Source organism: Culex quinquefasciatus, chromosome 2 (genome assembly GCF_015732765.1).
Source record: "Culex quinquefasciatus strain JHB chromosome 2, VPISU_Cqui_1.0_pri_paternal, whole genome shotgun sequence".
NCBI classification, from domain to species: Eukaryota; Metazoa; Arthropoda; class Insecta; order Diptera; family Culicidae; genus Culex; species Culex quinquefasciatus.
In genome coordinates this window covers 206819611-207792849 of record NC_051862.1, presented here as the reverse complement: position 1 = coordinate 207792849, position 973239 = coordinate 206819611, and the positions used below count along the sequence as shown (strand labels likewise).

Genomic DNA, 973239 nt, shown 5'->3' with positions numbered 1-973239 from the left:
TTTGCTTTATTCTAATTAGACTCATTACTTTATTATTTTTAATGAGCGAAAAAATTAACTCAATAAAACTATTTTCGATATCAATAAATTAATCATCTTCATATTTTTTATTCGTTTTTCGTATAATTTTTTGCCGTTGCAAATAAAAACGTGAAATTAACTGAACACAATTTTAAATTGATTTTCCTGCGTTTATAGTAATTTTTGATATGATTGAATCAGTTGAAACATATTTTAAATCTTTGATATTTGTAAAAAGTTTGTTTTTTTTCTTGCGAATGAAAGCCGTCGAAACTTAGTATTGAACTTAACAACACATTTTTCATTGAAATATTGAAACCTCAACTTCGGACTGAGTCTACACTTTATATAAATAATTGGATTAAATTTTTTAGTTATTTTGAGCATTTTTTTTAATCCTTTATCATGTGTTGCAACTTAAAATGTTTGAAAATGAATTCATTTATTTTGTTTAATTTTTTGGCATACGCTAATCGTTTATGACAAATTTATTGTTATTTGAATAAATGATGTTTTTTTTTCAAGGCAAGTTATGTTTATTTTCAAGTTTAAGTAAAGTTTTATTTTGATGATTTTGATCTAGCCTAACTTATCATTTATAAATCTACTGATGAACTGTAATGTACTATTGAAATGTATTTTTTTAAACTTTACTTTCAATACGATGGTGAAATGTCGATTTTGATCAAAGTTCGAGTAATGTGACAAATTGTACAACAAATCTGGTGTTTTTTTTAAAAGGTCCAATAAACCAAATTTTCAGTTTTTGGGTGTTTTTGTGAAATCGCCTTGCAAAAAAAGCAAAAAAATAAATTTGGGTTTATTGGACCTTTTTTTTAAAAAAAAACATCTCCTGAAATAATCATCAGAAGGAACATAATTTGAACCTTGTTAGACAAAATAAATACATATTTTTGGCTTATTATTGCATCTCTTGTTCAGGTTTTCAAATTGATAAATTGAAGAAAACCAAATATCTGCCAAAACCATCGGCAGGCTGAAAACGACTTCATTGAGGTGTATGCTGGCCTCTTTTATGTTTTGTTTACATTGTCGAGTGGTATCATGAATGAACCGGCATACGCACACATTGAAACCTCTCTCTCTGTATCTCTCACGAGCATTTTCGCGAGAGTCATGGAAGAACTCTCTTGATTGAAAATGTGTTTGGTTTAGCTTGTGCTTTTATCCTATTTGGATGGATTGATACATTTTTTGTGTTGTTTTTCTAAGAAGATTAACTTTTTTGAAAATTAATAATTTTAGTTTTTATTGATTTTATTTTGACAATTTTCTAACATTTAACCTAAATTTAGAAGACCTGTCAACCTAAAATTTCACATTTAAACTATTTTTGCAAATTATTTGCGTAAAATACTAAGTTCTACTACACGAAATTTTTTCCAGAACAACACTCGGATTGTAAATGAAAGCGGCTTTGAGCTTTCCTTAGGCTTTGACTTTAGAATGGCTGAGGTTCTCTTCCACCTTCTCTTTAGTCTTTTTTTTAGTTTAGTTGTAAGAGAAGCTCTGGCTGGCTGGTGGTGCTGATCACCATCACCACCCACCGACGACCACCGATCGGCGATCGCTCTCCCACTCTCTCGGAGTGGATGAGACAGTGTTGGCAGAATTTGAGAAAATTTGAAAAAAATCTTGTTTTTGATTTACAATTTTTAGTTTGGTCAGTTAAAAAGAGAACTTAAAAAAACTTTCTTGGCAAATCATAATTTTCATATGACTCTATTTTATATTTTTTTTCCAAAGTGCCGGCAAGACAGCCCAGTCAAATCAATCCGAATTCTGAAACGGAATCTAATTAGAATCGTATACAAATTCCGTTTCAAACGCAACAACCGGTTCCGTGTTCGAACCGGTTGTTGCGTTTGAAACGGAATTTGTATACGATTCTAATTAGATTCCGTTTCAGAATTCGGATTGATTTGACTGGGAGTGTGCAACGGAGCAAAAGTTTTTTTTGAAAAGGTCCAATCAACCATATTTTCAGTTTTTGGTTTTTGGGTGTTTTTTAATACCCCTGGCGGTTTCAAAAACACCCAAAACGCAAAAACTGAAAATTTGGTTTATTGGACTTTTTCAAAAAAAAAAAACTCCAGAACTCTTCTCTTCAATGTTTAACATTTTCTCTCGGCGAAAACTATAGAAATCGGGAGCAATTAAGCGTCAAGAGAGTTGCTACCTTGCTTAATGTCTTACCCTTGATTATTCTTATTTCTTATTTCAAACCAAATTAGAATATTCTGGTCTCGAACATAATTATAATTAAAATAAATATTCCACGAACTTGAATCATGAGTGATATTATAAAGTAGAATAATTTCGGTTCAGAAATATTCCACATTTTCAAATAAAAAGGCTGGCATCCCTTGCCCGAACCTTCCTTTTCGCGAGAGCCGACCCTCTCCGACGAGCACCGGCTACGACTCTCCGCCGAGACTACCCGGGGTGGTGCTTCAGTTCTCGGTAGTACGTCGTCGTTGGTGGATCGTTTTCCGTCCGTGCGTGCGGGTTCGTTTCGTCCGTGCGCGCAGGTATTCTGCCCAGGCTCCTCGCGATCTTCGGGGATTCAACAAGTCCAGTTTTCTCACCTCTTTCGCTTTGTGCTTCTCTCCCCGTTTCGTTCGGTTCTCTGGTGAAACCGGTGTGTGTACACGTTTGTGTAGATGTTGTTTTTTCCTCCGTCCGAGAACTTCGGCGAGCTGTTCTTCTTCCTAAGCTGATTCTGTTGCTGCTCCCCGCGCGCGCGATCTTCAAGCGATCGAGCCCAACAGTTACCTGTGTATGTATGAGCGCGCGGGATCACCGGGAATGCCGTAGAAGGAGAAGAAGACACCAGGCTGAGCAGGCCTGAAGCGAACAGGCAACAGGCGGTGGTGAAGTTGTGTGTTCAGAAAGTTCTACGTTTGAGAAACGCTGAAACATTCTCCAAGTTGTGTAGTGGTGAAGGTTCCGAAGAATCCGAAGAAATTCGCGATCCTCGCGGGAATCGCGCGAGTGTAGGTGGAGTCGTGCACACGAGTTATGCTGCTAAACCTAGAACCTAGAGCAGAAGTTCGACGCGCGAAGATCGCGGTGAGGACGAGGACTTGATCGCTACCAAAAGCGTCGAAACCTGTTGGTTTCTGGTTGTGTTGATCCCTCGGGGCACCTCGAGGTTCTAAGTGAAGCAACAATGTGAACATCGCGCGGGCAAGACTTGGAATTCCTGCCGTCCTGTGTGTGAGAAGTCAGGGCACGAAGTGGACGAATTTTGCAATATCGTGTCGTGCTGACCAAGAGAGCTGAATCGGGCTGTTGTTGTTTTTTGCAGTGTCGTCGTCCAAGTCCAAGTTGTCGACGTTCTGTTTTTGCTGCCGTGTAACATACTCAAGTGGAGCTGTGTGTGTTGGGCATCAGGTGAACACGGCACGGCGAGGAAGGAAAACAAAGCAGCAAAGAAGCAAAAGGAATAGCCAAATGTGCATTCAGCAGCGGCAGCAGAAGTGGTTTCAGCTTCAATTAGTGTGCGCGATCGATCAATGAAAGCTTGAAGAATTAGTGCGTTGTAAACACATCGATAACTGGATGTTTTTTGTTGCTGTTTTGAGCTGAGAAGTGCAATACAACACATTATACAGCAGTGCAGTTGAATAGAGGTGTGAAAAGTGTTCAAACATTTTGTACTGGCATGTGTTTTAGGTGAATGTTTACACCTAATTATGACTCCGCCAGAAAACTCTGTTGGCGATACGGTTTAAGTGGATTATCAGCTGAAGCTGTTCGCGTCATCCGTTCAGCGCGTTGAAGAGCCTACAGTAAGTATTCTTGAACTTGCGCACGTAATGATGCAAGGTCAAATACTTTTTTTTCCTATTCTCGCTATGTCTATGTTCTTCACTAGTTGTTGTTTCTCTTTTTGTTATCTTACATAATATTCTATCTAAATAGTGGTTGAAATTTGTACTACTTTGATATTCTTATTTGCTTTCTAAGAATCTGATGTTTTTCATTCCGTATTTTGAAAGATTCTGGTTGTTTCTGGTAGGTTGTAGAAAATAAATTTGAAAAAAAAATCTAAAAACGAACGATTTTTAGAAAATAGTGAAATTTCAAAGGACAAAGCGGAGCATTGTATTCTATCCCGAGCAGACGGTAATAACTTGGGAATAACATTTTCTGATATTTGAAAATACTTGGCCAATAACATTTAATGTTATTTATAACAAGATTTGGTATTCGTCGCTACACCAACAGAATATTGTTCAAGTTACATGGTATTACTAAGAGGAAAATCAATTGTAGAGTTTTTCCTTTATTACGCCGTTGTAGTTGTAGCCGAAGATTCGTTCATGGTTTTGTTAATTAATTTATTTCTGGCAGCTTTAACCTTCATGGTCATTCGCTGCCCTTTCGTTCATGTAAGGTTGCTGTACAAAAGCTTTACTACAAAATCTTTGGAATTGTTTTCAAAAATGTTTGTAAGTCGTTTTTTTTAGAAAACAATAAAAAAAAATCAAAAAATTATAAAAAAAGATGATTTCCTGTTTTAACACAAAAAATATATTTGCGCATAAACATTATTTTTATTTTTTCAATGTGTTTTAGAGGAGACAACTTCTGAGAAATCAATCTGCTAGAGCATAATATATTTGGAAGCGCTGCCATTTATTTTTATTTATCTTTTATTTAAAATACGTTGAAAAAAAATGGTGCGCATAGAAAAATAAAACAGAAACAGGAAAAAGGTTGAAGACTAACCTTTGATAATGGTAGGGGGTAAAAAGAATTACATTCTAATTTCGATTTAAACTTTCAAGATTTCAAGAAACAAAAAGTATATTTAGTGCTTTATACATTATTGAAGTTATACTTGTATAACAAATTTGCAAAAGATCATTCAATTCATGGGAATATTTTTATTCTTTCATTTTATGACTTTGGGAGCGTAACGCAGTTGGGGGGGAGGAAGGGTCGGAGGCCGTGTTACGCTTCATACAAAATTTTTAAAATTTGTATGGAAATGCGTTACGTAATAAAAAAAACACTCCCTTTTTCGATCTGTGGTTTCATAATTAAAATATTTGTAAAAGCCTTGAAGTACTCTATTCTATTCAAAATAGGGGAAATCTACCCTTTCCAATCAAACACCTATCTTCGTCATATGGAGAGTTTGATGCTCGATTAAAGCTCCAAAAATACTATTTGGGCTATAAACTTACCAGCAACAGCACCGCCTCGAGTAAGCACGCAAATGTATGCCACTTACTGGCCAAAAAGATCACATTTAATGCACTTTTGATCATAATTTGTATTTTGCGAGACCACTTCTCATCATTTTGTTGGCACACACAGTGACACACACGAGAATCCCTCAAACGCTTAATGAATATCGCCAAAATTAACTTTTCACTTTCGCTTACTTTTTCACGGCGCTTAAGATATGAAATTGCTTCCAACTACCGGCAACATGTTCTTTTGACCGTTACTTAGTCACTCACTTGAAGAATAATCCCGAAAAATGTAATAAATTAGCAAGCGCCATCAAAAAAACAAACGCGCTAAGTCTTTTGACGTTTCAATTCTGACGACCCATTCCAACCGAAGGCTGAAGAAAACCGAGCGAGAGACGAAGGCAAAAAAGAACAAAGGCTGGCCGTTAACACCACCAGCAGCACAGCCAGCGATGCCAGGAAACTTTCCCTATAAATGCCACTTTTCGTGAGTGTTCGTTTGAACTGTCAGCGCAAATGGCAACACTCGACAGAGTGTTGGAAGAAAAAAGAACTAAGCTGATATTAGAAAAATGGGCGTGGCCAAATGCATTCGCCTCGATTAGAATACCCTTGGGATTTTTTTTTGTTAAATGCTTGGTAAAGAAATAGAATAACTTTTAGTGAAAGTGAAAATAAACAGAAATGTTCACAAAAACTTGCTCTACTCGTTGGTGTACTTGGTTTTAGTAAAATTCAAGGGAGACTCTAGATTATCCAGCATCATTCAAACACGACCGCTTATTAGGATTAAAATGGGTAGATTTCCCCTACAAAGATGAAATTTAAAACAAAGTTTTTGAGCAAAATTTTTTGCCCCCTGATTCCTTTTTAGCGATTTGCATATAATTTGCATTGGTTTGAAATATAGTTAGGAAAATACCTAGTTAGTGATAAAACATATATTAAAGCCAAAAGTTTGTAGTACACAGCAAAAAAAGTAGTAATCCAGCTGCGTGTAAGAGGCCCGGGTGTAATATAAATTTTGCAATATTTTATGAAATTCTGTGTATTATTACACCCTGAAATATGTAGCTCATCAGTATGGGAAACCTACTTGACCGAAATGTCAAGCTCATATATACTTTTAGACCTTTCCATTTTTCATCGGTCTGATGGCCGAGCGGGTTAAGGCGCCAGTCCTTACTGATGGTGCTGGGTTTGAATTCAGTCGGTTGCAACTTTTTTTTGTGTTTATAAAAATTGTATATGCAGCGTGTAATATTCAGTGTCTTTTTTGACGAAGGTGATGTGCATGCTTTTGCATGCGATTTTACCATCGGATTTTTTGCTGTGTATGTCTTAGAAAGTCTACTCCGGTGGAATCGCTGGCGGCGGTTGGACTCGCAATCCAAAGGTCCAGCTGCGTGTAAGAGGCCCGGGTGTAATATAAATTTTGCAATATTTTATGAAATTCTGTGTATTATTACACCCTGAAATATGTAGCTCATCAGTATGGGAAACCTACTTGACCGAAATGTCAAGCTCATATATACTTTTAGACCTTTCCATTTTTCATCGGTCTGATGGCCGAGCGGGTTAAGGCGCCAGTCCTTACTGATGGTGCTGGGTTTGAATTCAGTCGGTTGCAACTTTTTTTTTGTGTTTACAAAAATTGTATATGCAGCGTGTAATATTCAGTGTCTTTTTTTACGAAGGTGATGTGCATGCTTTTGCATGCGATTTTACCATCGGATTTTTTGCTGTGTATGTCTTAGAAAGTCTACTTGGATCGAAGCAAGCCGCGCGCGCGTCGTGACGTTTTGAAATTTTGCTCCGCGGATTTTTCCTTTCTCATTTTAATATTTTTAGTATTTTTTGTGAAATTTTAGTTAAAAATGTGAATAATCCGGGAAGCTGAGAGTCGGGTTTTGAATACTGGATTGAAGAGCTAAGGAATATCAAATTGGTGGTGGAGAAAAGTGTAGTTTCCGACTGATGAGCGTCGTCTTTGGCGTTGGAATTACGATGGCAGCTTTGGGCACATCTTCGGTTTTCGGCTCGTAGTGTTTCTGGGGCTCAGGGTTTTTGTGCTGGAACACATCTAGGTTCCATAAAAGCGGAAATTGTGATTTTGTGAATTAGAGTTATTTGATGAAGCTTTGCCTCAACGCAAGGAAAACAGACGAAAATAACCTCTACTAAGAAGCAGAGATTTTAGAAGCTGTTGGTGGAAATTCTGGAGCGGTAGAGCGGCTGATTTGGGTCGTGTTGTCCTATCCCGGTGAGATCTTTCCATTTTGGGTCCTTATTTAGTGTTCATGTATTAATTACAAAACAGAAAAAAAATATTTGAAGTTGCTGCTGTCAATGTCATGGCAACGTACTTTTTCCCGAAACACATGGCTACCTTGTTATTCATTGAAATAATTATTTCACTTTTCAGTGATTTTTTACGTTCCTAAATCTAATTTGTGCAAGAAATAGCTTAAGTTCTCTCTAAAATGATAGAGCATTTTAAGCCCACACTTAATTCAGCGCTGCTACACCCTTTCAAAGAAAAATATGCCTTTTTTTTAATTTCATAACGAAAAAACGAAACTATTGGCACTACGCCCCCCGGGGCATGGCCTTCCTCTAACGTGGGATTTCTGCTCCAGCGCCTCTGACGAGACAGGAGAAACCGGGACCGACGTTTTACTTCACCATCCGATAGAAGCTCAGTGGATAAGGCGGGAATCGAACCCGCGTCTCATAGCATCATCGGGATCGGCAGCCGAAGCCGCTACCCCTGCGCCACGAGACCCACTAGATTTTCTAAATTGAAAAATGACATTTCGCAATCAATATAGATTTAAGAATATTAGTGACAGTAGAAAAAAACATGATTACTTCAATTTGGTTTTTTTATATTAAAATAAATACTAAAAATGCACCGAGTAATTTATTCAGAAACTGTATGCTGCTTGATGAATTCATCAAATATTTAAGAATTAATTGAGGTAAATGTGTTTTATGTTTGATGATTTTAATGGTTTTAATAAAAAATCTGTTCAAATTTCTGATTATAAAACTTTGAAAACTTCTGCGATTCCTTTTTGTAAATAATTTCTTTTCCTATCCATCTTTGTACTAATGAACGACTAAAAAATCTTCATTTTGCTTAAATTATTATATCCTTTTTGTATTTTATTATTTTATTAATATTGATGATGATACTTGAGTATTTCAATTTATTCTACTTAGGAATTAAGTATGCTGTCATATTTTTATATTTTTTTTGTACCAAATGTTGATTTCCTCAAAATGTTCATTCTCTATTATGTGCAAAACTATGCCTTCCTGCTTCATTTTATTTTATTTTTTGTTGTTTTTGATGCTGTTTTCTATCCATTTTAGCAACTCAAGAAAACAAGTTTGCAGATGTTTTTTCGGTGCACTAAGTTTTAGCAAGATTCGATGTTCAACAAAACATGAAGACTATTTCACTTGGTGAGAGCTTTCCATTTTAATACAGGCAACTCTTCATATATTCTAACATATTTACAACTCATTAAAGACCAACCACGCCAATCTTACTATATACGCGGTAGGGTGTTCCCTTGGTCGTTCGCTGTGAGTTGTGGATTGCCTGCTTCTCTAATGAAGGTTCGACTAGGGGGGGCATGCTTATTAATTTCTCGTCGCTCCATACCCTCAGTGACGTGATGGGAGCAAGGGCGTCTATGCAAAGTGTCCCTACACCCGCTACAAATTTTCGGCGCTTGGGGAGGGAAAAGGGAAACCATTTTGATCTATGCGCCGGTATTTGTAGCATTAAAATTCGTGCAAAAAAACTTATGCACGTGGGTGTACAGATTACGGAGTAAAAGATGATCGAATTGTTCACCTAGCGCTCACATGTGTTCCAGGACCAAGTTGCCTGCGGGTATGGGGATCATACATACATACATACATACATGTATGTCTTAGAAAGTCTACTCCGGTGGAATCGCTGGCGGCGGTTGGACTCGCAATCCAAAGGCAAACACTGGGGTGGAAGGTTCCTTGGAGTAAAAAGAGGTTTGCGTGCTCTCCCCATTCAAGCCTTCGGACTCCTAGGTTCGAGCAGAAACTTGCAATAGAGACCACAAAAGACCCGGGGGTCGTTAATGTGGATGGTTTGATTTTTTTTTGATTTTTGTCTTAGAAAGTGAAAAAATATGGGTAACCAAGATTCATGGAGATTAAAAAAATCATTGCTAAATTCGATTAAAAATGTATGAACACACTTTGGAATGTGTAATTTGATTAGTTTAAAGTTTGATTAACAATTTAATGTTGAAGCAAAATTAAAAAGGCGGGGTTTTAAGCAAACCTGAAAAACATGAAAATGTAAATACACAGCTAAAAAAGTAGTAATCCAGCTGCGTGTAAAAGGCCTGGGTGTAGAATTAATATTGCATTATTTTATGCAATTTTATGTGATTTTAAACCCTGAAATATGTAGCCCATCAGTATGGGAAACCTACTTGACCGAAATGTCAAGCTCATATATGCGTTTATCCTTACCGCTTTTCATCGGTCTGATGGCCGAGTGGACTAAGGCGCCAGTCCTTACTGTTGGTGCTGGGTGTAAATCCAGTCGGTTGCAACTTTTTTTTTGTGTTTGCAAAAATTGTACATGCAGCGTGTAATATTAAGTGTTTATTTGACGAAGGTGATGTGCATGCTTTTGGATGCGATTTTACCATCGGAATTTTAGCTGTGTATAAATTTTAAATTATTTTGAAATTTAGACGATATGATGTATTAGAACTTAAAAAATAAAATATAAAGTTCATATATTGTCAGAATTTTTACAAAATCTGTTTTTAATCCGTATACATTTATTCACAATTTTTGTGGTTTGGTTATAGTCTGATAGTCCAATTAAGTTGTTTTCATCTTTATCAAATTTTTCTTAATTATTTCTGAAGCAACAAGAAAAAAGGGCTGATAATAATTTTGACAGTTTGAACTATTTTGCTAACTCTTAAGTGCCCTTTTCAAATGTTGCTCTAGTTTTGTTATTTTTATCATTATATCAACCATTTTTCTAAAGTTTTCTCAAGCACAAACACTTTTCTAGTTTTAATTTTGTCAATAATAAATAAATGCATAGCAACAAAGCCTCTTGTTTTGGCTAAACGTGACATAAGATAGTAGTTTATGCAACAAGTTGCAAAAAGAACTTTTTTTTCACCAGGAGTCGTTGTTTACGGTAAACCTGGTTGGATAAATACGACTAGTGCTGAAAAAAATCAGGTTTTGCAACGATTTTCATGCAACATTTTTTGCAATCCCGTAAAATACCCTTTGAATGGAATTTTAAGACAATTGTCTATGTGTTTAGTCGATTCACCGATAAAAATAAAACAATATTGAAAAGTATAACTTTTCGATTCTTTTATTTTTAGTAGAGAAAAGAAGGCCTTTTCGTCATGCGAGAATGACAGGAAAAGTAATAAGTTTCACAACGGAATTGCAAAAAGTGTATTAGAAAATGTGATTTATTTTCGTACTGGAGATCGTGACAAATTTGCTTCTTAAAAAAAGTTTCTGTTTTAAACATATTTGCAAATTTATGAAAAAATATACTTTTCCATAATAAATTTTTAAATAAAAATATGAAATACCTATTTCAAGTTTTTGAGAAAAAAAAATTCTGTTATACATCTCTATTGCCATGCTAATATTTTCTGATAATATTTATATTTTGATTGGTTTCTCGTACTTCATCCCGCACTTCAAATCCTTCACCACCTGGATTCTAACTTCTGTCTTTGTTGCATACCTGCGCTGTTCACCAGAAAGAAGGAAGTTTCAAAGCCATTATACTCGATACTCTTATCGCTTCGGATGTGTTGTTTTGATCTTTAGAGGCACCTTGCGGCACAAAGCACTTTTATGTATAATATGCAAAACGCCCGGCCCGGTGCTGCTGAGGTGTCCAACCCGGCCCAACCTGCCTGCCTGCCACACAAACCCAACTTAGGCAAATTTATTCCCAATCCCTTTAAAATCCGATAATACTTTTTATAAACATACATTCAAGGTTTTTATTCTCTCTCTCTCGTGATTTTTCTTCGGTGCTAGTGCTTTTCGGTCATCTTTCTCCGAAGGTTCACTGTGGTGTACCTAACCTACACTTTGTGAGCGTGTGGAAATACCTTTATGGCCGCGAACGATCGCGTGGTCCGGCGGCGTGGTCATTCCGAGACTACTCCTCTGTAGAGTGTTACAAAAACAATAACAACTGGCGCAGTAAAGTTGAGCTGTGTGTGTTTGTGAGGCCCGAGGGCTTACTTTGGTACACATTTGCGAGGTTAGGTCGCGATCAAGTTTGCGCGGAGTCATACCTGCGCGATCACTTGGGAGCTGCTGGTTAACGTGAAGTTCTTCATGTTACAACTTTAGTTCTAGATAACAAAATGTCCCAATTTGAAAGTTTGGAAGTTACTAAGTCTGCTCGAGTCACGATCGCTCGATCCTCTCAAGAACTCTTCACCACTCGCACACCTGTGATTTCTCTCTCTCTCTCTCTGATCGTAACCTGTATTGGTGCCGTATTCTTTGCGCGGATTCCACGATCGTTTGTGGTGGTTTGCGTGAGAGTTCGTCCAGCTAATACCCGCTGCAGTGCAACTCCGCCGACCGGCGTTTGTTCTGACGTGTTTCTCCGACCTGAACGTGGGGAAGTTGAGCGAAGTTGGAGTTTTGCGGTAGGAGGTCGGGGAGGGTCCCAGAAGGTGATGATTATTGAGTGGCGAGCAAAAGAAAAGGAGAAAGGAGATCAGAAGCGCATGACTTCTTTGCCGTTTGCGTCTGTTGTGTGTAGGTATTCTCCGAGATGTTGTTGTTGTTGTACTTGCGGGGTCTCCAAGAAGGGAGGTTTGGGCTGCGTGATCGCGCGTGGAGAATGGCCAGACGATCGCGATCTTGTTTCTTGTTGCTCTTTCTTTGCCGGACTTGTCCAGCTGCTTAATGGAGCGCTCCTCTTTGTGAGTGTTTGTGATTGTGGAGTTGGAGTCGTCGTCGCAAGCAAGATCAACGGCAACAACAACAACATCGGCAACAGTTCTGCTCATGTCGCTTAAGTGGTGCTGTCGTGGCTGTGTATCACTGAAAACTACACACTATCGAGGACTGGTTTTGGCGACGTTGGTCGTTGCCATTGCTGTTGATGTCAAGTTCAGAATGCTGCTGCTGCTGGAATGAAAGTCGCCGTCGTCGTCGCCTCAGCAGAGAATGTGGATTTGGCGTGAAGCATCCTCGGGCAGCTAATCTCGCCGCAACGTGGAAGTCGAAAATTGAAAAATTGCTCTCAACACCTGCCAGCGTCTTGAATTGTGCGGCCAAATTATCGCATCCGTCCGCAGCTCCACGACATTATGCCACAATGTAACTCGATCATTCAAAGCTGCTCAAATCAATTGGAGGCAATTTAATTCCCCAAATGACTGCTGCTCCAATTGGCGATCGATTGAGTCGCACCATCTGCAGGGAAGTGTTGGACTTGACACGTCTGACACGCCGCAGCATTGGAGAGATCTCAGCGGAAGAACCTTCAGGCCTGGTGGTGACCATCAAACCCGATCTCGTTGAACACCCACCAGCTCTTGATCATCGCGCCAGCGGTGAACTGTCGAAAGTCGAATCAATTAAATCAGAACCAATCACGGAGTTTTCGGAAAAAAAGAAACGGCAGATGAGCTTGAACGTGTGCGGTGGGCACTAAGAAAAAATAACCTCAAAAACAAGTAACAACAATATGTGCGATATCATTGCTGAAAAGAAGAATGGGCAAGTCACTTGTTTTAAAGTTAAAAGTTGCATAACGTCACGTTTCATCACATGACACACGGCGTCGATTGAGGCGTGAGGAATTTGAGGTGTATGCAAAAAACTTAAAGGCAAATCAGCTGTTGTTGTGATTTTGAATGACACAGTCGAGAACACGAAAAAAAAAACGTTTTAATCTGGTTAGCAAGATTAAAAAAACAATCAAATTTAAACGGCAAATATTCGCTCAAGTTTGTTTTACTGTGTACACGTACATCACATATGGCTAACAAGAGACCTCAAGCACCAGAAGCTCGGAAGCACGGAAACCCCATCGTGAACGTGGTTCTACCCGTGATTGTTTGGGAGCAAAAGTCATGAGCGTTGGGAGGAATAGAAGATTTGAGTTAAAAAAGGTAAAAATCAGGGAAAATATTGGTGAACTATGACCCTTAATTGATTTTGTTTAACTTTTTAGTTTTTTGTTTATATTATTTATATTCTGTTTTGAGCAATTTTTGTTCTACAAAACTTGTAACTTCTCATGTTTTTGATGATTTCTGCTTTCATTTTTATTCTAAATAATTTTGTTTCTATCTTTCAGCAAAATTTTTGAATGTTTTTGTTTAACTTACCATTTATTTACCATTATTTTTACTTCATTACTTCTCCCTCTTCTTGTTTTGCACGATTTCTGCTGCATTATTTTACATTTTTTAAAATAATGTTCAATGTTTATATTTCACTGGATTTTTTAAAGGGTTTTTTTAAAGTACTTATTTTTAACTTTTGCTTATTTTTATTGTTTCATATTTTTATATGAAATAAGTCAAATCAAAGTCTCATTAAAAATTGCCAATTTTAATAACTATTCAACTTTAAGCAATAACTTGTTTAAATGAATGAAAAATGTCATATTTTCACTGTATCTAGACAAAGAGTTTTGTTTTATATATATATATACGTTTTTGTTGTAATGTCTTTTTTAACTTTTGGTTTGTGTGTTTGTTTTCATCACATTGCTTGAATAATTATTTTTACGGATTTTACAAATATTGGTGTATTTGATTTTTGGTATAATTTGTAATTTTTTACAAATAATCCATTTAAAAATATTAAACTATTTTGGAATTATAATTTGTGCTGATAAATCAAATTAATGTTCTTATTTATTTTTGTTTTGCTAGCTTTTTCTATTTATTTATTTTTATATTTTCTTCCTTAAATGTGCCAAGTTTTTTTTCACAAAGTTTAGTAAAAAAATAACCGGTATATATGTTTTGGTATTTATTGAATTTTATCCAAAAAAAGAATATTTTGCAGTTTTTGGTTCGATATTTTTATTTAATGAATTATTTTCCAAAGCATTCTTATTTTTTTGTTATGAAATTTGTTTTATCATTTAAATTTGCATTGTTGCTTCTTTTTAAATGTTTTAAATGAACAAAAAGCAAATAAAATGTAATTATGCAATTTGACATTTCATTGAATCAGCTTGTTGATGATGAATGTCTGAAAATTGTTAAGAATTGATTTTTGAATGTTAATTTTTTCTTTCTACATCATAACGCAATTTTGTTTACTGGCTCTAGAACGGATATAGACTGTATCTTGGATATTTATTGGTACATAATAATTTGATATTGGCATTTTAAGGATACTCATTTCGTTTTTTTTTAAATCATGTTTTTTTTTTATCCAACATTTCTATGATTATGTTTCTTCTAATTTGTATTTTTTACAAGTCTTTGAATAATGAAGTTAAGTTTAGGAATGCATTTTTTTTTATTAAAAATAGTTGCTACAAAACAGTTTTTTTAAATTATTTGTTCCTTTAATTCTCAAAAATGTCAAATAAGGGATTTAAAAAAAAAAAAAAATTATATATAGACTTTTTAAAAGCTGTAGTGCTGATTTCTTAAATTTAGGTGCATGATGAAATACTTTACTTTGCAAAAATAAGTACAATCGAATAGTTTTTCAAAATATTTCGAGAATTTCGACCGAAATTTCAGGATTTTTATACATTTGCGTTTTTGAATAGTAAAAACTACTATATAAATGTATTCTCTCTAACATTAATTTTGTTAAAACATTCATTAGATACTGGTAAATTAAAAAAAAATCAAATAAATTCACCAAAGCTGGCAGCTTGCAAAACAAATTCATTTACAGTTTTGGTTTACTCTAATTAAATTCTCCGTGAAATTCTCAAATAGCAGAGAGGAGCAGATTTTCGTTTTAAAATTCATGAAATGACAATTTTCATGGAAATAGGACAACATTTCATTCAAACTTGCATTAACTTTTTCGCTTTAATTTTCGGTTAACGACTAAGAATTTGAAATAACGACAGAAAATCCTATTTTTTTAAATTATGTTTTTCACAATTTTTATCAACAAATTGATTTACAATTAATAAATGAAATACTGCAAAGGATTCTTCAAACAGTCTTTCAGCCAAATATTTAATTTAAAATCAGACAAAAAAAGAAGGCAATTTTGAAGGGAAGAAAAAAGCTTTTTTTTTTTTATTAAATTTGAATTCTACAGGTTAGCAAAAGCGTTGCATTTTTACTTATTCAAAATGGCGGAAAATGGAATCACTGACACAGTAAAAATATTAAAAGTCAATCTTTTCAAACCTTTTCAGGTCATCTATCGGTTCCGCCCCTGACTTTTCCAACCCAAGTTCGCCTGAAGTGCAAGAACAATTTTTTAATCGCGTTTTAAAAACAAACAACTCGCTACAAGCAGACGAAGATTCTTGGCTCATTGCAAACAGAGTAGCAGAGACCAAAACAAGAAACGGCATTCAGAGCTCGGAGCCGGAGTTGGCATTGCGCTGAGCTAAGCCAAAGTAACGAGAGGTACTCTGCCTCTGCCTGGTGAATGTTGGGGGAGTCGTCGTCGTCGTCGTTTCGGTATACGTGTTTATTCGAAAGATTTCTTGCCGGTCCTTGAACTCTCTTCCATCTCTTCTCGCGAGGCCCAGAGCTCATCCGAAAGCCTTGCGCGGAGTTCAGTGTTGAAGTTCGGAGTCGTCGTCGAAGAGCTTTGAATCGCTCGCGATTCACGTTTAATTATATAAGCCACCAGCGCGCGCGCGGCTTCCATGTGTGAGGGGCTTCATCATTTTTTTTCTGTTTCTTTGTTTTTTTTTTTATTTCAACTTTTTTGACCAATTTTGAATCACGTTCAATTTTCGGAAAGAAGACGCGAAGAAATACAGTCGGATCGTGATGCAATCCGGACCTCTTTGAATATACCTGGGCTGAGCTTGAAGAGCTGCGGTGATGACCCGCGAGTTCATAGCTGGTGTTTGAACACGTCGTAAAAGCTGTCAAAATATTGGATTTTATTGTTGACAATCGGTCCCCGAGTCCCCGAGTCCTAAGCCAATATTTGGCATCGGGGTTGACAACTGTCCCATTCTTTGGTCTTTATTAATTTATGATAATGGAGGAGGTTGCACACGCGCGCTCGATCCAAGCCGAAAGTGTCACGTTTCTTGAAGTTTTTTAGTCTCGAAATTTCCTATTGGAATAATCTTCATCCCGAAATTCTACCTGCGGTCAGAATCTACCTCTCCAAAGCCGTCAACCTGTGTCCAATTCCTGGTCCCTTTTCTCTGTTGACACTAGACCCTCGAAATCACGTTGTGTATACACAAGGATAATTGTTGAGCTTCTCCTTAGTCCTTTTCGTCGAACCTCTCCAGAGATCCCTTGCTGTGTGAGGTCTTCCAGAATCCTTCTGCCCCGAAAGCAATGAGGTGATAACAGCTCTCGTAATTCCCCGTCGTATATCTTGAGGAAAAGCTCAAAGTTTCGTCTCTTCGGTTCCGGTGGATTAATCGACTCACTGGTTTTACATAATATGGCTCAGGTTCGATCGGACCCAGGGGGTTTTCCAGAAGGATACGCACCACTGTGAGTTCGAACTTTTATTGCCGAGCGAGGTGTTTTTAGCAGAGTGGAAAATTTGGCAGAAATTGAAATGAGGTTGAGGAGGGCTTTATGGTCCTGCACAATTGTTTTATGGGTAATCTAGGGGCAGGTAAAAGGACATGCGTTGATGTCCTTCGGTTCACAGATCACTGGCGCCGGAGATTTCGGATGCTTTGAGTTTGGTGATTTGAAACGGTTTCACTTTCTCGGGAAGGTCTGCCGAAGAGAAGGAAAAAGGTAAAGGTTCTGATCTAGTATGCTCTTGATCAAATTGTTATCATAATTTTTAAAATCTATTGCCGAATCGAACAACAACAAAGCAGATACAAATAAAAAATTACTTGTTTTTTTTGTTTACTACACATTTTCATTGAATTTGCGGTGTTCACCTGAAGAATCTTGAAATCAGTTAGCTAAATGATAGAAAGAGGGTTTGGGATTTTTTTGATTACGGTATTTGTGAAATAGGAAAAAAACAGATTTGTTACAGCAGCATTAATTAGTAAATAGAGTGGCAAAGCGTTGAGAAATAAGAGAATCAAGAAAGTAAAATCGAAAACAAATGGGCGATAATAAACAGAAGGCGTTTTAGAGAATCAGTGAAACAAAATAAACAGAATATAGATGGTAGATAAAAATGAAAGAAGGGAAACCCCGCTCTGCGATGTTTCAGGTACATCCACAGCAGTTGACTCAACATACTGCGAATCAAAACAATACCGTCTACAATCACAAATTACTTCCCTGTCCCACATTAGAGCCGTCTCGACTCTAACCATCGCTGGTCAAAACTGTAGGAGCCGTTTCCACAGGCCACCAGCAAGGTCATACTTTGTCATCATGAGGACGAAACCAAGCCAACGTGGAGGTAAGAAAATAGGACACGTGCAAGGAACCAGAGCTATACTGTCTTGATCAAGAATGATCTAACAGGATATCTTTATATTATTCAAAATAAAATGTCATATAAATGTGAGGAAGGTAAGAACAACGAACAGGTGGATTCTACAAGGTTTATTTTTGGTATTTAGAACAAAACATACATTTTCGGATTCACAACAATGTTTTGATGGTCATTTCTGCTCTCGACAGTAAACGCAACGATCCAAACAAACATGGTTTTTCCATTCACCAAACAACAACCACATCTCGCGCTAACGGACAGCCAAACTGCACTTTCTGACGGCCATATTTTATGCAGTTATTTCGACTCTGTTTTCTTCGGGTGGGTCTCCCCATCGAACTTTGAAAAATTGCCACACTTTCGAGCCCCATGTTCAAGCGTTTCTTTCGACCACCTCCACGCTCAGCAAACTGGATCGCTGGCAACACTGTCTGGCTCAATTTCGGCGCTCCCACAGACACAGGAAAAAAAGAAGTCGCGGCGACAACCCGCTACCCAATGCTTAATTTGTAAGCTTAATCGTGGGGTTCGATTACCCCCTGGAAGTGGGCGCAGAGTTGCAAATATTGCATTCCGGCCACAATGGGGGAAAAACCACACAAACCAAATTTCGACGCAACTCAACCCTGAACCATTTTGAGGGCCCAGCTGTGGAATTGATTTTGGGGGTTGGAGTTGTTTTTTTTTACCAAAAACCGCAGTAAAACCAAAACTGCTACGAGAGACGCTGCAAAAGCCACACGGCAATAAATGCAAGAGGAGAGGTCCAAGAGTTGCGCGAAAACTCGTTCGCCCCCGTGTCAAAGTGTCGATCCTGCCCAGAGAGAAGCGAAAATTTTGCAATAAAAATTAAAAACAGTTGGAGGCATGGAAATGAGGTCACCGCTAAAAAGGCATGATTTTTGAGAATTCGAGGAATTTCCTTAAAACCATAAAAAATCAAATTCAAAACATTTTATTTTTGTAGCTTAAATATGCTGTGAAAAAAAACCATCATCAACACTCAAATTTAAGTGTTAATGTGTCAAATGCAATTGGAGTCAGTCAGTCAAAAGCAATGTGGAGAAAAAAAAGATCCCAAAATTGGCGTGACGCGTTTCCTGCCAGGTGAGGAGGCGTTTTGGGTTACGAAGGTCTCTGTGCGTGTGTTTCGGTCCGCCAATGTCTCTGCCGTGCACCGATTAGGGCGTTGGCACACAAATGGCGGGTTTATACAGTATGTAAAAAAAGTATTTACACCCCTTGGGCACTATGTACATATTGTGATGAAACATCTAAACAATTTAATGTTGACAGAAACCTAGTACTACGTTTTGTTCAGAAACTCATGCCAGACATTTTGCCACAAAAGCTCATGAAAAGATGATTTCTATAAAAGTTATATAACAAATACTATTACGAAAATAAAAAAGGTGCAAAAAAAGTTTGTACACCTTTCGAAAAATTTACATAAATAATGTTATTTGTTGACAAATCACCATAAATCCAGTCTCCCAACTCCAAATAGGCATCCTTGACTGATTAAAAAAATAATTTGGATTGAATATAAAGTTTACTAACTACTTAGTATAAAAGTTTATATAACTCTGGAAATTCTGTAGAAAACTTATCTTAACTTAATTTTGAAATCTTCTAATTCAACTAAATGTCAATATATTACCATAGAATTGCAAAATAAACATTTGGGAGTGGGTATAACACCGTTTTGGGGTCTTTGTATCGCTAGAATAGATTTTTCGTTGGAATTTCGTAACAACCCGGAATTACGTCGTCGGAAAATCCGCCGGCATCGAACCGGTCCACAATTCACAAGTCAACCTATGTGGAATCGGAAAGGGCATAAAATTTCCGATCTTTGATACCCAAACATCTAGGTTTTCTTTAAAACCTACGTTTTTAAATACCTGGGCAAAAAGTAAGTTTGATCCACGAGAACAAAAATTACGAAATTCCATACATTTTTGACAGGTTGCTCAAACGAAACCATAACAACGTTTTTGCTTAGGTATTTAAAAACGTGGGTTTTATAGAAAACCTGGATGTATGGGTATCAAAAGATCGGAAATTTTATGCCCTTTCTGATGCCACATAGGTTGACTTGTGAATTGTGGACCGGTTCAGATGCCGGCGGATTTTCCGACGACGTAATTCCGGATTGGTACGAAATTCCAACGAAAAATCTATTCTATCGATACAAATACCCCCAAAACGGTGTTATACTCACTCCAAAATGTTTATTTAGCAATTCTATGGTAATATATTGACATTTAGTTGAATTAGAAGATTTCAAAATTAAGTTAAGATAAGTTTTATATAGAATTTCCAGAGTTATATAAACTTTTATACTAAGTAGTTAGTAAACTTTATATTCAATCCAAATTATTTTTTAATCAGTCAAAGATGCCTATTTGGAGTTGGGAGACTGGATTTATGGTGATTTGTCAACAAATAACATTATTTATGTAAATTTTTCGAAAGGTGTAGAAACTTTTTTTGCACCTTTTTTATTTTCGTAATAGTATTTGTTATATAACTTTTTATAGAAATCATCTTTTCATGAGCTTTTTGTAGCAAAATGTCTGGCATGAGTTTCTGAACAAAACGTAGTACTAGGTTTCTGTCAACATTAAATTGTTTAGATGTTTCATCACAATATGTACATAGTGCCCAAGGGGTGTAAATACTTTTTTTACATACTGTAAGTCATTTTTGCAAGTATCATTTATTTATTAATGGAACTTTTAATGATATCAGTATTAAAATTAATTTTCAATAAAAATATTGCGATTTTATATAATTATGGAATAAATTATGATGTTATTGTTTTGCCTTAACTCATTGTTTTACTTGTTTAAAAATTGGTACAGACTAGCGTTTGATATTTAACACTGATCTCCTGTGTTCCCGAGCAGACGGAAATAACTTGGGATGGTCAGTTTTTGATATTGTGAGAAGATCGGAATATGTTATTGGGATGAACGGATTAGTTGTTAAAATAACAAAAATCAATAACAAAGATTTGTTCGAAGAATAACATAAACTGTTATTTTGTTGTTATTGCAATAACAAACCAATAACACAGAAGGAATCATGAAGGCATAACAAGATTTGAAATTTTGTGCGGAGAGGTGGAGCAGCATAATAACAAAAAATGTTATTGAACTGGTATGTCTCCATAAAAAAAAAGTTGTTGTTTTGGTTTATTTGTAATTTGCAAATAAACCTGCAGTTGCCATAACTCCTCTTTACTAGTCAGGGCTGCAGAGTCGGGTACCTCAAAGCGACTTTGAATCCATACTTTGAAGACAACTCCGACTCTGGATGCAGTATGTGACGTCAACGCCGACTTCAGCTCTCCAAAAATATCCGACTTCAAGTAAAAGTTGCTCAAAACTAGCTGAATCCGATGCCATCTCCGAGGTCTCACTCCAGCTCCGACTTCCAGACTCTCTGAAAATAATAACAGTTGTTGTTATTCACATTTCAAAAATTCTCAACAAATAAATCAATTCCCTTAGAGGGTTTAACAAAATTTAAAAAAATCTACTTTCAAAAGTTAATTTTATCGGATTAATTTTAGCTTAAGGACCCCATTTCATGGTCAAATAAATTACCACGATTAAATTGGTCAAAATTATTCCATAGTTTTAGCCAATTTTAGTAAAGTCCTTTAGGAAGTGTATCAAATAATAAAAAGAAAAACAACTTTCAAAATTTCAATTTTTTTGAATATTTTCAGCTTAAGGACCCCATTTCATGGCCAAAATAATGACCCCGACAAAATTGGTCAAAATTATCCCAAAGATCTAAACATATTTAACAAAAGAAAAAATAATAACAGATTGTGTTACGGACTCTTACAAACTTTTCCATTTGTGCGATTTATGGAAACTTTATATTTTTAAGTCAGAATACCAAACTAATAACAAATCTTGTTATTAGGAGAGTTTTTGAAACGTATATGATTTCCTCTTAATAGTGTGTCATTAAACATTTTCAATATAATATCACTTCAATAACAAATCTTATTATTTTATCATAAATTGTTATTATTTTTTCTCCTTGAAGTTGAAGTTCAGGATAAAATAATTTAACAGGATTTGTTATTGAAATATTATTAATTTTGTTATTACCGTCTGCCCGGGTTTCTCAATTCTAGCTTCTTAAATCGCACCAGCTGTTACTTGAGTAGATTGTTCTTGAACCTCGTATCACTCTTGAAATTCTTCAGATATTCGATGACCGCTTCCAGCTTCCCCAAACCTCTTCTTCCTAAGTCTTGACGTCTCTTCATTTCCACCATACCTTTTTTTTCTTCGATCGCAAATGACGCGTTTGCAAATTTCTGATTCTACACGTTGACCACAATCATCTCTCCCCCTGACGTCGACGACGGCTTCTGGGGGCCTGCTCTTGCCTTCTGTTCTGCTCTTCGCCTGTCAGTTTTACATGCGCTAACTAAAAGCTAGAAGTGGCTCCCCCCTGAGATCCAGCCCGAGCCCGTCATCCTTCGATGAATTCATTCGCTGGAAATTTCTTTCCGGTCAGCTTAGCGCTCTTCGGAACAGACTTGGTCAACCACATAGCCACTGGAGACCCCGCTCGTGGTGGTTGAGGTGAGGCCGAAGCGATTTCATAGAATAGATGAAAATGAAATGTTTTTAATTTTTATTGGCTCGTCTTGAGCGCTCGTCTCTTGACAAGGGAGAGGACAGGTTAGCGGAGAGAGGGACTACCTGTCCCACCAGGTTTAATTAAACGAGGTTTTGCGGGAATGCGGTGATGAATTCGCGATGATGTGACGCAACGGTCTAAGATTAGAGTGGTGTGAAACATTCGCGGTGTACACGCGGTTATTGGAGCACACCACGGTGAATGGAGCGGCTTTTATCTAGCGAACTTTGTTTACTTTTTTGGTGCAAGGGGAAAGAACTCTGGCTGGATAGCTGCGTCGAGAGCGCATTGGAGATTTGTTTTACGACAGCTCTCAACGGTGATAAGGAGGTTATTCGAGCAGGCAGATAACTGAATTCGAGGGTTTCGAGTGGGTGATGTAAACAGCGCATAACTTCAAGAATTAATTTCCTTATGGAGTTAACAGATGGAAACAATGTTGTACGAGCAATCAATGTTATTTGCCTTCAAAATTATAATAATAATAATAAACTATAATGAAAATTTCAGCACTGTTATATCTGATCGCGATAAATAAGCCATTTAGTCACTACAAATGGAAAGAAAGTAATTTTCAAAACAAAATAGCAAAATACAGTTTCTGTTCTCTCATTACCATTTCTTTTCGAAAGTTAGAAAAAAAAAATATTCAACAACAAACTGATATGAATTTTATGGTTCTAATCTAATAACTTTAAATAATCCAGCAATCGTGCTGGCATTATTTTCAACATTGACATTAAATTAGATTTCACAATACTCAATTTACATTCAGAAAATTCTGAAATCAAATGAAAAAAAAGTAATTTGATCGACACTTCAAAAAAAAAAATCTAAAAAAAATGTCCGCTAATAAAATGTGCTATTTTATGGGGAATTTTTTAAGCTTTTCATCATATTTTCCGTATTTGAGATGAGCTGCATATTAGAAAATGTATTATCAAACCTTTTTAATTTTTTTAATTTTATTGCTTTAAACATTAAATTGAAGTTCTGTGACCCCATTTTTAGTCAAATTTTAGTTGTTGATTGCCTTTTAGCATACCTAATAGAATTTTCTCAATATTTCATTTCTTATTAATTGTACGACATTTTCAGATATGTACAGTAATATGTTCTTAACCTTCCGAAATTTGTTTTATTATTGAAACATATTTATAGTTTTAAAAATTTTAAGCAAGTTGTATCATAAAATGATAAAGGCAGTTATGAAATTTTTTAAATCAAGACTAGCATTTTAAATAGGCGTAATATTCACTGTTAGGCCCTTTTAAAATGTTAGTCTTGATTTAAAAAAACAAAATATTTTTTTCAAAAAGATTGGAAAATTTCACGGATGTTTCATGTTTTAACATTGAAAATCGGACCATTAATTGCTGAGATATCGACATAAGAAAATGGTGGGCTGTTTAGGTGAGAGTTCGAAAACTTCAATTTTCCTGTTTCTATTTCTTTAAGCCGCTGTATCTCAGCAACCAGAGGTCCAATCTTCAATGTCTCTTAGATAATTTTATAGCAAATTTTCTGAACCTTTTAATTTTTTTTTTTAGAAATGGTCACTTTTTTTTTAAATCAAAAAACTGCAAATATTTCGCTAAAATCAAACTTTCGGTGGCTATATCTTGAAAACAGAGCCTTTTATCAAAAAAACTGTAAAGCACTTTTCGATTGGAAATAATTTTTTTTTACATGAAATTTTGATTTTTCCAGAAATCAGTATTTTTCAAAATAATCAGATTTTTTTTCAAAATAGGCAGATTTTTTGACCATGTTTCTCTATAGTCCAAAAGTTGCGGATTTTTGTCCCCTAAAACATATTAAAAAATCTCAAAAATAAAAAAAATACGTATTTTAGGAAATTGAGTTTTTGTGAGCAATTTTTTTCCGTGTAACTATATTACTCAAGAATACCTACAACTTTGCTGAAGACACCAAATTGATCAGAAAATTCACTCAAAAGTTTCAGCTGTTTGAATATTTACGTACCATTTTTGTATGGACAGCAGCCAACATTGTATGGAGACTTGTATGGGTGAACCAATGACACAAAATAGCATCTGGCAATAGCCCCACAAAGTTTGAGCCAAATCAAAAAATACAAATAAAATCCATTTCCGGTTTTGGTAGAGAATTGCTCATTTGGTAATTCAATTGGCATTTGAAAGGTAAGAAAATAAAAAAATACGATTTTTTTTGTTCATGATTCGATTTGGCATCCGAGATCCCATAAAACCATCGGATAATCAAACTTCGGATAATCGAGTTTGGACTGTATTTTGGTAATTGCTTTCAAACATTGTACATTGCTGAAATGAAATTAATACAGTAGATTCTGAATAGTCCATCGAGAAAGCGAATAACCATTTTAAGAACGATACAAAATTGAAACTAGATTGAAAACATCTTTTTCCTGATACTTAGCTTTATGAGAAAATCATGGCAACATCCAGCAAACAAAATCAAATGAATGTTAAATTACCACAAATTTGCAAAGTAAAATGTCCAATGCCATAAGAAGGGAAAACATTGACCAACGGAGAGAATTTTGTGAAGAATTACAATCCAAGAGACCGCCGACGGTAGGAATCTTTGAGCTAGAGAGGGCATCGAGGAAAGAAGAGCATTGATTTTAGGGACTGAAGATAACTGAGACAGGTGGAGAAATATTGTGGTAGAGAAGATCGACAAATAGAGAGCTGATTGTAATCAACATATGCTTCCTGATAAGTTCAACAGTTATTTGTAGTACACCCAAAATTCAGAATCGAGATAATCGTTCTCTCAAAATTTATTGAGGGCTCAGTGCCAAAATCGATAGAATAATGGAACCAACTCACACCATCATAACAAATGAGTTCATTCGTTAGTTGAATCAATAAATCTCCAACAAGTGTCATACATCGACTTCTGACTTCTACATGGTCACCAAGCTGTGGTGTCCGAGGCAGCTAAGTCATTGGATTGGTTTGTCAAATGTATCTGGTTCGATTCCCGTTGTCGACACTTTTGGTTTTTTGTTTGACGGATGAACTTTTTTTGCAAATGAACCTCGAGAGAATAGTTCTATCGTCCATCTCGAGCTGTGTTCTCTGCGTCCGTGAATGGTACCACTATTCTCTCGACTCGAGACCATCATTCTCTCGGACTAGCGCTGCCAGTTTTGGGTGTAGATATTAAAGTATTGATCCATCCACTGATTCACAGCGCTATTTCCTGGTTCCGCTAGGCTGTAGCTTTCCCCGGGTAACCTCCAACTACAACGCCCATCCAATTGCCATTATCTGCACTGACTCTGTGGGTAGATCCTCTTCCTCAATCCTCAACACCCTACCATTTAATCCTTCCTTCCTTATCTTTCCCACGGGGAAAGCCAAAACTATGCGCACCACCACAACTCGGTTTATTTGCGTATTTTCCTCCTGCCTTCCTCACCCCAACTCCGCGCGCCTCATGTTTTTCCATTATCACCTCCTCCCAGTTACTCTCCGTGCACAGGTTGAAAACTGCTGACTGATCGATATTGTTGATTTTCGTCGTGTTACTGATTTGTTTGTGTGTCTCTTCTTGTTTCGTTTCAGGCGCGTGATAACCAGCCGTAAGTGCGCTTGTACGCCTCTGAGATCTGCGTATCGTTTTAATCAGCGCGCAGCGCGCAAGTCGTCGCGTAATGAGGCTCTGAGCTCTGAGCAGCAGTTTAGCGCAACACAATCGCAATAAGTGCATTTTGGACTTCCGGGGTTCCATTACTGACTTGCGGAGGAGATTCGGCCAGCGCGTCAGGAGGATATCAATTACCATAAAAGTTTTGTGTGTATACAGCTCTGAATAATTGCGGCCCCGAATCAATCATTTTTTGGGAGCACGAAGCTTAAAAGCATTCCGGGCGTCAAAAAAGCTTATCGGGGGCAATTTTCCTCTGCGCGCATTGGACGTCGAATACGTCCGACCGACGACGCACCACGGGGCAGAAAAAGTGTTTGGAGAAAGTGAAAATTTGAGCCGCAGAGCTTCCCCCCCGGGGGGGAAAAGTGGTCCGCCACAGTAATTAAACATTATTAACTAATAAAGAAGAATAAAATTATTATCATCAAACAAGAGAGTGAAAAACAATTGCCCCCACGAGAGCGCGAGTTCGCGCATTACGAAAGGAGGAGAAAAAAAACACAACTCTTGAGGAAAAGTGTGTGTTCGGGGTTGGAACCTCCCCGGCGTCGCGACCTCCGTAACGAGAGTCTCTACAACAATAACATGGAAATTGATCTGTTATTGTTAACTAATGTCCATACGAGCAAATCCGTTGAAAGCTTGCCCGGTTACGGCATTCCTAGCATCAACACCTGAACCCTCGTGGTTGCACAAGCGCGAAGACCTCTGAACACCAGTCAGGCTCGCGTCAATCGGGTGGGGCGACTCAACAAGATCACAAAGCACTCTCTTTCACCTCACCCCTAATGCATAATCAGTACCGCCTTGGCTGCCTCGGCAGCATTTGATTTAATTAAGTCCCCCCTCCCCCCGACCTCCTCTGTGTTGAGGATCTTGGGAAACAATTGGCACCACCCCCGCAGCAGCAGCATCAGCAGGTTGGGCGGAACAATTATCGCGCGCGTCGCGTGTCTTCCCAAAGTCTGCCGCTACAACTCTCACCCTCGAAGATCTTGAAAGTGCCGCCGTCGAAGGGGGAAAAAAAGGTCAAACCCTAGATGTTGTGAGAAGTTTCGTGTGTGTGTGTGTGCGCAGGGGGAAAATGTTCCCCTTGGTGCAATCAACTCGAGAGTCTACCAACAAGTGCGCGTTCGCGGTGATCTGATTCCAAATATCCAAGAGTCTCGCTCTCTCTGGCGAAGAAGCAAAAATAAAATTGTGTGTAAATTGTGTGCAAGTGATTCTGTATGTGTGTGTGTGTAGGTGAAGAGTAACAATGGATCGGTGCAACGGCGGAACGCCGAGTTCAACTCCGGCAAACCCTAACAGCAGTAGCAGCAGCAGCAACAACCCCGCAACAACTCCCAGCAGTACCAACAACAATAACGGCAACACTGCCGCAGCAGCCGTCGCCGCCACAACTAGCAACAATGGTGTGAAGTTGCGCCCTGTATCGAGCGTTGACTCGGGCCCATCGACGACCGTGTCGGCGACCATTGGTGGCGGAGTTGGGGGTGCCGGCGCCTACCGGAGGTCGTTTCATCGATCCGGACCGGGCAGCGCTAGTGCGACGTCCGACTACAGTATGTCAACGCTGGCGGAATCAGTGCAGGTTAGTTCCCTTTTGCGTTGTTGTAGTTTAAGTCAAAGTTCGATTTGAGAAGTTTGCATAGTAGACAGAGTCAGAATATCCTGGGAAAGTTTCACCGAGTACTCTAAGAGATATTCTGACTCTGTGCTACAACACAATTTTGGCTTATACGTCTTCCCTAAGGAATCTGAAATGGTCCAGCTTGTGAAGATACACTACCTTCCCTTTATTAAGCAATCGAATCAAGAAGAGAAACGATCACCAGTGATGTTGGTCCGTATGGAGATATTTTTCATATATGAACAAGGATACATTCTTATATTCCGATATTATGATCAATTCAGATTTTTTCTGAATATTATAACTGCAGGAATTATGAAAATTACGTACTACTTTTAAAACTAAAATCACTCAAAAAGGCATATCATTTGAATACTTAAAAAACATTCAATAGTTTTAATAACTTTTATACTTTAAATTCTTTTAAGTCATTTTAATATTGTTTTATTGATACTTTTAATATTTTTAAAGATTTTATTTCTTTGAATAAACATTAAATAATTTGAATACTTTTAATTCTTTAAAAAAGTCAAAACTCTTAATCATTCAAATTAGATTGTTCAATTTTCCGAAGATTTTGAGGATTTCCCGGGAAATGTAATCTCTACGCTAGTCATTGTTTCTTTCGTCAAACCTGTATGAGTTTATATTTTTGAGTTTTTCTTGGTTTATGCAATTCTTATCGTGTCAGTGTTTTTTTGCTAATAAAACAGTTTTAAAACTATTTAACTTTTGTTCCACGAATGATTTAAGAAATTTAGGGTTTTTTTCTCGGGAAACTTTCATTACTAGTCCTTTAAATACTTTAATGATTTTCATACATAAAATACAATAAAAATGAATCATTGAAATGCTTTTAATGCTTGGAATAATTTTATTAGTGCAAATATTTTTTATACTTTCATCATTTTTCTAACTCATAATATTTATAATAAAAACAATACTTATAATAATTTAAAATTCTTCAAAAATCTTACTTAAAATACTTAATTGCTTTAAAATTATTTAAATATTTGAAAAGCTTCAAAAAAATAAAATACCTACATTTATGAAAAAAATCCTTCATACTTTGCAATAGACTTTAAATACTGTGTTAAATTGCTGTTATTGTTGTATTACTTTTCATACTTTTAAAACATTAAAAACTATTAATAATTTTTAAACTTATTTATTTGGTATAGCTCTAATATTAGAAGCATTTTTAATACTTAAAAAACGTAAACTACAGAAAATAATTAAAGTTCTTAAAATTCATAAAATTATTTAAATACTTCAAAAGCTTTAAGGACTTTAAACACTTCTTAATATTCTTAAATATTCTTAAAATTCTCAAGTTCTCATCTTCTTCTTTTCAATGTTCAATATACTTTGAATTTTGTACATCGTGCATCGGCATACGAGAGAATAAAGAGCACGGTTCGGTAGTAAAATGGTACTGTGTGCAGACTGAGATGATAAATCCCGAAATTACCGAGAGTACTTTACTCATGAGTCATGGGTTCATTTTCAAAAAAGTTCATTTATCAAAAAAAGTACCGGAGACTTGAACCCAAGACCTTCGGCTTAATGAACCGTGCCTTTGCCGCATGGGTCAACATGGTTCGATGACTAAGTGTCGGTCATTTGTCCATATAAGCCACTCAATTGGATGAACTGTTTCAATGAACGAATGAACACGTGAGAGATCTTTACTCTCGCAAAATAGTACTTTCCTCACGTTTCTTTTCAGGAGGACTATCCCCTCGGTCTTTAACTTTGGGTGTAATACTGTTCTTACTTTGAACAATTTTAATGTTTTACTGCCGACATAGTATCTTTTTAAATAAACTTAAAATACTTTATATATTTGAAAATGCTTAGAAAACTATCAATAATTGGAATACCTCTAATATTAAAAGCTTATTTAATACCTAGGAACGTTAACTACAGAAAATATTTAGGATTCGGAAAATTCATAAAATTTGGTTAATACTTTAAATACATAAATTTCAGAATATATTGAATAGACCTAAAAAACCTTAAAATCTTAAAATACTTAACATATTTGAAAAACATCACATACAATACTTAATATAACCTAAAATACCTAAAATACATTGAATACTTTCAGTGCTTCAAATCTATTAACCTTCAACATTTACTTTTAAAGCTGAAATACTTGAAGTACATTGAATATTTTCAGTGCTTTAATTTTTTAAACCTTCAATATTTAAAAAGAACTTCTAAAGATAAAAAAATCCTAAACTTCAAATAACTTTGAATGAAGTATTTGAGATGATTTAAATTTTATGATACACTTGAAACTTTATTACTTAAAAATACTTAAAATACTTAATACGTATGTTAAATACTTAAAATTGATATTTTTTTCAAATACCAAAAATTTTAAAGAACTCTTGAAATACATAATCTATTTTGAATTCTTAAAGTATTTAACATAAAGTATCTAACACACCCATAATACTTAAGTGTCTAAAATACTAAATATATTTAAAGTATGTACTCGATATACTTTGCAAGCATATTATATGCTAAAATACTTCAAATTCTTGAGTAGTTCACCTATCATTTGTTTATACTCTAAAATACTACACAAACTGAATTAGCATCTGCAAATTATTTTTGAAATAATATATATTTTTCAAACATCTAACTTCATTTTCTAACCTCCTGATGTTTCTTCCTTGAATTGATAGAAATTGTTATGATAACAAGTTAACGTGCCCAATAAAACAACAAATTACAAATAAGAAAATTATAACGCATAACATACTTGGAAAACTTCAAATATGAGTACAGAACAAGGTACAGCATGTCATTTCTTCGGGCACCTAATCTTGGCACATCAATATTTTGACGATCGACTACAGCTTATAAAAAGCAATTTCAACTAAAATATAGTAATAAATCGCTTAATAGGAAGTTAGCCACCTAACAACGAAGCTCTGCGGGTTGCACACATTAAGGCGTTTGCTAATCATGTTGTCAAAATCGTTAACAAGTGTGAACAGAATTGTGGCAAATGCGAACGCCTGACGTGAACTGGTGAACGTTTTTTAGAACAACTTTTTCTTTTCTTTTCACCAATGAAAGCTTTGTTTATTCTTTTCAAAAGTACGTTTACTTGGGGATCCCATACCAAAACAGTGATTTACATCCCAATTAAGAGGGAAATTTCTCAATGATAATAATATTACTACAGGTAGCCGAATTTGATATTCAAAACGTTTGAATTACTACTTGGTTTACTACCTATTAAAAAAAACTATTTTAGCAACCATAGGGTCATTCTAACTCTTTTAGCATGTCCTGAAGTGCACCGATGCTCAGCTATTATGCGAACAAACATAACCAGCCTTCCAGTAGAAGATTAACTGCACATTTCCCAGCGCTAATTCCTCGTCTCTCGCTTCCTGACATGTGACGAGATAGCTGGAGATTTATGTGTCTTTGGCATGCCAGGGCGCGAGAGATTCCGCAGAAACGGAACTTCCCGTGTCGCAAAGTACCAACGTGTGGGATACAGGGCGCAGAAGCTGTGCTGGCAAAAAACAGAAGTTGATGCGTGCGAGAGCTTTTACCTCTAGCGCGCACGCAATCCCGGGGTGACTTCAATTACCGACGATCTACATGATTTATAAGTTTGAGCGCGCGTGGGATTCGCGACTGCAGCTTAAGCTAATCGCTCTAATGGTGATGTAAGGGTTGACGGGTCGTCCACCTTCGGGTCTCAAGGTTTTCAAGGTTCGGCTTTTTTGCACTTTAAGGATGACGGACGCGCCAGAACCAGGAAGTCCCTAATGGATCCAAACCCCCTGCAACTGTGGTCTTCCCGTTTCGGGGAACACTCAGACGAGCACAACTTGAGGTAAAGACCAGTAGTCCTCTAACCCAATCCCGCGCGGGTAATTTATTCTAATTGCCACTTTAATATGCTCGCGCGGAGTGGCCTCGCCGGGAAACCCGTTCCGCGCACACACAGTGATTTGGCACTCTCCGCAAGTCGTCCCCGTAGTCGGATCGATTAGAGCTCCTCCCCGCGTACGAATCTCGTTCACCTTCGCGCATGTTTGATTTATCGACGGTTTTAATTCTCTTAAAAGAGTATTGACATGGGGCTGGCACCACATTCCTAGTCGTAGTCCAGAGTCCATCCCGCCCCTCGCCGCCCAGAAAGAGAGGTGAAACAAGCAAGATAAATCGATATAAAAAGTATTAACAATCTAATCTACTTTTACCTGGGCAGTGTTCTCTCTTTCTTCATGGCGCGAAAACCAGTTCTTCGTCGTCGTCGAAGAATTCGACGAGTCGAGAAGAAAAACGCGTCCGCGCACGATCGGGAATAAATCAAATCCGCAACCAAAATAAATCATATTTTATTCCCGGTTTCGGAGGAGTCCCGTCCGAAGCACACGCATTGCCCCAACTCCCGCGGGAACCCAAGCGCTCTGCGATATTGATGGGATCTTACGGGGCCATGTCGTGCAGGTCCCGTTTTTTTGGACGGGACCAGTTTTTTTTGTGTGTTCATCGTGGTTCGTTATTAAGAACCTATGATAATATGATTAAGCTTTCCGCGCTGTGGTGAGTCGCGAACCTCGTTTTTTTTTCTCTCCACAACTTCACATTACGTAACGAGACAGATCGTGCTGGAGTGTTATCGTCAACGGAGGGAAATTCGCGTTCTTTTGATCATCGCGATCGCTAATGGATCCTCTCGGCATCGCAGAAGGATATAAATTAATGGATTTTGCTCGCACCCTCCAACCTTTCCCGAAATTCTGCTGATTCCTTCGTTTAGTGTCATCGCGTTGCGGATTTTTATAAATTGTACATTGTCAATGAGTAAGTGCGACTGTCGTTGGCTTCATTGACTTTTCTCCACTCCACAGTGTTGATTTATGTAATAATTTAAAGAATTATATCCGCAATTATAAGGTACATCTGTCAACGCGCGGAAAGATTTATTTGGGGTGCCCGAAGGAAGTGTGGGAACTGTGTCACCAGAAGCTAGTAATTTGTAATCGTTTGTACAGACTAAAAATTAAAAATATTGATAAAATTGGTTGTAATCGTTGTACATTAGACATTAGATCAAGCAGATCACAAGAATTTGGAGATTGGAATTGTTGATGCTTCACTTTTTTAAAGGGATAAGGGAAATTCTCCACGGTATCCCCAAGTCAGTTTCGCTTGGAGTTGGAGGGTTTTTGGGAAGCGATGTATCTCTTAGTTCGCCATAATAAGTCGGTAAACTCTACGCCGCAGATCCCCATCGCTCACCCGGTAGTCCCGATATATCCCACACCTGATCGCCGCCACAGCAGACCTTAATCCGCAGTAGGTCATCCGTAGCGAATTTCGCTGCAAACCGCCGCAGCTGCATCGAATCTGCACAGGTGCCGAGCACTCCAGAAAACTGTAAATCCCGCACCCCAAATCAGGACGCGTACTAGTGGTGCAATCAAAGCCGCGTAGAGGGGCCCCCAATCAATCATTTCGCCAAGACGGCCGGCAGCATTCCAAATCGGTAAACGACGACCAACTACTACTACATGCGGTGGTGTGGCCCGACCTCCAGAAATAACAAAAAACTACCATCGGCCACAACTGACGGAGTCGCGTCGGGCCTCTCTTCGCCGGTAGTCACCGATGCGTGTTACAACCTTGGACTGTCCGGCGGCGGTGGCGGTGAGGAACCGCATTTATTGAATCTCTTCGAGATATCGGAGGGATCCGGCATGTGTGAGGGCGCCGCCGTCGTCGCAGACGTGGGACAGAGGAAAAAAGGCCCCTCGATTACTACTGTTACCACTCATCAATTATGGATGCGAACATTGTTTACAGTTATGTTTACCTGCTGGTGAGGCGGTGTGGTGTGGTCGTACGGATCTTGGACTTGGGAGATATAGGTGTCGATAGGTGCATTTATGCAGTTTTGTCCGTCGGCGACGTGTGTCTTACGACCTGCTGCGCGCGGGCACGTTCGATAGATACGGGGAAGGTTACGTCGACGACAGTTTGGCAACCTCGTAGAAATTCCTGCCGATTACGGTCAGCTGGTCTCCGGGTGAGTGTGTCACGTTGGAATCTCCAGGATGTGGAAAAATACCGACCCTACTCTATTCTACTGAAGCGTATTCCAAGATTCTTCATATCTCTCCCAGAACATCGCGTCCCCTGTCAGATTACGCATTATTCCATGTAATTATCCCACGTTCTAGCTAACACTCGGAATCCTTATCCTAGCACAGATCTAGCTCCAAGAAGGCTACCACTTCCCACACTTAGAATCCTTTATTCGCTCTCCTCAGAAGCGTCCAGAACGCTCGGCAGAGACATTCCCGGAGTCCAAAAGAGGCCTGCGCGTAAATTACAGGAAAGAGTTATTTTCAAACCCTACGAGAGATGACTTGCGGAAAGCCGAGCAATGACTCGCCTAAAACTGCATAGCTCCGGACACTCCGGGAGGTTCTGAATAGATTCGTTGTCCCAGGAGGACCGCGTAGCTAGATGTGCAGCATCTCAAGAACCACGCACATTATCTGGTGGTGGATGTGTTTATTAGAGATGTTTAGCAGCAATTTGGAACCCTCTTCCAACGGACACATCATTCTCGCGTTTCCTCCTCACACTCTGTTCTTGGCGGTTGGAAGTTGTTGTGGCCTAGTCCGTGTTCGTAATTTGATTTCCCGTGAACCAGAAGTTCTCCCGTTCTCTGCAGTGCTGAGATAAATGAAATTAAGTGATTAGGGCAGTGCCTCTTGACGTCAATCTCCACAACTCCAGCATCGGAGCTTAAGACCTGGGTTGAGGATCAGGTGCACACTATTTGCACCTGTGTGTGCTGCACACGTTTCGTTGGATTACGACCAAGGGGTAGAACCTCTGTCGTGTTTCTCTGTGTTGACCTTTATCTCGATCTCATTTACATATCACTCGGATTTCATCTCGACCCCTTCGTCTAGTGCGTTTCTCTGTTTTTGTTCCTTTCTAAGCTCCCCTTGAACTGTGTGTTTTCTGTGGGAATGCAGCACTTGGACGCGTTCAGGGCATTCCACACATTACCTAATGTCTCTCGGCTTAAGGCATTTCGCTTTATCAGATCAACTTCGCTGAGATATGGACGTGGTGCAGATTTGAGTTGTTTTTTTTTGCAAGATCCAGCCCGCCTTGATTTGACAGCTACAGCAATCTACTCGACGTTGCGTACCTCTAATGAAGCCCCCAAGATCGAGAGTTACACGCGGGGTAGAACCACTTCACGGCTTCCGGCAACCGGATTTTAATAACCACCCCGAAAAAGTGCAAGACATGACCCAGAAACGAACCAGCCCGAAAATCTACAGTTATCCCGCTCTCCCCGGAGTACCCCACACTAAGTGGCTGCGTTTTGGCTACCGGGGGTCTAGTGGCACGCGACCAGGGAAGGATGCCCCGGTCGTAAATCCAGACCTTGAGGCCACCACCGTCCGGAACGGGACGGGACTTGGCTAATGACATGCATGGTGGTTGTAGCCCATTAGCACGATGCCGAATCTCCGCGCGCGCGCGGATTACGGCACAGATTCGGGTTTCTCGGGGGGACCTCACACACTCCCGGGGATTTGATGTAGGGCAGTGTGTGAGGTTGGGATGATTTATGGCAGTTGGTTGTAATGACGCGCCGAGATGGGGACACACAAACATAAAACAATCAAGCGATTCCGGACTTTGTTTAGTGCAATGGGAGGGTAGGTCCGCGGAGACGGAACCAGTGGAACTGGTTGAGCCACATTAGAATATTTGATTAGCAAATTTGACTCCAAAGTGCAAGGCTCAGCGATCGGCGTAGACGAAGACGACGACGGCGACTTGGTCCAATTAGATGGATGCCTGTTTGATGACTGAATCCTTCATCAAATGTCCGGATCGTGGCGTTTGGAGACAGGTGACACGGAGAAAAATGTTTTTTTTTCTTTTGTGAAATAATAATATTTTTTCTTTTTTAATAACATAAATAAATCATAAAATGTAGTGTCAAAACTATTTGAACAAATCAACTCATTTAAATCAAATCAACAAATTTCAAGTGATAACTTGTCATATTTTTTGAGGAATTGTTTTTTTTTACTATCTTGTAAATTTTTTCATTCAAATTAAATTATTCATTCAACTTTTAAATTTCTCAAATCACGTTAATCTTAGATGAGATATATAAATATTACTTTAATCAAACTAAATGAAATAACATTTTTCTCCATTCGGCATTTTGTCTTTTGACCTATTGTCCTAATGTCATAAATTCAAAAAGTCGAAATGGGAAAAAGTGTAAAATAAGATAAAGATTTTTATATTCTTTCAAAATAATGTAGTCTAGTTTCTGTTATATTGCTGTAACAAATCTTTTTCTTCAAACAAAAGCCGGTATTTTTTTCATATAGGTTATAATTAAAAAAACTTAACATAGGTATTTTATTTGGTTATTTGATTTTAAACTTCAGTATTTGAATCAAATAAAATCTCGAAAAATGTATTTTAAGAGAACTTGCATTGCTATGTTTAAAATTTAAAAATCTTCAAAGCTAAATTAAATCAAAACCTTATTTTACGATGTAATGATTTTGATTATGATTATGATATAATTACACAAATAACCTAAAAATACTGTTTATTTTTTATCTCCTCCTTTAGTTTTTGGTTCCAGTTTTTTGTTTCTTGAATTTCTCTAATTTCTTGAATTTGTTGATTTTATTTGAACTTCGTGATTTTTTGAACTTCTAGAATTTTCAGACTATGCTGTTTTTCCAACTTCTTAAAATTCTTGATTTTCTTGAATTTCTTATTTTTTTTTTACTTTCTGGAATTCCTTGAGTTTCTTGAATTTCTTAAATTTCTTGAATTTCTTGAACTTCTTGAATTTCGGGAATTTCTTGAAATTCTTGAATTTCTTGTATTTCTTGAATATCTTGAATTTCTTGAATTTCTGGAATTTCTGGAATTTCTGGAATTTCTGGAATTTCTTGAATTTCTCAAATTTCTTGAATTTCTTGAATTTCTTAAATTTCTTAAATTTCTTAAATTTCTTGAATTTCTTAAATTTCTTGAATTTCTTGAATTTCTTAATTTTTTTGAATTTCTTGAATTTCTTGAATTTCTTGAATTTCTTGAATTTCTTGAATTTCTAAAATTTCTAAAATTTCTCGAATTTATTAGATTTCCAAAATTTCTTGAATTCTGAATTTCTTTAATTTCTTGATTTTTTTGAATTTCTTGAATCTCTTGAATTTCTTGTATTTCTTGAATTTCTTGTATTTCTTGAATTTTTTGTATTTCTTGAATTTCTTGATTTTTTTGAATTTCTTGAATTTCTTGAATTTCTTGAATTTCTTGAATTTCTTGAATTTCTTAAATTTCTTGAATTTCTTGAATTTCTTAAATTTCTTGAATTTCTTGAATTTATTAAATTTCTTGAATTTCTTGAATTTTTTTTTTTTTTTTTTTTTTATTAAAGACCGAATTGCGCACTTCTCAGCATTTTGCTGGAACATTCACCTACTCCAAGATTGACCTGGGGTTAGGCTCGGCTGTCTTTTTAAGTTTGGGGATGGGCTCCCTTCTTTTCAATTGATCTTTAACCTTCCACAATAATCTGTTGCACTAGCCAGTGAGCCTAAGCTCTTTTAAGGCAGTGCATTTCTTATATTCTAACTACATTCTATGATTTGGTATTGATGGCGAGCGGTGGTGGCAGTTGTTGACTAAGATGAGCGGCGTTTGACGATGGGCGGTTGCTGGTGGGTGGTGGGCGTTGGGCGGTGGGCGGTGGGCGGTGGGGGCGGGCGGTGGGCGGTGGGCGGTGGGGGCGGGCGGTGGTCGGCGGGCGGTGGGCGGTGGGCGGTGGTGGCATGAAACGAGATGTAACAGAACATTAGTTTTGACTTCTACACAAAAAGGTGGATTCTCTGCTTCATGTTGATGGTGAGTAACCGTTTGAAGGCGGCGATGGTTGTCGTTTTTTTGCAGTCGGTTGTCAGTGCATTGTACAACTTCCCCGAGGTAGGAGAATTTTTCCTTCCAAACTCCGTGTACGGCCGTGGTAAGATGAAATCTCCTAGTTGTCGGGATGCGCGAGATGACTCCCTTCTCCTCAGTGCAAAGTTGTGATGTTGCTTGGCGTCCGTTGAGATCTTGCGGTGCAGCATCATGGTTTGTAGTTCATACAATGCTTTCACCGGAAGGATCGAATCAGTACAATCCGAGTAAAGTTGGGTTGTAGGAAACAGCAATGGCTTGCGTGAAATAATTTTCAGGCAGCGATTTTGAAGAACTTGTAAGTCGTGTAGATCCGTTTTACAGGCTGCTCCCCAGTTTGCAACTAGGTACTGGATTCTGGAGTGTACCAAAGCAAAGTACAGCATTTTCATTTGTGGGTAAGGAATGAACGACGAGATTCTCCAAAATATTCCACACAGAGAGCTGAGTTTGCTTTTGAGGGCCCTTATATGAGCAGTCCAGGACATGGTACTATCAAGAACAAGACCAAGAAAGGGATAACTGGAAACTTCTTCAACAGTCTGTCCGTTTACAATAAGTTGAGGGTGATCTGGAACTCTCCTCCTTGACGAGTGGATGATCATGTATTTGGTTTTCGCAAGGTTAAGGGATAGCACGTTCGTTTTGAAGAAGTCGTTCAGGAGGACGATGTCTGCTGCCATTTGTCGTTGTAATTCTTCGCAGGTTCCTCCTCTGTATGACACTGACGTGTCATCCGCAAACAGTCGAGTTTTCCCGTTGAGCTGCAGTTTGCCGATGTCATTGATGAAGAGCAAGAACAGTAACGGACCCAAGTTACTCCCTTGGGGCACTCCAACAGTTATGGGACACCACCCACTTCTGTGTTTTCCAATAGACACGTACTGCTGTCGTCCTTGTAGATAACTTTTCAGTAACTCAAGTGGTGTTCCTCTGATCCCATAGCGTTCCAGCTTTTGTAGGAGAAGATCGTGGTTTATGGTGTCAAATGCCTTCTTGAGGTCAATGAAGAGGGTGGCTGCAAGTAGTTTGGAGTCCAACGTGCTGTATATGTCTTCGACTAGATCACACGTTGCCGTAAGCGTGCTCGACCCCGGTCTGAACCCATATTGGTGTGAGTAAAGAATTGCAGGGCGATCGTCGGTCTTTCTTGTTACATATGCGTTAACGCGGCAAACGATCAATTTCTCTATCAGTTTGTCTAAGACTGAGAGGGTTGAGATCGGTCGATAATTGTTGACGTCCTTCTTATCTCCTGCCTTGTAAACTGGTACGACTCGAGCCACTTTCAAGCAATCCGGGAACTGTCCAGTCATGATAATTTCATTGAAGACATCTGTTATCAGCTGCGCAAACACCTCGTAATGCACCTTAATGAAAGTTGCAGATATGTTGTCCGGTCCTGCACATTTCTTGGTGTCCAGCTGGTTAATCAACGAGACTACTTCATTGTACGTAGTGGGACTGAGGAACATAGAATCGGGACGGCGCGGCAGAGTGTTGAAGCGACATATATTTCGATCACTTGGAATAGTGGCCGCAAGTTTGTGCCCAACACTGCAGAAGAACTCGTTGAACTGCTGGCAGATTTTGTTCATGTCCGTAGTCGTTACGCCTCCGTTGTAGTAAACAGACCGAGGTGCATCATTTACACCGTTCCTTCCAAGTACGTCTCCTACAATCCTCCACGCGTTCTTCTGGCTGGTGTTTGAAAGCAATCTTTGATAGTAATCTTTCTTGCACCTGTCCTTTTTGGTTTGCAGCATCCGTGACACGTGACTCAGCAGGCCTGCTACTTCTTCGTCCAGCGGATTTCGTCTGCTTCTCTTAAGAAGATTTTCTTTCCAGCGCATGATAGTCCACAGGTCAAACGTAATCCAAGGACAGTGACCCTTTATCTTAGCCTGAACCGTTACTGTTTTAGTGCATTGCTTGACGAAATTGTTGTAGTTGGTAATTACTGCTGTAAGTTTCTCATTGGCTGACATTTCCATCGGCAACCCTATCATAAACTCGTGGAATTGTTGGTTTAGTCGCCTATGATCGATGATGTCCTTCTCCAGAGTCGTTCTCGCTGTGCTGCAACCAAGATTGAATGAAGACAGCACCAAACAATGATCGCTCAGGTCATGAAAGACTGTTTCATTCACAACCTTATCAAGCAGCGCTTCAGAGCAGATGACATGATCCAGCACATTTGAGCTCATAGGTCGAGTAACCACATTGTTTGTCACGTAAGTGTTATAGGACTCCAGAACACGCGTGTACTCCTGAACGGTGTTGACGGATGGCTGGTTTACTGCTATGTTCATGTCTCCAACAATTATGCAATCGTGCCCTGGTTTGCTGCTGGACACAAACTGCTCCATTTCGGAAATAAACCTCCTTGCTTCGAAATTTGGTGGACGATAAATCGCACGGAAATCAATCGGCTTACCCCGCTTCAGCACCAGTTGGATATGGTGCATACCGTCCTTAATTGTGTTGCAGCATTCATCCACATCGAGTTCATCTCGGTAAAAAACTGCCAGGCCCCCATTTGATTCATTCCGACAGGAAAACATAGACTTGTACCCCGCAATGCTGAACAAACAAACGCGATCTTGTTGAATCCACGTTTCACCTAGTACAATTATGTCTACCCTTCTGTCGAATCTGTGTAGAACCTCTTTTATGCTGTCGAACTTTGTTACATTGTTCATGCTGCGAATGTTGAGCTGCATAATTCTCAAAGACGACTCATGGGGTAGATTGGTATTGGAAATAAGCCACTCATCAATACAGTTAAAACTTTTATTGGTATTCAACATTTATAAACACAATACAAAAATGATCTTCAGCAGCAGTCTTTACTGGTGCTGATTTTTGACACGTTTGTTGCGATCAATCACCGGGGATGAATCCTCAGATGAACAAACCGATGAATTGAGTGGTCGCTTCGACGTTTGCTGTTTAAGCTTCTGAAGATCCACACTGCTGCGAATCACATGGACGGATGAATTCTCCGATTTCTTCACCAACACAGCTCCGTTTCGGCCAGGCCAAATGAACTTGAAGTCCACAAGATACTCAGCTTCTCGGGCCTCCTTCAACAGGTTCATTCCAAACGAAGTCATCTCGTCCCGCAGCACGACTCTGTTTTTGAACGCAGCAAATTTCGCGTCGACGGCTGAAGGAAGAAGTTGTCCATGGTTTTTCTTCTGGGCAAAAAGATCCTCCTTGAACTGCTCCTCGGTGAAAGTGACCTTGATCGGGGCCGTAGACGTGCTGGCGCTGTTTTTGCCCTTGGAGTTCAAGCGCCTGGCATCTTGGATGGCGTCTTCACTCAGCTCACATCCCACAGAGGCAGCTACTTTTCTCACCAGGTCAGTTGTGTTCTCACCCTTCATCGTAGGCAGCCCGAGAATAACCATATTATTGGTTATCCCAGCTCTTGTGAGGCGGTCCACCTCGAGCTCAAGCTGGTTCACTTTAGTGCTCACAGTGTGATGTTTACCGTGCAGATCACCTACGGCATTTGCCAGCTCCTTGTGGTCCTTGCCCAAAGTGACCAGGTCCTTCCTGAGCTTTTCGAATTCGGCTGAGATGAAGTTTTGAGACCTTTCAATCTCCGTAACAGTGGTTTTAATAGCAGTCACTTCAGACAGGACTGCATTCATGCGACTGAGAAGAACCGCATCTGCTGCTGAACTGCGTGATGAGCTTTGTTGGGCCGCCAGGCAGTCCTCGGTGCAGTAGTATGGCTTCGACCGCAATTTCGGAATATTTTTGTCCAATACATTTTTGCACCTAAAATGCGCCCAGGAACCGCAGTGAGCACATTCGATGACTTTTTTCTGGTCGAGTTCTTTCTTCTTACAAACTGCACAAAACATATCAGCATCTCCAGACATCGTTGACAAACAACAACAATTTCAATTGCAATTGTCAAATCAGCCAACAAAACACTGACGACACTGACGGCACGGGTTACGATCTCTCCGGGTGACAAATTAGCACAACAGTAACGGTTAGATGCAATTAGAATGCAACAGGCTTTTTATGGCACCAACTTTTTGCAAACCATGCCTCGGAATAACAAAATTTTTTAATCGGACGTTTTTTACCAAATTCCTATTAGGGTTGCCGGAATACCATCACCGCTTGAAGACCAGGTTCTGTCCTCTTCCTTGATCGGCGATTCCGGAGCAAAATCGGACGCAATCCAGTTGAATTCTCCAAATTCCGAGCAGCGCGCAGTAGTTGTGTTGATACCACCAAGACGAATTTCTTGAATTTCTTGAATTCCTTGAATTTCCTGAATTTCTTGAATTTCTTGAATTTCTTGAATTTCTTGAATTTCTTGAATTTCTTGAATTTCTTGAATTTCTTGAATTTCTTGAATTTCTGGAATTTCTGGAATTTCTGGAATTTCTGGAATTTCTGGAATTTCTGGAATTTCTGGAATTTCTTGAATTTCTTGAATTTCTTGATTTTTTGAATTTCTTGAATTTCTTGAATTTCTTGAATTTCTTGAATTTCTTGAATTTCTTGAATTTCTTGAATTTCTTGAATTTCTTGAATTTCTTGAATTTCTTGAATTTCTTGAATTTCTTGAATTTCTTGAATTTCTTGAATTTCTTGAATTTCTTGAATTTCTTGAATTTCTTGAATTTCTTGAATTTCTTGAATTTCTTGAATTTCTTGAATTTCTTGAATTTCTTGAATTTCTTGAATTTCTTGAATTTCTTAAATTTCTTGATTTTTTTTTATTTTTTGAATGTCTTAAATTTCTTTATTTTTTTAATTTTTTGAATTTCTGTATTTTTTTTATTTTTTTATTTCTCAAATCCTTCGAATGTTTTAAATTTCTTAAATTTCTGAAATCTGTTGAATTTTTCAATTTTTGAATTTCTTGAATTTCTGATCGGGAATTCAACTTTTGTGATAAAAAATAAAATGAATAATTGGGTTGAAAATTACTTTGAAAAACCAATGAACAAAAATCTAATTTTATTATTATGATTTATAGAAAAAGGTGGCAGTGCGTGGCCGAATGGTTACGCTGTCCGCTTTGTAAGCGGATGATTCTGGGTTCGATTCCCATCTGCTGCAACCTTCCATCGGATGAGGAAGTATAATGTCGGTCCCGGCCTTGGTTGTTAGGCCGTTAAGTCATTCCAGGTGTAGGAGTCGTTTCCATGCCATAAGTACAAACAACACACCAAACCAAGCCTACTCCGGTGGAATCGCTGGCGGCGGTTGGACTCACAATCCAAAGGTCGTCAGTTCAAACACTGTGGTGGAAGGTTCCTTGGAGTAAAAAGAGGTTTGGGTGCTCTCCCCATTCAAGCCTTCGGACTCCTAGGTTCTAGCAGAAACTTGCAATAGAGACCACAAAAGACCCGGGGGTCGTTAATGTGGATGGTTTGATTTGATTTTTGATTTTGATTTATAGAAAATATTTTGATTTAGTTGATAAAACTTTAAAAAACTTATACTTCACTGAATAAACACACCAGAAAATATTTTTAAATTGATTTTTTTTGTTTATCAATGAACAAAAATATAATTTTATTACTATGATTTATAGAAAATATTTAACTAACTTCACTAAATAAAAAACACATCAGAAAATATTTTTAAGGTCAATTAATTTTTTTCTGAAATTGAAATTTACACAAAATCGACTAATGAAGTTATTATACACAAGGTTTGAAATCATTTGAGAATTTAACAGACATTGACTATTACAGTTATTAAAAGTTTTTATCCTCCTCCAGACATTTTTTGTCAAAATGGACTAAATTTGTAGCAAAAGGAGAAAATTTTGCAAGAAATTTATGAAAGAATTTTATTTTATTGTGATTGCATGATATTATTAAATAAAATATTTCAAGCTTCAGTGTTTCTGAAAAATAAATATATTCTTAGTTTTCTTAATAGAAAATTCACAAACAAACTTTTTCTTTCCGTGTCCCCCATTCGATCAACCCGTCATCCCAACTTTAGGCCCCACACAAGCCCCCCTCTCGTCGCCGAAATAATTTATTCACATTCACAAATATTAGCGACATCCCACGGCAGCGCCGTTCCGTCCTGCCCATCTCACTTCACTCTCCGGGGTGACGTTCCGAGATGACGAGAGAGCCTGCGAGAGCGAGGCTCAACTAATTAGAAACTCGTTTTTTGGGTCGTCCCGTGGCCCACCAAGAGTTCGGAACTCAGAATGCCCCAAACTAGTTCTGGTACGACCTGCGGAGGGTCGTAAAAAGATCGCGCAATCCAAGTATCGAATCGAACTTTTTTCGTTCTCTCTCTTTCTTTATAACTGTGCAAACCATTTTATGGGGCCGGGCCTCTTTTTATGGGGCCAGAAATTCACGCACTATCTCAAAGGGGTCTTGGTCGGTATCAGCGTCGTCCAATTATCAAAAAGTTTTTTTTTGCTTCGGAGTTGATGGAGTGAAACGAAACCTCCGCGCAGCGTAGCTGCTGAGAACCGTTTCCGGGCGCAGGTCCGGATCTGGGGCTGGGCTTCCTCTCAGATTATTATCTGCACTCTCGCTGAAATGTGCTCCCCCCAACCGTGGGGGCCGAGGCAAGAGAAAGGGTAAAATCGTTAATTTAATTAACCTCAAAGTACAATTACACTCTCGGTACTTTTTGAAAAGCGCGCGATCTGCGGATCTCTTCCATGGGAAGTTCGTGAGGCTGGTTGGATCAAGATGGAATCTCCAACGCACCCGTGAAAATCGCTAGGCGATGCTTTGCACGTCGGCGGTAGCCGCGAAGGGTTCTAAATTCTAGGGTTGATTGGACGACCCGCAAGATCGGTGTGTGCGTGGGAACAACAACGGCTTGGAGTTCGATCAACTCCAGCAAATTAGTCAGCTCGGCTAATGTTGCAATTATTTTTGGAACTTCACAGGTTTCGGGATGTTCTATGCTCACAACGCGGAGAAGGTGTCCGGAAATGGGTGTTTTATAGCTCTGATCGAATCGTTTGCAAACACTGATGGAATTCTGATTGGCCATTAGCGATCTTGATCGGGAGACCTTTAGAAACATCCGGTAGGTTTTACGCCATATTTGGGTGTAAGAGTAGAATTGTGTTGAAACTACCGTCACAAATTGGGTTTTTTGGTGGCTTCTTTAATATGCATTACCCGTAGTTCTTTAACCGACAATACTCCGCTTAAGGACAACGTAGAGTTGAGTCTAGTAACATCGTTGACTCAAAAGTTTGATGAATCCACTGCATCTCTTCAATAAACTGTGCACTCATTTCCAGCAATTTCGCAGAGTTCACTCAACCCAGAACCCGTACAAATTGTGTCACACAGCAGAAATAATCACCGTTTTAGCCCCGTTAATCGATTCATGGAACCGCTACACTTGCAGCGCGAACTTTCGGCCCCGTTGATATTGATGAGCCCAACTAGACGATACATTCACGACAACCCCCTGCCCAAGAGTTTAAACAAGCTTCAGCAAGTCCATTCTTCCCCGGGCCCCGAGGCAACGCTTGTTCACAGTCGATCTTCCGGATCATTGAATCCATGTACAACCTCTAGGACTAGAGTCGATGTCGCAGTCGTCCAAGTCCATTGTACGATCTACCCCGAAACCCAGGGGGAAATCGTACAACCAGATAGTGTGTGTTTTTCCTCCGGGGTCTATAAAGAACTTTGTCCCCCTTCCCGCGTCCGCCGACATCCAAGTAGTTGTCGTTCGGCCGGTGCAGAATCAGGTTTGCAATCTTGAACTTCGTCGTCGAAGACGGCGACTACGAGACATTCTCGAGCCCTCTTCGCCGGAGCGCTATTTTTACTCTTTGTCCTATCATTTCGCCAAGAAGCAGCTCATCAAAGCTTTTCCTGTGGCAGTCCAGGAAATTTATGACGTTAGCGAGCGTTAGCCCGCCCTTTTCCGCGAACACTTTAGAGTTTAGCACTTTAACACCGCTATCTCTCCCGAAGGGAGTTCGTTCTGGATTTGCGCGGGTTACGTAATCCCCACAGAAAACTACTTTCTCTCTGCGCGCAACCACTTTGGCGAGTTCAAAATTTTCGGAGGTAGCGATCCCCTAAACAAGAATCGAGGAGAACGAACAGCTCGAAGAGCTGCAGAGCAACGAAGAAAGAAAAAAACAGGTTTTCGTATAAATCAATGATCACCAAATGATCTTTCCCTCGAGGGGTTCAGACCTCGTGGAGTTCAATTTTTATCATTTCTGTTTTGTTTCCCCGCGTTCCCCGGGCGGCGGCCCGACCCTGGACTTGAAGTTTCGTCGTATAGAACGCTCGCAAAACTAAGGCGAAACAAGTGCAGAGCGAATCGTGGTGGAACTCCGCTACGAGGCAGTGCATTCTTTAGAAACACTCTCTCGCTGGCGCGTTTAAGGTTGCGGAGAGTCGTCGTCCCGGGGGTGCCCTGGAGCTGTTCTGGTAAGGTACCTCCGTGCAAACACACACAAACAGTCGCTGTGCTATTTGTCTTCCCAGCGTGATATTTGAACGGGGAAGGTGTTTGAACTCTGTGACTTTTACCCGATCGGGTTGAATAGGTAAATATAGAGGTAAATTGTGTGTGTTTGGAAGGTATGCGAAGAACTTGGCTAGTTTGTTTTGAAATTGGAGATTTTGTGGTAATTGATGTGGGGACCTGCTGGTGGAATCACATTGTACGGGGGTGATCAACGCGCTCCACAGGAGTCTGACCAGTCCGGAATGATCATTGAACCTCCGCGAAAGATCACCAAAGATCATTGAACGTCTGCAGCACGGCCCAAGCTGAATCTACGATCCTTCGTGATCCTCGGCGCATTCCTGGCTCGGGAACTGGTAGAACGAGTTGGTCTTAATTTACGCCAGATTAGAACGAGATCACGAGCGACTTTGTTCAGCCGATGAGTCATGGACGCCTTATCGCGCTAAGGAGCTTTGAGGACACCGGAATCGGAGTCAACGCCCACAACTTAGATATTTTCTTTAATTCTTGAAGTTCATATTGGCTGAGAATACCCAGATATTCGATATTGCAAAAGTCCGGGAAAACAACTCAAAGTTCGCTAGATATTAAACACCACCAAGCCGCAGATGATTGAAAGGTTCATCAGCTTCTTCCCCTCCTAACAACGCCAAGTCGACAACATCCAAAGTGGCGATAAATGGCAAACAGATGTCTCTCGACTTCTTCAAGCCGTCGGATCGTGCTTTGCAGCTAATCGCGCGCAAAAAAGCTGGTGGTCTTCTATTAGCTATTCACGGCTTATTTGTGGGTCTCAGACGACGACTGTGATCAGCTGCTGCGAGTGATTCGCAGAGGAAGTCGATTGTTTGGGATTAAGCAATAGTGAGACGAGTTTTCGCGTGCTCGCGCGCTCAGTTCGTTGACATCACTTCTTCGGCGTTGCGTTGCTCGTTTGAAGTAATAAAAGTGTCCAAAAAGGTGGTTTGCAATTTGTTGACATCAGCTGGAGGAAAGATAGCTGCGATTCCAGCGGGGGTACCGTTAGCTCTAGGTGACCCGTGCGGGCACGTTTCGCCGCCGTAGCAGTTGTGTCGCATGTTCTTGCGAACATTCCCCAAGTCCGCGCGCGATGTGTGCCGATCCCGTTCCAAGGGTATCGTCACGCTCGCTCATTCAATTGGATTATCAGCGTCTGTTACGTTCGAAGCCCGCAACAACTTTGGCTTCGCCAAGCCCCAATTTGTAGGAAAAGTGGCATTTAAAGGAAAACGCTCGCAACTCCATCACATGCAAAACGCGCGCGCCAGACCAACCCTAGGCAACATCAAGATTTGCGCGACCGCTGCGCGAGCTCCCGAAACCCAAATACGGATAAGTGGACTACTCGGTCAGCTTGTTCTTCTGTGGTATTCCGCGGGCCGCACGCTAATCCACTAATAAATTGCTACAAATTAAATTATGCAGAAATTCTATTCAGCGGCACCGCACAAACTGCGAAAAAATAGCAACAGCAGCAGTCATTCATTCCGCGGCGGTGGTGACTGGAACGCGGCTTTTCCTTTCAAAAGCTCTAAACCGCAAACCCCTCTGTAGTGTGTAGTGTTTGCTGTTTTGTTTCTTCTATCAAGCGTTGTGTTTTACAGACGGCAGAACCTTAGACGTTCCGCGACTTGGTTGCGGATTAATCGCTTCGCTTAGCGTTTAACGCGGGTTGTGGAGTTCAGCGTTCCAGATGTGGGGAAGTGCACCAGTTGTAGAACGTGAATTCATGGTTTAAATTTTACCTTATGAGTTGTTCAGAATATTTCATTTTTTTTGTCATAATAGAACAAAAACAAAAACAAAATTGTGAGGAGTATACTCACTCACTCACTCAGTCGGTCAGTCTGTCAGTCTGTCACTGTCAGTCAGTCATTGACAGTCAGTCAGACGGTCTGACAGTCACTGATAGTCAGTCACTGACAGTCAGACTGTAACTGAAAAACAGTCAGTCTGGCACTGACAGTCAGTCACTGAAAGTCAGTCACTGACAGTCAGTCAGACGGCCTGACAGTCACGGATAGTCAGTCACTGACAGTCAGTCAGACGGTCTGACAGTCACTGATAGTCAGTCACTGACAGTCAGACTGTAACTGAAAAACAGTCAGTCTGGCACTGACAGTCAGTCACTGAAAGTCAGTCACTGACAGTCAGTCAGACGGCCTGACAGTCACGGATAGTCAGTCACTGACAGTCAGTCAGACGGTCTGACAGTCACTGATAGTCAGTCACTGACAGTCAGACTGTAACTGAAAAACAGTCAGTCTGGCACTGACAGTCAGTCACTGAAAGTCAGTCACTGACAGTCAGTCAGACGGCCTGACAGTCACGGATAGTCAGTCACTGACAGTCAGTCAGACGGTCTGACAGTCACTGATAGTCAGTCACTGACAGTCAGACTGTAACTGAAAAACAGTCAGTCTGGCACTGACAGTCAGTCACTGAAAGTCAGTCACTGACAGTCAGTCAGACGGCCTGACAGTCACGGATAGTCAGTCACTGACAGTCAGTCAGACGGTCTGACAGTCACTGATAGTCAGTCACTGACAGTCAGACTGTAACTGAAAAACAGTCAGTCTGGCACTGACAGTCAGTCACTGAAAGTCAGTCACTGACAGTCAGTCAGACGGCCTGACAGTCACGGATAGTCAGTCACTGACAGTCAATCCCTGACAGTCTGTCAGTCACTGACAGTCAGTCTGGAACTGAAAGTCAGTCAGACACTGGTGGTCAGTCTGGCACTGAAGCTAAGAACAAGATTGTCCGTTCGACGCAGTGGTGAACGCAGAATGCTGTGCCAGTTAGATTTTTCTATCAACTGTCAGACGAACAATCTAAAGGGGTTGCTTTGTTCTATGGTCGATGACTGGCAGGCTATGATGACAGGCGCAAGTTTTGCGTTTGCGTCCAGGTCTGACGGACAATCTTGTTTTTACCTTGACAGTCAGTCACTGACAGTCAGTCACCGACAGTTAGTCAGACAGTCTGTCAGTCAGTCAGATGGTCTGTCAGTCACTGACAGTCAGTCACTGACAGTCAGTTACCGACAGTCAGTCAGTCACTGAAGTCAGTCTGATACTGACAGTCAGTCCCGCCAGATTTCGCCAGATTTCGCCAGATTCATTAAAACATGCGTGCAGACATTTCCCAAGGCCACGTTGCCGGTCATCCAAAGTCGACAATTTTCACTCATTCCAGTCTCCAATTTCCTCCCCATTCAGAGACTGATAAATGAGCCACTTTTTACGGCGCAACACCGGCAGCGGCAGCTTTCAATATCCAATCTCGTCCCGCCGCGTGAAATTGGATCGCTGCTGCCCAAAATGAACCCAGCTGAAACAAAAAGAGCAAACAATTAGTACCATTAATTTACTGCCCCGCCAATTAAATGATAATTAATGGCATTTCCTGCAAGGCGACACCGGTGTCGCCAGGGTCCTGTTTCAGGGATAGAATTTCTGCGCCGTCACAGCATTCCAAACGGAAAGATACCCCGAAAAACTTCAGGTCTGGTTTTGCCGAAGGCAAGGCAACTCACACCGCAATCCCGCGTGTAGCCTCCAGGTGAACCAAATATTAAAACTGCCAATCGGCATTTGGTGGAACGACGCGTCGCCTTACCTCATGGTTTGCGAATTTGTTCAGGTCATTCCCGGCCAGCGAAAAGCTGGACTCAGTGGCGTTCTTCGCGAATTCCTTTGGACCACTTTGGCTGAGATATTGGCGGGGTTATTTTTCAAGCTGGAATGATTAAATTGACGTGGTCCGGACCAGTTCGAGAGGAGTTGAGAAATTTGACGGACTCAAATCTGTAGAGTTATAAATACAATGTATTCTGGATCAGTTCTTAAAAAGTGGTAAGATGGAATTGAGGTTGAGTTTGTTATGATTATTTGAATAGTTTCAAGCGATTTCTAAAGTTCAGTAGACCCAAAAAGGTCAAGTTCAGTCTCCCACAACCTCCTCCAAGAGTTCTCTCAAACTTTCATACAACCTTGCGAAATGCTGATCAGCCGTTCGAACCTGCACCACCACGGGCAAGGTAGTTGTTCTGCTACACGAGGGACTCCGCCAACTCTTCCCCAACATCCACCTTCATCCAGCCATGAAATCATGCAACTCTCAGAGATGAGATAACTACTCCCCTGCGCAGAGCAAGTCATTGAACTTGAACACACCATCACCACACCATCATCAGAAGAATCAATGCTCGAGCGCGAGCGCGCGAAACTTGCTGTACTCTGGGGGTGCACGGAAAAAAATATTTTTGTGATTTTAAATTTTGTTTCGACCAGATGTCTTTAAAAAACATTTCTCCTGAAACTATGAATTGAACTGATGGAATGGATACTACCTACAAGGAGAAATATCCGTTCCCTATTTGGTGAATAAGTTCATGAACCACGGACAAAGTGTTTTTCAAAAATGTGCCATGCAATTTGAACGCTTTGTTCGTGGTTCTGAATTTCATGAACGCTTCTTCACGATTTTGGAAACTGATTTTTTTTCCATGTAAGCAAGAGTTATGACTAACAAATTTGACAGTTCATTTCCAAAATGGTCATCCTGATTTATGATTTTTGTCTTGTCAAGGTTACCTAAAAAACTACAATAATATGTAACATTATATTGTACGATCAGTTCCTTACTGGACTCGGTCGTTGGAAACAACCGTCGAAATAGCGGGATTACAAATGTCAAAACCTCTCCCCCTTCACTTCGTCGCACCATCCAACTGCAGCTTTGTTGACAAATAGAACAAATATAACAAATAGAACAAATAGAACAAATAGAACAAATAGAACAAATAGAACAAATAGAACAAATAGAACAAATAGAACAAATAGAACAAATAGAACAAATAGAACAAATAGAACAAATAGAACAAATAGAACAAATAGAACAAATAGAACAAATAGAACAAATAGAACAAATATAACAAATAGAACAAATAGAACAAATAGAACAAATAGAACAAATAGAACAAATAGAACAAATAGAACAAAAAGAACAAATAGAATAAATAGAACAAATAGAACAAATAGAACAAATAGAACAAATAGAACAAATAAAACAAATAGAACAAAAAGAACAAATATAATAAATATAATAAATAAAACAAATTGAACAAATTGAACAAATTGAACAAATTGAACAAATAGAACAAATAGAACAAGTAGAACAAATAGAACAAATAGAACTAATAGAACTAATAGAACAAATAGAACAGGATTCGCTCTAAGCAAGTGATGGTACCAAAAACCGGGATAGAGCTAGTTTTAGAAACAAATTTCACTAAGCTCTAGCAAATTTGTTAATGATCTGTAGGGTTAGTGAAATTTCACGATTTCGCGGACACCGTGAAATTCGTGAAATTTTGCTTTTTATGCGAAATCCCGTGAAATTGTATGTTTGTGTGAAAGTGTAACGATATTTCTTAAAAAAATTTATCAAACTCAAATAGGAATAAAAATAAGTTTAGTTATTACTGCAAAGTTAAGCGATTTCATTACTTAGTGGGTTAGTGATATTTGACGATTTCGTGTACGGCTCAAATTTCGTGAAATTTATCAATTTTCTCAAATATGTTTTTAAATAACAATATAATAAATATTTGATCCATAAAGACTATTTAAGTAAATTTTATTATTTCTCAATTGAAAAGCATGATATGAACCATTTGAAGAATTGTTCAGTTTTTTTTCAGTTTTTTAGAAACTTAATAAAATTTAGTAATATTTTCATTCGTTGTAATGCACATTTTGCTGCTATTTTATTTGAAGTGTATTGTTTCAATAGAAATTCAAATAATCCAGCTTTGTTTTATTAAAAATAAAATGAAGATTTTTTTTTTATTTTTCAAATAACCTTTTAAAAACATTTCAGATTTTTTTCTGAGTCCTGTTTAATTTTAACAATATTTGATTGTTTGGGTGGATGATTCCCGTGAAAGAAAAAAATACACTTTTTTGTTTTCTGTTCTCATTTTGAATTAAAAATTTCGATTTCGTCACAATTCATATTATTTTTGCCCATTGATTTTAAATTAAGTTTTTTTATAAGTGAGATGAAAACTTTAAAAAATATTTTTAATGGGCTAACTGTCGCAGAAAATTCAAATAATTTTACTCATTTTGGTTGAACAAGATTGTTTAATCTTGCTTTGATATGAAATTTAATAAAATGCAAATTAACGAAAACTTTTTATCTTTACTAGTCGAATATTAAAAAAAGCAGTTCAGTAAATGAGAGAAAGAATACAAAAGGTAGGGTAGGGTAGGGTAGGGTTTCAAAAAATATAAAGAGCTCATCCATAAATCAGGTGGAAACTTTTTTGAAAATTAGGAGAATTTTGTTTTTGTGTCACGTTCAAATTAAAAGATTTTTTTTTAGTTTATTGAAGCATAATATATAATGAAGCATAACAATTAATCAATTTAGTAGTTTCTGTGATTTAAACATAAAATTTTCAGAGTCATTTTAACATTTTTCACGTTCCGTGAAATTTGCGTGAAATTTGGTGTTTTGAAATTGAGGTCCCCGTAAAGTTTGCAATTTTCAAGCGTGAAAAATCACTAAGCCTAATGATCTGATCGCCCTAAGCTAGATATGTCTCTTTAGCTCAAGATTATTCATGCGAGTTTGTAGAAAAACTACGATAGTCCAAGATCACTTTTAAAAGATGTGACCAGATTATTCTGGTCACATCTTTTGGGTTTAATAAATGTCTCAATTTTTGAAGAATAAAATATCATATTTAATATTTTTTTCCGTGTCCATGATGCTGCACGGGCTCCAGCCCCAGCCGATTGCAGTTCTCTCACTCTTTTGCTCACCCACCCCCTGGCCATCTCATCCGGCCAGCGAGCGAGTGAGACAGAGGGGTCGCCCGGGTGGCGGCAGGTCTTTAATTTAGAGGTAGCAAAACTCAGCAGGATTCGTCAGGGGCGCTTGTTTGATGAGGAGATTTTTTTGCCCGTTTTTGGACGACGCGGCTCGGAATATGATTTTGTTTCGTTTTTTTTTTTCGGGCGACCGGTTGTGACAGAATTGGAGCTATCTTGGGGCGGGAGTGGCCGATTTTGGGAAACCGGCCGCGATGATATTGATCTTGATTTTTGCTCTGCTGCTGAAAACTGGATTCGGAAGACGGCGGGTGGTGTTGCTTTATGGACCTGCGATTTTGTACTTTTTTGTAGCAGGTAGGTGGTGATTAATCACACGTTCTCAAATAAGGAAATGACATCGTTAGTGGGCATAGTTCACACGATTTAAAAATCATTCGGATAATTAGTTTTATGACACGGGTTGGAATACGTGGGACTGAGTCGATGGGCTTAGCGTTGAACAAGATCAATATCGAAGATGATTGTGCCAAATCGAGCAACTAAATTTGCAAAGCATCTGTAGAGTTTCTAGCCAAGGTTGGAGGTTGTGGGGACATTCAACCGTTCAATATGTTTATTCCTAATTAAGTTTGGAGGTTTATTGTAATTTTCAACGATATTTGAACTGAATTTGGAGCATCTCTTCGTCATATCATCTATGGTGGTAATAAAGGTATGGTTAAGTCTGAGCATATGTTGGGCGTTTTCAACGATATCTTAGATATGTTTAGAAAGTTTCCCCCCGAAAACATCTTACATGTCGTCGTCAAATTACATCCAAAACACACTCTAATTTATTACTTTGACCTATTTCAAAACCGACTCAGGTGTGCGCTCGGTGGAAAGCTCGAGCGCTCAACTCTTCCGGCTCATTTCCACCGAAGCGAAGCTCATCTCATTACACGCGTACGCGGCGCTCTCCGACTAATGTCGGCTCGAATGTCTGTAATAATAATAAAACATTGAAATTAACCAGCCAAATGAAGGTGGTAGGCCGGCGTCGTCGTAGTCGTAGATTCCAAGGCCCAGATTAGTCGCTACGACCATCGCCCGCCCGCCAAGAAGGTGGTTCTGAGAGACCATAGAGCTCAACACCTGCCGACGCACGGTGAAAGAGTTATTTACGGCAACCGCAATTTGGCGCACAGATAATTAGGTTAATCGACCTTCGCGCACACTCTTGGTCGATCCAGCGGCGTGGAACGGCAATGACCGCGCTCGAAAATAGTCGTAAATAACCTGCGCCCATCGGACGAGCTGAGGTGACCTCCCTCGGAAAAGCTTGACAAGTGCTGTGACAAACTGTGCCTCATCAAGATGACCGCGGTCTGGTGGGAAGGAACAACCTTGGATCGAAAGCGGGGTTGCGAGAAATTTTGCGAAATCTGTTCGGATTTTTTTTCTCTTTTTGGAGAAAGGTGATCCGAGAAATTTTTGCACGGCGGGATCTCCATTGAGCAACCCGGATTCCCGGGCTGGAACCCAATTTCTCTCTCGCGCGCTCCTCTTCTCAGTGAGTGCGAATTGGATCCATTATCTCCTTTTATGCTTTGTCCCGGAGAATGGACAGAGTGGAGCAGGGTTGAACCTGGCAGTCTACCGGGTGATCGTCGATCTTTAATTAATCTGATTTCTTTTAAAGTTATCTTTTATTATGGCTACCCCTAAGCAAATAATGTTACTAAAGTATGAGTCAAATCTGACAAAAAATGTGATTTTTTTTATCTTAAAATATCTACAAGTTCAGCGTGAATTTTATCATTTTCTAATTTTTAACACAATTGTTCATTCAGAAATCGCCCAAAGCAGACTCTTGTTGAAAAAAAAATCTTGCTGAAAAATAACTAATTTAATCATTTCTGGGCACCAAGTTTGTTAATTGATAAAATCATCGTCGAAAATATAATCGTCTAACGATGGTTAGTAATGTATAATAATCTATCGTTATTGTCATTTCGACAATTCTATCGGCAATAATCCTATCGCCGATATTGGAAGATATCTTATTTTTCTACTTAGTAAAGAATATATTTTTTTGAAAATGTTATCAGTATAAATACTCATTATTGTTCATAAAAATCCGTATTTTTTCGAAAATACTCTTATTTTCAAAGTTTGCAATATGGGTAGCATACGAAGTGAAATTTGTTAGTCATTTTTAAATTTTTATAGTATTTTTTTTGGAAAATTATAAAATTTTCACAAATGCCATATTTTTTCGAAAATATTGAAAATTTCATTATTTTCAATATGGGTATCAAATGAAGCGAAATTTTGTATGCTGTTTCACCTTGTTAAAGTTTTTTTTTTTGGAAAATACCAAAAATTTTCACAAAATGCCTTTTTTTCGAAAATACCAAAGGCACTCTCCAGGATCCCTTCAAAAGATTGGCTGCGCTAGGGTCTGATTAGATTAGATTAGAGAAAATACCAAAATTTGCAAAATTTGCAATATGGGTACCAAACTATGCGAAATTGTGTATGCGTGTTCACTTTATTAGAATTATTTTTTACTAAAAACTAAAATTTTCACGAAATACCGTATTTCTTTGAAAATACTCAAATTTTCAAAATTTGCAACATGGGTATCAAACGAAGCAAAATTATGTATGCTTTTTTGGGAAATACTAAAATTTTCACAAAATGTTGTATTATTTTTTGAGATACTAAAATTTTAAAAAAATGCAATATGGGAATCGAACGAACCGAAATTGAGCGTACATCATATATACATTCAAATTTTGTATGCTTCATAAACATACATTTTGCTGCGTTTGATACCCATTCATATTGCAATTAAGAGAAATTAAAGTTTTTTTCAAAAAAATACGACATTTTGTGAAAATTTTAGTGATTTACAACAAAGATAATGAAGTGAAATTGCATTCCAAATTTAGCTTCACTTTTGAATATTAAAAAAATTGAGTATTTTGAAAAACTCTAATAAACTGAAAATGCATAAAGAATTTGCTTCTTTTGATACCCATATTGCAAATCATGTAAATTTGAGTACTTTAGAGGAAATACGGTATTTTGTGAAAATTTGAGTATTAAAAAAATCTAATAAAGCGAAAATGCATATCAAAATTTGCTATGGCAAATCATGTAGATTTGAGTACTTAAGAAAAAATACGGTATTTTGATTAAATTTGTGTATTTAAAAAAATCCAACCCATATTGTAAATTTAGAAAAATGAGTATTTTCGAAAAAAATAAGATATTTTGTGGTAAATTTTTTAGTATTTTCAATAAAAACTCTAATGAAGTGAAAAAACATACCAAATTTTGCTTCGTTTGATACCCATATTGCAAATTTCATAAATTTGAGTACTTTTGAAAAAATACGGTATTTTGAGAACAATTTTGATTATTTATACTTTGAAACTTACCTCATTTCCAAAAAATATATTCTTAGTGAAAGGATTTGGTTGAATTCAGTCGATTTAAGAAAGATTTTAAAAATGAGTTATCCTCCATTATACAAAAAAAAAAATGTTAATGGACCATTTCTCAAAAAACAAAATCCAGTTTTGAAATATAACCATTTGCTTTTATTATTTAAATTAACAAGGATTCGGCCTACGCATTTTGAGTGTAGATCCTAAGATAATGCCTTCATACTAAAAGAGATTTTTTGCAGCGAAATTTCCAGGATACGCCCTAAGCATTAGTTATGACCACACGCTTGATTTAAAATTTCACAGCAGAAAATATCATAATTATTAAGCGAATACCGTCGATTAGGGTCAACCCTGTCCATCGAGTCCCTTCTCCGCTCATCCACATCCCGTAAGTAAACCAATACCGCGGTAATACGTCAAAAAGTAAATACTTTTAAAACGAGCAACACAGAAGCTGCTGGTGCTGCCTGAAAAAAAAAAAACAGCTAACTGCACTTTGAGGTGCGTGTATTGGCAAAGAAAGAAGCCAGGAGGGGGCATTTAAAATATTTTCGTACCCTCCGACCTCCTTCGAACACATGCCGGCCGAGTCTCGAATCCCCAAACGAGGAAGCCACTTGGCGCGTTTAACCCTTTTTTCTGACGTCAGACGAGTTGCGTGCGAGTTGCCGTCGCTGATGGACGGGAGCTCTCGGTGTGTGCGGTTTTCCCTACTGGGTCATTGACGGAAAAGTATCGGATTACCTCGCGGGAACCCGTTCAACCGGGGATTAATTCGTCGGTTCGTCAAAGTCCCTGCTAATTGAGACATGTGACGGCGGCGACGAAGTCGCAAAGGTCATCCGAGCAAGAAACTCTCGAGAATTTGGAGTAGGAATTTCCTGTAAAAGCTCTTTTAAGGGGGCTCCACTATTTGGACAAAAATTTAAGAGGGGCTGCTCGGAAGAGACGTCCCATTGTTTGGTGAGGCAAACACACACGAATTTGGCGAAAAATTCCCATAAGTGTTCCACGAAGAAGCAGGGAGCAGGGAAAAACAGAAGAGCCGATCGTAAACAAACCTTGCGTTCAAGCTCAACAAAAACGCGTGTGACGCGGCTTAAGATGGTGTGTTGACGGGGGGAAATATTTGCATTATGATTATTCAATCTGAGTACTTTTACGCGAAAGTGTGTGCACAAGTAACAACAAGTGCTTTTTTCGGCCAGGGAAGAACTCTTCAGTATTTGCGTACCCACAGGTTCGTTCAACCATTAGTCATCGCATCGGTGGCTGCCGGGTGGCACAGGAAAAAAAGTTTGAACGTGAAAAGGGCAAGATGGCGGTGGGATTTGAACTGGGATGCGCTGGTTGGGAACGGTGACCTTGCCAACTGATCCACGAACGCTTGCGTTCGATCAAGGTCAGACAAGCTTCGCTTAGTTTTTACCGTGTCAATTTCAAACTTCGAAGTTGGTTGAGCTTTCATTAGTCATATTTTCTGCCCATTGAGTCCCTTTTGTGTTCGCGGGGTGGCTTCGCTCCGCCAAGATTCGGATCAAATTCCCCCCCTCAAACCGTCGATCTTGATGTGTGCGATTTTTCATGTCTCTCTCTCTTTCTATGTTTTATTTCTCAAAGTTTAGTTCTTTTCGGTTGGCCAACTTTCGGGCGGAGTCCACGCTGAATTAAAACTACACACAATGCAATCAGACATCTTTCATCGCGATCAAGGGGCCGAGATTAGTGGGGAGTGGGGGATTTCGAAGAAAAGTGTGAAAATTAAACGTCGGACTCGGACTTCTTTGGAGAAACGGGGTGCCGGGAAGATTGATGGTTTTGGGCTGGGAATTTTCGTTGTAGAACATCGCGGTTCTGCGTCTATTTGGTCTAGGTCAGGTAACTGTTTTTTGGGTTTGAGATTGTGCGGAATTTTGGCACGGCTGTCGATGGCAAATGAAATTCTGATCCAATTCGTTCAGCAATCATAGGTTCAACTCAAGATATTGACAAACAAATCGTTTTGAAATCTCATCTAATTATGATAAATGCTTTTCGACCAAGGTCAACAGAGTCTTTTGATGTGTCCAAGAGATCAATCAATCAGACCTGCCCTGTAGCAACTTCAACGAACCTTAGCAAATAGTGTCATCACTCCAGCGGACAAAAAGACCTCTCAAAAGAAGCTAATTACCATCGAGGGTCAAACCGAGTTTCATAACGCTGGCGCTCATTACCTAACCCAGTACTTGAAGGGGTTGAACTCCGAACTTCGTTTCGTTCAATCCGTGTCGAAGGTCACTCCCATCTGAAATCGGTCAGCTCATCCAACCAATTATCGACACCTTCCTCTTCATGATGGCTTTTTTGTGCCAACCTGAAAAAAAAATGATTCAATTTGTTTGCTGTGAGCACACATCTCCAACGAGTACGAGATGAGCCACTTCACAACTCTACTTTGCCCAACATCAGCGACGTCATCCCCTGGAGGTAATTACCTCCGCAAACCCACAGGAGATTGACATCCCTTTTGTCCACAGCGCGCGTGGCATTGTGTTACTCAACAACAACAAAACACCACATCCGAAGGTGCCGCGCAGACCTGCTGACGCGAACCTTAGGAGTTACGTTGACCAGGTTTTTTTTCCAGACCTCGAGCGCTCGCGCGCTTATTCTTCTCGGATGAAAGTGAAATAAATAATCCACATGACGAGACCTGCCGACAAAACCATTACGTTAATGTGTAACAAAAGAAACCATAAACAATTTACTCTTGTAGTTGGTGTAGACTTTGTTGGCGTTTGGTTGTGGGCCCCGAGATATACAGGTTTCTCCCGGTAATAGTCCGGGGGTTGACCTGCGGAGTTGGGTTTAGGCACTCAAATTTGAGTCGGCCTAAATGCAAAATCTTGAGTTTATCGGAATTTGAACTCATACAATAGTAATAGCTTGGGTACTTAGTCTGAGGCATTCAGACTAGGAGAGATTCAGACTAAGCCACTTAGGCTGAGACACTCACACAAAGATACTCAAAATTGACCTGAGACACTCTGGCTGAGATACTTAGACTAAGCTACTCAGGCTGAGATACTCAGTCTGAAAAACTCAGACTCAAAATCTCAGATTGAACCATTCATACTGGGAAACTCAGACTGAGAAACTCAGACTGAGAAACTTAGACTGAGAAACCCAGACTGAGAAATTCAGACTGAGAAACTCAGACTGAGAAACTCAGACTGAGAAACTCAGTCTGAGAAACTCAGACTGAGAAACTTGGACTGAGAAGCTCAAACTGAGCGACTCAGACTGAGAAACTCAGACTGAGAGACTCAGAATGAGCGACTCAGACTGAGAAACTCAGACTGAGAAACTCAGACTGAGAAACTCAGAATGAGAAACTCAGACTGAGAGACTCAGACTGAGAGACTCAGACTGAGAAACTCAGACTGAGAAACTCAGAATGAGAAACTCAGACTGAGAGACTCAGACTGAGAGACTCAGACTGAGAGACTCATATTGAACAATTCATACTGAGAAACTTATACTAAGAAACTAAGACTGAGAATCACAGACTAAGGATCTCAGATCTGTGTGTACCATTGTCACCTATTATACGTCACTCAAGGTTCGGATGTAGACCCCGTTCGAGGTTCCTCGCTGACATACTCCACAACGAATCAATTGTTTGGAGACACTTTCGCTGGAGACACCTGAGCAAAACCAAACAAAACCTTCAGACCACACACGCGTCTACGACGCGTGGGTTTGCCCAGAACTGCGTGGATCTTTTGTAGCGAAATTAGAACAACAACACCTATGACGGGTGTTGTTTACGACTCTCTCCCTAAAAAATCCGTATTGTATGCAAGTTCCAGCAGCATTCCCACGTAGAGTCCGGTCATAAAAACCTGCAGCAGCTGCGAAAAGATTTATTCGCGTTGAGCGAGTTGAAATTTGAAGCGCGTCAGCGCTACATAGCATCCACACCCTGGGGCGCGTATGCGCTTATGATTTTGCGGCTTCTGGAGAAAAAGTATGAAATTTATGCACATCATAATTTATGAGCTGCGCGCCAGCACCGAGAGGTGCCGGTGGCCTGGGAAAAAAATGTGTTTGTTATTCTATTCTTGGCCATACGTGAGTGTATCGATGAGCCGCGAGGGATAAGCCGGGGTGTTTTTTTGCGAGAGGTGCCGGCCCATTAAAAGGAGAACTTTGAGGAAAAATGCCAGCCGAAGATCTGCGCGCGGGAAATCTGATCGCGCTGTGCATAATGGACGCAAAAAACGGTACTGCTGCAAAAAAAAAACTTTGTTGCGCGGTTTTTATGACGCAGAACTTGAATTACCGGGAGCAAAAAGTGTGACCGTGAAGGTATGTGGCAGATGTCAGAATAAATCAACATATGGTATTCAGAGATCAGGTGAGGTTGCGATGAAGCCTCGAAGATATTGAGAGTTTGTTGTTTATATTTATTTTGATAGTAGTTCACAGTATTCGGTTGAGGAACTTATAATTCAGTTGAGGTTTCAACTCAGTGGAGTTTGTTGCTGGTTATTGTAAGTAGCTCACAGAATTCAGCTGAAGTTGCTATAAGTAATCCATAACAACTACACAGAAATAAAATCAGCTGGGAAGGGGTACACCTTTTATGTCAGAAAAATATGTAATTTTACAGCAGAAAATGTGTAATTTTACCACTTTTCTGGTGTAATGTAACTTTTTCATTCTTAATTGAGATAAAATAACATCATTAAAGAGGTAATATTCAACCTTCCAAATTTACACAATTTTTTCAGCTTGTGTTCATTTTAGAACCTCTCTGAGATCAGTTGAGGTAGTTAAAAAGAAGCGCACACAATTCTGTTGCAGTTACTTAAAGTAACTCATAACAACTCAGTGAAGGTTGTTTATGGCACCTCTCAGAGATCAGTTGCGGTCGTTGAATGTACAGAATTTGGTCGTTGAAAGCACAGAATTCAGCTAAGGTTGTTGAAAGGAACTTCGAATCTTAGCTAAGGGATTGCTAAAGGTAACTCATGATAACTTAGTTGCTATTGTTTATGGCATTTCTCAGAGATCAGTTGAGGTTGATAAAAAGGAGCTCGCCGAATTCTGTTGAGGTTGCTAGAAGTAACTCAAAACAACCTAGTGGGGATTGTTTTTGACACCTCTCAGAGATCAGTTGAGGTTGTTGAAAAGGAGCTCTCAAAATTCTTTTTAGGTTGCTAAAAGTAGCTCATGATAAATTAGTAGAGATTGTTGATGGCACCTCTCAGAGATCAGTTGAGGTTGTTGAAGTAGCTCACAGAATTCGGCTTAAGTTGTTGAAAGTAACGAACAATAACTCAGCTTGAGTTGATCATAGATATGGTTAGTGAATTTTCACGATTTCGCGGACAGCGTGAAATTCGTGAAATTTGAAGATTTCCTTGAAATTTCGTTAAATAATCAATTTTCTCAAATCATTGCTTAAAAATAACAACATAATAAATTTTTCATCAATTAAAACTTTTAAAGTTAATTTTATTAGTTTTCAATTGAAAACCCATTTGAATACAATGCTAAAACGCTCAACCTTACCACAATTGTTACTTTTACTGGGAGTGAATGCTAAGAATACTTAAATAATGTTTACATAAAGCAGTCAATGTTAAAAAAAATTATTCTCGAAATCATTGAATCATTTGATTGTAATAGCCTAATTTTTTAAAAAAATATTTTGGCTTTTATACCAGAACTTATTAAAAATTACTTTACAACACTTACAGTAGAAAGCCGAGAGAATAGCTCTACCAAAATAAAATGGAAGAATAAACCTCTCGCGGCTGAACCACCACGAAATTGTGTTCATTTGTTCGTTGGAACAGTACAACCAATTGAGTGGCTTATATTGTCAAATGACCATCTCTTTGTTATCAAACTTTGGTGGCCGATACGGTAAAGGCGCGGTTCGATATGTCAATGGTCTTGGGTTCGAGTCTCGATTTCGGCCTTTTTTTTGGTTGATGAACTGTTTTGAAGATGAACCCATGAGAATAACGCTCTTGTCCATCTCGGGATTTATCCTCTGTGTCCGTTCACAGTACCTTTATACTACCAGATCGTGTTCTTTATTCTCTCGGATGGCTTTGACCAACTGTGGGTGAAGTATTTTGTGATAAGTTTTTGAAGGATGTATTTTAAGAACTCAATTAAAAACAAACATTCATATAAATGTAACATTCAATAGAAACAGTCATATTTCCTTAAGTCCATGTACCATTGACCGGGAAAAATGAATTGCATTAGAGTTGTGAAAAATATTGAGAAAATAGATTGTGAATAAGAATAGGGTAATTCTCTACCAACTCACACGAAATCGGAAAAAGTTGAACTGACCCCTCTTCGATTTGCGTGAAACTTTGTCCTAAGGGGTAACCTTTTTCCCTGATCACGAATCCGAGGTCCGTTTTTTGATATTTCGTGACGGAGGGGCGGTACGACCCCTTCCATTTTTCAACATGCGAAAAAAGAGGTGTTTTTTTTAATAATTTGCAGCCTGAAACGGTGATGAGATAGAAATTTGGTGTCAAAGGGACTTTTATGTAAAATTAAACACCCGATTTGATGGCGTACTCAGATTTCCGGAAAAACGTATTTTTCATCGAAAAAACACTAAAAAAGTTTTAAAAATTCTCCCATTTTCCCTTACTTGACTTTAAAATTTTTTGGAACATGTCATTTTAAGGGAAATTTAATGTAATTTACGAATCTACATTGATCCAGAAGGGTCATTTTTTTCATTAAGAACAAAATTTTTCATTTTAAAATTTCATGTTTTTTCTAACTTTGCAGGGTTATTGAGTGTAGAGAGTGTAACAATGTTCTACAAAGTTGTAGAGAAGGAAATTACAAAAATTTTAAAATATAAACATAAGAGGTTTGCTTATAAACATCACGAGTTATCGTGATTTTACGAAAAAAAGTTTTGAAAAAGTTACTTTATGCGTTTCTCTTTGTTTCGTCGTCCGTGTCTGTCGCGGGTGACCATGAACGGCCATGATCAACGACGACCAATTTATCCAAAACATTTTTTCTTAAATCGCGATAACTCGTGATGTTTATAAGCAAACCCTTTATGTCTGTATATCAAAATTTTTGTAATTGTCTGCTCTACAACTTTGTAGAACATTGTTACACTCTAAAAAAAACCCTGCAAAGTTAGGAAAAACACGAAATTTTAAAATGAAAAATTTTGTTCTTAATGAAAAAAAAATGACCCTTCTGGATCAATGTAGATTCGAAGAGGGGTCGGGGCAACTGCTGTGTGAGTTGGTGGAGAATTACTCAATATCAATAATAGTTTATCAGTTTTTCTAACTAAATTTTGTAATATTTTCATTCGCTATAATAACAATTTGAAATTTTTGAAGGTTCAAGCTTGGTTCATTCAAGCCTAAATGATTAGAATTTTCGATCTATAAAATCATCTTTTAAGAACATCTGAGATTTTTGCTAAGATCTGTTTAATTTTAACGATACATATTTGATTATTTGGGTGCTTGGTCCCCGTGGAAGTTAAAAAATACCACTTTTTTGTTTTCTGTTCTTAGTTTAAATATTGAAGATTTCGTTACGGATTATAACATTTTTGCATCTTGATTTTTATTTTATGTTTTTGAAAAGTGAGAATATGTTAGCCCTACATTTCAAAATAAATATAGAGCCCATCCAGGTAGAGGTTGTCGATGTCCGTAAAAGCTGTAGAAGTAAATCATAAAAAAAATCAACTCAGTAGAGATTACTGATGGCATTCTTAGAGCATTCTCAGAACATAGATCAGTTGAGATTGTTGAAAACACTCACATAGTTCGGTTGAGGTTGTTTAAAGTAAAACAAATTTCAGAGATCAGTTGAGGTGGGTCAACATATCCGTAAGAGATCGACAGTGGTTCTAGATACCAATTCTCAGAGATCAGTAGTGATTGTTGACTGTTATTTAAGATTGATGAAACAAACTTGTAGAACTCAGAACAAGGTTGTTGAAAGATTGTAGACATGACATTGTGTCAGAGATTGGATGTGGTTGTTGATAAAATTACTCAGGTTTTGAATGAGGTTGTTGATTTATTTGTAAAATCTATGAGTTTTTAAAGGTGATTTTGAGAAATTAGAACTCTAGTAGGGTTATTGAAGAACAATTTCGAGGTCATCTGTGAAGAAAATGCAGAAAATGTCACCATTACAATTCAGATTGAGCCACGGCCCAACTCTCATCAACTCTGCGAAGCTCACGTAACCCACTAGGCAACAATACACCCAATTACCAGTGACAATCCGGGCGCGCCGCACGGGGTGTAATGGACCCCGCGGGCCCAACCCTAATGATCGATTTTCCTGCAAAGCCCCTCACCGCGTTCGCCAAAAACCCATCAATCGGCCGAGACAAATTGATTTCGCCCCTGCCCGGAATTGGGTGCCCCGGCTACCTGTCCAGAGGTCTTGATTACAAATCGATTTCGAGATGGGGGAAGCTCAAGTAGCAGTTCGGCGCGGATTTTCCCTCCACAATTTTCGTACTTTTAATTTCCTCTCCCAGCGCCGTCAAAGTGCAGCTGCAGCGCGCGCGTCCAGTTGAGTTCCGAAAATAGGGGCGTAATTTCGGACCTCGCAAACATCAACACAAACGAATCTCTTCGATGGCGAACCCGCGCAAGAAATTAGAAGGAAATGTGCGAAAAAATGAAAGCAGGTCGGGTCTCGGACGGGGGGGTTTCGCGAGTCGAACTCCGACATTCGGTGATCGCGCGAGAAGGCGCTGCGTCGGTGAGAAGTTAATTTCAGGGTGCCAAGAGGCGGTCTTCTAATAGGGGAATTATGCAAATTGGGTGTAAAGTTTTTTGGTGATGACCCCCCGAACCCCTGCCAGACTCAAGTGGAAAATTTGAACTCATGTGGTCCCCACATGACAAGCCCCTATGAAAACTGAAAAAGTGTAAAAGTTGCATTTATTTTTTAATGAAATCTTAATTCTGGGATGTTTTATAGTCACTTTTTGCCCAAATTAGATCTGCCGTCTTAATTGGTTCAATAATTGCATAACACTTCAAATGGAATCGACTTTAATGCACAAAAAAGTGCCTTCTACTTGCCAAGGAATCCGTTTAAAAGCACCACACTCTGATCCTCATCGATATTACCACTCATTAGCATTTGGGGCATCAAGCCAGGCCTCGTGTTCAGTGCAGGGGGTAAACACACATGTGCATTACTTCACACACCTCAATTACACAATCTCGCCTAATTAGTTTGTTTGTACAAACATTGCAGCTCGATTGAAGTCACTCCGAGTCCGCCTGGTGGGATATCAACGGTTTTGAAAAAAAAAAGCTTCCAAGAGTTCAGGGAAGTGTTCGCAGCGCCGCGTCGTTTCAGCTGAGCCAAATAATAACAATAAAAAAATGGAATCGATGTGAGGCAGCATCCAAATTCCGTGATGCAATCTGGAGATGCAAAACGGCCAAACGACGACGACGACGTCGTCGCAGGCCATGTAGAGCACTTAGCTTGGTCTCGATATCAAAGTTTTTTTTTGCTGCTGCTGCTGCTGATGATGTCTTTCGAGATTGTCGAGCTCTGATGAGGCGAAACTTGGCATCATATGCTGGGACGTAACCGAAGACGACGACGACGCTGAGTAATTAAAAAAGTGCAATTATTCACTTGGATCTGAAGTGGATATTTCAGGCGCCGAAAAATTAATATCAAACGTAACATTTGCCAGTGACGATGGCGATGGCGACGACGCTAGTGCTCTTAATGCTTGATGTTTCGAGTTTGAGGTGGTTATGTAATGCTGGTAGTCGTGCCAATAGAGAGAAAGACAACGCGCACTGCGAAAGAAAGGTTAATGAATTTTCACCTCCCCCTCACCGAAGAGATCCCGGGCATCGTAGTCCTTAAGGTTTATCAGCTAAGAAAAGTAGATTTCGTAATCAATCTACTTGAAGTTTGATTGGATGGTATGGATTATCTTGCCATGCTCGCTGAATCTACAGGCATATAACACGGAGTCAAAATCCGACGACCCCTTACTTGTTACGGTGGTAGACCAACAGTTCTTAACTCCAGGGAGACCTTGGATGGGCCAGAACATTCCAACATACCAACAAAGTAGTCTACCATACTAGCTGAAGCTATACGGACCTGGTCCGGGGTCAAAATCCAACGACCTCTTGTTTGTTACGGTGGTAGATCTACAGATCTGAACTCCAGCGAACCCATGGATGGCCCTGCATATTTTAAAATATCAAAAAAAGTAAAAAAAAAAACCTGGAAAAATGTAGAGTATTATTTTTTTAAATCAAAACAATACCGTCTATAAATTCTCAATAGCTTCACCGGAGCATTGTACTCCCAGGTTCCAGTACCTCCCCGTGGCAAAAAGGCTCGTGGAATTCCCTCAACCCCCGTCGCAGCGTTATTTTTTCATTAGAATTGCCTCCACAATTCGAAAGAATCATAATTGTCGCGCCACATCCAGCGGCAATTAGCGACGAGTTTCTGCACCTCTGCAATTACCGCGCGGTGTGGTGGAAAATCTAACCTCAACCCTTTAAGTAAGTGAAGAGGGGGAAGCCCTCAAACCAATTATGTCCTCCTCCTCCTGGTCGTCCGGCAACATATGGCAACTCTGCTCGGGAGATGTCACCGCGCGAAGCAGTCCGATTAAGTACAGTTTTGTGTTGGGGCAAGTCGCGACGTGGAATGTCTGCGCGGACAGGTTTCTGGTTCTAGCCGGGCTCGGACTTGTTTACCGGGCAGAAATCCATCCGGAGCGATTTATTTTATTTGCTAGAGTTGTGCACGGAGGGAAGATTTGCTCAGAAAATCGTGAATACTTTTTTGTTTATGATTTTGAAAATAGTGTATTCGTCTTCGAAAGCAAACATCAGAATCATAATCGTCAACAAAAAAGTCAGAATATCCCTCCGTGCAGTGCCTACTCCAGCGGTGATCGCTGCCAATTCCGACAACGGCCAACAGCGCGATCACTCACAAAGAAGAAAGGTGAATCAATAATCTTTAATTTCGGTAACGGTAGCTGGGCAGGGAAAATTGTAATTATTCGCTATTATTATTACTCGCTCGCGCTATCGTATACACTCAAGAGGCAGTGCTCCTCCTCCTCCCCCCACGAGACATAGCTGTTTGCCAGACTCCGGCATCGCAGACAGTCTGGCGGAGTTGGCCAGAAGGTAGTCGGAGGCCACCTCATACGTGTACGTACGCGAGATGTTGAAATTCTAGATCTTGGCTATTTACCCACCGCACGCAGCATCCACGGTAGCGCTGCTTCTTGGAGGTACACACGAAGATCGGATCGATCTAGTCGCGTTCAACGAAGGCCACAACCGGTGAGCGCTATGGATTTCGCAACTTACTGGCGGCCACGCAATTGAACGTTGATAATGTTGGCTCATTTTAGGGTAATTTGAAGGTGTTTTCGGGGGGGTTGTGCGTAATTGGTTCGTGCGAGAGTTTTCGTCTCCCAACCTTTGCCACAATTCACCTGAACAAAGGAGAAGCTGCAGCGGCAGCATCGAGAAGATGCCCTTTTGAAATGTTATAATTTGTGGCCGTCGAAATTGGGCGGTAAATTGGGAAAATCGATGGATGTTTTTCTTTCTGGGGGGAGATTTACTGTTGCAGCGACCCGAAATTGCACTGTTGGCCCAACTGTTGGGTGAAAATCATTGAAGAGTTTTTCTTTTGAGTGTGATAGTTGCATTGAAAAGAAAAACTCATTAGTTTTTAGAAAATCTTGGGTTTGATAATTTTGCTTCTTTCGTGTGCCTTTGTCAATGTTTTGGAAATAGATTTTTTTGTTTTTTTTTTTTGCCTTTGACACTTAGAAGCTAATCATTCCGCTTCTTGGTAAAAAAAGATAAATTTCAAGTCCGTTTTTGATCACGATCAATGATTTATCGATAAACTCCATAACACAATTGCACCCAGTTTGATGATTCTTTGTTCAGCTCTTGAACTTCCATTTTAGTTTTTAATTGCCACTACGAGGGACTCGAAACCGCTACTCCGCAATCCGCAAATTTGCCCACTTAGAATTCCTCACATTTATTTAGCGTTAACGATCATTCATAAAACCATCATGCTGCTGCTTCCCAAAATGCCACGGCAATGGCACAAACTGCACAGAATTCAAATGTCGACCGGCAAGTAGTACCCGCCAGGACTCCCCCAATCCTCCTCCACCAAGATTTTCCCTATGCAAATTCGTAGCCAGACACCATAAACCGCTCCGCACTTCTCCGCGCGGCCACATCAAATTCAAATTATACCATAAAATTGCCAAGCAGAAGCGCGCGCGGCTGCACAAAAGTGCTCATTAATCCGCATTTCCCTGTGCACTGTCGTGAGAACCCGCTTCTTGCGGCCACCTGTTGATCTATTCTTCCGCGTACAATGTCGAGGACCAGCCGCGAGGTAGTGAGAGTTGGCCGTAAAACTATCGTCACCACCTGCCTGGCCGCCTGAAGCCGTTTATAATTCTGATGACACGGCCCTGAACAGCCTCGCGGAGTCGCGTTGGTTGCGCGACGGAGTCTGGGGATATTGTGTAACGTCTTTATATTTCTGCTTTGTTTTCCTGAGAGTGGTTCCGAGGAAAGAGCGAGAGATGAATGAAGTTATCTCGGTCCGCGGTAACAATTATAGTCGGGCGGAAAAATATGTATCACAAGTGCAAATCATAAAAACAAACCACTTTCCGGGCTGGACCATAGAGACCACCTGGCCGGAGATTACCAGCCATTATTAGCCATTCATCAGTGCGACTACAGCGAGATCGGACACACCTCAAACGGCGACGGAAGTATAACCCGCAAATTTGCATAAGACCGATGTCCCCGACAATGACGACTTGGTAAATTGGCCCAGGTTTACGAGCTTCGCTCGAAACTGCCCAAAAAGCTGTACACAAGAGTGCATTCTTTACCCTTTTAAATGACGACTTCTGGGCCAGCGTTAATGAACTTGATTCGGACGGTCGTACTGGATGGGGAAGGTAGTTCGGGGGTCACTTTTCAGGGCAGGGTAATGAAGTCATTGTTTTGGGTTGAATTGCAGGATAATTAGGGTACATTTTTTTTTTGGTTGGTTGACGATTTTTTATGTTCAATTCTTTGCCGAGCGAGACGTGCAACTTTGTGTTGAGTTATGTTTGATATTTCCGGTGCGTTTGCAAGAAAAATGAAGAATTGAATTCTCAAGATGAATCTTGGTCCTGTTTTGTTTTAATTGGATTTTTAATCATTAGTAAGATATATACACATATTTTAAAAGTTTTTGTCTCTTTTCGGTCTGAAATTATTGTGGAAAAGCAAAAGCAGAAAAAGTGGTTTAATAACATGATTACTTCATTCAAACATCTTAAACAATCATGTGTAGGCTGATCGAGCATGAATCAAATGTTATTTAAACAAGAAAATACATGTTTTTGAAGTTTATGTCCCTCGCCTCTGACCAAAGTCGAGGAAGGACAAAAAAAATAAAAAAAAAGTTAAAAAACTGAAATTACAGGACACGGTTTCAACAATTGAATGAAAATTGTGTTTTAAAATGCATTACACATCTATCCAGTTGTTTTGCAATCATAAGTTTACAAAATTTCTAAGTATTGACGAAAATTTTATTTTTGCGAGAAAAAAATAGTTTTTCCGGAGATGTACATTGGAATTCCATAAAAGTTCAAAATATTTTTAAGCGATCCCAAATATGCTAGATATGATTATCAATGCAGAATAGGGAATTTTAGATTGTCTTCAGTTGATTAAACTTTTATTTCCATAGAAGTTTTCAAGATTTTTGAGATAAATATTTTTTTGTTCCCTGATTTTTAAAAACATTTTTCAAGGGAGGGGGCGACATAAACTTTGAAAAATATTTGTAACGGCCTTAATACATATTAGTTGTGAAAAAAGTTAGCTAAATTTTACAGAAAAAAAGAACCATTTTAAATTACTTTTTATCACGAAATTGATTTTGACAATTTTTATTCTCTTCCAGAGCTGAAAATGTCAAGGGTCCTGACGCGAAAATCGGCGACGCATACACGATTTTTTCAGATCCATTCACTGAGCCGCAAAACCGTGACATAAACAAACCCGACTCAGTCGTGAGTGCCCTAGCTCACTGAGCAGCTGCAATGCGAGGCAGTAGTCGACCAACGCTCATTTGACGTTCTACACACACACATAAAGAAACAAGTTTTTACACAAAAAGTTGGTATTTATGCGTGAAAATGTAATTTTGAATATAAGTTATGGTTGTTTAAAGTGTTTTGCACAGTCTAGAACCATTCAATTGTTTAAAAATAGTCAAAATAGTGTTTAGAGAGGATTTTACGAGTCAGTCATACGACACGGATTGAGTGAGTGTAGCTCATTTTTTCACGTCTCTCATTCTCCAGCAGCCGACCGGCAGCGGTCAGGCGGCAGTGGTTGAACGGACACAGTAGGCTAACAGTCACATGCTAGCAGTGAACTGACATTTTGGTTAGCTTCATGTGTACGCTGGGTTGCAAACATTTTGCAGGCCTGTTCCCTTCGATTTTTTTTACAATTGAAATGCATTTTCCAACTTCTGGGTAAAACGGACATTTGTTTGCGTTCAGAATCAATTTTTGCAGGTAGAATTGATTTGGAATCAAAAAGTACTTTTCCTAATTTTCAATCAATTACGCCGTTTACCAAGGACATTGATTTGGTCATGAAATGTGGTCTTCAATTAAAACCTTTTTTAAAAGGATAAATTTTGAAAGTTGATTTTTCATCGCTAGAACTTTCAAACATTTTGGTTATTTGCTCACCTGGATATTTTGCCTGATCTCTGTTAAATTTTTCACTTTTTTAAATGTTGAACAAAATTTGTAAGCCCTCAGCTTATGTTAAGTCAGGGGTGACCAAAGTATGGCCCGCGGGCCAAAAGTGGCCCGCGAGGTGATTTTTTGTGGCCCGCGGACCCATTTTGAACGATCATGTAAAATGGCCCGTTGACCACTTGTAAAGTGATTTTATACTTTTAATCTGTGAAACTAGTAAATTTCGTCCAAACTTTCCTTAAACATGTTTGGAAATGTTTAAAATACGTTTTAATTTGATGTAGGTAGAAATCTGTGATAATTGCAAAAATATATGTTTTCCATATTAATTTGAAAGTACAAATGACCCTTTTAATGAACTGACCCTCAAACTAACTTTGTACTAAGAAACCTTCCCTCGGGATTTGAACTCTTGACAGTTGGATAACGAATCTGATAAATACCATCTGGTTCAGGCAGACAAAATGATAAATTGGGGAAATAAGACTGTTGCAAATATTTTACAATGCTTTTGTCGACTATCCTTTCCTCCACTATGAAAATTGGCTAAAAAAATAAAGGCAAAAATTATTTTTTCAAAATATTTTAAAATATTACTGAAATAGCTGAATTCAATTGAAATGCATTCCTCTGCGCTTAGAATCATTTTGAACTTTCAAAACTAAATTGAATTTTAGTAAATTTTCGGTGTACATGTTACATGTTTTGTTTCGTCGAATCTTAAAATTTTTGAAAATAATGATTGCAAATCAACTTGACGGATGTTTACAACATAGTCTAACATTTTTCTCAGCGAAATGTTGAAATTCTTGCTCTCAACGATTTTTATTTAGATACACCTAATTAAAAGATAAAATTAAGCCGTTCTATAAATTGTTCAGATTACATGCCACCATTTAGGAAATATAAAAAAAACTTTAAAATATGAGCAATTCTCGCTGAAACCGTCCCACTAGATGCACATGTTCTCAAATCGTTGCGGCAATGTTCTCATTCGATTCAGCGCACCAAAAAACCATTAAAACAACCTTAGAACCAATGAAAATGTCAGCCGTTAGCCACCTGTAAATAAAAACTTGTTTTGAACAATGGATTTTTTCGTAAAAATGCCCTAATTTGAAGAAATGATATCTCCCAAAATACATTACCAAACATCAAAAACTTATATATCGTTGGAAAGGTAATCGCGAGGGCTTTCTATCCCATTTTTATAAACATTAAAAAAAATATTTTTTCAAGGGTAATTTTCAGGATTTTTGGGAAACTTACTCTTAATTTTGAATTTTGACCGTGTTCGCAACCACTTATCGTTGCGAAACCATTTTCATTCGAAAGATTGGACGATTTTGCATAAAATTAACTTGAGCAAAGTAGTGTAATGAAATAGTTTTCGTATAGTTATTAACGGATGAAAGAAATTGGTCAAATTTCAGTTAAAAATAATCAAAGCTCAGACTTCAGAAATAAGCCATATTTACAGGCAAAACAAAGCAGGATTGTATTTGAGCCGAATGTACAGTCATCTGAGGCAAATCTGGACATATAGGATGAATAGGGACAGTTATTTCAACCATGCTTTCACTCATTAGATCATATTTTTAATTTGTTTATGTAAAAGCATACATAAACAAATATTTTCTAAATTTGAAGCTTTTAAGTACTCTGAAAACTAATGTCCTTACTTAGACTGTAGTCTCGATTCGCCACATTTCACTGAAGTAATATTTTATGTACAGAATTTGTTATAGGAAGGTCTGCTTTATTTGTAATCGTGCACATAAAAGTGCATAGTTGAAATCAACATTTTTTGATCAAGTTTAAATTTGGTGGGGATGTTGATACCATCAAAACAAACAAGAAACTCGATTTTCGTCCAAATTGGACTACGTTGGGATTTATTCAAAAGTTTTTGTCCCTCGGCCCTGGCCGAAGTCAAGGGGGGGGCAAAAAAATAAAAAAATATAAAAATTTAAATAACGAGCCATAGTCTTCACATTTAAATGAAAAAAGTGTTTTAAAATGCATTTTACACTAGTTCAGTTGTTTTGCAATCATTAGGTTTCAAAAAATCTAAGATCTGACAAAAACAAAAATTGTATCGAAAAAAAAGATTTTGCATCGAAAATTTTCAAAAAATATTAAGATTTTTTAATAAACCCAAACATGCTAAAAATGATTTTAAACGCAGAAGAATGTATTTTAATTTGATTTCAGTTGGTTGCACTTGAATGTTCATTGAAATTTTAAAGTTTATTGTAAAAATATTTTTTTTGCCCCCTGATTTTTCGGGCCAATTTTGAAGGGGGGGTGACAAAAACTTTTAAAAATATTTGTACCAGCCTTATCGAATTTTGTAATAATTATTTTTGATAACAGAATGAGTTATTTTTCGAACAAATCTCTGTTATCATATAGTGTTATTCTAACAACTTATCTGGGTGTTTTAATAACAATTTCTGACCTCATGACAATAACAGAACCTGTACTTTTCCAGTTATTTCCAGGTGGAAATCAGGTGATGATAGTTTTAATATGACAAAAAAAAAATGATAAAAATCGAGTTGAGTGCTATAAATAACCACAAATTGATGTTTCATCAGTATGTTGTAATCCCTACAATAAAAAGATATCGAGGCCAGTTCCGGATTTTTCAGAAGGATGTGTCCCACATCGTGCCCCATTTTGAACTCGAATCATTTACAGCTGCGCTGTAAAACAAGCCCATAAAATCGACACACGCTGTCCGTGGCACGTCCTTAAATGTGCCAAAAATCGATCATCGTAAACATGGATCATCATTCCGTGCCAGTTGTCTAATGAAGTCGCGGCGGACAGCTGCTTCTGCTTACATTCTCCAGCTTTTTGCGACTACGGCGATCATCTGCGTCATGATGATGATGAGAGCATAAATTGTAATAATATTATAAAACTGTTGTAAAAATATTCCTCAGACTTGGACTTGTGAACTCGACTTGGCCATATCTGGAGAGGATCAGCGCGTCTTCTTTCTGACGAATCCAAAAATAAAGAAAAAAAAAAAAAACCCTCAACCGGGGCCGGCCGGTTTCCATCAACATAATTTCGTGTTTTTCGAGCATACATGCGATCTTGAGCCGGCGACCAAAGTATAGATATTATGAATGAGCAGCTGTGCTGCTCCCCAACTTTTTTCGTTGTTTCGACGTCTGGCAGTTACTTTATGTATCGTTTTCCTCGCAAATTTAGCTAAAGATCGCGCGCGAACGCGCGCTCGGGCCGTAAAGATCATCCATCTCTGATATGCCCCAGAGACTTGGATGATGCTGGGCCAGCAGACTAACTGCTAGTTACTCTGTTTTTCCTCTGCTACGGTGGCTGCGCTGCGCGCAGAGGAAGATCAAGGTCAGCGCAGTACGCGACGGCGAGTTCAACCGGTGCTCTCGAAACCTTCAACTGTCTCCGCGTTTTTTTGTTCTCTGCCTGGCGTTCAAGAGTGGTTCCCGGTTGTTCCGAATCGGCCGAACCGGCATTCCACTCACGTGCGTTGACTTGCCATATCGGTAGCAGTGGCCGGCACACAATGCGAATGATTTATAAAAATTCGAAAACAGCAAAACACATTGTTTACTGTCGAGTGTGTCCTGTGTACGAGCGGTTCTCTGGACAGGTAGCGCGACTCGAGAGATGGTTACAGGGGTGGTTCGATTTTAGCGATCTTGGTGGTGCAATTTTACTGCTGTTCAATGGTTCAGCAGGTTAGCTGATACCGTTGAAAAACGGTTCAGCTATACACGATTGAACACAGTTCAGCTGTACCGCTGAACAGCTGTTCAGTTGTACCAATGAACAACTGATCAGCTGTTTTATTGTTCCACTGAACAACAGTTCAGCTGACCTCTGAACAAATGTTCAGCTGTACCACTGAACAACTGTTTAGCTGTTCCACTAGTTCACTGTTCAACTCTATAACTGAACAACTGTACAAAAGCTGTTCTTCTCACCAACTCAACGTTCACAAAATCCCCCCCTCGCTGTACAATTATTAATCAGAGAAGAATCGATTTTTGTTTTACGGTTCCACTCTTCGAGGAAGCACAACAACGCAGACACCGGAATGCGGGCCCGCTCTCGGGGTCATCACGCCGAAGAGACAGCCGGCCAAACAAGTCGCCAAAAGTGTCGCTTCCTTTCGGACTTCCTGTTGTTGCCGGTGGTGCGTTAACCGGTATTTCCTTCGAGAAATATAATTTGTTCCAGCTTGAGTGATATATGTGAACGCATCAACCACGGGACGGTGCAGCAGATAGCCCAAAAGCGATGGCCGTCGACGAAGTCGACGAGAGAGTTTGGGGTCAGGTTTCGCTTCCTTCCTCCCCAGTCCGACGGCCTTCGCCGGGCCAATTTGTACTACCGGGGGGGCCACCCCGCACCCAACCACACCGTAATGGGGCTGTTTATTATGTGTATGTGGTTTAGGGTGGCCTTCAAAAGCCGCAGCTCCGTACACCTCAAACTTTCTCAGGTCCACCCGAAGCGCGTCTTCGCAACCGGCGAGGGACGAACTTAATTTTGGGGCCCGGATAATGAGACATAGTGACTCATTTTTTACCCCGCGCTCGCGCGCGCGAAATTCGTTCGCAATTTTGGGGTCCGGACTTTTTTTTATGGATCTCGGACTACACGACAGGTGCGCGGTCAGGTTGTGCAATGAGAGTTGTGGTTGTGCGCGAACATTACATCACTGCTGGCTGGATTCGAGGTCAGGTTCTAGGCGCGGGAAGGAAGAAAAAAAAACGCTGGAGCTTCAGGGCTTCGGAGAGTTGGTCATTGCTTTTTTTGTGGTACCGTTGGCTTTTGCCTGTTGGGTGCAATTAGGGAAGGTTTTTGGGGAATTTGCGACACAGTTTTACGCGGGGAGGAAGGAACGAAAATCTTGAACGGTAATTTTATGACACTTTTTTTGCGGCTTGGATACGTGCGTAAGGAGCTTAAGGCTGAATGGTTATTGCCAACTTCATGCGATTGCCCTAATTGGGAGTTGGGGTTTGCTGACCTCTTTTATGCGGTAATGAAAATATTCCATATTGATTGCTTTAATTTTTGCTGATACCAGACAAATTGCAAAATACAAAATACACAAAACACACAAAACGCACAAACACTCAAAACACAAAAAACGCACAAAACGCACAAAACACAAAAAGACACACAAAACACACACAACACATAAAACACACAAAATACACAAAACACACAAAATACACAAAACACACAAAACGCACAAAACACACAAAACACACAAAATACACAAAACACACAAAACGCACAAAACACACAAAACGCACAAAATACACAAAACACATAAAACATAAGTGTTTTTAAGCTAAAAGCATTTTAAAACTTTTTGTGTTTTTTTGTCAAAATTTTGTTAGTTATTCTTGTAATTTGATATTTTAAAGTTTCTGTTAAAAATGTATTAGAAAGTAAAGTACAATGAATTTGTTTAGCATGTAGAAAATTCCTAAGAAGCTAGCAAACAGCTTAGACAGTGTTACAATGAATCCAAAAATAAAATTAATTGTCAAGCAAATTGTTTTCATGGTGTGTTTTCTAGGCAACCTTAAGGAGAAAAAATAGTCATCGCTACTTTCAAATGTGCCTTAAAGGAAATTTTCTCAGCTTTCCAATGCTTCTTAGAGAGAAATGTTTAATCGAGAAATTTCTAAGATATCTTTATTTCAAGTTTTTTTGTTTTGAATTCCTTCATCATTTATTGGAAACTTTTTAATAACAGTTTAGGAAACTTGTCAAATGATGTGTTTTATGTGTGAATTACTCATCAAAATGTGCATAATTAGACAAGAAACAACTGAGTAACAGGTTGCAAATCGTTAAACATTTTAATAATTAAGTTTTAACTGAGTTTTTGAATATGTGGGATTTATTTAGAAATTAAAATCAGAAAACCGTATTAAAATATACGTTTCAAAACTCAGTTAAAATATAATTTTGAAAATTTTTAGTGACTTGCAACCTTCTACAAATTTGTTTCTTGTCTTATTTTGCACATTTTGATGAGAAAATGACACATAAAACACATCATTTGATAAGCTTCCCTATCAGTTTTTAAAATGTTTTCAATAAATGATGGAGGATTTTAAATCAAAAAACATAAAATGAAGATATCTCAGAAATTGATCTCGATGAAACATTTCGCTCTTGGAACCATTGGAATGATGAGAAAATTTCCTATACCCTTAGGGTGGATTTTCATGGATTTTTCGATGACCGACATCGAAAGCGGCTTTCGATGCTCGTGGTCATATTTTGCCGAAAACTCATTTTTATCAATCAGGTTAAATCGCAAAATGGTTTGGATTGATATTTTATGGTAGTATAAGCACAAACAAACACATACCCATCGCCGGAAAGTTGCGAAAATGCGATTTTCCGACTTTTCATTTTCGATGCACGAGCATCTTTAGACGACCGACATCGAAAGCATACTCACGACCATGCTTTGCTAAAATGTCCGTGCATTGAAACTCGATGCTCGTTCAGTGCCTTTTTGCTACCTCAGCGGCACCCTAGACACAAACCTAAATAACGCTTTGAAACGCTTGGTACGGGATGGGAATGAAACTTGACGAAACAAATTCTATCTGTCAAACCAGACCTTGTCAACAATCAAAACAGCTGATTTTGCATGGTGAAATGGTGGACATTGTTTTGCAGGAGGAATCCGTCCACCGGTGGTTGGATTTCGGTGCATTGTTTTGCAGGCGGAATCCGTTCACCGGTGGACGGATTTCAGGGTTTTGTTTTGCAGGAAGACGGATTTCTGGGCGTTGTTTTGCAGGAAGATTCTGTGCACCGATGGACGGATTGCCTGGCCAAGTTGACAAAAGGAACTGGTCCACCGGTGGTTGGATTTCGGGGATTTGTTTTGCAGGAGGAATCCGTCCACCGGTGGCCGGATTTCTGGGCATTGTTTTGCAGGAGGATGCCGTGCACCGTTGGACGGATTGCTTGCATAAATTTTGCTTAAATTTCTTAAATTCCAAAATTTCTAAACTTTCTAAAATTTCAAAAAAAAAAAAATAAAATTTTCTTTAACTTATAAATTTACTAAGTTTTTTAAAATTTCAAAGTATTCTAAAATTTCAAAGCATTCTTAAATTTCAAAGTTTTCTAAAATTTCAAAGTTTTCTAAAATTTCAAAGTTTTCTAAAATTTTTATAATTTCTAAAATATTAAAAATATATAAAATGTCTTTACTTACTTTAATTTCTTCAATTCCTCTAATTTCTTAATATTTATAATTACCTGAATATCTTAAATTTCTTAAATTTCATAAATTTCTTAAATTTCTTAAATTTCTTAAATTTTTAAAATTTGTTTAAAAAAATTTCAATTTCTTTAATTTTTTAAATTTCTTAAATTTCTTAAATTTCTTAAATTTCTTAAATTTCTTAAATTTCTTAAATTTCTTAAATTTCTTAAATTTCTTAAATTTCTTAAATTTCTTAAATTTCTTAAATTTCTTAAATTTCTTAAATTTCTTAAATTTCTTAAATTTCTTAAATTTCTTAAATTTCTTAAATTTCTTAAATTTCTTAAATTTCTTAAATTTCTTAAATTTCTTAAATTTCTTAAATTTCTTAAATTTCTTAAATTTCTTAAATTTCTTAAATTTCTTAAATTTCTTAAATTTCTTAAATTTCTTAAATTTCTTAAATTTCTTAAATTTCCTAATTTTTTTTAAATTTCTTAAACTTCTTAAATTTCTTAAATTTCTAAAATTTCTAAAATTTCTAAAATTTTTAAAATTACTAAAATTTCTAAAATTTCTTAAATTTCTTAAATTTCTTAAATTTCTAAAATTTCAGAAATTTCTAAAATTTCTAAAGTTTTTAAAAAATTTAAGATTTTTGAAGTTTTTATAATTTCTATAATTTCTAAAATTTCTATAATTTCTAAATTTTCAAAAATTTCTAAAATTTCTAAAATTTTGATTTTTTTTTAAATTTCTCAAATTTCTTTCTTTTAATTCCTTAAACTTCTAAATTCTTTTATTTTCTTTAATTTCTTAAATTTCCTCAATTTTCTAAATCACTTAATTATTTCTTAAATTTCTCATATTTCTTAAATTATTTATTTCTTAAAATTTCTAAAAAAAATTAAATTACTTAATTTTTTTGAAATTCTTGAATTTTTTTCAATTTTTAGTCCACTCTATAGAGAATTTGCAGCTAAGCTAAAAGACACGTGTCGCCACCTATGAACAAATAGCGTAAACCTATGATTTATTTTTTGAAAAATATGTGTTTTTTCCTTCATAATCAACATTTTTATTAAACTTATGCCGGATTCGGATGAGAAAAAATATTTCCAACAATTTGGTGTACAACTTTCCAATATTTGTTTGATTTTTCTATGAGAAAACTGTAAATTTAGAAAAGATAGTAATTTGGACTATTTGGTAAGAAAGTCTGTCAAAAATCAATAAAAATTGTTGAATATACGTAAACACATCTGTTATCAATTATAAAACTGTTTATTTCTTTGATATAAACGGGGAAACTCATTTTTAGTGTTCCAAAACATGTTATTTTTTTAGAAAAAGTCACATATTTCTGCGCTCCCAAAAAAAGATGTTCATTATTTTAAAGCAAAAAAATTTTCTCGTCTTTTGCAACCAGTTTCATCAAGATTGATGCAGGGAACCATGAGAAATAAGCAATTTTGTTCTTCAATCCAGCAGAAAGAAATACGATTTTTGGCAAGTAACCTCATTTTGGCGCCACCTACATTTGAAACACAGTCGCGCTGCAAAACCTCAATTATCTCTCATCTATTTTGCATGATTTTTCGCAACGAACATGAGGCAAGAAGTTTTATTTAATTAAATTATGCGCTAGTCTAATCATACGCCTTTTTGAAAAAGATTTATTGAACAACATCAGCTTATTTCAAAAGTTGTTCTGGAATTCCAATCGCCACGCAATGCTGCTTTGTTTACGTTTGAATCTGTCATTTTCCATCCTTCGTTAACTTGCATGCAAGTGTTCCTTATTCCGGAAAGTCGATTTTGGGGTTGTGTCTAAGCTAAATGAAGTAACGCAAGCCACGAGCATCGAGTTGGTTCGATGCTCGTGCTCTCGATGTCGTTGCACAATCCATGAAAATCCAGCCTAAGACACATTTGAAAGTAGCGATGAATATTTTTTCCTGATAAGGTTGTTCTAGAAAACACGCCGTGGTTTTGCTCATTTTTCAAAGAAATGTTGTAATCCATAGAAAATTGCAATTTATTTTTTATCTCTGCACTTAAACATTAATTTAACGTTTTCTACATGCCATTTCAGTGCGATTACACATTCAAAGCAATTTCTCCCTCAACATTCCAGCAACATCCCTTGTACCATTATTTCGTCATTCCCACAAAATTAGATTCAATTTCCCTTTTTTGCACTTAAACTACGACGATGCATCAAAGAGCGGTCGTAAATTACGACACCAATATCAGAACATTACGGCGCGCAAGCAACACAGCTCTAAAAGCGCCCATCGTCATCGTCGTCTTGTTTGACCGTTTAGCATTAATTCGCAATTGGTGGCGCGGCGTTGGACCGCAAAACCACTCGTGGGCCGTTTATAAAACGGTTAGATAAATTCTACCACCGTGAGGAGTTGGCTGGCCTGATGTTTTGGTGGCCTAATGGTCAATTTGTATTCCACGGTGTGGCGTGTTTTTCCAGATTTCTCTTTCCGCCGAAAAATCTGTTCTATTTTCGAGAATTGCTTTTCCTCCTGGTGGTGGTGGCTGCACTCTTTGTTAATTTTTATTTTCGCTTTGAAAGCTCAGACTGCCTCCAGACCCATCAGCCTGCGGTCATTTTGGATTTTTAATTTGTACCTCCATTGTGGGCTCTTCTTGGTGGCTCCCTGACCCAATTCCTGAGTCGGGCGGTCCGCGGCCACCCCGCCAAGAAGTTTTGTTATTACGCTTTGAGTGGAGTATTTTTTTTATATTTTCATCCATAAAAAGTCAACACGCCGCGGTGCGGCGCAGATCATCCCCCTAAAGTCCCAGACGACGTTCGGCCAGCCAAGCGAATCGGCTTTCTCCCCACTGACCACCGCCGCCACCCTCCAGGGAGTAATCCCACGTCAACCGGGCGGTCAGTAGTGGAACAACGCGAAAAACACCTCACTCTGTGACAGCTACAGCCTGACGTCGGCGGCGGTTAAATGACCGTTTAAGCCTGCGGACTGCCGATTTGGAACCGCAGAGTGCAGGCCGCCAACACGTGATTAGATGGGTTTTTGGAATGAACTTCAAGCCCAGTACATGCAAGGTTTATGATTTTTTTTTAGTGGCGGGTAGTTGCAGCTGACGAACAGAGTGCCGCCGAGATTTATGTACCACTTTGAGGTCACCCCGCAGGAGGACGGTAGCACGTGTGGCCAAGGTCTTTGCGTGGACTTGAAGTGAGCATTTTTAGTGGTGTACAAAGTTACGTTGATGTCACATCAGAAGCATTGGATTCCACGAACCATATGATAGCTGAGTTGACGCACTTCAAGTCTATAACATTAACAAAAGATTCACATTTCCTCATTATTCTAACGGTACCTGCTGAGATATCCACCTACGAAGACACCGCAAAGCATTCCGCGTACATCACTCAGAACATCTTCATTCTTGTCTCACTAGTTTGCATATCAAATGTTTATTAGATTGCCAATCCAAATCAGGCATCGGCATCTCCTGTCGGTTGATGGTGGTGGTGGTGACTAATAAAGTAGCAAATTTATGAATCTGCTAGAGTGCGTTTCATTGCCGAGATGCCACTATGAGTTATGGATTATGTGAAGACACGCAGGACAATAAACTGATGAGTGGATGAACTTTGCATTTTCTCATGAGTTTTAGCAAAGTTATCGTTTTGTTTGCATATGTTAGTTTTATCCTCACATATTGAAACAAAAAATATATAGAATTTTCTAGAATCCATTCAGGTTATTTTAATTTGTTGATACATCATTGACAATTCTATTTTTTCTTTTATTTTCAGGTAAATAAATACGTCCATAAGTCATCCCAAAGATTAATGCATCTGTGAGTATTGAATAAGAGCAATGCTTCAAAAACCAATGACTTTAATTTGCTAAACATCAAATCAGGGTTGCACGAGAATTACGAATTAACCTTACCGAAACATTTAAAATTTTAGTGCAGCCCAGACTCGATTATCCGAAGGCCTCAGGAGCAAATTTAGAGCCATTGCACAGTGGTCCAGATTGCAAAATTAAGTGGAAAATGGATTTTCCGTAAAATGGTGAAGTTTTGGAGCTTTGGTGTCTTCAGAAGAGTTGTTTCATATGGAAAGGGGCAACTTTTGGTTTGGTTGGAAATTAGGGTAGTTCACTATCATGGTGATTTTGAAGTCTAACTTTACTGGAATATTTTTGGGATTTTTTTCTTCTTCTAAAAAGTTGTTGGGCTTGCCAATCCAAGCAACTTTGTCGAAGACACTAAAATTTTATCTCGTAATCTACGCCTTCTACGACCAAATTTATAGAAAACATCTTTCAAAAATCAGTTTTTTGAACGTGGCAATTCAGGGTTAAGTTTTAGAGAAAAGTGGTATTCGGGGCACTTTTAGAGCTCTCAAAACAAACATTTTCATTTTTTGACAAGTCAATTTAGACATAAGGATCAAAAGTTACAGCGATTTTTAAGGTAAAAAAGATGCAAATTTAAAACTTAAATATCTCGAAAAGGCACAAGCCAAATTTTAAGCGCCAGGTTGCATTTGAAAGAAAAAATCTCTCTTTCTAGAAGAAAAAAAATCCCAAAAATATTCCTGGAAAGTTAGACTTCAAAATCACCCAAATAGTGAACCACCCTAATTTCCGACCAAACCAAAAGTTACTCCTTTTCATATGAAACAACTCTTCTGAAGACACCAAAGCTCCAAAACTTCACCATTTTACGGAAAATCCATTGTCCACTTAATTTTGCAATCTGGACCACTGTGCATTGGTAACTTTTCCATAATTCTGACCTTCGAAAGAAATTAAATGTTTTCCAACTTAAAATTTTTAACAGAATTTTCTTCCATGTCCATGTAATTCAATTTGATGTTTCATCTTTTAAAATTTAGAGTTTTCAAATTCTTTAAGATTTTTGAATTGTTTTTTTTTAGTTTACAAATATATTTGGATTAAACTTTATTCAGCTTGATTTTTTTTGCTATGCCTTGCAATAATTTTTATTAAGTTTGAATGAAACAAACATTTTCAGAACATGATCTTTTTAATTTTTTTTTTCTAAATCATTATTACCTGAAAGGAAAAATTCAAATGATGAAGATCCCAGCTTAATCTTAACTATACAAGCAGTGAAGGGAAAAAAACACGATCTTAACATTACCAAATTTCAAAACTTTTAATTGCGTTCGAAAAATTATTAGAAATGTTTATTTTTTGCTTATAATATTTCAGTATAAGGAAAAGCATTGATTAAGTTTTTGTTTTTTAAAACTTTTTTTTTATCAATGATTTAAATGCTGGAAGAACAATACCGTTTCAGTGAAACATAATTTCATCATCATATTTTTATTAGTTAATGAAATGTTTGTTCAATATCCATAATGCATTCTTCTCAAATTCAATTTGCTCTATGAAATTTAATGTTAAACGATAGCAAAAGCATCAATTCCAAACATGTGGTTCAATTTTTCGGACCACTTGAGATCTTCCTGCAAAATTTTAAAACTTTGCTTGTTTCAATTTATTTTAACTGCCGGTTTATAAATTTTGAGTAATTTGGGAATTAATAATATTGAAAAAAAAATAATTCAACGGACCTCGATATATGTGGTGTTTTATTAAAAACTATTTAATTTCATTCAATTGTGCGTTTTTCTTCGATTGAAAAAAAGTTAATAATGAAACAAAATAATAATTTTCGAAGGGAAATTTGGCGGAAATTCAAATTAGTACAAAAAATCAAATTCGCCCGTTTCCTAGATACAATCAAATGTGGTTTTAAAATGTATGCTTATAAAAAAATAAATTATTATCTCCGGCTTAATGTATAGTATTGATTCTTGATAGATATTTTTATTCAAGCTATCTTTCACAAAATAAAGATTTGACAAAAATCTATCACTCTTCAGATTTTTTTCTTTAAGTTTTTATGTAGCTACCTTCGAAAAAAATCTATTTTTTTCATTATGAGAATATTTTCTTAAAAACTAAGTACTCTCGTGATTTCAAATAAATAACCCATATTCAGATCGTGTAACTTTGAGCACCGTTTTATCAAACTTTTTCTTGACCTATGACCAGGGTTGCCAGAAAAAAACCGGGGATGACAGATTTTTTAAGTGTCGGCCAGAATAAAGATTTATCATTAACTGTACTCGATTTTGACAGATTTTAAAATTTCTGCCAATGTCGCATGAAAAATGTACACCCATAATAGAAAATAAAAAAAATGACAATTAATCAAATCATCTGAATTGGCAACTCTGTCTATGATGCTCAAATTTGGTCTAGTTTTGATTTTAATTTTGAAAATTTGCAAGTACCGTAAAACGGGGTGACTTTGATAGCCGGGGTGACTTTGATAGGTTTGCGATTTTTCCGCAAAATGAAGAGTACAATTAAAATACGTAAGGAATGGTTTAGAAACATACTGATCGTGGTAGAGAAGTGTTCAAAGTACCTCAAGAAGAACTTTTCATAAAATTTTGACAAGTTTAAAAAGTTAGTTAACTATAGTTAAGAAAATATTCATGAAAGTCATTATTTTAAACTTCTCAAATTGTCATGATTTTATCAACGAACATGATTTTTAATCGGAAAACGGAATGCATTTTCGGATTCTTTGGACAATTTTCCACTAGGAGAAGGTTAAAAAAGTTTGTAAATAATAAATAATATGTGTTTTTGAAACACAATTAAAAAAAATCTCCAAATTTATAGGCAATTTTAGTTGAACAAATTTCATGTTAAAATGTGAAAACTTGTGATTCGTGCTTTGAATTCAGTATAAAATGCAATATAAATCAATAATTTTATAAACAAAACTAGTTTTAACAAATTTTAGGCAAAATTCCGACTTTTTAACAATTTTACCTAAAATTTATATGTATTTTGCTAAAAAGCATATACGTTTAGTTAACTAAATATAAACATTGATTTTTTTTTCTTAAAAACTATATCAGCTACTTTAGTGATGGTACAATTAGCGTACAAATAAAGTTTGTACATCTTAAATATGATTTTAACATTAAAAACTATGACTATCAAAGTCACCCCGGAATTAGAACTAAGAATTTTGAACGTAACTATTTTTCTAAACATTATTGAAAAAACTTTTTTTCCGAAATAGTGCATGGACTTTGTGTAGTCTACCCCAGTACATGTTTTAAAAATAATAATCTTGAGAAAAACCTCAGCTGTTGGAAAACATTCTTAAAACAAATTGAAATCCTATCAAAGTCACCCCGGTTTACGGTAGATCCAAAGCTGTGCACATAATCCAACCTGATTTTTTTTCGTATATTATAGGCATTTTTGTATCAAAATTTTAACAAAGGAATGAAGTGTTTCATAATTTTTCATTCTTTCAATATTTATAATAGATAATATTTTTACAACTCTTTTTTGAAAACTTGATATTGCTCATTTAATACTTTATTATAATTTTAAGTATTAAAATTTAATGAAAATTTCCTTAATTTTTTTTTAATTTTTCATTATAAAAAAAAATATGTTCTTAATTTTTGTAGAGATCTTAACATGAGAACTTCTAAGTAAACCGGATTCCACAATAATTTCAAAACTGCGGAGGTCGCACAGAAGACCCTGATGGGCATTAACAGTCATCCGAGGAGTAATGAGAAAAAATTAAAGATGAATTTCAAAAGCAATGCTAACGGTTGTTAAAACCCGCCTAGAGTGTTATTTTAGACTGTCTATCTTGTTAAAATCCGTCCGACTCGAAGCGAAACTTACCTGGGGAATTTTCCTTGTCTTTGAAAATATCCCTAATGTGTGGCAATTGATGGCTATCATGGTTTTGAGAATCTGGTTCAGGTGGAATTGGTTCTATTCCCAATTATCAATTTCTATGTAAGTAGGGCTTAGATAATATTCACATAATAAAAAAAAAACACAATGAAATCAATTTTTGTGGATCTTTCATATCAATTATAAAAATGTCCAAAAATTTTTCATCTTATCGTTTTTCACGTCATAAATGGCTAAAGAGCTAGAGATGCAATGCAATAACTAAAGAAAACACAAAATAATCACATTGCGTTTGACGTTACATTTTTGTGAAAAGTTTTACCGTGAGCTAATGATTTTTTGGTGTCAACGATTGCTTTAAAATTTGAGTTTTTTTTTTGATTAAAGTTATAAACAAAAAAAGCCTGAAAACACGGGTATGAATCTTCAAGCAATTTCAATATGGCGACATGTATCAGAAGAAAGTGAAGCATTTTCGCTAGTTCTCACTGTTCTGTGTTCTGCGTGCACGTCCGCAAACATAGACCACACACATACTAACACAAAGCGCCACCAAGAGACAAAAGGTGATTATGAATATTTTTGACACTTTCGTTAAAAATATGCGGTTTTGCAAAAACAAATAACAAAACCAACTTTTAAGTGTTGTTCGACTGTCAAACCTGTAATTCGTTGCTGATTTGTTCGAAAATTTGTTAAAAATAATAAGTTTTTTTGCAGCACCCATTTTGGACGGAAATTTCTGTTGTCACCTTCTGGTTCCTTGGATTGGCCATGGATAATTTTACAGTGTAATAAACAGGGCAGCTACCACCACGTGGCGCCACTGTTCTGAATGAGAAAATGATACAGATTTTTCAGACGAGTTTCAATTCCGTGCTGAAAATGACAAACAACCGGTACTGTCAACCCTAACCACTCACTACAAGGCTTCACCTAGCTCAAATAACCACCCCCATCACTAGACCTAGTTGCTGTCCGTGCTCGTAACACCCATGGCATGTGACATAACCTAACCCGTCCGCAAGTGAACTACTTCGCGGACAGTCCTCCCCAGTTGAGCTGAACTTCCATTCCCTCCTAGGAAACAGTCACAGTCAGCGCCAAAACTAGGTCACTGGGCTTTTTTAACGTTTCCCCCAAAAGCCCCATCTCACGTGCTTTTAAGGTCACTCAAAGACCCATCACTTGTGAGATAAGCCGTCAGTGTGGGCCAGAAGAAGGGACCATGACCAACCCCAGACACAGAGAAATCCAATTTGTCTCCAGTGTTAATTCCCTCGGTTATTTATGGGTGTCCCCCTCGCCCCTTTGGGGCGATGTCTCCAAACCGTTTAACAAATCTCTTTAGCGACCCATTATGCTCACACGCCGGACTATGCGCGATTCAACCAACGCCTATCAAGTCACAACAACCTATCCCAATTTGTCCCGCACTGGAAGATCTTTTTCGAGATGGAGGCCTTGAAACGCACGCAGCCAATTAGAGACAGAGACAGAGAGAGAGGTTCCCCGAAATGTGTCGGAAAATCGAAAATTTGTCGATCGTTAAAATCGCCCATAAAACTAATACCGTTTTTCTCCTCCCGGATGACCACGCGGGTTGGGCCACATGATGCCGGACTCTGTCAAAACAGCCCCCCCCCCCCCTCAAATGGGTGGCCGGCTGCCGTTTTCGAGAAATGTGCATCGCGATCTCCAAAAAAAAAGCTCAGGAAATGACACCTCAGCAAACCCACCGCCGCGCAGCGGCTCAAAGAAGTGTCTCACTAATCCAATTTAATGGTGACGATTGAATAATTTTCAAGCCTTGTCTGCGCTGCAGCCTCTCAGGGAGGTTAACTTAAGAGTAGAGCTCTGCTTAACCTACAAAAAAACACGACGAGAAAACAGCTGCTTAACTGGTGGCACTAAAAAAATGCTGTTGAAGAAAAGGGTCCATTGTGGGGGAGTGGGTAAATTTGGTCGCGCGAGCTTAGACTAAATTATAAGTATTGTTGTAGTTTATGATACGATAAATGGATCGCGGCGGCGTTGGCACGTAACGTCTTGATGGAATTCCGGAACGTTATGGTTATGAGGAGCTGAACGTAACAAATTCGTAGAAGCGGAGAGGTCAACATATTTCAAGAAATTGTAAAAATAGTTTTAAAATTACTTTGGCAAACTACAGCATTTTACCTAACCCCGGAAGTCTAGCCCTGCACCAAGATGAGTGTCGCCACTGTGGCACAAAACCTCCCATTCGAAAGAGCCCCCAAGATCACGACACGATGTTATGGAAAATAGCGGTAGCCAGCCTGCCAACCTCCTTGTCCAATAGAACATTTGTTTATTTACATTCGGGTGTGCAGTAGCGAAGTACGTACTTCAATTTTACGACCACTTCTTCGAAACACACAACAGCGACAGAGACCCTAAGCCCGATGGTAACGACCGACGACGACGATGTGGTCTAGGTCACTGTTTATTTATGCCGGTTGTTCCCCCAAACCACCCTCTCTCGCGCCATTAGAGGGAGGGCAGGCCAAGATTTGCACCGGGAGATTGCGCGTCGTGATCGTGGCCTGAGAACTTTCTTTCCTGGCGGCCGCTAGGCGGCGGCGGCGCACGCCCATATCTAAGGATGCAACATTGTTGGGAGGAGCGTTAGGGTGGTATTAGTGAGTGTAGTGCTAGTTGAGTTGAATTTTCGGTGTTATAATTTGTTTGTTTCGCTCAAATAAGAAATAAAATTAATTTATCTGTAATGTTGATTATTCTTCGCCAACTCACACGAAATCGGAAAAAGTTACCCCGTTTCTGTGAAACTTTAGTCTATCGTGTATTTTTGGTCCCAGATTACGAATCCGAGGACTATTTATCGATATTAAGATTAAATGTACTGTTTATAAATAAAGTTTTGTCCTTTTTGACTGTGATTATTGAAAATATTTATTTTTTTTGATCTATACATCTTAAAATCTTAAAAAATGTCTTCATGAAAATAAAGGTATAAATTATGAAAGAATAATGTATATTAAATTTCACTTAAATAGTCATTGTTATTTCTTCAACAAGTCCATTAATTTTGATTCATAAACTTACCGAAATGATAAATTGCTTTTAAGAATGATTTTTTTAAATTACTCAAAAAGTTTTGAAAGCACTTCGTGAAAAAAGCTAAATGTAGAAAAAATTGTTAAATTTATTTTGTTTTTTTTTTCAAAATTCATAAATTCAATAAAAAATCCTTTCATATAAAATAATGGTATTTGGGTAATTCTCCGCCAACTCACACAGCAGTTGCCCCGACCCCTCTTCGATTTGCGTGAAACTTTGTCCTAAGGGGTAACTTTTGTCCCTGATTACGAATCCGAGGTCCGTTTTTTGATATCTCGTGACGGTGGGGCGGTACGACCCCTTCCATTTTGGAACATGCGATAAGAGGTGTTTTTCAATAATTTGCTGCCTGAAACGGTGATGAGATAGAAATTTGGTGTCAAAGGGACATTTATGTAAAATTAGACGCCCGATTTGATGGCGTACTCCGAATTCCGAAAAAACGTATTTTTCATCGAAAAAAACACTAAAAAAGTTTCAAAAATTCTCCCATTTTCCGTTACTTGACTGTAAAAATTTTTGGAACATGTCATTTTATGGGAAATTTAATGTACTTTTCGAATCTACATTGACTCAGAAGGGTCATTTTTTCATTTAGAACAAAATTTTTCATTTTAAAATTTCGTGTTTTTTCTAACTTTGCAGGGTTATTTTTTAGAGTGTAACAATGTTCTACAAAGTTGTAGAACAGACAATTACAAAAATTTTGATATATAGACATAAGAGGTTTGCTTATAAACATCACGAGTTATCGCGATTTTACGAAAAAAAGTTTTGAAAAAGTTGGTCGTCATCGATCATGGCCGTTCATGGTCACCCGCGACAGACACGGACGACGAAACAAAGAGAAACGCAAAAGTAACTTTTTCAAAACTTTTTCGTAAAATCGCGATAACTCGTGATGTTTATAAGCAAACCCTTATGTCTATATATCAAAATTTTTGTAATTGTCTGCTCTACAACTTTGTAGAACATTATTACACTCTAAAAAATAACCCTGCAAAGTTAGAAAAACACGAAATTTTAAAATGAAAAATTTTGTTCTAAATGAAAAATGACCCTTCTGGGTCAATGTAGATTCGAAAAAATTAAATTTCCCATAAAATGACATGTTCCAAAATTTTTACAGTTGAGTAACGGAAAATGGGAGAATTTTGAAACTTTTCTGGTGTTTTTCGATGAAAATACGTTTTTCGAATTCTGAGTACGCCATCAAATCGGGCGTCTAACATAAAAGTCCCTTTGACACCAAATTTCTATCTCATCACCGTTCCAGGCTGCAAATTACACCTCTTTCGCATGTTCAAAAATGGAAGGGGTCGTACTGCCCTCCGTCACGAGATATCAAAAACGGACCTCGGATTCGTGATCAGGGACAAAAGTTACCCCTTAGGACAAAGTTTCACGCAAATCGAAGAGGGGTCGGGGCAACTTTTCCCGATTTCGTGTGAGTTGGTAGAGAATTACCCATTTATAAATTAAAAAAAGTATATTTATTTGGAATCCAACTCAAAAATATATTATTTTTCAATTAAATTTTCAAATGTTAAATTATTTTAAAAAATTATTTCAAAGATATAGAATAAATTTCAACATTTCAGAAAGTCCATCAATTTTGGTTCAAATTTTGGAAACACTTCGCGAAAAAAAGCTAACAATTGAAAAAAAAACTGCTGGATATTTTTTAAATTTCGTTCATTAAAAACTTTGACAAATATAATAAATTCGAAATACTACTTTATTAGCCATAAAAAATCAACTTAACTTGAAGTAAAAGAAACAGAAATCATGAAGTTTTAAAAAAGTTGAATAATTTTTATGAAAACTTTTGAAAGCTCTTTTGAAAAATCGTGTAAGGAAAGTAAAATAAACGAATGGTAAGAGGATTAAATTTGGTCAAAAATATACAGCAAGGTTATTATAAATGCTTTTAAGGGATGTTAGTTCAATGTTTCAAAAATTTATCCTAACATATGAAAGGGTCGTATGAAAACTTAAAATGCTGTTCTGAAAGTCTCGGCACCAAAGAGGCTATGTCTGACAATATTTTATCTGATTCCTCGGAAAGTTTTACATGATAATTAAAAAATGATGAATTTTTTCTACAGTATTCCGAAAAACGATTTTTTGAAAATAAAAACAGTGTTTTTCGACGCACTACCCGCGGATCCCAAAAAAATTACGAAAACGGTATAAAATTAACTTTGTTTTCACTTAAAACTGATTTTCAAATTTCAAAGATGACCTATACTTTTTAAGTGCTTAAAGTTGCGTTTTTCAATTACGGAAATCTTGGTACCCAAAAAAGTATAGGCTCAAATTTTAAAGTCATTGCAGTTTTGGCGAAAAAGAAGATTTTTCCCGTATTCGCCTTTTTCTCGTTTTGGCAGCGCGTCGAAATAATGTAATAAAAACTTCACTATTTTTTTATTTATCATGTACAATTATCCGAGGAATCCTATAACAATATTTACAGCCATAGGCTATTTGGCCACAAGATCTTCAAAGCAGCATTTTAAGTTTTCATACGACCTTTTCAAATGTTAGTCTTGATTTTTGAAACATTAAACTATTTTTTTAAAGCCTTAAAATGACGCGGAGTTAAAAAAAAACGAAGTTGACTTTATAGCTGTCGGCCACCATTGCAAGTACCAACCACTAGTGTCTTCCTTTTAACTACAAGGACTTCGCCGCCCTGGGCTCCTAAGTGTTTGAGTACGGCACGGAGCGACGGCGCCGGATACCCATATTTACACAAAGAATTTTTTAGAGCGCCCGCCGTGGGATTCGAACCAGCAACCTCTGGATTGTTAGTCCAGTGCGCGGTCCGATTGATCCACACGGGCGGGACACGCGGACGCGGAGTTATGACTTTTGAAAAATATGGTTTTGCGAAAATTGACGAAAATGGTCATTTTTCGGACCACCCTTACATGGCGTAGGGTTAGTGAAATTTCACGATTTCGCGGACAGCGTGAAATCCGCAAAATTTGGCTTTTTCCGCGAAATCCCGTGAAATTTTATGTTTGAGTGAAACTGTAATGATTATTCTCAAAATATTTAATTAAAATAATCTTAAGAACTACTGTAGAATTAAGCGAGCGAACCCTATATTACTAATATAGGGTTAGTGAGTTTTGACGATTTCGTGAAATTCTTGAAATTTACAAATTTTCTATTAACCTCTCATCCATTGATATGAACCATTTGAAGAATTGTTCAGATTTTTTAGTTTTTTGGAAAGTAACTAAAATTAATAATATTATCATTCGCTGTTATAAAACATTTATTACTTTTTTATTTGAAAGGCATAATTTCAAAAGAAATTAAAAGAATCAAGCATTGTTTTATTCAAAATAAGATGAAGAATATTTTTTTCTTTCAAATCACCTTTGAAAAACATTTCAGATTTTTTTCTGAGGCCTGTTTGATTTTACGACTTTTAATTATTTGGGTTGATGATTCTCGTAAATGTTAAAAAATACCACATTTTTTGTTTTCTGTTCTAATTTTGAATAAAAATTTAGATTTCGTTACAAATTTTATTATTTTTGTCTATTGATTTTAAATTTATTTTTTGAAAAGAGAGGTGAAAAACATGTTTTTTTTTAAAATGGGCTAAATATTGCAGAAAATTCAAACTATTTTACTCATTTTTGCTGGACAATATTGTTAAATTTTGCTTTGATATGAAATTCAATAAAATGTAAACTGATAAAACAGATGCAAGTTAGGGAAAACTTTTAAGCTTTATTAGTCGAATATCAAAAAAAGCAGTTCAATAAATGAGAATACGCAGGCCCTACATTTTGTTTCAAAATATTAATAGAGCCCATCCATCAACCAGGTGGAAACTTTTTTGAAAATTATTTTTGAATGTGACACAAAAAAATCTCCTAATTTTCAAAAAAGTTTCCACCTGGTGAAGATTTTTTTTTGTTTATTTTTATGCTTCATTATGTATGAAGCATAAAAAGTGTTTTCTGTGATTAAAATGCAGATTTCCATAATTATTTTAACATTTTCACGTTCCGCGAAATTTGCGTGAAATTTTGTGTTTTGACCTCAACCGTTAAATTTGCTATTTTCGAGCGTGAAAAATCACTAAGCCTACAAATAACATTCTGTTTGTTGTATTTGAAAGCTTAAGACTTCTTTAATTTTCTTAAATGTTGTAAAAATCACCCTAACACCTCGTTTCCATTTCTCGCACAAAACTCAACAATCCGACCTAATGGATGAGTTCGTGTCCGCGTGTAGCCCCGCGTGGATGAGATTGCATAAATTTTTGACGTTTTTGCATATGCAGATTAGAAGCAAGCGAAGATCTTCTCCAGGGAGTGAGTGAGGACCTGGCCTAGCCCCCTGAAGATGTAGAACACACGACTGCGACTGCGGAAGTTTTTCTTTTCTTCTCTCCTGGGTGCAGAAAGTTTATTGATCTTGGCTGCACGAATGACATAAGCAATTTTTTCCCATTGGAGAAAATAATGTTTAGATAATGCGCCTCTCATCAACGTCAAGACGTGACACGGTGCTGAAATCATCAAGTCTTGCAACGGGACTTGATTTAAATTCGATAATTAGCTGCAACGGCAGAACACGATATCTCCATTTCGATTGGCTCTTGATTACTTTGAAGTATTTTAAGCTAAACCAATATTGCACTCCAAGTTCGATCGATCGCGTCGTAATTACCGCAACGATCGTCGTCAAGGGTCTTCGCGGCCTAATGGACCGCGCGGCGGGCCTAATTACCACCAAGAAGTGTCCTGCCGAGGGGTGCCAAACCGCAATGACGACGGCGTCGTTCGGAGACAATGGTAATTAGCGTCAACACTTAATTTGTGCGCCAACTCTTGAGACTCAATTAGAGACCGGTCGCACTCCAGCTTGATTGGAAATCGATCTCGATAAGCTGAGAGTGCAAAGTGGGTCCAACGCTGGTCGGCGATTTGAATTTGGCGCGCCGATTGGTTCCACACGCGGGGCGGGGGCTTAATTTGGGGCGGTTTCGGCGGGTTTAAAATCAAGAGTGCAAATCTTTTAGGGTGGATTAGGGCTCGGATGGGTTTTGGTTAATTTCGTCGAGTAATTACAGCTTAATAGTGCGCGGAGATAGGTGGTGAAACCAGTTGAGCGGTGTCGATCAGTTGAACATTAAGCATTTTCCCAGAATGTAAACACATCCAATAACCGCGTGTGCGAGTGTTGAATGGACTTTCCCTTATCGCCAATCAGCCGTCTTCGGAGGTGAATATCCGGCCCTTGGTCGGTTGAAAGTGGACCCGACGACGTAACCTCATGTATCCGTCTTCCATAGGGCTCAGCAGTGGCGTCGAATCTGCCCGTTGGTAATCGCTTTATTTTGACAAATTCGCTTAATTATTTTTTTGATTTTTTTTAGATTTTTGCACTCCTATTTTGAAAATTTCTCATAAAATGTGAAAGTAAATAATATAAGAATAAAAAATATATTTAAAATAGTAAATTTCACAGCAATTCACATTATTTTTTTTCAAAAGTTATAATCAATTTTCAAGCATGAGTCTTCAATGTTTAAAATTTTGGGTTAAATATTTAAAATGAGTTTTTTTACCCACCAATTTATTCTGGCTAAACTTTTGAACCTCCTAAGCGAGAAACAAGATTTCTCGAATATTATTCTTTTTTTTATGAATTTTCTCTCCACTAAAATGTGTGATACGCGTTAGGACGAATTTTAAAAAAAGCGTTTTAAAAGGTCTCTGACGCAATACAAGCAGTATTAGGCACCTTCTTTTGTTTTATATTTGAGCATCACACTATTGATAAATTTTTTTGTTGATAATATATGGCGGAATTACCTTTTTATAAAACTATTTTTTGTTCAGATTATATATGTTGTAAAATATTTCACTCATCAATTTCGAAAAAATGGTGATAACCTGACCATCTTAAAAAAATATTTTGTCTTTCTAAATTTATGAGGTACAGGAGATAATTATAAAAAATCAAAATGCTATAATATATTTTTCCAATACTATTCTTAAAACCCCTTTGGAATTAATTTATGTATTTTTTTGTTTTTTTAAGGCCGTTTCTAATATTTTTTGAAGTTTATGTCCCTCGACTCTGATCAAAGTCGAGGGGGGCAAAAAAACAAAAAAAATAAATTACAGGCCACGGCCAGTTGTTTTGCAATCATTAATTTCCAAATTTCTAAGAATTGATGATTTTTTTGCGGAGCTGTACATTGTTATTCATATTTTAAAATATTTACATAAACTTTGAAAAATATTTGCAATGGCTTGAATACAGCAGTTTTTATTGCTTTAAACTGAATGTCTCAGAATTTTATATAAGAATGTCTTTCTTATTATTATTGGTTGTATTGAAGACACTTTACGAGAGGCATTCGTGTCAAAATTTTCTTACCACTTCCAAATTTTAGATTTTTTTTTATTTGTTTTCAAATTTAGAATAAGTTTTTAATGAGCTTTTTGTTCAAAATGAAAATCCTATTCCGGTTTTTTTTTTCAAAATCGTGAAAATTAATGGATTTTGCAAGGTCAATTCTAGAGGATGACGAGCGGGAATTCCCGGGAAAAATTTCCAGGGAAATCGACCATTTTTGGACCTCTCGATTCCCGGGAAATGCGGTCGAGTCTCCCGGGAAATTTTATACTTATAAATATCGAAGCAAAATTATACATTTCTAAAATTGTATAGAACATTGGAAGCTCAATGTTCGATATAAACCAATGCTTCTCTGATCTTCTTATTTAAAAATTTTAAAATTTGACTTGTCAAAAATTCCAATAACTATAATAGAGAGAAGCCAAAAAAAATGGACCCCAAAATTTATCTTGAAGCATACTTAGCAGTTACACCCCAGAAAAATAAACTAAAGTTTTTTTAAATTATTTTAATTAATTTATTCTAAGAGGGAAAAGCTATTCTTAAATTAGGGTTTTCATATTCTTAAATTATACTAATTAATAATGAAAAATGTATTTTTTCTTTAATTGAAATATATTTCCGAGTTATCTTGAAAATTCTGCAACGAGCATATTTTATCTGTTTTAATAACAGTTAGTGTCAGTAAAACATGATAAAAATATTTTTAGGTAAAGATGGAGCAGGAAAATTTGTGTTTCATGATTCCAATTCTGTAGTTGATTTTCCTAAAATTCTTATGAAATTAAATGCAATTTTTTATTTATTTTTTAGATTAGAAATTCAAATCGGCCTTTTTTTTGTTAAACAGACTGTTGGAAAATGTATTGTAGTACAGTCTGAAATCCGAGGATTTTACTTCGGATAGTTGAATCGCAAAAAAGTGTTCTTGTTTTGGATAGTTTAGCTACGACCCCAAAATATTAAAAAGTGATTTAAAATGTTTCAATACAAGATGGCGGGCATAATGGCGGTGACAAATTATTGAATTATTTCATCTGGTAATGTAACAGGCTTCGAAAATTTATATTATCAAATCAAGAGCAAAAAACATCGTTATTTTTACATTTTATCACGTATATTTCAAGTTTGCGACTTAATTTCGGTAAAATTTGGGTCACAGAACTCAAAATGGATGTGAAAATGGGTAAAAATACGTTTATGTTCTTGATTTCATTATACAAAATGACCTGAGAATAATCAAATTATGCTTTAATTAATTTTCACCTTTTTTTATGGAATGTTTTTTTAGGAATTTTATAAAAAATCGTTGAAATTTTAATTTTAACATTTCTTGGCAATGCTTTAACAAAATAAAATATTTTTAAGGACCAAGCGAAAATTATTTACTCGTTTAGAAAAGTTTGATTTTTGTTTCAATATCAATAAAACATATCAATCAGTCCTGAAAGGTAAAAAGCCAAGACTGTGGATCCGAAGTGAGTGGAGTCAAATACTTTCGAAGAAGAAGTTGGAGTCGGAATTCGGGTCGCAAAATTTTCTTAAGTTGGAGTCGGAGTCTGCAGCCTAATCAAAACTTTCTTTAACGTTTGTAGCCAGTTATTTCTGGTTTTTTCATGCCGATAGAGTTTTGATAACAATTTTCTGATCCCTCTTGTGAGTGATAACGACGCCACTGGCATCATATCCAGGATCCGCGTGCGAAAAAGCTATTTTGCATTCAGCCCCCCGTCCGTCATTAGCCACGCAGCGCCAAACTTGGCGGACAATTAGCCATTTTCCGCGTGTGTGGGACCCCTCGGTGAGCGGCGGAGTAGCTCCACGGGAGTCAACTTTCGTTATGGGGGCCCATATCGGCCCATAACTCCCAGTTCAGAGCTCGGTGTTATCAACCGGCTTAGCACTATGGCTACCCCCGGGTTGGATGCAATTTGTCACGCATCAACACCTTATCGGAGTTGGGACATGGAAATGGAAAGTCAGGCCGCACTCGCGGAACACAGGTTCGAGGATCATTAACCGGATGGTTTCACCACCGGAGGTGGTGGCGGCGGCGACGAACTCCCGTTACCAATTCTAATTCTGACCACGAAAATGTCCATCAAGTCCCAATTTGGGCAGTCGCGGCGCGGTGCCGTAATGAGTGCAAATCTTAAGATTACCTTGTAAGGACTCCTCCGCGCTGCAGCAGTGCAGTGGGCCCACCTGAGTCCACCTCTGTTTTGGTCTGCGCGACCGACGAAGACTAGGGGGTTCAGCCGGTGAAAAGCTTGCCCGATTTGGAGACAAGCTGTCTTCTGATAGCCATCGCACACGCGACTGACAGAAACGCTGCGCGTTGCACTAAGTGAGAAGATTAGAGTAAAATTCTGCGGGGAGATTAAGGTCGGTAACACCTTTGGAGAACTTGGTGCAGCGGTTGCTGGTACACCCAAATGATGAACTGATGGCAACGATTTTTGAATTTACAGCGAGACAAATCTTCCTTCCTCTCTGCGCACCTGAGATTTGTGAGTGCAAAAACCGAGCAAAAATCGCGCACTACCCAGATATTCCGACGGTTCGAACCACGGGACTCTCCTCCGGTAAACCAGCAGGAGAGGGCGGCTAGTTATTTATTTAATTACGCAATAAAGCACGGACTGATCGTTAGTTGTGGTTTGTTTTTATTTCTGCCCCCTTCCGAGTGGTGCAAATTAGGTCATACATTTATTTTAGTTTGCGCATTCTTCACGGTGGTATGCGATTTATGGTTTTAGACGAGACGAAGATCTTCACAAACATAAGATAACGTTTTTTTAAACTTCTTCAATCAACTGACTTAATTTGAATTTCTCACCCTAAATCGACACCTGACTTAGATCTTCTCATTTACTCTATTCTACAATTATGTTTTATGGAACTTGCTACGATCAGCACATCACACCGGCATCAACACTAATGGTGGTATTACAATCTTCATTATCATTTTAAAAAGAGAACTCCGACTTACTGCCCCAGTCTTGACTCGACTTACTGCCCCAGTCTTGACTCCAAAACCCGGCTAGGAAGGTGTGGCAAAGTGCCACCATTTAGAGCCGAGTTAAACATCTTTTTCGGGAACCCGCTGACCGTAGCGGATCTTTTTGCTGCGGGTGTGATCTAGCTCACCCGATTCCACCTGTGAAACATGATCCAACTGGCAGACTGTCGGAAGAAAAAAAAAAAAAAAAACTCCGAGCTGTGCAATTATTGCCACCATCATTTACACTTTTATTGCTGCTAAATAGTCTGGCGTCGAAGTTCTGTTAAGGCTGGGTTGTGTTTCTTAAGGTTGTAAAAAAATGAACTAAAATGTGAGTCAAGTCTCCAATTTCGTCAGGTGAATTTATCGTTTTGGGCTGGGCTTCTTCCTGCCAACTTCACTGAAACTGCCAGGTTGTCTAATGGGTGCAAAATTTGACCCACAGAGAGAGCAAAAAAAAAAACAACAAAATATCACTGTCGAAGAGGTCGCTAACAAAAACAGTGAATTATTTCAAATGTTTCTGTTTGCCACGGTTTCGATGCGTTCCGCGTGGTTTCACTTTAAAAGATGGAAACCAAAACAGAGAGAAACAGTGTGTTCAGGCTTAAGTCTTTTTACGTGATTTGTTGAAAGCAAAGAAGAAATTATTGGATTTATTCATGTAATGTTTACAAATAATAGAAACTCGTGTTTTCTTTCAACACCCTTTTTTATTGTTGCTATGTTTTAAAGTTTATATGTCGTTTTTCTTATTTCTAATATTTTTCCTTATCTTTAATTTTTGCACACCTTCATCATTTATCATAGACAATCATTGATTTTGAAAATCAATAAGAGCATTATTTGTTCTACAAATGTAAAAAAATGTTCTCTAGATTCTCGTAAATTATTTAATGACTTTTATTTAAATTTGTATTTTTTGCTATTTGATGAATTTATGTCAAAAGAAGCAATTTTGCATCATTAGTTTTTCTATACATTTTTTTTCGGGCTGGTCATACAAAATGGGTACGAAAACATATTGATTGATAATTAGAACTATTCTGAAAAAAGCTACACTTTGTAAAAAAATGTATTTCTTTAGGTTACTTTTTTTTACAAAGAGTTGAATTTAATAATTTTCTTATTTTTTTTTTTTTCAGTTGTTTGTATTGAAAATATCAGAATATTTCACAAAAGTTTTATTTTTTAACATTGAAAATGGAATCAACAGTTTTTGAGATATTATAAGTTGAAAATAAAGAGATAATTAGAAGACACTATAACAACTCTTTCTCGTACTTTTCCTGTCATTTTTGAACTATAAAAAAGCCAACAATTTAAAAAAAATGCTGAAAGTGCTTCTTTGCACTTGTTTCGAAAAGATATAATTTTCAACATTTTATTTGAAATTAAACGGTTAATTGACAAAATACATGAACATTTAACTTATAATTCCACTCAAAGATTATTTTTCGGAATTGCAAAAAAAAATGTTTGGAATTCGTTGCAAAGCTTTATTTTTTCAACACTCGTTGTATTTCATCTTCTTTTTGCAACTTGTCACATAAACTACTATTTTGAAATTTAGATATTTAAAAAAAACATTAAAAAAAAAGCATGTCACTGGAACCAGATTTTGAACCATCATTTACTATAGCTCAAAAAATGTCTTTTTAATTTCCATAAAACATATCGAAAAAAATGAAAAATTAAATAATACGTACTTTGTATAAAGCTTATTATTTTTAAAAAATGTACTGGTGTAGGCCACACTAGGTTATGCACTATTTAAAAAAAGTTTTTTTCAATAGTGTTTTAAAAGTTGTGGTTTTGAAAATTCTTATTTCGGGGTGACTTTGATAGTCATAGTTTTTCTTGCTAAAATTAGATTTAAGGTGTTGAATTTGTATGTCAAATATACCATCTTTAAGGCTGCTGATATAGTTTTTGAGAAAAAAAAAACAATGATTACATTTATTTAACTATGTTTAAAAGTTTTAAAATAAAATTCATATAATTGTTAGGTAAATTGTGAAAAAGTCAGAATTTTTCCAAAAAATTCGTTGAAACTAGTTTTGTTTCTAAAATTTTCTATGCATGTTGCATTTTAAATTGAATTCGAAGCACGAATCAAAAGTTTTCACATTTTATATGAAATTTGTTCAACTGAAAATGCCCTTAAATTTGGAGATTTTTTTGAAATATGTTTCATAAACACATAATATCTACTATCTACAAGTTCATTTAAACCTTCTCTTACTGGACAATTGTTCTAAAAATCCAAAAATGCATTCCATTTTTCGATTCAAAATCATGTTCATTGAGAAAATTAAGACTTTTTGAGAATATTAAAAAAAAGCTATTCTTAAAAATTTTCTTAACTAACTCTTAAAGCTATTCAAAATTTTATGAGAAATTTTTCTCGAACCTATCAAAGTCGGTATTTTGGGATTCCCACTTTTAGTGAATTTTTTTTTTCTTTGATGTATCTATTTTTTGCTGTTTGTTCAGATTTTCATACTCATCATTAAGGCTACCAACTGTACGGATTTTTTCCTTACCGTACGGATTTTCTCCGCGGATTTTAAACAGGCCGGAATTTTTGTACGGAATTTTTCGCATAGTACGGATTTGTACGGAATTTTAACAAATTATTAATAGTTTTTTTTGATTGGTGAAAATGGTGACAGATTTATGTGAAAAAAGTGTAATATTACATCAGAAAGTGATGATTTTTTATCAGTAGGTCCTGAAGAAGGTCCCAACCATGGATCGAAACGTTGGCGACGAACTCACTTCCAATATTTATTGTTTGATTTTGACATAAAATGATGATTATTGAGTACAAATTTGGTGATTTATTTCAAAAGAATTTTTGGTTCTTTGCACTTTGAGAACTAAAAAAAATTAATCGTTCTTTGTTTAAAAAAAAATTGGTTTGAGTAACCCTATGTCCCCATAATTTTCCCTGACTTTCGCTCGTCATAACTACCACGACCTTTTTCCACCACCATCACCCCCTTTTCTTCCTCATTCAACCTCCAGTCAAGAGAGTGAAACCAGGGCTACCTCTCGCCAAGTGTCGATACGGTGTTTAAAAGGTGTAAACAATTGAGAGTGACATGCTCACGAAGTTGCGTGGGTTGCAACCGTGTTGTCGCCGTCCCCTTCAGCAGCCCCACAATCGCCTGAGAAAATGAAAAACTGCCGCGGCTTATTCTTCCCGCCCGAGTTCGAAAGCTACCTTACCTTGGCTTGAAAGTCAGAGGTCGTCGTCTCTCTGGGGCATTGGGACGACCTACTTTCGGCTTGGGAGAACTCGACTATCGAATACGGGCCACGCCGTGGTGGCCTCGGGCGAGCTGGTGGCCTAAACGCTTGGGACTCACTTTCTGGGATAGCGAGCGTTCGTGCTGTGGGACCCCTGGGAGGATCGTCCGTAAACGCCGAAACTACAATTTAAGTTAAAAGGTCTTCAAACAACATCGTAACTTATGGACGGACCCTTCTGGATGACAGTGTAGCGTGCCATAAATCATTTCTATTGGGGTTCCCTGCCTCTGATAGTAGAAAACAGTTCCAGGGGGTTGACGTAACGCTAGCGGTTTAACCTTCCTGGTGTTGTGAAAAATTTGCATCTTTTACTTCAAGTTGTCGCAAATTCTTGGCGGGAGGACCTTAGATAACTGTCATCAAGAATTACAACATGGCGCCCGGGAGGGATTTCACGATCACCCCATTTCTTACTCTATAGCGTCGCACAAATTGCACGACCAACTATCGCGTCCAAGGGCTAGGAGTTCAAGCCTATCGATTGTCGCGATCTGCGCGCCGTGGAGTTGCGCCTGGACAAATTCTTGTAATTTTCGCGCATTATTTGCCCGGGCTTGTTGGGTTAGTCGTCTGCGACTTTGGTCGTTGGTTGTGGTCGACTAGACTAACTAATGGGTATGATGGCGCTATTAATATATCTTCACCTACACACGATTTGGATATTGGGTGAGGGAATTGGACGCCATAAATAAGGTGGCACATGGTGGCTAGTGGTTACGTTACGTGATTGGAATTGGAGTGTGTTTGAGCATTGAGTTGATTCGTTGGTCAAGAATAGTAATTGAGTGCTTACATAAGGATTTTAAATAAATATTATATTATGATTGGCGTAAATCTCAGGTTTCAACAGTCTTGTTCTCTTTTTTTTAGGTTTCAAAGCTGTTTCTTACTTATAATTTTATTTATAGTGATTTCATGTTTTAGCCTCTATGGTAAATTATTGTTTTATTAATGATAGTTTTTTTTTCTTTTTATAATTTCAGGTAAAATCTACCTTCAAACGGATCATGCATAAGGTTTGCCTAAATACTTCAAAAGAGTCAACAAGTTAAGATTCGTTTTTGACTTGTTTTGCTCAACGACAAATTGAAAATTAATGTGTATTTGAGTGCTATTTTTATTACAGGGAAAGACCCTCAACGATGCATTCGCGATTGGTCAAAAAGTTCAAACACATAAAACTTAAAGATCAAGGTTCAAGTCATGCTTCTGTGAATGCTACTGGATAGAATACTTATTTAATGTATTCCTTAGGGTGACCATTGCTATCAACGTTCAAAGTTTTTTATATTTGACCGATTCTTTCGTGACGGGACAACGTTTGTACGCATATGTTTTCAGTTTTTTGCTGATAACTTCAAAATCTGTTAGAAAAGGTACCAATATTTATACAAATTTGGAAAGTACATTAAATTTCCAATAAGATTCACTCCAGCAAACATTTAAAAACACAAAGTTTGAGTCAAGAGAGTTACAAATGTAGCGTGACGGGACAACATCGTACAATTGGATCATTTTGATTTTCATACACAAAAGTGAAGAACTCTGCTCTCCTAGTAAGTTTTGGAAAAAAACCCTTTTTACAGTTGTTTCTAAAATGAAAACGAAGATTTTGCTTACTGGATCACCCAATTTCGTCAAATTTTGTTGATTTGACAGGTACTTCTTTTCGTGACGGGACAACGCAGATATTTTGCAAAGAGGGTTTTGCTCGCGTTGTCCCGTCACGAAATGAAGCAATTGTGAAAATCTCTACTGACTAGTCAACTTTAACTAATTTGGGGTCGCTGAGCTCGAATATGACTCCTAGGATACTCCAAAGTATTCAGGGAATGTGCAATCCAAAATGGCGGTGCTAGAATATTCGATATTTTATAAAGAAATGTAACCGGCAATGAACAGGTCTAATTTAACAAAGGGTTGCTGAACTCGAATATGAGCTCTAGAATATTCCAAAATACTCAGGGATGTGCAATCCAAGATGGCGGCCAATATGGCGAAGCTAGAAAATTTGATTTTTTTTTCAGATGTGTAACAGGCAATCAATGGGTCAAATTCAACTAATTTGGGGTCGCTGAACTTGAATATGTGCCATAGAATACTCTAAAGTACTCAGGGAATGTGCAATCCATGATGGCGGCCAATATGATGAAGCTAGAAAATTTGATTTTTTTTGTTCAGGGTTGTAACAGGAAATCAACGAGTCAAATTGAACTAACTTGGAGTCGCTGAACTCGAATATGAGCCATATAATACTCCAAAGTACTCAGGGAATGTGCAATCCAAGATGGCGAAGCTAGAAAATTGAATTGCATTCCCTGAGTACTTATTTATTTAGTTGTCACCGTATTTGGCATTATGCCGCACAGACTGTTCTAAGGACTTTAGAATATTCTAAGGATTATATTCGAGTTCAGCATCCCCAAATTAATTAAATTTGACCTGTTGACTGCCTGATACATTTCTGTATAAAAATTTCCAATATTCTAGGTTCGCCATCTTGGCCGCCATCTTGGATTGCACATTCTCTGAGTACTTTGGAGTATTATATGGCTCATAATCGAGTTCAGCGACCCCAGATTAGTTCAATTTGACTAGTTGATTGAACTTAAAAATCCTTTTATGGTGTTTTTTCCATTCTGCCGCCATATTAGACGCCATCTTGAATATCTCGCTTCCCTTTGAGACTCAGGAAAATCAACAGGCAAATTTGGATTCTGGAGGGTCGATTTAGTCTAGATCGATCAAAAACTGGCCTGTTACACGATTTGCTTCTAGACACGAGAAATGAGCATCTTTTTTGAATTCGTGCCTTGACCAAAAATTGGCGTGACGGGACAACGCAAACTTGCGTCAGCCGTAACTCTGGATCCTTTTGGCCAATTTTCGATTTCTAATAAGCATTTTAAAGGGTTTTTTGAGTACGAAGAGAATCCAAAATATGATGCAAAACCGATTTCACGAACTATTGCAAATTAAACTATTGTAATTTTTCGTGACGGTACAACGCTTCCATATACCCCTTTTCAAATGTCCTGTATAATTTTATACCTACAGAATCTGCTTCTGTCAATAAGAGGGCTTATAAAAGAGTCATTTTACTATAAAATACCATTTAGATTGATTAAATATCTGCATTCCTTCCATTAATTTGAGCTATTATTTAAAACAGTTGGGAAAATTAAAAATTCCCAGCGTTTATACATTTTACAACATCTGCTCACATATATGTTCAGAATAGGAACTTTGGTGTGGAAATATGTTTTTTGTGTGGTTCAAATAGTGGGAAAACATGGAAAATTATGAGAACCATCCCAAGTTCAACTTGAAAAAAATACTGCTTGGTAAACAAGTGTTAAGAATCGGTCATTTGAAAAACATGATAAATTTGAAATAAATGAGAATTCCTGTGAATTCTCGAAACTACACAGTAATTTTTTTTGTAAGTTTGACAGGTGTAAAACTGGAAGGTTTTAATTACCTCTTTTGTGATGTTATATTACTTCAATTGAGACTGAAAAAGGGACATTACCACGAAGAATTGGCAAATTTACACCATTCCAGATGAAAAATTACACATTTTTTTCTGACATAAAAGATGTGAGTGCTTCCTATCGACCGGATCACAAATTATAGGTTAGGTATCCAACGTTTCAACCCTCTATGGGGTCTTCTTCAGGGAATCTAAAATTTATTTTTGTTAGCCCATGACTAAATAATAGCTGTTAAAATACGTACTAAGAAGGATTGTTTCTCGTCCAGTGTAGTTTTAGTCAAAGTGTAAACTGTCGTTAGTGTCGTTTGTCTGTGAATAATTTAGATTAAGTTACTTGTTTATGTACTCAATCATGTGTTACTCACTGTTTCTGATTGGTATTCATCCGGGTAATCTGGATAAAACCAACGGTCAATTTGGACAGTGGAACCCGAGCTTGTTTACGCGGTACTTTTCTTGTTTTACTTTCCCTTTTCGTATAAAGCTCGTATTGGTAACCACCACTTTCTTGGTAGCGACAATTATTGACAGTACCCCCCTACCTATGTGTGAGTGTGTTACAGAGATGTTGTAGTATTGGTGTGTTATCCGTGTTTGTTTTGGCTATTGGTTCTGACTAGGAGTGTACAATATTTTGATATTGTGGAGTAAACCGGCATAAACTATGTTCAAATTTTCTGTGTCCTGTTTTTTGTTAACGGTGTGTGGTGTGTTTCTTATGTGGCACATTTCCAAAAATTTAAGCTTTTTCAGAGAGTTTGTTCTGTCTAATATTGTAGTGTTTTCAATGTCAAATTCGTGTTTTTTAGTGATACAATGGCTCACAAGTGCAGATTTTCCCTGTATCTCTCTCATTTGGCCGTCTTCTTCAATGTATCCCTGTTCCCTCAGTTTTCTCACTTTGTTTTGATATGTTTTGTGATTTGCAGTACGTAAACTTAAGTGTGTTGTTGTCAAACCTACGTATACACCTTCACATTCTTTGCACGATATTTTGTAAATAACATATGACTGTTGTTCTTTCGGTGTGATGGCTTTAGCCATGGGGTACAACTTTTGATTGTTTTTGTGTGTTTTACAGCTAAAGAAATGTGTGTGTAGTCTTTTTGTAGTATTTCCTGAATGTTTTGAGTGAGATTGTTTACATTCGTCAGCGAGAATGTTTTCACCTGCGTTTGGTTCTGGGATTCACTTGTGTCGTTTTGCCTGCTAAGCTGCTTTTCATCGTATCTGTTGATCATTCTTCCGATCAGCTGCTTTGGATAATCGTTCCTCGCCAGCTCTTTGTGAATGATGGTCATAGCTTGTCTTCTGGAGATGTTTGTGGAGAAATCCAGAACGCGTTTGACGAAGTTTGCAGCGACGTTCCTCAAAACGAACCCAGAAGTGCTGGTACTGAAGGCCGACAAAGGAAACCAAACAGTCCTGATGAAGAAAGCTGACTACGAAAGTAGAATGAAAGCTCTGATCGATGATGCGTCAACGTACGAGAAAATTGGAAAAGACCCGACAATGGAATTCCAGAAAAGAACAATCTGTTCGCGAAGAGACTGTTCGACCTAAAGCTCATCGATGAAAGGACAATGGGGAAGCTGAAGAGGAGTAACTCTGTCTGTCCAAAAATCTATGGACAGCCCAAAACACACAAACAAGGACTCCCACTACGCCCCGTGGTGCCATGCATGACGGCTCCGACGTACGAGCTTTCAAAGCTTCTGTGTCGCACACTACAGCAATCCCTGACGAGTAAGTACAACATAAAAAGCTCCTTCGAATTCTGTGCTCACATAAACTCCGTCATATTGCCGAACGATTACATACTAGTATCTCTAGATGTAGTCTCTCTCTTTACGAGCATCCCCAAAAGCCTGATGAAGGAAGCAATCTACAAACGCTGGGACACCATCAACACTGACATTAATCTGTCACTGTTTGACGAAATCGTTACGTTTGTCATTAACTGTAGCTATTTCCAATTCCAAGGAAATTTCTACTCCCAGATCGAAGGAACAGCTATGGGCAATCCGTTTTCACCGGTGATAGCGGATTATGTCACCGAGATCATCCTAGATCAAGTCACCAGCGAGATTGATTTCCAGTCCCTGTCCTCAAAAGTACGTAGATGATCTTGTACTTGCTGTGCCGAAGGATAAGGTAGACGAGGTCGTGGCGATCTTCAACAAACAGAACCCACACATCCAGTTCACGGTGGAAGTCGAGGTAGGAGGACGGTTGCCATTCCTAGACATGGTTCTGGTCAGAGATGAGCATCAACACATCAGAACTGAATGGTACAGGAAACCGATTTCATCGGGTAGGTTCCTGAATTACCATTCTCATCACCCACTACACCACAAAGTGAACGTCGCTGCAAACTTCGTCAAACGCGTTCTGGATTTCTCCACAAACATCTCCAGAAGACAAGCTATGACCATCATTCACAAAGAGCTGGCGAGGAACGATTATCCAAAGCAGCTGATCGGAAGAATGATCAACAGATACGATGAAAAGCAGCTTAGCAGGCAAAACGACACAAGTGAATCCCAGAACCAAACGCAGGTGAAAACATACTTCTCGCTGACGAATGTAAACAATCTCACTCAAAACATTCAGGAAATACTACAAAAAGACTACACACACATTTCTTTAGCTGTAAAACACACAAAAACAATCAAAAAGTTGTACCCCATGGTTAAAGCCATCACACCGAAAGAACAACAGTCATATGTTATTTACAAAATATCGTGCAAAGAATGTGAAGGTGTATACGTAGGTTTGACAACAACACACTTAAGTTTACGTACTGCAAATCACAAAACATATCAAAACAAAGTGAGAAAACTGAGGGAACAGGGATACATTGAAGAAGACGGCCAAATGAGAGAGATACAGGGAAAATCTGCACTTGTGAGCCATTGTATCACTAAAAAAACACGAATTTGACATTGAAAACACTACAATATTAGACAGAACAAACTCTCTGAAAAAGCTTAAATTTTTGGAAATGTGCCACATAAGAAACACACCACACACCGTTAACAAAAAACAGGACACAGAAAATTTGAACATAGTTTATGCCGGTTTACTCCACAATATCAAAATATTGTACACTCCTAGTCAGAACCAATAGCCAAAACAAACACGGATAACACACCAATACTACAACATCTCTGTAACACACTCACACATAGGTAGGGGGGTACTGTCAATAATTGTCGCTACCAAGAAAGTGGTGGTTACCAATACGAGCTTTATACGAAAAGGGAAAGTAAAACAAGAAAAGTACCGCGTAAACAAGCTCGGGTTCCACTGTCCAAATTGACCGTTGGTTTTATCCAGATTACCCGGATGAATACCAATCAGAAACAGTGAGTAACACATGATTGAGTACATAAACAAGTAACTTAATCTAAATTATTCACAGACAAACGACACTAACGACAGTTTACACTTTGACTAAAACTACACTGGACGAGAAACAATCCTTCTTAGTACGTATTTTAACAGCTATTATTTAGTCATGGGCTAACAAAAATAAATTTTAGATTCCCTGAAGAAGACCCCATAGAGGGTTGAAACGTTGGATACGAGAAAATAAGCGTTGTTTCGAATTTTCCCGCCAAGACCGAAAAGCCGAAAACCTAACCTATAAAAGATGTGCTCATTCCCAGATGTAATATTACCTTGTTTTGTACTGTGTGGAGACATTTATATCATTAAGCAAGTTTTCTTCAACAAGGATTTGCTTTGACATATTTAGTTTGGCGTTTGTAATTAATGGTTTTAATAATTTTTATTGATATTATTTCATTTAATATAAAATCATTAAAAATTCAATCACATGACTTATTATGAGACAAAAGAGATAAAAAATAATTTTGAAATGCAAAATTCAACGATGATAAATAACACGTGTTGAAAATCTTAATGAGTTAAAAACCTTAAAAATGAAATTTTCCAGAAAACTCTCCGTGTAAAAAAATCCTGGCAATTTTATCAGTTCTACTTATTGTTCGTTTTCGTAATCATGAATTACACTTTTTCTGAGATCGGATTCACGATTTATTGTAATTTGGGATTAAGTAATTCTTCATAACATCTGCCTATAAGATGTGTTATTGAATTTTTGTAATTAAGAATTACATAAATTCGAACCTTGTAGATTTGTAATTTGTGATTACTTGACCAGAAATTTTTACATTACTATTTTTCTGCCGAATAATTTGTCACACTCGATTTGTGGAATGATTTTGAAAGCTATAATTTTGAAAAAGATTCTATTTTTCAACAAATACACTCACACTACAATTTCAAAAACAATTTTATAATTGTGAATTTGACTTATTCAGCTTTTATTACACCGTTATTTACAAAAAAATATCGAAATGATTTTAAATTTTCCAACTCACGCTTTGAATGGAATTTTTAATTTTGAATTTTAATATTTGATGTTCAGGCCGATGCAAATATTTTTTTTAGTTTTTATCTCTGGGATTTGGCCCGGGTCGAAGGGTACCTTCTTCAAATTAAAAAAAAAAATATATCAATATTGAACAACAAGTCACAGTCTCAACATTTAAATGCAAAAAGTGTTTTAAATGCATTTTACTCTAGTTCAGTTGTTTTGCAACCATGTAAAAAAAATGTAAGATTTGACCTAAACATCGAAAATTTCTAAAGATTCAAACGATTTTTAAATCGACCCAAACATGCTTAAAATAATTCAAAACGCAAGGGAATGCATTTTCAATTGATTGCACTTGAATTTCCATTGACATTTAGAAGTTCTTTGAAAACATATTTTTCTTGCCCCCTTATTTTTCGGGGTGATTTCGAAGGTCCCCAGAAACCAAAATTTTTGAATCTTTTTGATCCAAGGAAAGTACTCTTTTAGTGGTTAACATTGAATAAATTATATATCTTTATGATCTTTTAGCTTTTTCCAAATTTTATGGCTGATTAAAGTGGTAATTAAAATTAAATTATCCTCAAATCAGGATTTACTATTTAAAAGTGTTTAACAAATCTCAAGTGGTTTTATAATGGGAGGAATTTTAATCATATTTAAAATGTTGTGTGTTTTGTTTATTCTTTATTTCAGAGCTTTTCAGCAGTTTTTTTATTCTCCCGATATTTTTTTCACTTTATCAGCATTTGAAATTTAAACTAAATTACAAAATTTGAATGTTGAGCTACCGAAGAAATTTTCACAAAGTTCATGAGTTTAATTATTCAGTAAGGGTTGAATGGAGATCCATGACATCTGATTTTTAATAGTTAAATTGATCAAGTAATCAACTTCGAAGGCCTTCGTCCCCCGAGAGGTCTCACCGACACCCTTAAAAAAGCACCCAACAAATTAATTTGATTATCCATTGGACCATTTGACAACGCCGACGTGCGTGCTCGCTGAAAGCGCCCTGTCACTACAAATTCTTCATCTCAACAATACCAACATGACGGTGGCGGGACACAGTCCACATGTCTCAAGGCCGCTCGCGGGTCCCTAGCCTGGGCGCGGCGAACCTTAATAGCGGTGGTCACTTATCAATCACCTGTATCTAAACAACTGTCGGACCCCCCGAACTTGTCGAGGTCGCCGTATCGCAGCCCTAAATCGCACGCACAGGTTCCCCAAATTTTAAACTCTTTTCATGTTAGTTGCATAATTCGATTTGTTTTGGACCTATAACGCGTCAAGGTGACGGCGACGGAACGGTAGCGTACGAGAAATTCCAATTTGACGATTTTCCCCGCTGCGTTATGGATTTGGAGACCGGGGACTTGATCTAGCCGCCGGATCTAAATCGGCGAGCAAATCGATTGGATCTGATCTCGCGGGGACCGCGTGAATGTGTCCAAGAGTTGCATACAGAGCCCAGCCAGCGTTGCAACGCGAGGGCGCGAGCAAATTCCTATCGATTGAGTAACGTTTGTTTATGAATATATTCACGGCTGCTGTCATGATTCGCCTCACGCGAAGCAATTCGTTGCGGGAACGAAGGGGGTTCGTGTAACTCTTGTGGGTCCGGCTATGCCGTAATGAGATGACCACATCCTCTATTGACCAACGAGCAACTTCTGCGTTCAGTAAAAGGGCCTACCCATGCAGATTAGTCCCTTTGGAGTTCACGAAAAAATAAGTCTGACCCACTTTCAAGCGACGAACCCGCAGCATCGCCCAAAATATTCGCCTTCCCGCCAATTTCGGCTAACTGTACTCTTGTGAAATTCCCCCCACATCGTCGTCGCGTTCCACATTTCCTAGACGACGACTTCAGCAAACCTTAGAACACACATCGACCCTGCTCTGTCTTACTGACTGACTGACTGATGCTGCCCCTAGTTGCTGCTGCAATCCAATTCTACCTCGTCAGACAGACAGACCTACACACACGCGATGTCTGCGAACATACCCCACATCGCCTTATTTGCCTAGTCACCTTGTTTAGTTTGTTTTAAGATGGACTCGGCGGCGGGAACCTCCTTCAGCAGCAGCGCAGACCTAGAATCGCGCACACCGTTACGTGGAGTTTGGGGAAGAGGTACCCTGGGATGGGACACACGTGGATGGATGCATGTACGCGAGTTGGAGGTTTCGAAATCGATCCTCAACTGACGAGCAGACGAACGAACGGTACAATCAATTTCCCAAATGGATGAGATGTTGGGGAGGTGGAGATGATTCTTCGCAGTTGGTTATTGGCAATTCTGCTGGCTAATAAAGTTGTGAGCTTTCGCGATGGTACTTGGGCTGGCAGAATTGGAGCAGCGGAGTTGCCAAATGTAGTCTCAGTTTTAGTGTCAATTTCCGGCTTGAAATAATCTTTTAAAAAGTAAAAATTGTGAATTATCGAAACTGACTTTTCATCAAATTCTAAAATAGCGAATAAATTATTGTATTCCAGAAATCATGAATATAGATTCATAAACCTGTGAATTATTGTGAATTACATGTGATTGATATATATTCATCAAATTAATCTTGAATTAAAATTCACGAATGTATGAATCGATCAATTTAATTCATGTCGCTAAAATTTAAAAAAACTTAATTCATGGAAACATGCAAAATTTTTTTTTATAACTTCATGATGGTTTTTCATAAATTTGTGATTTTTTAAATATATGCAAGATTTTATGATTTTTGCGGTGCGGCCGTGGCTGACTGGTTACGGTGTTCGCTTTGTAAGCGATGGTTTGATTGAAACAACTGATATGTAACTGAACTTTTTCTTTTAAATTGTATTATTTTACCCAAGAGAAATTTTCTACATCCACATAAAACATATTTTCTTCCTATTTTTTTATTTAAAAAAATTTTGTCAATGCATTCCTTGGTAAGGGATTTCAGAAGAAGACATTTTTTATCATAGGTTTTTTTCCGTTCAAGTCTCCATACAATTTTGTGGACTGACAATACAAAATGGGCATGCACATATTCGAAAATCTGTATCTTAAGAAAGAATTTTTTTTATAGATTTGGTGCCTGGGATAAAGTTTTATATGTTCAAATAGAAGTGAAACATGTGGAAAAAAACGTGCATTTAATTTACTTTTGAACAAAAAATATATTTTATAAATATTAGGCTTTTTTATGTGATTTTAAGGACGAAAACCCATATTTTCAGATAAGGTGAATCGTAAAGTGAACACTTATTCAGGCATTTTAAGGCTAATTTTTCCAAATCATGTTTTCTGCAAAGAGCAAGTATTTCAGTTTAAAGCCGTCCCGTATCACCTTATAGCATAAAAATATTTGTTCTCAGTGTCACCTTATTAGCTCTCAATTATCAATTGACGATATCACAGAAACAAATTCTACGTTTTAGAAACTAGCCTGATATTTGGCAAATGGCCAATATAAGTGTTTTTTTTTTTTATATTTTCTCAAATGTCTGGCTTGATTGAAATAAGAAAAAAAATCAAGTTGGAAAATCGAACCAATAGTTTTTTAGATAAAGTTAGTTAAAAAATAAGGGCTAACACTAAACTAATTTTTCACTAATGAGCAATTCTCAACCAAACCCTGAAATGGATTTTACTTACAATTTTTGGTTTGGCTCAAACATTCAATATTAAGCTTTTTTGAAATGTTAGTCATGATTAAAAAAAATCAACATATTGTTTTCGAAATGATCGGAAAATTTCAAGAATGTTTCATATTTTGCTGAGATGTCGACATTAGAAATGTTTGGGTTGAAACCTAAAAAAAAAACAATTTTCCTTTTTTTTATCCCCTGAATCTCAGCAATCAGTTGCCAAATAATCAATGTTTCTTAGACGTAATTGTAGGAAACTTTCTGAACTCTTCGAAGAAAATTTTTTTCAGGAAAGGACAATCATGGACACTTCTTAAGAAAAAAAAAACTGGAATTTTTCAGACAAAATTTAACTTTGAATGGCTATATTTAGAAAACGGCACACGTAATCAAAAGAATTGTTAAATATTTTTAAATTGCGATTTTGATTTTCCATAAAAAATGAAATAAAAAATTAAAAAAACAGGATTCAATTTTTTTTACAAAAATCTTTATTTAAAAAAATATAACTCGTCGACAAATGGTACATACAGTCATCCCACATATTCGGAACACCCACAAATTCGGAACACTTTTATGATAATTTGTCAATAGCATGCCAAAAGTAGCTTTTCTGTCGACCCTACTATTTTTAGAACCTTCAATTGGACATTATCTTGCTATTTCACTAGTAAAAGTAATACTTTTTGAACAAAAAACTTAATTCCAAGACTAAAAATAGTCAAAAATAGACAAAAGTCCAGAGCAGCAAAACACTGCCTCCAAATGGCCTGTTTCATAATTGTGGGATGTTATTGTGCCTCCCACAATTGTGGAACACCTGAATTTAACTGATATTTTCACACAAAAAGTTATCAAACCATGTATAAAACATCACTAACCTTGAGTTTCATTGGTTTCAGTGTGTGAAGTAATTATTTGGTAATACATTTGTACTCCTGGAAAGATTCAAAGTTTGTTTACATTCGTAGGAAAAAATTGTTCCGAATTTGTGGATTTCAAGGGTCAAAGTAATTTTTCAAAAACTTCATATAAAAGTGAAAATTTGCAGATGTTCGATACAGCATTCGAAAGATCGCAAGAAAAGCTTTCAAATGAAGGTAAAAGCGAATCATTAAGTTCAATTATCGATTGGCTATGATTTTTTGAACATTGGCCAATCTGGAAACCGTTCCGAATATGTGGGATGACTGTACTTCTGAATGGCTTAAAATATGTTAATATGTTAAAACTAGAGGTGGGCAAAAAAAGAGCGAGCCGCTCAAAGAGCCGATTCACTGAAAAGAGCGAACGAACCGACGCTCACAAAAAAAGGAACGCGGTTCTTTTTTTAAACTCCAGTCTTTTGAAAGAACCGTTTCAAGATGGCATGATTTTTGTTATCAATATAATTTATTGAATTTCAAAAAAAAAAAAAATGCAGTGTTAAATTGTTTTTGAGAATTGAAAATGCAATTTCAAATATTTCAATGCTTTAAATCCCAAAATTAAATGATTTTCTAAACAAAATGAAAAAAAAACTTTTAATTATACAACTAATTGTGCATTAAATTATCACTAGATTACAAATTTGAGCATTTCAAATTGTATAATTTGAATATTACCAAAAATCTACTGAATAGTTTAGAGATTTTGGAATAAAAATAAATCCTTTTGTCCGACTAAACTTTAATCGTTTTTAGACTTTATCGATTAAATCAGAATGTAGAAAGAGTTCACAGAATATTTTCTCCAAATAAAATATCAGCATTAGTTCAATTCTTACAGAAATATATGCAATTTTAAAAATTAATAGCAATTTTTCCAGCATCCTAGGTTAAAGTTTGGATGCCATTCTCTTACTCGAATGTTTAGGTTGGAGTAGAAATCTTGACATAGAGTCCACCAAGACCTATGGTTTTCAAAGGCATCTTCTGTTTTATTTATTTTTATCAAATAATTTATTAAAGTCCAATATAAAATAACTTTAAAATCGCACGATTCTTTAAAAAAAACTTCGTCATTCAAATTTTGAAAAAGAGCAAAAGAGCCGTTCAAAAGAGCGGCTCTTTTTAATGAGCGAACGAAAATGAGCGGCTCCTAAAAAAAGCGGTTTTGCCCACCTCTAGTTAAAATATATTAAAAAAATCAGAAATAAAAAAAAAATGTGGAATAGAATTTTCGTGAAAAATAATAATTAAAAAAAATCATCAGTTTCTTCCGTGTATTTTTTTCATAACAATCCTCATAAATACTTACAACTTTGCCGAAAACACAAAATCAATCAAAAAAATCCTTGAAAAGTTACAGATTTTTTAATATTTACGTACCATTTTTGTATGAACAGCTGCCAAAATTGTATGGAGATTTGTATGGGTGAACCAATGACACAAAATGGCTTCTTTGGTGATAGGGAAGGCCCCCACAAAGTTAAAGCCAAAAAAAAAAAATTAAAATTTACAAAATCGGCTGATTTCGTAAAGAATTGCTCTAACATAAAACTTTGGGAGAATGCAGGAGTGATTTTCCATCATGTATTTATTTTCAATTGTACCAAATTGCATCTAAAAATATTCAACCTAAGAATGCCAATAGTTTGAAAATAGTTCTTAATTATAACGCAAAATATGCACTTTAAGTCCCTCATCTTCGAAGAAAATTGATCGTCACTCTAAAATGCTCCATATTGAATTCAATTTAACGAATTTCTGCACCAAAATTAATCAGCATGTGCAGGTTGTTGCCTTCTTGAAGCCACTGAAAGAATTTTCGGTCTAAATCAAATGTGTTTCAAATTTTTTATAATTTTGTGGTACAATAATTGATGTCCTAGTTTGCAATCATTGATTTATGACGATTTGCCTAACTTTGCCAGGAATGGGATAATCGTTACTAAAAGGAATTAGCATGTGCAGGGCACTATTCTAAACAACTTGTAGAAGGAATTTTGTCAAAATATTGATAGCGACGCAAAATTTATATCTTTGAAAGAAAAATCATGTCAAAGTCTTCCCGGGCAGACGGTAATAACAAAATTCATGCCATTTCAATAACAAATACTGTTAAAATAACAGAAAGTGTTATGGAATCTTCTTCAAAAATCCATTTTTGCATAAGGGTTCGATAACAGTTTATGTTATCATAACAAAATTTGTTATTGGTCTGATATTGGTTGAAAGCCAACACAACTTTGGAATAACACTTTTTGTTATGAAGCATAAGCATAAGCATAAGCATAAGCATAGGTGCCCACCCGCAGTTGCTACTCCGTTATTGACCAGGACCTCCAGAAGTTACATCCACGAGCCGTGGAAGATAAGTGGGAGCTATCTTTCCTCGCTTCGCAACTTCTCAAAGGCCCCTATCATGCTGATCAATACCGGCGCCGGCCACGACCAGTGGTAGGGTCACGGGGAAGTGGATGGGAATGTTAGTCCGATACTTGAGTGATAGAGACCGCCCAATCGACTGCATCTCCGACAAAGTATCACATGAGTTTTGAGGGGGTAGATGGGTATGAGGTCAGGATTCACGAGTGGCAGTGATGTGACCATGAGCATTTTGTTTATCGGTTGAAAATTTTAAATCTTAGGCAGCCGGCTGCGGAAAGATAGGTAATTGATCATTTAAAAAGTTTTTTTTTTATCGAACGCGTGCCAGCCGAGCAGTAGTGCTATGGGCTGGACTTATCAGTATATTTTTTACAATTTAGATAACGCGAGCAAATTTCAAAAATAGTAAATAAATGACGCTTTACTCTTCATAAAATCGATCGATGCCAGTTGGAATAAATTTTTACGATCATTTACGATGAAAATTATCGCGAAAAAACAGGACTGCGCGTCCCCTGAAGCACTGCACTTATGATGCCATTATTTAATTATAATAACCACTCGCCCAAGCACACAAACAGCGACATAAAAGAAATGAAAATGAGCATGCAAAAACAAGACAGCGCGTCCGCGTGGTCAGCGCACTAATCACTTTGGAATAACACTTTTTGTTATGGAAGAATAACTCTAACTGTTATTGGGATGATCGGATTAGTTGTTAAAATAACAAAAAATAATAACTAAGATTTGTTCGAAGAATAACTAAAAATGTTATTAGTCTGATATTACAATAACAATCCAATAACAAAAAAATCATAACGGCGAATAACAAATCTTGTTATAAATAACAAAAAAAGTTATTGGCCTAGTATTTTCAAATATCAGAAAATGTTATTCCCAAGTTATTTCCGTCTGCTCGGGTTCAAATGTTAGAAAATGTTTACAGCAAAAAAAAAAAAAAAATGATATAATTCATAACTATAGCTTTGACAAACATTTTACTGATTTCAATCGCATTTATCAATTTAAAACTCCTGGTTTGGGTGAGTTAAACAAACTCTCAAATTTCAATCAAAAATATATCAAACAAACCCCCCATTCGAAATCGAAAGTAAATCGCCCTCAGCCCAATCGAACCGGCTGCTGAAAGTGAAACAGTTTTATTTCCATCAGAAGCGACGGCCGCTTTGCACTCCAGTTTTGTTTGATTTGCAAACAAAAACAAAACAATCGAATAAAAATACGAAAATCGTGCATCGTTTTTTTTTGTGTTCAGTCTGTCCTATTCGTGTACAAGTGCAAAAACGACAATGTAAAACGTTGAAAACAAAAGCAGAAAAAAAAACGTTTGTGAATTGAGGGAAAAATTAGAGGAAGGCAAAACAATGTAAAACAATGCGCCCCAGCGCTAATCGATTATAATTTAATTAATTCAATGAAAGTGCTCTTTTTCGCTCGGCGCTTGTGTGCGTGCAGTCATCAGGCGATTTTCCTCAATGAAAGGGTTCGCACGTTTTTTTTCCTGCACATTCGCCAAAGCGATTTTTATTGATTTCATTAGCCACAAACACTCTAAAGAGGGGGCCCATGGGAGGGAATTGAAGGTCGCGAGATCGAGAGTGATTTGTTTGTCTTTGGCGCTTAATTTTGGGCAACACGACCGAGGAATGTTTAGGCTATAGCTTTTTGCGCACCTTTCAACGGTTTAGGTCGCCCAAACAGTTCACCTCGGAGAAGGTCGGTGGACCAATTAGCGCGCTTCTTAGGACGTGTTGATTCGATAATTTTTCTAGAAGTAATTGAGTTAGTCCTTCTGGTTGTGAGATTCGCATGCAGTTTTTTTGGAATGTGAACGAGAAGCAATTTAATGGTTTTGCTCGGCCCTGATCTTTATGTTTTATGAGTTTGAACTTTTAAAAGATTCGTTGTATTCGTTGACATAAGCTTTTCAAACGGATGTCAAAAGATGACGCACCAACGTCCATAGTAGTTGAGATTGGTAATTCAATTTAATATCTTATTACTGTTAAGAGTCTAAACTTCAAATATTTTTCAAAGCCATACCTAGTTCGATCAACCTGCTATTCCAGCGTTAATATCCATCCCATTACAATCGCGATAAAACCTCTTGAAATTTGTTAATCCACTTGCCTTGATGGCAATATTGATGGTGATGACCACTCTCTTGAGAAAATTATAAAAAATAACCGCGCCGCTTTCTCGCGAGCGGCTCCCGACTTTGATTACTTCACGGTTCTTGACACACGGCAATCCCAGCCGATCGGGAGCCCCGGGAACGAGCTTTGAAGTCAACCGCCGGTTATCATCCAGCAAAGCCTTAAAAAAGATGGAAGAGGTTGGAATTTCGATTCCATTCACATTTTTGTACCACCTTTATGTGAAATTGACCAAATTCCGCTGGATTCTTTGGCAAATTGGCAAACTTTCAGAATATTTAGGTCTCTTGAGTTGGCCTCGATTGAGGGAAGGGAAATTGGCACTAAACCTCTTTCAGTGTGAAATCGAAATGCTATCGAAAGTACCCATCCTAACGATTGGAATTCAACTGCACTATTGCTGCTCAATAAAGCAATATAATGCTGTTCTAATACCATTTTTGAAAATTTGGTGCTTTTATCGTTTGTTTTTTTTTTTAATTAGACATTTGATACTGAAGCATTTTCATGAACTAGAATATGTAACTAAATCAGCACTAGTATTGCATTATATCAATATATAGAGCAGATATAGTGCAAGTTAACTCTCTGTAGCAAACGCCAAAGCAAAGTGTTTCATCTAACCATGATTGATTCTCGATTCGAGCTCAATTAATTTGCCTCGCGGTCATGGATGGGACGGATTAGAGGCCTCAATGCTAGTCATCTTCAGCCAGAAGAAGAACCAGCTTTCCGAGAGCGGCTACAGTCAATATTATTATGCATTTTTCTCCCTGCCATTACGGATTAGTGATGTAAAGCTGCCAGTTTCGCCGGATGCTGGGGCCTCTTCTCGGCGTGAACACATGTTGCGAGGCTGGTGTTTCTGCTACTGGTTTTTTGAATAATTTACATTCAGCTTGTTGGCAGTCGTTCCCTCCGTTTATGATGGTTGATTTTTGCATAAACAAATAAACATCGGCTGAGTAATGGTGGCTTTAATCTATCGCGAGAGTGCGGTTCACGTTCACCAGGAGGGACTTTAATGAAATTCAATCGATATGATTTCTATTGACGACCCTTGGAAATGGCAAATTTATGATCAGCAGCAGCAGAAACGGCAGGGAGTCGCGTTCTTTATTCGAGCAGAATTATGCGCAGATTTTGCAAGTGCGTACACGTAATTTGAATTCACTGCGTGTGAGCAGTCGTTACCATTCTTGTCGCGACAGGTACCGGCCAGATATTAATCAAACAGGACTAATGGAGTTCTGCATGCAACAGATAACGGTGTCATGAACTCCTGTTATGGTCGGTTTGGAGAACAAGTCTTGTCTTATGACTGCATCTCTCGAAAGAAGCTGTTCAACAACTGTCCCAAATTTTCTAGGTTACCTAAGAACACCTTTAATACTTGTACGGAGGAGATCAACTGGGGTTGGCAGTCTGCTCACCGCACACTCCAATCAATCCATCATAAAAACGTTTCCCCGCATTCACTCTTTCCGTCGACGATCTGATGGATTGGGAACCCGTTAATCCGTCCGATGACCGTGAATACGTGTGGTGGTGGCGCACGGAATGACATTTGTGGTGATGTTCGATGAAATATTGCGCGCGCTGGCTATCCCCTCGGTCCACTGGGCACCCCTCGCGGCGTTCAATTAATCAATAATGGTAAGAATTTATTACATTTACAATTCAATAAAATAAACCAAACCAGCTAACGAGAGCTGTTGCTGGACCAAGTCCAAGATCTCGGGCCAATTTCTAGCGCTCAACTCGTACGCGAATAAATCATTTCTCGTGGCTTCGCAGATCCCGGGCAGACGGTAATAACAATATTAATAATATTTCAATAACAAATCCTGTTAAAATAACAAAAAGTGTTATTATTTTATCCTGAAGTTCAACTTCAAGAAGAAAAAATAATAACAGTTTCTGATAAAATAACAAAATTTGTTATTCGTTCGGTATACTGACTTAGATATAAAATTACCATAAATCGCACCAATGGAAAAGTTTCTAAGTGTCCATAACACAATCTGTTATTATTTTTTCTTTTGTTAAATATGTTTAGATCTTTGGGATAATTTTGTCTAATTTCATCGGGGCCATTATTTTGGCCATGAAATGGGGTCCTTAAGCTAAAATTATTCATAAAAGTTGAAATTTTCAAAGTTGATTCTTTTAATTATTTGATATACCCCCTAAGGGATTTTACTAAAATTGGCTAAAATTATGAAATAATTTTGACCAATTTCATCGGGCTCATTTATTTCACCATGAAATTGGGTTTCAAGCTGAAATTAATTCGATAAAATTAACTTTTGAGAGTTCATTTTTTTTTTAATTTTGTGATATTCCCTAAAGGATTTGATTTATTTATTGAGAATTTTTGAAGTGTGAATAACAAAAACTGTAATTATTTTCACAGAGCCAGGAAGTCGGAGCTGACGTTGAAGTTCGAGCTGGAGTGAGACCTCGGAGACTGCATCGGATTCAGCAAATTTTCAGCAACTTTTACTTGGAGTCGGAATCTGTGAAGTCGGGTATTTTTGGAGAGCTGAACGTCATATCCTGCATCCAGAGTCGGAGTTGTCTTCAAAGTATGGATTCAAAGTCGCTTGGAGGTACCCGACTCTGCAGCCCTGACTAGTACAGATGAGTTATGGCAACTGCAGGTTTATTTGCAAATTACAAAGAAACCAAAACAATAACTTTTTTTGTTATGGAGACATACCAGTTTAATAACATTTTTTGTTATTATGCTGCTCCACCTCTCCGCACAAAATAACAAATCTTGTTATTCCTTCATGATTCCTTCTGTGTTATTGGTTTGTTATTGCAATAACAACATAATAACAGTTTAAGTTATTTTTCGAACAAATCTTTGTTATTGATTTTTGTTATTTTAACAACTAATCCGATCATTCCAATAACTTATTTTGATCTTCTCACAATAACAAAAACTGACCTTCCCAAGTTATTTCCGTCTGCTCGGGATGATGCAGGTTGTCTCGTTACATTTCCAGGGCACTTGTGAACGCGCGCAGAACTCGAATGGTTATGCTAGAGATAGCAGTCTCTCTGGACGGCCACTTTCTACGTACACGAAACATTGTCTGCGAGGGGAACCTATGTGATCCACCCATGCTGTTGCGCGGCTATCAGCGGGAAGGTATCATTATCAAAACATAACTGTGTGGCGAAACGGGTTACCCTTGGCTCGAGGGGTTCCGAGGGAGCGTTGAATAAGAGTTGGCTAGATCTTAAGATATCTAATGTGTTAAACTATTTCAAATGCTCAGAATACGGTTGCTAGTAGCTGAGATCGATTAGAAGATCTGCAGTCTTTGGGCTACTCAATCCGGATGTATTTGTACAATTTTTTGGAATCTTCAACAACCCAATACGTTTTCCAAAGTCCAAATCCATCCGGTATCATCTTTGTAGAATCTGTATTGTCCTATACCTATTCAAGAGATTTTATCGGAGCTCAGGATATCATAAAACTTGCACAAAAAGAAATGTTTTCATGAAATTTATCAGCATTTTTGTAAATGTAAACCATTAAAAAATGACTATTTTGAAAAAAAATATCAACCGAACACTTTTCTTCTATTACTTGATGGCTGCTATCTAAAAATTACAATTTTGTGAGCAAATACGTAAAAATTTTTATTAGTTTTCAATTGAAAAGCTTAGAATGAACCATTTGATTGTTCAAACTATTTCGATTTGCTGTTATAAAAATTGTACTGCTATTTTATTTCAAAGGAATACTTTCAAAAGAAATTAAAAGATTCAAGATTTGAAAAATAAAAGCTTCGGAATCAACTTTAAAAAACATTACAGATTTTTTTATGAGTCCTGTTTATTTTTAACGATACTTGATTATTTGGGTGAACGATTCCCGTGAATGTTAAAAAATACTTCTTATTTTTGTTTTTGTTTTTTTTTTTAAATATAAACTTCGATATCGTTAAATATTATATTATTTTTGCTTTTTGATTTAAAATTTGAATTTTGAAAATGGAGATGAATGAAAATGTACTAAATGTCGCAAAAAATTCAATTTCATTCATTTTTGCTGGACAAGAGTGTTAAATCTTGCTTTGATATGAAATTAAAAAAACGAAGCAAATCAGCAAAAAAACATATATGTCGAATATTTAAAAAAGCAGTTTAATAGAAGAATACGCATACCCTACATTTTATTTCAATATATATATATATATAGAGCCCATCCATAAACTGGGTGGACACTTTTTTTGAAAATGAGGAGAATTTTTTTTAGGTCTTGAACGTGACACAAAAATTATCACAGATTTTTTTTAGTTTATTTAAGAATAGTATATAATGAAGCATAAAAACGAGTTATTGTGATTTTAACATAAGATTTTCAGTGTTATATTAATTTGGTTATTTTGGTGTTTTAAAATTGAGGTCCCCGTGAAATTTGCAATTTTCGAGCGTGAAAAATCACTAAGGATAGCTATAATCTTACGAAAAATCATCTAAACTTCAAATAATTATCGTGTTTTGAATTGGAATGATGTCAGTCATCCATTGCAATTATAATTACATGAAAATTTTCACAAAATACGTATTTTGTCTATATTTTGAAAAAGCGTTTTTTAACAACAAATAACTCAAAATTATGTTTATTGCAATACGGTATCAAATGATCTAGATTTTTTCATACATTTCGATAGTTCTTATACAGTTTTTTGAAAATACTCAAAATTTCCACAAAAGTCAACGCCCTACGTGCCCTACGCCCTACGTGTTTTCGAAAAATTAATAATAATTTCAGTTTTTTACAGTTTAAGTGTCAAATGATCCGGATTTTTCAAAAATTTCGAATGTTGTAACACAATTTTTTGAAAATACTCAAATTTTTCACAAAACTACGAATTTTTGAAAAGTACAGCAAATTTCAGTTTCTTACAATATTGCTATCAAATGATTGGGATTTTTACATACATTTCGAAAGTTACGATATTTTTTTGTGAAATGCTCATAATTTTCTCAAAACTACGTATTAGGATGTAACAGAAATGACTTTTTGGCGGGCATTCAGGGGCTGGTTCCGGTGGGCGTACTGAGCCCATATCTCAAATATGAGCTTGATTGGACGTAACAGGAGCTGGCGCTCCGCCCTTCAATTTTAAATGGGATTTGACAAGTAAAAATATTTTTTTTCTTCAAATATTTCAATTTTTGAGGCACTTTGGCCACCAATGCGTTTATCAAAAACATCACTGGCTTTTAGGCCAGATCCTTGCGCATGTTTTGGTAGTGCTCGGTACAGGCCTTCAAAGTGCGACACATATCTTTTTTGCTGGAGCAATTTTTTCGAAAAATGCCAAACTTTGAAGGCCTGTACCGAGCTCTAGGATGCTCCTTCAATTTTATATATATATCAAAACATGCGCAAGAATCTGTCTTACACGCCAGTGATGTTTTTGATAAACGCATTGGTGGCCAAAGTGCCTCAAAAATTGACATTCTTGAAAAAAAAATATGTTTATACGGGTTAAATCTTATTTAAAATTGAAGGGCGCAGCGCCAGCTCCTGTTACGTCCGATCAAGCTCATATTTGGGATATGGGCTCAGTACGCCCACCGGAACCAACCCCTGAATGCCCGCCAAAAAGTCATTTTTGTTACATGCTACTACGGATTTTCGAAAAAAAAAACTATGTATATTTTTTTATAATATGGATATTAAATGATCGAGGCTTTTCATAAATTCCGATAGTTATAATATTTTATGTGGAATGATCAAAATTATTTTCGAAAATACGTAGTTTTGTGACAATTTTGAGTATTCCACAAAATATTATTACTATCGGAATGTATGATAAAATCCCGATCAATTGATACCCATGTTGTTGAAAAAAAACTGAGATTTTAAGTTCATTTTCAAAAATACGTAGTTTTGTGAAAAAAAGTATTTTCTTAAATTTGTGTTATTACTTTTAAAATGTTTGAAAAATTTCCGATCATTTAATATCGATATTGTAAGAAACTTAAATTTTGATTTTTTTACGAAATGACGTAGTTTTGTGAAAGTTTGGAGTATTTCATTTATAATATTATAACTTTCGAAATGTATGAAGAAGCTGAACGAATCATAACCGGGGCATGACTGTAGCAGGAATTGCTTCGCTAAGAATCGGTCATATAAGATTCCTTACATCAGTTTCGTAACATAGCAAAATTAGATTTGATCCATCAAGGGTTAGCCATCAACGCCAACTCTAGCCCGGTTCTATTGGCGGCGGGTGCATTCCCCCCAGACCTATGAAGGGCTTCACCGCAGCAGCTCGTCGTACGTGTAACACGCGATGCAATTAAGAGATAATAAAGTGATTCTTTTCTCTCCCTTACCATTTTTGGGCTTTCCCACCGTGAATTGTGTCTCGAGCGCTGTAAAAGGTAGCTCTCGATAGTGTTTCAAGGTCGATCGCCCTTCCGATTGCACCACGATCCCGTTAGTTGGTCAACCACAATCAACTTGTTGGCTCCGTCAATTCTAATCAAACCCCGGGTGATGGCGGACCTTGCATAACTCCACGATCCAGCGCTCGACTCAAATTAGTACCCAAATTGGATCATCAATCACGACGTCGAATGCACCCGCGAGCGAGATCGTTCTGTAGAACAAAACTGTCGATCTTCGGGTCGTCGCGATCCGATCGATCATTCCTAAATCTGAAACTCGGTAGCGGCTTCGCCGCGTCCAGCGAAAACGAAACTTGATGTTGAGCATCACCCAAGCGGTAGACCACGGACTGGTCGTCGCATCGAGTGGGGTGCCTCTTTGACATATTAGATACGCTAATGAAACTTCTTCGCCGGAGGAGGAGGAACCGGTTTTAATCGATACTCTACGGCGGCTAATTCATCGATCATCTCTCCGTGGCCGAGAGCGCAGAAATTTGTTTATTTGTTTGTAACGAATCCATCAATATATTTGATGAACGTGGCTGCGTGGAACCGGTCCCCGGGAAAGCTGCTGTTGCTGCTGCTCCGAGCGGGAACCGGACCCAGCGATGATACCGAACGAGCGCAAATCTGTCCATTATTTATGGGGCTTCGGAAATCATGTCGGGGTCCGACATGTTGAGGTTAGTGTGCGCGCCGTGTTACACTGGCACGGTTATGGACTGGACTCAGGCCAAGATCGCCACCGGATCAGGTACGGTACTTGACTCGGACTCTCTGCGCGCGGTGGGCATTTAATTACCGTGCACTCCGAGGGTGGCACCGCTAATCGAAGCCGATGGACACCTCTTAGAGATATCGGCGGCTGGGAGTTGGATTTCTCCGTCGTGAAACACGTGGTGGTCGCCGTCATGATCGTCGCCCGTGCAGTGACTTTTAATCACTGTGATTATTCAATTATGAAAGCAACCGGCTGCCTGCTTTGGGATTAACGGACTAGGGGGCTTGATCTAAAGTGGCGTGACGAGCAGTTATCGTATGGAATGCTGAAGGTCTCCATGACGGGGGGACAAATTGGCGGCGGCACGTCAACGAAAGCGAGAGTGTCAAGGTTCGGGGAAATCACGCTAAGGGAGTCGTTGATTCTTGAACTCGATTTGGATGATTGTAGATCTGCAAATGTGTTATGGACTGATATTTGAGCAGTTTCAGAACTCGCTAGATGTCCGGTAATAGTGTGTATTCCTGAAGACAGGATTTGTACCTTTGAAAGATTATCGTAAATGATCGTTGAACAAGAGACATTACATTTAATGAATTACCAATTTCCCAAAGATTTAAGATAACAAGAAGCGTTAGCTATCAACTTTCATGCGTCCGTCGATCAACCGCCGACAATCCGTGCACCCATTATTCATCTCGAAACAAATCTCCATTCGCATGGTAATATCTTCATATCTTATGGTCGCCACCAGTTTGCCACATCAACCACATCAGATTAAAGTACGTACGCGCAAACTGCCCATTGACAATCCCGTACAGGTGAACGTCACTTTCGCGGGCTTCCGCCAGCGTCGGGGTACATCCGCCTAATGGATTTGCAGCTAGCCAGGAAGCATCGAACCTGACAGATGGGACCTCATTAGGGGGGAACAACAACGTTATTCCTGGCTGACTTAAAAAACACTAAAAACTTCCTGCAATGTCTCCGCAAGATGGTCGGATAATGGTGGCGGATTGTTTGCTACCAACAAGTCGTTGGGTATTAGTTTTAACGATTTGCGCGAAGTCCGATGACCACTCTCGGGAGGTGGATTTGTAAGCAAATAATGAAGTTATACCGGCAGCAATCGTCGTGGAGAGAGGCGTTTAATGGATTAAGTCACCGCTTGCGCGTGCCTGACTGTGACTAATCGCTTGAGAGAAATGAAGAGATGGGCTGACAATCCGAAAGATTGCCAATACATGGTGAAGAAGTTGCAGATCGGGAAATATATCTGTGGATTGCTGTAATATGATATCAATCCTGACCTGTTGCTTAATACCTCCGATAAATCGCAGAGCAAACCTTTAACTGAACCCGATTGAACCATCACTCAAAATCTGCACTTTATTAGACCTTCACGATTCTCATTAGCGCGGACCGCGCAGCTCATTACTTGTGCAGGTAGTGAGAAGTGACACCCCTCACGGCAGGACTCTTGCGCAAAGATCACCACGACCTTTTCACCAACCACTTGGTTCGGAACCCCGCAGGGCAGGACACGTTCGATCCTGGATCGTGTAAAGTCACTTTGGCGTATAGAACAAGTCACAGTCCGAACTCTACGTGGTCCCGCGCGTGGGTGTAAAACTGGTCAATAAAACGTCTAGTTCTGCGCAGCAGAACTCCACGCAAATCGTGCGAAATCTATACAGATGTGCCATTTCCCTGTTTGAAACACGCAACGCAAAGGTTGTATATCTCCGTGGACGTCTACAACTGTGTACTAACTCCGTCTGATTGCTCTGTCAGATTGGCAAAGGTTAAGCCCTCGGTTAATCGTTTTCATTCTCGCAAGAATAAAGCTGCAATCAAAATCAGTACATCAATCCAGAACCGCGCGCTGCAGGGGCTACCGTCGCGGGTCATCGCCAAGGTTCGAACCCCCTGCGCAAGATCTTCGGTGAATGGGAAGGGTAATCGCGCGCGCGCGCTCTTACTAAAAGCCTATTTGCAGTTATCTTGGAATGCTGTCGGGACGGCCTGTCAGCCCGGGGTGTCAGCTGCTGAAAGTGAAACCGGGGCAGGATAATCGCTCGGCCCGGGATAATCTCGTTGCAACCAGACACAGGCCTGGATCAGCGGCGACGACGGGCATGTGCAAATAATGAGTTCATTATGTTGACTTGTTTGGAATGTGTCCGGCGTTCTTTTTTTTCGTGGGCAGCTCTCAGTGAGTGAATGTGTATCCCGAAAGGTGTTCGAAGAAGTCGGGCAGCAGCGTTCGGGGAGTCGTGACGAGGAAACCGTACAAATGTGGAGTTAATTTGGTGCAGGTGACATGATATGCATGCAACACACTAATAATGGACGGAAGTTACGTTGTAAAGGTTTCCCTAATCAAGTGGGATCGAGATGTTTTTCAAACAAACTACTGAGTTACGTAACGTTTTTTCTATATCTGGAAGACCAAAGCTGTTGAACTGAACCAATGTTGATATTTGAAATGATCTACAGAAGTTCTGGATTTCGCAACTTGGGTAAGCCATGCGCCGGCTATCGATCGAGTTCACGAAGATCAGCCCATAACAAATTCGGCGAGCTTCTGCACATGTTGAACAAAGCCCCAACAACGTTGATTAAATTCCACAAAAAGACCACGCGACAGCCTGACGCCAGTTCTCGTCCTCCCCCCACAAAGCAGAATTACAAATGAAGCCTACACGATCATCTCACCCGGCTCATCCTAGAACCCTTGAGCCGTTTTCGCGCCAAAGATCGGCGACCGCGGCGACAATGATCAGCAACTTTTGCGCGGTGAGGACGCGCTCGCAAAAATTAAAATTGCTAATCGGAACCACGACGACCCTCAACCTGGCCGTGTGGTGCCACTCGGTCGTCCGGGTTGGAAATTAATTAAACATCCCCCTCGCGCTTCGCGATAATGGAATACAGCGCGCCCGAGCACGCGAACATAACTCAGGAGGGCCGGCCAGGACCTGGCGGCGGCCGCCAGGACCTTTCGTGATCTCCGATCACCCCAAAACGGCAGCCAACTAAACTACATCGCGCGGGACAAGATCCGCCTCCGCATCAACGCAAAACATGGACGGTACAAATTTTCGCCTGTCCTTCACGAGCTCTGCCCGAGAGAGAGAGAGAGAGAGCCAGAAAAATTTATGAAACGGTTAACACGGGCGAATAATTTATGGGTATTATTCCCGAATACCTTGCTTGCTGCTGGAACCTTGCAGTGGGATCAACCCAGCACAATACCGGGCCCAGTACCGGTAGGACCAGGAAGAGCGAGGTAACTCATGTTCGCCAAACCACTTTCTACCCTGACGACGCCTGAATTTGGTTGCACTGCACTGCACTGCAGCCAGTGCTGTCAGTTTGGACGAGTTATTGATGCATTCTTCAGCGGAACCTGGCGTGGACACGCGCGTGTCGCAAGTACATTCCGGTTTTGAGTGGCCCGGATGGGGTGCCAAAGTTATGTAGTGCACAGGCGGGAACAAGATGATAAATTAACTTTCGGGACAAGCTTGATGGAATTTCAGCAAAAAAAATATTTTCAAATGTCTATTCTGTGAGTTTTCCATAATTTTTCTGTTAAGTTTTAATTCGATATTTTAGATTGATGTGAATCTTAGTGAATTCTAAATACACAAAAAAACTAACTTCTTTTTAATTTAGATTTCTATTCATTTTTTTGTGAATTGTTAGTCTTTTGCTACTGAAAACTAGCATATGATGTGTGCTTTAATTTATTTTAAATGTATTGTTAGTGCATACTGCTACTATTTTCGTTCCTTGTATTTTGAATTAATGTTTTTTTCTATCATCTTCAAAAATCTGCATCAATCCTCATTTGCAGCTTGGTTCCTCAAGTTTTTAAAATATATTTCCTACCTATATTTTTAGAAAACCACCTCTTTTTAAATTTAGAAGCTTGATTTCTCCTTTAAAAATATCCCGAGCTGGATGGGCCTAGACTACCATCCGACTTGCAGTTTTATTCCCTTCCTATTTATTAAAAAAAATAATGTAATTGAAAATTGGCCTCTTTATTGATCTGCAAATTAATTTCTTCAATTTAAAAATATTTAAAATCTAGCGTCACGGGAAACTAGTATCCGATTAGATTTATGCTGCTGAAAACTATTTTCGTTTATTTATAGATTTTGATTGCTAAAAATTAATCAATCTCTTTTTATGATAATCGCTATCGTCTTCATTTATTTTATTTTTGGTTAGTCTTTGACTAGAAAACACATCTCTCTGTTTCGATTTTCATCTTGATATTCTCTTTATATTAAATTCTTAGCCTCACACTGCTGAAAGCTATTCGCTTTTTGAAACTTTGAAAGTTTATCTAGTAAAAAATGACACGCTAAATTGTCTAAGAAATCATTCAGCTAGAAAGTTAATTTGCTTCCATTTTATTTCTGAGACTTCGAAATTTGGACAATGAGTTTCTGAGATACAGCTTTACGAGGAATACCCAAGTAACATTTTTTTCCAGGAGTTCTACAAGAGCTCTTCAAGATAGCTACAGCATAGCAGTTTGGACCGCGGTAGGATAAAACTCTCTTCAAGTACTCTTCCAAACTCCTGAAGAAGTTTTGAAGAGAATTATATCCTACCGCGGTCCAAACTGCTATGCTGTAGCTATCTTGAAGAGCTCTTGTAGAACTCTTGGAAAAAAAATGTTACTTGGGATACGAATCGATGAAAATGAGTTTTTTGAAGTGGTGCCTAATTAGCGTGTTATTTTCAACTGACGATATTTTGAAAACTATTGGTTCGATTTTCAATGTTAAAAAATGATACTTTAATGAAATTTTCAGAAATTTTTAATAAACCTTATTTTAAAATTTTAAAATTTGGTCTGAAATGAGGAAATCTACCTTTTTATGCCTCTCCAAAAGAAAAAAAAATAAAATAAATAAATATATTTATTGAAAAGATCAGAAAATGTTACCAAAGTATCATTATTTTAACATAGAAAACTGAACCAATAGTTTCCGAGGTATCGTCAGTTGTAAATTACAGAATAATTTAGTGACACTTAAAATTACTTATTTTCATCAATTCGATTTTTTTGTGAGGCTTCACCTCAGAAACTGATTGTACAGTTTTGAAAGTTTGAGCTAATAATGATTCTTTTTTCAGCTTTTCAAAAGTTTTTTTTTTTGGTGCTTTTCTTTCAAGAACTTTTTTTATTAATCCAAAAATACGAAAAGAAATTTAAAATGTTACCCAATACTGATGGTATCTAGATTTTATCAAAAATTGTTAAGTACTTTTCGGTTGCAAAATGATTCCAGTTTTAAAACTGTTTTTTTTATTTTCAATCTATGTTTTCGACATTAAAAAACAAGAATAAAAAAATCGTATCTCCTTAACAGGATTTCGCACCATCATGCACTATGGCTCAACATATTTTGGAGGTTAAACTTTTAGTGATAACAACCCAAGTAACAAGACAAATGCTATAGATTCTTATGTAGTTTTAAATTAGTTTTATTAAATGCAAAAAATATTTATTACATTTTTCACCAAACCCAACCGGTTTTATCGTCACTAAATCTGAAAGATATTATCAAGAATTCCTCAAGATATGATAAAGAAATGTGTTTAGAAGTTTTAATTCAGTTTTCAACTTTTTTCTTTAAGTATCCCTGAAGAATTCTTGGTAAAGCCTAAATCACTTAACAAAGTCTGCTTTAAATCTTTTTAGACTTCAGTGAGCATTTTATTAATCTTGTTTGATTTGTGCTGTCACTTCGACACATTTAGTTGTCCGTGACGAACGCCGCAGTGAAATACTTTCAAGAGGCGAGCTGTTTTATTAAATTACGTTTTTAGGTTTAAATACTAGTAAATTCTTAGTGATTTTTTTACAAATAACTGTCTCATCAACTGTGTGCTGATAATAATAAATATGACTGAGTTGGTGTGTGTGTGAATTATGAGATAGAATTGTGAGAAAACGGAATATTTTCCAAAACCAAAATTGATTAGTTTTGCAGTTGATGTCTGTACTGTTATTGCGCATAATCATTTTTGTGGCAAAGTGGATATAAATTATGTTGTCTTACAATGTATCGTCAATAAACGAGACGTTTGATTGATTTTTTTTTCGTTGTTGTGTTTTTTGGCTTACATTTTGGTACAAGCCATTCAGCCTTGGTTAGAACTGCTTTAAAAATGTATGGTTTTCGTCTTTTCGAAAAGAATTTGAAAAAACTTTTCATTCTTGAAGTTATCTTGTCTAAAACTAAAAGATTTAATTATGTGTATTGCTACGCGCTGTCATTTACAGTTTGACGTCGTCGGTTTGACATTTTGTATTAGTACGCCTTAGCGTTTCAGTTCAGTAATCGGTATCCGAAAATGAGTTAATAATTTCTTCAAAATTAAACGCCGATTCAAAAACGGTCTATACATTGTGTTTTAAGTGTTATGTGATTAAGTGTAACTTTAGGAAGACAAATGCTGTGAATTGTGCGTGATACAGAGGAAAACGCCGACTTTTTGATATTATAAGTTGTTTTTCTGTTGACAGCAGAAACAGTAGAAGTGAAAACTGTTATTTAAAATTAATTATGCAATGTTGGTGTTCTAAGTGTACGATTCGATTGAATAAATAAAATCAATTGAAAAAATCGCCCAATGTGTTTTATTTCGAAATTTTCCCCCTACCAGATCTATACCAATCAATCAAAATCAGCATGCGCTACGGCTTTGGCAATACGCGATTTTATCTTGATAAAAGCCAAGTTAAAACCTTCTTAAATTCTATAGTTCTTGAGTATTCTCAAAAAAGAGCTTCTCCCGCCCTGACACTCTTGAGAAGTTTTTAACAAGAGCATTACAAGGTTCAAAACATTTAAAGCAGTTTTATTTGAGTAAATAGAGTTTTGATTTCTTTCGCCATGTTTGCAGAGCTGAAAATCGGCTGAAAAAGCAGCCATGTTGAATTTATGAAGAGGAAGCCAAATAAAATATTTTTCTGTTTCAAAAATCGATGTAATTTTGGGAAAAATATCAAGGGGGATAATTTTTTTACGAAGTATTACGAAAAATTAATCAGTGAAATTTCCGTGGCATAGGACTTACGGGGTATATCATTGATGAAATCTTAATAATTTTCTCTAGAATATAATGATATCATATTTATAATTTGTGTATCCGTAACTCTGAAAATCATACAATTACTAAGATTAATTGACAAAACCGAATGGCTTTCAAAATAATATATTTAGTGCTTTTGGTTCTAAATTTGGTTAATTTGACATGATGCAAGACTGAAAGGTGTCAAATCATGTTTTATTTTGCTTTTAAAGAATTCTGAAAGTTAGACTGAATGCTTCTTGGTTTTGAATAAGTTTTAATGAGATTTGAGAGAGTTTTTGCGAACCAACATAAAACCTTGAGATAGGACCAAAACGTTTTAAACTGGTATTGAATAATAATCTTGATAACCTCCTTAACGGGTCCACTTTGCACTTAACGCAGGTTTAACTCTTATTTAATGCGGCTTTCAGGAGTTAAATGTTTTATTTCCAATTTTGTTTGAATGCTCTTGAATACCTCTTCAATAGTGTTAGAAAACTTAATTTGTTACTTGGGAATTATATAAAAAATCGGATTTTTTCCTGTTTGCCTAATATTTTTGAAAAGTCCTTATCATAACCTACGACCAACCCCTAACGCTGTATGGAAAAATAACGGTGCCAAATAACTTCTTTTGACAATGTTTCTAAGAGAACTAATCGAAAACTTTTTTACCACGTTTCCTTTTTGAGTTAAAAATTAGATGTCTTAATTGAGGATCAACGTTGAGATATTGAGTTATGATTATTGTGTTGTTTTTTTTTCTTTGAAAAATTCCAAATTTGATATTCTCGAATTTCTCTTGGGTTTTTTTAGAGGCAGCTTAAAAAATATAAGTAACTATGGTTTACACTATAATTCATTTGAATGTAATTGGATATTCTAACAATGGATTTGACAAGAGAAGGAAAAATAAAAAAAAACCTTCAAAATTTGCTAAGGAAAAGGATAGAAAAAAAGCTTAAAACTAAAAAGTAATGGTTTAATATACCTTAAAGGCAAAAATATAATTAAATTAAGAGCTTTTGCATTTTATTTCAAATAGACATTGAAGTTATTGTCAAACATTTAAATCAAGTATTTTCTATTTTTTTCTTCTGTCAATAAATAAATTAATAGGGAATTGGCAAAATATTTGCAATTCCTTTAAAAAATGCATTTAAAAAAATGCTTCAGCAAAATAACACTATTGTCACTCCAGTTTCAACTTACACTCAAAACTAAATATAAAAATTTTTAAGCAATTTTACAGAATGAACAATAATTTTTAGTTGGATATATTTGTTCAAATTTAGCTCTTTTTTGATGTGAAATTATCAAATGTTCCCTCCCTCTACTCTACTCTAAACCTTTATTTTGGTAAACTTAGTAAAAAAAGGCAAAATCTCTGATTTTTTTAAAGATATCATACAGACCTATTATAAAATTAATAAACAGAACGTGAAACGGAACCAAACAGCTCACTGAGCATAATCGATTTAAAAGTTGTACTAAATAATAAATATTAATCGAGAACTAGGAAATATTTTTTCTAGAAGTTCCCGACCTAAATTCAATAATAGAAAAGTGTCCCATTGTGAGCAAATAAAGCTCGAAAAAAATGTGTTCTTTCTTACCTACACAGCTACTCCTTTGACACCGAATTTCAAAAATACAAAATGATGAAACATCCCGAAAATATCGCTTCTCCGTCACAATGAATCGTTTTTTTAATGAATTATAAGTGCAAATCAAAATATATGCTAGACTTAAGCAAATAAGGGGATTCATGGCAAAAATTTAAATATTGCCTCGTTACTTTAGCAGAAAACAATTTGTAAATATTTGTGTAATATTCCATAGCAATATCTTTAAATTTTTGTCATGGATATGGTATGACTAAGGCTACCAACTCTTGCTGAGCAAAAATCCGTACACTTTGCCGATATGAAACCATAGAATAACAAAAACTGTCAATGAATTATTTAGATAAATTAAATTTAATAAATCTGGGAATTTAAAATATAAAACGGTGTCGTTTTTACAGCTAACAAATTTCACAAAATCCTATCAGAGTGCTTATGACTTGCACGTTTAAAAGTATTCATAAAATAAACCGTGATTTGCATCAAATCATTATGTTCTTCAATTTTTTTGTTAAACGTTTAAAAGTTTACGAAATGTCAAGTTTGCTTTTACGAATAATATCGTTCGTAGTGTTTTCACGAACACCTTTCCAGACTTTTTTTTTATTGAAAAGGTCCTATAGCATGTGAAACAAAACAGTTTATAAGACCTTTAAAAAAACTCTAGATTTGTTAAATGTTCAAATGTCTTCACAAGTTTTAGAAAGCCTTTAGAAATGAAATATATTTAGTAAGGAATTTCTAAAAGAACATCTCTAGAGTTTTTTTAAAAAAAGGTTCTATCAACATATGAAAGACAATATGTAGTTTAAAAACTCTAGAATTATTGATAATCAAGTCTGAATTTAGGAAACTCCGGAAAACTTTCCCTTTTTGAATCAAACTCACAGAAAAATAAAAATGTCTAGTTAACAAAAGCTTCGACCAAATCAAAAAAGCAATTCAATGATTAAAAAGTTGTTAAAATACTGTACAAATCCGTATTATGCGTAAAATTCCCTACAAAAATTCCGGCCTGTTGAAAATCCGCGAAGAGGTTCGAAAATCCGTATGGTAAGGAAAAAATCCGTACAGTTGGTAGCCTTAGGTATGACTGACTGCTAATTTTAGACCTTTTGGAGACTCTAACCAGTACTTCCTAATCTTTACGACTACCGTTGCAGCGATGCGACCGTGAGAAAACTCGTCAAACTCCCCAGCCCTTAGAGCACTTATGTTAACGCACATTTCTGTAATTATGATTGTCACGCAAGACGCGCAGCTCAACTTTCCATACTGTTCTTCTTCTCCACCCCAAAGAGGGTAGCATGTTTTTCCGTTGCAGGCCATTGCCATCTACCCCGGCGGTTGCTGATTACATCAGCGGAAATTACAGCCAAGCGACAGCCAGGGCGTCATAAAAATCATAAAGTTGTCGATTTCTCGATGTCTCAAGCGACGCGATCGCGATCGCGTCGAGTTGAATTTAGAATCGTTGGTTGATTGCCAACTCCCAAGTAGACGAGAGAATAATTTTCAATTACTGCTCTTACGAGCAAATCAGACCCGCTTATTGCCCCACAAGTACGACTGTTTGCCGTAATTAATAGCACTCCTCTTCCCTTTAATTTTCCAGGACGATCAGATGAGCACCACGTCGAGCACGACGCCGCATCCACCGCACCACCACCATCTGCTGCACACGAACGGGCCGGGACACCACCACGGCGGCCATCACCACCACCACGGGCATCACCTGCTGGCGGGCAGCGGTCACAACACTCCAGGGCTCCCCGGCAGCAACCTGACCCAGGCCGGCCTGGAGGAGTACAGCAGGTCGTACTACGAGCAAACCATGTACCACCACCAGAAGCAGTCCTCGTACGCGCAGTCCGAGGGGTACCACAGCTACGTGTCCAGCTCGGACTCGAGCTCGACGCCGTTTCTCGATCGGTGAGTTGAAGTCAATCTTATCGGTTCAAACGCATTTTGTTTATCACATCACATCTGCGCCGAGATCTGATCTACCGCGGCTTTTCCTTAAGCCGCAATTCCAATCATTAAACGCGACTTAACATTCTTGCAAATTGGACGCGTGATTCCCAGAGATAGTAGTGTTGTCGTGGTCAGCCAGTCGCCCTCATGAACATGATCATAAATCCGGGGGGCGTTAATATGAGGCTGGGTTGGCTATTTACATAGATTCGAGCTTGGAGTTGGGACACAGGTTTCCGGACGAATGTGTATCAGAGAAGGGAGATAAGCTGGACATAGTTGCGACCAAGGTGAATGGATTGTGAATGGTTCTGAGTGGGAGATCGATGTTCGAGATAAGTTTAAACGGGGTAGGGAATTTCGTACTGGAACATGCCCGGTTTCGATACAATGTTAGAAATTGCTTCGAGAGGTGGGTAATGAACTTGGAGATAACGTTAAAAGTGTATTTAATTTTTATTGAAATTGTTTTTGCTTATTGATCTTCGAAAGAACGTAGCAGATTCAATGATTAAAATTGCAGTAAAACAAACAACCTATTCCTTGCTTAGTCCAGCTAAGAACTTTCTCCACAGCAAACATTCCCACATCGTATCACGACTTTGTGGTTTCCCCGTTGTAACGCATCATCTAGGTTTCTGTTTCACTGATGACCCGCGTTGAGGGAGCCCCATATCGTATCCTCTCACGACCTGCCCCCTTCAATAGTGCTGAAGGTTTCAAACACTCTTGTACGGTTCAACTGTAATCTTGACGGGGGGAATCTCGCGAAACCAGAAAAAAAAACTCAACTTTCGTTCTCATCCCTGAAGCCCAGTGTCAGCACTCTAACAAACCATGATTCACGCCGGCGGCTGCTCCTTTGCCGGCTGATAATGATGGTTTTCACACCGTGGTAAACAAAATGGGTAAACACACGAGTTGGATGAGGGTGGTCACCTGTGAGGGTGAGGAGCTGGCGGGGCTTATTACCCATGGTCTATTTGGGGTAACCTTAATTTTTGAACTGCTTCACACCTTCCTCGAAGACGCAGCACGGTCGACGTACGACCTCGCAAAGAGTGCGAACTTCAGAGGGGTAGTTCGATAATGACGTAGATGCTACATTGGTTATTGATCATTTTTTTGTCATTTTGGTCATTTTGATCATTTTGGTCATTTTGATCATTTTGGTCATTTTGATCATTTTGGCCATTTTGATCATTTTGGTCATTTTGGTCATTTTAGTCATTTTGGTCATTTTGGTCATTTTGATCATTTTGATCATTTTGGTCATTTTGGTCATTTTGGTCATTTTGGTCATTTTGGTCATTTTGGTCATTTTAGTCATTTTGGTCATTTTGGTCATTTTGGTCATTTTGGTCATTTTGGTCATTTTGGGCGTTTTGGTCATTTTGGTCATTTTGGTCATTTTGGTCATTTTGGTCAATTTGGTCATTTTAGTCATTTTGGTCATTTTGGTCATTTTGGTCATTTTGGTCATTTTAGTCATTTTGGTCATTTTGGCCATTTTGGTCATTTCGGTCATTTTGGTCATTTTGGTCATTTTGGTCATTTTGGTCATTTTAGTCATTTTGGTCATTTTGGTCATTTTGGTCATTTTGGTCATTTTGTTCATTTTGGTCATTTTGATCATTTCGGTTATTTTGGTAATTTTGGTCATTTTGGTCATTTTGGTAGTTTTGGTCATTTGGTCATTTTGGTTATTTTGGTCGTTTTGGTCGTTTTGATCATTTTGATCATTTCGGTTATTTTGGTCATTTTGGTCATTTTGGTCATTTTGGTCATTTCGGTCATTTTGGTCATTTTGCCATTTTGGCCATTTTTGTCATTTCAATCATTTTGGTCATTTTGATCATTTTTGTCATTTTGATCATTTTTGTGATTTTGGTGATTTTGGTAATTTTGGTAATTTTGGTAATTTTGGTCGTTTTGGTCATTTTGGTCATTTTGGTCATTTTGGTCATTTGGTCATTTTGGTCATTTTGATCATTTTGGTCATTTTGGTCATTTTGGTCATTTTGGTCATTTTGGTAATTTTGGTAATTTTGGTAATTTTTGTAATTTTGGTAATTTTGGTAATTTTGGTAATTTTGGTAATTTTGGTAATTTTGGTAATTTTGGTAATTTTGGTAATTTTGGTAATTTTGGTAATTTTGGTAATTTTGGTAATTTTGGTAATTTTGGTAATTTTGGTAATTTTGGTAATTTTGGTAATTTTGGTAATTTTGGTAATTTTGGTAATTTTGGTAATTTTGGTAATTTTGGTAATTTTGGTAATTTTGGTAATTTTGCAATTTTGGCAATTTTGGTAATTTGGTAATTTTGGTAATTTGGTAATTTTGGTAATTTTGGTCATTCGGTCATTCGGTCATTTGGTCATTTTGGTCATTTCGGTCATTTTGGTTATTCGGTCATTTGGTCATTTTGGTCATTTTGGTCATTTTGGTCATTTTGGTCATTTTGGTCATTTTGGTCATTTTGGTCATTTTGGTCATTTTGGTAATTTTGGTAATTTTGGTCATTTTGGTAATTTTGGTAATTTTGGTAATTTTGGTAATTTTGGTAATTTTGGTAATTTTGGTAATTTTGGTAATTTTGGTAATTTTGGTAATTTTGGTAATTTGGCAATTTGGCAATTTTGGTAATTTTGGCAATTTTGGCAATTTTGGTAATTTGGCAATTTGGTAATTTTGGTAATTTGGCAATTTGGCAATTTGGCAATTTGGCAATTTTGGTAATTTTGGTAATTTTGGTAATTTTGGTAATTTTGGTAATTTTGGTAATTTTGGTAATTTTGGTCATTCGGTCATTCGGTCATTTGGTCATTTTGGTCATTTCGGTCATTTTGGTTATTCGGTCATTTGGTCATTTTGGTCATTTTGGTCATTTTGGTCATTTTGGTCATTTTTGTCATTTTTGTCATTTTGGTCATTTTGGTCATTTTGGTCATTTTGGTCATTTTGGTCATTTTGGTAATTTTGGTAATTTTGGTAATTTTGGTAATTTTGGTAATTTTGGTAATTTTGGTAATTTTGGTAATTTTGGTAATTTTGGTAATTTTGGTAATTTTGGTAATTTTGGTAATTTTGGTAATTTTGGTAATTTTGGTAATTTTGGTAATTTTGGTAATTTTGGTAATTTTGGTAATTTTGGCAATTTTGGTAATTTTGGTAATTTGGTAATTTTGGTAATTTTGGTAATTTTGGTAATTTTGGTAATTTTGGTAATTTTGGTAATTTTGGTAATTTTGGCAATTTTGGTAATTTTGGTAATTTTGGTAATTTTGGTAATTTTGGTAATTTTGGTAATTTTGGTCATTCGGTCATTCGGTCATTTGGTCATTTTGGTCATTTCGGTCATTTTGGTTATTCGGTCATTTGGTCATTTTGGTCATTTTGGTCATTTTGGTCATTTTGGTAATTTTGGTAATTTTGGTCATTTTGGTCATTTTGGTCATTTTGGTCATTTTGGTAATTTTGGTCATTTTGGTAATTTTGGTAATTTTGGTAATTTTGGTAATTTTGGTAATTTTGGTAATTTTGGTAATTTTGGTAATTTTGGTAATTTTGGTAATTTTGGTAATTTTGGTAATTTTGGTAATTTTGGTAATTTTGGTAATTTTGGTAATTTTGGTAATTTTGGTAATTTTGGTAATTTTGGTAATTTTGGTAATTTTGGTCATTCGGTCATTCGGTCATTTGGTCATTTTGGTCATTTCGGTCATTTTGGTTATTCGGTCATTTGGTCATTTTGGTCATTTTGGTCATTTTGGTCATTTTGGTCATTTTGGTCATTTTGGTCATTTTTGTCATTTTTGTCATTTTGGTCATTTTGGTCATTTTGGTCATTTTGGTCATTTCGGTCATTCGGTCATTCGGTCATTTGGTCATTTTGGTAATTTTGGTAATTTTGGTCATTTTGGTCTTTTTGGTCATTTTGGTAATTTTTGTCATTTTGGTCATTTTGGTCATTTTGGTCATGGTCGTTGAATAACACTTTGGACAATATTTTGAAATTTTGGGCTAAATTAGCTCAAAAAACGTCCACGTCTTCTATGAACATCCCCCTTCCCACTGCTCTTCACGTTAGTCATGTCTCGCACAGTTCCGCGATGCCGATATGATTTATGATCGCGATTTCCTCTCAAAAGCCGGCTTTTTTCGCGCGAGCGCGATTTTTATTGTATTACATATAAAGATACGCGAGCTTTTTTTGGCTATAGCTAGTTCAAAGTCATGGGCGCTTCGGCGTTCATCATTATCAGTGCCGCGGCACATTTGGGCGCGACTTGCCTTCGGGGGCTTTTCGTTGTTTTTCACGCGCGCTTTTTGGCGACCTTGATGAAAAATAAGTTTCGCTTGTTATTTCCGGTGGGCTATGTGTGCCAATATAACTGTTCGACACGGTTCAATTTCCGGGGCAGATGATGATGATGGGTGAACTTTTCGATGGATGACTTACGGAAATGACGTTGTTTGAAGGGAGGCAAAAGAGCTCTTCGAAAATGACGTTAACAATAATCGTAAAACATAACGATGATGAACTTTAGTTTTGAATAGCTTTAGATTACTTTTTATGAGAACAATAACAGAGACCAGAGACGATTACTATTTAAATGTTTCGAGGGATTGAAAAAAATCTTGAAATAACTAAAAATAACACTTCAAATGGAATGGAAAGCATCCGCGAGCGTCGTAAGTTGGCGTTAAAAATCGAAAGTTGAATTAAATTTTGCATCGGAATCAATTTTCGTCGGTTATTTTAACCTGCATACCTAGTTTTGGCATCGATCACCACTTTTTTGGGTGTTTTTGGCCACACAATAATAGTATTTTGGTGCTTTGAATTATACCCACACACTATTTTTGTGCCGGTTTTCAGTTTTTTTTGTGTGCCGTCGGTTCATTATTTTGCCTCACCGAATCGTAAAATATTCAATTTAACAAATTTCCATTTCACTAGTACCGAACAGAGAGGAGACCATCTGGCGCTCAAATCCATCCATAAAGTCCACTCAAGCTTCTTCTTTCGCGTCTTCTTCCCCCCATCTCGCCACGCCATATCCACTCGGATTCAATCAATCATTTCGCCAATTTCACTCCGTGGCCACCTTGGCCTCCGCCCCCACTGAATTTCAGCGAGCACAAAAATAGCCCCCAAAGCTAGAAATAAACAATCATATATTAGCACCCCTCCCTCCTCACCACTCTCATCTTTCTCACTCCCAAGTGGGGTCATCCATCTGCCGAAAATCACAACCCCCCACAAGTTGTTGCTATTATTTTCATAACTATCATTGAGGGGGGCCCCGCCAGCCTGTATCGGAGTTGTTGAAGCGGACACCGTGGAAAATATCAGCAGCTGAAGGGGTGATTTGCCGAAACCTGAGTCGTGAGATGGTTCAGAATGAGAATTTTGTGAAATGAGTAATGAGTTTCTTAAAATTATGTTTTGACTGATGATCATTACGCAATGAGGAAGACAAAAAAAAATTTGACATGAACAATGAGCAACATGTGATGAGGAGCGAGCAGTGAGCCATGAGTAATGAGAAATAATCAATGAGCAAAAAATGCGTGAGCTGAAGTGAGGAGCAGTGAGCCAAGCAAGTAATAAGCAATGATAACAAGCAATAAGTGATGAGCAAATAGCAGTGTGTAATGAGTTGTCAGCAATGAAAAATGAGTATTAAGTGGTGAGCCATGAGAGTTGGCCCATGAATAAGAAATAATAAGTGATGAAACATGCGAAATTCGTCTCGAGAAAAGAGAGAGAGGAAGATAAATTAAAATTGGTTATGAACAATGACAACAAGAACAAGTGATGAAAGGGAGCAGTGAGCCATAAGTAATGAGAAATAATCCATGAGCAAAAAATGCGTGAGCTGAAGCGAGGAGCCTTGATCCAAGCAAGTGATAAGGAATGATAACAGGCAAAAAGAGCTGAACAAATAGCAGTAGGTAATGAGTAATGAGTAGTAAATAGTGAGCCATGAGCAGTATGTAATGAGTCATGAGAGTTGGCCCACGAAAAGGGAGCAATAAGTGATGAAAAATACGCAGTTTGTCTTGAGGAGAGAGAAATGAAAAATTGGTCATGAATAATGAGCAGCAAGCGATGAGAAGCGAGATGTGAGCTTTGTATAATGGGATATAATCCATGAGCAAAAAATGCATGAGCTGAAGTGAGGAGCACTGAGCCTGAAGTATCAAGTGGTAAGCAATATGAGATGAGTAAATAGCAGTAGGTAATGAGTTGTGAGCAATAAGTAATGAGTAGTAAGTGGTGAGCCATGAGCAGAATGCAATGAGTCATGAGATTTGGTCCCTGATTTATAAACATAAATGATCAAAAAATGAGCAGTTCGTCTCGATGTAGTGTAGCAAAAAGTGACAACAAGTGATGAGCAATGAGCAGTATGCAATTTGAAATGAGCAGTCAGGTGTCTTTGATGAGTTGTGAGCAATGAGTTATGAGTAATAATGGATTAGTAATGAAGAGAAAACAATGAGTGTTGTGCATGGAGCGATGAGCAGTGAGTTATCAGCCGCAAGGAATAAGTGATGAACAACAAACCCTGAGCAGTGAGCAACGAGCAAACAATGGAAGAGCTGCATGACATTTTGTCACTTCCTTGCACTCGGACCACCTCAAAACACGGGAATCAATTTCCAGCACCTTTCGTGAGACCACTCATCACTCGCAATCGACCCCGGATGAGCACGGTTTTCGGACCCAGGGTGGTCATTTGCGAACCCTTCCTCTCACACGGCTAAGAGCCCTCTGGTTTTAAGGGCGAAATTTATTGCCAGTTCGATTGATCACACGCACGCGTGAAAGCGTGACCTATCGTCGCGGTGCTACCTGATCTCGGGTGAAGGTGGCTCGAGAGACCTTAACCACCTCGTTAAGAGCGAGCGCTGATGAGTGCTGATGAGTGATCCCCTCGCAGAGTGAGAGTGAGATTTAATATGTAAATTTGCGCCGTGGGGTCCATTAGCGGGTTGTGACTGTGTGCGTCGGGGGAGGTTGTTTGATATAATTATGCAACGGATTAGGTCATGATTTAGCGCTGAATCAAGTCATGATTCGTGGTTACAAGCTCTCACTCTCGGTGTGGTGTGGTGTAGCAGGAAGCAATTTGATGTAACACGGTTGTTTGCATGTGCTCTGGGAAGAAGCGATCTTGGTGGGCTTCTGCACACGTGTAACATGTGCTTTTGTTTAGTTATGAGGTTGAATTCTTCAAGAAGTTGTTCAAACCTATCATTATGTTCTTTGGAGAATCAAACCTAAAAGCTTCCTGCTTAACTCTGGCAAAACAAGCTCCACGTCAATTATAACTGATCCCAATCTTTCACCTGAACAAAGAATCCTAATCTTTTCAGGAATACCTCAAAAGGATTTACCTTGCAATCTTCCAGACAGAGGTCACAAAATCGCCATCAATATCTGTTTGCTCATGCCCACTTGCGTCACTTTGCCAAACATGCTGACATCCAGCGAATGCATCCGAACTCCTGAAACAGAGCTTCTTGCCAAGAACTGTGACAGCTGGCGTCGGCTGCGATTTTGATAAATGGCTTCATTTTTTGTCTGCTGATTTTAGTGAAACGTCCCAAATGTGAGACCCCTAAAAGAGGGATTCCAGCGTCATTAATTAGCCACCGCCGCTGATGTTCTCACCGGTTGGAGTTTTTTTTTTGCTTCAAGAAGATGGATGGAATCGATCGCTGCCTGGATTGGAATTAGAAACATGCTGAGCGAATCTGCGTTTTTTGCTGCCTGCTTGTTGAAACCGTACAAATTCGACGGACCTTGCGAGAGCTGTTTTGTTGGGGGGATAATTTGTAACATATGCAGTCGTAATTGGGTTAGATCAGATGTTATCGCGGTGGTTCAGCAGATTGGCCATTCGCCGCCACTCGGAAATGCGCTACAAAATGGGGAACTTGTAGTGGGAGATTATTAAAGACACATGATACCGACTTGATGGGGAACTGCTTTCAGGTGCAGAAAACGATTTTCAGATTAATTCTTTAATAGAATCTTACTTGTTGAATTGAATATGTCAGTCATCAGAGAAAAAATAAACGCATGAAGCAATTTACATTTTTTAATACATGTTGAAATCCATCCACCATCTGATAAACAAAATCGTTTCAGAGAATGACTTCCTGATTGTGTTTAATTCTCCTACTCCATAAATTCACAAAACCAATTCAATCAATTGTTGACTCGTTTGACTATGCTGCAAATCAGGATCTAGATTATCTGCTCAACTTTGTGACAAAATTGCGTGCTCAAATCAATTTACCACCACCACAAAGTTCAATTGATCCAGTTGCATTCCCAGCCCCCAGCCTCCACCACAATCTGATCCCGTCGCGGCAATCCCAAAACAATTTATTCGAACGCTAACTCCCCTTAATTATCGCAATTAAAAGCAGTTTAACACATTGTAACGCTGGGGTGGACTAAGCTTTATAGACAATCGGGAGACCGCTCAAACAAGCGCCGTAACACGCCACACTATGTCCGCGTAGGACGACCCGGTTGACAATCTCACGCAATGAACGGAGTTGTGGTGTTCAGGACGTTCGGAGGGGGTACGTGCGCGCCGATATTTATTGATGCACGCATTCAAACTAATTAAGGTTCCGGGGACCGATCAAGCGATCAAGAACAACGCCGAGCACCCATTAAATGATGCTTTTTAATAAGAGTGTGCTAAAACTTGGACGGCGGGCATTAACGTCACATCGAATCACCTCTCACAGCCATGACAGAGGTCCAGATAACGACCCCCGGTGAGGACTACAATGTTGCTGAAGTAGATCTTCGCCGACTGTCGTCGGTGTCGTGTCGTGCCAACAGATGTCGATCGACTCAAGGAGCACTACACCTCTTGTAGGACAAACGAGAGTGTGTGGGGTTGATTTGTGATCTGTCTCGCGAGAATCTGGCTTCTGCTGGACCTCTACAATGTTGCAGTGGGTACTTGGTGGTGTGGTTGGGCCTGCACGCAGATAAATAATAATTTACGCTTTTAATGACCTCGATTGAATTTTCGAGGCGGAATTATTGCGGGGTGTTATTTACGGCCCTGCCCGTTTGGAACAACTGCTAATCACGAACGCGTCAACAGACCTTAGCGAGCAATTTACAGGGAAGATGCGGCCACAAAAAGGCCAGAGTGATTGCACTTCTGACACCTAGGTGGCGGCGCCGAGCTGCAACTCTTCAAGTCAAAGTCAAAGAGACACGAGCAAAAAAGTATGTAGATATGTACGGGGGAAAAGAGCATAAAAAGAGCTGAAATAGAAATAATGAGCCACGGCTGCGACTATTAGAGACGAAAATTGCAGAACTTTCGTTGTTTTTCTTCCCGCGCGATGGCCACTGCGAAAATCCGAGAGGGCCCTTGAGGGAAAAAGAAAGTTTTCCGCGTCAACGCGACGGACGGCGTGATCCTTTCCCAAAAGCATGAGAACTGAAAAGTCATCGGACTAGTGGCTGAAGGGAGGTGAGGGTACAGCTCTAATTAGATTTTCCTTTCCGTGGTCACGACCGGGTCGAAGAAGAGCGTTCTGCGCCGACGACGCTCCAAAGAGTGGCCATTGAGCAATGACCTTTTTTCTAAGCTCTAGTGGCGGGGGAATTTTTGACGGAATGGTTTGACGTCTGGATGAAGATGCACTCTGAATGCATTTTCGAGAGGGATAATGGACACGATTCGGGATGATTGGATGAGCCGAGACAGCTGTATGGAGTTGAGATTTGTGTTTTGTGTGTGTGTGTGTGTGCAACCAACCAAACGGGACCACGCGGTCGCTTCTTACAAATTGAGTTGTTTCCATGTATTTTTAGCTCTCATTCTATACATGCAAATAACTCGCATAGGCATTTGGAAGGTGTTAGCTCTGCCGAGCTTCGGTGACCCATTTCTACGCTGGCTAGCCGAGCGCGAGGTACTTCAGCTTTGTCGACAAGCCCCGCCCTGAAGAACGTTTGGACCAATCGGATTCAAACGTTATTTAGAACTTCCGAACCCTTGTCAAATGGACAAGGACCCAGCGCGTATATAGTTGATGGTGGTAACAGTATTCCTAATTCCAGTCATAGCTCACCAAGTCGCGATGGCCTAGTGGTTAGCATTTTTGCTTACCAATCCAAAGGACGGGGGATCGAACCCCGACTCGAGCGACTTTGATTTTTCGTTCATGTTCAGAGTTTCAAGATTTATATTTCCTATACTTTCTCGTTGGGAGCAGATGGGAATCGAACCCAGGATCATTCGCTTATAAAGCGAACACCGTAACCAGTCAGCCACGGCCGCTCCTTTGGAGTTGAGATTTGTGTTTTGTCATGAAATTGTCGAGACAGATTGTAATTGTGATCGTCGCTTCAGCTAAGTTTTATAATTTATTAATTATTTATAAGCAAATTAAATTGAACAAATTACTTTGAACTCTAGAAAAAAAAGGTGCAGGTGGTTATGTTCTACATGACCAATATGACAAAGAACTTTGTACAAAACTGACAAATAATTCTATTTTTATTGGCCAATATATTTAATCCTGAATAATTAATTCTAATTTAATGTTTTCAATTATTGGCACCTCTGTGGAAATAAATTACCAACACACGAAAATATTGCCAAAACAAGTATGGTTCGGAAACGATCTTCATTAGAACAGAATTCCTCCCAAGTTGGTGCACAATCTGTGTCTATCAATGTGTGGATATGTGTGTCTGAGCAATGAAATTACCATCGTGGATCCGTCTTTGACAAAACCTCGATAGGAACTGAAACTTTCTGAGGCTATTTGTTAGCTTATATCATGAATGAATTTTATGAATTTTGAATGCCTAAGTCGTATGTTTTGATAAATGTCCCCCAGGGAGAACCTTCCCCAGGGTACTGGCCACTCTGGGTGTGGCAATTCCTTTCAAAATTGCTATTTTCATTACCAGTATCAAAAACCATGAATTTTGATACCCATATTGCCCCAATTTATATGGTTCCGTAAATATCCTCCCGGGAGAACCTTCCCCAGGGCACTGACCACTCCGGGTGTGGCCAATTCGGTAAAAATGGCCATTTTAATTACCAGTATCAAATATCATGAATTTTGATACTCATATTGCCCCAAGTCGTACGGTTCGATAAATGTCCCCGGTAGAACCTTCCCCAGGGCCATGGCCACTCCGGGTGTGGCCAATATCCTACCAGTTTGGTCCCAACCCCATTGCCTCAAATCATTCTGGTTTTCCGGTGACCGTCCTTACAATCTTCATTAGAACAAAAAAAAAAAAATACCACCGTGGATCCGTCTTTGACAAAACCTCAGTAGTTACTGAAATTTTCTGAGGCTATCTGTTACCTTAAATAGTTCGCATGAAATGTGGCAACCATGGTGCAACATTTTCGCGTGACAATTCCACTAAAGCAGGAGACAAGGTAAAATTTACTAAGTGCTCTCAGCCAATCAGCAGCCGGGATTTTCCAACATTAATTTTTTTTTATTTTCATCTTAACTTTTGAATACTTTAACAAAGTTTTATCAACTCTTTGAGGTAGTCTACTTGCAATTTAAGACTTCCCCTTTCGTTTGGTGGATAAAGCATACAGATTGCTTGAATAGGGTGGAAGATATAAGCGTATAAACAATTACAAAAATCGTTACACTTTCGCTTCGCGAAATTTTGGATTGACACCCGTAGACAGTGCCCTTAGGACAAAGTTCTTTGTCAAAATAAAGATAATTGTAGGACCACATATCAGAATAGACGAAGAAACATAACTGCAGTTATTATTAGTCTTAGTGAATTTTCACGCTAGAAAACCATTTCACGGAAATTTCACGGAACGTGAAATATTCTTAATTACCCTATCAAATTTTATGTTAAACAACCGGAAAGAATTTTGCCCACTTAATTGTATATTAAGCTTCTAAGCTAAATCTCGGATTAGATTTCAAAAAGCCGTAAGAGCCATTGGTAAACAAAACCCTTTTTGCATCGGTATTCGACCTACTTACGAAAAACCAATATAAAAAATGCTCTAAATTGTTCATCTACACGTCCTTCAAGTGCCCCATACTTAAAATAAATTAAATTTTGTTTCATTTTCGAGTAAAACGAAAATTAGTGTCAGAGGTCACGGTGGCTCTTACGGCTTTTTGAAAACTCACCCGAGAAATGATGTTTCGTTGGAATTTCACGGGTCTAAGAAAAAAACTAAAATGTTACAGAAAATGTCTGATTTTTAAGACATAAAATAATATTATAGTAATTTAATCGCGAATAAACCAAGATTGAATCCTCAGTCAAATTTTTATTGTAGGGAATTAACCCCAAATTAGCAACTATCACTAAACATTTCAAAGTATTTGAAAAAATATTGTTTTTTTTTACTGAGAATAAAAAAAAATACTGAAAATCTCATTTCAAGCGATTTTATTTTAAATTTTGAAGCAAAATGTTTCCATTAAAATGCTACTATAAAAAATACAAAATCCTGGAATGCTACAAGTAATCCTAATCTATGGTTAAAAAACTATTAATTTTTATTTTAAAAGTGCCAAATTTTATTTAAATAGTTTTATAAGAAATACAATGTTAAGAATTGATTGTTTTAATTATGTCAATGAAAATTTCCATTTATGGACTATTCTGCAAGGTTACTTTGCCGATGTTAAACTATGTTTTATTTGATTTTTACTTCAATTAGGTATTCATACCATTCATTTTTTTCTAAATATTGTAAAATTTTTATTTTAAGGTTTGTGTTCCTTTCACATTTTAGAGCTCAACTCAAGAGTTCGAAAAGTAAATACAATTGAATAAATTGAATACAATACAATGTAATTCAAAACTTTGTGAAAGCAATATTTGTTATTTTATATCATTTTTATGCATTGATTTGTAAATATCCTTTAATTTCACGGGATTTCGCGGAAAATGTATAATTTCACAAATTTCACGCTGTCCGTGAAATTATGAAAGTTCACTAACCTTAGTTATTAACTATTTTTTAAAGAAAAGAGCAAAAAAAATGTTTTTTTTTTTACATCTAAACCCGAACCAACCATTTCCGAGCTATCAAGAGTAGAAAAATTAGGGTTTTATTAGAAAACATTGAAAAAAAAAAATCATTTATCACAACATTTAAACTTGTCTGAGCAAGATTTATGTACTGGAAACTCATTTCGATGGAAAAGCATAGAATGATTGATATACCGAAATCCAAAATATTTTAGTTTCAAAAACTTATATCTCAGAACCCTGTTAATGGATATAAACCATTTTTAGATATGTTTTAGAAAATATTTGCAGCTATGAGCTCTTTGGTCCCGAAACCTTCAAATCGTTGTTTGCCGATTTTCATTTGGTTTGTAAGTGTATTTAGCAATGTTTTAAAAATGCCTTAGTAATTTTCATTGAAAACCCCACTAATCACCTTTCTTTTTGCACGTGGCACGCTAAAATTGTTTCAGGCATTTCAGAGATATTTGAAAAAAGGTATTTTTTTTTTTTGCTAAAATCGTTAAAAAACGTAATATTTTGAACCACCCTGTTTCAAAGAAGGTATAGCTTTCTATAGCTTTCGCCCAATTCAGCTGATATTAATAAAACGTCGAAAATAAGGGTTTAGTTATGTATTTCGACATTTGTGACAAAATTCTTTTGAAATTGTCAAATTCAGGACTATTAAATTACCACTATTTTGATCTTTTTGAAACCATAAATTGCCACAACTGGTCAACGGAATGCAGTTCACCACAAACCGAGTCATCCGGTCGCGCAGGGCCCTTGAACGAATTACACAACTGCTCAGTTTAGTGCCGTACTTTGTATATGTCACCATATCCAACATCCACAGAAACGCGAAAATCGAAAGCCAAAATATGATTCCCTGCTCCGCACAAATCGATGTGGCCCGAGTTCAAAGATCATCGGTCCATAAATTTTCTGCTTGGTGACTCCTCGACTCGAATGGTTATTATTGTTGCACTTTCGGGATATCGTGGATATCTGATAATCCCAGCGAGTCTCTCCGGTCCCAGGGCCTGCTGTCACGGATCACCTTTTAATTAAATTTATGGGACTCCCAGTGACACTGATTTCGACTCAATTTCACGCCATCTCGCTGCCATCGTATATTTGCGCGCGGGGAGGTTTTTCTCGAATTTGCACTCGCCAAAGTTCATGAACTCTCACTTCTCACTTTCCGAGACGCTTGCTGCAGACGCTCCGCGAGGAGGCAGGGAGCTTTATTGTTATTATTACTTGGAGGGTGGTTGGTAAGGTTTGCTGGCATATCTCAAGATTCACCCACGTGCAGACCAGCGAACCAACGTAAAGCCAAGGTGGGACCCCCCTCGTTGTCACCCGGGTTGTTGATGGCGTCAGGGCGAATATTTTTCATTTATTATGATTGAAAACATTAAAGTTGCTGTTGCTGCTGTTGTGGCAGTGTTCATAAATAACGTTGGGCTTCCACGTTAAAGTAATTGCACCCCCTCGTGTGGTGACAACGTTGCGATGATTTGGAGGTTGCTACAAAGTGGTTAAAAGTGGTTCAAAAAGTAAGTGTCTTCAAGAAGGTTCGTTACAGATTTTATCTGGTCATGATTTGAGATGATGATGGCGAAGGAGCAGGATTTTCGTGCCTTCCGGATTACGATGGCAGACGAAATCGAAAGTAAGTTTTGAGGAAGTGAGTTCTTTTCATGCTGGGGGTTCAACTCGGTTGGATAATCATCTTCACCTGATTTAATTAGATAACATGATTAAAGGAAGGGCTTTTGAGTAAGAGTCCATAGCGTTGGAGTCAGGACCTACAAATTCTCAGAAGCCGTAGTCGAAGTGGAATAATTTTCAAGAACTTTGTGTGGCGAAGTCGAATGTTTACTTAAGAGATTGGAGCCGGAGTTTTCAAATCTTCAAGATCATTGTCGGAGACTCTGCAAAAGATACTCCACAAGCCTGATTACAAATTGGTATGAAATAATCTATTCACAAAATTTCCAACTTTATCACACAATTTGCCTAACATTTCGTTCACAACATCATTTCGCAAAATGGGACTCGTTCTCCAAAAGGGGTTGTTTGTTTGGGTGCGCATTATGTATGTATGCCTCAACAGCCCCAAACCAAATAGAACTGGCGCTTTTGCGCAAAATCCATGACAAATTCTCAACCCCGCTCTTTGATCATAAAAAAAGTAGTGACTTCACCGCGCGGCGGCACACTTTGGCACTCGGTCCCAAAAGGAAGCATAAATAGACCGTCCCTTTCGAAAGTAGGCAAAGCTGTGATGGAGGCCGGACTTGGACTTGGTCAATCGCGCGACAAACGACTGCTCTGTTTGTTGTTCTAGAGACCGAGTCATGCGCCCCCCCAGAGGAGATGCGATGAACCAATCCGCGGTGGGATGACATCAGTCAACGGTGGAGGCTGCCGTGTCGGTGGTCGTGCGCATGTCTTCTTCCAGCGCAGTTGCTGCCGCTGCGAGATGGATTTGTGACAACAATCAACCGACGAAGCGACAAGAAGCGCTCCGGGGGCGAATTTTGCGACATCTTCTTGATGACTTGATGGCTCGGTGGTCTACGGCCAGGGGGAACTAATTGTTGCTCAGCAGTGCTGATGGTGGTGGTGGTGATGGGACAGCAGGCAATTGAGAACGATGGAGTCTCTGCTGTTTGATGGCCGGAGAATTAAAATTGATTTTGCGACATGGAATGAGCGTGCGCTCGGGGCTTTGCGACATGATTGGGTTTGATTTTTATTGATATCGGTGGGATTGATGGTCTGTTAAGAAACTAGCTCTTTGAAGATCCGTGGAAAATTGATGTGAAAATTCATCCCCGGATTGACGTTTACGAGTTCTACAAACACAGATAGGTTGTCGTAATTTCTATTTGAAAGTTATCATTGGAGTACACTTAAAGTGTTAGAATGCAAACTATTAATATTATGGTTGCATTTACGACCCTTGAATAACTCATTAAAATTTTTAGAGCGATTGATGTTTTTAAGCATATAAATACGATTTAGACCAGAAATTTCTTTTGACAGAAGCAAGATAGCACCATACTTCAGAGAATTTTGAGGAATAAACGACCGAGTTAAATCAAACAAAAATTATATTTTTCATAACACTGGATAAGTCTACAGATACAAATGCAGGGTGGTTACCGTTTCGCGTAAAACCGACCTGGTTTAATACAAAACTTTTTTTTAAAATATTTATATGAGCTATGTTTTATTAATTTCTTTTGTAAACGAGAATAAGTTCTAAATATTATTGCTAAAAATCATACATTCCTAGAAATCTTTCTTTTTTCTTGTTTTGAAAAAAAAAAAAAACAAGCATTATTGTATTATAATTACAAGATAAGTTTTTTTAACCTTTACTACTGTCCACGCACTGGACACAAGTTTTGGCCGTCCCGGATCACCGACGGCCTGTGTCCCCAACTTCACTTCCCAGAACCTCTTTCTTCTCCTGCATGAATCTTCCTCAATCCTGCTGCATGCTCCTTCCACTCCTTTTCCTTGCCCGAATCCACTATCCTTGCATGCTAAAATCTCCCACTAATCACTCTCGCGCGACATTAGGTAAATATTCGGACTAGTTAGTTAAAATTCGCGTTTTGTGTTTGTTGAGCGAACCGAACTCCACGATGGTTGCTTGTAGACTTAAGTTTTTATTGCTCGTTATGCTTTTGTTTACATCGATTTTGCTGCGCTGAGATGACAGATCTCGCGTAGCAGTGGTGCTGGTTTTGGGGTTTGTGTATGTCTGTACAATTTGTGTCGTTTGGTCTGTAAGTATTTACATGTTTGTGTGTGGAGTGATACACCCTGTTGCGGTGTAAGTGAGCGCACTCCATTGGATCGAGTCGAATAGGCCCCTCGTACGATGGACTTGACGCAGCCATGCACTGACAGTGCATGGACGCAGCCATCGAACGGTTCGGTGACAGCTGACAAAGCAAGTCTAGCTCGCGTCCTCTTTCCTCGTGCGACGCTCGGCCGGATCGGATGCAGGACTGCACCGGTTTCCTCGGCAGACGATTCCCGGTACGGATCTGGGATCACACATTGGCGACCGTGACGGAGTTGTAATTTATTACAACTTTTGAGAACCTACGGGGAATCGTCTGCCGGGGAAGATTTTTTTTAGTTTCTACAGGCGGAGTGTGTTTTGTTGGGTAGGCGAAGTGCTGCTGCTGGTTGACGGTGTGAAAGGTTTAGTTTGAGTGAGTTAGGGAGTTGCTGCTTGAAAGTGTTTTATTTTGCGGAGCGTGGTCTAAAGGAGTGTGCAGAAGTGTTTTCAGGCCTTGACGAGAGTCTGGGAAAAGAGCTTTCTTTTAAGGAATTTTCCAAAATATTGTTTGTTTCCTTAAAAGGTCTTCTGAAGAGTTGGCGTTCGAGCGAGAAAGGTGCTGCGGACGCCTGGGCAAAATAGGACAAAGTTGGCGCACCGCGGTGAAGGTAATAAGTGGAAATCGTGTTTGACAGAAATGCGAGTAAATTGGTACATGTAATCGCGTAGGGCACGGTGGGTCAAATGGGCCCGCCGTGGGAAATAGCCTGGAAGGCCGCGATTAGTGGAACATTTTGTCGCGTTGGGCACGGTGGGTCAGATGAGCCGTGGTAAATAGCCTGGAAGGCCGCGATAGTTCCTAGAAAAAATGAATCGCGTTGGGCACGGAGGTCAGATGGGCCTGCCGTGGTAAGTAGCCTGGAAGGCCGCGATAGTTCCTAGAAAAAATGAATCGCGTTGGGCACGGAGGTCAGATGGGCCTGCCGTGGTAAGTAGCCTGGAAGGCCGCGATTAGTGGAACATTTTGTCGCGTTGGGCACGGTGGGTCAGATTGGCCCGCTGTGGTAAATAGCCTGAAAGGCCGCGATAGTTCCTAAAAAAAATGAATCGCGTTGGGCACGGAGGTCAGATGGGCCTGCCGTGGTAAGTAGCCTGGAAGGCCGCGATTAGTGGAACATTTTGTCGCGTTGGGCACGGTGGGTCAGATTGGCCCGCCGTGGTAAATAGCCTGGAAGGCCGCGATAGTTCCTAGAAAAAATGAATCGCGTTGGGCACGGAGGTCAGATGGGCCTGCCGTGGTAAGTAGCCTGGAAGGCCGCGATTAGTGGAACATTTTGTCGCGTTGGGCACGGTGGGTCAGATTGGCCCGCCGTGGTAAATAGCCTGGAAGGCCGCGATAGTTCCTAGAAAAAATGAATCGCGTTGGGCACGGAGGTCAGATGGGCCTGCCGTGGTAAGTAGCCTGGAAGGCCGCGATTAGTGGAACATTTTGTCGCGTTGGGCACGGTGGATCAGATTGGCCCGCCGTGGTAAATAGCCTGGAAGGCCGCGATAGTTCCTAGAAAAAATGAATCGCGTTGGGCACGGTGGGTCAAATGGGCCCGCCGTGGGAAATAGCCTGGAAGGCCGCGATTAGTGGAACATTTTGTCGCGTTGGGCACGGAGGTCAGATGGGCCTGCCGTGGTAAATAGCCTGGAAGGCCGCGATTAGTGGAACATTTTGTCGCGTTGGGCACGGTGGATCAGATTGGCCCGCCGTGGTAAATAGCCTGGAAGGCCGCGATAGTTCCTAGAAAAAATGAATCGCGTTGGGCACGGTGGGTCAAATGGGCCCGCCGTGGGAAATAGCCTGGAAGGCCGCGATTAGTGGAACATTTTGTCGCGTTGGGCACGTTGGGTCAGATGAGCCCACCGTGGTAAATAGCCTGGAAGGCCGCGATAGTTCCTAGAAAAAATGAATCGCGTTGGGCACGGAGGTCAGATGGGCCTGCCGTGGTAAGTAGCCTGGAAGGCCGCGATTAGTGGAACATTTTGTCGCGTTGGGCACGGTGGATCAGATTGGCCCGCCGTGGTAAATAGCCTGGAAGGCCGCGATAGTTCCTAGAAAAAATGAATCGCGTTGGGCACGGTGGGTCAAATGGGCCCGCCGTGGGAAATAGCCTGGAAGGCCGCGATTAGTGGAACATTTTGTCGCGTTGGGCACGGAGGTCAGATGGGCCTGCCGTGGTAAATAGCCTGGAAGGCCGCGATTAGTGGAACATTTTGTCGCGTTGGGCACGGTGGATCAGATTGGCCCGCCGTGGTAAATAGCCTGGAAGGCCGCGATAGTTCCTAGAAAAATGAATCGCGTTGGGCACGGTGGGTCAAATGGGCCCGCCGTGGGAAATAGCCTGGAAGGCCGCGATTAGTGGAACATTTTGTCGCGTTGGGCACGTTGGGTCAGATGAGCCCACCGTGGTAAATAGCCTGGAAGGCCGCGATAGTTCCTAGAAAAAATGAATCGCGTTGGGCACGGAGGTCAGATGGGCCTGCCGTGATAAGTAGCCTGGAAGGCCGCGATTAGTGTAACATTTTGTCGCGTTGGGCACGGAGGTCAGATGGGCCTGCCATGGTAAATAGCCTGGAAGGCCGCGATTAGTGGAACATTTTGTCGCGTTGGGCACGGTGGGTCAGATTGGCCCACCGTGGTAAATAGCCTGGAAGGCCGCGATTGTTCCAAGAAAAGATTGAGTCGTGTGGGCACGGTAGGCCGGTTTGACGTGGTAAAAGCCTGAAAAGCAGCTATTGTTGTTAGTATATTAGAAAAAGGTGATCCAGACTGACTCACTGTGGCTGAAAAGCCTGAAACAATCAAAATGCTGAATTGTTGGTAATTGAGGTTGTTTGTGAAGAAGGCTATATTGTTTGGAATGCTGTCGTGAACAATGGATGGCAAAGCTGTTATAGGATGTTGATGGTACGCTCAACAGTGACTTTTTAAGCGTAAACTTGGGCAAGAAAATATCGAGGAATGGCGTTTCGAAAACAAGTGGAGGAAATGTGTTAGAATTATGAGAACAAGAAAAATAAAAGAAAAAGATTTCTGGGCTAAGAAGTATAATGAAGTAATTGTTTAAAAAGATCGAGAGTTAAATAGAGAGAGAGAAAGATAGATAGATAAAGATAGAGAGAGATAGATAGAGAGAGATCAAGATATATATATAGAGAGAGAAATATATAGAGAGAGAAAGATAGAGAGAGAAAGATAGAGAGAGAGGCAAGGATAGAGAGAGGGAGAGATACAAAGATAGAGAGAGAGGCAAAGACAGAGAGAGAGAAAGATAGATGGAGAGAGAGAGAGAAAGATAGAGAGATAGAAAGAGAATGATAGAGAAAGATAGAGAGAGAAAGATAGATAGAGAGAAAGATAATTTCTTAATCTTTTTATAGATTGATGGTGTTTATCTAATCATAATTGAATCTTGTATAACTGACACTAAGAAGAAATATTGTGGAAGCAGACTAAAATCAAAATACGAGAGCAAAGCTGTTGCGCCATAGGCTGATGTACACGCTAACGACTTCGGTTTGGTGCAGCGCGCATAATATCGGATAGGTTTGAATATCGCGACTACGAAATTATTCACGAGCTACCACTACTTAATTGGGCTAGATCTAAAATTGGCCGAAAAGCTTTAATGCAGATATGTACAAACAGTTGACCGAGTCATGGACTAGCAGCTAAAGAGCGAGCCGATGGTGGATCAAAAGAAATATGTGGCACAAAACATGGAAGATTTTTTTTTATGGAGAAGAGGAGAGATGTGTGGAGTGATACACCCTGTTGCGGTGTAAGTGAGCGCACTCCATTGGATCGAGTCGAATAGGCCCCTCGTACGATGGACTTGACGCAGCCATGCACTGACAGTGCATGGACGCAGCCATCGAACGGTTCGGTGACAGCTGACAAAGCAAGTCTAGCTCGCGTCCTCTTTCCTCGTGCGACGCTCGGCCGGATCGGATGCAGGACTGCACCGGTTTCCTCGGCAGACGATTCCCGGTACGGATCTGGGATCACACAGTTTGGTGTAGGGTTTACAAAAAGGAATGTTGTGTGTTTGTGTGTTTGCATGTAATTTGTGTGTGTTTTACAGGTGTGTTAGGTAACTAGGGTAAGTACACTTATTCTTGTCTAGGGTTAGTTGTCAGGGTTGCAAAACATCAAATTTCATTACAAAACAGTCACTTGGTATTTAACAACTACAATTTTAATAATTTACTGTTGTCCTGTTGGACGTTCATTTTTATATTTTCATTTTCTTTTTTCAATGTGATTACCATATTTGATATAGAAAATTAAAATTTTACCTTGTATCTTCAATAGCTAAATGAATAAAAAAAATTATTTAATATTTTTTCGAGAGCGTTTTTTTAACGTAACGTGATATTAGGGTTTCCCTAGGATTTTTTTTATAGTGAATTTGAATAGAATTGGTTTTCTGGACAGCCCGTAATATTTGTATTGGAAAAAGCTAAAGAATTGCTTTCACAAAGTTTCACATTTTATGAGAATTTTAGTTTTAGAAGAAATCACATTAAAACTAATTTACAGCTCTTTCCAAAGACTTGTTAGTGCTTAAGTACCGTGCTATAACTAACTGCAAATCGGCTAGCAACTTCCCTATATCACTCTCCTCCGGAATGTCAATCTTGTTTATTTCAGCAATTTGCCCCTAATATGCCAATAACCATTGCATTCCTCATTTGGCTTGCTCGTTTCTTCAACCAGTCAGCTCCAAGCCCGGCCCGGCTCGGAAGTCATCTCTAATTTGCAAATTACACTTCTCAAACCTTGCAATCGAAAAAAAGAGCTTTTCCTCTACGCGCGCAACCTTCAAAGCCCACAGTGAAATGCCACACCATTGAATCGCCTAGGTAACTCTCTCGATTTATATTTCATTCGGATGTTTTGAGGAAGAGCGAAGCCAAACGCCCCAGCACGTGGTGGAGACGCCGAACAAGATAAATATGCTCTAATTAAATGAATGAGCAAATTAATGCTCATTCAGCAGCAGCCTCTCTTTGACTCTGGTTTGGCGTTTTTCAAGCCTTTCTGGAGAGATAGAAAAGGAATAAAAAAGGAGTCTCAATCATTGCAACTTAAAGGCACACATTTTCGAGAGGGGTAAAAGGGTAGCCAATGCCCAATGCAAAAAGAGAGATCTTTACGCCTGCAATTTAATGCTCCAAAGATTGGCCAGAAGAAAATAACTGACATAACGAGGTTAAACATAGTTATGGTTTTCGAGTTCAAATCCAAAGCTCGCGCGCAGGTCTCTCGGAGGGGGCTTTTTTTGGCGGGTTGATCGTAGGGTACGTGTCCGCGATGTAAATGATATTTGGCCAGGCCGCCAGCCCGCGTCAGCTGCTGTTCGAGAGTTTTAATGTGGCGGGGTTCGCATTGTGGCCGCCGGCGGAATCTGGAGCATGGATGATAGTGGATTTCACGCGGGCAGATGCGCGCAACATGTGTGATCCAAATTAGGCAAAAATTGGTTTGTGGATGCTGCTGCGATTGCGCGATTGCGATGCGGTTTGAACTTTCTCCCCGCCGAGATGGGTGAGTCGAAAGCATTGTGCTGGGGATTGGGTTTGTGAGTTTATTTGGTGTAAAGATTTGTTCGAGATCGATTTAGGTACTTATATTGGAAATTGTTAAACTTCATTGACTTAAAATTATACCATGAATTGTTAAAAGTATTTCGAAGTGCGACTTTATTTTCTTATCTTCTTTTTCTGATGTCATAAATGGAAAAAAACGTTGAAATCTCGATGTGCTCTGGCTGGGATAGGGTTAAGTTGAAGTTTGTAAAATATTTTTATTTTATATTTTATTCAGCATGTTTTTTTCATTTTTGTTTTAAATTGAAATTTCAAATTCTACGACTTTTTTGCCTCCAATTCCTCTAGATTCTAGTTTCTTAAACCACATGAAATTTATATGTGATATCAAATTCGGATTTTTTAGACTCTGGACAATAGTTGTAGTTGTGCCTTATTATAGTAGGTGATTTGGCCTAAACTTTCTATCGAACTGTGAAATGCCCAAAGAAAAAAAAATCTATTCAAAACTCTATACAATTTGGAGGATTGCTTTTACAAAAATTTAAATGTGATTTTTGTAAAATTTGCATTATGAGAAGGAGAAAACTTCAAAGAACATCTTCTTTGTTATCGAATATTTTTGGACTCCGAAAATATATAGAAATATTTTTTGAAAAATGGTGATGTGACAAAAATATTTTGCATCTCGATACCTTCATTTTAATTGATGAAGTATTTTTTTAGAATTGTATTGATTGAACAAAACAACAATTTTCCTTATGTTATTGTTGAAAGTTAAAATCCTCATCCAAAATAAACTGTTTGCTGAATTCACGTTCTCCTTATAGTAAAATAATTTTGATGATAATCCGGCTCAACACCAAACATGGAATATTTCTAGACACAGTAAAGGTTGGTACAAATTTTTTTAAAGTTTTTTTCAATGTTGGCCCGAAAAATCAAAGGGGCAATTTTTTTTTCAAAAAATTTCAAAGTTTCAATAAAAGTTTAAATACAATTAGCTGAACTCAATTTATAATGCATTCCCTTGCGTTCAGAATCATTTTGAGCATGTTTGAGTTGATTTAAAAATCTATTGAATTTTTGAAAATGTTCGATGTTTATCATCACAACAAGTTTTGTTTTCGTCAAATCATACATTTTTTGAAAACTAATGATGGCAAAACAACTGATCTAGAGTAAAATGCATTTTAAAACACTTTTTCCTTGCAAATGTTGAAACTTTGGCTTGTTATTTCAATTTTTTGGCCCCTCTCCCCTCACCGTCACAGCATATCTCAAAATACTGATTAATTCAAAATCTGACTGAGTTATGGCGTTTAAAATGAAGACATACGAACTAAAAATTGTAGATTCGGCTTAGTTTTATAAATCTGTATCATCTAAGCAATCTTGATTTGTTTTGATTACATTGACTGCCCCTGATTGCATAAATGTCCCATATGCATTTTCATCGTTTTTGAGTTATTGATGCCGTTTTATTCAGAATCGCGTGATCTTTCAAAAAAGCCTATAACATCCAGTACTTTGTTCTAGAAATCAGGAGGAAATCCAGTTTTTCTGCGAAATCTTAACACGTAGCCTTATGTGTGGGACAAACTTTTAATGCGTTTTTCTCAGCTTGCTGTTTTTGCATATGGGACAATTATGTGACCATGGGCAGTTGAGGTATTTCAAAAATAGCCACAAATACATGCCTAATGCATCTCCACTTCCGCTTCATTAGCAATCACCCTCAAATCGAACAATTTTCACCCACATGATGGTTACGACACGGTTACAGCGGATTACATAAATCAGCAGACGATTACCGGCCGTTACCGTATCTCCTAAGGCCTCCCCCCTTATTGATAAAAATCACCCCCTTAAAAACCATTTATTTCCCTCTGCCCCGGCGCCCGTGTGATTAGAGCCACGATGCTTTGTTTCGGACCAGAGCCAACAGCGCAAGTAAGTTTTAAACCAATTTCCATCATACACTTGCTCTCTCAGCCCAATCATCATTTGGTAAAATCGTGTGAAAACTATAAAACCTAGCGCCGGGGTGAGCTCGCCGCTACTAAATGGGTAGTGGTTTGTAGCATTTAAGGCTACTAATAAAAAGCGCGCGCACCCAATCCATTTCAAGGCACATTTAAAACCAATCATATAAAAGTTTTAAGGGAAGGAAAAACTTTTAAACTCTCTTTCTTGAGCGGCGAAATCTCTCTGGGCCGGCTGGGAAACGCGCCGTTACACGCTCATGACCTGCGAGAGTGATGATATAATAGCATGCCCCGGTGAAACAGTTTAAGGGTCTTTCTCTCTCTCTTCCCCCGAAAAACCAACAATAATTACACAGAGCTCCAATTCTAAGCACACGGGCTCCACACGCAAATTGGCGGAAGATGCTCTTTTTGCCCTTTTTAAGAAAAACCTCGGGATACAATGATGCCCGATCAATGGGAAAGGAGGCAAGTCATGTTTAATCGTTTAAGAAAGGAGGGAGGTTCTTTTTGTTTTCAATAAAATATACTTAAAACCCACGAATTAATTTTCGGCCAAATTATAAACACGTAAGCGCAGATGTTACAAAAGAGTTCTCCATGCGTTCACCGTCAAGCTTTAAAATTCACACGAAAACTGCAACTTTTTTTTTTGAAAGGCCAATCAAGTTACTTTCAATCCACACAAAAATCGATCGGTTCGCCACACTGACTGTTTTAATAAACTCATAAATATTCCACACTTGGCGCCTTCGCGTTGGGGGTGGGTGGTGGCGTTTTGACGGCTGAATTTATTTTCTGTTCAATCCACAGCAAAAAAGTTCAATAACTGGACACCCCGATTTTTCGCGTGTGCACTTAAAGTGCATTCGATCGATCGGTGATCTGTGTGTGTGTGTGTGTTTGTGTGTGCAACTGTAATTGGTATTAATTTATGTCATGCATGGAAGCGTGATTTTGATACTCGAACTAATGGGTTGCATAATTTGGATTTAGGGCTGGTGAGTTTGTTGCATGCATAGGGATCACTGCACCTGCGTTGTTAAATGAGAATACATATATCGATTAAAAATAGATCAAAACCATTTAATGATATAAAGACACTTCAGTTGTTTTTTCTAACACCAGATTTCTTACAAAATCGATTTGTAAAAATATCTCAGTTAAAATATTTAAACAAACTTTTATCAGGTTAAAAAATTACAGTAAACTTTATTCAATGAACTTTATTTATTTCAAATCAATTTTAAATCAACACAGAAAAAAATATCCAAATTCAAAGAGATTATGAGCATAAAGTTCTTTTTTTAACGTTTGTAATTTATTTATACAGAAGATATTACAACGGTTGTTAAGCGTCTCTAAGTGCCAAAATTGTGTTCCCCGGTTGCAGAGAAACCTAGGCCTTAAAAAAAGGGTCCTGATATCTATTGGTTGACAAATCCAACCAACCAAATGGTCCTATTCAAAATGTGTTTCTTGACGCATCTCTTTAGGGATCCCTTAATCCAGGCCTGCCCAACGTCCGGCCCGCGGGCCGGATCCGGCCCGTGAAGTCATTTCATCCGGCCCGCGACGGCTTTTCAAAAATGTTCTATGACCGGCCCTGTTCATGGACTGTTCATGAAATATTCAATAAATAAACTGAGTGTTTCAATTAAAAAATAAGCATGAGATTAAATATTCACGCAAGCAAAAATTTAACGAGAAAAATTTTGGTTTTTTATCTGTTTTTTTTTTTTTTTTGCTATAAAATGTTACTAATTTAACGTATTATTTGGGTTTTGCCTTTGTATTTTCAAAGATTTTTGTTTCAAAATCTAACATTCTTCATGTTTGAATTTATTTCTTATCATTTCTATATTGATTACTTCACATTGATTGACATTGATTTTTAAACTCAAATATCGTTTTTTTCAGAACATCTTTTCAGTGATAAACTCGTGTTTGAAAAAAAAAACCTTTTAAAAGCAAATTATTAAGACCGAAGAAAAAATAGCTGCAAATATTTTTAAAATATTGAAATGTTAAAATGAGTCAATAAATCTGGGAGCATTAAATATATGACACGTTCTTCAGTATATTTTTCATAAACTTCGATAGTTTAAAGAAGTTCAATGAACTAAACATGAAAACTACTCAATATATATTTTTCTACACGTTTTAAAATTTGTTTGTTTAAAATCTTTTAAAATGTTTTATAAAATATATTTCAATAAAGGTGAACAACAACGCAAAAACTTTTTTTTTGTTTCATTATGCTTGGATCCAATTTATTTGGATCCAAATTTCGTTTAGATAGTTTTTGTCAAGCCTCATTGATTTCTTTTATACATGGTTGTGTTGGTAATCAAGCTTTCAAAAAAACTTGCAACGACCAGTTAAATTTGAATGTTTTTGCCTTCTTTTTTACTAATTTTTTAATTATTTATATGAAGGTATTGAATAGCAATCTAAAAAACCAATAACAATAAATGAAAAAAAAACTAAATGAAAATAAAAGAAATAAACACATTTTTCAATGTTTTGATTCTTATTTTCAACACTAGTTTATTCATTTGATTACATGAAAAGAACCTATAAGAATAAATTTATAAAAAAATGTTTACTTTTTCAATTTTTTATCAAACATTGGTTCCGGCCCGTCACTGCTTCAGAAAAATCAGATCTGGCCCGCAGGGCCAAAAGGTTGGGCACCCCTGCCTTAATCAAATCCTTAAATTTGGCATGGCAAAAAATCATTCCCCACATTGTAGCACGCTGCGTTAAAAAAGAAAAATTATTAAATATTAAGAATTGAAAAAAAATCTAGAGAAAATTTTCAAAAAGGTATTGCAAAGGAAAACTTTATTTGTTCAAAACTGTGGTTTTCGCAAAAATCGCCGAAAAATATCGTATTCATAAAAAAATATTTTTTTTTTGTTTTTCATAGGTTTTGATCAGGATGACATCTGGAGTTTTTTTTTGTAAAAAGGTCCTTTAAGACCGATGCAATTTTTTTTCATTTTTTTGTCCCTCGATTCTGGCCGTGGTCGAAATAACATTGAAATGACAAGCCATAGTCTCAACATTTCAATGCAAAAAGACAGAAACTATATATTAGATTTGTACCAGCCTAAACAAAGTTTTCATTTTTTGCTTTTTGGATGTTTTTTTCAAAACACTCAAAAAGCAAAATATGGTAATTTTGATTATAGGACATTGAAAAAACATTTGAAAAAAATACATCTTTAGAAATATTTCTGAAAAATTTTCATCAAACATTTTACTGCAAATTTAGAAAAAAATATTTTTTTAAGGTGAATTTTCCAACGAACTATAAATTGAGAAAAAAATGATCCTTGATTATTTCAATAAATTCAAATAAATTCAAACAAATAGAGATAATTTTTGATCTACAAAAACCATTCACTAAAACGTTAATCTATTAGAAAACAAAAAAGTTCAGTAATTTCGCTGATTTATCAATACATTATTAAATCATAGTTTTGCCTTCCTTACTGAGGTAAGGCTATAATCCTGCTCTAAAAATGAACTTCGTATATAAACGTCGTAGACCCACCTTCATGTGTACATATCGACTCAGAATCGAAAACTGAACAAATGTCTGTGTGTACGTGTGTGTGTATGTGTGTGTGTGTATGTGTGTGTGTATGTGTGTGTGTATGTATGTATGTGACCAACAAACTAGCTCATGTGTTTCTCGGCACTGGCTGAACCGATTTGACCCGAACTTGTTGCATTAGACTTGGTTTAGGGTCCCATAGATCGAGTTTTATACATATTGAAGTTTCGATAAGTAGTTCAAAAGTTATGTATAAAAATGTGTTTTCACATATATTTGGGTCTCACTTAACTGTATGTAAACTTTGTCCGGATCCATCATCCGACCCATCGTTGGTTAGGTTATCAAAAAAACCTTTCCAACGAGCCCAAAACATTGAAGATCTGGCAACCCTGTCTCGAGATATGGCCACTTAAGTGATATCGATGGAAGCCGGATCTAAAAAATAGATGAAACTTGTGTACAGCCATTGTTGTGAGGAAGGCACCAACCACATAGGTGGATTAAGTTATTTTTTATTAAATTTTTAATGAAATCTCTCTTCAGACTTTCAACTAATCTCTTTATAATTTCAGAAAACTGTAAATGAATTTTTTATTGGCTAAAATATTTGAGTTTTGCATAAACTGATTTATTATGCTAAAGACTATTTTTTGGATTCACAAAATATGTTTAAAATCAATCATGATTTTTTATTTCCCAAATGAAGCATGTTAAAAAAATGATCCTGATTCACAAAAGTTGAATTTACATAACTTTTTTATTTTACGTTATTTTGGGAATTCGCAAAAAAAAAATCAACGATTTTTCAACAAACGTTAAACGAAAGTTATTGCAGTCGAGAATCCTTTCACTTTCATTTAAAAAAAATCAGACTCCCATCTGAACACATTGCAGAATGATGAATGAACCCGTCCTGGGGCTGATCGAAATCGTTAATTTGGCTGTCACTCAAAAAGGGCTTCCCCCTCACAGATGAACTTGCACTTTTATCACTCGCTCAAGTCACTTTTTTTCCAGTCTCGGTAGCCACCCCTTAAAGGGTTATCCGATTCGTCGCCACTCACTTACCGACTGACTCCAACTGGGTCGAACGAAATCTGGCCCAGTTTTCGGAATCCGTCACCGTGAATGTGTAATTTCGAAAAAGTCTCAAAACCCTTCATTTTGTCCAGATCTGTGTCTCATTGCGGGTCTCAACTTACGCACAATTGGAAAAAAAGAGTGGCGGGAGTTTTGCAAGCGCCCCGGTTGGTGACCAGCACTTGGAGTGTAGATTGGACATCGTGACTTTGGGTGATTAACTGGTGGGGGCGCGTGCAGTTCAGTTGGTTGGCATAATCACGACCAGTAAGTGTCAAAACCAGTCAGTTTTGATTAAATTTTTAAATCGTAACCGCGTGATTGTGCTCACTGGGCACGTGCCTGCGCCCAGATTTGGGGCCGGTTGAGTTCAAAGGTCTTGAGGGGGAGGGGGCGTGGAGGTTATGTTATGACTTGGAGCAAAAGGGTAGTTACCGAAAATGAAGACATTGTTTGTGGGATTGGGTTGTGTGATACGATTGTCGGTAATGGTGGTTTTCTTGTACTGTGGGGCAGTTTGTTGTATAATGATGTTTTGCTGTTGTTTTTCTTGCTGGAGGAGGAGCTCGTTACACACTCGCTGGGGATTAACGAGATTAGGGTCAAAAGCCCTCTATTGTGGCAGGGTCGAGCGAGTTTTGTGAGGCGTTGATGGGCTTGATGAGATTATCTCACCAACACTTTTTTTTAGATAATTCATTCATCACTGCTGGTAACCCTAAAACTGTTCAATTTTTACTACACTGCGTTTGTGTCACAACAAAATTCGATCTTTTTAGCACTCGTAGTATTCGTTCCGCTCAGCAGGCTTCGTTGAACACGTGCTGAAAAAGTCGTGTTTTTGCAACATTTGCATTAACTCCGCTTCACTACGGTAATTTTAGCAGGTTGCAGACTGGATTTCGCCATGTGTTGTAATGATTGTCCAAACCCAAGTTGCCTAGGAATTGTTAATTGGGAATAGAATCAATTCCGTCTGAATCAAATTCTCACCACCATGATAGCAATCAATTTTTAACCGCTTTGTTGTTTTGTAACTCTTGTATTAGCTGTAGAAATTCAATAACATTTTCACGACTAATCGCACAATCCACAGAAGTGCATCCCATCGTAAAATCTACTTATTCTGCTAGAAAGAGTTCGATAATAAGCCGCGACTATGAAACGGCTTAAAACTTCACCTCATACTCGATTTGAGCGATGATTCTCAACATGATTGCGGCCTATGAAGGCTTCCCCATAATGACGATGATTAAACGTGATGATAATGATTATGATCGCGAGTCGCGCAAACCCTGCCAGGTGGTGGTAGCTTCTGTTGCACCCACTCTCCCATGCAGTGCAACGAAGCCATCGTTAAAGTGGTCTAATAAAATTCAATTAAAATAATTAAATCTCTTTAATTTCACGTGTGCAGCTTTCCGCGTGGTACGCACGGTAGTTGGGGCTTTTTCAACCTGAAACTCACAGTCACATGGCTGGTTTTGTAGGTTAAAGTCGCTGCGGACAAAAGTTGGCGCGCGTGAAATCCCTGGTCCTCGTCGGTCACCGTTAATGAGCTTGAGGAGGCGCAAAGACGCATCACGGCCGTGAGTCATAAACGCAAAAAAGCAGAACATCGTGGCGGCGAGGCTAATTTATGTACAAAAATTATGCCGGTTTGTGCCTGGAGATGTAACAGATCTCCGACGTCCGCACTCTTAGCTAGGTTTAATTTGAAATTACTTTGTTTTAATGAAGCGTTTTTCTAACACACACTTGGCCGACGCGATACCTTCCAGATTAAGATCTGTGTCCCAGGAAAGGGATGTCACAATGAGTTAGTATGCAAAGTACTGGCGAGGTTTAGTCATCATTATCTTGAGAACTGTTTAATTGTACTGGACGACTTGATGTGTAGAAGTGCATTTCTTTATTTTTTTGCTAATGCTTATGCTCATTTGTGACAGGAAAAGTTAGACGTTTTGTACGAAGCCGACTTTCCTTGGTTTTATTGCACTAATTACATGGAAACTACAAATCAACTCTCTGTCGACATGACCGGATAATTTAGACGCATGTTGATATGACTTTATTCAACTGGAAAAATTACAGATTACCATTACAAACCAACTTTCCAAAAAACGAAAAAAACAAATCTCCATGTCCAATTCTAACCAGATCGCGTGCCTCCAGCCAACCCCATCCTCATTTACAGCAGCCTAATTCTACGCTAAACACCGCTCCCTCCACCCATTTACAACTTCCTGTACCGCCGCCAGCGGCAAAGACCACCAATTTCTGAACCGGCGGCGGCGAATCTTGAGCAACCCCGAAGATCAATTCCTCCGCTGAAATTCAAAACAAAAGAGCAACCTCTTTGAGCACGCTCGCGCCAGCTATTCTCCGTGATTAAGCCACTAATCCCCGCGCTCCAATCTTCTTGACTCGGGCTAGCACAATACCCCTTTCGAAGCAGCCTGGATCTGACCTTTTGGCTCCTCACCGCTCGGCTCCAACGATGATCTTTATTGTTCAGCCCCGGTTCAAAGAGCTGTCGAATTTGGAGCAAGGAGAGGTACCTCCGAAGAATCGAGCCCTGACAGGCTTCAACCTCCTCCTCCTCCCGGCCATGCCTTTTTCGGGCGAAAAGTTCAATGATACAATTAGAAGCTTAGCCACGGCTTAGTCGTCGGCACTTCCCCTTCAACCGAAACGACCTCCGCAGAACGGAAAGGGAAAACTGCTGCGCCGATTTTTGTTTTGTTTTGAGTTCACGAATTGAGGTTAGATTTTATCCCAAAAAAAGAAGTATCTTTTCGCTCTCGTTCGCCGCACGCGGCGTCGAGGAGGAGGGTTCAAAGTTGACGGTTTGACAACAATAAGGTTCCTCGCCTCGGCTGGCTGGCGAAAGTTGGCCGATTTCGTGAGGATCATTCATAAATCAGGGCCACGAGATGAAAGTGAAATGGGGTCAGATTGGGTGCAGTGCACAATAAAAGGGAGAGTAACTCGTTTGGAGGAATCAATTTTTGCTTTTATTGCAATTTGGGTGATTGGTGCGATATCGAATATTATGCTTTAATTCATTTAGAGCAGAGCAATTCTCTACGAAATCGGTCTTTTTTCTTCAATTTTATTTTTTGTATTTTTTAATCCAACTGAAACTTTTTTGGTGCCTTTGGTATGCCCAAAAAAGCCATTTTGCATCATTAGTTTGTCCATATAATTTTCCATACAAATTTGGCAGCAGGCCATACAAAAATGATGTATGAAAATTCAAGAATCTGTATCTTTTGAAGGAATTTTTTCATCAATTTGGTGTCTTCGGCAAAGTTGTAGGTATGATATGGACTACACTGAAAAAAAGATGCAAGGAAAAAAAAATTTTGGTGATTTTTTATTGGACTTTTTGTCACTAAAACTTATTTTGCAAAAAAAACACTATTTTTTTTTATATATTTTTTAGAGGACATCCAATGCCAAATTTTTAGAAATTTCCAGATTGTGCAAAAAATCTTTGAGCGAGTTATGCATTTTTGAATCAACAGTGATTTTTTCAAAAAATCTAAAAATTGGTCGCAAAAAAATTTTTCAACTTCATTTTTCGATGTAAAATCAAATTTGCAATCGAAAAATACTTTAGTGAAATTTTGGTAAAGTGCACCGTTTTCAAGTTAAATCCATTTTTAGGTGACTTTCTTGAAAATAGTCGCAATTTTCCATTTATTTAAATTAGTGCACATGTTTGCCCACTTTTGAAAAAAATATTTTTGAAGAGCTGAGAAAATTCTTTATATTTTGTTTTTTTGCACATTGTTGATACGACCCTTAGTTGCTGAGATATTATCATGCAAGTGTTTAAAAACAGGAAAATTTATGTTTTCTAAGTCTCACCCTAACAGCCCACTATTTTCTAATGTCGATATCTCAGCAACTAATGGTCCGATTTACAATGTTAAAATATGAAACATTCGCGAAATCGATCTCTTCGAAAAAAATATGTAAAATTTTTTTAAACCAAGACAAACAATTCAAAAGGGCGTAATATTGAATTTTGGCCCTTTTTAAATGTAAGTCTTGATTTAAAATTTTATAACATTCTGAATTAAGGGTGCAAAGCAACTGGGAAAGATGTTGTCTTCTTCTTCCGAAATTGTTGCTATTCGGATAAAAATAGCAAAAATGTTATCGAAAGTTGATGTTGTTTTAAAAATAAAAAAATGTTGCATTAAAAATTTAGGTACACAAAACTGTGGTTGAGCTCACTGAAACATAAAAATTATTGCAAAAACAAAATGCGAAAATAAATAAAAAAACAAAATCTGAGCCTTACGTAAAATAATTTAAACGTTTTTCCATGACCTTTCAAAATGTTAAATTAATATTCTAAAACATATTTCTTTTCGTCAGTTATCTTTTCCCTTGCCAGATTTGATTTGTTTGTATTGCGCCTAAAAATTTTTTAGAACTAAAATCGTGTTCAAATCTTCTCTGATTATTTTTAAGTAATAAGCAACAATAATAATGTTTTTGTGAGCAAGCGTGACATTGCATGTAAAAAGTAAATATATTCAAAACGTGACAGATCAACTGGGTCACCGATTTGGACAAAACTTGGAGGGAACGTCCATCTATCGATAGTTAACAGAAATCCCAAGTTTGGTGCTGATTGGACCATCCCTCTATTTTTGGCACCTTCCTCCTTTTTGACGATTTAAAAAAAAACTTTTTTTTTTCTTTTAATCATAACTTTTTCTTTTTAATTCCAGCTGTACTTTTTTGTGCAATTGATGTTTTAAAATTGAAATAACAGCAAAGGAACATTTGAACACATTTAGAGTAAATTCCACGTTTTTTTATACCAAATCCAAACAAATTTTCAGGCGTAATACTATTTAAATTTTATTTCAAAATCAGTTTTGATGATAATAAAATTAATTTGTTACTAATTTAAGTATAATTAAAGAGTTTGCAAACCAAACAATGCTTGCATATTTGGACAATGTAAAAAGTGGACCTAAAATGCTACTTGCATTGATAAGTATTTCTTACCTCTTAAAATTTAATTGAAACAAATGGCTCGATATCAGCTACATGGCAAGCACATTCTCTCTCCCGTCAATAAAAAGGGCGTTCCCGCAGTCTATCCCCCATTACTTCCAGATGTTTGGCGCCAGTCAGTAAGTAAGGATATATGCTTCTCAACTTCTGCAGCGTGCAAAAAAAGTCCAGTAGCCGTCAGCCGCCCCGGTTGATCTTTGACCGCGGCAACCCGATCCAAACCGCCGGCGCGCGAAAACACCAAATAACACCTTTGACACCCTCTCCACCCTACAGCAATCGCGGTCTATGTGTGTGGAACGCCCTCCGATGTCTGAACTCGACAACAACACAATGGCCAGAGCAGCTCGCTCTATCTCTTGGAGTCGCAGAGGCCACCCCCGAAACGTCCAAGCCTCTCCTCCCTGCGGGGCGAATTCTGCAACCAGTAGTCGATTCCGCGGGCTGTTAGCAGCTCGCGGTAGTCGCGCGTCTATGAGCAAAAAGATCAATCGATTTGACACGGTGACCCCGTTTTGGGTTTCCACTCTGCCTTGGGAGGGAAGCGCCGTGGGGTGGGGTGACTTTGGACAACCAGTTGAAAATCCATTTCTAAATTGAAACAAACTCAAAGTGACCAAAGTCACCCCACCGTAGCACACACCCCATTAACGATTTGCAGCCGCAATCGGCTATCGGTAAACGGGAATCATTTCTCTCCTATGATCGCCGTGGTGCACCCGCTCGTGTGGGGGGTGCTGCTGGTCAACCCCATCGACAGCAGTCAACGGCTCGGGCCTCGACTACTCGGTAGGTAATCAGTGCCATTCAATCTGCTGCCTCTGCGGAGGCTGCTGCAGTTTTCCACCCTCGCGCCGCCGTTGGAGGTTGCCGGGGAAAATCCGCTTTTAATGAAAATTGATTTGTCTCATTATTTTGAGGTAAATGTGAGCGCGGTTGGGAAGTGATATTTGCCTTTGCGATATTGAGACTGACTGATCAGAAGCAATTTTTTTAAAAAAGGCCTTTCTTTAGTTCAAAAAGCAAAAAGTTACACCTAACTTTGCTTGCTATTTTAACCTATATTTTCTGTACATGACACCAAGAAAATCAGCTGAATAGCTGCCCAATTTTGGTGACATGATCGGTAGCAGACACATTGCATAAACATTTGTTCAAGACATGTTACGACGGCGCTCTCTCCACCCTAAAAAAAGTGGAGTAGGTCCGTCAAACACTTAGCTGGTCCACCCACGCTCAACTCTCGTCAACTTTTGGCAATGTGGCGCCCTGTTGACGCCACAGCCTCAAGTTCTTCACCCCAAAACGGATGCAAATTCCCACCACACGGAAAAAAGTGTTCCGGAAAAAAGGGCGTAATATTGAATGTTTGGCCTTTTTGAAATGTAAGGCTTGATTTGAAAATTTTGAAAATATTGTTTTCGAAAAGATCGGAAAATTTCACAAATATTTCATATTTTAACAGTGAAAATCGGCAATTAGTTGCTGAGATGTCGACATTGAAAAATGTTGGGCTGTTTGGGTGAGACTTAGAAAACATTAATTTTCCTGTTTTTAAACCTTTGCATTGCAATTTCTCAGCAATTAAAGGTCGTATCAAGAAAAAACCGAAGAAGCAAAATATAGAGAATTTTCTCAGCCTTTAAAAAATATTTTTTTTAAAAGTGGGCAAACATGTGCACTAATTTAAAAAAAAAATGAAAAACTGCGACTATTTTGAAAAAAGTTACATAAAAATGGCTATAACTTGAAAACGGTGCACTTTATCAAAATTTCACTAAAGTACTTTTTGATTGCAAATTCACTTATACATCAAAAAATAAAGTTGAAAAATGTTTGCGGCCAAAATTTCGATTGTTTGAAAAAAAAAACAGTATTGATTAAAAAATTCATAACTCGGTCAATATTTTGTTGCACAACCTCGAAATTTCTGAAAATTTGGCATTTTATGTCTTCTAAAACACATCAAAAAATAAAAAAAAATGTTTTTTTGCAAATCAAATTTAAATGATAAAAAGATAAATAAAAAAAATCACCAATTTTTTTTTACCGTGTATCATTTTTTTCCAGTGTAGTCCGTATCCATACTTACAACTTTGCCGAAGACACCAAATCGATCAAAAAAATCCTTCAAAAGATACAGATTTTTGAATTTTCATGCATCATTTTTGTATGGACAGCTGCCAAATTTGTATGGAAAATTATATAAACAAACTAATGATGCAAAATGGCTTCTTTGGGCATACCGAAGGCACCAAAAAAGTTTCAGTCGGATAAAAAAATACAAAAATTAAAATTTAAGAAAAAAACAGATTTCGTAGAGAATTGCTCTCAAATAAACAAATAAAATTTTATGAAGTAAATTTTGAGAGTTCATGAATTCATGAATTCATGAAAATCAGTCATAAAATCATGAATATTGATGATTTCATGAACGAAATTTATTGAATATTCGTATACTATTAACCATGAATAAAAATAATAAATTCATGAATTTTTATTCACGATTTCATGAATAAATTTCATGAAATCATAAATAGTATCATGAAATCAGGAAAAAAAAAATCCACGAATTCATGAATCATGTTGGGTCGCGGACCCTATTATGACATAGTTTTGTATTACCCCCCGGTCACGCAGTGTTTCCCTCATTGACCGCTGGGAGCGCTAGTAGGTTGACAGTACAGACTGTCACGTTTGTTATTGTTTATCTTCGTGATGTTATTTCTGAGATTCAGATTTAAGATTTCGTATTTTGTATAATTGTGAAATAAAGTTCTTCTGTGTTGAACCTCCGAGGAGACAGGTGGCCTCTCGGAGCCTTAAAAACCACCGTGTTTTATTTGTTTGGTGAGAAAAGTCTTCGTCCGCCATCGTCCTTGAAGCTTCACCGTCGTCCGTGAGTTGTTGGTTCCGGCAGTCCCGCAAAGAGTAAGAACACAACGTAGGGACTGGCCGATTGGGCCGAACAAATCAAAATTCAAGATTTCTCGAATATATTTTTTCCGTGCACACTGTGCTGTTACGACCCTCGTTACGCCGCGGGAAAAAATGAAGCTATTCCTTCTGTGCAAACAAAGATTATTAGGAATTTCCTCACGTTGAAAAACGAAAAGCGCGCGCAGCGTTTCCCATCGATCGCAAATCACGACCCACCGTCGATCGAGTTCGAGCTCTGACAGACGGACAGACAACAACAGAGCTCGAAACAATCGATCGTTAGTGGCACATTACCGGGGTAAAACAGCATGTTTGTTTGGGGGGAAAAGTCGCGAAACTCGAGCAGCTTCGCGCGGGAAATTCAAATCAAAGCCCCTGGACGGAACTCCACACCAGGCATTTACTACAATAGATCACGAGTTGCAACTCCGGGCGCGCGATCTTTGTTTTCTCCAGGAAATTGATATCACTCACTTTCGATTTCCTTTAGCGGGACTGTCAACGCGAATCACGATCAACGGCTTCGGGGGAGGAAGTTTCGATTTCATCCGCGTGGAATGTGGCGATCACGCGAAAAACGCGATCTACCCCTCAGGTCATGAAGCCTCTGTGACGGAATTGGTGTAATTGCACAATCGTAGCAGAACCAGCTGTCACGGGTGGAACTTGGCAAAACCTTGGGGGTCGTAATTTTTGTGGACTTCTGGTGAAGGTCCGCGGATCTACGCCGATCTTGCAGAACTGGAATTTATTCAAACCAAACGATCTGATCTCCGTAGCGAAATGTCTTTCCCATTTGGGCTTGGATCCGGACTCCGGTTTCAATCACAGTTTACCGATAACCTTTCAGCAGAAACCCCTTGAGGACCACCCCTAAAGGGGTCTCGGAGATATGAGGCCAGCAGATTAACCCCAGGATTGATTCATTGGTGGCCATCCATCTGCAGGCCCTTTGACTGAACGGTCAATGGGAGGCAAATGAAGTGCGCCATAGTTCAGCGCGGAGATATGATACTTTATGCTACTTGAAGTTTGTAGCACTCATCAGCTGTGGATACCTTCGAGTAAGTGGGCTAGAAGAAGCCACCCACCAGACTCAACGGTCAGTGTCGAAGACGTTGAGATTCAATATCTTGAGAAGAGTGCTACTTTTTAGCAGTTTCCTAGCATTCCTTAATCTACCTCACCTCAAAAAGCTTAATTACGCAAATCCATCAATCTTTTCGTTTCCAAAACTCCCAGATTTCGAGATAATCAAACGACACGATCGTCGACTTTACGTTCACGAGAGCGCGCGAGTTTCGCGCGATAATTGCCAAGGGCCCCAGATTGGTGGAAAGTTGCGTCAACGCGGCGGTGTCACACGGTGCAAAGTAGGTTCCCAAGGTCACGTTGGTCCATCCCCCAAACGATCTACCAGCAAACTCACAGTTGAAGACCCCGTCGCGGGGAGAAATTGCCGCATCGATAATTGTCTCAAATTTGAGTCATTAGAAGCGGAGAGAGATGGTTCCGTCCCGAGAGAAAAACCCATCGCTTACAACGCGGCAGAGTTTCGGACGCTGCCGTTTTTTTCCCACAGAACTGTAACTGACCTATCCATAAAAGATAATTACCGTCATCGATGGCCCCGCAACGCCGAACGCCGATCCACCTCCGTGGGTCGTAAAATCGTTTAGGAGTACGGTCTCGGAATCGCTTTTTCGCGCGGTCACTTTCATGTTCCGGCGTGATTCCCGGGGCATTTTGGGTACAGTCATCTCTCGAAATTTGGTTAGCTAAACAAGTTTCAAGACTTGGCACACAGCTAAAAGATTCTGAGGTGTCCCAAAATCGAGTGACTCCCGTACCCCGTTTGGTTTGGTTGCGATCTTCAGCGTTTTTTTTTTCGAACAGTCATTACAACAAACTCTTCACCAGACCGCAAAGCAAACCTCACCCGGATGATCGTGTGATGATCATAATCGTTTCGCGTTCGCGGTGGTGACTACTATTTAGTCACCAGACCCACAAAAACGGAACGTCAACAAATCGGGAGGCAGGGAATCTGTGTCGCCCGGGCGGAATCGTGGCCACACGAAAGCCCATAAGCATAACCATTAAGATGTATATATAGTAGGGTTCCAGGGATAAAGAGATCTTCCAATGCTGTCGTGTGGTCATAAAAGTTGGAAAAGTGTCGCGCAAGCCCGCGAGGGAGGTTGTGATTGCGAACTGAAAGAGTCCGTGTGGTCTGACCTGATTTTCGGGGTCGTTAGACGAGTACTGGACGAGGGTTTCGCGGTGATGCACACGTGCTCTACTTTTAGAAAGGGATATGACATGAAATGTCAAAAGTTGATGATGCTTAAAGCAGCTTATTCGGTTTATTTATTGAATTTTTTGTACAATATTTACAATTATTGGAAATGATTATTCAAATATTTCAGGCATAAAAACACATGAAACATTTGTCCGACTCCAAATGCAACTAATTGAAAAATTGCGAAGATGCAAAGTTCTATCAAATAAAAATATGATTTTGATACCAAATCCATCATTTACTCGAAGTTGCTAGCCGTATGGGACTTAAATGCAAACAATCGGTCTATTTTTTATTTCTTTTTTTTTTTTGTTGTTGTAAAGACTCGTTTCCTCATTATTAAAAAATATCAAACAATATCTTCTGGTTTGAATTTTATTTTTTAAATTTTATATTTGAAATTTGCATTTGCAGTTGACAAAACTTGATATCATGTGAATTTTTAAAGTTTGTTTTAAATTCTCAAGCCTGTCCATTGAAATTTTTGCACTGTGCAAATTTTTATGTTTGAGTATTAAAATTTTGTGTGAATTACAGATTTATTTATTATCATTCCTTTGCCCCTTGCCTAGTTTTAAGACAAATCATTTTTATGACTTCTTTTTCTTTTCAAAATCAAACATAACCTTAAAAAAATATCATGTATTTGTTACATAACATTTTCATTTTAAAATTTTTTCAATCAAATACCCCAAACTTAGAACTCATTTTTGTTATTTTTATAGTAAACTTTTATTTTATGATAGTTATTATTTAGCAAGTTATTCAGTAATTCCTGAATAACTCACTAATACCAAAGCAATTGGATTAATTTCTGGTTGTTCTACTGCAGGTTATCTTTGGTAATTCTACGATTTTTCTTAGAAACTTTACTTCGATGAAACAATAAAAAGATTATAAAAAAAGTTATCAAAGTTAAACTTTTTTAAAATCTATGTTAGGAATTTCCAGCACAGCTTCAAAAACTGTTTATTTTTTATTGCACTTTAAAAAATAACACAGCAATTCAATATTAGTGCGACCATCCCGGGAATTCCCGGGACAAAATTCCCAGGAATTTCCGGGATTTTTCCAAAACCGGGAATTCCAGAATCGCGGTATTTTTTTATAATTTGTCCCGGGAATTCCCGACATTAAAAAAAAAAAACAATTTTGGTCTGGAAATTCAGATTTTTTGTGCAAACAGATGAACAGTTGAATACCCCATAATTGATAATAATTTTAAAGCATTATAATTTGTATTCGGCATACATCAGCATCAATTTTGTGTATTTGGAAAAAAAAACTGTTGAAATTTTAGTTTACCGATCTGCAAAATTCCTAGCGCTTTAAAAAAAAGATTGAGATATCTAGTTCATGATCTGAAATAAAAAAAAATCAAGTCAAATTATTTTTCATCAAACACTGCCATGTGAGTCAAATCAGCACCTATTTAGCCATTTTTGCATGCTGTTTTGAATATCTTTGGTAAAAACATGAACAGAACAAAACAATTTCATAGAAAACCGATTTTTAAATATATTGCTTTAAAATCTCCTTACCTATTCAAACTGTATTAATGTTTTCCCTAGTTTACGGTATTAATTAAAATATAATTTTCTAAAATATATTTTTTGCAATTCCGTCGTGAAACTACTTATTTTTCCTGTCATTCTCGAACGACGAAATAGCCTACTTTTCTGTACCAAAAATAACAGAATCGAATAGCAACACTTTTCAAAATAAATGCTGAAAAGTTCTACTTTTCAGCACTGAGATGGGTGCTGAAAAGTTGAACTTTTCAGCACTTCTTTCGAAAAGTAACACTTTTCAACATTTTTTTGATTTAAACGATTTATTGACAAAATACATAAAAATTTGACTTAAAATTTCACTCAATGGGTGTTTTTCGGAATTGCAAAAAATGTTGTATAGAACTCGTTGCAAACCTTGATTTTTTCAACACTCTTCGTATTTATCCAACTCGGTGAACCTCGTTGGATAAATGTACGACTCGTGCTGAAAAAATTCTCTTTTTGCAACTTGTTGCATAAACTACTATTTTGCAATAGTTTTTCTTGTGAAAGTTGAACTTTTCAGCACTAGTATCAATAAATGTTGTAAGCAACTCGTTGTAAAACTTTTTTTTCCAGCACTTGTCGTATTTCTAGATTACTTTTTCAAAACAACCAATGCGCCAAGAGTTTCGTTTGTATATAGGACATTTTGAAAAAGAAATCGAGATTTATCCGATAAATGTACGACTCGTGCTGAAAAAATCTTCTTTTTGCCACTTGTTCGAAGTGTAAATCTATAAACAATTAACCCTCTACAACCTAACCCCGCCTTTAGACGGGCTTCGATCTAAAAAATCGCCAAAAATCAATTTTCCAACCGATTTTTGATCTTTAAAAAGCATTGGAAAGAAAAACTCTTCAAATTTTAGAAAATTTCAGGGTTGGAAGTTAAACTTGTTTTATGTGACTTTGCCAATGTTTTTAAAAATGTAATTTTTTTAGGGGTCAACTTTGGCAGTGTTTTTTACTAACATTTCCAAAATTTTCAATAAAAAGAAGTATGCAGTATTTTTTGTAGTGTCCCAGACTATGCCTCTACGCATTTTTTTTGCAATTTAAATGATGATGGTGCGATTCTATAGCAGAAAATGTGAAAAACATGCAAAAAATTGAAAAAGTGACTGTAAAAACATGAAAAAAATAGATAGGCGAAATGTAATTATATTAGGTGGTAGAGTAGGCCAAATACTACCAAATACAAACATAAACTAAATAAGATAAACGCAAATTAAAATACTATAAATGAAACAAGAAAAACATAAAACAAGAAAGGTAAAGTTTTTCGTAGAACAAAAGTTGCTCAAAATGACCTCCTGAACACGGGAAAAATAAATATTTTCGAAAAAAAAATTTGGGCAGTAGAGGGTTAATATGATTGAATTGGTATACTAATTCTATGATTTTAAGCTTGGAAAACATAGCAAATATAATTTAAAAATAGATTTCGTGACTGTTTCAAAAATTTCCCGGGATCCCTGGAAATCCCGGGATTCCAAAAATGTTTTTCCCGTTTCCTGGGGAATTCAAAACCCGAGAAATTTGGACGCCCTATTCAATATAATTCCCAAATTCTACAGCAAAAAAGTTGATTTTCACAAAATGTAACAAAACAGAAAAAAAGCATATTGAAAACCAATGCAAACTTTGTTTCAAGTTTTTGTTTTCCAATTTATTTCTTCAAATTTTTCTATCAAATCAAAGGGTTAAACGAAATTGTTGCTAAAAATAAATATTTCCGAAGAAATACTTTTTACAAGCAAATATAAACTACAACTTTTTTTTTTTTGATAAACTACAACTATAAACTACACATAATTATATGATAAAGTTTATTTTCGAATTTCCTTAAATTGTAGCTTGAATAAATTGTAAAAAAAAATATTAAAAGTTTATAAACATTAATATTTTAAGTGTCATAAATTTTCCAATGCAATCGAGTTCGAATTGGAACACATTCTGCACACGCACAATTTTCTACTAAGAACACATAAAATTTGAATTTAGATAACAAGTTTTAGGTATTATTGATACAGATTTCTAAGATTTGTTCAGCTGCCCGTGGGTGTCGCTCAACCTGCATTCCTGTCACACATGAGGTCTGCACAGCTGATTCCACGAAGATTTTTCCCGCCAGTAATGACAGGAAACGCTGACAAACGGAATATGTGCCAAAATCATAAGTGGATTTAACATATGAAGGGAAATCACCGTGAACTGGAACTGCCGGTCGTTAGCCCGGGTAAAGTGGAAACGTTGAGATAATTGTTGTCCTCTGCTCTCATCTCGCAAAAAGCCATACAGAGAACCACGTCCCAATCAACCGGCTCAGTGGCTTAATGGTTACGGCTTCTATCTCCCAAGCAGAAGGTTCAGGGATCAAATCCCGGTCGGTACCTTTGAAATTTGGAATCAGGAATTTGAATATGAATAAAAACGAAAATGAATCAGGTGGGATTCGAACTCACACCTTTGGATTGGTGGTCTGGGACGCTAAGCAGTCGGCTATCAGAAGGTTTACACTCTAGCAGTGAATTGATCCGTAGTGTTGAAACATGTTATCTCTCTTCTTCACATATTATTAAATACGCGCTGATCCTTGATTTGCCTGAGGGGATTGGAAGTCTAAATATAGATCGAGTTTCCTTCAGATGCTTGCTTCTATGTTTAGGCGGGGCCGAACAATGCCCAGCGACCTCGGAATTGGACCGCAAGGAGCTCTGTCATTCTGAAATGGGTCGTTGGAAGCAGCGCGAGGGCTATCACCAACTTAAATAAATTTCTGATTTTTTATATGTATCGCAATAAAAGATTATTTACGATTTATGATGATGTTTAAAGAATGTTTCAGAAAATCAAAAAATTTAATTAATTTTTTTTTGTGAAAGGTTACTAAGGTTAATTCAACATTCAATACATCAAAAAGAACGATAATAATGGTTCATTCGTCGAACTCAATTAAATTTTTATCCGAAGGTTTCCAAATATTCGAATAAAAAAAATGTTTTTCTCACTTTAAACCTTACATTCTGCGACCCCATTTTGTCAAATTTGAGTGGTTAGCCATTACAATGCATATTTCATCTCGGCCATTTTGGCCACCATATTGTATTCAAAATTTCCAAATCAAGCATTGATGCGGTCATATTTGACGGTTTAACAATATTTCAAAATTAAATTGGAATTCTATCAATGTCACCCCAGTTTACGGTATATAATATGAAAATCTAAATTAACCCTAACATATTGATACATGTTTTTTGTGTTCTTTGTGCTGATTGTTTTGATTATTGTATCTTTCTAAAAACTCTTCTGTTGGAAATGAATGGTTAATATTTTTTTCTCGTTTTATTTGTGTTTATAAATTCTACTTAAAAATCCTTTTAAGTCATTGTTTCAAACAAGATGACTCACAACCGCAATCCACCATCTATATCAGCTATCTCTCCCGGAAGATCTGTTCGCTTCGCTCCGGTCAATTTGGTGGTTGTCGAAAATTGAAAACATAAATTTACAAACCCTCACCACCCGTGACAGTTCACACAAAAGCTCGTTCGACTGCGGCGGCGGCGGGCAAATATTTGCTTACAACCATTGAATTTAAGCAAAATCGACAATATCTGGTCGCGACGATCGAGACGACCAACAAGCGAAAAATCATCCGATAAATAAGGAAGGTAAATTATGAATGAATGGCCCTCGTGTCTGTTGTTATCGCACGGATCGAGTACCCCCCTCTCGATGGTACCAATCAAAGTGTTAAGTGTGGCACAAACAATAAATATTGGTGTTAATAATAATGGATCCAATTCCGTGGTATGCGCGCCGTATTGGTCATATATGGCGGGCCATTATTGAGGGGGGTGCGAAGTGAATGGTCCCAGCTGTGGCCATTATAAATTATATTTTATTGATAAAATAGTTTGAATAATGGTTGTCCAAGGAGATCACAAACAGCAATAAAACTTGCTATTAGCCCCTTGTTAATTCTATTCTTATTGTTGAACAAACTAAAGCAAAACTTCTATTTGTGTCTCTCTTCCAGATTGCGTCAGGACAGTGAACTGCTGCTGTCCCGGTCGTCGCACAACTGGTCCCAGCAGGACCTGCAGCTGCAGCTGTCCGCGTCGAGCAACAGCATCGCGGACAACAACAGCTCCGAGAGTACGTCCTCGACGGAGACGCTCAAGTGGCTCGGTTCGATGAGTGACGTGTCGGAGGCGAGCCACGCGACCAGCATGTCTGCGCTGTCGAGTGCAGGTGAGTTTCAGTTTGATTACAATAATGGTTATATTCGGGAAAGTTTGCAGAAGCTATGAGTCATTTCCAAAATTTTCAAATTTTGCTTCTCTGGTCAAAATTTAAATCGAAAATTGTAGCGTGAGAACAGCACAATTTTTAGGCATGATCGATAAAACCAAATCATGTTATATCGCAAGCACAATCAAAAACTCCTTAAAATTTTGAATTATGCCCTGCGTTGTAATAAGTGCTAATTGACACAAGCCATTCGATCTCCACCAACCCACGCACCCGCTCTCCCAAGTGTGGTCCACTTCCACTTTTGCACACCCGTCAACAACCCCACCAGTCGTCGCATTTGAAAAAAGGGGGAGGTGGGACAGTTCAAGGCAACAAGACCGCGCGGAAAAACGGGACCACACACGCGGTCATTGGCGCCGAAGACGCCGCGTCCGATTCGATTCGAGCGCTCCAATCAGCTGAAGGTTTTCTTCGCCGGCCCGCAAAACGCAGCAGGCCACCACCGAAGACGCGGTTGAAGTCTCTGCGCGTTGCGTTGCGGGCATGGCTAGCTGAGATAAATTTGCATTAACAGCTCAATTCATTTTGCTCTGGGCTCTCCGTGGATTGGATTGTTCAACACTCTTCACTCATTTAGCACACTTCTCAGTGAGTCTTGACTAGACTTTCACTGTTGAAAAAAGTGTAAATTTGTGTAAAATACGATTGTCTGAACAAAGAGCACAGCTTTTTCACTGTGCCGATCTCAAGCAACTTGAACATTTCAAAGGTTTCCTGCTTGTTTTCTCCACTTTTGGGGGCGACGCGTTCAAGTCGTTCGCCTGGAAATGGGCTTTGTTCATTACAACTTTTATGTTTAATACTTCCCGAGCGTTATTGTGCCTCGGTTCGTCGGTTATTGTTCGAGCAAGTGGAAATAGTCTTGTTTCGTTTTGATGGTCGCGTTCTTATTGCGATCTCTCAGGGAGAATGGGCGGGGAACCTTTGACCTGTGGATACTATGGGAAACGAGGTTACTTTGAAACTGGTGATTGGCACTAGTTGCTAAAAGTTGATTTTTCCTTTTTCAGATGAGCAGTTCTCTAGGATTTCGGTCATTCGATTTTTTTTGTATTTTTTAATCCGACTGAAACTTTTTTGGTGCCTTCGGTATGCCCAAAGAAGCCATTTTGCATCATTAGTTTGTCCATATAATTTTCCATACAAATTTGGCAGCTGTCCATACAAAAATGATGTATGAAAATTCAAAAATCTGTATCTTTTGAAGGAATTTTGATCGATTTGATGTCTTCGGCAAAGTTGTAGGTATGGATACGGACTACACTAGAAAAAATAATACACGGTAAAAAAATTTGGTGATTTTTTATTTAACTTTTGTCACTAAAACTTGATTTAAAAAAACACTATTTTTAATTTTTTATTTTTGATATGTTTTAGAGGACATAAAATGCCAACTTTTCAGAAATTTCCAGGTTGTGCAAAAATCATTGACCGAGTTATAAATTTTTAATCAATACTGATTTTTCAAAAATCGAAATTTTGGTCGTAAAATTTTTCAACTTCATTTTCGATGTAAAATTAAATTTGCAATCAAAAAGTACTTTACTGAAATTTTGATAAAGTGCACCGTTTTCAAGTTATAGCCATATTTAAGTGACTTTTTGAAAATAGTCGCAGTTTTCATTTTAAAATTAGTGCACATGTTTGCCCAGTTTTGAAAAAAAATATTTTTGAAAAGCTGAGAAAATTCTCTATATTTTGCTTATTCGGACTTTGTTGATACGACCTTTAGTTGCTGAGATATTGCAATGCAAAGGTTTAAAAACAGAAAAATTGATGATTTCTAAGTCTCACCCAAACAACCCACCATTTTCTATCGTCAATATCTTAGCAACTAATGGTCCGATTTTCAATGTTAATATATGAAACATTTGTGAAATTTTCCGATCTTTTCGAAAAAAATATTTTCAAAATTTTCAAATCAAGACTAACATTTCAAAAAGGCCAAACATTCAATATTACGCCCTTTTAAAATGTTAGTCTTGATTTGAAAATTTTGAAAATATTTTTTTCGAAAAGATCGGAAAATTTCACAATTGTTTCATATATTAACATTGAAAATCGGACCATTAGTTGCTGAGATATTGACGATAGAAAATGGTGGGTTGTTTGGGTGAAACTTAGAAAACATCAATTTTCCTGTTTTTAAACCTTTGCATTGCAATATCTCAGCAACTAAAGGTCGTATCAACAAAGTCCGAATAAGCAAAATATAGAGAATTTTCTCAGCTTTTCAAAATATTTTTTCAAAACTGGGCAAACATGTGCACTAATTTTAAAAATAAAAACTGCGACTATTTTCAAAAAGTCACTTAAATATGGCTATAACTTGAAAACGGTGCACTTTATCAAAATTTCACTAAAGTACTTTTGATTGCAAATTTGATTTTACATCGAAAAATGAAGTTGAAAAATTTTACGACCAAAATTTCGATTTTTGAAAAATCAGTATTGATTAAAAATTCATAACTCGGTCAATGATTTTTGCACAACCTTTTCTGAAAAGTTGGCATTTTATGTCCTCTAAAACATATAAAAAAATAAAAAAATTAAAAATAGTGTTTTTTTGTAAATCAAATTTTAGTGATAAAAAGTTAAATAAAAAAATCACCAAATTTTTTTTACCGTGTATTATTTTTTTCCAGTGTAGTCCGTATCCATACCTACAACTTTGCCGAAGACACCAAATCGATCAAAAAATTCCTTCAAAAGATACAGATTTTGAATTTTCATACATCATTTTTGTATGGACAGCTGCCAAATTTGTATGGAAAATTATATGGACAAACTAATGATGCAAAATGGCTTCTTTGGGCATACCGAAGGCACCAAAAAAGTTTCAGTCGGATTAAAAAATACAAAAATTAAAATTGAAGAAAAAAGACCGATTTCGTAGAGAATTGCTCAGATGGCATAAGACAATATTCGCAAAGTAATGGGATATGTTTATTTGTACAGTAAAAAATAATGTAAACTTGCAAGCTGTTATTTAAGAAGTTTGAATATTACCTCTTTTATGATGTAATTTTACCTCAATTTGGACTGAATAAGTGGCATTTAACCAGAAAAGTGGTAAAATTATACATTTCCAGAGGTGTTTTTGTTTCTGTCATAAAAGATGTAACCCTTCCCAGATGTAATATTACTACGATTTTTTTCTGTGTGTTTAGTGAAAATATGTTATCAATTTTATGAAATAGAAAAACTTATTTTTTGTTTACTTTAATTGTTTGAGGTTTCAGAAAGTCTTATTAAATTTCCAAGATTTCAAAAATGAATTAATATGGAACAATCGTCTGAATTTAAAAGTACTCTATGTTTAGTTAAAATTATTTCATTGAATTGAAATATTTTACTAACATATTCAATTCAATAAAATTCAATTCCCAAATTACGTACGGCCGTGAACATAAAAAATATTCTGTTTTCAGTTATGAGCAATGTAATTAAGCTTATATCTGTAAGGGAGAGTGGGGAGACTTGATTCCCGGGGACACTTGATCCCAAGCCTGTATCTCGTCAGCATGTGGGTAAAACAATTAGCTTTGTTCTAGAAAGTTGTGCGAAATTAACTAAAACTCATTGTAGAAAACAAAGAAAAAAATTAAAAAATGTTTCGATTGAGTTACACACATTTTTCTTAAACGAGCTGCAAAAAACTTCCAAGAGATTTTTTTTTCTTTGTTTTGATATGTATAAAAAACACAAAAAAATATTCAAAAAAATATTTTTTATACATAAATTTTTTGATAAACTTATCAACTCCAAAACCCTTACGCATTTGATGTTAAATTTATCGTCATACTATTTTTACAATCAATTGTTTAAAAAGTGCGTTTAGGGAGACCCTGCATTTTTACATTCACTGGAATCAGCCTCAAGATTAATTAATTGGGCTGGGTTTTCATACATAGTTTCCTTTAGTATAGTTGTACATAACTTATTGCAGTTTTAACGTTTTTTCAAAAGTTTTGTAAACAAAAATGTCCAGCTTTTGTAAACATGCTTAATTTTGGTCTTAAAATTAATATTTTAAGTTTTTAAATATTTTACATACTAAACTTGTTATATTTTGAACACAAACGTACAGGTTTTATGTGAAATTGCTGTAACTTATAGAAAAATAAAAGTTTGGATGAATAAGAAACATTTTGCTTAAGATTTTTTCAAAATGTTGAAAGGGGGATCAAGTTATCCCCAACATTTTTAAAATGCCTGTTTAAAATATTTTTTTAAAGCGCTTGGCATGATTAGAAGAGTTCATCTGATGAAATATCCTTATAAGCCAAACATAGATGAATGTTTAAGCTTTAAATTCATGCAAAAAGTTAATAGTTTTGTGAGAAATTGACAGAGCTATGTGCGATACAAAAAAGGGGATCAAGTTTCCCCACTCTCCCCTAAGCCCATGCATCCGATTGAAAAGCTGTCAAAGGCAAACTTGTGGGAAATTGGAATGGTCAGCCAAACAAAACGTGTTTGTTATTGTTTACATTGCGTGCTTTTATTTTTGTTTATTCAAGGTCAAATATTAAAACGCGTTTTTCTTGGAACGTTGGAACGGCGGATGCGACCAGCTAGCACGACGACGTCTAAATGTTGTTTAAATAACTACAAACTACTAAAGTGACGAGAATAGGTAAAAATAATCTTAGTGTGATGAAAATGGGTATATTTACCCAAGTATAGACAATCCGCGACCGTGGTGTAGGGGTAAGCGTGGTTGCCTCTCAACCAGTCGGCTTGGGTTCGATCCCAGACGGTCCCGATGGCATTTTTCGAGACAAGATTTGTCTGACCACGCCTTCCATCGGATGGGGAAGTAAATGTTGGCCCCGGTCTAACCTAAAGGGTTAGGTCGATAGCTCAGTCCAGGTGTAGGAGTTGTCTCCTTGGGTCCAGCCTCTGTGGAGTTGCTGGTAGGCAGTTGGACTCACAATCCAAAGGTCGTCAGTTCGAATCCCAGGGTGGATGGAGGCTAAGGTGTAAAAAGAGGTTTGCAATTGCCTCAACAATCAAGCCTTCGGACACCTAGTTTCGGGTAGGAATCTCGCAATCGAAAACGCCGAGGCAATGCTGTAGAGCGAACAATTTGATTTTTTTATAGACAATTTGTTTTGAGGAATAAATAACTTTCTTGTTTTTGAAATTGAAGTTTTATTAAACTTTCTATTTTTCAACAAGCCCAAATATGCTGAAGTGCATTTCTATTTGATTCCAGTTGATTTATTTTTTCATTAAATTTTAAGTTGTAAAAAGAAATATTCCCTCCCCCCTCACACGAAATCGAAAAAAATGCCCCAACCCCTCTTCGATCTGCGTGAAACTTTGTCTTAAAGGCTAATTTTGTCCATGCTTACAAATCCGGGGTCCATTTTTCCATTTTTCCAAATTTTGAATACGCTATAAAAAAGTGCGTCCAATTTTAAATAAAAGATCATTGGACACCAAATTTTCAAATCATCACCAAATTATTTAAAGATGGAAGGGGTCGAACCGCCCCTCCGTCACGAGATATCGAAAAATTGTCGTCGGATTTGTGATCAGGGTCCAAAATTACCCTACAGGACAAATTTTCACGCAAATCGAATGCTGTGCGAGTTGGCACAGAGTTACTCATTTGATTTTATTGTTGAATTCAGACGAATTATAGTGAACCGTTTTTTCAACCACCAATCGCTACTGAATACTCTCTCTCTTTGCTCTACCTCTCAATCCAATCAGGTAGTACAGCGAATGGCTAAGAGAGGCCAATTGCGCTCGGTCGCTCAAAACTGATTTGAAATAGTCTACGATCGGCTTTGTTTGATCATTTATTAAACTGCTTAAAATCAATATTCTCAAAAATTATTTGCAATTTTATTGATAACACAACATCAAAGACACATTTGACAGCAATTTCCGCCATGCCAAATACTAATTGACGGCAAGGTGTGGTAGTGTTGGCCAAAAGAGCGACGCGCTGGTATTTTGCTAGATTCTCTGCTCTCTGAACAAATCCGATTGTGACTCGGGTTGGCGGACGGAGTAGGCTATGAAATTGACGAAGTATTCGTATCGCTGTGTGAAGCGATTGACCAAGACGCTGGCGGCTAGCGAGTTGTGTTCGTTCGCGAATGGTTGCGCGCTCCGGTCGACAAAGATTCGTTCGGTGATGAGTGGGTGATATTTGATCTTTGAGCCGAAAATAAGGACCCTTGTTTATGACCATTTTTTTTATTTTGTTGCTTTAAAAGAGTAAAAGAAAATCATTTTACTCGGTTTTAATATAAATTTCTGTGAATTTTGTTAGCAAACGTAATCCGGTTATCAATTGTATTAAAAAAACAACAGTTGAGTTCATGTTTACTGAAACTTTTTTATCTTTCAAAAAAAGTTGAACAAGGAAGTTTGACAATTAATCATCTGATAATTTTGCTAAATATTACAAAACTGCGTTTCCATTTAAAAGAATTAACATTCTTTCTAAAGGTACATCAGAGTAGGAATAACTCAATATGCTCGTAAACCCGTCGCAAGGATCAAGTCGAACAACGATTCAAATCCTCATATTCCAGCGAGCTCGTGAGCTTCCCTCGATAATTGCGAATCTAATCAGCCGGAATTCATCCCGCACTGCGCGCGTGTATCCATAACTTTTAACGGCCCCGCAGAACACATCTTCGCTGTCCGTCTCTGTTTTACTGCCCTTTGTTGGGTGGTGATGTCTTCTCCCGAGGAACATCCTAGAACGGACCATTTTCCAATTCTAGAGATAATCTCATCTTTCCTGCCACGAGATGACAGCAAGGGGCCTGTCCACCAACAAATCACCATTTTGCAAAAATGCGATCGAAAGTATCGATACCGCGTGTCCAGAACGCCTCCCTTTCTTCGTGGCAGATGTTGGCGTGTTCTTGGCGAATAGATTCCTCGCCGTCGATACGCCCGGGCCAGACGTAAAACATTATTGATGAGGTGCAATAAAATCTGTAATTATGGTGTCTCGTGCATCAACGGCAGCGTAGCGTTGAAGAAGTGAGGTGTTGCTGGTCAGTGACATCCCCCTCCGAGAGGAGTAGAACTTGAGCGGGCTCATTCAGGTAAAAGAGACGAAACCGAACGAGACACATGCATGACATCCGGAGTTAAATCATCGCACTTAAATCATAAAAAACAGCATCGATCGCACTCGGCTATGCAAACTTCCTCCTGATCAGATGGGACGTTGGGGAGAGGAGGAAAATAAATATTTTTATACATTTATTAGTGATTTGCATGAAAATAGTTCTCGTCTGCAGCGGCGAAGAACATCACTTAGGGTGTAGAGATTGGTCGGTGAATTGGATTGCTCCCACATCGGCTGCCAGTCCAGACTAGGAGAGTTCAAGGCATTTCGCGGAAGGTGGCTATGAGAAATGGCCAAGTTGGTGTGAATGAACTACTGTCTGGCTTTCGAGCCAATCCGACAGGGAACATGAGTTGTGGACGTGTAAATTGTGATTGTTTAACAAGGTGGAAGGCAGACGTAACGAGATTTGACTGTTTGAAAGTCCTTCGTTGCCTTACTGTTATGGTTTCTGATCAATGCCATAACCGAAAGGAAAAATTCAAAACAGACTTCCAAAAAAGCGACGAACCTCAAGCGTTGAAATCTCTTCCGAAACATCGCGCGCATTTTTCGCGCCAATTCTCCAAGATGACAACATCGGTCCCTTCGGGCTTCACATCAGACGCGCGTCACATTCCAGCCATGAAATCGAAAACTCTCGCTTTCAACTCCAAACCAGAATCCGCGGGGTCCATAAATAAAGGGAGGCGGAAGGGGAACCCTCTTGTCGCCGTCGCCATAGATTTTCCACACGCGAAAAAACTTGCAAGAGATTCGATCCAGTTTTTTTCCCCGCCTCACTTCACTCTCTGTCGATTGCCCCGGAGAACAATGAATCAATCACGCGGCGGCCAACGACAACCGCGAGATGGTCCCGGCCACGCGAATTTAATGGCAGGGGCCAACAAGAGGTCCCAATTTGCATATCTATACTCGGGTCCGGCCCCAGAACGACAAGGGAGCTTGATCAAAATTCAGGCCCTTGAGGGGATGACAACTCGTGTGCCAAGAATATCGGACAGTGTGGAAATTTCAGTCAGGCCCCCACAAATCAACCACAGTAAAAAGGGTTAGATAACTCTTAAAAAGTTGAGGAGGGGGGAGGGGAGCCAGCAATAAATCTACGTGGTCAGTTTACAATGTGATCGCTGCAAAAGTGGTCAGCCTTTTTGTTTCATCGATTGGACTTTGTTTTGATACAGTTTCTATTAGCGCGAGCCGAGTCCATTTCCTAAAGGCCTTTGCAGCAGCAGCTCAAGTATGACTAATCTGCTGGAAATTGGACGCTGGTCACGTACAATGGGAATTTGCCCTGTCAGTGTGGTGTAATCGCTGGTAGATTATGCTAGCCAGGCAGAGGGTCAGACTGGCGGGTCAAGGTTGGACAACGACTTGGCGGGGCTCGTGAACTCTACGCGGAGAACTTTTTTGAAACATTCAAAAACAAATATCTTAGTCCTGGAAAAATCTATCGTTTAGGATTATAATTTCCAGAAATTTCAGTCCTGATTTAATTTAAACCCAAAAGTTATGAATGAAATGTAATGTAAGCCTAAAATACATAGCCCAAACAAAATGTTGTCTCAATATTCTAAAATCTGCTTCTGAAATTTCTCCCAATGGTTAACATTTTTGCCTTTTCGAGGTGTAAATATCTGGCTGGGGCATTTGGTTATGTTACATTAAAAATAAAAATTGTTTTTCATAGTTTGTTTTTCTTATAGGCCGTTGCAAATGTTTTTCGATGTTTCTTTACCCCCCCCCCACACTCTTCAAAATCTGTCCAAAATTTCAAGGGGAATATTTCGCATATTTTAGATCGATCAACAATTTGTTTTGTGAAATTCCGTTGTACATTACAGCAAAAAAAAAAAATCGAAAAAAAATTCGCCATTACTACGATATTTTGAAAATGACATCTGGGCAGCTGTAAAATGCATTTTAAACACTTTTAACACATTTTTGGATGAAAATTAAAGCAAATAGGGTTGCACTGAGACATTTTTTTCCTAGTTTTCATTTTTTCGAAAGGTTGGATCAACAATGTCAAATAGGGGGTTCTTTGAAAAAAAATTACATTTAGGGTGCACAGCATCCAAAAAAGTTGTTGTCTTCTCATTCAAAAATTGTAAAATTTACGGACTAAATCCTGCAACAATCTGATTGTAAAAATAATCATACTTTATAGAAATTTATTTAGTAAACAGAGACACTGGCTATAATCGTGTGAAAGTGATAGTGTTTTGAAATCGAGATGATGTCAGCTATTGGTTACTTTTATAATTACATGAAATTTTTAACAAAAATATGTATTTTTCCTGTATTTTTAAAATGCATTGACTCTCGAAAAAATATTCAAAGTAATTGCATTTGCAATATGGCTATCAAATGATAGGGATTTTTCATACATTTTGAATGTTTTATTTTATTTTTTTGAAAATGCTCAAAATTTTCACAAAGCTAAGTATTTTTGAAAAAAATATCCATTTTTTAGAATATAGAATTCAAACGATCGGGATTTTTCCATACATTTCGAAAGTTAATTGACAATTTTTTGAAAATGCTCACATTTTTCACAAAACTACGTATTATTGAAAAAAAACTCAGTTTCTTTTTTAATTTTTTTCAAAATATGGGTGTAAAATGATCGGTTTTTTTTTAAATTTTCACAAAATGCATATTTAAAAAAAACACTAAAAATTTCAGTTTTTTACAATATGGATTTCGAAAGCTGTAATTTTTTTTTTGAAAACGCTAAAATTTTTCACAAAACTTTGTATTTTCGAAAAAATTGTCAAAATTTCAGTTTTTTACAATATGGATATTAAATGATCAGAATATTTTTTTAATACATTTTGAAAGCTTCAACATTATTTTAAATACTGAAAATTTTCACAAATGCAAGTATTTTCTAAAAATGCAAAAAATTTCAAAGTTTCAAAATTAACTACATTCGAAATATTTGAAAAAAAATTCGATCATTTGCTGAATCATCAACTGAAATTTTGAGTGTTCTTTCGAAAATTTGTTTTGTTTTGTGATTTTTTTCAGATTTTCTAAAAAGGTTGTTACATTTGAAATGTATGAAAACAATTCCGATCATTTGATATCCATATTGTGAAATAATAATTTTGTTTTAAGTATATTTTGGAATATGCGTAGTTTTGTGAAAATTCTGAGTATTTTCAAAAAATGTTCTTATTAAATTCCAAATGAATGAAAATGCAAAAAAAAACTGAAATTTTGAGTTTTTTTTCGAAAATACGTAGTTTTGTGAAAATGTTGGGTATGTTCAAAAAATGTTATTATTACATACGAAATGTATGAAAAATCCCAATCATTTGATACCAATATTCATTCGCAATGTAACAAAAACACGATCATTTGATACCCATATTGCAATAACAAATATTTTGAGGTTTTCTTAGAGTAAAAAATGCATTTTTTAAATACAGGAAAAATACGTATTTTTGTGAAAAATTTTATGTAACTATAATTTAAATCGATAGCTGCCAGCATCTCGATTCCGAAACACCGCAATTTGTTTTATGTTTGCATGATTTTTCATTCGATTATAGTCAATGTCTATAATCATATAGCCAAAATCCCATAAGCTCTTTGCTTCAGTTCAGTTCAGTTGCTAAACCGAGGCATGACTGTAGTTTTTGATTCGTGCTGCAAACTTGCTCTTGGTGACTAATTTTACCCCGGTCACTACCTGATTACAAAGTCAAGTGTTGTTTCAAACCTTTTCAAAAACAAAAAAATTCGTAGAGCTGAAGGGGAAAAAATATTTTGATAGAAAAAAAGTGAGACATGATTTTAACATTTGGATGAAAAAGTATTTAAAAGTGCATTTGTCCATTTGTTTTGCAATATTTTTTTTTTCTCAATATATTTAAATATTGATTTAGAGTTTTTTAATTTTGTTTTGCTTTACTGAGCAATGGAATTTTACCAAAAAAAAATCATGATATTTTTATACGAGCCCAAACATTTTACTTCAAATTATTTTCTGCTGATTGGACTGATGAAAAATTTGAAGCTTTTCAAACAAAAAAATATGTTTGCTCCCTGACTTTTCGAGCCGATTTTGAAGTAGAAAAAAAATATTTGCAGCGGCCTGATTGTAACTGTACTAGAGAGTCAAGGGACATAAACTTCAAAAGATAACTGCATTGGTCTAAATAGATCGAAATTAAAACTTCCATCATGCACAATAGATCAAATCTTAGCACTTTAAGTCCTATAAATAAAACTCCAAACAAAACAAAATTAAGTTTTTCAAAATCGAATTTTGTGATAAAAAGTTGAATTAAATTGATTTTTCCGTGTACTAACTGTTTCTGAAAAGGCCAAATCATAACATACAACTCTGCTGAAGATACCATATCGGTCAGAAAATTCCTTTTCAAAATGAACTGCCTCGAAGTATCTATAGAGACTTGTATGGAGAAACAACTTAGGGAAAATGGCTTAATTGAACATAAGGAATCGATGGAAAATAAAAATATGGGAAAAAATGTGACAAGCTAGAATTTTTTTTCATTTTTTTCTGTTTTTGTGTAGAGCGTCCGTCCTATAGATTTTGAGAAATTCCCGAAAATTCCCGGGAAATATATCCTCGATGCTAGTCATTGTTTCATTCGTCAACAATGTATGAGATAACATTTAATGCAATTCTTATCGTGTAAGAAATTTGTCTTAAAAAAATGAAAAAGTTTTATTAGTATTTAATATTAGTGTCACGAATGGTTTTAGAAATTACGTACTTTTCTCGAAAAAAGAGAAATTGACGTTTTAGTTTTGTGTCTAAAATCTACCTCTTTTAGGAGTTCGTTTAAATCATTGTTGGAATTCGAGCGAGAGGAAGGAAAGCATTTCTCGCTCGCGAACGAGGGAGAGAACTTGTAGTACTTTTCTTTTCTCGCTCGCGCTCGCATTTGCGTTCGCGTTCTCGCTCTCGCCGCGAGCGCTCGCGAGCGCCTCGTGCTAGCCGTTCGCCCTAAGCTAGCAATTTGTTTATCAGGCTTATGAATACGAACCAGGCGATGGTATAGAGGTGTAACTTCAATCGCTGTGTTGTTTTTTGTTCGTTTCTAACACGTTCAACTTCTCGCGAACGGGCAATTCTGGCTCGCGAGAAAGCCCGTTCGCGAGCGGAGGAGAGCACGGGCAACCGGTGAATTTCTCTCGGCAGCTCGAGACTCGCGGCGAGAACTCGTGAGAGAGAAAATTTTCTCGCGAGAGCGCGATAATACCAACACTGGTTTAAATAAAGCCTTTGCAAAAACTATATAAAGTTTATTAAATATACTTTATTTTTAAATACTTTGAATTGGTACTCAAGTTAAATTAATGTAATATTTTACATGTATTGAATTCTTGTTTAAAAATATAATTCAGAAATTTTTACGAAACTAAAAAAAAAATTGGTGAAATTTTATATCAAAGTGTTTAAAAACTTCATTAAATGGAGTCATTTTTGCAAATATGAATCATCATTTTTAGTTCGTTTAAAATATTGTTTTACAATTTTAGTAAACTTAATAAGTCACACTACGCCTTGATTTTCACGGATAGAAATCCTGTAAGCTAATCAGGTAAATCTATGGTTTTGAATTTGTTTACATTGAAATGTTTCAAAAAAAGACATTTAAACATTTTTTTCAATGCAAATGTTTTCAAAATAAATAAAATTTTGAAGCAAAGAATTGAAAAGTAAAAAAACACCATTTTTCTTTTTCAACAGCAATATTTTTACACCTTATTGTGTTCTAGTCAGCCGCTACAGATAGGGTGCGAAAAACATCGATCTGCATGTCACCTCAATAAATAATCCAACAAATTACATACGTCTCCCTCTCGGCTGCGTGGCGCAGCCAGGGCGTTGCAGTCGCACATTCCTGGGTGTACAAAACAAGGAGAAAGCCCCGAGGATACTCATAAGGAATATCGCGGTTCCGCCCCAACCTGGAATGCGTCTGAAAATCGAACCCGCAGTGGTTGATGGTGCGCTGTTGGACTTGTTTTATCAGATTTTTTTCAATATAATTTATGAAATTTCACAAATACCACCAGTTACCCTAAAATACAAAACATTACTCGCACTCGCGCGGAAACCTTGAAATCAATGCAGCAACTAAAAAATTACTCACTTTAGTTGAACTGAACAGTTCCAGTTCTGATTTTCCTCCACCACCGTCGTCGTCGTCACAGTTGAGTGCATTTCAGTGACTACTCTCCAGTACTGTCCCTTTTAGAAAATCCGCAACGAGACAACGCAGACCGCGTCGCGGCGGTCCAACTGAGGGTTGCACACGGAGAGAAATCTTGTTTAAGGATCTTTGAACATGCATTGATGTTTTTTTATGAAACATTTGTTCTGAAAGTTTTTTTCAAATTTCGTTAACAAATCTTCACGACTTTAACCCAAGATTTCTTTCCGTGCCCCCTCGAAGCTAAACCCCCGTTCGAGAGCTTTTGCAAGTCGATCCTGCGCAAGTGTCGAACCCCTTTGAGATAATAAAACTGACCACAACTTGGCGGGGTTCTAGAATATCTCGGTCGGCTCTAGTTGGGCGTTCAAAAGAGCCAAGGTGTCCTGCCTGGATAAGTGAATAGAATATCTTGACAGGGCGCCGTTCAATGCCTGGTTGAATTCACGAACTTGAACTGGACCAAGGCGGCTGGGCTGTGGGGGCAGATAAAGGATCTGAACCCTTTTTTCAGCTGAATGTAGTACCGACCGGACTAGCGGGCATCTGGTTTGGGGTGTGGCCGGGCAGTACTCCTTCTAGGAGTTGGGGTTTTTTTTCTGTTCGGGTTGGTCAGTTACGGGGGGTTTAAATGTGGCGTGCGCACGGAACCAACTGCCTGGGTGAACTATTTATTGAGCTATGATTGGGATTATTGTTGAAAGTGAACCTTCGGCAGGGGGTGGCTTGGAGAGATATGCGCCTGATAAGACATAAATAAAGTTGTTTTAATTATTGGCTTTATTGGCTTTTCGTTGCATTGGCCTCGTAAAAATAGACAACATTATTGTTGCAGAAGAAGCAAAGCTATTATCAACGCCGTTCAAAAGTTAACAAGTTAATTTAAGGAAGATGTTTTGATTTGTAAAACTCGAGATCAATTGAATTGAATTGAAACTTGACATTTATTTTCAGTCAATTCTAGAGAATCTGATTTCGCTGAAGTTCACCAACTTCTGTTTCTCCGAACACCCGCCGTTTCGTTTTCGAAATTCGCACCAAAGTGCAAAGTGACACGCATTTTTCACGTAGGAGAAGTTCCCTTTATGCGGAACCTTCACCGGCGGCGAAAGGTCGCGAGTTCAAGGTAACCTGTTAGGAGTGGCCGTCGTAAAACGGTTAATTTTGCGCCACTAAGTGCGATATTTCATCGGGGGAGGGCTGCAGTTGGTTTAGTCACCCCCCCAACCTGCGAATGCTCGCATGGTAATAAATTTGTCTCGGGCGAAGGCGAAATAATTGGTTTTGCAAGCTGCCGCCACCGCCGTTGGAGAGTCGGTTACAGCTGTATACTAAGTTCAAAGTAAGAGGTGACTTTAGCGACTATTTTGCGTCGAGCGATTTGTCGAGTGTGTGTAATAAGGAACAGAACACGTTTTATAGTATTTTACACTGGAAGTTCAGAGAGCAAATTAAAAGCTAATTAAACATAATTTGTTACTAATGAGTATGCAAATGAACGTGCCCTCAATTTTTCAATTTCTCAACACAAATCCCACAAATCATCAATTAACCTAGAACTAGAAACTTCCAGTGCAACAACTCAGAGAACCAATAGGCGACAGGGTTGCCAGCAGGCAACAATCGCGCGCGTCGCAGCACGGTAATAATCGTAAAAGTCGAATTAGTACCCGTAATAATGACGGATCTCTCTTTCCGCGTGTGTGTGACTTAAGTTGGCCGCTTAGCGCTGTCCAAGGGGGTGGATACGCCGCAGCCGTTTCAACAGCCGTACCAACTCAGAAGATGGCGCTGTAAACACCACACCGCTAAATTGGGGATAATTGAATGTGGGGGCGCGTGCCAAAAATGGGGATGAAACGGTGTTTCGGAAATTACCGTAGCGAAAATTAATTTTACGCAGGTGACCTTGAACCGGGAGTTGCGCAGAGTCTAGCGCCAGATGATCATTTGGAGGAAACTCCTTTTTTGCTTTTAGTAAATCATGCCAAGTGAAAGAATCAAATTTTGATTTTTTTTTCCGGTAGAGAAACACAGAATACAATTTCTTTTTATAGCCTTCACAGCTTCAAACAATACTCTTTAAATATTTTTTTGGAGTTTGAAAACGAAAAAAAACTTAATTACAAAATGGGATGTTGTCTTGAAAACTGGTTGCGTTTCAAAGGGGTTTTTCTTCCTGCCTTGCCTAGGGACCATCCATAAACCACGTGGACACTTTTTTGAAATCTCGGACCCCCCCCCCCCCCTCCCTCCCGCCTCGTGGACAATTTCCATACAAAACAAATATTTTTTGTATGGAGCGTGGATACCCCTTCCCCCCTCTTAAGGTGTCCACGTGGTTTATGGATGGTCCCCTAGCCATCGTGTTTCTTTTTCTTAAAGCGGCTCTATCTCAGCAACCCGAGGTCCAATCTTCAATGTCTTTTAGACAATTTTATAGCTAATTTTTTGAACTTTTTAAAAAAAATATTTTTAGAAATGGTCACTCATGGTCACCATTTTTTAACAATTGAAAAACTGCAAATAGTTCGCTAAAATCAAACTTTCGGTGGCTATATCTTGAAAACGGAGCCCTTTATCAAAAAATCTGTGGAGTACTTTCGATTGCAAATTCAATTTTGCATTAAAAAGTAATTTCAAACTTGTTTTTGCATGAAACTTCAATTTTTTCTAAAAATAACTATTTTTTCAAAAATTCATAACTCGGCGGCAGATTTTTTGACCAAGTCAGTTTAGATCAAGTTGCGGATTTTTGTCCTCTAAAACATATCAAAAAATCTCGAGAATCAAAAAATACGTATTTTGGGAAATTGAGTTTTAGTAAAAAAAATGTTGATAAAAAAATCTGCAATTTTTTTTTCCGGGTACCTATTTTTTTCTCAAAAGTCCTTAACAATACCTACAACTTTGCTCAAGACACCAAATTGATCAGAAAATTCATTCAAAAGTTACAGCTGTTTGAATATTTACATACCAATTTTGTATGGACAGCTGCCAAAATTGTATGGAGACTTGTATGGGTGAACCAATGACGCAAAATAGCTTATTTGGTCATAGGGAAGGCCCCCACAAAGTTTGAGTCAAATAAAAAAATACAAAAAATAAAAATGGTTGAAATCGGCCGATTTCGTAGAGAGTTGCTCATATATTAGAATAATGAAACTATAATTTTAAAATATAAAAAAGGGTTTTGTTATTGAGCATAATGTAACGAGTTGTATATTTATTAAAAGATTTTTCAAAATAATTTTTCAAAAGAGTTCAGCAGAATTTTCGAAATATATGAAGAAGAGATCTCGGGTGAATTTTCAAAAAGCCGTAAGAGCCACCGTGACCTCTGACACTAATTTTCGCTTTTCTCCTAAATTAAACAAAATTTCATTTATTTTTAGTTTGGGGCACTTTTAGGACGTGTAGATGAACAATCTCAAGCATTTTTGTTATTGGTTTTTCGTAAGTAGATCGAATACCGATGCAAAAAGGACTTTGTTTACAAATGGCTCTTACGGCTTTTTGAAAACTAATCCGAGAGATGTTTAATTGAAAAGAATTTTTAAATGTAAGAAATTAATGAGCAATTGTCTCCGAATTCCGGAAATGGAAATTTTATTTATCGATTTGGTTCAAACTTTGCGGGGGCCTTCCTTATGACAAAAGAAGCCAATTTGTGTCACTGGTTAAAAAATGCAAGTATTCATAATATGTTGGCTGCTGTTCATACAAAAATGGTAAATAAATATTCGAAGGTATTGATGAGAACTACTCAGAAAATAACAGTGAGTATGTGTTTCCATTTTTAAATAAATTTTCTTCATGTAAAGTTATAATTTTTTGAACTTTTTTTTTCTTGAAAAAAAAATCTAATTTTTTTCGGAATTTTAGGTAAAGTGTGCCATTTTTGGGATATTTATTTATTTAAAGTTTGATTTTAACTTAAAAATTAAACATCTGTGAAATAAAACATTTTTATAATGATTTAGTTTCAATTATTTGGAATCAAGACTTACATTTTCATAGGGCAAAACATTTGATACTATGCCCTTTTTGATTGTTAGTCTTAATACCAAAATAAAAAATAATCAAAGGGATCAGAAAATTCCGCAAATGTTTTATTTGTTAACATTGTAAACTGGACTGTAAGTAGCTGAGAAAATGGCAATAAAAAATGGGTGGCAGTTTCGGGAAACATAAATTTCCTGTTTTTTTTTACTTTGATTCAGTAGGATGAAATTTTAAGAACATATCTGTTATAGCAAAAAAAATGTTAAAAAAATTATTATGCAATCAAAAACTTCTCATTTTTTAAATTAAAATCATACTTTAAATAGCCTTGTCTCAAATACGGTTCACCTTATAACAAATTCTACAGATTCGATTTTACGTTTAAAACTGGAAAAAATTAGATTTGTATGATTTCAGTTTTTTTCTTTTTATAAAAGCAGTTTTTTAGTGATACTTGGTAGATTATTTTTACCAAATTTCAAATTGAATTTCAAGCCTATTTTTAATTTTTGTAAACAGAAATGATCGCAAAATGTTTAGTTTATTATTACAGCAAAATATCAATGAATTTTTGGATTTTCATAACCCCTCTACTGGCATTTTTTCGATTTTTTTTAAATTTTTCATACAATTGAAAACTTCTCATGTTTAGTTTAAATTAAACTTTAAATGGCTGTGGGTCTCGTGGCGCAGGGGTAGCGGCTTCGGCTGCCGATCCCGATGATGCTATGAGACGCGGGTTCGATTCCCGCCTTATCCACTGAGCTTCTATCGGATGGTGAATTAAAACGTCGGTCCCGGTTTCTCCTGTCTCGTCAGAGGCGCTGGAGCAGAAATCCCACGTTAGAGGAAGGCCATGCCCCGGGGGGCGTAGTGCCAATAGTTTCGTTTAAATGGCTTTATCGAAAAAACGATTCACATGATTAAAAAAAGTACAAACTCGATTTTACATTAAAAACCGTATTAAAAAAATTAAAATTGGATAATTTCCAAAAAGAGTTTTCTTTTTTTTTTTTTTCAAAAAATGATAACTCGATGGCAAATTTTTTGGCTAAATTTTAGAAGTCATTTCAAGCTTAATGTTTAAACTTTTTAAACAGAATGATTGCAAAATGTTTTATTTGTAACTACAGCCATGCTTTTGTTAACAAATTGCATAATATCAAGCAGCAAGAAAGCACAGAAGTATCGAAAAATTGTTCAGAAAAAAACATTGGCAGCAGTTTTGCATTCATTACTGAGGAAATTCTATAAAATCACTCGACCTCCTAAACCCAGCTTCACATATACGAGGCGAAGGCGTTTTTTAGGATAGTTAATGATTAGTCTAAAAATATGTCGATAGCGGTGTGCTCTCTTATACTAACTGACATTTTGGTAGTTGCGAGAAAATCGATTTTTAAACTTTGAATTACTGTTTCTGGAAAACTATTCGACAAACAATTGTTCTAACAATTTTAAAGTATGCACCTGACATTACTTAAAGACATTGTGAAATATAAAAACTTTTGAAATGCTAGAAAAATTTTGGCAGAGAAAATACGAAAAAAAAACATGCTTGCAATTGGCACAAGTGTGTTTTGGAAGGTAATTTGTATGAGTGGGGCAAACGTGCACAGGGCTTTGGTACAAAAGCGTGCAAAGTAAATTTATTGTTAAAATAGTTCAAATTAGTTGTTTCAATGTAATTTTTTCACGAGTTGGTTAATTTAAGCGTAAGAAAAACATTTTATATCAAAACTTTTTTCAAACACTTATTTTAGTTTGAATTTGTTAGGAAAATTAACCTTTTGAAAAAATTAGCATTTAAATCAAAATTTTTGTATGAAAAAATTAGTGAAATTATATTTTTTATGAATATAATTGTAAAACCATCCATAATACATCAACTATGACGAATACTAGGATGATGTATTCCTAAAAACATAAGAAAATGATGTTGTAAAAACTTTTAGCTAGTTTATTTTATTTCAATTATATCATACGACCTTTCAAAAACGAATGGTATCCAAGGCACAAACCGTTATTTAGATTTATGGTGAATTGCAGTTGGAACAAGTGTGTGTCATGCAATGGAATCGATGAATGTATCACAGACAACAGACGTTTGAGCTCGATTCTTCCCTTGTGTAAATCATTGCTACAGATTTTTTAGTTTTGGCAATCCTTTTGTGGCGCTGCAGTCGCTTTTCCCTGACACATTGCCCGCTGTCAAAATATCGCTTTCCGCCTACTGTCATTTTTCATTTTGTTGGTTTTCAACGTTTGTAATCGTTTGTTATGGATAAAAAGTTGATTTCAGCCGATTTCAGTAAAATCACTCGCTAGAAATCCGGTGGGGGAATCTGACGCGCCGGGGAGAGGCCTTTGGTATGGCGACGAGGGTTCGCTGGAAGTGGCGGCACTTGAAGGTAGGGTGGGTTTCGAGGGCGTTGAAGAGGTTGATGTCTTGGAGGTGAGCGTTGAAATGATCGTGGTAGCTGGTTTGTCGGTTCCAGAGATAATCTTCGGAATGCGATCGTTTGGGGCCAAAGCGTTTACGGGGTTGGCCGTGATAGTAGCTCTTGTTCCGGATTGTTTCGTTACTGGTTCCGGATCTTTTATCCTCCAAGAAACGCTTGCTCATCCTCCCGATTTCCACCGGGTCTCCTACTCACCTCTATTGGTTTTGTTTATCAACACAACCAGCAAGAATTTGACAGCCTCAAGCGCGGCCTTGGTTGCTGTGTTTAAAAAAGCATCAGACTAGACTATTTTTTTAATATCGATAATTAAATGAAAAAAAAAACATCCACGTGCTTGTAAGTCGTGTTAATTAATAATTAAAGTAGATTTAATATCAAGTTTAATATAGCATTTAAACATAATCTTCAACTTTTTATTAATTTTTTTGGAAAAATTGAAATAATATATTTTTTTATATTTCTGGGTGATGCATTTTCAAACACACCTTCTCAGAAAACCATCATGGCTGCTTTAGAGAGTGGCAATAGGCTAACAGATGGCGCTAGTAGATTAGCAGGATGCGGCAGCCATGTTTTTACACACGATTTTCAAATTATTTTGTTCTAGCCGCTACGTCTGTTGTCTGTGAATGTATTGAATAGAACAAATGTGCCTCAAACAAATTAAATACGTAATATTTTTAAGTATGGACGACCCATACAGTTGTGCCAAGTGTGCATATCAACTATGGAAGATGTTGTTACGTAGTTTTTTGCATGGACGACCCCTTCAGTTGAGCTAGGAGTGCACAACGACTTGAAGAATATTAAATTGGACTTTTGGGTTAGGCTAAGTGGGTAATGGGTTGGGGAAAAATGTTGTTACGTCGTTTTTTTTTTGCATGGACGACCCCTGTACGTGAGCTAGGAGTGCACAACGACTTGAAGAATATTAAATTGGACTTTTAGGTTAGGCTAAGTGGGTAATGGGTTGGGCAAAAATGTTGTTACGTCGTTTTTTTTGCATGGACGACCCCTTCAGTTGAGCTAGGAGTGCACAAAGACTTGAAGAATATTAAATTGGACTTTTGGGTTGGGCTAAGTGGGTAATGGGTTGGGCAAAAATGTTGTTACGTCGTTTTTTTTTGCATGGACGACCCCTTCAGTTGAGCTAGGAGTGCACAACGACTTGAAGAATATTAAATTGGACTTTTAGGTTAGGCTAAGTGGGTAATATGTTGGGCAAAAATGTTGTTACGTCGTTTTTTTTGCATGGACGACCCCTTCAGTTGAGCTAGGAGTGCACAAAGACTTGAAGAATATTAAATTGGACTTTTTGGTTGGGCTAAGTGGGTAATGGGTTGGGCAAAAATGTTGTTACGTCGTTTTTTTTTTGCATGGACGACCCCTTCAGTTGAGCTAGGAGTGCACAACGACTTGAAGAATATTAAATTGGACTTTTTGGTTGGGCTAAGTGGGTAATGGGTTGGGCAAAAATGTTGTTACGTCGTTTTTTTTTTGCATGGACGACCCCTTCAGTTGAGCTAGGAGTGCACAACGACTTGAAGAATATTAAATTGGACTTTTAGGTTAGGCTAAGTGGGTAATATGTTGGGCAAAAATGTTGTTACGTCGTTTTTTTTGCATGGACGACCCCTTCAGTTGAGCTAGGAGTGCACAAAGACTTGAAGAATATTAAATTGGACTTTTTGGTTGGGCTAAGTGGGTAATGGGTTGGGCAAAAATGTTGTTACGTCGTTTTTTTTTGCATGGACGACCCCTTCAGTTGAGCTAGGAGTGCACAACGACTTGAAGAATATTAAATTGGACTTTTAGGTTAGGCTAAGTGGGTAATATGTTGGGCAAAAATGTTGTTACGTCGTTTTTTTTGCATGGACGACCCCTTCAGTTGAGCTAGGAGTGCACAAAGACTTGAAGAATATTAAATTGGACTTTTGGGTTGGGCTAAGTGGGTAATGGGTTGGGGAAAAATGTTGTTACGTCGTTTTTTTTTGCATGGACGACCCCTTCAGTTGAGCTAGGAGTGCACAACGACTTGAAGAATATTAAATTGGACTTTTGGGTTGGGCTAAGTGGGTAATGGGATGGGGAAAAATGTTGTTACGTCGTTTTTTTTTTGCATGGACGACCGCTTCAGTTGAGCTAGGAGTGCACAACGACTTGAAGAATATTAAATTGGACTTTTTGGTTGGGCTAAGTGGGTAATGGGTTGGGCAAAAATGTTGTTACGTCGTTTTTTTTTTGCATGGACGACCCCTTCAGTTGAGCTAGGAGTGCACAACGACTTGAAGAATATTAAATTGGACTTTTAGGTTAGGCTAAGTGGGTAATATGTTGGGCAAAAATGTTGTTACGTCGTTTTTTTTGCATGGACGACCCCTTCAGTTGAGCTAGGAGTGCACAAAGACTTGAAGAATATTAAATTGGACTTTTTGGTTGGGCTAAGTGGGTAATGGGTTGGGCAAAAATGTTGTTACGTCGTTTTTTTTTTGCATGGACGACCCCTTCAGTTGAGCTAGGAGTGCACAACGACTTGAAGAATATTAAATTGGACTTTTAGGTTAGGCTAAGTGGGTAATATGTTGGGCAAAAATGTTGTTACGTCGTTTTTTTTGCATGGACGACCCCTTCAGTTGAGCTAGGAGTGCACAAAGACTTGAAGAATATTAAATTGGACTTTTGGGTTGGGCTAAGTGGGTAATGGGTTGGGGAAAAATGTTGTTACGTCGTTTTTTTTGCATGGACGACCCCTTCAGTTGAGCTAGGAGTGCACAACGACTTGAAGAATATTAAATTGGACTTTTGGGTTGGGCTAAGTGGGTAATGGGTTGGGCAAAAATGTTGTTACGTCGTTTTTTTTGCATGGACGACCCCTGCAGTTGAGCTAGGAGTGCACAACGACTTGAAGAATGTTAAAATTTGCCTTTTAGGTTGAGCTAAGTTGGTAATGGGTTGGGGAAAAATGTTGTTACGTCGTTTTTTTTTTTTTGCATGGACGACCCCTACAGTTGAGCTAAGAGTGCACAACGACTTGAAGAATATTAAATTTGACTTTTGGGTTGGGCTAAGTGGGTAATGGGTTGGGGAAAATTGTTGTTACGTCTTTTTTTTTTTTGCATGGACGACCCCTGTACGTGAGCTAGGAGTGCACAACGACTTGAAGAATGTTAAAATTTGAATTTTAGGTTGGGCTAAGTGGGCAATGGGTTGGGGAAAATTGTTGTTACGTTGTTTTTTTTTTTTGCATGGACGACCCCTTCTGTTGAGATAAGAGTGCACAATGACTTGAAGAATATTATGTTGGATTTTGGGTTGGGCTAAGTGGGTCGTGAGTTTTTTTTAATCTTTTTAAGTACTTTGTATGGGATTTTGCATGAGCTTTATTGTGCAGGAAACATGTAAGCAAAGTTTCAGCTACGTAACAACATTTTACAAGTGGGTTCCAACCCAAAAGACCAAATTGAAAACATTCTTCAAGTCGTTGTCCACTCTCAGCTTAACTGCAGGGTTCGTTTATGCAAAAAATACTACGTACCGTTAGTGGGGGTGACACTGGGTCTGGGGGGTGAGATTGAGTCAAAGTATTTTTTTTACGGATTTTACCATTTCTCAGGTGACTCTAAATTCTGTTAAAATGGTATAATATTGTATAGTAGCCCAACTCAAAAGTCCAATTTGAAACATTATTCATGTCGTTGTGCACGCTTAGCTCAACTGTTGGGGTCGTCCATGCAAAAAAAACGACGTAACAACAATTTTCCCCAACTCATTGCCTGCTTAGCCCAACCCAAAAGTCCAATTTAATATTCTTCAAGTCGTTGTGCACTCCTAGCACAACTGCAGGGGTCGTCCATGAAAAAAAAACGACGTAACAACATTTTTCCCCAACCCATTACCCACTTAGCCCAACCTAAAAGTCCAGTTTGAAACATTTTTCAAGTCGTTGTGCACTCCTAGCTCACGTACAGGGGTCGTCCATGCAAAAAAAAAACGACGTAACAACATTTTTCCCCAACCCATTGCCCACTTAGCCCAACCCAAAAGTCCAATTTGAAACATTCTTCAAGTCGTTGTGCACTCCTAGCACAACTGAAGGGGTCGTCCATGCAAAAAAACGACGTAACAATAATTTTCCCCAACCCAATGTCCACTTAGCCCAACCCAAAAGTCCAGTTTTAAACATTCTTCAAGTCGTTGTGCACTCCTAGCACAACTGAAGGGGTCGTCCATGCAAAAAAACGACGTAACAATAATTTTCCCCAACCCAATGCCCACTTAGCCCAACCCAAAAATCCAATTTGAAACATTCTTCAAGTCGTTGTGCACTCCTAGCACAACTGAAGGGGTCGTCCATGCAAAAAAAAACGACGTAACAACATTTTTCCCCAACCCATTGCCCACTTAGCCCAACCCAAAAGTCCAATTTGAAACATTCTTCAAGTCGTTGTGCACTCCTAGCACAACTGAAGGGGTCGTCCATGCAAAAAAACGACGTAACAATAATTTTCCCCAACCCAATGTCCACTTAGCCCAACCCAAAAGTCCAGTTTTAAACATTCTTCAAGTCGTTGTGCACTCCTAGCACAACTGAAGGGGTCGTCCATGCAAAAAAAAAACGACGTAACAATAATTTTCCCCAACCCAATGCCCACTTAGCCCAACCCAAAAATCCAATTTGAAACATTCTTCAAGTCGTTGTGCACTCCTAGCACAACTGAAGGGGTCGTCCATGCAAAAAAAAACGACGTAACAACATTTTTCCCCAACCCATTACCCACTTAGCCCAACCTAAAAGTCCAGTTTGAAACATTTTTAAAATCGTTGTGCACTCCTAGCTCACGTACAGGGGTCGTCCATGCAAAAAAAACTACGTAACAACATTTTTCCCCAACCCATTACCCACTTAGCCCAACTCAAAAGTCCAATTTGAAACATTATTCATGTCGTTGTGCACGCTTAGCTCAATTGTAGGGGTCGTCCATGCAAAAAAAAACGACGTAACAACAATTTTCCCCAACCCATTGCCCACTTAGCCCAACCCAAAAGTCCAGTTTGAAACATTCTTCAAGTCGTTGTGCACTCTTAGTACAACTGCAGGGGTCGTCCATGCAAAGAAAACTACGTAACAACATTTTAAACTAACCTACAGAACCTAAATACACTAATCCTAATCAATAAGTCGTCCAAACAAAAAAAAACTACTCCACTAAACCATTTTAACACACTATACCTAACTGATAATTCCTTCTCGCTTCCAAATGTGCACACTTGTGCTATTTGCCTTCCAAAATAGTGCTCCATAATATTGCTCAAACTAGTAAGGACACCTGGCAATTTACCATAATATTATAGTGTAATCGTATTTTTATGGATTTGCGTGTTTTCAAAAGGTCAAGCCATGATGGAAAATAAGAGAGCACATCCATGATGCGTTCGAAAATGTCAGTTAGTACAAATGGTTGCAAGGCGATATCTCCGCGTAGGAAACGAATTTTTCAGATCTGTTAGAAGCGTTTTGTAGGGAATTTAATTAGCTAAAAGATGGCATCATTAACTCATTTTGGCCCAATTTTCAGTTAGAACATTAGAGCACACCGCTATCGATGTGTCAACTTCGGGGAACACCGTGATGCTACCCTTTTAAAAATATGCAAATTTCCTCCAAAGCTTCTGCAGACAAACCACATGTTTGTTCATCAATCACGGATTGATTGACGCTTCCCGCAGTCAAGTCACGCACACCCCCTCTAAGAAACAGTATTTCATCAACAGCAGCAAGATGACTAACTCACAAACCACCCTCTCTCTCTCTCTCTTTTTCTCATTACTCATCACGCAGGTTCCACATCTCAGCTGATCGCGCACAGTGCGCGAGTTCGAACGCCTCAGCGCCACAACTCGGAGAGCATCCTGTTCATGACGGCCGAAGAACAGCAGCAGCAGCAGCAACTTCAGCAACAGCAACAGCTGTCTCAACTTGGTGGTTCCAGTCATCACTCCGCGTCCGGTGCGCCAAGTTCCGTGTCCCAGTCGATGGGATCGCTGCATCACGTGCACGGTCATCACCAGCAGCAGCCGAATCCGGTTTCGCCGGGCTCGGCCGTCCATCTGCACCAGAGCTCGTCCTCGTCCGGATCATCCGGTGGGTCACCGGTCGGGGAAGATTTGCGCTTTCAGCACCGGACCACGTCCAACACGTCGCTGGCCTCGTCCGCGTCGGCACCGGCCGGGAGTGGCAATAGTAACGGCGGTGGCAGCCTCAACGGCTCGGTCCGATCTAGTCGTAGCAATAATCGGCTGTTTCCTATCAGCACCTACACCGAGATTCCTAGTAACGTTAGCGGTAACAGTAGCAGTAGTAGCAATATTAGCAACGGTGGGCCGGCAACGCCCAGCGGCCAGCAGCCCCCGTCCATGGTTGATGGCTCCAAGTGAGTAGAACTCTTGAATTTGCTCCACTACTAACTAATATTTTGCTCTTTTTCGCTAACAAGTTGGGATTTGGTTTGGTATGAAGTTACAACCTTCAAGCAATAGTGATTCTAATTCAACCCCTCCCTCCCTCAGGCAACTCAGCCCCCACAACTGGCAATCGGTGGCCGACCGAATCAACGAGCTCGAGAAGCACACCGGCACCAGCTCTTCGAACAACAACCCCAACCCCACCGCGGGTGTCAAAAATCTAAGTCATTCCTCCGGCGTATCCACCCCCGTGTCCGCCAAACCCTCCCCCCAAAAGTACACCTTTTTCGATCCGTCCAAAACGCACCGGGTGTCGAACCCCTCCCTCAAGGCGTTCCAGAAGAACGCCGTCATCTCGTACTTTGAGCGCCAACAGGCGCACGCCCGCGAAAGCAGCCACAATCTGTCCCGGCCAACGACGCTGAATCTCGGCCAGCAGCAGCAGCAGCAAAACTCCGGATCGCCACCCTCGCTCAAATCGGTCTCGCAACGTTCCTCGATCTCCAGTGCGTACTCGTCGTCGGGCAGTACGATGGATCTGACGCCGTCCTCGCACCCCGGTGGAATCTACCACCACCATCCAAGTTTGCAGGCCAGTATCGCCGTCCAACAGCAGCTGGACAAGATCGCCGCCAACAACCTGCGAAATCAGCTAGCATCCGTCCACACGATGAACCTGCTGAACAAAGTGCAATCCCCGCAGCAGCAACAGCTGGAATCTCAAATGATCAGCAACGCCACGTTGATCCTGGCGAACACAACGATGGACACCGACTGCAACGGGAACCCCGTGGAAGATCAGCTGGACGTGAATGGGTCACCGCCGCCGCCACCACCGCGGTCAACGCGATCGATTGGGATGGCCGGGATCAATAGTGCCGCGGCGGCGGCTGCAGCCGCCACGCACGCCGCACATTTGGCGACCGTGAGGAGGTGAGTCGGCACGAGCCGTTGAGTCTTATGCAAATCCATGTCACGATTAGTTTGTACGGTGAATGTTGAGCGGGGTTGAGTAGCAGCAATGTGGTTGCTCAAAAAAAGTTGTAGTAAATGTGATGGCAGCGGTTTTCAACCCAATAATGTTCTTTTTCAAAACATTAAAACTTCAAATTTTTAATTTGATTTCTTCTGAATGCATCCAAAAAATGCTTTGCAAATGCAAGTTCCAAATATTTCCGCAAGAGGTCGATATTCAATGTTTTGATTTACGATATCTGAGCCAAAATATTTGAGGTTATCGGAAAATGCCAAACTTTTACGGCTTTTAATCAAACTCAACAATTTTCAATGCGGACTTATGGGACCCCAAATCGGACCGAACGGAATAAATTCGGTCAAATTCGGTCAAAGTCAGTTCCGAGATATTTATTAGAGTGAATTTTTTTTGGAACATAAAAGCTTTGGAAACCACTGATTCTGTGACTTGTGTGTTGTTTTGATTCTTCAGCTTTACATAAACATTGTTGTTTTTCGTCGATACTAATTCGATTAATCCCCTTTTCAGAACCTCCTCCGCGTCGGAATACTCCTCCATCCGTGATAAAATGATCCAGCAGCGCCAGACGCTATCCAAGGATCTGTTCGGCCCGATGATCATGGGCCCAACCATCGCCCTAGACGACTGGGTCCCAGAACGCCCCCCCAAGAACCCGATGCTACGAATACCCAGCCCCGAACTGCCCCCTCCACCGATGATGAGTCCTACCGAGGACGTCCTCCTTATCAATCAGGACGAACCGCTGCCACCACCTCCACCGGAGATCCTACGTCACATCCGGCAGCTCAGCGACTCGGGCGAACCCAAATCGAGCGCCGCCAGCCGACGGAACAGCTTCGCCGGCCAAACCAACAAGAAATCTCTCTACCGAGCGTCGACCTTCGAGAATCTCTCTCCACCACCCTCGCAAGGTGGCCCCCCGCCCCAGCAACTGACCCAAATCAGTCAACTCATCATTCCACCCGCCGTTCCTAAAAAGCCCCAACAATCGGCGATCGTCGTCGTTGAACCCCAGGTCATGTACCGACGACCCTCCTCGAGCATGTCGTCCAAACCCCAATCGCAACCCCTCACCGCAAGTTCCTTACACCAAGCGCACCGCGTTCTGGTCAACGGCAAATCGGCCGACCAACAGCCGCAGCAACGGCACTCCCTGCCAATGCCCCTGCAGCAATCCATCCCGCAACAACCCCAACAGCAGCAGCAGTTCGTCCCGCGCCAATCGGACTCGCGCGTTTCGATGCGCAAGCGGTCCCACAACTCGCAGCAGCTGCCGACGACCGCAATGGAGTATCACCTTCTGAAGCAGCTGCAGGCGACCCACAACGGTCAAATGGTTCCTGTCTCGACGCCGGCGGCGGCCAACGTGACGCCACCGCCGCCGTTGAAGCCGCGCATGCCGATGCAGCCGCTGGACGTGGCGCTCAACGGAGCCGGACAGCTGATCTCGATGGGAAGCAAAAGGTGAGTGCGAGCGATTGGGAGATTGTGTTGTGCTGATTGTCTAACTGGGGGCGATTTTTAGAAAGAGGATGAGAGCGCATGCGCGCTCTTTGTGAGTAGTGAGTTCGTCGCTTAAGATTGGAACTGAGCGTTGAAGTCACTCGCTGAGAAATAGTTCTTTTAAAGCAAGCATGAGCTATTAATTTAATTTAAAGATCTCAATTATGTTTTTTTTGTTCCAAAGAATCTTTTATTTCTTATGAGAAAAACAAATTGAGTAGAAATAAATATTGTGTTTAGATTTCTATCAGCCAAAAATAAACAACATATTATTTAATTTTTGTTGAATGTTTCGTTGTGATCTCTTCAAAAATATCAAAATAGCTTATCGTAAATATTGTTTTTATTCGTTTTTTTATACATAAGTTAAGAGGGCTTTTGTTAATTTGATTTGGTTAACCTCGGTGGATTTTCTTGAAATAATTCGAACTGTCAAAAATCCACCAAAGCATCTACCGGTGGATACTTTTCTACCACAGATTTTTGTGCGATCAATGTGGTAGATGCTTTGGTGGATTTTGACAGTTCGAATTATTTCAAGAAAATCCACCGCGGTTAACCAAATCAAATTAACAAAAGCCCTAAGATCATTCGCAGATACATAACGAATGTTTTGTTGAGCTTGTTACAATGTATTTTCTAAATCAGAAAAAAAAACAATGTAGACATCTATAATCTCGACAAATGATCCTTTTTCTACTACTGAAAGGTCACGACTTCGATTTCCTTTTTCTACCTTCGCCCGACATTGGTAAACAAATAAAAACTAAGTATCGCATCTTAACCTTAAGATCTCACCCTGTTTTGCTTAAACGGTAATCCATTTATCACCGTTAATTACCAATTGACAAATGTTCTCATTTGTTGAACACACACAGAACGCCCCATTCTTGGTTAAGCTTTTTGCCTCCCCGCTCAAAACATGGATCTATTCCAAATGTCCGCCGTAAAGAAAAATGGCCCCAATCACGACCCAGGCTGCCAACTTGTGGCTGGCGTTCCAATTACACATTTAGCAGCTCCCGCTTAAATGGCACCTCAATCAAAGCGTGCTCCGACTTGGACTCAGAGCCTACTGAAGTTGCACCGCGCGTTTGACCCGGGACCGTTTTCTGGGCAACAACAAAGTTGGTGGCCGTAATCAACTCCTAGGAGGGATTGACACTAATTGATCCTGCCGCGGTTGGTCAAAGTTGGCCGGATGACGCGTCAAGGTCCCTTGCCTACTTTGTGGGGGTAATTATGGCATGCTGCGGCGGGGTAGAATTTTATAATTAGGTTGCCATAAAAAAACGACCGTTTTGAGAAAATACAACCCCGTCGAAACAAAGATCAACGAACAACTTTGCATAAACCGGGCCCAACCTTAGGCAACGTGCCCATTGATGGAATAAATCACCGCACACTTAGATGTTATCTCTCACCTTTGGCCGGCGAGAGCGCGCGCCGTAGTTCCTTTCAACTTTTGAAAGGGTGGGGGTGGCTCAATTAAAGGGAAACCCGCAGACCAAAATAAATTTCTTTGATTGAACCTTTCTAGGGGCCGCTTGGACGTCGGATCTAGATCGGAACAGTTCGGACCGGTTTCCAAGCTTCCCGGGTCGTCGCCAATGCTCCATCAGGAAAACGTGACTTAAATTGTGTACCAAAATGAATATCAACGCCGCAGCACACGTATTTAAATCGTCCTATTAACATTTAGACCCTAAAATACGGCTGACGCCGTGACATTCCAGGGTCGTCCCACCCCCCAGGGGGAAAATTGACAGCCGGTCGTCAACTGTCAAACGATATAATAAACATTGCATGTTCTTGTGTGCTGGCAAACAAGCGTCAGTTTTCTTTCCTTATTGATAGGGGAACCCCTATGAAGCAAGAGTGACTAAAGTGTGCCCGTTGCTGTGATTGAGCCTGGTTAAGGATTAGGTAGCAGCGCATGGCACACTTTTCAGGTCACGTGCCTCGTCATCGCGGTTGGCGCCCGACGCGAAGCAGGGATGTCAAACTTAATACATAAATTTAAATATTAAAATCTCAGCGGGAAGATATCTCTCTAGTTTTAATTACATTTTTTAAGCAATCAACCAGAAATTTAGCCAAAACACTGAAACTAGAAAGTATAAGGAGCAATGAAAAAAGTTTCATGAGGAACATTAACAAAAACTGAGCTATTAATTATGTTGTGAGATCATTATAATAGAAATATTTGAGAGATTAAAAAAAAAGTTCTTGAAATTATATTCAATAAATCAATACTAAGCAAGATGTTAAACATTTTTAAATAAACATGGATATGATTTTCTTGTTGATTTTAATACTTATGTGAATTATTTTTAGGATAATTCCAAATAAAGCAACTCATTTTTTTTGTGCGTTTTTGAAATTAAGATGTGTTTGAAAGTGTTTTTTGTTTTGTCCTTTACTTTGGGCGATTCAAATATTTTTTGATGTTTATGTCCCTCGACTAAAAAAAAAATACCGATCCAAAGTTTCTACATTTAAATGAAAAAAGGGTTTTTGCTGTACTTTGAAATTATGTCAAAACTGAACCCACTAAACATTAACCAAATGGGCTCATATTATCAGGCTAGCTTCTGGGGCCATAAAACTAGAAAATTCCGGTTGATGCGCTCGAAATTAAACATTTTGTCATTTTTTTTTATATTCATGAACCACGCCAAGTCCTGCCAAGACGAAGGTTCAAATGCATACATACAATACATACATTCACAAATACATACATACATAAATTCAATTTTGGGACAATCACTTGCTTCCGTTTAGAAATTGAAACAAAGAATATTCAAATTTCAAGGTCTACTATGCTCTGACGCAATCTACTGTTGAAAATTGATGGTTAAGTAAAACATTTGCTGTGCAATACAGAGCTTTCCAACTTAAAAATGTGATATCTCAAGAAATATTCATTTTACCCTGAGGTTTTCATTGAATTTAATGTAAAAAGCAATCGAATGCAATTGTCAGTTTTCCCGTAAGTGCTCGTCCAAAGGTTTTAAAATGCATTTTAAAACTTAAAGCGCAAAATTTTCATATCTGGCAACACTGTACGTAAATTTTGAGTACGCCATTCGATTCTACATAAAAAAATCTTCAAATATGCATACCTAAAAGTTCACTTTTTGTAAACATTTCTCTTAGCAAAAAGCATTTTAAAAATGAGGTTTTGCAAAAATCTCAGAAAAAGAGGGGGGTGCCACGGGCGCGGGGGTGGACCAAATGTCACCAAACTTGGGATTCTTACTTTTTGGGGCAAAAACAACCCCCATGCAAAATATGAGCAGATTTGGTGAAGGTCGATGTTGGACGCGTGGTCACTTGGGAAGGAATCCCAGGTATATTTTGAAAATATTTTTTTTTCTGTTTAAAAAAACTTGTTTGAATCTTGCCTTCATTTATCCACCCGCGATATCTCGGAGATATTAATTCGTTTTTCAATGTTAAGAAATGAAGCTTTAGTGAAATTTTCGGTTTTTTCAAAAACTGCGGTTTTAAAATTTCATAATGATTTTGAAAAAAAAAAATGTTACCAGATTTTGCACCATCCTAAACTCCAAAGCAAAAAAAAGCATTTCGATTTTGTATGAAGTTTTATATTTTGAGCTTTATTTTTCCTGTATGCCATTTTTTCTGAAAGGTCAGTCTACTTCGCCGAAAAACTATAGCCATTTGGTATGACCAGCTCGAAAAATTTATGCTCTTGCTAATAAAAAATACTACACTAATGAGAAAATTGCTATTTTCTGGAAAAGTCAAGAATTGGTACAAAAAATCCTATTCTTGATCTTAAATTTCAAACAATTCTTGAGATTACAAACTTTGGTTGAAATCATTTATTAAATGTCTGAATATTTATATTTAATCTATTGCGGTGATAAATACACGGAGAGACCGGCCGGGGCAAATCTAAGAAAATCTTGGTTAATTTAACTAAAAGTATGGGTTAATTTTTTACACAGCTTTTTTTCAACAATCGATTGTTGATTTTGTTAACCCGAAATTGCTAACCACCGGTAATTAAAATTAACTAAAAAAATACTTGGAATTGCCATTTTTGTTGGTTAAATGGCCGAAAAAAATTCTAGCAGTCGACTGCTAGAGTATTTTTTTCAGAAAATTAGCTAAAAATTTCTTGTTTTCAGCTGAAATATTGTGGAATATTCTGTTAAAAACTGGCTGGGAAATGTATTTCAACTATTTTTCAACTATTTTTTTTCGTTGTATCAACCGAAATATTTTTGCATGCAGCAAATTATTAGTGTTTTATAACAAAACATTTCTTAATTAGACATAATTTATGTAATTGTTGATATATATTTTCTTCAATTATCTAACGATATAGGCTGGGCCTAATTTCTAGCTATATTTTAACTATTGTCTTACTTGAATACAGAAAAATATTCGTACATGCAGTCAATAATTAGCTGTTGTTAGCAATATTTTTATTGAATTTGCATTAAATTTTGTAATAATGCCTCACAAATGAGTGCTAGGTGTTTTTATTTTCGCATTTATTCTGCCTAAAAATTTAACGTTTTGTACTAATTTGTTTTTTTTTTTTTGCATGAAGTTGTTAAGTTACTGTTAAAGAGCATCAAAACAAAACTTTTTTTTAACTGTTGTTATAAAACATGTAAAGTTTGATTAATGTTTTAAAAAATTACGTTGCATTGAACTAAAAATAATGAAAAAGCATATTACAAATTTTGTTAAACATATTTAAAAAAGATGTTTAATTTAACATGAATTCCTGAAAAATAGAAATCGAGCAAAATTTTCACCAAGTTTTAAGCTTATATTTTTATTATGTTGTATAAAATTAAGTGTTGTATCCACTTACCATCACTGTGAAATCATCCGATAAGTCATCATCATCAACAATGGTCTCAGGTTTAGTTATTTTTCATGTGGTTGGACACAGAATTTTCATTAAAGTGAACCTTTTGCTGCAAATAGACATGTGAAATGTATTAGTAATTTAATACAAAATTCTTAATTTCGGCTATAAACTGAAAAAAGGAACGTAAATAAATGAAATTATATTGAAGAAAGAAGAATTATCAATAATGCCAATTACCAGGTTGCATTAATTTAACAATTACTTTTAGCAACAAACTTTCATTGCATTTGATTCAATTTATTCAACGTACTCCGGTTCCTGAAAAAAATATTTTGAGTTTTACTTACCAGTTTATTGAGCAGTCATATTGCAACAAAACTTTCAAGATAATAATTATCTTCTTTTATATATTTTTATTTTTTTTTATATTTTACTTCATCTCTATTTTGCGTTGCGTACATATGGCATTTCTATGTATTTAATAATTGATGATTCTGAAAAAAATAATGGTTTTATCCGTCGTAAGCACGAAGCTTTTTAATTATTCAGTTTTCTAATAAGAATCACATTAGATAAATTATTGTGCAATGATAAACCCATACTTACTTGGATTAACCAACATTTTGTTAAATTTGCCCGGGCTGCTCTATCCGTTAAGAGTTGGCCCGCATCTCCCTTCTACTACCCTCTCTTTCCATCAAACATTCTTATAACGTGTTCAACTCACTCGCATTGGAGGTCCTCATGGCGAAGGTCGTCCTCTTGCTCTTCATAGTTTATCACCTGCAAAGAAATCATCAACAAACCTACTCACCAATTCCAGCTCCCCAGTTGCAACACTTTGATTTACCACTTCAACATTAGCTAAATAGTGTAATTTTCACCTTTCACATCCTCTCACTTCATAATTAACAACACAAACTCAACAAATCGACCGCTCTCGTTCGAATCCTGACTTCAAATGACAGACGTAAACAAACCCAAGTTCATCTTTTAAATATTCAACCAATTGTTAATTATATTCAACCAACAAAATTTTTGATTTTCCTAAAACCAATGCTAACAGTCGAGCACGTTCATTCGAGTTCGGGAAATCTGTTAGCTTTTTGCCTTTAGCATTTTCAACAAACAGGTTATTAAATTAATACTAAATTTTGGTAAATTTAACTGAAAATTGGCAGTGACAAGTACGTTTTTGTTAAAATTTACGAAAGTAAAATCAACAATTTTAATTGTTAAAATTTCTGGGCACGGTCTCTCCGTGTAGATTAAACTTTTTGTTCAATGTCTTATCTAATTTAATCTAATCTAACGCAGTCAGTTCAATGGAAGCATGCTGGATAAATGTTTATAATATTATTATTTACATATATTTGTTCATCTTATTTCTTATGAAAATTAAAAAAAAAACATTCTAAAATAACTTTCGTTTTATCTTGTATTGTTTTATTTGATAAAATTTCGTTATTTGTATTTTCAATTCCTTGCATTACATACTGCAGAAAAGTATAAGGTTTTTCTATGTTTTTATTTATTTTTTTTAATTGATATTCGTTGAAGATTTTTTTGAAGAATGAAAGATACGAATTCAATACGAATGGAATGATATGGAATCATGCTGAACTTGGTAGAGGAGTACCTCAAGAAGTAGTTTTCAACAAATTTTGAAGTGTTTTAATAGTTAATTAAACAATATTTTTGAAACATTGATAAATGGGATTATTTCAGATTTATAGGAATTTTCAGCGAAACAAGTTTCTTAGCAAATCTCAAAAATATATGAATCATGCTAAAAAGTTGGTTTGATTATTTTTATGAAAAAATCAATTTATAATGAATTTTGGTCAAGCTTGAAACTTTTTCTTTACCTAATATGAAACATCAAAAGAAACTTTTCTAAGGGTCAATTTAAGTGATTAGTTCAATTGGCACATTTTTAATGTTATACATGCACGTAACACAGTGACTATCAAAGTTTTTTAAAAAATAATTTTAACGAATGTTTAAAGCGTTTAAAAACCGTTTTTGAAAAATGCCTTTGCCATTTCTGTTATATTTTCTTTTTTGAGTGTTGGAGAGCAAACTTTTCAATTCAACATTTTTCAAGCATCCCTACCCCCCCACCGAAAGGAAATCGATCGCCACGCGCCCTCTTTTTGCAGCATGACACTTTTACCACCTTAACATTTAGTCGAAACAAGCCACGCGCCACTTACATTTTCCATAATGTTGCAACCGACCCGGCCAATCTCCAGTAACAACAACAACGCTGACGATTTATGACCAATCGTGGCCAAATCGGAGCATGTGTGTAACGAGACCGGCCTTTTGTTGATTGGAAAAATCGACGACGACGGCTGTGTCCAGTTCCCGTGAGGGACCCACAAAAGGTCAGTCTGGGCTGCAAAATTTGTTCCTTTCACGGACTACAAGCGTTATGGTCCATTGTGAAACCTCCTTAAAGGGGGGTGATGTCATGCAGATTTGATTCCGGGCTAGATTTGAATCATTCGTTCGTTCCTCGAGGTTACAATTAAGTTACAGTTCTTGCGAAAGGCAAGAACTGCGGCCAATTTTCCCAAGAACAATTCACACGTCATTCAGTGATCCGGCTCGACCCGCGAGCCATCCGTCTCGGGAAAAGTGTCCCCGCAAGCACTATAATGGCACTATAATTGGTCGCAATGTACGCAATCAATCATCGACACCACCAAAGAACCAGAAATCGCTCCCAACGCCCTGCGCCACAAGAACATTCAATTACGGCTAATAAATCATAACTGCCGGATCGATGGTTGTTCTAAGTTCCCTTCTACACGGAGAAAAAAGAGTTCCCAAAATCGTGAACAAGCGTTCATGAAAATGAGAACCTCGAACAAAGTGTTCAAATCCCATGGTACGATTTCGAAAAACGTACCATGAAATTTGAACACTTTGTTCGTGGTTCTCATTTTCATGAACGCTTGTTCACGATTTTGGGAACTCTTTTTTCTCCGTGTAGGGCCACTTTTAAGACGTGTGCGCCTGCGATGTGGTGATTGATAGCGATCAACACTTCAGAGCTGGCATTTGACGCAGGTCGTGTTGAACTACGAAAACGTGCTCTTGTTTGGCGCTTGTTGAACAGTACCTGGCTGGTTATACGGATTGAACGCGGACTTCCTTGAGGGGTGCAGTTTGCAAATTTGCAGTTCTTTATCTCGCGTTTGCACCTAGGGATTGGATTGGACAGCAATCTCTGCTCGAAATCAGCTTTATTACAGTCGTTGGAGCTGGAGCGAAATCGCCTGCATCTAGGCAACATGCTGTGTAGCTGAAGAGAAACTTTCGGAGAGAGCTCACATTGCTCACCAAATGATGAGAAAGAGTCTTCTCACGTCTCATGAATCATTGGTTGAGGTTGATTAAAAATTTCCAACCGTAAATGTTTGCGTAATTTTTGTTGGTTCTTTTCTGAATTCAAAGTTAAATTCATAAATTCATAAATTCATAAATTCATAAATTCATAAATTCATAAATTCATAAATTCATAAATTTATAAATTCATAAATTCATAAATTCATAAATTCATAAATTCATAAATTCATAAATTCATAAATTCATAAATTCATAAATTCATAAATTCATAAATTCATAAATTCATAAATTCATAAATTCATAAATTCATAAATTCATAAATTCATAAATTCATAAATTCATAAATTCATAAATTCATAAATTCATAAATTCATAAATTCATAAATTCATAAATTCATAAATTCATAAATTCATAAATTCATAAATTCATAAATTCATAAATTCATAAATTCATAAATTCATAAATTCATAAATTCATAAATTCATAAATTCATAAATTCATAAATTCATAAATCCATAAATTCATAAATTCATAAATTCATAAATTCATAAATTCATAAATTCATAAATTCATAAATTCATAAATTCATAAATTCATAAATTCATAAATTCATAAATTCATAAATTCATAAATTCATAAATTCATAAATTCATAAATTCATAAATTCATAAATTCATAAATTCATAAACACGTTTTTCGAATCTATCGAAAATGGCAAAATATCAGTTTGAAAAATAAAACCAAATCTAAGTAAATTAAAAAAAAAAGATCATTACTCTACTCAAACTACAAACTTTCCCTTCTAACCAGCAGTGTGCTACCTTGTAGCAAAAGTAGCCCACTGCCTTACATCTCTCCCATCACGGTTTCGCAGCCAGTTGATCCCATCGCGTGTCGACCCAAATGACCCGCGCGTAATGCTCACGGGCTTCTCTATGCGGCTACCATAAGGTTGAAATCAGGTTGAAAGTAATCACCACCGCGCAAGTACCAACGCAGATCCTTCAAAACCTCCTCCAATCGAGCAGATCCGTACTTACGCAGAAACAAATGCTTCTTGGCGACCTCCACCTCACATTTCAGCCAGCCAGATCATCGTCGACAAAAGGGCTTAGAAGCATTAGGAGAGGAGATCGTCGGCGCGTAGCACTAAGGTTAAGTGCTTGTTCATTTTTTCTTCGAGTGCCTTGTAATTGCAGTTTAAATGGATATTTATCGGCGCCTCTTTTCGGGGGGGTTTTCTTCGGCGATCTTTCGCTCGCTCGTTTGGTTGGCGGCTTTCCTTGACGATGATGAGGCATCCGTTGCCATTTGGCCAGCAGTTGTTGGGGGAGATTTAATTGAAATTAGCTTGGAAAGATGATCAATTTTCGTAGAATTACGCGCGAGACGAGATCCGATGGATTGATGGGCGCTCTTAATTGATTTTTTTTTCTTTCGCTAACTAGGATTGTCTATGAGAAAGAATCATTTCCTTACATTGTAGCTACATTTGGTATGGACCAATAGGATACTAATCATTCTCATTGTGGTTTCTTCTGTTTCTCTCATTTCAGGTACGTTTACTATTTATGGATGCTAACGAGCTTTCGAAATGAGCCATGTCGGTAAGCTACAAATAAAGATCACGTTTTTTCGGCCATTGCAACCATGAATTATGTGTTGCCCCAGCTCGGCAGTGAATCGATTCTTTGGGCAATGATTTCGATATATTTTTGGAGCTACTCTCGCATTGACCAACGAATGTGCCTTGGAGCTGGAAATCAGGCTCAGGCCATTCATGGAAGTCGTTCAATCCAGGAACAGTTGGTTGAATTTGGTTTGAAAAGATGCAAGAAGATGTGAAACATACGGCTGGATTTGCGGATTTTTTTTTACATAAATTATCTCCACATATTTGAGATGATATCCTGAAAACCTCCTAATCAAGGCAAAAACCGTATAAAACATTACAAGGTGGCTTATCTAATTTGAATCAATGATATTTTGGGTATTGCAAAATAAAACTTGTCAAATAAATTGTAGAATCGTTTAAAAAATTTATATTTTGAGATTTTGATATTATAGAAAAAAAAATCAATCAAGATTAATTAAGAATTTACTCAGACATTTCTCAAGCATTTCACGTAAAGTTTTTTGTTAAATCAACTGTAAACTTTCAATTTAAATTTCATGATTTTGTAAATTATTATGTACTGAATGTTTATTGTGTTATTCAAACTTTATATTTTAAACTATTTATTTTAATTATTCTGAAAATGTCATGTTATTAATTTTTAAAAAGATTATTTATTAAAAAAAACATTTAATGTGATTTATTTTCATCCGCTGAAGAACAAAAAATAGCTCAAGCAGACACCCTACCATTAGAAACGAACTCCAACAAAAACACAACCGATCGTCAGCTGTTACGGGAGTCCATCACTTGTATCGAGACCCTCAAGTCTGAACCTCTCATCGCACCAGAATCCACGCGCCAGCGGGAGTGATTTACGACCGCGTCCCAGCACTCTATCTGCCAATTTTATGCTCCCCAAACCTATTCAACACCTTTTCCTCAAACGAAAAAAAAAAACGATCCCCTTGAGTTAGTCGTCAAAATTTGCATAACAACAGAAACAGCCCCCGAACGAACGAAAGTATCGATGTTTTATCGCGCTTCTGGTTTCTTACCAGTTGGAAAAAAGGGTGGCCATAACTGGCGGATTGATCCCCAGCCCGACAGCCGGAAGGTAGTCAAATCTCAAAAATTGTACGTTTTGAGGCAGTCGACAAACAAAAAACTCGTTTGTTTGTGTTCGATCTAAATTGGCAGTTTCGGACCTAGCGCGGGCTAAGGGTCCACAGATTATCTAAACCAACAAACCCCCCGGTGGGACCGTAACTAAGAGAGAGGGGGGTATTGCACGACTTCAAACATCTTAATGATCCAGAAGCAATCCAATGTGGTGGTGGTCAGAAGATGATCGCCCGAAGAAAGTTTGCTGCAGCTGATTTGGGGTGCTTTATGGAATTATGGGTATAACTAGGTGGAATAACGAGCAGATGCTGGTCGAGTATACGGGGATGGTTGAGTTGAGATAGTCTTCTGGGTACTACTACCACTGTTGGTACAGCGAAGTAGTTTGTAAATGGGCTTGTTTAGAGCGTTTTTTGTGTACACTCTCACTTTTCAGAAGCTCGTTAAACGAGGTAGTTGGGGGATGATGAATGGTTAAAGATATCAGAACTAGAGCACGTTATTTTTGGTTTGTCTTGAATAAGTAAACAGCTGGTTTTATAATGTAATTTAATGTGTTTTTTTTTGTTTTTGCCTGCCTCAATGAGCAAAGACTATAACATCACTCGAAAAATTAACATAAAAAAAACGACTCAGAATCAAATCTGAACAGTGTTCGTGTCGAGCGAAGAAAAAAAAATCACTCAAATATCTCGGGACAAGGTCGGATACAATCACTAATGAGTGTCATAGCCTCAAATTACCCTAATACGTACAGAATTTCACAAGCCCCATAATCGATCCAACTTATGAACCAACATATCACACGACATTCCGATCACTATCGGGCTCCGATTGGGTGTGGGTAGCAAATTAAAAACATTCAATGTCACCAGATCGAATCTCGTCTAATCCTCAACCAGTGCTGCGCCGGCGGCGCTGCGCTCAACCCAGTGTCATGATCCAATCAATTTTCCAGTCAACTTTGTCGCCGCTCAAAGCCCGCACGACCTTTTGCGTATCAAAACCGGTGCGACGTGCAGCGTGCCATGTCCAATAAACACCAATTAGAGACCCTATTTACACTATCATTTTGTGCCCCCACGCAACCTTCAGAGGTCTGAGCACCCAACGAGACGAGGATACGCGCTGGGGTCGTCCCCAGAAGGTGCAACTGACGGTCGTCAAGACCATCATTAGCCCCTTTTGAACTCCACCCCCGTTCGCGCGATATGTTTCAACCAGTTCAGCAACGGTGGAAAAAAGTGCAACTCTTCTCCGATTGACGCCCACGTGGGTTTGGCAAGTTTGGTCGGGTTTTTTGCTAGGTTTGTTGTTCCTAGAAGTAACCGATATGAATGCCACCGGCGCAATCTGTGGGCTTCAAACCAAGCAAACGGCAGTTGAACGGTTGAAGAGTGCGCAGCTGACACGATGACCTACTGGCTCTGAGCTGTGTGGCAGTGGGAGGATCGCGGTTGGGGTACTACAAACCCATCCACTGAACAGCCCCCAGCTGACAGCTGGAGAAGTTTTTGTGCAATGAACCGCACTTGGCGGGATTCGAACTCACGGGAAGTGCTGAGGTGTTGAACTCTACGCTTAGGATCGTTGAGCGGCGACTCTTGAGGTTTGCGGTAACTTTCTCACATTGGAGAACGGGGTTTTTTTGCGTGGTTTTTTCCTTTCCGATATGTTGGTGATGATACCTGTCTTGTGGTACTTGGTGTCAATATTGAATAGGGGGTTTCGATGCATATTTATGCGCTGTTGCACTCCGTGATATGGAGTGGAGGTGTCAGTGCATCGATATGGTTAAGGGGTTTTTAAAAAATGCTAACCTGAATTAAAATTTATGTCGCATCGATTTATCGAAATTTTTAGTAAAAATACAATTGATTCGTGTTTTAAATTTCTGAGATTTTTTTCTGTATCGACTTTTCAATCATTTTTTGATCTTCATAAAGCATTGAAAAGAAGCGCTCTTAAATTTTTTGAAAATAAAAGGTTTGGAAGACTTACTTGTTCTATATGACATTGCCATGTTTTTAAAACATGTATTTTTCAGGAACCAACATTGGTTGTTTTTTTACTAAAATTTTCTCTATTTCAAGCAATTTGTATGTAGCATTTTCTGTATTGTCTCAGACTATGCCTCTACGAAATTTTTAAACAATGTAAATGATGATGGCATCATTTTACAGTACAAAAAGTGAAAATGGTGGAACAATAAGTCAAATACAATTAAACAAACAAGATAAATTCAATTTACAATACTGAAAAAACTACAAAAAACATCAAACACGAGAAGAACCGTCATCTGGGGCAAAATGGGACACGTGGGGCGAATTGGGACAGCTATTTTAGCCGTGTTACAGCACAAAATTTTTATATCTGAGCAATTCTCTACGAAATCGGTCTTTTTTTGAGTTTTGATTTTTGTATTTTTAATCCGATTTACCCTAATTTGGCAGCTGTCCATACAAAAATGATGCATGAAAATTCAAAAATCTGTATCTTTTGAAGGAATTTTTATCGATTTGGTGTCTTCGGCAAAGTTTTAGGTATGGATATGGACTACTAGGGTGGAATCGAAAACTGTTTTTTCAGCAACACATTTTTTGGGTCCTTTTTAGAGTCGCAAACAACCTAACACCGTAGAAGTATAGCCCTGAATGTCCTGAACAATTCTCCCGAAGACAGTATGGTGCTAAATTGCTTCTAACAAAAGTTACAGAGCGTTCAAGATAGACATTTCGAAAAACTCGGTAAAAATCATACTTTTTGCCAACACTGCCAAGTCAAGCGGAATCTCTCAAAAACTATAATATATTTGAGGATTTGGGGTGCAACCGAGGGTGCAACTGAACTAAATAATGTCTTCTGAACACTTCTTCACGTCGTTTTAAAAAAAGGTTCATCAAAATATAAGAACAGTCATGTCTATTTTGTATTTCATGGTTCCTTAGGCAATGTTGGCAGAATATTTGAGTTTCATTGATTATTTCAATACACTACTTTTGAAAACTCTATATCTTTTTTATGACGCACTTTTTAGCACCATACTTTCCAGGGCTACACTGCTAAGGTGTTGGTTTCATAAAATAATAAAACATGAATTTTGTAAATTCAAAAATGTGAAAATGTTAGTTTCCCCATAGTAATTTCCATACAAATTTCAATCGCTTTGCGCCAATCGTGGGCTTAACCAATCGATACCAAATTTTGGGGGGTTGTTTGGGACCCTCAAATGGACCCAAAAGATGTGTTGCTGATTGGATTTTAATCATTTTCAATTTTCCCATATAACTAGATTCCACCCTAATGGACTACACTGAAAAAAATGATACACGATAAAAAAAAATTGTGATTTTTTATTTAACTTTTTGTCAGTTAAACTTGATTTGCAAAAAAACTGTATTTTTATTTTTTTTTATTTTTTGATATGTTTTAGAGGACATCAAATGCCAACTTTTCAGAAATTTCCAGGTTGTGCAAAAAATCTTTGACCGAGTTATGAATTTTTGAATCAATACTGATTTTTGCAAAAAATCGAAATATTGGTCACAAAAATTTTTCAACTTCATTTTTCGATGTAGAATCGTATTTGCAATCAAAAAAAGTACTTTAATGAAATTTTGATAAACTGCACCGTTTTCAAGTTAAAGCCATTTTAAGGTAACTTTTTTGAAAATAGTCGCTAATTTCTAATGTCGATATGTACAATGTTAATATATGAAATATTCGTAAAATTTTCCGAACTTTTCGAAAAAAATTAAAACCAGGACTAACATTTAAAAAGGTTTTTACATTTGGCCCTTTTGAAATGTTAGTCTTGATTTAATTTTTTTAATATTGTTTTCGAAAAGATCGGTAAATTTCACGAATGTTTTATATTTTAACATTGTAAATCGAACCATTAGTTGCTGAGATATTGTAGTTAGAAAATGGTGAGTTGTTTGAGTGAGACTTGGAAAACATCAATTTTCATGTTTTTAAACAATTTCTTGGCAATATCTTTGCAACTAAGGGTCGTTTCAACATTGAACATTGCAGCAAAATATAAAGAATTTTCTCTGCTTTTGAAAAATATTTTTTTCAAAAGTGGGCAAACATGTCTCGTGTGAGTTTTCAAAAAGCCGTAAGAGCCACCGTGACCTCTGATGCCAATTTTCGTTTTTCTCCGAAATTTAACAAAATTTCGTTTATTTTTAGTTTGGGGCACTTGAGGGACGTGTAGATGAACAATCTCAAGCATTTTTGATATTGGTTTTTCGTAAGAAGGTCGACTACTGATGAAAAAAGGACTTTGTTTATCAATGGATCTTACGGCTTTTTGAAAACTAATCCGAGATGTGCACTAATTAAAAAAAACTGCGACTATTTTCTAAAAAGTTACATAAAATTAGCTTTAACTTGAAAATGGTGTACTTTATCAAAAATTCGCTAGAGTACTTTTTGATTGCAAATTTGATTTTACGTCGAAAGCATATTCTGTGTTTTGCTACTAAAAATACCTTAACATATTTTCGTGTTTTCAAGTTAAAGGCATCTAAAAAGAAACTTCTATGAAGGAAAAGCACATTTGCTTAATTTTTTTTCCTTTTTGGTTTTGTTGAATTTTGTGATTTTTTCAGATTTTATCTAACCAGTCTTCATTTTTCAATTCACGATATCTTGGAAAATATCGTTTTGACTTTAATGCTGAAAAATAATTTTCGATTTAATTTTTTATAAATAATTTCGTAATTTTAGAATTATGATGAACCTTCAGAAAGGACTGAAATCAATTGTTTTGATTATTTTAAAATGTTGGACTAGTTTGCTAAATTTTGACATTTGTTCTTATTTTTATGAAAAGAGCAGCAAATTTAGTTAAAGTTAAATTTTAACATTCAAATTCGAACCAATAATTTCCAAGATATCGCTGAACTATCAACAATGAGCATCCTCCAGCACTGCCAACCAACATTATTCTCCCAGATCACTCTCTCACGCTCTTTCTCTCTTCACACCGCTTCTCGCTACACCGTCACCACCGTCAACATCATTGTTTTCCTCCGTTTCTGTTTTGACCATCTTCGTCCCTGGGCCTACTGACTCACGCTGACTTTATTGACACCGCCTAGCCGCTCGCGCTCGCGCTAATCCACCAAGAGTCATAATAATCGAGCCGGCTCCCCAGTCCGTATGCCTTTCTTCTGAGACTCTGCGGTGTAAAGAGAGCGTGTGCGCGAGAGCGAGCGTTAGCGTTAGCGAGAGAGCGGCGTTGGAGACCCTTTCGGAAGGGGGAGCCGCGACTTGGCGACTTGGTCGCAGCTCCAGTCTTTCGCGTTGCGGTCTTTCGAGAGGTTGTTACTGTGACGTTCCGACGGTTTTGGTACGCGGTGATCATTTGCGGCAGGTTCCCCCTCATGTATTGTGTTGTTCCCTTGTTGGGTAGCGTTGTTACCGCGAAGAGAAGGGTTGTTCTCCTCAAGAAGCAGGTTTCGCTTGCCGTCTGCTGTTGGCTGGTGCCCCCGGATGTTTTGTTGTGAAAAGTTTTGCTGCGGGTTTGGAGCAGCTTGAGGTGTTGAACGCCATATGCCGTGAAGAGCGAAGTGACCACAGGGAAGAAAAAGGGGAGAAGTTGATGGAACGAAGGAAGCGTTAGAGGACGCAGTGTGGTTGGCCAAATGACCTTGCAACGCGGTGTCTGCGGGTTTCGGTGAAACCCCTGCAGTGACCAATCTGGGCCATCATTACGCTCGACGTACGTCTGAGGAATTCAGCTAATAGCGGTTGTTGTTTTTGCTTTATTTCGGGGGAATGTGACACTGCCGTGAAGAGAAGGAGGAAGAAGTTTCCGAGGTGGGAAGAAAGACCATCGTCAATGGGCAATTACTGGTCGTCTGGTGCGAGATAGAATCAGTGAATGGGAATTTAGTTAATTGTACAAACGAAGCGAGTCCCGGGGGAACCGAGTGATGTGAACCAGTACGATCTGCGCGAACCCCTGAGGGAAGAAGAGACTACTAACTCGAAGTTGGTAGGAGGTGAGGCAGGTCATCAGTGCTTTACGATCGGAAACTCTCCAATTGTGTCGGAGTGTGTTTGTTCCGGAGATCACCGCCCATCAACGTTTTTGTTTAGCAGGTTGAAGCGCCGTTGAAGACCCGCTGAGGTTGCGTCAAGTTCCGCCCCGGGAACGTCAAGTGAATTAACTGTTCCCGACTACTCCAGACGGCGATAGATTGGAAGAGATTTGGGACGCGTGTGCGCGTAATTAGACCTAGCTGTATTGTCTTGTTCAAACGTTCCAGCAGCCTTCAAAATGGTTTTCGGCAACCGGTTTCGAATTGGAAGGTAAGGATCCACTACAAGCTATGATTTTAGGATTTCTCTCCATGCTACAAGACCCCCAAAACCGACTTAAGCCAGTGAAATTTAATCACTTGTTGATCACAGCAACTTTGCAAGCCCAGAAGTGCGTGCGAACCAGTTGTCGTAAACGGTTTGGGCACGCAGATTTTCGGCGGTTGTTTTGCTTTTAGAAAGTAGAACTTCGGGTATCCTCCGCGCGCGACTTGAGTCGCGGACAACCTTGGAACCCTGCCGCACCGCCGCGCCAAGTCTGTCTGGCTCGGCTGGGGTTATGGAAAGGAATGTTGGCAATTATGCAATACGCGTCGTCGTCGAGACGAGACTCGAAAGACTGGTCGTCGGAGAAGCAAAGGGATTGCGCGCAGAAAACAGGGAATTGCGAGGAACGTTCACTGCGAAACGATCGGGCAGGTTAGGTTTGGTTTGCTAAAAATAACAGGCCCCCACGGATAGGTCCTGGCTGGTGGAGGTTTGGTTCAGCTGCAGCAGCAGCACCAGCAAAATGGGAAATGGTGAAGGACGTGAGGCACTTGTTGCACGGCGGCCTGGCTTGTTGGAAACGGGTTGGTTGCGAATGATGGTTTCCTATTTGGATTTGTTGTAGCGTTTTTGGCGTTGTGTGAAGTGCTGAGGTGAAGTTGAGATGAAGGTTTTCCACATTTTTGGTTTGGATGATTTTTTGTAAAAATATTGAAGAAATGTAATGCACATTTACTTTGAAGCTACCCATAGCATTTTATTTTAAATTCAAAATCAGTTTACAAAAAATTTCAATAATCCAAACCTCGATGAACTTGAATTGATTTTCAATTTATGTTGTGCTTTAAACACTTTGAACTTTTTATTCAAACATATTTTTTCACGATGTACGCATTTTACTTCTATTTCTATCACTTAAATATTAAATCTGTTAGTTCTGTTATACTAACGAATTTGTCAAACTGCATCTACATAATTATCTAACCACACCTTTTTTTGTTAAAAAAATATAATTTTTATTTAACTTTTTTTTAAAATTGCAGCTTAAATAATAATTTGAATCACATGATCATTTTACTGAAAATCGTAACCGGGGTGAAATTGATAGGATTTGCAAATTTGCTTAGACCATAATTTTTCATAATTAATATAAATTTGTGTTGCCTTTTACACAAATTTTGCAACATGAATAAAAGCACATTTACAGAAACAAATTTACTGAGAAACTTTTTCTGAGGAAAATTACTTTAAATTTAAAGATATTTTTGTAACTCGATCTTTGTGTTGAAATGTCAAAAGAACCCAATAATGCAGTTTGTTTTTCAATACGAAATCATTTTCATTTGAAACATTATGGAAAATTTAGAGTTTTTTTTTTATTTCGAAGGTTATTTTGTAACTTTTTCCCTTCAGTAGATTTACTCGATTCATTAAGTACACGCAAACTCTGCTCCCAACTTTGAATTAATCAGCTGTTGAAAGGTAGTCCACAACTCAGCTTGGGATAGTAACTCCACACAAGTAATGCTTAAACAATGAAATAAATGAAATGAAATGAAAAATTAGTTTTTTTAATAATACTTTTAAACAGTGTTCTCGATAATGGCCAACTAACTATTGAAACTTTTCAAAGTTGGTAAAAAACTACTTCTTTAGGATATTTTATTGATTCTTTTAAAAAATCAGAATAATTTAAAAACATTCCATTCGTATTTTTCATTTAGCAAAAAAAAAAAAAAATATCTGTAGCCTATTAATGTCTGCTTTTTCTCATTTTTTTTATTCAAAAACTGTTGAACAAAAAAAATATGTTAAAAATGAGGAAAAAAAGAGGAATAAATAGATAAAAATTTAAAATTGATGCTATAAACATCGTTTTGTGTTTAATTCCAATATCTGCATTGAATAATCATAGAAGAGATGGTAATGAAATAACACTCTTTAAAAAAATAATAAAGCCTGAAAAATTCAGCAGAAATTTGAATAAATTTGCTTTAAATTTCAAATACAATTTAATGTTATCAAACGACAAATATTGCAACACAACCCCAACTCTAGATTGGCTCCAATGTAGAATGTCGGCCAAAATCAATGCTACAAAAAATTTCTGAAAAGAGAAGAAGGAAGATTTTTTCTTAGGCAATGTTTTTAAAAAGTAATCTTTGGCCACATTTTTGATTAATATTCGCAATATTTTTGTAGAAATAAGTTTGCAGTAATTTCTGTAGTAACTTTATAACAGACAATGTTTAAAACAAGCCAGAAATTTAAAAGGAACCTCAAAATATGAAAAACACCTCAAAGATTATGACTTAATAGTTATGTACGCCTAAGACCGATGCAAATATTTATTAAAGTTATTGTCCCTCGGCCCTGGCCGAGGTCAAGGGGGGGGCAAAAAATAAAAAAAAATATAAAAATTTAAATAACAAGCCATAGTCTTCACATTTAAATGAAAAAAGTGTTTCAAAATGCATTTTACACTAGTTCAGTTGTTTTGCAATCATTAGTTTTCAAAAAATCTAAGATCTGACAAAAACAAAAATTGTATCGAAAAAAAAAGATTTTGCATCGAAAATTTTCAAAAATCTTAAGATTTTTAATAAACCCAAACATGCTAAAAATGATTTTAAACGCAGGAGAATGTATTTTAATTTGATTTCAGCTGGTTGCACTTGAATTTTCATTGAAATTTTGAAGTTTATTGTAAAAATATTTTTGCCCCCTGATTTTTCAGGCCAATTTTGAAGGGGGTTGACAAAAACTTTTAAAAATATTTGTACCAGCCTAAACTGTCACAAAAAAAACTGATCAAGATAAATGCAAATAAAAAAAACTAAAAATCAAAAATGAAAAATTAAAAAAAAAACAGGAAATGAAATTTTTTGTATAGGGGAAATTCTCGTATGTTTGGCAGGTTAAGCATTTGCTCCTAACTCCATCCGATTTGCTGATTTTCACTATTTCAACAACTAATTTTGCAAAACTTTTGATAGAAACTTGCTTGCTCACTTCTTATTGAGCTATTTATCACTCGATTTCAGTTGAAAACGCTTTTAATTAGCTTTGATTTAATGTCAAAGTTCTGACCTGCCAACATTAGAGGCACGCTGGAATTAGATGCTGTTCCCCTATGTACAATATGTTACATAAATCTACTACCAAAACACGGTAGAAAATTAAACAATTTTTATTTATTGGCTGGGTTCAAATCCAAAACCTTTTGGCATTCGACCTTTTGTCGCACATCCATTTGTTTTTCAGTTTGCAATATAATAAATTATAACAAAATTTTATGTATACTCCTAATTCTAATTTTAATAAACATTCATGAGTGGTTTTCGAAGGTTTTTTTTCTGAAATCAATTTTACAAAGATTATGCATGATTTCCTATCATTTTTTGGATTCATTCATTAAATATGTATTTTTTTGGTTGATGAACTTTAAAAAAAAATACGTATAAATATTATGATAATTAAGGCTTCGAATATTTGTGTTATAATTGTATAGTAATCCCTAACTTTTATTTTCATTTTTTTATTTATTTGTGTTTAACTCAAGAGTCATTCTGGTTCGAATTACATACCTAAATTTTTCATCATGTGACATTGATAACTTTTTAATCATTTCAAGCGTCGGAAATGTCATCCACAAAACGTGCTTGCCATTTTATTAGGGCACATAACTTTTGTAAACAAGAGTGTGTCCCTCTCACACCTTATGTAAACTGTCATTTGAGGGAAAGGGATACACTACTGTTTACAAAAGTTATGTGCCCTATTGAAATGTTTGGCTCCAAATATGACGTCTTGAGACTACAATGAATTGTGATATTTTATACACTGGCGCCGGAAATGCTATGATGGTAAAATTTAATTATATTTTCAGTATCAGCATTCAGTTTGAAGAGAAAATGCTTGTCAATTGCCCACCCAATTCTAACTAAAACTATTAAAGAGAACGTAAACAAAACACCTAAAACTGACACGTTTTCCCAAATCACACAAAGACCACCTTCACGCCACGCATGACTCAAACTCCAAACACGTCACGTCACGTTACACAGCAGAGCGAATCTAACGGTTTTTGTTTTCACCGCGCACCGATGTCTTTGCCATCGTTGAAATGCAAATAAACAAAGCGAACCACACTTCATACCAGAGGAGTACCGGTACCAGAACACACGGAGTTCTAGTGCACTGTCTTTGCGAGCTCATGTGACGGCCGTCACTGCTGGTGTGACTCAGTTCGAGTGCACACCCTGACCGCCGCCACTTCTTGGACGACGTATTGACCGTATCCATAACTCAATGTCAGTTCTGGTGGCGGAATTGGGACGTGCAAAAAACCCCAAAACCACCATATCAGCCGGATCTAGATAACGCGAGACGAATGGCTCAAAACTCGCGGATCTGGTGTCACAACAACACTGGTACAAATCGTCACGTTGAATTGTAGCGGATGCAGCAAACGAAACAAAGAACCAACTAAAAGCATTGTCCATGATCTGATTCCGTGGAGACTTTGGGTTGGTCTTCAGAATATCTTGGTCGTGCCATCGAACGTGACACCTCCGGGGGACACTTTCTACCGTTTGATGAGCTTTAGGTCTGTTCGTGGTGGCATTGTTTGCAGTGGAAGTGAAGTTTGTCCAGAGGAGGTAGCGGAACTGACAAAGGGTCCTCCCTTTGCTGTAACGCGTGCGCACGTGGATTAATAAAACTTTCATTTAAGTGCATATAAAAAGCAAGCTGGATCGTGACTCAGCTGTTCTAGTTTCAACAAACAAAGACTTGAATGTTTTTTTGGACGCAGAAATGTGTTGGTGAAAGACCTGGAAGTGCGCATTTACGACCTTCTCTATGTCAAGGTCGCATTGCAAACATCTGCTCCGAATCAGCGCCGTTGCATGACTCTGCAGCTATTTCTACACACCCAGTTCAGCGAAAATCACCGAGTACGCGCCAGATGTCTGACTGCGCTCCACCGATTTGCCAAAACCTCCGCAACCCAAACAAACCCGTCCGTTCCAAAACCGTCTGTCCGCGGCGACTCAATCTGGCCAAATGTGCGAAGATTACGCGATATCTGTTTTGTTTTGCAAGCATTAGCGCGGGTATTTAATTGAATAACAAACCCGCTAATCCCTGTCCAACGGCAGCGCTGCAGCTGTGCGGACCTTGGGAGACAGAACTCCCGCGCTATTACGTGGTCATCCCTCGGAAACGACCGTCGTAGATCAGCGTCGAGCTGTGGTGCACGCGGACTTCCTTGTCTGTGATGATCATCGCGGTGCGCGTTCGTCGCGCAAGCTTGTCGAGAAATTCAACTTTCTTTCGTGCCAACTTCCTTTGTTTGGTGCGCGGGTCGCCTTTCGATTTGCGAAAGCCAGCTGCTTACCTAGTAGTACCGGCTGTCAAGGGGGTTTATACGAGGTTTGGTTGGCGAAAAACTGACGTCATACCTTCGTAGACCTTTGAGTTCTTGAAGAATTAAGAAAAGCTATGAACGGGACTTCTTTTCCACAAGATCAAGTTAGTATTAATCAAGTTTCAGCACTCAGCCAGACCTTTCATCTACGTCCTTGCCGATGAGTAATGCCAATGTGCATCCAAACCAATATCGCTGCCGTGATCACTGTGGCAGAGGATGTTGACGTCGTCCGACTTGTCCGGTCGTTCCTTCCATCTGCCTGTGTTTTTTTTTCGGGGACAAAAAGGAAAACTGCTTTGTGTCCAGTTCCCGCGGGTCACCGGAGGTTACGCAAATTCCCGGAAAGCGGAACACGATGAACTCTGGTTGGTTGACTCTGGAGCGCAACATTTTTATTAGGTCATTCCCGGTCTGGCGGTGGCGGCTTTCTACCTTTTGTGTGTGGTTGTTTTCGGGAATATAATCCACGTGTTTGACACGAAGAATAGGTCGTAAAAAAAGTGTTTGAAGCCGGCACTGAGGTCATTCCCGGACGACTTGTACAACATGGTTTGATTGTGGCGGCGGCGGTGTTAAATTTAGAACATTCGGTTTCGATTTTCAAACGATGTACGGCTTGAGAGGGAAATGAGGAATGGTTTTTGCTCGTGAAACGCGATTTTGTTCGGCGTTTTTGGCACGCGCAGATGATTGACGCAAATTGTTCCAGATGAGAAGCGAATTGGCATATTTTTAAAATCTGTGAGTTGAAAATTTGCAGACTTCTAAGATAAGCTGTTCATTCTGGGTTTCCAACATGAACTAACAGAATGTTCTAGCAACTTCCGGGTATGGTAGACTGTTCTGTTGGTCTGTTGAGATATCCCGGATCATCCTAATATAAAATGAAGATTTTCAAATCTTGGCAATCCTATAAATTTCCACACCTTAATTTTCCCAACAACCTCTACCTTCACCAACACCACAATCAAGCTCAAATCCCAACACTGAAGCCACGTCAAATCGATCGACTTCGCACGTCGCACTGCGTATCAGCCCCGTCACTAACTTACGCTTAAGCGCGTACTCACGCGCTTGCACAAAATCCGTGTAGATCCGGCTCTCAACCGTCCTCAGCGGCGGACCGGTTGCGTTGATGGTCAATTGGTATTCCACTCCTGGGGTTGGTGATCGATTCGATCGCCACCACCACCACCACCTCAAACGCCAAGTTCAAATGGTCTGAACGCAACGCTCAAAGTCGCGTTCGCGGCCTGGTTTCTGGTCGCGATCGGTCGACCTGCGTGTAGATCACCGTGCGACAAATTAAGATCTTCTGTTCGTACTCAAGTTGGAGACAAGCGGAGTTTGAGGGTCGGTTCGAAAACATTATGATTTATGTGTGAGAGATCGACAACGAGATCGATCGACAGCTCGCGAACCACGACGACTCCGAACTTTGTTCGGGGAAAAAAAGAGAAGCCAGTAATGAGATCATTGTCTGCGAAACTGGTTCCCTCGTGATGCTGAACGATGCACAGTGAAAACATTTAAGATTTGGTAAACCAAGGATTCGTCCCTTGTTAAATCACGAGGAAGGTAGTTTAATGATTTTGCCAACGGTGCACCTCCCAAGAGCTGACGTTTTCAGGAGGAGATTCGACACGCTCTGGTTTGTTGGCCTCCGGGACGACGTTGGCGTCACGTCGTCGGTCGGGCCTGCATGTGAATGCATCATAAAGCTTACCCTAACTTTATATAAATGTGAATATAATAAAAAGCGCCAACTTACGCCAACAAGACGCTCATGATGATGATGGCGGTGGCCACCGAGTTCGAACTTGAGGCCCCCCGACTTCAGATAACAACAAAAATACCCTCCGGGGGGGAACCCCTGCTTTGAAGAGAGTAGTCGCGAGTACAACAATGGGCAGGAACTGGAAAATTTAAATTTAACACAATTTGGAACTATATGTAGATCAGGGCGCGCGAGTTCGTGGGGTTCCGGGAAAGTTACGGCAAGGGGAGGGAGGTGGGGCCATTATCGTAATGGGTTCCAACTGGGGTCCAGGTGTGGAGAGTCCGTGGTGCAATGCGGGTTCGACACGGAAATGGAACGGGTTTCTGTGGATAATAGGTGACAGTTTTCGCACCGGAATTGAGGGGAGATACTGAGAAAGGTTGTACACATTAAAGTGATAACTAAATTTTTAAAATGGTGTCAAAAAGATTGGTAAGAACATGTTCATGTTATTGTTTCTTTGTTTGATATAATTGTCCATTATCGGTGCTGAAAAGTTGAACTTTTTAGCATTTGTTTTGAAATGGGTTACTATTCAAATCTGCTATTTTTGGTACAGAGAAGAAGTTAGTAGTTTCACGACGGAGTTGCAAAAATAAACTTAATGGATAAATAATGAAATACATACTTTAATGTAGCATTAAAATCATACGTTGTTTGGTCGATGTACTTTTTAACTTATTATTCCCATCCTTGATTTTTTTTTTGAATAAAATAATAAAAGAAAAAACTTTTTGATACATTTCAAGAACAATTGTTTTCACATGAAAAGTCACTGCCATTAGATTTCTGTCGTTTAAATGTTTAACATTAAACTTTCGTTAAACAATTACACTTCACTTCAATTACACTTTACACTTCAACATATTTAATATTTTGAGTTATTTTACGGAACTTTTTGTCTTTTTCAAGTATTTTATTTTTCGTCAAATGTTGAAAAATATTTTTAGAAGCATAATAGAAAAACTTGAAATTAAATTTCAGATCTTATTTTCATAATTTTGATGAAAAATATGCTCAAATTCCTTGAAGAATAGTACCAGTTTTGCTGATGAATTATTTCTGCAAATTATATTGAATTTATTTTGATTTTATGACACATCGAAATTACATTTAATAAATACATTGTTGTCAACATTTTTTAACTCTTAATCAAAATGTCATGACTAAAATTTTTAAAGCACTTAAAGGTGTAAAACTATGCCCTTTTAAAATGTTAGTCTTGTTTTTTTTTTTAATTTTTGGTAATATTTTTATCGGAATAATCATGAATTTTAAATTTTATTTTAATGAACAATTAGGAAATTTAAAGTGAATTGTGTTTTTTGACATCAAAAATCGAATCAATAACGTCATGATTCGAATTCCCGGACGCTTTGAAACGCGGACACCTCATCTTATTTTATCAATTATTTGGATTAAGTTCGCATTATGAGTGTCAAAACTGTGTTATATGATGAATTCTATCATCAACTTTCATTTAATTTTTTTTTAAACGCTGTAGTTAATGCCAACACTAAAAAAAAAATATAATAATAACTTATTTAATAATAAATAATTTGAAACATTTCACTGAAATATTTCATATGCGTCCGAAGAAATTTATGGTTTTGATTTCCTTGAATTCTAGCAAATTTTTATATAAAATATCGAGTGTTTTGATGTTAACAGCTTATCTGAGACCTGAAGAATGCCATTCACTAACATTTCAGTACAAATTTGTGCGATTTATAAGCAAAATCGAGTGTCCGAAATTCGAGGCAAAACTGTCCGGGTTCGAAGCAGGTTTCATCAGTGTCCGGGATTCAAAGCACAGCAAGTCATTTTAATTTTTAAATTATGATGAATAATTATTTAAAGAGACATATTTTGCATGTATCCTCTAGAAACTGACTGTTTATAATACATCCTGATGATATTTCTACATTTCCAATTTATTACATGATATTTTGCCAGCTATAACAAACATAAAATGCTACTAAGTGACCGGATTTCGAATCATGACGTTAGTTGCTGTGGTATCGACATGGGAATAACGAAATCCGGACTCTTAGTAGCATATCATTTTTGTTATAGCTGGCAAAAAATCATGTGATAAGTTGGAAACGTAGAAACATCATCAGGATGTAGTTTAAACAGTTAGTTTCAAGAAAATGCATGCAAAATATGTTTTTTCTAACAATTTTTCATCAGAATTTTAAAATTAAAATGACTTGTTGTGCTTCGAATCCCGGACACTGATAAAAGCTGATTTACTTATGAATCGCACAAATTTGGACTAAAATGTTAGTGAATGGCATTATTTAGGTCTCAAATAAGCTGTCAACATCAAAACAATCGATAGTTTATATAAAAATTTGCTAGAATTGAAGGAAATCTAACCATAAATTTCTGCTTTGCCTTCCCGGTGCATCGGACGTCTAAGAAATATTTCATTTGAAATGTTTCGCATTTTTGGTAAACTTATAATTTTATTGTATTTAATTGTTTTGGCATTAACTACAGCGTTCAAACAAACTTTAAATGAAAGTTGATGTTGGAATTCATCAAATAAACAGTTTTGACACTCATAATGCGAACTTATATCCAAATAATTGATAAAACAAGATGAAGTGTCCGGGTTTCGAAGCGTCCGGGAATTCGAATCATGACGTTATTGAGTTCTATTTGGGTGATGACCAAATAACCTCATTTCCTGTTTGTTTTATTTTTATTTTTTGTGACTGTTTTTCTGTAATCAGTTCCATTTTTTTAAATATCGTGGACAAATTTGTTAGAATTTTTTTTCTTTATCCTTTGAATAAAACATTTTCAGACTTGGATAACTATAGGTATCAGTAAAAAAAGTCCAAAATTCTAAATCTTAAGGCTCTGAAGGGCAAACTTCTTGATCGACCATTTGGCGGCCATGTTTGTTTTTGTAAAACTTTAAAATCTTTATGCAGAATTATCAATAGAAAAATGGTTTTATTTGTGTTGTTTGTAGAAGCATTTTATATATCGTGATTAGGCTTAGTGATTTTTCACGCGAATAAATGGCAAATTTCAAGGGGACCCTAGTTAAAAAACACCAAATTTCACGGAAATTTCGCGGAACGTGCAAACTGCTTAAATAATTCAGAAATTAATAAAGTTATAGAAACTACTTTTATGCTTCATTATATATTATTTTTAATAAACTAAAAGTCTTCACTAAATTTGAAAGTGACGCAAAAAAAAAACTATTTGTAATTTTCAAAAAAAGTTTCAACGTGGTTTATGAATGGGCCCAGTTAAAATATTATGCAGTGGTTTTCACCTGACTATTCAAAAAACAAAAAATAAAAATCAACAGGCAAAAATAATTTAAACTATAACGTAGTATACAAAATATTATTCAATATCAGAACAAAAAAGTGTTTTTTTACTTCCACGGGATTTATCCACCCAAACAATCAAATTTCGTGACAATTAAACAGGACTCAGAAAAAAATTAAATGTTCATTAAATGTGACCTTTGCACCTAAACTAACAAGCTCGAGAAAATTCACCCTTTTTCTCGAGCTTGGGAGTTTTAGGTGTTAAAGGTTAAAAAAGCTCTTGAATAAATCAAGCTTGATTTTTTCGAGTTATTCCTTTTAAATAAAAAAAGGTATGAAATTGTTATGCGAATGTAAATCTTTAAATTTAGTTATTTCCATGAAAAACTAATAAACTATCTTCGTGATAACTTGATGGTTCTAGAAATATGTGTTTTAATTTAACTGATTTTTGATAACATCTTAAGTATTCACAGCATTCACTTCTCAATAATTGATGTAACAATTTAATGTTAATGCATGTTCTACTAACAATTTTTCATTTGGTTCATATCACGCTTTTCAATTGAAATCTAATAAAATTTTCATAAAAGTCTTAGTGAATTTTCTATTTGAAACAAATTTAAAATGTTGTTATTTCAAAGAATTGATTTGAAAAAAAATGATAAAACTTCATTGTCTCAAAAGTTAAGGACACCTTCTACCACCTTAAGGTGGATTTATCTCGAAAATAGAAGATTCTAAATCCGAGAAGTTATAAGTGTCAGACAACTATTAATTTTCACCTTCTACTTCATACATTCTGACGATTTTTCCATAAAAAACTTGAATTTCAACTTTGTATTAACGATACAACGACAAAAAAAATGCTTCTTTGGTCATAGGGAAGGCCCCCACAAAGTTTAAAATTTATCAATTAATTTTGAAGAAATAAATTTTTCAAAAGAAATGGTTTCTCGGAGAATTGCTGTACTATTTCATTATTCTGTCTAAGATTAATTGAATTCATTCGTTTTTTAAATTCTATATCACTAAACTTTGGATAACATTTTTATTCGCTGTTTTCATGTCATTGAATCATAAACTATAAAACAAAATTCTCACGTGGTGAAAACACCTCGCCAATCGATATATCTCCACTTGAAAACTGTTCACCTCCAACCAAACGTGGCCTGTGAACGTACAACTACTTCCAACCGCTCCACCAGTTCGGAGCGGAATTGGCAAATCTTGTGGCAGCAGCAGTGTCGCGATCATCTGGTGTCTCACCGGGCAAAAACAATAACGATCGACTAACGATTTCACAAAAAACCTCAGGAAAATCACATTTGACGACAACCAGCAGGCAGGCTGGCGAACGATCGCGAGCGAGTTTTGATTTAGCAATAATAGAGTCAGACCGAGCGGGGGGCCTAGTTAGGGATGCGAAACAAGTTCGTCCACGTCCGTTCCCCCGACCCAACCCGTTCGACGATCCGCTTGTCCGTCCGATTTTCCACCTGTCGTCCACCAACGGATTTACACTCAGTTGAATAAAAATTTGAAAACAAAAAAAAAATCAGTGAAATTTGTAATTTAAGTAGCCAAATTATTCCATTTAAATTTCAAGTTAAACCTTTTTTACGAAACTGAGTCCACCAAAGATAGTTAAAGAGAGTTTGACGCGATCGGATTGTTGTGACATGTCTCTCGCGCGTTATGTGTTATTATGCTGGTTGCATTTTTTTACAGCCAGCCAGACAACGACGTCGTGGAATGAAATGGAAAGTGGTGGTGTGGTTGACTCTATTTGGGCTCTGGTGGGATCATGAGAAAATCGCAATCGCGACGACGAGGTGCGATAATGATGGCTGAAGGACGTGCGCGATCGATTGATCGCAAATGAGGGTGTTTTCGAAGAAACGTGATCTTTGTTTCAATTTCCAGGAATTGCGAGTTTGAATCTAATGTTGACGCTTTTTTCTCTCCGTCTATTTCCAGGTATGTTGTCCGTTTTTGGAATCAGCCCCCCTCGGATTTGGTTAAGTAATTCAAGGAAGCAACTGTTTTTGGGCAGCTCTCTTTCAACGCGATTGCGATGCGATCTTGACATCTTTGTTTGATGGAATTGATGGATGTTTTGCAGAGGAAGAAACGTAAACAAGTTTATTTTAAAATTTATGATCTTGAAAGCATCGTCGAGCCAAAATGGATCATCACAGTTGTCGAAACCTTCAAAATGTTGGGTGAGATCTTCAATTGACAGCTATTTGGAGCTGCTTGGCGATCTAGAAGCTATCAATCACAATTCTTCGTCTATTGATGGGGGCGACGTTAATGGCCCCGGCTACTGTCGATTAATCATCAATGAATTTGCATACGCAGAACGCGTTCTTGAAGAGCGCGCGAAAAGAATGATTCTAAATTTAGTTTGTTGAAACTTCAGGGTGGTAACTCAAGCTCCCAAAGTTTGAGATGTAATTAACAGAAATATGGGAAAGCAATTAGGAAAATCAGATGTTTTTAATAAGATTTTTCTTTAACATCGCAAAGCTTCAGATTTCTTTGTTACCTACAGTTTTTTGAAATTATTTCGAGAATGACTGCCTAAATTAATGAATTGAAATAATTTTGGTTCAAATTGTACTCTTTTAAAACAATTTAAAATTTGCAACAGCCTAAAATAATTAAAAATAAATTAGCTGCACTTAGTTTTTTAAAGGTTTTACCACACATTTTTAAACAATTGCTAAAAATTTAAACTTTTTTTTTGATTCCACATTAGAGCAGTTTTTTTTTATTTTTGCCAAAAATATACAAAAAAATCAGTATTGAAAAACTTTATCTCATCCGTTTTTATATGTTTGAGTGGTTGAATTTTTGACGATTTTATTTGCCAAATTTTGAAAATTGAAAAAAATAGCGATTCTTCTGCATTTACAATCGAAGTAAAATTTTGTGATTTTTTAAATTATAGTCAGTTTAATGCATATTTTTTTAAATAGAATGCCTTTTCTATTTTTTTAAATACTGTCTATAAGAATGGACAAGTTTTTGAAAAATATTTATTTGAATAGCTGAGAAAATTCTCTCCAATTTCTTTTTAATATTTCGTAAATCCTTGAAACTAAATTTTGTATATTTTTTTTATTTTACCATTTTTATTTTATTTCCTTTTAATTGTAACATTTAATGTTAATTTTTCATTTATATGCATTTTTAAAATTTGTATGCGTTGCTGTTTAATTATATGCACTTTAAATATTGCTTTTTAACTTAGTTTTAGCACATCATTAGTGTTTTTATACTAAGAAATATTTTAAAATTGATGGTGATTAAAAACAAATTTTAAACTTGCAACGAAAACGTTTATTTTTAATCAGTGATATATATCTGCCAATTTCAAAAAATTTCAAATTTTTTTATCATTTTTGAAAAAAGCTTCTGAAAAATTTTCCAAACATGGGCACTAATTTTCAAAAATGAAAAACTGCGACTATTTTCAAAAAAATAAACTAAAAATGCCTATAACTTGGAAACGGTGCACTTTATCAAAAAATTACTAAAGTACTTTTTGATTGCATATTCGATTTTACATCGAAAAATGATGTTGAAAAATGTTGCGACGAATATTTCGATTTAAAAAAAAATCTGTATTGATTCAAAATATCATAACTCGATCAAAGATTTTTTGCCCATTCTGGAAATTTCTGAAAAGTTGGCATTTGATGTCCTCTCAAACATATCAAAAAATAAAAAAAATTAAAAATAGTGTTTTTTTTTGCAAATTAATTTTTAGTGACAAAAAGACCAAATTTTTTTTCACCGTGTATCATTTTTTCAGTGTAGTCCATATCCATATCTACAACTTTTCCAAAGACACCAAATCGATCAAAAAATTCCTTCAAAAGATACAGATTTTTGAATTTTCACATATCTTTTTGGTATGGCCAGCTGCCAAATTTGTATGGAAAATTATATGAACGAACTAATAATGAAAAATGGCTTCTTTGGGCATACCGAAGGCACCAAAAAATTTTCAGCCGGATTAAAAAATACAAAAATTAAAATTAAAGAAAAAAGACCGATTCCGTAGAGAACTGCTCATGAGTTAAAGTACAAAACAAAAAAAGTTGAAAAAAGTTAAAGTACAAAACAGTGGAATGTTGAAAATTTAGTTGGTTAAAAATTTCCTCTTTTTTTGACTAATATTACTCAAAAAATGTGCATAAATGTGAACCTGAAGAAAACTCATAAGAAACTGATGAAAATTCACCAATTCCTGATGTAATATAACATTTTGTTTTTTGATACAAAATCTGTCAACACCTGTCATATCTTGATGAATACCATTATTTTTTCCTGTGTAGTAAGTAAATGTTTAGTATATTTTTTTTATTTTTAAATTTTATTTGTTTATTTGTTTTGACGATGTTTAAAAGTAAATTGTTACAAATAGAAAATTGAAGACATGAGCTGCATGGTTAATTTGATTTTGTTTAACCGCGGTGGATTTTCTTGAAATAATTCGTTGGCGTCGAACTTTCAAATGTTGATCGCATTAGATCGCGGTGGATACTTTTCTACCACAGTTTTTTTTTGTGATCAATGTGGTAGTTGCTTTGGTGGTGTTTTGTCTGAAAAATATATTTTTTCTCTTTAAAATATTTTTCTGATCTGCAGTCCGAGAATTCAAAACAAAAATTAAACGCCTTAAGATGTTCCCTTCTTTGAAAAGTGTTTATTTTAATGATATTAATTAAAATAGTTTACACTCGAATTTTGTTTCTTCTTTCAATATTTTTATTTTTAGTACAAATACCCAAATGATATTTTGTAGAAACTTTAAAGGAACAAAGGAAGACAAAAACTTGATATAAAATTTGCATTGGCATAACTCGGTTTTCTTAACATATTTTATCTCCGATTTTTTTTATTTTGATTTTTTATGTAATATGTAGATAGATTTTCATAGATTTTTGAAACTGTTTATCTAAAATTCATATATTTTATAAATTCAAATTGATGATCAGACAAAACAACTCAAAAATTACTGACCACCCTGCACATCTGCCAAAAATCACACAAATTAAGTCAGTTAGCACGCGTTCAACGCAACCAATAACTGACCGATCGGTCATCATTGACAGTGCTGGCCAACAACGATTGAGATTAATGGCTTCTGGAACCCTCGCTGAAGTGAGCTTTATCTTTATCTAGATCTCACCCAACCGCGAGTCCTCACGATGGCAACATCTGAAGGTTACGTGTTGTTGCTGCTCTAATCGTGAATCCTCGCCGAACTGCTCGAGTTTCTGGTCGAGCCGGATGATTGGCATCTCTTGAGAGCAGCGCAAGACGATTAGGTTAAGTGAGGTCTTTTACCTTGAGATTGATTGATGCGATCGGAGCGTTTCTTGCCGGTTGCACCGAAAAAACCTCTTACCTCTCTGTAGAGGAGCTTGACGTACGGTTTGGTGAGGCAAATAAAATTAAGCAACAGGGCTCTTAATTTAAACTGGGAACATCGAGCGCGGGCGGGCGGGCGCCATTTGTTCGAAGATCCGCGAAGGCTCATCTTACACGGCAAAAGCAAACAACAATGAGTTCATTTGTTTTCACCGTCCTCTCACTTTGGCTTAGTACACGAAGTTGGTCAGAGTAGCTATTTTCTTCCTAGTTCAAGATAACATCCGTCACGCACTCAGTTGATCCAACAACTAGCCAACTACCCTAAACGAAAGCACCTTGCCTGTCTATGCTGCTCGCATCACCAGGTCTTACTAGTTGGAGCTTTTATTTTCCTATTCATTATGTTGCTACCAAGCTGCCGGAAGAAAACTATGCTCAGCTCTGTGTCGGCGGCGGCGGCATTGAAACCGTCCAAATCCGGCCAAAGCACGACTTTTTTCGAGACCATGAGGGAAGCTAGACCATGGGCTGGTCATTCATCTCTAGTAGGAGTTGGACGCGTGAAAGGAACTTTCCCAAAAAGTGTTTTGAAAAACAAAAACCAAAAACTGGAGGAAATCGGGCAGATTGGGTCGATTTTGGGATCGTGAGACGATCTGGATCAAGCTTGATAGAAGAGAGAGGAAAGTGTTTCATGGGAAATTTTCTGAGCCGGGGGGACTTTCTCGCGGTTAAGCGGCTTTAGCTGACATTGACATTATGGTGGACAAAGTGATCGCTATGTATTCTTTTAGATTGTTTTACAAAACAAATCTCTTAAGATATTTATAGTTTATTTACTTGCTAAGAGTATAAATTGCAACAACTGAAAGTCACTAATTTCTAAACTTTCCTCCAAACCTGTTCAAACAAAATACCTCTTCCCAACTTCAAGTATAATTAGCGACGCGTTGCATTTTTCACCACAAATGTTTAATTTTAACCACCGCGTGGCGTCGTCCATTAACCGGCCTAATTACCGCGGTAACAACTCATCGGTGACCAGCGAGCAGCAGCAGCAGTTGTCGACAGGCACGCACCGTCCAATTTCTAGGTCAAAATTAAGCTACCCGCGTGGAGAGGTGCAAATATTGTCAACATTAGCGCAGCGTTTGCAGCGGGATTCGGTGTTTGATCAGCTTGAGTGACTTGGCGCGACTCAGATGAAAGCGAATTGCACGAGTTGAAATGGTGAAAAAAGAGTGGAGATGTAGGGGAATTTTCCAATTGTTAAACAATTTCGTGAACTTTTTTTTGGCTTTTTTAAAAATAAAATTATCTTTTTAATCCAAAAGCTTTTCAAAAGAACAAATTACAAAATTCAGCTGAAAAAAACATTTTTTTTTTCATTTTATTTATGGGTATTTCTCCGCCAACTCACACAGCAGATGTCCCGATACAATGTAGTGAACGATAATATTATCGAGGCTTGATAACGACAACGAAAGTTCTAATCGTTAATCTTATCGTCGATAATGGACGATAACTAATTTTTTAAATCTTTCTAAAATCGACTTAATTCAACCATATCATATTATATTTTCAATGCTTTCAATAATAATATTTTGTTTTGAAAATGCAGCATGTTTCAAGGTTAAAATACTCAAAATTATAAAGTATAAATACTCAAGATTGTTTTGGTTTGGTTGAGCGCTCAAAATTGTCTACAAGTATCGTTTTGTTTCGAAAGTACTCAAATTTTATAATTTACAATATGGGTATCAGACGAACGAAATTTAGTACGTTTTTCATTTTAATAGGGGTTTGTTTTTGTTGAAAACTAAAATTTTCACAATTTACCATATTTTCTTGAAGAGAAGCGAAATTTTGTTTGATTTTCATTTCATTTGAGTTTTTTGTAGATACTTTTTTTTGTTGCTGACTAAAATTTTCACAATATTTTTTTTCAAAAATACTGAATTTTTTAAAATGTGAAAATGGGTACTAAACGAAGCGAAATTTAGTTGGTTTTTCAGTCTATTTCAGTTTTTTGTAGATACGAAAATTATGTATTAGAAAATACTCAAATTTTCAAAATATGCAATCAAACGAAGCAAAATTTTGTATGCGTTTGCATTTTTTATAATTAAAAAAAACTTAAATTTTCACAAAAAAAAACTTATTTTTTTATAATTTGCAATATGGGTTTCAAACGAAGCGAAATTTTGTATGCTTTTCACATAATTAGATTTTTTGTTTAAAACTAAAATTTTCAAAAAATATCGTATCTTTGAAAACATACTCAAACTTTCAAAATTTGCAAAATGGGTATCAAACAAGGCGAAATTTTGTTGATTTTCATTTTATTAGAGTTTTTTTTGAAGATACTAAAATTTTCTCAAAATTACTTATTTTTCGAAAATACACAGATTTTGAATAGTTGCAATATGACTCTTCGTTTGATAAAATTTTGTTTGCGTTTTCACTTTATTAGAGCGTTTTGCTTGATTTTTTTAAATACCGTATTTTTTAGAAAATACTTTTATTTGCAAAATTGGTTTGAAACGAAGAGAAATTTGTTGAGCATTTTCAAATTATTAGAATTTTTTGGGGGGCGAATGACCCATAGGGTTAAAATTCCCCTAATAAAATAAACATTAACAACAGTGTCTTTTTTGGAAATTACTAAATTTTGTATGAAATTACTAAATTTTGCATGAAATTTAACTTGTTTATAGTGTTTTTTAGGAAAATACTCAAATATAAAAAAAGTATCTTTCGAAAATACCCAAACTTTTATGATTTAATTTTCGAAAGCATTTTCACTCAACTTTTTTGTAAATCACCTAAATTTTAACAAATAATTGTATGCTTTTCGTTTTTTTCGATATTTTTGATAATGATCATTTCCTTTTTTTCATCAAAAGCAGTTTTCTTTAGTTTTATGAGAAATTGACAGCATTTGAAGATGTTACAAAGCATTTTATTTCCTTTCTCAATAATGTATTTTCATATATAATAATAATATATTTGTGGTATTCCATTCCATTTTTTTATTAATTTAGTAAGTAAGTAATAAAATTTTCAAATTTACACTTATTTACGTTTTTTTTAATATTTTTGCCTTTCATACTAAAGAAAGGTATAGAGTTTGCTTTTGACTCCGACTCAAAATCAATCTTCTTCATCAAATCAATTCTTAATACTATTACAAACCTAATGTATTAATTTCACATGTTCATGAAAGTATGTTTTATGTAAACATGTGTTTAGTATTATTAAAATTTTAAATCAATTGATGCATATTTTTCATCTTATAAATGATTTTTTCCTGCAGATTGATCAATTTCTTGCAATTACAAGCAGAACTTTGAAACAAACATATCTTACCTTGAATATGTTTAAAAGAATTTAATATTCTTCTAAAATGTTTATTCTTTTAAACAAAAGCAGTTCTTAATAACGAAAAATCCATCTAAAAATCTGAATTCAAACATATTTTTATGAATTTTATATTCATACAAAAACATGTTTCAAGCAATGAGTGCTTTCCCGAAGTAGTTTTGATTCTTTGGTTGGTTCGCAAAATATTCGAAAATGTCGTCTATAAATTGGTCTACGATAGGTCCAGTTAACCCGTGAAAAGTTTTCCAAAAACGACGCCCATGGTCAAAAGCTCTGCAGCCACACCTGCACGCGGGTTTTCCCCCTGAAGTGCGTACGTATGTGAGAACCTCTACTCGATACGTCTTGCTCTATCAGGTGGGGAGATTTCTTAATCGCTTTTCACGGGAAAAATTGGTCCAATTAGAGAGAGAGGGGGCCCAATCCATGCGCCGCCAGCCACAGCAGGCCTGCACGTGATTGTTTACGTTTTCTAGCCTCTCTGTACAAACCTGAGGAACCAGTTTACTAGATCGGACGCACAGCCTACGACTCTCGACGATATCGGATATTCAGCAAACGAAAGCGAAATCTCTCAGGTCCAGGTCTGGTCTAGTCGAAGGTAAAAGTGGTGGTGACCATCATCAATCTCGTCGCCGAGGGATGTGGCAAAAACTAGTGCCCACCGTAGATGGACATGGAACGACCTTGGATTGTGCCACTTTTGCCCCCGGCGCTGGTGAGAGTACGCTCTTAGACCGGTATTGCACGCGGAAAGTTGCAGAGCGTTAAAGGAATTCCCTTGAATGCATTTTCAGTGTTTTCCCTTTTCGCCAAATTCCGACGCGTTCGAGACTCTCGAAACGCTTAAAAATGGCGCACGCATCGAAGAAATTGCGAAAACCGACGCCACCGCCGTCATTTTTGCGTTTGTGCAAACCTTCACCGCAAACGGCAACTTTCAAGTTTAAATGCGGAGTGCAAAAACGTACTAAAACGCGACGACCCGTGTACCCTCAACCTGATTACCGCGATCAAAACAAAACCCCCCAAAAAAAATCATAATAAAAAAACTCGTTTGTATTGACGGGCGGCGCGCAATTGCGGGCGGATGGGCCTAACCTCAACCAATCCAAGAGCGCCATGCGTTACGTCGTTGCGTAACGCGACGGTGTGTCCGTCCGAAATCAGCGTTCGGTTGCACCAGATCTGCGGCCCCTCGAATTCAACGGAGTAACCAGAGCGAGAAAGAGTGCGGACCGGCGCGGCGGAGTCCACCCCGAAAATATCGAGCAATCGCAGTGTGTGGAACTGCGCTGGCCTAAAGTCGGTCCGACTAGTCCGGCGGGACGGTGTTGCATCATCGTCAACTGTTTTGGGTGGTTTTGACTGGGTACACTCAGTGGGGTTGAAATTTCAATATTTAAATTTTTAAATCTGTCAATCTTTCAATCATTCAATCTTTCAATCTTTCAATCTTTCAATCTTTCATTTTCAATACTAATTTTATTTAATTTTTGATTCTTCAATCTTTTCATTCGTCAACCAATTAAATTGAAATTTCAACTTCATTTGAAAATATATTAATTTTTGAATTTTTGATTTTTGTTGTTGCTACTGAGTGTACCACGTTTGGCAGTCGCTTCTCCGATTGGTAATTGAGCGAAATTGAATAAAATTAATACTGATTTGAGCACACAAACACACACACACCCGTCTCATTTTTGTAGGTCGCGCTGGTTGCGATTATCTGGCCGATTTGCCGTGAGCAAACCGTACAAATCTGGGGGTTAAACGGTTTGCGTTTTTTTTTTTATTTTCAAAGTCACGCCAACAACCACCCTCTCACCGGAGGAGGTTGAGCGACCTCTTTGGCGGAAAACCACGCAAGAAACACCTCCAACTGAAGAGTAAAAAAAGTTGTGCTGACGAAAAAGCTGCGGGGGTGGATGAGCTTTAGTAATTTATCACGTGTGGTGTGGAACATGACGGATTTGTGGATCAAAATAAATGTAAACAGTTGCGGATTCGTGTGGGATTGTGATGGGTTGATGAATTGAGTGTGATTTTGTGTCAAATCGTTGATGTTTATTGATTGGTAATGAATATTTCACTATTTTACTGTCAATCAAGGTCAACCATGACTACAGTGACTCCAGTTCCTCAAGTAGTTTTAGATAGTTGTACTATCAAGATAGAGTTTGACCTACCCGCCAACATTAATTGATCAACACCTCCGAATGGTTCTCTACAGCTTCGGTGATCGCTACCGAAACCGATTGGACAAGATTAATAGCTGCGTCATAGCAGCATCCAGCTGGGCTCACACCTCACGGTCATCCGATCTCCCCCCCACGATAAGCAAACTGGTTCGCACCGGCATTCCGGCTACCTGGTACAATACCGCCGCCCAGTTTTGTTTTGCCTTTCTAAAAAAAAAAGAACATGCACAACACTCTTAAACCGAATTCCAACCGCCAACGGCACCATGAATAGCAAATCGGCCTCTCGGCGAGATTAGATTCTGTGGCCCAGCCCGGTCAGTCCCGCGCTATGCAAGTCAGTGTCGTTCAGTGTTCATCATTGTCGCAGAAGAGAACAGCTGACATTCTCTTCGACTCGGCGGAGAAGGGTCCGGCCCGGCGTAACAAATCTGCCATTACACATTTTTTCCAATGTCACACGCCCCGCCTGTCTCGGGAACTTGAACCCGCTCGCTGAAGTCGTCATCACAGCAGTGGGTATCAATTGACAGGGTGGCTGCTCGTTAAATCTTTGAAATATTTAGAGATAATTTGAATGCGATATCTTGAAAAACGTGTAATTATCTTTAGTAACTTTTGTAATTTATTGTTAACTACTTTAGATTAAATTTGTGAATCTTTCAAAAAATCTTAAGTAAAAGTTACAATTTAAAATCTGCATTGACTTATTTTATAAATATGACGAAGGTTATTCGATTTGTTGTTCGTGAATGTTACGTTTTTTATGAAAAAATAAATCATTATCTGAAACAGTCAGCAAATGCTTGTCGTTGTCAAAAGATGCCGTGGCATAATTATTTTTAAAATTCTAGATTTGCATTAAAAGTAATGTAATCGAATAATCTTCAATTTTTATAAGCGACTTCGTTTTTAAATAAAGAATATTTGCTGAGACTCAACTAAAACTCAGCACCCCAAATTTATAAAATGGAAAAAAGTTGTAAATTTTCTTGAATCGATTATCCGAAGTAAATTTTATTTAGGATTAATCTGACAAAAAAAAACAATATTAGAAAATTATCGAAATATTCCAAACGCATTTTTCACTGATAAAAGGTTAAAAAAATAGCTATTTTAAATTTATTTTTTTTCCTCAAAATTATTTTTTGTTATTGGTGAAATTTTAGAGAATTGCTACTCGTTTTGCATAATAAAAATGATAATTTGTCAATAATTCTTTGTGATTTAGATTTAGAGACTTTTTTCACAGTTAACCCTCTAATTCCCAATTTTTTTTTTAGAAAATATTTATTTTTTCTTTGTTTAGGAGCAGTGTTGCAAATGAGTGATAGAAAAGTTATCAATTGATTATCTATGCACCAAAAACATCCAAGAGTAAAGCGACCGTCACTATAGCTTGAGAGATCTCTTCTTGTGTCTCGTGATTCCCAGCGATGGCATTCTCTCTCTCTATCACTCCTCCACTTTTTCTCCACCATGCGCTCTCACCGCTGAGTCTCTCAATCTCTCCGTAAACTGCAATGAGAGAACGCGAGATGGCGATTAGGAGCCGACCACGCATGACGTCCCGTTAAACTGCGTTTGCGAAATTGGTTTTGTGGCGGCTTTTGTGGTTAAACGTTGTTGCGGTAGGATGATCGTGGATGCGGGAATGAGAGAGAAAACGAAAATGTCAATCGTGAGTGTGCAAACACGAAAACGTGTTCGGCTTTGTTCGGCGCTGAGAGTTTCAATGAAGAGAGAAGAGCAGTTGTTTTTGAGGCATGATTATTCAGGCGGGATAATTGTAGATGCTGAGAGCTGATATTTTGATATTTTAACAACCCTGTTTAGGAGGTATTTTTTAACTTTTGTTCTACAAAAAACTTTTTTTCCTCTTGTTGTATGTTCTTGTTGTGTAATGATTAGTATTTTTTGATTCGCATATTTCTTGGTTAGTTTATTTTTTTTTGTAATTGGCCTATTCTACCACCTCATATCATAACATTTTGCCTTTCTAGTTTTTTCATGTTTTTATAGTCACTTTTTCAACTTTTTGCTTGTTTTTCACATTTTTTACTATAAAATGGAAACATTATCATTTAAATTGTTAAAAAAGAGGTTGTTCAAAATAGGACTGGGACACTACAAGAATTACTGCATATTTCTTTTTACTTAAAATATAGGAAATGACACAGCCTACGTTGACCCCTAAAAATATCATTTTTACAAACATTGGTAAAGTCACGTAAAACAAGTCAAACTTCCAAACGTTAAATTTTCTAAAATTTGAAGTGTTCTTCTTTCCAATACCTTTATAAGATCAAAAATTGGTTGAAAAATGAATTTTTGTGACTTTTTGTTTAACTCGAAGCCCGTCTAGAGGCGGGGTTGGGGTTTTTTCAATTTAAGTTTTTTTTTGGCTTTAAAATATACAATTAACTTAAATTAATAATCATATGATATTTTAACAAAAAATATTATTTTAAATAATTTTAAAAAAACTTGGTAATATTTTAAGTAACATTCAAATTCAACTCCGATTTTATTTCTAATGTATGCATCATTTTGAATGATTCATTATGCAAAAAAATTGGAATTTATAATCAACTTATGTTTTTGAATTTCGGTATTCTCGGTTTACGTGAATGCTCAGTTTTGGGAAATTCCAGGGAATTTAAATATCAGAAAATCAGTTTGGAATGGAAAGATTACGATTCTTGTTTTGAATAATAAGAACATTGTTTTTTATTCAACAAAAAAAATAAAACATCAAGAAGTACAAAAAAAAATTATATTACTTTATTTTATTAAAAAATGCTTGGCAAATGTTAATTTAAATTGTAATATCAAGCATTTTTTCTAATTACATGCAATCTTTATAAGTTGCCACCCTTCAAAACCTGACAAAAGCATTTAAAACGAAAGGAATTCTGTACAACACTAGAAACCGCATATCCCACGCCTTGGCCACGCAAGCCGGCTATGACGCCGGCGGATCTGCTCCGGTGGTGCGCGGCCCCATCACGCGGCATCGCGGCATCAAAAGGTGCCAGGAATGTGCCGTTAGAGTGCACCAGAAATAGTTGCTCCAATTGCTCAACTGCAGCGGCGCGGGAGCAAAATTAATTGCCATCAGCACCTCTTTGACGACCCGCAACACCCGCAAGTTCATGAACGGCGGCTGCGGTTTGTGACAATCGCGTTGCCCTCCGCGAAGTCTCGGTAATTAGTTGCGATTTGTGGAACAGCGATTAATTCTTTATTGTCTGTTCAACTTCGGGCCGGATCAACGTGGAGAGGTTCAGTTCAACGACACACTCTCTTGAGTCGACACTTGAAAAACTTCATGGGTCGATACTTTGTAGGCCACGGCGCACTCAACTTAACCCTGCGTTTATTTCTTTGTTTACTAATTTTATTTTAATTCCGTTTTGAAACATTTATTTCAGTTTGTATTTTTCTTGTTTTATTTATTTTTCTTGTTCTATTTTTCGACTTTTACCACATTTCTAATACCGTTAAGGGTTAAGTCATCTCAACCGATCGCAAAACCGGAGCAGCTGTCTTGGCCCCTTCCAAACGGTGAATGGATGGCAGTCGGTTGCGCTCCGATCAATCGCCGTTTGACCTTGGCTTAACTGCCGAGGAGGTTCAGCTTGAATGACAGAAGGTGCGCCGCCGCACATCGCGCTGGTTGATGAAGTGGCTCCCCCGTCGGGGAGGTCATCCGAAGGATCAAAGTGTGGCCACCGTAGGGGATGTTCTTGAAAGATCGGCTTAATTGATACACTTTGGAGCACCTTTTCGAGTGGTGTAGTTTTGAGTTGAAGTGTGGTTTTTGCAACGTATTATTTGAAACAGTTAACATCGATTTGATTTTGCTCAATTTTTTTTATTTAAATACTTAAAAAAATGCAAAACTCATCATGGTTTAAATCGAACATTTTTTTTAATGTTATTTGCTTAGCAAATGATAAAAATGACAAAAAAATACTTTCCTTTTTTTCGATTTTTAAAAATATGTGATACAATTCTCCCTCTCGCTTAAATTGGCACAAACCTTATCAAAATAGAAAGTTCTGCCGAAACCAGCGTTAGCGCAAGTGCCATTCACGTCAATTTCCGTCACCTTTCTCTTCGACATTTCCCCATGAAGCGACCCCCTCCCTCTGGCTATTAAACACAAATGAATGCCGCCGCGTCGGTAAAAGTGAGCCAGATAAAAGCTGAACAGGCAAAAGAAAAACTATCACACATTTTCCGCTCCGATAGTCAACTATGTGTGTGAAATTGAACCACCCTCACTTGTTTCGTTGTTTATTGTTGATCGAGTGGGTTGGTGGGTGGTGGTGGCAATCAACAACAAAAGCCCATTCCCAGGCGACGACGACGACGACGATTCACCTTAATTTCGTGTCCCACCCGTTAGGCTAACAAAACGCGCAACATGGTGGGTGAATGTTGTTTGTTCTTCTTTTTTTATTTCGCAGCTTGTCGCTACTTAATGGGTGGGTATTTGTTTTCGCGCCAACCAACCAGCCAGTGTGTCTGCCCTTAATCATATCATTATTCAATTATTTACATGGACCCACAGACCCAAAACTAATGGTGGTGTGCAGCCACGATGGACGTAATTTTTTATAAGGTTTCGCAAAATGAAGTTGAGTGAAATTGGCAGAAATTTATTGAGCCTTGGGTACACGCCCTCCAACCGGCGTAAATTTTAATTAAGATCGAAACCGTGTTGTTGAAATGCTGAGGGCTGTGAGCATTTTGGATAAACCTGAGGGCGAAGTTTTGTTTCTGTGAGTGCTTTTTCAACGAATTGAACTGTACCTTTACCCTATGCTGAAATTAGACAAAACAGTTTTTTTCAATTAGAAATGGAATTTTTATAAAGATTCTTCAAAAAAAACCTACTCAGCTATTAAACAAGTTCTACAAAATTAGAAATTCTTAATAAAGTTAAAAAAAAATTCAAGAAATAATAAAAACATAAATCACACAGTTTGAGGGTAAGTGAAACACTTAACAACAAAGCTAAATGTGTTAAACACGATCGAAAACAAAGCGCCAACCTTACTCAAAAGGGAAGCAGGTGATGATGAAACTAAGAGTGAGAAATCGAGTCAAAGTGAGCCCTCGCGACTCGAAAAACCCAAACAAACGTAAAGTCAGAGGAAGGAAATGTCAGCCAACCAGCATCTTGGTTTGAGTTGTGCTTTTTGAAAAGGTTTTTCCATTTCAAATGGCTGGGCAAAACTTTATTGCCCCGCGTGATGATCTTTTTCTGCACGGCTTTTTTTCGCGCAAACTGCATGCACCTTGGTGACAAAATGGCAATTCAAAACGCCGCGACGGTCGTCTTATGAAATCTGTTTCGTCACCGCGACTGCATTCAAATATGATGAAGAATGGAGTCGGCTGCGGAGACTTGAATGCCTTTGTCGCCGTGTTTCCAGCTGTGGTCGTTTCTGTGATAATGATTTCTTTTTGCGCGCTGCGGTTATTCACCAAGAAGAGTCTCTTCCTCCGCTATCTGTCAACTGTCAGGCAAGTGGTGGGGGAATAAACCAGAATGCAGGTCGTTGCATTTCTCCCGGCGCAATCCCAGCTACCACCCACGCGCGCCAAAGTCAATCCTCGTGTCACCGGTTAATATTCTGCTTGGCCTAATTCACAATTTTCCAGACAACCCAGGCAATGAGAGGAAGTGTGCCATAAAAAAGCCACAATCTCGATGCCATTTCCCCTGGCTGGGGGCAATTTTCCTGGGTGCGACACCCACTTGGAGAGCAATCATATTCTCCCAGTCTAATGCAGCACCAGTACCGAGTGGTCATAAATTCCGTCGCGGCACTTACTTTGGAATCATGTCGCACAAACACATACTTCCTACTTCTGCAACTAGTTTAGAGGAAGTGTGATGGCATAGATTTGGCGACACAAAATTTTAAATAAAATAGGGTTAAAAACACACAAAAAATATCGTTACTTCTTTTTACATTTTATTTAACATTTAATTCAATTCTCAATGATTTGATCAGAATTGGGTCTAAAAAGGATGTGATGAGTTAAATACAATAAATTGATTTCTTGAAAGCCGGTTTTGAGGGGATACGTCAATAAAACTCACAAAAAAAGATCAAATAAAATTTATGTAAATTTCTTCGCTGTTTTCAATAAACATTACTTCATCATTTTAGCCAATCATTTAAAAAAGTGCTAAAATTGGAAATATTGTTATTGAAATAATTAGAAAATTTCTTTAAAAAAATTTGACATTAAAAATCGAACCATCAGTTTCCAAGATACCATCAGTTGACAAATGAGAGCTAATTATAGGTGACACTGAGAAAAGTCCAGCTCACACTTAAAAATTTTTTAACTTCACGAGGCTTTTTCTCAGCATTCAGTTGTCCAATTAGGTGAAAAATGGTAGGAAGTATTCTCAGTTTCTCATTTTTTGTTTTTGTTTTTTGCTGGAGTTCTTTTTTATGACTATATTTCCGAGCACATTTTTTTCGAAAATTCATCCCCGGTAAAAGATTTTGCACCATCCTATTTTTTGTCTCAAAAGTTGCCTTTTCAAGTCACCTAAAACAAATAAGCTTAAAAATATAAAAGTTTACAATTTTTCACAACAAAAAAATCTTTATCGTTTTATTAAAAATTCTTATATTTAAAATTTCTGGTAAACGGTACCAGGTTAGTTAAAGAGTTGTTTTTTATGAACTTGAGTTAATCTTGCTAATTTCCCCTGGAGGTTATTGAGGGAACTGTTCCATGTTTGTAAAACCGAAAAAAAACTATCTCAAGTCAGTAAACCCGATTCAAAAAATTTTCAATTGGTAAAAAAATGTTTTTTTCGCATTTTGTTTTTCAAAATTCTAAAAAAGCTTTTAAAATCTCTGTTAAACTGAGCAACCATTTAATTTTTTATCAAAAAGTAAATTTTGAAGTTTGCTGATTTTTTTTCCACAATCTCACATGATGAATTGATGCATGACTTGATCACCAGAATCGTCAAGAGCTGCATTATATTTAGTGGAAAATTTGGAAGGTTGTAAAATTGTAGTAAAATTTTCTAAAAATACCTGTAATTTTCTCTGAAAAACATAGTGTCAAGTCTGCCTGCAAAAACTAATACAGAAGCATTGTTGCCAACTATTTGAAAAGCAAATTTGCTGAAAAGATTATCAAAATTTATCATTTGGAGCCTAACATTTCAAAAGGGCGCATAACTGTTGTAAACAAGGAAGTTATCTCGAGTCATGATCGAGTCAAAATCCATTGATTTTAAATCTGCCCTTGACTTTGATCATTTGAAAATCAGCAAAATTAGATTCCACAATCTACTGTCGAATTTGCTTATTTTGTATTAAAATTAACTAAAAATACTACGTAGGGCCCCCTAGTAACATTTTTAAACATACAGGTTTTATCATGGTTCTGAAAACCCTCATACGGCCTAAATAGGCTTTTATGGCCTACTTAAAACCTAAAATGTTACTAGGGGGAAATATACCCATTTTAAATCACTATAAGCCGTTCGACATTTTAGATACATCGACAATGGTGAGTTGCTTGGTCACTTTTATTTGAGCTATTTGTTACTTTGGAACAGTTAAAAACACTTTATGAAAGCTGTAATTCATGATCAATGTGCTGATAGGCCGATAATAGAAATAGGCTGAGAAAGGGTATATTTACCCTAATTATAACATAACTCTGCTCTGCATAACCGCAATGATCTCCGATTTTTTGAAAATCCTTGGAAAATGTTTGGAATTTTCATTAGTTGGCATTGATAACATTGGGTCTCTCCTTTGAAATATATTTTTTAAGTATTGATATTGATCTGCGATATTGAATTATATTTGGAAGCCTATCATTTAACATCAAAATGTTTTTTAAACTACAGATTTCTGTTCAAAATCGTTAAACTTTTCGCAAAAAGGTTTTTTTGAGTATAAATGATAAGAAAATCTTTAATATAATAAAATATTTTGTTCATGCTTATCTATTGCATCAAAAAAAAAAAAAAAAATATCACGGTGAAGAAAAAAAAATCTTGAAAATGTTCTGCTAAAAAGATAACAAACATTACTTAATATAACACTGTTTTTGTTATTTTTTTTTTTTGTAAAGTTTGATGAAAGTTTATATTTTATTTGTATCACCTCGTTTTTTCAAAAGAAAAAAAAAGTAAAAGAATAATTTTGTGAAATAATAAAATTTCGTTTGTTAATAAAGGTAATCTTATGCGGTGTTATTAAAACAATATACGAACACGTTTTTTGTATAATTTTCAAATTTCAGTGTATTTGGAATCATTTTCAATATTTTATTTATTTCTGAAAATGTGTTTTGTATAAAAACATTTCTGTCGCATAAATAAGAATTTTTGGATCGATGCAAATAAATTTCGATGGCAAAACAAAGTAAAACACAAAGAAGACCTTTCTCAACATCAAAACCATCATCTACTTATCTCTGGCCAACGAAGTGCGTCCAAAACAGTACCCTACGGCCTTCACACAACCTCATATCCTCTCACATACTTTACGTTCAAAGGTCCATTGGCACGTTGAAAATCCCATTTTTCGCGGGCACACACAATAATTGAAACTTCATTTATCTCCCTCCACACACACACACAAGCTGCCATGGCTCTCACGTGGCCACCGGCGATTTTCACTCCGTCGTCGGAATGTACCCCCGTAGATGGCTTTCTACAATCTGGCCTCGCCTCGTTCACACCTTCGCCCGAGCCATTTCCAGCAAAATTATCAATTCCATCCCCCAACGGGGTCGATTGGCGACAAAGTCGTGCAATTCGATTGCCTTTTCTGGTGGGGGGAGTGCCTCAACTTGAAGCGTACCGAGACCGACCGGTGATCTAGGTCATCGCCGTACTGTGATACGGCGTGGCTTTTCTCTCACGCATCTCACGCGAATTCCATATCGCCTTCTAATTAATGACTAAGAGCGATTTAATTAACTGTATGGAACGCCGATCGAGAAAGGAAGCACTAAATCGTGGCAAATTAATTAGACTAGCTGCAATTGCCCAACGCTGATACAATGAATTTCATTCAAGCCACGCTCAAGAGCTTTCACCATTGAGCTCTTTTGGGTGTTGAACTTGGCCACGATCTTCGGTCAATGTCAGCCGACGCAGACAATTGGACGTCACTAACTGAAACGCTGACAAGGGCACTTTGAAAGTAGATCAATCGATCCGACTCTGCGATCCCAAGATCACTTAACAAGGGGTAACATTGTTGTTTGAAGCAGCTGGCATCGATTTGAAGAACCGCTCATTGCTTCAGGGGGGTTGACCTTAGCGCGCGGTGATGGTCGGCGAGGGTCATCGGTTAGGGCTCCGTAAGTGGCTCCTCTCAACGCGGCGCGGATAGTCTAATTATTTGCAGCTGGTTTGAGTGCGGAGGATGTCATTTGGCCCCAGCAAACAGGGTGGTCTCGACGAAATGGTCTGTTGGGCATGTCGAGAAGAACACGGTTGCGAAATATTGATGACTATTTTTGGGAGTGATGAGAGCGGCAGTCTAATTATGGTTTCATATTTGTTCCTAATTGGGTTTGTTTCAAACTGCGTATGAGTGCGTTTGACATTGACACACTTTTGCATGCAATTATGTTCAGGATTTGTTATGTTATGTTTAAGATGGCACCAAAGCTTCGAAAAACTCTGTTGAGTGTCAAGATTATTTTTTTTTTGTTCAATAAAGTAAGGATCAAACTATTTCAATAAACTCAGCTGTACAAGCAAACCCCTTACATTGACATTTTTTTTTGCTTTTGCTGCTTCTTATTATTCTTCTTTGTATTACGCTCCGACACAAGATCTGTCATCATTTCCTGATTTAATATAATTATTATTATTTTTTACTGTGGTGCCTATAATAAATGCTAGAAAAACAATATAATATAACCTCTAAAGTTGTGTCAATTTACATGTTTTCATTGTTATTTCACATTTATTCCACCTAAATTGATGTAAAATAACATATGAAAAGATTTAATATTAAACCATAAAGTTTTTAACCTTCCAAAATAAAACTTTTTTTTTGTTGAGTTTAGAAATTAAATAAATTCAATGTACAAAAGTTTAGCAATATCTACGTTTTTGATTTATTGCTGGTAAATTTTCATTTGTGTTTGAATTACCTCAATCCTGATGTTTTTTTTTACCCGTAAACAGGTGATTTTTTTGTTTGAATTTGTTTAAAAAAACTGATTTGGTGATTGCCTCGGAATAATTTTTTTCACTGTCAATAATTTTAGAAGGTTGAATATAACCTCTTTCTTTCAATTTTGACTGAAAAAGTGACATTACATCAGAAAAGTGGTAAAATTACACATTTTCAGAGGTAAAATAACATATTTTTTCTGACATCACCTTCCCAGATTTAATATTAAAATGATTTTTTTAATTGTAATTTAATATAATTTAATATAATAAATTTGCTAGTTTATTTTATGAACTTTTAAAAAGTTAGACATATGCAAATTTTATTTAAAAATTTTGCTTTCAACTATGTTTTGCTTTTATTTTTAAAAAAAAATAGGTTGCAAACAAACTTATTTTTTACCAGAGATCTAAAAAAATGTTCAATCGATTTTAAACAATTAAGAATAAACTGTGTTTACATTTGTTTTATTTATAATACAATTTTCGAATCTTGAGACCACAGATAATACAAAGTTGCGAAAGATTAACCATTTTTGTTTTGTTTATTTATTTAAATTTTACCTTTGTTTAGCAAAAAAAGTCCATTGCAATGTTTCAGTTATTCTAGATAACTTTTTTTTTATATGAAAAATTATGCTTGAAATTTAAAATTTTCGATGGATAAATACACTTGAAACAGTTGTTATAGCGTTTTTGAAATATTTGGATTCACAATACAATAGTATTGCTTTTTGTAAAATTGTGCAGTGGTCTGGAGTTTTGTTTCAAATTCATTCATGAAATTTATTAGCAATATCATTATATCATTAAAAATACAAAAGAATTGGATGGACATTTGCTAATGTTCTATACTTTTTTTTAAAAGTGTTTCGAATATTTGAAAAAAAAAAAACATTTATTTAAATAATGGTGTGAAAAAGTTATAATAAATTCAAAAGCATATTTTGCCCAAGTTAGTGATTAAAGCCTTTTCAATTCAACTTTATTATTAGTTGTTCCTAGTCAATATTGAAGTTCCTTTATATTCAGATAATTTAAATGTAATGTCAAAATGGAAAATAAAAACCGGTTTTTATGACCAAATTTATAGAATACTGACCCAATTTATTAGGCTTTAAAAGAGTCGATGCCTCCATATTTTTATGGACTTAAAATTTATGATAATAATCTTCTAGAATGAAGTGTTATAAAATAATCTCGTTCATATTAATTTGATGAACTCACATTCCAAAACTAATTTCATAATATCCCATCAACTTCTGATTCCATAATTTTATATCCCCATCATCGAACCTCATCTTTTGACCTATTTCCACCTTTATTGCGTCATAATCCGAACGGAACCGTTCGTCGGAGGCCCCGCCGAAAATCCGTTCCTTGTTTTAGCTTCGACCACATTTCTTTTTGTCTGAACCGCCGCGGCCACATCAAATTTATGTAAATCTTATTACAAATATTTGACGATTTCGATCATCATCGCAAACGCGCGCGCTGCTAAATCGCTGTCAGCGATAGTTTTTTTTTTTCGTCACGGTCGCGCGACAGTCTCACACACTAATCATAACTGTCACATTGGCACGCCGCCGCAAGCCGGTTCGGGGGGATGTCGAAATGACCCCCCTCTTCTCAACATTGCTAGTGATAAAAGGTGGAAGTGCGCCTCTCTTTCACTGATGACATTTGTCGGGTGACAGAGCTTTTTTTTCGTGTTGGGCACTATAAAAAAAAGATTTTTGTTTGTTTGACGTTTCGGTTTCAGGGTTAATTTAAAACTGCAATGCCAACTAGTTTTGGTTTTCCGACGTTTCGGTACACATTTTAGCCTTCTTCAGGGTACCTAATCTAACTGTCACTTATTTAACAACGAGATTTTAAATCAAACCTTAATTTGAGGTTAGAATTGTACATTTCATTCAGTGTCCACCCTTAGAGGACCCATCCCAAAAAGGGGTCTCCGCGGCTTGTGATGTGATAACACCGCGCTCGCGTGTGTAGGTATATTGTAATATAATGAGATTCAAGCAGAAAAAAAAACCAGACGCGCGACTTTCGTTCAAAATAACGCCGCGACTCCAAGGCTTGGAAGTCCGCAACGAAAGGCTTTCACGGTCTTTCCTTCAGAAAGAAAGATGAAAAAAAAGCAGAGTGGATGTCTCGTGTGAGAAGCGAGGAAAATGTGTGTGCATGATAATAAATCCGAACTAATAAAAACACAATAATAAGATGTAAATCTTGCGTGAGTGTTTGTAGGGGGACCGATATTTTGTATGTGTGTCCTCCCAGCTGAGGACCAGTTTGGTGACTGGAAGTTATGCAATCCTTATTCGAATATATATTTGGCTGGTAGATGGCCCCAGCATGTGCTCGAAACGTTGTCCCTTTTTTTTGGTGACAAACTTTGCCGGACAGCTTTTTTTCAAACTTCCTTCCGTTGACGAGTTGGTTATATCAAAACAATTATGAAAGTGTCTGCTTTAGATAGTCAAACTCTTAGTCTTAGTCAATTTCAGTTTAGCCAGAGTGATAATTTTTAACTAATAAATATCTTTTTTCTATTTTCAGGTACGTAACGTAACCCAGCAAGGCAGCTCTAAAATGTTCACGCAAGTAGCACAACTTCATTACCCACAAATGGAGATACAGCAATTAAATTCACCCCCTTAAACTGTCCAACTTTTAAGCAAAAGGGGAACGAATCAAACCTGACCCCTGTCTGACATTTCCGCGCCGAAGCAGATTAGGGTTGTTCATCATCGCTCGCGCGCGCGCAAATCTAATCAAAAACCAATCCCCCCGAATCGCTCATGTGATGGGGAACAGGTTTTTTCGAACAGGCGTTGAATCGCTGGAAGATGTAGTGGGAAATATATAGGCCTCTTATGCAATTTTTCATGGAAATGCGTTGCCGGCTGGGCTCCTCACGTTTTCTGACGTGGGCTATTTATCAGACATGGCAGGGAAGGAAATGAAGGATGGGTTATGGTCCGCGAAGCATCGCGTGGGGAACGAAATGGATGGCTCTTCTAGGGGATGACAAATGCTATCTGGGAAATGGATCTTCGCAGATTTATGGTTATTGATTTGGAAAAAGTTGAAACTTGCCTTCGTGAATGATCGAGCAGAATTTCACTTTCAATCAAATAAAATTTATTAATAAATTTAAAACAATAGTTCAATTTATTCTTATTTCCGTCAAACAGATTTTTGTGTTCAGGAGATCAAAAATAATGCCTCTATGACATATAAAATATCTCTTTACTTATAGAATTTTGTTTTTTAATTCTTAATATGTTCTTTTATGTTTTGTCATTGCTTGAATTCTTCTTATTTCGACTTCAAGAAAAATATATTCAGCCAGAAGCTATAAATAAAGTGGCAGTTCTTTTATTTATTTTTTTGCAATTTAACGGGAAATAAACCAAAAAAATCTAACTAAACTTTCTTAAATTTCTCCTCAAGGCCAAAAACACAGATGAACAATGTGTTTTCTGCGATAATTTATTTAATTTTGTTTTTAATTAAATGTTTCTCCGTTCCTTGAACATTGCATATTTTTTTTCTTTTGAAAAAAAAAAATATTACGTTAGACAGATTTGACTTTTTTCAGAAATTGCTCAAAAAGATTTTTTGGTTTTTTTCTTAACTTTTTTTTATTAGGTCCTTTTAGGTGCTGTGACCAGGTTGGGACCGAGGATCAGTAAAACAATATATAATAACAAAAAAAAAACTTTTTAAATTCCATACTTGGAGAACATAAAGATTTTTTGTTGATTTATGTTATTTGGTTTACATTACCTTAATTTTTCTGCAGATAATGAGCAGTGTGAAGTTTAAAAAATGCGAGTTCCTTGAAAATCAAATAAGTGGCATATAATTACAAACAATTCTTTATATTTTTTCCCAAAAAACTTATTTTCTGTTATTTTGAGTACGATGACGTTTGCATTGATTCTTATATTTAATTTTTACCTTTTTTTATAATTGGTTAACAAAACCTATTGTGATAATAAAAGTAAGTGATTTTTTTTAGAAGATTTTCGTGAAATCCCGTGAAATTTATCAATTTTCTCAAAGCATTTCTTAAAAATCACTACGTTATAAATATTTTATAAATAAGGAATTTTTAAGTAAATTTTATTTGTTTTCAATTGAAAAGGCATTTGAAGAATTGTTAGCAAAACATACTTTGACATAAAATTGTTACAACTTTCAATGAATGCTATGAATACATAAATGATGTAAACAAAAATCAGTCAAGGTGCAACATATATTCTCGGAATCATCAAATTATCACAAGGATGATATCACCAATCATTTGATTGCAGTTATTTACGGACCAAAAGTCACATATCTGGAACTTTAGGTTCAAAAACGGGGACAGTACAGGTGCTGCCTCTCGCGGTGGAGAGCTGCAACTTTTCTACCAGTTTTTATGGCAGTTTTGCACCAATGGGTCGTCCATAGTGCGTGTAGTAAGAATATTTTGAATTTTATAAAATTATTAAAAGTAGCAAATTATGTATTATTAGTTTTGGATAACAGCATGTATTTCCATCCAGCACATAATGTTGACTCAACGGCACTACGGCGTGCAATTTAACTTCATCAATTTTTACTGAACTCTTGTAATAAAACTCGGAAACTTGTGAAGGGCTAAAGATGACTGCCAAAATCACGCTAAAATCGGCCAAAAATAACCCCACTCCCTACTAGATCACATTTTGTCACGCTGGTTCCAACGTACGTCACATTTTGTTGATTTTTTGAACAATTTTTGCATGATTTATAAAAAGGATTATTTTCAAATTCGGAGTTCATTCGCTAGTTTGAAATTGTTACAGGTTGTATATAGATTTTTATTTTTGTTTTGTTGAATGTTGTAGTGATAGGAATCAGAATATTTTTCTTAAAGAAAATCTGATCATCTATCATCAAAAACTCTGTTTCTTAAAGCCTTGTGTCGTGTTTGATTAAACTTTTTCTAGATATATTCTTAGATTGAATTTCCAGTATTCAAGAAATAGTCTAGCGTGCCGTCACGGTCTTACAGACCCCCTCCCCCCTTGTCATACTTTGTCACGCTTGTGACAACCCCCTCCCTACTATAGCGTGATGTATTTTATGGATGACGCCTTGCCGTGATTACAAACAAGGTTTCCAGGCAGCAAAATAATTTTAGAGCGACGTTATGCCAAACCTGGTTATATTTTTCTTGTACTGATAGCCGATTACAATGGTTGATTTTAATGTGCCTTGGACAATCTGTTACAAGGTATCATTGTCAAGTAGATTCTAATAATTGCTCACAGATGTAACTAATAAGTAAACCTTATTTTATATGACCTGTTGATGTTATAAAATCTCATAATAACACTCATATAGTGCAAAACATATTTTTTTCTAACTTGAGATGTTTTTGATAATGATCTTGATAATGATACTGTAACAATATGTAACCTATGTGTTTTTCTTTTACTACTTACTTATTTAAAACCAAATTTTAATTTTCTAGTAAGTTTCCCTATAATAACATTTTCAAAAGTTACTAAAATGACAACATCCCATTTTTCGTTCAATTTTTAAATTAATTTTTTTTACAATTTTTTTTTTTATTTTTACAATGTCATATAATCGTAAACAGGTACCGGCTACATGAAATATGCATTGACCCCTCGTCCGATTAAAACTGGTATACTGAGAAGATGCCTCAAGTAAACAAAATCGCAGCATGCCATGATTTGAATTTTCATTTTTCTTCTCGCACGCCTCTCGTGTCAGCCGTTTGTTTTTGCAATTTATATACTTTTCATACTCCAAAATGCCGGAAAAATCTGTGCAGTTAAAAATTGCATGTTCAATAATCATTCTATTCCTTTGGGAACAGATATTTAGCTAGTGCTGGTATCGCAATATCAAAATCTGCTCCTTTCCTTTTTATAACCACGATTTTATCAACCCATCAGTGAAATAACGAGGGTGAGCAAGCTTTAACTGTTGAAGAAGAGCATACAAAATGAAGTGTTGACAAAGAAATCGCGCCACTAAAGCAACATAATCTCCACAAGTCGATCATGTTTGGAAACATTGCTTGAATTACGCAGCATTGGTAGATAAAACAAAAACAAGGTCTATCTTTCAATCTGCGAGTGGTATAAGAGATTCAAATTTGACAGTTGTTTATGCTGAGTAGGCTGTGACTGGCTTGGACAAATTTACACTATACCAACGACAGAGCTCAACAATCGTCCCACTTTTTGGGCTGACAAGATGTATGGAGTTCCAACCATGTGAAAAAGTTGTTCTTTTTCAATTTTTTGCTTTTTTAAACAAAACTTGTTAATATCGACTAAACAAGTATTTTGTGATAAGTTTTTGAACGATCGCATAGATTTTTTCTGTCCAATCGAATCATTTTTAGATATCAATTAAAATACTAAATGAATACTATTTTTAATCTTTAAATTCATTTTTCAAGAACATTTATCATTTTTGCTAAGTCCTATTTAATTTGCATGGTATTTGATTATTTGGGTGGATGGTTCCCGTGGATGTTAAAAATACCTTTTTTTGTTTGTTTTGTTTTGATTCGATACAAAATTGAAGATTCCGTTACAAATTAAATTATTTTTGGCTTCTTGATTTTTTATTTAGTTTTTGAAAAGTGAGATAAAATCCAAACAACAAAAAAATACTGGCAAAATGTCACAGAAATTTCAAGTTATTTAAATCATTTTGGCTGGACAAGTTTGTAAAATTTTGCTTTTTTTTTTGGAAATTAGGAAATTATTTTTTGTGTCACGTTCAAATTTAGAGATGAATTTTTATTAGCTAAGTGAAAAGTAATATGTAATGAAGCATTAAAAGTAATTTTTGTAACTTAAACAAAATTTTATTAAGGTTATTATAACATGAAAATTCACTAAGCCAGTGATGGTGTTTCTTTCTGATTTGTCTCATTAACTTGTTTGTTGTCCTGATTTCCTTGTTTTTTGTTATTTTTCTGAATTTCAGCTTTTATTTTTATTTTTCAAATATTACACCAACTAGACTTTTTACTTTTAATCGGAAATTTGTATTTAAAAATTGGAAAATCTTGAAATGCTTGAATATTTCATTTTTTTAAATAATTTTGTTGTAAACTTCTTATAATTGAGGTGAAGCTATTTGATGGTGACATCATCTTTTTTTGCTTAATATTTTAAGGCATTGCAAATTTCATTTTAAAGTTTTTGTCTCTCCCTTTTAAAATATTCAAATTAGGAATCCCTGATTCAGGATGTTAAAAAAATATAGCTTCAAATAGAAGTTTTGAAAAAAAAACTAGTTCATTGAAATCTGGCCTTTTAGCATTTAGTGACACTACTTGTTTCAAAATTTTGAAAGTATTTCTTGAAATTTGAAAAAAAATAAATCAATAAAAAAAATCTCAAGTGATTTAAAAAATTTCGAAACAAAAGGTTTTCAATTTTTTTTTTAATTAAGCTTGATATTTTTTTTGAATGCGTTATACATCATGACAGGTATGCTCCTCCTAACGAAAATTTGAACATATCATTGAACCGGAAAGTTTTCTTTTATTATTCTTTGCGTTAGCTTGCTTCAACTAACAGTTTAATTAAACTGACTTGTTTATTTCTATTTCAAAAACATTACTTTCAAATTATTAAAATTTAAGGGAAAAAAAATTATGATTGCGTCTATTTTAAGTCAATTGTGGTCAACAATATTTCTTCAAACTGGTTCGGTCATTGATCGTTTAAATTATGACTTTGGTCGATTAGAAATAGAACCGTTTTCCGCATACTTTTTCCATCTTATCGTAAACTATTTAAATCCCCTCTAACGTGATACCTCCCCCTCCTCAAACCCCCAATCCAAATCGCTACCATAATCATTACATAATTATGTAAAACCGCAAAAGAGAGCTCGCCGCGTGCCTCCGTTTGTCACACTCCAAACTCCCCCGGGGAGGGGGAGCCAGGTGTTCACCACCAAACCTCCAACGGCTGATAGTAATTATCGTCAAAGCGCACATCGGCTGTCACGGGCCGTTTTAGTCGAGTGGCCACTCTGGCGGCGGCGGTGCCGGTGCGTCGTCCCAGGGAGAGGACACCAAAAGCAGGAACTCCGGCGCGACTTGAAGCGTTAGTATAATTTATTAATTACTCACAGCCTCTGGGCAGCTCGTGCGCCGCCACCTCGCAGCCGAGCCGAGTCTACCTGTTTGATTTCGGGTTAACCCTTGGCCTATCAACTTTTTTTGGGTGTTTGGATGTTATATTTTGGTCAAAACAAATTTCAAGCTTTAAGGTTTTTGTGTAAATTTTTTAATTGTTGATTTTTTGAAGGTTGTTTGAGTCGTCAAAGGTTACCGAGGCAGACTTGGTGGCAAGGGACGGGTTCCAATAACCAAAGAGACGGATTTATTTACAGACCGCTTCTAGCCACCTTCATTCGGCGCGCGCGATTATCTCATTGATTCGCGCGTGGCGCGAGCAAGTCCCTCCCGGAGGGGTAGAGTGTGCAAAATTTTATGCTTTCACGGTTTGCTCAAAAGGTGGTTCCCGGTTTCCCCGGCAGAGAGGGACGCCACAGAATATTGCCCTCTTCCGAAACTTATGACGCAAGGAGGATCATAATTATGAAGCAAATTACACACTCCAAACCTGCCTCGTCCTCCACCTTCTGACATTTTCGCCACGAACGATCACGCGCGCGCAGTTTTGACACTTGCGCGGCACGATTTGGTAACAGGTTCCCCTAACGAACCCTTTTGAATGGACCTGGCGCGTGAAAGAGACGTCACCTGGGCTTGTTTACAAGCTTGTGGGACGCGGAAATGAGACCTTTCGCAAATGAGATTTAGTTTCTATTTAGCTCAACATTGTGGAATTGAAATAATGTTGCCATGCGGAAACAGTCAAATCCTCTGACAGATTTGACAGAAGTTGTGGCAACGGTAGTCAGGGAATGATTTCGGACTTCGGAACTCTCAAATTTTCAGTAGCTTACTTTTTAGCTAATAAAATTTCTTCTAAGTTCAGAATCCCAGATTCTCAGAATCGTGAACAAGTATTCATGACATTTGAACACTGTGTTCGTGGTTTCATATTTCACGAACGTTTGTTCACGATTTTGAGTCAATACAAAGAAGTTTATTTGGGAATCAATGATTTTGTAGATTTGCGATTGAAGATCCATTTCTATCTACAAGAGTTCAGGTTTAACAGCCAATCGTGTAAACCTGACATCCGTCGACTTGGTTGACGCCGTCACCTCACAAAGACCTGAGCATTGCTCACGGCTCATTTTATATGCGTCAAAAAAGCGTCTCAGAGTTTTGTCATCGGTTCGTTTCACTTTCATCGTGGAATGTGGCGACCCTCGATGAAGTAACAGCAGCCGCCAATTAACGCCATCGTAACAGGGGAGTGGCGGAACCAGTTCCTCCAGCAGCAGTGGGAGATGCCTGACAAGAACCGCAAGAACTTCTTCTCACTGCGAGATTCCATCGCCAAGTGCCAAGCAGGCAATTAACTTTTGATGAAAGTCATTCACGAGTTAGCACTCGCTTCTTCTCGTCAAGCTCGTGTGCTGACAAGTATTGCTAATCAAACTCAATTAATCTAATCTTGCTTCTTGGTAGCAATTTCCACGGTTGAAGCTGTTTTTTTAGAGATGAAAGATGATGTGATACATTCTCGTTTGCGAAAACAAAAACGCTGACAGCAAACAGTTATCTTCTCGGTAAGGCACCACCAGGGATTCTCGAACTCCGATTCTCATCAATTTACATAATAAAGAACCCCTTCCGACGTGGAGATCTTCCCAGCTTTCGATATCAATAGGAGGAACTTCAACTCCGCATGATGACGGCTCCGATGATGGACGTCATTCTACGAAACTAACGGAACAGTGTCTTCGCAGAGAGTCCTGAGTGTGGCGAAAACATTCGCAAAAACAACAGCAACAACAGATCAACTCGGAAGACAAAGACTCCGTTAGTCCACCACCTGATTGGTGGAAGTCCAAAGTGAATAATTGGGTTGGTTTAATTAGCCACTCTTGCTCGAGGGGGTCATCCAAACCACTTGGAGTCAACGCTAGGGAAGGTTCTTGAGGCGCGTTGAGAGGGCACTTCTTCCTACACAGAGATGGAACTAGGTTGATCGCCTTTGTCTGTTATCTGTGTTTTGTGATGATTCTCCGAATAATTGCTTGTTTGATGGGAAATCAATCAAATGTTGTGGGAAGAGCCGCTAGCGGATAGTTGGGTCATAAATACTTCAACGTCACCGTTGGTCCATTAGCGGTGAAGAACGACTGTTCCATTACGGTAAATGAGGTTCTAGTTAGGGGTGAGCTAGAACGTGATCGATATGGGAAACGGTTGAATAACGGGGTAACAGGATCAACAAAAAACCTGAAGATCTTCAAGAAAGATACGTCTAATTACGACGACCTGTGGTCTCCTAACCCAATCAGTTTGGTAGCAACAACTTAAACAATCAAACAACTACAAACAACACCGCATTATACAAGCACGTACAAATACGACAACAGCTGCTGCAGAGTCTTCGCACCAACCTCGTCGGACATGTAAATAAATATTATCTAACCTGTGGCGCTTCGGTCTTAGTAGTGCGATGCGCTATTTTCACTTTTCTCCCAACTCTTTCACGCGATGCAGCCAACAAACCTATTATTCGCCGGCCTTTCCTACACACACTCACGCACGCATAATTACATATTCACACATACTATAATGCAGGCGCGGATCGACGAGATGATCGAACCTAATCTGCCTATAGCTTGCGTGAGTGAAGATGGTGTGTGTGTTTAGTATAAATAGTAGGTATGTTTGGATGGTGTTTTTTTTTTCTTCTCCTCTTCAGAGTAATATTTAGTTTGAAATATATACCATACACAACTGGCAGTCAAAGGCTTCCGATCGGCCGAGTAAACGATCCGTGTTTAGCGCGAAACAAAAAAACGTGAATAGACAGGAGATGAGATCATTTCCTTGCGGATTGATGCATAGAAAAAAGATGGCATTAATGGAACAGTATGTAATTTTACATACGTTTGAAACAGTATGTAATTTTACATACGTGTGACAGAAAATCGATTGAAGGAATCAATTTAACTGAATTTATTTAAGAATTTTCTGATAAAGGCTGTTACAACTTTTCCAATTATTATCAAAAATTACATAAATTGTTCTGAGGGTTTATTCAATAAAATAGTTTTACATGGAAAAGCATGTAAGTTTTCGAATGTCTAGGATATGATCATAGATTGAAGGAACCATTTAACTTAATTTTTTTAAGAATTTTCAGATACAGGCTGTTACAACTTTTCTAATTATTATCAAAAATTACATAAATTGTTCTGAGGGTTTATTCAATAAAATAGTTTTACATGGAAAAGCATGTAAGTTTTCGAATGTCTAGGATATGATCATAGATTGAAGGAACCATTTAACTTAATTTTTTTAAGAATTTTCAGATACAGGCTGTTACAACTTTTCTAATTATTATCAAAAATTACATAAATTGTTCTGAGGGTTTATTCAATAAAATAGTTTTACATGGAAAAGCATGTAAGTTTTCGAACGTTACTGGAATCGTCTAGGATATGAAACCAAGTTTTAAAAAATAGATTGAAGGAATCAATTTAACTGAATTTATTTAGAAATTTTCAGATAAAGGCTGTTACAACTTTTCTAATTATTATCAAAAATTACATAAATTGTTCTGAGGGTTTATTTAATAAAATAGTTTTACATGGAAAAGCATGTAAATTTTCGAAAGTTACTAGAATCATCTGAATATGAAACCAACACTTAAAAAATAGATAAAGTGCAGTTATAGGATTCCCCAAAGAACTTTCATTGCATCAGAAACACCAGAAAGAAATGCCCCTAAATTAATTCCGTTAGGTTGTATTTTTCATTGCAATAAAAAAACAGCAACGAATTTAGAACAACTGTCAATCAGTGTTATGAGAAGGTAACCTCTTTTAATGTCAATTTCTTTGGTTTGGGTGTACACATGAAATGCAGATTCATTTTCTGTTGTTCAAAATTGATAAGGACTCCAGTTTTTATCACTTTTTAGGAAAAAAAGCTACTGAGGTCACTCCACTGCTGTGAATTGTATAATACAAATGATTCGGTAGTCGATCAATCCTTTGACTTGCGGAACAAAAATTCGTAAATTCGCAATCCGGGGCGGTCTTCATCAATCAAACTCAACCAGCTCCAGGTTGTCCGAAATTCCTTCCAACATAAGTCGAAAACCCCTCTTTTACCCGACTGCATTCAGAGTGCAATTATTTATGCTGACGATTCGCTTTATGATCCGTGACCGTCATCGTCACACCCCCCGCGCGAATTACAGTTATTCGAACTTTTTTGTCTGGATTGAATTTCGGTCAGCGCGGACGTCGCGGTTGGTCACAGTTCGAATAGTTGGAATTTCGGACATTCTCTCCGAAGAAAGCCCACCTCAAAAAGTAATATTTTCATTAACATTTATGAGCATGTTTCAATTTGCTAAACCGAAATCACGCTGCTAATTGCTTGATTTTGGGAACGCAAGTCCCGACCTGTCGAAGAATGTACAGTTAGGTTGAGGATTGAATTCTTCGACGGAGGTCTGCCATACCTGGGATGGCTGAGATTTACAGGTTGAGATAAGCAAAACATGACGAAATCCCGAAAAAACAAGCATTGGTTTTATTGTTTTTGACTTGATTTGGCAACTCCTCTGAACAGGCTGTTACGAGAGCCGTTTTGGCGGCAATTAATCAATCAATTAGTGACCTTTGGGTATCAACTTGGTTCAGATCATGAGGGGGTTTTACAGTTGTTTTAAAAGATTTTCGTTCCAAAGGTTAAGAATGTTCTGTTTTATTGGAAACCATAAAACAACGATAGAATTTGTATTTGAAATTGTGCCACAATTAGCCGAAACAAGACGATTAGCAATAATTAAACATGATTTACTTCTAATGTTGCACACGACTTGGAAATCAATACCATTTCGAAAGCAGCAAGCCAAAACAAAACACGTATGAGATAATCGATGTTTATACGAGCCGGTAATTACAAATCGATGTGAAAGGAAAAAAATCTAAAAACAAAACAGCACCACCCAGACTAACATAATGAGCCGCAATCGGTACCACCTGAGTACAAGTGTTTATGTTTTTTTCTTCTTTCGATTATTGGGTCATCACACAAATCGATCAATTTGCATTGAGACGCCCCTTTTTGCTGTTTTTCTTTTTTTTTTAATCGCCGGAAATCGGTCTCTTCTTCGGATATCCCCGCGCTGGTTTCATAACCTCGTTAAATATTTGTTTCACCCGTAAATCAAGCCGAAAACTGGACGACCCTACCCAACATTATCATATTTTGGGTGGCAGATGAATTTTAAACGGTGTCTCGAAAATTTGTGACGAGTGAAAAGTAGACTAAAGTGTGGGCCTTATGGAAAATGTCCCCCTCCCAGTGAAAGCGGCGTCTTTTCACCACAAAAAATGTAACATCTTGTTTTCTTCAAAGAGATCCGTCCGTAGGCGAACGGAACTTGACCGGTGTCTCGGTTATGTTTGAAAACTGTTTTGCATCAAAATAGCTCGGGGTGATGAAATCATTGTGCACCGGTGTGTCGGCGAAAAAAAAATGTCACCCGGTGATAAAATAAATAAGAGGCCTACACAAAGTCGGCGGTAAATTTTAACCTATTTAAAAGCTGGCAGCACTGCTTGCGATTAAATTAAAATTAGGCAAATGAGCGCGCAAAAGTGTGAAAGTTAGTGGTTTTTTGAATTATTAAATTTAACATTAGTGACACAACATTTCATTGAAGCATTGCATGCAATAAACGTACGATAACCCTGCAACCCTTCAAGCGTGAGAAACCTTGAAGGAATGTGTTCTGCGCCAACTTTCTTTTGAACCCGGGCTTTCTTAATCCACCAGACGCTTGTTTGACCTCCAGCGTTCCCGGCTTTCCGAAAGCCGCAAAAATTGCACGCACGAGTGATTTTTAGCTGCCCTTGTTTGTTTTACTTTTCTTGTCGAAAGGCAGGGTTGCCAGTTTTTCTTTTTGTTTTTATCAAAAAAATTTAAACAGGTTCATAATTTTGTACTACATTTTGTCTAGTAATTTTGTATTTTTTTATTTGGATAAGAAAATTCCATCCTTCAAAAATTTTCTAATTGGCTCAAACTTTTTGAGGGCCTTCTCTATGACCAAAGAAGCAATTTGTGTCATTAATTCACACATACTAGTCTCCATTCAATTTTGGCAACAGTCCAATCCGAAAATGTACGTAAATATTCGAAAATGTGTATCTTTTGAAGGAATTTTCTGGTCGGTTTGGTGTCTTGGGCAAAGTTGTAGGTATTGATGAGGACTATTTATAAATAAATAGTTTACGAATTTTTTTTTCGATTATTTATTCAATTCAATTATGTTTTTTTTTAGAATTTAGCAGTTCTGTTCCAGGATTTTGCATTTGCAATTCAGAGATTTGGAGAACCTTTCAACACAGAAAAAAATCGATTCTCGTAATCGTGAATTAAGTTCACGAATGTGAGAACCACGGAGGAATTTATTCATGAGTATGGTGCATTTGCACTATAAACGTGAATATATTCCTTCGTTGGTCTCGCATTCGTGAATTTAATTCACGATTTCGAGAATTGATTTTTTTTCAGTGAACTGGATCAATTCATAAGGGAGGGTACATATTTCTACTTTTAGTTTTTTTTTTAGAATGCTGACGATTATTTGAATAACACTTTTCTTACAAAAATATACACATTAATATTTTTGTTAATTGTTTTAGGGGACAAACATGTATGTTGCCGAAGAGTTATGTTTTGAAAAAAAGTGTTTTTATCTTTTGAAAATAAAAATTCTACTCGAATCAATTTTTTGACTTAAGGTTTTATTAACAATAACATTTGCAATGGAAAAGAATTTTACATTTTTTTTTTTTTTGATAAAGTGCACCATTTTCAAATGATTGCCACAAAAATTTGATTATTGACTGAAATAATTATTTTTTTTTTTTTACAAAGTACCCATGATTGTTCATTTCTGTAAAAAAAATCTAGATTTTGAGAATATTTGCAACATAATTGCATTGAAAATTAAATTGACCTCAGAAATAAAATGAAAAAAAGAAAAAACAAACAAGAAAATTGAAGATTTTTAAGTCTCATCTGCCTTTTATTTTGTAGTACCATTGTCTCAGAAACTGATGGTCCTTTTTTGATTTTTTTTTTTTGAAATTTTTTGATCTTTGAGATTTTTATTATTATTTTGGAATAAGTTCTAACATTTTTCTTGTTTCTTTTTTTTTATTTGCTGTATTTCAGCAACCAGAGGTCCAATCATTTTCTCTACTAAAGCATTTTTTCAATTTTTTCAACTTTTGGAAAAAAATATGTTTAGGTATGGATATCTTGAAAACTATTTTATATTAAATTTATACTTAAGATCGCTATATCTTGAAAATTGTGCACTATATAAAAAAACAGCAAATGAATTTTCGATTGCAAATTTGATTTTACAGTAAAATTTGAAACATTTTTTTTTCGAAAAAAAAACACATTATTTCTAAAAAAAAAAGCTCGGCGGCAAAATGGAAAAAATGGAAAATGGTGTCAAAAAATATTTAAATATGAATACAAACAGACGAGTTGATCCTTTTAATTCCACTTTATAATATAAATTTAAGATACAAAACCAAACTTGCTATCAAATATGACTTACCAATTTTTTTTGATAAGTATATTGTTATGTTGAAATTTTTCAAATCTGTTTAAATTTTATGAAATTTAAAAATATTTTTTGAAGGAAATGCAACACTGCAAAAAAATATTTTAATTGTCATTTTATAAAAAAAAAAAAAATAGCGAAGCACAATCAACATTCGCAATCGACCCAATAGTTTTGGAGGTATCACGAGATAAAATATGAGAGCTTATTAGATGACACTGAGAAACACTTATTTTCACAAAAAAATATGCTTTATAATGCTATATCTCAGCAATCATCAGTCTGTCCAACAAAGTATTAAAAAAATGTAGCACTTTGAAAATATTTTTTGCAGGGGTACTTGTGTCCCTTTATTAAATATTTTCAAATTGCAAAAAAGCGTATTTTTTCAAAAGATTTCAAAGTCTAATGCCTGTAACTTGAAAATGGTTCTTTAAATTAAAACAAGATTTTGAAATTTTTTGTGGCTATATTTTTTTTTCAAACGCTTTTTCTTCTATTTTTCTTAAAAAATACAATATTTTAGCAAGCGTCAAAAAGCGTTTTGTAGATCTGAACAAAACCTACAAATTGCTTTCAAAAGATTGCAAGAAATAGAAAAACGTAACGCATTGCGTAAAAAGAGGTTTCACTGTATCAGCTTTTGCACCGTTGTACACTCTAGAGCAAAAAATGTCTTTTTAGAACCATAAAACACTTAAAAAAATTAAAATCAAACAAATATCATTTCGAGACTCTGTACACTCAAACCCCGATGGTTTGACACCAACTGTTGTCAAACGAACGGGGTCACTTTTTAGTTTGACACCCCATTTACACGGAGTTCACGCACACTATCAAACATTTGTTTTGATAGTGTACGTAAGCGCCGTGTAAAAAATGACAGTTCATCACTTTTTGGTTTGACTTTGACCAACCAACGGGGTACAAACTAAAAAAGTGTCAAACGAAAAAGTGACCAACCACCGGGGTTGAGTGTACTACAGATTCTTTTCTGAAGGTTCTGGCATTGGAGCTCTTTCAATCCCAAAAACCGGCAACTCTGCCCCAAGACCAAAACAAGCCGAGGTCACGCTTGGACGACCTTGGTCCTCCCCGCAAGAAGAAAGCCAAAGAGTTTTTTTTTTTCCTTCAAAGAGAACGCAGAAAAAAAGTTGTGGGGAGCCAATTAAAACCATAAAAATGAGCAACTTGATGCCGCAACACCATCAAGCCATGTTGAAAGAACGCTCATGAACAGTGTCTTGTAATGAAGAAATGATGAACCTCTCGCACGCCAGTCGGCTATCGCGTGGACCGCGCCAAGGAGAAGACGGCCAGCGGAGCGTTGCAAGAACTTCTCAAGTGGAAAGTACGCGGTGAGAATCCTGTCTGGGTTGAGGGCTTTTTTTTCTTTCTTTTTTTTTCTTGCTTGCAAATGTAATTTGGTGGTGAGCGTGACGTGGCGTTGCGCAACTGGAGCAAGTGAAATGCAAAATTGTAGGGTAATTAATGTGTTGTTTGTTGTGGAAAGAGGTAATTTCTGATGTGCGATATTGAATTTGGAAAAAAATCTAAAGTTGACTTTGTTTTTAAACTTTAAGGAATGTGAATGTCCTAAACAGAGGCGTTACGCTTTGTTTGTCTGGGTCGGTTCAAGAAGTTCACGAAGCGTAACATACCTTAGAAAAGTGAAAATTCGCGCTACCTTGACATATCCCACATGGTATCCGTAACTGAGAGCCCCAGTGTGGCCAGCGACAGCATAACAGGTACCCTGAACGTACCCCCTTTACCTTCCAAGCCTTCCGTCAAGAAGTGGAGTGATTGATGATGGGGCATTATGTGCGTTGGCCGGCTGTGGATCAGCTGATGCGTGCAATCCCCCACTAGTTACACCTTTTTCTCTCCCCTTCAGGAAAGTTGGAGTCGGCCATGCAACATGGTCTTGTGGAAAGCTGGCAGCCCTGGTTTCGAGGGATTTTGCGCGAACGGAAAAAAATAATGATGTTATTGTGGTTTCATGACTTAAATTTCACACTTGCGGGACCAGGTTGGGTCCACGTGAGGCACGGTATTCGGCGGTCGACCTGCCCGGAGGTTATAATCAATTTATCAATTACCAATCTAGGGAGAGAGGTGTTCAACGGTGGCGCGCGCGGAGTCTCCAGCGGCGTTTTTGGCAGCCGCCATATCCGGTGCACGGAAAGAAAACACGCTTTAAAAGTCGTGAATAGTGCTGGATCTCGAACATTTCTCAGGCGTTACGCTTTGTATCTCTTCGATTTCTCTTACTTATTTTGCCTTACAATAGTTAAAAACTGGAATTTTGCAACATAAATTTGGTTGCTAAAGTATAAATAGTCAAATTAACTGACAAAATCATTCTTGTTGATGATACTTCAATAAATATCGTGAACATTGTTCATGATACAGAGAAACCTCTTTCAACGCGGTGGCGTTACGCTTTTTATTTCGTCGATTTCTCTTAAACCATACAATATTTTTGAAAGCTCCAAAAAGCGTTTTGTAGATCTGAACAAAACCTTCAAATTGCTTTCAAAAAATTGCAAAAAAATTGCGTTGTTACAGAGAAATCGACAAATTAGAAAAAAAACGTAACACATCACGTAAAAAGAAGTTTCTCTGTATCATGAAAAAATATTCTTGTGATTATTCAGATTTTATGAATAATGATCATGACAGCTAGAATAAGTGTATTTAAGTAAAGTTATAGAAGAATGTTCTTTTTAGAAACTAGATAAGTTATTCATGAACATCAACATTCACGATGTCATGAACACCAATTCATGACTGTCGATTTCTTTCCGTGTAACGCCACCGGCTGGTGTCAAAAGTGCCGTGATCACGTGTGGTAGCTGTCTCGTTCAATTTGTGCCACAATCAGGGTCCGCGCCGCGCCGTGCTACGACCCGAGGTGCGCTTCGGGTCATCGGGATCACCGGAGAAGTCTCCAGACTGCAACCGACTCGCGATTGACAAAGTGATTAGTCATCATCGCGCGGGCCTCGTCGCCAATCAATGAAGTTGCGCAATTAATGTGCTCGCGGGGTCAATCGTTATTAAATTTTCGGTTGAATAATATGACATAATCGGTTCTGGTTTGGCTGGAAGCAAAACGAGCTGCCTCAAAGGAGCTTGTACGCTTGCGCGTGCCCGGCCCAATTAACCGTGACCACCAAATTGTGGAGGGTTTGAAAAGAATTCTTCAACTTGAACTAAATTTTTCGCCAACTCACTGCAAACCAATTCCTCAAGATATGTTAGACCCTCAAGTGGCCCGGCACCAAACTTGGCCGAAAATTCTGCCGCAAAACCATCGTTCAGACGTAATAAGCATCCCTACCGAAAAGAAGATCGCGGAAATGGCACTTGTTTCGCTCGTCGCCATGTACTGCTGCTGCTTCTGCTGAATGACCGCTATTGACCGCCGCCCCTCTGCGCGATCATGAAACCGCGGTAGCATCTTCAAGCCATTTTTACAACCTCCTCGTAGGTTGCTGCTTGAAGATGATCAGCCCTCTTGAGACGAGACGAGAGACGCCACAGGTTTTGGGGTGATTTGGGAATTGTTGAACAAATATTGCCTCTTCTCCCTTCATAGAAATTAGTTTTTAGCAGAACTATTGTTGGACTTCACCAATCATTATCATTTTCAGTAGACACTAAAATCCTAAATTGGACCGAATTAAACAAACCCGAACTAATTTCGTTCGGCTAGTGCCGAGAAAATCGAGTTAAAAATTTTTTTGTACACACAAAGTGGAAAATTTAAAAGAAATTAGAGCTTTCCGCTGTGAGGAGTTCCTAAGAGTGACCATAAAAAAATCTCCTTAGTTATCCTCAGTTTATGAAACCTATCCAATTGCTTCAAATGCAGGAATGAGAAGCCCATAACAGCAGCCATAAAATCGTAAAATTAATGGAAGAAAACAGCAATTTACTTTGCCACTTCTTTCACACTATCAAGAACTTCAATTTGCCGTTTTATTTGGAGCACTTCGTACACTTACCACCTAACCTCAAAACCAGGTTCAACCACCGTCAAATCACCCCTCCTCCAGCGAGAGACTTTACAATAATGACTGCCCAGCACGTGAGCTTTTCGGAAAATTTTCAAGTGCGGGACGATGTTAAGTTCGCCTTGGCCAAAAATTATTATTATTGGCCGGGCTCGCAAAATTACAGTTATTGGCGTCACCGTGATGTCCTCGAATTGGCCAGTTCCCCCGCGAAGATGCACTCTTGCCATTTTACCTCAATATTTATGGCCACTTTAATAAAAAAAAAACCTGCGAGCGCAGGCGCGCAGGGTAGTTTTGTTTACAATCAGTGATAAAAGTTGTGCGACTACCGTTGAAGTGAAAATTAATTGCATGCAAGAAGGAGCACCATCAACAGGTTGGCGAAGCCAAGGTCGTCGAACCTTGACAGCTAATCGTGGGAATCGGTGCGAAAGTTTGTTTTTGGCGAGAGGAAACGTGCGCCAGATTTTTCGGAGTAGTTATTGTCTGGGCGCGATCATAACAGAGCGTTGAGAACCCTGAAAGTCGTGATTCATTCACGAAAAAAGAGCGCTGCCTTCGGTGTAGAATACTAAATGAAGCACTTGATCATGCTGAAAGAGAGTGCACGGAGAGAATTGGCACGCGATTTGCTTTGATTCTCGCTTTTTTGCGATATCTCCTTTGTGTCGCTGTTCGCCTCTCGCGATGCAAACGCATGAAAGCGTTCAGAGAGAGAATTCTCTCTCTTTTGTGCTTTCGTTTGCTTCTAAAGCCTTCTTGTGTTTACAGCTTAAAAGGCGAACAGCGACACAAAAGAGAATGCCAAAAATAACTGAGCGTTCGTCAAAGTGGGTGTAAAACGGAAAATCGAAAATTTCTTTTTTTGGGAATATGTTCTCTCCGTGTACGCTCCGAAAAAAGACACCGGAAAACGAAATCCATTTCTCGGCTTAAATTTAATTTCACAGAAGCTTCTGAGAAGTGACTGTCCAGCGTTGGCCAGTGTGGTTTCGAAATAATAGTATGCAAAGAACGTGACCTTCATTGTTTAACAGTCCACAAACTGCTTCGGCCGCGGCAGCGGCTCCAAACCTGAAACCCGTTAATCGAAATATTTACTGGCCACTGCGCCCTGGTCAGTTCTTCGCCACCTCAAACCCCCCATTGACCACTTCCAGTTGGTTCGTGATTTAGAATTACTTCTCGTTAGCCCCGTTGTCGTCGGTCGACTTGTGGTCAGTTTTGCATGACTGGTCAGAATTAAATAGCGAGCTTTGATCTGAACGTGGCCAACAACTTTTTCGGGGTGTGCCCGTCCCAGCTTCGGTGACTGGCTTTTGGACTGATTAACGATTGTGTTCGATCCCTTTCGGTTTTATGCTGTTTTTTGTTGCGCTCTCTTTAGCATCGAAATCAGCAATCAACCGCCCACCACCTCAACGTAGTAGATTGGTGTAGGTCGTTTGGGGTTTTGGGTGGAGATACAGAGAGAGCAAAAAAACAGAGGAAGGAAATTTAAAACGGGGTTTGGCGGGACAGCGCGATCTATGTCGCAACATTAGTCTAATGATAAGCCTTTTGTAGTCATTAGGTTGGCACGATTTGTTAAGTGGGGATTTCGACACCGGTTATTGCGGAATTTTTGCCACTTGTTAGATGAAAAGACACCTTCTTTTCTATCGAATTGAATAAAATCCTTAAAATTTTGTCTACTATTTTCATCAAATAAAAGTTTTTTTAAGTATTGGTGTTATTTTAAATTAAGAGCGAGTATTTCACCAATGTGTAACAGGTCGTATCGAGGTGCTCCGATTTGGATGAAACTTTCAGCGTTTGTTTGTCTGTACATGAGAAGAACTCATGCCAAATATGAGCCCTCTACTACAAAGGGAAGTGGGGTAAAACGGGCTTTGAAGTTTGAGGTCCAAAAAACCTAAAAAATCTTAAAATTGCTCGCATTTGCGTAAAACTTCATTAATTCCAACTCTCTTAGATGCATTCGAAAGGTCTTTTGAAGCACTTCAAAATGTGCTATAAACATCCAGGATTGGTTCGACTTTTTCTCTTAGCTTTTGCAAATTACTGTCAAAAATGGATTTTTTTAAAACCTTAATATCTTTTTGCAACAGCCTCCAACACCCATACTCCCATAGGTCAAAAGATAGGTAATTACATGGACTATAAGCCTACGGTGTTGACTTTTTGGCCAATCGCAGTTTTTCTCATAGTTTTTCAATTTTTCTAGAACAAACATTTTACAACGTTAGTTTTTGCCATGTAGGCCGCCATAGCGGCACTTTTTGGTCTCAATTTTGTCATATTCGGAATCCTCGGACAATTTCACGTAAGTTAGAATTATTGGAATTGTAAATTTGATTGGAAAAAATGCCATTTAGAATGAATTAAAATATTTTTTAACAATTTGTTGGATTAGGGGTAAAACAGGTTTTCGCCTACTTGATACAGAATTTGACGTATTGATCACAGGGTAAATAAGATCTATTTCTTTTTTCAAAAATGTTTTATTTAATTATTTTTTAAATCAAATTTACAATTCCAATATTACTAACTTACGTGAAATTGTCCGAGGATTCCGAATATGACAAAATTGAGACCAAAAAGTGCCGCTATGGCGGCCTACAGGGCAAAAACTAACGTTGTAAAATGTTTGTTCTTGAAAAATCTAAAAACTATGAGAAAAACAGCAATTGGCCAAAAAGTTAACACCGTAGGCTTATAGTCCATGTAATTACCTATCTTTTGACCTGTACGAGTATGGGTGTTGGAGGCTGTTGCAAAAAGATAATAAGGTTTTAATCGTCAGTGTCTTGCGAACCTTCGTGGTGAACGGACACTAGAGCTGCGGTATTTTTTACTACCTAAGCTCAGAGTTATTTCAAAACAAAATTCACAGTCTTTTTAAAGACTACCTGAGTTATTTTCCAAAATTCTAAACAGTCTTTTCAAGACTAACCTCGCCTGAAATTTTGTTGTATTTTACAAACGAAGCCATCTTTTTAAGAGAACTTTGCTTGCAAAATGCGTCAAAACAAAGGTAAACGCAAATCTTCTGAAGATTTGGTCGTTACGTCGGTGAAGCGTTTGAACGCTAAACCGGCTATCGGCAACAGAAAACGAAAACAGCCTCTTCTGAGGTCTGATTCTGATTCTGAATGTGAGGTCAATCCTCCAATTCCATTGACAAACAGTTTCGGTGTTTTATCCGAAACTGAAGACATGGAACCTTCTCCTCGTACTGAGCCTTCTGCCGTCGAGAAACGAGTAAAGGCTCCGCCAATTGTAGTGACTTCCGTCTCCGATTTGGCCAGCTTTCGAACGCAACTGAAGAATTGCAAGGAAACTTGCAATTTGAAGGTTTCGTTCCAGCTTGGTCGAAGAGGAGAATGTCGCTTGTTGACGGAATCTTTACAAGATCACCAAACTTTTGTTGGTTATTTGAAAACCCACAAACACAATTTCTACACGTATGAGACCAAGAATGCTCGGCCATTCAAGGCGGTCTTGAAAGGTCTCTCCAACGACTTGTCGGTGGATGAGATCAAAAACGAACTTAAGGTGTTGCTTGGCTTTGCCCCATCCCAAGTAATACCAATGAAGAAAAAATCAAACGGGAATATTTCTCGCTTTGGTTTGACTTCACAATTTTATCTGATTCATTTCAACAGAAATGAAATCAACAATTTGAAACTTTTGGACAAAGTTCAGTTTTTGTTCCATGTACGGGTAAAGTGGGAGCATTTTAAGAAACATGGCGGTAATGGCCAGAATCTGACCCAGTGCCGGCGTTGCCAGGCATTCGGTCACGGTACTGATCATTGCGCCATGGTTCCAAAATGCATGGTTTGCGGGGATTCTTCTCACGACAAGGACAATTGTCCCGTGAAAGAAGTCACCCAATTTAAATGTGCAAATTGTGGTGGAAATCACAAATCAAATTTCTGGGATTGCCCCATCAGAAAAAAGGTTTTGGATTCTCGTGCTAAGCATCAGCCGAAATCCAAACCGAAATTTTCTCAAAGTCAGGTTGTACCTGCATCTTTAAATCAAACGTTCGTGCTGTCTCACTCGAACAATTCTACAAATACCCCTACCGTGGAAAAGTTAGGTAACAACAATGGCATTTCTTATGCTAACGTCGTTTCGGGTTCATCCACGAATTTTAAATCCTCTACCAATCTTTCTGAAATTGGGCAGGTACCTCAAATCTCATTTGAAAATGTTTCTGCTGGCAACGCTTTGGGATCTTCTGATCTCGGCGATGTTACGTTTGAAAAATGACTTTTTGCAAAACTCACTGTTTGGTTTGATTCAAACAATGAGTAATGCTACATCCATGATGGAAGCAATCCAGATTGGATTAAAATTTGCGAATGATGTTGTTCTTACCCTGAAGTTTAATCATGGATCTAAGTAATTCCATCAATATTATGAATTTTAATGCTCGCTCTTTAAAAGCGAAAGAAAATGAATTTTTCAACTTTTTACGAGTTCATAACGTACATGTTGCTGTTATAACCGAAACATTTTTAAAATCTGGCACTTATTTGAAAAGTGATCCAGATTATAAAGTTATAACTAATAACCGAATGAATCGAAATGGCGGTGGAGTTGCAATAGTTATCCACCGTAGTATGACTTATAGCACGTTACGTGACTTTAAGTTAAAAGTTATTGAAAGTTTGGGCATTGAACTTGAAACTTCTTTTGGGAAAATTATGATTGCAGCTGCATATTTGCCATTCCAATGCACTGGGGAAAATAAAAATTATTTCAAAGGGGATTTGAATAAACTTACTCGGCATAGATCTCGATTTTTGATTATCGGTGATTTTAATGCCAAACACCAATCTTGGAATAATTCAAAAGTAAATTCCAATGGTAAAATTCTGTTCAGAGATTGCACTTCTGGTCTTTATTCGGTTTTATACCCGAATGGGCCAACTTGCTTTTCTTCTGTTAGAAATCCATCAACAATTGATTTGGTTTTGACAAATCAAAGTCAGTATTGTGGTCCTTTAGTGACTCATGCTGATTTTGATTCTGATCATCTTCCAGTAACTTTTTCACTTTCTCATGAAGCAGTTACCAGACCCAATAGTTCTGTGTTTAATTACCACAAAGCTAATTGGGACAGGTATCAGCATCATATTGAGAATAATTTAAATCATGATTTTGTTTTAGAAACCAAAGCTGATATTGATTCAGTCTTGGAATCTTTAACTAATGCAATTTTGGATGCTAGGAATATTGCTATTCCTAAAGTCCAAGTCAAATTTGATTCTCCCATTATTGATGACGATCTTCAGCTTCTGATTCGTCTGAAAAATGTTCGCCGAAGACAGTATCAACGTTCTCGTGATCCTGCACTGAAGCGAATTCAAAAGATTTGCAAAAGGTTATTGACCACAGATTCACTCTCCTGCGAAATGAAAAGTTCGCAAGAGATGTCGAACAAATTAAACCTTATTCCAAACCTTTTGGAAACTTTCAAAGGTTCTTAAGAAACCTCAAAACCCATCCCTTCTTTAAAAGATGGTGATAATATTCTATTAACTAATGGGGAAAAGCTCAAAACTTGCTCAGCAGTTTGAGAGTGCTCATAATTTCAACTTGAATGTTTTGAGTCCTATTGAAAATCAAATTTCAATAGAATTTCAGAATATTGTTGAACAAGAATTTTCATCAGATGAAGTTTTTAATACGGATCTGAATGAAATAAAATCTATTATCAAAAATTTAAAAATATGAAAGCCCCTGGTGAGGATGGCATTTTTACATTTTAATTAAAAATTACCAGAAGCAACTTTAAGTTGCTTGGTCAAAATTTTCAACAAATGTTTTGATTTGGCATATTTTCCCAGTAGTTGGAAAAATGCCAAAGTAATTCCGATTTTGAAACCGGATAAAAATCCTGCTGAAGCCTCAAGCTATCGGCCCATTAGTTTGCTTTCATCTATTAGTAAATTATTCGAAAGAATAATTCTTAATAGAATGATGACGCACATTAATGAAAATTCAATTTTCGCTGATGAGCAGTTTGGATTTCGCCTTGGGCATTCAACTACTCATCAGTTGTTGAGAGTTTCAAATTTAATTCGAAGCAACAAATCTGAGGGCTATTCTACTGGCGCTGCTCTTCTAGACATAGAAAAAGCATTTGACAGTGTTTGGCATAAAGGTTTGATTGCGAAATTGAAAAGGTTTAATTTTCCGATTTATATCGTGAAAATTATTCAAAATTATTTGACGGATCGTACTCTGCAGGTATGTTATCAGAATAGCAAATCTGATCAACTACCTGTACGTGCTGGCGTCCCTCAAGGAAGCATTTTGGGTCCAATTTTATACAATATTTTTACTTCTGACTTGCCTGATTTGCCCCCAGGATGTCAGAAATCACTTTTTGCTGATGACACAAGCATCTCCGCCAAAGGCAGAAGCCTTCGTGTCATCACAAGAAGATTACAAAAAGCTTGGATATTTTCAATTCTTATTTGAAAGAATGGAAAATTACTCCAAATGCTGCAAAACTCAACTTATTATTTTCCCTCACAAACCAAGGGCTGATTTTCTTAAACCAAAAAGTCATCACATTATAAAGATGAATGAGGTAAATTTAAAGTGGGAGGATCAAGTGAAATATCTTGGACTTGGTTTTGACAAAAACCTTACTTACAAGGATCACATTGAAAGTATCCAGGTTAAATGTAACAAATATATTAAATGTTTGTATCCACTTATAAACAGGAATTCTAGACTTTGTCTCAAGAATAAACTGTTAATTTATAAACAAATTTTCAGACCTGCCATGCTTTATGCTGTGCCGATCTGGACAAGCTGTTGCTTAACCAGGAAGAAAAAACTTCAGAGGATTCAGAACAAAATTCTGAAAATGATTCTGAAACTTCCTCCCTGGTTCAGCACCAGTGAACTTCATCAATTAGCCGAAGTTGACACTTTGGATGTTATGTCCAATAAGATAATTGATGCATTTCGACAAAAATCATTGCAGTCTTCAGCTGCATTGATCCGCTCTTTATATAGTTTATAAGTTAGTTTTAAGGTATCCCTTTTCCCTTTTGTACATGTAGGACCTCCTACATTTGAAATCACTGAACAGCGAAAGCTACAATATTTCATGAATAAATGAAAGTTGCTAGTATTTAAAATTGAGGTGAAAAGTCATCGTTTGTGATTGGACACTCAATAATATTTTAACTGAATGAATGTACATGGAAAAGAAATTTGAATAAATATAAATTAAAAAAAAAAAAAAAAAAAAAAAGGTTTTAAAAAAATCCATTTTTGACAGTAATTTGCAAAAGCTAAGAGAAAAAGTCGAACTAATCCTGGATGTCTATGGCACATTTTGAAGTGCTTCAAAAGACCTTTCGAATGCATCTAAGAGAGTTGGAATTGATGAAGTTTAACGCAAATGCGAGCAATTTTAATATTTTTAGGTTTTTTGGACCTCAAACTTCAAAGCCCGTTTTACCCCACTTCCCTTTGTCGTAGAGGGCTCATATTTGACATGAGTTCATCTCATGTATAGACAAACAAACGCTGAAAGTTTCATCCAAATCGGAGCACCTCGATACGACCTCTAGAACAAACCGAGCAAAATTTACAAATACTGCCTCTTAAAGGTATTTTTTACGATTTTAAATAACTTTATACAATATGAAGTGAAATATATTTAAAGTAAATATAAATCAGCAAAATGTTTAAGGTTAGTATGAAAACACACTTAAACTTTATGTGAATATGTTCTCAGGGCATCAAAATATACGTTTTCAACAATAAACAAATAAAATTGAATGCGATTTGGTTGAATCATTGATGAAGTGTAGTTTTTTGAAGTTAACTGTTAAAAAACGATATGTTAACACTACTTTGACCAAATCAGCTAAAAATTAAGGTTAAAACTCGTTAAGCCGCACCCAAAATTCAGAATCGAGATAATCGTTCTCTCAAAATTTATTGAGGGCTCAGTGCCAAAATCGATAGAATAATGGTACCAACTCACACCATCATAACAAATGAGTTCATTCGTTAGTTGAATCAATAAATCTCCAACAAGTGTCATACATCGACTTCTGACTTCTCCATGGTCACCAAGATGTGGTGGCCGATGCAGCTAAGTCATTGGATTGGTTTGTCAAAGGTCTCTGGTTCGATTCCCGTTGTCGACACTTTTGGTTTTTTGTTTGACGGTTGAACTTTTTTTGCAAATGAACCTCGAGAGAATAGTTCTATCGCCCATCTCGAGCTGTGTTCTCTGCGTCCGTGAATGGTACCACTATTCTCTCGACTCGAGACCATCATTCTCTCGGACTAGCGCTGCCAGTTTTGGGTGCGGTATCTTGTGCATGACGGAGGCTGAAAATGAATGAAAATATTTTTGAAATTTCAAGTTTCAGCCAAATTGGTCCATTCAATCTCGAAGTATTTGGCAGCTTAAATCGTTTGTAGCTCACTTTAATCATGAAATTTCTTAAAAAATAATACATTTTCCTGTGTTGATTTTTGGAAATAAAAATCTGTACATACAAATTAAGATTTTTTTTCAGCAGTAGGGTCATTCCTTCCCAAGTGACCAAGCGTCCATCATCGACCTTCACCAAATCTGCTCATATTTGGCATGGGGGTTGTTTTTGCCCCAAAAACAAAGAATCTCAAGTTTGGTGACATTTGGTCCACCCCCGCGCCCGTGGCTCCCCCCTCTTTTTCTAAGATTTTTGAAAAACCTCATTTTTAAAATGCATTTTGCTAAGAGAAAAGTTTACAATAAGTGAACTTTTGGTTATTCATATTTGAAGATTTTTTGACGTAGAATCGAATGGCGTACTCAAAATTTACGTACAGTGTTGCCAGAAATGAAATTTTTGCGCTTTAAGTTTTAAAATGCATTTTTAACCCTTTGGACGAGCACTTACGGGAAAACTGACAATTGCATTCGATTGCTGAGAGTTTTTTTTACATAAAATTCAATCAAAACCTCAGGGTTAATTGAATATTTCTTTAGATATCACATTTTTAAGTTGGAAAGCTCTGTATTGCATAGCAAATGTTTTACTTAAGAGCGAGTCCACGAACAGGGCATACCCCTTTGTATAGGACGTCGTTTGGACCTCACCAATCTGCCTGAAATTTTCAGGGGTTGTTTGTGCATATGAAACTAGCATCTGGTTTAAATATGAGCACTCTAGATCAACGGGAAGTGGGGCAAAAACGTAAAAAATCTTAAAAAGGCTATAACTTAAGCAAAATTCAATTTAATTTCAAAATTCAAAATGCATCTGAAAGGGCTTAAAAAAGGCAACAAATTGCAGGATAGAGCACCCCAATTGGTTAAATCTAAAGGGAGTTATAGGCATTTTAGTGAAAAAATAGCATAATTTTCAAACTCAAATAAAAAAGTGTTCCATCCAGATATCAACTCGGTTTGACCTGCAGCTTGTAGGGGACATCTGGGTCTACCACCTGAGACAGAGAACGCTTTGGGTAAGGCAGTTTAACATATTAAATAGACACTTTTACTTTTAGTGAATTTTTTGGTTGTAAATTTATACTCGGGGGACCCCTTAGATCCCATTTTCTGGTGATTATTTTATCATATTCGTGTTTCTGAGACAATTTCACAATAGAAACATGCATAAAAATGTTTATTTTGATCCATTTTAACCCTTTAAAAAATAAAAATTTAAAAAATTAACCTATATATTTTCGGGATCAATTCCGAGCGCTTTGCTATGTTCTACAAAGTTGTTCCCCGGATCAAAATCTTTGAGAATTTTGACAATAAGAAAATTTGATAGCGTTTTGGGAAACTTTAAATTTAAAGGAAATTCATAATTTAATCTACATTTTGAATCAGTCTCGTTAATTGTTGCATAAGTTTTTTTTATCATACACAAAAACAACCTGCCCAAATCCTTAAAATCACACGGTATGATAAAAAAATATGACATAAAACATCATAATTCGGCAAACGACAGTCACTGAACCTGTCAACGTACCCCACGGTTTGCAATCCATCAAAGCAACATGTCTCATTTTTACGACAACATCCGCTGCTCTCGCTCCAAGGGTTCCGGCCATGACGATTTGAGACACAACACTCATGCGATCTTATCACGAAAACGGCCATTACATAATTTCATCTGTGTTTTGCTCCGTCCGAATTTATTGATCAAATTTTACGACCGACCAGCTTTTTTTTTGTGCGTGATTTTTTTCGACAGAGGAAGTCGTCCTGCACTTCTTGCTCAACCCCGACAGTGTAAAAAATGACCGCCTTTGCGTGCAATCCCAACGTGTGGCTGCCAAAACGTCCACCCCGCTTTACTTTACACCAGCTCTAGTCCCTTATCGTGGCCACATTATCTCATCGATGACAGCGCCGCGATCGCGACTTGTTCCGAAGATCTTGCGCAGCGCGGTGCCGCGATCTATGCGGTGTTCAAATTTTCGAAGGAAGGTCAGACCTTCGGAGGTTTCACTTTCAATCAGCGCGGACGCGACTCGGATCGAACTCTCAATCAAGGCGATATTACTTCATCGATCCTCCCCAAAGCTCGCGGTGATCCTAGTTCCGAGGTTCCGTAATTAAGAGAGATGGGAAAGATTGAGCCGTTAATCGAAAGTTTATTGAATTGTTGGATCGTCGTCGTCGCGGCTTGGTGGCGGGAAAAAGGGCCTTCCAAGTCACGCTGCGCGCGTTGATCGACATGGGAAGACGGACCTGGGCCGCGATCGCGTTTCAAATTTGGCCGCGATGGGCGCTAGATCCGCTTGGAAGTGCAACGGTCGGCAACACGGTGTGTCTGGAGAAGGTGTTACCAATAACGTTACGTGACGGTTGCGTTTCGTTTTGGTATAAAACGTAATTATTTAATAAATGATGGTTCACCCCCTCGGGCAGGCATTGGAGAAGCTGAGGAGGTTAAACGGTGGGAATCGGTTTGGCGATCGGTGGCGGCGATCATGCGATGGAATTGATATTGGGTTCTATCGATTTTCATTCCAATTTGGAGAGTTGATAGATTACATAACAGCAGCAATGTAATTTTTATAGTATTTTCCAATCAATGTGCTGATTTATCCCTTGATGAACCTCCCCAGAAACGCTTCCCCTTCAAAGAACAATGACCCATCATAACTGCTAGAAATAAGAACAGTGCGAATCGAACAAGCTTACTTCCGATCCCTAATTAAACCCACGACTGAAGCTGCAGCTTGCAGCCTGCAATTGCACACCACAAACCGCGAACACACAATTCTGAACTAATTTTCTTTCTGTCTCTCTTCCTCTCTTCCAGGTGAGTTCCGGACGGAAAAGTGGAAAATTGCACGAGCAATCTAACCAGGTTTGGTTCTAGCCCAGTGTGATTCTCCACGGAGGAAGGGGTTCAATCACACTCTTGGCGCGATGTGTTCTTGATGAAGTTCGCACCTGTTGCCGGTTGGTTGGCCACTTTAGAAGTTGCCGCCATGACTAGTCGATTATGAATTGGACACGTTGTTAATGCAATTTTCTGCTACTGGTCGCGGACCGCCATTGTCACCGCTTGAAGTTGAAGGGTTCAAATAAAGGCGACGACTTGGGCTTGATGGCGGTTAATGCTTGGGGTTTTTTTAACTCTTCTCAAGAAGGCTAATTTAAAGTGGACGACGACGGCGCGGGTGCCCACCTTAATGACACTAATGGAGCGATTTGTTTTTCGCGCAGCAACGACTGCCGGAAGTTCTATGTAAATTGTTGAACAGATAGTGGTGTGAGCTGCGGACGGACGGAAAGTGCTTGCCTTTAGAATGGGACCTTAATTCGTCATCTAGGAAATGGTTAATGCAGTGGGCGCACCTTGAAATTTGAATGATGCGTATAATTTGCCCAAATGATGTATTATATTTGGGGGGTTTTATGCTGAGAAGAGTGAAGTTATGTGCGATAAAAAGATGACCATTAGATAGGCTGTACTAGATAAAGAGCAGTCATGAATGAAATTGAAGGTCAAACCGCAAGCTCATAACTATTTTTTAAGCTCATAACTATACCAACAATTCCTTTATGGATTTGAGCACTGTTTTTCATGTTGATGTTTACATGTACATGTTATAAAATACAAATTTTATCAAATTATAGATAGTTTAAAGATGTTATTAAGTGTGTACTTTTTCTATATTCAAAGAAGTCATTTTGTATCGTTAGTTCGTTCTTACAAGTCTTCATACGATGTTGGCTACATGCCTTGAAAAAGGCTATACAAATTATTCGAAAATATGTGTCTCAAGAAAAAAAATTATGATAGATTTGGTGTTCGGCAAAGTTTTCATCAAGTCAAGTCAATCATATAGTCAAGAAGTTTTTGGACTTTTTGCAACGTTTTTCCAAAATTATTATTCTTATCCAAAAATTGACAACACTGCTTCATGATTTTTTACTTACTGTTTCCATAACTGAAAATATTACATTTTATGTCAGTCATCTCTTAATCTATTTTTCTTGTGTGAAAAATCGATAAAAAATGGGTAGTTTTTTAAGTGTTACTATTTTTTTAAGTTCTAAGAAGTATCTATAACTTTGTCGAAGACATCAAATCGATTCTTTCTTGTGATACGGATTTTTGAATAATTTTAAAGCCTTTTTGCATGGTCGGTTGCCAAAACTGTATGGAGACTTCTATTGATGAATTAATTATGCAAAATGACTTCCATTGTCATAGAAACAGTACGCACAAATTTTCATCCAAATAAAAATATACAAAAAAATATTTTTCAGAAAATTTGCTCATTGTTGAGAGAAATGACCTTTTTTGGGTTTTCAATATAAATCAATTTCTACAACTGAACATAAATTTAGTTTATTTCCTAATCTTTGATTTTTGTTTTTGTTTCAATCAAGTTGAGCCCCCCTTTGTAATTTTAAATAAAATTGAAGCTTAACCACTAGCGTGTCCCAAAAAAACACGAAGTCGAGGAATTCAATGTGCTCAGTTCTCAAATGATAGAAAATCATGTTAGAAACAACTCTCTCATACATGAAAACTTTCAGAAAAATCGTTTACCACGTTCCCTGGGCATTTTTTTGAAAAAAGTCAGTTTTTTCGACAATTTCACAAAATCTGCTTAGAAAAAATGGAAAATTTTAAAATTTCAAATAACCTATACCATTAAATGATAGTCTGTGGTTCAATAAACAAGTTAATGTATCGATTTGGCCTTTTAAAACCTTGTTTTCACTTTCCCGGTAGCTTTTACAGTCGACTCTCTGGTTGTCAATATCCAAGGGACCGTCGAGGAAGAGAATCATCAATTTACAGAACGATGTAAAATGAAGACTCGATTGAAAATATGTTTTTCTTGGTACCCAGCTATGGGAGAGAATCATAGCAACGTCCAGCAAACAAAAACAAACTAATGTCAAACACCCTTCAAAGTTTCGTTTCGCAAAGAAAAATGCCATGAGATAGTGACAATATTGACAACCGGAAGAGATTTCTAAAGCAAACAGAATTCAAGGGACCGTCGAGGAAGAGATCCTTCAAGCAAGAGAAAATATCGAGGAATAAAGCCAATCGAAGTATGCAGTTTGAAGGGACTGGAGAATTCATCGATAGATGGAGCAATATTGATATCGAGAAGATCGACAGCCAGAGAGTCGACTGTATGTCGAAAAATACGAGTTTTTGCTTTACTTTTTTTCAATCTTTTCCCTCGGTATTGAACACAAAAATTTCCTCACATGTGAAAATACATGCATCTTGTAGGAAATTTTTCGCCGAAGATTTTCGTCTAAGCAACTTTGAAGTTTCATCAACTCTGAGCTGAGATATTCCAGTTTTTGTGAAGAAAGAATATTGAATATTTGAAAATGTTGATATTAATCATCATTGGCATACACTATTAAGGATAATTTAAGCCTAATTTGAAGTGCGGCTGTATCGCATCTGTTTTTAAACATGATTGGTTCATCCTTCAATACTAAGGGCCACCTGGTGTTGTTTTCTCATGGCACACTACGTGCTAAGTCAATGAATTACTTTTAGCAAATAACTCATATTTAGAGCATTTTGCATTTAAACCAATTGATGCACGTTTGCTGTGTTTCCATGGATACAAATAAACAAATAACAAATCGATGCATCTGTGCTCTCTTTTGCTATCTAGATAGGAAAACCAGTAAGCTTAGTACAAGAGCACAGAGGCATCGAAATATATGGTTCGATTGTACGGGGTTGGCAATTGTCCACGCTCCATCCAAAAAGGTTTTTTGCCTTCCTCACCTTACTGAGGAAAGGCTATAAAATCACTCGAAAAATGAACTTTCTAATTAGACCTCCTAGACCTACCTTCATTTGTACATATCGACTCAGAATCACCAGCTGAGCAAATGTCTGTGTGTTTGGCTGTATGTAGACATGTGTACCAAATCAATGTCACTGGAATATCTAGTCACAGGTTCAACCGATTTTGGCCGGAATGGGTTTCATCGATCCGTCTTAACGTCCCCTACGTTGCTATTTAAAACCAATAAGTTTGATTAAGTATTTTTAAAGTTATGTTAAAAAACTGTTTCATATAAACATAAAATTTTGGTAAAAGGGTGGTTTTTTCAAGAAACCTTCACATACTATATATTTTTAGAAAGCACATGAGAAGACCTTTCAGGTGGATTGAAAAAAGTGATTAGACTTACCTATCCAAAGTTATGAGCACTTAAATATCAGTTGAGAAGAATAACATAACCTCACTCGTTTTTTACTACTTTTGTTTTGGTTTTCAAATTCGGATGTACAGGGTGATCCAACTAAAAAATGTGAAATGGAAGTCGATGATCGATGAATAGAGCTGTGCCTTGTATTCAATAAAGTACCCCAAAGAAGATTACTTTTAATCAAACCCAAATACGTAATAAAACAAACTACACAGCAAATTCTGATGTTCGTTTTCAGTTAATATTTACTGAAAACTGCACTACTGAAATTTTCAGTTAGTTTTTCGCTGAACTTCAGTTAGATTTTGTATGGAGCTGTCAAAGTTTGCTGAAATTTCAGCAAGTTTTCATTTACTGAAAATTTCATTAGTGCAGATTTCAGTAAATTTAACTGAATTCAGTAATGCGAAATTGGTGTGTAGGGAGCATTTTTTTTTATTACGCAACGCAGATTTTTTTGTCAAAATCGTCTCCTTGCGATCAAGCAAACTGTAATTACAAAAACCGACTCGGTCCTCGACAGGTCCCAGTAACTGCCCACCATTGAAAAAACGGCTAATATCCACTTTTGGCAAAAACGAGATATTAGCACTAGGTGGTAGAGGATGTTCCAACGCATCTATTGGAACTTGAATTTCACTGAAATAGTGTTTAGACTTGGCTGCCGATGCGAAAAAACCAAACGGCTAATATGCCACTCTTATGGGAAATTGCCTTGATGGAGATTTAATGACAAACACTAAAACGCGTTTTTCTCGGAATACTTGATTTGGCATAATAGCCGAATTTTCAATTATGGGCAGAGTACCGAAAAGGACCTAATGAAAAAATATATGAATAAAAAATCATTCCATTTTTTTTCCACAATGATTGGAATGATGAGAATGGTTTGCTGTATACTTTTTTCAGATTATCGTGTAAACTTCAAAACATCAAAACAAAATGTTTTCTTCCCATGTTTGTAAACGATCGTGTGTTCGTTCCGTCATCGTTTGCGGCAAGCGAAAGAACCTGTTGAAGTGCCTCATAACGCGTACCAGGAACCCGGAATTGGACCTCGCGAAACAACCCGGTGGAAGAAGACGTTTTAAAAAACTAGCGAGAGATAAGCTGGGTCGAGGAAGTATAACCAGGCCACCTCCATCACGACTAACGTCTCGACCAACTCGACGGAAGATCGTCTGGTGGTGAACTAATCCGTCGAGGACTCCTCACCCTCCTCGAAACGTGGTGTCCGTACTACATGACCTTAAAGCGATGATCCGGGAGATTATCCGCTGGCTCCCGTGGGGTAGCCCCACTGTCCAATGGTGGAGATTACCCTTGTAAGGATGGCAGTGTCACTGGCAAGGATCAGACCGCTGGTTGTACTGATCGGACAGTCCCGGACGCACAACCCGAATGAGCCGCATGATGTCTTGAACACGATTCCGGCCCAGCTGTGTCGAGCGTGTCGAAGGTGGGTTCGATCCGGGAGGTAAACGCGGAGAGCATCGGCAGGTTGGTCACGGTTCGAGAAATCATTTCCCGTTGCACCGAGGTGAAGCCCATGATGACGGTGACCACGTGTCGAGGGGAGTCCTCACCGAATTGGTTAACCCCGAGACAGTCTTCTGGTGGAAACGATTGTCGTGATGGAGGTGGCCGTGATAGTGGCTGGTTATACCTCCTCCACCCAATTTGCCTCTGGCTTGTTTTTTAAACGTCCTCTTCCACCAGGAAGGCCTTGGTTCTGGGACTGCTGAGTGAGACGTTCCTGGAAGCCCGCCAGATCTTCTGTTCAGTGTTTGAACAGGTCCGAGGATGGCGAGACGAGCAACGACTACAGATTGTCAAGGGAAACAGATTGGCCAATGTTTGACAGATCCCAAAGCGCTGGACACCAACCGCCCTTTACGCCCAGCAAAACTGGCAGTGTTGCAAGCGCAAAACATACGTTGCCAGTGCCTATTTATTTTGCATCGACCAATCTGTTTCCCTTGACAATCTGTAGCAACGACCTGTTCATCGACGTTCGGCGATTGTTTATGCTACATACGAAAAATATTTGATTTGGATGGAAATTGTCTTAAGTGGTCAGCGTGGTAGCGTCTCACCCCAGTAAGGCCTGGGTTCAATCCCAGACGGACCCGGTGGCATTTGCCTGATCACGTCAGTCCATTTGCGTAAAAAAGGTTTTGGGTGGCTCACCCAAAAGCAGAAACTTGCAACAGAGACCACAAAAGACTCGGGGGTCTTTAAGGTGGATTGCTTTGCTAAGGTGTCGCTCCCACCGAAGAAGCCGAACTGCGAGAGAAGGTGGAGCGCTTACGACTGGTGCAACGGAACAGGAAGTGTACATTGAGGCAACTGAGGATTCCAACCCGCGGTTCGTGTCCACCTGAGAGATGCGGGAAATTAAGCACATTCTGCTACAGAGCAATAAATTGAATAAATTCGCTGTGAGAAACAAATTCAAATTTTATTTTTGAGCCTTCTTCAGTTTGCGCTTTTCAACAACCTTGCTTTTCACTACCTTCTTCAGCACCAACTCGTCCGGCTTTTCCGCCTCGACAAAACTTACGCCTTTTGCTCCAGGAAAACTTTCACCACTATCCCGAACCGTTCGCCGTGTTCTTTCAGCATTTTGTCTCCTTCCGCAGCCAATCTTTCCGCTCGACCTTTCGCTGCTCCTGTTCGAACTTCCACTTAGCTTCCACCTCGTCCGGATTAAGGCCCTGCTCGAGCAATTTTTTAAGCTGGTAGTTGTGCCTCCGCTTGTCAAAGTACTTGTTGTGCGCCGGGCCACGCCAACCGGCATGGTGATACGCTGGTCCACCGGAAGTTCCGTTAGCTTCGTGTTGATTAGGGCTTCAATTACCCCCAGAAATTCCAGAACGCACGGAATCGGAAAATTGAAATCGAAAGGCCTGCCGCTTCTCAGGCAGAAACCGCCTAATCGCATCCAAATCCTCGTCGAAGCTACTGCTCAAACCTGGTCCGCCTAACTACGAGCAGATTGCCAAGGCTTGCGGACGACCAAGGCCAAGACGGTGAAGAAACTGTTCTACCAGAAGCTATCGATCAGCATCAATGAGCTGGAAAACAAAAAGCAGAAGAAGGAGCTCATTCTGTACCCGAACAAGAACGGTGGCGAGCCTGCTGGCGGAAGCGGCCAAGGTGATCGAGTTCCACGAGACCAAGTTGCTGAGAATATCCGAGCTGTCCAAGAACCGACTCGCGCCCGGACCCGCCAAGGACACTCCTCTGGAAATACTCGTCCGACAGGAACTGGAACGTCTTGAATAAGCCATGCCCGAAGTAATTCAGGCGCATCTCAGCCGGATCGTACGATTTGAAGAAGATCAGCAGGACGTTCTGCTCGATCGGCTTCAGGTCCTGGTAGTCGTATCAGCTGGACCTAGTGTATCAACACGTGTTGGTCGCCTCGTTGCGCTCAGTACGACGGCACTGCTCGTCCAGCCGCTCCTGCAGTTCGTCCAAAATGTCGGTGCTTTTGACATCTTCCAACACCTCGTGAATCGTGGACTCGCGCACGTACACCAACATGTACGCGCTGCTGCTGTGCCGGATGTTCAGGTCGTTGTCGTGGCCGCCGTAGTTCTGCTCGATCGCCTCGTTGCGAGTGCACCGCGACACCTCGTCGTCGTCAAACTTGCACCACTTGCCGCCGTTCTTCGGGTTGATGTACACCACGTAGTGGCCGCCGTGGTTGTCCCCGGAGTGCACGAGCACGGCGTGCAGGATGTACGTGGCCGACGTGTCCTCGGGCTTCTCCAGGAACGGGTCCAGGTTGATCTTCTCGTCGAACTCGAACCGGTCGTTAAACTTTACGGAACTGTCCGTAATGGGGTCGTACTGAAAGCGCATCAGGTGCAGATGCAGCACGGGCGGGAACTTGCTGAACAGGATGCCCTTCTCGGCCTTCTGCAGACCGTGCTCGCCCGCGTCGTACTTGTTGTCGTCGTCGAGGATTTCCGTCGCGATGTAATCCTTGAAGGACTCGTTGATGTTCTTTTTGCCCTTGATGTTCAGCTGGATGTCGTAGAACTTTTCCGTGCGACGGGATGGTTCACTCCAGGCTGGTGCCCTCGGTGCCCTTCATTTTGTTTTCCGGCTTGGCGAGCAGCACGCGGAGAAATTCTGCATGAACGAGTCCAGCGCGTCCCAGCGGAAGCTCTTGGAACACACGCTGCAATGCCAACGCGACCGACTTGCACACGACGTCCGCTTGGGTTGGCATTTTGTACACCGCTTTACGCAGCTGATTCGTAAAGTATAGCGTCTGCAGCAGGGAGTTCATGTAGCAGGTCGCTCCCTGGTTCTTGAGGCCCACGTAGCCGGTGTGCTTCTTCGAGTCCCAGAAAATGCCCCGCAGAGGCTCGGCCGTGACGTGCACTTCCAGCGTGATGGCATCGTTCTGAATGTAACCGTTCTCCGGGTTGGTGGATGTCGTTCCAGTTCATTAAGAACGAAAAGCCCCAATCGTTATCGACGCGACTGAACACGTGACGGATTTAGCGCACGAACGGATCCCGGTTCGGGATGACCGAAAGCAGCCGCAGCTCGGCCGACGCCGAACAGCTCTAGTTTGCGGTGTCACTTTCGCCGTTACACTGCAGGAAGAAGCTTTGCTGGGCGGCGACGTTGTGTTGTTGGTTCGCCGCATGGCCATTATCTTCCAGGGCAGATTGCGCACGTAATACACCTGCGACAGGACCGAATCCGTCAGCTTGCTCAGATTCTCCACCTTAAAGCTAAAGGTCGCCTCCGACCGGACCTCGTCGTCCAGATTGTTCTGATCGTTCATGTTCATCTGTTTGGGGACCGGCGGACACTGCTTCGCCACCACCTCCGTTCGCTGGGTTTACCACTGTTATAGAGCTTGCGTATCCATTGCTTCTACGGTCTTGTCGTAGTCCATAGCGGCGTTCAAGGCCCCGCCAGCGGTCGGAAGAAATCTCAGCTCGGTGCCGATGTTGGTCCTATGCGGTTCCGGAATCGTACTCCTGCGACACGACTCAGACGTTCCGCAAACATAACTGTCAACGTTCAACGCGAAAAAGGGGCAAAATAGCAAAATTGAAACCTCTGCCCCGATGACGGTCGATTTGCGTGTGGCTGGCAGAAGTGCTTTTTCCGTCGTCAAAATCCGCTCCTTCCGCCCGTTCCGGAAGTTCTCCGGCTGCACCAGCAGCGGCCCAACACGGTTCAGGTCCAGCGGGTGGTCACGGCATCGGAAGAAACGCACAAATTAGTCTAAATTGCGAAAAATTCTTGCAACCTGTTCGAAAAAAAAAGTTTTTGTTTTGATTTTGTTTATTGACGGTTGCAGCTAGCAGGCGATGCACGCTAAACAGATTTAGAGAAAATTGCTACTTTTAACCAAGGGAATGATTGAACGAGAGGAATCACAAATCCGCATAAATAGTTTCAAGATTGTTCAGGTGTAAACCGAAAACGCGATCAAAAATTAAAGTGAAAGAATAAAGCGTCTAACTGCTTATTTAATTGTCGGTGTACAGAACCCCGCACTGTTTTAACATTTTCTGGCGTACATTAAATTTTGCAGCCCAAAACCAGTAATTGAATTGGAAAATTAAAATTCTTTTTCAAATTTTCTTTTCATGATTTGTGTGCACCTACGTCGAAGACCAAGATTGTTTACTTTGTGCTCTTTGGTCTGACAGTCTTGATCTGACAGATTTGGTCTGACAGCTTTATCATGGATTTTGGTCTGGTCTAGGCGAGGGATTGGACACAGCACCTTCCTGCTTTTAACGAAGAAAAATAAGGCATATTTGAATCAACAAAACGTTTTGCCTTCCTCACCTTACTGATGTTCGTTCGTTTGATGGCTAGTTCCACACTGAGTGCCACACTCAGAGCTGTCAAAGTGTTTCTTTGAAGAAACTCGCGCTAGTTCCGCACGAGTTTCACCGCCATCTTGGAACTGAAACTCTAGTGCCGAACTCGATATTTTCTCAGTTTCATGCGAGTTCCACGCACACTGACAAATGACGTTCGATTGAACCAAAACTGGCACCGACGAGTGCGGCACTCAGTGCCGCACTGGATCTTCAAACGAACGTACCATGAGGAAAGGCTATAAAATCACTCGAACTCAATGTCATTCCAGTGACTCTTCACTGACTGAGCCGATTTTGACCGTACTGGTCTCATTCGATTCGTTTTGGGGTCCCATAAAGGCCTATTGAAATTCATAAAGTTTGATCAAGTATTTTAAAAGTTATGCTAAAAAAACTGTTTCATACAAATTCTAAATGTTCCTAAAAAGAGGGTTTTTCACAGAAACCATACATATTATATATTTTAGAACGGTCATAAGACGACCATTAAGATGGCTTAAGAAAAAATTGGATTGAACCGAGGTGGAGTAAATTTTGGCTGATTTTAATGTGACGTACTTTATTACGTGACGCAAAAAATCGGATTTTTAGACCCCCTCCCCAAAATTTCCATACAAATTTAAAAAAAAATTGTATGGAGCTTAACACGGCCTCCGACCCCCCCCCCAACTGCATTACGTGATAAAAGAACGCTCCCTAATACCCTCCCCCCCTTAAAGTATCCACGTGGACAATTGGGTACTAAAGCCCTATGTCAATTTTTATGTACAACGGTAAAAAACACGATTACAAACCATTTCTGATCACTTTTTTTCATTTTAATGCAAAAAAAAATATTGACAAGACAACATTTTTTTGATAGATCAACTATGGTCCCCTTGGAACGAGCTGTCAAGTAGGAGCTTTTCTGTCAAGATGGACCGCGAGGATAATTTTTCAAAATTGATTTAAAAATCAATTTTAAACTCTTTGTGGTCGTACAAAGGGTCATTGTACTCAGAAAAATAAGCTATATCGCTGCAAACAATAATATCAGCAATCCAAGCTTCATTTTAGGACCCAATTCATTAAGGGATCCGCTCAGCTGTCAAAATAGCTGGCACAAAAAATATAGCCTGCTTTGATCGAGCAATGTATACATACATCATTGGGAAGGAAAAGTAGTGATTTTTTATTGCTATTTTTTCGGCCAAATGATGTTTGTGGTTTAAAATCGTAGAAAATAGGAAAAAACTAGAAATTTTGTAGGAGCCACATTTGTATTGTACTTTTTAACAGTTTCTACAGAACAGACCTTAAATAAGTCATTTTAAATTGAAAAAATGAACAAAAACAGAAAAATCGTGTCTACAACAAAATCACCTCAATGGCATATACATCATATCGTCGTAAAACGGCAGTTGAATGTAGATGGTGCAAGTGATAGTTTGCTTCAGAAATTTGAAGAACATTTGTTCCTCGTGTCATGTCTGTTCGTCCGTATTATCGCATCATAAAAAAGGAATCGAGAAATTAAAAGTGCGTCATGGAGTTAAACTTTCTGTCCAGATGCTGTGAAGTTTACCATGACAGTTTGCAAAGTTTTACTCCATGTTTCTGGCTCACATCTCTCTTATTAATTCCTCGATAGGCGTGCTGTTTTTTGACAGCACTTTCAAAATCATTCAGTTTTCGTCAAAACCGAACCCACTCAGAAATGAGTAAAGGGGCATCTGTAAAATTTGAGTGAATTTCACTCAGATCTGGGTGAATATCACTGTTTTCGTGGAATTCTGAGTGAAATTCACTCAAATCAGATATATCTGATATTTCTGAGTAGGTTCGGTTTTGACGAAAACTAAGTTATTTTGAACGTGCGTGCGCCTTGCCTTATCTAATCAAGTGCTTTGGTATAGAATGGCACAGCCCTATTCCTCGATCATCGACTGTCATTTACTGTTTTTGAACTGTGTCATCCAGGAAGGTGCTGTGTCCAATCCCTCGCCTAGACCAGACCAAAATCCATGATAAAGCTGTCAGACCAAATCTGTCAGATCAAGACTGTCAGACCAAAGAGCACAAAGTAAACAATCTTGGTCTTCGACGTAGGTGCACACAAATCATGAAAAGAAAATTTGAAAAAGAATTTTAATTTTCCAATTCAATTACTGGTTTTGGGCTGCAAAATTTAATGTACGCCAGAAAATGTTAAAACAGTGCGGCGTTCTGTACACCGACAATTAAATAAGCAGTTAGACGCTTTATTCTTTCACTTTAATTTTTGATCGCGTTTTCGGTTTACACCTGAACAATCTTGAAACTATTTATGCGGATTTGTGATTCCTCTCGTTCAATCATTCCCTTGGTGTCATCCTGCAGCATTAAATTGGAAGTAAACATAAACAAAACACAGAATTTGAACGAAAATGACGAAAGAATAATAATTGGTTGCCTGGTTTTCCAATCTGGATGCTCAGATTACCACTTTTTGCGGGAAAATTTAGTAAAGGCCGATCTGGTTGAGTAAGCACCCAGATCGTCAAGGCCACCGCCATCCTGGACCGAGGCAAGAACGTTTCAGTTTTTCTCGAACGTGAGTAATTGCTGAGTGGCACTCCGGAAATGGCCTTTGCCATGGACGCCCACACAACCAACGCTCAAGTAAGTTTTTTATTGTGATAATTCTGAATCCAATTATTAAATTTGAGCATTCTGTGAGGGGAAATATAAGGATGCACGTAGGTCAGGGGCGACAATTTTGTGGGGTCACGGATCCTTTGATCCTTTGGCAAGATAGGCTGCCCTCTCAAGTGCCCCCCCATATTCAGTCAAAAATCGGCGCTGCTGACGTAGATATTGTAGTGTCCGGGGTGGACACGTAATGAAAGACCAGTTACAAAAAGAAACTAGCGTTTATTGCGTCTGGTTTGCTCGGTTGCTAACAACGGAATGACAATCTAAAGAGCGAGGCCTGACCGGCCTACTTGGATGTAACATCTCCCCCCTTAAGCCATCCTGTACGGAGTGGATTGAAGCGAAAGAGTCGCAGGAGATATCCGGTCGCCGACTGCGATGGAACAACTTCTTCAGCTTCGTCGCTTGAGTGATCGGCAGATTCGGTCATCTCGTCGTCCAGTTTGGGTGTGGTAGCGGTAGGTACTGTAGGAGCAGACAGTCCGAAATCCTCCAACAAGATGGTAAGAGGAGACAGCTGGGCTGGTGGAAGGTTCTTCGGGCTTTGAGTCTTCAACTTCGCAACGGAACGCCGGACCACGCGACGGCAGTCCTCGAGAAAAACGTTGTAAGTTTCGTCTCCGACTCGTTCGACGACCTTTGCTGACCTCCACCGCCGGGAGTTTCCTCGATGAACCCGAGTGAAGACAATGTCCCCGGGCTTGAGACTCTGCTTGGCCGTGGACGGAGATGGTTCGTGATTAAGCTGGAGCTCTTGATGTTGCATTGAACTTGGTCTGGAAGCGATGTGGTTCACCACGAAGACACCTCTGGAGTTGACCTTGGGCTGCTTCTTGGGCGCTTTCTTCAACTTGACTGGATGCTCGTCCTGCTCGGACGAGGAGCTGCTGGTGGATGTGGACGCGCTCGAAGTTCTGGACACACACCTGCAATACCCCTCTTTGTGGCCAAAGCGATTGCAGGTATGGCACACGTGTTCCGAAAAAGGGCAGTTGCGGACGAAGTGCATCTGACCGCATTTCCAGCAGGGATAAGGAGGCGTTTTGGAGTCCTTTCTTGATGAGCGCTGAGCACGATGGTCTGCTTTTAGGCCCTCCTGGACCGCGTGAACCGCTTGTGCTGAACTTGATGGTCGTCCAATCAGCGTGGTGTCCGCCTTGAGGTTGGCGTAGCGTTGAAATTCGTCGATGAGTGTCTGGAGGCTTACCGGGTTGCCCGCGGTTTCGGCTTCGATGCGTGAGAGAAGTCTGGCACGAATGTCTGCATAGTGCGGAGCTTGAAGTCCGCAGACAAAAATCAAACACTTGAACTGCTCAATTTTCAGCTTTTGAAGTCGAAGTCCTCACACGCACGGTTGACCTTCCTCCGTAAGCGATGATGTCGTCGGCATCGGATTTGGTCAATTGTAGACATCGGTAGCGCTTGTTGAAAGTTGAAGTTTGGGCACCGAAAATTTTCTTCAGCGTTGCTATGGTATCAGCAAACGACACATCCTTCGGCAGCGTTGGAAGGATGTAGTTTACGTAACGACTGTGAGACGGCGTGTCCAGCTTCCTCAGCAGGAGTCGCACCTTGGCAGCATCGTCCAGCTTACCCGCATCCTCCTCGAAAAGGCTCTCGTAGCGCTGGAACCAGCTTCCGAAGGTCACGTCGTTGTCAGGATCGAAAGAAAACTCTGCGATGTTTGCTGACAGGTTTTCCAGGATTTGCTCCGTGTTGACTGGTGCCGGTGCTGCGGAAGTGAGCTTTGCAGGATCTGAGTGATCTGCAGGATCGCTTGCTGCACATCCGCCATGCTTCCGGGTCCGGCTTGGAATCCTCGTCGCCAATGTAGTGTCCGGGGTGGACACGTAATGAAAGACCAGTTACAAAAAGAAACTAGCGTTTATTGCGTCTGGTTTGCTCGGTTGCTAACAACGGAATGACAATCTAAAGAGCGAGGCCTGACCGGCCTACTTGGATGTAACAGATATATTCTTTTCAACTTTTTTATTAGGCCGGATCTCATATATTTTATTGAAAACGATGTCTGAACGGGTAATAAAAAGACGTTTTGCCACAAATTTTGAAAAAGTGGCGTCTTAATCGAATGTAATAAGTACTTAAGCTAAATTAATAGACCTACTGAAGGTAGGTACTTTATTGGATAAATTTACAATATAAATATGAGGAAGGCATCAGCCACCTAGAGGTGGATTAAGCAACGTTTTTTTTTTTGACAATTGACCATGAGAAGGGGAGGGAGCTGAGATTTAAAAAAAAAGGTCTACGTGATTAATGGATGGATTCCTATAGAATAAATTCCAAATATTAGTGATATTTTTAATTTACCTGAACATCGGATTTATCAACAGGAGTTATAAGAAGGGAGTGTAAACGTTACGTTGTGGTTCAGATCACGGAAATGCGTACAATTGAACCTTACCTTACCTTATTTTTTTTTTTTTTTTTTTTTGAAAAAGTTGGTCGTCATCGATTATGGTCGTTCATAGTCACCCGCGACAGACACGGACGACGAAACGAAGAAAAACGCAAAAAGTAACTTTTTCAAAACTTTTTTTCGTAAAATCGCGATAACTCGTGATGTTTAAGCAAACCCCCTATGTCTATATATTAATTTTTTTTAATTGTCTGCTCTACAACTTTTTAGAACATTGTTACACTCTAAAAAATAACCCTGCAAAGTTAGAAAAAACACGAAATTTTAGAATGAAAATGTTTGTTCTAAATGAAAAAAATTACCCTTCTGGGTCAATGTAGATTCGAAAAGTACATTAAATTTCCCTTAATATGACATGTTCCAAAAGTTTTTACAGTCGAGTAACGGAAAATGGGAGAATTTTTAAAACTTTTTTAGTGTTTTTTTTTTCGATGAAAAATACGTTTTTTCGGAATTCTGAGTACGCCACCAAATCGGGCGTCTAATTTTACATAAAAGTCCCTTTGACACCAAATTTCTATCTCATCACTGTTTCAGGCTGCAAATTATTGAAAAACACCTCTTTTTTCGCATGTTCAAAAATGGAAGGGGTCGTACCGCCCCTCCGTCACGAGATATCAAAAAACGGACCTCGGATTCGTGATCAGGGACAAAAGTTACCCCTTAGGACAAAGTTTCACGCAAATCGAAGAGGGGTCGGGGCAACTTTTCCCGATTTCGTGTGAGTTGGTAGAGAATTACCCATATGTTTTGTTAGAAAAGCAAAAAAAAAACTAAAATAATAAAAAAATGAGCAAAAACAGAAAAAAAAATAAATTAAAAATTTAAAAAAAGTTGGTCCATTTTGCCAAATTAACCGGAAAATGGATTTTCTGGAAAAAATGTGAAGTTTTGTAGCTTTGATGATTTCAGAAGAGTTGTTAAAAATGAAAAGTGGCAACTTTTGGTTTGGTTTAAAATAAGTTTGGTTCTCGATTAGGGAGACTATTCAGGAATATTTTTGGAATTTTTAAAACTTCTAGAAAGTTGTTGGGCTTGCCAACTCAAGCAACTTTGTCGAAGACACAAAAATTATGAGATATTTGACCTTTTTTGAGATATATGAGTTTTAAAATTGCTGTCACTTTTGAGGGTCAAAATTCAGTTGTTAAATAATGAAAATGTTTGTTTTTCAGAGCTCTAAAAGTGCCCGCAATATCACTTTTCTCTAAAACGTAGATTACTAGATAAAAGGCGTAGATTACTAGATAAAATTTTGGTGTTTTCGACAAAGTTGCTTGGATTAGCAAGACCAACAACCTTCTAGAAGACAAAAAAATCCCAGAAATATTCCTGCAAACTTAGATTTTCCAAATCACCCCAATCGTGAACCACACAATTTTTCAACCAAACCAAAAATTGACCATTTTCATTTACAACAACTCTTTTGAAGACACCAAAGCTCTACGACTTCACATTTTTTTTCGGAAAATCAATTTTCCCTTTAATTTTGCGATCTGAACCATTGTGCAATGTTTACATTTCTAGAGTTTTTTTTTGCATAGGTCCTATAAACATATAAAAGACAATTTTTTACAGGACCCTTGAAAAAACTTTAGAATTTGTTTATAGGACAAATGAAAATAATCTAGTAATCAATAAATAAAAAAAAATGATGAAAAAAATTTTAAAATAAAAGAGAAAAAACCAAGATTCAAATGGAGTCAACATTAAAAATAAATAATCAACAAAATAAAACCGATAAAAATATATTGATTTGAATTAAACATCATTTTAAGACTTGAGATTTTTTTAGTTTTTATTTGTTTTTTCCTGAAATTTTATTTTTTTTTAAAAACATGCATTCAAAACTTTGCTTCCGGCTTGCCGGTACATGTCCACACAACATATTTCTTTTACAGATAAACTAGATATCAAATTTGGTAATTGCTTTGCAAAGCGCGGGGGAACACGGGGGCAAACTCGGGAGCAAATTTGGTAGGAATCAAAACGGGTAGCAAATGGTTGAACTTTCGACATTTGTCAATAGGATTAAAAAGTTTAATAATCTTCTACCAGTTCTGAGCACGAATCAACGCATAAATATTGATTTTGAAGGAACACGAGAGCAAAAAACAAAAATAATCCATATTTATTTCTACCTTAAATAATCTGTAATTTAACAACATATTGCATCATAAAAAAAGTAATATTTTACCATCCGAATTTACACCTACTACCAAATTTTCCAGATTTAAACTGCTATCCTTTTTAAGTCTTATTTTGTATTTGTAACTCAATTATTGTGAAAATTCATACGCAATTTGTTTTTGTGACACAAAATATGTCTATATTTGCAAACACGTAAAAAAGGTAAATCTATGAAGACGTTTTAGCATTTTATAATTAGCGTTGCTAAATTAGATTTTAGTAATCATAGACCTTTTTTAATATTACGAATGAGCCCCACTAGCCTTGTGGTAACGCTCCCGCCTAGTAAGCGGCAGATCGAGGTTCAAATCCTGGCTCAGACCAACACAACTGGTGATCGTTTCTCTTCTGGATTCAATTGCTTAGTAAAGGGAAGGTAGTGTATCGTCACAAACTGGACCTTATCAGGACACCTTATGGAGACGACCTATGGAATTTTAACATTAACCTTAACAGGTTAACATTAAGTTGAGAATGAAATTGCTACTGAATCCACTTTGTAAATGCCGGCCCCGATACTCTTCAAGGGTGTTCCCCTCAGGAACTGGGAAAGATTTACTTTTTTTTCTAAATATTCAATGTTTGTACGATTTTTTGAGGCTAATTTAAGTAAGGAAACATGTTTCCACCTACAGAAACATCAAAAGAAAGTTACAAATCTCACTCTTTCCTTTGCGAAACCGGCCAGCTTCCATATCTCCGTATCATCACGTAACGCCCATTATGTATAATTATTTCATTCCACGTTACAAATCCGCACAAACAAACGACCGAAAGAACCGATTGACCCCCGGCGGCGACGACCGGGTCCCTTTCACAAGTGCGCACTTGTCGATCAGAGCGGTAGCAGCAGCAGCGGCGTCTGAATACCAAATGAACGCGAGTCCACACGGAATACAATCGGTTCATCTGTACCGCTTGAGCGGTACTGCAACAGGCGTTTTCCCTACAATGTTTCAACCGCGAAGATCCGCGCAAGTTCAGTGATACCCTAAGCTGGGAGGAGGAAGCCTCGAAGAAATGTGTAACTTTTACTTCGCCAAGGAAGAGTCGGTTCGGGTCGGTCCTCGACATCAACTGAAAGGGGGAAGCTGTCTATTTTGGACCTATTCTGATGGGTTGAAAGTAGATCCTCAATGGGTCGAAAATAGGTTCAACCACCCCTTTATGCTGCCGTTGATAGGCCAAGATTAACATCTCAATCATAGTGCTTGGCGAAAGATGGGGCTGCTGCCTCGGCGGCAGCTGATTGTTAGTGTCCGTGTGCCACGGCGATGAATTACGTTGATTATTTTGAAGAAATGCTAATTTTCTCATTCATTGCTTCATGCTACCATGCGCGCGTGGTTTTCCATGTGTGTGTGTGCGGAGGATCTGGAGCCCAAAGGGGTGGAGACCCTATTGGGTATCAATTAGATGCAAACCTTTCATTTGGGCTGGGACCGGACTGATGGGTTGTTTAGTGCGGTGTATCAGGGGGAGGGATAGTACGCTGGACAGGTAGTGATCATCGGGATTGAGGAGAATATGGTCATCAGGAAAGTTGATCGTGTGTGATAAGGAAAAAGGGGGGGATTAAATCCAGTTTGAACTAAGCTTCAATCGTGAGTGATTTCCTACTGCATCGCAGAAGATTTTCGAATTTCTTAGACTTTGATTTTGAGTTATTTCTCAAGTCTGTTCTGCGTTCTCCAGCAGACACAGGTGAGTCATAATTCCAACAATCAGTTTTGTTCTCTCGTTTTGTGCCCATCAATTATTCCCATTATGTTTGACCTTGCATTCAATGCAAATCACACAGCTTGATTCCCGATGCGTGATATTATCTTCACTCCCTTTTGATCCCTCAGAATCGTGATCATCAAGTTAAACCCGCTTCCCATTCTTAGACTTGTCTCGTATAAATACCATTCTGAAAGAGACCATCAATTCTGCGCGCGCTCGCACATTTCTAAGAAAGGAATAATTTCGTAGAGCTCTCCTCCAAGGTGGCAATTCCCTTTTTCCATTTAAGAGGAAAGTAAATAATAGCGCCCGCGCGATACCATCTTAAAATAATTCAAACTTTGCACGACAAATTTGCATTCGCTGAATGGCGTGCGCGAGCGGAAATTAAAGTTTAATGGTTTCTTCCCCCCGTAACAAACTTGGTTCGCGATCAATATGCACGAGACACCCGCGCCAAGTTCATTGAGCCGGATTCCAGTGTCCCGTGTGTTGCTTCCTCCACCTCAACTTCAATCAATGATCGGGGACTGCTCTCACCTATCACACACAATGCGCCCCCCGTCAATGGTTGGTGCCAATCCGGGGTTCCGAGTTGGAATATTGATTTCTTTGGTGGTTTTTGCTACACCCAAAGCGCAACGCTTGCTTAGAGCCTATCCTAGACCTGATACCTTCCCAAAAACCATTCAACTCCAAGCGAAACTTGTTTGGGGATTCCGTGGATATTTTCCCTTATCCCCTTAAAAAATGGGTATCAACACTTTTCGTCTTCAAAAAGTTCGATTTATTTTCAAATAACAACTCCAAAGCAGCCTGAGCTTGAAATCATAAAATCTACATGGCGAAATCCAGTCTACAATCCGCTAAAATCACCAACAGAAGCGTTGCAACACTTGTAAAAAGCGTGAGTATTTTACTCTCAGTACATAAAGCTTGATCAATCCAAAACGGAAACCGCTTTGTGCCTGACGGAATCTAATTACTCGCAAATTCCCCCCTGCTGAGCAAGCACCCCAATCGAAGAAGTGCGATCCATCATCCCTCAAGTTCTGCGCGCTCAAGTGAAGAAGCTGCTGCTGCTCTAAAGTTCTTTGAAATATGAAGATCGACTTCTGGGCACGTGTTGGGTCTTGATTGATCTTGATGCGATCGTAGGTTCCATGCAGTCGTAAATCAACGCCCAGCTGAGCTGTGCGCTGAACATCATTGTTGGGAGGCACCAGTAGCGATAGAACTTCTCGGAATGCTAATGAACTCGTTAAATTGGTACGTACAATGGGTGAGTTTATGATCCAGACACTTGGAATGTCGGAGAGAAACACACGCGCGCTGTTACGTCGACGATCAGGACTTGAGCAATACCGAAGATTGTCAAATCAACAACAAAATTGAAGATTCTGGAAGTTTCAGGTTCAACAACTTCAATCTCCTTCACGATTGATCGAGTTTAAGCATCCCATCAAAAAGCTTGTAATTTTCCATTCACACTAATTAAATAAAACTTTTTATTGCACCTCTTGGAGCAATACCCGTAATTTCAGTGTGGTGGATCCAACGACCTTCAGAGGCGTGATCGCACTTCTAACAAAACACGGATCAACGAGCCATGATTTAGCAAGATTGTCGAACAGCTGAGAGTCAGGAACGATACGATCGACGGCGGGGTCATAAAGTTTAGCTTTTTATACGACACGTTAATCATCGCGCAGCAAATCGCGGGATGTTTACGGCCAACACGAATCTCCGTCTCCTCCGGGATACGGTGACGCCTTAGACCCCAACTTCTGGGCGTTTCAGCCGAGGTTGGCTTTATGGTTAGGTAATTCACACCGTCTAGCGTTTTACGGCCCGATATGATGCAATCGCGTTTCTAAGTCCACTTTTTCTAGACCGAACACGAAAAGGTGACCTTCCGGATTCTTCCGATATACGGCGACCACCGCGCGACCATTGATCAACTGCAGTTTTATGGACTGTTGATGAGCGCTTCTTCATCTCAGACGCTGCAGCGCCAGTAATTGCAGTTTAATTATTCCAATAAATATCGCTGCATGCGTCGTGCGCGAGAAAGGCCCGGAGGAGGAAGTCGCCGTGGTCACGGCTTTTACGACTCTTTCATTCCGCCAATAAATGCAGCCGTTATCGTTAAACCTTAATTCATTTGTGAAGACGCGAGCTGGGAGATGCGACGCCACGCGGGAGATATACGCTTCTTGCGGTCCAGGATGGATGCGCGGCGGGAATGTTCCGGTCGAACGGTTTTTTTGTGTGCAAAATATGTGCGAGGAATAACCAAATGGATGAACGAGTCATAAGTTACATACTTTCGGGAGACTTCCGCTTCCCTGTCGCTCTATCTGTCCGTATGTTGGTGTTTTTATAGAAATTTTTGATAGAAAAAGTTATCTCGCAATGTTCTAAAAAGTTATCTTGCAAGCCTAAAAAAAGCTGCACGATAACTTTTCAGTACATGAGTTATCATGCAGCAATTTTTCCCCTAAAATCATTAAATTTGGCAGACAATGAAATGACAGACGATGACAAATACGGTTTTTGGGAATTCGGGACGATAACGGGACGATAACGATAATCTATCGTTATCGTTATCGTTATTCCGATAATTCTATCGGCGATAATTTTATCGTTGATAACGGACGATAAATTATGTTTAATATATTTCTAAAATTGGCTAAAACCAACCAAATTATGTTGAATTTTCAAGTCTCCTCTTAGTAAATATTTTTTTGATGACAAAGAATTAATACAAAAAAAATCACAAAAAACCGTATTTTTTTAAACTACTCAAATTTTTTGAATTCGCAATATGGGTATCAAACGATTTGAAATTGTGCATGCACTGTGTTGTGTTCACTATTTTAAAGTTTTTTGAATAAAATGCTGACATTTTAATAAATTCTGTATTTTCTCGAAAATACTCAAATTTTTATGATTCGCAATATGGGTATCAAACGATTCAAAATTTTGCGTGTATTTGAACTATTTTAGAATTTTTTGAATGAAATACTTAAATTTTAACAAAATTCCGTATTTTCTCGAAAATGCTCAAATTTTTATAATTCACATATGGGTATCAAACGATTCGAAACTTTGCATGTATTTGAACTGTTATAGAGTTTTTAGAATGAAATACTCAAATTTTAACAAAATACCGTATTTTTTTTTTTTTTGATCAAATGTTCATGATTTGCAAGATGGGTATCAAACAAAGTGTTTTTCATTCAAATCTCTAAAACAGTTAATATACATGCAAAATTTCGAATCGTTTGATAACCATATTGTGAATCATATGAATTCGAGTATTTTCGGAAAAATGTGGTATTTTGTGAAAATTTTAGTTACCATTTAAAACACTCCATAGCAGTTAAAATAAATGCAAAATTTTGAATCATTTAATACCAATATTGCGAATTAAAAACACTTGTAGCACCAACGGGGTCAAAACTTACGCGAAGCACCAAGGGGGTCAAAAAAGTTGGAAATGAAAGTTCAACCGGCTGTATCTCGGCGAAAACTCAACCGATTTAGATCATTCTTGTTGCATTCGATCTGGAAGAATGTCAAGAATCACTTCCAACAAGGTAGATCCAAAACAGATGCGTCTACCTTAAGTTATAATAAAAAAAGCATTTCCAACTTTTTTTCCAAGGGTTGTATGAGCCGGTGGAGTTGCATTTCCAACTTTTTTGACCCCGTTGGGGCTACAAATGTAAAGATCCGAGTATTTTCGAGAAATTCGTATTTCATTCAAAAAACTCTAAAACCGTGAAAATGCATGACAAATTTTGAATCGTTTGATACCCATATGAGCAACTCTCTACAAAATCGGCCGATTTCGACCATTTTTATTTTTTGTATTTTTTGATTTGGCTCAATTTTTTTTTCAAAAATTTTTTTTTTTAAATTGTTCGAATCAAGATAAACATTTTAAAAGGGTCGAAAATTGAATATTAAGCCAATTTAAAGTGCTAGGCTGATTTAACTTTTTTCAAACTATTTTTTTGAAAAGATCGGAAAATTTCACGAATGTTTCATGTTTTAACATTAAAAATCGGATCATTAGTTGCTGAGATATCGACATTAGAAAATGGTGGGGTGTTTGGGTGAGACATACAAAACTTCAATTTTCTTGTTTCTTTTTCTTAAAGTGGCTCTATCTCTGCAACCCGAGGTCCAATCTTCAATGTTTCTTAGACAATTTCATAGCAAATTTTCTGAACTTTTCAAAAAAAATATTTTTAGAAATGGTCACTATTTTTAAAAATCGAAAAACTGGAAATATTTCACTGAAATCCAACTTTCGGTGGCTATATCTTGAAACCAGAGCCATTTATCAAAAATCTGTAGAGTACTTTTCGATTGCAAATTCAATTTTACATTGAAAAGTTTCGTCAAATAAGTTTTTGCAAACAATTTCGATTTTTTTTAAAATCACTATTTTTTCGAAAATTCATAGCTTGGCGACAGATTTTTTGACCATGTTTCTCTATGGCCCAAAAATTGCGGGCTTTTGTCTCCTAAAACATGTAAAAAAATCTCAAAAATAAAAAAATATGTATTTTGAGAAATTGAGTTTTTGTAAAAAAAAATGAACAAAACATGTGATTTTTTTCCATGTTCCTATTATGTTCTCAACAATACGATCAACGATCAGAAAAATCATTCAAAAGTTACAGCTGTTTGAATATTCGGGTACTATTTTTGTATGGACAGCAGCCAAAATTGTATGGAGACTTGTATGGATGAACCAATCACACAAAATAGTTTATTTGGTCATAGGGAAGGCCCCCACAAAGTATGAACCATATCATAAAATACAAATGAAATCCATTTCCGGTTTTGGTTGCTCATACTGCAATTTTTTTTAAATGAGTGATTTTAAAAATATGGTATTTTGTGATTGCCATATCATCAAAAAAATATTTACTTTGAGGAAGCTTGAATATTCAACATAATTTGGTTGGTTTTAGTCAATTTCAGAAATATCTTAAATATAAGTATAACGATAACGATAAATTATCGTTATCGTTAACAACCTAGAAAACACATCTTTTTTCGCATGCTCGAAAATGGAAGGGGTCGTACCGCCCCTCCGTCACGAGATATCAAAAAAATGAACCTCGGATTCGTGATCAGGCACAAAAGATACCTCTTAGGCCAAAGTTTCAGGTAAATCGAAGAGTGGTTGGGGCATATTTTTCCGATTTCGTGTGGGAGAGAATTACTCATGAAGGTATTTCTAGATGGCTTATTTGAGAAGTTCATAATTCGAATTATTTTAAAGTCTTTCTCGGTTTTGTCCTGATCAAAAATATTAACTAGCATATTTCACAATCCTAGAAACGCCCAACCATTACGACCCCTGCCAATCACATTTAACCTTCCGAACTCCGAAAAACACCTCTTTTTTCTCAAAGACAAAAACCTCATCCAACACACGAAATCCCTTCGGGGCACCACCCCGCCCTTCAACAGCTGCTGCAACGCCGATTAACAGTTATTGATCGATCGCGGTACATGCTGCAGCAGTCGGTACCAGCTCCGAGGACATAACCTCCGAACACTTTGTTGTCGAGACACACCGCTCGAGGGGTCCACCAAGAGGAAGGTTGGCCGTTGCAACACTTCAGACTCTCTTGCAGGTATCGTATCGCGCTATCAATTTAAATAAGTGCATATCGCATTTCGCTCAATTGTAGAAGAGCGGTAATAACTTCGCGGCCACGGTGGATATTCGCGTCCACAGAGTGACCGCAAAGTAGCTGTCAAATTACGCGCCGCTAAATAAAGGGTCATTAGCGACGGTGGCCTCCACTAGAATGTGGTCCGGCGGGGTAGTGATACTGCAGAAATGCAGCGAATCGGCCACTTCTGATTAATGGCTTTTGACTTCGGGTACAATTTGGGTGCTTGCGGTGCTATTTAGTCCTGCCGCCGACCGCAGGTCGGTAATGAAAGGAACAACAAAGTATCTTTAATGTGATCCACATATGATTAGGGTAGTGGAATGCGATTGAGCAACCCCTCCCCGCCCGGGAAACAGCTGATTCATGTAACCCGTGGCGTGAGATATTCCTCGAACCTTTTGACCGAGATGGCGTGTCCGCGGTTCTTCCCATGACATTCGCACAAGCGCTTATCTCTAACGAGCACTAAGAGATCTTCATCGTCGCCAGGTCGGACCATCGCAGCAAAAAGAACATCTTTGTTTTCCGGCCAGAAATGTCGCGCCACACCACTCTGAGCTGTAACGGAGCTGACGACTTCACAGCTGAATAAATCACTTTGTGTTCTCAGACCGCGGTGAGACATTCCGTTTCAGAACAGAATTTAGCTCAATGTAGACCTTGTGCGCGGCGGGATTCGCCGACAATGATCTGGTACAACTCGGCAGATGAGACAGAACCCGTCTGCGACGGAATGCTCGGCATTCGGTACTAGCATGACTCATTCCACTTGCTTCAGCGCCACCTAATTGGCAAGTTTCGTGTAATTGCGCTTGATTTCGCAAAACAATTTGGCGCTCGTAACTCCACTAGGAAGTCTACAGCTCTTTTGAGTCACGTGTACCGTCGGCGGCGGTGAACCCTGGAGGACGCTCGTTGACTCGGCGCCGCCGCCGAGAGTTCAAATCCCTAAAAAAATGACACCTCTACAGCGAACCCACGCTGCTGGCCACTCTTCTGACAGATGTCGACAGGATGCCCATTAATATGATTATCGGCAATACCTGAAGATCGCCGCGTCGTCGTCGGAATCGAAGATGACATCCCAACGGGGGGTGACAGTTGGCCTTCAATTACGGGGAATTCTCTCTCGCAATGTGCAAGCTAAATTAAGCACGTCAGAGGGCGATCAATTTGAGCCGGTCATGTTTACTGTCAGCTGGGTAATCTTTATCTATAAATTTATTCGATCGGAGTGACGCAGGTTGAACCCGCGGCGGAGGTCAACAAGAAGAGTTGTACAACTGATGGTTCAGAAAAGTTGTCCTGCTGTTACGGTGCAGTTTTGAGCAGTTATTGATCGAGTTGTTCCGTTGCGTGTGGATTCAAGTGAATTTTAAGGTTGATAACTCAAATACATTACACTGTAGATTGTTAAAAAAAATGTACACAAATACTTAAAATACTAAGAATACTTAATAAACTTAAAATACTGAAAATACTGAAAATACTGAAAATACTGAAAATACTTAAAATACTTAAAATACTTAAAATACTTAAAATACTTAAAATACTTAAAATACTTAAAATACTTAAAATACTAAAAATACTAAAAATACTAAAAATACTTAAAATACTTAAAATACTTAAAATACTTAAAATACTTAAAATACTTAAAATACTTAAAATACTTAAAATACTTAAAATACTTAAAATACTTAAAATACTTAAAATACTTAAAATACTTAAAATACTTAAATACTTAAAATACTTAAAATACTTAAAAAACATAAAATACGTAAAATACTTAAAATACTTAAAATACTTAAAATACTTAAAATACTTAAAATACTTAAAATACTTAAAATACTTAAGACACTTAAAATACTGAAAATACTCAAAATACTTAAAATACTTTAAAAACTTAAAAAACTTAAAAAAAAACTTAAACACCATAAAAACTTAAAATACTTAAAATATTTAATTACTTAAAATACTTAAAATACTTAAATTAAAAAATAAAAATTGTGAATGCTTAGTATACATTTTTGCGCCGTTTGCAAATTTAAAAAAAATAGTATCTTCGAAAATATACGGCATTTTGTGAAAATTTTAGTAATTTACAAAAAATACTCTTATAAAGTGAAAAAGCAAACAAAATTTCGCTTCGTTTGAACACCATATTGCATATTTTGAAAAATGTTGTACTATCGAAAAATACGGTATTTTGTGATTTTTTTTTGTATTTAAAAAAACTCAACGCAAAAAAAATCACTTGGTTCGATACCCATAGTGCATATTTTGAAAATTTGAGTATTTTTGAAAATTACGGTATTTTGTGAGTATTTTTATATTTTACCGAAAAAGGCTTAAAAAAGCGAAAACCCAACAAAATGTTGCTTCGTTTAAAACCCATATTGTATATTAAGAAAATTTGAGTATTTTCGAAAAATACGGTAATTTGTGAAAATTTTATTATTTTCCAAAAATAAACTTTAAAAATCGAAAAACGCATGAAAATTTTTACTTTGTTCGATATCCATATTACATATTTTGAAATTATCAGTATTTTTAATAAGTACTGTTTTTTGTATTTTTTTTTCTTTTTTCAAGAAACTCAATGTGAAAAGCAAACCAAATTTCGCTTCGTTTGATAACCATAGTGCATATTTTGAAAATTTGAGTATTTTCGAAAAATACGGTATTTTGTGAGAATTTTTATATTTTACTAAAAAAGGCTGAAATAAAGTGAAAACCATACAAAATTTCACCTCGTTTGATACCCATATTGTATGTTTAGAAAATTAAAGTATTTTCGAAAAATACGGAAATTTATGATTTTTTTATTTTCCAAAAATAAACTCGAATAACCAAAAAAAGCATGCAAATTTTTTTTTGTTTGTTACCCATATTGTATATTTTGAAATTTTTAATATTTTCAAAAAAATACGGTAATTTGTGAAAATTTGATTATTTGAAAAAAAAAAACTCTAATAAAATGAAAATGTTGCAAACATTTCGCTTTGTTTAATACCCATATTGCAAATTATGAAAATTGGAGTATTTTTGAAAAAAAAATACGGTAATTTGTGAAAATGTTTGTAATTTCCAAAAAAAAACTAATAAAGTCAAAAGCATGCTAAACTTCGCTTTTTTTGAAACCCATATTGCAAATTATGAAAATTTGAGTACTTTCGAAAAAATACGATTATTTGTGATTTTTTTTGTATTTTCAAAAAAAAATCTAATAAAAAAATAAACTCGAATAACCGAAAAAAGCATGCAAATTTTTTTTGGTACCCATATTGTATATTTTTAAATTTTTAATATTTTCAAAAAAATACGGTAATTTGTGAAAATTTTTTGAAAAAAAACTCTAATAAAATGAAAATGTTGCAAACATTTCGCTTTGTTTAATACCCATATTGCAACTAAAAAACGCTCAACCAAACCACAACCATATTGCAAATTATGAAAATTTGAGTATTTTTGGAAAAAATACGGTAATTTGTGAAAATGTTTGTATTTTCCAAAAAAAACTTATAAAGTCAAAAGTATGCAAATTTAGCTTCGTTTGATACCCATATTGCAAATTATGAAAGTTTGAGTTCCTAAAAAAAGGTATTTTGTATACAATTTTGTGTACATATTTTACTTTGAAACCTACCTGACTTTATCGTTAACAACCTTGATTTTCTTCCTTTAGAACATTTTTTTTCTTTTTCAAAATTAATTTTAAAAGTTTGACAATGCTGTGTAAAATTGTAGAGCAGGCAAAAACAAAAATGTTGCTGCTTAAACTTAAGGGGTTTGCATGTATTATTTACGAGTTATCTGAATTTTAAGAAAAAGGTTTTTTGAAAGATTGTTTTTTTGACCATTTTTTAGCTGTTTTTCGAAGTTTGAACCTTTTAGACTGCAGCTTATCACAATATCCTTATTCTAATAATGTACTATCCACATGAAACGACCCAAGGGTCATTCTTATGCAAAATTTTCTGAACTTTCCGGAAAAAGATCAAAAACTCGATTGGGTTTAAAACTTCTAAAAACAGGTAAAAAATGGTCAAGGTGATCTTTTTCTCAAAAAAAATCTTGAATTTGCTGAACTTTGAAATGTTGCTTAAAGCAAACCTTCACAGCCACACTGCACTGTCCCTGTTTCAATCAGCGAATCAACAACAGTTACTTCCAGCAGAACGGTTCCGTATGCAAATGTTCTAATTTTCTGCACGCCCCGCCGATATCTCAACCCATCCATAGCCAATTAATTAGGTGTGAAAGCGCTCCTGCCACACTATTTCCATGCTTATCTCAGCATAAATAAGCACTCTATGCCGTGTCTACGACTGCCAGAACTCCTCCTCCACACAAGAATATACGCTCGTTCAAGCCCAAAGGCAGTTCGATCGTCACGCCAGTGAAGCAGATCGTCCAAGAATGCAATATTTATTTATTTGCTGCACCAGCAGCAGCAGCAACAACAACTGCAAGAAGGTTCCGAGCTAGAGATAGAATTTAAATCAGCAACGTCGAGGGATTCCCGAGGTTAAGGAACTGCCCGGAATGGGGGCTCACACTTCCCGTGTATATTTCATTTTATTATGTTTATTCTCGGCTCGGCAATAGCAACAACAACCAACGGTGTCGGCGATACAATGTAGTTCCTGTTCCAGCTGCGCGTTTCAGGAATTTATTTATGGAACATCTCGTAAATTTCCTCCCCGATTAGCCGATCCAATTCGCTAATGGGGAGGTTGGCAGAATTTCGACTCCGGTCAAACACAATCCAGATACGGTTAATAAAGTCGTTTCAAGTAAATGTTCCCAGCGTGATTCCCAACTTGACGGTCATAACTCATGACCGCGAGCGAGCGTACCTCTTGGAGCAGGTTCAACTTGACGCAACGACGAAAGCAGAAGCTTAGTCAGAAGTCAGTCACGTCGCGGCTCAAATGGTTGCCGACACCCTGGTCGTAACTCAATTTTAATGGCACCTTTGGTACAGTTTAATGATCTCTGTGGCGATGGTCTACAATCTACGGGGATCGTGGAAGAATGTTAACTTCTTGAAGGGATCTGATTTGATCAAGTTGTTGGGAGTCCGACTTGCTCAATGACTGCTCAAATTCATTCAGATTTTGAGTTCACTCATTTTCTGAGAATACCTTAAGTTATTCAAAGTCATGAAGATCGCTCTAGTTTATGTTCTCAATTTCGGTTGAAGCTCATCGCCCAACCTTGCTCGATATTGATCCAGTTCACGGAGATACCACCAGCGAGACCTTTCCGAACCATTAGGGAGTGTTCTGCACCCTTTTTGCGCGAAGATTCCGTCCAAACTAACCACCAAAGAACCTTCACCTGGCCCGTGTTCCAACAGTCCGGGCACCATTTTCAGCGCACGATTCATTACGACCCGCCAAAACCCTAAGCTGGGCGGGGACCAATATTGTGCCAACAGTTGCCATTATTAGGGCCGTAATTGCGATGAAGTATTTTTTTTTATCAAAAGAACAGCACTCCGGGGAAGGCCACGTGCGGTCACCAGCAAACCGTTTCGACACGCGGTTCTCTGAAATAATGCAATTCAGAATAGAGAGAAGCAAAAAAATCATTGAAATCTACTCAGAATGGTGGTAGCAAGTGCAGCGGCGTGATCTCGTTACTGATTTGATTGGATATGCAGCGAGGTATTTTTGCTCATTTCAGGTAGCTTCGTTATGGCGATTGTGCTGGCGGTCGCATTCAAATCGAGCAGGGATTGATCCCTGCCGGCTCGGCTGGATTCGATTCGAGTGGCCATTATCACGTACCTTTTTCCATAGTGAAAGATTGGTGTAGTTATACCTATTTCATTTTTTTTTATTTCTACTGTATTGTTGAACTCGGTAGCCGGTGCAGTACTTAGCAGTACGCCGCAATCGGGATAATGTTGCAGAGTCAATGAGGGGACGGTTATGCAATTTTCGCTGGAAATAAGTGTAAATTCAATTACGGGTTTTGCACAATCGTACAGGTTGTTGTTTTGCTAGTCCCAATTGACGAGAGGAATGTTTGCCAAGTTGATCGTGGTGTTGGAAACAGTTGTTAGTGTACAATTTGGAATATCCAGATATTTTTTGTGTCCAATTACTTATTTGAGCAATTCTCTGACACTATGGACAACGATAATTTTTGTATTTTTTATTTGGGTGTAAAAGACACTTTGCTATGACCAAAGATAGCTATTGCAGAGTTTACATACATTTGGCAGCTGTCCATACAAAAAGGCTTTTAAAATACAAGCCTTACCCGACAAACTTCGTTCTGTCTCTTTTTTCGTTTGTTGACGTTTTTCGATTTTTTGCCTATTCAGCCTCCTGTGATCAAAATATGATTTTACGTAACTTTCTCCATACAATTTGCCGATGCTCCGGAATCGGTTCCAGAGTGGCCAAAGTGTCAATTAGTTAGCATAAGAACCTTCCTTGGGCTTCTACGAACCCAACGCAACAAAAAGCACCTCGATCCGACGCTCCGTATTGAACTGATTCGCGTTCGAACAAAACCGTTGACATTTTTTATATATATATAAGATAAGATAAGAAAATCTGTATCTTGAGAACATCAATGGATAGAGCTGTGGATATTGCTAAAGATTCGCAGGAAAAATATGCAAATTTACCCAGTTTTTAATACAGTCCAGACTCGATTATCCGAAGCCTCGATTAACCGAAGTTTCGATTCTCGAAGTTAGATTATCCGAAGGTTTGTATGGTATATTTGGATTGAAAAAACATCTTCTGAGCTGTGGCACAAGTTGTTGAAACATAAACTTCATTCGACACTGTTGCCAATTTTTCGAAACTATCATAATTTATGAAAAAACGTGGAAGAAAAGTTTTTTGACTAAATATGGGTCAGATTTTTAATACAAAACAAATAAACAAAATAAACAAATGAAATCATCGTAATGATTTGCTCTTCAGAAAAAAATACTTTCAGCAATTTTTAAATCAAATCATCGAAATGTTTCGTTCTTTATAAAAAAAAAATTTCGAACAATTTTTAAAATCAATTTAAATATTAAATAAAGAGAAATTCTGTATAATTTTGTTATTTTTTTTCGAGATTTTCAATTTTGTAATTTTTTGATTTGGATGAAACCTTGAAGCCATTTTACATTATCAGTTTTCCAATGCAAGGCGTCATTTAATTGTGCAGATTGATCATACTAATTGGGCATGTGAATAATCGAAAATGAAAAGGATATTCGATCGATTTGGTATAGGGGAAAAAATCGTTTTTTCAGTTGATTTTTTTCCTCTAACAGTTGTTTTCTTGAAATAAGTGTTTTTAAATTTCGCATATTTTTTATGGTTTGGGGAATAAAAAAAGGAATCTTTAGCAAAAGAGTTTCAAATGGTACAAATCCTGGTACCGGAGAGATGAATTAAAAAAAAAAGATTTTTGATGAAAAAAAAATGTCAAACAGTTAAAATTTTGTGAAAAATGAGTTTCTATCAGTGACATGTAACTAATAAGCCCTCATTTTAAAACTCGCAATATCTTGGAATCTATTTTTCCAATAATATATGCTAAAAATCAATGATTTGGAAATTTAAGCGTTTTTAGGCTTAAAGTGATTGTTTCTCAGCAACCCGCAAAACCGAAAAATCAAAATTGTCTGTACAAGCCTAGAATTTTCGTATGGTCTTAAAATGATTTTCCTATCATTTTTTTTTTAATTGAGGCGTGATAGGATCGAAGGCAAAACTTTAGGACATTTTCTCAACCTTTCGAAATAGTAGTTTATGCAACAAGTTGCAAAAAGAGGATTTTTTCAGCACGAGTCGTACATTTATCCAACGAGGTTCACCGAGTTGGATAAATACGAAGAGTGCTGAAAAAATCAAGTTTTGCAACGAGTTCCATACAACATTTTTTGCGATTCCAAAAAACACACACTAAGTGAAATTTTATGTCAAATTTTCATGTATTTTGTCAATAAATCATTTAAATAAAAAAAATGTTGAAAAGTGTTACTTTTCGGAACAAGTGCTGAAAAGTTCAACTTTTCAGAATTCATTTGAGTGCTGAAAAGTAGAACTTTTCAGCATTTATTTTGAAAAGTGTTGCTATTCTTTTCTGTTATTTTTGGTACAGAAAAGTAGGCTATTTCGTCGTTCAAGAATGACAGGAAAAGTAAGTAGTTTCACGACGGAATTGCAAAAATATTTTTTGCTCTTCACAAAAAAATTTTAAATACATTTCCGATTAGAAATTAATCTTGTATCTAAAAATGTTTTTTTTTAATTTTGTTGGACACCAGATTTTTATCCAAAAATCATTATTTTTCAGTATTTTTCAACTCTTTTTACCTACCGAATTTTGCACCATGTCATAATCTCAGCTACCAAGAGTCCAATTTACCTAAAAAAAAATAAACATTTGTAAAATTTACTGATCCCCTTGATTTTTTATCTTGGAATCAAGACAAACATTTCAAAAGGGCCAAATATTCAATATTACACAATTTAAAATGAATAAAATTAACCTTGGCAAAATTTTGGTTCGTTTATTCATAAGTTTCAAAATTACTGTGATTTTGTCCATTGCAACATATCAGAATAATTAAAAAAAACGTTTCTTAATCCACCATTAGGTGGTTGGTGCCTTCCTCACATTAACAATTTAATTCAATTCCGAAGTTTGCATTGTTTCCAAATCAAGTTCCAGCACCGAAAAAGTCTTGATGAAAATAAGTTTATGAGTAAAAAAAAATAATCTTATACAGACTTTTCCAGAAAACATGCAGACTCTCATTTGAAGCAATGTGGCAACCGGGCGTTTCACATCTGGCGCGACTCTCGCACGTAAACAAAAAGACCCGGCCTTTTGAGGTTATGCAAAAATCACCCTTTTTGTATCTACAAAAAAACTTTTTCATGGCATAACTTTAAAAGTACTTCACTAAACAGAATAAAATTTAATAGGGTCTTAGGGGACCCCAAAACGAACAGAATAAGGCGGATCCGGCCAAAATCGGTTCAGCCAGTTCTGAGAAAATCGAGTGGAAAAAAAAATCATGTCTACACACATCCCCACAGACATTTGTTCAGAATTTGATTCTGAGTCGATAGGTATACGTGAAGGTATATCTAGGAGGTGTATTTAAGAAGTTCATTTTTCGAGTGATTTTATAGCCTTTCCTCAGTGAGGAAGGCAAAAAACAAAATACACATTTTGGGCAACGGATTTTTTATTTTAAAAATAGTAGTAAATGCAACAAGTTTCAAAAATACGATTTTTTCAGCACAAGTTGTACATTCATCCAACGAGGATCACTGACGAGTGCTTTAGAAATCAAGTTTTGCCGCGAGTTCCACTAGACATTTTTAGCAATCCCAAAAAAAACCCGTTTGAATGGAATTATAAGTCAAATGTTCATGTATTTTGTCAATTATTCGTTGAAATAAAAACAAATAAAAGTATTATTTTTTTAAAAGCATTTATTTTGAAAAGGAAACTATTCGATTCTGTTATTTTTGGTACAGAAAATTAGGCTTTTTCGTCGTTCGAGAATGACAGGTGGAGAAACAGAACAGTAAGATAGAGAAGTAAGTAGTTTCACGTAGGAATTGCAAAAAGTTTATTTTAAAACCTTTAGAAGTTTTTGCTTTGGTGGTCCTATTTTTCTGTACAATTTTCATCAATACCTACAACTTTACCGAAGACATCAAATCGATCAGAAAATTTCTCCAAAAGTTATGAATTTTCTAATATTTTTGTACCATTTTTGTATGGATAGAAGCCAAAGCACAAAATGGCCTTTTTGGCCCCGCAAAGCAAATTAAAACAAATGCAAAAAAAATAAAACGTGAAATCGGCATTCTAGAGAATAGGGGAATTACACCCTTTCTAATCAAACACCTTCGTCATATGGAGAGTTTGATGCTCGATTAATGCTCCAAAAATACTATTTAGGCTATAAACTTACCAGCTACATCACCGCCTCGATTATTTTGCGAGGCCATTTCTCATCATTTTGGTGGCACACACATTAACACGCAAGACGAGAGCTTAACTGCTTAACGAAAGTCGCCATCAATATCTTTTCACTTGCACTAACGTTTTCAAAGCGCTTAATATATGAAGTTGCTTCCAACTACCGGCAACATGTTCTGTTGAACATTAGTTAGTCACTCACTGGAAAAATAGTCCCGAAACATGTAAATAATTAGCAAGCGCCATAAAAAAACAAACGCGCCAAGTCTTTTGACGCTTGAATTTTGACGACCCATTCCAATCGAAGGCTGAAGAAAACCGAGCGAGAAGCGAAGGCAAATAAAGAACAAAGGGTGGCCACCAACACCACCTCCAGCGCCTGTTGGAGTGAACCAGTGATGCCAGAAAAATTTCTCTACAAATGCTGCTTTTCGTGAGTGTTCGCTTGAAATTTCATCAATATTGGCAGCACTAAGCAGACCCAAAAGAGCGCTGGAAGAAAAAAGAACTAAGCTGAAAATAGGAAAATGGGCGTGGCCCAATGCATTCTCGATTGATTGGAATACATTTCAGAAATATTTTTTTAGATGCTTGTAAAAAGAATAGAATAGCTAATAGTAAAAGTGAAAATAAACAGAAATGTTCATGAAAAGTTTCTCTACTCGTTGGTGTACTTAGTTTAAGTAAATTTCAAGGAACACTTCAGATTATCCAGCATCATTCAAACACGACCGCTTATTAGGCTCAAAATTTGTATATCTACCCTAACTTTTTTAATAAAATACTGCTCGAATCTCGGTAGAAACATTTTTGTGAGTTCGGAATCATCAATACTGAATCCTATTTGCATCTACTAAAATAGAACAACTATAAATTGGTACTGAGATCGCATTGAATCTCCGAGTTTCTGTCAAAGTAGTCAGACGCTTTGATTGCTTCATATGGGTGTGTGCTCACAAAAGTGCGACTCCAACTCCATGCACTCCTTCACCCGCTGCATAACTTCCCAACACACGGATCACGAATTATCTAACTCGCGCAACCTTGAAATATAATCGATTACTCTGGCCACGAACAACGCCACCAACAACCTTCTCCAACGATCAACGAGCAAAACAAATGCACATAAAAAAACCCCTCCGCCATCACCTGGTCCAGGTCGTTAGCGTTAGCGTGTGTGCGCAAATCTTCATCAGTATCCGCGGATTTGAGCCGCTCGACTACAGAGAGAGAGAGAGTTTGGATCAGAGCATTAAAGTACCCACCTAAAAGCTAGCTCGTCACTGGTGTGGTTTCTTGTTGCAATTTTTAGACTGAAATAAGCTCAATTTGTTAATTTTAAGATCCAATGAATTCGAATTCAATATTTATATGATGGTCAAAAGTCACACAAATTGGGCTTACAAACAAAATTAAAATTGACACACGTTACAGGGTAGATGTCCCTATTTTGGTTTTACTAAACAAAGTTTTCACTCAACTCGGATTTTTCATAATATCAGTTTAGTTTAGGTGCTGTTAGCTTGAAATTGTTCTAAAGTAGCAAAATCAACGTAATATACATAATTTAACCGATTAGGTCAAAATTTGATTCTAGACCCAATATAGAGACACGTTCTAAACTTCACCAAAGTTGGTTACAATGTTTTCATGTTTGGATGAATAGAATGCAAAACGAAAGAATGTCACTTGCGACAAGATTCCACCACCCCAACCCATTGAAGAAGGTAGACCTGCTGCTGCACAACATTAGTTTCCTGTTTTGCCAACTTTTTAATGGGCCCAGGCTTCATTAAGGGTACCACCAACCAACCAACCAACTCGCGAACATTGATGGCGATACTGGAATGACATTGCATAACGAGTCGATTCGCGACTTAGTGCGGCGACCAAAACATCAAGTTGACGATCTTCAACCGAGAAGCCTCGTGTGTCCTACATTCCTCACCTCCCAAAGCGTTCGATGTGGCTAGTTTCGCGAGTCAGCTTATCACCACACACAGAAATTGCACATAAAAGTTAAGTGTTTGCTTATCGTTCAATGAGTAGTACCTCTCCTCACTCTGGTCAAGTCTCTGGCTCGCGACTTGAAGAAAGTCCTCACACCTGCTGGGGCGCGAAATGTAAACATGCCATCACAGATTTGCACACGGTTTTGTCGAGGGGCTGCACTTGTGTGCACCGACCATTAGCACATGTAATAACTCGATGAGCACATAGTGCACATTCATCGCCTGAGGTCCGCAGGAACTGCACAGTTCGAGTGTTGACTAACGGTCATTTGCGGTGGAGATGACGATGGCTTCGAGTGATAGTTCAAGGGATGTTGAGGGCCCCTATCGACCAAGGAAGGGTGGTGCTTTCCGGGTTTTGCTAGGTTCTAGCGTGTCGGCGAATCTCGGGTGACCCAATCTCACGCAACAGTTGTGTAAACAGAGCTTTGAAGACTGTTTAAGTACTTCCTACAACACCTTGCACAATATCGATTGAACCTTTTTAATTTTATTGGAAAATCTTTCAAATTACCGATCGAATGATGTTAACAAATAATTTAGAAGAAATTTTTTTTCCCGGACTGAAACTTTTTTAAGGTTCCATAGCATTTGCAGGGCTGCCAGATCGTAAATTTTCAACATTTGCTGCAAACTTCTTCAATTACCGATCTACTGATTATCCATTATGGTCTAAAGTTAATTTTATTTTAGTCAAATTAAATGAATTGAATTGTTAAGGTGCCATGTCATAAAACAGGGTTGCCAGATCTGCAACGTCTAAGACTCCCTGGAAAAATAATAATAATCAAATGAAGTTCAGATATGTTAAGCTTTTGCGTTCATAATTTTTTTTATTTTACTTAAGGGTCCATAACAATGACAAGGTTGCCAGATCTTCATCTTTAAAATTCACTGGAAAAGTCCTTAATTTTCTAATCTAATAATGTTTATATATGTTTTCGAAGTAAGTTATTCTGATCCCTAAAAAAATTAATAAGTTTTTCTTCAGGGATCATAGCAAAAGCAGGGTTACCAGATCTTCAATCCTAAAGACACGCTAGAAAATTCCTTCAGGTACTGGTCTAATGATTTATAGTAATTATTTTGAAGTGAGTTCTTGTAACTTTCAAAATTATATATATTCTCATCCACAACATCAAACAGGGTTGCCAGATCTTCATGTCTGGGGATTCACTGAAATACTTGATTTTAAAAACATCAATTAAGGGTTCACAAATCATTACTAAGTTTCCAAATCTTCAATAACTTTGTACTACAGACGCTATTTCAAGTGGCGTTCGCCATCAAGTCCGAATCAGAGCAAAAAAATATCGAAAATCACTTTTCCAAGGGTCACAGGATGTCCATCATCGGTCACTACATCTGAACAGCAACCCGCGGGGGCAATGTTTTGACGCGCTGCCGCCACCATTCACGACCATGCGTGAACTCCCGGCACTTCTTCGCGGTGAAATCATAACCTCAACCACATGACATAATATGAATAATGACTTTCTGAACTTATTTCGCCATCCCGCCGCCGCGCGCGCTGGAGATGCATCCGTCAGGTCGAACTACCGCACTTTAGACGCGCGAAATAAAATGTGCTTCATTATGACAATGTCAATCCCAGAAGGCCGGCGTCGTCCGCAGGCCAATCATAAATTCGTAACAACAACAACAACAACAGCTACAATTTTGGGCGAGGGGGCAGCGGAGTGGGACAGAAATATGAATTCATGTCATAAATTTCTTCTCGAATCCGACGACGACGAAACCTGTGCTGTCAACCCGCGGACGCATAATTTCTGGCCTGCGGCGGGAGCTCTCCAGCTGTCAGACGCGCGGTAAACCGCGCTGGAGTTCAATCGGTTGTAATTGTTTAAGCGACCGCTAGCCTACATAATGGCTACGGTTTGAGCCTGCTGGTTTGACGTAATGCAAACTGGCAGCCCTGGAAGTCTTCTTGATTTTCAAATTTGTCAAACTAGCCAGGTTGCACTGTAAAAGGCGCTGCAGGGCACCCCAAAATTGAGTTCAATTTAGTAGGTGCTCCCTTTTGACACTTCTTCAGGGCCTGCTGTGACCTCGACGTTGAGGGGTGGAAAATGTCAACAATGATGTTGTGGTCGTTGTTTTGCGCAATCCGGGTCAGTCACTTGCGGTGCGAGGGGGCAGTGACATTCGCAAAAACTGGGTCAATTTCAATATACTTAAATACTATAATTTTCCCTCTTGCTATATTGATCACACGCGTGCACTTAATGTCGGAAATTTAATGGCTTGTACGGCGCAATTACCATGTACTAGCGTAAATTGTTTACCCTTCGATGACCGAGGGGGTCATCACTCAAAACAGGGTGGGTTGTACTGGTGATCGTTCGATAAGTGTATCGATGATCTCTCAAGCCATTGGTGATAAGAGCCGCCGAAAGGGCACTTGGTCCTGCGTAAGTGGTTCGGCGGTGACCTTATTTTGACGTTTCGAAAGTTTTGATTGCTGTATTGAAAGCACTTGTCAGGTGCTTATCCGACTAGTTATCAGTAGAGAGTTGTTATCAACCAAAATTGAGCAATTATTTTAATGACTTTTCAAAATAACATCACTACGCTTATAAAACAACATGATATTTCAGGGAAAAACTTTGCTGAAGACACCGAAGCGATTCAACTCATTTTGACTATTTAAATTTTGACTATTTAAACTCGACGTTCTTTTTGACGTTCCGAGAAAACCCTGTTTAATTGTTTGAGCTTGAATAAACCAAAAATAGAACACGCAATGATTGACCATTCTATGCATTGTTTTGAAGTTTGGTTGAATTTGTTTGCCGGAGTCTTGAGTTATAATTACAAATGTTTAGGGTAGTTGAGCTCGATCCGGTGTCAAACGCGAAATCCTTTTGCCCTTTGTCGCACTTACATCAATTTGCAGGCTGTGTCAACATAGCTCGACAAGATCGAAACTTCTTCCATATGAAGATTGACAACAATGCATGGAGTTTTTTTTCGGTTTCCATTGAATATCTCAGGAATTTCAGGGGGTTGTGAAGGTCAAAAGGTAAGGCACTGTAAGCTGCACATAATGGCGCTTTTAACTCAATTTGGTTCAAAATTCACGTGCAGGTTAGCACGAAAGCGACAATTATTGTTGTTATTGTACATATTTCATTTGAAAACTGTTTGTGGTAATATTACTCTTTGACATTAAAAGTCTTACTGAAGTGTGTAAACAATTATTTAAAAAAAAAAGTTTAATGAACTCCACGCTTACTCATTTCGATATCGCGCCCTGTGATGTGTCACAAATGTTACACACGTAACACAACGCGCTCGCCGCGCCGCCCCTGATAAGAGGTCACTTTTCCCCGTGGTCCTATCACTTGACGTAATTCACCAGTGCGGTGAAAAGAGGAAGCCAACCCAGCCACACACTGCAATTACTCCAATCAACCAGTCAGTGTCTCTACACACAAAACTGTTATTATATTTGCAGGCCGAACCCGGTGATTACTTCAGTCTCACCCCGCAAATGTCCACACAAAACTTGCGCGCCCGGCGCGTCTACTACAAAGTCGTAAAGCGTAGTTACTCTCGAGTTGTTTTATTTTGTTTAACTGCCACTTGAAGACCATGGGCAATAAATCGAGCCTTCAATTCAGCAGCCTGCGTACGCCATTACTAAACGACCCGTCGAACGGTTGTATAATCCAGGTCCAGAAGAGTGTTCAGGCGCTTCTTCGGGCATATTTCTTGAATGACATCAACGCTCGGGTTGTTTGTTTTCGCCGGGGCCTGTCGATCAAATCTCGGTCGTAAAAGCTGCGCCACAATAGCCGAAGAAGACATGATCTGGGTATCGATTATGTTGCAGTCAGCAGTCGGCACTCATCATCGTATTTATAGATTTCATTAGAGTCAGTGGTCATCGGACGGCTTCTGGACGGCTTATAGACCTGCGCTGCTCATGTTTAGATAGTGACTTAAGCTACTGCGCGTAGCAATTAAGCCGAACCGAAGTTATGATCATATCGTGATCGCTCTTGGTTTTGGCGTTGATGGCGTGAGAAAAAGTCTTCCTCGTTTCTGAGGTTTGATGGCGGGAGGAGGAGGCGCTTTGTAGGTCAATTAGATCAGTCGGTCTTCTGGTCTGGTCATCAAGCGCGAGTGCGTGCCTTTTGATGTTGTGATGTTTGGCTTAGTTGAAGGCCTTTTCGGTTCAGATGAATAGATCTGAAGAACCTTCAACTTGTTTGGAATGCAGGAAGGTATCAGATGGATGGATTGCTCAGAAAAATTTTTAATCTAGAAATTTAATGATATTGTTTTTCAAAAGCTTACATCTCATGGCTAAGCAAACAATTTTGCTGAAGACTGCAAAGTGATTCGTCGACTCTGAACAAAATTACAAAAATTATCGCAACGTTCTCCGTAACTTAAACATTTTTTTCTTCATCTGGTATCACTTCTAGCTTACACGAAAGCAACGGTGCTGTCGTTTGAACGCATGGTGGAAATTAAAGAGGCAGATTGAACAAGTTTTGTTCTGTTCATCAAAGAAGCCGAATCGCTTCACAATCTTGGGCATAGATTTTCCCTGAATTATTTCTTTAAAATAATTTCTATTCATTTTTTATTTTTAACTTTTTGATCGCAAACAAAAAGCTGAAAATAAAAAGATATTTTTCTATCAGAAAGCTAGTTAGTAAATTAATTGTAAAAGAGGGCAGCGAATGACCAAGAAGGTTAAAGCTGCTACACGGAGAAAAAAGAGTTCCCAAAATCGTGAACAATCGTTTATGAAATTCGGATCCACGAACAAAGTGTTATATGGTACGTTTTTCAAAATCGTACCATAGAAATTGAACACTTTGTTTGTAATTTGGAATTTCATGAACGCTTGTTCACGGTTTTGGGCACTCTTTTTTCTCTGTGTAGGAACAACAACAACAAAATTGTAAAAGGATTAAAATAAGATTTCGATTTGCTAAAGATTCCCTATGCAAATCGAGAACTTTTAGCAAGAAATGCACAGATATTTTAATTTTCTCAGTTTGTACTTTTCAACTATAAAAATCCTTTTTTTCCGAGTTCGCCTCAGTTGACAAATCAGCATCACTAAATAAAATTGAAGCATTTCTTTGAGTGTTATGCCTAATATATTCTACAGTGGAAATATTTAGTAAATTTATCTTAAGGGTCATCCAAAAACCACGTGGAATCTTTAGAAAAGGAGGAGGGAGTTTATACTCCAATCAAAAATGAATCTGTCCCAAAAAAGCGTCCACGTAATTTCTGGATGGCCCCTTAAAACAATTCATAAATTTACAATTTAGTTTTTAAACACACTTATTTTGAAAAAAAAATAATAAAAAAAACCTTGAGAAGAGTAAATATTGTGAATTCATTAATTTGACACATGTTCATTGTGAGTATTAAATTCTTCACATTTGAAAAAAAATGTTCAGAGGTTTAGAAAATGTTATGCAATTAAATTTTCTGATATTTACAATTCTGTTTATAATATTTGACTTGCGATATTGATAAATAGATTGCTGATTTTTGTCTAAATAAGTTAAGCTTTATATTCTCATAGATGATGCCCTATATCAAAAATTCTTACAAGAACATTTTGATTTCTGAAATTATATTAAATTGCTGTAAAAAATATAATGTCTAAAGTCAACAAAAATGTGAGACACTTTGTTCTGATATTATAGAAAATAGGAATTGACTGAAAATCATGATATTTGTCACGGATTAAAGTAAGATAAAAAAATTAATTGACAAATTTTATATTTTTTTTATTTATAAGTTTTGATTTTTTTAAACCTGATTTTATTAGATTCCGCCACCGTTTTGGGGGTTAGAAGAAAAAAAAAACATGTCAATTTTAATCCAAACCATTTTTTTTTAACAAATAAACTACAAATTTACTAAATCATACCAATAGTTTTTCAACCTCTCAACTTACGAAAACAAATCACTGAAAATCCATTTTAAGCCAAATTTTGATATTCAAAAGCATTGGAAAGAAAAACTTTCCAATTTGGAAACATTTTGGGTTTTGTGATTAAACTTGTTTTATAAGACTTGGCAAATGTTTTGAAGTATGTTTTTTTTTCAGGGGCAATGTTTTTGACTAATATTCCCTTTATTTCATATTTTTTTTAGGTCAAACAATTATGCAGTAATTTTGGTTTTGTGCCAGACTTTATTTTTAAGCACTCTGTCGCGACTTTAAAGCTAAAAGTTTAATTTAAATATTGAAAAAACGCTCAACAAATCAAAAAAGGACTGGATAATTTGAAAAACACCATTCATACTAGAAAATGATTAAATATTTCAGAATTTAAAAAAATAACAAAAAAAGTGTTTTTTTTTAGTTTTTCGCTCAAAATAAAATTATTTTTTTTTAGAAAAACCTAATGGCCAGCAGTGGGTTAAGACTCGGCATTTCATTTGAACGTCCAATTTTCCGTTAGCTAATTCTCTACATCTTCAATTAGAATTGTAGGTATTTAAGCATTTCACATAATATTGCTGAAGGAAACAATGATTTGTGTATGGGAGGAATAATTTACAGATAATTTGGATAAATCCAAGGCAATTATTACCCGTTTATTCGAATCATACAAATATATACAGAAGGCAACTTAAATTATATTATTATTTTTTTTTAAATTTTATGTTGAGAGAATCTTTTACTGAATACAACTCTTAGGTTTAGAAAATCTACAATTTTTGAATACATAAGACAGAAGTTCATCAGTTCTAATGTTTGGTGTGTAATTTAAGAACATAGGAATTGTTATTTGCTCTGCACAAATTCTTTAGAACAATCATTTTTAACCTTCTTTGTGAAGCGGAAGGTCAAGCATCAACCCATCAGAGTGCACACTCTCAGAACCACTCAAAGAACTGGAACAGAGCTTACCGCAAATATGCAGTGCAATGTCGAGGTCCAATTCCGTTCCGAAGAGCGTTCCCGGATTATTTGAACGTCGGCTCGACTCGGGGTGTGACTTGTTTGCACAAGATAAGTGCGCTTCGATGTCACATCCACCTTGCACTTTGCAGCAAGCTGTTGAGTTGACTTTGACATACTGAAGCAGGTCTGAAGAAACGGTTTATTTTTTTGCCAACCGCGCGCCAGGTGGAATGAACTTGCGGCTTTCTTCCAGAACTTGGTTGAGTAACTCCTTACCTTGTAGTAGCACCTTGTAGAAGGCGTGTTCTTCGGCTAGTGGTACTTTTTACACGGTTGATTTCCGCACAATTTGCCAACCCGAGCAAAACTCGTGACTCGGGTGAAAAGGGGCGGCTTTGGAAGATGACGGTTATTACGCGAAGGGCCTGCTGGTGATGGACAAATGAGGTGACGAGTTCTGAACCCGCTGAGCTGAGGAATGCGAGGTGGAACTATCTAACGTCCATTAAGTCGTGTGGCAGGAGGCAGTCAGGTTCTGGCCGTCGTCCCGTTGAGAATCCGATAATTTGATCTTAATTGCGTCATCTTGCCGGCTTTCGCCCCATTGGTGGAGATTGCTAAATAGACAGGTGTTTTCATGCCGTGGCGAAGATGATGATGATGATAATTTGATTGGGCTGCCGTTGCGATTACGTGATGCAAATAGAATGGAGTTCTCTCCTCAGGTTTTTTTTTTTGCAAGTTCATTGCGCAAGAGGATGGAAGATTGCTAAATTGATCGCGTTGTTTTCTTCTTTCTATTTTCAGGTAAGCAACAATGACACAAATAACTCTTCGGTGGGGGTGGAACAGTTGGAATCTGATTTTAAGTGAGGTTTTGGTAAGTCGTATAAAAGATGCTTCAATCAGAAAAATAATATATTTATAAATTTTAGAATTACTTTAAATTTTGTAAAAATACTCAAACAACCAATATATGATGTAAGGAAAATTTCCTAAAAGTTACGCCTGATTTAAAAGTTTTGGAATAATTTTTATAGAAGACATCTGAAAATTTTAAAAAAGTTTCATTTTTCAAAACAGGAAATCGAACCAATAGTTTCAATAGTTTTGGTCATTTTGGTCATTTTGGTCTTTTGGCCATTTTGGCCATTTTGGTCATTTTGGCCATTTTTGTCACAAAGGTAATTTTGGTCATTTTGATCATTTTGGTATTTTTGGTTATTTTGGTCATTTTGGTCATTTTGATAATTTTTGGCATTTATGTCATTTTAATCATTTTGGTCATTTTGGTCATTTTAGTCATATTGGTCATATTGGTCATTTTCGTAATTTTTGTCATTTTAGTCATTTAAGTCATTTTGGTAATTTTGGTCATTTTGGTCATTTTGGTCATTTTGGTCATTTTGGTCATTTTGGTCATTTTGGTCATTTTGGTCATTTTGGTCATTTTGGTCATTTTGGTCATTTTGATCATTTTGATCATTTTGGTCATTTTTGTCATTTTGATCATTTTGATCATTTTGATCATTTTGGTCATTTTGGTCATTTTGGTCATTTTGGTAATTTTGATCATTTTGGTCATTTTGGTCGTAATGGTCATTTTGGTCATTTATGTCATTTTAGTCATTTTAGTCATTTTAGTCATTATAGTCATTTTGGTCATTTTGGTCTAAAATGTCCAAAATATTTTAGTCATTTTGGTCATTGTGGTCATTTTTGGTCATTTTGGTAATTTTTGTCATTTATGTTATTTATGTCATTTTTGTCATTTTGGTCATTTTAGTCATTTTGGTCATTTTGGTCATTTTGGTCATTTTGGTCATTTTGGTAATTTTTTTCATTTTCGTCATTTTTGTCATTTTTGTCATTTATGTTATTTTTGTCATTTTTGTCATTTGTGTCATTTTTGTCATTTTTGTCATTTTGATCATTTTGATCATTTTGATCATTTTGATCATTTTGATCATTTTGATCATTTTGATCATTTTGATCATTTTGATCATTTTGATCATTTTGATCATTTCGGTCGTTTTGGTAATTTTGGTCATTTTGGCCATTTTGGTCATTTTGGTAATTTTGGTCATTTTGGTCATTTTGGTCATTTTGGTCATTTTGGTCATTTTGGTCATTTTGGTCATTTTGATCATTTTGATCATTTTGGTCATTTTTGTCATTTTGATCATTTTGATCATTTTGATCATTTTGGTCATTTTGGTCATTTTGGTCATTTTGGTAATTTTGATCATTTTGGTCATTTTGGTCGTAATGGTCATTTTGGTCATTTATGTCATTTTAGTCATTTTAGTCATTTTAGTCATTATAGTCATTTTGGTCATTTTGGTCTAAAATGTCCAAAATATTTTAGTCATTTTGGTCATTGTGGTCATTTTTGGTCATTTTGGTAATTTTTGTCATTTATGTTATTTATGTCATTTTTGTCATTTTGGTCATTTTAGTCATTTTGGTCATTTTGGTCATTTTGGTCATTTTGGTAATTTTTTTCATTTTCGTCATTTTTGTCATTTTTGTCATTTATGTTATTTTTGTCATTTTTGTCATTTGTGTCATTTTTGTCATTTTTGTCATTTTGATCATTTTGATCATTTTGATCATTTTGATCATTTTGATCATTTTGATCATTTTGATCATTTTGATCATTTTGATCATTTTGATCATTTTGATCATTTTGATCATTTTGATCATTTTGATCATTTTGATTACCTTGATCATTTTAGTCATTTTGATCATTTTGATTACCTTGATCATTTTAGTCATTTTGGTCATTTTGATCATTTTGATCATTTTGATTATTTTGGTCATTTTGGTCATTTTGGCCATTCTTGTTTATTTTGGTCATTTTGGTCATTTTGGTCATTTTGGTCATTTGGTCATTTTGGTAATTTTGGCCATTTTGGTCATTTTGATCATTCTGGTCATTTTGGTCATTTTGGTCATTTTCGTCATTTTCGTCATTTTGATCATTTTGATCATTTAGATCATTTTGATCATTTTGATCATTTTGATCATTTTGATCATTTTGATCATTTTGATCATTTTGATCATTTTGATCATTTTGATCATTTTGATCATTTTGATCATTTTTATCATTTTGATCATTTTGATCATTTTGATTATTTTGATCATTTTGATCATTTTGATCATTTTGATCATTTTGATCATTTTGATCATTTTGATCATTTTGATCATTTTGATCATTTTGATCATTTTGGTCATTTTGATCATTTTGATCATTTTGATCATTTTAGTCATTTTAGTCATTTTGGTCATTTTGGTCATTTTGGTCATTTTGGTCATTTTGGTCATTTTGGTCATTCTGGTCATTCTGGTCATTTTGATCATTTTGATCATATTGATCATTTTGATCATTTTGATCATTTTGGTCATTTTGATCATTTTGATCATTATGATCATTTTGATCATTTTGGTCATTATGATCATTTTGATCATTTTGGTCATTTTGATCATTTTGATCATTTTGATCATTTTGATTATTTTGATCATTTTGATCATTTTGATCATTTTGATCATTTTGATCATTTTGATCATTTTGATCATTTTGATCATTTTGATCATTTTGATCATTTTGGTCATTTTGATCATTTTGATCATTTTGATCATTTTAGTCATTTTAGTCATTTTGGTCATTTTGGTCATTTTGGTCATTTTGGTCATTTTGGTCATTTTGGTCATTTTGGTCATTTTGGTCATTTTGGTCATTCTGGTCATTCTGGTCATTTTGATCATTTTGATCATATTGATCATTTTGATCATTTTGATCATTTTTATCACTTTCATCATTTTGGTTATTTTTGCATTTTTGGTCATTTTGGGTTTTAATAAAATTGAATTAAATAATTATTGAACAAATAAAAGAAATAAAGTTCAAAACAAACTGAGCCATTACTGCCTCGTGAACCAATTACGAAACGTAACTCAAGTCTCACTTTATCTTAAATTGTTCATCGCACATTTTACGATGTAGCAAAATGGCAAACCAAACCTAAAGTGAGTTGCAAATCAAGAGAAAATTATACCAATTCCGCCCCTCAATTCAGCATGAATAAACTTATTCTTAACAAACCGCTTAATCTCTTTTGCGGTGTAGTCCGCACCTTCCAAATTGATTGCTTTTCTGCGCAGAACAATAATATAAACAAGGACTGACTGACTGTAAGACTTGCAACGCAAAAAGAGTTGTTGACCCCGTTTAGACCAAGCTACTCCACTGTGGTTAAGCAGCGCACACAGTGCGCGTCACGTTACGTCTAAACCAAAACACGGGAGGTCACAGTCCGCCGAAGAGGTCGCCAAAAGCTCGTGCGGACACACTGTTTTTATGTAATTCGACCTCACGAGCTTTCTGTTCTCGAGTTGAACCTTAAGTCCCAGCGTCAATAGCTCAAAGCGCGCGCGCGTGGCGTCTAAATCTTGGAGGAAGAATTATTGCTTTCATGTGACATTTAAACTCGCGGCGCGAAAGGCTTCGACCACCCCGTCCCATAGTGGTTCAGGAGAGGTTCTACGCCGCGTTAAGGTTCAGCTCTCAGTATCAGCGTGCAACCTCCGCGCTCGAACCCTGGCCAACAAAATGTGTGCGCTCCAATTGCTTTATTGACTCGATTAGTCGATGGATGGATCGTCGTGCTGGAGTCCGTAAAGTTCAACCTCGGTGGTGTTTGGAAGCTTTTAAAAGAATTGTACACAGCTGTGGCTGCTGCTGCAGCAGCAGCGAAAGACTGCACAAAAAACATGGGTTCACGTGCCCAGCCCTGAATTTGACATTTTGGGGGCATGTTCGGGGAATCTTGGTTGAAGGAATTTGATCGGGTGGTACTTGCTGTGAAGCGGCTTTTTATTCAAATCTCTTCAAAGTAATCAAGAAACTTCCTATGTTTGCAAGTCCGCCAAAGCACCAGTTAAGTCATTTCAGCACCCTCCAATCGATCGCCCTCGAGACAGCAATCGATAAGCAACCAATCACCACATCACTTCGACCACCTCAACCACTTCATAAAGAGAGAAAACAAATTGATCCGCTTATCACGAGCGATCCTTGATCATGCAATCACGACCAACCTCGATAACCTGCTTTGCCAGACTCGTAGCCTATAGCTGCAGGCCTGCCGTAGTCGTAGTAGTAGTTCAACGCTTGATAGACTAGAATCTCGATTACACGAGCAAATCAGGTTGCTGAAGGTGCCCTGCAGAACATCCGCCTCGAGCGCTCGAATCACGTGGGAAATCGGCGGGAAACCATCACAAAAAGGTCTCCCTCGCGCGATCGCAATCTTACTGGGTTGAGTCCCGGGGTGGGCACCCGTTTCACGGAATGAAGTCTTTGTGGAAGCTTACTACCTTGAATTCCCAGGCCCGTAATCTTGACAAATTTATTTCCCGAGCCTACCGGGTCCCGAGGTGACCGACTGAAGCTGTGACTACAATAAAAACCCATAGGGAAGCTCACAGCTCAGCTATGCAGATCTTGCGTCGCGGGAGCCACCTTAACGATGATTGCTTCAATCTTCCTCGTCGACCGTAAGTCACATGTGTGAGGTCTCTTGAACCGGCTCTAAGCTATACTGCAGGAAGCGACTTACATAGATCGTTGACGCGCGATTAGTACAAAGCCAGCCCGTGATCAGCTACAGACTACGCGAGACTTTGCGGAGTTCCTTCCACAGCCCGCTCGCAAAGACCGGTTTGGATTTGAATTTTAAATCGTTTCTTCATGACAGAACAAAGGAGGTCACTTACGAGCTCAAATACTAAAGGTGCCCGTTTTATCTGCTGACTCTCAACCTAGAATGGCGAAATCAAGCGAACCCCCACTTTCAAAAACCCCGTGAACCAATTCTCATGGGACAGTCCAGCTTCACGATCACGAAAAGTGAATCTCATTTGGGTAATCGTCGAGAGCGAAAGTGGTCCCGCGCGCGATCCCCTTGGGGATCGTCGATGACAACCTGAAGATCGGCACGACGACAGCGTCGTCGTCAAATCAGTTCACGACTTTTGCTGCGATTTCGCGACAACTTCATGACCGGGGGATGAAATATTAACCTAATAATTATTAATGTTTTTTGATACCCATGGGACCGAAGCATGACTGGAAGTAGCTCCTGGACGACCGGTCGGTAATTATTAGTCCATTTTTCTTTCGGCTGTGGCCTTCTCACTTTTGCGCAAGCGCGAGGGTTGTGTATGTGTGTTTGTACTAAAGAAGACATTATTGATGGCGAGCAGCCAGCGTTGCCGTACATGGGAAAAATGGATCTGTTTCTAATTTCCATTTGCGGGACGTTTTGCAGGTAATATACGGGTGCACGTTGAGTGATCGTCGTATTAGGACCATACTAAGTAAGGAGGTAATTTGTTTGGGATGGTGTCATTATCGAGGATGGCAGAGGTAGAGCCATCATGGGTTGACCTTAATATTTCCGCTAATTGCAACAGATATTGTGCAAAATATTTGTTTCTTTTCAAATGAATCTGAAAGAATGACATAATAAAATAGAGCAATTCTACGAAATCGGTATTTTTTTGAATTTTAATTTTTGTATTTTTTAATCCAACTGAAACTTTTTTGGTGCCTTCGGTATGCCCAAAGAAGCCATTTTGCATCATTAGTTTGTCCATATAATTTTCCATACAATTCTAAAATCTGTATCTTTTGAAGGAATTTTTTAATCGATTTGGTGTCTTCGGCAAAGTTGTAGGTATGAATATGGACTACTCTGAAAAAAATGATACACGGTAAAATAAAATTGGTGATTTTTTATTTAACTTTTTGTCACTAAAACTTGATTTGCAAAAAAAAAAACTAGTTTTGATTTTTTTTATTTTTTGATATGTTTCAGAGGGTATCAAATGCCAACTTTTCAGAAATTTCCAGGCTGTGCAAAAAATCTTTGACCGAGTTTTGAATTTTTTAATCAATACTATTTTGCCTTCCTCACTGAGGTAAGGCTATAATCCTGCTCAAAAAATGAACTTTTGAAAAACAGCTCGTAGACCTATATTCATGTATACCTATCGACTCAGAATCGAAAACTGAACAAATGTCTGTGTGTGTGTGTGTATGTGTGTGCGTATTCCCTTGGTGCTCAAAATTCTTGCCAAGTTTTCTCGGCACTGGCTGATCCGATTTGAGCCAATCTAGTTGCATTCGATCCGGTTTGGTGCCCCATACTGCACTATTGAATTGTTTGAAGATCCGATAAGTAGTTCAAAAGTTACGTATAAAAAAGTGCCAGAATTGCGAATCGGATCTCACATAAATGTATGTAAACTATGTCCAGACCCATCACCCGACCCATCGTTGTTTAGATTATCAAAAGACCTTTCCAACGAGTCCAAAACATTGAAGATCTGGCAACCCTGTCTCAAGTTATGACCACTTAAGTGATATTTATGTACTTTTTTGATGCCGGATCTCACTTAAATGTTTGTAAACTATGTCCGGATCCATTATCCAACTCATCGTTGGATAGGTCATCAAAAGACCTTTCCAATGAGTCCAAAAAATTGAAGATCTGGCAACCCTGTCTCAAGTTATGACCACATAAGTGATATTTATGTATTTTTTTGATGCCGGATCTCACTTAAATGTATGTAAACTATGTCCGGATCCATCATCCAGCCCATCGTTGGATAGATCATCAAAAGACCTTTCCAATGAGTCCAATTCATTGAAGATCTGGCGACCCTGTCTCATGTTATGACCACTTAAGTGATATTTATGTACTTTTTTGAAGCCGGATCTCACTTAAATGCATGTAAACAATGTCCGGATCCATCATCCGACCCATCGTTGGTTAGGTAATCAAATGAACTTTCTAATGAGTCCAAAACATTGAAGATCTGACAACGCTCAGTCTTAAGTTATGACCGCTTAAGTGACATTTGTGTATTTCTTTATTGAGAAACAAGCCTTACCCGACAAACTTCGTTCTGCCTTTTTTTCGTTTGTTGACGTTTTTAACGTTTTTGCTTCTTCAGCCTCCTGTGATCTAAATTTAATTTTACGTAACTTTCTCCATATAATCTGCAGATTTTCCGGAATCGGTTCCAGAGTGGCAAAAGTTATAACTTTTTGGCGTAAGAACCTTCCTTGGACTTATACGAACCCAACGCAACAAATATCACCTCGATTCGACGTTCCGTGTTGAATTGATTCGCGTTCGAACAAAACCGTCGAAATTTTATATATATATAATATATAGATAGAAGATAGATAGAAATTGTGTCCAAACCCATCATATCACCAAATGTTGGTGAAAAGTGAGGAAGGCAACAACCACATAGGTGGATTAAGTTAGTTTTTTTTTTAAAATCGAAATATTGGTCGCAAAAATTTTTCAACTTTATTTTTCGATGCAAAAACAAATTTGCAATCAAAAAGTACTTTAGTGAAATTTTGATAAAGTTAACCCTTTTTTTAGTTGAATCCATTTATAGGTGACTTTTTTGAAAATTGTCAAAGTTTTTCTTTTTTTTAATTAGTGCACATGTTTGCCCACTTTTGAAAAAAATATATTTGAAAAGCTGAGAAAATTCTCTATATTTTGCTTTTTTGAACTTTGTTGATACGACCCTTAGTTGCTCAGATATTGCCATGCAAGTGTTTAAAATCAGGAAAATTGATGTTTACTAAGTCTCACCCAAACAACCCACCATTTTCTAATGTCGATATCTCAGCAACTAATGATCCGATTTACAATGTTAAAATATGAAACATTCGTGAAATTTTCCGATCTTTTCTTAAAAAATATTTTCATTTTTTTTAAACCAAGGCGTAATATTGAATGTTTGGTCCTTTTGAAATGTTAGTCTTGGTTTAAAAAAATTAAAATATTGTTTTCGAAAAGATCGGAAAATTTCACGAATATTGAAACAATAATTCTGTGAAATCACCCAAATTTCAGCAAAGTTTGTTCGCAACTAGCAATATATCACTCTTGCATAACACATGTCCATAAAAATTGAACAATGCGATTATTTTGGTACCAATCCCACAAAACGAGTGCTCTGTTTACACTAAACAAAGAACAACTGCTTCCCCCTCCGACACGATCAATAACACAACAACAGCCCTCCTCTATTTTTCCAAGAAACCTAAAAAGTGAAAGATGCCAGCGATGCATCACGATTCACTTTTCTGCGCTGCTCTCAAAATGAGATCATTATCTGGCGAGCGCTAATGCCACACAAGGCAAAAAAAACCGTTTCCAATAGCCAATTTCTGGTAGGTTATGGCGCGTTGACGACAACTCCGCGAGATTCCCCTTAAGTCAGGAAGAAATTCACTTTCAACGCGATCACGATCCCTCCGAGAAGACTTTAGACCCTGGAAAAGTGTTGCTTGTTGCTGTAATCCCTTTGACACGCGAAAGCTGATCTGCGCGCTCTGCTCTCGCGGTGTCATCTTCGTGCACTTCTACAGAAGATCTCTGGAGCAGGGTTTGCGAGGGGGGGCTTAATTACTTATTTATTGCAAACAAGTCACTTCGCCAAGTCGGAGTCAATTCTTGCCAACTTGAAACGAAAAAATGGGGGATGTCACCTAGTCTGACTGCAAGACTCGCGACTCCTCTCGCGTAATTTGAGATGAAAAGTGAAAGATGTCGCAAAATGCGCGAGAGCGGGGATCAAAGGTTTTACACTGTGGATGCAATCGCCTGGAGATGTCGCCGAGAAGACGACGACGACGAGCTGTGAAAAGAATCTGCCTGCATCGCGAACGCGGAGAGGTCTGGCGGTTAATTAGTCGTGGCAAAGAATTGATGACCTGCGATTACGACAGAGAGTCTGTGAGAGATGCCGGGAAATTGGCGGGAATTGAAGAATTTAAGGGGTGAAATAATCGGTTCCGCGATTATTAAGAATTAGAAAGTAAGCTGATTTATCTATTGAGATTGAGTTTAAATTTCAGTTCTACTGACATAAATATAGATTGGGTTTTGGACTTAAATAATTTGCAAGAAGATTTAATAAAAAAAAATATACCTAAACATGTTTGTCCCCTGATTTTCGGACCAATTTTCAAAAATATTTGCAACGGCCTAATTTTAAATAACTCGTTTTGTGGGATTGGTACCAAAATAATCGCATTGTTCGATTTGTATGGACAATATAAACATGTGTAAGGCAAGAGTGATATATTGCTAGTTGCAAACAAATTTGGGTGACTTGCTTAAATTTGGGTGATTTCACAGAATTTTCGTTTACTTTTTAATCAAATACAGAACAATAGTTTTAAGCAATCATCATATGTAATAAATTGGGATAAAAACGAAATAACAACTACCTGCTGAACGAAATTTTCCGTCTGGTATAAAATTTAATCATCTTGTTTTCTTTATAAACACTCAAAAAAATGAGTTCGCGTAAACGTGAACAGAGTTCATGCCAACGCGAACCAGGAAAAAAACTGTTCACTTTCATGGTGCAATGCACTATAAAATTTGAACAGTTTTCTTCCTGGTTCCCATTGGCATGAACTCTGTTCACGTTTACGCGAACTCATTTTTTTGAGTGTACAAAAAGATGATATTACTTAGTAATTTTCTTAAATAACTAAGCTGATACTAGTAAATGTTTTAAAAGTAAATCTGGCAAAAATCGATCAAAATTATTACAAACCATTTTTTATTTTGAATGACTTTGGAATTAATTTGATGTATCATTATTTTTAAAGGTCATTAATACAAAATTAAGCTTATTTTTCAAATTTAATTTTTGTATCAAGCAGTCTCTACAATTTCGCAAAATAAAACCCAGAGTTTTTTTTGTATTTTTTATTTGTAAGAAAGTTAGTGTAGCTTTGATTCCTTTTTTCTAAAAAAAAAGCCATTTTGCATCATTAGTTTCTTTATACAAGTCTTCATACAAATTTGGGGACTGTCAATAGGAAAGTTATTTGAAAACATTCAAAAATCAATTCTGAAAAAAAGTTCAACTCTTAAAATAGTGACTCATATTTTTTTAGAGACTTTACCCCCTGCATTTTTTTTAATATGTTTTAGGACACAAAAAGTGGCATCGTTTTTTGCCAAGTAATGATTTTTTTAAATGTGTATTTTGTAAAGTATTGAAAATTCACACAAAAAAAATCATTCAATAAAAACAATCAAATCAAAAAATATACTTAGACAATGTTGATAAAGTGCACTAAGTCTCAAAAGATAGCCATTTTCAGGTTGAATTATAAATACAACTTTCTTTTTTAAATTTTCAAAAATAGTGTTGAAGAAAATATATTCGAAAAGCTAATAAAAATTTCTACAATTTTCTATCCGATTCCGACTTTTGGTAGCCTTGAAAAGAATGAAAATTACAAAAAAATAGTTTTTCCAAATTCTATCCAATTGACTCACAATTTTCAATCTGTGATATGTTGGAAGCTATTGGTCAGATTTTCAATGTTGAAAAGTGAAAAAGTGAGATAAATACCTTAAAAAATATTTTCTGGTTTTTTAAATCACGACTTAAATTTCAGAAGGGATATCATGTTATTTGGGCGTGTCGAAATGTGAGTCGTGATTTTAATGATCTTTTATAAAATAATTTAAAAAATTAAATCTATTCAGAAAATTTCAGAAGGGGCTAATTTTTTTAATTTTTTAAATAATTAAATTTGCAATCATTAACTTCTTAAATTATTTTATATTTTCAACTTGATTTAACGTATTATCAAACTGGAATGATTAAGTCAGTCGCTGTAATGCTCGAATCGCTTTTTATATAATATTTTCTTGTCATTTTTGACCACTTGATCACATTTATTTGGAAAATAAAAGGATACTTCATCTGAGTTATAGGGCACTAAAAGCACGAAATTGGCACTAAATGTTGACTTTTTTTTTAATTGTGACCTGTGTAATCTGAGCTGAAAAGACCTTTTTGAATTGTATATTAGTGTGGCTCAACATGATCGACTGTTCAGAATAAGGTTATTTCGATTGCATTTAGGCTGATTAAAACTTCCCCAAAAGAAAAGAAAATAATCGATTTGATGAGTTAACACATTGCGCTTTGCATTTAAATTTTATATTGGAATCTGTATGGGAATTCTACCTTTTTCACAGTTTGATTTTCTACTAATTTTTAAACAGATACAAAAGCGTTAAAATTAATTAAATGATCTATAAAATCACGTTTCATACCAGTTTTGAACATGTCGCTGATGTATCTTTTGTCGTTGGTTCGTTGGTTTAAAAATTGAAGTCCAAATTTTAATTACGAAAATCAAAATACAAAAAAAAAACAAATTTCTCATGCTAAATGCAATCAATCGATCCCAACTTTTCGTGGGTTGTTTAAAGGCATAAAAATCATATAAATGAATTTGTTAAGACTTGATTTGATCTATTTAAAATTTTCTCATACAGCAACGAGCTGCAAATAAATAATAGAAGTATATCTAGAATATTTTTTTAAAAGCAACCTGGTGTGCTATGGATTTCTCAAGCAGATAGAACATATTGAAAATCTAATCTAGCTATCTCTGGTTCATTTGCCAAAAGTCGTAACACGTTGCAGCCATTACAACCGCCGGCACTTTCTTAATTTATTTTTTTCTCTGAAACAAAGCGAATTTTCATTGTTTTTCAGTAAATAGTATTTTTGAAGTTGATAATTCAAAATTAAACGCAAATCGATCGAATAGCGTTTTACGTTACAAATGGCACTTAGGACTTATTAAAAACTAACCCAAGATAAGTTCATTAGGGTAAAATGAGATTATAAAGTTTTTCAAATTTAGTAGGCAATTTTTAGTTCTTTTGGATAATCGAAACTTTGAGTAATCGAGGCTTATACTTCTAAATGATCTTGGCGAAAATTCGTTATGTTGTTAAATGTAGTCAGCACTTCAGCGTAGAACATTTTCAAGACTGAAAGCTGCTGATTTGGATAAAAATAAATAAATAAATACGTGTATGGCACAAACTACGTTAAGGTGAGTTACGATTAAAAACGTAGTCCTACGTCAAAAAGGCAGACTAATATGAATCGGAATATCCCACTTCTTGATCCAGCTAGACGTTAATCAATCCCTCAGTTCAGAGAAACCATGAATTTGCCAAGATAAAAAGTTTAGGCATTTATCTACATTTCGAAGAAACCATGAATCGATCACGATAACGAAACTTATCTTTGCTTATTTTTGCCCATATATAAAGCAAAGGAATATTTTTCGGAGTTAGTTGTGTCCAGCATTATCTAGTATGAAGAATTTACTTATTCTGTTTGCCGTTTTGGCCGTGGCTTGCGCCAAATCAGTTGACATCGATTCGTCTCAGGTTGAGTCGGTCGGTATCGATTGGTCCCAGGTTCGACCGATTGAGGACTCCGACCAGTACTGGGTTCGTCTACCGCAAGAGCTGCAGTACCTGCGGAAGCACCAACCGGACCACAGGATAGTTAACGGCGAGGAAGCTGTTCCTGGTCAATTTCCCTATCAAGTATTTCTGCTATCCCGAGGTGCTGAAGGTAACGGCAGCTGTGGTGGTTCAATTCTGAATAGTAACAGCATTTTAACTGCGGCTCACTGTGTGTTTCGTGCTAAAGGAGGGATTGCCATCCTAGGAGCACACAACTTAGAGGTCAACGAGCCAACCCAGCAAATAATTGCGTATGCAAAAGTGTTTTTTCATGCAAATTACAATCCCGATACACTGGAAAACGACATTGCTGTAGTGCGTCTGAACAGCCACATGACGTTCAATGATCGTGTTCAACCTGTGCGTCTTCCTGCTCGAGGTGATAACCGACAGTTTACGGGCATGACTGGAACCGTTTCCGGATTTGGGGCAATTTGTTCGGGTTGCGAATCGTCCGATGTGCTCCTGTACACGTTCAATACGATCATCACGAATGCGGATTGTGCGTTGAAGAATCCGATCCCTGAAATGATTCAACCTAGCAACCTGTGTGTGTCTGTTGACGGGGGACGTGACGCGTGCCAGGGCGATTCCGGAGGTCCCTTGACAGTCGTCGATGGTGGCAGCTCCCTGCAAGTCGGTATTGTCTCGTTTGGGTTTGGTTGTGGTGAAAATCCTGGGGTTTACGCACGTGTTACTTTCTATCTTGACTGGATCCTTTTAATAATCCCTTTCATAACCAACGAGGCTGACTTTGACAAATTTGGGCATGTTATTTTTGTCACCGCAATGAAATTTCTATTTTTGATTAAATTTGTAATGCTGAAAAGATAATTGAATTCAGTATAAAAGTCTGATAACTAAATTTGTAACCATTTTAATTAACTATTATTTTATTATTTTCTTTCAGGTAATGATCGTCAATCTACTTTGCTAAATAGTCTTTCGTGACTCGAGGTAACACATATATTTCACTTTACTATTATTAAGCCGTGCTCTGCAATGTATCATTTCCATGCACCAGAAATCTCCATCCCAAAAACGGCTACCGTGCTCACCGACCATGTGGTCAGCTCAAGTCTTAATCTCGCAGTTTTTCTCACCGCTTATAAAGACGAGATCGATCTCATTAGGTGGTCACGATCGGTCCATTTACTAAGTCCCACACTCGCGCGGGGGTTCTGGTACTCCACACATCGTCGCCGTCGTCATTTCACAGCTCATTGATACATCAATCTCAAGGGAGTTTGGAGAGAAGGGTTGCGATGGGGGTCCTAACGATAACCCATCAGCACATAACCCTGTAGTTACTAATTGCTCCCCCTCGAGCGTACACCCGGGGGTCTATCGAAATTGTTTTTTAAACTTCTACAACATTAAGCGAGCACGATTAATTAATTTCAGTCTGCTTGAAAAACCCTTGCTGGTGGTGCCACAAATTAATTTCCATGTCCCAACCCCCGTGTTGAAAACGACGTCCTTCTGAACCCTCCAGTAGTGTGGCCTCTACCGAGACAATGTTTAGCTGACGTCGATCTTTATTATCCCAGACCAAGCCGCGAGTGATCTGGGCGAAGGTCTGTAAAAAGTCAACCCCCTTTGTCTCTCGCAAGGGTCCCTCCAAAAGGTCTCAATCTACTACGACTTCGACGACGTGATAAAAAGAGCTGGTAGAACATAAATTGTTTTGCCTCCCCTTAAGAAACCTCGACCTGGATCAGCGAGCGCAGTGAGGTCTCAGTTCTTGTAGGTTGTCGTCGAGATATTCAGTTTCCAATAGTTCGCCCAATTACCTTTAGGTTTGGCAGTGTTGCCAGATATCCTTGTTCCCCGCGTGCGATTGCCCCATTAAATCATACAGAAACACACTAAAAACGTCGATTTAACTCCGCTGGAGATCCCTTTTTGCCGTCGAAATCTATTCACCCAAGGAATTTATGTCACTGATTAACTTTGACCCAACACACGGCGCACACGGGACCATAACTTTGAGTGCCTGTCGATAATCACCCCCAATTTAGTGGTCTTCGGCAGCAGTGGTCAACCAATCGGATCACCTTGGAACCGTTTCTTGTGCGAGCTCGGTTTACTTTGCACTTCCCTTCACGTTGGTTTCGGGGGAATCGAGTTGAACTTTGGAGACCCTGCTGAGTACTAGTAGATTTACACGGAAAGTATTGTAAAATTATGTAAATTTCATTTGATACTGAATTGTAATACTAATAAGAGAGTTTGATTAGTTCGAGCATAATGTTGTATGAATTTCATGCAAAATTCAATTTACAGTGAATTTTATGTAAAATTACGTTGTTTCCATGCAAATCAATATTTCATTAAATTGTATGTAAAGTTACATGGTAGTCTTGGAAGATGTATTTTAACATTATTTAGATTAGATTTGATTTTCAAATGATTCTTTATAAAAAATAAAAAGATAGAAAATTTTACACAAATTTTCATATAATTTTTCTAACAGTGCCCCCCTTCCGGACTTCAATCGGACAGTGGCGAGCCACCACCACCAGACTTTTGCAAGAAAACTTTTAACGTTGGAAGGTTCAATGAGTTACTAATTTTTACGGTTATTAGCCGCAGCTGCCGGCTGGCTGCAGCTTTTTGTTCGCTGATGGTGTCAGAACATGCATGGCCGGATCGGGACACCCGATTAGCGCGAGCAGGAGTGTAATAATTTATCAAAACAAATTGGAGCCTTTCGTTCCGTGGAGGCTTTTTTGTTGTTGTTGTTTTGTTGAAATGGTATTGAAGTAGGTAGGCTAGCAGTGAGTAGTTTCTTATTAGATATGGTCAAAATTGATTTTTTGTACTTTGTTTGAAGTGTGCAAACATTGGAAACAACATGGAACAGAATGGAATTTGAGGAAAAATGTTTGGTTCTTATTAGGTTGTGCAATTCAGTGGCAATTGGCTTGAAATTGAAAAATTGTTAGACATACTAAGGCATTGAGACTGAATTACCAGCTTCTGAAACGAATTAAAAAAAATTGAAGCACATGGAAACTGAATCAAATTCATTTAGAATTTCGTTATGCTTGATTTCCATGAAACATATTATAAATTATCTAATTTATGAATTTTAGAGTGGTCACTACAAAATACAAATTATTAAAGAACAGTTTATACCCGAAATTTCAAATTTTAAAAAGTCCTCATCAATATCGCGTTTTTTTTTTTTTGTTTAATCAAATTTTTGTTAACAATCTTTTATTTCTGGTTTTTTTCAATTAAAACTTTTCCCCATCAATGAATCATTTCTTCAAAAAGACAAATCAACACACCAAATATTGACGGGAATTCCCAGTAGAAAGATTGGGTCACCCCGATTGGACGCTTCTTCACGCGAATCATCCCCAAATTAGGCTATCGCAGCGTGGGGGGAGGACACGATAGTTTTCACTTGAATCAGATACCGCAGAAGAAGTCTCGCGAAGAAAGTTTTGTCGATTTATTCGAGGAAGTCATCACCGCACACGTGTGGCCACTGGGATGAGCTCAAATTAAACTAGGTTCAGGTTCAGATAAGCTGGTCTATTTTTAAGTCACGGGTTTTAAGTTTGAGTAAACCCCAACCCATAAACCCTAATTGAGATTTTATGGTCTGTAAAATCATTCCAAACCTTCCCTCTCCAAGCCAGTGACCTTGTTCGTCGTCCGAAACCCAAATTGAACGCGACTTTCTTTACACACCTCCACGAATCGATTTGTTTACTCAAGTTTTCACTCGCCGAGGTCGGAACCTAAATGAAATCTCCCGCGGGAACAAGGTGGCAACAAACGACCGACCGTTACAGATATCAGTCAGTAAGACAAAAGCGTTTTCCCTGGTTTGCCCTGTGGGTCCGGAGCAATAGCAGCTGTGTTTCTTTTACTCGCGATTTCATTACACCCGCGGGAGGTAGATATTTATAATAAAGTGAGAGTTGGGAGGAAGTTGATAAGCAATCGCGGGAGGCAGCAAAAAATGGCACCTCCATTGATCACGATGACTTACCACAGAGAGAGAGAGAGAGAGAGAGGGGGTATCACTAGTGTAGTGAAAAAGTAAGTGAAAAGTTGTTCGATACCGGCGGCGATGACAAGGGCAGGAAATGGGCGAGATTGCTTTATTATGCGTATCACTCAATTAAATGAACTTGTTGATCGGGGTACTTAATTTTTGTTACACTTCACTCTTTTTTCCACCGCAAAGCAAAAAAAGGATTTTATTCGTTTTCTACAGTCACATCGAATGGGATCAACTGAACTTTTTTAAATTCATAGCATTTAAAGTTTTTTGACGCGTCTATTTTCAAATGACGGTTCAATACTTGACAAAAAAATATGAATTTAACAATGAAAGTTTGAATTTATTTTTTTTGGAAATCTCAACCAATTATACTTTTTCATAATTTCACTGCCTGCCTGCGTGTATTAGATTGAACCACATATAAAATTTGTCAATACTTTGATATTTTGAAAACTTATAACTGCAAAACATTTGGACTAATGTGGAATGTATTTTAAAACACTTTTTAATGCATCAACTGTTGAAAGCATTGCATGTATTTTATTTTTAATTTTTAATGACTTCTGAAAAATTATAGAAATTTGTTAATCCATTTGAACCCTCTAAAGCTGAATTATCACCATTATCATCATCAAATTGCAAAAAATGCGTAGAGGCATAATCTGGAACATAACAAAAATTACTGCATACTTGAAATGCAGGGTGGCCACTCAAGTTGGGAAATCGGGAAAGTCGAGAAAAAGTCGGGATTTGTCGAATTCGACGAAAAATCGGGAAGAAGTCGAGACTATCAGACATACTTTTCTATAAAGAAAATGTTTTCTAGTTTTAGAATTATGCAATATTTTGCTCAATTTTGTAATTAATTTTGATAAATTTTCCTTCATATTTTAGATTCCTTCAACTAAAGCTAAAATTCAACAATTTCACCAACGTAATGTTATTCATCTGTTTCATTCTGTCAGATTGTATAGCTTCACTTTGGCTAAAGTGTTTCTTTTTTGTATTTTGTAAATAAAATAATGAAATTTAGCCTTTTTCATTTTTCATTCTATTAAAAAAAATTAAGTTGAATTCAGTGAAATTTATTTTTTGAAAATTTAGTTTGATATTTTTTGATTGTATTTCTAAATGTTATTTGTTGGTTGATATTGACTTTTATGAATGGTTTCTAATCATCTTTCGATAAGAATTGCCACCCCTTAAATTTTCTTAATTTTCAAAAGTTTTGTTCCCATGCTATTGTGAAAATAGGATTTTTTTGTGATCTGGGATCGTTTCGATATAAATCCACAGATTTTCTAAATAAATCTATCTCGGTGCTCATGGCTACAACGTCTAAAAATATGGTTTTCCTTAATTTTCTTCAAAATAGTCTAAGAAGCAAGGTTGCTAACGATAAAATTTTCGAGAATCGATAATGATAATCTATCGTTATCGTTATTTCGATAATTCTATCGGCGATTTTACTGCAGTTTTTTTAAAATTACTGAAATTTTCACAAAATACCGTATTTTTTCGAAAATACTCAAATTTTCAAAATTTTCAATATGGGTATAAATTATGAAAGCGAAATTTGTTATAGATTTTAATTTAATCATGTTTCTTTTTTTTTGTAAAATACTAAAAATTTCACAAAATAACGTAATTCGTATTTTTTCCCGAAAGTACTCAATATATAAAAATTTGCAATATGTGTTATGCAATAACGCTTCACCAAATGAAGCGAAATTTTATATGCATTTTCAGTTAATTAGAGTTTATTTTTGTTGAAACACTCAAATTTCAAAATTTGCAAAGGAATTGAAATTTTGAATGTATTTTTATTTTATTATGTCGCTTTTAAATCACAAACTATCGTATTTTCAGAAAATACTAAAATTTCTATGATTTGCAATATGTATGGGATTCAAACGAAGCAAAATTTTATATGAAGCATACAAAATTTGAATGTATTTTAAGCATGCAAAATTTCGCTTCGACTGATACCCATATTGAATATTTTGAAATTTTTAGTATTTTCGAAAAAAATTTGGTATTTTGTGAAATTTTAGAATTTTTCAAAAATACTTTAATAAAGCGAAGAAACCTACAAAATTTTGCTCCATTTAATACGCATATTGCAAATTTTAAAAAATTGAGTGCTTTCGAAAAAACATGGTATTTTGCAAAAAAATTGTATTTTTCAACAAAAAAATCTTATGACGTTAAAAAGCATACAAAATTTCGTTTCGTTTGATACCCATAATCATGAAAAATTGAGTACCTTCGAAAAATACGGTATTTGTAAACAATTTTGAGCATTTATACTTTGAAACTTACTACTTTTTCAAAAAAAAAATATATATTTGTGCATTGAGAATTGTACACGATTTGGTTGAATTAAGTCGATTTTGGAAAGATTTTAAAACAGGCACAGGAAAAAAGTATTATCAGAAAATTTCTCCTAAGTTGCATTTTAATTTTAATTAATTGCAAAAAATCGTGATCTAGGAAAATATCAATTAATGGTTTAATTTCACCCGGTTAAAAAATCCATCTTCGTCAATATATTGTCTACAAAGCTCAAAAAGAAGCCTAAAATTCAATTTTGTTGTTAAGTTTTTAGTTATATGAAAAAATCGAAAGACAAAATGTAATGATAGGAGGTGGTAGAGTAAGCCAAATACTACCAAAAATAAACGTAAACTAAACAAGAAATATGCAAATTTTAATACTAAAAATAAATCAAGAAAAACATAAAACAAGTGAAGTAAAGTTTTTCGTAGAACAAAAGTTGCTCAAAATGACCTCCTGAACACGGGAAAAATTGAAAAATTTAATAAAAGATTTGGGCAGTAGAGGGTTAGATATTTTCTAGATTGTACAACATTTAAATAAGATTCATAGCTCAAATGTGACCTCGTTACACATACGAGTACGTCCCCCTTAAAGTCATCCTACCTCCTAGGCCGCACTGGCGACAGACCTAAAGTCGACTGACCTCCTTCCCGTCTCGCTCGCGATCCTATAAAGAGATCAACTTTCCGCACTCTAAAAACGAATAAAAACATTCACTTTTCTGACGATCGCGACGACCACACTCCAACTCCATTTACGGAGTCGGGAGAGCTCATCCCACGACGACGATTTTAAGGCTTGACCGGTGTGTCCCCACCTTATCTTTACGGCCAATCTCTCTCGTTGATGGGTTCTTCAGAGGCGCGGGAGTCGTCCAAAAGTGTTACATCGGGATGTAATTGAGTACTTTTGGCTGGAAGCGGCACTTCTCAACTGTTGATTAAGAGATTACCCATAAATTGACGAATTTGCGATAAACGGTTTAATTTTCGCTTACTTCCAATTATGGACTTCTTCGTCGAGTTCTGCCGTGAAACTTGATGACCTGCTGTCCTCGAAGCATATCTGCAAGCTTAATTACCACTTTTTGCCATATACGTGATACACTTTTTACGAGTCCCAATTTCATCCACATTCTCTTATGATGACACCGCATCAAGGTCTCAATTCTACTCAACATTTCTAACCTAAAACCTAAATCTCGCTCGCGTCTCTCCCGCTGACATCTCGCGATGCACATCTCCAGTCCCAAATTTGGAGCTAAATACCCTCGCGCAAAAAAAACCATGTCTTCAGCCACGATTTACGAGCCGCGACCTTGCCTGCTCAAACGAAAAACCGCAATCTAACCTATAAAATTCATTTTTATCTTTTCGGCGCGCGCGCGCCATTTTCTGCCCTCAACCAAAAAAAAAGTTGCACCGGTCGTCGCCAAGTTCAGGACTATCGTGTTACGGATTACAACAACAACAACAACAACAACGACAGCAGCTACGTCAGCAGCGATGAAGACACCGACGATGAGGACGGGGACGATCGGAGCTTTGTGGACTGCCGGAGGTGGGGACTGGCGAGTCCTGTCAGTACCAGTGGGTCAACGGCATCGATGGCGTCCTCGTCGTCCTCCTCCGCCTTTGGTAGCACCCCCCGCGATTGGTTGACCTACTTCGGGTCCAAGTTGCACCTCCCGCCCATGAAGAAGAGTTTGTTTCTGATGTAAGTCCACTCTGAGGATTCTTCGTTTGTTTTGTGTGTGATTTGTCTGCCTTGTGTGCTGTCCTTCTTCAGCTTTGTTTGGTTTGAGTTTTCAGGGTTTGAAAGTCTTCCTGGTGGATGGATCATTTCGATGTTTGAGTTTTTGCCTAGTTCATTTTCAAAGTGTGTTGTTGCATTTCTGCTCGAGTTTGTCTTGAAACTGCTTCGCAATATTTAAACGTGTGGTTGCTTTGCTTTCTGAATTGCATCTCCCCTGTGCGTGTGATTGCGCTTCCATTTGAATTTTTCAGAGATTTTAGTTATTCCGGATCTTTTAGGTTGTATCACAAGATTATCAAAATTATTATTATTATTATCAAAACATTAAGAATCTTTCGCAAGTTATTTTTTTTTTGGAAAATTTGCGTTTCAATTTCAGTTTATTTTTTCCTGGTTGTAATTTCATTCTTAATTATCGTTTTAATACATAATAATCTGAGGTAGAATATAAACTTTTTTTGGTATTAATATAAAAAAATAACGCAATATTATTTCATAGATAACTGACGACTGCAATACTATTTCTAAATTACGTGAATAAAATACTTTCAAGATTGAAAGGTAAATGGAATAAACAGTTTCCTAGCTACCCACATTTTTTTTTTGTAAAATATTGATTTTCCGAAAAATGTTGCAGTATTGGAGATTTATTGTCATTGGAAGAGTTGTTCAAATTAAAAGGGGCAAATTTTGCATACTTGAAAATTAAGGTAAGATTTTTTTCTCTTCAAAAAGTTGTTGGGCATATCAATTCAAAAAACTTTGTTGAAGAGTTGAAAATTTAATCACGCAATCTAAAAACAGCTCTGAAAATCCATTATTTTGAATTTTCGACTTTTTGGTTAAAAATAACAACCATTTTAACTAAGAAGGGATGCAAATAAAAATCTGAATCTGCCTCTCAAAATTTGCTCAATGTTTCAAAATATCGATGTTTGATCATATTTTGAGTTTATATGAGTTAATATGATTTTTATTTCAAAATTCAAGCAATTATTCGTGAATGATAATTTGTGTTCAAAATCGAGAGGAAATCTAACTTTTCAAATCATCTATTTACAAATTTTAAACACGTTCATCATTCATTTTTTTACAAAGTTTGGTTTAGAGGGCATATATTTTTTTATCGCAACATTTGCTAAAATTCATGAACTCAAAAAAAAATCTTCTGTTTCACATCTTTTTCGTAACCCGTTCAACTATAAATTTGAAAATAAACCTTGTCAAATGTATTCAAAATAGTTTACAAACGATTGTACATTTTTGATCTTCTTGAAAATTTGTAATTCATGTAATAGAGAGTTAGTTTCTTCCCCGAATTTTGGGAAACATTTTGAATGGTGGGAGACAGAAATTTAAAGTTTATCATAATTAGACTCTAACTATTCATAACAAGATGCGTCAGGAACTACAAAACATTAAAAAATAAAGAATTGTAAAACAAATTGTTATGTAAATTTTAAATTTTGGTATAAACAAGGAACTGTTAGAAAAATTTACAAATGCGAACAAAAATATTTAATAAAAACATTGTTCATACTTTAATTTACAATTTATTCAAATAATTCTTACTATTTCAGAACTATTATTCAACTATTTTGTCATTTATTTGTAATTTAATTTATCAACACATGAGTTTTTGTTCAATTTTGACAGATTTTTTAAGGTAAGCATTTATTTTAATAAAAGTTAGAATTAACCATTTTGTGAGTTTTTATTCATCAGTTACGGTCAAGGTCGATGGAGAAGGGTAAATAAACAAAAAAATCTAATGCAGTTCTGAAAAATTTAATTCTAATTTTTTAAAATAGGCAAAATGTTTCTCAAAATCTTTTATACCTTATTTCAGTTATGCTACGGTCACAAATTGATTGAAATATTATTTTTCCTTAAAAGGTACAAAAGTTTTTTGAACTATATAGGAATAAATAAAAGTTATGTTTAAATTCAAAAAAACAATGGAATTTGAAAAAAAAATATTCTAGCAATATGACACAAAAAAACTAATAATTAAAAAAAAATTAACCAAATAGTTGATGTCAAAAATGCCAAAATTTAACACTGTCTTTGATTTTTGCCTTCCTCACCTCACTGATGCAGGCTATAAAATCACTCGAAAAATGAACTTCTTAAATACGCCTCCTAGATATACCTTCACGTATACCTATCAACTCAGAATCAAATTCTGAACAAATGTCTGTGGGGATGTGTGTAGACATGATTTTTTTTTCACACGATTATCTCAGAACTGGCTGTACCGATTTTGGCCGGATCCACCTTATTCTGTTCGTTTTGGGGTCCCCTAAGACCCTATTAAATTTTATTTTGTTTAGTTAAGTATTTAAAAAGTTATGCCAAGAAAAAGATTTTTGTAGATACAAAAAAGGGTGATTTTTTGCCTAACCTCAAAAGGCCGGGTCTTTTTGTTTACGTGCGAGAGTCGCGCCAGATGCGAAACGCCCGGTTGCCACATTGCTTCAAATGAGAGTCTGCATGTTTTCTGGAAAAGTCTGTATCAGGAATATATTTTTTTCATAAACTTATTTTCATTATTACATTGTAAATGTGAGGAAGGCACCACCCACCTAATGGTGGATTAAGAAACGCCTTTTTATAGTAATGATTTTATTTATTTAATTTCTAGAATATATCTCTCAGTTTCAGACAACTTTTTAAAGTTTGTCCTACTAAAGATTTAAAATAAGTTATTTGTGGTAGACAAATAATTGTTATTTTAGACAAGGTCTGCAAATTTCCGTTAAAAAAAATTATTCTATGAAATGTTTTTATTTTAAATTGAATTGATTCAAACTCATTCCATAAAATTTATTAAAAAACAATGTAATATTTTTTCATTTTTGCTTTTAAAATATTTATAATGACTAAATTTCATCTTAACCCTTTATAGCAAAAAAAAGTTTTTTTTAAATATGTGATTGATTCCAAAAAATTTAAACGTTATATTGTTTCAATTTGAAAAACAGTGGTAATTCAATTCAATTACAAAATTAATAAATAATCAAGTGACAATAAGTTTTCTTGAAGTACATAACAGAGTGTTGGAGGTCCTTTCAGCTTTGTGTTACATCATAATCCATTTTGGAGCAATTATTGTTGTAAACAAGAAGATTACCAAGAATAAGAAAATGTGAAAAACTAACTAAAAGCTTCATAAAATATATATTTTTTAACATTCCAACGCCCAAGGCTCCAAAAAAGTTGGAACGGTAACTTCAACTCAATGGTTCTCGGGCATAACTCAACCAATCAAGATGATTCTTCTTTCCAGTGATTTGTTAGGATGTCTAGATGATTCTAGAACTTTGCAGAACTTATTTTGATCAAATCTGTCATTTTTGCGATCAAAACCATCGTTCCAACTTTTTTTTTCGTGTGTAAAAAAAAATTAGCCAAAAATTCCGCGGAGGCAGTTGTTTTAAAAAAGGTGGAACGATGTTTTTGATCGCAAAAATTACAGACTTGATCAAATTAAGTTCTGCAAAGTTCTAGAATCATCTAGACATCCTAACAAATCACTGGAAAGAAGAATCATCTTGATTGGTTGAGTTATGCCCGAGAACCATTGAGTTGAAGTTACCGTTCCAACTTTTTTGGGAGGCTTGGGCGTCCGTGTAAGTTGGACATGCGTTGGGCGTTCCAGTGTTAAATGATACAATGTTGACATTGTTATTAACATTGTATTACTCATTTTAAAATTGTTTTAACGTCACACTGATTTCATTTTCTTTTTATTCTGTCATCATTCAAATCGTCACCATTTTGGGCACCCATCTTCCCACGAATTCCTTCTGCCTCTGCGGGGAGGGAGCGCTCGAACTAAAACCGCGATTACACAATTGACCTGGTGCGCGCTCGCGGAAGCCAATTAAAACTCGTTCCCTCCAAAGTCATAACCACTTGTGTGACTTGAGTGCATTCGGCACGTCACTCACTGCAGTCCCAGTCCCAGTGGCCGGTGACTTTTAATGAAATGTGTCTCGCGTCCGAAACAAGCCAAATGACAGCTTTTAATGGAGATCACATTTCGCTCCAAAAACATCTTGGAGCACGCATTTCAGGAGGCCGACGGCCGTGCAATTTAGCAACCGTTTAATTCAAGATCAAGCTCGATAAGTGTGTCCTACTCGTCAGTACGGGGTGGCTTCTTAAGTTTAGCAGTAATTAAGGAGGGTTCCCCCCATCTTTCTCTGATGAACCTAAAAGCCCTCCATCAATAATCTGGAGCTTGGCATCAGCTCTGAACTTTGCGTTGACGACGGCAGCCGGCAGCAGCTTCCAACTTGAAAACCCCGAGTTGAAACACGCGACGCGATTATCGCCTCCGAATTAACACAAAAGCTCTGAACAATTAGTTGAATAATCCACGGCGGTGACGGCGGCTTTGGAGGAGGTGTACTCCCACAATAACTATCAACAGTCCCACTTCGAATTTAGTTTATATAAGTAACAGTACCAATCGACACTTTAATTGAATTTTTGGAATGTTTATTTGGAATTTTACTCACATTTTTGTCTAATTTTACTCGATTTGCTGATTACTTGAAAAATTATCTAACTAAATAAACTTTTTATTTAAAAAAAATACAGGTCAATTTTCTACTGTGCTGTTGTTGACGACTCCGAAAAGGTCTGTGTGCTGCTAAACCTGGTGAAGCTTTCGTTCTTATCGGGCGGGTGTCATCGAGGCTTCGTGTGCCGAGGCGGGCGTTGACAGTCACAGCAGTGGTGGGTGGTTATCCAACCAGCCAACAGTAGCGAGAAGCGCATCAAAATTGTAATTTTCACCTTTTCGAAGCGTAATCAAAACTAAACTTGGGGCGGGGGAGACACAATTCTCACGAACTGACCTATTGGGGAGGGTTTTTATGGTTTTTTGATGGAAATTTGGGAGACTGAGTCGTTCTTTTTTGTTAGAATTGCTCGAAAACTACTCAAATGTTTGAAAATCTCCACTTCAAACACTGCAGCGTGTAAATACGATTCCCTCGAACAAGAAACACTGTTGGATGACTTGTTTTTACCATATCATTGTATTTGAGCATCATTTTAGTTTCATTTGACCCAATGTCACCCCCTCTAAGGGGTGAGATTGGGTCAATTTTCAAACAATAGGCATTTAAGGTAGTGTTCATCAAAATCCACCATATTTTGGGAAAATGTTAGTAAGCTATCTAAGAACAAATCTACGTTGAAAGATTTTCGATGTTATTTAAATTGTTTTTGTTATTAAGAAAATACGAGAGGTGTATCGTTTTTTGACCCATAGTCACCCCCACTGACGGTATCTAAAATAATTAGTCTGTTACAAATTCCAATCAATTTGTTTGCCTCTCCCTGGTTGATACTGGGGGCATATGTTTCCATATTTTAAAACAAAACGTATCACAAAATGCTTTATACATTTTTACAGTTATGCTCCTGAAAAACAATTACGAAATGTTTGTGAATTTATTTAAAGCCTATTTCCGATTTATTGCTCCCTTCCCAAAACCAAATTAACATTATTTTAGAAATTTTGCAAATTGACAGAAAAGGGAGTGGAGCATGAACATTACTAACTCCTGAAGATCATAAAAAATGTTAATTGGTTTAAATGTTTCAATAATAAATAAAAAAAAACTCTTCAACAACATAGCAATATATTCTACAATGAAAAAAAGTTCAATTTTGAAAGGTTAGAATTTGGTTGCTTGAATATTTCCTATTTTTTGAGTAATTTTATCCAAAAAAATGTGTACAAATGTGAAGCTGATGAAAACTCATCAAAAACCGATAAACTTTTCAGCATTTGTTATAAAAAAGGGTACTATTAGAATTTACTACTGTTTGTAAGAAAAATGTAGGCTATTGTAGGAATTGCTAAATAGTAGTTTATGCAACAAGTTGCAAAAAGAGGATTTTTTCAGCACGAGTCGTACATTTATCCAACGAGGTTCACCGAGTTGGATAAATACAAAGAGAGCTGAAAAAATCAAGTTTTGCAACGAGTTCCATACAACATTTTTTGCAATTCCAAAAAACACACACTGAGTGAAATTTTATGTAATTTCATGTATTTTGTCAATAAATCGTTTAAATCAAAAAAATGTTGAAAAGTGTTACTTTTCGAAACAAGTGCTGAAAAGTTCAACTTTTCAGCACTAATTTGAGTGCTGAAAAGTAGAACTTTTCAGCATTTATTTTGAAAAGTGTTGCTATTCGATTCTGTTATTTTTGGTACAGAAAAGTAGGCTATTTCGTCGTTCAAGAATGACAGGAAAAGTAAGTAGTTTCACGACGGAATTGCTAAAAAGTATTTTTGCAGTTCCGTCATGAAATTGCTTACTTTCCTGTCATTATCGAACGAAGAAACAGCCTACTTTTCTCTTCCAAAAATAATGGAATCGAATAGAATCACTTTTCAAAACAAATGCTGAATATTTCTACTTTTCAGCACTGAAATGGATGCTGAAAATTGAACTTTTCAGCACTTGTTATTAAAAGTAATACTTTTCAACATTGTTTTGAATTAAACGATGGATTGACTTAAGACATGAACATCTGACTTACAATTCCATTCAGAGGGTATTTTTCGAAATTGCAAAAAATGTTGTTTGGAACGCGTTGCAAAACTTGATTTTTTTCAGCACTCGGCTTATTTATTCAACTCGGTGAACCTCGTTGGATAAATGTACGACTCGTGCTGAAAAAATCTCCTTTTTGCAACTTGCTGTATAAACTACTATTTAGCAATCCCGTTTCGAAAAATCATACATTTGTTGTATTTTTTTAAATGTAAAATTAATTCTTTTCGACAGAGTTTTGGTTTGCGAGCTGACCAAATACACGGACGCCAAATTTAAGCGGTAAAACAAATGTTCACTGATAAATTGTATTCAAAACGTGTTTTTTCATAATTACTATCAATGAAGTATGCAAAACTCGTTTTTTCAGCACTCATTTACGGAAATCGATCCCGATTCTACTAACCTATCAGTGTTCTTACATTATCGGACATAGGCATTATTCAGCTCACAAATATACTGTGTATTTTCTATAAATTAATTTTATATGTTTAATTAAATATTTTCATAATTGTAATTCCATCATTTTTTACTAGAATTATGTCAGTATATGTTCTCGTCATCTTAAGCGGCAGCTTACCGCAAAAATAACTGTCTCATAACTTCAAAATTGACACATTTATGAACCATCAGATAACCATCAACGCCGCCACCAGCCGACCACAGCGCTCCGATTTGGCTCATTTCCATAATCTCGGACAAATTTACACTTCACGGTTTACATTAAAATTGGATTAACATGTGTGTGATTACCGGGGCTCCCACGATTCGCTCCACCCCTTCGCGCCGGACTATTTGGCCAGTGACAATTTAATTCAAACTGTCATTCGCCGGCCAAACTGTTTTGCGTGCCTAATAGTCCTGCGGCGGCGCTGCGCAAATAAATCTGTCAATTTCGCTAATTAAGGGAAAATAAAACAACGACCGAGCTGCCGCTGAACACTCTCCGGGAGTGGCCATTTTCCGCAACTGTGCCGCCCCTGGAGAATTAATCCTTGAGACTTGAAAAAGGCAAACAATATTTTTAGAAACAATTTTCTAGAAAAAGCTAAAAAAATGTCAAAATGCAATCAAAAAGTACAAAAAGTTAAACCAAATTCAATCAAAAATATCTTGAAGAAAAAAAATTATTTTTTTTTCAAAAATGTCAGCCGAGGGTTAACTCAAACCCTCTCAAACCGAGTTAAGGTGCATAATAAATCGGGTTGGGGTGGCCAACGACGCGTGTGCCGTGGCCTGGCCATAAATCGGCCACGGGTCGAACACACACACGCAAACGTCTAATACAAATCGTGCAAATCGTGTTAGAAACGCAACTCCAAATTGCCCACAGCACTACTGACACTTCCAGCACCGTTTGAGCAGGGGGATTGGCCACTTTTGGCGATTCCAGCAAAACCCTTTTGCGCAGGAGTGACTCCAGGGGAACTGCACTGTGAAAAATCTGATTGCTAAATTTGCAAACATTGAAATTTGTAGATTTTTTCAAATTTGTAGTATCGAAACATTCTGAAAATTTAAAACCTTAATGTCAAATTATGAGTTTTAAAAAACTCAGAAATTCCATTGAAACTTGAAAGTTGTAAACTGTGTAAGGTGTGTTATCAAACGCGCTGGCGGCTAATTTGAATTTTTATTTATGGCAACTTTGGGGGCACTTGTTCAGCAACCAGGTTTAGTGCGAACAGAGGGCAACAGGTTGTGGCAGCAGCAGCACCCAAGTAACTGTCCTAGTCAACTGTCAGAGGCTAAGCCACGCGGTTTAGGAGCCGCAACTTGGCGGTAGGTGATTTGTGTTTTTAATTGCAACCGGAGGCACTTACAAAGTGTTGAACTACGTCGGAGAGGTCTGCCAACATTGCTCGGTCTAGCACGTGGTCAAACGAGGGGTTAGAAACTGTTTGTAGGGTTGAGTCAGGGGCTTTTTTTTCTCGCACACAACAAGTCTGATATCAACCGTATCTCGCGCTAATTGTCGACATATGACGCGCTTGGGGTAATTGTCTGCCGACATGTAATACCGAGACCGTTGGACTCAATTAGCATTTCAATCCGCATGATGAGATAGGCTTTGATTATGTCAGCTGTGACTTCTGGGTTTTGATATGAGTTATTAGATGAGACTTAAGTATTCACCGCTCAAATTTTCAAATATTTAGAAATATTTGTCTGAAGAAATTAATGTTAATTCAATAGGATTATGGATTTTATTCACTTTATCTGGTAGCAAAATATTTGAAACCAATATAATTCGGTTTTATTAGTGAATAATCAAGTTATGATAAGATCTGCAGAAAAACGTAACAGAGTTTTGGAGTTTCTTTAAGCGGAGTGTTACTTTATAATCGACTAGGGGTTTACCAAGAGACATTGTGAAAAAAAATACTAGATAACAAGATTCTTCAAAGCAAAAATTCAACGGTTTTTGATTTTAAAAAAATGTCAAAAAGCATTCAACTTTTTAGTGAAAGAAAATGTTTTTTTAAGAAAAAATAGAAAAGAAATTCCATCCAGGAATGATATTTCAAAAAAAAATTAACAAAAAAAACAAAAAAAAATATTAAAAAATTAAGTACACAGAAAAAAAGTTAAATTTTGGAATGATGAAAATTTGGTAGGTTGAACATTACCTCTTTTTTGAGTAATATTACATAAAAATGTGTAAAAATGGGAACCTGATGAATATTCATCAAAAACTGATGAAAATTCATCATTTTCTGGGGTAAAATTAATCTTTTTTTTTTACACAAAATCTGTCACCATTTCCTGATGAATATTACCATAATTTTTTTTCCGTGTAAAATGATATCTTCAAAAACATAACAAAGAAAATAATTTTAAAAAAATCATTTCCCAACCCAGATTTTCAACATTTTTAGGCAAAGTGTAATACAAAATGCTGTATACATTACTTAGTAGTACTACTATCGAAAACTTGCAAATTATCAATGAATTTTTGAAATTTTTTTGTTAAAAATAGATAAATAAGCATAATGTAATGCATTTTTGCAAGTTTTGTCATTAAACATGTGATTTTTAGCTTTTAATTATTTTTATTTGCTCTTTGGTTTTTATGAGAAATTCTAAAAGAGGGGGGGGCTAAAAACTTGAAATAAAATTTGCAGTGGCCTTGTATCACATAAATCGTGTATGAAAAAAACCATGTCTTAACAATGATTTTTTTAAGCTAGAGTTATTTATTTCAGCGAAGTTTAAAAACACCTGCAATTTAATCAAAAAAACATTGTGAGTTGTAAAATTAAATTTGTAATCGAATATAATCTTGTGATTTTAAAAGTGCACCGTAATTTAAATGTCACAATTTAATGTTTAATTTTCAACAAAAAAAAAATAAAACTTAAAGGTATCAGTTTCTATAAAACATGTTTAAATATCTGAAAAAAATTGTATTTCTTAGCGTTACCGAACTTCCCCTCATTTTTCAATAGGCGTTATCTTGGTAACTATATCGATTCGATTTTCAATGTAAAAAATCAGAAATTTTCTCATCTTCTAAAAAAAATATTTTAGAATTTGAATATCAAACATTAAAAAAACGAAGGGGGTCAACGGTGCACATCAACCAGAGCTTTTGTACCCAGATTTTTGTTTAGTATCTTCAAAACTACGGAAACTGTCGACATAATTTTTAATTCACCCCCAAGGCTACAATTTCTGTGACGATTTGCAACAAAAAATTTCAATTTTTAAAATCAAATTATTTTCGGAAGAGGTCTGTAAGTTCAACAATTTTAGAATAAGAAGACAACAACTTTCTTGGTTTCTGTGTACCATAAAGATTGTTCAAATCTCGAGATATGCTAATTTTTAAATATTTTCCCAACACTTTTGTATGGGAAGCCCAAAGTTTGTAAAGAGGCCTGTATGGGAAAACCAATTATGCAAAATGGTTTATTTAGACATAAGGACCCGATGAACAATTATTCATGCAAATAAAAAAAATGAAAAAAATGCGTATGAATAGAGAACTTTTTAGTAGAATAAAGAAGAAATATAAGGCATTTTGTGGATCATAAAGATAACCGAATTATTCAAAAGTGAGAAAAACGAACATTTTTTTTTTTTTTGAAAATTATTCTAGTGTAATCTATAATCACTCAAATTCAAGTTGGAAATAAATGGTTAAACAAATCAAATTCACGCGTGGAATTTAAATCATTCTTCTAATTTCTCTCTCTCTCTAAATCACTTCTGTCCCGTTTGACCAAACACAATTATGATTTCGAATCTTGTGCAACATAAATTAACAAACTATTCCATATTCATGCGCGGCACAGATATTCCGCCTAACAAGCTTAGAAAATTGGTTTTCCCTCCAGCCCACTAAGCTCGCAGCATAGAACCATTCATCATCTCCAACTCTGCGAGAAGCAACATCACCACGATTTCCACAGCCTCCAAACTCTCCGCTGTTGTAAGGCACCAGCCAGCCCCAGAACTGGGTCAGCTGGGTCTTCTAGTGGGCACCCTCCTGCTGCCACGGCGTCGTCCTCGTTAATCTCCGTGGGTGCCCCCCGAAGGCACACTCACAGAGACCAATCATCTTCAAAATCCGCTGCTGGCTCGGGGTAGGGGGCGTTCCGTACGCCTAATAACTACCATTTCTCACCTATGAACTGGGCGCCGCGCCGTAAATTTCGCGCGCGCCGACGAGGATTCTCCAAGTTTCACGCTTCTTAACTAGATCTGGTCGAGCACCGCGTGAAGTGAGGAGTCCAATAAATAATTCAATTATTCATGCCTCGGGCTGCAGCGGAGCGGTTGCTGCTTGGAGTTGAAGCGTTCGTGAAGCGCCAATTGATTTATGCTGGACACGATTCCTGAGGCGATATTTTAATTTAGAAGAGGTTTGAGCTGTGAGCAGCGATAGTGACGTTTGAAAAGGATACAAGGGCGAATCGTTTTCATATTACGATTTTACCTACTATAAATCCATTTATTTGATCGAGATCAACAAAGAAGATTGTTCGTTGATAAGGAGGCGCCGGTAATGATCAGGATGGTAAAGTAGTAACAAATTTGTGTTTTTCGTTTTTTATCCTTTCTGAACTCGAAACTGCAAAGTAAAAATTACGATTCGCTTTGTCCTTTAAGAGATCGTTTCGTAAATGGATGTCGTACCGGTCTATTACCGAAACATAACCAATAATTGTAGGTTCAACTGTTTACAACCACTCAACTGCTTGGCTAAGCATCAAGATCATCGTCATTGGGGGAGGCAACTCAACTCATAGCTCAACATCACAAAGACCGCCAACGACGACGTCCACAAAATGGTTCGAAATGTGTTTATAATACAATAATTACATATTCTGACCGTTGGTAGCCCCCAAATGTGGCCTCCCCGTGCAAAAGAATCTACCAACTTTCCTGGTGCTCGTACAGCAAAAAAAAATGCGAACCAAAACGATCATTCAGCGCGCGATCAAACGCCACTCTCTGGTTGTGTGGCAGTATAATTTAGGAGGAGATCTTAAGATGGCATTTTCGAAACCACCGCGCTCAAACGGGCTTTGAACTTTGGCCACCACAACCTCCCCCGAACCCATTGCGGGAGTCACCCCCAGAAGTCGCGAAGGTTGCACTCCCCCATCGAAGAGGGGGAGATTTATTTGAAAGTATAATTGAATGATTACGTTACAGTTAACGCCCTCTTCTGCGAACGATCGTGTTTTTTTTCTGAGCTGCTTGGTGTGTGGAATACCGGTAGCATAAAGCTACACCAAGCCGACAAGGGGATTCGAGAGCATAAATGTCAAACCGTTTTAGGGGTTTTTGGGCGGGGGAGGGAGGGATCGATGGGGTGAAGCAATGCGATTGGCTTTTCTAAGCATGTTTTCATTGGGGATTGAGCTTTGAGGTTGCTACTGAATTGGCCGATTAGTTTAACCAGATTATTAATACAATTGGACTTGGGATAATTATGGTTTTGCCAATCTCTTGCGTTTTGGTCAAGTTAAGTGGACGTTTGAGTGCGCTTTTGAATTTACATTCAATGGCGTTTGACATTTAACATTTGATCTTAAATATTTCAGCACCTTTGCTGATTATCTCTCAAGCCTTTCAGAATCAAAGGGTTTTTAATATTTTAAAAGTAATTGAATCAAATTAAAATTAGATTTTCTTTATGGTGTGATAATTTGGATGATATAAAAACTTATCTAGCATTCACAACAAAAATAAACTACATTTTGATATGTTGACGATTATTTTAGAATTTCCTTTGATTTCCTTTGATTTTCCTCTCAGATGTATAACTTAAATTAAACACTTAATTGTAATTTATTGAAAACCTACATAAACTTACATAAGTATACTTTTTTTATTTATTTAATATGCTTACATTTTTTGTGTGAATACTAATAAGTTTTCGATGAATTTCTCAATTTATTTGTTTTACTTTCGTTTTTAAAATGTGCTTCAAATATGAAAATGTTTTTTTTTTGTTCAATTATCCATGTTTCGAAATATTTTGAAACTGTTGACTATTATTTGCCCTAGAATTCATCAATTTACTTTCTCTTTAATTTCCCAATAAATTTGGGGAAATAATTATTGAAAAAAATCATTGAATTGAAAGGCCCGAAAATAATTAATACCTTTATTTTGGTATTTTCTTTCGAAAAATTAGGGAGTTGAACTCATTCATACCACAATTTACAATATGTTTTTTTATAACCCTAGTAACATTTTAGGTTTTAAGTAGGCCATAAAAGCCTATTTAGGCCGTATGAGGGTTTCCAGAACCATGATAAAACCTGTAAGTTTAAAAATGTTACTAGGGAATGGCTTGATTTTTCATTTTCCCCTCTCTATTTAAATTAGGTGGAAATAAAGTTTCCATATTGGCATAGTTGTCTAGCGTGAGTTTTGGTCGTTTTATTCTGTTATTCTGACCTAATTGTTCAATTTATCATATAGGATTGAAAAAAAAAAAAGATAAAAACTGTTTTTCTTCCTTGAGATTCCATTAAAAAAAAACAATTTTGGGCCTAATCTTCCCAAAATTGTCCCGCTAAAATTACCTTCTGAGCAGATCAGAATGTCTTCTTTTCAATCAATTTATGTTGAAATAGTTTTACGGAAAGCTAAAAAAGGTTATTTTGAAATGAAATTTGAAAAAAAATATTCTGTTTATAACCATAAGTTACAGCAAAAATATAGGAATATATATTTAATTTTTTTATGGGACAATAATGCATTTATTTTTATAATAATTCAACATTTTAAGTTATCAAGTGAAGGATTAAAAATATTTTGAATTTTTATGAAATTTCAATGTACAGCACCGCAAAAACTTTTTTTGCGAAAAAATAAACTTTCGTCAATATTTAGGTACTTTCAAATTAAAACCGTGGCTCGTAAATTCAATTTTTAAACTTCTTTTTGAACCTCTCGTCTTTGGTCAGGGACGAGGGACATAAACTTCGAAAAATATTTGCAACGGCCTTATTTAAAATAAGCAAACACAAAAGAGCGAGCCGCTTAAAGAGCCGATTCACAGAAAAGAGCCTTGGCTCACAAAAAAAGAACCGCGGTTTTTTTTTAAACTTCGGTCTTTTGAAAGAACCGGCCCAAGATGGCATGATTTTTGTTATAAATATGATTTATTGAATTTCCAAAAAAATGTAGTATTAAATTTGTTTTTGAGAATTGAAAATATTAAAACAAAAAACAAAAAAAGTTTTTTAGCAACATGAAAATATTTTTCACTTTACAACTGAATCAAAATTAAAGTATTACCGGAATACAAATTTGAGCATTTCAAATAGCATAATATTATTAAAAATCTCCTGAATAGTTTAGAGATTTTCTAAAAAAAAATAAATCCTTCTGTCCGAGTTACCAGATAAAATATCAGCTTCTCCAAATAAAATATCAGCTTTAGTTGAATTCTTGCAGAAATAAACGCAATTTTAAAATTAATATCAATTTTTCCTAAATTGGAGTTTGGATGCCATTCAATTACTCGAATATTTAGGTTCGAGTAGAAATCTTGACATAGAGACCGCCAAGATCTATGTTTTTCAGGACATCTTCTCTTTTAGTTTAAATTTTTTTATCGAATAATTTGTAAAAGTCAAGTGTGAAATAACTTATAAAATCACACGATTCTTAAAAAAACATTTTCATCAAAATTTTGAAAAAGAGCGAAAGAGCCGTTCAAAAGAGCGGTTTATCTTCCAATATTTACCGTTCTTGAACACAAGTCTTTGGCATCGATGAATTTCATCCAAGAGAGTTGATGTTTAGTATAACAAAAGTTCAGAACATTTAAAAAAAAACAAGAATACTAAAATTCAAAATAATTAAAAAATAACTCTGTAATAATTTTAATTAACTTCGAATCTTCAAAAAGCATTGCAAAGAAGAACTCTTTTTTTAGGACACTTTGAGTTTGATTATTTGTTCTATTTCGCGTGACGCTGCCAACCTTTAAAAATACCAAAACTTTAATTTTCAATCCAAATTTTCGAATATATTAATCAAAAGAATCACAAAATGCTTCAAACATTATTGCAGATATGCTACTGTCAAGAAATTCAAAATATCAATGAATCTATAGAAATTTTCTTTTTCGTAAAGTTTTACGTCTTTTTTGATCTATTTTCTCAACATCAAAAATGGGTTAACAGAATAAACAGGCATTATTTGATTAAAAATGCCTAAATAAACGTTATACAATATTTTCTGAATGGTTAACCATCGATTTTAAAAAGGTTTTTTTTCAATGAAAATGTTTTTTTTTGCATCCCTGTTTTATTTCATGGGAAATTTTGAAGGGGAGGTTACGAAGTTTTAAATCTAATTCGGATTGGACAAAATGCAAATAAAAAAGTAAGAAAATTGAAAAGAACAACATGGAACAAAGAAGTTATGTTATTGTAAACCAAAAGATCCTCAAAATGATTTGATGAAAAAATAGTTTCACAACATAAATAAAAAAGAAATAAGCAGTATAGGTATAACTTTTCATTACATTTAATGTATTTAATAAATTTTAGGGACTTGCGTACATTATAAAACTTTGATGTTATCGTACTCTTAATATAATTGGTTTAACAACGATCATATTATCAACCAATAAACATTACTCAATTACACATTGTTGAAAATAAAAGTCATTTGATCGTTAAAAAACTAATACCATCCTTTAACCTTTACTGTGACAATCACTACCCTCGGCCCTGATCGCCCACTCAAATCAACTGCAGCACATTTTGCCCATATAAAACAAGAAGGCTCACCACCGCTTACCGACGTCCCACAAAGCCTCCGCAACACACAGAAAAGAGAAGCTAATTTGTATGACGGAGGGGCGTTCGTAATTGAATTAGTTCCACACGCGAGACACATCTCAAAGTCGCAACGTTTGACTTCTATTGCAACAACATCAACCGTCTCAACCGTCTGAACCCGACTCGACTTAGAACTGTTCAACTCCACGAGTCACGACGAGTAGCCGCTTTATTTGAAAGTTGGGCTAGGTTAGGTTTTTCGTGTCCCCCCCACGCGTGAACCTCCACACGAACGGACAACGATTTTTTTTATATGGAAATAATAGGGCCCAACCTGGACGGGATTGAGCAACACGGGTTGTGTACTTGTTTTGAACACACACACTTCGAACTGACCCCGCAAGTGGCCACACCTCAAGTGAAACCATCGTCAAACGGCTTGTAAACAATCTCAAAAGGTTTTCACTTCTTTCGAGAGGCTTGAAACTCGTTCAAGAAGCGCGCACGCTGAATAGAGGTGTAAACGACAATGACCTTGGTAATGATCTTTGCGCGGGGCTCATTAAATCGTCCAAAAACTTGATCCCTCCGAAAAATTTGTATGGCTAATGAGGGGTCTTTGTGGTGTCGTGCCCAAAGAAGCTCCAAATTAAACCGTCATTATGCGCCTGGACACAACTTCATCCAAAAACTGGCGCAATACTAAATTAGCTTAAATTTGCGTCCGGAATTTCAAAGCCGTCATGAGTTTCACTTTTTAAACATAAAAGAGCAGCAGTTCACACGTCACGAGGCCCGATCCTCTTCTGTTGAATGATTCAACACGACGACGTCACGAAGAGGAGATGCTGTGTGAGGTCGCTCTGACAGATGGGTGCTGTTAGCTGTCTGTCCAGCCTGGAGAAGAGGTGCGTTTTTGATTGACGTGGAGACTTGAACAGAATAAAAAATGCGTTTTTTTAAACGGTTGGGTGCGTTCACTTAAGCGAACAAAAAGGAAAGTTTATTTTTTGTGCAATGATTGCACCGAGATGGACGTGATAGTGACCTTGGGTGACAGATGGTGAGATTAATAAAGTTGAGAAAGAAATTGCTTATCGTTTGGGAAAATAGCTTTAAAAAAAACTTGGGAGCAACTCAAAAATAAGTGGGTTCAATTTAAAAAAAAATGGAGGGCATTAGAAATGTTTCCGAAACAAGGCTTTTGTCCTTTATCAAACAAGGAAAATAAGTTTTTTTTATTGTTTTTCATTTTGGTCTTATTGGGCAAAATGTTGAAAAGCAACATGAAATTTGGTAAAAACCTACATAATTATTTGATAGAAGTTTAATTTTAATGTATAGTCCAGACTTGATTATACAATGCACTCGGAAAAAAATCACATCTGATTGAGAATGAAAAGAGAATCTTTGTTTCTGTCTTGTTTTTTGGTCGTTGAGCACAAGTAGGACCCCAACAATGCTCTAAAGTGATTTTGAATTTTAAATCCATGAATCCGAATCCATGAAACACATTCAGATAATCGAGCATGGGATAATCTAAATCTTTGAAAATTGAGTCTGGACTGTACAACTGATTTTAGAAATCTTGAACCTGAGCATGTTCTGACACTTTTTTCTTCAATATTTTTAATGGAAACTTTGAAATTTGAAATTTATTTTATATATTTTTCTGTCCACCCTCTATTTTTTGGAAACTAAAATTCATTTATTAAGAAAATTTTTGATTTCGACATGAAACCCAATTTGTCAAAATTAATTTCAAAGAACATTCACTAAATACATAAAATTATCATCATATTTTGTCCTGCAAAAAACTGCAAAACATGTTAAATTGAAAGAACAAAAAAAATGGTTACATTTTATAACACAAATGGTTTTAGTCAAAACTGTCCAATTTCAAAAATTAATGAAATGTCTTGATGAAATTGAATGAAATGAATTTGCACGATACACATTTTTTACATATTTTTTAAGGTAAAATTTCAAATTTCTATCTGAAATAAAAAAAATGTGGAAATTTACCAATCTTAATACTCTTAAAATATCACGATTTTCTCATTTAAAACTTTGGATAACAGACTGCACTGCCTCTGATCGCATAAATGTCCCATATGCATTGTCATCGCTTTTGAGTTATTGATGCAGTTTTGTTCAAAATTGTGTGATCTTTTAGAAATGCCTTTAACATCCAGTACTTTGTTCTAGAAATCAGGAGGAATACAGTTTTTTTGAGAAAACTTAACACGTAGCCTTATATGTGGGACAAACTTCAAATGCGTTTTTCTCAGCTTGCTCTTTTTGCATATGGGACATTTATGCGGACATGGGCAGTGCATTTTTTGGACAATTTTACAATAAAAAAAAATATTTTTCAGTTTTAAAGTTTCAGAATAACATAGTATCTTCAAATTCAAAGGCATTTTCAGTAGAATTAATTTCTTAGTAAATAATGCAACAAATTTGGTTTTCAAGAGCAACAACAATTTTATATTTTCATGAAAAAAATTGTGACTTTTGTTTTAGTAAATCTGGAAACTGTATGTACTCAAATCTATAAAAATAACAAAAAGTTTTAAAAAATGGTTTCAAACACATTCAATTTGAATTATAAAATAGTAATTTATGCATCAAGTTGCAAAAAGAAGATTTTTTCAGCACGAGTTGAAGATTTATCCGACGAGTTTTACCGAGTTGGATAAATACGACGAGTGCTTAAAAAATCAAGTTTTGCAACGAGTTGCTTACAACATTATTTGCAATTCCGAAAAATGCTTCTAGAATGAAAGTTTATGTTAAACATTCATGGGTTTAGTAAATTCATCGATCAAAACAAAAAATATCAAAAAATGTTACTTTTCGATACTAGGTTTGAAAAGTTCAACTTTTCAGCACCCATTACAGGTATTGAAAGGTATTGATTTTCTATTCTGTTATTTTTGGTAGGGAAAAGTAGGCCGTTTCGGTTCTCCAGAAGGACAGGAAAAGTTGACAGTTTCACAGCGGAATTGCAAAAAACTACATTTTGTACATCATAATTTTACAAATAATCAAAATATATTTTAACTGGTTCAAACATACCAAAAACGATTGCAGTCACTCCACATACTCCTAACTAAGAGTTTTACAAAATAGCAATTCCATTGAAAAAATAGCAGAAGAGCAGAAAAATGGAAAAGCTTCAAAATCATGTTTATATTCTAATGAAAATGCTTTTTTATTTTAAAATACCATCATATTTAAAGAAAAAAATTCTAATGAAAAAATATATGTCATACTTTCACTTGTCACGATTTAATTTTTTGCCTATGGAGCAATTCTCTACGAAATCGGTCTTTTTTCTTCAATTTTAATTTTTGTATTTTTTAATCCGGCTGAAACTTTTTTGGTGCCTTTGGTATGCCCAAAGAAGCCATTTTGCATCATTAGTTTGTCCATATAATTTTCCATACAAATTCGGCAGCTGTCCATACAAAAATGATGTATGAAAATTCAAAAATCTGTATCTTTTGAAGGAATTTTTGATCGATTTGGTGTCTTCGGCAAAGTTGTAGGTATGGATACGGACTACACTGGAAAAAATAATACACGGTAAAAAAATTTGGTGATTTTTATTTAACTTTATCACTAAAACTTGATTTACAAAAAACACTATTTTTAATTTTTATTTTTTGATATGTTTTAGAAGACATAAAATGCCAACTTTTCAGAAATTTCCAGGTTGTGCAAAAAATCATTGACCGAGTTATGAATTTTTTAATCAATACTGATTTTTTCAAAAAATCGAAATTTTGGTCGTAAAAATTTTTCAACTTCATATTTCGATGTAAAATCAAATTTGCAATCAAAAAGTACTTTAGTAAAATTTTGATAAAGTGCACCGTTTTCAAGTTATAGCCATATTTAAGTGACTTTTTTGAAAATAGTCGCAGTTTTTCATTTTTTTAAATTAGTGCACATGTTTGCCCAGTTTTGAAAAAAATATTTTTGAAAAGCTGAGAAAATTCTCTATATTTTGCTTATTCGGACTATGTTGATACGACCTTTAGTTGCTGAGATATTGCAATGCAAAGGTTTAAAAACAGGAAAATTGATGTTTTCTAAGTTTCACCCAAACAACCCACCATTTTCTATCGTCAATATCTCAGCAACTAATGGTCCGATTTTCAATGTTAATATATGAAACAATTGTGAAATTTTCCGATCTTTTCGAAAAAATATTTTGGAATTTTCAAATCAAGACAAACATTTTAAAAGGGCGTAATATTGAATGTTTGGCCTTTGTGAAATGTTAGTCTTGATTTGAAAATTCCAAAAATATTTTTCGAAGAGATCGGAAAATTTCACAAATGTTTCATATATTAACATTGAAAATCGGACCATTAGTTGCTGAGATATTGACGATAGAAAATGGTGGGTTGTTTGGGTGAAACTTAGAAAACATCAATTTTCCTGTTTTTAAACCTTGCATTGCAATATCTCAGCAACTAAAGGTCGTATCAACAAAGTCCAAATAAGCAAAATATAGAGAATTTTCAAAAATATTTTTTCAAAACTGGGCAAACATGTGCACTAATTTAAAAATGAAAACTGCGACTATTTTCAAAAAGTCACTTAAATATGGCTATAACTTGAAAACGGTGCACTTTATCAAAATTTCAGTAAAGTACTTTTGATTGCAAATTTGATTTTACATCGAAAATGAAGTTGAAAATTTTACGACCAAAATTTCGATTTTTGAAAAATCAGTATTGATTAAAAATTCATAACTCGGTCAGTGATTTTTGCACAACCTGAAATTTCTGAAAAGTTGGCATTTTATGCCTTCTAAAACATATCAAAAAAAAAAAATTAAAAATAGTGTTTTTTGTAAATCAAGTTTTAGTGATAAAAAAATAAAAAATCACCAAATTTTTTTACGGTGTATTATTTTTTCCAGTGTAGTCCGTATCCATACCTACAACTTTGCCGAAGACACCAAATCGATCAAAAATTCCTTCAAAAGATACAGATTTTTGAATTTTCATACATCATTTTGTATGGACAGCTGCCGAATTTGTATGGAAAATTATATGGACAAACTAATGATGCAAAATGGCTTCTTTGGGCATACCGAAGGCACCAAAAAAGTTTCAGTCGGATTAAAAAATACAAAAAAAATCGAATGACCGAAATCCTAGAGAACTGCTCTATGAATAATAATATTCAATTTAATTAATTAATTCCAATCTAATACAGTCCTGACTCCTGAGCATGCCAAAAGTAGCTTTTCTGTCGACCTTACTATTTTTAGAACCTTCATTTGGACATTATCTTGCTATTTCACTAGTAAAAGTAGTACTTTTTTAACAAAAAACTTCATTCCAAGACTATTTTGTCCAGAGCAGCAAAACACTGCCTCCAAACGGCCTGTTTCATAATTGTGGGATGTTATTGTGCCTCCCACAATTGTGGAACACCTAAATTTAACTAGTTATCAAACCATGTATCACTAAGCTTGAGTTTTATTGGTTTCAGTGTGTGAAGTCATTATTTGGTAATAAATATGTACTCCTGGAGAAATCCAAAGTTTGTTTACATTCGTAAGAAAAAAGTGTTCCGAATTTGTGGATTTCAAGGGTCAAAGTAATTATTCAAAAACTTCATATGAAAGTTAAAATATTCAGATGTTGGATACAGCATTCGAAAGATCGCAAGAAAACCTTTCAATTGAAGGTAAAAGCGAATCATTAAGTTCAATTATCGATTTGCTATGATTTTTTGAACATTGGCCGATCTGGAAACCGTTCCGAATATGTGGGATGACTGTAATTAAGAATTTTTAAATCCAAAATGGCTGTGATGAAACATTGAAAGAATGTATTTGTTTGTTTAAAAGGAAATCAATCATTCAATTTGACTTAAAAAGGGGTAGCAAAACTCGAGTTTAATGTTAAAAACAAGAAAAAAACTAACTTAATCCACCTATGTGGTTGGTGCCTTCCTCACTTTTTACCAACATTTGGTGATATGATGGGTTTGGACACAAATTCTATCTATTTCTCAATAATAAAAAAATTACACAAATGTCACTTAAGCGGTCAAAACTTGAAACTGAGCGTTGCCAGATCTTCAATGTTTTGGACTCATTGGAAAGGTCTTTCGATTACCTAAACAACGATGGGTCGGATGATGGATCCGGACATAGTTTACATACATTTAAGTGAGATCCGGCTTCAAAAAAGATCAAAATTATCACTTAAGTGGTCATAACTTGAGACATGGTTGCCAGATCTTCAATGTTTTGGACTCGTTGGAAAGGTTTTTTGATTACATAACCAACGATGGGTCGGATAATGGATCCGGACATAGTTAACATACATTTAAGTGAGATCCGGCTTCAAAAATGTATATAAATATCACTTAAGTGGTCATATCTCGAGACAGGGTTGCCAGATCTTCAATGTTTTGTACTCATTTGAAAGGTCTTTTGATAACCTAACCAACGATGGGTCGGATAATGGATCCGGACATAGTTTACATACATTTAAGTGAGATCCGGCTTCAAAAATGTACATAAATATCACTTAAGTGGTCATATCTCGAGACAGGGTTGCCAGATCTTCAATGTTTTGGACTCATTGGAAAGGTCTTTTGATTATCTAACTAATGATGGGTCGGATGATGGATCCGGACATAGTTTACATACATTTAAGTGAGATCCGGCTTCAAAAAAGATCATAATTATCACTTAAGTGGTCATAACTTGAGACAGGGTTGCCAGATCTTCAATGTTTTGTACTCATTTGAAAGGTCTTTTGATAACCTCACCAACGATGGGTCGGATAATGGATCCGGACATAGTTTACATACATTTAAGTGAGATCCGGCTTCAAAAATGTACATAAATATCACTTAAGTGGTCATATCTCGAGACAGGGTTGCCAGATCTTCAATGTTTTCGACTCATTTGAAAGGTCTTTCGATTACCTAACCAACGATGGGTCGGATGATGGATCCGGACATAGTTTACATACATTTAAGTGAGATCCGGCTTCAAAAAAGATCATAATTATCATAAAAGTGGTCATAATTTGAGACAGGGTTGCCAGATCTTCAATGTTTTGTACTCATTTGAAAGGTCTTTTGATAACCTAACCAACGATGGGTCGGATAATGGATCCGGACATAGTTTACATACATTTAAGTGAGATCCGGCTTCAAAAATGTACATAAATATCACTTAAGTGGTCATATCTCGAGACAGGGTTGCCAGATCTTCAATGTTTTGGACTCATTGGAAAGGTCTTTTGATTATCTAACCAATGATGGGTCGGATGATGGATCCGGACATAGTTTACATACATTTAAGTGAGATCCGGCTTCAAAAATGTACATAAATATCACTTAAGTGGTCATATCTCGAGACAGGGTTGCCAGATCTTCAATGTTTTCGACTCATTGGAAAGGTCTTTTGATTATCTAACCAACGATGGGTCGGATGATGGATCCGGACATAGTTTACATACATTTAAGTGAGATCCGGCTTCAAAAAAGATCATAATTATCACTTAAGTGGTCATAACTTGAGACAGGGTTGCCAGATCTTCAATGTTTTGTACTCATTTGAAAGGTCTTTTGATAACCTCACCAACGATGGGTCGGATAATGGATCCGGACATAGTTTACATACATTTAAGTGAGATCCGGCTTTAAAAATGTACATAAATTTCACTTAAGTGGTCATATCTCGAGACAGGGTTGCCAGATCTTCAATTCGTTGGACTCATTGGAAAGGTCTTTCGATTACCTAACCAACGATGGGTTGGGTGTTGAATCCGGACATAGTTTTCATATAGATAAGTGAGATCCGGCATCAAAATTCCAGCACTCGATTCGCAACTCTGACACTTTTTTATACGTAACTTTTGAACTACTTATCGGATCTTCAAACAATTCAATAGTGCAGTATGGGGCACCAAACCGAATCGAATGCAACTTGTTTGACTCAAATCGGATCAGCCAGTGCCGAGAAAACTTGGCAAGAATTTTGAGTACCAAGGGGAATACGCACACACATACACACACACACACAGACATTTGTTCAGTTTTCGATTCTGAGTCGATAGGTATACATGAATATAGGTCTTTGACCTGTTTTTCAAAAGTTCATTTTTAGAGCAGGATTATAGCCTTACCTCAGTGAGGAAGGCAAAAATACAAAAATTAAAATTTTGGTTTTTTGTTAGATTATCCAAAGTCTCAGGCAAAACTTCGGATAATCAATTCTTCTGGTAATCCAGGCTTCGGATAGTCGAGTCTGGACTGCATAACACTAAAGATAAATTTCCTACTTTTAAAACTTAAATTGCCCCTAATCCCTCATTAGTCGCGTCAATTCCACCAATTCAACATCCACGTTTCGCACTTCCAAATTTGTCCAATTTCCACATTCCTCAGACGTACGCTGCATCGTGCTAAAAAAGCCCCGCGTCGCGACACACGTCACCCCAAAAACAAAAACCGGTAGCTCAAACGAACCCACCATAATCGATCACAATTCGGTAATTAAAAAAACATGCCGCCACTCGAACCCACACACACAAACACTGAGCCAAACAATCAATTCGATTCAACACCCCCTCCTTCTCGTGACCAGCAAAAAAAGCATCTGTTTTCGCACAAATTCAGCGAAATAAGAAAGTGATATTTATCCGTTCGCCACCCCGACCGCAGCAGTCTCAAAACGTAAACAAACACCACCCAGTCAGTCATTATTTAATTTTGGTTAGCCGCCTCAAAGCTGTACTATTACGGCGGCGCGAGTTGGTTTCGACTCTTTCGCGAAACTCTCTTTCATGACATATTCGCGAAACGATTGGCGAGAAAGAGAAGGGAGGAAAAAACTAGATAATAAAACAAACAACTGATTTGAATTGTTAATTAGGTTTGGGCACCCCGTAACCGTTTATCAAACTTATGACGAGGTGGTCTTTAGGGCAAATGACTCATTGGGCCAAACGGAGGAAGCGCCGTAAAGTAGGCAGTGAACGCGTGAAACCTATGAAACGCCTTGCGGTAGGCAACCATCTTAGCGATGGGCAGTGCTTCCAGTTGTTCAGTTCACATCTCGAACATTTGAGTTGGAAATTTATTCCTCGCTGAGTTGTGTAACATCGATTTCGAATTCCAAACTAAACGAACCCCAAAACATACAGTTTAAAACCACAACTCAATCGGGAATTAATTTCTCATTCCAGGTGGGTAAACTCTTTCTTCCCCTGTTTCTTTCTGTCCATTTCACCTGCCCAAGTTGAAACGATTAATTCACGGCAGGTTCGCTCCACCACAAAAAAAAATCTACTCTGGTCCGTTAAGCTATGCGTCATACCGTGTTTTGGTCGAACTTCTTTTTTTCTCATTCAGTTCAGTTGATCAGCGTTTCCCTTCTGCGCTTCCTCGTAATCACCTTAGGGAGATTGTTAGGGATCGAGGGGTTACTCAATGGAAACCATTTTTGGCCTACGAAATTTCAATGTTGACTTCACTATTAATTTCTGAAGTAAGTAATACATTTCTACAAATTTACTTAAGACAATTAAATTTCATTAAACTCTCATTGAGGTACCCCCCCGGCACGGGAAGCCGATAAATCATTCATTAACGCACGTTTTAAGTTGCAGAAAATGAAGCCCAAAATGGAGCAGAAGCTTCAGATGGACAGCAATATAATGTGGACGGACAACAAACCATAACAACAAGTGGAAAGTCGGAACAGTTTTGGGGAAGGAAGCAAAGGCACAATTTGGGAGCGTTTCTTCTTCTTCTTGTCGCAATCAAAGCGCCCAAATCAGAATGTAATAAAATTTCACGAGGGATGAAGTAGGGGTGCTTAAAAAATAACTAGTAAAAGATTATAAATAAACCTGGAACATGTATCATTTTTTGGTAATTGTCTACTTAACAACTTTGTAGAAAAAAAAACCCTGCAAAGTTACAATCTCGGTTACAATAGAAATTTCAAAATCTGCGTTTTTTTTTTATTTCTATGAATGTTTAGGTCAAAATTGGTGGCGTTGGGATACTTTAATGTTTTATTTTGTAATTGAACAGGTTGAATTAAAATAATTTGTAACATTTTGTCATGGATCAACTATCCTAACCTCTGAAGTAACATCGGGTAATTCGATTTCGAATAATAAAATTTGGAATAATAAATTTTTGAATCGATCCTTTGGATAATCGACAACGGGACTGTATTTGTTTTCCATCTAGTTTCATATCTTTAAATTTTATTATAACTTAATAAAACTACATTAAGAAATTTGATAACATTACATTACAATCAACGGTAGATGTTTTTTTCAGTTGAATAATAAAGTTTTATCGCAAAAAAATTATCCTCCCATTACTATAAAAAATCATATGAAAACAATCAAATATGAAATTCTATTTTTGGTAATGAAAACATATCATTTACATGAGTGATAGAAAAAAAAACTATCATTTGATGATTCCTGCACCAAAATATTCGACCGTCACTATAATTTGTATCTTTTATCTCGTGATTGACAGCATGAGCATTCTCTCCCTAGCACTCCTTCTCTTTTCCTCGTCCACGAACACTCGTCGAAGATTGTTTTGTTATCTCCGAAAACAGCAATGAAAGAGCGCGAGAAAGGGACTGGGAACCGACCACGCAATACGTCCCGTTAAACTGCGCTAGAAAATTTTGTTTTGAAACGGCTTGTGTGGCTACGCTCTATTGAGGAGAAATGACTGTGAGCGCATGAATAAAGGAAATAAAGAGAATGTCACACAGGATTGTGTAAACATGAGATGGAGACGGGCAATTATTTTTTGAGAATCTCGCGACGGAAAGAAGGACAGAGAAAAAAAAGAGAGATTGTGGCCATGATAATTGTAGTCGCTGAGAGTTGAAAGTTTGATATTTTCTAACCCTGATCTTTAAAATTTTTGAGAACAATATTTAAACCATTTTGTATTTTTTTTTTTTTTTTGCAATATCGTTTTTATTATTTTTCTTTGTTAATTTTCGAAATGATTGTTAAAAGTCTAACTAAAACTCGTTTTACACCACATTTTTATTAATATAATTATACAGTAATAAAATTGTCAACAATATTTGTTTAACAGTTAAAATGATATTTAAGGTGATATCCTTATTTTCATAAAATCAATTTTATTTTTTTGATTTGCATGATTCAGTTCAAAATTAATTTAACGGAATGGTCAAAGAGAAAAAGAAAAATGATTATTATTTAAAATTAAAGATATAAAATTATTGTTCCATACATTTTTGTAATTAATTACAGTATGTAAAAAAAGTATTTACACCCCTTGGGCACTATGCACATTTTGTGATGAAACATGTAAAAAAATTAAAGTTTGTCAGGAACCTAGTACTACGTTTTGTTCAGAAACTCATGCCAAACATTTTGCTACAAAAACTCATGAAAAGATGATTTCTATAAAAGTTATATAACAAATACTATTACGAAAATAAAGGTGCAAAAAGTTTGTACACCTTTCGAAAAATTAACATAAATAATGTTATTTGTTGACAAATCACCATAAATCCAGTCTCCCAACTCCAAATAGGCATCCTTGACTGATTAAAAGAATTTGGATTGAATATAAAGTTTACTAACTACTTAGTATAAAAGTTTATATAACTCTGAAATTCTATATAAAACTTATCTAAACTTAATTTTGCAAACTTTTAATTCAACTAAATGTCAATATATTACCATATAATTGCTAAACAAACATTTTGGAGTGGGTATAACACCGTTTTGGGGGTATTTGTATCGATAGAATAGATTTTTCGTTGGAATTTCGAACCAACCCGGAATTACGTCGTAGGAAAATCCGCCGGCATTCGAACCGGTCCACGATTCACAAGTTAACCTATGTGGAATCGGAAAGGGCATAAAATTTCCGATCTTTTGATACCCAAACATCTAGGTTTTCTTTAAAACCTACGTTTTTAAATACCTAAGCAAAAACGTTGTTATGGTTTCGTTTGAGCAACCTGCCAAAATGTATGGAATTTCGTAATTTTTGTTCTCGTGGATCAAACTTACTTTTTGCCCAGGTATTTAAAAACGTAGGTTTTAAAGAAAACGTAGATGTTTGGGTATCAAAAGATCGGAAATTTTATGCCCTTTCCGATTCCACACAGGTTGACTTGTGAATCGTGGACCGGTTCGGATGCCGGCGGATTTTCCTACGACGTAATTCCGGGTTGGTACGAAATTCCAACGAAAAATCTATTCTATCGATACAAATACCCCCAAAACGGTGTTATACCCACTCCAAAATGTTTATTTAGCAATTATATGGTAATATATTGACATTTAGTTGAATTAAAAGTTTGCAAAATTATATTTAGATAAGTTTTATATAGAATTTCCAGAGTTATATAAACTTTTATACTAAGTAGTTAGTAAACTTTATATTCAATCCAAATTATTTTTTTAATCAGTCAAGGATGCCTATTTGGAGTTGGGAGACTGGATTTATGGTGATTTGTCAACAAATAACATTATTTATGTTAATTTTTTGATAGGTGTACATACTTTTTTTGCGCCTTTTTTATTTTCGTAATAGTATTTGTTATATAACTTTTTATAGAAATCATCTTTCCATGAGCTTTTTGTAGCAAAATGTTTGGCATGAGTTTTTGAACAAAACGTAGTACTAGGTTCCTGTCAAACTTTAAATTTTTTACATGTTTCATCACAAAATGTGCATAGTGCCCAAGGGGTGTAAATACTTTTTTTACATACTGTATTTTTCTAGTTTAAAATGTCTTTGACATTATAAATAAATAGTTTAGAATTGATATCGAATCAAAAGATCAATCAATTAGACAACGATCTTCAAACTTGACCTACTGGAAACGTGTTTAACGCACAAACTCGTGTACCTAAACCTTCCAAGTCCAATCCAAGGGCACATTCCGTATCGTAGCGTATCTCCTGCTCCCAAAACAAAAATGCAAATGACATGATTCAGCAGAGCGACCAAACCAGACAAAACTAACCAACTTCTCGCAAGAGAGCGAGACACCTCTAGATCCAACTGAGTCATCGCACCGCTGGGTCCGCGTCGCGTCGTCGTCGACGAGCCCCCCCATTTATTAATCACCAACCAGTCTTCCAGGCCGGACCAATGTTCGGTTCTCAGGTCAGGCGCCCTCCGAGACTTGCTACGCTTGGCTTAACTCTTTTTTTTTTTGCCCAAATCTGATTAAATTGTTTGTTATTAATGTAATTTTTTCTTGTTTTCTTCGTTTTTTTTGCAGGAGTAACTCCAAGGCGTCGTACCTGCCGCGCCAGCAACCGCGGGACAAGCTCCACTCGGATCCGGACCACGGCAGCTACAAGCTCACGCTGACGTCCAACGAGGACAGCATCAACCACCACAGCGACGTCTTCCCGGAGGAGATTATCGCGACGCCGACCAAGTGCAACCTGCCGGACGTGCTGCCGCCCGGGGTCAAGTACTCGCTGTACTCGAACAACAACAATAACAACAACAATAATAGCAGTAGCAATGGCAAGATGGGGAAGCAGTTGCCACCGCCGAAAACGGTTCCCCACAGCGCGCCAATAATCTCCGCCAATAGCTTGAAGTCGATGTTTAATTTTACGCCGCAGCAGCCCCAGCAAAACCAGGTCACACCTCCGAGTGCCTCCTCGCCGGTGACCCCACCGCCGGCCTATTCTACAGTGGCCGGTGGCGCGTCCAGTCAGCCCGGAAGCCCCACGAACCACCAGCAGCAGCAGCAGCAGCAGGCAATCAGCCCCAAATACACCTCCCAGTCTACGTTCGATCTGAAGAAGACGCAAATTCTCGACTCCAAGTATCTGAGCCAGAGCCCGGCCCAGATTGGGCTGCCGCCGATTCCACCACTACCAACAGCGCCGAACGAGTCGATCAATAATACCAATTATCTCAATCAGCACCACAGCGCCAGCAATAGCTGCAGCACCAACTCCAACCAACAAACTGTAAATAATTGTAATGAATTTTCTGAAAAAGCCGATAACTTGGAGCTGAGCACGGCGTCCAACACCAGCACAAGCACCGTTGAGCCTGCCGAATCAAACTACCACAACACAACACAACCGCAGCAGCAACAGTCTTCACCACCACCATACTCCGAATTGGGCGACTCCACGTTGGTGGTGGCTCCCAAAGAGGAAGAAGATCGGCCGACGAGCAGTAGCAGCAGCACCTCGACCAGTGCGGAAGCAAACCAGCACCAACACCAACAGTCGGAGACCACGTGCAGTATCGGCGTCGATTCTACCGTCACCACCCCCGTACTAGAGTGCGTCACCAAGGAGATTACCCTGGACGAGCGGCCCTCCTCGCCGCCCAAACTCCAACGAACGGAGATCGTCCTCCGCGTAGCAGCTCCCACCACGGAAGCATCCTCGCAAACCGACGACGACCTGGAAGCAGCAGCGTCCACCTCCCCAAGTCCCCGCTCCCCACGCTCCCCACCCGCAACCCTCTCGCTCGGCATCTCCGAGCTCGTCCTCGACCAGGGTAACGTCACCCGTCACTCGGTGGCGACCTCAACGCCCGGTTCGCCCACCGGATCACCGCGCTCACCGCCCAGCACACCGACCGCCAACTGCGGCGCCAAGAACTTCTTCAGCAAGGCATGTACGGCCGCCCCGCGCAAGGTGCACCCCGAAGAAATTGACTGTGATAAGCTGTCGCACGATCTGATCCTGCAGCTGTCGCCGTCCGACAAGCTGCACACCATACTGGGTGAGTAGTAGTGATTGTGAGTGAGTGTGTGGTAGAACGTTTGGAGGTTGTTTGTTTTTTTTTTTGCTAGAAAAATTAGTGTGATAAAGCTCGATCAATTTATCCACAGTTATGCTACCATTCGAAAAATTACGTGACCTATTTGAAAGCAATACAAAAAGTAATTATACGGAGGCTAGCTGTGAGGGGTGTACCCCTGATCGGGCCAGATGAGAGCCCTAGTGAAACCCACTTTATTGAACGCATGATATCTTAGCTATGGTTTAGTCACGGAGTTCCATGGAAGAGACTGAAGCTAGTTTTCGTGATGCACACAAGTTTTGTGATTTAAAGCTTTTCTTACTAGTTTTGTTTTCTAGAGAACCATAAAATGAAAAGTTTACAACAATGGGCGGTACAACTGCATGAAATATAATTTGAAATTTTCTAGGAGTCGTTCATGAAAACAAATAAACCAGAAAAACCTCTTTTGTCTCATAGAACAGCTAAAACTGAACAGTTCAAGGAGCTATTACACCACGGCAAAAAAAAAAACAAACAACTTGCACATTTTGTTTGCAGAAATGTCAGACTGCACACATTTTTCCTTGTTTGCGAGTTTGGCAAACAGTCAAAAAGTGCGAGTTTGTTTTTTTGTCGTAGTACAATAGCTCTTTCATTACCCTGAATAAGGGAGACAGAACACCTGATTCATAGGAGGTTAATAATCGTACAAAAAAATAATTAAATTTACTATTTTCAATTTAGAAATGTAAACGATTCAGAAACACATAAATTTCAATAAAAAAAGTTAGAATGTTTAACGACCACCCTGCTTGTTTCAGGATAAATTTTAACGTACTGATGCCAGTCTAATCATTTTTATTTCTCACTTAAATTATTTTTGTTCTATTTTGAAATTTTAAGTTTAAATATTTTCTTCGAAACAGTTAACATTTGAAGTAAAAGTTTTCACTCCGTTTTGACTGTAATCCCTCCACCACTTTTTAAAACCAAATATTAGGCATCTGAAAATAAAGTCGAGACTTTTTTTTAAAAAAAAAGGTCATATAATCCTTTCAAAAGAGAAAAAGAAGTGTATATGTAATATTTTAAATCTAGTACACTGAAAAGGTGAAAATGCTTATCTGTATTGACAATTCAAATAACTACAGTTCAGACTCGATTCTCCAAAGGCCTCGGACAATTTTCACATCGGATAATATAATCTTCGGAAAACCATTCACGAAAAAACTTTTTTTTTCGTTGTCTTATTTTTTATGATCGACCTTAAGTTATCACCCATAAACTATTCTAATGCATTTTTCAATTTAAAAGGCAATCAAATATTCAAATTTGACTAAATTGGGGTCACAAAACTCAAATTTGATGTTTGACAATATATTTTTTGTCATGTTTCTATTATTCTAAGTCCCATGACCCATACAAAACTTCGGATAATCGAGGCTTTGGAAAATCAAGTCTGGACTGTATGACATTTTATTTTTTCTGATTTGTTTATTTTGGTTATGAAAAATTAAAATATTTCTGAATTATTTGTTTAAACTGTGGTTGAAATTATAGTTTTTTTACAGAAAATGCTTCAACTTCAAAAAAAAAGTCTGTTACACACATCCTGAAAAAGTTGTACTTGAAACATAAATGCAAAAACCAGATATTTTCAGAAAGGCGTTTTTATCGTACTTTTTACTAGAGCTATTCTCCTCTAAAAAAATATATTTTCACACGAATTTGACTACACTGAAATAAAAAAAAAGTACAATATTCATATATTCAAGGATTTTTGCCTCCTTTCCAAATTACTAGAATAATGGAATTTTATACTTTTTTTTTATTTCAGTGGAAAGTTTAAAAGTAATATTATGTAAAGTACATTTTTATCAAAACCATCTGCTTGTCTAAATTCAAAAGTTCTCATTTTAATTTCAATTTTGATCACTGAATTGAAAGTTTGAAAATACAAAAATTTAAATAACATGCCATAATCTAAAAATTTTAATGAAAAAAGTTTTTTTAAATGTATTTTACACTAGTTCAGTTCTTTTGCAATCATTAGTTAACAAAAAATGAAAGATTTGAGGAAAACAATTTTTTAACAAAAAAAAACTTTTTGCGGTACTGTACATCGAAAATTTTCAAAAATTCTAAAGATTTTTAAATAAACCAAAACATGTTAAAATTTTCGTTTTTTTCTTTCTTGGTTTTCAGGACTGATTTAAAAAACTTTCAAAAATATTTGAACCAGCTTAAAATATTTTTATGTGAATTAAACTTATATTTTTTTTCTCTCTATAAAAGTAATCACTCTACAAATTTTTCAACATTTTTAGTAAAAATTCAAAACCAAACATTGATATAAAAATGGCGTTATTATGGACTTATGGCAACTGAGATGTCATCAAAAATTGCAGAACGTCGAAAAAATAATTTGCTAAGAAAATTTTTAAACCCCTGCAAAATAAATAAATTTCTCATCGATTAGAATGCTCCAAAATGTTTACCTCTTATTTTGAATAGAGCGAGATCAAAAACTAGACACCAGACTAGATTATTTTACTTTCCTTTAATTTCACTACCGTCCAGTAGGTATTATGAAATACAAAAACTAGACGAATTTGAGATGTACAGTGTGAACATGTTAAAACAAAATGTTTTTGCTTTTCTTAACATTTTTTAAACTCGATTCCTCACTGAGTAATAACGAAATGGTGTCATAAATCTGAAGCAATCAAACCTTACCAAAATGGACATAATTGGTCAACCGAACCTTAATTGCGCCGAAAATTTCTCCATCCTCTGACGTGTGCGCCCTCGACGTCCAGTCGTCGTTAAATTCAGGTTATCTTTCAATCAGCCACATTTAAATCCAACCCAATCGACACCCCAAAATCGGAAACCCAAAACTCCATCCAATTTCCATGTCCAACCAACAAAAAAAAACGCAAGCAGTTCCGATTTATTTTTCGCACCATTCACTTTAAACTGCTGCGTACTTCCCTCATCTTCTTTTCCTCCAACTACCTACCCATTAATTGAATTTGCTCCACTTTTAATAAAACGAATTAATTTTCACTCAATTTTAATTATCCACTTCCCATCGCAGAGATGTGTGCGATGCTCACGCTCCATGCTCGAAAAAAAAACGGCTCCGTGACGACCTTCCTGATCCAAAACAATTTTGCATCAAACTCTTCGGCAAATCTCCTCTGCACGTGAAAGTTATTGCACCATTGACTGACTGACTGAAAAAAAAACCTTCATAATCCATCAACCAAAAACAAGATAATTACTAGTCTCTATTAAAATAGCTAAAGTAGCTCTGCCAGAAAATGCATTCGAGTACGTTCCACACACACAAATCGTGTAATTATTATTAGGTCAAATTTACGTAGTTTTTTATTGTTGTGTCTAGCAGCGTGCCATGACGTGCACGTGTTCCAGCCAAAAATAGCAAAAAAACAAACACACCTCAACCTCCTACCAGCACCTACCTTGCCCCCAAAAAACTACTTTGTTTTGCTCAGTTTTGCTAACCTTTATTGTGTGTGTACTCTCGCCCCGCCTACTACATCGCTCGCTCGCGACACAGCTCCCAAAACGTTCAAATCGTCCTCCGACTATGTTTCTGACCTGTTCAACATCCAAATAGCGCCCCGACCGATGAAGAAGGATGCCTCGACGGCGACGCCGGAAGCCAGCCCGCAAAAGAGGTAATTTTAGTCGCTGCTGCTAAAGCGTTGTCATTTGCTAAGTTCTGTTCTTTTTTTTTATCGTACTGAACAGCCCACTGGACATTCTGACCACCAGTTCCACCTACTTCCAAGTGTCGGAACCGAAGGCCAAACTGATGACGCGCTACAGCCGCGAGATGACGCTGATTAACGGCGACTGCTGTGATCTGACCAAAAAGAAGGTAAGTGGGGGAGTTTGGGATTGGGCGTTGTTCTGAAGATGGGTTGACCGCTGTTGGGGATCATCGAATCAGCAAATAAGAAAAGAAGATTTTTTTTAATAAGAGTCTTTTCAGAGTATAAAATTCAAGCCGAACTTTTTAATATGGGATAAATACACATTTAAGACAATTCTAAATGTAAGACTAGATTGAAAAGTTCTTATGTGTTTAATGCAAAAAACAGTAGAAATCTAACTAATTGATTCCGAGATATCGTCAGTTAAGTATGAAGACTAAGGCTGATGCAAATATTTTTCAAAGTTTTTGTCCCTCGGCTCTGGCCGGAGTCGAGGGAAGGCAAAAGAAATAAAAAAAATATCCAAATTTAAATAACAAGCCAACATAACAGTACGATTCGAATCATTGAAGCAATTATAAAGTAAATACCGTAACTTACGAAGTCCTGTTTTTTGCTGACGCTAAAAAGGGCGATAGTAAGCAATCTGTCGAGTTCAGAAATTGTTTAAAGTTGATCAGAAGTTGTCCAAGCCTGGTTAACCTTAAAACCATCCGAAATGTTAACCCAATGTTAAACCATTTTTGATATAATTACAAAATGGTATTTCATAAAAAAATTACAATTTTGACAAAAATTTAAGATTTTTTTTTGTAAAATCTGTACTCAAAAAACGAAATTTTCAATGGAAAAACTAGTTTAATTAATAATAAACTATTCAAAACACATTATCATTTGTTCCTATCCTCACTCGTTATGAAATAAGACATTTTAAGCTCTGTTAAATGTTTAAAAAAACTTCTTGTAAAATTTGTTGCTATTTTCAATCTAAAACGGAATTCTAGAATTGAGAGTAATCTTTCGAGAAGGTAGAAACTACTAAATGATTATGCATTTAAATTGATTTTTGGAAAACACCATTTTTGATTTTCTTTATTTTTGTTTGTTTTTCAAGTTATATCAAAGGCTCCAGATTCTGCACCATCCTAAACATTGGTACAAGAGATGCCTAAAACATATTAAAAAATTGTTAAATAAAAAATAAATCTTATTTTGGGAATTCCACTCTAAGAAGTCAAATAAAAAAACAGAAAATTTCTGAACATAGCAAATCGCTCAGAAAAACCTTTCCCGATGTACAGGATTTGTGACATTTACATTCTGAACTCGCGGAAAAAACGTATTTTTTTTTTTAATTTTCGAAATATTTTGATTTGTTTAAGGGACCCTTTGCGCTACATTTTAGGATGGTTCAATTCAACGCTAAAAATAAATAACATTTTTTTCCATTTGAATATAAAATCCAGGTTAAAATATGTATCATTTGATTTGTTGGTGCAAAGTGTTTCACCGGAGATAAAAATTGTTGAAGAAAAAAAAAATTGAGTAAAACTAAATTCTTACAAAATTTTAATAATATTTTTTGATGAAAAAAAATGCAATCGAATATCACATTTTTTAATAAACTGCGCCGTTTTCAAGTTTTACTCTTTTCAGGCAAATTCATCAATTATTAAGTTTTCTGCAATTTAAAGAATCCTGAGCATCCCTGCAAAAAATATTATTTAAAAGCTAGCAAAAACTTTAGTTGCCGAGATACAGGCTTTAAAAGCTTGAATTTTGTAAAAAAAAATGGGTAATGAATTATTCTAAGTGTCATCTTATGGAACATTAAGCTCGACATTTGAAATCGTTCAAAATAAGTGATTTTAGCCATTTTAAAAGGTTACTTTTCGAAATTCTTCGCATAGAAAAGAACAGATAATTAAACAAAAGTTACACTTTTTAACAGTCAAAATCGAATCAATATGAGGGGGGCAATACATTAAAAAAAATTCATCCCAAAATTTTAGCTATAACATCTCAGCAAGCCACGATCAACAAAGACAAAAAATAAAAAATATAGTAAAATTTCTCAGTTTTTCGAAATCATTTTGCAAGGGTACTTTTGCTTCATAATAGTAGTTTATGCAACAAGTTGCAAAAAGAGGATTTTTTCAGCACGAGTCGTACATTTATCCAACGAGGTTCACCGAGTTGGATAAATACGACGAGTGCTGAAAAAAAAAAACAAGTTTTGCAACGAGTTCCATACAACATTTTTTGCAATTCCGAAAAACAACCATTGAGTGAAATTTTAAGTCAAATTTTCATGTATTTGTCAATAAATCGTTTAAATCAAAACAATGTTGAAAAGTGTTACTTTTCGAAACAAGTGCTGAAAAGTTCAACTTTTCAGCACCCATTTCAGTGCTGAAAAGTTCTACTTTTCAGCATTCAAATGGGTGCTGAAAAGTTGAACTTTTCAGCACTTGTTTTGAAAAGTAATACTTTTCAATGTTTTTTTATTTAAACGATTTATTGACATAAAATTTCACTCAGTGTGTGTTTTTTGGAATTGCAAAAAATGTTGTATGGAACTCGTTTCAAAACTTGATTTTTTCAGCACTCTCCGTATTTATCCAAATCGGTGAACCTCGTTGGATAAAAGTACGACTTGTGCTGAAAAAATCCTCTTTTTGCAACTTGTTGCATAAACTACTATTTAAATTGCGAAAATTGAACAGTTTTTGAAAAATTTCACCTAAAATTGCCTTAAACTTAAAAACGTTATACTTTATCAAAAAAAAGTGAAGAGTAATTTTTGATTGCAATTTTTTTACATCAAAGAATGATTTTTGAAATTTTGTTTGACAATACTTTTGATTTTTTCAAAAGTCACAATTATTTCATATTCAAATTTCCGGTACCAGACTTTGCACAATCCTTAACTCTAGGGCAAAAGATGGATTGTTTAGTCCTCTAAAATATATTTAAAAAATACCTGAATTTAATAGTACTAATAGTAATAGTAACCCTCCCCACCTTTTAAAAATTAACCAAAAAATCAGAGGGTAAAAATGTGGTTTAAGGAAAATAACAACTAAATTGAAATTGTTGAGGCGATTCATTGATAACTATTTGCAATACATTGTATAACAATGTATTTTTAATCAGTAAATTAAATGTAAATATCCGATTTGATTGACTATTCAAAAATATTTGTTGCATATTTTGAATCCTGGGATTACAGATCGAATAAACACAAAAAATATTGTAAAAAAACTTAAATTTATTGATATGCAACTTTTTGGTAGTGGCATAACTTGCTTCAAAATTTTGAATTTAGCTTAAATTTGTTTTCTTTATTTTCGGAATGATTTGTTTTGCCCCTTGATTTTTTTGGATTTTTTTGTTGAAAAAGATAAAACATTAAAAACAATTTGCTCAGACTTATTTGAAAAAGTACTAAAATGTTATCTTGGTACGGTTAAGTGTAAGTGTGTAATGTAAGTGAGCTCAAACTTATCGTTAAAAACCTCACGCAATCAGATAAAACATCACGACACGCATTCGGTTGATAAAGATCACACACAAAAGCCCTTGTCGACTTGAACCACTCAGTTTGTTGATCTTGGATCTTAGTGTCTCGTGGTCAACAATGACCTCTCGGGCTGCTGCTGCTTTTGTTGAGATGTTATGTTTGACAAGAAGTTTTGCGTACATGGACAAATATTTTGCAATCGTCTTCTCTCCATCAGCGACGATGGCTTCAAGTTTTTTGAGAATTTTGAGAAAGGCAAACATCAACAACGTTCACACCACTGTTGCTGGACAGGTGAGGTTTGCTAGGGTGGTTCAATTAAAAATTTTCATTTAAAATCTTTGATCTTTTTTTTTTGGTTTTGATTGATTTGGTTTATGCCAAGATTTATGTTTCTTCGACAGATTTTTGTAAACGACCACCCTAACTTCACGGTACCCTTCGAAAAAAAACGACGACATTACAAGCGCATTAGAGAGGCAAATTAAAATCGCGCTCGGTGATGTGCTCTTGATTTCCCACTCTATACTGTTGACGATCGACAGGTTGGCCGATCTCTTCACGTGGGACTGCCGCCGGGGCGAACGTGGTTTATTTGCGATATAGGGGAACAGCATCTTATTCCAGCGTGCCTCTAATGTTGGCAGGTCAGAACTTTGACATTCAATTAAAGCTAATTAGAAGCGTTTTCAACTGAAATCGAGTGATAAATAGCTGAATAAGAAGTGAGCAAGCAAGTTTCTATCAAAAGTTTTGCAAAATTAGTTGTTTGAATAGTGGAAATCAGCAAATTGGATGGAGTTAGGAGCGAGAGCTTAACCTGCCAAAGATACGAGAATTTCCCCTACTTGAGGCGTCGTGATTAAAAATAATTATCACTGCTCTCCGGTTGGTGGCGGCTTTGGTGCTTGAGCACGGTCGGTTTTCACTTGGGCGATTTGAAGAATGTGCGATTCTTCACTGACTGGATGAATGGATGTGCAAAAGTCGTCTCTTTTTCGTCGATGATGGTTTTGTGGGTTTTGGAAGTGCGGTTGACTGCCTTCTTCTTCGTGGTCGGAATGTCGATTGCCAGTCGAGGGCCTTTTCCGCGTTTTGTGGCGATGGGTTTGCTGGAGGATGGCATTGGTTTATGAGACGAATAATTATAACGTGGTGGTTGGATTCGGCTCACTCTGCAAACTTATTTTTTTTGTATTATCATTTGTTAGGTTAATTTTAAATTTGATCAATTATAAAAAAATTAAACAGCTCAAAAATTTAGGGAAGATTTGTTTCTTAAAGATTAAGAATAAGTCAGATAGTAGCCAACTATTCGTATCGATACAGGGCTCAATCTTACCAACGAATGGTCAGAATTCCAAAATCCGGAAAAGAATATTTCTGGAGTTTTTTTTTTGAAAAGGTCCAATAAACCAAATTTTCAGTTTTTGCTTTTTGGGTGTTTTTTAATACCCCTGACTCAAGGCGATTTCAAAAACACCCAAAAAGCAAAAACTGAAAATTTGGTTCATTGGACCTTTTCAAAAAAAAACTCCAGATTTAAACTAAAGTTCTTCTTTAATAATACGTTCAGAACTTGAAACAGAAAATGGTTTATGTATGCGTACTTAGCTTCCTGACTAAAAAAATATGTTTTTATCTTAAACTTATCTTAATATTGCAGTAACGCAAAACTGTTTATTTTATAAAAAAAAGGTAATTGCATGTTGAATTCTTCTTTTAACCCTCTGATGCATATTTTTTCGATATTTTGATTTTTCTCGTATTTAGGAAATTATTTTGTTCGTTGGAGAACTTTACTTCTCTTGTTTTATGTTTTTCTTGTTCATTTTTTATTTGAATTTAACTTGTTTAGTTAATGGTTATTTCTGATGATAGCTGACTTATTCTACCACCTTTTATGATTACCCTAAAGGCAATTTTAGTTTTTTTCATGTTCTTAAGGCTGGTACAAATATTTTTAAAAGTTTTTGTCACCCCCCCCCCCTTCAAAATTGGCCCGAAACATCAGGGGGCAAAAAAAATATTTTTACAATAAACTTCAAAATTTCAATGAAAATTCATGTGCAACCAGCTGAAATCAAATTAAAATACATTCTTCTGCGTTTAAAATCATTTTGAGCATGTTTGGGTTTATTAAAAAATCTTAAGATTTTTTGAAAATTTTCGATGCAAAAACTTTTTTTTCGATACAATTTTTGTTTTTGTCAGATCTTAGATTTTTTGAAAACTAATGATTGCAAAACAACTGAACTAGTGTAAAATGCATTTTAAAACACTTTTTTCATTTAAATGTGAAGACTATGGCTTGTTATTTAAATTTTTATATTTTTTCCCCCCCTTGACCTCGGCCAGGGCCGAGGGACAAAAACTTTTTTAAATATTTGCATCGGCCTAAGTAACTTTATGAAATTTTGCTGCATAATATTTTTCACATACCAATGTTGACACCAAAAAAACATTACATTTTGAAAACATTGTGAAAGTCACATAAAACAAGTTACAAGTTAATGCTCCATGTACCGATGAATTCTTCAGTCCCTTCATACTTCGATTGTCTTTATTCCTCGATATTTTCTCTTGATTGAAAGATCTCTTCCTCGACGGTCCCTTGCATTCTATTTGCTTTAAAAATCTATTCCGGTTGTCAATAATTTTACTTTCTCATGGCTTGCATAGACATTTTTCTTTGCGAAACGAAGCTTTGAAGGGTGTTTGACATTTATTTGTTTTTTTGTTTGCTGGACGTTGCCATGATTCTCTCCTATAGCTGGTCAGCAAGAAAAAACAAATTTCAATCGAGTCTTCATTTTGCATCGTTCTGTAAACTGATGCTTCTTTTCCTCTACGGTCCCTTGGATATTGACAACCAGAGAGTCGACTGTATGGCTATTTCAAATATTTTTAAATTAATTGTCACTTATTGAAATGCTCTTGAAAAAAATACAATTTAAAACTTCAATTTTTTATGAAAATAAAATAAACCAACGCAAAGTAATTTACAAGTTTTTTTGAATACAGTCCTGACTCAATTTACTGATGGTATTGAAAAATATTTCACTTTGATGATCGAATCACAGATTGTTTTTCGTTGTTTGATTTAGAACTTTTAAATTCAGCATGGCAGCCAAAATGGCGGTGATGAAATATTGCAAAAAATCATTTTGTTTTTGAATTGGCAATCAAATTTGAAAAGTTAAATTTGATTCAAACAGGGTCACAGAACTTGAATTTTATGTTTAAAGAAAGAAAATAAAAAACGAATAAATTTTTATTTGTCCATCAACCTACAGATGATTGAAAATTTAGAGTCTGGATTGTATTCAACTTATTATAAAAATACGCTTAAGAACTAGCTTACAAATTTAACTGAAAAAAAAACTTAACAGAACATAGTCAATTTCAACCTACGCTATGAGTGCCAATGCAGATCAGATCTTTTCTTGGAGCAACACGAGAAAAGGGCGCATAAGCATTTTGACGAATTCTCAAGCTTCATTAAACTTTTTCACAAAACTAAAAGTGTTAAACAATAGCTGGCATCCCAAGCTACATATCAACACTTCGGGGTTAGTTGCATAGTTACTCGTTGTCATGGAATTTACAAAATAGTTGCAGCTGTCAAAATGGTTATGCGTCCTTTTCAATTGTTGCTCTAGTATTAAAATATAAAATCAAGTTTGAGTAAGATGAGCTGATTGTTAGTGTCCAAGGTAACGTGCCAGAAGTAATAATCTATAAGATTGATCAAAGTATGCTGATTATAATGTACAACAGTCATGATATAAAAAAAAATATTTTCAATAGATTTTAAACCTCCTTGCCCTGATATAAAGTGCAAACTAACAGGATATCGTTTCAATAAAATTACAATTACTACAAAAAGTATCACAAATTCAATAAAAGATTTAGTTACGCTGATATTAAAAATTGTAAAATATCAATGAATTTATTTAAAAAAAGGATCTTGAGGTTTAAATTCTAATAAAAAGGTCTATAATTTCTATATTACTAACAAAATCAAATGGTTTCTGCTCACACCATCGTTCAAGTCTCCACCAACATCAAATTCTTCCCAACACACTCCCCAAAAGCAACCTAAACACACGTGAGTAGGGGTCTGTCTCTCTCGTTTCTCTGCATCTGCACCACACCACCATCATGGCATGGCATGGCCCTCTTTGACGAGACAGCGTCGCGACGACGTCTCTCAGTTTTGCTCCAACCGTCGACACGTGATGAAGGTGGTCGCGTTTTTTCGCGTCACTCTCAGTGAGGAAGTGGTTACTTTGTTTTTTCCCCATTCTTTTTCTCCACTATTTAATATTCATTAGTGTGTGAGCGCGTGTGTGTGTTAGCAAATTTTTCTCGCGATGGCAAAGATCAGTCGGGATCTGCCGGCGACAATAATAGTGCCAAATCAGCAGCAGAAGAGAGAAAGAGAAAATAAGTGGCATAAACAGCATCCACAACAACAAAAGACGACGACGACGTTGTCGGCGAAGGGAATTTGCACGACGAGAAGAGATCAGCTGGTAAAACATTTCATTCAGTTTTTGTTTTGAACACTTTTAGTTTGGGGCGTTTGGGGTGGTCAAATTAGAAGCATACGAAGAAGAAGAAGGAGTGGGTGTGTGCGATTTGGCATGCAAAATTTTTAACAATTGGTGCTGAAGAGTGTTTCAGTATTTGAGGTTGGTTTTACCTTCAGCGCGTAAAATACTTTCGGTTTTTAAGACTTGTGCCGTCCGCTGCTGCTGCCTGCTACAAGAAAGTGACTCATTTATGATGAGATGGAAGATTGCTGTTGTGTAATTGTTAATTCGATCCGGTTCTGTAATAGTGCAATCATAATCATCTAAGTTGGGAAAAAGTGTTGGTGGTGTTTTCTTGGAATAATGTTGGATTTTCTGTAGTAAGTGCGAAGGAAGGCCAACTTTAGCGAGCACTTTTCTGGTATTTTTAAATGAAATATTCTGTTTATCTTTCATGATGCGTTAATTTTGTATTTCTCATATTTTTTCAATCATTCTTTCTACAGTGTAAGTAATTTCAATAAAGCTGTGTAGTAGTTGTATTAGGAGAGCGGAACGACTTTCAATGGATGTTAACAGTAAAGCCATTGCAAAAGGAAAATTAAATTTCCGAAAAATGTGTTATTTTAGAGCTTGGATGTTCTTCTAAGAGTTGGAAACTGTTTTTTGTTTGGAATATATAAATATTTGAATGTTACAACATTACAGTAAACAACATTTTTTTCGAAAGCTGAGTTTTTTCGAAAACTGAGTTTGATCCTTTTGATCTATGTTACATTGTTTGGCTAATCACGCAATTTTTATGCCAAAGCAGAAAACGCTGTCTCAGAGGTGTTAAGCACAAAATATCGTATACAAAATATACATCCGAACATTGTTTTTTATGTTAAAATCCAAAATTCCTCAAAATTGAAAAAAACATTGTCAACTTTTTGATTTTGGCCTCATTAAGGCCGCTGCAAATATTTTTTGAAGTTTATGTCCCTAGCCTCTGGACAAAGTCGAGGGGGAATTAATTTTCAAAATATACATGTATTGAAGAGATTTTTTTTCGCCGAAAAAAAAACTTTTTGCGGTGCACTGGATTTTCACAAAACATGAAAATATTTTTGATCGATGCTTAATGCATTTCTTATTGTTTTCAATTGGTTAGACTTCACTGGTTTTTTGAAAAAATATTTTTTTTGTCCTCTCATTTTTCGGACCGATTTTGATGGAGAGGGGGGGGGGAGGACTTAAACTTTGAAAAATATTTTCAACGGCCTTATTGTCTCTATCATATTTGCCCTGCCTCGTATCATTTTTCATAATCTGAAAAAAAATGTTTGCAATTAATAATTAGTAATAAATAGTTCGTAAACATAAGCTTGAAATAATTCAAGAAATTCATTACAATTAAACAAATGCCCTTAACTAAGCTGATGCAAATATTTTATGTACGTCATTTGAATTTCGTTTTTTGAAATCGATTTCAATTTCAATTTTATTTTTTGAAAACTTCAACAAATTAGTTGAAAAATATCTGCTGTGATTTTGCATGAAAAATGCAATTTTGTTCATTTGGAATTTTTTTCGTGATTTGATATTTTCGGCAAAGTTATGGAGGTTATGATGTAGATTTTAGGAAGAAATGAGCACGAAAAAAAATCTCTATTTTTTGTAATGTTTTAATACATAAACATTAAAAAACTTTACCCCATTCGAAGTTCCTCATGGTACTACGTTTTTATTTCGAATAAGTTTTTTTATTGTAAAAAGGTTAGGCCGTTGCAAATATTTTTTGAAGTTTATGTCCCTCAGCTCTGACCAAAGTCGAGGGGGGGGGGACAAAAATATAAAAATATAAAAATTAAAATTACAAGCCTAGATTTCAACATTTGGATGAAAAAAAAAGTTTTAAAATGCATTATACACCTGTCCAGTTGTTTTGCCATCATTAGTTTGCAAAATATCTAAGTGTTGACGAAAATTTTATTTTTTGCGAAAAATAATTTTTTTGTGGTGCATTTGAATTTCATAAATATTCAAAACATTTTTAAACAAGCTTAAACATGCTAAATATGATTATCAATGCAGAAAAATGCATTTTAGATTGTTTTCAGTTCATTAGACTTCTATTTTTATGGAAATTTTGAACTTTTTTGGATTTTTTTTTGCCTCCTGTTTTTTCAGACCAATTTTGAAGGGCGACATAAAATTTGAAAAATATTTGCAACGGCCTTATTTGAAAAAAAATATAATACAAATAGAGTCAATTTTTTTTTTAAATTGTTTGAATTTTAGTTGGCAATCGATATGTTCTCTAGTGAAATTTTGGTAAAGTTCATAGTTTCACTATTTTTGGGTAAAATTTGTCATTTTCAATTTTAGTAAAAAGTGCCAATTTGCGTCCATCTCTGGAAAAAAATATTTTTAATTGGCGGCTGACAAAATTCTATGCATTTTTTTTTAAATTTATTGTCGATTTTATTTTTGGTAACTGAGATATGGCCGTTCAGAGAAAAAAATTGGTAAAGTTGATGTTGATGAAAATAATAATAATAGTTGGACAATTTTAAAATTCCGTTAGGGTGGTACCATACAAAAAATAAAATTAGACATTTTCTAATTATCTAGAGTTTAATGAAATATCATTTTTATTTACAGTGCTAAATTTCCCCTTGAATGCAACCTGATGCATACAATTTTGTTTGCACTTTTTCAACAAATTTTAGTTTTAACGTTCTATCTTTTTTCCCTTGAAGTGACCGTATCTTTTGACTCTGAAAGTGCTCAGAGCATATTAACCATTCCTTAAATAAAAAAAAAAAACAAAACTCCAACAAAGTGAATTTATAGGTTTGCTCAGATGTGTTTAATATAAATAGTCGTAAAAGGCGTAAATTGCTATGTATAACATTTAATGTCTTCGTCAATGTTGATTAAGCTGGCGTGCAAAAATGCAAAAAAAAAATTCTTGACGCATATTTATTAGAGTGTAACAAAATTGACTTTTTGGCGGGCATTCAAGGGTTTGTTCCGGTGGGCATACTGAGGCCAAATCCCAAATATGAGCTTGATTGGACGCAACAGGAGCTGGCGCTCCGCCCTTCAATTTTAAATGGGATTTAACCCGTAAAAAAAGATTTTTTCAAAAATGTCTTTTTTGAGGCACTTTGCCCACCAATGCGTTTACCAAAAACATCACTGGCGTGTAGGCCAGATCCTTGCGCATCTTTTGGTATATATAACATTGAAGTTTGGAGCACCCTGGAGCTCGGTACAGACCTTCAAAGTTTGGCATTTTTTCGAAAAATCGTCCCCGGCTAAAAAGATATGCGTCGCACCTCGCGAAGCCCGAGACGCTATTTGATTTTGCTGGGGCCGATTTGTCGAAAAAATGCCAACGCATTGGTGGCCCAAATGCCTCAAAAAGTGACATTTTTGAAAAAATCTTTTTTTACGGGTTAAATCCCATTTAAAATTGAAGGGCGGAGCGCCAGCTCCTGTTACGTCCAATCAAGCTCATATTTGGGATTTGGGCTCAGTATGCCCACCGGAACAAACCCCTGAATGCCCGCCAAAAAGTCAATTTTGTTACATCCTAATATTTATTATGAAAAAGTCATTTTCTAACGTCGATATCTCAGCAACTAATGGTCCGATTTACAATGTTAGAATATGAAACATCTGTAAAATTTTCCGATCATTTCGAAAACAATATTTTCATTTTTTTTTAAATCAAGACTAACATTTCAAAAGGGCTAAATATTCAATATTACGCCATTTTAAAATGTTAGTCTTGGTTTTAAAATTTTGAAATTTTTCTTTTGGAAAAGATCGAAAAATTCCACGAATGTTTCATATTTTAACATTGTAAATCGGACAATTAGTTGATCAATTATCCTGTTTTTAAACACTTGCATGGCAATATCTCAGCAATTGTGGGTCGTATCAACAAAGTTCAAAAGTGCAAAATATAGAGAATTTTCTCAGCTTTTCAAAAATATTTTTTTCAAAAGTGGACAAACATGTGCACTAATTTAAAAAAAAATGAAAAACTGCGACTATTTTCAAAAAAGTCACCTAAAAATGGATTTAACTTGAAAACGGTGCACTTTATCAAAATTTCGCTAAAGTACTTTTTGATTGCACATTTAATTTTACATCGAAAAATGAAGTCGAAAAATTTTTGCGACCAATTTTTCGATTTTTTGAAAGTATTGATTAAAAAAATCATAACTCGGTCAAAGATTTTTTGCACAACCTGGAAATTTCTGAAAAGTTGGCATTTGATGTCCTCTAAAACATATCAAAAAAAATCTAAATAGTGTTTTTTTTGCAAATTAAGTTTTAGTGACAAAAAGTTAAATAAAAATCACCAATTTTTTTACCCTGTATCATTTTTTTCAGTGTAGTCCATATCCATACCTACAACTTTGCCGAAGACAGCAAATCGATCAAACAATTCCTTCAAAAGATACAGATTTTTGAATGTTCACATATCATCTTTGTATGGACAGCTGCCAAATTCGTATGGAAAATTGTATGGACAAACTAATGATGCAAAATGGCTTCTTTGGGCATATCGAAGGCACCAAAAAAGTTTCAGTCGCATTAAAAAATACAAAAAAAATCGAAGAACCATTCTAATCAAAATTCCTTCAAATTTCTCCCCCCAGGAGGAACTCGTCCAGCGCCTCGGCAAGAAGCTCCTGGTCCTGTCGAACGAGCAAACCAGCATCGCCGAGGAGAGCAACGCGAACGACCTGCTCGGCGCCGACGTCGCCCTCAAGGTCGCCCAAAAGTGCCGCCCGTCGGACGCGTCCAAGTTCCGGTCGTACGTGGACGACGTCGGCTACATCACGATGCTGCTGCTCTCGCTGTCCGGCCGGCTGGCCCGCACCGACAACGCCCTGCACACGCTCGCCGCCGACGACTCGCACCCGGACAAGGTGGGTATCATTGTTTGTGTTGTACGCGAGTTCGGGATTTAAAGTTTGGGTTTGTTTATTTTTTAGAAGATCCTCGAAGCCAAACGGGACCGGCTGCTGGAGCAGCTGGACGAGGCCAAACAGCTCAAGGACGACATCGACCGGCGCGGTGCCATCATTTCCAAGGTGCTGGAGCGATCGCTGACGATCGAGGAGTACGCCGACTACGACTACTTCATCAACATGAAGGCGAAGCTGATTGTGGACTCGCGCGAGATCGCCGACAAGATCAAACTGGGCGAGGAGCAGCTGGTGGCGCTCAAGGATACGCTCGTGCAGAGCGAGTGTTGACCCCCTTTCCAGAGGAAGGTTAATTTGTAAAAAGTCACACCTAGTTGATAGAGAGCAGCGCAGTTAGTTAGCTTTAAGCTTGTTTTGTGTCGATAGTTTTGTAGCCCTTTAGAAGAAAAAAAGCGACAACTTTTAGAAATCGAAACGGTTTAAAACATTGATCGATTGGCTGTTGAGTAGAGATAGAATTAGCAATTATTGCGCGCAGAGACTCGTCTCTCTCGCGCAAACCGTGTAAATTTGTGTAAATTACGACTTATTTTATTTTAACCCTCTTATATTACTCTGTTAGACTTGTAAGTGTCGTTTGTCATTTACGTGTAAAGATTATATATTTGTGTAAAAGAAATCAAGAAAACAAATCAAGAGCAAAATCAAAGAGAAAGCCCCTCATCATTTAGGCCAAAAATTCGAAATCAATCGACCCCAACCTCAAAATCCTCCCCTCCCCTTTTCGTCCCAATTAACCGAAATTTTTAAAACCCGCATTCCATGTGATAAGGCAGAAAGTTCTTGCATTTCAATGTATGATGTTGAAATTCAAAGAGTTTTTTAAGTTGCACCCTTCCTGCGTGATTTTTTTGTTTGTTTGTTTGTTGCACTCCCGTCCCGTTTGCGTTTTTATTTTACGTTTCCTTCCTAATCGTGTGCAGTGCCTTAGACTAATTTTTGATGTGTACTTAATTGAAGAAGAAACCCGTTCGTCACCGGAGCCAAATTGTGCGCTAATTTGGCTGAAACGTGTAGTCATTTTTTGGGGTTGCTTGAAGAGTCACTTTGTTTCTGCGACATTTGCGGAAAGTGATTTCTCCGAGCAGCTTCGCTGAACTCTTTTATCTCCAGTTAATCAATGTTTAGTAATTCTTGTAACAATGTTTCCCCCTTTTCCCCCACAAAAAAAAAACTACTAATCGAAAACATGTGTATAATGGAAAAGAGTCGACGTTACTTTTTAACACTAACTAGGTGCTTATAATTATTTTACTGACTTTAAATGAAACCCGTTAATAGAGCTAGTTGATAAGTTTGAAATCACAACTTTTTTTTCGGAAAAAAGTTGCTGCAATCTGCAAGTGAATTGAATTTTTTTTTAGCCGTCACGTTTATTGTCTCACAGAAAATAACCGTAGTAATCGGTTTTAGAGGTTAGAAAGTTCCAATTTTTATCGCAACATAACTGTCTTTGAATCCTTACAATAGTTAGAATAGATAGCGTTTTTTGTCCTTTCACCCTAAACACACACACGCGACTTTATGTTTTTTTCTGTTTAAGGTTAGAGAACGATTGTGGAAGCGAGACGAGAAATTATTGTGATTTTAACTGAGACAAGATATATTATCCACAACACTTTACTGTTAGAACATTTTAATCGAATTGTCCAACACTTCTCTATGAATCGTGCGTGTGCAAATATCTCTGATAAAGAAAACTGTTCTTCCACGTAAAATACATAAACACACATAGCCACACACACACACACACATTACTATAACAATATTGGTCTGTGTCAAGTAAAAATAAAGAATAATCGCTTGAAAAAATTTAAACCGATCGGCTTTTAATTGAATAATATCACATTCCTTTTTATTTATTTATCTTGTCACAGCCATCGCCATTAGATTATCATTCTGGACAAATTATTAAAAAAGATTTTTTTTTTACTGAAATATCCAGCACTCGCATTAAAAAAAACTAATGATTCAAATTAGGTTTCATCTTTTTTCAACCTTTTATGTTAGAGTATAAATTTTAAAATTGCTTCGCAACACATCCTTTCTAGCATGTAAGTAATTTTTCGTGCAGATTAACCCTCATCTGCCCAATTTTTTTTTCAAAGTTTTTTATTTGTCTCGTGTTCAGGAGGTCTTATTGAGCAACTTTTGTTTACGAAAAACGTTACTTCTCTTGTTTTATGGTTCTCTTTTTTTATTTTTAGTATTTTTATATACATTTATCTTGTTAAGTTTATTTTAGTTTTTGATAGTATTTGGTCTATTCTACCATCTCTTATCCTTTTATTTCGACTATCAATTTTTTCATGTTCTTACAGTTACTTTCACAATTTTTGCTTGTTTTTCACATTTTCTGCTACAGAATGGCACCAATATCAATTAAATTGTTAAAAATGCGTAAATGCGTAGTCTGGGACAGGGATGCTACTTGTTTTTTAAAAATGTCTGTAAAAAAGTCTGTGTATGTCTGTGCATTTGTCTAAAATTATATCAATATATCAATTCACAGTCATTGAAATCCATCAGAAATTGCGTTTTTAAGCATTTGAAGACTAACGAAATAAGTTTCGACAAAAAAGATTACAATATAATAATTTAATGAACTTTTTTAAAAGTCTGTGCTCATCAAAAAATGTCTGACACAAGCTCAAAAGTCTGTGAAACACAGACAAATCTGTGTATCTGGCATCCCTGGTCTGGGACACTACAAAAATTACTGCAAACTTATTTTTACGAGCGATTCCAGCTCAAATCGGGATTTTTTCTGGTACTTTTGTACCCGATCCTCTCCGTTTTCAATGAAACTTTGTAGACATGTTATTCTAGGCCTATATAAGCCATTTTTGTGAAGATGGATCCAGTTGCACCCGAAAAACACATTTGAGGAGGGCGTTAGTTATTTAAATATTTTTGTTTCTTGTTATTAAAAAATTACTGTATCTCGAATCCGTTGCTTCGTATCAGAAAGTGGTCAAAAATAAATTTGTAGGAAATTGGACGGGCTTTCTGAAAAAAATACACTGAAATAAAAATACACGCCAATTCTATGAGACGTTTAGACCACTTTTCAAAAAGTTTAGTTAATGATTATTGTATTTTTTTAGAAGATACATACCATCCTGCATTTTTCGTGAGTCTTTTTGTAACGCCTTAGGCTATTTCCTCAGAAATTTTGAACGAAAAAAAATCGTGACATTAATTTGGAAATGAAAAATCTAAAAATCTCATAGAATTGGCGTGTGTTTTTATTTCAGTGTATTTTTTTCGGAATTTCTTACAAGTTTGTTTTTGACCACTTTCTGATACGGTAATTTTTAAATAACAAAATACAAAAATATTTGAATAGCTAACGCCCTTCTCAAATGTTTTTTTCGAGTGCAACTGGCTCCATATACACAAAAATTACTTATATAGGCCTAGAATAACATGTTTACAAAGTTTCATTGAAATCGGAGAGGGTCGGGTACAAAAGTACCAGAAAAATTAGTATGACGATAAATTTAACGTGGAATGCGTAAGAGATTTGTAGTTGATGAGTTTATCAAACAATTCATGTAAAAAAAAATATTTTTTGAATAAATTGTAAGTGTTTTCAATACATACATAGATCTTCTGGAGGTTTTTTACAGCACTTTTGAGAAAAATGTGTGTATAATTTTTTTTTCTTTGTTGTACACAATCAGTTATAGTCAATTTCGCACAACTTTCTAGATCAAAGCTAATTTTTTACCCACACGCTAACGAGTTACAGGCTGAGCAACTCTCTACGAAATCGGCCGATTTCGACCATTTTTATTTTTTGTATTTTTTTATTTGACTCAAACTTTGTGGGGGCCTTCCCTATGACCAAATAAGCTATTTTGCGTCATTGGTTCACCCATACAAGTCTCCATACAATTTTGGCTGCTGTCCATACAAAAATTGTATGTAAATATTCAAACAGCTGTAACTTTTGAGTGAATTTTCTGATCAATTTGGTGTCTTCGGCAAAGTTGTAGGTATTGTTGAGGATTTTTGAGAAGAAATAGGTACGCGGAAAAATTGCAGATTTTTTTATCAACATTTTTTTCACTAAAACTCAATTTCCCAAAATACGTATTTTTTGATTTTCGAGATTTTTTTATATGTTTTAGGGGACAAAAATCCGCAACTTTTGAGCCAAAGAGAAACATGGTCAAAAAATCTGCCGCCGAGTTATGAATTTTTGAAAAAATAGTGATTTTTGGAAAAAATTAAGTTTCATGCTAAAACAAGTTTGACATTACTTTTTAATGCAAAATTAAATTTGCAATCGAAAAGTACTTTACAGATTTTTTGATAAAGGGCTCCGTTTTCAAGATATACACAGAAAAAAATATGTAAATTTACACAGCACGTAATTACTGTTTCTTATGTAAACTTACTCAATGTAATGTTGAAATATGATGTAAAGAGTAAAAAGTCATGGAAATTACTCCAATGTAAATCTAAATCTAATGTAAATCATGAATCTAATGGAAACGTTGAGCATGGAAACTCAAATCTGATGGATTTCTACCCGTGTTCGGCTTCCTGTAAATTGCTATTTAATGTAAATCATATATCCAATGTATTTCTGCCAAACGTTGACTTCAAAACTACCCGAACTAAAAATAGTTATATTTGGTTCTCTTTCTATCGCTCTCATACTTCGCTGGCCCACTGCCTGAGCCTCGACCTGAACAAGTTGATGCTTTAGCCGCTCGTTTATAAAATGCGAAGATGGCTCAGTCGGCAGCGGGTAGCAGCAGTAACACCGAACATCCTACCCGTCGTCCGTTCGATTCCAGTCCAGCGTTATTCCACTTGGCCGTCGACGAGAAAGCGCCCCTACCTGTGAAACAACTTTTAAAAATCATAATTTCCTTTTGCTGCCCGCTTCACTCATTTTAAAATAGAACATAGGCCACACCCTTTTCCTACTGCAATCCAAGTCGAGCTTCTCATTCCCATTGGCCAATCAGAATTAGTTGACTTGAACTAATGTAAATTCCAAAACTAATGTAAATTCCAAATCTAATGTAAATTTCCAATGAACCTAATGTAAATATACATCATTTATCATGATACCTAATAATGTAAATTTACAGGAATATTTTTTTCTGTGTAGCCACCGAAAGTTTGATTTTAGGGAAATATTTGCAGTTTTTCAATTTTTAAAAATAGTGACCATGAGTGACCATTTCTAAAAATATTTTTTTTGAAAATTTCAGAAAATTTGCTATAAAATTGTCTAAGAGAACCATTGAGTTGAAGTTACCGTTCCAAGTTAATTGAAGTTTTCTGAATCTCACCAAAACAACCCACCTTTTTCTAATGACGATATCTCAGCAATTAATGGTCCGATTTTCAATATTAATACATGAAACATTCGTGAAATTTTCCGATCTTTCCGAAAAAAATATTTTGAAAATTTTTAAATCAAGACTAACATTTTAAAAGGGCCAAATATTGAATATTACACCCATTTAAAATGTTAGTCTTGATTTAAAAATTTTCAAAATATTTTTTATGAAAAGATCGGAAAATTTCACGAATATTTTATGTATTAACATTGAAAATCGGACCATTAATTACTGAGATATCGTCATTAGAATATGGTGCGCTGATTGGGTGAGACTTAGAAAACTTCAATTTTCGCGTTTCTTTTTCTTTAAGCCACTGTATTTCAGCAACCAGAGGTCCAATCTTCAATGTCTCTTGGACAATTTTTTAGCAAATTTTCTGAACTTTTCAAAAAAAATATTTTAGAAATGGTCACTCATGGTCACTATTTTTAAAATTTGAAAAACTGCAAATATTTCGCTAAAATCAAACTTTCGGTGGCTATATCTTGAAAACGGAGCCCTTTATCAAAAAATCTGTAAAGTACTTTTCGATTGCAAATTTAATTTTGCATTAAAAAGTAATGTCAAACTTGTTTTTGCATAAAACTTCGATTTTTTCCAAAAATCACTATTTTTTCAAAAATTCATAACTCGGCGTTAGATTTTTTGACCATGTTTCTCTATGGCTCAAAAGTTGCAGATTTTTGTCCCCTAAAACATATCAAAAAATCTCGATAATCAAAAAATACGTATTTTGGGAAATTGAGTTTTAGTAAATAAAATGTTGATAAAAAAATCTGCAAATTTTTTTTCCGTGTACCTATTTTTTCTCAAAAGTCCTCAACAATCAGAAAATTGATCAGAAAATTCACTCAAAAGTTACAGCTGTTTGAATATTTACATACCATTTTTGTATGGACAGCTGCCAAAATTGTATGGAGACTTGTATGGGTGAACCAATGACACAAAATAGCATCTTTGGTCATAGGGAAGGCCCCCACAAAGTTTGAGCCAAATCAAAAAATACAAATAAAATCCATTTCCGGTTTTGGTAGAGAATTGCTCAGGCTAGGGATCAAGTGTCCCCGGGGTTCAAGTCTCCCCACTTTCCCCATATATTATCAGATAGTTTTTGAGCATTTCCCTAATTGAGTTTAATAATTGTAAATCCAACAATATAAAAAATCGCATTTCGATTATCCAAACTTTTGTTGCGAACATTTTGGATAATCAAGTCTGGACTGTTTGAAAAAAATTCGATGGAACATTTGTTCGACCGAGCCACGTAGCCCAGTGGTGACGCTTCCGCCTCGTAAGCGGTGGATCGGGGTTCAAATCTCGGCTCGGACCAACACAACTGGTGATCTTTTCCCTTCTGGATTCGATTGCTTAGCACTGGAACGCCCAACGCATGTCCAACTTACACGGACGCCCAAGCCTCCCAAAAAAGTTGGAACGGTAACTTCAACACGCCCGTTTTCGGGCATAACTCAACCAATCGGGACGATTCTTGTTCCCAGTGATTTGTTAGGATGTCTAGATGATTCTAGACCTTTGCAGAACTTGATTTGAACAAATCTGTAATTTCTACGACCGAAAACATCGTTCAAACTTTTTTTAAACAACTGCCTCCGCGGAATTTTCGGCGAATTTTTTTTGCGCTCGAAAAAAAAGTTGGAACGATGTTTTTGATCGCAAAAATTACAGATTTGATCAAATTAAGTTCTGCAAAGGTCTAGAATCATCTAGACATCCTACACAGAAAAAAATATGTAAATTTACACAGCACGTAATTACTGTTTCTTATGTAAACTCACTCAATGTAATGTTGAAATATGATGTAAAGAGTAAAAAGTCATGGAAATCACTCCAATGTAAATCTAAATCTAATGTAAATCATGAATCTAATGGAAACGTTGAGCATGGAAACTCAAATCTGATGAATTTCTACCCGCGTTCGGCTTCCTGTAAATTGCTATTTAATGTAAATCATATATCCAATGTATTTCTGCCAAACGTTGACTTCAAAACTACCCGAACTAAAAATAGTTATATTTGGTTCTCTTTCTATCGCTCTCATACTTCGCTGGCCCACTGCCTGAGCCTCGACCTGAACAAGTTGATGCTTTTGCCGCTAGTTTATAAAATGCGAAGATGGCTCAGTCGGCAGCGGGTAGCAGCAGTAACACCGAACATCCTACCCGTCGTCCGTTCGATTCCAGTCCAGCGTTATTCCACTTGGCCGTCGACGAGAAAGCGTCCCCTACCTGTGAAACAACTTTTAAAAATCATAATTTCGTTTTGCTGCCCGCTTCACTCATTTTAAAATAGAACATAGGCCACACCCTTTTCCTACTGCAATCCAAGTCGAGCTTCTCATTCCCATTGGCTAATCATAATTAGTTGATTTGAACTAATGTAAATTCCAAAAGTAATGTAAATTCCAAAACTAATGTAAATTTTCAAAACTAATGTAAATTTCCAATGAATCTAATGTAAATTTCCAATGAACCTAACGTAAATATACATCATTTATCATGATACCTTTTGGTACATGATAAATAATGTAAATTTACAGGAATATTTTTTTCTGTGTAACAAATCACTGGAAAGAAGAATCATCTTGATTGGTTGAGTTATGCCCGAGAACCATTGAGTTTAAGTTACCGTTCCAACTTTTTTGGAGCCTTGGGCGTTGGAATGTTAGTAAAGGAAAGGTAGTGTATCGTCACAAACTGGACTTTATCAAGACACCTTAGGAAGACAACTTATGGAATGTTAACATTAACCTTAAGGGAGCGTTCTTTTGTTAAGTAATGCAGTAGGGGGGGGAGGGGGTGTCAAAGGCCGTGTTACGCTCCATACAAAATTTATAAAATTTGCATGGAAATTTCGTTACGAGGGGCGGGGGGGATCTAAAAATCCGATTTTTTGCGTTACCGTAAACTGGGGTGACTTTGATAGCCCGGGGTGACATTGATAGAAATTTGATTTGGCCACTATTTTTGATACATCCAATGTAACAGTCACATTTTTGCATATATGTTCGATAATAAGCTTTCCCTTAATGCTTACATACTCAAAATTCTCAAAAATGTTTAAATATTAATTTGACGGGCATTTGAAAAACCTATCAAAGTCACCCCGGGCTATCAAAGTCACCCCAGTTTACGGTACGTAATAAAAGAAAGCTAGCTAACATGTTAATATTAAGTTAAATAATAAACTGTCACTGAATACGCTTTGTAAATGCCGGCGCCGATACTCTTCATGGGTATTCCCCTCAGGAACAGGGAAAGATTTACTTTACTTTACTTTTATTTGTTCGAATTGCTTCATGCAATTAAAGGTTACTTTGAATAAGTTAACTACACTACATATTTTAGCGTAAATCAATCGTTCGAACGATTGAAAAAAAATCTATTTTAATTCAAATTACAACTCCTAGCAAAAAGCCCGTTTTCATCCATTCGAGCTATTACAGCTAACCGTTGTGAATCTAAAAAATCGCTGTTGCACCCTGATGAGCACTAATGATTTAATTTGTATAAGAAAAAAAGTAAATCTTCTTAAGGGGAACCCCTTGAAGTGAATCTGGGCTTAACTAATGTTAACATGAAAATATACATTAGTATTATGCCAAGAAAAAACAGTTTGAAAATTTATTCCAATTTCTTTCCTTTTAACACTCTTAATCGCGAATAAATCTCGTCCCAATCCAAGTATGCTCCGACAATGTGCCGCATGTTTCCCTCCGTATCCGTGTATCCAGTTCTTCCATGCACCATCCTGATATTACTGAATGTCAAAATATCTCCTGGCATCGTCTTGAACTCCACCGCCTCCTGGTGTAAAAGTTGCACAAAGCGTGCCATGGCGCGGTACCACGGTTCCACCTTATCCAGTGGCACGTTGAAGAAGCTGTCCCGCTGTGGCACACTATGATTGATTCGTTCCAACTTTCCCTCGCGATCAAGACTACAAATTAAAAAAAAAAATTAATCGCTATCAACCACGCGTCTCCTCGGCTCTCAACCCAAAAATACTCACCAAATAACCGGCGCCCGGTAAATGCTATGAAATTCACCCCCCTCGTCCACCCCGACGTCCGTCCAATTGACCAGCGTTTCACTCAACAGGCGAAAATCCTCCGGATGTTCCCGGCGCATGTGGTCCGCCACCCAAAACGCATCGGCGATGAGATTTTGTCCCCCGGTGGAGGTGGATTGGACCAGACAGTGCAGCAGGTTGCAGCCCGGTTTGTAGTCGTAATAGGGCAGGTCGGTGTGCATCTGGAGCGGGGTCGACAGGTACGCGACGTTCGTGGTGTTTTCCTTGTTTGCAACGACGAACTCTTCGCTGGAAAAAGGGGAAAAATATGTTATGGGTTTACATTTGATTTATAGAATATTGTAGTCTCGAATCGAAGATTTTTTTAAATACATTCAACAATGGAGCATTTCCATTCGAGCAGTTTTTGCTTTTTTCTACAATGTATTCCTTATGGGAGAACTGTCATTTCTACCACTCGAATCCGGTGCTCCATTCTCCACGAAAGCAGCATGATTCGAAAAAAAAGTTCTCCGATCGGGCTCAAAATTTTTATGGGGGTTCCTTGGCTGAAATAATTAGTGTTAGGGTGGTCCAAAAAATGGCCATTTTCGTCGATTTTTGTAAAAACCACTTTTTTCAAAAAATCATATCTCCGCGCCATTTCATCCGATTTTAGCTGTCCTAGACGCAAAAGAAAGGTGAATAGTTTTGCTATTTGGGAAAAATAATAAGAAGTTTCAAAAATCTAGCTAAACATTTGAAAAGGTCGTATGAAAACTTAAAATGATGTTTTGAAGGTCTCGGGACCAAAGAGCCTATGTCTGAAAATATTGTTATGGGATTCCTCGGAAAATATCACATAACATATCAAAAAATGGTGAAGTTATGTTTTCGATACTCTGAGATACGATTTTTTGAAAACAAAAACTGGGTTTTTCGACGCACCACGCGCAAAAATTGAAAAATGACGAAACGGGAAAAATCGACTTTTTTCACTAAAACTGCGATAACTTGAAAATTTCAGCGATGACCTATACATGTTAGGGTACTAAAAGTCAAGCAAAACATTGTAAAACGTCCAATCACATTTTTCAAAACATTGAGAAAAACGAGGATGAAATCTGCGGTTAGTTTTTCAATTCCTATTTCGAACATAATTTGCCAATTCTGATTATTAATCAAATAAAAAGCATAAAACTAGATGTGTTATACTTCCCCATCTTCAATTTTATGCAAAAATGTGTTTTTCCCGGGAAAAGTAATGAAAAAAATACATTGGCCTGAAAAAAAATTATCAACATGCCGGATCGGATTTAGCCCTTTGCGATTTACAGCCTTTGTAAACATTTGCGTGTTTCATTTTCCATGTGGGTCCTATGGCAAACGTCCAAACACGATGACAGGCTTTGTTTTTGTTGTTAGTTTGTTTTTTGGCCTCGCAGGCCAAACCAAAACAAATTGTTCTTTCGTGTTGGGCCTTTCGTGTTTCGTGTTGGGCCTTTGTAATCAACAATATTTTTTCGCTCATTTTTGTAAATTTTACTGTTAATGTTGCGTTTTTCATAAATTGTCTGTTACACATCGAGTTTTCCTGCATTTCAAAAGGTAAGTTTAATATTTTAGCACAGTTTTCTGTGTGGTATTAGTGATTTAAAGTACATAATAAAGTTCTGTTTTACAGGAAAATGCTGGAACTTGGATGGCTAAAAAGCCCACAAACTGAGAAGATTTTGACCGGAAGGTGCTCCAGACATGCTCGGAACTAGGGTGAGGACAACACGGTGTTGCTAACACCCAGAGTGGCTTTCTTAGAGGAAACAGCTTAAAGCATCTGTGGAAGGAATATCGTACGATTTCGATGGAGGCGTAGGAACCAAGCTACCAACATAAATGCTGCCAAATTGCATGGCCATCTCCGCCGAATCTTTATGTTACCTACGGGTCGATGGCACCGACGACTTGACCGGCCACCACCCGAGAGGGAGGGGGGATCTTTCTGTGCGAAAGTTCTTATCAACGGGTACATTCATCGGAATGAGATAGCGACACGGAATAGCAAACAGGAGAAATGGACTAACAGTGTCTTCAAGTGATGGTTTTATCTAATAAATTTATGTAAATTTTATGTTTTTTCGTTTATGTTTGTTTTCAAAACCAGACAATTACTGGAATCATAATGACGCACGTCTTGATGGTGTAGGAATTGGCCAGAAATACTAGGTAATTTTTATTTTGATTAAATCTCTGATAGTGGAAGAGTTCATTCGTTGATTCGAGACGTCGCGGATGGTGTTAGAACGAGATTGGCGGTTGCTAACCTGTACCGTCTCGGCCACCGCTGCTTACGGTAGCAGATTCTCCTCGAATGCTGCCTTTATCGGTTCTTCGCCAACAGCCTCCTACTACTCGTCGGAGCAGTCACAGTACCCTGGGTTTACGATCGCGCTCGAAGCCAGCATACTCTCGAACTCTAAGGCATCCACCGCTCCGGATCCGGCGATGTTCCGGCGACGTAGTGTTGACGCTCGTGTCGTCGGCCTCGCTCATGTGGCCACTACCGTAATCGTCATCAGCACTTGACACCGTTCGGGTTGTAACGGGCGTCGTCGGTTGGGCTGATTCCTGGCGTAGCCGTTGGTGGGGGTAGATTCACCTGGTGCACGTCGTTGCTGCCGAAGCGGGGCGTATAGTTGACGTGCTGCCGCAGGTTTTCCTTCGTGAAAGAAATGAAGAAGTAGGGACAGTCAGGATTGTGGTGCTGCTGGGTTTTGGGATCTAAAGACAAATATTGTATTGGAATCTGCACTTTCAAAATTGTCCACTCACCCAATCCCAGCTATTCCGCACACCTCCCCCGCTACTACCACCCGGTGGACGAAGCCGAGATGAAATGGAAAGCACCATGCCATCCAGCCAGCGTTGGCAGGATTTCAAGCGGGCGCGCGAACTGTTCGGAATTCCGGTGTTCACGTTGATTAGCTTGATTAGGTCGTCCTTGTCAACGCAGCCGGAAGTAGTATGTGTCCCGTGGCCTCGCACTGCATTGCTACTCCGTTCAGTCCCGGCAGCTGGATGTTTCGTACAAATTTAAAACAAAGGGCCATTCTTTGTTTGGGTGTTTGTTTTGAAACATATTGTTTTTGTCCCTGGGTCAAACACGATTCCAAACCAAAACAACCCAGTTTCCACAATGGCCCTTAGAAGCAAAGGGTCTATGAGGATTTTGAAAACAAACAAGATATCGTTGACTTTGGCCTTTGGTAAAATAGATGTTTTTTCATAGAAAAATCATATTTTTCGTAGTTTTCTCGATGTGTAGAGATAGTTTAACACTCTTAGCATCGTTTGCAAGAAAAATGTGTTTTGTTTACATTTTTGACTTTGGACCTTTTACATTGTTTTGCTTGAAGTTGCTTATTTCAATTACAACAATTTTGGTACCCTAACATGTATAGGTCATCGCTGACATTTTCATGTTATCGCAGTTTTAGTGAAAAAAATTGATTTTTTCTCCTTATTTCCCATTTTTGCGCGTGGCTCGTCGAAAACCCCAGTTTTTATTTTCAAAAAATCGTATCTCAGAGTATTGAAAACATAACATTACCATTTTTTGATAAATTATGTGAAATTTTCAGAGGAATCCGATAAAAATATTTTCAGACATAGGCTCTTTGGTCCCGAGACCTTCAAAACAGCATTTTTAGTTTTCATTCAACATTTTCAAATGTTTAGCTAAATTTTTGAAACTTCTTACTATTTTTCCCAAATAGCCAAGCTAATCACCTTTCTTTTGCACCTAGAACAATCGAACGAAAATTGCCATTTTTTGGACCACCCTAACACGGCGTAGGTCACCCTAACGGCCAAAAAAATACGGGTCTAATTATTTCAGCCAAGGAACCCCCAGAAAAATTTTGAGCCCGATCGGAGAACTTTTTTTCGAATCATGCTGTTTTCGTAGGGAATTGCTGTATTCATAATTGTTTTTAAGTTTTTGTAAATATATTTTTTAAATAAACGAAGTAAAAAAACTAATTTAAAAATACGTTTAATTACAATACATTACAATACTGATTTAATCATACTTTTTTTAGAAATATTCAAGGTTCATTTTGATGGATTTATCCCCTCATTTCAACCAAAACAATCAAAATTTGCCAATTAAAAACATAAATTTTTCATCAACTGGAGAAAAAATGTTCGATATTCGCCCAAACAACCAAGTTTGCGAAAAATGAAAAATTGAAAATCTAATTAAATTTGAACACATTCATGGTTTGCATAAAATTTTGATCAAGTCACGAAAAATATCATACTTGCATGAAAATATTTATGAGCACATAACTTATTTGGCGTCTGATTGACCTTTTACTAATTTAAATTCAATTTTATAAAAAAGTTTTGGATAAAACAGCAATTTTAGTGTTGGTCATTATCTCAAACAAATTTTCTGTACACAGAAAAATAAGTGAAAAATACAGCTGGTTGAAAATTTGAATTTGCAAATTCACTTATTTATATGTAATTTTTCCTAAATGTTTGTTTAAAAGTAAAATAATTTTAAAAAAAGGTCAGTTTTTGACTTCAAATTACATTAAAATGACAATTGCTTTCTACAAAAATTATGGTAAATTAACAGTTGCAATTTTTGATTAATCGTACCTAAACTTTGTTTTACTGTGTGATAAGGACAAAATACTCGAGCCATATTTGCTGGAAGTTGAGTCGATTCGTCTATATTTTACTGAGTTTTTGAGCTTTTAGTTGATAATATCACAACAACTTTTCTAGAGTTCCAAAATCTGAAAATATAATGTTAGTTACATTTATAGCATTATTTACTTTACTTTACTTTTTCAAGGATAGTTGCAAGTCTGTTAAAAATCCTTTTTATGATTTTAGAATGGATTTTTTTTTGCAATAACAAAAAAAATCAATTTTTCAAATCAAACTTTTGCAAAGAACCAAAGAAGTTACAAAGTTGGAAGAGCAATTTAAAAAAATACTAGGTCTTGGCCAAATATCATACGATTTTATGATTTTATTACATTTCATCCGCAAGGATCTCTAGATTGATGAAATAGATACGTAAATACGCAAAAAGTGCATACTTTTTCAAAGACGACCTTGCAAAATGTTCAAAACAATTGTACACTACTAACAAATAATTTTGCATCGTGATTTTTTATTCATCAAATTTTGTCAAAAATAAATTCTTAACTAAAACAAGCTCTGTTGTAGTTTTAGATTGGAAATAAATATAAAACACGTTTTGGTTTTTTTAAAGAAATTTTCAAAACTATGCAATCTTTTCATAATAGTAAAACGATAAACACGCTTGAGCATTTTGAGTTTGTTTTTGCTCAAACAATAATAACCATGTTTAAATTTGAAATTTGTATTTTGAGAGGAACATTTTTAATTGAATTCGAAAAGATTTTATATCAAAAAAAAAATGAGTATCAATATGTGAATATTTCAAAATTAAATTTAAATTATTACTGAAAAAGCAATTCATATTAAAATCAATCACTAAAAAGTTCTCCAAAAATTCAAAAGGGCGTAATATTGAATGTTTGGCCCTTTTGAAATATTAGTCTTCGTTTAAAAAAATTGAAAATATTTTTTTCGAAATGATAGGAAAATTTCACGAATGTTTCATAGTTTAACATTGAAAATCGGACCATAAGTTGTTGAGATATCGACATTGGAAAATGGTGGGTTGTTTGGGTGGGACTTAGAAAACATCAATTTTCCTGTTTTTATACCTTTACATGGCAATATCTCAGCAACTAAGGCTTCATCCATAAGGGACCATCCATAAACCACGTGGACACTTTTTTGGGAATCTGTTACCCCCCCCCCCCTTCGTGGACAATTGTCCATACAAAAAAATCTTTTTTGTATGGATCGTGTACGATCGCCATACCCCCTAAAGTGACCACGTGGTTTATGGATGGTCCCTAAAGTACGTCACGCTAAAATCAGCCAAAATTTACCCCCAATCCCCCTTTGTCATGCTTTTCCTATACTTATAACATGCAATGTCACACTTGCTCAGACCCCCCTCCCCCCCTAGAGCGTGACATACCTTATGGATGACGCCTAAGGGTCGTATCAACAAAGTTCAAAAGTGCAAAATATAGAGAATTTGCTCAGCTTTTCAAAAATATTTTTTCAAAGGTGGGCAAACATGAGCACTGATTTGAAAAAATTAAAAACTTCGACTATTTTCAAAAAAGTCACCTAAAAATGGATTTAACTTGAAAACAGTGCACTTAATCAAAATTTCACGAAAGTACTTTTTGATTGCAAATTGGATTTAACATCGAAAAATGAAGTTGAAAAAAATTTGCGACCAATTTTTCGATTTTTTTAAAAAATCAGTATTCATTCAAAAATTTATAACTCGCTCAAAGATTTTTTGCACAACCTGGAAATTTCTGAAAAGTTGGCATTTTATGTCCTCTAAAACATATCAAAAAATAAAAAAATTAAAAATAGTGTTTTTTTGCAAATCAAATTTTAGTTATAAAAAGTTAAATAAAAAAATCACCAAATTTTTTTTACCGTGTATCATTTTTTTCCAGTGTAGTCCGTATCCATACCTACAACTTTGCCGAAGACACCAAATCGATCAAAAAATTCCTTCAAAAGATACAGATTTTTGAATTTTTATATATCATTTTTGCATGGCCAGCTGCCAAATTTGTATGGAAAAACTAATGATGCAAAATGGCTTCTTTGGGCATACTGAAGGCACCAAAAAAGTTTCCGAAATTTGAGCGAACTGCTCAGTTGATTTCATCAATTTTCAAAATATTTAAATTTTAACACAAATAAATCTAAATTTTAACGAAAAAATACATTGAAATTTCAATTACATTCAACAAATAATTTTTGGAACAATATTGAGGCATAAACTTTGAAAATATTATTTATTTAAAACACGGATAGAAATCTTGTTAGCAAATCCGGTAACTCTGTCTTGTCGAATTCGTCAACCGAAATCGTCAAAACTTTTTTTATTTCGCGGAAAATATTAAAAAAAAATCGACAACATTGTTGTTCAAAATCGATAAAAATGTTGACAATTTTCGAAACATTGCGATGTTTAAAAATTCGACTACATTGAGTTACCGGATTTGCTAATAGGATTTCTATCCATGAAAGCTGGCCTATCTTGAACTGCTTCTCGTTAAGTTCTGGAAAAAATCTCTTGATTTGTTGTTAATTGAATTTAAAAAAATCTCAGGTATTGAAAAAGTGAATTCAGTCCAGCCAGATGGACAAAAAAAACTTTAAAAACTCACCCATAATGTGTCTTTCTGATGAACCCAACCCGATTCGCCAACTTCCTGCACTCCTGCTCCGTCAGCGGCGCATTCCTGATCATCACAACGCCGTACCGAATCAACGCTTCGATCCACGCCTGCAACGCCTCATCCCTTCCAATAACATCGTCAAACTCAAAACTTTTGAGCACCTCCCCAAACTCACTCCGCTTCCACAGTCTGGGCTTCGGCCGGTACCACTCTTCCAGATATTGCTCGGTGTTTTGTTGGGTAAAGTTACGTTTGCTCATCCAACTGGCGTCAAACTGCGATCGGTGACCATCGTGCCACGTAATGTCCACCAGGTTGCCATCGTCGGACACGGCGCACTCCCGGATGACGGCCGCCTCCGGATCGAACCGTTCCCAGTTGATCACGCGACTGTACGAGCCCGGGTGGAAGCAATCCGGACACTGACAGTTGTCCCGCAGCCAAACCAGCGGGAACTCGTACCGCTGACCGTCGACGAGTTCAACGGTTAAGTTGCGACTGCTCGCCGGTTGATAAGCCGACTTGATTGACCCGCTAACCTGGCGCAGAGCGTCGACACTGACCGCCTTTCGAAGGGATTGTAGCAGCGCCGTATGGAAGGGTTGGCGTCCCTGGCTGGAATGCGGGCCAAGCCTTGATAAGACGCCCCCGAACCGGTGATAAGAGCTGGCGACGAAGATGCTACGTTCTGCGGCGATAAGCCTCGCGGCAAGTCTTCCACCGATTTGCATGACAACTAATTGTAAGTGTGCAAGTGAGAGTGCAGAAAACAAAATCTTATCGCTGTTTTTTTCACGTTCGTACCGAACGTAGAACAGCCGAAATAAAAACTCTGTGAACTTTGGACTCGGGCGCACGAAAGTGACACGACAAACGAGTTTCTCCCGAGGCGTTGGTGCGCGCGACCTGCGAACGAAAGAACGCGCGTGCTCGCTGGTGACCGGTTTGAGTAATACTAAACGGGCGGCGTGTTGTCGGAGCTGCAATGCTGTTTGGCAGGTTTAACTATAGAGTGCTAAGTGTTTTTGCTTGTTGTTTGTATACTTAAGGCACTGTAGGTGGCAGTGGTTCCCAAGCCGTCCTCCATTTTTTTACATCGAAATCGAGAAAAATGTTGACGATTTTGGAAACATTTCAATGTTTACAAATTCAAAAACATAGACTTACCGGATATGCTTACAAAATTTCTACCCGTATGTGTTCCGAGAAATTCGTTCATTTCCGGCCAGAAAATAAAGTTTCAAATGCTGTAGAATTATTCAAAAGGCCAAGCGCCTCCATTGAACCAAAAATTTCTAGGAGTAATTCCATGGAGAAGCATTTAGGGGAAATATACCCTTTCTAATCAAACACCTAACTTCGTCAAAGAGCAATTCCAGCTCAAATCAGGAATTTTTCTGGTACTTTTGTACCCGACTCTCTCCGATTTCAATGAAAGTTTGTAGACATGTTATCCTAGGCCTATATAAGCCATTTTTGTGTATATGGAGCCAATAGTACTCGAAAATAACATTTGAGAAGGGCATAAGGTATTTAAATATTTTTGTATCTTGTCATTAAAAAATTACTGTATCTCGAAGCCGTTTCATTGTATCAAAAATTGGTCAAAGACAAAATTGTAGGAAATTGGACGGGCTTTCTGAAAAAAAAAATAAACTGAAACAAAAATACACGCCACTTCTATGAGATTTTTCGATTTTTAAGTTAAAAAGTTAAATTTGATGGTGATGTCACGATTTTTTTTCGCTATAATTTTTTGAGGAAATAGCCTAAAATGTTACAAAAAGACTCACAAAAAATGCAAAATGGTATGTCTCTCCTAAAAAAATACAAAAATCATGTACTACAACTGTTTTTTTGAAAAGTGGTCTAAACGTCAAAACTTTTCAGAATCGATAGTGGGAATCGATTCCCCAGACAATTTTACATAAAAGTCTCCATATTGACCATTGTCCTAAGTCCAATCCTTGAGAAGAAACAGCGGTTTTAAAAGTAAAAATGTTGAAAAAATAGTTTTTTTGGTGGTTTTTGGCAATTTTTATATGACAGACTTGGTTTTTCTGTCTCGTAAATATTTTTCCCGGAAGCTCCCATAAGCTCCCATCCCATTTCCCATAAGTTTGCCTTTGACAGCATTTCAATCAAATGTATGGGCTTATAGATATTAGTTTATTTACATTGATCATAACTGTAAATAGAATATTTTTTTGAGTATGGTAGAAACCTGGATAGTAAATAAGCTTACGTAAATAATAAGACATGTCAAATTGGAAAACTACCAAAGGCAAACTTATGGGAAATGGGACGAGCTTTGCGGTAAAAATATTTACGAGACAGAAAAACCAAGTCTGTCATCAATCTGTTGTATAGAAATTGCCAAAAACCACCCAAAAAAAACCTATTTTTTCAACATTTTTATTTTTAAAAACCGCTGTATCTTCCCAAGGATTGGACTTAGGACAATGGTCAAAATGGAGACTTTTATGTTAACAGTTGTAGTAAATGATTTTTGTATTTTTTCAGGAGAGACATACCATCCTGCATTTTTCGTGAGTCTTTTTGTAACATTTTAGGCTATTACCTCAAATATTTTGAGCCAAAAAAAGTCGTGATATCACCATCAAATTTAACTTTTAACCTTCGGGAAGTCGCGTGTTTTCACCTTTCTTACAAAGGCCCTTACAAAATGTGTACAAAGTACACGTACGCGACCTCCGGTGGATTTAACTTAAAAACTGAAAAATCTAATAAAAGTGGCGTGTATTTTTTCAGAAAGCCCGTTAAATTTCCTACAAGTTTGTCTTTGACTACTCTTTGATACGATGCAACGGCTTCGAGATACAGTAATTTTTAAATTGCAAAATACAAAAATATTTAAATACCTTACGCCCTTCTCAAATGTTATTTTCGAGTACTATTGGCTCCATATACACAAAAATGGCTTATATAGGCCTAGGATAACATGTCTACTAAGTTTCAATGAAATCGGAGAGGGTCGGGTACAAAGGTACCAGAAAAAATCCTGATTTGAGCTGGAATTGCTCCATATGGAGAGTTTGATGCTCGATTAAAGCAACAACACTTCCTCGAGTAAGCATGCCTTTTACTGGCAAAAAAAAATCAAATTTAATGCACTTTTGATCATTTTTTTTTATTTTTTGAGACCATTTCTCATCATTTTATTGGCACACACATCCACACGCAAGACGAGAAAGCCGCCATCAATATCTTTTAACTTGCGCTAACGATTTCAAAGCGCTTAAGATATAAAATTGCTTCCAACTACCGGCAACATGTTCTTTTGACCATTACTTAGTCACTCACTTGAAAAATAATCCCGAAAAATGTAAATAATTAGCAAGCGCCATCAAAAAAACAAACGCGCTAAAATTTTTGACGTTTGAATTTTGAATACCCATTGCAATCGAAGGCTGCAGAAAACCGAGCGAGAAGCGAAGGCAAACAAAGAACAAAGGGTGGCCACCAACACCACCAGCAGCGTCTGTTGGAGTGAGCCAGTGATGCCAGGAAACTTTTTGTATAAATGCTACTTTTCGTGTGTTCGCTTAAAATTTCATCGCAATTGGCAACACTAAGCAGACCCAAAAGAGCGCTGGAAGAGAAAAGAACTAAGCTGAAAATGGAAAAATGGGCGTGGCCCAATGCATTTTCGGCTGTTTAAAATACATTTGAGAAATATTTTTTAAATGCTTGTAAAAGGAATAGAATAACTAACAGTAAAAGTGAAAATAAACAGAAATGTTCACAAAAAGTTGCTCTACGCGTTGGTGTACTTGGTTTTAGTAAATTTCAAGGAACACTCCAGATTATCCAGCATCATTTAAACACGACCGCTTATTAGGCTTAAAATGGGTATATTTCCCCTATGCTGCTTGAAGGGGGCTGAACAATTTATTGGATTGCTGGAACAATATTGATACCGAGAAGATTGACAGCCAGAGAGTCCACTGTATCTTACTAAAATGAACTTAGGCCGCTGTAAATATTTTTTGAAGTTTATGTCCCTCGACTCTGACCAAAGTCGAGCGGGTGGGGGGAAACAATAAAAAAGTTTAAACATTGAATTTACGAGCCATGGTTTCAACATTTGAATGAACAAAGTGTTTAAAAATGCATTTTACACCTGCCCAGTTGTTTAGCAATCATTTATTTTTTGCAAAAAGTTTTTGCGGTGCTGCACATTGGAATTTCATAAAATTTCAAAATACTTTTAATCCAGCCCAAACATGCTAAATATGATTATAAATGCAGAAAAATACGTTTTAGATTGTTTTAAGTTGATTTGACTTCTATTCTGATTAAAATTTTGAAGATTTTTGAATAAATATTTTTTTTGCTTCCTGATTTTTCGGACCAATTTTGAAAGGGTTAGGGGCGACATAAACTTTGAAAAATATTTGAAACGACCTTATTGAAACCAAATCATGTTAAATTTGTAAAGCCTTAACAAAGATGATTTTTTTTTTGTTTTTTTTTTGGATAATGTAGTAAGATTATTAATTTAAAAAAAAAACAAAATTACACAAAATACCATATTATTAAAACACTTTTCATAATTTGGAATATGAGCTATTTAATATCAAACAATGCAGATGCTGCATTTTTTTTTTTTTTTTGTTGTAAGAAACTGAAATTTTCATCAAATACCGTAATTCATGAATAAACTCAAATTTTAACAAGGCTGTTGCAAATAATTTCTGATGTTGATGTCCTTCGACTCTAGCCAAAATTCAAATTTCAAAAAAAAAATCTATGTATTGGTAAACTTGTTTGTTTCTCCAATTTCAGGAAAATTCAAATTGTTTTTAAGCGAACCATGCTATCGATGGTTATCAACGCAAATCCATTTTTTGTGCTGGTTTGACTCATAAGTATTTCCATAAAAATTTTGAAAACATCTTTGCAAACTGCAACGACCTTAGGCCGATGCAAATATTCAAAAAAGTTTTTGTCCCTCGGCCCTGGCCGAGGTCAAGGGGGGGGGGCAAAAAAATAAAAAAATATAAAAATTTAAATAACAAGCCATAGTCTTTGCATTTAAATGAAAGAAGTGTTTTAAAATGCATTTTACACTAGTTCAGTTGTTTTGCAATCATTAGTTTTCAAAAACCTAAGATCTGACAAAAACAAAAATCATATCGAAAAAAAAAGATTTTGCATCGAAAATTTTCAAAAAATCCTAAGATTTTTCAATAAACCCAAACATGCTAAAAATGATTTTAAACGCAGGAGAATGTATTTTAATTTGATTTCAGCTGGTTGCACTTGAATTTTCATTGAAATTTTGAAGTTTATTGTAAAAATATTTTTTTTGCCCCCTGATTTTTCGGGCGAATTTTGAAGGGGGGGTGACAAAAACTTTTAAAAATATTTGTACCAGCCTTATGTTCAGTAAAAAAATATTGGTGGCCATGCAAATTTTCCTTGGTTTAGAGATTTTGGAGTGATTTATTAAACTTTTCATAAAATCCCGTGCTTCATGAAAATATTCAAATTTCCATAATTTTTAATACAGGTATCAAACAATGAGACATTTTATTAGTTTTTTTTTGTAAAATATTAAAATTTTCGCAAAATATTGTATGGTAATAAAGTACTCAAATTTACAAAATTTACAATATGAGCATTAAATGATCCAAAATTTTGTAGACACTTTCATTTTATTGGAGTATTTTTTTGTGAAATACTCAAATTTACCGTATATAACGAAATACTCAAATTATCATGATTGTTAATTATGGTATCAAACGATGTAATTTTTTTTATGGATTTTAATTTTATTCTTGATTCTTAAATGTCAAATTTTTAATAAAATGCCGTATTTTTATAATTTGCAATGTGGACGTTAAACGAAACGAAAATTTTGAATGTATGTAAAATACTCAAAAAACGTAATTTCATGAACTGCTAAAATATAAATAATTTTCAATATGATAATATGGTGCTAAACGACGCAATATTTGTTATGTTTTTACACATTTAAGGAATTTTTGAAAAGAAAAATAAAAAAAACAGTTTAATTTTTTGTAAAATATTCACAAATTAGTTTTTCATCCCTTGATATTTTTAAAACAATGTAGTAATTAGTATTTTTATAAAATAAAGTATTTTGTGAAAATTTGAAAAATTTACAAAAAATGAATGAAGTGAAAATGCATACAAAATTTTGCCTTCTCCATACTGAAAATTATTTAAATCTAAATAATTTCATGAAACACTGTATGAAACATTTGAAGTACAGTCAATACTCGATTTTCCGAAGTTCTTATTCGATGGTTTATATAGAACATCGGATAATCAAAACATCAATATTTTTTCGTGTTTCTTTACTTTGCTACTTAAATTCGAGTTCTGCGACTCCATTTTAGTCAAATTTTAATGGATGATTGCCTTCTAAATTTGGGGAACCCTTTTTCAGCCTATTTCTATTATCGACCTTTCAGCACTATGATCATGAATTACAGCTTTCATAAAGTGTTTTTGACTGTTCCAAAGTAATAAATAGCTCAAACAAAAGTGAGCAAGAACAACTATCCATTGGTGATACATCTGAAAATGTTGATTTAATAACGGAAAACGGCAAAAGTGATGAGAATTGGTCGAACGGCTTAGAATGATTAATATTCATTTTGTCAATATTTTATCACCGCCATTTTGGCCGCCATCTTGGATTTAGAAATTCTGAATCTCTTTTGAGTAGTTAAAAGGTCATAATTAAGCTCGACAATAAAAAAAAGACATAAATATCATCATAGTTAAAGCTTTCAAAGTTCGTGTTGGTTTCAACAAGATTGGAAATTGGATAGGATTATCCAGAAATTCATTCACCACATGTTTTAAAAGGGATTTCTCATGCAGAACAAATAAAACGCCTTGTTAGTTACAGTTTTATTACAAAAGACAATAATCAATCACTGCTTTATTTCATCGCTTATTCTTATTCATTGTTTGTGGTTGGTTGCATTTTTTATTTTCTTCTTTTTTGCGTTTCTTGTTCCAAGTAATTCTGTACGGATCAAGAAGTTGGATTTGAAACTGTTGTCTCTCTCTCTCTCATTGCAGAAAGAGATGTTTTGTTTCTTACCTTAAAACTTTTAAGGTTTCATCTGTTTTCATTATGATTTTTGTTTTCTTATCTTTTTGTTTAATGTTGTGTTGTGTGTGTTAGGGTGGTCCAAATCCGGACTTTTTTGGGGCTACCCCCTGAAATCAAAGATTGACCCATCACTAGGCTAAATTCCAAATTTGAGCTCATTCTGACCACGGGAACCCCTCCCTCCAATCGCTTAAAGTTTGTATGGGAAAAATCGTCAAAATGTATGGAGAAAAGCAACTGTTTTACTTTATTACCTGTGGAAGGCGCCATAATTATCCGATTCTTACCATTTCTCAAATGTAGAACCTTCATTAAATTTAGAACAACTTTCCCGAAGACACCATATTTTTAGGATTTTTTCCCACGAAGTTATTCGCGCCCAAAACTGGCCCTTTTTGCGCGGCCAGCTGTAAGGGGCTACCTAACATTATTTCCAATTCGTACACACACGTGCTCTCTCTCAGGTTCAAACTTTCTCACGAGCTTGCTCGCCTGCCTGCCTGTTTACCAACAAGCGCGCGCTGTTTCTCTGCTTGGACTTTTGTCGTCGTCGTCGTTTTCGTTTGCTATCCGCTGCGCTGCGTTTCTGGCATGTTTATTATAATTTTCAACTAAAATAGCAGGATTGTTTTGAGATATATTTAGCATATAAATTCTTAAATTATAACAAAAATAAAAAAATACTGCGCTGAAAAAAAATGTTTAAGAAAAGACAACTTAGGCTCGATTAAAAAATTACAGCAAATGTCATGAGAACAGGGTTTGTTTGTTTTTCTAAGCATTACACGCAGTTTTTTCGTATATGCTAAAGAAACATGATAATGATTCAATTATTTAAAAAAAAATCTACAGGTAATATAAATGTTGTTCCTTTAGGTAGTTTGTTTTAACAAAAATATACTTAGTACAAATCAAGGCAATTTTACAATTATTGCTGCAAGTTTTCATTCATACTCTCTAAAATTATTTTTTTATTCTTTCTGGAAATTTATTTCTGTGTTCCTAGACCACCTGCAACAAATATTGCAACTGTTGATAATTTTTTGTCAGTTTACCTGTAAATTTTTCGATTCAGGAAACATCTCTTTCTGCACAATCGTTAACTACCTTCAGATCTTGCAGTTACGGCCTTCCTTTAAGATATTCATTTGGATTCAGCTTAAAAAAAATTAAAGAAAATTCCTTCCTTTTTATCTAAAAAAACTGCATGGTATTTCTTGTAACAAAAGTAGATAAATTAAAATCCAAAACGTTTGACGATTCATGGATGAACTAATTCATCAAATTTGTATTCTCTCTCACACGCTCTTATAATATGATATCTTTTGTTGATCACATATTACAGTAAATTTTATAACTCAAAACAATCCTGCTATTTTAGTTGAAAATTATAATAAACATGCCAGAAACGCAGCGCAGCGGATAACAAACGAAAACGACGACGACGACAAAAGTCCAAGCAGAGAAACAGCGCGCGCTTGTTGGTAAACAGGCAGGCAGGCGAGCAAGCTTGTGAGAGAGTTTGAACCTGAGAGAGAGCACGTGTGTGTACGAATTGGAAATAAACATCGTTGTTAGGTAGCCCCTTACAGCTGACCGCGCAAAAAGGGCCAGTTTTGGGCGCGAATAACTTCGCGGGAAAAAATGCTAAAAATATGGTGTCTTCGGGAAAGTTGTTCTAAATTTAATGAAGGTTCTACATTTGAGAAATGGTAAGAATCGGATGATTATGGCGCCTTCCACAGGTAAAAAAGTAAAACAGTTGCTTTTCTCCATACATTTTGACGATTTTTCCCATACAAACTTTAAGCGATTGGAGGGAGGGGTTCCCGTGGTCAGAATGAGCTCAAATTTGGAATTTAGCCTAGTGATGGGTCAATCTTTGATTTCAGGGGGTAGCCCCAAAAAAGTCCGGATTTGGACCACCCTAGTGTGTGTGTTGTTAACCTCTAATAATATACGCACAATATAATCAATTTTTAATCAAGTAATATAATGATAGCTTGTATGCAATAATAATTGTTAATAATGATAATAGAATTTCTAACCATTATTCACTCTCGTCTCGTCGTACACCAGTCTGCACTGCTTGTTTGAAAACTTTTCCGTTTTGTTTTTTTAGAGAGTGCTATCCACTCCAATCACCTCGATTTGAATCCATTTCTTCAGATGTGTTCTACACGTGCTTTTAGCAAATGCACTTTATTTTTCAATAAACCAGACTTTTCTTTGCTCTTTTACGCTTCATTTCTCATCGATTTCCTTAAGTTCGTGTGTTTTTGTTGTTGTTAATAATTCTTACAAGGTAGAATAGCTTCATAGATTTTAGATTTTGCCTTCATGCAACACAAACGTCGTTAGAGAACAACACAAAAAAAAGTTATTTTTGAATATTTGACGACAAAACTGAATGACTTGTTACGAACAAATTTAGCCGATTTCACCTCCTTGTCTCTAAATTGTTACACTAACAATCTTGACTTATGTGTTAGTTAGTGGGTTTTTAAAATTTTCTCGTTTTTTTTTTGTTTGCTCTACACCTTTTTTTTCTCTTAGTAACTGCCAAGCAATTGATCACAAATTTTAGTTTTCTTCCTCGTTTTTTTTCTTCTTCGATTTCGTTTATATTAACTCCTTTACCACTGTGTGTGTGTGTTTCGAAATTTCGATTCTGTTTGTTTTAAAGTTTTGTCTCAAAATATATGTGTTGTTCTGTGTTTTCTGGTTTGTTTTGTCACATTTTGCTTTTTTTGTTTGTTTGTTTGACAATTTCAGTAGTTTGGTTTATTGCCTCGACAAAATACCCTCTGGTGTTTGTTCACTGGTTTTACTTTTGTTTTGTTTAATTTGGTGGTGGAACTGGAAACATTGCTTTCAACGTTGTTAGCGAGAATGTTATCTTGGAATTATAACGATAACGATTATTTTAAAATCATCGTTATCGATTGTTTTCACGGCAATGATTGACGATAATCCATTAAAATTAATTTATTAAAACAAACCTAATCAACCCAAACTCTCAATGACATTTGAAATTTTTTTAAGCTATATATTTTTGGTACAGTTCAAAAGTTTAACTGCCTCATTTTCTCCAATTTTCGTTTTTTATGAAAATATTCAAATTTAAAATTAAAAAAGCAAAACGAAGCCAAATCTTTAATGCATTTTCATTCAATTAGTGTTTTTTGTCAGAATTTGCTGCTTGTATTAAAAAATTGTGGTCTTTTCATTTGCATTTTTTATAATTTTGAATGGACACAAAATTAAAGTTTGAGTTGTGAAATACTAAAATTACTCTTGTTTAAATACATGCCTCAGACAAAGAGACATAAATCATTGAAAATTTCTATCAACAAATCATTTATCAAATCCCACTAGAGCCATCTGGTTGAGAACACACACAACTTACGAAACTATTGATAGTGTGTGTACATAAGCCTCTTGAAACTGTCAAAAGCGTGGAAATTATCCGTGGTGAATTCAATTTGCCGTGGTGAGTTTTCTTCTTTCTAAATCAACCATTAAATTGTTGATTGGTGCATTTGAAAAGAGATTTACGTCTGTTTGTCTGTGTAGGTATCGTCACCTGGGACAAATGGGACCAGCCATTATTTTGATATTTTTGTTAAGTAAGGTTTTGTTTTGGTGAGGAACATTTCAATTAGTACACTGATTTTCAAATTTTGAACTTTTCATTATAAAAAAGCTGCTTTTTCTTTTCAGACTGTAGTCTCGATTAACAGTTGATGGTACTAAAATTATCATGATTTGCAAATTTTGGATGGATTTTACAATATTTGATGAAATTTTCATAACTTGCAATTGTCAATATTCAAAATAACAAAATACTGTACTTTTCAAAACTTCTAAATTTTCATAAAAATGTAAAACAACTCGAAAAACGCCAAATTGTGTACGTAAGTTCACAACATTAGACTTTAAGGTTAAAAATATCGAATTTTGATGTCACATTATGAATGGTGAAGTTTTCGAATTTTGAAAAAAAATAATATTTTTTTCTAACACTTTAATTTTAATAAATTGCAATATGGGAATCAAACGATGCAAATTTCAAATACATTTTCTCAACTTAAGAGTTTTTATCTCTTTTTTTCAAATATTTTTTTTTATTATTTGAAGTTTTTAAAACTTCCAAAACTATGAATGGATTGACTTACTATCATAGGTTTAGTTTTCTGTTTAATTTGAAATCCAAAAAGTAAACAAAAAACATAGAATGCATTTTTTTCTTATTTAATTTTTTAAAGGGTTACCAAACATGATAAGAACATTAAATACTCAAATTATCATTATCTGAAAGATATTATTTTTTCTCAAATGACACAAAATTTTAAATGAATCACCATAACATGAGTGTTTTTTCCTTAATTTGTTAAATGGTTTCATAAGTTGCAAAATTAAGCACGGCTTACCGCAAAAAAATATCACAAAATACATTATTTTAATGAAAATTAAAATTTTCGTCACTTTCAATGTGGAAATCAATTTTTGCTAAACTTTAGAAGTATTTTCACACCTTAGAACACCTTAGGTTTTGAATATTACAATTTTCATAAAAGATCAGTATTTTTATGAAAATAATGAAATTTTCTTATGATTTGAAAAATGCAAAATTAATAATGGATTTTTGCATCATCAAAGTTTTGGGGATCAATCAACGCCAAAATTTGAAAGATTTTTTTCGCAATTTCAGAGTTCTTAGTTTTGATAAACTATTTTTTTCTCAACACCCTAATTTTGACAAATCTTGAAGGGATTTAAACGTTATTTTAATTTTAATTTGCATTTAAATAATGCAAAACTATGAATTTTGAACAAATGTATGTAATATATTTTCTAAAACACTTAAAATTAAAAAAAAAATATTGTAGATATCAAACGACGATTTTTTTAAAAATATCGCTACATTTGAAAGTGTAGTTTTAAACATAGAAATTTAAATTAAAAAATTCTCAATTTTGAAAAATATTACATGTAACATTACAATTATAGGTTTAAAATATTTAAACAAGTATTTAATTTGAAATTTCGCTGTTTTGGTCCGCCTTATTTAGTGTTTCTAAAATAATGCGGTATTTTGTAAAACACCAAACACTCAAATGCAATTAAAATTCGTACATGATTTGGCCTGAAAATAAATAAAATTTGAGTTTTGGAAAAACAACGTAATTTCAAAAAAAAAATATGAATTTAAACTGTTAAACTTGCTCCATTATCCAAAATTGTTTAAAGCTTTATTAAAAACTTTTTTAGTTCGAAAGGGTTTATTTTTAATAAGTTCGTTTTAATAAGTTATTTTTAATGAATTATCATCGACTTATGCCGAAAACGTAACCACCAATCAAATAATCGTGGATCGATAACGTTATCATTATCGGCAAACGATAAACTTATCGGCGATAATGACATCGTTGAACAACGTTGATATTCTCATCATTTCACGAGGTTTCAAACAAAACGACTTTCACTTGTTGCGCGCAGAACTGCTCTGCACGATTTTTTTTTCTCTCTCTCTCTGAGTGTACCACTTATTAGTAATGTTTTCTTTTCGTTATAAGCAAATGTTCTTACTTTTTCTTAAAAATAGTTTCTTACTTGGTTTATTTACTACATGTTTCATTTTTTACACTGCTCCTTCGTTTTCTTCTTCTTTTTTCTGGGTACTTTATCTCACATTTTATTTTGTATTTATAAAAAAAGTTACTAAATAAATGAGGTAGAAAATCATAATTTATATCATACAACTTATCAGTGTAATCAGAGTAATAAAATCTCTGTGTTTTCTTACTGTATCCTTGCTACAATAATCAGTTTATCGGTTCATCATTCACGATTTTGCTTCGTGAATAAAATTACTTCACGTGGTTGTTTTTTTTTAGTTTACTTGAAGAGGGGCAAAGCGCGTTCAAATAAGGTTAGAAAAAGAAATAACAGTTTTGTTGTCTGAAGGTTCGGTAGAAAAGCAGGGGTGGAAAAATCAATACTTTGTTTTAAAATGAACTGCCTTGAAAATGGGAATCAAATGCTCTATTTGTTTAACTTGTTAAATGGCACCTAAAGTCTGGGAATTGTTCTCGATTAAACGGAGATAGGAATCAGCTTGGTTTATTTCGTTTTTCTTTCATTTCTTTTCTAGCAATCAGGATGGATTTGGGGAACAAAAATCAGTCGTTATCCAGTTGCGGTTTTCGTTTTCTTACATTTTAGTCTATTGTGTTGCTACTATTTAGTACAAAAAAAAACAAATAAAGAAACTCGTAGTTTTGCGTTTCGCGATTAAATGTGTGTGGTGGCAAAGTTGAGGGTTTTTTTTTTTCTCAGTTTTGAGCAAATTATGTGTTTTTTTTCCTTTTTCGACTTTCAGCACATAGAAATAGTAGGCTAGGCGCGCTCGAAACAGTGTGTTTGTAAATCAAGAGCGTAAAGTTACACAGTGTCACTACCATCTAAACACGCAAAACCTAGTCCATCTAGTTAGCCACTTTCCTGTCACTTCACATCAAACTTTTGTCACCTTTATTTTTTGTTTGCTTTGTAATAAACTCACGTAACACTGGTTAGATGCTCTGTTTTTGTTTGTTTTGTTTGCTTCTCTTTATCAATAAACATTCTACCCTTTATCCTTCTTCGCCATCTTTGTCACCTTCTTCCACTTGTTTTTATGTTTTGTTTTTGTAGCGTTGGTTCCATACAACAACGTGTGTTCCAACATGCGTCAGGTTTGGTTTGCTCGTGTACATCTCTTTTTTTTGTTTTGTGTTTGTTTGTTTGTGTGTGTGTGTGTGTGCACTTTGTATCATTCGAAAGGTAGTTTGATTTTTCTTTGTTCAAACACAATCATTCGCGCAGGGGCGATCAAAGCAGTCTGTTACTTTTGCCTAGTGGACTTTTCAGATTTTCAAAAATGTGAACCTACTTTGATCGAACCATCGCCGAAGCAATCTTGATTGTTACACACCAAAAAGAAACTCAAATTTTGTTATCGTACAAAAATCAAAAGTCATACAATGATTAATAGTTTTTTTGTTATGCGTTTGTGATTTTATGTTTCTTTCCCGTCACTCTTCAGAATTAGAAGGGGATGCAATAGGAGATACTTGGTAGTTGGTAATTATGCCGTACGCTCTAATAAGTGTGTGATAAGTGATATTCAATAATCCAATATAAATATAATAAACGCACGATGCACGAACTAGAGAAGTGGGATGTTTGGGTAAAGAATGCGTTGTTGTATTAAAAGTGATTTTTTTTTCCTTCTTTTTTTCTAAATATATTGGTAATTAGTTTCCGCTCGTGATAAATAATCACTCACTCTCTAATAATGATAACACAAACAAAACATAATGGTCATGATAGTACACTTGCAAGTTTGCGAAAAGCTACATTGTTTAACTGAAATATTGATAATCACTAATGATTCGTAACTGATAAGCTTGATTAGCAAAAGCTCAAAATTTTTGAGTCGGTTCTAATTCAAACTTGACAAAATGAGGTTAAACAGGATAGCGTGGATAACTTTTGAATAATTTTGAATCAATTTTTTTTTGTACCGTCATCAGGGGTGACATTAGGTCTGAGAAGTGAGATTGGGTCATACAAAAATGCTAAAATTTGTATGACCCAATCTCAACCTTCCCCAGACCCAATGTTACCGCTGATAACGGGAATAAAAAATATGAAATGTCATGAAACATGATTTAACAATCTATTTTTTTATTTTCCTGTGACTCAGCATCCAAAAAAACTGCTGGTGAACCATGCTTTTTAATTTCATCGCTTTATTCCCTCAGTAACGATTGAAACAAGGGCTTCTATGCGAAGTGTCCCACCACTCGCTACAAAGATTTGTTGCTTGGGAAATGGATCTACCCTGAAATGTCAACATATTATTTCGATTTTTTAATTATGAAAAAAAAAAACAATTATTTTCATTTCTAATGCCTTCAACAAAATTGCCATATATTTTTCACTATAGGCAGCGCTGATCCATTTTTTGCCTAATGCGAGTGCCGGCCAGTGAGTATTTGAGATTTTTTTGTAATTTTGTGTGTGTGTTTTTATTTGTCCTCAACTACTCTATGACCAAATAAGCCATTTTGCGTAGCAAATCTCTTCTAAATGTGCTTATTTTTAAATTTTATTTTTTTGTATTTTTTCAATCCGGCTGAAACTTCTTTAGTGCCTTCCGTATTCGCAAAAAAGCCATTTCGCGTCATCAGTTTGTCGATATCGTTTCCATGTGAAAATTAAAAATCTGTATCTTTAAAAAAATGATCCATTTGGTGCCTTCGGCAATGTTGTAGGTATGGATGAGGACTACACCGAAAAAATCAAATTTTGGGCTATTTTTATAATTTCGAAAAAAAAATAAAAAGGCAGAAAAATCCAAAAACATTCAATTCTCTGCATTCAAAATAGGACCAATAGTTCTCGAGATATCGTTTCAAAACGGGGGCAATCTGGGCAACACTGAAAAAATCTAAATTTTCCTGCTATTTTAACCTTTGCATGGCCCTATTTAAGCATTCAAAGGCCGTATCAAAAAAATTAACAAAAAGCAAAATGTAGGGAACTTTCTGACCATTTAAAAAAATCCAAAAACTGACAAACATGAGCACTTTAAAAAAAAAAATGGAAAACTACGACTTTTTTAAAAAAGTAACCTAAGAATGGCTATATCATGAAAACGTTGAACTTTATCTCAAATTTCACCAAAGTCCTTTGCGACAGTAAAAAAAATTGGACCCAATTAAAGATTTTTTTTGGAAATCCATATTTTTGAAAAAGTTTTAAGTTGGTTGAATAAAAAAATAACAAGCCATCATCTCAACATTTGAATGAAAAAAGTGCTTTAAAATGCATTTTACACTAGTTCAGTTGTTTAACAGTCATTGAAAAAAATAAAATTTGAAGAAAACAAAAATTATAACGAAAAAAATAATTGCGGTACTGTACAGCACTGTACAAGATTTTTGAATAAACCCAAACATGTTGAAAATGATTCTAAACGCAAGGAATTGCATTTTAAATTAATTTCAGCTGATAACACTTAAATTTCCATTAAAACTTCGAAGTTTTTTGAAAAAAATATTTTTTTTCCGTTTAATTTTTCGGTCCGAAACAAAAACTTTTAAAAATCTCATTGCATCGTATTAAAAAGTGGTCCGAGACAAACTTATAGGAAATCTAGCGGGCTGTCTGAAATAAATACACTGAAAGAAAAAAAAACATGCCACTTCTGTGACATTTTTTGATTTATATGTTTAATAGTTAATTTATAAGGTGTCCGAGCAGACGGAAATAACTTGGGAATAACACTTTTTGATATTTGAAAATACTTGGCCAATAACATTTTATGTTATTTATAACAAGATTTGTTATTCGTCGTTATGATTTTTTTTTGTTATTGAATTGTTATTGTAATAACAGACTAACACCATTTCTAGTCATTCTTCGAACAAATCTTTGTTATTATTTTTTGTTATTTTAACAACTAATCCGATCATCCTAATAACAATTGGAGTTATTCTTCCATAACAAAAAATGTTATTCCCAAGTTGTTTTGGCTTTCAACCAATATCAGACCAATAACATATTTTATTATGATAACAAAAACTGTTATTAAACTCTTATGCAAAAATGAATTTTTCATGAAAATTCCATAACATTTTCTGTTATTTTAACAGTATTTGTTATTGAAATGGCATGAATTTTGTTATTACCGTCTGCCCAGGTGAGCCCAAGATTTTTTGTGTGAAAATAGCCAAAGATGTTACAAAAAGACTCACGAAAAATGCAGGATGCAGCAACTCTCCTTAAATACAAAAATCTTTTTCTAAAACTGTTTTTTAAAAGTTATCTAAACGTCGAAATTTTCAAAAACCGAAAAGAAGAATGATTTTAAAAACATGAACTAAACTTTTTAGGTCATAGCTCAAAATTTGTCTGTTTTGATATTCTATAACGAAACATAGAAATATTCAATTCAAAAAAATGTTTGAGCGCAAATCATTTCTTATTGTTAAAACGTGACATAAAAAGAGTCTTCCTATTTATCCCTTATTTTTTCTTGGGTAATTCTCTACCAACTCACACGAAATCGGGAAAAGTTGCCCCGACCCCTCTTCGATTTGCGTGAAACTTTGTCCTAAGGGGTAACTTTTGTCCCTGATCACGAATCCGAGGTCCGTTTTTTGATATCTCTTGACGGAGGGGCGGTACGACCCCTTCCATTTTGAACATGCGAAAAAAGAGGTGTTTTTCAACAATTTGCAGCCTGAAACGGTGATGAGATAGAAATTTGGTGTCAAAGGAACTTTTATGTAAAATTAGACGCCCGATTTGATGGCGTACTCAGAATTCCGAATAAACGTATTTTTAATCGAAAAAACACTAAAAAAGTTTTAAAAATTCTCCCATTTTCCGTTACTCGACTGTAAAAAATTTTGGAACATGTCATTTTATGGGAAATTTAATGTACTTTTCGAATCTACATTGTCCCAGAAGGGTCATTTTTTTCATTTAGAACAAAATTTTTCATTTTAAAATTTCGTGTTTTTTCTAACTTTGCAGGGTTATTTTTTAGAGTGTAACAATGTTCTACAAAGTTGTAGAGCAGACAATTACAAAAATTTTGATATATAGACATATGGGGGTTGCTTATAAACATCACGAGTTATCGCGATTTTACGAAAAAAAGTTTTGAAAAAGTTACTTTTTGCGTTTCTCTTTGTTTCGTCGTTCGTGTCTGTCGCGGGTGACCATGAATGGCCATGATCGATGACGACCAACTTTTTCAAAACTTTTTTTCGTAAAATCGCGATAACTCGTGATGTTTATAAGCAACCCCCATATGTCTATATATCAAAATTTTTGTAATTGTCTGCTCTACAACTTTGTAGAACATTGTTACACTCTAAAAAATAACCCTGCAAAGTTAGAAAAAACACGAAATTTTAAAATGAAAAATTTTGTTCTAAATGAAAAAATTACCCTTCTGGGACAATGTAGATTCGAAAAGTACATTAAATTTCCCATAAAATGACATGTTCCAAAATTTTTTACAGTCGAGTAACGGAAAACGGGAGAATTTTTAAAACTTTTTTAGTGTTTTTTTCGATGAAAAATACGTTTTTTCGGAATTCTGAGTACGCCATCAAATCGGGCGTCTAATTTTACATAAAAGTCCCTTTGACACCAAATTTCTATCTCATCACCGTTTCAGGCTGCAAATTATTGAAAAACACCTCTTTTTCGCATGTTCAAAATGGAAGGGTCGTACCGCCCCTCCGTCACGAGATATCAAAAAACGGACCTCGGATTCGTGATCAGGGACAAAAGTTACCCCTTAGGACAAAGTTTCACGCAAATCGAAGAGGGGTCGGGGCAACTGCTGTGTGAGTTGGCGGAGAATTACCCTCTTACCTTTACAAACATATTTGCCACGGCCTGAATTGAATTTTAAATAAACATTTTGCAATTTTGCAAATTAGGATACCAACTGACAGAAGCAAATAAGAAACGTAAATTAGGTAAGAGCATGAGCTTGTGTGTCCTCCCATGGTTGCCTCTCCGTTGCTGAACAGAACCGGAATATTCTTTCAGCATAGACTTTGACTATATAGTGGTGTTTCCCTAATCAACAGCATGAAATGATTGCCAAAACTAGTTAGATCAGTTACGAATAGGAAACAGTCGTTGGCCACCAATGGCGCCCGCCATGCCATTTTGTAGATCTCGATTTTAAGGTACAGAAATGTTAGTATGCAAGAAAAAAAGTAAAATTATGTAAGAATACTAAAAATGTAGATAGAAAACCAAATGAAAATAGGTAATAAACATCGTAAAGGTACAAAATTTAATGTTTCAGTTTTAACATTAATCATTTTTCTGGTTACGAATCATTAGCCATTAACTTGCGTACTTTTTGCATGAAATAAATGTGTAATTTAATAATTAAATTTCTACAAACAAACAATTAACCTTCTCCAGAACATACCGTAATTCATTTCTCGTGACATCTTCTCTGCTCATATCTTTTTATATCGAAACAATTTACTCTCGCCAATACCTGTCTCTCTTCTCTTGCTATGCTTATCAATACTTTCATATGCTTTACTCTGTGATCTCTACATAACAAACGAATAGTTTTCCCTCTCTCGCTCTCTCCTTCTGCTTTTAGGTCATGAATGTATACATCGGTTCCAGGTTTTGTATTTTGTGTTTTGTTTCTCTACATGCATTTCCACGATTTCCACAAACTTTTTTAATTCAACGCCTCTTAGAACTACGACAGAAAGTTGAGAGATATTATTTTTAAGAAAGCAACTTATTTGGCATTTCACTTGATTGTTCTCGGGGTCGGTTTGAACAAACTTAGAAACGAAGGTTGGATTTTAAAAGTGCAAACTTAAATTGTTGAAACGATGTTTGGAGGACACATTTAGACCAGCTAAATAAAAAGTTGTTTTCGTTGACTTGCTTTCCTAAAATTAATTTCTCATTAAACTTTCAATCGCAGTTCAAACCATCTCACCTTCTCGCTCTTTGTTAGTTTCAATTGATTAGTATTTCTGTTAATCTCAAAATTTACACATTTAACGGCAGTATTCTGTTGCAATAAAGGTGTGTGTGAGTGTGTCTGTTTGTCTTCCACTTCCGCCTGTTTTTTTTTAATTAGATGGGGGGAAGCCTCAAAATGAAATTTACACGGGGTGGTGGGTGCAAAGAAACTTCTTTTCTCCACTTTCCTGAGAATGTTGTTTTGTGTTACTTCACTTTCTTCGTTTGTGTGAGTGTGTCTTTAGGGTAGGATGGTGTGTGTGAAGGGGTTAAAAGTTTGGAAATCAACTTGCTCTCAACTGAACAGGTGTAAGTAATTGTGTGAGGAATTTGCGGTTATTGAGGAATTTTGAACTGTTTTTATCTTTTCTCTCTCCCTCTGTCTCTTTCTGTGTGTGTTGGCGCTGAAGATGTTAAAACATTTCATAATCTAATAGTTTCATCAACAGTCTCTAAATGGAAGTAATCTGCTCTTTTCTCTTTTTTTTGTGTTGCTGTTTGCTCTTAAATTCTGATTTGTAAAACTGTGTGAGTAACGTGTTTGCCTTTTTGGATTTCAACAGTTCGCTCCCTCGATTAAATGTAATGGATTCCTGCTGCTGATTTTTTACAGTGTATTTTTTTGTTTGTGTCTGTCTGTAAATGGAGGTACAATTTTATGTTACTATTTTCTTTTTCTCTTACTCGCGATTAACTTTGAATCTTTGATTGAGGAGGAGTGTTTTAGAGGGGGGATATGTTAGAAATGTGTAAACCAAGAAAATGCTCACAAATATATGATAAATAAGGTGAAACTAATAAATAATAGTTTATATATATTATATTACTGTATAAAGATCTGTTTCGCACCCAGCTTGACAATAAAATCAAACATCCAAAACATTGATTAATCGTTCAATAAAACAAACAAATGATAGTACGGTTCGTTTACGGTTACGGACAGTGTGTGTGTTTCCAAGGTTGCTCAACTCTACACTTGGTGTATCAGATACTTCTCCTCCATTTTTAAACTTAATAGTCTACACGTCACATGTCCTTCCGCCTGTTAGCCTTACTAACACTAGGTGTTTCTAAATTTGTTTCTTTTGATCTAGCAAAAGAATGAAAATCCTTACACCTACGATTCACAATAAACTGTAAACTTACACAACTATAGTTATTTCTCTCTCATCTCACCCCAAACTCACTTTTACCCACAAAAGTCGTCGACTTTATCACACACGCGGCGTTCACAATCCATCTTAAATGTTAAATACTCTTACCAGCTAGAAAATGTGTGTGTGTGTGTGTGTTTCTTCTGTCTGCATTAATTCCTAAATCGAGAGTTCATCATCCTTCCGTTCCTTCCCTTTCATCCCCACCTCAAAACTTGAACTTTTCGGCATTGTTTAGTACTCACACGCAAACACTCCCTCCTATCTTACACCCACGAAGCCGACGGAGCGTCGCCGGAACCGGTGCCACACTGGTCGGTGGCCGGTGGCCGCCTCTAGCGAATGTTCGCCAGCGTTTTCTTGATGCGCAGCGCGGTGAGGCGAGCGGCCGGGTTCTGGTACCAGCACTCCTTCATCACCTTGGAGATCGAGTGGAGCGTGTCGGAGGCGATCCACCGGTTCGGTATGCTCGGCCGCTGCCGGTCCGTGCAGACGACCTGGAAGGAGAGGATGTAAAACGGGAATTGTTAAATATTATTCTAGATTTCATTGATCATGTCCACTTTTAGAAAAGTTTACCTCTTTAACCCAAGAGGAAGCTGTGACCTATGTCTCGCTTGGTCCAGACCAAAATCCAGTATAGAGCTGTCAGAACAAAACTGTAAGACCGACGACGTAATACCCTTTCGTTCCCTTTTTACTGAAATATAGGTAGGTATACGGAAACAAAAGAAAAAACGATGTTTCAATTGACTTTAAATAACTTAAAGATTAATTCCCAAAATGTGATTTTCAAGAAAATATCTAAATTTTATTAAAAAATCATTTCCAGATGCAAAATTAAACTTGCAATCGAAATTACAAAGCTTCCCATGCGCCAGTGACAAAACCGGATTGGTTTTCTAGCTTCGGTACGAGCCCGAACCCATTTATGTGTTGGTATTTGGTGCATCGTACCAGCGCACCAAGGCATGCGTCGGCTCGGTTTCGTGTCTGGCACGAACCCAGCCAAAGTGGTTCACTCGGTACGAGCCAAGGTATTGAACCCAATTCGTACCGCTGGCGCGTGTTCCACGGCACGTACCGAGTGAACCACTTTGGCTCATACGCTGGATTCGTGCCACGAAACCGAGCCGACGAGCCGACGCGTGCCTTGGTGCGCTGGTACGATGAATCAACGTACCATCGGCTCGGGTGAGTCGGGTACGGGTGTAAACCAAACAAAGCAGGCGCAAAGCAAAACCGAGGTACAAGTGTACCGCTCCACAGTGGTCGGAAACGCAAATTTAGCAGGAATAATTTATTTCCGCTTCAGGGATGCATTTTCGAGCTTCGGTGTCTAAGAAGCATTTGTTAAAAATGAAATTCTACATCTTTTGGTCAAAACGATATTAGGGTGGTCCAACAATTACTAATATTTTCAAAAACTATCTTCGCTTCTAGATGAGATAGAGGTATACTTTCTTCAATAGTATTGTAGTACTAGTCATTTCAAACAACTTTGTCGAAGACACCAAATCTCTATCTCTTAATCTGATCATTCTACAGCGTTTTATATGAAAAGCAGTAGGGTGGCCCATCAAAAAAGTATTTTTATTGCGTATCTTTTTTGTATTATTTTTGGCAATTTTGGTGTCTTCCGAACATATTTAGAGCATAAAAATACGCGTCTTTTGAAATGTCAACAAAGTCGCCAGGTCATTTTGGTAAAAAGTTACAGCGTTTTTAAAGTTTTTAATAGGCCTTTTTCAAATGTTTGTATCTTTTCGAGGGGGACTCAAAAAAATACGCTACGCGGTGCATCTGAAAGCTCAAAACTTCTTCTTTAATATGAATATAACATCTCAAAAGGGTTTTTCTTAAACTCAAGTTACAGCGATTTAAAAATGGTCATTTTATGAGATTTTGTGCCATGCCCTATGAGAAAATTTACATGAATATCGCATTAATCAGTATCAAAACAGCTCTCAGTGAGCTCAATTGCAGGTAAAATTGATTTGTGGACAAACGTGATCGAACCTGGTTTTTATAGCAACTAGGGTGGTCTTAGATGACCTAGGGTGGTTCATATTCGTTCACTCTTAAAAAATATTTTTTTTAAATTCGCAATAAAAAAACATTTGAAATTTAAATACATAACCTGTTTTAAATAGTAAAGCAGCTGAGGATATGATATCTGATTAGGGTGGCTCAAATTAATTAGCAAATTAAAAGATTAAAGATTTTATTCGTTAGAAAATGTATTTTAACATATTATTATTTCTCTACGTTTTCGTAAATCGACTTTTATTTGTGTTGTTTTTAATAGGATAAAACTTTCCATGCATTTACTGTGTTTAAGGGTGCCATTTTGCATCATTAGTTGTTCCATACAAAGCTTCATACAATTTTGCCCATACAAAATGGGAATGTGAGTATTCGTAAACATGATACATTTTCTTATCGATTTAGCGTCTTAAAAACGTGGTAGGTTATGATTTGAACCCTTAAAAATAGTTTCAGGGAAAAATGCACACTTTAGAAATTGATATTAGAAGTTGATTTCCCAAAACTCTTATTTTATTTCTGAAAATTTGTTATATTTGTTGGGAAACATCTTTAAGGCGAGTATTCAGGTTTTGTTGTAAAACCAGGTACTATTTTTTTTTATTAAATGCACCGAAAATAATGAATTTGCATTTTTAGGTAAAAAGATATAAATTGGAAAAGGATCCTCGTATTGGCAAACAAATTATACAAAATGACTCCTTTTGTCAAAGTTAATGCATGGAAAGTTTTATCCTATTAAAAAATACAAATAAAAGTCGATTTACGAAAACGTAGAGAAATTTTAAAATCTTGAATCTTTTTATTTTCTAATTAATTTGAGCCACCCTAAACAGATATCATATCCTCAGCTGCTTTACTATTTAAAACAGGTTTAATTTTAGTTTTAAATGTTTTTTTTTATTTTTCTTTCTATGCGAATTTAAAACAAACATATCTTATAAGAGTGAACGAATATAAACCACCCTAGTTCATCTAAGACCATCCTAGTTGCAATAAAAACCAGGTTCGACCACGTTTGTCCACAAATCAATTTTACCTGCATTTGAGCTCACTGAGAGCAGTTTTGATACTGATTAATGCGATATTCATGTAAACTTCCTCATAGAGCATGGTACAAAATCTCATAAAATGACCATTTTTAAATCGCTGTAACTTGAGTTTAAGAAAAACCCTTTTGAGATGTTATATTCATATTAAAGAAGAAGTTTTGAGCTTTCAGATGCACCGCGGAGCGTATTTTTTTGTGTCCCCCTCGAAAAGATACAAACATTTGAAAAAGGCCTATTAAAAACTTTAAAAACGCTGTAACTTTTTACCAAAATGACCTGGCGACTTCGTTGACATTTCAAAAGACGCGTATTTTTATGCTCTAAATATGTTCGGAAGACACCAAAATTGCCAAAAATAATACAAAAAAGATACGCAATAAAAATACTTTTTTGATGGGCCAGCCTACTGCTTTTCATATAAAACGCTGTAGAATGATCAGATTAAGAGATAGAGATTTGTTGTCTTCGACAAAGTTGTTTGAAATGGCTAGTACTACAATACTATTGAAGAAAGTATACCTCTATCTCATCTAGAAGCGAAGATAGTTTTTGAAAATATTAGTAATTGTTGGACCACCCTAATATCGTTTTGACCAAAAGATGTAGAATTTCATTTTTAACAAATGCTTCTTAGACACCGAAGCTCGAAAATGCATCCCTGAAGCGGAAATAAATTATTCCTGCTAAATTTGCGTTTCCGACCACTGTGCGCTCGGTGCAGGGAAGCTTACAAATTTTATTTAATATTTTCATAAAACTGAGAAATTTTCTACAACTTTCTTTTTTTGACTATATTGTGATGTCTTCGAAACTATTGGTTCGAATTTAATTGTTAAAAAATAAATTTTTAGAAAAATTTTCCGCTATTTTCTAAAAAAAAAATGACATTTTTAAATCAAGATTAATTTTTTGAAAGAGCTGAAATCCCATTATTTTAGTTTTCAAATGTTGGTGTTAGATATACAAATTTTGTGAAAATTTTACTTTTACAAAAAGTTATTCTATTTTTTTTAAAGCATTTAAAAAAATTATATCCCAAGTGTATTCTAATCTGACGAGAATGCACTGGGCCACGCCCCTTTTTTTAATTTTAAGCTTAGTTCTTTTTTCGGCCAGTGCTCTTTTGGGTCTGCTTAGTGCTGCAATTTGTGCCTTCGATTTGAATGGGTCATACATCAAAAGACAAGGCGCATTTGTTTTTTTGATGGCGCTTGCTAATTATTTACATGTTTTTCATAATAGTGACTAACTAATGTGGAAAAGAACATATTGCCGAAAGTTGGGAGCAGTTTTGTATCGAAAGCGCTGTGAAAAAGTAAGCGAAAGTGAAAAGTTGATTTTGAAGATATTCATTAAGCGGCCAAGTGCTGCTCGCATGTGTCACTGTGTGTGCAACCAAAGAGATGAGAAATGGTCTCGCCGCAAAATAGAAATTTTCATCAAAAGGGCATAAATTTGATCTTTTTTGGCCAGAAAATAACATAAATTTGCTTGCTTACTCGAGGCGGTGCTGTTGCTGGTAAATTTTTTTTTTGAGCTTCAATTGAGCAACAAACTATCCATATCTGGAGTTTTTTTTTTAAGTTCCAATAAACCAAATTTTTAGTTTTTGCTTTTTGGGTGTTTTTTAATACTCCTGACTCAAGGGGGTTTCAGAAACACCCAATAAACAAAAACTGGAAATTTGGTTTATTAGACCTTTTCAAAAAATAAAAAAAAAAACTCCAGATATGGCGAAGATAGGTGTTTGATTAAAATGGGTATATTTTCCCTATTTATAAAAAAATGCAAAAAAAAAAATCACAAGACTTAATTTTTTACTATTAAATCGAACCAATAGTTTCCACGATATTGCGAGTTGCAAAATAAGGGCTTTTTGTCCAAGCCATAGAACAAGAACTTCAAATACAATGTGCATCCGCCTTAAGGTGGTATCAGGCTACGGCAAAAAAAATCGCACATTTTTGTGTTTGACAGTTTGCCAAACTCGCAAACTTGTATGCGGCAAAATCGCAAACAAAGCAATGCACTCTGACGTTTCTGCAAACATATGTTTGTTTGTTTGTCATAGTCTAATACATCCTCTAGATGACACCGAAAGAAAACTCACTCATCTCAACATTTTAGTTTCAAAATGTTGTACACTCAAACCCCGTTCTCAAATTGTTGTCAAACGAACGGGGTCACGTTTTAGTTTGAAACCCCTTTTACACGGAGTTCACACACACTACCAAACGTTTGTTTAGATAGTGTGCGTGAGCTCCGTGTAAAAAGTGACAATTCGTCACTTTTTAGTTTGACTTTGACCAACCACCGGGAGTTGAGTGTATCAAAAAAGAAAATTGTCGAAAATTTTCTAAGCCTTTTGAAAATACGTTAGCATGGGAGCTGCATGAAATATTAATAATTGCAAAAAGTTGAACATTTTCGGAAAACTTCACTTAAAAATGCTTATACCGTCATCAGGGGTGACATTGGGTCTGTGGGTTGAGATTGAGTCATACAAAAATGCTGAAATTGGTATGACCCAATCTCATTCCCCAGACCCAATGTCACCCCTGATGACGGTAACTAGAAAATAGAGCACTTTATAAACAAATGTTTTAAATAATTTCGATTGCAGTTTTGGTTTCACATATAAAAACTATTTTGTTTATATGTGTTTGGAAATATTTAGGATATTTTTCCAAAAATCATGTTATTGGAAAATCTTGTACCAAATTTTGCATCATCCTAAACCCTAGTAAAAAATAAATATAATATAACTCCCGGGTCCTTAAGACCAAATTCTTTTGGAACCCCGCTCGTACAGGACTTCAAGTTCAACGCGGGGTTACAAATTACTGTGGGCTTAACGGTCTTTGTGGCAAGTTTCTGCACTAACCTAGAAATCAGAAGGCTTGAATAGAGGTTTAGGACCTCTGGTTTGGTCCCCTAAAACATTGAAGTGGCGTGAAAAAATTATGCAGCCTAAAACCAGTTATTAGGTGAAATAAAACTATTTTGTTTCAAATTGTCTGTTTTGTGAGCAGCTATATGGCTGAAACCAAAATTGTTTATTCATGCTCTTGGTCTGACAGCTCTCTCCTGGAATTTGGTCTGGACCAAGAGAGGGATTGAACCAAAATCGGCTAATATCATTGAACTTGGGATGTTTACAATATTCCTGTATAAAACTTGAAGATCATTACAACCTCTTCAAAATACAAACAAAATACCCTTACAAACGTCCTCCCACCCTACCTTTCTCATCTCCTCGATGGTCGGATCTGGCTGCACCACATCGTAGAAAGGCAGCTGGTACTCGTCGTAGATTCCCCCGACGTTGCAGCGCCGCGCAATCTCCCACAACACCAACCCGAACGCGTACACATCCGCTCGCTTGAACGAATCAAACTGGTTCACGTTGATCGTCTCGTCCAGCACTTCCGGCGCCATGTAACGCTTCGTTCCGACCCGGTGCGTGGACGGAATGTCCACCGTATCGGTGGCCACATTGTGACGCACCGCCAGCCCGAGATCACCGATGCAGCACGAGAGGTTCGACTTGACGAGAATGTTCTTCGACTTGAGGTCCCGATGGGCGATGGCCGGTTTTCCGCGCGTTCCCACAATGTCCATGTGCAGGTGGGCCAGGCCGGTCGCGATCGAGTACGCCATCTCGACCATCGTCTTGGTGTCGATGCAGCGCGCCGTCAGGAAATCAAACAACGATCCATTCTCGTGGTAATCCGTCACCAGCCAGAGCTGAGTCCAAGTGCCATTATCTAAAATGAGAACCGAGAAACGGCAAATTAATTACCACACCATCAATCACTCTAGAACTCACCTTTGTTATCGGCAGCGATGAAGCCGAGGATGTTCTCGTGGCGCAGCATTATGGTCTGGTAGATTTCCGCCTCCCGGAACCAGGAGCACTCCTCGCGGCTGGAGAAGATCTTGACGGCGACGTTTTCGCCGCGCCACTTGCCACGCCACACCTCGCCGAAGCGACCCTTGCCGATGACCTCGACGAGTTGGATTTGGCGCGCTATGGACCGCTGGACGAGGAGGGGGAGACCGGCTGTAAGTAAACATGGAAATTAGTATTGGTAAAGAGCGCATTTTAAAATTATTTTTCGTGACAAAATGACAAAAAAATTACAAAATTGAAATGCAATATTTGAATATTACAGATACATATATCATTCAGATTACATTTTAATCTTATGATAAGTATGAAAAAGACATGAAAATGTTTTTAAATAACATAAATATACTGCTGCTCAAATCAAGTCCGTCCCATATGTAATTTTGTCAACTTTTAAATAATGATGCAGTTCGGTTCAAAATCATGTGAACTTTCAGAAAAACTAAAAAAATATAGTAGTTTATTCCAGAAAACATAAGAAAATTTCATTTTTTTGTAAAATTCTAACACGTAGCCTTTTGGTTGGGACAAATTTGCCTTGCGTTTTTCTCGGCTTGCTATTTTTTTCATATGGGACGGACTAGATAAACAAATAAGGCTTTGTTTAATCCTTTCGAAATCATTTATTGACATTTGGAACTTACATCAATGATTCTTTTTTAAAATAGATATTTTAAACAGAAATTGAGCAATTTAATACTGTTATTTGTATTATTAATTGCAAAATATTTGTTTAGCTTATTCAAAATTTGATCAGACAATTCCTCTTTTGAAAATATTTTAAAACAGTCGACTCTCTAGTTGTCATTATCGAAGGGACCATCGAAGAAGAGAGACATCAATTTGCATTTACGGAACGATTCAAAATGAACAAACAATTTGAAATATTTTTTCCTGACACCCTGCTATGACAGATAATGGCAACGTCCAACAACCAAAAATAAATGAATGACAAACTTCTTTCAAAGCATAGTTTGACAAAGAAAAATGAATTTGCAAGCAATGAGAATTCAAGAGAACATCGAGATAGAGAGGTCATCGAAGAAACAGGAGCATCAAAGTTTGCAGTTTGTAGAGACTGAAAAAATGAGAAGGAGCAATTGTAAAGGTCGAAAATCAGAGACAATCAGTTTTTTAAAGTATCTATATACCAGTTAAAATACCATTTACATTTTTGAACCTTTGAAATCCAATGAACAATTATTTAACGTTAATGGTTAAAATAAGCTTTTTGAGGCTGCAAGTATGAAATTTTTATCAAATTTGAACACGTTTTGACTTTATAATAATTGATTAATAGAAAACCATGAAACATTACTGAGTGAAATAAATAACTCAACATAAAGAAACAACAGCTTCAATACATTAAAAAATAGCATGAAGATTGTGAGGATGTTTTAAATATCTCCTTCGACCTTCAGAGATTTGAAAAACGACTTCATAAAAAAATCGATTTCCTGTTAATAAAAACTTTTTTTGCAGTCTAAGATTAAAAATAGTTGTATGAATTCCAAAAAACGCAAAATAAACTTGATTTTTTCTATTAAAACTAATATTTATAATATATTCTAAAAAAGTTTTTAAAAGTTCATCAAAGCAAATGACAACAGAACATAAGCAAAGAAAGAAGATAAAATTCCACATAATTTTGAGGCACCATTAGTTCTCTGGTGCAACGACTCATTCAAATTGTCAACCACAAATGCACGATGAAACGACAAACAAAATATCTGATAAGAAATAAGCAGCTGTCGATTGAAACAACTTTTCCCGCCTGGATTTTGGAAATGGCTTACAAAATATTCAGCAATAAAATGTTATCAAAGTTATTTTTGTATTGATTGTTTTAACAAGGTTTATTTTTGCCATATTTTTTTTTGAAAAAAAAAAATAGACAGATTACACAATGTTGCGAAATTCCGTTCATCGATTCTATTCTCAAACTTCTGCACCCGAAATCACGGTGGTGTACTCTACGAACGGACCCGCTGTCAGCGTTCAGTTGTATGGAAACAAAATGCTGACGAAATATTCCCGCTTGGGAAGGAAATTCTCACTAACTTAACATCAAGCTGCTACGCAGTTAGTCACTTTCTGCGAAGGCAACCTGTAGCAAGCAAAAAAAATCCACTCCCCGTCCGTGACAATGGCGCGTACACCATTGCCGTGACCAGGATTCGAACCTGGGTTACTACGGCCACAACGTAGGGTCCTAACCACTAGACGATCACGGCTATCGGGGAGTTGTGTGGTATGGGGCTTTTGGTTGGTGAGCGCGTTCAACACCGTTTGTTGTCGACTTGGTGGAAAACCCGAGCAACACGCGAATAAACGAGTTTTGCTTTATTTTTAGGCTTTGCGGCTTTGCGGTGTTCGTCGATGCAGTTTTTGTTTTCTTTTGAAAATTGGAAAGGTGCAGCGAAAGCCAATTTGGACAAACGAATGGAGTGAGGTGTATAGAGGTGGCATGGCAATCGAATTGACTCAATCACTTAATGAGTTAAGTGCTAACACAAAAACAAAAACAGGCAAATGTTTACATTATGAGAATCGAACTTGACGCTTCCTAGTTACTAACTGTTCGCCCTATTTATTGAATAGCCTCAATTTTTTTTTTTTTAATAAATTTAAGTCTTTTGACTAAGGCCAAAGTAAAAGCAGGAAAATTCATTTTTAATTGCTAAAAAATGATTACAGCCTACTTCAAATGAAATTTGGATATATTTTTTAAGCTGTGTTCGGACGATTACTGATGAATAAATATTAGGTGCCCAATGGAAACACATGCTTGTGTCTTAAATTTTTCGTAAAATTTCAATATTTATGTGACTATTTTTAAGGTGAAAGTTTGTAATTATCTTCATCAAACCTTTACACAAAGAGATTTGGATTTCATTGTTAATGTTCACTCACAGAAAATTTAAAAATGTTATTTTAGAGCAGTCAAAAAGATATTTTAATGTTCTGAAATCTTGAGAAAGTATTACCATCATAACAAATTATAGTGCTTAATGTTCTGTCGTAGTTAACACAGAAAAAAAATATTGTAATAAATAAAACATTCAACTAACCAAATTTTCAACCTCCTAAAATAAGACTTTTTTTTAAACTTTTATTGTTTAAATGACTTTAAGACTAAATGTTATGTTTTTCGTCTAATGAATATGAGATTATTATTTTTTTTTCTTTTTGTATTTTTAATTGATTTTTTTTTCAATAGACTTAAATTGTCCCTCCCGTGTGGAACAATCGGACCGCGCACTGGACTCACAATCCAGAGGTTGCTGGTTCGAATCCCGCGATGGGCGCTCTCAAAATTGTAAAAGTGTATTTCAAAAGTGTAAATATGGGTATCCGGCGCCGTCGCTCCGTGCCGTACTTAAACACTTAGGAGCCCAGGGCGGCGAAGTCCTTGTAGTTAAAAGGAAAACACTAGTGGTTGGTACTAGCAATGCACAGTGGTCCAGATCGCAAAATTAAGTGGAAAATGGATTTTCCGAAAAATGGTGACGTTTTGGAGCTTTGGTGTCTTCAGAAGAGTTGTTGCAAATGGAAAGGGGCAACTTTTGGTTTGGTTCAAAATTAGGGTGGTTCACGATTAGGGTGATTTTGAAAATCTAACTTTTCAGGAATATTTTGGGAATTTTTGTCTTCTAGAAAGTTGATGGGCTTGCCAATCCAAGCAACTTTGTCGAAGACACCAAATTTATCTCGTAATCTACGCCTTCTATGACCAAATTTATAAAAGCATCTGAGCAAACCTTCAAAATCAGTTTTGAACGTGGCAATTCAGGGTTAACTTTTAGAGAAAAGTGATATTCGAGCACTTTTAGAGCTCTACAAAACAAACATTTTCATTTTTGACATGTCAATTTGGACTTAAGGGTCAAAGTTACAGCCATTTAAGGTAAAAAGATGCAAATTTAAAACTTAAATATCTCAAAATGGCGCAAGCCAAATTTTAAGCACTAGGTTGCATTTGAAAGAAGAGATCTAGCACTACAAACGCTGAAAAATCTCAGGGTGTTTCTTTTAACTTGAGATATCTTCATTTGAAAAGTCTAATTTTCAAGGGAAAACCATATGGGACCACCTAACGAAATTCGAAAATTGTCCAAATATATGTTTTCCATGTAATTTTGCCCGCTGAATCTGAATCTGCCCTCAGAATTGAGCCAAAATGTCAACAAATCGATTTTTGGTCATATTTTGGGTTTCCATGTAAAATTATCATTTAAACCCAAAATATGACCAAAAATCGATTTGTTGACATTTTGGCTCAATTCTGAGGGCAGATTCAGATTCAGCGGGCAAAATTACATGGAAAAACATATATTTGGACAATTTTCGAATTTCGTTAGGTGGTCCCATATGGTTTTCCTTGAAAATTAGACTTTTCAAATGAAGATATCTCAAGTTTAAAGAAAAACACCCCTGAGATTTTTTCAGCGTTTGTAGTGCTAGATCTCTTCTTTCAAATGCAACCTAGTGCTCAAAATTTGGCTTGCGCCATTTTGAGATATTTAAGTTTTAAATTTGCATCTTTTTTACCTTAAAATGGCTGTAACTTTTGACCCTTAAGTCCAAATTGACATGTCAAAAAATGAAAATGTTTGTTTTGTAGAGCTCTAAAAGTGCTCCGAATATCACTTTCTAAAAGTTAACCCTGAATTGCCACGTTCAAAAACTGATTTTTGAAGGTTTGCTCAGATGCTTTTATAAATTTGGTCATAGAAGGCGTAGATTACGAGATAAAATTTGGTGTCTTCGACAAAGTTGCTTGATTGGCAAGCCCATCAACTTTCTAGAAGACAAAAATTCCCAAAATATTCCTGAAAAGTTAGATTTTCAAAATCACCCTAATCGTGAACCACCCTAATTTTGAACCAAACCAAAAGTTGCCCCTTTCCATTTGCAACAACTCTTCTGAAGACACCAAAGCTCCAAAACGTCACCATTTTTCGGAAAATCCATTTTCCACTTAATTTTGCGATCTGGACCACTGTGCAATGGTGGCCGACAGCTATAAAGTCAACTTCGTTTTTTTAAATTGAAGCAGAGGTAAAAAAAAGGTTAATCATATAAAGTTTAGTACTTCCAAGTAAAGTTTGTTATATTTTTTTTAAGTTTCACATGCAGATAAAAAGTTGAACTATGGAAGGTTGAAAATTCTGTTGGATGAATATTACATCTTTTTTACACTGGAACGCCCAACGCATGTCCAACTTACGCCCAAGCCTCCAAAAAAGGTGGAACGGTAACTTCAACTCGCTGGTTCTCGGGCATAACTCAACTAATCGGGACGATTCTTGTTTCCAGTGATTTGTAAGAATGTCTAGATGATTCTAAAATTTTCCAGAACTTGATTTGAACAAATCTGTAATTTCTGCGACCGAAAACATCGTTCCACCTTTTTTAAAAAGACTGCCTCCGCGGAATTTTCGGTGATTTTTATTTTACACGCGAAAAAAAGTTGGAACGATGTTTTTGATCGCAAAAATTCGAGATTTGATCAGATTAAGTTCTGCAAAGCTCTAGAATGATCTAGACATCCTAACAAATCACTGGAAAGAAGAATCATCTTGATTGGTTGAGTTATGCCCGAGAACCAGCGAGTTGAAGTTACCGTTCCAACTTTTTTGAAGCCTTGGGCGTTGGAATGTTAAGAAATTTTACCTAAAAAAGTGTAAAAATGTTAAATTCAATAGTAAATGATAAAAATTTGACCAGTTCCTGATGTTAAAGTATACTTTTTTAACATAAAATCTGCTATCATTCCCAGATCACAGATGTAATAATACCACTTTTTTCTGTACACAAAACTATTTTGTACGTGGAACAGGGATGCCATCTGGTTTTTTAAAATGTCTGTAAAAAAGTCTGTGTATGTCTGTGAATATGTCTAAAATACAAATATATCCATTTTCAGTCATGGAATCCATCAAAATTATGTTTTTAAGCATTTGAATGCTAACGAAATAGGTTTCGGTTGATATTTTTACAAAATATTAATTTAATAATGTTTTACTTTAGTCTGTGTACCTTAAACAATGTCTGACATAAGCTCAAATGCCTGTGAAACGCAGACCAATATGTGCATATGTGGAAACTTATTTATATTTGTTTGTGAACCAATCGGTTTAATAATTTTCAAAACGGATTTTTTTGTTCTATAAATCTATAAATAAAAATTGAAATCAAGCCGTTGCAAATATATTTTAAAGTTTTTACTTTAAAACACTTTTATCATTCAAATGTTAAAACAGTGGCCTGTAATTTCATATTTTAATGTTCTTTTTAATTTTTTCAAAATTTTCAAAAATTCTAAAGATTTTTAAATCAATGCAAACATGCTTTAAATGAATCTAAATGCAGGGTAATATATTTGAAATTGATTTAAGCGGATTACACTTGAAATACGATCGAAAGTTTCAAGTTTTTTGAAAAAATATCTTTTTTATCGACTGATTTTTTGGGCAAACTTTGAAGGGGAAGGGGGAGGGGGTTGACAACAATTTTCAATAGATTTGTAGTAGAACAATTCTCTACGAAATTGGTCGTTTTACTTTAATTTTAATTTTTGTACATTTTAAACTGGCTGAAACCTTTTAGGTGCCTTCGGTATGCCCAATGAAGCAATTTTGCATAATTAGTTTGTCCATGTAATTTTCCATACAATTACATTGGTGCAGTTGTTATCTAGAGCTGAGATATGGACTATCTTTCAACAGCTGATTTGTTCAAAATGTGGAGAGATTTTCCTGCACTAAGGAGAACGAATTGGACAGAGAAGAAAAAAAATTGCAAAAATAACCTTCGAAAGAAAAAAAATAATATATGAAAATTCAAAAATCTGTATCTTTTGAAGAATTTTTTATCGATTTGGTGTCTTCAGCAAGCTTGTAGGTATGGATATGGACTACACTGAAAAAATATGATGCACGGTAAATTTTTTTGGTGATTTAGCAATTAATTTTTTGTCAATCTTGATTTGAAAAAAAAAACACTATTTTTATTATTTTTTTCTGATAAGCCCTAACATCAAATGCCAACTTTTCAGAAATTTCCATAACGGGCAAAAATTCAAATTAAAAAAAATCGAAATATGGATCGCAAAAAAAAATCATGAATTTGCAATCAAAAAGTACTTTGGTGAAATTTTGATAAAGGGCACCAGTTTACCAGTTATAGCCAGTTTTAGGTAACTTTTTTGAAATAGTCGCAGTTATACATTTCCTAAAATTAGTGCCCATGTTTGCTCACTTTGAAAAAAATATTTTTGAAAAGCTGAGAAACTTCTCTATATTTAAATATTCTGAACTTTGTTGATACTACCCTTAGTTGCTGAGTCATTGCCATGCAAAGATTTAAAAACAGGAAAATTGATGTTTTTTAAGTCTCATCCAAAAAACCTACCGTTTTTTAATGTCGATATCTCAGCAACTAATGGTCCGATTTTCAATGTTACAACATGAAAGACTCGTAAATTTTCTGATAATTTCAATTTTTTTTTAATTTTTTTGAATCAGGAATAACATTTCAGAAGGGCGTAATATTGAATATTTGGCCCTTGTGAAATGTTAGTCTTGATTCTAAAAATATTTTAAAAAATATTTCTTTCGAAATATCAGAAAATTTCACGAATGTTTCATATTTTAACATTGAAAATGGGACCATGAAATGCTGAGTTATCGACATTAGAAAATGATGGGTTTTTTGGGGGAAACTTAGAAAGTATCAATTTTCCTGTTTTAAAATCTTTGCATAGCAATATCTCAGCAACTAAAAGTCGTATCAGCATAGTTAAAAAAAAAACAAAATATTGAGAATTTCCTCAGCTTTTCAAAAATATATTTTCAAGAGTGGGCAAACATGAGCACTACTTTTAAAAATAAATAACTGGGACTATTTCCAAAAAAGTTACCTAAAAGTGGCTTTAACTAGGAAACGGTGCAATTTATCAAAATTTCACTAAAGTACTTTTTGATTGTAAATTCGATTTTACATCAAAAAATTAAGTTGAAAAATTGTTGCGACCTGTACTTCGATTTTTTGAAAAAATCAATAATAATTCAAAAATTTATAACTCGCTTAAAGATTTTTTGCCCATTCTAGAAATTTCTGAAAAGTTGGCATTTGATGTCCCCTAAAACATACCATAAAATGAAAAAAAAAAAAAAAGTGTTTTTTGCAAATCAAGGTTTAGTGACAAAAAATTAAATTAAAAAATCATCAAAATTTATTTTACCCTGTACCATATTTTTCAGTGTAGTCCTTATCCATACCTACAACTTTGCCCAAGACACTAAATCGATCAAAAAGTTCCTTCCAAAGATACAGATTATCGAATTTTCACAAATCGTTTTTGTATGGATAGCTGTCAAATTTGTATGGAAAATTACATGGACAAACTAATGATGCAAAAGGGCCACTTTGGGCATACCGAAGGCAGCAAAAAAAATTCAGCCGGATTAAAAAATACAAAAAAAAATCGAGTGACCAAAGAATTTCTCAGTAGCCTTATTTAAAATATGTTAACACCACATATTACTTTTGACTGTTGTTTTTGTAAATATAATCTACGCAGAAAATAAGAATTGAAATGAACTATTGTAGTTTTCAGAATATTTTTTAAACGGTTCGAAATTGATAAAAATCGCGGACATGAAATCAGAATCATAACTTTCTAGAAATCAAGACGATATTTTTTTCCTTGTTTCGATGCCAATATTTTTGAAGTTTTGATATTTGAATAAATTTGGCAAAACATTAATATAATATAGACTCTTCAGGGTTCTGAATGGCACCCAGAATATTTGTATTAAAAAAACAGTTCAAAAATATTTTAATTGTGAATATTGGCGAAAAAAAATTAAAACCTATAAGAATACCATCAGCAGGGGTGCCGGTGGGTCTGGGGGATGAGATTGGGCTATACGGCTATATGAAGAATACATAAAAAATAATACAATAAAGTAAAAACAGATTCATCCAACTTACCCGACCCCGACCCGGACGTGGTCATCTCGATAAAGTCGTGCAGCGTCGTCGAGTGGCCGTTCAGAATCGGGTAGCTCGCGCCGCACACGGAATCCTCCGGCAGGATCTGCCGAGCGCCGCTGTTGCGCTTCCTCCGGCGGAGCATCACAAACATCAGGCTGACACAGAGCGCGAACGCCATCACTCCGCCGACGGCCAACACCATCAGCAGGGCCAGGTCCATCTCCTTCACCTCAGGTGCTGCATCAACATCATCATGTATGAACCGCGCGCGTGAAAAATTCAATTATTCCGGGGCACGTAACCACGCAGCGTGTCGCAAATGAAAATGAGTTTCCAGGAGCAGGAGGTCGGAACAACGGCCAGGTTCAAGGCGCGACGGCAGCAAAAAACGGAACACAAGTTGGAAGGAAAAAGTTTTATTAGAAAATCAGCAAGATAAATCAAAGTTTTTATTTTTTTTAGCTTGCGCTTTTTTTCTGGTTACTTTTTTTTGTTGGAGCGCACTCTCTTCTCTGGCACTGGCAGAGGTGTTTCGTTAGTTTAGAATGGTTCAAAGTTTATGAATAGGTAAATCGAGGTTTTTCATTAACATCTTTTTCTTTTTTTTAGTAAATTTTGTGTAAAAAAAAATTAGCAAACATAATCAAAATTCGAAATAAGAAAAATAATAAAACAGTGAACCATTCTATTGGGTTAGTTGAAGGAAACGAAACAGCAAACAAAAAAAGTGAAAATCTTTTAGTATGAGGAAAGAACATAGAAACGCGATAACGCAAAAAAGCTCGCAAATCCTGTTTTGCTAGTTAGTGAAGCATAAAATAAGCTGAACCTTCTGAATAGAAGAGAAAAAAAAGTGAGCTAGCTCTACCATGCAGCTGCTAACAACAACAAAAAAATAACAAAGAGTAAAATAAAAGAAAAAGAAGCCGGAAAAAAGGATTAGTATCATGCACAACCACTCTATACTTGTATGCGAGTTTTTCTATACGATTACGACCACCATCACCAAGGAAAAAGCAAATTTGTATTAAGAGCATGCGTGTGTGCATAAGTTTGTATGAATATGAGGAAAAGAGTTTTTCGTCACCCATCATTTTCCGCGCGTCTCGAGCAAAAGCAAACACACACAACTTGAAAAGCTCAAGCCATAAGCAGCAGCACTTTTTCGCATTATTATTCCCAACATGCAATATTTAGTACTGGTAACCACACACCAACACACTCACACAACGCAAAGCGAAAACAATAAAAAGAAAAACATTTTCCCGAGCGAGTCTTTTTTTTCCGACGGGAAGCTGAAAGTTCAATAAAAGTGCACACACAAAAAAACACACACGCGCAAACGCCGTTACCCACTTGTCAAAGGATGGTTAGGGTTTAATATTTATTTAGTACTTATTTTTATCACCAACCATGCATAACAAAACAGCACCGCGACGACGGACGTACGGAGTTGCTGATGTTTTGCCTGGTTCGAAATGACGTTGCGTCGATTTTGGAGTAAACAGCAGTTGGATGGAAAAGAAAAATAACAACTTCCACGAGATGGGACGCGGTTTTCTCCCAATGTTTGGCAGTGCAAAATTTGTAGCGTGAAATTGCACGTTAACGCCACGGAAGAGTTGCAGTTTGGATTGGTACACAGAGTAAAAAAAGTTGAAATACAGTACGTTTGAAATTTGAATATACCTTTTTTATGCCTTTTCCCTAAATGAGTAAAAATACATTTACTTATAAAAAAACCTGTAAATTTTCTCGATTTCAGTTATGTAATTAAATATGACGCAAAATTTGAGTAAATAATTTTATATTATAAAAAGTATGTAAGTTACAACAGAAACTGGCCAAATTTCCATTCTTTTCCATGCAATTGCATTTTCATACAAAAATTTAAAAAGATGTAAATTTACACATTTAAAATAAGTAGAACTATAATTTCCATAGAAAAAATTTTCATCGCTTTCAACGCGAAATCTGTATAAATAATTTTATATTAGTAAAAGTATATAATTTTACACCTAAAAAATTAAAATAAAAATAATAAAAAAATTTTTTTTTTGAAAAGAAAATTTCTTGAATACTTTATTTTTTAACATAAAGGCCGTTGCAAATATTTTTCAAAGTTTATGTCGCCCCCTCTTCAAAATTTGTCCCAAAAATCAGGGGGCAAAAAATATTTTTTCAAAAAACTTCAAAATTACAATAAAAACAGAAGTTAAATCAACTGAAAACAATCTTAAATGCATTTTTCTGCATTGATAATCATATTTAGCATGTTTGGGATGGATTTAAAATATTTTGAATTTTTATGAAGTTCCAATGCACAGAACCGCAAAAACTTTTTTTTTTCGCGAAAAATAAAATTTTCGTCAATACTTAGATATTTTGGAAACTAATGATTCCTGGACTGGACTGGACAGGTGTATAATTCATTTTAAACACCTTTTTTCATTCAAATGTTAAAACCATGGCTCGTAAATTCAATTTTTAAACTTTTTTATTTTTTTGCTCCTCACCCCCTCGAATTTAGTCAGAGGCAAGGGACATAAACTTCAAAAAATATTTGCAACGGCCTAAAAATCGATCCATTTTTTCTGAGATAATGGCATTGGAAAGTTTACTGCTGTTTGCCTGTATATTTATTTTTTTTGTTTTAGATTTTATTATTTCTACCTTTCCAAGCTAGAAATTCTCAGGAACGAAAAGACCAACCTTCAATGTTTGTGACACGAATTGATAGGACACTTTTTCAGGTGTTTAAAAAATATTTATAGAATAAAAATGAAAGTTTTCTTCAAAATTTATCTAATGTCAGTGATTTTTTTTTTCAAATATTTCAATTGCAATTTTGATATAAGTAAAAAAAATGCAGAAAAATAATTTGGCCAGATTTATTGTTATAATCCGATTTTAGCTGTCTCAGACGCAAAAGAAAGGTGATTAGTTTGGCTAATTGGGAAAAAAAAGTAAGAAGTTTAAAAAATCTAGCTTAACATTTGAAAAGGTCATATACATACATAAAATGCTGTTTTGAAGGTCTCGGGACAAAAGAGCAAATGTCTGAAAATAGTTTTACATGATTCCTCGGAAAATTGATTATATCAATTACGAAAATTTTGGTAACCTAATGTGTATAGGTAATCGCTGAAATTTTCAAGTTATCGCAGTTTAAGTGAAAAAAAAAAACAATTTTTAGCCGTTTTCGTCATTTTCCCATTCTGCGCGTGGCGCGTCGAAAAACCCAGTTTTTTTTAATCGTATCTCAGAAAATTGAAAACATAAATTCACCATTTTTTGATATGATATGTAAAATTTTCCGAGCAGCAGCAAAACAGCATTTTAAGTGTTAAGTGTTAAGCTAGAGTTTTTAAACTTCTTACTATTTCTCCCAAATAGCCAAACTTATCACCTTTCTTTTGCGTTTAAGACAGCTAAAATCGGATTAAATGGCGCGGAGATATGATTTTTTTTAAAGTGTTTTTTTGCGAAAATGGAAATTTTTCGGACCGCCCTAACTCGGCGTAGGTCACCCTAATGGCCAAAAAAAATACGGGTCTGATTATTTTGGCCAAGGAACCCCCAGAAAAATGTTGAGCCCGATAGGAGAACTTTTATTCGAATCTTGCTGTTTTAGTGGGGAATTGCTGAATTTACATATACAAAAATTGTCATCGCTGGAAAAAACTTTACTCGGTTTTAAATGTAAATCTGTAAAACTTATTTAATATCAGAGAAAGTATATAATTTTACATCAGAAACTGGTATAATTTCTTTTCTTTTCCATGAAATTTTATTTTTACAAATTTACATATTTAAATTTGTCGATTTTAAACTCTTTTGATACTATGATTTTGCTGATGTATTTTGCATTTATGCTGATCAGACTAATCTCGTCTCGAAAAATGCCACCGGGACCGTCTGGGATCGAACCCAAGCCGACTGGCTGAGAGGCAATCACACTTACCCCTACACCACGGTTCCCTCCCTTTTCCAAAATTGTTGAAAAGACAAAAAATTGTTTGGCTTGACGTTTGAACCCAACTTTTTTGTTATTTTATCATTCTTATTTTTTTGCCAATTGAAAAAAATCGTTCAAATTGAGAAAAATTTCTATATACATATCTCAAAGTAATTGTGGTGCTGTCTTGCCCCTTGCAAACGATACAGCTTTTTTTTAAGCTGGTCTGAAACGTGGTTTTTACACTTAAAACCATTTTTGAGCACCAGCTTGTTAATTTGTAAGGCCAAATGAACGACCATAAATTTTAATGAAGTAAATGATTCTGAAAAAAAATAAAAATAAAGATAAAAACATAAGCCTGTCCGACTGACCCAAAAGACAAATCTTAACAGTTGAAATAAAACTATCAATGAAGGTTGACATTAATTCATGATCTGTTATAGCTGGGCTTGACCGAACAACGTAGCACAGTGGTAACGCTTCCGCCTTGTAAGTGGTAGATCGGGGTTCAAATCCCGTCTCGCCCGTCATTTGAATTATTACCTTTTTTCTATTTTCTAAATTTGAGCTGTTATTTTTGGTCGAAAATAACCTTAGATTTAATTCTGTCTGCTAAAACAGCCCCAGGTAGCCTATTTCTAACTGGCCATGACAAAAGATTATCCGAATTTTTAGCTGCTGAACGAATACAAATTTTTGTTTTGGATTTATAACAACACCCAAACGGCGGTAGCATGTGATGCAGGCGGCATGAAAGTATATCAGAATCTGCATGAAATCTGTCCTCATGCATTTTTTGCGATATAGGGGTATGACATTTTTGCCCGTTACCGACAATCATCGACATTACCGACGGCTTTTTGGTTGTATTTTACAAAAAAAAACCATTAACAGAATGAGGATTGAACCACCAATTTCTTGGTTATTGATCCGACACGCTACCACCGCGCCATGGACGCTTAATGAAATGTGAGTGGATGAGCACCGACATATTCTTCTCTTTGGAGTGTTGCTCGAGGGCGGACCAGCATTATATGTGTTGGTGAGAACTGCAGATCGCTGACATGTCTACACGCGGGCAAAAATGAGCTATGAGCTTACTGCAAAAAATGTTATAAAATGTGACATTTTCTGCAGCAAATTCACTGTTGCAGATTTTGAGATATATTTTTCCTTTGGGTGAACTTTTTTCAATACCTCAACCAAACTTCATTGCAATCTTCCATAAATACCTAAAATTCTCGAACGGATCTTTTATTTTGAACATATTTCTAAATAACAGCTTGAACAATAATGTGTTGAATGTTTCCAATTAAATTAAAACATCTTTAACAAATCTCAAAGATATTGCATTTTAAAGTGGAGATAGATATTGTTATTTGTATTATAAACTCTAGTTATATGAAATTCCCAAGTAATTCCACTTTCCGAACATTAATAAATTTAACTGGAGTTAAAAATGAGTAAGCATAATTTTATCAACCCCAGATTTGTACTGCTTTAATGTGATTGCAATATTAGTTTTTTTTAGTTGAAAAGAATTAAAAATTGAAAAATGCAGTTATGCTAAATGCTTTTAACATTAACAGTTCCATCTTATTAAAATTCCAGCTGCATTTTTTCTGAAATATATCAATCTGTCCAAATCGAATCACAGAATATCCAACACCGCCAAGAAAAAAAAAATCATCCATCGCAGCACTAAACCCACAGGTTATTATTTGCCTATAAATTATGCAAATGCGAAATTCGTCGAATTTTCGACGGGGAGAACGACTTCAATCGCGTCGTTCGATACCACCTCCAACACACACACATACTCACAGCAAAAAATGGTATCACATTTCCCGGGGAAAAATGATAGCACCTTTCCTGTCGTCTTTGTGTCAGTCGCGCCGGAATTTATCCAAATTCCGAATGTCCGTTAGCTATTTTACGATGAACAGAAGGAGCGCACTTCCTTTCTTTTTTTTTGCCTTTTTCTCCTTACCTTCAGAACCTTGAGAGTCCTCACAGGGAGAGGAGGAAAAAGCACAAGGAAAATCGTCTGGGAAAAGCTGCGGAACCAAAATCAGCATCGGTGCGGTTGCGGTTTTTCCGCTGCCCTCCCTCTTGGGTGCGACAAAAAGTTTTGTGCCGGGGATCTGCTCCGCTTTTTCTTCGAGCAAGAAAAGCTCGTTTTTCATGTTTTGTTGCGAGCTTGGAGCTTCGGTTTCTGCGTTTTGCGGGGCGCTGTTATTTCTCGTTAGAAATAGATAACTTTTCCCAGTCGAAACGTGCCGCCACTGTGTCAATAGCGATGATATTTAGCGAATTTATGGCCGTTCGAAGGACTCTCCGAGTTGAAGTTGTGGGGTTTGTGGGGGATGTGTGTGCTGTTGTAAAAGTCGCCCGGTGAACCGTAATGGCTGAGCGGCGACTTATTTGTACGGTTTTATTTCGATAGCCAGAACTGTGTGTGTGTGTGTGTGACCTTGTGTGGTGAGAACAACAAGTACAAGTAGAACAACAAGTTACGACTGTTTTTGCTTCAGGAATAACAATCAAGTTTTTTTTTTCCAAAAACTTCTGGTTGATTTGTTTGGGACACGAAAACACGTTTTGTATTAATTAACTATTTTCGTTGACATCTATACAAAAACTACATAGTTTTATTTTCAATTCTATATATTCACAAAGAAAATTAGAAAAGTACAGGTCTGTTAAAAAATAACAAGAAGCGATTTTTTTTAAAAAAGACCTTTGGAAATACTTATCAGACTTTGAATTGAATATTGAAAATCATTTTTTTAAAGATTGAAAACAATTTTACGTGGTATTAATCTGTGCCTAAACTCCATGAAAAACGGGAAAAGTTTTTCAACAAGTGTGATCAATCTTCAAGCTTAGTATCCTGCCCATTCACCTCTAACATCAAAATGAAGTGGCAATTCTTGCCTCCTGTAAGGCGACACACACACACAAAGAAACACCTTCTTGCCGGATCATTCCCGTAACCCCATCCCCTTAACATGGCCGTCCCATTACAAAGACACTCCCAACAAACAGATTTACCTTTTCGTCCTGATGTCAAACTCCCGAACGAAGCAACAAACAACACACACTCACAGGATGCTACCGACACTTTATTTTGATTAATTGGCAGCCCAAAATTGTCGCCGGTAACGACACAACCAGCGATGGCAACACTGCCATCGGCAACGGCTGGGGACCATATTCGAGAACTGGAGGGGTTTCATTGCTCCCTGGAATGGTTGTTTTCTGTTTTTGCGCTTGTTTTTTTTTTGTTTGTGCAAGTGACTACATCACTTTATCAAATGTGGCGCGAGATTTTTATGTCTCCAAATAATGCGATCCTTTCCAACGTACTGAAATAACAGCAGCAGGGCACTAAAAATAAAGAGGCAACAACTAATTCCCACGTGGACAGCAACATATTTGGGCGGTTTGTGCGATGAATTTTGAAAAATGAATGACTCGACGAAATATGATTTGGCAACAAACACACACACGACATCGTCGTCGTATGGTGAGCGAAATGGGTCCCACCGGGTAAAACAAACGGGAGGACATCAACGAAAACCGTCACGTAGCCCCGAGATTGAGCGACACTTTTAATATCCCGGGCCCACCACTTGATCTGACCACAGATTTGTGCGATTTGTCAGGAACTTTTCTGTTTTTGTTTCGCAAAGTTTGAACTTGGGACAGAAAGGTAAACTTCGTCCTGATTTGAGGAGACGTTCAAGGAGAAATTTTTGGTAAGGGCACATTTTTTCAGAATTTAATTTAATTTTTGATTTGCCAAAATTTAAACATGAAAAAACACAGATCATGAGCTTAAACAAGCTTTCTCGGTAAAAAATAAACAGTTGGAAAAGTATATCTAGGATTCTGGGACGCGAACTCCACAAATAGAACCGCTGTCACATGATTGCTGTGCTCCAAAAAAGTTCTTCGCCACACGCACGAGATGATTTCGTAGGAAATATCCTATGACAAGATTGATGTTGTGAGGGTGGTACAACGGGAAGTATAACAAATGCTTTGTAACCAAATTTTATCTTATATGGCCAACACAAACGAAAATAATCGATTTGTTATTATTTTCATGACCTGAAATTAATGAATAAATCCAAAAAGAAACTTAAACTTCAACTAAAAAGTTAATGAAACTTTTTTTGTTTTAGATAATAAGACACATTTTGAAATACATTAATTAATATTTTGGTCATGAAAAATTCCAATAAATTCTTATCAATCAAAAAACTTTAAAGAATCTAGTAATAAATATGTCCAGATTTGTCAGCCTTTACAGTCACTTTATAAATAAAATAAATAAAAATATCCTGAAAATATAATTAGAACAAGGGTCATTCCATCTGAAGCGGAACAGCATTTGAAAATTACCCTCTCCGATCCTGCTCAAATTTGGCAGGGCTGTTGATACTATCAAAACATGCAAGAATCCCGAATTTCATCCAAATCGGACCACCCCCTCCATTTTTGTACCTCCCCAAAAAATCGACTTTTTGGCGATTTTTGACCAAACCTCCTAGTTTCAAATGACGATAACTCAGGAACCACAAATCTTAGATGGGGTATCTTTTGAAGGAAATTGGACGTAGAATTCATTTCCGTGATCGAAATTTTGATTAATTTATTTTTTCTACCTGTATTGCGCAATTGAAAACTTTAAATGGCCGTATCTCAAAACACCCCAACTTATTTTTTTTATTTGACCTCACCATCGTGTTCCCCGGCCAATTTTACATAAGAATCTCTTATCGACAGAAATGAATATGTTTCGTTTCAGAGATATCGAATTTTAAAGTTTAGTGTTTTCGAGATTATCTACATCAGCTTCATTCGCCGCATCTGCTAGAAGCACACAGGCGGGCCGATCAATAACTGCTACCTGGTCATTTATTGAAATAATATTTCATCATAAATAATCTTTACCAAATTGGGCAAAAATTAACTGTATAACACTGTAGGAAACTGAAGTTTAATCGCGAAACATCTGCTCAAAAAAAATTAATGAAATGAATTTCTGTGCTAACCCACAGGACAGAGCAATAACGACACACAGTAAAGGGCAGAATTGGATTCCGGCGAAGCGAGCAGGAAAATGCAATTAATCTTGTTAGTAACACTGAACAATAAGTGCACGATACATTATTGAGTAAAAAATATGAATTAAAATGAATAAAATTTGTTGATACGTTGTACTCTAGTGAAGGACGATCACAAGGAGTAGGAAAAGGATTTCTGGAAAGTATAAAATTGAAAAATGTAAGCAAATCACAAAGTTTGATCTGCTTCAAAGCGGCTAATTCCCCAAATTTAGTTGCGATGATTTCGACACCGTCCGAACAACAGTTTTTTTTCTTCTTTCATTCTTGGATTCTTGGAACACAATACGGCTGCTGTCCTCACTGTCGTGATCGGGGACTTTCTTTTATAATAAAAACACAGATATTTTGCAATTAACAAACAACACGTCTTATTCTACAGAAATTAACCACAAAACTGATTTGACAATCTTCATTCTCTCTTTCGCCGGCCGCGCGCATCTCGTTGTTTTCTCGCTCGTTGTTCTCTCTCGCAGCTCGCTAGCGCGCTCTCGCACTCAATCCACAATTAGCTAACAAGGCAATATTCATGAAGGTGCGCACTTTTTGTTGCGCTCTTAACTCTTATTTATGAATTATATCAATCTTATAATAAATACTCATTTAATAATTTATTACATATTCAATCCTGCAACCCATAATCCCTACACTCACGTATAAGGATTTTTTTAAATTAAATGTACCTTGACCAATATCATCTTTCAATCAAATGGAGCTGGCTAACAATATAAAAATTGATTTAATATGATCAATCTTTTTAACCATAAATCAGATTTGCCAAATTATGGTAAAGTGTCAAAAGTAAACTATAATAATGATAATAATAATAATAAAGCAGGTTTTGGGGTTCTTGCTTAATGGCACTATTTTGCTACCGCCCATGATAAAGGCCCTAATCATGGCCTCGGAGGTACTTTGAAACGGTTAGCAACACGTAAAAAAACGGTGCATTCAAAATTACCCAATAAATATTCCTTTCACAAAAATAGATTGATCAAGGTAGGTATCAGCCATTTGAATAAATATTTGCGTAATTTTTTTTAAAATTTAAATTAAATTATTCATCTCCCAGAACACCAGGTAGCAGTAATTGATCGGCCCGCCTGTGTGCTTCTAGCAGATGCGGCGAATGAAGCTGATGTAGATAATCTCGAAAACACTAAACTTTAAAATTCGATATCTCTGGAACGAAACATATTCATTTCTGTCGATAAGTGATTCTTATGTAAAATTGGCCGGGGAACACGATGGTGAGGTCAAATAAAAAAAATAAGTTGGGGTGTTTTGAGATACGGCCATTTAAAGTTTTCAATTGCGCAATACAGGTAGAAAAAATAAATTAATCGACATTTTGATCACGGAAATGGATTCTACGTCCAATTTCCTTCAAAATTGAGTCTAAGACCGACCATCTAAGATTTGTGGTTCCTGAGTTATCGTCATTTGAAACTAGGAGGTTTGGTAAAAAATCGCCAAAAAGTCGATTTTTTGGGGAGGTACAAAAATGGAGGGGGTGGTCCGATTTGGATGAAATTCGGGATTCTTGCATGTTTTGATAGTATCAACAGCCCTGCCAAATTTGAGCAGGATCGGAGAGGGTAATTTTCAAATTTGCACTTTTTCGTGCACAGTTGAGATGGAATGACCCACAAACAATATTCACAAGACCGCATAAGCTTAGAAAATTAGAAAAATAGGCAAGCAAAAACTATCTTTACTGCCTGCAAAACTTTTTTCGTAAAATTGCAATAATTCGTGATGTTTATAAGTAAACCCCTTATGTCTATATATTAAAATTTTTGTAATTGTCTGCTCTACAACTTTGTAGAACATTGTTACACTCTAAAAAATAACCCTGCAAAGTTAGAAAAAACACTAAATTTAAAATGAAAAATTTTGTTCTAAATTAAAAAATGACCCTTCTAGGTCAATGAAGATTCGAAAAGTACATTAAATTTCCCATAAAATGACATGTTCCAAAATTTTTTACAGTCGAGTAACGGAAAATAGGAGAATTTTTAAAACTTTTTTAGTGTTTTTTCGATGAAAAATACGTTTTTCGGAATTCTGAGTACGCCATCAAATCGGGCGTCTAATTTTACATAAAAGTTCCTTTGACATCAAATTTCTATCTCATCACCGTTTCAGGCTGCAAATTATTGAAAAAACACCTTCTTTTTTCGCATGTTCAAAAACGGAAGGGGTCGTACCGCCCCTCCGTCACGAGATATCAAAAAACGGACCACGGATTCGTGATCAGGGACAAAAGTTACCCCTTAGGACAAAGTTTCACGCAAATCGAAGAGGGGTCGGGGCAACTGCTGTGTGAGTTGGCGGAGAATTACCCTATAGGAAGTAAAATAAAAAAAAAATTCGCCTACTTTTCCAGAATTCTAGATTACTTTTTCAAAACAACCAATGCGCCATGGGTTTCCTATCTACATAGAACGTTTTGAAAAAGTAAGCGGGAATTCTTCTTATAAAAATCTACAATTTTGCCGAAGACTTGTCGTCTGCATCAGAATATTTGAAAGCTGTTTTTTTCTATTTATGTCCAAAATCTGTGGAATCGATTTTTGTTTTTTTAAATGAGCAATTCTCTACAAAATCGGTCTTTTTTCTTAAATTTTAATTTTTGTATTTTTCAATCCGACTGAAACTTTTTTGGTGCCTTTGGTATGCCCAAAGAAGCCATTTTGCATCATTAGTTTGTCCATATAATTTTCCATACAAATTTGGCCGCTGGCCATACAAAAATGATGTATGAAAATTCAAAAATCTGTATCTTTTGAAGGAATTTTTTGATCGATTTGGTGTCTTCGTTAAAGTTGTAGGTATGGATATGGACTACACTGAAAAAAATGAAACACGGTAAACAAAAAGCACCAATGCTTTTTTATTTAACTTTTCATCACTAAAACTTGATTTGCAAAAAAAAAAAATATATTTTTTTAATCTTTTGATATGTTTTAGAGGACATCAAATGCCAACTTTTCAGAAATTTCCAGGTTGTGCAAAAAATCTTTGAGCAAGTTATGAATTTTTGAATCAATACTGATTTTTTCAAAAAATCAAAAAATTGGTCGCAAAAATTTGTCAACTTCATTTTTCAATGTAAAATCAAATTTGCAATCAAAAAGTACTTTAGTGAAATTTTGATAAAGTGCACCGTTTTCAAGTTAAATCCATTTTTAGGTGACTATTTTGAAAATATTCGCAGTTTTTAATTTTTTAAAATAAGTGCACATGTTTGGCCACTTTTGAAAAAAAAAATTTTTGAATAGCTGAGAAATATTCTTTATATTTTGCATTTTTGAACTTTGTTGATACGACCCTTAGTTGCTGAGATATTGCCATGAAAATCGGACCATTAGTTGCTGAGATATCGACATTAGACAATGGTGTGTTGTTTGGGTGAGATTAGAAAACATCAATTTTCCTGTTTTTAAACCTTTGCATGGCAATATCTCAGCAACTAAAGGTCGTATCAACAAGGTTCAAAAAAACAAAATATAAAGAATATTTCTCAGCTATTCAAAATATTTTTTTTTCAAAAGTGGCCAAACATGTGCACTAATTTTAAAAAATGAAAAAATGGAGTACTTTTTGAATGCAAATTTGATTTTATATCGAAAAATGAAGTTGAAAAAATTTTGCGACCAATTTTCGATTTTTTGAAAAAATCAGTATTGATTCAAAAATTCATAACTCGCTCAAAGATTTTTTGCAAAACCTGTAAATTTCTGAAAAGTTAGCATTTGATTTCCTCCAAAACATATCAAACAATAAAAAAAATTAAAAATAGTGTTTTTTTGCAAATCAAGTTTTAGTTACAAAAAGTTAATAAAAAATCACCAAAATTATGTTTACCGTGTATCATTTTTTTCCAGTGTAGTTAGTATCCATACCTACAACTTTGCCGAAGAAACCAAATCGATCAAAAAATTCCTTCAAAAGATACAGATTTTTGAATTTTCATACATCATTTTTGTATGGCCAGCTGCCAAATTTGTATGGAAAATTAAATGGACAAACTAATGATTCAAAATGGCTCTTTGGGCATACCGAAAGCACCAAAAAAGTTTCAGTCGGATTAAAAAATACAAAAAAAATGAATGACCAAAATCTGAGAGAACTATTCAAATGGAACTTGGCTATTTTGCATAATTTGCTTTTCGATACAAAGCTCAGCATAATTTTGCGGGCTGGTCATACAAAATGGGCATGGAATTTTCTGACTGATTTGGTGTCTCAGCCAAAGTTGTAGGTTTTGATCAGAATAAAATAGGCACGAGAAAAAAAATGCATAGCGGAATTAAAAGGAACAACTCGTCTCTTTGTATTCACAACAAAAAAAATAATAATTTATTGAGCTTTAAGAAATATTTTGAATTTGTATTTTTTTTTTTTGTGAGAATTTAGAAATACTTTATAAAAGAAAAGCCCATAGGCAAAAATATTTTGAAAGGCTGATAAACTTTCCTAAACGAAATCGTGTTTTGATTTTTTTTTTAACTTTTGGAGGCAGCATTTCAGCAACCAGCAGTCCGATCCACTACACAGTAAAAAAAAATCATGGTAATAGGGGAAATATACCCATTTTAATCACACTAAGCCGTTCGACCAATTCTCATCACTTTTGCCGTTTCTGCTATTAAATCAACATTTTCAGATGTTTCAACAATGGAGAGTTGCTTGCTCACTTTTATTTGAGCTATTTATTACTTTGGAACAGTCAAAAACACTTTATATAAGCTGTAGTTCATGATCAAAGTGCTGATAGGCCGATAATAGAAATAGGCTGAGAAAGGGTATAGTTCCCCTATTACATCTGGGAAGGGGTACATTTTTTATGTCCGAAAAAATGTGTAATATTACCACTGAAAATGTGTAATTTTACCACTTTTCTGGTGTGGTTATTTTTTTCAGTTTTAATTGAGGTAAAATTACATCATAAAAGAAGTAAAATTACATCATAAAAGAGGTAATCTTCATCCTTTCAAAATTACGCCTTCCAAATTTACACATTTTCTACTGTGTAAGTCAAATCATAAATTTTTTTTGGAAATTTTGTCCGAAAATTTGGAGAGAGTTTTCTCCATAAAGTGTTTTTTATTGCTTAAAACTTAACATTTTTTTTCAAAAAAAAAATGGATGTAACTTGAAAACAGTTGACTTCATCAAAAAAATATATCTCCGATACAAAATTTTCGAAAATTTAAAAATACGTGTTTTGTTTGAGAGTTTAATTGTAACAACTCAAATAAAAAAAACAGGAAATTATTTTTTCTTTATTTCAGTTCAATTCTAACTCAACCTTCAACTTTGCAAAAGACACCAAATCGATCAGTTATTTTTTCTCAAATTACAGATTTTCGAATATTCATGCCTAATTGTGCTCGAACTGAATGAAGCCTTTTTGAAATTAGGTTTTCCAAAACTAATTCCAAAAAGGCTCCATTCAATTTGCAAATAAAAAACATACACAGAAAAGTCAATTAGCGAAATCGTAGAGAATAACCCAGCTGTCAATCTTTTAGCAAACAAATTGTTGATAGTTTATCGAGTTATTGAAGGAATTTGTTGCCATATAATTAATCCAGCACCAGCGATGGAATAATCATCATCAAAAGAAAATCTATGGACGTTCATCAAGAGAAAAAATCCGAAAGGAGCATGGCTCTCCTCTCTCGCGCACGAAAGATCGGTAAAAAGAATCTAAAAAAATCATCATCTTGATTATTCGGTGGAATATCCTTTTCATTACTACACTTGCAAGTGTAACGTCACACGTCGAGAAATGACGTGTCACATTTTGTAGATGGGCAATGTGTGTAAACAAAATGAAATAAATATTATTAAGTGGAGCTGACAAGGAAATTCACAAAAAATCATCAGCAGATCGATTTTCTTGGAGAATTTCGGGAGCGATTTTCTTTTGCGTGATTTGCCTCCTCTCTTTTTCGCGGGTGAAGAAAGTTCGCAAGCGAAATTGATTTTTTTGCGATTATTCCATCCCTGTCCAGCACACGCACAGATAATGCCTGCTTTCCCCAGGAAAAGTAAGATAAATGATGTGATAATAAGGCGCCTCCGAACGTTTAGCCGGTCCAGGGATTTTCCAAGTGATCAACGAAATTGACCTCGCTTGATATTCGAGCTGGTTAATGGTAGGTTTTATTCCGTATCTTGCTCTCTGGCGAAGCTTAACGTAATTATCTAAATGAAGCAAATAAACAAAATCTATCCCGCTGAGTCTTAATCTTAGTACTGATTGATTGTACGATTGAAAAACTTAAGTCATTTGTACTAATTTAGTGATTTGTATATGTTCTTCAGTTCCCGGAATTTTCGTGAGGACGATTCCATATAATCGCCCGAATTTGTCAACTTCTACGACCTGCAAAAATGGAAAACCCTTTCTTACTTGAGGTTCCACCCAACCTGGTGGGCGGTGCGTGCTGCTGCTGCCGCTGACAGGGTGATTAAACATTAACTAACCCCGTTCGGAAGGGCCCTCTGGGGAGATCTCTGTAACATGAAAACGAAAAGAATTCCACGAAAAAAGGAAAACAACGCCACACAATTCGGTGCTGGGTGAGAATGAATGCGTTTTACGGTGTACCATTAGATGTTGTGGTCCCCTGAGTGGACATTCGGACACGGGACAACACGAAGAAATGGATGGTGGTGCTTGGGTGGGCGGTGAGATAACTGATGTGTGCGACCCCCATAATATCACGGCACGGACAAGGACCATACTTTCACATTTTTATGACAAACGGCAACGGTGCGTAACGATTGCGGGAATACGTGCCACACAAATAGACTGCGAGGAGGTGCTTCAAGAAGGACATGATGTAACATTGAAATCTCTTGGATAGCTGAGATATTTGCTAGAAAATCTATTGATTTTTGCAATTTTTTGGAGTCTTGCCAATCAACTGAATTTTAAATGAACAAAAATCTCCCTCAGACTTTCTAGAGAATTTCTTAGCTACGACAGAAAGATCCCAATTTTTACCCTAGAAGATATTGGTGATGACTCCAAAACAAAACACTCTGAAGTGATTAGTTTGATCCCAAGATGATCTACTCTCCCCCCACAAAACACGTCACAAATGAGAAGACTGCACGGACGCAACAACACGACGACCCTCAACGCAAAATCTTACATTCGGTAGCATTGGAAGCCGTACCGTAATACGGTTCCGACGTCGACGACGTTCCGTTCGGGAAGACAATCTGCCCGTTGCAGTAGTTGCTGTCACAGCATCCCATCGTGTGGTACCGTCCGACGGGGGACTTTTCCCGGCACCAGATCGGATTGTCCGGCGGAGTCAGAATCCGTCGTTCGAGACATCTGGAAAAAGTGCAGAAGCAGGGTGCTGTTATCGGTCGGTGATGATTACGCGTTTATTGCAACTTCTGCGAACTGATACAATGTCCACCGCGAGGTCGTAAAAGTTTCGCGACTTCCGTGGACACAATGCATGGTGATGGCTTCACAGCCGATACCGCACCGACCAATTTGCTACACTTAAGGGATCGTAAAAAAGCGAAGACTTTCCATCGCACAAAGTGCATTTACAACCTTGTAGACATCAACCCGCACGAACCTGATAAATGGATACAGAAGTCAATTAGTTTAAAATTGGCGGACGCTGCTGGTGCTGCTGCCGGTGGAGATTATTATTATGAGGTCATAAAAGTGGACCAGTGGCTCCATAAAAAGACAAGACACCTCGGGACCGCCCACCACACGAGACAGGTGTGTTGCATCGGGACGTTACCAGCAAAATAATTACCTTGTCACCCAATAAAGATCTCGATAAATTACCGATAATCTGGACCAGACGTGGACCTGCCTCTCGGTTTTGGTGAGGTTTAAGCTGACTCTTTTATTTGCAGTTTACACAAGGTGAGTACGAGATTCACACGCACCGAAAATGGATTGTGGACTTTTTCTTTTTGGAGAAAGTCAAAACAGGTAGATTTTTGAGGATGATTGCATCAGCGTAATGCTTGAATACCGATTCATTTGGACTTTTTTTTTCTACTCTTCTGTGTTCTGGTAGCTACTGTTCAAATCTGGACTTATTTATATAAGGACCTAAGAACCAATGAAAACATTTAGTTCATCCTATTCACACCAGATGTGGACGCCAATTTGAGTGAACAATGATTTTCAGTTAAAACGAATCGAGGATAAAATGTTCATCACTTTGGAGTAGAAAAACATGTAATATTACATGCTACACAAAAAACTTAAATCTATACAGGATTCCATTTTTTTTTTGTATTTTTTTATCCGGCTGAAATTTTTTTGGTGCCTTCGGTATGCCCAAAGCAGCCATTTTGCATCATTAGTTTGTCCATTTAATTTTCCATACAAATTTGGCAGCTGTCCATACAAAAATGATATATGAAAATTCAAAAATCTGTATCTTTTGAAGGAATTCTTTGATCGATTTGGTGTCTTCGGCAAAGTTGTAGGTATGGATTAGGACTACACTGAAAAAAAATGATACACGGTAAAAAATTTTTTGGTGATTTTTAATTTAACTTTTTGTCATTAAAACTTGATTTGCAAAAAAACATTATTTTTTTTTGATGTTTTAGGGGACATAAAATGCCAACTTTTCAGAAATTTCCAGGTTGTGCAAAAAATTTTTGACCGAGTTATGAATTTTCAAAAAATCGAAATATTGGTCGAAAAAAATTTTCAACTTCATTTTTTGATGTAAAATCAAATTTGCAATCAAATTTTCATAAAGTGCACCGTTTTCAAGCTAAGGCCATTTTTAGGTAACTTTTTTTGAAAATAGCCGCAGTTTTCCATTTTTGAAATTAATGCACATGTTTGCCTACTTTTGAAAAAAATATTTTTGAGAAGCTGAGAAAATTCTCTATATTTTGCTTTTTTGAACTTTGTTGATACGACCTATAGTTGCTGAGATATTGCCATGCAAAGGTTTAAAAACAGGAAAATTTATGTTTTTTAAGTCACACCCAAACAACCCCTCTTTTCTAACGTTGATATCACAGCAACTAATTGACCGTTTTTCAATGTTAAAATATGAAACATTCGTGAAATTTTCCGATCTTTTCAAAATATTTTCAATTTTTTTAAATCAAGACTAACATTTTAAAAAGGCGTAATATTGAATGTTTGGCCCTTTTGAAATGTTAGAGTTGATTTGAAAATTTTAAAAGTATTGTTTTCGCAAAGATTGGAAAATTTCACGAATGTTTCAAATTTTAACATTGAAAATCGGACCATTAGTTGCTGAGATATCGACGTTAGAAAATGGTGGGTTGCTGGGGTGAGACTTAGAAAACATAAATTTTCTTGCTTTTTAAACCTTTGCATGGCAATATCTCAGCAACTATCCCAAGTAACATTTTTTTCCAGGAGTTCTACAAGAGCTCTTCAAGATAGCTACAGCATAGCAGTTTGGACCGCGGTAGGATAAAATTCTCTTCAAAACTTCTTCAGGAGTTTGGAAAAGTACTTGAAGAGAGTTGTATCCTACCGCGGTCCAAACTGCTATGCTGTAGCTATCTTGAAGAGCTCTTGTAGAACTCCTGGAAAAAAATGTTACTTGGGATAGGTCGTATCAACAAAGTTCAATAAAGCAAAATATAGAGATTTTGTTTAGCTTTTCTTAAATATTTTTTTCAAAAGTAGGCAAACATGTGCACTAATTTAACAAAATGGAAAACTTTGACCATTTAAAAAAAAATCCTAAATATGGCTATATCTTGAAAACGATGCACTATATGAAAATTTCACTAAAGTACTTTTTGACTGCAAATTTGATTTTACAAAATTTAGTTTAAATTTTTTTGCGACCAATATTTCGATGTTTTGAAAAAAAATAGTGTTGATTCGAAAGTTCATAACTCGTTCAATGATTTATTGCATAAACTGGAAATTTCTGAAAAGTTGGCATTTTATGTCCCCTAAAACATATCAAAAAAAAAAAATAAAAATAGTGTTTTTTTGCAAATCAAGTTTTAGAGACAAAAAGTTAAATTAAAAATCACCAAATTTTTTTAACCGTGTATCATTTTTTTCAGTGTAGTCCATATTCACACCTACAACTTTGCCGAAGACACGAAATCGATCAAAAAATTCCTTCAAAAGATACAGATTTTTTAATTTTCATACATCATTTTTGTATGGACAGCTGCCAAATTTGTATGGAAAATTATACGGACAAACTAATGATGCAAAATGACTCTTTGGGCATTCCGAAGGCACCAAAAAAGTTTCAGCCGGATTAAAAAATACAAACATAAAAAAAGATCGATTTCGTAGAGAACTGCTCTTTTGCAAAAAAAAAAAACTTATGAAAATTCATGTAATATTACATGCAAAACTATGTAGCCCATCAGTATGGAAGATGTACTTGAACGAAATGTCAATATCAAATTTGTGTTAATCTTTCCTTTTTCAGTGGCATGATAGACATGCGTGTAAAGCACAGTCCTTTCCGTGTGTGCTAGGTTTGAATTCTGCATGCTTAGGTTTTTTTTTGCGTTGCGTGTAATTTTAATTATTTTTTCCCTTCATCGGGATCTGAATCTGAATCTGCCCTCAGAAATGAGCCGTGTAAAAAAACAAATTTTGGTCATATTTTGGGTTTTACGATAGTTTTACATAGAAAACCTAAAATATGACCAAAAATCGTTTTTTGATACTTTGGCTCAAATCTCGTTGCAGATTAAGATTCAGCGGCAAAATTATATGGAAAAACATTTAGTTGGACATTTTTTTTTAAATTAGACATTTTCAAATGAAGATAACTCGAGTTAAAAGAAAAATATCCTTGGGATTTTATCAGCGTTTATAGTGCTAGATCTCCTCTTTAGAATGCAACCTGGCGCTTAAAATTTGTCTTGCGTCTTTTCGAGGTATTTGAGTTTTAAATTTGAATCTTTTTTACCTCAAAATGGCTGTAACTTTTGACCCTTGAGTCCAAATTGACTTGTCAGGAAATACAAATTTTCACTTTTTATAGCTCTAAAAGTGCTCCGAGCAACACATTTCTCTAAAACTTAACCCAGAATTGCTACGTTCAAAAAACTGATTTTTGAAGGTTTGCTCAGATGCTTTCTCTAAATTTGGTCATTGAAGGCGTAGATTACGAAATAATATTTTGGTGTCTTGGACAGTTGGATTTTCAAAACCACTCTTATCGTGAACCACCCTAATTACAGGAAAAAGAGGTTAAATGTTTACATTTTTAAAACTTTCAATATTAAACTTTTTAACTGTGTTCTGAATTTGTTGAATAAAAATAAATATAAAAAATTACTATACTTTACTTCAAAAAAAAGTAAAATGATAGAAATCAAATAAAAACAAATATAAGTCATCAAGAAAAACTCTTTATTATGGCCTGAAAAAAAAACAACTTTTCAGTTTATTACAATATTTTTTTTTTGTATGGACCAATAAATTGACATTTTGAGAGATTATTTTGTCAACCCAAAGGGTGCGCAAAATGCTTGAAACACAATAAAAGAAATTTTAAAATAATTAGTTTTCGAAAAATCCATGGTCTAAGAAACAAACGTTTCAAATCAAACAAAAATCCTTTAAAAAACAAATAACTTTCAATTCGACTGTTTTAATACAGAAAACAACTATGAGAAATGTGTTTTCGAAAAATCAGTCTTTTTAAATAGCTGCATTTTAAATTTTTATTTATTGGTAGAAATTTCACTAAAGTTTATGTTCATGGTGCCCAAATCTATCATACCTTGACGAAACTGAGGCGTTTAATGTAATCAACTTCAAAAATGTCAAGTTGCGTGATAAATGATTTAAATTGTGAAACAAAACAACTAGGCTTTGGAATAAGAACAACCTTTACGAAGAAAGCGAACCATAAATACATTCAAGGTGACGTTCCGCGGAGAAACCAAAGCCTTCAATAATTGCAAACTTATTGAAACAACTATCGGACAATCCCACCCAGCCACCCAACCCGACATTTGCAAACATTTGCCTGGACAAATTGCAATTTTCCCGGAGCTTTTCTTCCAGTTGGACAAACTTAGTTACTCACCGCCGAGTGACAGCCTCGTCGTCGTCGTCATGCCCTGACTGATGACTTGGTGTCATTTGCCATTGAACTGTGCCAATCGATCTTCTTCCGCTCGTTTGGAGGTTGTGCGTTCGTGTGTGTGTGCTTTCTCTCTTCAAAGAAAATTCCCGGCGAACGTTGACGACGACGACGACAACGTTTCTTTCAGGTGATGCGCGTTTGTTGTCTTTTTGGCCTTGTGCGTGTGTCACTGGGTACGACACTGAAGGGATATGAAATTTCTCTATTCTGGGAAAAATCTCTTTAATGTTTGCTTTATTTGATGGAAATTGAGTGAGGCTTGGGCAACTTTATCTTGATGAAGTCAGGGAAGGTTTATAAAATCGACTTCACTTGAGTATATTAGATAAAATAATAAAGAATTCTACATTACATTAATAGAAACTTTTTTATGTTAATAGAAAGCAAATAAACATTCAAATCAAAAATCATTCTAAAAACCTTGCTTAGAATCATTCTCATCTCAATCATCTCCCTAGTCAATCGAATTAAGCCGTTAGACGCGCCCCGTGTAGTTGGCATGCTCAGCACAAATCATTTTAAATTCGAGTTTTATTAACGATGTATTCAGATTTTCTCTCCTTGCTCTGCTTTGTTTCTTCTCCGAAAATATTCATAGAGATCGTGCCTCCCATACCATCGCATCGTCGTCGTCGTCAACTCGATTACAAAATCAAATAAAGATATTATTCATTGTTTCTTGCCGGCTCGGATTTTCTCGTGCCGGAGAGTCGATTCGCACGCACACACTCACGCGCCAGCTATTTTGCATTATTGTGGTATAAAATCCTTTCAAGAGCACACTGTTTTTGCTGCTGCTGATACACTCTCCACTCTCCACATGAGTAAACACACCACACTTGGAGTGTTTTGGATAGCTGCGTGACACGCACAGCCAGCGAACCGCTAAGGCCAAGAACGATCAAAATCTTTTGGCTTAGGTCGGAGTTTTTATTTCTGCTGATTTAAACACTCAAAATGGAGGAGAAAGGCAAAATATGTCAATGTTTGATGATTAACTAAGTTTATTGCTAATTCATTTCTTAAACTTTCCGTTTACAACCAAAAAAATCACAATAAACAGATCAGACTTGATCGGATTTTTTTTTAAATAAAACACATTAAAATAATAAAAAGTAAATTATTCGAAAGTTTTTGGGCCTTTTTTTTTTTCAATGTATAAAAATGAAATTTGTGTGAAATTTTCACAACTCATTGAAAAGAATATTTTGAGAATTTTGAAATCACGACTTGCATTTCAAAAGAACTTAACTCAAATTATTATCTTCGATAGAACTTAAAAAAAACTAAATTTAATTTTCAATTTTTAGCAAGCAGGGCAGCCAAAGGTTGGATTAACAGTGTCAAAAAAAGCAAATTTAAAAAAATGTCTTCGAATATTTTTATTTAAGTTGGACAAGGCTTAGTACTATTTTTGTTTTCTGCACTTTATCAACATTTTACAAAAGTATAAGTATAATTTAAAATCCAATTTTACATCCTTTTTGTCCCTTAAATCATAACTTGGCCAAAAACAAAACGTCCATCATACCCTTAGCTCAAAAGTTGTCACTTTTTGTTTTTTTTTCAATCGCTTTTTGTCACTCAAAAATAATTCCCAAAAAAAAACACTATTTGATTTTTTTATATGTTCGAGCAATTTTGTAGGTTTTTTCTCGAACTTTATCCTACTTTGATTAGCTTTTAGAATAACCAATTGTGTCGGAAGGCAAATTCATCAACATATAGCTGAAAGGACCTCCAAATCTCTATTAGGTTTAATTGCAAAACAAATTGTGAACAGATTATTTATTTAATAAAAACTGAATTGAATTTAATTATATGTTTGAGGGGCCAAACAATCTATGTCCAAGTAATTTTTAAAATTAAGAAAAAAGTGATAAATCAAATCAGAATAACTTTTTGAAAGGGCTTAACACTTATGTTTGGTATTTGGAAGTGGTGGGCTCAATTTTCAAATTTTGAAAATATTTTTTTTTATTCTTTTCTCTTCAAAAAGGTTACTTAAAAACAAAGATAACTTGAAAACTCTGCACTTTATCAAACTCTAACTAAAAAATTTTTAAATTGGATTTTAAATGAATGAATGATTAATTTAAGACAAAAAAAAACGTTTTTCTGCAATTTTCTAAATATTTTTTCGAAATGTTTTTACCTAGTAAAAGATTTATGGCATATTCTGAAATTTTCTGAAAAGATGGAAATTTATGTTCCCTAGAACATAAAAAATACTTTATTTTAATAAACTTTCAATGACAAAATCATTGAAAGATACAGATTTCTTCTTCAAATCGCTAATAACTCGTCAGGTTAACTCGGATCGTTCTGTGGTCTTCCGAAAAGTGCTTTGTCATACAACTTTAAATAAATATCTCGCACTTGACAATTACCCGACACATTTAACGCCACCTTTTGACGGAATTATGAAATTTTCCACACACATTTTACGCATTTTACGGAGTTACAAAATTCCCGGAAAACGGGAAATTTTCAACAAATTTCCCGGGAATTCCCGGGAAATTAGAAACTTACGGATAATTATTCTGTTTGAATATTTTTCAGCACAGTTGAATCGAACAGCAACTTTAATTGTCAAAATGAGTGTGAGGACCAATTAATATCTTGACTGCTTGTACCAGACTGCATCCAGTACCTAACTTTGAGAAAATATGAATATTTTCTATTTTTTATGCTGTCTTTCATATCGTAGCAAATTAAAAAAATTATAGGTTTTTTGTTGAGAAGTATTTTTTATCAAATTGTTTGGACAGAGAAAATCTATGCCTCACAATAATGATAATGATTTTCGTGGCAAATAACTTATTCCAGAACAAGTATTTACTACTTGTGAATAAATAGATAATAATTGAATTTGCCTTAAAAATCCAATTTCTAGCGCTTTTTACCTTTACTATTTAATGAAATCGCAACTCAAAGTTATCAAATTTTTGAAGCGAGTTTTAAAATATTGTTGCATTCTTTGGGTAAATGATACGAAGTTGTGTTGAAATGATTTTTATTGTTTCATTTATGGTATGATTTGAAGTTTAACGATATTTTTTCATATTTAACCCTTTTAAACCCATGGCGGCTGAAGTGCTTCATAAATTTATAACCTCAACTGTAATTTCTCGAATACGTTTCAACAAATTCTTCTCGTACAACCCTTTTTGAAAAATTTGATTATATCAATTCAATTTTCATCCAATTTGATCAAAGTAAACAAGAATTTTAAACTAAACTCAATTTTGATCTTGGCCGGCAGAGGTAAGTATCTTATTTTAAATTACTTAACAAAAAAATTTCGTTAAAACAGGTTGTCAAAAATAAAAAAAAGGTAATATTCATTCCATAATAGCGAAATTTTGTTGCACAACATATAAGCAAACAATATTCCTAGTTGTGAATGCTTCAGTGAGCAACTCTCTAGAATCCGGTCGATTTCGACCATTTTTATTTTTTGTATTTTTTTATTTGACTCAAACTTTGTAGGGGTCATTGGTTCACACATACAAGTCTCCATACAATTTTGCCGGCTGTCCATACAAAAATGGTATGTAAATATGCAAACAGCTGTAACTTTTGACGGAATTTTCTGATCAATTTGGTATCTTCGGCAAAGTTGTAGGTATTGTTGAGGACTTTTGAGAAACAAATAGGTGCACGGAAAAAAATGCAGATTTTTAATCAACTTTTTTTCCACTAAAACTCTATTTCCCAAAATACGTATTTTTTGAGTTTCAAGATTTTATGATATGTTTTAGGGGACAAAAATCCGCAACTTTTAAGCCATAGAGAAACATGGTCAAAAAATCTGCCGAATGAATTGAAAAAAATGAATGAATTAAAAAAAAGTGATTTTTGGAAAAAAAATCGAAGTTTCATGCAAAAACAAGTTTGAAACTTTACAGATTACTTTACAGATTTTTTGATAAAGGGCTCCGTTTTCAAGATATAGCCACCGAAAGTTTGATTTTAGCGAAATATTTGCAGTTTTTCAATTTTTAATATTAGTGATCATGAGTGACCATTTCAAAATATTTTTTTTTTTAAGTTCAGAAAATTGGCTATAAAATTGTCTATGAGACATTGAAGATTGGACCTCGGGTTGCTGAGATAGAGCCGCTTGAGGAAAAAGAAACACGAAAATTGAAGTTTTCTAAATCTCACCAAAACAACCCACCATTTTCTTATGACGATATTCCAGCAACTTATGGTTCGATTTTCAATGTTAATACATGAAACATTCGTATTTCCGGTCTTTTAAAAAAAATATTTTGATTTTTTTTTTAAATTAAGAATAACATTTTAAAGGGGCCAAACAATGAATATTACGCAACATTTCCAAATTATTTTACAAAGTTTGTGCTAAATCTCAAAAAAATATTTCCAGAGTTTTTTTTATATGTCCTATTAACATATGAAACACAATAGTTTATAGGACCTTTTTACAAAATAAAAAAACTCTTCATTTATTTAATCTCGAAGAAAAAAAAGGTTTAAAAAATGTTTTTTATGCAATTCATTTTTTGTGTGAAAAGTCGAATAAAAAAGAGGGTATTTTTTAGAGTTTAACTTTTTTATTCAAAAATGTCCTAAACCACACCTACAACGTTGCCAAAGACACTAAATCGACAAGAAAAGGTAGAAATCGTGAAATAATAAGATTTCAAAGAATTTGCCCTCAACTCAACTTTGAGTGTATTTGGTCGCCAGGCGCATAATGAAAAAGTAGAGCAAATTGATTCCGAAAAAAATGCTGCTCGACGCGCCTTAAATACTTGATATGTTGATAGACTACATCGAAACAATTTGAATCAAACAAGCTGTAAGCATGTTGACTAGGCTCGATAACGATGATTATATTCTTGCTAGCTAATATAATTTTCATTGTGAGAAATTCCAAATAAATCTGGCATCGAAGAAGAGATGATTGAAAAACAGTGAACGAACGGAAATTGCGTGCTTTGTGTTTTTCCTCGCCCAGAAATAAACAACACCGCTGGTCAATCCTCGAGGAGTGGCGAACATACTTTAGTAAATGAATAAACATTGCGATAATCGTCCACGAGGCAAAAATTTGATCACCCCCAATCGGTTCACATCGCCGACGACGGCTTTGCCTGGTTAATATTTATGGCGCATGGAATTATGCACGCGATCTGGACTCATTGGCTGGTTTTTTGAGTATTTTCTTCTTCTTCTTAGTTTTGATAGTCGGAGTCAAATACACACACTTTAGGTCTCCAGTGCTTCCAGGAGTTGAGTCGAGGCCTCAAAGCTCGCTGGGGGTTCGTGTTTCTTTCCCGTGTCAACTGATCGGCATTAGGTGCAGACACGGTTCCACATAAATTATTTTGCTCTACTGTGAGTGGTTATCAGAGTTGGAGGGCTTTCAGGGTGAAGGTTTTATTACTGGATACTTTTGATCAGTTTTATTTTACACTTGACTAGGCAAAATGTTGCGATAAACAAAAAGGTCAAGGTTGTGTTCAAGGTTGGATGGTCTTTCTCATATTATTAAATCAAATAATTTGAAGTTCTATAACATTGTCAAAAAGTCGATTCCTTGTTCGACGCAATCATCAGCAGAAGAAAGGAAGCGATTCGATGCGCCGTTTGCCCTGTCAAATAAATATATTTAACGGATCGTAATAATATTAATAAAAATTTATATCCACTGCAATTTACATTTCTCCTTTTATATTGGGCGCGCATCTTCCTTTTTCGCTTTTGGAACAGCTCATCGAATGTGAACTGATCGACGAATCTTTTTTTTTTTTTCTTCATCTTTTCTGATGGTTGGATTTGCGAAGGTGGAATAAACTTGCCCGGAAAACGAGCGCGGAATGCTTATTGATTTTTATCATCATCAATATTATCGCCCATCGTCGTCATCGGTGCCATTTCGCGGGCGTATTTTTGCGTATAAGGTAGCATCGAAATCAGCCGTTAATTTTTATATCCGCAGGTCGTCTGTGACCGCCTTTTCTGACGCTGAAAAAGGAAATATTCTTCATCAGCTCCGGGGTGAATAAATCGTGTGTAAAATTACAATCGCTGTCACGACGTGGAACCTTTCTCGCGCGCGCGAAAGCTTCCTAAATCTTCTAATAGACTTACGGGTGCTGACTTGTGTTGGGAAAGTTATCCCCGCTCGGTGGAATGTAGAATTTGGTCCGGAATTAATCACGGTCACTCTTCTTCTGGGCAAGACGGAACAAATTCCCTTGGGGCGAGAGCGCCCGTGCGACAGCGAATCCTCTAAAGTATTTAAAGGACACCCGTGGTATCCTTTTGCCTCTTGGAGCAATATGGACACAAATTTGGACGCCGCCACTCTCGCTCTCTCTCTCAGGGATGCCTTTTTTATGCATCCGACCCGAGCATAAATTATCGTATAAAACATAAATATCAACATAAAGCCCCGGCGCCCGAAAAGAGGGTTGTACAATTCAAATCCCTTGATTTTACGACTGGTAAATGGCCCACCCCAAAACATCACCAAACAACCAAAGAAAAGCCTTTCGTTCCCCCTCCATCCCAACTTTCTTCGGTCAATTTGTGATGCCCACCATGGAGTTTGGTCTTTGGAGAATTCCCGGATTGGAGAACGACCTTGTTGAACAGAGCGCGCTATCGAAGGCGTTGTTCGGTCGATGTCTGGGTGGTTTATCCATTTAGCATGCGGAACCCTACCGCATATAGAGGGACTTTATCAAATCTGGGAAAACCCTTGGGCCAGAATGGGGGATTATTCCCACGATACGCAATTATTTCACCACAGCTGGAATAATATACTAGAGTCCAAAATATGATTTTCCGCATCTTGATTAAAAAAACGGAATTCCTAATTCCATGCCTTATTAAGATGTTGAATCTTTAAAAAAAAAAAAACATTACAAAATTCTTTGTATCGGCCACGAGACCAAAAAAGCTATTTTGCATCATTGGTTTGCCAATACAACTCTCAATACAATTTTGGCAGCCTTCCATACAAAAATGGTAAGTTATTAGTCGAACATCTGTATCTCTGGAAGGAATTTCCTGATCGATTTGGGTCTTGGGCAATGTTCCTTTTATTTAATAACTTTTAATGACAAAAATGTGGATTCCCAAAATAGAAAATTTGAAATATTATTTTTTTATAATTTTTTTTAGGCCAATTCAAATATTTTTCAAAGTTTTTGTCCCTTGACTCTGGCCGAGGGGGGGAGCGACAAAAAACAAAAAAATATATATATATATTGAAATAACAAGCAACATTTGCAAGGTAAAGGTATTTTAATATGCACTATACACTACACAGTGAAAAAAAGTCATGGTAACATTACATCTGGGGAGGGGTACATCTTTTATGTCACAAAAAATGTGTAATTTTACCTCTGAAAATGTGTAAGTTTGCCACTTTTCTGCTGTATTTTCACTTTTTCAGTCTAAATTGATGTAAAATTACATAATAAAAGAGGTAATATTGAACCTTCCAAAATTATACCTTTCAAATTTACATTATTTTTTAGTGTGTAGTTTTTTTTCCAAAACCGGGAATTCCCGAATCCCAGGATTTTTCATATTTTGTCTCGGAAATTCCAGAAATTAAAAAAAATAAACAAATTTTGGCCTGAAAATCCAGATTTGATTGTGATAATATAAGAACAGTTCAGAGTAATCGATAAGAAATTAATAGTATTAAAGTTTGTGTTTGGTATATACAGGCATAAAATTGGGGAAAACTGTTCAAATTTTAGTTTTAGATCCGCAAAAACCCTAGCTCTTTACATCTTTCTATTCCATTTTATGTATTTTTAAGAGCTGGGTACCTATATTTATGAAGTAAATTTAAAACTTGAAAACAACTCTTTAAATATTTTTCATTAAACAACGGCATCTGGAGCAAATAAGGAAAAATGTAACGAATAAAGACAGCTGATTAAAACATTTTTTTTTTGCCATAATACTTTGGTTTTATTATTGTTTTATTATTGTTTTATTATTGTTTTATTATTATAAAAATAAAAAATTCCAACTGTATTGCTCTTTAAACTTTCTATACCTATTAAGACTGTAGTCCTGTAGTCCAATGAGTGAACTAAAGATCATTTGTTAAATATGTTTTATAAAATTCAGAACCAATCTAAAGTTTTACATTGACTTATCATAGAATCATATTTGTTGTCGCTTCTTGTTTTTTCAAAGATTTTTTTTTAAGTTTTTCTAGTCATGTCATATAAAAAATATAAATATACAGCAATTCCATTTGAAAAGAGCCTAAACCAAAAAAAAAGTTCTCCGATCGGGCTCAAAATTTTTCTGGGGGTTCCTTGGCCAAAATAATTAGACCCGTATTTTTTTGTTTGGCCATTAGGGTGGCCTACATCGTGCTAGGGTGGTTCAAAAAATGGCAATTTTCGTCATTTTTCGCAAAAACCACTTTTTTCTAAAAATCATATCTCCGCGCCATTTCATCCGATTTTAGCTGTCTTAGACGCAAAAGAAAGGTGATGAGTTTGGCTATTTGGGAAAAATAGTAAAAAGTTCCAAAAATCTAGCTTAACTATTGAAAAAGTCGTATGAAAACTTAAAATGGCGTTTTGACCGTGTCTGGACCAAAGAGCCTATGTCTGAAAATATTTTTATCGGATTCCTCGGAAAATTTCACATAACATATCAAAAAATTGGCGATGTCGAACCGTACGTTTCCGAGATATGATTTTTTGAAAAAAAAACTGCGTTTTTCGACGCGCCACGCGCAAAAACGGGAAAATGACGAAATCGGCAAAAAATCAACTTTTTCCACTAAAACTGCGATAACTTTAAAATTTCAGCGATGACCTATAGATGTTATGGTACCAAAAGTTGCGTCTCTCAATTACGAAAATTTTGGTACCCAGACATGTATAGGTCATCGCTGAAATTTTAAAGTTATCGCAGTTTTAGTGAAAAAAGTTGATTTTTTGCCGATTTCGTCATTTTCCCGTTTTGCGCGTGGCGCGTCGCAGTTTTTATTTTCAAAAATCGTATCTCCAAAACGTACGGTTCGACATCGCCAATTTTTGATATGTTATGTGAAATTTTCCGAGAATCCGATAAAATATTTTCAGACATAGGCTCTTTGGTCCAGACACGGTCAAAACGCCATTTTAAGTTTTCATACGACTTTTCAATAGTTAAGCTAGATTTTGGAACTTTTACTATTTTTCCCAAATAGCCAAACTCATCACCTTTCTTTGCGTCTAAGACAGCTAAAATCGGATGAAATGGCGCGGAGATATGATTTTTAAAAAAGTGGTTTTGCGAAAATGACGAAAATTGCCATTTTTGAACCACCTAGCACGATGTAGGCCACCCTAATGGCCAAACAAAAAAATACGGGTCTAATTATTTTGGCCAAGGAACCCCCAGAAAAATTTTGAGCCCGATCGGAGAACTTTTTTTTTGGTTTAGGCTCTTTTCAAATGGAATTGCTGTATATGTATAAGAGAGTGTAGTTTTATCACATTGGATTAAAACAAATTGGTTCATATCAAATCCAAAACACAACGAAAAACAAAAAAAAACATTTTTAATTTGTTTAAGATATCCAAAAAATGCTGTCCTTGTTTATATTAAAATGTAAATTATCACCAATTATTAGTATTTAGCTAATTCTAAGATTTGAAGCTTGAAAAACATTTTAAAAAAATAATAGATCAATAACTTTCTCAAATCCCGGGAATTCCCGGGATTTAAAAGATATTTTTCCCTTTTCCCGGGTTGTTTTGCAATCAATAGTTCCTCTGATTGGTCGCAGTGGTATCAAGGCTCAACCAAAAAAAATCAATAGTTTAAAAAAAAAAATAAGATTTTGCGAAAACAAAAAATTTTTGGCGAATTTTTGTTTTGCATTAATAAATATTGAAAATTTTCACAAATTTCCACGATTTTTAAATCAACCCTAACAGTGATTTTAAAAGCAGGAATGCATTTTAAATTGATTTCTGCTTAAACTTCCACAGGAACTTTGATGTTTCTTGAAAAAAATATTTTTTCCCTCAGATTTATCGGCCAACTTTGAAGGGGAGGGGGTAAAAACTGTACATAAAATCTGTACAAGGTTTATAAGATCAAAAGAGATGATTTTTGAAAAAAAAAAGATTTTCAGAAGAAAAGATTTTTTTTTCGAAAACCCAAATCCATTGAAAATATTTTATTGTCTAGTTTTCTTTTTTATCCCCTTAAAAAATACGGATTTTTAAAGTTCAACTATTTGTGATAAAAATCTGAATCAAATACCAAGGACTTTGCCAAAAATTCCGAATATTTACATAATCAAAAGCCTTTTTTATAAGAACAATTATCCCCATGGGGTAGTATCCATGTGGTTTATGGATGGCTCCATGCTACCAAAATTGTAAGGAGACTTGTATGGGCAGAAAAAAGATGCAAAATTGATTCTTTGGTCCTAGGGAAGCCCCCCGAAAAGTTTAAACAAAATCAAAAAATATATCCAACTCCAATTTCTGTTTCGTGAGTTTATCAAGTAAATCATTTACATTTTTTTTCTTACTGTTTACTTCTTCTCCTAGTCGCGATTATTAAATTGAAAGTTTAAAATTCAAAAATTAACGTCAATCAATGAACTGTAAACAAAAAAAATGTAACAAAATGTAATCATTGATTTGAAAAGTATTCATTCAATGAAACTTTTTTTTATAAGTTCCAAAAAACCAAATCTAAACATTAAGAGCATCCAGCTAACTCTGATAGACATTGACATAAGGTATTAGGAGGACACACTATTTGTTCATATTTGGGTTTTGGAGCTTATAAGTCCAGCTTTGTATTTTTATCAAAAAAATAGACCTATTTTTTGTTGTTTAAGGGGTTACATACATGTAAATCGACAAAAATGTAAGAGGTTTGTGTGAGTACACACTTAATTTTATTTCAAATCTGTTTTCAGGATATTAAAATATACATTTTCATCCATTATCAAAACATATTTGAAGACATTTGGTTGTATCATTGCCGAGATATAGCTATTTGAAGTTGGAAGTTTCAAAAAACGGGTGCCACGATATCTCAACACTGCCTTGACCAAATCGGCTCAAAATTTCGGTGAAGACTCGTTAAACCAGTCCTGTGTGCATGACGAAGGCCGATTTTCAAAAAAACATATTTTAAAAAAAGATAAAAATATTTTTCTGCTTTTTATATAAAAAATCGTCAGTTTTAGATTTTTGTATTTTTTTAAAAAGTAAAATTTCAAAATCGAGCTTCGTCATGCACACGAGATATGTCTTGGGAGTCTTTACCCCAAATTTCAGCCAATTTGGTTCATCCCATCTCGAGATATCGTGGCACCCGTAAATCAACTCGGTGTTTCGAGAAAAACACTCAGAAAGTTTGACAGTCCGCTTTGCGCACGGCAAAATGTTGAGCCTAAAAACGTCTCTAACTCAGTTTAATCATGGAATATCTTCATGAATGTTTCAGAAGTGATTGAAAAGCACCTTTTTAATGGTTTCAATAAATTTTCTGTAATATGAAATTTTGTGATTTTCTACATGTATGTAACCCCTTAAGAAACTGCATGGCATTTTTCTCGCATAATTGTGCAATCTGGACCAAGTAATATTTTAAAAAATAACAGATAATATGATTCGGCTAATATATTGTCAAGCTAACATAATTTTGACTGAGAAATCCTATAATTGGAAAATGAGGTTTTTCTTTTAGCTATTTTGAAATGTTTTTGTTTGTTAAGTTAACATTTTATGTATTTTAGTACAAAGCTCAGAACGTGACGCACATATTATCCGTCTTCCGAAGCAAAACTTTTCATCGAGACGGCTTAACATTCCAACATTTGCGTTGATGTAGCTTTGCATAAACAAACAGCATCAGCATCAAACCTACAACAACAACAACCAGAGGTAAAAAACTTTTCCAATGCTGCCGTTTCGTTCAAGGGTCGTCAAAGTGTATCTCCCGTTCCCTACTACTCCAGCACAGCAAAGGTGTGATGGGGGGGAGAAAAAAGTCAAACAACAAAGGTTAACCGCCGCCGTAGTCGTCGCTTTGTCAGCAGGAGTCCTGCCGTTCCTGGGGCTCCCCGTGGGGTTGCCCACTCGAACTCACTTCTCCCCCTCTGCAGGACGACGACGACGATTACGGAAATTGACTGTCTGAGAGGGGGGCGAACTTTTCCCGAGCTCACTTTCTCCAGCGCGTCTAATTTTAAATTCCTATAATTGTACCGACCTCACTCCTCTCCTTCGTGCAGTCCTCGTCAGGCAGGATCCTTTTTCGCTTCCGTTTTCGGTCGGGACGCCCGCGTGTGTTTGCCAAACTTTATGACGATGGCAAGATGTGATCTGAATCCGTTATCAAACGAACGAATCGTTGCTTCAATTAAGTGGTGGCGCAAGCTTCTTTCTTCCCTGACAAGGGCAGGGGGCGGTTCCCACGTTTTCTTGGGATGACCGGTGAACAGGTAGCTCACTCTGTCCGGATCGTCTTCGTCAGAAGACGGGCCCCGGCTGTCACGTTCAGCAGCGAGCTCTTTGTCTACAGCGCCGCGTTGTGACGAGATAGGAGGTAGGAGAAGTTCTCTGCTAAATCGTGTTATTTTGTGCATATTTCAGTTCAAGTATTTGCATTAGTTTGCTCATACAAGTTTCAAGTTTGAGAAATACTTCGCAAAAAATAAAAGAGTTTGAAATTCAAAAAAGAACTCACAAAAAATGAAAAGACCCCAGAATGTTTTGTAATGTTGAAGATGCCAGTCTAATTTTCATAAATATTTGAAATTTGTTTTTTTTATATATGATAGAAAATTATAAAAATCAACAAAACGGCAACACTGCTATTTAAGTATACACCCAAACCAAACTTCGCTGTCTTTTAGTCAATTCTATAAAAAAAATATCAAAATATCAAAACCTTTTTGGATTTAAAAGATGTAATGTATCCGTTGCCAAAGTTTATTTCAAAGATGTTAAAGAATTTGGTTGTTGAAAATTTAAAAACCAGATCGTCAAAAGACCAAAAATGTCCATAAATGAATCTCTTGAGAATTGTTCAGAAGACATAACTACGAGGGAGGGTCGTCAGTGTTGTTAGATTGTCTGGCCGCGCCACACCGTTTTGAATCAACAGAATGGTTAATGTACTGTTTTTGTTGTGCCAAGAAACTCTTTCAACATAAATGGACCAGTCAATTCATCAGACCTCAGAGCTCTGTGTAGGTTGATAGACACGTCTCTATAATTAATATTGAGCTACTTTATCAATTAACAGAGACAACAGAGACGCAGAGATTCGCAAATCGCTGGCAGCACTGCCGCCCCACCTGCTGCCAAACACAATGAAAGTGATGAAGGACGCCCCGTCCGCCGTCCTCGAAACGGAAAATGCCAAATTGGATACACCTCGGCATTATCTCATTAAACATTCTGACTGCTTTCTAAATCGCCCCCCCGTGTGCGAGGGGGAGTACGGCGCTGAAGACAACAAAGCGCTGCTCTCCTGAAGACGTCAGGAAATTGAGGTTTTTCTTACGTCCTAGAAGCATCAGAAAACCCTCGCACGAGCGCTCGCGAGTGGGTGTCGGAGCTGTCGGGGTGTGAAAAATAAGAGTAAAGGATCAACACCGTCGGGCTTGGAGGGCCCCCAAAGGGGATTTTTTCCAGGGGTCTTTTTAGCTTTTCGTCGGAAGGCTTGATGCATCGATGAGCGAGTACGCACGGTATTTGCTTGGTTGGGTTTGATTATGCCGTTGAAAAGAATCTAATCGGATATAAGATTTTTCTTTTTCAGATGATGCAGCTCAATGAACTCAGACACAGGGTATTCATAAAATTATAAACTGAGTAATACTTTAAAATTTTATAAGTGTTTTCAAGATTTTTAATTTCGAATTATTTTATTTGAATGCAACTTTGTCTATTCATTTTCTCAGCTTATCTAATTTTGTACTGCATGGGTGCTTTTCTTTCAAGATATATTTTTTAATTGCAAAAAAAAAACTGAAACTTCATTTTCAAATGCTTTAATTGAAAACGGTACAATTAATTAAAACAATCATTTTCGAGTGAAAATTTTACTAGCCATTTGAAAATACTTTTTGAAAATTTATTTGCCAATGTTTAATTATTTTTTCTCAAAACCTTTTTTTTTTCAAAAAAATATATTTTCGGTACCCGATTATACACTATCCTATTCTCTTCCGTAAAAAACCCTTTTTAAGTCCCATAAAACATATTAAAAAAATTGGAAAATAAAAAAAATATGTAATTTAAGAGTTCAACTTTTAGTGATACACCCAAAATTCAGAATCGAGATAATCGTTCTCTCAAAATTTATTGAGGGCTCAGTGCCAAAATCGATAGAATAATGGTACCAACTCACACCATCATAACAAATGAGTTCATTCGTTAGTTGAATCAATAAATCTCCAACAAGTGTCATACATCGACTTCTGACTTCTCTATGGTCACCAAGCTGTGGTGGCCGAGGCAGCTAAGTCATTGGATTGGTTTATCAAAGGTCTCTGGTTCGATTCCCGTTGTCGACACTTTTGTTTTTTTGTTTGACGGATGAACTTTTTTTTTGCAAATGAACCTCGAGAGAATAGTTCTATCGCCCATCTCGAGCTGTGTTCTCTGCGTCCGTGAATGGTACCACTTTTCTCTCGACTCGAGACCATAATTCTCTCGGACTAGCGCTGCCAGTTTTGGGTGTATGAAGTGTAGAGTGTCCAATTTCCCAGGGTTACAAATTTCCCGAGAAAAAATAAATTTTCAACCAATTTCCCGGGAAATCCCAGGAATTCCCAGGAAATTTTAAGTTTATTGAAAATTGTTCTGATCTTTAAGCTAATTAATATTTTGCAACAAAATAGTGTTTTCAATTGTTAAAATATGTGTAAAGCTCAATTAATAGCTTGAAATAATAACTTTTAAATTAATGATATCATACAGTGATTAGTTTGAGAGAGTGTGGTTTGACACATAAGGCCGTTGTAAATATTTTTCAAAGTTCATGTCGTGTGTTAATACATTTCCTGCATTTTTAATCATATTCAGCATGCTTGAACTCCTTTAACAACATTTTTAATTTTCATAAAATACCAATGTATGCGAAATAACTATTTCCGTCAATACATCGTTATTTTGAAAACTAATGATTGGAAAGCAACTGGACATGTGTAAAATGCATTTTAAAACACTTTTTTATCCATTATTCTTTTAATTTAAATTGTGATTTCTTGAATACAAGGCATTAAACAAACTGAAGAATTTTTTTCTTGCACAAACCTATAAGATGCCAATTCGATTTTTATCTCATTTGATCATGGTTAACAAAAACATTTTAAAAATCACAATTTTGCATTGGCGGGAAGAGGTTATTTTTTATGAAATTACACCAATTATTCTTGAAATTTGGTCGCGGCACCTAAAAGGACCTAATAAAAATAAGTTATGAAAAAAAATATTCTTGAAAATGCTTACCTAAATTGTAAAAGTTTATTTTCATTAGGCTAGATCTATTTACAGTTGCTTCAGAAATCAATAATATTACAAATAAATCTTGATATAAAATTTTCCGATTAATTTATTCTAAATTGAATTGATCAATTTCAGAGTATTTAAAAAAATGGTTCTTAAAAGTTAAGAATATGTATACTTCCGCTTCAATTTCGGGAATTCCCGGGAAATTTACAATATATATATATATATATTTTTTTTTTAAATCCCGAGAATTCCCGGGACATTTTTTCCCGGGACGGGAAATTGAACGCACCAAATCGCTCAGAAAATTAAAAATACCTTCTCAAGAATCAGTTTTTCGAATTTTTACTAGCCAATTTTGTATGAAAAACCCTCAATATTGTATGGAAATTGTATGGAACTTGCTTCTGATACAAAATTGCTTTTTTATAAAGGATAAAATAAGTTAAGTTTCATCCAAATAAAAAATACGAAGAAAAGTCCATTTGCGAATTTCTCAAATTTTAATTTAAGAGATTACCACATAAGTTTAGATTTAAAGGCATTCAAATATCTCTTGACAGTGTTCCCAGATATCCAGAAAATCTTGAAAAGTTATCTTTTTATATGTTATAATGCCCGAAGCCATTTATCAATGGACCAATATAGAAAAGAAAAGAAAAATAAAAAAAAAAATGGAAAATTTCAAGAGATACCTCCTGGCATGTTTGTTTAGGTAAAAATAAATAACTGTGCCAATTTTGAGCCAAATCGAGTAAGGGTTAAGGGTCGCTTTTTATCGTTGAAGTTTGTATGGGAAAAACTGCAAAAATGGGGAAAAGCTAAAATTTGTAAATTGCGGCGTTAAATGTGTCCAATCATTGCCAAGTGTGAGATACTTAAGTAAAACTTTATGACAAACAACTTTGTCGAAGGCCGCAAAACGATCCCTGACGAGTTATTATCGATTTAAATAAGATGTGTTTGTATGAAAAGATTTTAACCTTAACCGATTTAGCTAAAAATTTTCACAGATACTTATTTTTGCCTAAAGAATCGAATCAGGGGGTATACCTGAGGGCGGATTTTTTATTCTCACCCTAATGGATCGAGTAATAAAATAAAAGTAAAAGTAAAGTAAGTAATTATTGGCTGAATTTGGCCACATTTCAATAGTTCATGGTAGATTGAAAAAATCAACCAAATAAAATTTTCATGAAAAGTTATTTAAAAAAAAAACTCTAAGCAATCACCGTACTTTGCCCTGTTCCTAACCTAAATCGTCGGCAAGCGCACTCCAGATATACAAAAAAAATCAATGTTTACCTTTCCGCGCGTTTAAAAACAAATATTTGCCACCGTTGTTCGCTGTGTTGTTTGCCAGGCTGTCGATAACACCTCAGCACTGTAAAGCAGAGCCGGTAATCCGCATTACACCGGTAGCTTAGTTGCAGCGTCTAACTTTCGCAGCTGACAATGGCACACTCGCTGACTATCTCCTTTTTCACCTGACACGACAAATACAAAATAAAAGGTGCTTCGCAAGCGGAAATTGTTGCAAAATGGTGGGTGCTTTATATTGCTAATCAAATAATTGATAAGACCAGAACAGTTTTAACCTCAGCAGCATTTATTGCCCAAAATACTTCGAACCAATTTCAAACACAAAATACTGCGAGCAGTTTAGTTAATCGCAGCTTAAAACAAAGACCCAAAACTCGCAAACTGTCCAGGACAACTTCATTGCATGGTTAAAATTCCCTTCTTCGGGGGGGAGTGAGAGTAAAATTGGAAAAGCTTTCCCCAAACTTCCCCCTCCAAAAAGGACAAGTTTTCCCGCGCGCAAAAACTTGAACGCACCAACAAAGAAAAGCTTCTTTGTTGCTCCGAGGCGAGACTGGGTGGTGGCGGGACGGAGACGACTCCTTGGGGCAAGCTTCGATTAGCAGAAGCACCCCCGAACAAACTAATTAACGGTTGGCCATTTCCAGGGGTCGGTCGGTCGACGTTGGTGGGATCAACTGCCTTCGGACGACTGGTGGATGGATTTTTTTTTTCTTTCTATTTCGTCAGTTTTTTTTTTTTTTTTTGTTCGAATGTAGGATTTGCTACTTGCTTATCACGCAAATTGCCTCCAATAACAACGGTAAATGATGGCTGTTTCGTGGGAATGGAAATATGTCTGAGTGAAATGTTGTGTGTTTTTTTTCTGCTGTTGCTTGGGAGCGAAGCTATGCGGGGAAATTACGGCTCAAATTTATGGGTGGGAAATAATTGTGCGTGGGGCGCCATCGAAGTTTAATTGGTGGATCAATTCATAATTGATCGCCTGAAGATAAGATGAGAAGGAAAGAGATTATAGATGAATATTTTAGAGTAAATCACCATGTTTAGCAAACTTATTTAAATCAATAGCTATATTTTCTTAAAATGAATCATGCAATTAAAGGCAATTACAATAATTCAAAATTCACTCAAATTTTTGCATTTATCTCGTTATATATGTCTACAGTCATCAAACATATTCGGAACACCCACAAACTTGGAAGCCTTCCTGTAGATTTTCTTTTACTTCGAAATAATGCATTTTACATCAAAAATTGGTTGAAAATGGATTTTTGGTGATTTTTTAAATCGAAGTCCGTCTAAAGGTGGGGTTGGGTTGTAGAGGGTTATACAATATTGTTTGCCCATTTTTATGTGATTTCTGTTTTATGTGCTTTTGCTTAATTTTAGGGGGTACATACATTTTTTTTTACATACATGTAAATCGGCAAAAATGTCAGAGGTTGGTTGAAGCACATACTCAAACTTTTTTTAAATCTTTTTTCACTTTTGATAAAAAATAGGTACACGGAAAAAAATTGCAGATTTTTTAGTCAACTTTTTTTTCACTAAAACTCAATTTCCCAAAATACGTAATTTTTGATTTTCGAGATTTTTGGATATGTTTTAATAGACAAAAATCTGCAACTTTTGAGCCATAGAGAAACATGGTCAAAAACTCTGCCGCCGAGTTATGAATTTTTGAAAAAAATAGTGATTTTTGGAAAAAAATGTGATTTTTGGAAAAAATAGAGGTTTTTGGAAAAAAAATCCAAGTTTCATGCAAAAACAAATTTGACATTATTTTTTAATGCAAAATTGAATTAGCAATCGAAAAGTAATTTACAGATTTTTTGATAAAGGGCTCCGTTTTCAAGATATAGCCACCGAAAGTTTGATTTTAGCGAAATATTCGCAGTTTTTCGATTTTTAAAAATAGTGACCATAAGTGACCATTTCTAAAAATATGTTTTTCAAAAGTTCAGAAAATTTGCTATAAAATTGTCTTTGAAGATTGGACCTCGGGTTGCTGAGATAGAGCCGCTTTAAGAAAAAGAAACACGAAAATTTAAGTTTTCTAAATCTCACCAAAACAACCCATTATTTTCTAATGACGATATCTCAGCAACTTATGGTCCGATTTTCAATGATAATACACGAAACATTCGTAAAAATTTCCGATCTTTTCGAAAAAAATATTTTGATTTTTTGAAATCAAGATTAGCATTTTAAATGGGCGTAATATTTAATGTTTTGCCCTTTTAAAATGTTAGTCTTGATTTAAATAGCTCTTTATCAAAAAAATCTGTAAAGTACTTTTCGATGGCAAATTCAATTTTGCATTAAAAAATAATGTCAAATTTGTTTTTGCATTAAACTTCGATTTTTTCCAAGAATCACTATTTTTTCAAAAAATCATAACTCGGCGGCAGATTTTTTGACCATGTTTCTCTATGGTTCAAAAGTTGCGGAAAACATATCAAAAAATCACGAAAATAAAAAATTACGTATTTTGGGAAATTGAGTTTTAGTGAAAAAAAGTTGATTAAAAACTCTGCAAATTTTTTTCCGTGTACCTATTTTTTCTCAAAAGTCCTCAACAATACCTACAACTTTGCCGAAGACACCATTGATTGATGAATTGATCCGAAAATTCTTGGAAAATTCACTCAAAAGTTACAGCTGTTTGAATATTTACATACCATTTTTGTATGGGCAGCCAAACTTGTATGGAGACTTGTATGGGTGAACCAATGACGCAAAATAGCTTATTTAATCATATGGAAGGCCCCCACAAAGTTTAAGTCAAATAAAAAAATACAAAAAAAAATGGTCGAAATCGGCCGATTTCGTAGAGAGTTGCTCAGTTCGCTTTGCGCATGGCCAAATTTTTAGCCTAAAAATTTCTGTAATATGAAATTTTGTGATTTTCTACATGTATGTAACCCCTTAATGCATAAAAAAAAGGTCTCAAATTGTATAGACAAAAAAAAACATTCAATCGCAAATATTTTTAATCAGGAATTTAAAGAAGAATGTGCTACTTTGTACGTATAATTCAAATGATTGAATTTTCTGTGTAATTATTCCTTGCTTTTCCTCCCAACGCAGAGCTTTGACAGCATTTAAAACATCTCAACTCCAGGCAGTTGAATATTGTTATGCTCCTGTTGGTGGCATCAAAAATCTCAAAACGTCTATTTCAGCCGATATTATTTAGCTTTAATGTGGGCGAAAAATCCCCTCAAAAACAAATTATTCGTGTGTATCCAAAACTTTGATAAGCAGATTTTTTTCCAATTCAGGCGAAATTCGCTCACCTGGAAGAAGCCAAATTTCAGACAACAACAAACTTTGCCACATATTGGCCAACTTCGAAGCGACGTTTGACGAGCCGAAACTTTGGCCAAAATGCGATGCTAGTTAGTTGGTTGGTTGGTGTTCACCTGGCTAGACACACAGCAGGTTTTTAGAGTGGAGGCATTTGCATATAAAGGTTCGCCTCGTGTGGTGCGGCCGCATGGCCGTTTTTTTCCACCTTGGCGACAGATAAATGTATGCAAGCGAATTTAAGCGTTTTATGCAAATTTTCACTTGTTAAATATTTTAGCAGTCTTGGTAGGAAGAGGAGGGGGTTGCTTTTGCCATTTTAAAACTTCTTATTAAATTTTCAAAAGTTTTCCCGTTATAAAGTTGATTAAATTAAATTAAAAGGAGTCGACCGTAATAAAGGCCCGATATCCAAACAAATCAACAGTTGATCCCAATTCACTGCCTTCGAAGAAAAATAACGTCGTAGACGAAATCTGCCAGGCTTCAGAGATCAATTTCGCTCCATACACCATTATTATTTCTCGGCAGCAAACAACAACAACAACAACGCCAACCAAATCCCATTTAGTGTTGATTCGAATAATGGCTTCGGAGCTGAGCTGTTGCTGGTGGGTCGGCCAGGATGTCAATCCCGATGCTCATTATTCGCCTTGGAAGACTCACGGCGGCGGCGGCGGGCTCCACCAATAATAATAGCCAGAAGCCATTTGCCACATCTCTTGGCGGTGTCCCAGTCGCCAAGGTTTCGAGCACGAGGAGGTTTCCTCCGAAATGTGCACACAAAAGTGTCGCGTATGTTTATTTATACACAAAATATTGTCCCCGTCAGATTTCCCACTTCCTAGCAAAAGGACTCCGGTCTCCTTGGGGAGAGCCAGACTTCTGCGAAGTAGTTGGCTGCAGGGTGGTCAATTCTTGTTGATTTTTTTTTATTTTCTCATTTTCTTTTCTTGGATTTTTATTTACAAATCACCTTAGAGCATATTTGTGGTCATATAACTTGAGCTCAACCACCCACAACAAGACTACAACCAAAAAAATGGTATTCAATTATCTGAAGATTCGATTATCCAAAGATTCCATTATCCAATCATTCAATTGTCTCAAGATTATATTATCCGAAGATTCGATTATCCAATGATTCGATTATCCAAAGATTCGATTATACGAAGATTCGATTATCAATAGATTAGAATTTCCAAAGATTTGAATTTCCAAAAAATCGATTATCTAAAGATTCGATTATCCAAAGATTCGATTATACGATGATTCGATTATCCAAAGATTCAATTATCCGAAGCTTTGATTACCCAAAGATTCGATTATCCAATGATTCGATTATCCAAAGATTCGATTATACGAAGATTCGATTATCAATAGATTCAATTATTCAAAGATTCGAATATCCAAAGATTTGAATTTCCAAAGATTCGATTATCCGAAGATTCGATTATCTGAAGATTCGATTTTCCAAAGGTTCGATTATCCAAAGATTCGATTATACGATGATTCGATTATCCAAAGATTCGATTATCCGAAGATTCGATTATTAAAAGGTTCAATTATCCAAAGATTCGAATTTCCAAAGATTTAAATTTCCAAAGATTCGATTATCCGAAGATTTGATAATCCAAAGATTCAATTATCCGAAGATTCTGTTAACCAAAAATTTGGGTTAACCAGAGTTCGTTTATCCAAAGATTCGACTATGCAAATATTCGAATTACCAAAGATTCAATTATCAACAGATTCGATTATCCAATGATTCGATTTTCCAAAGATTCGATTATCCAAAGATTCGATTATACGATGATTCGATTATCCAAAGATTCAATTATCCGAAGCTTTGATTACCCAAAGATTCGATTATCCAATGATTCGATCATCCAATGATTCGATTATCCAAAGATTCGATTATACGAAGATTCGATTATCAATAGATTCAATTATTCAAAGATTCGAATTTCCAAAGATTCAAATTTCCAAAGATTCAAATTTCCAAAGATTCAAATTTCCAAAGATTCGAATTTCCAAAGATTCGATTATCCGAAGATTCGATTATCTAAAGATTCGATTTTCCAAAGATTCGATTATCCGAAGATTCGATTTTCAAAAGATTCAATTATCCAAAGATTCGAATTTCCAAAGATTTAAATTTCCAAAGATTCGATTATCCTAAGATTTGGTTATCCAAAGATTCTGTTAACCAAAAATTCGGATTAACCATAGATTCGATTATCCAAAGATTCGACTATCCAAATATTCGAATTACCAAAGATTCAATTATCCAAAGATTCGATTGTTCAAAAATTCGATTATCCAATGATTCGATTATCCGGGCTACGGATAATAGAGTGTTAAAGAAAGTCATCTGCAAATTTAATTTTTTTTTTCAATAGATCACGAGAACACTTTGAGCATCTATTCTATCCATAAATTCATAGCTGTCCAAACTGCAATTTTTGAAATCTAGAAGAAGAAATCTGCTTTAGAATTCAGTTAAATTTTGGTGAAGATTATAACCTTATGAGTTTTATCATTTGTTTCAATTTATTTTGATGAGATCAGGTTTAATGCTCCAGATTCTTTGATTTTCTAAGTCAGCAGCCACCCTGCCGCCAAGGACTCGCCGCGTCTAGCGTCTCAAAAGGAGTCAAATTCGATGGCGTTTATTGCGACCATCCAACAAAGAAAGCGATGGCCCCACCTACTCCTCTATTATCATCGCCGAGAGAGTCTATGACGGGGACAATTCGCTTGGGTCGCTCTGCAGGGATTGCCAGTCGCTCTATGGTCTGGGGTGGTTGGTTCTGGTGTGGTTTATATGGGGACACGCGCCATTTAACGCCAACGACCATCTCAAAAGACAATACCATGGCCCTCAAGAAAGGGAGGAGATGGGGGTGGTGTCATCTTTGAGTTTGGGTTCCTTGATGTTTTCATTTTGAGATGATGGCCAAAAGAGCAATAAAACGTGTGATTTATGGGTTATTGTTGGAAAAGCAGGACTTTATATTATCGTGGAAAATTTACAAAGGCTTTGGGTTCATCCTGATTCAAGATTCATCAAGATTCAGATTCAAGATTCAAGATTCAAGATTCAAGATTCAAGATTCAAGATTCAAGATTCAAGATTCAAGATTCAAGATTCAAGATTCAAGATTCAAGATTCAAGATTCAAGATTCAAGATTCAAGATTCAAGATTCAAGATTCAAGATTCAAGATTCAAGATTCAAGATTCAAGATTCAAGATTCAAGATTCAAGATTCAAGATTCAAGATTCACGATTCACGATTCAAGATTCAAGGATCAAGATTCAAGATTCAAACTTCAAGATTCATGATTCAAGATTCATCAAGATTCATCAAGATCAAGATTCATGAAGATTAAAGATCCATGAAGAATCAAGATTCATGAAGATTCAAGAATCATGAACATTCAAGATTCATGAACATTCAAGATTCATGAACATTCAAGATTCATGAACCTTCAAGATTCATGAACATTCAAGATTCATGAACATTCAAGATTCATGAACATTCATCCAGATTCACTAAAATTAATCAAGATTCAAGATTGATAATTATTCAAGGTCCACCAAGATTCATCAAAATTGAGATACAAAATGTATCCAGAGTCATGATTATTTGACTAGCGCTAGATAGAGATTAGAGTGTAACAAAAATGACTTTTTGGCGGGCATTCAAGGGTTTGTTCCGGTGGGCATACTAAGCCCAAATCCAAAATATGAGCTTGATTGGACGTAACAGGAGCTGGCGCTCCGCCCTTCAATTTTAAATGGGATTTAACCCGTAAAAAAAGATTTTTTCAAAAATGTCACTTTTTGAGGCATTTTGGCCACTGAAGCGTTTATTTCCAACATCATTGGCGTGTAGGCCGGATCCTTGCGCATCTTTTGGTATATATAACATTGAAATTTGGAGCACCCTGGAGCTCGGTAACGACCTTCAAAGTTTGGCATTTTTTCGAAAAATCGGCCCCGGCAAAATCAAATGGCGTCTAGGGCGTCGCGAGGCGCGACGCTTATCTTTTTTGCCGGGACCGATTTTTCGAAAAAATGCCAAACTTTGAAGGTCTGTACCGAGCTCCAGGGTGCTCCAAATTTCAATGTTATATATACTCAAAGATGCGCAAAGATCTGGCCTACACGCCAATGATGTTGGAAATAAACGCTTCAGTGGCCAAAATGCCTCAAAAAGTGACATTTTTGAAAAAATCTTTTTTTACGGGTTAAATCCCATTTGAAATTGAAGGGCGGAGCGCCAGCTCCTGTTACGTCCAATCAAGCTCATATTTTGGATTTGGGCTTAGTATGCCCACCGGAACAAACCCTTGAATGCCCGCCAAAAAGTCATTTTTGTTACATCCTAATAGAGATAGATTCAAGATTCATTTAATACGAATTCAAGTCCATCTTTTTTTTCTTTTTTTTATTCATTTTCAAAACCCACTACCTAATATCTCCCTCTCAAAGCGATTTCCCGGAGTTAATTAAATCAACAAAGAGGTGTCAAATTACCTCCGTCGTGTGCCACTTGGCGACCTCATATTCTGTGGACTCAAAATTGGAGGACATTGTATGGAGACATTAAATTATGCCTTACCACCTCCACGTCGTAGTTCAGAATACGATCTGTTTTTGTGTCACCCTTTTATGCCTGACCCGGAGGATATCTTTCGATCCGGCAACCGAAACCATTACCGTTTTCGTCGGGATGCGACGACCTGTCATAGCCCTTTATGTGCGGCAAGCAGCGCCACAGGTACACTCTGAACCCACCACCAACCTACACACCGGCGCGCGACCCCGACAATAATGGCCTTCTTGACAAGGTGATATGCCACAAGTTATGTAAACCACTTCTGCCTCCCGATCTGCCAGGTTTAATGGAATTTTGAGAGTGTTCCCCCACCCCACCTCAGAGGAGTCTGGTTGGCACTGGTTTTTGTGTGATACCTACTACCGCTTGTTTGTTCCTTCGTGGAAGTGGGAAATTTTTGCAGGTGGAAATGTCGTTGTACACTTTGTTCGGTGGAGCCAATTTCGATGATGTAATGCGAGAGAGTATTGCTAGTGGGAAGCTTTGCTTCCTGGGATTTTGCGGGATAAAAATAAGTTGGGGCATTCAGGAATTACTTTGCAGTTCAGAGTTCAAAATCGATTTGTTATTCAGAATCTAACAGGAAAATTGACTTAAACATTCTTGTTACTCAAAAAGCCCAATATCAATTTACCCACAAAAAAAGGGAAGCAAACAAGCTTCATCTTGGAAACCCCCTCAACCACATTGCACGAAGCCGCGCCAGAATCCCATTCCGAAAAACAACAATTTCCCTTTTCAACATTACCGCCGGCATCGTCGTGCAGGCTTCACTTTGAACTTCGACGGGGGTGGGAAAAACTTTTCACCGTGGCAGTGGAAAATGTCGGAAAATCGGATAGTGCTCTCGCTTCCTTTTTCCTTCCAATTTTTTTTTCGTCCGCGCTCATTTCGTTGAGAAGCGCACGGTTTCGCGTAAACATTTTAGTGCTATTTTAATATTTTATCTAAGTTTTTACAGCAGCTACCAGCAACACAGAGCGAAGAGTAGAGCGCGTCATTTCGACTAAACGAGACGAAACCCTACACCAGGCGCGCGATCCTTCTTCTCTCTTGAAGAGCTAAACTAAACTATACAGTGGGATAGTCGGAAAGACGTGACGAAACCCTTGAGTTGGGGGGTCCATGTTTGGTGGGATTCTTCGAGTTTTTAGATAGATATACTAAGACTAAAAGTTCCAAGATTCGCCATGATTCAAGATTCATCTAGATTCCAGATTCATCTAGATTCCAGATTCATCTAGATTCCAGATTCATCTAGATTCTAGATTCATCTAGATTCCAGATTCATGTAGATTCAAGATTCATCAAGCTTCAAGATTCATGAAGCTTCATGATTCATCAAGATTCAAGATTCATCTGGATTCCAGATTTATCTAGATTCAAGATCCATCTAGATTCAAGGTTCATCTATATTCAAGATTCATCTATATTCAAGATTCATCTAGATTCAAGATTCATCTAGATTCAAGATTCATCTAGATTCAAGATTCATCTAGATTCAAGATTCATCTAAATTCAAAATTCATCAAGATTCAAGATTCATCAAGCTACAAGATTCATCAAGATTGAAGACTCATCAAGATTTATCTAGATACAAAATCCATCTAGATTCAAGATTAATCTGGATTCAAGATTTATCTAGATTCAAGATTCATCTGGATTCCAGATTTATCTAGATTCAAGATTCATCTAGATTCAAGATTCATCTAGATTCAAGATTCATCTAGATTCAAGATTCATCTAGATTCAAGATTCATCTAGATTCCAGATTCATCTAGATTCAAGATTCATCTAAATTCAAGATTCATCTAGATTCAAGATTCATCTGGATTCCAGATTTATCTAGATTCAAGATTCATCTAGATTCAAGATTCATCTAGATTCAAGATTCATCTAGGTTCAAGATTCATCTAAATTCAAGATTCATCTAGATTCCAGATTCATATAGATTCAAGATTCATCTTGATTCAAGATTCATCTAGATTCAAGATTCATCTGGATTCCAGATTTATCTAGATTCAAGATCCATCTAGTCTCAAGATTCATCTAGATTCAAGATTCATTTAGATTCCAGACTCATCAAGATTTATCTTGATGAATCATGTTTTTTTTTTCAAATATTTATGGATCTTAAATATTAATGAATCAAGTTTAATCATGAATCGTGAGTTTGGGATTGTTATCCTGAGAAATTTTTAACTTTTGTAGATTTTTGATCTTAAGGATTCTTAATTCTACGTTGATTCTGATGAAATTGACAAACCAAGGGATAGCCGCAGAAGAAGACGACCGTACTCGTCCTCATCGCACAAAGGAAGGAAGCATCCGAGTCCTTTCGTGCGAAGAACCGGCACGGAAACGGCGACCGCGATTGGGGAAGGGGATCCTATGAATTTTGGTGGGAAATCAGCTTTTTGAGGCATGGCTTTGTTTTGGACGCACACAACCACAAAAAAAAAGAAATCCAACGTCTCGATGGACCACGAAAATCTTCGAAAGGGACGGATTTTATTGGCGATGAACCATTTGACGTGGATCTCGCTCGGGATCTCGCACCAGGTTTACGAATTTGAATTGATGAGTTGAGGGCATAAAATGCAGCCGAATGGGCGGGATTTTAATGGGAATGACGCTGTAAAGTTTGGAGTATTGTGATTACCTGTTTTTGCTGAAACGGAACTTGTTGTGATATTATCTGGGGGGAAGCTGTGATATTGTGTTGATTTATCAAGATGCAGTTATTTACAGAGTTGAGCCAAAACCTACTGAGCCAAGCACCGAACTAGCTACAAAGTATAAAGATCCTACGAAAAACCCAAAAAAGAGGTAAGAGGTTATGTACAACAGCGGAAATTATACGGAGTTGCAAATTATATTACACGATGGATTAAACGACTTGCGGTGACTCAAATCTACAGCAATTAGTAATAACTGGGAATGCAACGGCGAATGGTAACTCAAACCAGTTAGGATAGCAAAGAGATAGTGGATGGTGGTCAGCATTCCTGTATACCATAACAAGAGATATTCGAAACTGATAAGGAGTGATAGAGAGAGTACATAATGCGCCAATTGGTTAACAAGTTTAATATGTCTATACAGCGATCTAATTACGTAACGAAATTAAAATTTGCGAATTACTAACAAAGTTAAGATTTGCATTCGAAGCTAATACCTTAGCTTGCAACAAAATCATAAAATGTAGCTCTAAGAAAAATTAAATAGAGAGAGAGTGCGTCTTTCGTGTCAAAATAATGCACTAAACGAAGGAAGGAAGCTGTACCTGGTTTCGGAAGCTGTAACAGCTTGTTATGGTTGCAGAAGTCGGTGCCACAGCACTCGATGGTGAACGAGTTGCGCTTCTCCTTCGAGGTCAGACAACTCAACGGAAGCCGGTCGGCCAGCTCGTACTTCTTGGGCTGGCAGCTGTGTGTGCGTACACACACGCGCACACGTTTGCAGAGATTTTCGCGGATTATGGTCAAATTGTTATGAGTGATGATGGATGATTAGATTCGGAGTGGGGGTACAGAGAAAGAGAGAAAAGGGATAAAGGGATTACATGAGTATGGTTCTGAATTTGGTTGATTTTACAGGTATGAAAGGGTAGATCATACTTGGTATAGTACTCCAGCACATGTTGTAAGGTTTTAGATTGGCATATCCAGTGTTAAGGATCAATATCGCCTTCTATCGAGTCTTTAAATGTAGAGTTCACATATCCGTATTGCAGTCGATCCCATTAGTTAGGCGTTCTTAATACTTTTACTTAGTACCGTCATCAGGTCAGGTCATATAAAAATGCTGAAATTTGTATGACCCAATCTCACCCCCAGACCCAATGTCACACCTGATGACATTTACATTTGATACTCGAAGCATCTTGGATGTAGATAAATCTTGGATCTAAATTAATCTTGGATCAAGACAAGTCTTCGATCTAGATGAATCTTGGATCTAGATGCATATTGGATCTAGATGCATATTGGATCTAGATGAATCTTGGACCTAGATGCATCCTGGATATAGATGCATCCTGGATATAGATGAATCTTGAATCTAGATCATACTATGATCAAGATGAATCTTGGATATAAATGAATCTAGGTCCGAAATGAAACTTGAATCTATCGGAATCTAGGATCAAGATGATTCATTGGATTAGCTGAATCTAGGATCAAGATAGTATTGGATCTAGATGAATCTTGGATTTTGATGCATCCTGGATCTACATGAATCGTGGATCTAGATCAACCTATGATCAAGATGCATCTTGAATCAAGATAAATCTTGGATCTAAATTAATCTAGGATCTAGATACATCTTGGATATGGGTAATTCTCTACCAACTCACACGAAATCGGGAAAAGTTGCCCCGACCCCTCTTCGATTTGCGTGAAACTTTGTCCTAAGGGGTAACTTTTGTCCCTGATCACGAAACCGAGGTCCGTTTTTGATATCTCGTGACGGAGGGCGGTACACCTTCCATTTTTAACATGCGAAAAAGAGGTGTTTTTCAACAATTTGCAGCCTGAAACGGTGATGAGATAGAAATTTGGTGTCAAAGGGACTTTTATGTAAAATTAGACGCCCGATTTGATGGCGTACTCAGAATTCCGAATAAACGTATTTTTCATCGAAAAAAACACTAACAAAGTTTTAAAAATTCTCCCATTTTCCGTTACTCGACTTTAAAAAATTTTGGAACATGTCATTTTATGGGAAATTTGATGTACTTTTTGAATCTACATTGTCCCAGAAGGGTCATTTTTTCATTTAGAACAAAATTTTTCATTTTAAAATTTCGTGTTTTTTCTAACTTTGCAGGGTTATTTTTTAGAGTGTAACAATGTTCTACAAAGTTGTAGAGCAGACAATTACAAAAATTTTGATATAAAGGCATAAGGGGTTTGCTTATAAACATCACGAGTTATCGCGATTTTACGAAACAAAGTTTTGAAAAAGTTACTTTTTGCGTTTCTCTTTGTTTCGTCGTCCGTGTCTGTCGCGGGTGACCATGAATGGCCATGATCGATGACGACCAACTTTTTCAAAACTTTTTTTCGTAAAATCGCGATAACTCGTGATGTTCATAAGCAAACCCCTTATGTCTATATATCAAAATTTTTGTAATTGTCTGCTCTACAACTTTGTAGAACATTGTTACACTCTAAAAAATAACCCTGCAAAGTTAGAAAAAACACGAAATTTTAAAATGAAAAATTTTGTTCTAAATGAAAAAATGACCCTTCTGGGACAATGTAGATTCAAAAAGTACATCAAATTTCCCATAAAATGACATGTTCCAAAATTTTTTAAAGTCGAGTAACGGAAAATGGGAGAATTTTTTAAACTTTTTCAGTGTTTTTTTCGATGAAAAATACGTTTATTCGGAATTCTGAGTACGCCATCAAATCGGGCGTCTAATTTTACACTAAAGTCCCTTTGACACCAAATTTCTATCTCATCACCGTTTCAGGCTGCAAATTATTGAAAAACACCTCTTTTTTCACATGTTAAAAAATGGAAGGGGTCGTACCGCCCCTCCGTCACGAGATATCAAAAAACGGACCTCGGATTCATGATCAGGGACAAAAGTTACCCCTTAGGACAAAATTTCACGCAAATCGAAGAGGGGTCGGGGCAACTTTTCCCGATTTCGTGTGAGTTGGTAGAGAATTACCCATATTGATTTTCTTGGATCTAAATGAATCTTAAATCAAGATAAATCTTGGATCTTGGTGATTTTGGGATCTAGATGCATCCTGGATCTAGATGAATCTAGGATCAAAATTAGTCTTTTATCTAGATGAATCTAAGATCAAGAAGAATCTAGGGTCAAGATAAATCTTGGATCTGAATGAATCAAGGATCTAGATGTATCTTGGGTATAGATTAATCTTAGGTCAAGTTGAATATTGGATCTAGATAAATCTTGAATTTAGTTGAATCTTGGAACTAAATACATCATGTATCTAGATGAATCTTACATCCAGATGAACTTTGGATCTAAATAAATTTAAATTTAGTTGAAAAAGTTGATTATTGATCCTTCGTGAATCTTAATCACAAATGATATGTAGATATGTCTTGAGTTCCTGTTCCAGGAATATGTCATATCTAGTTTATCCGAATCTTTATCGCACTATAATAAGTCATGAAGACGCAAAGTCCGTATAACCGAGTTTCATTTTTTTGTTAAGAGGTTACTGGATTACTATACCAAGTAGTTCTTACATTGCATCTGATCAGGTATAACAAATTTTACACTTCAGAGATTCCAATACTTCAACTTCAGTAGACACTTTAGGGGGTGGACAGATTTCCGGAGACTTGACGATACCTCGGACAGCGGAGAGAACCAAGGGGATCATTCTAAAACGGGGAGCAGCTTTGAACGTCAACTCTGTCTACACAAGAGGCTGAATGGAGTTAGAAGGGGTATAAAGCAAGTAAGAAATCAAATCAAAAAAACATTCGGTTAATAGGTTCTGATTGAAAGTAAATAAAAAGAGAGAAAAACATTAGTCAAAAAACGCGCATCACTTGGTTCTGGTGGTGGTGGACTCGGCGAGAGTGCGTAACATAAGTAACTTAAACTGTATGAAATTACAATTACAAAAAAAACTCAAAAATCGTTAATATTCGGCAATTCAAAAACAGATATTAGACAACAAAAAAGAAGAAAAAATAAACACAAAAAAACTAAAAAAAATCTTGCTCGAACCTTCCAGCGGTAGCTGGGGCTGAAGGAAGCGATTGCACAGATCGGGCCCGTAACAGCAGTAGTGATCGCTCGAGGCGAAGAGGGGAGACGCGCCGGAGTGGCTCTGGTTGCGGCACCAGTTCCAGGTGAACGGACCGAGATAGTCCCGCCGGTGGAGACACCTTGAAACCGGAGCGGGAGCAGAGTTCAGTGAGATGGGTAGTACGACGAGATTTAGGGAGATTTTTGAGTAAACGTAACTTAAATTGATTGGTACCTCGACCGAAAAAATGAACTTAATCATTCATTGAACCTCAAGTCTACAAAATAATCTAAGATACACTTCCTGATCTTCACTCGTAATGATTATCCTGTTTATGGAACCATGAGTCTAGAATTAAAGAATCTACCCAGCGTTGAATTTCAAATTTGATTTAAAACTAAACCAAAGATTTTCAAACCGAGATATCCCGACGCCTCCAACGATTCTTGCATTTCCAGGTCCCCCATCTTTAGAAGGTCAAGAACATCAACGTAGGTGACAATTGCAAAGTTAATTACCCGAACAAAACAAACACACAGATCAACCCCTCAATTAGCGTCACGCAGTGACGGGCTTCCACAAGACAAGAAGTGACTTCCCCAGCTCCAAGCGACGAACCTGACAGATTTGGACCAGACAACATACGACCTGCTCTGTTCTCAAGGATCCAATTCCGATAAATGGTTAATAGCCGTACGCAATTCGATTCCCGATACCGTTGCTGCCGGTGTCATATTTACAATAGCTAGTGTGTTGTGGGAAAGCAATCTCCCCCTCCCTTCTGGTCTTGTTATGACTGGCTGGTTGTCAATGCGAGCGAACCCGCACTTCTCCGCTTTTTATGTTATTGGAGGCAAATTGAGACCGCGCCGCACATGTGATTCCCGAGAAAGCTCACATTTTTATTGCTGTTTTTTTCGACATTGCCAATATTAGCCGCGACGACGACGTTTCTTATGTCATCATCACGGCGGTGCGGGTTTCAAGAAGCATCGGCGTACAATAACCGAAATGGCACGACGATGTAAACACAGCTGAGATCGAGCCGAACAAGCTCTCTCTCTCTCGGTAGTTCAATTTCCGGTCCGGGAGGACTTGGGAGAGGATGGGATTTTCGTTTTTTTTTATTCTCCCCGGCAGTTTGGGCAAGGATGTTTTCTTGGCGGTTTGGAAAATTACCTATAAATATGGTGGTGTGGAATGGCGGTGTTTTGCTAGCACTTTGAAGCAGAATGTTTTGAAGCTGGGGCTAGGGTGGTATGCAGTTTCCAGTATAAACTCAACAATTTTATTAAAAGAAAAAGTTTTTTATTCATATTTTAAATCACAATTACACATTTTCCACGGAATTTGATAATTTCAAGAGAGTATTTAGTAATAAAGCTATATCAAGTGTAAGAATTGATTTTAACATTATTTTCAAAAGTTTTATGTTCTATCATTGCAAATCGAATCAATAGTTTTCGAGACGTCGTCATTAAAAAGACGAAGGCTTATATGGTCACACTGAGAAAAACTCATTTTTCATCAAATATGAACTCTAAGAGGCTGTATATCAGCCACAAGCAGTCTGATCCACAAAGTTTGAAACAAAATTTTATAAATCCAGGAAGTTTGAAACAAAATTTTATAAATCCAGGTACCACAATAAAAACCCCTGTGAGCAGTTCTCTCAGATTTCAGTCATTCGATTTTTTTTTGTATTTTTTAATCCGACTGAAACTTTTTTGGTGCCTTCGGTTTGCCCGAAGAAGCCATTTGCATTATTAGTTTGTCCATATAATTTTCCATACAAATTTGGTAGCTGTCCATACAAAAATTATGTATTAAAATTCAAAAATCTGTATCTTTTGAAGAATTTTTATGATCGCCAAAGTTGAAGGTATGGATATGGACCACACTGAAAAAAAATTATACACGATGAAACAAATTTGGTGATTTTTCATTTAACTTTTTGTCACCAAAACATGATAAGCAAAAAAACACTATTTTTTTATACGACACTCAGTTGCAGAGACATTGCCATGCAAATGTTTTAAAATATAAAAATATAAAAATTGATGTTTTCCAAGTCTCACCCAAACAACCCACCATTTTCTAACGTCGATTTCTCAGCAACTAATGGTCTGATTTACAATGTTAAAATATGAAACATTCGTGAAATTTTTCGATCTTTTAGAAAAAAATATTTTCAAAATTTTTGAATCTAGACTAACATTTCAAAAGAGCCAATTATTCAATATTACGCCCTTTTTAAATGTTAGTCTTGGCTTAAAAAAAATTGAAAATATTTTTTTCGAAGAGATCGGAAAATTTCACGAATGTTTCATATTTTAACATTGTAAATCGGACCATTAGTTGCTGAGAAATCGACGTTAGAAAATGGTGGGTTGTTTGGGTGAAACTTGGAAAACATTAATTTTCATGTTTTTAAACATTTGCATGGCAATATCTCAGCAACTAAGGGTCGTATCAACAAACTTCAAAAAAGCAAAATATAGAGAATTTTCTAAGCTTTTCAAAAAAAAATCAAGAAAGGGCAAACATGTGCACTAATTTTAAAAAATGAAAAACTGCGACTATTTTCAAAAAAGTTACCTAAAAATTGCTTTAACTTGAAAAAGGTGAACTTTATCAAAATTTTACTAGAGTACTTTTTGAATGCAAATTTGATTTTACAACAAAAAATGAAGTTGAAAAATTTTTGCAACCAATTTTTTTAGATCAATACTGATTAAAAAATTTATAACTCGGTCAAAGATTTTTTGCACTACCTGGAAATTTCTGAAAAGTTGGAATTTGATGTCCTCTAAAACACATCAAAAAATGAAAAAAATAAAAATAGTTTTTTTTTTGCAAATCATGTTTTAATGACAAAAATATAAATAAAAAATCACCAAAAAAAATTACCTACAACTTTGCCGAAGACACCAAATCGATCAAAAAATTCCTTCAAAAGTTACAGATTTTTGAATTTTCATACATCGTTTTTGTATGAACAGCTGCCCAATTTGTATAGACAATTATATGGACAAACTAATGATGCAAAATGGCTTCTTTGGGCATACGGAAGGCACCAAAAAAGTTTCAGTTGGATTAAAAAATACAAAAATTAAAATTCTAAAAAAAGACCGATTTCGTAAAGAATTGCTCCTGTGCAAATGTTAACTTTTTTAGACCCCTTGAAAATATATCTTAAAAAACGAAAATTAAAGAATAATTATTTTAAGAATTTAACTGTTAGAGATAAAAAGTAAAACTGTTTTTTTTTTTTCGAGACAGACAGTTTCTTGGACATTTAAAAAAAATACTAAGGAAAATCGATTTTAGAAAACGTAGAAAATTTCTCTATTTGGATGTTAAAAAAGTTCAAATGTAAAAATATATATTTTATTATTTTGTCTCAAAGACCAAAAAATGTGTTTTTAGTGGAACTTTCCTGTAGATTTCTAGTTCATGTCCAGATTTGCACCAAGTAGTTAGAATTTCAAGTTTGAATGTTATATTTGAAAATAAAAAAAAAACTTGAACCGCAATCACAAATTGTGCAAAATGTTCATGCATATCATACTCGTGGATAAAATTAACTAGGCAGTGTTGCCAATTTAAAAAAAAAAAACATGATTTTTGAAAAACGTGTAAATAAAAAGACGAACAAAATATTTTGATTTTGTTTTCAGATGTAAATTTAGATTTGCGATCAAAAATTGTTTAACAGAAATGATTTTTTTTTTTCGTTTTGCTGACAATGTGATTTATTTACCTGCCATGACCAGGCTTGACCATCTCTTGAATAGATGAGAAAATTTTCTATAAATTTACCTCAAACATATTGAAGATAACATCAACAAAATTGCGTTGAGTTTTTAAGAGACCATAGCTAACCAAATATGCGTCAGAATATCTATGTAAAAAATTGAAAGAATCAAATTTTCCGATCTATCGAATAAAAATATTATGAAAATTTTCATCAACAAAAATCCCTCCTATTCAAAATGCCCAAAAACTTTTTTTCGACCATATCAAATGTAAGGGTTAATTTCGAAAACAAATTAAATAGAATCTTAGAAAAAACACCAAATTCTGAAAATATCATTTAGGAATCTTCGGAATTAAAAGTTTTTTTTTCTTCATGCTTGCGATCAATTTTCAAGACAAAATAGATATATTTGTGCATGTTTTGGTGAATTTTGTAGTACAATAAATTTACGTTTTACTGTACTAAAAAGCAACACAACTTGACTAAACATGACATTTATTAGGATATTTTTCCCAAAACTTCAAATTACAAAAAAAAAAAACAAATATAATGAACTGATTTACAAATATCGACAGTGAAGAACATGTAACATTTATCTTTGAAAAGTATGCATTGATCGTGGTAAATTTTGTTTGCTAGTGCAAAAGATTTTCATGTCGTAAAAAATGATTTATTGTAAAAAAAAAGTAGTTTTGATATTTTATTTAACTTAATTATATTTTGTGGTCTAAAATGGGTCTCAGATTTGCTTTTAAAATTTTCCAAAACCATGATTTGTGAAAAAAAATTAACATTGAGAAATCTGCATTAAATGTAATGGGATTTCTGATTTATTGTTTCAAAAATTGTAGACCATTTATGCATGATATCTAAAATGTTATTCCTTGAGATTTTGAATATATTTACGGAAAATAGTATTATATTTTTTTAGGATAGTAAAATAAACACTAATTTGGTGCATACCACCCTACCACAGTACTAAAAATGAATGTTTAAACGAACATATGCTGCTCCAGAGCGTTCGCTTCTGTTGCTGGTAAATTCGCTGTGGCGCTGCTCTTGAAAACCAGCACTCGTAAAAGGATTGAGTATCTATACAATTACTGAATATGAGTGTGTGTTTGTGGCTACACTTCCTTACATAACCTCGAAAAAAAAACACAGAAACCTTTAGCCGTTCTTCCCAGAACCGGTAATGGGGCGAGGGCATCTTCACACAGAAATTGAACAAACGATATTCGCGCGAAACCATATGAGGTGGAATGGCAGCAAAAATGATGTCATAATTTTGAATTTTCATTTGCATTTTTGGCAGTCAAATAACCATAAGCCGCGATGGATTGCAACCCGGACGGTCGGTGCGAGGGTGCGAGTTCAAGAAGAATTTCCACGACTGTTGGAGGAACTTTGCGAAGGGTTGATTAAAAATAACGTGCTTTTTGGGGAAGTACCCTAAAATGGAAGTGAGCTGTTGGCGGAAATTAATATTAAATTTTGTGCCATAATTTTCCCATTCCAGCGCTGGAAGTTTACATCGTTTCGCAATCGAGTACGGCTCAATTTGTATATCTATAATCTCGATTCCAGTACCGCTGGCCAGCCAGCCGAAACCATCCGGGCAATAGTCGGTCGGGGATATTATAATATGAAACCCAACTCCAACCCCAGAATGTCCTCCCCGCCCCCTTACGAAAAATTTGAATGGACGGAACAAATGATTAAATTAAATTTCAACTACTCATGGTACACCGAATTGGATCTGGCCAAGCCGAAATCCAGAGCCAGAGAGGACCAAACAGACCAGAAGGGAGGTTGGATTGCCGCAAAAAAATAGACCGAAAGCAAACGAAATAATAAAATAAACGAACCCGGGACACAGAACACCGGGAGCAGAGGACTACCTTGGCAACTTTTGGACCCAACCAATAGCTCGAAGAGGTGGAAGAAGGAGGAACAACCGTACGTACACACAGGAAGCCAACTATTAATATCACAAAGGAAAAATGAACCGAAAATTCAATTGAAATTAAAATGAAGATCACGATAGCGGGCAAAACTTCGCCTGCTCCCGGAACTCCCCTTCCGAGGACCTCAAGGAGGGGACAACTTGCTTCGTTCTTGGTTTCAGGCAGGATTTGATGATTCGGGAACGCAGCCGGAAAGGTCAATAATCTAGCGACGGACAAGTCCGCTGGGAGTTCTAACCCGGGGGTTGGTCATTTGACATAAAGTCGGTTGGTGTAACGTGGAAAAATTACTGATTGGTAAAAAAGATTTGTTTAACAACATTCTGTTTGTATGAGACAAGGAGATAAAAGGACGAGAGCATAAATAATTTAACAAGATTTTTAAAGTACTTTTCGGCATTTTAAGTACTCTGAGTATACGCAAATCCATACATATTTTAAAAGAGGTTATAAAAGAAAATTATACTGAAAAATTCATGATTTTTTCATAATTACTCTGTCAAAACATGACAAAGATTATAAGCTAATTTTTCTGTTAAAAAAATTTTAAACCAAGAAAATTTCCTTGATAACTAAATTTTTTTTAAAAAAAAACTCTAATGATTGTAAATTTCTTATGGATATCGATCAAAAAATATTTTAAAGAAATATACTTTTCTAAAATACTGATTTTTTTCTCAAAGATTTTAAAAGTAAAAAATCACAAAAATACGTATTTTCAAAAAAAAACTTCAATTTTATGATTTTGTCATGTACTAGTAGATTCATCCTCATAGATTTTCATAGCAAAAGCAATTTTGTTTCTTGTTTTTGCAATTCGGGCTTCCAAATAATCGACAATTTCTCATAGATTTCAAATGTTTGAGCATTTTTTTTTTAAACCCAAAAATATTACAAAACCACGTATTTTTTTTTTTAATATCAAATCGAGAATTTCTCACAAATGTTTAAATTCAAAGTATTTTTTGATAATATTCAAAGTATGAGAATACTCAAAAATTTCACAAAATTACGTATTTTCGAAAAAAAAACTCAAATTTTATGTTTTCAAGTTAGTTAATCAAATGAACGAGAATTTCTCATGTTTTTTAATGTTCAAAGTATTTTTTGAGAATATTAAAACAATTTAAAAATAACGTTTTTTTTTAAATGCATTTTTTTTAAATTCCTGATAATTTGATACCCAAATTACAAAAACTTGAAATTCAAGATTTGTTTTTTTTTTTTGAAATTCGTGGTCTTGTCCAAATTTTGGGTATTTACTCAAAAAAAAAAGCTGAAACTGCCAAAATCTAAGAAAAGTTTTCGATCATTTGGTTCCTTATTGCAAACTTATAAAATTTGAGGGTTTTTTACGAAAATATGTAGTTGCTCGATTTTTTTAAACAAAACTTTGTATTTATTAAAAATACCTCAATTTGATGTTTTTGCAATGTGCGTATCAACTGATCCAAAGTGTTCAAATGCCATGGTACGATTTTCAAAAACGCATATAAATTGTTTTATTAAAAACTAAAAATTTCACAAAACTATTTATTTTCGTAAAAAACTTCAAATTTCATGTTGTTGCAATTTTGGACCTAATGATCGAAAAATTGTCATAGGTTTTGATAGATTTAGCATTTTTTTGTGAATACCCAATATTTTCACAAAACTACATGTTTTACAAAAATTACTCAAATTTCATGTTTTGTAATATGGGTATAACATTTTCGGGAATTTCTTTAAAATATCGAAGTAGGGTATTTTTTGTATCGAAGATATTTTGAGTATTTTGAAAAAAATAATAATGTTACTTTCAAAATCTATTAAAAAAAGTTTTTGGTTTCACAAAATCATTGAATTTGAGTTTTTTTAAATGCGTAGTTTTTTTTTTATTTTTGGGTATTGTCAAAAAAATACTTTGATCATAAAAATCTATGAAAAATTCTCGATCATTTCATTCACAAAATAGAAATACATAAAATTTTGGTTTATTTTTAAGAAAACATCCAGCCTTGTAAAAAAAATAGTATTTGAAAAAAAAAATGTTGAAACATTGAAAATCTATGAGAAATTATCGATTATTTCATACCAGAAACTTTAGTTTTTTTACGAAAAATGTAATTGTGAAATTTTGACTTTGAATAAAACAATCAATATCACAATCGATAACTAAGAGGTATTCCTGATTATTTGATACAACCATTGCAAAACAAAATCAAATTTTAGTTTTTTTTTTTTTTCAAAGATACGAGTGATTCAAAAAAGACAAATTACTAATGAAAAATTTGAGTATTTGTGATAAACAGCTTGATTTTTTCTTAAAATATGTTATTGTACGTAATTATAAGTAATAATTCAAAAATAGTACCGGAGTTCCTACTTGTGATTTATGACTGGCTTTGTAGTTTTTTCCACGCTCTACTCGTAAAGAATACAAATCGGCAGAGCCTAATTGGATAAATGTACAACTCGTGCTGAAAAAAATATCATGTTGCATTTGTTGCTAAAATAGTAATAAAATCATTGGAAAAGTGATTAAAATTGATGGAAATATTTTTAGGAATAAATCTGAAAACATTAAATCAGTCGCAATTTTCATTATTTTGTTTGCTTTGAAAAAACAATTCTGATTAATATTTTTCCAATTGTCGAAATTATCGTTACACTGCTGCTTGATCGAAAATCGATAACTGTCCCAATAAAGGACAAGTGATGGTTATTTGAGCAAGCTTTTCGTTTACAGGTTTAATTTTTTTTTATCTGAAGTTATACCAAACTTTATGTCAAAAAAATCTCACCCCGCTAGACGAAAAACCCAAGATGTTAAATACGAACCGATTCTTTTTCCCTCTCACAGAGTGTCGTCATTTTGAATTGTTATGAAATTTAATTAAAACAGTCCCATGCCCAGGCAAAAGGTCATCGTCGCTTCCATTCTTCTCCCGCGCCTTCAACTGTTATCCTACTTCTAAGAAGACACCCACCAGGTCCTGCTTCCGAATTAGCACTTCCAGAGAACGTAAATTTCACCGACAACTTGGAGGAGCATTCTCCGCCCTAGCGAAATCAGGAGAGACAACAACGACGCCGACACGCCTAAGAACCTTAAAATGTACTCGTGTTCTCGACAGCAGCCTGCTGTACTGGGTGACAATAACGGAATTACAAGCGAAAATCCCGGACATTCCAGCATCCTGCAAAAAGACGCGGGGTTCTTTTTCCCTCTCGAAAGAAAGCTGTTTACATACCTGTACGAGTACTTGTAGGTGCCGTGCTCGAGCGACAGCGACGTGAAGCACAGTCCGTCCGTTTCGCACACGTAGTTTTGATCCTTGCAAATGTCGCAGTGACATTTTAATAATTCTGTAAAAGTGGGAGAGAGAGAGAGAAAGAAAAAAAACACGAAAAGAAAATTTCCGTTAAAATTTTTGCGCGCTACAGAAGAATACACTTTGCTCAGAGAGGGTCGGCTGGGAGAGAAAAAGATTTATGGTTTTTAATTTAGCATCAGTCGTGTCTAGTCACACTACTACCACTAACGGGGAAGAACAAGAGCAACCCACTGCAATGGCGGGGGAGGAGTGGAAGTTTTGTTGCTCTAGACTAGAAAGATGCTGCGGGAAAGATTTAGTGGGGAAAAAATATATAAAATCTTTACCGGTTTTTCAAAGGAATGGAAGAAAACTCTGGAGGCAACTTTATTTGCGAGACGTTTGTTTTTCCTTGATGATGGTGAAATGGGTTCATTAAATTGTCACGATGTGTCAAACAATCGAGACACTTTAGAGGAGAGCACCTTTTCAATGATTCCTTTTTTATTCAAGTTATTTTTTCCTAATATTAAACATTGTTTTACCAATCGTCGAATTAGTTCATTATGAATTGGGTTCTTTTTTTATAAATATTTTTTATAAAGTAGTTCCTCACAATTTCGAAATTTTTATTTTTCGATTTGGATGAAACTTTGTCCATACAAGTCTCTAAAAAAAATGAGTATGTAAATGTATGAAATTCTGTATCTTGAGAAGGGATTTTCTGATCGATTTGGTGTCTTCGGCAAAGTTGTAGGTTATGATAAGGATTTTTCAGGAAAAATAAGCCCCCGAAAAAAAACATCATTTTATTTGGATATTTGAGTTTTAAAAAAATCTCAAAAGAAATATTTTTTAAAAGCTGAGGAAATTTCCAACAATTTCCATTCTAGAAGTTTGGAAATCGGGCAATTATTTTGTGAGATACAGCCACAAAAAAATGAATCGATGAAAATGAATTTATTTGTGTTTCATCTAATCAGCCTGTAATTTAGAACTGACGTCAGTCATAAGATATCACGAAAACGATTGCTCCGATTTTCAATATTAAAAATGAAAAATTCAGCTAAAATCATTTTTTTTAATGTTCTATAATTTTGTTCAACCCTCTCAGGCTTGATGGGTCATGTATGACCAAGATATCAAAATTTGCAAATCTATTATTTTCGTATGGTCATAAGAATCATTTTGGCATATATATATTTTTTGAAATTCTTGATAAGAAAATAATAAATTTTCTGACCTTTTTAAATGTAAGACCCAATTATAAATGGAATTAAAAATTTACAAAATATTTTTATTGAAAAAATCAGAAAATTTCGCGAAAGCTTTTCTTTCAATATTTTTTTTTAAGCTCAGCAAACCTAAAAATATTGGAAAATTTATACTTAAAGCTATAACTTTAAAACGGTACATTTAATCAAAAGAAAATTTGTCCATTTCAAATTCAATTTTGCTTAAAAACAATTCTACCATTTTTTGTCAAGATTTTCTATTTTTTCCAAAAAACTTTTTTTTTAAGAAATCATATATTTTAACAAAATTTTGCGGCTAAAAATATCTATTTTGGAATTTCAACTTAGTGTCACAAGTTTAAAATAAAATCCGTCTATAACCAACGTGGACAGTTAATTGGAAATTTTACAGTTTTTCCTCCCTCTTGTGGACAATTGTCCGTAAAAAACTTTTCTTATCGCATGGAAAGTAAAATTGAAAATCAATGAGCGAATTCTCTGAGATTTCGGTCTTTCGATTTTTTTTTTGTATTTTTTAATCCGGCTGAAACTTTTTTGGTGCTTTTGGTATGCCCAAAGAAGCCATTTGAAAATTCAAAAATCTGTATTTTTTGAAGGATTTTTTTATCGATTTAGTGTCTTCGGCAAAGTTGAAGGTATGGATAAGGACAACACTGGAAAAAAATGATACAAGGTAAATTTTTTTTGTTGATTTTTAATTTCACTTTTTGTTACTAAAACTTGATTTGCAAAAAAACTCTTTTTTTATTTTCTGATGTGTTTTATGGGACATCAAATGCCAACTTTTCAAAAATATCCAGAACTGGCAAAACATCCTTGACCGAGTTATGATTGTTTTATTTAATACTGTTTTTTTTTTTTTTTTCAAAAAATCTAAATATTGGTCTCAAAAATTATTCAACTTCATTTTTCGATGTTAAATCGAATTTGCAATCAAAATGTACTTTAGTAAAGTTTCATTTCTCAAGTTCTCAAGACATTTTCAGGATTTTTTTTATTAAAGTCGAAGTTATTCATTTTTTAAATAAGTGCCCATGTTTGCCCACTTTTGAAAAACAATATTTTTGAATAGCTGAGAAAATTTTCTATATTTTGATTTTTTGAACTTTGTTGATATGACCCTTAGGTCCTGGATTATTGCGATGCAAAGATTTAATAACAGGAAAATTGATGTTTTCTGAGTCTCACCCAAACAACTAAACATTTTCTAATGTCGATATCTCAGCAACTAACGGAACATTCGTGATTTTATCTGATCTTAAAAAAATATCTAATATATGAAAATTTTAACATTTAAAAACATGAATGTTTGAAAATGTTAATATACAAAATCTAAAAAAAATAAAATCTGAAAATTAAAAAATAAAGTAAGCAAATTTCAACACAAAAAAATTAGATTAAATTAGATGAGACATTTAAATAGAACTCAAAACAATTATGTTGGACATTTTTAACGTTGAGCTTGATTCTAAAATTATTTTGATTGGAAAAAGCAGGAAAAGAACAAAAAGTTTTATGTTTTATTATTGCAAATCAAAATCAAAATTAAACTTTATCTAAGAAACCAACAATCCATATAAATAAATCTTAATAAAATTTTCATAAAAAAAATTAAAATACCAAAATTTTTATCATTTCTAAACAAATTGTAAGAATAAGTAAAACATAAAAAAAAATTTTGCCTCTGCATATTTTTTTTTAATTTCGGATGCCTTGTTTGGACCCTGAAACAAAAAAATCGAAAATAAACCACGCGGACACTTTTTTGAAATATCAGACACTACCCCCTCCCTTCCCCTCTCGTGGTCAATTGTCATACAAAACAACATCTTTTACAACAAATTAACAAGGGTTAACTCGTGTAACCCCTTTTTTTAACTCTCCTGATCATAAGCTACAAATTTGGCGAGGATACCAAAGCGATCAGTAAATTGCTTCTCAAGATACTGACAGCCTGCAAAATTGTATGGACACTTCTATGGAAAAACAAAATATACAAAATGGCTTCTGTTTCCATGGACAATGCATGAACAATGTTTCATCCGAAACAAAAAATACAAAGAGAACTCAATTTGCAAAAACGTAAAAAATTACTCATTTAAAAAATGTTAATTTCTTTAATAAGAACAAAACAATAGACAGATAAAAAAAAGCAGACAAAATATTTTAAAACGAATCATTTTTTGTATATTTTACACAATTCGGTACAAAAATTGTAGCTCTCCAGCACAAAACAAATAACAGACATATGCTCTACAATGCAACAAAAAAAACAACAACGCTTCATCTCTAACTCCAGTCAGCGAGCTCGTAACGGGGAAAAATAACGCCCGAAATTCGCCAGCAAACTCCCATTATAAATCCAAAATGTTAACACTCTCGGCGAAACAAAAAAAAAAGGCACGAGTCCCAAAAAAGAAAACACCACTGGAAATCCACTCCATAAACATCACCATTTCCACCACTGAACACCCACCCATCCGGAGGAGGGAAAAACCAACCCACGGCCCAGTTAGTGGAAAATGCAACTAAACAAAAGAAGAACGTGTTGGGGGAGAAAAACTTGCGAAAATAAATGTTCTTTTCCACCTTAAAAATTTTAGATGGTGTGGTATCAAATTGTAAGGGTGTTGATTCTATTATTTGTCCAAACCGATTTTCTACAGCTTTAGGAAACATTTCATTAAACATGCAATTTTACCTCACAAAATTGTAAATTTACATCCTGATGTTTGTAATCCACTCTTGCAATTAAATTTAGGTAAAATTACATTAAAAATATGTAAATTTATCTTAGTAAAAAAAACCCAAAAATGTCAATATTTTCGGATTTAAAAAAAACCAAAATATTGTATATTCAAAAAAATAATCATTAGACCCAAAACAAGTCCCCCCCCCCCCCCCTACCCTATACTTACTGGTTTTATTTTTGTCCGCCGTCAGCGTCAATGTTTGCGGCGAATTATGCGACAGCGGCGATGACAGTGACGACGAGGACGACGGCACCGACGCGAATAGTGTCGCTCCCGGTTCCGCACCCTGGCTGTCATCGTCACTTCCAGAACCGCCGCCACCGCCAACCCCAGCTGGTTCTCGTGGGAGCTTAAATATTTCCCATTAATCTGCTGCTGCTGTTGGTGGTGGTGCTGCTCCTTGGCCAGCGACGAGTCCTGGTAGTCGTTGAGGCTGCTGCTGCGCTTGTTGTTGGTGTGCCGGATGATCCGCGAAGCTGCAAGGAGAAATCAAATTGAGAGATTAGTGATGGTTGTTGTTGTGTTTAACTTTTTATTGTTATCGTTTCGAAGTCTGTTTTGTTTAGTCTGGAAGTGGGAAATTTGAGAGAAGGATGACTTCTAGAGATGTTTCTTTGGGAGAAAGCTTGGAGTATTATTTAAAGAGTTTCAGGATAATAATGATTACCAAATCATTCGAAATGCAGTTTTTTATATCGACATTATTTTTTTAACGCAACCACTTGAATTTACCACTAAAAATTTGAAAAAAGAATTGTAGAATCACCAGAGAAGTATAAACAACATCTGACAACCATCCGGGATAAAAAATTTCAGGAAAATTTTTGAGCAATAGGAAAATTAATCTATTTAATTAATTTCAGTTCAAAAAAATTAAGCATTCAGATTCAAAATATTCTATAAATAAAGTTTCAAAAAAATTGTACATTGTTTGAATCGATCTGAATACTAAATTGCTTACCGAATTTGATGGAGTATGAACCTACATTTCATAAGTTCTTCTGAAACGATCAATTTTAGAAGAAAATCGTTTTCTTTTTCAACGTTCAAGAGGTCATATTTTGAATAAATTTTGTACTGTAAAAAAATCTTTTTTTTAGTACTTTTACACGAATTTTCTTGTAAAGCTTTAAATTATTAGTATTAACAAAAAATAACAAATATTTAACAAACCAAGCGGTGTGTAGTGGTAGTGGATATTCTTTTATTACGGCAATTTTTATTTATTGGTCATTCGCTGCCCTAAAACAAAATGTGTTTCCAAAATAATGAAAGATTTGTTAAAATTGTTGCAGATAGTTGAAAACATTTTAAAACAAATATTTCCAAATGAAAATCTTTTTTTAAACTTTTATTTTTGGATGTGGGAAAGTGGTGTAGGGGTAAGCGTGATTGCCTCTCACCCAGTCGGCCTGGGTTCGATCCCAGAAGGTCCCGGTGGCAAATTTTGAGCCTTCCGTCGGACAGGGAAGTAAATGTTGGCCCCGGGCTAACCTAAAAAAGGTAAGGTCGTTAGCTCAGTCCAGGTGTAGGAGTTGTCTCCCTGGGTCCTGTCCTGGTGGAGTCACTGGTAGGCAGTTAGACTCACAATTCAAAGGTCGTCAGTTCGAATCCCGGGGAGGATGGAAGCGAGGTTTGCAATTGCCTCAACAATCAAGCCTTCGGACACCTAGTTTCGAGTAGGAATCTCGCAATCGAGAACGCCAAGCCAATTTTCAGCACTTGTTTCGAAAAGTAACACTTTTCAAAAAAACGATTTAAACGATTTATTGACAAAATACATGAAAATTTGACATAAAATTTCACTCAGTGTGTGTTTTTTTTTTTTTGGAATAGCAAAAAAATGTTGTATGGAACTCGTTGCAAAACTTGATTTTTTCAGCACTCTTCGTATTTATCCAACTCGGTGAACCTCGTTGGATAAATGTACGACTCGTGCTGAAAAAATCCTCTTTTTGCAACTTGTTGCATAAACTACTATTTTTATTTTTTTTTTGATGGGTGAAAAATTATATGATATTATGATCTTTATATTGATGAGCAAAAACAACTGAACGATTTTTCAGCACCTTATTACTTCTGTTTCGATGTATGTTTACCTCAATTTAAGTGAGCGTGGAAAATTACATACATGTAGTTGTAAAATTACTCATTTTTTTCTTACATATAATCTACTATCATACCTCGATGTAATTTTAAGAATTGTGTAACTCTGGAAGGTGTAATTTGAAAAGATGTTATTTTATCCTGATTTTTTAATTTGTATTATTGAGCATATTTTAAAATGTTTTAAAATAAGCTCTTAATTTGTGGATTTGTGTTAAGAAGAGGGCAACAGTTGTTTATTAATAATCTGTAACAGAAAATAACTTCAAGAAATACAAATGTTATAAACATTTACAGAGCAGGTTTTTAAGGATTTACACAGTATAAAAGTAATTTTTTTGATAATTTTATTGTTGAATATTGCTACTTTTTTAAACTGTAAAAAAAAAACTGTAATATAACATCTGTGAATGAGTACATCTTTTATGTCAGAAAAATATGTAATTTTACCTATGAAAATGAGTAAATTTGCATTTTTTTCGGTGCAACGCCACATTTTTTTTTCTAAATAGATACACATCATAAAAGATATCATAAATACGGTGGAGTCGCTGGTAGGTAATTGGACTAACAATCCAAAGGTCGTCAGTTCGAATCCCGGGGTGGATGGAAACTTAGGTGTAAAAAGAGGTTTGCAATTGCCTCAACAATCAAGCATTCGGACACCTAGTTTCGAGTAGGAATCTCGCAATCGAGAACGCCAAGGCAATGCTGTAGAGCGAATAATTTGATTTGATTTGATTTTTAATAACAAAGATTTGTTCGAAGAATAACTAAAAAAATAATAGTCTGTTATTCCAAAAACAATCCAATAACAAAAAAGATCATAACGTTATTCGTCGTTATAAATAACGTAAAATGTTATAGACCTAGTATTTTCAAATATCCAAAAATGTTATTCCCAAGTTATTTCCATCTGCTCTAGTAATTTCAATTACACAAAAAGATGTAAATAAAAACAATTTTAAACATTTTTGTTTTTTTTTTTTTTCGAACACAAAACCATGATTTTTTACTATGTATTATGCCTAAAACAAATCAAGTGCTAAATTTTCTTGGTTTTTTTTTTCTGGAAGAGCAAACTCAAAATCCAAATTCAAATTTTTCGCTCGCGGAAGAGCACACTACTAAGTTCAAAAAACAGTTACTACACAGTTAAAAAAAAGTTTAATTTTGTAAGGATGAATATTATTTCCTCTTTAATTTTGTAATTTTACCTCAATTGAATGAAAAAGTGGCATTACACCAGAAAAGAGGTATAATTACACATATTCAGAGGTAAAATTACATAATTTGTTTGATTTGTGTTTTGAAAGTATAAACATACAAAATGAATCATGTATTGTTTCTATGAACACACAAAAAAAATGTTTATATTTTTTTCAAAATTCCTATGCAAATAAGACAAGGTTATTGAATATGTGCATAAACTGTCCGAATTTTCTTAAATTAATTCCTTAATTTGATGCAACAATTTCGCTCCACTGAATGATTTCAAACAGATTTTTTCCACCACATTCAGTGGACACATTAAACCTCCAATGTTAAGTGTTACGACGACCTCCTTCCCGATATTGCACCGCGCTTGCAGAGACTTTAATTTGGAAACTTATTTCACGCATGAACCATTCCGGAGTGGTGCTAATGTGCACCTAAAAACTAATGGCACATGAAGAGAAAAAAGCAATTCCAAAAGCTCCGGAGAGAAAAAAAAACTAGAAATTTGAATCTATTAAAGTGATAATAAAGGTTCCCTCGAGCGACGACCACTTCGACCATAGTTAGTAAAAAGTTTCCGCGCAGACATTTTTCACCGGCAATTACCGGCGATGTTTTTGCCCTCCCTCAAGCTTCCAAGAACAACCCGTCTTTCGGAAACTTGTGTGCAACAATGTCACCCCGCACCTTGACTTGGCTCTTCCCGGGGCCAAAACACATTGCCTGCGCGCTTCCAACTAAGAGTATGCAAATTAATTAATGACTGGTGGAAGAAATATTTCACCAGTAGTTAGTATGATGGGAATATTAAAGCTAATGGGTTTCCTCTGCTCTCGCATTTTTCGACGCTGGCCGTCGAAGACGCGACAAAGCTCTCAAAGTTGAAGGCTGAGTTGAAAGAAAAGTATAGAAAATAGAACGACCAGAGAGCACTTCATCCAGCCGGGGAGACCACAAATCATGGAAATAGAGCATAAATTCGCAATTAAATTAATTGTAGACGCTTGCTTGGGAAAAAGAAGAACGAATTTAACCGTTTCGTTGGAAGCTTTAATGTCGAAGATGGCTTGGTTTAATTTTCTCAGAATTTATAAAAGAGTTATCTGGAGATTTGCTCAGGTTAAGACGAATAATCAAGGTGCTGTTGAAGAATACGCTAAGTGATTGTTTTGAGCACTGATCCAACAACTCGTCGAATTCATGCAGCTAATCGTTATATGGTTTAAACCTCAACAATCTAAAAATTTATCATAAGCCTGAAAAAAACTCAAGGTAGTGACTTTCCCAAGGCTTTTCCTAATCCTGTATTGACTACAATTTCTGCGAAATTCCCCGCATTCTGGAACACGACGACCTGGGGGCGCCAAATTTTCCGCATCCGATCCTCATCTATTGCCAAACGAACCGCAGAAATGGCTTCGACAAACTAGCAGCAGCAACAACACCACGCTCGTCAAAATAATTCGCCGGAAAAGTTTCCTGCGTCTTCACGGTCCTTGGGTGTGTGTGTGTGTGTGCTGTTGTTGTCAAATGGCAACCACTTACTGTGCGGCGAAAACATCATCATCATCATCATCATCGTCACAACAGAATATTATGCAACTCATACCAGTAACCGGCTCCACCACTGCTGCCACCCCTTCCATTCAACAAATCTTGAGAAACAACGCAAATCCTTTTCCTCTTGGCGAGTGTGTGTTTCAATTGTTGCCCGGTGCATGTTTTTGTGGTGGTAGTTCACGTAAAGGCCTCAGCCGAAATAAAACTGTCCCGGGCACATATGGTACACGAACACTTCAAATGTCAAAGGAGAACAATGGGACAAAATTTGGGAAATAATTGAAATGTATTTAACAATCATTATTCATTTTTGAATTGGACAAAATAAAGCAACAAAAACTTGTTTTTTTTTTTCATATAATTTTGGAACCACCTTTTCAAACTTCTAAAAAACTTTCAATTAACGGGCTTCGATCTCAAAATTCACAATTATTCAAACGATATTTTATCTACGAAAATTTCTATACATCACATAATGTCGTTCAAATCTAAAAAAAAAATCCCAGACATTTTCCCTTACTTCTTCAGACGACCAAAAATATTGTTTCAATTTTTAATTCATTTTTGAAAAACATATCCTTTGAATTTTATGATACCTATCATTCAATTCCTCTTTTTGAAACATTGAAAATTCAAAATATTAAAAAAAACTTGCATGGTAAAAATTAACTATTTGAGAGAAAATATTTTTGAAGAAGAACAAAAAGGCGGAAACCAAGCAAATCGTTGTAGTTTTTGCTAAAACTTGTAAACAAACTTTTTTATATGGTCAATCTATTTTACTTGTGAAACATCAAAAACTTTACAAGACTTTGCAAAAAAAAACTTCTTCGGGTACTGTAAATAACATTGAACTTATATTCAAAGTATGTTTAAACTTTCCTACATCTAGTAAAACATGAAAAATGTATTTTAAATTGTTTTCTGGTAATTTCACTTTAATTTCAATTGGAATAAATTGGAGTAAAAATTTTTTTTTTTAATTATTTGCTATTCTCAAATTTTCAGTGAACAAGGCTGTTTTATTTTTTAAAGCTATAACGCAGGGGTGCTCAAAGTTTTTGGATGCCGGGCCAAATTTTATGCTCAAAAGAGCTTGCGGGCCAAACGCACAAAAAAGTTTATTTAAAAAATTGACTGACATTATTTTTATTTTAAATATACATAAAAAGTATTTTAAAATTTCTGTTATTTTATGAACATTTTCGTTATTTAAAAAATATGAATCAAAAATTTACAGTTTCCCATCATATTCGTTGATTTTATTATTTTTGGTATTTGAAAAATTTGTATTGAGTTGTAATTCTTAGAAATTTTGAAGTAAGTTTTTATTTGCATATTACTGACATGAAATATGAACAACTTATGTAACGGCGTAATTTTATCTGTAGTGTAACTAGTGAAAAATCGTTTTCCCACAATTAGGCTGATGCTAATATTTAAAAAAGTGTTTGTCCCTTCACTCTAGCCATTATCGAGGGAAGGCAGAAAAATATAAAATTACAAGCCAGAATATCCACATTTCAATAAAAAAAAAGAAAATGTATTATACATCCAGCACAGTTGGTTTTCAATAATTATTTTCCAAAAATGAAGGATTCGACGAAAAAAGCATTACAACGTAAAAACACTTTTTGCAATACGACTGTTCATCGAAAATTGTATAATTCAAATTAGTTTTGAATAAACCCAAACATGCTAAAAATTGTTCTTAAATTTTCATTGAAATTTTGGTGTTTTTTTTTAAATCTTCTTTGTCCCTTATTTTTCGAGCCGATGTTGAAGGGTGGGGGAGGGTTGGACTGAAAAAACTTTGTAAATTATTTGCAACGGGCTTATTCCTCTAATTTCAATATTTTGTCTGGCTAGATCAGATGGTAATCAATCAGATTCGTTATCAAACCGTAATGAATTTGTATCCCGAATTAAAAAGATTTTTGAACAAAACATTTGTGTCGTAAAATGGGGATCAAAATAAGGATAAATCATAAGTTTTACATTAGCAAAAAAAAAATAGAATAAAAAAGATTTAGATAAAATATAATTTTGAAAAGTAATAACTCACTACAAATGGTCAACGAGCCATTTACATGATCATTCAAAACGGGTTCGCGGGCCACAAAAAATCACCTCGCGGGCCATACTTTGGTCACCCCGGCTATAACGTCATAATTCGATTTCCCGGACGCTTTGAAACCCGGACACTTCATCTTGTTTTATCAATCATTTGAATATAATTTCGCATAAAAATTGTCAAAACTGTGTCATTTGATGAAATCTAACATCAACTTTTATTTCAAATTAGTTTTGGCGCTGTAGTCAATGTCAAATCAATAAAATAAAATAAAAATATTAGCTAACTGAAAACTGTGAAACATTTCACTGAAATATTTCGAAGGCGTCTGAAGCACCAGGAAGATAAAGCAGAAATTTATGGTTCTGTTTTCCTTAAATTTGTATCATTTTTTAATTGAGAATATTGATTGTGTTGATGTTAATAGCTTATTTAAGACCTGAAGAATGCCATTCACTGAAATTTCAGTCCAAATTTGTGCGATTCGTAAGCAAAAACGAGTGTCCGGAATTCGAAGCAAAAGTGTCCGGATTTCGAATCAGCTTTTACCTGTGTCCGGGATTCGAAGCACAACAAGTCATTTTAATTTTAAAATTCTGATGAAAAATGGTTAGAAAAAACATATTTTGCATGCATTTTCCGAAAATCGACTGATTATAATACATCATGCTGAAATTTCCTCATTTCCAACTTATTACAAAGTTTTTTGGCAACTATAAGAAAGATGATATGCTACTAAGTGTCCGGATTTCGAATCATGACGTTATCAAAAAATATTTTTTCTTTAAAGAAAAAACCTTTTTTTCCTAACTAGAATTGCAACCAATTGAAAAAAAATTGAAAAAATGTATGTGCTTGTACGCTGTGTAAAAAAAAGTAAGTAACTTTAAATTTTTACTTTGTCAAATTAATATTTTGATATGTTTTAGGGGACGAAATAGTGATTTTTGCAAATCCGTCGTGAAACTACTTACTTTTCCTGTCATTCTTGAACGACGAAATAGCCTATTTTTCTGTACCAAAAATAACAGAATCGAATAGCAACACTTTTCAAAATAAATGCTGAAAAGTTCTACTTTTCAACACTCAAATGGGTGCTGAAAAGATTAACTTTTCAGCACTTGTTTCGAAAAGTAACACTTTTCAACATTTTTTGATTTAAACGATTTATTGACAAAATACATGAAAATTTGACATAAAATTTCACTCAGTGTGTGTTTTTTTGGAATTGCCAAAAAATTTGTATGGAACTCGTTGCAAAACTTGATTTTTTCAGCACTCTTCGTATTTATCCAACTCGGTGAACCTCGTTGGATAAATGTACGACTCGTGCTGAAAAAATCCTCCTTTTGCAACTTGTTGCATAAACTACTATTGTGCAACAAGTTGCGAAAAGAGGATTTTTTTCAGCACGAGTCGTACATTTATCCAACGAGTTTCACCGAATTAGATAAATACGTCGAGTGATGAAAAAATCAAGTTTTGCAAAGGAGCTCCATTCAACATTTATTGCAATTCCGAAAAACACCCTTTGGACAGAATTATTGGATAAATGTCCATGCATTGAGTCAATGAATCGTTTAAATCAAAAAAAATATTGAAAAGTATAACTTTTCCTAACAAGTGCTGAAAAGTTCAACTTTACAGCATCCATTCCAGTGCTGAAAATTGAACATTTCAGCATTTGTTTTGAAAAGGGTTACTATTCTGTTATTTTTGGTACAGAAAAGTAGGCTTTTTCGTCGTTCTAGAATGACAGAAAAAGTAAGTAGTTTTACGAAGGAATTGCAAAAAAGCCTTTAATAGGCCAAAGATTTTTTTTTAATCAATTTCAACAGGTGGTCAACAGGTGATTTTTTTTTATTGAACAATTAAACAATGTGAAATGATGCAGTTTTTTTCGATAGCAAACTTGATTTTAACCCTCTTATGCACAATTTATTCCAAAATTTTATTTTACCCATGTTCAGGAGGTCAACTTGAAAAACTTTTGTTTTACGAAAAACTTGTTTTTTTTATGATTTTCTTGTCTAATTTTTAATATTTTATTTGCATTTTTTTGTTAAATTTATCATTGTTTCTGATACTAAATGGCTTATTGCACCATCTCCTACTCCAATCTCCACCTTTTGCATTTTTAGTTTGTTCGTGTTTTTACAGCCATCTTTTAATTATTTTTTCTTGTTTTTTTTTTTTACTTTTTATAATATACATGATACCATTTCTCCATTTTATATGATGAGATTGTAGAAAAATGCGCAGAGGCATAGTTAGGGACACTAATAAATTACTGCTTACTTATTTTTACACAACATATAGAAAATGTTAGTAAACAACACAGCCAAAGCTGACTCCTAAAAAATGAATTTACAAGCCTAGTTTTCAACATTTGGATGAAAAAAGTGATTTAAAATGAATTTTACCCGCGTCTAGTTGCTTTCCAATAATTAGTTTTCAAAATATCAATGTATCAGCGGAAATTTGTCAAAAAAAATGTCATAGGAATGTACATTGATATTTCATGAAAATTAAAAATGTCTTCAAAGTAGTTCAAACATGATAAATATGATTATAAACGCAGGAAAATGCATTTAAACTGGTTTTCGGTTTTATTAAAATTTTCAAGTTTTTCGAAAAAAAAATTTGCCCGTTGATTATTCAGGCTTCAGGGGGGGGGGGGCATAAACTTTGAAAAGTATTTGCAACGGCCTTATGTACTAATAATAAAATTTAAACCAAAAATAAATATATAAATGACGAATTACTTCTTATATTCAATTTACATTCCTTCAAGTTGAATATTACGGCTATTTAATGTTTGGGGCGAACAATGTGTAACTCATTAAGTGATTGAGTCGATTCCATCACCATTCCACCACTATGCACCTCACTCCATTCGTTTGTCCAAATTGGCTTTCGCTGCACCTTTCCAATTTTCGAAAGAAAACAAAAACTGCATCGCCCAACATGCCTCACAGCCTAAAAATAAAGCAAAACTCGTTTATTCGCGTGTTGCTCGGGTTTTCCACCAATCCAACAGCCAACGGGGGTTGAACGCGTTCACCAACCAAAAGCACCATACCACACAACTCCCCGATAGCCGTGATCGTCTAGTGGTTAGGACCCTACGTTGTGGCCGTAGTAACCCAGGTTCGAATCCTGGTCACGGCAATGGTGTGCGCGCCATTGTCACGGACGGGGAGTGGATTTTTTTTTGCTAGCTATAGGTTGCTTTCGCAAAAAGTGACTAACTGCGTAGCAGCTTGATGTTAAGTTAGTGAGAATTTCCTTCCCAAGCGGGAATATTTCGTCAGCATTTTGCTTCCATACAACTGAACGATGGCAGTTGAAAGTGGGGCCGTTCGTAGAGAACACCACCGTGATTTCGGGTGCAGAAGTTTGACAATAGAATCGATCAATGGAATTTCACAACATGGTGTAATCCAAGTTGTAATGTATCTAGTTTTTTTTTTTTCAACATTCAATACGAATTAAAAAACGTTACATCAAAGATCTTTAAAAAATGTTCAATCAAGTAAAAAGTTGCCCTTGAGACACTGAAGCTCAAAAATTGGTATTATTTTCTAAAATCAATGTTTTATATAATTTTACGTTCTGGACCACTTTTCAAAGGTTTGGAATGGAAGAAGTTAAAATGCACTCTGTTTCAAAAATTTCAAACCCAAATTGAAATTCGTGTCCTAGTACCACTGTGCCCAAAAGTGGTCCCCAAAAATCCTCGACCCTGCTGTGCACCGCTCGGTTGTGTACGTCCACAGACTGGAAGTGATCAACGACACAAACACACGGCAGTGAGAAAACATTTCGACTTTGTCGCCAGAGTGATTGTTCCTAGAGAGGCGAAAATCATCCTGCGGCAGCATTCGGCTGGCCGTGGCCACAGACTTGACAAGTCGCAGTCAAGCCAAGCCAGCGATTAAGACGACTCTGCGACAAGACGCGACCGCCGTAGACTTGAACGACGACGACGATCACGATGATGATGGGATGTTTGTATGAATGAATATTCATTTGAAGAAATTACGCATTCCACACTTACGGCGGTGGTTTCGCGAATCACTCGTGGTCAGAGTGTCGCGGTCTGGCCAAGGGAGGAGTGGATGGGGGAGGGATCAGACAGTGTGTTACTAGGGGGTCTCTCTACGGTCAGTTCGTCGTAGTCATGCTTCCTTGCCAAATTTGAAATTTCGAGTTTTATCAGATCGGATTGAAAGAAAACCTTGAGACAAATTCTTATCATAGTTTCCCCAACTTTAATCCCAAATTAAACTTGTGCCAAGATACCACGACGGCAACAATTTGCCCGACGACGGCAGACACTCGGCCTACACTCGTTTCGTTTCGCAGATCTTCTTCCAACTTTCACTGGCGGAGGGTTCTTGCGGGCCTGGACATTTAGCGAGTTTGCGAGCCCAGGTCGTTGGATGTATAAGTTTGTCGTTCCAAGTTTTGTGTTGTTTTTGTGTGTGACCGAGAGCGCGCGCGTCTTGTTTGTGCGGTGATTTAGTCGTTAGGTTGATTGATATTATTAGTTTGTTACTCTGGTGCAGACAGATTTTGTTTTTCTTGTTTTGTTTTTTTTTTTCGCCGAGTGCGACTTCTAGGTTACTGGACAAAGTTGAGATTTGTCACATTTTTTGTTGGCCAGATTTAATTATAATTTTTTAAAGCATCAGACTAAGTGTTTTTTCCACCGAATTATAAGCGCTTTATTTTATTTTTAAATTTTAGTTTATTCAAAAGATAAATAGTACAATTAAGTATTTCTTGTTTTTTATTTCTTTTTTTTCCTGCCTTTGTTATGTTTCAGTAGCTTTAAATAATGCAATGATTTTTCTCGTTGTATGATTACATTGTCTCAGTTTTTATCTCAGCTGTATATTTTAAATTTTAATAATTTTCTTTTAATAATTTTCTCTTATTATTTTTTCTTGTTTTTTCTTGATCTATCTTTTTTGTCTTTTTTGTCTTTTTTGTCTTTTTTTGTCTTTTTTGTCTTTTTTGTCTTTTTTGTCTTTTTTGTCTTTTTTGTCTTTTTTGTCTTTTTTGTCTTTTTTGTCTTTTTTGTCTTTTTTGTCTTTTTTGTCTTTTTGTCTTTTTGTCTTTTTGTCTTTTTGTCTTTTTGTCTTTTTGTCTTTTTGTCTTTTTGTCTTTTTGTCTTTTTGTCTTTTTGTCTTTTTGTCTTTTTGTCTTTTTGTCTTTTTGTCTTTTTGTCTTTTTGTCTTTTTGTCTTTTTGTCTTTTTGTCTTTTTGTCTTTTTGTCTTTTTGTCTTTTTGTCTTTTTGTCTTTTTGTCTTTTTGTCTTTTTGTCTTTTTGTCTTTTTGTCTTTTTGTCTTTTTGTCTTTTTGTCTTTTTGTCTTTTTGTCTTTTTGTCTTTTTGTCTTTTTGTCTTTTTGTCTTTTTGTCTTTTTGTCTTTTTGTCTTTTTGTCTTTTTGTCTTTTTGTCTTTTTGTCTTTTTGTCTTTTTGTCTTTTTGTCTTTTTGTCTTTTTGTCTTTTTGTCTTTTTGTCTTTTTGTCTTTTTGTCTTTTTGTCTTTTTGTCTTTTTGTCTTTTTGTCTTTTTGTCTTTTTGTCTTTTTGTCTTTTTGTCTTTTTGTCTTTTTGTCTTTTTGTCTTTTTGTCTTTTTGTCTTTTTGTCTTTTTGTCTTTTTGTCTTTTTGTCTTTTTGTCTTTTTGTCTTTTTGTCTTTTTGTCTTTTTGTCTTTTTGTCTTTTTGTCTTTTTGTCTTTTTGTCTTTTTGTCTTTTTGTCTTTTTGTCTTTTTGTCTTTTTGTCTTTTTGTCTTTTTTGTCTTTTTGTCTTTTTGTCTTTTTGTCTTTTTGTCTTTTTGTCTTTTTGTCTTTTTGTCTTTTTGTCTTTTTGTCTTTTTGTCTTTTTGTCTTTTTGTCTTTTTGTCTTTTTGTCTTTTTGTCTTTTTGTCTTTTTGTCTTTTTGTCTTTTTGTCTTTTTGTCTTTTTGTCTTTTTGTCTTTTTGTCTTTTTGTCTTTTTGTCTTTTTGTCTTTTTGTCTTTTTGTCTTTTTGTCTTTTTGTCTTTTTGTCTTTTTGTCTTTTTGTCTTTTTGTCTTTTTGTCTTTTTGTCTTTTTGTCTTTTTGTCTTTTTGTCTTTTTGTCTTTTTGTCTTTTTGTCTTTTTTGTCTTTTTGTCTTTTTGTCTTTTTGTCTTTTTGTCTTTTTGTCTTTTTGTCTTTTTGTCTTTTTGTCTTTTTGTCTTTTTGTCTTTTTTGTCTTTTTGTCTTTTTGTCTTTTTTGTCTTTTTTTGTCTTTTTTGTCTTTTTTGTTTTTTTTTTGTCTTTTTTGTCTTTTTTTTTATCTATTTATTCCTCATTTTCTGAAGTTTTTGACACTTTACTAGTTTTTTCGCTTTAAAGTAAAAAAGAAAAAAACTTGATGAGAAAATTTCTTGAAACATTGACAAAATTTGTATAAACCTACTCAAGCATTCTCGCACTAAATCCCACCGGAGCAGCACGCCACTTTATCCAACAGCAAAATCACGCAAAACTTTCACAGCTACTAAATCTGGAGGTGTCGTAAAACCCTCCAAGATAAAATTCTTTCCGTCGTCATCCCCTGGCGGTTGTTCTGTCCAAAAGAGGCTAACTTTGTAACAGCACTACTACTGCTGCTACTTTTTTTCCCCTTTTTGTAGTGTGAACCCATCCTGACAGCGCTGCCAAAAGCTCTTCCAACTGCAATCGGTTTCACTTCTCCTTTCTGCGCTATGGTCGCACTTGCCCCCGTAAGCGCGTGTCAACCCAAGTGTAAACACACTTGAACTTGACGGCACTGTCTCCACAGTGGAAGGGAGAAGGAAGGGGAAAAGTGTGGGCGAATTTTTCCGAGCAAAGGAAAAATAAAAAGGAGGAAATTACTGCCGCATATACTTCCTTCCAGATTCGCTTCACTTTGGAAGATTTTTTTGTGCTGCATCTTTTTCTGTGTTTAAAGAGGAAAAGTGGTTTTACCAAGAGAAGCAGCGGAGGGCTAAACTTTGATTCTCAACGTTGTCGTTGAAGTCTTTGTGTGAGGAAGCTTTTTCCATCAAGATCAATTTAGAGTGCACGGTTAAAAATTACAGAGAGCTTCTAAGCAGATACAATGGAATTATTTCACTACTTTCAAGTTTAAATTGAACTGAAAATCCTTTTGAAAAAAATATATCCATCATTGTGTTTTCCTTGATTCCATTTTTTATTCCTGTTGTTTTTTACTTGCTTTATTCCGTTTTAGTATTTTTCAATAATTTCAATCTCATTGTTTTTTTTTATTTCTCTTTTTTATCTAAGCTGTTTTTTTTATCTTTATTTTTCAAGTTTCTCTTTTATTCTCATCTCTGTTTTGTATACTTTTTTTTATTTTTCTTTTTCTAAATATTTTGCTACTATTAGCTTTGTACTAGAGCGTCCAATTTCCCGGGGTTGCAAATTTCCCGGGAAACGGGAAATTTTCAGCCAATTTCCCGGGAAATCCCGGGAATTCCCGGGAAATTATTTTAATTTTTTTGCTATGATCTTGGTCATAATTGATATTATGCATCAAAATTGTAAAGGACAATGTTAAAAATGGTTAAAATAAGTGTGAAGGTCAATTAACAGCTTGACTGCATGTAAAAAATCATTCAACTACACGAAAATGTATTTTGGTTTTTTTTGATGAGAAATTTCAAACTTGCCTCTGTAACCAGTTTATTGAAACAAGAAAATAAAAACATGTAGAAATTATGTTTTTCATGACAAATACTGGTTTCAGCTTTTGAACAAATGGTAGCTTTTTAGTGTTGGTTTTACTCCAAACAACCCAATGTTTTCAAATATTTGAAGCAAGCTTTGAATATATTTTTGCATTTTTTTGAGAACGAACAATAGAAGTAATTTTCCAATGATTTTTTTGTATTGTTATGCAACATGATTTAAATTATGTTATAAATTAACATCATTAAAGATGTGTCAAGGTTTATGTTATAAATAAACATCATTTCACAAAAAGTCTTCTATTTTTTCACATTTAACCCTCTAACACCTGTACTTGCACTAAATTAATACTTTTTGCACAAATTCGATTTTCATCTCATTTGATTATGGTAAATAGAAACGTAAAAAAATATCAATTTTAATTTAGAGGTAAGGAGTTAATATTGTTTTGTTGAAATACAGTAGTTGTTCGGTAACTGGACGTTGTTTAACTGGGCGCTCGATAACTGGGCTGTAGCCCACTTAAAAAGCAGACAAACGTCAAAAAACCAAAACAAACCGAAATGACCGAGGGGTTAATGGATGCCAAGAGCCTGTTCAACAAATAAAAAAGCTGTTTTCAAACATTTATTTAATTTCAAGTCATAATTAAAGAAATATGAAAAGTAAGCATTGTAAATATATTTGAGAAGTTTTTATGTTTATATTACATCAGGATAATACTATGCATCGGTGGTCCCCTCGTTATTTTACGTTCAGCCCAGTTAGCGAGCAGCATTCGGTGACTGAGCTACGTTCTCAGCCCAGTTACCGAACAACTACTGTAACATCAATCTGTTAAAAGCTTACCTAATTGTAATAATTTAATACTCATTAAGCAAGATCTATTCCCAGTTGCTTCAAAAATTAATATTATTAGAAATAATTCTGATATCATAATTTTGATAATCTAATTAATTATATATAAACCAAACAATACATTTAATCGAACAAAATCATGTGGAGTTTGTTCTTTTATTATTTTTTCAGGGCAATTTCAAAAAATAGTTCTAAAAATTTAAGAAAATGTATACTTCCGCTTAAATTTCGGGAATTCCCGGGAAATTTACAAATTTCCCTGGAAACGAGAAATATTTTTTTTCGGGAAATCCCGGGAATTCCCGGGAATTTTTTTCCCGGGACGGGAAATTGGACGCTCTACTTTGTACGTTATTCTTTTATTCTTTGTTAATTTTACATCTCATATTCCATTTTTCCCCCTTTTTTCTTTTTTTCTGTATTCTGTATTCTTTTGCCATTGTTCTTTCATGTTTTTCTTACCTCTTTTTCACCTGTTATCTTTTTTTTCTCTTTTTATTCTTTTTTTTCTTTTTTTTCTTTTTTTCTTTTTTTTCTTTTTTTCCTTTTTTTTCTTTTTTTTCTTTTTTTTCTTTTTTCTTTTTTCTTTTTCTTTTTTGCTTTTCTCGCTTTTCTGTTTTGCCTCTTTTTCAATTTTCTCTGTTTTTTTTTGTTTATTTTTGCTCGCTTTTTTTTTCTTTTTTCACTTTTTACTTTTGTCTTTTTTTTTCAATTTTCTCAAAAATTAAAAATCTCTTTATTACTCGTTTTTCTCTTTTATTTTCTCTGTTTTTCTTCTCTTTTTTTGTCATTATCTCTTTTTTCTCTTTTTTGCATTAATTTTTTTCTCTATATTTTTTTTCTTTTTTTCCTTTTTTTATCTCTTTTTTCTTTTGTTGTTTATTTTTCTTACTTTTTCATTTTGTTGCCTGACTTTTTCATTTTGTTGCCTGACTTTTTCATTTTTACTCTTTTTGTTAGAATTTTTCGTTGTTGTCTGAATATTTTTTTTTTTTTTGTCTAAATTATTCTTTGTTTGTCTGACTTTTTCTTTTTTTTGTCTGATTTTTTTTGTCGTACTTTTTCTTTGCTAGTCTGACTTTTTTTCTTTGTTTGTTTGACTTTTTCTTTTTTTATTGACTTTTTCTTCTTTTTTTGTCAGATTTTTTCTTTTGTTGTCTGACCTTTTCTTTTTTTGTCTGAATTTATCTTTTTTGTCTGACTTTTTCTTTGTTTGTCTTGCTTTTTTTTTTTGTTTGGCTGACTTTTTCTTTTTTTGTTTGACTTTTATTTTGATAAACTTTTTTTTTTTGTCTAACCTTTTCTTTTTATGTCTGATTTTTTCTTTTTGCTCTCACTTTTTTCTTTTTTTGTCTGACTTTTTTTAGCTTTTTGTTATTTTGCCTGTTTTTTTGTTTACTTTCTTACTTTTGATTATTTTGCTTAAACTAAATAAAATTGTATGTTGATGTACAATGAAATTATTTAGTTTGAAAAACAGAACCGTTGCAAATATTTTTTTTAAAGTTACAAGATGTCCTATCCCTTCCTCTCAGGTGCCAAAAATATGCTTTTTTAAAGAAAAATATATCTTAGTATTGGTAAAATTGTCTACGTCTTTGATGCAAATTTTTTTCTGATCTCTACGAAAAAATGACTGCTGAAACAAATTACCTAAAAGTGACTATTACTTAAAAATCAGTTGAGCAATTCTCTGAAATCTCGATCATTCATATTTTTTGTTTTTTTTTTAAATCCAGCTGAAACATTTTTAGTGCCTTCGGTATGCCCAAAGAAGCCATTCTGCATCATTAGTTTGTCCATATTATTTTCCATACAAATTTGGCAGCTGTCCATACAAAAATGATATGTGAAAATTAAAAAATCTGTATCTTTTAAAGAATTTTTTGATCGATTTGGTGTCTTCGGCAAAATTGTAGGATATGGACTACTCTAAAAAAATAAGATATACGGTAAAAAAATGCTGGTGATTTTTTATTTCACTTTTGATCACTAAAACTTAATTTGCAAAAAAAACACCATTTTTATTTTTTTTATTTTCTGATTTGTTTTAGAGGACATCAAATGCCAATTTCCAGAATGGGCAAAAAATCTTTGAACGAGTTATGATTTTTTTGATTCAATATCCATACCTACAACTTTGCCGAGGATACCCTCCCACTAACATTTACACACAAGATCCTCTGTAATTATTAAGTCAAATGTAATTACAAAAGCCGACTCGGTCCTAACCAGGTCCCAGTACCGAAAAGGACCTAATAAAAATAATTTTATGAAAAAAAAACTTTGCCGAGGACACCAAATCGATCAAAAATTTCCTTCAAAAGATACAGATTTTTGAGTTTTCACATATCATTTTTGTATGGATAGCTGCCAAATTTGTATGGGAAATTATATGAACGAACTAATGACGTAAAATGGCTTCTTTGGGCATACCGAAGGCACCAACAAAGTTTCAGCTGTTTTTAATCCAAATACCTATTAAAAAAAGACCGATTCCGTAGAGAATTGCTCAATTCGTACTGCACAAACTGAGTTTTTGGGTCTTTGAGAGAAGCAAAAAGATTTTTATGCATAAATATTATAATATAACTGCATAAAAATTATAACAAAAATTAAGGCAAATTTATCAATAATTTGCTAGAGTGTAACTTCAACCCCTGGTTTTCGCAAAACAACCAACGAAAAATCACGATAACGTGTAAATTTTTTATTTTATTTATCTTTGGCACCACTCTCCCATCGATCCGGGGAGAATCCTGGTGCGTCAGATTGTGTCGTCCTGAAGGCGCGCGCGAGCGACCTGTCGGTGATCCCTTCCGTCGTCGTCGGCGGGTCCTTGTCAACTTCACTCAACCAGTTGAGAACTGACAAGAAATGCAAAAAAAAAAAACGAAGAAAAGGGGGAGTGAGTTCCTTTTTAGCACCTGTCTCCGAGGACATCGCGCGACGATGCCGGAGATGAATCTTTCAATTTTCGCACGAATTTCGCCGGTGAACTTTATTTACACACCTGAGAGGAGCTAGAAAAGCGTCGTCCTAGTCCTCGGAGGGGGAGCGGGGTCTTCTGTGAGGTGTGCAAAGTTCATTAGAGGGATAACAAGAGCCAAAGGGGGGGGGATGTTCTATTTGGAAGAGGGGATTCTCAGTTTGATTGCGTGGGATTGGTTGGTCTTCGCGTTGTTGCCAAGGGGAAGAGCAAATTATCGACTGTCTTCGGAGGATAAATTCATGGAGTTATGGGGGGGGGGGAGCTGGAGGGGAGAGCGATTTCGCTTTTGCATTCCAAAGACGATGGTTTTGCTATCGTTACTGGAATAGGAAATTCGCCGCGCAAATTGGATAATGAGATGTAATTTAATCTAGTGGGTTGTTTGTTGTTTCGATTGGCAGATCGGCAGCGGATGAAAACATAAAAGAAATGTTTGAAATGAATGAGGTTTATTGCTGGTTCGTTTAAGATTTATTTTTTTTTTGTTATATAAAGTCAGGACAACAATTGACCCATATTTACTCTAGGCTCTAGGCAAACTATTAGAACTTTAGGTTTTCTTTCACAGTCATTCAAAGTAGGATGGTTCATTTCGATGCATCTCGATAAAAATTTTAAAAACCGCAAGAAAGAACACCCTTTAAATATTTCCAGCTGCCAACCCTGCCAAAGCACCGCCAAACCCGGTGGAAATTCGATTCTCCTACCACTCCTAGGTAGACTCACCGTGGCGTAAGGAAAAAATGGCGATATAAAGATTAAACTTTCTGCTCGCTTTCCCTTTGTTTATGACCGTTATATGCAGTTGTTTCCCAAGAGCCATGCCATCCTGTTGCTCCTTCGAGGTTCCGCAGGTCTAACACGGGCCGCTTTGTATGCGGATTATCGTGTATAACCCATTGCCATCATCGTCACCATCATCATAATCGTAATATTCCAAACGATGATGATGGCTGGGAGGTTTTTCTTCCGACGCGATGTCCTGTCTATCCACAGGACTAGGACGACGACGACGACTGGGAAGGAATGCATCCCGAGTCCGACCTGACACTGCCAGAGGCCATCCCCGGAACGACAGGTCAAAAGGATTCTTTCCCCATTCTTTCTGACACGTCGTCGTCGTCGGTCATACGAGTTGCTTCCCGGGGTTATCCTTTTGAACTCGTTGTGGCCTGTGGCCACACACAAAGTGATGTGGGAAGGAAATTCATTCCACAGATTCATTGACCTCCTATTGTGTGATCCTTGGGCCGTAAAAAATACGGTAATGGGCTGTACAATGGCCGGGAATGGGTTCATATTGCTTATCTTGGGTGAGACTTTCGTAAAGAGAATTTGTTAAAGTCGAAAAGTCTCCAAGTCGAGTCGCGATCGCTCAATTCTTCCAAGCCAATTGCAATCCCGAACTACTCCAAAACAAAAACCATCTGGGCGAAACGAAAATTGAGTCCCTCTACAATCGACTTGCTCTGCGCCGGTGCTCTGGCTTGTTGAACTCCACCGTGAACTTTTTGTTTGCCGTCCTCTACTTTCTAAGGTACACGTACGGCCAATGATAGTGCAGCTGCCGCCGCAATGAAGCCAATTGCACGGAGTATATTGCTGTGTCTGTGGGTATGTGTGTCCTTTGGCCACAAGTTTTACCCAACACCGCAATGGTCCCCCGAAGGGCAGCACATTCCGGCGACCTTCTTCAAATAGCTATGACCACAGATAAGTGGATGTAAAACTCTTTCTGGCGATTTTATTCGAAAAATCAAAAGCGATAACCCTGAAAAAGTCTTATAGTAAGCCAAAACGTCGGAGGCAACTTTTTCCTTTAAAAATTCCTCCAAGTCTCTATTCCTCAACCATTTGAAGAACGTAATACACCAAACTTGGTGGAAAAAGGTATCACGGAAAATATTGAAAGGAACAGCACACTTTTCCGGCCAACCCTCCCCCCTTTCCGCCCTGAAACCGTTTCGTTAGTGAAGCTCGAATAAAGTGGCTATTTTTATTCCCGTGCGTCCATAACATAACCCCAAAAAGGGCAACCCAGCAGAGTAGTGAGGTGAAAGTTGTACAAGTTTTTCAAATCACGGCACACATACGAAAGGCATGAACACCACCAATTCAGGAAAAGGAGAAAAAAAAACGCTCCAAGATAAAGCAAAGTGCCAGGTATAGATTAGCGGAGTAATTGCCAAAGTTTTACAACGAGCTTTTCACGTTCGGAAGGAAAGCGAAAAAAAGACACACGACGACCGATTAATTTCCACTCCTAAGGCAACCCCGAACCGGGTTGGCCCCGTGATTGCCCCCGAGGTTTGGCACTTTAAAAGGTGAAGATTTATGGAACTCTGCCCGGTAAATCTACAACTTTTGCAAGTGAGGCCTGAACCGAAAGCAGAGGCTCTAGATGAGAGAAGGCAGTTCATTTGTGGGTTTTGCTAATGAATTCGAATGGGGTTGTTTTGAAAAATAAATCTGTTGTGGAATTGAGAGCTAAAAGTTGAAGATAATTGAGCTTCTGAGAACGGGAAATTAGTTTGTTTGGTGATATGGCTAAGAGTAATAGCAAAACAAAGTGCTACTCAAATTTTTCATCCCGAATTTCTCTTGATCAAATGGTCATTTAGAAAACTTTTGTTCTGTTGAAAACAGTGTTTCTTTTGTTTTATGTTTTTCATAATTCATTTCAAGTACTTTTATGTGCATTTATCTTGTTTAGTTTTTGTTATTTTATTGGCAAATTTAGACCTTTTCAACTAACCCTAGTTTTTGCCTTTTTTTTTTTTTTGGTTTTTAACTTTTTTGGTTTTTAAACACGAAAAAATTAATTGAGCATAAGCCCCCTATTGAAAATTCTCATTTTGTGATATGTTTTAAATGACAAAAAAATGCCATCTTTTGAGCTATGACCAGGGTGACCACTCAAATCCCATTATCAAACTCCCGACTTTTCCAGAACCTCGAAAATAGGTATTTATTATCTGAATAATGATTTCATTTCAAAAACTCTCTATAAAAAGACAAAAAGAACATTGGACAAAAACAAACTAAAATTCCAATAATAAATTCTAAAAACCTTCAACTTTTTTTAAAAAATTAAAATTTGAAAAAAAAAACCGAAACCGTAACAATACCTATAATTTCAATTTTTATTTTTAAAATAACCAAACAAAGTTTTTTTTTGAAACTTCGTTTCAACTGGCAATGAAAATGATGATGACAAAAAGTTAAAGATGACAACATTTTAAATTTTATTCTATTGTTTATATTTTTTATCAAATCTTTACATTTCCCTTGATTCAAGTTATTATTCTTTCAAAGAATTTAAAAAAAAAATATCTAGGAATTCGTTTAAAAGATGTTTTACGAAGTGTCCTTCAATTTTTATTTAAATTTTGATATTTAATGTTATGAATCAATTTCGAGTAATCGAAGTGCCAATATTTAAATGTTCAATATTCAATGAAAAATTCAGTTTGACAACACTTCATATTAAACTACTTATTTTCGATATGAGGTTTTCCGAAAACTCAAATCGAAGCTTTATCTATAGTTTATAACACAAAAGTTTAAGGGAATCAAACATTTGGAAACATTATTTGAAATGACTGAATGAACATTTAAACAAATTGATAGTGCGTCCATCCCGGGAATTCCCGGGACGAAATTCTCGGGATTTTTCCAAAACCGGGAATTTCCGAAATTGAAAAAAAAAAACAAATTTTGGTCAGCAAATTTAAATTTGGTTGAGGAAATAGATGAACAGTTGAATGCTTATTAATCGATAAGAATTTAAAAGCATTAAAAATGGTTTTGTTTGATTTGATTTGTTTTCGGCATATATCAGCATTAATTTAGCTTATTTAGGAAAATTGTTAAAATTTTAGTTTACAGATCCACAAAATGCCTATTTTTTAAAATATTTTCTAGTTAATTTTATTTATTTTTAAAAAGACTCGGTAACGAATTAAAACAGGTATTTAGGCCAAATGTATTGATTTTTTTTTAAATTGATTTCTATTAAAACAGGAACAAAACAATTAGTACACCGATTTCCAAATTTATTGCTCTAAAATCTCCTGTACCTATTCGGCCTGCAGTCCCGATTTTCCCCAGTTTGCGGTTGTGACTTAAAGATAATTTGTAAAAAATGTTTTACATAAAACATGAATTTCTAAACTTATCAAAAAATTTGCATTGGCTAGTATCATTTTATTTATTTTCGTTTCTTGTTTTATAGACAGTTTCAAAGATTTTGTAAAAGCTTTTGTAGTCATGTCATAGAAAAAAAAAACAATAAAAGAGATATTTTATTGAGAAACTTAATTGATTTGAATTATTGGTTTAAAAATTGTGGTTTATGTGATGTGTTAACTTTTTATGTTTTTAAATCTACCTAAATTTGCTGTCCATGTTTAGATTGAAGTGTAGTTTTTCAACAATTACTAGTATTGAGGTCATTCTATGATTTTAAGCTTAAAAATATAACAACTATAATAAAAACAAGAATGTTATGACTGATTCAAAAATTTCCCAGAATCCCGGGAATTCCCGGGATTTGAAAAATATTTTTCCCGTTTCCCGGGAATTTCAAAACCCGGGAAAATTGGACGCCCTACAAATTGACCACAAATAAAAACTAGGCCAAACTGAAGTTGGATTCATTTTTTTAATGTTCAACTAATTTGGCAAAATGAAACAGAATAAGAATCATAACTTTACGCTGGCCTTATTATTATTTGAGGTTATATGTTATATTATCATTTGTTCGATAAACTAAAATAACAATCTTTTTATTCACAAAAATTGGATGAAATACATACCGCAATTATCATCTGAAATTTATTAGGATTTTTAAAGTCTAATGTCTTAAACCTTTTCATTCTTATATAGATTGAAATAAGGAAAGGAACCCTAAATTAAAGTTCGATGCTTAAGAACATTTTACAAATATTCAAGAGTTTAAAAATATTTTTCAAACAGGTATGCTTAGGATTCCCGACTTTTTAACAAAAAATCACAAATTACCAAATTTTTCCCGAATTTTCGAGGATTTTGCCGAATTCCCGACTTTTTCACAACTTTCCCGATTTCCCGACTTGAGGTGCTATGGCACAAGATAAAATTCATTAAGCAGTGTTGCCATTTTCTCGAAAAAAAATGATGAAATAAGTCGAGAAAATTTTACTTTATTTCTAGACAGGTTTTTTTTAATAATTTAATTTTTCAGGATGGCTTTCAAAAGGTTGCTAGCATTAGTTTAAAAAAATGGCAAAAATCAATAAAACTTCATTTTGTTTCAGAGAAGCAGCAAATGGCTATCAGTACGTTTTAAAAGTCATTTTTAATTTTAAATTGATTTTTTATAATTTGAGTAGAGAAGATATAAAAAAAACTATTTTTTTCTAATTTATTTTGTATCGTCAGCAAAAATCGTGTTAGTATAGGGTAGACAATTTTGGAAAGAAATCATTCAAGAGAAAAATGATTTAAATAGACTCAACTAAACTTAAATTGTTCGGTTTGTCAATCAAATTTCCGAGTTTTTACCGTTCATGTTATTCCCGATTTTCACATCTATTTTTTTATGTTTTTTTTTTTTCAATTTTGTTTTCAATCAGTTTATTTTAATGGGCATAGAAAAATTACACACAAAGTTTCCACATCTAAAAAAAATAAAAATTCCCGGCAAATTAGCTCATTCTTAAGAGAATTGCTCAGAATTTAGAAAACAAATTGAATTATTGTTGATATTACTTACTAGCATAAGACAGTTTTTGACACTTAGACCAAAAGGTGAAAATATGACCTGGAAAACATTGATTTGGAAGACATTGCAAAAGGTGTGCAAAAAGTCAACACAATTTTTCTCTTCCATCACCTCAAATTTTGCACGTGCTACAAAGAAAAATTCTCAACCTGCTTTTTTTAGGTTTCTTTGTGCAGCATTTCAATTTAAATCCGCTAACAGTTACCCTCCACAAATAATCTGCATCATCTCAGCGTCTTTGTGCTCGGAAACATTCATACGATTTCAAACACTCGGAAAATGAAAAACGACAGCAGCCAGTCTGGCAAACCCAACATCGCCAGCGGGAGTATAAAAATTAATATTTTAAAAAGCCATCTATAAATTCAAAGGTGATTTTTATGATGATACATGCAGTCACGATCCTAATGCGAAATGATTTCGTTTCGTTCCGTTCATTCGGAGTCAGGCCACGAGTTCACTCAAGTCCCGAAGACCAAGTCGGAGCCAAACGGAGCACGTCAGTTCTACTCAAGGAAAAGGGGGGGGGGGGTTGGTATCGTGTATATTGGCATTTTTCCGTTTTGCGTCGCCATTTTCCTCTCACAGTTCAAAAGTCACAAAACTGTGTGTAGGAAATGGCATTTTCCATGTTATCCCCATTTATTTCGTCTCTTTTAACCGTTCGTGTTTCGGGCAGGGTTGTGAAATATAAACTTTTCAGAAATTCTCAAAAAAAAGTATTGAGATGGTTTTCCCAACCCTGACTCAACTAGGAAATTTTCCAAGTCCAACTTCCCTGTACACAGCTGTATCATTTTGGGGACGACCAAACCCCCCTCGTCAGTATCGAACGACGACGACGTCGAAAGGTGTTTGTGTCGTTTCGTGTTTCGATGACCTATGGCACACACCAGGACTGGTCGAAGCCTGATGGTTTAAGTCAAGCCAAGTCAAGCAGGAGACGGCTATAAGCATTACGTTGGATTTGTCTTCCGGTCCATCGAGGGTCCTCCTCTTTTTTACCGAGAATGTATTGAACCGTTAAGAAAGAATCCTTTCTTGGAAAGATACGATACGCTTCCTTGAAGGGTTATCTTTTGGAACTTTATTAGCTATAAAGGAAGATAAATATCTTTGTGATGTTGAGTTGAGACAACAAGGAAAATTACGTCAGTCTCTCTGAAAAAAAAAAAACATAACTCAAATAATCTTCTATTTTCACCACAAAATCCCACTCATTACACGCACGTACCGAACCTCGTCAAACCAAAGCTCGCCTCTCTCCATAAAGTTAATACAGCGAGACTACACGCAGTAAAGAAAATCTCGACCCTCCCCCATAACTCATAACGCCAGACAGACAGTCAACCCTGCTGAGTAAAGTCAACCAGGAAAACGACGACGACCCCGTTTCCCACCTGATGACACTTAAGCACTGGCACATCACATCATTGTGTCCTGCGGCACGGCATCAAACCAACCGACCTGCACCAGACCCACCCTCCACAACAACCTACCGCCCACAATAAGTCTTCTTGGGGAGGGGGCGAAGGACGAAAACGGGGAAAAGAAGGAAAAAATGATAATTAAAAGCGTCGTATGCACTTCAGCGAAAGTCGGAGGATTTGACGGGGCACTGTAGAAAAAAAAGAACATTATATCTAACGTTGGACATCATAAATACAAATTTATTAGAACAATCAGTTAATCAAATCAAAACATTTGCAAAAATCAAGATAAAAGTTTAAATCAACTAAATTAAATACATAAATACTATAAATGATAAATAATATGACATAACGAAACTTGATTAAAAAAGAAAAGAAAAAAGGTAAAGTCATTGCAAAAAACAAAAGCAGCAGCATCTTTTTCATTAAAACAATAAATAAAACTTGTATCGGCCTAAAAAAAATGCTAAAAAATCTATTTAAAAAAAACTGTTTTAATGAAAAACTACTAATTTATTACCTATGAAAATATATTTCAAGTACTACAAATAAACTTAGGAGAGTTTCTCTTGAATTTTGCAAAAAACTGTTTTAAATTTTTGTATTTTTTTATTTGGATGAAACTTTGTTCATCAAGAACCAAATAAGCCATTTTGCACCATTGGGTTTTCCACCAAAAAAACTAAGGCTGTCCATTGAAAAGTGATGAGCATATTTTCGAAAACGTATCTTGAGAAGAGATTTTCTGATCGATTCGGTGTCTTGGACAAAGCTGTAGGTTATGATTAGGACTATTCGGAAAAAAAGTAAATGGAAAAAGTGAGCAATTTTTATCAGCTTTTGATCACAAAAAATAGGTTTTGACAAACTTTTCTTTCTTCGATATTTTTTTTGTTCTGTTGTACAAAAAGTCCAATTTTTGAGGAATACGGTATGGCGGATTTTTTAATATTTGAAAAGATAAGAAAATTCTTCAAAGTTTTCTTTTGGGAATTTTTGAAAATTTTTGAAAATTTAAATTTTAAGAAAATCATCATTTGGCGAAAAATAAAACAACTGGTCGGTCTAATAGTAAATTTATAAATTAAAAAGGCTGGTACAAATTTTATATGAAGTTTTTGTAACTCGGCACTGGTCGGGTTCGAGTTCGAGGCAAAAATAAACTTAATTTCAAATTTAAAGTCTAATTTAAAAATAAAGCAAAAGATTCAAAAATCTGTATCTGAAGGAATTTTTTGTTCGATTTGGTGTCTTCGCCAAAGTAGGTATGGATAAGGACTTCACTGAAAAAAATGATACACGGTAAAAAAAGGCTGATTTTTAATTTCACTTTTTGTCACTAAAACTTGATTTGCAAAAAAAAAAAAAAAAACACTCAAATCAAATGCCAAGTTTTTAGAAATGTCCAAAACGAAAATAAATCTTTGACCGAATTATGAATTTTTGAATCAATACTGATTCATTCCAAAAATCGAAATATTGGTCGTAACAATTGGGCACTATTTTTGAAAAATTAATAACTGAGACTATTAACAAAAAAAACTTAAAATGACTATAACTAGAAAACTGTGCACTTTATCAAAATTTCACTTAAGTACTTTTTGATTGCAAATTCGATTTTACATCGAAAAATGAAGTTAAAAATGTTTGGCGACCAATATTTCGATTTTTATTGATTCAAAAATTCATTAAAGAAATGTCCCCTAAAACATATCAGAAAAATAACATAAAAATAGAGTCTTTTTGCAAATCAAGTTTCAGTGACAATAAGTGAAATAAAAAAAATCAAGAAAATTTACCGTGTATCATTTTTTTCAGTGTAGTCCTTATCCATACCTAGAACTTTGCCCAAGACACTAAATCGATCAAAAAATTCCTTCAAAAGATACAGATTTTTGAATTTTCATTTACAGCAGTTCCATATGAAAGTTAAAGAAAAAAAATAAAAGTGCTTCGATTTGACTCAAAATTTTTCTGGGCCAAAATATTTAGACCCGTATTTTTTTTTGTTTGGCCGTCAGGGTGGCCTACGCCGTGTTAGGGTGATCCGAAAATGGACATTTTCGTCAATTTTCACAAAAACCACTTTTTTCAAAAAAGATTTTAGCTGTCTTGGGCGCAAATGAAAGATAATAAGTTTGACTTCCAAGAAAAATAATGTGGAGTTTCAAAAATCTAGCCTAACGTTTGAAGTAGTCTTATGAAAACATCAAAGTTTTAGTGAAAAAGTTGTTTTTTTGCCGATTTCGCCAAATTTCCCGTTTTAGCGAGCGGCGCGTCGAATAACCCGGATTTTATTTTCAAAAAATCATATCCCTGAATCCTGTTAATGAATCTCGCCCAATTTTTGATATGTTATGTAAAATTGTCCGAGGAATCCGTTAAACATATTTTCAGTTTTAAGCTCTTTGGTCACACCGTCAAAACGGCGTTAATGTTTTCACTTTTTCAAATGTTAGGCTAGATTTTTTGAAATTTCACATTATTTTTTCTTGGAAATCAAACTTATTAAACTAAAATCGGTTAAAATTAAGCGAAGTTATGATTTTTTGATTTTTTTTTTTTTTGTGAAAATGGCAATATTTCAGACCACCCTAACACGGCGAGGGCCGCCCTAATGGCCAAACAAAAAAAATACGGGTCTAAATATTTTGGTCAAGGAACCCCCAGATTTTTTTTAGCAAAATCACTTCTTTTTTTTAACTTTCATATGGAACTGCTGATGATATAAAGCTGTATGGACAGCTGCCAAATTTGTATGGAAAATTATATGGACAAACTTATGATGCAAAATGGCTTATTTGAGCATACCAGAGGCACCAATAATTTTTCAGCCGTATAAAAAAATACAAAATTAAAATAAATAAAACGATTTCGTAGAGAATTGCTCAAATCAAGAGTTTTTTTTAAGTCCTATAAGCTATTGAGGTTTTGCAGCGCGACTGTGTTTCAAATGTAGGTGGCGCCAAAATGAGGTTACTTGCCAAAAATCGTATTCCTTTCTGCTGGATTAATCTTAACACTCGAACGCTCGGGTAGTTATTTGACCCCTATTTTTTTTTTCTTAAAAATCTCATAACTTTGGGTAGAATTGACCAATTTGGATGCTTCTGGTTGCAAAAGATCCAGATTTGTCTATATTTTCAACTGTCAGATGGGGTACAAATATGGTCCACTTTTACCGGAGATATTCCGGATTCCGTTGGGGTACCTCGGCCCTCCTATTTTGGTTTTTGGACAATATAACAAATTTATTCCACAAAACAAAGTCGCAAATGATGCAAAACTTCAATACATCATCATAATACATTATCCTGCATAGATGCATAACATGGTCAAGTCCTTCGGGCACCGGAACAGGTTCCAACCGGAAACGGTTCACTGAGTTGATGTCGATCGGTGCCCAACTGGAACCGGCTCCGGTGCCCCGTAGGACTTAACCATGTCAATTATTTTTGCAGAATGATGTATTAGAATGATGCCTTGAAGTTTTGCATCATTTGCGGCTTTGTTTTGTGGAATAAATTTGTTATATTGTCCAAAAACCAAAATAGGAGGGCCGAGGTACCCCAACGGAATCCGGAATATCTCCGGTAAAAGTGGACCATATTTGTACCCCATCTGACAGTTGAAAATATAGACAAATCTGGATCTTTTGCAACCAGAAGCATCTAAATTGGTCAATTCTACCCAAAGTTATGAGATTTTTAAGAAAAAAAATAGGGTTCAAATGACTACCCGAGCGTTTGAATGTTAATGAAACTAGTTGCAAAAGACGAGAAAAAAATTTTGATTTAAAATACTCAACAACAATTTTTGGGCGCGCAAAAATTTTTGAACTTTTTCTTTAAAAAACATGTTTTGGAACACGAAAAAATGAGTTTCCCCGTATATATCAAAGAAATAAACAGTTATATAGTTTATAACAGATGTGTTAACGTATATTCAACAATTTTCTTGATTTTTGACAGACTTTCTTGCCAAATAGTCCAATTACTATCTTTTTCTAAATTTCCAGTTTTCTCATATAAAAATCAAACAAATATTGGAAAGTTATACACCAAATTGTTGGAAATAATTTTTCTCATCCGAATCCGGCATATGTTTTATAAAAATGTTGACTATGAAGGAAAAAACACATTTTTTCAAAAAATCATAGGTATACGCTATTTGTGACTTTTAGGTTTGCTGCAAATCCTCTATTGTGTTTCATATGTTTATAGGACCTAATCCAAAAAGTCTAGAAATGGAATTGCTGTCAGAAAAAATCTTAATTAATTTTGATTTTTTTATATTTATTGAAATTTGCTAAAAGATGACTGATTTTGATTTGAAAAAAAAAAAAACACAAATAAACCTGAACCAAATATTTATAGGTGACTGTAACTTTATCGATTGCAATACCCAAATATTTTCTAACAGTGCAATTTCCATGCTCCATACGTGAACCGCACCCCACGCTAAGGACACAAGACAAAGATTCCCTCCTCTGTATCAATCCCGCAGCTCCAGATTTGTTGGCGTAGGTTCGTCACCGTCATCGTCAGTCGGTCTGTCGCGGCACCGAAGTTACGATTGCCGGTCGTCGTCGTCGTCAAAACGCACTTCTCATCCTTCTCGACTGAGTTTTCAAAAGCAAAAGCAAATCCATCCGTGGCTCGTCATCGTCGTCAGGAGCAATAGTCCCATAAACCAAGTTCTGGAGATTTGTTTATGCGTGGGAGAGCTCCCTGCTATCATTTGAAGAAGGATTTCTACTCCTTTTCCCCCGCTTGGGCCACGACTTTTTGGTTCTACTCTAGACAAAACGAGACCGCCCCACGGCCAGAATCGGTGAGAGTGAGCGAGTTTGAAGGGGACGTACAATAATCACGCAACTAGTAATACTAGCTACAAAAAATATTCTCAAATTTATCTTTAAAACAGCAAATTTAAATCGATTATGAAAAAGAAAATCATTTTTTGCTACGTAATTTCCGACCAACCCCCTAGTCTAAGTTCGAAAAAAAGCAAGAGAGAAGCCTGTCTCGTAAACATCAGAAGCGCAAAAGGGAATTGACCTCCAACAACGCATCCGTCATCAGTGTGGCGCGGAAGAGAGGGTTAGGAAGAGGAAAGGGGGACGAGACCGTTAGTGCTTTGATAGGTTGCGTTGTCATACCACCCCCCTCTCGAAAGCCAACGAGGGAAAAAGTCTAACTGGGAGTTGCCGATTGATGGCGAGGATACGATTTTACGAAAGGATACGCTTGTTGATGCATTCCGGGCCGGCTGGCCGTGCAATCGTCCTTGTTGTCATAACTTTTGTGAAAAGGAGGAGGGTGGCAGGTAAAAAGGGAGGGGAAAATGCTCTCGTGGATCGATGAGATTTTTTTTGTTTTGTTGAGCAAATAATTATTTGAGCATGAAGACAAATTAATGCAAATTAAGGTGGTGAATGCTGCCTTTTACTTTTGGGGCAATGACTGTTAATGATGGTTCCGAGTTCAGGGTCCAAAAATAGAAAATTTAAATGAAAATAAAATCACTACATCTGGAGTTTTTTTTTTTTTTTTTTTTAAAAAAAAAAAAGGTCCAATAAAACAAATTTTCAGTTTTTGCTTTTTGGGTGTTTTTAATACCCCTGACTCAAGACGGTTTCATGTAAAATTCTTCTATAAACAACACAAAGAAAACCATTTTTTGATTGAAACATTGTGAATCAAAATTTGGATATTTTTCTAAAACAAACATGGCCGCCAAATGGTCGATCGATATTCCCAAAGATGCCATTTTGCATCATTAGTTTGTACATACAATTTTTCATACAAATTTGGCAGCTGTCCATATAAAAATGATGCATGAAAATTCAAAAATCTGTATCTTTTGAAGGAATTTTTTGATCGATTTGGTGTCTTCGGCAAAGTTGTAGGTATGGATATGGACTATACTGAAAAAAATTATACACGGTAAAAAAAATTTGGTGATTTTTTATTTAACTTTTTGTCACTAAAACTTGATGTGCAAAAAAAGACTAATTTTTTTTATAATTTGGTATGTTTCAGAGGGCATCAAAGGCCAACTTTTCAGAAATTTCCAGATTGTGCAAAAAATCTTTGACCGAGTTATGAATTTTTTAATCAATACTGAATTTTTCAAAAAATTGAAATATTGGTCGCAAAAATTTTTCAACTTCATTTTTCGATGTAAAATCAAATTTGCAATCAAAAAGTACTGTAGTGAATTTTTAATAAAGTACACCGTTTTAAAGTTTCAAGCCATTTTTAGGTAACTTTTTTGAAAATAGTCGCAGTTTTTCTTTTTTTTTTAGTTAGTGCACATGTTTGCCCACCTCTGAAAAAAATATTTTTGAAATGCTGAGAAAATTCTCTATATTTTTCATTTTTGAACTTTGTTGATACGACCCTTAGTTGCTGAGGTTTAAAAACATGAAAATTGATTTTTTCCAAGTCTCACCAAAACAACTCACCATTTTCTAATGTCGATATCTCAGCAACTATTGGTCCGATTTACAATGTCAAAATATGAAAAATTTGTAAAATTTTCCGATCTTTTCGAAAAAAATATTTTAAATCAAGACAAACATTTTAAAAGGACATGATATTGAATGTTTGGCTCTTTTGAAATGTTAGTCTTGATTTAAAGTTTGTTTTTGAAAATATTTCGAAAAGTTCGGAAAATTTCACGAATTTTTCATATTTTGACATTGTAAATCGGCCCATTAGTGGCTGAGATATCGACGTTAGAAAATGGTGTGTTGTTTGGGTGAAACTGTAAAACTGCGACTTTTTTCAAAAAAGTCACCTAAAAATGGATTTAACTTGAAAACGATGCACTTTATCAAAATTTTACTAAAGGGACCATTCATAAACTACGTGAACACTTGGGGGGGAGGGGGGGTATGGCAATTTTCCACGCTCCATATATTTTTTTTGTATGGACAATTGTCCTCGAGGGGGCGGGGGGGTTGAGATTTCCACAAAAAGTGTCAACGTGGTTTGTGGATGGTCCCAAAGTACTTTTTGATTGCAAATTTGATTTTACATCGAAAAATAAAGTTGAAAATTTTTTGCGCCCAATATCAGTATTGATTCCAAAATTCATAACTCGGTCAAAGATTTTTAGCACAATCTGGAAATTTGTGAAAATTTGGCATTTGATGTTAGGGGACATCATCAACATACCAAAAAATAAAACAAATTAAAAATAGTGTTTTTTTGCAAATCAAGTTTTAGTGACAAAAAGTTAAATAAAAAATCACCAATTTTTTACCGTGTATCAATTTTTTCCAGTTTAGTCCGTATCCATACCAACAACTTTGCCGAAGACACCAAATCGATCAAAAACATTCCTTCAAAAGATACAGATTTTTGAATTTTCATACATCATTTTTGTATGGACAGCTACCAAATTTGTATGGAGAATTGTATGGACAAACTAATGATGCAAAATGGCTTCTCTGGACCGAAGGCACCAAAAAAGTTTCAGCCGAATAAAAAAATAAAAAAAATCGAATGACCGAAAACTGAGAGGACTGCTCACTATTGAAATGTAAATCGTGATTTCAAACATCTTTAATTTTTCTTTTTTTTTTTAAAGTTGAAAAAGACACTGATCAGTGATTTTCAAGATATCATTGATTGAAAAATTGAGGCTCAGTTGGATAGAACTTAAAAAAACTAATTTTTAATAATTTTCATTGTTTGCAAGAGTTTATCTTAGCAATCAAATGCAGGATCTACAATGTTAAAAAAGCCTACAGAAGAGTTTTTTCAGCTTTTCGAATATATTTTGTTTAAAAATGGACAAGGATGAACACTATTAAAACAAATTAAAAAAAAAAAAACAAAATTGTTGACAACTCAAAAACTGTGCACTTTTTCAAAAAATTAGAAAACTGGAGGCTTTTTTTAAATATGTCAAAATAGTAGTTTATGCAACAAGTTGCAAAAAGAGGATTTTTTCAGCATGAGTCGTACATTTATCCAACGAGGTTCACCGAGTTGGATAAATACGAAGAGTGCTGAAAAAATCAAGTTTAGCAACGAGTTCCATACAACATTTTTTGCAATTCCAAAAAACACACACTGAGTGAAATTTTATGTCAAATTTTCATGTATTTTGTCAATAAATCGTTTGAATAAAAAAAATGGAAAAGTGTTACTTTTCAAAACAAGTGCTGAAAAGTTCAACTTTTCAGCACCCATTTGAGTGCTGAAAAGTAGAACTTTTCAGCATTTATTTCGAAAAGTGTTGCTATTCGATTCTGTTATTTTTGGTACAGAAAAGTAGGCTATTTCGTCGTTCAAGAATGACAGGAAAAGTAAGTAGTTTCACGACGGAATTGCGAAAAAAAACAATTTTCAATGTCAATACCACCTTAAAAGTATTCAAAAACACCCAAAAAGCAAAAAAAAGTTTATTAAACCTTTTTTAAACAAAAATGTTGTAAAAATAAAAAGAAATAATACAACTTTCCAGAAGACACTAAATCGATCAGAAAATCCCTTCTCTAGTTCCACATTTTCGAATGTTTTCATAGCACTTTTCTATGGACAGCCCCCAAATTTATATGGCTTGTAGGAAGAAACTAATTATGCAAAATGGCTTATTTGGACATTATGAATCGATGGACAAATTTTCATACAATCAAAAAAATACAAAAAATAAAATTAGGCTGGTACAAATTTTGTTTAAAGTTTTTAATATTTATATTTTTTTATTTCTTTTAATAATATATATTCAAATTATGAACCCGGGTAATTTATAACTATGCCGTAGATACAAAATCGATCAAAAATTTCCTCTTCAAGATATTTGAAAATTCACATAGTGCACACAAACAAATACATACTTCAAAATCTGTACAAAATTGTGAAAACCTTTAGTACACTTCTGTTTTGAAAGTACTGAGAAATTCTCTTATCCTTTTGTTAATGGTATCTAAATATTTTAAAAAAAACACTAGGAAGAGATCTGCTGATCGATTCGGCGTCTTCAGCAAAGTTGTAAGTAAACAATGAAAAAATGTTACACTTTAAACAAATCACACATTTTTAAATATTTTGTTTCCTAAATGTAAAAGTCAAGAAAAAAAGGTCTAAAAAAACTAAAAAACAAACAAATAAAAAAAGGAAGCAAAAAAACACAAGAAAATGGTTCAACGATGAGCCAATTTCCATTCATTTCCTGTTTCAAGAATTTCGCGTACATAAAAAACGCAATGATAATGTATAAAAGACGCCGAAAAATATTTGCAAGAAAGTAAAAAAAAGAACAATCAACCAAAAGCAGCAGCAATGTCGCTCCCGTTATGATGGAAAAGAATTTTCATCTTCTTGATGGCTGGTTCAAAAAACATTGACGAGAAGTGGTTGCTGTTGTTGTTGTTGCTACTGTTTATTGGACATCTGGAGGTTGTTTTTTTACGAAGCTTTAGGGAAATAAGACGGAGTCGTTTCGACATTGCGCGAGCAATGAAAAATTAAAATTGTTTTTTTTTTGCTTTCCGGAGAGCAAAGTAATCAATCTTAATACTCGCCACTTTTGTGTTTAAATCGGGGGTAATTTCGTAAAATATCCTGCTATTAAAGTTTATGGCGAAAGAACCTTGCAGTTAAGATCAAGCTGAAACAATTAACGCTCGCGTATGATTCATTGACGGCTCAATTTCGCGCTATTAACATGTTAACTAGTTTTCGAAGTCTGCGAGTGTAGGTTTCAATTTGCAGCCATAAATTCCCATTAACTCAAATAGTATAAACACTCGGTGGCGGCTGCTTCTAATGGCACCCACCCTCACACCTCCTTCCAAGTTACACGTTAATCAAATAACTCGGCAAACTCCCACCTGGCAAATATCCATAAGTTTTCCTCGCGCTCGCGCCGTTTTCATTGAGTTAAACATGCCCTACAATGTTGCACCGGGCCATTCGAGCTTGTTAGCAACATATTAAAACAACAGTAACAAAAACGAAAAGTAGAAGAAAAAAAACGTGAGCATTGTTGATGGATTCACGCAAAGTGGTTAGAAAATAGTTGAGTTTGTAGGAGGTGCCAGCGAACATGGTTGTTGATTGGTGCTAGGGTGATTCTACAAATTCAAAGATGAAAATAAATGAAAAAGTTTGATAAACAAACCATAGACACAAACACCAAATTGACCACCCTATAGCTCCTCACACGTCACTTCCTCTTTATTTATGAGTGGTCAAATGGTTATTCACACCTCTTTTCCCAGACAACACAACACAACAAGAAGCCTTCAAGTGGATCCGTATTGTTTCGTGTACTTTTATAATGGAAAACTGTTCGGTTGGATTCTTCATATCCGAAGCAAGCGTCCAGGCAAAAAAAAATCGCTCAATTTCCAGCAGCAATTCCCTGATCGATCAAAAAGTTGCTAATTGAACACCACAAACGTGGCGGTTCAACGAATCTTGAGCGACACGATCGACACGACGCACATGTTTACAAACGGAGCAGATCTTACGCAGAAACAGTCCCAAACGTGCAATATTTAACGTGTAACTCCCTCACCGGGATGGTGTTGGTACACGAAAACAACAAAAAATAACAACAAAAATGCTAACAAGACTTTGAACCCGCGAAGAAGGAGAAAACAATATTGGGAAGAAGCGCTATAGGTAAAGTTTACTGAACGAGCAAAGGCAAACAATAATATCAACAACAACAGCAAAAAAAACAGATAGATAGATTTATCGATTTTGTTTATTATGATTCATACGCCACAAGCAAGAACACACACACACACACATCGTGTGGCTTGTTCGGTTGTTTACCGGTGAGTTGTGAAGGCACGGAAAGTTATGGTTGCAGTCATTTTTTTCTTAATGAAAATATTTGTTTGATTTTGAGCAGGAAGGTGGGGCAAGACGACGACGAATCGTTTGTTTGGCCGTATTTTTTACACTTTTGATTATTTCCAGTATGAGGAATTGTTGCTAGCAATGCAATTAGCTAATTCTACTATCAAAATGCTATTTTATCTAGATCAGTATTGTCCTTATCAATGACTTGCACTTATTATAAAGTATGATTTTACTTTTGATTATTTTTGTTGAGAACTTTAAAAAATCTTGTTCAGGTGGGGCAAGTGTACCATATGGATTTTTAGTATGGAAAAAATTACAAATTGCTGTAACAACATATTTTATTGGGAAATAAAGTATTCAAAAACTGATAAACAATTGTTAACAAAAATGTCCATACAAAATATAGGGATATCATAAAAATTAACTATTGATCATCTAAGTAATAATTTTTCTCGTAAAAACGATCAAATTTTTAGTAAAATATTATTATTTAATCTAAAAATGAAAGAAACGATTCAAATACATTATAATCTGATGTATCTAAGTGATAACAGTTCAATTGTTAGCAAATTCACATTTTGTTTCATGCATTGTTCCTCTTGCCCCACTAGTTGAGTAGAACGTACGGAAAAAATCTAAAGTACATTTTTTACATTAAAAACAGATTTTTTTAAAAACTTGTTCGATCATAAGTCTTAGTCAAAACCTGGAATAAGATGATTATAAAAAAATCCGACAGATTTTTTAACTTTTTTATTGGGTTATAACGAGCATTTCCTTTGCTTGTTACACTTGCCCCACTTTCCCCTAAATAAATACTTTGTCTTCAAAAATTTGCAATATTGCTACTGCCATTGAAATGCTCAAAAAGTCAAAGAAAAAAGGGTTTAAGCTAATTTAATAAAAATAATCAAAAAAATCAAAATATATGATAAAAATGATTGCAATACGAAACAAAACTGTGTTAATATTTGACCATAAAGAATAACAAGTTTTTATTTAATTTCGTTAATATAATTTTCTTTTAGTCACTAGTTTTAAACACATCAAAAAATAACAATTTGATACGAATTAAAATGTGTGCCATAAGACCTTTTTAAAATGTGTTGAGCATGAGCATGGAGCATGAGAGATCACCCATGGTTGCCCCTCCGTTGTTGAACAGAACCGTAATATCCTTTCAGCACTACTGATTATAGGCTTCGACGATCTAGTGGTGTTTCCCTTATCAACAGCATGTATGAATGCGCTGAAAAGATAAAACACCATGATTGCTAAAGCTAGATCAGTTGCGAATAGGTAACAGTCATTGGCCACCAACGGCGCCCGCCATGTCAGTTTGTAGACCTCGATTTTAAGGGACGGGAATGTTAGTTAGCGCAGGTTGCTACTAGGGCAGCTGATTTACTCTGTGCTTACACCCCACGAGCGCCAGGAACCTGAAAACTTGTTAGTAGGATAGGGTGTTTGGTCAGGATTCATCATAGAAGATGATGATGCGACCCAAAATCATAGTGTTTGTTAAAAGATGTTATATATTATTCTCAAGGCAAACAATCGGATGCTGCGGATGAGACTTTTCCGTTTATCGGTTGTTAAATTTTAAATGAAATGGTCTAGTCTTAGACAGCCGGCTGTGGAAAGATAGAACAAAAATCATTTGTAATTAAAGAATGAAGGATTAAACAATGTAACTTTTAACTTGAGATGATTTTACGAGTTTTAAATGATTGATGTTCAGTGAGGTACTGATTAACGGTGCGAACGACGAGTTTCGATGTGTATCGAGCTGAAATGGTATGATAGGGTGTTGATAGGGTCAAATCAAACTGGCTAGCTGTCATCGGGACAGCCAAAGCCAGCCGCACCTTCACACGCACGCGAGAAAAACGAAAAACACACCGACGGCGGACGCGAAAATTCTTACGACCCTACGGAAAGGAATCGCAAATCTGACTGGCTCAACTGTCATCGAGACAGCCAAAGCCAGCCGCACCTTCACACGCACACACGCACGCCAAAAAAACGAAAAACACACCGACGGCGGACGCGAAAATTCTACGACCCTACGAAAAGGAATCGCAAATCTGACTGGCTAGCTGTCATCGAGACAGCCAAAGCCAGCCGCACCTTCACACGCACGCGAGAAAAACGAAAAACACACCGACGGCGGACGCGAAAATTCTTACGACCCTACGGAAAGGAATCGCAAATCTGACTGGCTCAACTGTCATCGAGACAGCCAAAGCCAGCCGCACCTTCACACGCACACACGCACGCCAAAAAAACGAAAAACACACCGACGGCGGACGCGAAAATTTTACGACCCTACGGAAAGGAATCGCAAATCTGACTGGCTCAACTGTCATCGGGACAGCAGAAGCCAGCCGCACCTTAACACGCACACACGCACGCCAAAAAAAACGAAAAACACACCGACGGCGGACGCGAAAATTCTACGACCCTACGGAAAGGAATCGCAAATCTGACTGGCTCAACTGTCATCGAGACAGCCAAAGCCAGCCGCACCTTCACACGCACACACGCACGCCAAAAAACGAAAAACACACCGACGGCGGACGCGAAAATTCTACGACCCTACGAAAAGGAATCGCAAATCTGACTGGCTCAACTGTCATCGAGACAGCCAAAGCCAGCCGCACCTTCACACGCACACACGCACGCCAAAAAAACGAAAAACACACCGACGGCGGACGCGAAAATTCTTACGACCCTACGGAAAGGAATCGCAAATCTGACTGGCTCAACTGTCATCGAGACAGCCAAAGCCAGCCGCACCTTCACACGCACACACGCACGCCAAAAACGAAAAACACACCGACGGCGGACGCGAAAATTTTACGACCCTACGGAAAGGAATCGCAAATCTGACTGGCTCAACTGTCATCGAGACAGCCAAAGCCAGCCGCACCTTCACACGCACACACGCACGCCAAAAAAACGAAAAACACACCGACGGCGGACGCGAAAATTCTTACGACCCTATGGAAAGGAATCGCAAATCTGACTGGCTCAACTGTCATCGAGACAGCCAAAGCCAGCCGCACCTTCACACGCACACACGCACGCCAAAAAAACGAAAAACACACCGACGGCGGACGCGAAAATTCTACGACCCTACGGAAAGGAATCGCAAATCTGACTCCCTTTTTAAAATGTGTTAAAGTGTCCAAAAATCGATTTTTGGTCATATTTTGGGTTTTCATGTAAAATTATCATTTAAACCCAAAATATGACCAAAACCATTTTTTCGACAATTTGGGTCAATTCTGAGGACAGATTCAAATTCAGCGGCCAAAATTACATGAAACCCCTAGTAACATTTTTAAACTTACAGGTTTTATCATGGTTCTGGAAACCCTCATACGGCCTAAATAGGCTTTTATGGCTTACTTAAAACCTAAAATGTTACTAGGGAAAACATATATTTGAACAATTTTCAAAATTCGTTAGGGTGGTCCCAAAAGGGTTTCCCTTGAAAATTAGACTTTTTCAAATGGCGATATCTCGAGTTCAAAGAAAAACGCCCCTGAGATTTTTTCAGCGTTTGTAGTGCTGGATCTCCTCTTTCAAATGCAACCTGGCGCTTAAAATTTGGCTTGCGCCTTTTCGAGATATTTAAGTTTTAAATTTGCATCTTTTTTACTTTAAAATCGCTGTAACTTTTGAACCTTAAGTCCAAATTGACTAGTCAAGAAATAAAAATGTTTGTTTTTTAAAGCTCTAAAAGTGCTCCTAATACCACTTTTCTCCTAAACTTAACCCTGAATTGCCACGTTCGAAAAACTTATTTTTGATGGTTTGCTCAGATGCTTTCTATAAATTTGGTCGTAGAAGGCGTAGATTACGAGATAAAATTTTGGTGTCTTCGACAAAGTTGCTTGGATTGGCAAGCCCAACAACTTTCTAGAAGACAAAAAATATTCCTGAAAAGTTAGATTTTCAAAATCACCCTAAGAGTGAACCACCCTAATTTTCAACCAAAACAAAAGTTGCCCTTTTCTATATGCAACAACTCTTCTGAAGACACCAAAGCTCCAAAACTTCATCTTTTTACGGAAAATCCATTTCCACCTAATTTTGCGATCTGGACCACTGTGCATTGGTTTACCCATGCAAGTCTCCATACAATTTTGACAGCTGTCCATACAAAAATGGTACGTAAACATTCGAAAATCTGTAACATTTGAAGGAATATTCCGGTATCTTCGGCAAAATTGTAGGTATTTATGGGAGTGTTCTTTTATTACGTAACGCAGTTAGAGGGGGAGGGGGTGTCGGCGTCTGTTACGAAATGAAATGTGTTGGGGGAGGGGGGAATGTGATGAAAAATTATGTTACGTAACGCAAAATTTTCATATCAGCATTCATAAAAAAATGCAAAAAAAAAACTTGTGTTACGCGTTACAGGGGGGTAGGGGGGTCGCTCAACTGTTACGATTTGTTACGAAGGGGGAGGGGGGGGGGTCAAAAATCCCAAATTTTGCGTTACGTAATAAAAGAACGCTCCCTTATGATGACCATTCAGAAAAATAGGTACACGAAAAAAAATGCCGATTTTTTAAAAAACTTTTTTTAAATGAAAATTGATCAGTACTTTTTGATTTTAGAGATTTTATGATATTTTTTAGCGGACCAAAACTCGGTACTTTTGAGCAATAGAGAAGTATGATTAAAAATTTTGCCACTAAATTAAAAAAAAAAACATTAATTTTTTGAAAAAAAATCAAAAATTTTCACAAAACATTTTAAAACCGATTTTTTAATGTAAATTTGAAGTCTCGTTTTTATATCTTGCCGTCGAAAGTTTGATTACAGTCAAATGTTTGCAGTTTCTCGATTTTTGAAAATAGTGACCATGAGAGACCATTTCTGAAAACATTTAGGTTCAGAAAATTTGTTATTAAATTGTCTAAGAGACATTGAAAATTGGACCTCTGGTTGCTGAGATACAGCGCCCTAAATATATCGAAACATTTACTGCAGGGTGACCACTCAAATCCCATTTTCAAATTCCCGACTTATCCAGGATTTTTTTTTAACTAGAACTCTTTATAAAAAAAAATCAATTCAACCATCGAGCAACATTTCAAAATAAATAAAAATAAACAAATTATTGAACATTTTCGTAAAAATAAGAAAATTAATTCCTAAAAAAAATACTTTTAAAATGTAAGCAAAAGCAATAATGATTCATTGAAAATACAAAAAATCAGTCTATAAGAAGTAACTAAAACCTTAACAATAAAATTTCAACGTTCATTTCTACAATTGTCAAACATAAAGATTTTGATATTTTGATTTGATTTGATTTGATTTGATGTGATAAGGCTGGTACAAATATTTTTAAAAGTTTTTGTCACCCCCCCCCCCCCTTCAAAATTGGCCCGAAAAATCAGGGGGCAAAAAAAATATTTTTACAATAAACTTCAAAATGTCAATGAAAATTCAAGTGCAACCAGGTGAAATCAAATTAAAATACATTCTCCTGCGTTTAAAATCATTTTTAGCATGTTTGGGTTTTTTTGAAAATTTTCGATGCAAAATCTTTTTTTTCGATACATTTTTTGTTTTTGTCAGATCTTAAATTTTTTGAAAACTAATGACTGCAAAACAACTGAACTAGTGTAAAATGCATTTTAAAACACTTTTTTCATTTAAATGTGAAGACTATGGCTAGTTATTTAAATTTTTATATTTTTTTTATTTTTGTTGCCCCCTTGACCTCGGCCAGGGCCGAGGGACAAAAACTTTTTTAAATATTTGCATCGGCCTAACCAACAGGGCCACAAGGATGACCTATGTAGCGGTTGCCTAGAACATGCACATCACCTTTGTGAGCAAAAGCATGTAATATTGTATGAGAAAACGTGTACACAAAAAGCATGTACAAAAGATAAATAAATAAATTTTGCACACCCCAAAAATAGCATCAATCTGGTGAGAGTCATATCCAGATTACCAAGTCCGCGCCCCAACCATCTCGGCTATCTCGCCGCTGTGAAAATAGGTGGATCAACACCGATTTTTTTCATACAATATTACATGCTTTTGCTCACAAAGGTGATGTGCATGCTTTTGCATGTGATTTTACACAGATTTTTTTTGCTGTGAAGATAACGAAATTTTAAATGTTTCATAATTTATTGATTTTTTATCGGAGAGCGCTTTACAGTTTTTTTTTTTCAATACTTTGCATATTTTCAACAACTTTTCTATTTTTTTCTACATAAAGTTAAAAAAAAACAGATTAATGAAAATTTTAGAAAAAAAAAGAAAATCTATTCCCAAAAAAAATACTTTTAAAATGGAAGCAATAGGTTAAAGTAGGTTAAAAAAGTGAAAGGAACCATAAATTTAAAGTTAAAAATAGCTAAAAAAAATTAAGTGAAATTAATTTGAAAATTGCATCAAAAAAATATAAAATCATTTAAGAGATAGAAAATAACTTTCAGATAAGTATGCTTGGAATTCCTGACTTTTTGACAAAAAATCGCAAATTCCCGACTATTTTCCGAATTTTCGTGAATTCCCGACTTTTTCCAGACTTTCCCGATTTCCCAACTTGAATGGCCACCCTGATTTAAAACAGAAAAGTTAATGTTTTCTAATTTGGAGCAACTTTTTAACGTTTTTTTTTTTTTTTTTTTGACATTTTACCACTTTTGTGGCACTTTTTTGTGTGAAATTTAAATATAAAATGGGAAACCCAAACAACATTAAATTTTCTAAAACTAATGGTCCGATTTTCAATGTTAAAAAATTAAATTTTTCTATCTTTTCAAAAAAATCTTAGCTGTACTGTTAATTTGATTTTGGTAAACCGCGGTGGATTTTCTTGAAATAATTCGAACTGTCAAAAATCCACCAAAGCATCTACCACATTGATCACACAAAAAACTGTGGTAGAAAAGTATCCACCGGTAGATGCTTTGGTGGTTTTTGGACAGTTCGAATTATTTCAAGAAAATCCACCGCGGTTAACCAAATCAAATTTACAATGCAACTCTTGTTAATGTTTTTGAATCAAGACTAACATTTCAAAACGGCGTAATATTGAATGTTTACTAAATAGTTAAGTGCCATTTTTTGAGCACGACGATTTTGAAAAGTTTTTAAAATAAACTAAAAAATATGGTTAAACTTAATATTTGGCCTTACTGCAATGCTAGTCGGGATAGTAAAATTCTGAAATTATTTTTTCAAAAGAGACATTTGAAAAAAGCATTTGCGGGCTTGAGAAGAAGTACACTACAAAATATTTGTTTCACTTTAACAGTGAAAAAATAGGAAACTTTTTCAAAATTTCACTTAAGTACTGTTCGATTTGACATCCAAAAATATTGGTCATCATCATCATAGCTCAAAAGTTATCACTTTTCTTTCACTGAAACATCAAAAAATAAAAAATAAATAACACAAGTATTAAACAAAAATTATATTTTCGACGTAGACATTTTTTCTGAAAGGTTTCCAAATTGCCGAATTATTTTAGGAAAGCTAGTGAATTGCATTTTTTCCTCAGAAGTTTAATCCCAGCATCTTCACCCAATTGTCAGACAGTTGGTCAACCCTTACAAACAAAAAACAAAAAAATCACGATTTATTCGAAAAATTGGCAACACTGTCAATTTTGTCTCTCGTGCTATAGCTCAAAAGATGGCACATTTAGTCATTTGAAACAAAGCCATTTTTTCAACATTAGGTGCATTTTTTTGTGAAATTTAATTAAAAGGTGGAATTTTTTTGTGAAGGGTAAATTTTTTTTGCCTGAATATTTTCAAGCAGTACTTACATTTTTTAATTTTTTTATTTTTAGAGCATAGCTATATGGACACCTGCCAAAATTGTATGATCATTATGATTGATTAACAATTGAAAAAGCAAATTAAGCCAAATGTTGTTCACATACAAAGTTTACAAAATTTCAGGCAAATAAAAAAACACAGAAAATCCAACTATTTGCTTGTTTAGGACCTTGACAAGGATTAATATTTAATCCAAGTGACATTTCAGATTTTGGTCTGATACAAAAAAAAATCTCTCTAATAACTGAGACTTTCCGTGTCCGAAAACAATAGACAAAACCACCACCTCGGCCACAACTCATCATCGCAGCCACACGCAGCCCATAGAACCACAGAACAGAACCTGTCTCTCTCTCTTGCGTGGAGGTTGCTCGTTTCGCAGTGTGTTGCAGTTCTTCCTGTCGGCGCATTTCCACAGTAGTCCAACCTTAACTATCTCCCTTCCTCCACCCCCTCAATAGCTGCCCACTATTGCAGTCAAAACATGAGCCACCTCCACGACCATGAGCCCAAGTTGAAGTTCAGTTCACCTTCAGCCCGGTACGAAGACGACCACCAAAGACTTGGTTGATGCCGTGCAATGCAATGTATATTAGTACTGTAAACAGTCAAGCGTGAACAAGAGAGCTGAGGAGCGGTGAAGGAAAAACGAGCGAAATAAGAAATGTGTAATGACTACTGCGAAGTTTGCAGCAGGAGGAAATTGGAGTCGGGAGGAGACGAAATTTTCGCTGTTTGGTATTTATTTTTTCTGTTATTGTGAATTATAGAAATTGTAAATGAGCGGAGGCAGGCAGGCTGGAAGTCGTTTTGTGAGCAAAGCATCGAGAAGAAAAGCTTCCGAGATTGGAGAGAGCTGAGCTTTTTAAATTTTAATATTTTTGTTTTTTTTTTTAATCCAGCTGAAACTTTTTTGGTGTCTTCGGTATGCCCAAAGAAGCCATTTTGCATCATTAGTTTGTCCATATAATTTTCCATACAAATTCGGCAGCTGTCCATACAAATATGATGTATGAAAATTCTAAAATCCGTATCTTTTGAAGGAATTTTTTGATCGATTTGGTGTCTTCGGCAAAGTTTTAGATATGAATATGGACTACTCTGAAAAAAAAATTATACACGGTAAAAAAAAAATTGGTTATTTTTTATTTAACTTTTTGTCACTAAAACTTGATTTGCAAGAACACACTATTTTTAATCTTTTTTATTTTTTGATATGTTTTAGAGGACATCAAATGCCAACTTTTCAGAAATTTCCAGGTTGTGCAAAAAATCTTTGAGCGAGTTATGAATTTTTAAATCAATACTGATTTTTTCCAAAAAATCGAAAAATTGATCGCAAAAATTTTTGAACTTCATTTTTTGATGTAAAATCAAATTTACAATTAAAAAGTACTTTAGTGAAATTTTGATAAAGTGCACCGTTTTCAAGTTAAATCCATTTTTAGGTGACTTTTTTTGAAAATAGTCGAAGTTTTTAATTTTTTTTAAATTAGTGCACATGTTTGCCCACCTTTGAAAAAAATATTTTTGAAAAGCTGAGAAAATTCTCTATATTTTGCATTTTAGAACTTTGTTGATACGACCCTTAGTTGCTGAGATATTGCCATGCAAAGGTTTAAAAACAGGAAAATTGATAGATTCAATTGAATATTCATTCAATATTACGCCCTTTTAAAATGTTAGCCTTGGTTTAAAAATTTCGAAAATATTTTTTTCGAAAAGATCGGAAAATTTCACGAATGTTTCATATTTTAACATTGAAAATCGGACCATTAGTTGCTGAGATGTCGACATTAGAAAATGGTGTGTTGTTGGGGTGAGACTTAGAAAACATCAATTTTCCTGTTTTTTTACCTTTGCATGGCAATATCTCAGCAACTAAGGGTCGTATCAACAAAGTCCGAATAAGCAAAACATAGAGAATTTTCTCAGCTTTTCAAAAATATTTCAAAATTTTGCTAAAGTACTTTTTGATTGCAAATTTGATTTTACATCAAAAAATGAAGTTGAAAAAAATTTGCGACCAATTTTTCGATTTTTTTAAAAAATCAAAATTCAAAAATTCATAACTCGCTCAAAGATTTTTTGCACAACCTGGAAATTTCTGAAAAGTTGGGATTTAATGTCCTCTAAAACATATCAAAAAATGTTTTTTTTTTAAAAAAATAAAAATAGTGTTTTTTTTTTGCAAATCAAGTTTTAGTGACAAAAAGTTAAATAAAAAATCACCAAAAAATTTTACCGTGCATCATTTTTTTTCAGTGTAGTCCATATCCATACCTACAACTTTGTCGAAGACACCAAATCGATCAAAAATGTCTTCAAAAGATACAGATTTTAAATATACACATTTTGGAGGTAACTTGGGAATCTGTTACTCCCCCGCCTCTCGTGGACAATTGTCCAAACAAAAAAACATTTTTGTATGGATCGTGGACATTCGCCATACCCCCTCCCTCCAAAGTGTCCACGTGGTTTATGGATGGTCCCCTCGCACTTTTTCGCGTTTGACAGTTTGCCAAAATGTATGCAGGCTGATATTTGTGCAAACAAATCCAGGCAAACAAACAAAGCAGGCAAACTGTCAAACTGTCAAAGAGTGCAAGTTTGCCTGTTTGTTTGCCGTAGTGTAATAGCTCCTTGAAAGTCTAGAGTTTTTTTTAAGGTACAATAAACATATGAAAGACAATAGCTCAAAGGTCCTTTAAAAAAAATCTAGAATTGTAAATATATGGGTACGGTACACGGAGAAAAAAAAGTTCTCAAAATCGTAAACAAGCGTTCATCAAATTAGGAACCACTGACCAAGCGTTAAAATTGCATGGTACTTTAAAAAAAAACGTACTATGGAATTTGAACACTTTGTTCGTGTGGTTTCGAGTTTCATAAACGCTTGTTTACGATTTTGAGAACTTTTTTTTCTCCGTGTATGGGCGCCACACTCTGTGCCATACTGAAGGAGCTATTGGACTATGGCAAACAAACTCGCACTTTCAAACTTGCAAACTAGTTTGCAGAAGAAAAACAAAATTAGAGAAGTATTTTTTCCCGTAAAACAAATGTATAGCTCAAAATGATCTTTTAGGCGCTCATTGGGAAAAAATGAAAAATTTACATCAGCATTGAAAACAAGGTTGCGATTCCACCTACACAAATCTACAAACCCACCTCACCTCTTGTAATTCTTCAGAGTGTTATCCAAACCTGTAAAAGTCTAAAATGTAACCAAATCACTGATGAAGAGGGTACCTTTCTTCGACAGCGACGAGGAAGAACTCTCTTTTTGATCTGCGGCCACGCTGATTGATTGAGGGGACCTCTCGTCTTCCATTACGGTCGAACATTCTCGTACCGGTCTCTATTTTTGGTCCTGGTCTCGCAAAATCAGCTGCTGAAGTGGCACTTTTCCATTAACAATGATGCGGCGGCTTCCTTCTTTCGCCGAGGAGAGTCTTGTCTTAATCCCTTGCTGAGTTATAGTTTTTTTTTGTTGTTTCACTCTCTCTTAGCTTTTTGCGGCTGATTGGCCAAAGTCCCCAAAGCAATTGTAGTCCCAGGCCCGCTCAACAAGTGTCCCTTCTCGGCCGGCCAGCCAGCTAATGAAGGTCGTTGGCCCTGGTCGTCGCTTTTTCCTCGGAATCGATAAAAGTTGCTTCCCTGGATGACGATCGCCAACCCAAGTCCGGGGGCTGATGGGTTGTGATTGCCAAATGAACGAGGGTACGATTGGAATTGATGTGCTGCCGTGGGAATTGCCCTCGCTCCCTCACTCCAGATTTCTACGTATACATTTTTTCGAAGGATATCTTGCCGAGATGAGAAAGCATTTTCAAGTAATCCTCATTAGGGACATTGGAAACTAATTTTGGAGGTGGTGTTGGTCCTGGTGGTGACGGTGATTGGAATCGATTTGACATCCCGATAAGTGAACTGAGTACAATTCTGGGGAAACTCGCTTTCTCACACTTAATTGAACGTTAATTAGTCTGGGAGCAATAATGACCAAAATTCAATTTCAATATTAGAGATCATGTTGTTCTTTCGGATTCTCTAACTAATAATACATCCGTAAAATAAACTTAAAGAAATCACTCTCACTGCCACAACAGTCTAAACAGTTACACTCCCTGTTGATTACTTTCACCCCTTCCCACTCATCCATTCAAATTCATCGAAAATTCCCCCCCAGCTCGAGTAGTACACCAGCAGTGGCAATGCCTTAATCAGCGATAATCTATAGAATCGCTATTCGCTTGACCGATAAGCACCTTAATGGTAAACACGTCTATTCATCAGTGAGAGGCCTTCCATGCCGAGATCCCCACTGGCTTTGGCACGTTGGGTGACTCTGTTGAAGGCTCTGGACTGTGCTTCGGAGTGACTTATCCGTAAGCTCTCGACAAATTTGACTGGAACAAAAACGAATTCTAGTTAAGGTAATAAAAATTTTATCAAGCTTTGGTCAAAGGGACCATCCATAAACCACGTGGACACTTTTTTGGGAATCTTTTACCCCCCTTCGTGGACAATTGTCCATACAAAAAACGTTTTTGTATGGATCGTGGACAATCGGCATACCTCACCCCCTCTAAAGTGTCCACGTGGTTTATGGATGGTCCCAAAATTAAAATGAAAACTTAGAATGCCAAAAAATAAACTCATAAATTCCAATTTTAAAAAACTGTACTTTCTTGAAAGCACATAAGTTAAACATTGGTAAATATTTCTGAATGATCAAATTCGTTAAAAATGTAAAATTTTCAGAAGATTTTAATTTTCCTTACTCCATACAAATTTGGCAGCTGTTCATTTAACCCGGGCATGGTCTTCGGGTCTATAGGACCCAGTAGCACTATAAAAGTGATTGTTACTTTTGACCAAAAACACCTAGAGATCTGAAATTTTGTGACTTTGTGTAACTTATTAAGACACACATTCTGTCCAAAAATGAACTTCCGGTGGCCACCGGAAGTGCCCGCCAAAAAAAAACTGACACCAATGGTATTCCGGGTCTATAGGACCCAGAAATGTTTTCGGCTGCCAAAATTCGAAATTGTAACCGATTTTGGATGTCTTGACCTCGAATGAAAGGCTAGGATGTCTACTTTTTGAATCCGACCGGCAGAACCAGTTTTGGACACCGTGGCCACCGGGAAACTGCTATTACCGAAAAAAGTCCTTTTTGAGGCCCCTACTTTGAGGAACTGTATCTCCGAAACGATTGAACATAGCAAGTTGCTTCCGGTTGCATTCAACAGATAATAACCTGAATTTTAAGCCCCAAAAAAAATAATTGGTCCATAGCGGCCACCGGTTCCGGTAACCCGGAACTTTCGGAAAACTTGATTTTTGCAGTTTTTGACATAAAACCGTCACACGGACCAGTCTTTTGAAACGGATTATTTTGCAAACCATTTTAGAAGGATACTACATACTACCCCTGACTGTTTGGTATCGGTTTTGGCCAACTGTGGCCAATCCGGAACCGGTTCCAGGGGCACCCTAAACTGTTCCAATAATTGTCACGCTAGAAATCCGTCATGTTACATATCAAACTTCATGAAATTGAAAGTTATGACCATCTGAGGTCATGCCGATGTCCTCTGACCCAACCCGGTCACTCCGGAACCGGTTACCGGTGGCCACTGAGGGACACTATCGGAATATGCAATGAACCCTATCATCCGACGTATCAAACTTCATGAAATTGAAAGTTATGACCATCTGAGGTCATGCCGATGTCCTCTGGCCCAACCTGGTCACTCCGGAACCAGTTACCGGTGGCCACTTGGGGACACTGTCGGAATATGCAATCAACTATATCATCCGACGTATCAAACTTCATGAAATTGCAAGTTATGACCACCTGAGATCATGCCGGAAGATGAGGGGTTATTTTGCAGACATGGTTTATCCATTTATCCGGCAGAGTAAATCTGCCAAGCTTTCTAGCTTAGTTAAACAAAAACGACAGTGGCCCCATGCCGATTTTGTGCAGGTGATATCTAGCAGAACAATATCCTGTTAGAAGCCCTGCGGGTATTCGTAGTTCCCTATGGTTTAAGCCAAGAAGTTTCTTGATAATTGAAGGACTTAGAGTGATAAAAGTTTTAGCTTGTTCATTGCATATTCCGGTAGTGTCCCTGAGTGGCTATCGGTAACTGGTTCCGGAGTGACCAGGTTGGGTCAGAGGACATCGGCATGACCTCAGATCGTCATAACTTTCAATTTCATGAAGTTTGATACGTCGGATGATAGGGTTCATTGCATATTCCGATAGTGTCCCTCAGTGGCCACCGGTAGCCGGTTCCGGAGTGACCAGGTTGGGTCAGAAGACATCAGCATGACCTCAGATGGTCATAACTTTCAATTTCATGAAGTTTGATACGTCGGATGATAGGGTTCATTGCATATTCCGATAGTGTCCCTCAGTGGCCACCGGTAGCCGGTTCCGGAGTGACCAGGTTGGGTCAGAAGACATCAGCATGACCTCAGATGGTCATAACTTTCAATTTCATGAAGTTTGATACGTCGGATGATAGGGTTCATTGCATATTCCGATGATAAATGAAAATTCAAAAATCTGTATCTTTTGAAAAAAAAATCGATTTGGTGTCTTCGGCAAAGTTGTAGACATTGTTGAGGACTATTGTGAAAAAATAGGTACACGGAAAATAATTTACAGATTTTTTAATCAACTTTTTTCCACAAAAACTTAATTTCCCAAAATACGTATTTTTGGCAGTGCGTGGCCGAATGGTAACGCTGTCCGCTTTGTAAGCGGATGATTCTGAGTTCGATTCCCATCTTCTACAACCTTCCATCGGATGAGGAAGTAAAATGTCGGTCCCGGCCTTGGTTGTTAGGCCGTTAAGTCATTCCAGGTGTAGGAGTTGTCTCCATGCCATAAGTACAAACAACACACCAAACCAAGCCTACTCCGGTGGAATCGCTGGCGGCGGTTGGACTCACAATCCAAAGGTCGTCAGTTCAAACACTGGGGTGGAAGGTTCCTTGGAGTAAAAGAGGTTTGGGTGCTCTCCCCATTCAAGCCTTCGGACTCCTAGGTTCGAGCAGAAACTTGCAATAGAGACCACAAAAGACCCGGGGGTCGTTAATGTGGATGGTTTGATTTTTGAGATTTTTTTATATGTTTTAGGGGACAAAAATCCGCAACTTTTGTGCCATAGAGCAATTCCAGCTCAAATCAGGATTTTTTTCTGGTACTTTTGTACCCGACCCTCTCCGATTTCAATGAAACTTTGTAGACATGTTATCCTAGGCCTATATAAGCCATTTTTGTGTATATGGAGCCAATAGTACTCGAAAATAACATTTGAGAAGGGCGTTAGGTATTTAAATATTTTTGTATTTTGCAATTTGAAAATTACTGTATCTCGAAGCCGTTGCGTCGTATCAAAAAGTAGTCAAAGACAAACTTACACTGAAACAAAAATACACGCCACTTCTATGAGATTTTCCAGTTTTAAAGTTTTAAAGTTAAATTTGATGGTGATGTAACGATTTTTTTCGCTCAATTTTTTGAGGAAATAGCCTAAAATGTTACAAAAAGACTCACGAGAAATGTTGAAAAAATAGGTTTTTTGGTGGTTTTTGGCAATGTCTATATGACAGACTTGGTTTTTCAGTCTCGTAAATATTTTTACCGGAAAGCTCGTCCAACTTCCCATAAGTTTGCCTTTGGTGATTTTTGGAAAAAATGTAAATTTCATGCAAAAATAAATTTGACGTCATTTTTTTATGTAAAACAATCCTTACCCGACAAACTTCGTTCTGCTTTTATTTTCGTTTGTTGACGTTTTTAGCTCTTTTGCTTATTCAGCCTTCTGTGATTAAAACATGATTATACGTAACTTTTCCCATACAATCGGAAGATTTTCCAGAATCGGTTCCAAAGTGGCCAAAGTTGTAGCTTTTTGGCGTAAGAACCTTCCTTGGACTTACACGAACCTAATGCAACAAAAAGCACATCGATCTGACGTTCTGTATTGAACTGATTCGCGTTCGAACAAAACCATCGAAATTTTTGATATATATATAAGATTGAATTTCCAATCGAAAAGTACTTCCCAGATTTTTGTTTTTTTCAAGCCACCGAAAGTTTGATTTTAGCAAAACATTTGCAGTTTTTCGTTTTTTAAAAATACTATTGATCATGAGTAGGGTTAGTGGAATTTCACGATTTCGCAGACAGCGTGAAATCCGTGAAATTTAGCTTTTTCCGCGAAATCCCGTGAAATTTTATGTTTGTGTGAAACTGTAACGATTTTTCTAAAAATAATTTATCAAATTCAAATAGGAATAAAAATAACTTTATTAACTTCTGTAGAATTAAGCGAGTGAATACCCTTATTTAATTACTAATATATTGGTTAAGTGATTTATGACGATTTCGTGGATGACGAAAATTCGTGAAATTTATCAATTTTCTCAAATATTTTTTTTAAATAACAACGTAATAAATATTTCAACTATAAAGAATATTCAAGTAAATTTTATAAGTTTTCAATGTTGAAAATTGTTCAGATTTTCAGTTTTTTAAAGAAACTAACTTAGGTTAGTAATATTTTCATTCGCTGTAATAAAAATTTGACGGATATTTTGTTCAAAGATAAACTTTCAAAAGAAATCAAGAGAAACTAGTTTTTTTTTATCTTTAAATAACATAAAGAGTTTATATTTTCTACGAAACCACCTTTTAAAGCATTTCAGATTTTTTTGAGTATCGATATGATCATTTGGGTGGATGATTCCTTTAAAAGTAAAAAAAATTTTTATTATGATTTAGTTACAAATTATACTAGTTTTGCCACTTTACCTTAAATTTTAAATTTTGAAAAGGGAGATGAAAACCTTAAACAATATTTTTATTGTGCTAAATGTCGCAGACAATTCAAATTATTTTACTCATTTTGGCTGGACAACATTGTTAAATCTTGCTTTGGAGCAGTTCTCTACGGAATCGGTCTTTTTTCTTTAATTTTAATTTTTGTATTTTTTAATCCGGCTGAAACTTTTTTGGTGCTTTCGGTATGCCCAAAGAAGCCATTTTGCATCATTGGTTTGTCCATACAAATTTGGCAGCTGTCCATACAAAAATGATATGTGAAAATTCAAAAATCTGTATCTTTTGAAGGAATTTTTTTATCGATTTGGTGTCTTCGACAAAGTTGTAGGTATGGATATGGACTACACTGAAAAAAAATGATACACGGTAAAAAAAATTTGGTGATTTTTAATTTAACTTTTTGTCACTAAAACTTGATTTGCAAAAAACACTCTTTTTAATTTTTTTTATTTTTTTTATATGTTTTAGAGGACATAAAATGCCATCTTTTCAGAAATTTCCAGAATGGGCAAAAAATCTTTGACCGAGTTATGATTTTTTGAATCAATACAGATTTTTTGAAAAAAATCGAAATATCGGTTGCAAAAATTTTTCAATTTCATTTTTCGATGTAAAATTGAATTTGCAATCAAAAAGTAATTTAGTGAATTTTTGATAAAGTGCACCGTTTTCAAGTTATAGCCATTTTTAGGTAACTTTTTTAAAAATAGTCGCAGCTTTTCATTTTTTAAAAACAGTGCCCATGTTTGCCCACTTTTGAAAAAAATATTTTTGAAGAGCTAAGAAAGTTCTCTATTTTTTGCGTTTTTGAACTTTGTTGATACGACCCTTAGTTGCTGAGATATTGCCATGCAAAGGTTAAAAAACAGGAAAATTGATGTTTTCTAAGTCTCACCCAAACAACCCACAATTTTCTAATGTCGATATCTCAGCAACTATAGGTCCGATTTACAATGTCAAAATATGAAACATTCGTGAAATTTTCCGAACTTTTCGAAAAAAGTATTTTCAAAAATTTAAAATCAAGACTAACATTTCAAACGGGCCAAACATTCAATATTACGCCCATTAATATTGAATGTTTGGCCCGTTTGAAATGTTAGTCTTGATTTTAAATTTTTGAAAATACTTTTTTCGAAAAGTTCGGAAAATTTCACGAATGTTTCAAATTTTGACATTGTAAATCGGACCTATAGTTGCTGAGATATCGACATTAGAAAATTGTAGGTTGTTTTGTGAGACTTAGAAAACATCAATTTTCCTGTTTTTTAACCTTTGCATGGCAATATCTCAGCAACTAAGGGTCGTATCAACAAAGTTCAAAAACGCAAAAAATAGAGAACTTTCTTAGCTCTTCAAAAATATTTTTTTCAAAAGTGGGAAAACATGTTCACTAATTTAAAAAAATGAATAACTGCGACTATTTTGAAAAAAGTTACCTAAAAATGGCCTTACCTTGAAAACGGTGCACTTAATCAAAACTTTTTGATTGCAAAATCGTTTTTGCATCGAAAAATGAAGTTGAAAAATTTTTGCAACCAATATTTCGATTTTTTTTTTTAAATCTGTATTGTTTCAAAAAATCATATCTCGGTCAAAAATTGTTTGCCCATTCTGGAAATTTCTGAAAAGTTGGCATTTGATGTCCTCTAAAACATATCAGAAAATAAAAAAAAAAGTTTTTTTGGCAAATCAAGTTTTTGTGACAAAAAGTGAAATTTCAAAATCACTAAATTTTTGTATACCGTGTATAATTTTTCTCAGTGCAGTCCATATCTATACCTACAACTTTGCCCAAGACACCAAATCGATCACATTATCACATATCATTTTGCCTTTCTTACTAAAGAAAGGTATAGGTTTTACTTTATGGCTGGGCGTAATTTTCATCTTCGTAAATAAGACGATACAGCATGAATATTAATCGGAAAAATCGCCAAAAAATCACACTGCATCGATTTTCGACGCTTCGTCGCCAAGTCGACAAGTTGTCAAGTTGAGCTTCGAATACTGGCGCATATATTTTGTGGATGGAGATATACAGGTTTGTAGTATCTCATCTACCGATGTTTCCTTTCAACATGTAAGATATCGTAGCTTTTCGGTTTCTTTTTCATAACTGTCCAATGTTTATGCAAAAACTTTTGTGACTTAGGACATTCATCCGGGTATAAACAATTTGTTTCCCGTGTGCTCCTAAAATCGCCTTTAAGTAGGCTTCATTTTGTCGTGATTTCGTAAGTTCATTTAACAGAGTTCGTTGGATTCCAATAGGAGCTTTCTCAGCTTTTCATCGTTTATATCGTTTTCAAAGTTTTCAATGCTCGCGACGCTAGTGGCTATCTACCTAAGGTATCGCGATTGAGTGTGTAGTGGTGCGGTTGTAAAAATAGCTATCTCTGACTCTCTCACTTAAGTAGATGCTGAATGGCAAGCTTCCCTGCACTTTGTTCGGTTTATGGGCTCGTACCAAAACTAGAACACCAGAACCGCGGTGTGCGTCGTCACTGCCGCATGGGAAGCTTTCTATGATCGCGTTTGTCATAAACGCTTGTTTGATTAAGATTATGTACGAATAAAAATATTCTTTTGGTGAAAATTCCTGGTCCTTATCCAGACGGTAGTCCCGATTCGCCCCAGACGACGGCACATGAAAACTAGAGCCCTTTGACATTTTCTGACAATAAATTTAAAATTTAAATAAACATTTGACATGAGTACATGACAAATGAATTTTTGACGACTCCTAGGGGAGTGTCAAAAAAAAGTTTCTTTTAAATGATTGGGGTCCTTTTCGACTCGAAGGATATCGTAAGCAATCCAGATTTTGACCAAATCTCGTTCTCTTGATTTCAACTTGAAACTTAGAATGTCATTTTTTCTGAAACCGACCTGGAATTGGCCACTCTGGCAACGGGAATCTACTACAACAGAAAATAGTTTCTTTTTGAGGCCTCAATTTTGACGACGGGTATCGCAATAAATATAAAAATATGTCTGTCATACTTTCTACTTGTTTTAATTAAAGTTTTCTTAAGGTTAAGAGCAATTAGCAAAAAGATTTAAATTTGTAGATGTGCTGTAAATATGAATATTTATGTTTATTAATAATATTGCACAAACTGCGATGAATGAAGCATTAATCCCAAAAAACCTTCCTCGATTAAACATTCAATCCATCCTCTTTCTCTTCAAGGACACATCGCCAGCCTGCAGGGGCCACAACAACAAAGAAAAGAAAGACTTCTCGAAACTCACCGTTCACTGCGTTCCGTTCTCCAAATTCCGCCAGCACCAGCACCGCCGCCAACAGCATCGCCACCATCATTCCTGCTCCACCAATTTGCCATTTTGCTTGCCTCTTCGGCCACCGATTATTTCGCCAACTTCCGGCCATTCTTGCGCCACTACTACTACTACTGCTGTGGCCACCGTTCCCGGTCGACATTTCCGTGAGGTATTCCTGGTTTTTCACTGTCTTCCTCCTCAAGTGAGGACGAGGAGAATCGACGTGAGGAGTTGGATTGGAGTGTGGAGAACACTTGCGCAATATTTCTTCCCCTTCCCCTTTTTCGGGGAGGACCACTTTTTTTCTCCCTTTTCCTGAGGAGAAAGTTGCCACTGTTTTGAGGACACTCTAAGCCGGCGCTGCCGGTAGCATGATCTCTTCTAATCCGGAACCGCTTCCAGATCAAAACAAACTCAACCTTTTGTGGTTGACCTCTTTTCTGAATTTGCAACCAAAATTTTCGGGAGCTTCTTCCCGGTTTTCCGCCCGGTTTTGTGGGGGCCACTTTCGACTTTGACAGCTTTCGCTCTCTCACACCCTGCTCTGTTTTGATCCGAAAATTCCGGAGTCACCTCTTCCGGAATCGCGTCCCGGCTTCACAACTGCAGCACGAACCGGATTCTTGACCTTTCCAAAACTTTAGATCTCTTTTCCTTGCTGGAATTCCCGAAAAATTAAATCTCCAAAACTACTTTTCTGTTTGCGTCGAAAAAAATTCTCACTCAAATTTCTTCCGGAAAGCAAAACCAGGAAAAAAACTCTTCTCCAAAAAACCCCACAGATTCCGGAACCACCGAGCCACACACGACCCACCTTCAAACCGACAACCGACGGTAAACTCCGCCCGACCAACAATCCGGAGATCCGAAATTTTCTTGGATTCTGCTAAATTTGCGCAACCCGCGGCGAACGATTTTCCTCACTTGCGCTGCTGGCGATGGCCATTTTATTTGTGCCCCCCAAAACGTCAGTTCGGCTCCAGGTTTGCAAGAGTTTTTTTTTCTTTTCTTTTCTTTTTTGCATGAAGGGGCCCCCGTCAGAAAATTTTATGCGAAAATGAATGGAGTGTGTGTTGCAAAAGTCAGCTGTCAACAAACGGCTGTGCAGCAGGGGTGGAGTTGAAAAGGCTTTTTTGGAGGCGGAACAACTTTTGGGGGTCGTACAGAAATGTCGTAGTTTTGAATGAATAAGTTTTTTTTATTATATTTAAAATAATTCTAAAATTCCTAAATTCTAAAATTCTAAAATTCTAAAATTCTAAAATTCTAAAATTCTAAAATTTTAAAATTCATTTGCTTTAAAATGAAAAAAAAAAAAGTGATCAGAAATGGTTTTTAATCGTGTTTTTTACCGTTGTACATAGAAATTTACATAGGGCTTTAGTGCTTTAGTACCCAATTTCTAAAATTATGTTGATTTTTTGAATTTCGGGCTCTTGAGGTTTTTTGTGTTGGAATTCTCACGTACTCGCGAGAAACATTCCTCAAACTCGAGTTCTCGAGCCAATTGTTCGTGATCTCTTCCACTCTCGTTTTCGTTCGCGAATGAGACAGCTCGTGAGTCAGAATTTGACCTCTTTACCATTTTGCAATTGGGTACTAAAGCCTATGTCAATTTTTATTTACAACGGTAAAAAACAAGATTAAAAACCATTTCTGATCACTTTTTTTCATTTTAATGCAAATTTTTTTTTTCGTCCCGCCGCGTCCTCCTCGTTCCAGTTGCCGTTAAACGTGTCTGGTTTCCTTACCCGCCGATACCAACGTCGATTTCCAATCAGCTCTGGGGGTCCTAGGACCAGTTTGGCCAATTAAATTACCAAACGTTTGCTTTACGGCCGCAACCACGAGTGATGTTTTTGGTTTGTTTTGATTTGTTGACGTTTGTCCGTCAGCCCAAGAATAAATTTGAAGGGTAGGAATACGCTAATTGATTAGCGATAATCCCAATCAACTAACTGTTAATTCTAATTAACTAAACGATTATTTTTAATTAATTAGGGCATGTGTCTCACCCCTCGATCAGCAATGTAAGCTTCATTTTAGGACCCAATTCCTGAATTTATTTTTTTTATTTCTAATTTTGATTTGGTGGAATTTTATCCTTTAGCATTCTTTTTCTTCAACGGAGCACCCACCGTCGAGTAGTTTTTGCTTTTTATCACAATATATTTCTTATGTAGTGAAAGTTTTGATTTTCAAATTGTTTTGAATTTATGCTAGAATTTATGTTTTTTTTTTCAACGACGAAATTTTCCTATTTTTAATTAAGGAATTTTAGAAAAATGTATATTAGTTTTTCTAAACTTTTTACCATTTGAAAGTTTGTATTTAAAATTTGGATTTTTTTGTATTTACAAATTTCTATGTTTTTTTAAATATCTTATTTATTCAATTATTATCTTTTCTCTTGTGCAAAATTGAATGATCATTGTCATGGCTTTTCCCTAGGCTTTCCCTCTCATTGACTTCATTCTGAGCAGAACTATTTTATGTTTTCCTCAAAACTTACTGAGGAGGTCGTCAGTTCGAATCCAGGGGTGGATGCTAAGGTGTAAAAAGATTGCCTCAACATTTCAACAATCAAGCCTTCGGACGCCTAGTTTCGAGTAGAAATCTTGCAATCGAGAACGCCAATAATCAATAATGGAATGGTCCTAAAATTAAGCTTACATTTGTGATTTTATAGTTCACAAAGATAAAGTTTATTTTTCTGAGTACAATGACCCTTTGTGTGACCGCAAAAGATATAAAATGATTTTTTTAAAACGCCGCTGTTCTTGACAGAGAAAAGTCCTATTTGACATCTCTTAAAAGTGGACCATAGTTGATCCATCGAATAAATGTTGTCTTGTCAATTTTATTTTTTTGCATCAAAATGAAACAAAAATTATCAGAAATGGTGTCTAATCGTGTTTTTTTACCGTTTATATGTTGTTTATTTGTTTATTTTTGGCAGCTTTAACCTTCGCGGTCATTCGCTGCCCCTTTTTTACCGTTGTACATACAAATTTACATGTAGGGCTTTAGGACTCTATTTTCAAAACTCTCCGGAACTACCCAGTTAACTCAATCCGAATTCTGAAACGGAATCTATTTAGAATCGTATACAAATTCCGTTTCAAACGCATCAACCGGTTCCGTGTTCGAACCGGTTGATGCGTTTGAAACGGAATTTGTGTACGATTCTAATTAGATTCCGTTTCATAATTCGCCATCTTGTCAATTTGCTCTCTTAGTTTCGTTTGTTGGAGAAGGATGACGCTTTTTCATCAACGCCTTGTTTTGGTGAGTAAATTCATGAAAAATATGAAACATCCAATATAATTAACCTTATGTTTGTTTTAACAGGAAAAGAACGAAGTTTAGCCGGGACCTAGGCCGGGACGGAAGGTAACACAATACAATTATAACTACTCAGTGCCAGAGTCTCAGGGAAACGGAACGGAACGTCAATTATGGCAGCGGAATCTGTGTCGACACTTTTTCCCAAGCAGTCCGCATCCGCGGAATTCCAGTTGCTGAGCGTCGACGAAAGTGGACCTGAGAAACAGCATTAAGCAGGTCCAACTTCAAAAAGTGTTAGTGATTAGCCAAAAATGTGATAATGGTGAAACAATACTGTTGTTAAATAAACGTTTTTATTTGCTGCAACTGGTTTTAATGTAAAAATATTTATCAGAAAATAATTAAAAAAATCTTAGTCATTACATTCTAGCAAAATTCTAGCAGGATTCTCACAGAAATTTTTGCCATCTCATTCTAGCAAAATTCTTACAGAATTCTAGCAGGTTGGCCTGTCAGAATTGTTCTAGCTAAATTCTAGCAGGATTCTAACATAAAGGCTAGTATGCAGATCGGAAGGAAAGGGGTCAAGAAATAGCTTCACGAACAGCAGAACAAAGCAGAGGGAGCGATTTCTTGGGGCTTTTCTTCACCCTCTCTGACTTGCTTGCGCTGCCGCTGCTGCCCATTTGATTTTTTTCTTGACCGGTTCCTTCCGAAGTGCGTATACCGCTTAACCGGTTGATTTCGCCGGCTCCTGCTAGAACCGGTTATTGCATTTGAGCTAGAATTCTGTGAGAATTCTTGCAAAGTTCTGGCAGGATGATGGCAAAGTTCTAGTAAGAATATTTTCGCTCTGTAAGATTTCTGGAAGAATTCTGCGAGAACGCCGTGACTGGGTGACACGAGAAAAAGTACCCACTCACGGCGTTCTCGCTGGATTCTTACAGAAATCTTACAGAGCGAAAATGTTCTTACTAGAACGTTAAAAGATTTGTTCAAGAATTCTTTGAGAATTCTAGCTCAAATGCAATAACCGGTTCTAGCAGGAGCCAGCGAAATCAACCGGTTCTGTAAAAATCTTTCTAGAATGCTGCTAGAATGAACTGACAGCCCGTTCTGCTAGAATTATGTAAGAATCCTGCTAGAATGAACTGGCAGGAAATTTTTGCTAGAATCCTGCTAGAATTTTGCTAGAAGCTGTTAATAAGGTATTTTCATTTGTAATTTGTTAAATAAAAGGTTTTTCAAAATCGAATTTATTCAAACATTTATTATCGTAATCACAATAAACTTAGACAGAAGCACTAGCACTTACTTTTTGAATGCTACACTTTCACATTTTTGCACTTAATTGTTTCTAACAAAATGTCCCTTCCTTTTCCTTAAGTTTTGTTGGTACGGACGTCCTGCTGACTCATCTCGCTTCAATTAACCTGTCACTCCATGATCGTTCCAATCGTTGACGAGCGAATGGCCGTGGGACAAGATGCGTGGACAAATCTCGGCACCGAGCTGACTTTGTATTTTTTGCTGAAAAAATCAATAAGTTATTTCGGCACACAACTATTTATTTGAATAACTTACCAAAAAGTCAGCCAAATAGCCAACAAAAGGACACACGCGGCATTTTCTTTAAAAAAAAATAAACGAAAATGTGGACTTGTGAGAACAAGTCCGATGACAGAACTATTTTGGCGGAAGTCAAGTTCGCTACGAAGCGGTTTGGCGGAAATGAAGTAATTTTTGACAGATTTCGCTCTGTCAGATTTGTCTAGCAAAATTCTCACAGAATTCCAGCAGGTTTCGCTCTGCTAGATTATTCTGGCAAAATTCTTACAGAATTATAGATATCTCGCCTGTTAGAATGATTCAGCAAGATTCTAGCAGAACCAACTCTGCCAGAATTTCTCGTGACCGAGTAGCAGAGAGCTGATTATGACAGATTGCGGAGAGAATTCTGGAGTTTTTTTAAAGGTCCAATAAACCAAATTTTCAGTTTTTGCTTCTTGGGTGTTTTTTAATACCCCTGACTCAAAGCCGTTTCAAAAACACCCAAAACGCAAAAACTGAAAATTTGGTTTATTGGATCATTTCAACACAACTCCAGAATTCAACTCTAGCAATTTGTATTTTTATTTTCTTTTCAAAATATTGCGCATTTTGCACTTTACCTAGAGTCTTGCGCAATTATTTTCATCACAGTATTTTTTCATCATGGATCATGGATCTTTGGAGTCAAATAACGGCTGTTGTTGCTGCTTCGGGCAGGATTCCGCTGCCGGATGTCGAGCGGGTGTTGCTTGGCTTCCGCGCGGCTAGGCGTCTTCTCTCTGTGACGATATCGGCCAACCCAGCACCTGGCTGATCCGGTTGAACCGAGAGGGAAACCTCCTTGACGATGATGGCGCGTTCCCCGCCAGAGGTGAAGATGGAGATGTATGGTGGACGTTTTGATGCAGGCAATGGCCCCTACGCACTCACAAGCCTGGACCGACCAAAAACCGTGGGTTGCCGAGGTCCTGCGGATTATTGACTTCCGCCGGGGCACTTTCTTTTCCGGGATGCAGAGCGTGACCAGTACGAAAACGGGACTGACACTGGGACACATGACTAACCACACAGGCGCCTGAATGGCAAAAGACTCCGATCTTTGCAATCGGTGATAAAATTCCACTTCTCCCTTCTAATCTTTTCCGGAAGGAAACTCCACCATTTTCCAATCCAACCCATTTTTGATGCAGTTTCGACGCAGCGCTGTCGAGCTTGTCTTAATTGCAGTGGTACGCAAATCCCTTCGCTGCTAGTGTAGGGTGTAGTATTGTAGGTTGAGGAATTATGTTAAAAAGTAAAGGTTCGTTCAAGAACTGTGACCAACGGTTACAAGATGGCAGATATAATTATGGCCTCGAGCTTATTAGAAAAAATAACCCGTAAAAAAAACCCAAAAGTGTCAATTACAAGAATCGATCCAAGAACCTCTAACAGACCATCTCAAGACTTAACTGCCACGGCCACCACAGCTTGGTGACTAGATTGGGGTCAGAAGTCGATGCATTGCACTTGTTTTGTTTTGATGGTGTGATAGAAATTCAGTTTGCCAACTGTGATGAAAATAATCCCGCAGCACTCTACTAAGGTGCAAAGTGCGCAAAGTTGACAGTTCTCAGTCCTGCAAAGCAGTGTGATGAAAAAATCTAGGCCTAGCACGATTGACACAAAACTCTAGAAATTGCTCCAAGGCGCAATAACTTCGAATGTTTTTGTCGCATCATTTCTCGCCTTCCCCAGAAAAAAAGGCCTTTTGCGCAACCCTGCTGAAATTTTTACCTCACACCGCCATCTGTCAAACAGCGAAAAACATGACTCACTTTCAGGCTGTTCGTCCCGTCAAAATCGCTCCTCCTCTTCTTTGTGCCCGAAGAAACGGGTGAAACAGTTCGATTCATCAGTCATCACGCGAGCACGGCGGAACGGAAAAATTCTCGCGTGTGGTGCGTTTTTGAAGAAAAAAAGGTGTGAAAATTTCAAAAAGTTTTAACTTGCTTGTGTTTTCCCTGCAGACTCGTCCAGCTGACTTTGAACCTTTCCGGCAGTAGGAGAGAAAAAACTACCCGGCCCCAAGATGATGTCCTTACCGGGATCGATCGCGTTCGACGAGTACGGCCGGCCCTTCATCATCCTGCGCGACCAGGAGAACCAGAAGCGGCTCACCGGCAACGAGGCCATCAAGGTAGGTGTGGGGGAAATTGACGGTTTTTGGGACGTTGATTTATCACATGGTCCCAAAACATGACTTTTCCTTTGCGTAGGAAGATGTTTGCTTGGATGGCATCTGGAAGTTTCGTTGAATTTTGGGGCTGGAAACTTCAGTTTTTGCATTAAAATTACTTGAATTGACTAGTTTGAGAGTATTTTCATCGATTTCACAAATTTTCACCAAAAATAACCGTAAATTTTAGAAGAAATTGGATTTTTTCCTCACAGCCGGATGGAATAATTACGACCTAACCTCACTTTTCATGGTTCTGTTATTTCTTGCCTTAGGGCATCTCCACCGTGGGTGGTTATTTGTTGATGCTAGTGAGAAGTCTCAAATTAGATTTTTCCTTTTCAGAGCCACATCACCGCCGGTCGACAGATCGCCTCCACCATCCGTACGTCGCTCGGGCCGAAGGGTCTGGACAAGATGATGGTGTCCGGAGACGGTGACGTGACGGTCACCAACGACGGTGCCACCATCCTAAAGCTGATGGACGTCGACCATGAGATCGGCAAGCTGATGGTGCAGCTGTCGCAGTCGCAGGACGACGAGATCGGTGACGGAACGACCGGGGTTGTGGTTTTGGCTGGTGCGCTGTTGGAGCAGGCCGAGTCGCTGCTGGATCGGGGAATTCATCCGATTCGTATTGCCGATGGGTTCGAGCTGGCGGCGCAGTGCGCGATCAAGCATCTGGACTCGATCGCCAGTCCGTTTCCGATTTCGCTGGACAACAAGGAACCGTTGGTTCAGGTGGCGATGACGACGCTGGGCAGCAAGATCGTGAACAAGTGCCACCGGCAGATGGCGGAGATCGCCGTGGACGCGGTGCTGACCGTGGCGGATTTGGAGAAGAAGGACGTCAACTTTGAGCTGATCAAGCTGGAGTGCAAGGTGGGAGGTCGCATGGAGGACACTTGCCTGGTGAAGGGCGTCGTCGTGGACAAGACCATGTCGCACTCGCAGATGCCCAAAGTCTTGAAGGATGTCAAGCTGGCGATTCTGACCTGCCCGTTCGAGCCGCCGAAGCCCAAGACCAAGCATAAGCTCGATGTGACCTCGGCCGAGGACTACCGCAAGCTGCGCGAGTACGAGCAGGAGAAGTTCCTGAGCATGGTCAAGCAGGTCAAGGACGCCGGAGCAACGCTCGCCATCTGCCAGTGGGGATTCGACGACGAGGCAAACCATCTGCTGCTGCAGCAGGAACTGCCGGCCGTCCGCTGGGTCGGAGGTCCAGAAATCGAACTGATCGCCATCGCCACCGGCGGCAGAATCGTACCCCGTTTCGAGGAACTCACCGCCGACAAGCTCGGCCAAGCCGGCATCGTTCGCGAGCTCAGCTTCGGCACCACCAAGGACAAGATGCTGGTCATCGAGGACTGCAAAAACACCCGCGCCGTCACCATCCTCATCCGCGGTGGCAACCAAATGATCACCGCCGAAGCCAAGCGCTCCATCCACGACGCCCTGTGCGTCGTCCGTTCCCTCATCAAGGACTCCCGCATAGTCTACGGTGGTGGAGCCGCCGAAATCAGCTGCTCCCTGGCCGTCGCCCGCGAGGCCGACCAACTCTCGACCCTGGAACAGTACGCGTTCCGCTCGTTCAGTGTCGCCCTGGAATCAGTCCCCCTCGCTCTCGCCGAAAACAGTGGCCTGCTCCCGATCGAAACCCTGTCCGAGCTCAAGTCCCGCCAGGTCGCCGAAAACAGCACCACCCTCGGCGTCGACTGCATGCTCAGCGGCAACTCCGACATGAAGGAGCACCACGTGATCGAGTCGCTGCACTCCAAGAAGCAGCAGATTCTGCTCGCCACCCAGCTCGTCAAGATGATCCTCAAGATCGACGACGTCAGAACGCCCGCGGACAAGTAATTGTACACAACGCGTCATTCTTCATTTGCATCGTATTTTTTGCGCGCTTCGTTTCTCTTATTTTCGAGGAATCCAAGCAAATCTTAACATCTCTAATCTTCTTCTTTCATGCGCACCCAAAACTCTTTTCACCTAACCATAAACCATTAAGGAACGGTCTGTAAGAGAGAAACAGCAGCAAAAGCAGCAAAAAGAACAACATTATCCGTAAGATTCTCGTCGCAACAATCGTTGCAACTGCATTACGCTAAAAGCTAGCTTTCCAAACGGCCGTCAAGGATCGTAGGAGTTAAGTGCTTTATAAACTACACACTATTCGTTTACTTACCTAAAACAAGCAAGTTTATTAATAAAACTCAAACCCATACTACACAAACACACATAGACGGGCTTGTTTTGCTGAGCGTGAAATGAAAGAAATCCCAGAAAATATCCTTAGAAACTCTTTCCCTTAAAAACTAAACTTCAATTCTTTCCCGCTCAGAGCAAAATCGAGAATTTTTCGATTTATACCTTACCACGCTTTGCTCGAATTGACCAAATCGATTAATATTGGAATTATCATTTTTTTTTTACTTTACACCTATCACCTTTGGAAAGAAATTGGGCGCGTGTAAAATGCATTTTAAAACACTTTTTTACATCCAAATGTTGAAACTAGGCTTGTAATTCAATTTTTATATTTGTATTTTTTTTTGTTTGTGAAATTAAGAAATTCTTAAATCCATAAATTTTAAATATTCAAAAATTTAAAAAATAATTCATTTCGGAATTTATTTTGTGATTTTTATGTACTTAAATTCCACAGCTCTGCCGAGCTTCCGTGGCCGTGAGGTTATGGGTTTCGCCTTGTAAGCGGAAGGTGATGGGTTCGATTCCTGTCTGGCTCGGCAAAGTCAGATCCCTTCAAAGAGTAAATCTGCTCACTGGGAATACTGACCGGTAGGGGATAGGTTTCGACTAACGGCGTGCTTGATTTCCGATCCAGGGGTCGTGAGTTCGATTCTCGTACCGGGATGATGCAGAAAACTCTGAAATTGTTTAAATAATGTTTTATAGTAATTCCTAGTATTTTCAATTTGTGTTTAAATTTAAAAAATCTTAAATTTTATTTATTCTAAATTTTCAACATTGCTCTCAAATTTAAACACTGTGAAATTTATATGTTTTAAAATAATAAAATTATTTTGTTCTAAAATTATAAAATTCAAAAAATTGCAGGCCAAGGGTGCACATGATACTGATGATACTCGTCGGTTGACACACCTAGGCGAGGAACATCCCGGAAGGAGCCCAACTACATCCGTAGTGCTGTTTGGACAAAACAGCATGGCTCTGGTTCCTTGCAAGTGTCCTATTTTCTTACCTCCACGTTGGCTTGGTTTAGTCATCATGATGACAAGGTGTAACCTAGCTGGTGGCCTGTGGAAACGACTCGTAAACCTTTGACCAGCGAGGGTCAGAGTAGAGACGGCTAGAAGAAAGGGGCGCGCCAATGTGGGAAAGGGAAGTAATTTGTGATTGTAGACGGTATTGTTTTGATTCGCAGTATGTTGAGTCAACTGCTGTGGATGTACCTGAGCATCGCAGAACGGGGTTTCTCTTTTTTCCATTTCAGCTAACAGCTATCTTCTGTTTATTTTGTTTCACTGTTTTTCTAAAACGGCTTCTGTTTACTATCCTCCATTTGATTTCGATTTTACGTATTTGATTCTATTATTTCTCAACGCTTTTCCACTCTATTATACCAATTGATGCTGCTGTAACAAACTGTCTGCTTTCCCTTAATTTGGCAGCGATGTCAATTTTGTTTATCATGTGCCTTTTCTTTATTTATCTATTTGAATAACTTCTCATCTTCCCTGTAAATTGCCCTCAATACAATCGAAGCTTGTTTGTTACCTCTTTTTATTAACTATTGTTAATTTCTATATCTACTTCATAAATTACTATCTTCCTTTTACTATTGATTCTTTGCATAGTATATTTCCTTCACTGTCCATTGTTTTGAAACTTCACCTTTTTCTTAAGCAAGTGAGGTTCGAGCCCTTGCTCAATTTATGGAATGATTAAAGGATTAACACAAATATTACTATTGTAATTTTGAAAAACTTTTCTAAGATGCTTAGGACCAAAATATTGTAACAAAACACCGCGACAAAAGAAATAGCAACAGATAAACACGACTCAACAAAAGGGAAGATTTCAGGAGAAAACAATACACAGTAAAATAACAACTAGTTTTTGAATTCAAACTAAAAATAAAATAGTTTTTGCTTTAAAGAAAGTTGATAGGTAGTTGTTCGGTAACTGGGCTGAGAACGTAGCCCAGTCACTGAATGTTGCTCGTTAACTGGGCTGAACGAAAAATAACGAGGAGACCATCGATGCATAATATTTTCCAGATGAAATAGAAAATAAAAGTCACTCAAACTTATTTACAATGCTTACTTTTCATATTTCTTCAATTGTAACTTGAAATTAAACAAAAGCTTGAAAAAAGTTTTTTTTATTGAATATGATTTTTGCATCCATTAACCCCTCGGTCATTTTGGTTTGTTTTGGTTTTTTTGACGTTTGTCTGCTTTTTAAATGGGCTACGGCCAAGTTATCGAGCGCCCAGTTAAACAACGCCCAGTTACCGAACAACTACTGTAATTAATTTTCATTCATTAATTCATAGCAAATTTTAAATTTCTCCGTAAAACGAAAACGAAACAAAACGAAATTCATAGCAAATTTTAAATTAAAAATTTCTGAAATTTATAGATTGTTAAATTTTAAAATTGTAATTTTTTTATATTTTAAAATAATGAATTCTGAAAATGGGAAATTTCCAAAATAATAAGTTACGGAAATTGCTTTCCGTATAATTGATCGACGCCACCAACATCGTCAGCATACCCGACAACAGTAACCCAAACTGCGAACAAAGCTAAACTTCGTTTACCTCGCCGCGTTTCAAGCAAGTAACTCGATTAATGCTCACTAAGCAAAACCGCAGTACCTCATGTGTGAGGTTCTGGGGGACTTTTCGACGACAATAAAATCAGAACGTTTCAGACCGTCAAACTCAACACTTTGGAGTAATTAATTTAGAGAAAATCACCCTTGCATAATGGGACCTTTATAACTAATAAATTCTTAAATTAAATTAAATTCTAAAAAAATCTTAAAATTTTAAATTTTAAAGTTGTTAAATTATATACATTACGTCGCAATTCTTGAGTACTTCTGCAATTCTTGAGTACTTAAATCCAAAACTTCTTGAATTCATAAAATCTTAAGTTCATAACTTTACCGCACTTTGCACACGATTATCATCATAATTTTTTTTTTTTGCGATCGAATCAATTTTTTTTATTAAAAATTAATTCTCTGACCCAGGGTGGCCACTCAAGTCGGGAAATCGGGAAAGTCGGGAATAAGTCGGGAATTCGCCAAAATCCGCCAAAAATCGGGAAAAAGACGGGAATTTATGATTTTTTGTCAAAAAGTCGGGAAAAGTCGTGAATTCTGAGCATACTTGATTGAAAATTATTTTTTAACTCTTGAATAATTTTGTAAAATTTTGTAAAATTTTCAAATTGAATTCACTCATTTCTGCTTTAGTAACTTACTTTAAATTTAAGGTTCTTTTCACTATTTCAATATATTTGAGTATAGAAAAGCTGTTAAAAGCATTCAAAATCTTAATGAATATTGGAGTCTTTGACACAGATTTTCATAATATTTTTTTATGAATCAAATGATCGCTTTAATTTTTGTTCATCAGACAAGAGGTAAATTTAATGAAAAACTAATATAAAAATAGAGCATAATGGCCAGCTTACAATTATGAGTCTATTTCATTTTGTCACATAATTTGATATTTGGTAACAGATTCCAACTTGAGTTTGGCATTGGTTTTTTTTTGGTGAATATTTTTAATTGTTTAACTAAATTCATTTAGTAATTTAAAATATTTTTTTCCAAATGTTGACCTTGAACTTTTTTTTGTGAGTATGGGTAAATTACCTACCATAGATAAAGCTTGATTTTCAGTTTTCGGAAAACCTAAATATCGAATAAAATCCAAAATTGAAAAACTTTTTTACGTTTTGGAAACATAAAGAGCAAAAAAAAATAATCCAAGAAATTTTTAGTTATTGCAAAATTGTTTAAAAAATTGTTTCTTCAATTATTTTGCTTTAAATAAGTGGGAAAACATAAAATCATATCAAACCTAATTTTCATTGAAAAAAAAAACAGTTTAATACTGACCACTAAATAAATTAAAATTGATTAGAAAATTTAATATCAAAAATTACAAAATTGAAATTAAATTTGATGAATTCCTTGACATTTTTCTAAATCCTTTGAATGAGTAATAACAGCAATTATGTTTCAATCATTCTCTGATTTAAAATGATGATGAAGTTTTGAAAAAATAGGAACGCTATTTTAAGTTCAGTTATCTTTAACTCTTTGTCATTTTCAGTTGAAACGAAGTATCAAAAACTATACGTTTGCCAATTTAAAAAATAACATGGAAGTTATAAGTATTGTTGAACTTTCGATTATTTTTTCAAAGACTAATTGTTTGTGTTTCTACTCTGAATAATAATAATGAAATTCCATTTTTGAAGTGTTTTTTATTTATTGTTTAGTTTTTGTATTTACAAAAAATGCCTATATTTGGATTTTTTTTTAAATCACTGTGTTTTTTTTTTCGCTGGTTAAAGTTGACTGTTCTTATAGAAAGTTTTATGTTTGAAATCATTCTTTAGATAAGAAATGCCTATTATTTGAGCATTCTAGAAAAGTCTGGAAAAAAGTCGGGAAAAAGTCGGGAATTTGAAAATGGAATTTGAGTGGTCACCCTGGACCTGTTTAGGGCTTCATAAATGCTCCAAAGAGATTGATTTTTTGTCATCAAAGATAACGGTATTGACGTCAGTTAAGTTTGGTTAAGCCGAGCCGGGAATGGAAAATCTAAAATTTTAAATTAAATAATTGATATTTAATGAAGCTACAAAATTTCAAAAGTCATACCTAAGTTCTAAAATACTAAAATTTTTCTAATCTAAGTTTTTAATTTATTAAATTCTTAAATTTTAAAGTTCCGAAATTCTAAAATTTCTAAATTCTTGAAGACCAAAGTTAAGTTGGAATTTTGAATTTTAATTCTAAAATTTCAACATTTTTAATCAATATAAATTCCAAAAAAAATTAGGTTCTAAATTTTTTTTAAAATTGATTGTAAAATTTTCTAAGCATAGGAAAAAATTACAGCATTACAAAATTCTTCAATTTTTAATTTTGAGGAATTACTACCGTCTGTGCATAAATTATGGATAAAAATAACAATAAGAATTAAATACTGTATCTCGAAGCAGTTGCATCGTATCAAAAAGTGGTCTTTCTGGAAAAAATATACTGAAAGAAAAAAATACGCCGTTCAAAGCAGATTTTTTTGATTTTTAAGTTTAACAGTCGAATATGAAGGTGAGCCCACTTTTTTACGTTCAAAATTTTTGAGGAAATAGCCTAAGCTGTTACAAAAAGACTCACGAAAAATGCAGGTCGGTAAGTCTCTCCTAAAAAAAAAAAGTTCAAGATGGTATGTCAGAGACATAACCGAAAGACATAGGACCAAACAATTTGAATGTGTTTTTGGATTGCTAGTAAAATCTGAAATAAGATTATTTTATTTTGTTTCATAGATTTGTCGGCAAAATTGTCATAAATGTTCTCCCAAGGTGAACCTTCTATGAGGGCACCGGCAACTCCAGGTTGTGGCCACTACGGTCGAAATGTCAATTTTCATGTTCAGTATCAAAAACCATGAATTTTGATATCCATATTGCCACAACTCGTATGGTTCTGTTAAAGACCCTCCGGGCCCCGGGGAAACCTGCTTTGAGATCACCGGTCACTCAAGGTTGTGGCCACTACTGTCGAAATGGCCATTATGTTCAGTATCAAAAACCATGAATTTTGATACCCATATTGCCACAACTCGTATGTTTCTGTAAATGTCCCCCCAGGCCTCGGGGGAACCTTCTTTGAGGGCACCGGCCACTCCAGGTTGTGGCCACTACTGTCGAAATGGCCATTATGTTCAGTATCAAAAACCATGAATTTTGATACCCATATTGCCACAACTCGTATGGTTCTGTAAATGTCCCCCCAGGCCCCGGGGGAACCTTCTTTGAGGGCACCGGCCACTCCAGGTTGTGGCCACTACTGTCAAAATGGCCATTATTATGTTCAGTATCAAAACCATGAATTTTGATACCCATATTGCCACAACTCGTATGTTTCTGTAAATGTCCCCCAGGCCCCGGGGAACCTTCTTTGAGGGCACCGGCCACTCCAGGTTGTGGCCACTACTGTCGAAATGGCCATTATTATGTTCAGTATAAAAAACCATGAATTTTGATACCCATATTGCCACAACTCGTATGTTTCTGTAAATGTCCCCCCAGGCCCCGAGGGAACCTTCTTTGAGGGCATCGGCCACTTCTGGTTTTGGCCACCACTGTCGAAATGGCCATTATTATGTTCAGTATAAAAAACCATGAATTTTGATACCCATATTGCCACAACTCGTATGTTTCTGTAAATGTCCCCCCAGGCCCCGAGGGAACCTTCTTTGAGGGCATCGGCCACTCCTGGTTTTGGCCACCACTGTCGAATTGGCCATTTTTCATGAGAACCGCCGCATCATAGCGACTTCCACGCCGTCCGCTTCTGTAAATGTCCCCCCAGGCCCCGGGGGAACCTTCTTTGAGGGCACCGGCCACTCCAGGTTGTGGTCACTACTGTCAAAATGGCCATTATTATGTTCAGTATCAAAAACCATGAATTTTGATACCCATATTGCCACAACTCGTATGTTTCTGTAAATGTCCCCCCAGGCCCCGGGGGAACCTTCTTTGAGGGCACCGGCCACTCCAGGTTGTGGCCACTACTGTCGAAATGGCCATTATTATGTTCAGTATCAAAAACCATGAATTTTGATACCCATATTGCCACAACTCGTATGTTTCTGTAAATGTCCCCCCAGGCCCCGAGGGAACCTTCTTTGAGGGCATCGGCCACTCCTGGTTTTGGCCACCACTGTCGAATTGGCCATTTTTCATGAGAACCGCCGCATCATAGCGACTTCCACGCCGTCCGCTTCTGTAAATGTCCCCCCAGGCCCCGGGGGAACCTTCTTTGAGGGCACCGGCCACTCCAGGTTGTGGTCACTACTGTCAAAATGGCCATTATTATGTTCAGTATCAAAAACCATGAATTTTGATACCCATATTGCCACAACTCGTATGTTTCTGTAAATGTCCCCCCAGGCCCCGGGGGAACCTTCTTTGAGGGCACCGGCCACTCCAGGTTGTGGCCACTACTGTCGAAATGGCCATTATTATGTTCAGTATCAAAAACCATGAATTTTGATACCCATATTGCCACAACTCGTATGTTTCTGTAAATGTCCCCCCAGGCCCCGAGGGAACCTTCTTTGAGGGCATCGGCCACTCCTGGTTTTGGCCACCACTGTCGAATTGGCCATTTTTCATGAGAACCGCCGCATCATAGCGACTTCCACGCCGTCCGCTTCGCTCGAATTTCCTCCTTCTGCTGCCGGTGGTTCTTCCTTCTGGTTGCTGGTCCTCTTCTTCTATTGGCCGCTGCTGCTGCTGCTCCGCGCCGGCCCGACGTGCACAGTTCGAGTGCTCGTTCCAAAGTGACTTGCTTTTGCGAAATAGCGCTTGCTTTCTGCTTAAATAGCGGCACAGCCGGAGAACGGCACAAAAGGGGCGCGGTCTCGAATGCATACGCTCGCTCTGATTGGTCATCTGTCCGATTTGTACTGAAAAATTACTCATTTTGATTGCATGTTTTAAGTGCTTTAACTATGTTTAGTCAGACTATCTATGTAGTTAAACAATAGCTGAAGTCTTCCTCTTTCGATTGGTGGTCCAACCATCTGGATTGATTCACAGGGAAAAAAGATATAAGCGTTCAAAATGTCCCCTTTTTTAACGCTTAAAAGTGACGCTTTGGATCGAATTTCTGAACTGGCCCCCCAATATAGTAAGTAAAGACATAGTCCTATGTCAAAAACAAAAGTCATTAACTAAAAATGTGTTTTTGAAAAGTAGTAAAAACTTCAATATTGTCTATAACCGATTGATTCTCCAGACTATTTTACATAAAAGTCTTCATATTGACCATTGGTCTAAGTTCAATGCTAGTTAAGAAACAGCGGCTTTAGAAATACAAATGTTGAAAAATAGGTTTTTTGATGGTTGAGTGCTAATAATTGATATGGTTGTACGATCTTCGATGTGCTTATTCAAAGGTCTTTCAATTATCTAACTAACAACGGGTCGCGTGTTGTACGTCACTTTCATCGGAATATCTGAGTGTATAAATCAGTAACAACATTTCAAAAGGGCGAAACCTACGATCCTGCCGTTTCGAGAAAATCAACATTCAAAATTTTGCAACTCCGATCAATTCCTATTTTCACAAAAAAGCATGAAAACCATCATTTTTTTCAAAACGTAATAGAAATTAGCAATAATTTCATCAGAGAGAGCAATTTGAAATTAATTAAGGTGTTTTTGCTATTAAAAATTGAGAAAAACAAATTACGCCTTTTTGAAGAGCATGCCTCCATTTTCGCCCCACCGTATTCGCCACCCACTCAACCAAAACAACGGTTTAGCCCGTCAGGTTACGCCACAAAGCAAAAGTAAACAACAGATTCGCCCTTTTGTTTTTTGTTCATTTTTCGGGTTTTTAAAGAAAAAAGTGGTGAAACAACTATTTTATCATTGTGAAACGTTACAGTCAGATAATACAGTGATATTTGCAACCTCAGTGATAAAAAATTGGTCTAGAAAGCCTTCATAAGGAGTCCGATTCAGGCCAAGACTCGTTGAGCTAGGATACACCGTAAGTAGCAAGTTGGTTTGACGATGTGGTCTATATTGAAGTGACGTTCCTTGGGGTGTCCCCGCCGGAAGTGGGAGACACCATCCGGCCTTCTCAATCTTTGCATAGCTTCGATGGTTACGGAGGCGATGATTTTGTACGGCATTCCTCCTTAACCTCCCTACACTAACTTTTGTCCTGCAACTGCTCGACCTAGAATCCCCGGATGTCCCAAGAACCGGTAAATTATGGACCTTCACATCTAGATTGTGAATCCAGACCAGATCCGATACTACAATAATTGAAATTAAAAAGTTATGTATTTAGGATCATACAAATCTGTGTTTGTTGTGGAATTGTGGTCAAAGACATCAAAAACATACATTTTGATCCATTTTGAGGATTGTCAGGTTAAAATTCACTAAATTATAACGAAAAATTAGTGTTTCTAAATATACGTCGGAACTTGCAGAAAACACTACATTCGCCCCTCGTGATTGAATGAAAACACAAGGGCGGAAACTCAATTTAGTTTGTTTTGATTGATGTTGTTGATTAGCCCTTTTGTTTTTTGCTTGTAAAACTACGTATTTTCGGAATTTTGTGATGATGGAGGGTGTTTTAGAATCAGTTTTGTTCGCTTTATATGATTCTGACAAAAACTCAGTTTGTTTACATCTGAGGGTTTCGCCCTATTGAAAAGTTGTTACAGAAATAGCATAGTGCTTGTAACTTATGATAGGGTTGTCAGATCATCTTTATTTCCTCATTTTGTTATACACCCTTACCAAAAATCATGATTTTTTGAGTTCCAAATCCCACTTTTCATACGAATTTTTCAGTTCAACCCATATAACCATTTTTATGGTTGTAGTACCTGAACTCAAAAAATCGTATGAAAAGTGGGATTTGGAACTCAAAAAATCATGATTTTTGGTAAGGGTGTATCTTGAAATGAAAAAAAGTAAAAAACCAGAGTTTTTTTTATTTTGAAAAGGTCCTATAAACTGTTGTCTTTTATATGTTTATAGGAACTTTAAAAAAAACTCTGGAAAAGAAGGTAATCTAAAATCGACGCCAACATTTCAAAAAGCATCATGTACAAACCATGCGTTTTGAGAAAAACGCATTTGAATGTTGAGCATCCTTTTTCAATTCCCATTTTAATATAAAAGCAAAATAAGATGTTCTAATGATAACAAACGATGAAAAACGTTGCTTTTGTTGATGCTTGATCATCCAAATTCAATAAAACATTATTTCCGTAATTTTATTTGAGAAAAACAAACATAACTTCTTTTGAAATCACCAACGTTTATATCACCCTGCTGGCATTGAGGGGGACGCTTTGTTATGATTCGGTTTTCTTCGCCGAATGTACATGGCGCTTTGTTCATGTTGCTTTTTTTCCGTCACGAGGTTCATGTAGTCTTTTGTTTGACAGGTTGACAGGGCTATATAAACAGGAACTGCTGATGGCAGAGATTTTGTTTATGTTACTTTATTTAAAATCATGATTAAACAGACTTTACTGAAGTAACTTTTGCTCATTTTTGGTGGAGAGGTAGCTTATTAGGAGTACTTTCAGAATATGCAATAACCCAGAAAGTGTCAAAATGTACATGATGCCTTTTGAAATGTTACCGTCGAAATAGGACTTTAGAACCCTATTATTAATGATTTCTCAGTGCTGCTAACGCTTCCCCGAACGTCAACAAACGCCTTTTCCGCAAACGCTCCTCCATGACAGCTCGCGCGTCAACCTGCCAAACGTCACTCGCGCTCCATCTCTTTCCATCCCACGCAACTCAACGTCTTCGTCGCGACCGTGTCATCAATCCGTCCGCAGCCTGCTCATTCGAAGGAAATTTTTCGTGTGATCGGGTCCGTGTCCGTTTCGTTCGTGTGCGAGTTTTTGGTGGCCACTCCGTTGGAATCGAGTCGTTTCGCGTGACATTCCCACAGTTCCCAGTTCCATTCGCGAGCGTTCCGGTTGAAGGTGACGACGTGGCGGAAGAGGTGGCCACCTTTTTCTAGCAGCCGATTCCCCGTTCTTTTTTCTGGGGGTGATTTTTCCTTTTCGTTCGGAGAACCGTTCCGGTGAGACGTGAGTTCGGTTCGTGGGGGGCTCGTGAGCAAGTGAGCAAGAGTTTTGTGGCCCAAAGTGACACACCAGCTCGGAAGGAGAAGTTGTCTGTCAGAGTGTTGTTTCGAGGCTTGAACGAGCAAAAATAGTGAAATTTGTACTGAAAGTGGCCGAAACAGGTTGGGAAATCGTTCCGGATTTGGTGGAATCGGTGCGAAAGGTGACCACAAAGAGAATCCCGAAAAAAATGCACGAAGAAAGCATTGAGTTTCAAAGCAAAATCTGTTTTCCCGTGCTCGAACCTTCCGGAGGAAGAAAAACATCGAAAAACCAGTTTTGTGGAGACGTGGTCCGGAACTAGTGACAGCGCAACTTCCAACAGGAAGCAGTGACCGGAAGAAACCGCACCGCAAACACCTTTTAATTGTTTGGACGGCGAGGCTTGGCCAGACCAAAAGTGGCGGCCACCCTCTCCTCTTCCTTCTGGAACCTCTTTCCTTCTCATGTTTTTAATTTAGAATCCATTCACTAATTGGAATTGATTGCCAGTTGGAAAAATCTCCTCGTGACGTCAGGGCAGGTTCCGACGAAGTCGGAAAGACCCAAACGGCAAGAAATTGGAGGACCATAATTTGACCATTTGTATGAACCTCTCGAGTTGAGGTCGAAGGAGAAGTGCCTTTATTTGGTAGTCGATTCGACCCCGCAAAGAGGAACGGTGGTGGCGACGAGTGAAAGTAAACAATAATGGGTCCGACGACGATGAGAGTGTCTCCTCTGGCTTTTTGGAGTTGGAAATTGGAATTGGAACCGCGTTTATTTTTTATGTTTTGTGTCTGTCGTGGTTCCTCCGAAAATGAGCAGCAGTTCCACTTCAAGCTGTTTTTTTTTATTTCTCTCCTCAATTCTCTGTTTGCGTTTTGCGAGGTGATGTTGTTGTTGGAAATATGGGCATGGCTTTTTTCGGTTGGATTGCTTTCCAATGAATTGTATTGTTTGGTTTGATAGGCATCAAGATTGAGTAGTTTATACCTTATACTTCAGTATTTTACTCAAAGCATCAAGTATTAGATGTATTAATAAATATATATATATAAAAAAAAAACATTCGGAAATAATAACCTAAAACTAAAATTTACTTTAAAAAATTATTTAATATGGACACAAATCTATTTAAAAAAAAAAATTAAACATTGTGCAATGTTAATATGTATAGCTTTCATATTTGCAAAATTAAGTAAACAAAAATCACATTCGAAATTAAATTCATTGAAAAATTTTAGCTACAAAAGTATCTCATTTTTATTTTTAAACTTTTGAATATTTAACAGCTAAAACTATTTAAAATCTTAAAGTGAACTCATCAACTTATTATTTTGTAGTTGTTCGGTAACTGGGCGTTGTTTAGCTGGGCTGCTTGATAACTGGACCGTAGCCACAAACGTCAAAAAACCAAAACAAACTAAAATGACCGAGGGGTTTATGGATGCAAAAATCATATTCAATAAATAAAAAAAACTTTTTTCAAACTTTTGTTTAATGTCAAGTTACAATTAAAGAAATATGAAAAGTAAGCATTGTAAATAAATTTGAGTAACTTTTATTTTTCATCTGGAAAATATTATGTATCGGTGGTCCCCTCGTTATTTTTTGTTCAGCCCAGTTAACAAGCAACATTCCGTGACTGGGCTAGGGAGCGTTCTTTTATTACGTAACGCAGTAGGGGGGGGGGGAGGGGGGTCGGAGGCCGTGTTACGCTCAATACAAAATTTTCAAAATTTGTATGGAAATTTTGTTACGAGGGGGGGGAGGGGGTCTAAAAGTCCGATTTTTCGCATTACGTAATAAAAGAACGCTCCCCTACGTTCTCAGCCCAGTTACCGAACAACTTCTGTATTACTAAATGTTTAGAGATTTCAAAAAACTTAATCCCAAGTTTTGAAGGTTCTTTAAAGTATTACCATTTATTTTTTCAACTTCCTAAAATCCAACCCCTCCCAAGACTGGCTAAACCAATTCAGTTTTTTAAGTATTGGGAAGGGGCCAGGGTGGCCACTCGAGTCAGGAAATCGGGAAGAAATCGGGAATTAATGATTTCTTGTGTAAAAGTCGGGGATTCCAAGCTTTAATTTTTGTTTATCAACAAGAGGTAAAGTTAATGAAAAACTAAAATTAAAATAGAGCCTTATGGCCAGCATTTTTCTTGTATATAATTCTAATTGTTTAACTAAATTCATTAATTTATTTCAAATATATATTTTTCCAAATGGTGTCCGTGAACTTTTTTTGTGATTATGGGTAAATTACCTTCTATATATAAAGCTTAATTTTCAGTTTTCGGAAAACGTTAATATTGAATAAAATCCTAAATTTAAAAAAAATACGTTTTGAAAACATGAAGATTATATTGAAACTGTAAAAAAATAATCCAAGAATTTTTGAGTTATTGCTAAATTGTTTAAAAAAAAATGTCTCTTCAAACATTTTGCTTAAAATAAGTGGGAAAAATAGAAATGAAATTTAAATTCAGTTATCTTTAGCTTTTGGCTATTTCCAGTAGAAACGAAGTATCAAAATCTATTCGTTTGCCAACTAAAAAAATAACACGAAAGTAACGAACTTATAGTATTGTTGAACTTTCAATTTTTTCGAGGACTAATTGTTTGTGTTTCTACTCTGAATCATATTAATGAATTTCCATGTTTGAAGTTTTTTTTGCATTTGCTGTTAGGTTTCTGTGTTTACAAAAACTGCCAATAGTTGGATTTTTTAAACTTAATTTAGATTTTTTTTTCGGTGGTTGATATTGACTTTTCTTATAGAGCGTATTTTGTTTGAAATCAAACTTAAGATAAGAAACGCCTATTATTTGAGCTTTCTGGAAAAGTCGGGAATTTGAAAATGGGATTTGGGTGGTCAACCTGTGAAGGGGCCATCCTTAAAAGAAGTAATAAAAGGATTTTTTTTTATTAAAATTCTCAGACATAGTTTATTTTATTTACCTAAGAATTACCAAAAAATCCTGACAAATAATCCTGCAAATAAAAAAAAAAACTCCCGTTATATTATACATATTTTTTCGAATATAAAATATACTGAATATATACTGGCAACCATGCCTCAACTTATTAGCATTTTAGTGAAATTAATAAAACTTTTCGAAGCCGTTAAAGAGTGTTTCTCTACGATTCTGCAAATTTAAAAGAACAGATAATTTCATGAAAGTTTAATTTTTAACATTGAAAATTGGACCAAAAGCTTCCGAGATATCGTCAGTTGAAAATTACAAACTAATTATCGATTCAAATTATTTGTGAGGCTTAGAGGTAAAAAAAAAAACCGAATTTTCAAAGCTTGACGCAAAAAGGGCTTTGTTTACCAATGGCTCTTACGACATTTTGAAAACTCACCCGAGAATTTAATGGCATCCAAACTTAAATCTAGGATGCTGGAAAAATTGTTTTTAATTGCGTTTATTTCTGCAAGAATTGAACAAAGCTGATGTTTTATTTGAAGAAAATATTCTGTGAACTCTTTTCTATATTCTGATTGATTCGATAAAGTCTATAAACGCTAAAGTTTAATCTGACCAAAGGGTTTTTTTCCAAAATCTCTAAACTATTCAGTAGATTTTTGGTAATATTTTACAAATTATGCGATTTGAAATGCTCAAATTCGTATTCTGGTAATACTTTAGTGTTAAATCAGTTGAACAATGTTTTTTTTTTTCATTTTGTTTAGACAATCATTTACTTTTGAAATAATTTTTTATTAAATATTGATTATGCATTTTCAATTCTCAAAAAAAAAAAAAAATAATAAATTATATTTATAACATAAATCATGCCATCTTGAAACGGTTCTTTCAAAAGACCGAAGTTTATAAAAAACCGCGGTACTTTTTTCTGAGCCACGGTTCGTTCGCTCTTTTCAGTGAACCGGCTCTTTGAGCGGCTCGCTCTTTTTATGCCCACCTCTAGTGAGGCTGTATCGCAGAAACTGCAGAGAGAAAATTGTAAGATATTTTCTCAGCTCTTCTAACATATTTTTTTCAGATACACTAAACCCCCGGTGGTTGGTCACTTTTTCGTTTGACACTTTTTTAGTTTGTACGCCGTTGGTTGGTCAAAGTCAAACCAAAAAGTAACGAACTGTCGAACGAACGAACGGCGCTCACGCACACTATCAAAACAAACTTTCATTAGTGTGTGAACTCCGTGTAAAAGGGGTGTCAAACTGAAAAGTGACCCCGTTCGTTTGACAACAGTTGGTGTCAAACCATTGGGGTTTGAGTGTATGCATTTCTTTCAAGAATTATTATTTTTAAGCAAAAAAAACCTAAAAATCGAAAAATTATACCTAAAAGTAGCTTTAACTTGAAAAAGAAAAATCTTATCAGTAAAAACAGTAGAACACTTTTCGATTGCAAATTCAATTTTTCTTCAAAAATTAAAATTAAACATATGAAAAAATCGTTGGTTTTCTAAAATACGTATATTTGGAATTCTACGTTTAGTCATAAATACTTAAATAAAAATAAGATGTCCTAATCATAACCTACAACTTTGCCGAAGAAAACAAATTGATCAGAAAATCCCTCAAGATGCAGAATTTCATTCATTTACATACCCATTTTGTATGACCAACCCGCAAAATTGTATGGAGACTTCTATGGAAAACCCATTTATGTAAAATGATTTCTTTTGACCATAGGGAATGCATGGATAAAGTTACATTAAAAAAATACAGAGAAAATTCGATTTGAAAATTTGTGAAAAACCACACATAAGTGAAATTTGCATAGCTATTCAAAGCCTATTGTTTTTTTATATAAATTTAAATTAGTAATATTTAAACATGGAAAATGATCCATCTTTATGTTTTCGAGAATCATGAAAATACACACGGTCTATTTTAGAAGTTTTTAATACAAATTGATTACTGCATAAAATACACAATATGAAACCGTTGTCAACCGTTCACATTGCACTTTTTCTAACTTTTCAACGTGGGATTCACAAAAAGACACAACAAATAAACATTGACCTTCGAATTCCTACAACCACAGAGAGAGCATTCGCAACGCTGCTGGACAGCTGCTGAATTCCAGACATTCTTTTTCGATTTTTTTTAGTGGTGGGTTTGTTTAATACCAGCTGATAGGAAGTGATTTTTGTAGTCAAACTGCGAAGAATATTTATTTTAATTTTATTTTGTTCCCCAACAGAGAAGATTATCCAACTCAAGCTAAAATCATATGTAGGGTAGGGTAGTCATCAATGAGACACTTTTGGTTTTTAACTTTCAACGATTTTTGTATTTTTTTCATCAGCATGTTTTAATAAGGTTTTTGTTGCATTTTCTTTCTTTTAATGTGTTCTAACATTGACCAAAATATGAGATCGATCCGACCTCTACAGCCAGAGCCATCCAACTGTCTCATTGTAGACGCACTTGGCAGGAACAATGAGACAGGTGGGGAACAATGAGACACTTTACGAAAATCAATACTTTTCTAGTAAAACATCATGTTTTTGTATTGTTCCATTGCAGGCGACTTACCTTGAACATTTTAAAGCAATTTTGCCAATTTGAAGCTTTCATTAACAAAAGTTATACTTTAAAGTATTTAAATTTAGTAAAATCCATTTATTTATACCATATAACTTTATATGTTTGGCTAAATGAAGTCAAAACTCAATAAATATGCCAAAAATCACTTTTGATTCATGTTTTGAAGGATTTCCCTAGATTTTGAAAAGTTTAATGAAGAAAAATCAAAGTGTCTCATTGTTACCCATAGGCTGAAAAGAGTGGGGAACAATGAAACAGCCCTGGATTCTGGGTATATTCTTAATTTTGGTCAATTATAATGAAAGGCCATTGTAGCCCAACTCATGCCCTATGAAATGACGAAAGAAGTTTGGAGAAATTTTAGTTTTTGTATTATTGGCAGAATATAAGCGAAAATGTAATTTTCAGTCATAATTTACTTTTACACCCCAAAATCAAACATTTATGAATAACTTTGCAAGGGAGCGTCCATAACCAAAGCCACTATTATGGCAGACGTGTATCCAGTAGTTACACCTTTCCTCAAAATATGAGCCTGATTGGTTGAAACTACGACTTGTGAGAGCCATTTTATCATTGTTCCCCGTGTCTCATTGATGACTACTCTACCCTAGTGCGTCGTAATCGCCAGATTTAATTGTAGTGGCACTCCAGCAGTGCATTAGAAGCAAGCAAAAAAAAAAAAGAGCAAACAAAAGAAGCAAAAATCAAATAAATTCAAAGTGTTGCATTTCTCAGCCAAGACAAGTGTAGATAAAAGTGTGTGTGTGCGTTCGTGTGTTTGTGTGCCAGCCTCAGTTGGATAGCACGACTTCGACACTGATAGCAGAGCACTGAAGCGTGGAGAGCGAGAGAGAGAGAGACAACAGCTGAAGGAGCAACGAGCAGAAGATGAATGCCTCCGATCATGGGTAAGTGTGTCATCTGATCGTACGCTACTCTCTCAGCTATCAATTGCCATCGTCAAGCCAAACACTGACTGTGTCGTCGGCGTTGTCGTCGTCGTCGGAAGGAGGAAGGGACAGACGAAGAAGAAGAAGATGAAGTTATGTTTGGAATGGCCTTCGCGAAGGCATCAATTGATTCGCTTGCTGTCTTTCACTCTGATGGTGATAAACTTTTGGACGGGAATCAAGGGAAACGCCTTTTAATTTGGTTTAATTGAAGTGATGAGTTTGAGAGAAGTGCTGCTTGAGATAGCATATTGGGTGATCCAATATGAAATAGTTTTGATTTTTTGTTGGATTGAAATACAAATGCTAAACAAATTGAATTTTAGAAATTTAAATAATCAAAACCATGTAAAATTCCTTTCAAAAATCACTAGAAAGTTTAGGTTTATAACTGGCTACTAATGAAAAAAAAAGTTGTTTTGACAACCTACAAAACTCTTATAACACTTAAAACTGGTGCGTTCGGAACGGTATGTCCACGCATCCTTCCTCCCCTGTAGATTTTTTGAAATGTGACCCGTTCTCAAAATCCTCTCTGCGGTAAACACGCAAATAATCCAAATTTGCCCAATTTCTTTTCTTTGGTGTCAAATGAAAGTTTTGGATGTCCCCTTTCCGAAACTGTCCTGTAAATCCGGATTTGGTCACTGTGGCCACTGGGAATCGACCACAACCGAAAAAATACATTTTGGAAACTCCAACCTTGACGACCGGCATCTCCGACAAATTTCAGCAAATCTGATTGCTCCTGGATGCTTTCAACAGGTATTTTTCTATACTTTGACCACAAATAATAAGGCCTGGTGACCTACTGGAGATGTAGAAAATGTCCACGTGGTTTTTGGATGGTCCCTTCTGACCAGTTCCGGATAACCTGGAACGGCCAACTTGACGTTTTTTTAAGGAACCCCATCATGTTGCACATCAAACTTCGTGAAATTGAAAGATATGACAATCTACGGTCATGCCGTTGTTCCCAGACCCATCCTGGCCACTTTGGAAACGAATACCGGTGGCCGCTTGGGGACACTTTCGGAATATGAGAGAAATCATATCATCCGACCTATCAAACTTCGTGAAATTGAGAGATATGACAATCTACGGCCATGCCGTTGTTATCTGACCTATCCTGGACACTTTGGAACCGGTTACCGGAGGTCGTATGGGGACTCTTTCGAAATGTGAGAGAAACCATATCATAAACCTATCAATCTTCATTAAATTGAAATATATGACAATCTACGGTCATGCCGTTGTTTACTGAAACATCCTGGCCACTCTGGAACCGGTTACCGGTTGCTCCTTGGGGACACTTTCGGAATATGAGAGAAACCATATGATCCGACCTATCAAACTTCACGAAATTGAAAGATATGGCAATCTACGGTCATGCCGTTGTTCTCTGACCCATTCTGGCCACTCTGGAACCGGTTTCCGGTGGCCGCTTGGGGACACTTTCGGAAAAAGCAAAAAACCATATCATCCGACATATCAAACTTCGTGAAATTGAGAGATATGACAATCTACGGTCATGCCGTTGTTTGTTGACCCATCTTGGACACTTTGGAACCGATTATCGGTGATCGTATGGGGACACTTTCGAAATGTGAGAGAAACCATGTCATCCGACCTATCAAACTTCGTTAAATTGAAAAATATAGCAATCTACGGTCATGCCGTTGTTCTCCGACCCATCTCGGTCACTCTGGAACCGGTTACCGGTGGCCGCTTGAGGACGCTTTCGGAATATGAGGATTATTTTTTTTATTTATTCTTCTTTACATAAAGTATTAATCGATTTCATATTATGTACCAACTTTCGCTCGCCAATTTCAAAAGCAAAACTTTAAAAAGCGATGTCTGTTTGTGAAGATCAATACTGTACGTGTTTTATTTATTACTTCTTGTAGGTACCACATCCTATTGAAAAGTTTTTGATTGAAAGTATAACTTTTGCTCGATACATGCCCAACAGCAGAAGAAGATGCTTCTATCACCACACGAACAAACTTGAAGAAGTTTCTCCTTTTTTCTAAAGGATGATAGAGTCTTGTATCGATTATTCCGAGTCAACGAAACATAATCCGATCCGGTTTAACGTACCACATTTTCCTAACAACAAAAACATTACGCTTACGATTATCGAAGCGAGTGGGGCCACCGAGAGACAAGCGTGGAGTTCATCACCGAAAAATCGTTGGATTGTTGTTGTTGTTGAGACAGGTCCAGAAAGAGTGCGGCACAGACTGGCCATCATATGCTGCCAAAGTCGGATCGATTACGCCTCGCCTCCGTTGTTCTTCCGAGGAAATGCCCCATTTTTTCTGCCATTTTTTGTTGTTGTGCCTTTTCGTTTTTGCTGGCAGTTCTTTTGTTTTTCGATTCTTTCCAGTTCAACGGTGCAGCACGTACGGTTTAGGGTGATCAATTTGATGTTTTAATTAATTTTCTCAATTGAAACATTTTTTAAACAAAATTGATAAAATTTCAAATAAAAATATTAAAAAATTCAAATAATTATCACCCTAACGCACACATGTTCCAACGAACGGTTCTCAGATACAAAGCCAGGTCAACAACAGCAACAACAAAAAACGAAAGGATATCCCCAGGACCGGAGCTCAAATTCGCCGGAAGCTTTAATTTAAGCGTGAACCATATTTAGCAAGGAGCTGCCACTGCTGTCGCAGTGGAGTGCCACGTGGACTTTTCCAGCAGTCCTTCCTGCGATGGAATTTTTACACAAAGTTACGCGATTTACTGCTCCTCCGGGAGTGTCCCCAATATTGAAGGAGGGGGTCGCGGAATCCAAGCGAGTTTATGTGAATTGTTATTTTGCTTTTGGTTCTGTATGTGTGTTAAAAGGCATAAATTGATTTTGAAAACCCCGTTTTGCGAACCTAAAACACATTTCAGCGAGAGCAAAGAATTAATCGAGAAAACTGACGAAAATCAGTGAGTAATGCGAAAAGCTGAAAATTGCAGTCGTAAATTTTCCCCCGCCAATGGTGTTGATATTTTTCGGAGGTCTGCGTAAATGAACGGTTCTCCAGTTTGGTCTTTATAGAGAATTCATGGGATTTGAACATTTCAAGCATCGTTACACTTGAAATCGATCTTTTTTTTTGTTGGGGTAACGTTGAATTGTCTTAGTATTTTTTTATCTCTCATAAGATATTAAATAATCTAAAATTACTGGTGTTCTCCATTTGGCATTTTTTCCGTTTTAAATGCAAGTCTTGTCTAAAAAAATCTCAAAATATTTTTTTATTCGTAAGTTGGAAAAAAAAAATTACACGAGTTCAACATATTAACATTTAAAATCTGATGAATAGTTTCCTAGATATCCATGATTTAAAAATGAGGGCCTTACGGGTAGTACGTGGAAAAACTAATTTTTCATAATGTTTATTCTTTGCAAGGCCAGTAACCAAAGGTCGGATCAACAATGTAACAATATGAAAGTATTTTTTTAAATTTAGAGGAAAATCTGGGTTGGAAAGCAGATGCATTTTTTTTCAAAAAAATCACGAAAGTATAGTTATAATCCAAATTAAATTATACATGAAAAAATATTTTTTGAAACTTTTTCAGGTGAATTTTCAATACTTTCTAAAAACAATATTTAAAAAAAATCATAGTTTGGTGCAAAACAAAACAAAGGGGGTAAAGTTTGTCAGAATCGAGTTTTTGTGGTAAAAAAATAGTTAATAACGTAGCAAACTTGTTTCCGTGTACCATTTTCCGAATATTTCTTATCATAACCTAAAACTTTACCGAAGAATCCAAATCGATCAGAAAATCTCTTCTCATGATACAGCTTTTCAAATATTAGGAAATACCAACATGATGTAAAACGGCATATTTGAACCTAAAAAAATCAATGTACAAAATGGACAGTGAAAAACTCAAATTTTCTCAGCTTTTCGAAAATATTTTTTGAAGACACATTCTCTCATGTTAAGAATTTTGAAACATATGGTTCTTGTGTTGAAAAATATCAAGCCGTTTGTTTTGTTTTGGCTTTAAATTAATTATTAAATTTTCAATTTCAAAGATATAGGAGAATTATGCCCATTTTCAGCACACCAAGCTTTTCGATTAATTAGAACATTTGCGGTTCCGCTATCAAAATATAATTTTCTAAAAAAATCATCGAAAAAAAATTATTATGTTATGGTGCAAAAATTTTTTTTTTAAATTGTATTTTTTAATGTCGAGAAAACTGAGAAAAATAAACAAAATACGATTTTCAACTTTAAAACATGAAAAATTCGTAAAATTGTTTGATCTTTTCGAAAAAATATTTTCAGATTTTTTGAATCAAGACTAACATTTGAAAAGGGCGTAATATTGAATGTATGGCCCTTTTGAAATGTTAGTCTTGATTCAAAAACGTTGAAAATACTTTTTTCGTAAAGATCGAAAAATTTCACGAATGTTTCATGCTTTCACATTGAAAATCGGACCATTAGTTGCTGAGATATCGGCATCAGAAAATGGTGGGTTTTTTGGGTAAGACTTAGAAAACTTCAATTTTTCTGTTTCTTTTTGTTTAAGCCGCTGTATCTCAGCAACCAGAGGTCCAATCTTCAATTTTTTTTAGGCAATTTTATAGCAATTTTTTTTAAATCAAAAAACTGCAAATATTTCGCTAAAATCAAAATTTCGGTGGCTATATCTTGAAAACGGGACCCTTTATCAAAAAATCTGTTTTGTACTTTTCGATTGCAAATTAAATTTTACATAAAAAAAATCATGTCAGATTTTGTTTTGTATGAAAATTGGTTTTATTATTTTCAAAAATCCCTTTTTTTTCAAAAAATCATAACTCGGCGGCAGATTTTTTTGACCTCTATGGCTCAAAGTTGCGGATTTTTGTCCCCTAAAACATATCATAAAATTTTGAAAATAAAAAAGTACGTACTTTTGGGAAATTGAGTTTTTTGTAAATAAGGCTGGTACAAATATTTTTAAAGTTTTTGTCACCCCCTTCAAAATTGGCCCGAAAATCAGGGAGCAGTAAAATTATTTTTACAATAAACTTCAAAATTTCAGTGAAAATTCAAGTGCAACCAGCTGAAATCAAATTAAAATACATTCTCTTGCGTTTAAAAACATTTTTAGCATGTTTGGGTTTATTAAAAAATCTTAAGATTTTTTGAAAATTTTCGATGCAATTTTTTTTTCGATGCAATTTATGTTTTTGTCAGATCTTAGATTTTTTGAATACTAATGATTGCAAAACAACTGAACTAGTGTAAAATGCATTCTTAAACACTTTTTTCATTTAAATGTGAAGACTATGGCTTGTTATTTAAATTTTTATTTTTTTTTTATTTTTTTGCCCCCTTGATTTTTTTTTGCATCGGCCTAAAAGGTTAATAAAAAAACGGCATTTTTTTACGTTTACCTATTTTTCTCAATAGTCCTCAACAACACCTACAACTTTGCCCAAGACACCAAATTGATCAAAATATTCACTCAAAAGTTACAGCTGTTTGAACATTTATGAACCATTTTTGTGTGGTCAACTGCCAAAATTGTAAGGAGACTTGTATGGGTGAACCAACCAACACAAAATAGCTTCTTTGGACAAAGTTTGAGCCAAATAAAAAAATACAAAAAATAAAAAAAAACCGAAATCCGCCGATTCCGAAGAGAATTGGTCAATTGCATAATCAAGCATAACTTTTGAAATGGTCCGACAATAGATAATTTTAGACAAGGTTTTTTTTAATCATGAAATTATTTTTAAAGTTCCCAAAATAATCATTTTTTAACATTGGAAATTGAACCAATAGTTTTTGATATATCTTCATTTGAAAAATACGTAAAAGTTGTGTTTTACCAGCCTGAATCAGAACCTATAAAAAGAAAATATTTTATAGATAAAAAATGCGTTTTAAAAAAAAATGGTTTTTGGATTTTTGGATCATTTTTCAATTGATCTGGCCTTATAGGTGAATTGATCTTTAAAAAATATTTTTCATGATAAATTTGTAGAAAAAACTCTCACCTTTCCAGCGCTTTTAAGGTTTGTAAATCCATTTTGACTGTCGAAAGACATTCCACTTTAAAGACATCCGTCTTTTACGCAAACTTCGTTTGACCTTGTTGAACCTCTAGGACCATATTTGTCACTCAAAAATCAGGCAAAACAAATTTATCATATTTAAAAAATATTTTTTATAGATCGATTCACCTATAAGGCCAGATAAATTAAAAACCGTACCAAAAATTCAAAACCTATAAAATTTGAAAAACGCAATTTTCACCGATACAATATTTTCATATTTAAAGATTATGATTCAGGCCGGTAAAACACAACTTTCTTCGTATAAATCTCCGATGGAGCATCTCGGTTTATAATATTTTGCTCCAGCCACGCCGTGGCGAACGATAACACTTTTTTTTAAAATCTTTCTAAAATTGACTTAAACTATCAATATCATGTTGAATTTTCAATGCTTTCACTAAGAATATATATTTTGATAATGTAGTAATTTTCAAAGCATAAATACTAAATCAAATCACAAAATACCGTATTTTTCTAAAGATACTCAAATTAACATAATTTGCAATATGGGTATAAAACGAAGCAAAATTTGGCATGATTTTTGCAATTTTGCATGCATCACTGATTTCTGGAGTAAATTTTCATAACAACCTATGAGTCACGGGATTCCTATGCAGATAGGACCTTTTGAAAATTTAATCTAGTTTAAAGCTATTCTACATTACTCGGCACAATTTCGGTGAAAGAATGTACCAATTGTTGGGCCGCGTACCCTATCATGGCATAATTTGTATAACCCTCCGGTCACGCAGTGTTTCCCTCATTGACCGCTGGGAGCGCTAGTAGGCTGACAGTACAGTCTGTCATGTATGTTATTGTTTATCTTCGTGATGTTATTTTCTGTGATCTGGATTTAAGGTTTCTTGTATTGTCAAATTGTGATAATAAAATCTTCGGTGTTGAACCTCCGAGGAGGCAGGTGGCCTCTCGGAGACCAAGGAATCACCGTGTTTCATTTACGGTGAGAAACGCCATCGTCCCTGAAGCTCCGCCGTCGTTCGTAAGTCGTTGGTTCCGGCAGTCCCGCAAAGAGTTAGAACACAACGTAGGGATTGGCCGATTGGGCCGAACACCAATATTTTACATCGTTTTATATCCATATTGCAATTTATGAAATTTTGAGTGCTTTCGAAAAATATGGTATTTCATGATCTTTTTTAAATTTAATTCTAAAAACTCTTAAACAGTAAAAATGCTTGAAAAAAGTCTGATACCTAAATTGCAAAATAAGAAAATTTGAGTATTTTCGAAAAAACTTTTTTTTTAATTTAAGTATTTTACTAAAAAAAACTCTAAAAAAGTTAAAAACCATAACAAATTTCGCTTCGTTTGATACCTTTTGGTAGATAAAGTAAATTATAGAAATATTTTAAAAATAAGTTATCGTCCGTTATTGTCCATAAGATTATCGCCCACCTTATCCTTCTTGTTTAGTTTCAATAAGTGTGTTTATTCAGACTAGTTCAAATTTCATCTAAATTAGTGTAACTGGTAAAGGAAAACTCGATTTTGTTCTGGGCAGTAAGATGTTGTAATTTAGGGGATGAATAAAAAAATATATCGATAGTTCCCATAGTTTTGAAGATACTAAAATGTCTGTAACAGAAATCTGGGTGCAAAAGCTATGGTTGATGTGTACCGTTAAACTGTATTGGAATAAATCATTCCAACATAATTTCAACAGAAAAAAAGTAAAAATCATTCATAATTTTCTACAAAGTTGCATTTCCCACCTTCGCTGCAGCTTAATCACCCACGCTTCAAAAACATTCCAAATATTGACAATCAAAATATTGTTCCATGGATTAGGACAACCGCCGCACATCTGTTTACCACCCTTGCTTGTCGCGTGCGCTCCAAATCTGCCTCAATCTCAAAGTCGAGGATAAGGTCCCCCGGGTTATCTTATCTACTCCTGGCTGTGTGCTCGCTCCTGTATACAACACCTCTCTCTCTCTCTCCCGGTTGTAGATTTACCTTGCCGGTGTAAATATAGACATACCAACGAACCAACTTCTGAATCACTGGCAGGGGCCGACCGGCCATAGAAAGGTGATAAATTATCCCAACGTTACAATCTTTTCATTATCATCACTCCCTGGGCCGGAAGAAGGCGGGGAGTGCGGGGGAGAGCTTTTAATTTGTTCTTGGACCTCCTGGAAAGGCCGCCGCGCCAGGACGAAACCATCCGAAAACTGCCAAGTGGGGATATTAAATTATGCAGACATAAATTTGAAATTCCTTCTCACCAGAGTGGCAGCACCGGCAGGCAGCTTACATAATAAATCAACTCCAAGAAGAGTGGGTACACGAAGCGCACCCCACAAGTTCACACCCGAGTCCTTCTTCCGGACGACCGTGGTCAAGAGATTCCCGGCAATGCCAAAAGGGCGCGAATAAATCCTCGTCCAATCGTCTGACAAGAGTTCAAACTTGATTAATTATTCAAACGCGCTATGCCACAGAAGAGCGTCCTGTCTGGGGCCGGATTCCGATATTGGCCGGGCATGTCCGTCGATATGAATGCATTTGAACTCTGTGGGACGGGGGTTCGTGTTCGTTTGTACAGTGTCTGTATCGCAAAGAGAGGGGGGGTAAACCGTGGCTTACGTACTACAACATCCCACTAAAAGCTCGTTTTCCATCAGCTGGAATGCCGCTCCGGACGATAGTCCGGATCCGAAATCTAGGATCACCATTAAGTATGCATTAAAGAGAGCTCTTTCTCTGTGTCTCTAAATGGTTCCATTAGGCGGGCCAGTCATAGACTAACCGTTTCCGCACTTTCGGATTCGAGGGGGGGACCTTTCAGAAAATGGGATCAACGGTATCGTACTCACACACAAGTCACCATTAGGGAGAGAGAGAGGTCGAGGAATCTGCACAAATCCAGGCCACGTATACACTTGTACTGCGGTACATGGCTGGATGCACTCAGAACTGGGGAGATTTAGATATTTTTTTTCGTTCCAGATAGACAATAACCATATGAATACCATACACCTTATGGTTATTAAACATTATGTCCTATGGTTACTAAAATTTTTCTTATTATTGTTATGTTTCACAAATTACCTATACATAAGTTGACAAATCGCTACTGTTCCCAAAGTGCCACCGTATAGTCAGCAACTGGTTATTGTTTACCCGGGGACGTTCTCCGCTACCCACAGGATAAAGATCCTAATCGGATGGCTTTTGATTTGCTTTTATACGTCGTGTGATTCAGAGGCGGCTATACGAACAGACTAGGCACAGGGACAGACAGAACACGTTCTACTCGAGGCCCAGACATCGTGGCAGAACAGGGAGCGTCCTACTGTGGGTAGGTTCATCCGAGGCTCGCGTGTGCCTGTCGATTCGCGTTGTCGATGAATGATGAGCTGCTGATGTCGAGGGAAGAAAAAATACACGGATGGTTTAAGTGTTATGAATTTTGTGATTTATGGGGAGTTTTTGAATTGGAAAGAATATTTGGTATGAAGGATTTTATTGATCTGATTTGAAGTTTGTTTCAGATTTTGGAGAATTCGGTACGCGAAGTTTGAATTTATAACATCTTGTTTGGGAATGAATCACAAATTCCAAACAAGTTTTATTATCCCCCTGATTTAAAATAGGTTTTGATCCGGGGAACATTTTTGAAGAACGTCGTGAAGCGATACGAATCGATCTCGTAGTGATACAGTGTAATGTTTAGATTCTGTTCACAATAAAATTTTATTTCATTACAAATTTTTCTTGAAAGGTTTCTGGTTCAAAGAATGTGTGTTTTTTTTTATCAGGAACAGGTGAAAATTTTCATCAATTTCTTTTGAATTTTTTACACAATAATAGAGGTAAAAATACACAAAAAAGATGTTGTGTTCAACTGCACAGAAAAAAATAATGTAAATTTGGAAGCTGTAATTTTGGAAGGTTGAATATTACCTCTTTTATAATGTAATTTTACCTCAATTTATACTGAAAAAGTGACATTTCACCAGAAAAGTGGCAAATTTACACATTTCCAGAGGTAAAATTACACCTTTTTTCTGACATAAAAGATGTACCTCTTACCAGATGAAATATTACCATGATTTTTTTTCTGTGTGCCAAATTTTCAGCCTTCCAAATTTTTAACAAAGTAATTACATCACATGGTCAAAAAAGTTGTATTTTTAAATAATTAAACTTTGATGGTTTAATGTTACCTCTTTTTGTACACAGTAGAAAAATCATGGTAATATTACATCTCGGAAGGGATACATCTTTTATGTCAGAAAAAAATATGTAGTTTTACTTCTGAAAATGTGTAATTTTACCAATTTTCTGGTGTAATGTCATTTTTTCAGTCTTAATTGAGGTAAAATTGCAACATAAAAGAGGTAGTATGATTATAAAATTACACCTTCCAAATCTAAACATTTTTTTACTGTGTAAATTAACTCAAAAAAAATTAAAAAAAAGAAACTAATCTTATTCAATAGAGAAAAAACTCAACAGAAACTGATGGAATCACTCAGTTATTGATGTAAAATTATCATTTTTTTGGCACAAAATCTTTAACGCATAGTTTTTTTTTGTTGAAAATTATGGTGAAGTGTAATTTTACCTCTCAAAATGTGTAAATTTCACACTTATTCGACCATATTTGAAATATTACACCATAAACTGATAACATTTTACTTGTTTTGCCATGTAAACATTGCACATTGACTTTAACTCAATTTATTTTTACATTCATTTTATTAAAGTAAAATTACCTAAATAGAGGCAATATTCAACCATATTTTTTTTAACCTGTAACAGGTTTACACAGTTCTGTGATAAAAAGGATTGAAAACATGCCAAAACATTTCAGAAACATTTCAGCATAGAAAAAGTGACGAAAAAAAAAATAACTTTAGAAATATTTGATTGATAAAACGGAATACTATCAAAAAATGGTTTAAGTTATGCAAATTATTAAAAATAAACTGCTTATAATGAAGAATGATAAACACTGATGAAAAATACGGATTTTTTTGTAAAAAAAATCTACAAAAATATTTCAGGTTTGACTATTTTTGCACATGTTTGAATACGAAAAACGAAACTATTGGCACTACGCCCCCCGGGGCATGGCCTTCCTCTAACGTGGGATTTCTGCTCCAGCGCCTCTGACGAGACAGGAGAAACCGGGACCGACGTTTTACTTCACCATCCGATAGAAGCTCAGTGGATAAGGCGGGAATCGAACCCGCGTCTCATAGCATCATCGGGATCGGCAGCCGAAGCCGCTACCCCTGCGCCACGAGACCCATATGTTTGAATACATGTATTCTATGTAAAATTCATAAAAATATTAATCAAAAAATCAAATTATTCGCTCTACAGCATTGCCTTGGCGTTCTCGATTACGAGATTCCTACTCGAAACTAAGTGTCCAAAGGCTTGATTGTTGAGGCAATTGCAAACCTCTTTTTACACCTAAGCTTCCATCCACCCCGGGATTCGAACTGACGACCTTTGGATTATTAGTCCAACTGCCTACCAGCGACTCCACCGAGGCAGGACCCAGGGAGACGACTCCTACACCTGGAGTGGGCTAACGACCTAACCTTTTTTTTAGGTTAGTCCGGGGCCAACATTTACTTCCCGTCCGACGGAAGGCGTGATCAGACAAATCTCAAAAATATTACAAGGACTATATTTACAAAAAGCTTTATTACTGAAAATATCAATAGGTATTACACCGGGACTGAAATAAGCTGTGTCAGCTTAATCAAGCCTGATTATACTTTCTCATAATTTCACTGCCGGTCACCCGTAAAACAACCCTCAGAAGCTTATAAAAATCGACCAAGAACACCTTCCCCAACTCAGACTAGAACAACATCTGCGGACACACAAAGAGCATCATGAACCCTAACCCTGCACCCTACTAGTTGTAGCAGCAACACCAGTCAGTGGGTACAACCCACAGCAAATTCATGCTTGATGTTGCCACTGAGCTACCGTGCAGCAAAGGGCGAAACTATACTTGTTTGAACAGCAAACACGAGACCTGGCCGGTTGGCTGACTGGAAAAACAGAAGATACACAAACATAGTAGGGTGGAGGGAGGCCACAGTCCTCTCCGTGTCCACACCTTGATTTCACGTGCTGTAGGTCACAACATCACCGCGGGAAACCGTTGGGTGGAGTTGCTTTGAGCTTTATTTGTGCGATATAAGGACTAGGTTTTACGGTGAAATCCAGCAACCAAGTAGAATACTGCACGCGCTGAAGCTCACAATCCAGAGCAGTGCTGCCAGAGCTGTGTTGCAGTGCACCGCCGACGGTTGCAGCATGGCTGGCGTTGTTTTGTTGATCGTCATCATGTTCAACAGCATGCACGTGCTATCCACTATTAGTTGATCGTGCCTCTTGACCGTTAACGATCCCCGGTAGTCCCACTCACAGTGTTGAAGTCCTACGATCTGGAAGACTCGAGTATCGTTCCGGTACCACAGGTTGTCCAGCCTCCAAGGTAGCATATGCCTGTCAACGGTACGAAACGTTCTGCAAGTGTTGCAGGTTATGATCTGGACGCTCGTTGGATTGCATTCCATGGCGAAACGGTAACACCCGACAGCGAATGGATCCTCCAGGTTGAACGGGTTTAGGCCGTGGTTGTTCGGAATCCAGGTTACGATGTCACCGAAGATTCTGGTATTCGCAGGGCAGTCGTTGAGGGATTTTAGGGGTTGGATTTCCAAGTCAAACTCGACTGCGAGAAACGATGATACAAGAATCCACAGTTGAAGAATTAGGGCAATCCAAGACATGTTGCTTTGTTGTTAGTGGGATTCGGTCTGATAGAAGATTCCTAATCAATGTTCGATGATAACGGGACAAGGAGGAACTAATGGATCCTTTCATGTAATCTATTCTGAAGACTTTGACACTAATCGTGAAAAAAACCAATTACTCCAACAATGAACCTTTCAAAGCAACTCCACCCTACAGTACCATAAAGCTCTGCTCGGGTTGATTGCTGATAAAGTCGTCCCGTGCACGTAACCTCTTCTTCAAGCCACACCCAGAAACGGGGTCGGTCGGTCGGGTATTCCGCAGAACTCGAGGTCACCAGCCAGGGAAGGAAAGGGGGGTCGAGTAGGTGTCAATGTCACTTGCAGGTTCTGATTTTAAAATTTTCCCCGCTGGAACTGACGGTCACGAAGGCTGGCAACACTGTTGTGTTGTTTCACCGTTGAACTCATAGAGTCATGAAAGCGGCGATGCAACAAAGACTAGGCTATGAATCATGCCGGTCCATTTTTGGCGGTAGAGATTTACTTTTTTTTGCAGTGCTGACGTAACAATTGCCGTCATTGTTGCCAGTCCGGTTGACGCGCGCGTTCCCAAGTCAGGTTATTCCGTTGGATACCGCCGGCAGAGTGACACGAGTACGAGTACCCGTCAGAGAGCGAGACGTGGAGGTTGGGTGCGCAATTAGATAATCGATGCTAATCGGTTGTGCCTAGCGGCAGGTTTGGCCTGTGTGTTTGTACAGATTTGTGCGAGATGATGATCTGTGTGATGTTAGTCGGACAGATTGAAATCAAATTGATTAGCTAGTTTTTTCAGAATTCATTATTTTCTTACTCTTAAACTTGACATATTGATTCCATGTACTTTCAAATATGTGAATCTTGGATTCTGTGATCCATTTCATTTCTTTTATTCTTGAATCTTGGATTAAAGATTCTAATGACGACATGTCGGACAACTAGACTCCCGGACCTTATGGTATCTTGAAACTGATACCATTGAATCTTGGATTCTTGGACTATTGAATTCGTAGACTCTTAGACTCTTGAACTCTTTGTCTCTTAGATTCTTGAATTCTTGGATTCTTATATACTTATTCTTGGACGCTTGGATTCTTGGACAATTGCATTCTAGGACTCTTGGATTCTTGGACTCTTGGATTTTTAAGTTTTAAACTATTGGACTCTTAGAATCTTGGATTCTTGGAATCTTCGACTCTTGGTTTCTTAGAATCTTGGATTCTTGAAATCTTCGACTCCTGGATTCTTAGACTCTTAGCTCCTTGGATTCCTGGACTCTTGGATTCTTGGATTCTTGGACTCTTGGATTCTTGTACACTTGGATTCTTGGACACTTGGATTCTTGGACACTTGGATTCTTGGACTCTTGGATTCTTGGACGCTTGGATTCTTGGACTCTCGGAATCTTAGACTCTTAGATTCTTGGACTTTTGGAACTCTTGGACTGTTGAACTATTGGACTCTTAGAATCTTCGAGAAGAAGAATTCAAGAATTCAAGAAATTCTTGGACTCTTGGACTCTTGGATTCCTGGATTATTGGAATCTTGGATTCTTGGACTCTTGGACTTTTGGATTCTTTGATTCTTGGACTCTTGGATTCTTGGACTTTTGGACTCTCGGATTCTTGGACTCTTGGATTTTTTTACTCTGAACTCTTGGACTGTTGAACTATTGAACTCTTGAATCTTGGATTCTTGGAATCTTAGACTCTTAGCTTCTTAAATTCCTGGACTCTTGGATTCTTGGACTCTCGGAATCTTTGACCCTTAGATTCTTGGACTTTTGGATTCTTGGATTCTTGGATTGTTGGACTCTTGGATTCTTATACTTTTGGATTATTATACTTTTGGATTCTTGGACCCTAAAACTTTTGGGCACATTGTGAACTCTTACATACTGTTAATGCTAACAAAACTATTTCTTCTCTATCCAACACTCAACGTGACTAGTCGCAGCTATTAATCATCCGATGTGCTCTATTTCCTCACCCTCATTACAACTATACACAGACAGTCACAAAAACATTCAAACACTTACCCAGAGACGTGCCTAAAGACTCGTTACGATATCGCCATTCACAAATGAGTCAATCGACGTTACATTGCTGTACCCAAATACTTACCCCTAAGCAAAGCTATAGTAGACCGGTCTGTAACTCACCGCGGGGGTGGTGGACTCTCTTAGGCGTGAATTGGTTGCTAATTTGCATACGATTTCAGACAGACGTCGGTCGCCGGTGTATGAGAAGAGATTTCTGCATGAAAAGGTGCTCGCTGGTAATCACTCTTGGGACCCTTTTCAGCAGTAGGTACTTTCCTTGTGTTGCGTTGTGAGCGCCTACGCACTGGGATGTGACCAAGTAAACCACACAAAAATGGGGGATTCCTGTAGTTGTACGTGGAGCTCGGAGTTGTGTGCTTTTGTGTGGAGGGATTGGGTCCGTGGCAGGGTTGTTATTGAGTTGTTATGTCATACATTGGACTCTCAATCTGAAGTCTGATTTTTTTGAATTCTTGGATTTTTGAATACGAAGTCTCTTGGACTCTCGAACTCTCGGTCTCTTAGACTTTGAATCCTAGATTTTTAGACTCTTAGTCTCATGGTAATTTAGGTACTCGGACATGCATAGAATATACTCTTGGATTCATGAACACTTTTACTCTCGGAGTCCTTGGACATTTGAACTCTTGGAATCTTGGATTTTTGGAGATGTTTATTCTTGGTATCTCGCACTCTTTGAATCTAGGACTGTTGAGCTCTCGGACTTTTGGACTCTTATAATATTTGACTCTTGGACTCTTGAACTCTTAGACTCTCGAAATCTCGGACCAGTCTTGAACTTTTATAATCTTGGACTCTCGGACTCATGGACTCTCGGACTCTTGGACTCTCGGACTCTTGGACCAGTCTTGAACTCTTGGAATCTTGGACTCTTGGACTTTTGAACTCTTGGAATCTTGGACTCTCGGATTCTTGGGATCATGTACTCTCGGATTCTTAGACTCTTGGACATTTGAAATTTTGAACTATTGAATTCTTTAACTTTTGTAAATAAAAAGCTCTTCGGAGTGATATTACTTAGTAGATCCATAACATAACCTAATAATGGCAACCCTGACTCGCCCCCTCCCTGAGAAATTCCCATTCCATCAGAACTTTCCCAGCACATCTCAGCTGCCGCTGCTGCTACCATATTCTGCCAACTCGCGCAAGTGGTTAATAATTGCGACATCGCGTTAATGACGAACGTTTTCTCGCCGTGCATGTTTTCTACCCCATAGGACTAATCGTTCGGCTTGGCTGGGTTCACCACTTGAGTTTATCCAATCGAACAGAGAGTTCAACCACTGGCAGTGGGGAACCATAGGAAGTGCCACTTCCTCTCCGCGACTCTACTTTCTTTCGACGACTTGTTCTGACGACGATGGTGACGAGTGCTTGACACTTGACGCTGGCTGGCAGGTTCTGGCGGTGACACTTGAGGATTAATTTGTTCGTTTCTTTCTTGCTTGCTTCACAGATTCAATCCAGCATTTAATATGGCCACCATAAGACAGGCGATCAACGAGACCATCGAGCGAGGTGAGTTAGGAGGAGGGATAAGGTTGGTGGAGTTGATTTTTATTACAGAAATACACACAATTTCATTCTCCAGAACATCTACAAAAGTTATAATTCTGCCACTGTTTTTTTAAAACAAATTTTGCAAAATATTTTAATTGTGTATAAATTTTCAAATTGGTTATCACAATTTATTTTTACAAAACTTTCCCTATTCTATCAAATTTCAATGATTTTTCTCTTTTGTAGTATAAAATAATTCAAAACCTTTGTTAAACAGTCGATCTTCGCTATCTCAATGGTTCTCTATCTTTCGATGTTTTTTATGTCCCTTCAAAAAGCATAATTCGATGCCTTTCTTTCTTCGATGGTTTTCGATAGTTTGCATTTGTTTCAAAAATCTCTTCCAATTGCCAATTTTTATATTTTCTCATGGCGTTTGATATTTTTTGTTTATTTGACGTTCCACGATTCTCACAAAAAATTATTATTTTTAAACGGATGCTTCTCTTCCTCGATTATCCTTTCAATACTAACATCCAGAGATTCGGTTGTAATTCTTAAAAAATATTTTTTTATTTTTTAATTATTATATTTGTTTTAAATCGCAGAAAATCTGTATGCCGGCTTCTTTAAAATCTTGCTTTGTAGCAAATTTGCTTAACCCTTTGAAGGCAGTTCTTTTCCTTCATAAAATATTTCAAAATTTTAGATAATAAAATTTTTCGTGCTTTTGCATTATTTTATTGCAAATTGAAATTTTGCTTCTGAAATTTTTTTAATTTTTTCCAAACATTATAATAGTAGTACCTGATTTTGCATCAAAAAGCTTAAAATATACATTTGAATCCTCTAAAACGTTAAAAAAATCGGAAATAAACTATTTTAGAATTTCAACTTGGTATAAAAAAGATTAAGGGGTTACATACATGTAAATCGAATAAAATGTAAGAGGTTGGTTTGGGCACACACTTAAACTTTTTTCGGATTTTATTTTAAGAGCATTAAAATACATATTTTCAACTATTATCAAAATAAACTTGAAGATATTTGGTTGTATCATTGCCGAGACATAGCCATTTTAAGTTAGCAGTTTCAAAAACGGGTGCCACGATATCTCAACACTGCCTTGACCAAATTGGCTCAAAATTTTGGTGAAGCCTCGTTAAACTGGCCCTGTGTGCATGACGAAGCCCGATTTTCAAAAAGTTTGTTTGAAAAAAAAAGATAAAAATATTTTCATGTTTTTCATATAAAAATCGCCAGTTTTAGATTTTTGTATTTTTGTATTTTTTTTAATATGTCATGGGAGTCTTCACCCCAAATTTCAGCCAATTTGGTCCATCCCATCACGAGATATCGTGGAACCCGTAGGTAACTCGGTGTTCAGAGAAAAACGCTCACAAAGTTCGACAGTTCGCTTTGCGCATAGCAAAATTTTGGACGTAAATCGTCCCTTACTCAGTTTTATCATAAAATATCTTCATGAAACTTTCAGGAGTGATTGATAATCATCTTTTTAGTGGATTTATTAAATTTATTGAAATATGAAATTTTTTATTTTCGACATGTATGTAACTCCTTAACAGAAAAAGAACTACTTTTGCCGGTGCCGGTGCTCAAAATACCGTTGCTATGAAAAAATAGACAATCCGAGATTATGGTTTCTATCGATTCCTCACACCAAAAATATAAAACATTCGCTGATGTAGTTTTCGAACTAAAGCCATTTTAAGATGTTATGGCCGATTTTTAATAAGAAAACCATCATAATCTATACAATTTATGCATTTAAAAAATATGCATTTCGAGATAATAATGAATTTTGTTTCATATGACTATCAACCATCTCAGGGTTAAGTTTCAGAAGGTTTGCTGATGTAGTTTTTGAGAAACAGCCATTTCAAAATGTTATTTCCGATTTTTCTTATTGAAAATCTGATACAACTTCTTAAAATTGCGAGTTTGCCACAAACAAGTTTGCGAGTTTGGCAAACTGTCAAACACAAAAAAGTGCAAGTTTGTTTATTCGTTTGTTTGTTTGCGGTAGTGTAATGGCTTCTTTACCTATATGGAAATCTAAAATGGCAAAATGTCTTTTTGACTTATGAAATTTATGAATAAGGCTTAATCCAAATCAAAAGTAGATAGTAAAATTGGTTAAATTCTAATCAAGTAATCAAATTCAAGGTCAAAATTTTAAGAAAAAGAGGCATTGTTTAGTGTTTAGAAGTGACAATATAAATAAATGTTTTTTTTTCAATTGATAATTCTGGAGAATGAAATTTGTGAGGACATCTTAATAAAATTGCTGTACAAAATTTCTTTAAAATAATAACCTTATGCTATTAAAAATAATTCTAATTGGATTGGAATCTACGAACAAGGTATTTTAATTGGCCAACAACAAATTTTAAGCTAGCGTAATCTAGAGTAAGTAATTTCTCCTCCATCGAAAGTTACAACTTGGGACTAAAATATCTTGCTTCTACACCCCTTCCCATCTAAACACCAACCCGTCGCGCCTCCTTTGTTAACCTCCAGACATTGGTGCTCTTCTCCGCACAGTGCGCATCCCGACGCCAACCCGGTTGCGGGACCTCATCCGACAGATCCGGGCCGCGCGGACGGCGGCCGAGGAGCGGGCGGTGGTGAACCGCGAGTGCGCCTACATCCGCAGCATATTCCGCGAGGAGGACTCGGTGTGGCGCTGCCGGAACATCGCCAAGCTGCTGTACATCCACATGCTCGGCTATCCGGCCCACTTTGGCCAGCTCGAGTGCCTCAAGCTGACCGCCAGTCCCCGCTTCACAGACAAACGGATCGGCTACCTGGGGGCGATGCTGCTGCTGGACGAGCGGCAAGACGTGCACCTGCTCATCACCAACTGCTTGAAGAAGTGAGTTCCACTGTATGACCCTACGGAATCATGTACTAACGACCTTTTTTCTTTCCCCCCTCCCCCCACAGTGACCTCAACAGTCCGACCCAGTTCGTGGTGGGGTTGGCCCTTTGCACCCTCGGAGCCATCGCCTCGCCGGAGATGGCGCGCGATTTGGCCGGCGAGGTGGAAAAGCTGATGCGGTCGCCGAACGCGTACATCCGGAAAAAGCCGCCCTCTGTGCGTTCAGGATCATCAAACGGGTGCCGGAGCTGATGGAGATCTTCCTGCCCGCCACCCGGTCACTGCTGAACGAGAAAAATCACGGTGAGTTGCCTGCTATCATTAGTATAAATTAAGTGTCAGGGGCATCAATTAGGCGCCTCGGTGGAATGTGGACTGGTATTGCGTTGGATATAGGGTGTCATTAGTTTTATCGCGTGACACTGTTCTTTTTTGTCTGGAAGAGGACAGAGTTTCAAATGATAAGGTTTAATGAATCGAATAGTGGACTTTCTGGCAAAATAACTTCACGAGCCGTTTTGATCATTGATAAAAAATCATAATTTTCTGATTTGATTTTCTTGGTTTCCATAAGAGCATGAAGAATCATTTGGGATTCATAAGAATATCTAATTTCATAAATTTCAGTAAATTTTTCTGAGCCTTAAAATCGGTGCAATCGGTGGTAACATATCAGGGTGGACACTCATATCCCATTTTCGAATTCCCGACTTTTCTAGAAACTCAAGTAAAAGGGATATACATTTACCAAAAAAATGCAACTTGAAAACAGTTTATAATAAGACTCAACAAAATTTCGAATAGTTTTTTTCATTTGCCGATTTGAGTAAAAAACAACAACCAATTTATTGAAAAAAAAAACTAAAAAATTGATGCATTTTTTGAGAAATTTAATAACAATTAAAAACTTATAAAAATAATGGTTTATTTCAAAAGTTTACAAATTTGTTTACATTTTTTGTTCCTTTGTTCTAATAGGAAAAGAAAAAAGAATGGCAAAAAGTTAATTTTTATGTTTTTTCCTATTTTTTTTAGGTAGCACAAGACAGTTTTATTCCTTAAAAAAGCATAAAAACTATTTTTGTCAGTGCTCCTTTATAAATTAGTGAATTTTGAAATTTAATTCTCAGGTTACGCCATTGCAAATGTTTTTTGAAATTTATGTTGCCCCCCACCTCCCCTTTCTTAAAATCGTTTCTAAAAATCAAAAAATTGTTTTGTTTTGAAAAACATCAAAATTTGTTTGGGAAAAAGTCGCATGAATTGAACATAATTTTAAATGCATTATACTGAGTTTAAAATCATATTTTGCTTATTTTAGATCCATCAACAATATTTTTTTTTGTTTGTAAAGTTCCGTTGTAGAGTACTGTACAAAGTTTTTTTTGATAAAAAAAATCGCTAATACATTGATATTTTGAAAACGGAAGATTGCAAAACATCTGGGTAGGTGTAAAATGCATTTTAAAACCCTTAACCCCCTTCACTATGGCCAGAGTCGAGGGACATAAACTTCAAAAATATTTCCAACGGCCTTATCAGTATATGACTTTTTCAAATTTTTTCAATGAAAAATTCAGTTTGATAAGAACTCATGCTTTATCTCTCATGTTATTTAAAATATTTTAAAGAGAAAAAATCATGACACATATTGACAGTAGCTCAAACTCGAATGTCTTGAATCTATTTTGTAGTTTTTAACAATGTTTTTTTAAATTTTGGAAATAAGGGGGACACTTCAATCTTTTTTTTGAATTCCAGACTTTTTCCGACCTTTACACAATTTAAAAAAAAATAAAAAACGTTTCTTTTCGAAAAATGATTGCAAATAAATATTTTCTATAAAAAGTCAATATCAAATATCTAACTAAACTTCTAAATAAATTATAATATTACAAACTATTGACAGTTACAGTAAAATACATACTTAAAAACAAACTTCTCAAAGGAAAGCATTTATTCGTATTCAGAGGGAAAACTTAAAACAATATATTTTTTAGGCTTATTAAAAGCTTAACAATACATAAAATTTCAAGATTTATTTAAAAAATGCCAAACATGAAAAACGACTGAATTCGGAATATAATAATAATTTTTTTTTTTAGTAAGCTTATAACATATTTTATCAAAATTTCGTAATATCTAAGATCTAATGTGAAAATTTGTTTTAATCAAGATTCCTTTTGAATAAGTGATCAGTATTTTTTCATTGCAGGGTCCAGTGCTTTACCTCTAAAATGACCTTGATGAAACATTGTTGATTTCTTGTTTCTTAAAAGTTAAAAAAAAATTATTAGTGGTTAAAAAACTGAAAAACAATTTAGAAACATTTTTCAAATAATTCTGATCATAATTGTTGTCACTACACGGAGAGACCGGCCGGGCAAATCTAAGAAAATCTTGGTTAATTTAACTAAAAGTATGGGTTAATTTTTTACACAGCTTTTTTTCAACAATCGATTGTTGATATTGTTAACCCGAAATTGCTGACCACCAGTAATTAAAATTAACTAAAAAATAGTTGGAATTGCCATTTTTGTTTGTTAAATGGCCGAGAAAAAATCTAGCGGTCGACTGCTAGAATATTTTTTTTCAGAAAATTAGCTAAAATTTTCTTGTGTTCAGCTGAAATATTGTGGAATATTCTGTTAAAAACTGGCTGAGACATATTTTTTTAAACTATTTTTCAACAATTTGTTTTCGTTGTTTCAATCGAAATATTTTTGCATGCAGCAGATTTTTAGTGGTTTATAGCAAAACTTTTTTTTAATTAGACAAAATTTATGTAAGTGTATAGGCTGGGCCGAATTTCTAGCTATATTTTAACTAATGTCTTACTTAAATACAGAAAAATATTCGTACATGTAGTCAATAATTAGATGTTGTTAGCAATATTGTTATTGAATTTGCAGTAAATTTTGTAATAATGCCTCACAAATTAATGCTGAGTGTTTTTATTTTCACATTTATTCTGCCTAAAAATTTAACGTTTTGTACGAATTTGTTTTTTTTTTTTTTCATTAAGTTGTCATAAATTTTGGATCATGGAAAATATTTAAAAAACTGGTTCAAATGCATGCCATCATAATCATCATATAAATATGTTTTAGGAATTTAATGTCTTAAATATCCTTTTAATTCTAAAAAGATTAAAAAAGTGAAATGAACTTTAAATAGTCAGTTAGGCGCAATGGTTTTGAATATTAGAGTTGTCGAATATTTTTCAAGCAATTGATTCCTTTTTTCTAATTGAGTTTTAACAACAACAAAAATTGCAAATTCCTGATTTTTTGTGGATTTAGGAGAATTTCTAACCTTTTTTCCGACTTGAGTGGCGACCCTGTCATAACTGAGCAATTCTCTACGAAATCGGTCTTTTTTCTTCAATTTTAATTTTTGTATTTTTTAATCCGACTGAAACTTTTTTGGTGCCTTTGGTATGCCCAAAGAAGCCATTTTGCATCATTAGTTTGTCCATATAATTTTCCATACAAATTTGGCAGCTGTCCATACAAAAATGATGTATGAAAATTCAAAAATCTGTATCTTTTGAAGGAATTTTTGGTCGATTTGGTGTCTTCGGCAAAGTTGTAGGTATGGATACGGAGTACACTGGAAAAAAATTATACACGGTAAAAAAAATTTTGTGATTTTTTTATTTAACTTTTTATCACTAAAACTTGATTTGCTAAAAAACACTATTTTTATTATTTTTTTATTTTTTGATATGTTTTAAATGACATAAAATGCCAACTTTTCAGAAATTTCCAGGTTGTGCAAAAAATCATTGACCGAGTTATGATTTTTTTAATCAATACTGATTTTTACAAAAAATCAAAATTTTGGTCGTAAAAATTTTTCAACTTCATTTTTCGATGTAAATTCAAATTTGCAACCAAAAAGTACTTCAGTGAAATTTTGATAATGTGCACCGTTTTCAAGTTATAGCCATATTTAAGTGACTTTTTTTTAAAATATTCGCAGTTTTTCATTTTTTAAAATAAGTGCACATGTTTGCCCAGTTTTGAAAAAAATATTTTTGAAAAGCTGAAAAAATTCTCTATATTTTGCTTTTGCGGACTTTGTTGATACGACCTTTAGTTGCTGAGATATTGCAATGCAAAGGTTCAAAAACAGGAAAATTGATGTTTTCTAAGTCTCACCCAAACAACCCACCATTTTCTATCGTCAATATCTCAGCAACTAATGGTCCGTTTTTCAATGTTAGTATATGAAACATCTGTGAAATTTTTCGATCTTTTCGAAAAAAATATTTTGAAAATTTTCAAATCAAGACTATCATTTTAAAAAGACCAAACATTCAATATTACGCCCTTTTGATTTGTTAGTCTTGATTTAAAATTTTTGATTTCACGAATTTTTCATATTTTAACATTGTAAATCGGACCATTAGTTGCTGAGATATCGACATTAAAAAATGGTGGTTTGTTTGGGTGAGACTTGAAAAAAATCAATTTTCCTGTTTTTAAACCTTTGCATGGCAATTTCTCAGCAACTAAGGGTCGTATCAACAAAGTCCGCAAAAGCAAAATATAGAGAATTTTCTCAGCTTTTCAAAAATATTTTTTTCAAAACTAAGCAAACATGTGCACTTATTTAAAAAAATTAAAAACTGCGAATATTTTCAAAAAAGTCACTTAAATATGGCTATAACTTGAAAACGGTGCACATTATCAAAATTTCACAGAAGTACTTTTTGGTTGCAAATTTGAATTTACATCGAAAAATGAAGTTGAAAAATTTTTACGACCGAAATTTAGATTTTTTGAAAAAATCAGTATTGATTAAAAAATTCATAACTCGGTCAATGATTTTTTGCACAACCTGGAAATTTCTGAAAAGTTGGCATTTTATGTCCTTTAAAACATATCAAAAAATAAAAAAATAATAAAAATAGTGTTTTTTAGCAAATCAAATTTTAGTGATAAAAAGTTAAATAAAAAAATCACAAAATTTTTTTTACCGTGTATAATTTTTTTCCAGTGTACTCCGTATCCATACCTACAACTTTGCCGAAGACACCAAATCGACCAAAAAATTCCTTCAAAAGATACAGAATTTTGAATTTTCATACATCATTTTTGTATGGACAGCTGCCAAATTTGTATGGAAAATTATATGGACAAACTAATGATGCAAAATGGCTTCTTTGGGCATACCGAAGGCACCAAAAAAGTTTCAGTCGGATTAAAAAAAACAAAAAAAAAAAATCGAATGACCGAAATCTGGGAGAACTGCTCAACTGATAAATGTTTACAAAAGTAAACTTTTCAAATCGGGTCGTCCTATCTCTAGACTATGATAAGACGAAACAAATTGTCAATTTTTATCGGCTTTCGAATATTCAAGAAAGAGCAAACCTGTAACAAAATCAACTAAAAACAGCCCTGACATTGAATCCATGAATAATGACAAAATCTTAATAGCTAAATAATTGTGTCAGTAGATTTAACTGGAAGCTTGTCGCGTATCGTACGTCCAGATCGATACGCACACAGCAACAACAACAGTTGGTTGGTTTGAGGTTACGCCACTTGCGTGATTGAACCTTCTTCGATATAACGACCCTCTTAAATCGCGTAAAAAAGGTTCGCTTCCTAGGGAAAACAACCATCGATCGATTCAATTTCTTCCCGCCCAGCTGTGGATGGCTTCATTAAATTATTCGCCCAACCAGTGAAGGCATTATCATACGGTGGGTGCTAAGACACGTACCCTCACTTTTCCCTCAAACTCCTGTGTGGGTGGCGGATGAAAACTCTTTCGAGCGTGCATCCTCCTGTAATAATCGTTACATCGCAACATAACCATCTCTTTGCCACTGACTGTATCGTTCGTATGGTATCGCGATGGCCGTTTGGTGGAAAACGATGTTGTTGCCGCGATGTTCAGAACTTGGAGGAAGGTATCGCTCGCTTCAGCATAAGTGTTTTGTATCTATTCGTACGTTGCCAATTGGATGTAATTTATTCATTTGCAATGCTGGTCGACGGTACGGAGCAGAAGACGAACAGGTGAATTAATTTGTGGTGGATGTAAAATAATTATTCATTGTCCGCTATTCACATTTTCTTGATAAAAAATATATGCCAAAACAAAACTTAACAAAGAGCTTTTCTCCGTACGACCTATCTGAAACTTGCTCCAATTATAAATACCAAACCATCATCTTGTGTGGAGGCCCCCACCTATGATGATGTGTCACAAAAGCTCACCCGTCATGATGGTGTTTAGTGCTGCACCCGCCAGCTAGCCAGGGTTTGCCATCATTTGACCGCAAAACCACGTCTCCGTCACCGTTTTTCCGTTCCCGAAAAACTTTTTGGGCCATGTGTGACATGACGACAGGGAAAGAAGTTAGTGGTGCTGCCTGCATACTAGATATTTGCTCTGAAAGGCAGCGAGCTAAATGTGACGTACGTTTGGGATTGATAGTGCACGAGTTGTGACCTCTTGAGTGTCCGATTACAAAAATTACAAAAATTACAAAAATTACAAAAATTACAATAATTACAATAATTACAATAATTACAATAATTACACAAATTACAAACATTACAAAAATTAAAAAATTACATAAATTACAAAAAAATATAAAAATTACAAAAATTACAAAAAAATATAAAAATTACAAAAATTACTAAAATTACAAAAATTACAAAATTACAAAAATTACAAAAATTACAAAAATTACAAAAATTACAAAAATTACTAAAATTACAATTTACAAAAATTACAAAAATAACAAAAATTACAAAAATTACAAAAATTACAAAAATTACAAAAATTACAAAAATTACAAAAATTACAAAAATTGCAAAAATTACAAAAATAACAAATGTAACAAATATTACTAAAATAACAAAAATTACAAAAATAACAAAAATTACAAATATAACAAATATTAGTAAAATAACAAAAATTACAAAAATAACAAAAATTACAAAAATTACAAAAATTACCAAAATTACCAAAATTACCAAAATAACCAAAATTACCAAAACTATCAAAATTACCAAAATTACTAAAAATACCAAAATTACCAAAATTACCAAAATTACCAAAATTACCAAAATTACCAAAATTACCAAAATTACCAAAATTACCAAAATTACCAAAATTACCAAAATTACAAAATGCCAAATTACCAAAATTACCAAAATTACCAAAATTACCAAAATTACCAAAATTACCAAAATTACCAAAATTAACAAAATTAACAAAATTACCAAAATTACCAAAATTACCAAAATTACCAAAATAACCAAAATTACCAAAATTACCAAAATTACCAAAACTATCAAAATTACCAAAAATACCAAAATTACCCAAATTACCAAAATTACCAAAATAACCAAAATTACCAAAATTACCAAAATTACCAAAACTATCAAAATTACCAAAAATACCAAAATTACCCAAATTACCAAAATTACCAAAATTACAAAAATTACCAAAAATTACCAAAATTACCAAAATTACCAAAATTACCAAAATTACCAAAATTACCAAAATTACCAAAATTACCAAAATTACCAAAATTACCAAAATTACCAAAATTACCAAAATTAACAAAATTACCAAAATTACCAAACTACCAAGGTACCAAAATTACCAAAATTACCAAAATTACCAAAATTAACAAATTACCAAATTACCAAAATTACCAAAATTACCAAAATTACCAAAATTACCAAAATTACCAAAATTACCAAAATTACCAAAATTATCAAAATTACCAAAATTACCAAAATTACCAAAATTACCAAAATTACCAATATTACCAAAATTACCAAAATTACCAAAATTAAAAAAATTAACAAAATTAACAAAATTACCAAGGTTACCAAAATTACCAAAATTACCAAAATTACCAAAATTACCAAAATTACAAATAATACAAAAATTACCAAAATTACCAAAATTACCAAAATTACCAAAATTATCAAAATTACCAAAATTACCAAAATTACCAAAATTACCAAAATTACCAAAATTACCAAAATTACCAAAATTACCAAAATTACCAAAATTACCAAAAAAACCAAAATTACCAAAATTACCAAAATTACCAAAATTACCAAAATTACCAAAATTACCAAAATTACCAAAATTACCAAAATTAAAAAAATTACCAAAATTACCAAAATTACCAAAATTATCAAAATTACCAAAATTACCAAAATTAACAAAATTACCAAAATTAACAAAATTAACAAAATTAACAAAATTAACAAAATTAACAAAATTAACAAAATTAACAAAATTAACAAAATTAACAAAATTAACAAAATTAACAAAATTAACAAAATTAACAAAATTAACAAAATTAACAAAATTAACAAAATTAACAAAATTAACAAAATTAACAAAATTAACAAAATTAACAAAATTAACAAAATTAACAAAATAACAAAATTAACAAAATTAACAAAATTACCAAAATTACCAAAATTACCAAAATTAACAAAATTAACAAAATTACCAAAATTACCAAAATTACCAAAATTACCAAAATTACCAAAATTACCAAAATTACCAAAATTACCAAAATTACCAAAATTACCAAAATTACCAATGTTACCAAAATTAACAAAATTACCAAAATTACCAAAATTACCAAAGTTACCAAAATTACCAAAATTACCAAAATTACCAAAATTACCAAAATTACCAAAATTACCAATGTTACCAAAATTAACAAAATTACCAAAATTATCAAAATTACCAAAATTACCAAAATTACCAAAATTATCAAAATTACCAAAATTACCAAAATTACCAAAATTACCATTGTTACCAAAATTACCAAAATTACCAAAATTACCAAAATTACCAAAATTACCAAAATTACCAAAATTACCAAAATTACCATTGTTACCAAAATTACCAAAATTACCAAAATTACCAAAATTACCAAAATTACCAAAATTATCAAAATTACCAAAATTAACAAAATTACCAAAATTACCAAAATTACCAAAATTACCAAAATTACCAAAATTAGCAAAATCACCAAAACTACCAAAATTACCAAAATTACCAAAATTACCAAAATTACCAAAATTACCAAAAATACCAAAAATACCAAAATTACCAAAATTACCAAAATTACCAAAATTATCAAAATTACCAAAAATATCAAAATTTCCAAAATTACCAAAATTACCAAAATGTCAAAACTTTCAAAAATTATATAAAATGAATACAAAGTAGCAGGGTATTGAATTTACGCCAACAATCTCACTCTTGCACATTTTTTGCGAGACCTGCGCTGATGAAACGATAAAATGTTCGAGGTTTGATAGCGATAACAATAGTTCTATTGTTATCGTTAATCCGACAATTCTATCGGTGAATTTTATCGACATTAACGGACGGTAACATTTTTTAAATATATTTCTAAAAGTTACTGAATCCAATCAAATTATGTTTGAATTCTCTTCGAAAATATATTTTTGATAGTATGGTAAGTTTTTAAAACAAACAAACTTTGAGTAAAATGATAAATAAATCTAAAATACTGTTTTTTTGCAAGCACAAAAATTTTCATAATCTCCAATAAAAACAAAAATCAAATTATTCGCTCTACAGCATTGCCTTGGCGTTCTCGATTGCGAGATTCCTACTCGAAGCTAATTGTCCGAAGGCTTGATTGTTGAGGCAATTGCAAACCTCTTTTTACACCTTAGCTTCCATCCACCCCGGGATTCGAACTGACGACCTTCGGATTGTGAGTCCAACTGCCTACCAGCGGCTCCACCGAGGCAGGACCCAGGGAGACGACTCCTACACCTGGACTGAGCTATCGACCTAACCCTTTAGGTTAGACCGGGGCCAACATTTACTTCCCCATACGACGGAAGGCGTGGTCAGACAAATCTCGTCTCGAAAAATGCCACCGGGACCGTCTGGGATCGAACCCATGCTGACTGGGTGAGAGGCAACCACGCTTACCCCTACACCACGGGTCCCGGGTGTAATTTGCAATATGGGTATCAAATCTGGAGATTTTTTTTAAAAGGTCCAATAAACCAAATTTAGTTTTTGCTTTTTGGGTGTTTTTTAATACCCCTGACTCTTAGGCGGTTTCAAAAACACCCAAAAAGCAAAAACTGGATATTTGGTTTATTGGACCCTCAAAAAAAAAAAAGAAAAAAAAAATACTCCAGAAATGTAGCAATTCTTGTTTTTGTTCTTCACTGTTCTAGTATTTTTGGAATGAAATTGGCTAGTTTTCACAAAAAAAAAGTTTTTTCGAAAATACTCAAATTTTCACATAGTACCGTATTCGTAACTTGCAACAAAGCGAGTATTTGTTATGCTTTTTCACCTTTATTAGATTTTTTTTGTTGAAAACGGCTAACAGTGATGCCGATTCTATCGTGATTGAAGGAAGACTCTATTTTTCTATTTTTGTTTGTAGATCTGCTCGAGATGAAGGCAGATTTGCGTTTGTCAGCGTGAAATTGAAAAATTCGACGACGTTTTTTCCGCTAGGTTCGCTGTTGTTCCAGCGGTGTTCGGAATGACAGCCCCCATACAGTTTGAGCAGTTTTTAGGGAAAAATCGCGTTTATGATGAAAAATCAAGCATTTTCAGAAAAGTGGGGTATTGCAAAGTGTGGCAATTTTGCTAACGATCATAATGCTTGGTGATTTGTAGTGATTAATTGTGACAGGTATTTTATTTAAACGATTTTTCTAAAAAGATGATCGATATTTTGGATAACTTGAGTTAAATGTTGCAAAAGTTAAAAGTAATGATCAAATGTTATGTAAAAGTGTTTAAACTTTACTTTTCTTCCCCTTTGATCAAAATATTGACCTTAAAAATGCATTTTGGTGATTTTTTGGTTTTTTTTTGGAAAAATTCGAATAACTGGCAATTTTTTCAGAAAATTATTGTAATTATGCAGTAATATGACTCTTATAGTTAGTTTTTTCAATAATACACATGTAAGGAGCATTATCAATCAAATAAATCATATTTAAATCAATTTTCCAAAAGATCTTTTTGGTAAATTTGAGGAAAAAACATAAAAAATTTACTTAGCCCCTATGATTTATACATCATTCGATTCGTTTATGCGATTGCCACACTTTACAATAACTTTCATCGAAGTTAAAAAAAATTGAAGAAAATAAAAATCAAAAACTGCAAAAAAAATAATATTTCCAAGCACGCTGTCATTCCGAACATCGTTGCGTAGTGCTTCTACTCGCCACCAGGATGCGTGCACGTTTCTGTCGAATCTCTCAATAGATTTATACTCAAAATGTTATGCATGAAATCTAATTAATTACTTTTTCTGGGAAAAGGTCAACTCCCCAAAAGTGCCGAAACCGACCAACATGATTGAATTATTAGTTGGGTCATGATGTCCGAAGCCTTCCTTCTGCAAACATCAGATTTGCTCTCGGGGGCGTTCATCATCATAAAGGTCCCCCACATAAGGGGTCATCCATAAGTTGAGTTATTCATTTTAGGAAGTGGGTCCAGTTTGAAAATGTGTTTTTATAAAATAATTTTATCGTTGAAAAAATTTCAATTTTGAATCTACGTAGTTTATGCCCACTCACCAACACCGTAAATTAATGTCCACCTCCACCGCCCACCATCCCTTTTGCCGTATGAGGAAATTCCGACACACCTCCAAGAAGGTTCCGGAGAATGGCCGGTGTTATTTATGACCGTACACGTTTTCATCATTTGCATCCCTTTTCCGCCTCCCCTCTTTCTCTATAGGTATCCTCATCGCCGGCGTCACCCTCATCACGGAAATGTGCGAAAAAAGCCAGGACACGCTGAATCACTTCAAAAAGGTGAGTTTGCTCTACTCTGGATTCGATTTTTCGTTGTTTTCTAATTGTTTTGATTTTATTTATAAACCCTTTTGATGAATATTTTTTAACAAAAGTTTTTTTTGGTTCTTAAAAACAAGATCATTGCTTGGTTAAAGTTATGATCTTGATTTTTTTTTGTGAAACTTTAGCAAACTCTGTGTAGGATTGTAGAAATTTTCAAAACATTTTTGATCAATCGTTTTTTTTACATTCTACCGTGTTTAGAGCGTACTAGCGAAGCTAACTTCCATGATGTTTAGTGAATGAAATGCTTCTACCTTCTACCATAAAAACACAAGCAAAACACCAAACTAATGAATGTAACAACAAAATCAATCCTTATAGTTGCTAGTCGAGCTCCGAACATCCGAAAGCTGACGGCTGATTTCTAGTAGTTGAGCCTTTCTAGAGCGTATTTTTGTTAGTTTTTCAAACTTTCTATCAACACTAGAGCAGCCACACAAGTTTTTTTCTCAAAGGTTTTTGGGTTTGATTTTTGTTTAAAAATTATGTTAAGTTTCCCCCCTTTCATCAAGATTGTTTGGTTTCCCCCCCACCAGCTAGAAGAACTTTTCCATTTTCCAGGAAAAAAGCCGGTTTCCCCCCGCTCCAATCACTTTTCCCTCAAGCGCCTCAGTAAAGTCTACAATTTTAACGGTTTTTCTTGGTGTACCATCCTTACCTATACTTTATTGCTTGCCAGGATAGTGGAAATCAAGAGGTAATGCCGCCCCCTACCCCTCCCCTCCCCCCCCTTTTCGCTCTGTCTGTCTGTGCTTCCCGCCCCCCATTTTCTCACTCCTTCTCTCTGATAAGCAAATTTCGCTCCAATCCAATTATTACGGCCTCCATTTTGCGCCGCCCCTTACGTCAGGGAAAGTGTCTTTTTAATTAAGAAAATTATGACGGAACGAAAAACTCCTTCCAAGTCTCGTGTGTGTGTCGCTCGAACTAAAATGCTTTTTTCCACTCGTAACTATCACTTTTGGGGAGAGATGTGACGAAAGCGCCAAACGCGTGTGATAAGACCCCCGGAATGTTCTCTTTCGCTCCCTGTGCTTCTTCATTAGGGTGATCGCGTAACATTTTTTTGCTCAAGTGTGTCTGTGTCTCGCCAAGTTTGAATTTTCCTCCCAATCCATTTTCGATCGGTGTGTGTTTTGATTCTCGATACTTCCCTCCAAATCTACGGGCCACAGGATGTGTTCCGCTATTCGGTGTTTTGAAATTATTTTGATTTGTTTCCTATTTTCTTTTAGACGTTACTGATTGCATTTTATTAGTTTGCTTGTTTTTTTATTGTTTCGTTGATTAAATGAATTTCTAGTAGCTTTATCTTTCTCTGATTAGCTTTTAAAAGTAGTTTTTGCCTTCCTCACCTCACTGAGGCAAGGCTATAAAATCACTCGAAAAATGAACTTCTTAAATACACCTCCTAGATATACCTTCACGTATACCTATCGACTCAGAATCAAATTCTGAACAAATGTCTGTGGGGATGTGTGTAGACATGTTTTTTTTTCCACACGATTATCTCAGAACTGGCTGAACCGATTTTGGCCGGATCCGCCTCATTCTGTTCGTTTTGGGGTCCCCTAAGACCCTATTAAATTTTATTCTGTTTAGTGAAGTACTTTTAAAGTTATGCCATGAACAAGTTTTTTTTGTAGCTACAAAAAGGGTGATTTTTGCATAACCTCAAATGGCCGGATCTTTTTGGACGCGCAAATCGTCGCCATCGTGCTAACTTGTCGTACGTGCATTTTGGGCCAAATTGAGTTAAGAACGCCATTTTGTGCAGCTCACAATGCCTCACCTTTTGACCTTCACAGATCCCCAAAATTCGATTTCAATCCTGAGATATTCAACAAAAACCGAAAAAACTCCGTGCATTTTTGTCACTTTACATATGTAAGTAGTTTCAATCTTGTCGTGCTATCTTGTCACTCCATGAAAATTGATGTAAGTGCGACAAAAGGCCAAAAGGATTTCAGGCCAGGAAAGTCAGGATGCGTTTGTCGCACGTACAAGCTAGACTACCGGAAACATTTGTAATTATAACTCGGGACTCCAGCAACCAACTTCAACCAAACTTTGGGACAATGCACAGAATGGTGAGCCAAACAAAACGTGTTTGTTATTGTTTACATTGCGTGCTCTCGTTTTTGAATATTCAAGGTCAAACATTAAAACGCGTTTTTCTCGGAACGTCAAAATGGCGGGTGCGACAAGATAGCACGACGACGTCGAAATGCAAAAAAAAATGATGCCAAAATGCTTAACATGAGAGTCTGCGTACTCTGAAAAAAGTCTGTATTGATTATGTTGCTGAACAATTTTGTCTCGACATGAAATTACACGAGCTTTTAAGTGAAATATACAACGCATAAGACATTATTTAGTAAGACAAATTGACCAAATTGCTAAATTATTGAAAGTCAACATGTAAACAAACAACTTTCCAGACCAGGAGTTGGTGCTCCGAGTAAATTATATTGCCGCGCATTGTTCGCGCACACCTGCAGCACTCTCGTGCACCCATTTGGAGGAAAAATCGTAAAAACTTGGCAACACTTCTAGAAACGTCATTTTGATCTGTGTTTACAAACAAGCTTGGGATTTTTTTACTGCATTTTGGAAATTAACTTATAAGCAACATCGGTAACGAACACTCGGCGAAGTCCTTGCGAAAGTGGCTTGTTGGAAGTGGCCGGCTTCAGCGAATTTCAAAAGTAAGTCCAAGTATGATTCCGTAACGTGTAACCACAACCGCAACAACCCTGTCCTTTTAGAGCCGAGTATCCACAGTGACCTACGCCGATACGAGCACTTCGGCAAGATGATGAACCAGATCACGGAACTGGTGGGGGAGATTGACACGGTGAACGCGAAACATCCGGAGCTGGTGGTGTCGCGGTTGTGCATTTCAGCGAAGGAAATTTTGAGTTCCGCCGATGAAGAGAGACGTTCACCTGCTTGTCAAACAATGCGTTGGCGGCTAGACTTTCAACAGGCGCTGGAATCCCGGAATAAAGTTGCTTCACTTGCAAAAGCCGAGAAAGGCCATCGAATGCCTACTGGTCGTGCTAATTTCATACAATCCGAGATTGTGTCTTTGATCACCAGCAAACCCAAATGAGTAACTCACGAACATAGGCATAGGCAAATTTAGGAAGAGATACCGCAGAAGGAATCTTTCAAGGTGCTTTAACTGGGCTACTGTAAACCTCGGGAAGAATCTCCCGATTCCAACGAGCTCTTTTCACAAATTACGATCCAGTTCGATTTGCGCGCCCAATTAACGTTCCAACTCCCAACCCATCAAAAAAGTTGGAACTTCAACTCGCTTGATCTCGGGCATGACTCAACCAATAGGGACAATTCTTTTTTGAGTGAATTTTAAGGATGTCTAGATGATCCTAAAACTTTGCAGAACTTGATTTGATTTAATCTAAAAATTCGTCGATTTTCGCAAAAAAAAAACACATTAAACAAGTTATGACTCCTCGCCAATTTAACCGATTTCAGTTGTCTTGGACGTCTTGAAAGGTAATTGATGGGACTTTAAGAAAAAAATAGTTTTGAGTTTCAAAAATTTAGCCGAATATTTGAAAAGGTCGTATCAAAACTTTAAATGCGGTTTTGGAGGTCTCGGGTCTGTAGAGCCTATGTCTGAACATATTTTTATCGGATTCCTTGAGAAATTTTACGTTGTCAAGAGAGTTAAAATCGACGCGGATTTACTACTTTTTTTTTTGAAAATGTGGAAAATACGGATCTAATTATTTTTGCCCAGCCCCAGAAACATTTTGAGCCCGATCGGGCAATTTTTTTTTCGAATCATACTGTTTTCGTGGGGAATATATATAAATGAGAGGAAGGCACCAACCACCTAAAGGTGGATTCATCAACGTTTTTTTTATTATTTCTTATCAATTAGGTTTACTGCCCATGTTTGCATAAATGTCCCATATGCAAAAAACGCAAGCTGAGAAAAACGCATTTGAAGTTTGTCCCACACATAAGGCTACGTGTTAAGTTTTCGCGAAAAAACTGGATTTCCTCCTGATTTCTAGAACAAAGTATTGGATGTTATATGATTTTCTGAAAGATCTCACGATTTTGAACAAAACTGCATCAATAACTCAAAAACTAACTTAATCCACCTATGTGGTTGATGCCTTCCTCACTTTTTACCAACAATGGGTAATATGATTGGTTTGGACACATATTTCAGCTTTTTTTTTTTGAATCCAGAAAAAAACGTACACACATATAACTTAAGTAATCAAAACTCGAGACAAGGTTGCCAGATCTTCAATGTTTTGGACTCGTTGGAAAGGTTTTTCGATTACCTAACCAACGATGGGTCGGATGATGGATCCATACATAGTTTACATACATTTAAGTGAGATCCGGCTTCCAAAAAGTACATAAATATTACTTAAGTGGCCATATCTCGAGACAGCGTTGCCAGATCTTCAGTGTTTTGGATTCGTCGGAAAGGTTTTTCGATTACCTAACCAACGATGGGTCGGATGGTGGATCCGGATATAGTTTACATACATTTAAGTGAGATCCGGCTTCCAAAAAGTGCATCAATATCTCTTAAGAGGACATATCTCGAGACAGGGTTGCCAGATCTTCAATGTTTTGGATTCGTTGGAAAGGTTATTCGATTACCTAATCAACGATGGGTCGGATGGTGGATCCGGACATAGTTTACATACATTTAAGTGAGATCCGGCTTCAAAAAAGTATTTCAATATCACTTAAGTGGCCATATCTAGAGACAGGGTTGCCAGATCTTCAATGTTTTGGATTCGTTGGAAAGGTTTTTCGATTACCTAACCAACGATGGGTCGGATGGTGGATCCGGACATCGTTTACATACATTTAAGTGGGATCCGGCTTCAAAAAAGTACATCAATATCACTTAAGTGGACATATCTCGAGACATGGTTGCCAGATCTTCAATGTTTTGGACTCGTTGGAAAGGTTTTTCGATTACCTAACCAACGATGGGCCGGATGGTGGATCCGGACATAGTTTACATACATTTAAGTGAGATCCGGATAAATGTGAAAACACATTTTTATATATAACTTTTGAACTACTTATCGAAACTTCAAACAATTCAATAGCGATGTATGGGACCCTAAACCAAGTCGAATGCAACCGGTTTAATCAAAATCGGTCCAGCCAGTGCTGAGAAAACTTGGCAAGAATTTTGAACACATACATACATACACACACACACACACATACACACACACACAGACATTTGTTCAGTTTTCGATTCTGAGTCGATAGGTATACATGAATATAGGTCTACGAGCTGTATTTCAAAAGTTCATTTTTCGAGCAGGATTATAGCCTTACCTCAGTGAGGAAGGCAAAACGATGAAAATGCATATGGGACATTTATGCGATCAGGGACAGTTATGTACCACATTTATTATTTTCAATAGTACTGGTGAATGATTGATTATTTACTAGTTTTTCGTTGCATGAATAAATAACAATTAAAGCATCTTCATCAGCCTAATTTTTTCATTCTACCTATATCCCATAATTGTATGAATATAAATGAATTATTATTTTTCACTTGATTTTACATAAATAAAGAAAGACTTATATTTTTCCGTTAATCAAATTCTGTATTCCAAATATTATTATTGAATTAAGATAACAGAAAAAACGAAGAGTCTGATATTTGACTTATATTTATAATAACCTTTCCAAATATCTTTTATGTTAGGGTTTAAAAAATACTAAGAAATTATTTAACTCTTGAGAAAGGAAATACTGAAAAAATTGGGTAATGTTGTAGGTATTGCTAAGCAAAAACCTCAAAAAATGTTACATTTCCAAAAAAAAAAATTTTTTCTTTCATGAAATCAATACCAAAAACCTTTAATTTAATTTCATTTTGTATGGACAGTTGCCTTAATTATGAATCGAATAAAACAAAATAAAAAAGTTGAAAAATTTGAAAAGCTAAACTCCCTATTCGAAATAGGGTATTTTTTTGATAAAAATGTGATTTTTGAAAAAAAAAAAACCGAAAATATTGTCAAACAAAACTTTAAAAATCATTTCAAAGACCGTGGCTTTTTTCTAATTTTTTTTTTCATATGTTTTTTTTCCAAAAATCTTTTTTTCAAAACCCAATTTCTCTAAAAATATTGTTTACCAAAAATCGTTTTTTTGCGTTTTTTCAAAGATGAGCAATTCTCTACGAAATCGGTCTTTTTTCTTCAATTTTAATATTTGTATTTTTTAATCCGACTGAAACTTTTTTGGTGCCTTCGGTATGCCCAAAGAAGCCATTTTGCATCATAAGTTTGTCCATATAATTTTCCATACAAATTTCACAGCTGTCCATACAAAAATGATATGTGAAAATTCAAAAATCTGTATCTTTTGAAGGAATTTTTTGATCGATTTGGTGTCTTCGGCAAAGTTGTAGGTATGGATACGGACTACACTGGAAAAAATGATACACGGTAAAAAAAATTTGGTGATTTTTTTTATTTAACTTTTTATCACTAAAATTTGATTTGCAAAAAAATACTATTTTTAATTTTTTTTTATTTTTTGATATGTTTTAGAGGACATAAAATGCCAACTTTTCAGAAATTTCCAGGTTGTGCAAAATATCATTGACCGAGTTATTAATTTTTTAATCAAAACTGTTTTTTTTTTCAAAAAAATCGGAATATTGGTCGCAAAATTTTTTCAACTTCATTTTTCGATGTAAAATCAAATTTGCAATCAAAAAGTACTTTAGTGAAATTTTGATAAAGTGCACCGTTTTCAAGTTAAATCCATATTTAGGTGACTTTTTTGAAAATAGTTGCAGTTTTTCATTTATTTAAATTAGCAAACATGTGCGCCCACTTTTGACAAAAATATTTTTGAAAAGCTGAGAAAATTCTCTATATTTTGCTTCTTTGGACTTTGTTGATACGACCTTTAGTTGCTGAGACATTACAATGCAAAGGTTTAAAAACAGGAAAATTTATGTTTTCCAAGTCTCACCCAAACAGCCCACCATTTTTAATGTCGATATTTCAGCAACTAATGGTCCGATTTTCAATGTTAATAAATGAAACTATTTGTGAAATTTTCCGATCTTTTCGAAAACAATATTTTCAAAATTTTCAAATCAAGACTAACATTTTAAAAGGGCGTAATATTGAATGTTTGGCCCTTTTGAAATGTTAGTCTTGATTTGAAAATTTTGAAAATAATGTTTTCGAAAAGATCGGAAAATTTCACAAATGTTTCATATATTAACATTGAAAATCGGACCATTAGTTGCTGAGATATTGACATTAAAAAATGGTGGGCTGTTTGGGTGAGACTTAGAAAACATAAATTTTCCTGTTTTTAAACCTTTTCATTGTAATATCTCAGCAACTAAAAGTCGTATCAACAAGGTCCAAAGAAGCAAAATATAGAGAATTTTCTCAGCTTTTCAAAAATATTGTTTTCAAAACTGTGCAAACATGTGCACTAATTTAAATAAATGAAAAACTGCGACAATTTTCAAAAAAGTCACCTAAATATGGATTTAACTTGAAAACGGTGCACTTTATCAAAATTTCACTAAAGTACTTTTTGATTGCAAATTTGATTTTACATCGAAAAATGAAGTTGAAAAAATTTTGCGACCAATATTTCGATTTTTTGAAAAAATGAGTATTGATCAAAAAATTCATAACTCGGTCAATGATTTTTTGCACAACCTGGAAACTTCTGAAAAGTTGGCATTTTATGTCCTCTAAAACATATCAAAAAATAAAAAAAAATTAAAAATAGTATTTTTTTGCAAATCAAATTTTAGTGATAAAAAGTTAAATAAAAAAATCACCAAATTTTTTTTACCTTGTATCATTTTTTTTCCAGTGTAGTCCGTATCCATACCTACAACTTTGCCGAAGACACCAAATCGATCAAAAAATTCCTTCAAAAGATACAGATTTTTGAATTTTCACATATCATTTTTGTATGGACAGCTGCCAAATTTGTATGGAAAATTATATGGACAAACTTATGATGCAAAATGGCTTCTTTGGGCATACCGAAGGCACCAAAAAAGTTTTAGTCGGATTAAAAAATACAAAAAAAATCGAATGACCGAAATCCCAGAGAACTGCTCAGATATGTTATTTAAAAAATGTTTTTTTTTTCAATGATAAGTCTTTTTTTCCAAAAATATTTCTTTTCAAAATATTAAGGCCATTGCAAATATTTTTCAAAGTGTATGCCCCCCCCCCCCTTCAAAATTGGTCTGAAAAATCAGGGGGCAAAAAAAATATTTTTCCAAAAAAACTTCAAAATTTCCATGAAAATAGTAGTCTAATCAACTGAAAACTATCTAAAATGCATTTTTCTGCATTGATACTCATATATAGCATGTTTGGGCTTGTTTAAAAATGTTTTGAATTTTTATGAAATCCCAATGTACATCACCGCAAAAATTTTAATTTTCGAAAAATAAAATTTTCGTCAATACTTAGATATTTTGGAATTTAATGATGGCAAAACGACTGGACAGGCGTAGTAATTTAAATTTTTATACTTTTTTAAAAACCGAAAATATTGTCAAACAAAAATTTAAAAATCATTTTGAAGGCCGTTGCAAATATTTTTCAATGTTTATGTTGTTTTTTTTTTTTCAATTAAAAAAAATAATGCTTTTAAAATAATGATTTTTGAAATTATTTTTTACAATATTTTTGGATTTTTGCTTTACGAATATGTTTTTCTCCAAAAATATTTTTTTTAATATTTTCTTCAGATGCTGTTTTCCAAAAATCTTTTTTTCAAAACCTTTTTCTCTCCAAAAATATTTTTTACCAAAAATCGTTTTTAGTTTAAATGCGTTTTTTTCCAAAATATGTTTTTTCAAATATGTTCATTTTTCAAAGATATGTCTTTTTCAAAAATACTATTTTTGAAAAAGATATGTCTTTTTCAAAAATAGTTTTTTTTCCAAAAAAATATTTCTATTTAAAATATTTTTTTCCGATTATCATTTTTTCCAAGATTTTTTTTCTGTAAATCATTTTTTTCCGAATAAAATTTTGTTTCCAAAGGATTTTTTTTTCAAAAATCTTTTTTTCCAAAAATTTTTGCCCAGGAATATTTGTTCCCAAAAATCTTTTTTTTCCAAACCTTTATCTTTCCAAAAATATATTCTACCAAAAATCGTTTTTAGCTTAAATGCGTTTTTTTTTCAAAACTATGTTTTTTTTTAAATATGTTTATTTTTCAAAGATATTTCTTTTTCAAAAATAGTTTTTTTCTAATTTTTTTTTCTCAAAAAAATATTTCTTTTCAAAATATTTTTTCCAACTATCATTTTTTTCCAATATTTTTTTTCTTTAAATATTTTTTTTGAATATAATTTTATTTCCAAAGGATTATTTTTTTCAAAAATCTTTTTTTCCAGAAATATTTGTTTTCCAAAAAACTATTTTTTTGTAAAAAGATTTTGTTTCCAAAAATCTTTTTTTTTTCAAATATTTTTCTTTCAAAAGTAATTTCTTGCCAATTTTCCAATAATCATTTAGGCTGGTAAAAATATTTTTAAAAGTTTTTGTCAACCACCCCCCCCCCCCTTCAAAATTGACCCGAAAAATCAGGGGGCAAAAAAAATATTTTTACAATAAACTTCAAAATTTCAATGAAAATTCAAGTGCAACCAGCTCAAATCAAATTAAAATACATTCTTCTGCGTTTAAAATCATTTTTAGCATGTTTGGGGTTATTAAAAAATTTTAAGGTTTTTTGAAAATTTTCGATGCAATTTTTTTTTTCGATACAACTTTTTGTTTTTGTCAGATCTTAGATTTTTTGAAAACTAATGGTTGCAAAACAACTGAACTAGTGTAAAATGCATTTTAAAACACTTTTTTCATTTAAATGTGAAGACTATGGCTTGTTATTTAAATTTTTATATTTTTTTTATTTTTTGCCCCCCTCCCCCATTGACCTTTATTTTCCAAAAAAAAAAATTTTTCCCGAAAACATTTTTTTCCGAAACTTTTTTATCTACGAATTTTATTTTTTCCGTAAAGTAATAAAATATTGTTTCAAATTGCATTCGTTTTTAATTGTTGTTCTGTACCATTTCCAAATGTCAAGCTTATTTAATAAAATTATCATTATTCATTTCTGTTGCTTTATGTTTAATTTAATTTGATTTCAGCCAAAAACTCTGTGCATTTCCACCTCTCCCCCTACATCAATATTATCATCTGCATGTTCAATGATGCATGCTCGCTCGTTCGTCCAGAAGCCTGAATGAATTTCGTTGGTGGCACATGTCATGCAATGTGCATTTCTGCATCGTCGGTCAGCTCGAATGGGGCTTTTTTTCTGATATGAGTGTTCTTCTCTGCCTGCTCTGCCACTTTTGCTACTCAACTCAATTCATGTGTGCCGTTTCGCGCGCCATCTGGCATGCCAATAAAAATTACTCATTCATCTCCATCGACATCATTGCTGCGCCACCGTTTGACTTGGGTGTGACATTCATTCATCCTCTTTCTCTCTCTCGTTAACGCTTTTACTTTACATTATGCATGATCGAAACGTCTCCTCACGCTCCCCACGTGCATGTCCGCGGCCACGTGTGTATGCTTTCATGTCAATTGGCGAGGCAAGTGCATGGACGTGCAATGAATATTTTCATCCAGCAAATAAATTTTCACGTTCGTCGCTGATTGGCCAAATCTCATCATCAGCTGGGCAGGAATACACTGCCGCCGTATATTCCGCTTTTATGTTTTGGTTTACTTCCACACTGTCTCTGTTTCTGAATTCATTAATTATTCAAATTTCCTCCAGTTTTTCCACACACAACCACCCCCAAAAGCAACGGTGCCCAGGAAACGGTGTGCCTCGAAGTGTGCTGCACCCCCAGAAAAGAAAAGTTGCAATTGCGGCACACAATGAGGGCACTCTTTTTTCCCCCTGAGCTGCACTGCTCTACCCCCTTCTTTTTTTGTGTCCTTTGTCGGCGTCGTCGACGACGTCCTTTTTTCCACGTTAACCCATTTCCGTTGGCAGGAGTGCCATTTTTCGTTCGTCGAACAATTCTCTGGGAAATCTGTTTTTTTTTGCTTTTTTTTTGTTTTTTTTTTTTCAAACCAAATTGATGTTGAAATTCGACCTGTTGGAACTCTCGCCATAATTTCACATCGAATAATCAAACTTAGAAAATTAGACGATTTTTTAAATTCATTTTTGAGCTCTCCGATTTAAATCGAAAATCACTTTTTTGCAATTCCGTTATGAAACTACTTACTTTTTCTGTCATTCCAATGGGTGTTGAAAAGTTGAAATTTTCAGCACTATTTGTCAATATTTTTTTGTTTTAATAAAAAAAAAACATTTTTTTGCAACTTGTTGCATAAACTACTATTTTGCAATTCCTTTCTACTTTTCAGCACGGAAATGGGTGCTGAAAAGTTGAATTTTTATGCACTAGTATCCAAAAGTAACATTTTTCAATAATTTTGGTTTCTAGCGATGAGCTCACTTTACACTTGGATGTTTGACAAAACATTCCATTCATAAACCGTTTACTGGATTGCAAAAGAAAATGTAGGCAACTCGTTGCAAAACATGATTTTTTCAGCACTTCTCGTATTTAGCTAACTCGGTAAACCTCGTTATCCTGATAAAATCTGGGAAGTGACATTTTCGGAAAATGATTTCGGGGATTGTGGATAAAACCCTTTTCAACGCTCATTTCAGTGCTGAAAAGTAGAACTTTTAGTTTTAACCATACCATGTTAATAGAATAAATTAAAATACTATTTTTAATTGTAGTAAGTTTCAAAGTATAAAAAGGTACTCATAGTTGTTCACAAAATACCCTAGTTTTTCGAAAGTATTAAAATTTGCATGATTTTGCATGCATGACGAGGCGAAATTTTGTATTTTTCACTTGTATTGAATTTCGCTTCGTTTTAATCCCATATTGCAAATAATAAAAATTTGAGTTTTTTTAAGAAAAATACGGTATTTTGTGAAAGTTTTAGTGTTTTAGAAAAAAACTCTAAGGATTGAAAAAGCATACAAAAATTTGCTTTATTCAATACCCACATAATTTTTTTTGAAAATTTCAGAATTTTCGAAAAAATAAGGTATTTTGTGAAAATTTTAGTGTTAAAAAAAACCTCTGATAAAGTGAAAAAGCATACAAAATTTCACAGCGTTGATACTCATTCTGAAAATTTTAAAAATTTCAGCTTTTTCAGAAAAAACTAACTTAATCCACCTATGAGGTTGGAACCTTCCTCACAAATATGGGTGTACACAAGTTTCATCTATTTTTTAGATCCGGCTTCCAAAAAGTACATCGATATCACTTAAGTGGCCATATCTCGAGACAGGGTTGCCAGATCTTCAATATTTTGGACTCGTTAGAAAGGTCTCTTGATAACCTAACCAACAATGGGTCGGATGATGGACCCGGACATAGTTTACATACATTTAAGTGTGATCAGACTTCAAAAAAATACATCAATATCACTTAAGTGACCATATCTCGAGACAGGGTTGCCAGATCTTCAATGTTTTGCACTCTTTGGAAAGGTCTATTGATAACCTAACCAACGTTGGGTCGGATGATGGACCCGGACATAGTTTACATACATTTAAGTGAGATCCGGCTTCAAAAAAGTACATCAATATCACTTAAGAGGCCATATCTCGAGACAGGGTTGCCAGATCTTCAATATTTTGGGCTCGTTGGAAAGGTCTTTTGATAACCTAATCAACAATGGGTCGGATGATGGACCCGGACATAGTTTACATTCATTTAAGTGAGATCTGGCTTCAAAAAAGTACATTAATATCACTTAAGAGGCCATATCTCGAGACAGGGTTGCCAGATCTTCAATATTTTGGGCTCGTTGGAAAGGTCTCTTGATAACCTAACCAACAATGGGTCGGATGATGGACCCGGACATAGTTTACATACATTTAAGTGAGATCCGGCTTCAAAAAAGTACATAAATATCACTTAAGAGTCCATATCTCGAGACAGGGTTGCCAGATCTTCAATGTTTTGGACTCGTTGGAAAGGTCTTTTGATAACCTAACCAACGTTGGGTTGGATGATGGACCCGGACATAGTTTAAATACATTTAAGTGAAATCCGGCATCCAAAAAGTTCGTCAATATCACTTAAGAGGCCATATCTCGAGACAGGATTGCCAGATCTTCAATGTTTTGAACTCGTTGGAAAGGTCTTTTGATAACCTAACTAACGATGGGTCGGATGATGGACCCGGACATAGTTTACATACAGTTAAGTGAGATCCAAATATATGTGAAAACACATTTTTATACATAACTTTTGAACTACTTATCGAAACTTCAATCTGTATAAAACTCGATCTATGGGACCCTAAACCAAGTCGAATGCAACAAGTTCGGGTCAAATCGGTTCAGCCAGTGCCGAGAAACATGAGCTAGTTTGTTGGTCACATACATACATACACACACACATACACACACACATACACACACACATACACACATACATACACACACACATACACACACACATACACACATACACACACATACACACACACATACACACAGACATTTGTTCAGTTTTCGATTCTGAGTCGATATGTATACATGAAGGTGGGTCTACGACGTTTTTATACGAAGTTCATATTTAGAGCAGGATTATAGCCTTACCTCAGTGAGGAAGGCAAAATACGGTATTTTTTGAAAATTTTAGTATTTTCCAAAAAAGAAAAAAAAACATAATCGTTATCGTTAGACAATAATTTTATCGACTAACAAACTTGATTATGATATTAACTTAAATTTTCTTATAGCTGTTTCCAAACTGTGATAATAAATTATAAATTGTTTACAAATGTTCTATTGAAGTTGGATAAAAATAGAAAATGTGTTTGAAGTAGTTTTAGAGATTGAAATTAAAATTCAACATTGTTAATTTTTTAATTAAATTTTTATTGCAGTTCAGACTCATTTGATTATTCGAAGTGATTTTTTCGTCAGTTCGAACCCTGGAGTAGACGGTTCCTTGGAGTAAAAATAGGTTTGGGTGCTCTCCCCATTCTAGCCGTTGGGGTCGTGAAAGTGAATGATTGATTTTCTTTGCAGTTAATTAAATTTTGAAGATTATAATATTTTTTTTTCTGGAAATACCTACTAAAACTTAATTCCAAAATCAGCGGACACAAATTAATTTGAGCTTTTGGAAAACAAGCTTTGGAAATTTATTTTTTTACATTTTATATTCACCAATGTATTAACCCTCTACAACCCAACCCCGCCTCTAGACGGGCTTCGGGCCAAAAATCCATTTTTCAACCAATTTTTGATCTTCAAAAAGCATTGGAAAGAAGAACTTTTAAAATTTTCGAAAATTTTAGGGTTTGAAGTTTAACTTGTTTTATGTGACTTTGCCAATGTTTTTAAAAATGTAATTTTTTTAGGGGTCAACTTTGGCTGTGTTTTTTACTAACATTTGCTATGTTTTAAGTAAAAAGAAGTATGCAGTAATTTTTCTAGTGCCCCAGACTATGCCTCTACGCATTTATTTACAATTTAAATGATAATGGTTCCATTTTATAGCAGAAAATGTGAAAAACATGCAAAAAATTGAAAAAGTGACTGTAAAAACATGAAAAAATTAGATAGGCGAAATGTAATGATAGGAGGTGGTAGAGTAGGCCAAATACTACCAAAAACAAACATAAACTAAACAAGATAAATGCAAATTAAAATACTAAAAATGAAACAAGAAAAACATAAAACAAGAGAAGTAAAGTTTTTCGTAGAACAAAAGTTGCTCAAAATGACCTCCTGAACACGGAAAAAATAAAAATTCTCGAAAAAAAATTTGGGCAGTAGAGGGTTAACTTGATTTTAAAACATTGTCAGTTAAAAATCTACAAAACTTGTATTAATTAGATCTAATTTTTGAATTCTTATCCACAAATATAGAAATCAGATGTAATTGACCTTGTGGTTCAGACATTTTACTGGAAATACTTTGTCTGACCACGCCTTCCGTCGGATGGGGAAGTAAATGTTGGCCCCGGTCTAACCTAGAGGGTTAGGTCGTTAGCTCAGTCCAGGTGTAGGAGTCGTCTCCCTGGGTCCTGCCTCGGTGGAGTCGCTGGTTGGCAGTTGGACTAACAATCCAAACGTCGTCAGTTCGAATCCCGGGGTGGATGGAAGCTTAGGTGTAAAAAGAGGTTTGCAACTAAACAATCAAGCCTTCGGAATTGAGAACGCCAAGGCGGTGCTGTAGAGCGAGTAATTTTGACTTCAAGAAATTTCATATTTTTAGAACATACTTACGAATTAAGTTTTATTTTTAATGGTTATTTTTTCATTATGGTTCATCCCAAATTTAATAATCCTGAATACAAATTGTTTATCTGACAAAAAAAAAAATAATTAAGAGAATTGTTCTTTTTCCATCTTCCATCAAATCATCTATATGACTAGCATGAATATAGCAAGCATGAAAAAACAAAAAAAAAAAGTATAAAATCTTCATCTCATTTGCTCGCATAAAAATCCCATTGCATCGAATGCAGTGCCAACGCAGCGCTTTGTATGTGTGTGTCATAACCCAAAGCAGAATAGAAAGAAAGAAAGGATTTCCAACCGATTATAGTACAGGGCGACGGAAAAGCCGTCCTGCGGAGGAGAAGCAAAAAAAAGGACCATTATTGCAGCCACCGTGTGGATTAATTCTATTTCTCGTTTTGCTTTCTTTTCATCTCACCACCATTCAATCTCAGATTGTGCCCAACCTGGTGCGAATCCTGAAGAATCTAATCCTGGCCGGGTACTCGCCGGAGCACGACGTCAGCGGAGTCAGCGATCCCTTCCTTCAGGTATGATTGCTTTATTGTTATTCTTTGTGTTGAGACTAATTAATTCATCTCTTTGTTTTAGGTTAAAATCCTCCGATTGCTCAGAATATTAGGTCACAACGATCCGGACGCGTCGGAAGCCATGAACGACATTCTGGCCCAGGTCGCCACCAACACCGAGACGAGTAAAAACGTTGGCAACACCATTCTGTACGAGACGGTACTCTCAATCATGGATATCAAGTAAGATCCTTCTTCAAAGCATCGAAGAATCCCCCGAAAATCGCATCTTTCTCTCTTCCTCCCAAGGTCCGAGGGTGGTCTCCGGGTGCTGGCCGTCAACATCCTCGGCCGGTTTCTGCTCAACAGCGACAAAAACATCCGCTACGTGGCGCTCAACACCCTGCTGCGGACGGTCCACGCGGACATTTCCGCCGTCCAGCGGCACCGCAGCACCATCCTGGAGTGTCTCAAAGATCCGGACGTGTCCATTCGGCGCCGGGCGATGGAGCTGTCGTTCGCGCTCATCAACTCGCAAAACATTCGCGCCATGTCGAAGGAGCTGCTCATCTTTCTGGAGAAGGCGGACGCCGAGTTTAAGGCGCAGTGCAGCAGCCGGATGGTGCACGTGGCCGAGCGGTACTCGTCGTCGATCCGCTGGCGGCTGGACACGCTGCTGAGCGTGCTGGTGGCGGTAAGTTGCGAATCTATATATGGGTCAATCGACCACCAACGTATCAGCATTCGAAATCATTTTTTTCTGTTCAAGATCTATTTTGGAGGGACTGTTGATGCCATCAAAACAAGGAAGAACTCCAATTTAATCCAAATCGGACAACCTCCGCGATCCAAATCGGACAACCTTTTGCGATCCAGTTGACCCTTAAATTTCCAGATTTTCTTATTTTTTTTTTAAATTTTCTTGTGTTGCTACTTTTTTGTTTTTGATATCTTCTACTGCTTTCTACTTTTTTGTTTTCGATATTTTCTTAAATATTCCTGAATTAAAAAAAAAAATTTGGTATCCAAAATTTTCACATTTTCCTTGAATTTCTATTTTAAAATGTTTTAATTCCTAAATCTACTTGTATTACAAAATTTTCTTAAATTACTAAATTTATTAATTACAAAATTTTCTTAAATTGCTAAATTTTCTTAAATTATTAATTTTTTTTTAAATTACTAAACTACCTTCCTTTATTTTTTTTTATTTCTAAATTTGCCCAAATTGCTAAATTTAAAAAAAACTTTTAAAACATTTTTTTAATTTTTCTTTTTTTGATTTCTAATTATTTCGAACTGTTATTTCAAAATATTCCTACATTTCTTTTTTTCCATTTTTTTGTTTTATTTATATTTTTTATTTTTTATTTATTTTTTGCTTTTTATTTTTAAATTTTCTTAAATTAAAATTAAAACATTTTTTTAAATTTTATTGAACTTTAAAATAGATCTTAAATTTCTAAAATTTCCTAAATATTTAAATTTTCGTAAATTTCTAAATTTTCCAAGATTTTTAAATTTTCTGAAATTTGTTAATTAAAAAAGATTTTTTTTTAATTTTTTTTCAATCTCTTATTTTTTTCAAATTTTTTAATTTCCTTGATTTTTTAAAATTTTCTGAAATTTTAAAAATTTTCCTATTTCCTACATTTTTCTAAATTTCTATTTTTTTAAATTTCGTTTTTATTCATTTGAAAAAATTTCTCAATTTTTGGGTTTTCCTTAATTTCTAAATTTTCTTGAATTTCTTTGTTTCTAAACTACTTTTTTTATTTCTACTTTTTTTTATTTCTTGATATTTCTGAGTGTTTTATTTTTTTTTTAATTTTCAAAAACTTCTTAATTTTCCTGTTTTTTAGTTTTCGTTAATTAAAAAAAAATTTAAAATGTTTAAAATGAGAAATTGATACATTTTCCTAGATTTCTGCATTTTATTAAATTTCTAAATTTTCCTAAATTTCTAAGCTTTCTTAAATTGTCCTTTTAGTTTGTTGTTTTCTTAGTTTGTGTAAATTTTATGTTTTCTCAAATTATTAAATTTCTTTTTTTTAAATAATAATGTTCTTAAATTTTCTAAATATTCGTAAATTTCTAAATTTTCTTTCCTTTTATCTAAATCAATTTCTATTTCTTAACTTGAACCATTTTTTTAATTTCTTAATTTTCTAGTTTTTTTTTTCAACTTTTCAAATTTTTTTTTTGTCAATTTTATTTTTTTTCTTTTTTAAATCATACAAATTTCAAAATTTTAAAACTTGCTGAAATTTAAAAATTCTTCTAAAAATAAAAAATAAATTTCCAAATTTTTCATAAATTTCTAGACTTGTACGAATTTCCTGATTTTCATTAATTTCTAGATTTTCATGAATTTTTAGAATTTTAATGAATTGATTGATTTTCATAAATTTTTAGATTTTCATTAATTTTTTTTTTATAAATTTCTAGATTTTCATGATTTTTTAGATTTTCATGATTTTTTTTAGATATTCATGATTTTTTAGATTTTCATGAATTTTTATATTGTTATGAGTTTCTAGATTTTTATGAATTTCTTGATTTTAATGCGTTTCTAGATTTTCATGAATTTCTAGATTTTCACGAATTTCTTGATTTTTATGAATTTTTAGATTTTATTGAATTTTTATGAATTTCTAGATTTTCATGAATTTCTAGATTTTCTTGAATTACTAGATTTTCATAAATTTCTAGATTTTCTTGAATTACTAGATTTTCATAAATTTCTAGATTTGCCGGAATTTCTAGATTTTTATGATTTTTTAGATTGTCATGAGTTTCTAGATTTTTATGAATTTCTTGATTGCGGTTCTAGGGTTTTGTGAATTTCTAAATTTTTATGAATTTTTATATTTTATTGAATTTTTAGATTTTCATAAATTTCTTGATTTTTATGAATTTTTAGATTTTATTGAATTTCTAGATTATTATAAATTTCTAGATTTTCATGAATTTGGAGATTTTCTTGAATTATAAGATTTTCATAAATTTCTAGATTTTCAAGAATTTCTAGATTTTCAATTTTTGAGATTTTCATGAATTGCTAGATTTTTATGAATTTCTAGATTTTCATGAATTTCTAAATTTTCATGAATTTTTAGATTTCCATTAATTTCTATTTTTTATGAATTTCATTGATTCCTTGAAATTTTAGAATTTTTTGTACATATTTAGGATGTTTAGGATATTTTTGAAACTTGTGAAATTCGGATATTTTAAATAGTTAGGATAGTTTGGATATTTTGAATATCGAAAATATTTTATAATTTAGATTATTTCATTGTTTTTTTTTATGTTTTAGAATTCATGATATTTTTAAATTAAGGAAAATTTACATTAAAACAATTTTGCAATTTAAGAAATTTTTTAAATTGGGTAATTTTAGAATGTAGAAAATTTATGAATTTGGAAAAAATATGAATATTTGGAATTTAGAAAATTTATAGATTTAAAAAATAAGAACTTTGGAACTTTATTTTTTTTGAGATTTTGAAAGTTGTTTTTGGAATTATGAGAATTTAAGAAATTTGGGACCATCCATAAACCACGTGGACACTTTAGGGGGTATGGCGGTTGTCCACGCTCCATACAAAAAGATTTTTTTGTATGGACAATTGTCCACGAAGGGGGGGGGGGGGGGTTTGAGAATTCCAAAAAAAGTGTCCACGTGGTTTATGGATGGTCCCTTTAGGAATATATGAATTTAATAATGTGCGAATTGAAGAAGTATTAGAAAATAAGAATTTTATTCGCTACCTTTTTCATTGGTTCTTTTTTAAGCTTATTGTTTTTTGCTTCCTAAATTTTGTTTAGTTTCAGATTTTTTTAAGCTTCTTGATTTTTTTGCTTTTTGACTTTTTTTAGCTTCTTTATTTTTTTTTCGAGTTTTATGAATTTTAAATTCAAATGAATAATTGAGTAAGACCTCGGGTCAAAATAACAAACCGACACCGGCTTCTTGCTTGTAACGGTAGTAGACAATTACATCGTCAACCAGTACAACCAAACTAAACTAGCCCCTAGCAATACCTGTAATCGTAAATGTCCCTTTCCCCTTCCCACGCAGGCCGGCAACTACGTCCGCGACGACGTCGTGTCCTCCACGATCCAGCTGATCCTAAATAGCCCCCCGGAGGAACAGGCCTACATCGGCCTCCGGCTGTGGGACTCGCTGCACAACATTACCAACTCGTACGAGGACAAACAGCCGCTGCTGCAGGTGGCCATCTGGACGATCGGCGAGTACGGCGATCTGATGCTGAGCAGCGAACGGATCGAAGGTATTGTAGTTGATGTGTAGAATTGAAGGTCGTAGAACAGTCTTAGTAGAACGTAGTTTGTTTTTTTTATCGTTTTCTTCTTGGTTCCTTGGTTCTTCACCACAACAACACCACCAACAAAATCCGCACAACAAACACACGCTAATCGTAAAATGCGCAACGCAACTCTAAACCATAGATGTTGAAATCCCTGCAGAGAGCGAGCTGGTGGATTTGTACCAGAAGTTGCTGTGGACCACGTCGGTTTCGACATCGAGCAAGCAGTACGCGCTCGTGTCGCTAGCCAAGCTGAGCACCCGGATTCACAGCGCGGAAGAGTGAGTTGATTTGGTACGTCGAACGTGGGTTTGTTAATAACTTGAACTGCGTGTTTTTGCAGGGAACTCCGGGCGAAGCAGATCGTGGAGGCGTTCGGAACGCACCTGCACATTGATTTGCAGCAGCGAGGGGTGGAATTTTCGCAGCTCTTCCGTGACTACAGCCATCTGCGTCCGGCACTGCTGGAGAAGATGCCCAAGTTGCAAAAATCGCTGACGAACGGCAATGGGGACGGTAATGGCACTGGTGGCGGTCTCTTCGATGAGAACTCGGGCGGAATCGACCTGATCGAGAGTGGCGGCGACGAGATGGAGATTGGTGGCCTGCTGACGGGAAGTAGCGAGGGAAAAGTTGGCAGTAATACAGTGAGTTGAATCTTTTTTGCAATGAAGGTCATCGGAACTGATAACCCTTTTAAATCCAGAACGCGCTGCTGGACCTGCTCGGCGGAGACGACCCCGCCGACGGACTCGGCCTGGTCCCTCCGACAAACTCCATCATTCCGACGGGCACGACCACCACCAACGGCAAAGCGTCCAGCAATTCCAACACGCAAGACCTGCTGGATCTCCTCGGTGGTCTCGACATGCCCGTAAGCACTCCTCCAGCGGCCATCCCACCACTTGGAGGCGGTGTCGGTCTCGATCTAAACTGTCTCAACGACAACAGCATCAAGGCGACGACGACGACGGCGGTGACGGGTTCGTCCTCGTTTGGCGGGCTGGAGAACCTACTGAACTCGAATCTGACCTCGCCAACGACGACGATTCCGCTTGTTGGCAGTGGTGGCATTGCGTCGCCAACGCTGGGTACGGCGCCCATCATCAACAACAGCACCGGCAGCATTGTGGCCAACAACAGTCTCTTCAGTGACTTTTCGTCTATTAATAATAATGAGGTGAGTCTAACCTAGAATAAGTTGTGATTTATCCAGAAACTAACTTGAGACGCTTAACCCTTTCAGGAGCACTCCAAAACATTGACAGCCTTAGATAAGAACGGTCTACTTGTACAGTTACTAGCGAAAAATAGTGGTGGATGTCTGCAGATTGTCATGACAGCTGTAAATAACTCGTTGAGCACACTAGAACAATATCTGTTCCAGGTGAGTGTTGAGCACGGTTTGTTGCTTTCATCCGAACTATTGAATATAAATGGTCAACCTTTATAAAGTTATCATTGTCCGAGAAACAATGATTTTCACTACATACACATTAAGCGATTGCAGCTGAAAATGCTACTCAGCTTTGCTAGTCTCTCTGTCGAAATGAGCATTTAACATGCTAAACATTTTTTATTAGAAGAGAATTTTTACTGTTTATCTTTTTTTACCTGGATAAAAGATATACTCAATGTATTATACTAACTGACATATTTAAAAAAAAAGAAAATCGGCACCAATCTGACATATTTTTTAACTTCAAAAAATATTTTTTGCGATATTTATTAAAATAATGTTTTTTCGCGTCAAAAGGTTGGTTTTTATCAAAAGCCACAAAAATAGTATTCAGTAACTTGTCAGTTTTATTATACATCATGAAATATTATTTTAAGTCGAGTTATTCTTTACAATTTTTCGCATTTTTTACGAGATTTCATAAAAATTGCAGGCCAAGGATTGATACCTAAGAGCATGCAATGGCACTGACCTTGTTGCGTGCTCTTCGGTTGACGTCCACGTAAGGAACATCCTGGAAGGAGCGTAACTAACTACATCCGTAGTTCTGTTAGATCATCCGAAATATCTTGATCAGAACAGTATAGCTCTGGTTCCTTGCGAGTGTCCTATTTTCTTACCTCCACGTTGGCTTGGTTTTCATGATGACCTAGCTGGTGGCCTGTGGAAACGGATCGTAAACCTTTGGCTAAAAGAAAGGGGCGCGACAATGTGGGAAAGGGAAGTAATTTGTGATTGTAGACGGTATTGTTTTGATTCGCAGTATGTTGAGTCAACTGCTGTGGATGTACCTGAAACATCGCACAACGGGGTTTCTCTTCTCTTCATTCTCAGCTACCACCTATCTCCTATTTTTATTTTGCTCTTATGATTCCCAATTCTTCACTGATTCTTCTATTTAATATCCAACATTTGATTTTAATTTTACTAACTTTTGATTCTCTTATCTCTCAAAGCTTTTCCACTAAATTCTATCAATTGTTACTGCTGTAACAAACTTTGTTATGTTTTTTTTTCCTTAAAAATATACTTTTCCTTAATTTACTAGTTATATCAAGTCTATTTATCATTCGCCTAATCTTTTTTGATTTATTGCGAATTTATTTATTTGAATAATTCTTTATCTGTCCTTTAAATTATCATTACTATATTCTAAGCTTGTTTTGTATCTCTATTTATTAACTTTTGTCTAATTTTACATCTAGTACATCTAGCTTCTCATTTTTATTCTTCAAAATACGCTCATCATTCTCTTACTATTGATACTTGGTTTTATAAAATAAATTCTCTTACTGTCAATTGTTTTCAATCTTCACCCTTTTTTTCAGACAAGTGAGGTTTGAGCCCTTACTAAATTTATGGAATGGTTAAAGGATTAACACAAAAATTCTATTGTATTTTTGGTAAACTTTTATAACATGAGCAATTCTCTACGAAATCGGTATTTTTTCTTCAATTTTAATTTTTGTATTTTTTAATCCGACTGAAACTTTTTTGGTGCCTTCGGTATGCCCAAAGAAGCCATTTTGCATCATTAGTTTGTCCATATAATTTTCCATACAAATTTGGCAGCTGTCCATACAAAAATGATGTATGAAAATTCAAAAATCTGTATCTTTTGAAGGAATTTTTTGATCGATTTGGTGTCTTCGGCAAAGTTGTAGGTATAGATACGGACTACACTGGAAAAAAAATGATACACGGTAAAAAAAATTTGGTGATTTTTTTATTTAACTATTTATCACTAAAACTTGATTTGCAAAAAAACACTATTTTTATTTTTTTTGATATGTTTTTGAGGATATCAAATGCCAACTTTTTTGAAAATTCCAGGTTGTGCAAAAAATCATTGACCGAGTTATGAATTTTTTAATCAATACTGATTTTTTCAAAAAATCGAAAGTTTGGTCGCAAAAATTTTTCAACTTCATTTTTCGATGTAAAATCAATTTTGCAATCAAAAAGTACTTTACTGAAATTTTGATAAAGTGCACTGTTTTCAAGTTAAATCCATATTTAGGTGACTTTTTTGAAAATAGTCGAAGTTTTTCATTTTTTAAAATTAGTGCACATGTTTGCACACTTTTGAAAAAAATATTTTTGAAAAGCTGAGAAAATTCTCTATATTTTGCTTCTTCGGACTTTGTTGATACGACCTTTAGTTGCTGAGATATTTCAATGCAAAGGTTTAAAAACAGGAAAATTGATGTTTTCTAAGTCTCACACAAACAGCCCACCATTTTTCAATGTTGATATCTCAGTAACTAATGGTCCGATTTTCAATGTTAAAATATGAAATATTTGTGAAATTTTCCGATCGTTTCGAAAACAATATTTTCAAAATTTTCAAATCAAGACAAACATTTCAAAAGGTTCAAACATTCAATATCACGCCCTTTTAAAATGTTAGTCTTGATCTAAAAATTTTGAAAATATTGTTTTCGAAAAGATCGGAAAATTTCACAAATGTTTCATATTTTAACATTGAAAATCGGACCATTAGTTGCTGAGATATCAACATTGAAAAATGGTGGGCTGTTTGTGTGAGACTTAGAAAACATCAATTTTCCTGTTTTTAAACCTTTGCATTGAAATATCTCAGCAACTAAAGGTCGTATCAACAAAGTCCGAAGAAGCAAAATATAGAGAATTTTCTCAGCTTTTCAAAAATATTTTTTTCAAAAGTGTGCAAACATGTGCACTAATTTTAAAAAATGAAAAACTTCGACTATTTTCAAAAAAGTCACCTAAATATGGATTTAACTTGATAACAGTGCACTTTATCAAAATTTCAGTAAAGTACTTTTTGATTGCAAAATTGATTTTACATCGAAAAATGAAGTTAAAAATTTTTTGCGACCAAAATTTCTATTTTTTGAAAAAATCAGTATTGATTAAAAAATTCATAACTCGGTCAATGATTTTTTGCACAACCTGGAATTTTTAGAAAAGTTGGCATTTAATATCCTCAAAAACATATCAAAAAATAAAAAAAATTAAAAATAGTGTTTTTTAGCAAATCAAGTTTTAGTGATAAAAAGTTAAATAAAAAAATCACCAATTTTTTTTTACCGTGTATCATTTTTTTCCAGTGTAGTCCATATCCATACCTACAACTTTGCCGAAGAATCGATCAAAAAATTCCTTCAAAAGATACAGATTTTTGAATTTTCATACATCATTTTTGTATGGACAGCTGCCAAATTTGTATGGAAAATTATATGGACAAACTAATGATGCAAAATGGCTTCTTTGGGCATACCGAAGGCACCAAAAAAGTTTCAGTCGGATTATAAAATACAAAAAAAAAATCGAATGACCGAAATCCTAGAGAACTGCTCACATGCTTAGGACCAAAAATTGTAACAAAACACCGCGACAAAAGAAATAGCAACAGATAAACAGACTCAACAATAGGGAAGATTTCAGGAGAAAACAATACACAGTAAATAACAATAAGTTTTTGAATTCAAACTAAAAATAAAACAGTTTTTGCTTTAATGAAAGTTGATAGGTACACTATAAATGGTTAGGCGCTTATACTTACATCAAACCCTACGTAATGTACCACCCCCGGCCGAGTTAAAATGCGTAACCGGAAAAGAAGGTGTGCATGCCTGGCACGAACACTCAAAGCGTGTTCTAGCGTGCTGCTCGTACTGACTCAGAGCAAGGGTGAGATGTAGGTGTAAGGGCAGTGCGTGTTCGTCGGGAACCTAGTGCATAAGATCGGTCAAGGCCCGTTCTTACATTGAAAATTGCGAAAATTGCGAATTGCGATAAAATCTGGAGTTTTTTTTTTTAAAAAAGGTTCAATAAACCAAATTTGCAAATTTTGCTTTTTGGCTGTTTTTTAATACCCCTGACTCAATGCGGTTTCAAAAACAACCAAAAAGGAAAAAGTGAAAATTTGGTTTGGACCTTAAAAAAAAACTCCAGAAATACTCAAAAGGCTTGAAAAATGATTTCTGTTATAATGTGAATTTGCCGAAATCAAAAAGTTTCATATTTCCAAGGTTGTAAACGATAAAATTATAGAAGTTCGGTAACAAAAGTTCAGGACGATAACGATAATTTATGTATAGTTATCGTTATTGCGATAATTTTATTGACGATAACTGACGATGATAAATTTTTTAATATATTTTTAAAATTTACTTAATCCAACATAATTTTGTTGATTTTTTTTGATAATACAGTCCAGACTCGATTATACAGAATTATTTTTTTTGTTTTTTTTCTTTTTCTTGTTTTAAACATCAAATTTAAGTTCTGCGACCCCATTTTAGTCAAATTTGAATAGTTGATTGCCTATTAAATAATAAAATGCAGTTTTCAAAATTTCGTTTTTAGAATTAGACAACGAAAAAAAAAAAATTTTTTTTCGTGGTGCGATTATCCGAAGTGAAATTTTTCCGAGGCCTTCGGATAATCGAGTCTGCACTGTATGATATGTTTAAAATTATAAATACTTAAAAAAAAACACAAAATACCGTATTTTTTTAAAGTACTCAAATTTACACAAAATACTTTTTTTATTTTCGATGGGTATCAAATGAAGCGACATTTGGCATGCTTTTTCATTGTGCTAGTATTTTTGGAGTAAAATGCTCTAGTTTTTTACCGTATTTTTTCTAAAGTACTAAAATTTTCACAAAAAAGTTACCTTTTTTATTTTCGAAAATAAAACTGTGAAAGATAAAACTCTAAAACAGTGAAGATGCAGGCAATATTTCATCATTTGATTCCCATTGAAAATTATGAAATTTGAGTATGTACTTTAAAAAAAAAGTATGAGTTTGTGTATTCAGCAAAAACAAGACAAAAGCTTGTTTATTTCGAAAAACTTAGCCAAAAATAAATTAATATCTTTTGACTCATATAAAATATGAAGATGTGTGGCAATTCATGTTCCATTAATTTAAAATATTGAATGGTACATTACATTTTAATTTTAAGCTCAAGACAGAATTTAGAATTTCTTGAAGAAATAGTATTTTTTTTAAGGTTTGTTTGGGACATTTTGTGAAAAATTCACAAATTTCCGACTTTTTGCGATTTTTATAAATTGTTAACAATTTTCCGCCTTTTTTCGCATTTTTTTTGAATATTTTGGAAAATTTTCAACTCGAATCGCACAGCAGGATGAGGGTTTTGGAAGACGGCATTAGTTGTAATTCACTTTTTTAAGAGGAAAGGGGAAATTCTCCCAGCATCTCCAAATAATTTTTGCTTGCTGATTTGGATATTTCACATCATTTTCTTATTATTTCCGTTCCAGGCCGCCGTTCCGCGCAGCTTCTCGCTGCAGATGTTGTCCCCTTCGGGGTCGGCGTTACCGCCCGGTGGTACCATCACGCAGGAAATGCGCATCACCAGCACTGCTAAGGTAAATTGTTTTGAATATTCTGACAAAAGTTATCATATTTTAACAATGATCCTCTTTAGGCCACCCTCCGTATGCGCCTGCGGATATCGTACCAGTGCGACGGCAACCCCGTGCTGGAGCAGACCGAGCTTTCCGGGTTCCCCGAGGACCCCACGACACCGCTCGAATGAGACCCGAACTGGAACGTGGTGAATATTACGGTTAAGTTTTAGTCGCGTCCCTCCCTACGATAGAAAAAAAGACGACTATCCGTTCTCTGTCGTTTGAGTTGTTTATTTTTGCTTGGTTTTATTTCTTCATGAGAGTGTAGAGAGAGGTATATATTTTTAACTATTTAAAGACAACTGAAGGGGTAAAAAGTGGTTGGCTAGATGTGCCGAAAAAAAATCGTGAGTCCTCCTCCCTTGTTTAGTGACACACACACCTTGAGTAAAAATTATAAAATTGGTTTTGCTTTGAGTTACTACATCAACTTCCCCTTTCAAAAATTAAAAAAAAATCTAGTTAACTCTGACACTTACCGCTAACATAATGTATTCAAATTACTAATCGATGAGGTGGGAAGGAGAAATTAACACACTGTTAGTGAGATAGATGGCATGACTTGAGTGAGTGTGTGCGATTCCGGATGAGCGAGAGTGCAAGTGATTCGTTGTAAATATTCCTAATAACCGTGAGATGAAGCGATATTATACCATAATCGAGTTGTAAAAGAAAATTACAGTAAAAAAAAGTATCCCTTTTCGTGGGAGCAATAGAGGTTAAAAATTCAAACAGCTGTGCAAGGAATGGCTCAAAGGAAAGACACGTTGAAGACTCTCTGTGAAACGGCTTACACGTTTGTGTTTTGACAATTTTGTTTTGTTGTGCTACGCTCTAGCGAACAACCCGTATTGTGTTGCGTGAAACCAATATTAAAATTAAATGTGAAAGCAAAATAATAATAATAATAAAAAAAAAATACTGAGGCAAGTGTACTATTTTCCGTCCAAGAAAAATAAGCGTGTGAAGTGAAGGCTAAATGAAGGAAGGTTCACAGAATTTTCGTTTTCAAAAAAACGCGGTGAAACGCTCCAAAGTTTAAGTTTGCTCGACCATTCGTTTCCCTCCTAAATTAAAAAAATCAGAAGAGACAATATCGCGAATAAACCTACTCTACATCTACTTACCCTCCTGCAAGAAAACATTTCACCACCCATCTCTTCTCGCGAAGCTTAAGAAGCCAACTTGCTTTGTGTGTCCGCGCGCGCTTTCAATATAAAAACACAGAAGATAAAACAGTATTTTTGTACCATGAGAGAAAACGAAGTTATGAAGTGAAGTGAAATTTAAAAAAAAGTTGAAAAGTGACAAAACGTGGTTTGAAATTAGCAAAACCAACACTACTAATTGATATGTGAAAACCTTATAGGGAGTATCACAAAAAGTAATGAACAACCCCGTAAATAAAATTAGGTGAAATGTAGAGAGAAAGGGTGGATACAAGATAACAAAAGATAAACTGCTGCAAATATGAAAAGGTAAACTTAGGATGAGTTGAAACGAAAAACTCATCAGAGAAAATGAAAAGGTTAACTTTAGGCGAAGTAAATGCAAGTACACCCCGATATAAAAAGCAAAGCAGCAACAGTTGAGAACAGCTCTATAAATATATGTATAATACACTGAAAAAAAAAACTTTCGCTGATTGCTTTTGTTCTCCGTTTCCACACGAACAGGTTCACATCGCCAATGGATGCGGATCTAAACAGCCGAAAAATCCCTTGACTTTTTTAGACTTCCCCATTTCATCCCCAATAAGGTAAGTGAAACTTAAAAACTATTTCTTAAATCATAGCGTGTCCTCTTGTAGCATCGAACATAATTTGGTAACAAGTGCATTCTTCTTCCATGATTTTATTTAGTAGGTAAATTAAAAAAAAATGAAATTAAAAAAAATTAAGAAAATTGAGAAATTTTAAAAAATTGAGGAATATTTAGAATTTACCAAAAATAGAAATTTAAGAATATGCTGAAATTTTTTAAAATGCGGAAATCTCAGAAATAAAAGCATTTAATAAAATAGAAATTAAAAAAAAATTTAAGAGATCTAGGAAAATTGAAAAAAAAGATTGTTTTGACAATGTAATGTTTATTTTTAAAAATTTAAAAATAAATAAAAACAGAAAGATTGGAAATTTGAGAAAATTCAGAAATTTAACAAATATTTCAGCCAAATTTAAAGCAAGTGCAAAAATTTACAAAAATGCAGAAATTTTAGAAAGATAAAAAAATGTCAAATTTCAGAAAATTTAGAAATTGTAAACGAAATTAACCACTGCATAAATTTTAGAAAATTCAGAAATTGTTGAAATTTAAAAAAATAGAAATAGTAGTTAAAAAAAAGGAATTCAAAAAATTATAAATTTAAATTTTAAGCAAATTTAGTAAATTAAGAAATATATGTATTTTAAAAAATAAGGTTACTTAAAAAAATATAGAAATTAAAAAAGAAGAAATAAATAAATGATAATTTAGTAATTTTTGGAAAATTCAGTAATTTAAGAAAATTAAGTAATTTAAGAAAATTTAGTTATTTGTTACAATAAAATAATAACAATAATAAATCGAAAATGAATTAAAAATTTCGCTTCGTTTGATACCCATAGTGCAATTTATAAAAAAAATAGTTTTTAGAAAACACGGTGTTTTGTGAAAAAAGGATGTTTTAATAGAAACAACTCTAATCTTTTGTAAATGTCCACAAAATTTTGCGTCGTTTGATAATCATAGTATTAAAAAAACATATTTTGTGAGAATTCACATACTAAACACACTGAATTAACTAACTTTTGTTTTCAAATTTTGCGTCGTTTGTACGCATATTGTAAGCTATGTAAAATTTCAATATTTTGAAAAATACGGTATTTTATAAAAATTTAAGTATTTATTCAAAAACTGATTTAATGAAAAATTATAAAAACAAATTTTAACTACTAATAAAAGGAAAATAATACATGAGAAAAGGTCAATGCGCATGGATAGCAAATCGAGCTCAGTATCCTCTCACAAAGACTGGTAATGAGTTTGAAAAAGTAATGCACCAGAAGAAACGAAAAATCCCTTGTAAGGAGATGATATGAAGAGAATCAAGAATAAAAAAATAGTCAATGTGGATGGAGAGCAAATTGAGGTCAGTATCCCCTCACAGCGCTGATTACACTACTCGACAAAACAAAACTTGTGTCAAGGGATTGACGATATCTCATCCGTTCCTGAGAGAAAAGGCATCCCCGAATCCGATGCATTCGACAGAATTTGATTTTATGTCCACGCGGACTGATGCAAATCTGGTAAATTTTTTAACATAAAAAATCGAACAATTTAAAAAAAACCATGCGTCTCCTCCCAATTATATGAGCCATCTACAAGAATATGGAAGCGCCTGGTGCATAACCATTTCCTTTAAGCACAACGGAAACAACCAATACAAATGTATAAAAAGTTGTCAAGTTCTCGGGGGTCCACAGCTAGCATTTTTGAACGATTATAAAAATAAATATTAAAAGTTTAAAATTAATTTATTTAAAAAACATATTTTTTGATTTATTTGTTTACTAAAATTTTATGTATCTCAAAGGTCTATGGGTACTTCGGGATGTCCATGGTCATCCAAGGACTCCCTGGAGTTAAGATCTACGAGTCTACCGCCGTAACAAGCAATAGGTCGTCTTATTTTGACCCCGGATCTTGTGCGTATAGCATCAGTGGATATGGTAGACTACTGTATGAATGTGTTGGGATGTTCATGGTCATCCAAGGACTCCCTGGTGTTAAGATCTACGAGTCCACCGCCGTAGCAAGCAAGAGGTCGTCTTATTTTGACCCCGGATCTTGTGTGTATAGCATCAGTGCATATGGTAGACTACTGTATGAATGTGTTGGGATGTTCATGGTCATCCAAGGACTCCCTGGAGTTAAGATCTACGAGTCTACCGCCGTAACAAGCAAGAGGTCGTCGGATTTTGACCCCGGATCATGTGCGTATATCATCAGTGGATATGGTAGACTACTATATGAATGTGTTTGGATGTTCATGGTCATCCAAGGACTCCCTGGAGTTAAGATCTACGAGTCTACCGCCGTAACAAGCAAGAGGTCGTCGGATTTTGACCCCGGATCATGTGCGTATAGCATCAGTGGATATGGTAGACTACTATATGAATGTGTTGGGATGTTCATGGTCATCCAAGGACTCCCTGGAGTTAAGATCTACGAGTCTACCGTCGTAACAAGCAAGAGGTCGTCGGATTTTGACCCCGGATCATGTGCGTATAGCATCAGTGGATATGGTAGACTACTATATGAATGTGTTGGGATGTTCATGGTCATCCAAGGACTCCCTGGAGTTAAGATCTACGAGTCTACCACCGTAACAAGCAATAGGTCGTCTTATTTTGACCCCGGATCTTGTGCGTATAGCATCAGTGGATATGGTAGACTACTGTATGAATGTGTTGGGATGTCCATGGTCATCCGAGGCCTCCCTGGTGTTAAGATCTACGAGTCTACCGCCGCAACAAGCAAGAGGTCGTCGGATTTTGACCCCGGATCATGTGCGTATAGCATCAGTGGATATGGTAGACTACTATATGAATGTGTTGGGATGTTCATGGTCATCCAAGGACTCCCTGGAGTTAAGATCTACGAGTCTACCGCCGTAACAAGCAAGAGGTCGTCGGATTTTGACCCCGGATCATGTGCGTATAGCATCAGTGGATATGGTAGACTACTGTATGAATGTGTTGGGATGTTCATGGTCATCCGAGGACTCCCTGGAGTTAAGATCTACGAGTCTACCGCCGTAACAAGCAAGAGGTCGTCGGATTTTGACCCCGGATCATGTGCGTATAGCATCAGTGGATATGGTAGACTACTGTATGAATGTGTTGGGATGTTCATGGTCATCCAAGGACTCCCTGGAGTTAAGATCTACGAGTCTACCGCCGTAACAAGCAAGAGGTCGTCGGATTTTGACCCCGGATCATGTGCGTATAGCATCAGTGGATATGGTAGACTACTATATGAATGTGTTGGGATGTTCATGGTCATCCAAGGACTCCCTGGAGTTAAGATCTACGAGTCTACCGCCGTAACAAGCAAGAGGTCGTCTTATTATGACCCCGGATCTTGTGTGTATAGCATCAGTGCATATGGTAGACTACTGTATGAATGTGTTGGGTTGTTCATGGTCATCCAAGGACTCCCTGGAGTTAAGATCTACGAGTCTACCGCCGTAACAAGCAAGAGGTCGTCGGATTTTGACCCCGGATCATGTGCGTATAGCATCAGTGGATATGGTAGACTACTATATGAATGTGTTGGGATGTTCATGGTCATCCAAGGACTCCCTGGAGTTAAGATCTACGAGTCTACCACCGTAACAAGCAATAGGTCGTCTTATTTTGACCCCGGATCTTGTGCGTATAGCATCAGTGGATATGGTAGACTACTGTATGAATGTGTTGGGATGTCCATGGTCATCCGAGGACTCCCTGGTGTTAAGATCTACGAGTCTACCGCCGCAACAAGCAAGAGGTCGTCGGATTTTGACCCCGGATCATGTGCGTATAGCATCAGTGGATATGGTAGACTACTATATGAATGTGTTGGGATGTTCATGGTCATCCAAGGACTCCCTGGAGTTAAGATCTACGAGTCTACCGCCGTAACAAGCAAGAGGTCGTCGGATTTTGACCCCGGATCATGTGCGTATAGCATCAGTGGATATGGTAGACTACTGTATGAATGTGTTGGGATGTTCATGGTCATCCGAGGACTCCCTGGAGTTAAGATCTACGAGTCTACCGCCGTAACAAGCAAGAGGTCGTCGGATTTTGACCCCGGATCATGTGCGTATAGCATCAGTGGATATGGTAGACTACTGTATGAATGTGTTGGGATGTTCATGGTCATCCAAGGACTCCCTGGAGTTAAGATCTACGAGTCTACCGCCGTAACAAGCAAGAGGTCGTCGGATTTTGACCCCGGATCATGTGCGTATAGCATCAGTGGATATGGTAGACTACTATATGAATGTGTTGGGATGTCCATGGTCATCCAAGGACTCCCTGGAGTTAAGATCTACGAGTCTACCGCCGTAACAAGCAAGAGGTCGTCTTATTATGACCCCGGATCTTGTGTGTATAGCATCAGTGCATATGGTAGACTACTGTATGAATGTGTTGGGTTGTTCATGGTCATCCAAGGACTCCCTGGAGTTAAGATCTACGAGTCTACCGCCGTAACAAGCAAGAGGTCGTCGGATTTTGACCCCGGATCATGTGCGTATAGCATCAGTGCATATGGTAGACTACTATATGAATGTGTTAGGATGTCCATGGTTATCCGAGGACTCCCTGGAGTTAAGATCTACGAGTCTACCGCCGTATCAAGCAAGAGGTCGTCTTATTTTGACCCCGGATCTTGTGCGTATATCCTTGCTTACCACTTAAGCCAAACGGCGACCTATTGTTTGTTACGGCGGTAGACTCGTAGACTCATGGGAGTCCTTGGATGACCATGAACATCCCAACACATTCATACAGTAGTCTACCATATGCACTGATGCTATACACACAAGATCCGGGGTCAAAATAAGACGACCTTTGCTTGCTACGGCGGTAGACTCGTAGATCTTAACACCAGGAGTCCTCGGATGACCATGGACATCCCAACACATTCATACAGTAGTCTACCATATCCACTGATGCTATACGCACATGATCCGGGGTCAAAATCCGACGACCTCTTGCTTGTTACGGCGGTAGACTCGTAGATCTTAACTCCAGGGAGTCCTTGGATGACCATGGACATCCCAACACATTCATATAGTAGTCTACCATATGCACTGATGCTATACGCATAAGATCCGGGGTCAAAATCCGACGACCTCTTGCTTGTTACGGCGGTAGACTCGTAGATCTTAACTCCAGGGAGTCCTTGGATGACCATGAACATCCCAACACATTCATATAGTAGTCTACCATATCCACTGATGCTATACGCACATGATCCGGGGTCAAAATCCGACGACCTCTTGCTTGTTACGGCGGTAGACTCGTAGATCTTAACTCCAGGGAGTCCTCGGATGACCATGAACATCCCAACACATTCATACAGTAGTCTACCATATCCACTGATGCTATACGCACATGATCCGGGGTCAAAATCCGACGACCTCTTGCTTGTTACGGCGGTAGACTCGTAGATCTTAACTCCAGGGAGTCCTTGGATGACCATGAACATCCCAACACATTCATATAGTAGTCTACCATATCCACTGATGCTATACGCACATGATCCGGGGTCAAAATCCGACGACCTCTTGCTTGTTACGGCGGTAGACTCGTAGATCTTAACTCCAGGGAGTCCTTGGATGACCATGAACATCCCAACACATTCATACAGTAGTCTACCATATGCACTGATGCTATACACACAAGATCCGGGGTCAAAATAAGACGACCTCTTGCTTGCTACGGCGGTAGACTCGTAGATCTTAACACCAGGGAGTCCTCGGATGACCATGGACATCCCAACACATTCATACAGTAGTCTACCATATCCACTGATGCTATACGCACATGATCCGGGGTCAAAATCCGACGACCTCTTGCTTGTTACGGCGGTAGACTCGTAGATCTTAGCTCCAGGGAGTCCTTGGATGACCATGAACAACCCAACACATTCATACAGTAGTCTACCATATCCACTGATGCTATACGCACATGATCCGGGGTCAAAATCCGACGACCTCTTGCTTGTTACGGCGGTAGACTCGTAGATCTTAACTCCAGGGAGTCCTTGGATGACCATGAACATCCCAACACATTCATATAGTAGTCTACCATATCCATTGATGATATACGCACATGATCCGGGGTCAAAATCTCACGACCTTTGCTTGTTACGGCGGTAGACTCGTAGATCTTAACTCCAGGAGTCCTGGATGACCATGAACATCCCAACACATTCATATAGTAGTCTACCATATCCATTGATGCTATACGCACATGATCCGGGGTCAAAATCTCACGACCTTTGCTTGTTACGGCGGTAGACTCGTAGATCTTAACTCCAGGGAGTCCTTGGATGACCATGAACATCCCAACACATTCATATAGTAGTCTACCATATCCACTGATGCTATACGCACATGATCCGGGGTCAAAATCTGACGACCTCTTGCTTGTTACGGCGGTAGACTCGTAGATCTTAACTCCAGGGAGTCCTTGGATGACCATGAACATCCAAACACATTCATATAGTAGTCTACCATATCCACTGATGATATACGCACATGATCCGGGGTCAAAATCCGACGACCTCTTGCTTGTTACGGCGGTAGACTCGTAGATCTTAACTCCAGGGAGTCCTTGGATGACCATGGACATCCCAACACATTCATATAGTAGTCTACCATATCCACTGATGATATACGCACATGATCCGGGGTCAAAATCCGACGACCTCTTGCTTGTTACGGCGGTAGACTCGTAGATCTTAACTCCAGGGAGTCCTTGGATGACCATGAACATCCCAACACATTCATACAGTAGTCTACCATATCCACTGATGCTATACGCACATGATCCGGGGTCAAAATCCGACAACCTCTTGCTTGTTACGGCGGTAGACTCGTAGATCTTAACTCCAGGAGTCCTTGGATGACCATGAACATCCCAACACATTCATATAGTAGTCTACCATATCCATTGATGCTATACGCACATGATCCGGGGTCAAAATCTCACGACCTTTGCTTGTTACGGCGGTAGACTCGTAGATCTTAACTCCAGGGAGTCCTTGGATGACCTTTAAGACCTTTAAGATACATAAAATTTTAGTAAACAAATAAATCAAAAATATGTTTTTAAATAAATTAATTTTAAACTTTTAATATTTATTTTTATAATCGTACAAAAATGCTAGCTGTGGACCCCCGAGAACTTGACAACTTTTTATACATTTGTATTGGTTGTTTCCGTTGTGCTTAAAGGAAATGGCTATGCACCAGGCGCTTCCATATTCTTGTAGATGGCTCATATATTGGGAGGAGACGCATGGTTTTTAAATTGTTCGATTTTTATGTTAAAAATTTACCAGATTTGCATCAGTCCGCGTGGACATAAAATCAAATTCTGTCGAATGCATCGGATTCGGGGATGCCTTTTCTCTCAGGAACGGATGAGATATCGTCAATCCCTTGACACAAGTTTTGTTTTGTCGAGTAGTGTTATCATAAATTCGAGAAAGTCAATGCGGATGGAGAGTAAATTGGACTCTTCCCTCACATAGACATCAGTATAAAAAAATATCCAAAACACTACTTAAATCATTTGAAATGGTAGTAAAAATTTAAAATTGATATTCTGTGCACAAATAGGGGGATGGCGTCGCTATTTTTAGACCACGTTTTCCACTTTTTCTCATCGAAACCGACTACTTTATCGACTTCATTTTGCTGGGCCGAGATAGGACGCCGTCTATTTTTAGACGATGACTCAGCACTTTTCCACTCTTGCGCTTAAAAAAACCAGGTGGCAGCACGATGTAACGCCACGTCCCTATTGTTTGGATTAAAGTTAAAAATGCCATGGAAAACATGACCTTGAAATAATTTAAAAAAAACCTCTTTTTCCACCTTTATGTTAGTGCCTTCCTCTTTTTTTTACAAAATTATCGTTTACAAGATAAATTTCCGATCTAAAAAAGCAGACTTTTTGTCAAGAAATAACAGACATCGCCTCTGGAGAAAATGATGAAGCATTTTACCAATTCCACGAAAGAGTTTCTCGCTATCTATATTTTCGATAATTTCTCTCTCAGTGAGTGCCCAGTGCAATTCTTTTGGTGAAGATTCATTCATCGCAGGTTTTTTCTTTCACAGCAAAATCACAAACTTTGTAATGGTAACTTTTTCGATATTCGATAAAATTGTATTTATTTGACTGACAAATGGTAGTAAAACTGGTAATATAGTTGCAATAGATTACTCTCTCTCTCTCTCCATCCGCTCAATTCTCGACGCCCCTATCCGACCGGCCGTAACACTTACTCAAAATCCTTCTACTGGCTTTTTTTTTGTTCTTCAAATCGAGTTTGCTTCTGTAATGACCAAGTATTGGCACCATTGTTAAGTTTTTTTTTTAGTTTTAGAGCTTGCCCTATTAATCACTAGATCACATGTTGTTGTTGCTGTTTCCGCTGCTTCTGCTGGTTGCTCAATTTAGTTTTAGATTTTTTGTTCGTAATATCAGTTGATTAAAATTATTCGTTTTTTTTCGTGCGTTTCTAACATTTCATTTTCCATTTTGATCTTCTAGGTGTGTGAGTGTGTTTGTTTGAGTTACTGTTTTCTCTAAAATATATTCAAAAAGTGACTTTAATGCTTTTAAATGTTTGATTAAAATTGCTTTCTTTGTGTTAGTGTTATGATGCTCAACGATGATAAACTGTATGTGTGTGTGATATTTATTTGATTCGGTGTGCTGGTTTGATTTGTTTTAGAATATGTTTGTGTTCTAAATGATTACAATTACCACTTAATATGTTATGATAAATTGGCAAAGACAAACATGACACATAACTCTGTGAATTCCTATAACGATTCGAATGAGATGTCCAAACAAGTGTGATTCTCCGTTTCAAAATCATTAAAACTTTTCTTTTAGCGGCCACCAGTTCCTGAATGAGATAAACTGTATAACAGATAACGTTACCTACTACACATATTCGCTAGATCGCTTTATCCCCTTCGCTGACAGAACCTTAGGCCTCGAAAAATCAGTTCTCGTACTCGGTGTAGTCAAAGAGGTGCTTCGGCTTGATTTCTTCCGCAAGCCGGTCCGGATCGGTGAGGGGGAGCTGGCAAATCTTGTCGTGGCAGATGTACGCCGTGGGGGCGTCCTGAATCATCTTGAAGTTGTCCAGCTTCTTGCCGGCCAGGTGTTCGCTTGGTTTGGTTGGGTCTAGATGGACGACGACGAGTCCTGGGTTGTAAAAGTTGCGTACGGCGTCCACCAGGGCGTTGGTTTGGTCACCTTTGGGACCTGAAGTTTAAGAGATTCATAGATCTTGGGGGTTCTTAAAAGAAAAGAGTTCTACCTACCAATTACAATCAGCATATCTCGACCGTGCTCCTCCATCAGCGCGGCGGACATCATCTTGGGTAGAACGTACCCAAACGGTGCCACGTTCGAGAAGTAGTCCAGCAGCTTCCGTGCCCTTTCGTGGAACGCCCCGTCGGCGAAGTAATCGCCCAGCAGCAGCAGGTTGTGCGCCGCGACGCTGTTTCCGCAAGGTTCGGCACCGTCGTGATCTGCAAAAATGGCAAAGTCAAGGTAAGTCAGCCAGAATTTGTTGGGCAGACCTACCCTCCTTGAGCCGCACCACCACGTTCGCCGAGTTGGCCTCCGAGTAGAAGTAGGCCCCGCTGGTGTCGTCCCAGAACAGCCGGTCCTGGATCTCTTGCAGCTCGCGGGCCCACCTAAGTGCACTTGTGTCCAGCGAGGCCCGGTAGTAGTCGATCAGGCCCTTGATCAAAAACGCGTAGTCGTCGATGAAGCCGTAGATCGGGACTTCCCTGAAAACGATTCAAGAACTTCAGTTTGAATGTCCTCTGAGAGGCTTGAAGTTATAACCTACAAAGACTTGGCCTTGTCGCTGTCGTCGCCGTAGCAGGAGCGCAGCAGTTTGCCCGCCTTAGCGTCAAACAGGTTCTCCCGGATGAAGGCAACCAGCTTGGCGGCGACCTCCAGATACTCCGCCCTGTTGGGGGCGTCCTTCACGCGGGACAGCTCGGCCAACCCGGACAAGATCAACCCGTTCCACGCGCAAATGATCTTCGTGTCCAGGTGAGGTCGCGGACGTTTGTCCCGAACTTCGTGCAGAAGTTCGTTTCCGACCTTGAGGATCTTCGTTACCACCTCTTCGCTAGTATCGAGCTTCAAAGCAGTTTCGCGAAGCGATCCATAAACGATCAGGATGTTCTTCCCCAGCAGATGTCCGTGGGGATCGCTGCTAGGTTCTACGTTACCCGTCGGTTGGACGTCGTAGTGTTCGGTGAACACCTCAACCGGGTTGAGCTTACCAAGGTCGCCAAACTTCTCCAAGTTTGCATTAAACAAATCCTTAATCTCAGAAAAGGTCCACGCGTAGAACGCTCCCTCGATCTTATCCTTGCTGTCCCAAGCTGGCAACGAATCCGCATCTTCCCCGCTATAAAACCCTCCCGCAGGATGTCGCAGATCCTTGCAGAGGTACTTGAAGATCGAGTCCGCAACCTCCAAATACAACGGCTTCCTCGTCGCTTTGTACCCGTTCGCGTACGCCATCAACAACTGGCCCTGATCGTACAACATCTTCTCAAAGTGAGGCACGTGCCATTTCTTATCAACCGAATACCTCGCGAACCCTCCAAACACATGATCGTGAATACCTCCAGCAGCCATCTTGTCCAGCGTGTTCAGCACCACCCCCAGCAGCTTGCTAGCTGGATCCAGCAAGTGCAAGTGAAAAATCAAATTCAACTTGGACACCTCCGGGAACTTTGGCTCTCCCATCGAGCCACCCCACACCGGATCAAAGTTCCTCCTATAAATCATGATCGCCTGCCGGAACTTCTCCTCCACCGTCAACGGCAACTCCGGTTCCTCCTTATGCTTCTCCTCCACATTCTTCTGAATCGCCTGAATGATCGACCTCCCAGTCTCCTTCAAATCCTCCCCATCCGTCGCCCACTTGATCTTCAACTTCAGCAAAATCGTCGTAAAACCCGGCATCCCCCAACGATCCTTCGGCGGAAAGTACGTCCCCCCGGTAATCGGTGCCAAATCCGGCGTCAACCAAACCGACATCGGCCAACCCCCGGACCCATTTATCAACAATATAAACGTCATGTACAGCTTATCAATGTCTGGCCGTTCCTCCCGATCGACCTTCACGTTCACAAAGTTCTCGTTCATAATCTCCGCCACCTCCTCACTCTCAAAGGACTCCTTCTCCATCACGTGGCACCAGTGGCACGTACTGTAACCCACCGACAGAAATATCAACTTGTTTTCGGCCCGTGCCCGAGCGATGGCCTCCTCGCCCCACGGGTACCAATCGACGGGGTTGTGGGCGTGCTGCAACAGGTACGGCGACTTTTCGTTGATCAGCCGGTTCGTGTGTTTGGGGGCGTGCTCGTTCCGGATGGTCCTGCGCCGTCGTTGCCGGTGGCCATGGTTGAGTGGGTGGAGATGGAACTGGAAATAAAATTGTGTTAGAATAAGTATGATTGATCATGTCCTTTTCATGACATCTTGGCTCGGATGGCACGTCGACAAGTAAAAAAAGTACATTTAGAAACATTGATTCATATTAGAAAATTGTGCTGCAAAGTTAAATATTTGTTGCACTAAACAAAAAAAAGTACCAAATTCCTAAATTCTAGGAATTTTGCCACCAAAAAACCCGATTACTAAATAAGGAAAAGTGGCAAAATTCCTAGAATTTAGGAATTTGGTACTTTTTTTAAATTTCAGTGTGTTTGACTATTTTTTATCTAGATTTGTTTAGACCAGCGATGCTCATCCTTCTTCTGGTCATGCCTATTTAAAAAAAAATCATTAAAATCTTGATTCAGAATGTATCAATCAAAAATGGTTTCCTACAAGTTCATTCTTTACATTAGAAATGCCGAGGCATGACTGTAGTAAATTCTAATGAAAAACTAATCACGAAATGTAAAATGTAATGTGCTGCTGGGGGTGGTGATTAATTTTTCATTAGAATTTACTACAGTCATGCCTCGGCATTTCTCATGTAAAGAATGATTTCAATCAAAACATTCTTTATAACAAAGGCAATAAGAAAAAAAATAAATGAAATTAAAAAAATCAGATTTATCGTAAAACAGAAACTTATTAAGGCTGGTACAAATTTTATTTAAAGTTTTTGCCCCCCCCCCCTTCAATGTTGGCCCGAAAAATCAGGGGGCAAAAAAATATTTTTTCAAAAAACTTCAATATTTTTATGAAAATTTAAGTGCAATTAGTTAAAATCAATTTAAAATGAATTCCCCTGCGTTTAGAATCATTTTAAGCATGTTTGGGTTGATTTAAAAATCTCTTTAAATTTTTGGAAATTGTCGATGTGTACTATCGCTAAAGTTTTTTTCTCGCTAAAATTGTTGTTTTCATAAAATTTTACATTTTTTGAAAACTTTTTTTTGCAAAACGACTCCGGCCAGAGCCGAGGGACAAAAACTTTTAAAAATATTTGCATTGGCCTAACAATCCTTAAAAAAAATACTTAAAAAATTATAGCCCTTTATATTTTGACTCGGAGTGGAAACATTAACAATTCGTTTCTGAAAATAACTGAAAGCATAACAATATTTATAATGCTTAATTTTAAAATTGGCAAACGTTTAGTTTTTGATACTTCGTTTCAACTGGAAATGGTAATTTTTTTTTGTTTTTTTTTTTGTTTTTTTTGTCTTTAAAAAGACAACTGAATTTAAAATTGTATGTTACAGTTAATAAAACAAATTTTTACCGACTTCCCTTTTTATTTAAAATATATTGATTAAATTTTTTAAACCTTTGTTCATTTATATGATTAATAATAATAAATAATGAATAATAATTTATTTACCACTTATTTTATGCGAAATGACAGAAGATACAAATTCTTTGAACATATTTGCAAAAACTTTAATAGAAATTCGTTGTTTTTTGTTATTTTAATATTTTCTTCACCTTTTCAAATCATAAAATTTAAATCTTAAATTTAAACTAAGTTACTAAATAAGAATTGTGTGGATTTAACTAGAAATTTGTACAAAATATTACAAAAAATTTCATGAGTTAGTAAATAATTTTCAAACAAGTATTCTGGGGATTCCCGACATTTTGGCAAAAAATCACAAATTCCCGACATTTTCCCGGATTTTGGCGAATTTTCCACTTTTTCCCGATTCCCCACTTGGGTGGCCCTGCCTCTATGAAAATCATCCACACTTTTAAAAATCATAGTGTTTTGGAATCGGGATGATGTCAGCTATCCTTCACAGTTCTAATTACATGGAAATGTTGTTATTGCAATATGAGCTACATTTCGAGAGTAATAACACATTTTTTTTGAAAATAAAAAAAAATTCACAAAGCTACGTATTTTTGAAAAAAAAACATGATTTTTTTTAAATACTGGAAATATTACAAAACTACGTATTTTCGAAAAAAATACTAAAAAATACAGTTTTTTTTATACAATATGGGCAACAATACTCAAAATTTTCACAAAACTACGTATCTTGAGAAAAAAAAACTAAAAATATAAGTTTTTTTTTTATTTTTCTATAACCATTTATTTTTGAAAAAAAAAAAATAATACTGGAAATTTTAGTGTTTGTCACTATGGATATCGAAGGGTCGGAAATTTTTCATACCATCAGAAAGCTATAATACTCGTTTTTATTAGAGTTTTAAAAATTTTGTTAAAATGTCGTGTTTTGTAAAAGGTATCATTTCTATCGAAATGTATCAAAAATTCCTAATACTTTGATACCTACATAGTATAAAACCAAAATTTGCAGCATTTTTTTTTTCAAAAATACGTAGTTTTGTGAAATTTAATTATATTTTTGAGAGTACCGTCAGTGGGGGTGACATTGGGTCTGGGGGGTGAGATTGGGTCAAAGTGATTTTTGACGGAATTTAGAATTTCTCAGGTTCTTCTCAATGAAAATGAATTATGTTGAAAGGGTTGTGTAGGGGACATCTTAAGATGACTTCGCTGAAAAAATCTCGTTCCTAGAACAAATCCTGTTATTTTGGCAGCTGTCTAAATTTGGGGTACGTTTTTGGCCAAAAATGACCTCTCGAAAAATCATTTTCTAACATTTTTGTTAGAATTGCTCGAAAACTACCCAAATGTTTGAAAATCTCCACTTCAAACATTGTAGCGTGTCAATACGATTCCCTCGAACAAGAAACACTGTTGGATGACTTGTTTTACCATATCGTTGTATTTGAGCATCATTTTAGTTTCATTTGACCCAATGTCACCATATTTTGGGAAAATGTTAGTAAACTATCTAAGAACAAATCTACGTTGAAAGATTTTCGATGTTATTTAAATTGTTATTGTTATTAAGAAAATACGAGAGGTGTATCGTTTTTGACCCATAGTTACCCCCACTGACGGTATTTAAAACTTTTCCAAACTACGATTTTGTGCCTTAAACTTTACGATTTTTGTGCCTTAATTTTTACAATCTGGGTATTACTTTAGGGACTATCCATAAACCACGTGGACATTTTTTGAAATCTCAACTCCCCCTCCCCTCGTGAACAATTGTCCATACCAAAAATCTTTTGGTATGGAGCGTAAAAACTGTTTTTTTTTTGCTTTTTTTTAAATGCGTAGTTTTGTGAATTTGCTGGTATTTTCGGAAATTGTCATTGTCATTATATCATATTGCATTAACTAAAATTTTGAGAATTTTTTTTCGAAAAATACTGCATTTTAAAAATACAAGAAAAACTATGAATTTCAAGCGGGGCAGAGCAAAACTGAGGCGTGCAAGGCGTGGGGCATGACTGTATTTCTGAACTCTGTACCAAGAACCATCATTGATAGTCCAAAAGTGTATGACACCATCTACGACCTTGAACTGATAGTTTTTTCAAAGGGTCCTATGCGTGATGCGTGCTCTTGCTGTAAGACCTTTTAACCTTTTTTTTATTTATTTATTTTGGGTCCATCCATAAACCACGTGGACACTTGTTTTTTGCTGAAATTCTAGTTAATTTTTCGCGCCGCCTAAGGACATGTACCTGTTGTAACCATTTGTTTGTTAATTCATTAATTGTTTAAAGCTAGCCTCTGGTCTTATGATTAATGTTTAATTCTTATGGTTGACTTTTGTCTCTAAATTTGGGGAAATGTTTGAGGAACAGAACATGTTTGTGTGAAGGTAGCTTCTTGCCACTGAATTCATTTTTTTTGCCTCTCTAGATTTTTATCCATACATCCTTGCTTACATAACAAAACAACAGTTTGCTTTATCTATACAAACAATTCAACTACAAAGCCACTTTCCTATCAATATTGAACCATCGACCAAGGTCTTCGCAAGATGAAAGGGGGATTTTTCTCAAGCCGAACTAAAAACTTACCAAACTTGTTCGCCGTGACTGACTATCACTCTTTGTCCCAGTTGTCGCTGCTTCTGCTGCAGTGGCAAATATTGATCGAACCACCGCAACTGATGACAACAATTAGCTGACGACGACGACCGCTGCTGATGCTGGAAAATTCCCTTTTTCCGCTTTCCTCCGCCAGCTCCTGTTGCGTTACTACCGCTGTTACTGGGAAGAGCACTTTTCCACTCGGAAAACTTGTTGACGTTGTCAACGGGGCCGCTTCTAAGTCGCAAAACACCTGCCAAAGAGTTGAGCTTGGCTGCCGCACCGCAAAACATTGCCAGCGGTGAGGAAATTTTTCGGCGATTTTGCTCCTCTTTTTCCACTTTTCTCTCTCGGTTAGTGGTGGTTGATTTTCCGCAGTAACATTGCAGTTCCCGACGCTTCCCGGGGGTGGCACAAATTCACTGATGTTTTGTACAAACTGGGAAGAAAATGTACTGATTGTTGTTGTTGCGAACTTTCGTGTTATTGACGTTTGCGAATGACATAATGACTGCCGGGAGAGAGAAGGGTGAGAGAGAGAGAATTCCACGCGCGTTAACGTTTGGTGAGAGAATTGTGAGTGGGATTGCTCTCTTGTGAGCGGGAAGTGCTAAACTTTTGTTTGCTTGTTTTGTTTGATTCTCAAAAAACGCTTAACCGGGCGGTGATACAAAATTTGTGGGTTTTTTCCTTCTTATTCCTGTAGAGCGAATAATTTAGTTTTTTCAAGGTTTGCTGGTAGCAGGCGTGCGATGTACCTGCGATGTGCCACAATGTGAATCCAAAAATCAAGAGGCAGCATTAACTCTAGGTTAATTAATCCTGTGTTAATTTTATATGTACAACGGTAGACAATTTGCTTGAAATCCATTTTTGATGTATTTTTTTTATTTTAATGCCAAAAATGAAAAGACAACATTTTACGTTGGATCTACTATGGTCCCCTTGAGAAGAACTGTCAAGAAGGGCCGGAAAACTATTTTATTTTAATTGTGATGTGAATTATTGTACAACAAATAATTGTATTTTTTGCTTTTAAACATCACGAGTTATCCCGATTTTACGAAAAAAGGTTTTGAAAAAGTTGGTCGTCGTTATTCATGCCGTTCATGGTCACCCGCGACAGACACGGACGACGAAACAAAGAGATACGCAAAAAGTAACTTTTTGAAAACTTTTTTTTCGTAGGATCGCGATAACTCGTCATGATTATAAGCGCAAACCGTTATGTTTATATATCAAATTTTTGTTACACTCTAAAAAACAACCCTGTGAAGTTAGAAAAAACACGAAATTTGAAAATGAACAATTTTGTTCTAAATGAAAAAAATGAGCCTTCTGGGTTAATGAAGACTCGAATAGTACATTAAATTTTCCTTAAAATGACATGTTCAAAACAAATTTACAATTGAGTCATGGGAAATAGCAGAGCTTTTAAAACTTTTTCTGTTTTTTTTTTGATGAAAATTACGTTTTTTCGGAACCAAATTGACACCAAATGTCAGGCTACAAAACATTGAAAACCATGTCTTTTTTCGCATGTTCAAAAATTGAAGGGGTCGTACCGCCCCTCCGTTACGAAATATCCAAACACGGACCTCGGATTCGTGATAAGGGACAAAGTTTCACACGAATCGAAGAGGGGTCGGGGCAACTTTTTCCAGATTTCGTGTGAGTTGGCAGAGAATTACCCATGAGTAATTTCGAACAAATGCCACTACATTTTTTTTTGCTGTTTAATATGTATATTTCTATGCTAATTAAATAATATTCAAAAGTGAGTTCATACATAAAAATACCATAAAAGGTGTTTCTTTAAGAATCAAAACAGAGTTTAGGCCTTTGCAAATATTTTTAAAGCTTAATTTTGTAATTTGATCTTGGTATTAAAAATAAAAATCCATAAATTTAAAAAAATAAAATTTATGGATTTTTATTTTTAATACCTAATAGCTCTTTCAAAATAAGCATTCAAAAATAAAAATACTAGTTATGCATTAAAAGTAAATAAAAAATGATTTTTGAAAAGCAAAAAACTATATTTCAAAGTCAAAAGTGAGCAATTTTCTACCAAAACCGGAAATGGATTTTATTTGTATTTTTTTTATTTGGTTCAAACTTTGTGGGACCTTTCCAATGGCCAAAGAAGCTATTTCGTGCCATTGGTTCACCCATACAAGTTTCCATACAATTTTGGCAGCTGTCCATATATCAGTAGTGCGGTGCCTGTGGGGACGCGCAGTCCTGCTTTTTCGTATTATTTTTGTCTCTTTTGTGTCGCTATTTGTGTACATGGGGTGATTGGATTTCTTCTTCTTCTTTTTTCATATTTTTTTTTAGTTTGGCGTTCGTTGGCCGATGAATTTTATTTTTATTCTCTTTGTATAGTTTTCAATAGAAACGATCCGATTTTTGTTTTTTGAGACAAGCAAGTCGTATTGCTGGATTAAGTCCTTTTCATATCATCGAGGATCGGAAGGCACGTCGACGAATATGTTTTAAGGCTTATGATATAATTTTAATGACGGAGAATTTCTGGAGAATCGCGGTCGAATTAATACTATATTTAAATCCCTAGATAGGTATCTTTCCGCAGCCGGCTGCCTAAGATTTTTAAAATTTCAACCGATAAACAAATTGCTCATGGTCGCATCACCTACCACAGTGAATCCTGAATTCATACCCATCTTACTAACCCCTCAAAACTCATGTGATACTTTGTCGGAGACGCAGCCGATTTAGCGGTCCCATCACTCAAGTATCGGCTAACATTCCCATCCAATTCCCCGTGTCTTACCTCTGGTCGTGGCCGGCGTCGGTATTGATCAGCACGTAGGGACCTTAGAAAATTGCGAAGGGGTGATGATTGGTTCCTACTTTTCATCTGTGGTCCACGGAGCAATGTTTCCCAAAATATGTATTTTTTGATTTTCGAGATGTTTTGGATATGTTTTAGGGGACAAAAACCCGCAACTTTTGACCCATAGAGAAGTATGGTCACAAAATCTGATGCGAGTTATGATTTTTTGAAAAATACTGTGATTTTTGAAAAAAAAAATCGAAATTTCATACAAAACAAAATTTGACATAATTTTTTTATGCTAAATTGAATTTGTAATCGAAAAGAACTTTACAGATATTTTGATAAAGGGCTCCATTTACAAGATATAGTTACATCTGTTTGAATACCCTTTTTGTATGGACAGCAATTTCCGGGATTTCCCGAAAAATAATATTTCCCGTTTCCCGGGAAATTTGTAAATTTCCCGAGAATTCCGGAAATTCAAGCGGAAGTATAGATTTTCCTTACTTTTTGATTCTAATTTTTAAAAATTTATAAAAAAATAATGAGAAAATCTAACTTAATTTAATTTATTTTAATCTACTAACTAATAAGAAAAAGTCAGGTTCATTTCAGGTGTATTCCAGATAATATTTATTGTAAAACCTGGTAACAATGATATTTTTTCCAACTGGCAAAATTATTATTTTGTAAAACATGTACTGGGGTAGGCCACAAATGGTCCATGCACTATTGTTGGAAAAAAATGTTTTTCAATAGTATCACAGTTCAACAAAAAATCAAATGTTTCTTGTCTCTGAGACGAGTATATGTGTTCCTAGTAGAATTTTGCCTGCTGAATCCGAATCCGGGTCCAGAATTGCTCCAAATGGTCCCAATTTTGAGATACACCCGTTTGAAATGTTAGTTTAGGTCAAAATTAGCTATTTTGTCGACTATTTTACAAAAGAACTATTGAATAAACAACTGAACCAATACATGTATCTTATAGTTCACGTTTTCCCTTTCTGAAACACCCTGGTTTTGAAATTTGATTGTTTCTACGCATATTTATAGCCATTTTAAAATTATGTTTTTAGTTGGTTCTTATTCAAGTTTTTCCAACTTGCATGCAAGTCATATTATGCTGGGATATCAATAATAAAAATCAAAAATGCTTTGCAGAACGTTAAATAAGTATGTCTCGATAATCTAATTGATCATATTTCATGTAATTTTGTCTGCTGAATCCATTCCTATCATTAGATTTTTTCAAAAGTCAGTTTTTTGAGTAAAAATTGAATTTTCGATGATTTTTTCAAAATAAAATCTATTTTATGCTAAAGTATGACTTAGAGATAACTAAATGTCGATGTCTCGTCAGTCTAATTGATCATTTATAATGTATTTTTATCTGCTGAATCCATTCCCATCATTAGATTTTTTCGAAAAGGTCAAGTTTTTGAGTAAAAATAGATTTTTTCAAAATAAAATCTATTTTATGAGCAGTTCTCTTCAAAATCAGCCGATATCGACCATTTTTATTTGTTGTATTTTTTGATTTGACTCAAACTTTGTGGGGCCTTCCCTATGACCAAAGAAGCTATTTTGTGCCATTGGTTCACCCATACAAGTCTCCATACAATTTTGGCAGCTGTCCATACAAAAATGGTACGTAAAAATTTAAACAGCTGGAACTTTTGAGTGAATTTTCTGATCAATTTGGCGTCTTCGGCAAAGTTGTAGGTATTTTTGAGGACTATTAAGAAAAAAATAGGTACACGGAAAAATTGCCGAATTTTTTATTAACTTTTTTTTCACAAAAACTCAAATTACCAAAATACGTATTTTTTTATTTTCGAGATTTTTTATATGTTTTAGAGGACAAAAAACCCCATTTTTTGAGCCATTTTGTTTTGTATGAAATTTCATTTTTTTTCCAAAAATTACTGCCTTTTCAAAAATTCATAACAAGGCGGCAGATTTTTTGAACATACTTCTCTATGGCTCAAAAAATGGGGTTTTTGTCCTCTAAAACTTTTCAACATTTGGGAATTTGAGTAATTGTAAAAAAATGTTAAAAAGAATTCGGCAATTTTTTTCCGTGTACCTTTTTTTCTCAATAGTCCTCAACAATACCTACAACTTTGCCAAAGACGCCAAATTGATCAGAAAATTCACTCAAAAGTTCCAGCTGCTTAAATTTTTACGTACCATTTTTGTATGGACAGCTGCCAAAATTGTATGGAGACTTGTATGGGTGAACCAATGGCACAAAATAGCTTCCTTGGTCATAGGGTAGGCCCCACAAAGTTTGAGCCAAATAAAAAAATACAACAAATAAAAATGGTCGAAATCGGCCGATTTCGAAGAGAACTGCTCATAAAATAGATTTTATTTTGAAAAAATCTATTTTTACTCAAAAACTTGACCTTTTCGAAAAAATCTAATGATGGAAATGGATTCAGCAGACAAAAATAGATTATAAATGATCAGTTAGACTGACGAGACATCGACATTTAGTTATCTCTAAGTCATACTTTAGCATTAAATAAATTTTATTTTGGAAAAATCATCGAAAATTCAATTTTTACTCAAAAAGCTGACCTGTTTGAAAAAATCCAATGATGGGAATGGATTCAGCAGACAAAAATACATTAAAAATGATCAATTAGACTGACGAGACATCGACATTTAGTTATCTCTAAGTCATACTTTAGCATAAAATAGACTTTATTTTGAAAAAATCATCGAAAATTCAATTTTTACTCAAAAAGCTGACCTTTTTGAAAAAATCTAATGATAGGAATGGATTCAGCAGACAAAATTACATGAAATATGATCAATTAGATTATCGAGACATACTTATTTAACGTTCTGCAAAGCATTTTTGATTTTTATTATTGATATCCCAGCATAATATGACTTGCATGCAAGTTGGAAAAACTTGAATGAGAACCAACTAAAACTATAATTTTAAAATGGCTATAAATATGCGTAGAAACAATCAAATTTTAAAAACCAGGGGTGTTTCAGAAAGGGGAAAACGTGAACTATAAGATACATGTATTGGTTCAGTTGTTTATTCAATAGTTCTTTTGTAAAATAGTCGACAAAGTAGCTAATTTTGACCTAAACTAACATTTCAAACGGGTGTATCTCAAAATTGGGACCATTTGGAGCAATTCTGGACCCGGATTCGGATTCAGCAGGCAAAATTCTACTAGGAACACATATACTCGTCTCAGAGACAAAATCTTGTTGGACTGTGTATTTGAAAAATAGTGGCGTTGAAAATTGTATTAAGCATTTCGGGGTGGCTTTGTTCAAGTATTTGTGTTCAAATTTTACACAATCACTAAGGTTGCTGATAAGTTTTTAAGAAGAAAAATAACACTACTCGACAAAACAAAACTTGTGTCAACGGATTCACGATATCTCATCCGTTCCTGAGAGAAAAGGCATCCCCGAATCCGATGCAATCGACAGAATTTGATTTTATGTCCACGCGGACTGATGAAAAATTGGTACATTTTTTAACATAAAAAATCGAACAATTTAAAAAAAACCATGCGTCTCCTCCCAATTATATGAGCCATCTACAAGAATATGGAAGCGCCTGGTGCATAGCCATTTCCTTTAAGCACAACGGAAACAACCAATACAAATGTATAAAAAAGTTGTCAAGTTCTCGGGGGGTCCACAGCTAGCATTTTTTGTACGATTATAAAAAATAAATATTAAAAGTTTAAAATTAATTTATTTAAAAAACATATTTTTTGATTTATTTGTTTACTAAAATTTTATGTATCTCAAAGATCTATGGGTACTTCGGGATGTCCATGGTCATCCAAGGACTGCCTGGAGTTAAGATCTACGAGTCTACCGCCGTAACAAGCAAGAGGTCGTCGGATTTTGACCCCGGATCATGTGCGTATAGCATCAGTGCATATGGTAGACTACTGTATGAATGTGTTGGGATGTTCATGGTCATCCAAGGACTCCCTGGAGTTAAGATCTACGAGTCTACCGCCGTAACAAGCAAGAGGTCGTCGGATTTTGACCCCGGATCATGTGCGTATAGCATCAGTGCATATGGTAGACTACTGTATGAATGTGTTGGGATGTTCATGGTCATCCAAGGACTCCCTGGAGTTAAGATCTACGAGTCTACCGCCGTAACAAGCAAAAGGTCGTCGGATTTTGACCTCGGATCATGTGCGTATAGCATCAGTGCATATGGTGGACTACTATATGAATGTGTTGGGATGTTCATGGTCATCCAAGGACTCCCTGGAGTTAAGATCTACGAGTCTACCGCCGTAACAAGCAAGAGGTCGTCGGATTTTGACCCCGGATCATGTGCGTATAGCATCAGTGCATATGGTAGACTACTGTATGAGTGTGTTGGGATGTTCATGGTCATCCAAGGACTCCCTGGAGTTAAGATCTACGAGTCTACCGCCGTAACAAGCAAGAGGTCGTCGGATTTTGACCTCGGATCATGTGCGTATAGCATCAGTGCATATGGTAGACTACTATATGAATGTGTTGGGATGTTCATGGTCATCCAAGGACTCCCTGGAGTTAAGATCTACGAGTCTACCGCCGTAACAAGCAAGAGGTCGTCGGATTTTGACCCCGGATCATGTGCGTATAGCATCAGTGCATATGGTAGACTACTGTATGAGTGTGTTGGGATGTTCATGGTCATCCAAGGACTCCCTGGAGTTAAGATCTACGAGTCTACCGCCGTAACAAGCAAGAGGTCGTCGGATTTTGACCCCGGATCATGTGCGTATAGCATCAGTGCATATGGTAGACTACTGTATGAATGTGTTGGGATGTTCATGGTCATCCAAGGACTCCCTGGAGTTAAGATCTACGAGTCTACCGCCGTAACAAGCAAGAGGTCGTCGGATTTTGACCTCGGATCATGTGCGTATAGCATCAGTGCATATGGTAGACTACTATATGAATGTGTTGGGATGTTCATGGTCATCCAAGGACTCCCTGGAGTTAAGATCTACGAGTCTACCGCCGTAACAAGCAAGAGGTCGTTGGATTTTGACCCCGGATCATGTGCGTATAGCATCAGTGCATATGGTAGACTACTATATGAATGTGTTGGGATGTTCATGGTCATCCAAGGACTCCCTGGAGTTAAGATCTACGAGTCTACCGCCGTAACAAGCAAGAGGTCGTCGGATTTTGACCCCGGATCATGTGCGTATAGCATCAGTGCATATGGTAGACTACTGTATGAATGTGTTGGGATGTTCATGGTCATCCAAGGACTCCCTGGAGTTAAGATCTACGAGTCTACCGCCGTAACAAGCAAGAGGTCGTCGGATTTTGACCTCGGATCATGTGCGTATAGCATCAGTGCATATGGTAGACTACTATATGAATGTGTTGGGATGTTCATGGTCATCCAAGGACTCCCTGGAGTTAAGATCTACGAGTCTACCGCCGTAACAAGCAAGAGGTCGTCGGATTTTGACCCCGGATCATGTGCGTATAGCATCAGTGCATATGGTAGACTACTGTATGAGTGTGTTGGGATGTTCATGGTCATCCAAGGACTCCCTGGAGTTAAGATCTACGAGTCTACCGCCGTAACAAGCAAGAGGTCGTCGGATTTTGACCCCGGATCATGTGCGTATAGCATCAGTGCATATGGTAGACTACTGTATGAATGTGTTGGGATGTTCATGGTCATCCAAGGACTCCCTGGAGTTAAGATGTAACCGTTGTACTAAATTGGTTTATTTGATTCTAAGAAACATCACAAATTTAGCGCTTTGCGCAAACTCTATTTATATAACATTTTCATTTATTATTATTACCTTATTAATTGAATTTAAAATACGATTTCGAAGATAGCCCCTTTGTAAAGACACTCACTGCTTCACAGTGAGTGACGGAGTGCAAGCACTCGCGTTTACCCCTGATGATTAGGCAACCCCCATGACGTGAGTTCGCTGCGCGCGCTTTGACGAGCGGTTGCTCAAACCGACACGTGATTGGAACTCAGTTACGATCTTAAGAGGCCGCACGTGCAGATTCTGAACCAAGGGTTTGACTCGTTTATCTTCGTGAGAATTGGAAAAGGAGAGCGTGTAGGCCGTGTACCTTCAGCGTACCGAGTGGGAGCGGGACACACTATTAGAGAGCGATATTTCCCGAATAGGCTAAGCCCAACGCAACGTTTACGTGCATCCGGTGGATTCGTACGTAACTTCGGCGATCAGTTTCCCAGGCTCGAGTCTGAGAAATTTTAGTGACTCGATCACATTCTCCTAACCCGTGGAACGATTCGGAAGTGCAGTGAATTTGCTGGAGTTGTAACGTAGGTAATCTGCGCGAGGTTCGATCTCGGGTGTTAATTTAAAGTTAACTTTTCAGAAGCTAGGCCGATAGAAAAGTAGTGCGATAGATAGCTAGCTTTTGTGACCTTTGTGCGAGAACCTGCGAAGAAAGGTAATGTAGTCAGTGTGCGAAATAGTGCGTGCTCTAAAACGATTGTTTCGACGGTCCGTGTTCTCTTTAGGCAGCGTGGTCACAAGTTTACTTGTCTCCGGCGGCTTCCCTCGTCCGCGGACAGGATTGCTGGCCGAGCTACAACCCTGTGGCCAGCCGCCACGCCGTCAACATCGTGGCAGAAAAACCCCCGGTCGTACCGCAACCTTCGACCGAGCCACTCCAGTCACCTGTGGCCTTTTCGACGTAAACGCCTGGCCGCACCGCAACCTAGTTGCCGCGGCGATCTTCGTCGACTCGTGAGGATTCTTCACGAATCACCGTTCGAAGCTGCCTGGCCCCCAACAACCACGTGGCCCGCAGCGAACGCCTCGAACACGCCGTGACGCTGTCACGGACCGAAGGTCGGCAGACCTGAAGACCGACCACGTGGCAAATCGATCGGTTCCCGACGCCTGGTAGGTGAGTCGATCATCCGCCACACAACCATCGTGATCGCACAACAGCAGCAGTAGCAGGTAGCAGAACTCGCAGAGCAGCAGTCTACGGCGCCGGCAAGGGCGAAGTAGAGGAGAAAGAACGCGCACAACGACGACGACGACGACGGGCTCGTAAGTACAAACTCTGTGTTAGTTGTCCGTGTGCACATGTGACGTCCTTTGAACCACAGAGTTCGCAAGCATGTACAACCCGCACTAGCCCGCACCGCTAGCCCCCCCCCCAAAAACGCCCCATTGTTGAAGATCTCCGGAGAAGAATTAAGAGCACGCACACTGTAGGATAGGGTGGTCGTAATTAGAAGATGGATTGTAACTATTAGGGAATAAAACTGAACTCAAAAATGTTAATCTGCGATCTTTAAATGCCGTCTTTAATAAAGTCCCTATTTAACCCGACTCAAGTTGCTTTGGTTGATGCTTGGGAAAGAATTTAGTTATGAGCGCTTGCGCTACGCTTCAGCGGTCTGCCGCGCACCGGTCACTCTGCGACACCTGGTGGTGGGATCAGTAACTATCGATGATGAATGAGTATTGATGTTGGGAGCATTCGTTGAGCACGTTGGTTTTAGGTCAATTCGGGCATTATGGGCTCGGATAATACTGAAGTTCGGTAAGTCGGACGCAGGAAACTGCGGGGAAAGCTGAATCGTTCTCCAAACCTCTTCTCACGAGTAAACTGGACCTTCCTAAGGAAGAGTCTCAAGCTGGGCAACTTTAGATCAGGCGGGTGGTCCTCTAACGAGGTGGCGCTTAAGCTATCCGCTTCTTCCAGTGCGCTTCGGCGATCTCGCACATTTCCCTGTAACATTTTCTTGGAATTTTTCCCTGTACCGTACCATGACGTTCTGGTCCAACGTCCGTACGGTTACAAAGATCTACGAGTCTACCGCCGTAACAAGCAAGAGGTCGTCGGATTTTGACCCCGGATCATGTGCGTATAGCATCAGTGCATATGGTAGACTACTGTATGAATGTGTTGGGATGTTCATGGTCATCCAAGGACTCCCTGGAGTTAAGATCTACGAGTCTACCGCCGTAACAAGCAAGAGGTCATCGGATTTTGACCCCGGATCATGTGCGTATAGCATCAGTGCATATGGTAGACTACTGTATGAATGTGTTGGGATGTTCATGGTCATCCAAGGACTCCCTGGAGTTAAGATCTACGAGTCTACCGCCGTAACAAGCAAGAGGTCGTCGGATTTTGACCCCGGATCATGTGCGTATAGCATCAGTGCATATGGTAGACTACTGTATGAATGTGTTGGGATGTTCATGGTCATCCAAGGACTCCCTGGAGTTAAGATCTACGAGTCTACCGCCGTAACAAGCAAGAGGTCGTCGGATTTTGACCTCGGATCATGTGCGTATAGCATCAGTGCATATGGTAGACTACTATATGAATGTGTTGGGATGTTCATGGTCATCCAAGGACTCCCTGGAGTTAAGATCTACGAGTCTACCGCCGTAACAAGCAAGAGGTCGTTGGATTTTGACCCCGGATCATGTGCGTATAGCATCAGTGCATATGGTAGACTACTATATGAATGTGTTGGGATGTTCATGGTCATCCAAGGACTCCCTGGAGTTAAGATCTACGAGTCTACCGCCGTAACAAGCAAGAGGTCGTCGGATTTGACCCCGAATCTTGTGTGTATAGCATCAGTGCATATGGTAGACTACTGTATGAATGTGTTGGGATGTTCATGGGCATCCAAGGACTCCCTGGAGTTAAGATCTACGAGTCTACCGCCGTAACAAGCAAGAGGTCGTCGGATTTTGACCCCGGATCATGTGCGTATAGCATCAGTGCATATGGTAGACTACTGTATGAATGTGTTGGGATGTTCATGGTCATCCAAGGACTCCCTGGAGTTAAGATCTACGAGTCTACCGCCGTAACAAGCAAGAGGTCGTCGGATTTTGACCTCGGATCATGTGCGTATAGCATCAGTGCATATGGTAGACTACTATATGAATGTGTTGGGATGTTCATGGTCATCCAAGGACTCCCTGGAGTTAAGATCTACGAGTCTACCGCCGTAACAAGCAAGAGGTCGTTGGATTTTGACCCCGGATCATGTGCGTATAGCATCAGTGCATATGGTAGACTACTATATGAATGTGTTGGGATGTTCATGGTCATCCAAGGACTCCCTGGAGTTAAGATCTACGAGTCTACCGCCGTAACAAGCAAGAGGTCGTCGGATTTTGACCCCGAATCTTGTGTGTATAGCATCAGTGCATATGGTAGACTACTGTATGAATGTGTTGGGATGTTCATGGGCATCCAAGGACTCCCTGGAGTTAAGATCTACGAGTCTACCGCCGTAACAAGCAAGAGGTCGTCGGATTTTGACCCCGGATCATGTGCGTATAGCATCAGTGCATATGGTGGACTACTATATGAATGACCTATTGTTTGTTACGGCGGTAGACTCGTAGACTCATGGGAGTCCTTGGATGACCATGAACATCCCAACACATTCATACAGTAGTCTACCATATGCACTGATGCTATACACACAAGATTCGGGGTCAAAATCCGACGACCTCTTGCTTACGGCGGTAGACTCGTAGATCTCTCCAGGAGTCCTTGGATGACCATGAATATCCCATACCATGCACTGCTATACGCACATGATCCGAGGTCAAAATCCGACGACCTCTTGCTTGTTACGGCGGTAGACTCGTGATCTTGGATGACCATGAACATCCCAACACACTCATACAGTAGTCTACCATATGCACTGATGCTATACGCACATGATCCGGGGTCAAATCCGACGACCTCTTGCTACTTAACTCCAGGGAGTCCTTGGATGACCATGAACATCCCAACACATTCATATAGTAGTCCACCATATGCACTGATGCTATACGCACATGATCCGAGGTCAAAATCCGACGACCTTGCTTGTTACGGCGGTAGACTCGTAGATCTTAACTCCAGGGAGTCCTGGATGACCATGAACATCCCAACACATTCATACAGTAGTCTACCATATGCACTGATGCTATACGCACATGATCCGGGGTCAAAATCCGACGACCTCTTGCTTGTTACGGCGGTAGACTCGTTAACTCCAGGGAGTCCTTGGATGACCATGAACATCCCAACACATTCATACAGTAGTCTACCATATGCACTGATGCTATACGCACATGATCCGGGGTCAAAATCCGACGACCTCTTGCTTGTTACGGCGGTAGACTCGTAGATCTTAACTCCAGGCAGTCCTTGGATGACCATGGACATCCCGAAGTACCCATAGATCTTTGAGATACATAAAATTTTAGTAAACAAATAAATCAAAAAATATGTTTTTTAAATAAATTAATTTTAAACTTTTAATATTTATTTTTTATAATCGTACAAAAAATGCTAGCTGTGGACCCCCCGAGAACTTGACAACTTTTTTATACATTTGTATTGGTTGTTTCCGTTGTGCTTAAAGGAAATGGCTATGCACCAGGCGCTTCCATATTCTTGTAGATGGCTCATATAATTGGGAGGAGACGCATGGTTTTTTTTAAATTGTTCGATTTTTGCCTTCCTCACTGAGGTAAGGCTATAATCCTGCTCGAAAAATGAACTTTTGAAAAACAGCTCGTAGACCTATATTCATGTATACCTATCGACTCAGAATCGAAAACTGAACAAATGTCTGTGTGTGTGTGTGTATGTGTGTGCGTATTCCCCTTGGTGCTCAAAATTCTTGCCAAGTTTTCTCGGCACTGGCTGATCCGATTTGAGTCAAATAAGTTGCATTCGATCCGGTTTGGTGCCCCATACTGCACTATTGAATTGTTTGAAGATCCGATAAGTAGTTCAAAAGTTACGTATAAAAAAGTGTCAGAGTTGTGAATCGGATCTCACATAAATGCATGTAAACTATATCCAGACCCATCACCCGACCCATCGTTGTTTAGATTATCAAAAGACCTTTCCAATGAGTCGAATACATTGGAGATCTGGCAACCCTGTCTCGAGTTATGACCACTTAAGTGGTATTTATGTACTTTTTTGAAGCCGGATCTCACTTAAATGTATGTAAACAATGTCCGGATCCATCATCCAATCTATCGTTGGGTAGGTAATCGAAAGACCTTTCCAATGAGTCCAAAACATTGGAGATCTGGCAACCCTGTCTCGAGTTATGACCACTTAAGTGGTATTTATGTACTTTTTTGAAGCCGGATCTCACTTAAATGTATGTAAACTATGTCCGGATCCATCATCCAGCCCATCGTTGGATAGGTAATCGAAAGACCTTTCCAATGAGTCCAATACATTGGAGATCTGGCAACCCTGTCTCGAGTTATGACCACTTAAGTGGTATTTATGTACTTTTTTGAAGCCGGATCTCACTTAAATGAATGTAAACTATGTCCGGATCCATCATCCAGCCCATCGTTGGATAGGTAATCGAAAGACCTTTCCAAAGAGTCCAATACATTGAAGTTCTGGCAACCCTGTCTCAAGTTATTACCACTTAAGTGATATTTATGTACTTTTTTGAAGCCGGATCTCACTTAAATGTATGTAAACTATGTCCGGATCCATCATCCAGCCCATCGTTGGATAGGTAATCAAATGACCTTTCCAATGAGTCCAAAACATTGAAGATCTGGCAACCCTGTCTCAAGTTATTACCACTTAAGTGATATTTATGTACTTTTTTGATGCCGGATCTCACTTAAATGTATGTAAACTATGTCCGGATCCATCATCCAGCCCATCGTTGGGTAGGTAATCAAAAGACCTTTCCAATGAGTCCAATACATTGAAGATCTGGCAACCCTGTCTCGAGTTATGACCACTTAAGTGGTATTTATGTACTTTTTTGAAGCCGGATCTCACTTAAATGTATGTAAACAATGTCCGGATCCATCATCCAATCTATCGTTGGGTAGGTAATCGAAAGACCTTTCCAATGAGGCGAATACATTGAAGATCTGGCATCCCTGTTTCAAGTTATGACCACTTTAGTGATATTTATGTACTTTTTTGATGCCGAATCTCACTTAAATGCATGTTAACTATGTCCGGATCCATCTTCCGACCGATCGTTGGTTAGATAATCAAAAGACCTTTCTAATGAGTCTAAAACATTGAAGATCTGACAACGCTCAGTCTCAAGTTATGACCGCTTAAGTGACATTTTTGTATTTTTTTTATTGAGAAACAAGCCTTATGGCCTATCTACAATCACTTAGCTTAGGAATTTGAATCAATGGAAATGAATCTGAGTTTCTACAATGGAAAAGTAATCAAATTAGAAACTGACGTTTGGTTTGGAAAATTTCAAAATCTACGGTAAGTTGACGTTTCCATATCAAAGGTAAACAAACAACTGCATAGCAACGTATATCAGCCCAGCAAGTATTCTAAGTTGATTGTGGATGAAGAAAGTAAGTTGCAGACTTTCCTAAGTAACTACTTTACTTAGATGTTCTAAGCTAAGTGATTGTAGATAGGCCATTACCTGACAAAGTTCGTTCTGCCTTTTTTCGTTTGTTGACGTTTTTGGCCTTTTTGTTTATTCAGCCTCCTGTGATCAAAACTTAATTTTAACCTTTCCCATACAATCTGAAAATTTTCCGGAATCGGTTGTAACTTTTTGGCACTCACGAACTTACCATACGAACCCAACGCAACAAAGAGCACCTCGATCGGACGTTCCGTGTTGAATTGATTCGCGTTCGAACAAAACCGTCGAAATTTTGTATATATATAGAAGATACAGTAACGTCATGATTCGAATTCCCGGACGCTTCGAAACCCGGACACTTCATCTTATTTTATCAATTATTTGGGTATAAGTTTGCATTATGAATGTCATAACTGTGTGATTTGATGAATTCCAATATCAACTTTTATTTAAAGTTTGTTTGAACGCTATAGTTAATGTCAAAACAATTAAATACAATAAAATTATAAATTTTCAAAAAATGCGAAACATTTCACTTGAAATATTTCATAGGCATTCGAAGCACCGGGAAGGCACAGCAAAAATTTATGGTTTCGATTTTCTTAATTCTAGCAAATTTTTATATAAACTATCGATTGTTTTGATGTTAACAGCTTATTTGAGAGCTATGGAATGCCTTTCACTAACATTTCAGTCCAAATTTGTGCGATTCATTAGTAAAATCGAGTGTCCGGAATTCGAAGCAAAAGTGTCCGGATTTCGAATCAGCTTTTATCAGTGTCCGGGATTCGAAGCACAACAAGTCATTTTAATTTTCAAATTGTGATGAAAAATTGTTAGAAAAGACATATTTTGCATGCATTTTCTTGAAACTGACTGTTTATACTACATCCTGATGATATTTCTACATTTCCAACTTGTTACATGATTTTTTGCCAGCTATAACAAAAATGATATGCTACTAAGTGTCCGGATTTCGAATCATGACGTTATGTAAAAAAAGTATTTACACCCCTTGGGCACTATGCACATTTTGTGATGAAACATGTAAAAAATTTAAAGTTTGACAGGAACCTAGTACTACGTTTTGTTCAGAAACTCATGCCAAACATTTTGCTACAAAAACTCATGAAAAGATGATTTCTATAAAAAGTTATATAACAAATACTATTACGAAAATAAAAAAGGTGCAAAAAAGTATGTACACCTTTCGAAAAATTAACATAAATAATGTTATTTGTTGACAAATCACCATAAATCCAGTCTCCCAACTCCAAATAGGCATCCTTGACTGATTAAAAGAATTTGGATTGAATATAAAGTTTACTAACTACTTAGTATAAAAGTTTATATAACTCTGGAAATTCTATATAAAACTTATCTAAACTTAATTTTGCAAACTTTTAATTCAACTAAATGTCAATATATTACCATATAATTGCTAAATAAACATTTTGGAGTGGGTATAACACCGTTTTGGGGGTATATGTATCGATAGAATAGATTTTTCGTTGGAATTTCGTACCAACCCGGAATTACGTCGTAGGAAAATCCGCCGGCATCCGAACCGGTCCACGATTCACAAGTCAACCTATGTGGAATCGGAAAGGGCATAAAATTTCCGATCTTTTGATACCCATACATCCAGGTTTTCTTTAAAACCTACGTTTTTGAATACCTGGGCAAAAAGTAAGTTTGATCCACGAGAACAAAAATTACGAAATTCCATACATTTTTGGCAGGTTGCGAAACCATAACAACGTTTTTGCTTAGGTATTTTAAAACGTAGATTAGATTTAGATAAAATTAGATTTAGATAAGTTTTATATAGAATTTCCAGAGTTATATAAACTTTTATACTAAGTAGTTAGTAAACTTTATATTCAATCCAAATTCTTCTTTTAATCAGTCAAGGATGCCTATTTGGAGTTGGGAGACTGGATTTATGGTGATTTGTCAACAAATAACATTATTTATGTTAATTTTTCGAAAGGTGTACAAACTTTTTTTGCACCTTTTTTATTTTCGTAATAGTATTTGTTATATAACTTTTTATAGAAATCATCTTTTCATGAGCTTTTTGTAGCAAAATGTTTGGCATGAGTTTCTGAACAAAACGTAGTACTAGGTTCCTGTCAAACTTTAAATTTTTTACATGTTTCATCACAAAATGTGCATAGTGCCCAAGGGGTGTAAATACTTTTTTTACATACTGTAGATAGAATTTGTGTCCAAACCCATCATATCACAAAATGTTGGTAAAAAGTGAGGAAGGCAACAACCACATAGGTGGATTAAGTTAGTTTTTAAGTTAAAAAATGTACCAATTTTTCATCAGTCCGCGTGGACATAAAATCAAATTCTGTCGATTGCATCGGATTCGGGGATGCCTTTTCTCTCAGGAACGGATGAGATATCGTGAATCCGTTGACACAAGTTTTGTTTTGTCGAGTAGTGTAATCAATGTGTAAATTTACTTAACTTAGTTTATAACCTATTTAACAATATACATAAAATAATACTTCTCAACAAAAAAAAAATCCATTGATTTTTTTTTATTTGGTAGGAGTTGAAAGATAGCATATAAAATTAGGAAATTTCAATATTTTTATAAAGATGTATGATTTTTTAAAGCAGTCAAGCCGTCAATTGACCCCCACACTCATTTTGAACATTAAAGTTGCTGTTCTATAAAATTTTGTTGCAAAATATCATTTAGAAGCATGATGAGATCATTCTTCGATAAATATGAAAATTTCCGGGATTTCTCGGGAAATTTGTTAAAAATTTCCCGTTTCCCGGGAATTTGTCCCGGGAATCATTTTGTCAAGATGATTTAATGAACATATTTAAATCATTAATTGCATTTTTGTAGGTTTGGTGCATCTTTCTTTTCCAGTGTTCTTATGTTATAAAACATGAGATATTGATATTGTCTTTTTATTATTTTTTTTCTCCAAACATCATAATTAAAAATATTCACCCTACCATAACTTCAGAAAACTGATATTTGTCCTGCGGGTGGGACAAATGTGGTTTTACTCCAATCAGTTTTGCTATAGCACCTAGTAACGTGCTTCAATCAGTTTTTCGTACTTCCCTTTTTGATTGCAAAGTAGATAACATCCAATCATAATTCAATAACACTATTTGTATCGAGATATTTCTTCCAACCGAAAGTAAAACCGTTCCGCCAGCCACGCCATGAAGATGATGCAGCGCCAGCATCATCACCATCATCCAACCAGACACACTTACCCGATCAACTACACTGAAATTATCCGTTACATAATCCCGACGGGGCGCGCAGTCTCCGTTTTGGTTGGGAAATTCGCGTGCATCGTGCGAAATCTGCTCCGTTGAAGTCTCTCCATGCAACCGCTGCAAGCGACGAACCCCACTCGACCTAGATTTTATGTTTGGTTTTTTGGCGTCCTGTCATCAGCGACTTAATTGGTGTTTTTTTGGGTACTTTTCATCTTCTTTCTTTATTTTTTACCAAACACAACTTTTTTTCTTTCTTAACGTCTACGCTGGTAAATAAACAAGTTTTAATAAAAAAAATCGCTTCTTTTTGCAATGCTGCGATGCAAAAAGAGTATTGGCACTATCGTGGAAGAATAACAAGTGTGTTTTCTTTTTCTTTCGTCAACTCTAACCGCTGGGGGGTAACTTTACAAAACATAGTTTAAAAAAAGAGAGAAACAAAAATCATACTCTGGTACGACTTGTCGAGCGAGCTACACCTCTTCTATCGCTATCATACTAACAAAAATACTGTCCTAATGCCTCCGTGTGGTGTTGTCCAGTTCGGTGTCCAAAAATCGACGTCCAGAGATTCGTTTCGTGCTAGGTCTAAAATGGACACTCCGCCCTCTTCTTAAGCGTGTCCAACCTGGTCGACCTGGGACTGCAGGTTCGTGATGACCTCCCGCGGGACCTGGTCGCCGAGCAGCTGGAACAGGTCGACGCGCTGATCACCGGGGATGGACTCGATGGCCGCCACCTGGATGCCCTCCTGGACGCCCTGGATGGTGGCATCGCGCGGGATCAGCTGCTGCGACTGGGCCTGTCGGATGGCCTCGTTCGTGAGGGCGGCCCCGTCCCGTTCCTGGGGGGCGGCCACGGCCACCGCAACGAGGGCGAGCAAACAGATGGCTACTTTCATTTTCGAGCTGTGAAGGTGGAGACAAGGTTGAAGAGGAGGGGTTAATCTTGGACTCACGTAACCGTTTTTGCGCGAGACTTGAGACGACTTGTCGTCGTGAAGAGTAAGTGATGCGGTAATGGTCGGTGGCAACGGGTTGTTGATTTTTTTTTTGGTTGCTCGTCGTTTTTTTTTTTTGGTTGATTTGAAGGGTCGCAGCGAGACAATTGGGTTACAGGTTTTGGACAAAATTGTGTCATAGTTGAGTTTGATCAAAATGCTCTACACAGTTATGTCACCTTCTGATTTTGAATGATTTCATTTACTTTTAATTACTTCTGTTGCCTAATTTTTTAATTTTGGATGAATTGTTACAACAATAAAAATCCATTCCAAACTCCTTATGTTTGAATTACACGCTTGAAAAAAAAGCTAGTTTTCAAACTAGGTGCTTGTTACGGTTTCGCACATTTGAAGTATTTAAAAAAATGATTCCCTTGTGCATTTTTTAAATTAATTTGTCTGTTTTCTCCGGGAGAGTCAAGATAACCTCAAGCCGAGTGTTAACAAAATCTTAGAACCATGCAAACGATTTTTGGTCCCAATTATTCATAAAAATATCATTTTATTGGTTCCAAGCTATGATTTCATTTGGAATTTAGTATTTAAAACTGTATTGTATCTTGATTTTTCAGCAAAATACATATACAGTTGAAAAAATAAGAAAGAAAGTTCTCTTGTTTTATATTTTTCTTTTTCCATTTTCAGTATTTTAATTTGCATTTATCATGTTTATTTTTTTTGTTTCTGATAGTGTTTTGCTTACTCTATCACCTCTTATCATCATTCTTTTGCTTATTTAGTTTTTTTTAAATGTTTGTACAGTCATTTTTTCAATCTTTTGCTCGCTTTTCACATTTTCTACTACAGAACGATACCATTAGCATTTAAATTGTAAAAAATGCTTAGAGGCATAGTCTGGAACACTACAAAAATTATTGCATACGGGTAATTCTCTACCAACTCACACGAAATCGGGAAAAGTTGCCCCGACCCCTCTTCGATTTGCGTGAAACTTTGTCCTAAGGGGTAACTTTTGTCCCTGATCACGAATCCGAGGTCCGTTTTTTGATATCTCGTGACGGAGGGGCGGTACGACCCCTTCCATTTTTGAACTTTCGAAAAAAGAGGTGTTTTTCAATAATTTGCAGCCTGAAACGGTGATCAGATAGAAATTTGGCATCAAAGGGACTTTTATGTAAAATTAGACGCCCGATTTGATGACGTACTCAGAATTCCGAAAAAACGTATTTTTCATCGAAAAAAACAATAAAAAAGTTTTAAAAATTCTCCCATTTTCCGTTACTCGACTGTAAAAAATTTTGGAACATGTCATTTTATGGGAAATTTAATGTACTTTTCGAATCTACATTGTCCCAGAAGGGTCATTTTTTCATTTAGAACAAAATTTTTCATTTTAAAATTTCGTGTTTTTTCTAACTTTGCAGGGTTATTTTTTAGAGTGTAACAATGTTCTACAAAGTTGTAGAGCAGACAATTACAAAAATTTTGATATATAGACATTAGGGGTTTGCTTATAAACATCACAAGTTATCGCGATTTTACGAAAAAAAGTTTTGAAAAAGTTACTTTTTGCGTTTCTCTTTGTTTCGTCGTCCGTGTCTGTCGCGGGTGACCATGAACGGCCATGATCGATGACGACCAACTTTTTTAAAACTTTTTTTCGTAAAATCGTGATAACTTGTGATGTTTATAAGCAAACCCTTATGTATATATATCAAAATTTTTGTAATTGTCTGCTCTACAACTTTGTAGAACATTGTTACACTCTAAAAAAACCCTGCAAAGTTAGAAAAACACGAATTTTAAAATGAAAAATTTTGTTCTAAATGAAAAATGACCCTTCTGGGACAATGTAGATTCGAAAGTACATTAAATTTCCCATAAATGACATGTTCCAAAATTTTACAGTCGAGTAACGGAAAATGGGAGAATTTTAAAACTTTTTAGTGTTTTTCGATGAAAATACGTTTTTCGGAATTCTGATTACGCCATCAAATCGGGCGTCTAATTTTAAAAAGTCCCTTTGACACCAAATTTCTATCTCATCACCGTTTCAGGCTGCAAATTGAAAACACCTCTTTTTGCATGTGCAAAAATGGAAGGGGTCGTACCGCCCCTCCGTCACGAGATATCAAAAAACGGACCTCGGATTCGTGATCAGGGACAAAAGTTACCCCTTAGGACAAAGTTTCACGCAAATCGAAGAGGGGTCGGGGCAACTGCTGTGTGAGTTGGCGGAGAATTACCCATACTTATTTTCACATATTATAGGGGAACTGTTAGTAAAAAACACAGCCAAAGTTGACCCCAGAAAATAATGACGTTTTTAAAAACATTGGCAAAATAATATAAAAAAAAGTCACACTTTCAATCTTATCATTTTCTTAAATTTTATGAGCTCTTCTCTCCATTGCTTTTTAAAGATCAATAATTGGCCGAAAATGAGATTTTTGGCGAATGTTGTAGAGTTAAAAAAGAATACAAAAATAAAACAATTTAAAACTAAGAAGCTTTATACCGCTGTTTTTTTGTTCAATGAATTTCATTTTAATTTCTTGTATGTAGAGCGTCCAATTTGCCGGGAAATATAAAATTTATTGAAGATTATTCGGATTCTGGTTCTGGATAATATTTAGTATCAAAATTGTATAGGACAGCAACTTTAATGGTCAAAATGAGTAAGAGGTTCAATTTATGATTTTTTTTATAGGCATGATTTGAAAAATCATGTAATATATTTTAAAAAATGATAATATGAACTTGTTCTGCTGAAAAGTTATTTAATTTTTTAATTTAAGTGTTTGTTCAGTGAGTCAGATGAGTCCAAATTTTGCAACCATAAAATTACTTTTAAATTTGTCTCTGTGATCAGTTTGAGAGAACATGATAAACATTGACACATAGAGTTGAAATAATAACAATCAATTTACCTTGAAAAAACAAACTTCTCGTTGCCTTTTTTATATGAAATAATATTTTATTAAGTTTTCAAATATGTTCATGGAGTTTTTGGAATGTAGGGGAAATATACCCATTTTAATCACTCTAAGCCGTTCGACCAATTCTCATCACTTTTGCAGTTTTTCGCTTTTAAATCAACATTTTAGATACATCGACAGTGGAAAGTTGCTTGCTGACTGTTATTTGAGCTATTTGTCACTTTGGAACAGAGAAAATCACTTTATGAAAGCTGTAATTCATGATCAAAGTGCTGATAGGCCGATAATAGAAATAGGCCGAGAAAGGGTATATTTCCCCTAATTGCAATTTTTGGGCATCTTTTATATACCACGAAGTAGTTTTTTTTTAAATTGGTTTTATTTATGGTACTGCTTTTATGGTATCATTTATGGTAATTATTTTTATGACACATTTTTTTTTTAATTATACGATAAATTAGAACTATGTGTATTCAGCCCGAATCCCAAATATGAGCTTGAGCTTGAGCTTAATGAAGAGCTTGAAGAAAAAGTTGATGTTTTCAGCGGCGGTGTTATAAATTCTGTGACATTCTAAATAGTGGTCAAATCAAGCAAAGTTGCTCCCTGGAACACGGACTATTAGCTCACGAAGTTTTTGAAAAATGCAAAAATCGTTAAAAGCTTCAAAACTGGCAAAAACCAAAACGCACCGATTTTACGAGTTAATTCCCATTTAAAATTCAAAGTCAAAGCGCCAAGTCCTGTCGCAACCAGTCAGCTCATATTTGGGATTCGGGCTCAGTACACCTTGAGAATCATGCCCGCAAAAATGACCCGATTTGTTCCATCCTAATAATTACACAATCAGGCTTGCATTCTTTCCATATTTAACCCTCTTACGCCCTAGGCAATTCTAGTGCTCAAAACAAAAAAATAAAAATAAACATTTCTTCAATTCTTCCATTTTGATCTCGGTGGGAGGGGTTATAACTTATTATTTGAATGATATTACACCAATTTTCTTATTTTAAAAAATTACCAAACATCTAACAAATTATGTTCTATCCATAATATCGTAAATTTCGATGCCCAACAAATTAGCGAGATCTATTTCCAGTTTTGAATGCTTCAGAAATTCATGATATATTAAATAAACCTTGACTTGAAATTTTCAGACTAGTTAATTAGTTCAATATGAAAAGTAAATTGAATTTAATTAGATCAAATCAAATTCATTCGTTTTATTTTTCTATACATTTCTAAAATACTGGTTGGAGTCAAAACGTTAAGGAATTGTGTACTTCCACTCAAATTTCGGGGATTCTCGGGATATTAACAAATTTCTTGGGAAACGGGAATTATTTTTTTCGGAATATCCCGGGGATTGTGTCTACTTGTGAGCAGTTCTCTACGGAATCGGTATTTTTTCTTTAATTTTAATTTTTGTATTTTTTTATCCGGCTGAAACTTTTTTGGTGCCTTCGGTATGCCCAAAGAAGCCATTTTGCATCATTAGTTTCTCCATATAATTTTCCATACAAATTTGGCAGCAGTCCATACAAAAATGATATGTGAAAATTCAAAAATCTGTATCTTTTGAAGGAATTTTTTGATCGATTTGGTGTCTTTGGCAAAGTTGTAGGTATGGATATGGACTACACTGAAAAAAGATGATACACGGTAAAAAAATTGGAGATTATTTTTAACTTTTTGTCACTAAAACTTGATTTGCAAAAAAACACTATTTTTATTTTTTTTTATTTTTTGATGTGTTTTAGAGGACATCAACTTTTCAGAAATTTCCAGAATGGGCAAAAAATCTTTGACCGAGTTATGACTTTTTGAATCAATACAGATTTTTTCAAAAAATCGAAATATTGGTCGCAACAATTTTTCAACTGCATTTTTCGATGTAAAATCGAAATTGCAATCAAAAAGTACTTAAGTAAATTTTTGATAAAGTGCACCGTTTTCAAGTTATAACCATTTTTAGGTAACTTTTTTGAAAATAGTCGCAGTTTTTCATTTTTTTTAAAATAGTACCCATGATTGCCCACTATTGAAAAAAATATTTTTGAAAAGCTGAGAAAATTCTCTATATTTTGCTTTTTCGGACTTTGTTGATACGACCCTTAGTTGCTGAGATATAGCCATGCAAAGGCTAAAAAAACAGGAAAATTGATGTTTTCTAAGTCTCACCCAAACAACCCACCATTTTCTAATGTCGATATCTCAGCAACTATAGGTCCGATTTACAATGTTGAAACATGAAACATTCGTGAAATTTTTCGGTCTTTTCGAAAAAAATATTTTCAAAAAATTAAAATCAAGACTAACATTTCAAATGGGCGTAATATTGAATGTTTGGCCCGATTGAAATGTTAGTCTTGATTTTAAATTTTTGAAAATATTTTTTTCGAAAAGATCGGAAAATTTTACGAATGCTTCATCTTTTAACATTGTAAATCGAATATGCTGAGATATCGACATTAAAAATGGGTTGTTTGGGTGAGAAAACATCAATTTTTCTGTTTTTAACCTTTGCATGGCTATATCTCAGCAACTAAGGTCAGTCAAAAAGCAAAATATAGAGAATTTTCTCAGCTTTTCAAAAATATTTTTTTCGATAGTGGGCAATCATGGGTACTATTTTAAAAAAAATGAAAAACTGCGACTATTTTCAAAAAAGTTACCTAAAAATGGTTATAACTTGAAAACGGTGCACTTTATCAAAAATTTACTTAAGTACTTTTTGATTGGCAACACTGCCCGGATCTGTTAAGTGTTTTTTTTTTTTTGGTCCGTACATTTTTGCGTTTTTGTGTTTGTTTTGACCATCTGTCGGTTCTGATTCGATGTTAACGGCCGAGCTAAGGTGCCAGATTACCGCGTACAATAAAAGTTTAAAAGTTTCTAAGTGATTTTGTGGAAAAAAAATCGATTCAGAATTTAAGTTTCAAGCATTGTTATGATTTTTGCGCTCTGGTTGGCCTGCCGGAAAGTGAGCGCGGCACTCGTTGGCCTGCAGAAAAGTGCAGAAGGCTTACTTCGAGTGTACGTCATTCCCGCAGGGATTGTTTTTCTTTAGATTAATAGGAGAGACATTCCAATTTTCGTTAATTGTAAAAATGTGAACTGTGAATTATTTGAAGTAGAAACAGAAGGAAAAGAAAATGTGGAGAAAGTGTTAAGTTTGGTTTTTGCTAGGAAAAAATTGTTTCAATAAGGGTGCACGACGAACTCTGCCCTTTTAAAAACCATATAATAATATAATAATCAAGTGATTAAACTGTCCCTGAGGTAAAGCAGTTGGCGGCTCTATCTACTGCTGCTGATTGTTAAAATTTTGTTATGCGATTTTAGGGAATTATGAAGTTTTCCCGATTTTCAAAAGAAAATAAGTGAATTTTAAAAGAAATATTCAGCTTTGAAGCGTGCCAGGAAAAGTCAGCCAGAGAATAGGAAAAATATGTGTTTGTGTTGGTGAAGCAGTGAATAGGAACGTCAGCTCAACACAATCCGGCGTGTAAGAGGACGATTGTTCTCAACGCGGGGAGGTGCGAAAATGTGATGCACAAGGCTTTCACGCCGCACCGAGCAATTTGTGCTAAAAAGCATAGATTTTTCCAGGTCTTACAGACTTTCGGCCAGGTCAACCTTTGAAGCAGCAGCATGCAGAACCGGGTGATCAAGTTCCAATAAGAATATTCTTTTGACAGATGTGAATGAGTACGCGAGTGTGAGTGAGAAACTGGACCGAAACAACTTATCTAGATAACTTTTAATTAGGGGAGCGGTGCCATGTTTTGGGTACTGACAAATATAAAAACTTCTGTTTATCTGCTGCTTTTTTTTTTTTTTTGTTGCTTGTAATGTTGAAATAATCGATGTTTTTATTGTTTCGGCCCAATTGACGATGTTTGTGTGAGTGTATCCGTTTATTTTTGTTTTCATTGCAAGGTTTGATACACAAAATTTTTTAGCTTGTATACACTGTCGGTTTGGCCGCGCTCATTTTGTTACGCGTACAAATTATTCAACAAATATCGTCGTTAGGTTTCCCGTAAATCACAATTATCAATTTTATTGAATAATTTTTTTTTCGTCGTTTGATTAACTTTTTTAAAAGTATTTAGGTTTACTGGTATAATGAGTTGTGTGTAAGAGTTGGTATGAATGAGCTTGATATATATATTAATCAATTTGTTTTCCAGGTTTTTCAGGTTAAGTTCATAACTAGTGTTAAAAATACGCGCACCAAATCGAAAAAAGGTTCGTAAAATTTTGTTGAATCAGTTGCGTCTTTTATTTATTAAGATTCCATAAATTGTTTTGTGATTTTAAAAGCCCTTCCTATAACACCGTTGATCAGAAGGTACGGCGTCGGGTAAATCGTAAATTTTCAAATAATGTGTTAAATTTTCTCGGTGGAAACTCATTTCTATAGAATCGTTTATCGAAAGACGCGCTGACATTTAGGATAGACAATTAGCGCGCGTTTGTTTTTTTTTTTTTCTTAGTTTTTGATACGATTGTGTGTAGCGGGACCTCGCGGATACTCTACAACGTGTTTTTAGAGCCTTTTATTTGATATTTTATTTTTCATAAGCCCTTCTTTCATCATCGTTGATTGGAAGGCACGCCGCCGGTTTAGTTCGTTTAAGTTATTGTTTTCATTTCATTACAGTCGGCTACGTGGTGTCCTTTTTTCTTTTCGTTTATTTTCATTGATCGTAATAATTTATTCCAACTGGCAGTTTTAGTATTAACTCATCAAACTATCGATTTTATGAAGCGTAAAGCGTCTTTTATTTACTATTTTTGAAATTTGCTCGCGTTAATTGTACAACCAGTAAAAATATATTGATAAGTCCAGCCCATAGCACTACTGCTCGGTTGGCACGCGTTCGGTTAAAAAAAAATTTTTTTTAAATAATCAATTATTTATCTTTCCGCAGCCGGCTGCCTAAGATTTAAAACTTTCAACCGATAAACAAAATGCTCATGGTCACATCACTGCCACTCGTGAATCCTGACCTCATACCCATCTACTAACCCCCTCAAAACTCATGTGATACTTTGTCGGAGAAGCAGTCGATTGGGCGGTCTCTATCACTCAAGTATCGGACTAACATTCCCATCCACTTCCCCGTGACTCTACCACTGGTCGTGGCCGGCGCCGGTATTGATCAGCATGATAGGGGCCTTTGAGAAGTTGCGAAGCGAGGAAAGATAGCACCCACTTATCTTCCACGGCTCGTGGATGTAACTTCTGGAGGTCCTGGTCAATAACGGAGTAGCAACTGCGGGTGGGCACCTATGCTTATGCTTATGCTTATGCTTAATTTACTTAAGTACTTTTTGATTGCAATTTCGATTTTACATCGAAAAATGCAGTTGAAAAATTGTTGCGACCAATATTTCGATTTTTTGAAAAAATCTGTATTGATTCAAAAAGTCATAACTCGGTCAAAGATTTTTTGCCCATTCTGGAAATTTCTGAAAAGTTGGCATTTGATGTCCTCTAAAACACATCAAAAAATAAAAAAAATAAAAATAGTTTTTTTTGCAAATCAAGTTTTAGTGACAAAAAGTTAAAAATAATCTCCAATTTTTTTACCGTGTATCATCTTTTTTCAGTGTAGTCCATATCCATACCTACAACTTTGCCAAAGACACCAAATCGATCAAAAAATTCCTTCAAAAGATACAGATTTTTGAATTTTCGCATATCATTTTTGTATGGACAGCTGCCAAATTTGTATGGAAAATTATATGGAGAAACTAATGATGCAAAATGGCTTCTTTGGGCATACCGAAGGCACCAAAAAAGTTTCAGCCGGATTAAAAAATACAAAAAAAAATCGAATGACCGAAATCTCCGAGAATTGCTCTTGTATGTGTTAATTCTGGGATAACATGCAATTTCACCGGATTTCGCGAGATATGAAAACCTCACATTGGGTTTTAAGGTATTGAAATGTATAGATAAGTAAGGTTGAAAAAAAAAGTATAAAAGTTGTTTTTTCCAAAAAAAAATATTAAGAGATTCTTCTTGTATACAAATTTAGTTAAATATCTGAATTTTTGAATCCATAAGGCTTTCCAGGCCCAGTGAAAAATATATAATTAAACTCAAAAATGGTGAACTCCTCTTCACAGTGTCCTGACGTGAACAGAGATCGAGCTCGAGCTGTCTTTGTCCTTGCGAAATTTGTTAATTTAACTGTCATCGAGTGGTAGGTCTTAAAACATAGTTAAGTCGACAAAAAAAAACTTTTGCGAGAAAGACAAAACAGATTCTGATTGAACCAACTTCTGTGGCATTCAGAGGTGAGAATGTGTTAGTTAATTTTCGACTGGAAAGCCTTAGCTTTTTTTGCGCTCAGATCAATTTCACTTTTTTTTTTCCAAATTTCAAGGTAATTTTTAAAAGTTTAGACTTTTTTTATTATTTTTTTGGAGGTAAGCTTACGATAAAATTATTCTACTCAAGATTTGTGTGCAGGGAACCTAATGAGGCAGATCAATTTCACGTGGCAGCGGTGGCATTTCGTTCATCGGCTTACAGCCTCCGTAACCGACAAATCTGATCTTCACACGTTGACTTGCTGCACCAACTCCTCTTTTCCTCTCACTTTTCGCTTCAGCATTTCACTGGGTCTTGAGTTTTTCTCCTCTCTTTTTTGCGTCATTTTTTCTTCATGCACAATCATGGCATAACCGACCCCGGCACGATCAACTTTTCATTTTGCCCTCAATAACGTAATGCGGCTTTTTTTTGTACATCAGGCGAGAAGAAACTCGAAGAAATCGAAAGTGTCCAACTGTTCTTCAGAGGTATATCATTGTAAGTCCATGAGCATTATTAACCACCTTTCCTCACTTCTCACTCTTGGCTCACTTATACTTCACTAAACTGTCTCCTTCAAATCAAACCCCTTCCACAAAACTCACCTAGTCTGGAAGATCAGGAGATGGTGCGAATCGAGATGTTGCTGGACGGCGAGGCGCTCTACGATAAAACGTCGGCGCCCTCCCGAGCGGTGCTTTTATAGGACAGAAATCCCCTCCTCGTCGTAGCAGTCGTCGTCGTTGTAGATCGGCTCACGAATCGAGCATAGTGCAGTCACGAGGTCCGTGGTTGCTAAGCAGAGAGCAAGCTAGCAAGGAGATTCTGTTTAGTCTTCTCGGGAGAAGAGACTTGCTCGCGGGATTAGGAGAAGAAATCGTTTTCGGTTTATGGGGGAATGATTGAGGAGCGAACTTTATGGATTTTGGGTTTGAAGTTTTGTGGTTCTCGTTTTTCGGGACCTTTTCATTAGCCATTTAATTTTATGGCTTAAGGATGCTTTAATTCTTTTATCAATGTTTCAGTGTTCTGCATATTTATATTTAACATTGAATCAACCTATGAGCTTTAATTGTTTAGTCGTTCTTACCATAACACATTTTGACATTTTTTGTTTTGAAATTTCTTTAAGCTTGTACTTATTAAGAATAATCATAGAAAAAGTTGCAAAATAACTGCTTTATTTGTAAAATTTACTTCAATTCAAAGCTGAAACAAAAGTCCTTTTGTTGAAAAGCAACATAACAGAAATATTTCATTTTATTAAATGTGTATATTATACGGTATATAAAGTCCCATGAAATTGCGGTGAAATTTAGATGGCTGATGACCACTTTTTTTGTTTCATATTATATTTTTGTCAGGCGTTTTTTAAATGTTTAATTTATTGTACTTTTATTTATTTACTCTCTCATAAAATTAGGAATTGATCGAAGAAATTGGATGCTGTTTTATTTGTTTGCGAGGATCCAATGCAATGGCTGGGGTTGAATTTATGTTTTTTTTTGTTGAGCCTTGATACCACTGCGACCAATTAGAGGAATATTGTGGTGTTATGTTTAAGCTGCTTTCAAAATTCATTTCCTACCCGAGCAGACGGAAATATTTTGGGAATATCATTTTTTGATATTTGAAAAAACTAGACCAATACCATTTTATGTTATTTATAACAAGATTTGTTATTCGTCCTTATGATTTTTTTTTGTTATTGGATTGTTATTGTAATAACAGACTAATAACATTTTTAGTTATTCTTCGAACAAATCTTTGTTATTATTTTTTGTTATTTTAACAACTAATCCGATCATCCCAATAACAGTTGGAGGTATTTTTCCATAACAAAAAATGTTATTCCAAAGTTGTTTTGATTTTCAACCAATATCAGACAAATAACAAATTTTGTTATGATAACATTAACTGTTATCAAACCCTTATGCAAAAATGGATTGTTCAAGAAAATTCCATAACACATTTTGTTATTTTAACAGTATTTATTATTGAAATGGCATGAATTTTGTTATTACCGTCTGCCTAATAGAAATATTCGCCCGAAAAAAGAACCTTTTTTCACCTTTCAGAAATGAATAAAATCAATCGTCTGCTTGACTGGTATCATGATCAGTTTGTACAGTAATTGAATCATTTTTATAGTTGAAACAGTACAGTTGAAAATTACAGGCCAATTAACACTGAGACAAATTCATTTTCTTCGATTCGAATTCTTTGTAAGAAAGTAAATGCTCGATTTTCAAAGTTGCAAAGAGATAATTGTAGCAAATTCTCTCAGTTTTTCAAAAATGTTTTTTCAGGATTGCTTGTCTTGCAAGTAGTATCGTCAAATGCAAAAAAAAAAGAATAAAAGTTAAAACTGTATACCTAAGCTATAACTTCAAAACAGTACATTTTGCCAAAAAAAAAAAACATTTTTTTTTCTAAAATTCATACCTTCTAAACCAGATTTTCCATCATTACGAACTATGGCTCAGAAGATGTATTTTTTAGTCCCTTTAAAATTTAATTTTCAACTGATTAAAATTTAAATGCAAAAATCGTTTTTTTTCTTGTTCCTATTTATTTCCAAAAAAATCTAATTATAACCCAAATGATACAGAATTTAATACATTTACATACCCATTTTGGGGAAAATCAATGAAGCAAAATGTCTTCGTTTATTTGCATTGAAATTTCACAAAAATTCAATATATTTTAAAACTGATTCAATCAAGTCTTAAAACGATTATAAACGTAGGAAAATGGGTTTAATTTTTTTTTGTTAAAAACAGGTTTCTTTCCATAGAAATGTTGAAGTTTCTTTAAAAAAAATGCATTTTCTTGCATGCACTAATTTTAAACATGATTGAATCAGTTTAAAAATGTTATGATTTTTTGTACAATTTCAAAAAATAGTAAAGCGAAAATTTTGATTTTTATTTGTTAAACTAATGATCGCAAAACAACTGTACTGGTTCATAATACATTTTACAACACTTTTTTCATTGTAACCATGGGTTTAAATTTTTTCACCTTATTTTTCTTTACTTGGTTGGTTTTATTCTATGATATATTTTAAAGACGATGTATCTATGTATGTGTTTAAGTTATGAAAAACAATTTTCAATGTTTGTGATATCCTTGAAAGAATAATAAAACAACCGCCTTACATTTTACATTCCTTTATTGTCACTAAACGCTAAGAGCACAAATAAATAAAATAAATTTATTTCTATTTAGGATTCACTAGCTTTGAAGAATTCAAACGTCCGCGCGACGCTCCTCGAAAATTCACGTTCACGTCTATTTCTCTCGTCGTCCGAATAACCGTCCGATCCACCAGCATTGTCACCGCTGGGACGCGATCCCCCAACAGCTGGCAGCACTGTCACGCGGTCGGTGACGGTTGCCAGGTGAAGAATCGCCTCCGCCGACGGCGGTGTTATGTTACGGCGTTCAACGGCGTCGTTGGTGGTGGGCTCGTCGGAAGAAGTCAACTTTGTGGCCACAAAAGATGTCAGTATTTTCATTGCTGCTGTATTCACCGAAAGGTTTCCAGGGTTCCGGGTCAGGTCCGTTGGTCGTTGCCGGGGGTCATTTTGGCGAGCTGTTGGCGGGCACTTTTTAGGCCAGGGCCTCGTCGACCGAGCGCTGAACGCCGGACGCAACTTGTCCGTCCAGTCCGACGAGGAATCGCTGCAGGTCGACGTTTTGGGCAAAGTCGATGTTTTCGAGCTTGTTGACTAGCGGGATGATGCCGGAATCGACGACGGTTTCGTACGGGGACAGGAACGCGATACGGCTACCAATCTGGATTCCCTCCTCGTAGAAGGGCAGATTTCCCTGGGGCCTTGCCAGCACGGCAGCGAACAACGCAAACAGACAGAACAGGATCTTCATTTTGCGACTGAAAATTACAGAACAAGAAAATGAAGTCCACTTAGTCAACTCGAACCAAAAACTTAATCCACTTGGTCACGCCGTACGGCTTGCTCACCTCTGTCTTCTAAGGAATCTTAAACGATAGAACATCGATATTTGGCGCGTCGCCAGCTTTTATATCGCGTCCAAATTTTGGAGCCAAAATTGGAGAGTTCGCCCAAACACCACGCCCCACAGTTCCTTTCCCCGGAACCAGTCCCGGACGCCGAAAATCCAATAAAATGCCAAATACAGCAACCAAAACCACGCAAAAAAAAAAAAATAAATAAACGCGAGAAAATCCACCAAAAACACACAGCAGAAAAAAACCCCAATCTTAATACCTGAGAGGAAAAAAGTAGTCTAACACCTCACCCCAACACAACGGCCACCCGTTTAGGGGTCCTCGATTTCTCAGGAGGAGTCCACTGGCTGGAATTCAAGCTGTTTTTTGTTGCTGCTGCCTTGGTAAAATCTCTAAAAGCTTAGCTAAAATCATCTTTCTTGTTCAAAATATTTGCATGTTTTGGGTTGGAGTCAAACTCGAAAGGTGCATCTTCAGGGTTTTGATGCAGTTTTTGGGGTGATTTGCATTTTTAGATTAACGTATAATAAATTGGTTGGCTTGGCTATCCTCAGCAATAAACTGATGTCATTTTTATGGTATGAAGTATAACAACATGGTTTTTCCAGTGCAACTTTGTGATATTGGAAAAAATGGCTGTTAGTATATACAACAACATATTTTTATTTTATTTTATAATTGGTACTTTTTAGCAAATTTACAAATATCCGAAAGATGCACAAAGTGACGTTAGAAGAGGCTTTCTGTTGAAACATGGATAACAACCAAAAAAACTAACTTAATCCACCTATGTGGTTGGTGCCTTCCTCACTCTTTTCCAACAATGGGTGATATGTGATATGATGGGTTTGGACACAAATTTCGTCTGATTTCGTTAAGTTTCGGAATACAAAAAAACACACATATCACTCAAGGTCTTTCGATTACCTTACCAACGATGGGTCAAATGATGGATCCGGACATTGTTAACATACATTTAAGTGAGATCCGGCTACAAAAAAAGTACATAAATATCACTTAATTGGTCAGAACTCGAAACAGGGTTGCCAGATCTTCAATGTTTTAGACTCGTTGGAAAGGTCTTTCGATTACCTAACCAACGATGGGTCGGATGATGGATCCGGACATTGTTTACATACATTTAAGTGAGATACGACTACAAAAAAGTACATAATTATCACTTAAATGGATATAACTCGAGACAGGGTTGCCAGATTATCAATGTTTTAGACTCGATGGAAAGGTCTTTCAATTACCTAACTAACGATGTATAACATGATGATGTTTGGTTCAGTTTACTGCCATTTATTCAACTTTCGAAAATATGCGAAAACACATTTTTATACATAACTTTTCAACTACTTATCGAAACTTCAAACAATTGAATAGCACCGTATGGGACCCTAAACCAAGTCGAATGCAACTGGTTTGGTCAAAATTGGTTCAGCCAGTGCTGAGAAAACTGCGTGACATTATTGGTCACATACACACACACATACACACACACATACACACACACACACACACACATTTGTTCAGTTTTCGATTCTGAGTCGATATGCATACATCAAGGTGGGTTTTCGAGCTTTAAATAACAATTTCAATTTTAGAGCAGGATTATAGACTTACCTCAGTGAGGAAGGCAAAACAGTGTGTGTTGATAGTCAGTTCACAAAAAGCTATCATCAACAAAATGAATCCCTATCATTGTTATTCCATGGGTTCTTCTGCAAAATTTACAGAAAAAAATCTTTTGAAAACAAGCATGGTCAAAATCATCACTTTTTTAAAAATATATACTTACATTTCTGAAAACAAATTTAGCTAATATTCAAAAATATTTTTTTAAGCAAGCCCAAATATGCTCAAACAAATACAAGTTGCAAAATTATGATTTGCAACAAGAGTGGCACATTAAAGATCTGATGTGTTGGAAAAATCGATGCCCTTGTGCTCTTTTGTTCTAAGCATGCTGAGATTCCTACCTAGTTAGCATAAGAGAGCACAAAGGCATCGAAAAACGACGATTACTAAATCGTTTGTGGTGAATCGTTTATTTCCCCGCTTTGTTTCATAAGCTCACAACAGTGTCGAATAGTATGACTTTTCAATAGAAGTACTGGAAAGTTAATCTTATTAGTGAGCAATTCTCTGAGATTTCGGTCGTTCGATTTTTTCTGTATTTTTTAATCCGGCTGAAACTTGTTTGGTGCCTTGGGTATGCCCAAAGAAGCCATTTTGCATCATTAGTTTGTTAATTTAATTTTCCATACAAATTTGGCAGCCGTCCATACAAATATTATATGTGAAAATTCAAAAATCTGTATCTTTTGAAGGATTTTTTTGATCGATTTGGTGTCTTCGGCAAAGTTGTAGGTATGGATATGGACTACACTGAAAAAAATGATACACGTTAAAAAAAATTGGTGATTTTTAATTTCACTTTTTGTTACTAAAACCGATTTGCAAAAAAAAACTATTTTTATTTTTTTTCATTTTTTGATATGTTTTAGAGGACATCAAATGCAAACTTTTCAGAAATTACACGGCTGCCAAATGTGTATGGAAAATTTTATGGACAAACTAATGATGCAAAATGGCTTCTTTGGGCATACCAAAGGCTTCAAAAAAGTTTCAGCCGGATTAAAAAATACAAAAATTGCTGCTCTAGTGCTTTAATGATTCTTCAGCACTATTATTTTTGGTGATGAATGTTGGTCTATAGAATGTCAATCGTTTTTAGTTCATTTTATTTTTATTTCCAGCTAAATTTGGAAGTTTTTTGAAAATCATATTTTTCTTCGGCTCTTGATTTTTGGGTCAATTTTTAAAATAAAAATTATTTCAAATATGTTTCATTAGTATCATATTATTTTTTATAATCATAAAATTCTATAAAACTCAAATAATTATTGCTCTTAAAATATTTCTTTTATCGATGAATGAATGAATCAAATACTTTTTATTTTACTTCACCAAAAATTACAGAATCGAAAAGTAATACTTTTCGTTACAAAAGCTATAAAGTTCTACTTTCCAGCACTGAAATCGGTTCTATAGAGTAGGACTTTGCATCATAATTTTGATTTGAACGATGAATTTACAAAACACATAAAATTGTAGTTTATGCAACAAGTTGCCAAAAGAAGATTTTTTCAGCAAATGTCGTACATTTATCCGACGAGGTTCACCGAGTTGGATAAATACGACGAGTGCTGATAAAATCTAGTTTTGCAACGAGTTACATACAATATTTTTGCAATTCTGAAAAAAACACCCTTTGAGAGAAATTATAAGTCAAATGTTCATGTATTTTGTCAATAAATCAATCAAAACAAAAATATGTTGAAAAGTATTACTTTTCGAACAAATGCTGAAAAGTTCAACTTTTCAGCACTCATTTCAGTGCTGAAAAGTAGAACGTTTCAGCATTTATTTTGAAAACTGTTACCTTTCGATACTGTTATTTTGGTTGCAGAAAAGTAGGTCATTTCATCGCTCAAAAATGACAGGAAAAGTAAAAAGTTTCAAGACGGAATTGCATAAAAAATCCTTTTAAGGCAAGAGTCGGAAAAAATATTTGCAACTATTTGAAAAACTTTATTTTTTCATCACACATCACGTACGACTCGTGTTTTATTTTTATTTTTATAGAGTTTTTCAACCGAAGACTGGTTCAACTCTAGAGAAGGAGTACGATCAAGAATATGACTCGTGTTGAAAAAATCTTCTTTTTGCAACTTGTGGCATATGTTTGATAAATTTTCAATCTTTAAAAAAATATATTGGAGAAATAAGTTCTCTCCGCTCCGTTCTTACAGTTCATTGAAGAATGCTTTGAAACAGAAAAAAGAGTTAACAGATAAAAGCAAAAAAACCATAATTTTCAAATAAATGAAAATATGTTGAAAAGTGACTTAAAAATATAAAATACACCTAAAGGCAAAATAAAGTGATTCAAGTTTGTACTGTAAAAACTGCTGAACACTTTCACGTCTGAATTGAATTAAATACAGATCACTTTGAGAATGATCAATTTCTTTTGAAAATGTTACCTACCGTCAAAAACGGGGTGACTTTGATAGCCGGGTTGACTTTGATAGGTTGCGATTTTTCCGCAAAATGAAGAGTACAGTTAAAATACGCACGGAATGGTTTAGAACCATATTGACCGTGGTAGAGAAGTGTTCAAAGCACATCAAAAATAAAAAGTTTAAAAAGTTAGTTAACTATTGTTAAGAAAACGTTAAGGAATGACATTATTTCACAACTTTTCAAAGTGTCATGATTTTCTCAATGAACACGATTTTGAATCGAAAAACGGAATGCATTTTTGGATTCTTTGGACAATTTTCCACTAGGAGAAAGTTAAATAAGTTTGTAAATAATAAATAATATGTAATAACATTTTATGGTAGGGACATAAATTTTTTTTAGATATTTTTCAAACTCATAAAAAGCATTTAATATTTTCAAATGTTGATAATAAAAGCCACTCATTCTGTACTTCCGCAATTAACCTTGGCAGATTGAACACCAATAAATAGCAGAGTTTTAGAAAACGAATACCTTATGACATTTTCATAAGATATACGATCTTCAACATAAAACAAAAATCGATAAAGTTATCATTACTAGCATCATCTCCGCGTGATTCGAGCCGCTACCTTGTAGTCCGATTCGTTGTTTGAGCCATTAAAAACGTCAACGCTTCCCGCAGAACAATCAAGTTAAAGTTTTGTTTTGTGGTCGTCAGAAAAAAAGACATCTCGTAAAACACCTGACCCTCTGACTGTGCCAAGGGGCTAACTGTATTTCAAACCCCTTCGCCAGACCATCATTTTGAAGATGTGCATTTGGGGTTTTTTTTTATCACCTGACCTGATGCATCATCGTAGATAGTCTGGGAGAACGGTCCAAAGAATAATGGTCTCCTTGATATTTAAGCTCAAAAACTGTGAATATGTTAAGCCCAATGTCGTCCACACGTTCACCGGCTAATGGGTGTGGAAAAAGGCACTTTGCGATGCATATGAATATTTTCAAATCTTCTTTTTTTGTTGGTGCCTCAAATTGACTTCTACACTTTGGTTTTGTCTTTAGTGTTCAGCAGCTTCCAAACAACCTCAAAACTGGTTCCTCCGCCAGAAGAGAGCATCGTCGGCTAGAACTAAACAGTTTGGAGAAGTTTCCTAAAAAAACTCGTTTTGGTTTATTCAAAGCAGAAAAATATATCACCTATGTTAATAACCCCCAAAGCGTCGCCTCAAAGCAATACGATGCTTCAAACTCTCCAAAAAATTAGCTTAAAATAATTTTCGTTCCCGGTAAACATCCCAAGCTCCCATCTGTGTCCCAAACTCTTTCAAATGACCACCGCGAAAAACCAGTTTGATGGCCAGTCTGGGATTGGTCAATTTGCATATGTGCCGAAGATGCATCCCTGCCAAGATTTTTTATGCTCGCCTTTTTTGGTTTGAAAATGTGTTGTTTTTTCCAACTTTTAATGTTAGAAGCCAACGGGCTCAACCTGGGGCCTTGACCATAGCGTCCAAAGACCCTGCCAAACAAGATTTTTGGAGTTTTTATTTTATTTTAAATAGAGCTGATGAGCTGATCATTAGCGATTTTAGACGGTTGGAGCCTGTGTTCCGCGTTGAAAGATTCGTTTTGTGTTGTGACAAAAAATGTGTTTGAAAAATAGGTTTTGACAAATGGTTGGATTTTTGGTGTTTTATGATTTGTTGATAAAAATGTTGATTTTTTTTAATACAACTGTTTTAATTCATTATATGATTAATTTTTTAATCCGGCTGAAACTCTTTTGGTAACTTGAGCAAAGTTTTAGGTATGGTTAAAGACTATACTGAAAAAATGATACACGGTAAAAAACATTGTGGTGATTTTTTATTTCCCTTTTTGTCACAAAAAATTGATTTGCTAAAAACACAATTTGATTTTTTTAAATTTCTGATATATTTTAGGGGACATCAAATGCCAACTTTTCAGAAATTTTCAGAACGAGCAAAAAATTTTAGACCGAATTACAAGTTCTAGCCACTTTTATGTAACTTTTTTGGTTCATTTTTTTAAATTAGTGCCCATGTTTGCCAAATTTTGCAAAAAAATGTTTTTGAAAAGCTGAGAAAATTCTCTTTTTTACTTTGTTGATACAACCCTTAGTTGCTGAGATATTTTCATGTAAAGATTTAAAAAAAGGAAAATTTATGTTTTCTAAGTCTTATGCAAAAGACCCACCATTTTCTAATGTCGATATCTCAGCAACTAATGGTCCGATTTTCAATGTTAAAATATGAAACATTCGTGAAATTTTCCGATATTTTCGAAAACAATATTTTATTTTTTTTAAAGTCAAGACTAACATTTCAAAAGGGCTTAATATTGAATTTTTGGCTCTTTTGAAATGTAAGTCTTGATTTAAAAAATTAAAAATATTTTTTTCTGAAAGATCAAAAAAAATTGCCAAATTTGTATGGAAAATCATATGGACAAACTAATGATGCAAAATGGCTTCTTTTGACATACCGAAGGCACCAAAAAAAGTTTCAGCCAGATTAAAAAATACAAAAAAAAGTCGAGTGACCGAAATCTCATAGAATTTCTCTATAGCATTTTGATTAATTTATTTTCATGAACAAAGTTGCAAAAAAACTAGATTACAAGAATACTTTTTCTTGGTGTTAAAAACTATATAAATATATAAAAGCTAGGATAAATATGTTTGATCTTTGCGAAAATGTTGCTTTTTTATTGCGAAAAGTTAAAAAATTGCCTAGACAATTATTACATAAAACTTTAGAGATTGGTCCTCTGGCTGCTAAGATATAGCCACAAAAAGAAAAAAAAAATTTTTTGTTATCACTCAAATACCACTCGACGTGACTACAGCATCTAATATAATTTCTAGATTAAATGTTCAAAACAACCTATCCATCATGGGTTTTCTTTGCAGAGAGGAAAATCTAATCTAGATTTGATTTATTTCTCTTACTAATAAGATTTTTAAAAATATATATTTTTTGTCTTTATGATAAATAATATCGAAATTTGTTTTTCAAGTGTAACATTTGAAAAAAATTTAAATGAATATTTAAATAAAATTTTAAAATTCAAATCAGTTACATAATCGTAAAATGAAGGTCACAAATCGATGCCTCCGTGCTCTCTTGTACTAAGCTTGCTGGTTTTCCTATCTAGTTAGCATAAGAGAGCACAGAGGCATCGAAATGTTGGTAATAATACAAAGTCAAAATAACTTGAAAATGTAATAAAATGCGTAATTTTTTAGCAACATTTACGTTTTAGAACAAAAAGGGACAGTTTAAAAGAATATTGGCTGAAACAAAACTCAATCGCATTAGATTAGTGAATTAAACCAATTTTTCTTAAACTTTGTAGAGTTGTTTTGGAGTTAATAGAGAATGTGTTGCTGAGAAAACTTTTTTTTTCATTCCAAAATGCGAATTTGGATTTTTCATTGTTTTATAATTTGCAAATGTCGAAAAAACTCCAATGAGGCTCATTACTATAATTGGGCAAGGTTCATAAGATATGATAATTAATACGACGTGTCATACCACTAAATCCCAACACTAATTTATTCAACTACACTGATTTACATAATACCTGCCAATTTTCCCTCGTAAACCAGATTAGTACATGTCATAATTTGGGATTCATCGCAAACCAACCCAATCCCCTTCCTTTAGCAGACCTGTCTACAGGTTTGTGACGCGAACACAACAAAAAGCATCGACTTTTCGCATGTCACGTTTGTCGCATCGTTAAAAACAAGCTAAATACCACCTCTTGAGCCAATACTCCAACTTTCACCCACGGCCATCAATACCTCCCTCCACCCTAGCCTAACCTTAAAAGACCAACAACAAAACCAAGTGACACTATACAAAACCTGTGTCACACGTGTCAGTGTGTGTGAGTGGGGTTTATTTACGAACAAAGTGCGAACTACTTAAAATTTCAAACGACTTTTACATGCATAATTTTCCGCCACGATCGGTTGTTTTCGGGGGGATGTCCGTCGACTACGAGCGCAATATGCAAATCAGATGCGTCTCCTTAACGAGGCGTCCGATCGAATCCGAAAGGTAGCGGCGGATGGCCTCGGAAGTGTTGGCTTTGAGAGACGTTGTTGTAGAGGTTATGTTGTGTTGGTCGCCGATTAGATAATATCGGCCGCGACTTTGGTTTAGGAACCGCGGTTTCTCCGACATTTCCGATGACATTTTGGGGACTTGTGTGTTTCCTCAATAGATTGGAAGTCAACAGTAGCAATTTTCAGAGATCATGAAAGATTAAGAAACATAACCTTAAATAATATTGGCGAGCACTTTAATTCGATCCGTCAAAATCAGAGTGATCTCAAAACATTTGGAATTAAACAAAACATACCAGAAGACATGGGAACTTCAACACTCGATCATAAATTGAACTTCCTATCACGATCCGGCTAACGAATCGTCGATCGGTTTCGCGGGTCGAGCATTTCACTTTCCATCGAGTCACGACTCCGCGCCATATGCCCGATTGCAAATGTGGCAGACCGCGACTACCCCATCTTCAACTAAAACGAGCCTCCACCTCCGCAGCACATACACATTTGTCGTACGTTATCTAACCGTTGATCAATGAAATATCCGTTCATTGGATCGATGTTTCTGCCTTGGAATGGTTTGTATTGAAATTGTCGAAGAAAATTGATGGCATCGAAGAGATTCTCTTTGAAAAATCAACATGAAAGGAGAATCTATAAAATAAGGCAATTTATTGGTGACAATTGCAGAAACATAAATGGTTGTCTTTTCTTCATGCTTTCCACAATTCGAAATCGTAAAGTTGAAGGCTTTATGGTGGGTATCGTCAGGAAGCATTTCTATATGATCACTTGAATACGTGAAACGGGTTTGATGAATAAAAGCTTGAATGAAACTTTATGTTGCATACATAAAGGCGAAAAACTTGTTTGCTCTAGAGTGGTGCATTTTCAGGTCATTAACACTTTCTGAAATAGAAATTAAATTTCCTAATTTTGCTAATTTCGCGAATTATCAAGACATATTTACAATTTATTTTTGTGTTAACAATCGTATGAGTGATTTTACGAACTTTCGCTTTTCTTTTTCCTAAACTTGGGAATTTAAAAACTGATATTACATCAGCAGGGAAACGTTAGCAGGGAAAATTTTAGTTCTCGTATTGGCCACCAGGTGGCGTCATTGAAATCCAATTTCCCTGTTCACTTCACATCGTCAGCAGGGAAAAAAATTGTGAAGACAGCAGGGAAAGTGAAATTTCCCTGCTAACGTAAACAGGATTTTTTAAAATTATAATTGTTATCGTAAATGCAATCTTTTCAACAATATATTTGCTTTGATGTATTTAAATTAGTTTTTTAGTAGCTTTAATATCGAATGTATATTTTTCATGCTAAATAGCGTAACAGTTACTGAGCCAGAAATAAACTTAAATTTCAGACGAAGCTAGTGTAAAATTAAATACACACTCTTAATTTATTTTTTAAATAGTTCTACATAGCTTGCATAAAAAAAAACAAAAAGCTGTGACAAAAAACTGTGAAGTTAGCAAGGAAAATGCTCATCACAATAATAAGCTACGCCTGATAGAATTCACTGCTGAACACTTGAAGAACAGGAATGATTTGAAAATATTTTACACCAACATATTTGAGTACCTTTGTATACAAGTTTGATTGTAAATTTAAAATTAAATTATTATTTTGGTTTGAAAACGCCGATTTTTGTGATCCATGACTATGACTTTAAAATTTTCTTCTGGCTCAGTATCTGATACGTTAGCAGGGAAAATATTTGTTCAGATTCGAAGGCATTGAAATACGTAAAAAAAATTAATTTAAATACATCAAAGCAAATATATTGTTGAAAAGATTGCATTTACGATAAAAAATATAGTTTAAAAAATCCTGTTTACGTTAGCAGGGAAATTTCTTTTTTTTTCCCTGCTGTCTTCACATTTTTTTTCCCTGCTGACGATATGAAGTGAGCAGGGAAATTGGATTTCAATGACGCCATCTGGTGGCCAATACGAGAACTAAAATTTTCCCTGCTAACGTTTTCCTGCTCAAGTAACATCAGTATTTAAAATCGTGTCAATTTATGGTAAATGTAGTTCAATTGGTTAGAGATTGAAATTTATTAAAAAATTTGTTCTTAAATATCTGGTTGCAATTCGAATACATTTGAAGTATTTTCCAAATTAAGATCCAAATTAAGGCATGAAAAGAATATGGAAGGAAGATTTTTTAATAACATTTTACAAACTCTATGAGTGAATCTAACATTGCTTTTGTACAACTATGATAAAATTTAACACTGTGAAGTTTCTGCTCACTTTTGTAGAATATTAATTTTCATCTGAAATTTTATAACTTCTGGAGTAAATTTTCAAAACAAACTATCAGTCATAGGTTTTCTATGCAGATAGGACAACGTAAATTTGTTTTCAGCAACTAATTGAACTAGGCTCTATATTGACGTAATATTTTTGTCAGATTCTCATTTTCAAATATAATAGGCCAATGCATTTTTTTCTCAAGTTCAAGTTTAGGCTTATTGATTTTTCGTGCTCAAAAAATGTATAATTTCATAACACCAAGTTTCACGGAAATCTCACGGAACGTGAAAGATTTTAATATAATCTCTAAAATGTTATGTTAAAATTACTTAAGACAATTTTTATAATTCATGTTATCTTATGTTATGTTTTTAATTGTTTTTTTTTTTTTTAATTTTCTTAGATGATTCCTCTAAATCACTCCTATTCTTTCTCTGTTAAACTAAACTTATTATTGAAATCATAATCAAACAAGATTTAACAAGTCCTGTAATTTGAATTTTCTTTTCAAAGCTTTAATATATTATCTTCAGCAAAATGTTTATAATTTTATCCATAAAGCTCAAAACAAAAATAACTCAAAAACTTAAATATTCTGAAAAGGTCTGATTTTAGTGATGTAAAATAAAATTATGAGGCCAAATGCATTTAACTTTGAATTCACAAAATTTAAGTCTTTGATTTTATTTAATTCTACCTTTAACATAAAATGTTATTCAAATTGTCATTTTGTGGATAAAAATATTTTAATATAAAAAAATGAATGAATGAATTTTGTCAGTTTTCGAAGAAAAGCTGATCGAGGGTTCCAATGATTTTTTAACCCCTTCTATCAGTTTACTTCAATTATTTCAATCTAAATCCTGGTTAGTTCTTTTAACGACGAATAACCAAGAAAAGCTTCAATCTTCCTACCTAGTTTTTTCATCGCTTTTCAAATGAAAAATAATTTAATTTGCATAGAAAAGCTTTGAGGAAGAAACATTTGTAAAATGTTGTTATTTCTAAGCATTAGTTCGAAAATAAAATCAAATTTCACGGGATTTCACGGAAATTCCCAAAATCTACGAGTTTTACGCCATTTCTTTTGCGGAAATCGTGAAAATACACTAACCCTAATCATTTGCTTTGAATAAGTTAACTCACTCCTTGATGTTCTAACAACATTCAAACCAAGAAAAAATATTATGATTGTTTGTTACAGGAAATATCCTTGCTTTTACTTTCATCAATCGTTCGTTCATCTATCATTAGTAACAGAGCAGTTCTCTACGGCATCGGTCTTTTTTCTTTAATTTTAATTTTTGTATTTTTTATTCCGGCTGAAACTTTTTTGGTGCCTTCGGTATGCCCAAAGACGCCATTTTGCATCATTAGTTCGTTCATATAATTTTCCATACAAATTTGGCAGCTGTCCATACAAAAATGATATGTGAAAATGCAAAAATCTGTATCTTTTGAAGGAATTTTTTGATCGATTTGGTGTCTTAGGCAAAGTTGTAGGTATGGATATGGACTAAACTGAAAAAAAATAATATACAGTAAAAAAAATTGATGATTTTTAATTTTATTTGTTGTCACTAAAACTAGATTTGCAAAAAAAACACTATTTTTATTTTTTGATATGTTTTAAAGGACATCAAATGCCAACTTTTCAGTAATTTCCAGGATGGGCAAAAATTCTAGGACCGAGTTATAATTTTTTGAATCAATACAGAATTTTTCAAAAAATCGAAATATTGGTCGCAAAATTTTTTCAACTTGAGTTTTCGATGTAAAATTGAATTTGCACTCAAAAAGTTTTTTAGTGAATTTTTGATAAAGTGTACCAGTTTTTCATTTTTTAAATTAGTGCCCATGTTTGCCCACCTTTGCATTTTTTTGAAAAGCTTAGGAAATTCTCTATATTTTGCTTCATTGAACTTTGTTGATACTACCCTTAGTTGCTGAGATATTGCCATGCAAAGGTTCAAAAACAGGAAAATTGATGTTTTCTAAGTCTCACCCAAACAACCCACCATTTTCTAATGTCGATATTTCAGCAACTAATGGTCCGATTTAAAATGTTAAAATATGAAACATTCGTAAAGTTTTCCGATCCTTTCGAAAAAAATATTTTCAAAAATTTAAAATCAAGAATTGACCAAAGTTTGGTGTCGATTGGACCATACCTCTATTTTTGACACCGCCCTCTTTTTGACTATTTTTTCAAAAAGCTTTTTTTTGCTGATAAATTTGCAATTATTATACCAAAAGACTTTTTTCTATTCACATTTGATAGGAAATTGTCCAAGGAATTCGAAAAAAAGTTATCCCTTAATAGCCTCCCTTTTAGTAAATTTTTGTTTTAAACGTGATTTAGACCTATTTCCCATTTTTATTATGTTTTTATTTTTACTCCATATTGTTCCCCGGGAAATTTTACACGAAAATCAATAATAACACCAAAGTAATCCAAACCATTACCGAGAAATAGCCCACCAAAGATGAAAACTCAAGGCCTACTTCTAGGGGTTAGCCATTCAATGCTTTGGCACATAGGGAGGTGGCGTTACGTGGTGCTGCCATCTGGTTTTTGTATGTGCAAAAGTGGATCAGTGCTGAGTCATCGTCTAAAATTGACGACGTCCTATCGAGCCCAGCAAAATGAAGTCGATAAAATAGCCGGTTTCGTAGGAGGAAAAGTGAAAAACGTGGTCTAAAAATGGCAACGCCATCCCCCTATGGCGAGAGCAGTTTTGATTGGGAAAAGTTTTTTTTATCTTAGAAGGGTTTTGGATTATTCTGAGGTTATTATTGATTCAGATATAAAATTTCTTTCTAAGTTTCAAGCAAAACAAAGTAAAAGGGCCCAATGTGAGTTTGTAAACAAAGAGTCCATCTTGCTCACGTCAGTGGATGTTTACATTAGAAGTGAGCAGGATAGACTCTTTGTTTACTAACTCACATTGGCCCATTTACATTGTTTTGCTTGGTTTGGGCAAAATCGGTGAAGGTCGAGTCCAAAAGTGTACTCCAGGTCCAAAGGTTAAAAAGTTGCTGGTGATCAAATTCAGTGTAATTTTTTTCTAGTTTTATTTTTTCTTATTACGGATGTGATATCCAATCGTTTGCAAATTAAACAATTCCAAACCAGTTTTATTGTAATTTATTTATTTTTACACCTGTAATTGCAATCAACCGCCCTTCTTCCGGCAAGGACGTCCTCTCCACATAATCTCCTTCCTTTTCTTTTCTTGCGAAGATCACACATCCTCACACCGCACCGAGGGCCAGCAAAACAGTACTGAATAGTTCCAATAGTATTCGCATCGGATTTTTTATTTTAAATTAAAAATAAAAGATGAATGATTAATTAACTTTCCTTATATTAAGTTACAAGTATGACTCTTTCAATTGATTTCATCCTAACAATGCTACGTACTAGAGGGGGAGGGGGTCACTTAGACTAATGAAATAATTGCAGTATCTAATAGGTTCTAAACAGTAAAACACATAATCGAGAAAGGAATGCCTAAGGGGTTTCCACATTGTTTGGGCGGGGGGAGGCGTAACTGAATCGCGAATGAATGTAGGTTTTGCAGCGATCATAAATAATCAATAAATAATGATTTTCTTGTTTGTTTTTTGTTTCACCTCTTTCAATTATATTTCTATAACAGTCTTAAACTTAAGCTACGATTTGCTCTTTCTATTCAAGTTAAAGGATCATCTGCTTATCAGAAAGAGAGTTTGTGTGTTTCTGGGTGTGGATGGTGGTAGTGCAAATTAGTTTGAGCTTCTAAACTTAATAAATGTCTTTCTCTTCTTGCATTTACAGCATTAGTTTATTTCTCGCCTTCGTGTGTAGGTCCATTTTTGCTCCTTGTAGTTTAGTAAATTGAGAATATATGTAGCTATCACATGCCTCTGTGTTAAAATTCGACAATTGATAAGGATAAAATTTTGGTTTGTTGCTTCTCTTGCGAGCAAGTCGAAATTTATAAATAACTTACAACAACGACTAACGCCTTCGAGCTGCGCTTTTCGAAATACAGAGAGATGGTGATTTAAGGAAAAATTCTTGTGCCATGTTTTCTTTTAATGGATGTTTCCGTGCGCTTTGATACATTTTTGATTAATTTCCGTCTCCTGTCTCTAACTCAAGTCTTGGCCGGTCACAACTAGAGTCCAGATTGACTAGCTACGTGTTGGTCTTGAAAAACAAAACTTGAAAAAGTTGGTGAAAATTGAAACACATTTTCTTACTAAGTGATTGCACTATGTCTGTGGGAGACAGTCCGCCGGTTTTAGCCGAAATTCGATGCACGTTCTTTTGATGATGAACAAAATGGCACTAAAATTATTCGTCTAAAGCGCATTGTTTTGGAGAATCTTCATCTCGTCTCAACACGTGCGACAAGTGGTTGCCCACGTGAATAAGAACAAGATTGAGAGAGAGTGGAATAATAAATAATATTTACTTGCTAATCAAGGAGAAAGAGAGACGTATGCGTTTCTTCTAACAACTGGCACCTAATTCTCGACCTGTCCTGTTTCGATTCCGGTTACAAGTTGGTTGCCATCATTTTAACCTCACTTTATGAATGTAAACATTGCTTCAGCAATCGTCAAACTCCTTCAAAAAAAAGCAAACAAATGGAATGTTTGTATGGATTTTGACATTTGCGGAGGCAATGTCAACGTTCAGAAAGCATAACAACGCCGCATGCAACCAGTTTCCTTCAGAAGTCAAGAATTCCTGTTTAGTTTCGCTAAATACTTGATCAGTAAATTTGTTTAGCTACCTTACATCTCCATCGGCTTTAAAATAGTTCAATTGATTGAATTGTCCTACCCAACGTCGTCTTCCCTCAAACACTCGCAGCCGCCTTCTTCGGCAGCACCTCTTCCGCGGTACTGTTCTCGTTCTCGTCGTACTTGAGGCTCTCAACGTCGTTCTTCGGATTGTGCTTGATGCTGTCCGACTCGGACGACCCACTTTCCGCCGAATCGATGTCGTGCGCCACCTTCGACGGAGCCAGCGTCGTCTCCTCCGGATCTTTCCTGGCCGTGCTCAGCCCACTGCCCTCGGAACCGTCAATGTACTCCTCAGAGTGCATCTTGAGCACGTGCAGCTCGCCAGCTCCGCTGAAATCCTCTTCCGACGACAAAGTGCTGTTGGTTCCGTTGTTCCGTTCCCACTCTGGAACTAGATGAGGCTCACCCGGTGCTCGCAGCTGCGGTTTAGGTTCTTCCTTTAGCCAAGCTGGAGAAACGGTCACTTCGTTGTCCACCTCACTGGAGGCTTCCGTTGTGGTAGTTGTCGATGACGAGGCATTTTTGCGGTACTCCAGCACTTCCGAGAGGATCTTTCCCATAGCTCCGTCCTCCTTGCGTTCGCTCTTCAGATGAGGGTTCTGCTGCTCCACCTCCTCCGCAATGTCCATCAGTGCTGGTTGATCTCGCAGCGGCAAGCTGAAGTCTTCCGGGATGGGCTGGAATCCGGGTTGGATCAGGTCGTGCTCGTCGTCCTCGATGTACGTCTTCCTGTGAGTGGTCATATCGTCGGCTGGTAGATCCTGGGAAGGTATGGTCGGCTCAGACGTTTCCTCACTGATCTCCGACGAACCTCCCGGTCCCTCCGTGTAGTAATGGGTATCGAACACCTCATCTCCAGAAGCTTCCGAGCTGACGGAAGACATATGCATATCCGACAGCGTTGTGCTACCTTCTTCTCCGCTCGAAAGCAATGGATTAACAGTCGTGTGATCCTCTTCCAAGTGTGCAGGCTTCTCCGACGAAGATGCTGAGCTTATCTGAATGAATTCCTCACTACTAGCCAATAGCTGATCCGTCTGGGTATCGTTATGCTCCGCACTTTCCGGTCCCTCCGTAAAGTGTTGTGTCTCAAAAACCTCCTCCGAAGCCAAGTTCTCCGTCGACCCCCCGTGATATACCGTCTCGTAAGCCGCACTGGAATCTGCCTGCGTCGACAACATCTCATTTTCCCCACCCTCAAGCTTCATGTGCTTCGGACTCTCCCGGTTGTCGGGCGTCCGATCCGTATACATCTCCGGATCGTACGAGATGTCATCCTCCCCCCGCTGCAATCCCTCAACCTCTTCCACCTGAATCACCGTTATCGGCTTCTCCTGGTTGTGATCCACTATCACCAGCTTGTCCCCAATCTGAACCACCGCCGGCAGCGGCTTATCCTTCTTGGTCACCTCATCGGAAACATCCTCCGGCGCAGCCGTAGTCGAAACCCCAACCGAAAGCACCCTCACCGTCGTCGTCGTCGTCGTCGACGTACTACTACTCGCTTCCGACGAAGCCTGCAGCTCTTCCGACTCCGGCCCAGCCGTCGAAGACGGCAACAAACTCTCACCCGACTCAGTGACCTCCGACGTCCCATTAACCAACAAATCCTCATCCGTGTGCCTGACGTTCTTCATACCCTCCTCGCCGTCATCCGTGACGTTCATGTCCAAGTGCTCCAAGTTGTTCGCCTCTTCACTGTGCGACGACGCCGCTTCCACCGAAACCGGTCGCATCGCCTCCTCGCGTTCCTGCATGGTGTCGGAGATCTTCGGGCGATTGTCGGTGTAGCGGATCTCTTCCGCTTTGGTGGTTTCTTTGATTTTGATACCCAGCGGGTTGCTGTTGCCCTCGGCGAGCATGGTTCGGGACGTGGAAGGGCCCTCGGTTGATTCGGACGTTGGAGACGCCGTGGAAGTCGTGGGGGTTGTGGTTGTCGTGCTCGTTGAGTCGGCCTTGGCCTGTTCCAGCTCGGTGGCGTCGATTTCCGTTTCCTTCAGCTCGATCAGCTCCTCCTTTGCGCTGGTAGCTTCGGTGATCTTGGAAGTTTCTGGAAGGAACGATCACTTATTATTTGACTGAATACAGGATTATCATCGAATTTGCTAATACCTAGAGGAGGACAGTTATCGTACTCCGGGCAGCATCGACCGGCGATGAACTTTGGCTCACAGTCGTGTCGCTTGTAGCACGTTACCTGACTGCAAGTGATCTCGCCACCTGTAAATGAAATAGGCAAAAGGACATTAATTGTATTTAAAGGGATCTAATAAAATGTTATAATGATGATACAAAATTAAAAATTCATTCGATTCTTAGTTCTAGAAGTTGTGCAAAAATGTGTTCTGTATTCTCATAATCAATCTGAACAAAACTAAAAAAAAAAACAATAAAGTTTTACGTATTTTTTGTGTAATTTAATATTATTTCAATTGAAATGTTTAAAACTGTATGACAAATGATTTGAAGCTTGCATTGCAATTGCAAAATGACGAAAAATCTTAAGTTTATTACATCTTTTCATCTAATGAAATTGGGGACCAATGTTTAAAAATCCATACCGAACAAAAATGTACTTTCAAATTGAACGGGTTTCTTCGCTTGTTCATGAACTCTTTTCATTTAAATCTGCGAAATTTTTCAAATTAAAATTGTTCAAAATACTTCTTTAAGGAAATTGGGTTTTATAGTTGTTGTCTTCATTTGTTTTTTTTTTTGCTGCAAGTTTTAATATTGCAAAAAAAAAAAATATTTGTAATAGACTTTTGTCCAGTCATTTCCTTAGCCTAAAGAATTTTTTTATAAATATTTTTGTTTTGTTCAAATTATAAAAATGTAAAAAACATAATTTTTAAATTTTAAAAAAGTTTGAAAAATATTCACTTCGTATGCAAAAGGAAAAAAAAATCTGTTAGGAAATGTGGTATAGTTTAAGCCTGTTTTAAATTGTTAGATTCGATTTTCTATTCAATACACAGAAAAAATAATGGTAATATTCATCAGGAAATGACAAATTTTGTGTAAAAAAAAATAATTTTTGCCTCTGAAAATGATGAATTTTTATCAGTTTTTGTTGAAAAATCAGGTTCACATTTTTACACATTTTTTAAGTAATATTACATAAAAAGAGGTACTATTAAACCAATCAAATTTTCATCCTTCCAAAATTCAACCATCCCAGGAATTTCCGGAATTTTTCCAAAACCGGGAATTCTCGACAAGAGGATGCTAGGCGTTGATCAACGTAAGCATTTTCAAGGATGCCCTCGAATGACTGGCTGCGATAGGGTTAGATTAGATTAGATTAAACCGGGAATTTTTGAATCCCAGGATTTTTTAAATATTTTGTCTTGGTTTTCCCGCTTGAAAAAAAATAATAATATCAATTTTGGTCTGGAAATTCAGATTTAATCGATAAGAGATTAATAAAAAACATTTTGAAAAAAAATATCATATTTTTTATATTGTCTCAAAAACAGGTATTTGGGGCAAATCAAGACAAATGTAACGAATTAAGACAGTTGTAGATAATTGAGATAATTTTGCATAATGTTTTGATTGTTTAAATGTATTTTGGTTAAAACAGGAACATAATAAAACAAATAGTATCGCTGATTTCTGAATATTTTTTCCGTTTCCCGGGAAAACCCCGGGAGAATTGAACGCCCAAGCTTAAAAGTAAAAATCACTTAATTAAGCAATTGTTTTGGCTATTTAGTTAGTTTCAAAAAAAAAAAAAAAAAAAAATGCAAGAGTTACCGTTTCCTCTGACACTAATTTGCATTTCTCTGAAACAAAAGATAATTTTAATTGTCAAGCCTAATCTTCAAAATTTGTAAGAAAAAAGTATTGTTTTATGCATTAGGCTACTATCAAAAATTGTGAAATATCTATGAATTTATGAAAAAAAATTGTGACATTTTTTTTTGATCTGTGGTTCCAAAATTAAAATAGGGCAAAAACTTGAAACAAAACTTTGCTCAATTTGAAACGAAATACGTTCATTAACCAAAAAAAGTTTTGCTAAGAATATGATTACACAGTGAAAGTTTTGTAAATTTCGTAGGAATTATTTTGTAAGGTGAATATTACCTCTTTAATGATGTAATTTTACCTCAATTTAGACTAAAAAAGTTACATTACACAAGAAATGTGGTAAAATTACACTTTTTTAAAGATAAAATTACTCATTTTTTCTGACATTAAAGATATACTCCTTCCCAGATGTACAATGCTTTTTTTACTGTGTACACTATTTTTTTAATATACATTATTTCTGTTTACTAACCTTGGCAGTAACATACTCTGCATGGCGTATCTGGATCCAGCACTTTTTCTCCGTTTGTGTAGGTCTTGCCATCACGTTGGCATTCTGAAAAGGAAGAACTCATGTTACTAAACAGACTACACAGATAGAGTTGACACTAACTTACCACACTGATAATCCGGACAGCACTCGCCGGTCTTCTGGATCGCCCGACAGCCATGCTTCTTCTGGCAGACTATGCTCGCCCTGGACACTTGCGTTCCGTCGTGCTGGCAGGTATCTAGAAATTTCCACAGATTAGTCTAAATTTGATCAGCAACCAAAATGTGTGTGTGGCCTTACCGATGAAATTGGTGACATTTTGTGCACTCGCGTCTGTGATTTCACCGTAGATGTCCCGCATCATCCGACGCGGCCTGATGACCGGTCCTGCAATCAGAAACAAAAAAAAAAAACACGAAAAGACAAATTAACTCAAAGCTTAGCCGCAAAATCTCCCGGGCGGGAACAATTATTTATGGTTCGCAGCGCAAAAAAAAGGTTAAAAACTGCTGTGCGCGAAATTGGTTCGGTTACAACGGATTACGACATCGCGGCGTTGTCCGTGTCGTCGTCGCGGCCTTTGATCAAAACAAAACCAACCCAAAGTCGTCCAAGATGAAAAATGGACAACATCGTCACCATTCGGAGCGAGAGAGATGATGATGATGTGGTCAACCCCCTAGTGGCTGCGGTGGAGGAGGTGGCATCAGGAAAGAGAAAGTGTTGCAATTTCACGACGATCCGCAATCTGGGCTGATCCGGGCCAGATCTCCGGATGAATACCAATGAAGGACCCCGGCGAAGGCGGATGTGTGGAGGTCAGAATTTTTTTTTTTGGCTTGCACGTGTGTGGTGTTGAAGATCATGATTTTCACGGCGGGATGAGATGTTCATTAAAAACGTATTTCAAGTTAAAATTTTCTAAATTGTTATCACCGCAATGAACTGATTAAGTTCGAGAAAAAGCGGGTATTATTAAACTTCAATGAATCAGAAGTAAATTACGTAATTTACGCATGACTTCAGAGCATGATTATCAGCGAATTTCAAAATTAGGCCCCAGCAACAGCAAGGAAAACCTTTATTCCTAATAGAACAAACCCCAAATTTGGAAGTCTGCTCAGCGCGGATTCGATCCAGACGATCCGCCAGCAAACAGAGATGAGCCACCTCGGATCTTCACCAACCACGTGAGTAATTGCTGAGGTCTTGCCTCATTCGTTGGTGAGGTGAGGTGCGATGGGTGAGTAATTGAAGCAATATAATAGCAAAGGTGCCCAAACATTATCGATTTTATTGGTCGATCAACACGATATTTGTTGTGGTGTTTGTGGTGGTGCTGGTCGAATTGATTTCCGCCTCGTTTTCAACGGCTAATTAGCGAAATGAATTAAGGGGGGAGGCTGATGCTAGCGCAATCGTTGCTGGCGAAACAAGGCTCCGGAGGCAGTCAAGTCTGCGCTCACATGGTGGAAATAATTGAACGTTTTTGGGGTTTTGTAGTTGTGAAGTTGTTTTGTGGATAGGCAGAGATGAGCTAAGATGAGTCAGTGAGTTGGGAGATCGAAATTATAAAATGCTTGGAAATTGACAACTTCGGACTGTGATGAAATGAATTCTAATGTCTGCAAAATTTGAAAACGTTTTCATGTTATAAATTGATTGAGATAAAAAAAAATCCAAAAGATACTTTATGTACTTTAACCTCACTTTTGCTTTCCGGTATAAATATTTTCGGGACTGAAAATGCAAGTCTGTCATATAGGAATTGCCAAAAACCACCAACCGGTGTATTTTCTCAAGGATTGGACTTAGGACAATGGTCAATATTGAAACTTTTATGTAAAATTATCTGGAGAATCGATCCCACTACCTGTTTTTTTTTTAATTTATTTAGACCACTTTTCAAAAAAATAGTTTCAGTAAATGATTTTTGCATTTTTTTAGGAGAGACATACCTTTTTGCATTTTTCGTGAGGGTTTTTGTAACATCTTAGGTTATTTTCTCAAAAATTTTGAACGAAAAAAAATTTGTGACATCATCTTTAAATTCAACTTTCAAACTTAAAAGATGAAAAATCTCATAGAATTGGCGTGTATTTTTCTTTCAGTGTATTTTTTCAAAACGCCCGTCCAATTTCCTACAAGTTTGTCTTAGACCACTTTTTGCTACGATGCAACGGCTTCGAGATACAGTTATTTTAAAATTTCAAAATACAAAAATATTTAAATAACTTGCGTCCTTCTCAAATGTTATTTTCGAGTACAATAGCCTCCATATTCACAAAAATGGCTTATATAGGCGTAGGATAATAAGTCTAAGACGTGCCATTGAAATCGGAGAGGGTCGGGTACTAAAGTACCAGAAAAATTCCTGATTTGAGCTGGAATTGATCTTAAATATTTCAAAATCTGTATCTTTTGAAGGAATTTTCTGATCAGTTTGGTGTCTTCGATTAAGTTGTAGGTTTTGACGAGGAATTTTTTTTCTCGATTTTTTAATAAACCATTTAAAAAAAAATTCTAAAAATCTTCATTTTTAAACTTTGACATTGTTTTTAAGAGGACAAAAACCGCAACTTTTAAGCCTTAAAAGAGTAGTGAAAAAAAAAACCCGCCGGGTAGTGGTTAATTGAAAAAAAAAAATGAAAAATTAAAATTTTTGGGAAAAAACAAGCTTCATTCGATTTTTTTACTCCAGTTTTTAATGTAAAATCAAATTTGCAATCGAAAATGGATTAACTCTGCGGTTTTTTGATAAAGTACATCGTTTTTAAGATATCTTGAAGTCAGTTAAAGTTCATTTCTTACTGAAAATTCAAGTATTTCGTTTGTTTTTAAATAGTAACCATGATTGTCCATTTCAGATTTTTTTTTTATTTCGAAAAGTACCTTCAACTTTTCCGCGGACATCTAACTGATCAGAAAAATCATTCAAAGGATACAGATTTCCGAACCAACGACACAAAATCGCATCTTTAGTAAGTAAGTAAGTAAGTAAGTAAGTAAGTAAGTAAGTAAGTAAGTAAGTAAGTAAGTAAGTAAGTAAGTAAGTAAGTAAGTAAGTAAGTAAGTAAGTAAGTAAGTAAGTAAGTAAGTAAGTAAGTAAGTAAGTAAGTAAGTAAGTAAGTAAGTAAGTAAGTAAGTAAGTAAGTAAGTAAGTAAGTAAGTAAGTAAGTAAGTAAGTAAGTAAGTAAGTAAGTAAGTAAGTAAGTAAGTAAGTAAGTAAGTGTAAGTGAAGTAGTGAGTAAGTGAGTAAGTAAGTAAGTAAGTAAGTAAGTAAGTAAGTAAGTAAGTAAGTAAGTAAGTAAGTAAGTAAGTAAGTAAGTAAGTAAGTAAGTAAGTAAGTAAGTAAGTAAGTAAGTAAGTAAGTAAGTAAGTAAGTAAGTAAGTAAGTAAGTAAGTAAGTAAGTAAGTAATAAAACACTAATTTTTAGCAGCTGTTTTCGTATTTCTTGTTCATCTCTCAAAGATGTAAAATTAAATAAGGGCGTTCATTCGACTATCATTCTCCGCTTTGATTTGTGGGCCATATTGTCGCGTATGACAACCCCAATCATCGATTCCTCGCGCTGATTTACAGCCAACCTTCCACCGAATGCCATCCATCGGACATTCCTACGCAGCTGAATCAGTACAGCTGCGGATGATCATGATCAGTACGCATGTGAGTCTCCTCAAACACTGAACATCCGCAACACAAGCTCAAAGTCACCTTCGCCGGTGGCGCCGTCCCGAGGTTCACCGTCGTGACTGGACGAAAAATTCTTGGAATATCCGCGTGGGTCGCGTACGCGGATATTCTCGCGTAACTTTCCTTGGATATTCGGTTTTGAAGAAATGCTCTGCATTAATTCTCGCCGGCGCGACCTTGCCGGGCCAGGAATCATCAAAACAGTTGACGCGCACACACACGTGCTGCACTTGTCATTCAGCGTTTGAAGAACGTCATGATCGGACTGCGGCGGCGGATGGCCTTAATTATTTGGACACACGTCCAAAATTCGGTTTGACGTAGTTCCATTCTTTCGAGTGCCCCCAGTTCGTCAATCGAAATGTGCTTCCAAAAGTGTTCACTTCCAAGCGACCAGTGTGAGCACTAACATGGTTCTTCGGGGACGAACTACCTGATACCAACGCGAAGTTCACGTGACGAAGATGGATCTGTTTTGCGCTCGAATTTGCACGCACGCAAGCCACGCGACCGAGTATCAGTTGTTTTGATCGGAAAGTTACCCGCTAACGTCTCATTTATGTTTATTAACTTATCCAATTAATGCAAAACAAGCTAAATAAGCGATTAGCGATCTGCTTTTCAACGCGGTTGTTTTGTTTTTGACTTCACTCTCCCTCCCTCTAATGCCGTTGGGGGTAGGCATGTTAAGATGTGTTACACTTTTCAGCACAGAAGTTACTCATCAACAGTTGCGGGTCAACGAAAGTTCACAATAGAAGTTCCGCTCCCAGGCGGGTTGCAGTTTGTAGCTACACGTGAGATGGGAAATGTTTTTCACACTGGGGTTTCACATGCTCCGACAGGTGTTAGCACATTAGCGACAATCAAAAGAAAATGTATTCCAATTGGAAAAAAGTTTGTACAAAAGTGAACAAAAATTTTCAACCAAAATTGTATCGTTGTATCGTTTTAGATTGAAAATTCAGGATTGAATTGTGTTTTAATCTCACAAAAAAAAAAACAATTTAATAGAAAGAAAGTTTTAATAACATTGTACCTTCACTATCTCCCCTTTTCACTGAAATTTATGATAAAAATCGACTATTGGCTCCATATTCTCTGTCACTACACTCTTAAAATATTCTCTGTCACTACACTCTTAAAACTTATTGATAATAGTTCAGTTTGCATTGTTATATGAAAACAGAAAAATATTTAAAACCAATTAATTTAAAAAAAAAACACATACACCCTTTTTTTATTTCATTAAAATAAAATGAGCAGAAAGTGTCACACAATATCCGAAATATGATTTTTTACAGAACAATTCTGGGTTGAATGTAAATGGATTGGAATGGGGGAATTAATTTAATCTGTCAATGAAAATTTTATTTCGAGATTTTCTCTACCCGTTAAAAGAAATCAGCGAGTAAATTTTTTTTTTCAGATTAAAAAAATCATTGTTTAACAATTAAAAGCTATCAAGAATACATTGAGTGATTTTTTTTTTGCATTTTTGGACCGAAAATCACTCGTGAATTCATTGATTATTTAGTTTTTTTTTACAGAAGCTTATTTGTGAGGCCATTGCAAATTTTACATAAAATTTTTGTCCTTCTCCTTCTTCTTCTTCTAAATTTCTCCAAAAAATGAAGGGTCAAAAAAATCTATTGATTAATATTTAATTTTTATTAAAAAAAAAACTTTGTGAAATCGATTGTAAATTATTCAAGATACATTGTTAAAAGCTTATTTATGCATTTTAAATCAAATGGAAGCTTTGTAATCTTTTTACAATTTTGAATTTAGAGAACGTAAAAGTTTAAGAAAATAAATCATTTTCATAAATTCTTGATATTTTGGAAACTTTTTGTTAGTACCTATAGCATAACTGTAATGTAATTTTTTGGCAGAACATTTTGTGATACTATTTATTTCGAATTTTCGAAAATCTGGCTTGAAATTTAATTTTTTATATGAAACACTTTTTGCTTCAATTTTTGCGCGAAATTTTGTACAAAATTTCACTGTATTTGTAATATAATGTTTGCATTTTTAAGTGTAAAACACAAAACAATCAAAAAAAACTTTGATGTAGCGAAAATCTATAAAAAAAAATATGGGATGGAAGTTTTACTTGTTTTATGTTGTGTTGTGTTTTTGCCAATGTTTTCAAAAATGTAATTTTTTAAGAGTCAACTTTGGCTATGTTTTTTTAATAACATTTTAAGTAATAAGAAGTATGCAGTAATTTTTCTAGTATCCCAGACAATGATTCTACGAATTTTTAAACAATTTAAATGATAATAGTGCCATAAAATGTGAAAAACAAGCAAAAAATTGAAAAAGTAACTGTAAAACATAAAAAATTAGATAGGCAAAATGTAATGATAGCAGGTGGTAGAATAGGCCAAATTCTACCAAAAACAAACATAAACCAATCATGATAAATGCCTCCTTAACACGGGAAAAATAAAAAAAAAATCGAAAAAATAAGTTGGGCAGTAGAGGGTTAACTTTTGATGGAAATTTTATTAAATGTCAATCAATATTTTTTTTAAATAAAAATTTTGCGATGCAAATGCATTTCAAATTGTAGTCATAATAAAATCTAGCAAACAATGTATATAAAGAGTGTATCACTTTCATGCCAGATGTAAACATCCTCTACACAGAAAAAGTTGAATTTTGGAATGTTGAAAATTTGGTAGGTTTTTTTTTTGAGTAATATTACATAAACAATGTGTAAACATGTTAACCTGATGAATTTTCACTAAAAACTGATGAAAATTCATAATTTCTGGGGTAAAATTAATCATTTTTTGACACAAAATCTGTCACCATTTCCTGATGAATATTAGCATCATTGTTTTGCTAGACATTATTAATATCATAAAACTGAAAGATTTCTTCCGTGACCTATACTCAAATAATCAGAAAAAGCCACCTGCGTGACCTTAAACTTCACCGCCACGTGTGTGTACACAAATAGTCCAGTAAACATGCAACATAATCAGGCTTTCATCAAGTGCAGTGGCTATTTCCAGACCAGTCAGGACAGAGGCCATGCTCAACACCCTGGCCAACCACAATCTAACAAGGTCAGTGGGGCTATTTGCAAAGCAGTTAACGATTCACGTTACTTGAACGAACAGTTGATGGGAAAATGTTTTCCCGTTTGTGGATAATGTAGTACTATTTAGTTGACATAGATGGAGATGGATTGCATTGCAAATATTAATTCGTAAGAGTCTATTTGCTACAAGTTTTTGTTTGAGAAAAACAAGATCTCCAGATGTATTTGTGCTCTAACGGCTTTTTGAATAATCTCCTATTTTTACCAGAACTATTTTGCATAACAACAGTCGTGGAGAAAGCTCTTTCGAAAACAACAAAACAATCGTCAATGTCAACATTGGAATCATTTGCACATGTCATCCCACCCGAGTTTCCAGCTCAGAAATAGACTTTTGTCCTGTGAGGGGGCGTTCTTGTCGTAGGTCACCATAAGCCGTGCACAATAACAATAAAAAACCCCTTTACCGAAACCATTTGCGCAACTGTTTCGATCCACCAAAGTCCACACTTTTTCATTGGCACCGTCCATAAGAGAGCACCCAGGCTTCGATGTGCCGGCCAAGATAAGGAAATATTTGCACGTTCAGGGGTAGGGTGAGGTGACCTTTGTTGGATTGTTTTTTAAATTTTCTAGTTAAGTTTTTTTTTATTACAATAATTGGAATAAAATTATGAAAAAATTGAAGAAACTTATAAAAAACACTTTTGATATTATTTTAAAATAAATTTTACCAAAATTCAAACTAGAGTAACCTCACTCAAACCAAGAACTTGAGCCCCCCAAGAGTCTGTGTGCACTTTCCGAGGAAATTTGCATAAGAAACGGGAAACGAAAATAAAAACATCAAAATGGTGTGCACACTTGCGATGTGTCGGGCGGCCAATCCCACATCCAAGGTCGTCCACTGCTTCGGTATTTTGACGCACCACACTCTCTGTGGGTTAGCCCCATCGGTAAGAGCAGGATTTCCACAAGCCAAGTCATCCAACTGAAAACCAGGTGAGAAGGGGAGGGGGATCGATAAAACGTATTACGATGACTTTGTTGACGAGTTCATGCGAAAAACGGTGTGCAAATATTAATAAGAAATAAAAATATTTCACCTTTTGCATGCTCGTTTTGTGTAGCATTAGTCACTGCGGGTTGAGTGATCATAAAATGGAAATATATTGGTTTACCTTAATTGCTTCAAGGGGTTTCAACGATCTGAAAGTTGGAACTGGAGTTTCTGAACGAATACCGTTGCATCTCTTTCAAGTAGTTTTGATTTGAAAATGCTGTAAAAATCAGTCAACTTTTTTTATTTTTAAATTAACAATTATAAATTAAAATCATGGAATTTGAGCAACATTTTCTGAAAAAATCTGGTATTCTCTTTTTTTAAATTTAATGATTTTCATGTCGAAAACTTTAAGAAAAATTTGCAACGGTCTTATTAAAATAACCCAAAATAAAAAAAAAACTTTGAAAATTATAATTTTTTCATGTTTTTTTTATTTTTTTCAGGAAATCAAATCTAATGCAATAGTAGGTAATGCAATTTTGATAAACCTGGCTTTCCTACAGCTTCTAAATCGCAATATAAAAAAAACTTATGCGATTTTTGTAAAAAACAACTTCAAATACTTTTTATAGTCAACAGTTAAACTTAACCATTACTTCAAAATAAAATTTGAGCTGAAATTTCACAGGTTTTGGTTTAACAATCAATAAAATTTTGTATGATAAGGCAAGGGCAAAAACATTTTTTCGGAAAACTTCAAAATTTTAATGAAAATTAATGTTTGATCAACTGAAAACCAGTTCAAATGCATTTTCCTGCGTTTATATTAAGCATGGTTGAACTCCTTTGAAAACATTTTAAATTTTCATGAAATACAAATTTACAGTTTTTTTTTTGAAGAGGTCTCATAAGCTACAATACATCGAAACTAATGATTGGAAAGCAACTGAACGTGAGTAAAATGTATTTTAAAACACTTTTTTCATCCAAATTTTGAATCCGAGGATTGTTTTCATAATATTTTTTTTGTTTATTTCCCCACCCACCCTCGACTTTGGTCAGAGCCTAGGGACATAAATTTAAAGAAATATTTGCAACGGCCTAAATGTTAATGGAAGAAATCTGATTAGAAGATTAAAAAAATAAATCACGATTAAACAAATTCTAATGTTCTGACGTGCATCAAGGTGGATTTATTGTAACATGATTATTCACAAATAAAACCAATTTGAGTTGAATTTCGTTTATTATGTATAATCCTATCCTATGTACACGTAAAAAAAAATTCAGGTATTTAAAAAAATATTTTTGCAATAGAGTGCTAGCTTAAAATTGAAAATGTAAAAAACTGTATAATTCAAAATTCATTGAAAAAAAAAACAGCAAAGCAAAATACCTAATTAAAAAAAAACACACACACACGCTTTTTAGTCATCCTCCACCGAAATTGGAAATCGTTTTTACTTTGTTTGATAAAATCATAATCTTAGAAAAGGATTTTTTGAAAGATATTTTGTCTTCAGAAAAGATGCAGCTGATGATGAGGACAATTCAGAAAGAAATTGTTAAACACGAGAGGAATGGTCAAAATTGTTTCACTGTAATATGAATTTTATAAAAAATAAGATTTGAGGAAATATTTAAATTACACTCCTTTTTTCAAAGTCTTTTTTAAAATCAAAACTTAATATAAAACATATCGTTTCTAGTTACAAACATTAACGTTGCATTCCAGGTATTTTATTTTTAAATGGTGTCCATATATGTTCAGTTTTGAAAATATGTTGTATTATCCTTTTGAAATGTTAGGCTTGGTGTTGAAACTTTGAAAATTTATTATTTAATAAAAATCAGAAACTAACCCTTAAACGGCTCTATCTAGAAAATTGTAAATATTTGCTGAATTATTGTTTTGAAAATTATGAGGCGCATTTTTAACATATCTTTTGAACCATGATTTTTCAAAATCTTTCCGTGAAATTTGTTTGTCCATGCTTTTCTGTGGCTCAAACTTTGTTTTTTTTGCTCGACTCATGGAAAAATCACGGTGCTCAAAATACCGCTTTTATGAAAAAATATGCACTCCGAGAATTTGGGGACTATCGATTCCTTACACCAGCGATTCTCAACGGGGGTACCGGGCCTACTTGATTTACATGGGAGGGGGTACCGGCCTAGAAGAAGGTTGAGAATCGCTGCCTTACACCATAGCGCATCTCTGTGCAAAAAATAAAAACATTCGCTGATGTAGTTTTCGAGATACAGCCCTTTTGAGATGTTACATCCGATTTTTAATAAGAAAACCAAAACAATCAATACAATTTCAGCACTTTAAAGAATATGCATTTCGATATAAAGGTGTTTTTTGCTTCATATGACTGTCTAGTATCTCTGGGCCAAGTTTCAGAAGGTTTGCTGATGTAGTTCTCGAGATACAGCCATTTTAAAATGTTATTTCCGATTTTTTCAAAGAAAATCCATAAAATCAATACAATTTCAGCACTTTAAAGAATATGCATTTCGAGATAATACATCAGCAAACCTTCTGAAACTTGGCCCAGAGATACTTGACAGTCATATGAAACAAAAAACACCTTTATCTCGAAATGCATATTCTTTAAAGTGCTGAAATTGTAGTGATTGTTTTGGTTTTCTTATTAAAAATCGGATGTAACATCTTAAAAGGGCTGTATCTCGAAAACTACATCAGCGAATGTTTTTATTTTTTGCACAGAGATACGCTATGGTGTAAGGAATCGACCCCAAAATCTCGGAGTGCATTTTTTTTTTCATAATAACGGTATTTTGAGCACCGTGAAAATAGTTTAATTACTATTTTTTAAAACGAACAAATCGATAAGAAAAACATTTTCGAAGGTACCTAGCTGTCTTGACCGAGCCAAGTAGCCCAGTGGTAACGCTTCCGCCTCGTAAGCGGTAGATCGGGGTTCAAATCCCGGCTCCGACCAACACAACTGGCGATCTTTTCCCTTCTGGATTCGATTGCTTAGTAAAGGGAAGGTAGTGTATCGTCACAAGCTGGACCTTATCACGACACCTTTGGAAGACAACCTATGGAATGTTAACATTAACCTTAACATGTTAACATTAAGTTGATTAATAAACTGTCACTGAACTCGCTTTGTAAATTTCGGCCCCGATACTCTTCACGGGTGTTCCCCTCAGGAACAGGGAAAGGTTTACTTTTTTTTACTAGCTGTCTTCGAAATAGAAAAGCTCTCCAGCAAAGTTCTGGCAAAATAAAAATATATATATTTTTTTTAAATTGCCTGATTTTGCATGAAATCTCTGTATTTAAATTTAAAAAAACTGTAATTGAATTAATAGAATTGATATTTTTTCAATGATAAAAAACAATATACATATCCAATAAAATGCGCATAATTCTTCTAAGCTATACTAAGTTTTTTTAAAGAATACAATCAATTTAGTAGGACTCATTCTCAAACAAATAATGGGAAACAGCTGTTTGGAATAACAAAAAACCTTGCAATAAACAAAGCTTTCAAAATATTTCTCTAAAAAAGCATTCTCCGCTAATCTTTGATCAATTGTTGAAATCTATCTTTTGTTTGAGATCGCTTAATTTTCGCTGAAAAAAAATCTAGATAGTTTTTCGTTCAATAATGTTGAAAATAAATTGAATTTTAGTTTTGGCTTTTCTTCGCAATTAATTAATTTTTACGATTGCTTTTCAACTGCGTAAAAATAAAAAAAAAACAATAATTCAACTTTTTCCAGGTGAGATTCAAAGCGACTCTCTCAAACGATACTAAAATGTGGGTCATCTAGCAAAAACCGAAGTGACTCACACACTTGTTATGTCTGGGACTTAAAACCACCAACACAAATCACCTCGTGCAGCAGAATTCGAACCTCCCTCCATTGATTGCTTTCGAGCCCGATTGACTTGCAAATGACTTTATAATTCCCTTCGACGCGATGCATCCGATAAGCCAATCGCCGTATATAAGCATTAAAGCCCAGCATGCTATCATTTGTTTTTTTTTCGCCGGGGGTCGACCCGCGTCGCGGTGACCACCGTTCCGACTGGATGAGCACGGTCGTTGTCGGGCACGCATCGTAGTCGTATAAATTAGTACTAGCCGGCCGGATTAACGGAAAATCTGCCCAGTCAGTCAGTCGGTTAGAAAGCTTGGTGGTGGAGCGGGGGGAGGGTAGTAAATAACATATCGCTAATCCCACCATTAAAATTTGCATACAGTTAGTAGCTGCCGGCTCTCTTCGCCAGCAACATTCCGCGCGTTCCTCCTCACCCGGAGTGAGTCAATCAATCTACTTTACGACCCCGAGCAGGTCGGTCAGCAGGTTTGAGCTCAATCTCTGATGAGGCCGTTGCATCCCACGGGATTTGGCGCCATTGATTGGCGGTCAATTTAGAGGCCCAGTGATGACAAATTTTTCTCATGAGATTGTCATCGCTCATCGCCAGTGTTGTGAGGCTAGAGTTCTCGTGAGCGCAATCGCTCTTTGAGCGGGTGCTCGCGAAGTAGCTCTCAATCTTGCTCACTAGAACGGAGCTGCTGCTCGCGTGCTGCTCATCACTGACTCCCAATCGAATCGATGACCAGTTATGCGTGCGGATAATTACCTGTTTGTACTACTGACATCGATGTGCAGAGGAGGAGCACCAGCCCGAGCAGGGCCGAGGAGTAGAAGGAGCAGCATTTCGTTGTCGTCGTCGTTATTCCCGGTGTCGGCCTCCGGCGCTTATCCAGACTCCTCATCTCCTCTCCGGGGGCGTTCAGTATGGCTCAACCTGATCCTGGCTGGAGAACCTGTTGTGGGAGGCGGCTAATGAGCCGGCTGCTGCAATTGAGAATGAGCAGAAACAAAACAAAAGGTTATTAGTTGTTGTTGTTGTTTTTGTTGTGGGGGTTTGGTGTGGAAGCGATCAGAATACAATAAATATTGATTACAGAGCGTGTAAAAGTCGTTGAGTGGCCGTCAACGGTGATGACGGTGGGTCCAATTATATTATAACGGCATCGGGTGTGAGTGGTGATTGACAGTACAGGTTTGCAAACGGCAGTAAACGACCTGAACGATCGGTAATGTCATCGCATTGTATTGATGGTTGTGAACTTGAGTTGTGTTATTCGTTAATATGATTTGCAATATTTTTTGTTAACATTACTTATATGAGTAAATCATTGGACAATGCTGAATTCGACATTTTTTCTTTATTGTTGTTATTTGGGCTGAATGAAGCAGTTTTATCTATTATTTTTTTTATATGTTGTAAGTTAGGGTTGCCAGAATAACTCAAACTTTAGGTTGATTCATGTCGAAAATGGTGTACTTTTTCAAAATTTATTTTAGGATTTTTTTCGCCCGTCATTTAAATTGTTCCAAATCAAGAGATTTTTCAAAACATTTGGGAACACTGCTGAAAATTATTGCTTTGCTGATAACTTGATTTTCTAACAACTTCTTGCGTTCGTTGGAAACGATCGTGGTCGTGATCGTGATCGTCCTAGGGGTACCCAATTGGTGTAAAAAGTTCAATTAAATGAAAAATTATGGCTGAAATTTTATACCTTCAATCACTTCTCCAACAACAGAAATAATTGTTCGAACATTCCTGCAAATTTTGTATTAAGTTGAAAAAGTGTATTTTTTCTTTAAAAAAAAGTTTAATTTCTAACCAAATGATCACCCTTAATGCCGCCATCTTGCGACCACGTGCTCCATTTGTTTGTCGACAAAGCTGTAGCTGGATGGTGAGACGAAGTGAGGGGGGAGAAGTTTTTGACATTTGAAATCCCGCATTCTAATTCGACGGTGATTGGGTCAACTAAAACTATTCAAAAATTATTTTTTTCGTATAGTGTTTTTGAGCTTAAAATGTTTGTGTTAAAAAGTGAAATAAAGAAACTTTGTGTACTTTTTCCCGAATTGTTCATACACCAAATTGATCGGAATTAATTATGGACAACTGTCAAATTTGTATGGAAACTTCAATGGACAAACGAATGACGCAAAGTAACATCTTTTGTCATTAGAAAGACTCCTACAAAGTTAAATGCAAATTAAATACAAAAACAAACAGTAATGCTGATTTCTGATTACTCAACGCTTCAATAAACAGTATTAAAAAAATAAGGAAATCAGGTAGTGTTAAATTCTCATTATAAATTTACTGATGTGTAGCTTCTGTTAGCATTAAAAATCTATTTTAAAATCAACTTGAGCACAGCTTTTCCCTACAACTCATAGTAGGAAAATTTTCCACAACAAACAACCCATTCATCTGCAGTTCAGCATCTCAGCACACTGCGAGCCTCGTGTTCACCCTTGGGAAGATTCTGTCACGGAATTCCGCCAATTATCACAACCCCTATCGCGACGCCGCCGTCTAGCCTGCCGATCAGAGTCTGGTGGCATCCAGTCAGTCAGTGTTATGTACTATAAATGGTAGTAATGAGTGCACAGTTGAAAATATGGCAAAATCAGAGTAAAGTTATTCTTTTATTGTAAAATCATGATATTTTTTCTTGAATTTTTAACTCTTCAATTTGGGAATGTTTTAGGTACTTCTAGAAGATTTTATTTTTCTACAAATTGTTTTTTTTTTGTCATAACAATCTGACAGCGTGCCAAATGAAATGACAAAACCTCCAATATCTGCATCTCTCTACATCAGAGAATGAACATCAGCGGGAATCTCCCGCCGGTGAAATTAACGCAAAATGGTTTATTATGTGTTTTCCCTGGCACTGCGTAGTCGCGTCGCGATGCCATTATATCACAATTAGTGACACTCTTGGGAAGCGGGGTCAGGGAACAGGGTGGTGGAAAATAAATAAATATTATGACACTCTCTCTATAGTGACAAACAGTGAGAGCGCCATTTGGCAGGGTGCCAACGAGTTATGACGTTTTTTGGGGACTGCGGTAAGCAACGGATTCTACGGTTGGGCACATTATGACGCGGTAATCGGTTTGTGGATAGTTGAGTACAATGGAGAGTGGTTTCTCGAAGTTAAATAAGTCACTGTTTTGCTTGTCAAAATGGCTTTTACATATTTGTTTTTTTTTAATTGTTTATTATACAACAGTTTTCATTATTCACTTGATAGCTGTTCTATAATAAAAGATATCTTACAGGACTTGTCTAAAATATAATTAAAGTTATTCAGAATTTTGGTGATTTTTTATTTAACTTTTTGTCACTAAAACTTGATTTGCAAAAGAACACTATTTTTATTTTTTTTTTATTTTTTGATATGTCTTAGAGAAACTTTTCAGAAATTTCGAGAATGGGCAAAAAATCTTTGACCGAGTTATGATGTTTTTAATCAATACAGATTTTTTCAAAAAATCGAAATATTGGTCGCAAAATTTTTTCAACTTCATTTTTCGATGTAAAATCGAATTTGCAATCAAAAAGTACTTTAGTGAATATTTGATAAAGTGCACCGTTTTCAAGTTTTAGCCATTTTTAGGTAACTTTTTTAAAAATAGTCGCAGTTTTTCATTTTTTAAAATTAGTACCCATGTTTGCTCACCTTTGAAAAAAAAAACCTTTGAAAAGCTGAGAAAATTCTCTATATTTTGCTTTATTGAACTTTGCTGATACGACCCATAGTTGCTGAGATATTGCCATGCAAAGGATTCAAAACAGGACAATTGATGTTTTCTAAGTCTCACCCAAACAACCCACCATTTTCTAATGTCGATATCTCAGCAACTAATGCACTATGGGGTTTCAGGCGGCCATAAATCGAAAAACTGACATACTCTAATTAATTTTTTGGTATTTTTTTTCGAAAATAAACATTCTAACTAAGAAAAATCCGGAGTTTGAAAGTTGTAGGTTCAAAATTCACTGAATTGCAGACCTTCAAAGGCGAAAATGGTAAGAAAAAACATGTTTTTTGACAAAAAATGATTATTTTTCATAGTTGTACTGTGTAGCTGTTTATGTATTTTTTCCTGCATCATTATATATATTCAGAAAGGTAATTGATTCAACTTTTCAATAATATTTTACAAAACATACTTTTACAGGCTAAAAAAAACATAAAAATAAAAAAAGATGGATTTTTATTCAAAATTTAGTTTTTTTCAACTTTGTTAATGGAGTACTTTTTTGTGTGCATTTGTGCGATCTGAAAATTTTGCAGCTTAAAATTTGAACCATGTCCTAACTTGTCTCCAAATTTCAAAGTGCACTTATGTGCACTTTTGAGTTATGCCATTTTGAACATTTTGATTCATGCAAGGAAATTAATGATTTCGCGTATACGCTTGGTTAAAATCACATTATTTACCTGCGGAGGCAGAAATGACGTACCTGCTATGTATGTTTTGAAATTGATTTGATATTCATGACTTTGTTGGTACTTAGGTACGTTTAATAAAATTAGAAATTCCTATTCTAAGTATTTTACAGAAACGATTCGTCGAATATTCGTATCAGTTCGTTGTTGTGTTCTTTTGAAAGTATGGATAATAATACCGTAGTGTCCCTGTACGATATAACGAAGCACTATTCTGAAAACGTGAGAACTGCTTTCGAGTATATTTGTAAGAATTACAACATTGCAGAACCATCACATGATCAACTCAGGGAAAAACCACAACCAAAAACGTGGACGAGAATCCATACAATGTTTCATAAAATAAACCGTCAAAAATTCTAAAACACCGCAAAAATCAAATTTTAATTGGAGGAGGGGGTGTCTTCAAAGAGAGGTGGATTTTAACTCAAGAAAAAGGGGAGGGAGATTGAACGTAAATCAGAAACTTTAACATAGCATAAACCGCCATTCCGTGCATCAAATAGACAGAGCAAGAATATTAAAATTCACCACTTTAATGCATGTGGCCTCAAATATATATATGAAAAAAATCGAAAATTAAACTTTTTTTTGGAAAAATATCAAATTTCACTTATTTTCATTATACTAAGTACAAACAACACAAAAAAGTCACAAAAAAGCAAAAAAATAATTTTTGGCCGCTCGCTTATGGGTCATTCCATCTGAAGCGGAACAGCATTTGAAAATTACCCTCTCCGATCCTGCTCAAATTTGGCAGGGCTGTGGATACTATCAAAACATGCAAGAATCCCGAATTTCATCCAAATCGGACCACCCCCTCCATTTTTGTACCTCCCCAAAAAATCGACTTTTAGGCGATTTTTGAGCAAAACCCCTATCTTCAAACGGCGATAACTCAGGAATCACAAATCTTAGAGGGTCGGTCTTAGACTCAATTTTGAAGGAAATTGGACGTAGAATCCATTTCCGTGATCAAAATTTTGATTAATTTATTTTTTCTACCTGTATTGCGCAATTGAAAACTTTAAACGGTCGTATCTCAAAACACCCCAACTTATTTTTTTTATTTGACCTCACCATCGTGTTCCCCGGCCAATTTTACATAAGAATCACTTATCGACAAAAATGAATATGTTTCGTTCCAGAGATATCGAATTTTAAAGTTTTGTGTTTTCGAGATTACCTACATCAGCTTCATTCGCCGCATCTGCTAGAAGCACACAGGCGGGCTGATCAATAACTGCTACCTGGCCATTTATTGAAATAATATTTCATCATAAATAATCTTTATCAAATTGGACAAAAATTGACTGTATAACACTGTAGGAAACTGGAGTTGAATCACGAATGTGCTCAAAAAAAATGAATGAAGTGAATTTCTGTGCTAACCCCTAGGACAGAGCAATAACGCGCACAGTAAAGGGCAGAATTGGATTCCGACGGAGCGAGCAGGAAAATGCAATTAATCTTGTTAGTAACACTGAACAATAAGTGCACGATACATTACTGAGTAAAAAATATGAACTAAAATTTATAAAATTTGTGTATACGTTGTACTCTAGTGAAGGACGATCACAAGGAGCAGGAAAAGGATTTATGGAAAGTATAAAACTGAAAAATGTAAGAAAATCACAAAGTTTGATCTGCTGCAAAGCGGCTAATTCCCCAAATTTAGTTGCGATGATTTCGACACCGTCCGAACAACAGTATTTTTTCTTGGATTCTTTTAATTAAATGGAGCTGGCTCACAATATAAAAATTGATTTAATATGATCAATCTTTTAAATCATAAATCGGATTTTCCAAATTATGGTAAAGTGTCACTAATAAAACTAATAAACTATAATAATAATAATAATAATAATAATAAAGCAGGTTTTGGGGTTTTTGCTGAATGGCACTATTTTGCTACCGCCCATGATAAAGGCCCTAGTCATGGCCTCGGAGGTACTCTAAAACAAAAACAACACGTAAAATTACCCAATAAATATTCCTTTCACAAAAATAGATTGATCAAGAGGGGAACAGCATCTAATTCCAGCGTACCTCTACTGTTGCCATATCAGCGCTTTGGCATTCAATCGAGTGATAAATAGCTCAATAATAAGTGAACAAGCAAGTTTCTATCAAAAGTTTTGCAAAATTTGTTGTTTAAATAGTGCAAATGAGTAAATTGGACGAAACTAGGAGCGAGGACTTAACCTGCCAAACATACTAGAATTTCTAGGTAGGTATTAGCTATATGAATTTTTTTTTTGTTCGATGCCACTATCCACTGCGACCAGGAATTAGATCTATTGCGGACTTGCAATTCTATTTATAGAATCACAAAGGCTTCTTCTGTTATTAGGCAGATGAGACACGCACACACGCTATTGTTGAGCGAGTGTGTCGAGCGATCCACTGCCGTAACTTCGCCGCCGAAGAGGTTTGAATGTTTTTTCAATCCTCTTTGGCTCTGCCTTTTCCCACTCTGTACTGTCCAAATGTATCGCTAGAACCGAAGTGCACATTTTACGTTTACTTATACCCAGCTAGCCCTTAAATTCTGATTTCTGAAAAACTCGTCCCTTCAAAGCAATTTTTGCGATCGGGCCGTGGAGCTCTGCAGGGCAATTATACAGAGAACAGTTGGTCCTTATACATGTGAAGAGTACAGGGGAAAGGATGTGCCGAGCCATGTGGGTTTGAAACCACGACCTTCCGCTCATAAAGCGAAACCTGTAACCATTAGACCACAGGAGCTCGGCTAGCTATATGAATAACTATTTGCGTAAAATTATAAAAATATAAATTAAATTAATCATCTCCCAGAACACCAGGTAGCAGTTATTGATCAGCCCGCCTGTGTGCTTCTAGCAGATGTGGCGAATGAAGCTGATGTAGGTAATCTCGAAAACACAAAACTTTAAAATTCGATATCTCTGGAACGAAACATATTCATTTTTGTCGATAAGTGATTCTTATGTAAAATTGGCCGGGGAACACTATGGTGAGGTCAAATAAAAAAAATAAGTTGGGGTGTTTTGAGATACGGCCGTTTAAAGTTTTCAATTGCGCAAAACAGGTAGAAAAAATAAATTAATCAAAATTTTGATAACGGAAATGGATTCTACGTCCAATTTCCTTCAAAATTGAGTCTAAGACCTACCCTCTAAGATTTGTGGTTCCTGAGTTATTGTCGTTTGAAACTAGGAGGTTTGGTCAAAAATCGCCAAAAAGTCGATTTTTTGGGGAGGTACAAAAATGGAGGGGGTGGTCCGATTTGGATGAAATTCCGGATTCTTGCATGTTTTGATAGTATCAACAGCTCTGCCAAATTTGAGCAGGATCGGAGAGGGTAATTTTCAAATTCGCACTTTTTCGTGCACAGTTGAGATGGAATGACCCTTATATGGAAATACCCCATAGTGTAATAGCCGGGACCGTGGTGTAGAGGTAAGCGTGATTGCCTCTCACCCAGTCGGCCTGGGTTCGATCCCAGAAGGTCCCGGTGGCAAATTTTGAGACGAGATTTGTCTGATCACGCCTTCCGTCGGATGGGGAAGTAAATGTTGGCCCCGGTCTAACCAGAGGTTAGGTCGATAGCTCAGTCCAGGTGTAGGAGTCGTCTCCCTGGGTCCTGCCTCGGTGGAGTCGCTGGTAGGCAGTTGGACTTACAATCCAAAGGTCGTCAGTTCGAATCCCGGGGTGGATGGAAGCTTAGGTGTAAAAAAAGAGGTTTGCAATTGCCTCAACAATCAAGCCTTCGGACATCAAGTTTCGAGTAGGAATCCCGTAATCGGGAACGCCAAGGCAATGCTGTAGAGCGAATAATTTGATTTGATTTTTTTTTGTAATGGTCCGATTTACAATGTTAAAACATGAAACATTCGGGAAATTTTCCGATCTTTTCGAAAAAAATATTTTCAAAAATTTTAAATCAAGACTAACATTTTAAATGGGCGTTTAGCTGTTCTGTTGTTTAGCCATCTTAAACCAATTTTTTTAAGCTGTTTTAGTCATGTCATATCTAAATAAATAAAAAAAATAAGATACTTATTTAATTTGAATTAGAACTTTGGCGATTTTGGCTTTAAAACTATCTAAAAGTGCTATCCTTGTTAAGATTGGTATTAATAATATTGAGCTAATAATATGATTTTAAAGCTTAAAAAATATAACAAATAGAAAGATAACATAGATTTTATGACGTTTTCAAAAAATTCCCGGGAATAAAACATATTTTTTTTCCGTTTTCCGGGAAACTCAAAACCCGGGAAAATTGAACTTAGAAACCATTGAATAAGGGGGTAAATATCAACATCAGTTTGACAACTGATTTTGACATTTGTCAATTTATTTTGACGTTTGAGTGCTTTTTCATCTGAATACATTTGAATTAGAAAACATCCGAATCCGCTCTGTACTTCTTACAACCATAAAAGGCATCAAGGAAAAGCAAAATGCATTCTGCCGATTTACCTTTAAAGAATTACTAGTAGTTACTTCACAGAAAAAAAAATGGGAATATTCATCAGGAAATGGTGACAGATCTTGTGTCATAAAATGATTAATTTTACCTCAGAAAATAATGAATTTTCATCAGTTTTTGATGAATATTCGACAGGTTCACATTTTTACACATTTTTAATGTAATATTGCTCATAAAGGAGGGAATATTCAACCAACCAAATTTTCAACATTCCAAAATTCAACTTTTTTTCTGTGTTGAATTGATGGGAAATGCACGAATTACTGTATAACTATGGAATTACACGAATTACTACGGAATTACTAGGTAATTCCAGAATTACAGGAATTACTGCAGAATTGCGAAGTAATTCTGGAATAACTGAATTACTTACTCAAAATCCGAATGATCCCGTACTAGCTGGTTTCTTACATGAATATTATTAGGCATTCAATAGAATCATAAAAGGTTTATCGAAATTATTTTTCAACCGTTTTTTCTATTATTTTTTTATTTTCCGAAGTATGTTTTCACAAAAAAAGAATGATGGAATTACCAGGATTACTGGGATTATTAAGAATTACCAGGATAACTCTGGAATTACTCAGTAAATCCGGAAATACAGAATTACTTGCTCAAATTCCAAGTAATTCCGGATTAGTGACCAGTCTGACACGATGCTGGAAACCCCTTGCTGAAAACCATTCTGCAAATTTTGTTTGTCTTCCTAAATTGTACATTTTATGCTTTGCAAAGAAGTAAACATTATGAAAATTGACGAATTTTCTAAATTTATTCTTATTATTCAGCTATGTGTGAAACACCTGTAAATTAAATTTTCCATTATTTCATGAAATTTCATGTAAGATTACACGCAGAAATATGTAGTACATCATCGAAGTACTACATGACAAAAATGTTAAGCAAATCGTCGCTTGTGACAACGACCATTTAGTACTTTTTGAGAAAATCGATTTTTAAAGTTTAGGGTCATCCATAAACCACGTGGACGCTCTAGGGAAGGGATGAGGGTGCGAAATTTTGGTTTGATTATTTCTCTCCCCTCATTCCGGCGAATGTGATTAGTGAGACTGGTTTGAGATATCAATGCGTTCAGTTATGTATAGAGGAGCTTTAATACGTTTCAAAAATAATATTAGCTAAGGACGTTTATGCTTATTTCAACAATTTATCGTTTTGCAACGAAACAAGCTCAACCATCCAGTTTAGGCCGGGTCAGTTGGAGAAACACAAGCGCAAGAGCGCCATCAAACAAACAAGAAGGCAAGCAAGCAAGCATGCATGCATGTCAGCCAACAACAAACACAACACAACACTAAAGTGCAATGATAAATTATTCATTGTTATCGAAGCAGTACGGAGTATGTGGCATTTCCACCGGCAAAACCTCGTCGAGTGTCGACTGTGTGTGCCACCTTTGATCAAAAGTGCTTCTTGTGCGCGAAACGTCTGCGAAATTTTTGTAGGAATCTTGCCCAAGTTTTCAGTGTGTGGGCGTGGAGGCACACTTTTTAATTTATTACAGTGTGATTTATTTTGCACTAATAAGCGTAAACCGGGTTGCATATAAACAGTGAAAATTTCCAATGGACACGGTGCGTCATCTGGTTGGGCAACAATGTCTTCTGTAAGTACTAAATAGTTGGTGAAGCTGCCGGTTACGTAGGGGAATGATTTAACGGTTAAGTATACCAATAAGTAGTTTGAGAAAAGCAGTCTAAATGCCATCAATTTTTTTCTCAAATTAATTTTGAAAACACGAAGAACACAATGTCCCAACCGGAAAAGCTCAATTAAAAGAAGGAAAGTTATTGAACTGTCGTTAGCACGCCGACAATTGTACAAACTGACCACTTGTTGCCAACCGCCTTTGCTCAGCTGACCATTGGGATGTGGGAGGATATGTGTCCGCGGGCCAAAGGGAATTCCATCAGTTGAATCAATAATGAGGCCCTCCACCCCTTTCCTTGGCCGTCACACGTCACCAATGACGTGGGTGGGTCACCAGCACACGTGGTCACCAGTTGAGTTGGTTTAATTGATTTTAAAGATTAATCGATTGATATGTGATTTATTGAGCTATTTGGTATTGCCGACTGTTAAAAGAATCCAATTTTAGATTTTGCTTTTTATCTAAGTCTGCACACATGTATTGTCATTAGTTCTTGCACTTCAATTGTCCTTTAAACTCTAACGGAGGCCTCTAGAGGTAAATTCGATACCAACGGTGCACTCCTGGCGTTCCGAGGTTACCGTTTCAATTCTCGATTTTTTTTGTTTTTATTTTTCTTCTGATATGGCTTCCTGGTCCGTCATGCGCATCCAATGCATAATTCATGTGCATCACAGTCCACGGACATTCGGCCGCGGACTTGGAGGCAACCCCGAAAAGTGTGCGCTGCGCGGTCAGGTGTTCGACTTTTATTTCGGCCTCCTCAGCAGCGGCGATGACGAAGACCAGCAGCAGCATTTGGGGTTTTTGTGGTGCGATGCACATTCGACCGACCAAAGTGTGCAACGAAAAGGAAAATCTAGCCGGTTATCGCACACACACCTGGGGGGAAAACTGGGTTAATCATGGTGCAAAATCGGCGGTGAATGCATTTTGGGTCCCGGTTGGCGAAACTGTTCTACGGGGTCAGCCATAAACTACGGATTATGAAGATCAAAGTCCGTAACGATTTTCAATTAATTGTAGTTTATGAAGTCGCTTAATTTGACCTTTCCAACAAAGAGTGTAAGGACACAACTTACAAAATAATGACCGTCTTCGACGGTCTCGAGAGCTCGACTCCAACAACAACTAAAAAGTTTTTGAAAATTAGTAACCCCGACTTCGACTTAACCTTCTGAAGCTTCAGCAATTCCAACTCCAGCTTTTCAGAATTTTCTGACTCCAACTCCAGTTCTTCAAAAAAGACACTTCGGCCCCAACTTCAATTCCGACTCCACCGCACGAATATTTATCACATTGTAACGCAGCGGGAGCATTGATTTTTTCATATTGAATCATCGCATGTGCATCGCATTTCGTTTAGACGCCCTTGCTTCAATCACGTCACTAAGGGAAGGGAATTGCGTTAAATGCGAGAATAAATTACCTTGTGGCCTTGTTAGAGAAGTGTTCAATGTTCTTTAAGCAAACTTTATGAAGAAGTTTTCATTTTTTTTTTTAAGATTCAAAAAGTTAGTTAACTTTAATCAAGAAAATGTTGATGAATAGCATTTTAATAATATTCTCAATGTGTCATGATTTTCTTATTGAAAATGAGTTCGAATCGATAAACGGAAAGCATTCTCGGATTCTTTGGACAATTTTTCAATAGGAGCAGATAAAAATAGTTTGTAAATAATAAATTGTATGTGATTTTGAAACAAAATTTAAGAAAATCTCCAAATTTATAGGAATTTTCAGAGGAATAAATTTCATATAAAATGTAAAAACTTTTAATTTTGGCTTCAAATTCAGTTTGAAATGCAATATAAATTAAAAATTTTGTGAACAAAACTAGTTTTTTTAAAGAATTTTGGGCAAAATTCTGATTATTCATATAATTTACTTAAAATTAAAATGGTTTTTCAATCAAAAAGTATATAAACTTTGTCAACTATTTTTTTCCTAAAAGCTGTAGCAGTAACCTAGTGATAGAAAATAAAACGTAAAAATAAAAATTTAAAACTTTAAATCTGATTTTAAGTCACCCCGGAATTCAAAATAAGAATTTTCAAAGCAACTATTTTATTAAGGGGTTCAATACATGTAGAAAATCACAAAATTCCATTTTACATAAATTTATTAAATCCACTTATAAGCATGACGAAGCCCGATTTTTAAATTTTGCGTTTTCAAAAAATACAAAAATCTAAAACTGGAGATTTTTTTATATGAAAAACATAAAAAATATTTTTTAACTATTTCAAAATAAGCTTTTTGAAAATCGAGCTTCGTCATGCACACGGGACCGGTTTAACGAGTCTTCACCAAAATTTTGAGCCAATTTGGTCAAGGCAGTTACAAGTAGGCTTAGTGATTTTTCACGCTCGAAAATAGCAAATTTCACGGGGACCTCAATTTCAAAACACAAAATTTCACGCAAATTTCGCGGAATGTGAAAAATGTTAAAATAATTCTGAAAATCTTATTTTAAAATCACCGAAACTACGTTTTATGCTTCATATGTAATGAAGCATACAAATAAACTTAAACAAAAAATCTTCACTTAATTTGAACGTGACACAAAAAAATCTCTCAATTTTCAAAAAAGTTTCCACCTGGTTGATGGGCTCTTTTTATATTTTGAAACAAGATGTTGGGCATGCGTATTCTCATTTATTGAACTGCTTTTTGAATATTCGACTAATAAAGCTAAAAAGTTTTTCCTGATTTGCTTCTGTTTTATCAGTTTACATTTTATTGCATTTCATATCAAAGCAAAATTTAACAATCTTGTCCAGCCAAAATGAGTAAAATAGTTTGAATTTTCTGCGACATTTAGTCCATTCAAAATATTTGTAAGGTTTTCATCGCTCTTTTCACAAATTAAATTTAAAATCAATAGACAAAAATAATAAAATCTAAATTTTTATTCAAAATTAGAACAGAAAACAAAAATGGTGGTATTTTTTTACTTTTACGAGAATCATCAACCCAAATAATCAAATGTCGTTAAAATTAAACAGTACTCAGAGAAAAATCTGAAATGTTTTTAAAAGGTGATTTGAAAGATAAAAAAATTCTTCATTTTATTTTAAGTAAAACAAAGCTTGATTCTTGTAATATCTTCTGAAATTATACCTTTCAAATAAAAATGTAATAAGGCGTCATCCATAAAGTATGTCACGCTCTAAGGGGGGATGACAAAGGGGGGGGGGGGGTAAATTTTGGCTGATTTTAGCGTGACGTACTTTATGGAGAATTGATTTTTTTTCGTGTGGACAGGTGTATAATGCATTTTAAAACACTTTTTTCATTCAAATGTTGACACCGTGGCCTGTAATTTCAATTTTTGCAATTCAGCTTTTTTATATTTGTTTCCTTCCCCCCCCCTCGACTTTGATCAGAGTCGTGGTACATAAACTTCAAAAAATGTTTGCAACGGCCTTACTAGCTATATCTCGGCAATGATACAACTAAATATCTTAAAATTTGTTTTGTACATAAAAATGTATTAAAGTGCTCTGAAAACAGGTCTAAAAAAATAAGTTTGTGCTCAAACCAACTTCTGACATTTTTGCCTACTTACATGTATGTAACCCCTTAAACACTATTGAAAAAACTTTTTCCGAAAATCGTGCATGGACCTTGTGTGGCCAACCAATAGATCATGTTTTAAAAATATTGATCTTTAGACAAACCTTACCAGTTGCAAAAACTAAAAAAAAAATCATATCAATGTATCGCGGCTTCTTGATTTTGATTTTGAATGTAGGTTCAACGGCGGCCACATCCGGAATCCATTTTTTTTAAAACGCCTCTACCATGTTTTGTGACATATCAAACTTCATTGTTTTAAAAGAGGAGCGATTCTGAAATCTAGACTAAATTTTCAAAACAACCTATGAGTTTCCTATTGAGATAGGACCTTTTGAAAATTTAATCTAGGAATAAACTGTTATAGGCAGGATCGGTTCCACGGTTTGCGCAATCCTGTGGCGACGTCCAGAGCCATCGATGGCAGAAACCATTCGTGGTCTACAATTTTATATTTTTCATTGACAAATAATTTCAATAATGGATCTGATTGGACCTGGGACTAGCTCAAAACAAACACAAAAACTTCAGCAAAACTCCACTTTTAAAACCATGAATTTTGATATGTCGCATAAGAAGTTTAACGTGTTTGAGAAAAATTGATTCCGGATGCACTATGGGGTATTTCCATATAAGCGAGCGGCCAAAAATATTTTTTTTGCTTTTTTGTGACTTTTTTGTGTTGTTTGTATTTAGTATAATGAAAACAAATGAAATTTGATATTTTTCCAAAAAAAAGTTTAATTTTCGTTTTTTTCATATATTTGAGGCCAAATGCATTAAAGTGGTGAATTTTAATATTCTTGCTTTGTCTATTTGATGCACGGAATGGCGGTTTATGCTATGTTAAAGTTTCTGATTTACGTTCAATCTCCCTCCCCTTTTTCTTGAGTTAAAATCCACCTCTCTTTCAAGAAACCCCCCCCCCCCCCTCCCCCTCCAATTAAAATTTGATTTTTGCGGTGTTTTAGAATTTTAGACGGTTTATTTTATGAAACATTGTATGGATTCTCGTCCACGTTTTTGGTTGATCCACTTGCAAAATTTACGTTTTCCACGATAAATTCTTCTAAATCAAAATCACTATGTAACCGATTGTCGTTAGATTACTTAAAATATGAACTACTTCTATGGGCTTTTGTATACCTCGTTTTGAAGCTACAGAACAACGTGCGTAGTTTTTCCTCTGTGGTTTTTCCCTGAGTTGATCATGTGATGGTTCTGCAATGTTGTAATTCTTACAAATATACTCGAAAGCAGTTCTCACGTTTTCAGAATAGTGCTTCGTTATATCGTACAGGGACACTACGGTATTATTATCCATACTTTCAAAAGAACACAACAACGAACTGATACGAATATTCGACGAATCGTTTCTGTAAAATACTTAGAATAGGAATTTCTAATTTTATTAAACGTACCTAAGTACCAACAAAGTCATGAATATCAAATCAATTTCAAAACATACATAGCAGGTACGTCATTTCTGCCTCCGCAGGTAAATAATGTGATTTTAACCAAGCGTATACGCGAAATCATTAATTTCCTTGCATGAATCAAAATGTTCAAAATGGCATAACTCAAAAAGTGCACTTTGAAATTTGGAGACAAGTTAGGACATGGTTCAAATTTTAAGCTGCAAAATTTTCAGATCGCACAAATGCACACAAAAAAAGTACTCCATTAACAAAGTTGAGAAAAACTAAATTTTGAATAAAAATCCATCTTTTTTGATTTTTATTATTTTTTTAGCCTGTAAAAGTGTGTTTTGTAAAATATTATTGAAAAGTTGAATCAATCACCTTTCTGAATATATATAATGATGCAGGAAAAAATACATAAACAGCTACACAGTACAACTATGAAAAATAATCATTTTTTGTCAAAAAACATGTTTTTTCTTACCATTTTCGCCTTTGAAGGTCTGCAATTCAGTGAATTTTGAACCTACAACTTTCAAACTCCGGATTTTTCTTAGTTAGAATGTTTATTTTCGAAAAAAAATACCAAAAAATAATTAGAGTATGTCGATTTTTCGATTTATGGCCGCCTGAAACCCCATAGTGGGATGTGGCCACCGAAGAACCTGAAAATCGGCTCAGAAGACAAAATTATGTTTTCAAAACACTTTCGATTCCAAATCAAGAAGTTTGATACGTTGCACGTTTTTGAAAAAGCTCAACAATACAATTTACTATAAATCATGTCTTAATTAGATTTAATTAAGTGATTCAAAACCATCACTCTCTGCTCTGCATCCTCAATGCCCAATTGGTCAAATTTGCATTCGCGGCATTAAGCCATTAATTAGTCAAAACTTTTCTTTCAGCTAATCAGCCCCCAAAACAGGCATATTTCAATTTCTTTTTCCCGCTTTTAATGTCCTCACCCCTGCCTGCCGGTCAGCGGTGTGGTCAACCCGGCCGGCCTTTGCTTCCAATCGATGAGTACGTGAGCGTGGTTCGCTGTCGTCACTGCTACCGGGGGTTTCGAAACCCCTCCGACCAGCCCCGACTGTTTAATTATGAATGAAGTGTGGCGCACACTCACACTCGTTAATGAATGAAACTGCTGAATGAAAGTTTAGGGAACCTTTTTTATTTATTTTTTTCGCCAAAGTCAGGTGGTTCAGGTGACGAAAAAGCCGGATAGGCGTCCGCACGCGTCTAATTTCCAATTCAAACCTGGCAGGAAAAGTCGAGTCGAGTCGAGTTTCTACTTTGGACGAGTCATGTGAGGGGCATGTGAAATGAACTCGTCCGGTGAAGTTCAGGCGGTTGGGCTGCGTACGTGACGCGGAGTTCATTTGCCCAACTCCGGGAGACGTCGTGGAGTCGCGTCGATTTAAAAGACATGTGCGTTTCGTCTCTTCGGCGGTTGGCTGAAGGTATCACAGGTGTAAGGTACGGTAAGGGGTTTGCTGTAAAGGGTTATTAGCATTTTCATAGTGCTCGAGACGGTTGCAGAGAGAGAGAGAGAGACGACGACGGGTTTGAATAGCATTGACCTTGCAACCGATCAGGTGCTGCTGGCTGATGGATCGTGGATGGATTCGGCAGATCTCGCGGACATGCATTAGGAATTGTGAGCACACAGTAATTGGCGGTGCGGCGTGAATTGAACGAACGGTGATGGGCATTTCCGCATTGGTACTTGGCGGGTGAAACGTCATATCTCACGTTTTTCATGAGTTTAAGTTTTTGTTGATTATTTACAATATTCAAATTCAGCTTTTAATTTTTGAAGGTTCGTTTTACATTTACAGATAAATTCCATCGTTTAGATTCAATTTCTTGCGTTCCATTCTACGTAACGTTTGAGTCACAAACGCAAATACCATGGAGATATCACGATTAAAGAGAGTCATTCGTCTTCTAGTGCATCACAGTAAAAAATGTGTACATACTAATTTACACAATTTATTTCCTCGTTTTGTTGAACAATTCTTTTTTTAATATCTGGTATTATTAAAATTTCACTTGCATTCAATTACACAATTTTCGACAGTGCAGTTTAGAACAGTAAGCTTGTGTCCTCACGCAATATCTCACATCGCAAAAGTCGAATTAAATGTGTACAACAACCCTCCACAAACACACCCACAAGTCCACGACCCAGGAAGACCGTAACTTTGTGTGATCGATATCTCGACGTATTGTGACTGCCAGGCACCGCCGAAAACCTCCTGAAACGCCTCTTCACAACACAATTCTTTGCCGGGTTTGTGCTCTTGTGTGTTGTGCGCCAACGACGAAACGCAAAACGCCACAGCCATGGCCAGAGAGCTCCAGGTCGCAAAATTCGCAGCGAACTCGTTGTCGTCTTCTTCGTTACGTGTGTCAGCTATAACGGAATCGGTTGTATATGTACCGGTACAAATTGGACAACCTCCCACGATAATGTGCACAGCACCAGTTTACTGGAAAGATTTCAATCTGGTGATTCCGATTGCAGACGAAAACGTGATTCTGATTGCATCAAATGGTGAAATAAGTTGACTTGGTTTGTAGTAAAAAAAGAGATTAAAATTCACGCAATTTCATATTGTTTTCAACATCCCTAGCCCGTAAATTTCGTACCGAAAATCGTCAACTCTCCTTCAACAATTTAGCAGAGTAAATTTCGAGGTTTTTCGCATTTTTTATGTTCGTCGACGGTGATTTATGCACTGCTACTTTGCTTGGCGCCACCCCAAACTCTCTTTCTCTTGCTGCTACTCTCACTTTGACTTCACTCGAGTTGTTGTCTTCTTGCTTCGTTCTAAGCAGCGCGCATAGTTCTACAGAGCTTTTGCGACACAAGGTTGGTTGTCTTACCTTACCTGTGTGTGTGCGGCGACGACCCTCTTTTTGCGGGCGGGCAAAAGTTTGCTGCAAAGGATCGTAAACAATTTATATTTTCACCATGGTTTTTGTTTTTGTTTTTTTTGCTCGCTTCATAAATTGCATACTTTCCGCTTTCGTGAAATAGTTTTTGTTATGTTGTGTGCGACTACTGCTTCGGGGGTTTACCCCCGGGCTGACAACCCTAGATTGACCTATATTTTCACTTTTTTTGCTGCTCCCTGTCATTATTTGGCGTTCTAGTAGCGGATATAATTATTAGATTTTATCGCCGCTGAATGCGAAACCAATGACTTTGCAGGAAATGCGATTTTTTTGCTTGTCAAGTTGTATTAGTGAACATGTTGCAGGTTGCTGTTAATCACTTTGCTTGAACTCTAAGGAATTGAAGTGAATCCTAAAACACAAACTTGAATCAGAATTTGCATTGTCCTAACTTCGATTCGATATATATCTCAAGGTTTTCCTAAAAAATCTGACGCTCAAATATCCAAACATTTCAAAAAGGTGTAGTATGCTTAATTACGCCATTTAAAAATGTTTATTTTGAATTCAAAATATTGAAATCATTTTCATTTGATTAAAAATTAAAATTTAAGAAGAAAGTTTTATAAAAATCGGATCAATTTTTACACGTTTGGTTTTTCTTTTTTTTGTCGAAGTAACAAAAGAACTAGGGGAAATATACCCATTTTAATCACTCTTTGCCGTTCGACCGATTCTCAACACTTTTGCCGTTTTCCGCTATTAAATCATCTTCTTCAGATGTATCAACAATGGGGAGTTGCTTGCTCACTTATTACTTTGGAACAGTCAAAACCACTTTAAAAAAGCTGTAATTCATGATCAAAGTGCTGATAGGCTGATAATAGAAATAGGCTGAGAAAGGGTATAGTTCCCCTAATCCAATAAATCAGAAGTTCTGTTTTCAACATACAGATTTTCGATTGTATCTACATATGGATGAACAAATGATGCAAGATTGTTTCTTGAGTCATGAGTCAAGTCCCCAGAAAATTGAAGCCAAATTAGGCCATTGCAAATTTTATTTCAGGTTTTTGTCTCCTCCCCTTCCCTTAAAATGTCCCAAAAAATCTGTGGACAAATAAAAATTATGTACAAAAAAAAATCTTTTTTTCCCTTCTGGCATAATTGCCTTAATCAAAACAATTTGGTGATTGAAACTATTATTAGAATTGTGTATATTAAATTTTTAAAACATTGTGCCTTTTTTTAATTTGCAGTTTGAGTCATAGAATATAAATAAGATTCTGAGTTTTTTTTTGAAAGGGTCCTATAATCATATGAAACACAATAGCTCATAGGACCTTTTCAAAAACAACTCTAGAGATGTACTGTTTATTGATTCTTAGATATTTTTCAATTTATGTAAGAATTACGTGAAAAGCTTTGAGGTTATAGCATCAAAAATGGTTGAATCGGTTAGCAAACAGCTTGTATACAGCTTTTTTTTAACAGATTTGCCTTCCGTGAATTTCAAACACGTTTTCACATTTTAAACACATCTTTAAAAATATTCAACCCTAACCGATATCTACATTTTGACTCCAAAGGTCCTGATTGCTCCAAAAAGACTCATTCGCTCGTGATCACAAATCGAACGCGACAAAAAACACACCAATCGCTATTGAATACATACTCTCTCTTTGCACTCCCTCTCACTCCAATCGGGTTGTGCAGCGAATGGCTGATGGCCTATCTACAATCACTTAGCTTAGAAAATTTCACTTAGCTTAGGAATTTGAATCAATGGAAATGAAGCCGAGCTTCTACAATGGAAAAGTAATCAAATTAGAAACTGACGTATTGTTTGAAAAATTTCAAAATCTACGGTAAGTTGACGTTTCAATATCAAAGGTAAACAAACAACTGCATAGCAACGTATATCAGCCCAGCAAAATTTCTAAGTTGATTGTGGATGACGGCCGTAAGTTGCGTACTTTCCTAAGTAACTACTTTACTTAGATGTTCTAAGCTAAGTGATTGTAGATAGGCCATGAGAGAGAACGATTGCGTCTTTGTTTTGTTCATTGTTTCATCATTTTGAGTGTCAAAAATCAATGCCACACAGAAAAAAATGATGGCAATATTCAACTGGAAATGGTGACAGATTTTGTATAAAAAAATGATTAATTTTACCCCAAAACATTTTTACACATTTTTTATGTAATATTACTCAAATAAGAAGTAATATTCAACCTAGAAAATTTTCAACATTCCAAAATTCAACTGTTTTTTTCTGTGCATCATTTTTTTTCAATTTTGTCTATAACACAACATCGAAGACACATTTGACAGCAATTTGCACCATGCCAAATATAATTTGACAGTAAACTGTGGTAGTGCAGCAGGGTTACCAGGTTTGAACAGAAAAAATCTGGCAAAAAATCTGGAAAAAATCTGGCAAGCCACTTTTCTCAAAGTAATAAGCAATTTTGTGTTCAAAAACAGTGTGTTTTCACTCTTTATACATTATAGATTCACAAAATAAACAAAATACATCAACAAAACAATATGTGGAAGAAATAGAAAATTATTTTTTTTCAAATTGGCACTCAAAAAATCTGGCAATGCCAGATTTATCTGGCAACCTGGCACCCCTGTAGTGCAGGCCAAGTGAGCGCTTCGCTGGCATTTTGTTAGATACTATCCTCTCTGAACATATTCGTTTGTGATTCAAGTCGACGGTCGGAGTAGACAAAAAAATTCACGAAGTCGACGGGAACATTTCAAAAGGCATCATTTACATTTTGACACTTTCTGGGTTATTTCATATTCTGTCAAATAAAAGACTACATGAGCCTCGTGACGAAAAAAAAAGCATCATGTAAAAGACGCTATGTACATTTGCCGACGAAAATCGAATCATAACAAAACTTCCCCTCCACTTGCAAAAGGCGCCAATTACATTCGACGAAGAAAAACGAATCATAACAACGACAATGACAGCAGGGCCGCGATGGAATAATCATCACCAAAAGAAAATCTTTGGATGTTCATCAAGAGAAAGAATCCGAAGGGAGCATGGCTCTCCTCTCTCGCGCACGAAATGTCGGTAAAAGGAATCTAAACAAAAAACATCATCTTGATTATTCGGCGGAACATCTTTTTCAGTATTACACTTGCAAGTGTAACGTCACAAGTCAAAAAATTACCTGTAACTTTTTGCGAAATAAATAATTTTAAGTGGTGCTAACATGGAAATTAAAAAAAAATCATCAACAAATTGATATTCGAGTAGAAGATCGGGAGCGATTTTCTTTTGCGTGATTTGCCTCCTCTCTCTTTCGCGGGTGAAGAAAGTTCGAAAGCGAAAATGATTTTTTTGCGATTACTCCAACCCTGCAGCCGGGTGCTATAGACGTTGGTGATTTCAAAAGAAGTTATGTTTGTTTTTCTTAAATATAATGACGGAAATAATGTTTTATTGAACATGGATGATCAGGTACCAAAAAAGGCAACGTTTTTCATCGTTTCGCATTTATTTTAAAATGGGAATTGAAAAATTATGCTCAACATTCAAATACGTTTTTCTCAAAACGCACGGTTTGTACATGATGCTTTTTGAAATGTTAGTGTCGAAGTATTTGTCTCGCTGTGTGAAGCGATTGGCCATGGCACTGGCAGCTGGCGGGTCGTGTTCGCGCGCGAATGGTTGCGCGCTCCAGTTGGCGATGATTGCGTGATTTCTGATCTTTGGACCGAAAATCAGGACCCTTGATTGACTCAGAACCAGATTTTTTTTTTGGAACTGGTGTAATTTTTATCAGTTTTTGTTGAATTTATCATTAAAAAAAAATCTTTAGCCTTCCAAAATTCATTTTTTTTCTGAAGCGCTTTAAAGTTGTGCATTCAATTTTCTTGGCATTTTTTTGTTTAATGTTATTGGAATCGTTTTGAGGTCTCGTGGGTCGCTAAATTTAGTTAAATATTTTTTCCACATGTACTGAAAAACACAGCATTCAGCGTGTAATATTACACGACTTTTCTCGCAAATGTCATTTGCCTGCTTTTGCATGCGATTTTACCATCGGATTTTTGCTGATTTTAAATTTTAATTTTAAATTTTTATCAAATGTGTTATAACCATTTCAACCTTATATGCAAACCAGTTGATACAAAATCGAAAAATTACGTTGTATAAAAGTTCTTCAGTACTTACTTCAAACATTCTACCAATAAATTGCGCATTTTTTTCCCCACCAAACCGGGAGTCATTTCGCTAAACTGCTGCGTGGCTCAGACCACGTGAACGCGCTTCGCGGGGTGATTTGGCGTGTTTTCCCTTCTTTTTCGATCTTGTTGTTGTTGCCGGGCATTTCCAGGCCCAGACTCATCATCACCCTACCTTCCGCGGACGTTGCCGGAGTCTGGAGTTGCTGTGGGTTCTTTATATCTTTCGGTCTTTTTTTCGCCGTTGTTCTCCCAAAATGCCTCTGCCTCTTTGTCTCGAATTCTGCTGCTGCTGTGAAAACGAAATAACAAGCATTCCTGCCAGGTGAATCATCTTTGTTTGGTTGTGGAACTTTTTGGGCTCGCGGGTACTACACAGCGCATAAAGGTAGAGGTTCTTTGTCGGCACTCGGTGCGGCATTCTCCGCGTTGACTTCCCCGTTGCGATAACCCTGCTGCTGCTGCGGTAGAAGATCCAGTTGTGTCGCATTCGCAAGAGGTCAATCCACTGCCACTGGTTCCATCCGTATTACATCATAGCGTTGACCGGTCCACGTACGAGCTCGCGTTCAAGTTCAAGTTTATTGCTGCTGTTGCATCATCATCATCTTTCCTTCTGTGGACCAAACTAGTTGAAGTTGCTACTGTGATGCTGCTGCTATTACGGGAGTTCAGCTTGCCCTGAAGAGGGGGAAGACAACAACGACGACGAAGAAGGAGACATTTCTGCATACCACAGCACAACTCGTTCCGCTCGCAGTCCTTTATGTAAGATGAGAGGCGACCAACTTCAGGCCTGATCAACAGGCTTCGCCGGATCGGAGGAGGCTGGACCATAATTACCGGTCTCGTAGCGAGCCTGACCAGGGTGGCTACTAACGCTTGTTTCTTCAATACTCAAGTTTTACATTCTGAAGTCGAGGGCCACCCCGTTCAACCTACATACTCGGATGGAGATGTGCGAAACCCGGGCAGGGTCGAACCGCGTGGTGGACACACAGGTGGAGAACTCGACCAGAAGAAAGATGTTCCAGCCAGGGTTCATTGATTCCTTGACTATGTGATAATTGCATCGTTCGATCTACCTTTTTTGCCTGCTCGTGTCTGGAACGCAGAGAGAAGAAGGAATTGCCGAGATGATGATGTTATACTTTAATGGCCAGTGTCCGGACTCGTCCGCTACATTTTAGTGCCCTCGGATGCTACCTGATGCTGTTGGGATCTCTCGCTATTACATCACATAGGTACCTCGTGCACGCGCGAATCCCGGCCGCACACACACACGAGATACCTGTTCTAGGTCTTCGGTTTAGGAAGAGTTGTGCACCATCGAGAGCCCGACCTGCAACAGCTTTCTTGATGGAATTTCTCCTATCGGGGGCTATCTATTGCGCCGCTAGTCTCCTCACACCCGACTTTGGAATGCCATCGCCCCCCATCCAGAAAGAATGACCTGGCAAATTCCCCTCGGCAATAGAAGAAGCTGGTAGCAATTACCGGGCTCAAATACCGGCCAGCACACCAGCTTCTTCGCCGGAATAGTTTGCTGTTCTGTCTAAAATAATGGCTCTTTGTACATCATTGGAGGCAATATAATGTGATGATGCTAGGACGATAATGGGGAGAATAGAGGAGCTATCCTATTTTTAGATGGCTCACCCTAGCAGCAGTGGCAGCAGCATAGAGGCTAGTCCAGTCCGGATGAGCCACCAGATGAGTGCCTGTCCTGGGTGCGATGAGGTGGTCAGCATTCTGCGATGTGCAAGTTTGTTCAGCCAGATAAACGATTTTATCGATCCAACCTCGGCTTGGTGCTGGGTAGTGTGAATTAAAGTGATATGAATTGAAAGTTACGCTTCTAAACTAAGGTCTTTGAACACATAAATCAGACAAAGTCAGCAGCTATTTTGAATGCCAAGGAAAGACGAAATCATGAATACGGCAACTTAACCCCAAAATTCAGTAAATTTAGTCTATCAAACTCTGGTGAGTCGGTCAAGTCAAAAAAAAAATCAAACCATCCACATTAACGACTCCCGGGTCTTTTGTGGTCTCTATTGCAAGTTTCTGCTCGAACCTAGGAGTCCGAAGGCTTGAATGGGGAGAGCACCCAAACCTCTTTCTACTCCAAGGAACCTTCCACCCCAGTGATTGAACTGACGACCTTTGGATTGCGAGTCCAACCGCCGCCAGCGATTCCACCGGAGTAGGCTTGGTTTGGTGTGTTGTTTGTACTTATGGCATGGAGACGACTCCTACACCTGGAATGACTTAACGGCCTAACAACCAAGGCCGGGACCGACATTTTACTTCCTCATCCAATGGAAGGTTGCAGCAGATGGGAATCGAACCCAGAATCATCCGCTTACAAAGCGGACAGCGTAACCATTCGGCCACGCACTGCCACGAGTCGTTCAAGTCCTGAAGGGGAATTTGGGCCAGAACCTTATATTTAAAATTTGCAAAATGGGGGGCACTCGGCCCTTGCTTATTCAAATACAATAAATCTGGAGTTTTTTTAAAAGGTCCAATAAACCAAATTTCCAGTTTTTGCTTTTTGGGTGTTTTTGAAACCGCCTTGAGTCAGGGGTACTTAAAACACCCAAAAAGCAAAAAATTAAAATTTGATTTATTGGACCTTTTCAAAAAAACTTCAGAATTAAGGTTTTGTAATGTACTCTAAATTGTTTGTAATTAATTGCAAAAGTTTTTTTTCCCCATAAATTGTTTTTGTTCTTTCACTATTTTGGGATATTTTTCAAAAAATGTTTGCTTTTAGCAAATATGTGAATTGAAAAAAAAATGTTTTCAAAGTTCATTTGAGCAATTTTCAACGAAATCGGCAGATTTCGACCATTTTTATTTTTTTGTATTGTATGATTTGGCTCAACATTGTGGGGAACTTCCCTATCACCAAAGAAGCCATTTTGAGTACACGCATAAAAATCTCGATGGATTTGTATGGATACAATTTTGGCAGTGGAATTTTTTGATTGATTTTGTCTTCGGCAAAGTTGTAGTTATTGATAAGGACTTTCAGAAAAAAATAGTTAAAAGAAAAAATACATGTGTTTTGGTTAACTTCACAAAAAATCTATTTCACAAGATCCGTACTATTTTTAATTTTTGATTTTTTTATATGTTTTAGGGGACAACACCCAGCATATTTAAAGCCATTCAGATGTATGGACCAAAATTTTGCCGACGAGTTATGTTTTTTTTTTTAAATAATCGTGATTTTTGTAACAAATTGAAATCATGTGATTAAATTTTGTTTGACCTCATTTGCAATCGAAAAGTACTCAACAGATTTTTCAATAAAGTGCATCGTTTTCAAAATATAGCCATTCAAAGTTAAATTTTGTCCGAAAAAAACCGTTTTTTATTTTTAAAAATTGTGTCTATGATTGTCCATTCCTGAAATTTTTTTTCAGAAAATTTCCTACAGTTCCGTCTAAGAAACATTGAAGATTGGACCACTGGTTACTGAGATACAGCGGATAAAATCCTCGATATTTTCTCTTGCTTGAAGAATCTCTTCCTCGACGGTCCCTTGGATTCTATCTGCTTTAAATATCAATTCCGGTTGTCAATAATTTCACTTTCTCATGGCTTGCATAGACACTTTTCTTTGAGCAACGAAGCTTTGAAGGGTGTTTGACATTTATTTGTTTTTGTTTGCTGGACGTTGCCATGATTCTCTCCCTTAGCTGGTTGGCAAGAAAGAAAAAAAAAAACAAAACAAATTTCAATCGAGTCTTCATTTTGCATCGTTCTGTAAACTGATGCTTCTCTTCCTCGACGGTCCCTTAGATATTGACAACCAGAAGGTCGACTGTAATTTGAACTCAAAAAAATTGATTATGTTAAAAACATTATTCTGACAATTTTATGTGTTTAGCCTTCAATTCTTTAAACAAACTTTCAAACAAGTGTCATAAACAAAAAGTGATCTTTTGATACATACGAATTATCATAAATGTTTTTTTATTAGGTCCTTTTAGGTGCTACGACCAGGTTAGGACCGAGGATCAGTTTAAAATCTAATATATAATAATAATAATGAAAAAACTCCTTACAATCCATACATGACGAGGGTTACTTGGTCCAAGTGGGTCTTGCAGGTCTTGAACCTGCCGATGTATTCGGAGAAAATGCCCCACAGCTCAGCCGAACTGTACACGGAGAAAAAAGAGTTCCCAAAATCGTGAACAAGCGTTCATGAAAATGGGAACCACGAACAAAGTGTTCAAATTTCATGGTACGTTTTTCAAAATCGTACCATGAAATTTGAACACTTTGTTCGAGGTTCCCATTTTCATGAACACTTGTTCACGATTTTTGGAACTCTTTTTTCTCCGTGTAGAGCACCTCCCGGCTTAGAGTGTTAGACTACTATTCAAGTATTTCAAAGTACTATTTTTTTATGCCGTTTGTTTGAAAATACGGATAAAAATCGAGGCCCTTGCTGAACTCGTGGAGTCGCTTAACAAATTAAGGCTAAAGCTTGTTTACTTCACACTTTGCAAATCAGCTCCTAAATTCGTGTCAACCGTTTCGTCAACAACCTAATCTAACCTCGCAATCGTCACCATCAATCCCCATCAAACGGCACTTTTGTCACGGATGCAACGCGTAATTCCTCCTACGGCGAAGCCAACACGTTGCCGAAATAAAAACAACTCGTCTCAATGAAGGAACCTCGCGTAACCCAAAAATTAGCTAAAATTTGTCCGATCATCACTGATGATCTGCTCCCCGGTGAGCTCAAGCCACGAGCCGTTCATAACTTGTGTGTGTGTGTGTCTATGTGCTAGCACTTTTGCAATTTATCAATTCTGCGGTCGCATCTAAATATATACAATTTAGTCGCGGTCGTGCAAAAAATCAGCAACATCAGCTATAAACAACAACGGCGGCGGCGGCGGTACGAACGCATTTTGGTACAAATTGACTGATGACGACGGCGACGACGACGGCGACGACGAAGGTGATGAAGATGACAGGAGCATTCCTACGGACATATCCACACCAGCTCACAGCGCGTCGAGTATGTTTGCCACACTTGTCTGATTAGTGTTCTGGAAGTGGCTCCACGGCTGAGCATCCTCTTCACATCCAGGGGCACTCAGTTGCTTTGAAAAAATCAAATGTCGTATTGTAAACAAGTTGTTTCTTATGAAGATCATAAACATATTTTTTTTTATTTGGTCAAAATTGAGTTGAAACGTATTGTTGATCAATAACAGCGCTGGCCTTGTCATAGTACAGATCTCTAGAAGAAGTGGGGAATGTACGTATCTGTACACTAAGAATGATTTTTTTCGGTAAGTAAGCGATCTCCTTTTTCAATGTTTTAGAATTGAATTTTTACTCAACTGAGTGTTAAACTAGCTAACAGAACACCCACAATCCATCCGTCTTTTGCGACAACCAACGTACCTCAAGGTGTACTCAAAGTCCGGCCCGAGTGGCCGCAAATTGGCCGGACCGGGGACCGTCTCCGCGAGTCTCAAGAGAGCATCGCCATCGAGTCTTGTGCGTCTTGATTGTTTGTCTGTTTGTTCGCGCACTCTCGCGGGCTCTTTCCTGTTTGTCTATGTTGCATTTGCTCAAACTCAACGGCTCGAATATGAATAATTTACTGCGATTTGTACACAAAACGACGACGACGGCGAGAGTCTTGATCTTGTCCACTTGTCACCTCAAACAGTAAATTGGAAGGTGTGGGAATACAAGCATTGATTTGTTTGCTGGTTTTGATTGTTGAGTTGTTGGAGTGATAATTGCTCAGACTTAACTCGAAATGATCAAGATTTTGGTGTTTCAACTTCCTGTTACAATACAGATTTATTAAGATTTTTTTGCAATACAGATATCGTGATTTTTGTAACACGATTTTTTTAAATTGTAACTCTGGACAATCAAACACACTTTATGAAAGCTGTTATTCACAATCAAAGTGCTGATAGGCCGATAATAGAAATAGGCTGAGAAAGGGTATAGTTCCCCTATATTGTTTAAATTTTAGGATTTTTTATACGTCCTAGGTGACAATAATCTAATACTGGCGCAACATTTTTAGAAAAAAAAAAAAGATTTTTGCGAAAAAAAAATTAAAAACACGTAATTCTTTACCATTTTACACGAAATCGGGAAAAGTTACCAAAAACCCTCTTCGATTTGCGTGAAACTTTGTCCTAAGGAGTAACTTTTTTCCATGATCACGAATCCGAGGTCCGTTTTTTGATATCTCGTGACGGAGGGGCGGTACGACCCCTTCAATTTTTGAACATGCGAAAAAAGAGGTGTTTTTCAATAATTTGCAGCCTGAAACGGCCTGAATAAGATAGAAATTTGGTGCCAAAGGGACTTTTGTGTAAAATTAGACGCCCGATTTGATGGCGTACTCAGAACTCCGAATAAACGTATTTTTCATCGAAAAAAGACTAAAAAAGTTTTAAAAATTCTCCTATTTTCCGTTACTCAACTGTAAAATTTTTTGGAACATTTCATTTTATGGGAAATTTGATTTTAATGTGCTTTTCGAATCTCAGAAGAGTCATTTTTTCAATAAAAAAAAATCATTTTAAAATTTCGTGTTTTTCTAACTATGCAGGGTTATTTTTTGAGTGTTATAATGTTCTACAAAGTTGTAGAGTAGAAAATAAGGGGTTTGCTTATAAACATCACGAGTTATCGCGATTTCACAAAAAAAGTTCTGAAAAAAAAATAGTTTTTGTGTTTCTCTTTGTTTCGTTGTCCGTGTCTGCCGCGGGTGACGATGAACGGGCATGATCAACAACGACCAACTTTTTCAAAACTTTTTTATTTCGTTAACTCGTGATGTTTACAAGCAAACCCCTTATGTTTAAGTATCAAATTTTTTGTAATTGTCTGCTCTACAACTTTGTAGAACATTGTTACACTCTAAAAAACAACCCTGCAAAGTTAGAAAAAACACGAAATTTTAAAATAAAAAAAAAGATCCTTCTGAGTCAATGTAGATTCGGAAAGTACATTAAAATTCCCATAAAATGACATGTTCCAAAAAAAATTACAGTTGAGTAACGGAAAATGGCAGAGGTTTAAAAACATTTCAACCTTCCACCAAACCAATCGAACCGGCTATCCCACACGCGACATACCTCACCGGCATGATGACAACAGCAGAGGGACCACGACCCAAAACCCAGTCGTTTTGGCCCAAATTTGAAACGAGTGTAATCATTATTTATGTTTATGTCCATATCTATTTCATATAGGTAGTATATCGGTATAAAATTGGAAGAAAGGTGGAAACCAAATAACAAAACATATCGACTTGTGAACACACACACAGACACTCACAAAACTAAAATATGAGCCAAATGGAGAGAGAAATATCAGAAAAAGGCATAAACAGAAAAAAAACACGAAAATAAAAACAACGGAGAAAAGAACACGCGAGAGTGAAATATTTGAAATATTTTCGATTTCGCGATCCAAGACAGAGGCTGTTGCGCGGAGAGAGACCGGCGGCGGTGGTGGCGTGTCAACCGGTTGGTGTGACGTTGCTGCTGCTGCCGAAGTGCATTGGCTCCTTGGGTACCGGTTTTTGGGGTTTCGACTTTCTGGTTCGATTTGTGTTTTCCAATATTTTTATTGAAGATCTGGGTTGGAACTCGTCCCCCGACACGTGATAGTATGTGATGACGCCGGTGAGGATATTCTTTTGGCGTGAGTATTTTGAAGATTTGCTTTTGTTTTTTAAATAGACAGCTTTTGTTATTTTTTTTTAAATTTTGAAATCTTAAACAGCGCATCCAATCTTTTTTGGATCAAAAAATGCGAAAAATACTTCGAAAAATATGTCATATATACGTTTGTAAAAAATCCGTCAAATCCTGAAATTTTGAAAAGGTGGTCATTTGAAATGTCACGATTTTTTTCGAAATTTTTCTCGTATGATAACAAAACCATTCCAAAACATAAATATTATTACAGATTCGAATGAGAAATTAAATTATCTACAAGTAGTGACTATGGAAAACTACTTTTAAGTCGGATTTTTCATTTGGCACAACGACGTTGAAAGGGAGTGAGAAATAGCAAAATTTTGACCCTGTTTGGGTTTCGTACAAATTAATTACTCATGTTTTAGTTATGATAAATATTTGTCATTGTTAATCCAGCAGCGATTGATGACCGGACAAATAAAAAAAAATTAAAATGTTCCCCCTATCAGCCGTTATCAGCCGACCATTTTTTTGCGGACCGGTGCATTGAAATTTCACAAAACATAAAAATATGTTTTAATTGTTCAATCATGCTTAAAGCGATTATCAACGCAGGAAAATACTTATTTAATTGTTTTCAGTTGATTACACGTCTCATTTCATTGAAATTTTGAAGTTTTTTGGAAAAATATTATAATATTTTTCTTAAGTTTCACGTTTTTTTGCGATCTGTGATCCAAAAATTATTATTTTTCAATCTAATTGCAAAAATAAACGCAATTCCATAAATAAAAAACTAACTTAATCCACCTATGTGGTTGGAGCCTTCCTCACTCATTACCAACAATGGCTGATTTGATGGGGTTGTACACAAATTTCATCTATTTTTTAGATCCGGATTAAGAAAGTACATAAATATAACTTAAATGGCCATATCTCGAGACAGGGTTGCCAGATCTTCAATGTTTTGGACTCGTTGGAAACGTCTTTTGGTAACCTACCCAACGATGGGATGGATGGTGGATCCGGACATAGTTTACATACATTTAAGTGAGATCCGGCTTCCAAAAAGTGCATAAATATCACTTAAGTGGACATATCTCGAGACAGGGTTGCCAGATCTTCAATGTATTGGACTCATTGGAAAGGTCTTTTGATAACCTCACCAACGAGGGGTCGGATGGTGGATCCGAACATAGTTTACATACATTTAAATGAGACCCGGCTACAAAAAAGTACATAAACATCACTTAAGTGACCATATCTCGAGACAGGGTTGCCAGATCTTCAATGTTTTGGACTCGTTAGAAAGGTCTTTTGATAACCTAACCAACAATAGGTCGGATGGTGGATCCGGACATAGTTTGCATACATTTAAGTGAGATCCGGCTTCAAAAAAGTACATCAATATCATTTAAGGGGCCATATCTCGAGACAGGGTTGCCAGATCTTCAATGTTTTGGACTCGTTGGAAAGGTCTTTTGATAACCTAACCAACGATTGGTCGGATGGTGGATCCGAACATAGTTTACATACATTTAAATGAGACCCGGCTACAAAAAGTACATAAATATCACTTAAGTGGACATATCTCGAAACAGGGTTGCCAGATCTTTAATGTTTTAGACTCGTTGGAAAGGTCTTTTGATAACCTAACCAACGATGGGTCGGATGGTGGATCCGGACATAGTTTACATACATTTAAGTGAGATCCAGATATATGTGAAAACACATTTTTATACATAACTTTTGAACTACTTATCGAAACTTCAATCTTTATAAAACTCGATCTATGGGACCCTTAACCAAGTCGAATGCAACAGGTTCGGGTCAAATCGGTTCAGCCAGTGCCGAGAAACATGAGCTAGTTTGTTGGTCACATACATACATACACACACACATACACACAGACATTTGTTCAGTTTTCGATTCTGAGTCGATATGTATACATGAAGGTGGGTCTACGACGTTTTTATACAAAGTTCATTTTTAGAGCAGGATTATAGCCTTACCTCAGTGAGGAAGGCAAAATGGATTTTACATGATTTTCCGTTGAAAATTTCAATTTTTATCAATAGTTTTCCCGATTGATTTTTTTTTAATTTTAAAAGTTGAGACAGCAACACAAAAATAAATTTAAAAAATCGTAGATCTACGGTTTTTTTTCCAAAATTTATATAAAAAAATAAATTTAACTTTTTTAAATAGAGATTAAACTGCCTTCAATTCACTCAAATTGCAAAAACAAATTCAATTTAATATATATTTTTTTAAAATGGATAAGACATGTTTTTCAATGAAAATTTTATTTTTCATCAATAGCTTCTCTCCATGATTTTTTTGGGGAAATTCAAAAGATCTAGTTTTTTCTAAATTTATTTTCCCTGAAAGAGTACTCTAGCTATGTTATTGTTGTTGATTTTATTGGGGAACTTTAACCCTATGGGTCACTTTAGCTAGCTTAATTTAAAATACATCAATTTAATTTAAAAAGAGCATTAATCAAAAAAAAACTGGGCAATCCTTGGTCAATAGGGCGTCAAATTTTCCCGGGTTTTGAATTTCCCGGGAAACGGGAAAAATATTTTTGAAATCCCGGGAATTCCCGGGATCCCGGGATTTTTTTAAACAGTCATAAAATCTATATTTTCATTTTATTTGTTATGTTTTCAAGCTTAAAATCATAGATTCAGCTCAATTATATTAATTGGTGATAATCTACACTTCAATCTAAGCATAGACGACAGCTTTTAAATAGCTTAAAGGGTTACATAAATGTAAATCGGCATAAATGTCAGAGGTTGGTATGAGGACACATTTAAACTTTTTTAAATCTATTTTCAAGACATTAAAATATATATTTTCACCTATCAACAAAATAAATTTGAAAACTTTTGGTTGTACCATTGCCGAGACATAACAATTTGAAGTTGGCAGTTTAAAAAACACTGCTATGACCAAATCGGCTCATAATTTTGGTGAACACTCGTGGTTCCGTGTGCCTGACGAAAGCCGATATTCAAAAATAATATTTTTAAATAAGATAAAAGTATTTGTATGTTTTTCATATAAAGGCTAGAGAGCTTTTGATTCATGCATTTATCAAATACGCAAAATTCAAAAATCGGGCATCGTCATGCACACGGGAGGTCTTGTGAGTCTTCTCCCCAATTTCAGCCTATTTGGTCCATCCTATCTTGAGAAAAAAATGTTCACAAAGTTTAACAGTTTGCTTTGTGCATGGCAAAATTTTGTGCTTAAATCGTCCCTTACTCAGTTTAATAATGAAATATCTTCACTTCTTTCAAGTGGATTAAATTAATTTTCTGTAATAAGTTCTTTTGCCATTAAAACGCCGTTTAAAACGTATGTAACCCCTTAAAAAAATTTAAAATATATATTTTTTTTTGTTTTCTATTCTGCTTTGGCCAACTGGGGAAATCCGGGACTAATGTCTGAATAGTTTAATATATTTTTTCCAATTTTTAGAATTATTAATATTCATAAATGCAATAACCAGTCTTTTAAAAATATATAGAGATAAATAAAAAAAAATACTTAAAGCACTAGGAATTTTGTGAATCTGTAAACCCAAATTTAACAACTTTAACTAATAAGCCAAATTATTGCTGATATATGCCGAATACAAATTTTAATGCTTTTAAATTCTTATCGATTAATGTATTCAATTATTAATGTATTTCTATAAAAAAAATCCGGCCCAAAATCTGATTTTTTTCAATTTCGGGAATTTCCGTTACAAATTATAAAAAATCCCGGGATTCGGGAATTCCCGGTTTCGGAAAAATCCCGGGACACTATTGGTCAAAATAATTAGACCTGACTTACGCCGTGCTAAGGTGGTCCCAAAAATGGCAATTTTCGTCAATTTCGCAACTGCATCATTAAAAAAAAGATGTTTCCGAGCCGTTTCAACCGATTATCCGAGCCCTCTGAGACTGAAATAAAATGTTACTAGTTGAGCTCGTTTTATTTAGAAAATTAGTATAATATCCAAACAAACTAGCTTAGCATTTTCAAAAGTCATATGAAATCTTAAAATGGCGTTGTTTTGATTATGTCCGGTCCTATGTCTGAAAATGTTTTTTTATCGGCTTTATAACATATCAAAAAATTGGGGAAACTTTTTTTCATAAAACTGTGATAACTCGAAAATTATAGCTAGATACTTTTTTGGGTACTGAAATTTTTGAATTTCAATCAACTTATTGAAAATGTTTGTATGTCACAGTTATTTTCAAGTGTTTCTGGAAAATTAAGTCTAATTTTTCTAACTGATCAATCAGCATTTCATATTTTCAAATCAAGCTCACAATTAAGTATTATGTTTTGCAATTTGTTACAAATTTAAACCTTTTTTCAATCTTAATTTAACTGTTTTTAGCGTTTGGGGACCATCTACAATCCACGTGGACACTTTTTTGGAAACCTGTGAAAAATTGTCCATACAAAAAAACTTTTTTGTATGGAGCGTGGACAAACGTGGTTTATGGATGGTCCCTTGTTTATGATGGTGAAATACAAGTTTTTGCTAGTCCCATTTCCTATTTACCATGTATTTTAATTTTATTTTTAAATTGAATTGTTTGGTTTTTAATGTGCAACAAATTGCATCTATACATCGTCCATATCAAAAACAAATTTGATACATTTTTTTAGCAAACCTTAGGCGGGTACAAATATTTTTAAAAGTTTTTGTCACCTTCCCCCCCTTCATAATTGGCCCGAAAAATAAGGGGGCAAAAAAAATATTTTTACAATAAACTTCAAAATGTCAATGAAAATCCGAGTGCAACCAACTGAAATCAAATTAAAATACATTCTCCTGCGTTCAAAATCATTTTTAGCATGTTTGGGTTTATTAAAAATCTCAAGATTTTTTGAAAATTTTCGATGCAAAATCTTTTTTTTCCATACAATTTTTTTTTGTCGGATCTTAGATTTTTTGAAAACTAATGATTGTAAAACAACTGAACTAGTGTAAAATGCATTTTAAAACACTTTTTTCATTTAAATGTGAAGACTATGGCTTGTTATTTAAATTTTTATATTTTTTATTTTTTTGCCCCCCCCTTGACCTCGGTCAGGGCCGAGGGACAAAAACTTTTTTAAATATTTGCATCGGCCTTATTATTAATGGAAAGTTTTACAAAGTTGCAACAATTTATTTCAAAGTGACTTTCAGCGAATTATAGATTGAAATTAGTCTGGTTGTAGGGGATAAATTTGATTATTTTTGATAAAAATTTGATGGTTTTATATTAATTTAACAAAGCGATTAAATAGAAAACAAACAAAAATCCTACGATTTTTTTTGAAGATTCAATTTTAAAATCAATTTATCCTAATAAACTCAAAACCCCCTCACTAATCACCACCCACCGAATCACTTTCTCAACTCCTAATCAGCAGCAACCGCGCTGAACCGCGCACGATTCCAAGTCCAATCGTCAACCTCTAATCCAACCCAACAAACATACTATATCTAACACATGCTGCAGCAGCAAGCAGGTATCATGCAGCACATATGGCCAACAGTCGCGCTAGTTCCATGCCGTGTCTGCTGCTACCAAGCTGTTCACGATTCACCAGAGAAACAGTTGTTTTATCGATAAATATTTAATTGCAGCGAAAAAAAACTAAAGTTGAACGCGATACCGGAGGGAAAGAATCACAATATTTGTATCAAAAGCGGTTTTAGGAATAGTTTTGACTCAGTTTTTGAGTTTTAGTGACTTACCTAGACTCTGTTAGAGTTGATCCTTTTGATGTTCAAATTTGACGAACTTGCAATTTTTCGCTTGTTTCGTTTGCACTTTACTGGTGTTGACTTTTCGCTTTATTCCTCTTTCGATTTGCTGCTGCTGCTCGTTGCAATTTCAAATCACGAATTTGTTTTCCCTTCTTCTTGTCTGCACTGCACTTTACTGTGGTTTTACTTGGTTTGTTATTTCTTTATTTTTTATTTTTTGGTTTGGTTTGCTTTCTCGTTCTCCGTGCCCCTTTTTTCCCACTGTGTGCTCTATGGTGTGACTCTGCCGTTTTGTTTCTCTACTGTTTTGATGTAATATTATTTAATAAATTCACTTTTCGCAAGCGCTCCTCTCTTCAAAGAGACGATTATTTTTGCAGACCGAACCGTTTTCGCGAATTTCGTCAAGTGGGTTAGCCGAGAGCCGAGAAAGAAACGACCAAACAGCAAAATAGTCACACAGAAAAAAAGTAAGAAGAAACAACAAAAAAAAAAAAACTTTACAGATATATAAAGCAAAATCACTCACTTATCCAACTATTTCTCTTTTATTGCGGTGTGTGCGCGCGTGCAAAAGCTCTCGAGAGCCCACAAAATTATGCATCAACTTCGGTTTTCGGTTCGCGGTTTTCGCTTTCTTAGCCGTGTTAAGCGCAGCGGTTAGTTACTGTGACTAAGTATGCATAAAACATTACCGCAGCGCACCGCACACAACTTCCACCCTCTCTCTCTCTTCACAAAACACTCAAAATTTGTCAATCACTCACGTTTCAACGGACGAACAAAAAAAAAACTCAAAAATTTCACCAACCGTTTTCACCACGAGACTCGAACCACCACCGCGCGCTCTTATCCTGCGCGCTAGCCCGCAACGCTGCGCTGGTCACTTCGATGCGAGAGCTTGAGAGTTCTTGGGACTTCCTTCGGAAGTGGGACTTGCTCCGGGCGCGTACTCAGTGGACTCAGTGGACTCTGTCTGGAAGTGGTCCTCGGACTGCCGATCGCTTTTATAATTTATATTTCAAATATTAATACACATATAACTCCCCGTCTCGCTCTGTCCCGTCCTGTGCTATCTCGCTCTCGCTCCCGCACACACACACACTCCCCGTTCATCTATCCCGGAGTGACCACAGTCGTGCTCTCTCGCTCTCAAACCTCTGCTTCCTCGTGTGAGTGCGGATCGGATGTTCCTTGAAGGGTTTTGCGCGCTGCTACTATCCTCCTCTCCACTGAACTGAAATTTCCGGCGAGCGGCGATGAAAGCTCCGTTCGCCAGCCGTTTGCAAGACAACAATGTGCGTCAACGTTGAACGGAATCTCGATGTGGACTGAGCTGCCGACTGGCAGTTCGGCTGGAGTTTGCTTGCTGTTCGGCACAGGCCCAGGTTAGGCCGGGGGGTTCACGCTACGGCGCAACGGTGGAAGAGGGTTTTGGTGCGGAGTTTTAGTGGATTTTGGGTCTTCGAATTGAAATATTCATATAAACATCAACCCCCAAATTGCAAAAAAAAATGGTATTAAAAAACGATTTTTTATGCAAAAAAATCATGATCAATCAACAATTAAAATCTTGCATAAAACTAATTTAACAAATTAACAGTTTACTTCAAAATTTCAATCAATTAATCAAACATTAAAACAATCATTCAATATCGACACCACTCAAAACTGTTTTCCAGCGTGGCGCCCCTCCGACGTCGTCGTGCGGTGTCTCGCCGATCATAGTATGCTGAACAGGTAAACGGCGTCGTCGTCGGTCGTCCCTCGTCGGACGCGGGACGACGGTTGTTTGGAATGAACTGAGTTAGGATGAACTGAAGTGCATGAACCGAAACTCTCTCTCCTCTCTTTCTGTGAAACATGAACATAAACTGGCTGCGTGCGTTTTGAAATATTTGCGCGCGTAGGTGAACGGAAGCATGGTTGCAAGTTTGAATTGAACTCTGATTTAAACTTTGCTGAAAATATACAAACCTAATTGATTTTAGTAATCCTTCACAGTAGAACGTCTAGATTTGCAAATTGAAATTTGAATAACAAGCCATGGTATTAACATTTGATGTTGTACATTGATATTTTACAAAAAATCACAATATTTGTTATAGAGGCCAAATATGCAAATGGGATTTTTACTGCAGGTTTTCTGTTGATTAGACTTTCACATTTCTATTTTAATTTAAAGGTTTTTGAAAAATAACGGGGAAAATATTTTTTTTAATTCCGGAAGCTCCTGGAATCCTGGAAATTTTTTGAAGCAGTCATAAAATCTATTTTTCATTATATTTGTTACGTTTATATAGCTTAAATCATACAATTAGCTCAAAACTGTCAATTGGTGATAAAAAACGAAGTTGACATAATAGCTGTCGGCCACTTTTGCCAACCACTAGTGTCTTCCTTTCAACTACAAGGACTTTGCCGCCCTGGGCTCCTAAGTGTTTGAGAGTTCGGCACGGAGCAACGGCGCCGGATACCCATAGGCTACACTTCAATCTGAACAAGGACAGCAGTCTTTAGATAGTTAAAACACATAAAAAATGTGTTCTTTGATGTGAGCAATTCTCTGCCAAAACCGGAAATGGATTTTATTTGTATTTTTTGATCTGGCTCAAACTTTGTGGGGGCCTTCCCTATGACCAAATAAGCTATTTTGTGTCATTAGTTCACCCATACAAGTCTCCATACAATTTTGGCTGCTGTTCATACAAAAATGGTATGTAAATATTCAAACAGCTGTAACTTTTGACTGAATTTTCTGATCAATTTGGTGTCTTTGGCAAAGTTGTAGGTATTGTTGAGGACTTTTGAGAAAAAAATAGGTACACGGAAATAAGATTGCAGATTTTTTAATCAACTGTTTTTTCATGGTCCAAAAATCTGCCGCCGAGTTATGATTATTTGAAAAAAAAAATGATTTTTGGAAAAAAAACGAAATTTCATGCAAAAACAAATGTGAAATTATTTTTCAATGCAAAATTAAATTTAAAATCGAAAAGTACTTCACAGATTTTTTGATAAAGGGCTCCGTTTTCAAGATATAGCCACCGAAAGTTTGATTTTAGCGAAATATTTGCAGTTTTTCGATTTTTAAAAATTGTAACCATGAGTGACCACTTCCAAAATTATTTTTTTTGAAAAGTTCAGAAAATTTGCTATAAAATTGTCTAATAGGCATTGAAGATTGGACCTCGGGTTACTGAGATAGAGCCACTTTAAGAAAAAGAAACACGAAAATTGAAGTTTTCTAAATCTCACCAAAACAACCCACCATTTTCTAATGACGATATCTCAGCAACTAATGGTCCGATTTTCAATGTTAATACATGAAACATTCGTGAAATTTCCCGATCTTTTCGAAAAAAATAGTTTGAAATTTGTTAAATCAAGACTAACATTTTAAAAGGGCCAAGCATTGAATATTACGCCCATTTATAATGCTAGTCTTGATTTAACAAATTTCAAACTATGTTTTTCGAAAAGATCGGGAAATTTCACGAATGTTTCATGTATTAACATTGAAAATCGGACCATTAGTTGCTGAGATATCGTCATTAGAAAATGGTGGGTTGTTTTGGTGAGATTTAGAAAACTTCAATTTTCGTGTTTCTTTTTCTTAAAGTGGCTCTATCTCAGCAACTCAGCAACTACTATTTTGGGGTGAGTCTGGAACAAAACAACTTCTTGTGCGATGTGTTGATTTTCCTACTCGATTTTGCTAGCCGGTCTGGACGAAAGGATCTCCAAAACCCCACCCCGACCAAGCTTTGTGTAAGCATTTCGGACTTGGGACACTGTCTGACACGAAGTAAGTGGCTGGACACATTTGGGAGGGATTAAACTAAGTTATGTCTTCAATAAACCCTAGATCCTCCTGAAGAAGACTCAAACCAGAGAGTCGAAACGTCGAGTAATTTTGAAAAAACGGTGTTTCATTTGCCCCGACTGTCACAGCCAACAAAAAGCAGAACCAGTATCTACAGTCGTTTAACTTGTCGTAAAATATCTCAGCAACCCGAGGTCCAATCTTCAATGCCTCTTAGACAATTTTATAGCAAATTTTCTGAACTCTTCAAAAAAATATTTTTGGAAATGGTCACTCATGGTGGTTTCTTAAAATCGAAAAACTGCAAATATTTCGCTAAAATCAAACTTTCGGTGGATATATCTTGAAAACGGAGGTCTTTATCAAAAAATCTGTAAAGTACTTTCCGATTGCAAATTCAATTTTGCATTAAAAAATAATGTCAAACCTGTTCTTGCATAAAATTTCGATTTTTTCCAAAAATCACTATTCTTTTCAAAAATTCATTATAGATTTTTTGACCATGTTTTTTTATGGCTTAAAAGTTGAGGATTTTTGTCCCCTAAAACATATCAAAAAATCTTGAAAATCAAAAATAAGTATTTTGGAAAATTTAGTTGTAGTAAAAAAAAGATAACCATAACTACAACTTTGTCAAAGACACCAATCATAAAATTCACTCAAAAGTTACAGCTGTTTGAATATTTACATACCATTTTTGTTTGGACAGCAGCCAAAAATGTATGGAGACTTGTATGGGTGAACCAATGACGCAAAATAGCTTATTTGGTCATAAGGAAGGCCCCCACAAAGTTTGAGTCAAATAAAAAAATACAAAAAATAAAAATGGTCGAAATCGGCCGGTTTCGTAGAGAGTTGCTCATGTGCTTTTGAATTTAAATGAACCACAATTTTCAATAAATTTCTTTTATTTATTTATTTAGATAATATGGCTACAAAAGCTTATACAATTTCATTGAAAGTGTCTAAAACAACAAAAAATAAAATTATATCAGACAATGTAACACTTTGGATAATTTTAGAATTTTATGTTTTATATTTAAAAACATATTTTAAAAATTATCTTTAAGTCACTACCGTCAACTGGGGATAATCGGGACTGCAGCTTGAATAAGAAAAGGAGATTTTAGAGCAATAAATTTGGAAATCGGTGTATTCATTGTTTTGTTCTGTTCCTGTTGTAACCGAAATCAATCAAAACAATCAGATTTTAAGAAGATGATTAAGCTATTTTTAATACTGTTCTGATTGTTTTGATTGATTTCGGTTGAAAAAAGCATAATATTTAAAAAAAAAATCTAACTTTTCATCAAAAACCGGCATCTGGAGCCAATCAGGACATATGTAACGAATCAAGACAGCTGGTTAGCTGTCTTAATTCGTTACATATGTCCTGATTGGCTCCAGATGCCGGTTTTTGATGAAAAGTTAAATTTTTTTCTAATATTATACTATTTTCAAGTTTAGAGTCATAAATATACGTGAATGTTATACTAAGTATTTTTTTAAAATAAATTAAATTTTATGGAAAATATTCAAGGCGCAAAATTTAAGAGGCAGTATTTGTAGATTCTGCTCGGTTTGTCCTAGAGCTCGTATCGAGGTGCTCCGATTCGGATGAAACTTTCAGGGTTTGTTTGTCTATACATGAGATGAACTCATGTCAAATATGAGCCCTCTACGACAAAGGGAAGTGGGTTAAAACGGACATTGAAGTTTGAGGTCCAAAACACATGAAAAATCTTAAAATTGCTCGCATTTCCGTAAAACTTCATCAATTCCAACTTTCTTAGATGCATTCGAATGATCTTTTGAAGCACTTCAAAATGTGCCATAGACATCCAGGATTGGTTTGACTTTTTCTCATAGCTTTTGCAAATTACTGTTAACGTGAAGACTTCCATCATTGTCATGATTTTTCGTTCAAAGATATAAATTTTGCGTCACTTTAAATTTTTTGACAAAATTCCTTCAACAAGTTGTTTAGAATAGTGCCCTACACATGCTGATTCCTTTTGGTAACGATTATCCCATTCCTTGTAAAGTTATGGAAATCGTCAATAATCAATGATTGCCAACTAGGACGTCAATGACTGTGCCACAAAATTATATAAATTTTGAAGCACAATTGATTTAGATCAAAAATTCCTTCAGTGGCTTCAAGATGGCAACAACCGGCATATGCTGATTCATTTTGGTGCTAAAATTCGTTAAATTGAATTTAATACGGTATATTTTATAGTGATGATCAAATTACTTCGAAAATGATCAACGGCTTCACCTTAAAAATGGATTTTTTTAAAACCTTAATAACTTTTGCCAACAGCCTCCAACACCCATACTCCCATAGGTCAAAAGTTAGGGAATTTCATGGACTATAAGCCTACGGTATTAACATTTTGGCCAATCGCAATTTTTCTCATAGTTTTACGATTTTTCTAGAACAAACATTTTACAACGTTAGTTTTTGCCCTGTAGACCAAGAAGACGGCATTTTTTGGACTCAATTTTGTCATATTCGGAATCCTCGGACAATTTCACGTAAGTTAGAAGTATCGGAGTTGTAATATTGATTTAAAAAATAATTAAATAAAACATTTTTGAAAAAAGAAATAGATCTTATTTACCCTATGATCAATACGTCAAATGCTGTATCAAGTAGGCGAAAACTTGTGTTACCCTTAATCCGACAAAATTCTAAATAATATTTTAATTAATTCTAAATGGCATTTTTTCCAATCAAATTCAAAATTCAACACCTCAATCTAATGTAAAATTTTCTGAGGATTCCAAATGTGACAAAATTGAGACCAAAAAGTGCCGTCTTCTTGGCCTACAGGGCAAAAACTAACGTTGTAAAATGTTTGTTCTAGAAAAATCGTAAAACTATGAGAAAAACTGCGATTGGCCAAAGAGTTAATACCGTAGGCTTATAGTCCATGAAATCCCCTAACTTTTGACCTATGGGAGTATGGGTGTTGGAGGCTGTTGGCAAAAGTTATTAAGGTTTTAAAAAAATCCATTTTTAACAGTAATTTGCAAAAGCTATGAGAAAAAGTCAAACCAATCCTGGATGTCTATGGCACATTTTGAAGTGCTTCAAAAGACCATTCGAATGCATCTAAGAGAGTTGGAATTGATGAAGTTTTACGGAAATGCGAGCAATTTTAAGATTTTTCATGTGTTTTGGACCTCAAACTTCAATGCCCGTTTTAACCCACTTCCCTTTGTCGTAGAGGGCTCATATTTGACATGAGTTCATCTCATGTATAGACAAACAAACCCTGAAAGTTTCATCCGAATCGGAGCACCTCGATACGACCTGTTTCACATCGGTGAAAAACTCGCTCTTAAACAATTTTCCCTAACAAGCCAAATTAATGATGTTATATGCCGAATACAAATTTTAATGCTTTAAAATTTGTATCGATAACTAATTATTCAACTGTTGATCTAATTCCACAACAAAATCTGAATTTCTTGACCAAAATTTGATTTGTTTTTAATTTCGGGAATTCCAGGACAAAATATGAAAAATCCAGGGATTCGGAAATTTCCAGATTTGGAATAATTCCGGGATATTTGGCCCGGGAATTCCCGGGATGGACGCACTAGCAAGTATCAAGAGTGTTCAGTTATCAAACCATGTCAAATGTTTAAAAATCAACAAAAAATCGCCATATTGTTCTGAGAATTTCTCTAACATAAGATTTTTGTGTAAATCTGTATCTTAGGAAAGAATTCGACTAAGGGATAAGGATTGTGCAAAAAATAAAAAATAGCCTGATGCAATTTATTATTTAATGTAGCAGTGTACGCCATTAACTGTACTGAAAATGCCTAAAAATTTGAAGATTTTTACAATCATATTTTACCTTCTCCTAGTGGAAAATTGTCCAAAAATCCGGAAATGCATTCCATTTTCCGATTCGAAATCATGTTCATTGAGAAAATCATGACACTTTGAGAATACTAAAATAATGCTATTCATCAACATTTTCTTAATTATAGTTAACTAACTGTTTAAACTTTTCAAAATGTTATGAAAACTTCTTCTAACAGTACTTAGAACACTTCTCTACAATTGTCAGTATGATTCCATAGCATTCCGTACGTATATGATTTATACTCTTCATTTTGCGGAAACATCTCAAACCTAAACTTTCAGGAGTGATTGAAAATCATCTTTTTAGCGGATTTTATAAATTTTCTGTAATATGAAGTTTTGAAATTTTCTACATGTATGTAACCCCTTGATGCAAAAAAAAACAAAAATATATTTTTTCAGCACGGAAACATCGAGTTTTGCAACGAGTAATGTAAAACATTTTTTGATTAAAAAAAAAAACACTTTAAAAGTGAATCGTTTTTGTTTTCATGCTTAAGTTTTGCGCCCGTGTGATTGATCATTATTACTTTTTGATCCAAGTGTTGTATTATTAAACTTTTTTGCACTCAAAAAATTAGTCTTATAATAAACTTTTCAGCACTGTTTTTTGGTGATGATAAGTAGACCATTTCGCCACTATAGAACAAAATTCTATTGCTACATTAGATATAAAAATGATTTTAAAATTTTTGACAGACCAACTTTTTGAAATCTTTTAAAAAACCCTATGCTTTTCAAATAATCACAACTCCGAACCAGATTATTTTTTATTTATTGCGGCACAAAAAAAAATCGTAATTGTTTTGGTGATTTTGAGTGTTTCACAAACAAATAGTTTTTGACATGGACATTGTAAACGGCTTCAAAATGCAAGGACAATTTTTTCTCCAAAAATTCTAGAGAATTACTTCTAATTTGCTGCCAAATAAAACGTTGCTAGAATTCTGAAGGAATTGCCTTTTGTAATAACTATGATTCCATAATTAAAATGGTAAATGAAACGCGCTCAAGAAACATAATTCTAAGAAAAAAATTAATCAATTCCTATGAATTTCTGGAAATTTCTTCCATTCTCCCTTCAAACGGAAGCAGAACTAATTACGAATGCATTTCAAGCATATATTGCTTCTTGCAAGGAACAAAAAAAAAAGCGCTGCATAAGTTTGATTAAGGTCGCAGAAAATTGAGACGCGCAACGTTTTGGTTTCCCGCGTTCAAAACCGGCAAACCTGCTGACTGCCGATGATCCACCAGTCTGGCACAAAGGAAGGAAATTTAATACGCGTCAAGCAGACTGACCGAATGTCGTACGATTCGATTGGTCAATCCATTGGATCAGGTGATCGCGTTGGGCAATTGTTTGGTCGAAATTTAGGGTTTTGCTGAGCCAACTTAAAACAAAAAAAAAAAAAAGAAATAAGTTTAAACGCGCAAAAAGACGCAAATCCGCATAACATTCCCAACGACGTCATTCGACACTCTCACCGCCCATTTATTTTTTGGCGTTGCACAGATTTCGTCAGGTGCCAATCCCAAGATGACGTGCCCGCGTTGTAGTGGCGCCAACCAATTGGCCAGACGCCTTGGAATCCGGAACGGCTCCTGCTAAAAATATCTTTCCCTTCTCCGCGCCCGGTGAAGAACTGAATTTCTTTTCCATTAAATATGACTCGACGACGACGACAGCTTCTGCTAATGATGTGCTCTCCCATCATCACTTCGCCGGTCATTCCGCAAGATAACGGTCCGACCTGCACGCGACACCTCGCCATCCCGCGACAGGTCCCGTGGTAATCAATCAGTCGCTGGCCTCCGGGGATCGGTGACCAACTCTACTACGTCGTGGATGGAATGAACCTTTGTTGAACTTTTTTCTGTTAAATTTTCAAACCCTAAAGAAACCCTTGATAAAAGATTAAGATTTAACCAAAAATGTCTACTTAGAAACAACTATGTTATTAATAAAAATTAAATAACGTCTTCGAATACCTGACTATTCAAGGGTTAAACGATCCGAAAAGGTGTGATCTCTGGCAGTAGCGACGTGGGGATCATTTAGACATGTTTGGAGCTGGCGCTGACAATCGGCATGTTCGAATTAGTTTGAAACGCGTGCTTTGCTTGGGTTCGTGATTTTGGTGGGCGCCTTTTTTGTCCCCCCCCCCCCTCAGGGGAAATCGTTGCTGGTGGGGCTAATCGTTTGCAAATTTTAGTTTGATTTGATTTATCACCTTTCAGCTTTTGACACTGATCGCGTTTCGAAAGTGCTTTCGATGGTGGTTAGTTCCGGAAATATGATGCTGGTGAAAATTTAGTAAAATGCGTCGCAATCAGTATTAGAAGTATTTTCTCGAAAAGAGCCTCAAATAAAAATTGATTTGGGTAACGCAGTGATAATATATCGTAGAAAAGACCTGATTAGTAGAGTGTAACAAAAATGACTTTTTGGCGGGCATTCAGGGGTTTGTTCCGGTGGGCATACTGAGCCTAAATCCCAAATATGAGCTTGATTGGACGTAACAGGAGCTGGCGCTCCGCCCTTCAATTTTAAATGGGATTTAACCCGTAAAAATAGATTTTTTCAAAAATGTCACTTTTTGAGGCATTTTGGCCACCAATGCGTTTACCAAAAACATCACTGGCGTGTAGGCCAGATCCTTGCGCATCTTTTGGTATATATAACATTGAAGTTTGGAGCATCCTGGAGCTCGGTACAGACCTTCAAAGTTTGGCATTTTTTCGAAAAATCGGCCCCGGCAAAAAAGATATGCGTCGCACCTCGCGACGCCCGAGACGCCATTTGATTTTGCTGGGACCGATTTTTCGAAAATATGCCAAACTTTGAAGGTCTGTACCGAGCACCAGGATGCTCCAAACTTCAATGTTATATATACCAAAGATGCGCAAGGATCTGGCCTATACGCCAGTGATGTTTTTGGTAAACGCATTGGTGGCAAAATGCCTCAAAACATTTTGAAAAATCTATTTTTACGGGTTAAATCCCATTTAAAATTGAAGGGCGGAGCGCCAGCTCCTGTTACATCCAATCAAGCTCATATTTGGGATTTAGGCTCAGTATGCCCACCGGAACAAACCCCTGAATGCCCGCCAAAAAGTCATTTTTGTTACATCCTACTGATTAGTCTTTTTTAACATTTTTGCTTTTTTCCATAATTTAAATATTGTATTTTTTTATTTTGTTTCATGAGTTTTTCCATTCAAGTTTCCATACAATTTTGAAAATATGAAAAAAGATTTTTTTTTCCCAAAGGCCGGCTTGCATAGAACAGATCGAAAAAGTTCAAAAATTGTTGAAAAAATTTAACCAATATTTGACGAGATATCGCCAATTCGAAATTGAAGGAGCTCTGTGACAATCAAAAATTCTGAATTATATTTATTCTGGAAAAAGCTGTTTCTCAGCAAGAAGTAGTCCAATCACCAAAGACCAAAAAATAGATTGGCAGGTATTTTTTTTAACATTTGACAAAGAAAATCAAATTTGCTTTTTCTTCTTAAAATATTTTGATAATGCGAACAATTTTGTTATTTAAACAAATATCTAAGATTTAGGAATAGGAATAGGAACTAGGAATTTGAAATGATAAAAAAATTGTGATGTCCTTTTCGATGAGAGAAATACTATTGACCTATTTTTTTTAGCAAGAAAATAAAAAAAGCTAATTATTGAAATTATAGGTCCCGGTGTCAATATTTGAATGAAAAAAATGTTTTAAAATGCATCATGCACCTGTCCAGTTGTTTTGCAATAATTGATTTCCAAAATTTCTAAATACCGACGAAAATTTTATTTTTGTGAAAAAAAAATGTTTTTGCGGTTCTGTACATTGTAATTTTATAAAAGTTCAAAATATTTTGAAACGAGTCCAACATGTTAAATATGATTATCAATGCAGAAAATTTCCATTAAAATGTTGATATTTTTTAGAAAAAAAATTTTTTGCCCCCTGATTTTTTGGACCATTTTTGGAGAGGAGGGGGGCGACATAAACTTTGAAAAATATTTGCAACGGCCTAAACATATAAAAAAAATCGAAAATTAAAAAATATTTTTTTTGGGAATTTAACTTTTAGTTATAAATTGTAAAATTAAAAAAAATCGTTTCGGTCTTTTTCCCGGAAAGTCCTAATCAATAACCAACAGTTTTGCAAAAGACACCAAATCGATCGGAAAATCCCTTCTCAAGATACAGAATTTCATACACTTGTATGGAAGACTTGTATGGAAAAACTAATGATGCAAAATTGCTGCTTTTGACATAAGGAATGTTTAATAAAAAAAAATCGCGAAAAAAATCGCGAAAAAAATCCAAGTCGTATATAGAACTACTTACTCTAGATTTAAATCAACGCACTCGACAAAAAAAACTAGTCATTCGAGAATTCTTGACTGGTAAAAAGGACATATTTCCATAATTAAATGAAATAGTGCCTTTTTCTGACCACAGATATGACATTTTTTCCTGATGCAACATTTCGGAAACTATAGAACAAAATTGCATTGATATATAGTGAAATTTTAGGAAAATTTTCCAATCTCTCGATAACGGCTTGATTTAAGCCTTACATTTCAAAACCAGATTTAAAAAAAACATAGTTAAGCACCATTGTAACCAATTTAAGCTTTTTGGTTTGCATATGAATGGCTTTAGGAAAAAATATTTCGAAGTATCAAAAATCCTAGCTAAAATTTGATAATATTGTTTGGAAATTTCAAATCTGAAGTTGTTTTAAAAGATTCAATAAATCAAATTTTATTTTTGCTTTTTGGATGTTTTTGAAACCGCCTTGAGTCAGGAGTATTCTAAAGCATCCAAATAGCAAAAAAATAAGATATTGGTTCATTGGACCTTTGAGCAATTCTCTACCAAATGGGTCTTTTTTCTTAAATTTTATTTTTTGTATTTTTAATCCGACTGAAACTTTTTTGATGCCTTCGGTATGCCCAAAGAAGCAATTTTGCATCTTTAGTTCGTTCATATAATTTTCCATACAAATTTGGCAGCTGTCCATACAAAAATGATATGTGAAAATTCAAAAGTCTGTATCTTTTGAAGGAATTTTTTGATCGATTTGATGTCTTCGGCAAAGTTGTAGGTATGGATACGGACTACACAGGAAAAAAATGATACACGGCAAAAAATTTTTGGTGATTTTTTATTTAACTTTTTGTCACTAAAACTTGATTTGCAAAAAAACACTATTTTTATTTTTTTATATGTTTTAGAGGACATCAAATGCCAACTTTTCAGAAATTTCCAGGTTGTGCAAAAAATCTTTGACAGAGTTATGAATTTTTAAACAATAATCAAAAAAATTTCAACTTCATTTTTCGATGTAAAATCAAATTTTCAATCAAAAATACTTTAGTGAAATATTGATAAAGTGCACCGTTTTCAAGTTAAATCCAATTATAGGTGACTTTTATAAAAATAGTCGCAGTTTTTCTTTTTTTTTTAATAAGTGCACAAGTTATCCCACTTTTGGAAAATCGATTTTTGAAAAGCTTGGAAAATTCTCTATTTTTTGCTTTTTTTAACTTTGTTGATACGACCCTTAGTTGCTGAGATATTACCATGCAAAGGTTTAAAAAGCAGTAAAATTGATGTTTTCTAAGTCTCACCCAAACAACACACCATTTTCTAATGTCGATATCTCAGCAACTAATGGTCCGATTTTCAATGTTAAAATATTAAACATTCGTAAATTTTCCGATCTTTTCGAAAATTCACGAATGTTTCATATTTTAGCATTGAAAATCGGACCATTAGTTGCTGAGATATTGACATTAAAAAATGGTGTGTTGTTTGGGTGAGACTTAGAAAACAACAATTTTCCTGTTTTTAAACCTTTGCATGGTAATATCTCATCAACTAAAGGTCGTATCAACAAAATTAAAAAAAAAAACAAAATATAGAATATTTTCTCAGCTTTTCAAAAATATATTTTTCAAAAGTGGGCAAACATGTGCACTAATTTAAAAAAATTAAAAGTGAATTTAACTTGAAACAGGTGCACTTTATCAAAAATAAAAATTTTACATCGAAAAATGAAGTTGAAAAACTTTTGCGACCAATTTTTCGATTTTTTTTTAAATCAGTATTGATTCAAAAATTCATAACTCTGTCAAAGATTTTTTGCCCAACCTGGAAATTGCTGAAAAGTTGGCATTTGATGTCCTCTAAAACATATCAAAAAATAAAAAAAAAATTAAAAATAGTATATTTTTGCAAATCAAGTTTTTGGGACAAAAAGTTCAATAAAAAATCACCAATTTTTTTTTTACCGTGCATCATTTTTTCCAGTGTAGTCCGTATCCATACCTACAACTTTGCCGAGGACACCAAATCGATCAAAAAATCCCTTCAAAAGATACAGATTTTTGAATTATACATATACAGCAATTCCATTTGAAAAGAGCCTAAACCGAAAAAGAAGTTCTCCGATCGGGCTAAAAAAAATTTTCTGGGGGTTCCTTGGCCAAAATAATTAGACCCGTATTTTTTTGTTTGGCCATTAGGGTGACCTACATCGTGCTAGGGTGGTTCGAAAAATGGCAATTTTCGTCATTTTTCGCAAAAACCACTTTTTTCGAAAAATCATATCTCCGCTCCAATTCATCCGATTTTAGCTGTCTTAGACGCAAAAGAAAGGTGATGAGTTTGGCTATTTGAGAAAAATAGTAAGAAGTTCCAAAAATCTAGCTTAACTATTGAAAAAGTCGTATGAAAACTTAAAATGGCGTTTTGACCGTGTCTGGACCAAAGAGCCTATGTCTGAAAATATTTTTATCGGATTCCTCGGAAAATTTCACATAAAATATCAAAAAATTGGCGATGTCGAACCGTACGTATACAAGATATGATTTTTTGAAAATAAAAACTGAGTTTTTCGACGAACCACGCTTAAAAACAGGAAAATGACGAAATCGGCAAAATATCAACTTTTTTGACTAAAACTGCGATAACTGAAAAATTTCAGCGATGACCTATACATGTCTGGATACCAAAAGTTGCGTCTTTCAATTACAAATATTTTGATACCCAGACATGTATAGGTCATCGCTGAAATTTTTAAGTTATCGCAGTTTTAGTGAAAAAAGTTGATTTTTTGCCGATTTCGTCATTTTCCTGTTATTGCGCGTGGTGCGTCGAAAAACTCAGTTTTTATTTTCAAAAAATCATATCTCGGAAACGTACGGTTCGACATCGCCAACTTTTTAATATGATATGTAAAATTTTCCGAGGCATCCGATAAAAATATTTTCAGACATAGGCTCTTTGGTCCAGACACGGTCAAAACGCCATTTTAAGTTTTCATACGACTTTTTCAAATGTTAAGCTAGATTTTTGAAACTTCTTACTATTTTTTTCAAATAGCCAAACTAATCACCTTTCTTTTGCGTCTAAGACAGCTAAAATCGGATGAAATTACGCGGAGATATGATTTTTTGAAAAAAGTGGTTTTTGCGAAAAATGACGAAAAATGCCATTTTTCGAACCACCCTAGCACGATGTAGATCAACCTAATGGCCAAACAAAAAAATACGGGTCTAATTATTTTGGCCAAGGAACCCCCAGAAAAATTTTGAGCTCGATCGGAGAACTTTTTTTTCGGTTTAGGCTCTTTTCAAATGGAATTGCTGTATATATATATATCATTTTTGTATGGACAGCTGCCAAATTTGTATGGAAAATTATATGGACAAACTAATGATGCAAAATGGCTAATTTGGGCATACCGAAGGCACCAAAAAAGTTTCAGTCGTATTAAAAATACAAAAAAAATCGAATGACCGAAATCGGAGATAACTGCTCCTTAACCCTCTAACGCCCAGAGCTGTTTGCTTATCTTAAAAATAGTAAATGGCTTAATTTTAGTACAATAATGCAGGAAATACTTTACTTTGACCCACAAACATCGAATTGGGGCAAAAAAGTAGAATTTGAAGTGGTGCACCAGAGCACCATCAGGAAGATGAGCAACTTTTTTTTAAACCACAAAATATCGTTTTCTTCAAATCTATTGGTTCATTAGTTTGAAAACGCTTCGAAATGTGTTAAAAACTACTTATTCTTAGTTGTAAGACCATATTTCTGAAGTATTAACTACAAATTCTGAAATCTCTGCATTTTCAGGTTTCTTTGATTGGCTCATTCAAAACCCACAAACAACCATTTTCATGAAAAATGAGGAAAATAATAAAACTATCGGTCTAATAACAATGTTTTGTCTTGTTTATGAATAGTCAAAACGTTTATAAACTTTTGTTTTGACAAACATAAGCTTTTTTCTGTAATTTAGAAAAAAGTGCTCCTGAATATTTAGTTGCTCATATGCCTAGGTGGTGCTCTGGTGCACCAAATGAAAAAGGTTGAAAAACACTTAAAACCGGTCCAAATTCACAATGTTATTCACAAGGGTTCTTGTCCAAGGTTCAAATGATAGCAAAACATTTTTTGTTTCATAAAATTTTGTGTTTGGTCATTTTTACGGGCTTTCGAAAACAGGTCTTATTTATTTCCCTAAAATTGGCCCATTTTTGTTTACATTTCACACTGTAACTTTGCTTGTGCTTAACCAAATTTGATGAAATTTGGGGAGATGTTAGTATACATTCTACATGAACACCTGCAACTTAAAGCACCATGAAAAGTTGTGTCAGTTCCGAGATATTTGAGTTCAAAGTTGTGGTGCTCTGGAGTAACCATGGGCGGGAGAGGGTTAACAAAAACTCCAGAAATGCTGTTTTGACGGATTTTTGACTAAAGCTTTAAAATCTTGTTCATTGATTTTCTCGTTTTTTTAATGAAATATCTAAGAATTGGCTACCAGTGGCTTGTCAGGCTACATATTTTTTAATAATTATTGGATTTTTATAAATAAATGGCGAATGCGAAAAAAAATAATAAATTTGTGGTTATTTCATAATTTAAGCGATGATCTTTTTTTCTGGGGTAAAAAAGTAGAGTCTTTCAATTGCATAAAGTTCGAATTGTGGATCTGAAGAAAAAAAAAATACAAAAAATAAAATAAAAAAAGACCTGCTTCGTAGAGAATTGCTCATATTTTCCAAATTGGTAAGGTTTTTTACGTTTTTTTTAATTGTTTTTGTATTTATCTTGTTCTGCCATAAAGTACAAAAAATATTCGGGAGTTGCTTTGAATTTGGCTTCGGGATAAGGATTTATGGTGTGGACTTAAAAGATCCCGTATAATTTTGTGGAGACTTAAATGGAAAAATTAGATAATAAAAAAATATGGTAATGTTAGCAAAAACTAGGAAAATAACTCAGCTTTATAAAGTAATTTTTGACCAAAAATAAGCCATAACATGTGAGTACTATAAACCATGAGCAAAGTCAACAAAAACCGCCACAAGTCGGAAGTACTTTTTGCCTCAGGATAATCCTTTATTCAAATTAACCCTCAACCGGTACCATTCCTCACTCACACCCCGGTCATCGTTCAAATTAACCTGGGAAGCACGTGCATTTATTGTTCATTTCCTACCGAAAAAAAGCAACAAAAACAAAAACCGCCAAACCGCGCTCCCATAAAAAGAGCGCTTCCTCTTGCGTTGCAGTCGTACATTCCGTCACTGCCCGGCTGCAAAACCGATGAACTCCGTGCGAGGTTGGGTTTTTCCTCCCGAGGGGCCAACCCAGTACAAAACGATCGTCGGCACAAACAGTACCGGCGCAACTGGACATATTGCCATTAAAAGTGCAGCTTGGCACGAAAACATCCCATTAAACTGGAATGTTTATTTGCTTTAGGATGACCACTCACTACGCCGCTGCTACTAGGTAGGTAGGTACTATGCCAAGTCTAGTAGGCGACGGTTCTTGCCTTTGCTTCTGTTCTGTTCCGTCCACTAAATCACTCATTCCCTCGAGGCAGAAGAAGAAGGCTTGTCCCCGCGTGGAAACCGTTACGAACCGGGACCACGCTTGATGTGTGTACAACTCTGCGTCACCAGAAAGGTCACTTTTTGTGGTCTGGCCACCAGCATCGATTGGTGTTTAGTCAAGTACCTGTACTCAAATCCAAAATAAGCCTTGACCTTCGACCTTCAAAACGCTGCCGCTGACGCGGTCGTAAATCTAACATCACTTTTTTGTCAACTTGTCAACGAATAGCGAAGCAAAGTTCAGCCAACCTTGTGCCATTTGAGGAGACCTCTCTGGCCGGTCGTCCGGCGGTGGTCGACCACGGAAGGAAGCAAATTTGTCTCCAATTACAACCAACCGGTCGACGGACGATGGCAACGTGACATTGTGTTGGAGTGGTTCGCGAAAGGCTTCCAATTTCACTGACGCTGGCCAGTGAACCAACCTTCCTGAGAATTGCACCGGAGAGAAGTTCTGTGGAAATTGGGACCGGAAAAGGTGTCGGATTGAGGATTGAGCGAAATTTTGCACACAATTGCAAGAACTTGCAAGTGCAGTCAGTAGACTCTTGAGAAAATAGAATTGCCAACTGGGCTGATCGAAAAAATGACGAGGGGAACGTCAATGCATTATATTTTTCTAACTACAAACAACAAATTAAAATGAAAGTAACCCTAATAAAATATTCCAAAGCTTCCCCTGAAAAATCTATCGAATATAACATGAAATTTTATGAAAACATTAAAATAATATTGTATTTGTTGAACATATTTTTTTTTTGCATCGACTGACCCCTGAATCATTTTGCTTTGTTATTGTTTTTTGACGTTTGTCTGCTTTATAACTGGGCTACAGCCAAGTTATCGAGCGTCCAGTTACCAAACATGTATGTGAAATTCTGTATCTTAAAAAAGATTTTATGACCGATTAGGTGTCTTTGGCAAAGGTGTAGGCTATGTTTAGACACATCTCTTTTTTATGATGGGGCACGGAAAAAATGCCGATTTTTTTATTTGACTTTTTATCATTAAAGTTTATTTTCCAAAATTCGCACTTTTATTTTTTATGTAAAATATTTTAATATGTTTTTCTTCGTCTTTCAATGTTAACAAATGAAACTTTTGTGAAGTTTTTTGCTCTTTTCTTTATTTTTTTATTATTTTAGAATCAAGATTAACCTTTTGAAAGGACTTTTTACTTATTTTTGGCATTTTTAATTGTTTGGCATGATTTTTAAATTTTCAAACTATTTAAATAGAAAAGAAGAAAAATTAAAAAAAAAACATTTTTTCAATTATAAATCGAACCAACAGTTTCCAAAATATCGCAGGGTGAAGAATGAGGGCTTATTAGATGCTCGGCTTTTTCCCAACTCATAGAAAAAAATATTTTTAGAAGCAATTTAAAATTGCAAACAACTGAACATCTCTTGAAAAAAAATCACTGGATAAAGCTTGTAACATGAAAACGGTGCACCTTATCAAAAAAAATGTAAAATCATTTTCAATTGGGTTTTGAAACTTTTTTTGACAATATTTACATTTTTAATTCATGTCTCCGGTACCTGATTCTGCACCAACCAAAACTCTAGCACAAAACATGCATTTTTTAGTTCCTTAAAATATTTATAAAGTATTTGTAGGGTATTTTAACCATTAGTGGACCCCCTAGTAGAGCCGAATCACATTTTCAATTTTTCAAGCACTTTTCCATAACCCTTTGTACACAACAATGGAATCTGAAGTCTTTTGAACAATTTTGACTATTTGTTTCATCAGTTAATTGTTTTTGAGCAGAAAAATAGCCATTTGAAAAAAAAAAAGTTTTTTTTGCCTGTTATGGACCCCTTTTCCCATAATGAACCCGGGTCCATAATCCGATTGTGGACCCGGGTCCACTATAAGCAAACTATTATTTTTATACCAAATTTAACCGATATTTGATGTTTTGATGCGTGGTGTAGGTTTAATGATAGATATAATGAAAGCAACAAAATAAACCTAACAGATATTGAAACACATTTATTTCCGAAAAAGATCAGAGAAAACGTTTCGAAAACCACTGTAAACATAAAAATAATTAAAAAAAAAGCAATTTTTTTGCATATTTATTACATAACTGGTTGAACGAAACTAAACAATGGATTGGTTTACAGTTGCTGATAAAACCACGCATGTTTATTTTAAAAAAATGTAATATACAGCTATATTTATACTCATAATTGAAAAAATATATGTTTAGGTTGATTACAAAAGCATTTATTGAATGTTCAAGAGAATCTTTTGCTTAAATACATAGTTTTCTTCATTTTTGAAGGTTTAATTAACAGGGGTCCACTTTTGGAAAAGTTTGAATTTTCGTTGTGCTATATTGGACCCCCCCCTAATTTTTGCTCGAAAATGAACAGTTCTTTGCTATATTTTAGTGAAGTTCCTTAAACTTACGTTATTTCGACTTGCTGAAGTTAAATAATCAGTCAAACAATGATTGGATAGTTAATTCAATCATAAAATATGAATGCAGTTTTGTTGTGAAAATGCTAACGTCATGATTCGAATTCCCGGACGCTTCGAAACCCGGACACCTCATCTTGTTTTATCAATTATTTGGATATAAGTTCGCATCATGATTGTCAAAACTGTGTTATTTGATGAATTCTTTCATCAACTTTCATTTAAAGTTTGTTTGAATGCTGTAGTTAATGTCAAAACAATTAAATAAATAAAATTATAAGATTACCAGAAATGCGAAACATTTCACCTGAAATATTTCATAGGCTTCCGAAACACCGAGAAGGCAAAGCAGAAACTTATGGTTTTGATTTCCTTAAATTCTAGCAAATTTTTGAATAAAATATCGATTATTTCGATGTTAACACCTTATTTGAGACCTAAAGAATGCCATTCACTAATATTTCAGTCCGAATTTGTGCGAATCATAAGCAAAATCGAGTGTCTGGAATTCGAAGCAAAAGTGTCCGGATTTTGAATCAGCTTTTATCAGTGTCCGGGATTCGAAGCACAACAAGTCATTTTAATTTTCAAATTCTGATAAAAAATTGTTAGAAAAGACATATTTTGCATGAATTCTCTTTAAACTGACTGTTAATACTACATCCTGATAATATTTCTTTTTTCCAACTTTTCACATGATTATTGTCAGCTATAACGAAAATGATATGCTACTAAGTGTCCGGATTTCGAATCATTACGTTAGTGGCCATGGCTGATTTCAGATGTCGAACTCAAAACACTTATTTTGGTGAAAAGGACAATTCAATGTCAGTCAACATTGTTTTAAAATGATGCCTCACACGCCAAATAAAAGATTTGCAGACAAAAACACGCTTGAAATTGTGATTTTGTTGATGTTATCCTCAAAAACCCTTCAGAGGGTCCACTATAGGAAAAGGGTCCACTAATGGATAACGTTCCCTATTTTGTCAATTTTTCTTTTTGTGATAAAAAATCGTTTTTTTTTTCATAGTGTACCTATTCTAGAAAGTCCTCCAACTTTGCCGAAAATACCAAATCGCTCAGAAAATCTCTTTCGAAAATACAGATTTTCAAATATTCTTCAGCCCGCAAAATTGTATGGAGCCTTGTGTGTAAATACTAATGATGCAAAATAGCTTCTTTTGACAAAGGGAATGCATGGACAAAATTCCAAATAAAAAATACAAAGCAAAGTCGATTAGGGATAAAAAAAACCATCAATAGTTGGATTTGCTTTGGCAAGTCTCTCCGTGGTATTTCTTAGATTTTTTTTAATTTAATGATAAATTATGAGATTATACTGCATTTTGTTAAATTTTATGCGTAAATATTTGAAATTCTTATTTGGTGTGGTTGCTTGCCATATTCAAGCCTTCGGACGCCACGGTTCGAGTAGAAATCTTGCAAAAGAGACCACCAAGAGCTGTAGATTGTAGTGTGAATGGATTCTTTCCACAGCTATAAATACATATTTTTTCGATCCACTTCCATTATAGAAAGTAGTTTCAATGAAAAGAAGAATCTGTCGAAGAGCCAATCAAAGAAAATTTATTATAGAAAATACACTCCAGCCCATAATAAGCCCATTTTCTCCGGACTCGGCGCTGATAACCAGCCCTAATTATATTCCTTTCTACACCCCGCGTGACGTCGTTCAAAGAAGTGTGTCCGTCCAGATGTCCAGATCTTTGGGCCTGATGCTTTCTCATTTTATATTTAGCACGTGTGGTGGAGACCTCAACCGGTTGCATTCTTCAGCTTCAGAGTCCACCTCCAGAATGCGGTTGGCCAAGGCCTGGACATCCCTCAAATAGCCAAGTCACCAGGCTACAATTTGCTCCTGGGTTTATTTTTCCCCGCGATCAATTTTAACTGTAAAACGCAGCGTAAACATATCAATCAAATTAAAATTGATGAGCCCTGGCCAGGTCCACGACGACGACAACGGGGACAGCAAATTCGTGCCAGTCCATCTAGTTGGATCCGTGAAACCGGGACACCCCGGGGTGTTGGCGCCACAGTTCTGCCTAGGAGGTGGTGGCGGGTGGTTGCTCATCACACATCGTAGCCTTAGCCTAGCTTTGCGCGCAAATCGTGCAAATTCCTGCGATTTTAATTGCTCGAGCCTTCTCACCTGTCCGGGGCTGGTGTGCGCGGAGAACAACGCCTCCACCCTGCTTTGGGGGCGATTCTCTAGGAAGTTTGTAAAAATGCCTTGAACGGCAAGGTTTTTTTTCGTTTTTTTCTAAGCATTTTGGTTTCGATAGCTAGATTTTTTTTATATTATGTGATAAGGCTGGTACAAATTTTATTTGAAGGTTTTGTCTTGGTTGACCTGTGTCATTTGCAGTTGCATTCTCATTATAAAACTACCGTAAACCTGGTTGATAGGATTTCAATTTATTTTCTAAATATTATTCAACATGTACTGGACTGGGTCACATAATGTCCTTGTTAGTTTAAAAATCCAATAGTTCTTTAAAAAATGGTTTCGTTGAACATTACAATTTTAAAAACCTGGATCACTTTGATAATCACTGTGTTTATTACAAATTTCAGCCTTAAAGTGAGCAAATGAAATTATTTACGTCACATCTATCTTCTTATATATATAAAAAAATTCGACGGTTTTGTTCGAACGCGAATCAATTCAACACGGAACGTCGGATCGAGGTGCTCTTTGTTGCGTTGGGTTCGTATAAGTCCAAGGAAGGTTTATACGCTAACAAATTGACACTTTGGCCACTCTGGAACCGATTCCGGAAAATCTGCAGATTGTATGGGAAAAGTTACGTAAAATAAAATTTTGATCACAGGAGGCTGAAGAAGCCAGCAAGCAAGAAACGTCAACAAACGAAAAAAAGGGCAGGACGAAGTTTGCCGGGTAAGGCTTGTTTCTTTTAATGTTTCTTTTGAAAAATTTACAAACAAATGTTAATAAATAAAAAAATCCATGGGTGATCCAAATTCATGTGAAAATGATTTTTTAATAAAAATATCAATTTTACTTAAAAGCAGCTCTTCTCAAAATGCCAAGCAAGTGCTGACAAGATCAACTTTTCAGCACTTGTATCGAAAAGTAATATTTTTCGAAACTTTTTTGGAGTTTGATACATATCTTGACGGCAAATAACATTCAAGCGCGAAACAAAAAAAAAATCTTGTTGAAAGGTTGTTTCCGATTTAAAAACGTTACTTAATCCACCATTAGGTGGTTGGTCCTTCCTCACATTTTGAGTGTAATGCTAGGTAATATCTGAGATCCGGCCTTCTCAAAGTTCATAAATAACACTTAAGTGCTTATAATTTTTGATAAGGATGTCAGATTTTCAATCTACTGAACTCGTTGGAAATGTCTTTTGATTACCTATCCAACAACAGGTCGCATGATAGATCCGGACAACGTTTTCATCGAAATATATGAGATCCGGCCCACCGACATCGGTGTCGGTGTCCGGCCTCTAAAAAGTTCATACATAACACTTAAGTGCTTATAACTTTTGATAGGGTTGTCAGATCTTTAATCTTTTGAACTCGTTGAAAAGTTCTTTCAAATACCTTTTCAAAAATGTATAACATGACGAGGTTTCTTACAAAAGTGAAGTACTTAACTAAACTTTATCATTTTCAATAGCGACTTATGGGACCCTAAGACGGATCAAATTAGACCAAAACGGTCAAAATCGGGTCAGCCAGTGCTGAGATAACTCAGTGCAAATTTTTTTGATCAACATCCCACCACACACACAGACATTTGCTCAAAATTTAATTCTGAGTCGATATGTATACATGAAGGTGGGTCTAGGAGGTCAAATTAAGAATTTCGTTTTTCGAGTGATTTTATAGCCTTTCCTCGGTAAGGTGAAGGCAAAAATGCAATCAACACGTTTCAAAACATTTTTTTTCAGGAAAAATGTTCGTTTTGCAACTTTTGCTGTATATAGTTGGTGATAAGCTACACTTCTATCTAAGCAAGGACAGCAGTTTTTAGATAGCTTAAATTTAAAATGTATATTTTGTTTTTCTTTGTTGTGCTTTGGATTATTAATGAACCACAAATTTGAATCCAAAACAAGAAACGCTTACAAATGAAATGATACCAGTCAATGTGAAATTTTAGATAAGATTAGAATTTCGTTTTTTTTTATATAAAACATATTTTTCAAATTATCTTTGAGTCACTACCGCCAACTGGGGAAAATCGAGACTATAGTCTGAATAGGTACAGGAGATTTGAGAGCAATAAATTTGGAAATCGGTGTACAAATTGTTTTGTTCTATTTCTGTTTCAACGTAAATCAACGAAAAAAATCAAAACTTCATGCAAAAATTTGGCAGATCCTGATTTGCCCCTGATGCAAAAAATAAAACGATGTTTTTATCGAATTTCAAATTATAGATATGCGTTTAAGGGGTAACATACATGTAAATCGACAAAAATGTCAGAGGTTTGTGTGAGTACACACTTAATTTTATTTAAAATCTGTTTTCAGGGTATTAAAATATACATTTTTATCTATTATCAAAACAAATTTGAAGACATTTGGTTGTATCATTGCCGATATATAGCTATTTGAAGTTAGCAGTTTTAGAAAACATTGCTTCGACCAAATCGGCTCAAAATTTTGGTGAAGACTCATTAAACCGGTCCCGTGTGCATGACGAAGGCCGATTTTCAAAAAGTTTATTTATTAAAAATGATAAAAATATTTTTCTGTTTTTCATATAAAAAATCGACAGTTTTTGATTTTTGTATTTTTGAAAATTCAAAGTTTCAAAATCGGGCTTCGTCATGCACACGGGACATGTCTTGGGAGTCTTCACCCAAAATTTCAGCCAATTTGGTCCATCCCATCTCGAGATATCGTGGCACCCGTAAATCAACTTGGTGTTCAGAGAAAAACACTCAGAAAGTTAGACAATTGGCTTTGCGCATGGCAAAAATCTGAGCTTAAATCGTCTCTAACTCAGTTAAATCATGAAATATCTTCATGAAACTTTCAGGAGTGATTGAAAACCATCTTTTATGTGGATTTAATAAATTTTCTGTAAAATGAAATTTTGTGATTTTCTACATGTATGTTACCCCTTAATATAATAGCAAGCTTAAAAAAAATAATAAAATATATATTTTTAAAAGTGCTAGGCATTTTGCGAATCTGTAAACTAATATTTTTTTACAATTTCAACTGTTCTTATCAACAATTTCAACATTCTAGACCAGAGATTTTTTTCGGGAATTCCAGGGACAAAATAAAAAATTTCCCGGGAATCGGGAAATCCCGGTTTAAAAAAAAATTGGGCGTTTTGTCCCGAGAATTCCCGGGATGGACGCACTAATTGTAATAGCCCTCAAAAAAATCAATTAAAAAAAGAAGTAAAAATATGCATGAGCAAGATGCAACAGCTAAAACCTTTAAAGCTATTTTTTCTTCAAAAATTTGCCGGGATCGGTACTGAAACTCTAAATTGAAAAAATATTTTGAAGCATTTTTTGTTGGGATATTACTAAATTTGTTTTTATTTTTTTAAATATCCGTCAAGTTCATAAATAGTAAATATGACTAAATTAAAAAAAAAATGTAACAAAAAACCCCTTTACTAGTACATTATTGCGTTTTTCCAAAGATCTGCTCCTTGGCAAATTACGGAGCATCTTCCTCTTCCCCCAAGTCCGCAGTGATTTGACTCTTCTCTTTGTATGGCGAAGCACTAATTCCAGGTAAGATGATCTCTCTCTCTATCGCCGTCTATGACTAGGAACGAGGGGGTGATGAATGTGATGAGTTCGACCGAAGGTAATTAACTGGCGCTGCGGTGGTGTTAAGTGTTAATTGCAAATAAAAAAAAAACACACGACCATTACGGCAACTATTTGTTTGTGAATAGAGTTAAAAGTTTATTTTTTTCATGCGTGTTTTTTTGTTGTTGTTGTGTGTGTTTTGCGATACAAGATGATCCTCAGTGGGATTGTTTAACAATATTGTTTTTTTTTTAATTGGAGTTTGCAACTATGTACAGCTTAATGTTGAAGTATTATTTCTGGGTGTTTGTTAAAAATAGGAATACTTCGTTTTTTTGCATAATGTTTTAATGACAAATGTCTGTTATAAATATGTTTATAGAATCGATTCGAAAATAGTTGTTCACATCTAGATTAAAAGTCTTTTCGATAATGTTTTGTTTGTTTTTTTCTCGTTTTCTTTTTTATGAGATAAAAAGTGAATAGAATAAAAAATAATGATCAACTTTAGAAGCAATTTACTCAGCAGAAAACTAGTTCAAAACTTAAATTGAATGTATTAATATGTCATGGGCATTAGGTTGTGCAAATTATTTATCCTATTTTTTTTCAAAAAATATTAATTCCACCTTGATAAAAAATAATATTGCCAAAATTTAAAAAAAATGGTTTTTTTTTATATTTGAAATTAATTTAAAAAATCATTGGTTAATGTAATACTCAATTAATTTTGAAACAATATAAAAAGTTTATTAAAAAATTGCTGCCCAATGAAATTTAGGTAGTATTGAAGAGTGGATATCTTAAATTGATTTACTATATGCTAGAATATTTTATCTTCAACAATAAAAATTGATTTGATTTTTATAACTACATTCATTGGTTCTGATGTGTGTTGCATTCAGTAAAAAATCGTAATATTTTCTTTCGCTGATACCGGAACATTTTCAAATTTAAATATAATCGTTTGAAACAATTGTTTCACAATAAACAGTGTTTATTTTACCTCAAATGAAACCAGGGTTTAACTTCTCCATAAAACATCTTCCCGTCACGAACTATTAGTTACCCTTTCGATTGAAGCTAAAACATTTTCCTTGAAAAAAGAAACGCATTTGCTTTCACATCTCTCAAACATAACAAGAACGATTAATCTGTAACTTTTGCTTCTAGAAGTATTCCGCGTTTCTTCTTTTTTTTCGTTACATTTTTCTCTTCTCGCTTCTCACCCGTAAATCACTTTGGCTCTGGCGCTGGCGCTTTTCTCACTTTATTCCAGTGGAAGTGCCCATCAATAATTCGCAATCAGCTGCTTTTGCTAACTTTAAATTCGCTCAGTAAACTGAAAAGTTGTGCGAGATTTTATCTAGTTTTTGCTTTGATTTATATTTTAATTTGTTGTTTTTTGTCAATTGGAGTTTGAATTAAATTTTTCAAAATTGTTGCATTTATTATTTTTTCGTATTTTGAATTTTTTGGTGCTGATTTTTTTAAAGGATAGTTGCGTAAGAAAATTGTTTTGCTACCTTTTTACAAAGATGGATATATATAAAATATTTGAAGGAAGCCTTAACAATTGTATAGACATCATTAAAAAACAAACAATAACATTTATGAGAGTAAACTTTAGTGCGTTGCTTGAAATTCATTCCAACCATAACCGATGTGGTAAATTCCATTTGGTGTTTATAAATTTTCATTTTCCACGCTGTTGCTCGACGAAAGCTTTAATATTGCTGTTCAATTTCGCTTCAATGACTATTGGGCAGTTCAACAATACCCCACCAACGACTAGAGCCGCGACGCTCAGCACGTCCCCTCATATATTCATTCAGAGAGCTTTTGTGTGCGAGTCGGCGTTGCACCAGAATACAGAATCAGGCCTATTGATGACTGGTGTTGTTGTTGTTGTTGTTGTTGACGATGCCACAGCCAGCTTATGAAGGTTGCGAGGCCATCCGAATCCGGGCCGTGGCACGTGACTTGTTGTGCACTTCCGCCGTGCGCAGCGTGATGCCGAAGATGTCCTCGTGGTAGCGGTTCTCGTCCTAGGGGAGTAGATTAAAACGGAGATGACAGCATGATTAATTCTGGGTTCTAAAATCGACACACTTTTAGAGTGTTTTTATGAAAACGTCTCAAAATTTGTGGACATTCATGCAACTACGTTGTCCGAGAAGAACATTAAATGCAAAACGATGCGGATATAATTGAGTTTTGGAACGTGTTCCCCATTTATTTGCCTTACTGGAAAACACCATTCAAATAGGATTTTCAGTGAAAAGTTAAATACCCTGCTTTTAATTGGTGCCTCTGTTTAGGCAGTTTCATTTCATTATGAATGATGGTTGACGTCAAAACGGAATCTGGTGACGGATGACCACTAGGATGCCCAGAACATGGATATTTTTTTCAAAACATCCCTTCACAAGCTGAATATTGTTTCTTGAGCTATTTTAGGACTCTGAGGTGAAGTTTATATGGGAAAAATTGTATAAAAACTGAATTTTCTTACTGTTTGGTATGAACGGTGTGCTACATTCAATTCAAATATTCCCAAAAGTAAGATTCTTATTGAAATTTTTTTGCTCTACATCTTTGTAGAACATATTAAAGCTACCGAACTTGATCCTGAAAAGTTATTAGCGATTTAAAAAGTCATTTTTGCATGAAAAATTTTTTTCCGCAGACTTCAGGCTCGATTATCAATGGGTTAATCTCAACTAATTTTGCTCAAAATTGACACCGATGCTTAAATAACCCAAAAAAAACGTTTACGCTTGTGGAGCTAGGGGTCATTTTATAGCACTCATATTATTGATAAGGAAAAGTCGGAAAAGTAGACTGACTCAAAAGGACAAAAATAGTAATCAATCATTCTCCGAATTGCAAAATAAAAGATTCATAACGCCGCAAAATCGGTATTTTTTCTTTAATTTAAATTTTTGTTTTTTTTTTAATCTGGCTGAAACTTTTTTGATGCTTTCGAAATTAAAAGAAGCCATCTATATATATTTTGCATAAAAGCAGTTCTCTCAGATTTTGGTCATTCGATTTTTTTTTTGTATTTTTTAATCCGACTGACTTTTTTGGTGCCTTCGGTTTGCCCAAAGAAGCCATTTTGCTTCATTAGTTTGTCCATGTAAACTTCCATACAAACTTTGCAGCTGTCCATACAAAAATGACACATGAAAATTCAAAAATCTGTATCTTTTGAAGAATTTTTTTGATCGATTTGATGTCTTCGGCAAAGTTGTAAGAATGGATAAGAACTACACTGAAAAAATGGTACTCGGTAAAAAAAAATTGGTGATTTTTTATTTAACTTTTTGTCACTAAAACTTGATTTGCAAAAACACTATTTTTTTTATATGTTTTAGGGGACATCAAAAGACAACTTTTCAGAAATTTCCAGGTTGTGCAAAAAATCTTTGACCGAGTTATGAATTTTTCAATCAAAAGTGTTTTCATTTTCAAAAAATCGAAAAATTGGTCGCAAAAAATTTTCAACTTCATTTTCGATGTAAAATCAAATTTGCAATCAAAAAGTACTTTAGTGAAATTTTGATAAAGTGTACCGTTTTCAAGTTATAGCCATTTCAGGTAATTTTTTTTTTTTTTTTTTTGAAAGAAGTCACAGTTTTTCGTTTTTTGCCTTCCTCACCTCACTGAGGCAAGGCTATAAAATCACTCGAAAAATGAACTTCTTAAATATACCTTCACGTATACATATCAACTCAGAATCAAATTCTGAACAAATGTCTGTGGGGATGTGTGTAGACACGATTTTTTTCCACACGATTATCTCAGAACTGACTGAACCGATTTTGGCCGGATCCGCCTAATTCTGTTCGTTTTGGGGTCCCCTAAAACCCTATTAAATTTTATTTTGTTAAGTAAAATATTCAAAAAGTTATGTCAAGAAAAAGATTTTTGTAGATACAAAAAGGGTGATTTTTTGCATAACCTCAAAAGGCCGGGTCTTTTTGTTTACGTGCGAGAGTCGCGCCAGATGCGAATCGCTCAGTTGCCACATTGCTTCAAATGAGAGTCTGCATGTTTTCTGGAAAAGTCTGTATCAGGTATATATTTTTTTCATAAACTTATTTTCATTATTACTTTGTAAATGTGAGGAAGGCATCACCCACCTAATGGTGGATTAAGAAACGTTTTTTAAATAGTGCCCACTTTAGAAAAAAATATTTTTGAAAATCTGGGAAAATTCTCTATATTTTGCTTTTTTGAACTTTGTTGATGGCCTTTAGTTGCTAAGATATTGTCATGCAAAGGTTTAAAAACAGGAAAATTTATGTTTTCTAAGTCTCACCCAAACAACACACAATTTTCTAACGTCGATATCTCAGCAACTAATGGTCCGATTTACAAAGTTAAAACATATCAGAAAAAAATAAAGATAGTGTTTTTTTACAAATCAAGTTTTAGGGACAAAAAGTTAAATTCAAAAGCACAAATTTTTTAACGTGTATCATTTTTTTCAGTGTAGTCCTAATCCATAGCTACAATTTGGCTGCTCAACTAAAACAAAGCAGGGTTTCGTAAATACACTATCAGAAAGGTTAAGAAATGATTCATTAAGATATTGTTTAAAGATTTTGGCATTATGCTTAATTAAACAAAAAAAAATCTTGTTATTTAACGCAAAACGTTTTTGATATTTAACACAATAATTGTATCAAAAGTGACTAAAATATATAAATTGGAGGCACAGCAAGAACAAGTTTTTGTCCAAACTTTGTTTTGGGATCGGTAAAATATCATTTGAAAATGAAACAAATGAATTTTTGAAGATTTATTGATTTTTGGACCACAAGCGGAGGTACCAAAAAGTTATTATAGAAGACTTATAGTACAAGCCAAGCCTCAATTTCACCACTGAGGGTTTGGTGGTACATATCTACGTTTTGGAGAAAGATACGACATTTTTGAAAAAATCATGACTTTTAAGTAATAAGTAAATATCTCTGGAAGTAAGAATACAATAGATGTCATTCAAAGCCAAAGATTTAGTGCATGTAAAGACCTTTCAAATGAAACCAAGCGAGCAGGTTTACGCACTGTCAAATTTGAGTAATGACAATTTCAAAAATTTGATCTATTTATTTGGAACATTTTTGCAAAAATTTAAGTGGGTGTTTTACCTCACTTCCCTTCATCCTAGGGAGCTCATATTTGGGATGAGTTCATATTTTGTGTAGACCAACAAACGCCCATCGGTGCCCATCAAAGCAAGCAGCGTGCACCCTAGCGAAAATCTGACTCTTTAAAAGAGTTATATCATCTGCAAATTCTTTATTTATGTAAACTAATGTCAAAACATAAAAAAATGACTTTTCATTCCCGCCGTTTGGCATTTGGGTTGGTATCATCCCGCCAAAAAAATCAAAGTAAACTTTGGGTTGCGATGGAAAAAAAATCTTGTCAAATGTTTGCATTTTTGTTGTCAGCCGCACGGTTTTCGCAACAGCGGATGAAATTCGAATTGTTCCAGCATTTGTTTATCGGCAGGACCATTGGCCGTCATCTCCAGCACATCCCCCCAAGATCAAAATTTATTTTTTTACGTTTTGTTTACCGTGACCAAATTGGAAGAAAATTGAATTGATATCATTAAATGACTCAAAGAGGATTTTTGCAGAAAAAATTAGGTTAATTTGTTAAAAAGTGTTTGAAAAATTCAGTTAAAAGTTGAAAATTTATAGAGCACTACCAGAGCTACCAAGGGCGTAAGATTTAATAAAAAAAAACTACTTCGTATTTTACAAAAAGTGTCAAAAACATGCAAACATTTTTCAAATACTCGCTCCAAACACTTGCAAACATTGAGTTGTGATTACATTAAAAGGGTATTCAAGTGAATAGCAGGTTTTTAAAGTAAATTCATTGCTTATCGATTTATTCATGAGATTAAACCAGTTAGATTTGTTCTGGATGAATTATTTGCCATGAACAAAATATTTTCTTCTTTTTTTTCTTTTCAATGTTTTGCTATGAAAAACACATTTGCTGCATGATTTTATTTCATTTTATCTAAATTATCAATTTTATTCAATTCAATCCAATTCGGGTTTATTTGTGAATAATCAAGTTACAATGAGTTCATTTAGGTACATAACAGAGTTTTGGAGTTCCTTTCAGCTGTGTGTTACATCGTAGTTCAATCGAAGGCATTATTACTTATAACTATTGAATAGACAAGAGTAAGAAAAAGTTTTCAAAAAACTTACAGAATGTCAATTTTATTCTTTATCGTTACTTTCTCAAACTGGTCACAGAGACGTATTCAAAAGCAATTTTATCGTTTTGGAGCATGGATTCATTTTACTCACTTTCCAAGTTAAAAAAAATATACCTGGCTACTTCTTATCAACACAAAATACTAATCATTATTTTTTGATATTTTGAACGAATTGAAAGACAGATATTTAGAAAAATTTATATATTTTCTTGGAGTTGTATGGTTTTATACAAGTAGCCAAAGCAATAATTGAACCTAACACTTATTTTGATCAATATAGTTACTATTTTATACTATTTTGTTGCAAAATATTAACCAAAATTAGGATCAGAACAGTTTTCCCGGGATTTCTCGAGAAATTTGTTGAAAATTTTCCGTTTCCCGAGAATTCTGTAACCCCGGGAAACCGGGAAACCGTCGTTCTCTGTTTTGCAGAAGATAATTAAATCGTAAACAAACAACTGGTTGAGATTAAAATTTGATTTAAATCGCCTAGAAGTTTTTTTCAGAATCGGCTTCCAGTCTCACCTTGATGAAACGCTTGTCTAACTAATATTCCCTGTCAAAATTAAATCAGCTGATTAAACACATTTACGTATCTGCGTCAATGATGATGAGTTCAGTGGCGTGTCACCAAATATCACACGACGCATTGCTCTGTAAACTCCGACACAATGTACCCCCCTAGACTTCCCGCAACCCCGTCATGCTCTGTACTACGGTACTACCAAGAAGTGCCATAAAAACTAATTTATCGATGTTATGACCAATTGTTGTTCACGTCAACTCAGCACAAAACAGTTACAAGCAAACCACGGTGAGCTACAGACGTTCAGACGTCCTGCGCTGTTGATTAGTTTTGCTTTATTCGAACAAAGAGCTCGCGAAATCCCTTTGTTCGGTACAAACCATCGTTTTGTTGCTATGGCGAATGCGGAAAATGCGTCCCCGGTTCGGAAGCGAAGATATCCTCCGTTCTCCACGGGACCTTTCCTGGTTATGCTGGAAACGACCGGAACGGCCAACCTGGCTCCTTCAACGCTTGCCAAGAAGCTGATTGGGCAATTCGGCCCCGACTTCATGAAAGCCATGCCAGTTGGCAAAAAAAAGATGAAGGTGCTTATGAGAACGGCGCGTGCCGCAAACGAGCTGTGCGAATTTCGACATAAAAACCTTACATGCACCATCCCCCAGCGGTTGGTCGAAACCCTTGGCGTTGCCCACATCGGGCTGGAAGTTCCTGACGATGAGCTCAAGGACGCCAGGGCCTACGACAAAACGAAGTGCGTCCAATTCAACAACCCAGATGTGCTCGAAATTCGCCGCATCAAGAAGAAGACCGCAGATGGTGGTGAGACAGCGCTAACTACGACTGTGGTCACCTTCAGCGGTCTGAAACTACCTACCCATGTGGAACTTAACTACGTGTTGTACTCGGTCAAACCCTACAACTACCCGATGCGCCAATGCAAACATTGCTGGCGTTTTGGGCATGGCGATAAGGGATGCAAATCCAAGAAGAGATGTTTGTTCTGCCCGGAGAAAGAGGTGGCTGACGACCACCAATGCGATCAGACCAACCCAACATGCGTGAACTGTTCCGGGAAACACAGGGCCGACCACAAGGACTGCCCCAAGGCCAAGGAACAAAAAGAAGCAAGTCAAAAGCGTCAGCAGGCCTACTCCCAAGGACCTACCGACTGGTTTTCAAGCATCGGTCGGTCAACTACCAACTCGGTGGCATCCGCCAGACCTTCGACGACTCCGTCCGCTCAACTCCAACCGGCTCTCGCCGGACCTTCGACATCCCAGGCCACTCCACGTCAACGCGCGGTCCGCGGAACCAAGAACCCTAAACGAGTTCCCGCGGTTTCAGAAAGTCAACATGAACACAGGCCGAAAAAGAGAGTCGTGGTCGACTCCCACGGCAACGAGGACATTTTGCCAACATTGGAGCTGAACATCAATGAACCTGTCGCCAATGCCATCAAGGAGGGAGTGGATTCGACGACCATGTCGGAACTAATCTCTAAGCTGATGGACCCACAAGAAGACGAAGTAACGACGGAAGTCTTCCGCACAAGGGTCAACGAGCTGCTGGTCGATAAGGTGAAGCAATACGTTGGCACGCTGAGATTATAATAAACCGTCACCTCAGGCGCGCCAGCGTCGGCATTGCCTCTGCAGTTCCTGCAATGGAACTGCAGGGGCTTCTACTAAATCGGCAAGTATTATCAACCTTATCAACACAACCAAAACATCCATTGTTTTGATCTCCGAAAGCCACCTTGATACTTCATCAAGCTTCAACCTTCCAGGCTTTCACTTATTTCGCAAAGACCACACAAGCAACTCGAAGGGCGTCTTTGTTGCCGCTCGAAAGGAAATGCACCCTAAAACATTCCACCTAATCGCCCCGGTGGGGCTAGATGCAGTAGCGTGCCAAGTAGTGTGCAACCTCGGTACGCTGACGATAGTGTCGGTATACATCCATCCGGATGCATCAGTTTCGCCAGCGGAGCTCGAAACTTTCTCAAGAACATTCCCGCGCCATGTATCGTGGGCGGTGATTGGAACGCCAAGCACTCAACATGGGGAGACCACCGAGACGACGCACGAGGAGAAGCACTTGATGCTGCCGTGGATGCGGCGCAGATGGTAGTTTTAAACAACGCACAGTGGTCCAGATCGCAAAATTAAGTGGAAAATGGATTTTCCGAAAAATGGTGACGTTTTGGAGCTTTGGTGTCTTCAGAAGAGTTGTTGCAAATGGAAAGGGGCAACTTTTGGTTTGGTTCAAAATTAGGGTGGTTCACGATTAGGGTGATTTTGAAAATCTAACTTTTCAGGAATATTTTTGGGAATTTTTTTGTCTTCTAGAAAGTTGATGGGCTTGCCAATCCAAGCAACTTTGTCGAAGACACCAAAATTTTATCTCGTAATCTACGCCTTCTATGACCAATTTTATAAAAGCATCTGAGCAAACCTTCAAAGATCAGTTTTTGAACGTGGCAATTCAGGGTTAACTTTTAGAGAAAGTGATATTCGGAGCACTTTTAGAGCTCTACAAAACAAACATTTTCATTTTTGACATGTCAATTTGGACTTAAGGGTCAAAAGTTACAGCCATTTAAGGTAAAAAGATGCAAATTTAAAACTTAAATATCTCAAAATGGCGCAAGCCAAATTTTAAGCACTAGGTTGCATTTGAAAGAAGAGATCTAGCACTACAAACGCTGAAAAAATCTCAGGGGTGTTTTTCTTTAAACTTGAGATATCTTCATTTGAAAAAGTCTAATTTTCAAGGGAAAACCATATGGGACCACCCTAACGAAATTCGAAAATTGTCCAAATATATGTTTTCCATGTAATTTTGCCCGCTGAATCTGAATCTGCCCTCAGAATTGAGCCAAAATGTCAACAAATCGATTTTTGGTCATATTTTGGGTTTAAATGATAATTTTACATGGAAACCCAAAATATGACCAAAAATCGATTTGTTGACACTCAATTCTGAGGGCAGATTCAGATTCAGCAGGCAAAATTACATGGAAAAACATATATTTGGACAATTTTCGAATTTCGTTAGGTGGTCCCATATGGTTTTCCCTTGAAAATTAGACTTTCAAATGAAGATATCTCAAGTTTAAAGAAAAACACCCTGAGATTTCAGCGTTTGTAGTGCTAGATCTCTTCTTTCAAATGCAACCTAGTGCTTAAAATTGGCTTGCGCCATTTTGAGATATTTAAGTTTTAAATTTGCATCTTTTTACCTTAAAATGGCTGTAACTTTTGACCCTTAAGTCCAAATTGACATGTCAAAAATGAAAATGTTTGTTTTGTAGAGCTAAAAGTGCTCGAATATCACTTTCTCTAAAGTTAACCCTGAATTGCCACGTTCAAACTGATCTTTGAAGGTTTGCTCAGATGCTTTTATAAAATTGGTCATAGAAGATTACGAGATAAATTTTGGTGTCTTCGACAAAGTTGCTTGGATTGGCAAGCCCATCAACTTTCTAGAAGACAAAAAAAAATATTCCTGAAAAGTTAGATTTTCAAAATCACCCTAATCGTGAACCACCCTAATTTTGAACCAAACCAAAAGTTGCCCCTTTCCATTTGCAACAACTCTTCTGAAGACACCAAAGCTCCAAAACGTCACCATTTTTCGGAAAATCCATTTTCCACTTAATTTTGCGATCTGGACCACTGTGCAACGGAAGCTACACCAGAGTGGACGCACGAAGATCAGCCAGCGCTATTGACGTCACTTTGGCGTCGGCAGACATAAGCTTGCTGTTCGAGTGGGAGACGCTGGACTATCCCTACGGAAGTGACCACCTGCCGATTTCTTTCGGTACAACCTCGATCCACTCGGACGTTACACTTCCAGCCATCAATTACAAAAAAGTGGACTGGACTTTGTACGAAAACCTTGTGGAAGAAGCAGTAAGCAGGAATGGGAATCCAACGTACGACGAGTTCTTCCAGATCGTCAAAACCAGCCTGGTACAAGCATGCCCGCCACCAAGACCGCTACAGACAACGAAGAAGGTGCCACTTCCGTTTTGGGACGATGAGTTGGATGCAGCAAAATGTGAAAGTCGCCAGAAGTTCAGCGTTTGGCGCCGCTCACTCGACTACGAAGCCTATCAGGACTATTCTGCAGCAGAGAAACGGTTCAAGGATCTGGTGAAATCCAAACGCTCTCAATCGTGGAGAGCCAAATGTGACACGCTGGACTCACAAACATCGGTCAAAGACCTATGGAGGTGGGCTAAGCGTTACAAGGGGAGAGCTGCTGGCAGACAACAAACGCTGAGGGATGAGCAGATACTGGAGGAAGTTCTCGATCGGTTAGCACCCTCTTCGACGAGGCCACCTCCTCCGCCGGAGTCGGTCTGCGACTGTGGGAGGCACAATGGACAATCGTACTTCTCTATACGACCTGCAAACAGTGTTTAAACAGGGGAAGGACACAGCACCTGGTGCAGATGACTTAAACTACTCAACAATACGGAAACTTCCTTCAACGCTCAAGTGACCCTGGTACAAATATTCAACCAAATCTACGAAGATGGCGTCATACCAGAATCGTGGAAGGTTTTTAAGATAATTCCCATCCTAAAGCCTGGAAAACCAGCCGACGACTCGAAATCGTACCGTCCAATTGCCCTGGCATCATGCTTTCGCAAAACCTACGAAAGCATGATCAAGGAAAAACTGGAGTGGTTCCTGGAACACAACAACATCTTACCGGATACAGTCTGCGGATTCCGGAAAGGTAAAGGGACAATGGATGCGCTACACTTGCTGGTTGAAGAAGTGCACACAGCCTTCTCCCGCAGAGAGCATGTTGCAATGTGCAGCATCGACATCCAGAGTGCGTATGACAACGTCCAGATCCCAATAATGCTACAAGAGTTTCGGGAGATTGGAGTCGAAGCCTGCCTGATCAAAGCGCTGCATGGGTTGTTCGGTGAACGAATTTTGTCAGCATCGCTCGACAACGTCACCTGGCTAGTCCGCATAACCTGGATGGGTTTACCCCAAGGTTCACCTCTCAGCCCATTGTGCTTCAACGTCGTGATTCGCAAACCGATGGAACCATCTCCGACATGTTCGATCAAACTAGATTTCGCTGATGATATCACAGTCGCAGTTCGAGGTAAACAAGTGGAGGACTCGGTAAACACCCTGCAGACAACCTTGGATGGAGTGGTACGAATGCTGAAAGAACTTGGTCTCGAAGTTTCACCACCAAAAAGCGCCGCAATGATCTTCAGCAAAAGATGTCTGCCGGATGTTCCTGAACTCTACATCAACGGAGCAGTAGTAGAGTACAAGGAATACATAACGTTGCTGGGAATCAACCTTACTCCAACACTGAGCTGGGCCAGTCAAATCAGGATGGTGAAGCGGAAAACTTCCTTGTACGTGAACTTCATGCGGTCTGTGGCTGGTCAAAGTGGGGATCGCACCCAAGCGCGCTGCTGTCAATCTACAAGTCCTGTGTCCGATCGATTATTGATTACGGGTCGATATTTTTCGGGAAGCTCCGGAAAGGGAACTTATCCAGCTGGACCGCATTCAGTGGAATTGTTTGAGGATAGCGTTGGGATCGACCAAAACAACGCACACCGGATCCTTGGAAGCGTTGGCCGGAATCATGCCACTCGGTCTGAGGAGGCAGATGCTACTCGCCAAGTTCGTCAATCGTCGTTATTCCCTGGAGACCTGGCACCGGCGCCACGCTGCACCTGTGCTGAACGGAGAACTGCCTCCATCGTTCATCCGGAAAATGATTCTTCAGTTTCGATCACACACGGGTTATCTAACAACAATACAAACGCTGCCATGTTTCTCGTACCCTGCTGCGATAAGGCAGAGAACCATTCCGATTGATTTTTCTGTCCAAAGTGCTATTCGAGGAGAACCGGTCTCAAGGATTCCCAGAATCGTCGAAGGCATCATCTCGCAGAAGTACCAAAATTCCATTGTATTTGCTACGGACGGATCGAAAGATGAAGACGGCTGTGGCTACGCAGTAGTGGATGGAAGTTTCCAGATCGTGAAGCAGATCAAGCTACCTAAAACTGTATCAGTATTTTTGGCCGAACTGCTGGCGATTCGGCAAGCAGTGCAGCACATCGCGCAACACCCGGGTAGAGAGTTCCTGATTCTGTCGGACAGTTTGAGCAGCTTAAGCAGCCTGCACAACAGAAGTCTCCAGGGAACTACACCGATTCCTTGGTTCGATGTACGAAACCACATCATGCAGCTCGAGCAAGCGGGAAAACGGTTTCCCTCATGTGGGTGCCAGCACACAGGAACGTGACACTGAACGAAGCGGCGGATGCGGCGGCAAAACTTGCGTGTAAAGAAGGAGAACCAGAAACATACCAGCTTAATTCGTGGGACATCTCGTACCCAAGTCGGGTGAAGGCTTTGCAGCAATGGCAAAACAACTGGGACAACGGCGACAAGGGCAGGTTCTGCCACGGAATCCTGCCGAGGGTGTCCACAACACCTTGGTTCTACGAGACTGAGTTTTCACGGAGGGAGATAGTAATCCTCTCCAAATTTATCAGCAATCACTCCAGAATCGCTACACACCTGAGGCGCAACAACATCATCGACGACGATACGTGCGAGTTCGGGCTGGGGGCGGCCACGCCGAACCACCTGTTGTTAACGTGCGACTTGTATGAGGATTTTCAAGGAGAGCTGTGGAGGAAAATCATTAGAGCTGGCATACTTCCGGACCTAGAAGTTATACTTAAATCCAAAAATTTTGAATTGTATAAATGCTTAGCTCAATTTATCATCATGTCAAACATTGACATGTGATTAAATAATTTACGGAAAACCTGGCCCAACAATGTTAAATACAAGAAGCCAAATAAATAGCGCTAAGGAAAAAAAAAAAAAAAAAAAAAAAAAAAAAAAACTCAGCACAAAATCCGGAACATGTCTAGCGTAAGCTAGTAGTGCCCCGCATGTAAGTACACGACCTGCGTAGGTTCTTTGAAGATGCTCGCGCGTCAACGATCGCGCATTCGGTAATTAAACTTGAAACTTTCGTACGTGACCACACGACGTAGGAATCGATCGATCGTCGATCGACCTGCGAAAAGGGTGTTCAAATTTCGATTTCCAATTCGACTTTGAAGTTTGAAGCTTCTAATTTTTTTGAGCATCCCTAGCGGGTGCGCCTAAGGCGCAGGGCGTCGATCTCTTGCCGGTGGACCGTGTTACCGATCGCGTATTCGCAGTTATGCACGAACCAATGATGCCTTGAACCAAACACTTGAAGTTTCGCGCAGTTCTTATCAGGCGTCTCCATGTGGTTGCGATCGGCGGCCGGTCGAACGCGCGCCACAACAATATCCACATATTGGAATGCAAATTACTCATCGCGAAACATCGTCGTCGCCGGTCAGATTTATGATTACCGCGACGTATGAATGGAAAATAATTCGAACTTGGAAGCAATTTGTCTGAATTGGCTTTAATTTTTGAAATTTTTTTTTTGAAATTAAATATGTCTTTATTGAACTTTCTTGTAATAATTACATTTCATTTACATTCTAAGTGGTATGGCTAAATGCTCTTCATCTTTGTTGTATTTTTCGTTTTATTATTACTGTTCACATTTATTCATTTATTTCAAATTGTTTTACATTTTTGCATTTAATCGAATACATTTGGGTAAAAAAAAGAAAAATCACTTTAACAACTAATCCTAACTTAAAACTAAAATAAAAATTCTTTGAATAATTCAAAATCATTAGAACGAGTAAACTATGAACTGTATTTTAAAATGAATGCTCCAAGCGTTCTTACTTGTTCCTGGCGAGTTTTGCACCCACGCAGAGTTGTTGTCATCTCGATGAAAATGTTCAGAAGTTCTTGTGGTGAAAACAGGTCACTACTGCCTTCACCCGTTGATGTTGGTTGGTTTTCCCTCGGTTGCTGACTGAAACCTGGAGGTGTTGTATGCTCCGCAACTCTTTGCCGCTGATTCAACGGCAATGGCTGCAGATTTGGAACCACTCGAGTAGATCCTGCTCCTGGTGACGCCAAAGCAGGAAAATCCACGTCCGTGTATGCTGGTGGTGTTTTGCGACGATTTGGTTGGTGCCTCGTCGTCGCTTGCTGCCGAATTTTCACAAACTCAGCACGTTTTGGGCAGCTTCGATTCTTGGTAGAATGGTCGCCGCCGCAATTGAAGCATTTGGCTTCGATGTTCTCGTTGATTGTTTCGCAAGCTTGAGTTTTGTGCTCACCTCCGCAGGTTGCACAACGACTCTTGATGAAACAGTTTCTTCCACCATGTCCAAACTGCAAGCAGTTCGAACATTGCGTAACGTCACGGTGCACTGGACGATAACGTTCCCAAGTCACGATGATGTTGAAAATAGCCCGAACTGCTTTCAGCTCAGACGGCGTTGTCGATCCTTTCTCGAGATGAACCAGGTACAGTTGATCACGATACTTGATGTCCTTGTTGTGTCTCGTCATCTTGAAGACTTCGATCACGTTCAGCTTAAGAGATTTGAGCTCTTCTTTCAGCACACTCACATCCATGTCGTACAGGCCTCGGAGGACCTGTTTCATGGGGCGTTTACCTGGATCGTCATGGCTGTAGTATTCAATCTTTGTGTTGTTCAGGAAATCCCGAACGTAGTTGTAATCCTTTCTGGTAGGTAGCAGAACTTTGAGTCCATCAGCACACAAGCGAATGGAAGCTCGTAAAGCACCAGATTTGATAAACCCGGTCAGCCACTTTCGCACCGAATCCGATGACGATGTTTTCACAAAAATGGGTGGCAACTTTTCCCGTCGTTCAAATTCTTCCTTCTCGCTCACGTCCACAGGGAGGGTAGCGAACTGGTTTCCAGACAATTTTTGAGCGTCCTTGCTCAAACTGCCTGGCTTTGCAGGTAGCGCTTCGGCATTCTTTAGCTTCTTCAAATCTGCCGATCCTGCTGGTGAGGACCGCCTCTTTTTCTTGCCCTGAGGCATTTTTGCACTTTTTAAGCACTTTTCAGGAGCTAAAATCCAGGAGTACCTCACTGAATGATGGTCCACAAAGGAAATTGGCTTTAATTTGTGTGCGAGTGCGTGAATATTTGGTATTCCAAATGAGGAAGGAAGAAGCTTCACGGTTTTGTGGACAAACAATGCTCAATTGAAAACGGTCACAAGGACGCGTGGCACGTTTTTTGGAACGGAACACGTGACTCGGGCAAACGTGATGCATCAGGTTACATCTTGCTTCTTAGACATTACGATTTTAGAGATAACAGGGTGACTTATTACCTCAATCTAGGAAATAAAATTCTTTTCTATATTTGTGTGCAGTTAGGAATGATTACTTAGTAAAAATCTTTTCCATTTTTTTTTTTCGTGGAGTAGTCTCCCTGACCAAAATCACACAATGACACCCCACCTCGATTGATTTGCTTATTTCTAATGCGCAGTTCCACGTGTCGAAATCGGACAGACTTCGCTCATCCGGCGCCTTTAATTGCATTGCATCGTTCCTCTCGCGTGGCAGATTGATCGTCACGATTTGTTTATTTGTACTTACCCTCAGCGACAGCATGTACTTCTCCATCTCGGACTCGGTTTTCGTGAGCTTGCCGGCGAGAATCTTCCGCAGCGTCTGGTACACGTGCTCGGCCATCGTGACGTCGCCGCACACGTAGATGTGGGCCTTCTCGTTCCAGATCAGGTCGAAGATCGAATCGGCCTCGGTGAGGGCCAGGTCCTGGACGTAGGTCTGAAAAAAAAACTCAAAGTTATTTTATCCTTCAAATTTGTTAATCTTTGCAACAAACCTTGGGAACATTCTCCTCCCGGGAAAGTGCCAGGAAAACTCGATCCAGAATCCCTTTCTTGACCATTTCTTCCTTTTCGTCGCGGTAAAGATCAACCTTTTTCGTACGACATCCGAAGAAGAGCCAAACCTTTGGAAGCTGTAATCGATATGCAATGTAAATTTAGTGAACATAACATAAAAATCAAAACAAATACCTTAACATCGGGGAGTTCCGTCTTCAGCGTGTCCCACTCCTGCCAAAACGATCGGAACGGTGCGATTCCGGTCCCGGGCCCAATCAGGATTACGGGTCGGCTGGGGTCCTTTGACATGTGGAATGAAGAGGCGCTCCGTACGAAGAGGTATATCTTCTCGTTGTCCACCATGTTGGCCAGATAGTTGGAGCAAACGCCGTAGTGTTCCGCGCCTTCACCGTCTGAAATTGAAAAGTGAAAAAAATGTGGGTTAATGTTGAAATCAAAACTTTTGAACACAATCAATTTTGTTTCAACTCAAACCAAATATAGTTCAAATTTATCATTTTATGTTCAGTCCAATTTTAAGATATTTTTCAGTCGAAGTGAACAAAAAATTAAACTTCAACAAAATGCTTGACAAGATCACAGGAACGGCGCAACAGATCAATTCAGTATTTAAATTCTTTTCCTGATCTCAAATAAAGTCCAAAAACGTGATTAAACTTAGGGTATGAAACGATAAGAATATAAATTTACAAACAGAATTTTTATGTTTATTGAATATAAATATATATATATATTTTTCAAATTCATAACAAGAAATTGTTTCAAAAGCTATGGAATAAAAATGGCTTCAGTAGTGAAAGTTTCTTAAGCGGAACAATCCGAGAAGGAGCTCATTCTGGAAAAATCAGGAAAAAACGCCTGCGGAAGCTGGAAACCAGTTCGACAGTGACGGCGGCAGTCGTTACTGCGGTGGACCAGCTGGATTCTACATTTGGCATCGCAGGAGATTCCATGGAAGTGGCCGGGAAAGGACCAAGTTTTGAAAGTGCTTCTGCAGATATTTTCTTGGACGACGTCGGTGGTTTGCGGATGCCGGATGTGGATGGCGTGAACAGCGTCAACTGCTGACCTAACTGGGGGAGGCTACGTGGCCTACGGAATAGATTTACATCGGAGTTGGGAGCTGGTTGGATGATCCCAGAAATGTATTTGGTGAGAGCGTTCTAATTTCTTCCTTATTATATTATTGCATTTCAATTTTCTCATTATTTACCAACGCCCACTACTTCATTCGTCGGTGAAGTATCCCATAAAACCCTTTCCCCTTCCAAATCCGGATATCTTGGAGGTCGTCTAAGTTCTTAGGCATCTCTATAGGATATCCAATCATCAAATCCCTCCCAACCTCCCCCGTTGATCGTGAGGAGTCGACCAAAAGGACAAATGAATGGTGATGTGTCATTCGGCACATTCCTGAGGCATTTATTTTCCTTATCGGCGCCAACCTAGCTATTGCGAGCTTTATGCTCGGCTAGAGTACGGTCAACCAAGCTAAGCTAGCTAAGCTAAGCTAAGAAATAAACAGTGCAAAAATCAATTAAAAAAATTACAATGCAAAGTCCACAAAACTTGAAAAAACTTGGTGAGATTCTTAGTTTTTTAAGCAAAATAATCATAAAATCAATAAATAATTTTTGCCTGTATTTTTTCCTGCAAATATAGCTTTTAACCTAAAATTTTAACACAAAATTGAGTAACAATACCGCTACCGTCATCTGGGTCGAATCGGGACACATGGGGCGAAATGGGACAGCAGTTTTAGCAATGATGCAGCCTATTATTTTGGTTTTGGTTAGACCAGATTCAGAGCAACAAAATGTATTAATTCATTCCCAAATTTTGAGCTTGAAGTGCTCTAAAACGTGCTGTCCCTATTCAAACTACAGTCCCGATTCGCCCCAGTTGATGGTACTTAAGTTTGAACAAATAACACAAAATAGTTGAATTTAATCACAAATTTTAAAAACCTTGAATTTTCCAAAACGCATTTTTTTTCGGAATTAAAAAAATGTTAGGCGCCAAAGGGAAACAAAGGTCAACGAAAAATTATAATAGTCTAGACTATTTTCAGGGTGGTTACAAACACTCGCGATTTTCGCCACGCGGATTTTTGCTGAATATGTTGCTATGTGTCTGTCTTCAAGAATACAACACTGGTTTCGATGGCCAGTGGAAACGTATGTGTAGATCTAGAATTTCCAGAAAAAAGTACAAAGATTCATCTAAATCCTGCTCGGTGAAAGCAATATATAATTCCACGAAATCCGCAAAATTCACGACAATCGCGAATATTGCGAAAATTTAACCACCCTGTATTTTAAATTACCGTTAACCGGGAATAAAAAATTATGTAACAAATATTTTTAAATTTGTATGAGGTTTATTTCAATAGTCATGTTAGGAAAACATGTACTACGGTAGGCTTAACAATGTCAGTATACAATTTTTTTTAAAGTTTTTCCTAGGAATATTTGAAAAATCACGAAGGATTTTTTTTATTACAGATGACTTCAACAGTCAAAATGATTATTCCAAATTTTGTTTAAAATGTGCTGAACACAATGTTTTCTTAAAATGGACCTTAAGTAAGTTTACTAAATATTTATTTTTTGTTTTACAAATCACAGCTAAACGTCTTCTTAACTTTATTCATTGACCTATTATGTATTTAAAAAAAAAATATTGAGGCTGTTATGTTGATAAGTATTTAAATTTTGCCTGAAATTTTCAAGGTAATTATTTTTCTGGAAAATAACAGCAAAAGATACAATTTTCACTGGAGCATGAAAAAAAACCCTTTCAACGTTTCTTATTTATTTATTTACAATTATTTTCCTGAAATGTTTAGAATTAATTAATTAATTTTTGAAAATTGTTTCGATTCAACTTACAAATTATAATTTAAATACTTATTTTTTATTTTCTTTGTGGATAGGTGTCTAACATATTCAAAAAGGCAGTCTATTTTCCGATTCAAACTTATTTTCATTTTGAACTTGCCGAGTTGCCGCTATAACAATTAAATTGAATAGAAAAAAAACATTAATGTTAAATATTGACAGTGCACCATATTTGGATAAAAAAAGTTGATTTTACAATCAATTGTTTTAAAAAGTGTGTTTAGGGAGACTTGATCCATGCATTTTTACAGTCACTGGAATCAGCCTCAAGTTTAATTAATTTGCTTGATTTTTCGTACATGGATTCTTTTAGTAGAGTTGTGGATGACTTACTGCAGTTTGGACCATTTTTCAAATATTTTCTAAACAAAATAATTACCAGCTTTTGGAAACATGCTCAATTTTGGTATAAAAATAATCTTTCATGTTTTTAAATCTTTGGGTGAATAAGGGAGATCAGGTTACCCCTAACGTTTTGAAAATGCCGGTTTAAAAAAATCAAACGCTTGGCATGATTCGCAGAGTTCATCTGATTAAATACCCTTATCAGCCAGACATAGTTGATTGTTTAAGCTTTCACTTCATGCAAAACGTTCATAGTTTTGTGAGAAATTGATAGAGTTATGTGCGAGACAAAAAAAAGGACCAAGTCTCCCCACTCTCCCCTATTTCACCAACAAATGGCGGGATCAAAAATATTAAATAGGAAAAATATAGAGAATTTTCTGAGCTATTTAAAAATATTGGTTTAAAAAACATTTTGTATAAATTTATTTTTTCAATTGGTACAGTCCAGACTCGATTACCAATGTCCTCGGGAAAAAAATACTTCGGATAAATTGGTTGTCTTGTTTAAGATCTTAGATCTTTGGAAGGCAATCAATCACTCAAATTTGCCTATAATAAAATTGCAGAACTTGAATTTGATATTGAAAGTGTGAAAATAAAATAAAAACGATTATCCGAAGTTCCAAAGAAATCCCGGATAATCGAACTTTGGATAATCTAGTCTGGATTGTATAATTAGAATATTTTTTTTAAATTTAAATTAATATGATTTTTCTCGTTTTCGATGCAGTTATCTTATACTCAACCCACCTTCCGCCCGGTACGACACGATAGCCACCGTGAGATGAATCTCGTCCGAGTACTTGCGCGGAGAGGATGAAATCGAGTAGAACCGAGGCTGCAGAGCGTTCAGCTGGGCCACGAACACCGTAGCCGGTGGTTTACAGGAGGGAAATTCTTCCAGCACCTCCAACAGGTGGGGCAACTTCCAGTAACGCCAATCCTCGTAGACGGATGGTTCCTATAAATTTACAGATTTTTTAGCAAATCGAGCTTCAATTCAGTATGTTTGTCTCACATTCGCCAACATCGTAAGCCTTTCCTCGTCCTCCTTTTCCTGGCAGCACGAGGCCAGAAAGGTAAGCAGTTGTCGTGATGGAGGCGTCGTAATGTCCAGGAACCGGCTCAGCAGCGTACGGAGTGAGCAAATTGGTATCCTTTCGTGTTGTTCCCACGATTTGTAAACGCCTGGAAATTCAAAAAAAATAAAGCAACATTTGTTATGCTCCACTACAGAGTTCATCGAGAGAGTGAGTGTCCTCTCTTGAGTTACCGTTTTGGGTTTGCTTTTCCTTGAGGACCTGCAGCTGGAGGGTCTCGTCCGGATCGGTTACGCCGGTCAGCCGCTTGATGATGCCGTCCACGATTTCGGCCCGATTGGCGGGGAAAATTCCCACGTGGTCGCCGGGTTCGTAGGCCATCTGCAGGCGGGAGAAAGGAAGAGTTTGAAATGAGTGTCTGCAAGAGTTGAGTTCATCGAAAAACACGTGGCCGGCAGTGTTGCCGGATTTTGCAACTGGACAGTTAACAAGTAATATTATTTTTTATAATTAGACTTTTTTTTAAATTTTATAGATAGAAATCAAACCATAATTCGTTGTCCAAAAATAAAAATATTGAAAAATCACAAGAATTTGCCTATTTGTATTTAAATAGGAAAAAATCAAAAAAATGTCATCCGGTCTTTTATTGCAAATTTGGAACGATTTGAACTAAGATGATTAAAACAATTAATCTTGCAACATTGAGAAAACCCTACAACGTTGCATTTCCAAACTGTTATACCGTGAGATCTTCTCTCTTTTTCTCTCTCTCAAGAGAATGAGTGCCCCGCATTCATTCCATCAGCACTCACAATGCAACAAGTCCCACCCCAAACCACCCACAACATACACACTCTTCGGGTGGTTGCCTACATTCCGGAGAAGGAGTGGCACTCAACATAGCACACAGCCCTCCATACTCACCCCCTCGGCGATGATTTCCACCAGAATCGTGGACCGCTCGCTGCCGTTGGTGCCCTCGTGAAGATTGATCGCGTTCCGCTTCAGCGTGCACTCGGTGGCCTTTTTGTTGTGGTACTTGGACAGCGCCTTGTCCAGCGACTCGTACTCCGTAACGGGGGCAAAACGGACCGTGTTTTCCGTCAGCTCCGTTTGCATCGAGAAGGCCGCGTCCGAGAGGGTTTCCTCCGGGTCCAGGCAGAACGTTTCGCAGGCGATCTGGTGAGAGAAAGTTATTGGAATATTTGAACTTTTTTTTCTTATATGAAGAAATTTCAAGGAATACATTAGTCTCATTGTTATACTTTTATGCAAAATGGTCTCATCAAGTATTTTCTTTTACGGATCTTGATCTGATAAAAAAATGTTAGAAAGAAATAATTGGAAATAATTTACATATGGTAGTCTAATTGAACATCTTTGCTCACAATTGACGAATTGATACAAAACCAGAAATTTTTTTTAGAAAGGGGTTTTTTAAAGCTTTTTTGAACTATGTAAAACATGTTGGTGAAAATACTTATACATTAAACAAAACATATTTTTAATTTAGACGTTGCCATTTAGCACGATTAAAAAATATTAGCAACGGCCTTAAACAAATTAAAAAAATCTGGCGGAAGCTCAACTTTAAAGAATTCGAAAAATGCTTGAAAGATAATGAAATGTGATTGAAAATGATAAACAAATTCTGTTTTTGATTCATTTTTGAACATTTCCAGGATGATAAAAAATCAAAAATAGTTTTTTAATTCATATTATTTTTCATATTCATATTATTTTCGAAAGATAAAAACGAAAAAAACTTCAACACAAATGTAAAGCTAAATTATAGAGTTTTTTTAATCAAAGAAATCTTCAAAGATTATAGGACTTTAAAAAAAACTTTTAAATTTGGCAACAATTTCAAGGGGTTGTTCATACAAAATTTTTATATATGTTTTTTCGGTAAGAGCATCTTTTGATCAAAAGTTTGATTTACGCCATTTCCAATCTGGTAACAAAGTTGCAACTTTTTGAAAAATTGATATTTTTGGAAAATCAAAAATTAATTTTTAACCAATTATATATGCATATTAACATTTGTCATATCTCTACACACTTATTTAATGAGGTGCACCATACTTAAGTTATGATCATTTCAAGGTATTTGCTTTGAAAAAAAAGTTCAGTTTTTTGCCATTGAAAACTATTTTATGATAGAAAAGAACGCCTGCAAAAACATATTTTTGAAAAGCTAAACATTTGCTAAACACGACCAAATCTAACTTTTAGGCACTTTCAAAAGCTAACTCTTTATTGTTAAAATTAGAAATAGGTATGTTTAATAGAAAAGAGCAGAAAATATTGTCCATTTTTGTAACACTGTTTAGCAAATGAAAACTTGTTAAATGACACTGAGATAAACTTATTCATACAAATTTTAAATTTGTGTAGTCTGCTTCTCAGCAACTAGCATTTCGATAAACAATTTCAAAAACAGAAAATTTTACAATTTTTGTTTTTCTTAATACATTTTTTTAAATTGCAAAAAAAACTTAACATTTTATCAGAAAGTTTATCTTGGAATGTTTATAACTTGAAAACGGTGTACATTTAATCAAATAATTACAATTTCTATGGCAAATTCGATGTCGCGTCTACGATTGATTTTTGAAACAACTTTTATTTTTTCCAAAAAATGCAATTTCTACAAAAAACAAAATGCAAATAAAAAAAATCAGTTATTTATTTTTCTGTAAACCTATTTTTTCTTAAAAGTCCCAATAATAATCTACAACTTTGCTGAAGACTCCAAATCTATCCGAAAATCCCTTCAATAGATAAAGAATTTCTAAAAAAAAATAATGGAGCCTTTCATGGAAAAATTAGGCAAAATTACCTCTTTTGAAGTTTTATCCAAATAAAAAATATACAAATAAAAAACCTCGAAAAAATGCGAAATCTAGAGATTTACTCATACTTAACAAAAATTCTTATACCAAATTCTACTTCAAGTTGTCAGGCTTTCCAAATTAGGAGACAACAAAAAATAATGCTTACAACTGAAATTTAAATTTAAAAAAAAAACAATTCTATTCGATTGTAAATTATTAAGAATACGTTATTTTTGTTTTTTTTTATGGAATTACCATTTGTGGAATTTTTCTTCAATTTAAAATTTTGGGACCACAGATTAGGAAAAAAAGTTTAACTCTAAGATTTTTTGTAGAATAATTTATTGATATTATAAGTATAAGTATTTCAACTGTACTTATGTATAAAACATTTTATGATACATTTTACTTAGAAAACTATGTAAATCAATTCTTTAAATTCTATTTTTATTTTAAATTTTTCAAGGCAGTTCGCCAAAAAATTTAAAATAATAATGTTTAATTTGGTATTATTTGATTCTTTTTTATTTGGTTCTTCTGCTTCATAGTATCTTTTCCGTGCCAACGTGCTTTTTTTTTCAATAAATGTAGGGTAGAGTAGTCATCAATGAGACACGGGGAACAATGATAAAATGGCTCTCACAAGTCGTAGTTTCAACCAATCAGGCTCATATTTTGGGGAAAGGTGTGTCTACTGGATACACGTCTGCCATAATAGTGGCTTTGGTTATGGACGCTCCCTTGCAAAGTTATTCATAAATGTTTGATTTTGGGGTGTTAAAGTAAATTATGACTGAAAATTACATTTTCGCTTATAGGCTGCCAATAATACTTTAACTAAAATTTCTCCAAACTTCTTTCGTCATTTCATAGGGCATGAGTTGGGCTACAATGGCCTTTCATTAGAATTGTCCAAAATTAAGAATTTACCCAGAATCCAGGGCTGTCTCATTGTTCCCCACTCTTTTCAGCCTATGGGTAACAATGAGACACTTTGATTTTTCTTCATTAAACTTTTCAAAATCTAGGGAAATCCTTCAAATCATGAATCGGAAGTGATTTTTGCCATATTTATTGAGTTTTGACTTCATTTAGCCAAACATATAAAGTTATATGGTATAAATAAATGGATTTTACTAAATTTATATACTTTTTAGTATAACTTTTGTTAAGTAAAGCTTCAAGTTGGCAAAATTGCTTTAAAATGTTCAAGGTAAGTCACCTGCAATGGAACAATACAAAAACATGATGTTTTACTAGAAAAGTATTGATTTTCGTAGAGTGTCTCATTGTTTCCCACCTGTCTCATTGTTCCTGCCAAGTGCGTCTACAATGAGACAGTTGGATAACTCTGGCTGTAGAGGTCGGATCGATCTCATATTTTGGTCAATGTTAGAACACATTAAAAGAAAGAAAATGCAACAAAAAGCTCATTAAAACATGCTGATGAAAAACATACAAAAATCGTTGAAAGTTAAAAACCAAAAGTGTCTCATTGATGACTACCCTACCCTATCACATATTTTTAAATGAAATATTATTCCATTTTTTAACTCTCTACTGCCATTTTTTTTTCGAAAATTCGTGTTCAGGAGGTCATTTTGAGCAACTTTTGTTCTTCGAAAATCTTTACTTCTCTTGTTTTCTGTTTTTCTTGTTTCATTTTTAGTATTTTAATTTGCATTTTTCAAGTTAGGTTTTGTTTGTTTTTGAAAGTATTTGACCTATTCCACCACCTCCTATCATTACATTTTGTCTATCTAATCACTTTTTCAATTTTTTGCTTGTTTTTCACATTTCTGCTATAAAATGGTACCATTATCAGCGAGCGAGTCCACGAACAGGGCATACCCCTTTGTATGGGACGTCGTTTGGACCTCACCAATCTGCCTGAAATTTTCAGGGGTTGTTTGTACATATAAAACTAGCATCGGACCAAAATATGAGCACTCTAGGTCAACGGATAGTGGGGCAAATCAGGACATAAAGTTTGAAGGTTCAAAAACGTCAAAAATCTTTAAAAGGCTAAAACTTTGGCAAAACTCAATTAATTTCAAAATTCAAAATGCATCTAAAAGGGATTAAAAAATGCAACAAAATGCAGGGAGAAGCATCCCAATTGGTTTAATCTAAAGGGAGTTATTGGCATTTTAGTGAGAAATAGCATAATTTTCAAACTCAAATAAAAAGTGTTCCATCAGGTTATCTACTCGCTTCGACCTGTAGCTTGTAGGAGACATCTGGGACTACCATCTGAGACTGAGAACGCTTTGGGTAAGGCAGTTTAACGTACTAAATAGACACTTTTACTTTTAGTTAATTTTTTGGTTGTAAATTTTTGCTCGGGGAACCCCTTAGATCCCATTTTCTGGCGATAATTTTATCATATTTGTGTTCCTGAGACAATTTCACAATATAAACATGCATAACAATGTTTATTTTTATCCGTTTTAACTCTTTAAAAAATGAACGAAAATTTCTAAAATTTTAAGAGTTCGAACAAAAATTAGTTGAAAAAATTATTTTTGATGATTTTGTAAATCGAAGTTAGTTGATTGTTTTTAAATAAATCTTTCAATAACGGTTGTCCCTTACCTTAAACACCTCCGGCGCCCACTTCCTAAACGCCTGCTCCTGCCCGCAGATCTCGTCCCCGGTGGCCATCCGCATCAGCCGCTCCCCACCAAGCTCGTCCAGTATATTATCAATGTACTTCCCGTACGCACAAAAGTTCGGGTAGGCCGACGATCCGAGCGCAAACACGGCAAACCTCACGTTCGACAGCGGCCCAAACGTCTCCTCGGACAGCGTGTCCGTCGTGGATCCCCGCAGCGAGTCCAACCGATCGATCTTCCGGTGCCGGTTCATGTCACTGCGCGAGTTCGCCTTGATGAAGGACTTGGAGGACGCGGCGATGCTGAGCTCGCTGTGCACCTGACTGTGGCCGGTTTCGTGCAGCCGCATGGCGTACAGATCCTGCGCGAAAAGCTGCCAAAGAAAAATGAATTTCATTTTTTTTTGCTAATTGTTTTGCAGTTCAGAGCTCGTTTCATGTCTGGTCCAGCTTGGGTTTGGGTGGTGTGCACTTTGGGTAAGGATGAACGAACTAAAAGAACATAAAACGAAAGAAAAATCAAAGAAAAATAATAACTTCATACAGACCGTTTTCTTTTTAAGCACATCCAAGTGCTCTTTAAATCCCTGCAGAAAACGGAAAAAAGAAGAACGCAAACGAAATTAATAAAGTGAGAGGGGAAAGGAACTAAATGAAGTGGAGCGTTGGAGCAACACAGAAAAATTGTTCACTTTTTTTTCTCCATGATCCAGAATGCGGTTTTCCATCTATCACCAGCTGGCGGAGCAATGCAATGTGGGCTATTCCCCGGAGCGTTCCACTCGTTTAGTTGTAGCTTAGTTAGTGTCAGCAGAGTAGGGGCAGCGCGGCAAATGAGCAAGCAGCAGAGTTGAAAGGTTAGAACAGCTTGTCAGCTTTGTTGCACTGGGATGTGGTGGTGGGTGACCGGGAGAAAAAATTACCCCCCAACCGCTCGGCATTACGCGTTATTAGTAAAGCGGACAGGCTGCATGTTTGATGGGGACGCGGGGTTAGTGCTAAAGATTAATTATATTTTGATTTTGCTATGAAATTCCATTTGTTCCGAAGCGTATATTGATATCCATGGTTTTTTTTTCATTTTCAACAATTATAAAAAGTATAAAGTACTTTTTTTATTTTAAAATAACAAAAACACCGACAATTTATTGCTTGAATATTTGGAATGTTTTGCTTGGAATTCGAAATTGAGTTTAAAAAAGTGCTTCCTTCGGCAAAATTTGAATAGAAAAAAAACGTCCTAAAAATATTGTAATTGTTTTTTAAATGTTTATAATTTTTCTTTAATTTGTATTTTTATTCTGTTTTTTAATCTGTAAAAAAATCAGCGTGACTTAATTTCATCTTCTAATTTTTTTTATTTGAAAGTTTGAATTAAATTTGATAGATGTTGAAATCGACATAACCTTGCTTGAAGCACATTTTTAATTTGAATGTTAAGTTTTAGATTTGATAGAGCAATTGTCCGAAGCCTGGATTACGAACAATTTTTTTCATATTTTTATTTTCTTACTTCTAACATCAAATTCGAGTTCTGCAGGTCCATTTTGGTTAACTTTGAATGGTTGGTTGCGAATTAAATTGAAAAAAGGCATTTTCCAATGTTTCATCACTGCCATTTTGGCTGCAATCTTGGATTTAAAAATTCTTAATCACCATAGAGTTATCTACGTGCGCATATATTGCGTGTACGTACCCGAAAAAGATTGAGGTTTAATTTTGTACCGGCCAGCAAAACAAATGTATATATATTGTAGTTTAGAGTGCCTACTAAGACAGCGAAATAAATATTTTTTTCGTGGTTCGATTATCCGAAGTGAAATTATTACAATGCCAAACCCTTCGGATACTCGAGTCTGGACTGTATTGAAACGACATTTTTTACGCGTTGGAATACTAGGCTTGTCAAAACCTTTTATAGTTCAAATTAATCAGAGTGTAATTTATAAATGTAACTTTACCTTCAAAACTTACCGACCCAAATTTGCTGGCTTTAAATTGGTGAACCAGCATTTTTTTTTGACTTAGTTATTATCATTAAATTACTATCATTGAACTGCAGACGTGTTACAAGATAGCACACATAAGTTAAATTTAGCATTTGAATAAATATTTTACGTATTTCACGTAATTGTTTTGGGTAATTGAAGAATTACGTTGAAAAAAAGTTCAAAACTGTTGAAATGGTCGAAAAACAAAGCTAAAATAGCGACAAAATAAACTAAACCAATCAAAAGTCTGGACAGCTTCGCCCGGCAGTGGTGAACTTTTGCCATTAAAAAACTATTTTAAGCTGTCTAAAAACTAGGAGGAATTGACAAGATCCAATGGTGGTAAGGATAGCGAGCGCTCATTACATGGTAAACGAAACATATACGCTTGAAGTGCCTTTCATTTATGAAATTCGACAGAATTGTGCTTAAGGGGTTACATACATGTAAATCGACAAAAAAGTCAGAGGTTGGTATGAGCACACACTTAACTTTATTTAAAATCTGTTTTCAGGGCATTAATATATACATTTTCGATTATTATCAAAACAAATTTGAAGACATTTGGTTGTATCATTGCCGAGATATAGCTATTTGAAGTTAGCAGTTTCATAAAACGGGTGCCACGATATCGGCTCAAAATTTTGGTGAAGACTCATTAAACCGGTCCTGTGTGCATGACGTAGGCCGATTCAAAAAACTTATTTTTAAAAAAGATAAAAATATTTTTCTGTTTTTCATATAAAAAATCGTCAGTTTTTGATTTTTGTATTTTTTTAAAAAGCAAAATTTCACAATCGGACTTATTCATGCACACGGGATATAACTTGAGAGTCTTCACCCAGAATTTCAGCCAATTTAGTCCATCCCATCTCGAGATATCGTGGCACCCGTAAATCAACTCGGTGTTTCGAGTAAAACGCTCAGAAAGTTTGACAGTTCGCTTTGCGCACGGCAAAATGTTGAGCTTAAAATCATCTCTAACTATGTTTAATCATGAAATATCTTCATAAAACTTTCAGGAGTGATTGAAAATCAACTTTTTATTGGATTCAATAAATTTTCTGTAATATAAAATTTTGTGGTTTTCTACATGTATGTAACTCCTTAAGGTACTTGTTGAAAACACCAACCACAAATTTCTTAAGAAAAAAAAAAGAAAAACATAGTATTGCTGTAAAATTCATACCGTTATCAGGGGTGACATTAAGTCTGGATGTGAGATAGGGTAATACATATTTCTATATTTTTGTATGTCACAATCTCACCTCCCTGATGACGGCACACAAAAAGTTTTCCAAAAGTTTTTTTTAATAAATGGCAACACTGCCAATTTTTTGCCCTTTTGCTGGGTACTCATAGCTCAAAAGATACCTTTTTGATTCTCTAAAACATAAAAAAAATAATATTTCAGCAATAAAGTTTTTTTGAGGGTTTTTTTTAGTTAAAAAGTAAAAGAAAAAAGTCATTTATTTAATAGTTTGCGTATTTCCACCGAATTTTCCTTAATTGTACCAAAAACTTTGCCAAAGACATCAAATTTACCAGAAGTTCCGTGCTCAAGATACTAGAATATTTAGAAACTCTTTTTGTATGGGCTGCTGTTAAATATATATGAAAACGCAAAATGAGCAATTCTCTACAAAACCGGCCGATTTCGACCATTTTTATTTTTTGTATTTTTTTATTTGGCTCAAACTTTGTGGGGGCCTTTCCTATGACCAAAGAAGCCATTTTGCATCATTAGTTTGTCCATTTAAATTTCCATACAAATTTGGCAGCTGTTCATACAAAAATGGTACGTAAATATTCGAAAATCTGTAACTTTTGAAGGAATATTTTGATCAATTTGGTGTCTTCGGCAAAGTTGTAGGTATTGTTAAGGACTTTTTAGAAAAAATAGGTACCCGGAAAAAAAAATTTCCGATTTTTTTATTAACTTTTTTTTCACAAAAACTCAAATTCCCAAAATACGTATTTTTGATTTTCGAGATTTTTATATGTTTTAGGGACAAAAATCCGCAACTTTTGAGCTATAGAGAAACATGGTCAAAATCTGCCGCCGAGTTATGATTTTTGAAAAACTGGTGATTTTTGGAAAAATCGAAATTTCATACATAAAATTTTTTGACCTAATTTTTATGCAAAATTGAATTTGCAATCGAAAATTACTTTACAGATTTTTGATAAAGGGCCCCGTTTTCAAGATATAGCCACCGAAAGTTTGATTTCAGCGAAATATTTGCAGTTTTCGATTTTTAAAAATAGTGACCATGAGTGACCATTTCTAAAAATATTTTTTTTTTGAAAAGTTCAGAAAATTTGCTATAAAATTGTCTAAGAGACATCGAAGATTGGACCTCTGGTTGTTGAGATACAGCGGCTTAAAGAAAAAGAAACACGAAAATTGAAGTTTTTTTCTAAGTCTCACCCAAACAGCCCACGATTTTCTAATGACGATATCTCAGCAACTAATGGTTCAATTTTCAATGTTAATACATGAAACATTCGTGAAATTTTCCGATCTTTTCGAAAAAAATATTTTGAAAAAAAATTAAATCAAGACTAACATTTTAAAAGGGCCAAACATTGAATATTATGCCCATTTGAAATGTTAGTCTTGATTTAAAAATTTTCAAAATATTTTTTTCGAAGAGATCGGAAAATTTCACGAATATTCATGTATTAACATTGAAAATTGAACCATTAATTGCTGAGATATCGTCATTAGAAAATCGTGGGCTGTTTGGGTGAGACTTAGAAAAAAACTTCAATTTTCGTGTTTCTTTTTCTTTAAGCCGCTGTATCTCAACAACCAGAGGTCCAATCTTCGATGTCTCTTAGACAATTTTATAGCAAATTTTCTGAACTTTTCAAAAAAAATATTTTTAGAGATGGTCACTCATGGTCACTATTTTTAAAAATCGAAAACTGCAAATATTTCGCTGAAATCAAACTTTCGGTGGCTATATCTTGAAAACGGGGCCCTTTATCAAAAATCTGTAAAGTAATTTTCGATTGCAAATTCAATTTGCATGAAAAAATTAGGTCAAAAAAATTTTATGTATGAAATTTCGATTTTTTCCAAAAATCACCAGTTTTTCAAAAAATCATAACTCGGCGGCAGATTTTTTGACCATGTTTCTCTATAGTTCAAAAGTTGCGGATTTTAGTCCCCTAAAACATATCAAAAAATCTCGAAAATAAAAAAATACGTATTTTGGGAATTTGAGTTTTTGTGAAAAAAAAGTTAATAAAAAAATCGGGAAATTTTTTTTTCCGTGTACCTATTTTTTTTCAAATAGTCCTTAACAATACCTACAACTTTGCGGAAGACACCAAATTGATCAAAAAATTCCTTCAAAAGTTACAGATTTTCGAATATTTACGTACCATTTTTGTATGAACAGCTGCCAAATTTATATGGACAAACTAATGATGCAAAATGGCTTCTTTGGTCATAGGGAAGGCCCCCACAAAGTTTGAGCCAAATCAAAAAATACAAATAAAATCCATTTCCGGTTTTGGTAGAGAATTGCTCAAATGGCTTCTTTGTTCATTGGGAAAGCCACTACAAAGTTAAAGGCAAACAACAAAAAAAAATGGAAAAATCGATGCTTAAAATTTTGGAATATTGCTCAACCAAAAGGCTGGGTTATCAAAAAACTTTTTACAGGAAGCAATGAGTTTTGTTTAAAAAGATATCGATAAAAAAATTGTTCAAAAAGTCGAAACATTGTCTGGGCTTTTTTTTATTTTTAATTAAACTATAGATTCAAAATCATGCTACTTTATATGAGATCAAAAGCCTTTTTTTGTTATTGGTAACATTTACGAGAAATCTCTTTTTCGAGTGCCGGCAAGATTACGGATATGACTGAAGAAAAAATCACTGTAACTGTTTTAAACTGTAAGAATATATTTTGAATTGATAACAGTTGTAATTAAAAATCAACAGTTAATTGCAAAGAATTGACAATCACCTTAGACAAATATTCAAATAACCGCAACTGGTTAGTATTAAAAAAACGGAATTCTTGTGTTGTCTTGGTTGGTTAAGGATTCGGTCCTATTTGCATCTAATTCAAAGATTTTTACTATTTTAACAAAAATAATTAAAACCAAATTGAAGAGAAACTTGCTTGTACTTCTGGTCAAACAGTTTGTTACTCGTTTTTAAATTAAAATGCTTTTAGAAGCTGTGATCTAATGAAATAGTGCTGATATGCCAAGAATAGGTGCATGTTGAAATTACATGCTATTTTATTATTATTTAAAAAAAATATGTTTTCATCTGTTGAGGAATATTTTTAATGTTGATTAATGTCATCTTTATTACTTAAGTTCACACTATCACAGTTTTTCTCAACCGGTGAGGAATTCCCCCCTGGGGGGTAATTTGGCCATTCTTGTTGCGGAATGTGCAATAGGAATTCAATGTTTTGAGCGTATTTACTAAAAACTATAAAAATCTAGGGCACTTTTATCAAAGTTTATTGCTTATAATTATTTATAAATTTCTTGTGAAATATGTGAATTTACTTGCCATTTTCTTCGGTTTTATTTTAGAAAATGTTTAAAATATAACGTTCAAAAACCTAAAAACTATGAAAGTTTTTTCGAAGGAATCTATTTTTCCGAATTTTCATATTGTTTGAAACATGAAGTATTCTTGAATATTGTTGTTCTAGTTTTCAAAAATTAGCTGTAAATGTCTGTGATACAGAATGCATTGACATTCTTTCAAATATGAGAAGTGCATTATTTTTTTTATAATTTCCTCGAGTTCTGATTTATTTTTGGTTATGAGCTAATCTTAAAGATATTTGTATTAGATTTTTGAGATTTGTTTGCTGTTTAAATTTTTCTCTAGACATTTGCATTCCATTGACCATGAGCAGGTTATTAAAAATTTGTTAAAACAAATCCCTGAGAATTTGTTCTTTTATTGCAAGAGTAAAAAATATTTTGTGATTATTTGATGATTTTTTCTAATCTTTCTATGGTTTAAGTAAATTGATACTAAATTTATAATTGAAGGGGGGAATGAAGGTCTTGAAAATAATCCAAGGGGGAATTGGTTGAAAAAGGTTGAGAACCGCTGCACTATCATCTATGTCCTGAGGGAGTTTTATTGAAAAATGACACTCTACAAAAGCAATTATTCATCTATTGTAACCATGAATCATTTACTAGATTAAACTCCTCACCACTTAGTGGAAAATGCGTGCGATTCCTCCAAACTCCCCACAGAGTTTCCTTTATAAAAGTCTCCTCCAACACCGTTTTCCTTTTCATGCTGTCACCCCGCTGGCATGAAGCCACACACACTCACATAATTCTTTGTAGCATACAACATACAGAGTTGAAGTAACTCTATTTCGCTCGGGTATTTCCCTCCGTGCATCAGCATCAGCAGCGCGCCGGCACGCAGAAAGAAAATAAATCATATTCACACATGTTTTGCAACTGTAATTTATTTTGCTGCCACCGCCGCGAGGGAAGAGTGCGAAAGTTGATCAAAAGGGTATTAAAGTGGAATATTTCAACTTGGAAACCCCAGGCGGGAACGAAGCTTGACTTTATAGTTTTCCCAAATTATTCTCAGAGATTGACTTATTTCGATCATTTGTCTCGCAAACTTTCTTTGTTTGTCAATCATAATTCACATACACTCGAAATTTTAAAATCGAAACAGCTGCGTCCCTCTCAATCAGCTGTGGCGAAAACGCGTGAAAACGTGCTCCAATTGTAACCAACTGTGGCACTTGCCAAATGAAGTCATCGTCGATTTGATCTAGATCGTTGAATAGCTCAAATAAATTGAGACTTCTTCAACCCTGACATTCTTGCCTTTTCCTCAGCTAAGAATAAAGAAAACAACACATTTTGATTAAGACTTGTTATTTCCTTGAGGTTTCCTCCCACTGTGAGAGAGGTGGCGCTGGTTTCGTTTTTCCGGACCACTTATGTTTATTTATAATGGTCGAGCCATTACCATTTTTGCGCTCGGAACAAATTTATCTGCACGCAAACCAACCCCTTCACTCTGGCACGAGGAGCAGGGATACCAGACAAAGCGTGCAAACCGATAATGGTTTAATTTTCTTGGGACTTACACTGTTTTTTATTCCCAAGGTTCTCCTTAGAAGAAGGTTAGCATTTAGAAAAGAGTACAGTTAAACCTCGCATATGCACCTCATATGGGGGTTTCTTATGCGAAGCACGCATATGCGAGGTACAGGGCTTATGGGATTTTGGCTATATGGGAGACATGGGCTATATTTTTATAAAAAAATCATCTAAACTATACAAATTTATAGTGTTTTGGAATCGTTATGAAGTCAGCTTTACAGCTACACCAAATTTACATGGTTTACGATGTTCTAGGTCATCCGAATCTTCGTCAAGTTAAGGCCTATGTGTTCAACGCCGTTCAAGTATGAGGTAGGCGATTTGACTGTGGTTATTGACCACAGATCATATCCGGATAGCCTCAGGGAGGTTCAGGGACTAGTCTGCCGATATGTGGCGATGTTCTGGGTCTTCTGTAGAGTCCCGTGAGGTACGTCCGATGGGTCTACCGCCGTAACACGGAAGAGGTCAGTGGTTTTTGACCTCAGATCATATCCGGATAGCCTCAGGGAGGTTCAGGGACTAGTCTACCGATATGTGGAAATGTTCTGGGTCTTCTGTAGAGTCCCAGGAGCTACGCCTGGAGGGTCTACCGCCGTAACAAGGCAGAGGTCGATGGTTTTTGACCTTAGATAATATCCAGATAGCCTCACGGAGGTTCAGGGACTAGTCTACCGATATGTGGTGATGTTCTGGGTCTTCTGTAGAGTCCCGGGAGCTACGTCCGATGGGTCTACCGACGTAACACGGAAGAGGTCAGTGGTTTTTGACCTCAGATCATATCCGGATAGCCTCAGGGAGGTTCAGGGACTAGTCTACCGATATGTGGTGATGTTTTGGGTCTTCTGTAGAGTCCCGGGAGTTACAGCCGATGGGTCTACCACCGTAACAAGATAGAGGTTAGAAGTTTTTGACCTCAGATCATATTCAGATAGCCTCAGGGAGGTTCAGGGACTAGTCTACCGATATGTGGTCATTTTTTGGGTCTTCTGTAGAGTCCCAGGAGTAACGGCCGATGGCTCTACCACCGTAACAAGATAGAGGTCGGAGGTTTTTCACCTCAGTTCATATCTGGATAGCCTCAGGGAGGTTAAGGGACTAGTCTACCGATTTGTGGTAATGTGATGGGTCTTCTGTAGAGTCCCCGGAGTTGGGGTCTTCTGTAGAGTCCCGGGAGTTGGGGTCTTCTGTAGAGTCCCGGGAGTTGGGTCTACCGACGTAACACGGCAGAGGTCGGTGATTTTTTACCTCAGATCATATCCGGATAGCCTCAGGGAGGTTCAGTGACTAGTCTACCGATATGTGGTGATGTTCTGGGTCTCCTGTAGAGTCCCGGGAGTTACGGCCGATGGGTCTACCACTGTAACAAGATAGTGGTCAGGAGTTTTTGACCTCAGATCATATTCAGATAGCCTCAGGGTGGTTCAGGGACTAGTCTACCGCTGTGTGGTCATTTTTTGGGGCTTCTGTAGAGTCCCAGGAGTAACGGCCGATGGCCGAAAACCATCGACCTCTGGTTAGTTACGGCGGTAGACCCGTTGGTCGTAACTCCCGGGACTCTACAGAAGACCCAAAAAAATGACCACACATCGGTAGACTAGTACCTGGACCTCCCTGAATCTATCTGGATATAATCTAAGGCCAAAAACCTTCGACCTCTGCCTTTTTACGGCGGTAGACCTTTCAGGCGTAGCTCTCGAGACTCCACAGAAGACCCAGAACATTTCTTCATATCGGTAGACTAGTCCCTGAACCTCCTGAGGCCTGAGGCTATCTGGATATGATCTGAGGTCAAAAAACACCGACCTCTGCCGTGTTACGACGGTAGACCCATCGGTTGTAACTACCGGGACTCTACAGAAGACCCAGAACATCACCACATACCGGTAGACTAGTCCCTGAACCTCCCTGAGGCTATCTGGATATGATCTGAGGTCAAAAAACACTGACCTCTGCCGTGTTACGGCGGTAGACCCATCGGTCATAACAACCGGGACTCTACAGAAGACCCAGAACATCACCACATACCGGTAGACTAGTCCCTGAACCTCCCTGAGGCTATCCGGATATGATCTGAGGTCAAAAACCACTGACCTCTTCCGTGTTACGGCGGTAGACCCATCGGTCGTAACTACCGGGACTCTACAGAAGACCTAGAACATCACCACATACCGGTGGACTAGTCCCTGAACCTCCCTGAGGCTATCTGGATATGATCTGAGGTCAAAAAACACTGACCTCTGCCGTGTTACGGTGGTAGACCTATCGGTCGTAACTACCGGGACTCTACAGAAGACCCAGAACATCACCACATACCGGTAGACTAGTCCCTGAACCTCCCTGAGGCTATCCGGATATGATCTGAGGTCAAAAACCACTGACCTCTTCCGTGTTACGGCGGTAGACCCATCGGTCGTAACTACCGGGACTCTACAGAAGACCTAGAACATCACCACATACCGGTGGACTAGTCCCTGAACCTCCCTGAGGCTATCTGGATATGATCTGAGGTCAAAAACCACTGACCTCTTCCGTGTTACGGCGGTAGACCCATCGGTCGTAACTACCGGGACCCTACAGAAGACCCAGAACATCACCACATACCGGTAGACTAGTCCCTGAACCTCCCTGAGGCTATCCGGATATGATCTGAGGTCAAAAACCACTGACCTCTTCCGTGTTACGGCGGTAGACCCATCGGACGTACCTCACGGGACTCTACAGAAGACCCAGAACATCGCCACATATCGGTAGACTAGTCCCTGAACCTCCCTGAGGCTATCCGGATATGATCTGTGGTCAATAACCACAGTCAAATCGCCTACCTCATACTTGTACGGCGTTGAACACATAGGCCTTAACTTGACGAAGATTCGGATGACCTAGAACATCGTAAACCATGTAAATTTGGTGTAGCTGTATAGCTGACTTCATAACGATTCCAAAACACTATAAATTTGCACAGTTAAGATGATTTTTTATAAAAATATAGCCCATGTCTCCCATATAGCCAAAATCCCATAAGCCCTGTACCTCGGATATGCAACTCTTGCGACAAAACCGAATCAGGTGGAATGACTCGTATATGCAAAGTTGCATATGCGAGGCGCTCTTATACGAGGTTTAACTGTAATAGTATAGAACATTTTTGACACAAAGCAAATCCTGATTTTTACCGATTTAATATTTAATTTTTGTTAAATAGGGTCCTGAAGCACTATTGAAATATGGTAAAAAACACGATTAGAAACCCTTTATGACCACATTTTTTTAATTTTAATTATTTTAATTGACAAGATTTTTTTAGATGGATCTACTATGGTCCCCTTAGTACGAACTGTCAAATAGGACCTTTTCTGTCAAGAAGGACCGCGAAGTGAATTTCAAAAAAAAAATTTTTTTAATCTTTTGGGGTCGTTCAACTTTTACTCAGAAAAATAAGCTTTATCGTTGTAAACGATGATATCACAAATTTAAACTTAATTTTAGGACCCAATTAAGTTTAAATAAATTTAAACCCACTGCGTAAAGAATGATTTGCAGTCCACGTGGCAAATCGTGCCAACCATTTGAGCAGCTCAATTTGCTGTGTGGCTAAAACTCATCCCCTCTCTATTCGCATCCCTTGCCCCAGGACATCGTGCAGTCATTCGTGACCGGACAGCTTAATGCCAAGCATTTAATCAGTTTAGTTTTAATTTGCGAATTTCCCGCCACACAACCGCTCGTCGGCGCTGCTGCCGCTCTGGTGTGTTGTGTTAATCATGTTGATTACGTGGTGATTTACTGGCTGGATTACAGAGTGCTTCAAGTGCCACTTTGCACCACTTTATGAGAGGTGCACTGTAAGAAATGAATTTCTGAGATGTTGAAAAATTCTTTATTTTCCTCAAATAATTTAGCAATTTCTCCGGGACTGTATGGGCGTAGCCTTGAAGCACAGTGTTAAAATATACATTCTTAATTTTTTTTGTCTGAACCGAAATATAGTCAAATTGTAGCATTGTTACAGACTTTTGATGCATTTTGTGTCTGTGTCAAGAGAAAACCTACTAAGAACCGCAGTTTATGGCTCTTGAAGGTGTTGAGTGATGACCAGTTGAGGGTGGTTTAGCACTCTGTTGGTTGCATGGTTGATTGCACGGAGGATGCACATTAGCTCACATTGTAGAAGACCTTTCATTGTTGAAAAGTTGAACTTTGGAAGGATAATACTTAAGTGAGGTGAATTACAATTTTTTTAGTTGTTTATTACAAAAAGCAATTGAAATTGTGTCCAACATAACTATTGACAATATGGGACTGATTTAGTTTCAAAATATGAATTAATTATTAAAACAGCCAAACTATTTAAAGGTGTTGTGATATAAACAGGGTGGTCCTCCAACAGAAGGTTTCATTCAAAATTTGATTTAATTATCACAAAAACCAACATGAACGTCTTGGCAAACTGTAAGATCCCTTTCAACCAGTTGGCATACCTCATCACTTTTTCATGCTTCCACACTTTTAAATCTTCAAAGTCATAAAGTAACACTATCGCCAATTCATGTAATCCTTCTTCTTAGTCCGTGATAAACGCCATCACTTTGGACGAGCAAAGTTGACTCGACTTTTCCTACAGCTCTTCCGTCGTTCCATCCCCATCAACCTCCATCTCAGGCTTCAGCGCAGTATCCGCGTGCCGCGGTGGAAACCACAATCCCCGTGAAGATTGATTATCAACGCTTCCCTATTTTTTCCCACCCCTTTCCTTTCTCGGGCTACAACTACAAGTTGGTACTAGCATCGTCTTGGCCGTCGTCACCGCCACGGCAAATTATGCGGTTAGTTTGGCGCGCAGACCGGAATCCCGGAAAGTTGCTCCAAGACCGACCTCCGAAATCGGCGCTTCTAGCTAGGAGGTGGGAAATCAGTTTTCCGGACGTTGTTGCGAGAAAAGCATCAAAGGCAGCGTGGGAAAATAGGGTGATGTGGCAAGATTTGTACAGAACTTGACAAATTCACTTAATCAACTGGTGTCAATTGTAGTTGACTGTTATGTCATTTTGTCAGCTGTTGTTAACTGTTAGTAACTTATGTCAACTGTTGTTAGTTTTGATTAACTTATGTCAACTATTGTTAATTGTTGTGAGCGAGTTGTGGCGCTATAACCACGGTAAATAGTGTCCAAGGCATTCGTGGAAATACAATGTCCCATCCCAGAGGGTCCCGGAGTGCCAAACCTTCTTAGCATGGTGCTCCCAACGAATACAACCAAAATCTCGGAGCGTATGGTGGTGTGTCCCCACGCTTCTTCCTCCCCTATCGATTCAGAATTGTGTTGTTGTTCGAACACTCAGTGCTCAAACTCAACCCAATTACGAATCATCTCTGCGATACGGCTTTACGCAGTAGGCCTGGCCGCTTTAACGCTTGTGATGTTTCAATGCATTCCGATGCAATGGCGCACTACAAATGTTAATAAATGACAAGAAGAGTGCTAGGCGTCATCTAACCTAAGGCACTCTCCAGGATCCCTTCGAAAGATTGGCTGCGCTAGGGTCTGATTAGATTAGATTAGATTAGATTAGATTTATGTCAACTATTGTTAATTGTTGTTAAATGTCATGCCCACTTTTGTCAACTGAACTTAAACTTATGCTAACTGTTGTTAATTGTTGTTGGATTTGCAACAAAAGTTCGGAAGACATAATGTATAATGGACAAAAGGTCGAATGTCAAAAGGTCGAAAGACATAAGGTCGAATGGACAAAAGTCCGAAAGTGAACAAAAAGTCGAATGGACAAAAGGTCGAAGGTAATTATAATAATAAACTTCTAAAAAAAATCTTGAAAACAATATTTTCTTACAAACAAGTCTGATTTTTTCTGTGAATTAATCCTTGGTTTATCCATCCTTTCAGTAATGATCTTTTTTACCCGTTAAAAAATGACCTAAAAATAAAAATTTCCCAAGATAGCCTATATGTTTCGTATGGTCAAAAACAATCATATTCCCACAGTTAACTTTTTTTAAATGTTGGGCTGAAAGTGTTAAATAGACAGAATAACTCCCAAACAATTTTTTTAGCAGATTTCCATTCTTTCAAACATGAGTTACTGCCTCTTTTCGCCTAAATGTCCCATATGCATTTTCAGCAAGTTGATAAAATGAGCTTGGAAGTTTGAAAAAATATTTGTCATGAATTTCACATATACCGTCATCTGGGGCGAATAGGGACACATGGGGCGAATTGGGACAGCAGTTTTAACCATGTTGGAGCACAATAGTTTGGTTTTTCTAATTGGTTTTGGTTAGAATAGACTCAGACCAACAAAATGTGTTGTTATGTGTACATCCGTTTCCAAATTCAAAAACTTTAAGTGCTCTGAAAACTGCTGTCCCTATTCAGACTGTAGTCCCGATTCGCCCCAGATGACGGTACAACAATTTTACTGGAAATTAATTCAACAGGGATCATACACAAACTCTTATTCATGCTTTTGTTAAGTTTATGTGGATAATTGTCTTGATTTATTGCTTTCGATTCAAAAAACTACGCAGGATGGGACCTGATATGTGAACATTTTCTTCATGGTTCATCAAAATGTTCGCAAACCAGCCCGATCATGCCATCAAGGCAACTCCAGTGGTAAACAAACTTTTCGTTTGGAAATGTAGAAATTTTCATTTTTTCAAAGTGAATAAATTCAACTGTAATAAGATTTGTGTGTGCATCGGATAAAAGAAAACGTTCACGGATGGCCGGATTGTAGCTAAGCTGTGTAAATCAAAGATGAAATCAAGTCAAATAGGTGAGTTTAGAACATAATATTTCTGAGCGGGACTGATTTGTGAACATTCTTACGAAGTGACCCGTATCTGAACATTTTTCAGATGAGACCAGCGAACTTGTCGTTGATTTCTGAATTTATAGAACAAAGTGGTGAATATTATTGATGTAGCATAATGTTGCACATGCAAATAAGCTATTCATGTACTTAACTCATAATCGATAAAAATGCATATGGGACATTTATGCGAACAGGGGCAGAGTAGTTCTTCCAAAATAAGTTCGAATTCAAAAATATTTTTCAAGTTTTTGCCTTTCTTACTAAAGAAAGGTATATAGGTTTTACTTTAAGCCAGGACGTCATTTCCAGCTTCGTAAATATGTCGATTCAGCATGAATTTTAAACCGAAAAATCGCTAAAAAATCACACTGCATCGATTTTCGACGCTCTATCGATTCACCTTGATAGAACTCGTCTATCTCGAATCCTCGAATTTTGAGAAAATAAATTCCGTGGAGGTCGAGTGATGTTCGTATGTGGTAAAATTTTGCAAAAATTTGTGTCGCGCCGTTCTCAGCTCCCATAAATCCGATTTCGATTCTCCTAAATGCAGATGAAAGCTAGTGTGCTGAACCTGGGCGAGTTGCCGCGCAAATTTCGAAATATCCATCTGTTTTCGGATGCGGCCAGACTTTTCCAGAAAATACACAGTTTTCAAATGAAAATATGGTCCAATTTTTTCATTTTCTTATCTTTTATTTATCTCAAAAATGGCATTTTTCGAGCTCTACAACTTCCCAAATTTTCATCCAGATTCATAATATGGTTCTGGAGTTAGAGCCGTTTGACTGACCTACCATAAGAAACAAAATCCCTAAAAAAAGGTAAAAGCCCACCTGGTGACCTTCGCCAACATTTTTCATTTCTGATTTTATTCGAAATTTCTTGCTACATTCATAGTACAGACCATCAGTGAGCATCTGAAACAAATTCGACATCGATCGGCAATCCCGATCAATTTTTAGAACGATTTACTTTTTGCCTTTCTTACTAAAGAAAGGTATAGGTTTTACTTTAAGCCAGGACGTCATGTCCAGCTTCGTAAATATGTCGATTCAGCATGAATTTTAAACCGAAAAATCGCTAAAAAATCACACTGCATCGATTTTCGACGCTTCGTCGCCAAGTTGTCAAGTTGAGCTTCGAATACTGGCGCGAGAATGCTGGCGTTTATGTTTCGGCTCGACTTATACACGTTCGTAGTAGCTTGTCTACCGATGTTTCCTTTAACATGTAAGATATCGTAGCTTTTCGGTTTCTTTTGCTCTGTCCGTTTTTGCATAACTGTCCAATGTTAATGCAAAAACTTTTTTGATATAGGACATTCATCCGGGTACAAACAATTTGTTTCCCGTGTGCTCCTAAAATCGCCTTTAAGTAGGCTTCATTTGTCGTGTCGTTTTTTTTAACAGAGTTCATTGGATTCCAATAGGAGCTTTCGAAGCTTCTAAGCTTTATATCGTTTTCAAAGTTTTCAATGCTCGCGACGCCAATGGCTATCTACCTAAGGTATCGAGAAATTAAAAGTGAGAGTGTGTGCGTGCAACATGGAGTTAAACTTTTCAAAGAGTCATGGTAACCTTCACAGCATCTTCATAGAAAGTTTAACTCCATGTTGCACACACTCTCACTTTTAATTTCTCGATTGCGATTGAGTGTGTAGTGGTGCGGTTGTAAAAATATCTATCTCTGACTCTCTCACTTTCGTAGACGCTGAATGGTAAGCTTCCCACTGTGCGGTTAACTCGGTTTTGCTTTGCGCCTGCTTTGTTCGGTTTTTGGGCTCGTACCAAAACTAGAAAACCAAAACCGCGGTGTGTGTCGTCACTTGCGCATTGGAAGCTAAGAATTTGTACGATTAAAAATATTCGATAGGTGAAAATTGCGTTTTCAATTTCTTTTAGAAAACACATCATTCATAATACCTTGCTTTCATCATAAGATTTTTTGTATCAAGTCGATGTTGTGAATTGAGAGAAGTTATATTCTTTAGTAAGAAAGGTTCTATCTCACCCCTGGTGGGATTAAAACGGGTTTTTTAAACAAGCTTTTCTTATTTGTCGTTATATTTTTGTAAGTTTTTCCATTCTTTCAAACATGAACAATTCTTTGAAAAAAAGTTCGACGCCTAAAGTATTTGAAAGGTTTATTTTTTTTTTTCATTTTAAGAACAGCCTTTTCTGGTATGTCGTTATATTTCTGTGAGTTTTTCCATTTTTTTAACATGAGCAGTGCTTTGAAAAAAGAGTTCGACTTCTAAAATATTTCGGATGTTTTTTTTTTATTCCAAAAAACCTATTCTTGATTTTTATGAGTTTTTCCATTCTTTGAAACATGACAGTTCTTCAAAAAAAAGTATGAATTCTAAAATATTTTTTAAGATTATAATTTATTTTTAAAAGCAGCCTTTTTTGTTTGAAGTAATATTCTTTTTTGTCGTAATGTTTTTGTGAGTTTTTCCATTATTTTGATCATGAGCAGTTCTTTGGAAAAAAAAGTTCGACTTCTGAATGGTTCTATCCCATTCCCCAGAATCCCATTCCCCTGAATTCCATTCCCCAGAATGCCATTCCCCAGAATGACCCATTTCCCAGAATGACCCATTCCCCAGAATGATCCATTCCCCAGAAACTCATTCCCCAGAATGACCCATTAAGGTGTAATATCAAAATCGATTTTCCAGCACAGCACTTTTTCAGTTCCTTTTGGGGCCCTAAACAACTCCCCAAAGTTTGGGACCGATTGGTTTAGTCCTCACTCTGCGCAAAGCGATTCAATTTTCCATATAAATTTGTATGGGGAAAACCATTTTTTTGGATTTTGATATTTATCAAATGCACGTTTCATGCTTTATAAAAACCGGACTCATATTCGGATGTTCTAGAATGTGCTCTACAACTTTGCCGAAGAGAGAATGGTGCTAACTTGCTCCTGAAAGAAGATATAGCGTCCTCAAAACTCGTCTAAAACGTGATTTTCGAGCAAAAAACACATTTTAGAAGAGTTTTGAACACGCTGTATCTTTTTTTAGGGGCAAGCTTGCACCGTACTCTCTTCGGGAAAGAAGTAGAGGACATTCCAGAGCATTCGAATATGAGTCCGGTTTTGGTATAGCATGAAACGTGGATTTGATAAATATCAAAATCCAAAAAAATGGTTTTCCCCATACAAATTTGTATGGAAAATTGAATCGCTTTGCGCAGAGTGAGGACTAATCCTATCGGTCCCAAACTTTGAGGAGTTGTTTAGGGCCCCAAAGGAACTGAAAAGTGCTGTGCTCACTAATTTGACAATTTTATTTTTTCCATACAACCATATTACACCCTAATGACCCATTCCCCAGAAATGTTTTATTTTTATTATGAATGTACTTTATTTCGAAAAGGGAACAGTTTTAAAGTGTGGTGTGTTCGGATTTCGCCTTTATTGTGATAACTGCTGACAAAAGTTTAATTTTCCCTTTAAAGTTGAATTTTGCCTTTTTTAAAGAAGGGGAAACTCTCTGGTCTGTCAGTACTGTTGTTCAAATTTCCCTTTTAAGTAGAATTCTCCCTTCTTTACAGAAGGGAAAACTCTCTTGACTGTCTAAATGCGGGCAAAAGTTGAAATTTCGCTTTAAAGTTGAATTTTGCATTCTTTAAAGAAGAGAAAACTCTCGTGACTGTCAAACTGCGGGCAAAAGTTGAAATTTCCCTTTAAAGTTGAATTTTGCCTTCTTTAAGGAAGGGACAACCCCTTTGACTTGTGATATCTGCAGCATGCTGACACAAGTTGAATTTTCCTTTAACAGTTATCCATAGTAATGAGAGTTTTCCTTTCTTAAAGAATGAAAAAAAATAAATTAGTTTCAGCAGTTGTCACAAGTCACGGTGTCTTCTTTAAAGAGATTCTAATATTGAATTAATGTTGAAAATTTAATATTATTATGCCAATTGACTATTATGGGTCATTATGCCAAATAACGTTAAAAACCTATTCTTGACTGTCTTAATGATTTTGTGATTTTTTCTATTCTTTCAATAATAAGCGGTTCTTTTTTTAAAAAAAATACTCTTAAATATTATTTTGATTTGCAAAAATCGTTGGAAATTTGAAATTTTTTAAATTCTTTCAAATCAAAATTAAAATAGTTCCATTTTAAACGTTTCATGGCCACAATAGATCCTTAGAAAAATGTGACTTCAAAACATAGCTGTTAATCAAAAACGATCGTATTTGTTTATATTTTTAAGATAAACCTCCTGTTGTAAATTATTGTTATTTAAAAGATTTTTCTTCAAACTGTCCCATTCACCCCATTGTACATGTTCCCGTTACTGCTTCGATAAGATGAAAAGTTTCTCTCCCATCACCTCCTTCTCGTTGTTGTCGGGAGCAAATCTGTACAACGCGCACTTTTCGGCGTTTTGTAGCTCACACCGATGATGACGATGACGTTTGTGTGTGTGTGTATGGCACTTAAAACAAGCAAGAATGATGGGATAAACGGGGAAAACTTAAAAGTTAAGGGGAAGGGAAGGTGTTGCATAAAATATTGAAGGTCGCCGACGCCGTGTTAGTAGTAGCAGCAGTAGAAGTGGTCGGAAGCTGAAACAGAAACTTACCTCGCCATTTTCCGGTGGGTCTCCGTTGCCGAACGTGGACGCGACGACCAGCAGCAGGGCTTCGTGCTCTATCGATGAGATGTCGTAATCCGACATGCAGTAAATCTGCGTGGGAGGAAGAGAGAGAGGGGGAAATTTGTTAGCAAAAAAAAAAAAATGGTAACAGAAAGTCAACTTTGTAGTTTATTTGAAAAGTTAATCTTTGCGGTTAATGGCATCGGATCCCCGCGTGGAGCTAGTTTCTTGTGCACTTTAATTTGTCCCACTTCGCAGTTTGAAATTAACTTCTGCGAAAAGTTCGCTGCTTAACCTTGATTCTGCAATTTAAAAGTTTTTGGTTTAAATGCAGGAACTTGATATCTCATTACACGGCTACTTCGCTCTACTTATTCATATGAACGCCATTCTAAGAAAAAAACCCAGTTTTTGTTTAATTTAATTACGCATACATTCTAGAAAGTGGACTAAAAAAATATTTAGCCTCTCAGTCCTTTTACATATTGAAAACCATACTAGTGACAACTGAAATTCATATTCAATCTGCTGTTGTTCATGAGAAATTCCACGTTCTGCAAGCCAACACACCCTTTAATCATCGTAATTAAATACGCCGAATTTCGTGCCCAAAGTTGAAGCATGCTGGCTTCAATCCCTCGGAAACTTTAGTAATTTAAAATTTTGACCAGGCGAATGACTTCATGAATATTTACACCCATAATCAACGGGCAACAGACGAAATCGATTTAAACCATGTAAATTTACCTTAGCACGAATTATCCCACGTTATCACACGTTGACACTGACTCTCTGGCTGGAAACATCTTAATTTCACTGGAGAAGGGACCTAATTTGGGTTGATTTCCTGAAATTCCAAGTTATGTTTTCAGCTGAATCTTGCTTAAAATTTAAACTTCTCAACAAAACATGTAAAAAAGATCAAAAATTGGCTCCCTTCCCCTATTTTCGCCAATTCAACTAAATTACTTAACACAATCTGCTCAGCCAACAAACACACTTCGCAAGTTCGCAGTGTATGACCAAGTCCAAAACAAGGTCCAAACCTTGTATACGCGACTAGGAATTACGTCGTTGTTGGGATCATTTCCGCCCGTCCCGCAGCTGTCAATCTCCGCCATGTCGCGGAAGTAAACTCCTAGACGGCTTCATTGTTCCTAATTTGGATCCTCGGGGGCTTTGGGAAATCGGTAGTGAGAAAACCGACACAAGCAGTGTTTCAACACGAACCAGGACCTGCCTCGAAACGGGACCGGTAATGTTTGGTTTACCGGTTACTGTTAAGTGGGAGTGTTCCATAGCAAAAAAAACGGATTATTTCAAATTGTTTCAAATTGTAAAAAAAAAAAACAAATTGTTTAATTTGTTTTTTTTTTTTCAAAATGTTTCAAACTTTTTTAGATTATTTCCAAATTGTTTCAAATTGTTTCAAAATGTTTAAAATTTTCTTAAATTGATTTGTTTCCAAATTGTTTCAAACTGTTCTTAATTGTTTTCACATTGTTTCCAAATTGTTTCAAATTGTTTCAAGATGTTCCAAATTGTTTCAAATTATTTCAAATTATTTCAAATTGTTTCAAATTATTTCAAATTGCCCAAAATTGTTCCTCATCGTTCCAAATTGTATAAAATTGTTTAAAATAGTTGCACTACAAATTATTTCAAATTGTTCCAAATTATTTAAAACTGTTCATAATTGTTTCCAAATTGTTTCAAATTGTTCCGAATTGATTCAAATTGTTTCCAAATTGTTCCAAATTGATTCAAACTGTTTCAAATTGTTTCCAAATTGGTCATTTTTTTCAAATCGTTCCAAATTGTTTCAAATTGCATAGAAATGTTTAACATTGATAAAAATAGTTAAAAATTGTTTCCAATTGTTTTTAAATGGGCTTAAATTGCTTTGAATTGTTTCCAATTTATATCCAAAGTTTATCCCAATTGTTCATTTTTTTCAAACTCCTTAAATTTTGATTTTTTTATTTGTTTCAAACTGTTCCCAAATTGTTTCAAATTGACTTAAATAGTTTCAAACTGTGTCCAAATTGTTTCAAATTGTTCCAAATTGTTTTCAAATTGTTTTCAAATTGTTTCAAATTATTTCAAATTGCTCAAAATTGAACCACATCGTTTCAAACTGTTCCAAACTGTTTGACATTGTTTCAAATTGTTCCATTTTTTCAAATGGTCTTAAATTGTTTTAAATTGTTTCCAAAATGTTACAAACAGTTCAAAATTATTATAAAATGCTAAAAATTGTTGTCTTAAATTGTGTAAAAAATGCTTCCAAATCGTTTTGAATTGTGTCAAATTGTTTCAAAATGTTTCCAAATTTTTTCAATTTTTTTCAAATTGTTAAAATTGTTTCCAAATTGTTTCATATTGTTTCAAGTTTTTTCAAATTGTTCGAAATTATTCTAAACTATTTAAAATTGCATCAAATTGTCTTAAATTGTTTCAAATTGTTTCCAAATTGTTTCAAACTATTTTCGAATTGTTTCAAATTGTTTCAAATTATTTCATAACTGTTTCAGAATGTTTAAAGTTGTTGCAAATTGTTTCAAATTGCTTGAAATGGTATCTAATCGTTCCAAACTGTTTCGTTTTTAAATTGTGTCAACTGTTTCAAATTAATTCAAATTGTTTCAAATTAATTAAAATTGTTTCAAATTGTTTCAAACTGTTCCAAGTTGTTCAAAATTATTTCAAATTGTTTAAAATTGTTTCCAATTGTCTTAAATTGTTTCCAAATTGCTTCAAACTATTTCAAATTGTTCCAAATTATTTCAAACTATTTAAAATTATTTCACATTGTCTTAAATTGTTTCAAATTGTTTCCAAATTGTTTCAAATTGCTCCAAATTGTTCCAAACTGTTTCAAATTGTTGCAAATTGTTTCAAACTGTTTCAAATTGTTTAAAAATTGTCTGAAATTGTTTCGAATAGTGTGGTTAAAAATTGTTCCAAATTTTTTCAAATGGTCTTAAGTTGTTTTAAATTGTTTTCAAAATGTTCAAAGCTGTTCAAAATTAAAACAAAATGTTAAAAATTGTTGTCTTAACTTGTTTAAAAATTATTTCCAAATCGTTTTAAATTGTTTCAAGTTGTTTCAAATTGTTTCAAAATGTTTCCAAATTGTTTCCAAATTGCTTCTAACTGCTCAAAATTGTTCTACATCGTTTCAAATTGTTAAAAAATGTTTTTAATGGTTAAAAAATTGTTCCAATTTTTTTTTTCAAATGGTCTTAAATAGTTTTAAATTCATTCCAAAATGTTCTAAATTGTTTAAAATTATATCAAAATGCTAAAAATTGCTCTCTTAAATTGTTTCAAATTGTTTCTTAATAGTTTTAAATTTTGTCAAGTTGTTTCAAATTGTTTCATTTTTTTCAAATTGTTTCAAACTGTTCCAAATTATTTCAAACTGTTTAAAATGGTTTCAAATTGTCCTGAATTGTTTCCAAATTATTTCAAACAATTTCTAAATTGTTTAAAATTTTCTACAATTGTTTCAAATTGTTTTCAAATTGTTTCCAAATTGTTTCCAAAAGGTTTCAAATTGTTTCAAATTGTTTCAAATTGCTTAAAATTGTATCTAATCGTTTCAAATTGTTTCAAATTATTCCAAATTGAATATATTTTTTTTTTCAAATTGTTTCGAATTGTTTCAAACAAGTTTTTTTTGTCATCACGCATGGAAAACCTAAAAAAACGTAAAACCGCTTTTCCCCAAAGAGTCTGGGAAATTTTCTCCGTCAGTGATTTGCACGAAACCCAGAGCTTTTCCGACTTGGTGGGTTGTTTTGTCTTTCCCTCCTTCTTCTGAATCCCAATCTGCCAGTGCTGCCAGTCAGAGAGCTGTGATGCCAACCGGATTTTAACGTAAATTTGGTAGCAAATTGAAATCGGCACGTGTTGCTGCGTTCCGGAAGTTCCCCCGAGGACGGGTGTGAAACCCCCAGGAAAGGAAAAGTGCGAAAAGCGCGGCTTGCTGTTTCTTTCATTTTTCCTCACTTCTTCTTTTGACACGAGCTGTCATCGAGTGAGTGTCGCGGGGAAATGAGCTGCTTAAGCGACAGCTTTGCCGCGTGTTTTGCCTTTCCCAGACTAAACCTTTCTCTTTTGTCACGTAGCCCTTTCGAGGGCGAGGAAATTCTGCGTGGGAAGTGAAAGTTTCCACCAATGCAATGGCTATTGTTGGAGTGAAAGCTGTACTTGTAGTTTTTGGTTACATTTTTAAGATATGGCTCAAAATAGTTTTGTAGAGGTTTAATTTTTTTCGGTTTTAGAATTATATTTTTTGGATTAATCAGTCATCAATTTACCTGGGAGATTTTCAAAAAACCGAGTTATTGAAAATTTCCCAAAAATAAACTTTTAAAATTAAATGGAGAGAACTTGAAAGATTTTAAACAAATTCGAAACTGTCAATTTTAAATTTGCTGGCACCACAAACCCTAAAATTTCAATCAAAGTGCACCATATTTTGGTTCCCGAAACCCATCAAAGTTCAACACCCACCAAAAAGCATGGCAAACCAAGTTATCCAATCGAACCAATGAATACGTGACTACTTGGGGTTTACCAAATTTGATTTGCATATTTTCACCTTTCCCCTTCGACTTGTGTGGTGGGTTGCTGGCCATGTCCGGAACGTTGTTTTCGTTCCCAATCTCAGATCCGGATCCTTCCATCCCTCGGAGCAGTAAATGCACACCGACATGTGATTGAGTGATAGCGCAACAACACAGACATTCACCGTCAGACGTAGGTGGTTCAATCTCACCCCCGAACTACATTGTTCCCACGTAGATCAACCCCCAATAGAGCGCCATCCGTAAACACTTTCTCCCAGAACCAACACTCAGCCCTAAAAAAGGGATATATTCAAAGTCGTGGAACCATGCTCCGGTGCTCACTCACCTGGGCGTTGAATGCATGTCCGAGCAGCTCGACCAGCTGTTTGGCGTACTGCTCCGAGCGGCCAGTCTCCGTGGCGTACAGGACCGTTGCCTTGATCCGGCGGGAAAGGGCGCGCCCGAACAATTTCGATGTAAATTTGACGGCCCTGTGGAGAAATTGGGAGAGAGTGTGATGTGCAAGAGAACGTAGAAATGAGGTTAGGTTAGGAGCTTTTTAGAGGTTTGAACGTTCTGTCGTGTCAGGACGTTATGGCGAGAAGAACTACGAGGCAGAACGTATCTTTTGATGTAAAACCTGGGGTAATTTCGTGGGATCCACGGAGCATAGTAATTTCAAAAGTCTGTGAAGGTAGTTGCGTAACCTAGGTAAATGTGATGCAATAGTTACGGTAGTGTTGAAATATTCATCGAAAAGGTCGTAAAAGCCATACTACCTTTTCAAACAAAATAATTTTTGGTGTGAAAAATCAAAAAATAAACAAACATACCTAAAAAGTGAAACTACATGTAGCATTTCGCCAAAGGAAAACAATTTTCCCAAGCAACATTTGCTCAAACTACCCACTAAGTACCCTCAACGATCGTGCTCCTTCCAACTGTGTGGAAAACTCGAAAACTTTTGCCTAACTTTTCAACCCTGACGCTGCAAAACCAGCAAAGTGTCATATCACTCATGCTAATATCAACGTGCAGCATCCATATCTACTATTAGAGTCGGAAACGTGCCGGGAAAAGTTTCGCGGATGCAATCAAGTACGTCCTTTCCGTCGTTCTATCCTGAAAGCCGACTAGCTGCTGCTACTGCTATCGAAAACGCAACTCGGACCAACCAGACCTTGAACGGCTATTTGGGTAGGTCTGGATAGTTAAACCACGTTTCAGTCAGTGACTTTCAATCCAATTTTGAAAAGTTCAGTTGAAATTTTGTGATATTTTTATCAACTCTGAGTTTGATTCATTTTGAAATGTTAGTCAAGCTTTCCCATTCCTTCTAGTTCCCCAAAACTAAAGCACATAGAGCAAGTCACGTGAATCGCTCTCGACAAGGTCGTTAAATCTCGTTAAACAGACAATTTCCCCTGATGCTGTACTTCCTTCCGTGACACCTATCGAACCGAACCAACACAAAAATCGTCATCAATGTCAAGTGAACATCATTCGACCAGACATTCATTCGATGTATGTCAGGGGAGAAAAAATGAACACGCGTTCACGGCTTGCCGCCACCGTGCGGAAAATCCAATCAAATTCCAAACTGTCATCTGAGCTCAGCATCTCCCTACCCCTTTTGGGGACGGTTCGGTTTGACTGTCAGACGTCTGAGAGTCCCTTTTCCCTTGGGGCGCAAGAGGAGAAGCCGATGATGATTCTGCAGATGTGATTTTTATTGACTGCGTGATGTGATATTTACGAGACCGCAAGGGGAGAAAGGAATCTGGAGAAGTGTTTGTTTACGTTACTTCAAATCTGTTGATATCAAAATAAAGTAAAAGTTTGATGAAATCAATGCCGATAACATTTTAAAAGAAGTTTGTACAATTCCTGGTAATTTTACTGATATTTCACTAGAATTTATAAAGTTCTTCTCAAAAAGGCAAGTGTAAAAGTCTAAAACTAAAAACTAAAAACTAAAAACTAAAAACTAAAAACTAAAAACTAAAAACTAAAAACTAAAAACTAAAAACTAAAAACTAAAAACTAAAAACTAAAACTAAAAACTAAAACTAAAAACTAAAAACTAAAACTAAAAACTAAAAACTAAAACTAAAACTAAAAACTAAAAACTAAAAACTAAAAACTAAAAACTAAAACTAAAACTAAAAACTAAAAACTAAAAACTAAAAACTAAAAACTAAAAACTAAAAACTAAAACTAAAAACTAAAAACTAAAACTAAAAACTAAAAACTAAAAACTAAAAACTAAAACTAAAAACTAAAAACTAAAAACTAAAAACTAAAAACTAAAAACTAAAAACTAAAAACTAAAACTAAAAACTAAAAACTAAAAACTAAAAACTAAAACTAAAAACTAAAAACTAAAAACTAAAACTAAAAACTAAAACTAAAAACTAAAAACTAAAAACTAAAAACTAAAAACTAAAAACTAAAAACTAAAAACTAAAAACTAAAAACTAAAAACTAAAAACTAAAAACTAAAAACTAAAAACTAAAAACTAAAAACTAAAAACTAAAAACTAAAACTAAAAACTAAAAACTAAAAACTAAAAACTAAAAACTAAAAACTAAAAACTAAAAACTAAAAACTAAAAACTAAAAACAAAAAACTAAAAACTAAAAACTAAAAACTAAAAACTAAAAACTAAAAACTAAAAACTAAAAACTAAAAACTAAAAATTTTGGTCATTTTGGTCATTTTGGTCATTTCGGTCATTTTAGTCATTTTGGTCATGTTGGTCATGTTGGTTATTTTTTTCCATTTTGGTCATTTTGGTCATTGTGGTCATTTTGGTCATTTTGGTCATATTGGTCATTTTGGTCATTTTGGTCATTTTGGTCATTTTGGTCATTTTGGTCATTTTGGTCATTTTGGTCATTTTGGTCATTTTGGTCATTTTGGTCATTTTGGTCATTTTGGTCATTTTGGTCATTTTGATAAATTTGGTCATTTTGGTCATTTTGGTCATTTTGGTCATTTTGGTCATTGTGGTCATTTTGGTCATTTTGGTCATTTTGATAAATTTGGTCATTTTGGTCATTTTGGTCATTTTGGTCATTTTGGTCATTTTGGTCATTTTGGTCATTTTGGTCATTTTGGTCATTTTGATAAATTTGGTCATTTTGGTCATTTTGGTCATTTTGGTCATTGTGGTCATTTTGGTCATTTTGGTCATTTTGATAAATTTGGTCATTTTGGTCATTTTGGTCATTTTGGTCATTTTGGTCATTTTGGTCATTTTGGTCATTTTGGTCATTTTGGTCATTTTGGTCATTTTGGTCATTTTGGTCATTTTGATAAATTTGGTCATTTTGGTCATTTTGGTCATTTTGGTCATTTTGGTCATTTTGGTCATTGTGGTCATTTTGGTCATTTTGGTCATTTTGATAAATTTGGTCATTTTGGTCATTTTGGTCATTTTGGTCATTGTGGTCATTTTGGTCATTTTGGTCATTTTGGTCATTTTGGTCAGTTTGGTCATTTTGGTCATTTTGGTCATTTTGATAAATTTGGTAATTTTGGTCATTTTGGTCATTTTGGTCATTTTGGTCATTTTGGTCATTTTGGTCATTTTGGTCATTTTGGTCATTTTGGTCATTTTGGTCATTTTGGTCATTTTGGTCATTTTGGTCATTTTGGTCATTTTGGTCATTTTGGTCATTTTGGTCATTTTGGTCATATTGGTCATTTTGGTTATTTTGGTCATTTTAGTCATTTTGATAAATTTGGTCATTTTGGTCATTTTGGTCATTTTGGTCATTTTGGTCATTTTGGTCATTTTGATAAATTTGGTCATTTTGGTCATTTTGGTCATTTTGGTCATTTTGGTCATTTTGGTCATTTTGGTAAGTTTGGTCATTTTGGTCATTTTGGTCATTCTGGTCATTTTGGTCATTTTGGTCATTTTGGTCATTTTGGTCATTTTGGTCATTTTGGTCATTTTGGTCATTTTGGTCATTTTGGTCATTTTGGTCATTTTGGTCATTTTGGTCATTTTGGTCATTCGGGTCATTTTGGTCAGTTTGGTCAGTTTGGTCAGTTTGGCCATTTTGGTCATGTTGGTCTTTTTGGTCATTTTGGTCATTTTGGTCATTTTGGTCATTTTGGTCATTTTGGTCATTTTGGTCATTTTGGTCATTTTGGTCATTTTGGTCATTTTGGTCATTTTGGTCAGTTTGGTCATTTTGGTCATTTTGGTAAGTTTGGTCATTTTGGTCATTTTGGTCATTTTGGTCATTTTGGTCATTTTGGTCATTTTGGTCATTTTGGTCATTTTGGTTATTTAGGTCATTTTGGTAAGTTTGGTCATTTTGGTCATTTTGGTCAGTTTGGTCATTTTGGTCATTTTGGGCATTTTGGTCATTTTGGTCATTTTGGTCATTTTGGTCATTTTGGTCATTTGGTCATTTTGGGCATTTTGGTCATTTTGGTCATTTTGGTTTGTTCGTTTTGGGCTTATTCGATCCGTCTTGGGGTCCCATAAGTCGCTATTGAATGTTACGAAGTTTAGTAAAATAAGCCTACAGTTTTTGTTGCACGTGATTGTGTGATCAGCAGTGAATTATCTCAGAGCAATATCCTTCATCATAACTCACATCGTTCTAGAGGTCGTTCTCTACAAGAAGAGCACAAAAGCAGCAAAAACAATAATCTTTCAGAATAAATCGAAACGATATCAATAACATCGAGGCAAATAAGCAGAACGCTTCATAACCGGAACTCCCAGTCCAATGACCTTAATACTTTCATAGAACATTTTTTTCTTTTCCAGTTAGGGTGACTCAAGTATTCTGTAAAATACTTTTAGTTTTTGAAAATTTGCTGCGGAAAAAATATTTGAAAAAAATTAGGAAAAAAATTCACAATTTTGTTACTAAACAGAGTCATTCTAATCCATTCCCAAACCATATCCAGAATTGCAGTACACAAACAAAAGTCAAACGGCCGACCAGAGCAATTTATGGTTCGCCGTACCAGAACCAACTGTGTTCTACTCATATCTGGACGGACACAGTCTGATGAGCTTTTCTGTCCGAATCAATTGTGGCAAAAATATGGTGATGGGCTCGCAAAAGAAAGGCCCTCTGGACTGGCCCCAGCTCAGACTTCGGTTGTTGGCCGGCACTTATGCAACGGAAATCTCAGATGGATGGGAAATCCGTTCGTCACTGACATGCCTGTTTCGAAGGCCAGAGGAAACGTTCCAGACTATTGAAGAGCAGTAGCAGAACGAGCTTCGTCAGAATCGAACCAAGTGAAATGCGCTTTATTGATTTCCAACCCCGGCGTATGAACCAACAGAACAGCAGTTATTACATATGATGGGAAATTATTTTTCCAGTAAATTGGGCCGGGAATTTATGGGCTGGATGTGAGCGGTCAAGAGGAGCTTTATTTTTGGATTGGGAGTTTTTTTGGGAAGGGAGGCAATTTATAAACGTATGGATTTTCGGGCTACGTTAAAGAACTTACCGTGCGATTTGCTTAAAGTTGAACTTTCGTCGGGGCTTTTTGTTCTTCGATGAGCCTCGGTCTTTCTTCCAGATGTGCGTTTTGAGGGCAGATTCCTGAGAAGGAAAAACAGTTGGTTAAAATCAAAATTCAGCTGTTTCCGCTTTAACATCATTAAAAAGACCCAATTTCACAGGACATAAGTAACAACGACTATTGCATGTTACGAGCTGTTTTATTTCTACTGTTATCTAAAAAAAGTTCCAATGAACATGGGAACTCATTCCCCGCTGGAGTGTACAATCGTAAAATGTTTTTTGGCTGCATCAAACCTGGAAAACATTCCCCACTCTTCACAGTTATAAGAAGCCCCAATAATAGTATCTTTTTATGACCGCCGCCCTCCCTCGCATTAGGAGTGATAATCTGTGACCCGGAAATAAAATCCGGAAAATTACACACGGGGACACCCACCTGGTACTCGAACGACGGCCGCAGATAGTAGCAGGCCATCTCCTGGTGGTACACCTGAGTAATCGCCGCCGACATGGGCGGCACGATCCAGACCCAGTCCGCCGGGCAGCCGTTCCTGGAATTTTTGGGAGGGGGGAAAGAAAGAAGATTGAGGTCGAATTTGTTTAGTATCGATGCGTATGGTCGGAAATTCGCGTTGGAGATTGGGGTTTGTTAAGGGTTACTTTATTTTAAACACATTAAAAAAACTATACAAATTTCTTTAAGGAATAAGCCTTCTTTAATGTTATTTTTTTTTTATTTGGCTTTGGTGCTTTAGATGAAAAAAAAAACAACAAATTTCAATTTCAATGTGATTCAAATTAAATAAGTGGGTAATTCTCCGCCAACTCACACAGCAGTTGCCCCGACCCATCTTCGATTTGCGTGAAACTTTGATCTAAGGGGTAACTTTTGTCCCTGATCCCGAATCCGAAGTCCGTTTTTTGATATCTCGTGACGGAGGGGCGGTACGACCCCTTCCATTTTTGAACAACTTTTTCAAAACTTTTTTTCGTAAAATCGCGATAACTCGTGATGTTTATATGCAAACCCCTTATGTCTCTATATATCAATTTTTTTGTAATTGTCTGCTCTACAACTTTGTAGAACATTGTTACACTCTAAAAAATAACCCTGCAAAGTTAGAAAAAACACGAAATTTAAAAATGAAAAAAATTGTTTTAAATGAAAAAATGACTCTTCTGGGTCAATGTAGATTCGAAAAGTACATTAAATTTCCCATAAAATGACATGTTCCAAAAATTTTTACAGTCAAGTAACGGAAAATGGAAGAATTTTTAAAACTTTTTTAGTGTTTTTTTGATGAAAATACGTTTTTTCGGAATTCTGAGTACGCCATCAAATCGGGCGTCTAATTTTACATAAAAGTCCCTTAGACACCAAATTTCTATCTCATCACCGTTTCAGGCTGCAAATTATTGAAAAACACCTCTTTTTTCGCATGTTCAAAAATGGAAGGGGTCGTACCGCCCCTCCGTCACAAGATATCAAAAAACGGACCTCGGATTCGTGCTCAGGGACAAAAGTTACCCTTAGGACAAAGTTTCACGCAAATCGAGTTGGTAGAGAATTACCCAAGTGTTTTATAAATATATTTCTTTTATATATTTTGTTATATGCCATAAAAGCTTAAAAAATTTCTATGAAAATGTCTAAAAAACGAGAACCAGAGTTTTTTTAAAGGTTCTATAAGCTATTGTCTTTCATATGTTTATACTGCCGTTCTACGCATAATTGTCCCATGTCAGTTTTTGACGATTTTGACTTTATGCCATTTTTAAGTTTAGTCTGATGTGTACTTTAAGAAAAACACATAAAATCTGGTACTTTGTTCGGAAACTCATCAAAAACAACACCAAGTCTGTTTGTCCCATCGTTGAACTTCTACGCATAATTGTCCCACCAAGTATTTTCTTACACGGAATCATTAGTTTTATTACGTATTATGCCTTGTTTACCTGTTGTATAGCAAGAGGATCACAAATAAGGGTGATAAACTGCTAACTGGGGCGATTAGGGACACATAGGGCGAATAGGAACCCACGGGACAATTATGCGTAGAAACACAGAAATCGGTCGAAAAATTTCAATCGCGTTTTTCTCAGTTGCACTTTTTTGAACATGGGACAATTATGCGTAGAACGGCAGTATAGGACCTTTAGAAAACTCTAGAAATAAAATAATACTAGTCAATGTAAAATTTTAGATAAGTTTTCAATGTCTTATCTTATCAAACATATATTTTATTAATTATTTTTATGTTAACACCACCAACTGGGGAAAATCAGGACTACAGGCTGAAAAGGTACAGGAGATTTCAGATTTCAGAATTAAAACAATTTTCCCTAATTAGCCAAGATAAAGCTGATATATCCCGAATACAAATGTTAATGCTTTAAAATTCGTATTAATTACTATGTATTCAACTGTCCATCTATTTCTACAGCCAAATCTATCATCTATTTCTACAGCCAAATCTGAATTTCCAGACCATTTTTTTTTTCAATTTCGGGAATTCCCAGGACAAATTATGAAAATTCCCGGGATTCGGGAATTCCCGGTTTTGGAAAAATCCCGGAATGGACGCACTACCTGGTTGTTTAAAACATTTTGCAACACTTTTTCTTTCTACCTTTTGCTGAAATATTTCGATACAATCGGCATAAATTAGTGCAGTGGTTTAAACAATTTTGTACTTTTTATCATCCATGAAATATCTTAAAGTATCAACGTGTGTGTTATAATATTCTTAATTTTAAATATACTTTTCCCCCAAAATTGCAACTTTTATATCCTAACAGTCCCCATACTCACCTCAGCTTGGTTTCGTTCTCGTAATGCTTCATGAAGCTCTCGCTGGCCGTGTGATGGTCCACGATGGTGATGTTGCGCGACTGGAACGAGTGCAGCACGGCGATATTGATTTCGACCAGGGCTTTGTCCTTCCACAGGGACGTCGGATTCCGCGTGTCCAGGCCCATTTTGATCGCGACGGGCTGACGATTGGTTGGAATTCCAGTGAAAGATTATTTTTTTAGAGAAGAGAAAAACAGATCCAATTCAATGAAATTTGCGGTTTTTCGCGGATCCCCAGAAACTCACCTCCAGCATGTTGCGCCGGTTGGTGTCGCACAGATTTCGGCACCCAATCTCGGTGGACATGTACCACCCGCTGAAGGCCGTGGCCGTAAATTGGATGCCCCCGCAGTCGAACAGCATCCCGGACACGGCCGGCAGTGCGTACCAGCGCAGGTTCAGGTCGGCGAACCACTTGAACGTCGGATGGCTGAACGGCACCTCCATGATCAGGTCGGGCGGGAAGTCGAAGTAATCCGGGTCGTGGCCGTTCGCGGACAGCACCAGCGGCAGAATGTCCCACTCGGTTCGTTTGCTTTTCCAGCCCAGTTTGATGCAAAACTGTGTGTGTGTGTGTGTGTGTGCGAAAATCAATTTCCAGCGCAGCAGCAACAGGTAGCGAGGGAAGAAAATTGACAAATTAGTGAGAAAATTCGCAAGGATAGATTTTCAATTTCATACATCGGTGAACTCGACGTGCATCGGGTCGCCGATGATTTTGCCGTCCGGGCCCTTGTAGCCGGCGTACGAAATCAGCTGGCCGTTCCAGATTCGGTAGTCGTGCGTGCCGTCTGTGCGCTGGGGGAAAATCGTGATGGCTGATCTGTGGGGAGGGATGGAAATGAAAAGGCAATTTTATCATTTTGAACTCAATAATTTTTGGTCTCATTTTTCACAAGCATAACAAATCATTGATTTTCCTTAGTTCCTAAGTAGGCCCTTATTTATGATGAATTACGGAACATAAACATAAAGTTAGATTTTTTAAGGGGAGATGTAATTTATTGATTTTTCACAGTAGACATTAGCCAAACGAGGGGAACCAAACCCCTTTTTCAGCCTATTTCTATCAGCACTTTGATCATGAATTATATTTTTCATAAAGTATTTTTGTCTGTTCCCAAGTAATAAATAGCTCAAATAAAAGTGAGCAAGCAACTCTTCATTGTTGATACATCTGAAAATGTTGATTTAATATTTAGCGGAAAACGGCAAAAGTGATGAGAATTTGTCGAACGGCTAAGAGTGATTAAAAAGGGTATATTTCCCCTATATGTTCGTGAAACTTGTGAACAGGCCTTGGAAAAGTCAGTTGACACATACGAAGTTGGCACGAAAGAATGCCGAGCTTAACACTCATAAAGCCGGTCGACACGACGGCGCATGCTCCTTCTCGTTCTCTCTTTTCGTATCTATTTCTTGTTTGTGTGGTTAAGTGTGGTGACAGCAATCATTTGAATGCAGTCATAGGCCAAGTGAACGAATGAGCTCTGCGCGAGTGAAATTTCTGGTGAGAGTCAAACGACCGTGTGAGTGAATTTTTGTTGCGTTCATCCGTTCGCATTTGTATTTGTGAGAGCAGACTATAAAGTTCAGGAAGAGTTTATAGAAAAACAAATACGAGCTCTGTCGATTGATCGCATGGCATGCTTGGAAAAAAATAAATAAATATATGGACTCAAAAATTGCGTTACAGTTCCAGTATCTGAAAAGTGCGTTTTAATATTTTCAGGATTAAAAAAAAACATGCTTAATGCATAAAAGTCATCAAAATCCTATGCTCAAAATAATTTTCAAATGCTTCAGAAAATTAAAATATTATTTTTTTTATTTTTTTTTCAACTTTTTGCAAAATAAGGCAATTAAATGTTGAAAGTAAAAAATCTCTCTGAATTTATCTTTACGCTTTTCAACGAAACCTCTCAAATCTCAATTTCAAAAGGAGCGTCGAAATTCGGCAAAACTCACTCACAACTACAAAAAAATGCAACACAAATGCTCGCATCAAAGTGCTACATTCTATTGCACCAATACTATCAGTACACACTTTAACATAGTTTTTCGAAGCATGCACGGAAAATTTTATGTCGTCGTCGTCGTCGAAAGAAGCAACTAGCGTAGAAATTGTGCTTTCTTAAGACAATTGGAATTTATTTTTAATAATTTTATGAGAATGTTTTAATAAACTGTCTTCTTTTTATTTGGTAAAACCAAAATGTTAAAAAATTCCCTGCCCCGACTCCTCTTCGATTTGCGTGAAACTTTGTCCTAAGGGGTAAAACCCCTCTTATTTTTGATCATGCGAAAAATACGTGTTTTTCAATAATTTGCAAGTGATGAGATATAAATTTGGTGTCAAAGGGACTTTTATGTAAAATTGGACGCCCGATTGGATGGCATACTACACTGAAAAAAAACCAATTATCGAAATCGTGAATTAAATTCACGAATGCGAGAACCACGAAGGAATATATTCACGTTTATAGTGCAAATGCACCATACTCATGAAAAAAATCACGATTAAGAGAATTGTTTTTTTTTCTGTATAAGAATTCCGAAAGAAAAACTTTTTTTTATCAAAAAACACTTAAATTTTTAAAAAACTTTGCCATTTTCCGTTAATCAACTGTGAAATTTTTTGGAACACGTCATTTTAGGGGAAATTCAGTGTACTTTTCGAATCTACGTTAACCCAGAAGGGTCATTTTTACATTTAGAACAAAATTTTGCATTTTTAAATTTCGTGTATTTTCTAACTTTGCAGGGTTACTTTATAGAGTGTAACAATATTTTACAAAGTTGTAGAGCAGTCAGTTACAAAACTTTGTATTTATAAACATAAGGGGTTTGTTTATGAACATCACGAGTTATCGCGATTTTACGAAAAAAAAGTTTTGAAAAAGTTGATCTTCGTTGATCATTGCCGTTCATGGTCACTCGCGACAGACACGGACGACGGAACAAAGAGTAACGCAAAAAGTAACATTTGTCGTAAAATCGCGATAACTCGTGATGTTCATAAACAAACCGTTTATGTTTATAAATAAAAAAAATCTGCTCTACAACTTTGTACAACATTGTTATACTCTAAAAAGTAACCCTGCAAAATTAGAAAAAAACACGAAATTTCAAAGAGAAAAATGTATGTTCTAAATGAAAAAATTACCCTTCTGGGATAATGTAGATATGAAAAGTACATTAAATTTCCCTTTAAATGACATGTCCCAAAAAATGTTCAGTTGAGTTACGGAAAATGGCAGAGTTTATAAAACATTTTAAATGTTTTTTCGATGAAAAATAGTTTTTTTTTCGGAATTCTGAGTACGCCATCAATTCGGGCTTTCAATTTTACATAATTTCTATCTCATCACTGTTGCAGGCTACAAATTCGTGATCAGGGACAAAAGTTACGCCTTAGGACAAAGTTTCACGCAAATCGAAGGGGAAACTTTTCTCGATTTCGTGTGATTGGGTATAGAATTACCCAAATAGAATAACAACTTTATAACAAAATTTATAAAAATATAAATACGCTCAGAGACAATTACACCAACGAGACGTATGTTATTTCCTTTAGGGGAGATAAAAGCTTCAAGAAACTTTTGCGGTTCCTTCCAACAGGAGGCCATGCAACCACAAATATATGTGAGGGAATAGGGTAAATGCATGTTTTTTCATCAGGCACGTGATTTGAATAAGCGTTTTCAACTGAAATTAATTATGAAACAAGTTTCTTCAAGAAGGATTGCAAAATAGTTTGATAATTCGATCAAATCTTTAACCTACCAAAGAAATGTGATTTTCCCCTAGAAGGGAAATGCAGCAACTAGAAAGTACACACACGCTAATCTCTGCATTAGTGCACTAAGCTTTCAATGCATGCCATGTTTAGCACACTGTGAAACTACTGCTGAAGAGTGTGAGCAAACTTTATTGTTCATGAAGATTGTGGAACAAGTTTTCTCCTTGTAAAATGTAACAAATGTGTTCGTGTACATCTCTTGTTTGGCCAGATCTCAAAGTAGCTCGAAGTGCTTTTTTTAAATATTTTTTTAGTACACTTTAGAACACATCTTTAAAAGTTATCTTTTTTCTTCAAATAGTACTAAACTTTGCTAACAAGACTAAACTACTGGTAACGTGCTCAAACGGCCACATCTTGACCTCTATTCTTGGTCGTGATGTGGAAAGAGAGAGAGTGCAACCTGCTCCATATACGTACCTGAGGTTCCCTTTATTGGTGGCATACTTGATGTGATTGCAAATTGCTTCAAACATTCCACTGGTGGTGGTAACGTAACGGCAGTCGAAAACCTAACCTCATCCGCGTCGTCGTCGTCGTGGTGTTGAAGACCCACCGAGGGGCAATTACCGCGTGTATAAACGAGGTGGTGTCAGGTCGTCAGATCATCAGGTTAGCACCAGCATCCGGATGATGCAAACCGAACGTCGATGTCGTGTTCCAGATGCGGATGAGCAGCAGTGACGCCACATGAAAGCAAAAGAATGGCAAGAATTTACGTTAGATTGAAAGAGCGAGAGAGATTGGTTCTGCGAGGAACACGTTACACACTGTAGTGCCAAGAAGGAAGTCTTCCTTTTCGTCGATGATGAATCTCGGCCATCACTTGACTCTGATCGACACTCAATCTTCCTCATCAGTAATCCCACTTAAACCGATACACACATAACCGAATCAAACTCTCGACTGAGTTGTACAATAGAAATTTCAAATCAACTATGTGGCCTCACAGTCCTCATGACTATAGCATTCCGGAGTAACTTATTTGCAGGGAGGAAATGCCTTACCCACTCCCAGCTGGACCGGACCATGTTTAGTATTCTCTCCTTTTGAGGGCCTTCCTGAAGCTATTTTTCGACCAGAACATCTTCATCCGAAGGGATTCCATGTAAATTATAGTGCACAATCTGGTACCGGAGAAATTCTTTTTGAAAATGTAGATTTTTGGAAAACATCACAACTGTTGTCCAACTAAATTTTAAAACATATTTTAAAATGCTAAATTTGAATTTCAATTATAGTTTTTTGCAATAAAAACAAAATTTATTAAGAAAAAGCACCCTTGCATAAACAATTTTTAAAAGAGGAAAATTATTTTTTTTAATTCTTTTTGTAGAAGAAGCAACTCTGCATTAATTTTTATTCAAAAGCTAAAAAAATGTCCTTAAGTTTTCGTTATTTGATTTTGTTAATCGATTTTGTGCACCAAGAAACTATTGATTCAATTTTCAATGTATAAAGCCAAAACTCTTTTCCGTTCTTTTTTATAAAACATAATTTCTAATCTTATAAATTAAAAAAATCAAAAGGCAAAAATCATTTATTTCGAAATTTTAAAAAGTTTGGCTTGGTTTATTAAATTTGACATTATTTTGAAACAAACATAAAAGAAATCAAAAAAAAATAATTTTTTGATATTAAAAATCGAACCGAGAGTTCCCAAAATTCGATAGTTAAAAAATAAGTGTTAATCAGATCAAAACACTGACAAAAACTCATTTATCACAAAACTTAGCTCAGAGAGGCTGTAATTCAGCAACCAGAAGATCAGCAAAGTAAAAAAAAAAGAAAATTGTAGTAATTTTCTAAGCTTTTCAAAAATATTTCATTCTGGTTTGCTTTTCTTACATAAAAATTTTCGAATTTCAAAATCTTGAAGATTTTAAAAAATGCTAAAATGCTCTTAAATCTAAAAGTTAATTGAAAATGTTAGTTTATTTAAGATTGCACCAGATTTTTTTTTGTATTTTTAAATGCGGCTGAAACTTTTTGGTGCCTTTGGTATGCCCAAAGAAGCCATTTTGCATCATTCGTTTGTCCATATAATTTTTCATACAAATTTGGCAGCTGTCCATTCAAAAATGATGTATGAAAATTCAAAAATCTGTATTGTTTGATCCATTTGGTGTGTTCGGCAAAGTTGTAGGTATGGATAAGGACTACACTGCCGCTCTACGCATAATTGTCCCATGTCATTTTTGGACAATTTTGACTTTTTAACATTTGTATGTTTATTTTGTCGTATACTTTAAGAAAAATATATCAAATCTGGTACTTTGTTCGGAAACTCATTGAAAACAACATCAAGTCTGTTTGTCCCAACGTTAAACTTCTACGCATAATTGTAGTTTTATGAAGCATTATGTCGTGTTTACCTGTTTTTTTGGCAAGATGATCACAAAAAACAGTGATACACTGCTAACTGGGGAAATTAGGGACACATAGGGCAAATAGGTACCCACGGGACAATTATGCGTAGAAACACAAAAATCGTTCGAAAAATATCAATCGCGTTCTCAGTTGCACTTTTTTGAACATGGGACAATTATGCGTAGAACGGCAGTACACTGAAATAAAATGATACACTGTAAAAAAAATGGTGAAAAACACTGTTTTTAATTTTTTATTTTTTTATATGTTTCAGGGGGCATAAATGCCAACTTTTCAGAAATCCGATCTGATCTTTTCGAAAACAATATTTTCATTTTTTTTTTAGATCAAGACTAACATTTCAAAAGATCAAAAAATTTAATATTTGTTTCAGCCGGATTAAAAAATACAAAAATTAAAATTAAAAAAAAACCGATTTCGTAGTGAATTGTTCATCTTTGATTTTGCATCTAAATATTCTTTTTTTAAATGTCAATATCTTCGATTTAAAAAAAATACAATTCAAAAAATTTATTTACGATAACAAATTTTGCACCATACTGTTGGCTGTTGTAAACATTTTTCAAAGTTCAAATCATTCCGTTATTTATGAAGGTCAGAAACAAACAGATTTGACTAATCTTATTGTTATGTGGAAATCGGAAAACAATATTGTTGTGATTGATCAAACATTAAACAAAGCTTAAGTCTAATTAGAAGCAATTTTTAAACATTCCGCGATGACCTGAATTTTTTCATCAACTTTCACCCTGAATGATTTTATCATATAAAGTGAATCATTCACAAGAAAACAATAAAAATTTAAATTATTTAAAAACTTTTTGTAATTTCAACTGGAATTAAGTTCCTCCTCGAAAGCGCACAAGAAAGCCCAAAACATGCATCAGGTGGTTTTTTGGGAAGTTTATCTTACTCATCTGAAACCGTGAATTGTATGCAAATGAGTTTTGTTCGTGCTGAACTTATGTTGTAATTTTTGTAAAGATTTTTTTGCACCATATCTTTTGGGTTTGTTGTTCTGAGTTTCATTCATAAAGTTTAGCTCAACTTGAGAGATATTTCGTCAACATCGAACTTAGCATAAAACTCAATACTGGTGATGATGTTATCTTAATTGAAATCTCGTTACAAGTATCTTTTAATTTACTTCAAAATTTCACCCCGAATCACAAAGCCAGCGAAACAACTACAAAACTGTCAACGATTAAAACAATCATTTGCAGAACTACACCTCTTCTTGTGCAACTTTGCACTTCCCAACACACAAAAACTCTTGCACAACCATAGCTCTGAAGTATCCTTCCATGAAAACGCGCCAACTTTCCAAGTCGAACGAAGACGATAGTCGAGAATAATTTAATTTTCCTCCTTGTGCTTCATTTAATTTACACCTTCATAGTGTGTCTGATAGAAAACACCCCCTCTTCCACCCTCAAAGTTCCCGGGGGGAAAAACTATGCAACTATTGCCCCATAACTAGAGACCATCATCATAGTTCAGGTCCTGGAAGCAGCATCAAGGGGGAGGCTTGCGCTAATTACATAAAGAGTGTATGACTCTCAATTTGAATAATTAATGACTTTAACCATCCCTTCTCACTCTCATTCGCTCTCTTTCCCTTTCTGTTGGACTCATATTCTTTTCTTGCGAGTTTTCCTTTTCCTCCTAGGGAGGGTGAGAATTTTGATGAGTGAGCGGAAACATATTGTTGCGTTGGAATGGATAATTTTTATTTGAAGAATGTTAATCTTGAATCGAAAATAATTGAATAAAATGTAAGAAAATCTTTTTCTAGCATTTTATTACAAAGTATTAAACAAGTTTTTTGAACACCCCCACATCATTCTGCTTGAAGACGTTTTTCTTAGCCAAAGTAGAACTCAAACGAGAATTTTCCGCTTTTCCAACTATCTATCTAAAACCCATATCTCGCCCGAGGATAAGAAAAACGTATAAAGAAACAGGCAGAACATCTTCTTACCTGCAGCTTGGACCACTGTATCCGCCCGATGCAGCGGGACGAGTTACGCCAGGCCAGCTTCGCTCCGTAGATCAGCTCGGTCTCGGTCAGCTGGTAAATGCCCGACGCTTCAATCTCCTTCTGAACCTGCTGCAGGCGGGCCTCGTGGGCGGGCGATTTGAGTCTGAAAGTGATTGAAGAAGTAGGTGGGAAAATTATGAAAGAGGATTGGATCTTGGCTGCGTCTGAAGCCTTAAAGTCTCAGGTCTTTATTGATAATCAATTACGGAGTAGAGAAACTATTTAAAACAGATCAATTTGACCTCCTCTAATTGAAATTCAATTGAAAATTAATTCCAAACACATCTCTCCAGCATCATTGTGTGATCAAAAGTTTAACAAATTTTAATTATCGTTGACTCCACAAAAGTACATGTTTGCTCTGGTTAGTTTCCATTTAATTTGAGCATGACCAAACATAGACAAACATTGCCAAATTGTGGCAAGCCGCCGTCGATAATGAGTGTGATTATCAATTTGCACTGGAAGCCGAAGCTAATAGATAGTGGCTTCGGTGACCAAATTTGAATAATCAACGCGAGCATGTGTCGACTAATATTTGCTTTTAATCGCGATGAGGTGAAATGTTGTTATTAGTCAACCGTGTTGCATGTTTTAAAATAAAATATATGAAGCGTGATTTTTTTTGTCGAAATTTGATAATTTTGTGTTTGCTGGTCATTAATTTTACAACCACATAACTACCCAAGCAACACACTTTGTCAGATAAACGTATTTCCTAACTGGTTGTATAAGCAATCCGTCTGGTTGTCACAACTTGTTCTACAACTCCTGTGAACTGGAAAAAGCGCACTTTTTTCTGTTGTATAACTTGCCAGAACAAGATGCAAGTTATCAGAGTAAGTTGTACAATTGTATTTGACAACACTGTGCTAGCTAACAAGAGATTCAACGAAAAAAAGGAGACGTGGTTTACGGCTGTGCTGTCAAATCAAAGCGCACACTGAAAAGGAAAATTAGTTTGAAAACAGCTGTCTAACCGTTGACTAACATACATGTAAACAAACATTTCTTATTAGAATTTCAATCAACGACGAAGCTAATAAAAAGTACGCTTGTTTCTGCCTGATTTATTTAAAATAATTCGAAATTGAATGTAAAAAAAGAAAAACAATCGTGGCGCGCAGTCTACGTGAAGTGTGAAAATTCCTCGCACGGCGAACTTTTAGATTTTCCTTTTTTGATGAACTTCCTCTTTCTCAAGATTCGATCCGATGACTTCGACGACTTGTTGTTCTCCACGGCAGGTCCAGGCGCGCTTCCACATCTCTCCACAGGGCTTCATAGTAAACAAGCTGGCCCAAGCGTCAATAAGAAGGCTGCTGTCTGTTTTGTTAGCTAAAGAACTTAACTCCAACGAAGGCTGTTGAAGTTATATAAGTTTGTTTCAAGTCAGTTGATATAACTCCACTATATAACTTTGTTATAACAAACCGTTTCAACTGTCATTTCGATTACCGTACCACGGAGTAATATTGATTTTGGTATGATTTTGATTTATTGTTTTCTCTATCATAAACTCTATAAGCTGATAATTTTTGTAGCTTTTACCAGCGATATGTTTACAAATTAATCGGTCAACAATCAAAACTACTGTAATCTTCAATAAATAATCATTATTGAAACTCCGAATTCCTCATGTACAAATTTACACCACCTAACAACACGCAATGTCAAGTTGAATATGTATGTTGAGCATCCGTTATAAAATCTATTCTCCGAGAACATTTGTGAAACAAAGCGAGAAAACCTAAGGTTATTTATAGAATGGTTGGCCACACCCATTTTTCAGAAGATGCTGTCACATGACAATGTTAGATAAGCAGTGTGGCAAACAGTGCAATATTATTTTTATTCAACAAACTGTTTTCGAGGAAAACATTGCAGATGAGGGAACAACATCTTGGCATATCAGCATTTTGACGTTTAATTACAGCTCATAAAAAGCGTTTTCGACTGAAATCAAGTGATAAATACCTCAAACGGAAGTGAGCAAGCAAGTTTCTATCGAAGTTGTTCCAAAATAAGTTGTTTAAACAATGTAAATCAGCAAATTGGATGGAGTTAGGAGCGAGTGCATATTCCCTATGTTGTGTGTAAAAGTTGGAAAAGAGTGAAGTTGACTGTGTTTTAACACTTGTATGGCACACATATCATGAGTTACATAGGTCAGTTATACAAGTAGTGAAGCAAACGGATATTTAACTAACGTTGACATTTTTTCACGTATGTTGATCCAAAACAGCTGTCTAACTGTTATTCAACCGTCGACAAGTTATGAGTGCTACTTGGGTAGGCTTAGTGATTTTTCACGCTCGAAAATTGCAAATTTCACGGGGACCTCAATTTAAAAAAAAAAAACAAATTTCACGCAAATTTCGCGGAACGTGAAAAAAGTTAAAATAACTCTGAAAATCTTATGTTTAAATCATTAAAACTACTTTTTATGCTTTTATATATTTTATTCTTCGATAAACTAAAAAAAAACTACACTAAATATGAACGTGACAAAAAAATCCTCCAAATTTTCAAAAAAGTTTAAACTTGTTTTATGGGTGAGCTCTATATATTTTTTGAAACAAAGTTTAGGGCATGCGTATTCTCATTTACTGAACATATACTAATTTTCTGTGTTTCTACTCAAAATTGTCCCGTGGGTCCCTTTTCGCCCTATATGTCCCTATTCACCTCGGTTAGCATTTTATCACCCTTATTTGTAATCCTCTTACAGCTAAACAGGTACACAAGATGATATGCTTCTTAAAACTCATGATTTTGCGATAGAAAATACTTGGTGGGACACATACGCGTAGAAGTTCAACGATGGGATAAACAGACTTGGTGTTGTTTTCAATGATTTTCTGAACAAACTATTAGATTTTATGTGTTTTTCTGAAAATATTCGTAAAATTAAGCTTAAAAATGAAAAAAGTCAGAATCGTCCAAAAATGATGGCATGGGACAATTATGCGTAGAACGGCAGTTTAGCACACGAAAAATATTTTTTTTTATTTTCATTTCACTTATCAAAAACTTAAAATCAAAAGGCAAAAATAATGTTATCTGTAACGAAGTCAAAAATTTTATTGAAAATGAGAACAGCAAACATGAAAAGTAGTATTTTTTAACTTTCACGGGAATCATCCACCCAAATAAGCAAATATCGTTAAAATTAAATAGGAATGAACAGGAAAAAACTGAAAGGTTTTTAAAAGTTTTAAAGAAATACTCTTCGTTTTTATGTATTTAATTTTTTTTGTTTCAAATAAAATAGCAGTAAAATTTGTATTGCAGCGAATGAAGATATTACTAAATTTAGTCAGATTCTAAAAGGAACTGAACGATTCTTCAAATGGTACATATCATGCTTTTCAATTGAAAACTAATAAAATTTACTTAATCAGTCTTTATGGATGATATATTTATTATGTTGTTATTTAAAAAAAAATATTTGAGGAAATTGAAAAATTTCACGAATTTCACGCTGTCAACGAAATCGTCAGAAATCACTAACCCTGTATTAGTAATTTAACCAGGGTTTTCATTTGCTTGATTCTACAGTAATTTATAAGATTATTTTCATTCCTTTTTGAGTTTGAAAAATTATTTTAAGAAATAGCGTTACAAATCTTCACAAACATAAAATTTCACGGGATTTCGCGGAAAAAGCAAAATTTCGCGGATTTCACGCTGTCCGCGAAATCGTGAAATTTCACTAACCCTAGTCATCGCTGAAATTTTAAAGTTATCGCAGTTTTAGTGAAAAAAGTTTATTTTTTGCCGATTTCGTCACTTTCTTGTTATTGCGCGTGGCGTCTCTTGTCGAAAAACTCAGTTTTTATTTTCAAAAAATCATATCTCAGGAACGTACGGTTCGACATCGCCATTTTTTTTTAAATGTACTGTTATATTTTCCGAGAAATCCGATAGAAATATTTTCAGACATAGGCTCTTTGGTCCAGACACGGTCAAAACGCCATTTTAAGTTTTCATACGACTTTTTCAATAGTTAAGCTAGATTTTTAAAACTTCTTACTATTTTTCTCAAATAGCCAAACTAATCACATTTCTTTTGCGTCTAAGACAGCTAAAATCGGATGAAATGACGGGGAGATATGATTTTTTGAAAAAATAGGTTTTTGCCAAAAATTACGAAAATACACATTTTTAACATCCTCCAGAATATTTACAAAAATAAACAGATTTATTGACCATTCCATTGAGTTTAGGTTTCCCAACAAAGTTGATAAATGCATTTGGCTTTAAAGTTTAACTCCAGAAAATTTACTTCATTATATATCTGAATTTTGGGTCAATTGAACTTTGTTTTTTTGACTGACAGAGCAAATCAATTTTAAAAAAATAGGAAAAAATATATAAGCATTGTTTTGTGCTAACTTAATAATAACCCTGTGTTATCACTGCAATACTTGTTGCTCTCAACTAAAGTATAAAGCAGTTAATCCAGTAAACTGTCGAATAGTGTAAATACCTGTCAATTAAATCCATATAAAATCCACAGTTCAAACACCAATTAATCGACATTTAATGAGAAACAAACTTCGGAAAAAAGTCACGTGGTCGCCAAATGTCAACAGGCCCTCGTGTGGTAAATAAATAATGACCACTTTTTCCAACTCATCGTAAATCGCTCAACAGTTTTTTTATGCTCATCCCACACGCCTGCAATTGAGCAGAACCCACAAACCGACCACAATTACAATTATTACGGTCAGTAAATTCACACTCACAACCAGAACTAACCCCTCTTTCCACCACCCCTCTAATGGTCAGTGTTGATAATTGAAAAGCCATTGACGGCCTGGTCCCGAAAAGTACCATGGCAGGCAATTCGGAAACAGCACTTTTTGAATTAGAATCGACAGCGAACAAATTGATTGTGTTTATTTGTGCATTTGTGGAGGGGTGGAGGCTTTCAACACGCGAGGTCGCGGGTGGACAAAACCACAATACCGGAGAGTACACCTGGTGTCCACAGCGTGGACTAACGTCATGATTCGAATTCCCGGACGCTTCGAAACCCGGACACTTCAACTTGCTTTATCAATTATTTGGATATAAGTGCGCATTATGAATGTCAAAACTGTGTTAATTGATGAATTCTAAAATCAACTTTCATTTAAAGTTTGTTTGAACGCTGTAGTTAATGCCAAAAACATTAAATAAAATAAAATTATAAGTTTACCAAAAATGCGAAACATTTCAACGGAAATATTTCATTGGCGTCGAAGCACCGGGAAGGCAAAGCAGAAATTTATGGTTTCGATTTCCTTAAATTCTTGCTAATTTTTATATAAACTATCGATTGTTTTGATGTTAACAGCTTATTTGAGACCTAAAGAATGCCATTCACTAACATTTCAGTCCAAATTTGTGCTATCTATAAGTAAAATCGAGTGTCCGGAATTCGAAGCAAAAGTGTCCGGATTTCGAATCAGCTCTTATCAGTGTCCGGGATTCGAAGCACAACAAGTCATTTTAATTTTCAAATTCTGATGAAACATTGTTAGAAAAGACATAGTTTGCATGCATTCACTTAAAACTGACTATTTATACTATATCCTGATGATATTTCTACATTTCCAACTTATTACATGATTTTTTGCCAGCTATAACAAAAATAATATGGTTCTAAGTGTCCGGATTTCGAATCATGACGTTACTCTGTGGGATGTACTTCAGGGTTGGATAATGTACAAGCCAAGTAAAGTGAAACTATTATTGTAAGAAAATCTAATCGGTACATCTTTAGAAACTGTTAATATAATTTTCCTTAATATTTAGTTTGTGAGAGCTATTACTTTAGAATTCAATCTTTGTCAAACTAACGGGTTGTTACTGTACTGCGTTCTGAATGAGTTCCCCGTACACTAAACCCCCAGTGGTTGGACACTTTTTAGTTTGCACTCCGATGTCCGAATGACAAAGGCAAACTTGTCCCGAGTTGTCACTTTTTAGCACCGCGCTCACGCACACTACCAAAACAAAGAGATGTCAAACTTAAAATGAACTCCATTAGTTTGACAACAATCGATGTCAAACCATCGAGGTTTCAGCGTATGTTTGCGTGCCAGGTTGGAGGACGCACTGTAAACAACAATCATCAGCAGTTTTTCGACGGGTCCTGCCTTCCTTGCCCTCTCCACTCTATCTCTCTACACTCGGACTGGACACGGTCCAGTGTCCCGGCGGATCGATGAGTCCGTTCCGGGTCGCGACCACCAGCAACATGGCCTTTATTCAACAACTCTATGGTCTAGTCTGACACTACGTGGAGGCGTTTCTAAACAGAATGGCGCGTTTTGCAAGGGGAATGTTCGAGAATAACGTAACGCAGCTAATGACTTTGCGGAAAGTTATTTTAAATCGATGGAATAAGTTGCTAATTTGAAATAAATTGTACAATTAATCAAATTTGCGTTCATATGAACAAAAATTACGAAATTTTCAATCAAAATATAAAGATTGTTACGCTATAAAAGAACGTCCCCTTTCGTGACCGATGCTGCGTTTTTGTCCTGACGCGTGACCACAGAGCGTTTCATTGTAGCGATTGGGAGCGCGTTGATTAATGGTAGTGAAGTTTTCTGTTTGAAGTAGTGGAACACAATGTAGTTGTGTTGAGTTATGTTGTTGTTGTTGTTGTTGTCTATAGCTTCATCTGCGAAACATCTCAATGAATAATTGAACGTGTGCGTTTTGTAATTACTGAATGAAAAACAACTATTCCATTTGATAGATGTATTGTAATTTGTAATTTGTTGGTTTATTGGGTACGACAACTTGTTAGTTTACACTGTTAATCAGGTCAAGGAAGACACTTTAGGAAATTTAGAAAGGGGCCATTAATAAATCACCTAGAAACTGTAATTTAATCTAATATTATTTACATCGTTTTCTTTCAATTTGAAAACAAAATATTCACACTGGTATGGTCCACGTGGTTTATGGATGGTCCCTTGGAATCATCATCAATTTTCATCAGGTTGCTTCTCCTAAATAATTATATCAAACTTCGTACTATTGAAATCCGAAAAGACAAGATTGTCACCCATTCTGACAATTTGATTAAATTCCTCCCACTAACAAAATAAAAACCCCCCCTTTTAAAAGCCAAACATACCTCACGCTGAGAATTTGTCCGAAAATTCCCAGAATTTTTTCCAACCCCCAAAAAAACACAGCAGGCTACTCTCCCCGAGTGAGATATTCCTTTGCCTCGTCGAGCAGACCACCCACCCACGTGGAGAATAAATATGCAAATGTGATGTCTGCTTAACTTGTTTGCCTACACCAGACACACGTGTGTGCGGCGACGAAAGGCGGAATTGTACATCCCCGAGAGCCCAGGTGCGACTTCGAGAAGTGATGCCATCCCTTAATCCTGGGCAAAAGCCTCGGCAAAAGCAACAAGGACTTCGCCGTCTCGAAAAGAAAACTTGGGAAAAAGAGGAGCAACAGTTTGCAAAAAGCGCAATGTTGTGTTGCCTCTTTATTGTAGTGTTGAACTTTTGCGAGAGGGTGTGTGCGTGGGGGTGTTGGAGCATTTTGTAAGTGTATACTGTGTATTGTATAATGTAGCACCCGCAACATGGCGCGTAGAGGATTGTGAGCTCTGCAAAAGAAAAGGAATAAAATGGGAAGTGGTTTTGGAGCAGTCTTGAAAGTTATGTGAGATTGGAGGGCTTGAAGAGAATTTTTTGGAGGAAAATCTGCTTGTATGGAATGAGAATTTGGAATGGAGAAGGATCCTGAATTTGCTTCCGGGTGTGTTAAGCATATTGCGTTTCACTATGATTTCAAGTTTGAATCTTTTTTGAAGAAAAAAAATAACGAAGGTTTTTTTTCATAAAATTATTTTAATTGGGTCCTTTTTGGTACTGGGACCTGGTTAGGACCGAGTCGGCTTTTGTAATTACATTGTTCTTAATGCTAAGAGTAATTAGAGAGGATCTTGTGAGTAAATGTTAGTGGGAGGGGAGCCGATAAAATAACGAAGGTTATTGCATATTTTATTTCATTTAATATGTGATATTTTTCACCTACAATTTTGAACATCAAGCATACTTTTTACATTATTTAACGAATTATTGGATAACTGACCAATTTTTAAATTTATAACAATTTACCCCATTACATCTGAGTAATGCACTGAGCAGTTATTTCAATGTTTTTTTTTTAATTCCTTTAATTCGTTCCTACAGCAATTCCCCAAGAAAACAGCATGATTCGAAAAAAAAGTTTTCCGATCGGAAATTTTTTTCTGGGGGTTCCTTGGCCGAAATAATTAGACCCATATTTTTTTGGTTTGGTCATTAGGGTGACCTACGCTGTGTAAAGGTGGTCCAAGATTGGCATTTTTTCGAAAAATCGGCCCCGGCAAAATCAAATGGCGTCTCGGCCGTCGCGAGGTGCAACGCATATCTTTGTTCCTGGGGCCGATTTTTCGAAAAAATGCAAAATTATGAAGGTATGTACCGAGCTCCAGGGTGCTCCAAACTTCAATGTTATATATACCAAAAGATGCACAAGGATCTGGCCTACACGCCAGTGATGTTTTTTTTGGTAAACGCATTGGTGGCCAAAGTGACTCAAAAATAGTAATTTTTGAAGAAAAAAAAGTATTTTAACGGGTTAAATCCCATTTACAATTGAAGGGCGGAGCACCAGCTCCTGTTACGTCTAATCAAACTCATATTTGGGATTTGGGCTCAGTACGCTCACCGGAACGAGCCCCTGAATGCCCGCCAAAAAGTCATTTTTGTTACACTCTACTGCACAATTTCAATCGATTTTAGCTATCTTTGACGCAAATGAAAGGTTTTCGGATAGGCTTTTAAGGAAAAATTGTTAAAAGTTTCAAAACTGTAGCCAAACATTCGAAAAGGTCGAATGAAAACATAAAAAGCTGTTTTGAAGGTCTCAGGTTTCAAAGAAAGTTTAAATTACAAAATTCCATAATAAGATTTTTTGAAAATAAAAACTGGATTTTTCGACGCACCGTAAAATTCAAAAATGAGGAACACGAGAAAAATCAACTTTATTTATTAAAATTGCGATAACTTGAAACATAATCTAACTATAACTTTGAATATGACATAATTATTTACATAAAAGTCTAAAATATGTGCAAAAACTTCAAAACCATCCACATTAACGACCCCCGGGTCTTTTGTGGTCTCTATTGCAAGTTTCTGCTCGAACCTTGGAGTCCGAAGGCTTGAATGGGGAGAGCACCCAAACCACTTTCTACTCCAAGAAACCTTCCACCCCAGTGTTTGAACTGACGACCTTCGGATTGCGAGTCCAACCGCCGCCAGCGATTCCACCGGAGTAGGCTTGGTTTGGTGTGTTGTTTGTACTTATGGCATGGAAACGACTCCTACACCTGGAATGACTTAACGGCCTAACAACCAAGGCCGGGACCGACATTTTACTTCCTCATCCGATGGAAGGTTGCAGCAGATGGGAATCGAACCCAGAATCATCCGCTTACAAAGCGGACAGCGTAACCATTCGGCCACGCACTGTAAAAACTTATATTTGTTAAATGTGACTCAATTTTAATGGCAACGGAATACATTCATTAGCAACAAAATATTTTTGGACAATTCACGAATGTCGTTAGGACTGTGACATTTTCTTTGTTAATTTGCAATTTTTAATGATCTTTCTGTTATTATCACCAATCATCCTAATTTTCAACCAAGCCAAAAGTTACACCTTTTTTAAAAACAAACTCTTTTGAAGATGCTACAAATTTTGGATGGTAATATATTTTAAATGCTGAAATTTTGGATGAATGGAAATTACAAAGACAAATACTTTTTCACTAACTCTACTAATATTTTTCAATCAAAAATAAAAAACATCGTTTAATACATTTATTTAAAAAGTTTGTGTATGTTACATTAATTTTTGGTTTAAATTTAAATTTTATGACTAAATTTCAGCGATGGAATAATCATCATCAAAATAAAATCATTGGATGTTCATCAAGAGAAAAAATCCAAAGGGAGCATGCTCTCCTCTCTCGCGCACGAAAGATCGGTAAAAAGAATTTTAAAAAATCATCATCTTGATTATTCGGCGGAACATCTTTTTCACAACTCAACTTGCAAGTGTAACGTTACACGTCGGAAATTGACCTGTCACATTTTGTAGATGGGCAATGTGCGTAAACAAAGTGAAAAAAAAATTTAAGTGGTGCTGACAAGGAAATTCATAAAAAATCATCAGCAGATTGATTTTCTGAGAGAAATTCGGAAGCGACTTTCTTTTGCGTGATTTGCCTCCTCTCTCATTCTCGGGTGAAAAAAGTTCGCAGCGAAATTGATTGTTTTGCGATTATTCCATCCCTGCTAAATTTAAATTAAATTGTTTTTATTGAATTAAAATCCGAAAAACATTTTATTATCTACAAACGATTTTAAATCAATTTAGGCAGTTGCAAATATTTTTCAAAGTTTGTGTCAACCTTCAAATTAGTCCGATAAATCATGATACAAGACAATTTTAAAATGTTAAAGTTCTAACAACATTAACATTTTAATGAAAACAGAAAACAATCTGAAATGCATTCACCTGCATAAAAAATCATAATTAGTATGCTTGGGCTTGTTTAAACATATTTTGATTTTTTTTTTATAAATTCCCAAAGTACATTTTTTTGCATTTTTTTTTTGTCGATACTTCTATATTTATTTTGGAAAATTATAATTGCAAATTAACTGGATAGGTGTATAACGCAATTTTAAACCTTTTTTTATTAAAATGTTGAAACCATGGCTCGATTTTTTTTTAATTTATTTTTTTTTTGCCCCACTCCTTCCGCTTTGTTCAGAGTCGAGGAACATAAACTTTCAATCAACTTTCAAATATATTGGCAACAGCCTGATTTGAAAAACAGTATAAAATAAAATTTTAATTCAAATATTCGATTGCAAATTCCAAAATCAATTAATCCAAATATTCGAAAACGGCAGTGTAACAATTCAAAACCAATGTGCTCTCTTATGCTAACTTGATAGGAAAACCAGAAGGCTTAGAACAAGAGAGCACAGAGGCATCGAATTATTGATCTTTTCAATTTGAAAAATTAAGATATGCAAATTTTCCCCCGTATCTTCAAAATCCTCAAAAATCATTGGTTTTTTATTGAAAAAAACAACGATTATCGCAAAAACTTGTTCACGGTACAAAATGTTCGTTTCGTGGAGACTTGTGTAGAAAAAAAAATGTTTTTTTTTTTTGCCATAGAAAATGTATCATTTCAAACACACAAATTAAAGCAGATCTTAAAGTGAGCCTTATTTTTATTAGCTTGTAAGTCAGAAAAACGTTGTTTTAACATATAATGTTCAATTTTGAACAAAATTCAGTCACACCTGAACCACATTTCTCCCACAATCCACCTCCCAGAGTGTGACAACACGCCACAATGTATCATGCTCGCCGAAACCCACCAGATTGAACCATTCCCAGCGCTTCGACTGCAAATCATGCTTGCATTACATTTGCTGTATCATCTCCCATCCAGCAGCTGCTTTTTCACTTTGTTCGTTGAAACGAAGAAAAAAAAAACATTCAAATTCCCTCCAAAGGGAGTTCTTACCGTCTGATGGAGGAGTAGTACTGATCCAGGAAGTCCTTCGCGTGCTGCAGCACAATGTCGGGCTTCCGGGGCTCGGTTCCGACGATGTTGGGCAGCATCACGCTACCGGTGCAGACCTCCTTCGAGCAGTGCATCACCTGTTGTGGGAAGATGAATGAAAACGGAACGGTTAGTGGGGTAAATCTGGTGGGATATGGGGAGGGACACAAAAAAAAGCTGGTTCACCTCAGTGACACCAGGTGAGTCCCCACATGTGGTTTTGTGAAATATGAGCTACCTTAAAGTTGGTGACACGTCATCAGTTTCGTCATGCTAATAAGCTCGTGATTTTTTGTTTGTGTCACGAGCATGTTTTCACAGCTTTGTGAAGCCATTTTATGGTGCCATTTTTCAAAGCAAACTTCCAAGCATATGTTTGCATAGAAAAGGTACAACAAATAAATTCCTTAACCTAGGTACAGTGTTAGCAAACATGAAAGCAGCACCAAGGCTTTGGTCCTTTGTTGCGGTACAAGAAGGAAAGAGCAACTTTCTGCTACGACATTGGCAAAGAAGGCCTAACTGTTCCGTCGCTTCAGAGTGCTTGAAAATGCTATAACCAAGAATGTCATCCGCTTGAAATTTGCACATGAAGATTCTATCTGGAAGACGATTTATTTTTAGAAGTCCTTTTTGGGATATTTGAGGTTAGCAAAACAATCGTATAGCTTTAAAAGTAAGCATTTTCTGTTTGTTTTATTTATTAAATCAAGTTTTTCTGTATATTTTAGCAAAATGACTTCATTACAGTATATTTACAGCAATTCCCAACGAAAACAGCATGATTCGAAAAAAAAGTTCTCCGATCGGGCTCAAAATTTTCCTTGTCCAAAATAATTAGACACGTATTTTTTTTTGTTTGGCCATTAGGGTGACCTACGCCGTGTTAGGGTGGCCCGAAAAATTGCCATTTTCGCCAATTTTCGCAAAAACCACTTTTTTTCAAAAAATCATAACTCCTCGCCGTTTAATCCGATTTTAACTGTCTTAGACGCAAAAGAAAGGTTGATTAGTTTGATTTTTGAGCAAAATAGTAAGAAGTTTAAAAAATCTAGCTTTACATTTGAAATGGTCGTATAAAAACTTGAACAGCTTTTTTGAAGGTCTCGGGGCCATGTTTACCTGTTTCCTCGGAAAATTTTACATAACATAGATATGATATATCAAAAAATGATGAAGTTATGTTTTCAATTTTCCGAGATACGATTTTTTTTAAATAAAAATCGACTTTTTTCACTAAAACTGCAATAACTTGAAAATTTCAGCTATGACCTATACATGTTAGAGTACAAAAAGTTGCGTATTTCAATTACAAAAATTACGTATCTTTACATCACAATATATAAAGAATTATAAAAATGTTTTTTTAAGATTTCACAAATATTTATTTTTTTAACATTGCAAATAGGACCATTAGTTTTAGAAATATTTGTACTTTAAAACTACAGTGGAGTGTTTGGATGAGACTTTAAAAAACTTAAATCTTTTTGTTTCTTTTTTTCGCTGTATTCAACAACAGTAATCAATTTATTGGAAATTTTCTAATTGACGCCATATTTAAAATCTGAAAAAAGCCGAATGAAATTTATTTTTTTCTCAAAAAATACATGCTTTTCCATGGCTCGAAAGATGCGGGTTTTCTTCCTTAAGACATATAAAAAAGTACGGTTTTAAGAAATCGGATTTTTTTTCCGTAAACCATTTTTTTCTGAATAATCCCATAAATTTGCTGAAGACACCAAACCGAAATTCCTTCAAAAGATACAGACTTTCGAATATTTACGTACTATTTTTGTTTGAACAGCTGCCAGTAATTGTATGAAGCCTTGTATGGGTGATCCAACCAAAACAAAAAATGGCTCTAAGGCCCTCAACAAGTTTGAGCAAATAAAAAAAATAAAATAAATACATGAAATCGTCCAATTTTGTAGAGAATTCTTATTTGATCCTAGAAATGTTATTGTACCTTCAATATTTAAAGAACTTTGTTTAAAAATTTACGCACTAAAAGGTTTAAAACATCACGACATGAAAAGATTTGCATAATTTCAGAAAACAAATAACAGAACAATTATACCTAAGAATAGTTTGATGTCCGACTAAAGAATTGCTTATTTTTGAAGAAATGAAAAAAAAAATACAAAAATATCTTAAATATAAAAAATATGAAAAAAACTAATAACAAAACATGCTAGTACTTTGTCTTAATAAACGATTTGAAGAACTTCTCATATAGCAGTAAAATGAATACATTTCCTAAATCAATTTAAAAACTGAATGTGAAATAAAAACAAGAAAAACAGTCATTTGTCAACTTTCGACCATTTGTTCCTTCGATCTTTTGTAAATTCGACCTTTTGTCCACTTTTGACCGTTTTTCATTTCGACCTTTTAACATGACTTTCGGCCTTACCGTCAGTGAGGGTGACATTGGATTTGGGGGGTGAGATTGGGTCAAAGTATTTTTTACGGATTTTACCATTTCTCACGTACTTTTCAATGAAACTTAATTTTGTTAAAAGGGTTGTGCAAGGGACACCTTAAGATGACTTTGCTGAAAAAAAATCGTTCCTGGAACAAATCCTGTCATTTTAGCAGCAGTCTAAAGTTACATTTTTGGCCAAAAATTACCTCTCAACTTTTTAAAAATTTTGTTGGAATTGATCAAAAAGTACCCAAATGTTTGAAAATCTCTACTTCAAACATTTGAGCATGTTAATTCGATTCCATCGAACAAAAAAACACTGTTAAATGACTTGTTTTTACCATATCTTTCTATTTGAGCATCATTTTAGTTTCATTTGACCCAATGTCCCCCCCTCTAAGGGGTGAGATTGGGTCAATTTTCAAACGATTGCCATTTAAGGTAGAGTCCATCAAATTACATCATATTTTGGGAATTGTTGTAAACTATCTAAGAACAATTCTACGATAAAAGATTTTCGATGTTATTGAAATTGTTTTGAAGAAATTACGAGAGGTGTATCGTTTTTTTGACCCATAGTCACCCCTACTGATGGTATTGACTTCTCGACCTTTGTCGCACATTCAAAAAATCATTGATAATACATTATTTAAAGATATTTTTGAATTGACTGACACAAAAAAAACATTGCTGATGCGTCCAAACAAGAGGGATTTTAGAAAAACGTCCACCTACGATCAGAACCGTAAAAAATCTCTTACGACCCCGCGTAATTGAAAATTTACCGACCTGCACCTTTTTGCCTCCCCACCCTCGTCTCCAGACACGACTCTTCCATTTCCCTCGAAATCAGTACTAAATCCCCCTCCTCACACTCTCCCGACCCAATGACCAAATTTACTGGCTTCGTACCTTTCGGGGACCGGAAATCTGGTCCACGCAGCACGGGAGCCGTTAAATTTTATTTGACCTTTCCTTTTTTCCTGGCCACCCTGGCAAGATTGACATGTCCCCTCCGCTTGTGAATTGGGTGCTCTCGTGGTCATAAATTGACCGACACTTTTAGGCGGTGTGAATTTTTATATTATTGTCACGTACCAAACAGGGATTCCCTTTGGGCAAAACGGCCCATCGGCGTGCGCGTGTGTCCGTTGTGGCCAATTTGGAGGTTCATCGATTTTTGTTTCTTTATGATTTTCACTTAGTGCGAGCTTAATGTGGTCTTTTGTCAGCTTGCACTAAGTTTACCATTTAAACCAGGATCACGAACTTATTCGCCAAGATTCAATCATGAAGCTGTGTGATACTTGCACGGGGTTGCAGACGTGCAGGAATTAAACCGTTTTGCAACCCCACATTGCACGCCATATCCTTTGCCAAGTCTTTAAAGATGGTCCTGCCTCTTGCATGCAAGCCACGGAGAGGGCAGAAGAAAAGAATCATCTTCCCTGCGGATCCGGTGCGTGACCAAACTTTCCAACAAGCTTTTAATTTGTATCACGGATTTTGCCGGACCTTGCTGTGGTGTTATCTTGTTGTTTCTTCTTTGTACAAGAATTATGAAATCTAGAACAAAAATCAGATAAAGACCTCAGAAAGCATAAATATTTTTGTTTGGAAAAATGAAGAAATGGTCGTTTTTGCTCCAATAAATAAATTCGTGACTTGATTTTCCAGTTTTGACATTTAGTTTTGACATAAAATTTAACAAATATTTGCAACAGTCTGAACCATAGCAGTTGAAGACGAGGTTGCCTAAATTAACCTTAATGCTGCTCATAATTGATGAATTTTATCATTTTATAAACATTAAGCTCAAACATGACAGTTGGAATTTGTACATGGGTACGACACATCGTTGACAACTCGATGAACCCCCGCAAAAAGATGTAATATCCGACCAAAATGGCACCCTCCCAAGCGCACCCAAAATGTGTCTATAATTGAACAGGAAATAATATTTGTCAAAGAAAATATTTCCGACAACACTGCAACAGCTGTCATACCGTTGTCAAGCTGAAATTTTGTGTTGAGTTGAGCCAGGGTTGGCTCGATCAACGAACGGTTCAATTCATAAATCAGATCAAACATCACACACATTCTCGACTCGACGAGAGCGGAGACCTTCTGACCGCAATCAGAATCTGATTTAATCACCCATCAGTGCACGGGAGGATTCCGGATCCGGTGCAGTTTATCACATAATTTAATCCAACCGGCAGCATCAAAGAGTTCAACTTCTCAGCACAACTCAAGTAATGGCAAACGAAGCAAAAAACTATCCCCTTGTTCAAAACTCCTTACGCTTAACAACTTGTCCAAACAGACAGAGGGGGGAAGCACACTCGAGAAATGGACATTACAAGACATTGTCCTCCCTCCAGCTGCTGTCCCAAGCGGTGCCCGGTGGCCAAAGTTGACATACCTCGAAAAGTACCGAGATTGAGTACCACTCAAAATGTTGTTCTTTTCTCCAACTACTAACCCTCCAACTTGTGCTTTGGTTGCCTGCCGACACAAAAGGATTTTTCTCCTCTTTTTTTTTTTCTTTACTTCCTTGAGGGCAGTTTCTCGGCCTCAAGTTGGTCGAGGTTGTGCACTGTTGTCACATACTACTTCTTAAATAAACCAAAAATTGGCCTTTCCAAAACCCGACAAATTCCTTGAGAAACTTATTTAGGGATACCGTGGAGATTTTCCCTTGTCCCCTTAAAAAAGTGGAACATCATCACTTCTCGTTTTCAAATTCCATTTTCTTGTCCCTGGTTTGCGGTGTCCATGCTCAATACAAAAAAGGTATGGGCAATTGTCCATAATGGAAGGAGGAGGAATGATTGAGATGTAAAAAAAGTGTCCCCGTGGTTTATGGATGGTCCCTAACGATTTAATTGTCCAGTTCAAACCAAACTTTAGCGGAAAACTTTGTGCATACAATTTAGGGATTCTTGTATGATCGAACATCTTATTTGAATAAATAAAAAAAAATACAAAAAAAAATCAAAAATAATGTAAACAGTACTGCAAATGGGATAACTGATCATAACGATTACCAAACTGGACAGAGTTGGTTTCGTACAAGGCAGCATGGTTTACTAAACTAAGGTTTAAGAGGAAAATGCTGGAAGGAAACCATCTTGGTTGAGCTTTTCCGAGATTTTCAAAAGGCAAAGACCAGCAGCAGCCGGCAGCTGCTCTCATCTGTTGTCTGTGAATACTGAACACCATTTCTTGGAAAAGCTCCTACTCGAAAAGTGTTTACAGCGATAGTATTTCAAGAGAAATGTGTTTACTTTTCGGACAACTTAATAATTTATGGTTGTATTATTTCAAGAAATATCAGTTTAGAAAAAAAAACTTCCTCAAAGGCTCACTTTCAACAAAAAATCGGACTCCTTTCGTATCCTTTTTTGCTTTCCTTTGCTCCCATCATTGTGTCAGTTTAAGGACGAGCACGTGTGCGTGTCACCTTAACACACTAACGAAGGTTTATATGACGAAGCTCATGACGAATATTATCACCCCCGCAAGAACGAAAAATTGTGCAAGTAAGGGAAAAATTAGAATTCATATCGCATTACATCATATAAAAGTGCCACAAATTCCTGTCCGTTTCCCTCCCTCCCCCTCCAGAAGGTTCATTGGATGTTCATGCCCTGCTGGCGGTGGCAGCAGTGCAAACTCAACTCTTGTCTATTCTGTATCAGTTCTTGGATACTTTTTTCTAGCCCCCGTTGGTGTGATGTCGTTTCCGGTTATAGGTTCTTCTGATACTTCTTCTTCTACTGTGTTGCCGCCAACGGGACGACACGACAGACGACCAACCCGACCGTGCCTTGTGCCCATCCGATACGGTTGATTGCAAAAGTGCCACGCGCGAGAATAAGGTGACGGTACTTGAAAAACGTTGGATTTAAAAAAAAACATGAATTATCAATTTTTATTTTTTTATTTGATTTGCAAAATTTGAAAAAAAAAACGAAAAGCTAAAAATTATGTACAGTCCAGACTCGATTATCCGATGCCTCGGTTATCCGAATTTTAGATTATCCGAAAACTTGTATGGGACTTAGAAATAAATAAATTACAATTAAAAACTCATTTATCATTTATCTAGTATCACAAAACTCGTTATAATATATTTTTAGTTACAATTTTAATTTTAATTTCGACTTTATTTTAAATTCAATGTCTCTTGGACAATTTTATTGGAAATTTTCTAAACCTTCCAAAAAATATTTTTAGAAAGGGACAATCATGGACACTGTTTCCCAAAATCGCAAAACGGGAATTTTGCAGTTAAAATTAAACTATAGGTGGCTATATTTTTGAAACGGTGCACTTTATCAAAAGAAATTGAAAGGCGTCATCCATAAAGTATGTCACGCTCTAGGGGGAGGGGGTCTGAGCAAGTGTGACATTGCGTGTTGTAAGTATAGGAAAAGCGTGACAAAGGGGGAGGGGGTAAATTTTGGCTGATTTTAGCGTGACGTACTTTATGGATGAAGTCAAAGTACTTTTCGATTCCAAATTCGACATTAAAAACTGAAGTCAATAAATTTTTGACTAAAATTCTATTTTTTCCAAAAAACATCAATATTAAAAAAATCAAAACTCGGCGGCAACTTATCTCAACTTCTCTATGGCTCAAAAATTGCGTTTTATTTGTCCCCTAAAACATTGGATTTTTTTCCAAAAATAAAAAAAAAGATTTTGCAAAATATTTTGGTAATTTTTTCCGGGTATTTATTCCTTTCATTATTTTTTCCAATTTTGCCAAAAATTTTGATCAAAAAAATCCTTCGAAAATTACAGATTTTCAAATATTTACGTATCATTTTTGTATAAACATCTGCCAAAATTGTATGGAGTTGGAGACTTTTATGGGTGGACCAATTATAAAAAAAGGCTTCTTTGGTCAAAGAGAAGTTTCCACCAAGTTTGAGCTGAGTAAAAAAATACAAAAAATAAAAATAGTTAAAATCGGCCGATTTTGTAAAGAACTACTGAAGTGTGACTTGAAATTAGTTTTTTAACTAACTTAAATTAAATTGAAAATAAGTATTTTTCAAGCATATCCATAAAAAAATCATAGTAGAAATAATGTGTTCAGGATTTTCCTAATTATAACCTTTAATCTTCTGCAGACACCAAATCAATAAAAAAAAAACACTCCCAAGCAATATTTTTATTTTTTTTTAGGATGGATCACGATCATACAAAATAACTGTTTTGGTCTTAGAGAAGATGAGGGGTTAAACATATATTACAATTACAAGAAATGTACCGATTTTGGGTAAAATTGCTTTCTTAAAAAAATAATGAAATATATTGAAATAAATCTTGAATAATAATACAAATTCACAGATTTTTGACGTTAACACTTCTCTCACAATTCTAATAGAGCAATTCTCTCAGATTTCGGTCATTCGATTTTTTTTTTGTATTTTTTAATCCGACTGAAACTTTTTTGGTGCCTTCGGTATGCCCAAAGAAACCATTTTGCATCATCAGTTTGTCCATATAATTTTCCATTCAAATTTGGCAGCTGGCCATACAAAAATGATGTATGAAAATTCAAAAATCTGTATCTTTTGAAGGATTTTTTTTATCGATTTGGTGTCTTCAGCAAAGTTGTAGGTATGGATATGGACTACACTGAAAAAAATGATACACGGTAAAAAAATTTTGGTGATTTTTTATTTAACTTATTGTCACTAAAACTTGATTTGCAAAAAAATGCTATTTTTATTTTTTTTTTTATATATGTTTTAGAGGACATCAAATGCCAACTTTTCAGAAATTTCCAGGTTTTGCAAAAAATCTTTGAGCGAGTTATGAATTATTGAATCAATACTGATTTTTTCAATAACGAATTTTCTCAGCTTTTCAAAAATATTTTTTTCAAAGGTGGGCAAACATGTGCACTAATTTAAAAAAAAATGAAAAACTGCGACTATTTTCAAAAAAGTCACCTAAAAATGGATTTAACTTGAAAACGGTGCACTTTATCAAAATTTCACTGGAGTACTTTTTGATCGCAAATTTGATTTTACATCTAAAAATGAAGTTGAAAAATTTTTGCGAACAATATTTCGATTTTTTGAAAAAATCAGTATTTATTCAAAAAATTATAACTCGCTCAAAGATTTTTTGAACAACCTGGAAATTTCTGAAAAGTTGGCATTTGATGTCGTCTAAAACATATCAATAAATAAAAAAATAAAAATAGTGTTTTTTTTTGCAAATCAAGTTTTAGTGACAAAAAGTTAAATAAAAAATCATAAAAAAAAATTTTACCGTGTATCATTTTTGCCGAAGACACCAAATCGATAAAAATATTCACACCAAAAAAGTTTCTGTCGGATTAAAAAATACAAAAATTAAAATTGAAGAAAAAAGACCGATTTCGTAGAGAATTGCTCAATATAAATTTAAAAAAGTCATCACTCAAGCATTTTATGTTGCTTTTCACTTAAATTTATTGGAAATGTAACCACAAATGCAACAGCATTTTTTTTCGGAAATTTTTCGTTTTTTGTCGTTTCTGATTGCTTAAACATGTTCAAAACAAATTATAACCAAAAACAATGATGCATGCAAAACAAGTATTTTTTCAATCTTTTATTTCCTCAAATTCATATTCAACCCACCGTCGGTCCAATCGCATACCGTCGAAAGAAAAAAAAAAACCTACGTGGGAAAACCCAGTAAAGAGGAAATATTCCACACATTTGCAGTTTCCTTTCCTGCATCCCCACACACAGTCACACTCGGTTTCCAAGAACGGGACACCCCGAGTGACGTCGATCTGTGTAATTTTCCTTCCTCCGGGGGTGTCCTTCCCTTTTTTTTCCACGGAATCACCTCCTCCATTCGCTGGCAGCCCCTCCCGAGCCTCGTCGATGGCTTCAAGTGGTCTTTTATTCATTCCATTCAACTGTTGTCATTTGTCGGGGGTGGCTCTGGCTACTCGTTGGAGCATTTTTTGCAGAGACCTTTTTTTTTTTTTTGTTGCTTTTGTGGAATTTTTCCCATTGAAGGGAAAAATCTGACTGGGGAAAAAACGTGGCCAACTGACTTTGGAGTCCTTTCTCTGGGGCTGTTTTTTTTTTTTTGGGCAGGGGATTTTTTGCCTCAGTTTCTTGTGGAGGCGGGAAAATTTCTGTGACATGTTGCCGCCAGCTGGTACTTGGGCGACTTTTGGACGGATCAAAATTACAATTAGGAGCGACTGCGGTGGGTAAATATTGAGGTTCATGAATTTTATTAGCATACTTTCCAGTTGATATGCATATCCAACTGAGTTGCATACTTTAAAGTAGGATTATATTTATCGTTCTCCAATGACTCAACAAAAAATACCGCGCACCCAAAGCATTCCTTCAAGTGGAGCTATTTTCCTCACAGTCATGCCAAGTTGCTTCTGGAAACCCCGTGTTACAGACAGTTTTCCTCCCAATGAATCAACCGCAAGACGAGCAAAAAAGCGCATCCCAACCCCTCAGATGCAGGTGACACGGTTGCACCACGACTGTCACTTGCATTCACCGCCCACGCACCGGGACCGGGAAGAAACTTTTCTTGAACATGTCACATCGATGCCACTGGCACACACTTACGATGTGGTGGTGGTAGTGGCAGTGTCATTGGGTTGGTGGAAATTTCGCCTGATCACGTTTTGAAGGGGAGGTTACCAGCGATGGAATCAGCGAGAAACTTTTTCAATTTTTTTTTAATGCTGACACAAATATCAGAATTTGGTCCGCAAGTATCTAAAAAAAAATTGGTAGAAGACTAAAAATTCCCCTGTTGATGTCAGCCCTTAACCAACCAATAATAAATACTTGAAAAAAATAATTAAAGATATTCCAATAGAAGTTCCATTTAAGAGACACAAATAAAAAAAAAACTTTCGAAAAAAACATTGAAAAATCAAATCTATTTCTAAAAGAACTAGAAACCCTAAAAATAGTGCCATAACCTAATCGGAAGCTGTCACCCGTCTTTTATTTTCACCACGTGGTACCTACTTGATGATGATTACGATGAGACATAGTTTTCCACGAAACAAGATCCAACCAGCTTCCTCAACTCCGAGAAGCAATTAACTCAGTTCCTTTGCGACATCTACTCTTACATTGGCACAATTACGCCCAAGCGCAAGACTCTAATTTATTCGCGGTAGCTATTTTGCCATGTCTTGAATATTTAGTACAAAAACCACCCAACCCAAAAGAAAATGACAACTGCTCTGTGTCTGCACTCTTCACGTGACTCTTGAAAGGCAAATCTGTTGAATGGGCAAAATCACGACGACTAAACGACACACACGCTGAAGGGTCGCGCTGGCTGAGGGGGTTGAGGGAAACGTCATAAATCTACTGGTACCATACTGGCATACATTTCCCCCAGACCGCTTTAGTTAGTAGGGAAAAAGCACCTCAGAAAATGCAACGTGAAAGTGTAAACACTGTCGGCTTTCGACCTTTATCTGAAGCCGGCTGCGCGATCTTGTTGTTCCCCGGGAAGAATTCCCACCTCAGCATCAGCGGCCGGCTATTGTGCGGAGTTGTGTAGAACACAGAGTTGTGTATTTATGCGGGTTTCTGTTTGTCCTACTCCTTAACATTGCACAAAATTGCTGACAGCGACCCGGTTTTCTCGCGACCGGGAGGATCCGCCTCCGTTGGGAAATGGCGAGGTCCATTTCATTTCACGACTTGATCCTTACTGGCTTAATGTTTTTAGATATGTATTTTTTTAGTATTACAGTAAGTGTGAATTTAATTGAAGTGGTCATTTTTTAACCAATTTCCCAAAAAAAACATCTTGCATTTTTATAGAGGTTTAAACTTGAAAAATTAATAAGTAAATATAAAAAAACTTTTTCCATATTTTTGTTAAATAAATATAATTTAATTCATCAATATATGTTTCAGCAATCAATCAATCAATAATTAAAAAAAAATAGAGAATTTTATGAAATATTTAAAAAATGGGACGAAGAAGAAAAAAGAAACTCTAAAGTAAATTTTCAAAACAACCTATGAGTCATGGGTTTCCTACCCGGGCAGACGGTAATAACAAAAATCATGCCATTTCAATAACAAATACTGTTAAAATAACAAAAAATGTTATGGAATATTCTTGCCAAATCAATTTTTGTATAAGGGTTTAATAACAGTTTATGTTATGGAAGAATACCTCCAACTGTTATTGGGATGATCGGACTAGTTGTTGAAATTACCAAAAAATAATAACAAAGATTTGTTCGAAGAATTACTAAAAATGCTATTAGTCTTTTATTAGAATAACAATCGAATAACAAAAAAAGTATTTTCAAATATCAAAAATTTTTATTTCCATGTTATTTCCGCCTGCTTGGTTATGCAGATAGGACTTTTTGAAAATTCAATCGAGAATTCTTTAAAGTTGAATTTTTTTCTTCAATATTGCCTCTATTTCATGTACCTTTACTTCAATTTCATGTGGTATACATAAAACTACACATAAAATTGTGTTCATTAACATGTTATTTTAAAAGAGCTATTATACATATTTATAAGTCAAAATCTATCAACATTCCCTCATGTAACATAAACATTATTTTTGTACTGTGTTAATTGATACACTTAAAGTCGTTAAAATTTAAACTGGCTGTAATTTGAAAATTTGGAGCAGAATATTAGGCAAAGAAGGGAACTCAGGAATCAAAATATTTTTAAGAATTTCCATACATCAACTAATTTTTGATGACAATTTCCAACACAATATTATATTCTTTCCCAGCGGCTGCCAGATGTAAATTTACACATTATAAGAGGTGAAGTTAAACCTTTTTTTCTGACATAAAAGATGTACCCCTTTTTGAATTAAATTTTACCATAATTTTTTTTACTGTGCACATTCACTTCACATTCTACACATTCTTTGAAATAGTTATTGTCTAAGGAAAAAATGTTATTTTTCACTAGACAAGAAGTAAAATTACATATGCGGCGTAAAGTTTTAACTTTTTTTCTATTTTATTTTATAAAATTCTTCGCATTAATTTGCCTAAAATTAAATTTAAAAACAGTAAATTTGTATCAAACCAAACAAACAATTCAATGTTGATTGAATGAACAAAATTCATCAAACATCCACAAACCGCATAGAAGATTTCTGAAACATTTTTTAATTAAACAGGTCCTATAAACCCAATATTTTTTAAAGCGCCTTGAGTTAGGGGTTAATACTCAAAAAGCAAAAAAAAAGAAAGACTCCAGATTAGGGTGACAATAAAAAAAATCGACATCAGAGATACCCTCTCACTCGATTCGTTAGGCAAAAATGAGTACCTGTGCCAAATTTGAGCTAAATCGGTTATGGTTAAAGGGTCGCTTTTTATCGTTGAATTTTATTTGGGGAAAAATGCAAAAATTTGTGCAGAAAAACATCGTTTCAGTATTTTTCTGCCAGGTGGCGCAAGTCTCGCCCAAAATTGTCGAAATGTATGATTCTTGTATGAAATTTAATTCTCTGCAACTTTGCCGAAGGTTGCACCCTTGATGATCTGAGTTGATCCTGATTTTTGGTGATTTTTTATTGAAAAGTATTTTCTTATTTACATGCCTTTCAAGTATATAGGCTGATTTATTTTCATCGCATTGCAAATAACTTATCACGATCAACTCGGATCTACTTTCACCCTTCAATGAAGTTGTAGGAAATTAAATTTCCTAGGAGAATCTCACACTTGGGCAATTTTGAGCGAGACATTCCCATACATTTTCGCGATTTTTTCCATATAAACTTTAACGATAAAAAGCGACCCTTAAACCTTAACCGATTTAGGCACAGTTACTTATCTCTTGAGATTTTCCAAAATTTTCAATTTTTCTTGTCACCCTACTTCAGATTTGAATTTGACTTAGAATAAAATTTTTAATTAGCCCTTTGGCCTGTTTGGAAAAATGTTCCATCCTTTTGAAAACTTTTCCAAAATAAGTTAAGCATAAGCATATTTGTCTATTTGTTTTGTCCACTGCTTTTTTGGTAAGCATTGGAATGAAAACAATACTTATTTAAGAAAACAAATTAAAACCAGTGTTTAGTAAATATCTCCCATATAAAAACAAAGTTACCACCATAACCAGCTGGCCAGCCCAGCTGTTCACCATCATCACCGAAAAAATCCTTAAACTTCCGCACATTACCGTTATTAGATTTATATGATGATACGTTGCTGTTTCACAACCAGCAGCGCCGACCTTCTGGCCCGCGTCCAACAGATGGATTCGCTTACATTCGTTATGTTAATGGTGATGCCGTACTTCCGTTTTCATTTCTTCCGGAAGCTCGACAGCTACATCGGAGTGAGTTTCGCTCTGTATAAGGAGGCAACCTGACCCGACGAAAGATAACAACCACATTCGATGAGAGCACGTAAAACCATAATCTTCCTTAAAACGACTGGTAAATCATTCTGACAAAATGTTATTTTTAGTATCCCTCACCACGTGAAACTCCTCGTGGAACAGCGCACTTAAAAATAATTAAGAAGAATGTTTCGCATTTCATTGAATTGTTGTTTTTACATTTTTGTTAATATCTTCAAAAAAAAATATTTAAAAAAATAAAACTTTTTCTAACTGTGCCCAAACAAAGTCTTCGATGGAGCTTTTCGGTTTCACTTTGACGACCACCCAGTCACGAAATATTCTAGCAGAGCTGGTTCTGCCAGAATCCTGCTAGAACGGTTGAACATTTTTGCTAGAATGCTGTAAGAATATCCAGCTCTGTGAGAACTCTGCTAGAATCCTGCTAGAACGTCGTGACTGGGCAAGGGCTATTCCTCCCCCTAAAAATTGCCCCCTTATCAAGTATCAGTGACCATTCGTCACCGCGTTTGACTGCGGCGAAGAGCGCCTAAAGATAGGCAATTTTGGTGGGTGAAAATCTCGTCATCCGTGTGATTCACGAGGGTTTGATGGTCTGTGGTGGGGACGGGAGGAAATAAAAATAATAAGACCGTGTTGACGGTTCACTCGCCGTCACGAAAATCCGCAGATGCAGACAGTATTCCTCGCTGTTTCCCCCTTGGAGTGGAATAGTCACGCCACGTCCCATGACCACAGCCAACGATATCTAAACTCGTCGGCAAAGTCGTAATTCGGTTACGAGCTTAATTTTGAGGGTGCGTGTGGTCTGTGGAAGGGCGGGGAGGGGAAAAGGAGCAATTTTTGAACTATAAAATTATTTGTATGCTGTAGTGTGTGTTCACAAAATATTGTAGAATAATCTACCAAAATCTGCAAAAAAACTATTTGGAAAGATCCACGAATTTTTCTGTTTTAAAACTAATTCTTAACAACTTTTTTGAAAAGTCTTTGATTTAAAAATTCGAAGAACTTTTAAAATTTTAGAAAAAAAAAATAGAGTTGGAAGTTTGACTTGTTATATGCGACTTTGCCAGTGTTCAAAAAAATGTTTTCTGGGGTCAACTTTGAATATGTATTTCACTAACAATTCGTATATTTTTTTCAAAATAAGTGTGCATTAGTTTTTTCTATGTCCCAGACCTCTACGTATTTTTCAACAATTTAAACGTTAAAAAGAGCAATTCTCTGAGATTTCGATCATTCGATTTTTTGTATTTTTTAATCCGGCTGAAACTTTTTTGGGCCTTCGATATGCCCAAAGAAGCCATTTTGCATCATTATTTTGTCCATATAATTTTCCATACCAATTTTGAAGTTGTCCTAAAAATATTAATGAAAATTCAAAATCCTGTATCATTTGAAAGAATTTTTTGATCGAGTTGGTGTCTTCGGAAAAGTTGTAGTTATGGATAAGGATTACACTGAAAAAAATGATACACGGTAAAAAATTTATGTGATTATAAATTTCACTTTTTGTCACTGAAACTTGATTTCCAAAAAAAAACTTTTTTATTTTTTTCTATTTTCTGATATATTACAGGGGACATCAAATGCCAACTTTTCAGAAATATCCAGAATGGGCAAAACATCTTTGACCAATTTATGAATTTTTGAATCAATACTGATATTTTCGAAAAAAAATCCTTCGAAACATACAGATTTTTGAATTTTAATAAATCATTTTTGTATGGACAGCTGCCAAATTTGTATGGAAAATTACATGGACAAACTAATGATACAAAATGGCTTCTTTGGGCATACCAAAGGCATTCAAAAAGATTCGGCCAGATTAAAAAATACAGAAATTAAAATTGAAAAAAATACCGATTTCGTAGAGATTGCTCTATACCAGAAATTGTGAAAATCAAGCAAAAAAATAAAAAAGAGACTGTAGATTAGGCCGTCCCAAAAAAATGAAAAGTTGTCAAATCTTCGGTGCTCACCCTTAGAATGATAGATAAAGATGTCAGGAACAATGTTTTCATACAACAAAAAATTCCCAAAAATGGTTTACAACTTGCGCGCGGAGCTTGAATGAAAAAAGTGCATTTTCCGAGTATTTTTCAGAAATGCGCGTAACAATCATACTAAAGTCATTCAAATTTGGTCGCCTTGGGCTTCAAGTGATAGTTTAATGTCCCCTGAACAAATTCCTGTATAGACATAGTCCATAAAAGCTTGTGTTTGGGCATGGCAGAGCGTTTTAGGGAGAAAAATTTGTATTTTTTAGACAAAAAATTTCAAAAATCACTCCCCAAAACCAGTCAAAAAACAAGGCCAAAACTAATGTATTCAGCTTATAGGAAATTTTACGGAGATCATTTTGCTTTTTTTAACATTCAATTTATGTCCACGCAAAGCCGAGATATTTGCATTTTAGTGAACAAAAAGTGACGAATTTTCAAAATTCTTGGTATATAAGCGTTTTTAGCATAAAACATTGGCTACTATGATTACAAACGAGAAGGCATATATTTTGGATATATTTATTTTGTTCGCTCAAAAACGATATTTGTTAATAAAATTTCATGAAAAAACATGAGATTTTCTCACACCATTTTTGGGAATTTTTTGTTGTATGAAAACATTGTTCCTGACATCCTAATCTATCATTCTAGGGGTGAGCACCGAAGATTTGACAACTTTTCATTTTTTTGGGACGGCCTACTGTAGATAAATGTAAAAAAAGCAAAAATGAAACAAGAAAAACATAACACAAGAAAAGTAAATAAAATAAAAAAAAATCGATAAAAAAAAATTGGGCAGTAGGGTTTTGTTAATTTTTTGTTGACCTTTTTTACCCTTTTTCCTGTCAATCTCGAATGACGAAACGGCCTACTTTTCTACGAAAAAAAAACCGAGCTGAAAAATACTTTTCGGCATCCAATTGGTGAATCCATCGTGCTCCAAATGTTGGCACTTTGACTAGCAGTGTAGGAGTGTTCAATTGAAATCGAGTGATAGATAGCTCAGTTGAATGTAAGCAAGCATGTTCTACCCAGAGTTTTGCAAAATAAATACACATTAAAAAATAATGTAAATTTGGAAACTATAATTTTGAAGGTTGTATATTACCTCTTTTATGATGTAATTTTACCTCAATTTAGACTGAAAAAGTGGCATTACACCTGAAAAGTGGTAAAATTACACATTACTAGAGGTAAAATTACACCTTTTTTCTAACATAAAAGATGTACCCCTTCCCAGATGTAATATTACCATGATTTTTTTCTGTGTAGTAAATAGTGAAAATCATAAAACTGGATGGAAATAGGACCGAATGGTTAGCCTGCCTAACATACGAGAACTTCTCCTATTTCGACTTTATGTTTTACTGTGATTTTATTATGTTTGGAGTAAATCATCAATATTTAAAAAAAATGTGGTGCAAAAGTGTTGTAAAAAATCTTTCATTTCAATACTTAACATAATTTTGAATGATTTCCATTATGATAAAAAATGTGAAATCCAAAAAACATTGAACATAACATGTAAAAACAAAGATTAAGCAAAACACAAACAAAATCTAAAAATAAGACCCATTCCCCTACTCAGAACCGTGCCCCGAAACCATCGACCGACAAAAGAACAGAGTTTTCCAATTTCCATATCGGCGCGTTGATCAAATTATTAGCTGTTTTCCGGAGGCAAAGTGAGGCACGTGCCAGCGACGTTGTCGCGTAAACGGTTCTAAGGAATAAAAATGCTCTTTCAAAACAAATGGCTGTTCACGCACTCCGAGGAGTAATCTCACATTTGACTTCGGTTGGTGGCAAAATATGTTTACATTCGAGTAAACGTTTTTGATGCGATAAACGGTACCAGGGATTGTGCGAAGGTAACGGGGCTGCCATTTCTTATTTTAAGAACTTGGTTATCAGGAAAAGGGTAATCGGTTTTCCGCAAATGGCGCCTTTAATATTCAACGGCAGCGGATACGAGGTCATGGCGGAACCGAAAGAAAGTCTAAATAAAACGCTGGCCTTATCTACATAATTACATTAACATGAACAGATACACTTTTCCTGCGCACGAATAATACCGTAATTACTGCTGGCTTAATTTCTCTTGAAGCAACTCTTTAGGTTGGGAACGATTGGTTCACTGAAAATCTGTTCAAAAAAAGAAAGATTTTATAAAAAAACATATTTCTGAAATATCGTAAAAAAAAATCTCAAGTCTAGATTTGTAAAATGTCTTAAATTTTGTTCATGTTCCAACCAAACTTCTAAATGATGCCTAAGATTAAGATGTAATCTTCCTAATAATAATCCTTAATCAGAGCCGATCCAGTGAATGGAGGCGTTTCGCTTTAATTAGCCAAGATAGGCAAGAGCTTCGACTTCTCGTTGGATGCTTTTTGCTTATCTCAATGAATAATGTACATCGTGGCCCGCGGGACTGGGCCGGTTGTTCTGCGAAGGATACGGTCGAGTAGAGTGGAGTTTGGTTGCTTGATGAATGTAAACATCTTTGTTGGAAACGGAGAGAAGCTTCTAAGCTGCACTGCAGCGAACATTTTGGTGACTATCTGAAACTTTAGTGTATTGAATCCAATATTACGAAATAACTTCACAGTTATAAAGCTAAGTTTTGGAAATTGAAAATCGTGTGAAACGTTTATCTGTCTCAATTTTTTGTTGCAATCTAGATTCTCGAGCAATAAATATAAAGTTGCGAGTGTCAAAAAATTAATATCATGGAATTATATGATTATTGTCGAAAATTTTGGCTATCATTATGCCACGGCACCGTTTCAGTACGACCTATTCCGATCCTCCCGAATAATATTATTCTGTCAATGCGTCACCAACTCCATTCCCCTTTCGCAATCATTCAATCCACGTGCAAAACACGCACATTTCCCAAAGCCCACCCAGCAAATATGTATCCAACGGTACTTACATCCAGTGCCCTTCCGTGCAGCGTGTCGTACGACTCGGCCTTGGTGCTAATACACTTGAGTTTCATCGGTTTCACCACGTTGGGCATCTTGCCACCTTCCATGAACCCATGCAACGTCTCACCGTCCGCGCCCAGAATGCGAATGTCGTGCGAGGACTTCCGATGGATTCGCAACGATTGCGGCGATAGTTCACGATAACCCCCGGGTCGGATGGCATCCCCGTTGGACCCCCCACCGGGACCACCCCCGTCGCCACCGGGCAGGTGCTGATTATGCTGACTGTGAACCGAAATGCTGCACCGTTTGCGGCCCGGTTCGAACCGGTGACCACTGGCCGGGGGATGATGACCATCGCCGTGGCCAGATTTGCCACCCATCACTACAGGAGGAGTCACCGTGTCACTGGGTGTCACTTTGATCACCTCCGACGGGGCTTGCGGTCGATGGTCGGGGAATCCGTCCACCGCCACGGCGGAACCGTTTTTGTCCGGGGTTTTGAGGCCCGTCACATGGTTGTTGTTGTTGTTTGTGTTGGTGCTGGGGAAGAGAGAAAAAATTGCAGATGATTTTGTCTGATGGTTATATTTTTGCTTCTTCAAGATTGTCAGAAACATAAAAAGTTAAAAGTATCTAAAAAAAACTTTTCATGGAAAACTGAAAAAAACAGTTGATGTTCAACAACTGAAATTAAATTTTCAGGCTTTAAATTTTTTGTAAAATATGACGGTTTTATTAGCATTTACTTACGATCTCTTTTTGAACATGATAACAGATAATACAAGCAATTGCTAAAACACAAGTAAAAATACAAAAACCTAACAAAGTGTGCCCGGGCAGACGGTAATAACAAAATTCATAATATTTCAATAACAAATCCTGTTAAAATAACAAACAGTGTTATTATTTTAACCTGAAGTTCAACTTCAAGAAGAAAAATTAATAACAGTTTCTGATAAAATAACAATATTTGGTATTGAAGTGATATTATATTGAAAATGTTTAATAACACGCCAATAAGAGGAAATGTTATACATTTCAAAAACTCTCCTAATAACAAAATTTGTTATTCGTTCGGTATACTGACTTAGAAATAAAATTACCACAAATCGCACAAATGGAAAAGTTTCTAAGTGTCCATAACACAATCTGTTATTATTTTTCTTTTGTTAAATATGTTTAGATCTTTGGGATAATTTTGTCTAATTTCGTCGGGGTCAATATTTTGGCCATGAAATGGGGTCCTTAAGCTAAAATTATTCTAAAAAGTTGAAATATTGGAAGTTGATTTTTTAAATTATTTGATATACCCCCTAAGGGACTTTGCTAAAATTGGCTAGAACTATGGGATAATTTTGACCAATTTCGTCGGGGTCATTATTTTGGCCATGAAATGGGGTCCTTAAGCTAAAATTATTCTAAAAAGTTGAAATTTTGAAAGTTGATTTTTTTAATTATTTGATATACCCCCTAAAGGACTTAGTTTAAAATGGTTAGAACTATGGGATAATTTTGACCAATTTCGTCGGGGTCATTATTTTGGCCATGAAATGGGGTCCTTAAGCTAAAATTATTCTAAAAAGTTGAAATTTTGAAAGTTGATTTTTTTAATTATTTGATATACCCCCTAAAGGACTTAGTTTAAAATGGTTAGAACTATGGGATAATTTTTACCAATTTCGTCAGGGTCATTATTTTGGCCATGAAATGGGGTCCTTAAGCTAAAATTATTCTAAAAAGTTGAAATTTTGAAAGTTGATTTTTTTAATTATTTGATATACCCCCTAAGGGACTTTGTTAAAATTGGCTAGAACTATGGGATAATTTTTACCAATTTCATCGGGATCATTATTTTGGTCATGAAATGGGGTCCTTAAGCTAAAATTATTCTAAAAAGTTGAAATTTTGAAAGTTGATTTTTTTAATTATTTGATATACCCCCTAAAGGACTTAGTTTAAAATGGTTAGAACTATGGGATAATTTTTACCAATTTCGTCAGGGTCATTATTTTGGCCATGAAATGGGGTCCTTAAGCTAAAATTATTCTAAAAAGTTGAAATTTTGAAAGTTGATTTTTTTAATTATTTGATATACCCCCTAAAGGACTTAATTTAAAATGGTTAGAACTATGGGATAATTTTGACCAATTTCGTCAGGGTCATTATTTTGGCCATGAAATGGGGTCCTTAAGCTAAAATTATTATAAAAAGTTGAAATTTTGAAAGTTGATTTTTTTAATTATTTGATATACCCCCTAAGGGATTTTACTAAAATTGGCTAGAACTATGGGATAATTTTGACCAATTTCGTCGGGGTCATTATTTTGGCCATGAAATGGGGTCCTTAAGCTAAAATTATTATAAAAGTTGAAATTTTGAAAGTTGATTTTTAATTATTTGATATATCCCCTAAAGGACTTAGTTTAAAATGGTTAGAACTATGGGATAATTTTGACCAATTTCGTCGGGGTCATTATTTTGGCCATGAAATGGGGTCCTTAAGCTAAAATTATTCTAAAAGTTGAAATTTTGAAAGTTGATTTTTAATTATTTGATATACCCCTAAGGGATTTTACTAAAATTGGCTAGAACTATGAAATAATTTTGACCAATTTCATCGGGGTCATTATTTCACCATGAAATGGGGTTTCAAGCTAAAATTAATCCGATAAATTAACTTTTGAGAGTTCTTTTTTTTTATTTTGTTATATTCGCTAACGGAATTGATTTATTTATTGAGAATTTTTGAAGTGTGAATAACAAAAACTGTTATTATTTTCACAGAGCCAGGAAGTCGGAGCTGACGTTGAAGTTCGAGCTGGAGTGTGACCTCGGAGACTGCATCGGATTCATCTAATTTTCAGCAACTTTTACTTGGAGTCGGAATCTGTGAAGTCGGGTATTTTTGGAGAGCTAAAGTCGTCGTTGACGTCATATCCTGCATCCAGTGTCGGAGTTGTCTTCAAAGTATGGATTCAAAGTCGCTTGGAGGTACCCGACTCTACAGCCCTGACTAGTACAGAGGAGTTATGGCAACTGCAGGTTTATTTGCAAATTATAAATAAACCAAAACAATAACTTTTTTTGTTATGGAGACATACCAGTGCAATAACATTTTTTGTTATTATGCTGCTCCACCTCTCCGCACAAAATAACAAATCTTGTTATTCCTTCATGATTCCTTCTGTGTTATTGGTTTGTTATTGCAATAACAACATAATAACAGTTTAAGTTATTCTTCGAACAAATCTTTGTTATTGATTTTTGTTATTTTAACAACTAATCCGATCATCCCAATAACATATTTCGATCTTCTCACAATATCAAAAACTGACCTTCCCAAGTTATTTCCGTCTGCTCGGGTGGAAGCTAAAAATTACTAAAACACTACTAAACTTCTAAAAATAACTAATTACTAGTTTTACAAAAGATCAAAAACGATTGTTTTCTTTATTTCTGCATGCTCTCAATCTTCACAAACAGTCCTCTCAGTAAGATGAGGAGTGGACTGTCATCGAGTTTTTTGCCGTATAGGGGAGCTTAACCTACACTGGTTTGCTTGGTGGACGTTGATTGATTAGTATAATTCTGGAGTTTTTTTTTAAAGGTCCAATAAACCAAATTTCCAGTTTTTGCTTTTTGGGTGTTTTTAGAACCGCATTGAGTCAGGGGTATTAAAAAACACCCAAAAGGCAAAAACAAAAAAATTGGTTTATTGGTCCTTTTAAAAAAAACTCCAGAATATAACTATTTTTACTTTTAATTGATGACTTATGTCAGGGGTGCCCAACCTTCTGGCCCTGCGGGCCAGATCTGATTTTTCTGAAGCAGTGACGGGCCGGAACCAATGTTTGATAAAAAATTGAAAAAGTAAACATTTTTTTCATAAAATTATTCTTATTAGGTTCTTTTCATGTAATCAAATGAATAAACTTGTGTTGCAAATCAGAATTATAACATTTAAAATGTGTTTATTTCATTTATTTTCATTTAGTTTTTTTTTTATTTATTGTTATTCGGTTTGTAGATTGCTATTGAATACCCTGATATAATTAATTTAAAAATTAGTAAAAAAGGCAGAAACATTCAAATTCAACTGGTCGTTGAAAGTTTTTTTTAAAGCTTTATTATCAGCACAACCATGTATAAAAGAAATCAATGCGGCTTAACAAAAAAATTCTAAACGAAATTTGGATCCAAATGATTTTGATCCAAGCTTAATGAAACAAAAAACAGTTTTTGCATGCACTTTTATTGAAATATATTTTATAAAACATTTTAAAAGATTTTAAAAACACAAATTTTAAAACGTGTAGAAAAATGTATATTGAGTAGTTTTCATGTTTAGCTCATTGAACTTCTTTATACTATTGATGTTCATAAAAAATATTCTGGAGAATGTGTCAGATATTTTTTGCTTCCAGATTTCTTGTCTCATTTCAATATTTTAAAAATATTTGCAGTTATTTTTTCTTCAGTCTAAATAATTTGCTTTTTATAAGCTTTTTTTTAAACACAAGTTTATCACTGAAAAACTGTTCTGAACAAACGATATTTTTGCATTCTAATTGGAATTTTAAAATCAATTTTAATCAAGTTCCTTAAAAAAAGAAAAAAAATCAATTTTATTTCACATTTTCACGAAATGGATAATTTTATTTTCTTGCGCCATTTTTCAGTTTATTGGTTGATTCTTAAATCATCAATATAGAAATGAAAAAAAAAAATTCAAACATGAAAAATGTTAGATTTTGAAACAGAAATCTTTAAAAATACAAAGGCAAAATCCAAATAATACGTTGGATTGGTATTATTTTATTGCAAAACAAAAAAAAATGCTTCCTTGCATGTGTGAATATTTAATCTCAAGCTTGTTTTTTTTTAAATTTAGACACTAAGTATATGAAGACGTAGTACATACCCGATTTTTTTGCTGAAAGTAAGAAATGAAAAGGCACGAAACAAAAAATTTTTGTTCGTGTTTCGAATTGAACCTACGGATAATCGATACTTCGCATAATTGAGGCTTCGGATTACCGAGTCTAGACTGTATTAATAAATGATTATTTCTTTAATTTTTAAAGGTATTGAAATTTTACTCAAATGTCAAAAATTGAGTTAAAATTTTGATAATCTCTCGGAAATAAAAAAAAAAGAAATTTGATATTGGGGTCAATCTCCGCCAACTCACACAGCAGTTGTCCCGTCGATTTGCGTGAAACTTTGTCATAAAGGGTAACCGGTAAGACCCCTTCAATTTTTGAACATGCGAAAAATTACATGTTTTCAATAATTTGCAGCCTGAAACGGTGATGAGACGGAAAGTTGGTATCAAAGGGACTTTTATGTAAAATTGGACGCCCGATTTGATGGCGTTCTCAAAATTCCGAAGAAACGTATTTATCATCTAAAAATCACTCTGCTAGACAATTACAAAAATTTTGATATATGAACATGAGAGGTTTACTTATAACCATGACGAGTTATCGCGATTTTACGAAAACAAGTTTTGAAAACGTTGGTTGCGTCGATCATGGCCGTTCATCGTAACCCGCGACAGCCACGATTGACGAAAAAAAGAGAAATAAAAAAATACATTTTCAAAACTTTTTTTCTGTAAAATAATGATAACTCGTGATGATTACAAGCAAACCCCTTATGTTTATGAATATTATTTTTTGTAATTGTCTGCTCTACAACTTTGTGGAACATTATTACACTCTAAAAAATAACCCAGCAAAGTTAGAAAAAACACGAAATTTTAGGGGAACAGCATCTAATTCCAGCGTGCCTCTAATGTTGGCAGGTCAGAACTTTGACATGCAATTAAAGCTAATTAAAAGCGTTTTCAACTGAAATCGAGTGATAAATAGCTCAATAAGAAGTGAGCAAGCAAGTTTCTATCAAAAGTTTGGCAAAATTAGTTGTTTAAATAGTGAAAATCAGCAAATTGGATGGAGTTAGGAGCGAGAGCTTAACCTGCCAAAGATACGAGAATTTCCCCTAAATGAAATTTTTTGTTCAAGGTGAAAAAATTGCCCTTCTGCTTCTGGGATAATTTTGATTAGAAAATTACATTAAATTTCCCTTAAAGTTCCATGTTTCAAAAAAAAATACAGTTGAGTAACGGAAAATGGCAGAGTTTTTTGAAACTTTTTTCGATGAAAAATACGTTTTTTTTTTTTTTAACTCTGAGTACGATTTCAAATCGGGCGTCCAATTTTACAAAAATAGTCCCTTTGAAACCAAATTTCCATCTCAACACCGTTTTAGGCTACAAATTATTGAAATACATGTCTTTTTGCGCATGTTCAAAAATTGAAGGGGCCGTCCCTCCATCACGAGATATCAAAAAAACGGACCTCGGATTCGTAATCAGGGACAAAAACCCCTTAGGACAAAGTTTCACGCAAATCGAAGAGGGGTCGGACAACTTTTCTCAATTCCGTGTGAGATAGTAGAGAATCCCATAAGTAGTTATTTTTTTAAAATTTGTATTGAAATTAAAAAAAATACTGAATACATTGAAAAATATATTTAACCAAAAATAGACGTGCAACAGAATAAAACGATGGTAACTATTATGCAAACTATAATTTTCTAATGAATGACCCTACGTCCAAACCCACTCCAGGTAAACCGTAGACATTTCCAACGCCACGCCACTTACCCGACACTTCCGTTGTTATTATTGTTGAGCCCGTTTCCGATGTGGTTCGCCACGGTTCCGTTGCTTGCACTGCCATTACTGGCAGCACTGCCACCACCACCACCAGCGCTCCCATTGCTATTGTTGTTACGACCTTTGTTCATCAGCGAGCCCATTTTGAGATGCTCGAGCATCGAGTTCAAGTGTTGTGACATCATTTTGCGATTCCTGCTGCTGCCACTTTCAGAGAGGGAGAGATTCCTGAACTTCCTGAACGCGATCGACACACTTCACTTCACTTTACTTCAATCACTTTTAATTACAGCGCGCACACACACACACCCGATGACACTCTCAATTGGTCCAACCGGTGGTGCCAGTTTCAACTAACGACATCTAGTGTCAAACATCGGTACCACTTTCACCATTACGAGACACGACAACGGCGACGTGGCACTTCAACAGGCTGCCCATCGAAACTCGTCCACGTGGGTCCAACTGGTGTCACTTCTGCTCCAGCTGCTTCTGCTGAAAGTGGAGAAGTGTGGAGAGAGAGGATGTGGAAATTAATCGGATTGTTGCACCTAATTGATTGATGATGGCGTGAAGTATTGTAGAGGTTACGGCAGGATGAGGGTGTGAAAAGCTGTGTGAATTTGATCACCCGAGGGCTTGTAATTGGCCTGGAGGGGAGATGATTATGGCAGGGCAGGGTCAGTGGAAATGTGCTTTATTAATTTAATTTTAAGTGGTTCGATGATGGGTGGAACTGATTTTATTTAAGGGAGAAGGTAATTTTTTAAGAGAAAGAATAGTTTTTGTTCATCAAGTCTTTATGTTTTTATTTGTATTTACAATCATTTACCGTTTAAATTGTGTTTTTTTTTGCTTATTCAATTTATCCTTACGCTTATATTTTATTTGAAAATTGTTTTAATTTATTTCTCAATTCCAGGATACATCCTTTTATGCCAATTATTCAATACCATAAGGAAGCAACTCATATTCCACCCCTTCCATACTATTCAACAACAGCTGAAACGATTCCATATCATGAATCTCAACATAATTCTCGCAGGACACATTTTCCATCTGCACCGAATTCTGCACCCACTCCACCGTAGGTTCTTCGTAGTACGCCGACATCTCCAGTCCAAAATTAAACATCGGAACTTCACATTCCACCACAACTTCGCCACCAATCTCCTCAACTTCCATCACCGACTCCGTGTCCTCCGTAATAAAACTCAAACAACTGACCTCAACCGCACTTTCGTCGACGATCAGCGAATCCTCAAACAACCGGCGCTTGATCGACGCCAGCCGGGAACGATCCGCAACGGGTCGTCGCGTTTTCCTCACCGTCGGCGACATGTACTCCTGGTGCTGCAGCTTGGTCGGCGTTGGCCACACCGTCCCAGTCCGGATGTAGCTGGTGAACATGGTTTTAGTTCGGTGGGCAAGCGACTTGAAATGAAACGTGACTTCCAGCATTTTGAGGCACTGTTCACAGATGAAAACCGGAAGTCGTTGTTCGGCTTGGACGTTGCTCGAAAGTACTTCCGAGAGCAGACTGAGGAAGCGCTCATTTCCGCTGATGTCCATTAGAGTCGCAGTTTGGAGACACGTTCGGCAGACCTGGGCGGAACGGACACGCTGGGCTCTGGAGAGGACGGTACCGTAGAACTCCATGACTTTTTTCTGGTTGTGACTATGTCTCTAACTAGCTTTGATAGCTGAGATGTGATTGATGTTGAAAGTACAACAACGTGCAACATTTTATACAGACCATTGTGAGTACCTGTTCAACTTCAGGTTAGTACATTCTAAACAAACAGCTAAGTATTTGAGGCAGGTATAATCCACAGGTAATTTATTGCTCTAAGTTACGGTTATATGTAGTAATAACAAACAAATATAGGGAATTCCCAGGTTTTTATATTTCTTACTTAAATAACAACAAAGTGTTCCGCCTGCAAATGCTCAAACATGCTTTCAATACTATCAAAAATCAACGAACAAGTATCGCACTGATAGTAAACAGCTTCCGGTCCAAACTGCATAAACACTCGGCAGAACGGGACATCCATCGGTTCCGGGCTTGATTCACCGTCATCCAGCAGTTCCAGTAGGTCCAAAGAATCCAAGTTGAAGACACCTCCCATGATTTCTGCGTCGGACAAATTGGAACCAATTTCTCCGTGCACGTCGAACAGCAAACTCTCCAGATCTTCGACTTGACCGTAGCTTTCGTCAATGACCAAAGGGTCACTGAACTGATCCCAGATTGTTTCAATCTCATCTGCAGATGAGGAATAATCCAGTTGAGCCATTTTGAATTCAACTTTTGATGAGTTTATTGACAAACTTGTCAAACTTGTTTTATTTAAAATTGTTAATGTAGTCACAATCACAGCAGGCCATGACTCCTACTCGATTCATTTGAAGATGAGAGCATTGCACAGTGGTTCGGATGGCAAAATTAAATGGAAAATGGATTTTCCGAAAAATTGAGAAGTTTTGAAGCTTTGGTGCCTTCAGAACAGTTGTTTTAAATAGAAAGGAGCTACCTTTGGTTTTGAAAATCCTATCCTATTTGAAAACCTATCGGGAATATTTTTGAGATTTTTTTTGTTTTTTTAGTGGTTTGGCTTTCCAATCCAAGCGACTTTGTCGTAGACACCACAATTTAATCTCGCAATCTACGCCTACTACGCTCAAATTTAGGAAAAAAGCATCTGAGCAAACCTTCAAAAATCAGTTTTTGAACGTAGCAATTCAGGGTTAAGTTTTTGATAAAAGTGATGTTCGAGGTACTTTCAGAGCTCTAAAAACACATTTTTATTTTTTGACAAGTCAATTTATACTTAAGGGTTAAAAGTCACAGCAATTTTAAGGCAATAACGATGCATATTTGAAACTTAAATACCTCGAAAAGGCGCAGGCTTAATTTGCGCCAGGTTGCATTCGAAGTAGGAGATCATGCACTACAAATGCAGAAACAAACTTAGGGCTGTTTTTCTTTAAACTCGTGATATCTTCATTTGTCCAATTCACAAGGGAAAAGTGCATGGGACCACGCTAACGAAATTAGAAAATTGTCCAACTATCTTAAGTTGTCAAAATATCGATTTTTGGTCATAATTTGAGGTTCATATAAAAATTTTCATAGAAACCAGCGATGGAAGAATTGAAAGTAATGGCTTGGCCAGCGTAGAGCATGACTCGGACAGGGTAATCCCAGGGTCGGCAAACTACTAGGTGATTCAAGGGAGGATCGGTTACAACAGAAAAACACGGAAGGATTTCCACTTTTCATCAGCACTTTATTTTGGGGTTTTGTTCGTGTGGGTGTGGGTGTGTAAAGTGTGGGTTTTTCAGGGGCTAACATACCGTGATCCGCTCAGCTGATGGTTCGCCTCCGGCGATTGCGGGCCGGCAGAGGAGTTCGTCCAACCTCCACTCTGCGGCGGGAACTGCCCCAAAGGGGGTATTGTTGTTGCTGACGGATGCGGCGGCCCTTTGTTCTTGGCTGCGAGTCTGGACTTCGGCGCCAGATGCAGCGTTGTTCGCCGGCCTCCTTGGGCGGCGTCGGTTCTTCCGGCTTCCGTGCCGGGATGATGGACGACCAGCGGGCGTTGCTGGTTCCGGTGGGCAGGCGTCTTCCCTCATTGGCTGATCGGCAGCCCCAGAGTCCACTGATGCGGGCGTGCCGAGAGGGGACCCTCCTTTGCGGTTAAGGCCAGCGGCCTGAGGGTGGTCGTCCTTGACGGTGATGGCGCGGGAGGCGCCAGACGACGGGGTGGTCCTATTACGGTTAGACGTGGGAAGCTACCGGCACGGGATTTACGCAACCCAGGCCGACCAATCCGAGATGGACGAGCTGCTCGCGGAAACCTCCTGGTTCCGCCGATGGGAAGGGCGATTGACGACCCTTCGCGGGAGCACGACTTGTCCACTCGGACGCCTGTTTGGAAGAGAGCGATTTTCCCCAAATCGACTTCCCTCATTTGTTTTCCCAAGTCCATTTTTCCCACCATTTCCTTTGTGACGTATTCAAATGCGCCCGCAGGAAACTGGTGGACATCAGCCTCGCTTACACTGATACGCTTCGCCCCATCAAAACTGTTGTAGTGTAGTGTAAGTGGTATAAAATGCTGAGGCGAAGCTTCAATTATCCAGAATTGTAACCAACGGTTACAGAATCATCATCATAAGAAAATCTTTGGATGTTCATCAAGAGAAAAAATCCGAAAGAAGCATGGCTCTCCTCTCTCGCGCACGAAAGATCGGTAAAAGGAATCTAAAAAAAATCATCATCTTGATTATTCGGCGGAACATCTTTTTCACTACTACATTTGCAAGTGTAAAGTCACACGTCGAAAAATTACCTGCCACATTTTGTAGATGGCCAATGTGTGTAAATAAAGTAAAATAAATGATTTTAAGTGGTCCTGACAAGGGAATTCACAAAAAAATCATCAGCTGATTGATTTTCTTGGAGAATTTCGGGAGCGATTTTCTTTTGCGTGATTTGCCTCCTCTCTCTTTCGCGGGTGAAGAAAGTTCGCAAGTGAAATTGATTTTTTCGCGATTATTCCATCCCTGAACCCAAAAATATGACCAAGAATCAATTCTAAAAGCAGAAATCATAAAAGGGTAATTCTCTACCAACTCACACGAAATCGGGAAAAGTTGCCCCGACCCCTCTTCGATTTGCGTGAAACTTTGTCCTAAGGGGTAACTTTTGTCCCTGATCACGAATCCGAGGTCCGTTTTTTGATATCTCGTGACGGAGGGCGGTACGACTTCCATTTTGAACATGCGAAAAAGAGGTGTTTTTCAATAATTTGCAGCCTGAAACGGTGATGAGATAGAAATTTGGTGTCAAAGGGACTTTTATGTAAAATTAGACGCCCGATTTGATGGCGTACTCAGAATTCCGAAAAAACGTATTTTCATCGAAAAAACACTAAAAAGTTTTAAAATTCTCCCATTTTCCGTTACTCGACTGTAAAAATTTTGAAACATGTCATTTTATGGGAAATTTAATGTACTTTTCGAATCTACATTGTCCCAGAAGGGTCATTTTTCATTTAGAACAAAATTTTTCATTTTAAAATTTCGTGTTTTTCTAACTTTGCAGGGTTATTTTTAGAGTGTAACAATGTTCTACAAAGTTGTAGAGCAGACAATTACAAAAATTTGATATATAGACATAAGGGGTTTGCTTATAAACATCACAAGTTATCGCGATTTTACGAAAAAAAGTTTTGAAAAAGTTACTTTTTGCGTTTCTCTTTGTTTCGTCGTCCGTGTCTGTCGCGGGTGACCATGAACGGCCATGATCGATGACGACCAACTTTTTTAAAACTTTTTTTCGTAAAATCGTGATAACTTGTGATGTTTATAAGCAAAACCCTTATGTATATATATTAAAATTTTTGTAATTGTCTGCTCTACAACTTTGTAGAACATTGTTACACTCTAAAAAATAACCCTGCAAAGTTAGAAAAAACACGAAATTTTAAAATGAAAAATTTTGTTCTAAATGAAAAAATGACCCTTCTGGGACAATGTAGATTCGAAAAGTACATTAAATTTCCCATAAAATGACATGTTCCAAAATTTTTTACAGTCGAGTAACGGAAAATGGGAGAATTTTTAAAACTTTTTTCGATGAAAATACGTTTTTTCGGAATTCTGAGTACGCCATCAAATCGGGCGTCTAATTTTACATAAAAGTCCCTTTGACACCAAATTTCTATCTCATCACCGTTTCAGGCTGCAAATTATTGAAAAACACCTCTTTTTTCGCATGTTCAAAAATGGAAGGGGTCGTACCGCCCCTCCGTCACGAGATATCAAAAAACGGACCTCGGATTCGTGATCAGGGACAAAAGTTACCCCTTAGGACAAAGTTTCACGCAAATCGAAGAGGGGTCGGGGCAACTGCTGTGTGAGTTGGCGGAGAATTACCCAAAATCAAATAAAACAAGTTTCTTATTTTCGTTAGGGTGGTCACAATCAATATTGACAGCCGGAGAGGCGACTGTACTCTATAGGTCGGTACAAATCTGGGCTACACTGTTTTTAGATTCCTTGAACACACAAAAACATATTTGATCTCTTTGAAAATCTAAACTAAAAACTTGTTGATGTAATAATGTTCAAACTTTGTTCATGCATTCCCTATGCCATTTTGCCTCACTATTTTTTCCATACAGGTCTCCATAAAATTACAAAATATGCATGTGAATATTCGAATATCTGTATTTTGTTAAGAGATTAAGTTGTAAGTTATGATTAGGACTTTTCAGAAAAAAATGATACTCTAAAAATACGCATTATGTTTATTCAACTTTTTATTACTTAAAGCTCAATTTACAAAATACGTATTATTTCAATTTTTAATATGTTGCAAGGGACTAAAAAAGATATTTTCGCGCTAAAGTTGAGGACTGTGCAAAATATGGTACCGAAGATATTACTTTTCGATATTTTTTTTCCTGTTAAAAAATCTTAAATATTGTCAAATAAGATTTCTAAAGTCATTTTCAAATGCAAAATCAAATTTATAACCTTTTTATAGAATGCATCGAATCCCAGTTATAGTAATTTGAAGGTTGCATCCCAAAAAAAAAGATCAAAATTAAAATTCTCGAAAAAAATGCAAAATTCTAGAGAACTACTCAGCATTTTTTAGGAAAGAGCTCTCCTGAATGTTTAAAAAAATTGTTGTTTCTCAGAGAAATTTATAATTTATGTTTTATTTGGATTCTTGTCTTGTCTATTTTCTTTTCTTTTTTTTGTTTATAATATAAAAATATTTCGAATGTCTCTCACCTATCTCTGACCGAATTCTACTAAAAAAATATATTCTTTAATCTAAGTAACCCGAATAAGAAGTAAAACGGCACAATTATCCTCCATACTCTTCCACCTACGCAATAATAAGGAAACGTCTACTTAAACTCATTCTTTTCCATATTTTCCTACACGTGATACACGCAGTAAATTGTGCCACTGAAAGCTCACAAAAAAAAAGAATAAGGATGTCTCAAAAGCATCCCAAAAAAAGCACAATCAACGTAAGGAAGACGTTCCTTCTTTTATTCTCGGTGTGCCAAGCGCCAAATCCCTGAATGAGACTTCTTTCATTCACCTTGCTCACTTTATGTTTTCCTTTCTTATCATTACGCAGAACGGTAATGAAGGCAGTGGGGGTTCGTAATGTATCGAAGATTTCAAAATTTATTTTCGAATATTTGTTTTTAAGGAATACCCCGAATTTAAAAAAAAAAATCTTCTCAGCTATTTTTTTGCCATTATTTTTTTTAATTCAAGGAAAATGAAAAAAAATATCATATAAGAAAATTTTCCACATAAAAAATATGAAAAACAACAAAAATATGGATAGATAGATTTAAGACTTAGGAAGACAAAGAATCAAATTTGAAAATCTTCACTCTATAGTTACACCCCGTCAAACTCGAAATCCCACTGTAACGTCCCTCTGACATTCATCATAACGTCCCTCAACTGGGGAGCCCCCAACGTTATTTATTGAAGGAAGGAAGGATGCCTGCGGGCGATCTGACAACCTGTTGAGTTGATAATTCCTCTCGGCGCGTGGGAGTCTGATGGGATTAATATGGGGCGTCGTTTCGTGGGTACTTAAGTTTCACTTTGATTGAACAATTTTTTTGTCGTTTTTCTTTTTGGAAATGCTCGTTTTAATGCTGGCTTAAAAACTCGGAAGGGAAGCGAACGAAAACGCGTTTATTTGACGCTCGGTTTAAGCAAATGGGCTTTCGTTTCAATTCGCTTCGTTTGTTTCGAATAAAATGTGCGGATTTAGATGACACAGTCGAGGGTAAGCCGTTTAATGAAGTTCAGCTGTTTTTCCTTTGTGACCGTTCAAATTGTGGAAGCAAATGATTTCAGTTGAATTCCATATTTATCCTAGGAATTCTTGAAACAATATTTGTTATCTCGTGCACAATCACAGCTTTTTAAATGTCATCGATAATTACAAGTACTCCACAAAACGAATTAAATTAATTGACAGTAAAAATACACAACCATTAATTGAAACTCAATCAAGGAGGAAAACATCATGTTCATCTGTTTATTCACTGAATCACCCATCCTTTGTGTGTCCTGTCCTATTGGCACCGATGGTCCCAATCAAATATTTCCACGTCGTTAGCAGAGACGCTCGAAATCGTGGTAATCAATCTGTTGCTAACAGGCAAACAGGGTTGGGGTTCACTGCAATTGTGCCTCCTGAAGTCATCAGTTTGTTTTAAAGGGATTCAAGGTAAATTAAATTGAAAAGTTTGTAAGCTTTTTTTCTTCTGCAAAATTATGTATATTTAAAAATAAGAAATAGTGAACTATTTATTTTCTCTTCAAATAAACTAAACATACCCCCTTAACTTCATTGTATCATCAATAGTATCAATATGTCCTCTTCAGCAGAAACCTGTAAAAATCAACAGTATACCAACAAAGAAGATCCGCCCTTGGCACCTTTTGCCACCGCCACGACCCGCAAGACAAATTTAATTTAATTGATGACAAACATGGCCCGTTTATAGGGACGACCCCGGTGGGTTCCCTCCCAGCCGCAATTAGGACTACCACCGGGGCACTCTCAAAAACCGATAATACGGCAGAGAGGTTCATTAGTGACGACGCTTGATACTTGCTCATCGCTGCGAATAAGCCGGAGCTTATCCGGGATTTATTTCCGAGCGATTTGTCATTGTTTGCCTGGGGACTTAACTTGGGAGTTGGAGAGGATTTTGCCTTGTTTGATCTAATTGTTTGGCAAATGTTTGAAGGGCTGCGGGGCAATGTTATTGATCACCCTGTGGTTAAACGATTCAGGATTTATTAGCTTGAGAAGTTTATTGCTTGCAATTACACCTCATTAGAACGGATTCAGATTATACTCGTTGACTAGTTCGATGTCGTCATCGGAATCGTTGGCTTCATTCTGGTCACGGATTTGATGTCTTCCCATGATCACGTCGAATATCGCATCAAAAGGTTGAGCTTCTGGTGGAGAGGGACCGTTCAGTTGTCTTTGTATCACCGCATCCAGTATTCCATCAAAATCGTCGTTTCTCTCCAATGTTGAACTCAAACCTTCCCGTTCAAACACTCTGCTTCTTAGTACGGCATCGGGAACACTCTCTGTAGTGCTGTCGGCTTCTACCTTCACAGCAGGTTGTACCTGTTGTGCTAACTCCTCTTCCTCTTCCGACGAGTCCGACTCCGAGTCGGAACTCTCATCCTCATCACTCAGTTCCATCTCGAGAATCTCGGGCCAGGCTCCTCCACCGAACACGAACGACTGCATCAAACTCTCGGCCCGTTCTCGCTTCGATACCATCGTCTGGTAGAAGATCATCACGTCCTCGCAGCCCTCGCAGATGAACCGCGGCAGTTCGTGAGCAGCTAGCAATCGCGTTGAGTGTTGTTCGATCAGTTGCTGCCGGAACTGATCACCGCCGGTGTAGATTTCACGCAGGTTACGGTTTGATAGGCAGATGCGACACTTTTGGGCCTGGTGAAGTTCGGCGCTACGCCGAGCAACGATCTGGTTGACGGGCACGTACACTTGGTACACGTTCATGGTGGGCGACTAGAGGATTTGGCGAACGACTGACAAATTTGGTGGATGTTACGATTAAATGAATATCTTTTTGCGATACCTATTTGAGCTTGGCGTAATAAATAGGCAAAACATTCGACCCAATCTACCTGCCCCAACTAGGTATTCGAATAAGAAGTTTGTTCCAACCCTGCTCGTTTCCACCTCTTCAGATCTACAGTCACCTCAATCCATCAACAACGTACCACCATGAGCAGCCCAGGCTACAGCGCAGACATCCGTGAACGGCTCAACCGCGTAAAAGCGGCCGAACTCTGCCGGTTCTGTCTAACCAAACACGAACTGGTCAGCATCCCAGAGAACCAGCGAATCCAGGAGCTCCTCTCGGAGTGCTTCGGCGGAGTCCTCGGCGAACTGGTCGGCAACTCAACGCAGTACATCTGTGCCCGGTGCTATCAACGGGTTGAGCAGAACTACGAGTTCCTGCTGATGGCAAGCCGCGTGCAAGCGCTGATGGACACGTTCACCTACCACGAGGGCGTCTGGCCGCGGAAGGCCCTGCTGGAGGAGAACGGCAAGCAGTGCGAGAAGCGAGTCGCCGCATTTGACAGTGACGAACGGACGGAGAATCCGGTGAAGAGGCCAAGACTGTCGGAGAAGTTCGGCGGCGCCCTGTCCGAGATGGGATTTGACAGCAGCGCTTCCTCCAGTGCGCCCAACTCGGTGGAAATGTTCCAGTGTCTTACGCCATCAATCCTTTGGACCGACACCGGATCGAACGGATCGTCTTCTGGGATTGGCGGTGAGCTGAAATCCTCCACCGTGGAGATCGTCAGCGAGGAGCTTCGCTGGAGACGACACTTTCGGGGGAGATTCCCAGCGAAGATCTGGAAGAATCGCCAGCGTCCTCTCCGGCGATGGAGCAGTGCGATCTGGATCTGTCGTTGGATGACGATTTCTACGACGAGACGACGACCGCCGTGAGGAAGTTCAGTGCTTGCGAGTTGAAGTGTGGAGAGAGCAGCTGCAAGGACATGACTGTGGTTCAGAAGCTGTGTTTTCAGATTGAGGATATCGAGGTTGGAGAGAGGAAGTTTGGGGTGAAATCACATGGCAATTTGAGCAGCTGTAGTACGAGCAAATCTATACCAACTCGAAATAAAACTAATTGAACTAAAATACTATTCAAATTGTTAGAAGAGATTATCCAAAATAAATCAAATGCATGCAGCAATTTCCAACAGATTTACATTTTTCATATCCTTCCCAAAGTCGTTACAACAAAACGGCATATTTATTTCAATGCCAACCCAATACTACAGGAGCATCGTCACTTACTTTAGTGAACGATTTTCCATGCTAGCAGCGTGATGCTACCGATATGGGGGTGGTATCAAGATGAACTGCCAATCCAATCCCCCCTACGGGGAAGAATTCAAGCGAATCTAGATTGAGGAAATAAATCTCACTTATGGGCGAAGATGCATTGGCGTGCATGCAATTGCAGTACAATGCAGATTTACCTCAAATATAGGGTAAAGGGACCTATTTTTGTCAATATAAAAGTGGTTTTCAATTTCAAATTTAACTTCAATTCATAGGGTGATAATGTTTCATTGAAAATTCATCCAATTTTGATAAAAGACAGAAAAAGTCCCTTTGCATAAATTTGGCTTTGTTAGCGAATTTGCCCCAAACAAATTTACGAGTTTGGTTAACTGTCAAACACAAAAAAGTGCGAGTTGGTTTGATTACCATACTCTAATAGCACCTTCACTTCAATTTCTCTCAATACCTCCCATTTTCTCTGTTTAACTACCATTAGAAATGAGAGTTACTCTCTTGCTTCCTGTCTTGCAACCAAGCTAACGTTGGCAGCGTTTTTTATCGTGATTTCAAGACGTATTGATGCACGTGGCTTATGGATTACCCCTACATTGTCTTCAAATTTGAAATGTTTTAGAATATGACAGTGGATCAACATTATTTCAATTACTTTCAATCACTTAAATCGAAACTCAAATCCCCCAAGGGAAATCCCTAACCGCCCCAACCCTCCCTTCATCGGGCCCTTTTACCGTAGAAAATGCAACAGTATGAAATTGGAAAATGATGTTTGTCAACATGTGGGTTCCGCCCCCCCACCTGCCTCTGGCCACCATTTGTGGGGCGAAAGAGGGTTTTAAAGCAAAGTCATCAATTGAATTACTTTTTGCTGTTTTGAGGTTTCGTCGTTTGTGTCGGCACTCTGATTACCATAAATCGGGGGAGGATTGCTGGTAGCGTTTTTTTTTTTGGTTTTCTGTGGTGAGAGGTAATTTGTAGTGGGTGTACGATGTGAATGTATTGAAACAAAACAATGCAACAGAGAAATGTTCAAAAGAACGCAATTTTGGCTTAACAAAAAAATTAAATCATTTATAACATGGTGACAGTTCAGATTACAGAAAATAGGTACACAAAATTAGAAAAAAGAAGGCTCAAATTCTTCTATCTAAGTGAGTGCTCATTGAAACTCTTTTGATGAAGATCATTCAATCATTGGTGACATTTTTAAACAATTCCACAAACAGTTTCATAAATGATTTTCCTGGTAGCTTGGCGTTTCATTTGCGCATTCCAGTTAACACCCTGCAATGGCAATTAGTGTATACCTACTCGTTTAGGCAAGGCAATTTGCCACTTGTGTAGGCGCTAAAGGGGTCATTAAGATAATGTTTCTCACGAAAAGCGCACACGCGACAGATATTCAGCACCCAAAGAAACATTCGTCATTTGTGCCAGAGGGTGGAGAAAGTCCTAATGTGTTTACAGGTTTGTTGTCCTGCTTTTTGCCAGCCGTGTTCCCATCCTTCCAGATAACACCATAAATCACAATACTGCGCGCGGAGGAGGGGATTCCGAGAAAGGGAAAAAGTGCTCCCAGCCCGGAAGCAATCAAAATGAAACATCCTCGAGAAAACAATCTGAGATAAGACAAAATGCTGGGGTTTCCGGTGCTGCCTGCGGGGCAAAAGTTTACCCATAAAATATATTTTGCACATTCCGTTTGTCTGGCTGGATCTGGCCGACGAGACGGTCTGAAGGGGGTTCTAAAAGATGCCGTAATTACCGTTCTGAAGAGGCATAATTCTGGCCCTCGAGTAGCGTGGTTCACGTTTCTATGAAAAAGACAAAAGTTGTTATTTTGTCTTGCATCAACCGGAATTTCGTTCTTTTATGTCCCCAGAAGCACTCCTGAAAATTTGAGCCCATTTGGTAAGGTATAGGAGCTCCAGTTTTAATTTGAAATTTATATGGGATTTTGATTTATTTTCCATGGAAACTATCTTTTTACATCGTATTAGGATTTTTTTATAAATCGATGAAATGACTTGATTCTTATAGTAGGAGATAGGTTTTGAACTGGGAACAACTTTGTAGAACATACCAACATGCTAGGAAGTGACCCTTTAAAGATACAGATACTTTTAGATGGTGGCTTTTGAAGTAAAGCCCCTTCAAAAGCCACCATCTAAAAGTATCTGTATCTTTAAAGGGTCACTTCCTAGCATGTTGGTATGTTCTACAAAGTTGTTCCCAGTTCAAAACCTATCTCCTACTATAAGAATCAAGTCATTTCATCGATTTATAAAAAAATCCTAATACAATGTAAAAGATAGTTTCCATGGAAAATAAATCAAAATCCCATATAAATTTCAAATTAAAACTGGAGCTCCTAGACCTTACCAAATGGGCTCAAATTTTCAGGAGTGCTTCTGGGGACATAAAAGAACGAAATTCCGGTTGATGCAAGACAAAATAACAACTTTTGTCTTTTTCATAGAAACGTGAACCACGCTACCCTCGAGCTGCTAGTCCTTTTTTTGTGGAATGTGCCACTCAACTGTGGAAATTTTCCACAAGAATTTGTCACCCAAGTGGAAGTTCTACGACAGCAAAAAAAATCCACCCCCAAATCAACCGGCTCGATTGACGGTCATGGCCTCCGGGTCAGAAAAACGGACCATATTTGCTTTGGAACTGCTTTTAATGCTGATTTAAAAGCTTCCTCCTCGCCTGGCCACCGATGACACTGCTGGTGACCTGGTGAGTGGTCCATCTGCCACGGGGTTACTATCTGGTCACCGAAAACCGCAACCAACCGTGGCCAGCATCTGCTGGTTGGTTGGTTGTGGGAAGTGTTGCCAAATTTGTTAGGAAAAAAATCGAGAAAAAAAAATCATTTCCATCACTGACCCAGTTCAACCACAACCTCAAACCTGAACCCACCGGGACGCCACAGCGCTGTCATAACTGACCTGTCCCCAGCTGGCAGCACTGCTGGAGTGATGTTTTTTCTCCCCCACTCACTCCAGTTCAGATTGTATATCGGTGTAGCGATGATTTACGGGCGATGAGAACGGCTTAACCTCACTCATGGTTACAGCTGGTGGTGCTGGTTGTGGAGAGCCTCTGGCCGGATTTACAAGCTGTCACATGGTTTTTCAATCACCGACTGTTACGCCACGCCAGTGCCAAATTCGAGCGGACATTGACAGCGGGAGGTGCGGTTTTGTGTTACATTTAAAAGTTTTGTGACCGATTAACGGCGTTGACGTACGGTTGGACAACGTGTGGAGCAGATGTTTTAAAATGGACTGCGGCCACTTGTCAGTTGTCGTTAGTTAGAAGAACGCAGATTACACTTTATACTTTGCGTACCGTCAACTGGGGTTAATTGGGACACATGGGGAGAATTGGGACAGCAGTTTTAACCATGTTAGATCATTTTTTTTTTATTTTTCTGGTTGGTTTCGAACAGAAGAGACTCAGACCAACAAAATGTGTACATCCATTTCCAAATTTAAAACCTTTAAGTCGTCGCCGTCGTACTAAATTGTCACACGTGTATTTTGAGCCAAATTGATTTGAGAACAGGGTTGCGAATGAGCGAGCGAGCTAAAATCCGTGCTCGCTCATTAATGAGCATGAGGACTTATCAAGTAGCTCGTGCTCGCTCATGCTCATCGCAAAGTAGATACACGGAGAAAAAAAAAATCAAAATCAAAATCAAATTATTCGCTCTACAGCATTGCCTTGGCGTTCTGAATGCGAGATTCCTACTCGAAACTAGGTGTCCGAAGGCTTGATTGTTGAGGCAATTGCAAACCTCTTTTTACATCTAAGCTTCCATCCACCCCGGGATTCGAACTGACGACCTTTGGATTGTTAGTCCAATTGCCTACCAGCGACTCCACCGAGGCAGGACCCAGGGAGCCGACTCCTACACCTGGAATGAGCTAACGACCTAACCTTTGTAGGTTAGACCGGGGCCAACATTTACTTCCCGTCCGACGGAAGGCGTGATCAGAAAAATTTCGTCTCGAAAAATGCCACCGGGACCATCTGGGATCGAAACCAGGCCGACTGGGTGAAAGGCAATCACGCTTACCCCTATACCACGGTTCCCGACGGACGGAGAAAAACAATTCCCAAAATCGTTCATGAAATTGATAACCACAAACAAAGTGTTCAAATGTTATGGTACGATTTTCAAAAACGTACCATGGAATACAAACACTTTGTTCGTGGTTCCCAATTTCATGAACGGGTGTTCACGATTTTGGGAACCCTTTTTTCTCCGTGTAGATTTTTAGTATTGTTGATGAATCTCGCTCAGGCCAATTGGATAGCCACTTTTGAAGCTCATTTCATATTCCTGAGATAATATCATCACGAAAAAGGGGCATGTACTAATCTTATGCTGTCAGCATTGTATTTTTTTTAGAGTTTTATGATTAAAAATACTAGTTTTTTCATTAAATTCCCGATCAATCAAAAATTGTTGATTTGCAATCAAGACACATTTGCTTAGAATTCCAGACACTCCTTTTAGCTTATTATCACTCAAACGCTCGGGTAGTCATTTGACCCCTACTTTTTTTTCTTAAATATCTTATAACTTTTGGTAGAACTGACCAAATTCTACCAAAAAATATGCAAAAGATACAGATTTGTCTATATTTTGGACTGTCAGATGGGGGACAAATATGGTCCTTTTCTACTGGAGATATTCCGGATTCCGTTGGGTTACCTCGGCCCTCCTATATGGGTATTTGGTCAATATAACAGAAACTTAACAGTTCGTAACAGTTCCATACGAAAGTTAAAGAAAAATATAAAAGTGTTTCGATTTGGCTCAAAATTTTTCTGGGGGTTCCTCCTTGAGCAAAATAATTCGACCCGTATTTTTTTGTTTGGCCATTAGGGTGGCCTCAACCGTATTAGGGTGGTCCGAAAAATTGCCATTTTCGTCGATTTTCACAAAAAAAAAAAACACTTTTTTCAAAAAATCATAACTTCGCTCCTTTTCAAACGATTTTAGCTGTCAAGGGCGCAAATGAAAGATAATAAGTTTGACTTCCGAGAAAAAATAATATGGAGTTTCAAAAATCTAGCCCAACATTTGAATAAGTCTTAAGAAAACATCAAATGCCATTTTGACGGTGTCTGGACCAAAGAGCCTATATCTGAAAATATTTTTAATGGATTCCTCGGACAATTTTCATAACATTCATAACAATTGGGCGAGGTTCATTAACAGGATAGCTCTGCAGATTTTTTTTATTATTGTGCACATATTATTGGTAAAAAAAGAGCAAAAAATGAGCGCGAGCGCAAGCGATGAACATTTTCTCCCATAAATTTTATGAGCAAACATGAGCATAACCGAACGTGAGCCAGCTCGCGTTACGCTCCTCCTCACGAATGAGCGAAAAATGCTCGCTCGTGAGCGGATGAGCGCTCAAAATCGCAACACTGGTTGAGAACGACATTTTGTGCAGCTCACAATGTCTCACCATTTGAACTTCGCAGATCCCCAAAATTCGATTTCAATCCTGAGATATTCAACGAAATCCGAAAAAAAACTCCGTGCTTTTTTGTCACTTTTCATATGAAAGTAGTTTAAATCTTGTCGTGCTATCTTGTCACTCACTGAAAATTGATGTAAGTGCGACAACTGACCACAGGTATTTCAGGTCAGAACGCGTTTGACGCACGTACAAGTTAGACCACCGCAAACATTTGTAATTATAATTCGGAACTCCAGCAACCAACTTCAACCAAACACGGGACAATGCACAGAATTGTCAGCCTAACAAAACGTGTTTGTTATTGTTTACATTGCGTGCTTTCGTTTTTGTTTACTCAAGGTCAAACATAAAACGTGTTTTTCTCGGAACGTCGAAATGGCGGGTGCGACAAGATAGCACGACGACGTCGAAGTGCTCTAAACACTGCTGTCTCTATTAGACTGTAGTCCCGATTCACCCCAGATGACGGTATATATTCAATAAAAAAAAATCATTTTCGATTTGACATAAAATTTATTATGGCATCAAATTTCTAAAGGGATTTTTGAAGGAAATTTATTTCACTTATGTCGTTAAATGCTTTCAAATTCATCGAACAAGTTTCTCAAACCTCCATTAGAGTGAGTTACACGATTTTCACCGTAGACCAGCTCATCAAAAATCGATCACACAATTTTTGTTCATTCGCCTCAGGTGTAAATCCCGTTGAACATTTCTCCCAGCTTTCAACTCTCAAAAGTACAAAAAAAAAAACAGTTAGTCAACTGCAAAACGCTTCCCCCCGAAAGAATTTCCATACAAGTCATAAAGTGTCAAACTTTTCCGCTCGCTCAAAACCAGAGAGAGATTGGCCTGATCAACGGGTAGAAAAATTTCTGGAGCAAAAAAAAATCTCTGTCAGAGTGGGGAGGAGCAAAAAAAACTTTTCCTCGTCGTTCCACCAGTGATGAAAAGTTTCGAGATTTTTTTGTTGTTACTTTGTTTAGTGCACAGCAAAAAACAATCTGAAATTTTAAAATTTATTTAACAGTAAATGTTTATTTTTTATTTAAATCGCTGTCAGCAAATAATTAAATTTAAATTAAATTTCACCTTCCAGATTTCAACAGTGTCCTCGTCCATTCTCGTTATTCCGGCGTGCATAAAAGGACACGATTTCCGAAAATTGCCGGAACAGATTTGGAATGACAATCGATTCGTTAACGTAGACGGGGGTGGTTCTGTGGTTTTCCTCCTCCAGCCGACAATGGCCATGGTCGTCCCACAACCAGATCCCCGGACATCATCATCTCGTATGCATGTTCGAACATGTGTTATTCGAGGACAACCCCCCTCCAATGATTGGGGTACGCAGCCCCCCTCACAAACCACTGAACTTTCACCAGAAGTTGACTCAACAAGTGGCTTCAGATTGCGGAAGAGGTTGGACTCGTCGTTGGACCGACATTAGTGGGTTTCTGTGGTGAGTGGAGTGCGGTGGTGGACGGCCAGGTCTAGTTGCTAAAATGTGTCAAGGTGTCAGATACATCACACAACTGATTGTGGAATTGTGTCTGCCCTTCTGACCTTCACTTGAACCTGGAACGTGAATCGGTGCAGGATTTTGTTGCTGGGCGGGACAGGAACTGGCTGCTAGAAGGAAGTGGATACTTTTGTGGAAGCTGAGGGTTGAGTATGTTGTCAATAACTTGGGTGTACCACACACACTCTACAGCATCCACCTGTCGAGACATGACCTGGCCCAAGCGTTGATGGAATGAAGGGTGTGGATTTTCTCATCTTTTGTGAAAAAGTTTACCTGGACCAAGGAAGCACAATGGAACGTTGTTGTTACTTCCTTCTTTTTGGACCGATGTAACCAACTCCCCCACACATGAAAGTATAATGCACCGTTTTGTGTACGTTCTAGAGTTGTTTAGATGGTGATGAAAACAGGAAAAGGATGTACTTAAACTTTTGTAGTTCTTCCTTGAGAATGAAGGTGTAAAACACAAAAACATTCTCTTGGTTGATACAAATAGTACGACAAATTTGGTTGCATAAGCAATTCTGTGTCGTGTTCTTTATGCAACATTCTAAGAATGATTACAAGAAAACCACTGACCCCCAGAATGAGCGAAGACATCCTTACAAAATGTTTTTTTTTTTTTTTGGAATTTGAACCTGATGAAATGTTGATAAAAAACATTGAACGTAACTGTCTTATTTATTAAATATACTCTGATAGATGTGTTAAAATTAAAAAAAACCACAAAACAAATAACTCAACTCTTCTGACAGCCAAAGTTCACGCTTCTCGAAACAAACAAGCAACGAAAAACTGGCAACATCCGGAATGGCACAATTTTTCCTTCCGTCAAGTTTTTTTATATTCTTGCACTCCGGAAACTTTTCTCCAAATTCAATTATAAAGCATAATTTTGACACTGCTCCGCAGAACGCAGTTACGAAAAAAAAATTCCACCCCTCTACATTTAATTTTACATTTCAAAACATGTAAAAACTTCCCACAGTACCCTCTAGCTGGCAACACTTTTCCAAGCTTTTCCGCTCGAAGAACTATGACTGGCTTATCTTGGCTTGTTTCGCCTTAACCCGGCACACGAAACGTAAAACTTCTTGGATAATTTTGTTTCCCCTTTAGTCTAATTGTCGTGCCGGGAGTTTATCTTTTAACGGAGAGGGAAATAAGTCCATTTGAAATGGTTTACGGCAGGGTGGATGTAATTCTGGTCGAGAAACTTTCCTCGAACTCGAGTGCGATAAGAGGGGAAATTTACACAGAAGCTAGAAGCGTTCGAGGTCAGAATGCTGAATGGAACTTCTTTGATCTTCCGGATTGAATCGGAACTTTAAGCTATCGAGATTTCAATTAGAAGATACAATGCTGGAAACTGTAGGAAGATTTTCCGGCCTGTCGGCCTGTTATAGCCGGTGATAACAACTAGGCCGAAGTACACAGCTAAACCAAGTTGTATTAATTTGTCGAGCTGTACATCAAAAGATCATCTCTGGTCTACCGAGAGCTTTCCATGTTAACATCCCCTGCTTGTAACGCACTTATCATCGAGCCATCATCATCTTAATTTAGGCCTGTCTGACACCCGGCAAAGACGATGAGGACGTGCCTTTTCGTGCCATATCTGCGCCTAAATTTCATCATCTTTGCCAGACAGCAAGTTCCAGCAGCAGGCGGAAAAGCACTTTTCCATCAAGCTGAACATTCTGTGGGAAGAACGCAGGGAGGGAAGTGTCGGAAAAACTTTTTCCCCAACCCTCACCCACACTAACACACACACACACACACACACTATGGCACCTAATTCATTATCACTTCATCAACGTCCTCCTCGTCATCGCCCATGGATGTTCGTCATCATCACTCCCAGTCAATAAGCCACTTTCCGATGCCCTGACTCCTTCTTTCGACGACGGTTTGATGTTTTGATTACGTTTCATCCTACGCCGAAACTGGCTGACTATACCAGCTATAACCAACTCATGTATGCGAGATGAGCCACGAATTGGTACATATTTGCACACATGCACACACACTCACTAAATAAATCAAGAATAAATAGAGATACTCAAACAGGCATACGTGGAAAAAATAACTGTCTTTAACTCCGATACCCGGAAAAAGTTTCCGGAAAATTTTGACCTAACATTTTTTTTTAAATCCTGAAAACACTCTAACTTTTATTATTCCGGTAGACAAATTTAGACAAGCTTTACATTTTTCTGTACTATTTTTTTATTCAATTTAGGCCGTTGCAAATATTTTTTGAAGCAAAAAAATAAAAAAGTTTAAAAATTGAATTTAAGAGCCATGGTTTCAACATTTGAATGAAAAAAAGTGTTTTAAAATGCATTTTACTCCTGTCCAGTTGTTTTGCAATCATTAGTTTCCAAAATATTTAAATATTGACAAGAATTTTATTTTTTCGCAAAAAAAAAGTTTTTGCAGTGCTGTGCATTGGAATTTTATTAAAATTCTACGGAAAAAAGTTCAAAACATAAAGCCTAACATTTCAAAAAGTCGTACGAAAACTTAACATAAAATTGGTCCTGACACCGTCAAAACGCCATTTTATGTATTCATACGACTTTTTCAAATGTTAGGCTTATTTTTGGAAACTTTTTTCTTTATTTCCCGAAAAGTCCAAGTCCATACCCATTCATTTACGTGAAAAAAACTAAAATTCGTTGAAACCGCGCGAAGATATGAATTTTTGAAAAAATGTGCTTTTGCGAAAATCTACGAAAACTTTCATTTTTGGACCACTCTAACACGGCGTAGGTCACCAAAAAAAAACAAAAAAAAGGTTTTAATTATTTTATTTGAGCAACCACCAGAAAAATGTTTATCCCAATCGGAGAACTTTTTTTTCAGTGTATGTTCTTTTCAAATTAAATTGCTGCTAAAATGCATTTTCCGCTTTGATAATTATAATTAGCTTTTTTGGGCTTGTTTAAAAACATTTTGATTTTTAAAATTTAATTCCAATGTCCAGCGCTGAAATTTTTTTCGCGAATAAAATTTTCGTCAATACTTTGAAATTTTGTAAACTAATAATTGCATAATAACTGAACTGATGTATAAAAACAACTTATTGCATTCAAATGTTGAAAGATGAAACCATGGCTTAATTTATTTTTCTTAAAACCACACGGATTTTGTAAGACTCGAAGGAAATAAACATCAAAAAATATTTGCAAGTCTGGAGTTTTTTTCTGTTTCTTTTTTTTTTTTGAAAAGGTCCAATAATCCAAATTTTCAGTTTTTGCTTTTTGGGTGTTTTTTCATTCCCCTGACTCAAGGCGGTTTCAAAAACACCCAAAACGCAAAAACGGGAAATTTGGTTCATTGGACCTTTTCAAAAAAAAACTCCAGAAGTATTGTTTTTGCGGTGCCGTAAATTGTAATTTCATACAAATTCTTAATATTTTTATACGAGGCCAAACATGCTAAATAAAATTGATTATCAATGCATAAAACTGCATTTTAGATTGTGTTTAGTTGATTAGACTCCTATCTTCATAACAGTCTTGAAACTTTTAGATAAAAATGTTTGCCCCCTAATTTAACAAATCAATTTGAAAGGAAATATTTGCAACGGTCTTTTCGCCTTTTTTGTCGCAAAAACGACCATCGATTTTTTTCATATTTGGTATGTTTTTAGTGTGCAAACAAATTTTGTTGCAATAGGGTATTGCAGACGATTAGTTTTTCGTTATATTTTTTTTTAAATAGTGATTTTAGAAAGTTTTGGAAATCTTAACAAAAATGTATTTAAAATTCATGTTTGGATGTTAAATTGAATTTGGTTAAATTTCTCTGGAAAATTGTCGCTAAATATTTTTATTAAGAGTGTCCATCTACGAAAAAATATAAAAAAATCAGAAAATTTTCTTTTTTAATTTTGGACATTGCACCCTTGGTTGCAGTGACATGAGTTGCATTGTTAATTTGAGTTTGGTTAACCGCAGTAAATTTTCTTGAAAAAAGTCGTTGCCGTCGAGCTGTCAAAAATTGATCGCGGTGGATACTTTTCTACCACAGTTTTTTGTGTGATCATCATCTATTTCAATAAAATTTACCGCGGTTAACCAATATCAAATTACCATTATCAAAATTACGAAAAATTTGTTTTCTAAGTGCTATCCCTGTAGACCTCTCAATCGATGATATCTGTAGACCTTTCAATCGATGATATCTTGGAAATTGTTAATCCAAATTTTAATGTTAAAGAAGGAAACTCTTGTAAATTTTCTTATCCTTATGAAAAAATTTTTTTTTCAGATTTTTTGAATCACGGCTTGCATTTAAAAAGGTAAAAAAAACTCAATTTGCAGGATAGAAAATTGTGGTATTAAAATAAGTAGATCAGGATAAATTTTTAATTTTTATCCTTTTTAAAAATGCTTGAAATTTGCACAAATCAATTAAAAAAGTCTAAAAACTATATAAAAACATTTCAAATCAAATAATACAATTGAAATGTCAAAAACTAGTGCGATCCGGTCCTTTCAAAATTTAAAGCTTGTTTTTTTTTGAAAATGGAGAAATACTTCAAAAAAGTTCAGAAAGTTTAAATTGTGACATTGAAAATTTGACCGAGTTTTCTTCAGTTGAAAAATGAAGACTTAAAATTTAGGAAAAAAAACACAAGCAAAAATAAACCTTTCTAACAGAACCCCATTCAAAATCTCTTCCAACATGCCCACGTCAAGTCCTTCCCCCCTTCGGAAGAAGTGGACGTTGACACATGTTTGCACACGTCCGCCGGGGCCCTTTCGGGAACAAGTTGGCCAATATTTGCTTGCCGCTCGGTCCAGTACCTGCCACGGTTGACGTCGACGACGGCGTCGGCACAACCCGAAATTTATGTAACTACCATGATGAGGCAGCAGGTTGGAACAACATCAAGCATGACGACCGGCCGGCGTGACCCCGCCATCGATTAGGATTCATTAATTCAATCGAAACTTCCGAACGCGTTGTTGGGTCACCAGACCGATGACGGCTGTAGCTATGAAGACCCACGGTGGTGAGGCGCGGCCACTAATGGACGAATTGTGGTTCCAGTGCTGGACCCAGAATCGGCAAACAAAACGTGAGGTGCCTGATGACGAAAGTGGGCAGACTAACTAACCAAGCAGCCCACTTATGTTCATGAAATAGAGAAGTTTGTTCAGCACTAATCGATAATTTGTCTGGGGAGAGATGTGCTCGTCGATGGCAATTGGGTTACTTTGGATTAATTTAGATTATTCGAGGCGATGAAGCAGCAATAATCCTGAAATTGATGAAAATTGCAGAGATAATTGGAAGGGATGAGATTCTACATATTGTTTGGGATAAGTAGATGAAATGTCGTAGATTTAGAGATATAACATTGGTGCCTTCGACAAAGTTGCAGTGATTGGCATGCTCAAAAACTCTAAAAGATAATAATTCTTGAAAAGTTACATTTTCTGAAACCCTCTAATCGATTAACGTTATAAAAAAATAAGAAATTTAAGAATGGCCCGACTTAAAATCAACTCAATTCAATTTAAAAAAAAAAACATAAATCTTCATGTACCCTTTAAAAAGTTAATGAGATTGAAAAACTCGTTTAAAGTGCTAATCCAACCCCACAACATGCTCAAATGTCGACACTTAAACTGCTCAGATAACCACCAAAGGCAAATATCAAAGAACAACATTTTCCCCAGAATTACTCAAATCCCCTCGGCCAACTTTGTACTCAAACCAACCAAGCAAACAAACCTTCCAAACACAGAGGAGAAAACAAAGCTGCAAATAAAATCTGGACAGCTAAACTCCACACCAGCAGTTAGTAGGGGAACTATACCCTTTCTCAGCCTATTTCTATTATCGGCCTATCAGCACTTTGATCATGAATTACAGCTTATGTAAAGTGTTTTTGACTGTTCCAAAGTAATAAATAGCTCAAATAAAAGTGAGCAAGCAACTCTACATTGTTGAAACATCTGAAAATGTTGATTTAATAGCAGAAACGGCAAAAGTGATGAGAATTGGTCGAACGGCTTAGTGTGATTAAAATGGGTATATTTCCCCTACATATGTGAGATATTGCCGTTTGGATTTTCCGAAACAACCGAAAAGCCACCATTCCATATCCGGTTTCAAGCATCCGCCACCAAAACAAACACAACAACAAAACGCCAAACAACTTTCAATGATGCTGATGATGATGTTAGGGGCCCTGATGACTATACAGTCAGAATGACGATGTGACAACATTCTATGCCGAAACCGTATTTCGCTGCGTGAGGTTTAGTTTTACCTGATTCGAATTCGAATGAAATTGGATTATCAGCCGGTGTTTCCTAAAAAAGGGGTTTTGTAATGGAGGTAGGGTGGTTCAATTTCTTAATTTCATTGTTATCCCTTTAGAAAATATTCGAAAATTAAATTTCATTTAAATTCGAAAATGCGACTGTAGAATTTAGGTGTTCAGAAAGAAGTGTGATGGAAATTACTTAAATACTTATCAAAATTTCTTAAGAAAAGAGTGGAATCAAAATTCAGATCCACCCTACCACCTAAAGCAGCCTAAGCTCAGAATTACCTCCTACCCTCGTTCACAAAAGTTCCACCAGATGCTTTCAGATGTGCGAATCAAATGTCAGGATTTTGTCAAGCTCAAAGGCAGGTGGATAGACAGTGCAACTTTTACACCGATTTGGTTGGTTTGGCTACGTTTTTCGAGAGACGGAGTAGTTCCCGTGGGTCTCTTCTTTTCACCTGCCCTCGCCTGGGGCTAATGCCGGCTGGTGACAACAACTAGGCTAGGTCTCGCTGCTCTCGGCACTGAGGGCACTTTAGGGGATGAATTTTCTGGCCTACGGCCAAACTACTCGTGCTAGTGCAACGAGTTGAACTTGAAATGAGTTTTGTCTGGTGCTGTTTTTGTGTGTGTGTTTACTGAGTAACTGTGTCAGTTTTGGGATGTTGACAGATAATCAAGTTCACGGGACATTGTGGCAACTGCATTTGGAACAGTACAGACATGATTTTTTACTGGTAATTAACGAATTTTGAGAATTAGAATGAACTTTTTTGCAACATTATAAAAGCGTATTAAAAGTGTTAAGCACAGTGCACATTTTTTTTTGCGATTAAATCGTGAAATTACTTGTTTTTCCTGTCTTTTCTGTACAAAAAAATTAAATAAAATATGTATACTTTTCGATACAAGGACTGAAAATTTCTACTTTTCAGCACTGAAATTGGTGCTGAAAAATTGAACTTTTCAACACTGAAATGGGTAATTCGCTACCAACTCACACGAAATCCGGAAAAGTTGGGGTCTCTTCGATTTGCGTGAAACTTTGTCCTAAGGGTTAATTTTTGTCCTTGATCACGGATTCGAGGTCCGTTTTTTGATATCTCGTGACGGAAGGGCGGTACGGCTCCTTTAATTTTTTAACATGCGAAAAAAGATGTGTTTTACAATAATTTGCAGTCTGCAACGGTGATGAGATAGAAATATGTTGTCAAAGGGACTTTTATGTAAAATTAGACGCCCGATTTGATGGCGTACTCAGAATTCGGAAAAAACGTATTTTTCATCAAAAAAAAACACCAACAAAGTTTTAAAATTCTCCCATTTTCCGTAACTTGATTGTAAAAAATGTTGGAACATGTCATTTTAAGGAAAATTTAATGTACTTTTCGAATCTACATTGACCCAGAAGGGTCATTTTTTTACTTTTTTTTCATTTTAAAATTTCGTGTTTTTTCTAACTTTGCGGGGTTATTTTTTAGAGTGTAATAATGTTCAACAAAGTTGTAGAGCAGACAATTACAAAAATTTTGTTATGTAAACATAAGGGGTTTGCTATAAACATCACAGTTTCGCACGGAAGAAAAAGAAGAAAAAAGTGTATTTGAAAGAAGCTGGTCAGTCTCGCCGTTGCTCTTTGCGAGGCAAGGCCTGCTTCGATCGTGTTTGGCCTGCGTCGTTGTTTCCACGGGATATTTATATTTTTACAGCTACCTTACATTAACTGCTAACATGTATCTATTCACTATATGATTTATTTATATTTTTCTAATTCTGGAGTTTTTTTTTGAAAAGGTCCAATAAACCAAATTTCCAGTTTTTGCTTTTTGGGTGTTTTTAGAACCGCCTTGAGTCAGGGGTATTGAAAAACACCCAAAAAGCAAAAACTGAAAATTTGGTTTACTGGTCCTTTTCAAAAAAAACTCCAGAATTCTCTATGCTCTCGATGCTTTAAAAAACAGCAATGGATCGATCTGGAGCATTTGTTTTAAAATTATTGCTATTTTTTACAGCTTCCTGGAATTAATTTCAATTTTGCTGCTGATATGTTAATTTATTTGAATGTTCAAATTATTTTTTTTCTTATTGCTTTCCTTTATCTCACCATTTCCTCATACCATATATGATCAAATTACATAAACTAACGACACTTACTAAAACAGCAAGGGAACCATCAGGAGCATTTGTATTTTAAATGATTATTTTTTTCACATGTTCATATTATTCCTCATCCTATACCTTTCCTGTAACATACCATCTCCTCATACCATATATCATCAAATTGCTTAAATTAACGAATCTTTCTAATACAGCATGGGAACCATCTGGAGCATTTAGATTTTAATTAACTGCTATTTTTTACAGCTTCCTGGAATCATCTTGATTATATTAATATTTATTTTATTTACTATATTTATTATATTCATTATTATTATAATTATTACAAAACTATATGCATATTAGATAATACACTACAGACTAACATTTACACTTACAAACATCCAAATCATGTAATACATTACGCATTCAACCATTTTCATCGGCCCGATGAAATTCCTCTAACCCCCATTCCAAATCTCCCAAAAATATTCCGCTCACTTTTAAAAGTCGCATGGGTTCCCTGCACTTTTGCCACTAGTGAACAACAAAAACATCCCCTCCCAAATCCCCACGGGACTGTATGGGCGTAGCCTTGGAGCACAGTGTAGAAATTTCCGTTCTTAGATATTTTTAGTTGTACCGGGCAGCAATCAAATTGTCTAAGAATATTGAATTGACCATTGTGGCACCCCCTACAGCGTGTTGCAGACCCGTAATGCTATGCTATGCTATGCTATAAGGGGTTTGCTATAAACATCACGAGTTAACGCGATTTTACGAAAAAAAGTTTTGAAAAAATACTTTTTGCGATTCCGTCGTGAAACTACTTACTTTTCCTGTCATTCTTGAACGACGAAAAAGCCTACTTTTCTGTACCAAAAATAACAGAATCGAATAGCAATAAATTTTATAAATTAAATTTTAATTTCAATAAAAATGCTGAAAAGTTCTATTTTTCAGCACTGCAATGGGTGCTGAAAAGTTGAACTTTTCAGCACTTGCTTCGAAAAGTAATAGTTTTCAACATTTTTTGAAATTCAAACGATTTATTGACAAAATACATGAACATTTGACTTAAAATTTCACTCAATGGGTGTTTTTTTTTTTAAATGCACAAAATTATGTATGGAACTCGTTGCAAAACTTGATTTTTTCAGCACTCGTCGTATTTATCCAACTCGGTGAATCTCGTTGAATAAATGTACGACTGGTGCTGAAAAAATCCTCTTTTTGCAACTTGTTGCATAAACTACTATTTTGTGTTTCTCGTTGTTTCGTCGTCCGTGTCTGTCGCGGGTAACGATGAACGGCCATGATCGACGACGACCAACTTTTTCAAAACTTTTTTTCGGAATTCCCTGTCAAAAATGAAGGCATTTTGCATTATTCGTTTGTCCAGATTTTGAAGTTTTCTTTACAAAAAAGGCCATTCACAAATCATTTAAAGGGAAAAGAGGGTTAATTCAAATTCGTATACGAATCGAATTGAATTTCGTTTCAAAATTCGAACTGAGTTGGCTGGGTATGAGCTCGATTAGACGCAAACATTGTCCATACGATTTTGTACGGAGAAAGACACTTTTCTTGTTTCTTATATAAAACAATCAAGGTTAAATGTAATGTTAAGAGGCACATTTTACGTGTTTTATCTCGTTTTTTTGTGGTGTTATATACTTGTCTGGCTAATTTTCGGTAAACAACTCAAAACCATAGCTTCCAAGATCCATTCTAAAACGCTCAAAGTCTAACCTCTAACCTTTCGAACCAATCTCAAGAAGCTGTTTTGCCAACCACAATGAACCTCTCAACTACACAGCACAAACAATTGCCAAAATCAAAACCCCCCAACTCTTCTACGTTGGTTGAAACAGGCGACAAAAAAACACAGTTCGTTTTCCACCGTTTAATTCGTGAAACCTCACGCTTAGGCTGCCATCACAGTTTTCCCGCACACTGTGGGGGTTGGACAAGCCGTGAAAATTTCGGCAGAATCACCGCGAGAGACAGGTACGAGTTAATTTGTTGTGTTGTTGTGAGTGGTTCAACTTTTTAAATGAAAATATGGTAATGAGTGTGGTGCCGCCAAAAAGATTAAAATTTGCGGGCCTTCATTTGCATGAGAGCTGGAAAGGACGCTGGGGAGGGCGGGACATTTGGGGAGGATTATAATTTTTAACAAGTTTGTTGTGAGGATCTGTTTCAATGAATAATATTTCAAGGGTCGGTTGGCAGTAAACTTTGCCCCGTAGCAATCTGCTCGAGGTAATTTAATTAGATAAATATCTGTTTGAAGGACGTGACGCTTTGCCCTTTGAAAAAGTTTGTTTTGTAAGTTTTACTCCTTCTCAAATTTCAAAATTTATCGCTGCAGAACCTGTTTGAATACGAATTGACGAATTTTCTGTCAGCAAAATCAAACGCATGTCAACGCAAATAAACAGATTGACTCCGCGCCGCGAGGTTACATTCAATTTGTCCAACTAATCCAATAATCCAACGCCAGATATTCACATCGCAGAGCATTTTCCCGAGCCGCAAGCGGTCAATGGGGTGGTTTGAACCAAAACAAGCGGAAATGTCAACGCGCAATGGTTCTGTGAGGGGTGATACACTTAATAATTATGTTTTATTACTAAATATTTTGTGTAAGCGATTTTTCTAGAAATTTATTTAACAATCACATTTTTGAAAATAAATACAAAAATAAAAAAATATTATTCTTACTAAGTTTACAAGTGTCCCACCCCTCACCAACCGCTAAATCAACATCGATAACGCCAGTTACAATCAGCTTCGTTACAAATTAACACCCACCCACCCCTCGATAGCCATGTTTACGCTTTGTGTGCTCGCGCCTTAATTTGCCGGCAACACGCCAAACCAAAATCACACCTGACGTCAACGTAATTAATCATGAAAATCATGGGAATCCACTTCTGGAATCATTAATCTCGAATTTCTCAATGAGGGAAAACAGTGTGTTACTGCTTTTATTTGGATTACGCCGCAGTGCTTATTTTAGGGAAATTTTTGTGGAAGCTTTTAATCAACCATGGTTTTATCTAATTTTTATCTAATTAGAAGTGATATAAAATTAAATAATACATAACTTTGTGTACAAATTTCAAACCGATGCTATTAAACTTATTTGCGATAAAAATTCAAAAAAATAGAAAATATCAGAAATAAAACAAAAAAAAATCAAGGAATATTGAAGAAATATAAATATATATGGGTCATTCCATCTGAAGCGGAACAGCATTTGAAAATTACCCTCTCCGATCCTGCTCAAATTTGGCAGGGCTGTTGATACTATCAAAACATGCAAGAATCCCGAATTTCATCCAAATCGGACCACCCTCTCCATTTTTGTACCTCCCCAAAAAATCGACTGTTTGACGATTTTTGACCAAACCTCCTAGTTTGAAACGACGATAGCTCAGGAACCACAAATCTTAGAGGGTCGGTCTTAGACTCAGTTTTGAAGGAAATTGGACGTAGAATCCATTTCCGTGATCAAAATTTAGATTAATTTATTTTTTTACCTGTATTGCGCAATTGAAAACTTTAAACGGCCGTATCTCAAAACACCCCAACTTATTTTTTTTATTTGACCTCACCATCGTGTTCCCCGGCCAATTTTACATAAGAATCACTTATCGACAGAAATGAATATGTTTTGTTCCAGAGATATCGAATTTTAAAGTTTTGTGTTTTCGAGATTACCTACATTAGCTTCATTCGCCGCATCTGCTAGAAGCACACAGGCGGGCTGATCAATAACTGCTACCTGGTCATTTATTGAAATAATATTTCATCATAAATAATCTTTACCAAATTGGGCAAAAATTAACTGTATAACACTGTAGGAAACTGGATTTTAATCGCGAATGTTTATCTGTTAAAAACAATGAATGAAGTGAATTTCTGTGCTAACCCACAGGACAGAGCAATAACGACACACAGTAAGGGACAGAATTGGATTCCGATGCAAAATGCAATTAATCTTGTTAGTAACACTGAACAATAAGTGCACGATACATTATTGAGTTAAAAATATGAATTAAAATGAATAAAATTTGTTGATTTGTTGTACTCTAGTGAAGGACGATCACAAGGAGTAGGAAAAGGATTTCTGTAAAGTATAAAACTGAAAAATGTAAGAAAATCACAAAGTTTGATCTGCTGCAAAGCGGCTAATTCCACAAATTTTGTTGCGATGATTTCGACATCGTCCGAACAACAGTGTTTTTTTTCTTCTGTCATTCTTGGATTCTTGGAACACAATACGGCTGCTGTACGCACGTATAAAGGATTTTTTTTTAAATAAAATGTACCTTGACCAAAATCATCTTTTAATCAAATGGAGCTGGCTCACAATATAAAAATTGATTTAATATGATCAATCTTTTAACCCATAAATGAGATTTGCCAAATTATGGTAAAGTGTCAATAATAAACTATAATAATAATAAAGCAGGTTTAGGGGTTTTTGCTGAATGGTACTATTTTGCTACCGTCCATGATAAAGGCCCTAGTCATGGCCTCGGAGGTTCTCTAAAACGGTTAGCAACACGTAAATAAACGGTGCATTCAAAATAACCCAATAAATATTTTTTTCACAAAAATAGATTGATCAAGGTAGGGGAACAGCATCTATTTCCAGCGTTCTTCTAATGTTGCCATATCAGCGCTTTGGCATTCAATTACAGCTGATTAAAAGCGTTTTCAACTGAAATCGAGTGATAAATAGCTCAATAAGAAAGAAGTGAACAAGCAAGTTTCTATCAAAAGTTTTGCAAAATTTGTTGTTTAAATAGTGAAAATCTCGGGTGAGTTTTCAAAAAGCCGTAAGAGCCACCGTGACCTCCGACACTAATATTTGTTTTTCTCCCAATTGTAACAAGATTTAATTTTTTTTCAGTTTGGGGCACTTGAGAGACGAGTTGATGAACAATCTTAAGCATTTTTGAAATTTGTTTTTTCGTAAGTAGGTCGGATACCGATGCAAAATAGGCTTTGTTTACCATTGGCAATTACGGCTTCTTGACTTAATCTGCCAAACATACGAGAATTTCCCCTATTAGCCATTTGAATAAATATTTGCGTAAAATTATAAAAAGATAAATTAAATTAACTATCTCCCAAAACACCAGGTAGCAGTTATTTATCAGCCCGCCTGTGTGCTTCTAGCAGATGCGGCGAATGAAGCTAATGTAGGTAATCTCGAAAACACAAAACTTTAAAATTCGATATCTCTGGAACAAAACATATTCATTTCTGTCGATAAGTGATTCTTATGCAAAATTGGCCGGAGAACACGATGGTGAGGTCAAATAAAAAAAATAAGTTGGGGTGTTTTGAGATACGGCCGTTTAAAGTTTTCAATTGCGCAATACAGGTAGAAAAAATAAATTAATCTAAATTTTGATCACGGAAATGGATTCTACGTCCAATTTCCTTCAAAATTGAGTCTAAGACCGACCCTCTAAGATTTGTGGTTCCTGAGCTATCGCCGTTTGAAACTAGGAGGTTTGGTCAAAAATCGCCAAAAAGTCGATTTTTTGGGGAGGTACAAAAATGGAGGGGGTGGTCCGATTTGAATGAAATTCGGGATTCTTACATGTTTTGATAGTATCAACAGCTCTGCCAAATTTGAGCAGGATCGGAGAGGGTAATTTTCAAATTTGCACTTTTTCGTGCACAGTTGAGATGGAATGACCCATATAGAATATAAATATAAATATATATATATATATATATATATAATATATGATTATATATTCCAGCGGAGCATTTGGAACAAAACCTTCTGGAATTTCGAAAAGGAGTTTGGTGCAGATATCGAAGCAGCGTCCCGGCTTCAAACGGAAAGAATCATCATAATCAAGATTTTTCCAGCAGCAGCAACTTCATCCGGTTCACTTCCACGGACAACAGTGGAGTCCGTCGGCAACGTCGTGGTTGGCTGTTTTAAGTTTGTTGAAGGGAGGTCATCGGATCGCAAGTTTATAAAATCGGACAACTCCCGGAACTCAAATGAAGCTGTCTTGAAGCATACATTATTTGGTGAGCCCGTTCTTTTTATAAAACATAAAACTCTCTCACTAATATTCTAACATTCGCTCAAACCACTCAAGACAACCACGCCAAATTACCATTAAATACGCGGTAGGGTGTTCCCTTGGTCGTTCGCTGTGAGTTGTGGATTGCCTGCTTCTCTAATGAAGGTTCGACTAAGGGGGCATGCTTATTAATTTCTCGTCGCTCCATACCCTCAGTGACATGATGGGAACAAGGGCGTCTATGCAAAGTGTCCCTACACCCGCTACAAATTTCCGGCGCTTGGGGAGGGAAAAGGGGAATGATTTTGATTTATGCGCCGGTGTTTGTAGCAATAAAATTCGTGCAAAAAAACGTATGCACGTGGGTGTACAGATTATGGAGTAAAAGATGATCGAATTGTTCACCTAGCGCTCACATGTGTTCCAGGACCAAGTTGCCTGCGGGTATGGGGATCATACATACATACATACATACATATATATAATATATGATTATATATATAAAAAAATATGAAAGTGAAAAAAAAAATGATTTCCCATTTTAACCTAAAATTGAATTCAGAGAAAAAATACTGCTTCACCTCTCACACACAGTGAAAAGATGACTATGAGATTTTTTTTTGTTTTTCATGAAAATCGAATTGAATCAAGTTATTGGCTTTTTCAAAAGAAAAATAATATACCAAATACTCTTCAAAATGTTTAAAAAAATACTTTTTCGATGAAATGATGATATTGAAACATTATAGGTTGATATTACACAGTTATCAGCTGGCCTCCCCTTAATGCAAAATAGATTTCAAAATTTATTCGATGCGTCTTTATTTTGACCATCATTACGAAGTGACCGCCAACGAACGCACACGAAGTTGAAACGAACGAATGCCGATCTCGACACTCAAGCAGTCGCGCGACCCGAAGGCCCATGCTCTTTCTCTTGCTTTCTTTTGTCTCTCTTTTTTGCTTGAGCTGCGTGGTGACAGCAATCATTTGAATGCGGTCTTCAGAAATTTGATCATAATTTCGGTTGAATATCGAATATATGAGAAAGTCTAATGACTGTGAGAGTGAAAAACGGATTTTGTGTAAAATAAAAGCGTAATCTTACATCAGGAACTGGGGAATTTTCATCAGTTTTTTTCTGAATTTTCATCAGGTTCACATTCAACTTTTTTTTCTGTGTGTGTAAAAGAAACGAAACCACTACAAAAAAGGAAAAACAACCCCTCAATGAACATTTTGATAAAGTCCAAGGGTTCTGAAATCCCAGGTTATGCAATCCGCCCACTGAATAACAATCATTAGGGACAATCATCAGCGACCACCTTTCTAGCTACTACCTCCAACTCTGTTGAAGGAGGGTCAGGCTTGAAGGAGCATAAAATTACCCCGTGTTCACCTCTGTGTCACAATCTCACATCCCGTATTGCTACACGACACCGTGGTGGGGAAAAAGGAACACTTTTATGTCCGGCAAGAGCTTTAGTCACATTTCTGTACTGAGGATGACACGGTGTGTCCGTCGAAGACTTTTAAAAAAATCATTCAAAATTTTTAATTTTAAGAATAATAGATTTTTTTAAACAAGCCCTCTTTGAATCACTCTGAAATTTGTAATAAGATTTTTTTTACTTTCAAAAATTCAAATATTTTCACGCCGTTCCATTCATAGAGTAAGAAATTCCATTCACATCTCGAATGAGGATCCCGTGAAACCACACCTGCTGGCTCGCTTCCTTTTGCTTGCAGTTGTCGTGTACACTTTGGTAATCCGAACCAGATTACAACGGATCTTCACCGACGTTGGCAATCCGCGGCCAGAGAAGCTTACGGTCATTCCAGCGTGATCCGATTTTGTTTGACCAGATGAAAGAACAGCTTTTTTTGGCAGGGAGGCATGCGAAATTGATTTTTTTTATTCTTTTCAGAACATTCATTTATTTAAGTTCTTTCAGCAAAATCCACTTTTGTTCACCTCCAAAAAGCTGTGGCAGTTTCGATGTTGCTCACCGGGAAGAATTAAACGGGTAATCGGTAAATATAAAAAAGATAAACCAAAGTAAAATCGTGAAGAGCCCCGTTCGAACCTTTTTCGCAAAAAGGGGTTTTCCGCCCTTAAAAGACTGTGGAGATGGAAAATTGATTGATCGTTAAAAAAATGTCCGTTACACGGGGATAAGCCTGGGCAGAAAGCATCGCTGGCCGAAATGGAAAGCATGATTTGTTGCTCTTTTCTTTCGGGCAACGGGATTTGGGCCACCGCCATGGATTTATTGAATGTTTCATGCTCGGTTGAGAAAGGATTCTTTTTCCTCTCCACCCCCCAAATTCATCTCTTCTGATTGGGAAAGTGATGGTGGTTACATTAACAAGCAAATTTTGACCAAGGTTGAAGATGATGGGGGGAAGGGGGGTGGGGATGAGAGTGGGTGAATCTGCTTCGAAGTATGAATAAATTATACCATCAAAAAGTATCAGATTTTGAGTTTCACGGCGGCCCCCCGCATCCATCAATCGTGGCAAATTGCGTGCAATGGGATAGTTTTTATCATTTATTTACACAGCCATTATTTTCGCGTGAAATGTCGTGGAAAAGAAGAAGATGGTACTTATCAGTTTTATGATTTCTGATTTATCTACAATAAACATAGGTGTTTCATTACTTTTTATGAAATTATAAAAATGATTTAAAAATTAAAACCACAGCTCAAACTAATAACAGAAAACAATGAAAAAAAATGTGCATTAAACAAAAAAATCCTGTACCTTTGTTCAAACCATAATAGTATTGTACATGACTACTTCACTAAGGTTCAAAATACGAACCCATACGTTCTTGAAGACAATTATAGAAGTAGAAATGGTTTATAAAGCAAATTAGGTTATTCTTCTATACAAATTATGTAAATTGGAAATGGTTTCGTTTTATGACCAACGAAATCATTTTATGTCATTTCTTTGTCCATAAACAAATCGTTAATCATTTTTGGTAGCAGTCCATTCACAAATGTAATCAAAACAAAAAAATATATATTGATTCTTAAGAACTAATTTCTTGATAAAGACATCAATCTTTGTTGTAGATGTTCAAAATGAAAATTCAGCGTTACACTTGAAAAATCCAAACTTATGATTAACATTTTTCACACAACAACAAAAAAGTTTCGGGAAATATCAATTTTTTATTCTTTTTTTTGGTTACTAAGTATTCCCATTTTCAGGATATGACAAAAGATGGTTGGGTAATTTTTCGCCAACTCACACAGCAGTTGAACCGACCCCTCTTCGATGTGCGTGAAACTTTGTCCTAAGGGGTAACTTTTGTCCCTGATCACGAATCCGAGGACCGTTTTTTGATATCTCGTGACGGAGGGACGGAGGCGAATCTACATTGACCCAGAAGGGTCATTTTTTCATTTAGAACAAAATTTTTCATTTTAAAATTTCGTATTTTTTCTAACTTTGCAAGGTTATTTTTTAGAGTGTAACAATGTTCTACAAAGTTGTAGAGCAGACAATTATCAAAATTTTGATATATAGACATAAGGGGTTTGCTTATAAACATCATGAGTTATTGCGATTTTACGAAAAAAAGTTTTAAAAATGTTGGTCGTCGTTGATCATGGCCGTTCAGGGTCACCCGCGACAGACACGGACGACGAAACAAAGAGAAACGCAAAAAGTAACTTTTTCAAAACTTTTTTTCGCTAAATCGCGATAACTCGTGATGTTTATGAGCAAACCCCTTATGTCTATATATTAAAATTTTTGTAATTGTCTGCTCTACAACTTTGTAGAACATTGTTACACTCTTAAGAAAAACCTTGCAAAGTTAGAAAAAATACGAAATTTTAAAATGAAAATTTTTGTTCTAAATGAAAAAATGACCCTTTTGAGTCAATGTAGATTCGAAAAGAACATTAAATTTCCCACAAAATGTCATGTTCCAAAATTTTTTACAGTCGAGTAACGGAAAATGGGAGAATTTTCAAAAAATTTAAGTGGTTTTATCGTTGAAAAATACGTTTTTTCAGAATTCTGAGTACGCCATCAAATCGGGCGTCTAATTTTACATAAAAGTCCCTTTGACACCAAATTTCTATCTCATCACCGTTCAAGCTGCAAATTATTGAAAAAACCTCTTTTTTCACATGTTCAAAAATGAAAGGGGTCGTACCGCCCCTCCGTCACGAGATATACAAAAAACAGACCTCGGATTCGTGATCAGGGACAAAAGTTACCCCTTAGGACAAAGTTTCACGCAAATCAAAGAGGGGTCGGGGCAACTTTTCCCGATTTCGTGTGAGTTGGAAGAGAATTACCCGGTTCACATTTAATTGGGATCGTGACTAACATTTAAAAATTGCCAAATATTCTATAGGGGCTTTGAAACGTTAGTCATGATTCCAAAATTTCCTACAATTTGTTTTAAAAGATCAGAAAATTTCGTAAGTGTTTTATTTTTTAACATTAGAAATTGAACCATTTAGTAGGAGAGATATCGACATTAAAAATTGAGGGGCTGTTTGGGCGAGACCTTGAAAACATCAATTTTCTGATAATTTAATAACAAACACTCAGAAACTTCTGTATGGTCCATATTTCGGGGTTTGTTACCCTAAAACACATCAAACAATTATAAAATTTAAAAATGCTGATTTTGACAAATTGAATTTTTGCGAAAAAAAAAGTTTAGAGCAATTCTACCCAAAACGGAAATTATTTAGGTACTTTTTTCTCGACCCTCTCCGATTTCAATGAAACTTAGTAGACATGTTATCCTACACTTATGTAAGCAATTTTTATGTATATGGAACTAGTTTCACTCGCTTATTACATTTGAACAGGGCGTAAGTGTTTTCAATATTTTTTTATTATTCGGAATTTAAATATCGCTGTATCTCGAAGCCGTTGCATCGTATCAAAAAGTGATCAAAGACAAACTTGTAGAAAACTGGACGGGCTTTCTGAAAAAAACACGCCACTTTTATGGCATTTTTTGATTTTCAAGTTAAAAAGTCAAATTGGAACGTGAGCCCACGATTTTTTTTTCGTTTCAAATTTTTGTGAAAAAAGCCTTAGATGTTACAAAAATACTCATGAAAAATGCAGGATGGAACAACTCACCTAAAAAACACAAAAATCATTTACTGAAACTTTTTTTTGAAAAGTACTCCAAACGTCAAAATTTTCAAAAACCGAATATGGCAATCGATTCCCCAGACAATTCTTCATAAAAGTTATATTGACCACTGTCCTATGTCCAATCCTTGTGAAGTTAATGCGGTTTTAAAAATAAAAATGTTAAACAAATGTTTTTTTTATAGTTTTGGCAATTTCTATATGACAGACTTGATTTTTCAGGCTCGTAAATATTTTTTAATGGAAAGCTCGTCCAATTTCCCATAACATTGTCTTTGACCACATTTCAATTGGAAGTATAGGCTTACAGATATAATTCAATTACATTGCTTATAACTGAAAATAGAATATTTTTTTCAGTGTAGTGGCTGGTAGTAACCTGGATAGTAAATTAGCTTAAATCAACAAAAAAACTTTTTTTTTTTTTTTGAAGAGTGGTTAAAGGCAATCTTATGGGAAATTGGACGAGCTTTCAATTAAATATATTTACGAGCCTGAAAAATCAAGTCTTTTATATAGAAATTGCCAAAAACCATCAAAAAACAGTTTTTCAACATTTTTATTTCTAAAGCCGCTGTAACTTCACATGGATTGGGCAGTGGCCAATATGGAGACTTTTATGTAGAATTGTCTGGGAAATCTATTCGATTTTTAAAATTTTGATGTTCAGAGTACTTTTAAAAAGAACAGTATCAGTAAATGATTTTTGTATTTTTTAAGGTGAGTTGCTCCATCCTGAATTTTTCATGAGTATTTTTGTAACATCTTAGGCTATTTTCACAAAAATTTTAAACGAAAAAACATCGTGGGCTCACTTTGACTTTTTAACTTGAAAATAAAAAAAATCATGTGACGTGTTTTTTTTTTCAGTGTATATATCAGAAAGCCCGTCCAATTTCCTACAAATTTGATTTTGACCACTTTTTGATACGATGCAACGGCTTCGAGATACGGCGATATTTAAATTTTGAATTATAAAAATATTGAGTGTCGAGAAAAAAGCACCTAAAAAAATCCTGTTTTGGGCTAAAATTGTTCATATTTAAAAATTCGGCAAAAATCCGTCTGCTTATTTTTCTGAATAGTCCACGACAATACATACGACATTGCCAGAGACACCAAATTGATCAGAAAATTCTTTTCAAACATACAGATTTTCGTATCATTTTTCCATCTAAATAAACAGAAAAATTATGAAAACCAGAAAATTCCCAAAAGATAACGATTTATGGTTGTAAAACGGGATAATGCATACAAAAATATTAAAACTGAATGAAGAAACACATGAAACAAGAGAAGTAACGTTCTAACACTCTAATGCCCATGGTTACTCCAGAGCACCGAACATTTTTGCCTTCAAAATTAAATTTCTCTGCAACTAGCATTTTTAAAACCTGGTTCAACCTGCGTTAGTTTATATGCTTTTAACCATTAAAATGTTATCCAATTTGGTCGATCTAGTTACGAGTAATGGTGAAACACGCAGAAAATCACGATTTTGCTCTGGGCGGGAAGAGGTTAAGTAGAACAAAAGTTATTCAACATGATCCTTGAACAGGCAAAAAAACGCTGGAAAAAAAATTAGGGGATAAAAGGATTATAAAAAAAATCTCTAACTTTAAATTAACAAAACAAAAATCTGGTTTTAAAACGTTAAAGAACAAATTCATCAAAAACAAAACATGAGGTAAACCTAATGTAAGTGCATTACAAAATTTTCCCATCTCTTTCATCAATCCATTTTTGCAAAACACACAAAACTTACCTCCCCGCAAGCATAGGTACACTGCAAAAGCAAAGACCTACGACAAGAAGTTTGTTCAACAAAATGCTCAGCATACAGTTTGTTTACCCCTTTCCAGGAGGGTTCATCAGGAAAATGTTGCTTCACATACGCTCGTCGCCTGCCGTCAGCAGAATTTTCCCCTTCAAACACGCGTTCAAAGTTTGTTGCATTCATGTGTGTTTTGTGCACTCTTCCTTCGGTTAGTTTTTTTTCCCAGGAATTCACGTGGAAAGCTGGTTGAGGGGCAAAAGAGCAACACAAATTTGATTGCGAAACTTTTCGCTCTCAGTCACGTTTTTTTCGTCAAACTATTTGTCGCAATTGATTGGTCGTTGAAATGTGTTCACTTTTTGCCTTCTGTGTTATTTGGTTAAAGAACGAAAAGGTGAGTCAACATTGGATAATTCACTTTCGGGACCACCTCCCCCAGGGGGGGGTCACCATGAAGTGGTTGATGGGTGATAGAATCGATCAAAAGAAGATTTAATTTAGCTTTTGGAGGTTTCTCTTCCATCAGCTTGCTCTCGAATGCTGCCAAATCGCTGTGTTCGAATTGATTAAATTATGCTGATGGACTTGGACGGTGTGTTCGTGGGTAGGAGAAGTCAGAAGAGGAGTGGGTGGTTTAAGAAAGCTGAATTTTCCGCTGAGATCCACTGGGAAAGAGCGTCGTTTGGTGGTGGAAATGTTTAGCATTTGGCTGAAATAGCACCGGGATGCAAGCACAGTGCCATTAATATTCATTTGAAAGGAAATTATCTCTTGAAATTTAGAAGATTCGTCGCCAGACTGGATGAGCTCAGGTGCAGTGAGTTGGTTGATAGAGAAAGGGTTGTTTTATTGTTACGAAGGAATACCAATTTAGAAGTTTGGTGAAATATGTTAATATTTTATTTTATTATTTGATGTTGATTTGGCAATATTTGGAAAGTGTTAATTTGCAATCTTGTTTTAGTTTGTTTTTCGTTTAAGCACATTTCTAACTGTGGTCAGCATTTCAATATCTTTTATGCAACTACAATATTTTTTTTTCTTTCAATCGTATTGAAATTCCTCTGAAGAGAGAAGTTTGGCCATTCTTGAAAGCAATGAAAATTTTAGAAAATCGCAGATAAAAAAAAAACAAAAAAAAATATAGGTAGATAAAGAAATGAGTGTAGAAAGGACTCCGACTTTTACTTGTTTCTTTTCAAAATTTAAAATGTTGATCTAAAACGCATTCCCGATCAAAATAATAACAATTTTGCAATTTCATACCGAATTTAAGGTAACAATACGATGTATGTGTGCTCTCTTGTACTATGCTTGCTGGGAATCCTATCTAGATACACAGTAAAAAATTGTGTAAATTTGTGAATACAAAGAGACGAGTTGTTCCTTTTAATTCCGCTATATATTTTTTTTTTTTTTTTTTTTTTTTAATATCTTGACAGATACGTATTTCGTCTACTACTTGCAGACTTCATCAGTGTTCTGTTCTCGACTGAAGGTTCATCGCTGGTGTATCCGTATTTGTAGTTACTGTAGGTACTACCTCCTCGTTCTTCTTTTGTGCCTGTATAGGTAACAGCTTAAACAGCCACGTTGAGCCGTTACCTGAATCCTTGTTGAGTAAACGTTTGTTGCCTGCCTTGAAGATTTCCAAACTTTCGGCGACAGCCAGCTTCGATGGGTTTGTTATGTGTCTTAAGATGACCGCGTCGCTAGTTGTGATGTTATGTTTTTCCTCGATGATGTGTTCGGTTACTGCTGACTTGAAATGGGGGACAAATCCTTTCCGTATTTCCTCCTTGGCAATTCTGACATATGTGTTTATATGCTCATCCAACCTGGTTTGCAGCAATCTCTTAGTTTGTCCAATGTAGCTCATATCACAGTGGCCGCAGGATACCTCGTAGATGCCGGGTTTGCCTAAAGTCGGTATGGGGTCTTTCGTTGAACCTAAGATGGATTCCAACTGGCTGTTTCTACTGCTGAACACTAAATCGATGCCAAATTTAGCCAGTTTTTGTCGTAATGGGCGTGTTATCCTGTAGTCGAATTCTACTGCTGCTCTTCGTAGTGGCTCTACTGATGGCGTAAGGGTTGTGAGTGAGGTTCTGTGGAGTTTTCTTTCCTTCTTATCGATGATTGCTTGGATAGTTGTTCTGCTGTAACCGTTGATTTCCGCTGTTTCAAATATGTAAATTTGGAAGGTGTAACTTTTGAAGCTTGAATATTACCTCTTTTATGATGTAATTTTATCCAATTTAGACTGACATTACAACAGAAAAATGGTAAAATTACACATTTTCAGAGGTAAAATTACAAATGTTCTGACATAAAAGATGTACCCCTTCCCAGATGTAATGCGTCCATCCCATAATTATATTTTTTTTCTCGGTAGAGAAAAGAGAATACACGAGCATAGAATAACTTTTAATCTGGTGGTAATTATTAGTTATGTTAAAAACGTGATAAAGTTTCATTAATGCTATAAATTCTTTTTTGCTCACCTTTAAGACTATGTTTTTGATTCGTTGTTATTAGACAGATCGCTGCCTTCAAACGGGCTTTTTATGAATGTTCTTGTTACCATTACTGCCCATAATTAAAAATTCGGCTATTATGCCAAATCAAGTATTCCGAGAAAAACGCGTTTTAGTGTTTGTCACTAAATCTCTGTCAAGGCAATTTCCCATAAGAGTGGCATATTAGCCATTTGGTTTTTCGCATCGGCAGCCAAGTCTAACACTATTTCAGTGAAATTCAAGTTCCAGAAGATGCGTTGGAACATCCTCTACCACCTGGTGCTAATAGGTCTATTCCCGTACTGCAGAATTCTGCAATTCTGCACAAAAACGGCAGCAGAGCGTTCCCGTACTTTTCTGCAACAAAAGTAACTTTTCTCTCAGGCAGAACTTCTGCAGTGAGAGAGGTAGAAGTTGCAGCAAAACCGTTCCCGTACTTTTCTGCAAGCTCTCTCTTCTCTTTCTTGTTGAAAAGTTACTGCAATTTGATGTGATGGATGCTGAGTACACGCTTACATAAAATTTGCAAGTTGGGTGAAATCAAGCATTTTATTATTAATTTTAATAATAAATGATTTTGGGGTAGTTTTTTATGTCTGGTTTTATTGAGAACGATTTTTTTATGTTCACGATTTCAGGCTTAGTTCATTCATGTAAATGATAAAGCGATTTTTTGTGTTATTATTTTTACCTGATAAAAAATTGATTACTTAAGCCATAGTATTACAGCACGGCTAGTACCTGAACAAAAATATTGTACTATAAAAACGTATTGTTTTAAAAACATTTAAAAGACACATTTCTTTGGAGTTTAAAAAATTTCAAATAAATATTTGTTTAGGGATAAATTTTGATCCTAAATTGATTTTGAATATACTAAATATGTGTGTAGAAATAACAGGTAAATTTAATTGGCAAATAATAAATTGTACCTTTAACCACAGACAACGGTGCTACCAATTTGTATTCTTATATGAACAAAAAAAATGATGTAATTTTGTCGAAATTAAAATTCTGAAACTCTGAAATTTTTGAATTCTTAAATTCTTAAATTCCTGAATTCTCAAATTATTAAATTCTAAAGTTCCTAAATTCGTCGCCATCTTGAATCATAAAAACACACATTTTTTGGAGTCATATTTTAGGTTAGAAACTTAAATTTAGAGGATCTAGAGATTGAAAATTCGGACTGTTTCTATTTTATTTATGTTTGAGTTTTAATTTTTTTTATTTGCAGAATTTTTTAATTTTACTTATTTTTGAAATTTCAATTTCATTAATTTTCTATCTCATTATTTTTAACTCTAGCTTTTGTTTTTTCGGTGTTCTGAACTCATAAATATTCAAACTTTTGTGTTTTTTATTTCGATTTTTTCAACCTTTATTTATTTATTTTGAATTTTTAAAATTAAGATTCTTTTGAAATTTAAAACATTTTGAAATGTTTAGTTTTACATATAAACTTTATTATTTGAATTTTTAAGCTTTGAACATGTGATTTATTTTTTTATTTTTCTGATATAATTATTTGCAATTTGAAATTTCTCAAATATCTGATTTATGTTTTTTGAAAGTTTCTCAATTTGAAAATATTAGTTTTTTATATTTTTATTCATGGATTTCCTAATTTCCAGATTTCTTAATTTAGGTGTTTCAAAAATTTTGAGTTTTTGATTCATTTTTTAAATTTGTCAATTTCGCTGCGTCACCGTTGTTCGTTCATGTGACATCCAGTCATCATTTATTTATGTTATTATGAATAATCTTTCAAACATTCTGCAATTAAAACATGTGTTTTTGGTCCCTTCTATATAAAACCTTTGTTTGTTTTTTTTAAATCATATTTATTAACGTACCTGGCACACTCATTGGTAAAATTGTTTACCTAATGAAAATGCAATATTGAGTTGTTTCTAATATTAATTTCTACTTAAGCATAATTAATTTCTAGTTACTTTATAAATAATACATCCTTGATTTTTTAAATAAAATGTTGTACTACATAAAAAATAATATCCCCGTTATAGAGGTAAACTTCTTTCAATAACTTTTTTTGTGAACCATTTTTTAATATGTTGAAATAATTAAAAAAACTTTAATACCCAATTTGAGTAAATCCACTCAACTGTGTACAATATTGAAGAAAAAGTATTGGAACGCGCTACCCAGGCAAAAGTTTTGCGGTTTCTCTCCTTGCAGAACTTCTGCAAAAGAGAGAGATGAAGAGAGCGAGCTGAAAAGTACGGGAACGCGCTGCAAAAAGGTGACTTGTGCTGGCTGCAGAATTCTGCAGAAGCTGCAGAAATTCTGCAATTCTGCAAGTACGGGAATAGACCTAATATCTCGTTTTTGCCAAAAGTGGATATTAGCCGTTTTTCAATGGTGGGCAGATTAAAACTATATTCTTTTCAAAATAAACCGGTGTCAATGTTCGAAAATTAATTAGAATGAATCTGATCTGATAGTTAACAATCTATTTGAAAACACTTTAAAACCCTTGTTTTCTGATATCTATTTTTGTCTGTCCGAGTTACCAATTTCAATAATTCTTCTTTAAATATTTTATAGTTTGATAATTGCGCAAGTATTGTATTTTTTCCAATTTTTTTATTAGTTTTTTTACATATTGATACAACAAAATGCGCATTTTGATGAAACAAACTTGATTTACAATTCAAAAAACCGCTTTCAAAATTTGCCCAATGCAATGTTAAAATAGTGAAGCCAAACATTGACCTAAAAAACTTAAAAGCTTTTTCTATCAAAAACTTTTTAAAGCACACGTGTTGGTAGGGTTGGTATGTAGGGTTTAATTTCTTGATTATCTTAAGACCAAAAAACAACTTTTGAGCAATTCTCTACATTTCAAAAATGCGAAATAATCAGTTTTTAGTCCATTTGAAATATTGATTGGAACTCTGTAATTCTGAAAATATTGTATTCAATGGGATGAGAAAATTTCACAAAGGTTTCTTTTCATGACATTGAAATTGGATAATACTTTCCGAGATATCGTAATAAAACGGTAAGGTAAGGCAAGCACTTGGATTTAATTTTTTGTTACCGATTTTAATTTTTTGTTACCGAAAGTCGGAAAAAATCAGTTCTGGCCGAGCATTGACACTACTTTTAACATCTGAAAAAATGTAGAAAAAATACCATGAAAATAATAACAATTTTGTAAGTTTTTTCTATATTTTTTCTTACTCTTGGTAATCTCTTAGTTATAAGCAATAATCGTTCCAAAATGGAATGAGCTTCAACATACAGCTGAAAGGAACTCCAAAACTCTGTTATGAACTGCAAAAGAACTTATTGTAACATGATTATTCACTAATAAAACCGAATTGAATTGAATTGAAAAAATAACTACAACTTAAAAAAATGGCAATACAGTAAAATACTTTTCGATTGAAATTAAATTTTGCATCAAAAGTTATTTTTGAAAAGAATTTGGAGTTTATTTCGAAACTTTTCAATTTTTATTTTTAAATTGTGACTTGGACAAAATAAAAGCGTCTTTCAATGCACTTCAGCTTACAAGTTGGCACTTTTAGTTCACTGCAACTTATAAAAAAAATGGAAAAGATTTTTTTAAATAAGAAAAGAAAGATTTTTTTCGAGTACAATTTTTTTCTAAAAAGTCCTAATAATATCCTTCAACATTGCCGAAGATATCAAATCGATGAAAAAATCCCTTCCCAAGAATCGGGTTTTGAAACGTTTTCATAGCACTTGTGTAGGAAGGAACACTGTCCACTGGACAGCTCCCAAGTTTTTATGAAGAGTTATTTTGAGAAATCAATGACGCAAAATGGCTTTTTTAATTCTAAGGATTCCATCCAAATAAAAAAAAATACAACGAGAAGTCCATTTGCGAAAACGTGAAGAATTGCATATATCACATCTAAACTAAGACTTATGAAAACTATTTGAAAAAACCAGGAAAATCGCACACGGCTAAACTCTCCTAAATCAAGACGAAATTTAGGCACAGTCTTAGGGTAGTCATTTTTGAAGTGTGTTTTTTTTTAAAGCTAAGAACTGTTTGAGTTATATCACTTAAAAACCACATAATAAAGATTCGAACTATGAAAAACAAAGCGATAAACTAGCACCGCGCCCGGCTGAAGTGTTTGTCAGACCGTAACAAAACACAGTCCAACTCATTTTTCTATTTTCAATGCAGAATCGTTCAAAGCCAATTCATCACGCTTCAAGCTCTCTGTATCAATTAGCGAATAATTAGCATCAGCTATTGACCTCAGTCCAAATCCAACGGAATAGAATATTTTTTCAAGATGTCTATTTTTATGTTGTGAGTTGTTCATCATTTCTCAAAACTATAAAGTTTCAATTAATTTTAAGCTTAATTAACTACCACGCACCTTAACAGCAATTGACGCCCTTCTGCAGAATTTCGCAGGTTCCGATAGCACACACACTCGCCAATTCTGCCAATTCACCAAAACAGTATGTGACGACAATGTTATTTCGCGCCACCAATCGATATCACACTGCAGGGGGGAAGGTTCACAACTTTGTTCCGAAAATGCTTCACCAGAACAGACCACACTCTCCGGCACCAGACAAATGTGCAAAAAGTTAGCTCATTAATTGTACGAAATCACCAGGACACCACACTCACAGCTGGATTCTTCTTCTGCTCTTTTATTCTTTTTTACACCTTTGGAAATTGGTCAACTTTTTGTCACTTTCATAAAATTCTTCTTCTGCAGTTGATCTTTTCTTTTAATTATTTTTGAATTTATATTTTCTCCTCAAACTCCAAATTTATTTCATTCACTTTCTGAAATTTGCAAGCTTCACGGTACTTCACACTTCTTTAAACTTCCCAAACAAATTTGTTTTCTTGTCTTTCCAAAGACAGAGAAAAAGTTCAACACTTTCCCTTAAAGATCCAGCACACTTTAAAGTGCAGCCACAAAAACCAGGAAATCACTTCACCAAGTCCCCAAAAGCACACTAGACATTGCCACACACAGAAAAACTACAAACCAGCCCGTTACCTCCCAGGGAGGAGAGGAGTTCCGCGATGTGAACGCTACCGCTTGCGCCAAGCTACTGGCCAAATTAACACAAGATTGCTGTATTTTAGTCGATTCTTGGCCTGATGCTGCTGGTGCGACTCAGCCCAGAGACCAGGTTTCGCGCTTGTCGTCCTTTCCGTTCTCCGTCGACGGCGGGATTCTGCACAAGGATCCAAGCAGGCATGCTGCAGAGCAACAGTCGGTTTCAAAAGGAACTCACGCCCTTTCTTCCTGTTGCGCTCTGAGTTGCCGTTTGTTTTGGGTTCTCAGTTGTACGAAAATGCACGAAGTGATGGGGGTTTGGCGAAGCTTTGGAAGTTTATGCTTTGCGGTGCTTGTTCACAACATAATGTTGGGGACTCATTTTATGAGTGAACTGAGTAGATTGCTGCATCAGCTGACCGGGAAGTGTAGAACAGTTTTAAATATAATGCATTAAATTAGAAGTATTCAATGTTTTGTTTGTAAAGCTGTTTTTTTAGTTTTGAAAAAATATTAAATGTACTCATTCAAACAAAAGTTTGATGAGATTATACACCTGGTCGAAATAAATTCCAACAGAGGCAAAAGGTCTGTCAGCATAGCTATTAACCATGCCATTCTCATTATCATTTCGTAAAATGCAATTTACAAGCAGATTACAAGCTGGTGGCCAGACAATTGATTGGATGCGATTCGTTTTGGCGAGAAGGTCAACAAAACGATTGAGATGAATCGTTTAACTTGGATTTTCCTCCCTAAGTTCAACGAACCGTGAAAATACCACCCTTTACAATTACGCTCTGAACTGACTGTGAAAAATTATCACTCATTATTGACCTCAAATAATATCCTGAAGAGAATTAACATCGTGTTATGTTTCCATTTAGCATTTATCGAACCTGTTTAAAAGTCGACTTTTTTAAAAGGATTAGTCCAGACACGATTATCCGAAGTTTCGATAATCCGAAGTTCAATTATCCGAAGGTTTGTATGGGACTTCGGATAACCGAATCACCAACAAAAAAAATCTTCCATATTTTTTAATTTTTTTATTTTCTTACTTTAAACATAAAATTGGAGTTCTACGACCCCATTTTCAAATTTCAACAGTTGATTGTCTGTAAAATTAAAAGATGCATTTTTTCAATATTTTGTCTTCGCCATTTTGGCCGCCATATTGGATTTAAAAATTCTAAATTAGTTCAGAGTAATTTAAGGGTCAACCATAAAAAACAGATAATCGAACCTGGACTGTACTGCATTCAGACATGCTTCCATCGAGAGCTACTAAAAGGAGCTCTTAGTGCTGATCCTGACTAATTGCAGTACATCTTAAGTTCAAACTTTTTGCAAATATGGCTTCACCTAACAACTGCTTTACCCTCTACAACTTAACCCCGCCTCTAGGTGGTCTTCGGTCGCAAAAATCGAACAATTTTAGATTTTTTTAAAGCATTGCAAAGATCATCTTTATAATTCAGAAAATTTTCAGTTTGGAAGTTTAACTTGTTTTATGACACTTTCCAAATGTTTTTAACAATGACATTTTATCTGAAGTCAATGTAAGCTGTTTGTTTTACTTCCTTTTTCTATAATTTAAGTTAGAAATAGGTATGAAAGTATTCTTATTAAAGTACTCAAATATTTCTCATAACAGCATATTTAAAAATAATACGCAAAATGAAAGTTATTTCAATTAAAGTTTTGTTAAAAAACAAGTTTAAAAACGTTTCTTAATCCACCATGCCTTCCTCACATTTACAAAGTAACAATGAAAATAAGTTTATGAAAAAAATATATACCTGATACAGACTTTTCCAGAAAACATGCAGACTCTCATTTGAAGCAATGTGGCAACCGGGCGTTTCGCATCTGGCGCGACTCTCGCACGTAAACAAAAAGATGCCAGATACACAGATTTGTCTGTGTTTCACAGACATTTGAGCTCGTGTCAGACGTTTTTTGAGGTGCACAGACTTTTTGAAAACTTCATCAAATTGTTATTTTGTAAAAATATCAATCGATAATTATTTCGTTAGTCTTCAAATGCTTAAAAACACTTTTTTTGATGGATTTCTGTGACTGTAAATTGATATATTTGAATTTTAGACAAAGGCACAGACATACACAGACTTTTTCACAGACATTTTTAAAAATCATGTGGCATCCCTGTCCGGGACCCTCTGGGATGGGACATTGTATTTCCACGAATGCCCTGGACACTATTTGCCGTGGTAATAGCGCCACAAATCGCTCTCTGTAACAGTATTCCTAACTCCAGTCCAAGTTCACCAAGTCGTCATGGCCTAGTGGTTAGCATTTTTGCTTACCAACCCAAAGGACGGGGGATCGAACCCCGCCTCAAGCGACTTTGATTTTTCGTTCATATTCATCATTTCAAATTCTGTGTACTGAACTTTCTCGTTGGGAGCAGATGGGAATCGAACCCAGAACCATTCGCTTACAAAGCGAACACCGTAACCAGTCAGCCACGGCCGCTCCTTCAGCCAGTTCTGAGATAATCGTGTGGAAAAAAATCATGTCTACACACATCCCCACAGGCATTTGTTCAGAATTTGATTCTGAGTCGATAGGTATACGTGAAGGTATATCTAGGAGTCGCATTTAAGAAGTTCATTTTTCGAGTGATTTTATAGCCTTGCCTCAGTGAGGTGAGGAAGGCAAAAATAACTATCGAAATGTTTCTAAAGTTCCCGATTGTTTGATACCCATATTGTAAAAAAACAAAATTTGCAGTATTGTTTTTTTCCCAAAATACGTAGTTTGTAAAAATTTTGTGTACTCTTAAAAACGGATTACAGCTTTCGAATGTTATTTAAAAAAAATCATATTGTTTGATACCCACACACTTGGATTTTTTAACGAATTCGTTTAAGTTTATTCGGTAATAATTCGGTAAAAACTTACGGAAATTCGGTAATGAAGTTCATTATTGTTCATCGTTCAACCGAAATTCGGTAAATATATGTTCATTTTGACAGATGATTGACCGATACCGAATTCGGTAAAACAAATAATAATCTATGTCTGCATATTGCAGAAAAAAAACCTTTTTTTTTGTATTTTCAAATAAGGCTGGTACAAATATTTTTAAAATTTTTGTCAGCCCCCTTCAAAATTGGCCCGAAAAATCAGGGGGCAAAAAAAATATTTTTACAATAAACTTCAAAATTTCAATGAAAATTGAAGTGCAACCAGCTGAAATCAAATTAAAATACATTCTCCTGCGTTTAAAAGCATTTTTAGCATGTTTGGGTTCATTAAAAATGTTAAGATTTTTTGAAAATTTTCGATGCAAAATCTTTTTTTTTTTCGATACAATTTTTGTTTTTGTCAGATCTTAGATTTTTTGAAAATTAATGATTGCAAAACAACTGAACTAGGATAAAATGCATTTTAAAACACTTTTTTCATTTAAATGTGAAGATTATGGCTTGTTATTTAAATTTTTATATTTTTTTATTGTTGGATATTTTAAACTGTTTCGATTTTGAAATATAAATAATTTAATAAGGGTAAATATTGTTCCAAAAACACATTCATAATTGTAGACCGCCAGTTTTGGTGAACTGCAAAAAAATATCATGACGATATCTTCAAAACATACTAAACTAACACCATAATACACAAAAAAACAAATTGTTAAATAAATTTAAGAATGGCACCACTTTTTCTGTGAAAAAATGCACATGTCGCATTTTTTATGGGCCATACTGTAGGTGTCATTTGTAAATTTCCCGGGAATTCCCGAAATTCAAGCGGAAGTATACATTTTCCTAACTTCTTGGCACATTTTTTTGTTTACAAAAAATAATAATGAAAAAACTTATAACTTATCAGTTCGTCCGAAAATTTCATATCAAGGTATATTTCAGATAATATTAGTTTTTGAAGCTATCACAACTGGGATCTTGTTGATTCGTAAAGCAACAAAATTACGATATTTTGGAATGAAAATTTACTATTGTAATTCTGGTTAGTTTTTTAAACGAAAATTTTTGTTATATCATCTGAAAATAAGGTACCCCATTTTGCCAAGATCAAAATTATTTGCCCAAATTGGATGAAAATTGAAAAAAATATCATTTGATGTCTTGAGGAGGATTGCGCAAAAAGAATTTGGTTAATTTGTTTAAAAGTGTTTATAGTTTAATGTAAAGAATTTACACTTGAGCTAATAGAGCGTAAGCGGTTTCAATATGAAATAATGTCAAAACTACTTTTATTGCTATTAAAATTCCTTTAAGCCAAAGTCATTCATTAAGCTGAATCATAAAATAAAATGGATGAAAATTGAAAAAAATATCATTTGATGTCTTGAGGAGGATTGCGCAAAAAGAATTTGGTTAATTTGTTTAAAAGTGTTTATAGTTTAATGTAAAGAATTTACACTTGAGCTAATAGAGCGTAAGCGGTTTCAATATGAAATAATGTCAAAACTACTTTTATTGCTATTAAAATTCCTTTAAGCCAAAGTCATTCATTAAGCTGAATCATAAAAAACTACTTCGTATTATATAGAAGCAGTCCAAAAAATGCAAGCATATTTCAAAATTTAGCTCCAAATATTTAAAAACTTTGAGTTGTGATTTCCAATTTACGACTTTTTTAGATGTGATTTCATAAAAAATATATTTCTAGTGAAAAGGCAGATTTTAAGGTGAATTCAATGCTTATCTATTTATTCATGAGCTCAAACAAGTAAGATTTGCTATGGAAAAAAGATTTGCCAACAAATCCATACTTTCTTCATTTTTTTTATTTTTCATTTCGACGTCGTCTCAATATTATTCTTTATCCTGTTCTCTCAAACTGTTCACTGAGCCATAATTAATAGTAATTTTATGGTTTTTATGCATGGATTTATTTTACTCGCTGTCCAATGTCTGTGATTAGAAAAATAATACTAATGATTATTTTTTATAGTGTGTTGTACGAGTTGCAAGACAGCCTATAAATTTAGAATATTTATATATTTTCATGATTTTTTTCTGCAAGCGGTTAAGGCAAATTGACCCTTTACTATTTTATACAATTTTGCTGAAGAATATTAATCAGAACCAAGATCAGAACAATTTTATAAATTTAAAATTTGCCGGGAAATTCGTTAAAAATTTCCCGTTTCCAGGGAGTTTTTTTTTAAATTGTTTTTAAGTTCAATTTTACCAATGCTATTTTGCAGGCCAAGTGCGAATGATGCTGATGATACCTCTTCAGTTGACGCTCAGGCGAGGAACATCCTGGAAGGAGCGTCACTGACTACGTCCGTAGTCCTGTTAGATCATACTTGATCAAGACAGTACAGCTCTGGTTCCTTGCAAGTGTCCTATTTTCTTACCTCCACGTTGGCTTGGTTTTCATGATGACCTAGCTGGTGGCCTGTGGAAACGGATCGTAAACCTTTGACCACCGCGGGTCAAAGTCGAGACGGCTAAAAGAAAGGGGCGCGACAGTGTGGGAAAGGGAAGTAATTTGTTATTGTAGACGGTATTGTTTTGATTCGCAGTATGTTGAGTCATCTGCTGTGGATGTACCTGAAACATCACACAACGGGGTTTCTCTTCTCTTCATTCTCAGCTACCACCTATCTTCTGTTTATTTTGTTTCACTGATTTTCTAACGCGGCTTCTGTTTACTATCCTCCATTTGATTTCGATTTTACTCATTTGATTCTCTTATTTCTCAACGCTTTTTCACTCTATTTTACCAATTGATGCTGCTGTAACATACTTTCTGCTTTCCCTTAATTTGGCAGCGATGTCAATTTTGTTTATCATGTGCCTTTTCTTTATTTATCTATTTGAATAATTTTTCATCTGCCCTATAAATTGCCCTCAATACAATCTAAGCTTGTTTGTTACTTCTATTTATTAATTATTGTTAATTTCTTTATCTACTTCATTAATTACTATCTTTCTTTTACTATTGATTCTTCAAATAGTATATTTCTTTCACTGTCCATTGTTTTCAAACAAATGAGGTTCGAGCCCTTACTCAATTTTTGGGGTGATCAAAGAATTAACACAAATATTACTATTGTACTTTTGAAAAACTTTTATAAAATGCTTAGGACCAAAAATTGTAACAAAACACCGCGACAAAAGAAATAGCAACATAAAAACACGACTAAACACTAGGAAAGATTTCAGGAGAAAACAATACACAGTAAATAACAATTAGTTTTGAATTCAAACTAAAAATATAACAGTTTTTGCTTTAATGAAAGTTGTTAGGCACACTTTAAATGGTTAGGCGCTTATACTTACATCAAACCCTACGTAATGTACCACCCCCGGCCGAGTTAAAATGCGTAACCGGAAAAGAAGGTGTGCATGCCTGGCACGAACACTCAAAGCGTGTTCTAGCGTGCTGCTCGTACTGACTCAGAGCAAGGGTGAGATGTAGGTGTAAGGGCAGTGCGTGTTCGTCGGGAACCTGGTGCATAAGATCGGTCAAGGCCCGTTCTTACACTGAAAATTGCGAATTGCGAATTGCGAATTTTACCAATGCTATTTTGATTTGCAAATTCAGAAAAAGAAAATAAAATTTTAAAAAAATCCAACATTTAAAATTGATGACGCGACCACTAAGTTGGGGAGCTAAAATTTACCTTTTAAAAAAAACTGGCAGTCACAGTTCAGAAATTAAAATTCAAGGTATTTGAAATAAGTAACTTCTTTCTTCAAGGTAATTTTCAAATTTGGAGGCATGTTTCGAAAATGTACCAAAATCAATAATTATTTAAGTAAAACAATGGCATTTTTTAGCCGGGACCGTGGTGTAGGGGTTAGTGTGGTTGCCTCTCACCCAGTCGGCCTGGGTTCGATCTCAGACGGTTCCGGTGGCATTTTTCGGGACGGGATTTGTCTGATCACGCGATTTTTTATGGCATTTTAGGAAAGCCTACAGTACATGTTCAGTTCTTTTTTTTTTTTTGAATTAAATATACTTTATTGAATCTTTCTTATAATAATTACATTTGGTTTACATAATAAGTGGTCAGCTGTGGCTCTTCAGCTTTAGTTTGCTTTTCGTGATTTAAACACTGTTCATTTTCATAACTTTAAAAGTATATGATTTATCATTTTTGTAACTCTAGGTACAATGAGGAAAAAAAATGTTAAGAAAACATAACCTAACCTAAAACTAACTTAAACTTACAATAAACTAAACCAATCCTTGAATCAAGGGGTATTCAGAAATAGCACATTTTTCCCTGAATTTCAAACATTTTTCTTGAATCTTCTGATCCAACATTTTTACTTCTGCTAATTCATGAACCTCACTTGATCTTGTCCAGCCAGGAACATTCAAAACCATTTTGAGTACCTTGTTTTGGACACGCTGGAGCTTCAATTTATGAGTTCTAGCGCAACACTCCCAAACAGGTACTGCATACTCAATAACGGGGTAAATTATTTGTTTGTAAACTGCTAGCTTATTTTTCAAAGATAGCTTTGATTTTCTGTTAATTAAAGGATACAAACACCTGATGAGAATGCTGCACTTGTTCAATATTTTATCTACATGCTGCCGAAACAATAGTTTCGAGTCAAGTATGAGACCTAAATAGACAACTTCCTTTGACCAGGGTATTGAAACATCATTCATTTTAATCAAAACATCATCCTTTGGGGCAAATCTGGCCGATTTGGAAAGTGGAAAAATGATGGTTTGAGTTTTGGCTGCATTTATGCGAATTTTCCAGTCGCCAAAGTATTCGGAAAGAACGTCAAGACCCTTCTGAAGACGGCCAACTAAATATCTGGTTATTTTACCCTTATAAATAACGGCAGTGTCATCAGCAAAAAGTGACAACACACCATTACCAGGAAGAGTAGGCAAATCAGATGTAAAAATATTGTACAGAAGTGGGCCAAGAATACTTCCTTGGGGAACCCCAGCATCAATGTTGAATAATCCAGAAGCAATCCCATTCAGAAAAACCCTGAACGATCTCTCCGAAAGATAGTGCTGGATAATTTTGATAAGATACATTGGAAAACCGTATAAATACAGTTTATGTATCAAACCATCATGCCAAACATTGTCAAAAGCCTTCTCAACATCCAACAAAGCCATAGCAGTTGATTTAGACTCAAGCTTGTTCTGCTTGATGATTTTAGTTACTCTCGTAAGCTGATGAGCAGTATTATGTCCCTTTCGGAAGCCAAACTGCTCGTTCAAAATTATATTATTATCGTTGGTAAAATCCAAAAGCCTTGAATAGATGACCTTCTCAAAGAGTTTGGACAGACTACTCAAAAGACTAATGGGACGATAACTTGTTGGCGATGTTGGATCTTTTGAGGCTTCAAAATTGGTATGACTTTGCCCAGTTTCCAATTGGTGGGGAAGTAACCAAGTTGCAAACATTTATTGAAAATATTGGCTAGATGTTGAAAGAACTGATCACTCTGTTTTTTCAACACTAGATTAAAATGTTATCAAAGCCTGGAGCTTTCATATTTTTCATTTGTTTAACTGCAACTTTGACTTCCTCACCAGAAACATGGGAATCTGCAGGAAATTCAAAGGTAGAGTCATTGATTGTTGAAATACTATTGGCAACTGATGTTTCTTTACGGCTGGTCATGGAAGCGCCAAGATTATGTGAACTAACAAAATGAAGCCCAAGTGCATTTGCCTTTTCCTCGGATGTAATCAAACGAGAATCCTCAACAATAAGAGGAGGAATAGGCTTTGGTTTGTTTTTAAGAACTTTTGAAAGTTTCCAAAATGGTTTTGAATAATTCCCAAGCTGGCTTACATGTTTTGAAAATTCTTGATTTCTGATATTGTCAAGTCGGTCTTGTATGATTTTGTTCAAATTGTTAACTGAAATCTTTTGTCATAGTCCCCAGTCCGTTGATATTGTCTCCTATAAACATTCCTAAGTCTAATCAAGTGTTTAGTATCTACGTCAATATCAGTTACCTTAAAATTAACAGGAACCTCCCGAACGTTGGCAGCCTCTGCTTGGTTGATAGCCTGCTGGATCACCTCCAGCGAACGATCAATATCAGCAGAAGTTTCCGGGTGTTGATCATAGTCGATGTTGCTGTCGACCACTTGCTGAAACTGCTGCCAGTCAACGTTGTGGTAATCTTTCCGGGTTGGTTGCCGCTGCGGAGTAACGGAAGCTCCAACCTCCACAACCACCGGATAGTGATCAGAACTCAACTCTTCAAACACCTCAGGATGAGCCACGTTCTCAGCCATATTGGTAATGAAGAAGTCGATGATTGAGTGATTCCCAGACCGAGCCACCCTCGTTGGACGATCCGGACTCACAACGTTGTAGTATCCGTTTTGCAGATCGTTGTGCAGAATCACTCCGTTCCGATTCCTCCTGCTGTTGCCCCAAACTTCATGCTTCGCGTTGAGGTCACCAGCGATGATGTACTTTGCGCTCCGCCGTGTCAGCTTCTGGATATCGCTCTTCAGTTTTGCTGCTGAACCATCTCTGGCATTCACCTGACGTGGGCAGTATGCAGCAATGAAGAGTACTGGGCCAACCGAAGTGGGAATTTCCACTCCAACGGCCTCGATGATGTCCAGCTTAAAGTGTGGCAGCCGGCGTGGCTTGAGATCACGATGAACAGCGACAAGCACACCTCCTCCTCCAGAGGTGGTCCTATCGAGCTGCGTCGCGATCTTGTAGTTTTGCAGATAAACTTTTTCACCGGGCTTCAGATGAGTTTCCGTGATGGCAGCTACGTCGATCTCCTTCTCGCGAAGAAAATCCACCAGCTCTAAATTCTTCCTCCTAATGGAGCAAGCGTTCCAATTCAGCAGCTTGAGGGACCTACGATCCATACTGGATGACGAACGAGGTCAGCACTTCAATCTGCTGGGTCTTGGTTTTGCATCCACGCAGTGCAGCGGACATCTGTTTGAAAATATTGAGGAGTTCGGTTGAGGTGTAAAGATCATTACCATTTTCCTCAACTGCTGGTTCTTGGGTTGGTCTTGGCTCCTGGCTGAAGCCCGGTGGTGGCGGTCTCGGCTCCTGGCTGGAACCCGGCCGTGGATGATTCATCTCAGCTCTCTTCCTGGGATCCAACGGCAACGGTGCCAAGTTCGGGACCTGGCGTCGCGGTTGAAGAGGTGGAAAATTTTCCTCCACCAGGGCTGGAGGAGTTCTACGACGCTGAGGCTGATTCTTCGTCGATGCTTGCTGCCGAATTTTCACGAACTCAGCTCTCTTGGGGCACTTTCGGTCGGTTGACGAGTGCTCACCGTTGCAGTTGAGGCACTTCACCAGCGAATCTTGGATGCACTGGGATGTGATGTGCGCATCGGTACCACATTTGGCGCAACGACGCTTCAGGTGGCAGTTCTTACCTCCGTGCCCGAAACCCAGGCAGTTGAAGCATTGTGTGACGTCACGATGCACTGGTCGGTATCGCTCCCACGACACGATAATGTTGAAAACCGCTCGAATTGCCTTCAGCTCAGGAAGCGTCGTCGATCCCTTAGCCAAATGCAGCAGGTAGAGCTGGTCACGGTACTTGATGTCTTTGTTGCGTCGGCTCATTTTGTGCACGGCCAACACATCCAGTTTCAAAACTTTTAGCTCGGCAGCTAATTCCTCCACTGGCATGTCGTACAGACCTCTGACGACGATTTTGAACGGCTTATCCATGACGACATCATGGGTAAAGTACTCCGCCTCGTTTTCGGTCAAGTAATCCTTGACCAGTTGATAGTGCTGCCTGGATTGCACCAGCACCTTAAATCCGTCCTGACACAGACGAATGTTGCCTAGGACTTTCCCAGACTTGATGAGTTCAACCAGCCCCGCTCGAAAGTCGATCGTTGCTGCTGATTGCCGCACATAAAAAGGAGGCAGTTTCTCCTTTCGCTGTTTCACTTCATTCTCCTTTGCTTCCGCTACCTGGTCCTCGTCAGGCAGTCCAGCAAACTTGTTGTTCTTCAAAAGCTGCTCCTCGTGCGATGAAGAGTTCTCCTCCTCCTCATCCATCGGTACAGTACCGTCGCTCTTTTTCGTCTTTTTGCTGTTCGATGTCACTTCCAAAAGCACCTTCCTTTTGGAAATCCCCGGTTTTTGGCCATCAGTTGAGGCCTCAACCTTCCTTTTGGAAATTCCCACTTTTTTGCCTGCTTGAGCGGCAGGTAGGGCGATATTGCCGGCGTTTTGCGCCGGGACGCGACGAGTCATGTTGATTCAGACAACCTTCACCAACGAATGCTCGGATAACAATCTACATGTTCAGTTCAGTTTTCCTTTACTGCTTAATAACAGTTGAAACAAAAACACTATTTTGAAATGTAGCTTAAAATCCCTATTGTCTAATAGCAATAATCCCGATCTTGTAAATTGATGTTTGAACTTTTGTTTAAGTATAAAAAAGTCAAATGAAAAGTTGATGTCTAGAGTTTTGTTTGAAAAGGTCCAATAAACTATTGTGTTTCAAATGTTTATAGGACCTATTCAAAAAAATCTCTGGATGTCTACCAGCACCAACAACGACACAGACAAATTTTTTAAACTCAGCAAAACTTATTCAGTGGGAATTTAGAATTGAAAAAAAAAAACAAAATTCGGTACAGTTTTGAGTCCCAACAAGCCATTAAGTTGAACTTATACCAGCAGATTTGGGAAGATTTTTCAACACGTAGATAGTTTTCCACAAAGTAATTCAAATGTCGGTATGACACTTTCATTTTGTTGAATAACTATTACTTAATGATATTAAATTTATACAAATGTTATTTATTTTTTTAAGTACCTTTGAATTTCTGTCAGCAAATCAATTATTTTGCCAAACAAAATTAACTCTCGGGACCCGGGAATTCCCGGGATATTTGAAAATTCATCTCTCGATTCCCGGGAAATTCAAAATCTCGAGAATCGTCACCCTCTGACTGGGAATCACTACTCGACTTAAGCAAACCACAAACAACGCTGACATCAGAAAGTAAATCTCGATGAGTAAAAGTGCAAGTTCAAAGCACCGTTCGGCACAGCAAATAACGTTTTATGTTTGAAAGCTTTTTCTTATCCGCTCCATTTGACTCATTCCGTGACTTTACTGTGGGAATCCCCTACTCTACCTAGTTTGAAAAGGGTTAAAATCATTGTAACAATTAGTCATGATTGAAAATATCTCTTCCTGCTTTAACAAACCAAAACATGACGTGGATTGACGTTGACAACTGGAAAACGAATCCTCTTCACCAACAAAGTCAACAATCGTCCTTCCCCAGCAAAAATCGCACCTTTATCTGTTGGGGAAAATTTAAACTAAATTAAACCCCAGCCGGGTCCCGAGCTGTCCCTTCTCGCCACTTTTTATTCCACCCCTCGGCTATTAAATTTAACACAAAAGCTGCCGGACCCGGCTGCCAGACGCTCAGGTCCTCAGAAGCCTCGTTACCCCTGATGGTCTGGCCAGGGCGAGTACAAGCTAAATAAACCTGTCCAAAATCGTTCGCCTCAGTTTACACCGGTGGGAGCTTTTTTTTTTTGTTTTTTTGCCGACCTCCGCGTGACGTGCCTTTGTAGCAGTCTGAAGTCAGGTTGCAGGTGAGCAAGGTTAACCGTGTTAACCTGTCGGCTTTAATTACCTGGAGGGTAGCCCCAATCCTGGACATGATACCGTTCGGGGCGCCATCCCTTCCCAGGTTGAACATATGTTGGAGCAACAAGCTTAAATTGTTTAATTCGGCGTTGCATGCAGGCGATTTTTTTATCTTGCTTTCAGTTATAAGTTGCATGCAACAACAAAAAAAGGTTTTGTTTAAAAACAATCTAAATTAACATTTGAAAAGCTGGCAACCCTGTCTAAATAATGAGTACTTAAATGATCATTTGGCAACACTGAAAAATAAGTTCAGGTTTAACTGAAATTTTGACAACTTTTCATGTTTCAAATTTTAATGAAAATGTTTCATGATTTACTTTTTTAAGTATTGATGAGATATTTGGAAGACTGTATCGATAAATCATAAAATTAAGGATCTAGCAACACTGATATGAAACAATGAAAATTTAGTCAAATTTTCATGTAAACATTAAGGAGACCGTTAACATCCAGCACGACATCGGATCTTCTATTTTGAAGACAATGTTGGAAATCCCAAGCATAAGTCAGAATATAAGTAGGTACTCTCCACCTTTATTACCTTGATCCGCATTTGTGTCATCGCGAGTGTCCTCCGCTGACAAGGAGAGGATATTCCCTGGACACGTGGTTTATTCCATGAACAAGGACGTTAACATGGGATTATTCTGTCGTTCCGTCTTTATCCGGACGGTATTCGGACGCTAATGGCCGGCCAGATTCCACCGAGGACAACCGGAGGCCATTTGTGCCCATTCTGGAGGCGTTCTCAGCATTACTGTCCAACTAATCTCATAATTTAGCTATAGACTCGGGGATTACGGACGTCTTGAAAAGTGATGGCTCTTAGGTCTTGCAAGCAATTTAGCGGTATGAATAGGACTATTTGTGCTTGAAGGAACAACTAAATTTAAAAAAGATTAAAGTAAACGAGTGTAAAATTCAATTCCCGGCCCCAAAGTCTTGAACTCAACTGACCGTGAAAGCAAGTTAGCACTCGCAGGTGTAAAAACAAAGCTCCACCAGACAGACAGAACAACAATTCTCCGCCAAACCTTTTCTTCCTTTGCACTGGGAGTGAAGGTCATAAAACAACTTCTTCACGATGCAGTGCTGCCAGCAGCTGTTTTCTTGTCGGGTGTCCCGGATTTAGGATCCAAAGATGCGCTTTCTTCCCGCCGCTCGCTTGAACGATCATATTTCTTCTCGACCAGAGCGTTTGCTTTTAATTTATAGGAAATGTATACCTCTACATCCGACGAACAGCCGGAATAAGATTCGGGTTCGGGCAACTGGTGGAAACCCAGTTTATTGTTATGTTTTTCAACTTTTTTCGCTTTTCGTACTGAAATATAAAAGTGCGGTGGAAAAATTCCCGCACCTTGAACCAATTCTTGGAGCGAGTGAAAAAGGTGCTACCTTTGCTTCGCCGTTGGTGGAAAGATTTATGAACTTCTTTAAATGGGTAGATAATAAACTTTCCAGCCAAAAGGACAGAGAAAGAGATGCTTTGGAGGGGCTGGCCGGCCGCGAAAAGGTTCCACAATCTGTGCTTTCAGCGGGAGAAGTTGGAAATCAATTTACTTTTTCGCCATGTTTCAGTGGTTTCGGTGTGAAACATTAATCTCTGCACTGGGTAACGTGATTTGATTTTTTGTTACAAAGGTTCAACCTTCAAAGTTGTGTTAAAAATTAAAGTGAGAACAAATTTAATGGAATCTGAAACTTCAAACAACATTATCATCCATTACATTATCAGAACGGAATGCAAACTCACGACTTCTAGATTCGGTACGTCAGTGATTCCAAGTGAGTATTTTTATTATTTGAAGGAAACCTACCTTCAGCTTTCGAGAGGCAAATTCTTAAGTATTTTTTATTTTACTTTTCCGCAATTTAAACAACAATTATTTTACTTTTCCATAATTTGGCTGATGCAATATTCTTCAAACATTTTGTCCCTCGGCGATACTAAACATCAAAAATTTACCGAAATTCAAAAGATTTTTAATTCAACCCAAACATGCTTAAAATGATTCTAAACGCAGGGGAATGCATTTTACATTGATTTCAGGTGATTGCACTAAAATATCCATTGAAATTTTGAAGTTTATTGAAAAAAATATTTTTTGCCCCCTGATTTTTCGGCCCGAAATTGAAGGGGATAGGAGACAAAAATTTTAAATAAAATATTTTTTTGTTTTACCTTTCCACATAACAAAATATAATAAGGTACTCAAAATATCAATAAAAAATCATAATCGAAACATCTTAAATGACCAAATAATGCCATTATCTAACTATAATAAAAAATGGTCAAAATATGGTAATTCTCATGCATTTAAAAAATCCAGAATCTGATATCCAATTAACCTGTTTTAATTGAAAAGTGAATTTAAAACTTAGAAATCATTACCACACAGAGAAATATCAGTTTCCGAAATCGTGAAACTGGGCAACACAAACAAATTGTTCA

At 36.3% G+C, this 973239-nt stretch overlaps 11 protein-coding genes, 4 long non-coding RNA genes, 2 other non-coding genes and 1 pseudogene across 34 annotated transcripts; 7 read left to right on the top strand and 11 right to left on the bottom strand.

Moving 5' to 3' along the window:
- The first annotated feature begins 2511 nt into the window (after positions 1-2511).
- On the top strand, positions 2512-405033 carry LOC6046544 (protein Shroom). Of its 3 annotated transcripts, XM_038256568.1 has the most exons (13): positions 2512-2573; positions 3353-3836; positions 26141-27819; positions 136896-137212; positions 182221-182435; positions 208116-208707; positions 208844-209671; positions 210243-211199; positions 384931-386411; positions 390001-390121; positions 390195-390324; positions 402883-403155; positions 403222-405033. In XM_038256568.1, the coding sequence occupies exons 3-13, from the start codon at positions 27484-27486 to the stop codon at positions 403483-403485; spliced, it is 5514 nt and encodes a 1837-aa protein (XP_038112496.1). In that variant the 5' UTR covers positions 2512-2573; positions 3353-3836; positions 26141-27483; the 3' UTR covers positions 403486-405033. The 3 variants fall into 3 exon arrangements, with proteins under 3 accessions (XP_038112496.1, XP_038112495.1, XP_038112497.1); XM_038256567.1 differs by having other exon boundaries at positions 2512-3836; XM_038256569.1 differs by having other exon boundaries at positions 2518-3836; positions 403225-405033.
- On the bottom strand, positions 106007-106318 carry LOC119767619. The gene is made up of 3 exons (XR_005277621.1): positions 106228-106318; positions 106105-106171; positions 106007-106050 (listed from the first exon to the last, which is right to left on the bottom strand). It is a non-coding gene; the product is annotated as an uncharacterized LOC119767619 (long non-coding RNA).
- On the top strand, positions 109140-109513 carry LOC119767618. The gene is made up of 3 exons (XR_005277620.1): positions 109140-109230; positions 109287-109353; positions 109408-109513. It is a non-coding gene; the product is annotated as an uncharacterized LOC119767618 (long non-coding RNA).
- LOC119767620 lies at positions 295730-296912 on the top strand. The gene is made up of 3 exons (XR_005277622.1): positions 295730-295824; positions 296476-296547; positions 296746-296912. It is a non-coding gene; the product is annotated as an uncharacterized LOC119767620 (long non-coding RNA).
- Positions 298146-299780, bottom strand: LOC6044263 (annotated as a pseudogene).
- Positions 405034-412047: 7014 nt separating the features above from the next.
- On the bottom strand, positions 412048-420910 carry LOC6050972 (gamma-butyrobetaine dioxygenase). The gene is made up of 3 exons (XM_038256676.1): positions 419930-420910; positions 412614-412922; positions 412048-412541 (listed from the first exon to the last, which is right to left on the bottom strand). The coding sequence occupies exons 1-3, from the start codon at positions 420670-420672 to the stop codon at positions 412226-412228; spliced, it is 1368 nt and encodes a 455-aa protein (XP_038112604.1). The 5' UTR covers positions 420673-420910; the 3' UTR covers positions 412048-412225.
- An 18964-nt stretch (positions 420911-439874) lies between these two features.
- On the bottom strand, positions 439875-580138 carry LOC6050974 (TGF-beta receptor type-1). Its single transcript, XM_038251674.1, has 9 exons — positions 579089-580138; positions 522915-523056; positions 522746-522882; positions 518509-518623; positions 473077-473264; positions 456803-457042; positions 447722-447955; positions 447136-447659; positions 439875-441291 (listed from the first exon to the last, which is right to left on the bottom strand). The coding sequence occupies exons 1-9, from the start codon at positions 579276-579278 to the stop codon at positions 441130-441132; spliced, it is 1932 nt and encodes a 643-aa protein (XP_038107602.1). The 5' UTR covers positions 579279-580138; the 3' UTR covers positions 439875-441129.
- Positions 449965-450036, bottom strand: Trnah-gug. Its single transcript has one exon. It is a non-coding gene; the product is annotated as a tRNA-His (tRNA).
- Trnah-gug lies at positions 532638-532709 on the top strand. Its single transcript has one exon. It is a non-coding gene; the product is annotated as a tRNA-His (tRNA).
- Positions 580139-585780: 5642 nt separating the features above from the next.
- Positions 585781-588419, top strand: LOC6052416 (T-complex protein 1 subunit epsilon). Its single transcript, XM_001868654.2, has 3 exons — positions 585781-585897; positions 585967-586136; positions 586521-588419. Exons 2-3 carry the CDS (start codon positions 586029-586031, stop codon positions 588033-588035), a joined length of 1623 nt encoding a protein of 540 aa, XP_001868689.1. The 5' UTR covers positions 585781-585897; positions 585967-586028; the 3' UTR covers positions 588036-588419.
- A 10377-nt stretch (positions 588420-598796) lies between these two features.
- LOC6052415 (AP-1 complex subunit gamma-1) lies at positions 598797-665383 on the top strand. The gene is given in 18 exon segments (XM_038252234.1): positions 598797-599263; positions 605232-605528; positions 621968-622029; positions 624577-624907; positions 624979-625118; positions 625121-625216; positions 636683-636759; positions 637484-637501; positions 652608-652703; positions 652765-652925; positions 652992-653376; positions 656767-656980; positions 657159-657297; positions 657360-657663; positions 657723-658196; positions 658263-658403; positions 663757-663864; positions 663924-665383. Coding segments are annotated over 17 exon segments (2877 nt in total). The 5' UTR covers positions 598797-599263; positions 605232-605508; the 3' UTR covers positions 664035-665383.
- Positions 665384-673818: 8435 nt separating this feature from the next.
- On the bottom strand, positions 673819-677078 carry LOC6052413 (spermatogenesis-associated protein 20). Its single transcript, XM_001868657.2, has 4 exons — positions 675553-677078; positions 675282-675490; positions 675017-675226; positions 673819-674957 (listed from the first exon to the last, which is right to left on the bottom strand). Exons 1-4 carry the CDS (start codon positions 676911-676913, stop codon positions 674692-674694), a joined length of 2046 nt encoding a protein of 681 aa, XP_001868692.2. The 5' UTR covers positions 676914-677078; the 3' UTR covers positions 673819-674691.
- On the bottom strand, positions 677016-681587 carry LOC119767054. The gene is made up of 2 exons (XM_038254409.1): positions 681072-681587; positions 677016-677153 (listed from the first exon to the last, which is right to left on the bottom strand). The coding sequence occupies exons 1-2, from the start codon at positions 681374-681376 to the stop codon at positions 677063-677065; spliced, it is 396 nt and encodes a 131-aa protein (XP_038110337.1). The 5' UTR covers positions 681377-681587; the 3' UTR covers positions 677016-677062.
- An 8079-nt stretch (positions 681588-689666) lies between these two features.
- LOC119768067 lies at positions 689667-691071 on the top strand. Its single transcript, XR_005277890.1, has 3 exons — positions 689667-690217; positions 690274-690348; positions 690419-691071. It is a non-coding gene; the product is annotated as an uncharacterized LOC119768067 (long non-coding RNA).
- Positions 691072-699920: 8849 nt separating this feature from the next.
- Positions 699921-710480, bottom strand: LOC6052443. Its single transcript, XM_001868679.2, has 2 exons — positions 710393-710480; positions 699921-700458 (listed from the first exon to the last, which is right to left on the bottom strand). The coding sequence occupies exon 2, from the start codon at positions 700449-700451 to the stop codon at positions 700164-700166; it is 288 nt and encodes a 95-aa protein (XP_001868714.1). The 5' UTR covers positions 700452-700458; positions 710393-710480; the 3' UTR covers positions 699921-700163.
- A 2464-nt stretch (positions 710481-712944) lies between these two features.
- Positions 712945-713832, bottom strand: LOC119767209. The gene is made up of 2 exons (XM_038255261.1): positions 713776-713832; positions 712945-713685 (listed from the first exon to the last, which is right to left on the bottom strand). The coding sequence occupies exons 1-2, from the start codon at positions 713808-713810 to the stop codon at positions 713403-713405; spliced, it is 318 nt and encodes a 105-aa protein (XP_038111189.1). The 5' UTR covers positions 713811-713832; the 3' UTR covers positions 712945-713402.
- Positions 713833-727331: 13499 nt separating this feature from the next.
- Positions 727332-782479, bottom strand: LOC6052441 (cell wall protein DAN4). 14 transcript variants are annotated; one of them, XM_038253186.1, is made up of 8 exons: positions 781677-782479; positions 781136-781501; positions 745698-745915; positions 733607-733693; positions 733431-733544; positions 733286-733369; positions 731110-731217; positions 727332-731047 (listed from the first exon to the last, which is right to left on the bottom strand). In XM_038253186.1, exons 3-8 carry the CDS (start codon positions 745831-745833, stop codon positions 729051-729053), a joined length of 2526 nt encoding a protein of 841 aa, XP_038109114.1. In that variant the 5' UTR covers positions 745834-745915; positions 781136-781501; positions 781677-782479; the 3' UTR covers positions 727332-729050. The 14 variants fall into 14 exon arrangements, with proteins under 14 accessions (XP_038109114.1, XP_038109118.1, XP_038109112.1 ...); XM_038253190.1 differs by having other exon boundaries at positions 729051-731047; positions 745698-745912; XM_038253184.1 differs by having other exon boundaries at positions 729051-731047; positions 781136-781449.
- A 24654-nt stretch (positions 782480-807133) lies between these two features.
- On the bottom strand, positions 807134-958239 carry LOC6054171 (nitric oxide synthase). 3 transcript variants are annotated; one of them, XM_038252986.1, is made up of 22 exons: positions 957508-958239; positions 911236-911742; positions 904568-905105; positions 885776-885912; positions 874081-874243; positions 870129-870220; positions 866588-866729; positions 866153-866467; positions 865865-866046; positions 863489-863603; positions 863036-863130; positions 857888-858032; positions 852950-853054; positions 833365-833757; positions 828857-829111; positions 828163-828310; positions 827908-828077; positions 827640-827850; positions 823813-824033; positions 823617-823754; positions 823367-823558; positions 807134-809062 (listed from the first exon to the last, which is right to left on the bottom strand). In XM_038252986.1, exons 2-22 carry the CDS (start codon positions 911430-911432, stop codon positions 808952-808954), a joined length of 4065 nt encoding a protein of 1354 aa, XP_038108914.1. In that variant the 5' UTR covers positions 911433-911742; positions 957508-958239; the 3' UTR covers positions 807134-808951. The 3 variants fall into 3 exon arrangements, with proteins under 3 accessions (XP_038108914.1, XP_038108915.1, XP_038108916.1); XM_038252987.1 differs by having other exon boundaries at positions 911236-911739; XM_038252988.1 differs by lacking the exons at positions 911236-911742; positions 957508-958239 and adding exons at positions 905316-905396; positions 907931-908030.
- Positions 958240-973239: the final 15000 nt, after the last annotated feature.

Bases quoted from the DNA above. Each gene is read 5' to 3' on its own strand.
- LOC6046544 (XM_038256568.1), top strand. From the start codon at position 27,484: ATGGATCGGTGCAACGGCGGAACGCCGAGTTCAACTCCGGCAAACCCT. The intron at 182,436-208,115 runs GTGAGTTTCAGT...CTCATCACGCAG, and splicing joins GTCTGCGCTGTCGAGTGCAG to GTTCCACATCTCAGCTGATC. The intron at 209,672-210,242 runs GTGAGTCGGCAC...TCCCCTTTTCAG, and splicing joins CATTTGGCGACCGTGAGGAG to AACCTCCTCCGCGTCGGAAT.
- LOC6050972 (XM_038256676.1), bottom strand. From the start codon at position 420,672: ATGCAAATCGGTGGAAGACTTGCCGCGAGGCTTATCGCCGCAGAACGT. The intron at 412,923-419,929 runs GTGAGTTTTTAA...CCCTTTTTCCAG, and splicing joins ATCAGAAAGACACATTATGG to CGAAGAGTTCGTCGTTGCAA. The intron at 412,542-412,613 runs GTGAGTATTTTT...TTTAATTTGTAG, and splicing joins TACCGGGCGCCGGTTATTTG to TCTTGATCGCGAGGGAAAGT.
- LOC6050974 (XM_038251674.1), bottom strand. From the start codon at position 579,278: ATGTCGACCGGGAACGGTGGCCACAGCAGTAGTAGTAGTAGTGGCGCA. The intron at 473,265-518,508 runs GTATGTAAACAG...CACTTTTTCCAG, and splicing joins ACCTACAAGTACTCGTACAG to ATGTCTCGAACGACGGATTC. The intron at 441,292-447,135 runs GTAGGGTGGGAG...CTCTCCTTCCAG, and splicing joins CCATCGAGGAGATGAGAAAG to GTCGTCTGCACGGACCGGCA.
- LOC6052416 (XM_001868654.2), top strand. From the start codon at position 586,029: ATGATGTCCTTACCGGGATCGATCGCGTTCGACGAGTACGGCCGGCCC. The intron at 586,137-586,520 runs GTAGGTGTGGGG...TTTCCTTTTCAG, and splicing joins CCGGCAACGAGGCCATCAAG to AGCCACATCACCGCCGGTCG.
- LOC6052413 (XM_001868657.2), bottom strand. From the start codon at position 676,913: ATGGAGAAGGAGTCCTTTGAGAGTGAGGAGGTGGCGGAGATTATGAAC. The intron at 675,491-675,552 runs GTAGGTTATAAC...AATCGTTTTCAG, and splicing joins AGCGACAAGGCCAAGTCTTT to GGAAGTCCCGATCTACGGCT. The intron at 674,958-675,016 runs GTAGGTAGAACT...CTTAAACTTCAG, and splicing joins AGATATGCTGATTGTAATTG to GTCCCAAAGGTGACCAAACC.
- LOC119767054 (XM_038254409.1), bottom strand. From the start codon at position 681,376: ATGTTTTGCGGTGCGGCAGCCAAGCTCAACTCTTTGGCAGGTGTTTTG. The intron at 677,154-681,071 runs GTAAGTTTTTAG...TTTTATTTCCAG, and splicing joins AGTCACGGCGAACAAGTTTG to TTCCATCTCCACCCACTCAA.
- LOC6052443 (XM_001868679.2), bottom strand. From the start codon at position 700,451: ATGAAAGTAGCCATCTGTTTGCTCGCCCTCGTTGCGGTGGCCGTGGCC.
- LOC119767209 (XM_038255261.1), bottom strand. From the start codon at position 713,810: ATGTTCTATCGTTTAAGATTCCTTAGAAGACAGAG. The intron at 713,686-713,775 runs GTGAGCAAGCCG...TGTAATTTTCAG, and splicing joins AGATTCCTTAGAAGACAGAG to TCGCAAAATGAAGATCCTGT.
- LOC6052441 (XM_038253186.1), bottom strand. From the start codon at position 745,833: ATGAGGAGTCTGGATAAGCGCCGGAGGCCGACACCGGGAATAACGACG. The intron at 733,370-733,430 runs GTAAGTTAGTGT...CTTCCTTTTCAG, and splicing joins CTGTCCGGATTATCAGTGTG to AATGCCAACGTGATGGCAAG. The intron at 731,218-733,285 runs GTTAGTAAACAG...TTTCATTTACAG, and splicing joins CAGAGTATGTTACTGCCAAG to GTGGCGAGATCACTTGCAGT.
- LOC6054171 (XM_038252986.1), bottom strand. From the start codon at position 911,432: ATGATGTCACAACACTTGAACTCGATGCTCGAGCATCTCAAAATGGGC. The intron at 866,468-866,587 runs GTATGAAATTGA...ACACACACACAG, and splicing joins TGCACGTCGAGTTCACCGAT to TTTTGCATCAAACTGGGCTG. The intron at 853,055-857,887 runs GTGAGTGAGCAC...CCTCCCACGCAG, and splicing joins GACATGCATTCAACGCCCAG to ATTTACTGCATGTCGGATTA.